At 44.0% G+C, this 1,153,433-nt stretch overlaps 5 protein-coding genes across 19 annotated transcripts; all 5 read left to right on the top strand.

The window, feature by feature from the left end:
- Positions 1 to 305,927: 305,927 nt before the first annotated feature.
- On the top strand, positions 305,928 to 828,201 carry NCAM1 (neural cell adhesion molecule 1). Of its 10 annotated transcripts, none has more exons than XM_029572160.1 (22): positions 305,928 to 306,213; positions 550,159 to 550,233; positions 551,071 to 551,280; positions 552,077 to 552,220; positions 557,925 to 558,062; positions 558,490 to 558,607; positions 566,540 to 566,703; positions 576,915 to 577,057; positions 615,720 to 615,749; positions 631,480 to 631,630; positions 651,511 to 651,695; positions 659,035 to 659,131; positions 663,957 to 664,127; positions 664,542 to 664,691; positions 686,458 to 686,502; positions 701,067 to 701,108; positions 753,627 to 753,751; positions 755,029 to 755,209; positions 802,600 to 802,807; positions 808,828 to 808,944; positions 810,837 to 811,625; positions 826,512 to 828,201. In XM_029572160.1, the coding sequence occupies exons 1-22, from the start codon at positions 306,162 to 306,164 to the stop codon at positions 826,630 to 826,632; spliced, it is 3,456 nt and encodes a 1,151-aa protein (XP_029428020.1). In that variant the 5' UTR covers positions 305,928 to 306,161; the 3' UTR covers positions 826,633 to 828,201. The 10 variants fall into 10 exon arrangements, with proteins under 10 accessions (XP_029428020.1, XP_029428021.1, XP_029428023.1 ...); XM_029572165.1 differs by lacking the exon at positions 810,837 to 811,625 and adding an exon at positions 704,226 to 704,228 and having other exon boundaries at positions 305,934 to 306,213; XM_029572161.1 differs by lacking the exons at positions 686,458 to 686,502; positions 701,067 to 701,108 and adding an exon at positions 678,307 to 678,309.
- A 27,519-nt stretch (positions 828,202 to 855,720) lies between these two features.
- On the top strand, positions 855,721 to 895,331 carry LOC115074075 (tetratricopeptide repeat protein 12-like). Of its 5 annotated transcripts, none has more exons than XM_029573194.1 (10): positions 855,721 to 855,762; positions 856,699 to 856,789; positions 857,964 to 858,142; positions 858,866 to 858,893; positions 859,885 to 859,962; positions 865,934 to 866,055; positions 874,789 to 874,848; positions 886,195 to 886,266; positions 892,699 to 892,759; positions 895,196 to 895,331. In XM_029573194.1, exons 2-10 carry the CDS (start codon positions 856,729 to 856,731, stop codon positions 895,219 to 895,221), a joined length of 687 nt encoding a protein of 228 aa, XP_029429054.1. In that variant the 5' UTR covers positions 855,721 to 855,762; positions 856,699 to 856,728; the 3' UTR covers positions 895,222 to 895,331. The 5 variants fall into 5 exon arrangements, with proteins under 5 accessions (XP_029429054.1, XP_029429053.1, XP_029429057.1 ...); XM_029573193.1 differs by having other exon boundaries at positions 855,758 to 855,845; XM_029573195.1 differs by lacking the exon at positions 855,721 to 855,762 and adding an exon at positions 856,036 to 856,137.
- Positions 895,232 to 949,372, top strand: TTC12 (tetratricopeptide repeat domain 12). The gene is made up of 13 exons (XM_029573192.1): positions 895,232 to 895,385; positions 903,537 to 903,606; positions 904,702 to 904,787; positions 905,356 to 905,524; positions 906,562 to 906,654; positions 911,088 to 911,151; positions 911,457 to 911,591; positions 911,860 to 911,964; positions 916,407 to 916,475; positions 925,502 to 925,603; positions 936,124 to 936,223; positions 938,640 to 938,865; positions 949,070 to 949,372. Exons 1-13 carry the CDS (start codon positions 895,376 to 895,378, stop codon positions 949,137 to 949,139), a joined length of 1,299 nt encoding a protein of 432 aa, XP_029429052.1. The 5' UTR covers positions 895,232 to 895,375; the 3' UTR covers positions 949,140 to 949,372.
- LOC115074073 (transcription initiation factor TFIID subunit 4B-like) lies at positions 921,802 to 924,360 on the top strand. The gene has a single exon (XM_029573191.1). The coding sequence runs from the start codon at positions 921,845 to 921,847 to the stop codon at positions 924,134 to 924,136; it is 2,292 nt and encodes a 763-aa protein (XP_029429051.1). The 5' UTR covers positions 921,802 to 921,844; the 3' UTR covers positions 924,137 to 924,360.
- A 38,485-nt stretch (positions 949,373 to 987,857) lies between the features above and the next one.
- Positions 987,858 to 1,027,839, top strand: ANKK1 (ankyrin repeat and kinase domain containing 1). 2 transcript variants are annotated; one of them, XM_029573569.1, is made up of 8 exons: positions 987,858 to 988,125; positions 999,398 to 999,692; positions 1,005,144 to 1,005,295; positions 1,018,685 to 1,018,734; positions 1,020,322 to 1,020,477; positions 1,024,127 to 1,024,263; positions 1,025,777 to 1,025,819; positions 1,026,415 to 1,027,839. In XM_029573569.1, exons 1-8 carry the CDS (start codon positions 987,935 to 987,937, stop codon positions 1,027,746 to 1,027,748), a joined length of 2,358 nt encoding a protein of 785 aa, XP_029429429.1. In that variant the 5' UTR covers positions 987,858 to 987,934; the 3' UTR covers positions 1,027,749 to 1,027,839. The 2 variants fall into 2 exon arrangements, with proteins under 2 accessions (XP_029429429.1, XP_029429430.1); XM_029573570.1 differs by having other exon boundaries at positions 987,863 to 988,012.
- Positions 1,027,840 to 1,153,433: the final 125,594 nt, after the last annotated feature.

The following is a 1,153,433-nucleotide window of genomic DNA, read 5'->3' as shown; positions in this document are numbered from 1 at the left end:
GTTGTGTGGCTGTGAAATAGGAAATTCTTTTCAACAGCACTGGATTTTGTACCTTATACAAATTGGAATACAGTTTGGAGTCAGTTTTGTTATTATTTTAAATGGGAAATTAGCCACCCAGGTGAGGCTTAAATTCTCATCTCTGGTTTATAGCCAGATCCTATCCTGCAGAAGCAAGCCAGACTATGAGTACAGTAGCAAGGCTTAAAAAAGAAAAAAGCTGGCCCGGAGCCCCAGGGTAATGTGCTGTATTTCCCAGTGAACCTTTTCATGTCTTTATGAAAAATCGCTAGATATGAATGGTAAGAGAGAGGCTAAGATCACGCAGTCTAAAGATGTGGGGCCAGGTTGTAGAATGCATGCTCAAAATTAATGGGTCAGTCTGCACACTTATCCCAATCTATTATTTTCCATAAATGTATCATTTCTTTATTGAAACAAGCACGAGCTAACAAAATTTCACATAGCCAAAAAAAAAGCCCACTTGCAAATGCTTAACAGAGGCCTTGTCTCCTGCTAGCACATTATCTTAGTCCATATAAATTCTGGATAGTCTCTTGGGTTTTTTGTCTTTTTCTTTGGACTTTCAGCTCAACAGGAGACTCCCTCAATGAGAGCTAAGATACTATGAGCTTTCATTCATAGTTACTTAGGGAGGAGGGGAAGCGTTCCTCATGTTTATTCCCTCACCCTTCTGTGTACCTTAGCCGGTGCAGCACTGGATTCAACAGGAGGACCACGGACTACAGCTCCAGTCATGATCCGATACATGCGCATCATGAATCCCAACTGTAGGCATCACCGTTTTGTAATGACTGGGGGTTCTCTGTGTGTCCTGTCAATGTTGCCTCTGCAGCATTCCCAACCTTTTCTCAACCAGATGTCATGAGTGGAAGCCATGCCTAGCAAGTAAACCCAGGACTCCCTCATGGCAATATAGAACACCTCTACTGGGCCTTCGGTTAAGCCTGACAATCAACCTTATATGCTTTATTTATTTATTTGCATGTTATTTTATCCAGAAGATGTCGATGTACAATAAATAGCAAAATGCAATAAACAATGAATAGTAAATACAATAAATCATAATGTACAATGAATGCAATAAATAATAATGCACAATAAATAGCAGCAAAACATCTAATAAATACAAATAAAACCTACAGTATTATACTGACCCCCACCAAGACAAGAAATGGAGCTCTACAAAGTGTTAGCTCCAAAACTGAAAAGTAAAATGAACCTGTTTTCCCCTTACAGACTATCTTATGAAACACCCGTGCTTTAATTTTCTACCCCCAGGCTGCACAAAGCATAAAATGACCAATATCCCATTATTTTAGGAGGGAGTATATCCTAGTTCTCAGTTTCACCCATTTGTCCTGCGTGTTATGTCAATAGGTTTTCTAAAGAGCATATGAAATATTATCTACAGAATCCCGTCAGGAAAAGTGTAAAAATAAATTCTTTCACGATTTACCAACAAAGTAGCCATTTGGCCCTCTTTAGCTACAAAACAGCCACCTGAGGGTTTGGGTCACTAATGATCTGTCGTGATTGAACCAGTGACCTGGACGAAAGAGTCCCTTCAGGTCCAAATTCCACAAATACATGGCCTTTGGCTCATCATATAAGATATTTTGTAGCTAAAACATTGTGCATGTATTTGATCTATATCTCGCCTTTCCTGATGCTCAAGGAAGGGTGCAACAAAGTTAAAATAACATCAATACAACAATAAAACTGTAAAAGGCAATAAAAGCAGAACCAAAAACTACAACATAAAAAATAAAGGTAAAGATAAAACATTTGTACCAAATGGAGACATTATAAATAAAATTGATAATAGCATTAGAAAACAAGATGAGAATAGCAGCAGAATAAAGACCAGATCCAATGCCTAATGGAATTGCCCATTAAAAATCTTCACCAAAAATCCTGGCAGAGGTAGATTTCCCTAGAAAGAGAATTCCAGAGCTTTGGAATTAGGCCTAACCTGCCTAATGGTTAAACTGGTCCTGAGCCCAATCAACAAGAACAGAATTCACCTCGAAATTCAACATATTTTATGAGATAAAGTATAGCAGTAAATCCGTATTTTGGCACACACTGTTTTCATTAGAGTTATGTACATGCAAAAAAAAAACCAACTAATAAAAAAAGAGGTTGGGATAAATGCATCTGAGAATAATTTGTGGAAAAAAGAAAAATGTTTTCAGAGGGCACAGAATTGAATGGAATCTGATCTGGTGATTTCATGTCTTAGACAGACTGGAAGAAAGCAGATGACCCAAAGCTATTCAAGGAGTTAAAACTAAAGCAGAGGAACAGCAGAAGGGCCTTGTGAGACTGGGGAACAGGGTATCTAAATGGCAGAATATTGCAAATAGGACAAAATATTGCACAATAGGACAAATGAATCCTAACTATGAGGATCATTTTTAAACCCCACGGGGAGCTTGCAGGCCTTTGGATGCATTGTACGCACAGACCTGCAATCTCCCCATGGAATTTTCTGATGAAAATTTGGGCCGGTGCACGTACCTTGGGTGCAAAGTAACCCATATATACTTTGTACCAGCATTGAAGATGGAGCAAAGTAAGCCCCTGAAAGATTTTCCTGTGCTTGCCCTTATCCTTCCAGGTTCACCAGGGGGTTGGAACGGGGTGTCAGTAATATTTATATAAAAAATAAATAAATAAATAATAATAATAAAAAAATATATATATATATATATATATATATATATATATATATATATATATATATATATATATATATATATATATATAATATATATATATATTATATATATATATATATATATACCGCACCATAAGCAAAAATTATCAGAGTGGCTTACAGTAAAAATAAAATCCATAAAAATATAAAAACAAACAAATAAACAGATATGTTCACTCCCTTCACTGCTGTACTCTTTTAACTCTATGAAACCCCACCCTCTTGGCTACTAGAAATCAGAAAGGCCTTAACGTGTTTCCAGAATTTTTGATAATTCAGTTACGACCACAGTGCAATTAGTAACATATTCCAAAGTTGTGGAGGTCTACTTGCAGAAGCTCCACTCGTAAAGTGCTGCAATCTAAATCCATATCTCGCTGAAGGTGATCATGGACAACCCTGTGAAGACTGCAGGGCCTGACCCGCAACATCCTTATCAGACAAGTACTTCGGGCCATTGCTCCGCAAACAGCGAAAAACCAGGTAAATGTGGGTTAAGCATGAGAGAGACTTGCACACAATGGAGGCAGTGCGTGCAAATCTCTCTCGTGCATATTCATTGTGGATAGCCTGAAAACCAGGCCCGTTTGCGGCTTTTGAGGACCGAAGCTGGCAACCCCTTTCCTATATGTACACAAGCTAATTTCTACATTGAGCGCTACCATGCAGAAAAAAGGACCTTGGAGTCACTACACTCGATGTTAGCCAAAGGCCCACAAGCGATCTGTGTAGAATACATTGAAACCCTCAGCTCAGTGTGCAGCAGAGATCAAAAAAAAGCAAACAGAATGTTAGGGATTATTTTGAGAGAAATAGAAAGCGTGATTTCAGGAAATTTGGGGTGCCTAACCCAGTCTCGAGAAAGGCAGGAGCAGTGAAGAAGGATGTGAAATCTATTCAGTCTGTGAATGCTGTGATTATCCAGGAGCATGAGGTTATAGCAAGAAGAGTGGAGTTCATTGGAAATCATTTAAGGCATTTAAATCTACAGTGTTTGAATTTTCAAAGAGTGGCTGGACAATTGCATACATGACTTTAAGAAACTATTTAATGGAAGTGTTATGAATTTCCTCAGAGTATTTTTTTTGCCTTCTGGAATGCTAGAAGAGGGTACAGGATGGGACAATGCAATCCCCAGTTGATATATTGAATTTAACTGCTTTTTTGGAAACGTCCACTCTTGAGATATCTGAAAGGGCTACCTTGTTGGTGTCAGTTGTTTCTGAACAAGACATAGGTCTTATTATGAGATCTTATTTAAAAATATGAATGTTAATTTCTTGAATCAGGTAGTTCAGATATTCCCCATATCTTGCTAGAGCCACTCAGGAGAGGAGGAAAGGTTTTCTAGCATGACGTCAGGAAGTACATGCTTTGGAGGCCTCTTTTTTTGTTAAGATAGCCTTGCAAATGTGATGTTATAATGCTGATTGTGTATTTCCATTCATTTTCTTTTGGATTTTGTTTCTATGTATTTCTCAGTTTTGTTTCTGTGCAAAAACTGATTCCCAAGCTTTTGCATTTTATCAAAAAGGGCAAATTGGAGATACTAACCCTACCAACAGTGGCTGTTGGCAAGGCCAGAAAGAGGCTCCTGTCATGGTAAGGATGCATATTCCAGCTAGAACTAATCCTAACCACCATTGTGCTGTACAGCCGATAGCTTTAGCAGTCACCACACAGGAGAGCACATCCTAGTGGCCGAGCAGTAAATCTTTGGCTGGCAAACGCAAGCACACGATCTTCTCTCTTTTTACAAATGCTCCACCTGAGTATATACAAACCGAATGCATTTAGTCATACATTCATTATTTGCAACACTAAATTACTACAAACCTCATTAGAGATCCCCAAGAATTCAAATCCAGAACTGGGTGCCCAGCATTTGATGTCACACAATACACACACACACACACGTGTGCACACAGCGGCACATTAGGAGAGTTTGCAATACTTGGCCCTTACCATTGAGTCTGTACAAACTGACAAGCCGGCTGCTGGATAATTATAATATTTGCTGGGATTCTTAATAGTGCGTTGTTGTTTTTCTTCTGCTGTCTGGAAGCTTTCGCACAGGACAGTCACTAGAAATGAGGCATCAGGGCTTCCATCCTAGAGAACTCAAATGGAAAGCATTTGGACTCTTATTTAGGGGAAAGCCATGGTACTAAGCCGTATTATTATTTATTCTCACAGCGAATGGGGAAGGAAAAGCATGGGTCATTTTTAAACAGCGAGGGCAAGCAATCATAGCGAGGCGAAGCAGTCACCCATTTTATGATGATGCATTGCTGTTAGTTCTGTGACAATGCCACTTGGCATGGAGTCCCTTGCCCAGCGCTGCAGTAATCTATACTGGTGGATTGCTCCGGCAAACGAGTACCGGTGACACGTCGGCACTGACGGGTAAGCGGCAGGCTCTCTTCAGTCACCAGGATTCTAGCTCAGGCTTTGGGGGATCCTAGGCAAATATCGGTCAAGCAGATTTACAGGCTCTGCTATCTACAGTGAAACGAGCTTCTCTAGCCTTGTTGGAAAAAGGTAACTTTATGGGTTTTGGTGTGAAAGTAGGGGAAGATGGAAAAAGATCTTGCGCATCCAATGACTGGTGGAGGTTCGGTCAGATATATAACCTAGTCTATGGATGCAAATTAGAGGTATGCATGCTCACATTTTTTGTTTTGTCTAGATTTTTTTGTTTAATTTCCTTGAAATTTTCAGAGGGTTTTTTTTTTAATTGTTTAAAAAACTGAACAAAACTGGTAAAATTAGCACTCACTGTAACCAAAGCCTTGCTGTGGGTGAGAAAGCAGGGAGAAAGATGAGGATACATTAGAATAGGAAACTGTAAACCAAAGGCTTGTCCTCCCCCCGCCCCCACACCCCCCCCCCCCCCGTGTGGGGAAAAACCTGGGAGCGTGCGGGATGAAATGGCTCATGAACTGTCCACCTGAGGTGCCATCGCAAGAGGAAGTTTGAGTGGGGGCTATACGTATAAGATTTTTTTAACTCCCTAATTATAGATCTCCATGGTTTAAAAAAAAAGTAATTATGATTACACCCCCCCCCCCCCGCCCAGCTTCTTCTCATCACGGAAGTTGAAGTGGGCATTCCTGAGCCATTTCACCTCCCATGCTCCCAAAAGGAAAGGAAAAAGTCTCTTTCAAGGCCCTTGATAGCAGCTGGAAGTCTTTCTGCCACAGTCCTGTGAAAATAAACACACACCACCACTATAAGTATTGTTCAAAATAAAATCCTTTTTTACTGGTAAACTTGATTGCAGGTGCAACGTCACAATGGGTGCATGTCCTTTCAGTACAGAAAAGCCAGGTTCCACGAAATCATAGTCTCGGTCACATGAGGTGAGGAAATCCCACCCTGGGCACTTTCCCTGGTAGTATCTGGATCCAGTAGATTGGAACTGGATTTACCCCTCTTTGGACAGAGAGGGATGAGTCTCTGACGGACACCTTCCTCAGGATGGCTTTCCCCCCCCACGCTTGTCAGGCCTTGCACTGACTCCACCTAGGGAAATCCACTCCTTTTGCACACTTGAAATAATCTCCAGTCCTCTTCCCTGGAGAGACCACCCCCAAAGAACTCTTAACCTCACATCATCACCCCCACTAGGGAGGGTCAGACATCCTCACCACGCCCACTTTCTCTAACCTCATCCTCAGCATCTGTTGAGACTCTGTGGTTGTGACCCCCTTACACATACGCATATGCATATTTTATATATCTAGATGTGTTTATGTTCATCGGAATGGCTTTCACCACCAACTCACCCCTAAAATCTACTTCCCTTTCATGTTTTTGCATTTTTTTCCCTTACAAAGATAGAAGAGCCTAAACTTATAATAATTGAAGTTTTGCAAGTTTGTTTTGTAACTGTGCAGAAGTGGAATATTAAAATGGCATTTAAAAAAGGCAAAATCCCACATCTTTCATTTTAAATATGTACAGTGTGACTAATGGGATATAAATCCTAAATGTTCCAACTTTGAAATTACAGCACGGCTTTTCACTCTCGGAGATATACACATGAATAACTGAGAAGATTTAAAGTGTTGCTAAATGCAACAGCTATTAAAGTATATGTCTGATAGATGCTAAAAAAAAATTAATGTTCGTTTGGAGTTGCTAGGTTGCCTTCAGAGATATTTTGAAAGATCAATGCTGCTTTTCCATTTCAGATCTGAACTGTATGGGCTGAACAGGGAGCGAGGGAGAGCTGGAGCTGCCTGGCCAGTGGGAGGAGGATGACTCCGAGCAGTCTCGATCTGGCCCGAGAGGGGAGGGGAGGGGAATCGTATGAGTGTATCGGGGGTGGGGGAGAAACATTTTTAGCTTTTCAGTTCCGGGGCCAGGCTCTCATAGCCTGCTCATAATTGCAAAGAGCTTTTCGGCTAGCAAAGGTCAGCCAGCCCTCATGGATCAAAAGGAAATTCTGGACCATTTTCTGAACGCCAACCTTGCCCATTGTTCATTGCCACATTGTACAATGGTGGGGAACAACCAGGAGATAAAGGGTTTTCTTTAATGAGATTATTAAAGACTTTTTGCCGGTGCCAAACGAAAGATCTTAATCTTATTTAGAAGGAATATTACAAAGAAGCCCTGTTAGCGTCATTATTTCAGCTGTAAAAATCAATCCATGGCCTCTGCTTTTTTTTCTCTTGATATTTACCAGACTAGTGTGGGATTGCCTTAATGCTATAAGAACATAAGATTTGTCATACTGAGTCAGACCAAAAGTCTATCAAGCCCAGTATCCTGTTTCCAACAGTGGCCAATCCAGGTGACAAGTACCTGGCATGATCTCAAAAGGTTAATAGAGGCCATGCTGCTTATCCCAGGGATAAGTGCTGGACTTCCCCAAGTCCACCTTAATAATGGTTTATTAACTTTTCTTCCAGGAATTTGTCCAAACCTTTTTTAAAATAAGCTACTCTAATAGCTTTTACCACAAATTCCAGAGTTTAATTATGTGATCATGCATTGAGTAAACATTTTTCTTCTATTTTTCTTAAATGTATTACCCAGTAACTTCATTGTGTGTCCCCTGGTCTTTGTATTTTTCAAAAGAGTAAACAGCTAATTAATGTTTACTCGTTCCATTCCACTCATCATTTTATAAACCTCTATCATATCTCCCCTCAGCAGACTCTTCTCCAAGCTGAAGAATCCTAACCTCTTTAGCCTTTCTTCATAGGGGAATTGTTCCATCCCCTTTACCATTTTGGTCACACTTTTCTGTACTTTTTCTAATTCTGCTATATCTTTTTTGAGATGCGGTGACCGGTATTGCACACAATACTTAAGATGAGGTCGCTCCATGGAGCGATACAGAGGGATTGTGATATTCTCTGTTTTATTCTCCATTCTTTTCTTAATAATTCCTAGTATGCTATTTGCTTTCTTTGCCATCTCCACATACTGAGCAGAAGATTTCAACATATCATCTTTTTCCTGGATGGTCACGCCCAATTTGGAACCTTCCATCATATGGCTATAATTTGGGTTGCTTTTTCCTACATACATCACTTTGCTCTTATCTGCATTAAATATCATCTGCCATTTGGATGCCCAGTCTCCCAGTCTTGCAAGGTACTGCTGCAATTTTTCACAATTCTTTTGTCATTTAACAAGTTTGAATAGTTTTGTATCATCAGCAAAAGTGATCACCGCACTCATCATTCCCATATCTAGGTCATTTATGAATATGCTAAAAAGCAGCAGTCCTAGAACAGATCCCTGGGGCGCTCCACTATTCTCCTTTCTCTATTCAGAAAATTTACATTTAGCCCTATTCTCTGTTTTCTATCTTTTAATCACTTCTCAGTCCACAATAGGACACTGCCTCCCATCCCATGACTTTTTAATTTTCTCAAGAGTCTTTCATGAGGGACTTAGTTAAACGCTTTCTGAAAATCCAGATACACTATATCAACTGGCTCACCTTTATCCACATGTTCATTCACACCTTCAAAAAAATGTAGCAGGTTGGTGAGGCAAGACTTCCCTTGGCTAAATCCATGTTGGCTTATCTCATTAAACTATGCCTATCTATATGTTCAGTGATTTTATTCTTTATAATAGCGACTATCATTTTTCCAGGCACTGACATCAAACTCACTGGTCTGTAGTTTCCTGGATCACCCCGAAACCTTTTTAAAAAATGGAGTTAGGGTGGCTACCCTTCAATCTTCAGGTACCATAGCTGATTTTAATGATTACTAATAGTAAGTCTGCAGTTCATTTTTCAGTTCTTTTAGCACTCTGGGATGTATACCATCTCCTCCAGGTGATTTACTACTCTTTAGTTTGTCAATTTGCTCTATTACATCTTCCAGGTACACTGAGATTTGTTTCAGTACTTTTTGAATATCATTTCTGGCATAGGTATCGTTTACATCTTCCTCAGTGAAGACCAAAACAAAGAATTCATTTAGTCTCTCTGCTATTGCCTTATCATTCCTTAGTGCCTCTTTTACCCCTTGATCATTTAATGATCCAACTGACTCGCTCACAGTTTTTTGCTTTGAATGTACTTGAAAAAGATTTTATTATGACTTTTTGCTTCCATGGCAAGCTTCTTTTCAAATTATGCCTTTGCCCTCCTTATCAATGCTTTGCATCTGACTTGCCAGTGCTTATGCTATTTCCTGATTTCTTCATTTGGATCCATTTTCCATTTTTGAAAGATTTTCTTTTGGCTAGAGTATCCTTTCACCTGAGCATTAAACTGGCAGTCATTTGGCCTTCCTTCCACCTTTTATAATACATGGAATACATTTGATCTAGGCTTCCAAGATAGTATTTTTAAACAACATCCATGCTTGATGTTAACTTATGTTCTTAACTCTTAACCTTTGCAGTTTCACTTTTTTCCTAATGATTTTTCTCATTGAATCATAGTCTCCCTTTTGAAAGTTAAATGTTTTCACAGTAGATTTCCTTAGTGTCCTCCCTCCAATTATCAAGTCAAATTTGATCATGTTATGATCATTAATGCCAAGTGGCCTCAACACCATTACCTTTTGCTTCAAATCATGTGTGAAACTAAGGATTAGTTCTAAAATAGCTCCCTTTCTTGTCTGTTCTTGTACCAGCTGCTTCATGAAGCAGCCATTTATTTCATCTAGAAACATTGTCCTTAGCCTGTCCTGATGTGACATTTACCCAGTCAATACCAGGTAAATGAAATTACTCATTATTACTGTGTCACTAATTTTGTTGGTTTCCCTAATTTCTGTTAGCTATAATGGATACACAGGGTGTGTGAGCCCTTAGTACTGCAGCGTAGTTGGTGCAGCCTTGAGGGCAAGCCCTCGAGGCCCACATTGGCAGCTAGCAAACATGCCCCACAGTGGGACAGTCTGGAGTTTCACCTTTACCAGCTGCCTCCTCTGCAGGTTGAGCCCTTGGATTCTGGCAGCCAGCAGGACTTAGATGGATCCCTAGGGCAGAGATGGTAGCTAGAGTCCAGAGAGTCACCAGAGACAAAGTAACAGCAGGCTTACGGATGTTGATGGAGAGCCAAGGTCGGGGCAGACAGCGAGCAAGAGTAGTCGGCTCCAGGCTAAAGGTCAGGTCCAGGCAACAGGCAAACATAGTAAGGTCAAGGCAAGAGGTCAGGTCCAGAGCAGCAAGCCGAGAGGAACATGGACACACAGAAGACACTGACAACATGAATAAAGAAGACAAATGAGACGAGACTGGGCTGACAAGGCTGGACAAGGCAAGGTGGAAAAGGCAAGGCTTGGATGAGGCAAGGCTGGAACAGGAGCAGCAACTCACACTATACAACTGTGTAGTTGACCCATTGCTGAGGCGTCTGTTCGTTGCACGGCTGAGGTTTAGATACCCCATGGGGCCTTTGAGATTACGGTAGACATGCGCCGCTCACGCATGCCTAAAAGGTTTCATAAATCGTCATTTCTCTTTGTGCTACTGTTGACAATCTCTCCGTCTCAATTAAGAAATTAATCAAGTCAAATGCATGGGTACCCTGCTTCCAGATAATTTTGTCCCCCAGCTGTCAGGTCTTAATGTCCTGGTAAAGGCACTCTTTAATCTGTTTTAAGCACTCTGTTTTGATTCCGAAAAGCAAAGTTCAGTACTGGACTTACAGGTTCTCAGTTTTTCATGCTGGCAGCAGAATTGCTAGCTAATGGGGCCCCTTTCTCATTTTGTCTTCTGCCATCACATACCTCCATGAGCCACATGGAAGATCTTCACTTCTTTACAAGGAATGCATGAACAGACCATTCCTGCGGTATATGACAATGTTAGTCTGAAACCCTGCTACTGAAGGGACTGAAGATTAAAAATAAACATGGTTTACAAATCTTACAGCGGCTCTTTCAAAATGGCGGCAAGCAGCCGCCGCTTTCAATTTCCAGCCGCAGCACACTGAAATCTGACAGCAGGCTGAGCCCAGGACAGCAGAACTAACTTAGTGAGTTTGGCACTGGAATAGCTATGTCTTTGGTGGCGTGGACATCTCTTGTTGTTAGGTTAGTATGTTCGGGATGACTCTCCAAGTGAATAAAGTGTTTCGGCATCCCGTCACCCCTGAAGAAGAATGTGTGGTTCGAAACACTGCAGGTCTAGAACGGGTAGATGTGAATCGGTTATTTACTCTTTCGGATAGTAGAAAGACTAGGGGGCACTGCATGAAGTTAGCATGGGGCACATTTAAAACTAATCGGAGAAAGTTCTTTTTTACTCAACGCACAATTAAACTCTGGAATTTGTTGCCAGAGGATGTGGTTAGTGCAGTTAGTATAGCGGTGTTTAAAAAAGGATTGGATAAGTTCTTGGAGGAGAAGTCCATTACCTGCTATTAAGTTCACTTAGAGAATAGCCACTGCCATTAGCAATGGTAACATGGAATAGACTTAGTTTTTGGGTACTTGCCAGGTTCTTATGGCCTGGATTGGCCACTGTTGGAAACAGGATGCTGGGCTTGATGGACCCTTGGTCTGACCCAGTATGGCATTTTCTTATGTTCTTATGTTCAGTGTTGGGCTGATTGTGCCACGTACAATTAAGATCACATTAAGCTGAAAATTCCTATCATCAGCTGATGGTGGAGTCCCAGACAGTGCAACCTATTATCTAAACGAAAAGAGGATTTATAGAGATTCTTTAAAAGATCGCTCCCAAACAAGTACTTACACTGGACTTTGAAAGAGTTTTTACTTGCATTATACATTTTTTTTTTAAAGTGAAGAATTGTTACAACACAAAGGTAGAGACCAATGTATGACCACTAAGAAGATACAAATCACAACAAACAAGCCCAATTTTCCAGAAACCAGGAGTATAAATACAAACAATCTAACAAGGTTTCCAGGTCAATTATTTGATTTTCATATGCCACATGAATAAATGTATTTTATATTATAAAAAAATATGTAGGACCACTACCAACTGGATCTGCATAACAGTCAGACCCAACATAGGAGGAGCCACATTGCTTTATTTAATATTTCTTAGAGTCTTTTTCAAAAAATATTGCCATGGGAAATAAATGTAAAAGAATTTTTAAACAAAGCCACAAACAGCTTTTGTTTAACAAGAGAATCTCATTGCAGTACTTAGCTCAAAATGGGATCAGAGATGGAGTCCCGACGTGATCACGTTTCGGACCATCCAGGTCCTGCTTCAGGGGTCGAATCTTCTAAATCCTTGAATGTAGAGCCTCAATATTGTTCCCAAAACGGCAAGCAAAATGGCATCTTTTATGCAATCATTCGTCGGCGGTCCGATTAGCAGGTCCGAAAGCAGTATGTGACAAGGCATGGTAGGTGACAGATTCTTTTGCCCTAAGGAACTTATACTCTAAGGGCCGGATTTTAATACCTACGCCCAGGCGTACATTTGTGCGCGCAACCCACCCCTCCCATGCCCCTCCCCTTTTTTTCAAGGCCCGGGTCTTACACGCGTCCCGGGGCTTTACGTGCGCCGCTGGGCCTTTTGAAAATAGGCCCGGCGCGCGTAAAACCTCCTGGATTTACACACATAGGGCTTTGAAAATCTGCTTCTATGTCAGGGCTTCCGAAGCTGTTAGTCAATGTGACAGCATTTTAGCACTTGAAAATTCACATGATCCCAGTGGACAAACCAAACAAATTAGCAGGAGGTACTGTATGCAAATCTATCTCATGCAAATTCATTGTGGATATCCTGGAAACCTGACTGACTGAGTGAGTCCTGATTATTGGGTTGAGCACTACTGGCTCTAGACTCTGTCTTCTGATTTGTGCGGTGGAGCAGCGGCTTTAGTGGTTAGGGTACTCCCATCCAGGCATGTTTTCAGGATTGCTGCAATGAGTATGCATGAGATAGGTTTGGATACCCTGGGTCTTCAATCTCATGCATATTCCTGAAAACCTGACTGGATGGGTATGCCTCCAGGGTAGGGCTGGGGAACGCTGGCTTAGAGCAGCGGGCTGAGAACCATGGAAGCCAGAATTCAAATTCCACATCTCTCAGTGATGCTCCTTGTGACCTTGGGCAAGTCATTATGCTCTCTGTTGCCCCCGGCACCATTTTAGATCGTAAACTCTCTCTGGAGCAGGGACTTGCTTTGCGTGCAGCCTTGGCAAGGTAATTATTGTAAATCCAAATCCTGCCCTGTAGTTGCTGAAGTAGAGTAGCTGTCTTTTGAAGAGGTTGAAGTCCTGTACCATTAGCCTGCTGGATTCTGCTTGACTGAGTGTTTACTGTCAGCATCCAAATCAGTGTAAGCAAACTAGTGACCTAATTAGCTGGCACAGGCTTTATGCGACCTGCCTGTGCAGCTTTATATTCTTGTCATATGCAGCCCAACGTCTTCTATCCAGCTGAAAACTCAGAACTCTGTTTGATAGTCTGCGGCAGCTGGAATTAAACCTCCAGAGACATTAGGTCTAAGAGGTCCCACTTCTTCCTATTGACGTACCTGGCCTTGCACATTCGTGGTTAACGGTCTCTGGCTGCCAGCTGATGCAAAGTAATTACCGCAGGCCTGCAATTCTAATGTAATGCAGTTCCAGGAGGAATCATGAACCAACCTTTGTCTTTAAAGCTGCAGGATTAAAATTTTAACACGGCGGGGCGAAGAAGGGGGGGGGGGGGGGTGAGCCCGCCCTCCCTCTTGTCAGGAGCTGTCGTGTCGGCCATTTATAGGCGTGCACAGCATGAATTACCTCCCTTCTCTTTGCTCCCTTCCAGTAACAACTCTGAAGCTTGTTCAGGTTTTGTTGCTCGTGAAGTGCATAGCGAAATAGGTTCACAAAGAGCAGCCGATCAGTTGGAAGCAGAGCACGGACGAGCGGCAGCCATGCCAGGCCATGGTTGCCATGGCAATTTGAACCCGAAGAGCTCTGACATGTTTCTCTCATTTCAAACTTTGTGTTGGGCACCGGATGATTTATGATTGATTTGTGACCTCCTGGGGTACAGTTCTCCTCTCAGCAGCCTTCCTTGCTGTCACAGATGTCACGCAGTGGCCCCCTTCGCCACTCCCGGATCCTTGCCTTTTTTTGATCGGGTGCCAGAGAGCACTCAGCCCCCTGGCATCACAGGAGCTCGAGAAGTCACTGCGTTCGAGTAGCATCCATGTAAAAATGCACTTTTTTAAAGCAAAAACGCTAAATTCATTCTGCACCCTATAGAAGGTTCTAAAAGTAGAACCCCTTTATGAAAGTTATACAGATTTATGAGTTATGTTGCAGTTTTAAAGGTGCTCTGCACGGCTCTACTCAGTTGTCAGGGCGGCGTTCTGATCGAGAAGATGTTCATCGTCCTAATCAGACTATTCTTCCATTCACTTCAGTCCAGGGCAGCAGGCTGATCCAGTCCTGGTTTGTTGCCCCATTGCATGTAGGGATTTGTAGTTCTGATTTTCACTTTATGAAAACTACAAATCCCTACATGCCATGCACTATAATCAGGACTGGATCAGCCTGTTCAGTTGACCTGGGATGAGGTGGCAACCCTACCCATTGTAGCTATTGGAGGTCAACAAATTCTCACCAAGCAGTGGCTAAAACAGGTTTCTTGGTCTGAGGGAAATTAATATTTCCGGAACTTGATGCAAGCTTTTGTACCTCAGTCCTCATTTAGGGGTAGATTTTATAAATTTGCGCGAGGGCGTACTTTTGTTCACATTTGTGCAACCTGTGTGCGCCGAGCCCGGCGAGTTGCCTGTTCCCTCCGAGGCCGCTCCGAAATCGGAGCAGCCTCAGAGGTAACTTTCCTTCGCCCTCCCCCCACCTTCCCCTACCTAACCCACCCCCCCGGCCCTATCTAAACCCCCCCCCCCTACCTTTGTTGCCAGATTTACGCCTGCTGAAAGCAGGCGTAAATCTGCACGCGCCATCACCCAACCCGGGGGCTGGTCATGGGGCCTCGACCACGCCCCCGGGCCGGCGCCACACCCCCGGTCCCGCCCCGAACCCCCCCTGACCCCCGGTCCCGCCCCGGACACGCCCCCTCCCCCGCCCCTTTTATGAAGCCCTGGGACTTACATGCGTCCTGGGGCTGTGCGCGCGCCGGCGGCCTATGCAAAATAGGTGCGCCGGCACGCGTAAATCCGGCCGGATTTACGCACTCAGGGCATTTAAAATCCGGCCCTTAATTTTGAAGTGCTGGAGTATTGTACTAGAGTTTCTGGGGATCTTGCAGGCACTCAGAAAGGATCTTAAAAACCAGTAAGACTGGGCCTTGTAATAGGGTTACCACCTCACTCCCAGGCCAACTGAACAGGCTGACCAGTTCCAGCCTTTCCGCACTGCATGCATAGATTCATAAATGCAGTAAACCCAGGACTGAACGAGTCTCTTCTGTTTACCGCAGGCTGTGAGGTGCCAACCCTGGAGCGAAGGGAAACAAACTCAACAGTTGTCCATTAAAACTGACGGAAGTAGCTGCTGCTTCTTATCTTCTTTACCTAGCACTTCCAGGAGAAGCAGAACTGCGGGACGCTGGGCACATTGCTCCTGTATATGCAGACAGAATGAGCCATTTTGGCTCCTCCTGGCAAGGAATTATTGCAGGCAAAAGGGATGCCGCTGGCAGGAAAGTGGAAAATTGGTGGGCGGCTGCGCCTCCAAGGCAGCCAGCTCTTAGAAAGTAATAATTGAGTATGTGGGATTGCTTTCATGTTTAATAATTGATTAGGAGTTAAGATGACATACTATAGACAGCTTGCATTTGACACCATCATCTGACTGTCAAAAGGCAGTTTGGGACTGGGTTAAGAACACTGCAAAGGTTTTGGGGACCCTGAGCCTGCAGGGGTTGAGGAAGATTCTCTCCAGAACCTAAGTTCAGAACCCCCTTCTCTTTTAAGGATCTCTGTCCCATCCACCCAAGATCTGGGTTTTGCCTTACTGTATCCATGCAGTTTGGATTTATTTATTTATTTTTTTAGGAAAACTGGAGCTGCAAACCTGTGCAAGCAACAGGCCAAGAACTGAACTGAATCAGCCTGTTCAGGCGACCTGGGATGAAGTGGCAACTACCATCCCACCTAAGCCACCTTCCCTACCTCACAAATTCTACCGGCAAACGCCACTTCTTTTGCAAATCATTGACAAAGCCCCCAGGCCGCAGCTTCCCACGACTTCTTCGGAGCAACCTTTGCCAACTGCCACTTTGCTTCTTCTCCCTAATGCGTCTTGTCCATCACTGTTACCATCTTTCAGACTGCAAGCCCTTCTGGTTAGGTGTCCTATAATCTTCTGCACTTGTCAGTCTTTTTACTGATGATCACGTAGCGTGCCTCATTGATTTTGTGACTCCTGTGCCCTTCCTCTGTGTATACAATGCTGTGTTAATTGATGGCACTTTATAATTAATCACAACCATTTTCAAACCTCTAAAGGTCACTTGGTGCCTGGTGCCACTGAGATGTGTGGCAAGGATCGCTAGGTAGATGAGGGCTTTTTCAGTTTTTCTGAACTCTGCCTGCACACTTAGGGAGAATTTAATCTAATTTTGATAAATTATTGCAAATAAGTGATCTCATAAAATATTCAGTGCAGAACAGCTCCGCATCTGAAACCAGCTTCCAGGCAGTTTAAAGGGATTCCCTGATAATGCGGCCAATGCATTTTACAACTTAAAATGCATTTTCAACTGGTTTCCAAACTCAGGTAAAAAAAAAAAAAAGCCAAACAAGGGTTGTGCTGTGTAGCAGAATACCTAGTGATGTTAGGAATTAGTTAGGAGCCCTGAGTACATAGGGCCTGTGCCCCAAATCTCCTTCTCAGTGTCCTGAGTCTCCAGCGGTTGTTGGGCCACAAAGAAAAGACCTGGTGGGGCTGCTATGGACCCCATCCTGATACGGCTGAAAATGAGGCCCAGAAGGGTGGGAGAGGCCCAGCGTGACAACTTGCATGCCTCTGTGTATGTGTGTGTGTGTGTGTGTGTGTGTAAGGGAGGTAAACTTTGGAGCATATGTATGTATGTAAGAGAATGTGAGTGTGATAGTGGTAGCCTGTAGGAGTGACTGCATGTGTATGTGTGTGTGTGAGAATATCTGTGAGAGTGGGAACCTATGGGAGTGACAGCCTGTGCATGTGTGAGAGGGAGAAAGAGAATGTTGAAGTGGGAGCCTGTATGTGCATGAAAAGTATGTGGGAATGAGAGCCTGTGTGTGACAGAGGGAGTGAGGGAACCTGAGAGAGCGTTTATGTGTGAGAATGTGTGTTTGTGTGAGAGAGTGGGGGACGATGTGTTTGAGAAAAAGAGAGAGTATGTGTGTGAGAGAGAGGATAAAGTTTGTGCACCCCACCTCATCCCATTATTTCTCAGGGTGAAAGGAAATCAAAAGTTTCCAGGTATAGAGAGTGAAGATTTTTATTGAAAGATTTTATTGTGTGTTTGATAAATGTTTAAAAAAATGTTACGAGTTTTTAATTATTGGATGTTATTCTATTTGTTTTGAAGTATGTATTATTTGTATTACTATCGTTTTGCTATATTTCTAGATTTTATTCTTTGTTTTATGAGGAATGGTGATGCTTCTGTTTTTCCACTGTTGCATTTCATACAGAGTCTAGCTTCTTGCAGTTTCCAGTTCAGTTTTTGTCTGCACTTTTGTATTTCTACTTTATGGTCTCTTTATTCTGTATTTGGTGAGGGTCTGTCTATGTTCTGCATGTGTGATTGAGATGAAGTAATCTGCTAGGTTGTAGTTTCAGTAGGATCTATCGCAGCCTGGCAGGAGACATATTGGTGTTTTAGGGCCTGGTGTAATATTTGCAGTGTTGCCTTTTCATAAGTAGAGTTCTTACTGTTGAGTCTGGTATGAGTGGGTCATGGTATGGCAGGTTTCCTTTAGATTGAGGTTTTGTTTTGTTTTTTTTGCAGGATTTTGTATTACTATATAAAGTTACTGGTATTGAAGGGAGTTTGTGTTGCTATTACAGAAGTGACAGCATTTGAATATTTTTCTGTGGTGACTGATAGTGGGAAATATCCTTGTTCTGCTCTGCACCCTTTGTTAGGGGAGTTTCTGTGAATGCAGATTATTGTAGAACTTGTGATACAGATTTTATACTGGGATTCTCTCCTATCCTGTATAGACCCCAGACTTCACTCCCATAAAGAAGAATTTTCATTGATTAATGCACTTGCATAATTTTGGTGGTACTTAGATGGTTGAAACTGGCCAGGGGTTTCTTTGTTACTTAGATGTTTTTTCTGGCTAGAGATGCCATAGACATGCATGTCCAGCATCTTGCCACAATGGTGCAAAATGTTTGTAGCAGTGCCTCCTGCTTTATGAGCTGGGTTGTCCTGTCTCTGTATGTATGGAATTTGGTAAGAGGCAAATGTGTAGATAGCCATTGGACCCCCACCAAGAATGAAGTAACAGGGTGTTTTCTTTGTCACAGGTCATATAGAATGATTCCCTTTGACAGCTGTATGGAAACGCAGAACAGAGATCATTTATATGATGTCCGATTATGTGTTTCCATAGGATTGTTATTGGGGGAAAGGGAAGCTGCTGATCGTAATTAAGTTAATTATCATTATCTTGGGGAGGGGCAGGGAGGAAGGAGGGCTTATGAGCCCATTCCCCTAATCTTTTAGGTACCTGGTAATGCTTCTAGACTTATGATTCCTTGAAGGCGGATGAAATGCTTTTATCAGAGGTGTCAAGTGTCTAGATTCCTAGAGATGGTCAGCAATTTTGCCTGCTTTCTCTAGTTTCAAGGCCGAAATATGAATCTCTCAAAATAAGAAAGAGAGAAATGAAATAAACAGGCCCCAAAGAGGCAAAGCAAGATGATTAGAGAAGCTTTCTTAGGGGGTAAATAAATTAGAGAAAATATAGACCAGTTCAGAGGGTAAGGGAACTGGGAGTATTCAGTCCATTCAAGCTCTTGTGAGCATAACTGTTTATTAATAACCTTCAGCTCTTTCCTGTTTTCTGCCCAGAAAACGCTGTGCAGACTTGAACTTGTGCATTTATGCACAAAAAATTTTGACAACAGTAAACAAAGAGCCAGGCCAACTCTAGCATGAACCCATAAAGTGCACCGATTTGGGGAGTTTAAACTCTGTGGTCTCTGGGACTGCCAGGGCTAGAGATCTGCTGACAATATTAAGGAGCCACTGCCACGTGTCTTTTTTTTTTTTAAATTCGTCTTTATTGGAAGCAGGGTCAGCTTGATTAGGATTGTTATTGCCAGCTTTGGATTGTACTAGCATCTGCTTTGGAAGGGTGGTGAGTTGGTTAAAGGCTAAGCCAGCATGACTTTGTGCATGCATAACTGGTACATGCACCAAAGGAACATTGAACATACATTGCAAGTAAAGCCATTACAATGAGCATCATAGCAATGCTAAAACTGCTATTTAAAAATATAATTTTACTGGTGAATAAACTGCAGAAGAAACCCTTAGGACATAGCAATTGGTTTCCTGCTGTCTAGTATAGATCGATACATTGTCCCAAAATATTTTACTTAACTTTCTGGTTTACTGAAAAGAAAGGGCTTCCTAGAATAAAGGGCTTCCTAGAATAAAGATTGAAATCCCATTTGGATGGCTAGGAAACAGACTGACATTGTCTGGGAAACTATAACTTTGGATTTTCACTCCAGTATTCAACTTGCTCAATATGTTTGTTGACAGGAGAACAGGATAATCTTGTGGTCTGGAGTTGGACCTTATCCTCCATGCTTGTGTATTGAATGCTAACATCAAGCATTCTCAAATCACTCGGAGCCATTAGCTCAACGTGGAAACATTCAGCAACCATCCAAACAGCTGTTTAATTAGCATGGAAAGGGGCAGCATAGTTAGAGAACAGTAAGGGAAGCAGCTGGGCTAGCTCTAAACACTGTAATTTCAGATGGCAAAAATGAATTACTTCAAACTAAGTGCAACCTCCAATTATGGAATTGGAGAACAGAAAAATGTCTCAGTCTCTAGATGAACAAACAAACTTCCAGAAGGAACACAGGAAATGGAAGAAGACTAAACACCACTTTCTTAACGCTGAGCCTAACTTTAGGAATTCCTTTGAGGCAGTCTTGCAAACATGGTCTTACGTTGCATTATGACAAAAAAAAAAGCTCTCGTAGAAACTCAGGATCTCCAGTACAAAAAAGCCCACAGAACACAAGAAATGGTTCCAGAGTTTGAGATTCTGTATAGGGCTTGGGAAAAATAATTTACTTAAGATTAGAGACATGTATAATTCAGTCTGATTTGAGTGTGACAAAATGTTTGGATTTTCTCCAGATCCGTTGTGAATATTCCTTACAATTTTGTTTTTGAAACAAAATTTTGCAAAGTAATGCAACAATGCTCCCCCCACCCCCCATACACACATGAGTTTGACAACCTTGTATTGCGCAGAATTTAATTGCTGATTTTTTTATTTTTTTTTTTTAATTGTCAGATAATCATGGAAATCTTCATCAGGCAGCTCCAAAGTGCAAATGTGCCTTGATTTTCTTCAGCTCCACTGGGGAGGAAAAACAAAATTCTAAGGAATATTCACAACAGACTGGGGAAAATCCAAAATTTTTGTGAGATTCTTATCTGACAAAAATCTAGTCTTGAGTAAATACTTTTTTGAAAGTCCCATACAGAATCTCAAAATTGGCAAAATTCCTCATATTCTGGGGGCTCTTTTAGAACTCTGGAGATCCTGAGTTCTAAGAATTTTTCGCCATAATGCATTATAAAAGCATATTCAGCAATAAATATTCAGCTGCTTATGGAGAAATCATGGTGTTTCAGTCCTGAACTGATTTATCAAATAAACTTGTTCATGCATAAACCTGAAATCATCTTAAATTGGATTAATGACCAGGGTCCACCATGGAACAGAGCTCCATTTACCTAAGTGTGGGAATAAGGATTAATTCTGAGTGGGGAAACGCAGAATACCAGGGAGTAGAGGAGTTCTCTATTTGGTTACTAACATTCATTGTTAAATAGTTCTGAAATAAAACCCAAGATCATTTTCACTAATAAATCCAAGAAGGATTCCAGGAAACTGCTACAGGAGTATACCAAAGGCCCGAATATGTGCAAGGGTTTGAAGGAGTAGACCAAATGTCTTCCAGAATTAATTTCACTGCCGTTCATTGCTGTTGGATATCAAGAAGAAGTTATAAAATGGGTTATTTCTGTACTTTAGTCCAAACTAAGACAGTGTCCAAAGCAAAGAGGATATGAGGAATAAGGTAGTGTATTGTGTGTGTTTTTTCTCAACTGCTTTGAGTTTTCAGCTCAGTCAGAACCGGCCTCCGATTGAGGCAACAATGCCATGAGCCTTCATTCCTAACCAAATGATGTCTTGCTCTCATTTTTCTTCCTGCCTATCTATCCCCATCCTTCCCAGCAAACGTCAACCACAGACCATAAGCACTGTCTACATGCACACCAAGTTTGTCCACTAGGTGTTGCTATTGAGCAATGGCTAAAACCTCCCCTCTCTTCCTGACCCCTCTGTGAATGCTGCAACGGTGATCTTCGTGGATGAAATTGAAGATACCCTGAAGGCAGGACATGCCAAATGCTGCAAACAAAAATAATACATGCCAGGAATGGAGCGCCTTGGCCAACAAGGGATTGAGCTCTTCTAGACTTCTGTCAGTCTAGCATTCCCTAAGATGAGCACCACTGATATCAGAGGAGCCATAGCATGTTGTCATGACAACTCTGAACACTTGGTGGGGCAACAGTGGATTTGCCAGAAGTTCAGAAGAGCCAAACATGCTGCAGTATTTCCAGGTGCACTGTGCTTCATTAGTACTCTGTGCTTAGTTAATTTTGTTACTGACCTCATGTTTTAATTATGTATTTATTGTTGATCCCACTGAGATTTGTGAATCAGTGAGCTACAAATTTTATAAATAAATAAATAAATACTCAAATAGTGCTGTAATGTCCATGTAGTTATGTAGGACAGCATAGTCAAAGCGCAGTCGGCGTTCGATAGCTGGTGCAAAGCAGAGTGATCAAAATGGTGTGGGGTCAGAATTGGAAGACTTATGAGGAGAGGCTGAAGGATCTGAATATGTATACCCTGGAAGAGAGGAGACGCAGGGGAGATTTGATACAGACCTTAGATACCTGAAAGGTTTTAATGATGCACAATCAACAAACCTTTTCGGTTGGAAAGAAATCAGCAGAACTAGGGGTCACAAAATGAAACTCCAGGGAGGACGACTGAGAACTAACGTCAGGAAATATTTCTTCACGGAAAGAGTGGTGGATGCCTGGAATGCCCTTCCGGAGGAGGTGGTGAACAGAAAACCAGTCAAAGAATTCAAAGGGGCATGGGATAGACACTATGGATCCCTAAAGGCTGAAGGATGGAAATGAAGAAAAGGATACATGGCAGTAACCTGCTTGGTGTCGGTTACTAGCCTTAGCAATATGCATGGCGATTACTACCCTTGACCAATAAGCCCTGATGCTTTTGATGCAACTGTTCTCTACTTTGACATCGTTCTCCTCTTTGATGGGGTGGAGGGAAAAGGGGAATTGGATTCAAAGGACAACCAACACGGGCCTCAGTCTTTACATTCTGGAGTACTGATACACAGACATAAGGGGAAAAGAACAGGACTGCTTGTATGGCCAAGTTCAAAGGCAAAGCACATCAAGCAGCATTGTCTGAATTTTCAAGACAGTTCTTCGCCAGGTAAAAATATTGCTTTGTTAATATATAGGGCTTGGGGCTAAACTGCACAGAGCAGCAGTTACTATCCTTAACAGAAACATGTGGGTAACCTGCATGGAGAGGCAATTGCTACCACAAGAAACTTGCTGGGCAGACTAGATGGACCATTTGGCCTTTTACTCCCATCAATACTATGTTAGTAGGGTACGTTACTATGTTATTATGTTAAGTAGGACTTATCTGGCTATCTAGCAGGTGCTGAATATCCAGGTATATTCAGCGGCCACTAGATAGCAGATGAGTCACTTCTCTGGCTATCTTTCAGCCACATAAAAGTGGGCAGGCAGGGGGCAGATTAAAGTGGAGCTATTTATCCGGTTTACTTAACCAGATAAGTATCGATATTCGCTGTTATCCGGTTAAGTTAGTTGGATAAGTAAAACCTGCCGTAGAGCTGATCTAACTTAGCCGGATATAACTTACCTGGCTAAGCAGCGATTTGTGCGCAGATATTCAGCAGCATAGCTGTGCCGCCGAATATGCCTTGTAACTTAGCCAGAAATGTTACTTAGATATGGCTGAAGATGGAGCCTTTAGATTATTATAAAGCCTCGTGGTTAGACATTGAAATGGAGGAGTGCTGGATATAAACTAAGTGGGGGATCCTCGTCTGAGATTAAGAGTATAAATGGAGGAGGACAACAAAATTGTCCTGGATATGAAGTGGTCTAGGGGTGTGTACAGGAAATGTTGATTTGGGTTTTTTTTCTTTCAATTTATTTAAAACAGAAAAGTAACAAAAACAAAATTGAAAAAATGTAAACCAAAATGAAACAAAACATTTCTCCATTCCTACCACCTCCTCCCCACTCAAGATCCCTCTTACTCCATCTGTAGTGCGAAAAAGTGATCTTGAGTGATCCCAGTCACACCAGCCCAGCAGTGCTTACCTTTGACCTGATGCCGGCAGCATTTGTAATGTTTTTTTTACACAAGAAAATGGCACCAGAGTCGTCTTTGCCATTTTCTAGTACAGAGCATAAGACTTGCCTTACTGGGTCAAACCAAGGCTCCATTAAGCCCAGTATCCTGTTTCCAACAGTGGCCAATCCCCCTGGCAGGATACCAAGGGGTCGATAGATTCCAAGCTGCTTATCCCAAGAATAAGCAGTGGATTTCTGCAACTCTCCCTTAATAAGTGTTAATAGATTTTTCCTCCAGGAACTTGTACAAACATTTTTTTAAATGCAGCTACCCTAATAGCTTTCACCACATCCTCTGGCAACAAATTCCAGAGCTTAATTATGCCCTGAGTAAAAAAATATTTTCTCTTATTAGTTTTAAATGTATTGATTAGTAATCTCATTATGTGTCCCCTACTCTTTGTACTTTTTGAAAGAGCAAACAACCGATTAACGTTTATTTGTTCCATTCCGCTCTTTATTTTATAGACCTCTATCATATCTCCCCTCAGCCATCTCTTCTGCAAGCTGAAGAGTCCTCACCTCTTTAGCCTTTCTTTATAAGGGAATTGTTCCATCCCCTTTATCATCTTGGTCGCCCTTTTCTGTACCTTTTCTGCTATATCTTTTTTGAGATGTGGTGATCAGAACTGCATTCAATATTCAAGATGAGGTTGTGCCATGGAGTGATAAGAAGCATTATGTTATACTCTGATTTGTTCTCTATTCCAATAGTCCTAGCATTCTATTTGCTTTCTTGGCTGCTGCTGCACACTGTGCAGAAGATTTCAACGTATTCTCAACGATGACACCCAGATCCTTTTCCTGAGTGGTGACTCCTAATGTGTAGCTATAATTTGAGTTACTCTTCCCTAAGTGCATCACTTTGCACAGAAATATTAAAAATGGTACTGGCCTCAGATTAGCTGGTGCAATTCTGAGATAAGCACCAGAGGAGCAGGAGTAATTGGGGAGATATTTATTTAAGAACATTCCTGAACTGTCTTCTCGATCAAAGAAGATTGCCCATGACGATGTGCAGGGCTGGATTAAGGGGCAGGCCAGCCAGGCAGATGCCGGGAACACTGAGCTGCTTCCTGCTATAAGGAGCATGTCTGCAACGCATATTTAAGCAACTTACATCCGCCTTTCCACTCAGCTTTGGGCTGGACGGCCGGCTGACAGTACCTGTCTCCCTGCTCCTCCCTTCCTGCAGCACCTTTCTGGAAGTCTTTGGATGCCGCCGTGGTGAATGAGGCATTGCTAGTGTTGCCGGGCGGAACAGGAAGCACTCACATCTTGTGCGCACTACTCTCGTGCTTCGTTTGGGATCGTGCGGGGTGGCTGGCTGGGTGGTCAAATTATTAGCCTGGCCGGGGGGGGGGGGGGTCCCACGTCTCAGTCTGGCCCTGGCGATATACATAGTAAAATCGCACACCCAACAAATACAAATAAACATCAATGTACAAGTATAAAACTAGATGTACCCAAAGCAAACGGCATCAATCTATTTACACACTGATCCCAGGGATTGCTCCTGCCCCCTTTTTCACACTGCAGATGGGGGCCAGAGGCATTTGGGGAAGTGGGAGATGGTAGGGATGGGGAGGTTAGTGGATGGCAAGAGTTTTGGCAGTGTTGCTGTGGCAGTAGCGAGGGGAGCTTGGGGCTGGAGGCTGCTACAGGGAAAACAAGAGGAAGGAAAAAAATGAACAAAATGCCATTCTTTTTTCTTCGGTTTCTTTTTCATTACAAAAAAGAAACAAAACAGAACATTTTGTGAAAATTTCCTGTTTTTGTTTCAAACAAAAGCACATCTTTAGTGATACCTTGCAAGCAGTAAGCTAGCAGCTGGGATATATCCTTAATAGTGTGGGTGGGGGTAAATGAGCAAGCTGAATGGGTAAGTTGGTCTTTTATTTTGCCATCATCTACCATGTTAACTATGTAAGCACTGGTTAATGCTATTAGAACAGGTTTGCGCAATAATATCAATCAGAGCACAAGACTGATTGATATTTGCCCTCCACTGTGCTTTATCTAGTGCACCACCCAGCAATGATTGACTGGGACATCATGTGCACGCAAGGCCTTGTACACAAATAGCAGCAGGTCAGAGGCAGATCCACTGTGCCAGATAGACGAGGCTGATCAGTAGATAGCTGCTGCGTCAATACAAGGAGACAATTCTCCATGGCCCTAAAGCATCATCTTTATATTCCATATGTCAGAAAGGCTTTCTATTTTCTGGGAAACTAATAACTCAGCTGTCTCATGTGGCATCTCGTTTTAATCTCTTTCCATTTTGGTCTTCCTGAGATCATTCTTTATTTTCTCATGTGAGTATGGTGTTTGAGGAATCACATCGTGGTGAGGGCTGGAGGTCAGTCTAATACAATTGACCTGGTCACCAGCCCCCACCAGAGAGAGCTACAACAAGGCCGTAGACATCTCGGTAATCAAATTCTGTAGGTTTTCAAACAGAATTAAAACCCACTTTCCTCAAGTCAGAGGAAATGATTTGCAGAACAGTTCTGAGTGGTCATAAATCTTTCCAAGTGTACTTGCAAGACAAAAAAAAAAAAAAGATTTTTCTAGCCTTTTTGCTTTAACATCTGATTCAAGCACCAACAATGAAGGAATGATCAGACATGATGTTATATACTTATTTATTTATATTTCTATACCACCAATACCAAGGCCCTAGGCAGTATACAATACAATATACAAAATCTTAAAACAGAACATTGAATATTTTTATATTCTTACTTAGGGGTAGATTTTATAAAAGTGCGCCCGCGCCGAGCCTTGCGCGCGCCGCCCGTTCCCTCCGAGGCCGCTCCGAAATCGGAGTGGCCTCGGAGGAACTTTCCTTCAGCCTCCCCCCACCTGCCCCTCCCTTCCCCTACCTAACCCACCCCCCCAGCCCTAACTACACCCCCCCACCTTTGTCGACAAAGTTACGCCTGCTCGGGCCAGCTGCCCGCACGCCAGGTTCCGGTCCGGGGGCTGGTCCGGAGGCTGTGGCCACGCCCCCCCAGAACGCCCCCGGGCCGGAACACGCCCACGGCCATGCCTCCGGATTACGCACCACCGCAACACGCCCCCCAGGAAAGCCCCGGGACTTGCGCGCATCCCGGGGCTTGCGCGCACCGCTGAGCCTATGCAAAATAGGCTCGGCGCGTGCAGGGGGAGTTTTAAAGGGTAGAGCGCGTAACCCTTTTAAAATCTACCCCTCAATGAATATAAACTAGTTTCCCATCCTAATTGTTGCTGCCTTAACTCAAGCTGCATCAAAGGCCAGTCTGAAGAGATAAGTTTTCAACATTGCCTTGAAAGTTTTTGTACAATTTACAAGACACAGTTCCTGAGGAATGTAGTTCCAGAGGAGCAGTTACAGAAAAAGCTCTCTCTTGTGTTATTGCCAGCCAAACATGGCACATCCAGGAGTTCTCTTTGCAAAGATCGCAATGGATTGTCTAAATGTAATAGAAGATTTGCCCAAGGGAAAGAATCAAAGGCAACCAATTTATGTATTACATCTAAATTTTGTAAGAGATTCTAGATGCAATCGTTAGCCTAGCCCATGTAAATCCTTCAAGATGAGGGAAATATGGTCCCTCATGGATCAACCTGAGATTATCCTTGTTTTGGCATTTTGTAACATCAATAAAGCCTTCAAGGCTATTTTAGGTAGACCGATGTATAAGCAGTTACAATAATCCAGCAATGGGAGAAAGCCTGGACTATCCAATGAAACTCAGCCGCAGGAAGTAGCAGCTTCAGATTACGCGGCTATGTGGCCGCGTGTATCTTTTAAAATCCGGGGTCGGCGCGTGCAAGGCTGCGCAAAATCGGCAGCCTGTGCGCGCTGAGCCGCGCAGCCTGCCTCCATTCCCTTCGAGGCTGTTCCGAAATTGGAACTGCCTTGGAGGGAACTTTTTTTTTGTCCTCCCTCACTTTTCCCTCCCTTCCCCTATCTAACCCATCCCCCAGCCCTAACTAAATCCCCCTCCCCTACCTTATTTCATTGAGTTACGCCTGCCTCTGGCAGGCGTAACTTGTGCGCATCACCGGTTCCCTGCCCCGGCACAGCTGCTGTGCTGGAGCACTCGGCCCTGCCGCCGTAACGCCTCCGGCCCCGCCCATGGGCCGTCTCCACACCCCCGGACACGCCCCCCGAACACCTCTGCGCCCCCGACACCCTCCCCCCAAGCAAAGCCCCAGGACTTATGCGCATCCTGGGGCTTTGTGCGCGCCGGTTGCCTATGCAAAATAGGCGCGCTGGCCTGCAAGTGCCCTGCTCACGTAAATCTGGCAGGATTTATGCGCGCAGGGCTTTTAAAATCTACCCCATAGCGTATAGAAACCTGACCACACAGATTTATTCTGCGCATTCAAAGTGAGGTCATGATCAAATATAAAACTAAGATTCTTTGCACTAGATACTATTTTGACACTGGAATTATCAATAAACATGGACTGTGGAGTTACCAAAAGGTCGCTGCAGAAACAATACCTCTATTTTGGCTACATTTAAGGCTAAGTTGTTGAATGTCAGCTACTACTTAATGGTAGACACACAACAAGATGCCAGTTTTACTTTAGTATTCCAGGAAGCATCAGCCTTAATGATGGCAGAACAGGCATCTGGAGTCCTCTGACTGATTGAAGATACAGTAGCTGGCAGTTCTGCTGGAAAGTAAAAGTTTCCTTGAAAAAATAGTTGAAAACCATTTCGTTTGAACAAGTTTATTAGTATGCTCCATTGGCTTCAATGTTTCATCCTTTAGGTTTCCTTTGAGATGCCCTCCTATTATATGTATTTTATTGATTTTATATTTTATGTTTTTATTGCCTTATTGCATTTTAATTGTGTATGTTTCATTGTTAGCCACCTAGGGCCTCGCGCGCTGGCATACAGATAAACTGTAACTATAGTTGTTAAGAAACAGTTAACTTGGAATCTTTAGCCGACCTGCGGCCAAGCTGCCGGCACTCTAATTTTATTTTATGTTACTTGCTGGAAGTAATGGAATATCTTCCACTGCACACTGCGCCCCCTTTCAGGGCCAGTGTTTCCGTTACGCAAACTAGGCGGTTGCCTAGAATGCCAAAATTTGGGGGGGGGGAGCAGGCACAAAATCTCACCAGCGCGTGGCCCAGACAGACGACGTTCCAGAGTCAATGCCACCAGAGATGGGAGCGCTGTCCTGGAGCCACTGCCATCGGGAGGTGCTGGAGCTGCCGCCGGTAAATAAGTTGAGGGAGGAGGCCACCGAAGATTCACCTAGGGTGTCGAATACTCTTGCCCCAGCTCTGCCCCTCTAACCTGTTGATGTTGTTATGTTGTTTAAATTACCAAATAAAACACACTGTCACACGAAAGGGGCATCCGAGGAAACAGGAGCAAACCTGATGTCTGGCCAGTACCTTTTGTACAATACACAAGGAAGACCACTCTGCCTGAGCATGGATGAGAATTTGAGCCAGAAAAGAGTGTTTCGTACATCCTTGGTTATGCCATCTTAGCTGGGATTTTCATGAGCTCCAAAAGATTTCCAGTTGGTGACTTGAAATGCTAAGTGGGCAAAACATGTAAAATTGTCACGGCAATAAAATAATCTGAATCTGCACTGCCAGAGGGCTGCAATACCCAACCCCCCTCCTCCACCCTCTTCCCTTCCCTCCCCTCATCTGTGACCACTAGCTCAATGTACCCTTCTTATTTCCCATGATGCTTACTTTAACAAACAGGCTTGTTTCTGATGCAAATAAATCATGTCCCCACTACCTCCCCCAGCATATGAGACAGGGCTGACAGTTATCACAGATGGAAAATACAGTGAAGCTTTCTTAATGTCAACTACTCTTTCTTTGTCATGAAAAAGTCACTTAATAGGAGATGTACTATATTAAGGGAAATATGTTCTCCCCCCCCCCCTCCCCCAACAATTGGTGTCTGAGCCATGAGAAAAACATGTCAATATCATGCCACAGTGAATAACAGACATATGCATGCATATATAGTCACTTTACCTGCCTATACATTTCTGAGTTCTTTAAACATACACAAGCATGACAGGGTGACAATGTAAACTGATGCTTCCCTTAAAATATCCTACTCTGTATCATGTTAACTATAGCAACGGATTCACAGTAACAGAGCTCCCTGCAAGGAAGTGTCACTCTCTTAAAATATGGCATCTGTGTTTGGTAGCATGACTAAGTAAGAAGTGAGCAGAGGATGGATTGGATTAGGCTAGGTTAGGATGTTTCCGTGATGTGTCTTCGACTGTAGCTAGTTATCTGGAGAGAACCAACTTTCAGGGCCTCATTATCATGTTATCCAATGCGTGCAATCCACAACCGATGGTATCATTCTGTTCTTCCCTCAGCCCCCACCTGCATGTGCGGCAATCAAAGTGGGACAGAGGATTGCCTTGTAATCAGTAAACCACAGAGGCGGGCAATTTTCAGAATTGTATAGATGCAAAGTCCTTGGTAATTTTATTTTATTTATTTTTTTTACTAGGGTGTGTTTTTTTCCAGGGGTGTGCACAGAAATGTTTTTCATTTCAGGAGTGGTTTTGTTTTGTTTTTGTTTAATTTGTTTATTTATTTATAAAATATATATTCTGCTGATCTGCAAATCTCAGCGGATTACATAACATACACAAAAAAATTAACTAAAATAATATTCGCAACAAGACAGACTGTACCCAGAAGGGTAGATTTTTAAACCCGCATGTTTCAATGTACTTGTGGTTCCCAACACGCGCACGTGTGCCTAATTTTGCATCATCGTGAGCCAGTGCCTGCGGGGAGGGGGGGGCGTGGGTTTAAATAAGCACAGCAACACGATCCCACTTTTTCCTAGTTCCCTCCCAGTCTGCTCCAATTAAGAAGCAGACTGGGAGGGAACTTTCCTTTCCCCCTAACTATCCCTCCTACCTTTTCTCCTCTCCTTCCTCTCCTCCCTGACCCCTAACTCCTACCTACCTACCTAGCTTTTTTTTTGAGGTTTTTAAACTTACCTGCTCTGATGAGCAGATGTAACTTACGCACATCGGCCAGCTGCTGGCGCGCACTTCCCCAGGACAGGGCCTAATGGCCGCGGTCCCGGTCAGTCCCTGCCCCGCACCCCCGGCCTGCCCCTTTCACATAGCCCGGCACTTTGGCATGTTTCGGGAGATACACGTGTGGCCGGGCTCTTTGTAAAATGCGCACGGTGAGCACATGGCCCAGCCACGCGCATATCCCCCAGTTTTTGCACGTGTGAGCTTTTTAAAATTTGGCCCAAAACTTGCAATGATGGCAGTCAAGATAGAAAGGGCTGCAGATTATCAAAAGGAGAAGCAGCCTATCAAAAGGGAACTCAGTAGGAGAAAGCCAATTGTTTTGTTTCTTTTCATTTCTTTAAAATAAAAAAACCCCCAAATTTTAAAAACACATTTTCAGGCCGCCAATCTACCCAGGTAAATAGTAGGGATGTGTATTTGTTACATCTGTTTTGGTGGTACCCACGTACCTTGCAGGCTTTTCACTACATAAGTAAAAGCGCATAACTCATTATTAAAAATACACACACAATATCTGTTTTTACCTGTGTACTATAAAGTTCACGAGGTATGTGGGTACCGCTAAAACAGATGGTAACGGATGCATATCCCTAATAAATAGATTTTGACAATTGGCCTTTTCAAGATTTGCATATCCCACTTACTGACTTTTGGCAGTTCCCATTCTCCCAGTGTCTGTCTCCCTTTATCACCATTTACCTAACTAAAATTAGATCATGACAGTAACAACAGCATTGGTCCTTCTCCTCTTTCTCCCCTGTGAGCTGTTATTCTGGCTGGAGGGCAGAAATACACCATCAGCTCCTCCACCCTAAGGGTGCCTGCATCTGTGTTTCTGAAGTACTAAAAATGGATTCCAATTTGGAAGCGATATATTTTACATAAATCAAAATCTTTATGATGATTGCTATTAATGTTCAGCAGACGGCCAAATTGTAATAGCAGATGTGTGATGATAGGACGTGGGGGTTGGGGAAAGGTTGGCATATGTTTGAGTTTAACTTTACTCAGTTTACAGCCAGTGAATAGTTAGACAAAATTAAGCTTGCAAACTTGCATGGGGCTTATGAATGCATAATTTAAGGTTTTCCCACTATCTCCATTCTGTAGTCTAGACAGTCTTAATGTATCTTTTAAAAGTCTTGGTAAATAAAAGGGTGGGGGAGAAGAACAGTTTGGCTCGGTTATAAGAATTTGCCTTATTCCCGCTTCTCTTATGTCCTTAGAAACTGTCACCTTTCATCAGCATAATTAGTGACCAACTTCTCAAAGACAGTTAGAAAATTGGAAAGCAACTCTCTCTCCCGCCTCCTCCTCCCCCTCCCCCCTTGGCGCTCCAGTTAATCCTTACCCAACCCAGTGGAAGAAAGGAACTTCAAAAGTTTATCCAATAGCCAACAAGGCTTGGCCACTTTTTTACAAAAAGCTCTGGTACTTATGCCCATGAACAAATCAGATCTAATGGTTGTTATTATTTCAGGATTTATATAGAATCCTAAACCAGGACACATTACAACAAATTACATTTAAGTACAATGAATCCCTACCCCGGAGCCATAGGATGGAGATAAAGTAACTTGCTCAAGGTCACAATGAGTGTTTATGGCAGAAATAGGATTTCAAAGCATCTGGGTCTGGATGAATTTAGGGCAAGTGATGTCTTATACACATAAATTACTAGATGAATTCCAGCTGATCAGGGAAAGCTAGATTCACTCAATCCCTAATAAGGTCTTATTCAAGTCCAGTTCTCATCATGCATGCACTTCTCTGGGCAAAACCATCAGTCTCTTTTGTAGGTGGTACACCTATTTTTGTAGGTTAAATTTCATGTTTACAGATAGTTTCTTGCACTGTATATATTTCTTTTTATTAGAAATTTATTTTTAATAAATGAATGGGTGCTGATAATGGTATCCCTTTATCATATTTGAGAATTTCTACTTTAATATTAGGCAGTGGGCACAACTTCAATCTTTCATCCACTCATCCTTATCTTGCTGTCCTTGAGATAACCTTGTTAATGGTCAGTAGGGGTTACTTTTAGACATTTTATACAGAAATAGAATCTATAGATAATATCTATACAAAAAAAATTGCATTTTGTGCTTTAAATCCTATGTAAAAATCTATTCTATAGTAGGATTTAAAGCACAAAATACAATATTTTTTCTGTTCTCTCTTTAAATAAAACCTTAAGCTGCAGTAGGAAACCATAATATACCTGGTGGGTGGAAGGAGAATACATGAGCAGTGAGCAAGAGCCAAATTTAGTTGCTTTAGATGTCATACCAAAAGAAAGCAGGATGTAAGTTAACAGCAGGAGGTGCTGACAAAAAGACCTGAGACCAGACAGAGTTTAGCACATTACAGGAAAATGTCTGAACAACTAAACATAGAAAGTACAGTTTTTATTTTTTAATAGGTCATGATGACTAAATAAGGTCTGACATTGAATTGAGCCAATGAAAGCTTGGCAGTGCATTCTGACATAGCCGTGTTCCCCGGAATCAGAAGAACCAATCACATATCTGGAAGGCCTGGCCATAACATGGCAGTCAGTCAGGTATCTATAAACTTACTCTTGGCAATCAAAGGCCAGCCACTCATGAGCCAGATATCTACAAGGATAAGTTATTCTCCACCTATGATGACTGCACACAAAACCACCAGTACAGAAGTACAAACCGAGAAGATCATAAGCAACAGTACAGAGAACCAAAGACATCACAGAGGGTCCAGGCAAAACAGAGACATGCCCTCTAAAGACTTCTTAAATTGGTCAATGACGCCTGAAGCAGCTAAACATCAGCTGATATAAATCTTAGATGGGGGTTAGATTTTCTGTTGAGGGATAACTAACCAGCTTCACAGAGTAGCAATGAATACTTGGGAGGTAATTTTCAAAGAGTTACATGTATAAAAATTGGCATGCATGCACATAAGTAGTCTGTATTTGTGCAATCGAAAAGTTAAAAGCACATGCATACTTTATTTTGTGTGCACATATATTTGCTTAAAAGGGGGCGGTCTAGGAGCATTCTGGGGCAGAGTCAGCAGTTATGTGCATAAGTTGCTATTTTAAAAGATACTTATGCATGTATATTTAGCAACTTGCATTATTTTACACCTGCTAATTGTGTGGCATTATTGATATATATATATATTGATGCTTTCTATATACAGCCCGTCCCACCTTTCCCACCCTGGTAACCCTTCCAGCACACCCCATGCTCCCCCCAACCTCCCCCCCTCCCCCCCCCCCCCCCCCCCCCCCGCCTTTTAGCCTCTTCAGCCTCCCCCCCCCGCCTTCTTTACCATATCATTCCCTCCCTTACCTCTACCTCCCCTTTCGCATATTTTCTCCCCCCCTTTTCCCTCTCCCCTCACCCCTCCCCCCAACGCTGTAAATAAGTTCACATATGTAATATGTAATTTTAAACCCATATCTTTCCAATTAAGTTATCCATGCTTGCTTTCTCTTTTCTCTCGTACTTCGCTTTTTACCTTGTTCTTTTTATCCAATTACTATCCAATTTCTCCCAGTTAAACCCCCTTGTTCAATGTAATTTCCTTTCCTTTCTCAGTTAATTGTGAACCGACATGATGTGTCCTACGAATGCCGGTATATAAAATGTTAATAAATAAAATGTTAAATAAATAAATATTATACTTCTTTATTATGTATTATTGGCTGGATGGGAGGTATGAGTGAATTGGGGGTTTGTTAAGGCTGAAGAACCAGGAGAAGGACTGGGTGAACTAATTGGTAAACTGGTTAATTTCAATCACACATGCATTTTTTAAAATATGCTGACTTATGCGGATAAATCAGGTTTTATGTGAGTAAATTCTACTTTATTTTCATGTGCAAAATATATGCACATATATTATTAAAATAGATAGTAAAAGTACATGCGTTCAGTGCATTGAAATACTTTTGATGCATTGCATGTATTCATGCGTAAGCATATATAAACACATATTGTTTCAGGGAAAAGATGAGCATATATGATAAGCATGGGTGGGTAATAAAATACTTTCAAAGATCTACGTGCAACCATATACATACATATATGCCACTGCTACGTGTAATTGTTTGAAAGATATCCTCTTGAATTTTCTAATAAATTATTGGTGTGATTTCCGATTTTGTCTTAAGCTGTGTTTTGTGGCTCACAATAAGTTTTCTGGGTTTGGGAGTGCTAATCCCTAGGGAGAATCCCAACAACCTTGTCACCATAGTAAGAGGTACTGTCAACATCACATATTAATTTACAAGAAATACAGCCTTGCTCTGGTTCAGTCAGACAGTTCTACCAAATAACACAAGTTCACAATTTATATCCAGAAATCCCCGCTAATAATTCCAAAGGTAATGTACAGAAAATACTTGGGTCGAGGCTAAGAATAAACTGGGATAAATCTTTGTTCTACCCTGTCCATTTGCGTAATCTGGAAAATTTTATAGAACTGAATAAAGCATGTTTCAGTATTTGAGAATATGGGGGATAAGGAACTGAGTCAGTTTATAAACAATAATTTAATACTTGTGAAGAGAAAACTAAATTAAATCTCAATCGATGGAGCTATTTTCCATTGTCATTAATTGGTAGAGTGAATGTTTTGAAAATGCTGGTATTTTCTAAAGTATTGCATATATTTAGTCTCAATCCTATAGACATGCCTAAAAATATTTTGGGGAGAGCAGAAAGATTGACTCTTGTAATTGGTTGGCGGTCAAAAAACTCTCTTATTTAGAGTAACAAATGGTTGATTTACTGAGTGGATGTGGGGAGGTGATGGTCCATTCATTACCTCTTCTGGGTTCAATTTTAAAAGCGTTGCTCATGCTAAAATGCCCACATACATGTATATGTGAGCCAGGTGTGAGCAACACAGATGTTAAAAGCTGTGATTTATGTGCATTTATGCACGCGTGTGAGCAAAAAATAAGGGGGCAGAAAAGGGGTGGGCTGAGGGCTATCTGGGGTGGGGTCCGCTGTTACGCGTATAACTCCGTATTTTAAAAGCAGAGGCCGCAGCGTACGGCAGCTTATTACCTGCATAACTTTACTGCTGCTCCTGAAAAGATGCAGCCTTCAGTTCTCCTAAAGTCTAATCATGGCCCATGTCATAGCCATCACAAAAAGAATTTAAGAGAAAAAAAATAAAGTGGCATTCTTTCTTTTTTCTGACCTCATTTCTCTAAATTTAAACAGAAATTCTTTGCAAGATAATATCTGAAAAACAGATATAACATTAGGCCGGTTGCGGGATGGCCCTGCGACTGGCAGCACTCAACCTCCAGGATGACAGCAGCCTGACCATGCGGCCAGGATGTCGCCATCAGCCCGACCCTCTCCGTGTGGCCTGTCTTAGGCGTGCACACGTCTGACATCCTTTAAGTGCCCGTGGCGGGAAATCTCGGAGGCATTGGAAGATGATGTCAGAGCCGGCTGGGGATTTAAACCCCAGCCGCACTCCCAGACTCTGCCTCAGCAACAGGTCCTCCTGCCTTGCAGTGTGTGTTGCTATCTCTCCTGTGTCTTGTCTCACTGTCTGCCTCGTTGTCCTGCCTGCCTTGCCCTGCCTTGATCGTCCTGTCTTGTCCTGGTCCTGTGTATTCAGTCTTCTCTCCATCTTGTCCGATTCCTGGTAATGACCCTTGCCTCGGACCTGGACCACTCTCTTGCTTTCTGCCTACTTCTGACCATTGCTTCAGACCTGGACTTTGCTTTACTTGCTGCCTGTCCTGACCCTCGGCCTATACCTGGTGATTCTCTGATTGCTGCTTGCCCTGACCACAGCTTGGCCCTGGACTCTGTCTTCGTCTTTGCCCTGAGGGACCATTGCCTAAGTTCTGCCGGCCCCTGGAACCCAAGGACTCAACCTGCGGGGAACGGGGCAGCTACAGGTGAAGCCCCAACTCTGTCCCAGCCCTGGGCATGTCCGCCAGCTGTCGGCGTGGGCCTAGTGGGTTCACCTACTAAACTGCGCCAATCACGCAACAGAGAAGAGTTCACTTCTAATACAGGGGACCTGTGCGGTCTGGAAAACTCACACCCTACAAACACTGATTGTGATCCCTCTGGGGGACAGTGAAATACCTATGGTACCAGAATGTACGGTAATCTGCTTTGCAGTCACTGAAAAGTGGAATATAAATCAAAAATTAAATTAAATTGACACATTTTTGCTGGTCCTTTTGAAAGCTATCGCAACCCACAAGGACTCCAGTTTTCTCCAGGACCAATACAGCTACTGGAACTCTTTAATGTTCTAGATTTAAAAAATAATAAATGCTAGAGGCGTTCAGTTTACAAAAAGCCCCTGATAATACAGGGGGGGTGGAACGGTGTAATTTTCACCCTGGACCACTTTTATTTACCCAAGGGCTCTGCGGCAAGTTTAAACGAGAAAGCGTGCGCCCGAATTTTCCCTTCGAATCTTGCCACTGAAAACAAAGTCCGCGTGGACTTCTGCACCTGCTTTTTTTGTGCACGTAAATTAGGGCTTTGAAAGTACAATCAATGCGCGTCGATTTCCGAGCCTGCCCAGAACACGTCACTGAGAACACCCCACTCCCCTCACCCCCAAAATGTGGCGTAAAATACTTTTTAGCCATATTGAGGGAAGGCAATTATGAGGCAGCTAGTTTACGTGCATAAATCACTATATACTTACATGGATGACTTTGAGAACTGCCCTCACAGTGCATAGATAGGTCTTAGTGGTCACCGATTTAAATGATAAATGTAGCTTCCTAACTTCTATTAGGGGTCATTTCACAGAATGGAAATCTGGAAACCCTACATTGAAGGCAGTGAGTGATTAATGTATTAAAGTGTTTTCCTTTTTTCGCCAATTGATTTCCTTCAGCAGCAAACATTCTGCTCCCGGAATGTCATTAATTACCAATTGATTCGTTTTTGTAAACTCGACACCGAGTTACTGCGCAGAGCGCATTTCTGACATATTGCAAGACAACAGCTGTCCACCAACCAATCAGGGTCACGATTTTAGAACAGGTAACATCGGCAGCTGTCTGGGATGCCAAATTTTGAATACTTGGGCCAAAGAAGAGCCTGCTTGTGCTTGCTTTAAGGCTGTGCGTGGCACTTTGTGTCCTACCTCTCCCTCCCCTTCCTTTGCCCCATCACCAAGCGGAGGGGTTGTCCCCCCTCTCATCCACTGCTATCGCTTATGGATGCCAAAATCTTAAAGTCAGCCCTGAACCCTTCTTATAATCTACAGATGAGGGCCACATTTGAGCCCAGCCCCATGTCTGTCTGCTGCCACTGTCATGCAAATCATTCTGCACCACAGAAAGGTAAACTGTGATGGCAAATTAAGACCCTAAAGCCCATCCTACCAATTCCCCTACCTTCTATAATACTGCTCCTTTTACTTCACCTCTGGCTTTAACCTTGCTTTCCCATCACTAAGGATCCACTGTATCCGTCCCAGGCTTTCTTGAATTGTGTCACCAATCTTGCCGTTTACCATTTCAACTGTGAAAATGTTCCATATCTCTGCTACCCTTTTGCTAGAGAAATACTTTCTCATGTTATTATCACTGTGAACCTCTACCCTCTTCTAGTTTCATTTCATGAAGCTTCACTCTGGAACTTCCTTCCCACTAAAATAGCATGCACTTGTCTCTTGTGCATTCTTCATGACCTGGAGGTATTTGAATGCTTGGTGTCATAATATTCTCCAGCTACTTGTCTACTGTCACTTCAGGTATCATATAAATCTGCTTAAGATGTACCTAGAACATAGCCTCTGGAGCAGACGCCAATTGGTGCATTGACACTACGTTGGCAGAGACCTGGAGAATATGTTGCCAGTAGAAGGAAGAAACAGCTGACAACCAGTCAGCAATGAATGTGGCAGAGTAGGTCAGATGTTTAATACTAAACTGGCAGCGCCTTACCCTCTGGCTTGCAGTTTACCTTAATAATTAGGCGCATGGCTATTACATTTCATCTTTCTGTTTGAAAAATTATGCCTCTTTTTCATCAGTGTAACACTGCAGAGTACATTTTGAAATTCTTTTGGCAATGAATTTGCCATAATTATTGCCAAAGTGCTCATAATGAGAAAGTAATTCAATAGCAACCATGGGTAGCAATGTGTGCTGCCAAAACTTTGGTTGGTTATTCAAAGAATTTTGTACTCTGTAATTATTTTTCCCTACAGCTTCCTTGCAAGAGCCTCACCCCATTCACTCAGTTGACTTGCTTTAACTGCACCTTTGTTGAGTGTGGGTGTAAGGAGAAAGGAGCAAGGGGAAATCTTAAATGTTGGAGGGGTGATTTTGCCCGTCCCTAACTAAATTTCATAGAACTACAGAAATGCAGAGGGATCAATTACTGATGTATCAAATGATCCAAAGACTCTGTCTATAATTATATGTCTTGTAAAGCACTTTAAAAATTATTGAACTTTGGTGTAATCTCAAGTTTTACATTATGCCTGATGTTCTCACATTAGTCCAACTTTTTTTTTTCATATAGGAAACTAATGTGATTGCTTTGCTGTAGCACATTCAAGGATAGTTAAAGACGGATGTTTGGTTTTTGGATCTGTTTACGATGGGAGCTGCCAATTCTCAAGAACCAGGAAAACACTAAAATAAAAAAATCTCATTCCTGCTGAGCATGAAATATCCTAGAGTACTACAGCACCTGAGGTCATTACTAGCCCAGCATAAACAAAATGAGCTGTGGGTAGAAACCACTGGAAGCTTCAGATTTGGATTCTTTCAGCTTCTTCTTTTTCCAAGTACCTTCTTTACACTAAAATCATTTACTATGAGCTTTCTATATCTTCACCAGCCTCCTGAGATTCAGCGGTGAGCAGATATTGCTCTGTACTATGGCATCATCAGTAGGACCAAGGAGGAGGAGAATAGTCTAATCTTGTCACACTGTAGGCCATGAACAGGGCCAGATTAGAGTTGCATGCACCCATAGTCAATAGGGGAATGGTCCCCCACCTCCCATGGGGGGGAGGGAACGATTTTACCCACCCCAACCCTCGATTGCCCAAATCTTCTTCTCTCGGAGCATCCTTTCTCACCTCCAAGTCCTTTGGAAACCATGTGAGGGGCGGGCACCACGGGACCTGTCAGTACCTAACGGCTGTAGGAGGCCCCCGCGCTCAACTATCTTTCTCTAGTTGCTGCTCCTGCTGTGGTGCCAACACCACCCAAGTGAACAAGCTGCGCCACAGCGGCAGGCCCAGATGGGGGCATGGCAGTGGTGGTGATGCTCTGGTGCCTATAAAAATTGGGCGCTGAAAGCAGTTGCCTACATTGCTTTGCCTATATCTGGGCTTGTTCATGGGGTAGCCCAGCTGGTTGGTATCAACGGGCTGTAGCTTTTCAGAAACCAAGCATCTCGGTGCTCGCAAATTAATGGTGGCCAGGTGCCTTCTATGTCACCATGTTAATCTACAGCTTGCAAATGCGTTCTATAATCTGGCATACACACGAAATATGTAATTAATTTTCTTTAACTGACATGTATCTGGCACTGTGATTTTAATGCTAACAGTTGCTTAACTTTTAGCTCAACTATTTCAATATGTAAATGCCTTACATAATTTGCCAGTTATAACACTTATGTAAAGGATCTCTTGGTTGTTTTTTGATAATAGCAATGTCTCTGATGCTGCATTAATGATTATTATAAAATCTATATTTTTGTTATCAATAAAGTTTATTTTATTTAAAAATAAATGTGCAGCTAAAATTCTGTAGACATTGCTCCTAGATTTCACAGCTATAGTAAGGTATTTTCCTCCCCACACGGGTTTGACTTTTGAGTCTGTTTCAGGGATTAATGTGCCAAAGAGCAACACAGATATCTCTGTCCAATTTCCTAGCTGTATTTAATTTGCTACTGTTTCTGTCATGTGGTTGATCTGAGCTTTTCTGGTAGCCACAGTTGGAACAGCATGCTGTATAATAAATCTAAAAGGAAGAGCCGGCTCAAAAAGGAAGCTTCCTCCAAGACAAAATAAAAAGAAGCCTGCCTGTCCGCTTTCAGGCTTGCCAATCATAGAAACATAGAAATGATGGCAGAAGAAGACCAAACGGCCCATCCAGTCTGCCCAGCAAGTTCTGCTTTTTTTTTTTTCTCATATTTATCTGTTACTCTTGGCTCTTAGTAACCTTTTGATTCTATTTCCCTTCTACCCCCACCATTAATGTAGAGAGCAGTGTAGGAACTGCCTCTAAGTGAAATATCTAGCTTAATTAGTTAGGGGTAGTAACCGCCACAATAAGCAAGCTATACCCATGTTTATTTGTTTACCAAGACTAAATAATTCATATCTTGATGGTTGTTTGCTGTATATAGATCTACTTTTCTTCATTCCCCCTGCCGTTGAAGCAGAGAGTTATGCTGGATATGCATTGAAAGTGAAGTATCTGACTTTCTCCCCTGCCGTTGAAGCAGAGAGTTATGCTGAATATGTGTGATGTATCAGTCTTTCTCCCATGCCGTTGAAGCAGCGAGCTATGCTGGATATGCATTGAAAGTGAAATATCTGACTTTCTTCCCTGCCGTTGAAGCAGAGAGTTATGCTGAATATGCATTGAAAGTTAACTATGAGACTTTCTCCCCTGCCGTTGAAGCTGAGAGCTATGCTGGATATGCATTGAAAGTGAAATATCTGACTTTCTCCCCTGCCATTGAAGCAGAGAGTTATGCTGGATATGCATTGAAAATTAACTATGAGATTTTCTCCCCTGCCATTGAAGCAGAGAGCTATGCTGGATATGCGTAATGTATCAGTCTTTCTCCCATGCTGTTGAAGCAGAGAGCTATGCTGGATATGCATTGAAAGTGAAGTACCAGGCTTATTTGGTTTGGGTAGTAACCGCCGTAACAAGCAAGCTACTCCCCGCTTTTTTTTGTGAATGCAAATCTTTTTCCACGTTTCCTCTTGCCGTTGAAGCTTAGAACAATGTTGGAGTCACATTAACTGTATGTATGTTTATTGAATAAGGGTATTATCTCTAGGCAGTAGCCGTCATTCCCGTGAGCCATCCCCTCTTCATTCACGTCCTCTAGACTTTATGGATCCACAGTGTTTATCCCACGCCCCTTTGAAGTCCTTCACAGATCTGGTCTTCACCACTTATTCCGGAAGGGTATTCCAGGCATCCACCACCCTCTCCGTGAAGAAATACTTCCTGACATTGGTTCTGAGTCTTCCTCCCTGGAGCTTCAAATTGTGACCCCTGGTTCTGCTGATTTTTTTCCGACAGAAAAAAAATCAGCACAGGGACCATGTTTCTCATGGTCCCCGTGTAGGAAATGGACTGTGCCGAAATATGCACAAAAGCTTTTGAAAAGACAGGACGTTTGGCTTGCAAATAAAGCAATGCCTTTTCTCCTAACGATAGTTGTTTTTAGATTTTAAGAAAGGGGACTTTTTGGATTCATGGAACTTGTTGCCTCCTCCAAAATAAAAATACTTGTTGTACCTCAATTTTTTATTTTTACTTTGAGCACTGAAAGGAAGGTCTTCTGAACCCAGTTGCTTTGAGCCTAATCTAGGCAGAGCATTGGTGACCAATGCCATACCAAGATGTCATGAAAGTATTAATAAGAGGAGACAAAACATGTTGAAGGCTAACAACCGTTCTGCATATCAACTGCAAGCCTACAGTACTTCTTTGCTATAGTATACTATACATACATAGAGCAAGTTTCCAAGTAATTTACCCAGGTAAGCTGGCTAGCTGAAAATTGCCCTCACTTGATTTGGCTAAAAATACGTATGGGGTTCCAAAGTCTGGGTATTTTTAGACATTCTCAGGGATGTGTTTGAGTGGGATCAGAAGATACCACACATAGATTTAATCTTCAGATCTATAATCATTATTGTCCATATAAGTTTTACCTGCAGAAAAAGCAGGTTTTTGGGTAGTTTCTTTTTGCTATTTTCAAAGGGTGAGGCCGTGTCTACTTTTCCTTTTTAAAATTAAAATTGTACCCATGGACTTTGCACTTAGGCGGATAGTTTTGCAAGTAGTTCCCGCAAGTATCGTATTGTTATACACGTGCCATAAAGAAAACAAACTGGATGTGTGTAGAAGAAATATATGATTACTATTGATACCACTCTGGAAGAAGAAAAGAGATGTTAGTGTGGTGGAGAAAAACAGCGTGATTGGAATTTTATTGCATATGTCAAGCAGAGTAAATTGAAGTGAGGCTTAAGGTCATTGTATTGGCATAGCAGCAGGCAATAGCTTATAAACTGCAGTTGATCACGGTTGACCCATCCAAATTGCTATGACTTTCTTTCCGACTCAGCATGGGGGATGCAGTTCTCTATTATTTATCTTTTATTCCTATAGCACCTCTTTTGAAAGGTTATGCATTATTATCAATAAATGTGTTGGGAAAGCCTAAACCTATCAAATTGTGGAACCTAATCAGGGTCAATCCTGACCTACTTGGATGGGAGACAGTTGGAGAAGACTGGATGCTCTGGGCTTCAGAAGGCAATGGGAAGCCCATTGCAGTACACAACCAAGACTGTCATGGTCGTTGCTGTGGGGTCCTGATTTAGCAAAGTCTGTAATAGTCATAGTACTTATCACTACCACAGAAACCTTCATGGGGGAAGTCAAGATTTTTTTCTGTAAGATGGGGGAGATGTTAGGGGAGATTTTGCCAGATATCTGACCTTATCATAATATTAGGATGCCGAAATGTCCCATGGCATTTTAAAATGCACAGAACAAAAAAGAACCAAGGTTAAAAGTCTTGTTCAGTAGATTGTCACTTATAGAACTACAGTTCCACCACCTTCCTGCTGGCATATTGCTTAAGGATTGGGTGGAGGGAAATATGTGTTCCTTGGTGCCACTGGTTCAGCACTATCTCAGAAGAAAAACTGGCCCCAATCCAAGGCTAGGACACTGGGTCAATCAGGAGTTCAACATTCAACCAGAGTGAAAATTGGCTCTCTACCATCCCCATCAATAGCAGAAAGCATTATGTGTAGTTAGGAGGCCTCTCATTGCAATACCAACCCATACCTCTCTGACTTAAAAGATCTCACAAGGCTAGACCCTAAGGTGGTAAAGGCCTTTGCTACTCAATTCTCCAAAAAAGAAGCACTGTTTAGTACTTCCTGTAACTTGTTACTGCCCCATGTGGCCCTGTGCAAAATGACTAGAACACCTCGGTCCAGTGCCCAATGAACATTTGCTGCCATCACCTAGAATCTTCAGTTAATCTGGTGCTTGCAGCAGAAACCACATTCCCACTCTTAAAGCAGGAGTCTGGCCCATTGACCAATGAAAGATTTTTCTTTTCTCCTTTCCAAAAGAAATGGACTGAGCTGACTTTGGATTCGTGACTCATTGTGGCATTCCTTAATGCTGCCTTCTCTCAGTCCTGATGAGGTGCTGCCTTAACACTTTTCCCTATTCATAATATTTATAACAGCTCCCTCTCTAAGCTTCTGTTAATTGATTAAAGGGAATCATCCTTTGACACCTCGCAAAGACTGTTACAGCCAGAATTTGCACTTGCAGCATTTATATATGCATCCTTCCTTTCACTCTAGTAATCGGATCTGAAAAAGGGGCCTTTGTTATCTTATTTTTCTTTTTTTTTTTTTTTTTTTTACAGAATTTTTAGCCCACCTTTCCAAATGATGCTCAAGGCAGCTTACAGCATTATTAGAACTCAGGAAGCAATAAGTTTCTACCTCGAAAAGCTTACCATCTAAGACGGTAACTTTCAAACCTGTGCGCAGACGCACATTTGAGCAGGCACGCAGCCATTTTATAAAATACATGCGCATATGCATGCATGGTCTAAAATAGTATTGATGTGCATGCATGGATGCCGAATTTTAAGTGGGCATGGGCATACAAGTCCCATTCCTACCACGTAAATCGGGGGATTTTAAAAGGAACCAACGCCATTCCCAGTTTTACCAGTTCGCCCCCAGTTCACCCAGTTAAGAGATAGGTCCTCCAAACCCCCTTAGTTTAATAGCCTCCACCCCCCCCCCCCCAGTTAGCTTTGACCCTTAAAGCCCTGCAGATCTGCCTAGTTTTCTTTAATTTTTAACTTACTCGACATCCATAGCAGAAGTAAATTAGTGCAGATGGGACCTCAGCGCAACCCGAGGAGTGTAAGTATTTATGCACGCATCGCTGGGTCATGCCCCAAAGTGCTCATAACCCACCCAGACTATGCCCACGCTGCGCCCCTCTTTGAAATCTTTGCAGATGTGCGCGCACTGTGGGAGATACGTGCGTTTTCGACGGCTTTTAAAATCTGCTCGACACATGCATGGCCAACTTATTCCCTAATTAATGCGCGTGCCAGGCTTTTAAAATTCATCTCTAAATGGGTGCTTGAGGCAGTGAGAGATAAAATGACTTGCTCAAGGTCACAAGGAGTGTCAGTGGAAGAAGCAGAGAGAATGAAAAGTGATTTTTAAAAAACTGAAGAATGGCTGAAGATTTGGCAGCTGTGATTCAATGCCAAGAAATGCAGGTGTAGAAATTCAAAATTGCTGGATGTGATGAGGTGGGGGGGGGGGGGGGGAGTCTATCGTGCACAGACCAGGAGAGGGACCTTGGGGTGATTGTGTCTGGCGAACTGAAGGTTGCAAAGCAATGTGACAAGATGGTAGCTAAAGCCAAAAAGATGCTGGGCTGCACAGAGAGAGGTATTGCTAGCAGGAAAAGGGACATAAGAACATAAGAAATTGCCATGCTGGGTCAGACCAAGGGTCCATCAAGCCCAGCATCCTGTTTCCAACAGTGGCCAATCCAGGCCATAAGAACCTGGCAAGTACCCAAAATCTAAGTCTATTCCATGTTACCATTGCTAATGGCAGTGGCTATTCTCTAAGTGAACTAAGGGAAGTGATAATGCCCTTGTAAAGATGCTTGGTGAGGGCTCACCTGGAGTACTGTGTTCAGTTCTGGAGACCGTATCACAAAAAGGATAGAGACAGGATGAAAACTGTTCAGAGAAAGGCAATCAAAATGGTGTGGGACCTGTTTCAGAAAACCTATGAGTAGAGGCTGAAGGATCCAAATATGTATACCCTGGAGGAGAGGACGTGCACAAAGATGCACAAACTTCAAACCTTTTCTGCTGAAAAGGAAAGAGTAGAACTAGGGATCATGATATGAAACTCCAAGGGGGATGACTAAGAACCAATGTCAGGAAATATTTCTTCACAGATAGGGTGGGGGATGCCTGGAACACCCTCCCACAAGAGGTGGTGAAGCCGAGAACAGTTAATGAATTCAAAAGAGCATGGGACAAGAGTGCAGTTGCTACTCTTAACAGAAAGCATGGGGGTAACCTACACGGCGCGGGAGTTACTACTATAAGAAGCTTGCTGGGCAGGCTGGATAGACCATTTGGTCTTTTTCTACCATCATTTCTATGTTACAATGTAGAATATCATTTTTATGTAACCCTGGTTTGAGTCAATTTCAATGAGTCACAGGACTAACACTCAGTACCAGGGCTAAGTCTCTGCTAGCATTCTTTCTGGCTTTTCTTTTCTCCGAGTGTAGAGTTCTCCGTGGCAGGGAGGTTAAATCTCCTAGGCCCTCAGCCTTAACTGTATTCGCATCTTTTGAGGCCAGTAAAGAATCTGGACACTGTAATGGCATTCCAGCGTAAACTTTACAGAACAGTTAGTTCAAATACGCAAAGTATAGCAGATGAGACAAGTCTCTCAGACAATTCCCATAAAGCAACTGAAATCAGTAAACCTGTGATCCCTTGATCTGTCCCTCAGGGTCCTTTCTTTATCCTTGGAGAAAATGTGAAACCTTCCTGGGTAAACTGGAATGGGTTCTCCAACCCTTAAGGACCTTCCTTTGAAATACTTTGCTTGTTCTTGAGCTCTCCAATTGCCTCCTCTCCTTCCCTCCTGTACCTTGGGGGCACTTTCTGAGTCGTGTCCTGTAGGTGGGCACCAGCCTGGTGGCTCGGTTCCCCTTCTCCTCCTCCTGCTTCGTGGGTTATCCGTTCCTTCAGAAAGCGCTGGATGGGCAGAGGAATCCCTTGGACTGAAGGGGCACCAAAGATGAATTGAAAAAAGAGAGTTTATCTCTGCTCTCAGGGGAAGGAAAGGTGGATAAAAACGTCCAAAAATGAAACTGCTGGAGCTGCGTTACCGACCCGTGGCTGTGAGTTGGAAATCAGTCTCTCTTCATTCTAAGACTCCTCGGCCAAGGCTGTGTGGGCCTTTGTTCTGAAAAAATTAAGAGAACTCAAAGGAACGGCTCTTCCTCCCTCCTCATCCAAATTACAAATCCTCACAGTGTGCACTTGCTTTTTATGCAAGAAGGAAGAAGCCACCGGTTCAGCCGCAGCAGCAGCATGGAGAGGGGGGTATTCTGGCAAAAGTGCTACATTCCTCCACTGTGCCGGGCCCTGACCTAACTAATAGCCGCACTCCTACGCCGGCTCAGTTGTATCACAACCAACAAGCAATCCGGTTTTCTCCAGGACCAGTGGCAGCCACTGCTACTTTAGAGCGGGCACAACACAAATTAAAGTAGCCCCCGGGGAGGCTCTGAAATCAATGTGAGAGTCCTCCCGACACTAGTCAGCTGAAATGGAAGGAAGAGATCTTGGCTCTGCTTCCCCGGTTATTTAAATTAACCGTTCCTGTTCTGCTGTAAAGCTTTTCTGCATTTCTGCATGTCCCTTTGCTCAAATGAAACCGTAGAATAAGCAGATACCAATAAGAAAGGCCGGCCTTCCTTTATTTTCTAATTACAGGACACCGGCGTATTTGCCTAACTTTATTCTACTCAAAACCCAGCCGCGTAGTGCTCAGTGGCAGAGAAAAAAAAAAAAAAAAGACCAGTTGGCCCATCCAGTCTACCCGGCTATTCCTGCCCACATTGCAAGGATTTATTCCAGCTGCTGGCCGTAAAAACTGGACTAGGACCATTTTTCCACGTTCTCACTTTTAAAAATTTCCCCCATACATTCCAAGGGGCTATTCAGACTTCTTCTTCCACCCATCCCACTGTGGAGCAGTGTAAGTCAGAGCAGCTCTTCCTTTACGTTTACGTAAGAGTGTCACCAAAATGGTCCCTTAGTGTCTCCACAGCCAATGGGTGATGAGGTAAGAGAGACTTGGCATGGAGTGGTGCGCTCTGACACTCCCAAGTGGGACTGACTGAGTCTTTCTGTTTTGAGTGATGTAATAAAAAGGAGTGTTTTTTATAGGGTTGTCTCTCCAAGGGAGAGGGCTGCCTATACTGTCTCCTGTACTGAGAAGAGGGCTGGGGAACTTGGAAGAATTTTTGTCTTGCGGTCCAAGTGTAAATTTTGATATTTGTTTTATTACTGTTTTAGTCATTTCTTTTTTTATTTATTTCATGTTTTGTTTTTAATGAGTTATTGCGTATGTTTGAACAGTGCTGCGCACTGAACAAAGTGGAAGATGCGGATAATAAGAACTTTCAATAAATAAGGTGGACCACTGAGATGATTGAACCATAAGGTGATCCATTTGTGGCTTAAAGCCCACACCCCTCATTTGCCTTTCAGGGACTGAGAGTGACGCTTCAAGGAGTCACGCACGGACTAGGCTTGGAAGTCTGTTAAAAGGCTGCTGCTCACCAGGAGGTATCAGCCAGGAGTTTCTACACAGCATCAGCAGCAGGAGCTCCTATGTTCTGCTGGGAAAGAGTCTGCATCCATGTTTGTAGGTACCACTGAGAAGTGCCCCAGAGGGTCCCTTGTAAAGAGTACCTCCTGCCTAGGATTGCAGGTTTATCAGAGACTGTGACCCTGATTTTTCTTCTGTAACTTTATTTTTCGTTTTGCACTGATGTGTGCACTAAGCGAGAGTGTACAACCCGTGACTTGCACCCGCCATCAAGTTTCAGTATATGGTCTAGTTTTGAATAGCTGTGGTTCTGTGCCTGTGTGTGTTTTTGTGCTGGACTATTGCAGAAGACCTCGAGAAATTCCCTAAGGGCCTTGAAAGGTTTTTCCTTTTCCTCTCTGTCGGCAGGAGGGCATGGGAGCCTGGGTCAGAATGGGGGGTCCTGGAACTCTCCGGTTGAGCCCCTGAGTCCAGTTAGCCGGCCGGATGGGAGCTATGCTTGTTCAGCCATGCCTGAGCAGATAAGAAACTCTTAGGTGAAAAATTAAAATTACAAGTGTGGTCAAGGAAATCAGTGCAAGGTCCCTCCGTTACACAATGGTGACATTAAAATGTTCTTTGCCTCTGGTTCTCTCAGCATTGACAGTGTTTTAAATCAAAGCTGTATTCATATTTATTTATTTATTTATTTATTTTTAATTTTTATATACCGGAATTCCTGTATGCAATACAAATCATTCCGGTTTACAAGTAACGAAAAGGTTGCCCTGGTCTGGGAGGTTAGACCGGGGTTTTGTACATAGAACATTAAACATTGAACAATAACAATCAACCATTAAACATTATTACAAGGAACATTGAAGGTAAAAATAACATTTAGCAAATGGCAACACTCCAACCAAATGAACACTCTCCAGTTAGAGACTGGAGAGTGTTTCATTTGCTTGGAGTGTTTGTGGGAAAGGGTGGTGTAGGAAGTGTGGTTAGAGTCCTAAACAGAAGGTATGGGGAAAACCTGCATGGAGCAGTAGTTACAAGCCTAAACACCTTGCTGGGCAGACTGGATGGGCCATTTTGGTCTTTATCTGCCGTCATTTAATATGACGTGTATGCATTGCTTGTCTTTCCTTTGAAAAAATGGCTCTGGTATCACCCTTTACAACAGTACAAGGCAACGAGGGGCACTATGAACAAAGAAAACAATGACTGAGTTTTAATAACCCATGTATTCCCCGAGCTGGATCGAAGATGGAAAAAAATTAGGATTTTTTTTTTTTTTTTTTTTTTTAAATATATCAGCAAACCAAGCGGGGGCCCATCTGGAAGAGCAGGCACATACGGCCAAGGCAAAGATCTCATTTTTACAAAGTGACTTTTAGGAGCCTAAAGATGCCTTAATACGAGATGCGGTGTTATAAGGAGTAATTTAAAACCTATTTACTTGGAAGGCGGTCACAGTAAATACACTCCCCAGGCTAGCAGAGTCCTGCAGCTGGCAGTCTTTCCTAGTTATTCCCATAAATCACCCAGGAGAGGTTGGGAATCAATCGATTGGGGGGGGAGGGGGAGGGGGGAATTATAGCACAACATTACGTTTCATCATTCATGACCTGAGCCATTACTCTTCTGTCCTGTGGAAGAAAGAATCACCACAAATAAGAACCTTCCTTTTCCAAAATGATGTATGCGTGAGTTGCCTTTACCTGGACCGTGTGGTGTCTGCTGAAAGCCATCAATTAAGCGACAATCACTTTTGGAAAACTGCTGCGTCCTGGACATGACACTGCATTTGTTTTCTCATTGTTTCCTTTCTCAGAAACTCACGGAAGGAATCTGCTTAAAGCGTGAACTGTAAGCGTGCACTCAGATATAATGTAGAAGAAACAGCCTGGATAGTCCAGATGGCTCGGTAGATGTGCAAAGGCAAGACTGATGCACGGGAGAGACTTTTGATGGCCTGGATGGCTCGGCAGATGGCAGAGGGAGACTGAGCCTTTTACTTGTAGCTCACCAGTGCAAACTCAACTCAGGTCAGAGCTGATCTGAGAGCTGTTCACCAGCCTGTACAGAACGAGTTTGATGGCCTTAGTCCAGTTCCCAGCAGACAGGTTTAAGCTTCCACACAGCTTTGAGAAACACAGTGACAAGGGGCAGTAAGATGGTAGCATCAGCACAGACGCGCAACACCTTTCTGTCCAGGCTAGGGATGGGGCAGTGGGTATATGTGGGAAACTTGTACTGCTGCTGCCTGTGCTGTACCTGTTCTCTGGCGGGGGCTGGGTGTGTGTGTGTGTATGTGTGTGTGTGTGTGTGTATGTGTGTGTGTGAGAGTGAGAAGGATGTACTGCTGCTACCCATGCTTTAGCGGTGTGTTGACCAAAGAGGATCTTTGCACTATTGTCCGAGCAATTATTTTAACATCTGTGGACTATTGCAACTCACTCTTTTTAGGTCTTTCCAAATGTCAGCTGAGGGTTTTGCAGCTGTTATCAAATGTTGCCACCCAGCCTGTTCCTGGTCATTCCATTAGGAATAACATCTCACCAGTATTGTTGGAGCTACACTGGTTGCCTGGTGCCTGCAGTGTCAAACTTAAAAGTGCTGACCTTAGTGTATAAAGCCTTATGAGGGGAAGGACCAGTACATCTTTCTGAGTTGCTCTCTCAGTTCGGGCATTAGATTCGTATTTATTTATTAGGTGTTCCTTCCGTCAGAGCTGCTCATCTTCAGGACACCCAACGATGGGCTTTTTCCGCGACCGGTCCCATTTTATGGAAAGCGTTCCCTGTCATACTTCATCTTTTGCGCAATTATGTGCTGTTCAGGAAGAAGCTGAAGGCATGTTTGTTTCGGGAGGCTTTTTTGCTATTTAAGTGCAAGCGGTCAATCTTGTTCACTGAACTTTTTATCCTTTTGCCATGGTTTTGCATGAGCTCGCTCTGCGTTTTCCTGTAATCCACTTCAGCCAAGTTGGTCCGACATAAGCGGACTGTAAATGAGTGCTACATGCATGAAGTGTGTACTGCCGCGCCCTGTGCCGCAGTGTGTGCGCACATGCGTGTAGGCTGTGCCTGTTGATGGATAAATGGGACTGATTCAGTTCCCAACGCTGTCAGTTGGACATACTCTCGCAAACACTATTGCAGAGGAAAAAATAGCAAATAATGAGGCTTTATACTCCGGTGATGCGTCTGATTTACATCGCAAAAATATCATCAGCGTACTTCCTGGAAGGGGGGGGGGGGGGAAATCCTGCCTAAAAATTCATGCTTTGTGCGTCTCCCACAAATCTAGATGACCCCACCCTTCACACTCCCCCCCCCCCGTCTTGAATGTACAGTCCTAATGAGCGTCTTTATGGTCAACCCGAGCTCCAAAACACATGGAGAAATCATTAAACCCTTCATGTTTCTGGCTTTGTAAAAACAGATCTATATCTCATTCTACAATATGGTTTGTTTTGGGTTTTTTTGCAACTGATTGCATCTGAAATTAAATGCCAGCTCAATATTGTTTGTCCAAACACATTTGTCTTGTTTTAGCGGACCACAGACCCCAGAGGGACAAGAGCTCCAGTAAAGAGAGAAGATTTTCTGCTTGTGACAGACAAGAGGAAATAAAAAAAAAAAAAAGCTCTCATTATTTCATGCAATGCACACAGCATAAACGACTTCATAGAAAATTAATTAAACCCTTTTGATTGTACAGGGAGCATTAAAAGCCAGCTGATAAGCTAATGGAGCATCACCCTCTGTGTTACTGTATTTTGCATCTTGTTTAAGGGGAGGTGCTTCTATGAGTGCAACTGACCGCCTGTAAATTAGCAGTTTAATAACCCGACACAGAGGATTTGGGGTTAGCCTACTCCAGCAGAAGTGATTCGGGGTGGGAGGGGGGCGTGGCCTCGTGGTTAGAGCACCGACTCTGATTTAGGGAGCGGAATTGGAGGCTCCACCACCCCTGCCTGCGAGGTCTTGGGGCGAGACACTGTACCTCCCTGTCCGGGGAGTTTGTCTTGCTCTGGTTTTCCTGATCAACGAGGCAGTTCATGTGTTTCCATCTTTGTTTTCCTCGTCCTGACAGTTTCCTCCTCAGGCTGCAGTTGGAAGCAAGGCTGGGGTTGGGCACCATGAGCCTTCGTTTGCGACCACCAGATGATTTTTTTTCTCTTAGTTTACATCCCCTCCCAACTTTTTTGTTTATAAACATTTGATATTCTGCCTTTTTCCCAGGTTGGTCTCAAGGTAGATTGAAATAAAAACAAAGGACAATGAATGTGTAGGCTCTGAATATATATTACACAGCTACAGAAGGCATCTATACAGTCTATATGCATGAGGTAAGTAAGTAATAGATGAGTAGGGGGTACAGTTCCTATGAAGAGTAGCAATAAGGCAAGACGTACAAGAGCATAGCTTATAGAAATAGAGAGTCAATCGTTTGGCGCTGAGGTAGCAAGAACGCCCAGAGGCAGATCATAGGGGCTTGGGGCTTAGGAAAGAGTTCAGGTAGTCGGGTCGTGGAAGGAAGTCCCTTCTGTGGGTCCAGTCCTTGCCAGGGCCCCATGCCTCCATCCAGAACCCTGCAATCAAAGGTTCTAAATCTGACCACTAGATGCCATCACTGCTTGGTGGGGGCTATGATCCATTCCCTTCCCCTGCCCTGGCGAGCCGAAGACCCAAGTCAGAAATCAAACCCAGGCTTCCTCCGCGTGGCAGAGCGCTGTCACCAGGCCATCTGGCCAGCGCAATTAATAGGCATTGCTTAATACCATCTCTTTATTGGTATTTACCAAAATTATAAATCAAGGAAACGACATAAGAATCAAACATAAAGGTCATGTTGAAAGTACATTAAGAAGGGAAAAAGAAAAAACAATGATCAATCTGTATAGTCTACATTTGGGAGAGAAATCAGAAGAAACCAACAAAAAAAAAAAAAGGAAAAGTATCCAGCTATTAATCTAGGTTCTTACATTAACCTTTGCAAAGATTGGAAGCTCTGTTGTGGAGAAACCTGGACCATAAAACATATACTTTGCATTACTCAAATTAATACAGCACTTGCAAGGAAAACGCGAAAGAAAAGTAGCCCCCAACGCAATAATCCCATGTCTCTTATCCAAACAAGCTTTTTGTATATACTTCGTTGCTCAAGAAACATCAGGAAGAATTGCTGCCCTCTTCCCAAGGAAAAGACATCTCCCATAATCTAAAAAAAAAAAAACACATTTTCAACGTCGCATTCTTATCCATTTCAGACTCCTACGCTCCAAGCAAAGTGGCACTCGGGGTAAACCCTTCCTCAGATTCAGGCAATGTTATTCCTTCCTCACTCTTCTCCATCAGAGAATTAATTCTGACTGATGAACTGGCTATAGGGCTCGCCTTCCCTCTCGCAGGGAGATGAAAACCCATCAGGGGAATCTTTTAAACAATCAACCGAACATTTTTAGAACATATCCAGAGCCGTAACATTTGGGCACTTTGGACATTTTAATACTTAATATGTTTCCGATGCATTTCTCTCCACTTTGCATTGAGATAAGCACTGGCCACGGCTGCTTGAATTGTCCCCTTTGTGTGTGAAACTTCTCCTGCACTTTGCCCTCGACTGGAGAAATAATTTATAGTAACAGAAAGCTGCTGCCCCTGTGCAGTATCTCAGAAGCACAGGACAGGCAGTAATATATCAAGTGAGACTGTAACTCGGCAAGGCATTATCTTATTCAGTTCTTTAAGCAGCTCCTTTGCAATTCAAATTACCTCACTCCCCCGGGATCAGCCTGGTGCACATTGACCATGACGTTTTAGATGAGACCCTGAACCCTGCATGAACCAATCAGATTCCATTCTGGGGACTCCGGGGTGGCAGGGGATATGGGGGAGGGGGTGTCAGTGATCATATATCAAGGCTGCCAATTTGTGTGACAGGACAGAGGCAAGTGCCAGATGGATGCTAGGGTGCTGAGGGGAGGGAGGGACAAGGAGCAGAATAAAAAGGAGGCAACGATAATGCCTCCATGCAAACCACTGCTGAGTCCGGACCTGGAGTTTTGCATCCGATTCTGGAGACTGTACTTCCAGAGGGATGTAGACCAAGCAGAAAGGGTCCAGAGGAAGGCTTCCAAAATGGTGCAGGGTCCACGCTATTAGCCTTATGATGTGAGATATCAACATTCATACCCCCAAAGGAGAGGGTAGGGTTAGGAGTCTAATGTTCAAAACGGCTCCATAAGGAGTGTTTTGGAGAAACCCCAGGGAAAGGGGAAGGCAAGTGGGGCCAGCACAGTGACAGAGCTGGGCATCTCCATGCAGAATGCCTGGGCTCAATCTCCAGGTCAGCTCTTCCCTTTCCCGAGCCGGCTGAAGCTGGGGATGCTGCAGAGATGGTGCTTTCAGCTCTTGGGGGAAGGGGGGAGTAGAAGGGAGCCCTGTTGATGACACCCAGATTACTCGACCCAGGTCCCTCGATTACAGGCTTACGGGCTTATTATCCTGCAGTTACTGGGCAACGTGGCTTGGGAGGGGGGCTTATGAGGGGAAAGTACTCCAGGAAGTTGTGAATGAAGGCTCATGGTGCTATAGCCCAATATACGCTGGCTCCAGCTGAATTGGCAGCTGAGAGGATCAGAAGGAAACTGGCTTCATGCAGACCTCTCTAGATGTTTTCCTGATTCTGGTGTACTTCAGTGAGAAAGAACCAGGGCCGGTGCAAGGGTATTAGGCGCCCTAGGCACCTTCTGCCTTTCCCCCATCCCCCCACCATGATGCCCTGTGTCGTCCCCGTCCGTCCCCCCCCCCCCCCCCGTCGCACCGCCCCTCCCGGGCTCGCACACTCTCTCCCATTCCTCCATGCAGAGAAAGCCAGAGCAAGATGGCGGGAGGCGTTGCGAGCCAGGGTCCTGCCTGAAGGAGCCACCGTGGGGGGAGGACCAGGTTTACCGCATGGCTGACAGAAGCGCTGGGTCGGGTGAGGATGGACGGGTCACTGGCTCTGGCTGCTGCGGCTGCTGCCCCGTGACTCTGGCACCCCAGGCCCCCGCCTAGTTCATCTAGTGGTTCTGCCGGCCCTGCTGCTTACACACACACAAATATAAAAACATGAATTTAGTCAATATATTTATAATTTGCTTTAACAATCTCAATGGGGTTGAGTCACTCATTTTGTGCCCGGAAAGGAGGCTGAGGTGAATATAGCTAAAATATTTGCTGTTCAGAAATGGAGCAGAGGCTCCACGGGGAGCTGTTTAGGGTGAAAATGGGCATTTGCTGAGACATTGTGGACCCGCCATGCTCAGAGCCACGAAATGTATTAAATGCCTCATTTCCCTATGCATAAGCCTCATTACCTCTTATTGGACATGCAAAATTGCCTGGATAACATCGGTCCCCTGCAGAAAAAGGCAGGGCAGCCACGGTGAGCATGCTCGTACCCTCATGCTTTGCAAGCTAAGGCCAAGAAGCTCCGAACACCTGCTCACATTGCTATCCCCATACAACTTCATTTGCATAAGCTCCAAAACACTTATTCACCTCTGCTCTCTAGGACTCAATGGGAAAAACTCCGGGACTCACACACAAAAAAAAGGCTTCTTGCAGACAGAAAACAAACCTCCAGTGCCTTAGAAAGTTTATTATGAGTAATACAGAGGCTTGCAGTATTAAAAATCACAATCCTAGTATTATGACCCTTGAGAAATCTATAAACCGCCTGATTGAGAAAGAAAGCCCTCTGATTCTGATTAAATCTTTAGTTTCTAACGCCCAGAGAGAGACACACAGGTGGCTGTCTGGCATATGACTCAGTTCTCTAGACACTCCCACATCTGGATCTATAAATTGACATGTGGGTTTATTATTCTACCGGTCTTACGTTCAGAATAATGATAATGTCAGAGTGATACGTTTGATGACCCGTACAGAGTGATGCCAGCGCAGTACATTGTGTTTTGTCTTTTCTTAAAAAGGACCTCACTGACTGAACAAATTCAAGCCGGCGTCTCTGCAAGGTTCCTCTAGAGAGGTGCTTTGAGTCCATTGCGTATATTTCTTATTCATCCGCCTCCAAACCTCTCTGAAGGTATTTCCATGCTGCAGGATCTAACCCCGAGCTGGATCTTGCTGGAGATGGAAGCGTCGGGCTTCTTCGGCACATTCAGCTTTCAAATCCAGACAGCAGCAGGTGGGTGAGAAGAGATGCGCTAGTATTGTCGTGCTTCCCTCATGTTTTTCCATCCTCCCCATGCTTCTGATAATAGAAGGCAGGCACCTGTAAGCCTATTCCGTGCTCCTGCACGCTCTTTCTCTCCTGATTGATGTGTGATACAGTTGCAAATTGTCACAACCTTTGATGGATTAAGGCATTTCCAACCCAACAGCAATGCAAAAAATACTGAGTGATTTATAGAAGGTTTTGTGCATAGCGGATAATTTGGGACCAAGGCCTTTGATATATATAATTTTTTTTTTAACAAATCAGACATTAAGAATGACATCTTGTTAGAGAAAAGTACCGACTGCATTTTAGGTTTCTAGAAAACTTTAGGTTAGGCCTCAGGAAAATCATAGACAAAACACAAGCAGCATTTATAAATGGGTAAGAACAGTTAAATTTAAATTATAGATCTTTGGTTCCCCTTTCCAAATAATGCACAAGGTGGCTTACAGTATTATTAGCATTCTGGTACAATAAGTCCCTGCCCCAGTGAGCTTACAATCTAACAGGCTAATTTTAAAACGAGTGCGTGGACGCGTGAGCAAACATATGCTGGAATTTTAAATCGTGCATTCATTTACATGTGTATGATTTAAAATACACTTACTATGCATATGTGTACCCCTAATTTTAAGTCATTACTTGAGCAAATGTATTTCACGTATCTTCCTTAAGAAATTGTCATCTTTAATGCACAGAGGTAAAAGGATTTTAAAATATGCTCTTGCGAGGGATAGTCCCAGTTATTCCCATTAGTCCACCTGTTTACCCAGACTATCTTGTGGTCATCCAGACCTCTCTGGTTCTTCATCCTGCACTCCCCCCAGTTGACCCAGACCCTCACCCTATCATGTGAGCCCAAAAACACAAGATCTGCATTGAACAAGTTAATGTAAATCAGTTATTTACTCTCTCAGATAATAGAAGGACCAGGGGGCACTCCATGAAGTTAGCAAGTAGCTCATTTAAAACAAATCGTAGAAAATTCTTTTTCACTCAGTGCATGTTAAGCTCTGGAATTCATTGCCAGAGGATGTGGTTACAGCAGTTAGTGTAACTGGGTTTAAAAAAGGTTTAGCTAAATTCTTAGAGGAAAAATCCATGAACTGCTATTACGTAATTAATAAGCAATAGTAGTTTGTGGTTTATCTAATGTTTGGGTACTTGCCGGGTACTTGTGATGGTCTGACCCAGTATGGCATATCTTATGTTCTTATGTTATGTTCTTATCAGGAGCAGCGCTAAAGTTGTGCGTAACTGTTGGCTCCTCCCCAGAATGCCTATGTCCCACCCCCAACTCCACCCCTTTTTTGTTACTTGCGCACACATATATGCACGCTTAACTCCCAGCTTTTAAAATATGCGTCGCTCATGCGCGGCCCAGATACTAGCATATATGGACTTTTTAGTGCGAGAAACGGTTTTAAAATTCGGTCCTAAGTGGGTACCAGCGGCAAAGTTAGGGTGACCGTGCTCCTTCAAGACCAATAGTTCAAGCTGAGCCAGTCCCCTTTGCATGCAGGGAGATGTAGCTCTGGTTTTCCTATTGCGTTCCCTAAGAAAAGATTTGTTTGATTTTCTTTTCCGAGCTGAATGGACAATCATTTGAGCTTCATTTTTTTAGTCCACTGGGTGGATTCATTCGGCAGGCCAGGTTGTGGGGCCCGTTTAGTTGTTGTCCCGTGAGAGCAGCTCCCTGTCGAATTCAGACTCGTGCTTGGAGTCTGCCTTTGGCAGCCCCTCCCTAAGTTTAACCTCTGGGTTGAAATCGTCCCTGTTAGCTACATTTCTCTGCATGCAATGGAGCTAAACCCAGGACTGACTCACCTTGTCCTCCTGGACATGGAGTTTTATGGTGACCAAATGCAAAGTGCTTCTAACTAAGCCCCTAATTTAGGACATTATTATTTTATTTATTTATTTATTTATTTATTTTTAACTTTTCTATACCGATGCTCCTGTACAGGATACATATTGCACTGGTTTACATGGAACTGAAAACTGTCGCCGGAAGGCGTATACAATGAAACATAGGAACCAAGAACGTGCGGGGAAAATAAAACAGATATGTGAAAAACTTTAGCAACATAAGAGAATACACTATCATATAATGTGGTAGATATAACATAATATTAAAATGAGTAACTTTAATAATAATAAGAATGGGAACGAGGCCTAAGCCTCGGGGAAACGAGCCGGTAGGGGGGAGAAGGGAGAGAGTTAAGGGAGAAACCCGTAATGAGCAATGGGACATTTAGCATTGGAAGGATTCAAGGGGGTGAGGGGATTATCTGTCCGAAAAGGCCTGTCTGAAGAGCCAGGTTTTCAGTTTCTTTTTGAAGACTAAAGGGCAAGGTTCTTGGCGGAGGTCTGCTGGGAGCGAGTTCCAGAGTGGAGGCCCAGCTGTGGAGAGGGCGCGCTTCCTTAAAGAGGTTTTAGCAGGTGGGGTATATAGCATGTCTTTGTATGCTCTTCTAGTGGGTCTGTTTGAGGTGTGTAGCCTTATTTGGAAGGTTAGATTGAGGGGGGAGATATTATGTAAAGCCTTGTGGATCATCATTATTATTATTATTAGGGATGTGAATCGTTTTTTGACGATTTAAAATATCGTCCGATATATTTTAAATCGTCAAAAATCGTTAGGGCCACGATACAATACCAATTCCCCCGATTTATCGTTAAAAAATCGTAAATCGGGGGAAGGGGGAGGGCAGGAACTTACTTACTTGCCCTAAACCAATGGCAGGAAAACCGGCACACTAAAACCCCCTAAAACCCACCCCCGACCCTTTAAATTAAATCCCCCACCCTCCCGAACCGCTGGGGGGGGGTCCGCTGAACAACCTCCTGCAGTCGATCTCCTGCCGGCGCCATTTTCCATACGGAAAACGATTCGCGGCAGGAGATCGCTCCCGGACCCCCGCTGGACCCCCAGGGACTTTTGGCCAGCTTGGGGGGGCCTCCTGACCCCCACAAGACTTGCCAAAAGTCCAGCGGGGGTCCGGAACTACCTCCTGCAGTCGAATCGTGTTGGTCTATGGCCGCCGCCATTTTGCAAAATGGCGCCGGCTGAAGACAACACAATTCAATTGCAGGAGCCCGTTCCGGACTGCCGCTGGACCCCCAGGTAATTTAAGGCATTTCGGGGGGTGGGGGGTTCAGGAGGGTGGGGGATTTAATTTAAAGGGTCGGGGGTGGGTTTTAGGGGGGTTTAGTGTGCCGGTTTTCCTGCCATTGGTTTAGGGCAAGTAAGTACTTCCCTCCCAAAGTTGATGAAGTATTAAGGCATTTGGGGTGGGGGATTTAATTTAAAGGGTCGGGGGTGGGTTTTAGGGGTTTTAGTGTGCCCGCTCACGATTTAACGATTTTCACGATATTTTAAACACCCAAACAATACGATTCCCTCCCCCTCCCAGCCGAAATCGATCATTAAGACGATCGAGGACACGATTCACATCTCTAATTATTATTATTATCATTTTAACAATATTCTACAAGGCAACACAAGTGCCACTCTTGTTTAGGATTTGTCTCAGTAGAACAGAAAAACCTAAAAAAATGAAATCTTGAACACATCACTTTCCTTTTGCTGTATATGTGAACCAAAAATTAGGAAAGCCATTTTGAGGGTTATTTGTGGAGGGAAGGAAAAGAATATTTCTGGGATAACTTTTCTCCTTTGCATCCTAATATAAGCCTTCTCAAGCCAGCCAATCAGGATTTCAGGATGTCCACAATGAATATGCATGTGGCAAATTTACATATATGGGGTCTCCAATGTATACAGGTTTATCTCATGGATTCTCACTGTGGATATCCAGAAAACCCGACTGACTGATGGGTCCTGAGGTGGGGCTTGAAAACTCCTGCCCTCACGCTAAATTTGCCTGTCTCATTGCAGCAAGGAAATATTATAATGAGTTTTACAAACAGTTAATGCCGGTGGATCTGTTTTCGGTCTTACGATAACGGGATGAATTCCGTTGCTCCGCAGTGCACATTGGTCTGAAGTACATTAATAATGCACAGAAACATCCACCTGTTTTGCTAGGTCCAGGGCATGAACTGGACCTAGCAATGTTAATGGGGTTATTAATGCAATTGGCAAAGATTTCATTTGCAGAATGCTCTGTAGAGCAATTGTCTGCTTGTGATTGCAGCTCTTTGGCCATGGACTGCCAGCAGATCAGGCTAATTTTCTGGGTCGGGTCGTCCACTCCCCATGCTGGCCATGGCTGGAAATGCTGGGGGGGGAGGGGGGCGTTGCGAGGCAGAGGAGAGAGAGTCACGACGACACCTAGTGGCCGAAGTTAGGGCACACGATTGCAGAGTTCCTGCCAGGGACCTGCTGCCATGACTGGACTAGGGAAGCTGGGAAGGGGAATAGAAATTAGGAGGAAAGTCCACAGGTGGGTGCAAATGAAGGCTGATGGCACCGGTTCTAAGTGAGCTGGAAGTTCAAAGCTGCAGGAGAAAACTGTCCTCCTCCTCCCCAGAATGTAAGGGCTAGGCTTATTTTTGTTCCCATGTGTACCTTGCATATATTCTCAATGGGTAGAGCTTTATTTTGATCCTTTTTTTTTTTAATTTCAAAAATCATAAGAACATAAGAAAATGCCATACTGGGTCAGACCAAGGGTCCATCAATCCCAGCATCCTGCTTCCAACAGTGGCCAATCCAGGCCATAAGAACCTGGCAAGTACCCAAAAACTAAGTCTATTCCATGTTACCATTGCTAGTGGCAGTGGCTATTCTCTAAGTGAATTTAATAGCAGTTAATGGACTTCTCCTCCAAGAACTTATCCAATCCTTTTTTAAACACAGCTATACTAACTGCACTAACCACATCCTCTGGCAACAAATTCTAGAGTTTAATTGTGCGTTGCTGCGTTGAGTAAAAAAGAACTTTCTCCGATTAGTTTTAAATGTGCCCCATGCTAACTTCATGGAGTGCCCCCTAGTCTTTCTACTATCCGAAAGAGTAAATAACTGATTCACATCTACCCGTTCTAGACCTCTCATGATTTTTAACATCTCTATCATATCCCCCTTCAGTCGTCTCTTCTCCAAGCTGAAAAGTCCTAACCTCTTTAGTCTTTCCTCATAGGGGAGCTGTTCCATTCCCCTTATCATTTTGGTGGCCCTTCTCTGTACCTTCTCCATCGCAATTATATCTTTTTTGAGATGTGGCGACCAGAATTGTACACAGTATTCAAGGTGCGGTCTCACCATGGAGCGATACAGAGGCATTATGACATTTTCCGTTTTATTCACCATTCCCTTTCTAATAATTTCCAACATTCTGTTTGCTTTTTTGACTGCCACAGCACACTGAACTGACGATTTCAATATGTTATCCACTATGACACCTAGATGTTTCTTGGGTTGTAGCACCTAATATGGAACCCAACATTGTGTAATTATAGCATGGGTTATTTTTCCCTATATGCATCACCTTGCACTTATCCACATTAAATTTCATCTGCCATTTGGATGCCCAATTTTCCAGTCTCACAAGGTCTTCCTGCAATTTATCACAATTTATCACAATCTGCTTGTGATTTAACTACTCTGAACAATTTTGTGTCATCTGCAAATTTGATTATCTCACTTGTCGAATTTCTTTCCAGATCATTTATTTAATTTCTGGATTTTAATGTTTTATATTATGCATTTTTTCTTTATTTTAAGCATTTTGTATGTTTGTATATTATTGCCTAAGTCATTTTACCTTTATTATGTGTGTATTTAGCTGTATATCAGTTAGAGATCATGTTGCATAAGTGATCAATAAAGATGAAACTGTGTGTGTATTTAGCTGTACATTGCTTAGAGCTCATGTTGCATTCACCATACAAACAACTGTGATAGAAAGTCATGCCACAAGAGAAAACAGAAAATCTATGTTCCAGCATAAGAAACCCAAAGTTACCTAGTTTAAAACCCGCAGTGACATTTCATCGTCAAGGTTATATAACTGCAAATATATTCTTTTGAACTCCATCACAGACCAGGTGGCGAAACCTGGTGCCTCACATGATCTCCTCAATTCTTGCAGGTGAGCAATGGAGGCCAGTACAGGGTATGCAAAATACATCTCATGCATATTTATTACATATATCCTGAAAAGTAGGTGCACCTCTAGGACAGGGTTGGGAACCCCTGGAGTTTGCATCATTCAGCTCTGCTGCTTTTTATAAGGACCCAGGAACGCCAGCTCTTCCATTCCAGCCTGGCCCAAGAACAGAAACAGTTCGTTCTGATGTTGAGCAAAATACGTAGATTAGTGGCAAGTTTTCAGCAACAGACAGCAGGCACCCTATGGGAAGTGCCATTACTATTTAGTGAGCTTTTCTGCTGCTATATATTTTCCATTTTTCAGAACTTCCTTTTGGGAGAAGATTTCAATACCTCACTCTCTCATTCTCTTTGAAGGGATATGCAAAAATTATTATTTTATTATTATTTATTGTTTTTGTTATACCGAGTTTCATGACAGGCATCACATCAACCCGGTTTACAATTAACAAAGTGTGAAAGGCATAACGTAGCGTAATAACAATATTCTCAATAAAAACCTTGAACTTTAAATACAGGGAATCAGAAAAGGATGTGAGAAAGTTACAAAAAACAGGGAAAATTAACTTGGAACTGGAAGAGGGGAGATAAAGGAACAGAGCAATATTTACATTTCAGCCAATTAATGTAGAAGAGTAACAAGATGAGTAAATAAGACTATGCGAATAAATGTGGCGGTATATCACAGTGAGATGGAACCTATGTATCTAGAAGGCTAAGTATGACAGAGAATATGAATAAATATAACACAGAATTTAGATCCAGTTGTGCTGTTGCGTGAAGGTTTTTTTGAAGGGTATCTTTGAAGGTATCTTTGAAGGGATATGCAAAAATCTACAGAACTGCCACATAATTTCCTTTTCCTATTAGAATGGGTTTTCTCCAAGGACTCTGCTCAGCCGCCTTCCAGAATGACTGCCTTCCTCACCCTTTGCCACCCAACATTTCCTCCCACGTTCTAACTGTTTGTGAAACATCTGACAAACTATGCATGAATTGTGTTTTAGTAAAGCATATGATGCAGCTGTAATGTAGAGCATAGGATTTGATGAAGTTCAATAGATTTTTTTTTTTTCCATAGGCGCAGAATGAGGAAAAAGTCCTTTTTGAATAAGGCTCTAGGAATGTTATTTTATCAATAACAAAATCAGGTAGCTTGAAATTTGCATGCAAAGTGTTGATAGTAGTATCCAAAAACCTGATACTAATGTCTAAACCTAGAACAATAATCAGAACACAATCATTGATTTAATGTCTAATAAGAATACTTTATCATACATTAGTTCTTGTAGCACCTTAAAAAAAAACAGCTATACTATTGGACAAGTGAACTATTAACATTTACAGTTTCAAATATACAACAAATAGGAATGCTGGCAAACTTGTAGTGAACGCTTCTGGATTGTGGTTTTGTCTACTAGCTAGGGGCCGCCTCAGTTTGCACTTGATCTGGGTCTACCTCTGGATTGTATATCTCACCTGCTTCCTACTACACAAATCGGGACGCAGTGAGAGGCCATGTGTAAGTGCGATGGTGCAATTTCTCCACCGAAAATGAAGAGAGCAGGGATGCAAGGGGATAAGGGAGGGTAGGTGGAGATGTCTAAGGTGGGAAAGGGCAGTGGAGGGAAGGGGTGGTCCTGGATAATGGATGGTGTCAGTTGAGCGGGTAGAGGGAAGGAAAGAGAGTAAATGAAGGGAGAGAGCCATGACAGTTGTGCTCATCATAACATCTAGTCATCCACTTTTTGGCAAAGCACTGCCCATCGGAGCTGTAAATGGGAAGACATACTACGTACTGGAAATAAGTAAAATGCACCTCTCATTGGAGCGTTAAAACAAGATTTCTCTTCCCTCCTGGAGGTGACGGCCACTTGCTTCACTTGCGGCCATGCTTCGCTCTGCTACTCATGAATGAAATGGTCACCTGGAGGATCGAAGATTAATTGTGCGTATAGCTTAGAACAGGAATGCCCTTACTTTCTCCTTCTGAAATTATGTGCATGTGCAAGAAGATGTTACAGCAAACAGAGAAAAATAAGCAAAAGTCACCACAGATTGCAGACAGAAGGATTCCCTTCATTACTAGCTGGGAATTCTGATTCCTTGTCAGTGCTTCTGTTTGTGGTGCTTTACAATCAGATTTTTAAATTATTAATACACAATGTGCTGCTGGTTTTCATTTTATGTACCTGAGGGGGTCTGAAATGCCCATATTGGTATTTCAACCCCAGGTCTACATAGATATTTCTCACGATGAGGAGGAGTTAAAAAGTATTATGGTTCATCACTCCCTTCATGTAGAGACTTGGTGAAATAAATTCCACTTGAGTGCTATATTGATGAATACAAGTGCACAATTTAATTAATTCTTTATAATTCTGTATGCAATATGCTCTGAGTGCTTTCTAGCAGTAAAGCATGTAATAAGATAAAGTTGTTATTATTATTCTTATTATTATTCAAAGGAACCTAGATCAAGATCTATCTATCTCAGGAGAGATTGTGCTCTCATAAAACATTTTATTCAACGGAGCAAGAGCTTATTGCTACATTCTTTACCGTATGGGATCACTGGAAGAAAGAGTGGGCCAGTAACAATTTTCCTAACGGATGTCTAACCCAGTGAAAGAAGTTCCCTGTTTTGATCTGCACGAGGACTCACGGATACAGAATCAGCTGGATTTGTACAACTCCAGGTCAGTGAGGCAGACTGTCTTCATCAATGGAAGCTTCATGACTGCTTAGCTTATGACTGGGGTCATACACATCAACCCACTGACCACATACTAAATAACGGCCTTATATGCAGCTATGATATTTGTCTGAATCGGAATCGGTTTCTTAGTTGACAGTGTTAGACTTTGCAAGAAGATTAAAGTGCATCCAAATCAAAGGCAGGAGAGTTGCTCACAGCACCCCAGCACTACCACCTATGCCAGCTGCTACGCATTCAACCAGGGCCTGTCTCAACGGCTGTTGCTGTCATGCGTGCACACAGTGGAAGGCAACACAGTCTGCTAATTAATGACTCTTTCACAAATGAAGTAGCTGCTCTAATGCTCTGAAGTTGAAACTGAGCAAATTGATCCCAGTAGACCCCAGAAAGGGGTAGGGAACAGGGTGGCGGTGTGAGTTGCATCAGACAAACAATGTCATCATAGCAGCTAAACAAATACAGCTCGCTTCCCAGAGCCCTTCTTTCAACGGAAAGAAAACTGGGTGGAAAAAGTGTGATCCTCCAGAGAGTAGTGAGGTAACAGAGCCATGAATTATTGCACACTGGTGCCAGCGAAACCACTTTCATACGCGTCCCATTCCCAGTGGGCTTTTACAGTTTTCATGATTTAATATCTCGCCCATTTTAAATCACTCCAGGAAGCTGCTTACACAGGCTGTGCAATTTTAATCCGTTCCCTTTCCTGTCTAATCCAGCTATTGGAGTAATGATGCTTAGCCATCAGCCAGAGATAGCAGACCATGGCTGTACTGAAACCCAGCGTTGTTATTTGCATTTGTTACTTGTCTTTTTCAATGAGAAAATTCTCCCAAGGCGCGATACGGTATCTTGAAAAATACATCCTGAACCTAGCCAGTAGGTGTCACTGTTGCACAATGAGCTGGGCTAGGAGGAAAGGGGTTGGTTAGTTCGTTTTTATTAACTTGATTTACCACAATTCCCTTAGAAACATCAAAGTGGTGTACAAGACAAATAAATCTATAATACGATAAATATAAAAAAAAAAAATCACCAAAACAATAGTCACTAAGTCTAAACAGCAAATAAACACCTAGAGTAAATGATATTAAACAGTAAAAGCATAGTAAAGGTGAGGTCTTGGTCATTTTCAGTACTTTGCATCAAGAGATCTAGACTAGATGGGGCATGAAACTGAGGCTGAGCAAGATGTAGGCAGGTGGAATTGCCCTGATGACTAAAGTACAAGATGAGAACCACTGAAAATGAGGTGCCTTCAGGAATGTGACCGTGAATGTAGGAACTCCAGACTATAAGCCTTTGATTCTCCTGCATACCCAGGAAGAAACATAAAGTAACGTGCGACCCTCAGATGAAGGATGCCTGTTCTTCTGCGGTGGTGCAAAAAAAAAAAAATATCTATTTGTAAAGAAGCACTTAAATGTGTCATAGCAGCTGCAGTTATGGGACTTGCTGGCATTGAAGACCAGACGCTTTTCAATTTGGACTTCCTACGCTCAGGACCACCGCTATATCATTCTTCACTTCTGAGGTTTATACCTCAACTGTAATGCTGCTTTAATGTAGTTTTTCTCTATTTGAAGTGCTAAAATGTATCAAACCATAAAAAATGGCTTTGCACTAAAGGGCATCTAAATCATAATACAGTCAATTTTTGCACATGGCTCATAACTAAATATTTGGCTGTTTGATGTATCACAGAAGGGGAGACTGATGGACCACCGTGAAGGATTGCCCTTGAGGATACAAAGAAAACACTGGAGATCTGGTTTGTATATTTTAAAACTGCCTCAGCTTATTCATAAGAAAAATAACATACAGACAGCTTCGATGGCTTTAACTTTGTTAAACTAAGAGGCCAATGCACTAACCTGTAGTATTTACTACCGATGGGAGGCCTGATTGGGCAAAGTTTTGAGGGCAGCTCCGAGCACATTAGCAAGAGAAATGTTTCACGTTGCCACTGCATGAACCTGGCCTGGGATCCACAAACCAAGATATGGAGTTAAAGGGTGAGCCCCCCACCCTCCAAACTTCCAAGTGTAGCTGAAATTTCCTGGTGGTCACAGTGGCCAGACCCCCCCCCCCCCTCTAAATCCCTCATGGGGCTGTAAATGTAAATGAAAACCTCTTGGAGAAGCCCTGCTCCCTTCAAACCCCCAAAATGCATTGAAATGGCCATTTGGGGCACCCCCTTTCTCCCCATGCTGCCCAAAGTTACCCCATCGATCCCCACTTGCTCCTGCCCCCTCTGACACCAAGCCTGATTTTGCACCATTGCATGCAAGGAGCTGTAGCCATTTTCCTAAGGAAAATAGGACTGAATCTCCATGCATAAAATGAGGCAAAAAAACAGGACTGGATCGGCCTCTCCGGGTTGGCCCTAGTAAATCCTAGGAGCAAGGAAGCAGCTCCCATCTTTTATTTGATCTTCCCTGGCAGCCACATCTTGACTGGTTTGGTTATTTGAGTGACTTCCGCGAGGATAAAGAGTGCGTGCTGGCTTTTCTAGGAATAAAACACCTTTTAAATGTTTCTCTTCCCTTTTAGTTTGCTTGCCCTTTTGTGGGGAAGACTTTGAGCCATTGCTTATTTCTGGTTTTAGAGCCTACGGGAAAGCTGTCTTGAAAGCTGAAGTGTTTTTTTTTTTTCTGCTTCTGGCTGTGCAGACAATCAGTTTTAGCTGCTGCACATGGTGAGATGAGACATAGCTGGGTGAGTTCAGCCTCCATGAAACTGGGATAATCTTAAAGAAAACAACAGACTACCGCAGCACTTGTGACTTTTCTCTTTATTTAACTGTGCCATTTGGTTTATTTATTTATTTAGACATTTTATGTACCGTGGTCCCGTGTCAAGATCACAACGGTTTACAAAAGTGACATTCAGAGCTATAAATCAAGAAATAATGACTGGTTACCGAGGTAGTGTTCATAAACAGGCATTAACATCTATCAAATTAAATGCTCCAATATATTTGACTAATGGTCTAGGACATATACGAGAGGTACAGAGAATAAAATAGAATAATGTAACAAATTTCACATTTTAGTCAGTACGTTGAAATGATTCTTACATTCTCTCGTTAAATTTATTCCTCATGCTTCAATTAGTATCTTTTGTCCTTGGTTTTTGTAGCTCTCTACTTTCTGATGTTTTAAGTTTCTTCTTTTGTTTTCCATATTGTGGTATTGTTGTGAGGCACAGGTTTGGATTCATACAGCTTTTCTGTTTTAATAAAAAGAAACCTATATGAAAGAGAAAAGAAATATATATAAATGTAGTAAGGGCTGGGAACAGATGAATTTATTGGCCAAGAAGAAGAAGATTGGTTCATATTGAATATTTTTTAAATCTTCTACTTAAATAATTCCTTGAATTATTTTCCATTGTTGTAATAATTAACTCCCTTAATCTTTTATCTTGTTCATGCTTTTATATTATTGCAGTTTGAAATGTATTATCTTTCTACATTGTAATTCAATGCTATATTTGTAAACCGTTGTGATCTACTTTTGTAACGACAGTATATAGACGGCATAAATAAATAAATAAATAAATAAATAATAAGCTAGAGGTTAGCTCTACTGTCTTATAGCATGCTGTGGGTTGCTAGCCATATCTCAAAGTGATGATGGTGTGAATGATGCACCCATTCTGTCTTTGCCACAGGAGATTCGGGATACGATTGCAGGACTTGGCTTCTCACCCCCATTGTTATTCCCAGTATGCTGGTGGAGACTTGTGTGGTGTGTGTGTATGTAAATGTTAGGGGTGTGCATTCATTTCCTACGTATTGGTAATCCGCAACGTATAGGGCCATGTTCGTTGTATTCGTGGGGAAGCGAAACGTATCGCGATTCCCCACGAATACAATGAATCTTCGCCGAATTATTCGGCAGTCTAAAGGAGCGAATTTAAACAAACCCCCCACCCTTCTGACCCCCCCCAAGACTTGGTAGGAGCAATGGATGGCTGGCGCCATCTTGTGCTCCTACCATGTGACAGGGGCGACCAATGGCACCGGTAGCCCCTGTGACATAGTAAGGGCAAAGGCTATCGGCGTCATTTTGATTACTGGCAGCCAATGGCCCGAGTGCAGGAGATGGCTCCCGGACCCCCCGCTGGACCACCAGGGAGTTTTGGTAAGTCTTGGGGGGGGGGGTCAGGAGGGTGGGGGTTGTAGTTAAGTCAATTTTAGCCGGGAAACTAATAAGAATTAACGCATGAACGTATCGGGAGCCCCCTTGCCGAATGCAACGTATCTGCCCCCCGACGAATACGACTCCCGAACGCAACGTATGGCGTCCCTCTGCACATCCCTAGTAAATGTACTTTACTCAAGTAAGTTGACCTTTGAAAATTGCTACAGTATATGCCACTGAATTGTCCATAGCATTTACCCATGTAAGTGCACTTTACGAGAGTAAGTGGCTTTTGAAAATTGCTACAATAGTAACATTTACACATGTAATCCTTTTGAAAATTCACCTGTAAGTAGGCTATCTTTTTAGCTAGATAAAAAGATGGCTAAGTGGCAGCTGCCGGCCATGCTCGGATATTCTAGCAGCACTACGTAGCCGACTAAGACTGAACTTAACCAGCATTGCAGCGCTGAATATCAGGCCCACTATTTTCCTGAGAGAGAAGTGAACTTATAACTATTTGCCCAGCAGAAGTCAGAGATCTTTAGGCACTGCATCTGTCCTGGAGTAAAATGGGTTCTTTGCAGGTTGCAATACCTTTTATCTGGAATATGATCTCAAATGAAAGCGTGCCCAGCATGATGGGAGTTGGACGAACCTCAATAGAAGCCCTGATTGAAAGGAAATTGAGATTGGCTGGATATGTCTTCAGAGGCTGTGGTTACAAATTAGCTCATCTAGTACCGGAAGACACGATAGAAGGCACATCATAATGACCGACTTTCGTATCAAATATGACGCTTGATAATAGATGAATGAACGAATGAACCTAATGAACTTTCAAGACCATGAAGGAGGGGGGAAGCTTGCAAAACATATGGTCTTTGGAATGTTAACCTTGGTCCGATAAAATTTATGACAGCCTGCAAGGAATCCAAATAGGAAGGCACCGCTCTTGAATGGGTAACATAATACCGTAGCAGGTGGAAGGGAAATCAGTGGCCTAATCCATGTCTCTGTTTATGGGCTTTGTCCTGAGGTTATTTTTCTCGTATGTCCCTGTCTGAGAAGACCAGTTCTGCGCCACATCATCCGGAAATGCTGTGATTAGACCTGGGGCACAGGCTGTAAGATAACCGCAGCTGTTGATGAGTCATCAGAAAAGCACAGGGCCTAAGCTCTTAACTAGCACGGTGCCACCATTTGATTTAAGGATGCAGTGATTGTTGCTGGATATGGTTCTTTAAAGCTAGAGTACTGCCTATAGTGTTTAGCTCGAAACCTCAGCACATACTCTTACCTTTTTGAGTTTTGGTGAAATCTTTTCAGTCAGATTTTTCAAAGGTTTTCTTTTCTTCATTTTTTTTATATTTGGCAAAGTTTTATTTTATTTTCAAGCATAGACATATATCGAAAGATATAAGATATAGCTCCCAATAATTACCATACAAAAGTATATTAACATATGCAGACCCTGGAGGAATTATGAAATTGTAATCGCACACAGTTGCACACCAAGATAGTCTTGCACTTAACATATAAATAGCTTTAGTTGTATAATCATTGTTATTCTCCCTCCCTTTAAATAAAAGTAGGTAATTATTATAAATACCTCAAATCTAAGCAACCAAATAATATATTGGGGGAGGTTCCCTCCATAGGACTTGATTTTCAAAAAGCATTTACACGCTTAAAACTGCATTTAACATGTGTAAATCACTTTACCCATGTAAGCAGGCTTTTGAAAATTGCTACAGTATATGCCATTGTATTGTCCAAAGGTTTTTATCTGTGTTAAGTGCCTTAATATGGGGAAATGGCTTTTGAAAATTGCTGCAATAGTATTTTACATAACTTCTTTGAAAATTCACCTGTTAGGAACGTCCTCAGTAAACTGTCTCCATTTTCTAAAAGAAAAATCAACTGTTTAACCCTTTCCTCACCTTTCTATCCATCCAGCTTTGTTTAACCATTGCAATACCTATGTCTTTTAGCCACCACTCAGGAAATAGCTACAGCCTTTTACTTTTATTATTCTTGTCTTCCATCTTTTTCCATACAAAAGGCTACCATGCGAGCAACCTCTTTACTCATCCTTCCCTGCAGGGTTGAAGGTAGGGAGAGCTGCAGAAGCCCATGGTCAGGGCTAGAACCCGGGTCAATAACAAAAACAATAACAGCAGCAGTTTGTGAATCAGTTATACAAATAGCACAGCAGACCTCAGTGAAGATTTTATGTGATTTGGAGTGATGAAAGGTACAAAAAGGTGAGATTTGTACAATGTACTCTTGACCTAGCTTGATCTTCACTGATGTCTACTGTGCTATTTGTACCTCTGACTGTGCATGTAAAATTGCCCCCCAAAACCTAGCCCACCACCAAATCTCATCCCAAGTTACTAGTTGCCCCGCTTACAGTGGTATAAATAGTTTACTTATATGAGAGCCTTATAAAGAGTCTCTCTCTCCAGCAGTGGGTATCTGGAAATTTACCCTAACCATGCCCCTTTTTTTTATTGTGGGTGCTTTTCTAGTGAAATGTATAGTAAAATGATGAATCTAGGCCCGACTTTGCTATCTGGAGTTATTTTTCAATGTTAGATGCTTCCTTTTCCCCTGTAATTGTTAAAGTGGTATAGAACATGTGTAGACCTAGGACAGAAAAATAGGCAGGAAATCTGTGACTGGCCTTTATTTTACATTGAAATTGTTTGTCCTAGGTATTTTGTATTTTTATATTTATGTTATGAAATGTTGGGTTTACTTTGTTGTTAGCCATTTGGGCTTTTTGGGAGGGAACGTTATTTTTCAGCTTTGTGGTACAGTCTTCAATTCCCTAGTGAAAGTAAGGGATGTGGTTGAGATTTTTTTTATTATTTTTATTTGTATTTTGTATGATTATTATATTGAGGTGTTTTATTATTTAAGATGTAAATTGCTTTGGGTTCCCTTTTTGAGGGGAAAAAAGTGCTATATTTGAAATAGGAATAGAAACAGAAAGCCAGCGGGGAAGCTTACATGCTGAGGTAGGAATCAGCTCCCTAGCAGTTACATATTCCTAAATGGATACTAAGTTGTCGCACTCTACTACACTTAGCCACTAGCCAAGGAACTTATTTTATTCTGAGTGATTGTGTATATTTTGTGTTTGCGCAAGATCTATTTCCTCCTGGGTACTTGGTTACCTGCTCCTCTCCCTCCCCGCCTGTAACTGCAGCATAGTGGCCCAGTGGAGCAGTAGTGCAGCCCCTGCAAGTGCTTTCATGGTAGAAACCTGCCTTCTAACTTAACAAAAAAGCTAGACAGGATTTATTCTCCAAACAATTGCTTGGGAAGATGAATGGCGTGCGTCTGGTTGGGTCTGCATAATTGCATTTTTTTCCTATGTTTTGTTCTCTCCTAAAGGGCAAGTCCCAGGATCCTGTACTGTCTTGCTCAGTGCCTGCCTTCTTTTTTCATTTCTTCTCTGGGGATCTCTCAGCAGCATTGCCAAGTGTCTTTATGGGCCACAGTATCATGGTGCCTGTCCTTCTATCACCAGGGACAGGCTGACTGATTCAGTAGCAACATCTCTTGAATCAAAGGAAAAATATAACATGCTGAGGTTTCCCACCCTACTAGGGTTCCAATTTTCTTTAGGACCAATAAGGCTACTAGTGCCCACGCTATAGTTTGCTTATGTAACCCTGTTCCTAGGTACGGATTGCTGCCTGATAGGCCATAAAAGAATTTGTTTTGACTCTTGGGGGCCGGAAACTTACCAGACTAGCTTGATCACAGTCTCTTACTTCCAGGGCCTGGATTTTTTGTCAAGTGTGGGGAGGGGGGGGGGGGGCACTGTGTGTGAAGATTATTTCCAAGCCCCCGAGTGCTAAGGGTGACCCTTTGATATCTTTTGTTTTCATCCCTAGCACTGGGGTATCTGTACGTCCCAGTGTATGCTGAATGTACCAAATAAAACCACTTGAGTCGTTGACTTAGTGTCCAAAATTAAACTCTTTACTCTTGAAAAATGGATGAAGAATGGGAAACCTCAGCATGTTATATTTTTCCTTTCATTCAAGAGATGTTGCTACTGAATCAGCCAGCCTGTCCCTGGTGATAGAAGGACCAGCATCATGATACTGTGGCCCAAAAAGTCTCCAAGTGGGCAGGATATCCCTTAGATGGGCAGGAAACCCCTTCCAAACTGGCAAAAATATATAAATACTTCCTTTGCACAGAGTGATATATTCTCTCTCTCCCCAGGGTATGAAGACTCCAGATGGGGGTCCTCAATGATCTTGCATTTCTCTTTACTCACAGCTGGATGATCTTCTAGGATCTCTTTAGTTCTTACACAGTCTCTTCAGTTCTTTTCTGGATCCCTGATGGGAGGGATCCCCTTGAAGCAAGCATCTCTCTTGCCTCAAACAGGAAGGAAGGGCAGCCAAAACTTCCTCCTGGATCTTGAAATCAAAGTCTTTTCCCCTTAGCTGAATTTAACATCAGAGTTCCTCCTTGCAGCAGGTCACTGACACCTCCTTCCTCGTGGAGGGTATTTTTATTTATTTATTTATTGTTTTTGTTATACCGAGTTTCATGATAGGCATCACATCAACCCGGTTTACAAATAACAAGGAGTGTAAAGCATAACGTAACGTAAAAAACAATATTTTCAATAAGAACCTTGAACTTTAAATACAGTGAATCAGAAAAAGGGAGAGGGAAAGTTACAAAAAACAAGGAAAATAAACTTGGGATGGAAGGGGAGAAATTGAACAGCACAATATTTACATTTACAATATTTATTTATGGAGGGCAGACCTTCCCTAACCCTGCATAGTTCCTCATGCCTTGAGCCCAGGTGGTATACAGGCTCTTACAAGGCCCCTACCACTTAAAATCTGAAAAATATACCCAGAGGGAAAATCCTAACCAGCCAGGGAATGGACTGGAAAAGGAAATCCTTCCTGACCCTGGTCAGTCTCCCCAGGCAGGGTTTGCCTGGCTCCTCTGACTGGGCCTGAAAAAGACAACTCAAGGAAAACTCCTCTCTACCTCCTAACTCTCAGCAAACCATAAGGGGCTGCCTCCCAAGCTCTCTGTAGGGAGCTGCTATATAGACTCTCAAAGGGGACGCCATTCCAGACCTCTCAAAGGGAGGGGCGTGCATGAATGGTGCCTCCCCTTAATTACTTAACTTACACTGACTCTCTGAACACATTGATAGCCCGACAGGATGGTGGGGTTACACTTACTCAGCACCTTCACCAGTATCTTTCTTGGTCAAGAGTTCTCGTAGGCAAACTGGTCCTGGAGAAAACTGGAGTCATGGTGAGTAAGCTGTGATTCTTTTTCCAGGGACCAGCAGAAATAGGATATTTCTGTGCATGAGTTCTGGGGACCACGATAAGTCTTTTCTTCCGATGGGGCTGGTGCACGCACACCAGTAGAGAGAGGGTTATTTTCAGATGGAGTTCTGTAGATAAAATCGTGTTTTGCGTGAGACAATAGCCTCTTGCAAAATTGCTTGCTCTATATTGTCATATTCGTAAATGAGTTTGCCTGGACTGAGTGGGAGGCATAACGGGGCGGAATTTGCATGTAACATGCACACATTCCAATGTTCAAAAGAATGCATGCACATTTTCATGAGAAATTTGTGCAGGTTTAGCAGGCGAGAGGTGAATAATTTTCAAAAGAGGCTTAATGCGCATAAATCCATTTAGAGAATTGCTGTAAACGTATGCGCATACTGTATTTGATGACATTTTTGTGTGCAATGTTTTGGTTTTTTTTCATATGCCACCCGGCACAGAAATTTCCAATCTGCTGTGCATCCATTTGACGAATTTGCTGAATTCCTCTGCTTTATTTGACCCCCACAGAGATTTAAAAAAAATCAGATGGGACAGAATGCACAAAGAGAGGTACTGATGTTAACAAGTGGTAATGGGTACATGTTTTATGATTTGAACTGTCAGAGGATGTACAATGCTGCTGTTTTAACAAGTGATTATACTATCAATCATTTAGCTATTATTTTGGTTTAATTATACCTTACTTCCCAAGGAATACTCTTCTAAGGAACTGTCTAGCAGATTCTCATTCAGTGCATTCTGGGCTTCAATGAGACCAAAAACAAGGATAAAAAAAAAATACTTTCAATTCAGCATGTAATGGTAGCCTACATTAGAAAACCTGCATAATGAAAAATGCTTGCAAATCATTACTTTCTGATAACTGAGCACCTCTGACAGGCCATGTTAGTTAAAATAGCAGGTACCTGTCAGCAACCATTCAAAAATAAATTGCAGTGATTATTACTGTGAAGCTGAATCAACAAAATTTAGTGGCGCAAAAAGCAAAAGCACTCAGGGTTGGCTTGAAATTTGTATTTTAATTCCCCGTTACAACAGGTAATGGGACCTCCCATTCTCACCCCTTTTCCCGCTCCTAGTGCAGGAACCAGAGTGAAGGGCTGCACTTCCGTGCAAGGCTTTTTTGACGAAAATAAACGGCAAGATACCTTTACACTCGAGAGCCTTCCCTCTGATTTTAGCTTTAGATCAGCTTGCCAGTACCAGTTTCAGGGAATCTGTAATGTCCCCTCATGCATAGCTCTGAGATGGCTCTCAACACTACTATTATTGCTACTACTACCTATCATTTCTGTAGAACTACTAGGTGTATGCAGCACTGCGCAGATATACATCTCGGCTTCCTGGCACTTCCAAGCTTAGTCAACGTGCACAGACAGAACCAATAAGAGGCATTTTGTGTGAAGCGTTTTCCTGCATGGATAAAAGATCTGATTTAAGAACTGTCTTGTATCACTAGTATCAGGAACCCCCCCCCCCCCCCCTCCTGCACTGTGCTACTTGCCATAATGATAAGTGAAACCACATTATCAGTCTGAACATTGATGTAACTGGCACACTGGGGAATTTCCTGATCGGTTGTAGGGTTCTTTTCAAGTTATGTCTGGCAGATGGGGGAATGAACTCAAAAGTAAAGGGGCACTCTCTGTGGTAACAGATGCAAACCTTGCCACTTGACTCCCAATAACTGCAGATGTACTCAGCAGGAGGCCTAGATTGGCAGTCTGGCAACCATCAAATGGACCGGTCCAATTATCATACCTAGGAACTTTTGATTTCCTGTTACCCTGAGATTGTCATTGGGGGGGGGGGGGGGGGGGCGGCAGGTGGTTACAACATGCATAAAAACTCTATCTCTCTCTCACACTAGCACGCCCACATGTTCATTCACACACATGCATGCTCACTCTCTCGTCCACATACATCCATGCACTCTCCTACACACATGCACTCACATGTCTCTCCTTCCACACACATACGCCCACTCCTCTCCCTTTTCCACACATACCCATACGTGCACACTCATTCCCTTCTCGTCCTCTTCCACACACACGTTCACTCTCAATCTCTCTTCTCACCTCAATCCTCGTTTCCCCAGGCCCCAGGGACAAGCATTCCACTTCCTCCTCCTCCTCCTGCAGCTCGGGCCCGCTCTGCCCTTTTTTCATTTTCCATGTGCAGTCCGACGCTGCCGATCTTCCCGCGTCTGCACTTCCTTGTTCCCTGTGGGGGAGGAGCTATGCTCCTGTTGCACGGCCTTGCACTTCTCCTCGTCCTCCTGCAGCATGGCTGCTGACGCTCCTCCTCCTTCAGGCCTGCACTGCTCCAGCTGTTTTTTCTTACGGCCTTCTCGAGCAGGGCACCCGGATTTTTCTAGTGTTGGCCCAGAGACCCGGCAAGTCGTTCAGAATTCCGGAGTCTCCAGGCCAAATCTGTTGAGTTCTCAGGTATGCCAATTATGGCCTAAATGAGCTGGTCAGACTGTCCCATAGGAAAAATAAATTCAGATACAGTTTCAGTCAAAACACTGAACACTATCAAGCTGTTACATAAAAATACTCCATTCATGAATTTACAGACTCATAATAAATTTATGATTTTTGATTGAAATGCTCCCTGATTCGACAAGCAACCTTTAAGTCCTCATCACCGGCCTATGTCTGCCTGGACTAATCAGGTGCATCTTCCCACAATCGTCTGAGGTTACTATGGTGATCCAGCACATACATAATGCTAGGCCAGGTAGGTAGGTGGTAGCAAGCAGTGCTGCACTCTCCTCTCGTTCATGCCACGCATAGATACTCCACAGCAGGAGCTGCAGGCTGAGAGATAGAAGAGGAGGCAGAAAGTGAAGGCACTGTCAAGGAAATTTTCTCCTTGCAGACATATCTTCCCTGAGGTGAAGTGCATGAGCAAGTGGAGCAGGCAGTAATAAGGCAATGAGTAGCCCGGCAGCTGGTAGTCCAGGACAAGCAAGATGCAGTGCATGAAATAGAGGAGCACATTCAGGTTGAGGCCGTGCATGCCATATAAACAGATGTACATTCTGGCGGACAGCTGCTGTGGACCCCCTGGTGGTCATTGAAGGCCCCCAAGGGCTGTCCCTCTTGCCCACCCCCTGACCAGAGCCAGGGTGAAGTCATCAGAAGATGTAATCTGTCCTGACCATGAGCTGCAGTGCTGGCATGGAGGAGATGCTGAGCTGCTGCTAGCACTTCAATGGGCAGATTCTCAGCTGTGCATGTCTAAGCTAAAGCCTATGAAATCTCTCTTCTTTATTCTTGAAGCCAGGGGTCAAACTCAGTCCTGGGGCTAAGTCCACTCATTGTCTTAATAAACCCAGGGCATGAATTCTCCATGGGGTGGGCGTGGTGAGAAAGGATAGACTTCCAGGAACCAAGATATATGGGTGAATCTCTTCTGGGAGTGTTGCTCTTGGTCTGTGCAGTGTAGTAGATGAGCATACCAAACCCGATCAGCAGCCTGATAAGGGGTACTGTGACAACGGTATGGTCCTCTCCTAAATTCTCTACCCTTTCTTCTAAAATAGTGCCATCTAGTGGACATCCCAAGGAGGTCTCTATACCTGTATAGTCACTTTTGAAGTATGAGACTATTCCGCAGCTCAAGTCTACTTGCAAATATTTCATGTAATGTCACTATTGAAGTATCTGTAATCCAGTGGAATGGATCTTTTTTCCAGCCCACTGTGTGGTGTCCCATTGATGCATATCATACAATTGGTTTGGCCTGCATATCAATTCTTGTTGAGTCTGTCCTTCTCACAAGTTGCACATGAAAGAAGCTTCTCCACTCTGAAGTTTATCAAGAACCAGCATAGGAGCACCCTGCCTCAAGAGCATTTGTAGTCTTTCATGTTTATGGCAATGGAAAAAAACACTCTCGTGATGCAGTAATTGATAGGGTTGTGGAAGGGAAGTGAGTTTCGGCACTGCTGACCACATAAGGTGAGACACATGGCTGTATTTATTTTAGACTGTGCTAGTTAGCTTGAAAGATACTGTATTTGCAGCTGTTGGCAATGTACATATGCTGGTAGTGTGCAGTTGTTGGTATTAATGTTTGTGGTGAATAAGAGGAAGTTGTTAAAAACCCATGGAATAATGAATTGGGTATTATTGATTTTTGGATGTAAGCAGAGGCATTGATGGTGTTGTAAGAAGAAACGATTTAACAAATAATGAATAGTGTTCGTTTAAAGGGATGTACATAACAGATGGCAGAGAAGGGTGATATTTATGTAAACCTCCCCCCCTCGGGGTCACCTTCAGAGACTGCTGAGCACAGAGCAACTCGGAGCAGTGTCTGGAAAATACATGGATTTGTGCTGTGGGGGACATGATTTACCTGTAAGGTTCAGAGGATCACACTAAAAAAAAAAACAAACCAGTTTACATGCCAACAACTGTGTTCCAAAACAGAGAGAAAACGTTACTAAAAATTAAAGAAGTCCAACAATACAAAAAAAACACTGAAGATAGTTCTTCACAAAGCAGAAGAGCCACCAGTGGCAACCTCAGGCTTCTTTCAGCTCACAGTCTCAAAATACAATTCCTCAGACACCTTGAGCATTACATTGACAAGACAGTTGATCTTCCCTTAATTCCAAAAGTCTCCTCTCCTCAGACACCCCTCAGGATTCAGGAAAAATTCCTTCCAAAATAAACAAGAAAAAATACTGCTGGTGCTCCTCATTCCTCCCAGTATGTCTGCACTCCCCTTTGGCAATTTTGGGAAACAAACCTCTGAGAGTCCTTTGGCTGGAATTCCTGCCATTCCCGTCCACGCAGAGGAGAAGGTGAGACCCACTCTCCCATTGAACAGGAAGCAAGGGCCACGCACCTTCTCCTATCCTGGAGCTCAGAGAGCAAGGCAGCCTCTTGCTGACTCTCCCCCTCCTCCAGTGCCCCATTGAATCTCACCATTTACAGACCTGGACCACGGATCCAACCTTTAAGGAATGTTATCTTCCTGTCACTCCTCAGTGACCACCACTCCCTTGCAACATCCCATTGCTGGAAGTTTCCTCACATACAAGTATAGTGGGGCCTAGTCAACCTTACGTTTACATGATAACAAATAAAGAATCATTGTACAGACAATGAAGAAACCTTTATCGTCAACACATTACTCTATAATGTCCTGCATTCACTTCATCTCAGGAAGGCATAGTATCGGTTTTGTTTGTTTATCAGTTTAAAGTTGCTAATATGTACTATATGTGAGAGTTTGCTTTCACATATTTTCTATTGAAAAGTGTCTTATTAGCTGAAAGCACGGGGGACACATTATTTAGTAAAGAGCTTACAGCTTGGATTTGGGCCAGTGTGTTGTAAATGCAAGGGCTGATATTTACTCTCAGTTCATCTCTGCTCAGCACAATGTGGATCCAAGCTGGTCTGACTTTATTTACAGGAAAAATATTCAAACAGACTGCATTCCACGGGAAACAATGAGATAAAGCAGTTTGGTTTTTTTTTGGGGCTGAGCATTTGAACTATAATACAACATTTTAGCAGTCTCCAAATGCAGAGCTGCACTGGCTTCTCTGTTACTTCTTGGCTTCCAATGCCAGTTCTGAGAATCAATTCTCTGAATCAAACTATGCTAGTTTTGTGCTACTACTGAGTAACAAGTAACACAACATTAGGGCCACCTGGTCAGAGGAAGCTGTGCTAGCCTTTTGCAGTTTCTGCACACCCAGTGCCATTGACTGCTGAAGGGAAATCCCATGGCACTTGCACTTCTGAGTCTAGGGTTCAAGTAGATCCAGCGGAGGATTCCCGATGACGACCGGCCCGGGGATTTGCCGCCCAGGGTGGCCCAGGAGGTACCATGTGGTCTGCCAAGCGCAGCTCCGTCACAGCCATGCTCGGCAGACCACGTGACTAGTACGACTGGCCCACAGGGGATGCCCAATCCCCCGATAGGCCAATCCACCCCTGAGTAGATCCTTCCATGGGGAGATTCTAAAAACTGCATGAACCTCCCAGGAACTTTTAACTTGCCCAGTTTGGGCGCTTGACTCTGCCCACATGCTCTCTCCTGGTTCTGTCTCTCTGAGAAGAGGTGGCAACGTCTGAGCTCCTGGTTCTGTCTCTCTGAGAAGAGGTGGCAACGTCTGAGCTCCTGAGTGAGCGGGGAGAGATCAGAGGCAGCTTCCACTGATAGGAAAGGGCAATGATGAGGGGAGCACTCTGGAGGTGGATGGGGTAGAATTTTTTTCTGCCAGTCAATTGTGGCTACTGTAACAGTTGGGAGGAAGCCAGAGATAAGACAGTGTAAAAACAAAAAAAAAGATTGTGGATAATATAAGGTTACTCCCAGCTATGGTCCATATAGACAGCTCTGGAGGTACATTATCTTGATCTGTAATAGGTAACATAGAAACATAGAAACATAGAAATGACGGCAGAAGAAGACCAAACGGCCCATCCAGTCTGCCCAGCAAGCTTCACACATTTTTTCTCTCATACTTATCTGTTTCTTTTAGCTCTTGGTTCTATTTCCCTTCCTCCCCCACCATTAATATAGAGAGCAGTGATGGAGCTGCATCCAAGTGAAATATCAAGCTTGATTAGTTAGGGGGTAGTAGGGGTAGTAACCGCCGCAATAAGCAAGCTACACCCATGCTTATTTGTTTTAACCCAGACTATGTTATACAGCCCTTATTGGTTGTTTTTCTTCTCCCCTGCCGTTGAAGCAGAGAGCTATGCTGGATATGCATCTAAAGTGAAGTATCAGGCACATTTGGTTTGGGGTAGTAACCGCCGTAACAAGCCAGCTACTCCCCGCTTTGTGAGTGTGACTCCCCGCTTTGTGAGTGTGACTCCCCGCTTTGTGAGTGTTGCATAGCCAGGCATTCTCTGTTGAAAAAGGCATATATACTTTTTCCCTTCCATAAATGTTATGTACAGATACCTAAGCAATATCTTTAGACTCCTGTTATATAGTGAGGGAAAAATGAAGTTAGTGAGAAAAAGGGGAGGAGGGTTGGACAGGGCCGGTAATTCCAATAGGCAAACTAGGCGGTCGCCTAGAGTGTAAAGTTGGGGGGGGGGGGCCAAAATCCTATCAGCGCGAGACAAAGGAGCGCTGTGCTGGAGCCATTGCCGCCAGTAAGAAGGAGCGCTGTGCTGGAGCCAATACTGCCAAAGAAAGGAGCACTGTGCTGGAGCCATTGCCGCCAGTAAGAAGGAGCGCTGTGCTGGAGCCATTGTCGCCAGTAAGAAGGAGCGCTGTGCTGGAGCCATTGCCACCAGTAAGAAGGAGCGCTGTGCTGGAGCCAATACTGCCAAAGAAAGGAGCACTGTGCTGGAGCCATTGCCGCCAGTAAGAAGGAGCGCTGTGCTGGAACCATTGCCGCCAGTAAGAAGGAGCGCTGTGCTGGAACCATTGCCGCCAGTAAGAAGGAGCGCTGTGCTGGAGCCATTGTCGCCAGTAAGAAGGAGCGCTGTGCTGGAACCATTGCCGCCAGTAAGAAGGAGCGCTGTGCTGGAGCTTTGCCGCCAGTAAGAAGGAGCGCTGTGCTGGAGCCATTGTCGCCAGTAAGAAGGAGCGCTGTGCTGGAACCATTGCCACCAGTAAGAAGGAGCGCTGTGCTGGAGCCAATACTGCCAAAGAAAGGAGCACTGTGCTGGAGCCATTGCCGCCAGTAAGAAGGAGCGCTGTGCTGGAGCCATTGCCACCAGTAAGAAGGAGCACTGTGCTGGAGCTTTGCCGCCAGTAAGAAGGAGCGCTGTGCTGGAACCATTGCCACCAGTAAGAAGGAGCGCTGTGCTGGAGCCATTGTCGCCAGTAAGAAGGAGCGCTGTGCTGGAGCCATTGTCGCCAGTAAGAAGGAGCGCTGTGCTGGAGCTTTGCCGCCAGTAAGAAGGAGCGCTGTGCTGGAACCATTGCCACCAGTAAGAAGGAGCGCTGTGCTGGAGCCATTGTCGCCAGTAAGAAGGAGCGCTGTGCTGGAACCATTGCCACCAGTAAGAAGGAGCGCTGTGCTGGAACCATTGCCGCCAGTAAGAAGGAGCGCTGTGCTGGAACCATTGCCACCAGTAAGAAGGAGCGCTGTGCTGGAGCCATTGTCGCCAGTAAGAAGGAGCGCTGTGCTGGAGCCATTGCCACCAGTAAGAAGGAGCACTGTGCTGGAGCTTTGCCGCCAGTAAGAAGGAGCGCTGTGCTGGAGCCATTGCCACCAGTAAGAAGGAGCACTGTGCTGGAACCATTGCCACCAGTAAGAAGGAGCGCTGTGCTGGAGCCATTGTCGCCAGTAAGAAGGAGCGCTGTGCTGGAGCCATTGTCGCCAGTAAGAAGGAGCGCTGTGCTGGAGCTTTGCCGCCAGTAAGAAGGAGCGCTGTGCTGGAGCCATTGCCACCAGTAAGAAGGAGCACTGTGCTGGAGCTTTGCCGCCAGTAAGAAGGAGCGCTGTGCTGGAGCCATTGCCGCCAGTAAGAAGGAGCGCTGTGCTGGAGCCTTTGCTGCCAAAGAAAGGAGTGTTGTGCTGGAGCCATTGTCACCAGTAAGAAGGAGCGCTGTGCTGGAATCATTGTCACCAGTAAGAAGGAGCGCTGTGCTGGAATCATTGCCGCCAGTAAGAAGGAGCGCTGTGCTGGAACCATTGCCGCCAGTAAGAAGGAGCGTTGTGCTGGAGCCATTGTCGCCAGTAAGAAGGAGCGCTGTGCTGGAGCCATTGTCGCCAGTAAGAAGGAGCGTTGTGCTGGAGCCATTGTCGCCAGTAAGAAGGAGCGCTGTGCTGAAACCATTGCCGCCAGTAAGAAGGAGCGCTGTGCTGGAGCCATTGTCGCCAGTAAGAAGGAGCGCTGTGCTGGAGCCATTGTCGCCAGTAAGAAGGAGCGCTGTGCTGAAACCATTGCCGCCAGTAAGAAGGAGCGTTGTGCTGGAGCCATTGTCGCCAGTAAGAAGGAGCGCTGTGCTGGAACCATTGCCGCCAGTAAGAAGGAGCGTTGTGCTGGAGCCATTGTCGCCAGTAAGAAGGAGCGCTGTGCTGGAACCATTGCCGCCAGTAAGAAGGAGCGCTGTGCTGGAGCCTTTGCTGCCAAAGAAAGGAGTGTTGTGCTGGAGCCATTGCTGCCAAAGAAAGGAGTGTTGTGCTGGAGCCATTGCTGCCAAAGAAAGGAGCACTGTGCTGGAGCCATTGCCGCCAGTAAGAAGGAGCGCTGTGCTGGAGCCTTTGCCGCCAGTAAGAAGGAGCACTGTGCTGGAGCCATTGCCGCCAGTAAGAAGGAGCGCTGTGCTGGAGCCATTGTCGCCAGTAAGAAGGAGCGCTGTGCTGGAGCCATTGTCGCCAGTAAGAAGGAGCGCTGTGCTGGAACCATTGCCACCAGTAAGAAGGAGCGCTGTGCTGGAGCCACCACCAATAGGTAATTTGGGGAGAGGGTGCATGGTTGAAGGTTTGCCTAGGGCACCAAATACTTGTGCACCGGCCCTGGAGTTGGGTGAGTTGGGCAATGCTTTTGGAGATGTGTGTATCTGATATTTAGGGGATTTTTTTTGGAGGGGGGTGTATTTCATGTTTTATGTATTGCTTTTATTGTATTTTCTTGAATTATGATATTATTGGAGGTAATTTTCAGCCATTGGCTAGCTTGCAGAATTAGCTGGGTACGTTTAGCCAGCTAACTTTACCTGGATATTCAGTGGTGAAGCCGCACCAATGAATATACCCTACTATCTTAAAAGTAGCCAGATAAGTTTATCTGACCAATTGTAGGACTATTTTATGGTTCGACCAGAGTGAACCAGATAAGTTATCCAGCTAACTCAGAATATTGGAGGTAGACAGATATCTTTTCTAACTTAATTCTGTCCTGGAACGTCCCCAGAATACACCAAGTTATCCGGCTAAATGCCTTTGAATATGTACCCCTCTGAGCTTTATTAAGAAATGTGAAGTAGAACTGGAAATAGTAATGGCCACTTAAAAAAGAGAGTTTAAATTCCATTTTTCACTGTCCAACAAAAATGTTCAAATAGAGTGACCAGAAGACCTGAAAGTCACAGAGCAATGGAAAAGCTCACTTTAGTTTAATGGAAGAGTACAATTTAAAAAGAAAAGATTAATAAACCTCCCCACACCCCTCAAAAGAAAAAAAAAGAGCAAAATAATCTGGTAACTGGAGCACATGCAGTGCACAAACACCCCATCAGCTGGAAAAGATCATCCTGTAAGCACAAAATACGTATTCAAAGTCAGAACATAAGAAATTGCCATGCTGGGTCAGACCAAGGGTCCATCAAGCCCAGCATCCTGTTTCATTCCAACAGAGGCCAAACCAGGCCATAAGAACCTGGCAAGTACCCAAACACTAATAAGATCCCATGCCACTGATGCAATTAATAGCAGTGGCTATTCCCTAAGTAAACTTGATTAATAGCCATTAATGGACTTCTCCTCCAAGAACTTATCCAAACCTTTTTTGAACCCAGCTACACTAACTGCCCTAACCACATCCTCTGGCAACAAATTCCAGAGCTTTATTGTGCGTTGAATGAAAAAACCTGAAGATGATTTAACTGGTGTCTTTCCACCAAAAAACAAACCATGAAATTAGAAGAAGGGGGTATGTGAAACATGTTGTGATTCCTGGCTTTCTTTTGGGTACAGAAATTTGCATGTGGTTATGACTACTAACCAATAACAGGGCAGTTTTCAAAATGCTCGTTGACCTCACAGTGTGCTCCGACCTCCCTGAGATTTCAGGTGAACCAAAATCTGTCTGTTTTCCTATAGGACATAAAAAGATGAAGGGATTGTAAGTTGCAAGGGCATTGGGGGCATGTGGAACGTGTAGGATTGGCAACTGGTTCCAAATTTTCAGGACAAGTTGATCCATTCCTGGTTTTACTCCATTTCATACAGGTACTTGAGGTTCTAATTTCCCCATTGAATTCCCTAAGAAAACCAAGACTACAAGTCCCTGCATGCAGCAGAGGTAATAGCAGCACTACATCAGCCTGTCCTGAACACGTAGTTCCAGTTAGAACTAGAGTTGCTAACTCTTCCCAGGTTGACCAAACAGGCTGATCCAGGCCTGGTTTTGGCCCAGTGCATGCATGGAGTTGTAGTTCTGATTGTCCCATTGATTTCTCTTAGATAATCAGAACTACAACTCCATGCAATGCAATGGGACATAACCAGACCTAGATAAGCTTGATCGGTTGACCTGGGGTGAGCTGGCAACCCTAGTTGGAACCCTAGAAAAATGTGAGCTGGGGGGGGTCACTGGGTCCTCTACTATCTGCGGCACAAATATGAATGAAGTCATATTAATAATTCAGAAGTCATTGGGGGTTTCAGGACAGAAAAGATAGATAAGACACACACATGATAATCTGTAGGAAACTAGGCTAACAAATGAAAAAAAAAAAAAAGCTCATTTTACACAATAGCAACTATGTCCTAGAAACATCAGTTTGCAGCGAGGCACTCGCCCGCCCAGCTGTGAAATGGAGAACGTTAACCGGACTTCTCACTAGAGACATCTGCAGCCTTTCCTGCTTTGGGTAGAAAGGCTGGGGAGCGCCTTTATTTATTTATTTGGGGAGGGGGGTGGTAGGAAGAAGGGAGCCGAGAGGGGAAGCTCTCCTGCACTGCACTCCAGCGCCAGAATCTGTGCAAAAGTCCCTAACAGACAATTATACCCACACGCACGCTTTAAAAGGATTATGTTCCTTGACTTCAGTCTGCCGTCAGCACTTGCTTATTTGCCTTCATGAGAAAGTAATTCCTTGTAAGCTATCTTGCCGGTTCCCCATAGCTCTAAACACTGGGTATTAATAGCATAAGTCACATTTGCTCCATTGCACCTTTTCATTTTTTTTTTCTTCTCTCCTTGGAGAGATTGAATTTTTTTTTAAAATGTTTCCTTTCATTTGTCAGATACGCAGGAGCCAAGGACGAGGGGAGAGTCACAGAAGCTAACGTGAGCTCCGACACTCAAGGAAGGTAAGGTCTTTGAGCAGATATGTAATGACTTTCATTTACAGAATAAATGACAGTCACATGGGACAACATAAGTTAATAATTATAACGACTGTACTTCAATATAACACTTTAATCCAAAGCATCTCAGAAACACAGTGAGTTATTATTTGAGTAATAATAGAGTTTACAGCCGCAGGCATTATTATGAGGTAATTGCCCACGATGATTGATAAATGAACCATTCTGAAGGCAAAATGATCTGACAGTATGGCAATGGCTTCCAAGCACATTATTGTTATTAGAAGATTGAGTTTAAAGCATTTTTTTAAAGTCAGGTTTGAATATTTTTTAATACAGGCGGCCAGCATATCCTGGCAGTTAATGATCACCAGATCTGGTTGCTGATTGGCTGGGGCTGGCCCAGCAATTTCTAATTAGCTATTTTATATTTGTGACTTGTGTGGTTTTACTCTGTTCCTCACCTTGAGCTATCACGGAAAGGTGAGGAACAGATAATTCCCAGGCCTTCTTTCTTGTGAAAGCCTCCATTGGGATCCCGACGAAGGAGTATGGACTAGTAGTTAGGCCAGGGCAGCGTAGAGCAGAGGAATGCACCATTGTCGCCACAAAACCCCCTACTAGAGGCTGCTTTAGTGGTTTATTCCTGCTTGTTTATATGCAAGCGACCCCTAGTGTCTGGGTGGATTTTGTGGTTTGCGCTTGAGAGAGAAGGATCTCTGTCAGCCTTGGCTGAGGAAGTACAGAGATCTCAGAAAGTATCGAGATTGTTTAAGTGATTTTTGTGGGGAGGAAGTTTTCATCTGCCTATTCCTACCCGTGAGAGCCAGAGAGCGCAAAGAAGTTTTCTCTTTTTTTTTGTCCAAGTCATCTCGGTGCCCCTCAGTCCGAGGGGATTCCTTTGCTACTCCAGCACTCGGTGAAAAGGGAGTGGATACTATCAGTTTTCAGAACCAGGCAGGAGAAAATGAGCCAACACACAAACTGCACCCGGTTCCGGAGGTGCCTACAAGGCCCGTGTGAGAAGAGAGGAGAAAAGTAGAAGAGCAAGTAGTGCTCCCAGGGTATTTGCAAAGGAGTCCTAAACGAAAGGAAAACTCATTCCAGTTTATCCAGGTGGACTTCACATTCTATCCAAGGATAAAGAAAGGAACCTGATACATAAATAGATCAAGGGATCACAGATTTACTATTTCTAATTGTTTTATGGATATTATCTAAAAGACTTGCATCAAGTGTCATACTGTCTTCTTGAACTAATTCTTCAGTAAAGTTTTTGGGTACTTGCCAGGTTCTTATGGCCTGGATTGGCCACTGTTGGAAACAGGATGCTGGGCTTGATGGACCCTTGGTCTGACTCAGTATGGCATGTTCTTATGTTCTTTATTTTGGAACACAACTCCATAGTACAATTTATTGGTGTTTGGGAAACAACTGTACTTTTAACACTCACGTTCATGAAAGTGAATCTTTCCATCAGGGCTAAAAAAGATGGTGACTCCATGAAGATCACCCAAGTCCATTGTTATTTTATGTGTATGTATAATAACAATGGAATAACCGGTTTGTACTGTTAGATCAAGAGATGTGGGCTTGTCTGCCATATATTCATTAGTGTCGGACTCCAATGAAAGGCATCTTGAAACATAACATCACAGGACTTCAGTGGGTTTGATTTGAGGGATGTTATATCATTCATCGGCATCTTGGGACACTCTGATTTAGTGTCTCCCTGGATGTAATGGACATTTCCTGATGTCCAGATTATTTTGATCCTATTCCGATGGAGAAGATATGCGCTGTTATTTTGGGGTGGCTTTCCTGTTTCAGTGAACATTGTCCAGACAGAACAATTTCCTTCAGTGGAAGCATCGCTCCAGGTTAAATAGGCCTGTCGGCAGTAAGGCTGGTGCTTTATTAGCAGGTTCTGCTATCCCAGGGCTCATCATGCCTGTTCTAACAGGTAGATTCAAAGATGGTCATTTTCAAAGCCAATTCCACCAATAAAATAATGCATTGCCCACGGAAATAATCTTTTACAAAACTGCAGGAAAAAAATACACACGTAGGGCTTGTATGTGCTTATCTTTTCGCTGCAGGGAGCAGGGGTGTTCCCTGGGGCAGGGGTTCACTCTTAACGTGCATACTTTACCTTGGGTAAAACTATGCACACACATCAGGTACAAATTTGTGAGGGCAGTTTTGGTGGTATAATTTTCAAAGAGAAAATACACCCATAAACTTTCCCTTTCAAAATGAGTGCGAAGTCATGGGTAAATGACTTTAAATCAATGCAGGCCGAAGCTGTTACAAAAATATCCCCAAGAGGAAAATAAAGAGGAAATATGAGAAATATTTCTTTACTGAGAGTGTGATAGAAACCACGGGCATGGTAGTCACCAAAACTGTAACAGAATTCAAGCAGGCTTAGGCCACAGGCAGAGGGCGATGTTAAGAGTAAAGAAGGAGAAGAGGTAGGATACAAAAAATTGGGGAAGGGCGCCTTGGTCTTGATTTAGAAAGTGGGCATACATACGCTCATATATGATAGAGAGCCAAAAAGGGCAACAAAGACGACATGGTTTATGGTGCTTTGACTGTGTCAAGCAAGCACCCAGAGAGTGGTGGCAAGGTTGACCAGCACAGAACATTGGTAGGGCTTTGGTACGCTCTTAGGTCTAATATCAAGAAGCTGGCTGCCTAGAATAGGGCAACAGGACATCTTAGCTACACGGCCAAGTTAACAGCAAGAAGATTAAGGAGCGGTCTTGTGCAGCTGGTCAAGCTTCTGTGGCACGTCGCCTTTAGCAAAGTGGGCAGTGTTTAGTGAAGGAAGAGTGATGACTAATCTAGAGTGGTGTGCCAGGACAACTGATGGTGCTGATTTGCTGACATCATTTGCTACTGTGCCTGCTGCCTTTCAGCATGTCTCTTCGTTGGTTGAGATGGGGTGGGTAATATAGTAGCCTATGTTCTCTTCATTATATCTATCCCTTGGAGCGTCTATGGCTCCATTTTAGTGATTCTGACTGTTCTGGAGATGGGTAAACTCCAGATTTGGTCATCGACTCTAACATCTGGGCTCTACTTGGCCTAACATTTTTGCCTCTCGTAGTATCTGGGTCTGCAGTGTGATTCTGCAAGTGACTGAATGGGAAGGATGAGTGCCTTGGGAGGGGACAGCACCAGAGCTCTCTGGCTTCTCCTTTTCTTCTTTGTAAATAGGGAGAGTCAAACTTGGGACAGATTAATTAAATGTAAATGCAAAGGTTTCTATACCCCCTTTATAACTCCCAGATGGATTACATTGTATTAATCTGCAGAAATGCATCTAAAATTGTCCTGGACAGTCACTCACTTTAATGAGAGCTGATTTCTCGTTTGCCTGCCAAGTGAGGCCCCAGCTGCCTACCCACCAAGCTTTATCACAACAGTGCCCCATCTGCTGCAGGACTGGAGGTGCCGCTCCCAAGGTCACCTAAAGATCTCAGCAGATCCGGTTGCAGTGCCTGCAGAAGGGTGAAGAAGGCTAAATGTATTTGTTTCTCCTCGACAGCTTAGACTATGCTAATCCTGCCGGGAACAAGAGAGAGAGAGAAAGAAGGGGGGGAAAGGATTGAAGGTTACACGGCTTCATTTTTTTCAGTTGTTATCCTCATCCTCTCCCTCCATCTCTTTTCGCCGGTCGAGGAAGTGGGGTGACGGTGCTGATGATGCATCTAAATCCATCAGTAAATTGGCAGCTGTGAGACCTAGAATGTGCAGCTGGGAGTTTGAAAATAAATCCATACCCTTAAAGGCCAAAAGAATCTCTGCCTTAGGACACTTGCAAAGCTTCAATGCAGGGAGTCGGAGATTCTGTAGCAAGGGCTCCCTGGTACCAGATATACTGACTGCGTATCCATGGAGATGCTAGAGGCCTGGGGGGGGAGGGGGGGCGGGGGGAATCTATCACTATGAAACCCAGGTGCAAGGCTGGAAAAGGTCTTTCACAAATCACCCTGTTATAATAAAGGCTGTGTTTCTCGATCCGGTCCCGGAGTAACCCCTCTCCCCCCCTCCCCCCCCCCCCAGCCGTCTGGTTTTCATGCTATCCACAATAAATATTCATAAGGCTTGCAAGCAAATCTATCTCGTGCATATTCTATTCACCGTGGATATCTCGAAAACCAGACCGCCTGGGCAGTGCTCCAGGACCGGCTCGAGAAACATGGAACTAAGGGGGAGGTGGTAATGATGTATCGCTGTATATAATGACGTCATGTCGAAACCACTGCACAGAATGGCTGCGCGTATCTTGGGTGATTTTTTTTTTTTAGAGCTGGGGATGTTGCAGCGGGTGTATCGCTGGTACAGAAATGGCTTTCTGTGCACAGAGACCGTATGCCGAAGATGCTTCAGTGCTTAGAATCTGTTGTCAATAGCAACAAGAGAGGGAGAAGGGTTGGTCAACTGGCTGTTAACGAGTTGGGGTTAATTGGATTTCTGTGGGGTAGGATGACTTCTTTGGACCCTTCCCATTTTATTTTGCTTCTGGATCTATCCTCCTTTAATGTTGAGAGAAGCAAGCTGGTTGGATAATGATGTTTATCCCCCCTCTGAGAGAGAGAGCAGATTTGTTTTATAGGTAGGAATACATTTTTGCCTGATTTATTCCTTTTTCATGTGTAGCTGTTTTATATATATATATATATATATATATTATTTTTTTTTATTCCCTGCAAGTGATGTACTTTTTGACAAGATTGATTTTCTCCTGAATGCAGCATGGCTCCGTGAATCAACATTGTCAATTTACTTTTAGTGTCTGAAGACTAGTCAGGTTGATAAATACAATTCTCTTCAGGCTGAAACATTTAAAAATGGTCTTTTTTTTTTTTTTTTAAACTGGGCCATGTCAGATTTGCCTTTTCTTCAATGATTTCACAGAATGTGAAAATTGTATTCAAGATGCATTTGTGGCACTTAATTCTTAATTCAGTTCCCCTGCATCCTACTGTTCCATTTACCATTCAGTACCTTCTCCTCACCAGGTTTCACACTTCAGTCTGCAGCGCACAGATCCAGTAGACAGATCGGTCCTGGGGAGGGCCAGATTCTTCGCAGGAGACCAACATACAAATTGTTGAACGACTACGCTGTCCGTGACTTTCTCAGGCCAGACAGTTCCGTCTTCACTGGCGCCTGTTTTTCAAACAGAGACACCAGGATGTGCTGAAGATGGTGATTTAAAGCCTTGCCTGTACCTCTCCTCATCAGAACCAAGATATCACTTAGATGCTGCTGAGACATTTCCCAAATTGGAATTGGATCTTAGATTCAATTGCTTACTTTTCCAGATCCGAGTTCGAGATGAGTTACAAATTCAGGTACAGTGGGGGGGGGGGGGGGGGGTAGTTCCCTGCCCAGGAGGGCTTGCAGTCTAAGGAGGTGATTTTCAAAGGAGATACATGTGTAAATGTAGCTTATAGCATAGCAATTTTCAAAATCATTTATGCACATAAAGTGCATTTACACGTGTAAAACCTTTTAAACAATTCAGCTCTAGCTATGGAGTGAATTTTCAAAGGAGTTACCGATATAAAAGTAGCAATTTTGAAAAATGACCTCCTTAGTTTGTACCTCAGGTAATGGAGGGTGAAGTGACTTGCCCACGGTTACACGAAAACAGCGGGAGAAACAGGATTTGAACCCTGGCTTCCCAGCCCGCTCCTCCAGCCACAAGGTGACTCCTTCCAGAGTGCCGGCGACGGTGATCGTTAGGTGATGGCGGCATACTTTTTGTTTGAAAGAAAAGTCGCTTTCTGCTCATGGAACGCCGACTTGGAACCAAGCTGCAGGTTGGGATGTACTGCTTGACTTAGCTTCCAAACCTTCAAAGCATGAGTAGGTTGACTGCAGCAAAGGGCATGGGAGCCGAGCTATGGGAGGAAATGGACCACACACCTTCTGTAACATGAGCAGGAGCCAAGACGCTGGCCACATAGGAGTAGTAATGAGCAATGGTGCCGAAGAGCTTCTTTCTTTTTTTTGAAATCCCATCTCCAGGGAGAGAGGGTCCGGGTGCTTATTGTTCTTAGAGATGTTGTTTGCTCGGAAAGCTCAGTGTTTGACAGCGATTCGGTGAAAGAGGTCTGTGTTTACAAGCCGGGGCCTACCCCCAGCTCATCGGGAAAGTGAAGCCGTGTTTCTCTCTCGTCGCTCATCTGCTCTCCCTGCAGCTGGGTCGGAGAGAGAGACTGAGGGCTTCCAGAGGGAAAGGGGGACAGCAAAAAAAAAACCAGACACAGGAAGTCCTGAAACTGGGACTCGGACCAGGGTCACTTCCTTGTGTGGAGAATGTCAATCTGAACAGAGTGCCACTGCATTCTGGGCATGGGAAGCACTTGACAGAGCCTTGGGAAGCAGGATTAAAACGCTGGTGTGGTTAGTCAAAGCGTTTGTACAAATAACTTTTTCAGTTACCTGGACAGCCCCTGAGATGTGAATATTTCTCTCTACTGACCAGCTACATTTTGTTGGCGTAGCTCCTTGCCCGCACAAAGTTTAGCTGGATAAGGAGAGGTGGTGATGGAGGAGAGGGCTAAATTCTAGCCGGAGAGCCCCAACATTCAGTGCCACCCGGCTACAGTTAGCCAGGGAAGTCTGGTCAGAAAAGCAGCTGTCCTGGTGTTACCCGGGCAACTTGACTGAATAACTGCAGCTGGGAAATCCAGGTCAGGTTCTCCGTGTAACCTTTCCATTCTCTGGCCCGCTGAATGTCCAGCTCAACACGTACAGCAAAAAAAAAAAATCATTTCTGTTTCGCCACAGACTGCCACAGTCTCTTCATTTCCCATGGAAAGAACTTCTTTCATAATGCTGTCTGCTCCTTCCCCCAATATAATGAGAATTTCCTCATTTTTTTTTCTTTTCTATATACTTTGATGGGAAACAAAAAAAAAAAAAGAGGACAGTGAATAACCTGGTAAAACGGCCTGAATTAAAAAAACAACTGCTCTCTCCAAATGCAGCCAAAAATACGTGCAGCTGCCACAGCCCATGTACGAGAAGGAGGCGTTTGTTCGTGTGTGCGCACGCGCTTGTGTGTTTAGGTCAGGGGAGGAAGATAGCGGGTGGGGGGAGTGGAAGGTGAACTGAATACAGGGCAACACCCAACACAGGCCCTGACCTTTATGGTCTGGGGTACCGACGTGCAGTCATAAGGGAGAAAGAACAGGGCCGTATCTACGAAGAACGTCATGGTGCATTGGCTGAACTTGCGTGAGGGAGAAAGCACAGGACGGTTTCTACAGCCAAGCACCAAAGCAAAGGAAGTCAAGCAGCATTGTCTGAATTATCAAGAAGGCTCCTCGCCCAGTAAAAAGGTTGCTAGCAGTCATTTATTATGGGTTTGAGAGTTACTTGGTTTTGATTGTTAATATTACTACCCTTAACATAAGACTTCAGGTAACTGCACGGCGCACGGCAATTACTACCCTTGAGGTAAACATGGGGTATCCTGCACGGAGCAGCAGATGCTACCATAAGAAGCTTGCTGGGAAAAGTGGATGGGCCATCGTGTCCATTTCTGCCGTCATTTCTATGCTATATTTCCAAAAGTACACGTTCCACGTGCTGCTGCCTACCCCAACCAGAAGGTATGTTGTACGCTGATGCACCTGCTTGTTTTCAAAGGGGGGGGGACACACACCTGAATTTACACTAAAATTGCCCCTCCCACCCCCCCTTGGTGATGTGTTCCTCTGTTTATGATAAAGAGCGCTACTCATCGGCACTGGTTATGGTAATTGGCATTGAATTAAGATTTTCACTCAGTTTTAAAAATGTGTAAAGACCCTCAATCCACGGCAGTGCCCTGCTAAGTGAATGGAAGTAGTGTAAACTGCTCTTTCCTTCGCTAGCCTTAAGGCAGATTCAGCATGTCTACTAGATTAGGAGGAAAAACACTACTCCTGATAGAATGGATCCATGCTTAGATTTCTATTAAAGGTCCGCCTTGTACGTACTGTGATCTATTTATTCTTTCAGCTCTGTTTTCTCCCTCTTTACACCCTTCTTCTTTGATGGCAGCCTAGGTGTCTGTAATTTTTGGGTGGAAGGTCTGGGTTAAGTACTGGGGGGCCTGGATCAAGGTGAACTGGGGAGATGTCAGCAAACTGGAGATTGCAAGTGTGCATGCAAGTAAGTATTTTCATAAGCAGAATACATGCAAACTTTATAAAATACCCTTCTCCGAATTTAACTCTGGGTTATTACGTGCCCACATTACAATGATTGCACGCTTGTAATATATGCATATAATTTTATAAAATAGAAAACATATGTGTTTTCCTGCCTTACCAATGTAAGCATATATGAAGGATATGCGCATACTTTTGGGGCAGAAATACACAGTATTCTATAAATTGTGGAGCTCCCGTCACACAATTTATAAATTGCTAGTATAAGCCTCAGTGGGCCGACGTGCATGCACATTTGGTGACTAATGCTGACTACTGAAGGCTGGACTCTTCATGCATAGTATCTGCCAGTCAACACGTCATTTTTAATGTTCATCTCTAGGTTTGTCTGTGCCTTGTAAAAACAATACTGCAGAGGCAAGGCAGAATGCATGAGTTTTGTCTCTTTGAGGTTGTTGAGTTCTTCAGGACTTTTAGTACGTGTGTGTTCAAAATGCTCTTTAAGGACCTTGAGGTTTAGTAGTGAACGCTGAGAAAAGTCTGCTTTTACAACCGGACGTTATCAGGCTGATGCCATAAGGTGTGCCCAGCCTAGCACACGGGTTTATTCACACGGTTGAGGGGATGTTTCGGGCACAAAGTGATAGCATCCAAAGCAGCAAAGAGATTAGCCGGTCTGAAATGTGTGCAGTAACAAAAGCGTACAGGATGGCGCCAATCGCATTTAAATTCCATGTAGCTATTACCACCCGATGCAGGAAAGCGCACCCAAAGGCTGGGCACCCAACGCACACGTTTTAATGCGGGGAATTTAAATCCAGCTCCGGAGGGGGAGTAAAGTTAACTCGCAGTCAAGGGCTCATGAGAAACATAAAAAAAAACATGGTCCACTGTGTTCTGATAAATGTTTCCTCCTCCTTAGTATCATCTTGACTCTTGAATTTACTGCTTCCAGTGGAGAAAAATATATGTACATTGATTTCATAAAAAGGAAGGGCACTTTCCTTATGACTGCACAATTTAGATGCCCATAATAAAGGGCGCCTGCTATAATAAACTTCAACATTAAAATCAGCAAAGTCTATGAACCTCAGCAAAATAACCAAAAAGAAGCTCGATCAAATTTGAGTGCCTGTTGCAATGTGCACCCGGTGCAATAAACTCCTTGGAGTGCCAGAAACGCACAATTCTCCCTTAGCATGCCTTTTTTCATACGGCCCCAATTTCACTCTCATTTAAATACTGCATCAAGCGCACAGGGGCTGTGGCTGTGTGCATTAGGTAAACGGGCGCCCACCACGAGCACCCGTTTTGAGCAAGGGCCTTATTGCATTGACGTGTACATTTGTAACCCCAACTGACAGGGGAGGTCCAAATCATTTCAGTGATTGGGTTACTGGTCTGGCCAGTGCTAGCCCTGTACAAATGATTACTGTGTTGGCCCCTGCTTCTCACTGTAGATTCTAATGGAGTACATGCCGGCCTTCTCTTTTACTCCCAAGAATGACTTTTGCAAGTGTCTGAACACTGTTTAGAGGTGCAGTGAGTTAGAATAAGTTGACCTGACTTCTGCTGGGCGAATCCAGGACACTTGTTCTGCCTTGTGCCAGCAGCGGGTGAACAGTTCATTCCATGGATTGGCCCCACGGAAAATTATACCTAACAGTGCATAAATGTTGTTGCTGCAAAATATTCCAAATTCAGTACAAAAGTCTCAGGACTGTGGGATATGTCCTGCTTACAAGAGAATTAACTGTGCACCAGAATATTCAAATCAGCCAACAAAACTCAGCTGTTATCGACATGTAAATTCTGTGTGGGAGACACATCCAGGTCAGAGACTTTGAATTGGATACCAGGATATTTCACACTTATTACTATTCTCAAGCTGAGAATAAAATAGCTTCCAACCTTTGGTCTCTCTGGTTTGGTTCCGTATGAATCTTTCCCCCTCATTTTATGGTCTCCTCGCAGTTCCTTTTTCCTTTTCACTCTCTGTTTGCTGTCCTCTTTCTCTTATTTGTTTCAGTTCTCTTTCCCATATTTGACTCTTTCCTTCCAAGCAGATAATTTTAATATTCTTTTTCCTTCTCTTGTTCTGCTCTCTTCTGCTTCCTTCTTGATTCCTCCTTCCTCTTCTTCCTCTTTCTGGAGCCGATGTAATAAATCCTGCGCTAAAATCTGAGTTAAATTTTAGCGTGGCTTTTACTTAACATGCATGTTAAAAACAAGGGTCCCCGTGGGACGCAATAAGCTGATGGGGATGCAAATCATACAAGAGTAAAAAAAAGTGTGCTGAATGAAAACACACACTAAAATGTGAGTTAACCTGAAAAATCTGCACTAATGCAGAAAAAAAAAGTGCTTTCAAACAGGACTGGGTAACCTGCTTTGGGCACAACCTCACAGGCAAGGCATGCCAATGAAATCAAAGGGTACGCTATCTAGGGCGGGCACCTACAACCGAACAGTGTAAGTGCTGGGCATCCCTAATAGTTGTAGTTGCACTTTCTTGCTTTCACTTGGCGTGCCTTGACCAAATGGCCTTGCATGCGAGATTGTGCCTAGGTTGGGATGCCCAATGCCAATCTTGCATGCAAGGCCATTTTGGTTGCACTCCTTCCAGCTTCAAGCATTCACCTTCTCTCTTGACTATCCTGTCCCCCATAGTCTTTCATTCTCATGATGAGACAGAGAGAGAGAGAGAGATTGATGGGGAGGAGAGGCATTTAGAGAAAGACTGCTGGGGATGGGGTAGGGTATGGGGGGATAAGAGTCTTACATGCCCCTCGCCACACATACTAGTCTCTGTCATAATGCCCCTTCTCTCCACCAGTTGGTCTCTATCTGAGCCCTATTATCCTTGTCAAGGATTTTGGATTGGCAAGTAATAAATAATTTGAAATAATTTGAAATAAATCCCCAGCAGTCTCTCAGTCAGCCTCTCCTTCACCTCCCTCCCCCCATGCCCTGTGTTCAGCAAGCTCTCTTTCTAACCCCCCCTTCCTTCCCCTTCTAGTCTGACCTTAACGAGTTACTGAACTTGCTGCCTCTGAGTTCCTGCAGCTGCTGCTGATGCCTCCTCCGAATCCTCTTGAATCTCCACAGCTGCTGCTGAGGGCCGACACCATTGAGCCCTCTTATATTCAACATGGCTCCCACAGTGATCCCGCCTTCCTTTTCAGCATTGGCCCACACATTCCTCAGATGCTGAAGCCACCTTTTATTTTTTTGGCTTCATGCTGCAGTGCCAACACCACTGGCCCTGCTTGACAGGCCAGACACCCTAACTGGACGGACCTAAGCCCAAAATAGGTAGGCTGTAGCCCATCCATAGCTATGCCTCTAAGAGACAGAGTGGTTTCTCTCACTTCCTCCATTAATGGCAAAAGGATTGGGCTAAGCTTAACAGAATGGACCGTCAACTTCCTGCCTGCGAGGCTATTCTCACGATATGAGCCACGGGATCTGGTTCAATAAGACCGGCCCAACACCACCCACCACGTTCTGTTAAGCACCGCCCACTCTTTTTTCTGGGAGAGAGAGGGAAGGAGAGAAGCCAGGCTCCACTCTGTGTCAGTGGGGTGGAAAGAGAAGGAGCGGGAGTGAAAAGTAGAAACCAGGCTCTACGTTTCTTTTACTCCACTGCTGGCTTACTGTACAACACTGCCCATTTGGAGCTGCCACCCCAGGCATGTTTGATTTGCACATGGATCGCGCAGACCCTGAAGGTGGTCGAGCAGTTGTTTCAGTGGGCCGTGTTCTCTGGACAGGGAGACTTTCCCCTTTGTGGATGGACACTCCATAACTGGGCAGCTACCTCTTCTAACACCAGACACCTGGCAATCTTCATTTCAGGCGAACCCAAATACTAGAAAAGAACTCAGTCAAAATTGGATTGGTGGTTCCAACTTGCCAAAATGTATTTGGCACAAAATTGGAGTTCCTTCACAAACTTAAACCACAGATTCAACAGCAAAGTTCACAGACAAATAGCAAAAATATATAGCATCAACGAACTCTTCCCAGCACAGAAAAGATAAGTTCATCCCCTAGTAAATTCAGTACAACCATACCTGGGACCTCTATGGATTGGGAGTGGTGATTTGGATGTTGACTGGACTGATGAGTGGAGGAGCCCCAGTAAGAAGAAACCCTAAGGGTCTTTCTTGAAAAAGGAGATCTTGTCCCCTCTGTGCAGGAACCCCAGGAGGTCATGGTGCTTGTGACCGTCCCCGTGAGCTCTGTGCCCAGGACTAGGGCAGGGCAGGGGCTAAATAGATATCTAGCAGCAACTCTGGCTGTTGGCACCAATTCCCCCGCCAAATGAGGGGCCAAGGCCTGCATTGCCCCTACTCCCTTCTTCAGCCTGTACTGATGCTCCTACAGCCCAGAGTGGGGGGAAAACTGGAAGAAAGAGGCTGAATTCAAGAGCACAGTAGCACTTCTTTAGTCTGTTCTGCTCTGTTTACTCCAAATCTTGCCCTCCCCCTCCTCTTAAAGCGTGGCCTTTTTAGAGCTGCTCTAAAGCTTATGCAAGTGGAGGGTTAGGCTAGTGCTTGGAGCAGGAGCCTATGAACCAGCCACACCAGAGTTCCAATCCCACTCCTGCTCCTTGTCACCTTGGGTAAGTTATTTTACCCTCAATTGCCTCAGGCACACTTTGAGGCATTAAGCTGTGCAGGGAGGGTTGGGTGTTGCCATGAGAGTGGGCCTCTCCCCCCAAAAAACCCCATCAGCTGTGTTGTTTTGTTGCAGGATCAAACAACAAGGCAGCAGCCCTTTAGGTGCAATGGTGGCCTCAATCTCACGGGACCGCCATCGTCTTAAAGGGCCATGATGGGGGAAAAAAAAAATCCCACACCAATAAGACAAAGTTGAGCAGGGGTCGAGACTGACTCCCTGCTCATCCTGGGGCCTCCACTCGAGGAGGAAGACCCGACACCCAAAGGTTAGAAAGAATTCAAAGTTCACGCGTGACGACGCACCCCAAACCTGTCTTCATGAAATAAAATGTCCCCACCCCCCCCTTTTCCAAAGAAATAATGGCTGCCATGGCTCCCCCTCCTCCCACCCTCCCATCCCAATGTACAAACCAAATCGTTGGGGGTATATTGACACCCCATAGCTCCCCCTAATCTCCCAAATGTACAAAGAAGGCATTGGTGTCCAGTGGGGGGGGGGGGGAGGCATTTTATTTCATGAAGACAGGTGGGGGTTGGGGAGGCCAACATCATGTGTGGACTTTGACATTTTTTTTTACCTTTAGGTGTCTGGCAGCCCGGGAGTGAGCAGGGTTCAGCCTTGATCCCAGCTCCACTCTGGTACAGGATTTTATTTTTTTTTTTTTAAGAATGGGAGCCTCAGGGCCACATTAGATTAACTTTTCCCCGGGGAGGTGTTGTGTTAATTTATAGCAGCCAACTACTTTCTGAGTAGTGATAAATTATTAACATGAAATTGCCTGTTAATGAGCTGCTTTGCACACGGGCGAATGGCGCGCCGGGGCCTTCATCTCCGGGCGCTCCATTCACGGCATGCCAGGGGGGGGGGGGTCCTCTGTCATTTTTCTGCGCAGAATTTGGCAATTTTGCGCAGAAAATGGCAATTCTGCACAAATTCTGCGCTCCGCAGTAGCGCAGATTTCCCCCAGGACTATCTCTTGTACAAACCCTGTGTCTAGAGATCTGAAGAGTGCTAAAGGAGGGCTCGAGGACAAAGGAGAGAGTTCTGGAGGGAGTGAAGATAGAGAGTGAATATACGTGTGAAAGAGTGGGGGCAAGCAGAAGAGAGAAAGTTGATGCAAGCACTCCCCACATTAATCCTCACCGAGAACAACTCAGCAGCTCCCAGGTACGACTGCCACTTGCAGAGAGAAGGCTGGGTAGGGAAAGAAATTGCAGGGAGGGTTTCCTGCTTCAGACTGAATATAAACACCATGCAATGGAAATGTAACAGGTCCTAGTAACATCATTAGAAGTGGAAAAGTGCTAATCCTGTTCATAAAAAAAAAAACAAAAAGAGAGATTGGGTTAGAAAATTAACCAGCTGTGAAGGAGATGGTACCATTTACAAGGCTTGTTGGACCTGTAGCAAACAGAGAAAATCTAGTGAGAAAATAGCCACAGGCCCTGCAGTCAGATTGTCGCTGTGTGAGTCTTGGGTGTTAGAGCTGTTATGGCACTGCAGGTTTGCTATAAATGTTCTCAGTGTGATTTTAGGTTTTGTGGTGCATCACTACCTACCTGGTAGTGGAGGGAGTCTGCTTTGCTGTTAATGAGATCTAGAATCTAATTTGTTTAGCATAATCAAAAATGATATAATTCACAGAAGTAAAAAAAGACTTGATATCATCATGGCTTAAAGACACACACACACTCCCTTTTCAACTCCTGCTGCTTAACAAAGTGGAGATTACTAATCAGTTGAGTAGAAGTTACGGATCATATCCATACAGACCAAAGGGTCATATTTTTGGGACCAGGTTGCACATATTATAAATAATAAGCACTATTTTTAAATATCCTTCTGCCCCGCCCCCCCCCCCCCCCCCCCAGTCATTTAATAGTCTCCAAACTTTTGATGTCATGTATAGGATGAGGATGGTTTGTTTTTTTTCCACATGACCTTAGGTACCAAATTGCCTGGCTGAGGCTTTGCTGTGCATTTCAAAGCAAGAAGAGGAAGATGGAGCCTGAGGCGCTGCCATTGTTCTCTTCCTCTGCTGGCCTGGATCAGTGGACGGGGGAGGTGGGGGCATTGAGAAGAGGGATCATTGAGGGGAGGAAGGGCTGAGCTAGAATTCCAGCTGGGTAGAGTAAGGGGAAGCTGGGGGAGAAAAGGAGGAACCATTTTAAAGGGCAAGGAGGGACTGTGAGGGGGATCACTGGGGGGAGGGGAGGAGCTCGGCCAAGAGGCATGTGTGTGTGAGAGATGACATGGGGAGGGAGTGGCAGCAATGTTTGCGTGTATGTGTGTGAGAGAAGGGATTGGCACATGCTACATGTGTGTATGTATATGCCAGATTGGGTAGGAGGTTAGAGGGGGAATGGGAATGGAAGGGGAAACAGGACCAGGTTAGGGGTAGGGATATCTTCACCCCACTGCAGTTCAGATCTCTTCTTCTTTGTTAAGAACATAAAATTTGCCATAACTGGGTCAGACCAAAGGTCCATCAAGTCCAGTATCCTATTTCCAACAGTGGTCAATCCAGATCACAAATACCTAGCAGGTTGTTAGAGTCCATGCTGCTAACCCCAGGGATAAGCAGCGGATTCCCCCAAGTCCACCTTAATAAAGGTTTATGGACTTTTCTTGCAGGAACTTATCCAAACCTTTTTTAAACCCAGCCACACTGACAGTTTTTACCACATCCTCTGATCTTTTCCATCTCCCATCCTTGATCCTCTCTCTCTCTCCTCTCCCCAATCTCTTGTCCTCACTCTTCTCTCAACATCACTGATCCTCTCATTCTCTTTGCCTCTCCCCATCCCTGGTCCTCTCACCTCCTCTCCCCATTCCCAAGATCTCCTCCCTGAGCTGATACTTGAGATCTCTTTTCCTCACCCAATAAAAACAAAATAAATTAGACACAAGCAAGGCTGGAAAACTATTCTGTAATGTAATATAAAAGCTGGAAATGTTTCCCATTGTGCTTCAGAATTTTCAAATTCTTGCCCCAGAATCTACCCCCGAGCTGCCGAAGGAAACTGTGGGGCTTATATCTTACAACTTCTACTCCCTTCTGGCAAGATGGGGGGGGCTCCAAGGAGAAATAGCCTAGTGGTTAGAGCAGTGTCCTGCTGTCGCTCCTTGTGACCTTGGGCAAGTCACTTTACCCTCCATTGAGATCAAATGTCGGTATATAAAAATAATTTAAAAAAAAAAAGTGCGTAGGAATGGCAAAACTTAAATCCCTCATTACATTCAGATACAGATTAAAAAAGAGTCATGAAGGGGGAATTTATGGATGCACCATTTGAGAGCAGGCTCATCCATGTTATCGTCCTTGGGCACCGGGTTAGGATCCTCGTGTGTTTCAGGCTCCCAGCACTGCCAGCGTGCAAACCTTACTGCTTTCTTTTCATGGAAGTTCCATGAAGTTTGCATACGTTCAGAGGACTTCTGGTTGCAATTATCTTCTGGCTCCTAGCCAGTAGGATCCTTTGTCTATCTTTAGTGAATTGTTAAAAAAAAAAAAGTTTTAACTTAAGAGAGAAAAATGTTTTAGACATAAGTTGCTTTCCTTTAAAGTTTCTCCCTGGTGATCTTCTAACAGAAAACCCCACACTTTTTATGTACTTATTTATTTAAAGATAAACCCCTAAAAGTCCATGTTGTTGTTTTTTCATTTGGAGGCTAAACGACATCAGTGAGACCTCCAATCTTGCCTGCAGCCACCTCTGGACGGAGGGCCTTGTGGTATCTGAAGGTTTGCTGGTCTAGGTGACACGTTTTTACCTTGTTGGGGTTTTTTTAATGTTATTTTACCAAGTAGATATGCATTTACGAGATCTGGCAGCGGGAAAGGCTGGGAGGAGGGCTGCTAGCAGTAACGCAGGGTCTGGTCTCCCTCTCCCTCTAAGCATCTGGTTGTGCCAAAATGCTGCATTCCCCCTCCTGTGATATATTTCATGACATCCTTTCACATTGTGTGTGTGTGTGTGTGTGTGTGCTGCTACCATCTGATTATACAGGGCAAGGCATATATTTTGGTGATTTATGTAATTCAGGCCTTTTTGACAGGGCAGTTCATTTGTGCAGCTGGTGACTCCTTCTGCATAAGCCATCTGAAAACAAACATGTCACTTATCCCTATCAATCCAGAGCTATATATAGATGTGGAGATTCTAGACTGTTCTGTTCTGGGTCCTTATTCACCGTCTCTTAGTTTTCCCGCTCACTGTAAATCTCAACCACTCCCTCCTGCCAGTGCAAACATTTAATATGCGCTGCGCCTGACGGAGGCGAGGCAGTAACCTCCCCTGCTCAGGAGAGAATTGGATTTTTTTTGTTAGCAGAGACTTATAAATCTCCAAGGCCCTGGAGAGGAACAACAAAGGCGTCCCAGGCTGGGGGAGGGGTCTCGATAAATTAACATGTGAAGGCATAAAAGAGAACAAAGGCCCCCTTCTCCCCGCCCCCCCCCCCTCTCCCCCCAGTTGCCGCACAGAGAGGGGACGCTCCACGTTGCAAAGCTAACAATGACCCCCCCCCAGGATTGGTTTGCTGTTACAGCTTTTGTTTTCTTTTGGTGATCTCTCCATCCAGAAATCTTCAGGATAAAGCATCTTGTTTTGTTTTGAAAGTGGAGTAGTGGGGTCTCGATTGGGGGTTGGATAGATTGATTGGCGATGGAGGGGGCTGGGTTTACGATTTGATGGGATTGGGGACGGTGTGTTGATCTTTTCTGATGAGAGGCAAATCATCACATTTTATTAAATAGAGAAATTAAATAAATCCTGAGAAAATGAAGTCAACACCCCCCAGTTTGTCCTTCTGTGCCTAAGTCGGTGTTGGCTTTAGGCCAGCGGCAGCAATGATCTGGAGAAGCAAGTTTCCTTTAAAGATCATAACACCCGTTTTTAATATCACTTCACTGGCTCCCAATTAAATAACGAATTGAGCACAGAGGTTTATGTTTGTTACACAAGATCATTTACGGCGAGCAAACAGACTGTGGCTAAACACAGCCATACGCGCCCCACGGCGAAATCTTCGATCCGCAGGCAAAGGTCTTCCAGCCATTCCCTTCAGTAAGATCTGCTCGTCTTAGTGATGTTAGAGCAAGAGCCATAATCCCTTGCTGGCCCTAAAATTTAGAACCGTCTACCTTTATCACTACACACACAATCTGATATAAAACTATTGTTCGATCAGGCCTGAAGACCTGGTTATCTATGAAGGCTTATGAGGATACAGCTTAACTATCTAGCAGATAAGATTCCTTTTATCCTTTGATTTGTTACTACCACTTTTTCATCATTTTATTTTAATATCTTATTCTGTTGTTTTTTTATGCATTTTTTTGTAAAATGTTGTAATTGTATTTCTTATATCATGTTTCCTTAGCTCTGGACCCTGTTTGTTATTATGTGAACCATTGTGATGGTTCCCCTGACTGGCAATATATAAAACTAATAAATAAAGAAATTGAAAGTCCCTGCCAACAATCGCCTGTGATTCTCCAAAGGGGAAATCATGCTTGCAGTTTCAGCACTTGGGACCTGTGTACCTCAGATTGCACTGGGTGAGGAATTTAAAATAAAAAAATAGCATCACAGGGTCCCCTGACCCTCCTTGATCCCCAGTAGTCATCCATTAACCTTGGCAGATCACACCCCATGCACAGGTCACTTTTGATACCGTCAAGCAAGTTATTTTGGCCATTCTCAATCCAACTGGTCTCTCTTTAACCACTTAGGGTAATGCTTATTGCGACATGTGCAGGAGTTATCAGCAAGTAAGGACCTCTTGGTTCACCCAGTCTGCCCCCTTGCAGACACCGCTCAATCTCCAACCCCTTTCCCTTCTTTGCTTTTACAAGTTCCCTCTGTCCAAAATGTCCTTGAATTCTGTCCCTGTTTGGGTTTCTACCTTCTCCTCAGTCGTCCGCTGCCCTCTCTGACGTGTCCTCTGAGCCTCTGAACTTGATATCATGGCCCCCTTGTCCGTAGATGAAGCTGCTCAAGGACATTGATACCTGTACATTTCGGGAGACGTCTTCTCAGTTGCGTGCATGCCTCCCTCCTCACAGAAACGTTCAAGCCACATGAATCCTCCAAGGAACAAGGAGAAGTTGGAAAAGGCACACACAAAAAAAAACCCAAAACAAAACAAAGAAAGAAAGAGAGTGATTAAGCCATGGCATATTTTAAAAGTGGACTCCACCATTGACCAATTTTATTTGAAAAGTAATAAAACTTTATCGACAATGAAAACATAACGGACATTCTGCTTGCCATGCTAAGTCCCAGATAACTCCCTGCTCTGGCTTCAGTTACTTCCTGTCAGTGAACTGTAGAAAATATTGATAAAGAAAGGAATTATTTGTGTATAAGTCCTTGTTATGCTTAGTCCCTTTGGCTGGATGTATAGAACCATAGGTAATATTCTGTTGCTGGTGACTGTCAAACATGCCATCAGTTTATCTTGTTTCACGATACAGGGGTGAAAGCTTTTAAATGTTCTGTAAGTGATCATATTTTTTATACAACCCCTGCCTCGATCCGGTCCTGGGCTCAGGGGCTCACTGGGAGGCTGATGGCCCACAGCAGGGCCCATAACCTGCCAGGATTCTCCACAGGGCTTCTCCTCTCTGGGGCTCCCCTACTCATCAGCCTTGTCAAAAGCCCTCCCCCCCCCCCCCCCCTTCAAACAAACACCTCTCTGACTCCATAACTGTTGTTGAAAAACAAAGCTCTTTACTGGCGCTGATAGCAGGGAAAGCAAAGTCCAAACACAGTGATGCACACATGGCTACTGTACCAAACAGTAAAACAAAAGTCTAAGCACAGGAAAAAATAGATATCCGTCTCTTCCGACAGCAATCTGCTGCACGCTCAGGCAGGTAAACTCTTGGGGCAGGAACCCTCCTCCCTTAAGTCTCCCCAGGTACCTTCTCCATGGGCAGCTCTCCATTATTTTTTTTTTCCTTTCAGAAACTTCTCTGACTCCAGCGAGCTTCTGGCTGACCCCTCTTACAGTCGAACAATAGAGCAGTGGTTCCCAATCCTGTCCCAGCCAGCTGGGTTTTCAGGATATCCTCCACAATGAATATGCATGAGATACATTTTGAATGCGCTGCCTCCAGAGCATGTAAATGTTGTATTTCATGCGTGTTCCTGAAAATCTGATTGCCGGGGGGGTCCCTCGGGACGGGTTTGGGAATCTCTGCTCCAGAGGACCTTTCTGTGACTGGGCAGATTCTTCCTCTTACTAATTCACTTCTCTGAGGTCACCTCTGCTTCTTCTCCTCAGACCATCTCAAGGTTCTCCCCGTGGAACCCCAGGAATCATTTCCTTCCTGAAAGTTCTGGGAAGCCCAGTTTTGGACACAGGCCCCTTTCACGGAACAGTACTCATCTCTCCCAGACCCTAAATTGAGAGAGAGAGAGTGCCATTTCCATCCTTTCCCTGTGGGGAGGGAGACCCCACAGGCACCATTCTGTGCAGAGGTGGCACCCTCCGACTGCAGTTAACAGACTGGACTCTCTGACTCCCTCTGCACTCAGTGGGCGCAGGGAGTTTCAGCAAAACTAGGACACCTCCTACTGGGGAGTGTCAGATCTCTGGAAACCCTCCTACCTACACTGAGCTCCCTAGCAGAGGCAGGGTCTGTTTGAGACCACTGACTCTACACCAGAGAGCTCCTACACCAGAAGGGCAAATTTAAGGGTCTCTTGCATATGTATTGGGGTGCGCATTTGTTTTGAAACGACATCAACAATGCAATAAAATTCATTGTTTTCCCTTTTCATTCCAGAATGCAACCCCCAGCCTCCCCACTGTCAAATCTCCCCCTCCCCCAGCACCATTACAATAAAAAAAAAAATGAATTCCCTCTACCCATCTTTTCAGTCTCCCCATATCCATCTTACCCCATCCATGGGGGTGCAGAAGTCACAATGTGGCAAAAGTGGTCCCCAGTTGCTGGTACCCCACTGGATCCCATTTTCCAAATGCTGCCAGCTGGCCTTGTGGCTTATGGCTTCCTGGCTAGGCATCCAGTGTTTCTCTGAAAGCCACTGTCAGAATAACCCTAGAAACCATCAGGAGGTCTAGTGTTTATCAGACAGCTCGCTGGTACCATGTGCTTACCCGTACTGCTGTCATAACAAGGCTGGACGCCTAGCCAGGGGAATGTAAGGATGGGTCCTTCTGGTTAGACTCGGGGATCATTTGGGTGAGTTTAGGTACAGGGGAGAGGGATATTGGGATGGGAGGCTGCTGCATTTCCTATTTGGGTGGAAGGCAGGGATGAGGTGGCTTACAGCGCTGTATATTCAATTTGATTTCAGGTAGGTGGAAAGGGGATACCAGGGGAGTCTGGCAGCTCCCCCTGGCACATAGTTTTCTTTGCTGGGGAGTGGGGAGGGCTTTAGTTGTCGGGTCCTCTTCCCCCGGCTTCACTTTTATATATGGTAGGGTCAGGGAAGGATGCGAGCAGCCAGATTTCAAGCTGATCTGACAGCGCCCGGCTTCGGCTTCTCAAGGCACCTAGAACTGGAAATGAGCCCCGAGAGTCTAGCTGGCTCCTCCCATTTCCACACCCAATTTTCAGGCGCTTACATTTTGTAACTCAAAGTCCAGGGAATTTTCAAAGGGCTCAATCTAGACACCTGACTCCAAAAGTTAGGTACCAAAACCGTACAAGGTCGGTGATCGGAAGGGTCCCGCTAGAAGCATCTCTGCCATCGCTGTTTCCTTGGAGAGGGTTAAAGCTGGTAAATTCCACCGAGAGGATAAGAAATGAAGCGTTTGGATTCTTCTCTCAAAGGATGCCCTGAATATGAGAGGTCGTTACCTGTGAAGAAGTTAATTTTCTGCAAAGTCTTTCTTTAGGACAACGCTACTTGTACAATGATTAACCCAGTTTCTGATAAATTCAGGGCCATGCTGGTATCATTTAGCTTCCCCGCGGTGGAGAAAGAGCCCCCTCTCCCCCTCCCCCCCCCCCCCCCCCCCCCCCCCCCCCCCCCATTTCTAGGATGGACAGGGGACTACAAGGGTCCAGAAATGATGTCTCGCACACACATTGCATGGGACGTGGAGAGCTCCTATCAGGTTCAGGGGAATTGCAGCTGTCTAAACCTAAGGATTTAACTATGTGACTTAGAATCGATGTGACGTGTGGACTTTCTGAAATGCTGCACTTTCTTTTGAAAGTGAAAAAAACATGATGCCAGGTAGTGCTGCTTTTTTGGATGTCTCATGTAGTCCTCTTTTAAAGTGCAGTCCCTGGATTCCATAGGACAGCATCAAATCTTCTTTCCTTTGGCTTTGCCGAAGCCTCTGTCATATCAATGGGCAACTTTAATCAAACTGAAAGCCTTCATGTGGAAGTCCTGGTAGCAAACACTCCCCCGCCTTCTCTCTGTTTGCAGGGTGAGCATGCGCAAGGCAGTGCCTCCCACTGTACTGCCTTTCAATTCAATTTATGCCTCCCTGCAAACCCTCCCAAATGGCTTCACTGAAGGGTGTCTGTTGGTGCGGTGCCAAAATTTTGCAACGGTGCTGCTGTTGAACGTTCAAGTCCAAAGTTCATGGCCATCAAACCCCCCTGCCTCTTTCATTTTCAGAGACAAATTATTCATGGCTGCTGTCCTCCTTACTGGGCTGATTTGAAAATATTGTGCTGCCCTTTGTTAGACCGTGCGGGCCATGGGTGTAGCAGAACACAAGACCAAGGCGGGAAGGGGGACAAGCAATGTGAGAATAATTAGCATTTGTATTCTACCTTCTATTATCCTTAATATGCTGGTGATAATACCCTGACCCCAGGAGCTTACAATCTAAGGGGCCGATTTTAAATCCTACGCGTGCGGGGTACATTTGTGCGAGCTACCCGGCGCACAGATGTACACCCGATTTTATAACATGCGCGTGCTGCCGCACGCATGTTATAAAATCCAGGGTCGGCGCGCGCAAGGGGGTGCACACTTGTGCACCTTGCGCGCCGAGCCCAAGGGGAGCCCCGATGGCTTTCCCAATTCCCTCCAAGGCCGCTCCCATCCACCTTTCCCTCCCTTTCCCTATCTAACCCACCCCCCAGCCCTACCTAAATCCCCCCCACCTTATTTTGCAGAGTTATGCCTGCCTCTGGCAGGCGTAACTTGCACGCGCCGGCTGTCGAACCTCCGGCACGGCTGCTGTGCCGGAGGACTTGGGACCGCCCCCTGCCCCTGGACTGCCCAATTTTGAAAGCCCCGGGACATACACACGTCCTGGGGCTTGTGCGCGCCGCCGAGCCTATGCAAAATAGGCTCGTCGCGCGCAGGGGTAGGTTTTCGGGGGTTGCGCGCGTAACCCTTTGAAAATCTACCCCTGAGTGGGTACCTGAGGCACTGGGAGATAGTGACTTGCCCAAGAAGTGGGATTTGAATCCTGGCTTCCGTGGTTCTCAGCCCATTGCTTTAACCACCGGGCCACTCTTCTCCCCCACTTTGGCTTGGGTACCCCACCAGAATTGGTCACCCAATTGTGACCAACATTGCACGACACGTAAAAAAAAAAAAAAAATCTGATGTGATGAAATGATACATTTTAAATTGACTAGCAATGTGAAACAAACAAATAATTCGGTCTTACGTTCTTGACATTCCCTTGATTATGGGTGATTCGGAGGGAGACTGACTGCAATAAAATGACTGTGAAACAAGCCATTGTTCCTATCCATTGTCGCACTGTACTGTTCAGAGAAGGAGCTACTGGTGTGGACAAAGAAGGTCGTCTATATGCTTTGTATTTGTAGTGTTCTGTTCTTAATTGATTTTGAGCAGTTTTGGAAAAGCAGAATAATTATTTATTTAACTCATTTCTGGCTCGCACAATCTTAAGCACTTGGCAGGTTACAGAAAACATACATAATCACAAAAATTAAGACAGTAATAATAAGAAAAGCAGTAATAATAAGAATAGAGAGAAATTATTCAGGAAAAGACAGAAAGGCACAGACACACAGTACGTAGAACTTTACAATAGATTAGTCTATGAACTCTACACCACAACAGACATAACTATAATACTATGTGTGATAAAACTACCCGTGTAAGTACCTTGGTACAACTGGTCATTAACTACTTCACTAAATGTCTATGTCTAATGATATATTGTAACCGAACCTTTAACGGCACCTGTTAGAATGTACTATAGTACACTTTCACCTACATGAAATATGTGCCTACATGTAAACCGTTGCGATGGAATTTAACTTAGCAACGGTATAGAAAAGTTTTTAAATAAATAAAATAAATAACAAACAGGGCATACAGAAATGTAAAAACTTATTGTAAAAAACAGAAGCTGGATTGGATTCTACTGAACGACAGCTAGAGACTGAAGAAAGCCCTTGATTGCTTTTCCTTTCCCTTTTTGGAGGGGTTTTTTTTTTTGTTTGTTTTTTTACATTTCTGACCTGCCCTGGGTGTTGCCATCTGCTGGTTGGCAGCATCCTGTCCCCCCCCTTCCCCCTTCAGAAGGTGCAACTGCAGCAGTTAATGAATACTTAAACAGTGTTCAGGACTGTCAACGGCCTGCTTTTGTTGTGTGATATCAGCTCCTGCAATGTCTGTGGCCAGTGCTGAGTATGGTTGTCCATTTCCGCCTGTTGAGGTGTAACCGTGCAAGGCTGTAGACTCATGTATCGTACTTTTGCTGTTCTCTGCACTGGTTTTGTAAATCTCTGGGTCTGGCTGTGACATGGAAGGGCTGCTCGGGGTTAACAGCTCAGTAGTAATGCAAGGCTGGAAAGTTTGTCGGTTGTCTCGATGAAGGATGCAGTGAGAGGGCCAGGCCATATGATAGTCATGCCTGGTATGACACAGATGATATCAAGATTGTAGGGTCCCACCCGTATGTCTCTGGAAGCCAGGAGGGTCCTGCAGTTCTCTGTCTAGAGGGTGATCAGAGGTACTTGCCATGCACTCCACTTGCAGTACTGTGTACCTTGTGGGACCTTATGCTTTACTCTGGTTGGGAACCCAAGACTTGTCAGTCTTGTGATTTGAGCGGGGAGAGAGAGGGTGTACCCAAGAATGTTTACCCCCAGGCTCATGGAAAGGGGTTGTGTTAGCTGGGGGTCCCAAAGGTTACATCCCATGCTGCATTTTCCTGAGACATCTGCCATTTCTATCTCCTTGCATGCCGAGTTCTGTTGCAGAGCCGGCATTGTCACCAGCTTCCTCGGCTTTCCTCTTTTTGCTAAATCAGAAAGAAGATCAGTAGCAAAGTTCCTCATCTTCCTGTGTAGGAGGATGAAGAATAAAAATTTGGATTGCAGACAGCTGTTTGCTGATGGGCTTAAATTTAAAAGAAATTGTTAGCTCTAATTGGAATGTCATCTAGAATTCGGAGGCATTAAGCAGAGCATAAAAACCGTAAAGACATTTGACAAAATGTTTGATGCTGGAGTGCTTTTATTCTGTTCTGAGTTCCAGCCTTCTTTGTCTCCCATTATGAGTGGGCCCTGAATTTTAAAAGGCTGAAATAAGAGCTCTGCTCTGCAAAACCTTGTAGCATATTTGTAAACCTAGGTTTCACAGGGTCAGACATGGCGCCCCCCCCCCCCCCCCCCCCCCCCCCAGCATGGTTAACGTGGAAGAATTTCATCTTCCTGAGTAAGACAAAGAGACCGCCAATCGAATCTGGGCAACAATAAGGACTCAATGTGTCTGTAAAATGCTCCTAAAGGAAGTGCTGCAATACAAAGGAGATATTAGCATTAGAAGAATTAAGAACGGCTGATACTGACACAAGGTATTTAGCTGTGTCATGTTTTCATCACATTCTTAGAGTTTAATTTAATTTATTTAAAATAATTTATAACCCACCAATCCCAGGCTCTTGGCGAGGTACAATTAAAACATGCATATTTTCAACTAAGAAGACAATGATCCATGATCCTGCCTCACCTTAATCAAGAATTCAACACAAATATATCTCCCCCCCAAACTGGGCAGAAAGCTAATCAGACAAATTTTAAGCAGTCTCCGCTTCTTTATCGCATTTTGTCAGTTACTCCAAACACCTGCCTGAAAAATTAAGTTTTTACTACTTTTCTTAAGACTGGGTTCAGGATGCAGTCCCATCAGGGAGAACATTTCAGAGCGTCAGGCCTGCCTCCATCAGTGCTCATTCCCTGGCTCCATCTAGGTGCATTAACCATAGCGAAGAACCTACAGAGACTGGTATTCGGTTCCAAAACAGGCATCAGATATTCTCCTGTAAGGGGCTATGGGACGTTGATATACAGCAGGTATGTCGCCCACTCTCTGGGTTCAAGCTCAAGGTAGCAATGGCGTAGCGATAGGGAGAAGATGATGCTTTTGCTTGGGAATCGTACAGATTTTTCATTACTAAACAATGAAAATAAATATTACGCTTCAGAACAGTTTGCTAGTGACAGTAAAATACATCCCAACAACATTTACCTTGTTGATGTCTGACAGCAGTTTCATGGCTTTTATTAAACATTTCCCTTGGAGAGAGAAAGAAAATGAAAAGCGTTAAAAAAAAGAATCCATGAAGTGCTAAGATGGAACTGATCATTCATTTTACAATGATCTATATAGATATTATTTTTCCAATGAGAGACTTTGACATGGTTTAAAAAAAAAATGGCTTCTTGAGAAAAGCATGGGAATCAAGAATTAATGGGGAAGAGAAAAAGACAGAGGGGAGAAAAGTCCTGGGGGAACAAAAGGTCTCTAATGGGATGCAGTAGGTAATAGGGGTTTGCATGCAAAAAAACCAAAAGTTATTTCATTTCTCATTTTGTTTCTTTTTTATTTTTGTTATGGATGTGAGCCCTTGGGCTGTGGCGTGGTTGACGCAGCCTAGCAGGCGAATCTACTAGGCCCATGCCGACTGCGGGTGGACTCGTTCTACCAGGACAGGTCGTGGGGCTTCACCTATACCATCCAGGTTCCAGGGCCGGCAGGGCTTAGGTGAGACTCCTGTAAGGAGCGGTCAGACAAAGTCAAATTAGCGGGCAGAGGTCAGGGCTGGCAGCAGGCAAGCGATGTTGAGGTCCAAGCCAAGACTGGGACAGGCAGCATGCAAGCAGAATTGAGGTCCAAGCTGGGGTCAAGGCAAGGAGGCAGTCCAGAAGAGTAGTCAATGTCCATAGCAGAGGTCAGAACCAGGAATCAGGCAGAGACGCATAGGCAAGACAAAGGCAAGGGTACTTGGTTACATAACCTTTTTTTCAAGTATCTGCTTAAAATTAATGTAAACAAATAGATCATTATAGACATGCCTTGGTTTATATTGGTCCAGTTTGTGCATGCACGGTAAAATAGGATGAGATCCATTCTTGATGATGAGTCAACAATAAGCTATGAAAGGTGGAACAGAAATCTCAAATTAAGTTAAAATTAAAATTAACCAGGAAGCCTCAAATGCAGTTTGTGAAAGTGTATATCTTCCAGAGGATTGCAGCCAATGCTTATCATTAATCTATGTCCACCGCTTGCATAGCTCAGATTACAGGTGGTATATTAAACCAAAGAAATAAAGATTTAATTGAATATTAGATTATAGGGGTGTATAGGCAAAATAATTTTGTTTTGATTTGGGGTTTGTTTTTCATTTTGGGGGATTTTCTTTTCCCTTTTCAGTCTGTTTAATGCTTGTTTTCATTAGATTAATTTCCTGAACCAAAATAAGCAGAGGCATTGCCAGGTACATAAATGATCCAAGGCATGGGTCCATAAACCCTCTTCTTTCCTCCCCTCCCCCCTGAGATTTCAATAATTAACTCAATCACGTTGGGCAGCTTCTCCCCTCCCCCCCCCCCCCCCCCCCCCCCCAAAGAGCAATTCTATAAAACACATAATTGGACGTCGCACAAATGATCTGTGTTCTACGTTCCCATGCAGCTGTCATCGGGCATCCTTCATGTATGACATGTGTCAGGGAAACCACCTGGCAGGGGTCCAGTGGTTCCCTCCAAATCGGCCTCTTCCCAGACTCCAGCCAAACTGCGACATTCATTAAGCGGGCAGCACCACTACATAGATTTTGCACCGCCGGGCCTCTTCTTGGATGGTCCCACCAGGTGTCCTTTTCGGCCACTGTGCAATGTGGTCCACGGCGGCTGGGCCTCTCCTTCTGCCGCCTGACAGACACTCTGGGCACCAAGGAAAATACTTGGAGCACGGGCCCATGTGCCCAGAACTAATGATGCCCCTAAAAATAAACTTTAAAAAAAACCCCCAAAACAACCACCTCCCCCCCAAAAAAACTAAAACCACAAAAAGAAAGAAACAGGTCTCCTCAAGGCCCCCCCCGTCCTGCAAAACAAGCTTTGGGGCCTGGACCTACCCAGCTCAGCTTCTCCAGGACCCTCCAACCCCCCCCCCCCCTTTTCATAAAGCTTGCTGGAGCCAGGGACCTCCCCAGCTCGCACTAACCTGTTCGGTGGGGATGGATGGCAAATAAAGGGACAGAATCAATGCTCGTTTTCTCCTGCCTTGACCAATCTGTTTTATAAAAATTAAAAATGGCCCCAGCCTTCCTGAGGCTGGCGCTGAAGTGATGACACTATGACACCTGTCAGCGGCAGCTGGCACCATTGTGCTGTATGGGCCTTTGTCAAGCAATATTTATATCGGAAAAATCTGTACCTGCACAAACGGAGTGGCACATAAAGCCAGGAGCAGGCTCTTAGACTTCAGCCGTGCAGCGCAATATGCAGTACCAGCTTGCTAAATCCATATAGACAGCTCTGCACAAATTGCAGCCCTAAATCTGACTGCACACATTTTGTGCCGAGTCAGATTTATCCAGAAGCACTTTTAGTGAGGTAAGTGCAGCTGAATATCTGGCTTAAAGATAACCTGATAAATTTACGTAGTTATCTGTAAGCACACTTTGTCTTTGAAATATCGAGTCGTCATGAGCTCTGCAAAGTAAAGTCAACCAAGAACTACACTTATTTTGCCTGTGTAGGAGTTTGGGTTTTTGGGTTTTTTTTAAATGAGTATGATTTTTAAATTCAGACTGGTACAGATATTAAAACATTTGTGAACCTGGAAGAAAAGTAAAATATGAGCAAAAGGCTGAGGCAAGGGCACCTCTAGTTTCTGTGCATTAATTTTGTTTGCTTTTTAAAAGATTTCAGCATATACCTGTGTATGGGGAGAGCAATAGCCATATCGTGCGAGGAGTTTGCTGGCTCTTGAGCTCATTTTGTACTCCTGGACCTGCGAGTTAATTTTCCAAGGGAAGCGTCCTGCAGAGTTTCCCTTTGAAGATGAAGGCCAGCTCCCGGTGCCGCAGGTACCCAGTAAGTACCCGTGTACTTGTGGACCTGGACCTAAATGAAGTGCAAAGTTCATGCCAGGGATTTGAAAACGCATTTGCCGTGCATGCTTTCCCTCCCCTGACCTAATCCTGCCTACTTTTACCTGCAGTAAGGGGGCAATAAACTGCATTTTTATGCAGGTAAAAATGGCATTTATCCACATAAAACCTTTTCATTATTGCCCTTCGCCTCTCCAGATCTCAAGCCATGATGACTTTGGTGATACCCATGAAGGCCTCAGTTCTGAAAAAATTGCTCATGCGCGTAAAATATTTATTTATTTTATTTTATTTATTTAGGTTTTTTTATATACCGGCATTCATGAACAAGTCACATCATGCTGGTTTACATAGAAACAAGGGGTGCATAGAACAGTAGAACTAAACTTGTGCAAGGGGAAGCAGTTACAAAAAACAGGGGTAAGATAACTGGGAGAGAGAAAAAAGAGGAACGGAGGGGCGTAGAGATTTGTAGAGAGATAATTACTTAATAACTTAATAATAACTTAATGAATATTTACAGTAACATTGTTACCGTAGCAGGTGATGGTTATGAGTTGTCCGGGAAGGCTTGTTTAAAAAGCCAGGTCTTTAATCTTTTACGGAAAGTTGGTAGGCAGGGTTCTAGTCGCATAAATATAGCAAAAATAGCCAACAATCAAAAGATAATTTGATCCCAATGCATTTTTTTTTATCATGCTGTAGAAAAAATATTCATACTGGCTTGAGATTGTGGTTGGGGGAGGAGGAGGAGGAGGCGCTGGGAGGTATTTGGCTGTGTTTCACTGAGATCAATCCCTGGGTATGAGTTTTTGAGCACCTTTTGAATTTCACTGACTAGAGATGCGGGAGACTTTGTAAGTGGGGAGCACCTGCAGTATGGGGATGGATGCCATGCTCACAGTAACCTCCCAGAGGGCATAGCCTCAGGCTATGCTAAATGTATTCCTTGCTTTTATTGGGCATCCGATGGAGAGGGTTTCAACTTACCACCAACAGATTCTGCATGAAATTCCACAGAAGCAAAGGTTGCTTCATTTATCAACTCTGATAAATCCCTTGTTTTGCGTGACAAATGTCTCAGGGGGAAGGTATATGGAACCTAATATATTTTCCACAAGCATGACTGACCAAAACAAAATTTAAAAACTAATTAAAATAAACAAGCATACACTTACATAGCACTTTTAGGTTGAATAAATATCTAGCACTTAGCCTTTCATGGGCAGAAGGACTGTGAGTTAATCTTTACTGGAATCTGTTTATAAAGTAATTCTCTCAAAATGAATGTGCCACAAAAGAAGAGCCCAGTCACAACATTACTTTAAAAAAAATCATGTAGTTGCTACTTCAAAATAACAAATGTCTTTGAGAAAAAAAATCTAATAATTGTAACGCATGAAAAAGTTGTAGGTCAAATATTTTGATAATCTTCTGAATACAGGAAAATGCTAAAGATTTCGGAATAGGGAGAAGAAGGCAGCCATCTTAGTTTCCAAGCCCCTCAAATTCTTATAGTGCATTGTGGGTGATACAGTCAGTCTGACTGGAGATGGAGAAGGCAAATGAAAATCAGTACAGGAATAGAAAATATTGTAAGGACTGACTGTTTAGGTGCAGTAATGAATGTACAAAAGGCCAACACCTGCCACTGCCTAGGGTTCCCACTCATCCTATTTTTTGAGACTGTGGCATCCAGGCCAGAAAGCTCCGAGGAACTGTAGCATCCTGGATCTGGGGGTTCCGATTGTGGGATTAGCAGTAAAGAATCTGGCTAATGTGTATTGCCCCCTTCCACTAAGGTCAGTAAAAAAAAAAAAAACCAGCAGCAGCAGTGTTTGAACAATTTCTAGGTACTCGGATTTTCCTTGACTGTTTTAGAGTATTAAAAAGACAATTGGGGTTTCAGATACCTAGAAATAAAGGTCAACAAATAAGATGTAGGTGACACCTTTATATTGGATCAACTTCATACAGTTGTGATTAACAATCCAGTGGAAAGGTCTTGATCTATAACTTATTTGTTGACCTTTATTTCTACATATGCATGTAGACTAAGATGGCAGCTATGCTACTTCATTCAAGGTGGTGGGGTTTAGACAGAAATCTCGAGTTCCGCAGCAGAGCCTGGAATCAAAGTTCTTCGTGAAAACCAAATGTCTAGCAAATCTTTTTTTTTTAAGTTGATAATCATTCCCCATAAGAAAATGAGTAAGGAGCCTTTATACCATGCTCTTTTTAGGGGCATTTGTGATTATTGGTCCTCTCAGGATAGGGGTTTTCCTCAGGGGTAGGCAACCTTCAGTCCCCATGGACACCAATTCGCTTGGGTTTTCAGGATAACCCTGATGAATATGCATGCGAGATTTGAATGCCCGCCACTTCAGCTGTATGCAGATCTATTTCATGCATATTCATCAGGGTTATCCTAAAAACCCAAGCAGATTGGTGTCCATGGGGACTGGAGGTTGCCTACCCCTGAGGAAACCTCCTGTCCTGTGAGGACCGATAATCACAAATTCCCCTATAAGAGCATGCTATAAAGCCTCCTTACTCATTTTCTTATGGAGAATGATCATTTGCTTGAAAAAAAAAAGATTTGCTAGACATTTAAAGTAGGGGTGTGCACTTACATTTTATTTTGGTTTGGTTTGTTGTAATTTGTTTTCACTTATAGTTTATTTCATGTCATTTATTTTAAATAAAGTAAACCATAAACTAATGAGAAACAGAAGGAAGGGGCTAGGGTCTCCCCTCTCCCGCCTAAAAAAACAGCTCTGGTGCCAGAGCATGGAGGCGCTTATATGACTGTGAGCAGATCTACACAATTATTTTATAAACGCGCATATCTCTACCTGGAAATATATGCGCGAATGTAGGCTTACGCACGAAAACATGCAATGAATTGAAACCATGTGTATCAATGCATTGATCATGCATATTTTCCTGTCTATTTAAAAAATATATGCACTCATATTTTATGCATGAAAGTAAAGTAGGACTTACTTGTGCAAGTCGGCTACTTTTAAAACACGCGCGTGCAAATGAAAATAACCAGTTTATCAATTAGCCCACCAGTTCGCCCGGTTCTTTTCCAGGTCATTGAGACTTTCCTGATTCTTCAGCCTGACTTCACCCCAGTTCACCCAGGTCTCCCACCCAGTCACACGTTTGTTTTTTTTTATCACTTATGTCAGATAATTAGCAGGTGTAAAAATATGTGAATAAATTGGCAAATGCATACATGTGTCTTTTAAAATAGCAACTTAATGGCGCAAGTGTTAGCCTCATCTGGGATTGCCCCTAGACCGCCCATTTTTATGTGTGCATTTTCAGCTTTTATAAAATAAGGAATACACAAATAGATGCTATTTGTGTACATTACATTTGGATAATTCACTCCAAAGGCTCCCACCCGGGTTTGCCTGTACCCTCCCCCCGACACACACACACACACACATGCCCCAAACCCATCTTACCCCAGCTATTAGTCTTACAAATGGGGCCAGAGCAATCCCCAGTGCTCCTGCCAGTCGGGTCCTCTTTCAAAATGGCAGAAGGAGGCCCTGAGGCAGCACCATTTTCATCTACAGTTACCTCCATACCTCTGTACAACAGAATAGCATCGCCTCGGGGCATTTTCAAATATTGACCTGGAGGGCCAGAGGTGCCCAGGGATTGCTCCTGCCTCATCTGGATTTCATAAGAACCACAGTTGGAGTAAGATGAATCTATGGAGTGGGGTCCTTAATTTTTAACATTTTGGGGTGCTGGCATTGTTTGTTTTTTCCTTGGCGACGGTAGCAGTGGATTAGGGCCACTTTGGAAAACAAAGCAAACAAAATAAAAAAAAGAGAACACAATTCTGTTTTGTTTCGGTTTGGTTTTTTTTTTTTTTTGGTTTGTTTTGTTTTCTGAAAAAAATGAAACACAAGCACCTCCCCTAATCTGAAGCCGGCATTAATGAAAAGAGCCTTCTGCCACAGGAATGGAAGCCTGCCCTCAACCAGGACTTGTTGTAAGGGGCTGAGCATGCACTGGTTGCCTTTTCGGAAACGCAGAAGCTATGCCGGGCGATTAGAGGGTCCAGAAGACGTGGTTCCGCAGGTCACATCGCTGATATGGCCGGCATTACACAGGGCCCTGCCCTGTTTGGGGTTGTCTGCTCAATATTGATCTCACAAGGGGCAAGCAGAGGCACCACTCACTTAAACTAATTAGCTGAATTGAAAAGACTTTCTATCCTGGCTTTGTTCAAGGCTGAGGAAAGCTCTTTCTTTGTATTGGTTTATTAGCTCTGATAGCTGCTCTTATCTAATTAGATTATCTCCTAATGAAGCTTTTCAGTGTCTTTCCTGTTCTAGCCCCTGCAGTTTGTTTTCAGAAAAGACAGGATCCAGCTAATAAAGCAAAACATTTAATTTTCTTTCTCTTTCACCCACACAGCCAATTTTCCAGCAAAAGTGCATGCTTGTGAGGGTGGATTCTCAAAAGGGTCATGGTCAGGGTTTCCCCAAACCTATCCCGATGACCCCCACGGCCAGTTTTCAGGAAATCTAGTCTACAATGAATAGGTATGAGGTAAATTAGCTTACATCAGAGACCCAATGTATGCAAATTGATTAGGGGGGGGGGGTGCAAGCCCAAACATTTTCTTTCCTATGAGATGGTGGGGAGGAGAGGGAGGCAGTCATTTTGTTTCATTTGTAATATTTGTATTTTAATTTTGACTTACTGAATGCTGCTTCACAATAGTGTGAATTGCCATGAATCCATGCCGCCTAAATTAAAAGAAAAAAAAATCCCCCTTCCAAACCCCAGTCGCTCCTGGCCGGCCGCTGCTGTACTTCAAAATGGCGCCAGCCAGCACCATTATGTCATTTTGTATATGAATATATCTTCTTCCTAGCTCATCCATCCAAACATGTTCCAAGTGACGTGCAACACCATTAAACATCATTAATGACATAAAAATCATGATACAAAATGAAAACATAATAGAAATAGAAATAATCATTATATAAAAAGCTGTCCGACCCTGATAACTCACAGAGATGTATGCATTCCATGCCAGATTACATAAATATCATGGTCAATCAGGCCATGATAATTTATTGATGACACTGGAGCCGGCCAGTACCACTGTGAAATGTATCACTGGCAGGGTAGGAGCAATTGGGGCTCACTCCTGCCCATGTGGACCCACGGATGGGGTAAGGTCAATTTTGTACAGTTGAAAACTGTATAACTATGATGTTTGTATATGCCTTTTTTTAGGATTTGTTCCTCATTTGCAGGGTCATTCTTTATTCTGCGATATGAGCCACATTGTGTCAGTATTAGTCTAATTAGGGGAAGGGAGGAGTGTGTGCGGACTTATCTCCCGGAAGCGCTGCGGGCGTTAATGTTTTCCACATTATCGCCGGCAGCAATGCAGGAAATAACTACACCTTTTCCCGTGGCTCCGTGGGGGCAATAGTGTGTGTGGCGTGGCCACACCGCCACGATGCGGCCGGCTGCCCACTGTCGCTCCCCCACCCCATCTTTTTTCATGGCTCATCACCCCCACCACCCCCACCCCACCAGTTCACCCAGACTTCCCACCTAAAAAATATAGCAAAATGATGAATCTAGGGGTAGGTGATTTTTAATTTAAGCGTGTCATGTCATAAATATTTTAAAATAAATAAATATGCAAGGTGGATGGGAGACTTTTTTTTTTCTAAATGCAAACTGTGTCTTTTTTTTTCATGGTCTGGGGAGGGGGCAGGATATATTGCTTTACTTTTAAAATGAAATGAAAAACAAATACAATTTCAATTGTTTTTCTTTCATTTCATTTCCAAAAATAAACAAACAGGAAATGTCCTATTTCATTTCAAAAACAATATATGCATACTCATTGTGGAAACCCTAAAAACTGTGGGGTTAGTTACCAGGACAGGTTTGGGAAGCCCTGGTTTAGCTGGCTAACTGACCCCTAGATTCATCAAAATGCTATAATATGACATGGATAACACTAGAGGGAGAGAGAGAGAGAGACTGACTCTTTATAAGGCCTTCATAGTAGTCAACTATTTGTATCACTATAGGTAGGCCAGCTTAATAGCTCGAGGTGAGGTTTTGGTGGTGGTTTAGGGGCCAGTTTTATATGCAGAGTGAGATGTATGAACAGCACAGTACCTCGGTGAAGATTTGATGCCATTTGGCGTGAGGAGAGTTTCACAAAGATGAGATTTCTACTATGTTCTCTCACCCTAGCTTGAGAGTCCAAATGACGTCAAATCTTCATCAGTGCGATATTGGCCCTCATTTTAATTAATCCTTCCCAAACCTCTCCCCAATCCCACCTCTTCAAAAAACTTGCATTCGCACTGTGATTATTGCATGCGTTATGGCATCACCAGTTCACCTAGCCCCTTCAGCTCGTCACCCTGAACCCCCACCAGTTCACCCAGACCTCCCACCCAAAAACTGCAGACACAAGGCAAGTCCAAGGTCAGTTACGTGATTCACTTAGCAGGTGCGGACAAGTTTGGTAATAAATGCATGTATATCTGAACACCACCCATAGAGCAATATGACTGTAAAACAAGCGATGTGTAGGAGAAAGCAGTTAGAAACAGTGGTCCTCAATATTGGCTTCTTTTTAATAGGTTTGTAGGTTGTATCGGTCTTCCTTGTTTTTTGCTTTTTGCACTATTTTTCTTGAACTTTCTGCCTTAAAATCTTCAAACTTTGTAGGAACCTCCCCAACATACAGGATTAACAATATATATATATATATATATATGTGTGTGTGTGTGTATGAGAGAGAGTTTGTCCATAGATACTTTGTATGCATACATATTATAATGGACCCAGCAAAGGATATGGCTTCACCCTGTTAGTTTCAGCCCTCTTTTTGGTAACCATGGTGTGCAAATCAATGAAATATAGCATCACAGGACAAATTACTACTTTTAGCAGTCTACAGAAAATAGGGTAAGAAAACAAAACTACTGTACCCTTTATCGAGAACTCCACCCCGTTATCTCATATGTCTTATATACTATCCATCACTTTTGCCTGGTTTGGCACCACCTTGCATTGCCAAACTGCTCACGTCAGTAGAAATATCTATCAGAAGATGGATGCATATCAAAGTTTACATCTGCCAGCTGCTTGTCGGGCACTGTCCAGATTATTAAAATCAAGAAGCTTGGTAATAGAGCCTAAAAATTTCTAGTTTAGAAAACGATTTGGAATTCAAAGTTCCCATCCTTACCTGTTTTTATGCATCTGCCATTTGGGCCGATACAGTAAAACTCATGGGAGAGCGGGCGAACTCCTGCGCGCACGATACAGTAATTTAATTTATTTAAATTAGGGCCGGCGGTAAAAAGAGGCGCTAGGGACACTAGCACATCCCTAGCGCCTCTTTTCGGACAGGAGTGGCGGCTGTCAGCGGGTTTGACAGCCGATGCTCAATTTTGCCGGCATCAGTTCTCGAGCTCGCTGACAGCCACGGGTTCGGAAACTGGATGCTGGCAAAATTGAGCGTCCGGTTTTCAACCCGCGAGCCGCGGGCCTATTTCAGTTTTTATTTTCTTTTTTTAACTTTCGGGACCTCCAACTTAATATCGTCATGATATTAAGTCGGAGGGTGCACAGAAAAGCAGTTTTTACTGCTTTTCTGTGCACTTCCCCGGCGCCGGCAGAAATCAACGCCTACCTTTGGGTAGGCGCTAATTTCTTAAAGTAAAATGTGCAGCTTGGCTGCACATTTTACTTACTGAATCGCATGTTGATGGCCCTATTAGGTATTCCCTCGCATTTGCATGTTTCGGGCGCTATTAGGTTCGGGGGGGGGGGGTTGGATGCCCGTTTTCAACACGCTATTACCCCTTACTGAATAAGGGGTAAAGCTAGCACGTCAAAAATGCGCGTCCAATTGCGGGTTAACATTGCGCTCCGCCGGAGCACTGTACTGTATCGGCCTGATTGAAAGGTTACCCTGATGTTCTTTTTTCTTTTTAATCTTCGCACTCCCCTTCCAGTAACTGCTTCCATTCTTCTCCCGGCCCGTGTGGTTGATGGCGTGCACTCCTTCTTCCCACTGCTGATGCTTTGCCATGCCTACCATATAAGATGTCTCCGTCAGATCTCCATCCTCTTTTTTTAAATGCATTTTTTCCTCCTTAGCTTGGTGCATTATTTCTCTCTCCCACTCTTGTTACTGGCCTCAGTGACCGGCTGCTTTGCTTTGTTCCTATGACTATTCACCGTCTCCATGCCGGAACTAACATTATGGCCTGTATTCTCTGCTGTGCCTTTGTACTCCGAGGACATGGAGGGCTTTCTGGGATGTGGCTCAAAGTAAATTCTGAACATTCATTTCTAAAGTGCTGTCAGTACATAGGAGCATGAAAGTTTAAATGGGCCTGAAACCAATCAGCTTCCAGCTAAGGGCTCTATTCCCCCATATTTAGGACTTTGTACTTTGCATGGCAGAAAGGAGTTCGTTGTGTTAGATGAATAAAAAATAATGGCTCATAGTTGCTGTGTGTCTAGGAAAAGTCAAATAAACCCAATTCCAGGGTGTGTAGACCAATCTCTGCTCTGAATCCCAGAGGGTTCCAGGTACGTAAAAGAACCGGGGCAATGGCCCATGAGCCCCTCTAACCCTAATGTGTCTCTGCTCCAGAGTCCCCGCTTTTTTCCCCTTCACCTCCCTCTTCCGTCACCGTGCAGTATTTGGCATTTGTAAACCAAACCACTCCTCCTGTCAGGGGCTGGGACCTCTTCCTTTGCGGTGTGCCACCACAGTTGACTGACAAGCCATTTGAACCGCGCGGTTCTGTATCTGCAGAGGCCAGCACGGTTCAGAGAGCTAAGCGGTGCAAAGTAGGAACAGGGGTGCCAGTACTGGAGGGAATAAAAGAGCAGTTCGGTTACACGCGCCAAACAAGCATGGATGAGGAAAGTTACGGGGAGAAAAAAAGAGCGGGGCAGCTGGAGAAAACAGGATAAAGCTCCAGGGTAGGGCGGAAGCAGCAGCTCGGAGCACTAATTAAGAGACTCGGGGCATGAGTCCCGTGTGCCCATAGCTAACGATGCCCCTGCTGAATCCCTTAATATATTACCAGCATCCTCGCAATAGCCGTGACCTTCATTATTCCTTTCCTCATATGTAATATCGTGCTCCTGACGTCACCAGCATCTGGCACTGGACAGAGGAAATGTTCTCGTTATGAGGTAGATTTTAAAAGCCTTACGCGCGCAAAATCGGCCACATACGTGCACAAATGGGCCAAGCGGGAGCTATGCGAATTTTAAATAGCCAGCAAAGGTGCGCGCACATCAATGTACGCGCACCCAGAAGAAGTCGGCGGAAAAGAGGCAGAGCATGGGCGTTGCAGAGGTGAGGCCAGCACTGACATGCGGAGCCCTAATTTTCCTCAGCTGGCGCACGTACGTTTCACTGCAGACACTGCAGTGTACAAATCAACTTCTTTTCGTCACTTATAAGGTCTAAAATTCTTTAATGATGTCAGTTTTACAACGGATACCTCTGAATGTGTCTGTAACACCCAACCCACTTCCCGAAAACTCACCCCAAATCAAAGTGCCCCCTTACGATGGTCCATATATAGAGTATCAGACTGGGCCTTATAAAAAGTCTCTTTCTCTCTCCCCAAGAGCGTGTAAGATATGTGCGCAGACGTATGCACTGGAAGAGTATTTTATAACCTACTTGTATACTTTATAAAATAGCACATATCTTTGCGCACGGTGAGATGGGCGCACATGCGGCTCTTTTAAAGTCTACCCGTATATATTGACTGTGATGTCAGCTTGAACTAAAAGAAAGAAGCTAAACACGCTTGCTTATACTTCAGTCATCACACTGCAAGCTCTTCAGAACTGTCAAGAAAGGACTCAACAACAATCTAGGTTTCTTAACTCATTATCACCAGCAAAATTCTACTGCTTGTCACCTTCTGATCATCCATCAACCCCCCCCCTCTCTATTTCCTCTTCACACTATCATTGGAATGCTTTTTATGATTCACATTTTCTGGTAATGTCATCTATTTTTCATTCTGTTCCGACCTTAGGAAGGGATTAATAACTCCGAAAGCTAGTCAAGAAATGTATTAAGTTAGTCCCGAAAAAAAAAAAGTATTGCCTTCTATATTTTTTTGTTTTTGTTAACCTTTATTTCTGTGCACTGCAAGTTCTATAATTCACCAGACGTCCTGATGGAAATGCAGGTGTTGAGGTAGCTGAGTCCATGTGGCAGGCTACTGAGGGGATTTAGGAGGCCGGATGTCACTGGCTGTTTAGATTACTACAGAGCCTCATGCGAAGGGGACTGAGAGGCCGATATATAAAAAAAAAAACCACGCCAAAACTGGCGTTCTGAATGAGGACTGATCCTTTCACTGCAAGCCGCCAGGCAGTGAGGTAAATAAATGAAGATTAATGCCGATAGAGCTGAGACCTGTACCAGCAGCTCCGCTGCAGGAGGTAAGACTCCTCCTCCTTCAGCTGGGGTTGAGAGCGGAGGGTTGGGAACTTAGGTGCCCTGGCCACTATGGTGGGTGGGTGAGAAGGAAGGGGTTTGCTGCTCAGCACATGCTCTGGCCTGAATAACTCAGGAGAGGGGAAAGTAGGGAATGTATCCTTGGCCACTCCTTTTTATTTATTTATTTATTTATTTACTTACTTACTTATTTACTTTAACTTGGATAGGTTGAAGGCAGGAAGGGTCCACCACTCAAGCCAAAGTTTAACTTGGGGGATGGGAGGGAATGTGCTCTCAGCCATTACTTTGTATTATTATTTTATTTATTTATTTATTTATTTTAAACATGGGTGGATGGGAGGGGGTTCACTGCTCAGCCCGTTCTGCCACGGGAAGTTCAACTCCTGCTTTAACCCAGGAGTTAAATTTCCCATGGTAAAATAATCAGCGCAAAGGTGCCTGTCCTTTGGCACGCCTCCTTGCATTGCAGGGAAATAGCTAATAAGGTCATTGGCCTGCTGTTCGCATGGAGACGCGCTGATCCGAGTGCGGCTTTTTATTCCTGCTTTACTGTATGTTTTTTCAGCGCTAAAACCCCTATTACATACTAGGGTTATGTTAGCATCGAAAAACCCTCATTAAAGCAGGAGCAAGAAGCCACACTAGGTCAGCACAGCTGGTTGCATCATTTAAGTTGGGAGTCTTATAGGCTCTTCTCAAGGTGGCGGAGTCCAAAGGAGGAAGAGAAAAATTCCACCACGGATAAAACGAAGTCTTAAGGTTTTCATGCCTTGTGGTTGGCAGCTGTAATGAATATCCTTAGAGCAACTGGACCTACTGGGTCGGCCCGATGGTCTTCCTCTGCTGTCATTTACCATCCTACTGCCTCATTTGAACGTGTTCCAGACCATTTACGTGGCCCAAATCCACAGGAAGAAGTGGGGAAAAATTCACAACGAAAGAAAAACGGAAAAGCTTTTATTTTCAGTGCAGCAATCACCGTCATAATTAATTAACTTACAGGTACAGAGAACACTAAGCAGGAGTTAGGGAAGGCTCACGTGAACGTAGAATTGCAACAATGAAAATATAATGCTTTATCCCTTTCTGCACACAGGGAGGGTAACTTTCAAAGAACTCTGCCCGGCGCCATGCACGCGCATACGTGGCAGGTGGAGCTCCACTATGGGATTTTGTAGCCTGCGCGTATCTGGTCCATGCAGGTTATAAAACATGTGCATGTCCCAAAACATGCAGATATCATCAGTGCATTGAAAACATGCACTTTTGTTTCTACCTATTTTATAAACATACACATGTAGATTTTCCACACACACACACACACAGACACAAAAAGCTTGTTAATGTAAAATCCTGATTTCTATGCAGAAGTAGGTATACTTTCCACATGCCAGTAGGAGGTGGAGAGAATCAAAGCTTGCCAGTCTCCCCTTTCCCCAGGGCTAGTCCTGCATTCATTGACACAAGGGGTAAAGTTCTTTGTGGCCTTCTAATGGTGGTAAAGTGTTAGCCTTTTAAATATGAATTTTAATCACATGCCTCTGATGGGAAGAAGGCCGCAGGAGTTTATTCTTGTACAGAAAATGCATTGCTATTTCCCTGGAGGTTTGGTTCAGTTTTTAGTTCGTACGAGAAGGTTTCCGTTATTAGTTGCACTGAAGACATTTTGACAAGTCATAGCAGAAGGTAGATTCCTAAATATCTGTGAAAGGTATATGAGGGCGAAAACAGGGTGCTTGGACTTTATTGATGCCATCGCCAATGAAATGAGGAGGATGAAGGGGGGGGGGGGGAAGTGGTGCACATTTCAGGGGAGGTCAAAGAAGGGTTAATTTTACCAATGCAGGTACATGTTCCATTTCTCTGTGGCATTTGACCACAACAAGTTCTGTGTGGCTACTTGGTGGCTGAATGATTGTCTGTAAATAAACGACCCTAACTTGTCAACAGTAGAGACCTTACCTCTCACTGGCAGTTCTTATAAATCATAAAATTTATTTTGTTATTTACAGCTTACATGGGAAAGAGCAAAAAATAGCTATCTTTAGTCTCACTTGACTCTTATGAGTGATACATCGATTGATGCAGTTTTAATGTTTTGAAATATCAAATGCTGAAAGAAGAAACCCCAGGATGAATTGCAAACACGTATTTTTGTGGCATATATTATAGAGGAACTATTTTTCTGTTTTCAGTTGTCTTTCATACTGTAGTTGGTGTGACGCATTGCAGATCTGCAGAAAAATCTAGGCATATGTGCATCAGTGTCTAGGACCCAGTTTCTGAAGGAAGATTATTGGCCATTCCTGGAGTTTGAACCCATACAACAGTACACTATGAATTTTCCTTATTTCACATACTATGAAGACCAAAAAAGCACTCAGTAAGGCTGTCAAGATGTTAAAATTGGTCTTAAGCCATGTGGTTCTCAACTGTGTTTCTTATGGCCCCCAGATAGGTATGGTTTTCAGGATAGTCATGAATATGAATAGAATTATTGCTGCAAACATCCACCACCACCCCACCCTTGGCAGGAGACCACACTTCAGACACTGCTGATCCTTCTCCCACAGCATCTAGTAAAAACAAAAAACAATAAACAAACATGGATTCGTGCCATGGAGAGCAAGACTTTATGCAAGCTCCAGAGAATCACCAGAAAAAAAATGAATCCACACACATTTTAGGGATCCAACTCAACATCAGTTTACTTTAAGAAAAAATCAGCAAAAGGTAAAAAAGCAAAATAGGTAAAATACTCAAAAAAAAAAATCACAGAATTATCCAAAAACAAAGAATATTAAGAATGTACATTTGTTTGAAACAAATGGGTAAATTTGAATGAATGAGACCAATTTCGTTTCATTCCTGGACTCCCGAAATAGATGGAGAGTGCCCACGAATTTAAATAAAAATTTTCATTTCATTAGTTTCCCATCCAAATCTTTGGCACATTGAAAAGTGCTGCAGGGAGCACTTTGAAACTACAGCAACCATTTATTGCCTGTGTGAATTAGTAGTCGTGCTGGAGCTGAGGTGGGAGAAGCAGACGAGTAGACAAGATGGAGGACCAATCAAGGTGAAGCATTTTTTCCAGCTAGCCTATAGTTGGCATCTGGACCAAGCAGAGCCGTAGCCAGGCCATTTGGCACCTATAGCCAAATGAAAAAATGTGCCCTCATCCTGAGCACCACACAGAACATTACCAGATGGGAGACTATTAATGTAGGGGCTTTAATTTCTGTTTTGACCCAGCAGTTTCCTCCTACTCCTTTGGGCTTCCAGCTCAATGGGAACCAAATTGGGAATCCTGAAAACATGAGCTTTACTTATAAAAGTATATAACTTGCTCTAGCTACAATTCTAGGCGGGGTACAAAATGACAAACATATTAAAACAGAGCCATCAAAACGATCGCAAACAAAAATATTTATATAGAAATAATGAGCATGCAAATTATTTGTATCTGTAGCTTCTGGATAGATGAGAGGATTCAGTATGATCAGACTTATTCAATGTACACAATTTAAGAGGCAGGGAAACTGCCCACGAAGTTTCTCTTTGAAAGTCTGGGGCCAGCCGGAACCAGGAGTATTTGAACACCCACAGACTTTCTCCTGCTTTGTAGCAAACACAAAGTCAACACCATAAAGCACATGCAGGGATTTCAAAATGAAATCCCAGCATGTTGCTTGTCAGCTCCACTTTCCCCCTTACAGCTTTGTACCTGCACCCTCAAGTCACACCCTCCTCACATGCAATTACAAATTATGCATTAAGATTTTATATAAAATCATTCAAAGAACAGTCTTCTGAGACTAAAAATCTCTCTTACAACATGTATTTTGTACTTACATGCACTATTGTGGTGCCAGCCAGAAAACCCTGCTAAAAAGGAAAAAAATATATATTTGGAACCCATAAAATTGGGTGTGGGCTTGGCTCTGAAAAAGCCATGAGTAAACTGAATCATAATTATAATATAGTAACTTCCCATACCAAAACAGCACTAACTGCCAACACTCAAACAGTAAGAACCCTACCTATGAAAAGGCAACACTATAACTATTCCAGCAGGCCCTAAAACATCAATATATTTCCTATTAGGAAAAGAGAGCAAGCCAGGCTGCTATAGACCCCTACACAGCAGAATTTCTCATCTCAGTCACACATGCAGAACACAGACCAATCCGCACCAAATACAGAACAGAGAGACCATAAATAGAAACATGCAGACAAAAACAATTGGAAACCTCAATAAGCCAGTCTATGTAAGCAGGGCAAGAGTGGAAAAACAGAAACATGGCCATTCCTCATAAAACAATAAAATCATGAACTATAAATCAATAAAATCAAAACAAACAAATCTCCACCCTATAAATCACAGTCATAATAGTAAAACCATCCTGCTACAAAGAATAAATAATTCAAAACAGATGACAAATAGAACATCCAATAATTAAAAATTCATAAAACATTTGTACATGCCAATAAAATATTTCAGAAACCAGCTACATTAAATGATACCCAATTAAAACAAATAAGAATTTTTAAAAATCCCTGGTTTTCCATACCTGGGCACTTCTGATTTCCAGATGTCCTGAGGCTGTCATGGATTAGCAGAGGGAGGCTAGGAGGTTGTTGCACATACACTCATAAGCACACTCTTTCTCTCTCTCACACACACACACACACACACACTGTCATACACATTCACAAACTCTCTCACATGCTCAGTCACACACTCACTTTCTCACATGATTAGTCACACACAGCTGCAGAAAACTGGATGTTTTGAAGAGCCAGCCCAACCTGTCACAAGCAGTAGTAGTAGTGAGAAATAAGGAAGTCCTGCCCCAAACAAGAGACTTTTTAGCTGCAGAAAGTTAGGAGTGGAAGCCAGCTCAAGCCATAAGAAATTAGCATTGGGAATGCATGTGCCACCGCTGCCTGTTCCTCTCCCCCTTGTTTTGGAGCAGGGGCAAAAGATGGGAGAGCCATAATAAAAGATGGGAGAGTCATAATAAAAGATGGGAGAGCCATAATAAAACGGAAAATGTTATAATGACTCTATATAAACGCTAGAGGCTAACCCCTCCCCTCTAATAGAGATGATAGCCAAACATCTAAATTCAGACAAACCAACCATCATACTGGGAGACTTCAACATTCACGTAGACTCCACCCCTCAATCCACTAACTGCGAAACCTTCCTTACCTCCCTCAGTCACCTTGGATTCACACAAATAATCAGCGGGCCCACTCACAAAGCAGGTCATACTTTAGACCTCATATTTATCAACGAGAGCTGGTCCATCCATACAAATCCCACCTGCACGCCTATCCCATGGTCAGACCACCAGCTCATAGACACAACCCTCAAAATGAAAAACACACCTCCTCCAAACATCTCCAAAACCACCATTCATTTCAGGAAACCATGCGCACTGGAGTCACTCAACAAACAATGCTCCAAAGACCTCAAACAAATTGACTTCTCAGACGCCAACACAGCCACCACTTCATGGATCAAACTCACGAACAAAATAGCTGATCAACTCTGCCCAACCTCCTCAAAAGAAATCCAACCGACACGAGACAACAGAAAACCATGGTTCACCCCAGAACTCAAAACCCTGAAACAGAAATTACGAAACAAAGAACAAAGCTGGAGAAACAACCCTTCTCCCACATCCAGACTTGACTACAAAGCCACCCTCAACACCTACAGAAACGCCATACACAAAACAAAAAAGGACTTCTATGCAAAAAGAATTCATAACTTCATCTTCGACTCGAAGGCTTTATTCTCCTACGTCTCATCACTCACCAAACCAACACCACCATCCATTCCAGACCACCTAGCGCTCAGTAAGGCCAACGAACTAGCCACCTACTTCAAAACAAAAATCTCAAACCTCACCCTCTCCCTTACAACCCACCAAATGCTTCCAACACCTCATAGCACATACCAACTCACTCTGAATTCTAGACTAGAGTCATTCGAGCCCACATCAGCCATGGAGATTGAAAACTTACTTAAAAAAATTAAACCATCGGCACATCCCTCGGACCCACTCCCTACTAATTTGCTCACTGCCATCTCTAGCACCGTCGCAAAACCTATTGCAGAAATCATCAATACCTCCTTAGCCATGGGCACAGTTCCTAATCAGCTAAAACTTGCAATCCTCAAACCCCTACTGAAAAAACCAACTGCATCACCCATGGACCCAGCCAACTACAGACCCATTGCAAACCTGCCCCTGATCTCCAAACTGATGGAAAAAGCGGTAAATAAACAACTTTCCGAATACCTCGAGGAGCACAACATTCTTTCCCCGGCACAATATGGATTTCGCAAATCTCGAAGCACAGAGTCCCTTCTGCTTTCCCTCACTGATAATTTACTTTTGAACCTGGAGAAAAAACAGTCATTCTTACTGGTCCTACTAGACCTATCTTCAGCGTTCGACACGGTAAATCACTCACATCTCCTAGAACAACTATCAAACATAGGAATCAAAGGCACAGCCCTCTGTTGGTTCCAATCGTTCCTATCCAACAGGTTTTACAAGGTCAGAATCAACAACAAGGAATCTGACCCCATCCTATCAGACCAAGGCGTACCACAAGGTTCATCCCTCTCCCCTACCCTGTTCAACATTTACCTCCTCCCCCTCTGCCATTTGCTATCTCAACTCAAGCTTACTCATTACCTCTATGCAGACGACATCCAGATCCTAATCCCCATCACAGAATCAATTCAAAAAACCTTCGTCTACTGGGAGAATTGTCTTAAACCAATTAAACAACTACTCTCCAGCCTAAACCTGATTCTAAACTCCAGCAAAACAGAGCTGCTACTAATCTCACAAAACCCGAACAACCACCCACCTAGTCTGGCACAAACCACATCTTTAAACATGGAGCTCTCTGCAGACGTCAGGAATTTAGGTACTTGGCTTGACAATCAACTTAACCTTAAAAAATTCATAAACACAACCACCAAGGACTGCTTCTTTAAACTACAGGTCCTAAAGAAGCTAAAGCCACTCCTTCACTTCAATGACTTTCGCCTCGTTCTTCAATCCATTATTTTTTCGAAACTTGATTACTGCAACTCAATCTTACTGGGCCTCCCCTCCAACAGCATCAAACCCCTACAGATGGTACAAAACGCCGCAGCCAGAATCCTAACTAACACTAATAGAAGAGACCATATTACCCCCACCTTGAGCTACCTCCACTGGCTACCCATCAAACAGAGAATCATATATAAAACCTTAACCATTATCCATAAAACAATTCATAACGTCGCACCTATATCTCTACAAACCCAACTTCGTCTACAATCATCGGCCAGACCCATCAGAAGTGCCTACAAAGGCACATTAGTCGCAGTTCCCGCCAAATCAACGTTAAGAAAAAGAGCACTATCCACTGCGGGACCACATCAATGGAATGCGCTCCCACCAGACATAAGACTCGAACCCAATCTACCAGAGTTCAAAAAAAGGTTAAAAACCTGGCTCTTCAGGCAAGCATTCCAATTCCCAGAGTGAAACTAGGCACCTCCTCCTGTCTTTCAGATCCAACCATTGCAAGGTGTCACAAACACATTGACACTCAATTTCATACACGGACTTGATTATTCACAATATCTATTTATTTAAGTCATCCTTTCATATTATATTATTTAACCGATTACTTGCAGACTATTTACGCTACCAAAGTTCCTTGTAAAACGTGAACACGAATAATGTTATAATAATATTATATGTTTGTTAAATACTATTGTTACTTTCACTGTTCCTTGTAATAATGTTCAATAGTTGATTGTTATTGTTCTATGTTCTATGTAAAAAAACCCCAGTCTAATCTACCAGACCAGGGCAACCTTTTCGTTACTTGTAAACCGGACTGATTTGTATTGCATACAGGAATTCCGGTATATAAAAATTAAAAATAAAAAAAAAAAAATATATATCGTTCCATGGTGAGACTGCACCTGGAATACTGTGTACAATTCTGGTCGCCACATCTCAAAAAAGATATAGTTGCAATGGAGAAGGTACAGAGAAGAGCAACCAAAATGATAAAGGGGATGGAACAGCTCCCCTATTAGGAAAGGCTGAAGAGGTTAGGGCTGTTCAGCTTGGAGAAGAGACGGCTGCGGGAGGATATGATAGAGGTCTTTAAGATCATGAGAAGTCTTGAATGAGTAGATGTGAATCGGTTATTTACACTTTTGAATAATAGAAGGACTAGGGGGCATTCCATGAAGTTAGCAAGTAGCACATTTAAGACTAATCAGAGAAAATTCTTTTTCACTCAACGCACATTAAAGCTTTGGAATTTGTTACCAGAGGAGGTGGTTAGTGCAGTTAGTATAGCTGGGTTCAAAAAAGGTTTGGATAAGTTCTTGGAGGAGAAGTCCATTAACGGCTATTAATCAAATTTACTTAGGGAATAGCCACTGCTATTATTTGCATCAGTAGCATGGGATCTTCTTGGTGTTTAGGGAATTGCCAGGTTGTTGTGGCCTGGTTTGGCCTCTGTTGGATGCTGGGCTTGATGGACCCTTGGTCTGACCTAGCATGGCAATTTCTTATGTTCTTATGTTCTTATGTTCAAAGCTAGCAAAGTAGGGCAGGAGCAAAGACAGGGGCAGCAGAAGTGCAACATCCAAAACCAGTGGCGCTCTCCTCCATGATTACTGCTTCTGAGATAATGGAGGCAGTATTTTCAAAACGGATTCCTTGAATCTGAAGACTGCTGAACAGCTAGTAGCCAAAGAGAATTTGGGAGCTTTAGTCAGTAGCATCTTTCCCTCTAGTGAGGAGGTGGAAGAGGTAGATGAAACTGACAGTGTTGAGATCAACCCCCAGAAAGAGCAGTCAGAGCTGATGGGAAAAGTTGGTTCTCTTGAAAATCATTCTGAACTTTACCGAGTTTCCTAGAATTTCCATGCAAGTAGCAGGATGACTAAAAAGCACCTTAGAGGTCTTGGTGCCACTCTCCCTTGTTGCCATACCCTAGACTCTACACACTGGGGGTCTTGGCTGCCCTCTGCCTTGCTTCTGTACCCCTTATGCTACACCTTGGGGAGATCTTTCTGCCTCTCAGCATTGTTGCCATAACCCAGCATTTTTCACTTTGAGGGTCTTGGTGCCACTGATCCTTGCTGCCGTTCCCCTTGAAGTGATCTTGCCACTGTGGGTGCATCTCTCGCGGTGCCTTGGGGGTGTGCTTGCCACTCTTTGCTGCTTTGTTCCCACTATTGGTGCCTTGGGATGGTTCCTGCCATCTTTGCTGCTTCATTCCCCCTTTCATGCCGCCGCAGAATTTTCATGCCACTCTTGGTGCCATCTTGCTTCTCTTTGGCTGATGTCGGGAGTACATGCCATTGTTGGTGCCCTATTTTGAAGTCTCGGGGTGTTCTTGCCACTCTTGCTGCTGCTTTGCCCCTCTCTTGGTGCTTTGGAGAACTCCTGCCCCTGCTGGTACCCTTTTGCCCCCCTGTACGGAGCTTTAGGCTATTCCTGCTGCTTTGGAGTTCTCTTCCCCCTTCTGATGACGTCTGCCCACAAGTTTCATTGGAATTGATTGGAAAACCCCAGTTTTGGAGTTTAAAATAGGCTGCATTGGTTCCCCCATTGACTTTAATGGAAAACAAAAAATAAATGGAACAAATAAATGGAAATATATATTTATATATTTTTTTAAATGAACCAAATGGATGCTGGCAACCTATGACATGAATAAACAAAAACAAAATAACAATAATTTTGCCTCTGCTCGTCCCTAAAGAATATTCAGTCTTCTCATGTTACTTCAGGCCAGGCAAACATGTCCAAGCTCTTTTCCCTTCCTCCAGCTCGGGTGGAATGCCGAGAAAACAATGTCTCCGTCAGCTTCAGTGGCTGCAGGCTTTTCATATAGTTACTTCCTCCGCATGGTCTCCACCCTTACCAGAGAGAGAACGCCCCATTCTAGCCAATCCTTTGAGCACAGGACAGAGGATGACTGCCCTCTCTGAGCATTCTATGAGATGACTCTCATCCCAGGACTCCCTGTGACTCGTGGAGTCACCTTAAATGCTAGAGCAGCTCTTAACCCATGCCAGCCATCACTCACTTCAAAACCTTCACCACCTGAATCTCCCATTGCTGGAAAATTCCTGATGCATTTATCATCTTCTGTTACCACTTGCCTCTCTTCCAAGCCTCCATGAATTCAGAGAACCAAATTGACTTTTTATATTTTGGCTATCCTGACAACTCTACCCTATTGGGAAGCGGAGGGTGACGTCACCGAAGGCCAGCACTGAAGACCACCATCTTAGGTCTCTTCCTGGAATCTAGGTCGTCTGGCAGCTCAGAACAGGGGAGGGTGGAGGAGCCCATGCAAGCAACTGAACAAGGAGAGCTAATTTAGAAAATCAAACACAATAGAAATGACGCAGCTGTCTCCTATTACCCCTCGCCAGCTGCTCCCATTCACATACAAACTCTAACCTGTGCTGTCACCCACACAGTACATTCCCTTATTTTGTGATGTGCTTGTGGCAGTCTGGGTATGAGTTTTGGGCTCCATTAGTGCAAATCACATGATACTTTGACTGATGTTTGTGACGCTGAACGATGGAAACGTCCAGCAATCGTTTGCTGTGTCCAGTCACATGCTTAAGGCTGTTCAACTGCACTTTGCTAAGCATTCCTATTTTAAAAACTATTTTCCTTCGATAGACACCTAACTGTCAAGCCCTCAGAAAATTGTGCAGAAAGTTAGAGCAAGCCATTGACACTGAAGGTGTTTTAAGGTCACTGCTGCCGCCTAAATGAAATGCTTTGTACAGAGCCTGTCAGGATCCCTCGGGACCGTCGTCTCTGGCTTGGGGAAGGGGGGGGGGGGGCCAAGGAGTGTATGTTTCTGTGTACATTACGCTGTTCACTTGCATAGGGAAATATTGACGTGCAGAAAACCAGCTGTGGGCTTTCAGTGCAACGCCGCCCGTGCCAGACGCAGTATCACCATAGAAACCAGGAGAAGGAAGTCTTGCTGTACGTGCTGAAACCCCGTTTCAGGGTCCGTAGAGATATTTTCAGTCCAAGTGACCTTTTCGTATCATCCGGCTGCTCGTCTGCTTCTGTGAGTAACAGAAAAGACGGCGGTTTCAGGCGGGTCTCAAAAATGGGTCCACTCCGGCCATTTTTTTTTTTTTTTTTTGTTCTGTTCACCTTCTCGCCCAGCTCCCAGCAGGGTTTTGATATTCTGACTTGGGGTGAAGGTTCAGTTCTTAAAGCCTGGGCCATTATGGCAGATGTTAGACCTGCTGGGAAATCAGTTCCTGATGGTAGATTATAGCTTGCAGGGGGTCCCGGGGCCAGGCTGATGGTCAGGTCTTTCCTTCTCTACCTAAGGTGCTGTCCGTGTGCGCCAGATTATTCTGGCTCCTTTTTCTTCTACTTTCTGGAGTTGCTCTGAGGACTCCTGCTTTCGAGCACGGAGGTGTAATAGTGCTGAAATAAGGTTCCTCCGCTACAAAGCTCCGCTGTCACCTTTCCTTCCCTTACTCCTGGAGCTAGCAGTCCTGAAGCTAGGGTGACGCTCTGGCAGTAGGGATGTGAAGCCAAAAAATTGTTTTCTTGATTGATTTGTTTCCCTTTTTAAGGTTGTTTGATGTGTGGGTTTTGTTTTGTTTTTTTCATTTTTGTTAAATTTTCATTTTTATTTATTGCGCATTATATCAAAGTAGTGTGCACTACCAGGTAGATTTTAAAAGGGCCGCCCGTGCACCCATAAAGATACGCGCTATTTTATAAACTATACTCTAAGAGTAGATTTTAAGACCTACGCACGCGCATCCATGTGCGTGCGCTATCCGGCACTCGCAAATGGATGCGCGATTTTATAACATGCGCGTGCTGGTGCGCGCATGTTATAAAATCAGGGATCGGCGCGCGCAAGTGGGTGCACGTTAGTGCAACTTGTGTGCGCCGAGGCCAGTGACCTTCCCCCGTTCCCTCCCAGGCTGCTCCAATTTAGGATCGGCCTGGAAGGGAACTTCCCTACCCCCTAATCTATCCTTCCTACCCCTTCCCCTAACCTTCTTGCCCCCTAGCACTATCCTTATCCTAACCCCCCCCCCCCCTCCCCAAAAAAAGTTATCTTACCTCTTGCGCCTGCCTCGGGGCAGGTGCAAGTTGTGCGCGCCAGCAGCCTGCCGGCATGAGATCCTCCAACACAGCGCCAAATGGCCGCTGTGCCGGGGGCCTCTCGCCCCGCCCCTTTTCTTCAGCCCCGGGACTTACGCGCATCCCAGGGCTTTACATGCATGGCCGGGCCCTTTTTAAAACAGGCCCGGTGCACGTAGGGCTTTTAAAATCCGGGCCATGTCTGCAGCTCTTCAATTCTAACAAGAGGAGTTGATTTGTACACTGCAGTCTCTGCTAGCTGCATTGTAAAATCAACTCCTTTTCATCTCTTATAAGGTCAGAAATTCTTTACTGATGCCAGTTTTATAATGGATACCTCTGAATGTGTCTGTAACACTCCCTCCCCCCTAACCCCAACCCACCTCCCGAAAACTCACCCCGAATGAAAGTGCCCCCTTACAATGGTCCATCAGATGGAACCTTATAAAGAGTCTGTCTGTCTGTCTGTCTGTCTCATGTAAAATTTGCATAGCTCCCACTTAGGCATATATGTGGCCATTTTTTTCTAATTTTTTAGTGCTCACTTAAAAAATCAAGAACGAATTAAAATGAATGCGCATCCTATCTGGCAGAGCTCCTGTTCTTCCTCCATTTCTCCAGGATGGTGGGGCCAGGTTTAAATTGAGGCTGTATGAGGGGATATTGTTTAGCATTAGTGTGCATAGCATTTCACCGTGGGATTATCTGCTCGCTGAGACAGCCACAGCTAAATTTTATTATTTTACTTAGTTCCATAAACCTTAGTAAATCAGGCTCTAGATTTGTTAAACTTGATAAGCCAAGACTCTTCTCTCACTCTATGGGGAAAGCATCTTAGTAAATCAGGCCCTTAGGTTAATAAGAAAATGGAGCTGTTGTTTTCTCCCAGCGGTGTTTGGAAATCTTTCACTACTTTTGCAGTGACAGAAAAGGAATGAACACGTGTAGCCTCACAATGTACAATATAAGCATCAGAGAAAGTCATTTTCACAGCAGTTGCTCAGCTAAACTTTTGGGATAGCAGACCGGAGAGAGAGAAAAAAAAATCAGAAATATTTTGAGGGAATTGTTACAATGGCAGCGACGTATGGCTGCCTTCAGCGAACAGCCAAGAGGGGAGGCTGAATGATGAACTTTTTTACCTGAGCTCAAGGTGTGCCAGACGATGAAGGCCCTGCTAGGCCCCTCTAGGCAAGATGCCTGGCTGATTTCCTTAACAGTTTAGCAATGAAGTTGGGGGTGTGGGGGGAGTAGAAGGCAAACACTTGGAATCTTCAACAGCTTCCTGCGCTGGTCGGTCATAAGCCTACTGCCTTAACACTAGTAGGTGCTAGAGACCGAGCCTGTGAACCGGCACTTTCTGCGGGGCGACTCGTGGGAAAGGTCACCCTCTGTATACCCCTTGCAGTTTAGCCAGCCCTGGGATTCCCTGGCTGAGTTGGGAGTGCCTGGGCTTGGAGAGAAGGTCAGTGTGATTGGGAGTAGGAGGAAGGGACAAGAGCGGGAGAGGCAATTTGATCACTAGGGCTTTTGAGAATAAACACCTCTTCCGTCACTCCGAGGTTACAGTTAGAGCGGGCGTACCAAGTGGGTGTAGGTCGTCATGTACATACAAACAGAGTCCCTCTTGGTTTTTAAACTCCCAGATTCATTTTTACGTTTGGATGCAAAGTAGCCCTGATCTGCCTGGGAAAATCAGAAATTGAAATCCATCTATATACTGGGATAAAACCAGGAGCCACTTGGAAATTGCTCTACTATCAAACTCTTAGTAAGATCGCCGATGGGGTGCTCTGACGAGACTACCTCCATCTTCTCAAGCAATGGTAGCACAATCCTGGCGTTCCTACACACTTACTTATTATTAAATTCAATGGGGAATGTCCTTCATCCCGCAGGGTAAGTGCCAATAAAGGCAGATTATGAAAGTAGGAGTGGAAAAATGTTTTGTTTGGTTTGGATTTTCAGTTCAGTTTTGTTCAGTTTGCATCAGAAGCCCATTTGTTTCATTCAGGACATTTATTTAATTTGTTTCTATTAAAGTCAGTGGGGGAATCCATGCCTCCTATTATTTTATTCTAACTTTAGGGTTTTCCATCCAAGTTTTATGAAGCTTGCTGGCATGCATCAATACTCCATGACACCACGAGTGGCATGAACACCCAACAGATTGTCCACTATGATGCCCAGATCCTTTTCCTGGGTGATAACTCCTAATAATGAACCTAACTCTACAGTGTGGGTTAATTTTCTCCATGTGCAACACTTTGTACTTGTCCACATTCATTTTCATCTGCCATTTGGATGTCCAGTCTTCCAATCTCGCAAGGCACTGCAATTTTCACAATCTGCTTGTGATTTAACAACTTGGAATAATTTTGTCTCGTCTGCAAATTTGATCACTTCACTCACTGCTCTCCTTTCCAGATCATTTATAAATAAATTAAAAAGCACTGGTCCTAGTATAGATGCCTGAGGCACTTCACTGTTTACCCTTCTTCACTGAGAAAACTGATCATTTAGTCCTACTCTGTTTGGAAACAGATAGGGTATTGTTACGACTGTCGCTGCCCGACGTCTCCACTCTGCCCTCCTTACCTCTCTGGAGAATCCTCCCATGGTTGATGGACATTTGTCTGCCGCGGAGTCTGCCTGCCGTCCTCTCCGGCGTCCCCGGTCCGGCTTGGGCGCTGCCTCCCGCCATGCTGTTCAGCTGCCTTAGGGCGTGCGCGCCGCGTGGCCCTGTTTCAAATACTTTCTTTGGCGCGAACCTCAGGGGTGTCCCCCTGTGATGACGTCACGCATCCTGGATACAAAAAGCCTACACTACTGCTAGCTAATCGAGTTAGCAAAGTCAGGTATTTGTACTGGAACTCCTTACGGAGTTCTAGTACGAATTATTGGACTTACTTAATTTGGGGTACCTGCTCCTCAGGGGCCTCTCTCTTCTCTTTCAGGTCGCTGTCTGGAACCGGTACTCGCTCCTCGAGGGCCAATGTTCCTGGACTCGCTACCTGGACTTCACTTCTGCCTGGAAGATACTGCTGCCTACACCATCAGTGAGTTACTATCTACTTCTCTCAGAGCTGTTCCCTGGAACCAGGTACTCGATCCTCGAGGGCCTGCCTTTACTTCAGCTCCTGTGCTCCCTAACGAGAGAAACTGCTGTGTGAGTACTCAACCAACGAGGCTCTAATTCCAGAACCCTGCATATACTTCATTGTACTCACTATCTCAGTTTCTCTTCACTACAGCACAGCCATTGTGGGATCGCTGTTCCAGAGCCTGAGGAACTACAAGCCCAGCCGGGCTTCATCTCTGCTCACTACTGCCACCTCTGGTGGCTCCTCAATACTGTTAATAAAAGATCTATCTATGTTGTGTGTCCTAAGCTGAGCCTGACCTGTGGCCCCTCGCGGAACTTCCCCCTGTGGGCATGGTCAGCAGCCACAGTGTCCAAGGGTCCACCCAAAACCTTACAAACAATAACAGGCATAAATCAATAAGTGACTGGCCGGCACCATTTTTCTTTAGATGGTGCACAGCCCAGAGTCCAGTGGGCGCTCCAAGTCCCACTAGCAATCAGAAATTGCTAGGTATGACTGGGAGGGGGGGCAAAGGATGGGCTAGGGTGAGAGGGTGGTCGTGAGATGTGGGGGGGAGGGGTCGGAGGTTGGGGGAGTCGTGATTTTCAAAGGAATGAAGTTGGGAAGTGGGGATAGCTTGGAGCTGCCTCTGCAGGCTGGGACACAAGAGCCTCGTGATTTTTTACTCTTGGGGCAGGGGGCTTTTGTTCTGGCCGCCATCACACTTTATTTGTTTTTGAATAGCAGAGCCGTGGTATCTTTTTTTTTTTCCTGGCAGTATTTTACCGCTGAGAAACTATTTCGGTACCAAATACCGCAGTTTAATAAAGCCCCGCAGTATTTTCTCCATTGTTTGGGGATCCTGCCTGGATTCCAGGGGATGGACTAGATGACCCTGGGAGGTCACTTCTAGCCTTTACTTTCTGTGACTCCATCTTTCAGGTAGTGGATTGTAGTTAAATAGCGAAGATAGGGCTTGCTTCGAACTAACAACAGTAGCCTAATCTGGTCTTTGAAGACCAACATATCTGAGTCGTGTACAGCTGTGTTTCTGTATAAAATACCAGCAAAGAGGCAATCTTGGAATACCTGGTACTGTCTAATGCTGTCCACCCACGGGAGAACTCAGTCTGCGCTCGCTGAAATAATTTCATTTCATAGTTGCATGAGTGCAAAAGAAATTATTCATTAATTCAATGAGCAATTCAGAACATATACATCACTGGCTCCTATTTTATCTCAAAACAGTTTTTACTTTTAAAGATTTTCTGTTTTAAATTCCTACATTTTGCCTCTAATCATCGCTGGTCGCTCCCATAATTCTCATCATTTGCAAAACATGTCTCCACAAAAGGCAGCAAAATAGGGCTTAAGCAAAGAAAAATTGTTTTGAATAAAGAAAAAAGAAGGAAAAGTGAGAATATCATCAACAAAAGGCAGAATACAGCCAAAATAAGGGAAGTGGATTCAGCTCTATAACCACTGTCATTTAAACATGATGCCAGCATTTTATGCAGTGAATTTTTTAATCATAAGTACAGCTGCTTAGAAACAGAATGTCCTCATGGAACATCTGTAACACTTGGACGGCAAAACTAAGTATTTGTTTTTCTTACTTGAGTTTATATTATCAGTTTGCTGGGCAAAAACATATGTAAACACTTCTGAATTTGCATAGGATTCATCTAAACAATAGCAATTGAGGAAAATGAACAGGAATGATGCTTTGTTATGTTGTCCTGTGGGATAATACTGCATTCCCCATGACTGCCATGCTGATTTTTTTTAAAGGTGCCATTGCAGCCACATGCTTGGACAGCCTGTCACATTCAGTGCTCCAGTCAACCATTAGGGCAGGCTGCTTTTGTACTGCACTAAGTCTGTAGTAGAGATATGTATTCATTTTGATCCAAATAGAAGACCAAACTGAATGGACGCAGTCCCTGAAAAAATCTGAATCTTTTCGACTCATTTGTTTTGATCCCATTATAGTCTATGGGGGAAGCAAAGTAGTGCATTTTTGGACTTGAAGCTAGACAGAGCAGAGTCAGTTGGGGATGGAACATGGAAGGAGCAAGACCAATTATGTTTCAGCACTTTTCCAACTAGCCTATCTCAGCTGGCAGCTGCATGTTATGATTTCATCCTATTTTTAAGTGAAAGTGAAATTAAGAACACTTTGAACAGTGACTGCTTTATTCAGTCATTCCTTTCTTGGATCTTAGCAAGAGAAAGCAGTGTTTCTGAAGTTCTTTGCTTTAAAAGTTAAAGGGGAAATTAGATTAGAAAAATTATAATTTACAGAAGAAAACAAAGTTTGCTTTTAGTCACTCACTGATACTGTGCCTCGCTATGGTTTGGGGTGCCAGTAGCAGGAGAATGTAATCTCAACGAGAGAGTTGCAGGGTGTATCATCAAGGTTAAGACTACCACCACAACTCACACTCTACTAGTGGTTGCAGGAAAGATGCAGAAAGATTGTCTGTCTGTAGTGACTTAAAAGCATCCTCCTGCTTTCTCTGTGTAAAAGAATCAGTGTTGCAGTGTACTGATTCTTGTGCAGGTGATTACACAGTTTGAATTATTTTCTTATTTTGCATAGTCGCTCAGCAAACATCATCAATTCACTCATTGTGCTCTTTTTGTGACAAAATTGACTGACTGGGCTGATGTCTGTATATGTCCACCCTCGGGTGTACAAAACATTGTAACCTTGAAAGTCTCTATTCGCTAGCACTGGCATCAAGAGACCAATGTGGCAAGGGGAGAGGATGGAAGATATCCTCCAGAGAAACCTGGGGCCGGCACAAGTAGTAGTGGTGATGATGAGAGGTATAGGATGAGGACCAAGAGCTCAGAAGGAAGTTTTTAAGAAGAGGAAACCAGCTAGAGAGGCAGGGTTGACTGAGAGAGAAAGTAGGATAGCAGCTGCCTCCACCCATCTCCTCTGTTAATATGGCGAAGGGCAGAAAAAGACAGACTCAGAAAGAATAGGGTTGCATCAGAATAGGAGGGCATCAGCCAAAATGAGCGCAATGCTTCCTGTTTCCATTCTGACAAGCGTCTGCAGCAGATCTTTGCAGAACCTGCAGAATCAGATGAATCACATGCGGCAGTAGTAATTTTCCAAACATAAAAGGTACCGGGTTGGGTCCAGCAGTGGCCTCCGGCCTCCATTTTTTCCCAGTGGGGGAAAGGAAGCAAGTTAATTTAGCTTCCAGGTTGATAATCTGGCAGAAAATCACCACTGATGTGAGGGATTTGAAGAATTAGAAGAAGGGGATATTGAAAGCTGAGGAGGGTCTGATACTAGCCTGCTATCCAGTGAGCAGCTGCGGGCAGTAAATGATTTTGTGGGGGGCAAGGATTGCTCCCCCCCCCCCCCGAAACAACAGGTAGTTGAGACTGTGAAAGATGCCCCTGGCTCTTCACCTTCTTGTTCCACCCTCAACATCTAAGGTTCCGGAGAGCAGATCCTGACATCAGAGGTGTGGAGGCACGCTATAGTTCTGGAGGATCAGCATTTTGCAGAATGAAATCACTATCAAAAAGCCATATGTAGAGGGAGGGTACTGGGCCATCACTGAAACAGTGGTATATGCCACCATTTGCAAAATCAAAACCTGTGTCAATTTCAGGGGAGGCTGGGACCAGTCTGGAGACCCCATTCTCCACTCAAAGCAGCAGCAGGAGCAGCAAAGCCACCTCAAAGGGGAAGTCCACCTCCCAAGCTCACCTGCTGGCATCGCCACCCAGTAAGGTGGCAGGCCAGCAGCCCTCAAGCCCATTTTGGCAGTAAGCCACCATGGAGCAAATAGGTTGGTGTCTCACGTCACTGTTCCTGTGCAAGAAGCAGTCAACATCAAACGTGGTGACTCAGAGCATTGGGAAAATGATTGCCCGGAATGACCAACCCCTGCAGCTGGTTGAAAATGCAGGATTTAAGCGCCTGATGCACATCTTAGTCCAAAATTACAAAGTTCCTTCCAAAAGGCTATTGATCCCTACCCTTTCCACTGTGCCATGCCCAGATGCAGGCATTACTGGCCAAGGCAGAGGGGATTAGCAGCATCCATTTCATCAACGACATCTGAGCCAGCCACAACCCTACACACCTTCCTCTCTCTGATGAAACACTGCTGGCAGCTGGATAAGACAGGACCTAGCAGGGTAAAGTGGGCTGTGCTACACACCTAAGTGATGGACCAGAGCCATATCTCAGGGCTGCTGTAGGCCAGAGACACATACTATTTCTGTTTTTATTATAAATGGTAGCAGGAGAATGACCAGGACAGTAAGCGATAAAGGCTACCAAGGGATCCAGGGCTTTGCATGCTTGCTGCACCTGGCAGTAAGGGACACCCTAGGACTTGGAGGCTAAGAAAGGCCACAATTATGTCCTACGGGAACTGAGAGAGACTTGCATAAAAATAGTGGGGCATTTTAACTGGAGCATGAAGGGTGGATAGCAAGTTTGTGAGGAGCAAGAAGCATTTGGAGCACTTGTGTATTAGGTTATTCAGGATGTAGGCACCAGGTAAAATTTCACCTGTCTGATGATGCTTTGTTGAGGAGAGCAGTTTCCCTATTAATCTGTCACAAAAAAAAATATATGAGATATGTGTGTGTGTGTGTGTATATATGCATATATATATATATATATATATATATGTGTGTGTGTGTGTGTGATTTGTGTGGTTCCAACTGGGACTATGGCACCAGGAGCCTTCCTCATAGCTGCCTGGGGTGGTGGCGGCGGCGTTTCTTCTGGTTTTATTCTCTTGTCACTCTTTTCGTTCACTATCACCAAGCCATCATTGTGACAGCCCGCAGTAGACCATGGCTTGCCCTAGGAGATGTGCACCTGGAATTTCAGAAAACTTGCAGGTGGGTCACATGGAGATGTCCCATTATGAAAAATCAAAAGTAAACATCAGGATAGCACAGAAATAGAGAAGTTGACAGAAGATAAGGTCCTCTAGAGCCATCTAATCTGTCCATTTTCCCTACTGGCTGCAATGGTGCAGAACCCTGACTTCAGCTTTGCTTTGCCATCACTGGGGCATCCACTGTATTCATTCTGTGCCTTTCTGAAGTTCTGATACTGCTTTTTAGCCCATGACCTTCTTTTTTACCACCTTAATTGTAATAACATAACCCCATTACAGTTGGATTTGGATTTTGGACTTAATTACTCACCTTTTCAAATCCAAGCTCAAGGTAAGTTTTAAATGTATGCACAGTTCGTAGGTCCCTGCTCCAAAGAGTTTACAGTCTAAGGGGTGAATTTTCACAAAGTGAAAGACAAAATTAGGTAAATCTTTTTCTCCTGCCCGCTGCATGCATTTTTAATTCAAAAATTTAAAAAAAAGGAGCAAAATACAAAGAGGTACACAGCACTTGTTTAACAAACTAAAATCAGAATGCATGGCTTTTAATTATAATTATAATTCAGCTGCAGTCAGGCTATAATACTCTGAAGACAAATAAGAAGAGATGGTGAATTTTTCTATTGATGTCTTAATTTCATTAGCATGATCAGGATGTTTCCAGACATTCTTTTAGCCTTTGCCAACAATTTTCATTAAGGCGTTTGCATTTCTCAATGCCTGGTGTCTCTTTGGTCTTCCGTAGGCAAACTAAATCAAAGACTAAGAGTTCCTTGGTTGTTTTCTAATATGACCCATGGATAAAGCCTGCAGTGAGAATGAGAATGGAATAAATCCTTGGGTTCTGATAATTTTCTAATCCTTGCTTACCAACGGCAGTGGGTTCAAAGGTAAAGATATTGCTGAGTTTCTGCTTACAACAGTAATACTAAGGCATGTGAATGGTAAAAAGTATTCCAGAGCTGGGGGTGAGAGGAGAGCCGGGAGCCGGTGGAAAGTCCCCTCCCCTCTTGTGTTACCTGCACGCTGACGTCAGAGGGAGGTCTGGCCTGATGGCCTATTTCTTCTGGACAATAGTGACGCGCTATTATTTCTATGGGAAGAAAACAGAAGGCCAAGATCTTTATGGCATCTCCCACCATCCAGGGCCTGATGGATCATCATCTTAAATGACACATAGAGGAAGCCACAGAGTGCTGTGCTAGGGAGTTGTCTTCAATATCGGGGACCTCCCTAAGCCCTGGCATGAATTTACCCCCTCTTCAACCCGGAGTAGCTACCACCACCCCCATTTCCAACAGCTTGCCGGGTGGTGAGTCTCCCCTGAGTGAGTTGAGGGGGCCGGATGCCCAGTTTAAGGGTAGTACCTCCGATATTGCTGATTTGCAAATGCATTCATTATTGCCCTGCTCAGTGAGTGCTGTATCCCCCCTGGTTGGGAGTGCTTCTTTACCTGCAATTTTGTCCTACTCTGAAGAGTTTGTTGACACTTCTAACATCCAGGATATTACTCTTGTGGACATTTGGTGGGTGGTAACTCAGGTTGATTAATCCTTAACTAATTCTAATTCTCAGCTGTGTAAAATAACTGAAGGCACTAGAGGTAAATTATATGAGCATGATTTACATTTGAAAGCCCTTGATGAGTCTATTGCCAATGTGAAATCTCGACAGAGTGTGTTACAAGCTTCTAATATTACTTATATTAAGAATAGTATAATACTTCATTCCCAAATAGAAAATCAGTTCAGGGGTAAAAACTTGAAATTCTTGAATTTTCCACAGACATGGCTACTTTCTGCCTTTGAATTATTGAAAAAATATTTTGTAGAAATCTTAGGGAATGCCCTTCTATTTCTAATATATATTATCTTCCCCTAGCTAAGAGGGTAATTATGAATGAGGGAGTTATGGGCTCTTTATTAATTGAGAGTCCTAACCTCACGGAATTTCTTGGATCATCAATTGATGATATTCCTACTAGAGCCACCCTTCTCGTTCCTTTGCATTTGAACAGGATAAACATTTTATATTTTGGAAATTTTGTACCTGTAAAGAAAGATTGTTTTGTGGACAACGAATTCATGTTTTCCCAGATGTTTCCAGAATAACACAAGTTCGTCTGAGGCAATTATTGATCTGGGAACTACATTCTTTCTTAGATACCCATGTAAATGTTTGATTACCTTTCAAGGAATTAATTTTGTATTTACTGATCCTATTCATCTTGAAACATTTATCGGGGATAAGACATCTGTTTAGAGGGTTGAGTAATTTTAATTTGTGTTTTTCTCCAATAAGTATTGTATTTACATGTATTCCTTTTGAATCTCCCCCCATATAATGTGGACTGGAAGATTTATATTATTGGAATATTAAGTTTCCTTTCTTTCTTTCTTCTTCCTGCTATTCAATATTGTTTTATGAAATTACCAATAAATAGTAAATTGTAAAAATTATAAAAAAAAGAAAGTATTCTACAGCTTATAGGTCTTTTGAAAATCGGCAGGCCACTAATTGTATTTTCATTGACGAGAAAATGACAATTGCTGACTGTTTTGGTAATGTCTGTGAATGCCTGCCTCTAAATTTAGCCACATTTGAACAATTCAGAGTCGAATTGGAGCTAGGCTCATTTTGGTTTGGTGACGTTTGACTTGGGTTTTCATATTTTCCCCTCTGCGCCCATTAGAGAGGAGTCGGTCAGATTAAGAAGTAAATTTTAAATATTTCCTGTTAGATTTCTGATAACACTAAAACGGATTCACAGTCCAATGAGATTCAAAGTGAACTTATTGAAGATCAGTACCTTGGCCAGCTATTGGATAAGTTCAAATGTAAAGTCTAAAGCAAGGGCAGACCCTTTTGGCCAGAATTGAGAACCTGTATAATATGGGGAGTTAATAACCTAACAAGTGACCCCACTTATGCAAAGTCCTTGGGACCTATAGCATCCAGGAGCATTAAACCTCCCATTTCAATATTGTCAGCTGAAAAGAGGCATTCTTGATTTTTGAAGGTGGTCACTAACCAGTGATAGAACACGATTCTTTTGTTTTCATGAAGCAGGGATTATGGATACAATTATTAATTTCGTTTCAGTGTTTTGTGGGAGAGTTTCAATGGATTTTGCCTGTGAGCTATTCACTGGAGCTCAATGATTAAACAAAAACAAAAAAACATTTTCTGAAAGCAGCAATTCATCCAGTTTATGAAGCCCAAGTTCCAATGCAGAGTCCCCAGTCTGCCGTCTATACATAAAACAAAATGAAAACATTCAATTTAAATAAGTGAGGTACATTTCCACAGATCATCACTAGACTCCAAAAAATTCTTTTCTTTCATAGGTAAATGTCCACCTTCAAAGGAAATAGTTTCAGTTTCTCTGTGGATATAATCTAGTTTGTAATAAGTCAGTTCACACTGTGCACCTGCATTCCTTTGTAAAGCTCTGCCTGTGTGCTGAAGGTCACGTAGAGGGCAATTTTCAAAGGCATTTCCAGGGATAAAATATGTTTTAAGTGCAGAAATGGGGGTCTTTGAAAATTGCCTAGGCTCTCTGCATCTAAAAGTGGGTGCACAGTGCCAGTATCCTTGTACCTTTACACATAGAGAGAGGAGGCGTTCCTGGAGGGAGCAAAGTTGGGGAAGTGTTAATATGCATGTACACGAGTAATTTTACTGGACAACAGTTCGTACGCAAATAGCAGATGTGGGTCTGCACGCATACTTCATCCAACCCAGACTTTACACTCTCGTGCAGTCTGAAAGTTGCCCTCGCCAAGGAAAGCTTTCAAAATGATTTATGCAAATAGCATTTTTGCCCACCTTGATCAGCTGTCATAAAATTGCAGTTCCTTAATGTAGCTAAAAAAAATCCGCACATCTGACTTTCAGCCCCAATGAGAGGAAGTGTTCCTGGGGCATGTTTAGGTGGCGAGGAGGAAAGTGCATTCATCAGTGGACTTTTCTAACCTTCTGCCAGTATTCTTCCATCTGCACAAAATCAGTGGAATTTTCAAAGGAATGGGCTGGATTTTCAAAGGGTTACACGCGCTGGGCCTATTTTAAAAAGGCCCGGTGACCCGCGTAAAGCCCCGGGACGTCTGTAAGTCCCGGGGCTTTACTAAAGGGGTGGTCCGGGGGCGGGGCCAGAGGCCTCTGACAGAGCGGCCATTGCCACTGTGTCGGAGGATCGCGTGCTGGCAGAGAAACATTTTGGGGGGAAGGGGTTAGAATAGGGCTGGGGGGGAAAGGTTAGGAGAAGGGGTGGGAAGGTTAGGTTAGGGAGAAGGGAACGGAGGAAGGCAGCGTGGCTCGGTGCGCACAAGGTGCACAATTGTGCACCCCCTTGCACACGCCGACCCCCGATTTTATAACATGCGCGCGTCCATGTGCGAGCACCGGGTAGCACGTGCATATGGATGCGCGCAAGCTTTTAAAATCTACCCCTATACGTATACATTTTCCCCAAACTTTTCCCACACAAAGAATCAGATGTGAATTAGTGCAAGCTCGGAGGGTAGTCTTTAAGTCAAGTTTACGTGTGTAAGTTTGCTTTGAAAATTAGTGTAACTTAGGTCTATAAACTCACAAGCAAATCAAGAGCAGGACCACAACCCCAAAAACCTATTATCTGTGGCATTTCCTTCACTACTTTGCAACTAGGGATCCTCTGTGCTTTGTTGCCTGGATCATGCTTACCTGAGCAGGACTTGGAGCGTGTGGGAAGGCTGAACATTTTGGGGGTAATCTTATAACAGCTTGCATAAATTTGGGGGCTGTTATTCACCTATGGCTGAATTTTAAAACATGCGCGTGCGTAAAATCCGGCAGATTCATGCGTGGCCGGGCCGTGCACACCGAGTGCATTTTAGAAACGGCCCGGCCATGCACAAATCTGCCTGAATGCGCAGAAGTCCCCTCCCCACCCAGAACTCGCCCAGGGGCTGGGCGAGTTCTGGGTGGGGAGGGGACCAGCAGGGGGCGGGGTCTGGGCGGGGCCGGCCAGGACAGCACCATTAGGCCCTGTCTCGGGGAAATGCACACTGGCATTCAGATGAAGTAAGTTCTGAAATAAAGAAAAAAAGATAGGGAAAGGGGTTTTAAGGGTCAGGGAGGAGAGGGGGAAAAGGGAGGCAGAGTAGGAAGGGGGATAGGGACGTTCTCTCCCAGTTCGCTCCTTCATTGCAAATAAGGATTTCTTTCTCTCAGGAAGGAGAGCTCCTGCTTTCACCAGATCCCTCTAAGCTTCTCTAGTCCCAGCCAGGGCCCCTCCATTCCAAGCTCCCAATAGGGATGGCTTTTGGGCCTGGAAAACTCCATTACAGTCCATCTACTAAGGACATCAATTTTAGTGAGCAACCTAGGGGGTATCCATTCAGCCTCAATTGCAACGCTTTGATTTAAGATAAAGTCTGAATGGTTTAAATTTAGCATATGCTTCAGACGGGGAGGAGGGAAGGGTCTTGGAATCCAATCTGCACTGGTGCTCTTGGGCTCCACTGCCAATTAAAGTAGGCTTGATCCTTTTCAAGGCAGGAAATCAATAGACATCTGAGGCTACACAGCAAGGTCCCTTCCCCCTTCTACTTCAGAAATAAAAGACTTATCTGATGAATTAATAAAAAGTCCGTATGCAGTATCTCTAGACTAATGAGATTAATGTGTTTGCTTTTCTGTTGCAATAAATGTCTGGGCTTTAGAAGATATCAAAGCATTTGCGGAAATCAGCAGGTGCCACCGAGTCAAATATGACACCAGTTTGGAGGAAAAGGCTCTGCTGACTGTAGATACTGGTGCGTGGTCCGCAATGCATTTGAGTAGAATTGCGGAATATGAGATGTGCTAAAAAACTAAAATGATGCATTTAACCTTCTCCTCTGGACTTTAGAAACGGTTAGACTATGAAATCTGATTCAGGCCACTCCATTTGGTTCTCCCCGTGCTGTATTCCCAGCTCAGGTGGAACCAGGGCGCAGATCTGGCACCTTGGGGAGCCTTTACTTGGGAATCTTTTCATATGACACCCCTTCCCCCAACATATCTAGTCTTACAGCCCTGAGCTGGGGCCATGCACCAGGGATCCTTCCGGAACCCTGCAGCCATGGGCCCTGAATCCAGAAAACAGGCGTTGTCCTGAAGCCAATGACTCCTTCCTCCACGGGGGAGGGGGGGGGGGGGTAAGGGCTACGAACACTGCCTCCACAGCATCTCCAGCCCCAGCTGACTCAGGCAGCACAGGACCCTACTCGGGAATCTTCTGCTTAGTACTGCCAGTTTGCTACAGGGCTGGTCCATAGACATCGCTCTTTAAACAAAACATTAACGTACCGAATTATTGCATAGAAATAATGGAATCATCAGTTAGCTGTTCTATTCTTGCATATGCAAATCACGTTACTCTCCATTGCCTCAGGTACAAAGTTAGATTGTGAGCCCGCTAGGGACAGGGAAAAATGCTTACTGTACCTGAATGTAACTCACCTTCAGCTTCCAATGTAAAGGCGTCAGGTAAATAACAATTAAAAAAAAACAAAAAACAAAACCTATCCAGGAACTAAACAGCAGAGTCAAGTCTGCCAGCCGCAGAAGGGCTTGGAGAAGGGAAGCTGGTGTGGTTTAATTATTCCTCCATTGAAGGAGCGCAGATAGAAAGTGGGCTACAGTATGGTCCATGGTTTGAGATGCGTGGACCAGAATCACACTTCGTTTCCGGAAGAGCTGCTTTCGCCCAAGTTATGTCTAACCATGTTTCTATAACTGCTCTCACCCTAGTTATGTTCAAAGTTATGCTCAATATTATGTTCAATGTTATGTTCAATCTACCGTGTTCAATGTAAGACAAGACTATGTCACTGTTTGTTTATGCTGGTTGTAATGTAAACCGAAGTGATAATTAATCCTGTTAATTGAACCTCGGTATATAAAAGCTATAAATAAATAAATAAATAAGAGCTGTGCCCGTCAGCCCGTTGTAAAACCGGGACTATTCGATAACGGCCTTCCTACCATCAGACGTGAGATCCGCTACAGAAAGCACATACCCTGGACTTTGCTCCGTCATTACTGGGCAGTAAACTTTGAGTCAACCTGCGCTAGAAGTCAAAGAGCAGCCTTACAGGGGCAATTCAAGGATCTCAGCATTAGAACAGCCGTAGATCTTTTAGTCAGAATTAATGACTCCACAGATGTTTGGGCAGCAGTAGCGACAATGAGTTTCTGGGACACCCAGCAGAAGGCTGAACAGTATGAGTAAATGACCTCCTTCAGCCTAGCCAATATGTCAGGACGTTACATATTAACCGACTGACTACCGGGCGCTGCTTCACCTGCTTTTGATCTCACTCGGGGCCGTCCTCTCTCCTTTGTCCAGAGCCATTGCTGCATTTCATTGCCTTCATGGTCTGAGAATTTAGAGCAACCGTTCTGAAAAACTGGCACAGAGGTTATTTTTGCAAAGCAATCTAGAACTAGACGGCTGGCTCGAAAATAGGGGATGCCCGACATTGAAGACTACATGCTGGACCACAAACATACATTTTCTCTGTTTCACTTATGCAAAGGTTTGTTTTTTTATTCTTCTCCAGGCCCCACACATTTTATTTCCACAGACGCAAAAGAGAATGCAAGAACTGTTAATGTTTTGCAACTTGCTTTGATGAATTTTAAGCAGTTTAGTTGACCTGGAAAAGAAGCATCCTTTGTGCATGGTACTGATGCACACAGACTGGGGAAGCACCACATAGCATTGTACGTTTTTGTTGGGTTTTTTTTGGGGGGGGGGGGGGGGGGGGGGGGGTTGTGCGGCACTGTGCTGATTTCACATGAGAGAGCAGAGGTTTTTGGCACCATGGTGTAAAAAAAAAAAAAGAAATGAAATATTTTTCTAGAATTTTCTCACAGTTTCTCCTGCTGCTCCTGTAAACTGACTTTCCTAAACTGAATTGTAAGGGGGTATTTTTCAAAGACTTTTATGCGGGGGAGGGGGGTTTCTCCACAGAAAATCAGCATATGTCCATAGTAAGCACATTTTCTGACAGTAGGCATGTACTGTCACTGCACGCAGAAAAGTATGCACGTGCAAAGATAGTGTTGCAGATCATGGACTCCTGTTATCATAGGGCTGTGGTGGGATGAGCTCCACCACGGTCCCGCAAGCCTCCTGCTATCTTCGGGCCGGACGACCCTCTGATCTTCCTGCTTGGGGGGGGGTGGGAGGAAGTGAAATCTGTGCACGGGCGTGCACGCACGCATGCCCATGCACAGAAGACGGGCCTCTCCTTCGGTTTCCGGCGCTCTTTCCTTCTTCGGCCGCTGGCTAGTCAGTCTCCGCCGGCGGCCCACGGCCTCTCCTTCTGCCACCGGCCCGCCACCTGTCCGGGTGTGCCGCCCTGTGCAACTGCACAGTATGCACACCCGGTTGCGCCAGGCCTGACGTTTAACTATTACATTATCTGTCTAAATGGCGTTTGAATATGGACCTCCAGGCGCACAAAGTATGCGGCTCTCTGCATTAAAAAAATGGAAGCATATGTGCATACTTTCAGGTGGTGGTATGCAGTATTTTATAAACTGTGCACTATGTATAAAATACAGGCATAACGTTAGGTGCACCTATTGAAAATGACCCTGTATTTTGCAATAAAACCAGAAATTGAAAGTAGTCTAAAAGATCGTGGAACAGTAATTATACAGTAGTGACATGCATTATTTGGAAGATGCACGTTGTAATGTGTGCTTGTCTTTACTGTAGTTATCTGTTGTCATTATTATGATGATTTCATTCTCAGGGCTTTATCTAATTTTTTTTATTATTATTTTTATAAGCTAGAATGTGCCTAATGCTAGTGTTTTGTTTAAAATATCATGGTACCATTTAAATACATTTAAAGTGTACATGCCTTTGGGACTTTATTCAGTACGAAGGTGTAAAAGTGTGACATAGTTTTGTCATCTTAAATACATTTAATTCATTACGTGGGAGAAGTTACATATTAACTTCATAAAACTGGCATTGAAAACTATAGTAATTTCTTTTCACCACGTCGAAGCCTGAGAGGGAAAAAAAACATGTAAAATTTGTTCCTGTGAAGGTTATTTAAGGTACATGGCATTTTGCTCTGCCATCATCAACTTCACGGATTTGATTTGTGGTCTTCATCGACTCTTGCTCTGCATAACCCCCAGACTTTCTCTCTCTCTCCTTTCTGTGCCCGCTACCCTGTCTCTTTTCTTCCTACTGCTCTCGCACCTTCATGTTATGTGCTTGTCTGTCTTGGAGCTCATCCATTCTTTCTTTTTCTTTCTTTCTTTCGATTTTTTATATTCCGCTTTTCGGCACTTCAAAGTGTACATCAAAGCGGATCACATTCAGGTACTAGAGGTATTTCCCTCTCCCCACAGGGCTTACAATATAATTTTGTACCTGACGTAACGGCACATTCAGGCCGATTCAATAAATCTGTGCGGAAAATGGGCACTCAGTGTCTAGCGCCAGCTTTCCTAGTGTGTGCCCAGCCACCTCTCTTGGGCGCGCGAACGAATATTTAAATGAGGGGTCGCGCTAAAAAGGAGGCGCCCTGGTGCCTCCTTGGCAACGGGCGCCCAGGAGAGGTGGCTGTCAGTGAGCTAGGAAAATGGACGCTCAGTTTTACGAGCGTCCCTTTTCCTAACCTGACCGTGGCACACTTTTGTTTTTTAAATTTGTTTTTAAACATTCTCCGACTTAATACCGCCATGATATTAAGTCAGAGGAAGTACAGAAAAGCAGTATTTTTCTGCTTTTCTGTACACTTTTTGGGCTGATCAAAAATTAATGCCTGCTCTGAAACCTGGGATCTAAGAAAACATTGCTGGGATGTGGCATGTTTTTTTTTTTTCCAGTTCTCTTCCTGGTTATGTTACTGCATGGGGAAGATGTGCCTGCAGCTGTAAGAGCTCCTGTTCTCCTCCCTGTGCTGAGAATCTGATGACTGCACTGTATGTGCAATAAAGTTGCAGGAGGATTGACATGCGAGCCATCAACCTAAAAGTGACCTGGAGGAGGTACTTCCTGGTTTTACAGAGGTCAGAAGAACTTTTAAAAATGTATCTGAGCAACAAAAAATAAAAAAATCTAGGTGGAGAAATTCTGCCTGAGCCCACCTTGGATTTATAGCCTCGATTGAATTTTGCCAAAATCGATTGTTTGTGTGTGGGGGGGGGGGGGAGAGGGGGTCCAAAGCTCTTTATAAAGTTAAAATTATGACAAAATAAGCACTGGGGCCAAGTTGGAGGGGCTTCTCCTGGCACCCAAAGGTGGTCTGGGGTCTCTGAATGTCTCAAAAACACCTCAGAGTGCTTAAGGTGGATCTGAAGATCCATATTGGCCAGGACAGAGCCGCCTAACTAAATACATCCTGTGTTTTTGAAGGGGCTTTGTGATGTTTCAGAGGCTCTACATATTTTATTTTAATAAAAGAGTGGGAATTTTTAAATATATTATGGTGTTAGACGACGTAGGTTTTACGGTAAAGAGGGAATCTGAAATACTAGAAAATGCTGTGAATCACTTCAGAATCCTTTCCTATTTTATTTGGAAGAGAAAAATGTGGATTCCCAAACAAATTTTCTCAGTGAAAGAGAAAAAAAAAATCAAACTCCCTTTTGGCACTGGAATCCTGAGGAAACTGTCTGTGTTTATGCAAATGAGCTGGTGACACCATTTTCTGAGCCAGTGCTGGAGGGAAAACGACGTGAAGGAGCCAGTGGACTGATACATGCAAGTTTCTCACTGATAAAGAAATTCAGATTCCATCTCAGCTTCACACAATGTCTCAAAATTCCCAAATTTTCTTTTCTACAACTTCATACAAAGATGGGGGGTTGTCCATAGGTCAAAAGTATATTAAAACTGATCCTAAATGCCTCTTAGAACTATTTTTTTTGCTGAGGTCAGCACATGAGCACTGATCTTCTCTTCCTGGATGTAGGTTGGAGATTTAAGGTAGTCTGGGTTTGACTAAGCGAGAGAGTAGAAGGCACCTGGCCAGTTCTCTCCAGAGACCGCTCTGAAATCCCAGAAATACACCACGGAAAGGAAGGCACACATCTCCAGCATGGATGTTTGAAGTATGTGTGACTGTGTTAGTCAAGGTAAAATAAGGTAAATTCCAGGTAAGGTTCAGAGTAGGCAGTTTAATCGTTAATATTAAATTAACCAGGCTGCATCGCGGTGAATTTACATAGGTATAAGAGTTGACTGGAAATTTGGCAAATGCAATGTGGATACAGTGAGTGATTTTCCAATCACTGTACCTGCATATGGCTGTATATGCCACTGTTATGGCTTGCTTTGAAAAAATATATAATAATAATTGATCTTGGTTTTCTCTAACAAGGCGAGGGCTACAGCTCTCATAATATAGGAGAATACACATATCTTCTAAAGAAGTATGTTCTCGCCAATGGAACTGGTCTAGGAGAGCCAGAGTCTGACCCGGAGAAGGTCTGGTTTACTGTAGTGGGGTGCTGCAGTGAGAGACAGACTGGATATATGAAACTCTAAGCTCGCTCATAGCAAAGCTGACAACGGAACCCACTGAGAAAGCTTAAAAGAAAAGAAAGGGGTGACAAACGGCAGAGCTGCTTCTAAAGTGAGAGGAACCATTTTGTTATTTATCTGACACTGTAAGTCATCGCTCTGCACCAGGGTGAGAATATAGGCCGAGAACACAGAAGTGCAGATAACAGTGCTTTAATACTTATAACATCCCCGATGTGAAAATACTTCATGGCACCTTCTCAGTTTACGTATAGAAATATTCAGCCACTGGTTGTGACTACATGTTGATGAGCACTGAACCTTTGCTCGGTGCACTGTGTTAATAGTGTGAGAGTTGAGTGAAAGAAAGGGTGAAAATAATCCTCACCATACGTAAGCGAGCATCTGAATTTAATTCCTCTGTGCTAGCTAGAATAAGGATTATATAATTATCTTTTGTTTTCCACAATCAGCTAGCCCACTTCCTGTTAGTTGCCACGAATAAACACTGAGGGAACACTCCGGAAGATAAACGCGGTTAGTGTAGTGGAGGAAAACTCTATTTTGTTATTTTAAAGAGTACAGATAGGTTTCTGACTGCTCCAGAGACAACGTACCCAATACCGCATGAGGATCACAGTTGGGGAGCGACATCCAGGACCTTCTGGCACTCAAGCCCCGCCCACGAGCAGCATTGCAGGAAGCCACACCCCCTATCAGTGGCAGAGGGTACGAAGATTCATCCTAAATAAAGTCAGCTAAGTGTATATTTGCCACAAAGTCTAGCTAGACTGAAAATTGTTTTTTAACACCACAAAGAAAAGAGAGTACAGAATCACTGCAGCAACTGTCAAGTAATTGTGCCAGAGGCATACATGAAGACCACACAGTACAAAAGCCTCAAAACACAGGGACTGGAGAGTTCGCTATAAAGAGAAAGAGATAGAAAAAAGGGTTAACTAGACAGAATCAAACCAGACAAAACACTTGTTATCTACATACCCGCAATTAGTGTTGATTTTGTCCTGTTGCACCTGCAAGACAGGATTGGCACACAAAGATTCACTTTCTTCATTGTAGCATTAATTACCAAATTTCTTGATATAGAAAGTATAGCAGTTAATATTTAAAGACAAACTTATCTGATTGTTTTATGGTAAAGTTAGGAGAACCGGTTCTTTTCATTTAATAATACTTGATAACTAGGAATTGAAAGAAAACCAAGTTGTGTTAATAGTGGGAAAACGTACAGTACTTTTTATAATATTTTCATTACTTGTTTCTCACTGTTTAAACTTGTGATAATAAATCTGAGTCATAGCTCAGAATTTGAAAAATGTTTATCTGCTTGCATTCAAGTTTTTTCCTATTTGGGTTTTGCCTTCTCTCTCTTCCCCGGGTGGGTTCCGGACCCCTAGTCCTAATATTGGGAGACCCGGTAAGAAGGAGAATTCCCTTTCTATCCTTTCCCCCTCTGGGCAATTACAATTTGTGACTCCTCTGATACCACCTGAAACTCCATTGCTGTTCCAACGCTGCCTCTGCCACTGCAGCGGGAGGGTCACTACGAATACATCCCGGAGGGGTTGGGGGTTAAAAGGGTAAAAATGTGTACGTCGGGCACACACTTTTTTTTTTTTAAATCGGGAGAGAATAACTAATAGCCTCATCAACATGCATTTGCATGTAATGAGCGCTATTAGTTTCGCAGGGGGTTGGACGCGCTAATTCCCTTATAGAATAAGGGGCTGTGGACGCGCGTCCAAAACCCGCATCCAACCACGAGTTAACCAGTGCGCTCGGCCTGTTTGTGCCTTATCAGAGTTTGAGACTTGCCTCTTTTCTCTCGGTTGCCTTCACAGACTGCTCATGTACCGATTCTCTGCTTGTCCAGCTGTGGGTTGATACAGGCTGTATTTTACTGTCTTGCATAATCAGCCCTTTCTGTGGTGCTTTGTAAAATAATCATTCCAACAGCGATAGGCAGAGGGTCCATCTGTGATGGAAGCACTGTCCTCACTGTACAGCATTTGAACCTCAAACTCAAGGGCTACTCAACTCCATCCTCGGAACAACCCAGCCAGCCTGGTTTTCAGGATATCCACAATGAATATGCACGAGATATATTTTCATACGACGGAGACCGTGCATGCAAATCTTTCTCATGCATATTCATTGGGGATACCCTTGAAAACCAGACTGGCTGGGAGTGTCCCAGGGACTGGTTTGAGAACCCTGGATTAGAGAATTTGTGAAAATTTTCACCCCACAAGTGAGGAAACTCAACAAAACACTGTGGCTGCCTCTTTCAAGTTGTTTGCAAAATAAAAACCTCAAAGTCCATGTTCAGCTGCCGTGTGGCTTGGCTACTTAGCCATTTAAACTTATCTGATTAACTAGTGCAATGTATTTAGCTGCACAGCTGTGCTGCTGAATATACTCGGCTATCTTAAAGTTAGCTGGATAAGTTTATCCAGCTAACTTTAAGACAGGTCTGTGGGCCAACCAGAGATAGACAGATAAGTCATCCAGCTAACTCAACTCCTCCCAGTTACGTCCCTGGTACGCCCCTAACTTTTCTGACTAAATACACCTATTGGGTATCTATGGACCCCAGGTCAAGGGTATTGCTGTGATGACTGGGCTAGATGTTGGGCTCAGGGAATGGCCCTACTGATTGCCTTTCCAGTCCTTTGAACAACACTTCCACCATCAAGACCTAAAGAAACCTGCTCAACATTTTGCAGGCTTTTGGCCCTGCAGTTTTCCTCTTGCTCCTTTTGGACTTCCAGTTTAATTGGAATTGGCTTTCACTTCTACTGGGACAAGGGCCTTGAGTCCTCATTCACAGTTACCCAAGGTTTAGCCCCTATTCATAACCCTTTATCATCTAGCCCAGTCATCACAGCAATACCCTTGACCTGGGGTCCAGCGATACCCAATAGGTGTACACCCTAAGTCTAGCCACTAGGTGTCACCTTTGTGCGTTGGCCAAACCTCCCTTAACCTTCTCCACCTGCCCTTTCTCCCACTCACCAACCAAAGAGGGGAGTGGGTGCTGTAAACACAACCTCCTCAGCTTCAGCCACGCCATGAAGAGGTAAAGGCCAGGCTCAAGACTGGCATCACTCAGATTTCTCCTGTGCCTGCACACACCGCCAGAACCGAACCAGTGGCCCAGTCTGTGCGCTGCCACTGAGCCACTGGCCCAGCCCATGTTGCAACATCTTTTAATGTGAAAAGCTTCACCTGAATTAACAAATCTTCTTGCATTTATCCCAGTATCTGTGGTTCCATTCCCGCCTTTCCTCTCTTGAGCCGTGTCCACACATCATCATCTGCTTTCCTGTAAGCATCAACCCATTTTCTCTCTGGTCTGCCTTTAATGGTCCTTTCAGCGCATTCATGCTTCTCATCCTACGTTAGCAAGTATTTAGCTGTTTTGCTAAATTATACTTTCCAGCATGAATAGGACGTTCCAATCTTTGCCTCCAGCACACTACACCTATTAGAACACCAGAACTTTTTTAAGTGCCTTAGTTTTCCTTGTTCAGTATAATTTAAGATTGAGTGACAATCTCCTCCTTTAAAAAAAATGGTTTATAATTTCTATCAAATTATCCTTTGGGGATTGCAGAATAATGAAACAAGGTAAGGAAATGTAAAAAGGTACTTGGCATGATTACTTAACATTACAGCTTGGCTGATTAGCTTTTCTTTCCCAGGTTCCTCCTGTGATTAGTTTAATATACTTTAATTTTAACCTGAACCTCTTATTAAAGTTCTGCTGGTTTGGTAGGCTGGACGTTTGATGAAGGGGAACATTGTGAGGTTGTAAATGTGTTGTAGGGATCTATATTACCGACCTAGTAACACTAGTGTACTAGTATTTTGTGTTTAGGACTAAAGCAGGAGTCCCTACAGTGCCCAGTTCCAGTATCTGGGGGGGGGGGGGGGGGGCGGGATTTACACTCCATGACCTACCTGCAAAAGATCCACACCACTCCAAAAGTCGAGGCTTCTTGGCTTCTGGAGTGGGGTGGCAGGGTGGTAGTCAGCCATGTCACTATTGTGGTCAACAAATTCGCCATCCTGCTCACACAGGCCTTGTAGAGAGAGGTGCTGGGCACCTGATCAGTGATACCAGGCCGGATGCACCACCTCTGGCTTGTGGGCTGCATGTTGAATTTAATTAACACATGCACTCTCAACACTGGGGCCAAGAGGTCATTATTTTATTTTATTTTATTTTTTTTTTTGTTTGTTATCGACCTATTTAGAGATCCTGGACTCTAACAAGGAGAAGGTACTCGGGGTGACCAACTGCACTCTTGACTGTAATGGCTGGGAAGTATACAGTTGAAGGTTTATAAAAAAAATGAAAAAGTAATGTAATGAAGAACAATGTAACTTCAGAGAATGCTGCTGATAAATCAAATCATAGCCTCAAAGTTTGTGATTCCTGAAATTCCTGATTTAGGACTTGGGGGATTTATAATTATTATTTGACATTTTTGGTGGCTCAAGAAAGGGTTTAAGAACATAAGAAATTGCCATGCTGGGTCAGACCAAGGGTCCATCAAGCCCCACATCCTGTCTCCAACAGTGGCCAAACCAGGCCACAAGAACCTGGCAATTACCCAAACATCAAGAAGATCCCATGCTACTGATGCAATTAATAGCAGTGGCTATTCCCTAATTAAACTTGATTAATAGCAGTTAATGGACTTCTCCAAGAACTTATCCAAACCTGTTTTGAACCCAGCTGCACTAACTGCACTAACCACATCCTCTGGCAACAAATTCCAGAGCTTTATTGTGCGTTGAGTGAAAAAGAATTTTCTCCAATTAGACTTAAATGTGCTACTTGCTAACTTCATGGAATGCCCCCTAGTCCTTCTATTATTTGAAAATGTAAATAACCGATTCTGATTAGTAGAGAGGGACCTGACCCATCTCTAGACCATATTTTTCTTGCAAAATCCATGCTGGGGCCAACTTGTAAAGGAATTATACTGAGAGTACCTGACCCGACCTTAGGAAAAAAACTTTTATTTTTGATGATTGTAACCCTTGACTACTAGCAGTTGTACGCCTGTGTTTTCTAAAATGGTGGCACACAGGCTACCATCCACAAGAGGCTCGCACAGGTATGTTGGGAATGTGGAGTGTAAATAAGGGAAAATATTGTATTCCTGCACTCGTTTTGGTGGCCATCAGGAGTCCCTGTAAAGAGGGAGTGTAGTCCTTGGCGGCTCTCCTGGCTACAGTTCAGAGCCTCAGCCTGTACTGTAGCCTATACTAAAGGGGTCTGGCAAGACATGGCCCCCAAGCAGTTGGGTCCTCTCAGGGTGATGATGAGATACCTTACACGGGTGGATAAGGGGGGAGGGAGTCTCTGTTTCCAGTATGGCAGTGACTGGGGGCCGGATTCTGCTGCTCCTCTGCGCAAGATATTAGTCGGTCGTTTCTGCATTTTGGATTTTAACGTTGCTTTAATCACAGAGGATTTTTCCTCGGTTTCAAGGAGATATGCAGCACTGTTCGTCGTGGTTACTATCAGCAACAGAAGAATATTTTGACTTTTGGACTTATTATAATTTGTTTATTTCCAAAATTCATTCATTAACTATGTTGAAGTATTATCACGCTATTTAAGTTACCTGCCATCTGAGATTGACCGCCTGCAGTCGATCTTTGCTGCTTGTACTGTGACTCTTGATTTGATGTTTTGCCTGTTATTGTTTGAAAAAATGGTTTTAGAATTTTTTGCTATAAAATAAATGCAGATTTTTAGCACATGGATATGAATTAGTTCATTAGTGTTCTTTTTGTCTTTCTTACTAGATATTGCTTCACTTACAGAACACTTTGTTTTTTTGCCTGTTTTTTCTTTCCCCTATATATATATATATATATATATATATATAAACGTATGTATGTGTGTGTGTATTTCTGATCAGATATAATTTAGAGTAAACAAGCTTCAGTGAAATAAAATAGGAATAAAGAGGCATACTTAACTGTCTTGGCACAAGCACAGAGAGAACCTATAAAAGAAGACCGTAGAGAAAATCCAGCAAAGGATTATGAACTTTTGGAATAACCACATTGTTTTGAAGGGACCTATAGGGCAAACTGGCCCTTGCTGGCGTGGTAATTATAGAATCCTGCAGCTGGAGAACTGAAACGCGCTCCAAGCTCTAATTGTACCGCGCATACTGATGACGCTTATGTATTTACCTGAGCAAGAATATTCTGTGAAGACAGACACATTATTCTAGAGGGGAAAGGCATTTGTGCTAATAGATTACTTGTGTACCTACATGTGCAAAGTTCTTCCGTGGAAGAGCTTCCTGTAAAAAGGAAAAGGTAATAGCTCTGGGAAAACAAGTGTCTGAAATTCTCAGGCTTTATCCGAAATATCTGATGAACTGAGAATCTCAGGTGGCAATAATCTCTGGAATCCAAAAGGACGAAAGAGGCTGCAATAAAAGTTTGGTTCTCGATTTCCTTGGCGGTTTCTTCCAACTGTTTGACCGACACCTGCTCTTCCAACCTACTCTGAGTACAATAACTTTTTTTTTTTTTTTAATTTTTCATCCTAGCACCCTCTTCCCTTTTCTGGGAGAAACACTGACAGGCCGGGATTTACCCCAATTTACCAATAACCCTGCAGAAAGGTAATATTAAAAGGCTGTAGTAGGGTATCGCCTTGTGCAGACCTTTGGAGAAGGGAATCGAGGTCCCTGGTATTTTCATCTGGTATCGCCCCAAGTGAGAACCCACCGTGCACCTCAAACCAGTGGAAGGGACACTGGAATAGCGCATAAACACTTGCCCCGTCCTGCGCAGTTTACAGTAGCTATGGGCTGCATTTCTTTAAAAGAAAATTAAAGCTACATTTGGAGGCAGCTGTATGTCGTGTACTCTCCATGCAACCTCTTGCTCACTTCCCCTTTTCTCTCAGACTCTTTGGCTGGCTGCCTGTGCAGGCCTGCAGGGTGGGCAAGCCACTGCATTAGAGAACCAGGCTGCCTCTTGGCTCTCTGACAGAAACTGGGCCTGCCTTCCAGTTCATCCTTTGTCCCCCTCCCCGCCGCCACCACCATCTCTCAGCTGAAGAGAACAAGGATGCTCTCTCAGGGAATGCGCAGAAAACAAGTCAGGGGGCTGGAGCTTTTTGTAAAGACCCCCCGAACATGCTAAATCAGAGGCAGAACACCCAAGACATTGCTTTTTGACAAAAAAGCCAATTAAAAAAAAAAAACCCAACTAATTTTTGGCACGGACTCCCAAACCACCTGCAGGATTCTGTGTCAGGGTTTTGTACTCGGGCGAACAATGGACTGTTACAGAAGTCGTTCAAAGGAACAGATTGCTTTTCCAAGCAATACCGCACTGTCTTGTTGTCAATCAACAAGAAAGATGGGCACAGTTAAAATAAAAATCTGAATCCCACTTGATCAAGAGGCTTTGATGTGCATTTCACTTTGCTCCCCTAAGCTTTATGGATCTCTTCCTAATAAGCATTCAGCCAGCTATGCTTAGAGCATCCTAATCCTAGACGTCTCTGAATGTGTGGGCGAGTGCCTGCACCTATCTCCCCTCCCCCTCTCCCTTCCACACCTGAGCAGAAAAAGGGCGAAGGTCTTGCACTCCCTGGGGGGAAAGACTTGATTCAGGGAACTTTGGGCTAGAGACGCTACCTGGTGACTTAAAAACAAAGACACCTGCACACCAGGTTGGGTCTTCCAAAAAAAAAAGGGGGGGGGGGGAACTTGATAAACTGTAACGAGCAGACGAAATTCACCTTTTCTTCAGACAATATCCATGCAATAAATCCAGAGAGGCATCCAAACTGCTCACAGACTTTGGGAATCCCTTTTGCTGGTTCCGGATTACTCCTCGTGAATATTAGAGGGGTGCAGGGAAAATGTTTTTGTATTGTTTTTTCATTTCGGGTGGGGTTTTTTTTTTTTTTTTTAATATTTATTTATTAGAATTGATATGCCTGCTCACAAAGTAAGCGCACATAATAAAAATGTTGTACATCAGCGAAGAAAAGGACACAATAATTATACTTCATAAAATCATGGTTAATAAAAAATAAAAGTAATATCAGCGTGCAGCATATAAAAATCAGTCAGGCACAAGCCAACATAATTTCTTCTTAAGAAAAAGCCTGCTTGAACAAATGGGTATTCAGATGGGTTTAAAAAAAAATTCTGAACATTCGGTTCTCCTGAGCTCGTATGGCAGCGTGTTCCAGAAGACAGAAAAAGCGCCTTCCCAGGTCACTGAAAGCCTGGACCGTCTAACCGAAGGAACATCGAACAAGGACATCCGAGACAACCTCAAAGACCTCAGCAAGGCGTTGAAATAAGGCATGTACAGAGCGGCAGTTACAACCATAGGAAACTTGCTGGGCAGCCTGGATGGCCCGGATGGACTGGCATTGTTACTATCTTACTATGTTGTCTGTAACCCACAGTGAACATTGGAGTGTGCGGGATATAAATAAATAAATGAATCCTGTGCCATTGTGGAATAGGCATTGGCAGGGCAGGAACAACTGGGAATGACTCCTGCCCCCATTTCACACTGTGGATGGGGTAAGAGCGGTCCAGGAGAGTGAGAGGCAATGGAGAGAGGGCCCCGGGGGGGGGGGGGGGGGATATTTTTTTTAAGGGGAAGGTGCAGGTTTTTGTGGCAGTTGTGTACGTGGGGGGGTGCTCAGGACTGGCTGCTATATTGAAAACATAATTTTAAAAAACGAGATTTCGCTTGTCGTCCTTTTGTTCCTTTTTCATCGTGAAATGAAACAAAAACTGGCATTTTGTTTCACTCGAAAGCCTGCGATTAGCGTACAGGAACTGCTAGCTCAGGAGTTTTGAAAATTCTTGTGTGCCTTAGAAATGCGCAGTACCCTGAGTTTTCTGCTGTATCCATGGCCAATTATCTTTTCACAATTATAGTTTGTAATTGCAAAAAAAAAACAAATATACTGCAGTTCGAAAAGGTTCTGAGTCTGCAACCTAGTGTGAGCCGGTAGAAAACCAGAACTGCTCATATTTGAGAAAGGCTGGTCTCAGGCTATTCCCGATCAGGAAGGTTCTCCCATGAGTCAAAACAAGAAACCGAGAAATGTGTGCATTACAGACGTTTTTCTGGATAATGGGACAGAAATGTTTTGAGTATTTGAATATTTTTGGATAATAGATGTCTTTCTGAATAACCGAACAGGGCCCGAAGCCCAAAAACTTTCTGTATAAAAGAAGTTTTTTGCACTTAGATGTAACTATTGTGTGTTTTGGTCTATACTTATTACATTACCTTATGTCTTGTCTGTCTGTCTTTCTGTTTCTTTCCTCTTTCCTTTCTCCCTACTTCATTTGTGTTCTCAGCCTGGTTCATAACCTTATGAACCAATTTTTTTTTAATTTTCATTTTATGTTCAGCCTGATTGGAAACTAGAAACAAAACAGAACACCAGATAAGAGGTTTTCTTTGTAAATCATGAGAGTCGGATGAGTGCATGCCTACTTCATAGTGCTGCTGCAGTAGCTCTGCCGAAGGAAGGGAGAAGCCTTTCTGCTTCTCTTGATACGATTATGCTGGCTGCTCTGCACACGTAGCCGTTGCCTCAGTTAGTTGTCTTCCAAAGCAAACCATGTCCAACCACCGAGCTCTACCTCTTGGAGTTACAAGAGGAGCTGCAGAGGCAGGAAAACATGATATTGGCACAAACCAGCAATAAGTTGGGTGCATTTCATGTGCTTGAGGTACAAAACCCGCTGTCTCAGCTGTATCATGACCGTGCAGAGCAAACCAGTAATGATGACTAATTTGTTATAAAATGCTTGATATGAGCCAACCATGAGATGAAGTTACTTGTCTCTGCTCTCTTAGTATATTTCTAATTATCTCTCCATACAGATGGAGAATCAACTTACAGTAAAGCATCATGGCAAAACAAAAGGTATGGATGATATGAACAATTTGCACTCCTAAAATGAAAGAATGTGAGTTGCACCAAAGAACCCAAGAGACTTCCTTGTGGTGCATAGTTTGTCTGGGCATGCAAATGGAAAATAAAATTTAGTGTGGACAAGAGCAAAATGATGTACTTAGGGAAGAGACAACCAAATTATAGCTACACAATACAAGGCTGCACATTAGGCATCACCATTCAGGAAAAGGATCTGGGTGTCATCACTGAAAATATGTTGAAATCTTCTGCTCAGTGTGCAGCAGCAGCCAAGAAAGCAAATAGCATGCTAGGGATTATTAGGAAAGAAATAGAAAATAAAACAGAATATCATAATGCCTCTGTATCGCTCTATGGTGCAACCTCTTTTTGAGTATTGTGTGCAGTTCTGGTCATCACCCCCCCCCCCCCCCAAAAAAATATAGCAGAATTATAGAATTATAAAAGGTACAGAGAAGGGCAACCAAAATGATAAAGAGGATGGCACAAATCCCCTATGAAGAAAGGCTAGAGGCTAGGACTCCATCTTGGAGAAGAGACGGCTGAGGGGAGATATGATAGAAGTCTATAAAATAATGAGTGGAATGGAACGAGTAAACATTCATCAGTTGTTTACTCTTTTGAAATGTACAAAGACCAGGGGACCCACCATGAAGTTACTGGGTAATACATATAAAATTAATATGAGATAATAATTTTTTACTCATCGCAAATTTAATCTCTGGAATTCGTTGCCAGAGGACGTGGTGAAAGCTATTAGTGTAGTTGCATTTAAAAAAGGTTTGGACAAGTTCCTGCAGGAAAAGTCAATAATCCATTATTAAGGTGGAGTTGCAGATATCTACTGCTTATCCCTGGGATAAGCAGCTTGGAATCTATCTACTCCTTGGATCCTGCCAGGTACTTTGACCTGGATTGGCCACTGTTAGAAACAGCATACTGAGCTTGATGGACCCTTGGTCTGACCCAATATGGCAAGTCTTCTGTTCTTATGTCTCTGCTATCAGTCCTGTCTGAGAACATGCATTTTCAAGGCGAACATGACTGCAAGAGGCTCATTTCTTCCAAAAATCAAGTGAACCATCCATAGGAGGTTCCATGGAGGCAGACAAAATAAATGGACGTGAAATATGCAAATATTGACACAGACTGTTTGTATGAAACCCATGGTAGGAATCCATATGCAAATCTAGTCATTTATCAAGGGATGACTGCTTCATCAGGAGCCCTGACTCTATGGGATTGGCATTTCCATTTCATGGTGTTTATACAGACGTTTGTAAAACAAACAGGAGAGTTCACAATGGTCTTGAGACAGTTTCTAATGAAGATTTTTGAGTCAATCAGATGCACGGTTTGCTTAGGGGCTGGGAACAAGTGGAATAGCAGGAGAATATCCTGCGAGCACAAGAGCTATAAGAAAAACCTTGCTCTTGTAGCCGGACCGCCACATGCCCAGAAAGTCCAGGACCCTGTCAGAAAGTGTACCACTCAAACCACAAAATTCTCATTTAATAAAGACATTTGTTTCTACCTCGGATTCCTTCAACAGCTGGGAGACCATCTGTACTGCACAAGAACTCGTGTGAGAGCCTTGAATTTCAGTCCACCTCAGCTTGGCAAAACAGTGCCGCATCCCTCACAGAGGTGCACGGCATGTGCAAACTTCCTCCCTCTCTCCCCCCCTTTCTCTCCTCTCCCCTCCCCACCCCATGAATTATGTTACAGGCAGGCAGATGGCTATGATGTTTCTCCCATCAGAAGCAGAAGTGTCCTGTTTTATCTCATCTTCATATCCTAAGCCACTGACTGGGCAGTCCTATGGGTCTAGACTCTAGACCCATAGGACTGCCCAGTCAGTGGCTTACAACATATATACAATTTAAAGAGACCATAGCAAAGCAGAGTTCAAATATACAAATTAAGACAACTCATACATCAGTACATAATTTCAAAACATAATAATAATGATAGCAATAAAAATAAAACAATAAAAACCCTAATCCCCAACTGATTCATATTCCCTAGCTAAATTCATTCAGGTTGATGCTCAAAGGAATCTATCTGGTTAACTTTTGATTTATGATTTTTTGATTTATTAAATGCCATCATTTGAATATCACAGTCACTCCTCCCGATAAATTTAACCCTTTGCCTGGCCATTGAGGCAACAGCCCTCGGCCTTTTCAACACCTCCTCCATGGAGATCAGCTTCCTCATTTTCCTTCTGTTCCTAGTGCTCTGCCAGTTTTAGGATGGGCTGGGTTTTTGTTTTTGTCAGACTGCACTTGCAAACATCTTTCAGCCTTTCCGTACAAGAAAAGAATTTTGCCCAGACAGATGGCATGAAAAACATGCAAAACCCCAGGCAGACCAAACCAAGCAAGCCTCAGTCTGGAGAAGCCCAGGTCTGCACTTGGCGCTCTTCTTTTTATTGTGCGAGTCCCTTAAGGGGACACGGTCAAGTGACACCCGTAAAGTCTCTTTTCACAAGGGCATTAACTTCAGTGTTGAGTCCAACGAACTTCAAACCCACCAGTTTGTTCAAGAGAAGCACTAGTAGTAGAGTGGGGATTTTTGGCACGGCAGCAAGAAGGCCATATGGCTAATAAGCTAGTTAAAGGCATATAGAGAATCTCTTAGGAGCCCATGGGGGCAGCTTGTATTCAAGAGAGAGAGAGAGAGAGAGATCAAGACTTGATAGAGTTTGAAATTCAGTTCCATGAGTTTTGTAAAATGTGTTTTCAGTGGGAAAGATTAGATAGCTGTCTGATCAATAAACCACAATCCAGCAATGGTCAATGAGGTTTTCCCAGAAGCAGCGGGTAAAGGAGCTGTCAGTGGTTACAGCTTTAGCCAATGGTCAGAAGTGCAATCCTTCCCAGCCCTCACTGCACCTTTCCCCGGGACCTTTTTAGTTGCCTGGTGGTGCAGTTTCAAGTCGTGCCAGCAGAGTTCAGTTAGCACTGGGACATCGCCTCTCTTCCCACCCCCATCCCTGTGTTTTTTGCTGCTACACGAGTTCCGTGATTGTATTTTTATTTCATTTGTATTTTGGCCCTCACCAGCTCATCAGAGAGATCTTTTTTTTCCTCTGCGGTGACTTTCTCCAAACCTCAGCTGTAAATTCTTCCAAACTGGAATGATATCTGATTCCCTCTAGCTGTTGGCAGCTGCATTACTGACATCCCAAATGATAAATTCTGACCTTTGTTTTATGCTGTCCTGCCAGTGAGTTATACTTGCTGTAAAATTGTGCCTTACGGTTGCAGGGTGGGAATCTATAGTTGTTCAGAATTAGGATTAATTGTCTTTGAGTTACAGCTGTGAAGAAAAATGGATGTTTCTGCATACTGCTATTTCTGTCCAGGTAGCAAAATTGGATTTGCTGTGAGACCAATATACTGTACATGTAGCCCCAACCCATCTATTTAAGGTGATGGGGCATAGACTGTACCCATTCAGTGATGGGCCTAAATCCTGGCCTCACTCTATCGGCATTGAATGCAAGCCCTCTATTGGGGGAAAGGATAAACTTATTTATTTTATTTTTTTAAATTTATTTTTATTTAACGAGTTTTATATACCGTCATTCGGAAACGTCAAAATAACGCCATCATAATGGTTTACAAAATAAGGTTATAGGGATAAAGGGGTTAACAAGGGGTGTAAAACATAACATATTATTAGGCTTAGTAGTAAACAAATTCATGCTTAAGATCAAAACAAGTTCATTCTTATTTTAGAAAAGTATAGTTGTGCTGATATTCATTTAATCATGAGGTTGTAATGGAGGGCGGTGATGATTAGTTGATTCTTTGGGTGGTTTGATATGCTTTGTTGATCAACCAAGTTTTTAATTCTTTTTTGAATGTTTTTAGGTTTTCTTGAATTCTTAGCTTAGTCGGGAGGGAGTTCCAAAGTTTTGGGCTACCAAGGGATATCGCTCTATTTTGAGTAGAGGTGAGTTGATTTGAGTGCGTTGGTGGTGTTTTTAGGAGTCCTTTATTTGCTGACCTCAGGTTTCTACTTGAGGTATGGAGTTGAATGTAGGGGCTTAGCCAATTTTTCTGTTCTTCATATATAATTTTATGTAGGATGGAAAGGACTTTATGTTCGATCCTGGGCATTGTGTGTGTGTTATCTTCTTCTGAGTGCCAAGGAAGAAGCTGGATACTGTGATGGTGTTACAACATGAAACTTTATTGGAATAAAAGGTTCAATATGAATAAGTTTGACACTTGAGGCAAGTCTTTTAGATAATCTGCATAAATGCAACTTAAAAGCTGTAAATCTGTGAATCTATGATCCCTTAATCTATCCCTTGAGGTCCCTTCTTCTTTCTTTGATGCAATCTGATAATGCCATGAGCGAACAGGAAAAGGTTTTTGCTGTCCCTTTCGGGATGCCCCCTTGAAATGCCCAGGATTCACTACTTGATCTTGAACTCTCCAGTTTTCTCCTCTCCTTCTCTCGTGTATCTTGTGGGCATTTCCTCTGCTGTTTACTGTTGGTGAGCACCAGGGTGGTGACTCAGTTCCTCCTCTCTGCGTCCAGGTCTGGTACCGCTGGGTTATCTACTCCTTCTTTCATCTATTGCCAAATTGGCAACATAAACCCCCAGACTGAGGGACATCTGGTTGATTGGAAAAAAAAAATCCAAACCTTTGCTCCTCTCTCTCTCTGGTAGAAAGGGTGGGTAAAAACATCCCCCAAACAAACTTTAAGGGAACTGGGAGAAACTCACTCAAATCCAAACTATAAAAATCGACACAGTCACTAGGGGTCACTTGCTAATGTGCAAGCAGGAATAAACCATTACAGCAACCTTCAGTGGGGGTGTCATGGCAGAGAGCGTGAATTCCCATACCTGGGAAAGTTTTGCTGTTGATGAGCTGAAAGGAGAGAAAATGAATAATGCATATCAGTTTTCTCTCTTCAACTGCCAGTCCCCATTAATCCCCACTTTCTCTCTCCCTCCTCACCCACCCACTCCACCACCACCATTTTTCCCCCTCTCCAGGGATGACTCCTAAGCTTCTTCCCCTTCTTCTCGCTCTGACCCCAGTACTCTTTGCTCCCGCTTCCCTTAAAAGTCACAGCTCCCTCTGACTTGTGCAAACTCAGGTTCCGCTCAGCTAAGTGAGTGCTAAATCCTGGAATCACAACTGCAGACTGTGCCTTGTGTGTGGCTGCCACTTCTCTAGTTCCTCTCCAGGTGCTGCTGTGGTGCCTGTTTCGGAATTGCCCCTCTCTTGCTATTCCCTGTAGGCTTACTAAGGAAGGGAAGTGGCTGTAGAGAGGCCTGTAACTTTTTTAGCGTTTCCCCAGAGACTGGCAATTGATGTGAAATCCTCCGAGCCTCCAGGGGAAATCCAGAGAGTTCCCAGGTGTGTACATTCCTCTACTCTGCACTGCCTAGCGTAACCAAGGCCACACTCCTTAACAGGGATCCCAATGGCACCTAAGTTGTATGCAAACGTTTAGGCACCCCGGTCAAGTTGTATGTTTCAGAGAATATTTAAACAGAAGCTAACACAACCTCTACATGGTACAAAGTTAAATATCTTTCTGCAATTTTCAATGCAAAGTTACTGTTTATTTACTGATTTTAACAGATTGAAAAGAATACACAATAATATGGTATGTGAAAAAGTGTGGACACCCTTCCAGCTGAGTCATTACTACGTACTTTTAACAAATAAGGGATAATCGGAGCTGGCTCATGTTAAAATCCGAGCTGTACAGTTTTCATTTATGCCCAAGACAGGATAGTTCAGATTTGAGAAGCTGAACACAAATGTTTGAACTGAATCAGTCTCTCATGAAAAGAGCACCTGAAGAACCAATGCAGGCCACAGCCAGCCCTCCCATGCCTACTGCAGAAAAAAAATCTTATTGTTCGTATGGAAGGAGCGCGACCCAAATGGCGGAAAACCCCACAGGATGGAGACCGTGACGGCAGGAGGGTAGGGTGTGTTATTGTGTCAAAGCAGGAAAAAGACTCCCTGTTACCTCTGCAACTGCATGCAGGCATATGGGCCTTTGAGAAAGGACCATATGCCTAATGGCACTGTAAAACCAACAGTAAAACATTCATTCATTTTATTTTCAGAAGCCTCTGGTTACAGTTAAAAAAAAAAAAAGGAATCCCCTATCTGCACTTGAGAGTCAGTAGTTCCATGCATCCTGGATGTGAGGAGGGCCAGAAATCCCTAGCGATGAGATCATGAATTCGCTCCAAAAATGAAAGAAACTCGGAAGGAATTTGTACAATTCCAAACAGCGTCTCCGCTGAACATTCCGCATATCGGATTTTCCAAATATGGAATATTTGGTTTTTTCCTTAAACAACCAGAAATTTGGGGCATCAGAGTACCTTAACCCTCCACCCCCTCCTTTTAAAAAATAAGTGCATGAGGGCGATACTGGAAAAGCGAATTGCTTTTCTGCTCAAACGAGAGGGTGTCTTTATCTTCAATTTTCAGGGTCGTAATGTCTCCACCTTTCTGCAGATGATTTTTTTTTTCTCTCTGCAGCAGCAACAGTAGGATGGAGCTCATCTGACAGATATTGAACTTGCTCTTTTCCTCCCTCGGCTAGTGGGTTTGGTTTTTTTTTTTTTTTCCCTTCCTGGATTATGAAATTTACTCTCAAGTACCCTGAAATTCACAGAACACATAAGTGGATTCTTGTTGAAACAGCCATTAAGGCTGAACGTAAACAGGCAGAAGCATATTAATTACCGGTAAACCTTTGCCAGAGCAGCCCAGCCTTAAGGGTTCAGCGATTGTGAATTACTAATGTCTCGTTCTGGGTTAAGACCCTTAAGGGCAGATAAGAACGCAAGTCCTTCAGCTCCTTTTCGACTCTCTAATGACAGATCCACAAGACTGCACCCAATGCCGTTTTTCTTCCTAACAGGACACCAAAGGGATTGCAGACAGCTCAACTCTCCCTCCTCTCCAGGGCTGCCTCACCTCTTTTCTGTTTGCTGTCCTCTTGGCAAGGTGCTGATTCTCCCCATCTTCTCTCATCGGGGGAACTATCATGTACTCCCTCTCTCCTTCTACACCCTTCCCGTTGTCTCCCAGCTTTGTATTCGGCTTCCCTTCTATACTAACTGACTATAGGAGCAGGGGCAAAGCTCCTAGAGGTTACCAGACATTTTTTTCAACCATGCAAACAGCGTTTGCCTCAAATTTGAGAGGCCTCAATGCATGTGGCTAAGTGGAGTATATGTTTTGTTTCAGATAAGGATGCCTTTCCTCTTTGGACTGGGTAATTATAGAAAGGAGCTGAGATAGTCACCAGATTCTCCACAGGTAGTGACTGCTAAGACTGTAGTGTAGCAAGGGCCTAAACTTTAGAGTTTCATGCTCCAGGATAGTGCTCTTAACTCGAATCTTGAATTCTGTGCAATATTCCTAGCAGAGAATTAAGACAGACCCCATGGGCAGAAGGACATTTGAGCTCTATAGATGGAAGAAGCACCCAAGCAATGCTGTGTCTGAATTACAGTGTGTATATTTCTTTGGTTGGGTTTTTTGTTTTTTTTCATGGTAGCATTGCAAGTGGACCCTCACAGTTAAAAGCTTGCTCATGTATATCCTGCCCCTCTCCCAATATGGCCCTGCACTTCTGCCACTGTCTCGGTGAGGAAGGGCTCCGGGTGTGCCTGTCACCACACTTTCATGCTTCCCTAGCCGGTTCTCAGAAGTGACATTAGCAAGCATCAGACGTGGGAAATTTGGAAGCCAGCTGCTTCCCAGAAAAGAGACTTTTTAAAGATTCTCACTGCACAGTGCTGAGGTGCAGTGACCCTTCCTTGCCACTGAAATAATGTTGGATTAGTGCTAACACAACACTCCATTAGCACCAAAAAAAACCCCCAACCTTTCCACTGCCATGAATGGAAAAGCAAAAGGAGCATCTACTGCAATTATAAATGCAAACAAAAGCACTGATTTACCACTTAGCTGCCATTTCTGTTGTGCGCAAGTGATTGTCAGTCTGAATCGCCGCGCTTTTTTCATCTGGAGCAGTGCGCTGAAATGGTGGCGCTACCGTGCAGTCAGCTGCTTCATTTTGATTCAGGTAAAGCCTGTCATGACAGGCACAACATACACACCACGCACATAAGGAGACCTACGGAACATCCTGGCAAGTCTGAAAGTTTAGATTGTAAACATTTCATACATATCCTTAGAGAAAACCCTGCATGAACATTTAGTAATTTTTTTAAAATTAATCTTCTTGAAAGTATTATTCTTACCTTAATCTTCCATGGAAATAAAGATTAACAAATAAAAAAAATACGTAAGGTGATCCCTTTTTATTGGACTAACTTAATACATTTCTTGACTGACTTTCCGGGAGTTAATACTCCCTTCCTCATTGTCAGTCTTGGAAGCAGAGCCAGTGAGTGCATTGTGAGGAGCTGTGTTTAGGGAGATCTGAACAGGTAGGACAGGGCAATCGGTGAGTGCTGACTGTTACATTCAATATCTCGTCTTAGCTTTGGCCACCTAACCCTCCACTAGGGATGTGCATTTATTTTGAACGAATGCAAAAAAATGAAACAAATGAGGCTGTTTTGGGTTTGTGCGAATGATATGAACCAAAAATAGGCTTTGGATGGCATTGCAGAGTAGAAAGTTGGGGGGGGAAATCTCCCCCCAAGCAAAATATCTGCAGGTTAATTAATCTTAACTGTTGCCATAACAGTTGCACTGTGAAACTGCTACACCTGCTAATCATGTGCCAGATCTGTTTTGCCGATGTTGTAGATTATTTGTGAAGTTCAGTGATGATGGTGGTAGTGGGGATGGTGAGGTGGGAAGGAGGATTAGTTTGAGCAGCCGGCTCTTTCCACAAGTTCATTATTGCTAGGGTCAGAATGCCCTCTTGCTGCTAGATACAAAAGATTAAACTATTGTTTCCAGGCTCAGGCATCTGGAAGAGTATTTTGCAGAAGACTGGAGCAATCAAGACTGTGTGTTCTCCAAAGCTGATGATCCAAGATGAGAAAACGCCCTGTGAGTAATTAATTTGAATGGCCTGAGATGTCTGATGGCCATGTTCCATCACAGAGTGAAAGGCATCTTACCGTCTCTGCCAGGCAGAGGGTTATTGTTGTGCTGCACGGGTTCCCAACCTTTTGTGAGCATGGACCCCTTTTCAATCTCCAGAATTTCTGCAGACTCTCTTATGTTTCTCTTTAATTTTTACATGCAGTTACATGCCGTATATGGAAACATTATTAATGCAAGAACAGAGAGAGAAAAAGAGAGTGGCCTTCTCGCTTGCTCTCTCTTCTTTGGAGTCTCGAGCTGATTTTGGCTGAACCTTCTTAGGCAGGCTGCCCTTCCACTGGCACCTCCCAGTGCACCAGTCCCTCAGGACTCCCAACTTCACTCTGGTAGGCTCTCCCAGGCAGACTATCCTTCCGGTGACACCTCTAAAATACACTCATCCCCGGTTTCCAGAACCCAGTTCATCAATTTCACTCCTCACCTCAAAGCCTCCCTCTCCACTCCCATAGGACTCCCGTGCTTAGAATCCTCTCCTTACTGCCCCCAGCCTTTCCCTGTGGAGGGATAAGGCCCCTCTGATGCCTTCTGAGAAGAGAGGCACCAGCCCCTTCAGCCCTGAGCTAAGGCTGATTTATGACTCCCCCTATGTCAAATGGGCACAAGAGTTTGTTAACACGCAGACCCCTCCTGATGGGGAGTGGTACACTACAGTACACTGACCTCACACACGGGGCACAGTCTGAATGGAGCCCTCTGACTCGCCCTGCTGGTGGAATGACCTGTTGAGGCCAGAATTGCCATTCTACTAGACCATCCACAGAGGGCAGAATTTGATACCCTGTTAGTACAGACCAAAGAAGGTTCCTGCCGCTAGATCCATTGCCAGGAATCTTGACAGCACTTACATGTACGCTACACTGGCAGCTTTTCTGTAGTTGTGTTTTGTTGCAGAAAATGTCCACCAGAATGCTGAATGTGGCTCAGATTTTTTGCCAGTCTCCCCCCCCCCCCCCCCCCCACACACACACACTCAAACACACTCCTCCTATCTCTCTTCTCCAGCTTTTTCCTGTTCCAAAGGCTGGTAATCTCCTAGCCAGCTGCATTAAAATGAATGGTAAAACTCCTAATCAAATCACAGGCCAACATGCAAACAAAAGAGCTTCTCCCTGAATAAACATTTGATATGCTTTATAACTAGAGTCTATGGTGTATGTCAAATTAACTCTGTTTATCCCCAGCGCTGAGTAAATACCTTAAACTTTCCCTATATTTATCAGCTACTGGGTGTTGCAAGCCATGGCTTGTGTCCTGAGAGCTGCCATCTTGTGATGAGTGAGTGAAACTCCACCAGTGCAAAATCGCATCCCTTCGTTATAAGAAAGTACTCACAGCAACTGGGAATGTGCACATTTCTTCTTTCTAAATGTTGTATTGTTTTGTCTTCTATTTATTCGAGTTCAGGTAAGCTCTTGTCCAGAAAGGTGATGCATCCACTGTTGCCCTAAGTGGGGTGACACTGCCCTTAGGTGAGCATAAAGGGGGAGGTTCCACCTAATTATTATCCAAGTCCTAATTATTATTCCTGTAAATATAAAAAGTACCGGGGAAGGGGGCCAAATGGTCTGCTTCCCCCTCCCCCAGTACGTTTTATATTTACAATAAATAATAATTAGGACTTGTGGTTTTATCCAGATAGGTTCCCAACCTGCTTTAAACTTGAAGACCTAAAGAACACGTGTACACCCATCTCTGAGACAGGGAGTCTGAGTGCACATTTTGGTGCCTAATCTAGATAGTAATTTCCCAAAAGTGGGAGAAGAAGGGGGCAGGTGTTAGAACTATGGAAGAGATAGAAGGTAAAGTTTGTCTATTTGCGGATGATATTAAGACCTACAAAAGAGTTGACACGCCTGAAGGAATAGAGAGAATGAAAGTGATTTAAGAAAGCTCGAGTGGCTGAAGATTTGGCAACTGGGATTCAATACCAAGAAGTGTAGAGTCCCGCATTTGGGGTGCCTTAATCCAAAAGAGGTGTATGTGATGGGGGTAAAGGACTAATGTGCACAGACTGGGAGAGGGACCTTGGGGTGATAGTATCTGGTGATCTGAAGGCCACGAAGCAATATGATAAGGCGATAGCTAAAGCCAGAAGAATGCTGGGCTGCATAGAGAGAGGAATAACCAGTAAGAAAAAAGAGATGGTGATGCCCTTGTACAGGTCCTTGGTGATGCCTCACCTGGAGTACTGTGTTCAGTTTTGGAGACCGTACAGGATGGAGGCGGACCAGAGAAGGGCGACCAAAAAGGTGTGGGGTCAGTATCAGAAAACCTATGGGGAGAGACTGAAGGATATGAATATGTATACCATGGAAGAGAAGATATGCAGGAGAGATATGATACTGACCTTCAGATATCTAAAAGGGTTTAATGATGCTTGAACTTTGAACCTTTTCCATTGGAAAGAAAACAATAGGACTATGGGCTCACGAAATGAAACTCCAGGGCAGAAGACTCAGAACCAACATCAGGAAATATTTCTTCACAGAGAGGGTGGTGGAGCCTGGAATGCCCTTCTGGAGGAGGTAGAGAAGACAGAAACAGTCAAAGAATTCAAAGGGGCATGGGATAAATACTGTGGATCTATAACTGCTAGAGGACAGAAATGAAGACATGCGTGCAGGGGTAACTTGCTGGTGCAGCATTTACTACCCTTAGCAGAAGGCATGGAGTTACTGCCCTTAACTTAACCAATAAGCATTGATGCTTTTAATGCATGTGCAACATTGCTGCCCACTAACTGCAGGGGAAAAGAGGAATTGGATTCAGACAACAACCAAAAGGGCCCCGACGTCTACAGTCTGGGGTACTGATACTCGGGCATAAGGAAAAAGGCACATGACTGCTTCTACAGCCAAGTCCTTAAGCAAGGTACGTCAAGCAACACTGCCTGAAATTTCAAGAAAGCTCCTCACCCAGGTAAAAATGCTGCTAGCCAAAATTTTTATGGGTTATAATAAAGCATGGGATACCTGCACGGAGCAGCAGTTATTACCCTTAAGAGAAACATAGGGGTAGCCTGCACAGAGTGGGAATTGCTACCTAGGGAAGGCTGCTGGGCAGAATAGATGGATCGTTTTCTTGGTCTTTTTCTGCAGTCATTACTATTTACTACGTAAGTTTACAAATAGCCAGGAGCAAGGCCTGATTTGGGGGCAGTGGTTGGGGAGGAGCACCACAAGGGGTCTGCTTGGTAAGGCTGAGTGATGTCACAGCAAGAGAATTTCAGGACACCTGGCATTGGTTGGGTTCGCTCCTTAGTTGCTGCCCTGGGTCCCAGTGAGTCTAATGTGGCCCTGGCCAGGAAGAGAGTGGTATGCAGGACCAAAGTCAACCCTGAGGGCTGGTTTCAAGATCTATGGGGATATTGTATCCCCCACCCCCAAAGCTTGGTAGGGCCTACTGTAGTCCTTGAATCATTCTTCTCCTGGCCACCAGCTGGTAGGCGATCATCAAAATATTTATTTTTTTATATTCTGCTTTTCTTGCCCTTCAAATCAGATTACATTCAGATACTATAGGTATTTCCCAGAGGGCTCACAATCTAAGGGCCAGATTCATTAAGGCTTTTCTCCCATTTTAGTCTATGGGAAAATGCTTAGTAAATGAGGCCCTAAGTTTGTACCTGGGGCAATGGAGGATGAAATAACTTGCCTAAGGTCACAAGGAGCAGCAGTGGGATTTGAACTCTGCTTTCCCTGGTTCATAGCTTGCTGATCTAACCACTAGGCTACTTTATTTGAACAAAAAAATGTGTTTTCCTAGATAATGGCCCTTATTGGGCGCTTAAGTCTCCATTTGCTTTTTTTCATAATAATAAAGTAGTTTGTTCTAAATTTGTTTTATTACATAGGGGAGAAGGTTGACGGTACAATGCTGGAAAGCACTGTGCTGCAGCAGTAGTACTCAAGCCTGTCCTTGGAACCGCCACAGCCAGTTGGGTTTTCAGGATACCCCCAATGACTAGGCATAAGATACATTTGCATACCTTGGAGTAAGTGTAAAGTTGTCTCATGCATATTTGTCATAGATATCCTGAAAAGCTAATTGACACTGGGGTCAATAGGCCAGATTTGGGACCCACTGGTGCACAGGGAATCTATGATCCACTGCTTCCAAGTATGTCGGCCACATATATGCTGAAAATTGTGTTGTCCAGCAAGTTGCCAGTAGCATGTCCTATCGTTCCCATTCGTTTCATTTTCTTAAATTTGATTATACACCTATTCAACCCACTATCTGGGCAAGCTGCATTAAAATCATTGCAATAAAGGTACAATAAAACATAAACCATTCAGCAAACTGCGGCAGTAATAACCCTGCGGTGTGTTCGGTGCTGCCTCTAACAACAAGTACTATGCTACCAAGTAATGTTACAATCCTTTCTGACAAGCAGCAATCAAGGTAGGACATGGCTACCTGAAAATGCCATTTAACACTGGGAGGAAATAGAATCAAATTGTGTTTAAACCTGCCTGATGCAGAAATAATCAATAATTTGCTTTTGCGCTTCCCATCTTTTGAGGGATGGTAAAGGGAAAGATAATTGATATTGATTTTGTTGCTTGACGCAAATTGGATTTATATTAAAAAGATAGATTTCTTGTGTTTCTTAACTTTAAGGAGAATAGTATAAACAGAAATGGACCTTTTAGTGGTGTGTAGGGAATGCCTCAGCAACAACAATATGAATTGTCTATAAGCAGCACATCATCTGATGGTGCTAAGGTCTGTAAGGCCCGTCTAATCTCTGTCCATAATATGGGCAACCAGGACCTCACTCACTCACAACCACCCTGTACATTCAAATAACTACAAAGACATTGTGATTGGTAAAAAACAAGGCCGCAGCTTTAATAACAAATGGCCCGAGCCTCAGGCACATACAAACAATACAGATTTCAGATTTCAGCCATTTCCAATCCCCACCAAGCTATCCGCCACCTTCCGGCAGGATAACCTCTACCAGCCACTCGGCTCGATGATTTGGCCCCACACGCCAGGTTCCGACTCCCGCCGCCCTCCTGCAAGGAGCCAACCTGGGTGGACCCCCGCCACCAACCTTGAAGGAGTCTGGCCAAGCGGCCCCCACCTCTTTCCAGCAAGGGGCCACTCCCCGACAACAGCCCCAGTTGTCAACCATCATTTGTATACCACTGAAATCCGTCTTAACATAACCCATAACTTTAAACTCTTATGGCTCGGGCCAAGCGCCAAATCTCCCGCCCCGCTGCGACAAGCCCACAGCCGCAACTTCGCGACCATTGTATACAAAACTAAGGGTGGGTGGGAGGGAAGCAAGTTCTGCGTTCGACTTGCCTCGCCGCCGCGCGAATCCCCGTCTGCCCCGCCGCGCCGTTGCTCCCCGTCTATATCAAATTCAAAAATTTCTTAACCTATCCCCACAGCCTGCCGTACCCACCACCGTTCTCCCAGCCAATCCCCTGCTGCCATGATAGACGCGCGGGCTTCCAAGCTCTACTCCTTCCCCTCCTATTCCGTTTCCCCTAGTCTCACCACCTAAATCCCTGCGCCCGCAATCCCCCCCCCCCCCTCCGCCCTTTACCGAGGCCTGCTCATAGAGCGGGCCTGGGCCCACATTACGCCGACCTTGCGGACACTAAGTCCACTTGGTCTTCCAGTTTGCTTCTTGGTTCAGTGGCCGCAGACCCATCTCTGGCTTTCCCTTTACTTCAAAGCTAAGAATCTTCTGTACCTTCCCCTTGCCTTCTTGAATTGTTTTAATCTAAATAAGAGCCCAATGTACTTTGCGATTTAATACTTCAGCAATATGTTGGCACCCACCTCTGGGGCAGATGGCTTGGCCGGCATATATTTTGCAATTGGGCTGCACAGAAGCTTCTCATGGGGAGAGGATTGGTGACATTGCTATTAATTGCTTACAGCAGGGTAACACTGAGGCATAAGGAGAGTCGAAATCTGATCTTAGGCCCCATGATTTATTTTGACTTGAAAGAAAGTGGGGATGAGGGAGAGGAAGATCTGCCACCATCAAAGACATTGGTTTTGCCCATGGATAGCGCAATCTGGTCTTTGTTCCTGCAGAGATGGGGGGGGGGGGGGGGGTATTGGAAGGAAAGAAAGGTGTATCCCAGGGGTGGCCAACTCCAGTCCTCAAGAGCCACAAACCAGGCCTGTTTGTGGCTCTTGAGGAACGGAGTTGCCCACTACCCTTGACGTATCCCCTCATTCCTGCAGGGACTGTATAGCAGCATGAGTGATCAGGGAAGCATCTGGTGCATTCTGCTCTGGGTCTGGGATGGGGTGGGTTTGGAGACCTAAGGAAAGGAAGGGGTTTGAAGACTTGACTCCTTGACTTTGGAGGGTGGGACTCTCCAGAAACTCCTATTATCAGCCCTGTGCCTTATGACTTAAGCTCATGCTGGCTGGCTGACAGTCAATCTACGTGTCTCTGATAACGGAGCATTCTGTAGAATGCTCAGAAGTGCAGAGCTTCCAAAGGCCTAGTTACGATATACTGTACCTCATCTATTTTCCCTGTATATGAATCCAGTGTATCCTCCTGCGTTCCTTTACATGGCTGTGACCTAGATAGTCTGACGCAGACAGAAAATCAGTTCATCTTGTGCGATCCTCGCTCTCACGAGACACACTGGAGTCTTAACTGCTGTTATAATTATTTTGTGACCTAGAAACCTAATTGTGCCCCCTCTGACCCCCAACTGTTTATGCTGATCACCACAGGATCTGTTCTCTCTGTGCGTCTGTGTTTGAACAGAGAAGCTGTTTCCTATCCATTTTTCATGACGTTCCTGGTGCCGCTGAAGGAGCAGTAAATACATTGCTGTTCAGTAAGCATTCTGCACACCTGAGTACCGTGTGCCAGCACCGCTTGAAAGCACTCCAAGCCTTTAGCTTGTGATGAATCAGAGCAGCCACTGTAAGAGGACACCAATGGGCAGAACATTCATCAATGTGTACCACCCTATGGTCAACAATATATCCTCCATGAGTACAGTGGGGAATGGAAGGAACCTATGTCCTTTACCTCTTCCCTCTTTCTTCCTTCTGAGCCTTATTTCCACTATATGACACAAACTAATTGCCCGACTGCTAATTCCTTGTCCCTGAGTTAACATTATGATTATCATGTCTTGTCTTTGATATAAAGATTGGTAGATCTAGTCTGTTACTTCTTTCTGCCTTCAGTTTTCCAGTGTTTGTTTTGGTACCACATGTGCACTTTTAGACTTTTAGATTAACAGACAGCCAGTTGGCTCGGACTATTGTCCTCTAAAATGGGCCACTAGCTACTTTTTTTTTTTTTTTACATAATTTCACTTACTTCTGGTTAGCGTTCTGTAAAGACACATTTTCTGCGACAGACATGGGTTAAAAATGCCAACATGCTGAAAACCAAGTTTATTTTTGTTAAGAAATTATTTATTTTCTGAAAAAAATGTCAAAATCCAGAAAGAGAGCAGATGAATAAATGAGACGTTTACCTTTTATTCCTTTTAAAAATGGAATACCTATGTCACTAGATACTTGCGTGAAAATCAAGGGAAACTAAGGGCCTCATTTTCTAAACGGATCGCACGCGATAGATGTTTCGCACGCGAAATGTCCCTTATCGCGTGCGATACCAAAATGGGGGCGGAGTCGGCCCCGGAAGGGGCGGAGTCGGGGCGTCACCAGGGCCGACTCCGCGAAGATGCCGTGGATGACGAAAAGGTAAGGCCCTTTTCGCGTCCGAGTTCGCGCCCAATAGCTACACCTCCTATGGTGGCGCTATTGGGTGCGAAACTGGCAGCGATCGCACCGCGACGGTGCGATCGCTGCCAGCTAGCGCAGGCCCGCCCCCCCCCCCCCCGTTTCGGGCCCCCACCCCTCATTTCCTAAAGTATCGCAGACCTGCGATACTTTAGAAAATGAGGCCCTAAGAGACAGAACTTCACAAAAATGCTTTTAATGCCGAATGTCAATGGGTCTTGTATGATCAAACTAAAACAACCAATGAGTGGCCTGTGTGCGTATTAAGATTTTCCCATATATCCTCAAAAATAAAAACTATTATTTTGAATTCCCATAATAGTTTCATTCACCTGTCGCCCAGGGCAAGACACAAGGACAGGGGTGGGCAACTCCAGTCCTCAACAGGCCTAGTTTTCAGGATATCTTGAATAAGCATGAGATAGACTTGCATACATTGGATGCAGTGCATGCAAATCTATCTTATGCATATTCATTGTGAATATCCTGAAAATCTGTGGCTCTCGAGGATTGGAGTTCGCCACCCCTGAACAAGGGGGTATTTTGACTTCAAAATGGGTCAGCTATAGCTAAACCAAGTGCTAGTTACAATAACTGCTTTGCCTTTTTGGGTAACTGGGAGTAGTTTTCTTATGCTGCTAAGTACCAGTTAGTTACTTTGAATGATGTAACAGCCCTGTACAATGAAATTACATTCTACATTTCCACATATTGCATGATACCAAGACCTATTACTTCTAAAACACCATTGAGAAAAATGACGAGACTCTTCCTATCAATTATAGTAATGCTTGCAATTAACATATATTGCTACCAGAAGTGAAAATCTGTAAATTAATCTGGTTATTAGAGAAAATGTTTGTAAATGTGCTTTATGAATATTTATTCTGGGTGTTCTTAAAAAAAAAAAAAAAAAAAAAGAGACTTGCTGGGTGTCAAGGTGCTGACAAATGTTCTAGCTATACCAGCAGTGCAGATCTGGCCACTGGGAAACTACTCAGGTTCCCCCCCCCCCCCCCCCCCCCATATAAATAACAGGCGCAAAGTCCGCTGCTGCCTTTAGCACGCAGGGCTTTGCATTGCTCATTTTGAACGGGAAACGAGGTGGGTGGACTCCCCATTGAAAAGTGACTGTGGCGTACGCTGCAGAGAGCACAGGGGCGAATGGACAGTTGTTCCCCCTTAAAGCTTCCCAGTCCTTCAGCAGCCCTTGTTTTGCAGTCCCGTCACATCCGCACTGTATGCACATGTATCAAAAGTCAACCGTTCCCCAGTAAGGACAACAGGAAGCAGAATTAGGTGTTAATGAAAAAATATTGTCTTTCGTTTTTAGACTCATTTTGATCATGCATCTGAATGTACTGCTTTCCGGTCTCCATAGAGACAAGTAGCACAGCACAATAGGACAAGAAATGGATTAAAGTAATTTGAAAAACCGGGGCTGCGGCTTGGAGGGAAATATTAAAATAGAAGTCAGCGGTCTTCTGGGAAAGGCGCTGGGCAATCTTCAGCCGGTTTCATCACTGCGCAGGCTGGGAAGCTGCAGCTTTCTTGTACTCACGTTACTGCATGGGCTTAGGAACATTAGCTTGCCCAGGTTTTAGCTCTGTTCTGCCCTCCGCTGTTCTTATTCCAGCGTCTCCTTTCTTTATTGCCAGGAAATTTATTTATTTTTGCCTTTTTTCCTCCAACACTATGAACTAAAAGGTAGATGTCTCTTGCACAGTTAAAACTGTAGAGGCTTCACACAATTAAAGTGTGGAATTTGGTGCCAGAGGATGTGGTGAAAGCACTTAGCATAGCAGGGTTTTAAAAAGCCTTTCAACAAGGTCCTGGAGGAAAAGTCCATAAATCATTTTTAGCTATATAGACTTGGAAAGGTCACTGCTTATCCCTGGTTATGAAAAATAAGGATTGAACCTACTATTTGGGATCCTTTCAGGTGACAAGAATTGGCCACTGTTGGATACTGGATATTGAACCTGATGGACCATTATTGGATTTTTTTTTATTTTCCTATGTATAATACAGCAGTTTGGTGGTGGTGATTTTTTTTCAAACAATCCTTTCACTGGTATTATTCCTAGGTTTCCTTTTTTATGTGGTCAGAGATATTTATTAGTTTGTAATAAAAGGTTTTCTATTGGAGGCATGAGGGATTCCTCGCTTTACACATCCGGCTCTGACAGTGAGCAGGTATGTTAGGGGCAGACTGGTACCAGAGAATGAGAAAAATCAGTCACTTTCAATGCTCCAGTCTCTTATTGCTCAAGAGGAATGGAAACAAATTGAAATGCAAATGAAATAGTGACCGAATCATTAAATGGCCTTTCTTTCTTTAGATAACCCTGAAAAAGATGGGGGCAATAAATGGCCTGTGGGAAGGGTTTCTCTCAGGCTGCTAACTTGCCAGAAAATCTCCAGTTTAGAAGTCTATATAACCTATTTTAAACTGTCAAACAGAGAAAGTCAAAAACACTGAACTTTCAACTTTATTTATTTATTTAATTAATTATTTATTTTAACACTGCTAAATCATGGCTTATCGGTCAGTATTCTTCCTGCTTGACACCCAGTGCAGATAATCTTGCTGAAGTGTACTCTCCCAGGCATACGATCGAGAGGTAATCTCTAATGTCCTACCTGGATCAGTGTAACCCAGATGGGGCATTAACTAGCAGGTAATTCTCCATCCTAGAGCATTATTGCTATTATAGGGAGCAATGCTCAAAGTTCCCAGGCAACTGGCGGGAACGCATGGATAACATGTGCTGTATTTTCTCCGTGCCCCCCCTCTTTTTCCATCGCAGCTAAAGGTGCACAGGCTGTACCTTATACATGGGGGGGGGCCCCCAATTTTTAAAATACTGTTTTATTTGGATAAACGCACATTTCCCTCGCACAAAGAAAAACTTTAAAAAAATTGTTCTCATAAGATTCAATTTCATTGAATCTTAGAGATTTCTAAAGCTTTTATCAAGATAGATATATATATATATATATATATATATATAAACCAGTCAGTCGGCATTGGAAAGGAATGTTATGTACGATACGCCAGCGAATCGGAGCATTGCTCTCCCCACCCCACACTCCAAAGCATTCTCCAACCCTGGCATGCAAAGGAAAGCTAAGTCTTAATGCAGTAATGGGTCATTGATTGCTCTTGGTATTTCACGGGAAGAAAACATAAAATTTTATGCTATCGGTTTTCTCTCGCCTGGCTTTTCATTTAGATGTCATGATGGATTATTAAAAACGCATGGCTTAATGTTTTGCAAAGGGAAATGTTGAAAATAATTTTGAGCTAGCGAAGAACTGCCGTGGCAGGGCGGTAGGTGACTGGACACGGAAGTATTGGTTGTTTGGTGCCAGTTGGATAAATCACATTAATGTCATTATATGTACCTATATATATTTTTTTATAGCCATTGCCCTTTCTTCTCTGTACTTTAAGTCTCATTACCGGCAGAATGTAAGAGGTTATAGCCAATCTTCACATCTTAATGTAATTCCAGATTTCTATGGAAAATCAATCCAATATTTTTACTATTAGAACACTGCTGTTTAAATTGAGGTCTTAGGAACGACTTAAGTGCAACAGAGAGAGCATGAGAGTGGTTTGCAGGGATAGAAATCTGAGCATTAAGCCATTGCTTGCCAGCCTAGGCCAGATATACCTGAGGAGCTGCTCATAAAATTCTGCACTCGTACGTTCTTAAGTTGAGGGTGATGCAGTTCAGTGGTAAGAGCCGTGTGTTTACAAGCAGGCGATCTGCTGGGATTCGTGAGTTTCACGGTTCGGCACCGGCAGAGCTCAGCAAAGTTACATGAGCTGCCACATGAGTTCTCTATGTGCGCACGTGCGTCCACTCAGTGTCCCAGCTGGTTTCATTTAATGGTCAGCTGGAAATAAATCATTCTCATAACAGAAGCAGGTTCTGGATAACGGGAGTTGTACATACACAAAAGGAGACGCTATATTCTTAAACTTCCAGGCCACGAACCTAGGAGTGGAATCCACTCTGCGTTCCTTTCATGGGATGCATTTGTACACCAGATGAAAGATGTCGGGTTTGTCCTAGTCCCTGGTGTCAGACAGTCCGGATCCCTGGTTTCAGAGTCATATACTCTAAATTAGAATATTAGAGATGCGAGGAAAGAATGGTGTAAGGAGTCAGTGTATGGTTGCTTTATTTGGATTGGATGTAATTGCGTCTTTGTTTTGGATTTTATGTGGAAGTTCAGTCTTAGGTAATGTAGATATTTTAGAAATAGTTATTGATCTTAGGTGTACCTATTTAGGGCTGATCATGTATTTATATAATGGATATTGTTTATAGATGCAAAGTCTCTGTTTAATGTATGAGGTTGTGAATTGCCTTGGGCTAGTATTGCAAAGGCGATAAATAAGTAAATGTTGGTTTGTACCGCCATCTTTCATTGCATTCAAAATACTAAAGTAAAAAACTAGAAAGGGTTACGGATACCGAACACATACTGTAGTGTAATGAATTCACAGAAACTGGTTACTTAGGTTAGCCTGTGAAAGTATTCAGCCAGGCCTGGGCAAGAAAGGGGGCCTGCTGTAGGATTTATGTGGACTTTCAGACCAATCCTTGGGCAACGTTGGAACTAGTCATCATTCCTACATTATGTCGTGCACCTTCCTTGGGATAGCATGTCCCAGTGATATGGAACAGATTTATGTTGCAGCCAGAGGTGAATGAATGAGCAAGTGAGCGACTGCCAATTCTATTCAGGCTATTTTTCAAATCCATGGTATTCAAAATGCACTGTCTCCCCAGCTTTAAAATCAGACATGGTTGGACCCTCCACTGTGTGCATTCATTGGGTTTTTCATGGGATGTACTGGATTATGATTTCTTGTGACATTTGTATTTAATTTATTTCTTGACATTTGATATTCGATTTTTTTTTTTTTTACCATGAATGGTCTCAAAGCAGATTACAATAAATGTAAAGTAGGTTATAATAGCCTTAGATCAACAGAATATTGGTTGAACATCTATATATTTGAAGACAGATTCATAGTTAGGTTACTTTGTTGTTGCTGTAGAAACAGGAATACTTCTTTGGTAACTAAGCTGATGGACAGGAAGTTTCTATTGGGAATGCTTGACTAAAAAGCCATGCTTTTGCTTCTTACCTAATGGTGAGGTAGCTGGGCTCCAAGCATAGGGATAATGGAAGCATGGTCCAGATCTTTGGAGCGTAACACCGGAAGGAAACCCATCTGCATACATGTCTGTGCCGCTTTTGTGCCAGCCAAAATGCCAAAGATTTGATGCTGAAATGAAACGATATCGCTAATGGAACTCTATTGGACAAGCGGGATATGAAACAGACATTTAACTACCTCAAAGGTGTAAATTGGGTACAAGAAGCAAATCTTTTTTCAGAATGCTCTAGAACAGGAGACCACGATACAAGGCTCCAGGGGGATAGCCTCAGGAGTAACATCTGAATATATTTCTTCATGGAAAGGGTGGTGGTAGATTAATGGAGTGGACTCTTGGAAGAGATTGTGGAGGATCCTCAGTGGGTAAATAAGCACTGGGGTAATCTGCACAGAGGAGCAGTTATAACCCAAAATATCAAAGATATGACTGCATCAGGCTTCCAAGAAGAAATTGTGGTAATCTGCACGGAGCGGTGATTATAACCCCAAACAACAGTAGTACAACTGTGTCAGGCTTCCAAGACGGTATTTGAGCAACCTGTACTTATTTATTTGTTTGTATACATTGTTCTGTAAACAATCATGACAGTTTACAACAATCATAACATAAAAATATACAGCAGTTTGCAAATAATAAAATACAAAGTTATTTATACAACAACTGGGAATACATCATTAAAAGGACAAATCCAATCTCATTATATACCTGTTGCTATTTTCTTTTATTTTTTCATCCTATCTCTGTATGGAGGCACTATGATTGAAACCCAAACTTCAGGGAGCAAGGGGAGGGCAGATTTTTTTGTACAACAGCCTCATTATTTTTTGTAGCTGTGAGAATTATTACTGAAACCTCTTCTCTTGACTCACTGTGGGAGAATAGCATTCACTCTCGTATGCTGCTGAGGCCAGAGAAACTCAGCACAGGGAGAATCTCAATTAGACATTCTGGATGGGCCAATCTGGTCTTTATTTGCCTTCATTTATTGTCACTGTATATGCAGCCAAAAAGGGAACCATCTTCATGTTTTGGTCTGAGAGTTAAAATCTTTTTTTAATCATTTATCCTGCTGGTGATGAAATGCAGTGAAGGAGCTTTGCGTTTCCAGTCTGCCCGCTACCATGGCTGTGAATGCGTCTAAATATTTGCCTTTCGATTAGTGGAGCACAGAAAAGAATCTCTGCTGTGGGCGTAGTTGTCCTAGCCTCATGCACCACAAGAGACTCCCTGCTGTGGGCAGTTGTGGTTGTAGCCTCATGTGCCACGTGAGACTCCCTGCTGTGGGTGTAGTTGTTCTATCCTCATGTGCCACGTGAGACTCCCTGCTGTGGGCGTAGTTGTCCTAGCCTCATGTGCCACGTGAGACTCCCTGCTGTGGGCATAGTTGTCCTAGCCTCATGTACCACAAGAGACTCCCTGCTGTGGACGGTTGTGGTTGTAGCCTCATGTGCCACGTGAGACTCCCTGCTGTGAGCGTAGTTGTCCTAGCCTCATGTACCACAAGAGACTCCCTGCTGTGGACGGTTGTGGTTGTAGCCTCATGTGCCACGTGAGACTCCCTGCTGTGAGCGTAGTTGTCCTAGCCTCATGTACCACAAGAGACTCCCTGCTGTGGACGGTTGTGGTTGTAGCTCATGTGCCACAAGAAACTCCTTGCTATGGGCAGTAGTGGTTGTAGCCTCATGTGCCACGTGAGACTCCCTGCTGTGGGCGTAGTTGTCCTAGCCTCATGTACCACAAGAGACTCCCTGCTGTGGACGGTTGTGGTTGTAGCCTCATGTGCCACGTGAGACTCCCTGCTGTGAGCGTAGTTGTCCTAGCCTCATGTACCACAAGAGACTCCCTGCTGTGGACGGTTGTGGTTGTAGCTCATGTGCCACAAGAAACTCCTTGCTATGGGCAGTAGTGGTTGTAGCCTCATGTGCCACGTGAGACTCCCTGCTGTGGGCGTAGTTGTCCTAGCCTCATGCACCACAAGAGACTCCCTGCTGTGGATGGTTGTGGTTGTAGCCTCATGTGCCACGTGAGACTCCCTGCTGTGGACGTAGTTGTCCTAGCCTCATGTGTACCACAAGAGACACTCTGCTGTGGACGGTTGTGGTTGTAGCTCATGTGCCACAAGAAACTCCTTGCTATGGGCAGTAGTGGTTGTAGCCTCATGTGCCAAGTGAGACTCCCTGCTGTGGGCGTAGTTGTCCTAGCCTCATTGCCATGCAAGACTCCCTGATGTGGGTGTAGTTATCCTAGCCTCATGTGTCACAAGAGACTCCCTGCTGTGGGTGTAGTTGTTCTAGCCTCATGTGCCACAAGAGACTTCCTGCTGTGGATGGTAGTGGTTCTAGCCTCATGTGCCATGCAAGAGTCCTTGCTGTGGGTGATAGTGGTTGTAGCCTCAAGTGCCACAAGAGACTCCCTGCTGTGGGTGTAATCGTTCTATCCTCATGTACTACAAGAGACTCCCTGCTGTGGGTGTAGTTGTTCTAGCCTCATGTGCCACAAGAGACTTCCTGCTGTGGATGGTAGTGGTTCTAGCCTCATGTGCCATGCAAGAGTCCTTGCTGTGGGTGATAGTGGTTGTAGCCTCATGTGCCACAAGAGACTCCCTGCTGTGGGCGTAATTGTTCTATCCTCATGTACTACAAGAGACTCCCTGCTTTGGGCAGTAGTGGTTGTAGCCTCATGTGCCACAAGAGACTCCCTGCTGTGGGTGTAGTTGTTCTATCCTCATGTACCACAGGAGACTCCCTGCTGTGGGCAGTTGTGGTTGTAGCCTCATGTGCCACGTGAGACTCCCTGCTGTAGGCGTAATTGTCCTAGCCTCATGCACCACAAGAGACTCCCTGCTGTGGGCAGTTGTGGTTGTAGCCTCATGTGCCACGTGAGACTCCCTGCTGTAGGCGTAATTGTCCTAGCCTCATGCACCACAAGAGACTCCCTGCTGTGGATGGTTGTGGTTGTAGCCTCATGTGCCACGTGAGACTCCCTGCTGTGGACGTAGTTGTCCTAGCCTCATGTGTACCACAAGAGACACTCTGCTGTGGACGGTTGTGGTTGTAGCTCATGTGCCACAAGAAACTCCTTGCTATGGGCAGTAGTGGTTGTAGCCTCATGTGCCAAGTGAGACTCCCTGCTGTGGGCGTAGTTGTCCTAGCCTCATTGCCATGCAAGACTCCCTGATGTGGGTGTAGTTATCCTAGCCTCATGTGTCACAAGAGACTCCCTGCTGTGGGCGTAGTTGTTCTAGCCTCATGTGCCACAAGAGACTTCCTGCTGTGGATGGTACTGGTTCTAGCCTCATATGCCATGCAAGAGTCCATGCTGTGGGTGATAGTGGTTGTAGCCTCATGTGCCACAAGAGACTCCCTGCTGTGGGTGTAGTTGTTCTATCCTCATGTACCACAGGAGACTCCCTGCTTTGGGCAGTAGTGGTTGTAGCCTCATGTGCCACAAGAGACTCCTTGCTGTGGGTGTAGTTGTTCTATCCTCATGTACCACAGGAGACTCCCTGCTGTGTGCAGTTGTGGTTATAGCCTCATGTGCCACGCGAGACTCCCTGTTGTGGGCGGTTGTGGTTGTAGCCTCATGTGCCATGTGAGATTCCCTGCTGTGGGCATAGTTGTCCTAGCCCTATGTGCCACAAGAAACTCCCTGCTGTGGGTGGTTGTGGTTGTAGCCTCATGTCCACATGAGATTCCCTGCTATGGACATAGTGGTTCTAGCCTCATGTGCCATGCGAGATAGGCTTCGCTCAGCAAGCAGGTCAGAGCTGACACATGTATGTTCAATTGTGCTGTGGGCGCTCCTGTTTCTTGAGATGAACGTGGGGGTGGGCCCTGGCCTTTTCTGAACTGTCGACAGTTGCCCCTCGGGGGTGGGTAGGAAGTGCCTCCCTTCCAATAAAAATATCTTGCCATAACTAAAGGAGCCAGTGAGAGAGGATTATCTCCTAGGTATGATTATTCTAACATTTCCATTTCTGCCTAACTACTTCCTGTTTTGAATGGTAATTTGGCTGCACTTGAATCAACAGCTTATGATTATACTTGTCCTGCATTCTAAGGTCATTTCCATAATTCTGCATCATAAACATTGTTTCGTATCATATTATTAAAGCTTCCCAGGGGTACACTGACATTGCTTTGTTTTCTATTGACATTGTGATGGTATTTTTGTCGTCTTATTCACGCTACAGTGCTAGTCTAATCCTGGCTTGCACTAACACCCGGAATCATTGCTTACTGACATCACAATGTTGTCTTCCTAGGCTGGAGCCAACATTGCTTGTAGCGTCGTCATAAACCGGGAATGGCTCTTCAGAGCGGCAACACTGATGATCATGTACAGCTGTCGAGCCGTTAATAGACCACTTCTCTTGACCTGTGTTCGAGGCATCTGTCTGATGACCACTAAAGTCCCATGATGTCTGGTTTATTCTTGATACCACTATTAGGATTAAATGGGTCTCAGCTGTGAATACAATCGAGCCTTCTGGTATTTGGACAGCAGTCCTACTACCCAGTCCAGTGTTTTCTCTGCCCTAGTTTTTATAAGAAATAGGCTCACACACATTTGTGAGAGCTGAGAAACTGATAATGTTAAAAGACATGTGTAACCCCCCTTCTCAGGGCACTCCCTGTAAAAGGCAAAGGGACCATTTCCGAGTACTGCAAGAATAGGGCTGCAGACCGGGATCTGCATTCTTCTAGCGGGGGACTGCTCAGTGTTGTAAGGTCCAATGAGATGACAGAGAGTTTATCAATCAACAACTCTCATCAGTTCTCAGTCATTCAATTAACAAGTGCACACATCAAATGCAGTATTCCAAAGCAAAATAATACTTTACTGTAGTAAAACTGAAGTAAAGCAGTACATCAGCAGGAAAAAGTACAGACATTAAACCAATAGGCAGACCCAGTAGAGACTGTCTCTAATGAGTAGAGAAAAATCAGCAGAAGACAATTTCTCAGGCTGCTTGAGTAACAAGTACAGATATTTGGATCTCCTCCCTGTTCCTTAGGACCCCACTTGGAACATGAAATCCTCTTCTCTCACAAACACTTAATAACATGATACTTGGTTGGTTGCACTCAGCCTTCCAGATGAGTCTTCCTCCCACTTTGATCTTGGGACAATAATTCTCCTGAGCACTGATTGCTGAGCTCTTCCTGGAGCTCCCTCCAACCCATATGAGAAAGCAAACATACTCTCTCATGTGGAGAGGAAGAGCAATCTTGCCTCTCCTTTCCGGAGCCCTAGAGAGCGCAGATTCTCTCCAGCTACCCAGTCAGCCATTCGTGGAGTCACCTTTATAACCTTAGAGCAAATGCCCGCCCTTTTCAAGATGGACTGGAACTATCACTCAGAAAAACTTGGCAGCAGTGCAAGCCTCCCTTATATAGATTGCATCACCACCACAGAACATAAGAACATGGCATACTGGGTCAGACCAAGGGTCAATCAAGCCCAGCATCCTGTTTCTAACAGTGGCCAATTCAGGCCACAAGAACCTGCAAGTACCCAAACAGTAAGTAGATCCCATCTACTCAAGCCAGTAATAGCAGTGGCTATTTTCTAAGATAAATTGATGGACTTCTCCTCCAAGAACTTATCCAAAATGTTTTAAACCCAGCTACACTAACTCACTAACCACATCCTCTGGCAACAAATTCCAGTGCTTAATTGTGCATAGAGTGAAAAAGAATTTTCTCCAATTAGTTTTAAATGTGCCCCATGCTAACTTCATGGAGTGCCCCCTAGTCTTTCTACTATCCAAAAGAGCAAATAACCGATTCACATCTACCCGTTCTAGACCTCTCATGATTTTAAACACCTCTATCATATCCCCCCTCAGTCGTCTCTTCTCCAAGCTGAAAAGTCCTAACCTCTTTAGTCTTTCCTCATAGGGGAGCTGTTCCATCCCCTTTATCATTTTGGTCGCCCTTCTCTGTACCTTCTCCATCGCAACTATATCTTTTTTGAGATGCGGCGACCAGAATTGTACACAGTACTCAAGGTGCGGTCTCACCATGGAGCGATACAGAGGCATTATGACATTTTCCGTTTTATACAGCGTGGGCAGCAGCAGGGTAAGCTTCCTCCTATACACGTACACATTGTCTGATGGAAAGGCAAGATGGCTACTGACTGCTGGTGAGGAAGATTACACAATTTGAGAGTTTGTTCAAAGAAATGGAATTGGAGGGAAGGTCAATGCATATAGAACGTGAATTGAAGCGATGTGGAGAAAAAGAGCCGTAAGAAAAAGGCAGTAAAGAAACAAAAAATCTGTAAAGGCTGGTGAGACCCCTGCAATGAAAAAGGAAGCTGTGGGAGATAAAAGGGCTCAGATTGAATTAGCAGAAACCATCAGTAAAGTAAATGAAAAGGAAAATAAAGAGGCTGAGGCCAGGGATGAAAGATGAGCAGAACTGGAAAATAGGTGTTTGGACTGTACTGGGACTGCTTCACCTCCATCGAAAACTGGGGAAGATTCAGAAGCTGCGGTCGCACAAGCAGCATCTGGCGTGGAAGGGCAAGATCCTGAAAAGCAAAGGAAAGCTGCCAACAGTAACGCCCCGCAGGAGGAAACCTCCAGTCCTTCTCCTCTGGTGCCGGGCCAGGCTGAAAGCTTAGCAGAAAGGAGCTCAGGAAGCCCCAACTTTCCCCCTGAAGAGATGGCCCGGCCTGACAGCAAAACGACTGAATGGAATCCAGATAGGGAAAGGAGCTGCTGCTGAGGAGCAGAGGGAAGAAAGGGAGAGCCGCAGAGCCTTCCTCTCATGGAGCTTGAAGCAAAGGGGCACTTTGCAGAATAAGAAAACTAAAGGAATGTTATAAGGCTGCAGTTTGCTGGTGATCTGGAGGATGTGCCAGACACATTCCTAATAGCAGGAACCTTGAAATAAGCTTTGAAACTCCAGATCATTGTAGACTTATTCCATTAGTGCTATAATGAAATCTCTAACAAGCCTAAATGCAAACGCCTTGGAGTGGTTTAAGTGGTAACTGTGAATGTGATATTTATTTATTTTATTTATTTAAATTCTTTTACTATACCGATACTCAAGACGAGGTCTTATCGTACCGGTTTACAATAGAACAGGGGAAACCAATTAACAACTAAGTAGAAGGTAAAGTTACATTAAACAGGGAGCGAAAACATGGGAGATGGAAGACAGGAAAGATTTTAAACGATAACAACTGGAGAGTGTTAAAATAATCAACGAAAAACCATAGAGTAGCGAGACATAAACAGAGATTTATCCTAGGCGATTATTAACATAATATGTCCTGTGGGAGGAGGAGACATGGGGCGGTTTGCAGGGGGGGGGGGGTGTCAGGGCAGGGACTGGAAACGGGGAGGGGGGGAGGGATTAGGGAAGAAGTTGAAGGGTGAGAGTCAATGTTGGATGATAGAGGTTCCTTCAACAGTAAGCTTGTGTGAACAGCCAGGTTTTCAGTTTCTTTCTGAAGGAGAGATGGCATTGTTTGTGGCGTATATCTGGGGGAAGCGAGTTCCAATGGAGCGGACCTGCTGTTGAAAGTGCTCGCTTGTGAATAGAGTTGTGGACCGAGGATTTTTTTTTGGGGGGGGGGGCCTTGAGCGAAGCTTTGTAGGCGGTTCTGATCGGCCTTGCGGAAGTATGTAGTTCGAGAGGGATGGCGAGTTGGAGTGTGGATTGCTGGTAGACGGATGTGTGGATGATGATGAGAGCCTTGAAGAGAATTCTATATTGGATGGGTAGCCAGTGTAGGATTTTTAGGATTGGTGTGATGTGTTTTTTTAGGATTGGTGCGATGTGGTGATATTTGACGCAGAGACCGTAGCCAGAGAGGGCATCTGTTTCTGCCTCCGGCCTGGTCTAGCCCTGTATCATGACTCAGAAAGGCTTCTGGGCTCATGGATATCAATTTAAAGCTCATTATGTAAATAATGTCCCGGTGCACCTGCCAGACCTGGTCTACGATGGGAAAGACCGTTGGGGATGCTTTTGCAGAGGATAGTCCAGGATGTGGCTCTACGAGGCATTCTGGCTCCGGATGCAATATAGTAAAAGGCAGCTTGTCTGGCACTGCGAGGCCTGAAAGTTCTGAATGTGAGCAAGCCCGGGCTCTGAGCTCGCTCGCCCACAAGCTGGCCATAACCCCCCCCCCCCCCCACCCCAAAAAAAAACCAAAACAAAAAGTGATTTGGATAAACAGACACAGGAAAGCATGAGACCTGACAAGGAAAAATTGCAGCCTAATGCAGTTACTCAAAGACCACAGGACGGAGAGTTTACATTTCCTTCTGTTGCAGACCTTGTAAAAGAATTCCTAAATGATGGCGATAATTCAGCCTGCAAAATCGTCTGCACCAAAGTCCTGTCCTGTGTCAGGAGAATATCTGGAGGGAACAAGACTCAGTTCAGAGGAACAACTGGGGCCGCTTTAATCACTTAAAGTACCCTCCATGGGGGGGTACTTTTCCATATTGATTGATCGCTACCCTCCCTCACCTCCCCAAGCCTAGCACTCACCTCCTTCCCTCCCCCCTATTCATTTGATGCTACCAGCCCACTGCTGCAGCTTTCTTCCTCTTCACCAGCTGACAGGGAGGCCGCTGCGCACTGCTTCTGGCCTGGCCTGGCCAACACGAACACACTTCCACCTTTTTTCCTGGCTCTGCGGGCTGATGCAAGCACAGCTCTGTCATCTTCTGGCCTGTGTGGTTCCATGCAGTGGAAGAGAATCGCCTGCACTGCCTGCAGGTTTCTCTCAGGCGTATTCATTGCAGGTGTCCTGAAAACCTGTCTGTCTGGGGATCCTGCAGGACAGGTTTGGGAACCACTGCCCTCGGTGAACCCTAAGCCTTGCGCGCATACACACTCCCCTCATCAATTACATTTTCAGACCCACAGGCCCCCTCAAGATTTCGATAATCATACTCAGTCACATGTGATTGTGTTCCATTTAGCCTGCCATATTATAGGAGGTTTCTGAATAGTGTAATAAACAATACAAATAAAACACTTGGATTTTGTTTCTTTTAAAATTGAAACCTAAAAATCTAGGTTGTAAATTTAACCATAAGACATTAATATACCTCTTAACCAAAATTTATTACCAAAATAGTTCAATTTATTACCATAATAGTTACATTTACAACCTAGATTTTTAGGGTCCTGTTCTGGGTTTGTATTTTGGTGTTGCCATCAGAAAGAACAGTTAGGGGCGGCCTTTTGTTTAAAATTAAACAACCCCACCCCATCCCAGAAATCTGGTTTTGTTTATTGACTTATGTTTTAGAAAGTCAATGAAGATAACCCCCTAAAAAAACCTGAAATTCACCCCTTCCCCAGGGTGGCCAACTAACTCCCGTGTTGGCCGAACAGACTGGCCCAGTTCTGGCTTTGCCCCACTGCATGCATGGATCCGTAGTTCTGACTTTCTTAGGGACATCGATGGGGACAATCAGAACTATAAAAATCCGTGCCTGCAAGGGGGCAAAACCAGGAGTGCATCGGCCTTTGCGGTCACCCCGAGGTCAGTTGGCAACCTTGCCCTCCCCGCCCCCAGACCCTGCTTAATCCTTCTGCAAAGGTCACCGAAGTGGAAAGGGTCAGGAACAGTCTCCGGTCACTATTGCCCTGCCAGTCAGCCCTGAGACTGCTGCAATTCAGAAACTCTGTTTTAATGTAACGCCTTAACCGCGACTATTTTGTTCAATGGAAACCGACCTGATTTGATATTTGTATCGAGAATGTCGGTATATAAAAATTCCAAATAAATAAATAAATAAATAAATTGCACAATAAAACGGTGCCGGCCTCAGGGCCAGCTGGTGCCATTTTTGAAGCAGAATCCAGCGGGGCAGGAGTGACGAGGGCTCACCCCTGCTCATTTCTACATTAGGCACCCCTGCGGAAGGGGTAAGCTTGGGGAGAGAGAGCTAAGGGCAACCCTTTCTGTTTGGTTTTTAAACTGAATGTTTATTTCAGTTCAGCAAACAAAACAAACTGAAATGAACAGTAAAATGAATCAAAAACTGAATTTATTTTCCCTTTTTCACATCCCTAAACACATAATGGGAGATTATACTTTTACATTTCAAGTTTTGTTTAGTATATGTGCATATAGAATATAAATATGCTTCAGAAATCATGACACAAGAGTCTGAAGAATGTGCCGTCTGTGATTTTTGGGGGAAGGCTGCATAAAAAAAATACCTAAATGTATAAATGAAAAGAAATCCATGCTGCATTGGGTGAAGGTAATCTTTTAAGTGACTGGCTGGGTTGAACTAGGATGTTTCCCTTGATTATTCACCATAGAAAAAAACATTCAAATTCTATCGTCACTTCAATAACAGTTATAGAAACTTCCTCCATTGCAAGACGCTTTGGGGTAGATTTTCAGACGAGCGCGAATAGCCTACTTTTGTTTGCGCTCCAGGCGCAAACAAAAGTACGCTGGATTTTAGTAGATACGCGCGTAGTCGCACGTATCTGCTAAAATCCTGGATCGGCGCGCGCAAGGCTATCGATTTCGTATAGCCTGCGCGCGCCGAGCCGCGCAGCCTACCCCCGTTCCCTCCTAGGCCGCTCCGAAATCGGAGCGGCCTAGAAGGGAACTTTCCTTTGCCCTCCCCTCACCTTCCCCTCCCTTCCCCTACCTAACCCACCCGCCCGGCCCTGTCTAAACCCCCATCCTACCTTTGTCGGGGGATTTACGCCTCCCGGAGGGAGGCGTAAATCCCCGCGCGCGAGCGGGACTCCTGCGCGCCGGGCCGCGACCTGGGGGCGGGTACGGAGGGCGCGGCCACGCCCCCGGGCCGTAGCCACGCCCCCGTCCCCGCCCCCAAAACGCTGCCGACACGCCCCCGAAACGCCGCGACGACCGGGCCCGCCCCCCCGACACGCCCCCGACACGCCCCCCCTCCGAGAACCCCGGGACTTACGCGAGTCCCGGGGCTCTGCGCGCGCCGGGAGGCCTATGTAAAATAGGCTTCCCGGCGCGCAGGGCCCTGCTCGCGTAAATCCGCCCGGTTTTGGGCGGATTTACGCGAGCAGGGCTCTGAAAATCCGCCCCTTTGTGAAGTAACACAAAACCCTACGAAAATGTCACTCAGAACCCATATAGCGATCCTGCCATACCAAAACAGTACTAAGTATCAGAACCCAAGCAGCAACAACCCTACCTATGAAAAAACAAGACTGCAAGTATTCCACTGGGTGCTAAACAACAATATTCCCCCCTTCCATTGGAAAAAACGAGCAAGCTGAACTGCTATAGATCCCTCCACAGACACTAGAACGCCTCACCTCTCGTAGACCATCAGCAAACACTAGCATAAGTGACCACAAATTAGAAATAAACTCCATTCTTCTTTGCTATGCTGTGCACTCCAGTGCCACCAGACCCCTCTTGCTCCCTGTAGACAGGAGAGAGGGTGAGCAAGAGAGGAGCTGGACTGGGGAACAGAATGGCTACATTTTGCTCTGCAGCGTCTGCTCCAAACTCACCCATTCCCTACTGTCCCTGAGTGAGAAGAAGGGAGGGATGGATTAGGGAGCAAAGTGGTTCCTCTTTGCTGTGATTTGTACTTATCTGCCCCAGGCTCATCCCTCTTTTCCTGTTCCTTGCATGCTTTTGGTTTATCTCCCAAAAGAGGAGATGCTGAGCCCTAGGAAACGCGTGCATCATCCAATAAGAGAGCTTCCTCTACCTGTAGTATTACAGAAAGAAAACAAAAGCATAAACAGTAAGTAATATATAATATCGATGCGCTATAAACCTACTGTTCCCCCCATGCCAGGGTTCCCCAACCCTCTCCTGGAGGCACTGCCCTGTGCCTTCCTCCGATGGGAGCGGCGGCTGCTAATGTGAGTAGCATTATAGTCACAAAAGGAGGCTTTCCTGCTTCTAAAAGATGCTCCGGGAGAGGTTCTTTTTCTGTCAGAAACCCGGTTAGAATCAGTGAACGATGCGCTCTTATGGTGAATGGCTCTGGGGTCCTTGGATCAGAATATGGCGATGATGTGGCCGTAGTGTTCAAGGATACGATGAAATGAGTCAGAAATGAGTGGATATTAGTCCCGGACATGCCTCATGCTAGATGTTAAAATAAAAAAAAAAAAAAAAAATTAGAATATAGATTCACAAATATTTATGGGCCGGAAAACAGAGCAGAAAGGAAAGTCATTTTAATTGTATTTCATGTGTTCAGGAGAGAGGTAATGAGTATGATTTGTCTTCAGTATTGCTCACAGTATCTAAATATTGGGGCCGGATATTAAGAGTTACGCGCGGGCGTAGATTTGTGCGTGCAACCCGCGCGCCCCAGGGCTTGCGCGCGTCACCGGGCCTATGCAGACGTTATATAATGAAGTTATATAATCTGGATAAACCGGGCTCTGCTTATGCCAAAGGTGAATCCAGAAGTCATATTAGTAACATTAGTAACATTTATGTAAGAAAGCAAACTGTGTATGTGAGGCCGAGGTAACGCCAGTTCAATTCTGCAGCCACATCAATTGCTATCAGTTACTTTCAATTTACACAAATCAATCCTAGTAGGTACTGGAAATTTAATGCCGCAGTCTTTCAAAATGATAAAGCAGTTGCTAAATTTAAGAATTTCATTAAAATTAAGCTAACTGTACAGTATAGCTATGAGGATATTGTCGAATGATGGGAAGAAGTTCAACATGAAATTAGTCTTTTTTTTTTTTAAGGTGGCAAAAATGATTCACTGTTCAAAGTGTAAAAAATATCTGTCAACAAGAATAAACTGTACTGGGCCTTTTTCTGGAGCTGCAGAGAGGAGAAGAAATAAATCCAGAATATGTAAGTGCAGTTACAGGTCCTTGCAGTGTGATAGGGAGAGAGTGCAGGGCCAGTGCAAGGGAATTGGACATCCTAGGCAAAACTTACAGCTTTGTGCCCCTGCCCTCCCCCCCACACACAATTAAAAATGATATATTTATAGCAACGGTATATCAAATTCATTAAATAATAATTCTAAAATTTTTCAAATTTTCCAAATCCCATAACGTATTTCAAAGCAGCAAGCACAATTAAAACTAAGAAAGATTTTTTAAAATATCCCCTGTGATCTGTACCTGGGAACTTTGATTTCCAGCTGCCTTGAGAATGTCGATTAGCAAGCGACAGGGATGGTTATTGTGCACACACACAATAACCATCATTCCCTCTTTCTCACACACATGCTCTGTGTCTCTCTCTCACACACTTACACGGTTATATTCACAAATACGTGCGCTCACAGGCTCACAAACACACTCTCACATGCTCATATATGTGCTCTTACACATATCCACTATCACACACACACACACACACACATGCTCTCACTATCTTTATCCCTCTCTGGAAGCAAAAGCTATAGGAGCGATCTTCTCCTCTTTCTTTCAGCTTCAGCTTCTCCTGCCTTACTCTTCAGGCCTGCTGTTGTTTGGCTTCCTACTCTACCTAATTTCTTTGGCTCCGCCCACCAATGCTTGGCATCCTGCTCCATATTTGCCTCTGTCGAAGCTCCTGATCTGCCTCCTTTTATCATCCTCACAGGCTCGCCGCTGCTGGAGCTTCTGCTCCTTCGCTTTTCTTTGCCCTGCAGACTGAAGCTCTGTTATCTTTGCTTTACTTTCGCCCCGAGGCTCCACCCTCCCACTCCTCCTAATTTCTTAGGCCCTGTGGGCCTGAAGCTGCTCTTACTGTAACAATGGCATCTCTTTCCTGTTGGCAGAAGCCCCCGTGACTCCATTTTCTCTTTCAGCCCGTACCGGCAAGAAGGACATGCCATTACTCTGCCACTTCCTGAATGGTGTCGTTCTAGGCGGCTGCCTAGTCCACCTAGTGCTTTCACCAGCCCTGGGAAAGTGTGGTACAACAGGCGTCTTTAATCCAGTAACATAAAGAGAAAAGGTAGCGATGAATGGTGACCGAGATGTAGAATGAGGTGCAAGTTATTGTAAAAGACTCCACAGAGATGCTCAATTGGGTATCTTCTTTTCATGAAACTTTGCTAAAGGGAAAAAATCAATCAGGGTGAAATGTAGGTTTTTAAGAACATAAGAACATAAGAAATTGCCATGCTGGGTCAGACCAAGGGTCCATCAAGCCCAGCATCCTGTTTCCAACAGAGGCCAAACCAGGCCACAAGAACCTGGCAATTACCCAAACACCTAGAAGATCCCATGCTACTGATGCAATTAATAGCAGTGACTATTCCCTAAGTAAACTTGATTAATAGCAGTTAATGGACTTCTCTTCCAAGAACTTATCCAAACCTTTTTTGAACCCAGCTACACTAACTGCACTAACCACATCCTCTGGCAACAAATTCCAGAGATTTATTGTGCGTTGAGTGAAAAAGAATTTTCTCCGATTAGTCTTAAATGTGCTACTTGCTAACTTCATGGAATGCCCCCTAGTCCTTCTATTATTCGAAAGTGTAAATAACCGAGTCACATCTACTCGTTCAAGACCTCTCATGATCTTAAAGACCTCTATGATATCCCCCCTCAGCCGTCTCTTCTCCAAGCTGAACAGCCCTAACCTCTTCAGCCTTTCCTCATAGGGGAGCTGTTCCATCCCCTTTATCATTTTGGTTGCCCTTCTCTGTACCTTCTCCATTGCAACTATATCTTTTTTGAGATACGGCGACCAGAATTGTACACAGTATTCAAGGTGTGGTCTCACCATGGAGCGATATAGAGGCATTATGACATTTTCCGTTTTATTAACCATTCCCTTCCTAATAATTCCTAACATTTTATTTGCTTTTTTGACTGCTGCAGCACACTGAGCTGACGATTTCAATGTATTATCTACTATGACGCCTAGATCTCTTTCTTGGGTGGTAGCTCCTAATATGGAACCTAACATCGTGTAACTACATGTAGGGTTATCAAATTTGCAGATGATACAAAATTATTCAGAGTAGTTAAATCACAAGCAGACTGTGATACATTACAGGAGGACCTTGCAAGACTGGAAGATTTTTGTCAAGTTTTTGTCAAGTCTTTGGAAATTCCCCAAATAGATTCAAATTAAAGACTAGCTTTAATCTCACCAATAGCTGTAACAGAGGAACAGAAAGATATAACATCTTTGGGCAGAAAGAAATCACCAGGTTCTGATGGGCTTACATCTGAAGTCTGTATTTTCTATTCAGATATTTTTAGTCCAGTTTTAGCCAAAATAAATAGTATAATATTAAGTGAAGTGAGTTTTTCCCTTTCACAGTATCAATCACTAATGACATTATTGTTCAAAAATGGTGATAGCCAGAATATTAAGAATTGTCAAACTATAGCCTTGCTTAATACATATTATAAAATACTAGCTACAATTCTGTGTTACAGGTTAGGATATGTAGCAAAAGATCTTATTAATATAATTTAGTCCAAGAAAGCTTTAGATAGGGTGAATTGTGAACTTTATTTTTACAAATCTCTAATTTATCTTCCCAAGTAAATTATATTCTAAGTTCTTAAATTTTACACCTAAAATTTCCGTTTCATCCTCTGCATTTTTATTTCTGGTGGGAGACTGAATTTACAATTTATTGGTCTAATCCAAAATGTTTTGCATTCATATTCAACCATGAGAAACTTTGGAGTATGAGTCTTCAGAGACCAAACAAACAGACGTATCATTTGCATATGCAATATATGAAACTTTGTTCAAAAGCTCCAGAGTAATAGATCTATTTTATATTAATGTAACAAAGTAAGGGGTCAAATGAAAATACAATACAGCAGAAGACTAAGCAGACAGCCCTCCTTTATCCTTGACTGAATGGGGAAGGGTTTACCCATCCAACTATTTAACTAATGGTTGGCTTTCCAGTAAGTAATCCTTATCCAATTCACACATTGCTCCAGAATGCCATATTTCAATAATACATTTAAAAGACAGTTTTAAGTGGAAGAATAGGAGAGTCAAAGTTATAAAAACATTCATATTTCTTGAATTTGTATATCTAAGTATTGCTTCTCTTCTAGCAAAGAAAGTAATACCTTCATTAAATTTTGGGGTTTTTTAGTTGGGGAAATCAGTAAAATTTGGTAAGGAGAAATGTTATTACTTGTAGGGATGTGCAGCCCCAAAATTTTTGGTTTGGTTTGTTTTTCATTTTGGAGGGAGCGGGGGCATGTAAGTCTAGATTTGGCTCATTTAATTTATTTTTTTGATTCAATTCATTTGCCAAACCAAAAGAAATTAAACTATGAAAAAACCCTAAACAAACAAAAAAAAAAAGGCCTCCAGAGGCCCTGACTTGGCTTTTCTTGGCTAAATAAGAGCCTATGGCCTGGGCCTTTTGTTGAAGCCCATCTCCAAGGCCTAGGTGTAGGCTGAGCCTGGAGCCTAGGCTTGGTGCTGAGGGCTGGTCCCAGAGCCTAGGCCCGGAACCGAGGCCTGGTCTCAGAGGCTGAGCCCTGACACCCTGAGCCTTCTGACATCTTCTTTATGTCCTAACACTTCAAAAATTACACCCTCCACTTGGAGGATGACACCAGTTTGACATTTACTCCAGCTCCTTCTTCCAGAGCAGTCAGCACCATTTTGATGTCCCAGCACTGGGATCAGGCCTCTGTGCCAGGACCAGGCCACAGGGCTGGGACCAAGCTTTAGTATTGGGCTTAGCCCAATCATTGGTCTCAGCACAGGCCCTGTTGTTGAAGCCTTTTCCCACCAAAGGCCATTTTTGTGTTTAGGTTTTTGAGGGTTTTTTTAAAGAAAACATATGAAAATACCTGAAATTTTCAGGTATTTTTTGTAGGAAGCTATTTTTTGTTCATTCCATTCAGAATGAATGGCAAATGGCCTCATTCATTGCATTTTTTTGCATTCATTTAAAATGAATACACAGTCCTACCTTGGAAAGAGGAGATATATAGGGATGATTAATCCAGAATTATTCTTTTAAACTCTTTTATGTCTCCTTTAATTATTCTAAGGTTTTTCTCCACGATTGTCCAGTATTGAGTAATTCTTTTAAAGAAATGGTTGGTCCCACTATTCTCCAAATGTATGAATGGGGGCAATGTTGCAAGAATGGGGAAAGGAATTGAAGTTTTACCATCCTATATCCAGTTATCTGCTAATATAATCAGATAATTGGGTCTTACCAGCAAAAAGGAATTAACAGAAGTTTAAAAGAAAGAACTCTATTCCATTCTTTTAGAAAGGAAATGTTTCTGAACAATAGTCTCATAGGAGCCAGCTTTTCAAAACGAATGGGGGCGCTAAACTCAACAGAAAATTACCCCTCCCTGGAGACAGTGAAGGGGTTTGCTCAATTTTGGAAGGCGCTCAAGCACCCACTGCACCCGAAGAGCTGGCACCTACGAATAGTGCTTAAGTAATGCATAAAAAGTGTTAAGGAAGAAGCGTTGACACCTCCAGGACGTGTTCCCCTCTCCCCCCCCCCCAGAATACCATCTAAAGCAAGAGATGTCGCCTGTTTAGCATTTCATGGGAAACCTTATGTGAGAGAAAATTAAAAGTAAAGAAACACTGATGATAGGTACTCTCTGAGGCCATGTTGTGCTGGGGTTACAGAAACTAGAAACCAAATAAATAAATCATAAATAGAATGTCCATTTTTCAATCAGAGTGCGTGTGTGGGGGGGGTGATTCATATCTCCTAAAAGTTCCTGTAATAAAAAAAAAATCAGACTTATGCTTAGGTGGTAGGCATAAACCCACCAAATAAGAACACCTTGGTTAATAAAAGCTATTACAGTTTATTGCCTATGGAATGCGAGATGCTTCGTGTCTCTTAAAAATATGAACTATCAGAACATAATGCAGCAACGGAAATAGTAGAAGACATTAAAGTAATTTACAACAAGGAAATTGAAACTGGGGGAGAAAAGTTATAGAAAGGAATTGCAGTGTTATGAAAATGCCTGTTCTTCTGTTCCACTTGGATTATACATATTCGATGGAGGAGGGCCCTCTCGCCCTAGGATGACCTCAGAACACTGTTTTCTACCCCTCTGCAGCCAAATCCCTGCACAGTCCGACCCCAGCACGTGCTGAACCCCCTCCTCAATCTGACCTTGCAGTTCTGTCCCCTGTCTCTTTGGACCTCCGTAGTCTCCTCCGCCCCACCCTCCCCGCAGAGTGGACCCAGCCCGCTCAGTCTCAGTCAAACAGTGCACGTAAATATAATATAAATGTTTTAAGTGATGTTTTTACTTCAGAGACTGTCCTGTCTGGTGTAAAATCTGCTATTATAAATGCACAATTTTTAGTTGTGTATGGGGAGGGATCGAGAGGTGGGGCCAGGGGCTGTGCGCAAGGCTGTGAGGTTCACCTAGAGTCACATCATTCACCCATCTTCAACTTCCCTAGGGGGCAAATGCCGGGGAAGGATGGGAGGCAGGTGGTAGGGGTCCTGCCAGCTTCCCAGAAATATCATTAGCACTCTATCTGCCACTCCCCTGGGAATCCTGACCCCGCACCCTCCCTTTCCCTAGCATCTCAAATGGCCAAGGGGGATACCCCCCCCTCCTTTTGCTTTCTCACTGATTTGACCTGTGGGGAAGGGACTCACTCTCTTTCCTCGGCTCAGACAGCAGATTGTCTTGAGCCGCCCCTGCTGAACCCTAGTGCTTTTCCCCAGCACTCTCTTCCACATCCTGTCCAGCCTGACCCCCCCAGTACTCTCTTCAGACTCATCCCAAACCAACCCCAGCAGTCTTTCCTATCCTTTCCAGCTCAACTCCAGCATAGTCCAACTCCCATCCCCAGCCCAACTACATCATTTCCCCTCCAGTCTGAATCCAGCATATGCTGGTCCCCTCTTCTCTAGTCCAACCTCACCACTCTAACCCCCGCTCCCCCCCCCCCCCAAGCTTGATCCCAACATGTACATATCACCTTCCCCAGCACTTTGAGCCTTCTTCCCCTCTCTTTCCTGACTCAAATCCAACACTCATTGTCCTCCACCCCTCCCACAGCCTGTGCTCTCATCCCTCCCTTTCCACCCTACCCACACTCAGGAGAATAATATCTCTCTTCACTCCCACTCAACGGTTGAGGGGGGCTGAGGAGCCTGGAGGGGTTGTGTGTGTGGAGATGGGGAAGGAGAAGTCTGGAGGGGGTGTGTGTGTGTGTGTGTGTGTGTGTGTGTGTGTGATCAAAAACAAAACTGGGAGTATAATAATGCCTCTGGAATGATCCATGGTTTGTCCACACCTTGAGTATTATGAGCAATTCTGGTCACCGCACCTCAAAAAATATATAGCAGAGCTAGAAAAGGGTAACAAAAATGATTAGATCCCTTATGAAGAAAGCCTAGATTTAGAGGGGATAAGCTAGAGGTTTACTAAATTATGTGTGGTATGGAACAGGCTAATAGTGAAGAGCTACTTACACTCTCAGGTAGTACTAGGGCTAGGGCACCCTCCCTGACACACACAATTAGGCTATCGAACACGTTGCCAGAAAATGTGCTTAAGGCTAGTAGTGGTTTAAAAAGGGCTTTGATAAGTTTCTGGAGGACAGATCCATAAACATGAATTAGCCAAATAAACTTTGGTTTCTCCACCTCTTAATTCTTGGGGAGAGCACCATGAAACAGACTTTCATAGTGGGATTTGTCGAGTACTTCCCGGCATCCTGGACCGGCCACTGTCAGAAACAAGATGCTGGGCTCGACGAACCATTGGTCTGACCCTGCACAGCATTTCTTACGTTCCTACTTCCAACCCTCAACCTGCTGTCCAAAAGACTGGTAATAAGTTTTCAACTCATTGTGCTAATATTATTTATTTATAGGCATTTGATATTCTATCTTCTATACATAGGTGCAAGGCAGATTACATAAGTTATGGACACATATACATATGATATGAGGTCAATTGCAACTAAATACATATGAAGTAGCTGCATTTAGTAGAATAAGGAAGTGGGTGCAATAGTTATTAATTGCACATCTATATATATAGATATATAATTAAGAACCTCAGTGGTGTGAGAGATATTAAGAAACAGAGATAGCCCAGAAGTGCCAATGCCTTCATTGCCTATACAGTTCAGTGAAGACCACAATTGCTATCCAGTTCTCTGTTGCCAACTGAGGCATCAGCAGCAAGAAAAACAAGGCAAAGGAATTTCAAACAGACCTCATGCAGTCAAACGCTTCAGATTCCCAACAGCTGCATGGGCAGGCCTTGTGTTTGCCAGTAATGAATACTAACAATCCTTGAAGGTTTTTTTGTCTAATTGCCTGCCTGTCAGGCTTTGTTGCTTTTCCACCATTTTCCTACCATGTTTTCACTATCAGATGTCATGTTTTTTTGTTCCACACGTTCTGACATTCCACTTACACTTTTTTTCACAAAAACCTGATTGGATGTGGAATTTTTTTTTTTTTTGCAGATTAGAAAATGCGCTGCTGTGTGCTATGCAATTAAAACTAATAGGTTAATGATAGAATATTTAGATACTGAGCCCTCCAAAACAGCAGTTGTCTTCTGTGTACGTTTAAGTGGCATTTGCAATTTAAATAATAATTATAAGTATAGGTTCTTACTTGGAGAGACATAAAGAAAAGAACAATTTATGGAAGTGGGCTGGATATGTTTGATGAATGCTCAGAATGTGTATTTAATGAAAGAATGAAATCATTGTGAATATTTTAAATGTTGAGCCAAATTGGAGCTTCTGTTGTGTGTGGAGGCTCTAATATCCTATGTAAGCAAACGATATGCTCAAGTCCCTGGCCATGGTTACACATTTAAATTCAACCCTTTGCATGCTCACTCTTTTTTTTTTTTTTTTTTGTTGCTGCGTGCACAATTCAACTGAACACTATTAAAATGGCACCATTAGGAAGAAGAATTACCCCTCACCCCAGTCAAACATGAAAAGTGTGTAGACATATCCAAATAAATGTGCTCCTTTTCAGAAAGAGTGCCCGTGGCGTTTTTGGTCCGATGTCTGTGAAGTCCGATGTAAGGGAAGCCATAATAAGATTCTGCAAGGCGGGTTCCTTCCTCTTTGTTCGCAGTCCCTCTGGGGCAGGTGATTGCTGTTACTGCCTGGGTTGTTAACTCTTCATTGCATCCCAGATCTGGCCTATCTTTGCCTGGCACAGAACTGTGCACGGGTGTTCAGCACTGTTATCGGAGTAAAATAATAATGAGGGGCATGATTTGGATGTCTGCTGAAAGCCACAGAATGGAAGGAGCATTAAGAACAGGGGTGAATCATGGCAACTCTGTTTTCATCTAAGGTGTAGGAATCTGCCACCTAAGGATGGAGACCTACCATCTCTGTGCCTGAAAAAAGCCTGTAAAATTTGATATTCATGGTAGGTGTCAGAATTAGATGAGAACCAAGAAGGAATTGATTTCCCCCACCTGTAATAAGGTTTGATGACCCCGGTCGGCTATGGTTTGAATATTCTATCTGCACCTCAGTTGCCTGTCCTCCCTTGACATGGTCAGATCCAAACACACCTCTGGGTGTTTCATGCTGTGAACAGTAAGTTTCAGATTACCTGCAAGTTATCTATTAAGGTCACTGTTTCTAGCATACAGATTAGTCTCAAAAGATGTGTGCAATTTTGTATAACTAACCAATGGTCAATGTTCAAACCTTCAGCCCAAAAATAGAAGTTTATTGAATTAATTGACACAGCATTCTAATGAGGTGCCTGGGACTAAAGATACGGGTAATAGACCTGCACTGAAATGTGGGAAAGTAAAACATGAGACATATTATATAACTATACAGATGCATCCCACAGAGTCCCCAGGCATTTCGGGGCCCCAGCACTTCAGCCATTTTGTCCTCCACTTAATAGATTCTAAGGATGTGCATTACTTTGAAATGAATGGGTAATTTGAAACAAAACGCATCTTAGTTTCATTGAAAATGAAACAAATGGACAGTGCAATAATGAACATTTTTGTTTTCATTCACTTTAGGATCCCATTCAAGTCTATGGGGCATGAAAAACAGCAGGTTTTTGTTTGTTTGTTTTTCCTCAAGACGAGTCATGGAAGCCACTACAACTAGACTGAATGGAGCTGGGGTGGGAAGGATCAGGACCAATCAAGATCAAGCAGTTTTTCTACCCAGTCTAACCCAGCTGGCACCTGCATGGATTGACAATGAGTTCCTCATTTTTTTTCAAGCTGAAACGGACAGCAACCTAAACTTTGAGCCATCACCATTTTGTTCCCTTATTTTTCTGCTGGATTTCAGACAGAAAGGTTGTGCTTCTGAAGCTTTTTCAGAGTCAAAGAAAGAGTTAAAGATTTAGAAAAGAAAGGAAAGAGAAACTTAAAGGAAGGCGGGCTGTGCTGTTCCTGTTGTCACACAATGTGACTGTGCAAGAGGAGGAAACTGCAATTTTCTGTTCAGTGTTACTGTACCATTAAACAGACAGAAGAGACTCTCTCTCTCTCTCTCTGTATTGTAAAAGTCAATGTGTCTCTGACTAGTGACTTCTGCACAGACCCCACAGAAAACACCAGCCTCTCTTTGTTGTCTTGGATTTATTTTGAGTGGAAAAAAGTATATACTGACTACAGTGAGTGTGCGACTCTTTCCACCCACAAACCCACCCAGTGTGATTCATTTCCTAGTGAAAGTATAGTCAGCATATGATAGCTATATGCTATCTCCACACAGCACTGGTACTGGTGTACAGTACTATAGTACACTGCATGTATTGTAAGAATTAAAAACCCCTAGCCACTGTTAGTGAGTGAATGATTGAATCAAATTCCATCATGCCACAGCGAGCAAAAGTAGATACAACAGTGGCAGTGATAGCAACAACAATGGGAAAGGAAGAGGGAAGGCTTGTCCTCCAATGTGACCTAGGGCAAGCACAAGTAGCACTACTGATGATAGCAGTGAGAAAAACAGGACTCCCCCACCCAAGCTAAAGAGAGCTTTTTTTAGCCACAGAAAACCACAGGCAAGTTCCGACAAGATGCTCAAACTGGAAGAGCATCTTCCACTCTCATCTATGTTTCTATGGGGCAGGAAAAGGCTGAGTTAATAGTGGCAATTGCAGTGGAGGAGCAGGGACACTAGGAAATGAACACCCCAAGGCAGCATAAACCTCCCCCCTGATTTTTTTTCTGGGCAGGAAAAGGAGCAATATGGCAGTTGAGTCCTGATGGACCTGATAGAGAAGTGCAGGAAAATAGCATGGCATTTTCACTGGAGTGTGAAAAACGGACACTGTTCTGTGAGAAGCAGAAAATAGTGGGGATACCTATGCACCAGCTTGTTCAGTATGTGGGCACCTGGTGGAATTCCAACTATCTATTTCTGCAGAGGTTAGTGGAGCAAACAGACAGCCCTATATAATTTGTCTCTGGAAAGCGAAATTGGTGTGGATTGCCCCCGAGCCATTATGATTGGATACAGATGACTCAGATGATATGAGTCCAAAGGCCTTCAGGATCCCAGCCATGGAGGATCCCAGCTCCACAAGAACCACCCTGAATGATGTCACCCCCATAGCCAAATCCTGAAGGAGAAGTTAGATTGTTTATGGCAAGAGCAGGTACTGGCACCAGAGGTGTTGCTGTTCTTGGACTCCCTGTAACAGCAGGTGTAATATAGGCTCAATCTCCTCACCGAGAAGGATACTTACATGCTACTGCACTGTGAGACCCATCGGTGAAAGGGAGTGTCGCCCTCCTGTCCAACAGTCTAATTCACTGGAAGGAGACAGCTGGAGTGCAAGAATGGGAGCGCTAGAGGCAGAAAGACAGTAGGGATACAGCACAAGAAAGAGTAGGCAGTCCACACAGTACTGTCAGCAAGAGCTCCACATCCCACCCCATGGCCCCTGCAGAAAAGGCTCTCCTGACACAGACCATAACTACAGTGATTGGCAGGAGATGAGATTATCCTCCCCCAACAAAGCACAAATTTCAGTTACATGCTCTCTTGCAAAGCCCATCAAGGATGTGGCCACAAGTCCATTGGTATATTGGACCCACAAGGCTGCGACCTGGCCACACCTGGCCAAGGTGGCCAGCATTTCATCTCCTGCCCACCAACCAGTGTGCCTAGTGAATGTATATTCTGAATAGCAGGGGGACATCTTGAGTCCATATCATTCACAGCTAGCACCACAGTTGGTAGAAAAGTTGGCATTCATTAAAATAAACCTCCATCTGTTGGGTTTCTCTGAATTTCCATGCGAGTGGCAGAGGGACTGCATGCAGATCTACACTGAACTAGTGCCACACTTGTTGCCAGTTGCCACTTGTCACTGGTGCTCAGTCCACTCCAGTGCCCTACCTCTCCGGGTTCAGCTTCTTGCAGTGGTATTCTGCCACTGTGACTGCTCATCATGTTGCTGGCCATCTCATGGTGCCTTTGAGAACTGCTACTGCTGGTATCACTTGTTTCACTCTTGATCCCTTGGGGTTTTGATATCTTTGCCTTACCACTCATTCTGTGCCTTGAGGCATTTATGCCACTGCTCTGCATGCTCTTTTCCCTTCTCACAGTGCCCTAAGTTTTTTATGCTACTGCCTTAAGATTGCTGCCTTACCCTTTGGATTTTGATGCCACTTTGCTTGAGGCTTTATTGCTCATTCTCTGCCTTGGTGGGTTTATGCTCCTGTTGGTGACTTGGGGTGTCTTGCTCCTCTTTTGGTCCTTGGGGTATTCTTAACACTGTTGTAGCTCCTTTGCCCTTCCTCTTGGTGCAATAACTTGTCCATGCACTGTTCATTCTGCTTTGGCCCTGTGATGGCACCTTGGGCTATTCATACCATTCTTGCTGTCTTGGAATGCTGTTCTGATGATGATGATGAGGCCTACTTGCAAGTGTCAATTAAAACTGAATAGAAAAGCCCTAATGTTAGAGCCCCAGGTAGGATGCATTTCTTCCCCTACTCGCTTTAATAGAAAATTAATGAACAAATGACATGAATAAATGAAAAAAACATTTATGTTTGAAATGAATGAAAGAAATCATGGATTTAAAAGTCATTACACAGAATAATTTATCACTACAGTATTCATGGCTGTTAAGTTTGAGAAAAAGCTATGTGTGCATATTTGTGTATAATCATTGCATACACTATAGAACCCCCTGGCTTATGAAGTTATCACAGATAATTGAATAAAGTCATTCTTATACTGTAAAATGCCGCAGAAAAAATATTTTAGCTGTAGAGAGACCCCATTCATAGAACTCAAGTCCCTTGAGCATTCAGCAATGCCCCAGCATGCATTCTTCAGAGCCTTATTGATTTTCTATCTACAGTAGAACTTTTTTTTTTTTTTACTGTGCTCATATATTTTTTTTTTTTTTGTGTTTGTCGGGCTCAAGTCTTTGCCTACATATAGGACCAGGTGTTAAGGTTTATTAGGAAAACGTAATGGATCTCAGATGAGATAGAATGACCTTTAAAAGACCATTAACCAGGGAAACATGCTTCCGTTCCATATTCCTCTGATTAAGATTTCGTAAGTTCTGAAGCAATCTCCAGCAGCATTTCTGGAATTGTATGGATTTGCAAGAACAGTGCGAATGTTCTGGACAATTGTTGTTTATTGTTATTTCACAGATTTATAGTCTGCGGATTACAACCAACATACACAGTAATAAATGCATAAAATTCCAATAAACATACAACAATCATTAATTAAAAGCATTTAAGAACAAAATAAGTTTTCAAGCCTTTCAGAATTTCATATAATCAGTTATGATATAAAGTTCCTTAGAAAATAGCATTCCAAAGTTCCAGTTAATACTGTTTGAGTCATTTAATTCACATCAAGAATCAGAAGAATATTTGAAGACCCAGCTTTTGGGAAAAAAGCTGAAATAATTTAGGAGTGGCCTGCGCTTGCTCTGGTCATTCAGGTCAACTTGCCACACCAGCAGCCAACACATTTATAGAAAACATTTCACAAAACTTAGCAGTCCCCAGATTTTGCAAACCTACAGGCCGATACAGTACGGTGAGCTTGGCCGAGCGCATTGTTTAGCACGCGATTGGCCAGGTATTTTCGACGCACTTCTATTACCCCTTATACTATAAGGGGTTTAGCGCATCAAAGATGCGTGGCCAACCCTCCCCCCTCCGAAAACTAATAGCACTCATCACATGCAATGCAAATGCATGTTGATGAGGCTGTTAGTTAGTCACCCTGGATAATGAAAGTAAAATGTGCGGCCAGAAAAGTGTACAGAAAAGCAGACAATACCATTGTCCCTAGCGCCTCCTTATTAGCGCAACCCCTCATTTACATACAGAATCGCGTGCCCAGGAGAGGTGGCTAGACGCACGTTGGGAGAGTGGGCACTCAACACAGGGCACCTGCTCTCCCGCGATTCTTACAGCATTGGCCTACTAGGTGGCTGATATGCTTTGATGATAGTGCATGCTTGATGGGGAGGATAATGAGGAGAGACAAAGGTATTTGTAGCTTTGTAATTCATCCCTTTTTGGTTAGAGGGATCCAGGATTTGGTGCAGCTGTCAGGATGTGGACAAAACTGCTATGCTGCTTTGCTATGGAATTTGTAAGCCCCATGCTGTCAGTGGGCAATGCATGATGGCTACAAGTGAGAGCCCATTTCGATTTCAAAAGAGACCAGACAAAGTGGAATGTTCTAACATCCTTCTAAGCTGTAGAATTTTCCTAGAAAATAAGTGAAAAATATTCATGCTAAAGAACTGGAGAGCCTGACAAGCTATTGACTGCCTGCTTTTCTGATAGGCACCGAGTAAATCTTTCATTATAAAAAAAAGTTAAGCAAAGATAGAACAACATGAAACTAGGTACATAACAAAATAGTGTGGCACTGGAAACAATCAGCAATCCTGAAGTGTCATCCATAGCTGAAGCAGTGTGATGGTATATAAGATTTGCATACTGAGTCAGACCAAGGGTCTATCAAGCGCAGTATCCTGTTTCCAACTGTGGCCAATACAAGTCACAAATACCTGGCAGGATCCCAGATAATACATAGATTCCATGTCCTTATGCCCAGGGATAAGCAATAGCTTTACTCAAGTTTGCCTGCTTATTAACTGTTTATGGACTTTTACTCCAGGAACTTCTTCAAACCTTTTTGTAAACCCAGCTACATTAACTGTCTTTACTATATCCTTCGGCAATGAATTCTAGAGTTTAATTAAGCATTGAGTAAAAATGTATTTTCTCCAATTTGTTTTAAATGTGCTATTTAGTAACTTCATGGAGTGTCCTCTAGACTTTTTATTTTTTGAAAGAGTACATATCTGATTTGCATCCACTCATGATTTTATAGACCTCCATCATACCTCCCTTCTGCTGTCCCTTCCCCATGCTGAAGAGCCTTTCCTCATGGGGAAACCGTTCCATCTCTTTTATCATTTTGGCTTCTCTGAACCTTTTCCAGTTCCACTATATCTTTTTTTTGTGATATGGCGACCAAAATTCCACACAGTACTTTAGATGTGGTTGCACCATGGAGCAATAGGCAATAGCAATGGGAAGTGAGGAAGGGACAGGGGAAATGACCCCCTTGATGCAGCATTACAGTGATAAGCTCTAGAGCATAAGGACCCCCCATGACACAGTGTTACATTGACTGGCTGGAGCAAAATGACCCCCACATTACAATGACTGGAAATTAAGGGCATTGTGCTTATTAAAGTTTTCCAGATGTTGTATCACTCACTGTATATTTAAAAAAAATAAATAAATATTGCATCCATGAAGGCTTCTGGACTGACAACAGCAGATACTAAAATTTTCAGTTTAGCCACCAAGCTGTTGTGAGGTTCTCATAAATCTGTCCGACTTTGCATTGCTCTGGGGCCATCCCAGGGCATCAGAGGGCTCTGCTGCTGTGGCTGCCTTTTCTTTAGCTTGCCTTCCAAGACCGCCAGTGACAGGTTCGCCGATGAGCCATGCTGACTCTGCTGATAGCCCCCTTATTGCAGGCAGCAGACCAGGATCCCGTTACCTCTAACGAGCTGGAGGGGAATAAGTGCAGGCTCAGATACCAGATTTTCCTCTCTTCTGGTATACTCATCAGGCAGCGGGGGGTCAGAAAAATGTAAGAGAAATGAGTTGGGCAAGGATTTTTTTTTTTTTTTTAGGGAATGGGGGTTTCCACAGCTCATAGTGAGTTTATGCAACATTATACTCTAAAGCTTCAAAATGACAGGGCTTAGAGGAATGTAGCAGCGTACAAACATATCTGGCACATTTCAGAAAGGAATGCGTGCAACACATTTTAGAAACTGATACAAAACTGTAAGTGAAATCCAAGCCAGTTTTCTAGAGGTAATGAAGAACCATAACCAGATGGAGTCATTTCAAAGGGGTAAGCTAGTTGAAAAGGAAGCAGATTTCTCTCTGAGCTAGCAGGAGGGGCAGAAAGTGATCTGCAATTTTGCTACAGTATTTTGAGTATTGGGCTACTACAGAATAATGTGATTTAACGAGAGCAGAGGTTACATTTCTGTAGCAGGATGTGTCTCCCTTATAAATGCAATGGTAGAGTTAAAATCCTCAGCTGAGCAAAACATTCCAGTGATTCTGGTCACGCTGTGGGATGGAGTATTAGGTTAGTTTTCACTCTCTGGTACCAGAAACATAATTTTACCTCTTTGCCATAGGAAAGAATCATCATCAGAAACAGCAAAATAAATTGTGCTGGGGAAACAGTTTTGGAACTGACAATTTACTGGTGCCACATTGCATGGTTTGGGGGTTTTTTTTTGTCACTCGATTATGCAGTGATGCAGGGTGAATTGGCAGCTGTGCCGGATTGGTGTGGTGAGGAAAAGTGGAATCAGAGCTGAACCCCCACCCTTCACCCCGCATCACCCCACTCCCGAGAGATCCCAGAGTCCACCTAGGGATATCAGATGTGGCGTCCCTTACCTCGCTTGGAGTGACGCTTCTTCAGGTTGGTTTGTATTGGTTTTAACGTGGAGGTGGTGGAAGGGGATGTCCTCTGTGATTATTATTATGTTTAATCTGAGGCCTTCCAATTGCAACAATATCGGAATTAAAATGTAAAATGTAAACACGTCTTAACTGAAAAAGTAGTGGCAAATCCTCATGGAATATTTCTATGGTGCAAAGTCAAGCTAATTCTCATTGTCTCTTTTCTACTGTTACCACTAATAAAAGCCAGCAAGCTTCCATTGCAGAATCTCCTGCCTTGTTGAACAAGGCTGCATTGTTCAGAGAACTGCTTTTCACGCCACCTATAATTATATGCCTAGTGTTAGATAATTGCGTAGCCAAAAACAATTGCAGCCATTTTCCACATTGCAGAGATTTTGCACTTCATTTTAAACTTAACCAATGTGAATCATGTCACCAGTGGTCATAATAATGTTTGTTATTGGATTGTGCCATCCCCGTACAATGCACTGCGCAAAATAACCTGCAATGACCCTGCACCCCCTCGCCTCTAATTCCCAAAAGAGTATGCAGGCCAAGTTTGAGCAGAGGGAAGGTTGTATCACCTCATCAAGGTTACCTAGCATGTGGTAAATAAAGGAGCAGGACTTTGGGTCTCCAGGTTTGCAGCTGTGGTCAGCTAGGGATGTGCCTTTTGTTTGAAAATGACCATGGAAACAATAACAAAAGATTTTTTTTTAGTTTTGTGTCATTTTTAAACCCCCCCCCCCCCCCTCCCAAAAGCTAAATTTCATGTGGAGAACCCTTGGTCCCCCACATGTAGGGAATAGGTTATTAGGGCCTAATGTGTCACCGCGCACATCTACTAAAATCCTCTCACATGCGCGAGGCAGCATTGGCGGTATAAAATCGTGCGCTTGGGTAGCCGATTTCCCCCATAGAAAGAATCCATTCCTCGGGACTTGTTAAAATTGAGGAAGTGGCAAAAGGAGATAACCCCAAGGGAAATTCTTTTGTGTGCCCTTGGACTTCCATAAAATCCGAAAAAGGGTTCCGTAATTTTTATTTAGTTTTTATATACAACTGCAAAAGCATTGCGGTGGGTGAAAAACTGTTTTATCTGTGAAAATGGCTTGTTATAAAATCGCCTGGGGATTGTGCGGATAAACTCATGTGCGAATAGCTTGATAGTAGTGTAGCACCGTCCCCCGATTCTGTCCAAAAGTGAAAACTGCCCTCCCCAGGCTAGAGCCCAAATTGATAATTACTTTTGAGTGCACCAACCCTATAAAATATCTAGAAAGTTGTCTTTGCCCAAATATAACCTGCACCCTCCCACCCCCGAAGAAAATATTATCTCACCGTGCCTAAAATTAGTGTTGCTTTAGGTGGACAGAGCTGTGACAGTTCCGGGCATGGATAGAAAACTATGAGATCGTGCAAAACACGTGCGTCCAACATAGAAGTACGCGCAGAACACACGTGCACAACTTGGACGCAAATGCGCTGCATGTTCGTGATGTGGAGGCACGTGTGCTGGACGTTCGTGCTGTGTATGCGCGTTTAGAATGGACGTTTGTGATCTATGCGGACGTCCATCTTGACCGTGCGTCCACATCACGAACGTCCAGTGCACGAGTGTCCACATCACGAACGTCCAGTGCATATGCGTCCAAGTTGTTCTGCGCGTACTTCTGCGTTGGGCGCACGTGTTTGCACGGCCTCAGTTTTCTATCCATGCCCGGAACTGACACAGCTCTGTCCACCTAAATACTCCGTGATGTCTAGCCAGAAAAATTAACAGGTGGAGAACTGGTGGCCTGAAGCTTCTGTAAACACTGGCAACCAGTGAGCCAGGGTCTCTTGATTTATTTTCTTGTTATTTGTTGCTGAGCCGAGAAATTTCCTAATCTTCTTAGCCCCTATTAATTTTATCAACTCGTTCTGTGTCTCTGGGAAAATAATGAATCAGCAGCACTAATTTTAGGCACGGGGAGATAACAATATTTTTCGGGGGTGGGAGGGCGCAGGTTATATTTGGGCAAAGACAACATTCTAGAAATTTTAGAGGGTGGTGCACTCAAAAGTAATTATCAATTTGGGTTCTAGCCTGGGGAGGGCAGTTTTCACTCTTGGACAGAATGGGGGGACGGTGCTACACTACTATCAAGCGAAAGGGTAGAGACTGAGGCGGGCACGAGAATTGGAGCCTCTCAAGTGTCGAGGTAGTCGGGTCGCGGTCTTCCCTGATTACAGTGGAGCCACCCTGAGATGCAGGGCCGAGTTCTTTGGGGTGATGAAAAACAAGAGTCATCTGTCAGGTGTGTCCCAACCGAAAAAAGGTCAAAAACCACTGATTTAGAGAGTCATTGAAACATACAATTTGACCAGGGGTGCTTAAACTTTTCAAAACAACAGTATGTGTGTATTTGTCGGATAAGTTTTGTGAACTGTTTCAAAATTATCCTCCTTATAGTATTAATGCACACAAGATGAGTAATTTTATAACAACCTACTTAATACACAGTATGCATTGCCAAAACACACAAATTGTGCAAATTTTCAAAATTAACTTATGGGCATAGGTTCACTTTGCAAATTATTCCTAAGAACACACTCAAACACCTCCTCTTTGCAGGTTAATTTGTGCCCATACTTTTTAAAAATAAAAGTATGCACATAAATCCCAACTCCCCTGCCCCCCCACCCCCGAATGCTTATTTTTCGTAAGTTTGCGGAAAATCAAGCTATGTAGATACAATAATGTGCACAGACTCCTGCACAATTTTATAACAAGTCATTTACATGCACAAACCTGTGTTTCATGTGCACTGGTGGCTTTGAAATTTGCCCCAAATGGTTTTACTGCCCGTCAAAACCATTTAATATGCACTAAAATGGAAAAATATGCACTAAAATGGAAAAGGAAATGGAAAAAAAAAAAAGAAAGAAAAGAGAAAAACCCCATCAATGAAATAAAAACAAATATATATCCCTGCACCACCATCGCCGCTGCCAAGCCAGTCGCTGATTCATGCCTGTTTCCAGATCGGCCCACGTTGCCACAGTTCATCTCATGCCTGAGCTTCTCACCCATCATCAGCCTCGGTTTCAGCACATTGAGTGACTTCTCGGCTAGGTTAGGCCGTGCATTTAAGTGGACTAGCCCTGAGAGCGCGTTCTGTTTATTCGGCGTCTGTGACAAATCATTCTGGAGGCTCTGACATAATGAGTTAGGCAGGACTTGAAATCCTCAAGTTTATTGCGAGGTGGCGGGGGGCGGGGGGGGGGGGGAAGAGGGAATTTAAAGTAGAAAAGGGCCAATACCATATGTCTCAGTGATGGCTTTATTTGGTTACTCTTAGGACCTGGCAGTGGGTTTAATTAGTATCTTGCAGCTGTATACCAAATGAAATAACAGAACAAACAAATTATGAGCAGAAAGGGTGTGTTACCTAGGATGCCTGCAGAGCACTCGGGGGTCAAGGAATGCAAATATTTGCCAGCGCGGCTCTCAGCCTGAGCAGGATGTTCCCAATCAGAGCCCCCCAAAACAGTTCTTAATGAGCGCCTCTTTTATTTATTTTTTTTATTTGTGTTCACTGCCTGTGGATAGAAAATGAGGCATGGAAGATAATTTCTGGATGGATCTTGCCTTGTTTCCTTCCTCACTTACAATCACCTGTCTCTCTCTCTCTCTTTTCCTATTTCATTCAAGCCTCACCCGTTTCTGTCCTCCTAGGGTAAGCATAGAAACTGGTTGAAGAGCAGCTTCAGAGGCCTCTGCTTGTACACATCTGGGGGGAACCCGAGTCTAAAGGGTTACAGGGTACTGAGCGCTTGCATAAAAACAAGATGAAGCTACCGATGTAATTTCTAACATATGTACTAGATATGTACTATTACATGAACATCGGTATACAAAAGCCTTTAAAATAAATAAATATGAGGCTAGTTTATCACCCTTCTGGTTAAAATCACAAAGCCCAGGATGTGTTTTATTCCTAGTGATGCCTGATAGCCGCAGTGGCACCATGAGTTATTGTCTGTTTAGTTAGACCATTTTGCTGTCTTTCACTGTGAATCCCATTGTACATAAGACATTCTTCTCAAAGACGATGAGACATCCTACAATGCCAGGGGGCTGGGTAAAGGAGAAAATATATTACGTCAATAACTAATCCACCGGCTAGTGATCCCAGCTTCGGAACAAGGGAGCCAGCTATGACGACATTCCTGCATGAAAAAGTCAGGCAGGTTTATCTTGCCTGGCGCATTTAACAGTGTTAGCAGGGATGGACCGTGGGGAGAATTTTCTAGTAGTTTAAGTGGGGTGTAAAATATTTGGGTGTGGGGTAAGAAGAGGAAGAGAAAGCGGATTTCTGGCAAGAGGGAGAGTTCCTGTTGGGAATCCGAGGCTGGGGATTGGTAAAATACGTTAGAATGTTGACAGGATAAGGAAAGGGGGAGGTGGGGAACGCTTGTAGTGGGGGAGAGAGAGAGGACGGGTTTAAGGCATTTTGCCCACCCTTTTTCCTCTCCTCAGCGATCATGGCGCCCACCCTCCCGTCTCTGATTGTATTTGGTTAGTTTATTGTTGTTTAAAAATATTGCGGCTTGTTTGATGTTAAAGTGGGCGGCTACCCGAGCCAAAATTGCTTATGGTAATGCTGAACTGCTCGTCCAAATAGTATCCACCCTGCTGGCGGCAGGAGGAGGATGTGACAAAGTACCGCCGAGGAGCTGATGTTGGCTAGCTGAGGCCTGCTTCCCGGCTGGTGGTATGGCGGGGGAGGCTCATGGCCTTTATGCGTTTTTGGATGAGTTAATTGGCTGGTAGGCTTGAAGAGCTACTGAGCTAGTAATATGGCGACTGGCTGTATCGTGCTAATGTATGGTTACAAATTATTGCCTTGGGTAATTGCATTTATGCTGTAATACTAATAATGCTGCGACCTATATTATGTTCCAAAATAATTGATGTGTTTTTGTGTTATTTGTGAGTATATTGGTTTGATCTGACCACGGTCATCCTCCTGGATTCGCTTGTTAAGATTCAAGAGTGTACATGAAAAGCTTCAAATCTAGAAAAGACAGACTCTAAGGTCTCATGTTTACATAGTCATATCCATGAAAGCATTCACATGTAGGGGGTTCAGCTGAACTCTGGTTGTCATGGGCCACAGACAGCTCTGATTTAGAGGGGTAACGAAAATATGCAAATTTAACCTGGTTTTTGAACCAAATGCGTACAGATGTATCCAGTGCATGTTCCCTGCAACCACCCTAAAATACACACCTGTTTATGGCTCTCATGAATGAGAAGTTGCACGGTCAGCAGCCCTACTCCCCAGCTCAGCACTGCCCAAGCCAGTCCTGGAGGCAATATTCAACCACTCTGTTTTTCTGCATAAGCCACACTGAATATGCATGAGAGAGATTTCCATATTCTGGGACTCCAATGTATGCCAATACATCCCATGCATATGCGTAACGGCTGGCCTGGCAAACAGACTGGATTGGTGTGTCTCCAGGTCTGTGTTCAGAGCCAGTGCCCTAAATGAATGGAAGACTATCAAGTAAGTAAAGGCTTAGCTTGAAACTGACACCTTTCTCTTTAAGTTTTGCCCCAGCCAAATGTCAAAGAAAGAAAATAAGACCCTAGAGCAATCTGATGTTCCCTCTGCTTGATTACTCACTCACCAATCTTGAGTACAATAGTGCATAATCAACAATCACTAAACATTTGCAATCAGTTATCCACCATCCCAATTAAAGGCCTGGAATGCAGTTGGTGCGCAAGGTGGTGGTAGCTTTCCACTGTTTGCGCCTTCTAACAGATTACACTTGGACAGCAAATGATTGCAGCTGGATTTCAGTGTTCAGACTGGCATCTGTTGCAATGCAAACATAGAAACATGATAGCAGAAGAAGGCCACACAGCCTGTCTATTCTGCCCATTCATACCTACTGCTCAGCTCTACAATCCCCACCACTCCCTCAGAGATCCCTTGTGCAAATTATGTATTCTGGGTGAAGAATGCCAAGGGAGCTCTGATAACTGACAGACACTTTGAGGATAACTTTCAAACAATGTCACAGTGGCATATACATGTTGTGGGATAGCAAGCATTCTTTCCAGGCTGGAGACACAGACACTCCCTGACTCCTTTTTTTTCATATACTTTCAGCTCTATTTAATAATTCCAGCTTACAAACAATAGTAATAGCACAGTGTACTCACATTATCTTCACCAGAGAGGGAAAGGAGCTCCTGCTGCTGGAGACACAGGGGCCTCCTGATCCCAGCTGGGCTCCCTTACTTATTCCCCTCCCAGCAGAGTCCCACCCATATGGCTCTCTCCCACTGAGTGAATTAAGGTGGACCAGGCTAGATGCTTGGTCCTGCACAGGTTAAGGAGGGGAAATAGGGCCACTTCTTCACATACCCTCTCCCTCAGCTTGAACCCATGGGGGCAAGGATCCTTACTCACCCTGGATCCACCCAGGGAAATGAATTCACTTCCCAATAGATTCTTCCTGGCCTCTCGCCAGGTAAACACTTGGGTGGGGCTATAGGTTTGTACTCTCCCCTTTTCACTAGGGTTACCCCAACACCCACCAGCATAATCATCAGCCACTGTGTCCTTTGCCCAGTGTCCACCCCCAGTCCTTCAAGTGAGTCTTTATATAGCTCCGGGTTCCAATTCTTCTCTGGACAGACTCTTTGGACTGTCTTTGGGTGCTCCAGTGATGGCGTTTTCTCCAGTTGTTGTATAACTCACTCTCTTCCATGCTTGTATTCCCTCTCAAGTGTTGCCATGGTAACTCCTGACTCCCCTGTGCCTTCTCCAATTGCCAAGCTTTCCTCTGGCCATTCCACAGTGGTTGTGGTTGGGCACTCTACATGCCTTCCTCTGGGCTCTCTGTAATGCCTTTGTCTGGCTCTTTTGTATTGTGTCTCGCTACACTTCCTGCAGTACCTCCAACTAGCTTCTCTGCAGTGACTCTCTCTGGGGTCCTGCCAGCTCTTCTCTCTGGCACCTCTGTAGCAGCTTCTTCAGGCCAGTCCATGCTGCTTCCAAGCAGGCCACTCTGTACTGCCTTCTTCTGAGCAATCTGAGATTCCTTTATGCTTGGACCAGGCTGTAAAGCTCTACCATAAGCTCTCTTGTGTCTCAGTCATATTCAAGCCTGTTCCATCTGCTGACTCTCATTTTCTTTCTGTAAGCCAGGCTTCTCTTCTGCCACCTGCTCCAGTGGTGTGCTCCCTGTTTCCATGCCAGGTTTTCCTGTCAAAGCACACACGGGCTTTTCTCCATCTTCACCATCATTGCTGCTTTTCCCCTGCATCTGTGGTCTCTAGCATTGCATCAAGTTCTGATTTTATTCTTGTTATACTAGCAGTGAAGCGCAGTGCTGTTGCTTTGCATTCTTCCAGTGTGGAGATCGAGGCAATCTGGCTTCTCATAACACAATTTTGCACTTGCCTTTGTCCTTCCTTGAGGCTTTGACACAGGGCTAGCAAAGCTTGCTCATTCATGATTGCTTCTAGAGGGGCCCCGCCCTGCTCCAACACACAGCACTCTGACAGCTTAACTTCTCTTTTTAGAGACCACACCCTGACTAAACATAGTCTCTGCACAACTATTTATCTCTCTCTTTTTTTTCTGTATAAAAGTAAAAAAAAGGAAAAAAGAAAACCTCCTGCTTGACCAGCACTTACTGACTTTTATATAAGCCCCAACTCTAAGTGGAGCTTGTCTCCTTTGCCTGCTCTAAACCTAAACCTGACTTCCCTCCAGGCCCCACAGACCACTCTCTGTTTTAAAGGCCTGGAATGCAGTCGATGTGCAAGGTGGTGGTAGGTTTCTTTTTTTCTTGTAAGCTCTTCTTTAAGCCAGCAAGCTCTAAAGTTTCAGTGCTCTGCAGCCCTAGAAGCATTTTTCTTCTGTCCCAGCCCCTTTTCTTAAGCAGGATTACACACATTTATTTTTTCTATTCTGCTTTACTCCCATCTTGTGCACACTTCTAAGAGCACTGCTTTGCCTCCAAGCTACTTGGCAGGCCAGACAAACATCAAACTTGGTTTCTCTCTGTGCCTTGCATAGAGAAAAAAATCCCCAACTTACACCATATGTGGGATACTGAGTAATCTTTCCAGGCTGGAGACACAGATACTCACTGACTCCAGCCTTTTCTTCATATACTTTCAGTTTTAAAACTTCCTGCTTACAAACAATAGTAGACTGCCTTACCTCAGAATACAAACCTTCACCAGAGAGGGACAGGTGCTCCTGCTCCTGGAGATGTGGAGGCCTCCTGATCCAGCTGGGCTCATATACTTATTCCCCTCCCAGCAGGGTTTCACTCACATGGCTTTCTCCCACTGTGGGAATTAAGATAGACCAGTCTAGATGCCTGATCCTGCACAAGTTAAGAAGGGGAAATAGGGCCACTTCTTCACACACATGTATATGGCCACAAGCAGATCTACACTAGTATTTTATAACCCGCATGAATAATATACATGTGTTTTATAAAACATGCATATCTCTACCATGCAGCGTATGTGTGTATGTAGGCTTATGCATAAATACATACAATGCATTGAATGCATGTACTTTTCCTATCTATTTTAAAACAAATGTATTTAAATTTTCACACGAAAATAAAGTAGGACTTACATAAATCGGGATTTTCATGTGTAAGTTGGTGATTTTTAAAACATGCGTCCATCAAGGAAATGGCCAGTTTTACCAATTAGTCCACCAGTTTGCCCAGTCCTCCAGGGTATCAAGGCCTTCCTGGTTCTTCAGCCTGAATACCCACATCGTCCACACAGTCAGTGCTACATAATAAATACATTTAATATCACTTATGCCAGATAATAAGCAGAAGTAAAATTGCGCAAGCAAGTTAGCAAATCTACATGCATGTCTTTTAAAATAGCAACGCACTTGGGTAAATGTTGGCCCTCTCCCCAGAACGCATTTATACATGCGTATATGGGCATGCGAAAGTAAAAATATATGTGTATTTTTTACTTTTATGAAATTTGGAAGACATGAGTAGAGCCTACTTACATGTGTACATACAAATCTTTATGTGCGTAACATTTTGAAAATTCACCCCTTTATGTAAATGTACCTCTTATTTTATTTATTGCGGTTTTACCATGCAACCACATCCTTTGTGTTCCTTTCTTATATCCGGAAGCATGGTGATAAAATAATAGCTTGCCCCAATATTTCAGAAAGCACCGGTGTACAGGACAGGGGCTTTTTAATTCTTGGAACCTGCAGCCAGCTGCTCAAAGACAATCCTGAATCGTCTAACCTTACTTTGACTGATTGATTTTTTTTCTTCTTAAAATGGGGTTCAGAGTGCCACACTGAGTTAGACCAATGGTCCACTGAGCCTAGCATCCTGTCTCACACCAAATGATTTTTTCTTTATAGGCGCCATTTGTCCTCATGTGACCTCCCAGAGTGTGATTTCAGCAATGGGATCTCTCACACACCCCCCACTGCCCTCCATCCCCTCTGTCCTGGATGTACCTCATGAAACTGGCTAGGGATTTCCAGAGAGGGCTGGTAGTGTTTTTCTTCTCATAAATTAACGTTGATGTTTAAACCAATCCTAGAGGAGCTTTTTTTTCAGGTACTGCAATATTTTTAGTCCTTGTTGGTTTTTTCCCCAGTGTTTTGTTTATGTTTTATCCTGAGTGGTGTGCTTAGCAACAAACCCCAGGAGCAGTGGGACTGCAACTCGCAGACCTGCCCTCTGCCGTGCCCCTGCCACGTTAGTAAGACTTGCCAGCTCAATCAATACGAAATTTCATACAATGGTCCTCTGCTCTTTGCTGCTCCAAACACAAAGGGCTTCCTTCCATTGCTTGCTCTTTTTCTCTCTCTCTCAGCTCCTGAAACCCATCATTACACTAATGCTATATATATTAGTCTCCTCTGGGCAGTCAACACAGTCATTGTGACCACCTTAATGCAATGCATTACAGCATCCAAAAAAACAGGCTCTAAGCCTCTTCTGTTTCTGCAAACACAGGTACAGTAACAAGGCAGAAAGGCTTTTGTATTACTACCCTTCAAGGGTATTGTGAAGCATGAGGCCACGTGGTAAGGGTCACTGCAAGATAACAGCACACGCTCTGCTATTATAAAATAAATCTATTCTTCAACAACATTTTTTTTTCTTTCATAATGTAATTGTAATTGCACTTTGGAAGAAAGATGCTAAAAAAAATTGCAAAATGATTATTATTAAATGAGGCAATTCTGCTTGCAAATGCAAGCAGCTTATTATCCATACATAAGAACATAAGATCTGCCATGCTGGTCAGAGCAAGGTCCATCGAGCCCAGCATCCTGTCTCCAATTGTAACCAGTCTGGGTCACGAGTACCCAGCAGGTCCCAAAAAAAAGTAGATCTATTTTTCTTGTTACTCCCAGGGATAGCATTGGTTTCACTTAGTCTACCTGGCTAGTAAAGTTTCATGGACTTTTCCTTCAGGAACTTGTCCTAACCTCTTTAATTGCCTTCGGTGCTAGTCGCCTTGACCACGTCCTCTGGCAACAGAATCCACAGCCAGATTTATGATGAATGAAAAAGTAATTTCTACAATTGTGGGTCAATTTTAAAACCCAGGCGCGTGCAAATACCAGGAAATTTGCTCGTAGCCGGGCTGTGCACACACCAAGCACATTTTCAAAGCGGCCCAGCTATGTGCGTATCTCCCGGTATACGCAGAAGAGCCAGGTTTCGGAAAAGGGGCAGGGCAGAGTCTGGGCAGGGTGGGGGCCAGCCGGGACAGCGCCATTACGTGCTGTCCCAGTGAAGCACACGCTGGCAGCTGGCCGGCGCGCGGAACTTACTGCTGCTCGTGAGAGCAGGTATGTTCGAATATAAAAAAAATTTAGGTGAGTTAAGGGGGGTTTAGAGTTCAAGGCAGAAAGGGGAAAAGGGAGGAAGGGTAACTAGGTGGTTAAGGAAATTCCCTCCCAGTCCGCTCCTTTATGGAGGGAACTGGGGAAGGCCCGATCGCATCACTGCATGCTTCTAATTAAAATCCTCCCCTTGTACACGCAAGTCAGCACCCGTATGCACATATGCGTGCCAATATAAAATCAGATGCGCATGTGCATGTGGGTAGCTGATTTTATAACATGCGTGCGTTGACGCGCACATGTTATAAAATCGGCGCCTCCATGTGCGTACGCCTGGTACCGCGCACACATGGATGCCTGCGTGCCCCTTTTAAAATTAACCCTTTTGTTTACAATCTGCTATTATTAGTTTCATAGATTGTCCCCATGCATTATTTGAAAGAGTTAATAATTGTTGCCTGTTTACCTAAACTCTTACCTAAGCTCTTTAGCTTGAAGAAGAGGTGAATGAGGGGATCTGATAGAGATTTATAAAATCATGAGTGGGGTGGAACATATAAATAGGGAATGGTTATTTCCGCTTTCAACACTGCATGAAATAGCAAGTAGCAGATTTAAAGCAAATCTGAGAAAGTATTTTTATCACTCCGTGCACAATCAAGCTGTGGAAATTGTTGACAAAGAATGTGGTCAAGCTACCCAGCATAGCTAGGTTTAAGCGGGGTTTAGATAAGTTCCTAGAGAAAAAGTCAATAAACAAATATTAGCCAGGTAGATTGCGAAAGCCACCACTGATTCCTAGGAATGTGCAACAAGGAAAGGATTTACTCTTTGGGATCTGCTAGGTATTTCCTATTGATCCAGTTTGGCCACTAGATGCTGGCTTAAGCCAACATCGCACATCTTATGTTCTTAAGTTTTAGATTCATAGTAGTCATTAAGTAACTTAGTTAAATCTGAGCTGACAATGATGGCGATGATTGATAATGGGGATGACTGACCACATTAGTTATGTTGATGGATGTTTGATAAAGATGGTGATCAATGATGGTGATTGATGATAATAGTAGTTCTTATGTTTGAAGATGGTGATGACTGATAACATTTCTGATTATGGTGATTGACTATGATAAAGATGATGGTGTTAAATAATTATTGGTGACTAAAGATAGATGGTTGATACTGAGAGTGGTAACCGATGAAAGATGATGGTGATAGATGATTGATAATGGTGCTAGTGATGGATTATGTTAATGATGATGGTAGTGATGGATGTTTAATGGTAGTGATTGATGAAGAAGGTGAAGGATGATTGATAGTGATGAAAGAAGGACATGAAAGTGATAGATGATGATGGTGATTGATTATGTTGATGATGATTGATGAGGTGGTAACTAAAGATGGCTGATGCTGATGATCAGTGAAAGATGATAGTGATGGATAATTGGCGATGGTACTAGTGAGCAATGCTGATGGTGATGATCAATGGTGGAGTTGATAGTGATTAGTAATAATATCTATGATAGTGGTGATAGATGACTGATGATGGTGTTGGTGATGGCAATTTACTATGGTGATGGATAATTGATTGTGGTAACTGATCCTAATGGTGACTGAGGTTAGAAATGACGACAGTGATGAATGATTAGGGATAATGGCTACAATGATAATGATGTCTTTGATTTTCTGCAATTTTTGGAAAAGAAAATATTTCATAGACAACATTACGTTCTACAAAATGTACCAAGGGAGTCCTAATTTAAATACTTGGGGCAAATTTTCTGTAGTAGTTTTTCTACTAAGTGTTTTGCTTGCACAGTTGTTTTCCATTGATATTTTCCCTTTCCAAAAGTTGTAAGTAATTAAATGCTTGGGGACAAAATGTACTTTTTAGAAATTATATAGATTGACTTGTGAGCTATTTTGCATTTTTGTTTTTGCTCTGCTTTTGCCAGATCCCATACATTGATTCATAAGGAAGTTTTACTGGTGATGAAAAGAAATCACAGTGTTTTTTTTGAGAGCTGACATCGGACCATCATGATACCAGCTAAGGAAACAATCTCTAGCTGAAGTCTTCAAGTGTCCTCACTACGTGAACTGCCTTCTGACAGGGTTCAAGCGTGGGTGATGGAGTGAGGAGGCCACCTGCAATCACATCACATAATACATAGACAAAATAAATATTTTTTTTTTAATTAACTGAGGAAATGGATTGCATTTTTCAAAAGGACCATCACTTGTACAACACTGCATAACTGCTGATGAATATCTCGATGTAGTCTATTTATTCAAACACTGCAGCAAAATGCTGTGTACTAGCTCTTGGCAAGTCCTCTGAATTTGCATCCGTTTTAATGTGATGAACACTAATTGATAGCAAACAATTTGTTTGTGTAAGCAAGGGAGCGCTATCCTTTCTTTGGTAAAATAAAAAATGCAACAGTTCCTATAGGTTGTAATTAGGCAGTAGGTGTAATCTTGCGTAGGCCGTTTATTAAACGGCCTACAGTATCTGCAAGTGGTATTCCTTTTCATCGTTCACTGCAGTCTCTGCTTTTTATGTATTACTCTATTGTTTAGTTGACAGGCTAGAATTGTATGCATTATAGTAACTGCACCAGTTAAATGTTTCTTGTTTTTTTTTTAAAGCCCTATGATATAAAGTACTATTGAAATATCTAGATGACTTTAAAAAAAGCACAAGAAGGTAACAGTTTTCTATAAAAAGTGAAGCTCAGGCCAAAAACCTGTTTTTTTTGAACAGTAAAATTTATTATATAGTGTTTTAGTTTTTCCTTTTATGAAGATGAGTGTGACTTAGGGCTATTAATTGATGGATCTTATATTTTTAGAACTACTTTTTAAAGTTTGAGTATTATAGATTATAGGGAAGTTTTTTATTTTTGGGTGCATTGGTCAGTGCAAAATGCCTGTTGTCAATGATCTGTCTGTCTGTCCATCTATACACATGCTGCAGCAGTGCAAGCACTTTTGCATGAAGATTGGTAGGGTAGTTTTCCACTGAAAATTTGGGGGAAAATCCTATGTTTGGTTCAAACAGGCCCAGTTTTGGGACCATCTGAGCTCCAAATACACAATACTCTTTGTTACACAATGCGTAACTCTTTACAACTAGGTTTTAGTCAGCTTAGTTTGTTTAAATCTAATTGATGTACAGTTTTCTTCATTATTATATATTCTATTTATTATTTTGTATTTTAGTAATATGTTATTCTATTTTTAAGTATAGAATTATATTTATTTTGCTATATTTATTTTTGGAGCATTGTGATCCACTTTGAGCAAAATTTTTTTTTTGTTGTGAAAAGCAAAATACAAATCAGTAAATCAAAGGTAAGGCATCATGACATGAAGCTGGACAAGGGCTGCTCAGAGGATATGTGAGACTACTGCCTACCTGCGAAGGGGGTAGCAACCAAAGGAGTAACACAATTCAGCCAAGCTTGGGACAGATACAGAAGGTAGTGGTGAGGGCAAGAGGAAGCAGGAGGTAAACTGAAGGGCTGTGATGTCACAGTAGAAATGGGAAGATGGGCAGACCGGGTGGGCCAAGAGGCCTTTATCTGCTGATAACTTCTAAGTTACATTACAAAGCCATATGTCACATTACAGCACCATATGAAAGAGGACCAGTTGTCCTAAACAAAAAAAGTTCTCCTGTAGCCAATCTACTGGGCAGTACTTGTGTAACTCTCTAGTTCTTTAGTCCATAAGATAAGTAGAGTTTGGGTTCACTGCAGAGACGATGCTCTAAAAGTGCTGAAAAGTGTACAAAAAGCTGCCCTGAATGGAATCAAACACCTTCAGTAGCTGGGTTGATTGTGCCTTACTTGAAAAATAACAACCTACTGATAAAGGCTGGCTACTTTAGCTATGGGAATTCTTACCATCTTTTTTTTGTAATATTGGGGAGGGTATTTGGACTGTTTTGCATGCTTGTTTTATTTAGGGTTGGGGTTTTTTTTGCTGTTTGTATGATTATTTTTTATTTTTTTGCTATTTGTGTGCTTGTTTTATTTATAGCCTTGGAGCTACTTATCATCTAAACAAATGCTTCTCACCTGGTTTGGATCATGTTTCAGAAGCATAGTGTGAGAACCGAGTAACATATATTTTACATGTGCTGCTGTTTTATTAATAATTACTTTGGCGGCTGTGCATTATTGTAGGTTTATCTTCCTCCTCGTTCACTGCATTCTGCCAGTGTTCATGTTTGTGAAGAAATTGCCTGTTGTCAATGTCAAACAACAGATCTCTCCTTGCCTTTAAAAAAAGAAAAAAAACCAGCTATATAATGATAAAAAGCTATGCAGACGTCAGGGAAAATATTGAACTTGAAAATTGTATAATAGCAGTAATTATACTAATTATTATTTGTTATATATTATATATATACAGCAGTCTCGTTTTTATGACCAACCCCATTATAACAAAATGAAACCTCCTCCCTGAGAGTAATGATGGCAAAATATTGTAATAGCAGTTAAATTATGCTACTGCAAACTGCAAGAAAAAAAATTGATCAATATTTGCTGTAAAGATGAGGCATAATAGTGCCTTCCGTTCAATAGATGGGCCTTGTGGTCTTCATCAGCTGTCATGTTCTCTTTTCCTCTGTTTCAAACTGATGCTGAGCAAAAGGCCAGCAGCCCCACAACAGGCCAGAATTAGCTAACTGGAAGGTGCTTCTGGGTGGGGGAGGTGGCTGAAAGGAGCGTCAAACTCGGGGAAGAAACACAACGCGCATCTCCCCATAACTTCACCTCATTATGGGGCAATTCTTAAACAGGTCCACAGGCACTTCAGACCCATGGATCTGTGAGCTAGTTTTGAAGTGCAGGGGCTGCTTTTAGACACACTGGGGCCCTGGGCAAAGATGTGGACCCAGTCGGTGCCAGGCACCTTAATGTTCTGCTTCAGTGACACCACTCACCTCTGTTTCACTTAATTGTTACGCACAATATATAGACTGCCTCCTGCCAGCAAATGCTCCACCGCAAGCAAATACAACAAAATAGCAACAAAAAATTATAAAAGCATAATAAGACAACCCTAAGGCATAATCCAGCCCTAAACCCGCAGTCCCACTAGGGGTAAGGTAGAACTATGCAACATAATGTAACTTTTCCTTCTTTAATTGTAAGCAAACCCTGCTTATTTAGGGGTGAATTTTCAAAGACTTACAGAAGGGTAGCGTGCATAAAATCGGCATATCTGCATGTAAATAGCCTCTGTACCCTTATTTGGAGCGGACTGGGAGGGAACCGGGGAAACCCTACACGCGTTGCCACACGTTGCTTTTTAAAATCCCCCCCCTCTCGCTCATGAGTTGCGAGCCTCCCGCACCTGCATACGTGGAGGTTAAAATACGGCGCGCGGATATCATATTCTATGACTTGCACACGGCAATACGCCCATGTTATAAAATTAGTGCGTCTATGTGCGCGTGCCGGGAACCGCTTGCTCATGGATACATGCGCACTCCTTTTAAAATCGACTCAGTGCTCAAGGTTGGAGCGCCCAGGCCTTAAGGAGAGCCAATGAGAGCTTGGAGTCCAAAATGATTGTGAGAGAGAAAGGAGGCCTACATCCCCTATTCTTCGTTTCCAGGGAAGATTTCCGTATCTGTCTTAAGGAGGTGGCTTTGCTCTCTGGAGCAGAAGAAGCCTGCCAGGTTGGTGAACCTGCCACAGAGTTTCTGCATGGTAGGAGTGGCTGTGGAGGCGCACAGACAGGCCGAAGCAGGTAGCTGAGCGTTGATTTCAGCGTGCGGTTTTAAATTCTCAGCTTAAAATATTTTTCAACTCTCAATGCAGTAAGCTAATGCCATGCAAATGCATCAGGAATTTAAAAAGGTGCATAAACTTAAAAATGTGAGTTCAGCAGAGGCCAAATGCACATTTTAACTTGGAAAGTGGGGCAGGCATCCCTGACAGGTCATTATATGGCAGCTGCCATCTCTTACCCATAGTTTTCTTCTTTTTTTTTCGCCTTTTTGTCCCATTTTTTTTAGTACTGCTGGAAACTTAACTCCAGCTTTGACTCAGGAGTTAAGTTTCCAGCGCTAAAAGAGGTGTGCTGGCCAAACGCAGTTCTCTGCTTAACGCCATCATTGGCATGGGATTTCCATGCAAGGGTGTCAAGCAGTACTCCTGTTTTGCAGCGCACATTTTCTGTGCGCAAATCTCCTTGCTGCATCGACTGCATTTGACTGAAAGCACCTTTCTGCATGTCAGAAAATTCTTAGAGGATGTAAGAAAATATTTTGCTTTCAACCAAAAGACATTTCAGAGTTCTTGCTTGGAGAGGAAAATCTGCAACCTTTACTCAGATACCAGTACAGGGAAAGTCCCAGTCTATGAAGAGTCCCCTGCTAGGAGTGGGAGAGAGAGAAATAATCCTTGCTTGCAGATTCCTTTACTGTAAATATCATTGACTGTGTATTCGGTTGTTTGTCTTTCTGCATGGATTGCACTAGAAGAAAATGCACTGCCTGCCAAGTTGTCCACTTTATTTAAGTAACTCAGTAAATTTCATTATGGGACAACACTAACCTTGTGTGGCTTATGCTGACAGGTACAGAAGAAATATAAAGCAAAAGGGTCCAGAAAAATTGTCATTCCACCCCCTCCCCCCTCCACCAGAGCCCCACAGGATGTTTTATGGCCTCACAGTTCCCAGCTGTGCCCCTGAGTGAGAAGGAAATGGACTAGAGGTTACATTGGGTTTAAAAGCCTTAGGTTACCTACACATGCCATTATAGCAAAGTAGAAGAAAAAGTGAGGGAGGTTTGACAGAGGCAATGGCAACGCTAAACCTTTAGAGCTGAAAGAATCTATATCTGATAATGGGTGAGACAGCCTATGTTCATAGGGTGGGTAATTTTGTAACCCAACATAAGTTAGCTGGCAAATATGCAGATAGACTTCAGTTTTTGAAACAGACTTACGTGCACAAGTCTGCTTTGAAAATTATCCCATCAAATCTACTCGCACACAATTACAGCTGCTAAAACTTCTGCACAAATTGCATGTGAAAATTTATGCACTTTTGGGTGAATTTTCAGAACATTTCGAGCGTAAAATTAGCATATACACATGTAAGTAGTTTATACTCATGTGCACGCTATTTCAGAAACCTCAAAAGTACATGCTTATTCTTGGTCTCATGCACACATTTACACATGCAAAAATGGGGCTGTCTAGAGGTTTTTCGGGACAGGGCCAAGCGGTACGCATGCAAGTTGCTGTTTTATCAGAGACTTACATGAGTATATTTGGCAACTTATTTGCAGAATTCTGCATCTGCTAATTATAAGAACATAAAAACATGAGAAATTTCCATGCTGGGTCAGGCCAAGGGTCCATCAAGCCCAGCATCCTGTTTCCAACAGAGGCCAAACCAGGCCACAAGAACCTGGCAATTACCCAAACACAAAGAAGATCCCATGCTACTGATGCAATTAATAGCAGTGGCTATTCCCTAAGTAAACTTGATTAATAGCCATTAATGGACTTCTCCTCCAAGAACTTATCCAAACCTTTTTTGAACCCAGCTACACTAACTGCACTAACAACATCCTCTGGCAACAAATTCCAGAGCTTTATTGTGCATTGAGTGAAAAAGAATTTTCTCCGATTAGTCTTAAATGTGCTACTTGCTAACTTCATGGAATGCCCCCTAGTCCTTCTATTATTCGAAAGTGTAAATAACCGAGTCACATCTACTCATTCAAGACCTCTCATGATCTTAAAGACCTCTATCATATCCCCCCCTCAGCCGTCTCTTCTCCAAGCTGAACAGCCCTAACCTCTTCAGCCTTTCCTCATAGGGGAGCTGTTCCATTCCCCTTATCATTTTGGTCGCCCTTCTCTGTACCTTCTCCATTGCAACTATATCTTTTTTGAGATGCGGTGACCAGAATTATGCACAGTATTCAAGGTGCAGTCTCACCATGGAGCAATATAGAGGCATTATGACATTTTCCGTTTTATTAACCATTCCCTTCCTAATAATTCCTAACATTCTGTTTGCTTTTTTGACTGCTGCAGCACACTGAGCCGACAATTTTAAAGTATTATCCACTGTGATGCCTAGATCTTTTTCCTGGGTGGTAGCTCCTAATATGGAACCTAACATCATGTAACTACAGCAAGGGTTATTTTTCCCTATATGCAACACCTTGCACTTGTCCACATTAAATTTCATCTGCCATTTGGTGCCCAGTCTTCCAGTCTTGCAAGATCCTCCTGTAATGTATCACAGTCCACTTGTGATTTAACTACTCTGAATAATTTTGTGTCATCCGCAAATTTGATAACCTCACTCGTCGTATTCTTTTCCAGATCATTTATATATACAGTATATTGAAAAGCACCGGTCCAAGTACAGATCCCTGAGGCACTCCACTGTATACCCTTTTCCATTGAGAAAATTGACCATTTAATCCTATGTTCAGTTTCCTGTCTTTTAACCAGTTTGTAATCCATGAAAGGACATCGCCTCCTATCCCATGACTTTTTAGTTTTCGTAGAAGCCTCTCATGAGGCTTCAGATATCTGAAAATCCAAATATCTTGCACAGTTGATATCAGACTCGTCTGTTGTCTACTATTGGTTGGGTGGGAGGTCTGGGTGAACTGGGGGGAGTTCAGAGTGAAGAACTAGGAAGGTCTCAAAGACCTGGAGAAGGATTGGGTGAACTGGGGGAAGTTTTGGCAACCTGGTGATTTCAATTACATGCAAATGTTTTAAAATATACCAAGTTCCACTTGTAAAAGCAAGTCCTTTTTGTTTTGTGCGAAAATATCCATGCATATGTTTTCGAAATAGTTTTAAAAAATACGTGCTTTCAATACATGGCAAATATTTGTAGATAAGGAAATATACGTGCATTTCTTAGGGGGTAGACATATGTGTATTTTATAACCTGCACTTACCTGATATATGCAGGTTATAAAATACTGTAGTAGATCCGTGTGCGGCCATATACACGTGTATATGGGGCCACACGGAGTTGTTTGAAAATTACTCTCATTATTTTTAAAATCCAAAAGTACATGAGTAGGTGTAGACCCTCCCTCAGGAAGGTATCCACTCAGTCCAGGTAGACATACGTGGAAACAGGACACATGTGTGTAAGTTTACCGAAATAGCAGGCAGGCAATTTTGAAAAAAAAAATAAAATTCTGCAAGTAAAACATAGTTTTACCTACGGAAATGCTTTAGAAAATTATGTTTGTTTCAAAAAGTGTTAAATCATCTTAATTTCCAATGTTGTGTATTCCTAAAATTTACGTACTCTGATTGTGAGGTCATTAAGGGAGTGTTCTTGAGAAATGTTCACCTACAGAAGTGCCATTCTGTTCTTCTGGCTGTGAAGGTTTATTTTTGTAATCGATATCTGGCTTGTTTCACAAATGTAGTATTCGTCCTCACATTTTTTGCACTGGATTGTGTATGCTACTACAATACTGTGCTTGGAATTTCAAACTCAAATCTCTAAGCATGCTTTCCTGCACTCTATCCCTGGACCCCCTCCCTTTTCCCCCACTACAAAATTTAACAGTCTTGTGCAATTTAATGGATAGATTTAGCCACTGAGTGGGGCACAGTATCACCCCAGGGAATGTAACCAGGTAACTGCTTAGTAAGCATACAAGGGAATGCAAGCAGCTCGGCCTATATCTGGGAGCTCTCTGGATTTCATCTGGAGTTTCAGGGAATTTGCATCAATTTCTGGGGGGGGGGGGGGTAGTCTAGAAAACTCTATGCCTCTCTGCTTACTCCTCCAGCCACTCCCTTTCAGGAAGACTGCAGGGAACAGGAGCAGAGAGGTGAGCCTGGAGCACACACACACACACACACTCTGCAGGGGAGAAACTGGAGAGGGGCCGCATCACAGACAGCTCAGCCTGCAGCTGGGATTCCAGGACTTGGGACTCGGCTGAGGGGTAGGGTGAGGGTGCACAAACCAGGCAGCTGTGAATTATAGGGATGTGGAAATAAAAAGAGAGCTGGGATCAGGGAGGAAGGAAGGTGAAGAATTCTGAGGTTATTCCTGGAAGGGGGAATAGTGGTGGGGTAGCAGGTGGAATAGTGAAAGTTGATATGCATCCCCCCTTCCCCACCCCCCCACCCCCCAACAGCGATCTCAGGGTGATCAGAACTGTAAAGCTCCTCGAGTCAGTAGCACACTTTTGGCTGGCCTGTTTTGTGTGCTTTTCTCCATATGCATTCTGTCTGAGAACCATCTCCTAAAACAAATCCAGATCAGGCCTAGGGCCAAAATAGGTTTTATCAGTTTGGCACTTTATATGCTTAAAATGTCCTTTAGACATAGCAAGATACTTTAGCAGCGCGCATGGAAAATAAGCTTTAAGGCCCCCTCCAAAAATAATAATGTAGTTCACAATTTTCATGAGGAAATATTTTTTGCCTTATTTGTCCTCTTCCAACATACGCTGCTGTTTTTGTTTTATTTTTTGGGGAGGGGTTTACAATAATAGTTTTGTTTTCATGCTCAAATGGAAACTATACAGACTGGGCTTTTTATACTTTTGCACACTTTCAAAATATTTCTTTTTCCTTTTCTTAAATCAAGTGTTTAATGGAACAAAGTCAGCATGGCTTTACCCAAGGCAAGTCTTGCCTCACAAATCTGCTTCACTTTTTTTAAGGAATTAATAAACATGTGGATAAAGGTGAACCGGTAGATGTAGTGTACTTGGATTTTCAGAAAGCATTTGACAAAGTTCCTCATGAGAGGCTTCTAGGAAAGGTAAAAAGTCATGGGATAAGTGGCGATGTCCTTTCGTGGATTACAAACTGGCTAAAAGACAGGAAACAGAGTAGGATTAAATGGACAATTTTCTCAGTGGAAGGGAGTGGGCAGTGGAGTGCCTCAGGGATCTGTATTGGACCCTTACTTTTCAATATATTTATAAATGATCTCGAAAGAAATACGACAAGTGAGGTAATCAAATTTGCAGATGATACAAAATTGTTCAGAGTAGTTAAATCACAAGTAAACAAGAGACTGTAAAATTGGGCATCGAAATGGCAGATGAAATTTAATGTGGATTAAGTGCAAGATGATGCATATAGGGAAAAATAACCCATGCTATAGTTACACAATGTTAGGTTCCATATTAGGTGCTACTACCCAAGAAAGAGATCTAGGCGTCATAGTGGATAACACATTGAAATCGTCGGTTCAGTGTGCTGCGGCAGTCAAAAAAGCAAACAGAATGTTGGGAATTATTAGAAAGGGGATGGTGAATAAAATGAAAAATGTCATATTGCCTCTGTACCGCACCTTGAATACTGTGTCCAATTCTGGTCGCCACATCTCAAAAAAGATATAATTGCGATGGAGAAGGTACAGAGAAGGGCGACCAAAATGATAAGGGGAATGGAACAACTCCCCTATGAGGAAAGACTAAAGAGGTTAGGACTTTTCAGCTTGGAGAAGAGACGGCTGAGGGGGGATATGATAGAGGTGTTTAAAATCATGAGAGGTCTAGAACGGGTAGATGTGGATCGGTTATTTGCTCTTTTGGATAGTGGAAAGACTAGGGGGCACTCCATGAAGTTAGGAGAAAGTTATTTTTCACACAACGCACAATTAAACTCTGGAATTTGTTGCCAGAGGATGTGGTTAGTGCAGTTAGTATAGCTGTGTTTAAAAAAGGATTGGATAAGTTCTTGGAGGAGAAGTCCATTACCTGCTATTAATTAAATTGACTTAGAAAATAGCCACTGCTATTACTAGCAACGGTAACGTGAGATAGACTTAGTTTTTGGGTACTTGCCAGGTTCTTATGGCAAGTACAGAAATGCAGAAATGTCTCCCTATTCCCTGTGTGCTTTATCCCTTTTACGAGCCTGTTTGTGAGCATTTTGAAATCTGAAATCATGCTTGCTTAGCTGAAAAGCTTGCGTAGGACCCCTGCTAAGGAGTATGGCCCTGTGGAAAGGTCATGCAGTGTACTCCAGGTTAGAAGGCTGTGCCATCTATGTCACCGTAGCTCTGTAGGAGACTGCTGCACTGTTTTCATTTTTTTGTTGTTTCTATATCGTAGAATGATCCCGCAGGGTCTGTGTGGATTCTTTAGTTGGATTTAATAGAGTAGGAGCTTTCACAGCCTGTTTTCCCACTTGTTTGATTTTCGGGCCCAGGCTTTGGTGATGAAGTCAAGGTGTTGGAAGAGAGATTTGCTGTTAGCTCACACCCAGTGGCTACTTAGCTGTTTCTCTGTTTTGTTTTGTTTTTTTATTTGGACAGAAATTTTGTCTACTCTTCCTTTTCATAGAGAAAGGGCAGATGTTGTGTAGGGCGGGATAGGCAACTCAGGTTCTGAAATACCACAAATAGCTCTGGCTTATAGGATATCCACAATGAATAGGTATGAGATATATTTGCATGCAGTGCCTCCATGGATTACAAATATATCTCATGCATATTTACTGCAGATATCCTGTAGACTAGCCCTTTTTGAAGCACTTGATGACTGGAGTTGTCTACCACTGGCCTAAGATCTGGATGAAAGCCTCAGTTCCTCAGGGTCTTATCTATTGCGAGAGGGAACCCTAGCAGAAGTCTAGAAAAAAGGAGTTTTGTTTTTGTGGTTGAAGGTTGTTCTGAGGTTTCTTTTGAAACTGGTCAGTCATCCTTGTGTCCCTCGGTTCAAGAGACTCAATGCGAACACAGCAGAAAATCTGTAGAAGCAGTGGTTACTAATTCAGTGTCACAAGTGGGATGAGAGAGAAAGAAAAGAGCCAGCCATCTGATGCTTGCCTAGAGGGGACAACAAAGTAAGTGCCTATTTGGTATAACAGGGAAGAGAGGGAACTGGAGAGTTTAAGATCAAATAGTGGATCCCAGGTATTTAGGGGAATCCTTATAGGATAGCCGGACCCTTTCCAGTTTGCCAGAGCAGTTTCAAACTCCACCAAAGAGTCTAAAGTGACTATGAGGGAGAAATCAAAGGAATACAGATTCACTAGTTTAAGGCTTAAGTTTTCATTTTTTGCTACAAAGAGACAACTGTACAACATGTCATAGTATTCATGTTGAACAAATATTTCAGTAGTTTATATTGGAATACCACTATGGAGACCTGATTAATTACTGGCACTTAGAAGACAAGAACACATCTAATGTCTTGGGCCTTGGAGGTGTATCCTTCCCCCTACAACAGAGAACCTACATTAAGGTTGTGATACATTTAGTCAAGAACTTAGCCTCATTACTGTGAGCTCCTCACTCTTGGGCTAGGCTCTAGATAGGGGTTACACTTGTGTCAGAGAATTAAGAGTAAAAGCACAACTCTACCACATATATACTTTATGCTCTTGCACAGATGCTGAATGACCCAGTTTCCAGTGGGAGATTGGTGGCCATACCTAGTTTTTGTACTTACATCCCAAAATGTATTAGTACTCAAGCTATTCCCTTATGACCAGCCATTGCTGTTGACCTAAAACAAATCTGCTTCTTCCATTTCATATCTGTATAGTTTAGCAGTCAAAATGCTAAACTATACAGATATATAAGGTATAATCAAAAGCCAGGAGGGTGCCTGGGATAAAAAATAGGGGTATGGTTATTTTGGGCTGAGAGAGAGGCTCTCATATAAGTAAACTATTTATACCACTATAAAAGGGGCAACTAGTAACTTGGGATGAGGTTTTGATGGTGGTCAAGGTTCTGGGGGGCAATTTTACATGCACAATCAAAGGTTCGAACAGCACAGTAGACATCAGTGAAGATTTTATGAGATTTGGAGTGATGGCAGGTACACAAAGATTAGATTTGTACATTGAACTCTCCACCTAGTTTGATAGCAGCTAGGTAGAGAGTGCATCAAGTTAGGTCAAGAGTACATTGTACAAATCTCATCTTTTAATGCCTTTCATCACTCCAAATCACATAAAACCTGACCCTGAGTTCAGAATGGCCCCTCTTACAGTGATATAAAAAGTTGACTAATATGTGTGCCTCCCCAGAGGCTTTTTTCTCTCTCTCCCTCTTTCCCTCCTCTCCTTCCCCCTCCCCTCTCCCCTCTCCCTGCCTGAAACGGGTTTTGCAATATTTAATGAAATCCTGTTTTGGGCACAATGCACAGCATAACACCCTGAAAAAAGGTGTATTTATTTCTGGCATTAAATCATGAGAAAGTATGCGTTATGCTATCGCACGCAACGTCATTTTAATAAACTCTATCCAAACTCCTCCCTTTTGACTAAATTTTTAGAATTTGCATATATATCTTGCCCTAACACTCGCGATAATGCCATAACATGATTTGATGAATGATCCTGCAAGTTAGTTGACCGCTATGCTTTTGAAAATGGAACCTTAAGAAGATAAGATATGCCATTCTGGGTCAGATCAAGGGTCCATCAAGTCTAGTATCCTGTCTCCAACAGCGGCCAATCCAAGTTAAATAGATCCCATGCTACTAATGCCGGCAACAAGGAGTGGCTATTCCCTATTCATTAATTGCAGTTTATGGACTTCTCCAGGAACTTATCCAACCCTTTTTTAAACCTGGCTACACTAAATGCCTTAACCATATCCTCTGGCAATGAATTCCAGAGCTTAATTGTGTGTTGAGTGAAAAATCATTTTCTATGATTTGTTTTAAATGTGCTACTTGCTAACTTCATGGAGTGTCCCGTAGTCCTTGTATTATTTGAAAGAGTAAATAACCACTTCACATTTACCCATTCAAGTCCTTTCATGATTTTGAAGACTTCTATCATACCCCACCTCAGCTGTCTCTTCTCCAAGCTAAACAGCCCTAACCTCTTTAGCCATTCTGTGTGGCGAATTACTGAAACTTTTCTCCTTCTGCCTCTGTGTCTTTCTCTCCATCTCCATTTTTGTTCTCCCCTGTGCATTTTGCTCTCTCCATCTCTTTCTGACATTGCTTTTCTTACGTTTTACTTACTTTTCTGCCAAAATCCAATCTAGTCAAGATGTGGCTTAATGAAATGTGAGAAACGGTTATAGGCCTTCTGACACTCGGAAGTAATGGAAATTACAAGCCATTATGTTTGCAAAGAAAGCAAATTGTTTTGTTTGAATTTAGACTTGATTTGAAATGATACATTCTATAATGGAATAAATTGCTAATGAAGTGCTAAATTGCTGGAAGGATTCCTGTTACTTATTAAAAACACTTTGGTTAATTAGAAAGGGTTGTTTGTGGGGTTGGAGAATTACAAGAAGAAACCTCATTGTAGCTGGTGCAATCTAAGGTCAAGTCTGGAATGAGCCCGTAATTATGCTGGTTCCCAGCGCCCCTTGGGAACTGTCTCTATTCTAACTCCAGAGGCAGGTGGCAGCGAAAAACTCCAGAGAAGGGCAGCAATGGCTGTTTGAAGGATACATCCAGTCTTTGTGTTCCAGTCATTTTCACCGTTGGATGAAAATGGATGCTGAGGCCGCACTAAGCAGAAAGTAGTCTGGGCCACATTCCATCTTAGCACTTTCAGTGGCACTTCAATACCTTATTGATCTTTTTGGCATTTTCGGCATCCTCGTCATACGCTTGAATGGATGTCATTTTTGCTTTTCATCCCCCTGATTAGATTGGACAGGCATTATCAAAGATGATTAGTGCATATTTTTAATGTATATTTAATAAGGGAGTGTGACTTGGTCAGCTGATGCAATAGTGATTAGTGCTCAGCAGGGTTTAATTTGTAGACAAAAAGGAATAGAACTATGGAAGGGAGAGAGAGAGTGAGGGGAGCAGGACCAGGGAAGGGTGTGACTTGTGTAGGGAGGAGGGGCCAGGACTAGGGCTGGGTGTGAACTCTCTATCCTAAACACATTTACTATATATGTGAACACACTAAACTCTTCATCCTCAACCCAGTCATCCTTCATTCCTAGGCCCCCAACAGTGCTCATCTCCCAGTCATTCCTCACCCCTAAGAGCTCAATACGCAGTGGTAGATGAAGGACACCTGGAAGTTGAACACAGTTGGGGGGCTGTGGATGAAGGGTCAGTAAGGCAAAGAAAAGGAGAGAAGAGAAAATGGGACCCTTTCTATTTATCTTCCCCTTTCTCCTTCTTGCCCTGGTTATCCAGGTTATCCATTCCAAGTACCCCCCCCCCCCCCCCCACACACACACACACACACAATCCCCATGATTTTTCCAGTCACCAAACTGGCCATCTCCCCCCAGTGGTCCTAGAGCCTCCAAGTCTCACCCCCAATCCATAGTGATTCGAGCTTTCCATCCCTCTCCCCCTCTATATTTATTAATTCTCACTTTCTAAAAAGTATTCACCCCACAAACTCTCTTCCTCTTCCTCTCTTCTTCTTGGCCAGAAAAGCATAGGCCTCCTCTTAGAGCCGAAATCAGCTGCCTATCTACTGCCTAGTGGATGGAGGCAGACTGGCATGCACCACTCACTTTCCACAGCCTCCTCAGACAAGGTTAGAGAGGGTCTGGATTTCAAAAGTGCATCCAGCTCCAATTGCCTCACTCACAGACTGCCCTGCACTCTTATCTCACTCATTCCTCACAGTCCCTCTGGTTAGTAACAACTCTTCCCATCCTATTCCCTGTAGAACAGGAGCAGTTGGGTTGAATGAGGGATCAAACTGGCTGTTCTCTGCTTTGTCTGCTCCAGCTCACCTCCTCCTCTCCTCTTCCCTGCAGGCTACCTGAAGGGGAGGGGCTGGAGCAGAACAACCCTGAAAATAATAAGTGATGGAACTGTGTTTCAGGCTATACTCCCACAAATTAAGTCCCAGTGCTCAGCATTTTCAAGTGGAGTAGAGTGGACTCCCAAGGGCCCATTTCAGGGTCCGGGGCCCATGGGTAATTTTTCCCTGCCTAGGTATGTCACAAGAACCACCACCATACTCAGGAGTTATAGAAAAGTCTACATTAGCTACAGGGGGGTGTGAATCCTTTCTCATAGTCCTGTTCCCTGGGAGGCCTGGACCATAAAAGCTGCAGAAGTAGCACACATTGTGATTTCTTTATGTCAAATAATGTGATAGTTTCAGTTCCTGCTGCTTTCGGGCCGGTGCCCTTATAGCCTGATGGTTAGAGCAGCAGGCTGCAAACCAGGGAAGCCAGAGCTCATACCTGCAGCAGTAAGGTCTCTGATGAGAATATACCCTGCTAGTTAGCCGGATATATTTATCCAGCTAAATAATCAAGGAGTACAGCAGCTGAAAATGGACCCCTATGTTTGCGTCAGCTGTGGATTCAGCCTACAGTATACCAAAATGAAAGGGCATAAGTGCTGCAAGGAAACATTTTTTGTCCTGCTTGAGATAAACACAAATGTATAATTGCTTAGTGAGAGGTAGCTAATTTTAAATCGAGCTGAATTTGATGGACTTAATTCCTTGTTCAGTCATATGAACTAATGTAACTCATTTGTGCATAGAGTATCAGCTTGTGTAGAATCTAAAATCTCAGGGCCTGATCTTCAAAAGCATTTACACTCATAAAAGTAGGTTTTGCCCATGAAAATGATCTTTTGAAAATTGCTACAATATATGCCATTGACTTGTCAATAGACTTTACCTGTGTTAAGTGCACTTTTGAAAATTACTATGAAAGTATGTTACATTTTTTAAAATTCACTTGTCATATTCTATTTCTGCCCCCACCACCTCATAGTGTGGCCTCGAACAAAGTTCACACCATCGACCATCATTGAACCTATCTGATATTGTCATCAGGCGCCTGGACTTGAACTGGTTTTGATCCTTTCTAATAGGAAGAACACAACAGGTTGTCATGGGTGGTGACTCCTTATAGCTCAGACCTCTACCATTATTTATTTATTTAAAAGATTTATAATCCGCACACTTCAGTACAGTTCACAGCAGTTTAGAAGTTTTACATACATAGTTTCAAAATAAGGAATAAAAATTAACTTTAAAGAACATGAAAATATTTATTTTATTTAGGGTTTTTTTATTTAGGGTTTTTTAATATACTGATTTTCTTGATACAGATCAAATCAACTCGGTTTACATAGAACGATAGTACATTAACAATAACTAGTCAAACCTCAGAAGAGGAGACAGAGTGGGAGCAGAAGGTAAAAAAGTTACATTATAACAAGGGTGAGTAACTTGGAATTGGAAATGAAGAGAAGGATAACCAAAGTAGAGAAATATAAACAGAGAGAAGGGGCTTGGAGCCAACCTCAGGAGAATAACTCTAGCATTATAACATGATTATGTGAAGTAATATGAGATGATTGAAGCACAGCTGATTGGATAATATCTTGGGAGAATATAGTCTAGGAGACCGGAAAGACTCGACCGAACAGCATAGAACAGAATAGAGACAGAATGCCTACATTTTTGATTATGCTGGAATTCCAGAGTCTTTAAAAGCGAGTGTCCCATAGAGATTCATCGTCTCCCCATCCCTTTTCAGCCTGTACCTCAGACCATGCATCGAGTAGATCAGACAGTCTGAATTTCAATGCGTTATCGATGTAGATGGCATTCAGGTCTTCCTTTCGGTGGGATCTGACAAAGACACTGCCATACAAAAAAACCCAGAAACATCTGCCTCCCAAAATATGGAGATGAATCACCACTAGCAAACATAAATTAAATCCCAACAAAACAGAGATACTAACCCTCAACACCCCCTCTGTCCCACTTGACAATCTGAAATGATACGCAGTGGCACTCCCCTTGCAATAAAATCTGAAGTCCGTAGCCTGAGCGTCCTCTTGGACTCCAAGTGACACCTGGAATCAGAAATCTACACAGTCTCCAAGAATTCATTTCAATAGATAAAACCATACTTGGACAAAGACATCATGGCCACGCCAAAGATAGGTAGAATGGGGAGGAGTCCCATTCTGAAGATGAGACGCCCACCAAAAAAGATGTGCCCATATCCCCTTCTCTCTCTCTCCTCTCTCTGCCTCACATTCCCATCTTTTTCTTCCTCCACCCTGCGTCAATCTCTCTTTCCCCCCTTTCCCAAGTCTCCTATCGTTCTATCTCCACCCTGCCCAGTGTCCCTCTCTTTTTCCCCACTTTGGTCCAGCAGATCTCAGATCGCCAGTCTTGCCAAAAACCTCTCTTCCCCTCCTGCTACCAGCGGCTTTGTCATAGTGACAGCGCCCCCTCCAGCAGTCCAGAAAAGCTCCTCCTTTTGGTGGATCCACTCCAGGACAGCTTCTCCTGCATGCGGCTCCTGCTTCTTTTGCAGGAGACAAAAGCATCTGCACACAGTGCCTGCAGCCACTCTGGGTTAGTAAAGTCGGGCTGTGCATGCTGCCCTGCCCCTGCCTGCTGTCTCTCATCGGCTGAAGCTGCTTCGACTGTGGGGTGAAGACAGAGAGAGAACAAAGGCGATGCCACACAAAGGCGGGACTGATTCACAAAGGCAGGCGGCTGCGGAGCTAGATCATGCAGGAGCATCTCTGCTTACTTTTGGCACCCCTAGTCTCACTCACAGGCTGGAAAAGAAGGAATGATGCAGTGCCCCTCAAGGCTTGCTGCCCTTAGGCATGTGCCTACTGTGCTTAGTGGAAAACCCGTTCCTGCACTGGTAGTAGAAACTCTTTGGGGAGAGACAAAGGCCCTTTGTAGCCATGCAGTTCACCTGACGCATTGCTGTGCACCCACTGAGGGCCCTGGACAAATAAGAAATGAATAATTATTATGAGGATCATAATCGCGGAAATTGCTAGCATCAAGACCCATCTCTGCATGACACCCGTCCTTCCTGAAGCACACTGCTGGACTTTTAAGAGTTTATGTGTGATTTGCTCAGGCGAAATACCCTGATGGGATACAACATCAGCTCAAAGCTTAATAAAAGCATTTAAGGGACATAAAGAAAATTACTCTGCAGTTATTTCTTCTACATCTCATTTACTAATTCCCATTTCTTTTCTATTTTTTTTACATCCTGGCTTCCTGGTTGATTGGAATCTATCAAAAAATACTCAGTAATGTCAAAATTGGCAGGTTGGTGTCTTTATTGCATTAACAATTTCTGAATGTAATTTTAATTCTGTCTGAGCGGATGAGCCTCACAGAAGCTTGTCTGTACTTTGGTTGCCTTAATTCATCCCAAGATAAAATAACACACAGCACTTTTTTTTTTTTTTTTTGCTCTCCTGATTTATTTATTTTTAATCATTTTTGATGGAAAGGAGGCAAGATGAATCAAATGCAGGTCAAAAGTAAGGTAAATAAAATAATAGGTTTAAAAAAACCCTGTACTCTGGGACATTTCATAAGCATAGCAGGTAGTAATACTCCTTACCAGGGTTTAATTTAATGGGTGAACGGCCAGGCCAGGCGGCACTTCGTTTCAGGCTTAAGAAGCAGAGCAGCAGGGGTGTTCCCCTCCAGACCCTCCCAGCCAGGCACCCTACAAGGAAGAGGAGGAGAGGAGGTGGCCCACTCAGCACCACCTCTCATCTTTCTGGTTGCGGGGAGCAGCGCAGAAAAAAACCAACAACATCTTTCAATCAAATGCTTGCTGCAGATAACACCGAAGAACTTTTGCCCTAAGGGTCAACTCTACACCTTCTAAAAGAACAAGGGTGTATTTTTCCTCAAAAGTAGAGTCACCAGCTTTGCATGGGCGAGAACGAACCCCTCTGGACGCTGCTGTGAGAGAGCCTAGGTGAGTCCCAGGTGTGGAGGCGGTGGCTGTGGCTCCCACTCGGCAGAAGTCTCCAGAGCAAGGGGAGGAGGGGGTGGGCCAAATGATGCCATGCAAGGGTGGGGAAATGTCAGTCAGAGCTCGTCTGATGTGGGCTGTGGCAGGTCCTGCCCCAGAGGAGCACCTAGAAAATAAGGGGTAGATTTTCAAACGTTACGCGCGCGTGCATCCATGTGCGCCCGCTACCCGGCGCGCACGCATGGTCGTGCGATTTTATAACATGCGCGCGCTGGCTAACTTTTTTTTTTTTTTAGTTTAATCTTTATTAATGTTTTCGATTTCAAAGTATCCACTTTGTACAGTAATGTGGTATTACACTTAGAAACATGAAGAAACAAAATAAAAGAAAAACACAATATCAGGCAACAAACTCTTCTATTTTAAATACCCATTAGACCACAATTATGAAGGGGGGGGGGGAGACAGCATTGAGCAAATAAGGAGAATTCAAGGAAATCTGCTAAGGAAAAAGCTTAACACTTTACGACTTTACTTCATACTATGATGAACTCTCTAGATACTGCTAACTTGTAGCAGAGCCTTCTTGGAATCAACAAAGCTTTTTAACTGTTCAGGTAGAAAAAAATCTTAATTTTTTGACCCATAAAGCAAATATTGGATTTCTTAAAGTAGGTTCTCATAACATCACTCAGATCTTCTCATTGAAAAAGATATCACAAGGAGTGGTTCTTTCCACTATTTCTTAATTCGATGATTCTAGAAAGCCAGTTAAGTTCTCTAAATCAATCAGAATCGCTTGCGATTGAGTATTAACTCGAGTAGGCAGAAAATAAACTTTATCCAGGGGGGGGAGCCGATTCTGACGTATAGTCTAACACCTCTAGGAAATATCTTCTAACAGTAATGCGTGGAACTTCTCCCACAAGCCTGGGAAAGATAGATTTAGGTGTCTCAAAGCATTTGAAAGAAACTCCACTTTTCTATTTATTGCTCCACAGTCTCGAATAATGGTGGACTGCACTGCTTTAATGTGGTGCAATTCACTTTCCATAGTTTTAAATTTTTCCAAAGTTTGCTGACGACGGAGATCACTGTTCTTATTCATTATATCCGTTTGCTGGGATAAAGAGTTAATTTTCAAAGAACAGTCCGAAAATGTTTTAACCATTGCAGATGTGAGATCCCAGAGGGAATCCAGAGAGACCACCGCAGGGTTTCTGCGATACCAAAATTACTCCGGGTGTGGAAGGCGAGTCACATTCAGACCTCTCACCTCCTCCAATTGCCTGATCCTTTGCCCCTTCCAGATCCAAAACGCCGGAGACGCTCCCGTCGTTCCTCGAGGAGCTCAGTGCGGGGGTCAGTCACCGATGCAGCTCCCTCCTCCTCTGGAGTGTGGGTTCCAACTTCGGGATTCCCAGCCAGAGCGCGGCGTCGAGGCCTCCCGCGCAGCTGGCGGTGGGCGGTCATCTTAAGGGGCTGAGAGAGACTTCTTCCGAGGTCAGGGCGGGCTCTCCTCTGTCCGTCCCAACTGCCGGATCTCTTGCCCCCAAGTTTCACAGTCCATCCCCGGCGCACTGCAGAATCGTCTTTTGCCCAACAGGGATCGTAGGACTTGAGGGGTAAGTCCTCACTCTCTCTTTCCTCTTTGGAGGCATTGACAGTCCAAATTGTAAAGAAGAAAAAAAGAATTCCAAGAAATCACAGGAGTGAGCAAAAGCAGAGAGGGCTTCTGTGCAGCTGACTAACCCGGTTAAGTTAGCCAGTTAGGTGTGTCCTGCTAACTTATAGATTTTCAGAGACTCTTTTAGACAGACATGACAATTGGGCAGAAAGTAAAAATATATTTAGACTTTTCTAAGGAAACCAATGCTGGACAACAATGAGATCCACAACAGCTACCAACCACACAGACCTACGAAGATGGCAGAGAGATTGTGTCGTGTGTGCGTTTGCAAAGTGCTAAGTTTTTGAAAAACTGTGCTATAGCAAATTCCTTTAAAAAAAAACTGTTGCTGAACAATGCAACATTCATTCATTTCTTCTAAAGAAATTGCATGAAAAATTAGTCAAAGGAAATGATTCCTATGGCCTGGACTATGCTGCATTGGGCGATGATGTAGCTGCCTGTAATGTGTCTGTTTTAAGAGAACCATGAGCAGCTAAGAAAAGAGCAGTGGATATGGGAGAGGAAAACACTGCTGCAGCAAGCAATTATAAGAGATAGGAAGCAAAAAAAAAAAAGAATTTCAGGGCAACAGTGGATCATCGCCCTCATTGAAATATTTCCCTCTTCATCGGTCCTGAGTTGGAGTTTGATGTGGGAAGCCACCTGTGTGGGAGGCTTCAGTGAGTGGAGCTGAAAGACAGTGAGTTCAAAGGAAGGATGGCTGGAGAGAGACTGCCAATCTCCTAGTGAAACCCTGAGCTCGAGGGAGGAGTATGGAATTGTGAAATGTTTCCAGTTGGTGAGGACAGCTAAAACAGCGAGTAAAAGGGGATTTGCCTAACGCGCACACTTTCTTTCTTTTTTTTTTTTTTTATAATTTTATTTTTATTAAATTTCCACTAATCACAAAAGATACATATATCAAGAGATGAGATACATAACCAAAAATATTTCTCACATTAATTTTAACAAGCATATTTTAGAGACGTATCAGATCTCTACATATTTTCTTAATAGGAAATCAGGGAATAAAGGTAATCAAATAGAAAGAAACTCAAGAGGTACCCCCTACAATAATTTTAGATGGACCCCCCAGGTAACATAATCTAGGAGTGTGAATCCAGGTAGGCCCTTAACTGTGAGGGCTCGAAGAACAGATACTTGGAATTTTGAAAATGAAGAAGACATTTACACGGATATCTTAGAGAAAATCTTGCTCCTCGTGACACCACCTCATCTCTCATCGAAAGAAACTTCTTTCACCATTCTTGCGTGGACCTTGCTATATCAGGAAATATCTGAACTCTTTGGCCATGAAATAAGTGACTTTGATTGCGGAAAAAGAATCTTAACACCGAGTTTCTCTCTGATATAAACGCAAAAGTTACAAGTAACGTCCTTGCTTGAATGATAGTCTCGAGTTAAATCCAAGATATCTGTGATATTTAAAGACACTTCTTGAGGAGGATTCCCAGGTATATCAGCCTTAAATGAAGGCAGATAATACATTTTTGTGATAGCTGGTAATCCTTCTTCTGGCATTTTAAGAACTTGAATGAGAAAACTCCTAAAGAGATCCTTCACTGATACCAAATGCACGTAAGGGAAATTCAAAACTCTTAGATTCAAGATCCTTGAGGAGTTTTCCAATTTCTTTGCGTGGGTTATCTCTGATTGTATCAAATTACTCTGAGCAATTTCTACAGTAGAAACTCTTGTTTCCAAAACATTAATTTTAGTATCGAAATTAGCCACTTGAGATTCCATAGCTTGCATCTTAGCGTTAGTGTCCTTCATTATTTGCGTTAGGGATAATATAACTTTCTCTAAAGAAGACAGGGCATTCCATATAGAGTCTAATGTCATCACAGATGGGTTATTTAACAGTGACTGAGGCATTAGGCATACCTTGGATTCCTTTGCTCCTAGTTCCGTGGGGTTTCTGCCACTGTTCAGAGCTTCAGGGTTAGGGAGAGCTGCCGCGGAGCCCGTGGAGTCCCATATCAAGGGACTCTCCAAAGGTGGCGTCAAAATGGCGTCCCTTCTCAGGGCCTCTGTACTTTTTTCCAGCATTACCTCTCCAGACAATGAAAATGGTGATACCAGCAAATCAGCCTCTTCCGAAGTTTTGAATGGTGGCTCTGGAGCCGTCGGCGCACCAGGGCTCAACGATGTCTCTTCTGCTAACCGCTCCGACATTCGATCCATGCCGGTAGCTGAAGCAGCTCCACCCTCCAGTGCTTGAAGTAAGAGTGACGCAAAAAACGCCTCTATCCGTGGTTGCTGTAGTACTGAAGATGCCGGTATTTGCCGGAGCTTAGCTTTCCTTTTGGTATGTGGCATTTTTTGTTGTAGGAAACAAGAGTCAAGGAATTCAGAGAGAGAGCGCCTGTGGGTCCTCTTCAGTCAGCAGCCATCTTGGTCTCCAACACACACACTTTCTAATGAAAAAGTGAAATTTTACTATATGGTACCTCTGGAATAGAAGGATTCATTGGACAGTACCCAACGTTTATTAGAGTCAGAAAATCCTTTCCTTGGGCAGGCTGGGGAGAAGATACATGCTGTAAAATCTTGGAGTATTGCTCCTGAGTAACATATTGAAGTATGAGTAAGATGTATTTATTATTTATTTATTTATTTTTCTATACCGACATTCGATTTGACATATCACATCGGTTTATATATAACATGATGTCTAAGACCAGCCTTATAATGACATGATACAATGTAACAGGTTAACTGCATAACTATCAATGTTTGCGATCCATAACCCTGAAGATCCAAGTCAAAACCATTGGTAGGGAAAAAGCCTGTACACAATGAATGTACAAAATAATATGCATGAGATCGATTTGTATGCACTGTCTCCATAGCATGCAAATTGTATCTCATGCATATTCATTGTGGATATCCTGAAAACCCGACTGGTTAGGGGGCTCCCAGGACAGTTTTGGGAACCTCTGGGATAGAGGAACCTAAAATATAGGAAGCAAGGCCGTATTTCCTGTTAGGCACTCTAGGCACAGGCCTAGGGGTACCAGTGCTATGCAGGAAGCCATGGGTTAAAAGTGGGTGAGTAAACTTATTTTTTAAATTATAAACAAATTGACAATAATACTAATTAAGAGTCTGTGGTAAGTATAGGGAACTCCCACTTCATCATCACATTATGGCAATCCCCAAATACTTTGCCCCTTCCAGCCATGCAGTACTCTGCTTCCCTATTTCACTTAATTTATTGAAATTTTATCTCTCTCATGTAAAGCGTGTTATCCAAGCAGTGGTACAATAAAACATTCAGAATCAGAGAAACAAAATATAGTTCATAAACACAAAAACAATAAAACCAAATACAATTAAATTTCAGTATAGCACAGAAACAGAACAATAAAATCAAAATAATTATCTTAGGTCAGCAGAGTAACAACACGCAGTGAAATAACAGTCTGTTGTGTCAGAGAAAAATGCTGCACGTACAGTAGTATTGTTAGTTGAATTACAATATGCCTAAGGCTGAAGAGAGAATACTGCATCTTAGGATTTTAGTTATTATAAGCCTGATTGAAAAATCATACTTTCACTGCTTTCCTGAATTTTAAATAGTCAATTTGTATGGTGGGGGAGGGGAGTGGGACAGCACTGAAGATCCCACACCCAGGAGTTGCATGAGGTGTAACTATAGCCCTGATCTTGCTTCAGAGCCACCAGTTGACTTTCAGGCAGACTTGCTGGGCCTAGGCATGGAAAATGTCTCCTGTCCTCAATGTGCTGCCAAAATTAGGGGCCAAAGAAGGGAAGAGAATGGCTGTGCTTTGGCTGAGGTAACCTGTAAGTCACCATGCGGCAACCAAGAGGAATGCAGGAAAAAGAGAATGTTTCCCATGCACAAAATGAGAAATAAATTGCATGTACTAGGGCTCCGATGTATACAAATTTATCTTATGCATATTCATTGCGAGCAGCTTGAAAATTCCACTCCCATTGGGTTCCCCAAGACAAGTTTGGGAATCTCTGGTCTAATTAATAATAATAACAATAAAGGGGCCTCTTTTCAGACTGTCCACACTGGGTATTTTTAACCTGCGGACTCTGCACCAATTTTCAAAGAGAAAATGCACATGTACTTTCACTCTGAAATCAGCTGTGGATACAAAATATCCTCAAATGTTTGCCCTTCTTTTTCATGCGAGTACTTTTTCCATAGCAAATGAATATGTTGTGAAGGGTAGTGGGTGTGTGAGCCCTCGGTGCTGCTGTGTGGTTGATGCAGCATCAAGGGCGAGCCCCCAAGGCATACGCTGGCAGCTGGTGAACTTGCCCTGTAGCGGAACAGGAGACTTCCCCTGCAGGTTCTGACAGCCAGCAGGACTTAGGCAGGTCCCTAGGGTGGTGAAGATAACAAAAGTCCAAGAGCATACCAGGGTCAGGGCAGGCAGCAGACTAACAGAGGCAGAGACAGGCCAAGGTCAGGGCAAGAATGGTCAGGTCCAGGCAAAGGGGTCAGACCCAAGCAGGGAGGCAGTTGTGGCCAGGTCCAAGCAAGATGTCAGGTTCTGAAGAGTCAGGCCAAGGGTGGATGAAGACCCACTGAAAATGCTGGACAAGATGGAAAGGAGAAGGCGAGGCTGGACAAGACAAAGCTGGATGACAAGCCCAGGTCAGGCAAGGCAAGGCTGGATGAGGCACATGACTGCAGGAAATGGGAACTCTAGGCGACAAGCACTGCGAGGCAGAAAACCCATTGCTGAGATGAGGCAATGCTATGAGGTCCTTGCTTAAATAGGTCAGTTGGCCTGACGTCATTAGAGGGTGTCACTCAGCATTTCCCCACTGTGGGACATTTATTATGCGTGCAGATGTGCGCATGGACACCTAAGAGAAAACCGCAGCCTGGCAGTGTCGGTGGCGGTCGGCAGCATGCAGCAACTGCAGCGTTCTCCCATGATGGGAGATCCTTGGCAGCATGGGTCAGCAATGGGGGTGAGTGCAGCAGCTCTCAAGGCCATCCTGCGAGGTGCCAGACATAACATAGAGTTGAAAATGCAATCTACGTGTGTTATTTGCTTCCTGAGACCTAAAACACTTCCCCCGAAACACCTCCTCTACATGTGGCTAAAGGTAAGTATGTTGTGAACCATTGCATTTATGTTAAGGTGATTTTTCAGACAACCGATTTGTTGCGCGTGACATAAGCATGAGCCCCTCTTGCTGTGACACAATTGACGCAACCTCAAGGGAAAAACCCTAAGGTCTGCACTGATGGCAGGCCAACAAGTTTTCGCCTGGGCCAGGCTAAGGGAAAGTCCAGAAGTCAGTAACTACAGACAAAGCCAAAGGGCAGCTGAAGACTGAGACAAGACTTGGAGTCTGAGTCTGAAGACTTGAACAAAGGCTGAGGCTGAAAACTTGGCTGTGGCTAAAGCTTGAAGGCAAGGTTGCGGCTGAAGCCGAAGACAGACTTGAACGACCTTTGCTGAGGCAATGAGAAAGCATCTGCAGAGCCCTTTTATAGGGCGAAGAGTCCTGATGTCATCGAAGGACACCATGGGCTTTTCCTGCTGCAGGCTTTTTTAAAAGAGCGAGCTTGAGGCGCATACGTTCCTAGGGGAAAGCACAGTGGCAGCGATCCTGGCGGCGTCCAGCCGCACTGTGTGGCTTGGCAGTGTCTCACTACAGTGAGGCCCGTCGGTCCCGTGGTGAGGGCAGCTGCTCGCAGAGTGGCAAACACAAACATGTACAAGCAAATATCATTCTCATTTAGCCACATTAATGCTGTTTGATCGTTATTTGCTATTGCGTAACATCTTTGAACTTCCACTAACACCCACCAGGCGTTGAAGCCATGGCTACCTGAGGAGCCCCAGTAGACACTGTGTAGGTCTTGCCTGCTGCCTCATACATGTGTCTCCCCAGCAGCCACCCGCCACTGGAATTCTACTTGCCTTTGGGCAAGTCCCCTTGCTCAGAAGGCTATTCCCTGAGGGTTTATCCTGGGAACAGTGCAACTACAAACTTGGAGGTCCCACAGATAACAAAGCACTGGAATCACCCAGCTTCTCACTTACCTGGGCTATGCCGCTGAATATCCCCATACAAGCTGCTGCTTAGCTGGATAAGTTATATTCAGCTAAGTTAAACCAGCTCGTTGGCAGGTATAACTCACCCACATAACTTATCCGGCTAAGTAGCACCACCAGATCTTCCCACTGCCGCCCCCCCCCCCCCCCCTTCAAGCTGGCTAAGAGATAGCTGGATAAGAGACTTAGTCGCAGATATTGAGAGGCCCGCTAGTAGACTTTATCTGACTATCGAGTGTGCTGAACGTGTTTTCAGAATTGGGCCCTGAAGAGTTTATTATTAAAAAAGAGGAATAGTGAAAGTAAAATATATTACATAAATCTGCATTGCAGCAGGCAGGGGATTTCTGACCCTCTGCTCAGACAGCAATAGGGACATCTTCAGATGGCTCTGCTGAGATTAACCCCTTCAGTGTCGGCTGCTGCTGATCCCATGGAACACTGCCACCAGCTGTCCAGCAAAAGGAGTTTTAAATGCCCAAGAAATAACGATCGTTTATAGTCAAACTAATGTTTCTCTACATCTTCCCTGGGCGTCTTTCAGAAGAGCACAATACAGGGGTAAACAAATAAAGTAATCAATAAATACATGACTTTGAAAATTGTCCTTCCCTAGTAACAACAGTTACACAACATGGATATCTATTAAAAGAAACAATGTTATCAATAAGATCTTATGATGATTAATCTTCATAAAATTCTGTTGAGAAGGGTGGCAGGCGTCCTGCAAGAAAATAAAAGTGACATTCATTTATTTAATAAATTTATTTCAGTTCTGTGGGCTTGATTTTCGAAACTGCTCACGAACATAAAATCCTGTTTTATTGCCTATAAGTGGATTTTACAAAACAGTCAGGGCCCAGTGTGAGTAAAAGTGCGCACACAAGTCAGTTCTGCACGTACCTGTACATTGTACTGAAGAGAGGCGTTCCCGGAAGAGGGCGGAGTTGCATCTTAACACGCATGCTTTTAGATTTTAGAAAAGTATGCGCGTACCTTAAACCCTACGCTATGCAAGCAGTTTGAAAATCACCCTCCCCATGTGGTTACCTAGAATCCATTAATTTTATAATTTGCTCAGTTTGGGGTTTATTTTATTGCTAAATCAAAATATTAGACTTCATGCACTCTCTCTTTTCAAATGTGATCAAAGAAGGGAGATAAGAAAAACATGTGGTTTCTCTTAAGACCCATTCATCGAAGGAATTAAAGTAAAATGGATCAGTTTGTCATGAGCTCTGACTCACTTTAGTCCAGTTTAGCAGAAATGGGGGGAAAAAAAAAAGAAGCCCATGTAATTGCTAACGTTGCTGTTTCCTGCTACCTAGAAAACACAGCTTTTACTCTTTTTGACACTTCCATTTCCACACAGTTCAGGCATTTTTCTTCAGTTTGCCAGCCACCTTTGTCCATAATCGCTCTTAAAGTATTCCTGCCCACAAAAACTTTCTTTGGCAGATTTCCACCCATAGGGAGAGAAATTTGGTAACACTGCAGTTTTTGGGAGGAGTAAAATCTCCGTGTAAATTTTTCACGCAGACTTTACCCTACATTTTCCAAGCAAACCTAAGCTCATGAGTTTACTTTAAAAATGCTCGGGTAACTGGCTCTTCACTATGAACAGAATTACGCTGCACGAAGTTACACCTGCTCTTTGCAGGGCTTAGCCTGTGCGCGTTAACTTAGGGGCATAGTTTTGAAAATAAAAAAGGAGCCTGCATGTAAGTCCCAACTCTGTCCCTCCCCTCCCGTGGAATCCCCAATGCACGTAACAGACTGCATTAAATAAGGTTACGCATGTACTTTTAGGTGCACGAAGCTCTGGGCTATTTTATAACAGTCATTTACATGCAGAAAACTGAGTTTTGTTCATTCATGCAGCCTTTTGTCTATTTTTTTGCAGTTATACAATTCCCAGTCTCAAATGCTCCTGAACATGTCCAGGTTCTGCCAAGTTGTACTCCCTAAAATAGACTACAGAAGGTTTTAAGTGCTGCAGATTCAGACTATCTCTAGCATGACCTTGAACTCCTCACTTTATCTCCTGCTTGCTCAGTTCTAAATCCCAACTCTGCCACCGACTCTGCATGTGATCTTGGGCTCGTCACTCTCTCTCCCCGTGCCTCAGTTTTGCTCAGCTGCAATTGGGTGATAACAATAGCATTATGTGCTGCCCTCCATATAAGCTCTGCCACTCTGAAATAATCGCATGGCTGCTGTTCCTGGCGGAAAGCGTCATGTAGTCTGGACACCAGAGGTGGCTGCAGATGCCTGAGAGTGGACCAATGTGGACTTGAAAGCTTATGTCTAACATCATCTGCAGGTCCATTAAAAATAAAATAAAAATGTCATAGTGTAGCCTGCAATTCAGTTTTTCTTGAGACCAAGCCTTTCCAAAATCAAGAGCCATTACGTTTTAAATATAACCGTGGAGAGAGACCTCATCTCCTCCGTGTAATGCTTTTTCCTCCCTCAACTGGATTACACTTAGTATCTTCGAGAGCCAAACTATGTATTTATATATAGTTTTATTTATTGCCTTTAACTTTCAGCACGTGAATTCCTCCTAGATAGCTAAGACAGGGCGCCGTTTCAAATGCTCACACATCCTGCATTTTACGCATCTGTTTTATGTTTCGCTAATGAGAACAAATGAAAGCATCAACCATTCTGTTGCTCCATATTAATTCAAGATGTCAGTATGAGTATACGATGGAGGAGAAAAAAATGCCCATTTCTTTTCTTTTTTTATAACTTCTGGGAAATCAACTTAAATTGCTATGGTTTTCTGATGGGTGCCAGAACACGCTGCACAGCTCTAGTGAAAAGTGATTTAATGCAGCAACTTAAATTAAGACCAAATGTCACTATATAATGCATAGAAAGTCTGTTTGCACCCCTTTACTTTTCAGTTCGGCCTAGGCCCTTGGGTGCTCAGCTGGAAGAGGAAACTGGTACTCAGGGGAATGAAGGGGTGGAGACCCAACCATTTATTAGTTCCCCTCTGTTTCTTACCCTTAAGAGACCTAAAGGGTAAGAAATAGAGGGGGGAGGCAGCTAGGAACTTTTGGAAATTTTTTCGGTGCTGTTTGACCTTTCACCCAACTGCAGAATAGGCAAATCCTCCCACTGACCTGGTCCCTTGAAGGACCTGCTGCTGGTACCATAACCAGAAAAACTTGGTGCACAAAGAGCAAAATCAACCACTAATGTCTATCTCTGAATTCCTAAAAGGCCTAGAAAGGGTAATTGTATAACATCTCAGGTAACTTATGGGGTAGCCACGCACATAAATTACACCAATTTTCAAAATGGGCTTTGCATGTCAGCTCACTATGAAAATTGTGAAATTAAACTCACCAGCACAAAACCACATCTGCTGTTTACAATATATAATGCGTGCATGTGAACACACAGAGATGGTACCTTTCAAACGAGCACACGTGCACCCGCTGGAATTTTAAATCCTCTACGCAAGTGCATGCGTATGATTTAAAATGGGCCCAAAACGCGTGTGTGTGTGTTCCTAATTTTAAACGGATCCTCGAGGAAATGTTCTGCGCGTATCTTTCCTTGGGACTTGTTGGATGTTACACGCGCAAGTGAGAAAAATGTGAAACACGCGCGTGCGAAGGAAATAACCAGCTTGACCAGTCTCTCTCGAAGTCAAGACCCCTCTGGTTCTTCAGCCTATGCTCCCCTCAGTTTACCCAGATCCCCTCACCCAGTCAGTGTTTGGCTGTAACATGAGCAAGAGCAGAAATAAATATGTGCAGGTAACAGCCTGACGCCCGCTGGGTTTGCTGGGTTTAAAATAGGGATTTCCACGAGTAAATGTTGGCCTCTGAGCCTCCTCTAATCCGCCCCTTTTTATCACGTCTTCTGTTGCGTGCGCAAACGCATATATGCGCATAATTTGCCAGTTTTAAACTCTGAGTTGCTTGCGCTTGGCCCATAGACTCACTTTTCTAAAACTGGCTCATACTTGTTAAAATCAAAAGCATGCATGTAAATCAAAACTCTCTCCCAACTCCTTCCCAGGAATGCCTCGTTTTTAATGCATGAAATTGGGTTATGTGCATAACTTTCATGCGCACAGTCACCGGGAAAGTTTATACCATACTAAGATAGTAAATGATGGCAGATAAAAACTCATCAGTCTGTCCAGCAAGCTGTTTAGGGATGAAACTGCCACTCCTGGCATGTTACCCCCATGCCGAAACGTCACATCAAAAGTTGTCACGGGTTACCCCATTTCTTAATTTCTATCCTCTAGCTTCTAGGGATCCTCGGTTTGTCCCATGCCCTTTCGAATGCCAAGAACATTCTCATCTTCACCACCTCTTCCGGGAGGGGTATTCCATGCATCCACCACCCTTTCCATGCAGAAATATTTTCTGACATTGTTCCTGAGTCTCTCCACCGCCCCTCCCCACCCCCTGGAATCTCAGATAATGACCCCTAGTTCTACAGATTCTTTACCATCAGAAAAGGTTTGATTCCTGTGCATCATTAATACCTTTAAGGGATTTAAAAGCCTGTATCATATCTCCTCTGTCTGTCCTCTCCTCCAAGGTATCCATATTTAACTCCTTCAGTCTCATCTCATATATGACTTCCGGTTGCCTTTCTCTGGACTGCTTCCATCCTATCTCTGTCCTGTTTGAGATATGGTCTCCAGAATTGTACTCCAGTTGGGACCTTATCACCTCCTTTTTCCTGCCGTTTATGCCTCTCTCTATGCAGCCCAGCATCCTTCAGTCACCGCCTTGTCATAATATTTCACTACCTTTAGATCTTCAGACTCTCTCTTGGACCGTGCACATCAGTCTTTTGCTCCCCCAGTATCCTTCAGTCACCGCCTTGTCACAATATCTCACTACCTTTAGATATTCAGACTCTCTCTTGGACCGTGCACATCAGTCTTTTGCTCTCCCATCACGTACAGCTCCTTTGGATTTCTGCACTGCAAATGCCCAACTCTGCACTTCTTGGCATTGAATCCTGGTGGCTAAACCTTCAACCACTCCCTAGAGTTTTCTTAGGTTTGGCCATCGGGATTCAATCCAAAGAAATGCGTTTGTGATGCATAAGAAGCCATTTTCGTACATAAACGCATGTTTTATATGCATGAATGGCTTTAAAAATTTACTTTGAGGTTTAATAATTGAACTTTGTAGAAAACACAACTAAATTATGTGGTTTATACATCGCTAAGCATGCACACCGCGCTGTGCAGGGGAGTCAGATACATCAGTAGAGAAACACAATGTACAATTTACTCCAGTCACACCGGTTCAGTGGGCAAGCAAGTAATGCACCCCAAAGGATTTCGAATCTAAGTGAGACGAAAGATGAAGAGACAAAGAATACCAAGATGAAGGAACTCTGGGGCATTAAATAAGACAACAAAGTAACATGATAGATGATGACAGTATCTCCTTGCATACTAGTTTCCCTCTGAAAATTAGCTACAAGGTTCATGGGTAAAAAAATACCCAAAGACATGGATATGGTGGTAGTCAGGGATATATAGTACATGCAGAACCATGACTGGTATATAGTTAAATCAGGCTATGATCTATTCAGGAAGGATAGGGGAGGAAGAAAGAGAGGAGGAGTGCCACCGTATATTAAAAATATTAAAGCAACAGAGCTACAGGTAATGAAGAAGCATGTTGGGTTAATCTGAAAAAAGGAAACGGAACATCCATTTATATTTGTGTGATAGACAGACCTTCTCATGCAGAAGCAATGGACAGAGATATAGCTGAAGTTAGTCACAAAATTGCAATAAAAGTGGAAGTGCTATTGGTAGGTCATATCAATCTGCCTAATGTTGATTGGACTGTATAAACTTGGAGATCCTGAATTCTCTGTAGGGTGAACTGTTCCAGCAAACACGTGAACGCACATGAGAGGGCAATGCTGGAGATAGTGCTTACAAATGGGGACAATATTTCAGATGCCATAGTGGGAGATCATAGGATGGTGTGGTTCTGTGTTACAGCACAACCAGTGATTGTTCATTCTAAGGCAAGGATCCTAGACTTCAGGAAAACTAATTCTGTTAAGATGGGAGACTACCTCAAGGAGTCATTAACTGGATGGGAAAAGCTAGGTAAAGTAGAAGAGCAGCCGGCCAAACTGAAAGAAAATATTGTGAGGGCAGCAAACCTTTTTGTCAGGAAAATATGATGGATTTGGTAGAATCTTGGTTAGTCCCTGCACAGAAAAGGACACAAAGTGTAGTTAGACAGAAGCTCAAAGGGAAAAAGCAGGCTAGAAAAAGCTAATATGGCTGCCAGTGGGACTACATCACCCAGAATTCCTGAGAACTAGCATCTGACAGAACACTAGCAATCAGCTGAAGCACCATGTTTGACTACTATAGGCTGTTAGGCACTGTAAGAGGAAGTTTTAGTGACAGAAGAGGGAGTGGTAAGAGCAGCTCCAGCTGAGAAGAAGACTGAAGACCCAGACCCTGATTTATGGACATTGTCAACATCTAAGCTAAGTTCCTTTTGTTATTAACAGAGACTTTATTCTATTACTGAATCAGAGCCCTTTTTTGCACTGAATGCAGGACAGAGGAATAGATTCAAGGTCCAGTCCCTGTATGAGAGAAAGCAAGGAACTAAGTAAAAGGTTTGGGCTTTAAACTGAGCTGGGCAGTATTATGAATTCTAGGAGCTCGGAAGGTTGTACTGTGTTCAAAAGCCACCTTATCCTGTCATAAACATCTAAGGGTTAATTAGGTTAAACAGAGTCGAGGAACATTCCTTTTATTAGGTGATAGGGGTGGGAAAAGCTGAACACCTATTCTATTACTAAGATAGACCCTGGAGTTTGTTTCTTTCTGTGAAGATACTAAACCCAACTTAGGTAAATGTGGCTACTGGTATAAAGGAATCATTTCTCCAGGGAGTGGCTTTAAAGGATCAGGTGTGACAGCCAGAGAAAAGGGAAACTGGTCCTTTTATTTCCCCCCATAGCTGCAGTGCTGGAGAAGCTGCAGCAGGGAAGATTGTACATTGCAGCTCTGTACAGCAATAAAGACTTGCCTCAGATTTGTCAGCTGTACCTTTTTCTCCCAAAGTAGGCTGAAGGGGAAATAATTTAGCTAGAAGCCTTGCTCTTGTCTAATTGATTGTTGGAAGCAGAGAAGGTTACAGGGAAACTACAGAGAACTAGCACCATTGTTAGCAATTAAGCAGTAGCTAGTGAATGCTTTCTGTTTGTAATGTTTAAAAGACAATGTGTGTATTGTTTGGGGAAACCCAGGGACTGTATGAAACGTTGAAACTGTTCTGAATTTAATAAATCCTTAAATGTGGAGACTTAAGGAGTGGAAAGCTGTTATTGATAAGAATAGTGTGGATTATACTAAGTGTTTTAAAGGATTAAATAAGAAAATAAAAGAAAGGTGGTTTCAAAGTGTCTTTTTTTTTTTTTTTTTTTTTAAAGAGGAAGCCAAGATAAATGTACAAATGGGAATTGAAGGTGAAACCCTATAGGAGACAGGACAGACCGAGTAAGAGAACTGCCCTGCTAGACTAGAAGGGGGAGAGGGAGGGTTAACCACAAGTGTAATTATAGGGAGCCTGCACCATTAGAGGGTAAAGAAGTGTTTCACCCTTATGGATACAGTGAAGGGTCAGAATACCCCAAAGCTAGAAGGTGTTGAGGAAAGGGGGGGGATGGTAAATCCAGTGCCTTAGAGTCCTGACAACCCTAACCACATGTTTATATGGGGATAGGGTCCTTCCCCTGGCAAGCCATGACTGCAGAAGAGAGTTCCCTGTAGGCCAGATGTTGCCCTATCATTTCTGGTCATCACAAAAGTAAACAAAATAAGAGGAAAAAGAGACCACGATGGTTTTCTATACAAGTACCTGAAGAAGTAAGAGAAAAAAGATTAGTGTTCATAAACTACAAGATATCACAGAAAAATGAACAAAGGCAACAATATCTAGAAAAGCTAAGAGAAATGGGGAAAGTAGTCAGGAGAGCGAAGATGCAAATGGAATTAAAAATAGTAAATCTAGTAATGGGGGGGAACAAAACATTTTAGATATATTAGTGATGGGCAAAAGTGGGATTGTAACACTTCATTCAAGGTGAAAGGGAAGAATTTGCAGAATCTGGCAAGGAGAAAGTGGAATTGTTTAATAAATATTTCTGTTCTGTATTCACTAGGGATGTGCAAGGGTGAGGTTTGTTCTGATTTTGACTCTTTTTTTTAAATTTGATTTGCTTTGTGTTAAATAAAAAAAAGAAAAAAAGCAGTAGGAACCAGCCACCTCCCCCACCACAAAAGTTGTGATTGTAAAAGTTAAAACAAAGTCCCACTCGGTCTTTTCCCTTCCCCCATATACATACAGACACCTCCCCCCCCCCCCCCCCCCCAACTTACCTGTTATAGTAAATGTCTTCATGACGCAGAAGCAAATCTTCAGATGCTCCTGTCCCCGCCCATGCTCTAATCAAAATGGCACTGGTGCCAGTTTTAGATGTGGCTTTATTTTTAGATCAATGGCTTCTTGGGAAAACGATTATTAATAGTAATATGGGAGGGCCATTTACCCAGGTAAACTGGCCTGACTGAAAACTTGCCTCTCTAATGCAGCCAAAAGTGCATGAGGGCTTTCATGACACACTTTACTTGTACACAAACAGCAAAAACCACCTCACTACCACATAGACTACCAGGAGGTGAAAATCTTCATTGATTCACGAAATGCACACCTTTTGTTTTAAAGTCTACTGTTCTTTCTAAAGAGCACAGCATCAGAAATTGCTCATATGTGCTAGTAAATTATCCATCCACTATTAGGGTTCCCCATTCCATGTCTGACATAACCTCACGCATGCAACCTTATGCCGCAATCTAGCAGCACTGCCCTAAACAGCTTTTTTTAAAGGAGAAAACATCCCAGTAATAATTCCTGACCCACTAACATCGATGTTCACCCTACTCAATCTCTTTAGTGAGGCTAGACTGTATTTAATCTATATATCCACCGCTGTTCCTTTCGTAGCAATACAGTATCTCCCTTTGATCTTCTCTAAAACAGCGAAAGTAAAATCATAAGAAGACTATCCGTTAGCTATACAATGTGAAACCAAAGGCGCTTCAATTTTCTTTTGAAATGTCCTATCATTTGAGTCCAAAACGTAGGGGCCTATCCGTGAGGTTATGTCAGATGTGGAATGGGGAACCCTAATAGTGGTAGGAATATATTTAGATTGTCTTTCATTTGAGAGCGTGCTGCCCCGTGGTGAGGGTTATAAATGGTATCAAGAGGTGGGTGAGTGACTGAGGGTGTTGGTGTGTATGTACATTCTTTTGTGGGGTTACAAATAAATTGATGCAGATCGTAAGTGATATTGTTTGGGAGTTTACAATCTTTTTGTGTAAATTAAAAATTGTGGTGTTTAACCTTTTATTTGTGCTTTATTGCAGAGTAAGGGACCCCCTGATGCAGGTGGTATTGGACACCGAAACGTGAGCTCATACTGCGTGGTTTAGATGGATAAAAGAATGTTGGAGATTTAAAGTGGAGATTCTTGTGATAGTACGATCCTGAAAGGTAAGTGTGATTTCTAGTATTTTGTTAATAGATTATTTTTAGAGATTGAATAAAAATTAGTAAAATAATTTAGTTCACATTAAGAATAGGTAGGATAATAGGGTAGAACCAGTGAATGAATGATATCCAAGTGCTCATTACTGATCCTGCTTGGGGCCTATTGCACTAGCACATGTGAGCAATTTCTGATGCCAAGTTCTTTAGAAAGAACAGTGAATTCTTAAAATAAAGATGTGGATTTAGTGAATCAATGAAGACTATTCACCAATTTTTAGCCAGATAGCAAGGAAGTGTTTCTGGGTGGCGAGAAAGGGAGGCGTACTGAGGGTGGGAGAGGCAAACCGCACAGTATGTGGGATTTTCAAAAGCACACGTGCTATTTTACTCTCAGAACACCCACCCCCACCCAAACCACCTGCGCAAATATAGTAGATGCAAAGTAGGCGAGCACGTTGGGCTTGCATGCTTTACAAATACAAACAGAAAACTGCTCAGGTAGCTTAAACACATGTGCTAAAAGTACCTGCCTTCCTTGCACAAACACAGGCTATTTGAAAATTGCTCCCCTCCCCCTATAAGGATAACTTTGAGCCCTGATTTCCAGTTTTCCTTCTTTTGAATTTCAAGGTTTTGTCTCTTGGCTGTTTCATAGTCTAATAGGCTGATTTTCAGCATACAAACAGAGACAGCCAGCCTGGATAGATTTATTCTTTTTTTTTTTTTTTGTAAAGGTTTAGATCAATTTGATAGTCTCTCTTCCAGAGCTCTAGAACCCCTCCCCCACCCCCGCCTCTATAGGCAGGCACCTCCTCTTTCTTCTACATGGAAATTGACTGTTGTGTAGCTGTTTGACATCTGTCAGGCAACCACCGTACGTCGTCTTCCATCACACGTAACGGTAATACAGAAATGAGCCGCATACTTTTTTTTTTTTTTTTATCAACCATCTCCACATTAGTAACAAGGAACGGGAAGTGACTTCTGTGTTTACTGATGCATGTTTCACAGAGGAAAAGCTGATGTATGTAACAATGTAGGAGGTAGGAAATGAATTTCAACACAAGCGTAATTCTGATTGACTGCTTTTAGCACGCAATTTCAATACCCTCTAAGTGTGTTCAAGCACTTGCTTGTTCTCCGCTGTTGCTCTCTTGGTAGAAGCCTTATGGCTGTTATGGTTACAGGCATAAAGTGGCAATGATGCTGAAGCAGGAAAGCTGCAAACATTGAAATATCAATGGAGCTTTTTCAGGTGTTGGGGAAACCACAGTGTGACAATTTTATTTAAATTGCATACATTAATTTCTCTGCTTTGCTGCCTTATCTGTTACACTGATTATCCAATCCTTTCTTGTAGCTATGGGGAGAGATGGTTAAGGCATGCACAGCTTAAGGAAATCAAGAGAGGAGCGGTCATGTGTGTAATCTAAGTTTATGGCACACATACTAATAAAATTGTATGTGTAGCAGACCTACAATAGATAGGAAAGTGACTGAGATAAGTAGTCTGACACTCAGCCAGTTGCTTGAGAGTTTGCTTTAGATGTTTTTCAGAAGAGAGCCCATTGTTTAAGTGATCCACTTAATAGCCTTGCAAATATTTGCAGATGGTACTCCTATCATATCTCTGTTTCTTCCATTCCAAGGTAAACATCCTTTGCTGCCCTTGTCTCTCTTGATATCATAAATCTCCCATTTGTTCTCTGCTTAAAATATGTCTTGAAGCCTGCAGTATTAAAAAGAAAAAGAAATGATAAAAGTTGGAGCATGAGAGAATAAGAACAACAGGACAAAACCACGACCCGGGGGGTCCACAGAACGAATGAAAGGTAAATGGGACAGATTGGCAAATCTTCTGTACAGAAGCCTCACACAAACAGTGAACAAAAATGAGTGAAAAATAGAGATCATAAAGCCGCCATAACCAACAAAGCCATGTGTAAAACATAATGTGCCACTTTGAATTATGATCGGGCAGTTTGAGTTATGCTCTCTCTTTTTTTTTTTTTTTTTATGCTGATGATATTCAGATTTACTTCCCGCTGGACATGAATGTTGCTGAATCCCTGTCAAGGGTAAAAATGCGTGTCCTGCTGCAGTGATAGCGTGGTTGAAAACAAACAAGCCGAAGCTGAACTGTCATAAATATGAGCTGTTTTGGATGAGGAAAGACGGAGCACTGAATCCTAATTTTAAGATTTATTTCTATTTATTATTTAACAGCCTTTGTCAGGCGCTTTGCAGATAATCAGCCAAAGTGATGTGCAAGTTTAAAAAATTCACAATTGCATTAAAAATTCCTCTTACAGTCCATGCCCCCCTCACAGCAATCCCTTTATTCCCATTACTTACTCTGCCTGCTCCTACCAACAAGATATGAAACATTAAGGGGTGAATGTTCGACAGCTGCACATGCGCGCACAAATAGCATTTCCACGAATATGTGCCAATTCATAAACGTCAAACATACACGCACAAGTAATGGTGCATAAGTAAATTTGCTCATAAAAGGGGGGCAGACCAGAGTGGGGCCAAGATTTATGTGTATAAGTTGCTATTTTATAATCTGCGAAAGCGATGTGCGTACGGCTGTTACCTGCCAATTATCTGGTGTAAGTCAGAATATAATTCTTTATAGCTAAATACTGACTGGGTGAGGGGTCTGGGTAAATGGGAGAGAGTTCAGGCTGAAGAACCAGGGCGATCTTGATAACCTAGAGAGAGACTGAGCAAACTGGTTGATTAATTGGTTTAACTGGTAATTTCCTTCACGCATGCATATTAACAAATTTTGATAATTTACATGCATAAAAGCCGACAAATGCTAAGGAAAATCCGCAAGTTAAATATCCTCATGTAAATTATTAAAATTAGGAACACAAATACACTTGCATAGCAGATATCCGCCACTTATCCAGTTAATTTTTGGCTCCACATAGCTGGATAAGTCATAAAACAAAAATTGCTACCTAGCCAGATAAGTAAGATAGCTGGATAAGTCATCAAACTCTAGTTATCCATTTATTTTACTTATCTGGCTAAATGGCACTTTTCATTTACGTATCTGGCTATCTTACTTAGCTGGATAAGTCTTAAACAGAATTACTTAGGCAGATAATTTGCCAAAGTGCTACTTAGTCGGATATTTGTTGCCACTTAGTAGATAAGTCAAAAATTATGCAGCTATGTTTAAAATACATGCTGCATAATTTTTGATACATGAACTTGGAATTGTAGCCGAAAAAGATCTAGTCTGCAAGCACTTCTGATGAAATGGTCTTGCAGACAGCAATTGCAATTGGTGTTTCCCATTAGATCTCAAATTTCTACCATCCAATTTCAGTCTAATAACATAGTAGGTGATGGCAGAAAAAGAGCCATCCATTTTGCTCAGTTATTCCTGTCCACACTGCTATAAGTATTGGGACCTAATTCACCACATGGGCCCTGGACAGAACAAACCTTTGGTTGCATCATCCTGGAAATGCTGCTGTTGGCACCGTATGGCTCTCTGCAAGTTTGAGCCACGTGAGTGCCTATATTCTCGCACTGATCTGCAGTCTGTCTAGGCACCCGCATAGTTCAGCCTTTGCAGAGAGTTACATGGGGACTGCAGCATTTCCCAGTTGGTACAGGAGAGCCTGCAGGGTTAGGGGCTGGCTTGCTAGGTTAAGGGGATGTCGGCTGAGGAAGGTTTGATTCCAAAAGGAGGCAAGGTGCTGGAGGCTGAGACTGTCTGGCTGGCAGTGAGAGGGGGGTTGAGGCTGGCCTGCTAGGGGAGAGTCTGAGGCTGGAGATTGGCTAGCTGGGGAGAGTGGGTGTCAAGACTGGAGGCTGGCTGAGGAAATATGTCAATGCTGAACACTGGCTGGCAAGAAGGGATGGTGGGATAGCTAACTAACTAGGTTAACTGGTTTATAGGCTGAGGGGAGGTGACCAGGCTGGCTGAGTGATAGAGAGGAAATTATTGATTGGGGATGGACTGGTTTGCTCACTAAGGCTTGTTGGTTTGGGGAAATTACTGGCCCCAGGGATAGGGGATGGAAAAGCTCCCCTATGAGGAAAGGCTGAAGAGGTTAGGGCTGTTCAGCTTGGAGAAGGGACGGCTGAGGGGGGATATGATAGAGGTCTTTAAGATCATGAGAGGTCTTGAACGAGTAGATGTGACTCGGTTATTTACACTTTCGAATAATAGAAAGACTAGGGGGCATTCCATGAAGTTAGCAAGTACCACATTTAAGACTAATCGGAGAAAATTCTTATTCACTCAACACACAATAAAGCTCTGGAATTTGTTGCCAGAGGATGTGGTTAGTGCAGTTAGTGTAGCTGGGTTCAAAAAAGGTTTGGATAAGTTCTTGGAGGAGAAGTCCATTAACAGCTATTAATCAAGTTGACTTAGGGAATAGCCACTGCTATTGTATCAGTAGCATGGGATCTTCTTAGTGTTTGGGTACTTGCCAGGTTCTTGTGGCCTGGTTTTGGCCTCTGTTGGAAACAGGATGCTGGGCTTGATGGACCCTTGGTCTGACCCAGCATGGCAATTTCTTATGTTCTTATGAGAGAGGCAGGCTTACAAGCTGTGCAGGAGAGAGAGAGGACACTCAGGATTGGTGATGCGATAGTCTAGTGAGGAGCTGAACCAGAGTAGGGACATATACCGCTCTTCCCCCAATCTGGCTGCAGGGCTGACTTTAGGAGGGTTTGGGGCCATGACAAATCAACCACAGCAAGGCCCTGGAATGCTGATGTGCATGGGTTCACGTCCAACCTGACAGGAAATTATAATGTTGGGAATGAGGCTGCCTTAGTGGTTCAGGGCCCAGGGCAGTCACTCCTATTCACCCCTCCCTCCCTCCCTCCCCCCCCTCAAAGATAAACCTATCTTGGTCTCTGATTGCATCTTTTGACACTTGATGATATTCTCTCTGTCCACACATAGCACAGAGAAGTAATAATAACACAGTAAATGTCGACCGATAAAGACCTATTCAGTCTGACAGGTTGAGATTCATCCTCTTTTGGTAGATGGGCATAGAAAATTCCCAAATGCAATCTACCACCAGCTTCCTCCTTCCACCTCAACATGATTTCTTTCAGCCCCAATGAAAACATACTACTGCTGTTTTTGGGTTGTGACTGCCACTCCAGGCACTTTATCCCCAATCATAAATCATGTTTTTCTGTGCACTGAGTCTTTTCATACATTTTCCAGTTTGTGTGCATTTTTTAAACTCTGGATGCATTGGTCTATCTCTAGTTTACTGTATCGGGAGCTAAAAAAAAAAATAGCTTGTGCGTTAAATTGTGTGCTTCATTTCAGCACACAGTTTTAACAGTCAGCTATTACAGTGGCCCCCTAAATAGCTACCAACAGTAGCATGGCTGTTGCCTGAACATTTGGCCTCCTAGGATCCTGCGCAGCTTGCCAGCCAGACCCAACAATCTGAGCGCCTGCATTTCCTCTAGGATCTCTAGTCATTGGGACGGACCTAGGTGCTAGTTAATTCTATCGTTTCAGCCTATTCTAAATAGAAACCAATCCTAATGTAGCTGTTAGAGTACAGCGTTTTGGCATTTTTTTCCCCAAGCAATATGCCTTGACATTGCATGTTTTGAGCATTGTTTTGCTAGTCACGTTTCTTATTTTCATTTCTGCAGACACTGGGTAATTGTTTTGTTGTTTGTTTTTTTGAAGACTACAATCCACCCATGCTCATCCCACTTTCTATATTTCTGATGGAAAGATCACATGTAATTTGTTACTGAATTCAGTGTTTCTTATTTTTGCCTGGTATTTTAATTTGCCCTGGACTTTTTTTTTTTTTCTTTACTCTGTTCCTCTGCTTTTCAGATGACAATTCTTGCCACCTTGAATTAACCTTGATTTTTCACATTTTGTAGTACGGGACATTTAGGTGGTGGTCTTTAACCAAACAATGGCTTGATAGTAATGTAAGGCTAAAAGAGGTCCATCATCCGGGCTACAAAGTAACCAGGACCAGATTTATATCTTCAGCACCCTTTGATGTGGGTGAGGTGGAACCTCCCTCTAAGGATGCAGCGTCCCTAGATTACCAACTGGCTTCGGATTTTTAGGACAAGTTGATGCAGTCCTGGTTTTGCTACACCTGCCTGCATGGACTGGTAGTTTTGGTGTCCCTATTGATTTCCCCAAGAAAAGCAAGACAATTCCATGCGAGCAGTTCAACAAAACCAGGATGGAATTGGCCTAAAAATCTGGAGCCAGTTGGCAACCCTGTCCTACTGAAGAAGCAGTGCAATCACAGTGGAAGAGATGCCTCTTCAGTCACAAGGTATCCATCTCTCTTGAGCACCACTCAGCCTGAGAATCAGCATCCTGTCGGACCTGCACCCTTAAAAAGGGGTAGGGTGTGCCGGCAAGGATTCCATGCTAAATGCCATCGAGAGCTGCTGCGCCCGCTGAGCAGCTTAGAAGAAAGTGCCATCTGAACAGAGGACGAGTTGCCCCTTTGACTGTGGCTCACCTAGGCACGGCCTAGTAAGAAAAACAAGCTTGAAAGTAACTCATTGTTGTGTATTTTTTTTTCAGCCTAATTGTATGATGCTTTGTAGAAATAGGAGAGAAAAAAAGATTAATAGACTTTAAAAAAAATATATATTGGAATGTTCAAAGGAATTAAGTGCGTAAAAGTAGAATATATAACAGCATTTTCAGAAGCCCATTTAGGCGTATAAAATCTTCTGAAAAGCAGCTCCTGCATGTTTCCTTAAATGACTGAACTATAGAACAGGGGTATGTAGGAGGTACCCTCTCAGATGGCAAGATATTTCTTTTAGAAAGGGGCAGTTAAGTATCAGTTCTAGGAAATACAATATAGACCCAAACTCTGGGCGCTGGCAGGCGTGCAAGGGAATTGAGCAATTCCAGTGGATGCAGCCTCCTCTCTATATCTATGAGTTTGCTCGAAGTTCATGTTGATCCTTTTATCCTGTATGAAAATAATATCCAGTTACGTAAGCATAATGGACCTTCTCATCTTTTAAGAATAAATCTTCTTCCAGGAATCACACCTGTTATGGAAATAGAAAGAAAGCAAGACAGGCAAACCCCCTCTTCACCAGGGGTCACCTCTGGCACCTGCTGAGGTGGGGGAAAAACTGTTCTGCAGTCCCCAGAACCGAGATTCAGTCCGGTGGGGGATGGCAAAGTTGTAAGGTCCAAAAAGAAAAAGTAGGAGTTCACACCAAGGAAAATGTGTTCCAAGAGAAAGATTAAAAATGTCAAAGGAAATAGCAGAAGAAAATAGCAAAACAGTCCAGGAAACTGCAGAAAGAACACAACAGTCTCTTAATACAGTTCAAGATTCTCCAAAAAATGACAAGATCTTTCGACAAAGCTCTCTTTCCAGCTTCCCCTCAAGGCCTTCCCTTCTCCTGATGACCCCACTGAAGAACACTGGTAGCCAAAAATCTCTTTTTCAACACTTCTCTGACCGTGGGCTTCCCCTGGCAGGATGGTGTCCCCTGAGACCTTGGGGGTCTTCATCCTCCTGGCTGGCACTGACAGCAACGTCCCTTCACCCATCCAGCAGACATCAAGCCTCTCCTGTGATCAGGGCTGGCGTTAGCTCTTTTGCTGCCCTGTGCAAACAATTACTGTACTGCTCCCTCCCCCCCCCCCCCCCCCCCCCCATTCATTCTGTCTCTGTCCTGCCAAAAAAAAGGTCCAGCTCCCTCCAGTGATAGTCACCCTGAGATTGTTGTGGATTAGTGAACACGGGGTTGACAAACTTTCTGCTCCTCACCCACCCACACACACATGCTGTATTTTATGCTCCCTCGCTCACACACACACACACACACACACCCGGGCATCCCCAGCTCTTCCCTTGTTGGAATCCACCAGTAGCCCTGAGCCCTCTTCTTCACTTGGGCCTGCTACAACGCTCAGCTTAAAAAGTAAAGGCTTAAGTGCACGCCCCCCCCCCCCCCCCCCCCCCCCAATAACTTTTCCAAGAGTCTATTTCTAATGTCTGGTCCCTGTCGCACCTACAAAAAAAAGTCACTCACAACATATATAACAAACTTGCCATACCAAGGCAGCACCTAATCCCAGCAGCGATCCTACATGTTGTATATTATTCCAGGCCGTAGAACAGCATTTCTGTTTTTTTCCACAGGGAAAAGGCGTGACCGAGTGGTTGGAGCAATGGGCCGAGAACTGGGAAAAAAACAAACCACTTTTCCACATTCACACTCCTTGTGACCTTCAGCAAGTTGCTTTATCTTCTTTTGCCTCAAGTACCTACTTAGATTGTAAGATTTTTATGGCAGGCACACTGAACATGAATTCTAAAAATGCTGTAAGTCACCTTGAGCATTATTTGGAAAGGTGAACTAAAAATCCAGTTTTATTATTGGTATTTCATACTGGGAAAACAGAACACGCTGGAGTCCACAGAAAATCCATGGAATCAGAATACCTCATGTTGGTTGTACAACCAAATTCAGAATGTGACCACCAATTATGAATAGAAATATACAGACAAAAAACGACTTGTACAGACTCACCCCTTCCCCCCCTATTCTGTTCCCTTCAGGAAAGGGGGAAACAACAGGAGCTAAGGGTCTGGAATTGGGAGCAAGGCGGCTCTGTGCTCTGTCTGCTCCAGGCTCACCCCTCTCCTCCTGTTCCCTGCACACTGCCTGGGATGGGAGGGTTTGCAGCAGGAAGTAGAGGGCTGTTCTCTGTTGCCTGAGATTTTGAGCACTGACCAATAAGTCAAGGTAGAGCTACAGTGCAATCAAGCACAGCGGAGTTCCTGGTGCCGATCACCTGTTTGCCTAATGGAAGGGCCAGCCCTGCTTTCTACTTCCTTATTGTAACGCAGACGTTGCAACAGTACATATGCAAGAATGGTTACATTGCTGCCGTTTAATAATGGAGAATAGCAAAAGTAGGCTTCTGCCAACAAACAGGATTTGTTGTCTTACAAAAAAATATATATTTAGGGCCAGATGTAAGGATCCGACGGAACAAAAACAAGTGCAAAACCTGACCCAAGACTTAAAACGTCTGGAAGGGAAAAAACTTGTACAAAAATTTTTTTTAAAAAAGCTTGTGCAAAATGTAGTGGGGAGTAAAAGTCCCCTTTTTTTTATTTCTTTTTTTGTTAATGAACATTTTCCTTCCATTATTTTTTTCCTTTCTTAAATTGCAGGATTTAAAAAGCTCAGGCAACAGAGGTGCAATTTCAAAACTGTTGAGTGAGCAAAACTGACAAGTGGGGCTTTTCTATGCACCAAGTATTGTTCCAATTTTGTCCTTAACTCTGACCCACAGCTGTAACCCCTGGAATGACCACATTTCTATTTTGCCTCCCTTACCTACTTTTTTTTTCTTTTTTTTTTTAATTCAGAAAAACATCATTTGGCCTGAACATTGTTCCTAAACGTTCTGGTCTCTTATTCTTGTAACGGAGAAGGCAATGCTTTCATTTCTCTGTGTGGTTCCCGGCATCGTCGGCTGTCATAAAAATCTTTCATCCTTGGTGTTACATGAGGAAAAAAAAAAATCATTATGGACACTCGGCCTGCGGATATCCAGGCGGAGAGAATCGCGAATGGTTTTGGAGATTATTTCCAGAGCTCCACAGCAAGTTCGTAAAATAAGATGCAAGTATGGGTTTTCTGTTGCTGGGAGATCAGTCTTCCCTGTTAATCGCCCGATCTTTGGGGAAAAAAGAAAAGTTACAGAGTCCAAACTGAAGAAAGAATGTAAATTTTATTTTCTAATCTTGCACACCTAGCAGAGACCGACTTAACGGCTTTCCCTGCAAGTATCCTTCTGGGCTATTGTACATTAGCTATTAATACTTTTATCTGATAGAGAGAACACTTCAAACTAAATTCAGCTGGAATAGTTATAAACTGAGGCGGAGGGGATTTGAGTTCTGTGAACTTTTTTTTTTTTTTAATGAAGTTGCACATCGCTGGGGTGTACACACTAAAACATTTTTTTTCTTTTGTTTTATTTCATTATAATGTTTTATTTTGCTTCATCTGAGGCTGCTCATCCGTGTTGGCATGAATGATGCTAATTCCGGGAGAGAGGGTGAAGCAGATGGGTGCACAGGTGAGGATAAAGGCTGAGGTGAGACCGCATTTGGAATGCTAGGGTGCACAGTTCTGGAGACCGCACCTTCAAAAGGATATAAACTGGTCCAGAGGGTGGCTACTAAAATGGTCAGTGGGCTTCACTGGTGTGTTCCTGGGTACTCAGCCCAGGAACACACCAAGCCAGTCAGGGTTTCAGGATATCCACAGTGAATATGCACATTCATACAAAATTGCCAACCTTTAAAAGGATAGAAATGGTACAATACGTAATTCTGATCAAGAAGGAGTCACTTGACCCCCTGAACATGTTCTGCAAGACAGATTTATCCTGGAACCCAATATCACTGCCATATGTTGTGGCTGTAGTTCTTTCTGCATAAGATGATCAAATGCTTGGATAATTTTTTTTTATTGTAATAATTTTAACAGGAGATTCTCCTATTTTGTAATGGTTGTTACATTGTGACCTCAGTGGGGCAAGGTGGCAGTGCATTACCACCCCTTCTCTGCCCCCTCCTATTGTACAGGTTCTCAGCCAAAAGATCAAGGAGGGACTACCCTCAGCTTTTAGTTCAGATCCTACACTAGAATCTTAGCCAAAAGGCCAAGAAGTTCTACTCCTGGGGGAATTCTGCGCACAAAAATTTAAAATTCTTTAGATTGGTCAAAATAACACAATTAAAAATACAGAAAAGTTATTACTCAAAGATGCAGTTTTAAATGTTTTGAGCAGAATTCCCCTAGAATTGCACTGTAAGCGTGCTCCTTCCACCTCTCTCCCTACTCCTCTGGGCAGACCTTTCATTCTGCTGTCCACTATCTCTCCCCTCCCCTCCAACCTCTTCCACTCTTATCTCCATCCCCCCAGCCCTCCTCTCCCAGAGTTTGGCACCTCTCTCATACAGCCTCTCACACAGGCTCCCTCTGTCCTTCTCTCACACACCCCCTCACTCTATCCCTCTCTCTCACACATACCCCCTCACATTGGCTCCCTATCTCTCTCTCTGTCTCGCACACACACACACACACGATCAGACAGGCTCCTTCTCTCTCCTGCACATACACACCCACCCCTTCACATAGGCTACCTCTCTCAGACACAAACACGCACCCTCCCACTTTCTTTCCCTCTCTCACAAGCTTTCTTCCCTTTCATGCTGGGACTTCTCTTTTCTTCATTGGCTGTGGCTCTGCCTATGGCCGCTGGGTCTGCTGATCCTTGCCGTAAGTGGGATGGGGTCTGCTCATGGCCTGCTGATCTTCAGCCATGAGTGGGATGGGCTCCGCTTGTGGCCCAGCAAGCCTCTTTCCTAATTCTGTGCAACAACCTAAAATTCTGCACTGCACAGCAACACAGACACCCGGAGATATCCAAGGAGTTAGATAAGATTGAGGGCTGCAGACTTGGGAGCAACATCAGTATCTATTTCTTCACAGAAGGGATGATGGATCCATGGAGTGGCCTCCCAGAGGAGGTGGAAGAGACAAAACAATAAAAGAATACAAGAGAGCCAGGGATAAGCGCAGAAGATTATTTGTTGTGAAGCAGTGAGGGGAAAGCCAGAGGCCAGCTGGGGTCTATGATACTGGGACTGAAACTGGGCAGATTAGTGGAACTTCTGGTCCTTGCCTGCCATTACATATTCCGTATTCAGCCTGCAGCATTTTTTTTTTCTTATGCTGAGAAAAATATATTTGGGCCGATTTAAAGGGTGCCGGTGGGAGCATATTCAGCTCTATTGTGCAGAGATCTATTCTTATGTATTAATTTTTGCACACCTTTGAATGTCATGGAACAGAGGCCTTGGTAATTCACACGAGGTATGTTTTTTTCCTACTCCATGCCAACAGTGCTGATACCAAGAATGGCTCTGCTGTTATAGCACAGAATGTCTTCGTAATCATCTGAAACCGAACAGTAAGACATTTAGTTGTAAGACATTTACCTTCACAGGACTTGCATGCTCTGCTCTTCGTAAAGGCCCAAGGGAGGATTCAAATCATTTTATCTGGGCAGCTAAGCAGGCACCTGGGTAAAATCATCAGCCGAAAACGTCACTTCCCTCCCCCAATACCACAAAGGGGAGAAGAGGAAGGGCTGGAGCTGGTGCGTGTGCTTTATGGTGCTAACATTTGCACCTGTTGCAAATGCTCTATTCCTCTTCTTTGAATCCTCCATCTTCAGCCGAACACACAGAATAAATGCTTTGCTAACAGCTTCGCGTTGTGTGGCTCAGCGGCAGACGGCTAAGGTGAGGTGCTTTTCTCGGACAGCAGTTATATCAGCATACACATGGCTTGCACAGGGGCTCACCTCCCTTATTTTTTTTTTTCAAAGGGTTATTACCCAGTTCTCTGAAGACGGCCATTAATCTGGAACCGGCTGTGGAGCAGATTGTGTCTTGCCTTGGTTTATCACTAGCGTGTGCTTGTAAAGTGGTATCGCCATGTGATATTTTATGCTACACATTAAAGGATATCGCTGCAGCAAGCTTTCCAATCACCTTGTCTCCTCCATTAGCCAAATAATATTTTCCAGCCCCAGCAACCAATCAGCATTGTAACAAACCTTGTTGCGTTCTTTGGATAACTGTAGCCCTAACTGCACATTAATGGAAAGTTTTTGTTGATTTTAAAAACAAATTTAAATAGCATAACATTATTATAAACATCAAGAACCATAAAATGAAATTATACTTCCTGGGCCTCTTCTGTCTTCTCTGTCATCAGCGTGGATGTCATTTGCAAGGACGTTTGTTACAAAAACATCTTGCCAGACTCCCAGTGTGTCCTGGCACATCTTGTGTTCAGAGCTTTTATCCACCGCAGTTTCTGGACGTGGAACATAAGAGTTCCCCACACAACTTTGCGTAGCCCAGCACACTGTGATGTTCATGTGAGCATTTTGCTTGCAGAATGTTTTTTTTTTTTCTTCTGGAGGTTTCTTCAGGAAATCAAATCCTTGAGCTAAAAGATGTGATCTTGCAAGCCACCTAACTTGTTGGCTTTCTGCCCAGGCCATAAAGCTGGCCCCAAGTCTGGAAGAGTTTTCTCGCTAGGATATTTCTAGCTTTGCATTGGTTCTCGGATCTGCCACTCTTTATTTTAAGGTTTCATCAAGTTTTATTCACCTGAGTAAAAATACTGCAGACAATTGTTTTTGAGGATTGTTTTAGTCCTAGCCTCTGTTTAATATGCTTCTAGCTGCGGCACTTGAAGTCATAAACTGAAAGACGGTAGAGTTTGTTGATGTTGCTAGGAACTTTTCCATGTATGATGATCTTTAGCTTGACATGCATGCTTCCAGATTAAAAAAACAAAACAAACTTGAACCCATCTAAAAATTAGAGTAATTGTTCATGTGGGAAAAAATGAAGATTGGCATCTGAAAAAGAATTAATGCAAAAGAGAAAAAATGTGTGTGTGTGTGTGTGTGTATATATATATATATATATATATATATATATATATATATATATATATATATATATATATATATATATACACACATATACATATGTGTGTGTGTGTATCTTAAAAACTACTTTCAAAGCTAGCATGCCTTGCTGAAATTGGTTGATGACCCTCCCATACATAAGAAATGAAATATGCTTTTAGGCCTCCAGCTCTACCAGGGTCTGCAGGCACTGTGGTTTTCTGAAAAGCTGTGCTCTCAACATAGGCGTTGGACTGGGGTGGGCCACGGGAACCATGGTCGGACCAAAATTTAGACTACCCCCAGAATCGTGGCAGGAGATCCAGGGCTGGATTGAGCAGGTAGCAGCTGTTTGGCATGCGGAGGAGAGCAACAGTGCATTGACAGCATCCTCCAGCTCTGGGCTCGACTGCTGCTTTGAGCCACAAGGAATTCGATACAGTCCCATGGTTCAAAACACTAGTCAGGGCAGGCAACAGAGGAGGTGAAGGAGGAAGCGGCTTGAGGCACCACTGCTTTCCTTCTGCTGCTGATGGGAGATGGTAGGAGGGGGAGAAAGGAAGGTGGGGAGGTGAAAAGAGAGGTGTCAAGCAAGGGATGAGGAGGGGGTGGGAGTAGGGGACAGCACACTCGCTCCCTTTATCACTATCTCTCACACTCACACTCATACACACCTGCTTTCACTCACCTGGGCTCCCCCCTTCCTGAAGTCCATCTGGGGGTCTTATGGCCTCTTTATTCAGGCTGCTGGTGGGTTGAGATCTGCTGGCAGTTTTGGGGCCTCCTCTTCATTCAAGGTGCCAGCAGGTTGGAATCTGCCAGCAGTCTTTGGGACCCCTCTCAACTTCAGCCACAGGCCTCATAGACTCCTTTCGCTTCCACTAACCGCCCCACTGCTTCTTTTCCACTTAGGCTGCTGGCCTGTTGAGATGCACCAGCAGCCCTGTGGCCTTCTCTCAACTTTGGCCGCCAGTCGGTTGGGGTCAACCAGTGGCCTTCTCTTAACTTCAGCTGCCGGCCAGTTGGGGTTGGCTCCATGGCCTTCTCTCAAATTGATCTCCAGCTGGTTGGGATACACCGGTAACCCTCAGGTCACTGCCCTCTCTGAGCCGCTGCTTTGTGCAAGTGCACAGCTTACACAGTGGGTTCATCTGCCCCTGAGTTTCCCACCATCACTTCCTGATTATAGGGGACCCTCTTATAATAAATATACCGGAAGCCAACCAAGTTCTTTGTTACCAAGAAATGTTTTTTGGGGTTTGTTTTTTTTATTTTGTTGACAGGTAAGAATTTCTCTTATGCACAGAAAATTACGCCCACATATATTTCACACATGGCAATGCATATGAAGGGGTTAAGGTAGCACCAATCGTTAAGGCTCCATCCTTAGCTACTATCAATTCTTTCATCAAGGCTTCCACCTTAGCTACTGTCAACTGTCAGTGCTTCAACGTAAGCTAGAGTTTGATTGATGCTACTGTTCGCAAGTTTCAAATGTTTGCTAATTCAGCCTTTCCGTGTGTGTCTTAGACACAGAGAAATTGTGGGGCTACAACATTTTGCAGAAAAGAAACACCTTTCAAAATTAATTAATTCTGCTCAGCCAACAGATTAAAACAGGATTGAAGTTTCATAAATATTTATGTCTGATTACAGTTTAAGTATGTTTCTCATGCCCATATGCACAGATAGCATAATAATTGCCTATCTGTAAACTCCTGAGATTCTGTGGGTGTGGAAATCACAACTTTTTCTTAAATCTTCCTGCACGATGAAGTAAAACAATAGGGGCACTGGGAAACCTACAGGAACATTTGTAGTGAGATTTAGTGTTGGGAAAAAGCACTGGAAAATGAAAAACAAAACCCACCCCCACTATATTTCATACCTGCAACAATTTCGAGGAGAGCTTCCCCCAGACTGTACTGCAGTGCACCTTAAGGGTACTGCTAAGGAACAAGCAGTATGGAAGCCATTGCCTCTTGACTGAGCAGGAACGTCCTCCTCTAAGGAATAATTTATCCTAGTTTAAGAATAAAAACGTCTGCTTATTTTTCTTTAGAAAATAATTTCACCTATGCCCCCTTCCTGCTTCCCTCTCAAGAATTCACTGGCCTGTGCTACTGGAAGCTAGACTAAGGCTACTAAGTCTTTGCAATTCCTTTATTTTTATTTTTTTTTACCTTCAGTTTCTTCCTGCTCCTTTATACTTTCAGCACAGTCAGACTTAGGGATGGGATCCCCTGTACTGTGAGCCTTCATGTGGAACTGCTCAAGGATTTTCCCCCTATTTTATATCTCTTCTGCTTCCTTCCCCCTCCCTCCCCTCCCCCCCAAAATGTACCTACTCTGCTCATTGCACCGGAAAGCCTGACCTAGGCCCATGCACCAAGGCTCCTTCCAGAGCACTGCAGTCATGGACCCTGAATCTCCCTTGAGCAATAACCATGAATCCCCTCCTTAGGCTTGTGAAAGGGAGGCAGAAAACCTGATTTGGGGTTTGAACTAGCGACCTTGTACATGCCAGTGCGCAGCAATATCACCAAACCATTGGGCCAGACCAGCTTTGCAAATATTAGTCACCTAATTTATTGGCAGTCCCCCTAGGAAGCCTCTCAGACTTTTCTGGAGTAATTTGTTAGTTTTTTAGTTTTGTTTTTTTTCACTGGGAGATTTAGGAAAATATCCTTGTCGTTCAAGCCATACAGTTATTCGGTATGTGAGAAAATGCTCTTAACAGTGAAAAAGAGAGCTTGCATTGAAACCAGATAAAATATAGCTTCAAGTCACCAAATGCCCAGGCAAACCTTCCTTTTCAGAATTTAATATAGCTGTCACGGTATGGTAGCTATGTAGAGATGTACCTTGGGAGAGCTCGGGTAATCAGGAGTCGCTGTCTTCTGCCTGAAGCAGTTGCTATTTCCTGCAGGTTGAACCCTTGCATGCAGGCAGCTGCCAGGACTTCACAGCCCGAAGCAGGAACCAGGAAGGACTGAAGACCAGGACCGGAGCAGAAACCAGGATTGTAGCTGAGGACCAAGATGGAGCAGGAATTGGGAGATGCAGGAACATGGTCAGGCAACAGTATAACACAGAGCAAACTCTGTATGGACTGTTGGACCAGCAATGGTGTGTAAGGCTAGAGCTCCTTATATACAGCTAATGTTGGTCCAATAGGGAGCCCCTGGAAATGGGTCTTCTTACCTTTACTTTTGCAGAAACACCCAGGGCTAGAGGATTTTGAAGTGGAGCCTGCAGGCCGGGACAGCACCATTGTTCGCTGTCCCGAAGACTCACCCACCAGCAGTCAGCCGGCGCACACAACTTCAACTTGGGAGCTGAAGTAAGTTGCAAAAGAAAGAAAAATCCAAAAAAAGGTAGGGTTTAGAGGGTGGGGAGGAGAGGGGAGGGGGGGGGTATGGAAGTTCCCTCCCAGTCCGCTCTTTAATTGGAGCGGACTGGGAGGGAACTGGGGAAGGCCAGAATTGCCGAAGTCCCCCTCCCCCTTTGCGTGCGCCGCCCTCACATTATAAAATCTACCCCTCAGAGTGTAGGGCCCCACTGGCCCCTAACAGAAGGACTATGCATTTAGAAAAGGAGCGAGGAAGATACCATCTATGCTGCAGCACCTCCATGTGAGGCTGCTGCAATGGTCGTTTGCTGTGTCTAGATCAGAGAGAAACATCTAGAAGAGTTGTGAATGTTTTAGTTGAAAGTTTAAGGGAACACGTCTTTCTTTTCACTTCCTTCCCCCCAGCTCCAATTCAGTGGAACGTGGATTTTGGGAATTTAGAGACTTTCAAATTGATTTAGATTCTTTATTTTGGAATTTCAGTTGAAAGAACGTATGCCCATCTGTTTATTTCTCACCCGGTTCTCTCGGCCAGAGAGTGTCAGCGCCCACATAGCAGAATTCCTAACCAGCAGCGGCAGAGGAAGCGGGGGAAAGAGGTGAAGAAGTGGTACCCAGCCGGGTACCTAACCGGTCCAACAGAGAAATGGAAGCGTGGAAGTAAAGGAGAGGACTCTAACCCTCGGGAACCATTTACAGAGGGCCCTAGATTGGAGGGCGTATCTTTGTCCCGTCCCCTATCTTCCAGAGGAACTAGCTGGTTGGGTCCCTAATGTCAAGAGGGAAGAGTAAGGACCCCAGTAACAAAGAAGAGGGACAAGATGGTTGCTGTTTGAAATATTTTTATTTCTAGATTATGAATGTCCTTAAAAAAAAAAAAAAGAAGTGTATTATCTATCAGATCATTCTTGTTGAACAAGTGCGTCAGTAAAGATTGTAGGCTGGAACACCGGTCAAGTGCTGCTGTGTTCTAGTGGTTGGTTTTTTGTTTTTTTTTTTGTGCAGTGGGAGCATGAGAAACTGAATGCTAAGGCCTTAGAGGATAACCTCTTCCCCCACCACCCCCGACAAAGAATCCTCTAGTTGCAGAGACTGAATGTTTTCGTGATTGTAGCTTAGCTTCAGTGTGGTTAGGTTTATGATTCAAATAGAATTCCCAGAGTTCAAGGTTACTAAATGTGTTTCAAAGAGTGCGTATTTCTAAGTAAATGTACAGGGATGGATTTAATGTGGTGATGCTGAAATCTTTGCATGTGGTGAAACCTTTTTATTGAAGTCGAGGTGGCACATAAGGTTTAAAGAGCATAGAGATCTCTTCTTCAGATGTAACGGCAGCGATACCAATGATCCAGGACAGCACATGGCATGCCAGTCTGAAAATGATACGTCAGCCCAATGGAAGTTAACATCACAGCCACTATTGACTTATTTTAGGGATGTGCATTCTTTTGTAAGCAAAATGGAAAACCACAACAGAAAAGCAGTATTTTGTTTCCTTTGAAAAGGAAACAAAACAAAATGCACTCAGTTTCTGGGGTGTTTTCCTTTACTTTTTGTTTTGGAAACTCAATAAAAAATAGAATACAATGGGCTGCCAAAAAACTAAAGTTAACCGCTCTCCCCAGGGCTTCACCCTCCTCACCCCTCCTGCCCTATCAGGTGCTGGTTAGATAATGGCACCGGCCCCGAGGCCAGCACCAGATTGTTGTATTGTGCAACAAAATGGCACCAACCTCAGGGCTGGCTGGCGCCATTTTCCCAGCCATGACTGAGTGGGGCAGGAGGGACTAAGGATCGATTCTGCTGCTTTCTTATTGGCAAACATTAAGGGGAGGGAGGAGGTTAATTTTTATATTTCGGTGCCAGGGGTAGGGACAGTTTGGGGTTTGTTTCGGATTTTTGTAAAGATTTAATGTTTGTTTCGCTTTGGTAAATGAAACAAACCAAAACAAAACATTAAACTAACCAAAACCCAAAAAAAACCCAAAAAACAAAGCTATGAAACAAAAACATTTTCCTTGCACCATCCTACTGTGTTTCGCACCACATAGTAAACAAAGAGGTCCTGCCTATCAGAAAGCAGGAAACCAGGTACAGTTAATGCCCTCTAACTTCATACCAGTCGTACGTTTGTGAAATAATGGGAATTGCAGTAACCTCCTATAATAGTAATCCCAGACGTCTTGTTAGCTGAAGAGCTCCACTGATTGACTAAAGCCTGGAGCACAGACCTCACCCTTGGAGAACCGCCGTGGCCACCAGTTGCCCAGAGGAATTACCGACGGTTGGAAAGTGTTCCAGTTTAAGGATCCTAAACTAACAGGCATCTATTTTTAAACTGATTGCAGTCCGTAGCAGTAATGAAATTCCTAATACTTCAACAGAGTGAGAATTTGGAATAACTTAGAGAGACGAGCAAACAAATCAGATGTTTCACATTTTCGCTGCCTTGGATGGGGGCTTCGATTTATCAGTGGTAAAACATTTATGCTGTTTTATGTTTCATGAGATAGTTTGCACTGGGTTTTTTTGTCTATGGTTATTAAGATGCTGACATTCCAAGGAATTTTATAAGGGTAACTTTTAGCTTACTCCATGCGATGTTAACATCTGTTGGGTTAAACATACCTTATTGAACGCCAGCTGTCTAAATATCTATCAGCAATGCAGAAGTAAGGAGGAAGGACAGGGCAAATATTTGGCTCAACAAATACAAAGTTAATGGGAGGAGCAGGACAGAGGAATTTGAATAGGGATCTCCGTATTGCTCACCTAGCCAGGATGGTAAAGAAACCACTTAGCGTTGTGCTTTCCTTTCAAAACAAACGGGAAATGTGGATATTTCCTAATTCAGCCAGGTTAGAAACGAAACCAAAGAAAAATGAAATTTCATTAGCCTTTTAATTCCTTTAAAAAGGGGAACCCAGCTGGCAAGCTTTAAAGAAGTTCCCCACTGCATCTTACCCCATCTGCAGGCCCAAAGGGGGCAGAAGAGATCCCCAGGCGCTCCTGCCCCGGCAAGTGCCAACTCCATAAGGGCAGTGGCCTCCTGTCAGCCAGCACCAGTTTGAAGCAGTGCACGGGCAGGACTGGGGCTTGCTGCCGCCCTCTGCATTCATGGTTGGGGTAAGATTCTAGGGGGAGGGAGTTGGGTTTTTTTTTGTTTTTTTTTTTAGTTTGGCAGCAAGGAGCAGCGTTTTCCTTTTCTAAAGGAAAAAAGCAAACAAGTGAAATAAAAAAGGCATTTAAAACTCCCTCAAAATGAAACAAAAGCCTGCACACCCCTAGAGCCAATGAGCAATGAGCTACCCTACAAGAGCTCCATTTTCCAGGACTGGGAGCTGGAAGTGTGGACAGGAATATGGATTTTGGTTTTGTAATGTAATTTAGTGTTCATAGTTTAACTCGACTAATTCTCACTCCCTAGTGAGAGTAGGGAGTGGGATTAGGGGTTTTTTGATTTTAAATTAATTAGGAATTGCTTTGTATGAATTGTATTTTTCAGATTATACTGTAGGCCAATGGGAGTAAAAAGGCAGGACACAAATGTAAGATTAGATTAGAAGAACTGGGCAGACTTCTTTTCTGCTCTCATCTGCCATGCTACTGTCCTTTTCCAGTTGAACATTGCCAGATGTTTTTGTTCCCTCTAAAGAAGTAAAACATGAAAAAAGCCTGCCATTGCTATTGTCTCTCTTACATTTGCAACTTGCTGATGAAAACGCTCAAGGGATGGTACTGCTTTGACATGTTGTTGCTATGGGGCTGTTGTATCTTGTGCATGTTTTTAAAGAAAGCTTGCTGGAGGAGAGTTAAAAAAATATATATTTATATATGTTTTCTTTGCCCTCCATTGCCTGTCTTGCTCACTGGAATCAACATGATGGGTAGATGTATGCAACAGCACTCTACTTAATTCAGAAAGGTGGCTGAATTAGCACAGGTTTTGAACGTATCAGCAGCCGCACCACAAATTTATCAAGGTTTCAGTCATGGGTGGCCTTAGATTGAAGAGTTGATAAGTGGTACTACTTTCAGACTTTTTGCTTATTCACCCATTTTTCTGTATGCATAACCATGTGCCCAATACATGTGAGAGCGCTTTATATATATTCAAAGAACTTAATTGCCTGCAATGAGTAACCATGTGTTCAATATATGCAAGCGTACTTAATGTATATTCACAGAATGTAATTGCCTACAGGTGCTCTAGCTAAAGGGGAATGATGTGCAATTCCTGGATACAAGAAGAGGACAGCAGGCACAAATTAGGTAAAACGTATTGTGAAACACTGCAGAAAAAAATAGCCTTTTCCCTTCCCTTTTCTAAAATACTGTAACTAGCAGCAATATGCATTCAGTTTTGCCACAGAACACATCGCTGGCTGGAGAATATTCTTATCCAGATCAATGGCCAGATTTACTAAGCACTTCACCTACGCACACAAAAAAAAAATGGGAAATACAGTTTAGTACATCCAGCCCCAAGTGAGGTAGAAAGGATGTGTGTACAAAGGCATATGCATCCCTAACAAATTCAGCATTGTATCTTTTGCCTATATGGTTTCCACCACTCACCCTATGGCAGTGCATTCAGATCCCTCTCAGTCATACTTATTGTGGATCTCCTGGAGACTAGAATGGCTAAGAGCCACTCTAGGACCAGCTTGAGAAGAATCACGGCTGTATGGCCTTGAGTAGGCCTTAACCTCACTGTACTGAACCTGAAGAGAGCAAACTCCTCAGAGAAGGGATACTGCTACCACTGGAAAGATCTTGCACCATGCCATGTTTCCTGGTGCTCTAGAAATAAATATCATATTAAAAGTTTTACCTTCCTAATTTCACTTTCTTTAACAAGTGAGTTTGAAAACAGTATAAAAACAACAACAAAAAAATCATATCAATGCATCATCATTTAAAACTGGTTTGTGTTGAATTTGAAAAAAAAAATTAAATTAAGGCTAGTTTGTGGGTATGAGGATGTGGGTTCAGGGGGACGTGGGCTGATAGGAAGAACCATAAAGTGAATGGGGACCTGCTTGGCTTGTGGACCAAAAGTTTCTGACACACTGCGGCAGATCTGCATGTGATAACTCCTGTCTTCTCTGTTGCTGAACTACATGCTACTGTCTGCTTTTCAGTGCATTACTTTTCAAGCGCTGGTCACTTTCCACACTACACTAGCAACACATCTGTCTCTAGCTGTGGACTTTTGCACTGGCCTGTTTGTAAATATATAAAGAGAGAGAGACTCAAGATGGTTGGCCAGCTAGTAGAAGCCAAATTAAAAAAAAAAGAAAAAGTTCATGCTTTGATGAATGCCAGAAAGAAATGGAGGGAAAAGTGGGATATGAAGTTTTTATTTTTTTTTAACTATAAACAAATATAGTATTAGCACTTCATGCATTTGAGATATATCTCTCTATCTATCTCTTACCGGGTCCTTAAATTTAGTCCACATCTAGGAGTACAGCCTGGGAGAGATTTTGGGCGGGAAAGATTTTCTCTTTGGAAAAAATTAAATAAAGCTCAGTAGGTGCACTACTAGTGAACTGCCACTAGATGACAAAATGACTTGTAGACTCCATGTATATTAATAGAGAAGTTTCTAGATGGAGTTAATGATTGGTTCTAATGATAGTGGCCCATTTAAGAGGGTTAGGAAGAAGATGTTATTTTGGGGAGTGGTCATAAAACTATGTAATCTGGTTCAAAGTTCAATGGGAGGAGTCTCCAAGGTGGGCTGGAAGGCTAGAAGGAGCTGCCAGCAAAGGCTGGTGAGCCCACAGACCCCTATGTTTAGAAGAGGGCCCTTCAGGGGATTTCCCCCTCAAGGGGAAAGGCCCGAGGTATAAATGGTGCTTCCTATCATGAGGAAACAACCTGGAGATGCAGCTCGAGTCAAAAAAGGACCAATGGAAGGAGAGGCTCTTAGGAAACTGAGTGTGTGCAGGATTCTGGGGATGACCTTGACACTGTCGGGCGTACAGCATGTTGGACCTAAAGAGAAGGGGTTTCTTGTTGCCCATAATGTGAGTACCTGATTCAGTTTGAAGCTAAGGTTGATGTGTTGAGAAGTGATTGAGATATCCTATGGTCTGAGGGGTGAAACATTGTCCATTTGGGATTGGTGATGTAGTTCAGAAATGTGAACAACATAGAGTATGATGGAGGAGTAATGTAGAGTATAGTGACAGATTGAAATATTCTTCAGGTGGGTGTTGGGAGGAGTTGTGCAATGTTCCATCAATAACTGTTCCATTGGTTTCTGGAAGCTATATCTTAGCTGCGAAGGCCCGTGAACTCTGATAGTACAGGTTACTGATTCAATCTTGTATGGTCAACCCAGAAATAGAAGTTTACATTGTTTGTAATATACATTAGTGTGGACCTTGATTGGGGTACCAGTGGAATACCGGCCCAGATAGTAGAGAAAGTGCAGTCCAGGGTTCACAGAGGGGTTGGTCTCCCAGTTCCAGTCTAAGCTAAGAGTGCTACCCTGTCTGCCTCTGGGCCCGGGCCCAGTACACCATCTGATTCACTCACATTGCTGAACCCTACGACATAGAGACTGGCACTCTGTCTACACAGGTGCCTGACCTTCTCAGCATTTTGTTGGTCCTATCCTGGGTAGGGGTGGGGGGTGAATTCACACATATGACAAAAACAAACGCATATTTTACAAGGAAAAGCCATCACTGGCTTATATAAACCATTTTTGGTCACTATGTGGGCAATTTTCAAACTGCTGGTCTTGGTGTAAAGCCCACTGGGAACTTTTTACCCTTTGCACCAAATTTTAAAGGGGAAGTACATGTACACGTTCCCCTTGAAAATGTACTCATGGACTTTTCCCACCTGCCTTAAAAGCGGACAAAATATTGTCAGAAAATAATGTGCTTAATATTCATGCTTGCCTTACTCCAAGTCAGCTACAAGTACACATGCTTTGAAACCTCAGATTCAGGATGTGCAGTGTTCAGACGATTCCTAACCTGCATTACTCTCTGCTTGCATCAGATCTTTCCCCTTGGGACTTGACATTAGTAACAAATTGAAAATATGAGTGTGTGGGGGTTTTTTTTTTTTAAAAGCCAAGATTACAATGGAAAGATCAGATGTGAAAAACATAGTCTACCAAAACTGTACTTTTCTCTGCTCTGGAGCCTGACAAATGCAGCCCTCAAGAATCCAGTGAAATGTGGAGAAAACAAAACGGGAGGAGGCATTGTAGAATGGCATCCTTATGATTCAACTTTGGCTCCCGATTGTCAACATTCATTTCAATTTATTTGGTTCAAAACTTTCTACAGAAAACCGCGCTCAACATGTGTTGCAACAGAGTGAAATGGTATTAGGGCCCAGATACAGGGTTGAGAAAAGGTTATGAATCCCCTTCTGAAGGGGTTTACACAAGAAAACCCCCCAGAATACCTTAAGGGACCGGATCCAGAGATCTGGCCTGGTTCACCTTAAGCCCCAGACAACAGGAATCCTGGTCTGGGAAGAAGCCCCTGAGAAGGTGTATACCTAGCCAGGCCCAGGAGACTGCTTCTTTATTTATAAGCTGTGAAGATATTCAGAGTGTTTTTTTTATTGTGAATTAACAAAAGTTCACGAATATCCAAGTCAGAGCCTAGCCTGTATCTATACTCTGACCATTCTAACTACACACAGTGCCACACGTCTATGATGGTCTGCTGATCACCCTGATATCAAAGCTGTAACTAGCCTATGGCCAATGTGGCCTGACCTAAGGGTGCCGTAATGCTGTGCCACCCTAGAAATTGTCAGGATAGTGAAAGATCCTAATGGAAGGTATTTGTTAGCTGAAGGGACTTTACTTGGCAAACCTATAATTGTGTGTAGTGAGTATACACTGAGAGGTCAATATTTAAAGATATCTGGCTAGGTAGGTTAGCTGGCTAAGGCTTAGCCAGCTAACTTACACAGGATACTCAGCGACACGGAAATGCCACCGCATATACTCAGGTAAGTATTACGGTTAGCTGGATAAGCTTATCCAGCTAACTTTAGATCTGCTATGAGGCACGTTTAACTTTGATGGATAAGTCCAAATATTGGCATTTATCCATCAAATGTAGATGGATAAATAAATGGCCCTGTTATGACCATTCCCAACAACTTAGGGCTGATGCAATACAGTGCATGCAGCCGGGTGTACTATATAATCCGCAGTTGGATCTGGTTGTATAGGTGCTACCTAGTCTCCTTATGTAATAAGGGGATTAGCGCCTCTACAACGTGCATCCAACGCGGAGTGAAACTAATAGTGCTCATCACATGCGCTCAGAAATTAATGCCTGCCCGGAGCAGGCGTTACTTGCTAAGCGCTCCTAAAAGTAGTACAGAAAAGCAGAAAAAACTGCTTTTCTGAACAGCCTCCTACTTAATATAATTGTGGTATTAAGTAGGAGGAACAAATCTTTAAAAAAATAATTAAAAATAAAAGCGCCGGCAGTCGGGTGCAGGAAATGCACGCAAGCGACCCTAGCACCTCCTTGATAACACAACCCCTAATTTAAATATTGCAATAAATAAATAAATAACTATTTCAGCGCACAAATATTGCATCGGCCCCTTAGTAGGTTAAGTGACTTATCCAACTAAGTGCTGTCCATTGAACATAACCGAATATTCACTGGCAGCTATTTAGCTGGATAAGTCACTCATTTTGTTCGGGGAATCTGTGAAAGCAATATTGCAGGGGGAAATAATTTCTTATGCTCTTAAAAAAGAGAAGATATTTCCAAGGAAATTTTGAGACTGGAAAATTAATTAATTACATAAAGACACTGTAAAAAAAAAATCAATTTTTTTGCTACACAGTGTGTTAAACCCTTTGATACATCAGCATTCACAAAAGAGCTTACTGTACTGTAAGTATAAGCTGTTTCATTTTGGCAACAAGTCAGGTAAGATGTTGGCTAATCTCACAAGGAATTAGACTGGGCGACATTATATTCTGGCAATGAAAAAAGCCTCAGGGCATGGTACAAGCTCCACTAAATATTTGTGTGAGTTGTTCAGGAATTTTATGCAAAGTTATATGCTGCGAAGCCTGGATTTTCAGGCGATATTTGGGATTATCTGCGCTCTGCTGCCATGTGAATAGTGTTGGAAGGGCAATTACAAATGCTAAATGCTCCTATTAAATTGGCAGAAATCTACAGAGGGATCAAATAGGGTCAAATTGTTAAAGGCTCCTGGCCTAATGACTTCTGGGGGGAATTTACAAGTTGATTGTAGACCAGTTATGTCTTCTCATGGGTAAAATATTTGATTAATTGGTGATACAAGGGTATTTTACTGAAAAAGATTATAAAGCTATTATTGTACTACCTAAGCAGGGTAAAGATTCCATGTTGCTCGAATCCTATTGACATATCTCTATTGGATTTTGATATTAAATTATTAGCAAAGATAATGGCAGATAGGCTTGCAAAGATGTTATCCATTTTAATTGCAGAGGATCAAGTGGGCTCTGTTAAAGGTAGGTTATGTGGTGTTAAATGTTTGCAAAATATTGGTGTCTATGGAGTATTGTAAAGTTTATTGTTTGGTCTATGATACGTACTTGGAAATGGCTTTGTCGAAGGCTACGTTTGAACTATCGTGTCTCAACCTTTTTCCCTTGATAGGTAATAGAGATTTTCTACTTGGGCTGCAAAATCCAACTTTGCAAGTATGGAAGTGTAAGGTCTTGGACCCTATTTTTAATTTCAGAGATGCTGAAGGCAAGATACTCTGCTTTCTCTAGAGCAGTGGTTCTCAATTTTTTTTCTGCCAGGACACACTTGACGGATGATGCTCACGTGAGTGACACGCTAAACACATGACCATCACGGGGCTACATGTAAACAGGAACTCTGCATCCACAGGTGACCCTCTGATTCCCAACAATGGCTGCAGAAATGTCCCCATACAACTCACCATACACACAAGATATTCTGATTCTGGTTTCATCTCAGTAATAGCAACATAGATTCACTCTGCTACCACCTACATTTTAAAATACAAAACCTGAAAAAAAAATGCTCAGCACGTTGGAAGCAAACCTGCCGTCCCATAGCAGCACTAACTCCGAGGACTCAAACAGCAATAGCCCTACCTGTGAAATGTAGCAGCGCACCCGCAATGCATGTCCTATTGAGAAAACGGATACAAATGTCTGCAAATACAGAATAAAAGAGCACAAACTACAAATGTGGAGGCAAAAACTGGAATGGAAAGCCCAAGAAGCTACTGTGTGCAGTGCAAACCTGGAGAACTAGAAGCTGAAATACATTTCCTGCTACACTAAGCAAAGTACAAAGACAGAAGCCATGCACATTCCCCAAACTGAGATTTTATGGCTCTTGCCACCGGTCACTGCCCCTCTATGTCCCCAACATGCCTCACTTCTCCCAATTACCCCCTTTCAATCATCCCCTCACATTCACATCACTACCCAACATTCCCCACCCCACCCCCACAATATCCTCTTCTGTGTGCTCCCCTGCTCAACTCTCCCTCCTCTCTACCCTTCCCTGCCCAGCTACCTCTGACCCTCTTTCTGCTCCGCACCTCCCACACTCTCTCCTCCACCTCTCTCTGTCCCACATTCCCAACTTTCTGCCCAGGAGGCTCCTGATCCCCTCGCTCCCATGCCTCCCTGCCTAGTAGCACTCTGACCTCCTCTTCTACAGTTGTCCTGGTCTAGCAGTGCCCACATCCCCTTTCTCCCCAACCCCTTCCTGCCAAGCAGCAGCCAACAGGAAAGCCTCCGGTCCAGTACAGAACCTCCCTTCTTACCAGCAGCGGACGAGGGCAGGAAGCACCGGGGAGAGGAGGAGGCAGTGGCAACAGAAGTCAGCCCTGGATCTATGTGCGTAGAGCACTTGCCGCTCTCCCTCTTCCTCCTGCTATCTTTCATTTCTGGGCCCCGCAGGGTGAATGGAGCATCAGTATCATCACTTCTAGGCCCAGCGGTGGGGGGAGATAAAGTTGGTGTGCGGTTGGGCCCAGGAGAGCAGGAGTTAGTGATGTCTCTTTCTGATCTGGTTGAAGAAAGAAATAGCCTCCCACTGGGCCAGAAAGAGGAGACGGAAGCAAGAGTAACCTCCTGTCAGGCCTGATTTAAAGGAGAAGTCAACCAACTTCCACCCAGGCTGATGAGGAGAGAGCAGCCTCTTCCTGACCCTGGACACACCTCCCAGACACTTGGGACACACTACTGTTTCAGAACCACTGCTCTAGATCCTAGACAACTTTTTAGGAATTTGCAGGCTCGCTCTTACATTTTGCCATTGGATAAAGTATACTTGGGAAGGGCACGCTGGAATATCTTGGAAGAGAAAATTCCCTTGGATAATCCCGAAACTCAGGCTATTTCATTTTTTTCTAACGAATATTAGTGCAATCTGAATCGGTCTTTAATGTGAGAACAGTAATACAAAAATGGTCTCAAGATACAGATGAGCCCATAAATGCTCAACCTTTTAAAAGGATGGAAAAAGACATCGGACAATGTTTTGTTACAAGAAACACAAGATAAAGTTGTAATGAGATTTTCTTTTTCACAGACAAGGGCTTTTGTTATTCATATCTCAGTTACAGATTTATATATCGAATGTAAGTAAGGAGTGGGTACCTTGGATCACTTATTCTGCTCCTGTAAATTCATACAGTGCTTGTGGAAGAAGATTGTCTGCTCTTTAGGGAAAGTTATAAGTTGACGCTTTGCAATTAATGTATTTATTAGACTGTTCAGTGACTTTTTTCACAATTAGATAATTCCCATTGTGAGTTATGGGTTCAGAGAGCTCTATTGCTAGGTAAGAAGATTCTCCAAAATTGAAGATAGGCAATTCCTCCCACCATAACTCAGTGCTGAAACACACTACATAATCTGCTTGTCATGAAAAAGTATATTGCCAAATATGGTTCTTTAAGAAGAGGAAAGCCTTTATGAACATCTGGGAGCCATTATGCACATTCTCTACTGTACAAACTCAGAAGTACTGTATTTAATGATTCATAGTGTTATATGGTCATTTTAATTGGGCCCCTAGCTCTGCAAGGTTTATTATTCTCTATTTTAATCTTTAATTATTATTTTGTATTGTATATTTTATCTCTGGTTTATACTCTTCTCAGAATACATTGTATCTGAATGGATGTTTGGGAAGGAGGGTTTAGTAAGATCTGGTTGTGATGGTTTCTTGTATTTACATGTGGCGGGGTTCATGAAAAGAATACTCTATACCTCATTTGTTTGTTTGGATGTTTAAATTTTAATAAAAAGATGTTAAAAATAAGTTTAAAAAAATAATCATTGGGTGATGTATCTAAATTTATACGAATGTAAATTATTTATGCATTTCTCTTTTGTAAAGTTTATGAAAGAATAAAGTAGCAGATGGGACAGTCAGTTGTTTTTTTTCTTTTTAATGTAGTTTAGGGAACAGTTATCTATGCTCTTAAATGTAGTCTGCCCCACTGCACTAAGAAGGCTGTGTGCAGAGGATGCCTGCGCAGAGTGGCCCTTGGCTTCACTTTCTCCTGTTCTTGCTCGCATGATCCCACCATGCAGGTCTTTAGTTTCTCGTTTTTATATATCTATCATGTTGTGTATGGGGCACACTTTTCACTTGGCCATGAGGGCCAAATTGCCTGGCTACGGTTCTGCCTGAAATACCTGTATTGCTACCACCATGAGCAGATTCAAAACTTGTGGGATGGCATTTCCTACCTGCTGATCTCATGCATCAATTTATGATATTCATTTGGACAATATAATTTGTAAAACGTTTTTATGTCTACTTGTTGACGTGTTATTGGGTGGTACATTGCTTCTTTTTGTTGTCTTGAATTTTTTAAAGTGCCAGCAGAGAATGTTCCCTCTACCACCAGACTATATTATCTCCCTATTGGGAAGTGTGGTGAACAACTGAGACCTCATGGGCATCCTAGAGAGATCTTATGTGGCAAAGGTTAGTAGGCCACTCCTCTGTTTCTTTGTTTGTGGTTTTCTCTCTAGCTTTGCCATACCTGAGCTATGAAGCTTTGAGATATAAAGATGCTTGATATCTAGCTAATAAAGCATGGGTTTTTTTCTATAAAGTGGTTCAGGAAAGATGACACTAGGCAGTTTTGCTTGGCACATATGTTTACTGTGTTTTCCGTGCAAATGCCTGTTAAAATGTGAATACTACTACATTTTTTTATTACCCAAATCAGTTGAGGATTTTCCTGGCTTGAAGCAGCAGTGGTTAATGTTGGATCCAATTGCGTGTAATAAAGTTTAACACACAGATATTTGGGAAGATTTAGACTTGTGTGCAAAAGTTTAGGCACCCCTGGTCAAATTGTTTGTTTCAATGAATCTCTAAGTGAATAGAAGCTGATGCAAATTTCTACATGGTTCAAAGTTAAACAGTGCAAAAACAAAAGAACCAAAACTAGTCTTGTCACCGTAAACCAAGCAAACAAAAAACAAAGACTCCAAGTCTATTTTCAAACTGTGCACACCCAATATAATACAAAGTACTTCAGAAATTTTGATGAAACCGCATCAGCAAGCCTGACAACGGCCGTGTAATCACTTGCCGTTCGGACCACTCGTCATTTGCGGTATTTATATGTCCATGCAAAATGCTGATTTTAAATTGTTTCAAAAACTCATAAACAATATCTGTTCCTCCATAGAAAATTAATGAGCCCGACAACGGCCGGTGTTTCGCGATCAATACCGCTTCTTCAGGAGTCAATTGCAACAGATCATGGAACAGATGCTATATAAGAACAGAGAAAAATGCATGAAACAAATGTAATATCGTGATGTACTTAGCTTAAGGTGTCACAGCACGCAAACCTTCTGACGTCATAACGTGCTCAAAAACGCGGGCTTTTTAAAGGGTAGGTTTTTCAGGGTTACTCTGTCCCGCTGGAGTTTATCAACTTTTGGAGACGGTATCGTCCGGGATAAAGGTTTGCGTGCTGTGACACCTTAAGCTAAGTACATCACGATATTATATTTGTTTCATGCATTTTTCTCTGTTCTTATATAGCAGCGGTTCTCAACCTGTGGGTCGCGACCCCGGCGGGGGTCGAATGACCAAAACGCAGGGGTCGCCTAAAGCAGATCCCCAACCACCGGTCCGCGGACCAGTACCGGGCCGTTGGGGTTTTTTGCCGGTCCGCGGCGCAGCGGCTGCTGCGGGGAGGCGGGGCGAAGCTGGCGACCTGCCTCCTCCAACCCCAAAAGGGAAGAGACATGGCCCAAAAAGCTAGCGCGTCGCAGTGAAGTATGTTGCTGGAGCCGCGCAGGCAGGAAGGAGGTGTATCAGCCACTGCAGGTGCTCCTCCTACTTCCTTCCTGCCCGCCCTGCCCCGGAAGACAAATGTTGCCGGAGCCGCACGGGGAGGAAGGAGGAGGCGCGTCAGCCGCGTGGGTAGAAGAGGCGCTTCAGCCGCATGCAGAAGAGGAGCAGCGGGGCCAGGAAGACTAGGGCCACTGCAGAGCCCATCCTGTGGCAACCCGTAAAGAAGAGGCCCAGAGGTGAGAGAGAGGTGTGTGCGAGTATGAGATGAGTTGAGAGACTGTGTGTGTTTGCAGAGACAGCATGTGAGAGCCTCTGTGTGTGTGAAAGAGACAGCATGTAAGAGTGAGAGCCTGTGCTTGAGCAAGGCAGCATGTGGGGGTGTGAGAGAGCCTGTGTGTGAGACTCAGACAGCCTTTGCTAGTGAGAGCCTGTGTATGTGTGTGTGAGAGAGAAATGCATGTGAGAATGAGAACCTGACTGTGTGTTTGAGGGAAGAAGACAGGTGGAGAGAAAAGAAATAGAAAAAAAGGCAATATAAAAGGAAATGGCAAAAAATTAGAAAGGGAAGCAGATGTAAAAAAAAATACTTTTTACTGATTGGTACATGTAATCTTTGGGAATGTGCAAGAGTAGCACTTTCTCTATGGCGGATCTCACAATGTACGAGATCAACATGGAGGAAGTGGAAACCCACGGGGCCTGCACAGAGGAGGCAGCAGAATGGGCTTCAGTGCCAATAGCAGCAATCAGTGCCTCCCCAATAGCCACGTGGCAGCAGTGGCAGTAATTAGATTAATTGTTTGACTCAGCTGGAGGTGACAAAGTATGAAGTGGGATGTGAAATCAGCTTGATCTGGTGGAGAATTAGGATTGCTGTTACACATGAACTGTATTTGGCAAACATAAAGGGAGCCAGGATAATCAATTGATGCCTGCAGCTGAGGACTGATTCATTATGACTCATGTAGAAATTAGTGCATTTTCCAGATTAGTCTGCATAACACAATTCTCAACATTCAGCATTATTTCTGCTGCATAGAGTTTTATCTGAGAGGCTCTGAGGTTGTGAGGGAGCCAGTAAGAGTGAGAGCATGAGTGTGTATGAGAAAATCCAGGGGAGTAAGAGTGTGTGGTGTGAGGGGGGGGGGGAGAGAGTGTCTTACACCCTGAGAGTGTACCAGTGTCTGTGAGAGTGAGAGGTTATGGTGGGTATAAGAGCATGAATGTGTAAGTATGTGACAGTGTATGTGTGAGAGAGAATGGACATGTGAGTATGTGTGAGAGAGAGAAAGAATAACCTCCTAATCCTCGACAATATCAGGGTGACTGGAAATCAAGAGCTCCCATGTATGGACAGCAGGGGCTTTTTAAAATCCTTATTAGTTTTAATTATTGTGTGTTATTTGATATATGTGCTGTTTTGAAATATTATTGGTGTTTGGGAAATTATAAAAATGTATATGATTTTAATTAATAGAAATTCTATTTATCAGTAATTTTAAAATATTCTTTTATTAGTATGGTTTTACTATTATAACTGATGCTTTATGTTTCTTAATTTTATTGTTTTATGAGGAATGGTGGTTCTGTTTATAAATGTCATAATAAATAAGTATGCACTAAAATCCAACCCCATCCATAACCCCGCCCCCATATGACCAAAGCCACACCCTCACCCCGCCCTCGCCCCGCCCTTGCGGGGCGAGGGCGGGGCGAGGGGGTCACCGCAACATGAGGAACTGTATTTCGGGGTCACGGCATTAGAAAGGTTGAGAACCACTGTTATATAGCATCTGTTCCATGATCTGTTGCAATTGACTCCTGAAGAAGCGGTATTGATCGCGAAACACCGGCCGTTGTCGGGCTCATTAATTTTCTATGGAGGAACAGATATTGTTTATGAGTTTTTGAAACAATTTAAAATCATCATTTTGCATGGACATATAAATACCGCAAATGACGAGTGGTCCGAACGGCAAGTGATTACACGGCCGTTGTCAGGCTTGCTGATGCGGTTTCATCAAAATTTCTGAAGTACTTTGTATTACATTGGGTGTGCACAGTTTGAAAATAGACTTGGAGTCTTTGTTTTTTGTTTGCTTGGTTTACGGTGACAAGACTAGTTGAATGCTCTGTTTTCTCTATTGCATCTCTTCTTTAATAGAGGCCAATGTAATAGGGTGTGTTAGGCTGAACGCGCATTTATTCCCCTTGGTGTACAAATGTTTTGTGCGTCTAACTTTACTCACGATTTAATAAGGATTTTAGCATTGAAAAAGTGTTAAAAAAAAAAACATGAGTAAACACGTACACAAATTAGTGCTCCTCCATATTTATATAGCCATTAGCTATGAGGGAGACCATATGACGTTTCCCAGGTTGAAGGTCCAAATTCAGACTAATGCCAACTTAAACTTTTTTTTGTACAATCAACACAGCACAACTCTTGACTGCCTACCTTAGCAGTATTCAGGGGTTGTGGACTGATTTGCTTCTGGCCGGTATACACTCACTCCCTTCTGTTTTGGACAGAATGCTTTACAGGAGGTGCTGTCCTCCTGGAGGAATAGGGGCCTCCTGACCACAGCTGGGCTTAACCTCTTAATGCTCCCCAGCTGGACCCTCCCTCAGGACTCTCCCTGCCCCAGCAGGGTCCTGCTCATAGAGCTCTCTCCCTGTGGCCTTTAAGGTGGACCAGACACCATGCCCGGTCCCACACAGGTTTAAAGGGGGAAAACAGGGTCACTCTGTCACAAGCTATTACTCCCCAAAGCAGAAAGGTGTGTTAAAGCCATGAAGACTTAATTCATGTTTTCTTAACATTGGAAATTTAAGTCCTGGGTCAGAGGTGGAGAAAAGTTAACTAAAGTTTCTGGGGCTAGAATTAGTTTATGATGCTGTGCTAGCATGGTCAAAGATTTATTTATTTATTTATTTATTTGTTATTTTTATTATACCGAGTTTCATGATAGGAATCACATCAACCCGGTTTACAATTAACAATGTGAGTAAAGGCAGAGAGTAACAAAGTAAAGAACATTTCCCAATACAAGAACAAATATAGTATGAAACTTAACAAATATTATAACAATATTTTGGATGTGAGAAAGTTACAAAAAACATGGAAAAATAACTTGGATATGAAAGATCTGGAGTTTCTCGCTGCCGGAGTCCTGGACTCAGGTTTCTCGGGTCCAGGGTGAACCACCGCATTTGGGAATCCAAGGTCCAGGAGTATACTGGCACAGCATGCAGCTCCTGCAAAAAGAATTTGTGCACATAACATATTTTCTGTGCATAAATAATGTTTCAAGCATACTATGCATATTTGTGTGTGCACATTTGTGGGTTAATATGCTTGTTGAAAACTCATAATGCATTTGCATACCATTAACTTACTGCATTGAGAGCTAACTGAATTTTTACAGCATGAGTGAAGAAAATGGGAACTAAAATTTAGCTCATGTTTTTTATTTATGCTTTGTTACTTTGGGTCCATAGTGGGCTGATTGCCTTGTGTATAAGAATACTTTTCTTTTGGGTTCTTTTCTTTTATTTGTTGTTTTACTTTTATTATATGCACTTATGTTTCTTTCTTCGAGCTTGTTCTTGAGCTGTAATTTTCAATTGCATGAATAAAATGTGAAAAAAAAGGCAAAACATTTTTAAGTGGCAAGTAAGGGGGATCTGCATTTTAAATGATCAGAGTTGACACCTCTGGTAAATAATGAAATGTGTCGTCAGGATTAATTTGTGGTTTGGGGCCACCAAGGACAATTGGGGCTACATTTACCCAGCTGGTAGCCCCAACTGCCCATAGGCAATTTAAGATCACAAATATTATTTAACCCACCTTTACTCACTTCATGTGCTTGAAGGAAATGCCAGCATATTGGAAAACATGTATTACATTTCATCTATTAGGTTGAATCCTTGACACATTTTCATAGGTGCCAGCTCTATGGTGCTTGTGCACCCCCAATATTGAATAAACTACTTCACTGTGTCTAAGGAGGGATAATTGGTGCTGAGTTTAGCGCCCATAATTGTTTCGAAAGTTGGCTTTTACAACCGTATTGGCATTCTGTATTGTATGGCAGTAGGATGTAATAGCAAGGAGGTGGAGCCTCCATCCTGAAATTACACTGGCGGAACTTGGATGAGCTAATCTAGAACTAATCAGTTTAGGTATGCAAGAAACTAAAATTAGCAGGGATGTTTAAAGCTGTTGTGCTTGAACCAGTGCAGGCCTCAGCTAGCCCATCTCGTTTTCGGGCTCTCCTTGTTTGAATGAGTATGAAAGATGTGCATACATCAATCTGGTTTTTAACCCAAGGAATGCAGATATATCTCATGCATTTTGAATTTGATATTAGCATTGCGCTGTTTTATCTAGGATTTTATTGAAATGCTCTTATGATTTTATTTTTTTGTTAGATTGCATTTCTGAGTTTATTTTATTTGTATTACTGTATTTTTCTGCTCCTGCTGTATTCCACCTTGAGCTTCTCTGGAAAGGTGGATTAGAAATTGAAAAATAAATGTTTGCTGCTCTCAGACTGGCTAGACAGTTTGAGTACCACTGCTTTCAGCATCAGGGGATTTGTGCATTAGTGAGGCAGCGTAAAAAGTGAAGCTGACCACAAGACACCATAAGAAAGTGACATGCATAATGCCCGGCTGGAATGGATATTTGTTTATTGATTAAGTCAGGATTTACCAGGCCAGTGAAAATTGGATAAAAGTTTTCAGTTGGGCCAATACAGTAAACCGCGTGGGAGAGCGGGCGAGCGCCCAGGCCACTCCTGGGCATGCGATTCAGGAAGCAAAGGTATGCAAATTAGGGCCTGCGGTAAAAAGGAGGCGCTAGGGACACTAGCGCGTCCCTAGCGCCTCCTTATTGACAGAAACGGCGACTGTCAGCGGGTTTGACAGCCGACGCTTAATTTTACCAGCGTAGGTTGTCAAACCTGCTGACAGCTATGCCGACGCCGACAACTGAGCTGGCAAAATTGAGCGTCCGTCTTCCAACTCGTGGCCCGCAGGCAGATTTTTAATTTTTTTTTATTTTTGGGGCCTCCGACTCAATATCGCTATGATATTAAGTCGGAGGGTGTACAGAAAAGCAGTTTTTTCTGCTTTTCTGTACACTTTCCCTGAGCTGGCTGAAATTAACTTCTGCCTTTGGGCAGGCGTTAATTTCTGAAAGTAAAATGTGCAGCTTGGCTGCACATTTTACTTCCTGTATCGCGCGGGAATAATAGGGCCATCAACATGCATTTGCATGTTGCGGGCACTATTAGTTTCGGGGGGGTTGGCTGTGTGTTTTCCATGTGCTATTACCCCTTACTGTATAAGGGGTAAAAATAGCGCGTCGAAAACGGGTGGCCAAACGGGGGCTAAAGGTGCGCTCGGCTGAGCGCACCATACTGAATCAGTCTGAGTGATTGCACTGCATCATTCTTCTACAACTCCTGCAAAAACAAAGGGAACCAGAGAAGGGAAAAACAAAATTTAAGAAAATTATCTTATATAATTTTTTTCTGATCTATGTATACTGTATGTAAACATAATAACCTGCAAATTATTTCAATTAAGACATGCATGAAGGAGTGAAATTATATCCTATTATAGTAAGTTATTCTGCAGAAGTAGGCCTCACCTGGCCACAACATGCTATCTGGTTATTCCTCCTAGTAGTAACAGTGTAATGTAGGTCTCAAAAGGCCATTTACAGTATTTCCGAGATACGTTACTTAATAATAACATCCAAATGATTAGAGGTTACCAGGTGGCTATTGATTTTGACAGTGTACCCCAGGAAATTGCAAATTCCCATCTCCCCCCCAAGAAAAACAAGACAACAATCCAAGAGGTGCACTAGGGAAAAAACAGGACTGACTCAATCTGTACCGGGTGACCTGGAGTCATCTTTTAAAGTAATGCCCAAAATTAAAAAGGCAAATAAAAGGCTGTTCACTCATTTAAAATCTTTCTACCTCAAAGTGCATGGCAGGATGAGAAAAGAAACAGGTGCAAATACATTTATAAACTCAAACAAATCACATAACAAAAAAAGCCAAAGGTTTTGAACAGGCAATGTCTCAGAGGGAATTACAAGCCAGACCTAGCTCCTGTGGTAGTTCACGCCGCGTTTTGCAGCTCGCTGCATCTGCTCCTCCTGTTAAGGCACGCTCCCTGCCTCATTGATGCTCAGTACTATTTGAGGCAGGAGCGTGGAAGAATACAAGAAAGGAGCCACCAAAGTGAGCTCTGTGCAGGGAGCGCGCATTGATCCTCATCCCATTCCCCTCCCCCCCCCCCCCCCCTGGCTTGTGCTAAGGCTGGGACTGTCACTCATTCTCTGATCAGCGCGTGAACGCAGCTCTAGAACGGTTGGCGAAATCTGATTCTGCGAAAAGAATTAAAATAATACTAAAAAATCAAACACCATAATATTTATCTGCATACATTTTCCAGGGAGTTTCAGCAGGAAAATTATCTTTGCAAGGAAGAAAAGGAAGATATTCTTTCTCTCCCCGTCTCGTCTGCAGATTTACAATGCTGCAAACTAAGGATTTCATCTGGACTTTGTTTTGCCTGGGAACTGCAGGTACAATATTTTGTTTTGTTTTGTTGATAAAGCTCCGTGGTTGTGTTGAACACTGGTTGGAGAAGCTGAGATGCAAAATTGAGCTGGAGAAAAGGAAAAAGGTTTTTAAAAAAAAAAAAATATATCTGGGGGAGGGGGTGGCGGATGCCTTGCATTAATGCGTTATTTGCATAAATATTGAACGCTGGTGATTTTTGTGGTTCTGTATATGCAGCTATATAAAGATAAGACTTTTTTTCTGTCTTTCCACCCCCCTCCCTACGAAATGTAGTTAGAAGGAAATGCATGCAGGAGAAAGAACTGCTAAGCCGCTGCTCTTGGTAGAGCGTTGCACTTCGTTTCCTTCCTTCAAATAAAAAATCGGTGGGCAAGATGAATGGATGTGGGGCGAAAGGAGAGCCGTGCCGCTGGAAAGGATGTCGCCAAATACGATTAGACAAAAAAAGCTTAAATGAAACCTTAATGAAAGGAAACAAAAAAATAACGAACTCGTGCTTTCCATTGATGGGGACAATCTTGTTTTTCCTTTATGGGCGTTATTTGTGCAGAATAGCAAATACAAGCCTGGAAGATCTTTGCGTTGGCCCTTTGCTTTGGTACCCAGAAAACAGGCTTTTTTTTTTTTTTGTTTTTTGTTTTACAAAATGGAGATAAGATCTGAAGGAAATTGTAAAAAGCTATTTTTTTTTATGTGGCGGGGGGGGGGGGGGAGAGTGGTTTCGTTGAGGTCTGCTGAATGATTAAAACGAGAGCAAATTCAACTGGAGAGATTTATTTGCAATTGTTAGGGAAATTGTTAAGCAACAGTAAATATTTGGCAGGATAAAGTGCAGGGAGAGCAGGGAAGAAGGCGTGAGCAGCGGTTCAGTTATGCGTTGACACTGCTGTTGACTGGGCGACACGGAATAACAATGGTTTTATTTTAAAAGAAGGCTGAAAAGCACGATTTGTGGTTCTCTTGATATATTATATATATATATATATTTTTTTGCAAGGAGTTGGTTCCTATTGAAATGGAGGATGTGACAGTACGTGCAGTATGTTGAATTTGCCCCAAATACAGTAGTTTAAGGGGGGGGGGGGGGTTTGTACGTCAATGAAATGATACCTGCATGGCAATGTGCTGGCTTTAGATTTTTTATTATTGGGCTCGTTTAGTCGGATGGGGCGCCTGCGAATAAATGGTGCAGAAGCGGGTAGGGAATGATTATGGGAGATGCTGGCGTGCGGTAGTACTGAGGGATGCGATTGCGAGGAGTGGGTGGGTCGGGTCTCCCCCCACCCCTCCTCCTTCTCAACCATCCTCAGGTCAGTGCAGTGGGCGAGACGGGCTTAGCATGGTGGAGGGCTGTAGTCGGGGAAGGTGCTTTTGTGTGCGTAGTCAAAGGTAGCAGCCACAAACATGCACAGCATAAGTAAAACGAGGGACTGGTATGGTGAGCGGAGTGGGTAGAAACAGCCGTATCGCCCGTGGTTTGTTTTTTTTTGCACGGTCTCCGCTGGCGTGAGAGGGAAGGAGAGCTAGCGCGCGCGCACGTCTACCAGCTCCGACGAAGCGCGAGCTGTTTCGCTCGTCTTCTCCCTCCACGCATCCCCACCCATTTCCCCAGGCCTCCTCCACCAATCAGAAATTAGCTCCCCCTGGGCGGGAAGCCCAGTTAGTCGGGTAGATTTTTTTTTTTTTTTTTTTAATTCCCAGGCACGGATCGAGCCGTGTGCGACGTTCAAGCCGCCGCGCGCTTGCTTCCCTCCCCTTCCCTTTTGACCGCTAGATAACGGTTCTTGCCGCTTACCTAGTTCAGAGTTCCTGGATTCCTTGCCCGCGGCTAGGGGGATCGCGATGTATTTATTTCCTAATATCTCCCCCCTTCGCGCCTCATGAGAAAGAAGCCATCTTTCTATGTGTTAATTAATTAATTTGTTCTTTAGTTTTAGCCCAAAAAATGAAAACCTGGGGTACTAATTGGAAGGGGGGGGGGGGTAGTCCGCATACATTATGTATCATACAAAATAGAAATAAAGTGAATAAAAAGGGCAGGTCTGTCATGTAAAAGAAAAATTAAATGGGCTATTTACCGCCAGGTGCTGACAAGCAGTTTATTTATTCGTATTATAATTTTTGTTGTGCCTCGTACAACTGGCTTCATCTGAGATAATATATACTATTTTATGTATATACCCACACGCATTCAACCAGTAATGCCTAAATCTACCCGTTCCCATTCTTTAGTTGCTTTTATTCCCACATTAAAATCTTCTCTGAGAACTTTAGAGCTGATTTATGGACCCTTAACAGATGGGTTCCTTTATTTCCAGTCCAGCCTGTTTGGATTAATTGAAAAGAAGGGGGAAGAATTTTGTGAACTGCGTGATAAGTGGGCTCAAAATATCACCCTTTCCGTCTATGAGAATTCTCATATCTATAGATTTCCCCCCCCCATCATTAATTCATTGTCTCGGTGTTTTTAAGTCTTGGATATTTGTGAAAATAAGACAGCTTTCCAGACAAGTGCCTTGCATGGCTGGCACTGCTCCAGAAATATATAGACTTTTACTGCCTTCAAGGAAGAAAGAGAAGATTGGGTTCTCATTGCAGGAGAAGCCATGAACTTTTATACTGGGAGGATTTGCCTTTGCGGGGTGGTAGGAAAGCAGAACCAATTGATTGGGAGGGGAGAAAAGGATGCATTGCACCTGCTGCCATCAGTCTGCAGAGATCAGCAAGAGACAAAGCAAAATGCTCCTCCTAAAGAACGCCACATGTATACATGCATGCCTTTTCTCTTTGCTCAAGCATAGGTAGCTTCTATATTAAATTTTGCTTTTGCTAGAAAGGAAGTAAAAAAAACAAACAGCTGACCATACAATTGCAAATCCTTTTTATGTGGGTCTACATGCTGTGCTAAATTGGTCTACTTATTTGGAGAAATGGTTACCCTATAAATGTAATTGCTGACAACATGGGTATTGAAATTCTAGATAGGTTCTTGACATGTTCTCAGACATTTTATCTATTACTGATGTTTTCTTTGTAATGAAAATGTTGCTGTGAATTATTTATAATGAATATTAAAGAAAGAAATAAGGAATTCAGTGTTTGTATTAAACACTTCATATATTTTGTGTGAAACCATTTTGTTAATGTCTGAATTCTGGTTATAGCAGGCTATGAAAGAATGCAGTGTAGGATTCTGTGCACTGGTTTTGTGTGTTGCCAGTGGAACATATTTCTTAAGAGCAAATACAAATTGACAATACATAGTGCAAAGAGAGGTCACATGGGATGGCAGACTACAACTCCCAGATGTGTCTCTATACGGGGTTTTATGCGCATGTCTGTAGTAGGCTTGTGAAGGATGGAAGCACAGCAGATGTTGAAAAATACTGCTGGATATGCTGTGTTTTATTGGAGAGCAAAACCAAACGGAAACTTTGGAGGTCAGAAATTGTGTTCTGTTTGAGGCTTCTTAGAGTACACATGTCCAAAATATAGAAGCTGTCCTATAGGTGGTAGTGTCCTTTTGGTTTGTGGTATTGAAATGCCTCTACTGCAGCTGCCTATTAGTAGCATTGTCTCTTGATGTAAGCCTGAGAGCCAAATGGCAGGCTTAGGTTATTAAGTACTGTTTTTTTTGTAACTGAAGTCCTGTGTTTTTGTTCTGAAATTCATTTGCAGGAACATAGCAGAATGTCTTATTTGTATAAGAATCCAGAAAATGCAAATATAAAGATTTACTTATTATCTACAAGCCAATATCTATAGGCTCCTCAGATTGCACCTTAAAACTCACTTTTAAGGGAAGGATTAACCTCCATATCAGTAAATGTGCCCTTTGTAGATGTTCCCTGTTAATCAGAGAGGTACAAAATATTGAAAAAGAGTATTGCATTAAAAGTACGATTATATGTTCTTATTAATCTGGGGATTGTATTAGCTATCGTTTCTCTGAAAATCTACAGAACACATTGGATAGAGCGAAATACATTTTGATATCCAGTGATTAAAAAAATAAAGAATATTATATCAACTTACACAGTAGTTATATAATAAAAGCTGCCTTAGAGTTTTGGAGTGTTCAGGGGCAGTAGACCATCATAGTACTTCATCTTTCATTCAAGAATACGCAGTCATATTGCTAACAGGAAAAACAAAGTTGTGGAGACAACCTATGAAAAAAGAATATGCCTGGCTAGTTAGTGGTGTTTTTCAACAGGTGTTCCATGGAATTTATAGGTTCTACCAGCATCTCTAAAATGTTCCATGCAATTTAATTTATGAAGTGGGAAGGAGGAATGAGGGTTAGGATTCTGCAAAATTTCACAATATATTAGGATTCCTTAAGCAAGAAAGTACTGAGATTGGAGCATTTTTGAGAGCCTAGTGAACCATCCTATAAATGACAGTGTCAAAGAAGACAGAGTTAGGAGCACTCTTCTGTAAGACTTTTGATGAGCCCTGTGTACATTTTGGCAGTTTTTAACTCCTGACTACTGTTGATTTCAATTCCTGTATTACAGTTAAAAGATGCAAACAACTCTTGCTCCATGTAAGGCCTTTTAGCAAGACTATTGTGCCCAATGATCAGATGTATTAAAGATTTTCCTCATTTTGGGCCTCATTTTCTAAAGTATGGCAGGCCTGCGATACTTTAGGGAATGAGGGGCGGGGGGCTGAAACGGGGGGCGGGCCTGCGCTAGCCGGCAGCGATCGCACCGTCGTGGTGCGATCGTTGCCGGTTTCGCACCCAATAGCGCCACCATAGAAGGTGTAGCTATTGGGTGCGAACTCGGACGCGAAAAGGGCCTTACCTTTTCGTCGTCCGCGGTGTCTTCGTGGAGTCGGGGCCGGTGATGCCCCGACTCCTCCTCTTCCGGGGCCAACTCCGCCCCCATTTTGGTATCGCGTGCGATCCCTATGGAAAATGAGGTCCTTTGTGTCTTTAGGCGATATGTTTAGTACGTGGAACCTGTGTGATAGATTAAAATTTACATTTGAAAAAAATGTTCTGTTACACAAAAACTGGGTGAGTTTACTGTAACAGTAAGCAACATAAAATAAGAATTCAGATAAAAATGGTTCAGATAGCCTAATGATACGGAAGTAGCTCTTGGTCCCATTAATGTCAGTTTTGGAAAAGAGATTTTTTTCTTATTGAGGAGACCCATTAGTGAAAACTGTATTAAGCTACTGATAAAGATGATGATTTCCCAAGGGTGGAAGAGTATGCCTGAGATAGGCTAGTAGGCGGGAGCAGGAAAGGAAGCATTTCTTTTCTAGATTTAATTCCTCACATGGGAGTGATTTCATTTAGAGGATTTCAACTGGATTCATTTCTTTTTTTCATTGTACTCTTTGAGGCTTTCTTCTCTGTTGCCAATTGAGAAACCTTTAAAGATTGCTCCATTGTGGCTGATTCCAATCTCCAAACTGCTTTCAAAACACAGAAGCCAAATCATTTGACATTTTTCAATGATTTTGCTTTGATGCACATGATTTTGATGGTATTAATGACAAAACTAACTTTACAATTAAAGCATCAGAAGATGTTTCTTTGGGCTCAGGTGTCTGTTAATGTGGTTTACATTAAAAGAATGGCATACCTTTTGGGTAATGAGCAATATTCAAAAATAAAAAAACTTAAATATTAATACCTTTTATATAAATCAGTGGTTCTCAGCCCAGACCTTGGGATGCATCTAGCCAATCAGGTTTTCAGGATATTCTTAATGAATATGCATGAGAGAGATTTGCATTCACTGCCTCCATTGCATGAAGATCTGATTAATTCATATTCATTGTGCATATCTTAAAAATCTGTCTATCTAGGTATGTCCTGAGGACTGGGTTGAGAATCCCTGATATATGCTAAAATTTATATCATAATTTTTGGCAGTCTTTAGACTGTTTTCCTATGCAATTCTTCAGATTTCAGGGAGCAGCCATGTTTGGAACCATGTTACAAATTAACTTCACACAAAATGGGATCTGATTGGTTCATCAGTGTGTGAGGCAATTTGTCACATTCAAGTCAATGTGAACCAGTCGAATTTAGTAACTGTGAGCTAGTATGAACTCAGCTCAAACAAGCTGTTTGTCTTAATCTGGCTTTTCCATCATTGTAGCGACCATTCTTCAAGAGTTAAAAAAAAAAAAAAAAAAAGCAAAAAAAAAGCACATAATGTAAAAGTTGTAATTGACACTGGATAACTTTGAAATAATTCAAAGGACACAATAGACATAATTGTCTTTTAAGTAAAGAGTTTGTATATTGCTGGCCTACTTAGCTATTCTGCTTCACAAACCTATCCTGTTATAGAAAAAATATGCCATTTTTCTCTTTGTTGCTATTCTTTCTGATAAAGATTAATCTATGGGTATAATCTTTATAACCTGCACCAAAACAAATGACTGTTCTGCATGGGGCTTTTTATTTGTTTAATGTGAAACTGAGGATTATATATGCTGTAATTCTTACACAAACTGGGTGACTTATTTGAGAAATATAGTGGGTTTTGTCCAAGATCACAATTCGTTTAATCAAACAGTTTTTGCTTATGACTATTAAGACTATAGTTAGATACATGTTCAGCCTGTCAGAAGGAATACTGTTTCTTAGGCTTGTAGACTCTCATTGTTCATTGGTGATGCTAGTGTATGCTTTGGAATCTTTATCATATATAACAGCACTGTGTAATATGTGAGAGGCTTAAGAATTATCTATATTACATTCACAACTGCTAAAGTATAGCATGGCTGCTTATGCCATCCTTTGCATAATATGTCGTCTGGTTAAAAATAAGTAGTAGTAAGCAATGTTCTTCTAAAGTTTGACAGACTGTGTGCACAAAAATTTTCTTTTAGGCCACTTTTCATAAATAGAGTTCATATGCTCTACAAGCCAAGTGAACCTAAGAAAGTATAAAGTAAATAATATTGGTATTTTAAAAGTGCTATTTAAGTAATTGCTTTAATGAAAATAATTCTATATTAAGTTTTCAGCATATCATTTGTTTTAAAGAAATAGAAAACATCAAATTTGAGTTCATATTTTTTTTTTGTTTATAGTTTAGCATATATATCTTATGCCTTGATGCCATTTTATGTGTGTGCTGTGTTTTTGCCTTGTGTGCCAGGGTTCACGACCTGTTTGCACATTTACATGTGCATAGCTTAGAGGGAACAGTGGTAGTAAGTAATGCATAACTGCATATCTGACGAGCAGCTTGGTCATAACTCAAAGGTCAGGATTATACACCGCAGTGAATTTTCCTTCATGCTGTTCTATGATCCAGAGAATAGGGCTCTTAATTGACATGTACAGTTTGGAAAATTAGTTTCTGTCTCCTTATTCTGTACCACATCCCTGCTAAAAACATTAATCTTGAATCAAGAGGTTTTAAAAGTTATTCTTGCTCTCAATCTTGTATATAGATTTAAAGCTGAGTAAATTGAAACAATGTGTGTATCAACATTTTTATTTTCTGAATTCCTTGAGTGTTTAAACTTGGCAGGAGGTGAATCTCACATTAAGTAGTGTCTGAGATTCTGATAATAGATGGCTTCTTATAGGAAATATAAAAGAGGTAGACAAGTGAACTTAATTTTCTTTTGATATATTGTACTTGCATTACTTTACAGTGCTGTGAACTGCCAACTGGTCTCCCCTGAGATTCATCTCTTTTATTGGTCTAGAAGATGAGGAAACCTTTTTTCCCCTTCCCATTTCATTGAGGGATATTCCATTGTTGACAGTTTTAAATTGACTATTATATAGAGGTTTAAAAACACTTACCTTCCATTGATTGAGGAGAATCAGCTAATATGATAGATTGCTCTTTCTGTAATATGTGATGAATCAGTTATGACAAGAGACAATGCTGAACTTCACCAGAACCCTGAAACTGTATTTTTGCATCTTCTGTATTTTGTATTACTTTCTTTTTTTCATCACTTTCATTACCTTAGCAGCACATGTATGCATTTTTATAACAGTAAAGTTTTTGGAATCTGAATCATTGCTGTCAAATCTTTACATGAAAGTAGAATTAGAAAGTAGTATAAGCTAAACAACTTTTACCAGATATTTTTTTTCTTCTGTTGCCCATTGATTGACACTGACTAGTGATTTAACACAGTTATTTTTACTGTCCCATTGGTTAAGTGTTTGACACATATAGCAAACCTGCCATACTAAAATGCATTAATTCCTAGAATTCAAAGTAACATAGTAAATGGCATATAAAGACCAAAAGTCCATCCAGTCTGCCCAGCAAGTTTCTTTTGGTTAGTAACCGCTGCTCCGTTCAGCTTGCACCCTTGCCTACTGTTAAGGGTAGTAACTGACACTCCATGCAGGTTACCCTCATGCAGAAGAAGTGATACTTCTAAAGTTAATATAGGTTAACCCTATTTTTTTTCATTTCCATCCTCTAGCCTGTAGGAATCCGCAGTGCTTATAGAAACATAGAAATGTCAGCAGAAGAAGACCAAATGGCCCATTCAGTCTGCCCAGCAAGCCTTGGCAATTTTTTTTTTTCTCGCTCATACTTATCTGTTACTCTTGGCCCTTAGTAACCTTTTGGTTCTGTATCCCTTCCACCCCTGCCATAATGCAGAGAGCAGTGTTGGAACTGCATCTAAGTGAATGTCTAGCTTAATTAGTTAGGGATAGTAACTGCCGCAATAAGCAAGCTACACCCATGCTTATTTACCCAGTCTTTGTAATTCAGTCCTTGTTGGTTGTTGTCTGTATATAGATCCACTTTTCTTCATTCCCCCTGCCATTGAAGCAGAGAGGTATGCTGGATATGCGTGAAGTATCAGACTTTCTCACTTGCCGTTGAAGCAGAGAGCTATGCTGGGTAGGCATTGAAAGTGAAGTATCAGGCTTATTTGGTTAGGAGTAGTAACCGCCGTAACCAGCAAGCTACTCCCTGCATTTTTTGTGAATGGAAATCCTCTTTTTTTCAACATTACCTCCTGCCGTTGAAGCTTAGAGCAACGTTGGAGTCGCATTAACTGTGTGTATGTTTATTGAATAAGGGTGTTATCTCCAGGTAATAGCCGTCATTGGTATTATCTCCAGGTAGTAGCTGTCATTCCCGCGAGCCACCCACTCTTCATACACATCCTCTAGGCTTTATAGATCCACAGTGTTATATCCCACGCCCCTTTGAAGTCTTCATTTCACAGTTCTGGTCTTCACCACTTCCTTCGGAAGGGCATGCCAAGCATCCACCACCCTCTCCGTGAAGAAATACTTCCTGATATTGGTTCTGAATCTTCCTCCCTGGAGCTTTAAATCGTGACCCCTGGTTCTGCTGATTTTTTTTCCGACTGAAAAGGTTTGTCGTTATCTTTGGGTCATTAAAACCTTTCAGGTATCTGAAAGTCTGTATCATATCACCTCTGCTCCTCCTTTCCTCCAGGGTGTACATATTTAGATTCTTCAATCTCTCCTCATAAGACATTTGATGAAGACCCTCCACCTTTTTGGTCATCCTTCTCTGTACCGCCTCCATCATGTCTCTGTCCCTTTATAGATACGGTCTCCAGAACTGAGCACAGTACTCCAGGTGAGGCCTCACCAAGGACCTGTACAAGGGGATAATCATTTCCCTTTTCTTACTCAGTATTTCCTCTCATATGGCAAGCCCAGCATTTCTTCTGGCTTTAGCTATCGCCTTGTCACATTGTTTCACCGACTTCAGATCATTAGACACTATCGCCCCTAGGTCTCTCTCCTGCTCCGTGCACATCAGCCCTTCACCCCCCCATTGAATATCTCATGCCTTTTTGAATTTCATTATCGTTCTCGACTTCACCACCTCTTCCAGGAGAGTATTCAAACAGCAAAATAACCCTACCTATGAAAAGCAGCACTGAAAAGATTGTATTCTTGTATTCATTATTGTATTAGTATTTGTTTGTTTTACAAGACTTGTGTTTGTTCATTTTTGTTAGTGGCATCTGATTTTACGAATGAAGTACTATTCTGGGGAAACGTTATTGCGTTTGCAAAAGATAGCTCTTACAATTTGGCACTTTTGCAGGCCCTGTTTTTCTTTTGAAACCCATCTGCAAAACATATTCAAAATTGCTTGAGCTGAGAAATCATGCAAATCGGATCAGCAATTCCAGCTAAATTTTGTGTAGAAAATCGTGCAAATGGGTGATTACCCCTAAAATTAACTACCCCCTCAGAAAGAGTTAGCTAACTTTCTCTGCGAAAAAGCTTGCTATATGTATTGCTAATATTTAGTGCCTAGGTTGTTGCAGGCTCCATTTGCATATTATGGGCCAGGTTTTAGTACCTACGCGCAGACGTAGATTTGTGTGTGCAACCCGGCGCGCACAAATCTACTCCCTATTTTATAACATGTGCGCGCATGTTATAAAATCTGGGGTCGGCACGCTCAAGGGGGTTCACCCTTGTGCACGCCAAGCCTAGGGAAGCCCCGATGCCTTTCCCTGTTCCCTCCGCCCCCCAGCCCTACCTAAACCCCCCGACCTTTATTTTTCAAGTTGCACCTGCCTCTGGGCAGGCGTAGGTTGCGCGCGCCGGCCAAGAGGCCCTACGGAGGCCTCTGGCCACGCCCCCACCCCGGACCGCCCCACCCCTTTTTTCAAGCCCCGGGACATAACGCGCGTCCCTGGGCTTGCACTCGTCGCCAGGTCTATGCAAAATAGGCTCGGCGCGCGTAACCCCTTTAAAATCTGCCCCTATATAAATAGCCTGGCATAGCAAGAAAACATCTCATGTTATCAGGCCATTCATGTGGTGACTTGTGTGAGCTGATACCGTATATCAACTTTATGTGGTGTAGTGTTTGTTTTTAATCCTGCTTTAAGTATGTTATTGGAAAAGCGGTTAACAAAACAAATAGTATGATCCACTCATCTGTTAAAGGGTGAAGGGGAAGAAGAAAGAGAAAATTCTGGCCATGTATCTTGACTACACTCTAGCAATAGGAGCCATATTTGCCTGCAACTCACCTCAATTAGCAGAAGGAAATGGTCCTACCTGCATCCTCCTCTCCTGACATACCCTGCCCTCATCCATTAAAACAACTCCTGCCCTCAATTGCTGTTTGTCAGCTACATTATAAGCTCTATATAGCAGGAACTATTATATATGTCTGTGCAGTGCTCCATAAAAGTTTAGTAGTATGAAGTGGACAGAATAGGATAATAGTGTAAATAAAACTTGCTGTGAGTGAAGTCTAGGCCACAACTGTTAGACTAGGCAACAACTCCATTAAGCTTTCAAGTCCCTCTTCCTGTCATATTAGACATACTAGTGGAATTCTTCTACAATAGTGGTAAGGCAGCATTGTACAAAACTCAGATTCAACTAAGATTATATATAGTGAAAATTATGCTGCAGTGCTAAGGTGAGAGTCTAAAAAGGCAAAAGATTGAAATGCAGGGATTCATAGGTTTTCAAATTAGCTATGCTGGTGCGTTTCAGAAAAAATGGTTAAATTTTGTTAATATGTTCAGAAGTGCAGATATGGCATTATCTTTATATACTTTTTCTCAAACACAAAAATACTTCATGACATGTACTGCCAGATTCATGTTTGCAATTCAGCACTTTTAAGTGGTTTAAAAAATCCAGACAAATTTAGCAGGAGAGTAAACAGTCTTATTTTAAATCTTCATCAAGTATGGTTTCAAGCTGACTTTGAAACTGTTTTTTGCATGAAACTAAAGTATTAAAAATAGCAGATCACTGTATAAGTAAGTATTGTACAACAGTTTCTTTCATATTGAATGACGCCAGAGATAACCTTGAAAAAGCGTAGGAAAGATAATTGGGGAACTCACATTTCTCTGAGTACATAAGGAGTAATTCTGAAACTTGCAATTCCAGTTACTAGTAATAAAGAAAAAAAATCCTTAGGAAAAAAGGGAGGTAGATGTTTAAGTGCAGTGAAAAAGAAGTTAGTGAATCAGCTAACATATGCAGGCCAGTCTGAGGTCATTTTGGGCAAAGCATGGTTTATTGGCTTTTGAAGTGGAAAGTTCATGCCACAGGAGGATCCCAGCCTAGTTGTATAGATGAAGGGATGTTGACAAGGAAACAAGGAATTCAGAATATAGAAAGGGCTAAAACTATTATTTGCAAAAATAGAAAAGTGGCTTTCCATGATTTTGAAAGAGGTTTCATGTTTCTCAGTCTCTATCCCAAACCCTTAAATACATGTTGGAAACCTATATTTGTAGTAATTATGTGCTCTGTTTGAACTAATACAAGTTTATATAAATAGAACATGTACCACTAAGGTTCTTTTTCGTCTTTCTTTGTTCCTCTGTGTTCAGCATTTTCATTTACATTCCTGTAATGTTGAGCGCATTAAATTAGATACCATTTTTCCATAACCCATGTGAACTATTTGATGTAAAAAAACATTCAGTTCCTTTGTACTGAATGGCTGTAATTTTCAGGTGTAAAGGGAAAATGTGATACAGATTTTCCTGGGTATTGTTCCATTGAAATAAAATGTCCTGATACATATTTTGAAGTGCAGTTCTTTGTCTTGCAGAATAGAAAAGGTATCCTGTTGATAAACATATGCCCATAAACACAAAAGGGTTTTATAATTCAGCATTGCAATTGGATACAAAATATTGACAAATAAGGCTTTAAAAAACAGCATGTGGCATTATTACATAATCTTATTATTGTTAAAAATAGTAAAAATAATTAACAAAAGCTGCTTGAGTTTAGAAAGACTTGTTGATAGTTCTTTGCATTGCACTTTAAAAAAAAAAAGAAAGGGGAAAAAAGTTGTCTGTCTGCATATTAATCACAGTATGAAAGGAAGGTTGCCTTATTTGCATTGTGCTTGCATGGAGGAGTCCTATAGTGCGCCTGAGAAAAAAAATGGGTGAATTGTAATTGTTCTGAAAAGGGTTTTTTATTCCATTCAAGTGGAAAAGCTGAATGCAGGAGAATTAGTGCAGTGTTTTGTGGAAGAACCATCCTATTTGGCTACTGCATTTCATGTAGATCAGTCCTGGCTTGTAAAAAGGCTGAGCATTGGGGGTAGGGTTAAGAGGGGAGTGACTCATCATTGTATGATGTAATCTCCAGCTCTCAAGATTCTCTCAATTACTTATACAGATGGGGGTGGGGGGAAGGGTGTGTGGCGAGTGGAAGGAGAGATTCCTTATATATTTCAGTAAGAATGAAGTTTAATGTTTAACTTCTTCAGTTTTCATAGTCAGATTTTTCATGTTACTTTACACTACCAGCATTAGCACAGCTCTTTTTTTTCTAATACAAATTTGTCATTCTGGTGAAAATGACCTGCTTTTTAGAGTGAAATAAACAGAACAATGGTAGATCTGCTGTTTGTCATTTGTTTTGGAAATATTTTTTTCCTTAAGCAGACCTAAGTAGGGACTTTGCAGTCTGAGTTCAGAAGCTGTGAAACTTGAAGACTTGGAGGATAACTTTCAAAGAGCTGTGTGGCCCCATATACATTTGTATATGGCCACATGGAGATCTTCTACAGTATTTTATAATCTGTGCGTTATCAGGTACGCACAGATTATAAAATATGCATCTGGCTATCCCCCAACATATACACACATGATTTGGTTCCACACGAATACCTGCAGTGCATTGAAAGTGTGCACTTTTCCTATCCATTTTATAAACATGTGTGTGTATATTTTACGCATGCAAAAACAAATATAATTTGCTTGTGTAAAATCCCAAGTAACCCTTTTCTTCTGAGGGGCATCTCCTCTAAGGGCGCACAAAAAAAGAATTTAGATTGTTCTGTGCTATTTTCCTTTTCCCGCCACTTGTACTTCTCTAGGGCTGAGTTCTTTCTATGGGGGAAAGCAGATGCTTGTGGCCCAGGCGGTGAGGTGACTTCCTTTCTGGTGGTGCAGCTGGTTAGTGTAATGCTGATCAGGACAAGAAGTGCAGGACACAGAAGTGGGTGTTCAAAATTAACTTTACTGATTTAGTGAAAAGGTAATCAACATCCAGGTGATGTCCATGTCTGTACATCGAGTGCCCTTTGTCTCTGTGTAAGTGCTGAACTCCGGGTTCCTGGGGAAATCCTAACTCCCTTTACATGAGATCTTAGAAGTCTCCTACTCCTGCAAGGTCCCAGGCTGCAAACAGATTCCCTTTGAATTCTCACAGTCCTACCTGGATCCAGCCGACTTCTCAAGGTGACCCAACATGTGCCTGTGCCCCTTTCAAAGATCCTGTAGAGCAGAGCTTTCCAAACTGTGTGTCGGGACACATTAGTGTGTCGCCTGCAGTGTGCAGGTGTGTCCCGCGAACGTAGCACATTAAAACCCGGTCCACATAGCCACTCCTCTCCAGGTCACGCGCAGGTGATGGCACGTGATGCCGCGCCGTCAAATCCGACGCAAGTTTGGGTTTTTTTTTTACTAGCAATTCGCTTTTTTTCAGTTCGCGGGTTGCTTATTATTGGGCGATTTTTGCTGTCAATCACGTTTTTTTGGGCTTGGTGGGTAGGACTTTAGACCAGCTGTCCCTGTCATTGGCTGCTGCTGCTAATGAGTATTGCAAGCAACAGTGTCTGGTGATCATGGAAGGTGTTATGCACCACGGCAGGCTTGAACCCTGAAGGGAGTGAAGCACTGAACTGGCAACAATCAAAAAGAAGAGGTACATGAGTGTGGGGGCCAGACATGTGCTGGGGTGGGGGGGGAGATATGAGTGTGTGGGGGACAGAAACGTACTTGGGGGGGGGGGGGGGGGGGAGAGATGAGTGTGTAGGGGACAGAAATGCTTGGGGAGTAGAAAGATGAGTGTGTGGGGGACAGACATTGTTACTCCTAAATTATAACAATAACATTAATCTTGGAAAATTATATATTTTTAATATAAATGAAAGGTTTTCATGAGATAGGTTGTGTTGTGAAACATTTTATTTATGTATATATTTAAGGAAACATACATACATTGTCAAAATATGTTTCGTTTGTTAACCTTTAACCTCTGGTTTGCTAGTAGACTGAATTACTGTGTCTTGAAATTATGTTTGTCTAAAAAGTGTGTCACCAACATGAAAAGTTTGGAAAGCTCTGCTGTAGAGAGTATTCCTTGATCTCCTCAGCCTCTAATTTGTGGCTTTTCTTCTTCTGAGCCTCTCAGAAGGCATGGCATCAAATCACTCAAAATGTGAAAAGGGGTAAACGACATCCTCCCCTCATCTTAAATAGGGTATCTTACTTCCAATATTTTCTGAGCCCACAGTCCCTGTAGCCATTCACTGGCTTTGGAAGAGTACTAAACAGGGCTCAGTGACCTGGTTTCTGGATCCAGGGGGGTAATCTTTCCTCAGAGCTCCAGGCTGTGTAACCCAGGCGAAATAGTCCTTAACACAGACCAAATCCTTATAAACTCACTTGATCTCTCTATTGGTACCTAATCTGGCAGGAAGTGCACAGGCACACATTTTCCCCAAAGTATCTGGGGTGAAGCTGAGGCCTCACACAAGGAAAGGGACCCATACCACTAGGTCTCCTACTTTCCTCAAACTCTCTTTTCGATGTCTCCTGAATCTAGCCCTAGTCCCTAGTTATATCTGGGGTCCACACATTCAGCTACCTTATAGAGGAGGAGCTGTAAAATGGTATTCCCTCTAGCTAGTTGTTTTTCTACAGGGACTAGGTGACATCTAATAGTCAACCTGTAGGGGTGCCACACCTGATTTATACATGGAAGTCAGTATATTTTAAAACATGCACATGTAATTGAAATCATTTTGCTGATGCAGCCACTAGTTCACCCAGTCTTCTAAGTGTTTCACCCTGAACTCCTCCCAGTTCACCCAGACCTCCCACCCAATCAATAGCAGACAACAGACTAGTTTGATATCACTTGTGTAAGATAATTAAAGGTGTCAAATTGCATGAATAAGTTGCCAAATATAGTCATGTAAGTCTTGCTTGTGTAATTCTTAGCCACACTTGTAGACCACCCTTTATTTGCATATGTAAATGTGTGTGAAACTGAAAATGCCTACTTTTGATGTTTATAAAATAGCATGTACACGAGTACAAGCTACTTACGTGCATATATGCTAATTTTACGCACACAACTCCTTTGAAAATTCACCCCCTTAGGTTCTAGTTCCAGCTCTCACTGTCTGTTTAAAGAAACCTGCTTGTACTGAAGTTTAGATTATTTAGGGTCTTTTGGATTGGGCCTTTGGAATAATGTGTGTTATCTTTTATAGTGCACTTTGGTATGCTAAAAATATTAGTACTCTTTTTGTGCAAATGAATTAGGTGATACTCTGTGGCTTGCTGCCATCTTAAAGGTTTCAAAGTCTTAGGAGGACTGAGTTCTGCCAATACTTGAATAAGAGACTTTCTGTGAACAGTGAATGCCATAAGAAGCAGGCACTTTTTCTTCTGTCAGTACTTCTTACACTACACAGCAGCAATAGAATATTATGCTGCTTTGGATAAAAATACTATATAAATGGATATATAACTATTGAAACCCCAGTGCAAATCATGCTTTGCAAAACATTAGACTGACTCCAAACAGACTACCTCCCTTTCCAAATGAGATAATTCCCAGTTCTAAAAACATAAACCTATTTCATCATTCCTGATGCAACTTCTCTAAAATTCTTTGTGCAAATCTTCCAGGGGTGCTCCAGTGTTGTGTAGTGTCCTTAAGTTACTTTAATTTGCAATACAGGTTTTCTGACAGACCAAGAAAAATGTTTACATAACTCAGTTTCTGAAGTCATCCAGTATTTCCTTTAACTCTCAAATTGTGGGCAAATGCTGTTTATTATATTGACTTTAAAAAGAGCCTATAGTGTTGAGGCTTGTATTTTGTATTGCATCTTACTGTGTGTCTAATATTTAAAAAGATTAGCTCAAGCATTAATTGCACATGTCTTATGGTTCTTCATTTTTATTTGAGTGCAATAATAATGAAATCAGCTTGGTCATGGTTCAGAAATTAGTAGGTATGGTTTTGCAAAATGTGACTTAAAGTTGTTAAGCACCATACCATTTTTTATTGATGTGTCCAGGGATCAAGAACACTTAGATATTTATTTAAAGCATAATTTTTTATTGAACAATATAAGTATTCTTGGGAGATGCTGGGAGATGCTGATGCCATTTCTCTTACAAACTCCACCAGCATCTCATCATGCTGGGAGATGCTGATGCCATTTCTCTTACAAACTCCACCAGCATCTCATCATATACAGGAAGTGATTCTTCTTTTATAGATAACATTCAATATTGTACAAGGGTAGAAGATTCTAGAAGCTTGCATGACTGCCCAAAGAATCATGTACATAGGTTGTCATGTCAACAGCATGATGTGTCTATTCCTGACTGCCCTGATTAGTTTTCCCCAGGTGTGGCCCATTTACCATCACTCTTTGGATAGTCCTTTTTTCTGTTAGAATCTTACTGGTCATGGTAATTAACACATCTGTGGCTGTGTTTATAGATACTCCTGAGAATAGTGCCTGGAGCTCCCGCCGTTGGTTTCTTCTTTGTATGACCGTATGAATAGGTAACATCTTATGGAGCCAGCCTGTCCAACTGACCTGAGAAACCTGCAAGTCATTTTCAATAAGTCACTTAGAGTTCATTCAGCCCAGGCAGGTTAAGAAACCCGAGGATTCTGGGGTTTTCTTTCTCCATGTTGGTTTTCTGTTCAGGCATACTTCTCAAAGTACAGTATACAGTGTTTGACATTGTGATGCATAAACCTGACAGTGTTTTTATACAACTAAATGTAATGCCTTCCAGCTGAATAAGAAGTACTTCCATTATCTCCTCATCAAAGGAAACAAAGTGCTTTAATACTAGACATAGAATAGCCCCATCCTTATGGAAGGCACTACCAGAAGTCTAAGCCAAAATGAAAATTACCTCATTTTCAGGAAGCAGATGAAAACTTGGCTTTTTATTCCCAGGCATTCAAGGTGACTAATTGCACAACTATATCCACTCTATCATGTCTTTTCTTGGCTAGCATCAACAGAAAACCCCACTCAACATTCGGGCGCTACTTGTTTGACCATTGTATCTCCTATAAATTAAATATTTTATATCTATGCCTACCCTATAACTGACTCTGACGCTTTCACCGGTCCGTACACCGTCAATTGCATCAGTCCCCGGGTCCAATCCCTGAACGAGCTTTCCTGACCACTCAAAAACTTCCTGGAAGTCACACCAGTCATCCATCTAAGCTGGAGCACCAAAGTTCCAGTCCTGCAGAGCAGCGGGTAGCATGGTCCTTCTCCTTCAGTCCCCAACAGGAGACTGAAACTGCTGGGTTAGGGAGTCCCTTTTATGCTCTGTAACTCCTCCTCCTCTGCCAGCTGATTGGCTCCAGGAAAGTCTCACCCTTAACCTCCTACACCTGTGTTTGTCTCCATGGTTACAGGGAAGCCACCAGTGTTTATCCTTGACTCTGGTGTTGCCTGGGTTTTCCTCCCCCCTCCTTCTAGGACTTTGGTTCCAGGGAGTTTTTGTTCCTGGCTTTATTCTACCTCCCCGGACCAGCATAGTGACCCCGTCACACTGACTTTCTATCCAAGTTGTGTTATATATAATCTGCAAATTCAGCTGTACAAATATATTCACCCTTTGGTGTACCATTTATTTTTTATATCAGTGTCTTCAGCGGTGTGTAAGTCAGATTATTTAGCGGTGTATAATCAGATTGTTTAGCTATACTGATAATAATCTCATGTTCACAAAATATAATAAGGGTACAGGACAGATCAGAAAGTACTATTGCTTGGGACGGAGTACTATTGACTGATTTCTCTAGGACAGCGGTGGGCAATCCCGGTCCTCGAGGGCCACCAACTGGTCTAGTATTTGGGATATTCTTAATAACTATGCAGGTCATACAGATTTGCAAGCACACTGCCTCGACTATATGCAGATATCTCATACCATCTTCATTAGAGAGATCATGAAAACCTGAGTTGTTGATGGCCTTTGAGGATTGGAATTGCCCACCCCTGCTTTAGGATGTTTCCTAAATGGTGATTGGTGGTCTTTGATCTTTACAGTATTCTTACCAAGAACAAAAAGAAATGTGAAAAATAAGCAGTGCTATATGTAAGTTTGGACACCCATGATATAAAGCTGATAATCTATTCATCTTGATGAACTAGTGTTGTAGGCTACAGATTGTTTTATTTCATTGAGGTGGCCAAGATTTGAAGTGCTGCCAAAAATGCATTTACAACCCTGTTTGCGAGTGGACAAGTTAGAACCAAGATTACAGTCAGGATGCCCAATCTGCTGGGATACTGTGGTAAGAGCCATAATATAAGGCTCTTGCCGTAGAATTGGCTGGTCCTGACCAAGTTACTGCAGGAGACTGGGAGCTGGGTCCTGTTTGGAAGTAGTAGTAACATTGGTGGCAGTGGTGAGGATGATAATGTCAGCGCATTACTCTTTTTTTTCTTCCTCGCCCCCACCTCGATCCTCTCAGTAACCGACGAGAGAGGGAGCTATTTTAGATCTAATTCTTAGTGGAGGGCAGGATTTGGTGAGAGAGAGAACAGTGGCAATAGTGAACATAACATGATAACATTTGAATTAATAACTGGAAGGGGGCCAGTAAGTAAATCCATAGCTCTAGAACTAAAACATTCAAAAGGGAAACTTTGATAAAATGAGAAAATAGGAAAAAGCCATAAGCATTGTCAAGTTAAATGTAAAACATTGATAAGACAGGTTAAAAGTGAATTTGAAAAGAAGTTGGCTGTAGAGGCAAAAACTCATTAATAAAAACTTTAAAAAATATATCCAAAGCAGGAAGCCTGGGAGGAGTCTATTGGACCGTTAGATTGAGGGGATAAAGGGACATTTAAGGAAGACAATGCGGAAAGAATACATGAATTCTTTTGCTTCGGTGTTAACTGAGGAGGATGTTGGGGAGATACCCATTCCAGAGGCAGTTTTCAAGGCGGACGATTCAGATGAACTGACCCAAAACATGGTGAACCTGGAAGATGTAATAGGCCAGATTGACAAACTGAAGAGTAGCAAACTTGGACCAGATGGTACACATCCCAGGGTTCTGAAGGAACTAAAAAATGAAATTTCAGGCCTATTCCATGCAATTTTTAACCTATCTTTAAAATCATCCATTGTAACTGAAGACTGGAAGGTGGCCAATGTAACCCTGATATATAAAAAGGGCTCCAGAGGTGATCCGGGAAATTACAGACTCCTGAGCCCAACTTCAGTGCGAGAAAAATTGTGGAAACTACTATAAAGAATAAAATCAGAACATATAGATAGGCATGGATTTACCCAAGGGAAGGCTTGCCTCACAAATCGACATTTTTTTGAAGGAGTGAATAGACATGGGTAAAGGTGAACCGGTAGATGTGGTGTATTTGGATTTCAGAAGGTGTTTGACAAAGTCCCTCATGACAGGCTTCTAAGAAAACTAAAACGTCATAGGATAGGAGGCGATGTCCTTTTATGGATTGCAGACTGGTTAAAAGATAGGAAACGGGGAGTAAGATTAAGTGGTCTCTTTTCACAGTGGAAAAAAGGTTAAGAATAGAGTGCCTCAGGAATCTGTACTTGGTCATGTACTTTTAAATATATTTATAAATGATCTGGAAACAGGTACGAGTGAGGTGATCAAATTTGCAGATGACACAAAATTATTCAGAGTAGTTAAATCACAAGTGGGTTGTGATAAATTGCAGGAGGACCTTGCGAGACTAGAAGATTAGGCATCCATATGGTAGATGAAATTTAATGTGGACAAGTGCAAGGTAATGGGTTTAAAAAAGGGTTGGATAAATTCCTGGAGGAGAAGTCCATAAACTGCTTTTAATAAACAGGGAATAATCACTGCTTGTTGCCTGCATTAGTAGCGTGGGATTTATTTAATATTTGGGTACTTGGATTAGCCACATTTGGAGACAGGATCTGGGCTTGATGGATCCTTGGTCTGACCCAGTATAGCATTTCTTATGTTAGTTCTTATCTCGGGCTGCTTCTTCCTCCACTGCTGGAGCCTCAGTGTTGCGCTTTGGTCATGTCAACTCATTGGTTGCTGTGGTGAATTAAGGTGCTTGGTGCTCCAAGATTATTGCAGCAATTCAGCGTCTAGCCTGAAAAATAAACCCCAAAAAATCTCCCTGATGTTAGACATGTGGTTGAAGGGCCCTGCAGTACCCATCCAGGCTTTCACCATCCCTTGTACACTAACTTTGCTTTATGATTGTTATGTTTTCTGGGAACGCTTGGGAGCGATCCCAGCTTAGGGGTTTTAGTGTGCCCTTGGGCCTCGGCCCAATCCCAGACGAATCTAGGACTGAACCGAGGGTTGGCGGTGTGTCCCAGCATGGATGGAGACAAGGTCTTACCCTCTGCCGGACCTGCTTGCTTCCGAAGCCAACAAATTGATGTTGGTAGATGAACAGTCCTCCGACCATTCCCAGCCCTTTCGGACCTGCTGCTTAGGAATGGCATGAAGCAGCAGGCCGGACTGAGGATGAGGGCATATGGAGGCCTTGTGGCACAGAGGACTCGAGATGTGAAGACACTGGAAGTAGATGAGGATCTTGGAAGACTGTCGACAAGACGAGGAGCTTGGAAGACTCTTAGACGACACGAGAAGCTGGGAAGGTTAGACCTTGGCACTGAGTCTCAGGGCACCCTACACAGCCCACTACTCAGGGCAGTCCCAATGGGCTGGTCACGGACCACCCTGTTCCACTGCGCGCCCTACACAGCCTAAGGAGACTGTCACGGACCACACGGGACGAGCTCAGGAAGAGGATCCAGCCCAGGTGAGACTCCAATGACGAAGCCGGTGTCACCCGGAGAACCATGTAGCTGGCAGATTAGGAGAACTTGGAAGGCACTGGAGAGGAACATCAGGAAGGCTGAAACGGGAAGCGAGACATCAGGAAGCCTGGACGAGGGACCTCAGGAGACGAAGACACGGACCACAAGAACAGACGAGACATGGAGCTCCAACGAAGACTGAGACCTGACGGAGCGCTGGAAGATAGGGACTTCCAGGAGTGACGTAACTCCGATGCAAGGCAAGGGTGAAATGCAGGAGCAGCCCTTTTATAGGGCTGACACAGGAAACAGTCCTTACATGGGGCCTAGGGCATATCTGGCCATGGGCCCTTTAAATCTAGCAAGGAGGCGCGGCCACGCGCCTAGGAGCAGGAACAGGAAGCTGTGCAGGACCATGGTCAGCGGCCCTGCACAGACGCAGACGAGGATGAAGCAGGGCTGGGCTGAGGAGCAGGCCCCGATGTTGGCAGCGGCTCCTGCCGCTGCAGGAGGAAGCAGAGGCAGCTCCGATCGCCAGGCAAGCCTGGGGATTGCGGCCTCTGGCCGCGAAGATGATGCTGGGTTCGGCGACGGCTCCAGCCATAAAGAAACATGGCGGCAGGCCTGCTGTGCCGGGGAGGCAGCCCAAAGTCTGCGGCTCCTGCCGCGGTGAAGAAGGAGAGCTGATGGGCGGCCTCCGGGCCGCAAAGGCAACTGAGTCCGCGGCACCGGCTGTGGAGAAGGCCCGATGTCAGCGGCATCCGGCTGCATCGGGAAGGCAGCAGTAGGGAGGTAAGGAGCCTGCTCGCGGGGGAAGCCCGTGGGCAGGATTCATGACAATGATAGACATTTCCTAAGTTCCTCACTTTCCTACTGCTTCATGTCTAAGCTGTTTGGGCAGGAACCTGGGGTCACTGTCCACAGTTCTCAGCACAGTATTCATTCAGGCCCTACCAGTAGAGGATGAGGATGTGACCTGAGGTGTTGAAATGCTGCTTTCCTCTTTCCCAATGAGGAGGCTGAGTGAAGGGATTGTGGATAGGGGAGGGTAAAGATGGGGAGTGAATGAGGGAGGGTAAAGATGGGGAAGGGAAGTAAACTAAGGAGCGGATGGGGGGATATGAATAAAGAACATTGATGGGGAAGGAACTTGTAGAAGGGAGAGTGAGGGGAGCAGAAGGGAAAGGATGGGGATTAGATGTGAAGGAAAGTGAATGAGTGTGATGGAGTGGATGGAAAACTGAGAGGATCAGGAGGAAGAGGAAGGAATGTGGGAGAAAGTATAAATGAGGGACAGTGAGGGGATCTTGGGGGCTAGGTGTGAGGATAACTGAGGGGAGGGGGAGGGGCTCACTGAGGGTGGGGGTAGAGAAGAGTGAGTGAGGGAAGAAAGTGATTGAAGGATTGTGGGGGTGGGCGGTGTGAGTGCCATGGAGAAAGAGGGAGGGAATGGGAAGAGGATGAAGATATTGGAGTGGGTGTGGAGAGCAAATAAGGGGAGGGCAGTGGGTGCAAGTGGAGTTGATATTGGAGGGGGTTTAGAATGTGAGAGGATTGGAGGGATTATTGGTGTGAGAGGATATTGGAAGGGAAAGAGGAAATGGTGTAATTTGGCGTATTGAGTGACACGGGATGGGGTTAGGGTAGTTTGGAGTGGTTATGGGAAAGGGGCTAGGAGATCGCATGTGTGATGGAGGGGCTGTGGGGGAGGAGATAGAGGGGTATGGGATTGAGGAAATGGGGTGTGGTGTGTGTGGTAGGGAAACTGAGGAATCAGGGTTTGTGGGCATGAGATGCTGAAAAATGGTGGATGGGACTATGTTTATATGGGCTGGTGGGATAGTGGTGGATAGAGGAAAGGGGAGAGACAGTGTATAGAGAGGGAAGGCTGATAGAGAATATGGATTGGGGGTTGGGATATAAGGAGGAACAGGGCTGGAGCCAGGGTGGCACTTCCTCTCTGGATCTCCTCCCTCCACTCCCAAGATCTCAGGTCCTTCCTCCTTTCCTGTTCTCCTCCCTCCATCCCCTATCCCTGATCTATCTTTCTCTAACCCATTACAATCTTATCTCCCCCCCCCCCCCCCGCGAATCCCAGTCTCTTCCCTCCTCCTCTTCCCTACCTTTTGCTTCCTCCCTCCAATACCCCTCCCTCCCTATCCCTGAACCTCTTCCATCCTCTATTCATGATCCTTCTTTCTTCCTTTCTCTCCTCTTTCTTCCATCCTCATCCATACTTTATCCCTCTACCTTTCCTGTCTAAAATTTCCTTTTCTCTCTTCTGAGATTTCCTTTTCCCAAATCCCAGATTTCTTTCCATTCTTCCTCCCCAGCCCCAATCACTAAGATTTTTTTCATTTTAATAAAGAACCAAATTAACCTGACACAGAAATGTCAGAAAATAATGTAATTTTTTTTATTTTATAGAAAGTTATTTAAATTGAAAATATATGCACAATTATGCAAATTTATCACATAATTGCTGTAGAAATTTGAAAAATATACGGAATTTAACTCTTGCTGCAGAATCTTGAAAAATCTGCCACAGGAAACTGGAGGTTCTGGTTAGTGTTGAGGCAAATTTTGTACACTGTAATAAAATTGCATCTCATCTTGTATTTAGGCTTGCCATGGAAAAGTACTGGACTTTTACAGCTCATATAGAATGCTGTGGCCAGGCTACTGACACAAGTAAAGTAAAGGGAGCATGTTGCATCCCTCTTGATTTATCTTCGTTGACTACCAGTCATTCAGCCTGTTAAATTTAAAGCTTTATCACTGGCCTTCACAATTATGCATGAGATGAGACCCGCTTTATTTGATGGAATGTTTGGTTCAGCCCCACCCTATCTATCGTTTCTTGCATTATTTATTTATTTATTTATTTGTTTTTTATATACCGTCATTCGGTTTAGCCATCACAACGGTTTACAGAATCAAAACAACAATCAGATAAATTATACATAGTTGCAAAAGAAGAAAACAATAACAATAGTGAAATGATAGGTAGAGGGGGATGGTGGGGTGAAAGAGGGGGAGAAGGGAAAGATGTAATTCTTAAGGAGAAAATTGTTTGGAGGTGCCCCAGCCAAGGGCTGATAATCTGATCATAATATGAAATTGCATTCCACTTCCTACATGTAGAATAAACATCTTGTGGAAGTTACTGTTAAATGCAAACAACTGGTTTTATCACCTTTGGAAACTCATTGAAAACTGGCAGTTTGGTTGTAAATTAGTGTCTGAAAGAGTGGGAGGATCAGTGAGTTGGCTGTTATTTTTATATTGCCATAGTATGTATGCACTGTTTACTGCTTGTTTTGTTTATTATTTATATTATGCTGTTTTTATATAAGCCCTGGACTTCATTGTAAGGATGGAAAAAATGACTTGAATAAATAAGACATACATATTTATTTAAAGTACAAAGTAACTTTTAAAGAGGTGGATTTTGCTTTTGTATCTCTCAGATACTATGAGATTGTTATACTTGACCCATGTAAATCATGGGGGTGTGGGGGAGATTAAGGAAAAATACTGTGGATTACATAATGACTTCTGAAAAGGTGTCACGTTTAAGAGGTGGAGAAAATAGAAAGTGCTGGGTAAGACATATGCAAATTAGCATATCAGTGTGACCCCAGGGGGTCAGGGATTATGATGTTCTGTTGTGATATTCTTTAGTTAACTTATATCTAAATTAATCTGTATGATTTAAGGTACAGAAGTATTTTCCTTTGAAAGAAGGCAGTAAACTTTAGAAAGTTCTCTGTTTAAAATAAAATACATTTCAAGGCAACATGTTTTAATGTATAGTAACTGAGGACTTTTGAGCAAAGGGAAGTGATTTTAAAGTTATGCGCACTTATTTTGATGTATATATGCATGTGTGTATTTATATGCACTGTAACCTATCATTTAAAACTGCCATGTTTCGTGAAGACTGGAAGGTGCCCAATAATGATAACTATTAAAAAAAAAAATAATAATAATGCTCCGAGGTGATCAGGGAAACTTAGAGATCAGTGAGCCTGACTTTGGCGCTAGACAAAATGGAAGAAGCCAGTCTTAGAAACAAAATAGCTGGTCATATAGATAAGACGAGGCTTAATGGGGAAGAGTCAACATGGTCTTATTTTACCAATCTTTTAGAATTTGTTTAAGGTGAAAATAAACATGCATATAAAGTTGAGCCAGTTGCTGCAGTGTATTGGATTTTCAGAAGGTATTTGACATGAGAGATTTCTCAGTAAATTTGTGTTCTGTTGTGGATTGGTAACTGGTTAAAAGCCAGAAACAGAGTAAGACTAAATGATAAGTTTTTTTTCCAAATAGAGAAAAGTAGTTAGTAGAGTACCACAGGAATTGGTACTTGGACTTGTGCTATTTAACAGAATCATAAATGATCTAGAAAAGCGAGTGAGGTGATCAAATTTGTAATGTCATAAAATTATTCAAATTTGTCAAGATGGCAGCAGATTAGAGGAACTGCCAAAGGACCTAGTGAGATTAGGAGACTGGGCAGCTGAATGGCAGATGAAATTTAATGTGGAAAAGTGCAAGGTGATGCACATAGGGAAATATAATCCAGATTTCAGGTACATCATGTTGGGTTCTGTATGGGAAGTCACTACCTAGGAAAAGAACCTTGGAATCCTTGTGGACAATATGTTGAAATCCTAGGCTGTGTGTGGCAGTGGTCTAAAAAAGCAAATAGAATGTTAAGAATGATCTAAAAAGGAATGGAGAATAAAAGTGAAAATATCATATTGCCTATACATTGAGCCATGATGTGACTATACCTTGAGTACTGTGTGCAGTTCTGGTCACCCTATCTCAAAGACATAGTGGAACTAGAAAAGTTTCAGAAGAGGGTGACAAAAATGATATATATAGGAGATGGAGCATCTCTCTTGTGATGATGAGAGGCTGTGCAAGCTAGGGCTCTTCAGCTTGTAAAAAGAGATAGCAGAGAGGGGACATAACATCATGAGTGGGGTGGAAAAAGTAAATAAAAGATGGTTATTTACCCTTTCATATAATACTAAAAGAAGAGGACATGTCATGAAATTAACAACCAGCAGATTCAAAATCAAATTGTATAAAGTACCTTGTCACTCAGTGCACTGTCAAACTATGAAATCTATTGCCTGAGTATGTGATCAAGGTGACCAGCATAGCGGGCTTTAAAAGCGATTTGGACAAGTTATTGGAGGAAAAGTCCATAGCACATTATTAACCAGGTAGATTAAAGAAAGCTATTGCTATCTCTGGAAGTGAGTAACTGGAATTAGATCTACTTTATGGGATCTGCCAGGTATTTTTGACCTGGTTTGGCCACTGTCTGAGACAGGATGCTGGGCTTGATGGACCTTGGTCTGATCCAGCATAGCAATTGTTCATATAAATGAATATGCATAGATAATAACACATACAAATATGGGACTATACTTATATCCATGGACAACTACTATACATCAAAGTGGGCCTATATATGACTGTCTCTCATAAATAATTCATGTAGCTGAAGGGTGAAAGTGTGCTGGTGAATTTTCATAGTGTAATTGTAATATGCCATTTTATTATTTTGTAAATTGTTTTTATTTCTTGAATGCTGAACATACCTCTCCATCTTAACACATGGGTAGAGGCAGTGACCTCTAACTGGAGCGAAAATATCCCACAGACCCCCATTCTCCTTGCTCCCTGCCTCCACCTTCCTTCCTGATAACATACTGTGAATAACAGAAACAGCTAAGGAGAATGGTTGAACAGAGAGGATTTATTTTCTTTACCTAGAAAGAATTGGCATGGTAAACTTTCAAGGAAGTGGGCTTAGGCTATTCCCTCTATTTCTGTAACTAAGCACCACAAAAGTGAATTTTAAAAGCCTGGCACGTACCAGAACCGGGAGATATGTGAACATGTTGGGCCGGCATGTGCCAAATGGATTTTAAAAGGCATCCGAGTATGTGCACATTTGCCGCTACACGCACAAATAAAAAAGTTCTGAAAAAGGGGCGGTAGATTTTAAAAGCCTTGCGCATGTAAAACCGGCCACTTATGCACGTAAGTGGACCCACGTGAGAGTTACGCAAATTGTAAATATCCGGGAAGGGCACGCATACATCAATGTATGTGCGCCCAGAAAAAGTAGGCTGAAAAGGGGCAAGGCATGGGCGTTCCAGAGATTTGTACACAGCAGTCTCTGCTAGCTGAAGCACTTATAAGGTCTAAAATTCTTCAATTATGTCAATTTTACAATGAATACCTCTAAATGTGTCTGTAACACCCGCCCCCCCTCAACCTACCTCCCGAAAACTCACCCCAAATCAAAAGTGCCCTCTTACAATGATCCATATATAGAATATATGAGTTTATGAGCCTTATAAAAAGTCCCTCTCGCTCAGGTAAGATATGTGTGCAGAGCTGCAGACATATGCGTATGAAAAGTACTTTATAAACTATGTGTATACTTTATAAAATAACGCGTATTTTTGCGCATGGTGAGATATGTGTGTTCATGGGTGCAAGTGCAGTCCTTTTAAAATCTACCCGTTTGCGCACAGATGTGCGCTGGGGGTCCTCTACCAAGTATCTTACTTCTGCTATGGATGGCGTGTAAGTAGTAAAACAAAAAGATTTAGACAGATCAGTGGGGTTTTCAAGGTAAGTGCTAAGAGGGAGAAGGAAGGCTATTAAACTTTAGGGATTTGGAAGTCCTATCCCTTTCCTGGGTGAACTGTGAAACTGGAAATGGAGTTGGCGCACGTGTCTACTAAAATCCCCCACTTATGTGGTAGAAGCGGCATTTGCACGCATAAGCGCACGTCCACTTAAAATTGTGTGCACATCTGCGCTCGGTCAGTCCATTTTATAACATGCACGAATAGATGTACATATGTTAGAAAATGGAAACGTCCCTGGATGTGGGCTGACGAATGTGCACCCGTGCGCCTGTTTAAAAGTTACCGTCAGTGTTTTAAGTTCAGCAAGGACACAGCAAAACAAATTATTGCTCAGTTGACATGTCGTTTCACACTTGCTTACATGTGTGTTGCAGATTTCTTTGTATATCCACATAATGGAGGGTTTTGTGTTTTTTTTTGCATAGAATGCACTTTTAGTTTACACAGTATGGTAAAAGATAAATTGCATGTCACAAGGTGCTATACCCCAAAGAATTTGCGGGATCTCATATCATTGGTGCAAGAAGCTAGCATGAATTGGTGAAGGTCACACAATTGTTGATAGAGATGAGAATGAAACCAGAACCTGCTGATTTCACAGCTTGGTGCTTTAGCAGCTTGACTGCAAGTGTTTGCCGTAGAATGTTTAGTAGTTTATAGTAAAATGTACTAAAACAAGATAATTAAGGTTGAAGGAAGAAGGTCAGAATCTTAAAAAAAATACTAATTTAAAAGATGGCATTATCTCTAAGACTATGTGGAAACTTGTAAATTTGAAAGTAGAATAACTTCGCAGAAGTGACTTTCATTCTTGAGTCTGTTTCTGCTGCAGCACAATCCCCATACATAAGAGGGTCCATGCTGGGCTGAAATGTTATATCTTGTTCTCTGTTCTTGAAGCATTTCATTGTCTCAGCCAACATGAGGCTTGCACACATCAGACTATAGTTTTGATTTATAAATGTTTTGTTTTTTTTCAGTAGGCACAAACTAAGAAAACCCTGTCTAAATTGGACCCTACTATTGAAGAATTTTACAGAATGTTCTTTTCTCTCTAGAAATGATTTGTGCAATCTCTGCCACACTCACACTTGTCTGCAAACTAGACAGTTTTGATGTGATATAGAGTTACAGTGTGTAAAATCTGTAATGTAATTCTGCAAAAGCTTGTTTTGAGCCTAATGTACAGCTAGAATCCCATTCCTGTCCCTGGTGTGTGTCTCTCGTTTCCCCATGATCTCATTATGTGCTGGTTTTCAGTGATTGCTTGGTACCTGCCTTCTAGTATTAAAGTGGGCAAGTGTTCAAGCTTGCCTCAATAGCACAATTAATTAGCCTTAGCCCTAGGGACTTATCAATTTTCACAAGTGCATTCTGTTATATAGTTTATAATTTAACTTTTCACATAGGAAAAAAGCATAAGGTGAATACCATCTACTGAGCTTTCTACTCTCTTACCCTAGTTTTGTCATAAGTGAATGTGCAGGCAATAGACTTTCATAATATTGGGTTCTATTTTAGTTTATTAAAACTTCTTACATGAGGTGCTTTCCCTCCCAGTAATAAATTAATTGGCTAAACAAATCAAATGCTTCAAGAATGGATATCTTTCTTTATAGGCTTCTTGAACCGAGGCTCTAAGCAGCGTACAAATCAACATTTATAAACTAAAACAACAAAGAACAAATACAGAGATGACACAAAAAAAATAAATCAATCTGACTGTTTCGACACCAGTCTTCTTCCTCGAAACTGGTCTGCATCGACCAGTTCCATGCCTCTCCCAAAGCGGTCCCCTGCAGAGGAAGTCAACCCTCTGGTCCTCTCAAGGACTTGCTGCAGTCCCACCAGCACCGGTGGAAGTTTCGATTCCGTTGCTGTCTCCTCCTCCAGCTGTCGTGTCCTCGGCAGTCTTTTAGGAGGAGTTGGAGAGGCATGTGCGGTTGGCAGTCGGCTGGGCCCTGCAGGGCATCGAGCTTCCAGTTCCATCGGGACCGCCACAAGTGCCAACTCCTTCGGTGCTTGTGCCTCTATTGGAGCAGCTGGACCTGCTGCTCGGTATCTTACTGATGCAGCCAGTGCTGATGCTCCGAACACTTTTGAGGTTGAAGGGAGCATCCCTGCTACCTCCACTGGTTCCTATTCTGGTGAGTGACTCCAAGGATGAAGAGGGTCCATCGAGGTCGATGGTGCCCAAGCCGTGCATGGCACCCCAGCAGCCTTTAGCACTCCCGGGGCTTTGATGTCCCCGGTGTTACCGATACCCGGGGATCCATCGGTGCTGCTGTGCCCCAGGATTCCATTGGTGCCTCTGGTGTTGTCTTTGGTTTCACCGATGCCCCCGAGGCCTTCTGGCTCAAGGCTTAGGGCTCCAATGGGATCTCCACCTCCCACATCTCCAGACATTCAGAGTGAAGGAGAGAAGCCCCTTATGATCCTTGGGAAGGTGAGGCATCTTTTTCCTCCATGGAGGAATCAGATGATTTATCTTCCAAACCCTCCCCACTGGAGGAGAGAAGGAAATCCCCTTCCTGAAGATCTATCTTTTGCTAGATTTGTCAAGGCCATGATGGAGTCTGTGTCTTTCCAACTTTTAACGGAACAGGATTCCGCCATAAGATGTTAAGAAATCCTGCAATTTATTGATGCTCCTAAGGAGGTGGTTGTGGTACCAGTACCTATTATTTTTAAGGAGCTGGTGGTATGGTTCTGGGAGCATCCCATCTCCATCCTTCCAGTGAACCACAAGACAGATGTGGTCTATCTGGTCTAGCCCACAAACGGGTTTGAACCTCAACAGCTTCCCCATCAATCGGTGGTGGTGGAATCGGTCCTAAAGAAGGCAAAGAGGCTCTGGACTCATGCTTTGTCCCCACCAGGCTGTGAGCACAGAGCTCTGGATGCTCTTGGATGGCGGATGTTTCAGGGTTCAATGCTAGCAGCCAGGATTGTTTGCTATCAGTTTATATGGCCAGTATTCCAGAAACCTCTGGAAACAAGCCAGGAATTAGGGGAATGCTTCCCGCAACAATTTCAGGCGGCGTTTCAGAGGATAGTCCAGCAAGACATTCATTGTGATTGACACGAAGTCTGTTCGTCATAAGACGTGTTTGAGACAGCTATGAGGGTAGCAGCAGCGGGCAATGGTGCTCGTCTCATGGCTTGGCTGTTTGCTTCCGACCTCTCATCCGAAGTGCAAGATCTTTCCTGTACAGGAGAAAACCTTTTCGGGGATAAAATTAAAGAGGCGGTGGCACAACTCACGAAACCCTTTAGTAGTTGTCCGCCAGCACTTCGGACACCCAGCCCTTACTAAAGAAGCCTGCCAGGCAGTACTCAAAATGGCCTTTGTACCGGCCATGCAAATATTACCTGCTGGTGTCCAGAACGAGCCACTGAAACCGACATGGCTCGGACTGAATGAGCCTTAATATGACCTTCAAGCTGCAAGCCTGCTTGGGCGTAGCAGAAGGAAATACAGTCTGCTAGCTAATTTATTTTATTTTATTTAAAAACCTTTCTATGCTGTCGTTAAGTTAGGTACCATCACAACGGTTTACAATAAGGCACAAACATTAATGTTGGAAAAATAATGAATTCTATCCACTAAACAGGTGCCAACAATTTACGGTAACATAGTTTGTTATAATTTTATTTATTTAACACTTTTCTATACCGACATTCATGAATAAATTCATATCAAATCGGTTTACATGGAACATGGGTATAACTTAATAAACCATTTAACAAGAGGCAAAGTTACATATAACAAGGAGGCAGAACTTGGGGGGGGGGGGGGGGGGGGGGGTGGCTAAGGTAGCCGGAAACAAAGGACAGCATAACTATATAAAGAACAAAAACATAAACATAATGCCTAAACTAGGCGGGGTGCCTAGTCAGGTAAGCGGAGTCCGGTCTGGTAGAATATTGATGGTTTTGAAAGTTAAGGGAAGGCTTGGAGGAAAAGCCAGGTCTTAAGTTTTTTTTGAAAGGTTAGAGGGCAGGGTTCCAGCCTGAGGTCTGTAGGCATGTTATTCCAAATGGCTGGACCTGCTGTAGAGAATGCTCGTTCTTTGGTAGTTGATAGACGCATGGATTTCGTTGGGGGGACTTGCAGGGTACCTTTATACGCTTCTCTGATGGGTCTTGAGGATGAGTATAGTTTGAGTGGGATCTAAAGGTCTAGTTGTTGCTGATTGTGAATGGTTTTGTGAATTGTGGTAAGGGACTTGTGCAAAATTCTGTATTTTATTGGCAGCCAATGTAGGTTCCGGAGTATGGGAGTAATGTGTGCTCCCCAGTTGGTGTTGGTTAGGATTCTAGTTGCTGCATTCTGTAGTGGTTTGGTGGAGGAGATGGGGAGCCCGAGGAGGAGAACGTTGCAGTAGTCTGTTTTGGAGAAGAGCGTGGTTTGGAGGGCAGTCCTAAAATCCTGGAAATGGAGGAGGGGTTTGAGCCTTTTCATAACTTGTAGTTTATAAAAACAATCCTTAGTTGTGTTGTTGATGGATCACTCCTAGGTCTCTTACTTGATGGATCACTCCTAGGTCTCTTACTTGATGGATCACTCCTAGGTCTCTTACTTGCGTGATCTGGGTGTTGGGAGGTGTCAGGTTAGGACCGTGTGGTTGGAGGAGATGAGGAGGAGTTCTGTCTTGGCCGCATTGAGAACCAGGTTCAGGCTGGTGAGGAGGCGGTTAATAGATTGGAGGCAGTTTTCCCAGTAGGTGAGTGTTTTAGGGAGGGATTGGGATCAGTATCTGTACGTCATCTGCGTAGAGGTAGTGTATTAGTGTTAGGTTTGTGAGCAACTGACAGAGGGGCAGGAGGTATATATTGAAGAGGGTTGGTGACGGGGAGGAGCCTTGGGGTATGCCTAAAGTTGATTTGATGTCTCATTAATTACTCATAGGTGGGTGTGATACATCATGTGACAGATTTAAAATAGAGAACTTCTAGTATTTTATTCTTTGGTGGTAAGCGAATATATAAAAATAAAAATGCATACCCTTGTAGATTGGGGTAGTGTTCTTGGGTGTACTGCAGACCACCTTCTATTTTCCTTGTGTTCTACTCTCCTTTCTCTTTGTTGTACGTAATGGGGCAAGGTCTGCTTAGATACTACGACTCCCAAACTGTTTTTGTCGAAGGAGGCAAAAAGCTGAGTGGCTGGGCGGTGAGACGCTGTCCGTTCCAAGTAAAAGGCCAGGGCCCTTTTACAATCCAGATTATGCAGGGCATGCTCACCCTGGTGAACGTGCGGTTTTGGAAAGAAGGTGGGCAAGACAATGGATTGTTTGGATGGAACTCCGTGACCGCTTTTGGAAGGAACTTCGGGTGCGTATGGAGAACCAACTTATGACAACATTTCATACAAGGGGGGTACGACACAAAACCTGAAGCTCACTAAAAAAGCCTGAAGCTCATTAAAAAAGGTGGAAAGAAGGCAAAACGATTACTGGCATGGTTAAAAGAGGAGGTGAAAGAAAGCTATTTTAGTCAAAAGATCTTCATTCAAAAATTGGAAGAAGGATCCAACAAAAGAAAATAGGATACTGCATAAGCGTTGGCAAGTTAAATGTAAGACATTGAAGAGAGAATTTGAAAAGAAGTTGGCCGTAGAGGCAAAAACTCACAGTAAAAACTTTTTAAAATATATCCAAAGCAGAAAGCCTGTGAGGGAGTCAGTTGGACCATTAGATGATCGAGGGGTTAAAGGGGCACTTAGAGGAGATAAGGTCATTGCGGAAAGATTAAATGATTTCTTTGCTTCGGTGTTTACTAAAGAGTATGTTGGGGAGATACCCGTTCCAGAGAAGGTTTTCATGGATAATGATTCAGATGGACTGAACCAAATCATGGTGAACCTAGAAAATGTGGTAGGACTGATTGATAAACTGAAAAGTAGTAAATCACCTGGACCAGATGGTATATACCCCAGGGTTCTGAAGGAACTAAAAAATGAAAGTTCAGACATATTAGTAAAAATTTGTAACCTGTCATTAAAATCATTCATTGTACCTGAAGACTGAAGGATAGCTAATGTAACATTTTCCGTTTTATTCACCATTTAAAAAAGGGCTCCAGGGGCAATCCGGGAAACTACAGACCGGTTAGCCTGACTTCAGTGCCAGGAAAAATAGTGGAAAGTGTTCTAAACATCAAAATCACAGAACATATAGAAAGACATGGTTTAATGGAACAAAGTCAGCATGGCTTTACTCAAGGCAAGTCTTGCCTCACAAATCTGCTTCACTTTTTTGAAGGAGTTAATAAACATATGGATAAAGGTGAACCGGTAGATGTAGTATACTTGGATTTTCAGAAGGTGTTTGATAATGTTCCTCATGAGAGGCTTCTAGGAAAAATAAAAAGTCATGGTATAGGTAGCGATGTCCTTTCGTGGATTACAAACTGGCTAAAAGACAGGAAACAGAGTAGGATTAAATGGACAATTTTCTCAGTGGAAGGGAGTGGGCAGTGGAGTGCCTCAGGGATTTGTATTGGGACCCTTACTTTTCAATATATTTATAAATGATCTGGAAAGAAATACGACGAGTGAGGTAATCAGATTTGCAGACGATACAAAATTATTCAGAATAGTTAAATCACAAGCAGATTGTGATAAATTGCAGGAAGACTTTGTGAGACTGGAAAATTGGGCATCGAAATGGCAGATGAAATTTAATGTGGATAAGTGCAAGGTGATGCATATAGGGAAAAATAACCCATGCTATAGTTACACAATGTTAGGTTCCATATTAGGTGCTACCACCCAAGAAAGAGATCTAGGCATCATAGTGGATAGCACATTGAAATCGTCGGTTCAGTGTGCTGCGGCAGTCAAAAAAGCATATAGAATGTTGGGCATTATTAGGAAGGGAATGGTGAATAAAACGGAAAATGTCATAATGTCTCTGTATCGCTCCATGGTGAGACCCCGCATCTCAAAAAAGATATAATTGCGATGGAGAAGGGCTACCAAAATGATAAGGGGAATGGAACAGTTCCCCTATGAGGAAAGACTAAAGAGGTTAGGACTTTTCAGCTTGGAGAAGAGACGGCTGAGGGGGGATATTATAGAGGTGTTTAAAATCATGAGAGGTATAGAACGGGTAGATGTAAATCAGTTATTTAGTCTTTCAGATAATAGAAAGACTAGGGGGCACTCCATGAAGTTAGCATGTGGCACATTTAAAACTAATCGGAGAAAGTTCTTTTTCACTCAACGCACAATTAAACTCTGGAATTTGTTGCCAGAGGACGTGGTTAGTTCAGTTAGTATAGCTGTGTTTAAAAAAGGATTGGATAAGTTCTTGGAGGAGAAGTCCATTACCTGCTATTAATTAATTTGACTTAGAAAATAGCCACTGCTATTACTAGCAACAGTAACATGAAATAGAATTAGTTTTTGGGTACTTGCCAGGTTTTTATGGCCTGGATTGGCTACTGTTGGAGAGAGGATGCTGGGCTTGATGGACCCTTGGTCTGACCTGGTATGGCATGTTATTATGTTCTTATATGTTCTCAATGACTTTGGGGGAAAAACTACACAACACCAGTTCTAAATAGTACAGTATTTATATGCCTGCATGCAAAGTTGAAAACCATTCAGTTGTAGTCAGATAACCAAGTCTCGTCAGCTCCATTCTATGACTTAGAAGAAGCTATCAGACACCTTCTCCGAATGGTGTACAAATACTTCAGTACCACAACATAAACATCAGCTGTGTCCATTGGAGAACAACACATGGGCTGGCTATCGCCCAGTACCATTAGAGAGGATGTCGATGAGAAACTAGCTGACTTATCTTGTCTAGGTAATAATCTGGAGAAGAATTAAGCGAAATGGTATCTCAGATCAAAGAGCAAAATGTGGCAGTTAAATCACAATCCACATCGCAAATCCACATCCCTCTACTAGAAGATAAATGCCCTTAGTATCTTAGACGATCATAAAGATCCTAGCGCCAGTATTGCTTACTGCTGCTACAAGCACATCATCAGCAGTCTCAGCTGGCTCCAACTAGAGGGTACTCAAGAGAACACCGCCAAACAGAAGCAACAACTACAACCAGCAAATCCTGGGCAAAGTTTGATAATCGAGGAAGCATCATCGAACCTTCAGGTAGGGGACATTATTCAGCTATTTGCATCAATCTGGATCCAAATATCAAAATATCAATGGATTTTCAAAATAGTCCAAAATGGCTACTATCTCAGTTTCAGGATTCAACTGGTGATGCCACTTCCCGACCCAGCGCACCTACCACTTCTGCAGCATGAAGTCATCCAACTCCTACTATAGAAGGCAGTACAAGAAATGCCTTCTTCTCTTCACTGTCAGAGGTTCTACTCACAATAGTTTTTGATTCCAAAAAAGTTGGGAGGGCTCCTGCTTATCTCGGATACTCAGAATTTCAGTATCTTCACAGAGAGAAATTCAAGATTACATTTCTGATCATGATTTTTCCATTGATTCAGCAAAATGATTGGATCTCAAAGATGCTTATTAACACATCCTGTGCACCCTTCCTTCTGGCGTTACCTATGTTTTAAACTAGGCAGCTGTCATTACCAACACAGTTCTTCAGTTTGGACTTTCGGCCACCTCCTGAGTCTTCATGAAATGCATTGTAGTGATAGTGGCTTATCTGCGCAGTCAAGGAATTCAGTATTCCCCTATTTGGATAACTGGCTCTTGGTAGCCCCATTGAGTAACACATTACAATCGCACTTTTGGACGTCAGTAATTACTCTTTAGTCCCTTGGATTCTTGATCAATTTCAAGAAATCAGTTCTAGAGCACACTCTGACACATCCAATTCATTGGAACCCTTATAGATACAATACAAGGACGAGCGTTCCTACCCTCGGAAAGAATTAAAAGCCTTTACAGAAGTCGTCAGTGCACTGCTGAAATAGACAATTGCAATAGCCTGTCAAGTCCTGGTACTCTTAAATCACTTAGCGGCAATTCTTGTTATCCCATTAACACACTTATACATGTGTGGACTTCAGTGGAGATAAAGAACTCAGTGGCATCAACTCCTTCAACCTCGTGACACGAAGATAACAATTACCTCAGACATGAAGGAAGAAATACTTTGGTGGTTACAACCATCAATGATACAAGAAGGTGCTGTCCTACAACCAGTTACATATCAGGTCATACTAGTCGCAGATGCTTCCACTTTGGGTTGGGGGGGGTACACACCATACCATTCAAGACACAAGGAATTTGGTTACTGGAGCTCCGGCGATGTGCATTGCCCTTTCTCTGAACTGTTCGTGGAGGCCATTGCATCTAGGCAGTAGTGGGATGTGAATGTATGCCCAGAGGACCAGGTATGTGCTTTACAAATGTCTTCAAATGAGACCTCTCTGAGGTATGCAATGGAGGAAGCTGATGCTCATACCTGATGAGCTCTGACTGGAATAATGAAATCAAGTTCAGCTTCTGAGTAGCAATATTGAATACAGTCTGTATTCCAATTAGAAAGTGTTTGTTTTGTTACAGGTGTTCCAGTTCTTTTAAGATTGTATGATATAAACAGTTGTGATGTTTTTCTGTGAGATTGCATATGGCGCTTACAGTAAGCCAGAGCTCTTTTGCAGTGCAACGTATGTAATGATTTCTTACCCTTTTGAACATAATGTTTTTTGCTGTCTGCTGCTACTTATAATTTCTCTAGACCCTTTTCTAAGGAATATTAAATGTCAAATGGGAATCAAGGGGGTTTCTTTTGGAATCCAACAGTTTAAAATAGCTGCCTTTGTGGACAACATTTTGGTTCGTAATACTGATCCTAAAACTTTAGCTTTGATGTTTTCTGAGTTTGCCAAGTTTAGGAAGTTGCAGACTTAAAACTTGACTGGACAAATCGGAATGCTTGCTGGTAGGCTTATGGGCTGGAAATTTTTCTCTTAAGTGTGCTGGTGACTTTATTTGGGAATTGTGTTGTCCAAAGATATAACTTGTTTATATAACAGTGTTATGGTAAGTTTTGGGGGGAAATTAATTAGTTGATAGGAAAGATATAGGAAGATAGGGAGGCTCTGAGATGTCTTATTTTGTACCAAAAGCTCCTAAAAATCCTGGACTTTTTTTTTTTTTTAAGGTCTCTCTCTCTAAAGGCTATTTATTTTTTCTTTGAGACTTTCCATGGTCAGAGACTGTTGCAAGGATTCCAAATTTTTTTATTTTTAATTTGCAAAGTTTGAAGGAGGACATTAATACCAAAGAGCAAACAAATGTGCTGGAATCAGGCAGATAGCCAGGGCTGTAGTATAGATTAATTAATGGCCAGATATTGATCGGCAGGTGAATCTGCAGAAACTGGTTCTAATAAGAGAGGTTGCTATGAATGAGACCAATCAGAAACTAACTCATATGGAAATATCATGACACACTCAAGATATCGGATGCAAAACAGCAAACATGCAATATTATCATGGACTCTTTGGTCTCTCTTTTGACCCAAATAACCTGGACGCTCTGACATTTAAGAGGGTGTAGGTTTGTTTTCAAGTTCTAACCAATGGAACAAGAGACACGTACTCCATGCTATTCAATGCAGGAAAAACATGTATAAAGACTAGGGCTGAGGCCTGATGATGTTGGGCAAGCTAGCATTCAGCCCCAATAGACCAGACCGGAGGAGGAGAGACCCCAATATCTAAGAGGCATCTGAGGGGCCTTGGACCTCTAGCCCTGGTACAAGGCAGCTCATTTTGTGAGTGGGTAATGGGAAGAACCTGGGCAGCTAGATATTTGCTTGGCATATATCTTAAGTTGTATGATCTCATGCCTATACTTGAAATATATATGTCTTTCTTCTCCTTTATATGCCCTGCATTATCTACCCAGCACCCCCTTTCTATGCACCATCTCTAATTTCCCCCATCTCTGCTTCTACTTTCAATACCCTATCTCTGCTTCTACTTTCAATACCCTTCCATATAACTGCTCTTAATTGCATTCGAAGCGCTATTTCCCCCCTCTTACCACCTCTAATTTAGAACTCCATCTCCTCCTAACCCTTCCCTAACCTTATACCTATTTTTCTAGAATCCCTTTACTCTCTAGCTCTGTTTAACTCAGCGCAGTTAAGTTACACCTAAATGATAGTTCTGTTTTTAAAAGCCTCTACTTGTTTATGTTCAGATACTTATATACTTACCTTTGTTAAATGTATAACGCTTGTATAACATTTGTTAAATGTATAACGCTCCGGCGTAAGTTCCTGTTCACTGTACACCGACGTGATATCTCTGATGAGCGGCGGTATATAAAAAATTATAAATAAATAAATAATAAAGTTGTGGGAAACTAAATCTGATTCATCTGTAGTACTCAGTAACAGGAATATACATCTCTCTCTATTTACCATCAATACACATATTATCTCAGAGTCCTTATATCTGAGTTCTTAGTAACTCCCCCCCAAGTTCTTAACTCCCTGTTCAATGTACTTTCGCTGTTCAGTTCTATGTAAACCGATATGATGTTTCGACGAATACCGGTCTATAAAAGTGTTTAAATAATAAATAAATACATATCTGTGCCAGAGTGAGTGTCAAAAAATGGATGTATGTAGTACAATTGCTATGTCACCCACTATCCATTCACCAACTGGGCTAACATCTACAAGGGTATATGTGTGTGTGTATATATGTATATATATACGTATATACACACACAGTAAGTAACCAAACATTCCATCACTTAAAACTTCCTTAACAGGACAATTAGCTGATTAGCACCAAGAGCCTGGAAGAGAGCCTTTGGGTTTCACACAAAATGATCTCCTTATTGCAGGAACTAAGCTGGGTGGTGACTTGGCCAAGAGCAAGCTGCAGCCATCTCACACACTGGAGTACCTAGGTGTTAACTTCGACACGAAGTAAGGCAGGGTGTTCCTGCCAGAGAGCTGCATTCAGAAACTGATGTACGTGCGATTATTGACAGAATCAGTTCACCTGACTGTGGTCTTATTTACAGGTGCTTGCATTGATGGCAGCCACCCTAGAGGTGGTTCAGTGGGCGAGGGCGTGTATGCATCCTCTTCAGCACACTCTGCTGGCTCTTTGGAGTCCTTAGTCTCAAGACTATTCAATTCGACTGCACCTTCTGGTGGAAATTGGCATACAGTTGCAGTGGTGGTTGCAAGTGGATCATCTAAGGAAAGGGGTTTCCCTACGATCACTGGACTGGCTAGTACTCGCAACAGATGCAAACCTCCAGGGTTGGGGGGGCCCACTGTCAGGAATTGATGGTGCAAGGGTGCTGGAGTACAGAAGAGTCTCTCTGGAACATCAGTCGCCTGGAAGCCCGGCCATGCTTGTGGACCATTTGCAGGGTCGAACAGTCCGCATAATGTCGGACAATGCCACGACAGTGGCTTACATCAATCGTTAGGGAGGAACCAAGATCCAGCAAGTGTCGCAGAAAATAACCCAACTCATTGAATGGGTGGAAGTGCATCTTCAGGAGATCTTAGCCTCCCATATTACAGCAAGAGACAATGTAAGAGCCAACTTTCTCAGCAGACAGAGTCTGGACCCAGAAGAATGGGAATTGTCAAATGAGGTGTTCCAGCTCATAGTGGACCACTGGGCTCTCCCGTATCTAGACCTTCTGGTGACATCTTACAACGCAAAGGTTTCTTGCCTTTTCAGTTACAGGAGAGACCAAAAGTCCTTGGGCATCAATGCTCTTGTACACGTGGGCAAGCTATTATATGCCTTTCCCCCGTGGCCCATGTTGGGCAAAATCATTCAGAGGATCGAGAGTTACCCGGGGATGGTACTTTAGTGCATCTGCAAAGGCTCCTGGTGGACCCTTTTATCTGATTACCGGTTCACAGGGATCTGCTGTGACAGGGCCCTGTTCTTTACGAATATCCGACTCTATTCTGTCTTACGGTATGGCCTTTGAGAGGGCTCTGATGCTGAAGTGTGGGTATTCCACTGCGGTGATTGTCACCTTGCTACAGGCCAGAAAGTTCTCCACTTCCTTAGCCTATGAGTGGGTTTGGCAAGTGTTTGAAGCTTGGTGTGAGGATTGAGGGGTTCCTTCCTCATTCGGTTAAGATCCCACTCAATCTGGAGTTTTGGTGGGATGGATTGAAAAATGGTTTGGCCCTTAATTCATTGAAACTACAGGTAGCAGCTCTCAGTGGTTTTCAAGGTCAGGTGAATGGTGAACCCTTATCTCATCCAGATGTGGCTCGCTTTTTTAAAGATGTGAAGTATATTTGTCCTCCCCTGCACTTGCCTGTACCTTTGTGGAGTCTTAATCTGGTTTTGGATTTCTTGGCAGATTGCACCTTCTGACCGCTGTGTAGCCTGTCCTTGAGGTTACTTAAGTTGAAAACAGTGTTTCTTGTTGTACTTTGTTCTGCAAGAATCTCCTAACTGCAGGAGTGGTCTTGCCAGGAGCCGTTCTTGAGAGTGACTCTGGGGCGAAACAGATAAGTACCTTTCCATCTTTTTTGCCAAAAGTGGTCTCGGATTTTCATTTGAATCAATTTCCCTGCCGTCTCTTGACAGAGAGAGATGCAGATGAATATCACCTGTTACGATGCTTAGATGTTAGCCATATTTTGAGGTATTTGGAGGTTTCTGAACCTCTCAGGAAGATGGATAGGCTATTTATTCTCCATAGTGGGAGTAAACAGGGTGAACCGGCGTCGCGGGCTATAAGAGCCCATTGGATTAAGGAGGTGGTCACAGCCGCGTATGTGGATGCTGAGCAGCCATTGCCTAGTCAGGTTAGGGCTCATGCCACTAGGGCTTAGGCAGTGTCATGGGCAGAGATTAGATTGTTTGTGATGCATATGATACGTTTTTTAGTTGTATTTGACAGCCATTGGTTGTTTTTCTTATTCTTTTTCTCACCTTGAATACTAATGAAAATGGTGAGTAATAAATTAATAACTAAATGTTGACCATTGCAGGACAGGACAGTAAGGTAATGCCTTCAAATTTATATGAAAAGCGAAAAAAAGAAAACAGTAGAAACACTTCTAAAGTACAAGTCCACCAATACATCAAGACTCATCCTTTCAAAGATTCCTTTTTGTTATAACAACCCTGAAGGTTCCTTACAAAGCACTAAAAAGGTTCAGATCCCCAGATTTTTTTTGACACATTCACAGATGTAATATTTGAGCAGAATGTATTAAACCTGGCAGTACTATTTATAAATATCTAGAGACCGTATTGTGCAATTTCCTTGCATATGTGTGCAAAATTGGCACTCTATATGCCATCAGTAATAATGAGGCAGCATTATAGTGCTATACAGGATAAACATTCTTATCTTTCCATAAAAGGGCTGTTGACATCCTTGTTTAAAAATGTGATTGGGGTGGTTTTCTGCAGGAATTATTTTTTTTTCGCAATGTTTTTTGTTCTTTTAGCTTTGCAAAATTAAAACCGTATAATAGACATTAGGCTAATTTTGAAGTAAATGTATTTTATTGTATAGTATTACGGTTCTCTCCCCAGGGGCATTAAGCATATCAGGTCAGCTATGCTTTGTTAAGATTCCAATATGCTGTTTGCCTAAGCGCTGTAGATCTTTTTCATTGAAATGAATGGGAGCAGAGCTCCCATTTATTTCCATTGGGCAGCCAACTGTGCCTTATACACTGTATTCAAGAGGGGTATGGCTATGCTTCTTAGTGTTAATGCTCCCTGCCATCACAGCTGGTGTCAGAATGCAGTACTTGGTGACCATCCTTGCGGCATTTCAGAGGCAAGGAAGCATGCCTCAAAAGCTTTCCTGGAAAGCGACCTTGCATATCTTCCAAGAGGAAGATTGATACAGGTGCTTCACACGGTATCCCTTAGCATGAAAGGCATTTTTTCTTGCTTGGTATGTTATGTCTGCTCCAGCCATTATGATTGTCATATACCTGACAAGTCATTTCACTCAACAACATAGTACATATACATTTCACCTACATTATGGATTTTTTGAGGGGAGTGGGGTTTTGCAGTGAGGAAATAACTGTAATATGTGGTAAATACATAGGATGGTTTGACCATGTATATTATTTTGTTCCTTGGACTGTATAATCTTTTGGTGCTTTCTTTATTCTGAACATTGGGAAAGAGAGAGGCAGAGAAACTGTGAAAGTGAAGATTCTGACAAGTTGAGAATCTGATGAGAATTTGTCCACAGCTAGATGGAGCATTTTCTTTTTTTTTTTTTTTTTTTGCGCTCCCACGGTTTAAATCTTGGGCCATCAGAATAATGGGTATAACTTAAAAAAAGAAACAGTCCTGTTTTCTAGTAGCTAATTGTATTAACTATTATTGCTGTCCAGCATCAGACAGTCAGAATGTGTGAGGCCATGCTGTCTAGTCTTAGGGCACCCATACTATATGCTTGACACACCTATTTCCATTTGGAAGCTCTAAAGAGTACAATAAACATACACATGGTTAATGCGACTCCAACATTGCTCTATGCTTCAACGGCAAGAAGAAATGTGGGAAAAAGGATTTGCATTCACGAATAAGCATGGGAGTAGCTTGCTTGTTGCGGAGGTTACTACCCCAAACCAAATAAGCCTGATACTTCACTTTCAATGCATATCCAGCGTAGCTCTCTGCTTCAATGGCAGGGGGAATGAAGAAAAGAGGATTTATATTCAGACAACAACCAAAAAGGACTGAATTGCATAGTCTGGGTAAACAAATAAGCACAGGAGTAGCTTGCTTATTACGGCGGTTACTACCCTGAACCAATTAAGCCTGATACTTCACTTTGAATACATATAGGGGGTCATTTTCAAAGGAGTTACGCATGTAAATGTGACATGCTATCGTAGCAGTTTTCAAAAGCTATTTACTCGAGTAAAGTGCACTTACTTGAGTAAATCCTATGGACAATTCAATGGCATATATTGTAGCAATTTTGAAAAGCCCACTTACTTGAGTAAAGTGTATTTACTCGAGCAAAAACCAGTTTTGCTCGAGTAAATGCTTTTTAAAATCTACCCCATACAGCGCAGCTCACTGCTTTGACTGCAGGGGGAATGAAGAAAAGAGGATTTATATTCAGACAACAACCAAAAAGGACTAAATTGCACAGGCTGTGTAAACAAGCGTGGGAGTAGCTTGCTTATTGCGGCGGTTACTACCCCTAACCAATTAGGCTTGATACTTCACTTTGATACAGCTCCAGCACTGCTCTCTACATCAATGGCGGGGCTGGAAGGAAATTAAAACCAAAAAGTTTCCAATAAGGGCCCTGACCTCAGCAGTCAGAGTAATAGATAAGTATGAGAAAAATAAGTGTGAAAGCTTGCTGGGCAGACTGGATGGGCCGTTTGGTCGTCTTCTGCCGTCATTTCTATGTTTCTATGTTTCTACAGGATGTACCAAGACTATAAGGATCTAGAAATTTGTTTTTTTTGTGGTGGTGGTGGGGGTTTAGGAGGTAGAGGGTAAAAGGAGGAGGTCATGTCATCACCCAACCCATTGGATTATATCACCAACTGGCAAATCTGCTGCTGCCGTAGTTCTAGTATTAAAACAGTAGCAGAAGACAAAGCGGAAATCCCCACAGAGTAGGATTTATGTCCTGACTCACAGAACGTTCTGCTCGTTGGGTTATAGAAGTCAGCAAGGTATGTTGAACACACACTAGAACAATTTGGCCCAAGGAAGTGGGTGATGTGTTCTGCATTTTGAACATTCTGAGGCCAGTGTTAAAAAAATGGAAAATGCATAACTTAACTTATCTGGCTAACTTATCACGGATATTCAGTAGGATAAATGATCTGCTGAATATCATCAAATAAAGTTATACAGCTACATGGAGCCAGATAACCTAATTGGCTATGTTTTAATGTTACCTTTTAGATGTCAGTTATCCAGGTACGTGTACCTGAATATTTTAATCTTAGCTGGCTATATTCAAAGAATATAGCAGGTTAAGTGGCAGCCATGTAAGTAAACAAATACAATCTAATGGGCTTGCTGGCTTGATTCCCTCCTTTCCCCCAAATGTTAGTGGCCTACAGCAGCGATTCTCAACTGGTGTCCCAATGCCCCGGTTGTGTTTCCCTCTCTCTTTTCCATTGCAATGAGATGCAGATATTTTTCCACTTACATTGCTGCTGCTTCGTCCAGGCAGGAACGGCAGCAGCATTAGTGGAAGTTGGCAACATCAGTGGCATGGCCCTTTCTTCTTCCCACCTCCCATGGCCCAGAACAGGAAGTGATGTACAGTGAGGCACACGGGAAGAAGAGAAGACCGTGCTGCATAAAGTACCAGCAGCAGAGTGGGCCCAGACCAAAATGAAGCAAATCTGGCGATCAGTGATGGGAGAAAGAACAGAGTTCACCCCCACAACTGATGGGATTCTTCGTTCTTGGGTCGCAGGGGCAGGAGGAGGAGGCTACTGCAACTGCCATTTGGACTGGGGAGGAGGGGGAATCCTGAGTGAGAGCGAGCCGGGGGGGGGGGGGGGGGGAGAGCATGTGTGTATCATTGAGCTTCTGCTATATTTATAGCAGAATGATGAGTTGTGCTAAAAAAAAAAAAAAAAAAGGGGTGGGGAGCTGAATCGTGCAGCTGGCCGCATTACGGCGGTTGTGGCTGGGCCGCACATTTTCGCACCCATAGCGCTATGGGAAAAGGTGTAGTTATTTCCTGCAGTGCTGCTGGCAATAATCTGTAAAACATTATCACCCGCAGCGCTGCTGGGACATAATCCTGCCCAAACCCTGCCCACACTCCTCCCCTTCCCCTAATTTGAATTGTACCACAGCAATGTGGCCAGTATCACATGCAGTAGGACGTTACCACACACAATAACATAGAAACATAGACATGATGGCAGAAGAAGACCAAACGGCCCATCCAGTCTGCCCAGCAAGCTACGCACTTTATTTATTTTTTCCTTCCTTTTTCTCTCTCACACCTGTTACTCTTGGCTTCCAGTACCCTCCAGCCCTATTTCCCCTCCACCCACCACCAATGTATAGAGCATCGCTGGATCTGCATCCATGTGAACATCCAGCTCAATTAGGGGTAGCAACCTCTGCAACAAGCAGGCCACACCCCTGCCCCTGTCCACCCAGACTATACAATCCAGACCCCGTTGGTTGCCGTCCACACCCCGATCCTCCCTTCCACACTCCCCCTGCCGCTGAAGCAGAGAGCCATGCTTGAAAGAGAAGTATCAGACTCTCTCCCTCGCCGAAGCAGAGAGCTACACTAGACATGCATTGAAAGTAAAGTGTCGGCCCAGCTACACCTCGCTTCCCTGTGAATAAAAAATTTATTTATTTATTTATTTATTTAATTTTTCTTTCACATTACCTCTTGCCGTTGAAGCACAGAGCCATGATGGAGTCTCATCAACCCTGTGCATGTACACTGAACAAGGGAAAGGCATTATCTCCAGGTAGTAAGGCCACATCGCAATTTGATGAATGACTCTAAGATAGCATGTGTGTGATTGAGAGTGAGAGACTGGTCAAGGAGGTGACTGGTGTGTATGTGTGAAGGAGACAGACTGGTCAGGGAGGTGACTAGTGTGAGAGAGAGACTGGTCGGAGAGGTCATTGGTATGTAAGAGACAGAGTCTGGTCATGGGGTCTAATTGGTGTGTGTGTGTATATATGACTGATTGTGGGCCCTAAGAAAGAAGACCATAAGGACAGAGCTTCAGCAGCCACTGCTGCTTCTGGTGTGTGCTGCTGGCCTGCAAGGGAAAGGAGTAGGAGAGTTGCTGGAGAAAGTAAGTAAAGGTGGCTTTTTAAGTTTACTTTTCTTGATTGACTGCCATTTTAATTATTGGGTATTATGTGATGTCTGCTGTTTTGAAATATTTTATTGGTATTTGGACAATTTCTAATAATTTTTGAGTTTTTAATTGTTAGATATTCTGCTCATCAACTGTTTTGTAACATTTATTAGGATAGTTTTACAGTTATTTCTGTGTAGGGATCTATAGCAGTTTGGCTTATTTTATTTTCCTAAAAGGAGGTATATTACTGTTTAGGGCCTAATTTAATATTTGTAGTGTTGCTTTTTCATAGGGTTTTTACTGTTTGAGTGTGTTCCATAATGCAGGTGTAATTTTGTGTGGATTAGTTTGTGTGCATTATTGCAGATCCTAGGACTATGTTAGGTGCTATATTTATTTTTCCATTTCTCCAGGTTTGCACTGCATATGCATAGTGGCTTTTTTGGGTTTCCATTCTAATTTCTGTCTCCATATTAATAAGTTGTGGTTTCTCTGTATTTGGTGAAGGTCAGTTTTGTGTGTATGACAGAAGTGAGGTATTTTACTAGCATGTAGGCATTTATATCAATCTTATTTGTTGTGTTTTTTCAATAGGACATGTATTGGTGGTAAATTACTGTCTTTTCATAAGAAGGGATATTGTGCCTGGTAGTAGAGGGAATTTGTTTTGCTTTTAATGAGATGTCACCAGAACCAGAATATATTTTTTGTATTGTGATTTGTACGGATAATGCCCTAGTTCTGTTGTGCACCCATTTTGGAAGTTGAGGGGGTTCCTGTGGATGCAGAGTGTATGTTTACGTTTAGCCCCGTGATGGTCACATTTCAGTGTGTCACGCATGTGACAACCATCTGTCAGGTGTGTCCCGACCGAAAAAAGGTTGAGCACCACTGGTCTACAGGAATAATCGCTGGCACCCCATTACTTGTGGTTTGTCAAAATAAACTTCCCTCTGCACCCAGTAACTTCAAACAACTGTCAGTGCTGGAAGCTGCCAGGAGTGGTACAAATGTACTGCAGTCCTGGCAGCCTGGAGGGTTTTAGAGAATGCCTGCGGGGGTGGAAAAGTTAGGGCTGAGGTGATGGGGGAGGGGGGGGATGAGGTGGGGGGGGGGTGTCAAAATTTTATTTGGAAAACTGGTGAGGAGGGGGGAGCAGGGGAGGGATCATAGTTGGTCTCATACACCATTAACTTCTGCACAGACTTTGGAGGGGGAAGGCTTGGAGAAATTCTGGCCAGCAGGACCCACATTAATCTCACTGAGATAGGTGGATGACCAGGCCATTAGCTTTTGCCCCTTAACATTTTTTTTCACTCCTTCACTTACTGCCGATTGGTCCCTCTACTGTCACATGTCAGTGAATGGACCAATCCCCTTTCAGAAGACTGTCATGAAAGGGGATTGGTTGTTTTCACTGACACGTGTCAGTGAAAAGGGCAAATGTGGAACAGCTGTGCTGGGAGGAGGCTCTCTGGCAGGGTTTCCCATGGGAACGGAGGAGTTTTGAGGGCTTGGGAAGGTGGCAGCGGCAGCAGCAGCAGGGGATGGTGGGAAAGTCAGGATCCCTCTGAACAATGAGCATTTAAAGTTAGTGGAAAAAGGATCCCTACACTGAGACCTGCCTGCCTTCCTTGCCTGCTGGGCTGGAGTTTGGGGAACGAGGAGAAGCAATACTAGGAGACTCACTAGGCAACTTTCTTGCTAGTGCGCTTGTTTGCATTGCAGGGTAATAGTTAATTAGGCTATTACCCTGCAATTTGCATGCACTTGTGCTAATTTATTTATTTTAAAAACTTGTAAACCGTAAATTACAAATAAAATTGGATTAAGTAGTGTATATACAAATATACTGTATAAAATAAACAATAATTAAAAATATATCGAAACATAAAATTCTAAAACATACAAACAGACATGGAATAATTAATGGAAAAATTAACAAATAACCTCTGCACCTAGGTCAAAAAATCTAAAGTAAGCTTCATTAAATAGAAACACTTTTAGTTGCTTATGAAAACTTTTATATCTGTGATTGATCTGCGAGGTAATTCATTCCACATTTTTGGTCCCACTAAGGGGAAGGCCGTAATGACCAGTTTGGTTTATACAATTTTATACATTACGGTTTATACAAACCGTAATGACCAGTTTGGTTTATACAATTTTAATAACTAATTTAAATAATCTTGACTTCCTTAATTACCCTGAACAATGTCAGTATTTTAAACGTAATTATTTGTTCTACCGGAAGCCAGTGAAACTTTTATCAGAAACGAAGCTACATGATTTCTAAGATTTCCCCGCATTTCTAGGCACGGTGCTGCATTTTGCACCATCTGTATTCTTCAAGGATAAGCAGAATGGCAGTCTTCACATATGGGTGACATCATTGGATGAAGCCTAACACGGAAAACATATGTCAAAGTTTCTAGAAATTTGACCAAGCCTCACTGAGCATGGTCATGCATGCAGTATACCATGCATCCACTCTGGGTTCCCTTTAGTCTCTTCTCTGCAGAGCCTCACATCTCGTGGTTGGGTGATCCTTTCCTCGCATGGTGGTTGCGGGGTTCCCCCAAGTTCTCCTGATAGCGTCTTAGGTTTTTTGACGTTTTTGGTCAAGTTTCTTTTTGTTATTAATACCCCTGGGGCAGTGGTGTGCTCGGTTCTCGCCGGCCATCGACAGATGCCACCATCAATTTTGTTCTTGCGTCCCTTTTGTTTTACAACATATCCATTTCATGTTTTAAGCGGTGCCCAGGTGTACGAGGACTGTGTCTATCACACTTCCCCATGATAGATGTGTTCTCTGCCTTAGGCTATCACATGACATCTGGGGTTGCAGCACATGCGCCAAGATGACCCTGAAGGGACGTAAGATCCGGCTTGACTAGATGGAGTGCCTCTTTGGGCTGGAGAAGACCGATCCATTGACATTTGACATTGAGGGACCTAGGAGCCACATTGATGGACACCAAGCCATCGACATCAACAGGGCTGCCAATTCCATTGAGGTCATAGGCTGAGAGGGATACCAGAGACCAGCCATCATCTGGTTGAGGATGCAGGTTCGTCGTCCTCGACCTTGGCACTGGGAACCATTGAGGAAAGCTGAAGAAGCATTGTCATTGGTTCCTTCAATGCATGGGGATGCACCAGCTTCTGCTGCAATGCCCCTGAAGTGACTCTGAGGTGAGGAGAGCCAGTCCTCCACTGAGACCAGAGGTACACTATGGTCTCCATCAGTCTCGATGCCAGCCTCTTGGTTTTGAAGAGGATCTGGTTACACCTCTTGCATTCCAGCCTGTCTTGGCATTGGCGATGTTCGAGGAGGATTTGGAAAGGCGTGTGCAGCTGGCTGTCGAAGGTGATGCACAGCCGTGGCATATGGCACAGACACTGGCACTGTTGCTCTTTGAGCCGCTGCTGGAATCCCCACATACACTTATTAGTGTGTTACTGACCCAGCTGGTGTTGGGCCTTTGTGCCTTGGCAAAAAATCCATCAACCTGATGACCATCGAGGCTGGGATTCAACAGAGCCAGCAGACTTCAGCTTGGTACATGTTGAGACTGTTGGGCCATATGGCTGCGACAATTCATGTCACTCCCTTGGCACGTTTACATATGCGAAAGGCCCATTGGAACCTGAGGTTGCTGTACCAACAAGCCACTCAGGTCCTCCAGGACTGCATCTGAGTCACTCTGTTGCTCTGGAACTCTTTGTCCTGGTGGCAGAAAATTTCAAATCTGGAAAGGGGAGATCTTTCAAACTCCTCCCACCCAAATTGTCCTAACCATGGGTGCATCCACTCTGGGTTGGGGAGCTTGGCACCCAGTGCCTTTGGTCTGTCCAGGAATGTCTCTGGCAAATCAATTTCCTGGAGCTCTGGGCTATTAGGTATGTGCTATGGACTTTCAGAGATCGGCTGTCCAACAGAATTGATCTGATACAATCCAACAACCAAGTGGTAATGTGGTATGTCAACAAGCAGGGATCATACCTCCTGTGTCAAAAAGCAGTCCTGATCTGGTCGTGGGTCCTTTCTCACAGGATGATGTTCAGGGCCATGTACCAGGCCAGAACAGAGAATGTGATTGTGGACAGACTGAGTTGCATCTTCAGACCCCATGATTGGTCTTTGGACCAAGGGGTCATGAATTGGATGTTCCACCTATGGGGAAGCCTGGTTGTGGATCTCTTTGCAGCACCTTGGAATGAAGTTTCCTCAGTTCAGCTCCCTGTACAGGATATGCATCAATGGCAGCCTCAGATGCCTTCACCTGCCATTGGGGTGAGGGTCTCCTGTATGCATATCTGCCAGCTCCACTGATAACGAAGACTCTTGAAGCTTCGCGAGTACAGAGGGACTATGATCCTAATAGCTCCTCATTGGCTGAGACAGGTCTGGTTTCCACTCCTCAGGCAGATGTCATCTGGAAATAGATCAGGCTGGGGACTTCTTAGACCTCATCACCCAGGATCAAGACTGGTTGTGCTACCCTAACCTCCAGGCCCTGTTGCTCACAGCTTGGGTGTTGAGAGATTGATACTGCAACCACTTGATCTCTCAGAAGATGTATCTTGTGTTTTAGTGGCTTCCAGTAAGCCTTCCACTAGAAAGTCCTGTGGACTGAGGAGGTTTTCCATATGATGTGAGCAGAAGGCCCTAGATCTTTTTTCCTGCTCCATACAAAAACTACTTGAATACCTTCTACGCCTATCAAAAGCAGGTTTGAAAACCAATTCTGTTAGTTTGTCTTAGTGCGATTGGCAACTATCATTGTGGTGTAAATGGTATGCCCATCTTTGTTCAGCCTATAGTTGAACGGTTCAGGTGGGGGCCTGCTTCAGTTGAAGCCTCCCCTAAGGCCTCCCACTGTGACTTGGGACCTCAACATGGTGTTAGCTCAGCTGATGAAAACTCCCTTTGAGCTGCTGTGGTCCTGTGACCTGAAGTACCTGAACTGGAATGTCATATTTTTGGTGACAGTCACTTCAGCACACAGGGTCAGTGAGCTCCAGGCCTTAGTGAATTATCCACATTACACTACATTTTTTCATGACAGAGTGGTCTTAGATATGCACCCTAAGTTTCTGCTTAAGGTGGTGTTGGACTTTCATCTTAACCAGTCCATCGTTCTACCAACATTCTTTTTCCAGGCCCCATTTGCACCAAGGCGAACAAGTCTTTCACAGTTTGGACTGCAAAAGAACCTTAGCCTTCTACCTGGAGCAAACAGAAGCTCATAGACTACCCAATTTTTTTGTTTCTTTTAATAGGAATAAGTTGGGCATCACCATTGCCAAACAGATGCTTTCCAGTTGGCTAGCAGACTGCAACTTCTTCAATTATGCCTAGGGGGTGCATCTTGGGGGTGATGTCAAGGCTTACTCTGTTTGAGTCATGGCAACGTCTGTGGCTCACTTGCGAGCAGTTCCCATGGAGAAGATTTGCAGAGCTGCAATGTGGAGTTCTCTCCACACATTCACATTGTATTGTTGTTTGGATAGGGATGGCCGATGCAACAGTAGGTTTGGACAGTCTGTCTTTTGGAATTCGTTTGAGGTGTAGGACCCAACTCTGTTACAGCCTAGGGCCTGTTGTTTTTGTTTAGGCTGCCCCCTTCTTGTTACCAATAAAACTGGTGGTTGTTGTGCCTGTTGGCATTTATTTTGGCATTTTATTGATCCTCTTCTTTGTTGGGGGGCAGCCTGTGGCTAGGGATTAACCCACGTGTGAGGACTGCCATCCTGCTTATCCTCAGAGAAAGTAGAGTTGCTTAGCTGTAACAGATGTTCTCTGAGGACAGCAGGATGTTAGTCCTTATGAAACCTGCCTGCCACCCCGTGGGGTTGGGGTTTCCACTACTTGGGTTTTTTTCTTCTTTATTATTTTCTTCTCTTGAATTCTATATTATAAGACTGATGGGGACCCTGCATGGACTGGGCGCATGGTATATTGCATGTGTGAGCATGGTCAGTGAGGCTCGGTCAAAGTTCTAGAAACTTAGACATACATTTTCCATGCCGGGTACCATGCGATGATGTCACCCATGTGTGAGGACTGATATCCTGCTGTCCTCAGAGAACGCCTGTTACAGGAAAGCAACTCTGCTATGCCTGTACCCTGTATTTTGGCAGAGCAATAAAAAGGGCATTACAATAATCTGTTGATGACAATAGAAACACTTGCACAATTGTCCTAAAAATTGACGTGTCTAAAATATAATGAAGATGCCAAGGGACCTCAGCTTGTAAAACCTTGCTGACTATGACTTTGTTCTTATGACATTATAGTTCACTTGTTAATTGTTCCTATGCTTCACTGCTCTCCTTTTGGATTTATTCCCCTACCCTTCCCCTGTTATTTGTAATTTCCGTTGCTTTTGTTCCATGTAAACAGAGGTGATGTTTCGACTAACATCAGTATAGAAGACTAAATAAATAAATAAATAAATAAGATGGTCCAAAGTTGGAGTCATAAAGAACACTAAATTATGGATTGTGGTCACAAAAGTTATCAGATTTCATTCAAACAGTATTGTTTTTCTTTCTATCGGCATTGCTTCCATAAATTAAGGACTAGCTGCCGTGGGTTTTTTATATTCCAGGGCAACGTTAGTGCCAAAAATTCCACGCTAAATCATGAGTAAAAATCCGTGGTACGCTTAACCCTGCTTATTGAATTGACCTGTGTGACAGTAACCAACCATTAGAAGGAGCTCTGAAAGCATCTTCTGCCCTTTTCTTGGCCATAGTTCACTGCATTACTTGCCCTGTTAAATGAGATGAAATATGGATCTCTGAAATATGAAAAAGGAGAGAAGCCCCATAAATGAGGATAAATAGAAAATACTCTAACCTGCCTTACTGGTAAAATGTTTAATAAGGTATGTTTTACTTTGTTTATTTTGGATTTAGCTTACACCTTTTCTTTGGCAGCTCCAGATGAGTTACATTCTGGTACAGTAGGTATTCTGACACAGTGCTCCTCAGGTTATGGTCTCAAGTACATGCATACAGTGAGGTAACTGCAGTATTGTTAATAAGCAATATGAGTGCATTGTGTTTCAGGCAGCTTTTCGGTTCACAGACTGCTAGGAATGCATTATATATAATTTGTAAAACTAGGTCAGGTATTTGCTTCTCTAAATCTGACTAGTCTTGCTGTTGTCATTTTTGACCTTGAAATTTCATTCATTCTGCTCAGGCAAAATATGTGCTATTAAAAACATAGCCCTTACCTTGATAGCACTGCTTCAGTCGGCTGAGCCCCATTTTTTTTTTTTGTCTAGGGTTCCCTTTTTAAAAATAACAAACAAAAAATCAATTCTTTGTGTCCTGAAGTGTCCATAAAATCACAGCCTCAGCATCAGTGCTTATGTTCTTAAGAGAGGTTAATACAAACACAATGAGCTACTTTTAAATAAAATATACCGCAAAACTTAAAAATAATAAAATTGGATAATTAAGTATTAAGGGACAGGCTAGCTCATAGAACTGAGCTGGGTCATAATTTTTGATCGTTATGAGATTTAAGTTAATTTTCAAAGGAGTTATGTGTGTAATTAGAATATACACACAAAAGTAGCTTGTATTTGCATACATGCTATATTATTATAAACATCAAACGTATGTGCATATTTTCAATTTCATGCTCACTTTTACCTGCCCAATAAAGAGGTGCTTTAGGGGGCATTCCAGGGCAGGGCCAAGAGGAATACATGTAAGTTGCTATTTTATGAAAAACCATTAGGCACATGTTACACCTGCTACTTATTTAGCACAACTGATATCGGAATTGTCTGTTGTTGGGGTGGGAGCATCTGGGTGAATTGAGAAGTTCAGGCTGAAGTACTAGGAGGGTCTTAATGAATTGGAGATGGGCTGGGTAAACTAGAAGAGGTATTGGCAAACAATGCTGCAGTTGCATCAAAAGCATCAAGGCTTATTGGTTAAGGGTTAAGTATTCCCATGCTTCCATTAAGGGTAGTAACCGCTGCACTGTGCTGGTTACCTCCATGCTCATCAGTTCCGCAGACTGTAAAAGTCAGGGCCCTCGATGGTTGCTGTCTAAATCCAATTCCCCTTTTCCCCTGCTGTTGAAGCAAACTTTCCCAATGTTCTGGGAGCTATCGACTGCACTCATGTGGCCATCATCCCACCCCGTGACCGGGAGGAGATCTTCCAAAACAGAAAGCTTTTCCACTCCCATCAATGTGCAAGTGGTCTATGATGCTCGAATGTGCATCCTTGACGTGGTGGCTAGGTACTTGGGAACCGCGCATGATTCCTTTATACTTAGATAAATCGGCCTTTGTAAAAATGTTGAGGATGGCTTCTACGGTGATAGTTGGCTCATAGGTTAGAGAGATGCTTCTTTCTCTATTCCATCTCTGATTATGTGTTTGTGGCAAATGGCACAGACATGGGTTGGGGGGGGGGGCCTGAGGGGGATGTGATAGCATTGCTGACAAGACAAATGGCTTGTACACTTATGTCTGCAGACCATTGCCCTAGGGCCTGCCCTTTTTTTCCTCATGTTGCAGAGGCCTCCTGATCTTGGGAGGCAAACAATGCATTTGCAATAGAGTTTGGTGTGTTCACTTTCAAAAGTGGCCTGCTCCTATCCTCCCATTTGGAGTAGTTGAAACCTCACTGATTAATCACAAGCTTGAAGTGTCCACACTGCTGGTACTGCCAAATCTCGGGTGGCCTGTTAGTGATGGGTCAACCAGGATGTCGGGCTCAGTTTGTCTTGGCCATCACACAGCTAAATCAAAAACAGTAGCCTGTGCATTTTGGGCTCCAGGCATATTCCCTGTGTCAAGGCTCACAAATTGATATCTCTGGAGGACATACTGCAGAACAGGCATTGACTTGCCCAGTCAGAATATGAGGTAGAGGTTTTCCTGCTAGGACAGATGTGGCAGCTGTTAAGTATTGCTTCAAGGTTGGCTGACTGCTACGAATGAGTAGCCTTAGCTTGGTTGTGAGGGCCTGGCTCGCATTTGTTGGAATCCCCAGATGAGATTCAATAGTCTGGAAGATCTGAGCTAGATTGGGCTACTGCTATCCTGGACATATACTGTCCCAGAACAATGTGGCATGCACTTAGGGTAGGGAAATAGGCTTTTAAGGCTCAGGCTAAGCTACAGGCTAGCTTCTACTGTCTTTTATCATGCTGTGGTTTGGCAGCCAGATCTCCAAGTAACTGGTGTGATTTTTGCCCTAAAACTGTCTTTGCCGCAGGAGATTCACAGAGTGCATTGCGTACATGTAGAACTTGTGTGGTGTTAAGGGGAAGTTAGTCATCAGCACACAGCTCCATCCTTCAACATATTTGTATATTTTGAATTCATTAAGAATAAATTACGTAAATACTAAGGATGTGTGGTACATGCCACTAAATGAATCTATAAGCTTTCACAACTTGATGAGGGCCTTTTCCCTCCAGAGTAACACATTTCATAAACATTTATTTTCTGGAAAATCTGCTGTATTTGAGGAAGAACCTACCACTTCCTCCTTTTCACTGGAGTCTAGAATTTTGTGGGAGAAAAGCTGTCTACCTAGAGAAGAATAAACAAATTGATTTGGTATATTCTGCCCCAGATCAAGATGAATAGAGCTATGGAAAAAATGTGCAAATTCACTGCGAAATGTCACTGTTCTTCAGCACATGCACTAAGGAATCAGTTTAACCTAGTTTATGGTGCCACAGTGAGCTCTTGAGTGTGAGGTATCTGGTGCTAACTTGCCCTGTATAATTGATCTAGTTGTTCATTTACTTTTTGTTCCATTTGCAAACCAATTACATTGTCTGGCATTAGATGTAAAGCTAGCGACAAGGGACTCTCTTGTTCTGCATGCACAAAGACTTCGTTCTTCTCTCTGCACTTTCTCCCCAATTTGTAGAGTTCATTCTAGGAACGTATGTGGAAGTGGCAGTTCCACCCTGTTAGATGAAGGCTGGGGATTGGTGTGACCAAATCTTATCTAAATTTTTAATATTATCCTCTGAGACACTTGGTTGATGGTTCAGTAATTAATTTGGTGGGAGCCAACAATCCCATGGTTTTGTCTAGTATAATTCACCACTTTGGGCAGTCTACTAGGGTCAGGGAAGTGGTATATACATTTCAATAAATAAAACAAATCACTGTATTTAGATGTGGTGCCATCCCTTTGATTTAATTTTTTTTTTGTAATTTTTGAAATCTGGATACCACTTCTAAACAGGGGGGAGATCTAGAAGCACACCCAGGCTAGCTTTCACAGTCCTGATATGATTGCACACACAATGCATGCATGCAGAAGCTATATATATTTATTAATTTTTATTTATTTGTAGCTTTTATATACCGACATTCGTTTAGTAACATCACATCGGTTCACATTTAACAATATTTCTTAACGGTGCTAATTAAACATAGAGATTAGCAGCAGTGTTTTACAAATAACATTCCAACTTAAGAGAGTAACAACTAACCAAACTTTTTAAAAGAGAGAAAAACAAATTCTCATTCGACTGACCAAGTTGTGTAAATATCTTGATGGTTTGCAGACTTACTTTGCTAAATTCACAATGTCATTTTTGCATGTTCCTGTTTTGAGTTTTTCTTCCCTGTGAAAGGTGCCTGTGTGTAACTTCACCGGTTATTTAAGTTTCTATTTTTCCCTCTGAAATTAGAAATAAAAAACATTTGATAATTTGTAATCTGTTCCCCCTCCAAAATAAAAATACCACCATAAGAATAACCGCCTTATTTCGCTTCCTCTCCTAAAATCACTAAAATATTAACTTGTTAAAGGTAGTATTCATAGAAGGATAATGAGATGGGGTTGTATAAGAAGGATTATTCTTAGATGGGATAGTGCCAGTTTTAATACAACTGGAAAGAGCCAAGAACAGGTCTGGTTATTTATTTTTTCTTTTTTCAAGATATCCACAATGAATATTGATGAGATTTATTTTATGAGGCATCTGTAGCTTATGTTCAGTTTTGGTATATTGGTTATTCTGAAAACCAGACCTGTTGATGGCCTTCAGGGATCTGTGTTTGAGACCCCTGGGGCTAGTATTCTGGGTATTGGAACAGACTTGCCAGATTTCTTGGGGGGAGGGCGGTGGGGAAGGGAAGAAAGCTTTTCCTTGAGTTAATAGGCTTCATTAATCATCCTGACAGTAGCACATTCAATGGACTCATCTTTTCTTTCCTTCCAGATAAATAGAGAAATGACTTGGATAATTTTATACTGTGTTAAAGGAAACCTGAGACGCAAAAACTTCCTCTCGGTAGTTGTGCTGAATGCAGAAACTATTATGTTCACAATTTTTTGGTTAAACCATATCATTTCTTTTTAGAATCTTGATACAATTTTACCAAGTGCTAAAAATATTTGTGAACTAGCAAACAGAAATATCCACATGTGTATCTATAATAATTTATATTCATAGAAAAAGTGATGGCAGATAAAAATCATATGGCCCATCCATGTCCAACCTTTCTCTCCCTTTCCTTCGGTGATCCTCTGTGCTTCTCCCATGCTGACTTAATTCAAGTATAGAGCACTAGTAGGTAGTACCATACAATTAGAAGACAATGTTTTTGAAATTAAGAAAGAGAAAAAAAAATCCAGGTTTAAGATGAAGGCATAGCAGGTCCTAACTGTAAAATTATTAGGTTGTTCCAGACACAAAAAGGGGTTGAATCGGCACAAACCGAAACCTTGTTTGATTATTTGATTTTTGCTTTTCAAAGCAGATATTTTCCTATCCCCAGATGACTTACAGTCTAAACCACTCCAACTTGTGAGAAATAGTGCCAGTTGTCATCCGCCTCCTATTTACATTTCAGAATGTAATTCTGATAGGCCTTTTAGACTTTTCTTATTTAATTAAAAGTACTTTTGGCAGTCTCACAGCCAAGTGATTTTAGCTGCTCAGGAGATCCACTTCCTTGGATCTATAAAGAGTATCCATGGACCTCGATACATATACAGAATACACCCAAGTGTAATTACACAGAAATATAATATCTATCCCAAAAAACTCCAATAGGAGAAAGAAAAAAGCACCTCATCAATTCTATATTTTCAACAAGACAAATATAAATATTTAAAACAATTTTTTATTCAAAAGATGACTTGTTTAGAATGAATTACATATACTCATCCTTCAAGATTTACTAAAAATACTTGTGCATATATCTTAATATACATTGGGGTAGATTTTCAAAGGTTTACGCGTGTAACTCCGAAAACCTGCTCCTGTGCGCGCTGAGCCTATTTTGCATAAGCTCGGCAGCGCTCGCAAGCCCCGGGATGCGCGTATGTCCCGGGGCTTTGAAAAAGGGGCGGGAAGGGGGCGGGGTCATGGGCGTGGCGCCGATCCGGCGGCGGGACAGAGGCCTCCGGCTGTGTAAAACAAGGTAGGGGGGAATTTAGGTAGGGCTGGGGGGGGGGGGGTTTAGATAGGGGAAGGTGGAGGGAGCGGAAGAAAAGTTCCCTCCGAGGCCGCTTCGATTTCGGAGCGGCCTTGGAGGGAACAGGCGGCGCGCGCAAGGGGTGCACAAGTGTGCACCCCTTTGTGCGCGGCGACCCCGGATTTTATATGTGTTAAAATCGGGTGTACATTTGTGCACGCCAGGTAGCGCGCACAAATGTACCCCACACGCACAGATTTTAAAATCTGCCCCATTAAGCACATATATGCTATTCATTATAGGGTAGACTTTAAAAGCCCTACGCGCGCTGGGCCTATTTTCAAAAGGCCTGGCAATGAGCGTAAAGCCCCGGGACGCGTGTAAGTCCCGGGGCTTTTCTGAATGGACAGGGGTGGGGTGGGAGGCGTGGCTGAGGACTCCGACACAGCAGCTGTGCCGTGGATCGCAGGCCGGCAGTTGGCGGGCGCGCACAAGTTACACCTGTCTCTGGCAGGCATAACTTTTGAGATAAAGGTACGGGGGATTTTTTTTTCGGGCTGGGGGGCAGGACAGGGAGGGGAAAGTGGGGGGGGGGGGGGGGGGGGGGAACGGGGAAAGCCAGCTGGTCTCCCCGAGGGCTTAAAAAATTCTAATGTTGTGATAACAAAACAACCCCAAAAAGGTTTTACAAATTTTACATAATTCATACAGTCAAACATCTGTTTAGATATTAGAACTTCAGTAAAATTTTCAAAAACATAAGACACACATGACTGCTAATGACAAAAAAACCACAATAAACAAGGTGGACAGATCAGACTAAGCAAATCCAGTGATGTAATATGTCAAATGTTGACGACAATGAAGAACAATGGCGGTCTGGTTACAAAGACTACGCTAACATGAGACTCAAAGGTACAAATCTTCAAAGGAAACCCCGACAAAGGCCTTTTTGTTTTGCCCGGAGAGGCTTCATCAGGGGGTGAACATTTTATCAAATTATCCTCTACAAAAAACAAGGAACATATAAAGCCCACGGAGAAAATAATACAGAACTACATAAGAATGAAAAATGTGTGTCTAAATTATTTACTTACAGCGTCTGTATAGCCGTTGGTGTGTGTGTGTGTGTGTGTATGTATATATATATATATATATGACACGTTAGTATATACAAAAAGAGTTGAATATTTGAGCATATGTTTTTCTAAGTTGTATCAGAAATCTCAGAAGGCAATGGAAATAAAAAATAAAAATAAAATATATATATATATATAGAGGAAATAAAATTGGCATTAACCATTTAATGGCCTGTAAAGTACTGTAAATATACTAAAATGTAAACTATTTGAGGGTACTAACAAGTTGGTTATATATATTTTTATCAAAACATTTTTATTATCTAAACCATAAATATCTTAGTGACAGGTGCAATGCTATAAAAATGCTATAAAAATTAATTTAATGGTAACCACATCTCTTACAAAACTGTCAATATGTCCATCCATATGCATGCATCCCAGTCATACATACCAATGAGTTCAAAACCATCATTCCTCACATGTCACCATCATACTAGCAACCAGTTACAACTTATAAGAGTAAAATTACCACATTGTTACAAATAACAAATTCAGAAATTCTTAACGCATTTAGGGGGTCATTTACCAAGTGGATTGCACGCGATAAGGGACGTTTTGCACGCAAAAAATCCTTTCGCGTGCAATACCAAGATGGGGGCGGAGTCGGGGCGGCGTCAGCCCCGGAAGAGGAGGAGTCGGGGCGGCACCGGGGCTGACGCCGCGAAGACTTCGCCGACAGCGAAAGGTACGCTTGTTTATTGCTGTCAGTTTCCCGCCAGATAACTACACCTATTTGGTGCGATGCCGGCAGCAATCGCACAGTGGAAGTGCGATCGCTGCCGGCTATCCCAGGACCGCCCTGTTTTGCCCCCCATTACCGCGGGATTCACTATGCCTTGCAGCATTAGTAAATCCAGCCCTTAGTTACAAAAGGGCAGACGTTTTCAGAAGTTATGTCCACTAGGTGCCACACTGAAGTCTCATATCAAATAATTCTAGTGACATTCAGTCCCAACATGTGAAAACGTACATTTAGGCTCATGCCTTAAACACTTTGAACAAAGACCTTATCTCGTTTTAAGTCTAATATAAAGCTGCATATCCTCCCAAGTATAAGCTACTATACGATGTAATGTCTTACCAGGAAGAAGAATAGGGGGTGGCCCATTTGTGTTTTACCTTATTCTACTCGAACAAGTGAGGTTCAACAAATAATACTAAAACACTGGAACTTTTTAACTGCACGTGAAAGACCGATTTTTGCTAAAACAAGTTATGAAATTTGAGAGCTATACCAGTGCTAGACAATGGGGAGCTGGCTAATGATAGTAACTGACACTAGCCAACTTTGAGGGGATGATCCATTCCTGGCTATTTTCTGTTTTCATGCCTGATTTTATTGAACTGTGGAGACTGCATGCCCACCCCACCTTTTTTTTTTTTTTAAATAAAATGCCCATCTTACTGCATTCTGCTTATTGTGATGTAAAATACTAAAGCTAACAAAAACTGGATGATGTTTTCTTACTGGACTGACAAAATATTAATATTTTTTTGTTCTAATCTTCACACTTGAATATATCATTTGATATAAGACTTCTGAATTCGTTTGTAGTCTGATAGGACTCTGTACTGTCTCTTCCTGTTCATATAACCTTTGAAAATATCAATGAAAAAGTATATTGAAAAAGAGTTTTGAGAGATTCGTAGTGTCTGTTGACCTAACTCAAAGCCTGTCAGTCAGTTTTGGTCAAATTTTTATGACGCATGCTGTAATTGATGGTCTGCCATACTGGTTAAATAATCCTGCCTGTTTTCTCCTGTCCCTGTGTTTCATAGAATTAGTAAATACTTAACAGTTTTTGAGGTACCAAATAAAATATGGCTGCTAAAGCTGTACTTTGATGTTCTTTATCAGGGTGCAGGCACGCCTCTCTTTGTGCAGTATGGAAAAGATCTTGATTAGTATTTCACTGAAACACAGTGGACAAGGACGAGAATCTTATTTAGTTGAATTTGCCAGTCTGATTAGTTGACAGCTGATCTGCCTTTCCCACCTATGCTTTGGAATATAAATTTTAGCTTGCTGTATGAAGGTTGGAAAAAGCCAATTGGTGGAACTTTAAAAGGTTTGTGGCCGTCAGTGTGCCTATATCAAAACACGTTTTAAAGGTTCCATTTAGAATAGTCCTTTGGGTGCTATGCCAAAAACTGAATGCACTTTTTCTTTTCATAGGGCATACAACACTAACGGCCCGATTTTAAAAGGGTCACGCACGTAAAAAACGGGGGTTACACGCCAAGGGCCGGGCCCTGCAAAAGGGGCGAGCTGTGGGTGTGGTCTGAGTGGGGGGCGTGCGCAACTTCAACTCAGGGCATGAAGTAAGTTGCAAAACAAAAAAAAAAAAAGGGATAGCTAGAATAGATTTAGGAGTCAGGGTGGAGAGGGGAAGAGGTAGGGTTAGGGATAGGAAAGTTCCCTCCCAATCCACTTCTTAATTGGTGCGGACTGGGAGGAAATTGGGAGAACCGGCCAATCGCATCGCCATGTGTTAGGTCATAAAATTCCTGCCCCTGCACGAGTCGCGGGCTCATGTGCGCGGCCATCAGATTTTATAACGTGGCTGCCAACCTGTGCATGTTATAAAATCGGCGAGTCCCGGTGCGTGCGCTGGGAACCACACGCACATAAACGTGTGTGTGCTCCTTTAAAATCAACCCCTAATGTTCTTCTTAGAATGAAGATAATACATATGTTTTTGTTTTTTTTTTAAATTTACAATAAATACCCAGTTTCAAGAACAGAGAAGAATAAATGATGATGCTTGACTCTTATTTCTCTCTCTCTCTTTTGGTGGATGCTAATTTTATTTTGCAGTGTCCTCACTAATGGACTTTCATTTTTTGGTTGTCTGTTAGATACCTTGTCCCTTTGTGTGACTCTCCTCCCTGGCCTGGAGAATGCAGTCACTCCCCTGCCATGCCCGACTTCTCCTCCCCATGCCTCGTAGGTGCCAATCAGGTCCCATGTGAACCATGTCGAATTCATTATAGATTGTGGCTTTTGAAATTGGAAAATTGTGTTATAAATCTTGATGTCATTTCCAGCTAATCAGGTGCAACCAGAGGGGGGTGGGCGGGCTCCTGGTTCCCATGAGAGCAGCCCTGTCACAGACATCTGTGGGGTGTGTGTGTGTGTGTGTGTATAGCTTATTTGATTAGGTGGAATTCATCTTTTATTTGGTATATGCCTTTTATTTAAGTACTATTCATGAAGGTATTTTCTACTTGATAGTTCTGACAATGTCCTGAGCTTGGGCCAGATGTACTAAATATTTTACCCATGTAGCAAAATGAGGAAAAAACCCATTAGAACATCAGCCCTTTGTTTGTGGTTTCACCACTATTGCTATCATGCAAACGAAAAACAATGTCTGTCTGTTACTGAGAGAAAGAGAGACTGTTTGGATTTCTCTGTAATGTTCCTTTGTTCTGCATCTTTCTGTGTGCTTTATAAAAATGTATTCAGTTCATTTTTTTTTACAGTAACATACATATTGGGGATAATTTTTCTAAGTCATTTGCATATGTAAAACTGCATAGAAATGGCATGTTGCAAAATTGCAAAAGCGATATATGGGCAAAGATTTCACAGTATTTGGAAGATGCATTCTGTGGGGTAGGATCTGGGTGGGTTTTTCAATTATGCATATGCTAGTTCATTTTAAAAAGGGTAATTTTGTATCAGTCTGCAGAAATTGTACCAATTTTCAAAGCAAACTAACATGAATGAGTTTGCTACGAACGGGGAAATGGCATCGGGCCTCCCCTAGGGCTCGGCATGCGCAAGATGCACAAGTGTGCACCCCCTTGTGCGCGCCGACCCCGGACTTTATAACATGCACGTGGTAGCGCGCGCATGTTATAAAATCGGGTATACATTTTTGCGCACTGGGTAGCGTGCACAAATCTACCCCGCGCGCGTAAGATTAAAAATCTGCCCCTATAAACTTTCCAGCTCGATATGTAGGTAAACTTACAGGCTTGTTTACCTGAACTGTTTTGAAGGCACTTCTGATGGGGTCGGAGAGTGGAGTTTTCTTGTAAATGTATGTATATAAGGTTACGTGGGAAATTTACACGCTCCAGATTGCAGATGTAATTTATGCTGGTTCTTTTGGTGGAATAATTTTAAAAATGAATGTACATGTGTACTTACTACATAAATTATTCGTGATGTTAGAAAATCATCCTCCCTTTGTACTGTATATTTCATCAGTTTTAAAATACATTAAGGGGGGGTCCTTTTCAAAAGGATTTGAGGTTTATGCATGTAAATTGGATTTTGAAAATTGTGTGGGGGAAAAGTACTTGCGAAACACAATTTCATGCACACTTTTTCCCTGCATACGTGGTAGGTGTTCTGGAATGCAGAGTGCATTGGGGAAGGCATTAATATGCATACTTTAAATTTTAGAGATGTGAACCGGAATCGGTTCTGATTCCGGTTCCGATTCACATCGTGTTTTGTTTTGTTTTTTTTGTCCGGCCCGATCGCGGTTTTGTTTATCGGCTGCGCCCGAGCCGATAAACAAAAAACCCACCCCGACCCTTTAAAACTAATCCCTTAGCTTCCCCCACCCTCCCGACCCCCCCTAAAACCTTTTTACAGGTACCTGGTGGTCCAGTGGGGGTCCCGGCTGCATGTAGGCTCTTCCTGTTTGATTCTCTTTTATTGTTAGATGAGCATAAAGGCTCCCATACTCGGGGCCAGTGCGTCCCATTAGGCGAACTAGGCAACCATTAGGGGGCGCCGAAGAGCAGCCAGATTGGGGTCGCAAGTGGAGCCTATCCTGCTTGCGACAAAGATGAGTAGAGATTCGTGGGCTGCAAGCAGCGTCCATTCTGCTCATGGCCCAGAGAATCACACATTCGGTGGGGGCGCAAATGAGTAGGAGTCGGGGCCGTGACCAGGGGGTGGTGGTGCAAGGCAGAAGGTTTGCCTAGGGCGCCTAATACCCTTGCACTGGCTCTGATTTATACTCAGTCCAAAACCTATGCCACCTGGCGAGTATATCCATGCGCATGCTAACAAAACTCTGGAATCTTCAAAGCAGATCATGTAAAATCTCTTCTCCCCTGTACATTTTTCATGTTCTGCTATCTAAAAAAAAAATACAAATCATAATGCATAAATGTAGTTTCACTGATCTGTGCAATATTGTCATGAAAAACAATTATAGAAATTTCCAAAACATAATAAGAATGAAAAGAAACAAAAAAAAATCTTGATTGCATAAGTCTTCACATTCACTGATTCAGTACTTGGTAGAAGTCCCTTTTGCTGCAATAATAGCCATGAGTCGTTTAGGCCAGTGATTTTCAACAGGTGTGTCAGGACACACTAGTGTGTCACGAAGTCCTGGGAGTTGTCATGAGCCAGCAGAATATTGATCTTTCCTGATCAGTCTGGACAGGAGTTGGCTGACTTCTCTTTTATTGGTATGACAGGAAACTGTCTTGCTTCCTTCTTCTCTTCCTGTCCAGTGGGAGGTTATTCTCTCTTCCTTCACTCAGATCAGAGCATATCTGGGTTTGTGATATCCTAGGACAGCAGGATATTAGTCCTCAGGAAACCCACCCGCCACCCCGCAGAGTTTGGTTCTCCTGTATTTTGTTTTATTTTTTCGCTCGTGAATTCTATGATATGTGACTATCAACAAGCAGGGAAGAATAAGATCATACCTTCTGTGTCAGGAGATTGGCCAACGCTTAGGTGATGGTTCTCTGGAAGGTGAAGAGTGGACAGGCTGAATTAGGTCCTGGAACCCCACAAAACTTTCCTTGGGGGAGGGGAGGGGACAACAAAAAAGATATTGTATGAGTGTGGTAGATCTTTGTCCATGTCCCCTCTAAACAAAAGGGTGCAGCTTTTCTGCTCCAGAAAGGTAACTCAAAGCAAACTAACCGTGGATGCCTTTGCCATGAATTGAGGCCCAGGTGTACTGTATGTGTATCCTTCAGACCTCATGTTGCAAAGACCTTGTTGAAACGCAGAAGAGACCGGGGTCTATGATTCTCATGGTGCCCTTTTGACTGAGACACATTTGGTTTTCACCCCTGTAGAAGATATCCACAGGCTGGGGAATTCACTAGTGCTTATCTGTCAGGAAAATAGGATAATGCATAAGTGTTGGCAAGTTAAATGTAAGACATTGATAAGACAGGCTAAGAGAGAATTTGAGAAGAAGTTGCCCTTAGAGGCAGAAACTCACAGTAAAAACTTTTTAAAATATATCCGAAGCAGAAAGCCTGTGTCGGAGTCAGTTGGACCGTTAAATGATCGAGGGGTTAAAGGGGCACTTAAGGAAGATAAGGCCATCGTGAAAGATTAAACAGTTTCTTTGCTTCGGTGTTTACTGAAGAGGATGTTGGGGAGATACCTGTACTGGAGAAGGTTTTCATGGGTAATGATTCAGATGGATTGAACCAAATCACGGTGAACCTAGAAGATGTGGTAGGCCTGATTGACAAACTGAAGAGTAGTAAATCACCTGGACCGGATGGTATACACCCCAGGGTTAGGAAGGAACTCAAAAATGAAATTTCAGACATATTAGTAAAAATTTGTAACCTATCATTAAAATCATTCATTGTACCTGAAGACTGGAGGGTGGCTAATGTAACCCCAATATTTAAAAAGGGCTCCAGGGGTGATCCGGGAAACTACAGACCAGTTAGCCTCACTTCAGTGCTAGGAAAAATAGTGGAAAGTATTCTAAATATCAAAATCAAAGAACATATAGAAAGACATGGTTTAATGGAACAAAATCAGCATGGCTTTATCCAAGGCAAGTCTTGCCTCACAAATCTGCTTCACTTTTTTGAAGGCGTTAATAAACATGTAGATAAAGGTGAACCGGTAGATGTAGTGTATTTGGATTTTCAGAAGGCGTATGACAAAGTTCCTCTAGGAAAAGTAAAAAGTCATGGGATAGGTGGCAATGTCCTTTCGTGGATTACAAACTGGCTAAAAGACAGGAAACAGTAGGATTAAATGGACAATTTTCTCAGTGGAAGGGAGTGGGCAGTGGAGTGCCTCAGGGATTTGTATTGGGACCCGTACTTTTCAATATATTTATAAATGATCTGGAAAGGAATACGACGAATGAGGTAATCAAATTTGCAGATGATACAAAATTATTCAGAGTAGTTAAATCACAAGCGGATTGTAATGAATTGCAGGAAAACCTTGTGAGACTGGAAAATTGGGCATCCAAATGGCAGATGAAATTTAATGTGGATAAGTGCAAGGTGATGCATATAGGGAAAAATAACCTATGCTATAGTTACACAATGTTAGGTTCCATATTAGGAACTGCCACCCAAGAAAGAGATCTAGGCATTCAGTGTGCTGTGGCAGTCAAAAAATATTTGCAAACAGAATGTTGGGAATTATTAGAAAGGGAATGGTGAATAAAACGGAAAATGTCATAATGCCTCTGTATCGCTCCATGGTGAGACCACACCTTGAATACTGTGTACAATTCTGGTCGCCTCATCTCAAAAAAGATATAGTTGCAATAGAGAAGGTACAGAGAAGGGCGACCAAAATGATAAAGGGGATGGAACAGTTCCCCTATGAGGAAAGACTAGAGAGGTTAGGACTTTTCAGCATGGAGAAGAGACGGCTGAGGGGGGATATGATAGAGGTTTTTAAAATCATGAGAGGTCTAGAACGGGTAAATGTGAATCAGTTATTTACTCTTTCGGATAATAGAAGGACTAGGGAGCACTCCATGAAGTTAGCATGTGGCACATTTAAAACTAATCGGAGAACGTTCTTTTTCACTCAACGCGCAATTAAACTCTGGAATTTGTTGCCAGTGGATGTGGTTAGTGCAGTTAGTATAGCTGTGTTTAAAAAAGGATTGGATAAGTTCTTGGTGGAAAAGTCCATTACCTGCTATTAATTAAGTTGATTTAGAAAATAGACACTTCTATTACTAGCAACATTAACATGGGATAGACTTAGTTTTTGGGAACTTGCCAGGTTCTTATGGCCTGGATTGGCCACTGTTGGAGACAGGATGCTGGGCTTGATGGACCCTTCGTCTGACTCAGTGTATGGCATGTTCTTATGTTCTTAGGATTGAGGGCTATTGTGCCATCCCAACATTGGGTCTCTGGCCTTCACAACTTGGATATTGAGAAGGTAGCTCTACAACCCGCCTAAATTACTTCTGCTCCAAAGGAACAGTAAGTATTAAAACAAAAAATAATAGCCTAGCTAGGTAGGGGTTAGGAGTCAGGGAGGAGAGGGGAAAAGGTAGGAAAGAAGTTAGGGGGATAAGGAAGTTCCCTCCGAGTCTGCTTCTTAATTGGAGTGGACTGGGGAGGGGGGGGACGGGACGGGGGGACGGGACTGGAGAAGGCCCTATTGCGAAGCTGTGCGTATGTTTTTAAAATCTCCCCCATTGCACCCGGGATAGGCCACCCGCCTGCATATGCTAGACACCTATCTTAAGTAATTAAACCTTGGTCTGTGGCACACAGGTAACACGTATTAATACATGTTATTTTCTGCAATTCCCATTAATGACAATACTCATAAAAGTCATTGCAGGTAAATAAATGGACCTTTTATGCTCCAGAATCTAGGCAAATTGTCAGCCAAAAACGTTGGTGCCTGTGCTGAGCTGGAAATTCGCCTAAATTTAGAAATCTAAGTGACGCACTGAGTATGTTTTGAAAATTGACCACTTATTAATTTACCCATACATTTATTTGCAACCAAATGAATGCGTTCTGCAGTATTCTTCCAGTTTTTATTGTTTGAAGTTAAATTGCGACATATAGAGCTACATTTAAGATTTGTTGGTAGGCTCTGTAAAAAATAAAACAAAGTTGTTGTTTTTATTTTTTTTGGTGTGATGCTTGTTATGCAGAATTCACTGGAGAGGTGGTAGGGGGTGGTGACTTATTAGTGGCAATCAGGTGAGAATAAAATCCTACTCAGAGCAGATGGTGCTGGCTCCGTTTTGTCCCGCAAGGGACCGAGGGACGTGTTTATACTCATCACCTCAGTTTAAAGGCAAGACAGCCAGTCTACAGTTTTGCTCTCCCGAGGACTAGTAACTTCTGCGGAGAGTCATCTGTGGAGGTATAATTGTATATGTAATATTTAGGCCAAATGCCAGGCTGTCTGTAGTAAAGGTGGCATGATTAAGACCAGACAAAGCAGTTGCTTGGATTGAATGTGGTGTAGAATCCATTGTGCTGTATAAACTGTAATGCAGAAACGAGGTGCTATGAGATTTGGATATATAGTTTGCTTTAGAAGTTGTAAAAGAGAACTGTTGTCAACTCGAACTCTTAACAGGCACTGGCAAAAGAACTGTGCTACTAAATAAAAGCATTGTCTAATTTAAAGAGGTTATGTAATGCTAATGAACAATTCAGGTAACATGGAGGGAACCTGTTAGAAAAAATTTGTCTTTTAGGGAATATGCATGACAGAAAATTTGCATGCACTGCCTCCATAACGTGCAAATTTTCTCATGCATATTCATTGTGGATTTCCTGAAAACTTGACTGGCTGGGGGTTCCCCAGGACAGGGTTGGGAACAGCATTTAAGCCTGCGTAGATGACTGAAGACTTTTTCCCTTTTAATGGGTGCACCTAGCCTAGCAAGATTCCAAGTGATTAAAAACTTAGTCATTGTAAATGGAGAACAATATTCATTGCCAGTTGGATCCCCTCAGAAAGTTTCCACTGAAAACACTTTCCTACTAGCAGATAAGTGTCCCTCAATACATCCAGCATGTTGTGAATTTGGACTATAATACTAAGGGGCAGGTTTTCAAAGGGTTACGCGCGTAAGATATGCACGTAACCCCCAAAAAGCTGCCCCTTTCACCCCCTGTGCACGCCTAGCCTATCTTGCATAGGTTCGGCGGCGCGCGCAAACCCTGGGATGCTGGGGGGCGTGTTGCGGCCGGCGCGTCATCAGGGGATTTCTGGGGGCGGGGCCGCAGGTGTGGCTGCGGCCTCCGGACCAACTCCCGGACCGGAACATGGCGCTCCGGCAGCCGGCTGGCGCGCGTAACTTGTAGTTAGGGCTGGGGGGTGGGCTAGAGAGGGGAAGGTGGGGGGGGGGGGGGGGGGCGGAAGGAAAGTTCCCTCCGAGGAGCGGCCTTGGAGGGAATGGAGGATGGCTGCGCGGCTCGGCACACAGCCTGCCTATTTTGCGCAGCCTTGCGTGCACTGACCCTGTATTTTATAACCGCGCGCATGTTATAAAATCGGGAGTAGATTTGTTCGCGCCGGGTTGTGTGAACAAATCTACTGCCGCGTGCACCTTTTAAAATCTACCCCCTAGTGTGCGATTAGTTACAGTATGGTTAACAAACATCCATTTAGACTCATCTCCAGCTATGGAACTCTCAGCAGCCACCCTATTCCCATTCAATCCATTCCATTCCACCCTCCCCCGAAACCCCTCCAGAAAACCCCCCAAAACACGACTGTCAAAAAACCAATAATGCATTTCATAACACTTAACGTTTGTTCATCGCAAAGACCTAAGATGCAACTGGGTGCCATCCCCCGCTAATTTGTGGCAGATTTATTTCCAGGTCAAAAATTAGGACATATTACATCAGCTACATGGATCTCCAAATTGAATTATTTCCAAAAAATAATCACCATGCCTAGAAGATCACACACATTAGTATTCTGCTTCCCTCAGAATCAGTTATTTGCAATGTAGAACTGTGTAAAATAAATAACTGCTCACACTACAGTAAAGTACTAGGCTCTAATTACATGGTTAGTCCAAAAAATGAAAACTCCAAAATATTATAAACATGCCTGCAGTACTATTCCAATCATTCCACAGATGCATCTCACCATATTGCAAGTCTTTACTGCAGATCTCTATTCTCTCGAACCGCTTGCTGACGTAACAGAAGCTTGGGCTTACAAAAATGTCTTTGCCTTTGCTACCAATTCATAAAAGGATATTTTCGCCTTATGAGCTTTGCTAGGTATTGCAATTGAAAACGGAATTTATGCTTATACAGACCTGCACACCCCGAAGCAAATTTTTTTCATTTAAGTGCCACCGCATTAGAGAAATCTTGAAAGAGAAATATTTTGTGATTGTTAAACATAAGATCCTCTTGCTTGCATGCCATCATCAATATCAACTGCTTGTGCACATATTTTAAGAATCTAGACAGCACCACTCTCAGGCGCATGTTTGCTTGTGATGGGGCCTACACAGCGGGCTTGCTCAGTTTGCAGCTTACTAGCCAAGGTTTTTATCTGTAATGCTTGTGGAAGCCAGGTCTGCAAAGACTCCACAAGGACTTCATCACCCAAAGAATCCAGCATCCCCAGTATGTGCAAGTTCTTCCGGCGTGATCTATTTTCAAGATCATCAATTTTCTGTTCTTGCTTAGACCGTTTTTCCAAGGCCATTACTGCCCGTTCCATGAAGTGACATATCTACTACTACTGAGATTCTGTTCTCTGCATTATCCATTTGCTTTCCTATGTACAATATTGAGCTTTTCAGATTGGTTATGTTTTGGTTTATTGTCTCTAGTTTATGATCCAAAGCACTAACCACCGCCATTGTTAGCAAGGCGATAGTTGCAGCATCTAGAAGCAATGGGGCAGATTTTCAAAGCCTACGCGCGCTGGGCCTATTTTCAAAAGGCCCGGCGGCGTGCATAAAGCCCCGGGACGCGCGTATGTCCCAGGGCTCGGGCATGGCGGGGGCGTGGCCGGAGCCTCCAGGCTCAGCGGCCATTTGCCGCTGTGCCCGGGATTGTGGGCTGGCCGTCAGCCGGCAGGCACAACTTATAAAATAAAGGGGGGGGGGTGGGATTTAGGTAGGGCTGGGGGGCGGATTATTTATTTATTTATTTATTTAGTGATTTTTATATACTGCGGCATGTAAAAAAATACATCACCTCGGTTTACATTAAACAAATTAGCAACAGGCTTTACAGACAAAAGAAATTAAAGTGTACATAAAATAAATCATTTAAGAACTATTAAGAATTTAATGAAGGATTAGATAGGGGAAGGGAGGGGAAGATGGGGGGGGGGGGCCGAAGGAAAGTTTCCTCCGAGGCCGCTCCGATTTCGGAGCGGCCTCGGAGGGATTGGGGAAACCATCGGGGCTCCCCATGGGCTCAGGTGCGCAAGGTGCATTAGTGTACACCCCCTTGTGCGCGCCGACCCCGGATTTTATAACATGTGCACGGCTGCGCGTGCATGTTATAAAATCGGGCATAGATTGTGCGCGCCGGGTTGCACGCACAAATATACACCCACCCGTAGCTATTAAAATCTGGCCCAATGAGCCTTGATTCTCCTGCCCATCGTCCATTTTGCCATCCAGCAGCTTCGGTTTCTCTTTTTCCTTCTTTTTGCATACGGGTTGACATTTCCGCCTCTGTATGATACAGTCCCAAAACCATCAGAGTTTGATTTAAAAAAAAAAAAAAAAAAAAAAAGGGTTTAAGAGAGGATGAAGATGGATACAACATGGGTGGCGCCCAGAGCTCCTATGCAACACAGTCTCTCTGCTCACCACATCATGTCATATATGAACTTTTAATGCAAAGCTGAGTTCTGTCCTGTGGATAAAAAATAAACCATGCATACATCTGAAGAAATTATGTAGGGAAGCGGATTTTGGAGGCATTAATTTGCCAGATGTGAAACTTTGTAATATATTATTCCAATTTCGTATATTAGCCAATCTGATTAATGATATTGATTTGTTTATGACTGGAGACTAATTTACTATGTCCATATTTACCCATTAATATTTTACATGCTTCAGGAGATTTATTATCTGAAAAATTAAGGAGAAATATATTAATTAAGCAATTGAGAATGGCGTAGGCCTGCATGAAACAAAAGTGAGACTTACCTGGGAAATTCTCATCTTTGAGGAGTAGCTCTTTATGTCAAAAACAATATCCAAGCAACTGAATTGCAAGGGACACGGGATAGAGAAAAAGCGTTATGCACAGTCCTAGAAAAGGAAGCTGGTGATTTCAATTTTACTGGCGTGATCTACAGGCGTTCGACTCAAACAAAAGAACTAGACAAACTTATGATCAAAGACATCCAAAAAGTGGGAAAGAAGGAAGAAGTGTTCTTTACTGGAGATTTTAATCTGAAAAATCCCTTCTGCGGAAGCTACTAGAAGTAGAGAGATAGTAGATGCCCTGCAAAGGGCTCTGTTCAGACAAATAGTAAACAAACCCATGAGGGAGGGAGTTCTACTCGACCTAGTGCTTATTAACTGGGATAATGTCTCTAATGTCCGGGTGGGTGCCCACCTCTGCACCAGTGATCATCAAATGGTATGGTTTGATATCGCAAGTAGGATACAGAGAGGTCACATGAAGACCCGAGTTTTGAATTTAAAAAATATGGACTTTGTCAAAATGGGGACATACTTGGAAGTAGAACTAGAAGGCTGGGAGAAAGAATAAGAGAGGTGGAACAGTGGGCCATACTAAAAGGAGCAATTATAAAGGCAACAAATCTGTATGTTAGAAAAGTAAACAAAAGAAAAAGGAATAAGAAACATCTGATTCTCAAAGGTGGTGGCTGAAAAATTAAAGGCAAAAAGAACAGGATGTAAAAGATCTCAAAAAGAGGAACATAAAGAAGAATATCTGGTGAAACTGAAGGAGACGAAGAAGGAAATCAAGAATGCAAAAGGTCAGGCAGAAGAAAGGATTGCCAAAGAGGTAAATTAAGGCGACAAAACATTTTTCAGATATATCAGAGAGAGGTCCGAAGTGGTATAGTGAAATTGAAAGGTGACAAGGATCAATGTATGGAGAAAGATGAAGAAATGGCAGAAATATTAAATACTTCAGTTCACTAAAGAAGGCCCTGGAGGAGGACCATCACTGGTTGACAAGACTGTAAATAGGGGTGGAGTAGACGAAATTCCCCCCGACTGAGGGGGGATATGATAGAGGTGTTTAAAATCATGAGAGGTCTAGAACGGGTAGATGTGAATCGGTTATTTACTCTTTCGGATAGTAGAAAGACTAGGGGGCACTCCATGAAGTTAGCATGGGGCACATTTAAAACTAATCGGAGAAAGTTCTTTTTTACTCAACGCACAATTAAACTCTGGAATTTGTTGCCAAAGAATGTGGTTAGTGCAGTTAGTATAGCTGTGTTTAAAAAAGGATTGGATAAGTTCTTGGAGGAGAAGTCCATTACCTGCTATTAAGTTCACTTAGAGAATAGCCACTGCCATTAGCAATGGTTACATGGAATAGACTTAGTTTTTGGGTACTTTCCAGGTTCTTATGGCCTGGATTGGCCACTGTTGGAAACAGGATGCTGGGCTTGATGGACCCTTGGTCTGACCCAGTATGGCATGTTCTTATGTTCTTAAAAGAGAATGTATGGGAAGAACTGGAAAGCTGAAAGTGGTCAGGGCCATGGGGAGTGGATGTGAGGTACTTCCCAGGTTACTGAGGGAGCTCATAGATGTGCTGGCGGGTTCGCTGAAAGACTTGTTCAATAGATCCCTGAAAATGGGAGTGGTGCGATGAGATTGGGGAAGAATGGTGGTGATCCATCTTCACAAAAGTGGGAGCAGAGAGGAGGCTGGAAACTACAGGCTGGTTAGCTTCACCTCAGAGGTGGGAAAATTAATGGAGACTCTATTAAAGAAAGTGATAGTGAACTCAAGGCAGCATGGATTCACGAGGGGGGTGGTCCTGTCAGACAAATCAGATTTGTTTTTGATTGGGTGACTAGAGATTTAGATTAGGGAAGAGCACTCAATGTGATTTACTTGGATTTTAGTAAAGCTTTTGATATGGTCCCACTTTGGAAACTCGTGAACAAAATGAGAAGTTTGGGAGTGGGTGCCAAGATAGTGGTGTGGTTTGCAAACTGTTGACTGACACATGTAATGGTAAATGGAGCCTACTCTGAAGAAAGAACGGTGTTGTGCAGTGCTACAGGGATTGGTTTTGGGACCAGTTCTGTTCAATATCTTTGTGAGTGACATTGCAGAAGGGATAGAAGTTAAGGTTTGTCTATTTGCAAATGATACTAAGATCTACAACAGAGTGGACACGCCTGAAGGAGGAGAATAGAAAATAAAAAATGATTTAAGAAAGCTTGAAGACTGGTCAAGGATTTGGCAGCTGGAATTCAGTGTCAAGAAGTGCAGAGTCATGCAGCTGGGGTGTGGTAATTCAAAACAGCTGTATGTGATGGGCTGTGAAAGACTAATCTGCACGGACTGGGAGATGGACCTTGGGGTGATAGTGTCTGGTGATCTGGCGAAGCAATGTAACAAGGCAATAGCTAAAGCTAGAAGAATGCTGGGCTGCATAGAGAGAGGAATAATTAGTGCAAGAAAAAGGAGGTGATAATGCCCTTGTACAAGTCCTTGGTGAGGCCTCACCTGGAGTACTGAGTTCAGTTCTGGAATCCGTATATCAAAAAGGATAGAGACAGGTTGGAAGCGGTTCAAAGAAGAGCAATCAAAATGGTATGGGGTCTGTACTGGAAGACTTATGAAGAGAAGCTGAAGGATCTGCACATGTAGATCCTGGAAGAGAGGAGAGGCAGGGGAGATATGTTACAGACCTTCAGATTCCTGAAAGGTTTTAATGATACACATACAAACATTTTCCGTTAGAAACAAAACAGTAGAACTAGGGGTCATGAAATGAAACTCTGAGGATGAGTCAGAACAAGTTTCAGGAAATATTTCTTCACAGAAAGGGTGGTAGATGCCTGGAATGCCCTTCCAGAGGAGGTGGTGAACACAGAATTCAAAGGGGCATGGGATAAACACTGTGGATCTCTAAAGGCTGAAGGACGGAAATGAAGAAAAGAGTGCATGGGGGTAACTTGCTCGGTAGCATTTCTACATTTAACAATATATGTGGGGATTACTACCCTTAACCAATAAGCCTTGAAGCTTTTGATGCAACTGCTCGATGCTTTGATGGCGTGGGGGAAAAGGGGAAATTGGATTCGAAGGACAACCAACTTGGGGCTCTGACTTTTACGGTCTGGGGTATTGATACGCAGACATAAGGGAAAAAACATAGGACTGCTTCTACGGCCAAGTTCAAAAGCAAAGCTTGTCAAGCAGCATTGTTTGAATTTTCAAGAAGGTTCCTCACCCAGTAAAAATATTACTTTGTTAATATATATGGCTTGGGGTTAAACTGCACAGAGTGGTAATTACTATCCTTAACAGGAACATGTGGTTAATCTGCATAGAGTGGCAGTTACTACCATAAGAAACTTGCTGGGCAGACTGGATGGACCATTTCGTCTTTTTCTGCCATCAATATTATGTTACTATGTTATGTTACTATGTTTGATCTCTTTATTAAATAATCCTGTTTTTATCTGATTTGTATAAAATGTGACATTTCAAAAGATAAATACAAACAAACATAGAGGTAATCAAATATACAGAAATCAGTTAAAACCACCTCAGTACACAACAGTTCAAATCGAGACCTTCATATCTGAGCTTTAATCAAACATTTTCTGGCAATACAGAGCTCTAGAGCTGTAATCAATGGGTTCTAAAACTGTGTCCTAGTGAAATCTTTGGTGCAGTTTCAACATATAACCCATCTACCTATAATAATCCAACATCAGTTTTTTCATGTCATTGAGAATTCAAAACACAAGGATAAGCTACTTATTTACTGCCCTGGCTTTGGATGACTATTCCAGACATAGGTCCCATGTTTCGTAGGTACTGCTTCAGGGGAATGACTTGAGTCTATCTGACGTGCGGTTTGGTCACTGTCTTTTACAGAATTTTCCTGCACAGAGAACAGGTTGATTTAAACTGTTGCTGTCCAATCACAATAACGATAATGTATGTCAACACAAAGCATATGGCCAAGGATATCTAATCACTCAGTCAGAGAACACTCCACCATTCAGCTGCATTGTTCGTCCTTACGGGGTAAAAGGTGTTCAATTTAAAAATCCAATATTGCTCTCTATAATTGGACAGTAACTGATTTTCCCTTCTCTGTACCATTGCTACATGTTCTAACATAGTCCAGTGCAAATTAGAGAATGTATGTTGTATAGGTAGGCAATGTTTGATGATATGTGCTTGTATCTTGTTAATCTTAAGAAACCGCAATGTTCCCTTAATCACACCCGGATTGCTCTCTTTAAGGTAGATTTTAAATGGTGTGCGCACGCTTCCCTGCGCGTACACATGGATGCACCAATTTTATAACATGCGCGCACCGGCGTGCGCATGTTATAAAATCCGTGGGTCACACGCATATGGGTGCCGGATTTTATAATTTGCGCACACATGTGCGGGCGGCGCGCGCAGGGGGACCTAATTTTATAAAAGTACGCACGGCGATGAGATTGGGCATCTCCCAGTTCCCTCCCAGTCCGCTCCAATCCACCTAACCAACCTTCCTCCCTCTTCCCCTCACCCCCATCCCTATCCTATCTAACCCCCAATTTTTTATTTTACTTTTTACTCCTCTTCAGGAGCAGTAGCAACTTCCGGCGTACGCTTCCCCGGCACAGCGGCAAATGGCTGCTGTACTGGCCGCCTCCAGCCTCACCCTCCCGGACTGCCCCTTTCTCTGGGCTCGGCACTTCTGCATGTAACGGGGGTTATGCGCATGGCTGGGCCCCTTTGAAAATGCACGCGGTGCATGCAAGGCCTGGCCATGCGCATAACCCCCTTTTTTTTCGTGCGTGGCCATTTTAAAATTCAGCAGTTTGTGCATCCAATGTATAGCTGAGGACAAGGACATTGTACTAGATAAACTACAGAAGTAGATGCACAATCAGTAGAATGGTGATGGAGAATTCTTTTCTGTGTGTGACAGGATGCTCCCATACTGGTTCCTGTAGAGTGAATGCAAACGTGTCACACTGCTTGAAAATAAATTGTGAAGATTTGTAAATTTAATCTTAGTGCATTATTTCTCTTCCCCAGTCCTGTCTGCTTTTTACTCTGCTAAAAGTATGCACTTTGATCCTGGGCAATTCTTAAACAGCCAATTTATCCAGGAAAGAAGCTTCTGAAAATTGCCTTCCGCATGTCTTGAGTGTTAAACAAAAATTGCTTCCTTCATATTATATTCCCTGTGTTTTTGGGCTTCTGACTCAGTTGGAATCTTCCTGAACTGGGGCTGCTATCATAAGCCTTCATGTGCTGCCTGGAGTTTGCCCTGCTTTTAATTCACTCACCTTCCTCTTTCTTTAACTCAGTTATCATAGCTGCAGTCCTTGGTGATAGTGGGGAATTAAAGACCGTAGCTCTCTTTGGAACCTATTCCACATATGTCCTTAGTTCTATCTATGGCTGTCACTAGAGGAATCCTTCCTACTGGAGGGGAAGGGAGCCCTTGCCATCTTGCTGGGTAGGAAACCCAGATATCTCGCTAGGTGGTTCATGAAAGTGATATATTTTAAAATCTAAACTTGCATACTGCCTTTTACAATGCACACGGTTACAGGGCACATAGAGATGTCAGTTCTCCTTTAATTCTGATGTAGAACATTTTCACATGCTTGATGAGAATAATCAAATTGGCAGCTTTACAAACATATAAGATACAATTACACTAAAAGTACTCAGGTCTGACTTTGTTATGGAAAAACCAACAACAAAGAAATGGACTGTGAGTTCTTTATGAATCACAAACAGTTCAGACAGAATTAATTTAAAAGTATGGGGACCATAATTTTAAACATGTTTGTAGCTGAAAATATTTTGTTTGGTCATAATCAGTTTACAGTATAATTGATCTAGAGCCAGTTCAGATATGCAGATGCATACATTTGCATTGTGATGTCAACAAGCTTCTTTGTCTTGTCATGCTATTAGTATTTCAGGTGGCAGGTTGGGGTGGCACCAGTGATTGGATCAGGAACCTAGTTGGCTAATCAAAATATAGAATTTTCTTAGCTGGATTCATAACAAAATATTTTTTGTAATTGTTTGCAATAGTTGGTAAATCCTATTTTTGCATGTATCTCTGTTGTACATCATTATGGCAAAATGCAGAAATACAGAGATTTTAAAATGTTTTGTTCATTTGCAAGGGAAAATACATCACTTTTCATTTGCTTTTTCTATTATTGCTCTTTTAAACCACTAATAACTTGCAAGACAATGTTCTTATCATTGTTTTAAAAATGTCTGTCAAATCAAGATAAAACTGATTTCTCCCAGCCTGTCCTGGCCTTAGAAACTAGTGTGATTTTCTTATCCTGTGTGCACATCTTGCAAATATTTTATCCCTGCTTGACTAGCCTTTGAGATGTTATTGTCACTAGCTGTGGTGTTGGCAGAGATACTGGAGGCAGCCTGAACCTGAAGTGTAGATACCCTGCACATTGCTTCATCAGTAACAGTTTCTGTGAGGCTGTTTTGTGCTCTAAACAGAACAAGACTGGATGATGAAGGTGCTGGAGCATAGCAGAGCTGAGCATTATTAACATGCAGGAAGTGAGTTGTGCTGAAAGCACTGCTTGAAATGAGTTTGGCAATGTTTGTGTAAACTAAGCTTATCCAACCTTTTCACTTAAGGTTCCATGTTACAATTTTTTCTCATGGGGGCTGGTGAGTAATTTTTGGAAAAATAAAATTAAAACCACCAAAATTGTGGATATTTTGCATATTAAATGTTAATTTTATTCTACATAATAAAATAAAGTAGTTTTTCCATCCTTTCTTGTGTGTCTGTATAATTTATATTTTTTTTTGGGTGGTGAAAAGGGGTTTCAAGTATCAATACATGGAAGGTTCAGGGATGAGGAAAGAGAGGAAGGGAAGGAGTAGCAAGGATGGGAGAAGGATGGAGAGGGCTGGGGATGAGGAAGGAGGAGGAGGGCAAATGGGAGAAGTATTGGAGAAGAGGAAGGGATCTGGAGGGGGGGTTCCAGGATATTGGGAGGGAGGGGAGAAGAGAGAAAGCGCGAGAGGTTCTAGGATCTGGAAACAAAAATCTGCTCCAACATTCTGTGATATATTGATGTTAGTATAGGTTTCTAAGCAAGAGGACAGCCTTTAAGCAAAAGGCAGGAACAGCTTGAAACTGGGGTTAAGTGGGCTACTCGGAATACCAGGATTCCAATCACCTAGTTTAAGAAAGGTGGTGCAAAAAAGGGGCTGAGTCAGAGGGAGGCTCCCTCAGCTCACCAATAGACTGCTAGTTCACATAAAAGGAACCAGAGGGAACAGCAAGCAGAGATTGAGGGAAGGAGGTGGAGACGGACACAGAAGGGCACCTGGCTAACAGTGGGGTACAGTTCTGATGAGGAGGAGATGGAGCCAGATGGATATTCCCATTTCTAAGCTAAGTCTCTTGCTCAGAAAACAGAAAGGAAACTGTGGCTATTTTCTTGGGGATTGGGGAACATGTTTAGGAAGCAGCAGATGGTTAGACTTGGCATCACTGTAATAGAAGCCACTTTGGCACGCTAGGTCTGATATAGCACAATTCCTGAGAAAGCTCTAAAAGGAATAAAAGATGAATGTTTGCTGCTGTTTAAGTTTAAAATTATTGGCTAGACCATAGTTTGGGAGACAGACAAGATCAATATTAGGAGCCACAGGAAGGCTGAACAATAAACACGCAGACATATTAGGCAGAAGCTACTTTAACCTGTGCTGAGGTAGTTTTTCATGTGTGTTAATTTGTGCTAACGTTGGGAATGCCTGAGCCATTTAGTAAAAGTTCAGTACTTTGGAGCTATGCTTGATCAGCTCTGTTCTTGTATGCTTTTGGGGAAACTGTAGTGTTTAGAAAACCCTGAACATTTAAGTTTGTCGTTAAAGCCCAGATTTTAAAAGAACACATGCGCAAATACCGGCTGATGCGTGCACAAGTGCCAGGTCCTGAAAAAGGGGCGGGATGGAGGGGTGGGACAGAGGCCGGCCGGGACAATGACCATTAGCCGCTGTTCCAGGGAAACGCGTACTGGCAGTCGGCCAGTGTGCGCAAGATGCTTCTGCTCCAACGGAGCAGGAAGTGAAAACAATTTAAAAAAAAATTATTTTAGTTAGGTAGGGAGTAGGGGTTGGGGTGGAGAGGGGAAAGGGAAGGAAGGTTAGGCAGGAGAGTAGGGAACTGGGGGAGGCCCGATTGCATCGCTGCGTGTAATTTGCTAAAATTCACCCTCCCCCTGCGCGCGCTGCCCTTACATGTCCATGTGTGTGCGCACCTTTTAAAATCTACCCCTAATTGTCTGTAACTTGTGCTGCAAGCTATATAATAAAATGTAATGTATTTTTAAATAAAATATACATTTTTAAATAAATACATTTACATTTATATACAATACATTTTTAAATGTATTGTATATAAATGTAAATACAATAAATGTAAATACATGTAAATACATGTAAATACAATAAATGTAAATAAATGTAAATACAATACATTTTTAAATAAAATGTAATGTAAATGTAAAAATGTAAATATTCTCTCTTTAATTCCCTCCCCCTTTCAGATCCTAGTTATTTTTCCTTGTTTTTTGTAACTTTCTCACATCCTAAATATTGTTTTAATATTTTTTAAGTTTCATACTATATTTGATGTTGAATTGGGAAATGTTTATTACTATGTTACTCTCTGCCTTTACACACATGTTAATTGTAAACCGGGTTGATGTGATTCTTATCATGAAACTCGGTATAATAAAAATAATAAATAAATAAATAAATAAATAAATATAAGTAGAACTCCAGTGTAAGGGTTACTCTAGCCTATCACTTGGAAACTCCAGCATTGAATCCTTTTAATCTGTGCAAACCAGCCCAGGATTAGTAGGACTAGGAGTTGTACTTTTCTCCTTATTTGTGAGACTAGTTGGAAACTGTTTGAGCTGTATTAAGCCTTGCTAAATACCTTTTCAAACTGTTATTGCTTTGGTGGAATGTTAGCTGTTAATGAATAAAAAGAATTTAGGAAATTGAATTGTAGCTTGTTTTGGAGTTATTGTCATGGATAGGATTAGTGAAAGGCTTTTGGGGAACAGATGTACAACATTACTAGAGTTGACACAAAGAGATGAGAGTCCAGTTTTAGGTTTTTGTCTTGGGTTTAAAAACGGGGTGGGGGGGGGGGGAATCTCCATATGGTTGTCAAAGGCATAGTTAAGCTAAAACTATTAGAAAGCAGTCTCTTGCATAGAGTCTTACTTATTGATTGAGACTGGAGCTAAACTCATGACACTAAGGATTAGCCACATTCTAAGGATAGGTACCCTTTTCCTTACTGTGAGGGTTTTAAGACTTCGGAGTAGGGTAGATTCTGGCAATAGAAAACTCTCTGATGTATAGAGGACACTACACAAAGACCCATATCTTGGAATTGTCCTTCTAACTATAGAAATCGACCCCACATCACAATTCCTATGCCTTCTCTAACCTTTTCTCTCAACCTCTGCAATCCTGCATGTCCTCTCTCTCTCTATCTCAAAGACACACACCAGTTTAGCCATATCTCCAAACTCATCAATTCCAGAGGTGAGAAATGCATCACCTTGCACTTGTCCACATTAAATTTCATCTGCCATTTGGAAGCCCAATTTTCCAGTCTCACAAGGTCTTCCTGCAATTTATCACAATCCACTTGTAATTTAACTACTCTGAATAATTGTGTATCATCTACAAATTTGATAACCTCACTCGTATTTCTTTCAAGATCACCTATAAATATATTGAAAAGCACCGGTCCAAGTACAGATCCCTGAGGCACTCCATTGTTTACCCTTTTCCACTGAGATAATTAAACATTTAATCCTACTCTTTGTTTCCTGTCTTTTAACCAGTATGAAATCCACAAAAGGACATTGCCTCCTATCCCATAACAGTTTTCTTAGAAGCCTCTCATGAGGGACTTTGTCAAATGCCTTCTGAAAATCGAAATAGACTACATCTACCGGTTCAACTTTATCCACATATATATTAACCCCTTAAATAAAAATGAAGCAGATTTGTGAGGCAAGACTTCCTGTGGGTAAATCTATGCTGACTGTGTTCCACTAAACAATGTCTTTCTATATGCTCTGCGATTTTGGGAGGTCATTTTCAAAGGAGTTACATGCATAAATGTGGCATACTATCGTAGCAATTTTCATAAGCCATTTACTCACACAAAGTGCACTTACAGAAGTAAACCCTATGGACAATTCAATGGCATATATTGTAGCAATTTTCAAAAGTCCACTTATTTGAGTAAAGTGCATTTATTCGAATAAAACCCAGTTTTATGCATGCAAATGCTTTTTAAAATCAGGCCCTTGATCTTTAGAATAGTTTCCACTATTTTTCCTGCACTGAAGTCAGGCTCACTGGTCAATAGTTTCCTGGATTGCCCCTTTTTAAATATTGGGGTTAGATTGGCCACCCTCCAATCTTCAGGTACAATGGATGATTTTAATGATAGGTTTACAAATTTTAATTAATACATCTGAAATTTCATTTTTTAGTTCCTTCAGAATCCTGGGATGCATACCATCCTGTCCAGGTGATTTCCTACTCTTTAGTTTGTCAATCTGGCCTACTACGTCTTCCAGGTTTACAGTGATTTAGTTCAGTTCATTTGACTCATCACCCTTGAAAACTATCTCCAGAACTGGTATCTCCCCAACATCCTAATTAGTAAACACAGAAGCAAAGAATTAATTTAGTCTTTCTACAATGGCCTTTTCTTCCCTAAGAGCCCCTTTAACCCCTCAATCATTTAACGATCGAACAGACTTCCTCACAGGTTTCTTGCTTCGGATATATTTAAAAAAGCTTTTATTATGAGTTTTTGCCTCTGCAGCCAACTTCATTTCAAATTCTTTCTTAGCCTGCCTTATCAATGTTTTACACTTAACTTGGCAATGCTTATGCTTTCTTCTGTTTTCTTCAGATGGATCCTTCTTAAAATTTTTGAAGGATGTTTTTTGGCTAAAATAGCTTCTTTCACCTCATCTTTTAAGCATGACGTTTTGCCTTCCTTCCACCTTTTTTAATGCGTGGAATACATCTGGACTGCACTTCTAAGATTATATTTTTAAGTAGTGTCTACACCTGTTGTACACTTTTAACCTTTGCAGTTGCACCTTTCAGTTTTTTTTCTATTTTCCTCAATTTATCAAAGTTTCCATTTTGAAAATTTAGTGTTAGAGCTGTAGATTTACATATTGTCCCCCTTCCAGTCATTAGTTAAAATTTGAGCATGTTATGATCACTATTGCCAAATGGCCCCACTACCATTGCCCCTCTCACCAAATTCTGTGTTCCACTAAGAATTAAATCTAAAATAGTTCCCTCTCTCATTGGTTCTTGAACCAATTGCTTCATGAAGCAGTCGTTTATTCCATCCAGAAACTTTGTCTCTAGGATATCCTGATGTTACATTTATCTAGTCAATAATGGGGTAATTGAAATCTCCCATTATTACTGCACTGTCAAATTGGTTAGCTTCCCTGATTTCTCTTAGCGTTTTGTCATCTGTCTGACCATTTTGTCCAGGTGGACGATAGTATACTCCTATCACTATACTCTTACCCAATACACATGGGGCTTCTACCCATATAGATTCTACTGAGCATTTAGACTCTATACCTTCCTGGACATAAAGTGCCACACCCCCATCCAGTTGATCCTCCCTATCATTGTGATATAATTTGTGCCCTGATATAGCACTATTCCATTGGTTATCCTCCTTCCACCAGGTCTCTGAGATGCCAATTATGTCTATCATCATTTACTGCTATGCACTTTTAACTCTCCCATCTTTCTTCTTAGACTTCTGGCATTGGCATACTGACATTTAAAGTGTGCTTTCTGTTTGTATTAACAACCTGCCTTTCAGTTGATAGGGATAATTTGGAATTCTTTAGCTTAGGTGATTCTTTACTTATAAGAAAATGGATTACGTTTGCTTTTGTTGGAACCTCTCTGTTAGCATGCCCTAACTCTCCTGTTTCATTAATATCCTTCAAAAATGCATTCCTCTGAACCATGTCACTGTCGGCTTTCCCCTTTGTTCTAGTTTAAAAGCTACTCTATCTCCTTTTTAAAAGTTAGCGCCAGCAGCCTGATTCCACTCTGTTTAAGGTGGAGTCATGGTGAAAGAGAGAGAGGACCCAGGGGCTGCCAGCAGACCTTCTCTCGCTGGTGGCTGAAAAAGAGACCCAGGCCCTGAGAGTGTATTGTGAGCCCATGTGTTTGTTATAAGCCTATGTGAGTGGGTAGGTGTCTGCTGGGAGTCTGTGTATGTGTGTGTGGGGGAGAGTGTGTGTGTGTGTGTGAGAGAGTTGTATGTAGGGAGACAGAACATGTGTGCGACAATATATGAGAGAAAGCATATGACTGATAATTTGCAAAAAATATTGTGTTATTTTGACAAATAAATGTGCAGAATTTAAAAAATGTGTGCGCAGAATTTTATATTTTTTGGTGCAGAATTCCTCCGGGAGTAAGGATACTGGACTTGATGGACCCTCTGTTATGACTTGTTACGGCGGTTGTTACTGGCTTGTTACGGCGGTTACTACCCCAAACCAAATAAGCCTGATACTTCACTTTCAATGCATATCCTGCTTCAACCGCAGGGGAGAAGAAAAACTGATACTTCACGCATATCCAGCATAGCTCTCTGCTTCAACGGCAGGGGAGAAGAAAAACTGATACTACACGCATATCCAGCATAGCTCCCTGCTTCAACGGCAGGGGAGAAGAAAAACAACCAATAAGGGCTGAATAACACAGTCTGGGTAAAACAAATAAACATGGGTGTAGCTTGCTTATTGCGGCGGTTACTACCCCTACTACCCCTAACTAATCAAGCTTGATATTTCACTTGGTTGCAGCTCCATCACTGCTCTCTACATTCATGGTGGGGGTGGAAGAGAAATAGAACCAAAGAGCTAAGAGAAACAGATAAGTATGAGAAAAAAATGTGAAGCTTGCTGGGCAGACTGGATGGGCCGTTTGGTCTTCTTCTGCCGTCATTTCTATGTTTCTATGTTTCTATGACCCAGATTGGCAAATTCTTATGATCTCTGTTTTTAAACTTAACTACTGCTGCAGTCGATTTATTTATTATTCTCCCTCTAGTAATTATGCCCAAATGAATTGTGTTGTAATTACTATTGCCCAGTGGATCGACCACTGTCTCCCTTTGCATCAGGTTCTGTATTCCATTGAGAACTAGATAGTAGCTCTTTCATCAGTTATTGGAGTAATTTAAATCTCCCATTATTATTGTGTTTCTGTTTTTACTAGCCTGTTAACATTTCATAGCCTGTTTCACCATCTTGATCAGGTGGCTGGCATATTCCCCTCACTGTTACACTCTTCCTAGTCATGTATGGAATTTCTATCCATCAAGATTTCAGTCTATTTTCTGCAGAGCTTTTATCCTACTTGACTCTATGTCACCCTTAGGACACGTAAAACCTGGGATGCGTGTAAGTCCAGGGGCTAGCCAAAGGGCCGGTCGGGGCTAGAGGCGCCCGGCACAGCAGCCATTTGCTGCTGTTCTGGGGGATCGCGTGTCAGCAGGGTGCCGGCGTGTGCAACTTGCTCCTGCTCGGAAGCAGGAGCAAAAGGTAAGATAAGAAATTTGGGGGTATTTAGGATAGGGATAGGGGAGGGCAGGATAAGGGAAGGGGAAGGAAGTTAGGCTAGAAGGTTGGGAAGTTCCCTCCCAGTCCGCTCGTTAATTGGAGCAGACTGGGAGGAAACTGGGGAAGGCCCCGATGCTTCGGCGCGCTAATTGCAAAAGTCTACCCCCTTGCACTCGCTGACCCGAAATTTTATAACATGTGCCCGCAAATGGACACGCGCGTAAAGTTTGAAAATCTACCCCTAAATGTATAATGTCACTTCATCACTAGTTCAGTCTACTCTGTAATTTAAATATATAGACATTCTAGAGAACCATAATATCATAAATACCAGAGTATGCCCAAGAGGTGGTTGAAATGTTGAAGTATTTTTTACAATGATTTTCATATCCTATTGATTGCATTAGTCATAGATATCATTATGAGGTTAAATACTGAAAATAGCCAGTTAACCCCATCACCGTTTTTGATCTGACAACCAAAAAGCATACGGATGGTATAAAATGTGAAAATGAATGCATTGTAGCATGCAACCCAGCACAGCATCCCTTTTGATAGGCTGACATTTTCCAGTTGTAAGCAAAACTATAACATACCAAGAGGACAGAAGAAGGAAAAAAAAAACAAAAAAAAAAAACGGAAGTCATTAAAATGCCAACACCACTACTTCTGTAGCAATCCATTCAGCCATCTACCCACAAAACACTTCCCAAGGATGACTTGTGCCAAGAATTCTCTTGGCTGCAGAGGCCAAGTTTGTACACTTAAGTGACTATCTCCAGTTGAAAACAGTCTTCGAACAAGAACCTATTCAGGGTTTTTACACAGTGAATGTCAGATCTTCACTGATCTTGACAGTTTAGAAACACCTGTGTGGTTTATAATATTTAAAGATGAAGTTAACTGTTTGCCAACCAGGAAGGTAGTGGGAGAAGGGTGGGGTGCTGTTACAGAAGGTCACAACTGCTATTCCTCTGTGAGATGAGAGAGAGGGCGCTAGGCAGCTTGATTGATTACAGGAGAAATAAAACGGAGTACTATGGGTTGTACACTTTTCTGGCATCTACAGGCATAGAGTATTTGACATTCGTTTTCTGTCAAATGTGTACAAGGCATGTGTTCAGATTTCTTTTTCATACGACAGAAATGGATGTATTTTACTTCTGTTTCATGGCACAGCCTTTTTTTTTTAATTTCAAAAAGATTTATTTCCTGGCAGTGTGGATAATAAACAACTTGTGTGGATAAACTGTCATTGTCAAGAAAATGTATTTAGTGAACTGTCTAGATATGTCCCTGATAAGAAGTATGGCACCTTACAAAATTTATATATATGTATATATATATTTGTGTATGTATGTATATATATATATATGAGTGTGTGTGTGTATATATATATACCAGTGTAAGATCAATCGTTAGATAAACTGGAGAAAATGAAATAGTTTTTTTTTTTTGTAACTCTTTATAAAACCTTTTTGGCATACACTTATAATAAAGATAGAATAACTAATAAAGCATATTCATATTCATCGACACTATACATCAAGTCTACAAATACAGCTATGACAAATAGGACAGTCATTGCTTAATAACTGACCACATAAACCTAAAAATAAACAGCAGTGGCAGAGATCAAAGACATTGTCTTCCGTTATACGTGATGTATTTTTTAAAAGGGCCCCAAATTGCATTATACTTAAATTGCTCGTGCCTTATTGCATATCTTAAGCACTCAACATCCGCAATGTTGTATACTTGTTTACATCAGTCCTCAATATACCGGTTTCTCTTCCAAAAGGTCAAAATAGAAAAATGTACTGCTAACAGTAATTGACTAACCAGGTTTCTGAACTTCCTAGGTATTAATGAGCCCTCCCAGCATCCCAAAAGGCCCAAAATGGGTGCTGTGTAAATAAGGAAATTTATTATAGCCGCAATTTCTTCCTCTACTTTACACCAGAACTGCCTAATCTCCACATGTGAATATATGAGTCTCTTTCCCCACACCCCTCCAGCATTGTGAGCTATATATTGGAAATAAAGTAGAGTAATATAATGGTGTTCGATAAGTTCTTTGTAGTAATCAGACCCAAAGCTCAACCCGGTGCTGACACACAGAGCTGTGAGTTGCATTTAACAAACGATGTGCAAACGGTTATCGGTATATAAAAACTTTTAAATAAATAATAAGTAAATAACAAAATGGTTTCCCATGATGGGCAGTGAGTGAGGTTCCCAGCTCCATGTTACTCTGGTTTATCAAACCCTGCAACATCTCAGTGCCCAGCTTCCCCTGTAGAATTCTCCAGTAAACAAGCAGATACGTCTGGGGTCAGAGAGGTATTGCTACATCCCATTAAGTTCTGGCGGAGAGGTAGTCTGGTCTATAAAGGCGGAGAGTGTATTCGCAGTTGCAAGTAATTAACGTGTGAATGCATGGGAAGGTCAAAATGTAAACGCAGGCACTCGAAGGTTTGGAACTGCCCATCCTCCCACAATTGGGCTAAGCTATACAGACCACATTCTCAGTTCCTTAAAAACTGGAGAAAACATCAGTCCTGACACAATGGAGTTACCATAAATAGAGGCAACCAGCAATAGATTTTCTGCCTCTATCCCCAAATATCTCTTGACTTGTCTCTAAACTTTAAGAATATGAATTAATATAGGACTGTTTCTAGTCACTCTTCTTCGCAATGGAGATGTGTATGAAATAAATGGCATCGTCAAGTCAACAACATGTGATTGCAGTTGCTCCAGAGATTGCCATGCTGCTTCTTTATGCCTAATCCAGATCTTAAGAGACAATAATTGAGCAGCCCAGTACTACACTCTGAAGTTGGGAAGCATCATCCCACCCTGCTTTTTAGGAAGCCACAGCTGATGCAATTTGATACAAGCTCGATGATACTTCCATACGAATTTGGAAATCTCACCATGAAAGCTGTCAGATATCTTCACAGGTACATCACATGGAACATGTTGGAACAAACATAAAAATTTGGGCAGAATGTTCATTTTTGATAAGATTTATATGCCTGGCACAGGAGATGGGTAAATCCATCCACCTTATGCAGATAATTTTTTTTCTAACAGTTTCTAGAGAAGAAGTTAAACTCACTCTCTGTAGCTGATAGATGGATTTCCAGCAGGTTGAAGAATGAAGCAGGAACCAGGATAGACACACAGGCCCTTGAGGAGCGAGTACCTGTAAGAGGATAGGCACCTGTAAATAAGCAGAGGGCCCCCGAGGAGTGGCTACTCAGGTTAGAGAACCCCAAAGGGGGAAGATAGCTTCCAGTGGCTAGAAGTGGCAGAGTAGCTTCAGACCGGGGCATACCGATCCTTGCTAACTCGGCGAGAGTCAGCAAATGGGCAACCTTAAATATGCGGAAGCAGTAACGTCATTCGAGGGGGACGTCCCTGAGGTTCGCGCCAACACTGCTACAAAGGTATCGATGTGCATGCGTGCGTGCTGTAGGAGGTCTCGTGTCAAGATGGCCGAACGCCGCGCCAGAGCCACTCCGGGGAAGCCAGAGGGTGCGGCAAGGAGATGCCATGGACGCCATACTCCCGAGGCTAGTGGAGAAAGCTGAGAGAAAGGTGAAGCATGTCGGGCGAAGTCGTCTGAGCCTGACGGACACAACACTGAAAACCCTACTAATAATTCAAAAAGATTCAGTGTCCAGCTCACCAATGTCCAAAAGAAGTCCTCAGCACAGATAATTATCATTCCATAGACTTAGCCATTGGATCAATTTTAAAACATGCTTAAGAAGGCAAAAACTATGTTCTCTCAGCCGCTGGATTGACCAATCCACCACTAATAAAGTCCCCAGCCAAGTCTTTAATAAAAGAATGAGCAAGGGAAATGGTAAAATTAGATGTTGAGAGTCCAAAGCATTCAGAGCCAAGGCCATAGCTTGCATCCTTGACAGCACCTCAAGACTCTTCAGTGACCTACACGCTTTTCGCTGAAGCGTGCAGCAATCATGCCAAGCCTCCTGACTCTGCGAGCCAAACTCTCCCAGTGCAAAATCTTTTACCAATTGTGCAGGCAAACTATAAATAAGTCTGGCATCATGCCGAGTATCTAGTGCTGAGGCATGTTCTGTGAGACTCAACACTTTTGAAAGTCGGACCCTGACCGGGTCTGATATAGACCAGGGTTGATATGCACGCAAAATACAAATAACAAATACAACTAAGAAACTTCAAGCTTCTGGTTGCAACAAAGTGATCAGTTTCAAGGCCTTCCCACAGGGCCTGGAGCAGTGCAGGAAAACTTACAGAAAATGCAGGCAGATAGTAAAGATTCAATGCAAAGCATTGATGTCTAGTCTGAAGAGCAAGCACAGTATTTTACCTCCTCCTAAAGCTTTTTTGCCTCTTGTGGAGTAGAATGGACAATCGCCATATTATCAACTGTCAACTTAAGCCTGGCTGGGAATACCATGGCATACAGAAAGCCCAGGTTTCCAAATTCCAGCTTTACTGCACCAAACGTTTGCCTTTGTTTTTGCAGTTCAGGTGGGAAATCAGCAAATATTTTTGCCCCCATATGAGTCAACGATTCTGCTTCCCTTGCTAAATTTAAGATTCGTTGCTTGTCCAAAAGGTTATGGAGGTGAACTATCAGGGCTCTCTGCATTCCTCCCTATGCCAGCACAGCTATTCGGTGTGCATGGTCGATCTTGAAGACCAAGAAGCTGGGGGAGCCACTGTGCCACAAAAATAACCGCATCTCTTATGTTCTGTTTTTTTCCGGGAGACCTGTTATTAAGATTATTCCGCTGTGATCGATTTTTCTAGATCATCCAGCTTGTTTTCAGCTGAGGTTTGTTGGTGCTCCAGTTTATCCAGATCAGAAATGCAGGTTTCAGCATTCTCTAGTCGGCCCGTGTGTTCTTGGACTGTTTCCACCGGCTGAGCCATTTTATCTACAGTTATGCCGAGGCGGGTATCTGTATACTGAGTTTTCTGTGCAGTAAATGCTTCCAGGAGGTCAGTGGCCCTTTCTGGGCCTCCCGCTGCACTTAAGGCATCATCAGACTCCTTATCAAGAAGGGGAGATGTCATCGCACTTTCCCGCTCTGGCGGTTCTTCTCTTGTTACCTTTCGAAGTTTGAACACTTTTCAGCCCAGAGCTCAGATATGCAGCCCTGATAGTTTCTGTGGTGAGTGCTATGACTGCCTTTTCAGTGCAAAAGCAAAGGATCAGAGTAAATATGTTTTTTTTTTTTATCATTTTCTTATTGATTTTATACTTTTTGATGCATTAACATGATGGACCATTTTTAGCAAAGCAGATTGTTGAGCTATGTGAGACTGGCGGTAAACTAACTTATATCTTTTATTTCGTTTTATCTCTTCTTTTACTTTATACTGGATTTGTCTTTAATATTTAATTATTTTACATGTCATTAACTCATTAGTCTTTTTATTTACGTTATCTTAATAATTCTGATTTTATACTATAACTGTGTATTTATGTTCTTAATTTTGTAAACCGTTGTGACTATATAACTGAATGATGGTATAGAAAATGTGTTAAATAAATAAATATTAACAAGTAGGCCCTGTGTGAGCTCAGCAAGACACGTCCGCCTGCCTCAGAGCATAACCAGAAGTCCCCAAGAAAATGAAATTGGCATGGAAAAAGCAGCTTATAAAGATAAATTGCCAATTTTAACTTGAAAACATTGAAAAGGTAGCATTTTGAACATGGACGAGGTAACATACTCTGTAGAGTAGATGTTAAAAGAGAAAATATAGGCAAGCAAATGAGAAGTTGCCTGTTTTTTTTTTTTGGTACAACACTGTAATTTAAAATAAATTATGATCAAAATCCCTGAGCTGAGATTAAGGGAAAGATAATGAACCCCAGTTAGTACGTGAGTGCCAAATATTTGAGTAATGCAAACATAACAAAGGGCCTCATTTTCTAAAGTATTGCAGGCCTGTGATACTTTAGAAGATGAGGGGCGGGGGGGCCAAAACGGGGGGGTGGGCCTGCGCTAGCCGGCAGCGATCGCAGCGTCGCGGTGCGATCACTGCCGGTTTCGCACCCAATAGCGCCACCATAGGAGGTGTAGCTCTTGGGAGCGAAATAGGCAGCGAAAAGGCACTTACCTTTTCGCTGTGCGCACCGTCGTCGCGGAGTTGGCCCCGGTGATGCCCCGACTCCTCCTCTTCCGGGGCCGACTCCGCCCCCAGTTTGGTATCGCACGTGAAAAGGGACATTTCGCGTGCGAAACGTCCCTTACCACAAGCGATACGTTTGGAAAATAAGGCCAAAAGTCATTACAAGGATCCATGGCAATGGATGTTATACAGAGTGGGAGGGTAAAACATCTGAATGGCTAAATTATTTAAAAGTTAAGTGGATGCAGTGTGAAACCAGGATGACCAGTGACCAAACTATTACACTGATCAAGCCAAATAAAGAAAACATTAAGGGCCAGATTTTAAAAGGGTTACATGCATAAGGTATGCGCGTAACCCTTTTAAAACGCCCCTGTGCACGCCGAGCCTATTTTGCATAGGCTTCTGGCGCGCAAAGCCCTGGGACGCGCGTAAGGCCGGGGCTTTCCTGGGGGGGTGGGGGGGGGGGGCCGTGTCGGGGGGCGTGTTGCGATCCACGCGTCATCGGGGGGCGTGGCGCGGCCGCGTCATCTGGGGGCGGTGCCATGGGTGTGGTTTCGGCCCAGGGGCATTCCGGGGGCGTGGTCACAGCCTCCGGACCAGCCCCCCGGAAGGGAACATGGCACGCAGCAGCCGGCCCGGCGCACGTAAAGTTACGCCTACCTTGAGCAGGCGTAACTTTCGCAACAGAGGTGGGGGGGGGGGTTTAGATAGGGCTGGGGGGGTGGAGAAGGGAGGGGAAGGTGGGGGGAGGCGGGAGGGAATGGGCAGCGCGCGCAAGTTGCACAAATGTGCACCCCCTTGCACGCGCCGACCCCGGATTTTATAAGATACGCGCGGTGTACTTTTGTTTTAAAATGTACCCCTAAATGAAAAAGGATGGGGCATAGAATGGGAGAGAAGAACAAATTTTGGGTTTATAAGAACATAAGTTTTGCCATGTCAGGTTAGACCAAAGGTCCAATAAGCCCAGAAACCTGTTTTCAACAATGGCCAATCCAGGTCACAAGTATCTGGCAGGATTCCTAATTCAATAGATTCCATGCTGCTTATCCCAGAGACAAGCAGTAGATTTCTCCAAGTCCACCTTAATAATAGAACTTGTCCAAACCTTTTTTAAACCCAGCTACATTAACAGCTTTTAACACATCCTCTGGCAACAAATTCCAGAGTTAACTATGCATTGAGTAAAAAAGTATTTTCTCTTATTTGTCTTAAATTTTTCACTTAGTAACTTCATTGCATGGCCTCTAGTCTTTGCATATTTTGAAAGTGTAAACAACTGATTTGTATTTACCCAGTCCAGTCCACTCATTATTTTATAGATCTTTATCATATCTTCCCTCAGTTATCTCTTCACCTAACCTCTTTAGCCTTTCCTCGTAGAAGAATTGTTCTATCTCCTTTATCATTTTGGTTGCCCCTTCTTTGTCCTTTTCTAATTCTGCTATATCTTTTTTGAGATGGCAGTGGCCAGAATGTCACACAATATTCAAAGTTCGGTTGCACAATGGAGTGATACAGAGGTATTATTCTCCATTCCTTTCCAAATAATTCCTAGCATTTTATTTGCTTTCTTGATATCCGCTGCTCACTGGGCAGAGGATTTCAACATGTTATCCATGATGACACCTACATCTTTTTCCTGTGGAACCTTACAAACATGTAGCTATAATCTGGATTCCTCTTCCCTATGTGCATCACTTTTCACTTGTCCACATTAAGGGGTAGATTTTAAAAGGGTGTGTGCACTACCCAGCGCGCGCACATGTACACCCGATTTTATAACTTGCATGTGCAAGTTATAAAATCAGGGGTTGGCGCGCGCAAGGGGGTGTGCAATTGTGCACCTTGTGTGCGCCGAGCCGCGCTGCCGTCCCCCTTTCCCTCCCAGGCCGCTCTGAAATCCCTTCCCCCTAGCCTGACCTTCCCACCCCTTCCCCTATTCTTCCCCCCCCCCCCCCAGCCCTACTCCTGCCTCTGGGCAGGCGCAAGTTGTGCACACCGGCAGCTTGCCGGCACGTGATCCTTTGACACAGCGGCAATGGCCCCGCCCCGGGACCTACATGCGACGCTGGGCCTTGTTAAAATAGGCCCGGCATGCGTAAACCCCCCCCCCTACGTGCATAAGGCTTTTAAAATCCGGCCCTAAATTTTTAGTTTATTTATATTCCACTTTTAAATGCCATCTGCATGCTCAGTCTTCCTTGTACCATCATCTCATCCACTCATTGAAACTGGATCTCATCCTGTCTCTAGAGCCCTATGTGTGGAACAGGGAGCATTTCTGCAAATGAAACCCTGGAGGTTCTGGTTTCAGTTTCCTACCTAACAACCTAAATTTAGCCTCCAGAACTTCCCTCATTGTACATGTACAATGACAATTGGCATCTCCCTAGCACTCTCTAAAATGTTATCTAGGTGGCACGTGAGTTTCACTACCTTCGTTCCAGGCAGGCAGTTTACCCAGCGATCCTCACGCCCACCCAACTGTCTACATTTCTAATTATTGTACATCTGTAAAGAGAAAACAAAATCAAAGACCAGAAGCATGAGCTCAGACAGGAGTAATCTGCAGAGGGACATACACATGAGAAAAATAGTGAAAGGAAAAGCAGGTGGGATAAGAACACTCTAATGGGGAGATAAAAGAAGCCAAAGTCTAGGTATGAACTGAATAAACACACAGTGGCCCAAGGTCTGATAATTGAGCAACATCTATGGAGAGAATTACTCTCTATAGAGCTTGTTACAAGAGCAATGAATATATAGAAATAAGGGTCAACAAATAACTCATTGAAGATACTTTTTATTGGACTGACGTTTAAGACCTAGTCACAGATGTATTGTTAGTCCAGTTACAAAGGTATCGCTTTCAACTTGTTTGTAAACTTTTATTCCTATGGATTAAGATGGCAACCACAATGCTTTGCACAAAGACTAGAAATAAACAAAACATAAAACAAATGGAGAGGACCAGAAACAGCAGAAGGCAAAGTAGCAAAAACAATTTGCTTAGTTACAGTGGCAAAAGCAGCTGATGGATCGAAAAGAACAAGCATAGTTGGATGAGAATTATGGTAACTGATGCAGGAAGATGATTAAATATGTGAAAAAGGGAAGAGAAAAAAATCGAGTATAAAAAAAGAACATACATCTGCAAAAAGTGCCATGGTACCTATGCCCAATTTAAGAATTGGGAAGGAGTTTTTTTAAGCTATTTTTTATTTTAAAAAAATTGCTTATATATTCATTTTGTTTCTGTGTATGCATTATCAGGATAATTTTCAAAGGAAAATGTAAATGTAAAATACTGTCAAAACAATTTTCAAAATCCCATTTACCTGTGATAGGTGCACTTAACCTGGGTAAAACATTGACAATTCAATAGCATATATTGTAGCAATTTTCAAAAGCCGTGATTTTATTGCATATCATCTGGAGATTTTTAGATGGGACAATTTATAAACTTAAGTTATAAAAAAAAATAAAAATTTGCTGGACGGTTAAATCTGGTCCTTAGTTTTGTTAAACACAGTGCAGGTTCTGAGGTAGCTCTACTTGTTGCATGTTTTCTCCCATCTTCCAGTTCATTTGGCTGCCCAGTGGTTTGGTACTGTGCAGGTTAAAATTTATTGCTATCCATATCCTTTTATTTTACAAGCAGATCTTAAGGTTTGGCATTTTTTGCAGGAGGAGGCATTGTTTTGTGTGTTCTGGAGAGCACAGTTCATTAATATTTATAGGAATAAGTTGCATTATATTGCAATCAGATCGACGTGCACTTTGCTACATTAACTTATACTGTATTTTTTTTAATTTTTTAATTTTCAAAATTTCAGAGAATTTTACAGAAAATACATTTCTGAATGAAATACGGTACAATACCTTCACATAATTGCAACTTATATAATATACCTTCCAACATCAATAAATAATATTTAACTAAAGTATGCACCTAAATATAAGAATATAGGGGCAATAGAATTCAGAGCGAAAACAGGTATTTAATCTATTTAAACAGGAAAAGATAGGTGAGCTTCCCTAATTCTAATGAGTCAATCCATCTCCGGGATCCTGAGAGTTTCCTATCAGAAAAACCTTCAATTGCTCGGGCTCGAAAAATACATAATTATTATTTTGAAATCTAATGCAGCATTTACTAGGGTATTTTAACACAAATCGGGCCCCTAAACTAAGAACCCTTTCTCTCATTCCAAGAAATTCCTTCCTATGTTGCTGAGTTAACTTTACCACGTCAGGGTATATCCAAATTTGAGCCCCATAAAAGGGGACTGATCTATTCCTTAGAAACATTTTCAAGATGTAATTCCGATCAAATATAAATGTAAATGTTATCAACATTGCCTTTCTCTCTTTTATTTCTGATTCTAGTGATAGTTCCAATAAATCAGAAATGTTCATAGATGGAATATTTCTCTCCCCTTCAGCCTCGGTTCCTGGGCGGGGTAGGTAGTAAGTGCATACAGGTAGCGCAGCTTCAGGAATTTTTAAAACTTCCTTCATGTATATTTTGAAAAGTTCCATCGGTGATACCGTTCTGACCACAGGAAAGTTTATAATCCTCAAATTCAGGATTCTTAAGTTATTTTCAACCCTTTCCAGCCTTTTTTCAATTACCAATTCAGATCTTATAAGATTTTGTTGCAGGGACTCCATTTTGATTATTCTTTCCTCGTGGTTTTGTATTTTAAGGTTAAAAGTTCCTATTAAATAGTTGTTAGTTATTGTTTGACTTTTAACTTCAGTAGTTATCTGTGCAAGTGATTTCAAAGTTTCTTCGATAGCCTTTAAAGCATGCCACACATTCCCCAGAGTAATTTCCTCAGGCTGCCCAAGCTTAATACTCACAACCGAAGGTTCTGACTAGATTTCTCTCTCTTCCCTTTCGATTGCCGATTGCTGCATGTTACCTGCAGTTGTTCTAGCAGTCTGGGCCTGAATCCCTCCTTCTGAGGAGCCCACTTCCAGCTCATGTTGGAATCCTCCGCTTCGCAAACTGGACTCTCCGTCCGATTGCACCCTGGGACTTCCCCGGCTACTCTCCAGCAGCGCTTGATGTGATCCGCTCTGGACTCCAAACATAGCCTGGGTTGATTCACTCTGAGCTGGAGGCATCGGCCTGGATGGCTCGCCAGGACTCAGGGTGACGTCGAGAGTCAGGGGGGACAGCGTTCGCTGCTCCGGCGTCCCCCCAGCGACTAGTCCTTCTGGCGTTGCGGTAGCTCCCGCGAAGAAGCCCTTGATTCGTCGCTGGAAAGGGTCAAGAATGGGTGAGCTTGTCATTGCTCCCCGAACTTTTCCCTTTCTTTTTGTATGAGGCATCACGTTATAGGAAGCTTTTCTTTTTTTTTTTTTTTTAAAAAAGAACAAGTGCGACGTCTCGAACCCACTTCTATCGCCCCCTATCCAGTGGCCATCTTGCCCCTATATACTGTATTTTAATGACATTTTTTCTATTCTTTATGATGGAGGCACCTTTTTTTCTTCCTTATTTTATTTGGAGCTTATAAATATGCAATCAGTGAGCCTGCTTGTAAGCATGACTCTGCTGAGGGGCATTGGAGCATAATGGGAAACCATGTTTTATAATAAGCTTATTATTTTTATTTATAGCATTTCTATGCCTCTATCTCAATATTCTAAGCGGCTTACATGAAACATACATGTCAAGATTAACAAAACATTCATAAGTCAAATGCAGCAAGCACACACAAAAATAAAATATTAAATGAACAAATGCAACACCCCAATTTGCTAACCAGCCCAAACAAATTATTCATTGTAATTATTCATTGCACTAACACATTTCAAATGCTTTCTGGAATAAAGGTTTTTAAACACTTTTTAAATGTCTTAAAACAAGAACTGGGGTCAGACATACGACTAAGAGGAAAAAGGAGATGGAGGTTTCTAAGAGATGTACAGTGAGAGTGAGGGGACAGAGAGGTGGGAAAGAGGACCCAGCTGCCTGTGTACATCTGACTGGAGGAGAGGCCCAGGGATCATTGTGGGGACTGGGAGGGGAGCTGACAAAAATCATTCTAGTTGGCACTGTAGGGCCCAGTCAGCAATGTATACGCAGCCATGCAATGGTTGGAGGAGCTGCGATGCTATAAGCAACATTTTGTGTGAAAGAATGAGGAAGAGGTGCAGTGTAGTGGGCTGGTGCAGAAGGCAGTATTTTAAGAGAGAATCATTCTTGAGGGATGCTATAGGTGGCATTGTCTAGTAAAGGACAGGCCTTCTGCAGGGGAAAGGTGTGTAGCATTGATAAAGTGGTGGTGGCATCATCTGGCAGGGAAGAGGGAGGGAGTGCATCTTTATCAGGGGTGGGGGGAATTGAGAGGGAAGGAGCAATGTGAAAGAAGAAGATGAAAAATTGAATGTGTGAGATGGGACAGCATGGAAGGATGAGCAGTGGGTGATGAAATGCTAGAGAAGGGGAAGGAGGAGTGGTGAAAGTCTGGAGGTTGAATGGAAGAATGGGGAGGGATGGCGGAGTAGAAGAACAAGAGGTATGGGATGAAAGATTAGCGTGGAAAGGAGCGACAGTCTGAGAGTGGAGGCAGTTGAAGGAAAGTCTCCTTTCAGAGACTTGAAGTCACGAGCCCCTGTAGTGAGTGAGGTATGAAATATAAAGTACACAAATTTCAGAAAAAAACCTCTGAATTGAAAATAGAAAAAAAATTCAATACAAACAAGTTAAACAATTATTTTAAAGAAACATTTTTTTAAATTAAAAATGTTATATGAAACATTTTTTATTGGGGACAGATATCAATGGATCTCCACCAGCTCCACCTACTACGCAGATGTGAGAATTTAAGTTAGGGTTACACCTTGCACTAATATCTGGCACATTTACTGAATCCCCAGCGTAAATGTCACTGCACACTGCTGGGAACCATAAAAAAGATGAGACTGAATTTGAGACTCAGGCCAAATGTCCCTCCTGGTTCCACTTTGATTGGCCCTGTGGCTAGAGGAATCAAATTAAAGTTTCCAAATCTGAACCTCTGTTCTTTAAATACTGCACTTGTATTGTCAGCCAGATTATGTGCAGTGTAGCATCTCTTCCAATTTTGTAAATTCCAAGGTCCCTTAGAGATTTACAAACTCAGTGTTAGCAACATGTGGGCTGTCAAGATGAGGTCTTGGATTTATTTTGTTGGCTCGGGCTCCTGCTTCACTGTCTAGTCAGGGCTGGACAGCATACAAGAACATCTAAGTTAATATATATTCTAAGACACGGGTTCCCAAACTTTTTAAATGAAGGGCCACATGTGACATTTCCGATTGCCGAAAGGGAAGGAGCGAGTTGGCCCTCTGAGCCTGACCCTTTCAGTGATTTGAAATGTTGCAGGTTTCCTGCAGAGGAATGACAGATAGATGTCAGTAAAAATATTCCTAGCAAGTTGACAACCCTATCACTTGCTGTCCCCTGGGAGAGTGGAGAGATGGGGCTGTGAATGGCAGAACGATGTTGCTTCTGGCACACTCCTACTCATAACCCTCACCCCACCAACCCTTGTTTTCTTCTTCCCTCCCCTTTCTCCTCCCCCCTACTTTCACTCATACTCCCTCCTTTTCTTCCTATCCCATTACCACTTCTCTCATTGACACTCCCTTCCACTTCCTCTCATCCCCACTCTCTATTCCTCTCCCCTCATCCTCCCTCTCCTTTCTTCACTCCCTCTCCCTCCCCATCCTTTTGCCTCCACTCCACTCTTCTCACTTCTTTTCTCTCCTCTCCTTCCCCATGTTCACCCTTCTCACCATAGAAGACTTTTCTGCTGGCAGGTATTGGGGACCCCACCAGCCTTTCTCCTTGCACTGCTGTTGCGAGCCTTGCTGTTTTGCTGGCGGGAGTTGGGGACTCCACCAGCATGTCTACCACTGCGAGCCTTATTTTTTCGCTGGTGGGGGTTGGGGACCCCGCCAGTACCATCCTTATTCCGCCACCACGAGCTTTTCTGTTTCACTGGTGGGGATTGGGAACCCTGAATGTGTGGAATGGGGCAGCTTGGAGGGGGTGAGCAATGGGGTGATGAAATTCTAGAGAAACGGAAGAAGTGCGCAAGGTTAAAAAAAAACAAAAAAACCCCTTGCTCCACCAACTAATTTGGCTGTGGGCAGGGAAGTGTTAGTGGGATGGACAAAATTGCACTGGGGGCCGGATATGGCCCGTCGGCTGTAGTTTCGGGACCCCTTCCTAGGACATGTCTTTTTAGGTGCAAGAATGCTAATTTCACTTGTGGGTGGATGAGAGGGCTGTAAGGTGAGCAAATAATTTCTTTTCACAGACATTATTATTAACTTTATTGTATAGCACCTATTTGCAGTTATATACGTTTGGTATTTTTCATTTGAAATAGGGGAGGATGTGTGTTTGAGAATGGAAACCCCCTTTTTCTCTGCAGTGGAACAGTCTGACTGCTCTTCTCAAGCGCAAGATCATTCTGTGCTAGCCCTTCAAACAGCCTGTCAGGGTGAAACTCCCTCCACTCTCCCCACCCCTCCCAGCCTGCTGTTCTAGAGTCATGGTTCCCAATTCTGTCCTGGAGGTACACCTAACCACAGGATCGATTTTAGGGTAGGGCAAGCAGGGTGGTCGCCTGGGGCACTGTATCCATAAAGGATGCCTCCAGCGCTGGGTTATAGCCAGCACTGTTCCCTGTGGTGTGTGCATGCACAGCTGAGCAGGGTTCCTTAAGCAGTCGTACACTCTGCTTCTCAGTCAATGCAGGCCCAGACTCAGACCCAGCGGGAGATTGGGAGGAGCAGCGGGAGCCCATGTGTTCACGTCATTGTTCTTTTCTGTTTGTGTCGGCCCTGTGAGCATGTTTAAAACTCACAGGTTGGCACTTCCTATATGCTTATCTCATGCATCGTGAAATCAATATGCAGGAAGTGGTGACTCTTGCAACGGGGAGGAATGATCGCAGCAGATCTGCTTCTAAACAAGAATTTTGCCCAGGGTAGAGGAAGGAAGAATGGGCAGATAACAGTGGTAGCACTGAGGTTGGGTGGAGGGAGTTAAGAGGGAGGTTCTGGGAAGGGGACAGATGCTGAGAGGGAGGGAATTAAGAGGCTGGGGAGAGGATACTGAAGATGGTGGGGGTTTAAAAGGCGGGGAAAGCATGCTGAGGATGGGGGTTTTAAGAGGCAGTGGATAGAATGCTAGGGGAAGGAGGTAGAGGGCAGATGCTGTAGGAGGGGTATAAGAGGCAGGGATGGATGTTAGGGGAGAGGGTTAAGGAGGTGGGCCGGAGGGTTGGATGCTAGGAGAGGAGGGAATCTGTCCCCTCTGCTCACTTATAGAGAGAGCTTGCACAAACTCTCATCCCGGCTAATCCACATCAAAGACCAAGGAGCAGTTGGTGGTGGGGGCACCATCAACAATTTTCACTCAGGGGGCCAGATTTTCTAGATATCTAGAATGAATGAATATGCATAAAATAAATTTACACACACACTGGGTCCCCAATGCATGCAAGTCTATCTCTTGCATATTCGTTATGGATGTTCTGAAAACCTGACTGGTTATATATGACTGAGTTGGTGGACACTGCTTCAAGGTGCCCTTATGGAGACATCTACAGAGCACCCATAAAAATGACAATGGATTAGGGATGTTAAGCGGGGACCATTCGGACACAGTCTGGTAGCAGAGTTAGCCAGATAAACTTCTCCGGCTAACTTCAGTAGATTCAATAGTGTAGCCACACTATTGATTATAGCTACCTGGCTAACTATAGTCTGCTAACTTTAGGACAGCTCTTTGGCCTGACCAAACTGACCCCTAGATTCATCAAAATGCTATAATATAGCATGCATAATGCCTACGGTAAGAGAGAGGGGCATGTTTAGGATTAGCGCACCATGCGGTAACAAAACTTTTTGCACCCTACAATACTTGCTATTTCAAAAGGGGGAAAGAGAGAGACTATCTATAAGACTGTCATAGTAGTCAAGTATTTATATGCCTATAGGAGGGCCAGCTAATAGCTCGAGGTGAGATGTTGGTGGTGGTTTAGGGGCCAGTTTTACATGCAGACTAAGATGTAAGAACAGCACAGTACCTCGGTGAAGATTTGATGTCATTTGGAGCGAGGAAAGTCTCACAAAGATGACATTTCTACTATTTTCTCTCGCCCTAACTTGATGGACTCTGTAACAGGGCTAGGATGCAATATTGCCCTTTATTTTAATTAATCCTGCCCAAACCACCCCGCAATCCTGCCCCTTCAAAAAATTTGCATTTGCGCGTGCGTTAACTCCATAATGCATTTTGATGAATGACCCTATAAGCTGTCTTAAGTCAGCTGGCTAACTTTAAATGATGCTCCCAAATGCCTCTAACTTATCTGGCTAAATTCTAGCCCTGTAACTTACTAGCTGGCTAGAATTTAGCTGGATATGTACCCAAATATTCATTTAGCTGGCTACCTTCTGAGTTAGCCGAGTAAATGCTATTGAATGTGGACCACTTAATTAGCATTAAATCATTTAATAAAATCTGCTGCTGCAACAAGTGGGGTTGACTTTGGTGTTTCCTGTTTACCTGCTTCAAGCCTTAGTCCAGGTTTATCTGATGTCATGCATGGGGCTCCTTAATAGCCTTCCCGTACCGTTTAAATTATTAACCGTTTAAGGAGTAATTTTATGACAAGCTCACCTAAATTAGGCAGCAAAAACATGCACAAGTTATTCCAGTTTTCAAAATGGATTTTTGCACCTTTGTCTGCTATGAAAATGATTCCAACAAGTTTACAATTATTTTTATGTGCACTGAAAATTTCCATGAGAATTTATTTATGTGCCTACTTTTGAAAATTCTGAAGTAAACATGTTAAGTCCAAATCTCTCTCCAGCTCTGTCCACCAGACTGCCTCTGCTCAGTCTGGGTAAACTTATGCACGAACACAATAGGTGCGCAAGTTTGCCTGTAGAAATGGTGTTTTACAAAACATCTTATCCCCAAATGCCTTTGAAACTTGTCCTCTTAAATTTGTCATGTAGGGCTGAATTTTCAGAGCCCTTTAAAATGTGGTTTATGTGCATAAGTGGCTCATTAGAAATGTTGCATGCAGAAAGTGCATGGGTAACTCTATGTTGTGTGCACTTTTGTGAACGTAAAAAAGAGGTGTTCCATTGGGGGTGGAGGTGGATTTTGTTTTTCTGTACACTGTTGATTGTATACAGTATGGGGCAGATTTTCAAAAGGTTACGCGTGTAACCCCCGAAAAGCTGCCCCTTCGACCCCCTGTGCACGCCGAGCCTATCTTGCATAGGCTCGGCAGCGTGTGCAAGCCCTGGGATGCGCATAAGTCCCGGGGCTTTCCTGGGGGGGCGTGCCGGGGGCGTGTTGCGGCCGGCGCGCCATCGGGGGCGTTCTGGGGGCGGGGCCGGGGGGCGTGGTTCCGGGCCGGGGGCGTTCCGGGGCATGGCCGCGGCCTCCGGACCAGCCCCCAGACTGGAACATGGCGCGCCGGCAGCTGGCCGGCGCAACTTGTAAAATAAAGGTAGGGGGGAATTAGTTAGGGCTGGGGGGTGGATTAGATAGGGGAAGGGAAGGGAAGGTGGGGGGGGCCGGAAGGAAAGTTCCCTCCGAGGCCGCACCGATTTCGGAGAGGCCTCGGAGGGAACGAGGATGGCTGCGTGGCTCAGTGCGCGCAGGCTGCCGATTTTACGCAGCCTTGTGCGCGCCGACCCTGTATTTTATAACATGTGCGCGGCAGCGCGCGCATGTTATAAAATTGAGAGTAGATTTGTTCACGCTGGGTTGCGCGAACAAATCTACTCCCGTGCGCACCTTTTAAAATCTACCCCTATGTGCATAAATCCACACGCACAAGTTTTACCTCATGCCAGGAGCAGGTGTAACTTTGTTCAGCAGCATTTGCTTTTGTATTTTCTGAGAATTTTCAGAATGAAAACATATGCATACTGTTGCTTTGAAAGTCTGTGGTTTAAAAGTACCCGCAGAGTTTCTCATCTTCAAAAATCACCATCTTAAATGATTAACGTTTTAAGCCAGTGGTGTTGACTGGCAGACCTCAAGGGCTGCAAATGGGTTGGGTTTTTAGGATATCTCTAGTGAATATTCCTGAAATGGATTTGCATGCAGAGTACCTCAATTCTGTGCAAATCTATCTCATACATATTCATTAGGTATCTTCTGCAAATCTAACTCATTTGTGGCTCTTGAGGACCTTAGGTGAATTCCACAGGACTGGATGCTGTTCTGAAGGGGCATGTAGCCCATCAGTCACTGAGTCTCAGTAGATATTAGAGCTTTGTGTCTGAGAAGTATGGTGGAATGAGAGAAAAGAGCTGATGTGCTCTGAGAAAGAAAGCCTGTGATAAAACTATGGATTTCTCTTTTTCTTTTTTTTAACCTGGAATCCATGTATTCTTCCAGGCAGGTTCCATTCTACCCTGTAAAAAGCTCTAGACCAAGTTTCTGTAGCACAGAGACATTTTTCTGTGTTTTCTTTTTAAAGTGAATTCAAATCCCTGGGGTTGCAGGGATTTGAATTACAAACCGTACAGCTGCACTTAGCATGAACATACCAGGTCCAACTTGCTTCCTGTGCAGCACCTTTTATTCTCGCATCTCTCACCTTTAATGCTGACTTGGCTCCTCTTCCTTGTCACCAAGTGAACATAAGAACATAAGAAAATGCCATACTGGGTCAGACCAAGGGTCCATCAAGCCCAGCATCCTGTCTCCAACAGAGGCCAATCCAGGCCACAAGAACCCGGCAAGCACCCAAAAACCAAGTCTATTCCATGTTACCATTGCTAATGGCAGTGGCTATTCAAAGGGGCGTGGGATAAACACTGTGGATCCATCAAGTCTAGAGGGCGTGAATAAAGTGGAGGCAGCAAAACACTGCACGGAGCGGCAGTAGCCACAGCGGCATTCACGGAACGGGATGCCAGTGGCCAGTAGTTGGTGTTCCACCTTCACGGAGTGGAAGGATGGAAGGCTGCTATCTCAAAAAAAATAAAATAAATAAAACAAACAAAAAAATAAAAACAGGGGTGGGTAAGAGTATGGGGCAAGGGGGTGGCCTGCTTGTTACAGCGGTTGCTACCCCTAATTGAGCTGGATGTCACTTGGATGCAGATACGGAGCTGCTCTCTAAATTGGTGGTAGGGTGGAGGGGAATTAGGGCTGGAGGGTACTGGAAGCCAATAGTAACAGGTGGGAGAGAGAAAAAGGGAAAAAAAATGGATAAAGTGCGTAGCTTGCTGGGCAGACTTGATGGGCCGTTTGGTCTTCTTCTGCCGTCATTTCTATGTTTCTATTCTCTAAGTGAACTTAATAGCAGGTAATGGACTTCTCCTCCAAGAACTTATCCAATCCTTTTTTAAACACAGCTATACTAACTGCACTGGTTTATTTCATTTCAACACATGTGAAGATTCACAATTTCCTCCCTCCCTGCTGTCGTAACTCCATTTTAGCCTAAGAACTGTGCTGCTGCTTAGGTGCCTCTAGTTTTGTTTTTGTTTTTTCTTTTCAATTCCTGTTTCAAAATTGTTAGTTGGAAAAAAAACTTGCCCGAATGGAATGGAAAGTAAGGATTGTCTCTCCTTCTGTTCATTGTGGGGCGGATTTTCAGAGCCCTGCTCGCGTAAATCCGCCCAAAACCGGGCGGATTTACGCGAGCAGGGCCCTGCGCGCCGGTGAGCCTATTTTACATAGGCTCACCGGCGCGCGCAGAACCCCGGGACTCGCGTAAGTCCCGGGGTTTTCGGAGTGGGCGTGTCGGGAGGCGTGTCGGGGGCGGGGCCGGAGCGTGCGGCGTTGCGGGGGCGTGTCGGCAGCGTTTTGGGGGCGGGTACGGGGGCGTGGCTACGGCCCGGGGCGGTCCGGGGGCGTGGCCGCGCCCTCCGTACCCGCCCCCAGGTCGCGGGCCGGCGCGCAGGAGTCCCGCTCGCGCGCGGGGATTTACGCCTCCCTCTGGGAGGCGTAAATCCCCCGACAAAGGTAGGATGGGGGTTTAGACAGGGCCGGGCGGGTGGGTTAGGTAGGGGAAGGGAGGGGAAGGTGAGGGGAGGGCAAAGGAAAGTTCCCTTCTAGGCCTCTCCGATTTCGGAGCGGCCTAGGAGGGAACGGGGGTAGGCTGCGCGGCTCGGCGCGCGCAGGCTATACGAAATCGATAGCCTTGCGCGCGCCGATCCAGGATTTTAGCCGATACGCGCGACTCCGCGCGTATCTACTAAAATCCAGTGTACTTTTGTTTGCGCCTGGAGCGCAAACAAAAGTAGGCTATTCGCGCTCGTCTGAAAATCTACCCCTGTGAGTTGCCACCTGGCCTGTGCCATATCCTGTGGTAACTTGTGTCCCTTATATGTTCACCTTTCCCTATACTGGCCAAGGCCAGGTTCTCTTTTGTTTCTGTAATCAGAGCTCATTGGCACGTAGCTACAGTGTTTGTTTATTTTCATGGTGCTTTAAGGAGCTGTTGATGAAAAGCACTTTCTGGCAGTGACTTGACAGTAAAAAAGGATAAATGGTGTTACATTTCTTGTTGAGGACCACAGAGCTTAGATAATTGATTATTTTGTGATTACTACTGATTAGATTCATTAAAAAGTTGATGAGTGAATACCTTCAGGGTATAAATGAACTATAATTCTTTTTTGTAGTGCATGTTTTTCTTCGGTGTTTCTTTTTTGTTTTACATGGAAAGCTTTTGCCAGTCTAATATCCTTCAGCTATAACCACCATCCCTTCTTGTTCTGAGTGAGAAAATTCAGCATAGGATGTGTGGCAAGAGAAGGCTTAAGCTTTTTTTTTTTTTTTTTAATTCTTTATTTATAGTTTCAACATATATACAAGAGTAACTTGTCCATATGAAAAATTACAGAAGGTAATGTAATATAAGAAAAGAAATTAATCAGATGTAAAATATATTCATTCAAACCTAGTATTCTCTTACATTACTTCTGTATTGTGTAAAGTAAAATTAGGGATGCTTATAAACTATGAGCATTTTTAAACAAAACTAAATAATATTTAGGAAAATTAAGATTAACCCCCTCATTCTTTCTCTATCTAACGTTCCTTCATACACCCAGGAGTGTCTTTAGGTGTTCTGGATCTGTGAACTGATAATTATGTCCATCTAATTTAAGTGAGCATTTACAGGGGTATCGTAAGATAAATTGACCTCCCCTTTCTATTACTTTAGGCCTTAATTCCAAGAATTTTTTCCTCCTAGTCTGAGTGTTTTTAACTAGGTCTGGGTATATCCATATTTTATTTCCATAATAGGTTTTAGACCTATTTCGGAAAAAATATTTCATCACCAAATCACGATCGGTAATGAAAGCGAAGGTTACTAGCATCGTACCTGTCTTACCCACAACTAACTCTTCTTGTGATTTCTCTAAGAAATCAGATAGGTCTAATGTAGAATCCCCATTTTTTCCTGTCTCTTCCCCATCTACTTTTTCTTTAACCATTTGGACATTTTCTTTCGTCTTAATCGAATTATTTATATAGAATGCCCTAACTATGGTAGGCATATTTTGTTCTGTAATATTTAAAATTTTAATAACATACATTCTGAACAGCTCGATAGGAGATACTTTGCTAATAACTGGGAAATTTATTATTCTTAAATTTAAAGCCCGTGAATTGTTCTCTAGATTTTCTAATTTCCTTTGTATTTCATCTTCTACCTTAATTTGTTGAACCTGTATTTTTTCTATCTGTTCTATACGCTATTCTACCACCTGTATCTGTTTTTGCTGTGCTATCAAAACTTCTGAGTTATTTTTAACAGTTAAGTTTGTTTCATTAACCGCTTTAGTTACATTTTTTATAGAAGAATCCAGTTTTGTCAAGACATTCCATAAAGTGTCCATTGTTATAGTCGTTGGCCTGACTATAATTTCTTGAGTGTGTTTTCCTTTTAGTTGTCTTAAGGGTTCTTTAGGTACTCGTACAGATATCACATGGTTTTCTTCTGCATTTCCTTGTTCAATAATTGTTGGGGGATTTCTTGCAGATGCCTCATCCTCCTGTATAGCTCCATTAGACAAATCCAGATTCCCTGACACATCCTGGGGAATTTCTGGTAATATAAAGGATGTTTCCTTTTCTTTACCAGGGGGTGGTGGAATGTTTGGCGCTCCTGGACTTAAAGATATATTATCAGCCAGTAGGGACAGATCCTGCTCCATCTCCGCCCCTACAGCGGCCCCCTCAACAGGAGTAGTCGGCGGGTTAGTTAACCAATCAGCTACCAACTTTTGGCTTTTCTCAAGGTTTGGAGTGCTAACGGAAGGCTTTAATTTTGCCTTCCGTTTTGTATGCGGCATTGGTGGTAAAATTATAAGAAAAGCCTAAGATGAGCTGTGGATATCCTAATATATTTCACTAAGCTTCCCTATGGGAGGATAAAAGGATATCTATTAATTTGTATTATTAGTAATAGGTAGCATACCTTAGGAAACAGTCCAATACTCCTGACCGCAATAGACCCAATGGACCCAGTCGGAGCCGGTCAGAGCCGTGCGCCCCTTTGGCGCGCGGCTTCGGCGGCGCGCCTTCGGCGACTATGCGCCGTAGAAGTGCCGTTTAAGAGGTCTCCCACGGCCCCTCCTACCGCAGCTCTGCTCTTCAATTGGCTGTCCAGCAAAACCGTCGGGGCAGGCTCCTGCCTACCCCCGGAAGTCTCTTTTCGTTACGGCAGGGAATAAGGCAAATTGGTGCAGGAAAAAAGTGCTTCACACTGCAAGTAATAGTCCTTTTACCTCCGATTTGAGTTCCGTAGAAGTGCCGTTTAAGAGGTCTCCCACGGCCCCTCCTACCGCAGCTCTGCTCTTCAATTGGCTGTCCAGCAAAACCGTCGGGGCAGGCTCCTGCCTACCCCCGGAAGTCTCTTTTCGTTACGGCAGGGAATAAGGCAAATTGGTGCAGGAAAAAAGTGCTTCACACTGCAAGTAATAGTCCTTTTACCTCCGATTTGAGTTCCGTAGAAGTGCCGTTTAAGAGGTCTCCCACGGCCCCTCCTACCGCAGCTCTGCTCTTCAATTGGCTGTCCAGCAAAACCGTCGGGGCAGGCTCCTGCCTACCCCCGGAAGTCTCTTTTCGTTACGGCAGGGAATAAGGCAAATTGGTGCAGGAAAAAAGTGCTTCACACTGCAAGTAATAGTCCTTTTACCTCCCAGAAGGCTTAAGCTTTTAAGTACAGATTCTTGTTCATGGTCTAACGCCTTGCTAAAAAATTTATAAGCCAACACGAGAATTAAGATCTGTCAAGGTGGCTTACTAGATGTCCCCTCTGTACGCCATGCTCGCCTTGCTACAACAAGAAATACAGCGTTTTCAGTAGCCGCGCATGCTTTGTGGAACTCTTTACCTATGGATCTTTGCCTTCAAGGCAATTAAAACAAATTCAGACTCCTCCTAAAAGGTGTTTTACTGCAGCAGGCTTTTCTCTGACTTTTTTTTATTTTACGATTTTCTTTTAATTTTCATTTAAATTTTTGTCTGTTTTATGTATTTATTGTTTTATACTTGTTTTCAAATTTGAGATTTTTCTTTTATTTGTTTATTTTAATTCTGTATATATTTACTGTAAATCGCTTAGGCCTTTTTGTGTTAGGTGATTATATTTATTTGTATTTATTTAAAATTTATCAAAGTGCCATGATGGGCACGGCCAGTGCGTCCCATTAGGTGAACTAGGCGGTCATCTAGGGCACTAACCATTAGGGGGCACCAAAGAGCAGCCATGTGGGGACACGAGTTTAGCCTGTCCCACTTACAGCAGAGAGGAGTAGAGACCCATCCTGCCCGCGGGAAGCACACATTCGGCTGGCATCTCAGCAAATGAGGTAAATGTTGGGACTGGGAGGGGGAGGGGCATGGGTGCGCACAAGGCAGAAAGTTCACCTAGGGCACCTAATACCCTTGCACTAGCCCTGATATTGGGTTAGATCAAGGTCCAATATAGCGGATAATCCTTTCTCTGTCAGTCCAGGTTACAAGTACCTGGCAGATCTCTAATAGTTTGTCTATTTCTTATATCTCACTCTCAAGGATAAGTGCTGGCTTTCCAAGTGTATCTGGAGAATAAAAGTTTATTGACTTTTTCTTCAGGAACTTGTCCAATTCCTCTTTGAACCCTAGTAAGACAGTAACTTTGAAACAGCCATGCAAGCGCACATGTGCGCATGTTTGCCGGCTTGCGTCCAGAAATACGGCCATTTTATAATATACACACGCATGCATGCTATAATATACACACGCATGCATGCTATAAAATAGGCTGTACGCGCATATATGTATGCACAATTTTAAATGGACACACGCAAATGCCGTGGCTACCATATAAGTGGGGGAATTTTATAAGGGATGCAAGCTAAAGCCATATCCTGTTTTCCCAGTTCGTTCCCAGTTCACAGATAGTACTTCCAACCCTCCCTAATTTATTAGCCTCTCTTTCCCCATTAGCCCCAGCCCCTAAAACCCTGCTGACTAGCCCAGATTATTTGTTTTTGCACCTACATTCATAGTAGCAGTAAATGTACTTTGCAGGGGACACCGGCGCACACCTATATGTGTAAGTATTTACATGTACATCTCTTGGCCTTCCCCCCAACACACTTATGCCCCGCTTCTTTTTCTGAACTTTTGACTTGTGCACGTATTGGGAGATGACGTGCATACATGGGTGCCTTTTCAAATCTGTGCAGCGCATGCCCGACCCACGTGTACACATATCTCCCAGCTCTGGTGTGTGTAGGGCTTTTAAAATTCACCTATATGTTAGTTGCTTTGACTACATTCTCTGGCAACAGATTACAATGCTTGATTGTGAATTGAATGAAAAAATACTCCCCATGATTTGTTTTAAATCTACTAGTTGCTAGTTTCATAGAGTGTCTTCTAATTCTAGTATTGTTTGAAAGGGTAAAAAATTGTATCCTATTTACTCATTTTACCTCAGTCATGATTTTATTAATCTTATTCATATCTTCTCTCAGCCATCTATCTATTCTCCAAGGTAAAGAGCCCTAATCAGTTTAGCCTGTCTCCATAAAGGAACTTTTCCATCCCCTTTATCATTTTTGTCCCCCTCCTCTGTACTTTTTCTATGTCCACTATCTTTTCTGAGATGGGATGGCTGGAACTGTACACCATGGATCTATACAATGGCATTATTACATACATAGAAACATAAAAATGACGGCAGAAGAAGACCAAATGGTCCATCCAGTCTGCCATCCAGCAAGCTTTCACTTTTTTTCCCTCCCATACTTATCTTTTACTCTTGTCCCTTGTAAGTGACTTTTTTTGTTCTATTTCCCTTCCACCCCCGCCATCGATCTATTTCCCTTCCACCCCCACCATCAATGTAGTTAGCAGTGCTGGAGCTGCATCTAAGTGAAGTATCTAGCTAATTGTTTAGGGCAGTGGTTCTCAACCCTGTCCTGGGGACCCCCCCAGCCAGTCGGGTTTTCAAGATATCCACAATGAATATGCATGAGAGAACATTTGCATGCACTGCCTCCATAACATGCAAATTTTCTCTCATGCATATTCATTGTGGGTATCCTGAAAACCCGACTGGCTGGTGGGGTCCCCAGGACAGGGTTGAGAACCACTGGTTTAGGGGTAGTAACCGCCGTCATTGCAGGCTACTCCCACGCATGTTTATCCAGCCTGTGCCTCTCAGTCCTTGTTGGTTGTTGACCGAATATAAATCATCTTTTCAACATTCCCCCTGCCTTTGAAGCAGAGATCTTTTCATCATTCCCCTGCCGTTGAAGCAGAGAACTATGCTGGATATCATTGAAAGTGAAGTATCAGGCTTATTTGGTTTGGGGTAGTAACTGCCATATCAAGCAAGCTACTCCCCTGCTTTTTTGTGGATGCAAATCCTTTTTTTTTCACATTTCCGCTTGCAATTGAAGCATAGAGCAATGTTGGAGTCGCATTAACCGTGTGCATGTTTATTGAATTAGGATATTAATCTCCAGGTAGTAGCCGTCATTCCTGCAAGCCGCCCCCATGCCTCTTCACTTCATTCACATCCTCTAGACTTTATGGATCCACAGTGTTTATCCCACGCCTCCTTGAAATCCTTCACAGTTCTGGTCTTCACCACTTCCTCCGGAAGGGCGTTCCAGGCATTCACCACCCTCTCCATGAAGAAATACTTTCTGACATTGATTCTGAGTCTTCCTCCCTGGAGTTTTAAATCATGACCCCTGGTTCTGCTGATTTTTTTGCAACGGAAAAGGTTTGTCGTTGTCTTTGGATCATTAAAACCTTTCAAGTGTCTGAAAGTCTGTATCATATCACCTCTGCTCCTCCTTTCCTCCAGGGTGTACATATTTAGATTCTTCAATTTCCCCTCATAAGTCATTTGATGAAGACCCTCCACCTTTTTGGTCTCCCTTCTCTGTACTGCCTCCATCCTGTCTCTGTCCCTACAGAGATACGGTCTCCAGAACTGAACACAGTACTCCAGGTGAGGCCTCAACAAGGACCTGTACAAGGGGATAATCACATGCCTTTTCTTACTCGATATTCCTCTCTCTATGCAGCCCAGCATTCTTCTGGCTTTAGCTATCGCCTTATCTCATTGTTTCGCCGACTTCAGATTATTAGACACTATCACCCCCAGGTCTCTCTCCTGCTCCGTGCACATCAGCCCTTCTCCTCCCCATCAAATGCAGTTTATTTTGGATTTCCACACCCTATATGCATGACTCTGCAATTCTTGGCGTTGAATTTCAGCTGCCATATCTTCGACCACTTTTCCAGTTTCCTTAATTCCTGTCTCATTCTCTCCACTCCTTCTGGCGTGTCCATTCTGTTGCAGATCTTAGTGTCATCCGCAAAAAAGACAAGCCTTACCTTCTATCCCATCCTCAATGAGCTCACAAAGATATTGAACAGGACCGGTCCCAACACCGATCCCTGCGGCACTCCACTCAACACAGCTCTCTCTTCAGAGTAAGTTCCATTCACCACTACACATTGTCTTCTGTCCGTCAACCAGTTTGTAATTCAGGCCACCACCTTGGCACTCACTCCTAAGTTTCTCATTTTATTCACCAGTCTCCTGTGCGGGACCGTGTTGAAAGCTTTGCTGAAGTCCAAGTAGATGACATCGAGTGCTCTTCCTCGATCCATTTCCTTGGTTACCCAGTCAAAAAAGTCAATCAGATTTGTCTGACAGGATCTTCCCCTAGTGAATCCATGCTGCCTCTGGTCCAGCAATTCTCCCGACTGTAGATAGTTCACTATTCTTTCTTTCAACAGCGACTCCATTACTTTTCCCACCACCAAGGTGAGGCTAACCTCTATTTCTTTGCAAATAATTCCTTATCTATTTGCCTTTTTGATTGCTACCATACACTGAACTGAATATATCAAGGTAGACAAGGACTCTGAGGTCCTTTTTGTGGGTGATGACTCCTAACATGGAAACCAGCATCGTGTACCTGTACTTGGAATTATTTTTCCCTTCGTGCATTACTTTGCACGTCCACATTAAATTGCATTTGCCATTTAAATGCCCAGTCTCATAGTCTCATAAGGTCCTTTTGTACTACCTCACAATCAGCTGTTTTAATGACTTGAAACAATTTTGTGTCATCTGCAGATTGTCATGTTACTCATTTCTTTCTCCATATCATTTATGAATGTGTTAAATAGCAGAGGTCCCAATGCAGATCCTTGGGGCACTCCACTAACAACCAGTCTCCATTTGGAAAACTAATCATTTAGTCGTATCTTCTGTTTCCTGTCTTTTATTATGTTACCAACCTACAACAGGACAATGCAATGAACTCGTTAGATAACAATCCTTGGCTCCTTCCCTCTGCCCTGGTCCCAAATATCCTATCAGGTGGCTAGAGTGTTGTATGGCACCCAGAAGCAAACCCCCAAATCTTGCTGAAAATAGCCTTTTATTTAAAAGTTCTTTTCTTCATTTCAGGTTGTCTAAACACTGAGAGGTCCATATTCAAATGCTGTCTGGTTGGATAAGTTAGTCAGAGAAAGTTATTTGGCTAACATGCCTGAGATAGATAGTTAGATAGCAGCATGTCTATACTCAGCTATCTTTTAGTTAGCTAGATATGTTTATCTGGATAACTCTAGGACAGCCAAATAGCTGTCCTAGACTTATCCAGCCAGCTAAGCTGGATAAGGCTGAATATCAATTAGATAAGTAGCTGAAATGACCCCAGCCCTGGAATAACCCCATCCGACCCCTCACTTATCCAGTTAACTATATAACTGGATAAGTGAGGGGTGGTCAGTGGTGGCTGGTCAGTGCGGCCAAATATTCAGACAAGAACTTAACCGGCTAAGTAGCACTAAATATTGGCCCCTATGTTTTAATGCTGCATGCGGGGAGGAATTATGTTTTTAAAGTTAGTGATATAAAGTGTTGCTGCATTTATATTACTGCTTTTTTGTTTTTATCTCTTATCCACTTCCTGCTCTAAGCTTTCTGCTAACTGAGATTGCTGTTGTGAAGTTAAGGAGATTTGGGGAGATCGAGGGTGGGTACTCAGTCTTGCAGTGCAGAAATAAATTATCTCCTTTTGGTTTAGATTTTATTTCTCTCTTAAATTAACGATTAAAAGAAGTGCAGTAGCACACTAATGGATAAATTAAGGAAAGTTATGCTGATGGGTTAGGGTTTTTTTTGCTTGTGGACAGACCTCTTTTTTTTTTTTTTTTTTAATGAAATTAAAACAGATGTATACTTAGCAAATTTCTTGACTAATGGATGGCGATTTTGCTGTTCAAGTGTTCTGGCAAGTGTGATTGCTATATCTGATTTTCAGAAAATTTAAGCAGTGCTCTTGGAGGCATTAGGGATCTGTAATATGGGAAATAAAGGGAGCATGAAAACTATTCCTCTTCTCTTTGGTTATTGAATATGGCTCAAACAAAGCCACTTTCTCTATATATAAAAGGCTTGTGTTAGTCGATCAGTCAGTCATGCTGTAATGTCTGTCTGTGGCCACCAGTGGTGTCCAGAGTAGTTGGAAGATGCATTGTGCAGAGACAATATGCTCTGTTTGCAAAGCCCTGTTGCAGAGATACAGGCTTACACACACACACAAGCTCCAAGACAGGCACAGGCCTCTACACCCACAGGCACATACACACACAGGCTGTTATTGACCAAACTACCCAAGCAACACTGGATACTGTTCGCTAATGTGCTCTGTATGTGAAGGCCCCGTCTTTCATGCTCCCATACACAGTGACAGTCAGGCATAGGCACACAAACATAGGTACACACAAGCTCTCACAGACTTGCACACTCATACTCCCACACAAACAAAGACAGACACACACAGACCTTCCCAAGTACAGGCAGATACACACATACACATAGAGACAGGGGTACCCACACACAGGCACATGCATACATACAGGCTCCCCCAAACACAGGCAGACACACACACACAGAGGAAGAAACACTGACAGACACAGGTGCATCACACCCTTAGGTTCTTACAGAGCAGACTACCCAAGCAATGCCAGGCGCTTTTTGCTAGTATACCATATAAGTAGGGTATTTTGTCTCTGAGATTGCGTTTTCTTTTATTTATTTTTTCTAATCGGGTCTTCTTAACCAAATTAGAGATCATGTTAAAGAAGCATTGTGTTCCCACTCCAGTTTATTTTATTTATTTAGTGTTTAGTTTTGAGTTGGCCCCTCTGTGAGAGAGGGAGGTTGGAATACATGGTGGAGTTATTTTGGTGTAATATTCTGGTTATTTTGTAATTAGGGAAGTACTGTAATGTAGTTTTATATTGTATTTTGTTTAAATTGTTTTATATTCTATTGCATTTTGTATATTTTATGGTATTGTATGCTGCTGTGAGTTCTCTGGGGAAGAGTGGTTAAAAAATAGAAATGTAAATGTAATTGCCTAGCACAAATAATTTTGACCAAAAATATCTGAGATGCTATTTTGATTGTTGGTGGTGCTCTGGGAAGACTCCCTTATAATAATATTGGTTTCTTACATGTACTTTTTGATATGGCAATTGTGAACAAAGGAGAAAATTCAGACATTGGTAGAATGTAGATGGGAACTGCTCTTATAACTATAAGAGTGTCTGTCTGAGGTTCATCTAGTAATGTGATCATGTGTTAGGAGAGTGGGTAAAGATATTAAAATCAACTGAATCTGACCAAACTTTGGAACATTTTGCTGTTTTTGATGGGGGGGGGGGGGGAGGGTTGTCAGTTTTTTTTGTACAGGAGAACCTCATATATTTCAAATAAGAGTGTGATGGAAAGAGATCATGATAGCCAAATGCCTTTGCTCTGACCTTTTTCCTATTCAGCTTTTCTGGCACTTTGCAGCATGTGGACTGCTGTCTTCCTCATTATTCCCATGTCACACTGCAACTCTGCTACCTGTTCTGGCTTCTAGTTAAATTTCATGCCAAGTTCAGTTTTGTCGTGGACTGGCTCCTCGCTATCCTTTCTGCCCTCATTCTCTGTTATGTTCCCACCTTTTCTACATCTTCCACATAGAACAAGACGCCCCTTGCTTTTTATGACTTTTCTTTTCTTTCTTTTTTTTTTTTTTCTGCTTGCTCCCTCTCTCTGGGAAAAGTTTCCATTTGAGGTACAAAATGTCTGTTCTCTCACCATGGTTTGGGCCAAACTGGAAACTCGTTTTTTTCTTAGCGTCCAGTCAGATGAATCCAGAATAAGTGGGTTTATTGTCCCCTACCAGCAGATGGAGATGAAGCAAACTGACGTCACAGTATATAACCCTCTCTAGTGACATTAGTATATTCCGTCTCCAGCAGATGGTGGACGTGCATCACCCCACTGGGGATTGCTCGATTTGGGAGAAAAGAATAATTTGCCTCGCTCTCCTGCGGTGATACCATAAGGTCCCTCCCTCAGTTGAGAATTCCTGAGGTGATTTCTGTGCTCCCTCAGAGGTGAGCCTTGGTCTGGTAGCTGGTCTTTCAGCTGGTGTAGATTTAGCTGCTTGTGCAGCTGAAAGGCAGGTGCAGGAAGCAGAGCGTGGTGGTGACGGAAAATGCCTCACCCCCCCCCCCCCCCCCCCCCCGATAGCCAGAGATCGACTCTGTACTCAGCCAGGTAAGGCTGAGCTCTGGTAAGTGTTAAAAAAAAAATGGAGATAGTGAAGGAGAGTTCTGTTAGGGCTTCCTTCCTCCTGATCTCTGTGCTCAGTGTGCCATTCTGACGTTCGTCCTGCTCCATGGGAGGTTGAGGGACATGGGCAGCCTGGCGGGTTCAACAGCCTCATTTGGCTAGGCCCCCCTCTGAGGCTTCTTAGTTTCATGCTGCGCTTCTTAGGCTGCCCTCTACAGGATTGCCGGTTTGGAGTGTGCATCTAGTTGTGTGTCCAGTTTTTGGGATGCCTAGTCAGGCCTTGTTGTCCTTTGAGTGGTGCTTATTTTATGGATGCCGAGTATTGGACACCCAAGTGTCAGATGCCTAGAATTTTTGCACGCCTTTAAAAAAAACAAACAAACCAAAAAAATAAAAAAACCCAGCTAGATGCACATCTCCGGCTGCAGCTCAACGCACTATTGGCCATAATGGCACCTATACCTAAAAAGCCTAAGTGCCTTTCTCTTTGCTCTGCCTGTCATATTAGGGCATCTCAGCCAGGAGTGCCCGCTAATTTATGCCAGTGCTGTTTGTAGGCTCATGGAGATTTATCCTCCTGATTTTACAAAGCCGGGTTCTTCCAGCCAGATGTGGGTCTGGGTAAAGATGACTTAGGTGGGGCATCTGACCTTGGAACTCCCCTAACTGTTTCCTCATCCTCAGCAGGGCATGGTAGCTTCATGAGTATGCCCCAGGTGTCTCCTGATTTGGATATTTCTATTTGGATATTTTCCTGGGTAGAATGTTTCCTGGGGGTGCAATCCCCAATCCGAACCCTGCTCCTAGAGTGGAAGAGCAGGTGAGAACCTTGCCTGGACCTTCTCTTAAGTGCTGGAGTACACCTAGAGCGGCAGTGGGTCTTCCTGGTAGAGACCTGAATGGGCACGGATGATCACGCTGATCCTGATTCTCTGGAGGATGGTGAAATCCTTCCTGGTCTGGAACCATATAGAACTATGCTGTGGTTCTTTCATAGAAATTAACAGCCAGCTCTGATCTCCCAGACCTTGGAGATGCTCAGGGTCCTTGGGACGATCCTGTGTCTCTGCCAAAGAAAAATCCCATTTTGGTTTCCTTGTGTAAAGTCTCTTGTTTTTTCCCCAGTGTTGGAGGCCATTCAAGAATTGATTGATCTTGAGTGGGGTGCTCCAGAGGCTAATTTCAAAGGGGGTTGTGTTTTGGAAGGCCTGTACCCTTTGGATCCAGTGGCAAGAATGCTTACATTTTCCGAAGGTAGATGCGCTTGTGTGTGCAGTTTCCACGCGGACCACTATTCCCGTGGAAGGAGGTGCAGCCTTGAAGGAGGCTCATGATAGAAAGATTGAGACTATCCTCAAGCAGGCATTTGAAGTAGTGGCAATGACCTTGCAGATCACTTCTTGTTGTTCCTTGGTGGCTCACTCTTGTTTGCTTCTCTCTTCCAGGGCAGTTATGGAACCAGCCACAGCCTTCTTGGCTGATGCGGGCTGTGATTTGGTCTGCACTTCAGCCAGAGGGATGGCTTCGATAGTTATGGCCAGGCGTCAGTTATGGTTGAAAAATTGGTCAGCCGATGTGACCTCCAAGGCTAACCTCACCAAGTTGCCATTTAATGGATCACTTTTATTTGGGAGTGATTTGGAGAAATTGGCAGTAAAAGGGACAAATCTCTGGTTCCTCGTCTGCCAGAGGAATAAGAAACAGATGCAGCGCTCATTTACCATGAGGGGTTGTGCTAGAGGATCTAGGCGTTGTAGACCCTGTAGAGGAGAGACCTTTCAGTGGACTTGGCCTTTCAGTAGGTCTCAGTCCTTTCATCCTAGAGAACCCAGAAGGGGCACAGGCTCAAGTAGTGGAACCTCCCAAGCCTCCCAATGAAGGTTTGCTGACCCACCATCAGGACAAGATATAGAGGAATGCCTCTCTTTTATCAGAGGTGGGTCGAAATCACATCGGATCAGTGGGTCCTGGAAGTGATACAAGAAGGTTATGCGATGGAGTTCCGTAGTGTTCCTCGGGACATGTTCATAGAGTTTCCTTGCCACTCCCTGCAGAAGAAGCAGGCAGTGGAAAATATGTTGATAAGGCTCTTCAGTCTGAAGGCTGTGGTCCCAGTGCCCAGGTCTCAGGGAAATATGGCGTGATACTCCTTTTATTTCGTTGTTCCAAAGAAGGAGGGCTCCTTTCGTCCCATCCTGGATCTCAAAGGTGTCAACTATCATCTGCAGGTGAAACATTTCCACATGGGAACTTTATGTTCACTGATAGTGGCTGTGCAGTTGGAGGAATTTCTGACCTCCCTGGATCTATTAGAAGCATACCTTCACATTTCCATCCGATCCAAACATCAATGCTTTCTGCAATTCACAGCTCTGGGGCGCCATTTTCAGGTTTGGGCACTGCTCTTTGATTTGGCCACCACTCCAAGAACCTTGTCCAAGGTAATGGTGGTGGTTGCGGCGGAATTGAGAAAGAGTGGATTCCTCGAACACCTGTATTTGGACGACTGGCTGATCCAAGCCAAGTCGCCGGAAGAGAGCTGCCTAGTGACTCATAAGGTGATTTTCCTGCTGTAAGAACTCGGCTGGGTGGTGAACCTAGCCAAGAGCAGTCTTCAGCTTACTCAGTCGCTGGAATACCTCGGGATTCGTTTCGACTCAAAGCAGGGCAAGGTGTTCCTGCTGGAAGCCCAAATTCAGAAGTTGCTGGCATAGCTCCATCTGCTGATGAGCACTCTGCATCCGACCGTATGGTCTTACCTGCAGGTACTTGGCTTAATGGCGGTGACCCTGCAAATGGTACCATGGGCGAGGTCGCATACTCTTTCTTTTCAGTGCTCCCTGCTGTCTCGATGGAACCTGTAGTCTCAAGACTATTTGATTCGGCTTCACCTGCCGATGGAGGTTTCCTCCCAACTGCAGTGGTGGCTGCAGGCAGAACATCTAAGGAAGGGAGTTTTCTTAATCCCTCCGGACTGGCTAGTACTGATGAAGGATGCACGCCTCTTAGGTTGGGGAGCTCACTGTCAGGAGCTGATAAGGCTGCTGAAATGCAGAGGAGTCTCTCTGGAATATTAATTGCCTGGAAGCCAGAGCAGTCCGGTTGGCTTGTTTACAGTTCAGCGACAGGCTGCAGTGTCGATCGGTCCAAATAATATCGGACAATGCTACGACGATGGCTTACATCAATCGGCAGAGAGGTACCAACAAGTGTCGCAGGAAATAGATCAACTTATGGAATGGGCAGAAATGCATGTCCAGATGATCTTGGCCTTGCACATCGCAGGCAAAGATAACATAAGAACAGACTTTCTCAGCAGGAGAGTCTGGACCCAGAAGAGTGGATGTTGTCAGATGAGGGATTTCAACTGATTTGGGATTGCTGGGGGTCTTAGACTTGTTGGCGACCTTACGCAGTGTGAAGGTTCCGTGCTTCTTCAGTTACAGAAGAGATCTGAAGTCCTTGGAGATCGATGCCCTAGTGCAGGAGTAGCCGGAAGACAAGTTTCTGTATGCCTTTCCTCCATGGCCATGTTGGGCAGATTGATTCAAAGTAACGAGCGTCACAGAAGGATGGTACTCTTGGTCGCTCCAGATTGGCCCAAGAGGCTGTGGTATGCAGAGGCTCCTGGTGGACTTGCCTCTTCAACTTCGAGTGCACAGGGACCTGTTACGGCAGGGACTTGTTCTTCACGAAGATCCAAATCGATTTTGTCTTACAGTTTGGCCCTTGAAAGGGCTCGTTTGTTAAAACGTGGCTATTCCACAGCGGTGATTACCACCTTACTTACTAAGAGTGAGAAAGTTCTCCACTTCCTTGGCCTATGTGCAGGTTTGGAGAGTGTTTGAGACCTGGTTTGAGGTACTCTTCCTTCCTTGGTTGAGATTCTGGTCATTTTGGAATTTTTGCAGGATGGCTAGAATAAAGCTTGGCTTTCAATTCCTTAAAGGTACAGATAGTGGCACTCGCCTGTTTTAGGGGTCAGGTAAATGGTGGATCCTTGTCTGCTCATCCTGATGTGGCCCATTTTCTGAGAGGCGTGAAACATCTTCGGCCTCCCTTGTGGTTTCCGGTGCCCTTGTGGAGTCTTAATTTGGTATTGGATTTCTTGGCAGGCCCTATGTTAAGACCGCTACATACTCTCTCCTTGCAGTTGTTGACCTTGTAGACGGTATGTCTTGTGGCAATTTGTTGTGCGCGTAGGGTTTCTGAACTGCAGGCCCTGTCTTGCCAGGAACCATTTTTCCAGGTGACTCCAAGGGTGGTACAGCTGCGTACTGTTCCTTCCTTTTTACCAAAGGTGGTCACTGAGTTTCACTTGAATCAGTCCATCTCCCTGCCGTCCTTAGACAGAGAGCGAGATGTAGAGGAGTATCGATGGTTGTAACCCTTGGATGTCAAGAGACATATTGTCAGATATCTCAAGATTACTGAACCCTTGCGGAAGTTGCACTGTCCGGTTGTCCTTCACGGTGGTACTAGACAGGGAGAGCCATCCTTGCAGGCTACAGTAGCTCGCTGGAATATGGAGGTAGTCACAGCTGCATACATGGATTCCGGGAAGCAGTTACCTAGTCAGGTTAGGGCTCATTCCATTAGGGCACAGGCAGTGTCATGGGAAGAAGTTAGATTGTTGTCCCCCATCAACATTTGCCGAACTGCGACGTGGTCCTCCTTACACACCTTTTCCAGGTATTATCGTCTGGATGTGCAGGCCCGGAATGACGAGGCCTTTGCATGTGTGGTTTTGTCTGACCTGCAGGCAGCCTCCCGCCCTATGAGGGAGTAGCTTGGGTACATCCCACTTGTTCTGGATTCATCTGACTGGACGCTAAGAAATGAGAAATTACTACGTACGTGATTAATTTCTTTTTGTTTAGAAAAGTCAGTTGAATCCAACTTCCCTCCCTTGGCTGCCAAATGGTTGTATTATAGTCCTCCTGTGTGGCTATGTGTTGCAGGAATTTCAGGTATTAGTCCAGTCCCTAGACTATTATTATTATATTCTTGTCTGAGTTCAGTGTTGCCTGTTGGCTGAGTATTCAAATGGTTATCTGTTTTTAATCAAGTTTTATGCTAGTCTGTCCTCAGTTCTTTTGAAGAAAATACTGGCAGGCTAATGTCACTAGAGGGGGTTATATACTGTGACGTCAGTTTGCTCCATCTCCATCTGCTGGTAGGGGAGCATAAATCCACTTGTTCCGGATTCATCTGATTATCCTAAAGAAAAGGAAATTATCAGATAAGTAGTAATTTCTCATTTCAAGCTAAAGCCTATCCCAGTTAATTGCCTAGTCTTCAGGAAATCCATCATTAATATTCATGAGAGATTTGCATTCACTGTCTCTATTGCATGCAAATCTAGCTCATACATATTCATTGTGAATATCCGGAAAAACAGACTGGCTAGGGATATGCTTCAAGACCAGCTTGAGAAACTCTGGCTTGTCACTGTTCTCTCCATGGCTTCCTGTTCATGTAGCATTGCATTGTTCCGGTGCATCTTTGTGGTGTGCTGTGGGTAGGACACCCCCATAGAGAAACTCAAGAAATGCATATTGTTTTTCTTGTGGTTCATCTTGCTTTTGATAGAAATGCAATAAGTTAATTTTTCAACCGATAAAAGAGATGCATGGTGCCTGGCCCTCTGTTGTCTTACTACTACAACTACTCTATTTATTATTTCTAGAGTCTTCATTCATATGGTCTTGTAGCCTCTGAAATTCAAAGTATAATATTAACCGTGTTAAAGGTGGGAATAGTAACTTCACTAGTATGCTCTGATGTAAATTGTTTAGTAGAAATCTTGCTAAATTTATTTTTCTTTGTTTTATTTCTTGCATGTTTTTCTTGGTTGGTCTGTATCCTTGCTTGGAATGGTCTGGACTTACACTGTGTTCTTTTCAAATTTCTGATTGGCCACCAAAGGTAAGAGGCTGTTTCTTCATTTATGTATATGTCTGTCTATGTGTGTATCTTTGTAGGGTAGTCCGAAGGGGCAGCAGTAGCAAAACCCTATGTTAATGTGTTGCTTTATGCAGCAGTAAATTGCAGTAATAAAAAGCACATGAATTACCAATATTATGGAAAGTGTAATGACCCAGTACTGCCAGAAACATCCATTACTACTCCTCCCCCTCTGGTCCATTCCATTATTCCTAGATCACAAATGGTTGTGTTGAAAATAGGCAAAAAGCAATAATAACTAGCATTGTAATGGCCTCAGAAAAAAAGACCAAATAGTCCATTCAATCTGCCCAGCAAACTGTTGGTTGTAACTGCCGCTCCGTGCAGGTTACCCCCATTCCTTCTGTTAAGGATAGTAACTGCCGTTCTATGCAGGTTTACCCCCATGTACCCATTTCTTCATTTCTAGCCTTTAGCCTCTAGGGATCTGCAGTGTTTATCCCATGTAATTTTGAATTCATTTACATTTTCTTCCTCATCACCTTTTCCGGCAGGACATTTCAGGCATTCACCACCCTTTCCATGAAGAAATATTTCCTGATGTTGATTCTGAGTCATTCCCTCTGGAGTTTAATTTCATGACCCCTAGTTCTACTGCCTCCTTTTTAATAAAAAATATTTGAAGTTCATGCATCATTAAAACCTTTCAGGTATCTGAAGATCGGTATCATATCTCCCCTGCACTTCTTCTCTTCCAGGGTATAAGTATTCAGATCCTTCAGTCTGTCCTCATAGGTCTTGTGATACAGTCCCCAAACCAGTATAGTTGCTGTTTTCTGGAACACTTTCATCCTGTCTCTATCCGTTTTGAGATAAGGTCTCCAGAACTGAACACAGTACTCCAGGTGAGGCCTCACCAAGGACCTGTACAAGAGCATTATCACCCCCTTTTTCTTACTGTTTCTTCCTCTCCGTGCAGCCCAACATCCTTCTGGCTTTAGCTATTGCCTTGTCACGTTGCTTCAGTGTCTTCAGATCGTCACACACTATCACCCTAAGGTCCCTCTCCTGGTCTGAAACATTAGTCTTTTGCCCCCCATAGAATATGGCTCTTTTGGATTACTGTACACCAAATGTATGACTCTGCACTGCTTGACATTGAATCCCAGCTGCCAAACCTTTGACCAAGCTTTCTTAAATCACTTTTCATTCCCTTTACTCCTTCAGGTGTATCTACTCTGTTGCAGATCTTAGCGTCATCCGTAAACATTAACTTTTGTCCCCTCTGAAAGAAAAGAACCGGTCCCAAAACCAATCTTTGTGGCACTCCACTTTACATTGTTCTTGAGTAGGTACCATTTACCATTACATACTGACTCCTGTCAGTCAACCAGTTCGAAATCCACTCCACCATCTTAGTGTCCACTCCCATACTTCTCATTTTATTCATGTGCCTCCTAAGTGGGCCTGTATTGAAAGCTTTGCTGAAATCCAAGTAAACCATATCAAACACTCTTCCTTGATCTAGCTCTCTAGTCACCCAATAAAAAAAAAAAAATCAGATTTGTTTGGCAAGACCTTTTCCTGGTTTAACAGGTCACCAGATTTTAGATAGTTCATTACCCTTTCCTTCAGAAGACTCTTCATTAATTTTCCCACCACTGAGGTGAGGCTAACTAATTAGACAATATCCCTGCTAAAATGTTAGAGACTTGTTTCTATACTGATGACTTTAACGTGGTACCAAATGGGCATGGAAAGTAGTGCCTGCTGATCAGAATGCAAGTGATGATGATTTAGGACGAGGGTGGCCAACTTTGGTCCTCAAGAGCCACAAATGGCCACAGTGAATATGCATGAGATAGAATTACATATGCTGCCTCCATTCTATGCAAAACTTTGTCATGTACATTCATTGTGGATATCATGAAAACCCAGACCTGTTTGTGGTTCTTAAGGACTGAAGTTGGCCATCCCTGATTTAGGATTACCAACTCTCGACAAGTTGGTGACTGAAGCATGGCTTCCTTGCACAGAAGGGCCCTCTTCCCATTCTTCTCCCCATACTAGGGGGATGTTTGCACATTATAGATCTGGTCAAGATTTGTGGAAGTATCCTGGAAGTGCAATGACTATGGATCCACCAATCTGTCCAGCTACCTTCTCTAGATACTTATTATGTGTAGTAACAGGCTTTCAATTTTGCTTTCTTAGCGTTTATACTGGTGAATCCAAAACCAGTGGATTATGCACCTCTACCAGCAGATGGAGACGGAGCAAAGCTGACATCAGCCCACCAGTATTCTCCATCTCCAGCAGATGGTGGGCGTGCATCTCCATACTGGGGATTGCTTAAAAAAAAAATAGAGAAGAGAAGAATTATTCGCCCCACCCTCCCTCAGTTGAGAATTTCTGAGGTGATTTCCATGGTCCCTCAGTTGAATGCCTTGGTCCGGTAGCTGGTTTTTCAACTGGTGTGGGCTTAGCTGTAAAAAAAAACCAACAAATTAAAAAAAAACAGCTGGAAGGCAAGTGGCTGCAGGAAGTCGATTGTAGCAGTGAAGGTATATGCCCTCTCCCCCCGCAGCTGGAGACTGACCTTGTACTCAGCCAGGACGGGCAGAGCTCAGGTAAAGGGTAGTTGAAAAAAAATGGAGAGAAGAAGGGCCCAGTCTCTCTGCTTGGCGTGTGATTCAACGGTCGTTCTCACCTCCAGGGGAGCTCTGGGGACGGGGGCAGCCTGGTGAGTTAAGCAGCCTTTGCAGCTAGGCCCCACTCTCAGGCTCATCTGGTTTGCCGCGTGGTAGGATGCTGTGGCATATTTGCACGTTTTTGTGTGCCAAAGACTTCCCTCTTCAGTTTCCGTCTGATCATACTTGTGTGCCCGGCTATGCAGCCTGTTGGGCACCTAGTTGGATATCTGGTTGTGCGTTTAGTTAGGTGCATAGGAGCACCTACCATGGTGCCTAATTGTTCACACATGCATCTGCTTCTTTCCGCGCACTATTTGAGTGTCCTGGGGAGCTCAGTTGTGCACTTATCAAGGCACAGTGTTGAGTGCCTAATTTTTGAGCAGCTAAAATTTTGGGTGCACTATTGTCAGACGCAAAGAAGCCAACATGCCTTGCCCTATGTGTTGCTTATCATATTCGGGCATCTTAGCCTGGCATTCCCTCTAACTTGTGTCAGTGCTGTTTGGAGGCTCAGAGAGAATTGCCTCTTTTTGATTTTACTAAGCCTGGTTCTTCCCAGCCTGGTGCAGGAATAGATAAAGAACTGCCAGAAGGGTCTCCTGACATTGGAGCTCCCCTAACTGGTTTGTCAGTGGAGGGAGGTAGTTCAATGGGCACAAGACTGGTGCTCCCTGGTTTTGGCATGGATCCCTCTGCCTTTTCTTAGGTAGAATTGTTTCAAGAACGTCAGTCTTTCCTTCAGGCACAGTCCTCAGCCCCAGCCAATCTTAACAAGTCAGGATCGCAGGTGGTGAAATCCTGCATGCCTGGTACTACGGGTAAGCGTTGGGGTACACCTGGAGCCAGTTTCTCGATAGAGACCCAGATGGCACGGATGATGAAGCCATTCTTACTCCCTGTAGGATGGGAAATTCTTCCGGGATTGGAGCCGTATAGGGTATGTTGCGGTTCTTTCATAGAGATGAGCTCTGATTTCTCAGACATTGAAGATGCTGGGAGTACATGGGGCTGAATCCATGTCTGAGCCAAAGAAAGATCCCATTTTGAGTTCTTTGTGAAGCCTTATATTTCTTCCCTGTTATGGAGGCCATTCAAGAATGAATTGATCTTGAATGGGGCGCCCCAGAAGTTAATTTTTAAGGGGTACGAGTCTTGGATTGACTGTTCCCCCTGGATCCAGTTGTGAGAGAACAATTGCGTTTTCCAAAGGTGGATGCACTTGCGTGTGCAATTACTAAGTGGACTATTCCTGTAGAAGGGGGAGTGGCCTTGAAGGATGCATAGGATAGGAGAATGGAGGCTTTCCTTAAGCAGGCCTTTGAAGCAATGGCAATGAATTTGCAGATAGCTTCCTGTTGTTCCCTGCTGGCTTGCTTTTGTTTACTACTCTCTTGGGAGATTGATGATTCTGGTGTGAATGTCAGGGCAGTGATGGAACGAGCAGCGCCTTTTTGGTAGATGCAGGCTACGATTTGGTCTGCACTTTGGCCAGAGGGATAGCTTTGGTAATAGTGGCTAGGCATCAGCTATGGCTTAGAAATTGGTCTAACCATACAAAGTTGCCCTTTAAAGACTTGCTTTTGTTTGGGAGTGAGCTGGAGAAAATGGCCAATAAGTGGGGTGAGTCCCCAGTTCCTCGATTACTAGAAGATAAGAAACCGGCGCTGTGATTCTTCAGCACGAGAGGGCATACTAGGGCTTCAGATATTTTTGACCCCACAGAGGAGTAGCTTTTCAGAGGACTCGACTTTTAGGTAGATCACAGTCCTTTTGTTGCAGGCATCCCAGATGGGGAGCAGACTCAGGTGGTGGAACACCCCGAGCCTCCCAATGAAGGTGTACCGACCCACCTCCAGGAACAGGAGATAGGTCACCTCTCTCTTTTTTTATTGGAGGTGGGTCGAGGTCACGTCAGACCAGTAGGCTTTGGAGGTGATAAGGGATGGCTTTGCGTTGGAGATTTTCAGTGTTCCTCAGGACGTCTTCATGGTGTTCTTGCAACTCTCCAGAAGACACAGTCAGCTGAGTGTACATTGTCAGGAATCCTCAGCCTGTGGGCTGTGGTTCCAGTGCCCACGTCTCAAGAAAATATGAGTCGATATTACATTTATTTCATTGTGCTCAAGAAGGGAGGGCTCCTTTCGTCCCATCCTGGATCTCAAGAGGTCAACCGTCATTTGTGTGTGACTCGTTTTCGCATGGAAACCTTGCACTCTGTGATAATGGCAGTACAGTCGGGGGAGTTACTGAATCTCTGGATCTGTCCGAGGTGTACCTTCATATTCCCATCTGGCTAGAGCATCAATGATTTCTGCATTTTGCGGTTTGGGTGCATTATTTTTAGTTTCGAGCGCTATCTTTTGGTTTGGTCGCTGCGCTTTTTCTGAGGTTATGGTGGTGGTGTCGATGGAGTTGAGAAAAATTGGGATCCTAGTATACCCGTACTTGGATGACTGATTCAGGCCAAGAGTCTGTAAGAGAGCCTCCAGGTCTCACACAAAGTGATCTCCTGTTGCAGGAGATAGGTTGGGTCATGAACCTGGCCAAGAACAATCTTCAGCTATCACAGTTACTAGATTATCTTCGTATTCATTTTGACATAAAACAGGGCAAGGTGTTTCTGCCAGAGGGCCATATTCAGAAGCTGATAGTGCAGGTGATCTTTTGACGAACACAATACGCCCGACAGTGTGGTCCTTTCTACAGGTGCTCGGATTGATGGTGGCAACCTTGGAGGTGGTACTGTGGGTGAGGGTGCATAATCATTCTCTTCAGTGCACTCTGCTGTCTCGTTGGATCCTACAGTCTCAAGATTATTTGATTCGGCTCCACCTTCCGATGGAGGTCTGCACTCAACTGCAGTGGTGATTAAAAGCATATCAACTTAGAAAGGGGGTTTCCCTAAGATCAACAGACTGGCTAGTACTCACGACAGATATGAGCCTCCAGGGTTGGGGAGCTCACTGTCAGGAGCTGACAGCACAAGTACGCGGGAGTGCAGAAGAGTCTTTCTGGAACATCAATCAGCTGGAAGCCCATGCAGTCCGGTTGGCATGCTTGCAGTTCAGCGACAGATTGCAGGGTTGAGTGGGCTGGATAATGTCGGACAATGCAACAACAGTGGCTTACATCAATTGGCAGGGAGGAACCAAGAGCCAGCAAGTGTTGCAGGAAATAGCCCAACTTATGGAATGTGCAGAACTGCATCTTTATAGATTGAGGTGGTAGTCACAGCCGCTTATGTGGATGCTGAGTAACCGTTGTCTAATCAGGTTAGGGCTCATTCCACTAGGGCTCAGGCAGTGTCATGGATGGAGGTTAGATTGTTGTCTCCCGTCAACATTTGCCGAGCTGCGATGTGGTCCTTTTTACACATCTTTTCCAGACATTATTGCCTGGATGTGCAGGCCCAAGAGGACACAGCCACATGCGATTTTGACTGGACCGTGGGCAGTCTCTCGCCCTGTTTGGGAGTAGCTTTGGTATATCCCACTGGTTTTGGATTTACCTGTCTCATAGCTAAGAAAGGAGAAATTACTACTTACCTGATAATTTCCTTTTCTTTAGTAAAGACAGGTGAATTCAACTTCCCACCCTTGGCTGCCGAATGTTTGTGCTATGGTCCTCCTGCGTGGCAGTATGTTCCAGGGAGTACTGGTAAGTGGCAATCCAGCCCCTAGACTAGTGTTATTACACTTTTTGAGCTCAGTTTTCCTGTTGGCTGAGTGCTGGAATGGTTATCTGTTAATCGAGTTTTGTCAGTTTGTCCACAGTTAGCTTTTGCAGAGAATACTGGCAGGCTGAAGTCACTGCAGGGGTATATATACCATGATGTCAGCTTTGCTTCCTTTCCATCTGCTGGTAGAGGTGCATAACCCACTGGTTTTGTTTTCACCCCTCTGTATTAAAGAAAAGGAAATTATCAGGTAAGTAGTAATTTCTCCTTTTTGTGGCTTTGTTGTTTTGGTGAGGATGTTTTGTTAGGCCTGGCAGGGAGAACAGTGGGTTAGTACAAATCAGTAACATTCTTAGCAGTTTTGCTTTGTGTGTGAAAGGGAACTGTTTAGCATGTCCCCTCTCCCAGAAAACAAAACCCCTTTTCCAGGATTCTAGTGCAGAAGCTTCTCCCTGCATATTTTTCTCCTTTGAGTTTTGTGTCTCTCCTGCATCAAAACCTTTGGTTTGTCTACAGGCTGGTATGCCTTTGCATTAATTGTCTTCCTTTTGTGTCTAGCATTTTTCTTATTCAGGGAAAATAATTTGTGGAAGGAACATGACAGGGCTTCCCAAGGAGTTCACATGAAAAGGATCTTTAAACACATCCAAATCTCTGCCCAGAAGCAGAGAAAACCATGTGGTGACATTTTGATAAGCCAAGCTTGGCTTTTTATTAACATAGTGTCTTATTTATCTGTCAAGGAGAAGTGCTTCTAATATGCCACAACCTTTTCATGTTTTCATTCTGTACGGTATATTCTCTGTAGTCCAGGTTCCTGCTGGTACGCTCTTATTAGTCTCTTTTGTAAGATGGAAGGGCTTGTTTTTTTTGTTTAAAGCATATAATTTTTGAAGACATGTCCTATTTTATTTTACCAAATAGGACTTTCTTTTAAGAGTTTTCTTTAAATACATAATTCTGTGATCAGCAATGTTAGATTTTAAAATTTTTTGGTTGTAACAGAACTGTATTATTTTGTTTATGTTCTCCTGCGCATTTGAGTTACTGATTAATTTTCAGACTGTATGTAACTAATTCTGAAGCTAGCAGGAGGCAAGGATGGACTTTGCACTAGTCAGAGGAAAGGGCTGTATGAATGTAGGTGTTTGAGAAGGAATAGGAGCAGCAACATTGGTAAACAAAAGACATTAGAAGCGCTCTGTTGGGTGAGATCAACAATCCATCGAGCCCAGCATTCTGTCTCCCCGGCAGTGTCTGATCTAGGCCACTGGGAAGTACACAGCAGATCCCAAAAGATTCAGTTCCTTGTTTCTCACTCCTAGAGATGTGGCGACTTCACCAAGTCTACCTAGCTAATAGTTCTTTGTTTTCCTCTAAGAACTTGTCCAAACCTCTTTGAAGCCCAGCTATGTTAGATAACTTGATTACATCCTTTAGCAACAAATTCCACAGCTTGATTGTGTGTTGAGGTAAAAAAATATTTTCTCTTATTTGTTCTAAATTTGCTACCCTTTAGTGTCCCCTAGCCTTGCCACTTTTGCATGCTTGCCAAATTTTAAAGAAGGCACCAGAGCTCATCTGCAGTTGCATTTTGAAAAAGATCTTAAATTGGTTTATGAAAAAGTTCATGGCCTGCAAATAATCCAGGACTCATAAAGCAATGGGAATTCTGCACTGCAAACTGAGGAAGTGAAATGAGAACCAGAAACATGTTCATAGTCCAATCTAGGATTGTAAAACAGATGTTTAACGATCATTGGAGGTTCACCGAGGATGAGCAGGATGTCAGTCCTCACACATAGGTGACATCATCCGATGGAGCTTGGCTTGGAAAACTTATGTCAAAGTTTCTAGAACTTTTACTGAGCCTCACTGACCATGCGCTTGGCATGTATCATATCATGCGTCCACCCAGGGACCCTTCAGTCTTTCTTTTTCCGTGGAGCTGGGTGGTTGCTGTTGGTCTCACTTCAGTGGGATTTTCTATTTTTGTAGTTGCCGTGTTTTCTTTACTTATCTCTTCATGTTTGCAGGTTCCCGCAGTCTTCCTGATATAGTCTCCCTAGGTAGGTTTTATGATCTTTCCTTTAAGTTTCCTTTCACAGTCTGTTCCCTTCCGGGTGATGGAGCCATCGGTGCCCACTGGCCATCAACTATTCTCTGCCATCAAGTATGATTTTGTGTCTCTTTTGTTATGTGATGCCTTGTCATTCAGATTCCAGTGGTGCCCCCAATGCAGGAAGGGCTGTCTTTATAATGGATGCCCATGATAGATTTATCCTCTGGGGGCATCACTTGATGTCTGGGCTTGCAACAAGCGTGCAGAAAAGACACCCAAAGGATGCTGGTCCTGCTTGTATTTGATGGATCGCCTTTTTGGGCACCAGAAAACTGATCTATTGAATCAAAGGACCACAGAGCTGCTCCAATGGAAGTGGAATTATCAGTTTCGGAAGAGGAGGGTTGGCACTATCTGTTCCTTTAGTGTTAATGGCCAGCAGGAAATCCAGAGACAGACTATTGTCCAGTTTCTCATGGTCGAAGAAGGCTCAGGTTTTCCCTCTTCATCGAAGGCACCGGGGAAGACCCATGCCAAGTTGGCAAAACAGGGCATGCATTCAAGCAATTTAACTACCATGCAGACCTTCAAGTAGCTCACATTGTAATTGCTTGTTTGTATACCTAATTTTGTGTGGTGTACCAGACTTTTTTTTGATTGTTCTAATCCACTGGTTGGCCATCTTTCATATATTTCCAAGATTTCCATCTTAACAGCCGAGGAAGGGACCTCTACAATCTGGAAAGCTTATGCATGCTGCATGTATGGAAAGAACTTGTTGCGTCCTGTCCTTGACGGCTTCGCCCCGTTTGCCTCACCTTATTCACAGCTCCTCCCACTTACCTGGGAAAGATGGCTACCGCAGCGTCGTCAAGCCGACCTCTCTGGCGTCCCCAGAACGGCTATGGTGCAGCCTCCTGCCATTGCTCCTCCCAGGTACCTACTAGGTTGCGCATGCGCAACCCACGTCTTTGTACCACCCTTGGCGCGAACCTTAAGGGCGTTCCCTCATGCTGACGTCACGCCATCTGGGTATATTACCTTCATTCATTTGCTAGCTCCCCGAGTTAGCAAGGGCTCAAATCCGTTACTGTACAATAAAGAACTATCCTGTGTTTTGTGTGTATGAGTCTAGCCCAGTGCTGTGGCTCCTCACGGGGCTCCTCCCTGTGGGCGTGGTAATCTCCACATCACCCAAGGATCCACAAAGCACACGTTGTCATAACAGATTGCTAACTCCATGGATCTAGCTCAGCTCAGGACTGGCTCAGCGATTCTCCAAACAGCAGACTGCACTGGAAGGACTGACCGCTGCATTTAATCTACTGCACACACAGATGAACTCGCCTTCCACCTCAGGTAAAGAAACTAAACTGTCTGAGGTGACAGTCAAGACTACTGTGCCTCTAGCAGCTCCCACCCGCTTCTCGGGAGAAGTATGGAGATGCCGAGGCTTCATTAACCAGTGCTGCATGCACTTTGCATTACAACCTGGACACTTTCCCACAGCCTATGCCAAGACTACCTACATCCTGTCATATCTAGACGGACGAGCATTGTCTTGGGTCTCTTCGCTGTGGGAGCACGAGGATCCAATCCTTCATGACCTTGAAGGATTTCTTGAACTGTTTAAGTCAGTTTTCGATGATCCTGCCCGGTATACCATTGCAGGATCTTTTTTGGTTCACCTGAAGCAAGGGAACAAACCACTTGCTGACTTCGCTATCGAATTCAAGACACTGGCGTCTGAATTATCCTGGGACCCGATTTGCCTGAAGACCCTCTTCTTTGAAAGACTGAACCCTCTTCTCAAAGACGAACTCGCCGCTCGTGAGATGCCTGAGACCTTGGCTGAACTAGTGAAATTGGCAACAAGGATTGATTGCCGACTTCGCGATAAGATTCAAGAGACCAAGACTCCCAGAATACCCATCCTGAGCAAAGCTCAAGTTATGTCCACACCCAGACCTGCTCCTCCGATCCCAGCAGCTGGTGAAGAAGAACCTATGCAGTTAGGCCGCAACCATCTGATTTCAAAAGAGAGAAGAATGCGGAAGAAATTGGGGCTGTGTATGTACTATGGACAAGCCGGTCATGCTGTACAAAATTGCCCTATATGTCCGGGAAACTGGCAGACCTAAGTCCTGTGGGAGGACTCTTCTTAGGTCTCACCACTCCTTCTCCACTCTCTCTTCCTGTATCCTTGATCTGTGGACCGTTAGAGTACCAGACTCTTGCCCTATTGGACTCCGGGGCAGGAGGCAATTTTATTCTACAATGATTAGTGGAGCACCTACAGATCCCCACTTCCACCATGAAGCCTCCACTACTCCTTTCGTCCATCCATGGAGATCCCTTACCGGGTGAAGTAACACTATGTATCGAACCAGTGTGTCTACGGACTGGTGCCCTCCATTCTGAGACCATCTCTTTCTTTGATTTAGAGAAGACCATGCACCCTATAGTACTGGGATTACCTTGGCTGCAGCAGCAATGCCTCAATTCAATTGGGCTACACTGGAACTGTCTAGATGGGGCCCAGACTGCCATGATAAATGCCCGATGGAGATAGCTCCGTTACCCTGTATGCCTACTACCCCAGTGATGCCGGGGTTGCTGCCTCAATATGCATCTTTCCAAGATGTCTTTTCAAAAGAAGCTGCAGATGTACTTCCGCCTCACAGACTCTATGACTGCGCTATTAATCTAAAGCCTAATACGGAGCCACCCAAGGTTAGGGTGTACCCCCTGTCCATGGCAGAAAATAAAGTCATGTCCAAATATATTCAGGAGAATCTCCAAAAAGGCTTCATAAGACCATCCAAGTCCCCTGCTGGCGCAGGCTTTTTCTTTGTGGGCAAAAAGGACGGTACATTACGTCCATGTATAGACTACAGGGGCCTCAATGAAATAACAATAAAGGATATTTATCCCCTGCCTCTGATTTCAGAGCTATTCGACAGACTACAAGGAGCTCAGATCTTTTCCAAACTGGATCTGAAAGGAGCCTACAATTTACTTCGCATTCGAGATGGTGATGAGTGGAAGACGGCCTTCAACACTCGGGACAGCCACTTTGAGTATCTAGTGATACTCTTCGGCCTGTGCAACGCCCCGGCTGTCTTTCAAAATTTAATGAATGACATTTTCTGGGATCTCCTCTATAAGTATGTTGTTGTTTACTTGGACGACATACTGATATTCTCGCAAGACATGACCACTCATCAGGAGGATGTTAAGAGAGTACTTCAGAGACTCCGGGGGAACCATCTCTACGCCAAGCTATCCACATGTGAATTTCACAAGGAGTCAGTGCCTTTCTTAGGCTACATCGTTTCCAATCAAAGCTTCCAAATGGACCCACAGAAGCTGGAGAGTATCAAGAAATGGGCGCAACCCACCGGGTTAAAAGCTCTCAGATGCTTCTTAGGTTTCACCAACTATTACAGGACCTTCATCAAGAATTACTCTTCTCTTACAGTACCGCTTACAGCTATGACAAAGAAAGGTGCCAATGTTGCTAATTGGTTTCCAGAGGCTATACTGCATTCCAGAAACTAAAAGATGCCTTTTCCAGCAAGCCGTGTCTTTGACACCCAGACCCTTCCAAGCCTTTCATCATGGAGGTTGATGCCTCAGACGTTAGCGTAGGGGCCGTATTAAGCCAAGCTGGTCATTCAAAAGTTCTACAACCATGCTCATTCTTCTCCCGCCGCTTCTCTCCTGCAGAGAAAAACTACGGAATAGGAGATGAGGAGCTTCTGGCTATTAAGATGGCATTTGAAGAATGGCGACCTTGGCTCGAAGGAGCGCAACATCAAGTAACGGTCTTCACAGACCATAAGAATCTGGAGTACTTGTCTGAGAGGGTCTGCCTCCCCCTTTTTGTAGAGAAAGAAGTTTTTGTAGATTTGTTATCAGCTTTTGGATTTAGTTTTTGTCTTGTTCTGGGGAACACTCTGTGCTTTGGAAAGGAACAACTCTTTCAATCCTGAGAGCAGGGGCTGGAGCCCTGTGAACAACCCATCTACTCCCTAGAGGAAGCAAGACCAGTGACAGCACTACCCAGCATGATATATTTTGGATAGAGACTTTTGGATTTTTCCCCTTTTTGTTAGTGTGGAGGTTTGTTTCACCCTTCTGCACACTTGGAAGGAGATAGAGGGCTATAAGCAGGCTTCTCTCCCAGAGAGGTCAACCGAGGTTGAAACATCAAACCTTTGGAGATTCCCAATCGTATCTCTACCCGAAAGGGATCAAGAGACAGGCTCTGGGCATCAGATTGAACTTTGGACTCAGGATCATTTTATGGCATGGGGCTCCCCTTAGAATGTTTGCACAGATGAGTGGACCATAGCAAGCTCCCTCCCAGGAGCTAGAGAGATGGGCATAAGCACCCCAGCAGAGTGAGACTGTAAATAGTTCAACTGTACAGTTTCATTTGTTAAATGTTTGTGGGACAGTGTTTGACCTTTTGGAAGTCAGTAAATTTGATTTGAACACACAGTCTGAATCCAGCCTGTTTGTCCTTGAAGAAACGCCATCACCAGAGAGAGAGAGACACATATCAGGGGAGACACTCCATCACCTGGGCCACAAAGGATTTCCTTTTCCCCCATAGAAAGAGCTCACTCCTTGAGAGGTGCAGGAAGAAGGGGAAGGATGGAAAGAGCAGTTCCAACTAATAAATATTTTTATGACTCTAGGAGAACTTACAAATCCTCAACAAAGGGTTACGTAGCTATTACCTCCTGATGCAGGAAATCGCTGGGTGACCAACGCACACTTTTTAATGCTGCAAATTTTACTCTAGCCTCGGAGGTGGAGTAAAGTCAATTCGCGAGTCAAGGGCTCATGAGAAATTAAATAAAGTCCTCTGTGTGTCATTCTAGTTAGTATCGTTGTGACACCTACATTTACTACTTGTGGTGTTGAAAAATAAAAGTTATATTGGCTTGCTTAAAAAAAAAAAATGGCCGCTCAATTTAGTTACCCATAGCAAGGGGCACTCAGCTATGGGCGTCTTCAGCAACTAAGTAAAATAACAAAGAAATTGGCCTGAAGAAGAGGGATAAAAACGGACACTCTCTTATTGAGCACCTATTGCAGTTGTGGGCTCTCAATGCATTTGAATGCTACGGACGCATAATTCTCCCTTAGCATGCCATTTTTTACGTAGCACCTCATTTAAATACAGCATTGGGTGCCCAGGGGATTTGGCTGTGTGTGCATTTGGAAAACAGCCCCTCAGTAGGAGCGTTCATTTTCAGCATGCATCTTATTGCATCGGCCCCGTTGTTTGCAGTGTACATGGGTAGAAGAGGGTAATTTTCAGATAAGTCAGTTTACGTGAATGGGGTGGAATGGTTAAATAAAGGACGGTTATTTACCCTTTCAAATAATACTAAAACAAGGTGAGACTCCTTGAAATTAAGAACCAGCAGGTTCAAAACAGATGGTACAAAGTACATTTTCACTCAGCACATGATTATCGAGCTGTGGAATTTAGCAGAGATGTAATCAAGGTGACTAGCATAGTGGGATTAAAAAGAGGTTTGGACAAGTTTATGGAGGAAATGTCCATAACACATTATTAGCCAGGTAGACTAAAAAAAGCTATTGCTATCCCTGGGAATGAGTAACAGGAATTTGATCTACTTTATGGGATCTGCTAGGTACTTGTGACCTTGATTGGCCACTGTCTGAGTTGATGATGGGCTTGATGGACCTTGATCTGACTCAGCATTAGGGATGTGCAATCGTTTTTCCCGAATTAGGCAATGACAACGAAATTGCTTAATTTGGAATGGTTCAGGAGAACCGAAAAACGATTGAACTTTTCCCGAAATTTCGGAAAAAATTCATTTTTGAGTTAGTGCTCGCTAACTCCTTTTAGTGCGCACTAACTCCTGATAGCACGCACCTTTCCCCTCAAGGAGAGCACAAGCAAAATGAAGAAAGATTAAGGAAAGCACAGTTAAAGAAAAATAAAAACCTTGAGTATCTTGTTCAAATTCAAAGCAGCAGAGATTGGATTTGAACCTGAGAAGCCGAGGGAGCCTCCAGTTTCCCATCCTTTTCATGCCAACCACAGTATTGTATTAGCAAAGTAGTACAGGAACTGTACAGTCGCTATTGGTGAATTGATTACCATTGAGCTTGTGGTTATTGGGACTGGAGGAAGAACTCTGTGGGGGAAAATAAAGCCAAGAAACAGTTAAACATATTCTGTATATGGCAGACAAATACTGTGCATTTCCTATTGACTTATTTGCACTTCATAACACTGAGTGATTCTGTCTTGATGGAGGTCCCTCAGGGGAAATCTCAGTAATTGTAATGAAAAATAGTAGCTTAACTCCTCTTCCAGTAGGTACGTTTATATGTGGAGTAGTGAGATTTTTATTTTTTTTTTCATCTAGTAGCCAGGCCAGATTTTTTGGAGCCATATTGAGACTTGATGGCAGTTCACCCTTCTTCAGCTCTCTTCCCCCCCTCCCCCTCCCCCCATCAGCCTTTCCTCCTTCGACGAGCCCTTTAGCTGGCAGTGGAGATAGAAAGCAGAGGGAAGCCATTAGAGGTATAAAACGTTAAATGGTTGACCAATAGGTATTTATCTTACCATTACTATATTGCAGTTAACCCTAAGGAACACATTTTAGATGAGAGTGGTGGAGGGAAGGGAGGAGGTGTTGAAATTTTAAACACAGACTGAAACAAGTGAGAGCTATGTCTAGGACTGTTGTTGGGGAACACTGCACCCTGGGCTAGGGTTCATATCGTGCCTTCTTTCCTATCTATCTCCCCCCCCCCCCCAAATATGCTGTGCAGCTCTTGTCTCCACATTGGGGCAAGCCTGTGTCACTATTGGCCAGCCCTGCAAGTAGACGCGTAGATCTGCTGGCAGAGGAGGTAAGGGGTAGTAAGTGGAGGCAGGGTGGTGACACTCAGCTTGCTCTGCTTTCTTCTGTATTTCAGCGCCTCCTTGGCTTGGCAGCTCGGATGGGTGCCCATGGTTATGAGCCTGGATCCTTCCCATTACAAACAGGGAAAGGCTAATGATTGGGCCCCCTTCTTTCTGAATGGGGTTTAGTCCCCCTATTTCTTGACCGGGATCGGCCTCTTCTTTCCAAGTGCACTGAATAAATAAATATGGAAGTAGCTGTTCTCACCCTTTTCTGTCAAAGATCTGAGTTTAAATTTCTCCTGGTCTGAATTGCTGATTAACAGTAAGAAATTTGGGGGCTTTCAGCCATATTTTCAATAGTTTTATGTTCATTTGCAGATCGGATCTTCTGAACTTTCTCCAAGCAGCATGTTTTGTTGACATGTGGTCTATTTTGGTGTTCTGAGAGCTATTGAAATGTTCAACTTTTAAAGTATGGATAACAGATATTTTAATAGTTTAAACCAGTGATGGCAAACTCCAGTCTTCAAGTGCCACAAACAGGCCAGGTTTTCAGGATATCCATAATGAATATGCATTAGATAGATTTGCATAGAGTGGCGGCAGTGCATGCTGTTTGTGGCACTCTAAGGCTGGAGTTCTTCGCCATCATTGGTTTAAATGGGTATTTTTTTTTAATGATATTTACGCCCAGAGAAGTCATGCTTCTACTCTGCTGCCTCTTCAGACTGCTTGGAAGAACTCCTCAGCGTCCTGCAGTACTGCCTTTAATGCCTGTGGCACCATCTGTTGGTTGGAAAGTTGTACTGCTCATGAGAATTCTCTTTCTGAAAACACAGGGCCACCAAAATAGAACAATGAACAAACTGCAGGAACTCCAAAATACTGCTACCAGAGCAATCATGAGCAGCAAAAAAAAAAAAAATAGGAACATGCCTCTCCACTGGTTTCCCATCTTGCTATGTAACAACTTTAAGAGTCTGTTTCTTACATTCAAGGTACTGGAAATCTTTGGCCCCATGTATCTGACTGAAAAGGTAAAAGAATATTGCCCAACACCAAAACCTTCATTTAAGTCAACAAGAACAACTAGCTGCGCTGGCCGTAAACCAGTCTGAAGGGAGAAAAAAAAAATTAGGTTCAGAGCTTTCAGAGGTAAAGCACCAGATTTATGGAATGCAGTCTCCCACCTCCCATTTCTACAAGGAATGGATGACTACTTAGATTTCTGGTGCCAAGTAAAAACATGACTATTTACCCAAAAGATTGACACACTGTGTAACTTATCCCTCTGATCTGCATTGGCCAATCAGAAAGAAGCTGTAACATTGAAAAACTAGGAAGCAGAAAGACTCAAGAAATTTGATCTAACCAATGATCTTAATATGTCTTTAATGTAATACCCTTTAATTTTTAACATAGTGTACCTCACTGTAATGTAATGCCTTGTAATTTAATACCCCCCATACTTTTGATTTAATGTACTGCATTGTAATCCACCTTGAAGTGGTTGGCCAGCTGCGAAAGGTGGAATAGAAGTATTAAATAAATTAAAATATAAAGAATGTTTTTTTTTTTTGGGGGGGGGGTTCCCATCGTCCCATCGTCCCATCTAGTGTATATTTAGAAATGACAAATATAGTAGTAGTAATCCAGTTAAAGCAATCTCTACTGTTGAAACCCTACACTCTTATTACCTATTTCCTCTTTGCTACTAAACTTGTCATCTCATTGGACTAAGCCTGTGCACAAATAAGTATCTGTGTTGGTCCAGACTGGGATGGAGATGACAGAAAAGTAGATTGACAGGTAGAGCCAAAATGTTTCTTCTGATGATGTCATAACTTGATTTAGGTGCTCTCCTGGAAATTTGGGGGCACCAAGATGATCAGGTGCTCATGGTTTTTGACCATGCTATAAGGCTTTTGACCATGCTATAAGGCTTTTTAGCATAGTACCCTGTTGTATTGTGGTCTTGGGATGTTTAGTCTGCAATTTGTATTTGAGTCCTATAACCTTGAGTGTGTTGTTTGGTAATTTTCTTAAACTTGGTAGCTAGTAGGTAGTCTAAGAAGCTGCTTTTCTCACTGAAGAAGTGCTTTGTTGTGGTGTGGTTTTAGAATTGAGCCTTAGCACTTTCTTTACTTTTCTGCTTTGTGGTGTATGATTTTCTCCTCATTCTCTTTCCTCTTTCCTCATTCCACTATCCTGATCAAATGATTTTTGAATGAACTAGAAAAAATATATTTTATCTGATCTCAGTTAACATGTGAAAGTATTTCTAGCAGCAGGAAAGTTCCAATTATGAGTCATCTCCTTTCCAGGAGAAAAAGCACTACTATGGATAGATATGGTAAGAATTAAAAAAAAATACATCTTTATTGACATTGGTACAAATCAGATAAAATATTAGAGCACCTAGACCTTCCCAAGTATGTTATGTCAAAAACCCTTGCACAAAGGATGAGTAAGTAAACCACAAAATAAAATATAAATGTCTCCCTATTGCAACCAAATCAGAATAAGAACATACATTACTATGCTGTTACAGTATGAATAGGCACAACACCATGTTAATACAATGTAACAAACGTAAATACACATACAAACCAAATAGATAACAACTATATTCAAAGGCGGTGACTTGTCACAAATGCTATCTGACAAGCGCAAATTCCAGATGAAATGCAACAAAAAACCTAATACATTCGTAGATGTGACCAATGATACATTTATTGAATAATCAACGAAAAGATATTTATTTATTTTATTTAAATTCTTTTAATATACCGATGCTCAAGACAAAGGTCTTATCGATATCACATGAATGAGGTGTTCCTCCTGGGTATAATGTCAAATGCCCGGATAAGGCCCTTCTTTTGCCAAATATGGCAAATCGGACACCAAAAACACAGTGGAAAAGGGTAGATAAAAATGGGGTTAAGAATTTTTGGTGTCTGAGTGGCTTCACAGTCAGCTAAGTACAGTATTGGAAGCTTTCTCAGTAGTGATATGACACTAAAGTATGGTAGCTATTGTTAAATAAGCTTTTTAAGCTAAACATTTTTTGGAAGATTTTTTGAATAAAGATATAGTTAAATGAGGGATGGTAGGTTGGAAATGGTTAAATGATGGAAATTGCAATGCTTTTGCATGAAACAGTTTGTAGCCCATAGTAGGTCCTTATATATGGGATGACATTAAGGGGTCGATTTTAAAAGGAGCACGCAGCCATTCATGTGCGCGCTGGCACACGCATGTTATAAAATCCAATGGCCGGGTGCACATGTGCGAGTATGCGCACGGGGGGGGGGGGGGGGGGTGTGAATTTTCGGTAAATAAGTGCGACAGCACAATCAGGCCTCCCCCAGTTCCCTCCCAGTCTGCTCCAATTAAGGAGTGGTCTAGAAGGGAACTTCCCTACCCGCTACCTAACCTTTCTCCCTCTTCTCCTCTCCTCCCCGACCCCTAAACCCTTCCTATCTACTTACATTTTTTTTAAATTACTTTCTGCTCCCTTTTGGAGAGGCCCAGCACTTATGTGGGGACCGGAGTTTCAGTGCATGACTGGGCCTGTTTTAAAATTCTCGCAGCGCACGCAAGGCCCAGCCACGCGTGTAAACCCCAGTTTTTACGGTGCGGGCCTTTGAAAATCTGGGTTTATGTGCACAAGAGTGGGGATCTAGAGGTGATTGTATGTGATGTTCTCACAGGACAAGCAGGATATTAGTCCTCACATATGGGCGACATCACAGGATGGAGCCCAATCACGGAACACTTTTGTCAAAGTTTCTAGAACTTTGGCTGGCCCCTACTGGGCATGCCCAGCATGGCACTAACCCTGCAGCCAGCAGGAGTCCCCCTTCAGTCTTCTTTTTTTCTGCGCAGCAGTAGCCTCGCGATTAAGGAGCTCTGCAGAGATTCCTGACAGGAATTTTCCTCACGGAATTACTAAAAGTTAATTTGCCCCACAGAGGTCCCTCCTTTAACTTTTTCAAGCCGCGGTACTCTGGTAAGTTTTTTTACCCGTTTTTCGGCGATTACCGTTGAGTTTGGCCTTCGCGGCCTATTGGCCGTCGACTGTATCGCGGCTCAATTTTTGCCATGGTGTCGGGGTTCCGTCGGTGCCCGGACTGTAATCACACCATGTTCATCACGGAGCCCCATAAAGTCTGTGTAATGTGTCTTGGACGAGAGCACAATCTCTTGACCTGCACCAAATGTGCCCTAATGACACCAAAAGGTCACAAGGCCAGAATGGAGAAGATGGAACTTCTCTTCCGTGCTCAAACCCTGACTCCGTCCATTGCGTCGACGTCATCAGAACTGGCTCCATCAACTTCGTGCCAGCATCGACCACCGCCTGGTGACCGTCTGGTGTCGACGACATCTCGGCCTTCGACACCCTCTACTCCCCCTCAGGACTGAGGGGATCGTAGAGACAAACATCGACAGTCTCGGACCATCGAGGGAACGAAATCATCGACCTCACCATCGTCCGAGCTGCCATCGAAGAAACCCCGTCCAGAAGAGGCGACCGAGTCACCGAGGCAACCCTCACTCGTTAGGGTATCTGGAGCCACGATTCTGCCTTTAACGGTGGTCCTTCCGGCTATTCCTCTGCCTCCTTCTGTTCCGGAGCTGGGGCTGCTTGCTCCAGGTCTCCGAGAAGAACTGGACCAGATGGTTCAGGAGGCCATCAACAAGGCGATGCAACAACTCCAGGTTCCTCCGGCATCGACACCGGTACCGGTGGAACCAGTGGAACTGACCACCGGTGGAACTGACCACCGACCAGATTCCGGCAGCATTGGCAGGATGGAAGCGCTCATTGCTGCTTTTCCACCGATGGACCCCGGGTCACGGATGGCTCCGGTGCCCTCCCCGCTTTGTCATCGGGAGGCGAAACACCGTTCCGCATCCCTCCATCGGGAGTTCTGCCTCAGCCATTGATACCGATACGTCCCTCGCCACCGATCCAACCATCGGTGCCGATATGCCCCTCGGCGCCACCGAGCCATCCATCGATGCCCTCATCGGTGCCTCCAATTATTCCTTCGATTCCTTTGGAGCCTAGACCAGGACCCTCGGGTATCCTCACCTCATCCTAAAGGCTGGTCTCCTAACTCCTTCCCATCCGATTTCAAATTGAAAGCATCATCCATTGGGTTCTTTTTTTTTACTTCTTTCCTTCTGGCACTCATCAGGGAGCAATCAGGTACAGGTGCTAGTATTTTCACTGGCTCTGCCCTCACCTCAGATTTGTTTCCTGCTGCTTCATCCTCCTGTGGCTGACAGCAGGATGTTAGCTCCTTTTAAGAACCACTTCTCTTGCTTCTCTCCGACTGGTCTCTCTGTGTGGCAGGAAAAACTTACTTGGGTTGATTCCCGGCCCATAAGCTGTGGAACCCTGGCCAAGGATTGTGAATCTGAGTTCCTATCTTTAAAAAAAAATCTGTTGGTTTTGTGGTTTAATGGAACTATGAGGACATGTACTACAACAATTTGGAGGTCATTGTCATGTTGGTACCATATATGGAAAGTCAAATTAAATGAAGGTGAGGGGGGAAGAGAGCACATAAGTACAGTTTCATCATTGCCCTAGAAATTGTTAGAAATACCCAGGCTAGTGAAAATATTAACTACGCTGGTCTGTAGTTGCAGAGCAATGTCAGTTCTGGAAAGCTGTGGAAGTTATGAACTCTAATTTGCCTAAAGATCAAGCGGTTCTCAAATATTTTCTCACACATCGACTGAAAAGTATCAGTTTTGGAGGCCAAATTATAGTGATTCTTGACAGCTTGTCTTCAGCTATGAGACAGAAGCGTCCTGTGTGTATGTCCTTGAGCATGAAATGCTGCTGCCCTTCAAACTCATTGTTGTAAGAAAAAAAAATGCTGAAACATTAAACTGCATTTGGAATGGAAGGAGTTGCTCTCATGTTTGGTACCCAGATGTCGGAGAAAGGATGGTGTAATTGTCTCGTTCAGGGGATGTGGCGCTCGGCTCATTGCTTGCCTGTTATTCTTTCTGTAGCATGTAACAATGCAACCTCTCATTCTGGAATGGTATCATTTGATTAAGTATTAGCCATTCTACCAGCTGCACATTGCAGGCAAACTTATTCATCCTGAGCTGAAGGCCAGAGCTGACAGTGAAGAAGAAAGTGCAACCAGAGGGTATTAACATGGCTACAAAACGCTGGTTTTAGTTGTAATGTAGGGTAAACAAAATGGAAAATGAATTCTACTATATTACATTTCTTTTTTTTGTCTGAATCCTTCTAATCTAGTCTTGTATCCTTCCTTGTTTCCTCTACTACCGTAGGTAACACATTAAATCAGGGATGAGCAAACATTTTAAACAATGGCCCACCTTCCATTCATTATAATTGGTTGTGACCCGTAAAGATGAGTTGATACATATCTATATAGATATTGATATATACATGCAATTTTATTACACACAGACGTGAAGGGTTTCTATCAGGCAGCACTACTACCAAAGCCCCCATTTTGTTTCTTTTTAAACTGTTGAAAGGAGTAAGTTCAAACATACACACATGGGCATAGAGAGGTAGGTACTCAGTACCCAGATGCCCCCATAGAGAAACAGATACCTCATATCCAGACAGAGATACATGCCATACCCAGATCGACAGAGAGCAAAACAGACACTCAAACAGACAGAGAAACCCCAAACACAAACACAGAGACCCTAAAGAAAAATAGAAATCCAACACTTAGACAAGCACAGAGACATACCATACCTAGACAGAAAAGCATAGACTCACCACTCCAGACACAGAGAAACACAGGCAGACAGACCACTTCACACAAAGATATAGACCACACACACAGAATTGCATGAATAGAAGGGGGCTGTGGCTCAAAAGGTTTAGTCACCCCCTACTCTAGCTCCCTCTCTGATACTGTTGTCCTCCTGCCAATTTCTTATACCTGTACAATTAATCATTCTTTCTAACACACATTTTTGCATAAATCATAGAATATAATTATATATTCCAAGACCATCTAATAAACAGTTTGATGCTAGAAAATCAGACACAGTGGTAAAGGAGAAAATTTCCAATAGAAGTGTCAGTACTAAATGACTATTTCCCATACAAATCACCATATCAAAAAAAATTCAAATTCTGTTGTCATCTCAGTAACAGCAACACAGACTCGCTTCACTACCAAACGTTATAAAATACAAAATTCTGCCAATAAAAAAAAAAAAGAAAACAAAACTCGTCACACATGCTGGCCATTGACTGACACTGTCATCAATTTTGATTTCACGTTCCTTTTATTTCGCAATGACATGTCCACTTCGGGTTTCAAGTGGTGTCCCAGGTATATGAGGACCATGTTTATAAAGGTCCTCCATGATAGAAGTGCCCTCTGTCTTGGGGCATCGTATGATGTCCGAGGTTGCAGCAAGTGCACCAGAGTGACCCCGAAGGGACGTGAGATCCTGTTTGACAAGATTGAAGTGCCTGCTCGAGTTGAAGAAGACTGATCCATTGGCAGTGGCATTGAGGGACCTCTGAGCTGCATGGATGGACACTGAGCCATCGACATTGGTGAGGTCACCAGTTCTGTCAAGGTCGTCGGTTGAGAGTGATGCCGTAGACTGGCCATTGTCATGATCCTCCACATCGAGAATGTCTGATTTGTCGTACTCGGTGTTGGCACCAGAGAAAGACCAATCCGAGCATTGAGGGAAGCTGAGGAAGCATAGACATCAGTCCACGTTGAAGATAAGGCCATTGCAGAAAGACTAAATGAATTCTTTGCTTCCGTGTTTACTAATGAGGATGCTGGGGAGATACAAGTTCCGGAGATGGTTTTCAGGGGTGATGAGTCAGACGAACTGAACGAAATCACTGTGAACCTGGAAGATGTAGTAGGCCAGATTGACAAACTAAAGAATAACAAATCACCTGGACCGGATGATATGCATCCTAGGGTACTGAAGGAACTCAAAAATGAAATTTCTGATCTATTAGTTACAATTTGTAACCTTTCATTAAAATCATCCATTGTACCTGAAGACTGGAGGGTGGCCAATGTAACCCCAATATTTAAAAAAGGCTCCAGGGGCAATCTGGGTAACTATAGACCAGTGAGCCTGACTTCAGTGCCTGGAAAAATAGTGGAAACTATTCGCAAGATCAAAATCATACAGCATATACAAAGACATGGTTTTAATAGAACACAGTCAATACGGATTTACCCAAGGGAAGTCTTGCCTAACAAATCTGCTTCATTTTTTTGAAGGGGTTAATAAACATGTGGATAAAGATGAACCGGTAGATGTAGTGTATTTGGATTTTCAGAAGGCGTTTGACAAAGTTCCTCATGAGAGGTGTCTACAAAAACTAAAACGTCATGGGATAGGAGGCGATGTCCTTTCGTGGATTACAAACTGGTTAAAAGACAGGAAACAGAGAGTAGGATTAAATGGTCAGTTTTCTCAGTGGAAAAGGGTAAAAAGTGGAGTGCCTCAGGGGGTCTGTACTTGGACCGGTGCTTTTCAATATATATATATATAAATGATCTGGAAAGGAATACGACAAGTGAGGTTATTAAATTTGCGGATGATACAAAATTGTTCAGAGTAGTTAAATCACAAGCGGTCTGCAATACATTACAGGAGGACCTTGCAAGACTGGTTGATTGGGCATCCAAATGGCAGATTAAATTTAATGTGGACAAGTGCAAGGTGTTGCATATAGGGAAAAATTAACCCTTGCTGTAGTTACATGATATTGGGTTCTGGGTTGGGAGCTACCACCCAGGAAAAAGATCTAGGCATCATAGTGGATAATACTTTAAAATCGTCAGCTCAGTGTGCTGCAGCAGTCAAAAAAGCAAACAGAATGTTAGGAATTATTAGGAAGGGAATGGTAAATAAAACGGAAAATGTAATAATGCCTCTATATCGCTCCATGGTGAGACCACACCTTGAATACTGTGTACAATTCTGGTCGCCGCATCTCAAAAAAGATATAGTTGCGATGGAGAAGGTACAGAGAAGGGCAACCAAAATGATAAAGGGGATGGAACAGCTCCCCTATGAGAAAAGGCTGAAGAGGTTAGGGTTGTTCAGCTTGGAGAAGAGACGGCTGAGGGGGGATATGATAGAGGTCTTTAAGATCATGAAAGGTCTTGAATGAGTAGATGTGACTCGGTTATTTACACTTTCAAATAATAGAAGGACTAGAGGGCATTCGATGAAGTTAGCAAGTAGCACATTTAAGACTAATCGGAGAAAATACTTTTTCACTCAACGCACAATAAAGCTCTGGAATTTGTTGCCAGAGGATGTGGTTAGTGCAGTTAGTGTAGCTGGGTTCAAAAAAGGTTTGGATAAGTTCTTGGAGGAGAAGTCTATTAACGGCTATTAATCAAGTTTACTTAAGAAATAGCCACTGCTATTAATTGCATCAGTAGCATGGCATCTTCTTAGTGTTTGGGTAATTGCCAGGTTCTTGTGGCCTGGTTTGGCCTCTGTTGGAAACGGGATGCTGGGCTTGATGGACCCTTGGTCTGACCCAGCATGGCAATTTCTTATGTTCTTATGTTCATGATGCTGGGCATGGGGATGCACCAATTTCTGCTGTGATGCCCCTGAAGAGATCCTCTGGTGAGGAGAGCCAGTCCTCCATCGATGCTGGCTGTACACCATGGACTCCATCGGTCCCAATGCTAGCCACCGATCTTCCTCTCAGTTCCAAATAGGATCTGGTTATACCTTCTGCATCCCAGCCTGTTTTGGCTTTGGCGATGTTCGAGGAGGAATTGGAGAGGCATGTGTAGTTGGCCATCGAGAAGGCAATGCGCAGCCTTAGCATTGCGGCACGGACACTGGCACCGTTGCTTTTTGAGCCGCTGCTAGAATCCCTGCATGTTACTGACCCAACCGGCATCAGTTCTCGGGATGGCATCGATGCCCTGTAAAGCACTGCTGCTGCCACCTGCGATCTGTTTTTCATCCTGGATTCCTCAGAGGAGGAAACTCCTTGCCTGATACTGGAGAAGACACTGGGGTAAGGGCCAGCATGACCAGATCCATCAGTGCGTGCACCGCTAATCGGGGGCCGAGCGCCTAGAGCTCCATCACCTGTCGATGACAGAGGAGATGAGGGCACCCATGACCTCCTGGAGGGATGACTCCTCCATGGTTTCTGATAATTCTTCAGATTGTCTCCCCTCAGATCCATCTCCTCCAGAAGATCGAAGGAAGTCCCCGCAGGCTTTGTTCTGGTGATGCCGCAGGTCATCCCATTTCAGTTGATAACTGAAGTGGATACCAGGCAGAAAATGGTAGATATCCTCCAGTTCATGGAGCCTCCCAAGGAGATCTTAGCAGTCCCAGTCATGAGATCCTTATGGAGTTACTGCTGAGGTTATAGGAACAACCCCTCACAGTGCCTTTTGTGACTAGGAAGGTGGACTTGAATTATCTCATCCAAAAGGCTCTGATTCGACAAATGTCAGCTGCCCCATCAATCAGTGGTTGTTGAATATGCTCAGAAGGCCAAGCGCTCTTGGACCCATTCCTCAGTGCCCCTTGGGAAGGATTACAGAGCGATGTATGCCCTTGGGAGGAAGATGTTATAGGGCACTATGCTTATTGCCCACATAGCAGCCTATCAGCTCTACATGAGCCAATATATGCTGAACGTCTGGAAGCAGGTGCAGGACGTTGACAAGCAGCTGCCTCAGCAGCATCAAGACACATTTCTGTTGCTGGTGCGTAAAACATAGATCCGTTTAATCTATGGTGTTTTCGAGATAGCATCGAGAGTCTTTGTAGCAGGAATCAGTGCCCACAGGCTTGCATGGCCATGGTCCTCAGATCCTAGACTGGAGGTGGAGGAGCTACTCGCTGACATGCTATGTATGGGAGAGAATCTCTTTGGAGATAAAGTTAAGGACACGGTGGCCCAAATCTGGGACCTCCATGTGACCCTTCAACAACTTTTCACTGGCACTAAGGATCCATCCTCCTCAGCCAGGAGGTCATCAAGGTCTGGGCCTAGAGAGTCCTTCTTCCTCCCAAGGAAATACTACCTTCTGCCTCCTCATTCCCATTAGTCATATCAGAGCTCTTGAGGCCATCCCAGGCAACAAAGAGCCCCGAATCCCTAGCTGGCGCCTCAGTCGACACCCAGGGATGGGGTTTTGACTGGATCATTGGGAGCATAGTTAAGGCTCCCGTACCTGGAACGATGGACCTGCCAGTCGGGGGAAATCTTCAGTTCTATGTGACCTGATGGCTCAGTGTAACCTCAGAACTATGAGTTCTGTGCCATCGTTCTTGAGGGGTACAGATTGAATCTATTGGGTGTCCTACCAAATTGCTCCCTTCCCCCCACCCGAGCCTATTCTGGGACCTGGTAGTGCATCAGGAAGTCCTAGCAGTGGAGGTCTCCTCCCTCTTAATGGCCAGAATGGTTGAACTTGTTCCACCAGGGCAAAGAGGGCAGGGATTTTTCTCCCGGTACTTCCTGATACAAAGAAAACAGGGGACTCCATCTCATTCTAGACCTGAGGGCCTTGAACAAAATTCCTCAAAACAGAAAAGATCAAGATGGTTTCCCTGGGCACCTTGAGCCCTTTCTTGAAAAAAGGGGACTGGCTATGCTCGCTGGATCTCAGACGTGTACATTCACATCAAGATTTTCCGAAGTCATCTGAAGTATCTCAGATTTGTGGTGGGAAAGTAGCACTTCAGTATTGAGTTTTGCCGTTTGGGCTCACATCAGTCCCATGTGTTTTTACAAAATGCCTAGCCGAGGTAGCAGTGCACCTTTGCAGTCTGGAGTTAACATTTTCCAATATCTAGACGATTGGCTGTCAAGAGCAACTCTTGGGCAGGGGCCAATGGGTCCATGTGCTCAATCATCCTGCTTCATGCTGGAGACACTAGGGATTGTTATGAACTACCCCAAGTCCCATCTCAGCCCATCAGTGTAATTGGACTTCATTGGAGCCCTGCTAGACACTGCCTCAAAATGACATGTACAGGAGCAATATTATTTCCTTTTCCTGCTGGTTATGCCTCTCTATATGTAGCCTAGTATCCCTCTGGTCCTTGTCACCACCTTGTCACATTGCTTCACTATCTTCAGATTATCAGAAATGGACTGCGAGGTCTTTCTCCCGGTCCATGTGCATCAGTCTCTCACTCCCATCATGTACAGCTCCTTTGGATTACTGCACCCGAAATGCAACTTCTCTTATTTCTGTGTCAACTTTCCTTGAATTTTCTTATGTTTGGGGGACAAAAAACATCAAAAGTTTTTCCCTTGCAGGTCTGTTAAAATCTTTGTTGGACCTTGAAAGCAGAGTGTTTTCTTTGGGATCTGGTGGAAAATTAGGATAAAAGCTTGAGTGATTTGGTCTCGTAGTTAATATACGGTAAATGGACCCATGATTAGTTCTCTTTGCCTCTCTGGCAAAAAAGAATCATCTAGTTGTTTTTCTTGACAGCACAGGATATGAATTTCAGCAGAAGTTATTTTCAGTCTGTGATGTGCTACCTTGTATAGATCATTTTGGTTCCAATGGATTTTTAAGAGAGCAAACCTACAAGTCTCCTGCATGGAAATTACACTTTGATGGGTGCTGAGCTTGACAGGAGTGCATGTGGGCGACACTTGCAGAGGCAGAGTTTGTGCTTTAATGGGCCTCCAGAATGATTAAAGCAGGTTTAGAAAAAACAATGTATATCTTTGAAATACTAGGTACACAATTATTTCCACTGAACGAACAGAGAGATTTAAGAAGAAGCTAATTTAAAAGTTGGCACTTCCTCAAAGAATAGCTGTGAAATTGATGTATTGTGGAAGCATCTTACGGTGAACTAATGTTTATTTCATGAACCAAAAGACAAATCTGAATATCTGTAAATAGATCATAATCATAAAAGTCACTTCTCTCTGTATCTCTGTCTGAAACATTGGAGACAACATAATAAGTGCACAGAATAAAAATCCTATGAGCAATGTTTGTTTACCTCAGTATAGAGTGTTCTAGCTTCCTAGGTTTGAAAACTTCCAAATATAAATGTAACGGCAATTAGCTCTGTAAAACTGTTCTTTTATTTTTTTAAAGTTGGAATGTGCTTATTGTTTTGGTGTCGGATAAGACTGCAATCTGATTTGAGAACCTGTAATGTTTGTGGAATACTGTAAATGCTGAATTTAACCCCAGCCTACGAGTAAATGCAAGAATTGTAATATCTGTATAATGTATTTGTGCTTGTTTTGAGGAAATAAATGTGAAAGATTCCTGAAAAAAGAGAGTTTCATTGTAGTAACATCTATTGTCCAATGATGACTGGAACAAAGCGATTTGGTCCCTAGAAAAAGGATGCCTTCTCTTTTGTACTTTGGACAGGACTGGGAAAACAGGTCTAGAGGCAATTTCATATACCTAGTAGCACTATAGAAATGTTAAGTAGTAATAGTGAATTGGTTAGCTGGAGTTTGGCAGGCTGATGCAGTAATATGGGCATTAAGAAACTGAGCACTGATTTTTCAGTGCACATTTTTAATGCCCAAATTAATTTTTTTGTTAACTCCTGATGCAGTAAGCTAATGCTATGCTAATGCATCAGGAGTTTTCGTTTTTTTAAAGCATGTTTGGTGGTAAAATGTGCATTCGGAACAGGTTAAACGCATGTTTTAACTTGGAAAGAATGGAGGACTTATCCGGCTATGTGGCTGCAATGGGATCTATTCATTTAATATTTGGGTACTTGCCAGGTTTGGCCACTGTTGGAAACAGTATTCTGGGCTTGATGGACCCTTGGACTGACCCGGTATGGCAATTCTTATGTTTTTATGTATGTCCTTCTCTTCTCCAAGCTGAACAGCCCCAACCTCTTTAGCCTTTCCTGATAGGGGAACTGTTCCATCCCCTTTATCATTTTGTTCGGCCTTCTTTGTACCTTGTCCAGTGCAACTATATCTCTTTTGAGATGCGGCGACCAGAACTGCAGACAGTATTCAAGTTGCGGTTTAGCCTGAAGTGATACAGAGGCATTATGACATCCACCATTTTATTCGCCATTCCCTTCCTAATAATCCCTAACATTGTTTGCTTTTTTGACTGCCACATGACAGCTGACGATTTCAATATATTATCCACTATGATGCCTAGATCTCTTTCCTGGGTGGTAACGCCTAATGTGGAACCTAACAGTGTAACCACAGCAAGGGTTATTTTTCCCTATGTGCAGCACCTTGCACTTATCCACATTAAATTTCTTCTGCCATTTGGATGCCCAATTTTCCAGTCTCACAAGGTTCTCCTGCAATTTATGATATTCTGCTTGAGGTTTAACTACTCTGCATAATTTTTGTCTTCTGCAAATTTAGGCACCCCACTCATCGTGCCCCTTTCTAGATGATTTATAAATATATTAAAAAGCACCAGTCCTAGTATAGTTTTTACTGGTGACTGAACTGGTGTCTGTCAAATTAACTTGCTAACAAATATGAAAAAAAAATGAAAAGATTTTTCTTTATACTGATTTTATTTTCAGCAGGTTAGGATGTGCTCATTTCATGAAAACATGGAAAATTTATAGTTTTAGTGTCACAGAAAATTGAGTTTTGACTGGTTGGAGTCTGAAAGTGTAGTTACCAAAGCCAGCAAGATGCAGTAAGGTGTTACATGATGTCAGATCCCAAGGGCAATCGAAACTGACCAAGGTACCTATAGCCAATGAACTGTGTACATTATGATCTATAATATTTCAGATCTATAAATCAGAATATCTGATGGTGATCAGTGAACCATGAATGCCGCTTTCCTGTATCTCAGCAAAGAGCCTCTGGTTTCTTAGGTTTTTACACAATAAGAACCTACCTCTTAGTTTATTTTGTAAATTAGGTTTTCAGGGGAGTGGAATCCTACCTTGTTGTGAGTGAAATGGGGAGCGATAGACCTTGATGTTTAGCACTAAGTGCACTTAATGCAGATAAATGGGCTTTTGAAAATTGCTATGATTATATGTTGCATATACGTTTTCCTTTGAAAATTACCCTGTTAATATTGTTAAATGTGCCTTAAGATTGCCAAGCTTGCCTAATATTTCATTGCCATCCATTCATGGTCACTAATGAAGTTTATGAAACGGTGATTTTTTTGAAATGGAAAATTTTCCGCATAAAAATAAAGGGGTCAATTTTAAAAGCATCACGCGCGGGTCCATGTGCACACTGTTCCCAGCATGCGCACATGGGCGCTCCAATTTTACAACGTGTGTGTGAATGTTATAAAGGTCTATGGCCGCATGTACAAGCAGCGTGCGTGGGGGGGGGGGAGGTGGTGGAGAATTTTCACGAAATTGGGCCTCCCCTCAGTTCCCTCCCAGTCCGCTCCAATTAAGGAGCGGACAGGGAGGGAACTTCCCTACCCCTCCCCCCCCACCTAACCTTCCTCCCTCTTCCCCTCTCCTCTCCTCCCTGCCCCCTAAACCTAACCTAACTATCCCCAAATTTTTTATTTTGGTACTTACTGCTCCTCTGGAGCAGAAATAATCTCTGGCCGGCGTGCGTTTCGGTGCTGTTCCGGCTCGCCCCCGCCCCTTTCTTTGGGTTCTGCACTTCTGTGCATAGCGGGGGTTACGCGCGTGGCCGGGCCTGTTGTAAAATGCACGCAGCGCGTGCAAGGCCCCGATCCGTGAGAAACCCCCATAATTTATGAGTATGGCCTTTTTAAAATCGGGCTGAAAACATTGGAATATGTTCCACCTCTGGTGACTGCTCACATATTTTCTGGCTAATAGTAGTGAAAAACCAGCAAATACTAAGGAAGGAAAAGATGTGGGGGTGTTCCTATATATCATTTGCTGAGGGGGTAACTTCATGGACTTTCAGTAGAGCTGTCTCAGGATGCCCTTGCAAGCAATACCTTTCTTGTAAGCTCCCATATCAAATACTGGCCTACATATGTGGGTAATTTTGAAGCATGAGGTTTACAGAGCTTCCTGATCCTTTCAGTAGTAGGTGAGTTAGAAATAACATTAACTTTCTATCATATCCTGGGTTGATAACCAGTTGTGTTAGGAGTGACGTAGGATCTGTTCTATTTCAGTATTTCCACTCTTTCAGTTTCTGGCTGTTAGGCAAGCATCAATGTTTACTATGTTTGCTCACATGTTCTGTGACCTCTATTCAAAGGTTGTTTTCTGAGAGAATTGTTATAGCCCTTGTTTATGCTTTCCTGCAGTTCTCCATGCTTAGTTTAAGAACTCTGTATGAAAAGCTCTGAATAGCATGTGACTGTATATTAATCTTACAATTCAGAACAAGGCTTATTTCAAGACAATCGTTCATGCCTGTTCAAAAAAGGACTTTCTCCCAGTTTTGTGCCCATGAGAAAAAACTTAATTGGGTCATAACACTTCACCCTGTTCTGCCTGCAAAGGAGTATAATGTAAATCCATTTGCCAGAGGGTGAGAAAGTAATGTTGGCACCCTTCACTTTCCCAGCACGTCATGCTTTAGGGACACTGTAGTTTCAAATGAAATAGCACCGTGCAGCTTGGGATGGAGACGAATACTTAGCAAATCTTTAAAGGCTTCTGCTGTAGCAAAAGCGACAGTTGTTTGTGGCCTAGGAGACTTTTATTCACAAGTTTGCTTTTTCTGCAGTCTGACTGGTACAGCTGCAGAAAGACGACTTTGATAATCTGCTGTTCTGGAGTCCATCTGTCTATAATGAAGCTTGCAGAAGAAAACCAAAACCAGTAAGCAAGAGGCATTGGGTAGTGCAGGCTTAGTAACGGAAACCAAATAATTGTCTGCAGGGAGTGCTCTCAAAGCTGAAATGTTTTCATTTTCACCAAGTGCACATATGTAATATGCTAAGTCTGTTAGCCAGTGGCTAGTTAACTATACTATCAGATATATGGTGTAAGCTGAAATCTCTCATACTGGTCCACAATAAAAGAAGGCAGCTTGAACAGAGTGATGTCTGTTCAAAAAGCGAGGAAGGATTACTGAGTGATGTGTCAATGCGTGTAATTAAAAGGCTAAAATACTTAGCTATAACCTACCTTGCATCCTTGAGATGGAGAATAGAAAGGAAGAGCCTTTTCTTAGAAGAAATTCATGAGTCTGTATGTTTTGCAAGATTTCAGAAATACTAAACCCTGCATGAGGTAAAATTGTAATTCTTAGATCCTTTTGGAAAGGCCTTAATCCACTGAGCTGTAGTTTCGTAGAGTTATTGGGCAAAGCCATTTTTGCAGGAGACTCAGCTTATGTCACATACATATGGCCTCTCATGGGCCCCTGATTCACTGTTGGTGAAATATAACCAGCTATAACAGTGTGTGTGCATGCGTCAGAAACCTTCACTACAGAGGGGTGTGGGTGGCATGCTCAGTATGGAAGAATGGGCAGCACATTTGAGACAGAGATACATTTTTTTGTGGATGAGTTAGCTGCTTTCAGGGATCAGCTGAAGAAAATGTGAAGACGATGACTGGAGAGCAAACTTTGCCCATGATGTGAAGTAAATGTTACTACATACATCTGTGTACTTATCAAATAATCCTGCACAATATATAAAGGGCTTTGGATTTTCTCTTAAACATGCTGTAAAAAAAATTAAAAGGAAAAAAGCCCGCCAAAAGGAGTGTGTTGTGGACTTGTATTTTGCTCAAGTCACAGGAGGCAGGCGGCAGAGTACAAAGCTCGACATGTTTTGTCTATATTGCAGATTTACAACCCGATGCTTGTAACAGCAGTAAGATTAATTGCATGGAGAAAATCTGTATTGTGGGAGCCCTAGCACTGCAGGAAGACCATCTCACGAGAAGATGTTTTTGTTCTTTTCAGTTTTTGTTTTTGTTTTTTCCTAAGACAAATCTTGTAGCACAAAAGAGTTTTCTTTCTTTTACATTTCTAGATTTTGGGAAGCAGTTCTACGTGGAGATCTAATGAAGATAACTTTCAAACAAATGCACGTGGTCGCATAGACCCATGTATCATGAGCAGATATCGCGAGTATTTTATAACTCATTCGTATGATATACGTACGGTTTATAAGAGATGTGTATCTCTATCCCATATGAGTACATAAAATGCACTGAATTCAAATAGATAAATACATTGAATGCGCGTAATTTTCCTACCTATTTTTAAAATATACTTGTGTATATTTTACATTCAGAAGTAAAGTAGGATTTATGTAAGTTGACCAATTTTAAACCATGAGCATAATTAACCAGTTTACCATTTAGTCCACCAGTTTGCCAGTCCTCCAGGTTATTGAGGCCTACCTGGTTCTTCAGCTTGAACTCCCCCCAGTTCACTCAGATCTCACATCCAGTCTGTATTAGACAATAAACACATTTAATATCCAGATAATTAGCAGGTGTAAAAATATGTGCGTAAGTTGGCAAATATATGCGCACAAGTGCCTTTTAAAATAGCAACCTACGTGCTTAAGTGTTGGCCTCACTTTGGAACGCTCCTATACCATTCCTTTTGTGTGTGTGTGTGCTCTAAAGTGAAAATACATGCATATTTTCGATTGTTATAAAATACAGAATACGCAAGTAGAAGCTACTTACATGTATATATGTTAATTTTTATACGCGGAAAGATTTGAAAACTCAACCTTGGTCCAGTAACTGGTTTTCAGCTGGCGTGGACTTAGCTGCTTGAGCACTTGAAAGGCAGCAGGTGCAGGAAGCCGAGCATGACGGTGATGGCACATGCCCTCTCCACCTGCAGCTGGAGACCATCTCTGTACTCAGCCAGGTATGGCTGAGTTCCATTAAGTTTAAAAAAAAACGTGTAAACTTACAAAGACTTGGAAGGAGGGTTTTTGTTATGTAGGGCTTCCTCCTCTCTCTGTCTCCATGCTCACTGCTCCGTGGGAGGTCAAGGGATGTGGGCAGGTTGAGCAGCCTCCTTAGGCTACACCCCGCTCTGAGGCTTTTTGCTGCGTGCCGCATGGTAGGCCGCAATGGCTTTTCGCATGCTTACTAAGGCTGCTCTCTACAGGAATGTCGGTCCGGCGTGTGCGTCCAGGTTGTGTGCTCTGTTTTTGGGTGCATAGATGGGCCTTGTAGTCTGGGCACCACGTTAAGCTCCGTTTCCCTCTGCCCACAAGTGGTACTGTGCGCTTAGGGATAGATTTTAAAAGGAGTGCGCGTGGTGTACATGTGCATGCGCTACCCAGCGCAAGCACATGTACACCCAATTTTATAACTTGCGCGCGCAGGCTATAAAATCGGGGGTAGGTGCACACAAGGAGTGCACAATTGTGCGCCTTGTGCGCACCGAGCTGCGCTGCCTTCCCCTGTTCCCTACCCCCCACCCCACTTTCCCTTCCCCTCCCCTACCTCCCCCACCCTTCCCCCCTACCTTTTTTCTTTTTATTCTATTTCAAAATGTACTTCAGTCCTGGGGCTGAAGTAAGTTGCGTGCGCTGGCCGAGTGCTGGTGCGCGATTCCAAGCACAGCGGCAAATAGCCGCTGTGCCTGGAGCCTCTGGCCCCACCCAGCCCCCTCCCCGCCCCTTTTTGCAAGCCCTGGGCCTTACACACGTCCTGGGGCTTTACGCGTGTTGCCGGGCCTTTTTAAAATATTCCCGGTGCGCGTAACCTTTTTAAAATCCGGCCCTTAACTTTTTTGTGCGCTTAATTTTTTGGCTGTCTAGGTAAGCGCCTAAGTATGCGTGCATAAATTTCTGAGCGCTTAGTTAAGCACGTGTAAAAAAAAAAACCAAAAACAGATAGATGCATGCCTCTGGCCGCCACTCGGTGCACTGTCAGCCATATTGGCACCAGTGAACAAGAAGATTAAGCTTCTTTCTCTTTGCAGATTTGTGCAGGTGCTGTTTGGAGGCTCAGGGAGAATTGTCTTCCTCTGAATTCACTAAGCCTGGTTCTTCCCAGTCAGATGTGGGTTTGGGTAAAGATGACTCAGATGGGGTGCCTGATTTTGGACCTCCCCTAACTGATTCCTTAGTAGGGGAAGATGGCTCAGTGAGTACTCCTCAGGCTCCTCCTGGTCTGGCTACCTCTAATTCTTCATGGGTAGAATTTTTCCAGGGGTTGCAATCCTTTTCTTCAGGCGTAGTCCTCTGCCCTGTCCAAAGCTCCTCGGGCAGAGGCGCATGTACAAACCTTGCCTGGGCCTTCTGTTCAGTGCCAGAGTACTCCTAGAGTGGCCTCGGAACCTCTGGATATAGATCTGGATGCCATGGATGTTGACTCAGATCATGCCTCTTGCAGATGGTGAAGTTTCCTCTTGATTAGAGCCTTGTAGAAATGGCTCTTTCATAGAGATGAACTGCCAGCTCTGATTTCCCAGATCTTGAAAATGCTTGGAGTTCCTGGGGCTGATTCAGTGCCTGAGCCAAAGAGAAATTCCATTTTGGTTTCTTTGTGTAAAGCCTCTTGTTTTTTTCACCGTGATGGAGGCCATTCAAAAATTGATTGACCTTGAGTGGGGCACCCCAGCGGCTAATTTCAAAGGGAGCCGGATTTTGGAAGACCTGTACCCTCTGGATCCAGAGATAAGAGAGCGCTTATGTTTTCCGAAGGTAGATGCACTTGCATATGCAGTCTCCAAGCGGACCACTGTTCCTGTTGAAGGCGGAGCGGCCTTGAAGGATGCTCATGATTAAAAGATTGAGACTATCCCTGTGTAAGCATTTGCAGCTGTAGCAATGACCTTGCAGATAACTTATTGTTGTTGCTTGATGGCTCGCTCCTAGTAGGTCAATGACTCTGGGGTAAATTCTAAGGCAGTTATGGAGCCAGCTGCTGCCTTCTTGGCAGATGCAGGCTGTGATTTGGTCCTCACTTCAGCCAGAAGGTTGGCTTCAATAGTAGTGGCCAGGAATCAATTATGGTTGAGCAATTGGTTGGCCGATGTGACCTCCAAAGCTAATCTTGCCAAATTGCCCTTTCATGGCTTGCTTTTGTTTGACAGCGAGTTGAAGAAACTGGCCAGTAAGTGGGGCAAATCTCCAGTTCCTCATTTATTGGAAGATAAGAAGCAGGTGCAGTGCTTCCTTATCAAGAGAGGTTATGCTAGACGATCCAAGTGTTGTTGACCATATAGAGGAGCGACTTTTCAGAGGACTTGACCCTTCTGTAGGTCGCAGTTCTTTCATTCCTGACAAATCAGAAGAGGTGCAGGCTTGGGTAGTGGAACCTCCCAAACTTTCCAGTGAAGTTTTGCCAACCCAACCCTGGGAACAGGAGATAAGCGGATTCCTCTCTCGCTTTTATCAGAGGTCGGTCGAAATCACATTGGATCAGTGGGTCCTAGAGGTGGTACCAGAAAGATATGCGATGGAGTTTCGCAGTGTTCCTCGGGACATGTTCACTCCTGCCACTCCCTATAGAAGAAGCGGGCAGTGGAGGGTACATTGGCAAGGCTCCTCAGTCTGAGGGCTGTGGTCCCACTGCCCATGTCTCATGATGATCCATTTATTTTGTTGTGCCAAAGAAAAAGGGCTCTTTTTGTCCTATTCTGGACCTCAAAGGCATCAACCGACATCTGCGAGTGAAGCATTTTCGCATGGAAACTTTGCGTTCGGTGAAAATGGCCGTGCAGTCGGGGGAATTTCTGCTCTCTCTGGATCTGTCCATATCTTCACATTCCCATCTGATTAGAACATCAACGCTTCCTGTAGTTTGCAGTTCTGGGACGCCACTTTCAGTTTTGGCGCTGCATTTGGTCTGGCCACTGCTCGTAGAACCTTTTCCAAGATAATGGTGGTGGTTATGGCAGAATTGAGAGAGGATGGAATCCTAGTACCCCCCTATTTGGATGACTGGCTGATTCGTGCCAAGTCGCAGGAGGAGAGCTGTCTGATACCTCGCAAGGTGATTTCCCTGTTGTGGGAGCTCGGCTGGGTGGTAAACCTAGCCAAGAGCAGCCTTAAGCCTACTCAGTCGCTGGAATACTTGGGGGATCAGTTCGACATGAAGGAGGACAAGGTGTTCCTGCTGGAAGCTTGGATTCAGAAGTCACTAGCTCAACTCAGTCTGTTGTTGAACACTCTGTGCTCGACTATATGGTCTTACTTGCAGGTCCTTGGCTTATGGCAGTGACTCTGGAAGTGATACCGTGGGCGAAGGCAGATATGTGTCTTCAGCACACCCTGATTTCTTGGTGGAATCTTCAGTTTTAGGACTGTTCGATTTGTCTCCGCCTGCCGATGGAGGTCCCCTCCCAACTGCAGTGGTGGCTGCAGATATCATCTACGGAAGGGAGTTTTCCTATCCCCACCGGATTGGCTAGCACTGACAACAGAAGCAAGTTGGGGACCTCACTGTCAGGGGCTGACAGCGCAAGGATGCTGGAGTGCAGAAGAGTCTCTCTGGAACATCAATCGGTTGGAAGTCAGAGCGGTCCGGTTGGCATATTTACAGTTTGGCGACAGGCTGCAGGGTTGATCAGTCCAAATAATATCGGGCAATGCAACAACTGTGGCTTATATCAGTCGGCAGGTAGGTACCAAGAGCCAGCAAGCGTGCAGGAAATAAATCAACTTCTAGAACAGGCAGAGGTGCATCGCCAAATGTTCTCAGCCTCATACATTGCAGGCAAAGACAGTGTAAAAGCAGACTTTTTCAGCAGGGAGGGTCTGGACTCAGGAGAGTGGGCGTTGTCAGACGAGGCATTTCAGCTGATTCGGGATCACTGGTGTCTCCCATCCCTAGACCTGTCGGCGACTTTACACAATGCGAATGTCCTGCGATTCTTCAGCCGCAGAAGTGGTCGAAAGGCATTGGTGTTTGATGCCCTAGTGCAGGAGAGGACGGAAGACAAGTTGCTGTATGCCTTTCCTCTATGGCCCAGGTTGGGGAGTTTGATTCAGCGGTTCGAACACCACAGAGGGATGGTGCTCTTGGTCGCTCCAGATTGGATGAGGAGACTGTGGTATGCAGATCTGCGGTGGATTCACCTCTTCGACTTCCAGCGCATAGGAGCCTGTTGCAGCAGGGATCTGTTGTTCACGAAGATCCGATTCAATTTTGTCGTACGGTATGGCCCTTGAAAGGACTCTCATGCTGAACCGTGGATATCTTGCAGCAGTGAATTCCACCTTGTTAAGAGCTAGAAAATTCTCCACTCTCTTAGCCTATGTGCGGGTTTGGAGAGTGTTTGAGGTGCAAATAGTGGTTCTTGCCTGTTTCAGGGGTCTGGTAAATGGTGTATCCTTATCGGCTCATTATGATGTGGCCATTTTATGAAAGGAGTGACACATCTTCGGCATCTCTTGCGTTTCTGATACCCCTGTAGAGTCTTAATTTGATTTTTGTTTTGGAGTTTTTGGCAGGCCTTACGTTTAGACCGCTATGTACTCTGTCCTTGTGGTTGATGACCTTGAAAACGGTTTCCTTGTGGCAATTTGTTCGGCGAGTAGGGTTTCCAAACTGCAGGCCTTGTCTTGCTGAGAGCCATTTCTTCAGGTGACTCCACAGGCGGTTCAGCTGTTTATTGTTTCTTCCTTTTTTACTGAAGGTGGTCTCTGAGTTTCTCTTGATTCAGTCAATTTCCCTGCTGTCCCTGGTCAGAGAGAGAGAAGTAGAGGAGTGTCATCTGTTGTGACCCTTGGATGTCAAGGGGTATATTGTCAGGTATCTGAAAGTTATGGAGCCTTTTGGTGGTCGGATCACTTGTTTGTCCTTCATGGCGGTACTAGATCGGGAGAGCCAGCCATGCAAGATATGAAAGTTTTCTGGATTAAGGAGGTAGTCACGACTGCATTCGTGGATGCTGGGAAGCCGTTACCTGGTCAGGTTCAGGCTCATTCCACTAGGACCCAGGCAGTGTCATGGGCGGAAGTTGGATTGTTGTCTCCCGTCAACATTTGCTGATATGTGATGTGGTCCTTCTTACGCACCTTTTCCAGGTATTATCATCTGGATGTTCAGGCCCAGGAGGACTCTGCCTTTGCGTACAGTTTTGACTGGACCGCGTGCAGCCTCCCGCCCTATTTGGGAGTAGCTTGGGTACATCCCACTTGTTCTGGATTCATCTGACTAGATGCTAAGAAATGAGAAACTGATAATTTACTTTTCTTTAGGAAAGTCAAATGAATCCAGCTTTCCTCCCTTGGCTGCCGAATGATTGCATAATTTATTTATTTATTTATTTATTTATTTAGCACTTTTATATACCGACTTTCCAATAACAGAATTACTGATCAATTCGGTTTACATTCTAAACAGAAACAATGACAAGTTAATGTCTTACAATGAACAGGTAGATGGAACTTGGATACAGATATATGGGGTTAATAACATAACGTAAATGATATATGATATACATAATGATCCTCCTATGTGCCTATGTGTTTCAGGGATTACTTGCGTTACTCCAGTCCCTAGACTAAGGTTACTATCTTCTTGTCTGAGCTCAGTGTTGCCTGTTGGTTGAGTATTGAAAAGGTTACCTGTTTTTAATTAAGTTTTTTGCTAGTCTGTCCACAATTGCTTTTGAAGAGAATATTGGTGGCTGATGTCACTGCAGGGGTATATATACTGTGACGTCAGCTTGCTCCATCTCCATCTGTTGGTAGATGTGCATAATCCATTTGTTTTGGATTCATCTGACTGTGCTAAAGAAAAGGAAATTATCAGGTAAGTAGTAATTTTTCATTAGGTGCTCTGTTGGATGGATTTGTTGGTACGGTAATTGAGAGAGAAGCTGTGGGTAGTAATTTGAGTCATTTTCTTTCCTTTTTCTTACTTTGATCCTTCTTTCTAACTTTGTGACCGTTACCTCCTAGAAAGTGTTAAATGCAGTATCAATTTTTTTTTTCAATTTGCATTCCTGTATTGTGATTTTATGCCTGTCCTGCAGTTTGGTAGAAAGCACATTTTTTTGCTTTCAGCGAGAGAAACATTTCAATAGTAACGTAGTAAACTATGGCAGATAAAGCCCAAATAGTCTATCCAGTCTATCCAGCATATTGCTTTTGGTAGTAACTGCCGGCCGGGGAGATTTCCCCCTTGCCTTCTGTTAAGGGTAGTAACTGCCATTTCATGCAGGTTACCCCCATGCCTTTTGTTAAGGTTAATAACTGCTGCTCTGTGCAGGTTATCCCCATGCAGAAGTGTTACATCTGAAGTTAATAAAGGTTAACCCCATTTTTCACGTCCATCCTCTAGCCTGTAGGGATCCATAGTGTTTATCACATGCCCTTTTGAATTTCATTACCGTTATCATCTTCACAAACCTCTTTTCAGGTATTAATGATGCACGAACATTTATTTATTATTATTATTTTGTATACTGACATTCTGTACTCAGTCATACCGGTTCATAAATATAAAAAATAAATACAATACAAAAATTCATAATCAAACTCATATGCAATATACAAAAATCTAAAATTGGGATAAAACTTGCCATAAAAATGAATAGTTAAACTGAAAATATAAAAACAGATAACAATAAGGATAGAAATAATAAGTGTAAAATAAAATAACATTGATAAAACATAATGAAAATCAAACCTTTTCCACTGGGGGTCAATAGGGAAAGGGAAGAGGGTGCAGATGGAATTCAAGACAGAGATTCATCATCATGTCTGTTTAAGGTAGGGGGATTTACTGAGAGTTACTGGGATGTCAGACCTTTGATACTGCTGTTTTTGAATGCCTGTCTAGCTCCAAAGGATTTACCTCTTAGGTACAGTTCTTTGTGAACAAGTTAAACTAGTGCTGGTTTTTGCACTCCATTCTGTGCAGGGGCTTATAGTGGGAATACTTCTAACTTTTCGCACCCACATGCCTATTCCAGGGAAGTATCTTGAGTATAGTAGGATATTGGGTCATAGGTTTCTCCAAGGGCAAGCAGGATGGTAGTTCTCACACATGGAGCCTGGCACAGAAAAGTTTTGTTAAAGATACTAGAAACTTTGACAGGCACACTGAGCATGCCCAGCTAGCTGCTAACCACACATTCATGTGGGGTCCCTCTTCAGTCTTTTCTTTTCCGAGAAGCTCTTGCCTTGCGGTCGCGGAGCTCGTGCTTCTTTCTAGCAGTTTCCTGCTTTTTTGGAAGTGTTTTTTCTTTCATGCGTCACGTAGGATCCCTTGCGCCTTCTTTGGGTCCTTTTCAATGATCTGGTAAGTCCCTCATGCTTTCGCGGTCGATTGTCGATGGCCTCCTTCCCCGGTGCCCGCTGACCATTGATTGTGCGCTGTGTACTTTTTTCCATGGCATCGACCGACTTCCACCGGTGCCCCTATTGCCCCCAGACTATGTCCATCACAGACCCCTACAAGGTCTGTGTTCTATACCTGGGGGCATCCCACGATGTCTGCGATTGTGATCTCTATGCCCAGATGATCCCCAAGGGTCATTGGGCCCATCTTGATAAAATGGAGAAATTATTCCGGTCGAAGCAGTCAGATCCATCCTCTGCCTCGGAGACCTCCAACTGCTCGGAAAGGAGATCCCGGTCTCGACTGCATCGGGATCGCACCCTCCTGAGCTCCCTGGCCCCGATCTCAGTGCAGGGAACTGACCGCAGTCTTTGTTGTCCCAATCTTGGTGGGGTTCCTCGCCCTCGCCATTGGTCCCGGGCAAGGACCACGGTGACTATAGAGAAAGGTCGAAGAAACACAGTAATCGATCATCTTCATCTTCTAAGCCAGACCATGGGCAGGCATTGACTATGGTGCCTCCCACAAAATGGTTTAGGGGCGGAGGAAGCGATTCCCTCCACCCCTGCTGATGCCTCTAGGCAGCCTCCACCGACACCAGTGGAGGGCTCGGTGATCCAGGGGACGTCCTGATTCCGCTTGCTCCTCCTCAAGCCATTTTATCCTCGGCTGACTTTGAGGAGGAGTTAGAGAGGCACGTCTGGTTGGCGGTCATTTGGGCCCTGCAGGGCTTCGAGCCTCCAGTTCCACCGGGACTGCCACCACTGCAAGAACCTACTCCCCTGGTGCTTGCGCCATTACCGGAATGGCTCAATATGCTGCTCAGTGTCCTGACACAGCTGGCTCCGGTGCCTCAAGCTCCTTCATGGCTGAAGGGAACACCGCTGCCACTGGCTCCCATACCAGTGAGAAATTCCTAGTTCCCATCCAGTCTGCTCCTTAACTGGAGCGGACTGGGATGGAACTGGTGGAAGTCTGATTGCGTCGCCGCGCATATAAAGGCAAAATTCGGCCCCTGAGCGTGTACTTGCCCGCACACGTGTGCACAGAATTTAAAATCTGGTGCGCGTGTATGCGCGGCCAACAGATTTTATAACATGCGCGCATATTATAAAATCGGCTCATCCATGTTTTAAAATCTGCCCCATGTGTATACTTTTTCTACTGTATCTGCAGTGTGCACGCCAGGGTATCTTCACAGTTAAACTATGCAGGGAGTTTTCCTGAAAATGAGCTTGCAGGCCTGTAAATCTTACTGGTTTGCATTAATAAAAAGTTGTTTATTTACAATGTATTAAAAGATTTTGAGGCAGACACTTTGAAGATTGTCCTTTTGTGACTTTGGAGAACTATGACCATCAGGTCAAAACAAAATTAGGTTAATACAAAAGATCATGTCTGAATATATAATTTAATTACAGGTTGCATTACAATGTTTTAAAATAAAGGGATGGGGGGAGAAGAAGGAAAGGAAACAGAGAACATGATAGCAGATAAGAGGGTGATGTGTTTTGCAAAGTGGTGAGAAGACTAATAGAGACAGCAGGATTATATGTGGTAATGGTTTCAAATTTCCCTTTTGATATCCTGATCATAAGTTTGGTCATTCAATGGTCTGTTCCAGAAAAGTGAGCCCTATCAAGGTATTACCTTGCTTTTTTCTTTTTTTTTTTTGTGATGTTTTCTTATCTTATATTTTTGTAAGTTTATTCTTTTCTTTTAAGTTCTGACCCATTCTACCAATGTAGCATCCCTCTTCTCATTTTCTGCATTGGATAAATATGTGCTACATTAGTGGAGGGGCATGAATGGGATGCCCCTGTGTTAAACATTATCGGTCTTTGGTTATAAATTGGCCCCATTTTGGGACACTGAGGTATCTCCATGTTTATTCCCACATGTTCCTTAAAACGTCGCTGGTGTTCCCTCGACCAGCAGGCCTAAGATTAATAGACTTAATTGAGTACAAGTCCGTCTCCATTTCTTTTACTTTATAGGTTGGGGGATTTGCTTTATTAAGACTAATACGGATGTTAACCTTGATGGAGAAAGCTATATTTAATATCACATAAACTGGAATGAATTCATCACTGGGGACTCGTTTCGGGCTGGCATTTAGTTCCTAATTTTTTTTTCCCTCTCTACTAGGCTAGCTCAGTTCTATTAAAAATTCTGTTAACTAAATGTCAGTGGGCTTGGCAAATCTTCTTCCAGTGCCATACTCCAGTGAAGTCACCCTATAAAAAAATGTTTTTGAATACATTAGAAATAGATTTTTTATTTCCAACTAGTAAAATTTATAGGCCAGTCATACTTTTTTTCTTATTTTTTTAGGGGGAGATGGCAGAGGAGGGTTGTTTTTCTTTGTCTTTTTTTATTATTTGCCCTCTCCCCCTGCAGCTGGAGACAGACACTGTACTTGGCTGGGTTAAGCTGAGCTCAGGTTAAAAAAAACAAAAACAAAAAAAATGAGGTGGGGGGGGGGGGGGCGGTCGTTGATTTTAGGGATTCCTCCCCTCTCCAGTCTCCATGCTTGGTGCCTTCTGGGCTAGGCCCTGCTCTCAGGCTTGGATTGTTTACTACATGGTAGACTGCAGCAACGTTCGCATGCTTTTCCTCTGCACATAAGGCTGCCCTCTTCATGTACATTGATTCATGCTTACGCGCCCAGTTATGTGCCTAGTTATGCGCCTATCTGGGCACTTGGTTGAGTGCATAGGGATGCTTACCTGGGCGCTCAATTGGGCGCATAGAGACCCCTAGATGGATGCACAGTGGTGCGCTTAAGGATGCTTTGGCAGGTGCTCAAATTGCATATAGAGCGAGCGCTTGGGATGGAGCTCAGTTGAGCATCTACTTGAATGGTGTATTAGGTGTCTAATTTTTGAGCGCCTATTGCGAACACAGCTGGGCTCACAGTTCTCTGATATCTATTGAAGCATACTGAAAATTCTTGGCGCCAATGGCAAGGAAGCCTAAGCACCTTAATCTATGTGCTGCTTGCCATATTTGAGCATCTCAGCCTGGCATTTTCTCTAACTTGTGTCAGCACTGTTTGGAGGCTCAGGGAGAATTGTCTCCATCTGATGTTGCTAAGCCTTGTCATTCCCAGCATGATGTGGGAATAATAATAAAAAAAGAGCTGCCAGAGGTTTGGCTTGTTTTGGGGGCTCCCCTAACTGGTTTGTCAATGGGGGAAGGTAGTTCATGGATCCCTCTGCCTTTTCTAGGGAACTTTTTCAAGGGCTGCAGTCCTTTCTTCAGGCGCAGTCATCGACCCTGACCAATCTTAACAGATCAGGATCGCAAGCTGCGGTTTCCTGTGTGCTGGTGCTGCGGATAAGTGTCGAAGTACGTCTAGACCTGCTGTGGGTCACGCTGATAGGGACCCGGATGGCATGGATGATGACACAGATCCTTACTGCTTGATGGATGGAGAAAATTTCCCCCGGGGCTGGAGCCACATAGAACTATGCAGTTACTGAGTGTGCCGGGGGGGGGGGGGGGGGGAGAGCTGATTCCATTTCTGAGCCAAAGAAAGATCCCATTTTGATTTCTCGGCATAAAGCCTCTTGTTTCTTCCCTATTATGGAGGCTACTCAAGAACTGATTGATCTTGAATGGGGCACCCCAGAAGCTAATTGTAAAGGGGAACGAACTTTATAGAACTGTACCCCCTGGATCCATCTGCGAGACAGCAGTTGCGCTTCTGAAGGTAGATGTGCTTGGGTTTGCAGTCTCCAAGCAGACGGCCTTGAAATGGTGGCAGTGAGTTTGCAGATAGCTTCTTTTGCTCCCTAGTGGCTTTTTCTTATTTACTCTCTCTCAGGAAGTCGATGAATTTGATGAGAAATCCGGGGTAGTGCTAGAACTGGCAGACGCCTTCTTGGCAGATTCGGGCTGTGAACTGGTCTGTGCTTCGGCCAGAGTGGTGGCTTCGGTAATAACAGCCAGACGTCGGCTGTGACTCAGTAACCAATTACTGAGCCCTATTCAGCGCTCTCTGCTGGCTCGTTGGAGTTACAGTCTTAGGACTATTCGATATGACTTTGCCTACCGGTGGAGATGAGCATACAACTGCTGTGGTGGTTGCAAGTGGACCATCTAAAGAATGAGGTTTCCCTAGGATCACCGGACTGGCTAGAACACTCGATGGATACGAGCCTCCAAGGTTGGAGGGCTCGCTCTCAGGAGTTGTCAGTGCACGGGCACTGGAGTATGGAAGAGTTTCTCTGGAGCATCAATTGGCTGGAAGCCTAGGCAGTATGGTTGACATGCTTACAATTCGTCGATCAATTGCTGGGTTGAACCGGGCTGGGTTGAACCGGGCTGGGTTGAACCGGGCGGATTTACGCGAGCAGGGCCCTGCGCGCCGGTGAGCCTATTTTACATAGGCTCACCGGCGCGCGCAGAACCCCGGGACTCGCGTAAGTCCCGGGGTTTTCGGAGTAGGCGTGTCGGGGGCGGGGCCGGAGCGCGCGGCGTTGCGGGGGCGTGTCGGCAGCGTTTTGGGGGTGGGTACGGGGGCGTGGCTACGGCCCGGGGGCGTGGCCGCGCCCTCCGTACCCGCCCCCAGGTCGCGGCCCGGCGCGCAGGAGGCCCGCTGGCGCGCGGGGATTTACGCCTCCCTCTGGGAGGCGTAAATCCCCCGACAAAGGTAGGATGGGGGTTTAGACAGGGCCGGGCGGGTGGGTTAGGTAGGGGAAGGGAGGGGAAGGTGAGGGGAGGGCAAAGGAAAGTTCCCTTCTAGGCCGCTCCGATTTCGGAGCGGCCTAGGAGGGAACGGGGGTAGGCAGCTCGGCGCGTGCAGGCTATACGAAATCGATAGCCTTGCGCGCGCCGATCCAGGATTTTAGCCGATACGCGCGACTACGCGCGTATCTACTAAAATCCAGCGTACTTTTGTTTGCGCTCGTCTGAAAATCTACCCCCATGTGTCACAGGAAATAGCCCAATTCATGGAATGGGCGGAAGTGCATCTTCAGGAGGTCTGAGCCTCACACATTGCAGGAAAATACAGTGTAAGAGTGGACTTTCTCAGTATGCAGAGTCTGGACTCAGGAGAATTGTTAAACGAGGTGTTCCAGCTCATAATGGACCACTGGGGCTGCCTATTTATAGACCTGCTGGTGACATTTCACAATACGAAGGTTCCTCATTTTTTCATTCACAAGAGAGATCAAGGTCCATGGGCATTGAAGCATTTCTTCAAAAACCTTGTCTTAGGCATCCAGATCCAACATCACCCTTTGTGGTTGAGGTAGATGCTTCAGATGTCGCTGTAGGAGCAGTTCTCAGCCAACATTCTGATGCTGGAATGCTTTAACCTTGCTCCTGTTTTTCTAGAAAATTTTTACTGGCTGAGAAAAATTATGGTATTGGAGAAAGTAAGTTTGCTTACCTGTAACAAATGTTCTGTGATGACAGCAGAACATCACACTAGTAGGTATCTCTCGCACAACTGTTTCATTCGCAGAAGAAACAGCAGTACTTTCTGTACCCAGTCACAGATTTATTCATAGATTCAGTCAATGATGTATATTAGTCATTTGTGGTTTAATTTGAGATCCTTTCCCTTCTTAACTCACTTATTCTTCGTAATTCCCAAATCAAAGGTCGTATATTTTGACCCAGTAGCATATCTTGAAAACTAAAGCCAATGAACAATTTTAAGCATCATTTTTGTTCTCGGTAACCCAGATTTAGTAAAGTTTGACTAGGTTCATTTCGGAAGCATTTTTGGCTGTAGACCAGTGTTACTGCTAGAGTCAAACAGGGGTAGTGGGGAGAGGAAGCAGAGACCTGGTGCTGGAGCTCAAAGTGACACAAGTTCGGGAAACTTAACCACTGGCTGCTCCCTGCAAACTGTGGTTTCTACCGGATGCTGGACCTCTGAAACAACAAAGTATCGGGCCCCGAGTAGGTTTTGGAATCTAGGTGAATATTCTGCTTGCCTTTCCTCTTCACCATCATGTGGTAATTTATCTTGAATTCACCACTAAAATAGGAGGATGCCAAATCTCAGAGCTCTTGAGTTCAGTGTTTGCTGTCAGTTACCATGTCTGTCCTGCCCCCTTTTTGTCTTTGTTTATTATCCTATGCAGTGGCCTTCTTTTCCTCTCAGGTCTCATCACATCTGATTTTTCTTTCCCACTTGCATACTTATCTGTGTGGGTGGTTTTTGGAAGGTGCTGGAGAGAGCTCCCCAGTGGCCAGGAGAAGGAGGCTAGTGCTCAATTCAGAGATATTTTTAACCAGTGCTGGTCTTTATTGGGGCAGGGGGGTGGGTGGGAATATTGGCCCGAGGTGAAGTTAGCCTTAACGCTCATCCCTTGCAGCATGGTGACAGGAAATCGCTTATGTGTGTGTGAATAAAATTTCCCATGAGATAAAAAAAAATAAAAGACTTCCTGATTTTATCACAGGTAGAACTGCAATTTCACAAAAGAAAAAAAAATCTGACTGACAGGTACCTACTGTAAAAGAATTATCCTTGATAAGCTGCCTAGGCTTCAAAGACAAAAAAAAAAAAAGATTTCTGCAGTTTATAGTAATGGAAACTGCTTCTGAAAAGTGTGGGCTTCTAAAAAGAGTGGAGCTTTTAAGCTTGTTTTCTCTGACAGGTAGCTGGCTGCTGCATGTGCCGCCATCCACTAACCCAGGAAACATTTTTCAAGGTTATTTAGTTGGGTAAATAAGCATTTACCTGGGTAGATTTCCCAGGTTGAAAATTATCCCCTCACCCCCTCCTTCAGAGTGACTAGAAGTAGGTAGGGTCTTTAATAGTTTGCATAACACTTTTTTTTTCTTAATGGGATTAAAAATAAGCATTCCTGGGGGTATGTTCAGATCAGTGAGTAAACAGCATGTATATGTTTGCATTTTCAAATGTACACGTGCTGTTTTACTCCTGCTCCTTTTCAAATGCTCCAGGTAGAAATGGCAAATTTAAAGTGCACTGCCGCTATCTGTGTATGCACCTGGTAGACGTTTTCAAAGGGAAACTCCATGGGTAGCTGCATAAGTCTGTATGTACTAAAGTGCACAACTCATACCTAGCTATGCTATTCAAAATTGTCCCTGTAGCATTCTGCCACTGACTTCACCTCCACAGGATGATTTCTTGCCAGCCGCTGTTGTAATAACAGCAAATTGATTTTCAAAATGGCAAATCCCATCTCTCACTTCCCCTCAGAAACCGCTCCTTCAGAACTGACTGGGGAACTGGAAAGCATCTGACTGTAGCCACCTCCTGTACCCTAGGAGGAGGAGTTGAATTTTGCCAGTCTCAGGAGAAGAGAGGGTGACTCTCTTGCCAGGATGCAATAGACTATTACGTAAAACTATCATCCTGGCCTTGTTAAGAACATTTCAGAAATTCCCCCCCCCCCCCCCCCACACCCACTTTGCAGCACCACAGCAATCAAGACGCAAGCAAGATACTTGCCTCCATGCCTTCTGATTTTATGATCCGGAAAGGATAGGAGATAAGGCTGTAGCCCAGATTGGGCTGTTCTGTGGGTCAGAATTGGCTTTGGGTGAGGGGAAGGAGGAGGAGGAAGTGGCTGCGTTGCCATGGCAACCCAGGGCTGCACCAGAGAGAGAGCAGCCCGGGAGAATAACAATTACCTACTTCACAGGAAAGGGATGAAATCCCCACATAGTGCTGATTTGTAGGAGTTATTCGGGGAGGCACAGAACAGGTTTTATTGCCTCTTGAAGAGGAGGGTTGGTGGTGGTGGTAGTGGTAGGGTTCTGCACTTCACAGGCCAGATCTGTCAGATGCAAGAACCTTCTTCAGATGGTAATGGCATCAGAACAAAAGCAGTTCCCAGAGAAGGCGAATATTGATAGAACTTGCTATGATATAAATAAATTCATTCCTAGGGGGTTTTACCCCCCTTCCTGTCAGAAGTGTTTGTCCATTTAGTGACCGATAAATATGTTCTTTCAGGTGTCTTCTCATGTCCCGATTGGAAAGGCCCTGGTCTTCATTGCTTTCTGACACTAGCCTCTTGATAATATGGCTCCAACTGGCCAAATCCTTTCAGACGAGAGGGCTCAGTTCTCTTTGTGTGTCTGTGGCCGATAACAGATGCAGCAGAAAAGGAAAGTTTCAGGGGTCCTGTGACATTCGGCTTTCTGTCCTTGACTACACGTTTGCCTCTTTATGACATATTACCAGAGCAGTACACTCCTTTAGAGTGCCAGTTTTTTCAAACGGTCTGCACCAGGACAAAGACCATGCATAATTTTTTAACCCTGGGCTTTGCACCAATTCTTAAAGTGAAAGTACATATGTACTTTCTTTTTGAGAATCACTGCATGCGCAAAGTATGTGCGGTTACGTGCACCTGCATTTTGTGCAATAGAATTTTGTTTGAAAAATGTGTGTGGGTTTGAAAATGCCATCTACACATGTACGCCTTCCCCTCCTGTCCCCCAACTTGAACATGACCCTGGGAACATCACCTCTCAATGTGGCTAAAAGCACACGCGTTGTAAAAACAACACATAGGTTTTTAGTGGCATTGACAGCAGGTCACTTTTTACATGGTCAGTTTGCATGAGTAATATGCATTTTACTTGTGAAAATCATTTTGAAAGGAGTGGCAGTTTTGCACTACTGACAGAGTAGTCTGTCTCTGAAAATGAGGCTGGTGCACACAATGGGGTAATTTAAAAGGAGTTACATGTGTAAATGTAATGTACTATCATATCCGTTTTAAAAAGCCATTTATGTGCGTAAAGTGCACTTACACATGAATATCCTGTGGACAGTTCAAGGACATATATTGTATCAATTTTCAAAAAACATTTAAATGGGTAAAGTGCATTTCTCCGAGGACAAGCAGGATGGTAGTCCTCACACATGGGTGACATCATCAGATGGAACACTGACACGAAAAACTTATGTCAAAGTTTCTAGAACTTTGTCTTGCCATCTGAACATGCCCAGCATGCCTGTACCATGAGGGGTCCCTCTTCAGTCTCTCTTCTTCCATGGAGCTGCAGCATCATGGTTTGTGAGCCTCATTCTTTTTTTGGCCTATTTCTGGAAAACTCCCAGTTTCCGCTGTAATGCAGTTTTTCGCAACAGGAGCCGCTTGCATTCGACGCCAGATCCCTCTCTGTCTTCCCCCTAGCATTCCTAGTTAAGGGTTTTCAATGTTGATTGGCAAGTTTCCTTTTGTAGTTGATTCCCTGCGGTGGTGCTTCAGTTCCCTCCAGCCATCAATGTCCATCACTATCGATTTTGATCTTTCCTTCCATTTGCTTTGTCCAGTAATGGCCGCATGGGATTAAGTGGTGCCTGAGGACCATGTCCATCACTGTTACTCATGTTGAATGTGCCCTCTGCCTGGGGCATCGCATGATGTCCGGAGCTGCTATAAATGTGCTAGATGACTCTGAAAGGACATTGCCTTCGACTCAATAAGATGGATCGCCTCTTCAAGTCGAAGAAGTCCAAGCCATCAGCATCGAAGGACCACTGAGGCACACCGATGGACACCAAGCCATCAACATTGGTGGGACTGTTGGTTCCATCTGTGCCATTTGCTGATTAGGGGTGCCAAAGATTGGCCATCATCGGTCTCCTCCAGGCCAAGGATGGGTTCTTTGTGATTGGCCTCTGCACCGGAGAAAGACCATGCAAGCATCGAGGGAAGCCGAAGAAGCATCGGCATTGGTCTCTGTTCATGCACTGTGCCGGGCACAGGGATGTACCAGCTCATGCTGTGATGCCCCAGAAGCGACCCTGTGGTGAGGCGTGCCAGTCCTCCATTGGTGCTGGAGCTTTGGGTGATCAGGTACTTGCTATGAGCTTTCAAGAGATTGGCTGTCCAAGAAAGTTTTCCTGATTCAAACCAACAACCAGGTGGTGATGTGGAATGCCAACAAGTGGGGGGGGGAGGTGGGGAATACTCATACTTCCTGTGTTAGGAAGTGGTTCAGATCTGGTCATAGGCTTTTTTTCACAGGATGGTGCTCAGGGCCAAGTATCTGTCCAGGATGGAGAACGTGTTAGCGGACAGGCCGAGTCATGCCTTCAGACTCCATGAGTGGTCCCTGGACCAGGGGATTGCAAATTGGATATTCCACTTCTGAGGGAGCCGGGACATGGATCTCTTTGCATCCCCTTGCAAAAGAAAGGTGCCTTGATTCTGCTCTCTGTACAGGACAGACGGCAAACCAGACTTGGATTCCCTTGCATGACAGTGGGGCAAAGATCTTCTGTATGTGTACCTTAGTGGCAAAGACTGTCTTGAAGCTTTGCAAGGATAAGGGGTCTATGATCCTAATAGCCTCTTATTGGCTGAGACAGGTCTGGATTCCACTCCTGGGGGAGTTGTTCATTCAGAGACTGGTCAATCTGGGGACTTCCCCAGGTCTCATCATGCAAGATCAAGATATGTTGAGACATCCTGACCTCCAGGCCCTGTAGCTCATAGCCTGGATATTGAGAGGTTAGTTCTGCAACCACTCAATCTTTCTAAAGATGTGTTTCTGGTCCTAATGGCTTCTAGAAAGCCTTCCACTAGAAAGTCTTATGGACTGAAGTGGAGGAGGTTTTCTGTCTGGTGTGAACAGAAGGCCCTAAATCTGTTCTCCTGCCCCACACAAAAACTGCTTGATTATATTCTACACTTATCAGAAACTGGCTTAAAACCCAACTTCGTTAGAGTTCATCTGAGTACAATTGATACATACCATCATGGTATAGATGGTACACCCATCTTTGTGCAGCCTATAGTATGGTTCATGTTGTGCCTGCTCAATTGAAGGCTCCCTAAGGCCTCCCGCTGTGTCTTTGGACCTTAACGTAGTGTTAGCTCAGCTGATGAAAGCTGCCCCTGTGACCTGAAGTACTTGACCTGGAAGATCATATTTTTGGTAGTGGTCACCTCAGCACGTAGGGTCAATGAGCTCCAGGCCTAGGTGACTTATCCACCTTATACTAAATTTTATCATGACAGGGTAGTCTTTGCATATGCACCCTAGGTTCCTGTCTAAGATGGTGATGGACTTCCATCTTAACCAGTCCATTGTCGTGCCAGCATTCTTTCCCAGGCCCATTCACACCAAGGTGAATAAGCCCTGTACAGTTTGGACTCAAGTGAGTCTTAGCCTTCTATCTGGAGCGGACAGAGGCCCATAAAGAGTCCACCCAACTTTTTTTTTTTTTTAATAGGAATAGATTGGGCTTTGCTGTTGCCAAACAGTCACTATTGAATTGGCTAGCAGTTTGTATCTCCTTCTGTTATGCCCAGGTGACACTGCATCTTGGGGTCATGACAAGCTTCATTCTATCCGAGCTATGGCAGTGTCAATGGCCCACTTGCGCGAGCAGGTCCTGTGGAGGAGATCTGCAAGGCTGCGATGTGGAGTTCTCGCCACACATTCGCATCTCATTATTACTTGGATAGGGATGGCTGACGTGACAGTAGATTTGGCCAGTCTGTCCTTCGGAATCTGTTTAAGGTATAGTATCCAACTCTTTCCCGCCTAGGGCCCATTGTTTGGGGTCAGGCTTACCTGTAATAGGTGTTCTTTGAGGACACCAAGATGTTAGTCCTCACGAAACCCACCCACCACCCTGTGGAGTTGAGTTTCTCCTATTTTTTTGATTTATATATAATTCTATGTTATAAGACTGAAGAGTGACCCCTGTGAATACGTGGTGTGTGCCCAGTATGCCAAATCAAAGTTCTGGAAACTTTGACATGTTTTCCATTTTGGGGCTACAGCTGATGATGTCACCCGTGTGTGAGGACTAACATCCTGCTGTTCTCCCAGAATATTTTTTACAGGAAAGCATTTCTTACTTTGTGTACACTTCTCAAAGATTTTACTGAAATCCAAGTACACTTCATCTAGCACTATCCCTTTCTTCAACTCTGGTTACCCAATCAAAGCTGTTATTATTTTTTATGGTTGTCTATTGTATTTCCCTGGTTTTTTTTGTTTTGTTGTTGTTGTTTTTAAATTCTTTATTTATCAATTTTTACATAATACTAACAGAAAAGTTTATAACAATTATATTCCTTAATCTCATCCCATTAATGGATAAAGATAAATCAATTTTCATATTCTTCAAAGCAAAAATAAACTACTTTTACTGTTAACAATATCATAAGAAATTGAAAGGATCTTAGGATCTATTGGAACAAATTATTATATTGAAGCAAACAAATACAAGAAAATAAGGAGGAAATATCAGCCTATTATCCTTTTTTAACACCTGAATTGGTTAGGTAGTACTGGTCTCACCCTTACGACCATCCAAAAAACTCTGTAATTGTGAGGGTTCATAAAAAATATATCTATTACCTTCTATTTTCATCATGCATTTACATGGATATCTAATGTTTATTTGAGCACCTAATGATCTAGCCTCCTGACTCATTCCCACAAAATGTTTCCTGCACATTTGTGTATCTTTTGTTATATCTGGATATATCCAGATTTTTTTTGTCCAAAATATAATTTATTTCGATTTTGCAGAAATAATCTCAAAACTAAATCTCTATCTATTGGGGTAATGATAGATACTAATAAGGTTCCCCGATAATCTATCAGTTGCTCAGTTGATGTTTCCAAAAAAGCAGTCAAATCATTTTCAATATTTAAATCATTATCATTCCTAGCCAAAGGGACAAAATAAATCTTAGATATAGATGGCATTGCTTCTTTATTCAACAGAAGAATATTCATAAGACATTTTTTAAATTGTTCTTTTGGGGATATCAACTTAATACATGGGAAATTTAATATTCTGAGGTTTAAATACCTCATATTGTTCTCAATATTTTCAATTTTCCTCATGATTAAATTATCTGATTGGATCAATTTAGTTTGTACTTCTTGAGCAGTTGTGATTTGAACAGACATATCTTTAATTTTAACCTCTTGAGATTTTAACATAGGTTCCATTATCTGGATTGCATTCTGAGAAGTGTTTATTACATTTGTTAATGAAGAAATTGATTTTTCCAATGTGACAAATGCATTCCAAATAGATTCCAATGTAATTACATATGGTTTGGATAGTTTCTGTATTGTGAGGCCAGTACGCATCCCACCTTCTCGGCAAACTTCTGTAATCGATTTGATTTCGCTTGCCAAGTCCACAACCCTCTCTTGCCCAATAAATTCCCTATTCGGGTCAGATATAATCTGATCTCTTAATACAACATTCCCTCCCTCATTATTATTATCCAAGACCTGATTAGGCAAACTTAGAAAATCCGTTGAATAGCCCCTGGTTCCACCTCTGCGACCTATTTCCCTCCGGCAATCAATCGTGGTTCTCGGGCATAGTCCTGGGGGTTAGCTTGAAATGGAGGAGAGGGAGTTTCAAGTGCTCCCGGGCTCAATGAGATTTGATCGTCCATGGGTGGCAGGTTATGTTCCCTACCTGCCACCTCAGCGGACCTTACTCCCGGTGTAGAGGCTGCAGCCGGCACAAAGTGTCCTTCAATCAAAGGTTGTGAAGGGATAGTAGGTACTGGAGCAGAGGACTCCAATCGCACTCGGCCCTTCCATTTAGTATGTGGCGTATTTAAACAAGCAATGAACAGACTGAAGGTCTTACCAGAACTGGCCTCTCTCTAACGAACAATCCTTTAATCCTTTCATGGAGGTTTCAGAGAAGAAGAGAAAACAACTCTTATAACCAATAGCTCCTGTTTGAGGCAGGGTAGTTTGAAGAAATATCAAAATGAAGAAAAATTAATGCAAAGCCGCACGGCTTAGGCGCTGCGCCGCTGAAGAAACCAAATTTAAAGGTCCTGCCGGTCCTTTAAATTATGACATCACTCAGGAGGCTCGGCAAGAAGCCCCGTTAGGGCCAGGAAGGCAGTCCTCACCCCCTGGTATGGCCTCTGCGATTTTCCTCTCCTTTCCTTTTCCTCCTCCACCTCGATTAGGAGTGCTGAAGAAACCAAATTTAAAGGTCCCACCGGTCCTTTAATTATGACGTCACTCGGGGGAGGCATGGCAAGAAGCCCCATTGGGGCCAGGAAGGCAGTCCTCACCCCCGGGTATGGTCTCTGTGATTTTCCTCTCCTTTCCTTTTCCTCCTCCACCTCCGTATTTCCCTGTTTTAATGAATTGTACACTGTTGTGAAGGTTTTTACTGATGCGACGGTCTAAAAACCAAATAAACCATAAATTGATCAGCTTCATCTTACAGGATCTATCTCTAGTAAAACTTTGCTGTCTCAGATCTTGTAATCAACTGAAACATTGAAATATAGAAATAAATGCAGAAAAAAAGGACCATCCAGTATGCCCAGTAAACTTCCCATGATATTATCTGCCGTGCCTTTCAGGTTACCCCCATGTATCAGTCAGTTTTGCTTGACGTGCTTTGCTTATAGACTTGGCTGAAGAAGTAGTCCTCTGATTTTTCCTTAATGTCTGAGCATCAGTACCCCAGAGTGAAAACATTCATGGCTCATGTTGGTTGTCCCTGAATCCAAATTTCCTTTTTCTTTCAGCCCCCACCCCCCTCCTTCGAAGCATAGAGCGATGTTGCAGTTGCATCAAAAGCATCAAGGTTTATTGGTTAAGGGTAGTAATCCCATGCCTTCTGTAAGAGTAGTAACTGCTGCTCTGTGCTGCTTGCCCACATGCTCATCAGTTCTGCAGACTGTAAAAGTTGAGATGCTCGTTGGTTGCTGTCTAAATCCAATTCCCCCTTTCCCCTGCTGTTGAAGCAGAGAGCAACGTTGGAGTTGCATCAAAAGTATCAAGGCTTATTGGTTAAGGGTAGTAACTGCTGCACCAGCAAGTTACCCCCACCTTGCACGCTTTCTTCATTTCCAAGTCCTCTTATCCCCCTGTTGTCTAAGCGGGGAGCAATGATGCAGTTGCATTAAAAGCATTAAAGCATCTCGGATAAGGGCAGTATCTCCATGCCTTCTGCTAATGGTAATAATTGCTGTATCAGCAAGTTACCCCACTGCACACTTATCTTATTTCCATCCTCTAGTCTTTAGAGATCCACAGTGTTTATCCCATGCCCTTCGAATTCTTTGACTGTTTTCTTCTTCACCACTTCCTCCAAAATGGCATTACAGGCCTCCATCACCCTCTCTATGAAAAAATATTTCCTGACGTTGGTTCTGAGATGTCCCCTCTGGAGTTTTGTTTCGTTACTCCTAATTCTATTGTTTTCTTTCCAACAGAAAAGGTTTGAAGTCCATATATTATTGAAACATTTTAGGTATCTGAAGGTCTGTATCATAATCTCATCTGCACCTCCTTTCTTCCAGGGTATACCTATTCAGATCCTTCAGCCTCTCCTCATAGGTCTTCCGATACAGATCCCACAACATGTTTGTTGCCCTTTTCTGGACTGCCTCCATCCTGTCTCTATCCTTTTTGAGATACGGGCTCCAGAACTGAACACAGTACTCCAGGTAAGATCTCACCAAGGATCTGTACAAGGGCATCATCACCTCCTTTTTCTTTCTGGTTATTCCTCTCTCTATGCATTCTAGCATTCTTCTGGCTTTAGCACATTGCTTCTTCATCTTCAGATCCCCAGGCACTATCACCCCAAGATCCCTCTCTTGGTCTGTGCACATCAGCCTTTCATCCCCCATCACATACAGCTCTTTTGGATTTCCGCATCCCAGATGCTTGACTCTGTACTTCTTGGCATTGAATCCCAGCTGCCAAATCTTGGACCACTTTCCAACTTTCTTAAATCACTTTTCATTCATTGTTGCAGATCTTAGGATCATTTACAAATAGACATACTTTACCTTCTATCCTTTCCTCAATGTTACTCACAAAGATATTGAACAGAACTGGTCCCAGCATCGATCCCTGTGGCACTCCGTTTAACATGGCTGTCTCTTCCATTTACCATTTCATGCTGTCTGCTATTGATCAACCAGTTTGTAATCAGTGCCACTACCTTGGCGCTCACTCCCAAGCTTTTCATTTTATTCACAAGCCTCCTATGTGGGACTGCATCGAGCACTTTTCCTCAATTCAATTCTCTAGTCACCCAATCAAAAAAATTAATCAGATTTCTCTGACAAGACCTTTTCCTAGTGAATTCATGCTGCCTCGGGTTCAGCAACCCACCAGATTGTAGATAGTTCATTATCCTTTCCTTCAGCAGCATCTCCATTAATTTTCCTACCACCAATTTTCCTACCACCAATGTGAGGCTATCTGGCCTGTAGTTTCCAGCCTCCTCTCTGCTACCACTCTTGTGAAGCAGGACCACCACTGCTCTTCTCCAATTCCACGGCACCACTCCCATTTCCAGGGATCTATTTAAAAGGTCCTTCAGCAGACCTGCCAGCACATCTTTTGAGCTCCCTCAGTATCCTTGGATGTACCTAATCTAGCCCCATGGCCTTGACTACTTTCAGTTTGCCTAGTTGTTCCCATATATTCTGTTCTATAAATAGAGTTTCGTCTACCCCATCCCCCATCTACGATCTTGTCTACCAGCAACAGTCCTTCTCCAGGTTCTTCTTTAGTGAACACTGAACTGAAGTATTTGTTTAATATTTCTGTCACTTCTTCATTTCTCTCCATATATTGCTCCTTGCCACATTCCAATTTTTCTATACCAATTGGATTCCAGAAACTGCATTATTCTGTTTTATCAGCAGTTCCTTTAATTTGCTCACCACAGAGGTCAGACTAATCAGCTTGAAATTCCCAGCCTCCTCTTAATTCCACTTTTTTTGAACAGAAAGCACATCTGTCCATCTCTAGTCCTTTGTAACTACTCCTGACTGTAAAGAAGCATTTAAAAGGTTAGGCAGGAGAGCTGCCATGACTTCTTTAAGTTCCCTTACTACCCTCATCTACACCCATTGTCTTATCTACTTCAAGTTTAGTTAGCTCTTCATGGACACACTTTTCTGAAAATCGATTGAAGTTTACCTCACTTCCAATCTTATTTATGTTTTATGTGACCCTTTTCTTGGCCCTTCTTTAGTGAGCACCAACAGAAATATTTGTTAAATCAATTTTGTTTTTTCCCCATCTTCTACATCGTATTCATTCCTTTCACATCTGAGTTTCATAATGCCACTTTCACGCTTCCTTCTATCACTAACATATTTAAAAAAATAAAGTCTTGTCTCCCCTCTTTTACTGTATTTGCTTTTTTTCCTTACATTTTAATTTTTCCATTCCTGACTACTTTCCTAGCTTCTCTTAGCATTTCCAGATATTGTCGCCCGTCTTCCTCTTTCTGCAATCTCTTAATAGTTTACGAACTAACCTTTTCTCTCTTACCTTTTTGGCTACTTCTTTAGAAAACCATAATGGCCTCTTTTTTTCCCCTCTCCTATATTTATTTTTCTAACAAAAAAGTTAATTGCCTTATAATATCGCCTTTTAGTTTTGCCCACTACTCTGCTAATTCCCCTAGATTTTCCCATCCAGCTGACTCCCTGAGCACTCTGTTATAAGAAAGTTAGTTTTCCTGAAGTCTAGGATCTTCAACTTTGAATGAACTTTCATCTCCTGAACTGTAATACTGAACTATATCATCCAGTGATCACTGGATCCCAGATAATCATCCACTACAACATAAGAAATACCTGTCCCCATTGGTAAACACCAGGTCCAGTATTTCCCCCTCCCATGTGGGTTCTGTTACCAGTTGACAGAACAGTTCTCCTTGTAGAGAATCCAGGATCGCCCTGTTTCTAGAAGACACGTTTGCCTGGATGTTCCACTCAACATCTGGTAGATTGAAATCCCCTATCAATTGCACTTTCCTCAATATGACAGTTCCCTGGTAAGAACTGAATGAAAAAGAGCAAGGAAAGGGAGAGAAGTTGTGCAAGAGCAGATGAACAAAAAATATACTCCAGGCTGATTGCTGTATTGAAGCTATATATAAACCTGCTTGTTCCCTCAGATCTTTTGGGCACAATTTTTTGGACGTACTGTCTTTATGGGTAGTTCATTTAGCAGAGACCTTTGCACAAATGTTTTCAGTAACAAGTCCCCTGTGCTGAAATTTGTTACCTGAGGATCTCAAGCTTGATCAATGTCTTAAAGTTTTCAAGAAGAAATTGAAGACATTACTACTTGTGTATGCATTTGGTGAATGTAATTAATGCCAGCTAATCGTAGACATATTTCAGTGCATGAGAGGATATCTGTTAATCTATATTCTGCTGAATATGTTGAGCTTGTGTTTTAAGGTTGCAAAGAATTAATTTTTTGTTGTTTAATTTGTGTAAAAATTACCGACATGATATGACTCTGTCATGAGCATCAAATAAAAATAAATAAATAAATAAAAATTGTTATTATGTATGTATTTCTGTTATCTGCTTAGATTGTCAGATAGGCAGACTATAACGTTTTTAAATAAATAAGACAGATGGAAACGGATGCTTAAATTTTGTTTATCAGCCACGCAACATGCAAATAAGGGATGACCGGACATATTCTGGGCATGTGTAATTTGGACCAAATCAAGAGGGGAAACAAAAATCAAAAAATCAGATGAACAGTCCTGTACAAATACCCAAATGTGTCAACAAAACCATTGATATTTAATTATCCCAAGGTGTCAGCAAGCCAGTCAGTTTGTTCTGCATTGCATGAGCCACGTGGTCTATTGGTTTGGTTTCTGTTGACTGGGATTAATTTGGCTCTTCTAGATTGTCAAGTTCCTGTGTAATTTGGGCCACTTGCATTAGCAAGATCTCGTGATTATACAGAGAAGAAATATCTTTTTGTGTGATTGGCTGTGCACTCAGTTTTTTCCCTTTTTGCTGTCTATTGATTTGTAGGAGAGGAATTCTGTGTTCCTTAAAGATTCCCTCCCACGGTGTGCCTGTTGTAAAGATGTGTGTAATATATTGTTCTTGCTGTTCACTCTGTTTAACTCTTGACGTTACTTTCCTATGCAAGCCAGTGGAGATGCCCCAGTTGTTGATTCCCAGTAGGCTTTACAGCAGAAAACACACTGAACATTATTTTGAAATAAGCAGACAGGAGCAGAAAGAATGTAGTAAACGGAGTTAATAAATTTGAAATTGCAGCTAAATGAAATATGACAACATTCCTGCCAAAAATCCCAACTAGCAGCCTTAGTTTAAGCATTTGGATGGGTTTTACAGAGTACTAACACTGATGCATCTCGTCTTTTTTTCTTTTTTAGTCTTCAGAGCTTATGTGTAGTGCTAGCTTGTTGACATAGGATATGATCATATTGTTCAATACTGATTATTTCCATAAGTAGCGAAGAGTGAATGAAACACTTAGGATTTGATTCAGACCTGTGATGTGGCTGCAGCAAGCTAGAAGTTTACGCACCAGCTATTTTAGGTTGGCTGATTTGGTATTTTTGATGATTTTATAGTGCCTGATATCTGCTTTGAATGGGAGCATGCAAACCAGGAATTCCTGAATTTGCACCTTACCTGTGCCACTATCTTGGGCATGTTCCTTCAACTCCTTGAGCCTTATTTATAATCCCTGCTGTGTCATGCAGGTCAATGTGTTTCATTTTTAATCCCCAGCTCTGCCATTGACTCTAACTTTAGGGTGAATACCTGTATTCTCTCCTTCCCCCTCACAAACTGTCATGTAAACTCCTTGTCCAAAAACTAAATATTCTGCTACAATACCTATACTTGAGGTCTGTCTCTGAACTGATAGGGATTGTAACTCAAAAATAAAAAAAACTGTTAGTAGGCAAAACACGTGGAGGAGTTCTGACTTGGCTCAGATAATGAAAAGTAATGGATTGGTATTAAATGTGAATTTAGGTGGTAAGAAAATGATCTGTAGTAAGTAAACAATTGATTAATCATGCCGAGTTAACTAGAGCCGGTTGTAAAGCACTGTTGGACTAGAATATTTAAAGTAGCTTCTTCCCAGATTTCACCCTTATTGAAATTGTATTAGGCAAAGAAGATTCAAAGCATGGAATCTAATCACACACAAACACACACACCCACAGACATACAAACGGGGGACGTTTTATTAATACCTAAACATGTTCCTTTCTAGCAGAAAGGAGCATAATTAATTTCATTTACACATCACATCATTAGAAGTTCTGTATATTGTCCTCTGTTTTTGCCTTCAGTGCTTTTTTCCCCCTCTTACTGGGCTTTCAAGTCTATAGCTTGTTTCTCTGGTAGAGCCCATAAGAATATTATTTAATGCAGTGGTTCTCCACCCATTCTTTGGGAAACACCAGTCATTCTGCTTTTCAGGATATCTATAATGAATATTCATGAGGTAGATATCCATACGATGGAAGCAATGCATGCAAATCTATCTCATGCATATTCATTATGGACATGGCCAGGTCTGTTCTGAGGACTGGGTTGAGAATCACTAATGTACAGCACCGTGCAGCTTCATTTGAACTTGCTTCTTTCAACAAATGAGTTTGAAACTGCTTCAAAATTTGCATGGAGCGGTCTTCAGCTGTCTTGGAATATGTTGAAAGCTCGTTTTGTGTTTGTTAGACAAGGACTGCACACGATACAGAATAAGACAGATTTCCCATCCAGGATGATTTCACCCGCTTTGAAGCCTTTTCTTGGTGTAAAAAAAAATAAAGAAAATGGAGCCTCCTTTGGTTTTTAATTAAATTTGTCCCTGGCCTGATTTAATGGTGCCATAAATTGCCTCAGCTTACTCTGCCGCAGGTGAATGAAAATATTTGCTATGGCAGACAGCAGGGCCATTAGTTTTATGATCCCACCTGACGGCATTAAGGAGCTCTTATCGGGGAGATCAGCAGAAGAGGCATAAAACTGTATTCCTTATAAAATTATTGACATCTCTGGGAAGCTTTACTGCATTGTACTGGAGCTGGAGGGGAAGAGGAACAGATAATGGATTTCCTGCCACAGCTTTAGTAAATGCGTGATCATTATGTAAAAGAATCTGTAGCCAGGGCACTAGTTTGGCAAGAGATTACCCTTTTCTCCTCAGGGGCAGAGCTGCAGGCCCATCCAGAGCCTTTGGGTCTTTATTATTTTATATTTATTTTTGCCTTTGGCCTTCCAGTGCAGTCCACACTGGCCTTTATTGGGCTACAATGCCATGATTCTTCATTTGCAATAACCTGGGGATTTCCCCCTCCTATTTTTATATCCCCTTCCCAACATTGCCCAACCATCACAGTGACAGTCATTGGCCAGGGGCCATGGAGCCCTTTGTAAGCTGGTTAACATGGACCCTGAGTCTGAGCATCATGTATCATCGTTGAGTGATGTATGAGATTCTGTTCCCTCTCCCCAGGGGAGCTGTGAGCACAACATCTCCAGTGCCTACTGGCTCAGTCACCAGAAGCTTTGCCTGGGAGTTGAACCGAAATTATCTGCACTGAACCACTGGGCTGGCCCATTAAGGATAGTTAAAGCCAGTCCTGTTATTTAAATCTCATTATTCTGGATTACCCCAGCTCCTCTTCTGTCTGTTCTTCTCATCAGCATGGTTTCTCTCTTCCGGATTGGTATGAGGCTGGTGAACACTGCAGGGATGGGAGAGGACTATTTCAGTTTACAGATCGGGGAACAAGGAAGAACTGAATATGAAAAGAACTCCAGCAGCATCTGGATTAAGAGTAACTCCATCACAGAGCATATAAACCCCCACCTCTCCTTCCACACACACACAGTTTAAGAAGTGAAAGGGTGAAAGCAGCAGCTGCTAAGAAAGATGGGGAAATTCAAGAACAGGATTTTTTTTTTTTAAACATTCCTCCTAGGCACCCATCCTTTATTTTAGGACTTGCAAAAGGCAAGGCTACAAAATCAGTTCCCAAGTAATGAGGAATGGATGGATCTAGTCCTAGTTTTTCTTTTCTGCACTGCAGGATCCTGCACCTTCAATTAAGAAATGTAGAAGTGTATTTCCTAGATACTTACCAAACAGGTAGGTACTGCTTGGACAAAGAAAACTAGATAACTTTAGATGGCAATATATCCCCAGAAGAAGAAAATTAGGATGTTTAGAAGTAGAAAGTTTTTCCTGTATTTTAGGTACAATACCTGAAAGCTGAGGGACACAATATAAATTATTCCTCTCCCAATGTAAACCTAGCCTATTGCTTCTTTCAAAGTCATTATAACTGTCTAACCCCTGTCAAGGTTTATTAAATGCCTCCAGAATGTCTTTAAAAAGTAAAATAAGTGGACATTAGAGAGCTTGCTGCAAGATAGACCTGTGAGAGATCTGTTCTCTGAGGACCTGCCAAAAATCAGTAAAACTTGCATGTAAAATTGCAGTCGTGTCCAAATCTTTATCCTGATTAATAAGTGTCATAGCTAGTAGTAAATTGGGGAAAATAGAAGTTTTGTGATGTCACGTAGTGTTGAAAAGTCCAAACAGGTTGCTCCATCCCTGCAGAAAATGGCTGCTGGTAAGGAAATGGAAAGTTCCTTTGCCATGATCATGAAGTAGCTGCAAAGCCTTACAGCACTAACGACAGAGAATCATTGTGCAACTAAAGAAATTCAGAGAGAGGTGGCTTCTCTTACATCCCAATTTTTTGTATTATAGAAGAGAATGGATGAATTGGAGGAAAGGACTTCCTTGTTGGAAGAATGTGTGGCACTGCCTCAGGACACTGTGAAAATCATTACTGAGTTGGGAAGGAACTTCAAAGATGCAAATAAGGAGTTGAAGATACAATTTAAGAATTTTGCGGATTCTAGAGGGCATTGAAAGTGGAGGTCTGTGAAACAAATGGAGATATTTCTGCCAAAGCTACTAGAAATTAAGTTTATGAAGGACTTTATCAGGTTCTTAGCTTGAATATATTGACATGCCAGTCCTTTCAGTTTTGCAAACTTAACTTTATTCAGTTACAGGCATAATAATGCAAATATGCAGATTAATTTCACCTCAGGGTTTCAATAACTTAAATAGCAATTCTGGAGAATGGGTTGTAGCAAACAGGCTCCGATCTAGGCATTATAGTAGATAATACATTGAAATCGTTGGGTCAGTGTGCTGTGGTGACCAAAAAAGCAAACAATGTTCAGAATTATTAGGAAGGGAATGGCATATAAAACGGAGGATGTCATAATGCCTCTGTATCACTCCATGGTTGTGTCGATGTGCTTGACCACCCACGATGCCATGGTGGCCTTCAGTGCCGTCGGCATCAGTGGAACTGGACTCTCGCTGCACCGGTTGGGCATCAAGGCCTCGATGCCCATGGTGCCATGATGCGGCGTGCTTACTGACATGATATCCTCGATGCCACGGTGCCTTTGATGCACTCGATGCCACGGTGCCTTCGATGCACTCAGTACCTCGGCACGATGCCTCAGTGGCCTCGGTGCACTCGATGCCTCGGTGCCCTTGATGCACTCGATGTCACAGTATCTTTGATGCACTCGATGTCATGGTGCCCTCAATGCACCAGATGACTTGGTGCCTTCAGTGCCTCTGCAGTCGTTGGCATGGTGCCTTCGGTGCACTCGATTCCTCTGTGCTCTCGATTCACTCAATACCACGTGCCCTTGATGCACTCGAGGTCACAGTGCCTTTGGGGCACTAGACCCCCTTGGCACGATGCCCTTGGGCACTTGCCATGGTCAGTGCCCTTCATGCCTCGGTGCCCTCATGGCTGTCGCTGCCTCGGTACCTTTGCTACATTCAGTGCTGTGGTGACTGTGGTACCATTGATGCCACTGTGCTCTCGATGCCTCTGGTGCTTTCGATACTCCCCGGGGCCCTCGATGCCATTGGCGCCCTTGATCCATCATGGTGTCTACATGGCCCTCCTAGGGGCTGGTGAGGTCGAAGCGGTGGCAAGCCCTTGATGTTGGCGACCTCACTAGGTCGTTGAGGTACGCTTATCCTCAATGCCATTGCGATACAGTGTTGCCCCAATACCATTGACACCCTCTAGGCTCAAGTTGTGGGACCACCGGAGAGGCCTTCGGACCACCGATGCCTCTCATTACTGCCATGACTATGTTGAGCCCCACCAACCAGGCACTGGATTCGCCATTGAGCGCCCTTTTCGCCACTGTGGCCGTTTTACGCCAGGACTCTCTGAAGCCCCCGCATGGCCTTGCAGACCTCGGGGGGGCAGGGTTCTTGGCCTCTTACAGATCGAGCGCAGGGGTTGCCATCTACTCAAGGCACCCTGATGCACTGGTGCATCTGTGCGCAGTGGCCTGGTACCCTCGGCTCCTGGGTGGTGTCCACTGCAGAGCACTGGGAAGCACAGAACTGCCCCTTTAGCCAAGGATCCCAGCATTGGTGGCCCGCCAAGAGGTGCACACCATCAATATTAATGTGTGCTAGTGAGGCTCTCATCAACTGTACTGCTTGCAAGGCCATCAAGCTCGCAGCATTGATACCACTGGACGAATCAGTGAGTTGAAGGAAATTGCTGTCTGCACTAGCGGTCGTCAGTTCCTTTTGATAGCGATGACCTGTTGGGGAGCTGCAGGGCCTCTCCCTGCAGATGCTCATGGCTTCTTTGGTCCATGCCTTCAGACGTTGTGGTCCCCAGGCGATCAAAGTCTGTGGGCACCTGTGACACCAGGAATGGCACTATTTACCAGAAACTGCTTATAGATCACAGGACATGTCTTCGCTGCAGTTGTTCCATGTGGGTCTCACAGGTGAGCTGGTTCCGTCACAGTTTCGATGGCCTGACTCCCGAAGCGTTCTCTGGTTCTGAAGGGGGCAATGCCATAGACCGCCACTCTCCATCATACTTTACCCAGAGCGCCAGTAGTGCTGGGGATGTCATTGTCACATTGTCCTCTCTACTCTCCTGGAGTTATTGTGGCATTGCTGAGTATTTTCCCCTTATAATAACATCTTTTAAGTTTTTATATTGCCATAATAAGGGGATTAAACTAATCTGGATACCCTGTGCTTATAGATTTCTAGGAAAATGTTACTAATATAATCCATATGTCAGCCTTGATACTATGATGTACTATTTTTATATTTTTTATCTTTCATTTTTTTTATAGATTCTTAATGTATTTTAGATTGTGGATTATGGCAAAAAGTACCTGTTTTTAATCAATATGTAACACTGGCTCATTAGCATAATGATTTTTATGTTAGCCTTTTTATGATAGCACCTTCTTTAAATATATTTTTATATTTCATGTAATTAATTTTATTGGATCTTAGATTGTGGATTATGGCAAAATGTGCCTTCCTCTTTTTAATCGGTATGTAGCAATGGCTCACCAGCGTAAAGTAAGTTTTTTGGTACAATTTAATACACTTTTTGTTCACATATTTTTAAATATATTTTATAGCTAATATATTAAATAATGAATTAATTTGAATGGTAGGGTAGGGGGGAATGACTGGACTGGTGTAACAGGTCTAATGGAAAGGAAATTAAAAGGTAAAAAATATTTTTGTGTCATCTGCAAATTTGATCACCTCTCGCATAGCTCCCTTTTCTAGATCATTAATGAATAAGTTAAATAGCATCGGTTCCAGTACAGATCCCTGAGGCTCTTCACTATTTACCGCTTTCCATTTGAAAAACTGGTCATTTGGTCCTACTCTTTGCTTCCTTTTAATCAGACAGTTATCCACAGTAAGATCTCGCCTCCTGTTCTTAGACTTTTTAGTTTACTAAGGAGTCTCTTGTGAGGGACTTGATCCAGTACTTTCTGAAAATCAACATACACTATACTGACTGGCTTATCTTTGTCTACATGCTTATTCATGTCATCAAAGAATTCTAATAAATTACTATGGCATGACTTCCCTTTGTTGAATCCATGGTGGCTCTTCCTCATTAAACCTATGTTATCCATAAGTTTAGTAATTTTGTTTATAGCAATAGTTTCACCATTTTACCAAGTACCGACATCAGGCTCACCAATTTGTAGTTACTTAGGTCATCCCTGGAGCCTTTGAAAATTTCCATTATATTGATGCCAGTCCTCAGGAATAGAGGCAGATTGGAATCTTAAATTACAGATTAACAGTAGCAGGCCAGCACTTTAATTTTTTAGTTGCTTTAGAGTCGTGGATGAATACCATCAGGTCCTGATGACTTGTTATTATTTAGATTGTTAATTTGCATATCACTACTACAAGGTTCACATTGATTTGTTTTAGTTGCTCTGAATCATCATCTATAAAGAATGGTTCTGGTGTTAGTATGCCCTATATATCCTCCACAATGAAGACTGACACAAAAAATTAATTTAGTTTTTCTGTTATCCTCCCTCAGTGCCTCGTTTATCCCAGTCATGTAATGTTTTAGTAGTGTTTTACATCTAACGTCTATGCTTATACACAGTTATATTTTCCTCATTAGTTCTTGCTTTCCATTTTTTAAAGGATGTCGTTTTGGCTCTAATAGCCTCTTTCAAAACATCATTTAGCCACCATTTATTTATTTATCTATCTATTTATTTATTTATTTATTTGTTTAAATGATTTGTAGACTACTAATTCCATATTTTCAGCAGTTTACAGACTAAAACAGACAAATACATTTAAAACAGAGATTTGGACAATGAGTAAAAACAGAAAACAGAATACTTACAGACCTATATCTGACACAGTATGGCATTTTCTTAGAAATTATTTATATATCAAATTTCATTGAAGGCCTGTTTAAATGGGTGTGTTTTTAGTTGTTTTTATAGCTCTTCCTGCAACCTTGCTTCTAAAGATTCAGTGGGAGCTGATTCCACAGCATTGTACCTGCTATGGAAAGCATCCTCTCTCTAAATTCTGACAAACTAACCAATTTAAAACTTGGAATGTCGAGAAAGCATCGTCCCGTCTGTTGGTGAACTATGTATTGGGGAACAAGAAAAGCTAACATCTCTCTATGTACATTTAACTGTAAAAGAAAAAAATCTCAGCTGGTTTATTTGAAAAGTGTAAAGGCTTCCAGAGAATTGGTAGGAAATGAAGTAAACGCACAGAGTAGCAACATTGTGTGCGACTATTAGACAATACATCTCTTTAAATGTGATGTATTGGGCTTTATTAATAGCTTTGTTTGTGAATTTGGAGTAGGAATGATGTAGTAAGGGGAGGAGACCTCATTTGGAGTACTGTTACAGTTCTGGAGACTGTACCTTCAAAAGGATATAAACCAAATAGAGTTGGTCCATTAAGCATCTACTAAAATGGTCAGCTATTTTAGGGCCTCATTTTCTAAAGTATTGCAGGCCTGCGATACTTTAGGTAATGAGGGGCGGGGGGCCGAAACGGGGGGGCGGGCCTGCGCTAGCCGGCAGCGATCGCACCGCAGTGGTGCGATTGCTGCCGGTTTCGCACCCAATAGCGCCACCATAGAAGGTGTAGCTATTGGGCGCGAAATAGGATGCGAAAAGGGCCTTACCTTTTCATAGTCTGCGGCGTCTTCGTGGAGTCGGCCCCAGTAACGCCCCAACTCCTCCTCTTCCTGGGCCGACTCCGCCCCCATCCTGGCATCGCACGCGATAAGGGACTTTTCGCGTGCGAAACTTCCCTTATCGCGTGCGATCCGTCTGGTAAATGACCCCCATGGTTTGATGGGACACAGCCAATAAGGATTTACCCAAGGGAAGTCTTGCCTTACAAATCTCCTACATTTTTTGAAGGGCTGATAAACATGTAACGAAGGTGAATGGGTAGATGTGGTGTATTTGGATTTTCAGAAGGCATTTGACAAAGTCCCGCATGAGAAGCTTTTAAGAAAACTAAAAAGTCATTGGATAGGAGGCGATGTTCTTTTGTGGATTACAAGCTGGTTAAAAGATAGGAAACAGAGTAGGATTAAATGGTCAGTTTTCACACTGGAAAAAGGTAAACAGTGGAGTGCCTCAGGGATCTGTACTTGGACTGGTGCTTTTTAATATATTTATAAATGATCTGGAAAGGGGTACGTCGAGTGAGGTGATCTGCAGAGTAGTTAAATCTCAAGAGGATTGTGATGAATTGCAGGAGGACCTTGCGAGACTGGAAGATTGGGCTTCCAAATGGCAGATGAAATTTAACGTGGACAAGTGCAAAGTGATGCATATAGGGAAAAATAACCCTTGCTGTAGTTAAAGAGTGTTAGGAGTTACCACCCAGGAAAGAGATCTAGACGTCATAGTGGCTAATACATTGAAATCATCGACTCAGTGTGAAGTGGCGATGAAAAAAGCAAACAGAATGTTAGGAATTATTAGGAAGGGAATGTCAAATAAAACGGAGTATGTCATAATGCCTCTGTATTGCTCCATGGTGAGACTGCAGCTTGAATACGGTGTGGAATTCTGGGCACCACATCTCAAAAAGGATATAGCTGCACTGGAGAAAGTGCAGAGAAGGGTGGCCAAAATGATAAGGGGCATGGAACAGCTGCCCTTTGAGGAAAGGCTAAAGAAGTTAGGGCTGTTCAGTTTGGAGAAAAGGCAATTTGGGGGGGGGGGGGGGGTGAGATATGATAGAAGTCTCAAAATCATGAAAGGACTTGAACAAGTTAATGTAAATCAGTTATTTAGTCTCTCAGATAATAGAAGGACCAGGGAGCAGTCCATGAAGTTAGCAAGTTAGCTCATTTAAAATAAATCGAAGAAAATTCCTTTTCACTCATTGCCAGAGGATGTGGTTACAGCAGTTAGTATAACTGGGTTTAAAAAAGGTTTGGATAATTTCCTAGAAGAAAAATCAATAAACTATGATGGTAATTAATAGGCAATAGTAGCTTGAGTTTTATCTAATGTTTGGGTACTTGCCAGGTACTTGTGACTTGGATTGGCCACTGTTGGAAACAGGATACTGGGTTTGATGGAGCCTTGTTCTGATCCAGTATAGCATGTCTTATGTTCTTATGTTCTTATCTTTGGTTCTCATGCCTTTGGCTGTTACTGCCATATTGCCTCTGATCTTATGACAGCTGTTAGCATAACTAATAAAAGAAGTCAAGCTGGAATTTACAAGATCTCTGAGGGAGAGGAAGGGACTATAAAGCTGAACAGGAGATGTGGATGGGCAGACTGGATAGGCCATATGGTCTTTATCTTCTATTATGTTTCTGTATATGAGAGTATGTTCTGCTGTACTGGGGTTGTAAAAATATATGTTTAGGTCTTAAAGAATAGCTTAAGGTTGAGTAGCACTGAGGAATCTGCAAGTTTAATTTAGCAGATTCTTGTAGGTACATGTTTATTTATTTAACAGCTTTTATATACCGTCGTTAAGTGGGACCATCACAACGGTTTACATTTCATGAACTGTGACATAATAACCTAGCTAGATGCCCAATACTTTGTACAGCTCCTATATGCCGCCCTTTAGTCCCTTAAGCTTCTCTCCGTAGCTATCCCCTTGTTTTTCTTCTTCTTGTGTTTAATCTTGCCTGCGTTTCTCATAGCCTTCATAGAGTCTACAGTTTGTAAAATTGCGTATACTCGTACTTATAACACGGTCACAGTTTGCTTAAATAACCAGCTTTTTCAATGTCTGTACCCCCCATAGTTCTGCTCTTATGCGCTCCCTTTGTTCCCTCAGAATTGTACAGTTTTGTAAAATTATTATTGTACATATTTCCTGGTCTTACTTTGTTCACATAATAAGGTTATGCACCGCCTGTACCTCCCAATGGTACTGTTCCTATCTGTTCTTCACTATCTTACTTATTTCCCTTCTGCCGCCTCCATCTCATCGCTTCTAGCCTGCTCTTTTCCCTTTCCCTGTTCATTGTACTTTCCAACCTTTTTCAGTTATTTGTAAACCGGCGTGATGTTTCCCACGAATGTCGGTATAAAAAAGTTTATAAATAAAATAAATAAATAAAAATAATAACATAATAAATATTAATAATCAGATAATAAAATACATCAAATAATTACTCAAAAATTAAACCTAATAAAATTATATAAAAATCAATAAGAGCATGAAACCTCAGTAATAATGTAAAATACACAATAAATACTAAAATCCTAATTAAAGAAGAAAAATACAACAAATAACTACTCTAAGAATCTCCTTTCTCGGTGGTAAAAGCCTGTGTATATAGCCACGTTTTCAAATCCTTCTTAAATTGCCTGAGGTTATGTTGAAGTCTGAGTTTCAAGGGCATGGTATTCCAGATTTTTGACCCTGCGAGTGAGATTGCTCTATCTCTAACCTGAGTTAGATGTGCTGTTTTTACATGCATTCAATAAAAACACAATTAAAATGTAAAAATTCAATTAAAAATATTTCTAACCACCTCCCCCTCCCCGCCCCCATCAACTTACATAAGAACCATACGGCTTGCCATACTGAGTCAGACCAAAGGTCCACCAAGCCCAGTATGCTGTTTCCATCATTGGCCAAGCCAGGTCATAAGCACCTGGCAGGATCCCAAGGGGTAGATAGATTCCAAGCTGCTTATCCCAAGAATAAGCAGTGGATTTGCGCATCTCTACCCCCTTCTTCCTATCTCCTACTAGCCTAAGTAAATCTCTAAGCTGTTTTGTGTACCCAAACTCTCCCCCCCCATCAAACCACAACTATCCTCACTCAACTAAACCACTGTATCCACCTTCATTTCCATCTACCCCTATTCTCTACCAAAGCACCCCCAAAAAACTAGGTTTTTATTTTTTTTCTAAAGTTCAGGTAATTCGATTCCAACCTGACTTCTGAAGGGGCTGAGTTCCACAGAAAAAGCCCTCTTTTGATTACTTGCCAAGCATAATTCATGAGCCGGAGGAACTTGAAGGAGAGCACCATGAATTGATCATAAAACACATCCTTCCACAAAGACTTAAGTAACCAACTCCATCTCCATTAACTGTCAGAAAACCCGCATCATCATCATCTTAATTTTTGCTAGTTCATGCATGGGCAACCACTGCAGGCAATACAATAGAGGGGCTGCACTAAGGGGCCGATTTTCAAAGGGTATGCATGTAAGATATGCGCGTTCCCCCGAAAACCTGCCCCAAGCTCCCCCTGCGTGTGCTGAGCCTATGTTGCATAGGTTGCCGGGGTGCGCAAAGCCCCGGGACGCTCATAAGTCCCGGGGCTTTCCTGGGGGTGGGCATGTTGGGGCGTGTCGGGGGCATGTTGCGGCCGGAGTGTCATCGGGGGCATTCCAGGGGCGGGGCCCCGGGCATGGCCACGGCCTCTGGACCAGCCCCCAGACCGGAACATGGCGCGCCAGCAGCCGGCCTGACGTGCGCAAGTTACGCCTGCCTTGGGCAGGCGTAACTTTTTAAACAAAGGTGGGGGGGGGTTTAGATAGGGCTGGGGGGGGGGTTAGGTAGGGGAAGGTGGGGGCAGGGGGTGGTGGAGGGAAAGGAGGCAGGCTGCGCGGCTCGGCGCGTGCAGGCTGCCGATTTTGTGCAGCCTTGCGCGCGCCGACCCCGGATTTTAAAAGATACGCATGTAGCCGCGATGCTTTTGTTAGATAAGCCCACAAACAAACAATTATAGTAATCCAATAAAGATATTATATGTCTGGATTATTGTCTGAAAGGCTAATATATTCAACAAAGGCTATAGCCCTTAAAAGAAGCCTTTTAAGCAGCCATAGAATTATGGGATTCCAAATTAAGAGAAACATCTAAGCAAACTCCTAAATACCTTGCCTTCTCTACATGCTTTACCTCAACATCATTAATTCTAAGTCCTGTAGTCCTCTCCTATGTTAAATGAATGGGCTGCGTGGTTTTAAACAATGGGCCAGATTTTCTAACCTACGCGTGGGCATAGATTTGTACGTGCAACCCGGTGCGCACAAATCTACGCCCGATTTTATAACATGCACGCGCAGCCGTGCACATGTTATAAAATCCGGGGTCTGCACACGCAAGGGGGTGCACACTTGTGCACCTTGCGCGCGCCGAGCCCTAGGGGAGCCCCGATGGCTTTTCCCGTTCTCTCTGAAGCTGCTGCGAAATCGCAGCGGCCTCGGAGGGAACTTTCCTTTTGCCCCCCCCCCCCTTTGCATCTTCTCCTCCCTTCCCCTCTCTAACCCATCCACCCCCTACGTTTATTATTTAAGTTGCGCCTGCCTCTGGTCAGGCGTAGGTTACGCGTGCCGGCCAAGTGCCGGTGCGTGATTCCCCGGCCTAGCAGGCCTTCAGAGACCTCTGGCCACACCCCCGCCCCGGACCGTCCCTGCCCCTTTTTTCAAGCCCTGGGACATATGCGTGTCCTGGGGCTTGTCGGGGGCATGTTGCGGCTGGAGTGTCATCGGGGGCATTCCAGGGGCGGGGCCCCGGGCATGGCCACGGCCTCCGGACCAGCCCCCAGACCGGAACATGGCGCGCCGGCAGCCGGCCTGACGTGCGCAAGTTACAAACAAAGGTAGGGGGGTTTAGATAGGGTTGGGGGGGTGGGTTAGGTAGGGGAAGGTGCGGGGGGGGGGGGGGGGGGGATGGAAGGAAAGCTCTTTCCGAGGCCGCTCCGATTTCGGAGCGGCCTCAGAGGGATCGGAGGCAGGCTGCATGGCTTGGCGCGCGCAGGCTGCCGATTTTGCACAGCCTTGCGTGCAGAAGTGGGTTTTCGGGGTTATGCGCGTAACCCTTTGAAAATCCGTCCCAATGTGGATAGAATGTAGCATACCCTTTGCACGAATGTGTGTCTGTATTTACTAGAGTGGAATCTAAGTTTATCTGTGTGCTTCATAAATAAAAAGGAAAAAAATCCCTGAGGAGGGAAAGTTAAATTTATGGCTTCTGCACTGCTGTGGTGTTGCTTTGTATGGATGAATGTATTGGTTTGTCAGGGGACAGATGCCTGTCCATGTGCATATAGACTGCTCAGGTAGACAGGAAGAAGAAATGAATTAAAGGCTAATAAGCAAAGCCTGGCCATCCCTGCTGTGTGAAGAGGAGTCTGAGATCTAGCTGGCTGCATGCAGTTCTTGTTCTCATGGCTTAAAGTTAATACAGTAGCTCTGAGACTTGGGGAGCACAGAAGCTGTCAGTGAATGAAGTAAATTTAGTTGCGTCTGGGCTCAGTACCATTGTTAGTGCAGCAGTACAGGATAGATGATTGCTTGCCAGGGAACACTGAATGTGTTGGAAACATTCGCATCTTTGAAGTCTTATAAAATTCACAAAGCCAGAATCTTACAGTTGTGAACATGTATAAGTCCCAGAGCAGCATTATAATCACTTTATTTCCTAATTCTTCACAACTGTTTTTACACAAATTGGGGCAGATTTTCAAAGGGGTACGTGCGTAAGATACGCATGTACCCCCCGAAAACCTGCCCCAAGTTCCCCCTGCGCGCGCCGAGCGCATGCGTAAGCCCCGGGGCTTTCCTGGGGAGGGGTGTCGGGGGGCGTGGCGCGTTGTCCGGGGGCGGGGCTGCTGGCGTGGTTCCGGCCCGGGGGCATGGCAGGTGTAACTCTTCAAACAAAGGTAGGGTGGGTTAGGTAGGGGAAGGTGTGGGGGGGTGGAAGGAAAGTACCTTCCGAGGCCGCTCTGATTTCAGAGCGGCCTCGGAGGGACCGGAGGCAGGCTGCGTGGCTCGGCGCCCGCAGGCTGCCGATTTTGCACAGCCTTGCGCGCGACGACCCCGGATTTTAAAGGATACGCACGGCTACGCGCGTATCTATTAAAATCCGGCGTACTCTTGTTTGCGCCTGGTACGTGAACAAACGTACGCGCGGGCGTACTTTTTTAAAATCTACCCCATTGTGCATTTATTCTATTTGCAAGTTTGCAGAGCTATGATGTCATCTTCAAAATGAAATAGGCATTTTTCTGGCTTCCTTTGCTGCAGAATAGGACACAATCATAGCAGTCCTGGAGATAGCTGGATTCTTGGCAAGATGTGGTACCTTCTAATGGACCAAGTTAGGAAGCCTGCACCACAGCAGCTGCTTTCAGTAAAGACTGGGAAATAGCTTGTGCCCTGACAGTTATACAGAGGCATGGAATGCCCACAGCAAGGTCACAGAGTTTTCCTCTCTGCATTTGCCAATATCCAGTACATTCTGTACCACGAGTGTTTATCTTAGTATGTGTGTCTGTGTGTGAAGCGTGTTTCAGAATATAAAACAGAGGTGAGAGGGGGTGGGGGTGACTGGATCCTGTCACTGGCTCAATACACCAGCCTAGTGGCCAAAGCACAAACAGCACTTGTCAGATTTGGAATTGATGTGAATTCCATTTGTTGGTCTTAAAGTGCAATGGAAAATGAGTTGGCCACATAAAGCACACAAATACTGACTTTGCGACCATATTGTTCAGCTTGGTGGGTTTGGATGGGTTTTTGAAGCCTGTGGGCCGCAAAGAAATGCGCTCTCCCCATGGGCTGACATATGAAGCTACCAGGATAAAAGCAAGAGATAGTCGAGCCTTTGTGGGAAGCATCCTGAAGTCTTGTCTGGGATAATAGTACAGAGTGATGTCCTAGCAGCACACAATACTATGATTAAGATTAACAGAGATGTTTGTCTTTGCTGCCATCCTTAGTAAGGTAGCCAGCTGGCTGCAGTTTTTTTCCTCCCAATAGGCTGAGGCAGACCTGGATTTATCCTATTGCATATATGTATGTATTGCTTGCATGTAGTTCTCATTTTCCCAGGTGTTTTTTAATGTTTTCTTTTTTAGTTAGTTTTGGCTAGGGCTGTTGAGGGTTTTGAGATTGATTGGACTCTTAAATATATTGTGTTATTTGACAGGCCTGATTTAGGCATAGACAACATAAAGAACCCTCTAGGATGCCAAATTTTGAAGGTACTATATATCCAGGCAAAAGAGGAGCCTGTTACTTACTGCATGTTCTAGGGCATTGTGCAGGCAGAGCTTCAAAGGGGTGTCACTATGGTGACACCCCTTTGAAGCTCTAGGGGAGCCCCCGATGGCTTTCCCCGTTCTCTCCGAGGCCACTCCGAAATCGCAGCGGCCTCGGAGGGAACTTTCCTTTCGCTCCCCCCGCCCCCCAGCCCTACCTAAATCCACCCCCTACGTTTATTTAAGCTGCGCCTGCCGGCCAAGTGCTGGCGCATGATTCCCCGGTACAAAAATCTTAATTCCGGCCGTGGTTACTGGTGGCAAGGGGAGTGGGAAGGGTGGATTTGTGGGCTGGTTTTTAGTATGACTTTGACGTGGGATGGGCTTTTGCTATTTTTTTCTGTTACCGGTTAGCTTTGTTCATTATTTTTGGGGATTCATATGTGTGTGTCTGTGTATGTTTTGTTTGTTTTACGGCTTGTGTTTTTTCTTGCATTTATTGTGTATGTATATATATATAACATTTATTCTAGTTATCATTATTATGTAAATTGAAATTGAATATATTTAGAATTATGGAATATAAGATAAAATGAATATATTTTTAAAATTTGTATACTGCTTTGGGTGGCTTCTTGAAGTTGGGAGAGTGGTTTATGAATGTTCTAAATAAATAAGAATGGGGTGACCATATATAGCTCCATGTTTTTGGTTTTACCTTGTTGCTTGCAAAGAGAAGTAGTCCTGCTTCTCTTTAGGGAGCTGAGTAGGGAAATTAAGAATGGATTAGCCTGTACTGAAAAACTGCAGCTAGTAGGTCACCCCATGTTATGATATCAAGGACAGCCTTACTGCAAAGACATTAATTTCATTTCAGTGCAAAAGCTGCTGTCAGGATTTGGTATGCAGCCTGCCTTGTGAAGATAGGGATTGATTGATTGATCAATTGATTTTAAGGTCTCCTTTGGTTACCTCAAGTTTAGCATGTCAAATTTAAAATAGTAACCTTTGTCTTAAATATATATATATTCTTTTTAAACTGTGTGTACCAGAATACCCCCTGCTTGCCTCTGTATCCTCTTCTAAGCTACTATGCCTTACTGAAACACATGGGGTCTGTCCTTTGGCGTGGTTTACCCCTAGAACCCTAGGAAGAAAAGAACTACTTGAGTTTTAGGTAAAAAGAAAGAGTTAAGGCCTATTTCTTTCTGCAGGCCTTTGGTCCGGACCGTCATGGAACAATTAGTTCAAGTCATGAGATGCTTTTCTTGTTTTATTTTTTGGCCATTATTGACCAGGCAGTCCTGATTGTTTTATTTGAGTTGTTTGTCTTAGTGTATTGTATTTTATGTTAATTAGTGTAATCTGCCAAGAGCAAGAAGATTGTTGGATTGATGATCTAACAATAAATTTTGTTAAAATAAACAAATATAAGGTTGAGCACACTCTTTGCTCTGATCTGTAGTAGCTGTGCTACCACTTGAAAACCAAACAGAAATAATGTCCCACTAAAGGCTGGTGTTTTCCTTTATGTCCTATGATGGAGGATGGGAAAAGGAACATTGCACAATCCCCATCAGTGGAAATACTGCCTTTAGAGAACAATCACAGGTAATTATTCTTTGTGATTCCACTCTGTTGTGGAGTTCAGACTGGACTAAAAAGTTATTACAGTAGGAGGGGGGGGTCAATAATGCAAAAGATTTACTTGTCAAAAATAGGTTTTAGCCAAGTTATGAGCGGATAGGTTTAGCTGGATATTTAGCCACAAAACTAGCTGGGTAGGTGTAGCTGAATATCCATGTCACGATAGTTGAGTAAATTCACCTGGTTCTTACGTGCACTGCAGGATTTTGAATGGCGTTGAAATGCTGGCACTCTTAGCTAAACCAGAACAAGTGCTAAAAAGATGAATGTGTTGGGCACTAAGCTAATAAGTATATTAGTTGTCTACTGTGCTGTAACTATGTAAACCACTTTTCATAAGGAGGTGCAGGTTTAGGGACAAGCAGGCAGCCTGGACAAGGACCATAATGTGCACAAAAAAGCAAATGTATTGCTTTTTCTACATGTCAAGGTTTTCCAGGAAACTGACAGAGGGAATAGGATGAGAGAAGTTGTTGAAAGTGACAGCAGCTGCCTTATTTGCATAAGTTATTTCTCGGTATAGAGGCAACTGAAAAAAACAGACCTGGAGTAATCGGGTATTGGGTGAGTCTCTGTCAAAAGGAACAAACTGATTCAGTCCTGGTTTTGCCTCCATTTTATGCATTTAGAGGTAGATCTTTAAAAAGTACGCCGGATTTTATAAGATACGCACGTAGCCACGCGTATCTTATAAAATCCAGGGTCGGCTCGCAAGGCTGCGCAAAATCGGCAGCCTGTGCGCGCCGAGCCGCGCAGCCTGCCTCCGTTCCCTCCGCATCCCCCCACCCCCCCCGGCACTACCTAAATCTCCCCCCTTACCTTTGTTGGGCAAGTTACGCCTGCTTGAAGCAGGCGTAACTTGCGTGCGCCGCCTCGCATCCCCTGGCACAGGCTGCAGTGCCGGGGGATTTGGGACTGCCCTCCCGGCCCGCCCCCGAACTGTCACCACGCCCCCGGACCCGCTCTGGACCGCCCCCGGACACGCCCCCTCCCGCCCCTTTTACGAAGCCCCGGGACTTAGGCGCGTCCCGGGGCTTTGTGCGCGCCGGCGGCCTATCCAAAATAGGCGCGCCGGCGCGCAGGGCTTTTAAAATCTAGCCCCTAGTGAGCAAAACCAAGACTGGATCATACTCTTCATGATGGCATAGAACCAATTAGCAGCCCTGTTGATTGGTGGATCATATTTTCTAATTAGAATTTATCCTGGACTTAGATGCTGAATTACCTCCCAAATCCTGCTGACATATTATAAATGCGGAATTGAAAGTTTTAACCAGGATTGGGCACTCTGGTTTTCGAGTTCCCCCAGCTGATTAGGTTTTTAAGATATACCTAATTAATATGCATGAGATAGGTTTGAATATAATTTTAGCTGTGTGCATAGAAATCTATCTCATGCTTATTTATTATGGATATCCTGAAAAACTGGAGTGCCCACCCTTGGTCTTAATAGTTCATGCTGAATTGTTTTCCCTTTCAAAACCACCAATTTGAAGTGTTCTTTTTACTGTTTCTAACACACAAATTATTCATTGCTTTTTTTTTATTTAACTGTGTGTGTGTGTATATATATTTATATATATACACATATTTATATGTATTATAGATAGATATATCTTTCTGCTGGTTCCTGTGTAGAGCAGCTGAGGAGCAGATACTATGGCGGAAAGGTCACCCACTAGGTGATCTGATTTTAATGGTGCTTGTACAGTTACTGCACCATAAAACATGGGTCGGTAAATCTGTGAGGAGTAATTGATAAACATAGTACAGTAGTACACTGCCTGCTGAGGTGATCTTTTGCTATGTGATGGGTGGAAGTGGAAGAGTGAGCTCTTGGTTTTATGGCAAAGAAGTAGGGGGAAGGAAGGTGAGACTGATTTTTCTCGGGCATCTGTCTCAACAATTCCTTCTTCTGCCTAAACTGAATACTCAGAGCCATAGCTACTCTTTTGCTAATATGGCTGTGGCCATAGGCGCCATCCATAAGAGAGCACCATAGCTTCTTCCCAGTGTTGCTGCAATTAGGTGCCTCTCTCTATTGCTCATGCTGTCCTCTGTCAGATTAGAGGTGGTTGCTGTGCTACCCCTCTCTCTCCACTGAGATGACCTGCAGGGCTGAAAAGTTGCTTTTCATGCCACTACCACTTCCCCTCCTCTCCTCAGATGGTATGCGAGCTGAAGATTATCTTTTGCATACTCCTATATTTTGCATACTCTATATTTATTTTATTTTTGTGGCCTGACTGGCAGGAGAGCAAAGCAGGCTTTGAGGCAGAAAGATGGAGGGTGAGTTAGAGGTACCAATCCTGGTTTTACCACCAAAAGATAGAACACCATGGTGGTGACGGGAGGAGTGCGCAGCCTGCCTGGCCCCTGAACAGAGTGCAACCACCGGCACCAGGAGAAAGGTGGTTGCACTCCAGGCGCTCCTCTCCCTGGTAGGAGAGATAGAGGTGCGGACACTGTGTCAGCGGCACCGCCCACTGCCTGCCCAATCTAAACAGATTCATGGTGTAAAGCAAATGTTGCTTACCTGATGTAACAGGTGTTCTCACAGGACAGCAGGATGTTAGTCCTCACAAATGGGTGACATCGAGGATGGAGCCCTGTACGGAAAACTTTTCTGTCAAAGTTTCAACAAGCTTTGACTGACACTGGCACACTGGGTGCACTGAGCATGCCCAGCCTGCAATTATCCCTGTGAGCCACAGGTGTCTCCCTCAGTCTCGTCTTATAGCTAAAAAGCGCAAGCGAAACTAAAATAAAAGTATACAGACCCAACTCCGCGGGGTGGCGGGCGGGTTTCGTGAGGACTAACATCCTGCTGTCCTATGAGAACACCTGTTACATCAGGTAAGCAACATTTGCTTTCTCACAGGACAAGCAGGATGGTAGTCCTCACAAATGGGTGAGTACCGAGCTGAGGATGCCCGGGAATGCACCAGATACACCGCAGATGCGCAAAGGCGTAACGACTGAGGTGGAAATGGGAACGGAGGGCATCCGCAACACCATAATGGGTTCGTGGAAGGATGTTGGGTAGTGAATTGAAAAAAGTAAGAGTAGGCGGACTGGCCAAACATGGAGCATGCCGGCTAGTCAAATGTAAGCAATAATAGGCTGCGAAGGTATGGAGAGGACTCCAGGCTGCAACCTGATAAAAAAGTACAAGCAGCAGTAACCAAAGGGAAGCTGTTAAGGCTAAGACGGACACAACAGTATGTGGATACCCACAGTGTTGTAGTGAAATGTCTGCTTGTTGGTAGGAAAGGAAATATAGACCACTTAATCAGAAGGATTAGGTCTGTGTGGCCACTGGAAGTAGCAGCTTGACCCTTGCATGAAGGAAAGAGTCAAGTGGAATTCACATGGAATGCAGTGCAATGTAGATAGAATGTAAGCGCAGCATTACTGTCCAGGAATGTGGAAAACCCAGTCTCTCCCTAGGGCGAGAGAGAGAGGTTAGGAAAAATTAATAGAGTATTTCCTGAGGAAAGGAGATACAACATCTACCTGAAAAGGATAGAAAGTTGAATGCGTAGAACTACTCAGTGGCAGAGGAACGGAGTCAGGTGAGTATGGAAAGAGTGCATAACTCACGGACCCTGCTGGCAGGAATGACATTAAGAGGGAAAGAAGTTCCCTTGCCAAACTGTGGAAGAGAGGAATGGAAAGGCTCAAACGTAGAATGTATGAGACTTATAAGGAGAATATATATGTTCATTCCGTGATTAGAGAAATAGAGGCGGCTTGATCAGTGGATAATCCATGGTAAGCCGACTCAGAGAGGATTACCGAAAACGGGAACCCAACTCCCAAAACGATACACCTCCTAAGAGAAAGGTGTATCTATGTGGAGGATGTCTGGAGAACAGAATCCGAGGGAGTAAGAAAAAATGGTGGAAAAGTAAAAGGGGTAATACCTCTTTTTTTTTTTTTTTAGCGTCAGGAGGTAAAGCCTGCCATATTAAACGGCAAGATTTATGTTTAGAAGGTTTTGTGACGCTACCAGAACCTAAGAACATCAGTAAGTCTATGATTTGGGACTGACTGGTGAGAGAATAAAAGGTTACTGATATGATGGATTGAGAAGTATGGGAAAGCATACTGATCTCAGTCAGGGAGTGGGGAAAAGAATACTGAACCCCATCCCAGTTCAACATTAGAAGAATGCTGGCTACGAGAGGCAGCAGAAGAGATATATTGAAGAGGCCTTTGATGGAAGAAAAGGCATCTAAGGGAACGCATAGGGAACATGTGCAGGGAGCAGAACCTGTGCATCGTATGGAATGATGCAGACGCCGAGGAAAGTTTAGTTAAACTCAGCGTTAAAAGATTTGCCCTGTACACATGTAATTGAGACCATTCGAGAGGATAGAACCTACGTGGAGAAGGTCTGATAGAGCGTTCATTAAATCTCTTAGATATGTGGCCCAAGGACGCATGAAGTGAACAAGGGCCAAGGGTAGAGCTGCGCAGCTGTCTAGCAGAGCAGCTAAGAGGTAATGCGTGCTTATGAGTTGGAATGCACATTGTCCCTATGCTGTCTGTCTGTATGCACAAAGAATTGTTGCAAAAGCAGTATTGGAAGGCATAAGGGCATAACTCATGGGTGCAACGTCCAGGAAGTTTATGAGAAACTATGCTGGAGTGCAATAGATGCATAATGGGTTGACAGCTTTCAGGAGAAACTTTATAACCCTAAGGAATTGCGAGCATGAGTCGAAGGAGACTAGGTCCTAGTTCGAACTGGGATAAGAATCAGGGACGAAAGCAATGAAACCACTTAGGTCCATTGAGTATAGAATGTCACTGAATATAACCCATAGCAGTTTTGAATTATGAGAAAAATGCATAGTGGGAAGAAACCCCATAGCCCAACCATGAAAAGTTGAAAGGCTGAGGTTATGGAAAATATGCGCAGGGACATATAACAATGTATCAGAATGTCTGTGCGCATGCTGGACAAGAGGGTCTTAAGACTGTGGTGTCCAGAAGTGTTACAGAAGGGATTTATGGCAGTGACAGTAATCCCAGTTAGTAAATGTATAGTGAGTCCTGAAAAAAGTGAGAGCTCCTTGCATGTACTGAAAGTGGTTAGCAGTAGTCTATGCAAGGAAAGTGAATGATGTTACACTCCGCAGAGAAAACAGCATTCACCAACAGTGATGCAAGAGACAGTTCACTTACCGAAGCTGGTGCCAGCGGCAGAGCTTGGGGTTGTAATGTTGACTCACCATAAAGCACATAGAAACATTAAAATAATGTACTTACTGCAGTATGGAGTGATGGTAACCAAAGATACCATTGTACCTGTGACGTCTAAAGAAAGTTGGATTTTCTTAGGTCCAGGATGTGCGGAGAGTAACTATTTTCTGTTAAAAGAAAGAATAGTGCAATTAAAACTCCCCAACCCCCCTCCCTTCTCCCCTCTGCACTTCGTAGCGCCTGGGGGAGTGTACCCGGACTTTGGTACAAGGTGGGGTGGCCGCTCTGATATCTGACCAGATGGGAGACCAGGAGGTGTCCCAATGGAGGATATCATGTAGGCTCCTGCAGGTGTGTGAGTGGTAAGTGGTACCCGCATTTCTGTATGCTGTACAAGGAGACACTGAGACCTGTGGCCAGGCCTCAAGGTGGACTTGTACATGGGGCAATGGTTGCTGAATCTCATGTTTAGCAGATCAGCCAATGCAGCTGGACGTTGGTTGGGAGGGAACCAAGAGTCAGAGCATTGGTCGGCACAGGGACTTGTTACTGACAAGAGAAGAAGCCCTGCTGCAATCCCAAGAAGATAGAGGGGTTCTCCTGATATTGTGGCTAACATAGCTAACATAGCGATATGTGACACTAATACAGTTCTAAAAGGCACATGACCCAGAACTTTTCGAACCACGGTCCGAATGGGAGAACACAACTCTATGGGAATGCCGCCGAAGCGGGTACTTACCATCTGACGTGGATCGCCGCAAGACGAGCCGGTGAAGATTGTTGACTCCGACGGTCTCCGGAGTCCTCGAGGGTAAGGCCGGGGACGTAAACGTCCATCTCGCTCTGAAACCCGGTATGGTGGCACAGGTACAGAGGAGACAGGCCAGGCGTGAGTGGCGTTTAGACTGCTAAGTGTAACAGATGGCCATAGTCCCACACCACTTGACGGTGGGGCACGCCAGGAACAGAGGAGCCCTAACGGAACTCATGTTCCCTTCCCTCGTCACAGCGGCTCGATGTGTCGTGACGCCAATGCAGAAGCTGTCGGACCTGGATCCGGAAGTTCTGGATCACCAAGGACTGCCAAAACTGTAGGAACAGTGCTGATGGCAGTGATGATGTCGCTCTGCCCGAGCGTTGTCCAGCCTGGAGAAGGATGGCACCGATGTGCTGGATGGCGTCAGCGGCGGACGATCACGATGTCGGCGATGATGGGTGCCACGGTGCTTGGCCCGGTCTTTCCCCAGCGCCAAGATGGAAGCCCTCGTCGTCCTGGAAGGTGATCGATGACGAACTGTCAGCACGCCTGCTCTGCTCCTGACACAATGGAGTGTCTTAAGCTAATACGGGGCTTAAAAAAGAACCCAAAGCATGGAGCAATGTGAGGAGGCGAGGGTATTATGTGGCGGTGCTATGTCGGTATTGACGATATTGAAGGCAACCTAAGGGGCTTCGAGGATATCATCAAAATGGGTATGAAAAATCGTCGATGACTGGCCAGGAGAATGATGACAGTGACGGGCACTGACAGCAGTGGCATAGGTATCTTTGAAACGATGTGGAATCGAATAATCGAAAAACATTGCCGTTATTGAAAAAGATACCGGCATCGACTGAGTCGAAGTCGAATCAATAGGGCGTCAAGGACACCGAAGGAAAACGGAGGTGTCGAGGGCATCGATGCATGGAGGCGGGCATTTATGCCGTTTGTGGCATGGCCACGGGCATCAACTATAGGGCCACAGACGTTGACGGTATCGATTTGGACAGACTCAGATTTCCAAGTGTACATGGCATCGGTGCCCCAGACACGTGTGTCGGTGGCATCGATATGGACACGTATGGAATCGATGGCATGGATCTCCCAGTCGATGAATTCCATCCCGGCATCAACGCCAGTCCTGGAATTGGCATGGGCATCGATGCCAGCCGTAAGGCTGGCATTGGCATCAACGCCCATCCACGGAATCGAGCCGGCATGGATACCCACCGATGGGACCCACCTGGGCATCGAATTTCACCGATGGGAGCAGCCTGGCATCGACTGCCCTCGATGGATGCATTCTAACATAGATGACCATGGATGAAACACCTGGGCATCGGTGTCCATCGATGCAAAAGGACCTGGCACCGATGCCATCGACGGACGGCCATCCGGCACCAATGCCATCGACGGACAAGCCATCCGGCACCGATGTCCATCGATGGGGACCATCCGGCACCGATGTCCACCGATGGGGACCATCCGGCATCGATGCCCACCGACGAATCGATGTGGCACCGATGCCCACCGATGGAAAAGGGCTGGACATCGGTGGGGAGGATGGGGCATCGATGGCATCCCCAAAAGGGGGGGTGGCATCGATGAAGTGACCCTGGGATCGTTAAAAAGTGTCTCGGGCAGCGGTGGCGGCGACCCGAGTATGCATGGCAGTGACTAACAGCGTGTGCGTCAATGGCATGCATCCGGGTAGGGACGGCACCGAGGAAGCCCAAGGAAAAAAAACAGTGCGTAGGAGGAAAAAGCCTGGTAGCACTGAAAAGCAAAAAACATGGATAAAGGCATCAGGGCACCGTGGGGGGAGAGGCGCTGATGACATATAAAAGCCCAGGGCGGTTTAGGAGGGTCCCGGTGTAGCGATAGGGTATCGACTGCGTGAGGGTACCAGGGAACGAAGGACTTGAAGCTACAGAGGTCCTAAAGTTAAGGAAAAAATCCCTACCCCACTAGCATAAGCAAGCAGAGTGTCACAGAGATACTCGCAAGCTGTTTAAAGCTAACTGAAAAATGGGGGAAGGGAAGGCTTCAGTCAGTTAACAGCCTTAAGATAGTGACAGGAACCAACCGAAAAATAAGAATTAGTACTCACCGAGCGTCGTAAAAACGTACGCGGAGGGAGACCTGTGCAGGGAAAAGTGTTTTTTGAAGTGAAAAGTTAAGTGTTTCCATGAGGTAATTAGTTAAAAAATCCTCACAGAGCTCCAACCGCTATGCTGACTGCAGAGCGGAAAAAAGAAGACTGAGGGAGACACCTGTGGCTCACAGGGATAATTGGAGGCTGGGCATGCTCAGTGCACCCAGTGTGCCAGTGTCAGTCAAAGCTTGTTGAAACTTTGACAGAAAAGTTTTCCGTACAGGGCTCCATCCTCGATGTCACCCATTTGTGAGGACTACCATCCTGCTTGTCCTGTGAGAATATTTAATTCCAAATTACTCTTCAGAATTGTTAAAAACTTAATCAAGGACCCATCTTCCTCCATCTCGACTAACTACTACTTGTCAAAGAACGCCTGCAGCGAATATGCTACCTCGCTGTTAGATAAAATCAATAGGTTAAAAACACAATTCTCTTCGTGCTCACCAACAAAAGAACTAGAAGAAAAACATGAGCAGGTTAAATGGACTACATACGACAGAGTAACTAAACTCGAAATTAATCAAATCATTACCAAAATTAAGCCTGCTATCCACCCACTGGACCCAATTTCTGCAAGTTCCGTGAAAATAGTACATAGCGCAATCACTCTGACAATTGCAACCATAATCAACCACTCGCTGTCAGAAGGATTGGTCCCTCATGGGGCAAAGCAAGCTGTGATCAAACTAATCCTAAAAATCAAAACTGGCAGAATTGACGATTGGGACAATTATTTATTTATTTATTTATTTAACTTCTTTTACTATACCGACACTCAAGACCAGGTCTTATCGTACCGGTTTACATTAGAACAAGGGGAAAAATCAATTAACGTATAAGTGGAAAAGAGAAGTTACATTAAAACAGGGAGAGTAAAAACATGGATGTCGGAAGATAGGACAGAATTAAGTAATTGAACAATAAGTTAACAAAATTACAATTTTTGAAAATTACAATTTTTGAAAATTACAAATTATTGACAGATATCCAACTTGCCTTTTATTGCAAAGTTCTAGAAAAAGCAGTGCTATCTCAATTGGAAAACCACCTAGAAAATAATGATATTCTATATCTAAACCAATTTAGATTCAGAAATATCAATCAACAGATACTTTACTCATATCTTTAATGGACTCCATACTACAGGGGTTTGACAATGTTGAATCTTATATCCTAGCACTCATTGATTTAACAGCAGCCTTCGACACTGTGGACCATACCCTGCTATGCCATCAGTTGAGAAAAATTGGAATAGACGGAAATTGTTCTCAAATGGTTCTCTTTCTTCCTAGCCAATAGGACGTTCCAAGTCAAACTGGGCAACCACATATCTGACACCTTCCCTATTTGATACAGGTGTCCCCCAGGGTTCAGCACGCTTGGCAACACTATTGAACATTTATATACTTCCTCTGTGTACATTACTAGCGAAAGTAGGAGTTAACTTCTTATATGCAGATGACTTACAGTTCTAAATTCCATTCGCCAAATCATTTGAAAATACAGCATTGGCACTCTCAACATACATGAATGCAGTACTAGAAGAGCTATCTCAGCTTAAACTAACACTAAACACACAAAAGAAAATGAAATTGTGTGGTTAAGGAGAAACTCTATAGTTAAACCACCACCTCTAGACCTAGGTAATTTTCACATTACGCCCTGAGACCAAGTACGGGACCTAGCAATACAGATTGATGAGAACATTGGAGCATTGTTGCTCCTTGTGACCTTGGGCAAGTCACTTTACTCTTCATTGCCTCAGGTACAAAACTTAGATTGTAAGCCCTCTGGGGATAGGGAAATACCTACAGTAACTGAATGTAAACGGATGTGATATCTCAGATCAAATGTCGGTATATAAAAATAATAAATAAATAAACATTACAATGAAAAAGCACATAAGCAAATTAAAGCAGGATACTCCAAGCTCTGAATATTACATCGGCTGAAACCTTTACTAACATTTTGGGACTTCTGCACTGTTTTACAAACACTAATATTCTCAAACATAGACTATTGCAACTCCCTATTACTTGGCCTACCTTCAGAACTATTAAAACCATTACAGTTATTAAAAAAAAAAAAAAAAAAAAAAAAAGCAGCCTCAGCAAGACTTTTAATAGGGACAATGAAATTAGACCACATCACCCCCCTCTCTGATAACACTGCACTGGCTTCCAGTACAAACCAGAATCCATTATAAATTAACACTAATCTTTAATATCTTCAATGACAGAAACCCAAGCCTAATAGGCGTAGAACTCCAGCCATACACACCACAGCGAACGCTAAGATATTTTATTTTATTTATTTATTTAAATTCTTTTAATATACCGATGCTCAAGATCAGGTCTTATCGTACCGGTTTACAATGAACTAGGGGGAAAAAACCAGTTAACAATGGAAGCAAGAAATTACATTATAACAGGGAATGTGGAACTTGGTTGTTAGAGAAAAGGATAGGTTAAACAATTTCTAGCTGGAGAACAAAGCAAATAAGATAACAAAACAAAGGATTATTAACTGGGCCTACAATGCAGAGTACACATCTAATGCAATAAGAGACCAAATATTTTCCATAGCGGGCCCCAAGTTGTGGAATTCTCTACCAGAGATGTTACGTCTGATAACAGAAAGAGTTTCAAATCTGAACTAAAAAGCCTGGCTCTTCAAAAATGCATATGATGTAACAAAATATCAATATGCAGATATCTACAAAATAGAAAACATAAGATAATGTTAGAACAATGAGCAATAACTAATGAGAAATATAAAGTGTATTAAGACTACTACTAATATGTGAAGGTTATTGAAATGGAACTTATGTATCTCAAATAACTATTCTAATCCTCTAATCAACCTGTTTTAGATGTTGTGTTGACCTATATATAATATGATTTTTGTCTTTGTAAACCATTGTGATCTTCTTTTGGAATGATGGTATATAAAATGCCTAAATAAATAATTGGGACTATCAATATTTATTTATTTATCTAAGAAAATCAGAACTACAATACCCAGTATGCAATAGGGTAAAACCAGGACTAGATTAGCCTGTTCCTTATGACATGGAATAATCCAAAAGGAGCTCACAAAAATGTTTCTATATATTATTACAAAAAATGTTCACACATTAAACAAATATACTCCAAAACTAATCAAGGACCCATTAAGTTTTGATTACAAATATATGGCAAAATGAATAAATAATATATGTACAATTCCAAGTCTTTATACAAGAATTTATATCACAATACAGTTCCTTTTGGATTGTTATATTGTGTATATATATATATATAGAGAGAACTCAGAATTATTTTCCTACAATGTACTACATTTTATGATATGGAGCCAGTTGGCACTACCAGAGTTAATGAGGATTGGAAGGTGATGGTGAATGGATGATTGAAAGGTAAACATGAGGAGGAAGGATTGGGGTGAGAGGAATTGGAAGCTGGAAGATAGGTGGTTTGAAAGGTGAGCAAGAGGAGGGAGGATGGGAGGTTTAAAGGTAAAGGAGGGGAAGGTGGAAGATAGGCCTGTCTTCAGCCACATTGAAAGGCCTCTTATGATGACACACTAGTATTGGTGGGCCACTTTTGATGTCAGCAGATGAGTTCATATTAGGGAAGTGGCCCACCCAGTCAGTGCTACCAGACAACATATGAAGAGGTTTGCAGACTGGCTGCTGTTGACCCGATCCCATAGTGGCCAAAGAAGAAAGTCAACGCAGACCCCCAACCCACGGCGGCTGAAGAGGCCTGCAGCATGGTCACTGCAGATCCCATCGCACTGCAGCCGAAGAAGGAGATGGCCACTGTGAATCACATCCCATGGCGGCGAAAGAAGGGGTCTGCAGTAAGGCCACCACATATCCCATCCAGCGGCAGCCTAAAAAGAATGTCTTTGTGGACTCCATGCGGCAGTTGAAGATGGGGGTCTGGTGGTAAGTGAAAGTGGGAGCCCGGAGTGTGTGTGTGTGTGAGAATGGGAGCTTGTGTGTGTGTGAGTGGGAGCCTCTGTATGTATCTGTGTGAGAGAGAGTGTGGGAGCCTCTTATGTGTATGTATGAGAGAGTGGAAACCTTTGTGTTTATATGAGAGAGTGGGAATCTCTGGATGTGTATATGAGAGAGGGAGCCTCTGGGTGTGTGTGAGAGAGAATGGGAGCCTATGTGTGTGTGTATGAGAGAGTGGGAGCCTGTGAGTATGTTCGTATGTGTGTGGCAGTCTTTGTGTGTATGCGTGTGGCAGTCTCTGTGTGTATGTGTGAGAGAGTGGGAGCCTTTGTGTATGTGTGAGAGAGAGAGTGGGAGCCTGTGTCTGTGTGTGAATGTGGGAACCTCTGTGTACATGTGTGTTTGAGAAAGTGAAAGCCTTTGTGTGGCAGCCTGTGTGTGTGTGTATGAGTAAGAGTAAACATGTAAGAGTGAGAGCTTGTGTGTTTATAGGGGGAGCCTTTGAGAACAAGGGCGTGTGTGAGCCTGTGAGAGAGAGTGTGTGTGTGTGTGTGTGTGAGAGCCTGTGAAAGAAAGCATATGAGAGCAAGAGCCTGTGTATATGTGGGGGTTGTGAGAGAGTGCATGTGAAAGCCTGTGTATGTGTGTGGAAGAGCATATGAGAATGAGTGCATTTATGAGGGAGCCAGTGAAAGCATGTGAGAGTGAGAGCCCATGTGTGTGAGGGAGAAATGGAAGAAGATGGGAGAGAGAAGAAAAAGAAGAGTCCTGAGAAATGAATTAGGAAAAGATAGAGAAGGGGGAAAGGGAAACAAGAGACTGCAACCAACCGATTAAAAAAAGAAAAAAAATGTTGAGTTTTTAGTGATTGGCATATCTTTGGGAATGTGCATTTCTTATATTTTTGTATTTTGCTCTTTCTTTAGAATTCCTCTGTTCAGAGTTGGGTTTTTTGGGCCTTCTGTTTTGGCTTTGTCTGCATGTTTCTGTTTCTAATTTGTAGTTCCTTATTTCTGTATTAGGTAAGGGTTGGTCTGTGTTCTGCATGTGTGACTGAGGTGCAGTATTTCTGTTAGCATGTAGTTTCTCTGTGGGGATTTGTAGCAGTCCAGCTCATACTCTTACCCAGTAGATGGTGTACTAATGTTCTGGGCCTGATATAATATTTGCATTGTTGCCTTTTCATGGATAAGGTTGCGGTTGTTTGAGGCCTGAGAGGTTTTTTTGCTGTTATGGTATGGCAAGGTTTTAGGTGTCTTTTTTTTCCAAGGTTTTGTGTTACTTCACAAAAAGGTGAATTTTAAACCGGCGCGCGGGCACACATGTGTCAGCCCACATCCAAGAACACGGTTGTTTTATAATATACGTGTGTATATGTGTGCATGTTATAAAATAGCCTAGCTACATGCACAAGTGCGCTGAATTTTAAGTGGACGTGCAGTTGTAGGCGCCAATTCCGCTTCTACCACGTAAGTGGGGGAGATTTTAAAAGGGATGCATGCTGGCACATTTACCAGTTTTAGCAGTTTATCCTTTTGGACATGTGGCTGTCTGAGTCATTGTTTGGACTTGGGTATCATGCTGGACTGGCAGGACTGAAAACCCATTGTGATCTGGAAGATTCTGATACTTTTAACTTTACACAGTTCCCAGAATAGCTTCAAAAACAGCCTCAGAGGAGAAGTTGGGTTTTTCTGTTTTTTTTTGTTTTTACTTTTTCTCAAAACTGTTCATCAGTTTGAAACTTATATGGAATGTGGAATGATTTAGCTACCTTGCATTATATCATCAGGATTGTACGTTAGTTTCTAATGCTCCAATGTGTGTGCCTTAAAGTAATTTGTGGAATGTATTCTGCATACAGTGTTACCATCCTGTTTGAGCAATAAATTTAAAGTGTAAATGACAGTGCATGGTAGTAATGTTTGAGATACCAATCTCTAAGTCTGTAGCTGGCAATGGAATTGTTATTAGTGTCTAATTGCCTGCTTAGACTGTAGGGACAGCTCTCCCGGAGAGATGCCAGCCTGCACTCACAATACACAGGGCTAGTTGGAGATTTGCAAAGCTTTTCAGATTCAAATGGGATTTCAGCCACAGTCAGTCATAGGTAATTCGCTGATAGATGATAAACAAATGTAGAGTGAGCATATGGAGTTGGGGGTGGGGGGAGCTGAGCTGATGGGGGCAATAGAATAGGAATTGAACAGCTGGCTTTAGATGAAAGGATTCCATACCACCTTGGAGGATAGATTAGGCCAGTCAGTGTTTTGTTCCTTTGTTCCATTACATATAAAGACACTGTAGGCTGCTTATCTCAGGGAAATCCATATTTCCATACATATATTGGGGGTAAGAAGAGGACTGGCTCAACTTCCTTAGATATGGTAACCCTTGGCGAAGGAAGTAAAGATTTATACAGTGGGACTAAAGAGCATGTTAGATGTGGTCCTATATCAAGAATGTCTTGTACATTTGTTGTTCTCCGAGGACAGGCAAGATGGTAATCCTCACACATGGGTGACATCATCAGATGGAGCCCCAACACGGAAAACTTATGTCATAGTTTCTAGAACTTTGACTTGGCACACTGAGCATACCTAGCATACCCTATACCACATGTCCATGTGGGGTCCTTCTCAGTCTCTTTTTTTCCGCGATGCTGTAAGCATCGTGGTGTGAGTGAGCTCACTTCGGCTTTTTGGCCTTGTGGAAAACTTTTCCTTTATTTCTCTTTTTCTAGCATGTTTGCAGGTTTTCCTAGCTGTGTTTGACACTGGGTCCCTCTTGGTGCTTCCCCATAGTGTTCCTAGTCAGGGTTTTCGACACTTCTGATAAGTTTCCCTTCGTAGTCAGTACCCCCATGGTGGAGGTACGTCAGTGCTCATCAGCCATCAATACCCATCACCATCGATTTTGGTTTGAGCCCCTTTTATTTTGTCCTGTCATGGCCAAGTCCAGTTTTCGGCAATGCCCTTGGTGCCCGAGGACCATGTCCATTTTGGACCCCCATGAGATATGTGTCCTTTGGAGGCATCAATGACGTCCGGGGTTGCCACTTATGTGCACAAATGACCCCAAAGGAATGTCGTCTTTGGCTGAATAAGATGGAACAGCTCTTTAGGCCAAGGAAGACCGAGCCACTGGCATTGGCATCAGCATCCGTGGCAACAGCATCAATGGACCTCGTTGCTGAAATTTTGGTCATCACACCATCAACATCAGAGGGACCATCTGTTCCATCGGTGGATAGGTGAGCCGGAGACAGAGCACCATGGATCTGCTCCAGGGCAATGACTCCTGGTTCCTCATCATTGGCATGGGCACTGGGGAAGAACCAGGCCGAGTACTGAGGAAAGCCGAAGAAGCATCGGCACTGGTTCCCGTCGATACATTGCTCATGCTGCAATGCCCCCGCATTGATGCCAGGGTCTGTGACAGTTTCCACTGGGCCTGATGCCAGCCATCTATCTTGCCTCACGGGTCCGAAGAGGATCTAGCCACTCCTCCTTCCTCCCAGTAGGTGTTAGCATTGGCAAAGTTTGAGGAGCAGCTGGAGTGCCGAGTCCAATTGGCGGTGGAACGGGCAATGTAGGACATCGGTCCTGTGTCATAAATAGTACCTGAGCCAGTAACATCTGTCCTGGAACTGCTGCTGGAGAACCTCAATGCGCTCATCGGTGCATTCCTGGGATAGCATCTCTGCCTGTCGGGGCACCGCAGGCTCTTCCTGCTGATATGGTGGACACTGCCAGTTTTTCAGAGGAGGAAAGTCCACTCAGGTTGGCAGAGATGCCAAGGCCTGTAGCTTTCCCTCGAGCTTTGCCGATGCCTGCGCTTCTGGACAAAGGCCGAGCACCTAGGGCCCCATCTCCTGATGCTTACAGTGAGGATGAGAGTCCCTATGACCTCTGGGGGGATGATACCTCAGAATCCTCTGAGGGCTTTGAGGGTTTTCTATCAGACCCTACTCCTCCAAAAGAGTGAAAGAAGTCTCCGTGTAGGACTTTACCTTTGCAGGGTTTGTGAGGGTGATGGAGGAAGCCTCCCCAATTTAGTTATTGACGGAGGAGGATGCCAGGCACAAAATGATTGAGAACCTCCTATGGAGATCATGGCGGTTCCGGTGTACGATATCCTTAAGAAGTTACTGGTGAAGATATGGTAACATCCACTCACAGTGCCTCCCGTTAACAAGAAGGCTGACAGGGTTTACCTCATACAGAAGGCTGCCGGTGTCAGCTGCCTCACCAGTTGGTGGTAGTCAAATCCGCTGTCAAGAGAGCCAGGGATTCTCAGACCCATTTCTCAGCACTCACGGGGAAGGTCTATAGAGTGATGGCCCCTCTTGGAAGAAAAATGTTTCAAGGGGCCATGCTCATTGTCCGCATCGCTTCCTATCAGCTCTACATGAGCCAGTACTAGCGGGACATGTAGAAGCAGGTGCAGCAGGTGGCTGAGTAGCTTCCTCAACAGAAAAAGGACACCCTCAGGTCACTGGTGCATAGGAGCCTGGAGTGAGGAAACCACGAAGTCCAAGCGACCTATGATGTTTTCAAGACTGCATCAGGGCTCTCTGCAGCGGGAATTGGCACCTGCAGAATGGCATGTTTGTAGGCCTCGGATCTCCGACTGGAGGTACAGGAACAACTCGCTGACGTGTCATCTATTGGGGAGAATAACTTCGGAGATAGGGTGAGAGAAGCCGTGGCCCAACTTCGGGACCACCATGAAACCCTTCAACAACTCTTTGTCAGCACTCTGGACCCATCTTCCTCTGCTAGGATGGCGGCAGGATCAGGGCAGAGGAAGTCTTTCTTTTGCCAGAGGAAGTACTATCCTCCGCCCTCTTGCTTCCGTCAACAGCAACAGGGCTCCCACAGCTATCCCAGGCAGCAAAGAGCCCCTAACCCCAGCTGGCACCTCAGTCAATTTTAGGGATGGGGTTTTCAATGGGTCATAGGGAGCATAGGCCAGTTGCCCATACCTAGGATGTTGGACCCTCTGATCAGGGGCAGGTTGAGGATCTTTGCAAACCAGTGGCCCAGTATAACCTTGGACCAGTGGGTTCTTTCCATCATCAATCAAGGGTATCAATTGAAAATATAGGGTGTCCCGCCAAATTTCCCTCCTAGTCTTTTGGGGGCTGGTAGCATATCAGGAGGTATTGCTAATGGACACTCCTCCCTCTTAACAGCAAGAGCAGTTAAGCCTGTCCTACCAGGGCAAAGAGGGATACTACTCTAGGTACTTCCAGATTCCATAGTGAACAGGAGGACTCCGTCCCATCCTAGGCTTTTCTAAAAAAGGAAAAGTTCAAGATGGTTCCCCTGGGTACCTTGATTCCCCTTTTGCAAACAGGGGACTGGCTGTGCTTCCTCAATCTAAAGGATGTGTACACTCGCATTGAGATCTTTCCCAGTCACAGAAAGTTATCTCCAATTTGTGGTGGGAAAACAGCACTTCCAGTACTGGGTCTTGTTGTTCGGGCCAGCATCAGCCCCACGAATCTTCACAAAATGCCTGACTGTGGTGGCAGCAGCGCATCTCTGCTGGCTGGTGGTGCATGTTGTCCCTTATCTGGATGATTGGCTGGTCAAGAGTACATCTCAGGCAGGGGCCGTCAGATCTGTGTGCTTGCCCATCAGGGTGTTGGAGTCACTAGGATTCGTCATCAACTACCCGAAGTCCCATCTCGACCTGCCACATCAGTTGGGTTTCATAGGAGCCTTGCTAGACAGGGCTCTGGCCAAGGCCTTCCTGCCTCGTCAAAGGGCCATCTCTTTGACAACCATCGCGACCGCGATTCAGCAGTATGGGTAGGGTGTGGGCAGTGGAGTGCCTCAGGGATCTGTATTGGGACCCTTACTGATAAATTGCAGGAAGACCTTGTGAGCCTGGAAAATTGGGCATCAAAATGGCAGATGAAATTTAATGTGGACAAGTGCAAGGTGATGCATATAGAGAAAAATAACCCATGCTATAGTTACACAATGTTAGGTTCCATATTAGGTGCTACTACCCAAGAAAGAGATCTAGGCGTCATAGTGGATAACACATTGAAATCGTCGGTTCAGTGTGCTGCGGCAGTCAAAAAAGCAAACAGAATGTTGGGAATTATTAGAAAGGGAATGGTGAATAAAACGGAAAATGTCATAATGCCTCTCTATCGCTCCATGGTGAGACCGCACCTTGGATACTGTGTTCATTTCTGGTCGCCACATCTCAAAAAAGATATAATTGCGATGGAGAAGGTACAGAGAAGGGCGACCAAAATGATAAAGGGAATGGAACAGCTCCCCTATGAGGAAAGACTAAAGAGGTTAGGACTTTTCAGCTTGGAGACGAGACGGCTGAGGGGGGATATGATAGAGGTGTTTAAAATCATGAGAGATCTAGAACGTTTAGATGTGAATCGGTTTTTTACTCTTTCACATAATAGAAAGACTAGGGGGCACTCCATGAAGTTAGCATGTGGCACATTTAAAACTAATCGGAGAAAGTTCTTTTTCACTCAACGCACAATTAAAAACTCTGGAATTTGTTGCCAGAGGATGTGGTTAGTGCAGTTAGTATAGCTGTATTTAAAAAAGGATTGGATAAGGTTCTTGAGGGAGAAGTCCATTACCTGCTATTATTAAGTTGACTTAGATAATAACCACCGCTATTACTAGTAACGGTAACATGGAATAGACTTAGTTTTTGGGTACTGCCAGGTTCCTATGGCCTGGATTGGCCACTGTTGGAAATAGGATGCTGGGCTTGATGGACCCTTGGTCTGAACCCAGCATGGCATGTTCTTATGTTCTTATGTAGTGTCAGCCTTGGCACATGTTGAGGCTGTTGGGCCATATGGCTGCAACTGTCCATGTTACTCCCTTGACACGATTACACATGCGCAGAGCCAATGGAACGCTGAGGTCTGAGTGGTGCCAGGCCACGCAGAACCTCCAGGATTGCATCCAAGTCACCTTGTCTCTCCGGGACTCGTCCTGGTGGTGGGCACTTTCAAATCTGGAATGGGGTATCTTTTTTTGACGTCATCCTATTCAAATTGTCCTAACCACTGATGCATCCACCCTGGGCTGGGGAGCTCATGCAGATGAGCTTGACACCCAGACTCTCTGATCTGCTCAAGAAAACTGTTGTCAAATCAACTTCCTGAGCCTCGGGCAATCAGGTATGTGCTATGGGCTTTCAGAGATTGGCTGTCCAACAAAGTTGTCCTGATCCAAACTGACAACCAGGTAGCAATGTGGTATGTCAACAAGCAGGGATGTACAGGATCATACCTCCTGAGTCAGGAAGCGGTCCAGATCTGGTCATGGTCCCTGCCCCATGGGATGATGCTCCCTGTACAGGTCAGATGGCAAACCAGCCTCAGATGCCCTTGCCCGACTTCTGTTCTCTTAGTGGCGAAGACTCTCTTGAAGCTTCATGAGGACAAAAGGGACTGTGATCCTCATGGCCCGTTATTGTCCGAGACAAGTCTGGTTTCCACTCCTACAGGAGTTGTCCATCCAGAAACTGATCAGACTTGGGACTTCCCAGATCTCATCATGAAAGATCAAGACAGGTTGTGACATCCCAATCTCCAGTGCCTGTCGCTCACAGCCTAGATGTTGAGAGGTTAATTCTGCAACCACTCAATCGCTCAGAGGACTTTTTTGGATCCTAGTGGCTTCTAGAAAGCGTTCCACTAGAAACTCTATGGACTGAAGTGGAGGAGGCTTTCAGTGTGGTGTGAGCAGAAAGCCCTAGGTCTGTTCTCCTGCCCCACACAAAAACTACTTGATTACCTTCTATACCTATCGGAGTCTGGCTTAAAAATCAACTCCATTAGAGTCCTTCTCAGTGCAATTGGTGCATACCACCATCGTGTATTTGGTACGCCCATCTTTGTACAGGCTATAGTTGTACGATTCATGCGGGGCCTGCTTCGATTGAAGACTCCCCCAAGGTCTCCTGCTGTGTCTTGGGACCTCAGCGTGGTGTTAGTTCAGCTGATAAAAGCTTCTTTGGAGGCGCTGCACACCTATGACCTATAGTACCTGACCTGGAAGATTATAATTTTGGTGGTGGTCACCTCAACCGCAAGGTTAACTAGCTCTAGGTTCCATTCGCACTAGGGCGTAACTAGCACTGCACAGTTTGGACTGCAAGTGACCGTAGCCTTCTACTCTGGAGTGGGCAGAAGACCCTAGACAGTTTACCCAAGTTTTATTTCTTTTGACAGGAATAGGTTGAGCTTTGCTGTTGCCAAACAGACATTGTCCCATTGGCTAATAGATTGCATATCCTTCTGTTATGCCTAGGCGGGACTACTGTATCTTGGAGAGTCATTCAAGGCTAATTCTGTCAGAGCCATGGCTGCATCAGTGGCCCACTTGTGAGCAGTTTCCATGGAGGAGATCTGCAAGGCTGTGACATGAAGGTCTCTCCATACATTCACATCTCACTATTGTCTAGATTGGGATGGCCAACGTGACCTTAGGTTTGGCCAGTCTGCCTTCGGAATCTGTTTGAGATATAGAACTCAACTCTCCTGCCCATGGCCGTTGTTTGGGTTCAGGCTGTCTCCTCCCTCGGTTACCAACAGTACTGTTGTTGAGCCCGTTGACACCTGATTGAGTGTCTGTTAGTCTTCTTTTGTGTTGGGGAGCAGCATTTAGCTAGGGATTCACCCAAGTGTGAGGACTACCATCCTGCTTGTCCTTGAAGAAAGCACAGTTGCTTACCTGTTACAGGTTTTCTCTGAGGACAGCAGGATGTTAGACCTCACGAAACCTGCCTGCCATCTCGTGGAGTTGGCTTTCTCCTAATTTTTCATTTATATATATATATATATATATATATATATATATATATATATATATATATATATATATATATAGATCAAACACCCCTTACATATGATAATCCAATTTAAATACCCCACAATTTAAAAATATCAACTTTTTATTAGTATTTTGACATGCACCTTACAGATATATTAATACAAAATTGTATCACATACATTATTATTACATACATTAAAATATCTAGTTAGTCCAATGAATGTTAGCCCTCAATTTCTCACCTGATTGCTAACTCAATCTTACCCTCATTGGACTATTATCCTCACTGTAACGTTGTACTTGGTCTCCTGTAAATGAATCCACCACTTAGTTATTAAACAATTTTATCTGCATAGCCTAATTACCACTGCTATGCCCATCAATCTTAACAGAAATTAGTGGTGTATTCTATTTTGATGGTTCCATCTTCCGTCCCGACAAGGACCTTGTTTCGCCAATGTTGGCTTCTTCAGGGGAATACTTGCATAGAGACCAAACATCAACAAAGACCAATATCTTCTATTTCATATATCTGAAAATCACACAACTGTATTAAGACAAATTGTTAGCATCATTCCCCCCTAACATCCATTATTATATGTATACCCACTCTTCAACAATATTCAAACATATTCATTAACCCATTATTTATTATCATCAATATTCAAAAATATACCATGATGATTCATTAATAATTACAACTGAAACCACAATATTTAAAAATTCTATCCTGATACCCACTCCTACCTAGACTTTAAAGGAGTGGATTCAGACCAACACATTCAATTCACTCCGGCTAAGTAGCTCCAAAATTTAATTGTTAGAAAACTCCCGAATATGAATGTGAACCTATAAGTAATTTCAAAAAAAGAATTTTTCTTTATTCAATTAAATCCCCAAATTTAAGGCAATTTTTAAAAGTTAATGATTTCAAAAAATGGCTCAATTATGCTTTTTAATCTGGCATCGTCTCAAGATGTTCCCGCAGAAAAACAAATAGAACTTTACCTTTGCCTCATCACAAATTCATCTCTACCGGCCGTCAACCATGGAATATGCCTTTTCTAAAAATGTTCTTTGATTCACCACCTTATAACATCACAAATTGCATTTTTTCATTACTTTAGCACCTGAGACTAAACAAATAGCACTTTCTCCCGTTATCTTTATGCCTATTTAAATTACCTCTTCTTCCGCAGTAAAAAACTACTATATTTTCACTAAGATGTTAAGGTTCAAGCTCTCTCAAACTTCCAAATAACTCTCAAACAACTGCCGCTACCCGCTGTTCAATTTCTTCTCACTCAACTTCAAAGTTGTTCTGGTAATTCTCAACCACTTCATTTCTATAAATTTAAAATCAAATAGGTAACAACTCAAGCAGTTCTCTATCAACCTCCTATATCACAAACATCTGTCGCACTCACCTTCTCAATGTTAAACCGTGCGTCGTCCCTCAAAGGTTTTTTCCATAATGAAACTTCTCCTATCAAAACTGCCCTTATATACACCTCCACGGTTTACTATAACATCCAATTCCCAACTCACGTCCAAATCTCTCTCCAATCTATACTCTTGTAAAGAATAACGCCTCCACGGTTTTACTATTGCATCCAATCCCAACTCACGTCCAAAACTCTCTCCAATCAATGCTCTTCTAAAGAATACGTATCATACGTAATTAATTCCCTTCCCCCATACGTACTACCTATTCCTCCTCCCCGTACATTGCTCTCTCACTTACACGAATGCTTCCCATTCTATTGTGGGCATTAAGTCCCTTAGGTGCTGTACGTTTGCCAATAATAGATAAATCTTTGCTCTGTTTGCCGCAAATCTTGGGAAATATGGTCCACCTCTTCTATTTAAAAAACGTTGCTGTAATATGCAGAATTTTAACTGATCTTCTGTGTGGCCATAATCTTGCCAATGTTTAACCAATGGAGATTCAAGTTTACCAGTATGTATACAACTCCTATGTTGTATAATCCGGGTCCGTATTGGTAATTTGGTCTGACCAATATAATTTCTGACATGGACATAAAAACATATATCACTTATCTGTACCACAATCAAAATGATGACTCAATACCTGTTTATATGGCATAGTGGGATGCTGAAAACTCCGTGTCTCTATAACATGCTTGCAAACAGAGCATCCCTGGCACTTATATTGACCAGGAGTTTGTCCTGTATCTGTTATCTGTGAGTCAGAATGTACTAATAAATCTCGTAAATTTCGCCCTCTAGTTTTAGCAAATACGGGTTTGTTTTTTAGAGAATCATGAAGTGTTAAGACGTGCCAGTGTTGCAATATAATATCTTGAATCTTATGTGTTCTCTGTGAGTAAGGGAGTACGCATACTAGTCTATCTTCTTCACTACGTTGTCGTATTTGAAGTAATGATGTTCGATCTGCATATAGACCTCTCTTATACGCTTTCCTGATAATCTTATTTGGATATCCTCTTACTGCAAACTTATCCCGCATTGACTCTGCTTGTTTTTTATATTCATCCGTGCCACTACATAACCGTCGCAGTCTCAAAAACTGTCCTGCAGGGTATTTGTTCGAAGATTCTGTGGTGGAAACTGCTGAAGTGCAACAAATTATTGCGATCTGTCGTTTTTACATGTATGGAAGTGACCAATCGTCGATCTTGCTTATATATTTGTAAATCCAGGAACGAAATGGAATATTCATGTGATGAGAAAGTAAACTGTAAATTAACGTCTAATGAATTCATCCACAGTTTAAACTCGGAGAAAGCCTGTAAAGACCCCGTCCAGATAAAGAATACATCATCAATGAAACGTACCCAACACAAAATTTTGGACCAATGAGATGACATATAAATGTACCGTTCCTCGAATTCTGCGACATACAGGCAGGCCACCGAGGGCGCCATAGTGGCACCCATGGCTGTCCCCTGTATTTGTTGATAATATTCATCTTTATACCGGAAAAAATTTTTGTTAAAGCTACTAGCTGCCTTTGTTATAAACATGCTCTTCTTTTCTGAAAATTCATTAGCTCTTAATACTTCCTGAATCACCTTTAAAGAATCTACTTGGGGATATTAGTGTACAGAGACACTATATCCGCCGTGACCAATAGCCATCCATCCTTAACATCAATCAAAGATTGAATCCGAGAAATAAATTCTGAAGAGTCTCGAATATATGATCGGCTCTTCTTTACCAATGGATTCAAAAAAGAATCAACGTATTTTGAAAGCGGCTCCAACACTGAATGTATACCGGAGACTATCGGGCGTCCCGGGGGCGCTATCAAAGATTTATGTATCTTAGGAACCACATAAAAAATCGGAGTGTTTGGATAAGGTTCCCATAAGAAATGTTTCTCTTTTTTTGTTAAGAGTTTCTGTGCTTCTCCTTCCTCCAACAGATCATAAATAACTTCTTGGAGTTCAGGTGTTGGATCACATGGCAAAAGAATATAACATTTATGATCAGCTAGTTGACGCCGCACCTCTCTATCATAGTCCTCTGTATCTAAAATCACTATTCCGCCCCCTTTGTCAGCCGGGCGTATAGTGATAGTATCATCAGTCTGAAGGGCCATGCAAGCTGTTCTCTCGTCTCTAGTAAGATTGTGTGATATTTGTATAGATGATGTTTCTAGTATTTCCAAATCACGTAATACTAACTTTTCAAAAATGGCTATAGCTGGATCCACCACTCCCGGTGGGTTCCATTTCGTTGGTCTCCATAAACCCTTAGGGGCGGATTTTAAACGAGCGCGAATAGCCTACTTTGTTTGCGCTCCAGGCGCAAACAAAAGTACGCTGGATTTTAGTAGATACGGCGGAGCCGCGCGTATCCGTTAAAATCCTGGATCGGCGGCGCGCAAGGCTATCGATTTCGTATAGCCGGCGCGCGCCGAGCCGCGCAGCCTACCCCATTCCCTCCAAGGCCGCTCCGAAATCGGAGCGGCCTCGGAGGGAACTTTCGTTTGCCCTCCCCTCACCTTCCCCCTCCCTCCCTACCTAACCCACCCGCCCGGCCCTGTCTAAACCCCCCCCTTACCTTTGTCGGGGGATTTACGCCTCCCAGAGGGAGGCGTAAATCCCGCGCGTCAGCGGGCCTCCTGCGCGCCGGGACGCGACCTGGGGGGGTCCGGAGGCGCGGCCACCCCCGGGCCGCCCCGAGCCGTAGCCGTAGCTCGGGGCGGCCCGGGGCGTGGCGTAGCCGTAGCCGAGGGGCGTGGCGTACGTAGCCGAGCCGTAGCACGCCCCCCAGGCCCGCCCCCGGAACGCTCCCGACACGCCCCGAAAACGCCGCGCGGTTCGGGCCTGCCCCCAACACGCTCCCGACACGCCCCCTCCGAAAACCCCGGGACTTACGCGAGTCCCGGGCTCTGCGCGCGCCGGTAGGCCTATGTAAAATAGGCTTACCGGCGCGCAGGGCCCTGCTCGCGTAAATCCGCCCGGTTTTGGGCGGATTTACGCGAGCAGGGCTCTGAAAATCCGCCCCTTAGTTGTTAATCGAGGTTGATCAGCGAAGTGTCGAACGATTTTTAATTTTCTAAAAAATTTTTGTAATGAGATGCGTGTGGCAAATGAGTCATATTGGGGTAGATTTTAAGAGGCGCGCGAACAGCCTACTTTTGCTTGCGCATCAGACTCAAGCAAAAGTACGCTGGATTTTAGTAGATACGCGCGGAGCCGCGCGTATCCACTAAAATCCTGGATCGGCGCGCGCAAGGCTATCGATTTTGTATAGCCTGCGCGCCGAGCCGCGCTGCCTCCCCCGTTCCCTCCAAGGCCGCTCCGAAATCGGAGCGGCCTCGGAGGGAACTTTCCTTTGCCCTCCCCTCACCTTACCCTCCCTTCCCCTACCTAACCCACCCACCCGGCCTGTCTACACCCCCCCCTTACCTTTGTCGGGGGATTTACGCCTCCCAGAGGGAGACGTAAATCCCCGCGCGCCAGCGGGCCTGCTGCGCGCCGGGCCGCGACCTGGGGGCGGGTACGGAGGGCGCGGCCACGCCCCGGGCCGTAGCCACGCCCCGTACCCGCCCCCAAAACGCGGCCGACACGCCCCCGAAACGCCGCGTCGACCGGGCCCGCCCCCGACACGCCCCCCTCCGAAAACCCGGGACGTACGCGAGTCCCGGGGTCTGCGCGCCGGTAGGCCTATGTAAAATAGGCTTACCGGCGCGCAGGGCCCTGCTCGCCTAAATCCGCCCGGTTTTGGGCGGATTTAGGCGAGCAGGGCGCTGAAAATCCGCCCCATTGTGTACTTGGGACGAACGATAAACCTCTTTGTAATAATGACATTTCCACATTCGAAATCCTTCGAGTGGATAAATTAAATACCAATGAGGTATCTACTGTTGCGATCGTGTTTTGCGTTTGTCTGTCATCATGTTGTACGTTTTGTGTTGTAAAATGCCCGTCTTTTTCTTGGTGTTTACTGGTTGTTGCGACAAAAAATTAGAGGATGTCTGTACCTGTGTTAATTCTCCTTGATGTGGAGTTTGAAATTTCACCCTTCTACCAGAGTCATTTTGTCCATTGTTCATAGAGCGATCTTCATCAGATGATTCACTCGATGACGTATCAAAGGATCTTACTCGCCTATGTACTCTATTTTTGTTCATCCAAGGTTAGACATACCCTCGGGTGTAATCTGATTCATCCCTCTGGAATTTCTCAATTTTAGCTGTTTTCAATTCATCCCAGTATTTATCCATACTTTCCTTAAATTCCGTCAATTGACTAGCAAAGGTATCTAACATTACAACTGCTTTAATGTTAGCAATGTGAGATTCTACCTGCGTCTTTAACTCTATCACCGACTCATTTGATGTCTCTATTATCAATAACATAAGATCGTAAGAGCATTTATTAAGAATAGAGTTCCATCGACCAATGAACTTCTCATTCTGCGCATGTAAAAACGGTTCCTTGTAAATCCTCAAACCTCGAGGTATTCGCTTCATTCTACAGTACTCATTCAACAAAGCTGAATGTAATTCTGTCCTTGTAATCGTTTTTTCAAATTGATGACAGTATCCAATCTGGGGGTGCTACCTGTATTTCTGAAGAAGCATCAAAAGACGAATGCCAGACATACCTCCGCTGCTGCGGTATCAGTATAACTAAACATTTCTAGTTCTACTTTATCTTCCATGGCCAAAATAAAGTACCTAATATAGCAAACAAAAAAACTTTTGGCACTATCGTCTCCTCAAGTGCTATCTGCTCAATATATGAGCAGATAGCACTTGAGGAGACGATAGTGCCAAAAGTTTTTTGTTGCTATATATTGCTATATATATATATATATATATATATTTATTTATTTGTATGTTATAAGACTGGAGAGGGACCCCGTGTGGATGTGTGGTATAGGGTATGCTGGGCATGCTCAGTGTACCAAGTTAGAGTTCTAGAAACTTTGACATGTTTTCCGTGTCGGGGCTCCATCTAAAGATGTCACCCATGTGTGAGTACTAACTTCCTGCTGTCCTCAGAAAACACCTGTTACAGGTAAGCAACTCTGCTTTCTCTATTGTTATTTTTATTTTTTTTATTTATGTGTGTCTTAAAGGTGCTTGTATTTGGATTATAGATTTAATTACTTACTTTTTCCAAGTGGCCTGGAACACCCCATCTGTAAAATATCTCACCCCCCCCCCCCCCCGCAATGTATTCTGAATAGACTACCGCCCAGCCCCTTCTCCCCACTGCCTGTCAAGGTGGCCCTCGAGCAAAAATATTTTTATTGTCGTACGGAGATGCCCCCCCCTTCTCAAACACCTCTCCTTTAAATAATTGTACCCCCCATCAGCATTAGAGCACCCCTCACCCCCAAACAATTGAATAGCTGGATGGAGCCCAAAAGTGAAACATCCAGTAGCTGCAGTACCTTGTTTGAGCCATTAGATGTACACTGTGCCTTCTCCATTCTGTTCTGCTTGGGTTTACAGTTGCATGATGTTTAAACATGTCTCTCAACAGAGTGAATCAATAATTTGCAAGGTAGAACAAAGATTTTCAAATGACTACATTTTCTTTTCTGCAGCTATGGCAAACCATTATGCTACTCTTCATCCAAAATATTGATATATTAAAACCAAAAACTTTACGTTTTGTTTTTAATGTATAAAAAGGATTACATTAACCTGTATGGTAAATCTGCAACTGGGATGCAAAATTGATTATAAGCTCAAGCTGTAAATTGCATGGCAGGTTGTGATGCTAAATAGCAAAAATTAGCACTACTGAGACTGATTTTTCCTCCACAGCTAATACTTTACTAATTTATCTTCTGATTAGACCAGGCAATTTTTTATTTAGCTGTGTTTTTTTTAAAATTATGTTGCTGCTACTGCTGTTCTTGGAGTCAGAAAATCAAAATACTTAATTACTCCTTTAATTTTGTGATAGTGTCCTACACCTCAGGGGGTGGGGGTGGGCCCGTTCTTTGTTGTGGACTTGTAAGCAGTCTAGAGGTGCCTTTAGGACATTCCTTCCTTAATAGTCAAACCCAGAAAGGAGACTTTGGCTTCTTGTGTTCTGTGGATTGGCAGTAATGTCCTGCCCTCATACATATTCATTGTGGATATCCTGAAAACCAGACTGGCTAGGTGTGCCCCAAGGTTTGATGGGGCACTAAGGAGTTTCATTGGTCATATCAGTTCTGGAGAAAACTGGATTCTCCGTAGGTTTTAATATCCTTTTTTTTATTGTGCTCCCTGATGACGAATACGGATGGGTATGGGTTGTTGGGGAGTGCAGTAGATTAGAGTCTAAAAACTAAGACATGATATCACTTCCGGTCTAGAACCACCTGACTGAGGCCAGGCTGAAGCTGTTTTTGCAGCCTCATAGGTCCATTTTACATGTGCACTACAGGAGACCTAAAAGGGTCACATACAGCAACATTTTGGGCTAATGTTAGTGGTGGGTTAATGAAAGGTCTCATGGTCTGCAAAGAATCCATTGTATCAAAAGCAACCTAGAGCTCTGTACAGCACTTCTTCTGCTATAATTGTTCAAGACCAGGTGCCTAACTGTGATGAGCACAAGAAATATACAGATAACTTCTTTTCTTGTAGTTAGAAATGTTTGTATTACTTTTCAAGGTGGTGATATCAGCTAATATGGTGTTTTCACGTGCTGTAAGAGAGCATCATATGCAAGCCACTGATGTCATACATAAGCATAAGTGGGGCTGCTGAGAACTGCTGGAGTTAGAGGTGTTCGGTTCTGTTGCTTTATGCAAAATCATTCCAAGGGGGTCTTGTGGGCATCTTCTCCTATGATTAAAAATATTTAAGCCTGAACTGGGTCAGATGTAATAGCCTGGTCTGTTTTTCTGAAGCATGGTTAAGGAAAACCAGTCCAGATTACCCGTAAAGAACATCAGTTAAGCAGCAGTACATTAGGCATATGTTGCCTTTGTGTTTAAGTTTTGAGATCAAAATCATTTTGGCTTTTATTCCTTCATTTCTCACATCAAAATAATATGCCTAAAGCCATCTGAAAGAGTTATTGTTACAGCGGGAGAGAGAGTGGCTCAGATTGAGAATTTTCTAAAAACTGACAGTCTGGTAAGGGTTTGTTTTCTGGGAAGTGATTTAAGGTTTGCTTTAATGACCTACTGGGTTTCTTAAGAGTTCTGGGCTGACCCCTCAGCATCAGAGGTCCTGATATACAAAGCAGAAAGCACTGTTTAGGATTGCGGTAGCCGTGTACCATGATCTTGTCAGAAGATTGCTATTTTCTAAGGTACCGGGAGGATGGGAGGATTAGGACTGGGGTAGAGGGGTGTGCACAGAGGGAGGTAAAGGAGAGATAAAAAAAGATCTAAAAACCTGGATGTTTACCAAAGCCTACCAACTCACCCAATGACTCTAATTCACCACTCCCTTCCCATTGACACTAAGCAAAATTGTGGAACCAATGTAAGAAAACAACACACGATGAACCGAAACATGTATAATTTATCCTACGAATTAAGTTTATAAAATGATAATATCTATGTAAAATTATAATTCTATGTTAACAACCAGTTGAACGAACTTTTTGAAAACTCTGTTAAACATCGAATCTTTGTAAACCGTTGTGATGGCGAAACCGAGCGATGGTATATAAACTCGATAAATAAATAAAATGATTTGGGGAAATATACAGCACCGGGGGAGGCCATCTCCATACCTTTAGCACATGTTTAAATTCCTTTCAGAAGGGGGTTTTTTTTTTTTGGGGGGGGGGGGGGGGGGGGGAAGTGTTTAAGGAAGCTGTAGCCCAGCAGGGCAGATTTGGAAATTATTACCTGGGTGTTCAAAAACTGGGCTGGTTGCCTGCGCAGTATTAATTATTATTATTATTTTTAAATAATAACTACCTCTGCCACTTAATTGGCTATATCCTTTTGAATATAGTCAGTTAAGATGAAAGTTATCTGGCCACACACAGCTGGATAACTTTAAGCCTGACTGACTATATTCAACTATAGCTGGTTAGGTTTCACGTTATCTGGCTAAAGTTAGCTGAATGTCTTTAACTGTGAAAATTCAGCAGGATGTTCCCACTAAATATCCAGGCAATTTATCTTCTTGTCTTTTTTTTATGATTTTCTTGATTGCAGTTATTTTAATGATTTCCTATTCTGTGTTTATGTGTAATCCCTTTTTTTTTTGGAGGATTGTGGCTCCTTAGGGCACATAACTAAAGTTTGTCTTCAGGGGCTGCTGCTTCGGCAAAGATGTTACATCCCACACTTGACTCTCAGTCCCTAGGGAGATGGGGGATTCTTTTTATGGGGGGAAGCTCTCACTTATGGCCCAGAGGATGTTAAAAGATTGCTAGTGTGTGTATACTGTAGTGGTGCTTCCCATGAGGTGAGAGGCTATAATAACTCAAATAGAACCAGGTCTGGGTATTAAATAAATGTTTAGTGGTCAATACTCATACATTTAAGTCCATCCATCCATAATATTGAAGTTACATCTGAATGCTGGAATATTTATGGCTCTAGGTAGTTATCCTTTTTTCAGGCATCTGGGAACCCCCCCCCCATGTGATTTTAATGCGCTCAGAGTACCCAGCGGCTGTGAGGGAATCCTAGTGGAAGGGTCCCCAACTTTACTGCAAAAATCCTACCTTTGATCATCTTCTCCTCAGAGATCCAGTCTGTCGTGGTCCCTTAGTATTGGTGTGTGGAGATCCGGTTGGGGGTCTCCTGTTCTGGTTCTTCCTTCCTTAGTAATTATTTCATCCATTATTCACTGATGTTCTGGGGGACTTCTCTTGGGGAAAAGTCAGTGGGGTCAGGCAAGTTCTCAGCTCTGAAATCCCAGTGGGGAAGGGGGATCCAAAAAAACCTCCCCACTTTGCTAAAGTCCAGAAATACTTTAAAGGTTAAGCCTGATTCATCTCCTGCCTTCACTGCCCCTCGCAGCAGGATCCATCACTGGTGCTTGCCTACCTAGGGTTTAGAGTAGGCTCACAGATCTTTGGTCCCCTGGTGAGAACCCTTTTGCCCCTAAAGATATCAGGCTTAAAAATATACCTCTCTGTGAATTAGAAGAAGGACCCTCAGTCAGGGAGTGCATGGTGAGGCATCACTTCTAAAAGAAACTCCTGGATGAAGCTGGAAGGTCTCATCAGAGTGTAAAACTGAAACATCCTTATTCCTTGACTGCTTCCTCAAACTAAACCCCAAACAGGCTGATGCAGTACCGAGAGTGAAAAAACATGTCCAAAGTGAGCTAAAAAGGATGTGCTAGGGATAAATTGTGTATTCCTAGCACGTCCATAGCATCGGGCACCGAGGAGATGTGGTGCTGAGCCATTTAGGAAAATGGACACTCAATTAATGAGCATCTGTTTTCCTGACCCGTGCACAGCAACGGGTTAGGAAAATGGACACTCGTAAATTGAATATCCGTTTTCCTAACCTAATCGCCGTCAAGATTTATTTTTTTCATGCTGCTTCCTGTGGTTTCTCCTATTTAATTCGGATGATACTGAGTAGGAGGAATCACAGAAAAACAGTATTTTGGGCTTTTTTGTGCCTTTTTTTGAGGCAGCTTGGAGCACATGAAGACTTAACACCAGCTCCAGGTGTTTTGCATGTTAAAATGTGTGCGTTGGGCGCATGGTGATTTTTTGCATTGGGGGTAATAGCTAATAGCCTCATCTACATGGCATTTACATGTGATGAGCACTATTAGGTCCGTGCTAGTTTTGGACATGCTAATCCCATTATTGCATGGGGAGTTATTGTAGTGCACCCAAAACGTGCATCCAACAAGCTGTGCGTAAGGCTGAGTGCACTGTATTGCAGGAAACAGAGAGTAGGATTAAATGGTCAATTTTCTCAGTGGAAAAGGGTAAACAGTGGAGTGCCTCAGGGATCTGTACTTGGACCGGTGCTTTTCAATATATATATAAATGATCTGGAAAGGAATACGACGAGTGAGGTTATCAAATTTGTGGATGATACAAAATTATTCAGAGTAGTTAAGTCACAAGCGGACTGTGATACATTACAGGAGGTCCTTGCAAGACTGGAAGATTGGGCATCCAAATGGCAGATGAAATTTAATGTGGACAAGTGCAAGGTGTTGCATATAGGGAAAAATAACCCTTGCTGTAGTTACACAATGTTAGGTTCCATGTTAGGAGCTACCACCCAGGAAAAAGATCTAGGCATCATATTGGATAATACTTTAAAATCATCGGCTCAGTGTGCTGCAGCAGTCAAAAAGCAAACAGAATGTTAGGAATTATTAGGAAGGCAATGGTTAATAAAACTGAAAATGTCATAATGCCTCTATATCGCTCCATGGTGAGACCGCACCTTGAATACTTGTACAATTCTGGTCGCCGCATCTAAAAAAAGATATAGCTGTGATAGAGAAGGTATAGAGAAGGGCAACCAAAATGATAAAGGGGATGGAACAGCTCCCCTATGAGGAAAGGCTGAAGAGGTTAGGGCTGTTCAGCTTGGAGAAGAGATGGCTGAGGTTGGATATGATAGAGATCTTTAAGATCATGAGAGGACTTGAACGAGTAGATGTGACTTGGTTATTTACACTTTCGAATAATAGAAGGACTAGGAGGCATTCGATGAAGTTAGCAAGTAGCACATTTAAGACTAATTGAAGAAAATTATTTTTCTCTCAACACACAATAAAGCTCTGGAATTTGTTGCCAGAGGATGTGGTTGGTGCAAATAGTGTAACTGGGTTCAAAAAAGGTTTGAATAAGTTCTTGGAGGAGAAGTCCATTAACGACTATTAATTAAGTTACTTAGGGAATAGCTACTGCTATTAATTGCATCAGTAGCATGGGATCTTCTTGGTGTTTGGGTAATTGCCAGGTTCTTGTGGCCTGGTTTGGCCTCTGTTGGAAACAAGATGCTAGGCTTGATAGACCCTTGGTCTGACCCAGCATGGCAATTTCTTATGTTCTTTTGTTCTTATGCCTGAAAGTGTCTTAAAATGGCTGGGCTAAATAGTATTCAGGCATCCAATCCAAATGGTGGGGAGAGACTGAGGGGTATGGATGGCTCCTTTGCTAGAGTGTTAAAACTACAGGGACATTGACATCTGGTGGCCAGACCAAGAGGGTCTGCCATATATGGTTTATTCTGTATGATGTTTATTTTATCTATGCCAGGCTTCGAGCATTCTGTGGGTGAGCATGTCACAAATAAACTGGTAAACTGGCTTATAGCTTAGGTCCTGGGTTTGAAATTGCACCTTATAAAATAGGTACCTTGTAAATGTCTACCCAGTACATCAGTAAGAAAAATATTTCCAGGTGGTATCTGACCGTTTCTAGGGGAAGTGAAACTGGGCTTGCGGTAATTCTTTTTTCTTTTACTTTGCTTTATTTTTACCAGCCATTTCCCTTTGCAGTTCTGTATGCATTGTAAGTTTTGTTGACATCTTGTCAGTATTTTTAACAGCAGATCACTGCCTGATGCTGACACATCAAGAGATGAGGGAAGAGATGTTGACAGCTATGACTTGTTTAAGGAAATTATTGCCAAGGGAGGGGGGGGGGGGGGGGAAAAAAAAAAAGCACATTTCTCATTAGGTCTCTGCTCCTGAATGAGGGTAAATAAATGAGTATCATTTTCCATCTCTCTATGCTTCTGCAGGAATTAAGAACTAATTTCAGATTTAAGCTGAGAAATAAACTATTAAGACAGAGCACAAGTGTGACCTACGTCTCACAATTTAAATGTGTCATGGACGGCTGAAGCCAGAGTATCAGGGTTGGCACATACAGCCAACCCCAGTGCATAAGGAATAGGTGTGTCTGGCATTGCATTATGCATGTGGGTGGGTGCAGTCTCCTAGCACCATGCACTCTGGACCTCCTGAAAACAGAGTAAGAAGATACTGAATAATGTTCATGAAAGAAAAAAAAGTCACAAATTGTATAATTTTTCATGCCCTGCCTTGTGATTACCTGAAAGAAAGACCCATCCACTGCAAAATGCAAAAATTAGCTCTGTAAGGAAATATATTGGAAACCATCAAGTGCAGATTTTGTACTCCGGATGTTTTCTAGTATTCTTGAGATCCTTATTCAATTGCTGGTTAGCTAACAAAGACCTAGATTTCCTAAGCAGCGATAAGGCTATAACATGTGATAGATGCTGTTTCCGTGCGATATTGAGGTTCCAAACATGCCTCTATTATAATTAGCCGTTTTGCTTGCAATTTGCATGCATGAATTTAGCAAAGCCATGCAAAGGAGCTAATGCATACCTAATTCAGTGCAAATAAAATAACATGGCTGATGTTGAAAAAATCAGCCCTGTTACTTTATTGCTTTTGAAAGAGGTGTATCTGTTTTCCTGCAGGAGCAGCAGGACGCTAGCGTGGGTCCTGGAGCTCCCATGGCAAAATCCAAAGGGCCCCAAGGCCCAGAACAACATACACATACTCCCTCAGCGAAGTGATAGCTTTCCCCTCCAGAGGTCTTCTGAGAACCCCATCGCCTCTCAGTGTGGCATTTTGCTACTTGGGCACTGTTGTTCTATTCAGTTTTTATTGTATATGTAAAACAAGAATTTCCTCTGCATTCAGGCAGACCAATCCCCACTAGTGGATTATGCATCTCTGCTAGCAGATGGAGATGGAGCAATAGCTGACATCCCCTTTTGTGTTGGGGAGCAGCCTGTAGCTAAGGATTCACCCCTGTGTGAGGATTACCATCCTGCTTGTCCTAGGAGAAATCAGAGTTGCTTACTTGTAACAGGTGTTCTCCTAGGACAGCAGGAGGTTAGTCCTCATGAAACCCACCCACCACAGCGGGAACATGATGTACAGCGTCCCGCGAATGCTTTGGCTTTTCAGGAGCTTGGGTTGCCAGTTGCCAATATGTTGGAGATGACTGGAGAGATGGATGACGAGCCAAGTCGCTCCCTTGGATTGTTCCTCTCCCTTCCATGCAGCCTGTGGAGCCAGTTTCCTCAGAGGAGATACAATCCTTTCTTCTTTTAAACCACAGACTGTCATATTGGAAGTTATTTGGGAAGCGTTGACCAAACGTTCTTCACAATTGTGTCAGTTTGTTGGTCAACAGTAGGGCTTGGCTTAAGTTCTGCATTGTGTTTCGGAGCAGACTTGTGCCACCTATCAATAAGTACAGTCTTTGGAAACTGAAATTACAGTTCTTCAAGAGTCTGTAGGGTCTCTCTCAAAAGGCCATTTTTTTTGGGGGGGGGGGCCAACAAAATTGAGTACTTAAGAGAACGGCATTAGGAGGTGGAACATTAGACTTATTAATTTCCCGAAGAAAAGAATGGTTTCTCCTATTGAAATGTTGAGGGCATGCTTTCTTGAGGTATTGAAAATTCCTGAAAATGTAATACCTTCTATCTCTAAGGCCTTCTGTTTGCCTATGAAAAATGCTGTACAAGATCTGGTTTTACCTCAGGCTTCTTTGGATGTTCTCAAGTTTGACCACGGAATTGGAAAAATCTGTCGATGAAACAGTATTTCCGGCGACTCTGATTGTGATTATATTCTGAAGTTCTTTTTTCGTAATAGGGAGTCTTTGTTTCATAGTCCTAAAAGTCTGTATTTACCCTGATGTTTCAAAAGTAACCCAGGCTAAAAGGAAGAAATTTTTGTTGTTGCGATCTTGAGTTTTGCAACTAGGTGCTCTTTTCTGACTTTAATTTTCCTTGCAAATGCGTTATAAAATTTCATGGAGTTAAATATGCTCAGTTATCTGTCTCTTTTTGTTTTTTTTTTTAATGAGAGGCAACAGAGGAATGTTTCTGAGATTTCCTTCCCTGGAGCCAATTAATTAGATGCTATAGGAAAATGGGGGTCCTGTCAGTGTTCTGCCATTAATTTTTGATATGTGAAGTTTAAGTTCTTTACTCTTCCTTTGATCTTGTGATGACCTTTCACCTATTTGTGGACTGGCAAGGCATAAGTGTTATATATGTTACTTGAGTATATTTCTCTTTGTATCAAGATTTTTTTTTTGCTTTCCTTCCTATGCTGTTCTAAACTAGTGTATTACTTGGATATTTTGTTTGAAAATTGATATAAAAAAATAATTGGCTTCTCTTAAATTTTTGAATTGAAAAGTAGTGTTTCTGGTAGCGGTAACAGCCTGAAAGTCAGCGAACTTCAAGCATTAGTTCACTATCTGCCATTCTTCCACATTAGTATGATACTCTGTATCCAACAGAAGTTTCTTCCAAAAATCATATCAGATTTTCATATTAATCAGTCCATTGTATGGCCTACTTTCTTCCCGAGACCACACACACATGAAGGGGAAAGGCCCTTCATACCATAGATCAAAAGAGCCTTGGCGTACTACAAGAGAGAGATTCACACACAACATCAAGTTTTGCAGCTTTTTGTATCTTACGATCTTAACAGACTGGGCATAGCAGTCACCAAACATACATTGTCTAACTGGATAGCGAACTACTACACAGCCGCAGGCCTACAAATTACTGATTCTGTCAAAACTCATTCAATTAGAGCTATGGCCTCTTCCATCGCTCATCTGTGAGCAGTACCTTTTGAAGACATCTGCAAAGCTCTTAGTCGTCAGTACACACACTTATGTCCCATTACTGTCTGGACAACTCTCAAGGAGTGACAGTAAATTTGGACTGGTGGTAGACTACTGTCTATGGTGGTAGACTACTGTCCATGGACCCCACCACCGCCCCCTGACCGCCCATTTTTCGAAGCCCCGGGACATACGTGCGTCCTGGGGCTTGCGCGCTCCGCCGAGCCTATGCAAAATAGGCTTGGCGCACGCAGGGGGTAGGTTTTCGGGGGTTACGCGTGTATCTTACGCACTTAACCCTTTGAAAATCTACCCCAAAGTGAGGAGGTTCATGAGGCAACACCCACACAGGAATTCTCAAACATGCTTAGTAGAGCTAAAAGCTCTACTAGTTAGGAGAGACGAGTGTGTTCGGTGCCGCCAGATGTCATCCATGTGTCATGCCCCCTAGTCCTGCTATCTATGGAAATAGCGTTTATGGTAAGCAGACTTTCTTTATCTGGCCCAAAACAATGACTGTTTGCCACTTTCTAGTCTTCCAAGGTTTTTATACTTCGAGGCATTTTATTTCAGACGGGAACAGAAGGCATCTCCAGCTTCCTAACCTCTTCCTTAATCATTTCCAGATGTTGACAGGTTTGGCAAGTGCAGAATGCTCAACGCGCTACATCAAGGTCATGCGTAAGCCTGAGCATGTTCCAAGTTTGTTTGGGCTACCTTTTAATTTTTTTGCTTCTTTCTCCAGGGGTTGAGCCCATTTGATCACTTTCACATGTTGCTAAATTGCTAGCACTCTTCCTTTCCTTTATGCCTTTCAGTTACAACTTTGATGAATTATTGTTATCTCATTCCCCCCACATTCCTGCAGCCCTGTTTAAAAAGTAGATTTTCTTTTGTTCTGTTCAGGAGAAAATATTTGGTGAATTAGGATCCTGAAGTGTATAGCCTTAATGATTTTGTTCAATTGATGCAGAATTTTGCCCACTAGACAGATGAAATTAGGCCAGAAAACCTGGTATAGCTTTAACTGGAAACCTGTAACCACACCAACCTGTTTTACAATTCTTTGGTTTCAAGGAAATTACTTTTAGCCCAAGGGAGGCCATAGTCAGATATGAATTCCCAATGGTCTGCTTTCTTATCATGTGAAAGACTTTCAGATACTTTCTTAACATGTGAAAGACTTTCAGATACTTGAAAGGTTTTAATGATCCAAAGGCAACGACAAACCTTTACCATAAGAAAAAAATCAGCAGAACCAGGGGTCACGATTTGAAGCTCCAGGGAGGAAGATTCAGAACCAATGTCAGGAAGTATTTCTTCACGGAGAGGGTGGTGGATGCCTGGAATGCCCTTCCGGAGGAAGTGGTGAAGACCAGAACTGTGAAGGACTTCAAAGGGGCGTGGGATAAACACTGTGGATCCATAAAGTCAAGAGGCCGCCAATGAAGAGTGGGTGACTTGCCAGAATGATGGCTACTGCCTGGAGACAATACCCTTATTCAATAAACATACACATGGTTACTGTGACTCCAACATCACTCTAAGCTTCAACAGCAAGAGGAAATGTGGAAAAAAGGATTTGCACTCACAAAGACGGGAGTAGCTGGCTTGTTACGGCGGTTACTACCCCAAACCAAATATCCAAATTACTACCTCCACCTTCCTCTATTCCTGATGCCTTTCAACTAGCTTGATCACTCCATTCTTATACTTCACTTCAATGCATATCCAGCATAGTTCTCTGCTTCAACAGCAGGGGAAAAGAAAAACTGTTACTTCACACATCCAGCAGAGCTCTCTGCTTAAACGGCAGGGGAGAAGAAAAAAGGATTCACACTCACAAAGCGGGGAGTAGCTGGCTTGTTACGGCGGTTACTACCCCAAACCAAATGTGCCTGATACTTCACTTTCAATGCATATCCAGCATAGCTCTCTGCTTCAACGGCAGGGGAGAAGAAAAAAACTGATACCTCACGCATATCCAGCATAGCTCCCTGCTTCAACGGCAGGGGAGAAGATAAACAACCAATAAGGGCTGTATAACATAATCTGGGTAAAAACAAATAAGCATGGGTGTAGCTTGCTTATTGCGGCGGTTACTACCCCTACTACCTCTAACTACTCAAGCTAGATATTTCACTTGGATGCAGCTCCATCACCGCTCTCTACATTAATGGTGGGGGTGGAAGGGAATTAGAACCAAGAGCTAAGAGAAACAGATAAGTATGAGAGAAGAAATGAGGGAAGCTTGCTGGGCAGACTGGATGGGCCATTTGGTCTTCTTCTGCCGTCATTTCTATGTTTCTATGTTATCTCATTCTTCCAGTGTATAGGGTGTATATAGCTATCTCTGGATGAGTCTCTGTATGTATATGTTTGCATTGCTTCTCTGTGTTGCACACACAGAGGGCTTGGTCCTTTCATTTCAAAATCATTGGCTACTGTCGTAGTGCTTCAGCATATTTTCATGACTCTGCCCTTAGAATAGGCCTTGCCTCACAGAAGCATTTTGGCAAGCCCGCACAAATGTGTCTCTCCAATGTCAGGAGAAGTAAAAGGGAAAGAAGTTGAAGACTAGATTTCCCTTCTGAGAACAATAGGCAAGGATTTGTAATTTTGGACTCATGAAGGATGTAGGTTAAGCATTATTTTAAAAAAATGCAAGGGGCACTGGAGGTGGGAGGAAGCAGGAGCTCAGAGGTTCAATAACCTACCCCTTATAAAACAGGGAATTCTGAATCAATGGGATAATGCATTTAATAAAAGAAAGGTCCATATTCAAAAGTTTTGTTTGGCTAACTGTGGGAGTTAGACAAATCATGCTGTTTCAGTTTTCTATCTTCCCCATCTCCTCTGGCTCACTTAATCTGGGAAAATGGTTTCCTGCACAAACTTTAGCTGGCTAAAACGAGATGGTGCTGGTGGTGTTCTTGGGCTTGGTTTAAATTCAGCTAGTCAGTGCTGATGCTTTGTGCTGGCTGGCCAGAATTACCTAGGTAACTCTGGTCAGCCAAAATAGTAGTCCTTGAGTTACCCAGACCCACTTTGTCAAGTTTAACTTTAACGCAGGTATTCAGTGGCACTTTTAACCAGATAAGTACTGCTGAATAAAGATACCAGGTAAATTTATCTATACAATAATATTGACCTCAAAGGAACTGGGCAAAGAAGAGGAGGACAGCTTGTGACTCCTGCCGGTCTTAGAATACTTAGATCCTCTACCTGTCATCAACCCCCTCACCTATTCATCTACTTAAAAAAAAAAAAAAAAAAAGTGTATGTGGGAAATGAAACAGATAATTTGTAGATCTGATAGGAGCAGGGGAGCTTTGTTCTGCATTTTACAACCCCATCTCTGGAATTGGCTTAATGAGAGATGCCAAATGTACACAGACACACTGAGGTCCAGGCTACGGAAGTGTCGTCATTGTGGACTGGAACAAAAGTGCTCAGGAAAAGGCAAATAAAATACTATGCTGTATCCTACTGTAAAATCATCAACAGATGCAATATTATATGCCCGCTGGGTGTCATTTACACTAATGGCTTTGTCAATGAATTTTATTTGCAGCATGCTACAGGCCGTTAAGTGCTGCTTATGCTGGATATAATATGATCCTTTTCTTACCAGTGTACTATGTTAATAAGCTGTCTACGATAAAGTAGATGTGTGTAATACGTGCACCTGTTCTTCTGTTGTTCTCCTGCTTGTTTCAGCAGATGACAGCTAACATGGGGGCTGGATAGGATTATGCCAAATCCAGAATTTGTTTCTGAAGTTTAATTAGCAAGCTCCACTCATGATGATCTTTATTTATTACTCCATAGGGCTTTTAATATGTGCCAATCAAATGAAACTGTGGATTGCAAGCTCCTAAATTTTCACAGGAACATTGCTGTGCATTTATTTTTATACCTTGCCTATGGCCCTACTCCATGTTCCTCTCTGTCAAAGAAAATGAGATTTAAACAACCTGTTTGGGTCCTGTTTGCTTCATAGGCAAAAGATGTGCCAAGTGTTTGTATAGCGTGCCTCTCATGTATAGGGCTGGAGTGTGGTGAATGGGCAGTGCCTTGCAAGGCACTAAGGCAGGGATTTGCAAGGTTCAGCTGCTTGTGGTTATTTGTGGATTTTGACAGTTGAATGCAAAAATGCCCCTGTTTTTAGCTTTGCAGCACCCACAGGTAGGAAATCATAGGCATTTTGCTGGAAATTTGATAATTTTACTGCAGTCTTTGATGCCTCCATCACCCACCATGCATGAGACTTCTTAGCATAGGAATCAGTCACATTCATCTAAACACACCCATTTGTAGAGAGTTCTGCAAACTCAGGCATTGCTGCAAGCGTGGGGGGGGGGGATGATTTCATCTTTCTGTGCAACTTGATCTAGGATGTATCCTTTGTTTTTTGATGTTTTTTTTAAAGTGGCTTTTTGTTTCTTTCTCTTGCAGCCTCTCTAATAGTGAACATTGTTCCAGACCAGGGTGAAATCAGTGCGGGAGAATCCAAATTCTTCTTATGTCAAGGTGAATGAAGTATAGTTCTTTTCTGACTTTCTTTACCAGCTGGAGAAATACTTGAGCATGCAAGTGATACCACTTGCAAACATTATCAGGTGATGTATGGTCAGGAGAGCCATCAGGCAGATAAGAGAGCAAGAAAAGGACATAGTAGAAGTTCTCTGTTTTCCTTGGGCGCTTAATGCACTTGTATGTTTGCATGAGATGACCACACATATTGGTTATAAGTTGATGGTGCCTTATTTTTTTTTTTTAATTGCTGCTTGATTGATTCCCCTTTCCTCTACTCACTGCTCTCTGCTGCTATAAAGGGAGGTGATTATAGCATGGAGGTGGGCAAACCTTTTGGCCAAAAGGCCATGTTGGGGGCTATGTCTAGTGAGAGCAGTGATGGTCCAGGGAGGGATATCCACCTGGATGTCTGAGAGAGTGTGATCAAGGAAGTGTCCCCCCTCAAAGTTTAATGATGTGATGAGGTCTTTTAGTAGGGGTTGCATTTTTCCCATCTCTTCTATAGTAGGTTACTTCCCATCCTTAGACACTGATGCATGTGATGACCAAGGCATACATCAGCACTTTTTATCTTAGTGTAATCTGAACATCGTGTGTGTGTGTGTGTGTGTGTGTATATCTATATCTATCTATATATAGAGAGAAAGAAAGAGAAAATAAAAATATTTAAATGGGCTTTAGCTTGACCTGGCAAGAGACCTGTTCACCCCCAAAGTTTGACTTTGGGTTCCAATTTCTGTGTGCATGGAAGCAGCAGAATATAAATGTTAAATTAAATAAACTAAATTATAGGCCTCTCAAACCTTTCTTCATTTCTGCTTAATTTCTCAGTGACTGGCGATGCCAAACACATCCGATGGTTTGCTCCCAGTGGAGAGCAGTTGCTGATGAACCAGCAGATCTCAGTGGTGCAGAATGATGCCGCCTCTTCCACTTTGACCATCTACAACTCCAAGATTGATGACGCAGGCACTTACAAATGCGTGGCCACCAGTGAGGCAGATGACACATCTGAAGCCACTGTCAACTTGAAGATTTTCCGTAAGGATGCATCCCCTGCTGTCCTAGTCCCCTTTAAAGAACCATTATCTGTTAAAAATAAAAGCCCAGGGACCTTCCTTTCCCTGCACATTATAGGTGCTCCCTATGTTTCACTCTTTTATAGCTGAGGACATTTAAGCACCGTCCTAAAGGATGTGCCCTGGAGGTAGAACAATAAGGATTGGGTCCACTGATCCCTGACTGAAGGTGGCTCAAACTCACCAAGTCACGCTTCAGCTGCAGCTCACCAGCTTTTGCTCATTTATATATTTTAAACAAGCGTTTATTTCATTTTACTTTTCTTGGTATTAAATCAGCATCAGTGACCAAAAATACAAATGAAATAAAGAGAGCACCTTTTGGATGTTAGGCAGAGAAGAGGTAAATTATTATTGGTATTTTTTAATATGAAATGTCGTATTCAGGTGACTTTCTGTTCTAAAAGTCACGTTGTAAAAATCAGTTGCTTAGATTGCATTGATGGGTAATTTTCAAAAGGATTTCCATGCAGAAACCCTTGGAAATCAATTTGGGATGCATGCATGTAAGTACATGTGAAACACGATTTTGCATGTAAGATTTCATACGTACTTTTACATGCATAGTATGTAGGCATTCAGGGGAACAGAGGTGGGGCAGGGAAAAGATTTACCTGCATACTTTCCAAGGGGATCCTGATCAGAGTATTTTTTTCTTTTGATCAGCTTAAACAGTGGTTGCATGTGCTTTTCAGAAAGTAAGTCCAATTAGTTCTGCATGCAATTTCTTGTTTATATATTTATATGTTTTGTTTTAGAGAAGTTGACCTTTAAGAAAGCTCCCACCCCTCAGGAGTTCAGAGAAGGAGATGACGCTGTGATAGTGTGTGATGTGGTGAGCACCCACCCCGCCTCCATCATGTGGCAGCACAACGGGAAAGACATTGTCCTGAAGACAGATGGTAAGAGAAGAGGGGGCCCCTTTCAGCAGTCCTCCCCACCCCTGTCACAATAACCAAGCTGTGAATGGCAGAGCGGTTCGTAGTCCTTCCACAACTACCTCCCCAGCTGTCGGGCCCATTCAGTAAAGTCCACGGAAGAGCCGGCACTCCGAGGCGAGAGCTGACTCTCCCGACAAGCGCCCAGCCACCTCTCCTGGGCGTGTGATTCTTTATTTAAATTAGAGCCCACGCTAATAAGGAGGTGCTAGGGATACTAGCGCATCCCTAGCGCCTTCTTATTGGTGGAAGCGGCGGCTGTCAACGGGTCTGACAGCCGACACTTAATTTTACCGGCATTGGTTGTCGAACCTGCTGACAGCCACGGGTTTGGGAAAAAAAGACGTCATGCCCGCCCGTCCCTGTGCTTTCATTGGCTTGAGCGCCCAAATTGAGGGGCGCTCATGCCAATGAAAGCACAGGGACGGGCGGGCGTGACGTCTTTTTTTTTTTTTTCCCTTGGCTGCACCCGCGCTCTTCTTTTAATTTCTTGGCCACTGGTGACGTGAGCGCTGGAGGCAGCCCGCTGTCATCGAGAGCCAGGAGAACCGGGACCGGGGGGGGACGCCGCTTTCGCTGCCGACTGCCGTCACGCCCACCCGTCCCTGTGCTTTCATTGGCATGAGGCCCGTCAATTTGGGCGTCATGCCAATGAAAGCACAGGAAGACCGGGACCTGCGCGGGGGGGCTGCGCCGCTGCAAGCTGCTTTCGCCGCTGGCTGCCCCCTCCGGAGCACGGCAGAGAAGGTTGAAGGGGCTGAAAGCAACAAAAAGTAAGTTGATAACATGTCGAGTTGCTTCGGGAGGAGGGGATTTTATGTTTTTAGGTTTCTTTATGGGGGAAAATTTGCTGTCTACCCTTACCCCTGCCTCTAATGCAGGGGTAAGGGTAGGCGGTAAATGAGCAGGTTAAACGCGCGGCAAAACGGCAGGGTAAAATAGCGATAGTCGGGGCGCGCGTTACTGTATGGGAGGGGATAGCTAATTCGATGGTTTACATCTAATATACATGCCGCGGGTGGAAGGGGTTACCCGGTGATTTAAAGAGGCGGTAAGGATGGATTAAAGGGGATAGTGTATCGCGAGTTGGACTAACGCGGCCGAAAAGTGAGTAGAAAGCCGGTTAGGAGCAGGGTAACCGCGGCCGCACTTTACTGTATTGAGCTGTAAGTTATTAGGGATATTCAGCAGGATAAAAGTCCTGCTGGATAACCTCATAATGTTATCTGGCTATACATAGCGATGTAACTTTGCAGTCTAAGTGGCTATGTTTGAATATCGCCTGTTAGGTTTCAAAGTTATTTGACTTTGTGTACCTGGGTATCTTTAACATTAACTGGCTATATTGAAAGAATATAGCAGTTAAGTGTTGATGAACCCATAACAAAAAACAATCTAATGGTCCTGCTGGCCAAACTGCCCCCCCCCCCCCACCCAAAGTGAACTTTTTTCCTGGGTCCTCTATTCACTACCTCAATCCTAATTCTCCTAGCATCCCTTAAAACCCTCTGGGCTGTGGTAATCATGATACACTCATACATCTTCCAGCAACTTCCTGCATTGCTTTTATTGCAACTCTGGTTGGTAGTTTACACTTCCAGCATTGCTGTCAAAGCAATGCTAGAAGCCGCCAGAAGTGATACGAGTGTATCATGATCCTGGAGGGATTTGGGAGCTGCCATGTGATGTGGGGGAAGAGGAGGAGATATGAGGAGGGAGCCCAGGAAGGGTTATTTTAAGAAACCACAGGGAGTAGTGGTGGTTATTGGCTCAATGGGCCTCAAATATTTTATGTATTTTTGGGAGGAGGTGTGATTAGGCTGGTAAACCTGACATTAGTATTATTGGGGTTGGTGTGGGGGGTTTACCTTCAGAAGGTGTACTCTCTCTGTACTCACTGTTGTGTTGCCTCGTCTCAGCTCAGTGTTTGGACAGTGTTATGTATCAGGAGCTGCCGTCCTCCTAGAGACCTGGGTGTAGTCTGGTTATCCCTATCTGGATCCCAGCTCTTATTCCCCAGTCTCTGAAGAGGAAGAATCTGTGCGGCCGACGGTGCCTCAGGGCCCTTAGTGCCGTGGCCAGAGTTCCTCAATCCCGTTCCTGGACCATTGGGGATCTTGATGTCGTCGATGCCCTCTGGGCTGTCGATACCCACTGTGCCTTGATGCCAAAACTAAGGGGCTTGGGCAGGGACCCACCATGCTGGTCCTCCGAGGGACCTTAGTCAGGAGGCACCCCCTTATGATCCCTGGGAATATGACACATTTGAGTCTTCCTCATACGACCTTCTTTCCGAGCCATCTCCGCCAGATGAAAGGCATTGATCTCTCTCGGAGGAGCTTTCCTTTGCGGGCTTCGTCTGGCTATGGCTGAGGCCATCCCATTCTAGCTCCTCACTGATGAGGACACTCTTCACAAAATGCTGGAGGTCCTCCAGTTTGTTGATGCCCCAAAGGAGATAGTGGCTGTTCCAGCCATGAGATCTTCAAGGAACTTCTTAAGATCTGGGAGCACCCTGTGTCCATTCCTCCTGTCAGTTAGAAGGCGGATGTCATTTACCTGGTGCAACAAGCATTGGGCTTTGAGAGGCGCCACCTTCTGCACCAGTCTGTGGTGGTGGAGTCTGCCCTCAAGAAGGCCAAGCACTCTTGCACCCACGTCTCTGCCCTGCCAGGACGGGAGCACATGACCTTAGATGCCCTAGGTAGGAAGATCTTTCAGGGCACTATGCTCATCGCCCGTATTGTGTCCCACCAACTGTATATGACCCAGTACCACCAGAACCTGTGGAAACAGGTCCATTAATTGTCGCTGCTCCTGCCCCGGCAGCTTTCATGTTGCTAGTGCAGCAAGGCCTGGAGGTGGGCAAACACGAGGTGCAATCCATCTATGAAGTTTTTGAAACAGCGGCAAAGGTGGCTGCAACAGGCACTGGTGCCCACGGAATGGCCTGGCTTCATGCCTCAGACCTTCGACCAGAGGTCCAGGAGAAGCTGGCGGATTTACCCTGCACAGGGGAGAATCTCTTTGGACATAAAGTTAGGGAATCGGTGGTCCAGTTAAAAGACCACCATGAGACCCTACAACACCTCTCAGCGGGTACCTCAGATCTGCCGTCCTCAATCAGGAAATCCTCATGACAGAGCTCCAGGAAGTCCTTTTACCACCAGAGAAAGTACTACCCTTCTGCCTCTCGGGCACGCATGTCACGTGGCAGCTCTCGGGGTCACTCACATCAATAGCAGATCCCCAGGCCTCAACCTGTCCCCCAGAAAAGCCCCACTATGGGGTTTTGACTACAGGCGAGGGAGCATGTGCCAGATTGCTGTACCCTTGGCCCCCTGGTTGGGGGCTGGCTACATCTATTTGCAGACCTCTGGCCCAGCATTATGTAAGACCAGTGGGTTCTTGCCATCGTTCGCTGAGGGTACGACTGAACGTCAGGGATATCCCTGTGGACTCTCCCGATTTTGCTCCCTCGGCAGGAGGGGCAAAGGATCGATAGCAAATGCATTCTTGATCCACTAGGGGACAGGCTTGCTGTACACTTACCAGCCCCTTCCCCTCATCTCCAAGACGCTCCAGAAGTTGCAACAGGAACAAGGCTCCATGATCCTGATCATTCCCTCCTGGCCCTGTCAGGTGTGGTATCCAACCTTTCGGGAGCTTAGCGGGTCATCCCCCAATCCTTCTGCGAGTGGCACTGGACCTCATCACCTAGGACCCCAGGGCACGCTCCACCCCATCTTGCAGACCCTCACAGCTTGGATGTTGACCAGGTGATGGTAGAGGCACTCGGCCTCTCGAAGAAAGTATCCCGTGTTCTGGAGTCCATGAAACCTTGTACCAGAAAATCCTACAATCTGAAGTGGAAACGATTCTCCTCCTGGTGCAAGGGTCGCAGCTTAGATCCCTTCACTTGCTCCCCCTCTGCACTTTTGGACTACCTGTTATCTCTCTCTGACTCCAGTCTGCAGACCACGGCAGTGAGGGTGCACCTCAGTGCCATAGGGGCATACCATCGGGGTGCGGATGGTTCTGCAATTTCCTGCCATTCACTCGTGGGCCAGTTCATGAAGGGTCTACTTCAATTGAAGCGTCCCACTCGTCCCCCAGCAGTTTCCTGGGATCTTAACATGGTTCTCTCACAACTCATGAAACCCCCGTTTGAACCATTGCTGTCTTGTGACCTGAAGTACCTTTCCTAGAAGGTGCTTTTCTTGGTGGTGGTCACATCGGCTCGCAGGGTAGGTGAGCTGCAGGCGCTGGTATCATACCCGCCTTACACGAAGTTCTGTCATGACAAGGTAGTCCGGCGTACACTCCCCAAGTTACAACCCAAAGTGGTTTCAGAATTCCATCTCAACCAGTTCATCATACTGCCATCCCTTTCCCAAGGCCTCACGTTCATCGCAGTGCACTTGCTCTCCACACCTTGGACTGTAAGAGGGCACTCGCCTTTTACCTGGAATGGACGGTGCCCCATCGCACCTCCACTCCATTTTTTGTTTCTTTTGACAAGAACAGATTAGGCATCACTGTCTTCAAACAGACACTGTCCCATTGGCTAGCCGAATGCATTACCTTCTGCTATACGCAGGCGGGTCTGCAACTTGATGGCCATGTCAAGGCTCACTCTGTCTGGCCATGTCGGTCTCAGTGGCGCGCTTGCGGCCGGTTCCCATCCACGAAATCTGCAGAGAGCCAACCTGGAGTTTCCTCCAATCTTTTGCCTCTCATTGCTGCCTAGACAAGGACTGTTGGCAGGACTCTAGTTTTGGGCAATCCATCCTCGGGCATCTCTTCCAGCCATAAAAACCCAACCTTCATGTTCCCCTTCTTGGGGGCCGGCCTGCTCCTCTAGTTGCTGCAGCTACAGTTGTTTTGCACGTTGGCACCTGTTCTTTGCTGCTCATGTTCGGAGAGGCCTGAAACTACTTTATCACCCTGTTGTGAGGAATCCCATCCTGCTTGTCCTTGGAGAAAGCAGAGTTGCTTACGTGTAATAGGTGTTCTCCAAGAACAGTAGGATGTTAGTCCTCCCAGAACTTACCCGCCTCCCCACAGAGTGGACCTTGCATGGAGGCGTGGTTAGCGGCATGCTCAGTGTGCCAGTCAAAAGTTTTCCATGCCAGGCTCCATCCGATGATGTCACCCAGTTGTGAGGACTAACATCCTGCTGTCCTTGGAGAACACCTGTTACAGGTAAGCAACTCTGCTTTCTCTGATTACAGTTTGTTTGAAGTTGGTCTTTTTGTTAATTATTCTGACCTTTGTCCTGGTTTCTTCTCTGGGCTGTTCCCATTAGTTCTTGTCATCTGCTGAGGCCTCAACTGTCTGTCTAATCATATCAGCAACAGTTGGGTGTGTCTAAGTTGCTACTGTCATGTTTTCCCTGATTAGCCTCATATAATATATCTGATCTCCTGACTTGTTTCTCGTTACAAGCAAGCTAAGAAAAATGGAGAATTTATTCTCTGAACTTATAGGCCTTATGTCAAGCAATTACACCTGCAATATTAGTGATTATCTTTGCTCCACTAATTTCTATCACATGCAAAATTCTTCACATAAACTAAATAACACCTTAAATACTTTTTCCACACACCTCTTGTTTACCTTTTTTTTAATCAGCATGCGATCTCCTATCCTTTTATTTTCCTCATAGTCCGATTTGTCGTCCTGGCCAACAACTATCTGCAGATCAAGGGGATCAAGAAAACAGACCAGGGCACTTACAGGTGTGAGGGCCGCATCTTGGCACGGGGAGAGGTTGATTTCAAGGACATTCAGGTGATTGTAAATGGTAAGTATAGTGCACGGGCAGTAAAAGCAAAGCAGCATCCCTGCTTCCACTGTATTGCCTGAATCTTTGTGTAGCTATCTTCACAAGACTGGATTAGAGGGAGGGCATAAACTGGAGGAGTAGTGTTTTCAGTTCTGAGACCCTTTTGGTGTCTGTGTGGTCCCCATTACTGATTGTCTTTATCGTCGGCTTTCATACAATCATTTGAGTGCCTGTATGTTTAAATTAATTTTATCTGAAACCTTGACCTGCTCTCTGAAATTATGGAGTATTCATAAAGTAAAATATGGACTTTTCATGTACTTTTACTAGTGCACTGTGCATCAATTCTGAGCATGAGGAAAAAAATCATATTGTCCATGTTTTTTAGGCACTTCTTTCATTCCTGAAGCTTTAATCCATTTTCCTCCCAATTCTCTCGTTTCAGTTCCTCCAACTATCCGGGCCAAACAGAGCACAGTGAACACCACGGCTGGCCTTGGAGAGTCTGTAGTGCTATCATGTGTTGCCATTGGCTTCCCCGTGCCAGAGATCAGCTGGACAAAGTGAGTCAGACAGTGTACATTTAGTGCTTATAGCACTAAACGCACACAGTCCTTAAATAATGAGAATGGACTTTCCCTTTTATCACTACTCTTCACCCTTCACCCTTGGTGCACAGAAGGGGCAGCATTCTAAATCTTTTTGGGGCTGTTGCCTGTTTCTGTTAACCAAAGCAGGTTGTCTGTCCCACATTTTTGTTTAGAACTGGGAGTTATGATTTAAGAACCATAGAAAAAATGTGCCTGGCTTTTATGGAGGTATTGGGCCCATATGGTTAAGAGATTTGGTTAAGTCTTATGCTGTGGGCAGATAGGAGCTGAGAAACTTTGAGCTCAGTGATATTATGCTGGGTTAAATGCATCCCAAAACCATAACTGATAGAGAAACTGGACAGACGTGACAGGAATGGGCCATTCTTGTATGCCTTGTATCATGTATGCTTCCGCTGAGCAAACACTGCTTGTTCTTGTCTGAGATAAGACTCTGAGCTCTAGACCTTTGGTCTGACCCAGTTTGGCAGTACTTATTTTTTGAGGTGTATTCTCCCCCTCTTCCGAGACGGTGTGTGATCTGCAGTTGTTAAGTATCAGAAGAGTTCTGCAGAAGCAGGGACCAAGCAGCAGTTATTTGTGACCATATCTAACATTCTGCTGCATCATGGGACATGAAAGCACAGGTGATAACTTCCATAAGCTTCCCTGCACCCATAGTTGCTCTTCTCCCCCATCTGCATAATGATGCATTTTGCTGTTCACATTGTCTGTGTTCAGATCACTGTTGGAGAATTTGTAATGAAAGGAGCCCACAAGAACCAGACCTTCTTCTTAGTATCACAGGGCCAGAGGAAGCGGTTTTTGTATGGGATCATAAGAACATAAGAACATGCCATACTGGGTCAGACCAAGGGTCCATCAAGCCCAGCATCCCGTTTCCAACAGTGGCCAATCCAGGCCATGAACCTGGCAAGTACCCAAAAGCTAAGTCTATTCCATGTTACCGTTGCTAGTAATAGCAGTGGCTATTTTCTAAGTCAACTTAATTAATAGCGGGTAATGGACTTCTCCTCCATGAACTTATCCAATCCTTTTTTAAACACAGCTACACTTACTGAACTAACCACATCCTCTGGCAACAAATTCCAGAGTTTAATTGTGCGTTGAGTGAAAAAGAACTTTCTCTGATTAGTTTTAAATGTGCCACATGCTAACTTCATGGAGTGCCCCCTAGTCTTTCTATTATCCGAAAGAGTAAATGACCGATTCACATCTACCCGTTCTAGACCTCTCATGATTTTAAACACCTCTATCATATCCTCCCTTAGCCGTCTCTTCTCCAAGCTGAAAAGTCCTAACCTCTTTAGTCTTTTCTCATAGGGGAGCTGTTCCATTTCCCCTTATCATTTTGGTAGCCCTTCTCTGTATCTTCTCCATCGCAATTATATCTTATTTGAGATTCGGCGACCAGAATTGTACACAGTATTCAAGTTGCGGTCTCACCATGGAGCGATACAGAGGCATTATGACATTTTCCGTTTTATTCACCATTCCCTTTCTAATAATTCCCAACATTCTGTTTGCTTTTTTGACTGCCACAGCACACTGAACCGACGATTTCAATGTGTTATCCACTATGAGCCTAGATCTCTTTCTTGGATAGTAGTACTTAATATGGAACCTAACATTGTGTAACTGTAGCATGGGTTATTTTTCCCTATATCTATAATGTAGTGTCTATATTGCTTCAGTTTTATATTTCCCAGTTGTTCTCTAAGTTGATCCCAGTTGTTTTATAATAGATTGTACCTTATTATAGATTACCCGTTCATTTTTTCAACATGTTCCTTGTAAATCGCCTCCCCGGCGATAGTTAACTCAGTTAAATGTGAACCGGAGTGATATGTATTGTATACAGGAACTTCCGGTATATAAAAGCTAAAAATAAATAAATAAATAAATATGCATCACCTTGCACTTATCCACATTAAATTTCATCTGCCATTTTGATGCCCAATTTTCCAGTTTCACAAGTTCTTCCTGTGTCATTCAAACTCATCCTCTTTATCTCCTGCCTTCCTGTTCGTACTCTGGATCAGTCCAGACGAGTGGGTTTATGCATCCCTACCAGCAGATGGAGGCAGAGAACAAAACTTTGAGGCACTGTTACCTAACCGAGAGTGCCACCTGCAGTCCCTCAGTATTTCTCTGTCTCTAGCAGATGGTAGGAAAAGAAGAGGATTCAGCTCCCGAGGTGTTAGGTTCTTTGGTGGGCTATCCCTCGGGTAGAGCAAGGCAAGTAGGGAGTTGGCAATCCCTGTCAGGACTTGGCTGTTTTTTGGCAGGAGAGTAGATAGCTAGGGAGCCTTGGTTCCCTCTCTCCCTCTGGACCCTTGGCTCCCTCAGTGTGCCTGATTCCTCAGCAGGTAGCCACCAGAAGCAGTAGGTCTTTCCTCCTTTTTTCTTTTTGGCCCTGTTTCTTTAAAGAAAAAGAAGGAGCAGTGAGGCCGGGAGGAGGCTGCAGCAGCCTTGGTGTGCAGGGCTGAGGAGCAGCTAAGTTTTTGTTTTTTTTCTGCTGGGAGGCAGGCAGGAGGGAGCGGGCCAAATTGCCTGCCTTTATCGAGGTTGGGTTAGTGCTGTATTTCAGCACTGGGACAGCGATCAGTGCGACCGCTGCTGCTATGTTTATTGCATCGGGGGGGAGGGAACCAGGACCTCGGCGGGACCCCTGGGGAGCGCTGAGAAAGTGCAGGCAGCTGGGTTGGCTCCTGAGACTCTTTGTGTGTGTGTGGGGGGGGGGGGGTGTCAGAGAAGCCGGCGGCCATTTTGGCAGCACATGCAGAAATGCAGCCTGCCATTTCTGAGCCTCAGGATTCCCCCTCCCAGGCTTTTTCCTCTGGGAAAGAAGCCTGCTTGTGGCAGGAGACAGGGTGGGGCTTGGGAGGGAGTCTATCAAGACTCTTCCTCCTCAGACCCAGAGGCTTTTTCCACAGGTTTTGTGCTTCTCCTTCATAAGGCTTATTTAGCCAGGAAGGAATTAGGGGCAAAGAGGCCTTTGCCTAGGAATTCCTGGACAGCCAAGAGGGCTAGAGTCCCTGTGGAGTCAGGTGGGATCCAGCGGATGCTGGGTCTCGGGCGAACTCCAGAGGAGGGTGCTTCGTCGGATAGCCTGTATGATCCTGAGCAGCTTCAAGGGGTCCAGTGGCACCGGACAAGGACATTGCTAGTGCCCTGGGAGATCGAGACAGACCCTGGACCAAGATCCATTGGAGGTCTTGGGGGATTCCAGGCAGGATCTGGATGCTCGGGACTCTGAGGCGATTCTGGTCGTGGAAGGAGATGACCTGCATGTGGTTTGGCTATTTCGGAGAGACGAACTGGATCCATTGGTTCCCCAGGTGCTGGAGGAGCTCGGCATTAAAGAGATCCACGAAGACTCGGACAAGCTAGGAGTGTATCCGTTCCTGGAGGGATTGTGGGGACCCCCTACCACTTTTCCGTTACCGAAGCAGGTGAAGAAGTTGGTGGATTGGGAGTGGGAATCTCCTGAGGTGGGCCTGAAGGTTGCAATATCTATGGGTAAATTATATCCCTTGCCGGAACAAACTTTGGAGTTATGGAGAATTTCCAAGGTGAATGCAGCCGTTTCAGTGGTTATTAAGAATACTACCATCCCGGTGATGGGAGCGGTGGCTCTCAAGGATCTCCAGGATAAGAAGCTGGAGATTCTGCTCAAGCGGCTTTTTGAAGTCTCAGCTTTGGCCCTTTGGGCAGAAGTCTGATGCAGAGAGCTTGCTTGTCCTGGGTGCAGAAGGTGCATGGCAAGCAATCAGGAATGGCATCTAAGGCAGTGCACGCTGCCTGTTTAGAGGCAGGAGTGGCCTATGTGGCCAATGCTTTGTACACCATGGTTCAGACTTCTGCCAGGAGCATAGTCTCAGCAGTAGCGGCGTGAAGGCTCATGTGGCTGTGAAATTGGTCGGCGGATGTGTGGTCTAAGGCCCAGCTGTCAAAACCTCCCTTTCAGGGAGAAGCTCCTTTTCGAGGAGGATTTGGAGAAGCTTGTGAAGCAGTTGGGAGAGTCGAAAGGCAATAAGTTGCCTAAAGACAGGAAGGGTCATAAAAAGTCCTTTTCACTGCGAGCCCATTTTCGAGAGGCTAGGAGATTTCGAGCAGGCAGAGCCCCTGTGCAAGCATCGCAGAAACAGAATTCGGGCAGATAACAGCCCTTTTGGAATCAGCACAGATCCCCAAGGGACGGTGGGTCCCAAGGGGGGGACCAGGAGTAAGGTTGGACAATAAAGATGTGAGGGTCCACTCCTCTCAGGAGGCTATCGGAGGGAGGCTCTCTTTTTTATGAGGAGTGGACCAGAATAACATCGGACTGGTGGGTCCTAGAGGTGATAAGAGACGGTTATGCCATAGAATTTTCTCGGCTGCTTTGTAATCTCCTAGAGCAAACAGGAGGTGGTGCGGGACACGCTCCAGTGCTTATAGCTGCTACGCACCATTGTTCCAGTGCCCCTCTCAGGAGAGGGGCTGGGCAGGTATTCAGTGTACTTTGGGGTGCCAAAGAAGGAAGGGACCTTTCGGTCCATTCTCGATCTGCAGACGTTGGATGCTGTCTTCCTGGTGCTGCGGTTTCGGATGGAGATACTGAGCACAGTGATAGTAGTGGTGCGTAAAGGGGAGTTTCTAGCGTCCCTGAATCTGTCAGAGGCCTACTTTCATATCCCTATTTGACTCGAACATCAGTGGTTTCTGAGGTTCATGGTTCTGGGAGAGCATTTCCAGTTTCGAACTCTTCCCTTTGGATTGGTGATGGCACCGTGCACATTCACAAAGGTGATGGTAGTAGTGGCAGTGGCTCTCAGGAAGGAGGGCGCCCTGGTACACCCAATCCTGGCCAATTGGCTGATTCGAGCAGTCGGAGGTAGAGGATGGTCATTCAGTCCAGCAGGTACTCCAGCTTCTGGGGGCATTGGGCTGGGTGACAAACCTTGCAAATAGTCATCTGAAGCTGACTCAGTCCTTGGAGTATCTGGGCGCTTGCTTCAATACCCGACTGAGGAAAGGTGTTCCTGACTTCGGAGAGAGTCCTCAAGCTTCAGTTGCGGAGCATGGCGGTGCCCAAGGTCTGGGATTACTTGCGGTCCTGGAGTCCATGGTTTCTACATTGGATTTAGTACCATGGGCTTTTGCTCACATGCAGGGGGCTCTGTTATCCCGTTGGAATCCACTGTCTGAGGAATTTCAGCTTCCTTTACCATGGTCAGGACCAGTATCTCGTGGTGGCTGTCATGGCACAATCTGCAGAAGGGAATGGATCTGGAAATACCCAACTGGGTACTGGTAACTGTGGATGCCAGCCTCTTTGGATAGGGGGCAATTTGTCTAGGGAAATTGGCCTATGGTCAGTAGTCGCCAGAGGAGGCAGCTTCATCGATCAATTGACTGGAAACCAGGACAGTGTGCATGGCCTTTTTGGCATTTCTTCCACTCATTCGGGGGAAGTTGGTGCTAGTATTCTCGGACAGTGCGACGACAGTAGCATAAATCAATCATCAGGGCAGTACAAGAAGTCATCTAGTGGTGCTGGAAGTGCAAGAGCTGCTTGTGTGGGTGGATAAACATCTGGAGAGACTAGCTGCTTTTCATGTGGCCAGAGTGGACAATGTGCAAGCGGACTTCCTCAGCAGACAGCATCTGGATCCAGGGGAGTGGGAGTTGTTGGCAGAAGCCTTTGCCTTGCTGCAAGCAAGGTGGGGCAAACCAGTGATAGACTTCATGGTGACCCTGGTAAATGTGAAAATGGATCGCCTTTTCAGTCGCAGATGGGAGGTCGGATCGGAGGGCATCAGTGCTCTGGTTCAACTGTGGCCGACACACCTCTTGCTGTATGTATTTCCTCCGTGGCCACTTGTAAGACACGTGCTGCTGCGCATTGAAGTTCATCCAGGCAGAGTGATTCTGGTGGCACCCGAGTGGCTGCGTCGGCCATGGTTTGTGGACCTTCTGCGTCTGGTGGTGGAAGGACCCGTTTGGCTCATCTCTCAGGGTTACTTCGCCAGGGATCCGTATTTTCAGACCAGGAGCTTCACTTCTGTCTAGTGCCTTGACTTTTGAGTGGCTTCTTCTCCGTTTGAAGGGATATTTGGAGCCACTGTTTTGCAACTTTGCTTCAGCCAAGGAGGCCTTCGATGGCTTATGTCCGGGTGTGGAGAGTATTGCCCGCAGATCTTGGATTTTCTGTAGTGCGGGTTATTTAAGGGGTTAGCGTACAATTCTCTTTGGTTCCAGGTAGAGCAGCTTTGTGATCCCTGCGTGGCAGGATTCAGGGAAGACCACTGGTGTCTCATCCAGATGTGGCTCATTTCCTGAGAGGGACAAAGCATCTGTGTCCTCTGATGCAGAAGATCTGTCTGGCATGGAATTTGAATTTCGTTCTTTGGGTGCTGTGTGGGCCCCCTTTTGAGCCTTTTGAGGGCGTTGCTGAAGGTTTTAACCTTGAAGATTGTTTTCCTGGTGGCCATCTGATCAGCTAGGTGAATTTCTGAGCCGCAAGCATTGAAGTGTAGGGACCCTTTCCTCTGTTTTTCGGACGATGGGGGTCTCGTTACACACGGTTCTTGCCTTTTTGCCGAAGGTAGTGTCCTCGTTTCATCTTAACAGGTGGTCGAGCTTTTGACTTTTTCGAACTTGGCAGCCGATTCTTCGATGGCTATTGGATGTGCGTCATATCCTTTTGTGATATCTCAAGGTCACAAATCCCTTTCTGAGATCGGATCATCTGTTTGTTCTGTTCAGTGGAGCAAAGAAGGGAAATAAGGCTGGTTAAAAGAGATGATAGCTTTGGCTTACCATCTGCAAGGGCCGACCCATATCGGAGAGGTTGCGAGCGCGTTCCACTAGGGCCAGGCAACCTTGTGGGCGGAGTGTCAACTGCTTTCTCTGCAGGAGATCTGTCGTGCTGTGACGTGGTCTTCTCTTCACACTTTCACCAAACATTATTGCTTAGATGTGTGCGCTCCTGAGGAAGCGATGTTTAGGGAGAGTGTATTGCGCGCAGGTCTTTCAGATTCCCGCCCAGAATAGAGGGGCTTGGGTACATTCCACTCTCTGGACTGATCCGGGGGCGAACAGGAAAGGAAAATTGGTTCCCAAAGTACCACGGATCAGTCCAGAGATCCGTCCCTTTCTGACAAAAGACTTCCTCGCTTCTGGATATGGCTAAGCTGATTGAGTTGGCATTTGATTTGATCAGAGTGATGAAAACTGTACATAGTTGGTATAGGTTTTGTTAAATCAAGGGGGCCTTGTTTGCAGGAGGCTCCAACTTTGTCTCTGTTTGCCCAAGTTTTATTGGGGTTTGTTAAGGTAGTCATCTTGGCTTGGGTACAGGTCAATACTGAGGGACTGCAGGTGGCACTCTCGGTTATGTAGCGGTGCCTCAAAGTTTTGTTCTTTGCCTCCATCTGCTGGTAGGGATGCATAAACTCACTTGTCTGGACTGCTCAGTGGTACTTCAGGAATGAAAATTAGCAGGTAAGAACCAATTTTCCTTTCCTTTCCCTTCCATTAACCCAACTTTGTGTAATGATCTGCCTTTCACTTGTGCTTTAACAGTATGGCTACTGCTTTGAATTACCTGAAAGATGGAATATAAATCAATAAATAAATGCTGTGCTAGCAGCTTAGTGTTCAGTTAATATCACCAGCCCAACACCAGCGATAACTAGCCACAAGCTAAAGAACAGATAATTTTTTATCCTTTTTGTTTGAGCACATAGCAACAGGATTAAGATTGGTTAAGGAACCCAGAAATAGGTTAAGCTACGTGTTGACAGACAGTACTTGACTTTGGTGAGAACTGAGATGGGGATCCTGGTTTCACAGCTTACCATGTAAACACATTTGTGTGCTTTTTTTTTTTCTGTGCAGAGATGGAGACGACATTGAAGGGGATGATGAAAAATATAGCTTCAGTGAGGATGGGTCTAGAATGACAATCTACAGAGTTGAGAAGAACGACGAAGCTGAATATTCATGCACTGCTGAGAATAAGGCTGGACAACAAGACGCATCCATCCTGCTAAAGGTCTATGGTAATGAAACCCAGCCCTTTTTACTTCTGACTCTGCAAACTTGCTTATGGGTTCTGAAGCATTTACATTCTCCATGGAAAGCAGGAACAAAGCAGCCAAAGAACTAGGAGACGTCATTGAATGGTGTCATTGCGAAAAAATGTTGTCTTGGAGCCCAGAAAGAGGAATAAGTTTTTCTGAGCATGCACAAACCACCTCACTCTTCTTTTTGTCCACTTCATTGAACAGATAGGAATTTTGAGCTCTTTCTATGTTTTTGCTGTCTCCACTGTCGATGCAAGGAGGAGAGGTGGCTGAAACAAAATTGTTTGAATTTGATTTTTGTTGGCTGTTCTGTTTTTCTATTTCATTAGTTGTCAGTTTTGATTTGACAGGCACCTTGGTGTTTTGTCATTGTTTGTGACTAGAAGGAAATGGAAAAATGTTTAGGTGTGAGATAGAAATTGCGCATGGAGATATAACTTGATCCATGGTGTTATACACCATTATCTTTATCCAGCCTGTGGTAGGGCTCAAATCAGTGTAGTAGATGCTGGTGCAGTGGTTAATGTGTATTCTGCTGCCAGACTAAAGCAGATCCTCTCACACCCAGAGGTGGTGTTTATGGAGTGTAGGTATTAAATTTGGTACTTGTGTTATAGCCCTGACTGAGTCGTTTAACCACCACCCACAGCTGAGCATGTGCAGTGAGATAAACTGAACATGATCAAAGCTTTCCATCTCTCCCCCTGTTGAAAAAGGGGCTTCTTCTCCAAGGACAAGCAGGATGGTAGTCTTTATACATGGGTGACATCATCAGATGGAGCCCCGATGCAGAAAACTTATGTCAGAGTTTCTAGAGCTTTGACTAGGCACAATGAGCATGGCCAGCATGCCCTATATCATGCGTCCACGTGGTGTCCCTCTCCAGTCTCTCTTTTTTCGCGGAGCTGTAAACCTCACGGTGTGCATGAGCTCACTTTGGTGGTTTATTTGGCCTTGTTTGAAAACTTTGCTTATCTCGCGTTTTTCGCAGGTTTTTCCTTGTTCCATCGCTGGGTCCCTCTGTGTAGCCTCCTATAGTGTCTTAGGATTTTCAATGATTCAGGTAAGTTTCCTTTCGTGGTTGATTCCCGTGGCAGCAGTGCATTTGTGCCCACCAGCCATCGACACTCCGCTGCCATTGTTGTTGGTTCATGCCTCTTATGTTTCGTCTGACATGACCACTCCAGTTTTCGGCGATGCCCCTGGTGCCTGAGGACCAGGCCCATCACAGATCTGTATGAGATATGTGTCCTCTGCCTGGGGGCATCATATGATGTCTAGGGTTGCTGTTTATGTGCCCAGATGACCCTGAAGGGACGATGTCTTCGATTCGACAAGATGGAGCAGCTCTTTGGGTCGAAGAAGTCTGAGCCATCGGCATCAGCACCAAAAGACCAAGGATTCACACCGATGGACACTGAGCCATTGACATTGGCGGGACTGTTGGTTCTTTCAATGCCTTTGGCGGATAGGAGTGCCAGAGATCGACCATCATCGATCTCCTCCAAGCTAAGGATAGTGGGTTCTCCTTAGACAAGCAGGATGGTAGTCCTCATACATGGGTGACTTCATTGGATGGAATCCAGCATGAAAACTTATGTGAAAGTTTCTGGAACTTTGAGCATACCTAGCATGCCCTAATCCATGCATCCACGCGGGGTCCATGTTCAGTCTCTCTTTTTTTTTTTTTTCCCGTAGATCTTTCACCTCGTGGGAGAGTGAGCGTGTGTCTTTTCTCTTGAAATTGCCTTGAAAACTTTTCACCGTCCTGTTCGGAGTTTTTTTGCGTAAATTCATCTATTGCAGGTCCCTCTCAGTTCCCTTTAGTTTCCCCAGTCAAGTTTTATGCTGATTCAGTAAGTTTCTTTTGCTTCTGTTCTCTCCACCCCCCCCCCCCCCCCCCCCCCCCCCCCCCCAATGGCAGTGGTGCCTCAGTGCCCGCTAGACTGCCCACCATTACATTCTTCCGTTTTCCCTTTTTCGTTCATTCATCATGACCTCGTCCGGTTTCCATCAGTGCCTCCAGTGTCTGAGGACCATATCAATCACGGACCCTCACGAGGTGTGTCCTCTCTGCCTTGGGGGCACTGCTTGACATCCGGGGTTGCCACATATATGCCCAGATGACCCCCAATGGATGTCGTGCTTGGCTTGACAAGATAGAGAAGATCTTCGGGTCGAGGAAGTCCGAGGCATCGACATTGGCGTCGGCAGCATCAGCACCGATGGAGCTGGGAGCTGCACCGATGGACACCGAGGCATCGGCAGGGCCATCGGTTCCGTCAATGCCATCAGCGGATAGGGGCGCCAGGGACTGGCTGCCATCGGTCTCTTCCAAGTCGAGGATGTCAGGTTTGTCATCATTGACCTCGGCACTGGGGAAAGACTGGGTCGAGCACTGAGGGAAACCAAGGAAGCATTGGCACTGGTCACCCTTAATGCTTGATGCCAGCTCTTGCCATGATGCCCCCGAAACCACCCCGCAGCGAGGAATGCCCATCCTCCATTGATGCTGAGGGTCTGTGACGGTCTCCATCGGTCCTGGTGCCAGTTGCCGATCTACCTCAGGGCTCCGAGGAAGATTTGGCCACCCCTCCTGCCTCCCAATCGGTTTTGGCATTGGCAACTTTTGATGAGGATCTGGAGCACAGGATCCAACTAGCAGTCCAGCGGGCATTGCAGCGCATTGAACTGGCGGCACTGATGGTGCCGTTGCGGGCACTCATCCTGCTGGAACCACTGCTGGAACGGCTCAACGTGCTTACCGGTGTGTTACTAACCCAGTTGGTATTGGTTCCTGGAAGGCCATTGATGCCGGTGGGGCACCAATGCTTCCACCAACCAATAAGTGCTCATTGCTGGTTCCGAGGAGGAGGAAGCTCTGTTGAGGCTGGCAGAGACACAAAAGCCTGCAGCCCTCCAGCTTTGCCAAGGCTGGGCCCGATGCTACCGATGCCCATGCCTCTGGACGAAGGCTGAGCACCCAAGGCCTTATCCCCTGTAGACTATAGTGAGGATGAGGCTCCCTATGATGACGCTGCGGAGGACTCGGAGGGTCTCCCTTCGGGACAGCCTCTCCCAGATGAGTGAAGGAGGTCTCCTCCAGAAGACATGACCTTCACAGATTTTGTACGGGTGATGGCGGAGGCCATCCTTTTTCGGTTTATGACGGAGGAGAATGCCAGACATAAGATGCTGGAAATCCTCCAGTTCGTGGAGGCCCCTAAAGAGATTGTGGTGGTCCTGGTGCACAAAGATCTTTAGGGAGTTGCTGCTGAGGATCTGGGAGCACCCCCTCACAGTACCTCCCATTAACAGGTAGGCGGATAGGGTTTACCTCATCCAACAGGCTACCGGATTTGAGAAGCATCAGCTGTCACACCAATCGGTAGTGATTGAATCCTCTCTCAAGAAGGCCTAGCGCTCTCGGACCCATGTCTCTGTTCCCCCGAGCAAGGATCATAGAACAATGGATGCTCTCGGGAGGAAAGTGTTCCAAGGGGCCATGCTTATTGTCCGTATTGCCTCTTACCAACTCTACTTGAGCCAATACTATCGTAACCTCTGGAAGCCAAGAGGTGGCTGAGCAACTGCCTCAACAGCAGCAAGAGACCCTCATCGCTGGTGTGTCAGTGCCTGGAGTGTGGAAAACACGAGGTTCATTCAACCTACGATGTTTTTGAGACAGCAGCGAGAGTCTTTGCAGTGGGAGTTGGCACCCGCAGAATGGCATGGCTGCGGGCCTCAGATCTCTGACCGGAGGTATAGGGAAAGACTCGCTGACCTGCCATGCACAGGAGAGAATCTCTTCAGAGATAAGGTGAGGGACACTGTGGCTCCAACAGCTCTCTGCCAGCACTTCAGATCCACGGTCCTCAGCCACAGTGTCCATGAGGCAGGGTCAGAGAAGTCTTTCTAGCCACCAGAGGAAGTACTATCCTCTGGCCCCTCGCTCCCATTCGCAGAGGTTGAGCTCATTAATTTAATTTATTTATTTAACGTTTTATATACCGACATTCATTAGTAACATCACATCGGTTTCCATACAACAAAAATGCAGCATAAAGGTTTTACAATAAAACTGATTTTGAACCGGGGAGGGGAGATAATAAATGAAAGAAGTTAGGAGGTAGGAAGGTGGAGACAAAGGGGAGGATTATTGTAGGAAGGGAGAGGGAAGGGACGAAACTGTGAGAGGAAGGAGGGGGGGAAGCTGTAAATACATAGGGGGTGTTAAGGGATATTACAATAATCGCCTTAAAATTATGTACAATCAGTAGGTATATGTTACTAATGTCGAGCAGAATATGTAAGATACTGGTAACACACAGGAGATATGTATTGGAATAAGTAATAATACATAACAAGCAAGAGAATTTACATTTTACAAATAAATCAGAACGTTCAAAGCTTTGCTCATGGGGTGGTCCCAGGCAATAGAGAGTTCCCAAGCCTAAGCTGACTCCCCAGCCAAATCCTGGGATGGGGTTTTGACTGGATCGTAGACAGTATAAGCCAGCCACCTGTAACCGAGACTCTGGACCCCCTGGTCAGGGGCAGGCTATGATTCTTTGCAACTCAGTGGCCCAATATAATATCAGACCAGTGGATCTTGTCCATCATCTGTCAAGGGTACCAATTAAACCTATTGGGTGTCCCGGCAAATTGCCCCCCCCCCTCCCCCGTGCCCTTTTTGGGAGCCAATAGCACATCAACATGTACTACTTCGGGAGGACTCCACCCTCTTAATGACTAGATCAGTCGAGCCTGTCCCACCAAGGCAATGAGAGTGGGGATTCTACTCCTGGTACTTCTTGATTCCAAAGAGAGTAGGGGGACTCCATCCCATCCTAGACCTAAGGGCCTTGAACAGATTTCTCAAAAAAAAAAAGTTCAAGATGGTTTCCCTGAGCACCCTAACTCCCCTCCTGCTAAAAGGGGACTGGCTATGCTCCCTCGATTTAAAGGACGCATAAACTCACATCAAGATCTTCCTGGGTCACAGGAAGTATCTCAGATTTGTGTTGGGAAAACAGCACTTCCAGTACAGAGTGTTGCCATTCAGATTTAGCGTTGGCCCCACGTGTCTTTACAAAATGTTTTGCTGTTGTGGGGGTGCACCTTCGCAGACTGGGAGTGCATGTTTTCTTTTACTTGGACGATTGGCTGGTCAAGAGCACCTTTCAGGCAGGGTCTGTTCGGTCCTTGTGCTTGACCATCTGGGTGTTGGAGTTACTAGGATTCATCATCAACTACCCAAAGTCCCATCTCAGTCTATCACCTTGATTGGACTTCATAGGAGACCTGCTAGACATGGCTCAGGCAAAAGCCTTCCTGCTGTGATCCAGGGCAGTCACCTTGGCGTCTATAGCGGCGGTGATTCAACAGAGCCAGCAAGTTTCAGCTTGGCATATGTTGAGGCTGTTGGGCCATATGGCTGCAACCGTCCATGTTACTCCCTTGGCACGTTTAAACATGCGCAGAGGCAAGTGGACCCGCAGAACCTCTGGGCTTGCATTCGAGTCACTCTGCCTCTTCGGGACTCTTTGTCATGGTGGCAGGCTCTCTCAAATTTGGAATGGGTAATATCTTTCCAAAATCCCCCCACCCAAATTGTCTAACCACAGATGTATCCACCTTATGGTGGGGAGTTCATGTAGAGGGGCTCTGCACCCATGGCTTATGGTCCGCCCAGGAAGCAAGGTGCAAGTCAACTTCCTGGAGCTCTGGACGATCAGGTACGTGCTATGGGCTTTCAGAGATTGGCTCTCCAGCATGATTGTCCTGATACAAACAGACAACTAAGTTGCTATGTGATATGTTAACAAGCAAGGAAGCACAGGGTCATACCTTCTGTGCCAGGAAGTGGGACAGATCTGGTCCTGAGCCCTGTCCCACAGGATGGTTCTCAGGGCCATGTATCAGGCCGAAATGGAGAATGTGATAGCAGACAGACTGAGTCGTGCCTTCAGACCCCACGAATGGTCTATGGACTAGGGGGTAGCGAACCAGATATTCCGCCTTTGGTGAAGCCCAAATATGAATTTGTTCGTCTCCCCCTGCAACAGGAAGGTGACTCAGTTCTGCTCCCTGTACATGTCGGCCGGCAAACCAGCCTTCCAATAAACTAAATAAAACTGGCTTCCAATAAAATCCCAAATTGAACACAAGACCATGACCATCATACATAAATTAGTACACACCGATCATCAAAGACAAACAGGTTTAAAAATAACCCCACAAAATGCCCATAGGAATCTGCGATCAAACAACACATGTCGTCTAACAATTCCCCCCATCAGAGATGCTCACCTATCAACTACTAGAGATAGAGCATTCTCCATTGCCTGCCCGAAAATATGGAACTCCTTACCAAATGATTTGAGAACACAAACCAACATTAAAACATTCAAGAAAGATCTAAAAACATTGCTTTTCTACAAAGTCTACATTGACAATCAGATAACTCAACGAACTAACAACAATCAGTACCACCAACCAAACCCACGCAAGAATGAAACAGCAACCAGCATCAACCATTGTCATACTACAATGAACTTATAAGAAACAATACAATGAGACTGCCTTTAAGATTAATAAATCTCACTGCCTATACTATCCTCCTTCCCCTTAAATTTCAATTCTTCCCCTGTTTTCCCTCCCTCCCTCTCCCCCCTCCCGTAATCCCTCTCATTGTTTTTCAATGATTGGCAAATGTTTAACTACCTGTATTCTGTTTGAATCTTGTAAACCGTTGTAATGGCTGCACCGAATGACGGTATATAAAACTCAACAAATAAATGTATTTATTTTATTTAGGAGTTTTTATATACCGTCATTAAGTTATTCACCATCATAACGGTTTACAATAGGGCACCTGTATCAAAAAAATATGGGTCGTACATTACATAGGGGGTGCCATTAGTTTTCGGTAACAAAAAGGCATTTAATTGGGGGATTGAGTGTTTCATGGTAATGTGTCCTGATGGTTGACTACAGTTAAAATAAATGCCTTTGCCCGACAGTGGGGCAAGGGTCTTCTGTACACATATCCTCCGATTCTTATAGTTATGAAGATTCTCTTGAAGCTTCGCGAGGACCGAGGGACTATGATCCTCATAACCCCTCATTGGCCAAGACATATTTTGTTTTCACTCCTTCGGGAGTTGTCCATCTGGAAACCGATCAGTCTGGGACTTCCCAGATCTCATCATGCAAGATCAGGGCAGGCTGCGGCATCCCAACCTCTAGGCCCTGTCGCTCACAGGTTGACAGGTTGATCCTGTAGCTGCTTGATCTTTCTGAAGATGTGTCTCGGTTCCTGGTATCTTCCAGAAAGCTTTCCACTAGAAAGTCCTATTGTCTGAAGTGGGGGAAGTTTTCTGTGTGGTGTGAGCAGAAGGCCCTAGATCCGTTCTCCTGTCCCATGCAAAAACTGCTTGATTACCTTTTACACCTATCGGAGGCTGGCTTAAAAACCAACTCAGAGTTCATCTCAGTGCAATTGGCCATACTTCCAAGGTGTAGGTGGTGCGCTCAGCTCTGTACAGCCTATAGTTGTTCGTTTCAAGCAGGGCCTGCTTCAATTGAAGCCTCCCCTAAGGCCTCCCGTTGTGTCTTGGGACCTCAACATGATGTTAGCTTAGCTGATGAAAGCTCCTTTTGAGCTGCTGCATTCCTTTGACCTGAAGTACCTGACCTGGAAGGTCATATTTTTAGTGATGGTCATTTTAGTGTGCAGGGTCAATGAGCTCCAGGCCTTAGTGACTTATCCACCTTATACTAAGTTTTATCATGATATGGTGGTCTTTCATATGCATCCTAAATTCCTACCTAAGGTGGTGACAGATTTCCATCTTAACCAGCCAGTTGTCCTGCCAACATTCTTTCCTAGGACCCATTCACATCGATGTGAACGAGCCCTGCATAGTTTGGATTGCAAAAGAACCTTAGCCTTCTGTCTGGAATGGACAGAAGCCCGTAGACAGTCCGCCCAACTTTTTATTTCTTTTGATAGGAATATGTTGGGAGTTGCCATTGCCAAACAGACACTTTCCAATTTGTTAGTAGACTGCATGTCCTTCTGTTATGCCTAGGTGAGACTGCATCTTGGGGGTCATGTCAAGGCTCATTCTGTCAGAGCCATGGCAACCTCATTGGCCCTCTTGCAAGCAATTCCCCTGGAAGAGATCTGCATGGCTGCAACATGCAGCTCTCTCCACACATTCACATCACATGGCCGACGTAACAGTAGGTTTGGCCAGTCTGTCCTCCAGAATTTCTTTGAGGTGTAGAACCCAACTCTCCCTGCCTAGGGCCCATTGTTTGGGTTTAGATTGTCTCCCCCTCTATTACCAATAGCACTGTGGTTGTTATGCCCATTGACACCTGGCTGGGGCTTGATGGTCCCCTTTTGTGTTGGGGAGCAGCTTATAGCTGTTACAGGTAAGCAACTCTGCTTTCCTCGTCATCTTCATCAGCCTTGACACCAGGGAAGGACTGGGCCAAGCATCGAGGGAAGCCAAAGAAGCATCGGCACTGGTACTTGTTGATGCACTGTGCCAGACATGGGGATGCATCGGCTTTTGCTGCAATACCCCAGAAGCGACCCCGGGGTGAGGAGTCTCCACTGTTCCTGATGCCAGTCACTGATCCACCTCAAGGGTCCGAAGAGGATCTGGCTACCCCACTTTCCTCCCATTCGGTGTTGTCCTCACCACTGTTCAAGGAAGAGCTGTAGCACCGAGTCTAGCTAGCAGTGGACTGGGAGCTGCAGGGCTTCGGTCCTGTGGCACTGACAGCACTGGTCCCCGTTCCGCTCATCCTTGTACTGCTTCTGGAGAAGCTCAGCGTGCTCATCGGTGCCTTACTGACCCAGCTGGAGTCTGTTCATGGGACAGCATCAGTGCCCCGTGAGGCACCAAAGCCTCCCACCACCAATACTGTGTTTGTTGCCGGTTCCTCAGAAGAGGAAGCTCCAGTGAGGCCAGCAGAGACGTCGAGGCCTTCGACCCACCATCCACTTTTACTGGTGCCTGCACCTCTGGACAAAGGCCGAACATCCAGGGACCCATCTCATTGAGGCTGAGGAACCTATGACCCCTGGGGGATGATGTTTCGGAGTCTTCATCCGAGGTGTCCCAGGGTCTCCCTTCAGAACCTTCTCCTCCAGAAGAGCGAAAGAAGTCTCCACTTAAGGACTTAACCTTCACAGTTTTGTGAGGGTGATGGCGGAAGTCATCCCTTTTCTGTAATTAACGGAGGAAGATGCCAGGCACAAAATGCTTTAGATCCTCCAGTTCATGGAGCCTCCTAAGGAGATTGTGGCAGTCCTGGTACTTGAGATCCTTAAAGAGTTGTTGCTGAGGATATGGGAACACCCCCTCACAGTGTCTTCCGTTAATAAGAAGGCAGATGGGTGTCTACCTTGTCCAGGAGGCTTCCAGATTCGACAAACATCAGCTGCCCCACCAGTTGGTGATGGTACAATCTGCCGTCAAGAGTGCCAAGTGGAGTTGGGTTTCTCCTATTTTTTATTTTAATTATAATTCTATGATACAAATGTGTAGAGGGACCCTGTGTGGACGCGTGGTATAGGGCATGCTGGGCATGCTCAGTGTACTTAGCCAAAGTTTTAGAAACTTTGACATATGTTTTCCACATCGGGGCTTCACCCATATGTAAGGACTAACATCCTGCTGTCCTCGGAGAACACCTGTTACAGGTAAGCAACTCTGCTTTCTCCTTTAACAAAATGCTTAACTCTTTTCCCACCATCTTTCTCTTAGAGGTTCAGTTATCTTCAGATCATTTATTTCTTAGAGGTTCAGTTATCTTCATCTTTCTCTTAGAGGTTCAGTTATCTTCATAGGACATGGGGGCCTCTTCTTTTCTTCTCTTTAAAGTTTCTTTCTCCAGTTTTTTCAGAGTTTGGCCTATTTGTACCATATTAGCTCCTGGAGGAATTTGTTCCTACTTGACCACTGGAGGAGGCTTAATGTGAGTGCACTGAACCAAGAAAAAAGGTGGGATGGAAAGAAAAGCAGAAGCTTGGTTCTAGGTGCCACAAGTATCAGATGCAAATATCATCTAAAATTCACACTACAGATTGACTTAATGTGAAAAGTACTGATAACTCGTCACTGTATTAATCTGATTTAAAAGAAACTGTAACTTTCGTTTTACAGCGAAACCCAAAATCACTTATGTGGAGAATAAGACAGCCATGGAATTGGAAGAGCAAATCACGCTGACTTGTGAGGCATCTGGAGACCCTATCCCCACTATTAGCTGGAGGACTGGAACCAGGAACATCAGCAATGAAGAGAAGGTAGGTAGCATGAGACAATTCCAAGAAGTGACAGCTGGAGATGAGGGGAGTGTACAGCATGGTAGTGTCACTAGAGCATATACCACCTGTCTGCAATCTCTTCTCTCTCTCCCCCTGCCCCCCTCCTTAGGGGCCATCTTCAGTGGAAGAAACAGGCATTTAAACTTTTGGTCCTCAGAAACACACATGAAACCATCTTAGCAATTTGACAGCATATAACAAACTACTAATTGGAATTTCAACGTGTAGCACAACATATATATATATATATATATATATATATATATATTGCAAGGGTCTTCGGGGTTTGCACATTGCAAAACTTTATTATGAAGAAAAATATTATCATCACCTAATTACTGCTGGATGAACAAAGGTTCTTGAGGTATAAATCGACATGCCTGATGCCACTCAGTAGCTGAGCAAGGATTTGAACCTGGTATCTCCTCACACTGGTTCGTGGCCTATCCCTAGCCTTTCCCAAGTGGTTTGGTTCTTTTTCTGCCACCTGGAACCTGCGAGTGGTGGATAGAGTGACAGAATGATGACATAAAGAGAAGAGAATGCAAGGGTGGCAATAATGATTTGCCTTAGGTATTCACCAAGGCAGGGTTTCCTTTGTGACTGGCTGTCTTGTTAATCACACACCATTGTTATGAAGGCAAAAATAAGCAGCAGTTTTGCAACAGTATTTATGATTTTAAATTTGTTTCATGAGGGAGAGAAAATAGTTTCATTTATTCTTTGTATTCTTCTTCATTCTATGCTGTCATTGCAGAGGCAAAAAAATTGTACATAGTAGATGACAGCAGATATTGGCCCATCCAGTCTGCCCAGTTGACTTTCTCTCTGGTTCTGTATCACTTTGCATAGACGAGCATATAAATTCCCATACTTAAACCAACACCATCTCCCCTCTTTTACCTAGCATCTCAACCCTTTTCTACTACCCTTCTCTATATTTGTCCCAAGCAGGTTTGCCAGATCATTTATTTCTACCATTACCATAAAAGCAGTTTTTCAGCTCAGTGGACTGGAATTCAGTTGGGTTGAAATGTTGAGAGTATATGTAAGATTTAGATACAAAATTTTCTTGAGAATGTGTTAGTGCATATCTTTATATTGCCATGATACAACACTGTACACCCTTTGGTGGGGAAAAAAACCCTTTTAATTTAAAAATAAATATGCTTTGTATTTTGATTCTTGGGGTAAGTTCCAGCCCTTGCTTTAGTAGTTGAAGCTACAAAACTGCTCTTTATTTTTGATACTTTCACATGCCTTGTTTTGGTCTTATTGGGCTGATGTCAGTGGAGTTTATGCAATTCAGTAGTTTTTCTTATTTAGTCAGTAAGAAAATCTGCTTCACATATATCACATGAGGATCAAGGGTCGCCCCATGTAGAGGGGGCTTTGTATAGTAGAAAATGCATCAGATTGGCTGTTGAAACAAGAATTCTAGTTGGGGTTTTGTACTAGTCTGTTTTTAGTGGGAGGGTTTGGGTACGAGTGTTGTGTGTTAGGGTTTATATTGTTTTTATTGATGTAATCATTACCTATGAATAAAAATTAAAGGGTTGAGTGGTGGCATTATTGGTATTATTGTGTGTTACGATGTTGATGCCACATTAGGTTACTTTCAGTTTCATCTTTTTGGGTACAAAAAGGCCTCCATCCCCCTGCCATGGAATGATCTATGCTAACTGAAAAGGTCTGATTTTGCTCTTTAGCATTTTGTGCTTTTACCACAGTGCAGGGCTCTTTCTCCTAGGACAAGCAGGATGGTAGTCCTCACACATGGGTGACATCATCAGATGGAGCCCGGCACAGAAAACGTCTGTCAAAGTTTCTAGAAACTTTGGCTGGCACCCAGAGCATGCCCAGCATGCCACTATCCCTGCGTCCATGCGGGGTCTCTCTTCAGTTCTTTCTTTTCCGTGGAGCTTTCATCTCACAGAGGTGGAGCTTGTGCTTTTTTGAAGAAAACTAACCCTTTTCTCGCAAAAATTTTTTTTCTTTTTTACTTTTTTCTCCCTCCTTCATATCCACCGATCATCATGCCCTTGCAGTCTCTGCGTGCCTCATGGTGGCCTCAGGCTTCCACCGATGCCCCCAGACTATTTCCCTAATCGATCCTCACAAAGTGTGCAACCTCTGTCTGGGTGTGTCACACAGTGTCCGCGGCTGCAAAATATGCACTCAAATGACCGCAAAGGGCCGGCGGGACAGACTGGATAAAATGGAGAAGTTCTTCAGCTCGAGTAAGTCCGACCCTTCGCTGGTCACGATGCCTCGGGACCAAGGGGAACCGATTACCCTCGATCCCCGGGTTACCACCCCTCTCCTGAAGCTTGGAGCAGGGGGGCTCCTGGGATCGGCTGGTCTCTGTGTCCTTGAAGTCCCGGATGTTACGGCTATGGCTGCTGTGCAACCACCTCACCACCAGGGGTCCCTCTAGAGCTGGATCTCCTGATAGGCCCAGTCCATCTCCCTTCTCCTCTCTATGTTCTGGGCTGTCCCTTATAACCCTGCCTGACAGTTCCCTCAGTGCTTCGGCATCGAGCTCGCCTGGGCTCCCTGCTCTAGCCTTCCTTGCTTGCTGTGCATCTGGTCCCTGGACCTTCCCTTGCCTTGTGCGGCCTTCGGGCCTTATTCCTTGCCTTGCCTTGCCTTGCGCGGCCTTCGGGCCTTATTCCTTGCCTTGCCTTGCGCGGCCTTCGGGCCTTATTCCTTGCCTTGCCTTGCCTTGCGCGGCCTTCGGGCCTTATTCCTTGCCTTGCCTTGCCTTGCCTTGTGTGGCCTACAGGCCTTCTGTGTGTGTGTGGCCTACGGGCCTTCTGACCTGCCTTGCCCTGCTTACGGTGTGTGGCCTACGGGCCTTCTGTGTGTGTGTGGCCTACGGGCCTTCTCTGCCTTGCCCTGCTTACGGTGTGTGGCCTACGGGCCTTCTGTGTGTGTGTGTGGCCTACGGGCCTTCTCTGCCTTGCCCTGCTTACGGTGTGTGGCCTACGGGCCTTCTGTGTGTGTGTGGCCTACGGGCCTTCTCTGCCTTGCCCTACTTACGGTGTGTGGCCTACGGGCCTTCTGTGTGTGTGTGGCCTACGGGCCTTCTGACCTGCCTTGCCCTGCTTACGGTGTGTGGCCTATGGGCCTTCTGTGTGTGTGTGGCCTACGGACCTTCTCTGCCTTGCCCTGCTTACGGTGTGTGGCCTACGGGCCTTCTGTGTGTGTGTGGCCTACGGGCCTTCTGACCTGCCTTGCCCTGCTTACGGTGTGTGGCCTACGGGCCTTCTGTGTGTGTGTGGCCTACGGGCCTTCTGACCTGCCTTGCCCTGACCCAGCCTGAACCCAGACACTGCTACTTGCCGCCTGCCCTGACCCAGCCTAGACCCAGACACTGCTACTTGCCGCCTGCCCTGACCCAGCCTAGACCCAGACACTGCTACTTGCCGCCTGCCCTGACCCAGCCTGGACCCAGACACTGCTACTTGCTGCCTGCCCTGACCCAGCCTGGAACCAGACACTGTTTTTAGCCATTCCTGTCTCTCTCCACCTGGAGCCACCCTGCTGGGTGGTGTTCATGACTCCTGACCGGAGCCCAAGCGTAACAGTATGCCGAAGCCACCAATTTCCAGGGGAAGAGATAGGTCTGTGTGCTAAACCGGTGAGTCAACTTTTTCACTATTACAAGATGCCTCCTTCTTCAAAGTTTTATACCTGCAATTCCTGTCAGTCCTTGAATTACCCAAGCTATCAGAACTGCCTAGCCTGTCAACTTGCTGGTCAGGAACACTGGACATGCAGTAACTGCAATAAGAGAAATGTCTCTGTCTACCAAGAGTGTTTAAACTGTTCTACTCCAAAGCCAGGATGGTGGAAATGTTCATGTATTCCCAGCCTATTACCACCAGGCAAACCGTGCCCCTGTTGTTCAGCTACAGGACCAGCTGCTTCATTAGGGAGAACAGTCAGCTCTACTACCGTGCGTTCAGCTTCTGGCCCAGTTAACAACATTATTTCATGTAACAGTTTATGGATTAAGCATTCTAGCACTTCATCTCTGGACACTTTGGAAAAAACTTGCTCTGAAAATCTCAGAACTCACCGGGTTAAGAAGCCTTCGATAACTTCCACGCTAGAGCACCAGAAGCAGAGGGAAGTAATTAACTCTAGCAGGGCTCTACTTCCCACAGCTGCCAAGTGGACACTAACGAGCACCTTCCCTAGACATCCTAGAACTGCCTGTGCCTTCTCTAAACTGCTCCTCCAGAAACAAAATCAGGAGCGTCAGACTTTGGCTCGAGGTATCAAGCCCACGGCAGTACAATCTGTGTCTTCCATGCGCACTACTTCTAACCTTGCTACTCTGCCATCTGAACCTGCTGCACAACCCCAAGAAGAGTCTGGGCCTGCTGTTTCGCCCCAAGAGGGGTCCGAGTCTCCTGCACTACCCCGAGAAGAGCCTGAGTCTGCTGTGTCATCCCCGGAGGGGTCCGAACCGGCCCTGCTGCCGCCCCTGGAGGGGCTCGAACCGGTCCTGCTGCCGTCCCTGGAGGGGTCCGAACCGGTCCTACTGACAGACTTTCTGACTCAGCCATCTGAGTCTGCTGAACCGGTCCTGCTGCCACCCCTGGAGGGGTCCATACCGGGCCTGCTGCCGCCCCCGGAGGGGTCCGAACCGGGCCTGCCAACAGACTTTGTTACTCAACTATCTGAGCCTGCTGTACCGGTCCAGCTGCCTCCCCGAGAGGGGTCCGTACCGGTCCTGCTGCTGCCCCCGGAGGGGTCCGTACCGGTCCTGCTGCTGCCCCCGGAGGGGTCCGTACCGGGCTTGCCAACTGACTTTGTTACTCAACTATCTGAGCCTGCTGTACCAGTCCAGCTGCCGCCCCTGGAGGAGTCCGTACCGGCCCTGCTGCTGCCCCCGGAGGGGTCCGAACCGGGCGTGCCAACTGACTTTGTTACTCAACTATCTGAGCCTGCTGTACCGGCCCAACTGACGCCCCTGGAGGGGTCCGTACCGGCCCAGCTGCCACCCCGGGAGGGGTCCGTACCGGTCTTGCTGCTGCCCCTGGAGGGGTCCGTACCGGTCCTGCTGCTGCCCCCGGAGGGGTCCGAACCAGGCCTGCCAACTGACTTTGTTACTCAACTATCTGAGCCTGCTGTACTGGTCCAGCTGCCGCCCTTGGAGGGGTCTGGTCCGGTCCTGATGCCGACCTTGGAAGGGTCCGGACCGGCCCTACTGTCGCCTCAAGAAGGGTTACGGACTATTTCTCTGCCCCAGGTTGGGGTTGTGTCTGCCTTATCACCCCAGGTGGGGTTCTGGACTGCCTTACTGCCTCGGGAAGGAGTTGAACCTGCCGCATCAACCCCGGAGTGGTCTCACGTTATTATTGATTACCTCCTGCACAGATGGGATCCAGGAGGAGGGGGAGGCCTTGAGGGGGGGGGGGTACTGTTACGGCTATGGCTGCTGTGCAGCCGCCTCACCACCAGGGGTCCCTCTAGAGCTGGATCTCCTGACAGGCCCAGTCCATCTCCCTTCTCCTCTCTATGTTCTGGGCTGTCCCTTATAACCCTGCCTGACAGTTCCCTCAGTGCTTCGGCATCGAGCTCGCCTGGGCTCCCTGCTCTAGCCTTCCTTGCTTGCTGTGCATTTGGTCCCTGGACCTTCCCTTGCCTTGCGCGGCCTTCGGGCCTTATTCCTTGCCTTGCCTTGCCTTGCGCGGCCTTCGGGCCTTATTCCTTGCCTTGCCTTGCGCGGCCTTCGGGCCTTATTCCTTGCCTTGCCTTGCCTTGCGCGGCCTTCGGGCCTTATTCCTTGCCTTGTCTTGCCTTGCCTTGTGTGGCCTACGGGCCTTCTGTGTGTGTGTGGCCTACGGGCCTTCTCTGCTTTGCCCTACTTACGGTATGTGGCCTACGGGCCTTCTGTGTGTGTGTGGCCTACGGGCCTTCTGACCTGCCTTGCCCTGCTTACGGTGTGTGGCCTACGGGCCTTCTGTGTGTGTGTGGCCTACGGGCCTTCTCTGCCTTGCCCTGCTTACGGTGTGTGGCTTACGGGCCTTCTGTGTGTGTGTGGCCTACGGGCCTTCTGACCTGCCTTGCCCTGCTTACGGTGTGTGGTCTACGGGCCTTCTGTGTATGTGTGGCCTACGGGCCTTCTGACCTGCCTTGCCCTGCTTACTGTGTGTGGCCTACGGGCCTTCTGTGTGTGTGTGGCCTACGGGCCTTCTGACCTGCCTTGCCCTGACCCAGCCTGAACCCAGACACTGCTACTTGCCACCTGCCCTGACCCAGCCTAGACCCAGACACTGCTACTTGCCGCCTGCCCTGACCCAGCCTAGACCCAGACACTGCTACTTGCCGCCTGCCCTGACCCAGCCTGGACCCAGACACTGCTACTTGCTGCCTGCCCTGACCCAGCCTGGAACCAGACACTGTTTCTAGCCATTCCTGTCTCTCTCCACCTGGAGCCACCCTGCTGGGTGGTGTTCATGACTCCTGACCGGAGCCCAAGCGTAACACCGGACATCCGGGTCATCTTCATCGTCTTCAGCTCCAGGGGATGATCAGGCCGAACACTGCAGGAGATCTCGCAAACATTGGCACTGGTCTCTAGAGATGTGAATCGTGTGCCAGATCGTCTTAACGATCAGATTCGGCTGGGGGGGGGGGAGGGAATCTGATCGTTAAGATATGTGAATTGGAATCGTTTCCAATTCCAATTCACATCGCTAATTTTTTTTTTAGGGAAGCCCGCGCCGCTAAAAAAACAACCCACCCGACCCTTTAAATCGACCCCCCCTTAGCCTCCCCCACCCTCCCGACCCCCCCAAAACTTTTTAACATTACCTGGTGGTCCAGGGGGGCCTCGGGGGACGATTTCCCGTTCCCAGGCATCAGCTGCGCTAAAAAAAAATGGCGCCGATGCCCCTTTGCCCTTACCATGTGACAGGGTATCCGTGCCATTGGCCGGCCCCTGTCACATGGTAGGAGCACTGGATGGCCGGCGCCATCTTTAAAGATGGCGCCGGCCATCATTACTCATCAGCCCCTATAGCAGGGGTCAGGAACCTTTTTGGCTGAGAGAGCCATAAACGCCACATATTTTAAAATGTAATTCCATGAGAGCCATACAATATGTTTAAAACTAAATACAAGTAAATGTGTGCATTTTATGTAAGATCACACTTTTAATGTACAATAAGTCTCTGAAAATATTACACCAGGCCTTAAGACACCAATACATACATCTCCTATTAGGAAAACGGACCAAGTCAGGCTGCTATAGAGTCCTACACAGAAACAACACGCCAGCAGAAAACCTCACCTGAATCACGTGCTGTCCCTCACCTAACATAGAATAAAGAGACCAAAACGCATAACAAGAAGCATGCAGAAAAAACTGAATTGGAAACTGCAACAAGCCAGAGTCTCTGTATGCAGTGTAACAAAGGAAAAAAGAAACATCACCCATCCTTATAAAACAAATCAAGAAATATAAAATCATCAGCAGTAAAACTGTACTAACAAAAAGAACATATTTTGAAACAGCTGATGAGAGGAATATCCAATAATTAAAACTCATATAAAACATTTCCAGATACCAACAAAATATTTCAAAATAGCAGACACAAAGATCCAGTAATGAAAAATAATAAGGATACAAAAATTTTTTTGCTCTGCATACCTGGGAACGTTTGATATCCAGGTGTCCTGAGATTGTTCTGAATTAGCAGGAGGTGGGGTGGTTTGCTTGGAACTTTCTCCTCTCTCAGTCACATACCAGCTCTCTCTCTCACACTGGCTCTCAATGACACACCTATACACACATGCTCTCAGTACTCACATATACACATGTTTTTTCTCACTCACTTATATAGGCTCTTAATTACACATTTACACACATGCTGTCTATCTTTTCACGCTTACACACACACACACAGGCTTTCAATCACATAAATACATGCTGTCTTTTTCTCTCACACACAGACTCTCATTCACATGCTTACAAACATGTCCTCTCTTTCTCTCATTTACACACAGGCTCTCAATCACATACTCACATGCTCCCTCACCTAAATCAGCTCTCAATCACACACAGACACACATGGTCTCTCTCTCTCATTTAAACACAGGCTCTCAATCACATACTCACATGCTCCATCACCTAAACCAGCTGTCAATCAGACACAGACACACATGATCTCTCTCTTACTTATACACACAGGCTCTTAATCATACAAGCACATGATTTCTCTCACACACAAAGGATCTCAATCATACACACATACTCTTTCACACAAACAGGTTTTCAATCACAAACTTACACATACAGGTTCCCAATGGTAAACTTACATTCATGCTCTCTCTCTCACAGGCAGGCTCTCAATCACAGACATACTCTCTTTCACATACACAGGCTCTCAATCATTCACATACATGCAATCTCACTCACACACACAGGATCTCAAACACACACGCTTGCTCGCTCATTCACTCTCTCTCTCCCCCACCCCCACCCCAGGAACTCGCGGCAGCAGCAGCCTCCTCCCAACACTAACCTCCTTCATTTTCAGCCCTCGCGGAGGCGGAGTCCCATCGGCCGCGGTTGAAACTCTTCATTTTCCTCCGAGCCGCGCTGCAGTCTTCTTCCCACAAGCGTGGCCTCTTCTTCTCGCGCAGGCACCCGATGCTCACCACTTCCTCTTCCGGGCCGCGGGAAGAAGAGAGCACGCCGGTGCCGCTCAGCACCGGCGTGCTCTCTTCTTCCCGCGGCCCGGAAGAGGAAGTGGTGAGCATCGGGTGCCTGCGCGGGAAGACTCCCGCGCAGGCACCCGATGACTCCAGCGCTGGCACCCGGCTGACTCCAGTCGTGCCGCTGCTGGCGTGCTCTCTCCTCCTCCTCCCCCCCCGCGGCCCGGAAGAGGAAGTGGAGAGCATCGGGTGCCTGCGCGGGAAGAAGAGACCACACTAGCGTGGTCTCTTCTTCCGCGCAGGCACCCGATGCTCACCACTTCCTCTTCCGGGCCGCGGGGGGGGGGGGGGGGGGGAGGAGAAGAGAGCACGCCGGTGCCCCTGACTCCAGCTGTCCCGCCGCGTTCCGCCCGGGCTGACAGCATTTTAAGCCCGGGCGGCGGAGGACCGGGGAGCAGCTGGGTCAGCGGGAACCGCGAAGTGTGGCGACACTTGTCTGCGAGCCAGATGCAGCCCTCAAAAGAGCCATATCTGGCTCGCGAGCCATGGGTTCCCGACCCCTGCCCTATAGTATAATAAAAAGAGGAGTTGGAATATCAGGTGTGCCTGGCGATGGAACGTGTATTGTGCAAGCAGGAGCCGGTGGCCCCGCCACTGATACCAGTGCATTCCCCGATTCCGCTGCCTTCGCTGACTCCCTCAAGGCCGGCTCCTGCACCGATGTCGGCGCCTATGCTGATGCCAACTGCGGTAACTGGGCTGGAATCGTTGTTTGACCACCTCGACGTCCTCCTCTGTGTCCTCCCAACCCAGTTGCCAGTGCCTTGCGATCTCTTGGGGCTCCGTAGGGTACTGAAGCGCAAAGCATCTGAGTTGGTCCTCATCGAGGACTCCTCGGGCGAAGAAGGACCATTGGTGCCATCCGTACCTTGAGGTCCCTTGGTGCCACAATTGGTGCTCCTGGGGCCAGGGCCCAGCCCAGAGGGCTTCTGGCGCCTACACTTAAGACCATGGATGGGGCTCCACCCCCCCCCCCCCAGGGTGGTCTCGAAGTGCCCAAAGGACCATATGAATCCTGGGGCCAGGATACCACTGACGCATCATCGGTGGATTCCGATGACCTTCTGACGAATCCTTCCCCTTCAGAGGAGCGGCGACATTCCCCTCCAGAGGATTTAACCTTCTCTAGGTTCATCTGTGCAAAGGCTGAAGCTATCCCCTTCCAGCTTGTGACAGAAGAGGATGCCCGTCATAAAATGCTTGAGATCCTCCAATTTGTTGACGCCCCAAAGGAGGTCATAGTGGTGCCTGTGCACGAGATCTTCCAGGACCTGCTTTTCCGGCTATGGGAGCATCTCCTCTCTGTGGCCTTGGTTAACCGGAAGGCCGATGGAGTGTATCTAGTGCAGCAGACTGTAGGCTTTGAAAAGTGTAGCTTCCACACCAGTCAGTAGTAGATGAGTCGGCGCTCAAGAAGGCGAAGCGATCTAAAACCCATATGTCAGCCCCCCCTCCCTCCCCCCACCCCGGGTAAAGACAACCGGGCATGGGATGCCATGGGATGACGGGTATTTCAAGAATCCATGCTCATAGCTCAGATCGCCTCCTATCTATTATACATGACCCAGTACACATGCAACCTCTGGAAACAAGTCCAGGAGGTGGCAGATGGTCTGTTGCAGCAGCCCTAGGAGGCCCTCGTCCAACAGGGCCTTGAATGTGCTAAGCACGCACCTCAAGCCACTCCAAATGCTCCAAAACACGGTGGCCAGAATCCTCACCAATTCCCGCAGAAGAGATCACATAACCCCCGTACTCAGGGATCTCCACTGGCTCCAGAATCCACTACACTCCAGAATCCTTCACAAGACTCTTACGATCATCCATAAAACCCTGCATACCCAATACATCGAATGGCTAGATAACGCCCTACACTTTCACACTTCAAACAGACCCACGAGAACTGCTTATAAAGGAACCCTCTACATCCCTCCCCCAAATCTCACCCATGACATAGCTACTAAAAAAAGGGCCCTGTCCATCGCTGGACCAACTATATGGAATTCTATGCCCCCACACCTTTGCCAAGAACACTGTGCATAAACCTTTAAAAAAAAAACCTAAAAACTTGGGTTTTCTCACAAGCATTCACTTAACCCCACCACCTTCCAACGCACAGTTCCTCCCATAGCCCCCTAGATCCCCCCCACCCTTTCTACCCCTTAACTACATGGCACAACCCAAAGCGGAAGAACTCGCTCAGTTTTTCCAAGATAAAATCACCAATCTCCTAACACAACTGCCTTCCAATACAGCCGACCTCCAGACATATCAACAACCTGCCCACAAAAACGTCAGCTTAAACACCTTTGAACCCGTCTCTTCCACGGAAATACAAACCATCCTGAGAAGAATGAAACCTTCGTCTCATCCTGCAGACCACATCCCCTCCAAACTACTTCTATCTGTTCCTGACACAATAGCCACCTCATTGAAAAACATCATCAACTGCTCTCTAGCCCAAGGAACCTTCCCAGATGATCTCAAAATGGCCTCAATCTCACCGCTCCTAAAGAAACCTAACCTAGACCCGAAGGACCCTAACAATTTCCGCCCCATAGCTAACCTCCCATTCATCGCCAAGATCATGGAAAAACTAGTGAACTCTCAACTCTCAGATTTCATCGAAGACAACAATCTTCTCTTCACACCACAACACGGCTTCCGAAAAAATCGAGGCACAGAATCCCTCCTCACCTCGCTGACAGACCATATCTTACTGGGCCTCGACAAAGGAAACTCTTTCTTATTGATCTTGTTAGACCTATCCGCAGCGTTCGACACTGTCAACCACACCATCCTCCTAAACCAGCTGTCGTCCATAGGAATCTGCGGCACCGTCCTATCTTGGTTCAAAACCTTTCTCAATAACAGAGGTTACAAAGTTAAACTCCAAAACAAGGAATCCTCAAGATTTGACTCGGCCATAGGAGTCCCACAAGGTTCTTCATTATCTCCGACTCTATTCAATATTTACCTGCTTCCTCTCTGCCAACTTCTCACTGACCTCAATCTAAAGTACTTCCTATACGCAGATGATATTCAAATCATCATCCCCATCAAAGACTCATACTCTAAAACTCTTGACTACTGGGAATCATGCCACCAAAAAATCAAACATCTACTCAACAGCCTTCACCTCATCTTAAATTCCTCCAAGACAGAAATCCTACTCATCTCTCCTGAGAACAATACACCTAACATTGCTCTTCCTACCAACCTACATACCACACAAGTTAGAGACTTAGGAGTGTTATTGGACAACCGGCTAAACTTCAAGGCACACATCAACAAAACAACCAAAGACTGCTTCTTTAAACTCCAGGTTTTGAAAAGGATAAGACCTCTCTTCCATGCTCAAGACTTCAGAACGATCATCCAGGCAGTCATTTTTTCAAAATTAGACTATTGCAATTCCCTATTGCTAGGTCTGCCTTCTTCCTATTCCAAACCATTACAGATGGTGCAAAATTCAGCAGCCCGACTACTAACAGGCACAAGAAAAAGAGACCACATATCACCCATCCTGAAAGAGCTACATTGGCTACCCGTATACTTCCGTATCATGTACAAAGCCATATGTATCATTTTCAAAACTATACATCAATGCACTTCCCTCGATCTTCAATTCCCTCTCCAAGTATACAACTCGACAAGACCTACCAGAGATGTTTATAGAGGCACACTCCAAGTTCCCCCTGCGAAAACGACTAGACACATTACCCTAAGAGATCGCGCCACCTCCACAGCTGGCCCCCTTCTGTGGAATTCCTTGCCCACAGATCTCAGACTAGAACCCTGCCTCCTAACTTTTAGGAAAAGACTTAAGACTTAGTTATTCAAGCAAGCTTTCCCAGACACAATTTAATGACACAATCCAAGGACACAATCCAAGGTCTCCTCTAAAACATTCAGCCATTAATCATGCCATTTGCACATAACTTGTAATTTGACTTGTATATCGTTTAACCAGTTTATTCTTTCCTATTTCTTCCTCTTCACCAAGTTTTGCTACCCTTGTTAATTGTAACTGTACCTTCGGTCACCTCAGTTCTAGTTTGATGTATTTAATGCACTCCCGTTTCATGTAAACCAGCAAGATATGTTCTCATGATTGCCGGTATATAAAAACCTTAAATAAATAAATAAAATAAATAAACTATCCACCCCCCACCTGGAATTCACTCAAGTAATTGCCCTCGATTTTTCATTTTGAACATACTGTACATATTGTAAATTTGGTTCTTATCTGTAAATACTGTACATTTATTTTTTATAATTCTTATCTTGTTAAATAATTTGTTAAACCTCTTTGCTGTAACCATTCCTCTCCGGTTACATGACTCTGCTATGCTAGCCCTTTCTCCCCAGTTTAGCTTCCTTATGCTAATTGTAACTTCTTTTTTCCAAAGTTATTGGTTACCTTTTAATGTAAACCGATGTGCTATTTTCATGAATGTTGGTATAGAAAAGGTTTAAATAAATAAATAAATACAATGTCTTTGAAACGGCAGGGCATGTAGCGGCGGCAGATATCTCTGCCTGTCGTTTGGCCTGGCTTTGGACCTCGGACCTCCTCTATGAAGTCCAGGACAGGCTACCGGATTTGCTTGCACCGGGGATAACCTTTTTGGTGACAAAGTCAAGGAGGCCGTGGTTGAATTAAAGGATCACCATGAGACCCTCCAGCACTTGCCTGCTGGGCCCTCAGCCTCACCAGCCTCTTCCAAGCAGTCACTCCACCCGGGTCTGAGGAGGCCTTTCTATAGGCCTAGAAAATGCTTCCTTCCAGCCCCTCGATCTAGGCCATAGCAGGTGAGCACCGGGCAGATCTCACCAGCAGCGGGGCCCACGCCCACAGCCAGCTCCCCAGGCCTGTTCCGCTTTAGGATTTTGACTGGCAGCAAGGGAGCATCTGCTAGCCATCTCTTCTGGTGCCGGTGGGGGCAGCGGCAGCTCCGCTTCTTTGTGGACCGGTGGCCAACCGTGACTTCGGATTGATGGGTCCTGTTCGTCATCAGGCGCGGTTATCAGCTGAATCTCGTGGGAATTCCACTGGATTCTCCCCCGAGCCTGCAGAGGGGACCCATCTCGCATCCAGAGCTGCTTCAGGAGGAACTCTCAGCCCTTCTCTAGACCAGGTTAGTGGCACCAGTTCCTCAGGGACAGTAGGGTCAGGGGTTTTACTCCTGTTACTTTCTGATTCCAAAGAAAATGGGAGGCCTCCGACCCATCCTGGATTTGCGAGCCTTGAACAGATTCCTGAAAAAGGAAAAGTTGAAGATGGTATCCTTAGGCACCATAATTCCTCTGCTGAACCAAGGGTACTGGCTTTGCTCCCTCGACCTAAAGGATGTGTATGCACATATCGCGATCCTCCCAAGTCACAGGAGATATCTTCGCTTTGTGGTGGGGTTTCAGCATTTTCAGTACCGCGTGCTCCCATTTGGCCTCGCATCTGCACCATGGGTGTTCACAAAGTGTCTTGCTGTGGTGGGGGCTTATCTGTGCCAACTCAGAGTTCAGGTGTTTCCAAACCTGGACGACTGGCTGGTGGAGAGCAACACATAAGCCGGAGCACTGTGGGCCCTGCACACTTCCACTCATGAGGGGCGCCTCAACATCGGGTGCTAGCGAGCGGGGAGGCTCTTTCCACCTTGAGCCCCCGCAATAACTTTGATCCAACCTAAAAAGAAAAAATTTAAAATATGAAGGGAACATCGGGTGAAGAAACGGAAGCAATCAGAGAGAGACCACGCCCCCTCCCACGACGTCAGTGAGAGCTTCGGAGGCGGTTGAGGGGCGCCTCAACATCGGGTGCTAGCGAGCGGGGAGGCTCTTTCCACCTTGAGCCCCCGCAATAACTTTGATCCAACCTAAAAAGAAAAAATTTAAAATATGAAGGGAACATCGGGTGAAGAAACGGAAGCAATCAGAGAGAGACCACGCCCCCTCCCATGACGTCAGTGAGAGCTTCGGAGGCGGTTGAGGGGCGCCTCAACATCGGGTGCTAGCGAGCGGGGAGGCTCTTTCCACCTTGAGCCCCCGCAATAACTTTGATCCAACCTAAAAAGAAAAAATTTAAAATATGAAGGGAACATCGGGTGAAGAAACGGAAGCAATCAGAGAGAGACCACGCCCCCTCCCACGACGTCAGTGAGAGCTTCGGAGGCGCTTGAAAAGCGCATCAACATCAGGTGCTGCGCGCCGAAGGGGTGCGACAAATGGGTTCTCCCCTTTGTGCACCCCTTTGTGCAATCCTTAGTGCCTTATCTAATATTTATTTATCTTATGCTTTTTCTCCTTTTCTTTTTTAACTAACCCTTTTTTCCTTTCTTTACCTTTTTAGACTCGTTAATAAGTTAAATTATAAATGTTCATTGTATCAGACAACGGAAGTATATTTCCTGCTTCTACAGTTTTATGTAAACCGGTTTGATTTACATTTTATGTAAGAATATCGGTATATAAAAAAAATCAAAATCAATAAATAAATAAATGTCCTGGAGTGTCTGGGGTTTTTAATCAGCTACCCGAAGTCAAATCTCTGACAGTCGTTGCAGCTGGCTTTCATCGGAGCTGACCTGGATGCGTCACAAGCCAGGGCCTTCCTGCCTCACAACAGGGTGGGTGTGCTGGCCTCCCTGGCAAGGGAAGTCGAGAAGAGCAATCTGGTTTCAGTATGGTGCATGTGTGGTGCTCTTGGGACACATGGCCGTGGCAGTGCATGTCATTCCCAGTGGCCCCTGCGCTCCCAGTGGCGACAGGTCATCCAGGGCCTCCAGGTCCGCATCTGGGTGTCTCCACTGCTACGGACCTCCCTGTCTTGGTGGATGTCTCCTCTCAACCTAGAGTGCGGTATTCCCTTTTGGGTACTCTCATCTCAGGTTTTGCTGACCATGGACGCGTCCTACTTGGGGTGGGGATCCTACGTTGATGGCCTCTGTACCCAGGGTCTCTGGAATGAGTGGGAGTCACTGTGCCAGATCAACCTCTTGGAATTGAGGGCAATCCAGTACACCCTATGGGCGTTCCTTATTTAGACGGACAACCAAGTAGCTACGTGGTCCTTCCTCCTGTGTCAGGCAGTGCAAATCTGGAGCTGGGCACTGGTACGGGGGATGCTTCTCCAAGCAGTGTACCTGGCGGGCACACAGAATGTCCTGGCGGACCGCCTGAGCTGTACCTTCCAACTTCATGAGTGGACTCTGAAACAGGAGATAGCAGATCGGCTTTTCAGACTCTGGGGGACCCCCCAGACATGGATCTGTTCTCCTCCCTAGCAATGTGAAGGTGCTCCAATACTGCTCTACGACCAGATCAGATGACATACCACCCATGGATGCATTCGTGATCCATTGGGGAAGGGCCTCCTGTACGCCTATCCACCTCTTCCATTGGGGTTGAAGACTCTCCTGAAACTTCGCCAAGACCAGGGATCCATGATCTTCATCGCCATGCATTGGCCACAACAGGTATGCTTTCCGCTTCTGCGGCAACTGACCAGACGGAACCTAATTTCTCTGGGGACGGCTCCGGATCTCCTTTCCCAGGACCAGGGCAGACTGCACGATCCCAACCTCCGTGCCCTGTCCCTCACAGCATGGATGTTGAAAGGTTGATGCTGCAACACCTGGATCTATCTGAGGATATGACCAGGGTCTTGGTGGCTTCCAGGAAGCCATCTACTCGGACGTCTTATGCAGTGAAGTGGAAGAGGTTCACCGGATGGTGCGAGCAGAAGGGCCTCGATCCCTTCTCTTGTCCTCTCCGATACATCCTCAACTACCTCAGAGGCAGGTCTTAAAACTAATTCTGTGCGGGTGCACCTCAGTGCCATAGGTGTGTACCACCAAGAGGTGGATGGTTCACCCATCTCGATGCAACTTATTATGGGGCGGTTCATGCAAGGGCTTCTTCAGCTGCGTCCTCCACTGTGGCCCCCCCTGCAGTCTCATGGGACCTGAATGTGTTGCTAGCCCAGCTGATGAAACCACCATTTGAGCCGCTACGTTGACGTGGAAGGTGGTCTTCCTAATAGCGGTCACATCAGCGCGCAGGGTCAGTGAATTGCACGCCCTAGTGACTTATCTGCCCTATACTAGGTTCTATCATGACAGGGTGGTTGTGCGCACGCACCCCCTCAGTTTTGCCAAAGGTTGTTACAGATTTCCATCTTAACCAATACATTGTGCTGCCTATGTTCTTCCCCCAGCCTCATGCTGGCCCAGGGGAGAAGGTGTTGCACACGCTGGATTGCAAGAGGGCCTTGGCCTTCTACCTGGACTGTACGGTGGGTCACAGGCTGTCTGCCCAGCTTTATATATTAACTGTTTAAGGCTGTTACCAAGCAGACTCTTTCCACCTGGATAGCAGACTGTATTTCTTTCTACTATGACCAGGCGGGCCTGCACCTAGAGTGTCCTGCTATGGCGCACTCCATTAAGGCCATGGTGACCTCCGTAGCCTATCTCTGTGCAGTCCCAATGGGAGAGATTTGCAGAGCTGCAACGTGGAGTTCCCATCACACTTTCGCTGCACATTATTGTTTAGACAGGGATGACTGACGAGATAGCAGAATTGGCCAGTCTGTCCTGCACAATATTTTTCAGCTGTGAACCCAACTCTTCCGCTGGGGGCCCCTGGTTTTTTGTTCAGGCTGTCCCTGAAGTCACCACTAGCACGTCTATTGTTGTGCCTATTGGCACCTTTTGGTGTCTGTTGGTTCCGTTGAGTTGGGTCCTGCCTAGGAATTCACCCATGTGTGAGGACTACCGTCCCGCTTGTCCTAGGAGAAAGTGCAGTTGCTTATCTGTAACAGGTGTTCTCCTAGGACAGCAGGATGTTAGTCCTCAAGAAACCCGCCCATCTCCGCAAGGAGTTGGGTTCTCTTGGTTGTTTTGGTTTTATCGTATCTACTTGCACAACTGAAGAGAGACCCCTGCGTGGATGCAGGGATAGTGGCATGCTGGGCATGCTCAGTGTGACAGCCAAAGTTTCTAGAAATTGACAGAAGTTTTCCGTGCCAGGCTCCATCTGATGATGTCACCCATGGGTGAGGACTAACATCCTGATGTCCTGGGAGAACACCTGTAGGGCAGATAAGCAACTGCACTTTTTACAAGCCATGTTTATCTTTAATTGTATTTGGCCATCCACCTGCCTTTTTCTCTGTTAAGTTAAAAAAAAAAATAGTGCCAGGAGATGTGGAAATTTAACTGCTTCTGAGAGGAGGGTCTAGGTTCATTTGCCATCCTTGCCCCCCCATGCACCAGTCTGCCCTGCTTGAAATTGAATATGCGTATATGTGTGTCTCATAAGATTACAGACATTTAATTATCTTTATTAATTATTGTATTTTTACATTTTTGTGCTGTTTTACAAATGTAATTTGTCAGGTATGTGATCAGTAACAGTCACATGATTGCATTGAAACAATAACGCTACTCATATCATCTTACTCATTAATTATAGAAATGGTGTTCTCCTGTGACAGTCCATGTTATTCTTAGTTTGTAGTGTACACATGCATGCAAAATCAAATGGTTGATACCTGAAATTACATTTTCTATGTGAGGCATTCCTGGCCATGTAAAAGGTCAGAGTTGTCATCTCTTGACCTCTGGGTGTCCCTTGCACTAAATCTCTGTGTACAGTCTTCACTTTAGAAACCACAAAAGAACAAATAAATCATTATTGAAAAGTTATTTTTCTTTATGTGAAGTAGTGAAGAACTATATTCTAGTGCTATAGACCAGGGGGTCCCCTAACTATGGCCTGCCATTCAGAGTGTTTTTTCCGGCTTTACAAACTTTTTCATAGCAAGGTTTACTTTTTTTATTTTTTGGTTTACATATGGTGAAGGGAGAATTATCCTGGAGTGCCGGGAGGGCTCCCGCTGCTGGCAAAAGAAAACCCATGCAATGGCATAAATGCAGAATTGCTGGTAGGGTTCTCAATACCTGCTGGCATAACACGAACACACATCCAAAAGCGAAAATGCAGAAGTTCCGGCAGAGTTCCCAGCCCCCACCAGCAGAAGAGAGAAGGAAGTATGAGTGAAAGGAGAGGATAAAATAGGAAGGAGAAGGATTGTGAGTGAGAGGAGATGGGAAGGGAGGTGAAAGGAAGGGAAGGGATTTGGGGGGGGGGGAGTAAGAGGGAGAGGAGGTAAGAGAAAAGGAAGGGATTATGAGTGGAAGAGGTGAAGGGGTGAGTGAAAGGAGGAGGGGGGGATGGTGTGGAATGAGAGGAGAGAAGATGGGGTTAGAGAGAGACGAAGCAGGTAGAAAGGTTCTTGGGGGTATAGCAGAGTTGACACTATATTCCATACCTCTGGGAACTCTGTCCCTTGCCTTCCCCAGCAATTCAAATCACTGAAAGGGCCAAATGCCAAGAAAGACCTGCCCCCACCCACTCACTTTCACTGCTGATCACAACTCCAGTTTCTGAAATATTGCTCTAAAAGTTTGGGGATCTCTACTGTAGACCATTGGAGAGAATTTCTTTTAGAGGCTAAGTTGAGGTAGCTCTATAAGAGACACCTGAAGTAGAGAGAAGCCACTAGCAGTGTTTTACTTAGTAGTAATTTAGAAGGGAGTTGTGCTGAATTTAGTAACAAAATCTATTGCAATGTTTCCAAAGGTGCTGGAAGAAAGAGGGCACGAGTCAGCTGTGCATTTTTCTTAATAGCTGCATTCTTATGGGGGGCCATCCTTATTAAACAGCAGTTATGCTCCGGATTAGCCAGCGAGGACTTTCTGGACAAAATGCTGTTGCCACATGGTTTTATTTGCTCCTGGGGGAAATCTGCAAATGATATTTAAAACTCTGCACAGTTCTGTATATTTTTTGTCAGAATACAAAATATAGTCACAATTAGGGGAGGGAGTCTTGAAAAATTTTGTGGTGCTTTCATTTTTGTTCTTGGGGTGGACCATTTTGGGTCCACCCCCGGATCGTTGTTTTTTTTTTTAATTCGTTGTGGCATTTTGTAAAAAAAAAAAATAAAAATTTTTTTTTATACAAAAACAGAGCCCGCCCCTCAACAGTGGAGGTTTGTCGACCCTCCCTCCCCCAAGGATTCATCACAAACACCCCGTGGTCTAGCAGAGGGCCCGAGAGCAATTTCTTGCTCCCGGGCCTGCAGCTGCCCTCATTAAAAATGGTGCTGGCTGCCCTTTGCCCTTAACTTGTGACAGGGCCTACCGTTGTCATTGGGCAGCTCCTGTCATATAGTAGGTTCAAAGAACGATCTATATTCCTGTCATTGTTTTGTTCTTCTGAGAATAGAGGCTGACAATGTCCCTGTCGTTTCTTCCACCACTCACTAAATTGGAGCCCAGCTGCCAAGTGGTAACTGATTGCACAGCCAATTACGTCACAAAAGCTTGAAATTCAGTGTGGTAGGGAAATTTTGTACCAATTCTGTATTGTGCAGTGGCACAGACTTCCTTCAGCTGTATCTGTTGCAGTTTGAAGGCCCACCACTTAGCTAACCAAGAGTGTGAGAGGAGGGGAGAAAAATGCCATGGAAGTGACCCTGTGGCTTTCTGATTACAGCAATATTTTTCCCCATGGAAAAACTTGTGGCCTGCAGTATTTTCCTGCAGGGAAAAATACTGTGGCAGTGAAAGTCCCCTTCAAACTATGTAAAGTGGTTGCCCTCGGTTTGTGGGGCCACCATCTCTTAAAATGCCAGATGGCCCCAAGTAAGCACCCCCCACCAAAGTAATGTAAAAACCCCAGGGGTCTCTATAGACCCCCCCCCCCCATCCCACTCCTCTTCCCCAGTCGCCCTTGGAGGTGGCCATTCTGTAATATTCTTATAAAAAGTAATTTTGTAGCCTCAGCACAAGCCTACAACCTGTCCCTTACACTAAAATCATCTGGTCCTGGAATCCAGGCCCCTTACCTCTCAACCCCAGGCCTCCCACCCCCTGGATCCACCCAAATCACCAAAATGGCCCAGTGAGGGGCCCAGAGCATCCCCTAGGCTCTGGGTCCAGTAACTGCCATTTTCCAAAATGGTGCTGCACATCCTTTGCCTGCTCCAGGTCTCTACTGGGACATTTTGGTGAATAGGAGGCTACTAGCACCTGGGCGTTTTTTTGTAAAAGAAAAAAGGGGGTGGTGGATCCAGGAGGTTGCCTAGGGTGGAAGGGGGGACCACTAGACTACAGGGATTTACTTCCTGTGTAAAGAGGGGGGCATTGGGGATAGGGGGCCAGGCCTCCAGGACCAGATGATTTTAGTAAAGGGGAGAGGTTTGTGGTTGGGATTGGGGCTTGCACCAAAGCTACAAAGATTTTTTGGGAGGGAATAGGGGACTCTATGCAGACCCCATGGTCTTGCATCTACCTTTGGGAGGAGGGTTACTCAAGGCCATCGGCCCCTTTAAGAAAAAGCCCTGGGAGCCACGGGGCATACACTAATGTCCCGAGGCTCCCAGGGGATGTTAGCTACAACTCAAGAATTGTAGCTAACTTCTAATTAGATAACACGGTTATACCGTTAGATGATCAAGGGGTTAAAGGGGCACTTCCTCTTCATCCAGGTAAGCCAGTCCACACCATTGGGTTGTGCACTCCAACCAGCAGGTGGAGACTGAGAACTACGAATCTCTGACATCCCTCTCATATAGTTCACCACAGACATCAGCCAGCCAATATTTCTCTGTCTCCAGCAGGTGGTGGACATTCAACCTTGTTTGTGGACTTCTGCCTGCCAGGATTGAACAGGCTGTTCTGACCTCCTGTGGTGAGAGCATTTGCTCCCTCCCTCAGTTGAGTGTCTGATATGTCAGGACAGGGGTGAGGTGAAGGCTGGTGCACTAGCCCTCCTCCTGACAGAGAAGCATACTTGTGTACGTCCCTGTTTTGTGGTTAATATTTGAGTCATAGTGTTTCAAGACAGTTGTGCAATGTAAGGTGAATTTTATGGAACATGTTTTTATTAACCACCAAATCTTCAGTCAGAAGAGAATAATGCAAATACAACTTTTCACCCCCATTGTCTCTCCCCTCACATCCATATAATATAACAACTGTACTCAGATGTATTGCAATGGGTCTGGTGTTCTCTGATACGTCAGACCCAATAAAACCAATGGATGTTTTTAGTGCCTACCCCATTACCTCCCTACCTCTTCCCCTCCCCCACCTCAACTTACATGCAGACCAAAAACAGCAAAGTACAAACTGTGTAACAGATTATTCAAAATCATAGGGTATTCAGTATTAAACTCCGAGCCCTATGGGATAAACTGTCTAGATAGGGTTCCCAAATTCTCAAAAACTGTGGGCGTGATTTGACTGAGGAGCGTGCAGCAAGGGATTCCATAAACATCATGTCATGAATAGCATTGCGCCACTGTCAAAATGATGGGAGGGACTCAGGTCTCCAAACCAGCAATATAGATAGTTTACCCTGAGCTAGCAACTTCAAACTTAGTTGTTTATGGGAGCTCTTCCTCACGTGTTTAGAAATACCCACCTTAAACAGTATAAATTCTGGTGTCAGGGGGAATCTTGCTTTGTAGCAACGAATTAATGTACTTCACCACCCTTTGCCAAAAGGAGTAAGCACCAGGACAAACCCAGAAGGTACGAGTAATGGTGCCTTTAGCTGTATTGCATTTAGAACAATTTGCTGTAGAGGTAAGGTGAGCCTTAAAAGCTAGTGCTTGAGAGATGAAATCTCGATCAAAAACTTAAATTGCACCTCTCGTAAATAGCTATTAGAAGAATCCTGATTAATTTCTCTGAAACAATTTAGTAATATTTGTGCGCTCAGGTGTAAACCGCCATCCTCTATCCATCTTGCCGCAAGCTCCTCCGTCCCTGACACCTGTAACTCCTTCTTACACAAGGATAATGAGATTTTTCTCCATTCTACATGGAAGAAAGCATCAATTTTGTGGGTTACATTCAAACACAAATCTTTAATATGTAAGGAGCAAATATAATGTCATATTTGCCTCCTAAGCCCAAACTGTCTTTGTAACTCGATAAATGGGAGGACAGTACCTTCGGGAGATAATACATGTTGAAGTTGCGTGATCCCCTTGTTCTGCCAATCCTGAAACCCTTTAGTATGAGAACCTGGTGTGAAGTCTAGATTCCCTTGTATAGGCAAGAAAGGTGAGCAGGATGCTGACAGATGCAGTCTTTTCATTAAGACTCGCCATGTGAAACGTGTGGGAGCCAATAGTCAATGTTTAGCTAGGTCTGCAGGTAGACTGTGTTGAAGCCTGCAAAAGAAAACGCAGGCCTAGATTTCGGGGTACTATCTTATCACATTCAATATGAGTATAGGTAGATCCATCGTAAAGCCATTCTTGAATTATACGTAAGAAACATGCTAGATTATAGTCCTCCACGTTTGGAAGTCCCATCCCCCCCTTCATCCATGGCTGTTTTAATCTAGAAAGTGCAATTCTGGCTTTTTTTTTGCTGGACCAAAGAAAACGTAGTAAGAGTTTGTCCAATAGTTGATCGGTTTTCCGCAGTAGGAGAGGGGTGGTTTGTAATGTGTATAACCATTTAGGTAATAAGATATGCAAGGTGAATTTTTAAAGTTGGATGCGCACCAAAATCAAGAGATGAGCACACGCATCTAGCACATGTGTGGGTCTCACCTGATTTTATAAAGCAGGCAGATGTGTGCACATCTCACATCAGAGGAAAAAGGGGCATTATGAGGGCGGGGCCTGCATGTTCCAGGATGGGGCCAAGAGATGTGCACACAAGTACCGTGCGCCCAGGTTCAGTGCAGTGTAACTTTACTTCTGCTATGGAGGGAGGTGTAAGTGAAAACAAAAATACAGGCATCTGTGAGGGTTTTGAGAGGTTGAGGTGGTTGGAGGAGTGCAAGCTAAACAACCAGATGGTTTGGGAGGACCTAGGAGAACACTGGATGAACTGGTGAAACTGGTCCTTGGCTGGACATGCATCTGTTTTAAAATACAAGCAATTGCGGATCCGTAAACTGACTTATGCTGCTGGGTGCACACAAGTTTAAAATTAGATATGCACGCCTAGGCTATTTTATAACATGTGCGTCTATGTGCACGCATGTTATAACATTGTGCACTGATGCAATCATGTATATGTGCAACTGTGTGCCCATTTGAAAGTTAGTGCCCATGTGAACACTGACACAGGACAACCAATAATAGCCCCTTTATAAATAACTTAGAAGTAAAGATATTCAGGGTAGATGTGTCTCGTTGCCGGTGGGGCCTGCTGAAGTAGCTCACTTTAATATACCGGATGGTGATTGCACCAATATTTGTCTCCTTGGGTGAAATATAATTAGCTAATTCTGCATGTGAAGCAGTGCTGTTTTACATGTACATTCCTGACATGCCCCATATGGCTCACTATATTTCTGCTGTCTTCTATTCATTCCACACTTGTCTGCCTTCATCAGAACACCATCAATATTCGTGTTATGGAATGATGTACTCTGCATTGTGCTGTTATACCAGGCATTTTTGTCTAATTTGTTTATTGACTTTCGTGTGGAAACAGTTTTTTGACTTTCCAAACACAGATTGTAAAATCAGAGAAGGATGGAGAGATTTTATATATCTATATCTATACAGATATAGATATATGTATAATATATAATCTCTACTCTACTGTGATCATCTTTATTTGAATTGGGATTATTCATTTGTTTAGAGTTACTCCTGTATTTGCTGAGATAAATTTGAAAATCTCTGTAGTAAAATTGTCCTTATAAGACATCCTTAAAGGTGGCCTGTATAATGATTAGCAAGAGGAAGCTGAAAAGAACTCTTGGTCATTAGGAACATGGATTATTATGACCTGTCTGGCTTTGACCATGCCTAGCCATGGGAAATTAAAACTTGATGTCATTAATCATGGAGGGCATAGGGGAAAGAATTGGGGAAATGATGCCAGAGTGGCAGGCAAAGGCCAATAAGGACTTTACTGACCCTTCAAAATACTTGGTGCTATGATTGGGACCTACCATTTCTGTGTTATTGTGAAAGATGATTTTCACTACTGACATTTGCACATTTACCTTCCCATTATCTAGCAGCAGTTCTACATGCTTTCAGCAAAAATTTAGATTCCTGGCAGATATCGCATTGTGAACCTGATTGATAAATGTTTCCTCCTCTCTGCTTTGCGTCTAATGCATGATATGGGGGGGAAACCTCTAATAAACCAGACTCTGAGTGGTATTTTGCTAGTCATAAAGAATCATTGCACCCATTTAATATTTTAGGATTAAAGAATAGGGTCTGAGTTTCTGTCCTCCAACTTATCATGGACAATATACAGCCAATCAGATGCCTACTTTGGAGCACCTGATGAGTGGCTGGTCCAGTGATGCGATAGGAGAAGACAGTGAGAGACTACAATGACCTGTGCAAGCATATTCAGGACATTTGATTCTCTGACCTTGTAGTACAATGTGAGGAGGTGAGCATGGACTAATAGAAGTATAAAGATGCTTTTTTTTAAATTTTGTTGGAGAACAAAATTTAAAGGATTGATTCAAAGGAATGTCAATTAATGATCATTCCCACAAACCAATCAAAAGGAGGTGGCTCTAATTTGAACCTGCTAGAGTGACTATAGAGCTGAAGGTCACCTGGAAGCAAATGTGGCAATCCTGGCTTTTCATCCTCTCTCATAGCATTATCAGAGGTTCTCAATATGAAAAACTTGGAGATAGGAGATGAAAAATCAAGACGATAACTGGTAGCTTGGGGCCAGCGAGTCACTCTTGAGCCTGCTGCATCTCTGATTGAATTCTAAATCAGAAAAAAATCCAAGATATCACGAAAAAGCTTTGGTCCAGGTCCGCTTAAGTTTCATTTATTTATTTATTTATTAAGGCTTTTATATACCGAATTTCTTGATACAAATCAAATCAATTCGGTTTACAATGAACTAAGTAGAATATACAATTAACCAATCAACAAGAGATACAGAGCATACAGTTACATTATAACAAGGAAGCCTTAACTTGGAGTAGGAAAATAAAGAAGGGGTGATAGGAAAGCCCATCTCCTTGGAATAAAGAACAGAGGAGAATTAATTTGTGGCTAGCTTTCCGTCAGCTCTCCTCTCCTAAAATAAAACAGGTGCACTGATTTTGTATGGCAGCTGAGCCTGCTCTACTTCCTGCATAACTGAATCTTCTGCATGACTGTATGTGGGACTGCAGCACTTAGATAGAACGAGGAGAATTCTGTCTCTGGCAGGATGCATGCAAAACGTTTTTCAAATGTGCATGACTAAACGAAAGCCCAAAGAAGAAGAATTATGTATTGGTCTGTACAAGAGGTAACCTGTTCTTAAAATATAAATGAAAAGTTTGTAAATCACTTTTGTGTACATCTCTGGTTTGTGACATGAGGTTTGCTAACACTTGGTTTCTTGTCCTGGCTAGGCACATTTTAGGATGCTGGTTAAGAACAAATTTTATTAGTGTGAAGTTGGCAGTATGTATTTGGAAAGAGGATAAAAGCCATGTTTTAAAGGGGACCTCTTTTTCTTTCTCCTTAAATTCTGTGTTTGTAAAATCTTATTTTAATTGACCCCTAGGTTTTCATGACTCTGCGGATGCAGAAATTTAATATAGAAATTCCTAGCTGAAAAATAATGAAAACAAAATCCCCTACCGATTTTACTTAAATAATTGAGAAGGCAAATTATGATAAAACTTAATCTGAAATTGTACTTTGTTTAATATATCTATTCAGCATTGATATATTTTTTAATATTAAATGTAGACAATGCTGTGCTTGAATCTGTATTTAAATAATATGCTAAGCAGCCTCTGTCACCACCAAACCAGGGATAGTGTGTAAAGGCTTTCCAGTAATGGTTAATTATATTCTTCATCAATAAGCAGAATGAAACAGCTACACAAGATCCAATGGCACATTGTGGAGTTTTTCTTTCACAGCTAGAAAGAAGCCTAGGTTTTTCTGGGCATGCATAGGTGCCCCTCAGGCTTTTTTTGTCTCAATGTGACATGGGTGGTTTCCTTACATATTCCCTTGTGTTTCCCCTGGGGAGGATGTTGGCTCCTGATGTGGGTGCAGTAATAAATACTCTGGAGTCACTTGTTTAGTGTTCAAAATACGTCTTTACTGTTAAGCACTGATGGCGAATGTCACAAAACTCAAACTACAGCACCACAGAAGTCTCTCTTCAATTCCCTTATAGTTTCTTCCCTCTATCTAAGAACATAAGAAATTGCCATGCTGGGTCAGACCAAGGGTCCATCAAGCCCAGCATCCTGTTTCCAACAGAGGCCAAAACCAGGCCACAAGAACATGGCAATTACCCAAACACTAAGAAGATCCCATGTTACTGATGCAATTAATAGCAGTGGCTATTCCCTAAGTAAACTTGATTAATAGCCATTAATGGACTTCTCCTCCAAGAACTTATCCAAACCTTTTTTGAACCCAGCTACACTAACTGCACTAACCACATCCTCTGGCAACAAATTCCAGAGCTTTATTGTGCGTTGAGTGAAAAAGAATTTTCTCCGATTAGTCTTAAATGTGCTACTTGCTAACTTCATGGAATGCCCCCTAGTCCTTCTATTATTCGAAAGTGAAAATAACCGAGTCACATCTACTCGTTCAAGACCTCTCATGATCTTAAAGACCTCTATCATATCCCCCCTCAGCCGTCTCTTCTCCAAGCTGAACAGCCCTATCTGTGCAGCCCTCTCTGTGCAGGACTCACTTATATCAGGGCAAGGAAAGCATTCACTCTTGGATTAAGGTAAAGTGGAGCTCCCAGATGGGCAGGGTCTTTAGGATGGTCAAACTTCCAAGCTGATGAAAATAGCAATGTCTATGGCATAGAGAGTAAATCCTCTCTTTCTCTCCCCAGGGTGGTTAACACCCTGATGATGTTTCCTTTACTCATGGTTAGCAGATCTTCAGGATCTCCTATATCTTACATAGTCTCTTTAGTACTGTCTCTGGATCCTTGATGTAAGGGACCCTCTTTGAAGAAAGCAGTTCTCTTACTTCTAGCAGGAAGGAAGGGGAAGCCAAAAATCTTCATCCTGGATCTTATAACAAAAGTGTTCTTTATCTAAAAAGGAACGGAAACGTAACGGTGGAGTCCCTCCTCACAGCAGGTCACCACCACTTCAGGGGTGTAACTTCTATGTCCCTGGATGATTTACATGCAGGTTTCCCCAATCCCTGTGTGCAAGTTAGGCCCAGGTGTCCAGTGAGGCTCCTAACAAAAAATCTCAGAAAACCCTAAACTTAGACCCAGAGAGATATTGCAACCAGCTAGTGAGTAGACTGGAACGGAGACCCTCCCAACCCTGGTCAGGACCAACAGCCTGGGTTAGCTTGCCTTTACTGACTGGGCCTGCAAAACAACAAAAGATAAACTCCTGACACCTCTGTACTCTGTGCTAATACAAAAGGACTGCTTCCCGAATTCTCTTTGGAGAGCTCCTAAATAGACCTACAAGGGGACAGCCATTCCAGACTCCACAGAAGGAGTTGCTGCATCTGAATAACACCTCCTTCTATGTTAACCTCTCTCTAGCTGAAACAGGGACTTAACCAGGTCTTAATGATGATGTGCCTGTAGGGTCTGTCACACGTGTTTTGCTAAAGCGGATGCCTTGGTGTGCTCTGTCTAGAAATGTACCACCATCGTGGTAGAGGGAGGTGTGGCACTGAAGGATGCTCAGGATAGAAGGATTGAGACTATCCTGAAGAAAGCCTTTGAAGCAGTGACAATGAACTCGCAAATTGCTTCTTGTTGTGCCTTGATAGCTCGGGTTACCTTGAGTCTTTGTCAATAATCTGATAATGCCATGTTTGATCTTGGACCTATGGTAGAAACGAGGGCCACTTTCTTAGCTGGTGCAGGCTGTGACTTGCTTTGCACGGCTCCAGAAGAGCTTTTTCGGTTATTGCAGCCAAGTGGCAACTGGCTGTGCAACTGGTCGACCGATACTATTTCAAAGTCCAAACTTACCAAGCTGCCCTTCAAGGGCTCGCTTTTGTTTGGTAGTGAATTGGAAAAAAAAATGGCAAGTAAATGGGGGGAGACCCAGATCCCTCGATCCCAGAGGACAAGAAACCCGTTGCACGGTGCTTTTGGACAAGTGGCCTCTTATCGAGACTATCAGCGTTTTTGGCCTTATCTGGGAGGTGCTTCCCAGAGGTCCCACCTTTTCTGTAGGTCTCAGTCCTGTGGCCCAAAGGGCCTTGAAAGGATGCGGGCTCGGGAGGTGGAACCCCACGGTCTTCCCGATAAAGGTTTGCTGGTTCACATGTTGGTGCAGGAGATAGGTGATCGCCTATCCCATTTTTATCACAGGTGGGTCCAGTTACTTCAAATCAAGTAAGTAAGTTTGGGATGGGTATACTCTGGAATTTCTTCGCCTTCCTCCAGTTGCCTTTATGATCTCTTCATGCAACTCCCCTCAAGAAAAGGTAGAAGTGGAAGTGACATCCCCTCAAGAAAAGGTAGAAGTGGAAGTGACATTACAAAGGCTGTTGAACCTGAAAGTGTTGATTCCTGTTCCTGAATCGTGTTGCGTCCGTCGGTCTCAGACGGCTTCGACCTCTGTGCCTCACCTTTCTCTTGCTCTCCCCACTAGCCTTGGGAAGATGGCTACCGCTGCGTCTGCTTGCCGCTCTCTACAGCGTCCCCGGAACGGCTATGGCAAGGCTATCCGCCATGTTTCTCCTGAGGGCCTCCTAGGGTGCGCACGCCACTCACATCTTTATCCACGTCATGGTGGGAACCTCGGGGGCGGCCCCCTCGAGTGACGTCACGTCATCCGGGTATTTAGCCTGCTCTTCGTTTGCTAACAATTCGAGTTAGCAAGGATTGGATTGGACTTGTCCAGTCTAAGCTACTCTGCCACTTCCGTGCTGCCACTGGAAGCTCTCTCTGCCCTTCGGGGTATTTCATCTAACCTGGGTACCTGCTCCTCGGGGGCCCTTTGTTTTCTTTCAGGTGCCTATCAGGGATCAGGTATTCGCTCCTCGAGGGCCTGCTCTCCCTGCCTCGGTGCCTGTATTCAACTACTTCTGCCTGCTGGGATCTACATCTATACAGCTACCAACTTAGTGAGTAATCTATCTAATTCAGTCTGTCTCACCTACAGCTTAGCACTGGGAACCTGCTTCTGAAATTCCCTTTACCACCGTGTGCTGCCACCATCTACCATTGGGAGATGGTTCCTCTCTGCCGAGGGTCCCAGGACTGCTACTACTGGATCACCTCACTACTGCCACCTCTGGTGGTATCTTCAAGCTGTATAATAAAAGACAAATCTCTGTGTTTGCGTGTCTCGAGTCTAGCCTGGTACTGCGGCTCCTCCCCGTGGGCGTAGTTATCACCGCAGTGCCCAAGAATCCACTCCAACACCTCAAAACCATAACAGATTGCTAACTCCATGGATTTGGCTCAGCTCACCGCATTGCAGGCCATTCCTGGCCTGGCCCAGCGAATCGCTGAACAACAGAACTCGCTGGATAACTTGACTACTGCCTGCAGCCAGTTGCATGCACAGATGAATACGTTGACCACCGCAGGTAAAGAAGTTACACTGCCAGAAGTGACGGTCAAGACTACTGTACCTCTATCTGCTCCAACACGCTTCTCAGGTGAAGTTTGGAGATGTAGAGGTTTCATCAATCAATGTTGCATGCACTTTTCTCTGCAACCTAATCATTTTCCTACAGTTTATGCCAAGACCACTTATATCCTGTCTTATTTGGACAGAAGAGCATTGGCTTGGGCCTCTCTGCTGTAGGAGCACAATGACCCTATCCTGAACTGTTCAGATCAGTATTCAATGACCCTGCCCGGTGCACGACAGCAGGATCTACGTTGGTTCATCTGAAACAAGGTAATAAACCTTTACCAGACTTCGCCAAAGAATTCAAGACATTGGTGTCAGAATTACATTCGGACCCTAGATGCCAGAAGACCCTCTTCTTTGAAGGTCTGAACTCCCGGCTGAAAGATGAGCTGGCGGCTCGAGAGATGCTTGAGACCTTAGCTGAACTAAAGAAGTTGGCAACTAGGATTGATCACCGACTTCGTGACAAGGTTCAAGAGGCCAAGAGTCCCAGAAGACCACTTCAGGGAGAGACTCAAGTGAAATTTATACCTAGACCTACACCCTCCGGCCCTGTGGCTGGCGAAGAAGAACCAATGCAATTAGGCCGCAACCATTTAACTTCCAAAGAGAGAAGAACACGAAAGAAGTTGGGACTATGCATGTATTGTGGACAAGCTGGTCATGCTGTACAAACATGCCCTATATGTCCGGGAAACTGGCAGACCTAAGTCCTGTGGGAGGACTCTTCTTAGGTCTAACTGCACCCTCTCCTCCACGCTCTCTACCTGTATCCTTAATCTGCGGAACTCTAGAATATCAGACCCTTGCCTTAGTGGATTCTGGGGCAGGGGCAAATTTCATTTTGAAACGTCTTGTGGAACATTTGCGGATCCCCACCACTATCATGACGTCTCCGCTACTTTTGTCTTCTATCCATGGGGAGCTTTTGCCGGGTAAAGTAACCCTGCTCACAGAACCAGTGAGCTTGTGTACCGGTGCTCTTCATACAGAGACTATTTCCTTCTTTGTGCTAGAGAAGGCCATGCACCCCTTAGTACTTGGACTACCGTGACTGCAGATACATATACCACAATTCAACTGGGCCACTTTTGAGCTTTCATGTTGGGGTCCCGATTGCCATTGCAAGTGCCTGATGGAAGTCTCACCAATACCCTGCATGCCAACTACCCCGTTACTGCCTGGGTTGCCGCCTCAATATGCATCTTTTCAAGATGTATTTTCCAAAGAAGCTGCTGATGTACTGCCTCCACACAGATCTTACGACTGCGCCATCAATTTGAACCTAACACAGAACCACCCAAAGGAAGGGTTTACCCTCTCTCCGTAGCAGAAAACAAAGCGATGTCAGAGTACATCCAGGAGAACCTTCAAAAAGGTTTTATAAGACCCTCCCAGTCTCCTGCCTGCGCAGACTTCTTAGTGGGGAAGAAGGACGGAACATTGCGTCCATGTATTGACTACAGAGGTCTAAATGAGATCACTGTAAAGGATCGCTATCCCTTACCACTCATCTCGGAGCTATTCGATAGACTACAGGGAGCCAAGATATTCTGCAAGCTTGATCTCAAAGGAGCCTATAATCTAGTTCGCATCCACTCTGGCGATGAATGGAAGACGGCTTTTAATACCAGGGATGGGCACTTTGAATACCAGGTGATGCCCTTCGGCCTGTACAACGCCCCGGCTGTCTTCCAAAACATGATGAACGACATTCTGCGTGATTTACTCTACTAGTGTGTCGTTGTGTACTTGGACGACATCTTGATATTTTCCCAGGACCTGAATACCCATCTGGAAGATGTCAAAAGAGTACTGCAGAGACTTCGCGAGAATCACCTATACACCAAGCTGTCTAAATGCGAACTCCACAAGGAATCTGTGCCCTTCTTAGGGTACATTGTTTCGAATAATGGTTTCCAGATGGACCCTCAGAAGCTTGAGAGTATTCAAAAATGGACACAACCCACTGGTCTGAAAGCTCTTAGACGTTTTCTGGGATTCACCAACTACTACAGAACCTTCATCAAGAATTACTCTTCACTAACAGTTCCATTAACTGCTATGATGAAGAAAGGTGCCAATGTCGCCAATTGGTCTATGGAGTCTGTGACTGCATTTCAGAAACTAAAAGTCGCCTTCTCAAATAAGCCATGCCTCCACCATCCGGACCCCGCACGGCCCTTCATTGTGGAAGTTGATGTCTCGGATGTAGGCATTGGAGCCGTGCTAAGCCAGACCAGTGACTCTAAGATCATGCATCCATGTTCTTTCTTCTCCCGACGTTTCTTGCCTGCGGAGAGAAACTACGGCATTGGGGATAAAGAACTACCTGCGATTAAAGATGGCATTCGAGGAGTGGCACCCTTGGCTTGAGGGTGCACAACATCCGATCATTGTTTACACTGATCACAAGAATCTGGAGTACCTCTGTCACGCTCAGCGCCTTAACCACAGACAGGCGAGATGGTCCCTGTTCTTCAACAGATTTGACTTTGTGCTGAAATACTGCCCTGGAGATAGGGCATCTGCTCTGACGTTTTTATCTCGCTCTTTTCTCTCTGAAGACCTACCTGATGAACCCCAGCATATCATCAACCCGAAGAGTGTTATTCTATCAGCTTCACATCTGGTACCTCCGGGCAAGACCATTGTACCCTGCAGTCTAAGAAAGAAACTGATAGCTTGGGCTCACGATTCGAAACTGGCTGGACATCCTGGTCAACGAAGAACTCTGGCGAAGCTACAGAAATACTACTAGTGGCCCACCATGAAGAAAGACACTTTTGCGTACATAGCTTCTTGCTCCAATTGTGCCAGACAGAAACCTCCGCCCAGACTTCCTTGGGGCCTGCTTCATCCGTTACCAGTACCAGATGAGTCCTGGACTCACATTGCTACAGACTTTGTAGTAGATTTACCACTTTCTGGAGGTAACAATACCATTTGGATTACAGTGGATCGTTTCTCGAAGATGGCTCACTTTGTGGCTCTCCCTGGCTTGCCTTCAGCCATGGAGCTAGCGAAACTATTCATCAGCCACATCTTTCGCCTACATGGCATGCCAAAACACATTGTCTCAGATAGAGGAGTCCAATTTACAGCCAAGTTCTGTAAGAAGTTCAACATCACTCTCGACTTCACCTCTGCATAGCATCCTCAGTCAAATGGCCAAACTGAGAGAATGAATAGAACACTCAAGCAGTTCCTTCAAGCCTATGTAGGTTCACGTCAAAATGACTGGGCTGAACTGTTGCCCTGGGCTGAGTTCGCCATCAACTCCCATCCAGCAACATCTACTGGATCAACACCATTTGAAGTGGTCTACGGACGACTACCCTTACACCTTTACCACTTCCACTTTCAGTGTTGTCCCCGGCAGCTTAGTCTACTGCCAAATACATCCAACTACTCTGGAGAAAGACTAAAGAGATGCTCCAAAAAGCTGAACAAAGAGCTAAGAAGGGCTATGACGCTCACCATATCAAAGCTCCTGAATTCCAGCCTGGTGACATGGTCTGGCTGTCTACCAAACATCTGAGACTCAAGCTACCATCAGTTCAATTTGCTCCACGCTTTGTCGGACCCTTTCCTATCCTCCGACGATTGGGTACGCTCACTTACAGTCTGAAACTTCCTCCAGCATTGAAGATTCATAATGTGTTCCATGCCTCTCTACTGAAACCGCTTGTCCTTAGTGAGTTTTCCACCAAGACACCTGAACCTACTCCGGTTGATGCAGAAGAAGACATCGAGTACAAGGTTGATGCCATCCTTGACGTAAGAAAGAGAGGCAGAGTTTGGGAATACTTCCTGTCATGGGAGGGTTACGGACCTGAAGAAAACTCTTGGGAACCTTCGGCTAATATGGATAAAGAGATGCTTCGTCAATTCCATCGATCGCATCCTCAAAAACCAAAACCAGGTAGGGGGTCTGGAAGGGGCCCTTTGAAGGGGGGTACTGTTGCATCCGTCGGTCTCAGACAGCTTCGACCTCTGTACCTCACCTTTCTCTCTGCTCTCCCCACTAGCCTTGGGAAGATGGCTACTGCCGCGTCTGCTTGCGGCTCTCTCCAGCGTCCCTGGAACAGCTATGGCAAGGCTATCCGCCATGTTTCTCCTGACAGCGCGCGCAAGCCACCCACGTCTTTATCCACGTCAGGGTGGGAACCTCGGGTGCGGCCCCCTCGAGTGACGTCACGCCGTCTGGGTATTTAGCCTGCCCTTCGTTTGCTAATAATTTGAGTTAGCAAAGATTGGATTGGACTTGTCCGGTCTAAGCTACTGTGCCGCTTCCGTGCTGCCACTGCAAGCTCTCGCTGCCCTTCGGGGTATTTCATCTAACATGGGTAACCGCTCCTTGGGAGCCCTTTGCTTTCTTTCAGGTGCCTAGTGGGATCAGGTACTCGCTCCTCGAGGGCCTGTTCTCCCTGCCTCAGTGCCTGTATTCAGCTACTTCTGCCTGCTGGGATCTACATCTATACAACCACCAACTTAGTGAGTAATCTATCTAATTCAGTCTGTCTCACCTACAGCTCAGCACTGAGAACCTTCTTCTGGAATTCCCTTTACCACCGTGTGCTGCCACCATCTACCATTGGGAGATGGTTCCTCTCTGCCGAGGGTCCCGGGACTGCTACTACTGGATCACCTCACTACTGCCACCTCTGGTGGTATCTTCAACCTGTATAATAAAAGACAAATCTCTGTGTTTGCGTGTCTCGAGTCTAGTCTGGTACTGCGGCTCCTCACGGGGCTCCTCCCCGTGGGCGTAGTCATCACCGCAGTGCCCAAGAATCCACTCCCACACCTCAAAACCTCTAAACAAATTGCAGCAAAATACGAGCTGTTATTCCATTTATTTTGTCATGCCCAAGAGGAAGGGTCATTTTGGCCCATACTGGATCTCAAGGGTGACAACTATGAATCACGCATTTCAGGATGGAAATGGTGCGCTCTGTCATAATGGCAGTTCAAGCAGAGGTGTACCTCACATCTCTGGATCTGACGAAGGCATATCTGCATATTCCCATCTGTTGTGAACATTAGTGGTTCCTCCAGTTTTCTATTCTGGATCATCATTACCAGTTTCAGGCCTTGCCTTTTGGGCTAGCCACGGTGCCCAGGACCTTTTCCAAGGTGAAGGTAGTGGTAGCGGCGGCCCTCCTCAAGAAGGGCATTCTTGTTCACCCCTATGTGGACGACTTGTTAATTTGAGCCAAGAACGTGGAAGAGTGTCTTTGCGCTTCCCACAGGGTGGTTTTCTTGCTATAGGAACTAGGCTGGGTGGTGAATCTGGCCAAGAGCAATTTGCAACCATCTCAGACCCTGGAGTATCTTGAGCTTGGATTCGATACCAGGCATGGCAGAATTTTTCTGCTGGAGTCTCGGATCCACATGATGGTGCAAGTTCAATCCCTGTGTAACTCTGGTCTTATCTACAGATCTTATCTACAGGGCCTGGGTTGATGGCGGCCACATTAGAGGTTGTTCCCTGGGCAAGGATGCATGGGTGCCCTTTTCAGCACATGTTGCTCTCCTGCTGGAGCCGCAGTCACAGAACTATGCTGTGAGGCTGCTCCTCCCATTATCGGTGAGGGCCCAGTGGGACTGATGGTTACAGGCAGATCATCTCAGGAAGGAAATTTCCCTGAAGTAGCAGATTGGTAAGTACTCACGACAGATGCGAACCTCCAGGGCTGGGAGGTTCACTGTCGGGAGTTGGTGGTACAAGGATGCTGGAATGCAGCAGAAAGGTAATGGAACATCAACAGACTGAAGGCACTAGCGGTTCAGTTGGTGTGCCTGTGGTTCGCCGAATGGCTAGAGGCTCAGGTGGTTTGGATAATGTCCGACAATGTGACAGTGACTTATATCAATCATCAGGGTGGAACTAAGATTCAACAGGTGTCGGAGGAAATAGATGAGCTCATGGTGTAGGCAGAGCAGTATCTCTTAAGCATATCCGCCTCTCATATTGCTGGAAAGGACAACATCAGAGTCAATTTCCTCAGCAGGAGAAACTTGGACCCAGGAGAATGGGAGCTGGTGGACAAGGCTTTTCTGCTCCTTGTGCACCGCTGGGATCTACTGGATCTAGACCTGTTCGTGATTAAGGAAGTCTACAGCAGCCTATGTGGCTGCTGAGGTTGCCCAGGAATTCTATACCAATTCTATAACAATAGTACCATATAGTATGGTATTCTATAACAATAATACCATATAGTTTTTTATATTATTGTTGTTATAGAATTCCTGGGAGGATGATTGAGTAACGCGCATTGAGGAACAAGCAGGTGCCGTTATAAAGAGTGGATAACACTAGTTGAATAGTACTGTCTGAAGAGTCATCTAAGTTAACCCCCTGAGGAAGCCCGTGGAGGGTGAAACAAGGGACCTTGTTGGGGTTTATGAGATGTGTTGGAATATTGTGGGGTTTATGTATGGATATGTGGTATTTTGCCTTGGATAGCATCTATGTGATTTTAATGTGGGTATGTTGAATGAATGAGTGTGCATGAATAATGGGAACATGTTGGTTATTGTTATAATATACAGTGATATTAAATTTATGCATATTTTTGTATAATTTTAAATTGTTCACATTTTTTGATAGGATATATAATAAAAATTAAATAATATACATAAGTTTGAATTTATTAATGTTTCATTTTTGTATAATGTAATGTAATGTGTGATCTGTAAGATTGAATCTACCCCACGTAAGTATTATTGATGGGGGTTGCAGCATACTCTCCATTGTATGTACCTTAAACGTGTTCTAAAACTGACCCAGGCTCAGTGCGTGTAACCCAGTTTCAAGTAAACATTTACATGCACAAAGGAGAGGCATTCCGGAGGTAGTCCATACGTTTTACATCCCATTACTGCTTAGATTCTAACTCCTGGTGTGACAGTAGGTTTGATTAGTCTGTCATTTAGGCTTTTTTGAGCCAACTCCATTTCTCCAAAGGCCCATTTTTATCATTTCAAGTTGTTATCTTTAAACAAAATAAAAGGAAACTGGAAAGGGATTTTGCCCCACAAAAATGTTGTCTCACCCATTATGGTTTCATTATTTTCCCTCTTTGTTGAAAGACAGCCGTTAGCTATGAATTCCTATTCCCACTTGTGTGGCTGATTCTTTCTACTTGTTGATAGAGAAAGCCAAGTTCCTTACCTGAAACAGATATTCTCTGTAGGTGGCAAGATAATCAACCACATATTTTCTATCGCCTCCTCTTTTGGACTTGGCTTCTTTATGCTATTTTATAGGGCCGAGATGGGCCTCATGGGAAGGTAGCTGTGCAAGAAGTCCTGCGCATGATCAGACAAAACTTTCTAGGGTTTTTCATACCTGTGGAAGAAAAGCTCTGAATCAGTGCCATCAGATGACGTTACCCACTTATATGGTTGATTAACATACTGTTTATGGGGAAAACCTATTACAGGTGAGCAGCTTAGTTTTACCTGTGCATAGTTATACTAACTATTAACATAGTTTTAAACATCTAATCAATGAAATCATCATTTCCTTTTGTATTTGGCTATCCTGGAGATGGCAATTTATAGGTACGCTGTGAACTGTGAACATGTAATGCAAAGTCCTGCTGAATTGTACAAGTTTTACAATAGACTTCTGCCTGTCTCTTTGCTGCAGGATGTACATTTATGCTTCTGCAGAGATGCAGCAGCTTTGATTTTAATTGAAAAAACAAAATAAATTGCGGTGTCACCTTCAAGCCCCAGTTCTCTTGCTTTTCCTCACCCTCCTCCCCCAACAAAACCGCAAACAGAATAAACTTTTTCATGAGGAAGAAATCTTTGTGTATGTTTTACTGAATTAAAACCGTAATAATAAAAAAACAAAAGAAAAAACCACAAAATAACCTATGGTCTCCTCAGCCATGTAAGAGCATGATCCATTGGGGATGGCTCAAGAGGTCACCTTTAAAACTTGTTTATAGCATCTTTGCTTAAAAATTAATTTCATTATTCAGACCATTAAAAAAAAAAAAAGCAACCCTCTCCCAAATTAATACATAAAAATCTTGCAAAAACCAAATCTATATAAACATCTGTATATAATGGCAGTTCCAGTGTTTCCCAAGTTATGGCTGTTTCTATGGTTGCATGTGCACGGATTACAGTGTGATACATGTATATATGTATATATTTTTTTTAGTAATAAATACACACACACATATATACTATTTATAAAAGCTTTATTACTCTTTTCTTTTGTTCTTTTTATTATCTGTTTTTTTTCTAGGCTTCATGGACTCGGCCCGAGAAGCAAGAGGTATATCTACCATGACCATTAGCCAAATTCTTTTAGTGTTAATGATTTGTGCAACATTTAAAGAACTAACCACATGCCTAGCAAACTTAGACATGAAGCTAAACCACTATTAATACTTTGGCTGTATATAGGATAGGCCTGTAGCCCTAGTGCTTGCTTTGCTTACTGCTAGGGATGTGAATCGTTTTTCTGACGACTGAAAATATCGAACGATATTTTCAAAGTCGTCAGAAATCGGGGGCTCCCCGAAACCAATAGGAAAACCCCACGAAATTGTTCGTGGGGTTCTCTTATCGTTTTGGGGGAGAACGGGAAAAATGGCACACAAAAACAACCCCTAAACCCACCCCGATCCTTTAAAACAGATCCCTTAGCTTCCCCAACCCTCCCGCCCCCGTCCCAAAACTTTTTTAAAGTACCTAGTGGTCCCTTGAAGGTCACGGGAGCGATCTCTCGCTCTCGGGCTGTCGGCTGCCACTAATAAAAATGGCGCCGATGGCCTTTGCCCTTACCATGTGACAGGGTATCCGTGCCTTTGGCCGGCCCCTGTCACATGGTAGGAGTAATGGACGGCAGACGCCATCTTTAAAAATGGCGCTGGCCATCCAGTGCTCCTACCATGTGACAGGGGCCGGCCAATGGCACGGATACCCTGTCACATGATAAGGGCAAAGGGCCATCGGCGCCATTTTTATTAGTGGCAGCCGACGGCCCGAGAGCGGGAGATCGCTCCCGGGACCCCCACTGGACCACCAGGTACTTTTAAAAAGTTTTGGGGGGTCGGGAGGGTGGGGGAAGCTAAGGGATCTGTTTTAAAGGGTCGGGCGCAGCCGATTAAAAAAAACAAAACAAAAACAACAAAAAAAAAACCGATCGGACCGCATGAAAAAAATTTCACGATGTGAATCGGAACCGGAATCTGATCCGATTCTGGTTCTGATTCACATCTCTACTTACTGCTGTACCTGAAGCTGAATCAGTATTAATTATTTTTCTCTGAGAACAAGCAGGAAGGCAGTCCTCACAAGAAGGTGACATCAAATGGAGCCTCGAACAGTACTTTTATCTCAAAGTTTCTAGAACTTTGAGCATGTCCCATGCGCAGCATGTTATACTGTCACACATCCACACTTGGGCTCCTTCAATCTCATCTTTTCCGCAGAGCGCACTAGTCGCAGATCTCTGCTCTCCCTGGTTTCTTCAGGTTCCTGTCTGGACAGGAATCGCTTTATCATGGTGTCCTATAGTTTTATTTCTCCCCTTTAGTCATCCTTAGATAGGTTTTTCAGTCAGTTCTTTGTTTCTCCAAGGACAAGTAGGATGATAGTCCTCACACATGGGTGACATCATCAGATGTAGCCCCAACACGGAAAACTTATGTCAAAGTTTCTATACGCCCTATACCATGCGTCCACACAGGGTCCTTTTTTCAGTCTCTTTTTCCATGGAGCTGCAGCATCATGGTTGATGAGCTCACTTTTGGCCTTTTTGACTTCTTTTGGAAAATTTCCATTTTTTCGCTTTAATGCAATTTTCTTTGCTTACGATCGAGGCCGGGTCCCTCTTGGTCCTCCCCGTAGCTCTACTAGTAAGGGTTTTCGACATTTATTGGTAAGTTTCCTTTCGCAGTGCTTCGGTGCCTGCCGACCATCCACATCCGTCACCATTGATTTTGATATTGCTTCCTATTTATTTTGTCCGCATCCGGGTTTAAGTGGTACCCAAGGACCATGTCCATTATGGACCCTCATGATAAACGTGTCCTCTGCCTGAGGGCATCGCATGACAGCCGCAAACGCACCCAGATGAGCCCAAAAGGATGTCATCTTTGTCTTGACAAGATGGAGCAACTCTTTGGGTTGAAGAAGACCGAGCTGGCAACATTGACATCGCAGGACTACAGAACCACACCGATAGCACTGAGCCATCGACATCGGCAGGACCGTCTGTTTCATTGGAACCATCGGCTGATAGAGGCGCCAGAGACCGGCCATCGTCGGGCTCCTCGAGGCTGAGGACATCAGGGTTCTCTTCATCGGCCTTGGCAACGAGGAAAGACTGTGCTGAAAATCGAGGGAAGACAAAGAATTATTGGCATCATTTTCCATCGATGCATGGGGATCCACCAGCTCATGCTGTGATGCCCCCAAAGTGATCCCGCAGTGAGGAGTGCCAGTCCTCCATCGGTGCCGAGGGTCCTCGACTGTCTCCACTAGTCTGGATGCAAGTCACCAATCCTCCTCTCGATTCTGAAGAGGATCTGGCCACCCCTCCTTCCTTTCAGTCAGTGTTGACATCGGCAGTGTTTGAGAAGGAGCTTGAGTGGCGAGTACAGCTGGCAGTCGAACGGGTGATGCGGACCATTGGTCCTGTGGCACTGGAGCCAGTACTATCCATCTTGGAGCCACTGTTGGAGAAGCTCCATACGCTCATCGGCGCATTAACGACCCAGCTGGTGTCAGTTCCCAGATTGGGGTTGGTGCCCGTCGGGGCACCGCAGCCTCCCCCTGCCAATACGGTGATCGTGGCCATTTCCTCAGAGGAGGAGGCTTTGCCTAGGCCGGCTGAGACGCCGAGCCCCCTGTCCAGCCCTGCCGTGCCTGCACCTTTGGACGAACGTTGAGTGCCCAGGGCCCCATCCCCTGTCAATGTCAATATCTCCCATGAATAAGAAGGCTGATGGGGTTTACCTTGTCCACAAGGCTCCTGGATTCAATAGACAGCTTCCCCATCAATTGGTGGTAGTCAAATGCACTCTCAAGAGAACCAAGTGATCTTGGACCCATTTCTTGATGCCCCAGGGAAGGATCATAGAGCAATGGACACTCTTCTGAGAGAGGTTTTTCAGAGAGCGATGCTTATTGCCCACATAGCTTCCTACCAGCTTTACCTGAGTCAGTACGCGAGGGACATCTGGAAGCAGTTGTAGGAGGTGGCCAAGCACTTGCCTCAGCAGCAGCAGGACACCCTCATATCGCTGGTGCTTAAGTGCCTGTAGTGCGGAAAACACAAGGTCTGCGCAACCTATGATGTATTCGAAACTATATCAGGGGTCTCTACAGCGAGAATTTGGCGCTGCAGAATGGCATGGCTGCAGACCTTGAGTGTCTGACCAGAGGTACAGGAAAGACTCACTGACATGCCATGTACTGGGGAGAATCTCTCTAGAGATGATAGGGTGAGGGATTTGGTTGCCCAGCTGTGGGACCACCATGAAACCCTCCAAAAATTCCGCCAGTACTGCCAATGACACCAGGAGCTGGGAGAATGATGAGATCAGGGCAGAATAAGGTTTTCTTTTGCCAGAGTAAGTACTATCCTTTGCTCCCTCGCTCCCGTCAACAGCATCAGGGCTCCTGCAGCCATTCCAGACAGCAGAGATCTCCCATGGACCAGCTGGTGCCTCAGTCAACCCTAGGGATGGGATTTTGACTGGGTCATAGGGTGCGTAGCCCAGTTACCTGTACCCAGGAGGGATAAATCCGCCAGTCGGGGGCAGGCTGCATTTCTTTGTGAATCAGTAGCCCAGAATAACCTCAAACCAGTGGGTTCTTTCCATCGTCCATCAAGGGTACCAGTTTGAACCTATTGGGTGTCTCTCCAAATTGCCCTCCAAGCCCGTTCTGGTGGTCGGTAGTGCATCAGGATATGGTACTAACAGAGCTCTTCTCCCTCTTAACGGCCAGAGCAGTCGAAACTGTTCCATCAGGGCAGAGAGGGCAGGGATTTTACTCCAGGTACTTCTTTATTCCAAAGAAAACAGGAGGACTCTGTCCCATCCTAGACCTAAAGGCCATGAACATATTTATGAAAAAGTAAAATTTCAAGATGCTTTTCCTGGCACCTTGAACCCCTTGATCTGAAGGATGCATACACCCACATCAAGATCTTCCCAGGTCTCCAGAGCGATCTCCGATTTGTGGAGGGAAACAGCACTTCCAGTATCAGGTATTGCCATTTGGGCTCACATCAGCCCCGTGAGTCTTTACAATGCCTTGCTGTGGTGGCAGTGCACCTTGCAGGCTGGGGGTGCATGTTTTCTCTTATCTAGACAATTGGCTGGTTAAGAGCACATCTCAGGCAGAGGCCATCAGGTCCATGCATTTACCATCTGGCTGTTGGGAGTCACTAGTGTTCTGGGTGTTGGAGTCACTAGTGTTCGTCATCAACTACCTGAAGTCCCATCTCAGCCATCACTTCAATTGGACTTCATAGGAGCCCTGCTAGACACAGCTCAGGCCAAAGCCTTGTTGCCTCATCGAAGAGCCATTACTCTTAGACCATTGCAACAGAAATTCAGCAGAGCCAGCAGGTTGGCACATGTTGAAGTTGTTGGGTCATATGGCTGCAACCATTCACGTCATTTCCTTGGCATGATTGTACATGTTCAAGGCCCAATGGACCCTGAGGTCACAGTGGCTGTTACCTCAGCGAGCAGGGTCAGTGAGCTTCAGGCCTTAGTGACTTAACCACCTTATACTACATTTATCATGACAAGGTGGTCTTGCATACGCATCCTAAGTTCCTACCTAAGGTGGTGACAGATTTCTATCTTAATCAGTCCATCATCCTGCCAACATTCTTTCCCAGGCCCCATTTGCACCAAGGTGAATGAGCCCTGCACAGTTTGGACTGCAAGCGAGCCTTAGCCTTCTATCTGGAGTGGACAGAAGCCCATAGAAAGTCCACCCAACATTTTGTTTCTTTTGGTAGAAATAGATTGGACATTTCTGTTATGCCCAGGTAGGGCTGCTTCTTGGGTGTCATGTCAAAGCTTATTCTGTCTGAGCCAAGGCAGCATCGGTTGCCCACTTGTGAACAGTTCCCATGGAGAAGATCTGCAAAGCTTCAACATGGAGTTCTCTCCACACATTCACATTTCACTATTGCTTGGTTAGGGATAACCAACGCGATAGTAGTTTTGGCCATTCTGTCCTTCGAAACCTGTTTGAAGTATAGAACACAACTCTTTCCCCCACTAGGCGCCGTTGTTAGGGATCAGGCTGTCTCCCCCTCTTGTTACCAACAAACACCATTGTTGTGCCCATTGGCACCTGGTTGGGTGTTTGTTTGTCCTCTTTTATGTTGGGGGACAGCCTGTAGCTAGGGATTCACCCAATTGTGAGAAATACCATCCTGCTTGTCCTTGGAGAAAGCAGAGTTGCTTACCTGTAACAAGTGTTCTTCGAGGACAGTAGGATTTTAGTCCTTATGAAACCTGCCCACCACCCCATGGAGTTGGGTTTCTCCTACTTTTGTATGTGATGGCACCCTCCTACTTTTGTTGTGATGGCACCCGCTTAACGACTGTAGAGAAAAGATTTTAAATAAATAAATAAAATGTTTCTAATTCTTTGCTATAAGACTGAAGAGGTACCCCACATGGATGCATGGTATAGGGCATACTGGGCATGCCCAGTGTGGCAAGTCAAAGTTCTAGAGAATTTGACATATGTTTTCCGTGTCTGGGCTCCATCTGATGATGTCACCCATGTGTGAGGACTAACATCCTGCTGTTCTCTGGGAACACCTATTACTGGTAAACAACTCTACTTTCCTTTCTTTTTTAATGCCCATGTGGTGCACCGGCATGACATCAACCACTCGCCAATCATTGAGTGATTTGATTTAGCTTTGCTTATTTTACATCTGGTTCCTCATACGGATAAATCTACCGCTTCAAAAGAAACACCCTAAGTGACAGAGTCATGTCTATCATGGATCCCCATGGTAGATGTGTCCTGTCCCTGGGGGCAAGTCACAACATCTGGGAATCTCATCTTTGTGCACCATTGGTGATCTTCAGCCCATCAGGGATGGGGGAAGAAGCTTACTTAAGATGCTGGAGCTTTCCTCCAGGCCCCAACAGGCAAGTGTTCTTCTTTCTGATGCATTGTGTGCTGGCTGGGCAAGATCTGGGTCCTCACCCATTTCATACCATTCAGGTCCAGATCCAGAGTGTTCCAGTGGGTACAGCTACAAATCTGAGGATTTCTGTGAAAAAGGGACAGGTCTCACCTCTGACCCCTCTCCTCCACAGGAAAGGAGGAAGCTTTTGCTTGAGGAGTTCCCCTTCACCAGTTTTGTCCAGAGAATGATGAAGGCCATTCCAAATACTTTACAGAAGGTGGATGAATCCAGGAACAAGATACTAAACATCCTCCAGTTTGTGGAGCCTCTTAAGGAAATTGTGGCAGTCCCAGTGCACAAGATCCTTCAGAAAGTATAGATGAAGATATGGGAGAGACTTTTCTCTGTGGCTACCATGAATAAGAAAATAGACACAATATATTTTGTCCAGAAGGCTCCCAGATTTGAAAAGGCAGCTACTGCACCAGTCTGTACTCATTGAATCTGCTTTCAAGAGATCCAAAAGGCCTGAATCTATTCATCATTGCCCCCAGGGAAGGATTCTAGGACCTTGGATACTCTTAGGATGCAGAATTTTCAGGGAGCGATGCTTTAACACCCACATAACCTCCTGTCAGCTCTTCCTGTGCCAGTACATGTGGAACATTCTAAAGCAGCTGTGGGAAGTGCAGAGCAGCTTCCTCAGAAGCAGTGTGACGATTTCCTGTCATTAGTTGATAAGGCTATGGATGTGGAAAACACATAGGTTGACCTTTGTTTTTGAAGAGGTACTGAGAGTCTCTGCCGTGGGGACTGGCACCAGCAGACTTCCAACCTGAGGTCTGTGAAAGACTTGCAGATGTACCATATACTGGAGAGAAACTATTTGGAGATGGGGGTTAAGGAAGTGGTTGAATTGATCAGAAAGCACTGTGCGATGCTACAGCAACTCTCCACTGCCACTTTAGACCCACCTTCCTCAGCCAGGAGGTATCTGAACACTGGGCCGTGGTGATGTTTCTGTCAGCTAAGGAAGTGTTTTCCTCCACCTTGGTTCCAACAACAGCAGACCTCATGTGCCCACCTGAGACAGCTGAGGGTTCCTAAGCCACAGCTAGCACCCTAGTCAAAATCTATTAGCTAATTTTTTTGTTGAGGGGCGGGAATTTGTTTCTTTGTACTTCTAGCTAAATCAAAATCAGGGCTAGGATCTGCTGGGTTCATTCACAACTACCCATAGATTCTCCCCTATTTTATATTTTCTTCCCAGTCATTGCCGCGAGTCCTTGGGTGAGGGCCACAGACTGTGACTTTCTCTGAAACCTGGCTAGTATGGAGTCTGTCAAACCATTAAGTGTCGCCATTGAGCAATGACTGAGAATTCCTCTGATTCCCCTCTTGGGCTGTGAATGCTTCCTCTGCATTTCCAGTCCCAGCTGGCCCAGGAAGTAGAATCCTAACCTGGGAATAAAGCTTAGGTCCTACCACATGGCAATTCACAGAGCTGCCACTGAGCCACTAGGCTGGTGTCTCTTCAATTTGTTGGTGTGTAAATAATTGCATTACTTTTAATGTTTTGTTCTTGAATTTTATGGGCTTGCACAGAAGGGCTCTTGCAAGTACGAATAATGATGTCAAGTGACACAGTAATTGAATCATTTTCAGGCTGTGATATATTTTGTTGGCTCAGTATTAAAGAATTTACAATCTTTCAAAACCATATAGGTCCCTTCTTTAGATCATCAGCCTTCCCTTCGTAAGGACTTTGATTTCAATCTGTCTTTTCAGGCCTCTAATGGAGAAATGATAGTCTGGGTAGCAGACATTTCCTTAATACAGAGGTACTCTTTACACACAGTAACCCCTTCAATCAGGTCTTGGTTGCTTGGATACACCAAACTGTTGTGCACTCTGCCACTCATTTGTACTTGGAAACATGTAGATATGATTGTCTTTGGGATATGGGGATTTGATATAGACATACCTGTAAACTTCTGAGAAGTCATGAGAAAACTGCATTGTCTAATGACTCAGTGCAGGGTAATTAGCCATTACTGTAATCCCTAAAAGAAAATTGTATGAGATTCTTCTTAAGAACAATAGGCAAACTATTATGTCATTTTGCGCCAATGATTATAATCTTGACTTTGCTTTCCAGCCTAGGAAGTCTACAAGGAGAGAGAGTTTCAGTTATCAGTAGGATGATTAACATAAAAGTCCCATTTTTCTTGCCGACAGATGTTAAAAGCTTTGTTACATGGGAAGCAGACAGCAGCTTTGTTAAGGTCCTGGCTGTGGAGCAAGAAAGCTTTTTATCTAAGATGCTTTGCTCATTGACTGTAATCGGGTCCAAGATTAATAGAACCTCACCCAGCAACGGGGAAATTAGCGTCATCTTCATAGTCATTTTCTGCAGAGATAAGAAGGCCTGGGAGTGCTGTCTGACCACGATAAGTGCCTGAATAATGAAAGTGCATTGCAAAGATTGCTTCCCTCCATTTTGGCTCTAATGTGTATTTGTTGAGAGAGTTTCCATATTTCAAAGAATCTAGGGAAGCAGATGCTTGGTTCTTTCTTCTTCCACTGATACAGTAAACCAGTGTTTGCTGAACAAGACATTGAGTAAACCAGCTGTGCAAACACAGCATGGTATCAGGCGAAGACTTACACAGGCCTTCCATTATAGTATCACTTTGACTGCCATGAATGCAGTTGCTTTATGATGTCATATTTGTATTGTAGCAGACAAATCAAGGGAATGGCTGTAAATCTTTGAAATCAAGAAAATCCCTCAAACTAATTCCCCTGTAATTTAGCATCAGAACCATATTCAATATGCTTTGCCTTTGACATTGCATCACTTCATGGGTGCTTGCATCACTTTTTCCCTGAGCTAATGTCTTCTTGATCCATCTGTTGAAGTGACCAGGTAGAGCACATACTGTTTTTTCCGATACTTTATTGATGTGTTTGCATGTCAAACACTTTGATCACATTGGAATGCTGCTTGAATGTACGATAGTCTTACAGAATGGCAGAATTTCAATGACATTGAAATTTAAATTGACATTATTCTTTGAAATCTTTTAGCAGAATGGCTCAGTAGCAGAATTTTTTTTTTAATTTAGTATCCCGCTGATACAGAGTGGTATGTTATCTCTGTGTATCTTGAGCAGGGAAAATTCCATTTCCTATTATACAATTTATATGTTATCAAAATTCCATTTCATTGACTTTAACTATACATTCTGCACTTGATTTTGCTGTTTATATGGGTCAGTTTTAATCATTTATTACATAGCAGACTGGAACAGTTTTCAATTTCCCATAGAGCTGAGGTTGCAGATTTGCTGAGAAGCTTCTGCTTAAGTCAGGGAAAGCTACAGCGGTATTTCTCTGAACAAGCTTTAAAATCAATAGGAAAACCTTTCATTGCCTCTAGGGCTACCAACCTGTCAGGGTTTCAGAATATCTTCAGTGAATATGCATGAGAAAGATTTGCATGCACATTCTGAATAGTATCAAATCTCTACGTTGCGTATTCATTAGGTGAATCCTGAAAACCCAACCGGTTTGTGGCCTTCGAGGAATGGAATTCCTCATCCCTGCTTTATTGCAGTATTGCCATGATGTTGTAATTGCTAAGAAGCTGAAACTTTTCAGAGGATAAAATCTGAGCATCCACACTTTTTCTGTGGATTGCTTACTGCGGACCACAGATTTTCCACAGAAATCTGAAACTTTTTAGCAGCTTGTATAGTCTTTGTTGCATAGAATGATTTGTATCAGGAGCTTTTTTATTTTTCCGGCAAGGGCAATAAAACTGTGAAGAGGTTCATGCTGGACCCATCATCTATGAAAAGAAAAATTGTTTTTCTACAAGACATGATCTTTAGATTGACATGCTCCTCTGACAGCAAGGGCTCAGTGTCAGACACACCATGAGGAATGGACTCCTGCTTCCTATTGTTTGTCAGCATGTCCTTAGCAGCCAGAGAGGATTTTAGTTTCTTTGTTCCAGTATAAGTTCCTTTTGTGACTGATAGTATTTCAGAAAGGTGTCTGTTACTAACAGCGAGTGCTAGAGCATTACATGAATGTTTGTAAAATATTTCTATCATATTTTATTTTGCTGCTTTATGACATTTGAAACATATATACTTCTTAGGTAGTTTATACTCTGTAACACTACGCATTGTTGGAATTTTGGAAATGTGTTCTCAAATGTGAGGGCTGCGGTCTGCTCCTTCAGATGTCCAAAGAAAGAATAACCTGGAAAGTGTAAGCAGTACATGTGTGTGTGTGTGTGTGTGTGTGTGTGTGTGTGTATATATCTATATCTATATGCATTTTTTCTAATATTGTTTATATTTCAACCAATAGTGTTCCTTCACTTCTGTACTTACAGACAGGCCGATACAGAACGGTGCGCTCAGTTGAGCGCACTGTTTAGCCCCTTTTTGGCAGCGCGTTTTTTTGACGCACTATTATTACCTCTTATACAGTAAGGGGTGATAGTGCGTGGAAAACATGCGGCCAACCTCCCCCCCTCCCCAAAACTAATAGGGGTAGATTTTATAAATTTCCGCGCGCGTGTACTTTTGTTCGTGCACCAGGCGCGAACAAAAATATGCTGGATTTTATAAGATACGCGCGTATCTTATAAAATCCAGGGTCGGCGCGCGCAAGGGGGTGCACATTTGTGTAACCTGCGCGCGCCGAGCCCAGCGCGCGCTGCCTGTTCCCTCCGAGGCCGCTCCAAAATCTGAGCGGCCTCGGAGGGAACTTTCCTTCTGCCTCCCCTCACCTTCCCCTACCTAACCCACCCCCCCGGCCCTATCTAAACCCCCCCTACCTTTGTTGGCAGATTTACGCCTGTGGAAAGCAGGCATAAATCTGCGCGCGCCAGCGGGCTGCTGACGCACCATCACCCGACCCGGGGACTGGTCTGGAGGCCTCGACCACGCCCCTGGGCCGGCGCCACGCCCCTCGGGCCCGCCCCTGAAACGTCATGTCACTCGCGGCCCGCCCCCCAAAACGCCCCCGACACGCCCCTCCATGCAAGCCCCGGGACTTGCGCGCGTCCCGGGGCTTGCGCGCGCTGCCGAGCCTATGCAAAATAGGCTCGGCGCGGGGGGGGGGGGGGTTGGGGTAGGTTTTCGGGGGGTACGCGCGTATCGTACGCACGTACCCCTTTGAAAATCTACCCTATAGCACTCATCACATGCAAATGCATGTTGATTAGCCTATTAGTTACTCACCCGACATACAGAAAGTAAAATGTGCGGTCAAGCTGCACATTTTACTCTCAGAAATGAACTCCTGCCCAAAGCAGACGTTAATTTCAGATGGCACCGAGCAAGTGTACAGAAAAGCAGAAAAAATTGCTTTTCTGTAGACCCTCTGACTTAATATCATAGCGATATTAAGTCAGAGGCCCCAAAATTTAAAAAAAACAAAAAATCTGCCTGCGGACCGTGGGTTGGAAAACGGACACTCAATTTTATCAGCTTCCGTTTTCCGAACCCGTGGCTGTCAGCGGGTTCGACAACCAATGCTGGTAAAATTAAGCGTCAGTTGTCAGACCCGCTGACAGCTGCCGCTTCCACCAATAAGGAGGTTCTAGGGGCGCGCTAGTGTCCCTTGTGCCTCCTTATTAGCGCGGGCCCTAATTTAAATACTGAATAGCGCGCCCAGGAGAGGTGCCTGGGCGTGTGCGTGGGGAGAGTGGGCACTTGCCTTGGAGCACCGGCTCGCCAGTGGAGCTTATTGAATCGGCCTGATATATAGGTAACAAAATAGCAGTGGCAAAAAATATTTTGAAATAGTAATAAAAAGTGAAAACACACACTTTATAGCAAAAACTACTATCACAAAAATTTGCAAAAAAATATGTGAAAATTATAAAAGGTTATATGAGACTGTACATAATATGTGTTCAAACAATGTGGAAAAAAGCCAGATCATAGCCTACTACCATAGGGGTAGATTTTAAAACGTGTGCGAACATGTTATAAAATACAGTTCCCGCACGCACATGTGCACTGGATTTTAAAATCGGGTCGGGTCCCGCGCGAGTATGGCGGAGGGCAATTTAAGAAGCTACGCACGGCGACGCGAGTAGGGCTTCCCCAATTCCCTCCCAGTCTGCTCCTTAATTGGAACGGACTGGGAGGGAACTTCCTTATACCCCTACCTAACCTTCCTACCCTTTCCCGTCTCCTCACTGATCCCTAACCCCTTCCTAGCTACTTACTTTTTTTTTTTGTTAGATTACTTACTGCTCTTCGGGAGCAGAAGTAATCTCCGCGCGCTGGCTGGCTGCTTGCGAGTACTTCCCCAGATCAGCGTCAAATGGCGCTGTACCGGCCTGCCCCCCCCCCCCCCCCCCCTTTTGAGAGGCCTGGCACTTTGGCGCATAACGGGGGTAATGCGTGGGCCGGACCCTTCCGAAAATGCACGCGGTGCGCACAAGGCCCAACCACACACACAACCCCCCCCCCCCCCCCCCCCCCCCCCCGTTTTTACATGCGCAGGTTTCTGAAAATTAGCCCGATAGGTGGCAAGCAACCTTATAAAGCTGTCACATCAAGTGCCGACAAGCCTCAAATAGTTATAATCAATTCTGGCAAAAACCCCTTAATGAAAGTAAAGTAGAGTCTCATATGTTGCCAAACAACACTGGTGTGCAGAAAATATTTTTTATAAAAGAAATATGTGAAAAATACTATTAGGGAAATTGTTTCAAAATCACCTCATTGTAACTCAGCATCAGATGTTGTAACCCAGAGTAAATACTATGTTGAAAGAGTATATAGATATGCTTAGCTGCAGCCCAGCATAATGCAACTTTTTAAATCAGCCCAACTGAAGATTCTTGTTTCGCCATCAAAAAGTGGTTTCCTCAGGGGAATAAAAAAATTACCCACTGGCTGTTTAAATCATCCAAAATCTTTGTGAAGACCTTTTTAGTATGCTCAGTAGAGCCAGAAAGGTCCCTGAAAGTAAAATAAATAAAGAAACATATGTGTTGCGCTCGGGGGTGGACCCTTGTCCTGAGGCAGTGGAGAACCGCCTCCTGGTAAGGACCAGGAGGCAACTGCCCCCAGGGGGTGGCGCACTGGAGGAGACAGAGGCTAGGAAGAGCTTCACCACTGGAAGCCCGAGGTCCCCCCTGGAGGAGCCCGTAGGGACCCGGGCCGCTTGGACTTAGGTGGGCCTCGCAGGGTCTCCTGGGAGAGTGGAAGTCCAGCATGCCCATGGACAGAGGGGGAGCGCGGTCAAGTTCGAGACTGGAGGTCAGGTGGAACAAGGAGGCCCAGAATAGCTTAGGCGATGACAAGCCTAGGAACAGAGCCAGAATCTGGAGACAAGGTCGAACAGGCAGAGGTCAGAGTCCAGGAGTCAGTCCAAGGAATGGTCAACAAAGCAGAGGTCAGATACCAGAGGTCAGATGAGGTCAGAGGCAAGCTGGGGTCAGAAGGCAGGCAGGAGACAGACGAATTGAGTAGCAGGCTGGGGTCAGGCGGCAGGCAGGCAGCTCGAGGAGCAGGCAGGAGGCAAGTAGCAGACAGATGAGTCGAGTAGCAGGCTGGAGTCACAAGGCAGGCGGCAGGCAGGCAGGTCAAGAAGCAAACCAAGGTCAGTACTAGAGAGACAGTCTGGGGTACTACCTGGGTAGACGAACAGACGAACAGGAACAGGAGGAAGCTGGAACTATGAAGCAGGAACAAGGCAGGAACAGAACTGGAGCAGAAGGATCCTGGAACGAGACTTGGAACAAGACAGGAACAAGTACAGGTGCGGAGACAATCTAGCATAAGCCGACCCGATTGCCAAGGCAAGGAAGTGCAGGCAGGGACTTCCTTATAACAGACTCTCAATCAGGGCGCGCTGCGGAGCTAAGACCCACCCTTGGCCCTACAAGAGGCCGGGCAGTCCGCGCGCGCGTAGGGGCATGGCCAACAGCGCCGAAGATGCCGAGCTCCAGCGTGAGGCCTGGTGCGCAGTAGAAGGCCCGGCGACTGCCGCCACGGGACTCCGGGGCCTGGTAGTGCTAGCAGCTGCCGCTAGGGCGGCCGACCTGGGACCTGCCGTGGGACCATGAAGGTGAGCAGGCCTGTGCGTGGGACGGGCGCAAACAGGGCGCATAACAATAAGAGACTTTTCTTGCTACATGGCGTATACATAGGACTTTAATTTCATCAAATGATTTCTGTGTTTTAAGGCACACTGTTAGCCATTGTATATTGAAGGTTTTATGCAATTCTAGATAATGTGTATGTGTAGGTATAGAGAGATAAATGTGTGTGTAGATATATATATATATAGAGAGAGAGAGAAAGAGATGGAAACACCTTAGAAATTAACATGGAAATAACAAAAATCTGTTATGGTGTTTCCATCTCTCTATATCTATTGTATGTATACACATTAGGAACACTAGTAAGTATATTTACTGCCTTAATTATATTTAATTAATTAATTATAGTTACCGTTCCTTGTAAAGGCCCTGCCCATTAGTTTTTAGTTAATTGTAAACCAATACGATGTGCAAACGGTTGTCGGTATATAAAAAAATGTTAAATAAATAAATAAATAAATAAAAAAGTAGACACATCAATGCATACTCCGTGCATACTTTTACCCACTGAATTGGTATCCATGTATACTGCAAATGATGTCAGTTATTCAAAATTGCCCCCATATTTCATGCTCCCTGGACTTACTGTGACTGTTCCTAAGTCCCTTCAGGGTCTGATATTTATTTTGCATCACTGCTGTAACAGCACTGCCATATTGTGGGTGCCTAAAGGGCTACCAGCTAACTCTGTGCCAGTTTGTTGGACTACTGTGCTATAATTTCTGCTATAGCTAAATAGCAGACTTAGGTTGGTGTTTGAGACATTTGGAACATTGTTAATTTAATAAAAAAGGAATAAGTTAAGATTAATTGAAGAAGTACTTGAATTTAGTGCAAAGTATTGTAGTTGAGATGTTATTTTGCTTGAATATGTGAAAATAAAGGTCAACCAGGAAGTTGTAGATGATGATTTTTATTGTACTAGTTTAATAAATCTTTTGAGAGATATTCTCCCTTCATTAGGTCAGTGAAGAAGCAGGCCCTCTGAACTGTAAAGTTTTAGTATTCATCGCCTATCTCAAGCCCACTCCCATTTACTGAGCTCTAACAGCATATTCAGACAACCTCATGCTTAGATGACTCTGTACTATTTATACTCAGTGTAACTTACCTGATTGAAAGAAGCATAGCTCTTGAAGACTAGTCAAAGATTTATCAATTAGCCAATAAAAAGGTATCACTTTCAGTTTAGTGGAATTAGCCAAAATGTCCTCTATAAATATATAGTGCTGTACACCTTGGAAACAGAAAATTAAGTAAGGTAAAAGTAATTTGCTCTAATTTGGGGGTTTGTTCTGGAGGCTGCTTATCTTCTAACATCCTGCTGAGGCTCCTTAGAAGCTGTAAAGGGGAGTATGCAGCCTCATCTCAGACACAGCAGGGAACTGGAGCTCTGCAGTACAACATTATGGTGAGTGCCAGGCACTGAAGAAAACAATTTAGCTTTTTAAAAAATGTCTTATCCTTCTGAGGGAGTACATTTACCATCTGTGAGAAGGTGCTTTGCAACTTTGCTTTTTGACTAAGTTAAGATGATGTGATCTTTTAAATATTGCATTTCCTACTGCAAAGTTCTAGCCACTTTTATTATTATCCTGCTGCACAGTAAATTCTTAATCATGGGAGCTGTAAACTTATAAAACCTGCCGTGGATGAACCAGGTGTGTTTGTTAGGTTGATGTATTTGTGGGGCAATAAACAAGCATCTGACCTGTGGTGGTCTTTTCCCTCCTGTAGACACTGGATGGCCGCATCATGGTACGTAGCCATGCTCGGGTCTCCTCACTCACACTGAAGGACATCCAGTACACGGACGCTGGGGAGTATTTCTGTACTGCTAGCAACTCCATCGGACAGGACTCCCAAGCCATGTACCTCGAAGTGCAGTGTAAGATCCTTCGCCGCTTCTGACCCCAGTAATGTATTAAATTCAGATGCAGTTTCAGGAGGAAAGATTTGCTCTTTTGTAAAAATAGGTAATACAGGAAGAAGGGCGCTCAGTCACTCTTAACATTTGTTTATAGTATTGTACTGAGATCAGAATAATGCTGAATGAGAGACCCCCTTATGCTTGTAAGAGTGGCCTGGGCTTTCCTTTCAGCATCAGAAATGCCCAAGCTGTGGTACAGTCCTCAAAAAATATCTCCATAAAATAATTTGAAATCAGTTGTAAGGAATTTTGATATGGTTCAGTTTTCAGTTTTGAGCTGGCTTTGCAAATCAGTTTACAACTCATGCACTGAATAAAGTTAAATAAGGACTGAACTGTGGTGTGACTGAATGAAAGGAAGTTCACCATCATAGAAGGGTCCTCCCATGACTTTAAGAAGATAACTTTTAAACCCTATGGATAATTAGATGTATTTATTTTTCACATTTATGTGCTGCAATATCGCATTGTTCAAAGAAGCTCCATACTGAATTTCCCCTTAAAAATGTGGACTGGCCAGCACCATGGGCACTTCAGTACTCTCTGACTTTGCACCTGCTTTGTAGCAAGTCATACACAAGGATATAAAAATGAAACTCCTGGGTGTTTCTCCTATCTCAGGTCCCATCCCTTTGCAGTATAGTAAAAGTAACTCTGGTACTTTTACCCACAGAGGGGGAGGGCAGTTTTCAGACCCTTATTTTATCTGGATAACTACTTAGTTACCTGGGCACAGTCTTTTGAAATTTGTCTTCCTCATTTGTTGTCTTTATGTCCAGAAGCAAATGATTGGCTGCAGCGTATATTTGTAATTCCAAAGTCATATGAATGGCCAAATACCAGAAGGGATGAGATAGTAGGCACATGTTTCAAGGTCTGGAACCAGGGCTATAACCGGTGTGTGGAATAAGTCTCTGTGTCTAGCTGCAATAAACACTTGACCTCAATGATTATCTGGTAACTGGGGCGGTTGCAGTCCATCTGCACACTTCTCCAAGCTTCCTTGGTGATGTACACCATAACCCACCTGAGTTTGGGCACCTCGCTATCATTTCGGGTCAGTAGTTTCTCTCTCTCTCTCTTTCTTCTATGACTCTGCTACACTTTCTCTTTCTGATTCTAATCCTTCCTAATTTTATTCCTACTGCAGTATACCACAGACATCAAAACTGCTGACTCTGTTCTCTATATTTCTGAATTCATCAACCATTCTGTCTTCTGCAGTGTCCATTGCTCTTGAACTTTAAAGTTTTCTTCCTCTCATCAAGCCAACTCCATTCTTCCTGAGAGCATTCCTTCCTCATCACTGTCGTCATACCTTCCCTTCTCTTCTCCATCTTCCCCTGCTGCTGCTCCTTTCAGTTGGGGATATCAATCCAAATCCTGGCCCTTCAAAGCAGCAACTCCTGCATATGTGCACATCAAACCGTTACCCATCCAATCTTATCTCTATCCCTCTACTTCTTCCCTTTATTATGCTCTCTGTGGAAGGCCTGCTCTGTTTCCAAAAATCTTGCCTACATTCATGACCTCATTATCTCATTCTGTCCAAATTCTCACTTTGACTGAGACTTGGCTTTCCCCTGAGGACTTTGCCTCAGTCACAGTCCTCTTCTATACACCTCGCTCAGTTGGCCATGATGACAGTATCAGGCTGCTTCTCATCCCTTCTGTAGGTTTCATAGAAACATAGAAACATAGAAATGACGGCAGAAGAAGACCAACCGGTCCATCCAGTCTGCCCAGCAAGCTTCACACATTTGTTCTCATACTTAACTGTTTCTCTTGGCTCTTAGTAATCTTATGTTCTAATTCCCTTTTCACCCCCACCATTAATGTAGAGAGCATTGCTGGAGCTGCTTCCAAGTGAAATATTAAGTTTGATTAGTTGGGTAAGCGGCAGCATAGCTCTCTGCCATGAAGCAGAGGGCAATGCTGGAAATGTGTGAAGTATCAGTTTTTCTTTTCCCCTGTCATTGAAGCAAGGAGTCATGCCGGACATGCACCGAAAGTGAAGAATGCCTTGAAAGTCACATTAACTATCATCAAATATTGAAAAGCCTAATAATTGGTAATACCTATAAGCCCATGAACCCATCCCTGTTTTTTTTTTCTTTTTTTTCTTTTCTTTTTTTAATTGGGAGATGGATGCCCTTCATCCTTCTACTCTGTGAAGGTGGACACCTACCACCGGCCACTGGCATCCCGCTCCGTTAATGCCTCTGTGGCTACTGCCGCTCCATGCAGTGTTTTACTACCTGCTCTTTATATGCGTCCTCTAGAACTGATGGATCCCATCCCTGGGTTTTTTTATTATTTATTTAATTGGGAGATGACAGCCCTCCATCCTTCCGCTCCGTGAAGGTGGACACCTACCACTGGCCACTGGCATCCCGCTCCGTGAATGCCTCTGTGGCTACTGCCGCTCTGTGCAGTATTTTACTACCTGCTCTTTATATGGACACCTACCACTGGCCACTGGCATCCCGCTCCGTGAATGCCTCTGTGGCTACTGCCGCTCCGTGCAGTATTTTACTACCTGCTCTTTATATGTGTCCTCTAGACCTGATGGATCCCATCCCTGTTTTGTTTTTTGTTTTTGTTTTTTATTTAATTGGGAGATGACAGCCCTACATCCTTCCGCTCCATGAAGGTGGACACCTACCACTGGCCACTGGCATCCCGCTCCGTGAATGCCTCTGTGGCTACTGCCGCTCCGTGCAGTATTTTACTACCTGCTCTTTATATGCGTCCTCTGGACCTGATGGATCCACAATATTTATCCCATGCCCCTTTGAAGTGCTTCACAGTTTTGGACTTCACCACTTCCTCCGGAAGGGCATTCCAGGCATCCACCACTCTCTCCGTGAAGAAATTCTTCCTGACATTGGTTCTTAGTCTTCCTCCTTGGAGCCTCAGCTCGTGACCTCTGGTTCTGCTGATTTTTTTCTGTTGGAAAAGGTTTGTCATTGTCTTTGGATCGTTAAAGTTTTTCAAGTATCTGAAAGTTTGAATCATATCACCCCTGCTCCTCCTTTCCTCCAGGGTGTACATATTTAGATTCTTCAATCTCTCCTCGTATGTCAACCGATGAAGACCCTCCACCTTCCTGGTCGCCCTTCTCTGTACCGCCTCCAACTTGTCCTTGTCTCTTTGTAGATACGGTCTCCAGAACTGAACACAGTACTCCAGGTGAGGCCTCACCAAGGACCTGTACAAGGGGATTATCACTTCCCTTTTCTTACTCGATATTCCTCTCTCTATGCATCCCAGCATTCTTCTGGCTTTTGCAATCGCCTTGTCGCATTGTTTCGCCGACTTCATATCATTAGACACTATCACCCCAAGGTCTCTCTCCTGCTCCGTGCACATCAGCCTTTCCCCCCCCATCGAATACAGTTCATTCGGATTTCCACTCCCCAAATGCATGACTTTGCACTTCTTGGCATTGAATTTCAGCTGCCATATCTTCGACCACTCTTCCAGCTTCCTTAAATCCCGTCTCATTCTCTCCACTCCTTCCGGCGTGTCCACTCTGTTGCAGATCTTAGTGTCGTCCGCAAAAAGACAAACCTTACCTTCTATCCCGTCCGCAATGTCGCTCACAAAGATATTGAACAGGACCGGTCCCAACACCGATCCTTGCGGTACACCACTTAAAACCGCTCTCTCTTCAGAGAAAGTTCCATTTACCATCACGCATTGTCTTCTGTCCGTCAACCAGTTTGCAATCCAGGTCACCACTTCGGCACTCACTCCCAAGCTTTTTGTTTTATTCACCAGTCTCCTGTGCGGAACCGTATCAAAAGCTTTGCTGAAATCCAAGTAGATGACATCTAGCGCTCCTCCTTGATCCAATTCCTTGGTTACCCAGTCGAAAAAGTCAATCAGATTTGTCTGACAGGATCTTCCCCTGGTGAATCCATGCTGCCTCTGGTCCATCAATTCTCCGGACTGTAGATATTTCACTATTCTCTCTTTCAACAGTGACTCCATTACTTTTCCCACCACCGAAGTGAGGCTAACCGGTCTGTAGTTACCAGCCTCTTCTCTGTTCCCACTCTTGTGAAGCGGGACCACCACCGCTCTTCTCCAATCACTCGGCACCACTCCCGTTTCTAGGGATCTATTGAACAGGTCACACAGCGGACCCGCCAGCACATCTCTGAGCTCCCTCAGAATCCTTGGATGAATCCCATCAGGCCCCATGGCTTTGTCCACTTTCAGATTCTTTAGCTCTTCCCATACATTTTCTACTGTAAAATGATTTTCATCTATTCCACTACCCTCCAGCTTCTTGTGTAGAAATGGTCCTTCTCCAGGGTCTTCTTTAGTGAATACAGAGCTGAAGTATTCATTTAATATTTCTGCCATTTCTTCGTCTCTCTCCACACATTGATCATTTCCACCTTTCAATTTCACTATACCACTATGGACTTTTCTCTTTTCGCTGATGTATCTGAAAAATGTTTTGTCACCATTTTTTATCTCCTTGGCAATCCTCTCTTCCGCTTGACTTTTTGCCAACTTTCATCCCCTTTTTCTACTTCATCTCCACTCCTTTTCTTCCTTCAAGGTCCACTCCATCCACCTGTTGAGTCCAATTACTTTCTGAGAAGCTGTCACTTTTCCTGCAGAAAAGCAGGCTGAATTAGCCATGTTGTCTGGGGATGTCTTTCCAGGATGGCTGGGCGGAGCTTAACCAAGCTGACATGGCGCCATCTTCTCAGTCTTGTTTCTTCTACGCTGCAGGCTGCATGCAGAGCTTTGCTCTCTCCTCAGAGAATCAATCCTTTTTGGGGGGGGGTGGCGATCATGCCGCTGCGACCGCCTGGTTTTAAATTCTGCCAGTGTGGCAAAATTATGTCTGCAATGGACGGGCACAACTATTGTTACTTGTGCCTCGGCCTGGATCACGACTAGGTGGCATGCCAGGACTGCGGCCATATGTCCCACTGGGCCCAGTGCCAATGCGCCGCCAAAATTGCCAGGTTGAGAGAAGATAATTTGGGGTCCTATGCCCCCAGCTCGAAGTGCTTGTTTGGTAATTCCTCCTTCAGGGCCCCATCTGGACAGTCTCAAAAAGTCAAAAAGGACTGCCTCCATGGGACCGCCGGAGAAGCGGCGCATCCAAGGGGGAAAACCCCCCGATTCTCAGCATTCTCAGCCGGCGCAGAAGACATCAGGAGACGCACCAATGCATCCATCATGGTGCCCTGCACCTTCCGGCGCGGGACCACCGACACACCTGCCCGATGCATTGCGCCCCAGTGCGTCGCCCAACATGAAGCACCATGCGCCTCAAGTGCAGTCGGCACATGCATCAAAACTGAAGTGCAAAGAGGATGCAGCACTCAACGCTTCGATGCATCATCATAGTAAAACGACAGGTTCGTCTCGACACGACTCATCAGCAAGAACATCGACGCAAGCCCACACTGCTCCATACAGCTTGATGCAAAAAAGACCCACCCGTCACAGGAATCCAAAATCATCCCAGGATCCAGCCCTGGCAGGAGAACCACAAGCGGCCATCCTCCCTGACTTGGATCTGGTCTTCTCGGATGAGGAACAAGTGTCATTCTTGGGGGTCCACAAGCTCCTCTTGCTCCTTGAACTGGGTCTACTCAGACCTAACTTCGGTCTCCAGGCACATAAGATTGGCACCACGTCTTCAGGAGCCACTTGAAAAGCATCATAGACAAGATGATTCATTGGAACAGGTAAAGGTCTGACCCCATGGTCCTCATTTGGACATTCTTCTGGCACCACTGTCACCAAGGAACCCGCTGGCAGAGGACTCGTCACCGGTGCAGGGGAAAAGGACCGTAGCATCTCAAGCGATGTCGCAGATTTCTAACATCCTAAGCCAGTTCCTGGCCTTCGTAGAGGATCAAGGAAGCAGCAAGTCTCACCCTTTTCCCTGAGAGGACTCCCCCCAGGGCAGGCCACTTTTGCCTCTGCAAGAGGACTTGGGCTCCGACCACAGGTCCAGCAGTCCATCTCCGGGACATTATCTCTCTCCCCCCATGTCACCGGGTTCCTCGATGGGGTACCCATCAGACCCTCCGGAATGGCAGCCTGAGCCAGCTTCCCCACCAGAAGACCTCTCCTATTCAAAGTTTGCAAAGAAGGGGGCTCCAAACAGAACACCGAAATACAAAAAGTACCAGACCCCCATGCAGAGGTCTTAGGAATTCTAAAGATCTTTGAAACACCAGCCAAGCCAACTGCCTTGCCTTCACATGCTGTTTTATATGCAGTTATGGCAAAGGCTTGGGAATCTCCATTCTCAGGGCTGGCGACTTCTTGCAAGATGGACCTTAAGTTCAGGATGAGGAAATTTCCATTTTACAGCACAGTCCAGTAACCACATGCATCCATGATGGTCGAACTGGCCATGAAGAGGGCAAGAAAATCATGCCTACATTCTAATACTCTTCCAGGGTGTGACTCGAAGTACCTGAATGACTTTGGCAGAAGAGCGTTTCAGGTGGGGATGCTGAATGCCAAGATTTAACTGCATCAATTTTATATCACTCAGTACCTCTGAGTGTTTTCAGTCGCTCAAGCCTTTCATTGTTGCTGCTTAACCGGAAGAGGCCCCGCTGCAACAGTTCCACAACATAGAGGAAGGTCTAAGGCATTTGCTACTCACCATCTACGAGGCCTTTGAGACATCGGCTTGTACTACAGCAGGAGGCATAGCCACTCGTTGAATGGCGTGGCATAGAGCCAGTGCTATTTGTGAAGATGTTCATGAAAAGTTAGCAGACTTCCCTTATCTCCCGGACAAGCTCTGTGAGATGGTTGCCCAGTTAAAGGAACAGAACATTGCAGTGTTGTCACTGGAATCCCCAGGGGGAGCAATTGGTGATGAAGTAGTACTTCCAGAGATGGCCGTATAGGCCATTTTTTGCGTACCACTTGCCTGCTTGCCCTCAGGCACGGCCTCCGCCGCCACAGCCTCAACAGACCAGAGGCAGGCAAAGGAGCCAAAGACAACAATGTCTGCTGCCAACTAACAACAACAACAGAAAACCACAGCAGGGATTTTAGGGACACCAGGGCCGCTTTTATTGCTTCGTGTGTGTGTGTGTGGGGGGCGGGGGCGGGGGGATTTCCCATTCCTACCATTCCTACCATTCTTGGGAAGCTAGCACCTCCAACCGTTGGTTTCTCTCCTTTGTCAAGGAAGGCTATTCCCTCCATTTCAAGACCATGCCGATTCTTCCCCACTGAGTGAGCCCGCATCAGTCCAAGCTGGGGAACCTTCGTTGGCTGCAAGAGGAAGTCTTTATACTGCTTCAACAGCATTCAGTCAGAAAGGTCCCCAGCTCACAGCGGAATCAGATATTCTACTCCCAATACTTCCTCATTCCCAAAATATCGGGAGGACGCTGCCTAATCTTGGACCTAAGAGCTCTCAACAAGTTCCATGAGAGAGAGAAATTCAAGATGACATCCCTCAAGTCCATCCTTTCTTTCCTACATCCCAACGATTGGATGTGCTCACTGGACCTCAAGGATGCTTACTCCCTCTTGGCGGTACTTGTGCTTTCAGGTCAACAGTCACCACTATCAGTACAGGCTACTCCCGTTTGGTCTCTCGTCAGCTCCATGAGTCTTCACCAAAATGTCTAGCGGTAACAGTGGCCCACCTCAGGAAGCAGGAAATCCAGTTGTTCCTGTACCTCGATGACTGGTTGCTAGTGGCATCGACATCAACCACCCTTCAGAGAAACCTATGAACTACGATCAGTGCTTGGAAGGGCTTGGATTAATAATCAACAACGAGAAGTCCAGCTTCCAACCATTGCAGAACTTGCAATTTATCGGTGTCCACATCAGCAGAACTCAAGGAAGAGCCTTACTGCCGGCAGACAGGGCCCATGTGCTGCGCACTCTGGGCATACAGCTGAAAGACTCTACTCACACTTCGGCCCACCATCTCTTGACCCTCCTGGGTCACATGGCAGCAGCCATTTACGTGCTGCTCCGTACTTGTTTGCAATTACGACGCCTGCAATGGGGGCTCAAGTCTCAATGGACACAGTTCTCACACTCTCTGTCATGGCGAGTATGACTGACCCCAAGCATGACAACAGACCTGCTGGTGGCTACGCCCCTCAGCTCTTTCTTTTGGGGCCCCACTTCGCCCACCAATTAATCAGATGATCCTTAACACAGATGCCTAGAGCAAAGGCTGGGGAGCCCATTTGCATCACATGCGTATGCAAGGTCTCTGGTCCTGCTGGGAGAACTTCCCGCAGATAAACCTCCTGGAGCTCTGGGTGATTGGAAATATAGTGCGCACGTTCGTGAGGTTCCTACAAGGGAAAACCAACATGGTCCACACGGACAATCAGGTTGCGATGTTTTACATAAACAAAGGAGGATCTGGTTCCTGGATGTTGTGCAGGGAAGTGGTGTGCATCCTAGAGTGGGCGGAGGAGTGCTCCATCAGCCTTCAGGCAACCTATCTACCCAGAGTGGAGAACTCCAGAGCGGACAGATTGAGCAGGATTTTCCATCCGCATGAGTGGGAACTTCGCCAAGACGTAGTGGAGTCTCTCTTCCATGCCTGGGGCCTCCCACACATAGATCTTTTTGCTACGGAGGACAACAGGAAGGTGCAGGCGTTCTGTTCAGTTTATCCAAGCCAGGAATATCTAGCACCGGGTGCGGTTCTCATATCATGGATGGAGGGGCTTCTCTACGCTTATCCTTTGATCCCACTCATCTCGAAAACCATTCAGAAGTGTATAGTGGATGTCACCAACCTCAGCCTGATTGCGCTGGCTTGACCCAGACAACCATGGTACGCCTATATTTTGTCTCTCCATCGAACTGTCCATTCCCCTAGTCCACAGTGCAGATCTACTGTTGCAGGACAGAGGCTCCCTGCTTCACCCGATGCATTCCTTGCTGCATCTCACAGCGTGGAGGTTGAAAGGACAATATTAGCTTGAGTTTGCCTTTAGAAATCCAAGTCGTGCTGTTATCTTCCCAAACATTCTCTACAAGGCATAACTGTCAGGCAAATGGCTGAGATATGCAGCATGATGTGACGGCAGGGGCATAGACCCATTTTCCTGCTCTCCTGAACGCCTTTTGGGGTACCTCCACTCCCTTTATCAGGCAGGATGGCTTTCGTGAGGGTTCATATCAGTGTGATTGCTGCCTATCATCATTCTCACAATGGCCTACTTGTATCCAATCATCCCCTGGTCTCCTGCTTCATGAAGGGCATTCTATGACTGCATCCACTGGTGCACAAGCCCCCAGTCCCGTGGGATCTCAACCTAGTTCTGGAACAGCTGATACTTCCGCCCTTTGAACTTCTGGAGACTGCTCACATGAGATATCTCTCTTGGAAAGTTCTGCTCTAATTTGCCATGAACTCCGCAAGAAGTCAGCGAACTACAGGCTCTGGTTCACTGCTCACCATACCTGGAATTTCATCACGACAAGGTGGCCCTACGGACTCACCCCGCATTCTTGCCCAAAGTGGTCTCCATTTTCCACATAAACCAAACTGTCACCCTGCCGACCTTCTTCCCGAAACCACACAAAAACGAAGGGGAGAGGCGGCTCCACACGCTGGACTGTAAACGAACCTTGGCCTACTATGAACACTCCAAGGCTAGAGCATCACAGCTGTTCGTTTCCTTCAACCTGAATGCTCCAGGTTTACCGGTCTCTAAGAGAACTCTCTCAACTTGGATTTGCAATGCATTCAGTACTGTTACAGTAGAAAATTAGAGATTCTGGCCAGTCTGCCAAAGGCGCATCAAGTAAAAGCTATGGCGGCATTATCAGTAGCCCATCTATGTGAGGCTCCAGTCAGGAAAGGAATCACAGCCGTATACATAGCAAAGCGCTGTCAGCTTGGTTAAGCTCTGCCCAGCCATCCCGGAAATATATCCCCAGACAGCATAGCTAATTCATCCTGCTATCTACGAAAAACACCGTTTACAGTAAGCAAACTTGCTTTTATTGGCATTCCTAATATGTCCCTCTCCTCCTTTCTCACAGAGTTTGACTTCCAATTGTTCTTCTTTCTTGAACCATCTTCCCCTTCTCTTATTCTTGGGGAGTTTCATCTTTATGCTAATGATCCCTCTGACTCTTATGCCTCGAAATTCCTTGCTTTAAACTCCTCATTTGACCTCCTTGTGAACAAGTGCAAGGTGATTCATATAGGGAAAAATAACCCATGCTGTAGTTACATGATATTAGGATCCATTTTAGGAGTTACCACCAGGGATATTACATTGCAATCATCGTCTCAGAGTGTTGTGGCGGTCAAAAAAAGTAAACAGAATGTTAGGAATTATTAGGAAGGGAATGGCAAAGTGGAGGATGTCATAATGACTTGTATCGCTCAATGATTAGATTGCACCTTGAATATTGAGTGCAATTCTGGTCACTGCATCTCAAAAAAGATATACTTGCATTAGAGAAAGTGTAGAGAAAGGCGATCAAAATGATAAAGAGCATGAAATGGCTCCCCTATGAGGAGGAGCTAAAGAGGTTAGGGTTGTTCAGCTTGGAGAAGAGACAGCTGATGTGATAGAGATCTACAAAATCATGAAAGGACTTGACCGGGTAAATATGAAACTTATTTACTCTTTTGGATAATACAGGGACTAGGGGGCACTCCATGAAGTTAGCAAGTAGCACATTTAAAACAGATAGGAGAAAATTATTTTTCATTCTTTGCACAATTAAGCTCTGGATTTTGTTGCCAGAAGCATTTAGTGCATCTGGGTTTAAAAAAGGTTTGGATAAGTTCCTGGAGAAGTTTATAAGCTGCTTTTAATCAATAGGTAATAGCCACTGCTTGTTGCCAGCATTAGTAGCATGGGATCTATTTAATCTTTGGATACTTGCCAGGTACTTGTGACTTGGATTGGCCACTGTTGGAGACAGGATACTGAGCTTGATGGACCCTTGGTTTGACCCAGTATGTCGTATCTTATGTTCTTATGTTATTTAACTATTTATTTAAATGTAATTAATTGCCAAATCAAAAGATGGCAATAGAGACTATTTAACCATTAGAAATCATATATGTAAATACAAATGACAGTACAAAGTAAATAAATTAACATCAAATCACAGACAGCATAAATTAACATGAACTAACTTTCCTCTTCAGCCAGCAAGACCAATCCAGATGCCTGGGTTATGCTCACCAACCAGCAGATTGAAACAGAGACCAACATGTTTACTGACATCACTCTTTATAGGCTCCCTTATTGACCTCAGCCTGCCATTATTCTCTGGAGGTAATTTTCAAAGGAGTTACATGTGTAAATGTAACAAATTATCATAGCAATTTTCAAAAGCCCATTTACGCACTTAAAGTGCATTTACACGTGCAAAACCTGTTGACAATCCAATTGTAGCAATTTTCAAAAGTTCACTTGCATGCATAACATGCATTTACATGTGTAAAACCCAGTTTTAAACATGTGACTCCTTTTGAAAATTACCCCTTCTATCTTCGCAGATTGGAGGCAGACATCTCGTGCTGTGAGCTGAGGCCTGGTTATTTCGAATAAAGAGGACTCAAATTGGAATTGGGGCAGCTCCTGAGGTGAAAGCTTTGGGCTCCTTTTCTTGGTTGAGCATAGCCCTGAACCAGGGGGCTTTCCAGGGTTTCTGATTTAAATCAGTTCAGAATTGTTCTGTGCTTGTCCCCCCTTCCTCGCCATCTCTTCTCTCCTTTTTTTTCCGTGAGTTCTCTTCCCCACAAAAGAGAGAGAAAACCCTTGTTGACTCTCTTGCTGTACCTTTGCTCTTTTGATAAAGTTAAGTTTAAAGAGGAGCTGAGTGGAAGAAGTCCTTCACAGTGGAGCAGTTCACTGCAATTGCAGGGTGAGTAAGGAGATGTTTTTTGCTGCTCCTGATGTGGTTTTTGGTCAGTCAGGGATGTTGGATCTGAAAGATTCGATGATGGCAGTACCATTTGACTGTGGTAAAAGAGCTCGCTATGCACTATATGTGATGCAGCTAGCAGTTGGGAGGAGGGAGAATTTTGTGCAAATAGTTTGGGAGTAAGGAGGAGGAAAAGGCTGTCCTGGGCGGGGTTGATTGCATCAACAGGGCTCAGCAACCCAGCCTGTTCCTGCTGATGGGCTTGTTGCCATGGCAGGAACAGTGACCATTTTAGAACAGCAGCAGTTTTGAGATTTGATTCACGAGCCTTCCTCCTTGCTTCCCACATTCCAGGAAGCAGCGATTGCTTTCTCAGGGTCTGCACTGGCTGTACCTTCTAAAGGAACAGTTCCCTCTTTTGCTGTGTTTTCGGAAATATTTCCTCCCTCTGCCTGGACTTCTGTCTTCACTGAGTATTTGAAGTGTTTAAACCAGACTTTCTGCATGGGCTTAGAATTTAGCTCCAAGGTTCTCTTCTTTGCTTCCCTCCACCCATCTCAGATATTAAACTATGAGGGCCCTGGGCGAAAGAGATGATGGCGAGGATGAAGCAAGGAGGAAGGGAGAACCTCCAGGTCATATAGATCTCTGGTAGATTTTAAAGTCCTAAGAGAGAGTGGCAGCAAAGGAAGCATAATTTGACCAGGAGGAGGATGGATCCGCTATGGTCTTTTGCAAGGAGGAGCTGTCCTCTTTAGCAACCACAAGGAATGTGAAATTAAACATTGTGAAGGAAAAAGGAGAGGGGAGGGTCCTTGTTCAACAAAAGACTCAATTATAATGAGATTATTTAAGCCTACTAAGGCTTTCCATAGCATAGATCAGTCAAAGAATTGATCTCCTTGGAATGGGAGAATCCTGAGGCTACGTTTAAGGGAAGACAGTCTCTGACACAACTGTATCTCTTTGGTACCCAGGAAGGAGAGAAATTGAGTGTTCCTAAAGTGGACATGTTGGTTTGTGCAGTCATGAAGAGGATCACTATCCCTATGGAGGGAGGTGCTGCCCTTAAGGATGCATAGTACATGAAGATAGAGGCTGTCCTTAAACAGGCCTTTGAGTCATCTAGTGTGACGTTGAAGGTAGCAGCTTATAGTTGATTGGTATCAAAGGCTAGTTTGCGTTTGTATCAGTTTATCCAGGAGGGTTCCTTAAAAGGCAAGTGGTCAGTTCTAGATGAGGCATCTCAAATAGAACAAGTAGCAGCCTTTTTGGGAGTCGTCTCTTTTGACTTGTATGCACTTTGGCGAGCAACTCACCACTGCACAGACAGCTGACTTAAATCAGCTACTGGAGCTAAACAAGGAGATCTTCCTGAACCTATCAGGTCTTACCCATCTGGTGTAGCATGACATTGTTATGCCTCCTAGAGTTGATGTACAGCAACTATCCTATTGGATTCCAGTGGCCAAGTGTCTTGTTATTGAGACTGAAGTGAAGGAGATAATTCGGCTCAGAGTTATAGAAGAGTCTAACAGTGGTCCTCACCCATAGTGCTGGTGCCAAAGGCAGATGGAATAAGGTTCTGCATTGACTTTAAAATGGTAAACAAGGTCTCAAAACTCGACGTATACCCAGTGCCTCGGGTCGATGTACTGAATGAGTGTCTGGGATCAGCACAGTTTATTTCTACCCTGGACTTTACAAAAGGTTATATTGGCAGGTACCTCTCAAGACAGCAGCGAAGGAAGAGACTGTGTTTTCAGTGCCAAGGAAACTTTTCCAGTTCACTGTCCTCCCTTTTGGACTCTATGGTGCCCCCTCAATGTTTCAGCACTTAGTTGACCGCCTGTTCCACCCACATCAAGGGTAAGTAGCCACCTACTTGGATGAAATCATGGTGTATAGCCCAGACTGGAAGATGCTGACCAGTCTGAGCAAAGCAGGACTAACAGCCAACCCTCAGGAGAGCAAGAAGCCCAGTATCTTGGCTACACCCTGGGGAAGGACAAGGGCTATCTGCAGACCTGAAAGATCAAGGCAATAACTCGCGTGCCAGTCCTGCAAACAAAAGCAAAAGTGAGAGCATTTTTAGGCCTCACGGGGTATTAAAGAAGTTTTATCCCCAATTACTCAGAGAAGGCAGAGCCACTCCCAAGATAGAAAGCACCAAAGAAGGTTCAGTAGTCAGCTGAAGCAGAGGAAGCCTTCCGAGCTCTGAAAGAGGAGTTATGCTCCAGACCAATCCTGATACTTCCAGACATCATAGACACCTTCAAGGTGCAGACCAATGCCTCAGAAGTAGGCTTGGGAGCAGTAGTCCAAGAGAAGGGTGGTCAAGAATTGGTGTTATTCAATAATCAAGAAGAATATCAGTTCATGCTCATAACAGATCACCAACCGCTCCTAGAGATAAATAGAAATAAGGAGTCCAATGCAAGGCTGATGAGATGGTTCCCTTTATCTATAAAATATGACATAGGGTAGGAAAGGAAAACATCAATGCAGATTTCCTGTCCCGAGAGGTGTTCCTGGTACAGCTCACCCGAATAAGGGAAGGGTATGTGAAGGAGTGTACAGGAAGCTCCCTCAAACCATTTTAAGAGACTGACCACAGCTATCTGGCCCAGTCCTCCTTAAGGATCAGCCCTGCAAGGGATTCTGGGAGAAGAGAGGCTCCCGTCACCAAACTATAAGGAATCAGGACCCAGCAGAGTTAGAGAGGCCCCGGGAAACAGGCAGGAAGCCAGAGTACCGCCAGATGACTTATGTTTGATGCTTTTGGAACTGCATGGAAGAACTGCTGAGGGTAAGCAGCCTTTGGAAGCTGTTTATTTTTCTGGTTTTGTAAATAAAATCGTATATAAGGAAATAGCCAGAGTCTGCCGCCTTTATCCCACTGCTATATCCCAAGCCCAAGTTACCACAGTCTCCAAAAAGAAGGGATTTTTTGACCTATTCTGGACATGAAGCAGGTCAGCAAGGCCCTAAATGTTCCTCATTTCAGGACGGAGACTTTGAAGACAGTCATAGTGGCAGTGAAGCAAGGGGAATTCCTAACATCACTAGATCTGATGAAAGCATAATTGCACATTCCCAGAAAGGAAAGTCATCAGATGTATTTTCGTTTTGTTGTGCTGGGAGGACACTTTCAATTTTGGGCCCTTTTCTTGAGGTTGGCCATGGCCCCAAAAATCTTTTCCAAGGTGATGGTTTTAGTGGCAGCTGCCTTGAGCCAAGAAAGAATTTTCGTTCACTGTGATCTGACAAATAGGTTAATCCATGCAAAGATATCCCAGGCAAGTGAAAGCTACAGCCAGCATGATTCACTTGTTGCAGGAACTGGGCTGGGTGATAAATTTTGCCAAGAGCAAATTGCTGCTCTCTCACTCCCTGGAATATTTAGGAGCTCAGTTTGATATGAAGATAGGTTGTATTCAATTAACATTACAGAGGATCCCAAAACCACAAAGTCAAGTCCGTTCCTTATTGGGGATAAAGAGACCTACAAGTGTTGGGTTATATGGCAACGACTTTGGATATGGTTTCCTGGGCAAGAGCCCATATGAAACCCTTGCAGTCCTGATGGGATTCTCATTCTCAGGATTATGCGATGAGGCTCTCAGTCCTAGTACAGGCTAGGTTGAGTTTGGTTTGGTGGCTCATAAATGGGAATTTGAAGAAGGAGGTGGATCTTGGATCTCTCTCTTGGGGAAAAGTAACAACAGAAGCTAGCTTTTGGGTTGAGGGCCCTGTTGTCAAGATCTTTTGGCTCAAGGATCTTAGTCAGTGGAGGAGGCCAAGTGGTCCATCATTCGCTTAGAAACCTCTCCTTTGAGATCTGGCTGTCAGTATTTGTTGAACAACGTGACAATAGTGGCATATGCAAACCACCAAGGATGAGAGACAAGTTCTTAGGTGTCACAAGAATCAGGACTTCTGTTGGCTGGGGTGGAAAAGAACGTAAAGATAATCTCCACATCGCACATAGCGGGAGTAGAAAATCTACAAGCTTTTTTTTTTTTTTCCAGCCGCAACTCTCTGGATCCCGAGAAATGGGCTCTATTGTAGAATGCATTCGCTCAGATTGTGTAGAGATGGGGGAAGCTGGTGATGAATTTGATGGTGACCAGCAAAAATGTGATGGTGACCAGCAAAAATGTGAAGGTGGACAAGTTTTTTCTGTGAAGGAAAGAAAAAACTTCCAGGTTGGATGCCTTGATACAAACCTGACTGATAAAGGCTCTCCTATATGCATTTTCCCCGTAGCCCCTGGTAGGCAGGGTTCTTCAAAAGATTTGAATGCACTGGGTGCTTGTGATTTTGGTGGCTCTCAACAAGCCGCAAAGTCCTTGGTATGCGGATCTAGTCAGGATATTGGATAGAGATCCATTGCTGTTGCCTCAAGAGTGAAGTCTGCCATCCCAGGTTCCAGTGGAGCATGAGGATCCAGTTCAATTTTATCTTGTGGCCTGGCCCTTGAGAGGTCTAGTTTGATTAAAATGGGCTCGTCTCCTGAGATTGTGGACATCTTGTTCCCTTCAAAGAGGAAATCTACATCTTTGGCATACATGAGGGTTAGGAGGATTTTCAAGAATTGGTGTGCAGCTAAGCAGATTACTCCCAGAGAGTCTTCTATACCTTACATCTTGAAGTGTTTGCAGGACGGCTTGAAGAAAGGTTTGGCTCTCATTTCCTTAAAGGTTCAGGTAGTGGCAATTGCCTGTTACAGAGGTTGAGTTTTAGGTAAGCCTTTTCCTCCCAGCCAGATGTCTCATTTCCTTAGGAGAGTGAAGCACATTAAGCCTCTAATGAAGGATCCGATTCCTTCTTGGAATTTGGTTTTGATCTTCTTGGAGGGTCCTTCCTTCAAGGGAGATTTTGAACAAGCCTCTCACTCTTAAAGCAGTGTTTTTGGTGGCAGTCTGTTTGGCAAGATGATTTCTGGAGTTGCAGGCTCTCTTGTCTAGAGCACTGTTTTTGGTTTCTCTGATGAAAAGCTTTCCCGGATACAATCAAATGACTTCACTGTCTCCTTCTTGTATGTAGTATTTAATTTGTATATTGTTTAACTGTTACTAATCTATCCTCTCTTTTCCTCCTTCTCCCAGTTCTGCTACCCTTGTTAAATGTAACTACACCTTCGGTCACCACAGTTCCAGTTTGATGTATCTACTGCACTCCCGTTTTATGTAAACCAGCAAGATATATTTTTCATGATTGCCGGTATATAAAAACCTTAAATAAATAAATAAATAAAATAAAAATGATAAAAGATTTGTACAGGTCCTTTATTTCTTCCGAAGGTGATCTATACCATACACCTTAATCAGGTGGTGTGTCTTTCCTCCTTTTGTAGGGAGTCATTCCGAGAGGAATATATTCAACTTCATTGTTTGCATGTAAGGACAATTCTTTTGTAATATTTGAAGGTCATTTGTGGGTTCAGAAAGTCAGATCATCTGTTGATCTGACTTTCTTCTGTCTGCTGGAGCTACAAAAGGTGAAGCAACTTATAAAGCTTTGATGGCTCGCTGGATTATGTAAGAAATTGGAGCAGCCTAAGAAGATAACTGTCTGCCCCTACCAAAGAGCATGAAGGCATATTTTATTAGGGTGTAAGTGGCTTCTTGGGCAAAGTGCTGTTTCGTTTCGCTATTTGCGAAGCAGCAACATGATCTTTTTTACATTCTTTTCCAAAGCATTATCGACTTGATGTTCGGGTCAGGGAGGAAGCTTCCTTTGATTTGGAGACTTTGATAGCGGGTTTGGCAGTTTCCCTCCCACTTGAGGTATCCTCAGTTTAGGTACATCCCATGCATCTGGACTGATCTGATTGGATGAAAAGGAAAGAGAAATTTATGCTTACAAATTTTCCTTCCTTGAGTCTAGCCAGACCAGTCTTGCACCCTCCCTATTCAGCTGGTTTTCATATTTGGAAAGAAGTTTCTTGTATGTTTTTTGGTATGCGATGAGTGGTAAATCTGTTAAGCAGTTGCTCATGTAAATTTCATGAAAAGCCCCTGGACGGAGGGAGGGAGAGTTTGATAAATTATTCTTAGCTTGTTACAGAAGATACTGCCAGGCTGAGGTTAACACAGGAGCCTATATTTATTTATTTACAAGTTTTTGTATACCGTCATTCGGTGGGTTCCATCATAACAGTTTACAACATTTGCATAAAACTTCTAATACATATAAGGAGTGATATCAGCAAACCTGTTAGTCTCTCTCTCCACCTGCTGGTTGGTGTGCATAATCTATGCATCTAGATTGGTCTGGCTGGACTCAAGGAAAGGAAACTATCAGGTAAGCCTAAATTTCTCCTTATTCATCAGGTAAACAGTATCCTAACGTGGGAAATAAATGCAGATAATCTTCTCAAAGGTCTAACTATATAATCTGATAAGACTCTCCAAAATAGGCCATTCCTGTGCTACTAACTGGTTCAGCAATTGAAAACCCCTATCTTCAAATAGTTTAGATAACAGTATCATAACTAACAGCCCATCATATAGCACTGTCATGAAAATGCAGAGGTGAAGAGAAAACTCTTCACTGATTTCCTAAAAATACAGTAGTCATAGATTTCTCTAGCTGATTGATCCACCACCACCCCTACTCACCAGCATGGCCACTGCCCTGATAGTCCTTTCCTCCAACTACGTTGTCTCTGTCAAACTTCACCACCTCAGTTCTTCCCCTCTCCTACCATCATCTGACAATTTTCACACTTAATCACCATCCTCCTATAGTCTCATCCAGTCACTTCAAACACATTTAGGAATCTTCAGGCTATTGACCCTTGCATCCTCTCCACCGCTAAGTTACTCTAGTCTATTTACAAGGTAGTTTCTTCTTATAACACTATGCTCTTCTCTGTTTTGGACACTCTTGCTCCTCCCCTATCCTGTCCCATTAGGCATACCAAACCCTAGCCTTGATTTTATCCCCAGAATTGACTTCCTATATTCCTGTGTCCACTCTGCAGAGCATCTCTTGTTAAAATCTTGTGCGAATGCTGACTTCATACAGTTCAGATTCAAGCTGACCTCTTTCCAGTCTACAATTGTATTTGTATGCAAGATTACTTTGTCCATCTCACAAACTCCCTTGCATCCAACCCTTGCCATCTTTTGCCATACTCAGCTCCCTCCTCAAACTGCTTCTGTGTCCAATATATTCCCATATCCTTCACTAAGGCTGACTACTTGCTGGGCAGAAACTTGCTGGGCAGACTGGATGCACCATTTGGTCCTTTTCTGCCATCATTACTGTTACTTCCAGAATTAAATTTAATAACTCTCCATTGCAAACTATTAAAAATTCAAATGTGTGACTTTTCTATCTATATAAACCCTATTTTTTCAAGTCACTACATTGGCTCCCTAACCATTCCCAGATACAATTCAAGCTTCTCTTACTCACCTACAAGTTCACTCATTTTCCAGCTCCTCATTAACTTTCCTCTCTTATTTCTCCTTACATCCTTTCTTGTGAACTTTGCTCATCAGGCAAGTTACTCTTATCTGTGCCCGACTTCTCCACTCCCAATTCCAGACTCCATACTTTTCACTTTGCTGTGCCGTACACCTGAAATAGACTTCCTGAAACAGTGCATCATGCTCTTTCTCTGGACTTACTCAAATCCATCCTATAAACCTACCTTTTTGAGTCTGCTTTTAAAGTTTAAGCCATGGTTCTCCTGATCATACCCTTACTGGTTTTAATCATTTTCCATAATAAATGTAACTCCCTAAGTCTTATTTGTTCCAGTTGTCTGTCATGAAAATATTGTAAACCCTACTGAGCCGGGACTGTCTCTTATGTATTATGTTTGGTCAGTTCTGCATAGTTACGGTATAGAAATGCTAAGTTGTAGGAGGAGAAAGACTGTCTTATAAATGTGGACTAATTAGGTTTGCTTTTCCTTCCACCTTCTCCACTCCCAGATGCCCCAAAACTGCAGGGTCCTGTTGCTGTATATACCTGGGAAGGGAATGCTGTGAATATCACCTGTGAGGTATTTGCGTACCCCAGTGCTGCCGTATCATGGTTCCGGGATGGCCAGCAGCTCCCCAGTTCCAACTACAGTAATATTAAGATCTACACCACTCCATCAGCCAGCTATCTAGAGGTGAGAGCAATCAACACAACCAGCAGCCCTGCTGCCTCCTCTGCTGTCCCTCAAAAGGACTCTGTTGCTGAAAGTTAAAGCATTAACAGAGGCCTTTAGGGTGTCTGCTTGTTACTTCCACTTCATATCTGCTCAGCAAAGTCCTTCTCCTCCCCCATATTGAATACTTAGAGAGATTCACCATTTATATCACTCCCTTACTTAGTCCTAAATAATTGCGGACAATCATGCTTGCTGTAATTGTTATCTAGCCACTTTATAATGCTAACATTCTGGTCCCGCCACTAAGGGCCTGAAGTAATAAGACAGGAATAAAAAAAATGTGTGCTGTATTTCAGTGCACACTTTTTTAACATGCTCGCTAAAAAAAAAGTTAACTCCCAATGCAGTAAGCTAATAGTATGCAAATACACTGGCAATTTACAAAAAACCCTCCACATAAACCTAAAAATGGGTTAAAAGAAAATGACTAGCATGCATAAATCATGGTTAAAGCACACAAGCAATGATTTAGGGACAAAATAATGGTTTCTGTGCACAAACTATGTTTCCTTTATCCAACCAGACCAGTCCGGATGCATGGGTTATGTTCACCAACCTGCAGATGGAGATAGAGACCAATGGGCTTGCTTATTTCACTCCTTATAGGCTTTCGTGTTGACCTCAGCCTGCCAGTATTCTCTGTTTCCAGCAGATGGTATTTTATTTATTTATTTATTTATTTATAGGTTCTTCTATACCGCGGTACGTATAGTAATACATCACCTCGGTTTACAGTGAAACATTAATTTAGCAACAGGCTTTACATGAAACAGTATAAAATAAACAGTAAAACAATTAATAGCAACAGGCTTTACAGAAAAACATGGGTTTCAAATAATATGCATAAATATCGCACAATAGAATATTAATAACCATGTATTTGCAGGAGTAAATAATCTGTCCGAGGCAAACCAACGTCTCATTATATATAATCGCCTGAGTTGATAAACCAGGTGGGGGTATGGAGTTGCAGATAGTAAATACCATTGTCGAGTATAAGAACTTGGAGAAGGTAAGGAATCATATGGTATAGCTGAAGTTTAGGTTAGATGAGATTCATAGTGTGAATGCTTGTTCAAACAACCATGTTTTAAGGTTTTGTTTGAAAGTTTTGTGACAGGATTCAAGCCGCAGATTTTTATACCAGCTATGGAGAATGATCGGTCTCTGGTGGACACATGTTTGATGTGTTTTAGTGGATGGACAGTTAATTTCGCTTGGTGAATGTTTCTAATTGGTCTGTTGGAGGTGCGAAAAATGAACTGATCAGAGAACCATTGCATCTCTTGGTTGTGAATTCTAAATGATACGGGTAGCCAATGTAGGAACATTAGTGCTGGAGTAATATGCTCATGCCGTCGAGTATTAGTGATTAAACGAGCAGCGGCATTCTGCAACATCTGAAGAGGTTGAATTGTGCATTACAATAGTCAATCCTTGGTAGAATTGTGGCTTGTAACACAGTCCGGAAATCCTGAGGATGTAATAACGGTTTAATTCTTTTCAATGTATGTAATTTGAAGAAGCCATTCTTGATTGTGGTTGAGATGAAATTATTCAAAGTAAGGTGATTATCAATCATGACCCCAAGGCTGCGGACTTGCTTCAGCTTGGAGTGGTCTGTTGTTGAGGAAGGATCAGGTTGCGAGTTTGTTGAGGTGTTCTTGTGTGGCGTTATGATGAGTAGTTCGGTCTTATTGGTGTTGATTGCAAGAAAGTTTTCCATAAGTAGATTTTTTATTTCAGTAAGTGCTGATTCCCAAGTTTCCATAGTAGGCATGCACATCCCATGCTGTGAACCAAGACTTGGTTAGACTAGAAGAAGAGGATTGTAAATTGGCTGGGCAGCTCCAGAGGTGAAAGTCATGTTCTCCGTCCTTCAGTTGAGGAGAGCTTTCAGGTTTCTAGATTAGGACCTCGAGCTGTGCTTGGCAGTTGCTCCTCCCCTTCCTGCTTCTCTTTTCTCTTTCTTTTTCTTCTCCTAGGACAAGCAGGATCTTAGTCCTCGCACATGGGTGACATCATCAGATAGAGCCCGGCACGGAAATCTTCTGTCAAAGTTTTTAGAACTTTGATTGGAACACTGAGCACGCCCAGGATTCCAATGTCTGCGTGGACACGCAGGGTCCTCCTTCAGTCTCTTTATTTCCGCAATGCTGTTGTGTTGCAGTTGTGGAGCTCTGTTTTTTTTTTTTTTTTTTCCCCAGAGTTCTTATTAGTTTTCTGTGGTTTTCACTTCTTATCCATGCTGGGGTCCCTCTTCCTTAGTCCCCCTAGTCAGTAGGGCGGCACGGTAAGTTTTATATCTTCTTTGCGGTTGGTTCCGGGGTTTTTTTGGAGTCTGTGACTGTCCTGCAGCGACCTCTTGCAGACTCAAGGTATGGCTTCATCTGGGTTTCGTCGGTGCCACCAGTGCCTGCGAACCATGTCTTTGACTGATCCGGATGAACTTTGTAATCTTTGCCTGGGGGCATCACATGATGTCTGGGGTTGCTGGTTCTGTGACCAGATGACCCCGAAAGGTCGTCGGGTACATTTGGATAAAATGGAAAAGCTTTTTGACTCCAGAAAATCAGGGCTGTCCTCGCCGGTGTTCAGCACGTCGACACCACTGGGTCAGGGGGAGCCCATGGACACCGAACCATCGGTGTCCACTCCCACTCTGGCTCCCCCTCTGGAGAGGGGCGCCGGTTATCGACCGTTGTCGGTTTTTTTGGATTCTTTGTCCTCCTCGGTGCTGGGGAAAGACTGGGCCGAGCACCGTGGGAGATCGAGGAAGCACTGTCACCTATTGCCATCGGCGCATGGCACTCGTTCCGGGAAGGCACCAGCATCGGCTGTGTTGCCCCCAAAGTGGCACCACGGAGATGAGGCTTCACCCTCAATCGAGCCAGGGAGTTCAAGGCGTTCACCACTGATGCCCATGTCTGTGCCGGGCACAGATCACCCTCATTTCGAGGGCGGTTTGATGGCGCCTGCTCCTCCTCCACACGCCTTACCCACAGCGACCTTCAAGGAGTAGCTGGATTGCAGGTTCAGTTGGCAGTGCTCTGAGCCCTCGGGTATTGAACCGCCGGCTCCATCGGTGCCACTGCCGATGCTGGAGCCTAATCCCTCGTTCCTAGCACCACTCCTGGAGCTTCTTGATGTCCTGCTAGGCATCTTCCCTATGCAGCCAGTGCCCGGGGGTTCCTCAGTCCCCCGGCAGCCATCATTGCCTCCCCCCTCTGGGGCAAAACCCATCACTGGTTCCTCCGAGGAGGAAGGCTCGGTGCTCGCAGGGCAATCGGGGCCTCTGGCGCCTCGTCTGCCACTCCCGGGTTCTTAAGGGGCCTTCGATGCCATTGGTGCCTGCGGAGCCCAGGTCAAGGGCAGTGAGCACATGTCCCACACTGTCCTCGCCCGGGGATTTCAGTGAGGAGGAAGCTATGTACGACCCATAAAGGGCCGATACTTCTGAGTCCTCCGAGGACATCCTTTCGGAACTGTCGTTCCCCCCCCCCCCTCCCCCTGGAAGAGCAGTGCCGGGCTCTACCAGAGGACTTAACCTTTGCCGGTTTTGTCTGCACCATGGTGGAGTCTATTCCCTTCCAACTCCTGACTGAAGAAGATGCTAGACACCACATGCTGGAGGTGCTCCAGTTTGTTGATGTGCCAAAAGATGTGGTTGCTGTTCCTGTGCATGAGATCTTCAAGGAGTTGCTCTTATGCATCTGGGAACATCCTGTATCCATGTCACCGGTAAACAGAAAGGCTGACGCTGTCTACCGTACAGAAGTCCCTGGGTTTTGAGCGGAGTCAGCTCCCCCACCAGTTGGTGGTAGTGGAATCCGCCCTCAAAAAAGGCCAAACGGTCTCAGACCCATTTCTCTGGATTGAGAACACAGGGAATAGGATGCACTGGATAGGAAGCTATTCCAAGGTGCCATGTTAATAGCCCATATTGCCTCCTACCAGTTGTATACGGCCCAACGTTCCCTGAACCTCTGGAAGCGGGTTCAGGAATTGGCGGAATGCCTCCCTCAACAACAGCAGGATGTGTTCCTGGTGCTGGTCCAGCAAGGCTTCGAGTGTGATAAGCATGAGGTGCGTTCCACATATGACTTTTTCGAGACATTAGCTTGCGTGGCTGCAGCGGGCATCGGAGCCCGCAGGATAGCCTGGCTCAGAGCTTCGAATCTCCAGTCGGAGGTCCAGGAGAAGCTGGTGGATCTCTGTATAGTGGATATCCTTTTTTGGGATAAGGTCTGAGATGCTGTGGCTCAGCTAAAGGACCATCATGAGACCCTCCAGCATCTTTCGGCTAGTATCTTGCCCCCCCCCCCCCCCTCTTCTGCCAGAAGATCGGTGCGTCAAAACATACGTGCAATTCCTCTGATATTTACATTAGCTACATATATCACTCAGAGGTACTCGGCAAATTATTATGCCCAAAATTGTTTTATTATCTAACCTTTAAACATACTTTTTATAATCGCAGTTCATACTAGACCACAATACCCACATATATCTAAAAACTTTCCCCTTTACCATCCATGAATTACCCTACATTCACACCACTCATTAGGGATGTGCAGCCAAAACGTTTTCGTTGCATTCGTGATTCGGATTCGTCAGGGCGCAAATGCGTTACATTCGGCCGTATGGTGCCCCGATGCGTTAATACGGCGAGTTAAATTTGTGTCCCAGCTAAAATTAAAATTAACTACAACTCCCCACCCTCCTGACCCCCCCCAAGACTTAGCAAAACTCCCTGGTGGTCCAGCGGGGAGTCCAGAAGCCATCCCTGCACTCGTTTGCTGGTTTCATCATGGCGCCGATAGCCTGTGTCACAGGGGCTACCGGTGCCATTGGTCAGCCCCTGTCACATGGTCACCGGCGCCATCTTGTGCTCCTACCATGTTACAGGGGCTGACCAATGGCACCGGTAGCCCCTGTGACATAGTATGGGCAAAGGTTATCGGCGCCATTTTGAGTCCTGGCATCGGACGGCCGGTGTGCAGGAGGTCGCTCCGGGACCCCGTTGGACCCACAGGGACTTTTGGCCAGCTTGGGGGGGCCTCCTGACCCCCACAAGACTTGCCAAAAGTCCAGAGGGGGTCCGGGAGCGACCTCCTGCACGCCAGCCGGCCGACGCCAATACTCAAAATGGCGCCGATCGCCTTTGCCCTCACAATGTGTGCGTTTAAAAAGAGACTCAAAACTTGGCTATTCGAACAAGCTTTCAATCCATAACGACAATTCCGCTCAAGCTTTCCAAATATCTTCAGCTTGTACAGTGACTACTTCATATCTAGCCAGGTCCTCTCTAAAACCCCACTCATTCTTTAATGTATTCTCTATTTAATATATTCTTTATTATTTGTTTGTTATTTATTTAACCCCCAGTTTACTTGACCCAAGTTTAATCTCCTGTTCGATGTAATTGCACTGCTTTTGGTCATGCCTGTTTAAAGTTATAATGTAAACCGAATTGATATGTAACTTTGCTACATGAATTCCGGTATATAAAAATGTTAAATAAATAAATAAATAGTGAGGGCAAAGGCGATCGGCACCATTTTGAGGGTCTGGGACTCAAAATGGCGCCGATCGCCTTTGCCCTCACTATGTGTGACATAGTGAGGGCAAAGGCGATCGGCGCCGATCGCCTTTGCCCTCACTGAAGTGCCGCAGTCTTAACTATGCCTTATGAGGGGTAGCATCAGTGAATCTGAATATTTATCTGTCTCCATCTGCTGGTAGAGGGGATAAATGCAGGTGTACTGGATTGGTCTGAAAAGAAAATTAGGTAAGAAACTTAATTTTATCTTTTCATAGTTCCTTCCTTTCAGAGAGATTTTTATGGAAAGGATTGTGATCAACTTCATTTTTTGGATGCGAGACGAATTCTGTTGTACTTGAAAGTCACAAATAGTTTTAATAAGTCTGATCATCTGTTTGTTCTGTATAGAGGAACAAGAAAAGGTGAAGCAACTTCTACGGCTTCATTGGTATGTTTAATAAAGGAGGTGATTGGAATGGCCTACATAGATAAACAGCTTTCTTTGCTCAAGAGTTTGAGGGCACACTCCACGAGAATGCAAGCGGCTTCCTGAATGGAACTTTGGTGTTGCCAGTGAAGAACTGTATAGTGATTATGTGGTCTTCCTTGCATATCTTTTCAAAGCATTATCAACTGGATGCTCAGACCAAAGAAGGGCTGCTTTCGGCTTGGAAGTGTTGAGAGCAAGTTTGACAGTAGTCTGCCCACTTGAGAAGTAGCTTTGGTACATTCCATGCATCTGGATTAGTCTTAACTAGATGAAAAGGAAGGAAAAATTTGTTCTTACTTGACAATTTCCTTTTCTTGAGTCCAGCCAGACTAGTCCAGTTCCCTCCCTGAACTGCCAAATATGATTATCCGCTATTGCACAGTCTAGGAAAAAATAATTTTTAGTATTGTGGACAAGTTTCAGTGGTAAATTCCACATGTTTCAGCCTGTCTGTTATGGATTCTCTGTTTTGCATTCTTGTAATATCTATGCTCTCTTGGAAGCCTCCTGGTTTGCGGGGGGGTGGGGGAAGAGTTGGTTTTCTTAGCTTGCGACAGGAGATACTGACAGGCTCAGGTCAGCTCGGGAGTCTATAAGTAGTTAGTCTCTGTCTCCATCTGCTGGTTGGTGGGCATAACTCATGTATCTGGACTGGTCTGGCTAGACTAAAGGAAAGGAAATTATCAGGTAAGAACACATTTCTCCTTTGCAAGCATAAATCTTGGTTATGTTATCATTCTGTGCAGAAAACATGATCTGTGCGCATAAAATTCTACTAAAAGTGTGCACAAAATAAGAGTTAGTTACCCAGATTAGCTCCTAAAAGTTGTGCACATAAAATTTGTGCTCAGAAGTTATACATACAAATCCCTCATAAATCATATTTTATGTGCATAAATCCTGAGTACAAGACCCTTGCACCACGAATTACAGGTTCAGCCCCATAGACTGACATTAGCCCCTGAAACTTTATTCTGCCTTTGATCAGTAGTTAAATTTTCAGTGTTAAGAAAACAGAAGTAAAGCCTGCGTAGATCTCTAATTGGAAAGTATTAGCAAATGTCTTAATTCACATGGGATTTGCATGGAGAAAGCACTAAGCTGTGTGCACATTTTTACTCAGGTTTGTATTCAAACTCCTTGATACATTGGGAGTGAAGTTCTATATACAAAAATGTGTGCAGAACCATGTGCTGATGTGTGCACATGCAACCCCCACCGCCTCCATACTTGTACGGTCTGACAAGATTTCTCTTCTGCAGGTGAACCCGGACTCTGGGAATGACTTTGGGAACTATAATTGTACAGCTGTGAACAGGATTGGCCAGGAGTCTTTTGAGTTTGTGCTTGTGCAAGCAGGTGAGCCGTCTGGACCTAGACCTGTACCTTGACCCTTCGATTAGTGCATTATAGAACAAAGTATACTGATATGTGTGTGGCTAACCTCCACATCAGTGTTCCATGGAAGCATTCTCATCTTAAAATAGTAACAGTAACAAGGCCTTTCTTTTTAAAGTGAACCCAGCCTACCCTCCCATTGCCCCGGTCCAGTTTTTGGAAATTGTCTGCTTCTGCCATGGAGGATTTTGCCAATTGTGTTAGATCTTTTTTTTCTTGTGGATCTGCTTCTGATCTTCCCCCGTCTAACTAAGAGTAGGATCGCCAACTGGCTCCATGTAATAATGTAATAACACATCACTCATGGGAATCACAAAAAACTAAATCCTGTAGAGCTACACTACTAATTTCATCCCACAATGTACAATATTTAATTTCTTATACACACAATTCATATATTTCTCAAAATAATATTATTTATAAATTTATTGCATTTCCTCCCTTTGTAAACAATACATTATTTATTACAGATCTTAATACAAAAACATTATTTGTTACAAACACATTAACCACCATTTATAATATATACTATTCACAACAAGAGTGGACATATCAGTGTGATTAACTCATTCAATAATTTACCCACATACAAAACATGGACATGTAATAAACCATTGCCCCTATAACCACATACAAACCACAATCATACTTCAGTCATTCATGATAAAAACTTCACCCCATAAAATTTGGAAATACTCACACTGTCCGTTATCCCATCAATTACTAACACTATATGTTAAACTATTACTAAACTCATCACTTTGAACTGAATATTTCCATATCTTCATCGAGTGTCAATCACCCCCTGTTCTTCATTCAAGGAGATTCTGCCCCTTCCTTCAATGATATTCACTCCTCCTTCAACGATGTTCACCCCAACAAGGTGCCTTGTTTCACCCACTAAGGGCTTCATCAGGGGAATTCTGTAACCACTTCAAGAATATCACAATATTAACCCCATTCATAAGTGAACTAAAACATACATACATATAAAAAGTTAACATACCCACCATTTAAATAACCCATGTCACAAATACACCTACCAATTAAATACTACATAATACATCTCACCTTAAAGACCACTTGCTGAATATGACAGTACCTAATACATGTCCAAAAGCTCATATAACAGTCTTCCTAATGTCCACTGAAAAATAAAAAATATTAACACATCCACTCACTCTAAAAAAAAAAAAAATATACAAAATCTCCATTGTCCTTATCTCCCACTAACAAAACACAGATATCGATGGATAATAAACTACACACCTCACATAACACGACACCAATGCCCTAAGCATTTCACACACATCTGGTCATTGCTCCAACTACTGTGGCGTTACATACACTTCTTACCTGAAATGCAAACCAACCATTATGTACAGAATTAACCCAACACCATACTAGAAACAACTTTCACAATTACATACTCACAAATTTAAAATACTAAGGTACTAACCAAACATCTCCACAACCAGTGGAGATTTTGTCCGATGGTCACCGGTTGTGGAGATGTTTGGTTAGTACCTTAGTATTTTAAATTTGTGAGTATGTAATTGTGAAAGTTGTTTCTAGTATGGTGTGACAGTATGTATGACAGTAACACAGGGAAGTAATACTTATCATTGTTCCTGTAATGCAGTGGTGGAGCTCAGAGTTATCAGTATTTCGCCTTGTACAAAATGTGAGAGAAGAATCGTTGTTAGATACTTGTGCAGAGCAATCAGACCTGAACTGAAAAATGGAAACATTAGGTAGCATTACGGCATTGGTCAGTGGGGGTGAAAGGGGGTCAACAGAAGAGGTGTGGAGTGGGAGGTCTTTGTGACTCAGTAGGTATTCTCCTTTCTGAAGATAGTCATTTGTGTGAAAGACACACAAAAGCCATCAGGCTTAAAGCATGGATATATGATGCTTCAGTGTGCTACATTTAAGGTGGTTTCTGTGGTAAATTAAGCACCTAGCTGAAAATCGGCATTAGGCTTCTAAGCTCCTTCCTCTGATCTAACTCTATCCTTGGCTAGGCATTTAAACTTTTAAAATTGATCTTCTAGAGCTGATAATCAGTACTATGCATCTAATTGAACTTTCCATGTCCTAACTCCACCCCTATAATGGCCCACTTTTCAGGCTTCTACATTTAGGTCCCTAACTCCCAACATTAGGCACCTAAACCCTTTGATAATAATTGACCCCCACAGTAGTTTCTTGTTTACTTTCTTCTCATCTGTCATGATTCTGTGTCCTTCTTTCTTACCTCCCTCAATTGTAATTTCCTCAGATGCAAATTGTTCTAGACTTCTGACTATCTGGGTTCACATTATCTATGTCTGTGTCCTTTTTGAGATGGGATGCGACCAGGACTGAATAAAGTATTCCGGTTGTAGACACACCATGAATTTGTATTATGGCATAATGACATTTTCTGTTTTGTTTGTAAACTCTTTCTTAACAGTTCCTAAGATTTTATTAGCCATTATTGGTCCTGGAGGAAACTGGAATTGTAGGGGTCATTATTCAAAGGATTTGTCTGGCTAACTTTTGAATTAATAGATACATTTGGTGCGCACAACTCATCCAGATAGAATGAGGTGGCACTGGAGGTATTCCAGGGCAAAGGCTAAGCTTTAGCTAGTGAATGCTGTCTGGATAAAGTTAAATACCTGTCCTAAATTTATCCGAGTAAAGCAGTGTAACTTTATCTAGGTATATTCAACGGCAAACTTATCTGGGGTAAATCCCTCGGAATATCCTAACTTTACCCAGATAACTTACCTACTTACTGGCTCTCTGAATATCAACCTTTGAATAGGTTGTGATACCTTTTCAAAGGGGGAATTTTATAGCATGCTGCATAAAATTGCAGGCTATGTGCCCAAGTTTTACATCCATTTTCAAAGCAAACTTTCACATGTAAGTCCACTTAGAATTATCCTGGCGAAACTGCATGCACACAATTATACCTCCTATTTAATGCACATAGTTTTGCTGAGAGAATTTACTTTTTAAATCAAAATGTATGTGCATAAGTTCCAACCCTGTCCAGACTCCATCCCCTGGAATGCTTGTCTCTTATGCATATAAAAATGCTTGCATACAGTATGTAAACATCTAATTTTATGCATGAAATAGTCACACAGTTTTTTTAAAGGACCATTTTATTTATTTTATTTATTTGTTATTTTTATTATACCGAGTTTCATGATAGGAATCACATCAACCCGGTTTACAATTAACAATGTGAGTAAAGGCAGAGAGTAACAAAGTAAAGAACATTTCCCAATACAAGAACAAATATAGTATGAAACTTAACAAATATTATAACAATATTTTGGATGTGAGAAAGTTACAAAAAAAAAAAAAAAAAAAAAAAAAAGTTAAAAAAAATAACTTGGATATGAAAGGGGAAGAATTGTAGAACGACTATTTCTATGTTTTAACCATTTCTATGGTTAAAACACTACTTTATTATTTCTATGTTTTAACCATTTCTATGTTAAACATAGACTATTTCTATGTTAAACATAGACTATTTCTATGTTTTAACCATTTCTATGGTTAAAACACTACTTTACTCATGCAAGGCCTTTTGAGACTAACTCTCCCGATATTTATAGAAAACTCTTCACAGTGATTTCAAGATCTCATTTTTTAGTTCTAATGTCCAAATTAGAAGCTGTTTTATTGGGGTTTATTTTTCCATGTGCATCGCTTTGCATGTATTTGTATTGAAACTCATGTACCACTGTTTTGCCTGTTTACTCAGTTCTCTGAGTTACCTTTTATAGTTCTCAGCTTTGGTTCTGATTAGTCAGAATAATTTTGTATCTTCTGCAAACTTGCCCAAGTCACTGTTTGGAAAACTCAGGGCAGACTGTGAAAGCAAGTTTTCTAGGCAAAATGACACTTAGGGGTAGATTTTAAAAGGGTGCGCGTGGGCGTACATGTGAGCGTGCTACCCGGCGTGCACACATGTATGCCTGATTTTATAACTTGCACACACAGGTGCGCGCAAGTTATAAAATTGGGGGTCGGTGCATGCAAGGGGGTGCACCTTGTGCTTGCTGAGCCGGGGCTGCCTTCCCCCATTCCCTTACCCCCCACTCCACCTTCCCTTCCCCTATCTCCCCCCCCCTTCCCCCCTACTTTTTTGATTTCTTGGTTTTGTTTCAAAACTTACTTCCACCCTTTTGAAAATAGGCCCGGTGCGCGTAAGCCCTCCGAAAATCCGGCCCGTAACGTTTCATGAATCTTCATTCTATAGGTGATTGCACCAAGATCTCTGTCATGGCGGAATGTGTTCATGTGGCTGTGCTCTGTTCAGTCACAAGGGCAAAATCACAGTCCTACTTAATAATAATAATCAAACATCACAAAAGGACGTGAGAACACAAAATCTATTCGATACAAAAATATCCTAAATTGCTTCAAAAGGGATATATATCAAGTTATTAATATATTTAGCACATATTTTGTTTTTTCATGAATTTAAAACATATAACATAAATATAACATATATTTTTAAAATATATGTTATATTTTATGTTATATGTTTTAAATTCATGAATACTCCAAGACAAAGAAAAAACAAAATATGTGCTAAATATATTAATAACTTGATATATATCCCTTTTGAAGCAATTTAGGATATTTTTGTATCGAATAGATTTTGTGTGCTCTGTTCAGGCCACAATTGTGAACCTGGGTCTCAGGCAGATACGCAAACTCCTTTGCTCCCACTGCTGGGTTTTTACCATCTTTTCCTCCTGTGCCTCTCCCTCTTCAGATACACCGTCATCCCCATCTATTCATATTGTGGAACCATATTCCAGCAGTGCTAAGGTAAAGTTTTTTGAGCCAGATGCCACAGGTGGTGTGCCCATCCTCAAGTATCGTGCTGAGTGGAGAATGTCCGGAGAGGAGCACTGGATTGTCAAGGACTATGATGCCCGGGAAGGTATAGTGGGGATTGAGTTTGGAAGCAACACTGTATGGTATGTTTGTTCATGTATGTAGTCTACTGCAGTGACCTTAAAGCTTATCTCTCCTAAAAAGAGCCCCCTTTACCTTTTAGAGAACAGAACTGAGAAATGCATAATATCTAGTTATAAAAACTGTTTTCTGCTGCTTCAAAAAGTTATAACAAGGAAATGTCCTGTCTCCTTCCCTCTAAAACCCCTAGGGGTGGAGAACTTGCTGGTATAACACACACAATGCATTGTTTTTGGTGTTTTTGTTGCAAGGTAGCTGACGTGTAGACGTTCATTGGAAGTCTTCAATGTTTTATTTTAGAGAATTTGTTTGAAACTTGCTGCTACATCTGGCGCAATCTGTAACATCTGCAATGCTTTTGTTTTGTTGTGTGTAAAAGTGAGCTTTGAGAGCACCAGCACCGGCACCATTACCATCACCATCATGGGCCTGAAGCCGGAAACGTCCTATGTAGTGAGACTGTCTGCAATCAATGGCAAGGGGCTTGGAGAGTTGAGTTCGGTGTCTGAATTCAGGACCCAGCCTGTCCGTAAGTGAACACAGCCCTGTGTGTGATCTGACCTTTATCTAGGGGTTAGTCATATTTAATAACATCCTGTTCCAGGATCACCCATATGTATTAACAATCTGTATGGGACCTTTATCCAGAGGCCAACTGCATTCACTCTGGACTCTTATTTGGTGGCCATAATGGCCACCAAATAATTTTCAGCTCATGCATAATGCATGAGCTGAAAATGCCCAGCTTTTTTCTTCCAGGTTTCAAGTTATTAGTGCTCGTGTCTCTGTCAGTTGGTTTGGTTAGTGATAGGCTGGTATTTTGTTTGTGCTAGCTTGTGATATTTCGGTTTAGCAGGAGCATTTCCTGTTGAAAAATGTACTTTCAGTTTAAGTAGAGAATGGAAGCAGCCACACTGCTGTACAGAAGTAAAGAGACAACATAATGGGAAAACAAAACGGGTGGGTGACTGTTTTTGAAACTCTTTAGCAGTTGGATTTTTCAATGTACACAAAGCTCATATTTGAGGGCGTTTTTCTTTGATGGGTGTGGAAGTCTCTGCTTGAATGTTTCATTCCGCTGTGGGCTTTAGACTAGCACTGGGGGAATCCAGCTGCGCCAGTTGATGCCGAGATGCCATTATTTACTGCAGAGTGGCATTTGGCATGAAATCTGAGGAGCAGGTATTACACATGGGAGCACGGTGCCAGGTCTTGTAGTATAACCCTAAGAAAATATACAAAATAACAGGAGGACTGCCATTGAATAAATGTCTCTTTGGTCAAAAAGAGCATCCTGGAATTGACTATGTAGGCAGTAAAAATTGCTTAAAAATTGAGCAGGTATTCCCAAAATGTTCAGTTAGGAAAATTTATCATTACCATGCAGAAGTAAAAAATTCTTGTAGTGAAGTGGAAGAGTAGCAGCCTAGTAATAAGAGAAGTGGGTGAGAACCAGCGAAGCTGGGGTTCTGATTCCACTTCTCTCACTGACACTTCCTGTGACCTTGGGCAAGTTACTTCACCCTCTATTGTTTCAGGTAAAAACTTAGGGGCTCTTTCATTAAGCTACATTAAGCCATTTACTGCATGGACAAGCATCACAATTCAGTCACACAATATGTGTGACATCATCTGCTGTTGCCTTATCAGGTTCCTTCTCTCTCGTAGCTCAAAATGCACAGAATTTCTTGCACTGGTGTTGCCACACGCCCTCTCCTCAGTCTGTTTTTGTCTGCCTTGTGAATAGACAAACATTATTTCTCTCTTGACTCAATGAGGTACTCAAAACTTTGAATTAAAATACTTATTTTATTTATTTATTGTATTTATTTTATTTGTATTCCACTTTTCAGCACTTCAGAGTGGATTACATTTAGGTACTATGGGTAATGTCAGAAAAGATGGAAAAAAAGGGAATACGCAGGCACAAGATACCAGTTTTGTATCTACATGATATTTGCCTGAGATGTCTTGGACTAGACCATGATATTGCAAATTGTGGTCCCTCCATCAAAATGTCCCCATAAGCCTTACCTTTTTGAGATTTGAAGATAAAATATGAGCTTTCCAGCTCATCAGTTCAAGATAAGAGTTTCTCTTCACATTGGGAAAAGAAAAGAGACTGATCACTGTCATTGGGCTCTTGTGTGGAAAATACTGTTCAAACTCATTGGTGCCAGAAGATTTTGAGGTGCCAAAACCATTAGAAAAACTGGTGCTAAGAGATAAGTTGGAGATAAAGAAATATCATAGCATTGGCACCAAATATTTTGACATCAAATCACAATGCTGATGACGTGGTACTAAAACTTAATATTGCAGATGAACTACGCCGAAACATCTTGAGGCCAATATTCAATACTACTTAGCTGGTTAAGTAGGGACTTATCTAGCTAAGTGGGGGCCGCTGAATATACGGCTATGTTCAACGGGCACCACTTAGTCGGATAAGTACTTGTCTGACTAAGTAAATAACCGGATATCTTGTGGACGGACAATAGGCGTTTCAGAGTGGCGCTACTTTTCTGGTTAACTTAGTTGGATAAGTGCCAAGATTCAAACTTATCTGGTTAAGTTAACTGGATAAGTTAGACCTGCCATATAGCACAGCAATGCTTCTTAATATCCCATGTAAGTTAGCCAGATAAGTCTTATCTGGCTAACTTACCTAAATGTTTAGTTTTTAATATTGAGGCCCATTGTGCTGATAATGAGCCAGTGTCGAAACATCATGGTGCAAGAAAGTCTGTGCCAAAACATTATGACACAGACAAGACTTGGCACCGTCATCACACAGCTGGTATATAAAAGATTAAATATTGTCATGGCACCAATTCAAAAGAATCAAAACAAAATAGAGACTCCAGAATCGGGGAGTCAATGTTCCAAAAAGATGCCAATGCTTCGGCACCAAGTGAGTCCACAGAATAAGGATCCTTCAACTAGAAGAAAATCATCAAGAGACAACATGGGTAGAGAAAGATGACAAAAACATTTTTTATCGATCAGCAACTTGGGATCACTTCCATTGTGGAAAGCAGAAATAAAACCACCAGTAGGAAGCAGACAACCAGGGCTGCCTCTGCCTCCTTATCCGGAATGCCATTCCTTTATCCAAAAATTGACAGGTTTTGTGACCATTTATATGAAAGAAAAACCAAAGCATAAATCTGGGCAACTTTCTGTACAGACAACAAATCCACCATCCCAACATACAAAAGATCATAACAGATGTATCACTCCAGTAGGATGGGGAGTTCATGGTGACAAAATCGGAACATGAGGTAATTGGACAAAATGAGAATCAACACTGCACATCAGTCTACTAGAACTGAAGGCAATTTTCAATGATGAGTGAGTATTCAAAATATTACTCAAAAATAAGTCATTACAAATATAGAAAGACAATCAGCAATATTCTACATAAACAGGGAAGAACTGGTTCCTACCAACTTTGCAAAGAAGCTCTTATAATATGGAACTGGGCAATAACAAAAATGTTACAAATCACAGCAAAGGAAAGGACAACTTCCAGGCGAACAGGCTGAGTCACCATCTGCAGTCTCACATATAGTCACTTGATGCCGGGGGCGTTCCCAAAACGATGCGGTGTTTCGGGGGCGTGCCCCGGAATTTCGGGGGCGGGCCCGGGGGCATGGTCAAGGCCTCCGGACCAGCCCCCGGGACCGGAGGACGGAGCGGGGCTGCTGGCGACGCGCGCAAAGTTAAGGGGGGGGTTTAGATAGGGCCGGGGGGGGTGGGGAAGGGAGGGGAAGGTGGGGGGAGGGCGAAGAAAAGTTCCCTCCGAGGCCGCTCCGAAATTGGAGCGGCCTCGGAGGGAACATGCAGCTCGCGCTGGGCTCGGCACGTGCAGATCTTATAAAATCCAGCGTACTTTTTTAAAATCTGCCCCTTTGAGCCTATGGCTACAGCAGACATAAAGTTTGTCACATGGAAAACATTTTTAGCCGTTCTAACTTCCACATATAGACAGGGAAGATAACTTGCATATAGCTGTACATGTATCTATATATGCATGTATATGGACACATGAAAATCTATTCCTATATTTTATAACCTGTGCATATATGATCTACACAGGTTATAAAATATGCAGAACTGCACTCTGCAACATGCACTCACAAATAAAAAAAATGTGCAAATACATATTGCACTTATTTGGATAAATTCCAATTTATCCCGCTAAGTGGCTGTACTTACCTGGATAAGTTCGAATGTATCTGGCTAAGTAACAGCAAAGCTGCTACTTATGCAGATAAGTTTTAAAACCAATTATCCTGCTAAGTCAGATACCTGGATAAGTCAGATAGCCAGATAAGCAATGTACCTACCTAGACTGTTTTATTTTTTCTGTCCAGAGAAGTAGCAATTTTACTACTACTTAGCTGAATAAATCGAAATTTATCTGGATAAGTAGTGCACAACTGCAATACTCTTGTATTTTTACAACTAACTTTAAAAATATATGCATGGAGATTTTACCTATGTAATTTACATGCATTTAACACCCCCCCCCCCCCCCGAGTAAATCGGCTTTTATGCATGTAAGTCCAGAGATTTTCTAACATACATGCGGCATGAAATTACCAGTTTTACCAATTAGTCTACCAGTTCACCCAATCCATCTATAGATCATCAAATATGAATAAGCTGCCAAATTTACATATTTAAATTGCTTATAAAATAACAACTTGTTCATGTAAATATTGTCCATGCTGTGGCTTACCCCCTTTTTACATAGACATATTTACTTATAAAACAGCAAGTATATGCTATTTACATCTGTATGTGCTGATTTTTATACACACTATTCTTTGAGAATTTATCTTTTAGTGTATTTCAAGCTCACTTACCCTCCGAACACCCAGATATTAAAACATAAAGTAAAACTAAAGACACAACTAAAATTCTTACCAAAGGATGTATTGCAATTTCACCTAAATACAGCAAACATTACGTACATTCAGTTACAGAAGAGCCCTCTTATTTTACTTGGAAAGAATGAAGCAGAATAGAAACACAACATACTAGCAACAGTAGCATAGGATAGACTTAGTTTTTGGGTACTTGCCAGGTTCTTATGACTTCAATTGGCCACTGTTGGAGACAGGTTGCTGGGCTTGATGGACCCTTGGTCTTACCCAGTATGGCATGTTCTTATATTCTTATGTTATGTTTATTTCTTATGATATAAATAGGAAAGGCAAGTCCATAGGAAAATGGACCTTATCTCGGTGATTGTCACAATGCTTAGCTCATTGTTTTTGTTCAGTAGGCCACAATACTGAGCAACCTATAAAGTCTCACTACATACGAAAAGTATGTTAGTGAACCTAAACTCAACATCAATCCAAGATATCTGTAAAGCAGTGACATAATCAATAATCCATACCTTCACACAACATTAGACCAAGAAATGTGTATGGATAATATATTTCGCCAGTCTGTACTACGAAGCAAATTCATGTAAATCGTTACAACTTCCCACAGACTGATATTATTATTATTATTATTATTATTTTTAGATTTTTATATACCGGTGTTCCTATATGAAATAAAGATCACATCGGTTTACATTGAAACAGAACATGAAAATTGCCAAAAGGCATTACATAGAACAAGGTTATGAAACTTGGAACAGTGTACATAAGTTCAAAATTTAACAATAACGTTGTAACATTGATGACCAAAAGATAAAGGAGAAAAAAAAAAAAAAGACTTAAACAATTAAGTTGACAGGTCTTATTGAGCATAAAAATTAAAAATTGAGCATAAAAATTATAACGTATGGTATGGGTTGCAAGAAAAGAAAAAAAAAATGCTACAGTAGAATGCTACTCTAACACAGCCACACAGTCCCTCCCTGGGATGTTGAATTCAGCTATGGAACAGATTGAGAAGAGGATGCAAGGTGAAGCCAGCATAGGAAGTTCTGTGCATACTCAGAAAGTGAAACTAAAATTTATGAGCTATAAGAGGAAAGGATCCCAACTCAACGCCATCAGATGACATCACCCATACTGTGTGTTTGATTGTTCTGCTGTCCATGGAGAACACCTATTACAGGTAAGCAGTTTTGTATTTGAAATATGTTATTTCAGCTGCAGCACCATATGTATCACAGAGAACCTATTAGCAAGCAAATTCATGATATCAGCTCATGAATACCTTAAACAATGCAAATCAACATGGCTTGCTTAAAAAATTGCAAACTGAATTATTTGTCTCGAAGTTGGCTACAACTCTTGCTAACTTATTTCTGGAGCATTGGAACGCTAACACATATCCTTATGCTCCCATGGCCATTGTTTAATAAGCCCCCTCTCTTCCCCTGCCCCCCTCCCCAAAAGTACACCAAAACTCCATAGGTCTCCAAAGAGCCCCTGTCTCCACCCCCCCCCATGACCACCATCGCACATTGTTTGGTGGCATTTACCACTGCTGTATTTTTCTCCATACTATTTAACCATGAGGAAAAATACTGTAAGAATTGCAAAGCAGCAGGGCCATTGCAGCTTTGTGACAGCTGCACAGCTGTGGCATTTTTCCGTTGTGGAAAAATACTACAGCTTAGAGCAGGGGTCGGGAACCTTTTTGGCTGAGAGAGCCATGAATGCCACATATTTTAAAATGTAATTCCGTGAGAGCCATACTAACTACAACCCCCCGCCCCCCACCCTCCTGACTCTCCCAAGACCTACCAAATTAATTTACTACAACCCCCTACTCTCCTGACGCCCCCAAGACCTGCCAAAAGTCCCTGGTGATCCAGCGGGGGTCCAGGGCTCGCAGACAAATCTTTAATAAAAAAGTAAAAATCTAACAAAACCCCCCACCCTCCTGACGCCCCAAGACCTCCAAAATTAATTTACTACAAACCCCACCCTCCTGACCCCCCCCCAAGACCTGCCAAAAGTCCCTGGTGGTCCAGCGGGGGTCCGGGAGCGATCTCCTGGACTTGGGCTGTCGGCTGCCAGTAGTCAAAATGGCGCCGACGGCCCTTTGCCCTCACTATGTCACTGGGGTCGACCAATGGCGGCGGTAGCCCCTGTGACATAGTAAGGGCAAAGGCCGTCGACACCATTTTGATTACTGGCAGCCGACGGCCCTTTGCCCTTACTATGTCACAGGGGCTACCGCCACCATTGGTCGACCCCAGTGACACATAGTGAGGGCAAAGGGCCGTCGGCACCATTTTGACTACTGGCAGCCGACCGCCCAAGTCTAGGAGATCGCTCCTGGACCTCCGCTGGACTTTTGGCAGGTCTTGGGGGGGTCAGGAGGGTGGGGGACTTTGTTAGATTTTTACTTTTTTATTAAAGATTTGTCTGCGAGCCAGATGCAGCCATCAAAAGAGCCATATCTGGCTCCCGAGCCATAGGTTCCTGACCCCTGGCTTAGAGAATAAGCCTCTTAGATTGTATGTGCTGTCTTTTTCCTGACGGTCGATTCAGAAAGGCAAGAAATTAAATCTAAATCCAATTTCATGTCTTGAGTTTATCTCCGGGAATCAGTCTGATGTTCATATAAAGTTCTTGCCGTATTTAATTCTCTCTGACTTTAAAAGATACTTTCATTTTTCCTTTTTTTGTTCTCATTTTTCTGCTCATCTTTCACTGTCTCTATTTTAGGTATTTTGGTCTGTCTGTTGCTTTTTTCTGTTTTTCTCCATCAGTGTTCCATCCATCAGAAATTACCGATTTTCCTTATTCATGTACGTGTTGTTCTTTCTGTCTGTGGTTTATGCATTCACTATGCAACACTAGAGTATTTTTATTTTGTTTTCAGAGGGATAACCATATTAATCTGGTGTAGCACATACCTTTTGTCATTTTTATTTTGTTTTTGCATTTTTCATATGATTACAAGGCAGGAGCCTTCTTAGGACAGACCAGAGAATTAGCAATGTACCTACCTAGACTGTTTCATTTTTTTCTGTCCAGAGACTCGGCAAACTTTGCAAGTAAAATGATCTTAAAGGAATGCGTAAATATGGGCAACTAAAAAATGTTCTAATATGCTCATCCTCTTTATTTGTGGTTGTATAGCATTAAAATATAGTACTGCACATCTGCATTAGAGAAAATGATTTTTAAACAGTCATTTTTCCTGTCATTTTGAACTTTCTGCCAGTTTCACAAAACCAAGCTACTCTCTGACCCATCACTGAGCTTATTAGAGGGCTGCTGAAGGGGCCTGTTGCTCTCTGATACACAGAAGCTGCTGCTCTCTAAAAGCCTGGAGCCTAGTACTCTGACCTTTCCAGGAGGCTAAATAACAACTTGCTGAATTAAGGAGGTAGTCACGGCAGCATATGTGGATGCTGAAAAGCCATTACCTAGTCAGGTTAGGGCTCATTCCCCTAGGGCTCAGGCAATGTCATGGGCGAAAGTTAGATTGCTGTCTCCCTTCGACATTTGCCAAGCTGCAATGTGGTCTGCCTTACACAACTTTTCCAGGTATTATCATCTGGATGTACAGGCCTTTGCACACGCAGTTTTGACTGGACCACGGGCAGCCTCCCACCCTATTCGGGAGTAGCTTGGGTACATCCCATTGGTTCTGAATCATCTGTCTGGACGCTAAGAAATGAGAAATTACTATTTACCTGATAATTTCCTTTTCTTTAGACCAGACAGATGAATTCAGCTTCCTGCCCTTGGCTGCCGAATGATTGTGCTATGGTCCTCCTGTGTGGCTACTTGTTCCAGGGGTTACTGGTAAGTGTTAGTCCCTAGACTAGTGTTGATACATGTCTGAGCTCAGTGTTTCCTGTTGGCTGAGTACTGAACTGGTTATCTGTTATTAATCAAGTTTTCACTAGCCTGTCCATAGTTGACTTTTGAAGAGAATACTGGCAGGCTCATCTCACTGCAGGGGTATATATACTGTGGTGTCAGCTTTGCTTTGTCTCCATCTGCTGGTAGAGGTGCATAACCCTCTGGTTCTGAATTTATCTGTCTAATCTAAAGAAAAGGAAATTATCAGGTAATTGCCAATGGACAGAAACCTAAAGGACAGCACAGATGTGAAAGGATATTCATAGACTGCAGAACAATTTCTTGAGTCTACCTCACATTATTAAGAGGTGTTGGAGTAATCAGGGGAAAGAGCTGTCTCATGAGATAGAAAATTCTAACGCGAGCCAAATTAAAATGTTGATTGCTTTTTACATATACTGAACATTGAAAGATCAACCTACCATATTACCTGCTGAGTGCTATTCAAAACATACCACATCATATAAGCAATCACCTACTAAATTTCTTGCAGAAGAAACACCCGAGGATGCTGCACTAAAAGTTACTAGAATGCTAGGAAGGGAAAATACTTTACATATGAAACATTGACAGTTGTGTCTGAAGAACTGACTGTCTCCACTTTCTGCAGTTGAAACAGGGCTGTCTTCTTCATCCTGCCAGACCAATCTAGACATAAGGGGTTATGCATTCGGACCAGCAGATAGAGGCTAACAGTTTGCTGATGTCATCCCTTATAGGCTTCCATGCAGCCCTCAGCCTGCTAGTATTCTTTGTCTCCAGCAGATGGTAGGAGTGCATTCCATGCTCTAAGCTGATTAGTCCGGATTGAACTGGAGAAATAAAATTCAAAATTGGGCATCTGTTAGTGAAAGCATCAGACCCCCTCCCTTGGTTGAGCAGTGTTTTGGACCAGGGAGCTTCCAGAGTTTTTGGTTAAGGGAGTGTCTTGACAGTCATTGTGTCCTGTCTCCCCCCCCCCCCCCCCCAATATACTAATTTTTTTTTATCTCTTTAAAAAATAAAAGGCAGGAGAAGACAGCCTCATTAAGCTGCACATAATATTGTTTGGGGGGTTTCTTTTTTTTTCTTTTTTTTTTTTAAAGAACTAGTCAATTGCAGCAATAAGAGGCAGCTATGCGATCACTCCAAACTCTTTCTTCAGCAGGTGAGTGTCTGACTTGGGATTTTCCTTTGAGGTATTCTTGCCTCCATTTTTTTTCAGCAATTGGGCTGGCCTATTGCTTCTAGCTCAGAGCATGGAAAGAAGCCCATGCTGTATGCACTATATGGGACATGCCAGCAGGCTGTGAGAGAGATATATTATACCGTGTTTGCAGGAAGAAGAAGCAGACAGAGTAGCAAACACAATCTACTGTCTTGAGGAAGTTTGCAGAGGCAGGATAGACGGTCCAGTCTGTTCATGCCAGCATGCCTACTGTCTCAATGGGAACGGTAGCCATTTTGGCAGCACAGCCAGTGGATTCAGATCAGAGCCCGCCTTCCTTGATTCCTGTGAACATGGAGGAATTCCCATGGGCCCGCGATTGCTCTGACCTTTAAAGGGCCAGTGTCTTTGTTTCCTGAAATAGGTCTTCCTCTTTCTGGGCTTCCTTATCCACAAAATTTTTTAAATGCCTTTATCAGGCATTTTTGATGGGGCAAGGTTCTGCCTCAGGACCCTCTCCAGTGCTGCCTATACCTCCCTGATTCAGACAGAGGAGACAGGCAGGTAAAGAGGAAGAAGAAGATCATGGAAGTGATGAAAAGTCCTCCAGATCAAATTCATCGCTATTGGACCACAGGAATCTGAGGGCAAGTGACAGTAAGGGAGAGTTGGAGGACAGTTAGACTTTTTCATTTCACAGGGATAGGCTTATGTCTCAGTTCTTACATGTTCTGAATATTGCTGAGGAGAAGGAGCAGGAAGCATTGGAGGATCCTATTATGACTAGCTTGAGGAAGCCCTCAAAATCTTTTCCTTTGCACAAGTCAGTAAAGGATCTAATAAATATGCCATGGGAGTCCCCTGAGGCTGATTTCAAGGGAAGATGGATGCTGACAAGGATGTATCCTCTGGTTTTGCGGGAAACAGAGAGATTGAGGTTTACCAAAGTGATTGCATCAGTTTGTGCAGTTACAAAGAGGACTGTCCTAGTGGAGGTAGGAGCAGGACAGAGAGATTGAATCTATGCTAAAACAAGCCTCCTTCAGACTTCTTCAGATAGCAGCATGCAGCTGTATTGTGACAAGGGCTGACTTGCTCATGACACAGCATGTTCAGGAAATTTTCTGGAGGCAGCAGGCTCGGTTCATGGGGAGGTGGCTAGGCTATAGAACCAGGGGCAGCCTTTATGGCAAATGTGCTTTTTGACTTGGTAAGTACCATGGTGAAAAGAATGGCTTCTGTTATCACAGTTTAATGTCTGTTGTGGCTTCTGAATTAGTCTGCGGATTCCATCTCTAAAACTAATCTGACCAAGCTGCCTTTTAAAAGAAACGTTTGTTTGGAGAAGATCTTGAGAAGCTAGCTAAAGCTTAGGGTGACTCCAAAGTGCCCAGACCCAGAGGACAAGCCTCAGTCAATATTCCATTTATTTTGTTGTTCTGAAGTAAGAATGATACTTCCGGCCTATTCTGGACCTGATAGGAGTCAGCAAGGCTCTGAAGGTTCTGCATATCAGGATGGAAATTTTCAAACTGATTCTGGTTGTAAGGCAAGGAGAGTTTCTAACCTCGCTGTATCTGATGAAAGTGCATTTCCATATACCAGTAAGACAGGAACATCAGAAATATCTTCATTTTGCAGTGTTAGGTGAGCATTTTCAATTCAAAGCGCTGCCTTTCCACCTAGCTTTGACTCCCAGAACCTTCTGAAAAGTGATAGTAGTAGTGATGACATTTTTGCATCAAGAAGGAATATTGGTTCATCAGTAATTGGATAATTGGTTGATATAAGTGACATCTGTTCAGGAAAGTGAGTCTGCTATGGCAAGAACGATGCTTTTGCAGGAGCTGGGATGGATGATCAATCTGGCCAAAAGCAGGTTACATCTGTCTTAGTCTCTAGTATATTTAGGAGCTGTTTTCAACACGAAGAGAGATTGTGTTCATCTAACAGGACAACTGATTCAGAAGCTTTAAGGTCAAGTTCAAATGTTGATGAATACACGGAGGCTGACTGTCTGGAGCTACTTTCAACTGCTGAAATGAATGGCAGCTGCTTTGGATTTGGTTACTTGGAAGAAAACTTATGAGACCCTTACAAAAAAAGGCTGCTTTGTCCCAGTCAGATCCACAGTCTCACAACTACCAGTTGAGAGTTACAGTTCTAGAACCAGTGCGGATCATCTTGCATTGGCGGCAGTGGCATAGCTACGGGTGAGCCTGGATGGCTATGACTTTATTTCCTCAAGAGTCTTTCATGAGGTACTTTGTCAGATGCTTTCTGAAAATTCAGTACACTGTAACTGGCTCACCTTTATCCATATGTTTATTCACACCTTCAAATAAATGTAGCAGATTGGTGAAGCAAGAGTTCCCTTGGCTAAATACATGTTGGCTTTATCTCATTAAACTATGACTATCTATACGTTCAGTAATTTTGTTCTTTATAATATTTTCAATTCTTTTTCCTGGCACTGATGTCAGACTCACTGATCTGTAGTTTCCTGGATCATCCTGGAACCCTTTTTAAAAACTGGTGTAATGATGGCCACTCTCCAGGTACTATAGCTGATTTTAATGATAGTTTACAAATTACTAATAGTAATTTTGCAATTTCATTTTTCAGATCTTTCAGTACTCTGGGATGTATACCATCTGTTCCAGGTAATTTGCTACTCTTTAGTTTGTCAGTTTGCTCTATTACATCATACAGGTTCATTGAGATTAGTTTCAGCTCCTCTGAACCATCGCCTTCAAAAATAATTTCTGGTGGGACTTCCAGTGATGCACTAAGCAGGAAGGCAGCTGCACATTTTGGCTCCTGCTAAGCTTAGAAAATCCAGCTATTAAATCTATTTCAATGACACCGAGAGGGAAATGTCTTCTGCTAAAAAGGTTCTGTTCTCTCATTATGGGCTAAAAAGACTGGTAAGCAAAAACAAGAGAAACAAAAAGAAGTGGTTAAGATGCATGTGGAGGCCAATTTGGCCTCAGATGATGAAACAGGTGATGATCTGCCTAAAATGGGGGAAAAAACAGAGTACCTGCCTAAGTTGATGGAGAAATTTGCAGATGTGGTCTCCCAAAAGCTGGATGCTCAGCTGGGAATTACAGTTAAGAATGTAGCATAAATCATAGAAAATGTGCCTAATAACATGGCGTGACTCGAGGCAGCGGAGGGAAGTGTTGGCAATTTGGAAAGCACAATGACCTCGCTCACAGCGAAAGTGGATAAAACAGATTGTCAATATAACACTATATGGGGAAAAATTGTCAATCTTGAAACTTAAACATGTCGTCGTGATTGGGCTGCCTGAAAAAACTGAGGGCAGAGATGCGGGAGCCTTGTTTGCAAAATGGTTGCCAAACCTGTTTGCTCTTCATCCTGCTAAAGGGTGGTAAAAATTGGCAGGACATACTGGTCTCTTGCTCCAACTCCGGGCCCTAATGCTCACCCCAGGGAGGTAGTTATCAAACTGTACAACCTTTAAGGATAAGTGCAAGATCCTAAATGCTGCATGGGAGACAGGAGAGCTAAGGTACAAGGGAAACAAAATAATGATATTTCCTGACTTTCTCCCAAACTTCAGAAGAAGCAGCAGAATTTTATGGCAGTCAAGAAGTTTCAAAAATTAAACATCCGTTGTGTGATGCTATACTGTGTGTCGCTAAGTATAGTAGTGGAGGGCAAGCCTTTAATTCTGGAAAATCTTAAAGCGGCAGAAAGATAGCTTGAGAAATTGAGAAAAGAACAGATGGCAGCAACCCAAAGTGTGCAACAGTAACCATTTTGTCTTTTCCCTATGGGTGATCAGAGAGTGCTTTGACAGGAAATGTGACTGATGTTAAAAATCTTCTAATGGATGTGGAAACTGGGGAGTGTAAGAGTACTGAATATTTTTCTTTATTTTTTGTTATGGGCTTCTTGCTGCTGAGCCCCCTTCATTTTTCTTGTGGCATGGGTCTCGTGGGGGGAGGAGACCATGTAATGGCAGATGCAGGGGACATCAAAGGTGAGAGAACATGCATGCACATTGCGCCAAGTGTTGGGCCCCTAAATCTGTGCATTTACTAGTGATGCTGCAGCAGCAGAGCATCAGTGTGATCAGCAGTTATAATAGATATGCTCAGATCCTGTGTTATGAGGGGAAGATGTTCTTTTTTGCATATTTGCGATTTGGAGGTGGAAAAGCAGAGAAGGTTAACTGCATCAGCATTTGGATGATACCTGACTGATGTGGACATGAATGCTTCTGGTGGAGTGAGAGTTGGATAACGCAGTGTCTGTTTTGTTTGGACTTAGACGAGATCTGCTAATCATTCTGGGGGTCTGTTATGTGAGAGGCCTAGAGCTTGGTGTTGGGGTGAAATGAGTAGAGGGAAGGATAAGATGGGGTGGAGGGGAGGGTTAGGGAAAGGCCTACTCGCCCGGTTTTTCCCACCGAGGAGTGCTAAAGTTTGTCCTATTTCATTGGGGATTGGAAGGGTGGTAAGTTTCACTGTTATATGTTTCTGAGAGTATGGGGGAATAGAAGGGGAGAGTTTTCATTAAGTTTGTGGGGTTTAATGTGATCTATTGGAAAAAGAGAACATGGCATACTGTTAGAATTTACCTAACTAGAGAAGGTATATATGATGAATTGCAATCCTATTATGGCTCAATACATTGTAAAAATCTTACAAATAGCAAGAGCAATGTCAAGGATATCATCTACCCTGGAAAGCTATATTTGCAGTGTAGAGTACTGTGCAGAATTCCAGGGGTGTACCAGTTGTATTATGCACTTAATTTAATTTAAATACCAAAATTAAATGTTTCCTTAAACGTAAGGGGAATCTCTTCACTCATTAAACGACATAAAGTAGATATCCTTTTACTGCAGGAAACACATCTCACAGTAGCAGAGCACAAAAAGCTCAGGGAGGGATGGGTAGGTCAAGTGTATTACTCTGCCTATAATACTAAAAGTAGGGGAATGTGCACCCTAGTCCACAAAAATTTGCTCTAAAGGGTAAACCAAAGGCTAGTAGATCCTGAAGGGAGGTATGTTATGAACTTTTGACAACTTTTAATCTTACAGATATCTGGAGGCACTATCACCCTAATGAAATGGACTACACATATTAGTCTCCCTGGCGACTATTTCCTGTGTACTCCCAACTTTGTGTCACAGACTCATAGCAGTAAGATTCTGGAGTGTTTCATTTCAGATCACCACCCAGTTGAGGTGTACATAGATCTTGCCCTTCCTGCATCCAGATGCTCCACTTGGAGACTCAGTACCTCGTTACTGGGGGATAAACATTTTCCTGACCTATTAAAGACAGTCGTGGAGGAGTTTAATACCTACAATCCTGAAATGGAATATAGGCCAGTACTAAGATGAGAGGCCTTTCAAGGAAAAATAATTTCATATACAAGTTACTTGTAGAAAGTGCGGAGACATAAAGCTGATGAGCTCTTATTAAAGACCCACGAGTTGGAGATTAAACACAAAGATTGTTCACATGCTATATTAAAGGAGTTAGATCATAGGAGAGCGCTTAAATCACTTGAAATAAGAAAAGTTGGGAAAGAAATGAAATATATCAAAGCAAACCTTTATGAATATGGAAAGTTTGGTTCCTACCAGGCAGTGGTGGTCAGGAAGAGGGTTGGGGCTATGGTAACAATGGTGCGAAAACCCTCAGGAGACATATCGCTAGACTCCAAAGAGATAGAGGAGCAATTTCTACGCTATGTGGCCTTGTATAAAGAGGTTGATCTTGACAGTATCCAAGGATTTCTATCTACGTTGCTTTTTCCAAAGCTTACAGAGGTGCAGCAGTATCAGTTGAAGGCACCCATCACATGCCTAGAGATCCAGGAGGCAGTCAAGGCGTTGCCGGGGGGAACATGCCCTGCACCCATGCATAAGACTACACCCTGTCTTGATTGCCTTTTTATCAAACACAATTAATCAGCTAGGGGACCCGGGAGGCTCCCTAGGGGATATGGTGGATGCACATATCTCTTTGATATTTAAAAGGGGGAAGGATACCCTTGATTGTGAGTCATATAGGCTCATATCCCTACTAGACTTGGACATCAAAAAAACTGGCTAAAATGTTAGAGCATAGGCTTGAGCCCCTCCTAGGAGGGCTAATACACTCTGATCAAACTGGATTTGTTAAAGGGAGGGTGTCCACGACAAACACCAGGTGAGTATTTAACATCCTCCACAATGCACAGGTTAAGAGACTACCTGGGTTGCTGGTTTCGTTGGATGCAGAAAAGGCGTTTGGGGTGTTGTTTACCATTTATATTTGCTTTTTTTCAGTAGATTGGGCACCCTAACCAATACCAGGCCTGGATTACAGCAATGTGTGCAAATTCACGAGCACGTTTAGTACTGAATGGATCTCTGACTTTGCCCATTTCCATTCACCGAGGCACTAGACACGGTGGCCCACTATCGTCCTTGCTGTTTCATTTGGTAATAGAACCCCTTGCAATGGCCATATGGGCGAACCCTGATATCAAGAGCATTAAGGTAGGAGGAAGAGAGCACAAAGTCTCTATATATGCTGATAATCTCTTGCTGATCCTTACACACCCAAATATTTTGGAGCTTGATTCTCAGTTTGAAGTCTTGGCAGTGTACAAGCTGATTTATGACAAATCAGAAATCATTTAGCTAGGGCATAATACAAAGGTGCCCGACTGTCTTTTTGGAATGCGGGAAGTACATGAGGGAATAATATATGTGGGTATATCTGTGCCTAGAAATAATAAGGAACTCTATGCCAGGAATTATTTGCCTCTGTTAGCAAATATTTGGCAGCAACATTTTAAAGACTGGGAGGATATCCCAGTATCCTGGGCAGGCTGAATTAATTTGGTCAAAAGGACTATACTTCCAAAATTATTACATAGAAACATTCTGACTGCAGAAAAGAACCAAATGGTCCATCTAATCTGCCCAGCAAGCTTATGGTAGTTACTGCTGGCCATATAAGCCACCTTTCTAATTATCAGTTTCCCAGACTGTCAAAAGTCAGGGCCCTTGTTGGTTGTTGTTTGAGTCAGGGCCCTTGGTTGCACTCTTTCAACTCAGATGTTCAAAGACGTGCATAGCCAGGTGAGTAGGTTTATATGGAATTTTAAACTGGCAAGAATTAAGTTGAGAACTCTCTAGCAGCCTAAAACAAAAGGGGAAATGACTTTGCCTAATTTTAAAGCATTGTACTGGGCAGCACAATTGATGGGTCTCAAGCAGTGGCTCATAACCAAAGATCTGTGTTGGTTGACCTTTGAACAAGAGCAAGTGGAAAAGTTAGTCTAGCTATACTTCCATTTTTGCCAACTTCTTCTCTTCTTAGTTGACGAATTTGCAGGAAAAGTCCCATTATTGCTCATACCTTACAGATATGGTGGCAGGTGACAAAGTATATGGGTAGTGAAATCGAACAGCTTCTGCCTATAAATCCCGTATACAAAAGCTCCAATATTTCATGGTGTACTTTTTCTCCTGTCTTTAGGGTTTGGAGGGATAAGGGGCTGTTTTTTGTGGAGTTGCTGTGGGATGAAGATGGGTTCTTAATTCACCAGGAGCTAGTAGATGATTTTGAACTGGAAGATAAGTTGCCAGCTTCTTATTTGCAGATAAGGAGAACTTTAGGCACCAAATCACATCTGCATGCCCCTCCTCTGCGTCCGCTCAATAGAATGGAAAGTTATATGTGTGCTCTGAATGTTAGGTCCAAACGGATCAATAAATCATATGACTGAATGATCTCTCTGGTGTATCCAAAAATTAGCTATATTCAATACCACTGGGAGTTGTCTGACTGACATCATACGGGTGCGCTGTCTCAGGTTTTTCCCCCTTATTCTTCCATTGCTTTAGATGGTTTTGTGTATGTGTGGCTACATGCGGGTTTTCTATTAATGACGAAGAGAACAAAAGAATAATAGGTGAATATAAAGGCATTAAACATTATGGGGTAGATTTTCAAAGGGTTACGCGCGTAACGCCTGAAAACCTACCCCTGTGCGCGCCGAGCCTATTTTGCATAGGCTCGGCGGCACCCGCAAGCCCCAGGACGCACATATGTCCCGGGGCTTTAAAAAATGGGCGGTTCGGGGGCGGGCCAGAATCCTTCTGCACAGTGGCCTGTGCCGGGGGATGGCGAGCCAGTGCGCGCAAGTTACGCCTGCCACAGGCAGTCCAGAGGCAGGCGTAACTCAATGAAATAAGGTGGGGGGGGATTTAGGTAGGGCTGGGGGGTGGGTTAGAATAGGGGAAGGGAGGGAAAGGTGGCGGGGGGGGGGGGGGGGAACGACCAAAAAAAAAGTTCCCTCCAAGGCTGCTTCGATTTCGGAGTGGCCTTGGAGGGAACGGGGAAAGCCATCGGGCCTCCCCTAGGGCTCAGCACGTGCAAGGTGCACAAGTGTGCACCCCCATGCACACGCCGATCCTGGATTTTATAACATGCGCGCGCATGTTATAAAATTGGGTGTACATTTGTGCGCGCCGGGTAGCGCGTACAAATGTACCCCACGCGCATAATATTAAAATATTAAAAGTGTTCAACAGGCTTGGACATTGTTTAAAAATACAATCCTAGAGGCACAGTCCATATGTATTCCACGCATTAAGAAAGGTGGAAGGAAGGCAAAACGATTACCATCATGGTTAAAAGGTGAGGTGAAAGAGGCTATTTTAGCCAAAAAATCATCCTTCAAAAATTGGAAGAAGGATCCATCTGAAGAAAATAGGATAAAACATAAGCATTGTCAAGTTAAGTGTAAAACATTGATAAGACAGGCGAAGAGAGAATTTGAAATGAAGTTGGCCATAGAGGCAAAAACTCATAATAAAAACTTTTTAAAATATATCTGAAGCAAGAAACCTGTGAGGGAGTCGGTTGGACCATTAGATGACCGAGGGGTTAAAGGGGCTCTTAGGGAAGATAAGGCCATTGCAGAAAGACTAAATGAATTCTTTGCTTCTGTGTTTACTAATGAGGATGTTGGGGCGATACCAGTTCCGGAGATGGTTTTCAGGGGTGATGAGTCAGACGAACTGAACGAAATCACTGTGAACCTGGAAGATGTAGTAGGCCAGATTGATGAACTAAAGAGTAGCAAATCACCTGGACCGGATGGTATGCATCCTAGAGTACTAAAGGAACTAAAAAATGAAATTTCTGATCTATTAGTTAAAATTTGTAATCTATCATTAAAATCATCCATTGTACCTGAAGACTGGAGGGTGGCTAATGTAACCCCAATATTTAAAAAAGGCTCCAGGGGCGATCCGGATAACTATAGACCAGTTAGTCTGACTTCAGTGCCGGGAAAAATAGTGGAAACTATTCTCAAGATCAAAACCGTAGAGCATATAGAAAGACATGATTTAATGGAACACAGTCAACACGGATTTACCCAAGGGAAGTCTTGCCTAACAAATCTTCATTTTTTTGAAGGGGTTAATAAACATGTGGATACAGATGAACCGGTAGATGTAGTGTATTTGGATTTTCAGAAGGCGTTTGACAAAGTCCCTCATGAGAGGCTTCTATGAAAACTAAAAAGTCATGGGATAGGAGGCGATGCCCTTTCGTGGATTACAAACTGGTTAAAAGACAGGAAACAGAGAGTAGGACTAAATGGTCAATTTTCTCAATGGAAAAGGGTAAACAGTGGAGTGCCTCAGGGATCTGTACTTGGACCAGTGCTTGTCGAAATATTTATAAATGAACTGGAAAGGAATACGATGAGTGAGGTAATCGAATTTGCAGATGATACAAAATTATACAGAATAGTTGAATCACAAGTGGATTGTGATAAATTTCAGGAGGACCTTGAGAGACTGGAAGATTGGGGATCCAAGTGGCAGATGAAATTTAATGTGGACAAGTGCAAGGTGATGCATATAGGGAAAAATAATCCATGCTGTAGTTACACAATCTTAGGTTCCATATTAGGAGCTACCACCCATGAAAAAGATCTAGGCGTCATAGTGGATAATACATTGAAATCGTCAGCTCAGTGTGCTGTAGCAGTCAAGAAGGCAAACAATGTAAGAAATTATTAGGAAGAGAATGGTGAATAAAACGGAAAATGTCATAATGCCTCTGTATCGCTCCATGGTGAGACCATACCTTGAGTACTGTGTACAATTCTGGTCGCCACATTTGAAAAAAGATATAGTTGCACTGGAGAAGATACAGAAAAGGGTGACCAAAATGATAAAGGGGATGGAACAGCTCCCCTATGAGGAAAGGCTAAAGAGGTTAGGGCTGTTCAGCTTGGAGAAGAGACGGCTCAGGGGGATATGATAGAGGTCTTTAAAATCATGAGAGGTCTAGAACAGGTAAATGTGAATCGGTTATTTACTGTTTCGGATAATAGAAGGACTAGGGGGCATTCCATGAAGTTAGCAAGTAGCACATTTAAAACTAATCGGACAAAGTTCTTTTTCACTCAATGCACTATTAAGCTCTGGAATTTGTTGCCAGAGGATGTTGTTAGTGTAGTTGGTATAGCTGGGTTTAAGAAAGGTTTGGGATAAGTTATGCGAGGCGAAGTCCATTAACTGCTATTAATCAGTTTGACTTAGGGAATAGCTACTGCTATTATTGACATCAGTAGCATGGGATCTGCTTAGTGTTTGGGTACTTGCCAGGTATTTGTGGCCTGGACTTGCCACTGTTGAAAACGGATTGCTGGGCTTGATGAATCCTTGTTTCAACCCAGTATGGCAATTTCTTATGCTCTTATGGTCTTATGTTCCATCAACAATTAACTTTGGGCATTCTTTGGGAAGACTGTGAACCTTGTTTACATGGAAGATAGGGATGTGCATTCATCACATCTGTTTCGGCAGGTACACACATACCTCGCCAACTTTCTACTACAGTTAAAAACTGGATATTATGCTTGTATTTTTAATAATGAAATATGCGCATAAAACCCGTTTTTTTTTTTGCATATATGAGAAAATCAGCGAGATACATGCATATCAACAGAAATGAAGGTACAGAGAAGGGCTACCAAAATGATAAGGGGAATGGAACAACTCCCCTATGAGGAAAGACTAAAGAGGTTAGGACTTTTTAGCTTGGAGAAGAGACGACTGAGGGGGGATATGATAGAGGTGTTTAAAATCATGAGAGGTCTAGAACGGGTAGATGTGAATCGGTTATTTACTCTTTCGGATATAGAAAGACTAGGGGGCACTCCATGAAGTTAGCATGGGGCACATTTAAAACTAATCGGAGAAAGTTCTTTTTTACTCAACGCACAATTAAACTCTGGAATTTGTTGCCAGAGAATGTGGTTCGTGCAGTTAGTATAGCTGTGTTTAAAAAAGGATTGGATAAGTTCTTGGAGGAGAAGTCCATTACCTGCTATTAAGTTCACTTAGAGAATAGCCACTGCCATTAGCAATGGTTACATGGAATAGACTTAGTTTTTGGGTACTTGCCAGGTTCTTATGGCCTGGATTGGCCACTGTTGGAAACAGGATGCTGGGCTTGATGGACCCTTGGTCTGACCCAGTATGGCATTTTCTTATGTTCTTATGTTCTTATGGATATACAAATGCACACCCCTAATGGAAGGACGCACTGAAATGATTGTGCCATTATGAGGGTGATGGTACTGTAGAAAGTGCCTGTAAATAAACTTGGCATGATTAGAATCCGTAGAGGGCCTTTTGTTTTCTTGTGTTTCAGTACTCTGTGGAAAGAAGGAAAGAGATTGCTTCTTTGATAGGCCTTGTGAAGTGCAATGAAAGGGATTACCCATTCATTGTGTGGGCACCTAGGGTTAGTGGATGTGGTGGTATGGGATTCAGCTTTCCCTTAGAGCTTTCAGGCAATTGAGATTGAGAAGAGGGAGGGTGGATTTGGAAGGCCTAAGGCTTTCTATCCCGGTCACAAAAAATTCCCGTTCCCCTCAAGTGCTTTATATATTTTAGATGTAAAATCCAATCTGGATCATAATGATAAGACTTTTCTGGGGAATAGCATTTGTGCCGTGTTTTTTTTCCCCATTAATTTTCAGTTTTTTCCCATTTCATTATTGAATAAGAGTATATTCTGCTACATATCCTTAAGGGATTTTTTGTTTGTTTTTATTCTACCATTAGATCTTATCAAAGGACAACATTGTTTTTGCCAAATGTTCTTCACTCAGGCACACGCAATCCTGTGTCACACATTTCAAATACTCCTTGTTGTGTTGCTGTACCATGTACATCTCACATATCTGTGTTTGTATGCCTTGTGCCCTTTTTTCACTAAGCAGCATGCCTTCATGGTCATAATCCCTTGTCACTTCTGTTTCTTTTTCTGTAGCGCTTCCTGCTACCCCTACCTTCTATGCAGCCTCTACCACAGATAGTGAGTATATCTGCATTGCAGCCTGATTGCTGAAGCATCGTTTGTTCTATTCGTAGATAAAGCGAAGGCATAGCTCTGTTATTTCCATACTCATATAATGTTAAAAACTTCCCTATGGAGGGAGGTAAGCTGCCATGAGGCAGAGATTCAGATACAGATGAACAAGGAAAGGGCTGAATATATTTATTTTTTTTAATTCAAGCAGCTAGGAAGGTAATAGAATGAATTTGATTTTTCCATCTCGTCCTTGACGAGTGGGTTGTTTCTCCCTACCAGCAGATGGAGGCAGACAACACTGTTTTCCTCTGAGATATCACAGCCACTACTTAGGGAATGGCACTAGCAACAGGAATCCAGTATTTACTGCCTCCAGCAAATGTTAGGACTGGGATGGTGCAGCAGTTCGGTGTTGGATCCTTGATCAGACCCCACGGCCAGGCCACTGGTTTTGACCAGCTGTGCAAGCCCTTTGCGCTCATCCCCTGAGGGTGTGTCTGATTGAGCTTGGCTGGGGAGCAGCAACATTTATTAAAAAAAAAAAAAAAGGAACTTGGAGGCAGATAAGTTATTTTCTTTGAGGACAAGCAGGATGGTAGTTCTCACATATGGGTGACATCATTGGATGGAGCCCGGCATGGAACTTTGATCTCAAAGAATCTAGAAGTTTTAAACATGCCCTACTGAGAATGTGCAGCTGTAGTTATGTCCCTCTGCCCCTTAGGCATACCCTCAGTCACTTTTTTTCCACAGAGCCGTGTGGTCGTGGGAGCTATGTGTCTCACGGTATTCAGCTTTGCTCTCTCCTGTTTTTTCTACAGCTGCAGCTGTTTTCTTTCCTTTACCTTACGGTAGTTTTATTTCTTTTCCTTTTTCTTCTTTTTTGCTCTGCCTGCCAGCCGCATGGCAGGCCTTATTCGCTGTGTGGTCTGGCAGGGTCTATTTTTATCCCTTATTAAAAAAAAAAAAAAAAAAATCCTGCACTGGCAGTTTAGTGTCTGTGTCCTCTCTGTCTGTTTTTGTACCTTTGTCAGGTACTGGCAGGTCTGACTGAATACAGTCTGTGGGTGATCCATGTAGGTCGCTGAGCCTGGGGACTCGCCTGAGTTCTACCTAGGCAGGAGTTCCATGTTGTTTCCCCGATCGAGCGGCATCAATGGAGGTTCAGACAGTGCAGAAATCGAGGACCACACTTTTCCTGTGGTGGAGAGAGCTCATCCTCACCACATTCAAAGGAACTAGTCTCCACAGGCAGGAGCCCTGGATGATGTAGCCTCCCCTCCTGCTTGCTGGTGATGGCAGTGTAGTCTCCTTGTGAGATAGGTTGAGCAGGAACCTGGGCAAGTAGCTTGCTGCCGCATCTTCAACACTATGCCCAGTGATGGTTGCCCGTGCACATCTGTGACCAGCGCACCGTTGATTTGATACATCGATGTCAGGACCGCGTCAGGGACCAGGACTGCCATTGAGCACCATGGTCACCCTTGATGCCTTCGAAGTGCCGGGGCACCCTCCATGCCATAAGAGCCTTCTGTGCCATAGGAGTCTGTGGAGGAGTCTCGATGCACCGGAGTCATCGAGCGCCTTAGACCTCATTGTGGCGGAGTAGTGGCAACGACCTCTAGTGTCGGGAACCAGGTCTGCCATCAAGCACCATGGTCCCCCTCGATGTCATCGGAGCCACCCTCGATGTCTGTGCTCTCAGTGCCATCGATGCCTTGGTGCCTTTGATGCCATCAATGCCCTCAATCCCATCGAGGTGCATGAGTGGCCACCCTTGATGCATTTGAGGTACATGACCTTGATGCTTCAGAAGCCCTCTGCCATCAAAGTGCGTGGACTCAATGCTGTGGCCACCCTCGATGCTGTCAAGATGCATGGCCTCAGTACTGTGGCTGCCCTTGTGGCCATCATGGTGCGTGATCTCGATGCCATTACAGTGCATGGCCTTGATGCCATTGCAGTGCGGAGCTGCCTGATTCGATCATCGTCCTCAATGCCATCATTGGGTGGGGCCGCCATGGAAGCTATGCCACTCTCAACAGTGCCGAACACCAACGAGGCACTGGGATTGCCACTGAGCACCCTGGTCATCCCTGAGGCCGTCGACCACTGGGGCTCTTGACAGCTCTCGAATGCCACTGAAGCCCTCAAGCAACAGGGATTTCGACCTTGAGCAGATCAAGGTTCTGGGTCGCCATTTACTCAAGGCACCCTGGTACGGCGAGAAATCCAGGCACAATGGTCTGGTGCCCTTGAGGCTCCTTGGCGATGTCCCGACAGGGCATTGAGGGGGATTGTGCTGTCCCATCACTGGCCTACGGCTATTGGGCACCAAGGATGCCGATGATCTCAGGGGTCCTGAGCTGCTGGAATCAGGAGGCATCAGAGGCCCACCTGGATTTGTGCACCATTGGAGTTAATAAGAGCTAGGAGGCTTTTGTCAGCCATAGCCACTGGCAAGGGACACCATCGAGCTCACAGCATCAACGTCCTCAGATGGATAGGTGAGCCGAGTGGAACAGTAGATGGCGCAGGCAGTCATTGGTTCTCTTGGGCACCGATGAAGCATGTTGGGGCTGCAGAGCCTTTACCTGCAGGCACCTTTGACATTCTTGGTACAGCCAGTCCATCGATATCTTCAGGCATCAGAGTTTCTTATCGGTGCTGACAGGCTGTTGAGGTACGCGGGGGCCTGTGGTGCTGGGGATGGCGCTATATACCTTTGAACTGATCAAGATTCGGTCAAGCAACATCGAAGCCCTTGGTGCAGTGTCATTTGGTGCCCTTGATGTGATCCATCGTTGGTGAGCGCAAAAGCGCTATGGGCCCTATGGGCACCATCACCGCTGTGGGCACCAGTGGACACAGTCAATGCCACACAATATGATCGCAGAGCACCATGGACACCGTCGGTTGCCATGGACTTTGCTGCTGTCATTCCATGAGGGAAACGGCGATGAACCATTCCCAACGCAGTTTCAAGGGCTGTGCCTAGCCTCTTAGAGCATTATCAGTTACTGGAGGGGGTAATGCCTTAGAATGCCACCCACAACCATGCCATATCCAGAACCCCCATGGTACTGGGGAGGCCTTCATCACACTGTTCCTATGCACACAACTGGGAGTTACTGTGACATTGGAGCACAGCATGCACAATCGGGTATGGCAAGGCATCTACTCCAAGCGCCTCGGGTGATGGCAGGCCGCACTTTCCCTGTCTGTGCTGTTCTTAGCCATGCCAGAGATCTGCCATCGTCGCGTCAAGGTCTCAGCCTCCTTGTCAGTTCTACACCATAAAGGACTGGTGAATAAGGTGTCATCACACACTCTGTGATCTGCCATTTGGCAGTGCGCAGCCACCGATTCTAGCAAGTGGTGCTTGATTCTTGCTGTGCCGTGGGATTCTACCCACTAGCATGGCGCGTGGGTTCATAGGGGTGCCGTCATCCATAGGATGGAATACCACTGTATGAATACTGGTCAGCGTGCTTTTACAGCAGAGGTCTCTATTCTCCAGTTACCCTCTACTGTATGGGTGTGGGTATGTATATTTCCCTCATGGTGAGCACAACAAATTGTGCACCATAGCCACATGACTGACCTAGGACTGCATTCCTGGTCGAACCTTAAGGAAAGTAGACAATAGGAGGGTAGTGTCAGGAATCTTCGCCTTCCTCAGAAGAGCAATATGTCTTTTGACCCCCTTCCATGTCACAAATCCCCTTTGTGGGGAAGCCCCCGGGACTCTGTCCTGGCAAGATTTTTTTTCCAGGAGGTTCTAGACCTACTGTTATCAGGGTTTACTGATACGAAACCCAGCTTATAATGTTTTCCGTGATGCGGAGTATGCTTCTTGTTGGCATTCGCATTGCTCCCCTGCCTTAGGCACCTCTGTTAGACCACTTTGTGGGTCAGCTGCTCTACAGGCAAAAGGGAGAGAGGTGGTGCTTTCAGCATGGTGCAGTTTCCCGCTTTGTCCTGCACGGACAGCCTATAGTTTGGGATTCACCCATGTGTGAGGACTACCATTCTGTTTGTCCTCAGAGAAAGCAGAGTTGCTTACCTGTACAGATGTTCTCTGAGGACAGCAGAATGTTAGACCTCATGAAACCCACCCACCTCCCCTGAAAGTTGGTTTCTCCATGTATTAGCTATATTATAGAATGAGGGACTCTGTCTAGAGGGCAGGGTGATTACTACAGCTGCACATGCTCAGTAGGGCATATTTGAAAGTTCTAGATTCTTTGAGATCAAAGTTCTGTGCCGGGCTTCATCCGATAATTTCACCCTCTAAGAGGAGTTTTGCCTGATTCCTCTGTCTCTTCTATTCTTTTTTATCTACTCTGCTCTACCCACTTCCACTAACAACTTAGAAGTTTAAAAAAAAAAGTTTTGCTGTTGGTACTTTTAGGCTATATGCAGGAACAGCAGGAGTCTGTCTTTTGTGCAGGCTGTTCAGGGGTGAATCTCGACCAATGTTCCTGCTATCACAGGGAGGGGCGGTGTAGCACATGCAGTTGGAGTTTTCTTGGCGGCAGTCAGGGGAGCCACAAAGGAGGATGGATGGACAGGCCTGCCGATAATTCCCGGCATTAAAAGGCCTGTAGGGTCCTTCGGGCCGCAGTGGAAAAAGGTCCCATCTCCTGGTGTGCTTCCAGACTGAAGAAAGACCCAGCAGCTGCTCAGTTGAAGGAATAACTCTCTCTTCGCCTTCTACTAGTTTCTTTGGCACGCCAGATTTTCAGGGTTCTGACACAGTTGGCCATGAGGGCTCCGGAGTCCACAGACATTTTGAATTCTCCCATGCGATCAGGCCTGGAAGTCAGTAAGGCAGACCAGTGGGGAATTTGATTCGCCTCCGGATTTGGTGCTGGTTATAGTTTCAGGGGTGTCTTCTATGGAGGGTGCATCTGGCTTGTAGGAAGTTTTCCCCAGAATTTTTTCGGTTTCTCCACCAAGCCTTTTGTGCCTTCACTAAGCGTGGGTTGGTGCCATGCTGGGCCATTATGAAGGTGCCAGAAGGCTTTTCGCTAGTTTCTACTCCCCAGATTCCAGCCAAGAGAGCACAACCAGCTTTTGAAATGGGAGGACCCTGGGAATGCTAAGGAGTCCGGGGATGCTGATAGTTCGGTGTCCTTGGAGGAGGGGGAAGTTCCCCTGGCCCTGAAGATGATTCCATGAATTGTCTCTCTTTCACTCAATGTACAATTAATCTCTGGAATTCATTGATAGAGGATTTGGTAAGGGCAGCTAGCGTAGCTAGATTTAAAAAAGATTTGGACAAGTTCTTGGAGGAGAAGTCCATACACGGTTATTAACTAGATAGACTTAGGAAAAGGCACTAGTTATCCTTGGGTGTTAAGAGCATGGGATCTATCTGGGATTCTGCCCAGGTATTTGTGTCCTGGATTGGCCAATATTGGGATACTGGGTTTGATGGACCCTCAGTCTGAGCCAGTATGGCAATTCTTATATTCATATGAGGCTCAGTGTTATATTAAAAATCTGCCTGAAAACAGCCCATGGAACTTATAGGCCCTCAGGTACATTGTGCCCATGGTCCTACAAGCAAATCTTCAAAGGAAAATTCCCTGTGAAGTTTCTCCTTGGAAATTTGTGCAGATGGGAGAATATACTGTAGGTAATTTGTACCTGAGTACTTTGCAGATGCAAAGTGTACATGTAAAAGTAATGAGCAGGGATTTCAAAATTATATCCCCACCCCTACTTTCTGCTGACCTAAGTGCACCCATTTTACACATTCTTTGGAGGGGAGAGCAATTTTCAAATGTATTTTTACTTGGGTAAGTACGCTTGCCTGCGTAAAAATGTCTGGCGGTTACCCACTGTGTGACTTACTTAAGGTTACATTGTAAAAGATAGAACCTGGGCTATCCAGATCTCAGTTTGAAACTCTACATTTTTATTAGTTAACCAAGAGTGATTGGGGTTTTTTGCACACTTGAAAGAAAACTCTTTGTAATGTGCAGAAACACTCCTGATGTTCACTGAAATACACTGTTCAAGGTGACATGATAGCCCCCACACTCCATCACACACAAAAGATTTCAGATATGGTGTTAAACCTGAAAAAAAGTGTCTTCACAGCATATGGAAGTTTTCCAATAATAATCAAAAGACTGTTGCCCCCCCCCCCCCCCCCCTAATCATCTTGTATTAAATGGCAGGATGAACTGCTGAGTCCCATGTTGCCAGAATTTATAAATATATGGCCTTTTACAAAACTGCCTATCAGCTATGTGAGGAATCTTACACATATATGTCATGTTCGTTCATAAGTTTACCCAGACTAATTAGAAGCCTTCCTGGGGTTTGGGGAGCAGTTTGCAATTGAGAGCATACATAAAAACTTGTGAAAAATGTCTGTGCTCTCTTTAGCAAGTGTAATTGTGAACAGGTAGGTTCATTGAGATAATTTTTCAAAAGGGAAATTACATGCATTCTTTTCTTTGAAAACTGGTATAACTTGTGTATGTGTTTGCCATCTAATCTGTTACATAATTACCCCCTAAGTGGGTAATTGTTTAAAAAAAATAAAATGTTCTGCATGTAAAAGAATGTTTATCCATAGAAGTCCCTATGAAAACAAAATCAACCCCCACCACCACCCAAGACTGAATTTTTTGTTGGGGCAGATTTTGATCTTTTTCTTTTATTTTTGAGAGGTGGGCAAGGGAGTGTTATTGTTTTGCTTTACTCATTTTCGATACAAAATAAAATGCAATAATTAGAAGAATTCCGTTAGAATACAGTGTGAAGCCCACAGTAGCTCCCAGGAGACTTAAATACTGAATCAATCATTTTCTCTGATTTCTCCCCTGTGCTGCTGCTCCTCCTCCTCCCTGGTGATACAGAGCAACATGAAAACAGTCTGCCTGCTTTCAGCACCATGGACAGTAACAGTGGCTTTAGATACTCAGATTTAAATTCCTTCTTAAACCAATTGTCCAAGATTTAGCTGAATAGATTTAAGTCTGCAGTTAGGCCTTTTAGGGTTATCCAGTTCTCCTTAAACCCTGGGACTTCATCCCAGGCTGCCCTGTTTTAGAGTGGCTAAGTCTAGCTGCCTAGCTAAACTAGAGGGAGGGAACTAGATTTAGCTGCTTTTGTGTGGTAAACTCCTTAGCCAGTTAGATCCCTCCAGAAATTGTCTCCTTTGTGTCTGACTTTTCACAGTTGTGCTTTCTCAAAAGCTGTTTTGTGATATGGGTATTGCAGGAAAGACAGTGGTATGCATAGATATGACGTGGCATCCTGTGGACCATCCTTCCATGTTCCAATTGCATTGCCGTTGGAACGTCCCTTTCCTCTTTGTCCAGCCAGACCAGTCAAAATGCATGAGTTATGTCCAGCAATCAGCAGATGGAGGCAGAGATTATCAGGTTTGCTGATGTCATCTTACATAGGTTCTCGTGCTGCCCTTAGCTTGCCACTACTCTCTGTCTTCAGTAAATGGTAGGAGTGCATGTCCCAGGCTGTGAAATGAGGCCTAGTTAGGCTGTTTGAAAAGGAGTTTGTTTTGTTTTACATGATGGAGGTATGTCTTCTCCGATGGAGTGTGGAGGAAAGGCCATGCTCTGTACAAGTTGTGCAACACAGAGGCAGATGGGGAAAGAGGTCCATTGAATGATGACTGTGCAGATATAGAGAGGAATTCGGGGAGAAGGAAGAAATATCTGCTCTGGAGCGCGACCATTCCGGCAGGGTTGGTATGCTGCAGCTGGTCCGGCAGTCGTTGTGTATGTGCGGCAAGAGGTTTGAAGTAGGCCCTTCATCCTCACTTCAAGGTCCCTCGGCACCATGCGTGGCACCCCTGGGGCCAGGGCCCAGCCCTCTGGGTCCCTTAGTTCCCCCGAGCCTTCCGGCGCCTACGCCTAAGGCCATGCCTGGGGCTCCGTGCCCCCCCTCTTTGGGTGGTTTCGAGGAGCCTGAAGGACCATATGATCCCTGAGGCCAGGATACCACTGACGCCTCATCGGTGGATTCTGATGATCTTTCGTTGGATCCTTCCCCTTTGGAGGAGCGGCGACGATCCCCTCTGGAGAATTTAACCTTTGCTGGGTTCGTCCGTGTGATGGCCAAAGCTATCCCTTTCCAGGTTATGACGGAAGAGGATGCCCGCTATAAAATGCTTGAGATCCTCAAATTTGTTGATACCCCAATGGAGGACATAACAGTGCTGGTGCATGAGATCTTCTGGGACCTGCTTCTCCAGCTATGGGAACACCCCCTTTCTGTTGCCCTGGTTAACCGGAAGGCTGATGGGGTGTACTTAGTGCAGCAGACTGTAGGCTTGGAAAAGTGTTAGCGTCCACACCAGTCAGTGGTGGTTGAGGTGGCGCTCAAGAAGGCAAAGCGGTCTAAAATCCATGCGTCAGCGCCCCCCCCCCCTGGGCAACGACAACCGGGCATGGGATACCATGGGACAGTGGGTATTTCAGGGATCCATGCTCATAGCTCAGATCGCCTCCTATTTATTGTACGTGACCCAGTACACACTCAACCGCTGGAAACAAGTCCAGGACGTGGCAGACGATCTGTCGAAGGAGGCCCTCACGGCCCTATGCCAACAGGGCCTCGAATGTGGTAAGCATAAGGTACATGAAACCTACAATGTCTTTGAAATGGCGGGGCGTGTAGCAGCTGCAGGTATCTCTGCCTGTCGTTTCACCTGGCTTTGGGCCTCGGACCTCTGCCCTGAGTTCCAGGACCGGCTAGCAGATTTGCCTTGCCTAGGGATAACCATTTTGGTGACAAGGTCAAGAAGGCCGTGGCTTAACTAAAGGATCACCATGATACCCTCCAGCACTTGTCCGCCGGCTCCTCGGCCTCACCGGCCTCTTCCAAGCGGTCACTCTGCCCAGGTTCAAAGAGGCCTTTCTATAGACCTAGAAAGTGCTTCCTTCCAGCCCCACGATCTAGGCCATAGCAGGTGAGCACCAGGGGCAGATCCTGCCAGCAACGGGGCCCATGCTCACAGCCCCCCCTGGCCAGTCCCGCTAAGGGATTTTGACTGGCAGCGAGGGAGCATTTGCCAGCCATCTCTTCCCGTTCCAGGGGTCCCCCTTGTCAGGGGCAGGCTCTGCTTCTTTGTAGCCCAGTGGCCAACCATGACCTCGGACTGATAGGTCCTGTACATTATCAGGTGCTGTTATTGGCTGAATCTCATGGGCACTCCATTGGATTCTCACCCGAGCACGCATTGGGGTCCCATCTCGCATCCAGAGCTGCTTCAGGAGGAGCTCTCTGCCCTTCTCCAGGCCAGGACATTGGAACCAGTTCCTCAGGGACAGCAGGGTTGGGGGTTTTACTCCCATTACTTTCTGATTCCAAAGAAAACAAAGGTGTTTGACCCATCCTGGATTTGCGAGCCTTGAACAAATTCCTGAAAAAGGAAAATTTCAAGATGGTATCCTTAGGCACCATAATTCCCCTACTGAACCAAGGGGATTGGCTTTGCTCCCTCGACCTAAAGATCATGTACGCACACATCGCGATCCTCCCAAGTCACAGGAGATAACTTCGCTTTGTGGTGGGATTTCAGCATTTTCAGTACAGCGTGCTCCCATTTGGCCTCGTGTCTGCACTGCGGGTGTTCACAAACTGTCTCGCTATAGTGGGATCTTATCTGCGCCAACTCAAAGTCCAGGTGTTTCCATACCTAGACGGTTGGCTGGTGCAGAGCAACATGCGAGCCAGAGCACTGCAGGACCTGCACACCACCATTGAGGTCCTGGAGTGTCTTGGGTTTTTAATAAACTTTCGAAAATCAAATCTCCACCTGTCGTCACAACTAGCTTTCATCGGAGCCGTCCTGGATGCGTCACAAGCCAGGACCTTCCTGCTTCACACCGGGGCGTGTGCATTGGACTCCCTGGCAAGGAAAGTCCAGTTGAGCAGTCTGGTTTCAGCATGGTGTATGTTACAGCTCTTGGGACACATGGCCATGGCCGTGCATGTCATTCCCTTCGCCCATCTCCACATGCGACGCGCCCAGTGGTCCCTGTGCTCCCAGTGGCATCAGGGCACCCAGGGCCTCTAGGTCCGCATCCGGGTGTCTCCACTGCTCCGGACCTCCCTGTCTTGGTTGATGTCTCCTCTCAACTTAGTGTGTGTTTTTCCCTTTCGGGCACCCTCACCTTAGGTTGTGGTGACCATGGACATGTCCCACCTGAGATGGGGAGCTTACATCGTTGGCCTCCATACCCAGGATCTCTGGACCGCGCAGGAGTCGCAGTGCCAGATCAACCTCTTGGAATTGAGGGCGATCCGATACGCCCTATGGGCCTTCCGGGATCGCTTGGCCAGCAAGGTCATCCTTATTTGGATGGACAACCAAGTGGCCATGTGATATATCAACAAGCAGGGAGGTATCAGGTCCTTCCTCCTGTGTTGGGATGCAGAATAAATCTGGAGCTGGGCACTAGTACGGAGGATGCTTCTCTGAGCAGTGTACCTGGCGGGCACATAGAACATCCTGGCGGACCGCCTGAACCACACCTTCCAACCTCACGAGTGGTCTCTGAAGCAGGAAGTAGTGGATTGGCTGTTCTGTCTCTGGGGAACCCCAGACGTGGATCTCTTTGCTTCTCCCGACATCAAGAAAGTAGATCATTTCTGCTCCCTCACTTGGGAGAACAGCAGACCAGCATCAGATGCCTTCGCCCACCACTTGTTACGCTTGCCAGCTGTGAAGCCTCATGACCAGCTTTGCTCACCCGTTGCCGTCCTGCTGTGGCAGAAGCAGGCCAGGGCTCCCTGGCTGCGGCAGGGAACCACTGCCGACAGAAGTTTCTCCGTCCTGGTGCTTCTCACGTCTCCCTTGCCTCGTCCGCGGCAGGGACGCTACCAACTCACTCTCGCTCAGGATCTCCTTCTAGGCACGCGCACGCGTGCCCCCTCCTGACTTTTAAAGGGACCACGGCGGGAAAATGCTGCCGGCCCTTCCTAATGCCATCAGCCCTTCAGCCTTATTTAAGGCTGCATCCAGCTGCTACGGACGCCTTGGCAACAGGTCGCCTTACTCCTGCTAAGCTGCGAGTTGCTTTTCCTGAGTTCCTGCCTTCTTGAGTCCCTCGCCTTCCTCCTTGCTTTTTTGGATCTCCTTGGCTTGACTCCAGACTGGATACTGACCACGAGATACGCCTCCTGCCTCGACCCTTTGTCTGGAACCAGACCACAAGTTACACTGCCTGCCTCGACCCCTGGCCTGGAATCCGACCACGAGTAATTCACCTGCCTCCATCTTCACAGAGACCCCACATAAGTCAAGCTGGCCCCAGCTCTCGGGGGCTCAACCCAAGGGGAACATGGGCTGGTATTAGTGAAGATCCAGAGGGGTCTCTCCCTGTCTCCAGCCTTGCCTACTAACGGTGGGGACCTGTGGGGCTCCTCCCGATAGGTAGCATCAACTCCCCCCTCGGTCCAAGGGTCCACCTACTCAACACCACTGGGGCAGGGGCCTCTTGTATGCCTATCCTCCGCTTCCCTTTGTGTCGAAGACCTTCCTGAAACTCCAGCAGGACTGGGGAACCATGATTCTTATCATGCCTTATTGGCCTCGACAGATCTGGTTTCCTCTCCTGCAAGATCTCTCCATGCGGGAGCCGATCCATCTGGAAATATCCCCGGACCTGATAACACAGGATTGGGGTAGGCTGCACCACGCCAAACTCCAGGCATTATCCCTCATAGTATGGATGTTGAGAGGGTAACCCTACAACCTCTGGATCTCTCAGAGAGCGGGTCTCAGGTCTTGCTGGAGTCCAGATAAGTCTTATGGCCTGAAGTGGAAGAGGTTTTCTGCTTGGTGTGGGAGCAATGGGTTAAACCTATTTTCTTGCTCCATCTCTAAGCTGTTAAATTACCTCCTCAGAAGCTGGTCTGAAGACCACCTCTATCAGGGTAAACCTTAGTGCCATCAGGGCCTACTACCAGGGGATAGATCGTGCACCCATTTCGGTACAGTCTTTAGTGGGCCATTTCATGTGGGGTCTACTCCAGCTGAAACCTCCCTGCGGTCTCCTGGGACCTCAATGTCAATTAGTCCACTCTGATAAAGGCTCCATTCGAACCTTTGCACTCTTGTGATCTGAAGTACCTCACCTGGAAGTTCTTCTTCTTGGTGGTGGTTACTTTGGCACGCAGAGTCAGCGAACTTCAAGCTCTGGTATTCTATCCGCCATACACAAAGTTCTTCCACGATCGGATGGTCCTACTTACTCACCCTGAGTTCCTGCCGAAAGTGCTGTCCGACTTCCACCTTAATCAGTTGATTGTCCTGTCCACCTTCTTCCCTAAGCCTCATTCATATAAGGATGAATGGGCTCTGCACAGCCTTCATTGCAAAAGGGCCTTGGCCTTCTACCTGGAACGAACAGCAGGCCACAGGCAATCCACGCAACTCTTCATCTCTTTCGATAAAAACAGATTGGGGGTTGCTGTGACCAAGCAGACTTTGTCCAGCTGGCTAGCCGACTGCATCTCTCTCTGTTACATGCAGGCGGGACTGCACCTCGGGGGCCATGTCAAAGCTCATTCCATTCGGGCCATGGCAGCCTTGGTGGCCTACTTGCGAGCGGTCCCCGTGGACGAGATTTGCAAAGCTGCCACATGGAGTTCCCTCTACACCTTCGCTTCACATTACTGCTAAGGCAGGGAAGGCCGACACGACATCTATTTCAGTCAGTCAGTCTTATGGAATCTTTTCAGTAATTAAACCTAACTCTTCCTTCCTCAGACCCTTTATTCAGGTTCAGGCTGACTCCATTTGTTCCAACAGCACTAGTTATTGTGCCCGTTGCTGTTTGTGCAATGTTTGTGGGGGAGCAGCCTTTAGCTAGGTATTCACCCACATGTGAGGACTACCATCCTGCTTGTTCTAGGAGAAAGCAGAGTTGCTTACCTGGGCAGGTATTCTCCTAGGACAGCAGGGTGTTAGTCCTCACGAAACCCGGCCGCCACCCCAGGCAGACGAGTTTCTTGAGGACTTTGACAGAACTTTTCCATGCTGGGCCTCATTTGATGATGTCACTCACATGTGAGGACTAACATCCTGCTGTCCTAGGAGAACACCTGTTACAGGTAAGCAACTCTGATTTTTCTTGGATCAAGCTTTGATTTGTTTCACCATTAAAGAGTTACAAAACAGTCTCCTGTTCTTGCTTGCATTTTTTGTAATACTTTATCATCTCAACATTTGAACTAGGGAGCAAACATTCTTTGATTTGAAAGTCTTGTGAGTGGGTTTGGCAGTGTCCTGCCTACTCAAGTTTTAGCTTGAGTACATCCCATGCATTTGGACTGGTCTCGTTGGATGAAGAAGGAGAAATTAGTTTTTACTTGATAGCTTCCTTTCCTTGAATCCAGCCAAACCAGTCCAGGACCCTCCCTTATCTATGTTTTTTTTCAGAAAGTCTATATATAATTGTAATCAAAGCATCAGAGGATGAGATAATGAGATATTCAGTTATTTGGTTTATCTTATTTGTGTTTTTATTGGTATGTTCATTTATTGTTCTCACTTGGAAATCCCCTGGTTTCAGGGAGGGGGAAGTTTGTTTTTATTTTCTTATTTCTAGATTGTTATAGGGTATTGGCAGGCTGAGGGTGGCACTGGAGCCTATGAAAGGTAGTATCATCAAGCCTGTTAATCTCTGCCTCCTGCCTCCATCTGCTGTTGAACATAACCCTTGCATTTGGACTGTTCTGGCTGGAAAGAAAAGGAATTTATCAGGTAGAAACTAATTTCTCCTCCTGTATGCCTAGCATTCATGTCAGAATGTCTGCACAGCTTTTAGCGTAAGATCAGTGCCTGTTCATCAGTGGCCTTGATCTTATTAGATAGTGCTGCTATTTCCACCCCACCTCAAAATAAGTGCCATGTCCTGCAGTTTCTTCAATCAGAGCATCATTTAAGAAGCAGGTGCCACTGCAGGTCAATAGCCATTGCTAATGTGACTTTACAAAGGATGGAGGGGAATGCCAGTGTTTGTGTGGCATAAGACATGCACAATATTTTTAAGGCAGTCCTCTGGCTTTCCTGAAGCACTGCACAATTGCACAGCTCTGTCATCAGGAACCCCACACTTGCTTTCTCCATTTTGGGTTCTGCTGCTATTTATCTCTGGTAATGAACCAGAAAGTAGGCCCTCTGATATCCAGTAAAGGACACCTGTGAATTAGCGGGATGAGAATAGTGCCTGCATATCATTTTACCTTATAGTTAGCAAAAGCAAGAAATTTGCCTAGGGAACAGTTGCAAACCTTTCTGCCTGACCACATTAGTATGTCAAGATAAATTATGTTGGAATTAAACCATTATTTCCATGCGTTTAGTGCCTTATTTAAAAGGACTTTGTCTGTACCTATGGAAAAAATCTATTTTATAGAATGGCTCATTTAATAATTTATAAAACTTGATGAGCATTTTTTACAGTCCGCACCATCTTTTCTTCCTCATTATCTTGCATTTTTTTTATGATTTATCTTCACGCTATGCTTCACCTTTACATGCCCTATCTTTATGCTCCATGTTTCCATAGCAACCATGCCTCTCGCCACCTCTGATACCACCAAGCTGTCTCGTGAGTACGCACGGCATGTCCTCCCAGAGGCCTCCACTGCAGAATGCTCTTTTTGTTATCCCACAGTTTTGTTTTCAGGCAGTTAAAAAAAAAAATGGTATTATTTGCATCTGATGTGTGCATTAAGCATCAGGCGGGCTGAAGGGACAGGAATACATGGAGATGGCAGAGCACTAGTCTAGGCACATAATTCATAAACCTAATTTAAAAATCTAATCCCTCTGTACTAAACTTTTGTTGCTAATTGGTAATTATCCTAACAAAGTGTGTGAGTGGCTTTGAAATCAATTTTGTTTTGGGTGGCATGACAAGTTAAATTTAGAAGTAATGTGATTCCACTAAGAATGTGCTTGCTGTAAAAAAGAGAGAGACAGAGTAGTTGAAAAACATTAAAGAGGAAAATATAGGAAGGAAAGATTCAAATTAGCTGGCAGACGTTTTGATAAAGATCCCCCACCTGAGGATGGGTTGATGTTAAGAGTCAAAAAACAAGGTGTAGCAGATCAGGCACAGTCGGCCAGCTTAAGACGCTGTAAGCACTTTCCTGTTTATTTATGTTTGATAAAATGCTGCAGCTGCTTTGGCAGCCTGATTCACTCTTTGAGATGTGTAACTGCCACTGTTAAGTGTTGCCTATTAACTGCCCCCCTTGAGATAGCGTTTCTATGAAATATGGCTCATGTCAGAGCCAGGACATCTTGTAGCAACTTTGTTTATTGGAATCACTATTTTTAAGCTGAAATTTTGCAGTCATTTTCTGAATAAAGATATATTGATTGACCTTAACATATGGTGGTGGACCGAACCTGATTTGATGCGCCTTATTTATTTTTTGGATTTTTGATTTTGGTGTGCTGTCTGCTGCTATTACCTTTGCTGTTGATGTTAAGAGTCCAACTTTCAAACTTATCTATGGTGAAGCATTTGCGTGTATAACTGGACGCATGGAGACTAATTCTAGAATTTTATAAACTGTGCAGTGGAAGCTGTACAGTTTATAAAACACTACGTATTTCTGCTCCAAAAGTACATGTGTATATTTCAGTATGCTTGTATATTTCCAATGCGTGAAAATGCATCTTTTCTCTTCCCATTTTATAAGCATACAAGCATATATTTTACACACAAATAATTGATATTTTGTGAAAAAACACCCAGCATTAAACAGGGAGGCAGGTATTTTATAAAGTATGCTTGTATACCATTTTGAAAATACTTACTTGCATATGGATTTGAAATCACCAGTTTGCCAATACCTCCATCAGTTCACCCAGTCCTTCTCCTGTTCACCTACCCTGAACCCCCACCAGTTTACCCAAACCTCCCATCCAGAAACTGCAGGCAAGTTGGCCACTGTTGGAAACAGGATGCTGGGCTTGATGGACCCTTGGGCTGACCCAGTATGGCACTTTCTTATGTTCTTAAGTCCAATTTGACTTGCTTGAGTCAGCAAGTGTGAAAGTGTATGAATAAGTTGGGTAATACCTTTTACAAAATAACAACTGCCATGCATACTTCAGAATCCCACTCCAGAATGCCTCTATTTATTTCCTGGTAAATTGTAAGTGCAAAACCAAAAACATGGATGTACTCTCCCGATTTATAAAATAGCATATATGTGTGTACTTGCTACTTACACATGCATATGCTATTTTTACATGCAAAACCCCTTTGAAGATTCACTCCTAAGTGAGAAGAACATTGCTTGAGTTTCTCAAAAAATTAGTTAAAATGAGCTGTACGAACAGGGGCAGATTGCAGGAAAATACCAGCCCAGTGGATTTTTTTCAAAACCAGCTCATAGGGTATCTGTCTGGCTCCCTTGTGCATTTTCCTTGCAGTATGTGTTAAACAGTTTCCAAAAGCACACCAAACTGACCTTTCATAGGTATATCATGTGACTTTCAACATGGCAGAACTGAGCCAAAAAATCTCCAACATGAATTTCATATTTGGTTAAGGTTAACTTTATTTATATGCTGTCCCTATCCGAGGCGCTCACAACCATATATACATGTTAACATTAAAAATACAGCATACTAAAGACATGTGAATAAATACAGCATACTAAAAGCATAACAAGCCTCACAATAATAATAACAATATGATTTTTCATAAATAAGAAGCAGAACACACCTAGACTAGGGGTGAGCAAACAGAGCTGTGTGCCCTCTTCCATCCATGCAATCGGTTGCCATCCACCCCCAAGTCTGGTTACATCTCTCATAATTATATTTTAGATTCCCAGTCTAGTATTAAAGTTTCTTGTCAGCCAATCAGCTCTTGAACCAGTTGCCAAGTAATGTGATAATCACACCGCCAACCAGTGTCAGACACACACACAGGCTCTCAGCCACAAACACCCACACACACGCTTTCAGATACCCACTTTGTGTCCGAGAAAAAGTGTGTGGGTGTCTCTCTCTGACACAAAGATGCTCATTCATACTTGCTCTCAGTGTATGAGTATTTCATAGAGAAAATGTGTGTATGGGTGTCTGTGTGTGACAGAGAAAGACACTCACACACTTTCTCTCTCTGACACACACATTCTGTCATTGTGCTGCTGCTCAAATGCTCACACAGTGAGTGCTTCTGCTTCAGTACTACCGCATCATTATCTAAAAGGTTTCTGCTTGCTGCCAGCACTTTCCCAGCCCTCTCCCTTTCCTATTCCCAGCCCCACCCCTTTTTTGGCACCCCCACTCCCGGAGACTCTCACTGGTTCCACAGCCAGGTAACTCTTTCAGGAGGAACATCCAGCCTATAGAAACCTCCCCAGCAAAGCACAGGCATTTCCTCTTGGCTCACCCCATCCCTTTTTCTGTCTAGTTTGCCTCCGCTTTGGCCCCCCCCCCCTCCACCATTCCAGTGCATTCCCATTGGCTGAGTGCTGCAGAATATATTGCTTTTATGATTCCCCAGGCTCTGCACTACTTACCTACTCTAAAAGAGGGGAGGGGAGACCAGACTTATCTATCCTGTTCCTCAAGGGCTTAACAAGAAAAGTAAAGCCCTGGCTGAGACTGGATAGAGCAACAGGACCCAAAGTAGCACAGCTCCAAAATCCTACTTTCCTATTTGGATCTAATGCAGCTAGGGCTGATGTAAAGGTAGAAGGTGTCATAGGTAAAGCTTATAGCCTTGTATTCTCCAGCCTCTCCCTCTTCACATACAATTAAAAATTATGCATTTATATTAGTTTTTATGTTGAAATGGCCATTCATAGTACAGTGCTATGAGATAAAAGTATCACTAATAGCATAAACATGATATTTGCATGCACTCAGTGGTGCCAACCAGAAAACCCTGCAAAATAAAAAATAGAGACAATTGGACCCATTTTGCATTAAGCCTATTATAACAAATGTTGGGTGTGGGTTCAGCTCTCAAAAAGTATTGGGTAAACTACAATAACAGCCAGCATTCAAATAATGACAGCTCTATCTATGAAAAGTCAATACTATAAATATTACACCGGGTCTTAAAACACCAGTTTGGAAACCAGAACAAACTAAGCTGCTATAGATCCTTGCACAGAAACTACAGGCTAGCAGAATACCTCACCTCTCTCACACAGGCAGAATACAGATTGACCCTCTCCAAATACAGAATAAAGAGACCATAACGAATAAATAGAAATGTGTAGACAAAAACTGAATTGGAAGCCACAACAAGCTAGATCTTTCATGCAGTACAAGAACAGAAAGAGAAACAGTACCATTCCTCATAAAATATTAAACAATTAATTCAAGAAATGTCATCAGTAGTAAAACCATACAAATAAAAATGATAAATATTACAAAACAGCTGAACATCCAACAATTAAACTCATAAAAAACTTTTAAACGTTTCCCAAAAACCAATAAAATATTTTAAAACAGCAGACACATCTGATAACAGCCAATAATTAAAAACAATAAGAATTAAAAAAAAATAAGAAAGACCCACTTTCTCTACTTTCCAGTCACCCTGAGATTGTTCTGGATTAGTGAGGGTGACAGAGTACACAAACTTTCTTTTCCCTCACACATATGCTGACACACACATGTTGCCTTGCACCCACTGATACCTACATAGAGGCGCTCAGTGACACCTACACACATGCTCCCTTGCATCCACTGACATCTACATCATGCACCCTCCCTCATGCCCACTGGCACCCACATACACTCCCTCTTGCCCACTGACACCTATACACACTCCCTCGTGTCCACTGACATCTATACACATACTCCCTTGCACCTACTGACACCTTCACACACACGCTCCTTTGCGCCCACTGAGACCTTCACACACATGCTTCCTCACACCCAGTGACACCTACACAGACTTCCTCGCACCCACTGACCCTTACACACACACACGTGTTCTCTTGTACCCACTAACACATATACACATACATGCATGCTTATTCAAACACTCTCAATCTCTTTCTTCTCCCCTGCTGCCACTGAATATGTAAAAATAAAATATTTTTAACTCACGTTGATGGTCAGGAGGGATCCAGGCTGGGCTACAAGCTGATGGCCCTGGTGTGGGAAGAGGTAGGCAGAAAGGCCTGATGCAGGGGAGTGGGGCTGTTTTTTGCCACGGCCTCAATATAAGGGGGTCGTCGGCAGAAATCGATGAGAGGCCTTCAGCCATGGTGAAGCAGCACCATTATATCTTCTGGCGGCTTCCTGTGTCAGAGAGAGATGTATGTATAAGGGAAATCCGCAGGGACTGTTTCCACCACCGCGGTAGTGAGTGGAGGGGGGGAGCAGTCCCACAGAGATCAGTGATGCATGGAAAGGACAAAAAAAAAAATGCAGACCTATAGAGATGCGGCTGCAGCAGCAGGGACAAAAAAAAAATAAAAAAGAAGCTTAGGCTGTTGGAACTGTGGCTGCAACTGTGGGAAAAGCAAAAACAAAACAAAAAACCAAAACAGAAATGAGCAGAGAGCTTTGGTGGAGAGTGCCGCTCTGCCAGAACAGCCTACTGTGGGGCCGGGTGATGATCGCATTGGCTCCACAGACATTAGGACATGCAAGCAACACCAGTGGCACCTGACTGCCCTAACTGGCCCACCAGGGCATGCCCGAAGCCCCGATAGGCCAGACCACTCCTATATATGATATATGCAAGGGAGAGGATAAAGGAGCACTTAGGGAAGATAAGGCCATCGCGGAAAGACTGAATTTTTTGTTTTGGTGTTTACTGAGGAGGATGCTGGGGCGATACCTGTTCCAGAGATGGTTTTCAATGGTGATAATTCAGATGAACTGACCCAAATCACAGTGAACCTGGAAGATGTAGAAGGCCAGATTGACAAACTGAAAAGTAGCAAATCTCCTGGACTGGGTGGTTATACATCTCAGGTTTCTGAAAGAACTCAAAAATGAAATTTCAGACCTTTTACAAGTAATTTGTAACCTATCAATAAAATCATCCATTGTACCTGAAGACTGGAATGTGGCCAGTGTAATCCTGATATATAAAAAGGGATACAGAGGTGATCCGGGAAACTGTAGACCAGTGAGCCTGACTTCAGGGCTGGGAAAAATTGTGGAATCTATTCTAAAGAATAAAATCATAGAACATATAGATAGACAAGATTTAATGGGACACAGCCAGCATGGATTTACCCAAGGGAAGCCTTGCCTCACAAATCTGCAACATTTTTTTGAAGGGGTAACTAAATATGTGAATAAAGGTGAATCAGTAGATATGGTATTTTTGGATTTTCAGAAGGTGTTTGAAAAGTCCCTCATGAAAAGCTTCTATGAAAACTAAAAAGGCATGGGATTCGAGGAAATGTCCTTTTGTGGATTACACACTGGTTAAAAGATAGGAAACAGAGATTAGTATTAAATAGTCTGTTTTCACAGTGGAAAAAAGTAAACAGTGAAATGCCTCAGGGATCTGTACTTGGACTGGTGCTTATTAGTATATTTATAAATGATCTGGAAAGAAGTACGATGAGTGAGGTAATCAAATTTGCAGATGACACAAAATTATTCAGAGTAGTTAAATCACAAGCAGATTGTGATAAATTGCAGGAGGGCCTTGCAAGACTGGAAGATTGGGCCATCCATATGGCAGATGAAATATAATGTGGCCAAGTGCAAGGTGATGCATATAGGGAAAAATAACCTATGCTGTAGCTACACGATGTTAGGTTCCATTTTAGGAGTTACCACCCAGGAGGAAGATCTGGGTGTCATAGTTATTACATTGAAATCGTCAGCTCAGTATGCTGTGACATTCAAAAATGCAAACAGAATGTTAGGAATTATTAGGAAGGGAATGGCAAATAAAATAGAGGATTTCATAATGCCCTTGCATTGCTCAGTGGTTAGACTGTATCTCATGTGCATTTCTGGTCACCACATCTCAAAATAGATATAGTTGTACTGGAGAAAGACCAGAGAAGGGCAACCAAAGTGATAGAAGGCACAGAACGGCTCCCCAATGAGGGAAAGGCTAAAGAGGTTAGGGCTGTTCAGCTTGGAGAAGAGACAGATGAGGGGAGATATGATAGAGGTCTACAAAATCATGAAAGGACTTGAATAGTTAAATGTAAAATCGTTATTTACTCTTTTGTATAATTCAAGGACTAGGGTGAAGTAGCAAGTAGCACATTTAAAACAAATTGGAGAAAAAGCACAATTAAGCTCTGAAATTAATTGCCAGAGGATGTGGTTAAGGCAACTTCTGTAGCTGGGTTTAAAAAAGGTTTAGATAAGTTCTTGGAGGAGAAGTCCATAAACTGCTATTAATCAAAGGGGAATAGCCACTGCTTGTTGCTGGCTTTAGTAGCATGAGATTTATTTAATGTTTGGGTACTTGCTAGGTACTTATGACTTGGATTGTCCACTGTTGGAGACAGGATACTGGGCTTAATGGACCCTTGATCTGACCCAGTATCTTATGTTCTTATGCATGCAAGGAGAGAATGTAATAAAGCATGGAGTATTTGTTTGACTGTTGAAGCTGAGCCTTAATGGTCTCGCAGTGGAACAGATGATCACCTGGCTGATGATGCCATATTTTCAGTCTCTCAATTTTATGTTAGTAGCCAGTGCTTTACCAAAAACAAAAAAAAAAAACCAAAGCATTGGGCAATGTAGAGAAACTGATGTCATTGATTGTGTGGCAGGCAATGTATGTACTGGGGAGAGGGTCTACTGTGATAGCAGATTCTGCTGCCAATCACTGACTCCATCTCCAGCACCATCAACTTCTGGAACAATTGTCTACAGTCCATAAACTCACTCCTATCTAGCCTTAACCTAGTACTTAATACGTCAAAAACAGAACTTTTGCTTATCACTCCAGATGAGAACCTTCAGCCTACCAACAACCTAACCTCATCACCAATGATCAATTCCACTCAAGTAAGAGACCTGGGGGTCACCTTAGACAAAAGGCTGAACCTCAAAGAATTTGTCAAGAACACAACGAAAGAATGCTATTATAAACTACATATTCTGAAAAAGCTGAAACCTCTCCTGCATTTTCAGGACTTCAGAACAGTCCTCCAAACAATACTATTTTCCAAGATCGATTACTGCAACTCTCTGCTTATAGACCTTCCAACCATAACCACAAAACCTCTACAAATGTTGCAGAACTCCGCCGCAAGGATTCTTACTAACACCAGCAGAAGTGAACACATAACACCCATACTAAAACACTTACACTGGCTCCCCATCAGATCCAGAATCATTTTCAAAGTGCTAACTATAACACACAAGAACATCCATTCACAAACGTCGCTAGATCTAAGCCTTCCACTTCGCCTACACGAGTCTTCAAGACCAATCAGAAACAGATACTTAGGCACCTTACACGTACCTTCAGCCAAGTCCTCACTCAAGAAACGTGCATTCTCGACTGCCAGCCCCCTTCATTGGAATGCCCTCCCCACGGACATTCGCCTCGAAACGTGTACTCGAACATTCAAAAAGAAACTCAAGACCTGGCTCTTTACAAAAGCCTACACTTAAAGGTCTAGCTCAGAACCACATCCCAGAACTTGAATCATTCTCGCTTTTATAATCATATCAAACAACTCCTAATTTTATCCTTGGTCTCACAATTCCAAATCATTAAATATTTGAGCATGCTACACCAATACCTCTTAATCCAGATGTAACCTCAGTTTTTGAAGTCTTCACTCCTATAGAAATAACCGCCAGTTCTTATTTACTTAACCCTATTCTGTAGACGTAAACTTTTCATGAAGACTGTAATCTGTAAACACCTGTATTTATTATAAGAATTTGTATTTACTATTTATATTTATTATTTAGCCATTAACATTGTTCTGTTACCACTTGGTACTATTTCTCTCCTTTACCTCAAACTCTAAGTTCCTACTAAGTTAGCCATGTTATTTATACCCAATTGTTGGATGTAATTGTATATTTGTTTAATTGTTCAATCTGTTTGATGTAATTTTCTGTTCCTTGTTCTGTGTAAACCGAAGTGGTATGCACAAGTGCATGAACTCCGGTATATAAAAGCCTTTAAATAAAATAAATAAATAGTGGGAGAGTTCCACTTAGGGAAAGTAATTTTCAAACAGCCCACATAGGCTAAAGTCTGCGGGTACTGTGCCTTTGAAAATTATACCCTAAACATTGCAGGTGATCCTGATAACACCAGTAGCTACCAAATCTAAGTTGGGAGAAACTTAGGGTCACTTACTTGGTGCCTTTTGACAGTAATGTTGTCGACCAAATCGGTCTCGTTTATTGCAGTACAGCACAGCACAGGGAGACTTGTGCTCTTGGCTGTTGCCAGGAAGCATAGTAAATGTCTCTATGTTATGTAATGCTAGTAGATTTTTAACCAACAATCCCATGTGATTACAGATGCAAAGAATCTGTGGGTTGCATGAAGGGTATTTAATTTGCTGTAAGGTGAGCATGCTCTGCCTGCTTTATACAACTGATTATAGCTACAGAGTGAACAAATGTGCTGCATTGTCTATATTTTTAAATAACCCTTGATTGCATGAAGTGCAAAATAAGACATATTTCTATCTGATAAGATGTTGACATATCTTCCTTAGCAGAAGCTTGAGATAGAAATGCCAAGAAGCCCAAATGGTTGTGTTTTCAGGAAGCCTAGACCCAGGCTGAAAGAGCTTCATAAATCAACCTTGAATAATGCTGCGCAGGGGCTCTATTATTGCATGACATGTCCTTGCATCCTCCATAGATAACGAGCCATTTGCAGGTATAAATCAAATAGAGCGCTGGGTCTGGATTCCCGTTCTGATTGACTACAGTGGCAATGATGAACAGGCAGGAAATTCTGATTATCACAAACAAATAAATATAATACATGTTTCATTTTCATTTTAGTAGTTTTCGTTTAATTCTTATTTACTTGTTGCATTTTATTGTTCGATTTATTTTGTAAACATAACATAAGAAAATAAGCACTATATGTGTGTTCACAGGTTTTGAAATCTGTTGTTTCTGTGCTTTTTATTTGTTTGGAGACGAATGCTGCAATAAGAGAGGTTAATTGTGCTATAATAGTAGCAAGTCTCTTCAGGTCAGATGTGACCTAGTTTAAGGAACTGAAGCCATCACTACCTCTTAACCCTCAGAAGAACTGTTTTCCCTTAGTCACCTCTGGATCTTGGAAAGAGGCATACCAGCATCCCCCACTGAATGGGCTATAGGTATTACCAACTATTAGGCTTATTCAATTACCAATTATTAGGCTTTTCAATATTTGATGATAGTTAATGTGACTTTCAAGGCATACTTCACTTTCAGTGCATATCCAGCATAGCTCCCTGCTTCAACGGCAGGGGAGAAGAAAAACTAATACTTCACGCATATCTCTGCTTCAACGGCAGAGAGCTATGCTGACGCTTATCCAACTAATCAAACTTAACATTTCACTTGGAAGCAGCTCCATCACTGCTCTCTACATTAATAGTGGGGGTGAAAGGGAAATAGAACCTAAGGTTACTAAGAGCCAAGAGAAACAGATAAGTATGAGAAAAAAGAAGTGTGAAGCTTGCTGGGCAGACTGGATGGACCGATTGGTCTTCTTCTGCCGTCATTTCTATGTTTCTATGAATGAAGCTGGCAGACTCAAATGCCTCCCAAGGTTGCATAGTACTGTAGTGCACCATACATTCCTAGATAGAGGAAATAACTTTTTATATTAAGAGTTTTTAAAATGGTTCTGTAATTTGGAAGTTATTTCCAATCCTGATAGTGTACCCCTGTCCCTGGCCCAGAAGTAAATCCTGAAACTAAAGGGAAAATATTGCTTCAAATTTATTTTCTCCACTTTGAGGGTGTATAGAGTTTTAAAGCTGTGGAATTTCAACATCCTTTTAATATTTTTTTTTAATTAGCACAGTTGGCATGCCTCTACCAGGAACTCAAATTCAGCAGACTAAATGGTTAGTCATTTGCTGTGTCAAGTGTATATATCTAGAGTGGGATTAATGCTCACTGGGAAGTTTTAAATGTTTTATTCTATTTCATCCGGCCACATCAGTCCAGTCCAAACACATGGGTTATGTCCCCCTACCAGCAGATGGAGGCAGAGTACACAGATTTTCTCTGTGACATCACCACCAGAGAGATTCCAATATACTATGCCTCCAACAGATGGCAGGACTCACTGGTGGTGCAGCAGGATTTCTTGGATTGCACTGACTCTGCTAAGGGACAGGCCCCTGGTTGATCCAGGAGAGCAAATCTTTTGAAGAAGTTCCTAATCTCACAGGAGACATGGTAGGTCCTGGGGAGGTGGTGGGATTTCTCTTATTAAAAAAAATAAATAAATAAAGGTAAGGAGGATTTTTTTTATCATCCCGGGAGAGCCTGTGAATTGCAGCTTCCAAGTGCTGTAGAGAGAATCTGCCAGCCCTCCCACCACCAACCACCCCCTTCTCCCTACCCTGCCTGCCTGCAGCTTTAAGTCTTTAAAAAAACCCAAAACAAAACACGTTCAGAGAACCAGAGCCTTTCCCAGAGAAGGCCTCTCAGGCCAGAGTCTTTGGGCTTAGTGGCAGACCTGATTGCAATTTTCCATGCCCAGCGGAGTAAGTGTGCTGCACAGGGTAGGGACTTGTTTTTGGCAGTATTTGTTCTTCGCTGCAGTGTCAGAAGGAGAGATGGAAAAGTCGGAGCATAACTGCCGCTATAAAGGGTGTGCCTGCAAGAGGTCGGTGTCTGCCGCAGAGCCTCTCTACTTGTTGTACATTCATGCTAGAGAAATCCCAGGGAAGTGCCCGCAAGTCAACAGATTCAGTGCTCCTCCTTCATTGGTGGAGAAAGCCTCCTGGGTGGATCCACAGTCAGGGCAGGCTAATGAGGAGGCTTCCAGTGCACCATTCTTAGAGGGAGCTTCAACCATTTTGGGGCAGCTTCCCATGGATGGTTCATTCCCTCTGCAGCCTTGTTTGAGTTTGGAGGTAGATTTTGGTGATCCCCTAGTTCTGGCTCTTGTGGAAAGGCCTCAGAATCTGGTTGCTTTAAGACAGGCTAGTGAGTATGGATCGTTTTCACCTGAGTTTTTTTATTTTTTATATCAGGCTTTCTGTGCTATACAGAAGCCTAATGTAAAGCATATGTCTTCAGATAGGGAACTCAGTTTCTCTTATGAAGTCCAGAGGGGACTGAGGCAGCGAATCTGCCCTCTCCTGCCTCCAAGGAGTTTTAAGGGGACTCTTATGATCAGGCAGACTCAATGAGTTGTGTGTCCATGAAGGAAGGAGAGGTCTCTTATAGAGATGAATGACACTGTTATCTGCTTGTTTTGCAAAGACAAAATCACAGCTTTGATTAACCAAGTAGTTTCTTGACTCGGGATAGCAGATCCAAAAGTGGAGGAGAGACTAGTTTAGGACCCCATTATTAAAGGGATCTGCAAGTCCTCTAGGACTTTTTCTCTATTCTGAAGTGAAGGAGATGATGTTAGCTGAATAGGAAGTCCCTGAGAGTGGTCTTTAAGGGTGTGAAAAATCTTCTTAAGTTATATCCTTTATCTCTTCATGCTATGCAATCCTCCTCTTTGTTCTTATGAGGCTCACAAAATTTGATGGGAAAAGGTCATTCTTTTTGAAATTTCTGAAAGCTGAGATTGGACTCAATCCCCACCTCAGGAGTTGTTCAGTCTTCTCAATGAAGCTTGGTGGCTCCACTCTCTGGTTCTGCCTGTAGGCAGAATCTTGCAGCAGTATTACCAGGAATGGAGCCAAAAAACCTCAGATTAGTGGGTCTTAGGAGCACTCAATTTCAGTTACACCCTGGAACCTGATGCCTTTATGGTTCCGCCCTGTGATTCCACTCTCAAGCAGAAGGTGGTACACAATACTTTTGTGTGATTTCAACTGTTAAGGGCGATTGTTCCAATTTCCCTTGAAGAGAGGGGTCTTGGCTGCTATTCAATTTACTTTCTCATCAGGCAGGAAAATCAGAGGTATCACCAGTTTTGTATTCTACAACAGCATTTTCAGTTCAGAGTGCTCTCGTTTGGTCTAGTAATGGCTCCAAAGACATTCACCAAAGTAATTCTGGTGGTGGTGGCCTTTTTGCGGCAAGAGGGGTGTCCTGGTTCATCTCTACCTGGATGACTGGTTGATCAGAGCAAAATCTTATAAAGAGGGTGTTCGGCATCCAGCAAAGTAGTTCAAGTTTTCGAAAACTTGGTTTTGGGTAGTCAGTTTCACAAAGAGTAATCTTACTCCTTCTCAATCTCTGGAAAACCTGATGTTAGGGTGGACAAGTTAATTAAGGTTTAGAGGTTCATTGCTCTGGGGAGCCCAAGATCTTGGGATTATCTTCAGCTGCTTAGTTTCATGGAAACCACCCTGGACCTAATGCCATCCAGTTTTTGCTTATATCTCAATGGTCGCCTTACTCCAGGATTACAAGTTATCTCCCTTTGCCGGTGATGGTAAAGAAAAGTCTTCTATGGTGGGCATTCTCTCTGAACCTGATGCAGGTTGTCAGTCTTTCAGCTATTTCTGGATTCTGGTCACAACAGATGCAAGCCTGTCTGGATGTGGACCCCATTATCTGGGTCAGATGGTCCAGGGGCTCTGGACTCCAGAGAAGGATAGAAGGTAAGGTTTCTCTATTTGCAGATGATACTAAGATCTGCAACAGAGTGGACACGCCGGAAGGAGTGGAGAGAATGAGACGGGATTTAAGGAAGCTGGAAGACTGGTCGAAGATATGACAGCTGAAATTCAATGCCAAGAAGTGCAGAGTCATGCATATGGGGTGTGGGAATCCGAAAGAAATATATTGGATGGGGGGTGAAGGGTTGATGTACACGGAGCAGGAGAGAGACCGTGGGGTGATAATATCTATTGATCTGAAGTCGGTGAAACAATGTGACAAGGCGATAGCTAAAGCCAGAAGAATGCTGGGCTACATAGAGAGAGGAATATCGAGTAAGAAAAGGGAAGTGATTATCCCCTTGTACAGGTCCTTGGTGAGGCCTCACCTGGAGTACTGTGCTCAGTTCTGGAGATCGTATCTCCGAAGGGACAGAGACAGGATGGAGGTGGTCCAGAGAAGGGCGACCAAAAAGGTGTGTGGTCTTCATCGAATGCCTTATGAGGAGAGATTGAAGAATCTAAATATGTGTACCCTGGAGGAAAGGAGGAGCAGGGGTGATATGATACAGACCTTTAGATACTTGAAAGGTTTTAATGATCCAAAGTCAACGACAAACTTTTTCCATTGCAAAAAAATCAGCAGAACTAGGGGTCACGATTTAAAACTCCAGGGAGGAAGACTCAGAACCAGTGTCAGGAAGTATTTCTTCACGGAGAGGGTGTTGGATGCCTGGAATGCCCTTCCGGAGGACGTGGTGAAGACTAAAACTGTGAAGGATTTCAAAGGGGTGTGGGATAAACACTGTGGATCCATAAAGTCTTGAGGATATGAATGAAGAGAAGAGGCATGGAGAGGTGGCTTGCGGGAATGACGGCTACTACCTGGTGATTAATACCCTTATTCAATAAACATACACACAGTTAATGCGACTCCAACACTGCTCTAGGCTTCAACGGCAAGAGGAAATGTGGGACAAAGGATTTGCATTCACAAATAAGCGTGGAAGTAGCTTGCTTGTTGCGGCGGTTACTACCCAAACCAATTAAGCCTGATACTTCACTTTGAATACATATATAGTGCAGCTCACTGCTTTAATGGCAGGGGGGAATGAAGATAAGAGGATGTACATTCAGACAACTACCAACAAGGACTGAATTGCATAGTCTGGATAAACAAATAAGCATGGGAGTAGCTTGCTTATTGCGGCGGTTACTACCCCTAACCAATTAGGCTTGATACTTCACTTTTATGCAGCTCCAGCACTGCTCTCTACATCAGTGGCAGGGGTGGAAGGAAATTAGAACCAAAAAAGTTACCGATAAGGGCCCTGACCTCAGTGGTCAAAGTAACAGATAAGTATGAGAAAAATAACTGTGAACGCTTGCTGGGCAGACTGGATGGACCGTTTGGTCTTCTTCTGCCGTGTTTCAATGTTTCTATAAGGCATCCTGGTCCATTAGCAACCTGAAAACCAGAGCAATAAGATTGGATCTCTGTCATTTCCTCCTTATAACCAAGGGAAAAGTGGCCAGTGTTGTCCAATAATGCAACAGCAGTAGCATACATGAACAAGTAGGGGGAACCAGAAGTCTGGGAGTGTCAAAAGAGACAAATCTTCTTTTTCCTTGGGCAAAAGAGAATCTGGAGCTCTTTATCAGTGGCTCATATTGCAGTCCAGGAGAATGTTCAAGCAGAATTCCTGAGCAGAAATCTTCTGGATCTAGACAAATGGGAGCTGAACCAAGATACCTTTCATTGCGTGATTCTCAGGTGGGGTTTGCCTCACATGGATCTGATAGCTATTTGCAAGAATGCTAAGGACCCTTGGTTCTTAAGTTGTCGCAAGGAGATTGACACCAAGGGCATAGATGCTCTGATTCAGCCTTGACCAAAGGAAAGCCTTTGTCTTCTCTCCTTGGTCACTGATCAGTAGCATTTTGTGCAGGATCAAAACTGAGAGCAATTGTTTGATTCTCATAGCGCCAGATTGGCCTCAGAGGCCGTGGTATATGGATCTGATGAGGCTTCAGGTTGACTTTCCTCTGTGCTTAATGAATGCCTGGGGAGAGTCCGATCATGGATGATCCTTCTCTGTTCTATCTTGAGTCATAGCTCATGAAAGGTCATGCATAAAAAAGAGAAATACTCTTCTGTAATTTCTACTTTATTGAAAGCTCAAAAGTCTTCTACTTCTCTGGCTTTTATTTAGGTTTGGTGTATTGTAGAAGTTTTTCTGCAAGGATTAGTTGGCTTCTCCATGGCATTCTGACACTCCTTGCATTTTAGCCTTTCTTCAGGTGGGGTTCGAGAAGGATTTGGCCTTGAATTCTTGGTTATAGCTTCCGATTCTGCGTCTCTTCATCCTATACCCTCCTTGCCGGAAGTGGTGTCAGTGTTTCATTTGAAACAGTCTGCCGGCATTTTCTAAATACTGTTAAATTAGCGACAGGAGTGCTGCAGGGATCTGCTCTTTCAGCCATGCGCTTCCTTTATGTAGATTGCTCTCTGGTCGGGGTCTTACTTACTTTATGCGGATGATGTACAGTTTCTCATTCCTATAGAAATACCAATTGATCATTCGCTAAAGTTATTAGAAATATACTTTATGTCCATTCAACAGTTATTAGTTCATATGAAATTGATGCTCAATAAACAAAAAACTAAAATAATTTTATTGAAAAGAAAGATCCCCATCAATACTTCAAATTACTTTACAATAGATTTTGTTCACATACATATCATTGATCAAGTCCGAGATCTAGGAGTGATAATCGATAGCAATATGACCATGAAGAAACATATTAGCAATATAATAAAAGGTGATTATAGCAAATTGCATGTCTTTCGACATTTTAAACCAGATTTTGGACAGTTCTTCAGACCTCAATATTTGCTAACATAGATTACTGTGATGCACTTTTATTAGGTTTACTAGCCAATACACTTAGACCCTTACAATTACTTCCAAACATCACTGCACGAGTCTTAGCATGCAACAAGAAATCTGACCATATAACTCCAATCCTGATTTTGTTACACTGGCTACCTATTAAATTCATAATGCAATATAAAGTACTATGTATACTACACAAAATAATTTATTCAAGTTTTTCAGAGTGGATAAGTGCAACACTACATCTATATATACCTCAAAGGGATCTATGTTCCGCAAATAACGGTATGTTAAATGTTCCATCACTGCCCTCTGCGCATTTGAATGAGGTACGAGAAAGAGCAATATCTTTGGCAGGGCTGCTGAAATTGTGGAACTCACTGCCATGTGAATTGAGATTGCTGAAAGAGACTTGGCTTTTCAAACAGGCATATGATAGCAGTAATTTTTGAGAAATAGTAGACTTTTTTTCTTCTGTATTGATAGCCTGAGGAACAGAAGGGTCTAAGATAACATGAACTATTATGACTTGTATCATATGTTGTTAATTAGTATACCTATTTTTTATTAGTCTTTTGTTGTGAATTGCCACAATAGAATACAGAGTGACGACATTCAAATAAATAAATAAATAAGGAAGATTGTCGAGATATAAACAGGTCTCTTGAGGGGGCATGGTGATAATGGCACTCTTGAGTCTTTATCCCTTATGGTCAGTAGAATTTTTATCTTTTTGAATATTAAATTGTGGTTTCTTCTTTAAATAAAACATCCAATAGGTGGGGAAATTCGTGGACAATTTTGTTATTAAAAAAAGCAGGTGAGATAGCAAGACAATCAAAGCAATTGGGGGCCAATCAAAGTTCAACTTCTGAAGAAGAGATGGCGCAGGATGTGAGCATTGCTGTAAAGGGTCTGTCTGAGGCGGATTGAAAGAGCTTAATTGGGATATCTGCGCCGCGTGTACTGACTGTTTTTTGGATCTACTGTTTTTCAATACACTGTAATTCTTTGGGTACGATTGTACACATTGTCACTACAATATTTTGTAGCCTTCTGTTGTTTTGGATCCTTATTTTTATTCTCTCCATTTCCTCACTCATAGTTTGGGTTTCTGTCCCTCCCAACACAGCCAGAGTAGGGAAACATGGTCTGTCGAGGGACTAAAAACAACTCCTCCTGATACATGTTTATAAATAAAAATGGAATTGCTTCTCAGTCCTGTGTAATTGACTGAATCGTCTTGTCACCTTGTAGATCCTAATGTGCCTAGCGCTACACCTTCTGCATTTGGATGTTTTCCGTTGAATGTACTGCTCATCCTCTCCACCTTTATTTTTGCAGTTTTCAATAGTGACATCTCTTGGCTAGACACTAGATAGACACTTTATACACCATCTAGGAACCTCCGCTCAGCAAAGCTTGTTACCTGCTCCCACTATTAAACAGGCGTACCTGGAAAAAGTAAGGGAAAGAGCAATTTCTGCAGCAGGACCCATTCTGTAGAACAAAATGCTTGAAGCTTTGAGATTACTGGCTGACAAAAAACTATTTAAAAAGGGGCTTAAAACCTGGTTATTTCAGCAGGCTTTTAATGAATTACTAACATAGTTTTATCATTTGAGGCCTGTGTATATCCTATTGTTTTATATTTTCAAGTAATTTTAAAGGTCAACATCCAAGGAGATGGAGACAAATAAGTCAGTGCCAAGATTCAAAGTAAATCGTATAAGAGATATTTTTAATTTTTCATAGCGGCAACTCCATTGCTTAAAAACGGCACAAATTTCTTAACTAACTAACTTATTTGTCTGCATCTCCTTGGATGTTGACCATTGAATATTTGGAGTGCAGCTTCCTGCTTCTTTGTTGTGTTTTGGATTTCTCAAGTAATTTTAAAGACATTTAATGACCTAATGAGGTGTTGTCCTATATGTATTTTTTGTTGGCTTGTTGGTTTAATTATGTGAATGTTTTATTGTGAACTGCTTTGTTTGAAAGCGGTACAGAAGAAACTTTTAAATAAATAAATAACTATATGTGATTCGGGTGGGGGGGGGGGACTTGGCCTGGATAGGCTCTCTTGGTCAGGAGAAGAAAAGTTGCATGGTTCTGCTATCTTTGCTAACATATTCTTAAAGTGATTATTAGCTCCCTTAGGGCCTCATTATCCAATATCGCATGCAATACCAAAAAGGGGTGTTACCTTATGATGTTTCTGGACAGAGAGAGAGAGACCTGCTATAGTGTCTCTTCCCTAGACAGGTATTTGTATCCCTATGAGAGGCTCACCTAGTAACTCGAGGTGGGGATTAGGTATGAGTGTAGGGGGTTGGGGGCCGCTTTCACATTCAACATGAGACGTACGAACAGAACAGGGTCTCTTGTGAAGATTTGATGGCCTTCGGCGTGAGGAAACTCACTCCAAGATGAGATTTGGGCAAGGTTCTCTCAACCTAGCTAGGTTGAGAGTCTCTCTCTCTCTCAGCCTGCAGGATACTGAAACAGGCTGTCCGGAAACATCGTGAACCGCGATAAACCTTTACCGGCCTCTAGCGCACAACGTACCGCAAATGAAAGAGGTGTAGCTATTGGCCGCGTTAGGAGCCGTGCTAACACTGCGGCTGTTTCGCGGCACACGCTAACTCTTTCCTACTTTACATATGCTCCACCCCAACTCCGCCCCCTAAATACCAAATTAAAAATTTGCATTCGCAAATTGCGTTAACGGCTGTTAGCGCGATTTGTGGAATTATCTCCTGCAGTAACTCCTTGGAAAATGACCCCCTTAATGTAGACTGGCTCCATTCACCCATTAAAAGAAAAAAAGTTTTAACAGAACTAAAAAAACATAAATCTGACATTTGAGTTCCTCCAGGAGACTCACTTAGATGATAGTGAACACGCTAAACTTCGAAGAAAATGGTGGGGTAATGTTATTTCTTCTCATTTTCAGCTAGGCAATGAAGTATAGCTATTTTGATGCACAAAAATGTTCCTTTTGACCTTCATCAACAGGTCAGAGATCCCGAAGGCCAGTTTATTATTATGCTCACAGGAACTCTGTATGGGAAGAAATTAGTATTAGTGAATGTATTTGCTCCCAACAAATAGTCTCACTCATTTTTTCCTTCTTTAGTGGCAAATGTAATTTGCTGGGAAGATACCTCACTATAATGAGTGGGGATTTTAACATTTCTAATAACCCCTGAATAGATTGACATCAGGCTGACATGGGTATTGGCTTTTTGTGAAAAGAATTTGGGTTGGGGGACAGCTGGCATCTTCTTTATCTGGAGGACAAAGCGTTTTCTTTTTATTCTCATCCCCACAATATCTACATTAGAATAGGCTATTTCTTAATCTGGGAGACATGATACGACAGACTACAGGCATGTGATATGATAGATTTATCTTTTGCAGATCACTCCCTGGTAGTTTCTCAGCTTTGCTTCTCAGAGTAGGGAGGTTATCCAGTATACTGGAAAATTGTCAGCTTTACTCTATCAAGATAAGAGTTCACACAATTTTTGCCTGCACAATGGGAAGAGTATAAGGGTTTCATTTTGTCACAGGAGATCTGTGCCATCATGTATTGGAATGCTGCTAAGGCCATCTTGAGGGGCCATATAGCATATCAGGTGCGTAAGAGGCGTGAGATGGCTAAGCAGATACTGGAACTTGCTAAAAAGCTGGTACACTACAAAAAATTATGTGCAACAAATGACCCAAGATCTTAAATTTCAGATGCTCAAAGTGCACAGTGAATTGGTTGCCCTGCTAGAGTTTAAAACCAGGCAAAACTTGCTTTTCTTTCAATATAAATTGTTTCAATGTGGAAATAAATCAGGCAGGCTGCTGGCCAACCTCATTAGAACCTCTAGGCCCAAACTTTTTATCACTTGTTGTCATATCAAACTAAGTTTTATAAAGGCACATCTGAGATTTTATCAGTTTTTGGATCCTTCTATAAACAACTGTACACGTTTGCTCCACAAGAAGTTGAAAATCATTGGCAATTTTTCCAGGAGATGGTTTTCCCACAACTGTTTCTGGATGATCAGATGCAGCTGGAGTGTTGAAGATGTTATCATCTTTTCATTCTCCTGGAAATAAGCAGGTGAAGGCCTTTTGGCTAGTTTAGATGCGGAAAAAGCTTTTGACCATGTTGAGTGGTCTTTTATGTCGTGGGTTCTTCTGGCATGAGAAGGATCCTCTTCATACATGACAAAGTACCCCATGAGAGGTTTCTAAGGAAATTACAAAGTCATGGGATAGGAGGTGATGTACTTTTATGGATTGCAAACTGGTTAAAAAACAGGAAACAGAGAGTAGGATTAAATGGTCGGTTTTCTCGGTGGAGAGAAGTGGGCAGTGGAGTACCTCAGGAATCTGTATTTGGACCTGTGCTTTTTAATATATTTATAAATGATATGGAAAGTGGAATGATGAGTGAAGTGATCAAATTTGCAGATGACAAAATTATTCAGAATAGTTAAATTACAAGCGGATTGTGATAAATTGTAAGAGGACCTTGTGAGACTGGAAGATTGGGCATCCATTTGGCAGATGAAATTTAATGTGGGCAAGTGCAAGGTGATGCATATAGGGAAAAATAACCCATACTGTAGTTGCACAATGTTAAGTTTCATGTTAGGAACTACCACCCAGGAAAAAGAACTGTGCGTCATAGTTGATATTACATTGAAATCATTGGCTTAGTGTGCTGTGGCTGTCAAAAAAAAAGCAAACAAAATGTTAGGAATTATTAAGAAAGGAATGGTATATAAAATGGAGGATGTCAAAATGCCTCTGTATCGCTCAATGGTTAGACTACACTTTGAATATTGTGTGCAATTCTGGTTGCCGCATCTCAAAAAAGATATTGTTGCACTTGAGAAGGTACAGAGAAAGGCAACCAAAATGATAAAACAGCTCCCCTATGAAGAAAGGCAAAAACGATTTAGGGCTGTTCAGCTTGAAGAAGAGACAGCTAAGGGGGATATAATGAGGTCTGTAAAAAGTCATGAGAGGACTAGAATGGGCTAAAGTAAATAATACAAGGACTAGGGGGCATGCAATGAAGTTAGCAAGTGGCACATTTAAAACAAATTGAAAAAAATTATTTTTTAATCAACGCATAATTAAGCTCTGGAATTCGTTGCCAGATGATTTGGTTAAAGCGTTTAGTATAGCTGGGTTTAAAAAAGGTTTGGACAAGTTCCTGAAGGTAAACTGTATAAACTGCTATTAGTCAATTTGACTTAAGGAATAGCTACTGCTTAATATTGGCATTAGTAGCATGGGATCTACTTAGTGTTTAGGTACTTGTATCCTGGATTGGCCATTGTTGGAAACAGGATTCTGGGCTTGATGGACTTTCCTCTGACCCAGTATGGCAACTTCTTATGTTCTTATCTCTTTGAGGTGTAGAACCTAACTCTCCCTGCCTAGGACTCATTGTTTGGGTTCAGGCTGTCTCCCCCTTCTGTTACCAATAGCACTTTTCTGTTGTGCCTGTTGGCACTTGGTTGGTGTTTGTTGGTCCCATTTTGTTTTGGGGAGCAGCCTGTAGCTAGGAATTCACCCATGTGTGTGGACTACCATCTTGCTTGTCCTCAGAGAAAGCAGAGTTGCTTACCTGTAACAGGTGTTCTCCGAGGACAGCAGGAAGTTAGTCCTCACGAAACCCACTTGTCACCCCGCGGAGTTGGGTTTCTCCTTTTTTTGTTATTTTCATTCTAATTCTATATTATGAGACTGAAGAGGGACCCTGCGTGGATGCGTGGTATAGGGCATGCTGGGCATGATCAGTATGCCAAGTCAAAGTTCTGGAATCTTTGATAGAAGTTTTCGGTGCCAGGCTCCATCTGATGATGTCACCCGTGTGTGAGGACTAACATCCTGCTGTCCTCGGAGAACACCTGTTACAGGTAAGCAACTCTGCTTTCCATGAATCCTGCTACATGAGTCCAGGACACTTCTTGGAAGTTGGGCCTGCTTGTAATTGAAAAATCTTGATTGCTGTCTCCTGTATTTATGTATATGTGGGTGTATGTATGCATGTGTGTGTATATGTATATACATAGAAGAAAATTGCCCAAAGGATGGGAAAAAGAGCATTAATAGTTAATGTATATGAATAAAATAAGCTTTATTAACACGTTTCTCAAAAATAAAAAAAATGAGCACCAAAAAATCTCTAAGGTCCTGATTCATTAAGGCATTTTTCTATAGACACAGAATGGGAAAAATCCCTTAGTGAATCAGATCCTAAATCTTCAACAAGAATCTTCAACTAGACACAAATATGTATCTCGTGTATACTATATACAATGTACAAAACTCATTTAATATCTACATATTTAAAGCACAAAGGATTACATATTGTCAACTGGATACAAAGATCATTTACTACTTACACATACAGCATAGCATATTATACTAAATTCTGTCAACAGTTTGGATCATATGGTATTAATAGTAGCCACTATGCCAAATGTGAGAAGTGAATGTTCATATACATCTTATACAACAATATCATATGACCTTTCTGATAAAACAGTCATTGAATATACAGGTGTTGGAGACTCTCGGTTGGTTATCAACTACCCGAATTCCCATCTGACTCCGTCACTGCGCTTGGGTTTTATCAGCGCCTGCCTGGACACGGCAGAGGGCAAGGCTTATTTTCCTCGTGACTTAGCGGTCACCCTGGTGGCCTTGGTAGGCTTGGTGTGCCGGAGCCGGTGGGTCACGGCCCGTCTCGTGCTCCGCCTTCTGGGTCACATGGCGGCCTTGGTCCATGTCATATCCTTTGCCCTCCTGCATCTGCGCTGGGTGCAGTGGACCCTTTGGTCTCAGTGGCGGTAAGCCTTCCAGGACCTCAGTGTACGGATATGTGTCACTCCACTGCTCCAGATTTTCTGGTCCTGGGGGTTCTTTTTCAATCCCCCTCCTTCCAGGTTGTCCTTACCACCAATGCATCCAAACTGGGGTGGGGTGATCACGTGGAAGGGCTCTGCACCCAGGATCGCTTAGGAGGCTCAATGCCAAAACAACTTCTTGGAGCTCCGAGCGATCTGTTACAGCCTGTGGGCATTCCGGGACTGCTTGGTGACCAAATCGGTCCTCATCCAGACCGTCAGTCAGGTAGCGATGCAATACATCAACAAATAGGGAGGCACGGAATTGTTCCTCCTGTGCCAGGAAGTGGTTCAGATTTGGTCCCGGGCCCGTTCTCAGAATATTTTACTTCAGCCGTGTACCTGATGGGGACGGAGAACGTGGTGCTTGGTGGCAGACCGCCTCAGTTGGGCTTTTCAGCCCCATGAATGGTCCCTGCCCCTGGCAGTGGCGAACGTGATCTTCCATCTGTGGGGAGTCCCAGATGTGGATCTGTTTGCCTCCCCCTGCAATAACAAGGTGGCATCTTTTTGCTCTCTCTGGGGCAAGGGGCTTCTGTACGCATATCCTCCACTTTCACTGGTGATGAGAACGCTCCTGAAGCTCTGGCAGGACGGGGAAACCATGATCCTCATAGCCCCCCATTGGCCACGGCAGGCTTGGTTCCCACTCTTGCAGGATCTCTAGGTCCGGAACCTGATCAGAGCACAGATTAGTCCCATACCATTGGATGATTTGCAGGTCTTGGGGTCCATAACAGTGACTTTGGAGGTTTTCCCAAGGGCATGGGCACATATGTGGCCCCTTCAGCGGTGTTTGCTGTCTATGTGGAATTCACTATCCCAGGAGTACAAGCTAAGGGAAACCCTCCCATCAAAGGGGCAGCAGAAGTTGCTAGAGTGGGTTCAGAGGGATCATCTTGAGAGAGGCATGGATCTAGATATTCTTGATTGGATGGTAGTCACTATGGATTCAAGTCTCCAGGGCTGGAGAGCTCAGTGACAGGAACTAGTGGCACATGGGCAATGGTATACATAGAAGATGGGCTGGTCCATTAACCATCTAGAGGCTTGTGCAATTCGCTTGGTGTTCCTGAGCTTCGCAGGTCAAATAAGCAGAAGAATAGTGAAAGTGATATCAGACAACATCACAGCAGTGGCATACATAAGCCCATCGAGGCAGAACTCGCAGTCAACATGTCTCTCTGGAAATGGATGAGTTGCTTCCCTGGGCAGAACTACACCTTCAGATGCTGTCTGCGGCTCATACCACAGGAGGAATAGATCTCAGGAAATGGAAGCTGGCAAAAGAGACCTTTCAACTTATTGTATCTCAGTGGAGTCATCCCTTATGGGATCTCGTGGCAACCCACAGCAATGCCATGATTTTTCAATTGCAGGAGAGTCTCTCATAGGAGGGGGGATTGACATTCTCCTGCAGACTTGGCCAACGGAGGAAATGCTGTAAGCATTTTCCCCATACAGATGATAGGTAGGTTTCTGCAAAGGATTGTGCAAAATCCCGGCTTGGTTCTTCTAATGGCTCCGGATTGGCCACAACGTCTGTGATCACGGATCTCCAGCATCTGATTGTCGGCAGTCCTTTGACATTACTGCAGCGGGAGGTCCTCCTCCATCAGGGATCTATCAGGTACAACAATCCAGATCAGTTTTGTCTTATGGTTTGACCCTTGAGAGGGCTCAACTGATGGGTCGTGATTATTCCTCTGCTGCAGCGAGCACCCTGTTACGGGCTCAAAAAAAATGTTTCCATGTCCTTGGTGTATAGTAGGGTATGGAGAATTGTGGATTGGTGCAGAAACCAAACGATTCACCCTTTCAGAATAGGGATGCTGTTGATCTTGGATTTTCTGCAGGAAGTCCTGTTATAAAGATCTCAGTACGCTCCAAAGTTCAGGTGACTGTTTTGCCTTGTTATAGGGGGTGTGTCCAAGGCAAACGTCTCTCATTGCATCTGGATTTGGCAAGTTTTTTTGGTTTTGTCTTTTTTTTTCAGGTCCAGTTTTTTTGCATTTACTAACCTGGTTGCAATTTGCTCAGCAAGAAGGGTTTTGGAATTGCAGGCTCTTTCATGTCTAGAATCATTCTTGTTGATTGCCTAGGACACAGTGCAGATAATTTTACTTTAGATTTTTATATTTCTCTTTTTGGCACTTCAAAGTGGATTATATTCAGGTACTATAGGTATTTCCCTAAGCTTAGTGTGTTTATAATCTAAGTTTGTACCTGAGGCAATGGTGGGAAAAGTGAAGTGATCAAAGTGGGATTTGAACCCTGGTTTCCATGGTTCATAGCCCACTGCTTTAACCACTAGGTTATTCCTCCATTCCACCAGGAACCAAAGGTGGTTTCGGGCTTTCATTTAAATTAGTTAATTTCCTTGCCATCTTGCACAGGTCTCGGGATGAGCAGGATTTTCATGTCCTGCACCCCCTGGATATTAAGAGTAATTTTTTACTGTATCTTAAGTTACTAACTCCTTCAAGACTGATATTTTTGTCCTTTATGGTGGAGTTAGGAAATGGGTAGCAGCATCATGGCTACAGAGGCCTGCTGGATTAAAAATCTTATTTGACCAGAGCGTAGACTGTGTCTTGGGCAGAGTTGCAGTTGTAGTGTCCGTTGGAAATCTGTAAAGCAGCAACCTATCCACTTTGCATGCCTTCTCCAAGCATCGATTGGATGTTCGGGCACAGGGGGGTGCATCCTTTTGCAAGGACAGTCTTGAGGAAAGCGAAGGCAGCCTCCAACCCTTCTGGGGAATAGCTTGGGTACATCCCACTTGTGTGGACTGGCCTGCTTGAATGAAGAGGAATTCTTACCTGATAATCTCCTTTCCTCTAGAGAAGGCAGGCCAGTCCACAATCCCGCCCTGGGCTGCCTCCATTGCATGGTCATTTTGTCCTTTTTATTGTAGACATTGAGAAGATTGGACAACAGACGTTATTAAGAAGCGCTTTGGATCATTAAAGCTTTAGGAAGTCACATTTCACATTTTTGGCTATGATTTATGTTCAGTCTTCGCCACTTGGCTCACCACTTCTTGGTCTCATGTAAGTTTAAAAAAAATGGATGCCAAAGAAAATAAATGTGACATAGCGTGGGTTACGGAGATAGGTAAAGTTATGGTTCATATGTTGATCAGTTGTCCACAGTTGACTTTTGCAGGAATTCTGGCAGGCTGATGTCAGTGATAGCTATATATGGATGACCTCAGCGAGTCAGATTTCTCAGTCTCCTTCTGTTGTAGGAGTTCATAACCCATTTGTGTGAACTGGCCTGCCTTCTCTAGAGGAAAAGAAATTATCAGGTAAGAAGTAATTTCACCATGTCATAGTTTTTCTGTCTTCTGATAAATGCTCTGATGGAGGGTTTTCCCTTCTTTGCAGCTAGGCCTCTGTTGATTACAGACATATTACAAGATTCAGATTTGCATGGTAATTTGTTTTTAATCATTGCACTCCCAAGGTGGTCTGCTTTGTGAGTTGTTATGGACATAATTGTGCAAATGCAATCGCAATGGCTGGAGCAGCTTTCCATGCGTGGAATGTGAGCATTTTGCTTCCAAGATGTGAGAAAATGGATTTCATGTTCATGACTTTTCTTTGAAAATGAAACTATGAAACCCAATTGCAATTTATCTTCTGCCTGAATGACAGCTATTACATATCTATAAAGTTAGGGCAAAACTTAACTATGATTGTCATATTGTATCTAGATCCAACAAAAGAGGTGGAGGTTTAATGATTCTGTCCAAAAAGGAATTACAATTGAGATATGAAGAAATTACTGCCCCAAAGCATTTTGAACTTCTGCTACTCAAAACTCCACAATTTCAAATTTGTTTAACTTACGCCCCACCTGGACTATTAAAGTCTAATGTCTCCCCACTAATTGAATTTCTTGTCCAAAAATTAGAACCTGACTTGCCTACTATTTTCTTTGGCGATTTTAATATACATGTTGATGCAAATCCTTTAACACTTAATTGTGAAACTTTCCTTAATGCCATGTCTGCCTTTGGATTTCAGCAATTAGTCGATTGTCCAACACATCGGGCTGGGCATACACTGGATCTTATATTTTACAATTCATATATAGATCGTATTTCAGCACCAGTAATCACAACCATTCCTTGGTCTGACCATGGACTATTTTCAACCAATTTCAAAATTAAACAACTAAATAGTAAAACACCTACACATAAAAAAATGATAGAATATAGAAAACCATGCAAACTAGACGACTTAACTGAGCTTTTTCCGAAGGCATTAGAAAAATTAAATTTAGAAAACACTGAATCGGCCATCAATACATGGTTTACCCTAAATAACGAAGTAGCCCTTATTTGTTGCCCCACCATTAAGAAAGAGATTGTAATTAATAATAAACAAAAATCACCATGGTACACCCCAGAATTAAAGCAGATGAAACGTTCGCTCAGAAAAGAAATGGAAAAGGAATCCTTCCATCTCCTTACTGACTAAATATAGAATTATATTGCATAAATATAACTCTCTGACAAACAAAACAAAAAAAGACTTTTTCGCCACAAAAATACATAATTATCAATATAATACCAGAGCATTGTTTTCTTATATAGCAGATCTGACAAGGCCAGTTGGTGATCTTATGTTTCAAGATTTGAATGCCGAAAAGTGCAATGATATGGCCATCTTCTTCAAGGACAAAACTCTCAAGTTAGTTAATAACCTTGCTCTAAACAGACCTAGTCAAATAGTATTGCCCTCTAATTCTGAAACTGAATGGAAAATCTTCGAAACAGTATCTTCAATTGAAATTGAAAAAATCCTCTAAATCCTGCCATGCATCCCATTGATGCAGGTCCTACTAAATTATTAAAAATTCCTAGTATTATTTCAAAACCCATTGCTGATATTGTTAACCTTTCTTTAACGGAAGGCTTAGTCCCAAACCAACTTAAGTGCGCAATTGTGAAACCAGTGTTAAAGAAACCTAATTTGGATCCTTCTGATTTTTCTAACCTCAGGCCTATATCTAATTTACCATGCTTAGCTAAAATTCTTGAAAAAGTGGTAAATAATCAACTCTCAGAACATTTAGAAATGAATAACCTGCTTTTTCCATCGCAACACGGCTTCAGAAGATTTTATAGTACTGAAACCTTACTAGGGGCATTACATGATACCATTTTAAGAGGAATGGACAATGGCCAGACTTATTTTTTGATGATGCTGGACATTTCTTCAGCATTCGTTACTGTAAACCATTCTACCCTGCTAGATAGACTGAATGAAATTGAATTACAAGAAATTACATTAGCCTGGTTTAAATCCTATTTGGAAAATAGAGCATTTAAAATTAAGATTAATAACACCGAATCCGATAGTTTTAATCTTCCTTATGGTGTCCCCCAAGGATCTTCACTCTCTGCTACGCTTTTTAATATTTATATGTTCCCTCTCTGTAAACTTTTATCTGGTCTTAATATCATTTATTTTATTTATGCTGATGATGTGCAGATTTTAATCCCTATTGAAAATTCTACTAGTTCTACTTTAAAAATATGGGATATTTATTTAGTCTCCATTAAAAAAGTTTTATCTGATATGAATTTAGCTCTGAATGACAAAAAAACAGAAATCTTGTACATCTGCCCAAAATTAAGCCCTTTGAAGGAACTCGAAATACTGGAAGCTGCAAAAGGTTATCCTATTATGCTGGATGTTCGAGATCTGGGAATAATATTAGATTGTGAAATTAGCCTGAAGAAATGGATAAGTAAAACAGTTAAAGATGGATTTTTTTAAGTTGAATATTTTAAAGAGAGTAAAACACCTTTTATACCCCAACGATTTTAGGACAATCTTACAAGCATTGATTTTTACTAAATTAGACTATTGCAACACCCTTTTACTGGGCCTTCCTGCTAGCACTATGCGACTGCTGCAGCTCTTGCAGAATTCTGCCGCAAGGGTATTGACTAACACTAAGAAATTTGAGCACATCACTCCTGTTCTGAAAGAACTTCATTGGCTCCCTATGGGATACAGGTCACAATACAAAACACTTACATTAATACACAAATCACTGTGCAACGAGAAGATCATCTGGTTAAATGCAGCGCTACATTTTCATGTACCAGCAAGAATAACCAGATCTGCGAACACTGGGCTATTACCAATTCCAACAATAAAATCTGCTCATATGAACACTGTACGAGAAAGAACTTTATCTATTGCCGGGCCCAACCTTTGGAAGTCTTTACCACCACAGCTGAGGATGGAAACAGATATCAGACTTTTTTAAAAAGGAGTCAAAACCTGGCTTTTTAACCAAGCCTTTAACAACAAGGATTTTCTTTTTTTCTTTTTAATTTTTACTGATATACTTTTAATGTTACATTTTGTATTTTAAGATGTGTTTTGATCTATAGTTTTATTTGTATTTTTAAGATGTACTTGGATCCATTGTTATTGTATTTTAGCTTATGTTGAGACATTTTATATTTTAGATGAACCGTTTTAAAAGTTACCCTTCTTTTATATGCCAATGTAGTAACTAACATTTGATTTAAGTTGTAAACCGACGTGATATGTATCAACATGAATGCCGGTATACAAAAATCACTAAATAAATAAATTGTCCAACCAGGTGTGTGATTAGGCAGTAAGTTTGACTGAACTGGCTCTCCAGTGATCTTGCCTCAAATGTGAGGTGGCTCCTGCTTCTGGAGGCATCCATTTCGTACCAGTGGTGCACCATTAGTCAGCAATAAACAGCACACTGTCTCCTTGCTTCTCGGCTTTCTTTTTAAACTGATGTTCTATTCTCTACATGTCTTCTTCTGTTTTCTCCCTGCCTTCCCTTCTGCACTAAAGCTGAATCTAAAGACTTCTTTGATGGGCGCAGTAGAGGAAGTTACCAGTGATACAATAACAGATATCTTCCCACTTTCTCTTTCTACAGCATCCTTCTTGGGTAGCCGACTTGCGAGAAACAATTCATCACTAAAATACATGTCTTTCCGATACCTTTTAATTGCAATTAATCCACAGCTTTGCTTAACATTTGCTGGTATTTCATAACCAAATACTTTTTCTGTAAGATTAATTGCCTTTTTTTTAATATACATAGGTTTCCAGGTTCTCCCTCCCTCCAGAACATGTCTTTTATCTAGAGATACTGAATGTTTAATTTTGCTTGCATTTTATTTAATCTGTAACTCTGGTCGTTGATTATCCTAACCATTGTTTACATCAGTTTTTTAATTTTTTTTGTATTTTTCATGTGACCTCCACTTTCCTTTCTACAATCATGTGCGTGCGTATCATATGACTTTGTCATGTGGCTTGCATGGTGCTGATGATGTCGTCCACGCTGGTGAACAGAAGGTAAAATTCTTTGTTCTGATTGGTCAAATAGCTTTGAGAGCCAAAAACTCTAAGTAAGCCCAAGAGCCTTCTGAAAAGAAGCCTGGCATTCATTTCTTAAATTTCCCTTTAATGTGTGACTGGGGTGACAGACTAGGACCTGCAGTTGCATGCATTAAGGTGCTAATTCATTCGCTGTTTGTGTATGCATTGGAGTGAATTCCACCACTCCTTACTGGACAGACTTAGTAATGAGAAAACTGATGGGTCAATCATTTGTTTCAGTCTATTTAAGTATAGTGTGGAACAACAGCCTGTTCTCCATGAAAGTAGGGGTTGGGGATGGGGAGGATGTAAATGTGACACAGGAGTAAATCTCCACACCATAGCTAAGGTAGCAGCTAAGGTGCCCCAGCTTGTCTTCCACTGCAGTGTACTCTTAAAAAAAAAAAAAAGGTACACTTGTTATTGCATATCATCAAATATCTTCTGGACTTTGGGGGTCAAGGGACTTGCTATGTTTCCCGTTTATCTTCTAGGCATTTCTCAGTGAAGAACACAGTATGATTTTAGTACGGAACACATACCTGATTTCCTTGCACTGGTCGACTGAGTCATAGTAACATAGTAGATGACAGCAGATGAAGGCCACTTGGCCCATCCAGTATGCCCAGATATTCTACTTCCTGCATGCACATGTACAGTTAAAGGTGGGGAGGTAATGACAAAAGCAAATGATTGACCCTTGCAAGCTGCAGGAGTAGAAACATGGGGGGGGGGGGGGGGGGGGGGGGGGAAAAACAACTTCTTGGCAGTGACAAAATAATGTGGTGGTATCATGATCCAGAATAACAAATTTTTTTGGCTCTGACCTACCTTAATGTTCACACACAGTTTACAGATGGAAACCCTTGGTCATAGCGCTTCCCTGTCTAAAATGTGTGATCTAAAATGCGATTAACATATGATTTGTTAATAACTACCTGTGTTAACATTTGCTAACGTGAACAGGTGTTCCTAGTCATTTTTCGTGCCCCATAAGAGATGCCATATTGCATAATTTTAATAGGGAAAACTGGTACTTTTAGCAGGCCTGTTTGGTTTATGATATGTAGGATCATCACTGTTGAGCCACAAAGGCATCATTTGTAGCAGCTGTTGACTTAGTATATGGCAGCTCTGGGTTTCAGATTTTTGTTTCACATCTGTAGGTGATTATCTTTTTCCTTTTTTAAAGATGTAACATGCCTGTGGGTTGGGAGGGGGGTGAAACCCCTTTACCTATAGAATCACCCATTACTATTCCCTTGTAAGAACATATATTGAACTCTGTGTCAATGCAACTCCTGCAAATTTATCATTATTAGGAGAGTGGCCTTGTGCTTTTCTTTGGACAAGAGGGAGTCTTGAATGAAGACCAGGGCTCATTAGCATATTAACTGTTCCTGGGAGGGAAGGATACCACTAGGCATAATCTGCTACAGAATGTAACAGATTTTCTGCTTCCCTTTTTCCACCATTCATTATGTTGCCAGTAACTTGCTCATAATTCCCTATCAGAGAAATAAGTAGGACTCATAGGTAGAGTGAGGAAGGCAGTGTGCAATTGATTGGCAATTCCCCAGTTGCACAATGGGGGAAAAAAATACCCCTTGGATACTTTCTGATTAGTGATAAATCGGAAGACTTTGGCTCTGATTTGACCCTAACACTAACACCCAGTAACCTTTAAACACTGCCACATGCATGCAAGCGGTCCTCTCTTTCCCTCCTTCTCCTCTGGAAGCTGATTGGGCGACATCCTGAAGGAATCAACAGTTGGCTATCTTGCACTTGCATGTATGTTTTTTGTTTTCATTTTGTTCTTGTGTTTATATCCTTCTACACCTCGTCGTCCTCCTTTCACAAGATGCGTTTTCTACTTGTTAGATTCTAGGAGTAGCAGATGCATGTGTTTAAATTGTGGCTGTAGGTGTCATGATTTTGCCCCATTTACATAGTGGCTCAATGTATGGTATAGTGTATTAGGTTTGGGGTAGCTAAGAGTTGCCTCAGAATTAGAATTTCTGTATTAAAATATTGCCCTTTATATAGGATAACTTATGTCACATTAAAGGGCAACAGCCTCTGAAGAAAGCCATGTATCAAGTGTACAAATCTTTCCACTTGAACACCACACATAAAAATCGACTGGAAGAAAACTTAATGGTTTGATTTTTGTCAGACTGATTAATTTAGCTTTTCCTCTTCATCCCCTTAAGAGTAGAATCCCTACTTCTTCATAAGCAAAATGAAAACATGCCATCCTGGAAGCTAAATGCAGTATCCCATTGCACCTCTTGAAAATGCAAGTGTCTTCCAAATAACGCCTTCTCAGTCAGATAAATAGTCTTTTACCACCTGTGAAAAGAGGCTCTTTGAAAAGGTGACTACTAATAGAAGTGCACTGTCTGGAGAATGAGGCTAAAACAGATGGCAAAATAAAAGAGTGAAAATAAAGGAAACCTACATATATATATATATATATATATATATATATATATGATACAAAGCCTTGTTATTTACACAATGTAAATGGGGCCCTTAGTGTTGTGTGCTTGTCATGCTTGCTTTCCTCTCAGCTGAGGGGCATGCATGTAAGATCATGGCAACATCCTAACCATTCCTGCCATTTGTTTCTCTTTTCAGCTGCTAAGAATATTAGGAATGGTGACTGATGGACTAAACCTGCATTCTTAACGTCTTCCTTCTTAGAGCGAAACATCACTAACACTTTTTTAATATTATGATTTTTTTTTTACAGTCATTCATTTTGGATTACAAGCCAAAAAAGTATTAATACCCCTTCCCATTACCAGAGATTTTGTACTTCATCAACATTAACATGATTTATTAGCTTATGGTCTATAGTAAATGTAGATTTGGAGCATTAGTATTTTCAAAAAACCAGTAATAAGAGGATGATAGTATATGACTTCTAAACACTGTTCTCTTTCTCTTTAGATGTTGGGGTGTTACCACTATTTTGACTTTCAAAGACCTGAAAGTAAATAGAAGTTCTGGATACACTGGGATTTCTGAATTTAATTGCTTAACTAAATGGAAACCAAACCCAACCTTCAGGCAATGGTAGATAGAAGAGAACTAAGGGATCTTTATAAATCTGACCACTGGGATTTCTTTCACAAATTTTTGCCAATCTGCCCTATACCCAAAACTTTGGCAGGGAAAATGTGGCCATTTGTAGAGGATCCAGACATTCAGCAGTCCACCGAGGACTTATGGTGAATATTTATGAAATAGTTCACAAAACATAGAGGGTATTTATATTTTCCCCTTTATATAAACTGCAAAAATAAATGTTCACATCTTTATCATCTTGCTATACCAGTCCAGATGAGTGGATTTTATCTCCCTGCCAGCAAGTTTTCTGTGAACTGGTGCAGCAGTAAATCTTACCAGTATTTTTCTTTAAGAGGTGCAGATTCATCTGGACTAATACAGTGTTTGAAGGGCCTTCTAGTTGACTATCCTTTGAAAATCTTCATAGAGGACTGAGAGCGTGAGGGGCTTCAACTCCCTTGGGGTTTGGAATTCTCTTCCCATGGTTTGGCTAATGGGCATTGGAAAGTGCACGAGGGAGGTTCTGGAAGCCAAATTTAGGATTTTAGGTAGAATGGTGAAATCCAGAACCTCCAGGGTAGCATTCTCAGAAATGCTCCCCATTCCACATGCAGGACTCCAGAGATTCAATGCATGGATGAGTTGATGGTGCAGGGAAGAGGGTTTTAGGTTTGTTAGGAACTGGGCATCATTTTGGGGACCTTTTCTGAAAGATGGGCTCCACCTTAACCAGACTAGAATCGGGCTGCTGGTACTTACCTTTAAAAAGGATATAGCGCAGCTTTTAAACTAGATGATGGGAAAAGCTGACCATTGCTCAGAAGCACATGATTCAGAATGATGTATTTTTAAAGGATACTAACAGAACAGGGAAGTTAGAGCAGCCCAGTAGAGAGGTTGCAATAAATGATAAAGTGGACCAGATGCCTTTAAAGAGCAGAAAGATTCCAAATTACCCCTGTCAGCTGATAAGCAGGTTGTTAATACAAACAGAAACATTCTTGAAAATGGCTGTATACAAATGCTAGAAGTCTAAAACATAATGTGGGTTAGAGTGTATAGATAGAATGAAGATGTAGATAAATTGGCATCTCAGAGACCTGGTGGAAGGAGGATAACCAGTGGGACACTGCTACCAGGTTACAAATTATATCAAAATAATAGGATAGATCAAATTGGTTGAGGGGTGGCACTATATATTAAAGAGGGCATTGAGTCAAACAAGATACAGGTTTTGCAGGAAACAAAATGCAGTGTGAAAAGGGCAAGAAAATAGTAGTGGAGGTTTACTACTGTCCAACTGGCCAGAATAAACAAACAGAAAATGAAATACTAAAAGAAATTAAGAAGCTCTGTAATAATGGATGATATCAGTTACCCCAGTATTGATTAGGTGAATGTCACATCAGGACATGGGAGAGAGATAAAGTTCCTAGATGAGGTAAATGTCTGCTTCATGGAATAGCTGGTACAAGAGCAAACAAGAAGGAAAACTATTTTAGACCTAGTCCTTAGTGGAACACTGGATTTGGTATGAGAGATAAGAGTGTTGAAGCCACTTAGCAATAGTGATCACATCATGATCAAATCTGACTTAATAACTGGAGGGAAGACACTAAATAATCTACTGCAACAGCATTTCTCCTAGGACAAGCAGGATGGTAGTCCTCACAGATGGGTGACTTCAGATGGAGCCCAGCACGTGTCACTATCCACATGTCCACGCGGGGTCCCTTTTCAGTCTCTGTTTTTCTGCAAAGTGTTTGTCTTGCAGTAGTGGAGCTCTGCTCTTCATTCCTTTTTTTTCCAAAGTATTGTTTGGATTTTCAACAGTTTCTGCGCCGGGTCCCTCTTCACCATTCAGTGTCCTTCCCGTGGTGCGGTAGGTGTAAAATTATCCCTTGTTGAGGTTGATTCCCGAGGTGTCACTTTCTGGTGGCCGCTGGCCATCAACTGCTCGCCAGCTGTTTTTTAAGGCGTTATCCGGTTTTCAACGATGCCCCCAGTGCCTGCAAACCATGTCTATCCCTGATCTGCATGAGGTTTGTATCCTCTGCCTGGGGGCATCGCACGATGTCCAGGGTGCACTGTCTGCTATCAGATGACCCCCCAAAGGCCATCGCACCCAGCTGGATAAGATGGAGAAGCTTTGTGGGTCTAAAAAGTCTGATCCATCTACTCTGGCGTCAGGGGCATCGACATCGGGAGGCCACAGGGAGCTCTTAGATACGCCGTTCCTTTCCACTTCTCCATCAGGACCCTCGACAGAGAGGGGCCAGAGATAGGCCCCTTGCATTCCAAAACATCGGGATCTTCACCTTCTTCAGAACCAGGGAAGGACCAGGCCGGGCATCAAGGGAAGTCTGGTGTTGTGATCGTTGCTGCTCAACGCCCTCACTCCGCCCTCTTTACCTCTGTGGCGACTCCCTCCGGGTCTGATGGACAGCTGGCCGCCGCGGTGTCTCCATGCCGTCTCCCTCCGGCGTCCCCGGATCAGCTCGACGTTGCAGATCCGCCATGTTGCCTGAAGACTTAGGGCATGCATGCACTCTGAAGTACCTGCAAGGGCGCGAACCTCAGGGGCATCCCCCTGAGATGACATCATCCACTTCCAATATTTAAAGGTCTCTATTATCGCTAACGAACTGAGTTAGCAAGGGGATTGCTTCGGCTACACCTCCCAAGCTACTCTGCGTCCTCGGAGTTACCATAGGTACCCGCTCCTCAGGGGCCTCGCTCTTTTCTTTACTTTCAGATTACAGATAGGAACCAGTACTCGCTCCTCGAGGGCCCATAAGAACATGCCATACTGGGTCAGACCAAGGGTCCATCAAGCCCAGCACCCTGTTTCCAGCAGTGAGCAATCCAGGCCATAAGAACCTGGCAAGTACCCAAAATCTAAGTCTATTCCATGTTACCGTTGCTAGTAATATCAGTGGCTATTTTCTAAGTCAACTTAATTAATAGCAGGTAATGGACTTCTCCTCCAAGAACTTATCCAATCCTTTTTTAAACACAGCTATACTAACTGCACTAACCACATCCTCTGGCAACAAATTCCAGAGTTTAATTGTGCGTTGAGTAAAAAAGAACTTTCTCCGACTAGTTTTAAATGTGCCACATGCTAACTTCATGGAGTGCCCCCTAGTCTTTCTACTATCCGAAAGAGTAAATAACCGATTCACATCCACCCGTTCTAGACCTCTCATGATTTTAAACACCTCTATCATATCCCCCCTCAGCCGTCCAAGCTGAAAAGTCCTAACCTCCTTAGTCTTTCCTCATAGGGGAGCTTTTCCATTCCCCTTATCATTTTAGTAGCCCTTCTCTGTACCTTCTCCATCGCAATTATATCTTTTTTGAGATGTGGCGACCAGAATTGTACACAGTATTCAAGGTGCGGTCTCACCATGGAGCGATACAGAGGCATTATGACATTTTCCGTTTTATTCACCATTCCCTTTCTAATAATTCCCAACATTCTGTTTGCTTTTTTGACTGCCGCAGCACACTGAACCGACGATTTCAATGTGTTATCCACTATGATACCTAGATCTCTTTCTTGGGTTGTAGCACCTAATATGGAACCTAACATTGTGTAACTATAGCATGGGTTATTTTTCCCTATGTGCATCACCTTGCACTTATCCACATTAAATTTCATCTGCCATTTTGATGCCCAATTTTCCAGCCTCACAAGGTCTTCCTGCAATTTATCACAGTCTGCTTGTGATTTAACTACTCTGAACAATTTTGTATCATCTGCAAATTTGATTATCTCACTCGTTGTATTTCTTTCCAGATCATTTATAAATATATAGAAAAGTAAGGGTCCCAATACAGATCCCTGAGTCACTCCACTGCCTCTTCCACTGAGAAAATTGTCCATTTAATCCTACTCTCTGTTTCCTGTCTTTTAGCCAGTTTGCAATCCACGAAAGGACATCGCCACCTATCCCATGACGTTTTACTTTTCCTAGAAGCCTCTCAAGAGGAACTTTGTCAAACGCCTTCTGAAAATCCAAGTATACTACATCTACCGGTTCACCTTTATCCACATGTTTATTAACTCCTTCAAAAAAGTGAAGCAGATTTGTGAGGCAAGACTTGTCTTGGGTAAAGCCATGCTGACTTTGTTCCATTAAACCACGTCTTTCTATATGTTCTGTGATTTTGATGTTTAGAACACTTTCCACTATTTTTCCTGGCACTGAAGTTAGGCTAACCAGTCTGTAGTTTCCCGGATCGCCCCTGGAGCTCTTTTTAAATATTGGGGTTACATTAGCTATCTTCCAGTCTTTAGGTACAATGGATGATTTTAATGATAGGTTACGAATTTTTACCAATAGGTCTGAAATTTCATTTTTTAGTTCCTTCAGAACTCTGGGGTGTATACCATCCGGTCCAGGTGATTTACTACTCTTCAGTTTGTCAATCAAGTCTACCACATCTTCTAGGTTCACCGTGATTTGATTCAGTCCATCTGAATCATTACCCATGAAAACCTTCTCCAGTATGGGTACCTCCCCAACATCCTCTTCAGTAAACACCGAAGCAAAGAACACTCTGAAGATTCTCTACTGCCTGGAAGCTATCGCTGCTACAAACAATTGTGAGATACCATAGCTCTTTCAGAGCTTTCCCTGGAACCAGGTACTCGCTCCTCGAGGGCCTAAATCTTTCCAGCTCCTGAGCTTCCTTGAGACCTTACATGAGTTTTGTCATAGTTCTGTTCATGAACTCTTATCTACTCTGTCTACTCACTTTCTACAGTTTCTCAACAGCTCAGCCATCCTGGATCGCTGTTCCAGTACCTGAGGGACTACAGCCCTGCCGGGCATATCAGCTCACTACTGCCACCTCTGGTGGTTTCAAAACCCTGTTTAATAAAAGAACTAATGTGTGTCTGTCTCCATACTCAAGCCTAGCCGGTGGTCCCTCTCGGGATATCCTCCCGGGGGCGTGGTCATCTGCCACCGGCCCAGGGATCCACCCATTACTATATCAGAATTACAGATTGCTACTCTCAGCTCTACACAGAGCTTTCCTAACAAGATTGCTAACTCCTCCCTCTTCAGGAGCCCGCAGTCTAACTAACATCAGATTCCTAACAGATTGCTACTCCTATCTGATTGCTCCGCCCATCAGGCATCAGATCTACAACAGATTGCTAACTCCAGCAACTCGTAGCTTCAGATCAATAACATCTGGCAAGCATCATCACTGGTCGCTGTCTCTACACGGCACCAGGACAGGTATGACATCAGCTGGTGCAGTGCCAGCACCAAAGCGACCCCATGGAGAGGAAGCCTTGGCCTCTTATCAGACCTGGGAGTCCCAGGCGTTCCCCACAGGTGTCAATGCTGGTCACCGAGCCTCCTCGAAGCCCCAAGGAGGCTCTGTTGACGCCTCCTCCTCAATTCATCCTTTCTTCAACGGATTTTCAGGAGGAGTTAGCTCGTAGGGTTCAGCTAGCAGTGCTATAAGTCCTGCAAGGTATCGAGCCGCCATCGGTACCAGTCCCCATGCTGGTTCCAGAGCCCGTGCTGTCTCTCTTAGCACACCTGCTCGAGCGTCTAGATGACCTTTTGGATGTACTACCGATGCAACTGGTGCCAGAGGTACCATCCATGCCCCAGCGGCCACCGATGTCCTCTGGAGCGATTCCCATCATCGGGTCCTCCGAGGAGGAAGAGTCGATGTGGCCGATGGCACCCACAGGGGCTAGTTCTGCGGCCACGGTTCCCCGATCCTGGTCCCAAGCCATCGGGGATCTTGGTGCCATCGGTACCCTCGATGCCCCCAGGGCCATCGATGCTCTCAGTGCCTAAACTGAGAGGCTTGGGCAGGGACCCTCCATGTCGGGACCTTAGCGAGGAGGAGGCCCCTTATGATCCATGGGGAGATGATACCTCCAAGTCCTCCTCAGATGACTCAGGCAACCTACTTTCTGAACCGTCTCCACCGGACGAGAGGTGTAGGTCCCCTCCGGATGACCTTTCCTTTTCGAGCTTTGTCCAGGTGATGGCGGAGGCCATCCCGTTTCAGCTCCTCACTGACAAGGACGTCCGGCACAAAATGCTGGATATCCTCCAGTTCATGGATGCCCCAAAGGAAATAGTGGCAGTCCCAGTCCATGACATTTTTAAGGAGCTACTCCTCAGGATCTGGGAACACCCCATGAACGTTCCTCTAGTCATTCGGAAGGCGGACACGATTTACTTAGTGCAACAAGCGTTGGAGTTTGAGAGGCGCCATCTCCCACATCAAACTGTTGTGGTAGAGTCCACTCTCAAGAAAGCCAAGCGCTCCCACACCAACGCCTCTGCTTCTCCAGGTTGAGAGCATAGAGCGTTGGATGCCCTGGATAGGAAAGTCTAAGGGTGCTATGCTCATCACCCATATTATCTCCTACCAACTGTAAATGATCCAATACAACCGGAATTTGTGGAAGCAAGTCCAGGAGCTGTCAGAGCACCTACCTCAAAAGCAGCAGGACGTTTTCTCAGCGGCGGTACAGCTGGATCTGGAGATGGGTAAACACGAGGTGAGGGCCACCTATGATGTTTTTGAGACAGCAGCCAGGTTGGCTGCAGTGGGCATTGGCGCCCGCCGGATGGCCTGGTTCCGTGCCTCAGACCTTCACCCGGAGGACCAAGAGGAACTGGCAGATTTGCCTTGCCAGATAAATTATACATTTAAGGGGTTTTTAAATATTAGCCTCTAGGAGCCTAAATTTATACCTGCAATTCAATTATCTAGATTTAGAATCCTATTTAAGGCGCCTAATGCTGAAAATTGGTTCTAGGTTCCTATCATTTCTTCTCCATCCTAAGTCCACCCTTATTTCTGTTCATTTTTTAGGAATCTAAATTTAGATCTAAATTTGGCTGCTCAGCCTAGCCAGTTTTCAAAGTAGCAGATTTAGGTACTTAACACCCAATGTTAGTAACCCAAAACCTTTGAAAATTGACCCCTTTGGCACTATTACATAGCTCAGAAAAGGATAGAGTTGGCATTGCTGTGAGCCACCAGTTAGTTTAAAAAGACCAGTGTTGCACAGCATATAAGGCAAAAGGGTACTTCCTTTTCATCCAGTCAGACTAGTCCAAACAAAAAGGGTTATGCTCTATGCTAACCAACCAACAGATGGAGACAGATATCACCAAGTTTGCGGATGTCACTCCTTATAGGCATTTGTGCTGACCTCAGGCTACCAGCATTTTCTGCCTCTAGCAAATGGTAGCAAAGCATCCCATGCTATGAGATGAGGCCTGGTTAGTCCAGATGAAAAGGAATCCAAATGGATGAGCGACTTCTGTGGTAAAAGTCGAGCACTCCTTCCCTCAGTCGAGCATCACCTAAGGTCAGGAGCTTCCAGTTTTGCTTTTGAAGTGGGCTACGGATTAGGTTTGTGTCTAATCTTTCCTCCACCCATCTCCCCTTACCTGGTTTTTTCTCAAGAAAGTTTGGTGCAAAAGAAAAAAAAAAGACAGGAATCTTTCAGTATTATTTTTTCCTTCAGCCTGGACTATTCATACAGTAAAAAAAATACAGATCTGGAATGGCTAGCTTGGCTCCCGCATAAGGCTGTTTCTGGAAGGAACCAGCCTTGTAAGTCTGATATCTGGGGCAGTCTCCTTTCAGGTACAGTCTCCCGATCGTGGTGGTGAGTTTATTCTTGTGAGTCATATTGGTGGCTGGGTCAGGGTCGTATATGATGAGTGCAGTAGGATACGGAGTTCTTTGACTAAGCTCAGGGGCAGCCTCCCTTTCATTATGGTGTCTTGTTTGTGCCAGGGACACGCACTGACTGGATCAAGGCTGCATTGGATGGCACGGGAAGTTGCAATTTTGCTTGAGTGGTCTCTCTTCTGATGAAGTGCCCCAGTTGCATCAGGGAGCTTGTTTCTGTGACCTGAGCTTCTGGCTGGATCAGGGCCACTCCAAGTAAGTGCAGGAGGAAGTTCTCGCTTATCAATAGATACAGGGAGAGCCAGTTCAAGTGAGGAAACCGCCCTTATTCCTCTTCATCCAGTCAGACCAGTCCACACAAGTAGGTTATGCACACCAACCTGCAAATAGAGATAGATAACAGGTTTATGATGTCACTCCTTATATAACTCTGTGCTGACACCAGACTACCAGTAATCTTTCTCCAGCAGAAGGTGGACAAGCTTCCAGAGCTGGAAACAAAGGCCTAGTTAGGCCAGGTGAACAGAAGAATTCTTGTGCGCAGCTCCTGAGGTGACAGATGATTTCTCCCTCCCTCGGTTGAGTCTTGTCATAAACTGAAGAGAAGGTCTGTATGGTTGGCAACTCCCGAGGTGACAGCCACATCCCCAAGGAATTTTTCAGAGGTGATGATTATGATTGCCATAGTTTTCTTCAAGGAAGCATTTCGGTTCATTCTTATGTGGTCGTTTGTTTGATAACAGCAATGTCACTCCTGGTGTGTATTTCAGTTTTTTCAGGAATTACCAGAAAGTCAATTCTCCAAGAGTAGTTTTCAATCGTTATGGTCCCTGAAGTGTCTGGGAGCAAAGTTCAAAATGAAGTTGGGCATGTTTGGCTGACAGAGTAAGAAATGAATCATTAGCCACCAGGAGTCCAATGCTGTGATTTAATCTCAGATTTTAGGCTCCAGGGCAGCAGCAATGATCTCATACCCCGGGAAGGACAGAGATGTGGCCTTTCCAGAAAGCATTATTCTTCACATGGAATCCTCAGTCACAGAATTATTCCATAAGTCTGCCAGTAGAAGTCCATCAAGATAAGCCTTGAGTAGTGGATAATTTGCAAACCTTGATCCTGAGTGAATTTTGAGACCCCAAACTGAACACTGGTGATGACAAATGCCAGTTTATCAGGTTTGAGAGCACCCTTGCTAGGCCACCAAGTACAAGGATGGTGGAATCCCAAGAAGGCATAATGGTCTATTAATTGTGTACAGGACAGAGCAATTCAATTAGTTCTTCTGGACTTCGTGCCACAACCAAAAGGCCAGGCTCTCAGAAAAAGGTCCAACAATGCTGCAGCAGTAGCATGAGAAAATCATCAAGGAGGGGACCTTAGGTCCTTGAGAGTCATTGAAGATGGATTTCCTTCTTGCTTGGAAGAATTTGAAGGTCTTGTCAGTGTCACATACAGCAGGTGTGAATAAGTTACAGGCATATTATCTCATTTACAATATGGTCAACCCAGGAGAATGGTCTTTTCCAGTGGCACTTGATGAGATTGTGGCCAGATGGGAACTTACCATGATGGATCTGGTGGCATGTATGCTAAGTTGCAAGGATTTTTCAGCTAGGAGAGAGAGAATTACAGATCTCAGGCATTCAATGCTAAGCAGTCCATGAGACTTCTATACAAGTAATTACTGTCACAGGGTCTGGATCTGATCACTTCCTTTCCTTGAATACAGTCAGACTAGTTCAGGATCTTCCCTGCACTATCAAATTGGCATATTTCTTCAGTCACCACCTGACATGATTGTGTAGAGCTGCGGATAGTTTGCTTCTAAGAAAGTAAGTGATTCTTAAATGTTTGTGAAGCTTGTTGTCTCTTTTACTTTCGTGTTCTTCTGGAAGTTCATTGGTACTTTCAAAACTAGAAGATACAGAAAGGAAAATGAAAAAGAGGTAACATTGATTTATGTACATTGTTTGTATTCAGCTTGTTACATATAATATTACTGGCAGGCTTAGGTCAGCATGGATACCTATAGGGAGTGACATCAGCAAACGTGTTGATCTGTCTCCATCTGCTGGTCAGTGAGCATAACATTTTCATCTGGACTGGTCTGATTGGACTCAAGGAAAAGAAGTTATCAGGTAAGACCTAATGTCACCTTTTTATAGAGAATAGTAATGACTGGTGGTAGTGGTACAAGGTAACTTCTTGGATCAGCCAGCCATAACCACGAGACATGTAAAAGGCAAGAGAGACAGAACTCTGAAATCCAAACACTGCATCACATTTCAGGATGATATGTGAGTTTATTATATAATCCAGTTAGAGAGGAAGCCATTATGCTCCCTAATGATGTCAGTAATAAGATACATCAAGCCTTCCTTCAGTAGGATCTCATCACTGCCAGTTTCTTCTTGGGGGAGGGGAAAGAAGGGGGATTTGGCCAGCTCTGATCCACAGAGTGAGACATCCTTTGATATTATGATGCCAAATGGCTCCATGTTTTCAGTACAGGCTTAGCCAGTTCTGATTTTATTTCATTATAAAATCTTGTACTCCCTGTGCTTTTTAATAGGGAAATTGGAACTACAAGTCCATGCATTCAGTGGAATTAAAAATAGTATTGGATCAGCTTGTCCTAAATAAATGGAGCTAGTTGGCAGCCTTATTTTGATAACACTCCCTTTTGGCATTTTTTTATTGTCTTTCTCTTTGTTTAAGAGTCTGTGTTACGTATAATTGGTATTTTATGTATGTTTTTATCTGTACATCGCCTAGTTTTCATTTTAGGCGATTAATAAAATAAAGATAAAAATAAAGATACTGTAAAATAATTTAACAAGGAACTCTCCAGCAGATCACTGAATACTTAAAACAGCCATACTTCACTTTGGGCTCAAGCACATGTTCCTGCTTCTCTAGCTATAAGCAGTTCTGTACAAAGTTCAGCATTACATAATATGTGCAATGCTTCTATTACAGTGTATCAGTCTTGAGAAGGAGCGCAGTATATATTACTTATGACATCACTTCTAAGCACAACAGCTCTCTCTTCCATTGCCTGGATTGCCTGTTAAAGTGTTACAAGGAATCTTGAAAATTAAATGTCATTCAAAGATTTATTGCAATATTTTTGTCCTCTCTTGGAACCCGCATGGCTACAGCCAAAGCTCCTGGGAGGTCTATCAGTCATGCTGTGACCTGTGTCAAGTCACCCAACTATTGTGAAATAGTCTTTGAAAGTGAGATGGCCTGGTTAGCCCATGATCAGCCCCAGACATGTAATGGCAACGCCCCAGTTAACATGGGTAGTGGTGTGGCATCTTAAATGACAGGCAAAGAGTGGAGAAATATAGCAACACACTGAATATGTCAGCAAAGCAGTAACTGGTTGATTTTTAAAGCCCTACGCTTGCCAAAGCCAGGAGATATGCGCATGACTTGGCCAGGCATGTGCCACAGATTTTAAAAACCACACAAGTACACACATATCCCGGTACGCGCATAAAAAATCACAAAAGGGGATGGGGAGTGGGTGTGGTCAGGACAGAGGCGGGCCGGGACTGCACCATGAAGTCTAGATGTAAATAATTATGCTCACAAGCGCACACTGGGGTCCCGTACCACGTAAGTTTATTTCTGCTAAGTCATGTAACAAAAAAAGTAGGTTAGTCAGCGGGGTTTAAGGGTCAGGGGTAAAAGGGAGGCAAGTTAGCTAGGTGGATTAGGAAGTTCTCTATTGGGAAAAAGGGATATTGCGTCGGTGTTTGTAGCTACTAAAATTTCCCACTTCTGCGCGCGAGGCGGCATTTGCGTGTAGATGTATGTGTCATTATAAAATCGTGTGCGCATGCTAACGTCAGTAAAAAATTGTGCATACATGCGTCAATGTAAAATCGTGCATAGCATGCCATATGAGAGTTTTTATTCCCAGGAGATCCCTCTGTGTTTGTCAAAAGTGTATGGAGGCCAGGGGGATGTCTCTATAGGGAAGTTTGTTTCTGCAAGGACCTCAGAGGCCCCTGTTTTACAGGCAGAGTTTGTGGCAGTGACACCTTCCAGAGCAGCTGAGGATTCTTCTCCAAACCATCTCCTACCATGCCCTTGGGAGTGGGCTCTGAGAGGGTTTTGCCTACCCTGGGAATGGATCTTTCTGCCATCTCGTGGGTGGAATTTTTTAAGGGTCTTCAGGCCTTCCATCAGGGGCAAGGAGCTCCCCAGGAAGAGGCTAGGGATAGCCCGCTTCAGAAGTCTCCCTCCTTAGGACCTAGAAAGCATTCCTGAGAGTCCTTGTCTCCTTTCAGGAGGAAGAAGGAGGTAGGTGGAGGGAGAAGGCGGCGAGGACAGGGATCCTTCAGGAGACTCAGATGGGAAGTCGGAATCCTCAGGGGAGAATCCGGACGATCCATTATTGGAAGAGGGGGAGATTTCCCCAGATGCTGAGCCTTCTAGAATTATGCTGCAGCTTTTTCACAGGGACGAGATGTCCAGTTTAATTTTACAGTGTTTGAAAGCCCTTGGGTGTGAGGAAATCTTGCTGGCAGTGGCCAGAGATCCGAAGTGGAACCCTATAATGCTCAGCTTGTGCAAGGCATCCTGGTTTTTTTAATCTCTGCACGAGGCCATCTAGGAGCTGATAGATTTGGAATGGAGCACACCTGAGGCTAATTGTAAAGGAGGTCATTTCTTAACGGGATTGTATCTTATGGACCCTAAAGTGAGGGAGCAGCTGCTGTTTTCTAAGGTGGACGCATTAGTCTGTGCTGTGATGAAATGGAGCACCATGGAAAGTGGTGCTACTTTAAAAGACACTCAAGATCGGAAGTTTGAGGCTATTTTGAAGCAGGACTCCAAAGCTATAGCCATGAATCTCCAGATGTCTGCTTGCTGTTGTAAGGTGGCTAGGACCGGGTTACGGTTAGCTCAGGAGGCCCAGGAACCTCTGGGAAAGAATGGCTATGATTTGGTGCGCACAGTGGCTCAAGGGGTGGCTTCAGTGATTGCAGCCTGAAGGCTCCTGTGGCTATAGAACTGGACTGCTGATACTATTTCAGAATCAAACCTTACAAAGTTACCTTTAAAGGGGCGCTTGTTGTTTGGGGAGGCGTTAGAGAAGATGGCAGATCAATGGGGAAAGTCGAAATTTCCTTGGTTGCTGGAGGATAAGAAGTAAACGCCCCGGTTTTCTCAAGCCAAAGGGTGATTTCTGAGCTCTTGGCATTTTTGCTCCTCCAGAGATTCGAGTAGTTAGAGGTCTTGGACATTTAGGAGATCTCAGTCCTTTCGGCCAAGGAAGCCAGGCAAAGATGGCACCTCTGGCTCTGGAACCCTGCGTTCCTCCCAATAAAATTTTGGAGTTCCATCCACCAGTGCCAGAGATAGGTGGACCAACATCACTTCCGACCAGTGAGTTTTGGAAGTGGTACGCAACGGATAATCTTTGGAGCTTATCCGTCCTCTCTGACGCTTTTATTTATTTATTTAAAATCTTTTCTATACCGTCGCTAAGTTATATACCATCGCAACGGTTTACATGTAGGCACATATTTAATGTAGGTAAAAGTGTACTATAGTACATTCTAACAGGTTTCCCCCTGCAACTCCCCCTGCAACTCCATAGAAAAGAAGTCAGCGGTCCAGTGCACCCTGCAATGGTTGCTCACCCTAAAGGCAGTGATTCTAGTTCCAAAGGATCAGGAAGGCACAGGGCACTATCCCATTTACTTTGTGATTCCCAAGAAAATGGGTTCGTTTCTAGAAAAAGATATGGATTTGGAGATTCCCGATTGTTTGGTGGTCATCACGGATACGAGTCTCCAGGGCAGGGGAGCACACTGTCAGGAGTTGGTGGCACAAGGGCAGTGGACTCCTGAAGAGGCGACTTGGTCTATGAATCGACTGGAGGCACGGGCAATTCGATTAGCCTTCCTTCAGTTTGCAGACAGGTTAAAAGGAAAGGCGGTGAAAGTTATGTCAGACAACACGACTGCGGTGGCGTACATAAATCACCAAAAAGGGACTCAAAGTCAACAAGTCTTTCTAGAAATGGATATCCTTCTGCTGTGGGCAGACCTTCATTTACAGGCTTTATCAGACTCCCATATAGCAGGAGTAGACAACGTGCAGGCGGATCATCTCAGTTGTCATGAGTTGGATCGGGGAGAATGGCAACTGGCTCCTGAAGTGTTTTGGGGTCTTATGGATCACTGGGTGTGTCCCTTCCTGGATCTAATGGCGACTCGCAAGAATGTGAAAGTGGAGAGATTTTACAGTCGGACAAGGAATGGATGTCCTAGTCCAGGCATGGTCGCAAGAGAAGTTACTCTGCATTTCCACTGTGGCCCATGATCAGCTGTTTGTTGCAGATGATAGTGCAGCATCCAGACGTGATGCTTCTGGTAGCCCCAGATTGGCCATGCAGGCCGTGATACGTGGATCTGTGTCATCTTCTGATGGGGGATCCTTGGCAACTCCCTCTTCTCGGGGGTTCTCACGGCAGGGACCAATTTTTCACAACAATCCGAGTCAGTTTTGTCTTACAGTTTGGCCCTTGAGAGGTCTAGGCTCTTAAAGTGAGGTTACTCAGGGGCAGTGGTGGAAACGTTTTTGAGAACGTTCAAGTTTTCTACCTCCTTGGCATATATTCGCGTTTGGTGGGTGTTTGAGTATTGGGGTCAGAATGACACTTCTTTGCCCGCTTCAGCACCTATTCCCTTAATCTTGGAATTTTTACAAGAATGTCTGAGTAAGGGATTAGCCTTGAACACGCTGAAGGTGCAGGTGGCTGCTATAGCGTGTTATCGGGGCCACGTGCAGGGGAGACCACTCTCTTCTCACCCAGATTTATCTAGGTTCTTGAGGGGAGTAAAACACCTTAGACCTCCCTTGCATTTCCCGGTACTCTTGTGGATTTGATTCTGGTTCTCTCCTTTCTGGCGCATCCAACCTTTCGTCCTCTCCAGGGTATTTCCTTGCGGTTAGTGATTCTGGTATTTTTGGTCACTATTTGTTCGGCAAGGGGGATTTTGGAATTGCAAGCCTTGTCATGCAGAGATCCTTTTTTGCTGATCACTCCAGATAAGGTGCAGATTCGGACTGTATCTGCCTTTCTTCTGTCAGTTGTATTACTTTCTTTGGATAAGGATATCTTGGTCAGGAATACAGGAAATTGCGGCCGTTGGACGTGCAGCAGCACATATTAAGTTATCTGGAGATTACGATTGAGTTTTGGAAATCGGATAAGCTTTTTGTTCTTCACCAGGGGGTGAAGAAGGGGGAGGCAGCTTCTTGGGCTACAGTGGCTTGTTGGATTAAGGAAGTAGTGTCAGCAGTCTATGTGGATTCTAGGAAACCTCTTCCGAGACAAGTCAGAGCCCATTTGACCCAGGCTCAGGCGATTTCCTGGGGAGAATTATGTTTGCTTTCCCTGGCAGAGATTTGTAGAGCGGTGACATGGTCTTTGCATACGTTTGCCAGGTATTACCGAATGGATGTGGTGGCAAGGGAGGATTCTGCCTTTGCTAGGGCAGTGCTGCTTGGGCCTCAGGCAGCCTCCCACCCTTTGGGGGAGTAGCTTTGGTACATCCCACTGGTGTGGACTGGCTTGCCTGGATGAAGAGGAAGGTGAAATTACTTCTTACCTGATAATTTCCTTTCCTCAAAGTAAGGCAAGCCAGTCCACCTTCCCTCCTGGGACTGCCTTGAGGTGGCCAACTTTCTTCTGTGTTGCTAGATCCTTAACTAGAAAGGAATGAGATTCCAGGATCTTTCATGCAGCTGGACTCCCACAAAATGGTTAAGTGAGTTCCATTCTTCTAAGATACTCTGATTGACCTAAGGGACTATTTTTAGCAGAGCTGAGTCCAGTGTTTCCGTTATTAAAAAAAAAGAAAAATTAAAAGAATCCACAAAGTTAAGTTGAATAGTGTTTGTGGGATGCGATATTATTGTTAATGTTTAGTGGTTAGTGTCCACAGTTTGCTTTTGGAGAATTACTGGCTGGCTGGCGTCTGAGTAGAGGTATGTGAGGGTGATGTCAACGAGTCTTTGTTCTCTGTCTCCACCTGCTGATTGGCGTGCACAACCCACTGGTATGGTCTGGCTTGCCTTCAAGGAAAGATAATTATTAGGTAAGAAGTAATTTTACCATCTCCTTTGCAATAGTCAGTACACACTCATACTTGCCCTCTTCAGTTCAGGGTAATAACTTGATATAAAAGCTTTTCATAGTCCTAGTGTCTTACAATAAATATCCTGATTGCACTACTTAGTAGTCAAAATAGCTGACTGGATGCCATTTATAGTAGAAGACGGAGTGTAGCCTCAAATGGCAGAAAGAGTGTAAATCAGTAATAGTTGACAGTATGACTGGAGCAGAATGCAGATAAAAGAATTAACAGTGATTACTTTGGCTGTGATTTCATCTTGCTGCTGCCAGACTGCAGATAGCTATGTCAAGGAATTTATATGGGGTGGGAAGCCTGAAAAGCAACTTTATGTTTACTAATTCAGCAGTTTATTGGTGGCATTTTTTTATGTGAACAATAACTGCCCTTAACTTTAATTTCATTTTAATAAGGATATTATTAGCAGTATGGTAACATAGTAGATGGATGGCACAAAAGACCAACCAGCTCATCCAATCTGCACATAACTGATTCGTTTCCACATTGCTAAGGATTTATCCCAGCTCCCAATCATAGAGTGTGGTATCTCCCTTTATCCAGGACAGTTTAGTCGTTTTGTACTCTATTTTTCAAGGCAGATATGCATACAGGGGCAGATTTTATAAATCTGCGCACACGCATACTTTTTTCGCGCACCAGGCGCGAACAAGAGTACGCAGGATTTTAATAGATACGCATGTAACCATTAAAATCCAGGGTCGGCGCGCGCAAGGCTGCTCAAAATTGGCAGCCTGCGCGTGCCGAGCCGTGCAGCCTGCCGCCGTTCCCTCCGAGGCCGCTCCGAAATCGGAGCGGCCTCTGAGGGAACTTTCCTTCCACCCCCGCACCTTCCCTTCCCTTCCCCTACCTAACCCACCCTCCCAGCCCTATCTAAACTCCCCCCCTACCTTTGTCGGCAAAGTTACGCCTGCTAGAAGCAGGCGTAACTTTGCGCGCGCCAGGCCAGCTGCCGCGCTCCATGTTCCGGTCCGGGGGCTGGTCCGGAGGCCACGGCCACGCCCCCGGGCCAAAACCACGCCCCGCGGCGCCACCCCTGAAACGCCGCGTCACTCGCGACACGCCCCCGAAACGGCGCGTCACTCCCGGCATGCCCCCGACACGCCCCTCCATGCAAGTCCTGGGGCTTGCGTGCGCTGCCGAGCCTATGCAAAATAGGCTTGGTGCTCGCAGGGGGGGTTTGGGGTAGGTTTTCGGGGGGTACGTGCGTATCTTACGTGCGTACCCCTTTGAAAATCTACCCCACAGGATCTACCACTTAGTAAACAAACCGCAGACTTGCAATCCTTGAGCTTACGCAGGCAGACTTGTACTCAATGAGTGCTGGAATCTTCAATTAGTTTGAAGAATTCCTTTCTGAGGGTGTTGTGATGAGAGGAGAACACTTTGATATCTATTAAAAGACCCAGTTCTCATGTCACATCATCTTCTTGTATCTTATACCTAGATCTGGGGTACTCATAAACCTATCTGTCTAAAATGGCATCCTTCAATCTGCATCCTTGTCTCTGAGGCCAATGCAGTAAAGTGTGCATAAAAAATGTGCATTCAAACTGGGCGCTTGTTTTTTTTTGTTGTTTTTTTTTTTAAACACATGCACATCCACCTTTCCTGGACACCCAATGCAAGATGTAAATGGGCTGCCGTGCTAAATCGGACATGCTAAGATAAACTATGCATCCTTAGCGCATCCTTGGCATCGGGCACCCAGGAGATATTGCTGTGTGCGGGTTACCAAAATGGACGTTTAATTTACGCGTGTCCATTTTATACCATGGCAGTGAATTTACTGGGACAATATACACGGCCTGGAGCATGAATATTGTGCGCCCAGAATATTTTTTTCCTGTCGAGCCTTTTCGTTTTTTTTTTTTTTTAGGATGCTGCTTTCTCTGGTTCCTCCTACTTGTATCGCGATGATACTAGGTAGGAGGAACCACAGAAAAAGCAGTATTTTTTAAGTAGACCCCTTGACCCCGGGACAGGCGTAAAATTTGATGGGTTAAAAAGTGCGCTTCGGACATATGGTGATTTTTTGCATTGTGGGGTAATAGCTAATAGCCTCATCTACATGGCATTTACATGTGATGAACACTATTAGCTACGCCTTTGTTTGGAGGCACAGATCCCTGTATTGCATCGGGGGTTATGAACGCACATCCAGCCGCTCATTAACCTGTGTGCTAGGCTGGGTGCACTTTATTGCATCGGCCTCTCTGTTTGTTACGTGTAATAAAACCATAACCTCACATAAGGAAGCAGCAGTTGCAGGTGTCCTGAAGGAGAGGCTGATGATAAAGCCCTGCCCAGTACTACAGTGGCAAATGTTGCATGCTTGTCCTTTCTGATTGGGACAACAAAAATTTGGGTTTTTGTCCCTAAGATGTTCAAGGGCCTCACTCATTTAAAAGAATGCGCATTCAGTACCTATCAATAGTGCTGGTTTAATTAAGGGGGAAAATGCTATCACTCATTTTAAAAATAATGGCAATAAAATAATTTGAATGAAAGAAAATTAAATTCAGGGCCACAGTATGATTGCTCATGGCCAACAAAGTAGGCAGTGGCTGCATCTACAGCATGTGCCAGAAGGATCTTGTTTTCTTCAACAGGCTTCGCCATATTGATTCTGTCTGCCATGCTCACTAGAATTTAAGTAGGAGAGTAATATTGCTATAAGTCTGTACACTGTTTTAGCACACTCAGGACAGGGGGCTCTCTGAAGAGGAATCTCTGTATAAAACAAAGCTGCTCTGTTGGCTGATTCTTTCAGCATTTTCCAAATGGTGGATCCCCTGCTTTACTTAGTCCCATGCAGTTGCATTGATCCTGATTTTTGCCACTGCTTAAATCTGCAGTGGGGGCATCCCATCACAGTATCTTGCTGCAAGTCCCACAGAGATTACAATAGGTGTTTTGTTGAGGCAGATGCACTGAAAGTGAAAGCATGCTGCATGTGTAAATTAGTAGCAACCAAAGAAGAAGCAGCATCCATATTTCTGCCATCCTCTGAAGAATTTGCCTTTTTTGGACATAAGAGTTTCCGACAGCCACAGTGAGGATGCACAAAAGTGTGGCAGTAATAAGAGACAATCCAGAGACTGAGCGAGGGGGGGGAAGGGGAGGACCTTCAAGAGCAGCATTTAGCCCGTTGCTATGGTTTTGTAATGAGTCTTCAGGTTCAGTTCTTTTTTTTATTTTTTTAAATGATTGAAAAAGCACTGAATTTCCATGCACTGATCATTATAGGGGAACCAAGCGCCCCAAAGCTAGAAGGGAAGGTGGGAGAAGACGGAAATTCAATCAAGGTTAAGTTGATCAAGCAAGATGATGGTGGATCGCCGATCAAACAGTATCTGGTGACTTACAAAGCCGTAAGTGTCACTGAGATGACTTCTGCTTTTTTTGAGAAATTGGTTTTAACAGATTTTCTTCTCTCATTTTTTTTTGTTTTGTTTTTGCACTTATTTTATCATGAAATTGCAAATCTGAAAGAAAAATAAATAAATAAATAGGAACATTTTATTCAGTGTGTACAAATTTCAGGGTTCCAGTGTTTTATCACCTTGTAATAAGATGACCAGATAGTTTCAGTTTCTCTGGGACAAGCTCAGCCAGTCCTGTTGTACTCCCATTGTATATCTGGTTTCGTAGATCCAGATGTTGTAAAAGCAGCAGACTATATGTGCACTGCAGTATCACTGGGGAAAATAATTAATTCCATAGGTCTGATCTGACCTTTTTAATGTAGGATTTCCCAAACTGGGTTGGGATCCTAAATGGGGGTCACAAATGGCAGCACTCTCCAGGTGCCAGCATTAGTAATGAAAGTCAACATGGGGCCTGTGAGCCAGCACATGCTCACAGACCCTGCAACGGCATCGCCCTTGCATGAGTTTCTGTGGTAGCAGAAAGCATTGCACAAGGAGGGATCACGACTGCTGCAGGGACCCATAAGCTTGCATTAGTCTACATGCCCCATGCTGACTTTCATTAGTAATGCAGCTGCCACTTGCATATCACTGTCGGGCTTGAAATCAGCCATGAGGGGAGGGGAGAGCTGAGCATGCATAGTTCAATGGAGATTGCCACTGCTCCTCTCTTCTCAGCCACTACTGAATCTATGCAAGAGAAAAATGTTGCCATTGCCATCAGCCTGCCCTCTTTTCCCACCTGTTATCATACACTTTTGGCCCAGGGTTTGAAGGAAAATGTTACGCTGACCCTGGCCAAGGGATGCTTGGAGGAGGTGCTACTTGGAGGGAGAGATGAGATAAAGGAGGGGTTTGAAGTAGAGCAGATTGGCTGGTGGAGGGTGAGGGGGGATGTCAAAGGAGGTTGGGGATATGTGGGAATCAGCTGGGGAGAAATATGAGAAAAGGGTTAGAGGAGGTGAGGCTGGGAGTTGAGAAGGAGGGAATGAAAAAATCGGGTGGGGATTATAAGAAGGGCTTGGAGTGAGAGAGGATCAGCTGGGGTGTGTGAAAAGGGCTGGAGGCGAGTGGAATGGAGGTTCAGAGAGAAGGTCCTCTGGAGGGGGTGGAGTTTGAGAGGTACTAAATGGGGTCACATTGGCTAAACATTTGGAACGTCCTTCACTAATGCTATGTCATTTTGTCTCTTTGACATTTCCCCCTTTCGGTCATCCCAGAAACATGCCTCAGACTGGAAGCCCGAGATCCGTGTCTCCTCCAGCAGCAATCACGTGACCCTTCGGTCCCTGGAGTGGAGCGTAGAATATGAGGTGTCTGTGGAAGCAGAGAACCAACAAGGAAGGTCAAAGCCAGCACGCTACTCCTTCTGGACATCTGCTCAGCCAACAGCCATTCCAGGTATAGCAAGCCCCCTTCTTCCCCAAGCCACTCCTTCCTCTGCTTTAACTCTATGCAACAAATGCTGCATCTCCTTTAATGCGCCTGAGAAAACCCCCTTCAACAGCTCGCTTGCTTGAAGCCATTTTATCATGAGCAGTTGCCATCCAGTTTGTTGCCACTGTGTGTAAAAAAAAAAAAAAGAAAATGTGTGTTTGGGGGAGCGGGTAACACATTATTGACTTTCCTGTCCTTTGCTGTCACACTAGCCACATGGTTCCCAGGGTTTCAGCAACACTTTTTTGCTGATATTTCTCTTCCAGTATCAAATGTTGCTGATGAGTGTTCAGAAAACCAAGTACATGATGGAGCACTTTGCACTATGTAGAATTCCTGGGACATATTTACTCAGTGGGTTCATATCTATTTTGCTATCAGTATAAAGAGCAGTGTCCAAGACAACCACATGTTCACGAGGTCCCTTCCCACAAGGAGCTTCTAATCTTGAGTTTGCACACAAAGAGGTTAAGTCAGGATTCAAAAGGTTTACTTGGGTAAAATCGAGTTTTAGCCTGATAAATCTACCCAGTTAAAAATGTAGCCCCTCTAACCGGCTAAATCTGTGCAGTTAAAATCACAAAACATGTAACCAGTTAAAAATAATGGACAGGATTGTAGGTATTCCTAAGATGGGCTTTTGAATTTTTTTTTTAATTTAATTTATGTATAGTCTGCCTTTTGGCACTTCAGAGTGGATTGCATTTGGGTATGTAGGTATTTCCCAGTCCCCGGAGGGCTTACAATCGGGCCGATACTGTAAAAATACGGGAGAGCGGGCGAGCGCCCGCTCTCCTGGCGCGTGCACAGGCCACTCTCCTGTGCGCGTGATTCAGTATTTTAATTTATTAAAATTAGGCCCGGCGGTAAAAAGAGGCGCTAGGGACACTACCGCATCCCTAGCGCCTCTTTTTTGACGGAAGCGGCGGCTGTCAGCGGGTTTGACAGCCGACGCTCAATTTTGCCGGCGTCGGTTCTCGAGCCCGCTGACAGCCATGGGTTCGGAAACTGGACGCCGGCAAAATTGAGCGTCCGGTTTTCGAGCCGCGGGCCCATTTTAAATTTTTTATTTTTTTTATTTTTTGCTTTTTTAAACTTTCGGGACCTCCGACTTAATATCGCCATGATATTAAGTCGGAGGGTGCACAGAAAAGCAGTTTTTACTGCTTTTCTGTGCACTTTCCCGGTGCCCGGAGAAATTAGCGCCTACCTTTGGGTAGGCGCTAATTTCTGAAAGCAAAATGTGCAGCTTGGCTGCACATTTTGCTTTCTGAATCGCTCGGGAATACCTAATAGGGCCATCACCTAATAGGGCCATCAACATGCATTTGCATGTTGCGGACGCTATTAGGTTCGGGGGGCGGTTGGACGCGCGTTTTGGATGCACTATTACCCCTTACTGAATAAGGGGTAAAGCTAGCGCGTCCAAAACGCGCGTCCAAATGCCGGCTAACAGTGCGTTCCCTCGGAGCGCACTGTACTGTATCGGCCTGAATCTAAGGGAGTCATTTATCAAGCTGCGATATTTTATTGCTGTAAGAGCAAAATCTCAAAATGAGGGAGGGCATTCCTGCAATATTTGGCCCCTCCTGGGCAGTTTCACCGGGATATTTTTTTCTCATGAGAAAACGACCGGTCATTACTGGTCCAGGGTATCTTTTTAAAGGTAAGAAGGGAGTCCGGGGGTGGGGGCCACTAGACTACTAGGATGGTTGATCTATGTAAGGAATGGGTGGGAGGGGGGGCAACTAGACCACCAGGGAATTGGTTGACTGTAAGGCGGGAGGGCATGGGAGTGGTAGCTACTGGATGTGGGGGGGGGATGGGGGACTAGTATGGGGGTTTGGTTGAGCGGGGCAAATTTTCATAAAAAGGGAGGTGTTTGGGAAGGGGCGAGATGTCACATGATTATTTTTTTTAACTTTTCTAAGGCTGTGCCACCTCACCTGGTAGCAGAAGGGTGGGCGGATATCTAAACAGACCCCCAGGGGGGATTTCCACATTGGGGAGGAGGCATCATTTTTGGGCCATGTGGCCCTTTACAAAGCATCTAGGGACATTGGAATGTGCATTACCATCCCTATGCTCCCGGGATCAGTTAGCTACAAGCCTGAGAAAAGTAACATGGCTAGCTTTTCTTTTTTTTTTTTTTTTTTTTTGAGGGAAGCCATGGTATTTTATTTGCAATGGATTAACTGTCTTCTTTGCAAGTATTTGGGAATTTTATGAATACAAATGCTTGCAAAGCAGCAAATTTCAAAAGGAGATAGATTTTTATGCAAATATCACATCATATCGCCACAGTATATGATTATTACACGATAAACCCTGTTTTTCCACATTAATCACTTATCACAGCTTAGTAAATCTATTACTAAGTATGTACCTGAGGCAAGGGAGGGTAAAGTGATAATATTCAGTGCAAACTGGCTAAATTCAGCCTGCTAGCCTTGACTACACAAATAGCAGGTCTTCATTTACCAGCTCAAATTTTGACCAAGTAGATTTAACCAGATATTCGGCCACACTGTTAGCCAGGTAAATGCAGCTGAGTATCCCATATAAAAATAACAAGCAGACGTACGCCTGATTATCTTACCTGTGTGAGGTTTTGAAAACTGACTGCTTAATATCACAGAGTGAGTGAAGGGTGGGTAAGGAAATTGAAAAGTTTCTGCAGGCTGACAGAACCTCTCCCTTCCATAGTAAACGGTTCACTAAACAAACAATGTGAAGCCCTGCCTTCCTTTTTTTTTGTAGCCGGTTCTAGCAGATGATTATAACCTGAAGAAAAAAGTACACTTTCTGAATGTTTGAGGCCTATTTTCACCTGGCATTAACAAAGTATGAAAAAGAGAGAGATGATTTTTAACCAATGAGGCAAGTCTATATGAGCAGAATAATTGCCAACCTGAAGGTCTCATTTCCACACAGTGAGTCATAACACCAAGTGGACACTTTAAATGGAAGCAGAAGAGACCCATAATTGTTTTGTGTCTTGGTTTCATACAGATATAGCATAAATTCCCTATAGTCTCCCAGGGCTATCAGTGCTGCAGATTTTGCTGGTGTATTCCAAAGCCTTGAATGGAGTGTGAGGTGTTGAATATGATACCGTTGAACAGGGTGGCAGACAGACCTCATGAATGGTCCCTGGATCCAGGGGATGGCAAATCGGATCTTCCACCTGTGGGGCATCCTGGAGGTGGACCTATTTGCGGCTCCCTCTTTTCTGTTCTTTTTGCAGAGTGCACAGCAAGCTAGCCTTGGATGCCTTCGCCCTCCGTTGGGGCCAGGGACTTCTGAATGCATATTCTTCAGTTCCACTGGTCAAGAAGACTTTGTTGAAGCTCAGGGAAGAAAAAGGGACTTTGATCCTCATAGTCCCCCTTTGGCCAAGAAGGATTTGGTTTCTGCTCCTTCAGGAGCTGTCCATTTGGAAACTGATCAGACTGGGGACTTTCCTAGATACCATCACTCAGGATCAAGGCAGGTTGTGGCATCCTGTTACTCACTGCCTGAATTTTGAGAGACTGATTCTGCAACCTCTTGACCTTTCTGACATGTCTTGTGTTCTCTTAGCTTCCAGAAAGCCTTCCACCAGAAAGTCTTATGGACTGAAGTGGAAGAGGTTTACTGTGTGATGTGAGCAAAGGGCCTTAGATCCTTTCTCCTGCTTAACACAAAAACTGCCTGACTACCTTCTACAACTTTCTGAGGCTGGTCATATGACCAATTCTGTCAAGGTTCAACTTAGTTCAATTGGTGCATATCATCACCATGTAGAAGGTAAGCCCATCTCTGTTACAGCCTTTAGTTGTATGTTTTAAGTGGGGTCTGCTTCATTTGAAGCCTCCCATCAGACCACCTGCTGTGTCATGGGACCTCAAATTAGTTTTATCCCAGTAGATGAAATCTTCCTTTGAGCCACAGCACTCCTGTCACCTGAAGTACCTCACCTGAAGTATCTGATATACACTTTTGGTGGCAGTTATAGTGTGCAGGGTCAGTGATCTTCAGGCCTTAGTGACTTATCCACCTTACACTGCTTTTTCGTAATAGGGTGGCCTTGCATACACATCCTAAGTTTCTGCCTAAAGTGGTATCGAAATTTCATCTTAATCAGTCAGTTGTCCTTCCAACATTTTTCCCTAAGTCTCATGCTCACCAAGGTGAACAAGCCTCGCACAGCTGGACTACAGGAGAGTCTTGGCCTTCTATCTGGAGTAGACAGAAACCTATAGAAATTTCACTCAGCTTTTTGTTTCTTTTGATCAGAGTAAGCTGAGAATCACTGTTGCCAAGCAGGCACTTTCAGTTGGCTAGCAGATTGCATCTCCTCCTTCTATGCCCAGGCGAGCTTGACTCTTATGGACCATGTCAAGGCTCACTGTGTTTGAACCAAGGCAGCGCCAGTGGCTCATTTACGATCAGTCTCCATTGAGGAGATTTGCAAGACCATGACATGGAGTTACACCAACTCATTCACATCGTATTAGTGCTTGGACAGGGATGGCTGACATGACAGCAGGTTTGGCCAGTCTGTCCTCCAGAACTTGTTTAAGATGTAGAACCCAATTCTGTTACCACCTAGGGCCCATTGTTTTTGTTACAGGCTGCCCCCTCCTTTAGGGAATATACCTATAAAAAAAAGGCCTGTTGCCATCAAAAATATTGTTGTTCTCGTTGGCAGTGGTTTTTTGTTACTTTTTTGTTGAGGGCCGCCTGTAGCTAGGAATTCACCCATGTGTGAGAACTGCTATCTTGCTTATTCTCAGAGAAGGCAGAGTTGCTTACTTGGAACAGGTGTTCTCCAAGGACAGAAGAATGTCAGTCTTCAGGAGACCCGCCCAACTCTCTTTAGAGTTGGTCTCCATTACATGGATATATTTTTCTTTTGCTATTGTATTAAACTGAAAGGACCCTGTGTGGCCATGTGATATAATGCATGCAAGGGCATGCTCATGAGGCTCAGTCAAAATTCTAGAAACTTTGGCATAAGTTTTCTATGCCAGGCTCCATTGGATGTCATCACCCATGTGTGAGGACTGACACGCTGCAGTCGTCAGAGAACCCCTGTTACAGGTAAGCAACTCTGCTTTATTTGATGAGGTAAAAGTCGAAGTGGAGATCTCGTCTCCAGGACACCTGCGCCTAGCCACCACTGGAGAGACCCCATTATATCTCCATAGGCAAGAATAACAAACAAATCATACAAGATGGGTGACATCATCCGATAGCATTGAGTCGGGCTTTATTTTTTCCTAGCCTAGTAACTTCTTAGTATATCTTCTGGACATTTGCAGGAGTTACCGCGCAAATGTCACCACGCACCCTCCCTCAGTATGTTTTTGTCTGCTTTGTGAACAGTCAGATTTTCTCTCGTCTTACGTCAGCCATGACTATTCTTAAAAAAAAAAAGGAAGAAAAGAGACAGAAATTTTCTACAGCAGACCATCTCATAATGTCAGCACCAAGATATTCTACAGAAAGAGAAAAATCCCTTTTAAATTTTGTGGAAAATGGTACCATAAGATGGATTCAGCAGACCAGTACAACTTGTGCCTTCATTGCTTAGCCCCAGACCATGACATCTTGAAATGCAACCCGTGTGGCAGAATGTCCCAGAGGGGCCAGAAGCTGAACTTTGAGTTTAAAAGCACATCGGTCAAAGCATCATAAGAAGAGAGAATGATCCTCATGAACAGAGACTTTTGCTTCAAAAAGATCTCTGGGTAAGTCACTGGCGCTTAAAGATCAAGGGACTAGATCCCTACGCCGAAGCACTATGAGAGTCAGCTGGCACTGTATAACAGTGGCATGAAGCCATCTTCACCAAAAAGTGTTTTACAGCCCTCGAGACAATAAAAGGAATGGCACAGAATTGTCGACACTGAAGAAGAATGGCACAGAGTCAGTGGCACAAATAACTATTGGCACCAACTCACTAATGCCAAATAGTACAAAAGCTTCTGCACAGATGTGCTGAGAGAGAACATCACAGTAGCACCACACTGCTAAGCACAAGCATACATCACAGTCGTCTGAATCTGTAAGTGTCATGTCGTCTCCACCTTTGTTACAACCAGAGGGCTTTCCTTCCACTAGCAAAAAAGAACAAAAATTGCCTTCTCCAAAGTTTTCAGACTGTCGTACATTCGTGCAGAAACTCTGGACAGATTTCATTAAGACTTGTATTAAGGAAATACCGGACAGTAATTCAGCATTCCAAAGACCATTTTAGAATGGGAAGAACTACTATCTAAACTTCCTCCATCTTATTTGGTAAATGCAGAAGACAAACAGTTGGAAGAACCCATTGAGGTGTCTTCAGAAGAAATAAAACTACATTCACCATCATATATTCTGTAATATTTGAAAGAGTCTCAAAATTTAGATGACTCCCTATATTATATACGGAGGCCATTCACCAGATCCTCCATCAGACCCATTTCCAGAGCCAAATAGAGCATCAATGCCACCAGAGGATACCACTTATTTTTCATTCATAAACAAGATGTCTGAAGCTATACCCTTCAATCTTCAGGAAGAAGAAGAAAGCACGACAGAATTACAAGGAATTCTTCAATGCTTACAACCACCAAGACAGTTTGACTGTACGTATGCATCGATAATGGATGACCAATTGAAAATATAGAAAACACCCTATTCCAATACACCTGTAGCAAAAAATATGGATCTCAAGTATAAAATACAAATATGTCCTGGAAATAAAGTCCATTTGCCGCATGACTCGCTAATTTTTGAATCAGCGATGAGGACAGCCAAAAAAACAAGACATATCCCAATAACCCTTCTGAGAAAGACTATAGTATCCTTGACACAATAGGCAAGAGAGTATTCCAGGACGCAACATTACAATCTAGAATTGAAACCCACCAATTACGTATGATCCAATATGTTTTCGACAATCTATAAAAGCTAAAAGATCATGCAGATGAACTACTAGAACAAGAGCTAAAACAATTCACTGAAGTCATGAAGGACCCAGAAAACTGTGCGAGACACATTACCCTTTCTATCTATAACTCTTATTTTAAGGCTTCTAGAGTTTTGGCATCAAGCATAGTAGCCAGAAGATTAGAATGATTGCATGCCTCTGGATTAAGGGAAGAAGTCCACAAGAAGCTGGCGGATACCCCGTGTGCAGGCAACACGTTATTCACAGATAAAATCAAGACATTAAAATCGATCAAAAATCAAAGCATCAGTAGCATGGGATATACTTAGTTTCTGGGTACTTGCCAGATACTTGTAGCCTGTATTGGCCGCTGTTGGAAACAGGATGCTGGGCTTGATGGATCCTTGGCCTGACCCGGTATGGCATTTTCTTCTGTTCTTAAAGCACTGCACTCCAGTCACTATCGGCATCACAGATGGATACTGCCTCATAAAAGAGATATTGGCAGGAGACATAGAGTAGACCTTATTACTGTTCACAGAGAAGAAGTACAACCTGTATTCATATTACAAGCAATTACAGCAGCTTCAGCAGCCATAGCAGCAGGCACATCATCCATAGCGAAGACAGAGGGGTCGTATCAGACAACAAAGATAAACGCAGCAAACTCACAAAATACTAGCTTCTGGATTCTGATCCTCAAGAAAAATCCATACAAATCCCATTTCCAGAAATACAGATTGGGGGAGGATAAGATTCTTCAAGGATCAATGGAATATCAGCACTTTGGACAAATCAGTTTTGAAAATCATCCACCAAGGATACTTCCTCAACTTGGAAAATTTACCACCTCAAAAAAAAACCCTGTTATCAGCATCATTCAAAAACACAGCTAAACATATTAACCCAAGAAGGTACATTGATTTTTGCAAGTGAAAGCAGTTTGAACAGTCCTGCAAAGTCAGTAAGGAAAGGGATTTTACTCAAGAAACTTCCTAATCCCAAAGAAAACAGGAGATTTTCATCCTATCTTAGATTTCATAGATTTAAATACTTTTCTAAAAAAGGAAAAGTTCAAGATGAACTTGTTAAGCACAGTCCTTCCACAGCAGGACTGGTTGACATTGCTAGACCTCAAAGATGCTTATGCTCATAATTCTAATCAACAAAAACACAGGATTGTCATTACCAATGCAGAGTACTACCTTTTTGTCTCATGGCAGCTCCAAGAGATTTTACCAAATGCCTGGATGGTAGTAGCTGCTCATCTGAAGAAGCAAAATGTGCTTATATTTCCATGATAGAAACTGACTAATATTGAGTATGTCTTATAAAAACTCTATAAAAGATGTAAATCAAGTAATAAGCACTGTACACATTATCGGATTTGTAGTGAATTTTGAAATATTCAGTTTGGTACCAACACAATAAATAGAATTCATAAGCACAAAACTGGACATTTTCAAAGAGAAAGTCTACCTTCCTCTACCAAAAGCAAGTAAAATCAGCTTTGACATGATCTTTATTCAAAAGCAAATGGACTATAGCATAGAAATACATGAGAATGCTGGGTCATATGGCTTCAACAGTGCAAGTGACACCCCTAGCTAGGCTTCAGATGAGATATGTCCAAGGCTCCAGATGAGACATGCCCAATTGCACCTAAAAAAACAATTAGGATCAAGACATCCAATCACTCAGTCACAGGGAACTAATAACAAAGGAACATTTAGACTCATTAAAGAATCTAGTTCAGGGACAAGCCATACATCCCTTACAGATACAAAAGATATTGACAATGGATGCGTCATTCCAGGGGTGGGGAGAGCACATCAACTCAATGTGCACACAAGGAATTTGGACAAAATTAAATAAATAAAACAAGATCAATACGCCAGTATTCTAGAAATGAGAGCGATGTACAGTGCCCTTTGAATGTTCGAAACTTGCCTAAAGAACAAAACAATGCAAGTTTAGATAGACAATTAGATTGCAGTGTTTTATATCAACAAACAAAGAGGAACAGGCTTTTACCAATTTTGCAAAGAAACACTAAACATTTGGAGGTTTGCATCAGAAAAGAAATTATGAATGTCTCCCAGGGAAAAACAATGTCCTAGCAGACAGACTGAGCCATCAACTTCAACCACATTGGTCACTCATCGAAGACACGCTGCGATTCCTCTTCAGCCTCTGGGGGAACAAAGACCATAGATGTCTTTGCATCGCCATTCAGTCACAAACTATAGCAGTATTGTTCCAAGAGACTAACCGTCCAAATGTGAAGATGGATGTAATCATCATACCACTGAGCAAAGGCCTACTGTATACGTACCCGCTGATTCCGTTAACATTAAAGACAATTGTCAAACTGAGAAAAAACAGGGGAAGAATAATTTAAATAGCCCTATTTTGGCCATGACAGAATTGGTTCCTGTGGTTTCAAAAACTTGCAATAGCTCTACCTGTCAAATTACTGTTAATACCAAACCTTCTGAGCGTTTCTGTATCCCAAACTCTGCTCTTTATCACTGACGGCATAGATATTGTAAGCAAACTAATTCATAATCTCCAGCTGCCACAAGAAGTGACTAAAATATTACTGGCAGCAAGAAAATTAACCACAAGGAAATCATACAGCTATAACCGGACATGGTTTAGTCACTGTTGTCGGTCACAGAGAACAGTCCCATTTAAATGTGCTGTCCCAAATTTGCTCAGTTATTTAATGCATGTGATGAAGCCCAGCTTAAAATCTAACTCAGTAAGTAACTTGTGAGTTATCTGGCTAAATGCCTTTCAACATGGACCTTCTGGTGGTCATCTAATAAGGTCTCAGCTTGCACAAGGAGCTCTTCTCTGCTGTGTGAGCCTGTGTAATCTATATTTCTTGTGGGCTGAAAGTGGCTTGTTATGTACATACAGTGACATCACTGTGTAGGGTGGCCAGCATTGTCCTTGGTCTGGCTGAAATCCTGCAGATTTTGCTGATTTATTGGTTGCTTAATGGTGGAAACTGTTGGCCTCCAAATCCAGTTTCCATAGCTTTGGCTGTTGAAATAAACAATAAGCCTATCCAATGTTCAGTGGCTTTCCTCTTGCATAAGAAGATTGTTCCTTGTATCAACATTGCAGAGAAAATGACACGGCTTGACCCCGTAGCTTGCAATTAGGGTGACTAATTGGCTCCAGGTCACCAGGGACAGGCTTTACCCTCACTGTAGATAGGAACTCTTCATCCTACTCCTCTTAGGAAAATGGGCACTGTAAGTCTATACACAAAATGGGAGTAAAAACAGGCCTGGCTCAGTTTATCCCTGATTACCTGGAAGCCATTTGGCAGCCATAAATAAAATCATTCAGCCTTAAGCTGCTGGCACTATGTGCAGCTGCAGCTGAGTACAGAGTTAATGCATAGTTGTGAGTAGAACCCAGCAGTTCTAACCGCTCTCTACATGCTCTCTAGGTGCAGTTAAAAGAATAATGCACATCATGTAACAATGAAGACATCTGTAGAGGCAGCAATACAGTTCAGTCCTTGGATAACATTTTATGTGATATGTTTGAAATCAGTTGTTAAAATGTACTCTGGTGGTTGAAAATCTTCCATAAATTTTAACAGTGCATTTCTGGGAGCTTTTTCTTCAAGCTCACAAGGTAAAGAAGTTAAATAAGGACTGTACTGTATGGGTGGGTGATAGCAATTAGACTTCAGTGCGAGGTTGAGGAAGCTATGGGAAATCTTTTCCAGTCATTTTAAAAAAGATTGTGAGGCCGAATGTCTGTGCACCTTCCATTCATGTGACAGTGGTACATGCTTAGCCATGCACATGTTTATAAGCTGCTTTCTTATTTTTTTTCTGAAAGTCACCCATTTTTTTATTATTTTTTTGAGCCTGACCAGTCAAGTTCACATGGTGCAGCAGAGAAGTGCATGTCTAACCATTCATGTGAAACCATGGCCTGAAGGCATGACTAGGAAATTAAATCTGCCCATTTCCCTCCACCCCCTCTACCCCCGCAGCTCAGATATGAGCCTTTTCTTACCAGAAATGTTGTGCTGCCCTTCAGAAGCACAGCTGCACATTTACACATTCAGCCCACCTGTCCATTGCTGTTCACCTTATTAATATCATCTGCTCGCTGACCTTTAACCCCTTTCATGTAACCTGCTCTGCTGCTTATGGCTTTTGCTGAGAGCTTCTGAGCCTGCCCTTTTGATTTTTTTATTTGGTTTTTCTTTTTTTGCTGTTATTACCCTAACTCTTTTCTAACCTTTTTGTCATTTTTAATTTAACTAAGTTAAATTAACCTTTAATTCTTATGTTTTCTATATTTATGACTATTTTTTTACTGTTATCTATTTTCTCTCTCCCTCTCCCTCTCTCTCTCTCTCCTTTTCTCCCTTGCCCTTCTGTCTGTGTCCATTTTCGTACATGCCACTTTGGAAATCACTGGAACATCCACTTGTGCCAAATCTATGGTTTTTTTTATTTGATTCAATTTTTTTTTTATTTTTTATAAATACTGTTGTTTTGTCTTCCTGGCATCATTCTTGGTCACCTACAGCAACCCTGGGAAGTTCATCTGCCTCGTACACCTTAGCTTCATTGCTTGTGTCAGCAATGGCTGTCCTCCTATTCTGCTAAACCTTGCACAGACACTTCAAGTGTCATTACAAGACCCTCCCTGCCTATCACCACCCCACCCACCCACCCACCCCACCCTCCATAGAACATAAGACACTTTGCAAGGCTGCCTTCTTTCTTAGGCTGCTCAGCCACTCCCAGCTCAAGTGATCAGTATGTTCACCATAGCCAGCCGGGGAAAAAAATAGCAGCAAAGTTCTTGGTCTTGCACAGCCTTGCTGCAAGATACTATTCATCTCATTCACAAATTTCACATCGTGATCACAATGCCACCCCCTCTACTACATCTGGCCAATTTTATTAATTAAAAATCACTTTCATTTTCTTTTAACTGTTATTGCATATTTAAACCGGACTGTGAAGCTCAGGATATGTGTGTGTATTCGTGCACATGTGTGTATTTCCTGAGCTGATGCCCTCAGTTCGTAGGATGGTCATGCTGCCCCGACCCTTGGCACACTGTTTGATGGGGCAAGCTCGGGAGAGGGGACAGCACATCCTGAGTCTCAGGATGTGCTAGAAAGGAAACACTGAGCAGCTAATCCAACTGCACCCATAAGGAAATCTGGCAGGTCCCATTTTTCACAGATCCTCGCACACCAAGCGTCTCGGTCCCGTCCACAGTATGGCAAGTAAGAAAATAACAGCGCATCCATTGGAAGAGTCCAGAGACATTCTTGCCCATGAAAAACACCTTGCTTCACTTCCTTGAAAGACATTTTCTACTGAATGTCTGAAACCAGACTTCTTTTAAATTTGAATGTTTTGGTGGTCCTGCTCCACTTCTAAAGTGTTTTATCTCTTTTTGTTTGTTTTTAAATAACGTGTAAAAAAAACAAAACAAACCTTTATTTTATTTCTTATTTTGAATCAAGGATTTGTCGTGCATGGAAACCGCTATGCACAACCCATATGCTAAAAAAACTTTTTACAGGTCACATTCTGTAGCGATTCACATCTAAAGCTGAAATCGCTACTGGATGAAGTAAAAGGGCAAATTTCAAAAGTACTCCAAAGCATAAAGGGCAGATCTGAAATGCAGAAAAAAATAAAGATGTGAGAAAAAAAAGACTGAAAGGTTTGCTTTTTATTTTGTGCATACAAAAGTACAAATGCTAGAAATGGTATGTGTGATGGGGAAGTTTTCTTGTGGCACCTCCCATCAACACGGAGGGCTCCACATAAGTGTCTCACCTACCCTATTACCCAGGTTACTGCAAGCCCAATCAATAACAGACTGCTCTCTAGTACAAGATTCAATTCCACGTTTCAGACAGGAATGGAACTTTACGAGGAGCCTCCTATTCCAGATGGTGTTCCTTACAAGGTTGGCAAAAAGAAGCTGTGTGGAAAGGAAATCTCTGGTTTCTATTTTTTATTAACTTTTATTAATGGCTACTTAATGTACTCATCCCCCAACCCTGGTCTAGTTTTGTTGTGTCATGTTAACAAAAGTGCACTGCCTGTCCCCTCTCTAGACTGAGCAATGAGCTTTCTCGTGGCTGACGAACCATGCGCTTTGGCTTTGAAGCAATGGAGCTGCCACTGCCAGGCGGCAGACTGTGATGTCATCAGCCATGGGATGGTTCTGGGGACCATGGAAGAGCATATCCATAGTACCTCCATCATGTGCTTGCAGGCTTCTCCTGATCGGGAGCCATTCATGGTGGCATAAATCTGCAAACACTCTTCAGACTCTTGGGCCACTGGTGCCAATTTTCATTTAGCAAGTGCTTCACAAGATTGTTTCTACCTAGTGCGACCTGGAATGAAGTCCCTCTCTCTCTCCTCTCCAGCAGCAATGCCTAGTATCTGATTATAAAACACTCATAAATTTTACATAGCAGTAGCTCTGCATAAATACAGGAGTTGGTTTTTTTTTTTTTTTTTAAGGGCTGTGGGAAAAGGTCTGCCCGCAGCTTGCTATTCTCCTGCATGCAGTGTCTTTGTATCATAGTTGAGGGTCAGCCAATCAAACAATCTTATTGCCTGAAACCTGGAACTTGCTGAAAAAAGTGCAAAAAGCGGAATATAAAAATCTAAATAAAAAAATTAATAAATTCTTGTAACTTGCTTTTATATGCAGGGACCTTAGATTACCCACCGCCCCTTGCAGCATGCCTTTAGTTTCCTATCACAGCCTGGTATCAATACCTTGGGAACTACTGGTCCAATGCCTCAACAGAATGGGTATTCCAGCCTGGCTCTGGGTCCATAATATCAGCAATTTCCTAAGCCCCGAGTAGCTGTGCCATAGGGTAACATCATTACTCAGAAAGTAGAGAGTGAGGGAAGACTTATGTGTTAGCTCCCTCTTTGCTCAAAAACCTCAGAGCCTGAGAATTTGGTCTGAAACTAAAAGAACAAGAGAGAAAAAATAACTCACAGTTCAAAACTGCAACTCCATGGCATCAGGCGATAGGGCTGAAATCCTTGTGTTCTAGTAGCCCCTTCTCCGGCTACTCCATTTCAAAACAGGCTGTGCCTTGTTTCCTTGCTGTAAACAGCATGCATTGAAGTGCAGTTTGGAAAACCAGAACCAGACTCCTATCTCATGGTGATCTGATGTTAAGTCAGGACATGCTGGTGCTGAATGAAGAACTCTTTTATGTGCAATAATCTCTGTGTCTCCCCTCTATGGCCTTTATCTATTTTCCTTGTTGTAAAGGTCATCCTGTGCAACTGTGAGAGAAGGGACTAAGTATAGAAGTCAGGAACTGAGTTGTGCTGGGTGACATAGAACTTCAAGGACAAGCAGGTGTTCTCTGAGGACAAGCATCTGAGAACACCATCCAGTGGAACCCGGCAAGAAAAGCTAATGTCAAAGTTTCCAGAACTTTTACTGAGCCACTCTGAGCATGTTTGAGCATGCATTATATCACACGGCCACACAGGGTCCCTTCAGTTTTTTCTTTTCACAGAGCCTGGTGTTTCGCAGTTGAGTCTAGTCTGTCTCCCTATTTCTCCTTTTCTGGTGTTTTCAGTGTTTTTTTCCTGGCTTTGAACATAGTCAGGATCACATGGTTCTCCCCTCTATAGATCCTTAGATAGGATTTTCAACATTTGGATAAGTTTCCTTTTGTGTTGAACCCTTGGGCTAGTGGTGTGCTCTGTGCCTGTTGACCATTGATGGCTGCCACCATCAAATTTGGTATTGCATCCCTTTTATTTCGTGACATCATGTCCTCTCGGGGTTCCAGCAGTGCCCTCAGTGAGGGAGGACTATGTCTGTCACAGACCCCCATGATAGATGTGTCCTCTGCCTGGGGGCTTCACATGATGTCTGGACTTGCCACAAGCACACTCGGATGAACTGAGTGTGTGGGTAATTTTTTGAAAACATTTATAACTTAAGCCTATGAAGGCTTACAAATTTATGCAAGGTGTAACAAAATGACCCCTTAGTATTTTAAATGTTCTGTATCAGCAGTTTTAATTTCATTTTCCTGTTCATATCTGAGATCAGTCCAGGCTTCTGGTTTTTGCCTCCCTGCCAGCAAATGGAGACAGAGAAGAAAAGCTTTACTGATGCTGCTACTTAACCTAGAGTGCCACTTGCAGCCCCTCAGTATTGCTCTGTTTCCAGTAGATGATAGAGGTTTAAAACCTGCAGTCTGGAGTTAAAGAAGAAAAGAAGAGGAAGATGGATTTTTTTCAGGAGCTTCCTCCTAGTGGGGTTGTTAGGTCCCTGGTGAGGGCCATCCTCCCTGGTTGAGGTGGACGAGCAGGGGGATTAGTGATCCTTGGTGCTGGCTCATCCCTGGATATTGAGGAGGTTTCGATTAGCTGGAGAGCCCTCAGGATCCAGCAGCCCCTCTACACAGCATTCAGGAAAGCACTTTTGTCTTTATCTATTCTAAGAAAAAAAAGAAACAACCTGATTGTTTTATATGGTGGCTTAGAGAGGGTTCTCGACTTCGGCTAGCTCTGTGAGTGATTGGTGATCACACCAGACACAGCTGAGAGCCAACGGTACCTGGGTGTCCCAGCGTTGATGAGACTGCCACAGCAAGTGTTGAGGAGGCAGCACGTATGAGATGCATATGGCGCCAGCAAAGCATCGCGGCAAGGCCTGCCGCTCATGTGGAGATCTGTGGTTTGTCTCAACCACGTGAATCTGTGCACGTGCTGCATCTCTAGCGGGAAGGCAGCTCGGGATGGTTCAGGCTCTCTTTCGGCACATAAGAATGCAGACTCTGTTTTGGCACATAAAAGGCCTACGAGATCATCCATAGCCGCTGCATATCCTTTTCCTGTGAGTGCAGGAACAGCAGCCATCTTGAGTGCAGTCGCAGTAGCACCAGAGGCTCCTGGGGAGGCAGGGGATTCCCCTCCGTCTTTATTGCCTGCTGTGCAAAGTCCCATGGAGAGACTGGAAGCCTAGAAAGATGAGGAGCTTTGATGCAGGAGTATTCAGAGATTCTTAAGCCTTTTCCTTGGATTTTGTGTTACTTCTCTACAGAGCCTATCTGGTTAGAAAGGCAGCAGGGGAGAAACGCTCTTGAACCCAGGGTCAGCTGCAAGGTGACTCAAGCTTACACAAAGACATCGCCCAGTATCTGAAGGGTGCTTGTCTTGGTTGTGCAGTGAGGTGGCCCCATGGAGGAGTCTGAGGATTCCAGGATTCTGAAAGCGATGATGTTCCACTGGATGGGTCTCCAGGGGTGGAGTCCCTTCAGGACTTTTCAAATCCACATCTGGAGGAGGTGCTGATGACTGAAGGGGATGCTCCTAAGGTGATCTGGCAATTTCACAGGGAAGAGTTTCCACATGTGCTTAAACAGCTAGGCATCAAGCTTTCTCAAGTAGAGTTGGACCAGGAAGGGGTGTACCTCAACATGGTCAGCTTGAGAGGTCTGCTTAAGGCCTTTTCCTTCCACAGTCAGTAAAGCAGCTGGTCATCAGGGAGTGGGATACCACTGACACTAGTGAAGGTTGTACCCATTGCTGGAGGAGACATTAGAGTTTTTGATGCTTCTTTTTTGGCAGTGACCACCATTCCGGTGACAAGGTCTGCTGCGCTGAAAGACATGCAGGACCAGAAGTTGGAAGTTCTTAAGAGGATTTTTGAGGTTTCTACTTTAGTTATCTGGGCTGCGGTATGCAGCAGTTTTATGCAGAGAACTTGTTTACACTGGTTTCAGCAGTTACAGGCGAAGGAGATGTCATTGTTCTCCTTGAAGCAGATGGAGCGCTTAGAGGCAGTAGTGACCTATGAGGTAGATGCCTTGTATGACTTGATTAGGCTGTCCTCCAGAGTTATAATGTCAGCATTTTTGGCCAGGTAGCTGCTCTGGTTAACAAACTGGTCTGCAGATGTTTGGTCAAAGTGCAGCTGGTGAAGCATCTGGGAGTCCAAGGGACATATATTGCTGGAGGACAAGCCGAAGGGAAGAAAGAAATCCTTTGCCACCCGTTCGCATTTTAGAGACTATAGATGATATTGGCAGAACAGAGACTCTTCGGCAGTATAGACGCAAAGCTCGGGCAGGACCCAGTCCTTTTCAGGTGGGCAAAAGCCAACCCAAGATTGCCCTGGTTAAGGAACAGGGGGAGCTAAGACTTCACAGTGAAATGAGGCTGGTCCACTCTTCTTTTCTGGCTGTCAGAGGGCAGTTGTCCCACTTTTACGAGGAGTGGACCGGAATCACAATGGACCAGTGGGTCTTGGGAGTGATAGAATGATGGCTATGCTTTAGAATTTATGCACTGGGTATGGAAATCCTTCATCATCTCCCCTTGTGCTACTCATGCCAAAGAGTTAGCAGTTCATGACACGATGGACTGCTTGCGACAGCTAAGAGCAATGGTGCTGATTCCCCAAGAAGAACGGTCCTGATAAAGGAAGGGATGTTCAGACCAATTTTAGATTTAAAGAATGTCAAAGTGGCCCTCAGGGTACCACGGTTTTGTATGGAGATGCTGCATTCAGTCATAGCGGCAGTTCACAAGGGAGAGTACCTGTCATTACTAGTCCTCACAGAGGTATACCTACATATCCCAGTCAGACAGGAGCACCAGACGTTCCTGTGGTTTATGATTCTGAGAGTCCATTTTCACTTTAGCCCTCTTCCTTTTAGTTTGGCAACAGCACCGCATATGTTCACAAAGTGATGGTTGTGGTAGCAGTAGCCATTCAGAAGGAAGGAGTGCTGGTACACCCATATGTGGACAACTGGCTCATTCGGGCAAAGCTGACTGACCTCTGTTAGCTGGCAGTTGAGCAGGTCCTAGAGAGGTTGAGGGCTCTGGGCTGGGTGGTGAACCTAGCAAAGAGCCATCTAATGCCATCCCAATCCTTGGAGTACCTGGGGGCTTGATTTGACACCCGATTGGCAAGATATTTCTAATGGAGGACAGGGTGGTGAAGCTGCACAGTCGGTTCACCACCTGTTGCGACCCAAGATGCCCAGAGTTTGGGATTATTTGCAGGTCTGGAATCTATGGCATCGACACTAGATCTAGTTCCCTGGGCGTTTGTGCATATGCCCCTTCAAAGAGCACTCCCCTCCCGTTGGATCCTAATATCAGAAGACTTGCAAATTCCACTTCCCCTCAGGAGGGGGGCTTAGTTGGGTCAATCTGGAACAGGGGATGGAGTTGGAAATCCTGACAGCCTCTCCAATTGGGGAGCAGTGTGACAAGGCCAGACTACGTAGGGTCAATGGTCACAGGAGGAGGCATTGTGGTCTATCAATTGGTTAGAGACTAGAGAGGTGCATTTATCCTTGTTTTCCTTTCTGCCACAGTTACAAGGTCAGGCAGTGCGAGTTCTATTGGACAATACAACGAGGGGTAGCTTATATCAACCGATAGGGAGAGACCAAAAGTCAGATGTTTTCTCAAGCCGCTTAGTTGTTGGTTCACTGGGTGGAGCAGCAACTGGCAATTGTGGCAGCATCTCATTGCCAGGGTGGACAACATGCAGGCAGATTTTTTCAGCAGGCAGAAGTTGGACCCTGGAGAATAGAAGCTGTTGGAGGAAGCCATGCTTCGCATTGGGGTCAGGTGAGGGAATGTCTTGCAATCACTTGATGGCGTCAAGACAAAATGCCAAGGTGGCGTGCTTTTACAGTCGCAGGCGAGAACACGGAGCAGAAGGGATCGAATCTCTGGTGTTACCATGGCCACTGGGGATTCTTCTTTGTCTTTCCCCCATGGCTGTTACTGGGCAGGGTGCTATGGTGCATAGAGAGACATCTGTGAGAAGTGATTCTCATGGCTCCAGACTGGCCACGTCAGCTGTAGTTTGCAGACCTAGTAAACTTGGTGGTGGATAGTTTATTAAGATTTGGTCATATTCCAAGACAGTTGCTCCAGGGTCCCATATTTACAGATCAGGTGGATTGCTTCTGTCTCGTGGCTTGGCTTTTGCGAGGAGACACTTGAGATGGAAGGGGTATTCCAAAGATGTCATTACCAATTTACTGCAGGCTTGGATGGCTGTCCACATCCTTGGCTTTTTTTAGGGTGTGGAGGATTTTTTAGGCTTGATGTGTTCAACAGGGCATGCTGTCTACTCAGGCTTCAATTTCCCATACTTTGCCTATTTACAAAAAGGTCTAGTAAGAGATCTAGCCTATAATTTCCTTCAGGTACATGTGGCGGCTTTAGGCTGTCTTTGGGGGTAAGGTGTAGGGAGTGTCCCTAACCTCGCATCTGGCTGTGATTTGTTTTCTTCGAGGGGCAAAACACTTGCAGCCCCCAATACGGAAGGTGTGCACTCATGGTATCTTAATTTGGTGATGAGGGTGTTGTGTGAGTCTCCATTCGAGTCATTGCGGAGGATGACTCTAAATTATTTAGCCCTGAAAGTGGTTTTATTTTTGGGTGGCGATTTTTTCAGCCAGAAAAATTTCAGAGCTTTAGGTGTTGTCTTGTAGAGATCCCTTTCTTCAGTTTATGGAGCATGAGGTGTCCTTGCGGATGGTTCCCTCATTTCTGCCGAAGGTTGTTTCAGCCTTTCATCTTAGTCAAACAGTGGCACTTCCCGCCTTTCCAAATTTGGATTCATCTGTGCCACAAGTGAAGGAACTTCATATCTTGGATATGCAGCAGGGTTTTTAAGGTATCTCTAGCTGACTAATGGTGTCCAGATATCTGATCATATTTTTGAACTTTGGAATGGGCCAAGAACGGGGTGCAGAGCATCCAAGGCTACTATTGCGAGATGGCTAAAGGACACATTAGCTCGGCATATATTTGTAAAGGTCATCCGCTGTCAGAGGGTCTAAGGACTCACTCGATTCAGGTGCAGACAACGTCATGGACCAAGTGTCAGCTGGTTTCCTCACAATAAATAAGTCGGGCGGCCACTTGGAAGTTATTACACACTTTCTCCAGGCATTACCGGTTGGATGTCCGAGATCCGGACTCTGAAGTATTTGAAGAGAGAGTATTGTGAGTGGGGTTATCACATTCCTCCCCCAGTATAAGGGAGCTTGGGTACATCCCAGGAGTCTAAACTGATCTGGGGTATGAACGGGAAAGGAAAATTGGTTCTTACCTGCTAATTGTTTTTCCTGGAATACCACAGATAAGTCCAAAACTCCCCCCCACGCCACCCCATTCAGTAAAGCCCGCTTGTTATGGCAGTTTGGTTACATGGTCTTTTGCTTAATGTTGTTGGAATTAATTTTCCAGGCTTCACCTCCCTTCTGCTCGTTGAGGGTCTCAGTTATTGTGATAATTATTCTCATCTTGGCTTGGGTACAGGTCCATTCCAAGGGACTGCAGGTGGCACTCTAAGTTAAGTAGACCAGTATTAAGAGAGCTTCATTGGTTGCCAATTGAGCAGCGAGTGCAATATAAAGCGCTTTGCATTCTACACAAAGCAATACATAATGAAAATGTCAAGTGGCTAAATGCAGCAATAAGTTTACACATACCGCAGAAAAACCTGAGATCTGCCAATAAAGGTCTCCTGTCTATTCAATCTTTAGTATCCGCTAAATTAACTTCCGTAAGGGAAAGAGCCTTGTCGCTGGCTGGACCAACTATTTGGAACAATCTGCCAATTGATCTAAGATTAGAATTGAATACAGCACAATTTTTTTAAAAACTCAAAACATGGTTATATCGGCAAGCTTTTGGCACAGAAAAGGATGAGAAGTAATATGATCTTAAGAGCAGTGATTATATGGAGCAAGGATAAGCAAACAGTAAACATTAAGTAATGATATGAATGGTTGAATTGAATGCATGTATGTTTTTATTTTATTCTTTAATTATTTTAAAACTTTAAGAAAGTAAGAATAGAAATATAGTCATTGGAGACGTTGTTTGTTATTAATTTGATATTTGTAAAATTGTAAACCATTATGATGGTTGTATCCAAATAGCGGTATATAAATTAAATAAATAAAGTAGAGTAGTTTTTCTCTGTCTCCATCTGCTGGCAGGGAGGCAAAACCCAGGAGTCTGGACTGATCTGTGGTATTCCTGGAACGACAATTATCAGATAATTACCAATTTTCCTATAGTTTGTTTCAGAAATTGTTTCTTAAAATAACAAGGGCTGTTTTGGAGGGGCCGACATTTAGGGGTATATCCCGTCCTGCTTGTGATGTCAGGGTATCCAGTAAGAGTAAAGCCATTTGGTATGGGAGCTGATTCGTTTTACTGAATCATCTTTAGTAACTTGGGTCCCAATGCTGCAGACTTCCCAAGCTCCATAAGAGGGCAAACATCTGGAAAAATCTGGCTCTTGGCTTTTTTTTAAGTTTTTCTCAAGCTGCAGGCTGGCCCCAGTGGATATTTTGGCTGTATCCCATTGGGGTGTAATGTTGTACATAATTTCCTGTAAACCTCCAACTCTGTGGAAGACGGAGTTTGTCAGATGTAGACCAAATAAAGATATTTATCATTTTCCACCTTATTTTTGTCTATCTCAGATACTCATTTTTTAAAATGTATTATGTGCTCGTCAACAAGCAGCTCAAAAGGTGCTGATAGTTTTTCAACAAAGGATTAGTATTTATTTACCTCACTTTGAGATCTTTTGGATGGGGGAAAAAGAAAGTTGGATTTCAGCCCATCATCTCCCTGTCTATTCTGCCACCAGGTTGGAAACTTCATGGAGATCTAAATTCCTCTAGGTTTTCCATTCTGTTCCTGTGCAAGATTCACCTCAGACCTAGGCATTTCATACACTGACATACATTTTGTTGGACCCGTTTTAAAATTTTGGGGGCGATCAAAATAATCCGCTAGACAATCAGTGCAAAATGGTTTTGTAGGAAATGTAATAATTGATGACCTATAAGGAGCAATTGTTCCATGAGCAGCCCTTGAATATATCAAGTAAGTTCTAGCGTGAATGCAAAAGGCATATGCTGCATAGAGAAGTCCCACAGCTATGTTTTCAAATGATGAGCTGGGAAAAATGTGTATGCAACCTATTTTCAACTTTGGTTTTTCTTGGACACTGTTTTCAAATATACGTTCAGGCTGAGTTGCACAATTTGCCATTTATGCTTTTATTTGCTGGGGGGGTAATTTTCAAAGGAGTTACGCGCATAAATGTAACTACTATTGTAGCAATTTTCAAAAGCCATTTACTCACGTAAAGTGCACTTATGCGAATAAATCCTATGGACGATTCAATGGCATATATTGTAGCAATTTTCAAAAGCCCACTTACTCGAGTAAAGTGCATTTACATGCGTAAAACCCAGATTTACGCATGTAAATGCTTTTTAAAATCCACCCCTAAGTGCACAATTTTTTTTTGTTTTTTTTTAGTTCAGAAGGGCACATGCAGTAAAGTGAGTGTGTAAAACCATGAGCAGTAGAGGAGTGTACACAGTAACAACATTGCAGGAAATGTATGTGGCAGCTACAGGCATAATGTACACCAATTTTCAAAGCACACTAATGTGCATAATTTCACTTTGAAAAATATACAAAGTAACAGCATAGACTTTGCCCGCACAAAGTTACACTGCTATTTGCAGGGCATAACTTATGCACGTTAATTTACATGCATACTTTGCCCATAAATCCAAACTCCACCCCAGCTCATCCCTATAGAATGCCTTATTTTTGTGCACTTAAAAATATGTGCAAAATTCAGCTTATTTGCATACATTTAGTAGGGGTGTGCATCAATAAAACTTTTGATTTGGTTCATTTTGCTTTTCTCCCCTTTTTTGTGTTTTTGTTTTTTTGTTTTTGTTAAGTTTTTTTTTTCGCACTATTTTTTTTAATTAGTGCACACTTTGAGTTAGTGTGCACAGGGACAGTAACTTTCAAATCAGCGCCTATGTGCGTACGTGCGTTTACCCACGCCCAGGGATGTGGTTATTTTATAGCTTGCACGCATATATGCACACGTTATAAAATAGCCTGGCCACGCACGCATCTCGCTGGCTTTTACAGTCTGCTTGGTGTGCACAAGCCTGACTTATTTGCTCATCCGCTGATTGATGCATGTGTCGTGCTTTGAAAGTTCACCTTTATATGAGTTGTAATAGTGCACACTAAATGAAAAATTTAAAAAACACAAAATTTTCTTTATTTTTTTTATCAATTTGGTTTAGAAACGATATGAAACGAAATAGGTAATGTGGTTAAAAATGAAAGCACACCCCTAACATTTATGTGCACAGACCCCAGGCAATTTTATAACAAGCCATTTACATGTATAAAGAGAGATGTTTTATATGTGCAGATGACTTTGAAAGTTCACCCCAATAGGCTTAGGCTCCCCCATCTCCCAAACCAGAGGACATTCAGAGCCTGCCAGCAGGCTTGTTTCCTCTTTAGGTTTGTTGCAGTGTCACATAACAAGGCATTGTGTCAAGGTGCAGTATGATTGTAGTGCCATAGGTGAATGAAACAAGCTAAAAGTACAGCATTTGGCCAAAACCAGAAAGGCAGGTCAAAACCTCAATCTAATGTCTTTACTACTGTATGTGTCCACCTGTATATGCTGGGGGAGGGAGCTTTCTCAACAGTATCCTAAGCTTATTCACTGAAGTCTGTCTCTGTATTTACCATATCTCTTATTTAATTCTGCAGTGTCTATATCTAGCCATTGCTGTCTTATGATATTTATTGTTCAGATTAAGATATTTAGTATATAGGAGTCTGTGGTCACTGCAGTGCTTTATAGCTTTACCCTGCACCCATCACTCTGTTTTGATAAAGATTTGGAGAGTTTGACCATATGACATCCTGGTTCTATTCACAGGCATTGAACACCTGAGCCAATGGAGTTTCCTTCTGGTTTACTCTAGGTGATCCTAGCCCTCCTATTATTGCTTTACAATGAAATACTGAGATCATCTGTTATGGTATCCAAACCTCTTCCTGTTTAGATTTTCTTTCCTGAACAGTACTTTTAAAAAATAATAATAACATTCAAAATCACACAAGAAGTGAAGCAGCAGTTTTCTCTTATGGCCTTCTCATTCTGTGCATATTTGTGCTTTTTTTTACGGTTCCATCCACCAAAACATGGCAGAAGCCCTAGCTGCCCCTCCCCCCATTTGTAATGGCCAACTGCAGATTTCTGCCGTGGCTCTGCTGTTGGTGTGGTCCATTTGGAATTTCCAATATGTATTGAGAAATGGTGCTCTGTTCTTTCCTGTTCACCATTGACCTTTAGTGTGCAAAATCACCATGTCACTTGATGTGCATGGAAGAATATTGGAAGAGATGCAGCCCCATGACTTAATTTGCAAAAACAAAAATGGTGTTGATGCTGGGGCAGGGAGAATTTGGGATCTGTCCTGTGAAGAGTTGGTCCCCTTCATGTTCTTTGTGCACCTTGTAGCCCATGGCCTTCATTGACTCTGCAGGCTGACTGCCCCAAGAGGTCCCCAAGTCAATACTACTGCTGAAGCGGGGAAGATAAATACACTTGTGTATGAAAAGCAAATCAGGTGACTTGTGCTGTATACAGTGCCGGAGTTCATGCTGGTTTATTATGCCAAACTGATGTTTAATTAATGGATAATTTGTAATTAATAAGAACAATAAAAGTATTTTTTACTTCTCTGGAAATAAAGGCTTATAGGATTGCTGAACTTTTTTGTACTGATTTTTGTTGACGAGATCAAGTCTCTCTCCCCATCTCCTGGTGACATACTCCTAACTTCCCCCTTTCTCAGATTGTGACACTGAAAGACAAATCCCCCGCCTCCCCAGACAAACAGACAAATAATGTATTTTCTTATAAACCCCAGAAACTTTATGGGTGTTATATCTCAAGATGTCTAATGCAGACCAACTTCCAAAAGTCACTTCTAGCCAAACTTAGTCCTGTAATGCCTTTTTTCTGTGCACAGTGGTAGGAAAGATTACTTTAAAATAGGCACGTGGGCACACATATATGGGCGCATGGCCAGGTATGTGGCAATTTTATATTCTGCACGTATGTTATAAAATAGCCCTGGCGTGTCTATGTGTGCTCCTAATATTAAGCTTGTGCAAGAAGCATAAGCATTGGGACGTGCAAGTGAGGGAATTTTATCACAGATGCATGTCCAGGCTATGACCATTTTCACCAGTTCGTCCACCAGTTTACCCAGTCTAGGGTTAAGTCCTCTGGTTCATTAACCTGCATTCCCACCCAAATTAACCCAGATTCCTCAAACACTTCATAGATGCCTAGAAATAATTTTATTTACACTTACACCAACTTAACATCATCCATAACAGAAGTAACTGCGCTGAAATATACCTGGGCATGCGCACAGGCGCATAGCTAACTTGTATGTATATCTCTTGGCCTGCCCTGGAAAACCTATGCCTCATCCACATTCCACCCCACACATCAATACTTGTGTTCGGCATATAAAATTGGGTGGACATGCGCATATGCTAAATGTGCGTGCATCTCCTGATTTTGTCGCAAGCCCAGCTTTTAAAATTCACCTTTAAGTTAGTCAGCTGACTGACTCCATGTCTTAAAGTTCAGACTAATCCAGTCCTGAGTTTGCTCCATTGCATTCCAGTGGCATAACCATAACTACATTTTTTGGGGGGCCCAACATTTACATCCCTATTCTTCACCGCAGCTTCCGCAACACAGATAAAGCAACAATGCAACCGCAGCCACGCTCCTCCAAAACCCTCATTCCGATCTTACTCACCCCTTTCAGCCAACTACTAGGTCTCTCGCTATTCACCCTAACTCTCTTCAACGCACAATCTATCACTAAGAAAACTCTGATACTCAATGACTATCTCTTAGACAACAAACCGGACATCTGTGCCATAACAGAAACTTGGCTTAAACCAACAGATATAACCCTAATAAATCAACTACCCACACAGATGTACGACTTCTTCTCCCTCCCCCGATTAAAGAAAAGGGGAGGAGGCCTACTGCTAGCAACCAAAAAAGAACTGAGAGCCTCCCAACTCCCAATAAAATCAGACTCAAAATTGGAAATAGGCCTATTCAAAACCAACAAACTCCAAATCCTCTTAGTCTATGCCCCTCCTGGACTCCTAGACGCAGATGCCTCCATCATAATAGAAGTAATTGCAAAACACATAAACCTGGACTCCCCCGCCTTGATCCTAGGAGATTTCAACCTTCATGTCAATAACACCACACTCACAACCAACTGTGAAACCCTCCTCTCCACACTCTCAGCCTTGGGCTTCCAACAGATTATAAATAAGCCCACCCACAAGGCAGGCCACACTCTGGACCTCATTTTCACAAACTCCGGCATCAAGCACTCATCCCATCCCATTTGCACTCCAGTCCCATGGTCAGATCACTCATTAATCTCCGCCACCTTCTTAATGACAGAAACCCACAAACCTCAATCCCCTCAATCTCCATTCCCTTACAGAAGATCTTGCTCTTCCGATGACCTTAACTTCCACCTGGCTAAAGAACTTCCAAACTTAAACCTTGCAGACCCCAACGCAGCCATATCATCCTGGAGCAATATCACAGAGGAAATAGCAAACAAAGTATGTCCTCTTTCAACAAAAACACTCAACCTGAATTCACATAAGAGACAACCATGGTTCACCAAGGACCTACGGAAACTCAAACAAACCCTCAGAAAAAAGGAAAGCCTATGGCGCAAAACCCCTTGTGCCAGTACCCTGTCTACTTACAAATCTGCCCTCAACCATTACAGGAACAACACTCTAAAGGCAAAAAGAGATTTCCACGCTCTCAAGATCCACGACATTATCTTTGACGCAAGAGCCCTCTTCTCCTACGTATCCGAACTAACTCAACCTAACTCTCATTCCTTCCCTAGTGAACAAGCACAAGCTAAAGCAAATGAACTAGCCCTATTTTTCCAAAATAAAATCTCCAATCTCTTAACCCTCCTCCCACCTAACCCCACCCCTCTGACTAACCCCCTACACATCCCCAACAAGACAATCTCACTGGACACGTTTGAACCTACCACCGCCTTAGAGATCCAATCCCTGCTAAAGAAAATGAAACCTTCATCGCATCCCTTCGATCTAATACCGTCAAAACTTCTTCTGTTAATACCCGAAACCATCTCTAAACCACTTGCGGACATTATAAACTGCTCCTTAACACAGGGAATCTTCCCAGAGGCACTAAAAACAGCTTCTCTTAAACCTCTACTAAAGAAACCAGATCTGGACCCCATGAACCCAAACAACTTCCGCCCAATCTCAAATCTACCCTTTGTAGCAAAGATCCTGGAAAAACTGGTCAATTCGCAACTCTCTACCTACCTCGAAGATCATGAAATACTTCACCCCACACAATACGGGTTCCGCAAGACCTTAAGCACTGAAACTCTTCTCTTATCACTAACTGACCATCTCACCATGGGCTTGGACAAAGGACAATCGTTCCTACTAATTCTACTGGACTTGTCGGCAGCCTTCGATACGGTCAATCATGCCACCCTCCTCAACCGCCTTTCAGACATTGGAATTACAGGCTCTGCTTACACTTGGTTCAAGTCTTTCCTCTGTAACAGAGGCTACAAAGTTAAAATCAATAATAAAGAATCTCCCCGCTACAATTCCTCACAAGGAGTTCCTCAAGGCTCCTCACTATCCCCAACCCTTTTCAACATATACCTTCTTCCTCTATGCCAACTGTTAACCAACCTACAACTAAAACATTTCTTATACGCCGACGACGTACAAATCTTGATACCCATCAAAGAAACCATCTCTAAAACCCTCAAATACTGGGAAAACTGCCTACAAGAGATCAACCAACTCCTCGCTAACCTAAACCTGATTCTAAACTCGGCCAAAACAGAACTCCTCCTCATCTCCCCTGAAAATAGCAACTCCCTACACTCTGCAACAGTTAACACCATTGCTACACATGCAAGAGACCTAGGGGTAGTAATAGACAAAGAGATCAAGAGATCAACCAGATCTCTTGATCAAGAGATCAAGAGATCAACCAACTCCTCGCTAACCTAAACCTGATTCTAAACTCGGCCAAAACAGAACTCCTCCTCATCTCCCCTGAAAATAGCAACTCCCTACACTCTGCAACAGTTAACACCATTGCTACACATGCAAGAGACCTAGGGGTAGTAATAGACAAACACCTGAACCTAAAAGCATTTATAAACAATACAACCAGGAACTGCTTCTACAAGCTGCAGGTAATCAAGAGAATGAAACCACTACTACACTTTCATGACTTCAGAACAGTCTTGCAATCAGTAATTTTCTCCAAGATGGACTACTGCAATTCAATATTGCTAGGTCTCCCAGCCTCATACATAAAACCACTTCAGATGCTACAGAACGCGGCAGCCAGAATTCTGACAAATTCCAGAAGAGACCACATCTCGCCAATTCTATCTAATCTTCACTGGCTGCCAATACATTACAGAATCCTACACAAGTCCATCACCATCATCCACAAATCCATCCACTCACAGGCCCCTCTCAACCTCCAAATCCCCCTCAGAATGCACTCATCATCCAGACCTATCAGAGACGCCTACAAAGGCTCCCTGACCGTTCCTCCAACTAAATCTACACTCCATAAGGCACTCAGAGACCGGGCCTTTTCTACAGCGAGCCCCTCTCTTTGGAATACCTTACCACCGGACCTTAGACTTGAACCCTGCTTACCAACATTCAAAAAAAAACTTAAGACTTGGCTATTCAGGCAAGCCTTTCCGGAGTCAAATATCCATTGAGAGACCTCACTGCACAATGTTAATATCCATAAAGAGACATCACTGCACAATGTAAATAAGTTACCTCTGTAAATTTTTACGCTACTATCCTTATTTCCTTCCTCTCCCAGTTCTACAACCTTGTTTTATTGTAACTTTTGCTTCCGTTGCACTTGTTAAAAGAACAGTTTTTGCACCCCCTGTTATATGTAAACCGGCATGATATGATCTTATCATGAATGCCGGTATAGAAAAACCATAAATAAATAAATAAATACATGGGTGGACACTGTGGGCAGTCACCTCCACCCTGATCCCCCCCCCCCCCTCTTTTTCCTTTATAGTGAATGGTGCATTAGCATTCCACCACCCTCAGCCTTTCAAGGCATCAATAAAGGTTTCTACGAGCTGCTGGATTTTCTGAAGACTGGGATACTTTGCAAAATCCTCTGGGTTTCAAAATGCTGAAAAATACCAAGAAATGCAGGGGTCTGAAAAGGCTAGAGGCTCAAGAAAATAGGAGCTGAAAGTGCAGGAAGCTCTGGAAAAATGCAAAAACTTGACTCAAAATGCGAAGGTTGGCACAGTGGGTCCTCTTTTAAGGCCTATTGTGTAATATTGTGTAGTCAATTAGCTCCTACCTCAGTTGCACTTGTCTCCGCCTTCACTTTAGCACTTTCCTTGCCTGACTCAGAAGAGCAGCCTTTTAGAAAGATCCTGTATAATTCTAGAGTGAGTTTTTCCTGGAGCAACAGGAACAAAGAAAAATAATTTTAAAATATTATTTTTAAGTTCTGGTGTTGCATACAACATAGAACCATACCACTATCTTCTTCCGAAGCTCATGAGCATAGCCTCAAGCTTGGCTAGAACAAGAAATTGCTTCTCTTTATTGTTGTTATGAAGATGGGTAGAAAAGATGTAAACCATAGGCCAGTGATAGTTGTGAGGTTCGTATTCAAAAGGATTTAGCTGGCTAACTCAGAAGTTACTCAATCGCTGGAATGTTGAAAATTTTCTGATTGTTTTTGATAGAGTTTATTGTGAAATTATTTATAAGAAAATTTTTTGATTAAATTTTTTAAAATTAAATTCTTTGTGACACCTACTCTGTGTGGATGTTATTTAAGTATTGCTTTTTAATTTGAGTATGATAAATTTATAAATATGAATATAAATATAAATATAAAGGAATTGGAGGGAAGTTTCATATAGATTCGTAGGTGTCTCCGCACCACGAGTGTGTGGTATTATAATCATTAACGATCCCCCGCCTCCTATGTGAATTTTTTAAAACATTTTTTTGCTAGAGATTACTTCACCTCTGTGAACCTCTTCCGTATAGTGAGCACCCGGTAAATTAATTTGTATACCTTGACGGTATTTAATGCCAAGAATTCTGTTGTCTGTATGAATAGATTATAGGCTTTAAAAGAGTAAAATTCAGACTTCCCTTTAAGATGTCGGTTGGTTGTATTGTCCAGATTTGAACGATGGTCCCGACACAGCCGATCCGTGTTTCAGACTGATTGTCTTTCTTCAGGGGCGTGAAACGTTGTAAAGCAACCAACTTTTACGGAATCTGGATGAACTCCATTAAAAAATGCTCTAGCTGTCTTGGCTCTGGACAGAGTTGCTCTGGCTCCGTCTCCGGAATCTCTTCGTTAATGATTATAATACCACACACTCGTGGTGCGGAGACACCTACAAATCTATATGAAACTTCCCTCCAATTCCTTTATATTTATATTTATATTCATATTTATAAATTTATCATACTCAAATTAAAAAGCAATACTTAAATAACATCCACACAGAGTAGGTGTCACAAAGAATTTAATTTTAAAAAATTTAATCAAAAAATTTTCTTATAAATAATTTCACAATAAACTCTATCAAAAACAATCAGAAAATTTTCAACATTCCAGCGATTGAGCCAACGCTCTTGATTTGTTGTATTATATTAATTATCGCTGTTGCAGTGGCATATTGATTTTTCTTGGTTTAACTCAGAAGTTAGCCAGCTAAATGAATATTTGGGCACATATCTGACTAAATTATAGCTGGCAAATTAGTGAGGCAGCTAGAATTTAGCTGGATAAATTAGGGGCTTTCTGGGGGCAAAACTGGGAGAAATTGAGTTAGCTGGCTAAGTTAACCTGCTATCCCAATATTTAAAGTTAGCCAGATGACTTAGCCAGCTAAGTCTGGTCAGGTCAAAGGCAATACAGTTTCTGACTGAAGCTGAACGAAGACCCAATGATGTGGCGCCCAACAACCTGGCAATCTCAGATATTTTCCACTAGAAGGCATCTGAGTTTGTAGAAGTTTCTCCATCATTGCCTTAAGAGGTTTCCAAAGAAGAGGCAGGGTAAACCTTTCATGCAGATAACTCTGGAGTCCTGCAGGCCGTGAATTCTCCTCACACATGGGTGACATAATCAGATGGAGCCCCAATGCAGAAAACTCATGTCAAAGTTTCTAGAAATTTGAGTAGGCACACTGAGCATACCCAGCATGCTCTATAATGCGTCAACACGGGAACCCTCTCTAGTCTCTCTTTTTCCATGGAGCTGTAAGCATCATAGTGTGAGCGAGCTCACTTTGGCTGTTTATTGGCCTTGTAGAAAGCTTCATTTTTCTCATTTTTTTGTGGGATTTTTCTTGTCCCTCTCAGTGCCTTCCTGTAGTGTCTCCTAGTCAGGGTTTTCAGCAATACGGGTAAGTTTCCTTTTGTGGGTCGATTCCCCCGTGGTGGTGGTTCATCGGTGCCCATGGTCATCGACGCCCCGCCACCATTGAGTTCCGTTAATACCCTTTTGTTTCATCCATCATGGCAATGTCTGTTTTTTTTTACAATGCCCCTAGTGCCCGAGGACCATGTCCATTATGGATCCATATGAGACGTGTCCTATGCCTAGGGGCATCGCATGACATCCGGGGTTGCCACTTATGTGCCCAGATAACCCTGAAGGGTCTTCAACTCAACAAGATGGAGCAACTCGTCGAGTCGAAGAAGTCCGAGCCATCGGCATCGAGGGTCTGAGGATCCACACTAAATGGACACCAAGCCATCAACATCGGCGGGATCATCGGCTCCATCAATGACACCGGAGACTGACCGTCGTTCATATCCCCCAGGCCAAGGACGTCTGGTTCCTCGTCATTGGCCTCGGCACCAGGGAAGGATCGGGGATGCACCGGCTTATGCCGCGATGTCCCTAAAGCAACCCTGTGGCAATGAGTGGTCTCCATTGGTGCTAGGGGACTGCGATGGTCTCCACTGGCCCTGATGCCAGTCACCGTTCCACCTCAAGGGTCCAAGGAAGATCTGGATACCTCTCCTTCCTCCCAGTCACTCTTGGCATTGGCAACGTTCGAGGAGGAACTGGAGCATTGAGTCCAGCTAGTGGTGGACTGGGCCCTGCAGGGTTTCGGTCCTGTGGCACCGACAGCACCAGACCCATCCATCCTTGAACCGCTTCTGAAGAAGAACAGCGTGCTCATCGGTGCTTTACTGACCCAGTTGCCTGCATCGGTAGAACTGGACAGATTGGACATAGGCTGAGCACCCAGGGATACATCCCCTGTCAACTTCAGTGGGGATGAGGGAACCCTCTGACCCCTGGGGGGATGACGTTTGTGAGTCCTCCAAGGGCCTCCCTTCAGACCTTTCTCTTCCAGAGGAGTGAAGGAAGTTTCCACTTGAGGACTTGACCTTCACAGGGTTTGTTAGGGTGATGACAGAAGCCATCCCGTTCCATCCCATTTCAGTTATTGACGGAGGAAAATGCCAGGCACAAAATGCTTGAGATCCTCCAGTTCGTGGAGCCTCCTAAGGAGATCATGATGGTCTCGGTACAGGAGATCCTTAAGGAGTTGTTCTGAGGATATGGGAACACCCCTCATAGTGCCTCCTGTCAGTAAGAAGGCAGACGGGGTTAACCTTGTTCAGAAGGCTGCCGGATTCGATATGTGTCAGCTGCCCCACAAGTCTGTGGTGGTCCAGTCTGCCCTCAAGAGAGCCAAGCGCTTTCAGACTCATTCCTCAGCGCCCCCTGGGGAAGGACCAAGAGCAATGGACACTCTTAGGAGGAAAGTATTTCAAGGCACCATGCTTTTTGCCCGCATTGCCGCTTACCAGCTCTACATGAGCCAATACTCACAGGACATCTGGAAGCAGGTGCAGGCGGTGGCTTAGCAGCTGCCTCAACAGCAGCAGGACATCCTCTTGTCACTGGCGCATAAGGGCCTGGAGTGCAGAAAATACAAGGCCCATGCAACTTACAATGTTTTCGAGATGGCATTGAGCTCTCTGCAGTGGGAATCGGCACACACAGAATGGCATGGCTGCGAGCCTTGGATCTCCGACCAGAGGTACAGGAACGACTCACTAACATGCCATGTACTGGAGAGAATCTGTTCGGAGAGAGGATGAGGGATGCCATGGCCCAACTTTGAAACCATCACAAGATCCTCCAGCAACTCTCCACCAGTACTCCAGACCCATCCTTTTGATCTAGGAGGCCGGCAAGACCGGGGACAAGGAAATCTTTCACCAAAGGAAGTACTATCCTCCGCCTCCTCACTCCTGTCAATACCATCAGTGCTCCCATGGCCAGCCCAGGCAACAGAGAGCCCCCAAGCCCCAGCCGGCTCATCAGTCAACTTTGGGGACGGGGTTTTGAGTGGGCCGTAGGGAACATAAGCCAGTTGCCCATACCCAGGGCAGTGGACCCTCCGGTTGGCAGAAATACCTGACCTGGAAGGTCATATTTTTGGTAGCGATTACTTCAGTGAGCAGGGTCAGCGAGCTCCAGGCCTTAGTGACTTATCCACCTTATACTTGGTGTTTTCATGACAGCGTGGTCTTGCATACACATTCCCTAAGTTCTTACTTAAGGTGGTGATGGACTTCCATCTTAACTAGTCATTTGTCCTGCCAATATTCTTTCCCAGGCCCTATTCGCACCAAGGCAAACAAGCACTGCACAGTTTGGACTGCAAGCGAGCCTTAGACTTCTGTCTGGAGCGGAGAGAAGCCCGTAGACAGTCCACCCAACCTTTCATTTCTTTTGACAAGAATAGGTTGGGCGTTGCCGTTGCCAAACAGACACTATACAATTGACTAGCAGATTGCATCTCCTTCTGTTATACCCAGGAAGAACTGCATCTTGGGGTCATGTCAAGCACATTTTGTTAGAGCCATGGCAGTTTCAGTGGCCCACTTGCAAGCTGTTCCCGTAGAGGAGATATGCAAGGCTGTGATGTGGAGTTCTCTCCACACATTCACATCTCAATACTGTCTGGATAGGGATGGCTGACGCAAATCTGTTTGAGTTGAACCCCTGCTTAGGGCCCATTGTTTGGGTTCAGGCTGTCTCCTCCTCTGCTACCAACAGCACTGGTGTTGTGCCCATTGGCACCTAGTTGGTTGTTGGTCCTCTTTTGTGTGGAGAGCAGTCTATGGCTAGGGATTCACCCATGTGTGAGGACTACCATCCTGCTTGTCCTCAAAGAAAGCAGAGTTGCTTACCTGTAACAGGTGTTCTCTGAAGACAGCAGGGATGTTAGTCCTCACAAACCCACCCGTCATCCTGCGGAGTTGGGTTTCTCCTAAATTTTTTGTTTTAATCATAATTCTATGTTACAAGACTGGAGAGGGACCCTGTGTGGACACGTGGTATAGGGCATGCTGTGTCTACTCAAAGTTCTAGAAAGTTTGACATATGTTTTCTGCATTGGGACTCCATCTGATGTCACCCATCTGTGAGGACTAACATCCTGCTCTCCTCAGAGAACACCTGATACAGGTAAGCAACTCTTTCTAGTTTAAAGAAATGGGTATGCACTACAGTATTAGAGACTTTACCCCACCCACAGACTGAGCTACTAGTGCAGGGTTTCCCAAATCCATCCTAGTGACTTCAGCCAGTTCAGCCACTACATGAGAGAAATTGCTGGAAACCCCAGTATATGTAAATTAATCTTAGGCATATTCATGGTGGATATCCTGAAAAGCTGAGGGAAGACCTGTGCTAGTGAAACTAAAGTGTTGTGTATGGCTTGGATGCAGCCAAGAGACAGCAGAGCAGTGCTCTTTCTCTCTCTCACCTGCTGTCCTTTTCTGATCTGTGTTGCCTCTTTCCCTGAAGGTTACATGGGCAGCTTTGATTACATTCTATTTTTGTGATCTGGTTCCTGCAGTGCTCCTTTGTATCACCTCCAGCAACACCTTAACTTTTTAAACCATGCTGAAAACACTTCTATGTAGACAGGCCTACATCTGGTATTTTTTTCTGCTTTTCCGGGTTCTACGCAGCAATATTTGTAAATTAATATGTTTTGATATGTTTTGTTGATGTCTTTGTGTTGTTTATATATTTTACAAATGTTTTAATTGTACATCACTTAGTGCTTATGTGTAAGCGATTAACACATTTTAAATATAGATAGAAGATACACAGGACAATTTTCAGAAACTATTTACCCTGGTAAATTGGCTGTTGAAAATTGTCCAGCCATTTCTTAGCTAAAAGCGTTCACACAAGTTAACAGCGGGCATACCTTTAGTTAGTTAAGAAGTAGATGGGCCCAGGGATGAAAGGCGGAGGAGGAGAAGGCATGTTTAGATTGGAGGAGGGAAATTACATGCAAACATTACAATTTTAAATCTACGCTTGTTATTTTCAAAGGCATAAGTACCTGCAGAAAAAGTGGATGAAGATTTCTGTGGGTAATTTTTTTGGTGCAGTTTTGAAAAGGAAGATGTGCTTGTACTCTCCCTTGAGAACTGGCGCAAAGCCCACTGGTGAAGACACCCATGAACTTTGCATCTACATAGACAGATCTGAAAATTATTCCCATGTTATCTTTTTCCAGCTCTGGTAGGTTATTTTGCTGTCCTGGTGCTGAGAAGGTGATTTTATACATGACGTCTTTATTAATTGCACAGAGTGAGGGTGGTATTTCTGATGCAGGGAGAACACATACACAAACAGAATTAGAAGTACCTGGAGAACACAAAAGGGCTAAAAGTTGGAAAATAGTATTTCAGTAAAAATATATTTGTCAAGAATTAATACATGCACCCAGTAGTATCTTAAAGCACAATCAGATTCTCCCATCTTGGGCCAGTAAGGATCATGCTTAGTTCACCTAGGCCTAATTGTAGCCACACAGATTTATCTGGCCTCAATGACCTTTTTGCCAATTCGTAAGTTTCATCCCCCCCAGAACATCTTGTCCAGTCCACAGGAAGTAGCAGTAAAGGCTGCAGGGCCCATTGGATGGCAGTAAGAACAGAAGGTGTAGAAAGTTAGGTCTAGGAACAGGAAGCATCAGAGGGTGGGTGAGAGCAACCAAGGTGAAGGCTGGAGTCAGGACTGTAGTGGCAAGTCAGGTCCCAGCACAGATCGGAGTCTTAGGGGTGCAAGCTACAGGAAGGCTGCAGAGCCCAGGAAGTATCAGGTTCAAGTAGCCATGAGAGCAGCTGAGGGAGGGAGGAGGAGAGAGTGTGTGCACCCTGGGGTCATTATGAATAATTTTGCCAGAGGTTCTGTCTGGAGTTCAGTTTTACTTCCACTCTTCAGTCTAAGACTTGAGACCTATGATTCTTTAGGGGAAGGAGTTGTGGTTGCAATGTTAGTCTACTTGAATATTTAGAATTAAACAAATTGTACTGAATTTTGATCACATGACACCTTGAGCGGGGTACGATGTAACTTGCCTGGCTCTGATCTCCTTTTCCATGGCATCCACCCCATCCTTAGTTTTGGGTCGATTTTTTGCAGCCAGTTGGGCTGTTGTAGCTTGCATGATTCTCCCAAGCAGTAATAATGGCATGTCCGCTAGATTGATGAAGAAAAGGCTAAAGAGAGAGAAAAATCTAGGCCGGAGAACAGCAAAATGGTGGTTGTGCCGCAGCAGACAAACTGTGGTGCTGCAGGCGTCGGTGATTACAGACATCAAAGCGGCAGTAGTTGAAGCTCTAGCCACTGAATTTAAAAAGATAGTGGATAAGTTGGAAGAAGTTACCATTCGCATGTTCACATATGAAAACAATGTGGAGAGCTTGAGCAGCAAGTGTCGGACAATCAGGATGCTATCGCAAAGATGATAAATGAAGTATGAAAACCCAGGTCTCACAACAGGAGGAACAGCTTGAAGAGCTAGAAAATCGCTCTTGCCGTAACAATTTAAGATTCATTGGATTACCTGAGTCCTTGGGCAACAAAGAACTGCTCCTGTTTCTGGAGAGCTGGCTGGTGAGAAAGCTTGGCCTAGCTTTGTCACTGGGACCCCTTAGAATAGACCGGGTCCACTAATTAGGGAACCGGCAGGACAATCTTTGAAAACAGAGGATGGTGATCACGAAAATCTTTGATTTTGCATATAAAACAAATTTTGCAAGCAATACAAGCTGCAAAGCACTGACTCACAATAATACAAAGATTCTGGTGTTTCAAGATTACTCGTTCAAATTATCTGTACAGAGAAGAAAGTTTGCGCCCGTATGTAAACATTTATATGCACTGGAGATCAGATTTGCCTTAATGTATCCCACAAAACTGAAGGTTTCAATCAGCAGCAGAGGCAGGAAAGCTAGCCAACAAAATAGAGGTAGCCAGGCTATCAGAGACCATATGAGCTTTAGTGACTAGCTGTCTACTCTAAATGTTGAACAGATGAAGAAACAAGCGAAGTGGGCAGGCTGTGAAAACCCTTGTACCTGGAACCCAAGGGGAATTCTACATAAAATAAGTTTTGAAGTTTTAATAATATACCTGTGTCTGCGCAAACAATAGATAGTCCTTTCTTCTGGTTCTCATTGGCAAGTTGCTGAAGTATGTTCTTATTGTTCGTTGATTTTGATAGAGAGTATTCTTTCCACTTAAATTTAACTGTTATGATGCTACTGTGGAAGACAAGCATCCAAAGTGTGAAAATGTCTTTATATTGATGCTGAGCAATATCTGTCATTGTAGATGACGATCAAGGCACAGATCTAGACAGTGCAGATGCACAGCAATTTATCGAAGACTCTTGGGGAATCTTTGTATCGGGAGCACAGAGATTCTTTTGTAAAAAGAGAAACCCAAGATAATATCCGCTTTGAGTTTAGTCCTAAAATGTCTCTTCAGTTTTTTCTTGGGTGGGTTTTTTTTTCCTGGCACCATGAAGTATTGTTATGCATTTGCCTGGGTCTCCTAGTATGCCTTCTTGAAACCAAAACATTCAGTCTAAAGCTGAATTGCTATGAAGGATTTGAAAGACTTGCTGCAATGTTCCATTAAAGTTTTGTTTGATTTCTCAGATGGTGGAACACAGCCAAAAAAGCCTTGCTGGTACACAGGGATTCTCATTCGACTGCACCTTGTGAATACAGGAATTACATCCTGTAATAATTATTGAATTTCTTCTTCTGTTTACAAGAATGGATGGGAGAGGGATGCGTGTTGGAGTTAATCTTGATCTGTATGTTTGCTGTGGTGGATAGGGAAGGATGAGAATGTAAAGGGGGGGCTAAGGGAAATGCATTTGTTAGATATAATATCAGTATGGGATTGGAGGGACTCATTGGGCAAAGTTCTAAGATTTGATTATGACTGTGGGAAATATATGAGGGCCTTAGCTGGAGAGGCTCTTGTGTTTTTTTTTGTGATGTTCTTTCAATGTCAGATGTCCTTATGGTTCTCTGATGACTAGTTCTACTTTAAAGATAGTTTCCTGGCATGTATGTGGTATCCATACACCAAGTAAGACAACAAAGTTACGTACAGCTTTAAAAAAAAATGTCTGTAGATATAGTATTTTTACAAGAGACACACCTGAGCGATATCGAGCATCAAAAACTTAAGCGATGGTGGGTAGGGCAAATTAGTGATGCTTCGGCCAACACTGGATCAGCTGGTGTAGCAACACTGGTTCATAAGAATTCTCCCTTGAAGATTGTGAAGGAAATCAAGGATTCCCAAGAGCATTATGTTATTACTGTGGGTGATTTAAATAGAGAAAAAGTAGTTCTTTGCAACATTATGTCCCCAACAAGTATGACCGTGCTTTTTTCACAAATATGATACATAAACTTCTCCCTAATATACATGATTTTATTATTTTGGCAGGGATCTTAATATGGTTATGGATCCTTCTTTGAACAGATCTTTCACCTAGGGGGAAGGCTGTTAGTAGTTGCAAGGGAATCTTTTTTTTGCAATCAGAATTACATCTCATGGATACTTGGCAAATATTTAATCCATTGGAGCTGAATTACTCCCATTTATCCAGCGCTCACTGTACATTCTCGAAAATAGATTATTTTCTAACTTCATTGATCAACTTTCCAAGATTGAGGAGGCAGGTATTGGAGAGATCAAGATTTCTGATCATACCCCAGTATGGATAACACTAGTAACCTAGGAGGGAGGGTCACTAGTCTGAGATGAAAATGTCCTTACTGTTTAGCTACTGTTACTTCTTTCCAACCATACATAAAATTGAAGTGGATAGAATATTCAAAAAATAATGTTGTCCACTGTGAGGAAGACCCAGTTTTGTTCTGGTATGCGGCAAACTGTGTACTCTGAGGAGATTATCATATCTTTTCTCATAAGAAGACATTGAGATTTGAATAAAAGAATCTAAGCCTTGGAATCCAGTTTGTGAAAGTTGAAGGCCAATTTGGCTGCAGCGAGTACTGCCACTAAAAGAGAAGCATATCTCTCTGTACAAACTGCATTGAAAACATTGCTACACCAGCGGGCAAAAAAAGAGCATAGTATAGTGTGGGGCAGATTTTCAAAGGCTACGCGCGTAACCCGAGAAAATTTGCCCCTGTGTGCGCGCCGAGCCTATTTTGCATAGGCTCGGTGGCGCGCGCATGTCCCGGGGCTTGCAAAAAGGGGTGGTCCGGGGTCGTGGCTGGGGGACATGGCTGTGGTCCGGGGGTGGGGTCGAGTACTCCAGCACAGCAGCCTGTGTCAGGGCATGGTGCGCCAGCTTGCGCAAGTTAAGCCTGCCTTGGGCAGGCATAACTTTTTCAACAAAGGTAGGGGGGCGGATTTAGTTAGGGCTGGGGGGTGGGTTAGATAAGGGAAGGGAGGGTAAGGTGGGGGGGGGGGGGGGGCCGGAGAAAAAGTTCCCTTTAAGGCTGCGCCAATTTCAGAGCGGCCTTGGAGGGAACGGGGAAAGCCATCAGGCTTCCCTTGGGCTCGGTGCGCGCAAGGTGTACATGTGTGCACCCCCTTGCGCGCACCGACCCCGGATTTTATAACATCCGCGCGGCAGCGCACACATGTTATAAAATTGGGCGTAGATTTGTTCGTGCCGGGTTGCGCGAACAAATCTACGCCCGCGCGTATTTTTTAAGATCTGGCCCTATAATTTTAAATTGTATCAGCAAAGTAACAAAGCTGGGAAATGTATGTCCAATCTGAATTAATCAACTTCTGGGCCCCAATTTATATCACACTTAAAAATGCAGGGAGGGTGAGTTTTGAATAGCAAAATGGATATATTGAAATCCTTTGAGGAATATTACACCAGTCTGTAGAGATGTGAATCGGAACCAGAATCGGTTCGGATTTCAGTTCCGATTCACATCTCTACCAGTCTGTACTCTTCTGAGGGATTCGATAGATTTAAGAGTCAAGAATTTTTACAAAAACTACAATTATGTTCCTTTAATGACTGTCAGCTGCAAAAGTTGAATAGATCTATTAGCCCTGAGGAAGTTTAATTTGGTATTCATGTGGCCAAATTGTTAAAAGCCCATGGGCCTGATAGATTTTCAAGTGAGTTTTACAAGATTTTAGTAAAACAAATAACTCCTCTGCTTTGTTCCACATTTGCAGCTCTGATTGCAAAGGGTCACTATCCTCCTCCTGTGAACAAAGCAGTGATTACAGTGATTCCTAAATCTGAACGGGATCCAGCTTTTGTATCTTCATTTCGACCAATCTCCTTGCTAAACTTTGACCAAAAGTTATTGGCTAAGATTATGGCGGACCAATTGGCTTTGATTCTACCAGACCTAATTGGTCCGGGGCAGGTACGGTTTGTCAGAGGTGGATATGTCATAGTCTGAGGTGGATATGCCATGGGGAATGTGCGTAAGTTAATAGCTTCTATCACCATGTGTGCAAAAGCCAACACTCTTCATGGTGGTTAGTTTTGATTCTAAGAAATCATGTGTTAGGGTGGAATGGACTTGCTTGTTTGAGCTATTAACTCAAATGAAGCTGGAGGGTTTTTTCCGGAAGGGGATAATGTTATTGTACATGACTCTGGTGGCGGAGGTCACGGCTAATGGGAGCTGCTCATCCGTGTTTCCCATTCACAGAGGAATGTGACAGGGTTGTCCATTGTCCCTGTTGCTATTTCTTTTGGCACTGGAGCCCCTACTAGTGGTCATACAACAAGATCCAGGGGTTGGAAGGTTCCACATGGGAACTGCCCTCTTTAAATATGCAGCATTTGCTGATGACCTACTGGTATTGCTGTCTGACTCTGTCACTTCCCTTGCAAATTTATTACAGATAATTGATCATTTTGCAACATTCTCAGGATTTAAACTTAAAGATAAATCAGAAGCCATTGTATATCCAGACACTATTAGGTCAGACTGGCGGGGAGTGTTTCCTTTGAAATGGGCTCCAGGCACTTTTAAATATCTAGGAGTCCAGATTGCTTTGGACTTGAGCCAATTGTATCCGATTACGTAAAAAAGATATTAAATCCTTGGATAACTTATTATTGGAATTTATCTGGGCAGGTAAAAAACCTAGAATAGCTAATCAGAAATTGAAAATAGAATGGAAGCAGGGAGGGTTTGGCCTTCCTGATATAGAGATGTACAATTTGGCAAGTCTATTATGGATAGTAAGAGATTGTTTATATGATGATTCCATTTACACAGATATTGATAGTGATAGAGCTGTGACCTCTGGTAAAGACTTGTATTACGCTCCACATGTGGTCTGGCTAACAATGTGCTGATTGCACCACTATTTTGGGCATGGAAAAAGCTCGCAGTTTTTATGCAGCTGAATGATAGTTGTTCCCCATATTTACCGATACAGGGAAATACGGAGTTCTCCCCGGGATCCCAGTCAAGGAAATTATTTTCTTGAAAAGAACAGGATATTACCAGATTTCAACATGTATTGGCAGAGGATAGGAGTTTTAACATTCCAGCAATTGAAAGATCAGTTTAGATTGCAGGATTCAGATCTCTTCCCGTATTTGCAACTACAGCATTATGTTCTCTCTTTATGTAAAGATAATGTAGATATGGCTAAAGTAGAAATGGTAGATACTTTTTTTCAAATAGAGTGTACAAAAACTCTTGTTTGCCCATTTACATAAAGGGTTGCAGAAGAGGAAACAGGATAATTGGATAGGACCACTCTGGTATAGATGAAGCTAGAAAGTAATTTTTTTCTCTCTCAAAGGGGTCTGTTTTTCTGTTTTCAGCACTTGAGTTTTGTGTCATCAAATATATATCTCATAGAACTACAATGTAAGCTCCTTCATAGAATCTGTATTTCTCCAATGGTAGCCTATAAGGCAAGAATTACATTTTCTGAATATTGTCCAAAATGTTGAAAAGAGAATGGATCTTTTACCCATGTATTTTGGACTTGTCTGATTATTATAAAATTTTGGAGAAAGATTTTAATGTATTTGTGGAACATTCTGGGCTATAGGATCCCTCTGGATGTAGAATTGGTGTTATTTAGCCTGGGCCTTTCCAAAAGTGTGAGGAAAGAAGAAGAGAGTCTTTTGGTGCGGAAGGCCCTGGGTCAGGGGAAGCATTCTATTTTGTTGCATTGGAGGAAGAATGATCCACCGTTGTTTTTGTAATGGAGAAATGCATTGCATGATAATGATGTTCATGGAATCTGTCTGCAAGTGCATCCTTTATCTAAAAATTCCTGTATGTCTGGGATAAATACATTCAGAGCCTCTTTAGCAGAGCTAGGAGCTTAATTTTGAATAGTCTATAGACAATATAAGTTATTGTATGTAGTTCCTTGATACAGAACATACTGACCCGTAAATTCTTAAAGTAATTGGGGGGATTGAAGGATTGGTTGAAGGTTTGGGGGGGGGGGGGGGGAGTGGAAGGACAGGAATTCCCATATTGGAGTTTCTGATGAGAAACTTGCCTGGTTGGGCCGGACTAAGCCATCCAGGTAGAAATGTGAAGATACCAGCATTGTGAACAATAGGAGCCATTATGGAGGGGAGGGGTGAAATTATGGAAAAAATTTAAAATGTTTGAATTGTAAGATGGAAAACACAGAGGGCCAGATTTTCAAAGGGTTACGCGCGCCAAGCCTATTTTGCATAGGCCCGGCAACGCACGCAAGCCCTGGGACGTATGTATGTCCCGGGGCTTTGTGAACGGGGCGGGGGCGGGACCAAGGCCTCCGGCACAGCAGCCATGCTGGGGGATCGCGCGCCGGCACTCAGCTGGCGCGCGCAACCTATGCCTGCCCAGAGGCAGGCGCAACTTATTAAACAAAGGTGAGGGGGGGTTTAGATAGGGCTGGGGGGGGGGCGGAGGGAACGGGGAAAGCCGCTCGGCGTGTGCAAGGTGCACAAGTGCGCATGGCTGCGCGCGCATGTTATAAAATCAGGCGTACATTTGTGCACGCCGGGTTGAGCGCACAAATGTACGACCGCGCGTACCTCTTAAAATCTGGCCCACAGTCTGTTAATTGTCATGAGTATTGGCGATTTCATTTTTTTGCTTTTTCGGTAAGTCATGTTTTCATTTTCTTCTGCATGTCTACAATTACTGATGTGATGATGTTTCACTTTGCGTTGTTGGTAATAAGATCTTTAATAAAGATGTTTAAGCTAAAATTGTACAGGTACTTTTTAATTGGATTAACATAATATTCTTGAAAGCTAATCACTGATGTATTAAGTTAGTCCAATAAGGGTCAACAAAGGGATACCTTTTAATTCTATTATTTTAGGGGGTAATGTTAAAAGTCATTTGCATATGTGCATAAAACAGTGATTCACATATGTAAAGAGCTTGTTACAAAATTCCCGGGGTTTCAAGCGTAATTTTACCAGCACCAAGCAGAGGCGCTCCAGGACTATGAGGAGGGGACAGAAGCTGGGTGGGTTTAACATTTACATGCATACTTTAAAAATTTGAAAGTGTACCCATTTTCAAGAAACATTTGTGTGCGTCAAATGACAGCTGTAATATGTGTGTGAAGTTCCCTTTGAAAATTGGTGCAGTTTGTGCGTGCAATTGCTGTATAGGTTAGCCACGATATTAGAAATTTTCCCCATTTGTGTACACCCTTAAGAGCTGAAACTACACTGAAAGGGAAAGGCCTGGGGGAGGGGAGAATTATTGTTTTCCAGTTCATCTGGTCCATTCCTTGCACAGAAAGTGGTTGTGTCCTCTGACCTGCCTTAGAAAAGAAAATTCAATAAAACAGGACTGACTTCATTGTGAATTGGATTTACTTGGTACCGTTACTGCTGATCAGCTTTCACCATAGCACTTTGGGGCAATTTTCAAATATTGGGGAAGCAGGATGCTTGCTGGGTCATGAGTATTTTGTGCAAATTCATCTTCAATGGGAAATTCCCTGCAGTGTGTGCTTGAAATTTTGGGCTCAGCGGGACCAAAGGTACTTTTAATGGACTTTGCTCCCAGCCCTGCACCTTATTCCCACAGCCAAAACCATGTGCACAGTTTTTAGCCTGGGGAATGTAGTTAGCCAAATTCCTTTCAAAATTGTCCACCCCCCCCTTGATCCTGAATGAGATATGACATCTTTCAATATATATATATATATATATATATGGCTCTGATTCCTGTCTTCAGCCATTTCACTAGCTATGAGAAAGTGTTGTGTCTACAATGTAGCTGTCCCCAGGGCCAATACAAGTGGATTAGGTGCCCTAGACAACTTTTGGTCTTGTACCCCACCCCAGCTCTCATCCAGTTTTACTGGCGACAGCTCTGTTCTCTTTCATGGCTGCAGAATGGGCTCCTCCAGAAGCTCTGCGCTTTGCTCCTCCAGTGCTGTTTGGTCACCGGTAGAATGGGCTCCATTGGCAGCCAGAGACCTGGCATTTTTCTGCCCTCCATCATATGGTGCTCTAGGCAACCATTTAGTTCACCTAATGGAAGTGGCGACCCTGGCTGTCCTATGATGACATTTGCAGTGATGTTAGCAGCTGTGGGGTAGTAACCAGAGAGTGTACCAGAGTCTTGCTTATAGGAGGAGTTACAAAACATCGCAGCAGCTCAGGGTTTTTTTTCTGTTTTTTTGTACTTTGTGAAAAAATGAATTCTCCCAAACAAAGGAAAGTAGACAGTGAGTATCAGGTTTACAAAAAAGAATGTAAGGTGATTCTTTTTTTACAGACTTGGACTTGAAGTTTATTTATTTATTTATATTTATATTCCACTTCTTGCACTTTTTTCAGTGCTTCAGAGTGGATTACATTCAGGTACTGTAGGTATTTCCCTATCAAGAGAACCCTCCCTTGTCGGAACCTTCCACACCGCCACACACACCCCACTTCACTTGAGCCCTCGGAACTGTCCCATACTCCAGAGTGGCCCTTGGACACATGCCCATGACTGTAAGACTGAAACCCTTGCAAGTCTATTACAGGATAAGGTAGTAGATAACAGCGTCAGAGGGGCAGACCTGGACACTATTCAGACATGAGCCAAGATTTGAATTTTGTGTAGATTCTACAGGCTTTTGATTGAACAGAGCTGATATCACCCAGGTCACAGGACTGGGATTCTTTTGCAGATTGCTGGGTCACCAAATGGTCAACTGCATTATCTAGAGCCCTGAACTGATACCCCTGTCTCAATCCAAGAGATTGGCATGGAAGCCTACTGGCAGAGCCACAGCTGGAGGAAATGCCAGCTGGCCTACTCCATGGCTCTTGTCTCCCCGAATTGTTGTTTTTCCTAATTCTACTCGAATTATGATCAAATCTATTTTAATGTAGTCATATTTATGCATGTACACATTTACAATATGTATCATTCTATATTTTGCTCTCGTGGTTTTTGAAACTCTTTGTCCTGAGGCAGCTTTCCAAATGTCTGTGCAGTGTATTGGTACAATAGGGCAGTAGTGTGATGATGAGCTGCACAACAGAATCCTTGTTTTCTGAAGCCCCAGGTGATAAGCCAAGTAGGTGGAGTTATAAAACAGTTTTTAAAAAAATCATCCAATGCTTGAAACAGAAATCAGGGAGAAAAGTGAGAACCTTGAAGATTATTTTGTGTTTTCACCAATGACAGTTACTTAAAATGCAGACACTGGGGGTCATCTTAGCCTGTGAAACAAAAGAGGGCTGGAAAGGCTTTTGGTTAGGATTTTTTATGCCATTATTTTTCCTATTCAAAGCTTGCAGGCATTCCTGCCAGCACAGGCTAACCTGTGGAACTCATCACCACAGAGCATTTTGAAAACAAAATGTAACCCAACTAAAAGATTAGACAGAATTGTGTGAATACAGATTAGTTAAAGCTAATAAGCAGTTTGTTCAGGGATATCAATCCAGAGGTCCAGATCAAATATGCCATCGAGTGAGAAAGTTATCTTACCAGGATAACTTTTACTGGATATTTAGTGGAACTTACCCGGATAAGTGTTCCACTAAAGTTATCTGGAAACCTTTAGGACAAGTATTTGTCCAAGCACACTTACTCAGCTAACTTTGGGCATTGTCGAATATCAGCAGTGCCCTGGGAATGCCCCTAGTGCAGCCTCTTTTAACCTAGGTACATTTTGTGCTTGGACAAAAGTTAACCAGGGAATGGGAGAAAATATTCAAATCTTGGGTTTTATCCAGCTAATTCCAAATTTAGCCAGACAAACCCTTTGAATATCAACCTCCTGGGGTAAATGCCTTCCTAAATCTTGACTGTTGGAAGCTGGGTGAATGGATAACTCTACACATGCTATTTCATAAACACTTCCTGTAAGCCCTTGTTGCCTAACACTGTCAGAGACTGGATGCTGGGCTAGCTGGACCTTTGGTCTGATCCAGTTTGGCAGTTCTTGTATTTGTAGGAGATCATGATAATCTGACCGGGGAAAAATAATTTAAAAATGAATCAACTTAGTGCTAATAGCACCTTTTTATTTCAGTTTTCTCACAAACTTTCACAGTACCCAAGCATTAAAAAATCGAGTATAGTACTACTGCCTATACTTACCACCTCATCAAGGGTACCCCAAACAAGCTGATCCAGTTTTGTTTTTGCCGCACTGCATACATGGTTTTTTAGTTCCTGTTTTTCTAAAGGGAAATCAAATTCTTTGTATGCAATGGAACAAAACCAGGACTTCATCAACCTATTTGGTTTAACCTGGATGAGGCAGCAACCACTGTTCTCTTTAAGTCATTCACATGTCTGCATGCATACATCATGAATCTGTCCACAAGAAATCCTGATGTTATTTGCATTATACTGGTTCGTTAATGTAGGAATTTGATCTTAGCTTAGAAAAAGGTGCACAAAAGAACATTTGTGTACGTAGTCTTTCAAAATTTAGAGGAAACATTGGCAGCAATTCTTTTGCTGCATTAAGTCTGATGTTGAAGATTCTCTGACCCTGAACCAAGTCTCTTTTTTCTGTGTCATACCTGCAGCCAGCCCTAGCCCTACCTCTGGTCTCGGCACAGGGGCAATTGTTGGGATCCTCATTGTCATTTTTGTCCTGCTTCTGGTGGCTGTGGACATCACCTGTTACTTCCTGAACAAGTGTGGTCTACTGATGTGCATCGCAGTGAACCTATGTGGGAAGGCTGGCCCAGGAGCAAAGGGCAAGGACATCGAGGAGGGCAAAGCTGCTTTCTCGTAAGTTGCTTTTGTGGAAGTCGCAAATACAGGAAAGAGAGGATCAAATCTGGGCAAAAACAGTTGCATGCAGAGGGGTTCCTGGGCTGGAAACGATGTACTTTGAAAAGAGCTAGGTATATCGGGCTTATTGTCAGAAAGGAAGAGAATGGATTTCAAGTCTACTTTCTAGCTGTATCTGTTATCCACACCATGCAGTTTTGCTTTCAGAGTTTGGTGACTGAATTTGGAGGAAAAGGCCAGAGTTAAGTAAGTCTTTGTTCTTATAACTAAGGTCATGGAAGTTGCAGCCTGCAGAGCACACTATTTGTACTGTGGGTACATATGCCATATATATTGGGAGCAGTGTAAATCCACAACTTATACATCAAACCAACTTATTAATTGGCATACATCTCTGTAGTCATCATATCTATGTGTTACATCCCTGCATTAGTGTTAACATGAGCCTTGCAATTTGTCCCTATATCTGACTATTTCAATTTATAAAACTGCCCCTCCAACTAGGGTTCTTGTACATACCCAAACCAGTCCAGACTTCTGGGTTTTGCCTCCCTTCCAACAAATGGAGACAGAGAAAGTTTTACTGACACTGGCATATAACCTAGTGTGCCACCTGAAGTCCCTCAGTATTTTTCTGTCTCCAGCAGATGATAGAGGTGCAGAACCTGCAGTCTGTAAATTTAGTTTAGTAAAAAAAAAAAAAAAAAAAGTTTTCCTTACAGGACATTGTTAGGTCCTGGTGGGGCCATCCCTCCTGGTTGTGAGGTGGATGTGCAGAGGGTTGGCAACCATTGAGTGGCTCAGTCCTTTTGCCGCAGGGGATGGACAGCTGGTGGTGCCAGTTCCCTATCCCCGAGGAGGACTTGTGAAACCTGCTGCAATTTTTCAGCCATTCTACTTCTCAGGGAAGTAGCTGTGATTTTTGTTTTCTTCTTAAAGTTTTGTTAATAAAAAAAAAAGCATTCTTAGAGAAAGAGGATTGAGCAACAAGTTTGTGCAGGTGCAGACTCTAGCAGCAGGGTTCCTCGGTTTGTGATGTTTGGGGGGTTTTTTCGGCGGCAGACTCACAGTCAGGCAAAGCTGGGAAATGAGCTGCAACTGCAAGTGCTCCTCATGCGGTGATGTGTGCAGCTCTCTCGTACCCGCCTTTGTTCCTGTTGCCTCTTGGGTGGAGAGAGCAGTTTGGGACAGGCAGAGGCAGTGCTCAATAAGCAGTGGTGGCCCAAACGAGCTGCTAGGGCATCTGGAGAGGCCGCAGTCAACTTCCCAGATAGTGCAGGAACAGCAGTCATTTTGTCCTCATATGTGGCTGCTGCAGGAGATGCAGGGGGAGACAAGGATTTCCCACTGCCTTTGTCCCCAGCCATGCAGAACCCTAAGAGAAGGCAGGGAGCGCAGTTGGGTGATGAGGACTTCCTGTGGAAGGATTCTGACAATTCTTCAGCCTTCTCATCATACTTTGTGCTACTAATTCACAAAGCTTACCTGACCAGGAAAGCTGCAGGGCAGTGGAATTCTCAGCTGGAGAGGTCACTTAGATCACGGCCCAGGAAAAGTTCCAGTTCCAGTTCTTCTAGGGCTCGGAAAGTCCTAGGTATGACGGCCCATCCAAACGCTGCAGAGGGGGACTCTGGGGAGTTAGAGGAGAAAGTGCCAGTGGCAGACACCTCACCTGATACAGACCCTTCTCTGGGTGGTACGGATCCAGATGAGCGGCTTGGCCAAACACCAGTTGCAGAAGGGGACGATCCAAATGTGGTCCGTCTTTTCCACAAGGAGGACCTGTGGCCTCTTATCCCCCATGTGCCTAAGGAACTGGAAATAAAGTTTCTGGAAGAGGAAACGGACCAAGAAGAGGTAGACCCAGTCATGGATGGCATAAGGAGTCTGGCAAAGGCTTTTCCATATTGTAAATCAGTTAAAAAGCTGGTGATCGGGGGAGTGGGATACTTCATAGATCGGTTGGAAGGGCAATGGATACATTTTGTCTGTTGCCAGAGGACATGCTTGAGGTAAGACTGCCCAAGGTGGATACGTCTGTGTCGGTCACAAAGAAGACCACCATTCCTGTGGCTGATTCCACGGTCCTGAAGGATATGCAAGCCAGGAAGCTAGAAGATTTAGGTGTCTGCGATAGGCGTACTTGCTGCGTTTGCAATTTTATGCTGCGGTCTAATCTGTGCTGGATCCAGCAGTTGCAGGTTGTGAAACCAGTGTCCATATTAGAAGCGAAGCAGGAGTAGCTGGAGGCTGCGGTGGCCTATATAACCTCATCAGAACGTCTTCAAGGCCTATGATGTCTGTTTCAGCCGGACGGCCCCTTTGGTTAAGGAATTGATTGGCGGACGTCTGGTCCAAGTCTCAGTTAGGGGCATTGTACTGTAAGGGGAAGCTGCTCTTTGGTGAGGACTTGGAGGAGCTGATGAAGCATCTTGGAGAGAATAAGGAGCATAGGTTACCGGAGGATAAGTCGAAGGGAGGAAAGGGCTCCTTTCCTGGGTGTTCCCAATTTCAGTCTAATAGGAGGTTTCAGCAAGCTAGGAAGGCATGCTAGTTCACCTGTATCTAAACAACTGGCTCATTCAAGAGAACTTGAAGGATCTCTGCCAGCAGGCAGTGTCTCAGGTTCTGCACAGGTTGCGATATCTAGGTTGGGTGGTGAATTTATCAAAGAGTCACCTCACCCCTTCCCAGGTGTTAGAATTCCTGGGGGTCACGTTTTGATACCAGGATTGAGAAGGTGTTTCTCACCAGGGATCGCATCTGCAAACTGCAGATACAAGTTTGCAGTTTGTGGTACAGAGGGGTGCCCAGGATCTGGGACTACCTGCAGGTTCTCTGTTCTATAGCATCCACTTTGGAGTTGGTTCCTTGGGCCTTTGCACAAATGCGGTCTCTGGTGGAATCAGTTGTCAGAGCTGTTTCATCTTCCTCTACCTCTCATGGGGAATGCCAGGTTCAATCTTTCTTGGAGACTTGGTCGGGACCAGTTGAGTCGCGGTGTGGACCTGGAGGTTCCCAATTGGGTGGTAGTTACCACCGATGCCAGTCTGTCTGGATGGGGAGCAGTGTGCCATGATCATTCGGCTCAAGGCCATTGGTCGCAGAAGGAGGCGTAGTGGTCTATCAGTCGGTTAGAGACTAGGGCAGTGCGGTTCACGTTGCTTGCCTTTCTGCCTCTGTTACGCGGTCAGCCGGTACAGATCCTGTCAGATAATGCGACAACGGTGGCCTATGTCAACTGACGGGGTGGAACTAAGAGTCAGGCGGTGGCACAAAAAGCCCAGGAGCTAATTTTCTGGGCAGAGCAGCATCTGGAGTTGCTAGCAGCATCCTACTTTGCCAGGATAGACAATGTACAGGCAGATTTTCTCAGCTGGCAATGGCTGGACCCCGGAGAGTGGGAGTTGTTGGAAGAGGCGATGGGTCTCATCCATTACAGATGGGGAGTTCCCCACATGGATTTGATGGCATTTCAGTGGCATGCCAAGGCACCTCGCTTTTTCAGTTGCAGGCGGGATCATGGAGCTATAGGGGTCAATGCCTTGGTTCTTCTGTGGCCTCAGCAAGCTCTTCTTTGTGTTCCCCCCATTACTGCTGGTGGGCAAAGTGTTATGGCAGATAGAAAATTATCCATGCGAGGTGATTCTGGTGGTGCTAGAGTGGCCACGATTCGCAGATCTAGTCAATCTGGCGGTGGATGGGCCATTGCAACTAGGTCATCTGCCAAATCTTCTTCACCAGGGTCCCATATTTTTGATTCAAGCGGCTCGCTTTTGTCTCATGGCTTGGCTTTTGAGAGGAAGTGCTTAAAAGGGAATGAATATTCAGAGGATGTCATTTCCACTCTGCCTCAGACTAGAAAGCCTTCCACTTCCTTGGCATATGTAGGATCTGGAGAGTCTTCAAGTCTTGGTGTGTAGTTCAGAAATTGAAACCCACTTGAGCGTCGGTGGCGCACATTTTAACCTTCTAGCAGAGAGGGTTGGTTAAAGGCTTGGCCTTTAACTCCCTCAAAGTGCAGGTTACACCTTTAGGCTGCCTTCGATGCAAGTTGCATGGAGTTTCCTAACCACATATCCGGATGTGGGTCGTTTTCTCGGGGATGGGGGAAGCATCTGCGTTCTCCGGTGCACAAGTTATGTCCTTCCTGGAACCTAAACTTGGTCCTTAGGGAGATGTGTGCAGCTCCATTTGAGCCCTTAAGGAGAGCAACTATGAAGGATCTCACCCTAAAAGTTGTGTTTCTAGTGGCAATCTGTTCCACCTGTAGGATTTCAGAGCTCCAGGCTTTGTCATGTAGAGATCCTATTTTGAAGATCTCTGACTCCAAGGTTTCATTACGTACAGTACCCTCGTTTCTGCCGAAGGTGATGTCGACATTTCACTTATTTATTTATTTATTTATTTATTTAGAGTTTTTATATACCGACATTCTCGATATACATATCAAATCAGGTCGGTTTCCATATAACAAAACTGTCGCCGGTAAGGCGTTACATTAAACAATAGACAAAGTATTGAACAGAGAACGTGCAGCGTAACATTAAACAATCAACAAATTATTGAACAAAAGAACGTAGATCAATAAATATTAAATATTAAATGTAAAAAAGATATATAAAATAAAATAACTATGGGAAGAGCATGAGCTAGAAAGCTGATGCTTCAAGAGATGGTTTTTCATAGCAGGTGGGTGGACTGTCCAGATAAGGTCCTGAAGGTCCTAAGGGTATAAAGTCGGTAGTGGACTTTATATTGTGCTATTTTGCTCTTTGACCTGTGTCGAATTGTTTCTGCGATTCCGAATAGGCTTGTCGGAAGAGCCACGTTTTGAGGTTTTTCTTGAAGGTAAGATGGCAGGTTTCAAGACGAAGATCTTGAGTCAATTGGTGGAGCTTCCAGCCTTTCCTAATTGGATGCGACAGAGCTGCATGCTAGGAATTTGCTGTTTTTGGATGTAAAGTGGGCATTGTTGTGGTATCTTAAAATCACTCATGGTTTCAGAGTATTGGATCATCTGTTTGTGCTGTGTAGTGGTGCAAAAAAGGGGCAAAAAAGCTTCCAAGACCACCATTGCGCAGTGGCTAAAGGAAGCTATAGGCTCGGCATACATTTGTCAGGGGTGCTCTGTTCTGCAAGGGTTAAGGGCTCACTCTACTCAGTCGCAGGCAGCTTCTTGGACCGAGTGTCAGCAGGTGTCGCCGCAGGATATTTATCATGCCATCACTTGAAAGTTATTACACACTTTTGCCAGGCGTTATTGCTTGGATGCCCAGGCTCCAGAGGCCATGGGCTTTGGTGAGAGTGTTGGTTGAGTGGGAAGCTTTGGTACATCCCGGGAGACTGGACTGATCAGGGTATGAACAGGAAAGGGAACTTGGTTCTTACCTGCTAATTTTCATTCCTGGAATACCACAGATTAGGCCAAAGTCCCACTGTCTTTGTGGAGGAGAGTCTGCTCATATTATTATTGTAAATATGCTGAAGAATTACTCAGGTTTCATTAATTTTTCCTAGTTATTAAGATTGGAAAGATTTTTACATGGCAAGGTTATACTTTCCTCCTGCTCCTTATGGGAGTTGTGATCAATTATGTTAGAGTTATTATGGCTTTTATTTTGGCTTGGGTACAGGTCAATAGTGAGGGACTGCAGGTGGCATACTAGGTTATATGCCAGTGTCAGTAAAACTTTCTCTGTCTCCATCTGCTGGAAGGGAGGTAAAACCCATGAGTCTGGACTGATCTATGATATTCCAGGAACAAAAATTAGCAGGTAAGAACCAATTTTCCTTTCTAGGCAAGTACATAACATACAATGGAAAAATACAATCCGAAGCATTAAAACAAACATGAAATTAAACAAAATCAAAACAAAAACATTACTCCTAAAAGGACCTATCTTATTTATGGAATCCTTAAACAGATGAGACTCCTTTACAAACGTTAAAAGAACAGTGGCTGAAGGAGTGGAAGCTGCAAATTAAACTCATGTTGTTGATTTTTGCACCTGCAGGAAAGATGAATCTAAAGAACCAATTGTTGAGGTGCGGACAGAGGAAGAGAGGACCCCCAACCACGATGGAGGGAATCAGACGGAGCCTAACGAGACTACTCCTCTAACGGAACCCGAGTACGTTGCAAACATATTTTGCTCCCCATGAGTTACATTTAGGAGATCATCAGCCAAGCAGTCATCACATGCAGCGCTTGCTAACATTCCAGCACCTTTTTCTAGAGATGCCATCGAACCAATGGAAAATTCTCCCTATGTGCTAGGCAGGGCAGCAGATGGCCTGTTCCCATGTCTGACATTTGTGTTGGGGGAGGAAAGAGGGAGGCTGCTGTATTCCCTAAGTTTGTTGCATGGCTTCAAATTTAGTGTAAGTTAATACTGTGAGAAGGTGCTCTGGAAAATAACTTATTTTACTGTGTAAGAAACACTTGTCACCGCATCCAGATTTGGTGACATGGCTATTTTAGATGAAAGTAAATATCTCTCACAGTGTCTGCTAATTTGTGGAGAGCACTATTGGTTTGTCCTTCAGCAAACCCTGTGCTTTTCCTTTTTTAACTCTCTAATTTAATTTTCACAGAGAAGCCAGACAAACCAGTGGTGATTTTCTTTAAAAAAAAAAAAAAGTACAGATTAGGGCCTGCAGTGGCTTCCACCTTCCAGGATGTCAGCTGCAGTGGGGCAAAAGGAAACAAGTACAAAAGGTTCCAGATTGGAGACCTACCTGGCAGAAAATCATTATTGGGTTAAACCTTCCTGGTCCATGTGCGTCCCCTCCACAGAGAAGCTTGTCACAGTGGAAAAGATGAAAGCAGCCACTCGGACTGACCTGTTGAGGCCTCTCTTCTCTATAGAGCTTACATAGGAGCACAGATTTAAATCTACCCCCATAGTCTGAGAATTATAATGCAGGACGTCCTGGCTGGTCTATTACCAGTATTTGTGTGTAACAGTTTTTCTTAAGCCATGCCTTGCCTGCAAATGTCACATCATTAGCTATGCCAGTGGACATATAACACCATGTAATCTTTTTCTGTGAAATTGAAGGACTGTAGCTATTGACATGTTTATGGCCATTTGTCTTGGTGGAAGGTTATAGGTGATCACCATCCTTCCATTGTTTCCAGTGGAGCTCAGTGGAAAACATTATCTGGCTGTGAGGAGGAACAGCATCAATTGAGCAAATAAGTGGTCTCTGAAATTTAATCACAAGCTTCATTAACAGGTACCACAAGTGATGCTGCTTATGAAACTAGAAGCAACACTTTTCCTGTTTGGTGCTGGTAGAAGTGTTCAACCTTTTTAATGTCTTTCTGCTCTGCCCGCATAAGGCCTTTTATTCCATAAGAAACATCACTTGAAGTAGCCAGGGAGGAAATTGGTGTCTTATAATTTTGACTTCTAAATAAACAAGAATGGACACCCATTTCTTCTAAATCCACATGTCTGGAGTCTTTTGGCTTCATGTAAAAGCTTGAAAGTCCTTCTAGAGACAGCTTCCCACAGTCCTTATGCTTTATCCAACTCTGGTATTTGACTAGTGCCTTTGTAAGTGTGTTCTGATAGCATTAAAGTCGATTATGTTGTAACCATGTTTTCTTTGAGTAGCACTAATGCTACTTACCAGTAAAAATATTAAAAACCTTAATCAGAGAGATTAGAATGTGCATGTGGAATACGTGTATCAAGCTCAGTCACAAGGTAAGAGAATCAGTGGGCCTATGTAAAGAAAAGGGACTAATCCGTAATTAAAACCTCCATTCTCTCTGCTCTTTTTGCTTCATGCACGTTATTTGGTGAGCTACCCTGAGGTTCATAGATTACTGCACATCTTACTTAAAACGATTTTCTCTCTTTGCTTCCATGTTGCTTTATGTGCTTATAACAGCATGCTGTGCTTGCTCAGTGTGTGCACACGACGTGTGTGCAGCCTTGGCCTTTGCTCGTTTCCGTCGTGTATGAGCTTCATTGTCTGCTCTCTTTTTCTGCTCCTTATCTCATTCTAACAGGCATCCAGCCGACACCACGGCTTCTGTCGAGGATATGCTGCCTTCCGTGACAACAGGCACCACAAACTCCGACACTATCACCGAAACCTTTGCCACTGCTCAGAGCAGCCCTACCAGTGAGACTACCACGCTCACCTCCAGCATTGCTCCTCCCACCTCCACCATTCCTGATTCAAACTCTGTGCAACCCAGTCAGGCAACTCCAGCCAAAGGAGGGGCAATTTCTCTTTCTTCACCACCACCCACGTCAAGTCCCAAGGTTGCGCCCCTTGTTGATCTCAGTGACACCCCAACTTCTGCTTCCACCACTAATAATCCGTCTTCAAACGTGATGGCTAGCCAAGGGAGTGTCCTTAGTCCCAGTTCTGCTAGCAACCAAGCTGATGCATCCAAGGCCCCTGTCAGTAGTAAGTCTGCTGGAGCTCCTGCACACCCTACCAGTCCTCCAGCTTCTTCAGAGCCCAAGCAGGTCAAACAGGAAGTGTCAAATATAAAAAGCCCTGAAAAGGAAGTCGCACAACCCAGCATAGTGAAGAGTCCAGCAGAGGCAACCAAGAACCCAACCAGCCCAAAGAATGAGGCTGCTTCAGCCAACTCTACAAACCCATCCCAGAGTGAGGACTTTCAAATGGATGGAGGGACCTTCAAGACCCCAGACATTGACCTTGCAAAGGATGTTTTTGCAGCTCTTGGCACTGCTGCTCCTGCCACTATGGGTAGTGGGCAAGCTCCTGCGCTTGCTTCTTCCATTGCAGACACCTCTGTATCACCTGTTCCAGCGAAGATCGAGTATGGCCTCTCTTAATCTTCTGTTGGTTGTGTTGTGTGTTTCTGTGCATTGGTGCTGTGCTGTGTTCTTCTTGTGTTGTCTTCACTAACTTCATTGTTTCTACTAAACTGTAAACTTACCAAGTCAGAAGATACACAGCAGTGTGTGTGTCTGCAAAATATGAGCCACTAAAAAGCTGTGCATGCATCAGGTGTACTACATGCTTTCCAGGTATTTAGTGTGCCTGCTACCTGCAAGGATTTCTGTAAGGCTATGCCAGCTGGTTGACTTCTCATCCTCAGAGTGTCAGACTTAGCCTTGGTCTTTGGTTTTCAATTACTCCCTCCATTGACAAATACAGAAAGGAAACAAGTTAGCTTAAGATTTTACACTGATAGTCAATTGTATATCATATTACAGTATATTGCTTCTAAATTCCAATTTATGTGGTACTATTGTACTAAGAAAGCATAACTCAGCATATCATGGTGTGCCATGGTATTTCCCAGAAATTCAAAACATCATATTTAGTAGTAATAACAATAGCTGATACCATGTAGTCTCTTCTATAGAAACAGAGTAACCTCATATAGTAATGGCGGGCTTTACTCCAATAGCCCAGATTACCACTTTTATGGTTGTGCAGTCACAAGAAAGCATTCGGACTGTCACTGGATTTATAATCATCGGTTACTCTGTGATAATTTTTTTGAGGTTTTTTTTTACGTTTTTTGCGTTTTCAAACTTTCATTATTTTAAATCTGGTTAGATTACCAGTCTAAAGGCAGTGCGATTACACTTATCATAGCAGAGATTTTGCAGCAGGAATATCAAACTGGCCCTGGCCCGACACGGCTCGTGTTTCTGTCAGCTTCATCAGGGGCTGGAGGTTGCCAATTGATTCCAAAGTCTGCCCAGCGATCACGTCTGCTACTTGGTTGCAGCTTTAACCCAGCAACAAAGCTGCAACCAAGTAGCAGACGTGATCGCTGGGCAGACTTTGGAATCAATTGGCAACCTCCAGCCCCTGATGAAGCTGACAGAAACACGAGCCGTGTCGGGCCAGGGCCAGTTTGATATTCCTGCTGCAAAATCTCTGCTACGATAAGTGTAATCGCACTGCCTTTAGACTGGTAATCTAACCAGATTTAAAATAATGAAAGTTTGAAAACGCAAAAAACGTAAAAAAAAACCTCAAAAAAATTATCACAGAGTAACCGATGATTATAAATCCAGTGACTGTCTGAATGCTTTCTTGTGACTGCACAACCATATAAGTGGCAATCTGGGCTATTGGAGTAAAGCCCGCCATTACTACATGAGGTTACTCTGTTTCTATAGAAGAGACTACATGGTATCAGCTATTGGTGATGTTTTGAATTTCAGTTATTAGTTTACATCATATATATATACAGTTTTATTGTTTTGATGATATTTCCCAGAGCAGTCTTTTTTATTGACTGCCGTGAATTGAGTTATCTTGTACACCATGAGGGTCGCAAGTAAAATACCAGTACACCCAGCAATCTATGTTTTGAGTAGCCTCTGGAAAACAAAAATGTGAGTCAATCCTTTTGTAATTTAATTTACATGATACTTACATATAAAGTACTGTGTGGTATTTAGTCCTTGAAGTCAGCATTTTTTCCATATCAAAAAGCATATCTACTACCCCCCCAAACATGAACTAAATTAGATTTTTATAATGCAAATTAAGATTGTGAGTGGTCAAGGCTTGTTCTTGAAGTGTTTGTAGTGATACCTGAGCACTGTATGGCCAATAATACAGAGGTGGATCAACTTTTTGGTAAAGGAGCCATTATTCACAGTTTCTGTCTTTCCCATATGTATCTATTTGGGCATCATGCATGTCCTGCCTGACTCATCAGATACTACTGTCCTAAACCTCCTATACTATACCTTAATTTGTCCAGCCAGCTCTCATCAGAGAGCCATCATGCCTGACCTGTCTCCTATTTCCTATCCGACTTTCAGAAGGGACAAACACACCAACACCTCCTCTTGTTTTCTTGCCCCTAACCAACTATGCATAGGCCCAGAGTGCCTAGCTCTGTGCAGTTGGGTAATTTTTTTTTTTTTAATTTAACCAACAGCATACAAACATAGCATTATATACAGCCAATTTCTGCTGCTAGCTCAACAATTAAAGGAATAGCATAGGAAAAAGAAAAATTACATATAGCAAAAATAAGGATTAGCATTTAAACATGAAGTACTTAATTAACATGGGGCACATCCTAGTACATGCAAAAACTTCCCCAGATAGTCATATTTGGACCTCTGCCTAAACAAACTGTATCTCAACCTAATACATGCATTGTATCTCGTTTGAGCCCTCCAGTATTCTAAGAACATAAGAAATTGCATACTGGGTCAGACCAAGGGTCCATCAAGCTCAGCATCCTATTTCCAACAGTGGCCAATCCAGGCTACAAGTACCTGGCAAGTACCCAAACACTAAGGAGATCCCATGCTACTGATGCCAGTAATAGCAGTGGAAATTCTCTAAGACAACTTGATTAATAGCAGTTAATGGACTTCTCCTCCATGAACTTATCCAAACTTTTTTAAACCCAACTACACTAACTGCACCACATCCTCTGGCAACAAATTCCAGAGCTTAATTGTGCATTGAGTGAAAAAGAATTTTCTCCGATTAATTTTAATATGCTACTTGCTAATTTCATGGAGTGCCCCCTAGTCCTTCTATTATCCGAAAGAGTAAATAACCGAGTCACATTTGCCCATTCTAGACCTCTCAAGATTTTAAAGACCTCTATCATATCCCCCCTCAGCCATCTCTTCTCCAAGCTGAACAACCCTAACCTCCTTAGCCTTTCTTCATAGGGGAGCTGTTCCATCCACTTTATCATTTTAGTCGCCCTTCTCTATACCTTCTCCATTGCAACTATATCTTTTTTGAGATGAGATGACCAGTATTGTACATAGTATTCAAGGTGCAGTCTCACCATGGAGTGATACAGAGGCATTATGACATTTTCCGTTTTATTCACCATTCGCTTCCTAATAATTCCTAAATTCTGTTTGCATTTTTGACTGCTGTAGCACACCGAGCTAATGATTTCAATGTATTAACCACTATGACACCTAGATCTTTTTCCTGGGTGGTAGCTGCTAATATGGAACCTAACATCGTGTAACTACAGCAAGGGTTATTTTTCCCTATATGCATCACCTTATACTTGTCCACATTAAATTTCATCTGCCATTTGAATGCCCAATCTTCCAGTCTCACAAGGATGTCCTACAATTTATTACAATCCGCTTGTGATTTAACTACTCTGAATAATTTTGAATCATCTGCAAATCTGATTGCCTCACTCGTCGCATTCCTTTCCAGATCATTTATAAATATATTGAAAAGCACCGGTCCAAGTATTGATCCCTGAGACACTCCACTGTTTACCCTTTTCCACTGAGAAAATTGACCATTTAATCCTACTCTCTGTTTCATGTCTTTCCACCAGTTTGTAATCCATGAAAGGACACTACCTCCTATCCCATGACCTTTTAGTTTCCTTAGAAGCCTCTCATGAGGGACTTTGTCAGACACCTTCTGAAAATCCAAATACACTACATCTACTGGCTCATCTTTATCCACATGTTTATTAACCCCTTCAAAAAAATGAAGCAGATTTGTGAGGCAAGACTTGCCTTGGGTAAATTCATGCTGACTGTGTTCCATTAAACCATGTCTTTCTATATGCTCTGTGATTTTGATCTTTAGAATAGTTTCCACTATTTTTCCCAGCACTGAAATCAGGCTTACTGGTCTGTAGTTTCCCGGATCGCCCCTAGAATCCTTTTTAAATATTGGGGTTACATTGGCCATTCTCCAGTCTTCAGGTACAATGGATGATTTTAATGACAGGTTACAAAATTTAACTAATAGATCTGAAATTTCATTTTTGAGTTCCTTCAGAACCCTGGGGTGCATACCATCTGATCCAGGTGATTTGCTACTCTTTAGCTTGTCAATCTGGCCTACTACATCTTCCAGATTCTCGGTGATTTGGTTCAGTTCATCTGAATCATCACTCTTGAAAACCATCTCTGGAACCAGTGTCTACCCAACATCCTCTTTAGTAAACACGGAAGCAAAGAATTCATTTAGTCTTTCTGCAATGGCCTTATCTTCCCTAAGAGTTCCTTTAACCCCTCTATCATCTAACGGTCCAACCGACTCCCTCACAGGTTTCTTGCTTCGGATATATTTAAAAATGTTTTTATTATGAGTTTTTGCCTCTATGGCCAACTTCATTTCAAATTCTCTCTTAGCCTGCCTTATCAATGTTTTACACTTAACTTCACAATGCTTATGCTTTTTCTATATTGGGGTTGCCTTTCCATGTAGTGCCAATTATAAATCGTGCTGCTAACAGTAACAGTGACACCAAGCCACAGTTGGATAATTTAACCCTGCTCTGTTTTGTCTCTTTATAATCCTGTCGGCCTTTTATTAGATGATTAATTCATAGATAGTAAAGAAGTCCTAATACTTTTAGATAAGATGAAGAACAGGAAATTATTTTGTCCCTCCCCTCTTAGATAAGACGAAGAACAGGAAAATGTTTTTTAAGTCCCTCCCCCATTGAGTTATGAACCATACATCTAATCCTTGCCTTTTGCACTCCATTGCAGTGTCTTCTTTTAACTTTCATACCTAATAGCTTTGGAAACTGGTATTAAACTACAGAACAAATTGCCCTTATCCATTGTGAAGTAAATTGAAAACCGGATTCCCAATACATTGCAAAATGACATGGCTTGGTATGCCTCTAGTCATTTCTAAATCCAGGAACCTTTCCACCAACATTTGCAATGATTGGAGTTAAGGGAAGGAGAGGAGATGATAAATAAAGCCTTGTGTTTATTAATCATGAGAAGCACAAGGTTCTCCACTATTCAGAAGGAGCCTTTGGCTAAATCATGTGTAGCCCTTCTACTCCCATTTCCTCTTGGCATATTGTTTGCTTAAGTTGGAAGCTGCAGTGTTATTAGGAAATTAAAAATGACTTTCAGTTAATTATTATGGATGCATCTCTTTCCTGTCTCCTTCCCTCCAACCCAACATAAGGAAGTGGCCACTAAAATAGAGCTGATAGTTCAGCATGCTTTGAGGGAGCCATTCTTTGGGCTTTGAAATCATCTCTGTATGGAGGAGAAGATGGGAATTACTGGAGACCATCAAAATTACCATTACTCCTCTTCCTTCACACCATGGACAGCTGTCTTACTGTAGTATGAGGTCTCCTCCAAAGATCTTGCCACCTTACTTGATGGAGTTTGAAAAGAAGGGAAAGGTAGAGAAATGCTGAGCATTAAAAGCTCAAGTGACTTTGTGAAGGCTACACAATGAAATGAGTGAAGATGAGTTTCATGCCTGGGTCTTGGCTTTGATGGCTCTGTGCTCTTTCAGCATAAATGCTGCTTTATTTGGAATTGCTGTAGCAGTGCATACTATAGCACATCACTAGGGCTGATCACATATCCCCTCCTAATATTTTCACTATAGGAAAGCCATGAAGTTGCCATGTACAGGGAGCCCAAATATTGAAATTTATTTTTCACAAGGCGACTTTCCCCACTGGAAAGACACTTCAAAATAAGATATCTCCAGGCCAAGCTCTCTATTATGTTTCTGTGGCAGCTGGTATTGACGGTACTGAACTAAAAATAGCTGTAGATGAGATTTGGAGGGAAAGTGTATTTTTTGCAGATGACATTAGGATCTGCAACATAGTGGATACACCTGAAAATGAAGACAATATGAGAAGCAATCTAAGAAATCTTGTGGAATGGTCAACAGCTTGGCAGCTAAGTTTCACTACTATAAAATGCAGAGTTATACATTTGGGATGCACAAATATGAGGGAGTTTTACATGATGGGAGCTAATATACTGATGGCCATAGAACAGGAAAGAAACTTTTGGGTGATTATATCCAGTGATTCCAAAGTAGCAGAACAATGCGACAAGGCAGTGGCCAGACCTTGAGGGCTGCTGGGATGAATAGGGAGGAATCATAATTAGTGGAAAAAATGAAGTGATTATGCTATTGTATAGGTCATGAGACCTTTCCTGGAATATTGTGCCTATTTCTGGCAGGTTACCTCCATAAGGACATAAACAAAAGTAGAGACAATCCAGAGAAGGGCTACCAAAATGGTTCAAAGTCTGCTCCAAGAACCCCATGAAATTAAATTTAAGGATCTAAATATGTCTACTGGAGAAGAGAGATAGGAAAGATATGATAGAAACATTCAAATATCTGTAAGGTATTATTTTTTAAAAAATGTGTATCCTGCTCAGTGCATGGGAAGGGTAAGCCTTTATCAATGGAAGGGAAGTTGTAGAACAAGGATGGGTCATGTGGTAGACTCGAAAGCAAAGTCGAGAAATTTTTTTCATGAAAAGGGTAGTTGATTAGGAATACCCTCTCAGGGCAGGTGGTAGAGACAAATGTTGGCAAAATTTAAAGGGCAAAGGAAGGATCATTAGTTGCAGAAAGTAAAGAGACAGCAAAGTTATGACCTAGCAGCACATATTTAAATGTTTAAAGTGATGTACTAAAATGATTCAGATGAGTGCTGGGTCTGCCAGAATAAATGCAAGTGCATAATGTGAAATGTTAAGAGGTCCTAGCAAAAATGCAAGCAGCCATACTGTCTGATCTGGCAGGCTGTAAGTACAGAATTAACCAGTAGCTGGATCTGTTTGGCAAGCTGCAAGTACAGCAATGATTAGAAGCCGTAGCAGAATAGCAGATATATACCCAAGCCTGTTTGACACAATGTGCAAGGGACCTAGGAGGCCAGATGTTTGGTCATCAGTCATGCTGATATTGATGGCTATTTGGATTGTTGCAGGGGTTTGTGGAAAGATGTGGATGTGAATTGACAGTTATTGTATCTTCATTTGCCTAAGATGATAGAGTACAAATGAGAAAGATGACAAAAATTGTCCTAGATAAGGAGTGATATCTTGTAAGCTGTTATGTTGTATGCCTGGGCAGCTGGGATCCATCCTTGCAGTATGGACAGGAATAACTGGGCAGACTGGATGGGCTGGTTTATCATGTTTTGCCATTCTCTACTACATCACTATGGATGTGGTATCTGCCTATTGGGCACTGACTCTTGCCTTTTGATCTTCTATTTCTTGTTGTGTTTGAGCTAAGCTAGTTTTAGGTGGATAAACCTCTGTGCATTAAAAAATTGCCTTCGCTCTGGTCTTGCTTACTGTCTGGAAATCACTGAGGTGTCCTTAGAGTCTGACTTGTAGATCACTCTACCATCTCTAGGCTAAAAGAGGACACAGTGAGCTGTTCCATATCTCTAAGCATTGTGGAATTCGAGTTCCTTTATTTTGTTTTGCCAGCAACAGGACTACATATCCCAAAATGCAAAGATTTGGGAGCTTACAGGCAGCCCTTCTTCAGGACCTAAAAGTCACTTTGCAAAAGTCTAGGACTTTTCTTAACATTCAGATAGGTGTAGCCACCCCAGAATGTTATGCACCTCTACCAGCAGATGGAGAAGGAGCAAAGTTGACGTCACGGTATATATATCCTTCCACTGACATCAGCCCCCCAGTATTCTCCGTCTCTAGCTGATGTTCATCACAGTAGGGACATTCATCTCCCTACTGTGGCTTGTGTTAAAAGGTTTTTGTAGAAGGAGAAAAGAAGTTTATTGCCTCGCTCTCCTGTGCTGATACCTTATGGTCCTTCTCTCAGTCGAGTTTTCTGAGGTGATATCTTCAGATCCCTCCTTCAGATGAGTGCCTTGATCCTGTAGCTGGTTTCTACCAGCATGGACTTAGCTGTAAAAAAAAAAAAAAAAAAAAGCTAAAAGGCAAATGGGTGCAGGAAGCATAGTGCAGCGGTGAAGGTCTATGCCCTCTCCCCCTGCAGCCAGAAACCAACTCTATACTCGGCCGGGATGAGCTGAAACAAGAAAAAAAGAGATAAGAGGAAGTTGATTTTAGGGATTCTTATCCCCTCTGGTCTCCATGCTCGGCGCACCAACCTGGTGGAGCTTGGGGACTTGGGCAGCTTTCTGGGCTAGGCCCCGCTCTCAGGCTTGGAGTCTTCACCATGTGGTAGGCCACAGCGGCAGTCGCATGTTTTTCTCTGGGCATAAGGCTGCCTTCTTCAGGTACATCGGTTCATGCTTATGCACCGGCTGTGCATCTATCTAATTGGGCGCTCAGTTGGATACATAGGGGGCGCCTACCTGGGCACTCAGTTGTGCGTGTAGGGGCGCCTAGGTGGATGCACAGTGGTGTGCTTAAGGGCACCTAGGAGGGCGCTCAAGTTGTATATGGATGGTGAGCACTCAGTTTGTGCGTTTACCTGAATAGTATATTAGGGCCTAATTTTTGATCACCTAATTTTTTTCAAACGTCTATTGGGCCGGACCTCTGGATTTACGCATGCCGGGCCCATTTTAAAAAGGCCTGGCGACGGGCGTAAAGCCCCGGGATGCGTGTAAGTCCTGGGGCTTGCAAAAAGGGGCGGGGCCAGAGGCTTCTGATACAGCGGCCATTAGCGCTTTGACGGAGGATCGCGTGCCGGCAGGCTGTCGGCAGGCACAAAAGGTAAGATAAAAGTCAGGGGGGTTAGAGTAGGGCTGGGGGGGGGAATGGTTAGGGGAAGGGGTGGGAAGGTGAGGCTCGGGGGAAGGGAAGTTCTCTCTCAGGCTGCTCTGATTTCTGAGCGGCGTGGGAGGGAACGGGGGAAAGCAGCGCGGCTCAGCACACACAAGGTGCATCATTATGCACCCCCTTGCGCATGCCGACCGCCGATTTTATAACATGCGGGCGTCAGCAGGGGAAGTTAGTTCAGTGGGCATTGGACCGACGACCTATGGTTTTGGTATGGACCCCTCTGCCTTTTCTTTGGTGGAATCTTTTCAAGGGCTGCAGTTTTTGCTTCAGATGCAGTCGACAGCCTTGGCCAGTCTTAATAGATCAGGATCACAGGCTGCGGATTCCCATGCACTAGGTGCTACAGGTAAGCGTCGGAGTATGTCTAGACCCACTGCAGGTCATGCTGATAGGAGCACGGATGTTTAGGCCAATCCTTACACCCTGGAGGATGGGGAAATTCCTCCGAGGCTGGAGCCATATAGAACTATATTGCGTTTCTTTCACAGAAATGAGTGGCCTGCTCTGATTTCCTAGACATTGAAGATTCTGGGGACTGATTCCATGTCTGAGCCAAAGAAAGATCCCATTTTGATTTCTTTGCGTAAAGCCTCATGTTTCTTCCCTATTATGGAGGCTATTCAACAATCGATTGATCTTAAATAGGGTGCCTCGGAAGCTAATTTTAAAGGGGGACGAGCCTTGGAAGGGCTGTACACCCTAGATCCAACTGCGAGAAAGCAATTGTGCTTTCCACAAGTGGATGCGCTTGTGTGTGCTGTCACCAAGCGGATGACTATCTATACAGAAGGGGGTGCAGCACTGAAGGATGCACAAGATAGAAAAATTGAGGCCATCCTTAAGCAGGCCTTTGAAGCCATGACAATAAATTTGCAGATGGCTCCCTGTTGCTTCCTGGTGGCTCGCTCTTGTTTAGTTCTCTCTCAGGTAGTCTATGAATCTGGTGTGAATTCCAGGGTAGTGATGAATCTGGCAGCTGCCTCTTTGGCAGATGCAGGCTGCAATCAGGTACGCACTTCGGCGAGAGGGATGGCTTCGGAATAGTAGCCAGGCGTCAGCTATAGCTCAGGAATTGGTCGGCTGATACGATTTTCAAGTCTAATCTTACAAAATTTCCCTTTAAAGAATCACTCTTGTTTGGGAGTGAGCTGGAAAAAATGGCCAATAAGTGATGTGAGTCCCAAGTTCCTTGGTTGCCAGAGGATAAGATGCAGACATTGTGCTTCTTCGGCACGAAAGGTCGTACTAGGGGTTTCAGGCACTTTCGACCCTACAGATCAGCGGCTTCTCAGAAAACTCGGCCTTTGGGTAGGTCTCAGTCCTTTCGTCCCAGGCAGCCCAGAAGGGACTCAGGTAATAGTGCCCCCCCCCCCCAAGCATCTCAATGGAGGTGTGCCGACCCACCCCCAGGAACAAGAGATAGGGGCTGCCTATCTCTTTTTTATTGGAGGTGGGTCGAGATCACGTCAGGCCAGTGGGTTCTGGAGGAAATAAGAGATGGCTACGCTCTAGAGTTTCTCAGTGACCCTTGGGACGTTTCATGACGTCTCCCTCTCCTCCGCAGAAGAGACAAGCAGTGAAGTGTACTTCATTAAGGTTCCTCAGCCTGCAGACTTTAGTTCCAGTGCCCATGTCACAAGAAAATATGGGCTGATATTCCATTTATTTCGTTGTGCCCAAGAAGGAAAGTTCCTTTCACCACATCCTAGATCTCAAGGGAGTCAACTGTCATTTGCGGATGACTCATTTTCACATGGAAACCTTAAACACAGTGATAATTGCAGTACAGTCAGAGGAGTTTCTGATGACTCTGGATTTATCAGAGGTGTACCTGAATATTCCCATCTGGCTGGAGCATCAAAGGTTTCTGCGTTTTGCTGTTTTGGGGTGATATTATCAGTTTCAAGTGCTGCTTTTTGGGTTGGCCACCGCGCCTAGAACCTTTTCCAAGCTTATGGTGATGGTTGCGGCAGTGTTGAGAAAGGATGGCATTCTGGTTCACCTGTACTTAGACGATTGGCTGATTCAGGCCAAGAGTTTGGAAGAGAACCTTCGGGTCTCACACAAGGTGATCTCCTTGCTACAGGAACTAGGTTGGGTGGTGAACCTGGACAAGAGCAATCTACAGCCAACCCAGACACTGGAGTATTTCAGTGTTCTGTTCGACACCAAGCAATGCAGGTTGTTCCTGCCAGAGGTCGGATTCAGAAGCTGATGATGCAGGTGCAACTATTGACAGAAACAATATGCTTAACAATGTGGTCTTATATACAGGTGCTCAGGTTAATGGCAGTCACCCTAGAGGTGATTCCGTGGGCAAGGGCACATATGCACCCTCTTCAGCACACTCTGCTGAAGAGGGTGCATATGTGTTTAAAAAAGGATTGGATAAGTTCTTGGAGGAGAAGTCCATTACCTGCTATTAAGTTCACTTAGAGAATAGCCACTGCCATTAGCAGTGGTAACATGGAATAGACTTAGTTTTTGGGTACTTGCCAGGTTCTTATGGCCTGGATTGGCCACTGTTGGAAACAGGATGCTGGGCTTGATGGACCCTTAGTCTGACCCAGTATGGCATTTTCTTATGTTCTTATGTTCTTAATACAGCTTCACCTACTGGTAGAGATCAGCATACAACTGCAGTGGTGGTTGCAAGTGGACCATCTAAGAGGGTTTCCTTACGATCACTGGACTGACTAGTATTCATGACGGATGTAAGCCTCAAGGGTTGGGGGGGTTCACTGTCAGGAATTGACTGCGCAGGGGTGCTGGAGTACAAAAGAGTCTTTCTGGAGCATCAACTGGCTGGAAGCCGGGCCATCCGGATGGCATGCTTACGATTCATCAACAGATTGTAGGGTTGAGCAGTCCAGATAAATGTTAGACAATACGATAACAGTGGCTTACATCAATCACCAGGGAAGAACCAAGAGCCAGCAAGTGTCACAGGAAATAGCTCAACTCGTGGAATGGGTGGAAGTGCATCTTCAAGAGATCTCAGCCTCCCAAATTGCAGAAAAAGACAATGAAAGGGCCGACTTTCTCAGCGGACAGAGTCTGGACCCAGGAGAATGTGAATTGTCAATTGAGGCATTCCAGCTCATAGTGGACTGCTATTTCTAGACTGCTGGCAACATCTCACAATACAAAAGTTCCTTGCTGCTTCAGTCACAGGAGAGTTCAAAAGTCCTTGGGCATCGATGCCCTTGTGCAGGAGTGGCTGGAGGGCAAGTTCCTATATGCCTTTCCCCCATGCCCATGTTGGGTAGAATGATTTGGAGGATAGAGTCACGTGGGAATGGTGCTTCTGCTGGCACCAGATTGGCCCAGGAGGCTGTGGTATGCAAATTTGCAAATGCTCCTAGTGGACTCTCCTATCTGTTTACCAGTTAACAGGAATCTGATACAACAGGAACCTGTTATTCACGAAGATCCAACTCAATTTCGAATAATAGAAGGACTAGGGGGCATTCCATGAAGTTAGCAAGTAGCACATTTAAGACTAATTGAAGAAAATTATTTTTCACACAACGCACAATAAAGCTCTGGAATTTGTTGCCAGAGGATGTGGTTAGTGCAGTTAGTGTAGCTGGGTTCAAAAAAGGTTTGGATAAGTTCTTGGAGAAGTCCATTAACGGCTATTAATCAAGTTGACTTAGGGAATAGCCACTGCTATTAATTGCATCAGTAGCATGGGATCTTCTTAGTGTTTGGGTAATTGCCAGGTTCTTGTGGCCTGGCTTGGTCTCTATTGGAAACAGGATGCTGGGCTTGATGGTCCATCAAGCCCAGCATTAAAAACATAAGAAATTGCCATGCTGGGTCAGACCAAGGGTCCCTTGGTCTGACCCAGCATGGCAATTTCTTATGTTTTTAATGTTCTTATGTTTTTACGATATGGCCCTTGAGAAGGCTTGGTTGCTGAAGCGTAGATATTCCACTGCGGTGATTGCCACATTGCTACAAGCAAGAAAGTTCTCTACTTCCTTAACCTATGTGCAGGTTTGGTGAGTGTTTAGGATCAAGGTGTTTGTCCTTGTTCGGTTAAGATCGTGCTGATTTATAATTTTTTCAGGATGGATTGAGTAAAGAATTGGCCCTTAATTCATTGAAGGTATGGGAGGCCACTCTTGCCTGTTTCAGAGGTCAAGTGGTTGGTGGACCCTTGTCGGCTCATCCAGATGTGGCTAGTTCCTTAAAAAGGGTGAAGCATCTTCGTCCTCCCCTGCAGTTGCCCTGTGCCCTTGTGGAGTCTTAATCTGGTTTTGGATTTTCTGGCGAGTCCCACCTTTCGACCGCTGCGTAGCCTTTCCTTGAGATAACTTACCTTTAAACAGTGTTTCTTGTGGCAATTTGTTCTGCACGTAGAATCTCCGAACTGCAGGCTTCTCTTGCTAGGAACCGTTTCTGTGAGTGACTCTGGGGGCAAAACAGTTGCGTACTGTTTCATCTTCTTTGCCACTTGAATCAGTCAATTTCCCTGTTGACTCTGGACAGGGAGAGAGATGTAGATGAATATTGCCTATTATGGTCCTTGGATGTCAAGAGGCATATCTTGAGGTAACTAGAGGTTTCTGAACCTCTCAGGAAAACAGACCAGCTGTTTATATTCCATGGTGGGAGTAAATAGGGTAAGCCAGTATCGTGGGCTACAATAGCCTGCTAGATTAAGGAGGTAGTCACGGCCCCTTATGTGGATGCTGAGCAGCTGTTGTCTAGTCAGTTTAGGGCTTATTCCACTAGGACTCAGGCAGTGTCATGGCAGAGATTAGATTGCTATCTCCCGTAGAGATTTGCCGAGCTGCGACATGGTCCTACTTACATACCTTTTTCAGGCTTTATCGCCTGGATGTGCAGGCCTGGGAGTACACAGCCTTCGCACGTGCGATATTGATCGGACCGCGGGCAGCCTCCCACCCTGTTCAGGAGTGGCTTTGGTACATCCCACTGGTGTGGATCCACCTATCTGAATGCTAAGAAAGGAGAAATTACTACTGACCTGATAATTTCCTTTTCTTTAATGAAGATAGGTGGATCCACCTTCCCACCCTTGGCTGCCGGATGGTTGTGATATTGTCCTCCTTGTGCCTGCGTGTTCCAGGGGTTATTGCTATGTGTCAGTCCAGTCCCTAGACTAGTGGTGTTACACTCCTTGTCTGAGCTCAGTGGTTTCCTGTTAACTGAGTGCTGGAGTGGTTGTCTGTTAATAATCAAGTTTTGTTAGTTTGTCCACAGTTGGCTTTTGCAGAGAATACTGGCGGGATGATGTCAGTGCAGGGGTATATATACAGTGATGTCAGCTTTGCTCCGTCTCCATCTGCTGGTAGAGTTGCATAACCCACTGGTGTCGATCCACCTATCTTCATTAAAGAAAACGAAATTATGAGGTAAGTAGTAATTTCTGCTTTTGAGTGTAGCTACTTCATGACTTTCTGCTCCTTTCTGCCCAGTTATGTGCTTTAAATCCATTTTTCCCATCTTTATGGGGCGAACAATTTCCAAAGCAATTTATGTAGGTAAAAAGCATTTTATCCTCATTAATCAGCTGCCTGGAAATGGCCCTCCTTCAGTGTGGCTAAAAGGCCCCATGTTGTGTGACAATGCGTTAACCTTTAGTTGTATCGAGAGAAGGTTTTCCAAAAGGTGTGTTTAGCTTAAGGGAAGGAAATAATGTGCATTCTTAGATGTATGGATATGATTTTCGATGGGAAAAATACCTGCAGAAAAAGCAGGTGCAAATGCCTGTGGGGACTTTGTACCCATGGTAAGTTTCAAAGCAAAAATACCCCACAGATTTTGTCCCAGTGCGGCCAGTTTGAAAATGGCCTGCCTTATTGTACAGCACCATTGTATTAGGAGGGTGAGGACTAGCATTAAAGAAGTCATCACATTCTCTGAGGATGCAGCTTCCTTAAAGAACCTTCCTGGACTCTGTATGCTATTTCAGAAACCTTTTATCACTAGAAGGTTGCTCAGAAGAGACCACAGGAATGACTCAGTGTGTTCTCCATAGGCAGGAATTTGCTCAAAATATATAGGATTGTGAGCCTTTAAAGAAGTGTGTCCTTCCCTAGTCTTCCCCATTTTTCACCTGTACTTTGTCAAGTGCCACTAAACTAAAAATATGAAAAGAAACAAATCTTTGCCAGGCCTTTCTAACCTGAGTCCTCCCTTACTCTTTTCTCCATCCACAGGAAGACGCCCGTAGAAGACAAGTCCAAGCCAGAGGAGACAGTAGCTGAGAAGGTTCCAGCAGAGGTCAAGACAGTGCCCAATGAGGCCACACAAATAAACGTGAATGAGAGCAAAGCATGAGCCATGTGACGGACAGACGAGCAGATGAGCAAAACCGTGAAAGAACATCCTCGCCCGACCAGCATTTACAATGCCCGAAAACACATGCACATACATCTCATTCCTACGGTGTCTTTCACCCTGTTTTTTTTTTATTTTGTTTTGTTTTTATTTTTATTATTTTTGTTATTATTATTATTATTATAGGTTTCTAGAAAGGAGCTCACATCTCGTGCACTTGCTTTTTAAGAACAAAAAAATGTTTGATATCTTAAAACCCAGAGCCAAAACTCATATTCTGTTCACTGTAAAATAAATGTAAAAAAAAGAATTGACCATACAATGCTTATCGAGAACAAACCTTGTCCCCACCCTCCCCCAACTAAAACAAGCGTAAAATAGTGCCATGTGTTTTTTTTGTCCGTTTAGTTCTTATAAGAATTGATCCCATTAACATTTAGATTTTCATAAATTTGTTAATGTTGCCATTTATTTATTTTTTTCTTTTTAACTCTGGCCTCATTGCTAACTAATCTCGGGTAGCTTTTGAATTTTTACAGTGTGAAAAGCACCACTTATGGGTTTCCATGTCCTAGCCTGATTTAATTTTGTTAGGAAGGTTTGCCAAATGTCAGCTTCTTGATGCATTTAATTTTGCAGTATTCGGATTCAACTTTGTTTTCCAGTGTTGATAAACGAGATTTTTTTTTTATTATTTTGTTTTTGCTGTGTTGAATTTATCCCTGTGTGTAAAAGTAAACTGCCATTTTTTTTAATAGACAGTATATATGTATATATATATATTAGTTTTTTTTTTAGCATGTTTGCTTCGCAACAGGAGACTTTGAGAAAACAAAAGAAGTATTTGTTTACTATTCATGTTACCCCCTTTTACAGCTATATTTGTATTTTATTTTTATCCTGCCATAAGGTCTTATGTGTAGACACACAAGAAAACATTGAGCCCAAATTTTGATTGTGGATCTAACCAGTCAGTCACGAGTGAGAAAGCCACTGCACCTATTTTACAGATTTTGCTGGCTCTAATATCATTTACTGAACAAGCTCAAGATGTACTCGAACAGGGTGTTGTGTGTGAACTGTCAAGATACACATGGATCCCCCGTCACATGGGGTTTTGAAAGCTCACATTTGGCATCCTCTGGATAATTCTTGCACTGGCTCAGTAAAGGATCCCAGTTTCCTCCAATGGTTCTTCCTGTTTTATAAAAAGATACTGTGTCCCTATTTTTCATTCTGACTTTTGGCAGTTGAAAAACGGGACTTGTACAGTGAGTGAAGCTTTTTCTTTTTTTAAACCACTCTTTTGAAAGTGGAATCGATTTTGTAGTCACCTAGATTGCTAGCAAAGGCAATTCTCCCTGAACTTTCAGGAAGTTTGCAGCTATAGAAATTAGACCAGAGGACAGCTCTTTTCCACCTGGTGGAATAATGTTTTGCATTTTTTTATTTATAGAAAAACAATCCCCAGTTTGCAAATAAAGGAAAAAAATGGAATATGTAAAAAATTAATAGGGAGAGAGAAGAGAATGGACCAGCCCTTTGTATAAAACTACTTCTCTCTCTTCCTCTTGCTTTCTCTTTATTTTAATTACTTTTCTTCATTCCACCTTAGACATGCAAGCTTGTGCACTGTGGGGTGCGTGTGAATATTCTAGCGTGAAATGTGTTTCTTTGTCATAGTATTGAAAAATAAAACTTCAGAAAAAGTTTTTGGTTCTGGAAAGTATAGTGGATAGTTTCACTGGGGGGGGGGGGGGGCGGAGGGCGGGAGTGATTCAGAAAATACATTTAAAAAAGAAAAGATGAAAAGACCTGTTATAAGGAACGGAAGCCTTTTAATAAAAATGAAAGAAAGTATTGTTCTGACATACATTCCTTCACTGAGGTACCAAAAGGAATAGAAGTGATGAGTAGTGAAAGCTGTAGACCAGTTCTGTTACATGGATCGCCTGTCCATGCAGGGCTTTGTGTCATTTTGTTGAATGCAGGTCTAGTAATGAGTGATATTACTAGGTAAAAGTCAGGTTGGGGGGGAAATAATGGTTTCACATTTGCTTATTATGGAGAATGTTAGCTCCTAGGGATGGACACTTGCCATCTTCTCTTACGGGGCTGGTCTTTTACTTGCAGTAGGATATACTAACCTGCATGGAGCCCCCAGGATCAGATTAAAATTCCACTGCTGAGTTGTCCAGTATATTTTTGTCTTGAACAAAGCTTGGAGTAACACCATGTGTAGCTTATATATATATATCCCACAAATGAAGAGCACAACATCCCATTCCCTACCCCCACGCACACATATGCATGGCACAGGAAAGCTTTAAGGCAGCAGAGTTATTGTATTTAAAAGGGCATAACTTTCCTTTTTTTTTTTCTAAAGGAACTTCCATATTTTTCTAAAGTTTGTAGTTGTGGCTGCATAGACTTCCTTGTGGCGAGCTTACACGGCTTTGGTCTGCATCTCAGTGGCTGAACGCTGTACATGAAAGCAGCCTTCCTGTGCAGCCTGAGGAAAGAGAGGGCCATTCTGGGGATTAATCGCGGTATGATAAAATGATTCATTTCGACCACAGAAGCTCCACAAGGTCTTTGAGAGCCACAGTCCAATAGGAAACAAAATTCCCCAAACTGGTACCAACACATGTGAAATCGTTGCTCTGAGACGCCTGATATTAAAAGAATCTTGTTTCCTGTTTTCTTAATTTTATTGCATTGTCCAGCTGGTAGTCAGGGGTATAACGAAGAAGATGATAGGAGACCTAAGGATTCCCACTTGCGTGAGAGTGTTGTTTATTTAAAAACAAGATCTCTTTAGTACAGGCATGGCCCACAGTTGGCCTTTTCTTTATTCCAGTTAAGGGTTGTGTTTCTGTTGGCAGCAAAATTAAACATGTAGTTAAGAGCAAGAAATCCAGCTGCTTAGAATGATGGACTCTGCAGAAGCATTGGGAAGTTCTGTGATAGAGGGCACGGTTCCATCCTCCCCAACCCCACCTGCCCTCACATATTCTGGATGTGGCGTGGCGTGCACCAGTGACCTCAGGTCTCTGGGGCTGATAGCATAATAAGCGTCCAAGGATTCTCGTGCAGGCACAGGCACCCATTCACTTCCCAGTGGGCAGCGATCCTGCCTTAACTCTATCCAAACTAGTTAATTGGAGGATGGGCTACTTTGGCTTAGATTCACTTTCCAGAACTAAATAAAGTAGTGATGTGGCTATGTTAGTCTGCTTAGAGAAGTGGAACTAAAAGATCAGCAAACAAGTTATTGGTGAGACCTTTTTATTGGACCAAGTTAATATATATGTGACTAGTTTTAACAGTTTGATGCACTAAATTGATGAAGGAAGTATAATCTCGAAAGCTTATCAGAAATTCATTAGATATCACCTTTTAACGTGTTTGACCTTTATATCTGTTTTACAGAAGTGAAGTGCTTAATATTTCTTTGCTCTCGACTTTGAAGAGGGATTACCTCTCAACAATCTCATCCCTAGCTTATGCTTTCTCCCCAGGTGTAATATCGATGGGGATTTTCTTTCTCAGCTGACATTCATGTACGCTAGTGTTTGGTTGCAGCAGTAATGTTTTCCACCTTACACGGATGCAAATTCTGTTTGGGGTTAGTCCGTCCATCCCCGTCTTTGCTTGCTATTCATTGTTCACAGTCAGCACTAAGCATGTCTGGGGATCAGGCTACTGGGCTGAGAATCCAAATGTAGACTTGTCTTCAAATGTGTATATGGATAGATACAAAGGATGCTTTCAACACAGTCTGCAAAGTAACACTATAACAAGGTTTTAACTGTCTTAATAGATACTTAAGGAGTACATAAAAACAATCAGTGCAGCTATCTCGCGATAATAGACTTCCATTTTGTTTCTGCATCTGTGTTGTGAGTTGTGCATGGAAGTGTTCCCGTGTAACGAGGTGGCTTTGGTTTATACTTTTTTTTTTTATGGAGCATTCAAGGACTGGGAAAGGGGACGAGGATACTGCAGGCCTTACCTGCTTTTTGCAGGTGAGGAAGGGGGGAACCTTCCCTTTTTCACTCTGTCGCTACATCATTTTTACAGAACAAAAGAACATTGATCCTGTCACCCTTTTCATTTTCACTATGTAAATACTGAGGACTGAGAATTTTGACTTTGCATTCTGTCAGAATACTTGTATTCAATAAAAGTTTAAAGAAAAAAAACCTAACAAAAGCAGAAGTCACTGCAGTCTAAAGCAGCTGCTTAACCATATTCGTTTTAAATAAAATCTTTTTCATCAGTACAGGAGTGACAACTTCAGAGCATGAGAATGGTTAGATATCAGAATAGCAGTAGCAGAACATCAAGACTTCGGCCTACTAGTAACCATAATGTTTGTTTCTGCCAGTCAACTCCAGGTTTTGTGTGCATGCTTGCACATTGGCAGGCACTGATGAGTGGACTTGTTGAGCCAAGCGGTGCTTATCTGTCAACATCTGTGCTTCTTAAGGCAAATTTTTAAAAAATCTTTAGTATTGTACAAATATTACACAGTCCAAAATAGGATAGCATTCTCCTTCCATGTTTAATAAATAGAGAAATCAGTCATGTTTGGGCGTGAGAGGCAGTCCTAAATCTGTATCTGGCATGTTGTTATCTGAGTGGGACAATATTTGGAAGGAAGACCTTTTGACTCCTCTTCTTAGCCATAGATGTTGGAAGCAGGGCTCAAGCTTCCATTACATATGGATCAAAAACGGTTTACCTTAGCTATGAACATTTTCTAACTCGCCTGTCCTCAGTTCCAGGTTGGCATTGTTATTGAAACTGATGTTTAATAAGCTGAGTGTTAAAATTGTGCACTGAAACTAATAGTATACTAATGGAGTTTTAAAAAGTGCACTAAAAATAGGCTTAGTGTGCATAAAAACATGATTGATGCCCATCTGCAGAAAATATGGTTTCTGTGTGCAAATCGTTTCCTGCGCACAAAAAAATGCTTTGTGTGGAAAGCATTATTTGTGTGCATAAATCATATGCAAAGAAAACCTGGTTTGTGTGCACAAAATATTTTCTGTGCATTATTCTTCTCTAGTACAGTTCCCAGCACCAGAGCTTCTAGCCATAGACTTACACTAGCCCTGGAAAGCTTGCCTCTGAGTAGGAGTTCATTTTCTAGCAGTAAGAAGACACGAGTTCAGCCAGCCCACCTCTCTGTATTGGGGAGTGATAGGTAATGCCTTCGTTAGAATTAGATTTGCATGGGAGGGTGCCAGCCTGTACACCCATTTTTGTGCACAAATCTCCTTGCATCAGGAGTAAAGTTTGCACCCAAAAAATATGCGCACAACTGCAAGTGAACCTGTGTGCTGTAGCAAGTGCACTTTATTACATCAGCCTTATTGTAACGTGTTTATGCAGTTCCTGATCAAAAGGGTCAAGTGGTAATGCCAGTCCTGGTTTCATTCCCATTGTATCTATGGACTTGTAGACCCAGGTTTTAAAGGCTAGATCCCCTCATGGGTATGTGCATAAATCCATATAAGAAAATTCCCTGCTTGAGTGGGCAGGGCAAAGAAGGAAAAACTGGGAGATCCATATTGAAAACCTATTTAGAAGGATGCCTCAAAAGTTATCCGTCTAAATGGCAAATGTAGAATATTCAGCCACTTTTCCGGGTAAATTATAGCCAGATATCCACCTATAATTTAGCCAAATAAAAAAGAGGCGTTCCAGGGACTTCACGGGGAGAAGCTGAGATACCCGGCTAACTTAGCCAAATATAGGATATATCCGGCTAGGTTAGCAGGATAACGTTAGACTTTCTTTAGAGCAGGTCTATAGTTATCTGGCCTTGCATGGCTGGATAACTTGCTGCTTATCCAGATACCTAGGTAAGTAGCGCTGTCAGTATCAGTATTAAAATAACACCAACAAGAAATCAAAGGGCCTGCGGCTCCCACCCTTATGTGTAAGTTGCCATGTCTAACCCAGCACTCCTCAACCTCCAAACATTACTGGGCCGTCTCCCCCCTTCCCCGTTTTCATTTTTACATATTCAATTGCGACTCCCCAGACTTAGAAACACACACACCCCCCCCCCCCCCCTGCAATCTCAAATGAATTGTTAGCACTCCTTGGACCAACCCCAGCCTACTCGCCCGGTGCTCCTCAACCCCCAAACATTACTGGGCCGTCTGCTCCCCCGCCCCCTTCCCTGTTTTCATTTTAAAATGTTCAATTGCGAACTCCAGATTTTGAACCCCCACCTCACACAGTCAGAAATTAATTGTTAGCACCCCACCGCTGGTGGCAAAAAAAAAAACCCTGCCAGGAGCAAGGGTCTCACTCACCTGCTCCTGGAAGCTCCAGCACTGAAATCTGATAGGCAGCGGGTGAACTATGTCAACGTTGCACATAGTGAGTGAGACCCTTGCTCCCAGCAGGTTTTTTGTTTTTTTTTTTTGCCACCGGGAGGAGGGGTGCTAACCATTCATTTGAGACTGTGGGAGGTGAGGGTTCAAAGTCTGGAGCGTCGCAATTGAACATTTTAACAGGAAAGGTGGGCGGGGAGTAGATGGCCCAGTAATGTTTGGGGGTTGAGCACTGGGTGAGAATTGGCAACTTACACGTAAGGTTGGGAGCCACAGACCCTTTGATTTATTATTTTTTTTATACTTGTATTGACAGCTCTACTTACCTGGATATCTTTTAAAGACATCCGGATAAGTAGCAAGTTATCCAGCCACACGAGGCCAAATAACTTTAAAACCTAAGCAGTTATATTCAAACATAGCAAGTAATGTTTTAAAATTAGCCAGATAGATGTAGCCACTAGCCAGCTAACCTCAAACAAGTACATTCAGCAGGATATTTATCCCACTAAATATACGGGACAAGTTGTTATCTAGCTAAGTCCATTGAAATTGAGAGAAGTCATACCAATTGCCCTCAAACCCCATTGGTTTTGCTGTGCATTTTTAAACATAAGAAAATTGCACCATTTGCATAGCAGTTCCCACATCCTGATATGCTTTGGTTCATAACCTGAGCTGCCTAGCCAGTTGATAAGGATGCACGATTCAGTACAATTTTTGTTTTCAGCACTGTTTTCACAGGGAGCTAGTATTAATAATGAAGGTACAGCTCCTTAAGGTATGATTATCACTTCACATTTTTTCCACATTTCTTAAGGGCTTCAGCCATCTTGAAAATAAAGTTTCTCAGATGCCCTTGTGGCTGGTGATTAGCCGAGCAAGAGGCCTGGGGTTCTTCATCAACTCAGGGCAGTGTTACCTAGGCTGGCCAGAACTGGGAATCTCACTAGTGCTCCCTGGATGAAGAATAAGCCAAGAACGTCGGTGACATCTGGTGACCAGCTGCAGAGTACAAAAAGGTGAGCTGCATCCTGCTGTAGTTGGTCACTTGTATGTTTATGTTCGGAAAGCTCACAAAGCAGCAGCAGTAGTGCAAAAAAATTCAAAATGTTTTCTCCCAAATTCCCAAAAGTGCTTTCAGTTCCTTTAGCCCTGTGGTTTTTTTGGGTCATAGGTTTTTTATGTTTTTTTTTTACTTATCCTATTGGGGCTTGAGCTACTTATGCATTTCATCTGCCTATGGACCTTGCTCTTTATCCTCACTTCCAGGGGCAATAACTTTGATACCGAAGTGCATGAACGCGTGTATGCTGGCTTGCGCCAAACGACGCAGCCGTTTTATAACGTGCATAAATGTGCACATGGTATAAAATAGGCTGTACGCGCATACATGTTGCACAATTTTATATGGATGCATGCAAATGCCACCTCTACCACGTAAATGGGTGGATTTTAGTAGATGCGTGCTAACACAACTACTAGTTTCCCCATTTCGTTCCCAGTTTGCCCAGGTGAAGGATAGGACTTTTAAGCTGTTAGCCCCTACCCTTAAAAACCCCACTGACTAGACTAGGTTTTTCTTTGTTTTAGGACTTATACGCCATCCATAGCAGAAGTAAAGTTACATGGTAAGGGACCTCTAGCGCACGCTTATGTGTGTATTTACATGCTATTTCATTCATAAATCCTGGAAAAATCCTTTTAAAAAATGTGCGTGTATGTGGGCGGCTTTTAAGATCCACGCAGCTCGCTTCGGCCCAACTTCTGCGCTTATCTCCCGGCTTTGGTGTGGGCCAGGCTTTTAAAATTCACCCCATAATGCAGAAGGTGATATATATATATACACTGACTGGAAGAAAGTGAGTTGTTCACTCATGGCCATTTTTAAAATGAATCCTTCGACAAAATATTTGAAAGCATTTTTCTGTGAATTCCAAGAAACTTAGACATGAAAAAAATCTATTGCTTTACTTTGCTGGAGGGAGGGTAGAAAATCATTGTGACTCATTTAAATGTCCCTAATCCTGGACTAAATGGCAAAGCTGCCAGGGATGCATCTTAATCCCTTACTATAATACATTGGCATCTGATAATATTCAGAAGGGAAAAATATGTTTTGGCCAAGAAAGAGGATCTTAAACCAAAGCACCAAGTGATGTACAGAACAACATACATAATATAAAATACACCGTTACATAACAATTACACAAAAGCATGCCTATAAGTCCTTAATAATAGCCTCTCGAACATTGTCCTAATTGTCATCGGCATAACATGGAAACAAGGCTTCTTGTGTAGGGTGATATTAATCTATAAAAATAAGTGAACCACATATATTTGTAAATGCCACTTTTTTATAATTCAAGTGATAACCCTCATAATCGAGCAGAAAGCACAAACATTGAAAAACGTTTTGTATCTTGTTCACTTATGGAGAATGCAATTCTTTCGTTGCAAAGTGTAACAATGAACTTGCTCAGCAATTTTAAACACGGGGTTAAGCACTTGTGTCTGTAAAGCCTCTTATTAACTCTTTCAAATAATTCAGGTATTTTGACCCCATCAAAAAAGAACTTTTTTTAAGGTATGCAAAAGACACTTATCCTTAAAGTAGCACTGGAGCATTGAATGTTATCAGCTCTGCTCTGCCCGCCCTTGTGTAGAGCGATATTAATCAGCAAAACTATGAAACTTGCTATAAATGTTTATGCATAAGCCTGCCTGAAGAGGAATGTTTGATATGGTGTACGAGTCAAGAGGATACAAGAGAAATTTTGCTGTGGGGAATGATAGATAAAGCAAAGTGGAAGAGGAGTGAACCAATGCACTTGCTTCTATTTTTTGGCTTCTCCTCTGTGCTGCCTTTCTTAGCCTACTGCTGCTGTCTCGGAGTGAGACCAGGCACTACAGAGATGATTTAGGTTATCATGTATAAACTAAAGAGTTCAGCTTTGGCTTACAAGGGATCAAAGGTCATCATCATCTGTTGGCATTACAGAATTTAGTAGCAGCTCCCCAGGGACCTGGCAGAGCCACCATAAGCCCCTGCTAATCCATGTTGATAGAAGATCCTGCATGTAGGCTTATTTTGGGAAGTCAGTATTGCTCTAGGTTAGAATTGGAAAAAACAAACCAAACAAGGGCCTGAGGCTGGAAAGCAACTTTGATCTATTTGGTGGACACTGACCATGAAAAAGAGGCATGGCATGGCAGTGCCTCTCTGTGTCACGTGGCAGAACCTTGGGGGTGCAGCCATCCCATTGAAGAAACTGCAGGAGGTTTGAGTGGTTTTGCTTTGGCTCAGTTGGTGCCATTTATTAACACAAAGCCTTCAAGTAAACCTGGTTCCTGGAACCGAGTCCTGGTTTTGTGCCATCCCTTTTTTGTGCCATAAGAATTGATTTAAAAGGAGGCAGGATGACCAAGATGCACTGGGAGGTAAGTTTAAAATAAAAACAGGAAAAGCAACTGATTTTAGTTTATAGGAAAGTTATTAATAGTGAACCATTTGCTATCTGTAGTTTGGTGACAAAATGTGGAATGTTATTTGCCCTGCAGCACCGGAGGTCAATCGGTAGGCTGGGTGCCAAGCGATTTTTTGATCTTGAGGTTGGACTGCCACCAAGAGGAATCCTAGTAGTATAGCAATGAATGGATATCCCTCCTGTATGTAACATGAAAGGCAGCAGATAAAGAAAACATTATCCATTTAGTCTGCCTAGCAGGTTTTTGGGGGTAGTAGCTACTGCTGCTCTCTGCAGGCTACCCCGAAGCCTTCTGTTAAGGGGACTAGCACACCTCCCAGGGGTAACGCACTCCAGTGCTGGATTCCCCTCACGATTGGAAAGTTCTTACTCGTACCTGACCTAACATGAATTTCAGAATATTTGCAAGGGTCATTTATGCTCTGGTAGGGTGGTGGATTTTCTCCGTTAAGGGATGGAACTCTTCGGGTTCTGGTGGCATCATTGGTATAAATACAGCCCATCCCCAGTACTCTGTGTAGTCCACAATAAAATTAAAAAAAAAAAAAAAACTGACATAAAAGGTTGCTGAGGGAAAAATAGAGTACTATTGAGATTTAAGAGAAATGTATGTGTACAATTGTCTCATTCTCAAGGAGGAAAAAAAATCCCTTATGCGTGGCAAAAAATGTGTTAGCATGTGACATTCTATTTTCTAAATTTCACCATACCATAAAAGTCTATGTATTTTGAGAGGTGAGGAACCCAAAATGTTCCGTCCTTCACCGGAGAAATTCCACCACCCCACTGAATTCGTTACACCCCACTGTAATTCATGTTAGGTCAAGCACAGGTAAGAGCTTTCTAATCGGAGTGAGTTACCCCATGATTTGGAAATTTGTAAAACAAGACTAGACAAAATCTGCCTAGATGATTTAAGTACAGTTCATCATGCCTGGAAGCATGCATAGAACATAACATGATGGCAAATAAAGACAGCATTGCCCATCCGCATTGCCTGCTCAACTTTATAGTCCCTACCCCTCACAGATCCTCTGTGTGTATTCCATGGTTTCTTTAATCATGATATGCTCCTTGTCTCCACCACCTTCACAGGGAGGGTCGTTCCTTGCGTCTACAACTCTCTTGGTGCAGTTCAGATGGAGTAGGACCAACTGACCTTTTCAGGATCCTTCCAGTCCTATTCCGTGATATCTTAACTTTTACTTTTGTATGTTAATTTTGAGTCTAGGTTGTGGCCCTCTGGGCATTAGTTCACCTCGCCATGCATTATGTGCAATTTTTTGCTTTGTCCCCTCATTGCCCATTAATTTATATTGGAATATTAATAACTGTGGCCTCGCTAATTTGTGCTAGACTGTGATGAATCACACTATGCTGTATATCAGGGGAGGACTTGTATTGAATAACACTAGAAAGATGATTGGGGATTGCAAACAGAATTGACAAATCTAAAATTCATTTCTGACAAAATGAGCACAAATCCTCATTATGGGTAGGAAGAAGTCAATAATGACTGCAATTGGCTTACGTCTTCTTTTTAATCAGGAATGGCACCAGCAATTACATATTTGTCCTTATTCCATAGCATTCATGGGAGAAGCTGCTTTGTGAGTGAAATGCCTCAGCAGAGCCTGTGCAAAGACAGGGATCAGTTACTATTTCTACTGCTTAACACTTCTGTAGTGCTACTTGATGTACACAGTGCTGTACAGTTTGCAAAAACACTTAAGTGCTTCAGTTAAGTGCATACATTTTTGGCTGAAAATTCACCTAAATTTAGGGTTCTAGAGGTTAGAGCAGAGCTTTCCAAACTTTTCATGTTGGTGACACACTTTTTAGACAAACATAATTTCGGGACACAGTAATTCAGTCTACTAGCAAACCAGAGGTTGTATGCAGTGTAACAAAGGAAAAAAGAAACATCACCCATCCTTATAAAACAAATCAAGAAATATAAAATCATCAGCAGTAAAACTGTACTAACAAAAAGAACATATTTCGAAACAGCTGATGAGTGGAATATCCAATAATTAAAATCTCATATAAAACATTTCCAGATACCAACAAAATATTTCAAAATAGCAGACACAAAGACCCAGTAATGAAAAATAATAAGGATACAAACATTTTTTTGCTCTGCATACCTGGGAACGTTTGATATCCAGGTCTCCTGAGATTGTTCTGAATTAGCAGGAGGTGGGGTGGTTTGCTTGGAACTTTCTCCTCTCTCAGTCACATACCAGCGCTCTCTCTCACACATGCTCTCAGTACTCACATATACACATGTTTTTTCTCTCTCGCTTATATAGGCTCTTAATTACACATTTACACACATGCTGTCTATCTTTTCACGCTTACACACACACACAGGCTTTCAATCACACACATACATGCTGTCTTTTTCTCTCACACACAGACTCTCATTCACATGCTTACAAACATGTCCTCTCTTTCTCTCATTTACACACAGGCTCTCAATCACATACTCACATGCTCCCTCACCTAAATCAGCTCTCAATCACACACAGACACACATGGTCTCTCTCTCTCATTTAAACACAGGCTCTCAATCACATACTCACATGCTCCATCACCTAAACCAGCTCTCAATCACACACAGACACACATGGTCTCTCTCTCTCATTTAAACACAGGCTCTTAATCATACATACACATGATTTCTCTCACACACAAAGGATTTCAATCATACACACATACTCTTTCACACAAACAGGTTTTCAATCACAAACTTACACATACAGGTTCCCAATGGTAAACTTACATTCATGCTCTCTCTCTCTCACAGGCAGGCTCTCAATCACAGACATACTCTCTTTCACATGTACAGGCTCTCAATCATTCACATACATGCAATCTCTCACTCTCTCAAACACACACACAGGGCCCCGCGGCCCGGAAGAGGAAGTGGAGAGTATCGGGTGAGTGCGCGGCAAGAAGAGGCCACGCTAGTGCGCTCGGCATCGGCCCGAAGAAAAGAAGACTGCAGCGCGGCTCGGAGGAAAATGAAGAGGTTCAGCCGCGGCCGATGGGACTCCGCCTCCGCGAGGGCTGAAAATGAGGAGGCGGAGTCCCATCAGCCGCGGCTGAACCTCTTCATTTTCCTCCGAGCCGCGCTGCAGTCTTCTTTTCTTTGGCCGATGCCAAGCGCACTAGCGTGGCCTCTTCTTGCCGCGCACTCACCCGATACTCTCCACTTCCTCTTCCTGGGGGGGGGGGGGGGCGGGAAGAAGAGAGCACGCCGGTGCCGCTGACTCCAGCTGTCCTGCCGCGTTCCGCCCGGGCGGAGGAGGACCGGGGAGCAGCTGGGTCAGCGGGAAAGTGTGGCGACACTTGTCTGCGAGCCAGATGCAGCCCTCAAAAGAGCCATATCTGGCTCGGAGCCATGGGTTCCCGGCCCCTGCACTTGCCGGTGTGTCACGTGCACCGGGCTTGCGCGACACACCGGCACACCTCAGGCGACACAGTAAAGTGTCGCGACACACACTTTGGAAAACTCTGGGTTAGAGCAACGGGCTATGAACTAGGGAAGCCAGGACTCAAATCTCACTGCTTCTCCTTGTGATCTTGGGTCAATTACCTCAGGTACAATTAGACTAAGTCCTCTGGGGACAGGGAAATACTTTACCCTACCTGAATGTAAGCCACTCTGAAGTGGCTGAAAGGCAGAATAGAAATCCAATAAATACATACAAAGATAAACTGCTGGGTGCCTAACTTGTTTTCCCTGCTTTGTAGCAGACACTTAAATTTATACGATAACGAAGGAACCGCTGAGCTACTGCCAACCTATATGCCCAGCCCTAGTCATTTTTCAAAGGGGACAATTTAGGTACTTGACTCCTGAAGTTAAATGACTAAACCCTTTGAAAATTGTCTCGAAAAAGAGGAAGACTTTGGATCAGGTCTGGCTTTTGATCATACATCCCAATGTATTGTAGATTTGTAATCCCTGTTCCTACAGTTTGACATCCTAGATAGCCACAACCTCCACTGCATGTAGACCTATCTCATGCATATTCATTGTGGATATCCTGAAAACCAGGTCCGGCTTGAGAAACTCTGCTCTTGGGTTATCAAATGGCTCCAGGTGAGCAGGGATAGGCTGAGCCAGTCCTGGTTTAACCTCTCCCCTCCCCACCCCCAACCCCATTGTATTCTTGGACTTCCATTTAAAGGCTAATTTTAAAAGCCATTTCTGCAGGTAAAACAATGCTGTCCACACAGAAATTAGCGTTTTAAAAACTGCAGGGCTGGTGCTAGCTTTTTTGCTGCCTTGTAGAAACAATTACTGTGCTTCCCCCCCCCCCCCCCCCCCCAATTCATTCTCTGTTCTGGGCCCACCAAGCAACACTCAGCTCCCTTCAATGATACAAATTTTAAAAACTGCCCCCCCAACCCATGGCTAGTGCAAGGGTATTAGGTACCCTAGGTGAACCTTATAGCCTTGCACAATAGGCCCCCCGCCCACCCCATTCCACACACAGTTAAGAGTTATGCATTTATATTTTACATGAAAAATATCAAAATACAGTATTCTGAGGTAAAAATATCACTTACATTATATTTACATGCACTGCTGTGATGCCAACCAGAAATCCCTGCAAAAAAGACACTTGCAGCCCATATGGTATCAGGCCTATTGTAATGTCTGTTGGGTGTGGGCTTGACCCTCCGAAAGCCTTAAAACACTAATACACTTCCTATTAGGAGAATGCCTCACCTCAGTCACACATGCAGAACCTAAACAGACCCTCACCAAATACAGAATAGAGCAACCACAAAGAAGAAATATAAACGTGACAAAACCTGAACTGGAAACCACAAGAAGCCAGACTCTCTATGCAGTGCAACAATGAAAAACAGAACTATCACCATTCCTCAAACATCAAACAGTAAAATCAAGAAATAAAATAAATACATAATCATAATATTAAAAACATACTAATATTTCAAAAAAAGCTGATGAATAAAAGATCAACTAATTAAAAACTCATATACAAGTTTTTTTAAATGTCCCAAACACCAATAAAATATTTCAAAACAGCAGACATCAAATAACACCTGAAAAATAAAACTAAAAAGGATTTAAAAAATTCATGCTCTCCATACGTGGGAACTTTGATTTCCAGTCACTCTGAGATTGTCATGGATTAGTGGGCAAGGGATGCACAAACTTTCTCCTCTTTCTTATGTATACATACACACACACAAGCTCATGCACAACTGGGTCAGACCAAGGGTCCATCAAGCCCAGCATCCTGTTTCCAACAGTGGCCAATCCAAGCCATAAGAACCTGGCAAGTACCCAAAAACTTAAGTCTATTTCATGTTACCGTTGCTAGTAATAGCAGTGGCTATTTTCTAAGTCAACTTAATTAATAGCAGGTAATGGACTTCTCCTCCAAGAACTTATCCAATCCTTTTTTAAACACAGCTATACTAACTGAACTAACCACGTCCTCTGGCAACAAATTCCAGAGTTTAATTTTGCATTGAGTGAAGAAGAACTTTCTCCGATTAGTTTTAAATGTGCCACATGCTAACTTCATGAGTGCCCCCCTAGTCTTTCTATTATCTGAAAGACTAAATAACTGATTCACATCTACCCGTTCTAGACATCTCATGATTTTAAACACCTCTTTCATATCCCCCCTCAGCCATCTCGTCTCCAAGCTGAAAAGTCCTAACCTCTTTAGTCTTTCCTCATAGGGGAGCTGTTCCATTCCACTTATCATTTTGGTCGCCCTTCTCTGTACCTTCTCCATCGCAATTATATCTTTTTTGAAATGCGGCGACCAGAATTGTACACAGTATTCAAGGTGGGGTGTCACCATGGAGCGATACAGAGGCATTTTGACATTTTCCGTTTTATTCACGATTCCCTTCCTAATAATTCCCAACATTCTCTTTGCTTTTTTGACTGCCGCAGCACACTGAACCGACAATTTCAATGTGTTATCCACTATGACGCGTAGATCTCTTTCTTGGGTGGTAGCACCTAATATGGAACTTAACATTGTGTAACTATAGCATGGATTATTTTTCCTTAGATGCATCACCTTGCACTTATCCACATTAAATTTCATCTGCCATTTCGATGCCCAATTTTCCAGTCTCACGAGGTCTTCCTGCAATTTATCACAATCTGCTTGTGATTTAACTACTCTGAACAATTTTGTATTATCTGTAAATTTGATTACCTCACTCATCGTATTTCTTTCCCGATCATTTATAAATATATTGAAAAGTAAGGGTCCCAATACAGATCCCTGAGGCATTCCACTGCCCACTCCTTTCCACTGAGAAAATTGTCCATTTAATCCTACTCTCTGTTTCCTGTCTTTTAGCCAGTTTGTAATCCACGAAAGGACATCACCACCTATACCATGAATTTTTACTTTTCCTAGAAGCCTCTCATGAAGAACGTTATCAAACGCCTTCTGAAAATCCAAGTACACTACATCTACCGATTCACCTTTATCCACATTTATTAACTCCTTCAAAAAAGTGAAGCAGATTTGTGAGGCAAGACTTGCTTTGGGTAAAGCCATGCTGACTTTGTTCCATTAAACTATGTCTTCTTATGTTCTGTGATTTTGATGCTTAGAACACTTTCCACTATTTTTCCTGGCACTGAAGTCAGGCTAACCGGTCTGTAGTTTCCCGGATCACCCCGGGAGCCCTTTTTAAACATTGGGGTTACATTAGCTATCCTCCAGTCTTCAGGTACAATGGATGATTTTAATGATAGGTTACAAATTTTTACTAATAGGTCTGAAATTTCATTTTTTAGTTCCTTCAGAACCCTGGGGTGTATACCATCTTGTCCAGGTGATTTACTACTTTTCAGTTTATCAATCAGGCCTACCACATCTTCTAGGTTCACCATGATTTGGTTTGGTCCATCTGAATCATTACCCATGAAAACCTTCTCCGGAATGGGTATCTCCCCAACATACTCTTTAGTAAACACTGAAGCAAAGAAATCATTTAATCTTTCTGCGATGGCCTTATCTTCTCTAAGTGCCCCTTTAACCCCTCGATCATCTAACGGTCCGACTGACTCCCTCACAGGCTTTCTGCTTCTGATATATTTAAAAAAGCTTTTACTGTGAGTTTTTGCCTCTATGGCCAACTTCTTTTCAAATTCTCTCTTAGCCTGTCTTATCAATGTCTTACATTTAACTTGCCATCGCTTATGCATTATCCTATTTTCTTCTGTTGGATCCTTCTTCCAATTTTTGAATGAAGATCTTTTGGCTAAAATAGCTTCTTTCACCTCCCCTTTTAACCATGCTGGTAATCGTTTTGCATTCTTTCCACCTTTTTTAATGTGTGGAATACATCTGGACTGTGCTTCTAGGATGGTACCTTTGTAGCTGCAGCTTTCAGTTTTTTTCTTACAATTTTTCTCATTTTATCAAAGTTTCCCTTCTGAAAGTTTAGCACAAGAGCCGTGGATTTGCTTACTGCTCCCTTCCAGTCATTAATTCAAATTTGATCATATTATGATCACTATTGCCAAGCGGCCCCACCACCATTACCTCTCTCACCAAATCCTGTCCTCCACTGAGAATTAGATCTAAAATTGCTCCCTCTCTTGTCGGTTCCTGGACCAATTACTCCATAAAAATGTCATTTATTCCATCCAGGAACTTTATATCTCTAGCATGTACCGATGATACATTTACCCAGTCAATATTGGGGTAATTGAAGTATCCCATTATTACCGCACTACCAATTTGGTTAGCTTCCCTAATTTCTCTTAGCATTTCACTATCAGTCTCACCATCTTGACCAGGTGGATGGTAGTATACTCCTATCACTATAGTCTTCCCCGACACAGAAGGGATTTCTACCCATAAAGATTCAATTGTGCATTTAGTCTCATGCAGGATGCTTATCCTGTTGGACTCTATGCCATCCCGGACATAAAGCGCCACACCGCCTCCCGGGTGCTCCTCTATGTCATTGCGATATAGTTTGTATCCTGGTATAGCACTGTCCCATTGGTTGTCCTTCTACCATGTCTCTGAGATGCCAATTAAGTCTATGTCATCATTCACTGCTATACATTCTAATTCTCCCATCTTACTTCTTAGACTTCTGGCATTAGCATACAAACATCTCAAAGTTTGTTTTTTGTTTGTATTTTCATTCTGCTTTTTAATTGATAGGGATAAGTTAGAATTTTTTAGCTCAGCTGAGTTTTTAGTTACAGGCTCTTGGACTAATAATTGGAACCTCACTGTCAGGATGCCCTAATTCTAATGCATCATTAGTATCCTTTGAAGATACCTCTCTCCGAACCATGCGCTGTTGAGCGACTGTCAGCTTTCCCCTTTGTTCTAGTTTAAAAGCTGCTCTAACTTCTTTTTAAAAGTTAGCGCCAGCAGTCTGGTTCCACCCTGGTTAAGGTGGAGCCCATCCCTTCGGAAGAGACTCCCCCTTCCCCAAAAGGTTCCCCAGTTCCTAACAAAACTGAATCCCTCTTCTTTGCACCATCGTCTCATCCACGCATTGAGACTCCGAAGCTCTGCCTGCCTCGGGACCTGCACGTGGAACAGGGAGCATTTCAGATAATGCTACCCTGGAGGTTCTGGATTTAAGCTTTCTATCTAAGAGCCTAAATTTGGCTTCCAGAACCTCCCTCCCACATTTTCCTATGTCGTTGGTGCCCACATGTACCACGACAGCCAGCTCCTCCCCAGCACTGTCTAAAATCCTATCTAGGTGACGCATGAGGTCCGCCACCTTCGCACCAGGTAGGCATGTTACCAGGCGATCCTCACGCCCACCAGCCACCCAGCTGTCTACATTCGTAATAATCGAATCACCAACTATGACGGCCGACCTAACCCTTCCCTCCTGGGCAGTAGGCCTTGGGGAGATATCCTCAGTGCGAAAGGACAATGCATCTCCTGGAGAGCAGGTCCTTGCTACAGGATCCTTTCCTGCTGCATCAGGTTGATGCTCTCCAATCATGAGACCTTCTTCCTCCAAGGCAGCATCAGGGCTGCCAGTCTGAAGTTCCCTCTCGGACAAACCCCCAGGCATCCTCTGAGCTTCTTTGGTTGGGATCTATCAGCAGCGTCAGGTCCTCATCCTCATTTCAGCTGCTGGCAGGTTGGAATCTACCTGCAGCACCCATTCTCTCTCACACACACCCAAAACCCAGGCAGCTCGTTCTCTCCCATGCACACCCACCCACCCCAGGCAGGCTCCCATTCTCACACACACCCATCACAGGCAGCCTCCCATTCACACACACATGCAGACTAGGCAGTCAGGGTCCATGGGTCATTCTGCCTCCACTGCTGCTGCTGCCAGCCTGTTCCTTCTTTGTGGAGGTCAGCCGTTCTGTAGCTCTTTTTCATGTGCTGGCCCCAAGGTAATTCAACACTCACAGTGCTAGCACTTCCTTCATCGCAAGATGAGAATACAGGAAGTGCTAGCACCATGAGTGTTGAATATCTCGGGGCCAGCCCATGAAGAGGAATTGCCAGACGGGCTTCCTCTTCTGCTGTGGCCTCCTGCTTCTGCTGCCGGTGGACCTGATCCTACCAGAGGCACCATGGGCCTCCACTTCTTCTGCCACTGGTGGGATCGGGTCCACCGACAGCACCACAGGCCTCCTGCCAGTGGCATACTGAGGGTCTCCGGCACCCGGGGACCAATGCAAGTGTGCCTCTCCAGTTCCCCCCCAAATCCTTCTTGTACTAATGCTTACGGTCACAGAAAATCAGTGGTGTCTCTAGACAGAAGAATTTCAGGGGAGGGGAGCCAAAATGACATTTCCTGATATCACACCCACCTCCATAGCATGGCCCTCTGCTTTAAAATTGGCTATAAAAAAAGTCCAAAGGGTCTTCTGCGTAATTTTAAAAAGCTGGCTAGTTTCACACATCTAGTAAAACTACTATTAAAATTATTTGATAGCCTCATTCAACTAATTCAATATGGCTATGAGCGTGAAGTCTGGAATGTATACAGGAAGGGACAGAATGTCAATTTAAATCCTGCACCTCCAGTTCTGTAAGACGACAGGCATCCACTGAAATTCCCCCAACAATGGAGCTCTGTGTGTGAGACAGCATGTGAAAGAGATAGTGGGCCGGATTTTAAAAGCCCTGCGCGCCTATTTTGCATAGGCCGCTGGCGCGCGCAAGTCCCGGGGCTTCGTAAAAAGGGCAGGAGGGGGCGTGTTCGGGGCGGGACCGGGGGCATGGCACCGGCCCGGGGGCGTGGTCGAGGCCTCCGGACCAGCCCCTGGGTCGGCTGATAGCGCGCCAGCAGCCCGGCTGGCACGTGCAGATTTACACCTGCTTTCGGCAGGCGTAAATCTGCCAACAAAGGTGGGGAGGGGGTTAGATAGGGGGGGGGTTAGGGAGGGGAAGGTGAGGGGAGGCGGAAGGAAAGTTCCCTCCGAAGCCGCTCCGATTTCAGAGCGGCCTCGGAGGAAACAGGCAGCACGCGCCGGGCTTGGCGCATGCAGGTTGCACAAATGTGCACCCCCTTGCGCGTGCCGACCTCGGATTTTATAAGATACGCGCGAATCTTATAAAATCCAGTGTACTTTTGTTTGTGCCTGGTGCACGAACAAAGGTACGCGAGCGCGTAAATTTATAAAATCTACCCCAGTGTGTATTTATGTTTGAGAGCATTTGAGAGTGTGTGTGACCGCATGTGAGTGTGAGAACCTGTGCCTATGTGTGTATATTTATGAGAGTGTGAGAATAAGAGCCTGAGTGTGTGTGAGTGAGAGAGACAGCATGTGAGAACTGCGTGTGCCTCCTGCTTTTTCTGCTGCCGCTGGGCCTGATGGCACCACGGGCCTCCACTTCCGCCGCCGGTGGAATCGGGACCACCGGTGGCAACACGGGCCTCTCCCTGCTCCCGACACCACCCCACCTGGTGTGCCGCCCTGTTTGCACACCTGGTGGCACCAGGCTTATATTGCAGGTAATGTGCACCAAGCATCAATGCGTATCCTTTTACCTAGAGTGAGATTGTTGCCGGGGGCAGGGAGGGATTTGGAATTATGCATATCTTATATACTTGTATTTTCAAATGTATGCATATAGTGCTTGTCCAGAAAACTGCTTGTACAAGTTAGTAGATGTAACTGTCTGGGGGTAGTTTTCCTGAGATGATTTTCAACATGAAAGTGCACATGTAAAGATCATGGACAAAAAGGAGCCCTGCACTTTACAGCAGTGTGGGCTGTTACAAAATTCCCTCTTTAATGATTGGGCCAGGCAGCCTCTGTCCCTCTCCAGGGCCCCCTCCTGCAATAAAAGTCACAATGTGAAAATGTGATGATCTCCAGGAGGTCCATGAAGGACTTGTGCCATGACACCCAGTACTCTTCTACACAGCCTGTTGATTACAATGACCTTTTTCACTATCTGCTCACTGCAGAGTGAAAATATACTGACAGGGCCTTTTTTTTTTTTTTTGAGCTGACACAGGTGATGTAATTTCAAGAAAGCACAGTCAAAGTGTCATACTCCATGTTCACCATGCAGTAGCTGAGTGCACAACAACAAATTTAATCAGTAAATTTACCAAATATGAGTTGGAAACCAGAGTATCCTCCAACAGGCAATTGAATGGCTTAAATGTTATACCATGCCTTTTTTTTTTCTCATAGAGCATTTATGTGTCAGCTGTACATTTGTATTCTCTGAATCCCACCGGAATTGCTTTCCTCCTTCCCAGCTTTAAATGATGATAGTGCAATTACCTGATTTGCCCTTAAGGTGGCAGCAGTAGTAAATCATAAGTAATACCACCTAATAATTCACACCAGAGCTGAGGCAGAGCTCACTTCCTACCAGCACTCCTTACCTCTCGGGCCAATACAGTAATCTGTGCGTTAAGCACCTGTGCATTGAATTTCAGGGTAGTTTTTACTCACATATTACAATTTTTTTTCTCCGATGCAGTAAACTAATACATCGGGAGTTTTAAAAGGCTTTGGAAATGTGCGGCTTATGATATCTTTTATTTTGCAAACTACAGGAGGAAATGTATTTCTGTTTCTCTTTCTCTGGTGTTGCATGGCATGCAGAGTCTAGCTTCTTGGGATTTCTAGTTCAGTTTTCAAATAAAGGCTCATGATGGCACCAGGATTCCTATACTGGATCCAATTGAGCTGGAAGCCCAAAGGAGCAAGAAGAAACTGCTGGGTCAAAAGAAAAATCAAAGCCCCCCCTCTATATAACAGAGACTCCCAGCTCGTGGTGTTTTGTGTTTTATGTTGTGTTCAGATTGAGGGCACAATTTTTCACTTGACAATAGGTGCCTGATGGCCTGGCTACAGCTCTGTTGGGCGGGCATTGGCCCATCCAAGGAGTGGGCTGGTGAACTGGAACCATCCATGCTGACACATGAGACTAGGAGCTGCTTACTCTTTGTTCTCTCTTGCAGAAGTCTCTAAACACACACACACACACAAACAAAAGATATACAGGGTCTCTGGGACTAATTCACAGGGTAACTGCTTCTAAATAGGACTCCTCAGCATGTCATACAAATGAGTCTTCTTACAAATGTTATGGAGCACTAGACTCTACTGGATATCTTTGTAATCATTTACTTTTACCTTTTGCAAGCCCTAACCATAAACTGCATTTCACAGAATTCCCAGAGAGAAGCCCTCATCAGGAAAACTTATGTTGATTCCACTTCCCACCATTACATCAGTAACAAAGCAGTCTCAAAAGCTCAAAGCCTAGAGACTGATGTAGGAATGGGACGTGCAGACAACATGAGTTCCCTTGATGAGGGCCTTTCACTGAAACAGTATCCACCGTGAGAACATGATGGGGATCGCAGGAGAGTATAACTTTTTATATTTCTGGGATTCTGTAATATGCAATTTATTGTAAGTTCTTTTTTTAGGACTTGCAAAGGGTAAAAGATTACAAATACACTATGGTTCAACACACAGACGGTAACTTTAAAACAAGTGTACATACATGCACATATGGGCACGCAAGCAAACATGCTGGCATTTTAAATCGTGCACACATTTGCGCGCAAATAATTTAAAATATGCCTAGCGTGCGTATGTCTACTCCTAATTTTAAGCTGCTATTTGAGAAAACGTACTTCACATATCTTCCTTAAGAAATTGTAGGCATTAATGCGAGCAGGTAAGTGGATTTTAAAACATGCTCATGTGAGGGATACTTTCAGTTTTTCCAATTGCCTCACCGGTTTGCCCAGTCTATCTCGAGGACATGCAGACCCCTCTGTTTCTTCATCCTGCACTCCACCCAGATGACCCAGACCCCTCCCCTTGGCATGTTAGGCCTAAACAGCTATCTATTTCTGCAGATTTGCTCCTCATTGGGAGCAGCCGTAAATATACGTGGCTAACAAGCTGTCGCACACTGCAAGCACCGGATTTAAAATACGGATTTATGTGCATACTTGTTGGTCATGCCCCCAACTCTGACCCTTCCCCCCCCTTTTTTTTTTTTTTTACTCAAGCATGCGTATATATGCACATAATTTCCAGCTTTTAAACTACGCGTTGCTCGTGTGCAGACCAAATACTTGCGTGTATGGGCTTTTTAGTGCGAGCAATGCTTTTGAAATTTGGCCCATATTTTTGATATAGAACAGCAAAACATGATATTACAGATATTAACTTCCAGGTTGATGCCACCTTGTGACAGATTGTTATATTTCACTGTTTTTTTTTTCTGCTTTCTGTTTCTGTTATTGTCTTGTGTATTGCTTCCTGTTTACGAGCAGGTCTCAGTTATCCTTGTTTCGAAATAGGATACCCTTATAAGAAATAAAATTTATTTCACTCTGGCTTGAACTCTTTTAATTGCGCGCCTGTATATTACAGTGGTTCTAATGCATGATGCCTGGGGTGGGGGTGGGGGGGGGAAGGGACGTTTCTGAATCTGTCATTCTCATGAGCTTTTCAAGTTGTCATTGGGCATTATAAAAAGAACAACAAAGAGTGCTGAAAAAACAAGTGAGGTAGATGAATGTTACTTATGTAAATTATTGTGATCATTACATGGAATGACAGTATATAAATAAATAAATAAATAAATGTGACATGTTTTAAATAGGATATAAATCAGGAGGACGTGTTCCTGATCTTCCCCCTTGCCCTATGATTTAGTTCCTAGGGAATTGGAAGTAATCTGTTTTTTTCACAGTGTAAGTCTGGCGGTCAGGATGGATGGGTGAAAAGGGCGCCCACCTGGGGCACCAGACCATGGGGAGCGGGGTGGGGTAAGGGGAGGAACGCACTAGTTGTGTGAAAGGGAATCCAGTGTGGCTGCATCATCAAAGGAGGAATAGCTGGCCCTCCATGGTCTTTGGAAAGCCCTCCCCTGGCTGGAACATCAAATGGAATCCCCTTTCCCCCTCCTCCATTGACTGCAAAATTTTGCTTCTTATAATCGGGGACAATTTTTTAAAGGCTGCAGGAACTCTGTCCCAACATTGTCAAAGGGAAAACTACAAAGGCAGTTTCTATTTTGAAAACTGTATGCAAGGTTGGACTTTGCCCCTGCTTTTTCATGCGGCCAAATTTTGGTTGGAAACTTGTGCGTGTAGATTTGAAAATCGTAACTATGCGTGTTTTCCTACCCCACCCTCTCCCTAGCCACCACACCCACTCCCCCCCCCCCCCCCAGGCCTTCCCTAAATGCAGCTGAAGTAGCCAATTTTCAGAAAAAAATGTGAAAAAAGTGGCATAAATCCTTTTTTGATGCTGCATGATTGCCATGAAATTTCTCCTTCCCATGATTTTAATTCAGCCATTGAATAAAACTGCCTTTTCCGGGTGGAGATCCAAGATGGCGTCTTGGTAGCAGGACGTGTATGAGGAGGGCTCCCGAGCTGAAAGATTTTTTCCTGCAAAAATAATGCCGCACACCAAGAGGAAAGGTAGAGTCAAGGTAGAGACCCCGACAGCCCAGACTCCTACCTCATTTCAGCCTTTAATCGGGAACTTCTTTCTACCAAGCAGTGGAAATACCCCGGGAGACGCGGCCGTTGTATGCGCTGACGGAGAGCAAACGCCGACGCATCTAGGCCTTAACATCTCGTTAAGCCCCGGGGCTCCCTCTAAACCTTTGCCTCCAGGACTTGCCACATCCCCGGATTTGGGAACGGAAGTCAGACCGGAGTTGCCAGACTTACCCGACTCCATCGAGGGAAATCCGATGGGAGAGGAGGCGAGCCAAGAGAATAGAGGGGAAGGATTCCCTCTAACTTCAACACCGGAAGAAGGCAAAGGACGTGCAGAGGCATAGTGACTGCACGGAGAGAACAGTGAGTCAAAATTTAATTTCAAGTGTTCCACAAACGCATAATATTACTTTGGAAAATGTGTGGGCAGTCCTTGTTGATTTAAAGTCATCTATTGAAACAATAAATAAAACGCTGATAGAAATGCAGAATCGCGTTACCCAGATTGATCCGATAATATCAAAGCATAAAGAAAAGATTCAATCCCTTGAAAATCGGGTGGAAATTATAGAGAAAGCCCAAAATGGGTTAATACTTGGAGACAATGCAAATTCAAGGAAAATTGAGACGCTGGAAAATCAAGCCAGATATAAAAACCTTAGGATACTAAATTTTCCTAGTATCAGACTGATATCCACCTATGAGATGTATAAAAAATACATTTCAGAAGTCTTGATGTTAACACCAGGAGAAATACCGGTGATGGAGAAGATTTTCTTCATAAACCAAAAGAAAATGGAAAAGAAAGATCAAGAACCGGAAAAAAATGGATCACAATAACAACAGGAAATGGAAAATATAACAGCATTTCTTGAACAAAGCATGACTGATCAAGTAGAGCAACGGGGGACGTTATGTGTGAAATTTGCAAATATAGCAGATAGAGATAAAATGCTGAGGTTATCTCTTAAAAACAGAGATAAGAAGTTCCTGGGTCAGAAAGTCTGGACATACCCTGATATAACTAAAACCACACAACTACGTAGAAAAAAATTTCTTCTAATGGGCCAAGAGGTGAAAACCCTTGGTGCTCAGTTTATGATTTATTACCCCAGTAAATGTGTGGTTAAATTCCAAAGTGAGAGGTTTGTGTTCTTAGAACCGCTTGAATTACGAAAGTTTATTGATGCAAAATTACCTAGAGCTTGCTGATATCAGTTAAAGGGAATAGTTTGAAAGCACTGCTTACCTGCTTTATGCTTTATGTTTTAGCAATAATGCTTCTTCTTTTTTTGCTCTAATTACACCTTGGATCTCCTATTACTTTATAACGGGGGTTAGTTTTTGTTTTGTTCTAACCTATATTATTTCTCTTAGAAAAAGTTTGTAATATGCAGATTTTCTTGATTTAAATAGAGTATAGTATAGGAATGGAAATTGCCTGTAATATTATTTGTACCCAATCTGTGACATGCGGTATTGCTGTCTTGTATTTTGAAATGCATAATAAAAAAAAAAAAAAAACTGCCTTTTCTGTCAACATATGTTTGTTGGGTTGCTTTTAATGCTTTTTCTGTATGAGGGGGATGTTTATCCCCAAATGCACCTCATGTTCACATAGTCACTGTCAAGTGAAACATCTGTGGCACAGCCCTGCCTCCTAGAAAGGTTGTGCAGCACTTCCAGGTCATCAGGGACAGGCTGCTCCAGTCCTGGTGCTCCCCCCCCTCTGTATCTATGGATTTGTAGTTGCATTCTCAGAGACTCCTGGACTTCAAATTTAACACTGGGCCAATACCAGCTCTAGTTCAGTCTGACCCCAGGGATTTGTAGTTTGGATTTCCTTTACATTAAAAGCCAGACCGACTGGTTCCTGCATTCGTAGGGGGTTAAACCAGGACCAGATCTACTTGTCCATTTACAAAAACAAAAATCTATATTAAACCAGTTAATAAAGCATACTGCATTAAGAAAAACTTGGTAGATCCTATGCCTGGAGCATACCCCCCTGAAACAGGACGACATTTCCAAAACACGGACCGAGTCAGGAAGCAGCATTGAAGATTTCTTATTCTCTTAAGATTAACTAAATTCAATTTATATTGGCATCTAATTTAATTTTATTTGCATTAAAATAAAAAATATGTAAAGAGGCTAACATCGTTAAGGACCTATGATTGAATACCGGGCATAAATGATAGTGCTGAGTTAGAAACACACAGCTCTACTAAATATAAAAATAAGTCCACTTGAGCATGAAATCCTTGTCAGATCTGTAATATATGCAGACACCCACCATGCAATGCACATTAAGTACTGCGGATTGCATTGTGTGTGCTTGCATATATTTAAGATTTTAAAATACACATCCCTTAGTTATGAGGTTCTTTTGAATATAATAGTTTACTTTCGGTTTGGAACCAGACACAGATGGGAAAGTTTCACTGGATTTGTTTTGATGGCAAACAAAAACAAAAACTTTCACATCTCTACTATAAGAACATAAGAACATAAGAAATTGCCATGCTGGGTCAGACCAAGGGTCCATCAAGCCCAGCATCCTGTTTCCAACAGAGGCCAAACCAGGACACAAGAACCTGGCAATTACCCAAACACTAAGAAGATCCCATGCCACTGATGCAATTAATAGCAGTGGCCATTCCCTAAGTCAACTTGATTAATAGCAGGCAATGCACTTCTCCTCCAAGAACTTATCCAATCCTTTTTTGAACCCAGCTACACCAACTGCACTAACCACATCCTCTGGCAACAGATTCCAGAGCTTTATTATGCTTTGAGTGAAAAATAATTTTCTCCGATTAGTTTTAAATGTGCTACTTGCTAACTTCATGGAATGCCCCCTAGTCCTTCTATTATTCGAAAATGTAAATAACTGAAGGGTTCAGGGCTGCAAGTTGAAGCCACTTTCCTCTCACCCACTCAAGTCTTGCACTGCTGCTGCCCATGTTACACCAGTTCTGGGCTGGGGTTGTGTGCATGTTTGTGAAGCTTGCACTACTCCGGCCATGCTGTACTTTTTCTGCGATGGGGCAGAGAGTGAGTCTGTTGGTGTATGGGAAACCTACATTGCTCCTATCTGTACTGTACCTGTTCTGTAGTGTGTGTGTGAGTGTATGCAAGAGAGAAGCTTATACTACTGTCACCTGTGCTTTACCTGTTCCAGATTGGGGTGTGAGTGTGTGTATGATTGAGGGACCCTTGCCGTGCTATAGCCGTGGCTGTCGGCTTGGCACCTTTCAAGATTGATAAATAAGTAAACTAAAATACATTAGTGGCCTACGGGAGAAAATCATAAGCAGCTTCCTGTAAGAAGGTAGAATAAATGCACCAATTATATCAAATCATTTTATTTACAGAAGCATTGGTAATCTGCTATGAGAAACATTGCTCTTCACACATAACCTGACCTGTGTGCAGAGAGGCCACTGGAAGTGAACGCTAATATACCGTGCAAGTAAAACACTGGGATCCCAGCCCTGACATAAATGCAGAGAAAGAAAAGGTTGTGATCACCCGGGACATTCCTGCATCAATCGATAAAAGGTTTGATGCTGGAAAAGCTCTGTGCTATGTACGGAGAGAGAGAGAAGATCCTCCAAGTACTTCTAAATGCAATCAGAGACCAGGAAATGTGGCAGAAAGATTCAGAAGCTGTTCTGGGCATTCCCGGTCTGATTGAAATGAACTTCCCGGCTCTGTTTGCTTGGATGCACAGAAATAAAAGATTACAAATAGAAGGTGACATTTTTATCCCTAACTTAATACAGAAGGGAATTTTAACTCCTTACGGCTATCCAAGAAATGTATCAAATTAGCCTTTACACAATTCATTGTTTTGTTTCTTAACCTTTATGACCGTGCAAGAAGATTTACATAATTTACATTTTCTGCAGCCTATTTATCGTGAAGTACTTTGCTGCTGTATTAGGCCACTTGAATGGACAGAAATAAAAAATATTAACACTTGAAAATAAATATCTATATAAGGTGTAGGTGATACCTTTTTAATCCGCCTAACTTAATACATCCCTTGACTAGCTTTCGAGTGCTCGCGCTCGCTTCTTCAGATCAGGAATTGAAATCGTCTTTGTCTTGTCCGTGTGTCCCTCTGACTAGATTCGTAAGTCCCCCTGTCCGTCGTGTGTGTCTCGCTGTTCCACTCTGTAGAAATGGCAAATGAAACCAATGCAGAGCTTGCCCAAGTTCCCGCCCTCCCGGCAGCGCGTCCTGAGCTGCTGGTTGCTAGGCGACCGCGCCGGGCCTCTGCGGCCTAACCAACAGCTCTGTCCCAGGTAAGGGAAGCCGGCTCACTCCTGGGTGCTTGTGGCCGAGCGCCGGAGAGAAAGGGCTCTGTGTTTGGCCACAGAAAAGAAAGGTTTGTGGTTTATTTTCGTGGAGTCGCGTGTATGTATGCGTGTGAGGGGAGGGGGGAAATAATTTTATTTTATATATATATATATATATATTTTTTTTTTTTTTATTTTTTTTTAATGGAGTGGAGGAGAGTTGGTTGACCGGCGACTCGGTGAAGCCGCCTCCCTTCACCTGGATTTTTCTCGGGAGCTGGGGAACAGGCTGCGGCGAATTTTTTTTGTTTTGAAAGCAGAATTACCGGTGCCCAGACTCCAACAAACAATCGAAACTGATGAGGTTGGGGGGCGTTTAGGGTAAGACGACTAAATGGCTCCATGTCATAACTGGAAAAGGGAATGAGCCCGTGCCCTGTTGCATTTTTTTTTTTTTTTTTTAGAGAGACGAGACCTACAGGTCCGTGAAACTGCGGTAAAAGCAAGGCTGGCTCTGCCTGGCCCTGATCTGTTTAGCCACCTTATTTCTTGCATATTAGTATCTGAAAGTGGAAAAGAAATAAAGAGAGGGCTTATTATTAATAACCTACGGAAGTTTGAAAAATAGTTTATTTTTGAGAAGATAAATAGCAGAGGACCCACTCCTCTGCATAAGAATATGTGGAAAGCAGATTTCTCATACTTGAAATATCTAGTCAAGAATTCATTGCCACAAAAGAGTTAACTGTGGAAGATCATACGGAAGGTGGCAGCACCTTGCCATATAAAATGCTTGCTAAGCGGATCATTTGCAAAGCTGTCCATGCATCTCCTGCCCCATGCGCTTTGGATTCTAAACAACAACAAAAAAAAGTGTAAGAATAAATTCACGATTATTATTATTACTAATAATGCATCAGGCACCTTTCTTGTTCCCTGCAGGCCAGTGCTTGAGAAGGGTCTGTGTCACCAATGGCTGGGAGGAATGAAGAAAATGACCTTGAAAAATTCCTGCAGAATGTGGATGAAATCTGTAAGTGAAACTATAGTGTTCTGCCATATGAGGGGTGATACTGGAACATGTACCGGGCATCCAGTCTAGAGATTTTAGTGTGTGTATGTGTTTGGAAGGGTGAGGGTGGGGTTATTGCATTTTGTTTCACTTCCTAAAGTTGTATATCTCTTCCCCTCATTTCATCTTGGTGACCTCCTTTATGGAGTTTGCTTTCATCTCATTTAAAAAAAAAGAAAAAACACCCTCAGTTTTGTTATGCATACTTGGTCCTTCATACTTGGTCAGCCATTTCAAAGCGGATCACATTCAGGTACTGAGGGTACAATCTAAGAAAAGTTTCAAACGGGCACGCATGTACCCGTGTGCATTGGCATGCATAGGACATGCGCATGTCCACTAGATTTTAAAAGCCGCCTACATGAGCGCCCATCTCCTGATATGTAAATTTATTTTTTTTTATTTTTGGTTTTTATATACCGATCTTCCTGCATTAAATATCTCATTATATAACGTGCATGCACATATGCGCATATGTTATAAAACAGCCCTGGCGTACGTATGTATGCGCACAGCCACATAAAGTCAGGTTTGAGCTGTGCAAGTTGGGGAATTTTATAACAGAACTAAGGCTAGAAACCAACATGATAGAGTTTTAAAAAATGATTAAAACATGGCTTTTTAAACAGGCATTTAAAGAGGGCAAAGACTGAGCATAATTAACGCTTATTATTTTTCCTTGAACCTTAACATAATACTGAGTTGCCCTACAAACTGAATTTCTGTCTTTTATGTGATTTTATTTGTTTTTGTCTTGTTTAGTAAGATTATAAGATTGTAATAGAATTAATAATTTAAGTTAAAACATTGTATTTTGTCTGTTTTAATTTTAATTTAATTTTATTTGAATTTATCATGATGTTAGCTAATTGTAACTACTGTAAACCAATATGATGGCTTGTTCCAAATACTGGTATAAAAACTTTAATAAATAATAATAAATGTATATGGTGGTGCCATTATTCTAAAGCAGTTTGCCATTGGTACTGAAAGGATGTGAGCTGCTTGTTACCAATCCCTCACATGCCCTGCAATATGTTTTTGTCATCTTCTGCTTTCATCCTCTGAGCAGTGTCCCTACCCCTTTTTCATTAATTGTGCATCTTATGCCCCCCCTCCTTTTTTTTTTTTAAAGCTGAACTGATTGAGGGGCTGAGTTCTGAAGACCTGGATGTTCGTCAGAGAGCAGTCTCCAAAGCTGATGAGAGAATATCAGCCATCAGTGAAAAGGGGGTTCAGGACGAAGAAGGATGCCGGACATTGCTGAACAGAACTGTGATTAACATCTCACCTGATCCTCATCCTCCTGTCCCTGTGAGACTTTCTTCTCTTTTGTGACCATAATATTCTCTGGGCTTCTGAAGCACTAATACCTGATTTTTCTGGCGTAGTACTGACCATGGCTGAGACCCCACAGCATCTTCTCTAGTGGGGAAGTGTAATGCAAATTGAAATAGGAGATGAATGTTCTATTCAAAATGTCTCTTCCTGTCACAGGATATGATACCATTTATTGAGCCATCATCAGAATGATTCAAAGATGTGCCTGAGCCCAAGATCATATCAGTCCAAAAAAATCTAGTTTTCTCTAGGATTAACACAGTTACTAGAACACTTCCTGTTACAGAAACCCTGACATATCTCTTTGAAAGCATGGCACGCCATCTGAGTTGGTTTTTTTTTTTTGTTTTGTTTTTTTAATGATCTTGTGCCCTAGAATTTAAATCTTGTGACTTATGCAACATAAAAAAAAAACCCCAAAAGGAGGGAAAAATCCATTCTCTAAAACGCCATAAACCATCTCCCCTGTAATCTGTTTCCTCTTTCAGCTGGCACGTTCTGCTTGATGACAATTGAGATTTGCCTGTAAGTTTTCTTAAGGCCACTTTATATTTCCAGAGAAAATGTCTAAAACGCTAAAGGTTCATTTAAAAATCAATTCAGTGTTACTTTTTTTTTTTTTTTAAGATACCAATATTTATTTTTCATTTTGTTTTTCTTTTTTTGGTTCATTATCTGATTTCTGTTTTCTCTTAGGAGCTGCAGAACAGGGAGATGAATAAAGGTACGTTTCATTTATTTTATGTATTTATTTTTATTTAAAAGTAATTATAGTCCACCTTATCCACTGTTCAAGATGATACCTCCAAGACAAGCAATAATAAACATTAAAGCAAATAGATGTACACAATGAAAACATACAAGCATAATCATCTGCTAGCAAATATCTGTCATTCCCCAATAATATTTTCATTATATGGTGGTTGACTTATAAGGGCATCTTATGACTTATTAGAGAAACAGGATAGTCTGTGCTAGCCCAATATGTCAGTGACAAATGCTTTGCAATACTATACAAAAGACTCTAATTCAGTTCCTAAGCTGGATGTGGATGCTATGGAGACAGAGGGAGTCCCAGTCATTGCTGAATGGTGACACATGCTGGCTGGTACTAGTGTGCATACACAGTGGGCTCCAAACTGTCACTGCGAAGGCTGGATTCAGTATGGTTCTCAAAATAAGGAAAATCCCCAGACAGTTTCTGAATGAAGACTCATGGCGCTATAAACCAACAGAGGTCGGTTCCAATTGAACTGGAAGCCCAGAAGAACAGGAGGAAAACTGCTGGGCCAAAAATACAATTAAAAGCTGATTAGTAGAAGGTGACCCGTGTCCTGGACCACAAGGGTAAACTAAACCCTTTAACTCGTCCGTTTGCAGCCCTTGGCAATGGGGAGGTGGAAGCAAGGCTGGAGACTAGGTAAGGTCAAAAGCATTGCAGTAGGTAGGATCCCTGTGGTCTCACATTCTATATTCCCATGCACTCACTCCCCTCCTCTCTTTTAAGGTTGTCACTGCTGCATTTAAAGTCCTAAAAAACAATGAAAACAAAGATTATAGTCATAATTTTGTTGTCTGCCTGAAAAATGTCAGCCTGGATTAGCTAGATGGGGGGATGCAGGGGTTGACATCTTATCTTCTGCAAGCTTTATTGAGCAGCTATTCTTCCCTCTTGCTGAAATGCCATTCTGATGGCTTCTGCACTCTTTCATTAGATGGCTTCCTGGCATTTATGGAAAAGGATGCAAAAGAGAGAGCCGAAAAAAGGAAACACAATACAGCGTTAGCAAATGGTAATTATATAATTAAAAAAAAAAAAAGATCTCCCTGCATAGCCACTAGGCTTGCTTCAGCCTGTATTCTATCTGGCTATCCTCAGGGAGCCATCGTGTAGGCCTTTCTCACTATGCCTTTCCATTTGGTTTCTTTGATGTGACAGGTTAACCAACAGGGTGCATAAAATACATGGCATTCCCAAGGAATGGGCATTATATGTTTTATTAGGCACTATGAGTGAAGTCTCATGTCTTTTATGGTATAAGAGATGACCCTTTGTGTTTGTTTTTTGAGGGGGGTCCATATAGTTTTGTATAATCCCATCTGCATACAATGACGTCTGTTATACAGTTCCAATGTGTGGTGGGAATGCTCAGTTTCCATTGACCAGAACTGTATTGTAAGAGAGTTCACTCACAGAGCATATTCATATGTGAGAAAATACTGCACGTCTACATTAGCAGGTGTATTATTCAAATCCTTTTTTAAAGTAAAACAATATATATGTTGCACCCTTTGCTTTGGAAAGGATGGAAGTGGAAGATTGCTACCTTACTCATGCACTAGCTTGATGATATGAAACGCTTCATCCTGAATATGAATGATAACAGTCTATTTGTTTCCAATTAGAATGATGTTTATACACTATAGCTCCTGAAGAAGCATTATTTGGGCTTGTTGTTTAATGTGTGCACAAATAGAATGGTTGTCTAAAATATATATTTTTTTAATACGCATCTTAAAATAAACAACTCTTGAAAAATCTATTTACTCTATTGCAAAGGTGGATGAATGAATTGACTGGGTGGACTGTGCATTGCAGGGCTCACTGATAGGCTTGTTGACATCTTTTGGGAGTTATGAAGACCATTCTTTCCAATTTTGGTTTGGCCTCGGAGGGAACTGGGAAAGCCATCGGGGCTCCCCTAGGGCTCAGAGCGTGCAAGGTGCACAAGTGTGCACCCCCTTGCGCGCGCCGACCCCGGATTTTATAACATGCGCGCATGTTATAAAATCGGGCATAGATTTGTGCGCACAAATCTACACCCATGCGTAGGTTCGAAAATCTGGTCCATAGTGAAACAGATGACACTCCTTTGCCATCCCGGACACATGCAACACAGCAGTGTCCAAGGCGAGCCCCTTCCTGGCTGGGCTCCACCAGACCTTACGCCATTTTCCTACACTACAGGCCATACAACAACTGATTGACCTGGAATGGGACGCTCCAGAGGCCACCTTTAATGGAGGGCAAGCCCTAGAAGCTCTCTACCCCTTGGACCCCGCAACGAAGAAACTCCTGAGGTTTCCCAAGGTCGACGCCCTGGTCTGTGCCACCACAAAACGTACTACCATACCAGTCGAGGGAGGAGCTTCACTCAAGGATACCAATGACAGGCGGCAGGAATCCATCCTCAAGCAGTCTTATGATGTATCAACTATGACCTTACAGATCACTGCCTGCTGCGCCATGGTATCACGCGCCTGCCTGGCTATGGCCAGGGACGCAACTAAGCCAATCGAGGCATTAGACCCAGCAATATCATTCCTCACGGATGCGACCTCAGACTTGGTACGCACCTCAGCCAGGAGCCTCTCGTCCATAGTGGCAGCCAGAAGACAGCTCTGGCTCCGAAGCTGGTCAGCCGACACGACCTTTAAGACGAAGCTCACAAGAATGCCCTTTAGAGGAATACTCCTGTTCGGAAGCGAACTGGACAAATTAGCTGACAGATGGGGCGAGTCCCCAGTACCCAGTCTACCGGAGGACAGAAACAAGAGGAACCAATGCCCCTCTCCCCGGGCACCCAAGTGCAGAGGATCCCAGCGTTTTAGACCACACAAAAAACACTTACCAAGCCCCTCGTCCCGCCGGCAGGGGACAGTCCTTTCGGAACAGACACAACAAAAGAGGAGCCGGCTCGGGACCAGGCCCCAGCCGCAACACGCAATGAGAATCAGCAGATCCATCTACAGGAGGGCAGACTATAGGGGGCAGACTCGCCCTATTCTACCAAAGATGGGTCGAAATAATGTCGGACAATTGGGTCCTATCCATCATCTGAGAAGGATACTACCTGGACTTCCACAGCATCCCCCCGGACAAGTTTGTGATTTCTCCGTGCCACGACCCCTCCAAGAGGAAGGTAGTGGAAACCACACTATCAAAACTCCTCGCCCTAAAGGCAATAACACCGGTGCCCACGCACCAACAAAATTCTGGGCACTATTCCATCTACTTCATCGTGCCCAAGAAAGAGGAAGCATTCCGGCTCATACTGAACCTCAAGACCGTCAATCGCTACCTGAAGGTACCGCACTTCCTCATGGAAACCCTGCATTCGGTCATAAAGGTGGTACAACCGGGAGAATTCCTGACCTCCCTGGATCTGTTAGAAGCCTATCTCCACATAACGATCCATCACATCCATCAGCGTTTCCTACGCTTCGCTATATTGGGCCATCACTACCAGTTCCAGGCCCTACCGTTTGGGCTAGCTACGGTTCCCTGAACGTTCACCAAGTTCATGGTGGTAGCAGCGGCGACACTGAGGAAAGAAGGAATCCTCGTGCACCCATACCTGGACGATTGGCTGATCAGAGTGAAATCGCCAGAGGAAAGCCATCAAGCAACCATCAGAGTCAAGGAACTACTGCAGAGCCTCGGGTGGGTCATCAACACACCCAAGAGCCACCTGCAGCCCTCCCAATCTCTAGAGTACCTGGGAGTCCGGTTCGACATCAAATGGAACAAAGTCACCCTTCCCCCTACAAGGAGAAGGAGATTGATGGAACAACTACGAGCATTGTTGAACTCCACTCTTCCCACGGCATGGGACTATCTCCAAGTCCTCTGGCTCAAGGCATCAATCATAGAAGTCGTCCCATGAGCAAGGGCCCACATGCAGCCCCTACAACATTCCCTACTGTCACAGTGGAACCCGATGTCTCAAAACTACTCCGCCCCCTCCGGCTACCGGCAAAGGTTCGGAACCATCTAAAATGGTGGCTACAAGAAGACCATCTGAGCGAGGGAACAAACCTATCCCCACCGGAATGGACCTTGCTCATCACGGATGTGAGCCTGCAAGGATGGGGAGCACACTGCCAGGAACTAACGGCCCAAGGGCAATGGGACAAAGAGGAGTTGGCATGGAACATAAACCGACTGGAAGCCCGAGCAGTCTATGGTTCAGTCACAGACTCCGGAGCAAATCAGTCAGTCATGTCGGACAATGCCACAACAGTGGCCTACATCAACCACCGGGGGGAAACCAGAAGCCAGCAGGTGTCTCTGGAAATAGAGCTCCTAATGACGTGGGCAGAATCAAACCTACAAGGGATATCAGCCACCCACATCGCAGGAAAAGACATCACTGCGGACTACCTCAGCAGAGAGAGTCTGGATCCAGGGGAATGGGCACGGTCTACAGCAGCCTTCCAGCGGATAGTAAACCACTGGGGAACCCCAGCCATGGATCTTCTGGCAACCGGGTCTAACACCCGGGTTCCCAAGTTCTTCAGTCGAAGACGGGAACCGCTGTCCCAGGGAATCGATGCCCTCGTCCAGACCTGGCCACAGGAGGACCTACTGTACACCTTCCCTCCATGGCCAGTACTGGACGGAATCATCCGCAAGATAGAACACCACACAGGGCTGGTATTTCTAGTGGCCCCCGGCTGGCCAAGAAGACCGTGGTTCGCGGACATGCGAAGACTTCTGGCGGGAAGCCCTCTACGCCTACCTCCACACAGGGATCTACTCCAGCAAGGACCGATCCTCCACGAAGACCCAACGAGATTCTCGCTTACGGTCTGGCCATTGAGAGGTCTCGCCTGAAGAAGAGTGGATACTCAGGACCAGTGATTGACACACTGCTCCGAGCGTGCAAGTTCTCCACCCCCTTAACATATATACGAGTATGGAGAATATTCGAAGCCTGGTGTGAGGACCGCGACATCCTTCCATGGACAGTCAAAATCCCCATGATCCTGGAATTTCTGCAGGACGGCGTGAACAAAGGGTTGTCCCTCAACTCCATCAAAGTGCAACTGGCTGCCCTGGCCAGCTTCAGACCCAGGGTGGACGGCACCAGCCTAGCAGCCCACCCAGATGACCCCTTTTAAAAAGCGGGAGACAAGCACATTCGGCCACCTCTAAAGTGGCCGATACCCCTATGGAATCTCAATCTAGTGTTAGACTTCCTAGCAGGAGTTTCGTTCAGACCAACTTGCGGTCTGTCCCTATGGCTCCTGACCTTGAAGACGGCATTCCTCGTGGCAATCTGCTCAGCCCATCGAATCTCCGAACTTCAAGCACTATCATGCCGGGAGCCGTTCCTCAGATTCACGTCAGGATCCATACAGCTGCGCACTGTACCCTCCTTCCTGCCAAAGGTGGTTTCTCGCTTCCATCTAAACCAAACCATCTCGCTACCATCTCCAGACGAGCATAAGGACTCTGAAGACTCACGCCTTCTTCGCCACCTGAATGTCGGCAGACTCCTAGTCCCATAACTGGAAAGATCGGATCCTGTACGAAAGACGGACCATCTATTCATTCTTCACAGCGGGAAGAAGCAAGGGGAAGTGGCCTCGCGGGCTACTATAGCCCGCTGGATCAAAGAAGTAATCAAGGCGGCCTACGTAGAGGCAGGCAAGCCTCCACCTCTACAAGTCAAGGCCCATTCCACAAGGGCCCAGGCAGTGTCCTGGGCAGAAACCAAGATGCTGTCACCCGCAGAGATCTGTCGGGCGGCAACGTAGTCCTCCTTCCACACCTTCTCGAGATTCTATCGCCTGGATGTGCAGGCCTAGGAGGTCACAGCATTCGCAAGGGCAGTACTAAATGGGCCATGGGCAGCTTTCACCTGGTTCGGGAGTAGCTTTTATACATCCCATTGGTCCTGAATCCATCTGCTACACGCTAGGAAATGTAGAAATTACATACCTGAATTTCATGTTCCTTAGTGTAGACAGATGGACTCAGCACCCCGCCCATGGCTGCCTTGTAATCAAGAATCCTCGGGGGAACATCCCCCCGAGAGCAACACAAGCACAAGTAAGCCAACCCTTATCTCTAGTTCAGACACCCATACTACCAGGTGTCGGCGCTTCTCGGTTGAGTGCCCTGGCGGTCTCCAGTTAGAAACCACGTCAACCAATCCGAGTAATCAAGTTAATCGAAATTATCCAAACACACCCACATCCATAATTGCTTTTCAAGGAGAAAACTGAAGAGCAGAGCCTCGTGCATGGGTATATGTAGTGCTGACATCACATTGAAATCTGACTCCGTCTCCAACTGCTATCAGGAGCACACTATACCCATTGGTCCTGAGTCCATCTGTCTACACTAAGGAAAATGAAATTATCAGGTAAGTAATTTCTACATTATAGTTCTCACTTGTTTGAGACTCAAAATTCTTTTTCTTGCCCCTAGTTCTGTGGTCAGTTTGGTTGGGAGTTTGCAACTTGTGCCCTAGCTTTTTTAGAGAAAGGGATCCTGGAGGTTGGGGTTAGACATCTTGTCTTGGGTACAGGTCAATACTGAGGGGCTGCAGATTCCACTCTCGGTTATGTAACAGTGCCTCAAAGTTTTGTTCTCTACCTCCATCTGCTGGTAAGGATGCATAAACCCAATTGTCTGGACTGATCTGTCATATTCCAGGAACGAAAATTAGCAGGTAAGAAACAATTTTCCTTTCCTCTATGCTGCTTCAGTGGCGTAGCTCATCAAAACCCCACCTTTGTGGTACAGTGGAGCAGTATGATGCTTCACTGTGCTAGTACAATAGAGCAGTCTGGCTTTCCCTTGCACTGGTATAGTGCATCAGAATCGCTTTCTCTGGTGGAACAGTCTGCTACTGTTTCTCTGCACGTGAGTAGACTATGCAGAAAGAGGGACAGATTGTGCAGCTAGTGCAGTGATGTGATTGGCTAGACTCCTTCTGGTAGATAATCACAAACATGTGTTTCTTGTTGCAGCGCTGAAGGAGATGGGGAACAAGGCATTTGCTAAAGGGGATTATGAAGATGCCATTCAGCGGTATTCAGAGGGGCTGGACAGGCTGCGGGATATGGAGGTTCTGTATACAAATCGAGCACAGGTCAGTGGTAAAAAAAAACCTGCTTTTAAAATATATGTTTGGTTAAAAAAAATACTTCAGTCGACTCCAATATCAAAGTGTAGCTTGTACTCCAAGACCTAAACCTCATTTAGATTGGTTCCAAGAATAGAGAATTCTGGCTAAAGTTACAGGGATCACCAACCAGCTCAGGTACACTTCAGAATTTGGATGCCTTAGGGTAGCCAACATGGTCCATGCTATAAAAGTTCTGGGTCATTGCAGAGCCAGTCCCAGTTTTACTTCATTGCATGTAGTTCCAATCTCTCTGTGAAAAGCAGGACTATAGACCCATAGAAACAATGGGGTAAAACTAAGCCTGACACTACCTGTCCTCATACATTCTTCTGGAGAGCACAGAAACAAATTGGAAGTTATATACAGGTTCAGCAGGACATAACTTTACCATCTGGGCCAGCCACTTCCATGTAGCTGACTAAAATTTCCATAGCTCTGACTGCTGTTCTCTGCCACATCACCCTCTAGCAGTAGCTGTACCAAGTGCACTCAAAGCATACTGCCATCCATCAGCTCTAGTGGCTGGAACAGACATTTTACTGCCACACTGCCCTCTAGCACCTGCATGGCTACAGCTGCCTTCCCTGTCTTTGCCGGTACAGTGCTCCAATGTGTCACAATCTGGAGTACTGCAACCAAGGGGGTCACAGGCAGATGGGCAGACACGTCCAGAATATACATTTTTTTTCCTTGCAGAAAGGGGAAAGCTATATCATATTTCCCTGTATGTACCCGGATCAGTCCAGACCATGGGTTGAGCCTCCTGTCCATCAGATGGAGACAGACCAAAACTGTAAGGGTATCTATAACAGGACGGAGCCTACCCTGCAACCCTTCAGTATTCGTCTGTCCCCAGTAGATGCAACAGCTCACCCTTCAGTTCCCTGTGTTTATTCCTTAGCCCTTACTTGTGGGTTCTCTCTCGTTTCTTATACAGGATCAAACAAGTATTGTTGTTCTTCGCTGTTTAAAAAAAAAAAAAGTCAGAAATTAGACTCTGTGTTTCTCTTCTCAGGAGACAGTTCCTGTCTTCTCGCTCTTGGGGAGCCTAGGGGGCTTGGCCCCTTGTTTGTAAAATAGCCTAGGCTCCCTTTTTTCCCGGTGGTCCAGTCACTCCCCCTAGACAGCCTTCTCTCACTCTCCCTTCCCCGGGACGTCTTTCTCCCAGTGCTGCCAGCTGGGAGGCTGTCATTCCCCTGCTTGCCCGATTGAAGCATTTCAAAAAAAAGTTTTAAAAAAGGGAGCTTTTTGCGTCGGGCTCATTTTGGTGAAGGCAGCTGGGATTGAGTGACGGGAGGGGCAGGGTTCGCTCTCCTGCCTCTGCTCCTGCAGGTACTGCAGCTCAACAGTGTTTCTTTGGTCATGCCGCTTTCAGCTGTCTGCCTGGCTTGTGGAGAGCCTGCGATCAGGCTCTCCAGGGAAAACTTGTGCTCCGGTTGTCTCCCGGGGGGTGAGGGCCCCTCCTCGGCAGCTTCTAAGTCTGGGTCTCGGGGCAGATCCACCAGAAGCATGGCGGTGCCGTTCCCGGGTCGTCAAACCGCGGGAACGGTGGCCATTTTGGGATTTCCTACAGCTACTTTCTCAGAGCTGCACAAGTCACAGGAGCCCGATTTGATTCTCTCTCCCCCCGATCTGAGCTCCAAACACCCTCCGGAGGTAGGTGATGATCCCGCCCCCCCTGCGGCCCAGGATATGCAGGGGCCTATCGGTGCGTGTGGTCCCTGGGGCTCCCCTCCACCGGATCACCCGACCTCTCTGGCGACTCCAGATCCGGACCCCGATGGCCAGATGATGGAAACTCCCCCTTCCTCTAGAGGGGGATGACCCTCGAGTCCTCCGCTTATTCCAAAGGGAGGAGCTCTATCCTCTTATTCCTTTTGTTATTCAGGAGCTGGGTATTGACACTCCGGCGGATGCGTTTAACGGCCGCTATGCCGGCCTCCGTGGACCCGATCCTGGCGGGACTTAGGCCTCTTCCACGCACTTTTCCCTTTCATCCCATGCACAAGCTGATGCTCCTAAGGGAATGGGAAGCTCCCAAGTCGGGGCTCCGAGTCAGGAGGGCTATGGATAAGCTTTACCCCTTACCGGAGGAGTGTCTGGAAATGCTGAAAATCCCTAAGGTGGATTCTTCGGTGACGGCTGTCACGAAGCACACCACCATCCCGGTGGTGGGTGCTACGGCCCTGAAAGATGTCCAAGACAGAAAGCTGGAGTTCTATCTCAAGCGTATCTTCGAATCCTTGGGTGTTCGGGCGTCGATCTGCAGCAGTCTCATGCAGCGGGCAAGTCTTAGGTGGATGCAGCAATTACTCAGCACCCAGGACCTCCCGTCTGCAGAGGCAGAGCAGGCTGAAAGATTGGAAGGTGCAATAGCGTATGGGGCTGATGCCCTTTACGACTTGTTCACCGTCCAGGCAAAGGCGATGGCTTCCGCGGTCTCGGCCAGGAGGCTTCTCTGGCTCCGGAATTGGTCGGCCGACTCCTCTTCCAAGGCCCAGTTGGGCACGCTTCCTTTTAAGGGCAAGTTGCTCTTTGGTGAGGACCTGGAGCAGCTTATTAATTCCTTGGGTGAAAACAAGGTACACAAGCTGCCTGACGACCACCCGAAACAGTCTAGAGCTTTCTTCCTAGCTCGTACACGTTTCTGGGGGCAGCGACGTTATAATGCCCAGCCAAGAGGGTCTTTCTCTAGGGGAAACTCCTCCAGATCTCAGTCCTGGTCGCAGTCCTTTCAAGGCCATCGCGCCTTCCGAGATGGCCTCCCGCAGAGCTCCACTGCAAAGCCTGCCTTCCAATGAGATTCGGCGGGCCCATTCCTCTGTCCCGAACTTAGGGGGTCGTCTATCTCTTTTTTTTTTTTTCCTCGAGGAATGGGCCAAAGTCATGTCGGATCAGTGGGTACTCGACATAATCGGGAACAGCTACACTTTAGACTTTGCTCGAGACCTACCGGAGCTACACACAGTCTCTCCTTGCGGATGTCAGAAGCGGGCGGCTGTGTCTCAGACCCTCTCCAGACTGCTCGAACTGGGAGCCATAGTCCCAGTCCCCACAGAGGAACAAGGCGCCGACCAATATTCTATCTACTTCGTAGTACCGAAAAAGGACAGTTCCTTCCGTCCCATTCTGGACCTCAAGCGAGTCAACCGAGCTCTCAAGGAGCCTCATTTTCGAATGGAGAACCTAAGGTCAGTAATAGCAGCTGTTCACCCCGGCGAATATCTGGCCTCCCTAGATCTGACGGAGGCCTACTTACACATCCTGATCTGGGCCGAGCATCAGAAATTTCTCAGTTTCCACATCCTGGGCCAACAGTTTCAGTTTTGGGCCCTGCCCTTCGGTCTCACCACAGCTCCGCGCACGTTTTCCAAAGTCATGGTGGTGGTGGCGACCTCGCTGCGACCGGGAGTCTTAGTGCATCCTTATCTGGACGATTGGCTAGTGTGCGCCAAGTCGGAATCTCTTTGCAGGCTGGCAGTCGACAGAGTTCTAGCTCTACTCACTTCGCTGGGCTGGATTATCAACTTTCCAAAAAGCCATCTGAACCCTTCGCAGGTGTTGGAGTTCCTGGGGACTCGCTTCGGTACCCGCATAGGCAAGGTATTCTTTCCGGACGTTCGGGTGTTCAACTGATGGATCAAGTCCGCAATTTCATCCTCATGCCTCTCCCTACGGCCTGGGATTACCTCCAGGTGCTGGGGACCATGGCTTTCACTATCGACCTGGTCCCATGGGCTTTTGCGCATATGCGTCCCTTACAGAAAGCTTTGCTATCCTGCTGGAAGCCGGTCTCTGAGCAGTTTCAGATGGAGCTCCCGCTCTCCGACTCTACCATCGGCGACATGCAGTGGTGGCTCTCACTCCAGCACCTCCTGAAGGGCATATCCTTACAGACTCCGCACTGGGTAGTAGTAACAACGGATGCCAGCCTCTCAGGCTGGGGAGCAGTTTGCCTGTCACAATCTTGTCAGGGACGGTGGTCCCCGGTACAGTCCCACTGGCACATCCATCGTCTGGAGGCCCGAGCGGTCCATCTGGCTCTCCAGGCTTTCCTCCCGCTCATTCGCCACAGGGTGGTGCATGTGCTCTCGGACAATTGCACTGGCTACCTGTGGCTTACAGGATAATTTATAAATCTATGTCGCTGATACCCAAAGCCATTCAAAACAGAGAAATGCTCTGGTTTACAGATGAACTACAATTCAAAACGTCTTCCCGCCCAACGAGATTCCAGAATTTAGCCAAACTAAATATCCCAGCACCCAATCTGACTAAACTCTCTAGCACAAAAGATCGATCTTTCATCATTGCTGGATCAACAATATGGAACACCATGCCCTCTGAATTACGCCAGGAACTCTGTTACAAAAAATTTAAACAAAACCTTAAAACCTGGCTATTTAAAAAAGCCTACTATCAATGATCTGAATCCTCAACTACTCTTCCTAACTGCCACAATCTCTCATATATTGCTGATATTCTATTAATATAAAGTTATATACTGTATTGTTTTTCGTTTAGTTTCCTTGTTATATTGTAAAGCGCAATGCTGAATTACTGTTTGAATGTAAACCGAGGTGATGTTATTTACGTACCCCGGTATAGAAAAATCTATAAATAAATAAATAAATAATACATCAATTGTCAAGGGGGCACAAGGAGTCGCCTGGTGGCGTTGGAGGCCAATAAGCTCTTTGTCTGGGCGGAATGTCACCTGGAGAGACTGGCAGCATCTCACATAGCAGGCAAGGACAGTGTGTAGGCCGATTTTCTCAGTCAACAGCATCTCGATCCCGGCGAGTGGGAGTTGTCCGCCGAGACAATGCAGGTGGGGAACTCCTCACATGGATTTGATGGCGACCTTGGGCAATGCTCAAGCTCCCCGATTCTTCTGCCGCTGGAGGGAACACTGCTTGGAAGGGGTGGATGCCTTTGTTCTCCCTTGGCCCACTGACATTCTCCTCTGTGTTCCCCCCACCTGGCCCTTGGTAGGAAAGGTTCTCAGAAGAATAGAACTCCACAGGTGTCCAGTCGTTCTCGTAGCTCCCAAATGGCCACACAGACCGTGGTTCGCGGATCTAGTAAATCTGGCAACAGATGGCCCTCTTCGTCTCGGTCATCTTCCGCATCTTCTCAGGCAAGGTCCAGTATTTTTTGATCAGGCAGATCACTTCTGTCTAGCGGCTTGGCTTTTGAACGGCGGAGATTGAGAAAAAAGGGATATAAGGAGGAGGTTATATCTACCCTTCTGCACTCTCGTAAGATCTCTACTTCGCTCTCCCATTCTGGGTTTGGAAGGTCTTCGAAGCGGCTTGCGCAGAATCGGGGATCTCGGTTCGCTCTGCCCCGGTCTCCTTGGTCCTTTCATTCCTCCAGAAGGGCCTCTCCAAGGGCCTTTCTCTCAGCTCCTTACGCATTGTCCAAGTGTCCGCTCTTGGCTCCCTCCTCGGCAGTGTGAAGATCTACCGCTAGCGTCTCACCCGGATGTGGTCCGTTTTCTCAGAGGGGTCAAGCATTTGAAGTCACCCGTCTGAGTCACTTGTCCTTCGTGGAGTCTTAATTTGGTTGTGCGGGCTCTCTGTGGGGCTCCCTTTGAGCCCCTCCATCGGGCTACTCTCAAAGACTTGACGCAAGACTGTGTTTTCTTGGTCTCTATTTTCTCTGCCAGGCACGTGCCGGAGATCCAGGCGTTGTCTTGCCGGGAGCCCTTCTTGCGTTTTTCTGATTCGGGTGTTTTCCCTTAAGACCGTACCTTCCTTCTTGCCGAAAGTTGTCTCCTCCTTCCACGTCAACCAGTCTGTGGAACTTCCGGCGTTCTCTGCTGAAGATGTTGCGGGTCCCGCCGGCTATGACCTTCGCCGTCTGGATGTTAAACGCGTCCTCTTGCATTACCTTCAGGTCACAAATGAATTTCAGGTTTCTGACCACCTCTTTGTCCTCTGGAGTGGCCCAAATAGGGGCAAATAGGCTTCTAAGACCACAATCGCTCAATGGTTAAAGGAGGCAATTTTTTTTCAGCCTATATCTGCCAAGGTCAAGTGATTCCTGAGGGTCTGCAGGCTCATTCTTTGCGTTCTCAGGCCACTTCCTGGGCGGAGAGTCAAACTGTTTCTCCCCAGGAAATTTGCAGGGCAGCAACTTGGAAATCGCTGCATACCTTTGCTTGGCATTATCGTCTTGATGTTCAAGCACCAGTCTTCGTTTCTTTCGGAAGGCAGGTACTTCAAGCAGGATTTGTTCGGTTCCACCCTGTCTAGGGAAGCTTGCATACATCCCATGGTCTGGACTGATCCGGGTAGGTCCAGGGAAAGAAAAATTAGTTCTTACCTGTTAATTTTCGTTCCTGTAGTACCACGGAACAGTCCAGACGCCCTTCCCTGTTCTCTATGTCGTCCACTCAAAGTTTTCTCTCCTTCCATTGCAGGCTATGTCCAGCGTTCTCTGATACTTTATGGTTATAATTGAGGCACCGGAAGCATCTCAGTGATGTCTATGATTCAAGAGCGTTTTTTCCTCTACAGAGTTCCTATAGTTATGATTGTTAACGTTTTTTGCTGAGTTCTCTGGTTTTTACTTGCGTTCTCTTGTTACTTGCTTGATCCCTGAGGGTTCTCTTTATTATTTCTGTTTTGACAATAGTCATACTGAAGGGTTGCAGGGTAGGCTCTGTCCTGTTATAGGATACCCTTACAGTTTTTTGGTCTGTCTCCATCTGCTGGACAGGAGGCTCAACCCATGGTCTGGACTGATCCGGGTACGTACAGGGAAACAGCAGTGATTTGCCATCCCAGACTTTAGATTAATCTCTTTTAAAACATTGGAAGGTAAAGTCTGGGATGGCAAATCATTGCTATTTCCCTGTACGTACCCGGATCAGTCCAGACCATGGGTTGAGCCTCCTGTCCAGCAGATGGAGACAGACCAAAACTGTAAGGATATCCCATATCAGGACAGAGCCTACCCTGCATCCCTTCAGTATTTGTCTGTCTCCAGCAGATGCAGGCAGCTGAACCTGCGGTTCCCCTTCTTCTCTCCTTATCTTTGTCCCTGTGGGGATTTTTATTCCTAATTTTTACTGGATCAAGTAAGTATTACCTCTTGTCTATTTATAAAAAAATAAAATAAAATAAAGTTACTTCTGAAAGATTCTCTGTATTTTTCTGGGAGACAGTTCTGTCTCCTCGCTCTGCTAGGGGCCTAGGGGGACTTTGCCCCTTGAAATCTTCAGCCTAGGCTTCCTTTCCCGGTGACCTTCTGGGGTGATACTGGTGGTCCAGTCAAACCCCCTTGACTAGCTGTCCACATAGGACTGGTGAGAAATAATCTTTCCCCTGCACTGCTATTTAAAAAAAAAAAAAAAAAGGGAAAGATATTTATTTTTAAGTACTATTTTAAGAACCATGGACAGCTCTGGCAGCGTGCAGCGTTCACTCTCTGCCTCCGCTGACTGGCCGGCATAGCTTTTAAGCTCAGCTTTTTTTTCTCCTCACAGCACTTTTTTTTTCCTCGGACGCTGATGCCGCATTCCAGCGTCTGCAGTGCCTGTGGAGAGCCTGCCACGAGGCTCTCCCATGAAGACCTTTGCTTTGGGTGTCTGCTGGGTGGGGAGGGCCCCTCTTCGGCATCCCAGACTACTGCGACCCAGGGCCGAGCTGCTCGAAGCATGGCCAGGCAAGGCCATTCCCGACCCAAAAAACCGTGGGAACGGCAGCCATTTTGGAAACAAACTCTGATTCAGAAACGGGGCTACAAGATGCAGGTGAGCCTGTTTATTTGATTTTTACACCGGATTTGAGCCCCCCTCACTCCCCGGAGGGGGTGCCTGACTCCCCCCCCCCCCCCCCCCCCGCCTAAGGCCCCACGGTTTTCTCTTCCACAGCCCCCTAAGAAGCCGGAGGGGCAGGGTTCCATTCGAGTTAGGGTGGTCCCGGGGGTTCTGCCACCTCCGGATCCTCCGCAGCCGCTGTCTGTCCCTGATCTGGATACTGATCCTCTGCTTCCCAATCCCCCCTTGAGGGGGACAATCCACGAGTGCTCTGCATATTTCAAAGGGAGGAGCTGGAAACCCTTATTCCTTTCATTTTGCAGGAACTGGGAATAGAGGTGCCCCCTGAGGATATTGTTACGGCCTCAATGCCTCCTAACACAGACCCAGTCCTGGCGGGACTTAGGGCTCCTCCGCGTACATTTCCATTCCATCCCATGCACAAGCTGATGCTGCTCCGGGAATGGGAGTCCCCGGAGGCGGGACTCCGAGTGGGTAGGGCTATGGACAATGTGAATAAATCTTAATGCAAGAGCATTGTTCATACAGAATTATTTCAATTGTTCAATTGTTCTATTGTTCCATCTTTTCAATTTATCAGTTTCTTGTTACTTGCTTGATCTTTGGGAGTTATATCTGCTTTGAAAGTACTTTATACTGAAGGGATGCAGGGTAGGCTATGTCCTGTTATGGGATACCCTTACAGTTTTGCTCTGTCTCCATCTGCTGGACAGGAGGCTGAACCCACGGTCTGGACTGATCCATGGTACTACAGGAACAAAAATTAGCAGGTAAGAAACAATTTTACTTTAGCTAATCTTCAATCTCCCATCATTTCCTGAATATTTATACACTGTCTGTATGCACAGAGAGATTGTGTGATACATTTCTAACAGATCTGGAGTATCACTATCTCAGTTTCTTTCCAGGCTTACATAAAGCTGGAGAAGTACCAGGATGCAGTATCAGACTGTGAGTGGGCACTGAAGGTGAGTGACCCAGCCTAGGAAAGTCTCAGCTGACAGATCTGATTTTTTTTTTTATCACCTTTATTTAATTAAGAATAAATACTATCAAGGGAGTTAGGTCCACATTCTGTGTGTACACCAACGAAGAGAGGAATGTAGGAAATTCAGAGTCCTTCTCTTTTCAGTTAATAAGAATTCTCTTTATTTCTGTCTTTTAAAAACTGCACAAATTTTCATTTCAAAGGACTCCTGAAATTCAGGGCAATTTTAACAGCAATTTAAAATGTCCCCCGAAACGGGCACCGTATTTTGCTGAGGAGAGGGCTGTGTCGGGAGGGACAAAAGAGTGTTTATTCATACACATGCACAAATTTCTGTCAGAAAATTGCCCTGAATTTCAGGAGTTCTTTGAAATGAAAATTCATGCAGTTTTTAAAAGACAGAAATAAAGAGAATTCTTATTAACTGAAAAGAGAAGGACTCTGAATTTTCTACATTCCTCTCTTCTTTGGTTAACTAGAATAATGCATAGGGCACTGCCTAGTGATTTGACCATGGCATTATTTATTTATTTACCCACCCAATTTAATACCGAGGCCCTAGGTGGTAAACATAAAAAGCATTCACAATAAAACTAGCAAAGAAAATTAAAAACAAAACAGATCAACAAAAACACAATCCACCTGCTTCAAAGCATCCTGCAGAACGTATGGGATCAATAGAAATTTTACAAAAACACCTATCTGAACAAAAAGGTTTTCAGCAAACCCTTAAAAGCTTTGCTGCAGTCCATCTGACATAACTCTGGAGGGATTGAGTTCCAAAACATGGGAGTCGCCACCAAGAAGGCACACTCTTTTGTCTCCACCAATAGTGCATGTAGAACAATCATGTTGCTGATTGTGCGACCTTGGAGCAGTTATTTTATCTCTGCTTGCTTGTTGACCTAGCTGTAATTTTGTAATAGTAGTTACAGCTGTTGCTTATACTGCAAACAAATAACCACCACTATCACCTTGTTTTATGACAGACCTCCTCAAGGAAGGGATTTTGATGCAACCTTTCCTGGACAGTTGACTGAAACAGGTGAAGTCCTTGAGTCCAGATGTTGTGCAGGCAGGTTCAGGCATTACGAGTGCTAGGAACCCAATGGTGTGAATCTACCTTCAGACCCTAGGATCCATGATGGCAGCCTTGGATCTCTTAACATAAGTGTGTGCATAATGTGTCTTTTTAGAAGACCTTGTTTTCCAGATGGAGTCCCAGTCTAGAGAGAATTCGGGGAGATTACCGCTCCCAGGATCGGTGAGGCTGAGTCTGCAATGTTGGCTGGACATGGAGCACTTAAAGCGGGGGATGGAATTATTGTCCCCCTCCTGGATGCCAGTCTTTTGGGCTGGGGAGCACACTGCCATGAGCAGTTTATTCAAGGAAACTGGTCTCCAGAGGAAGCAAGTTGGTCCATAAATCAATTAGAGACCAGAGCAATTTGCCTAGCTCGTCTCCAGTTTGCTCCTCGGCACATAGGACAGGCAGTCAGGGTGATGTCTAACAATGCTATGCAGTGGCATACATAAATCATCAAAGGGGAACTCTTGAGTCCACAAGTATTGTTGGAGATGGACATGCTACTCCTTTGGGTGGAAAAGAATTTACATTAATCATTGCAGGGGTGGAAAGTACCCAAGCAGACTCCCTTGATCGTCATGTGGTAGATTTCGAGGAATGGTCCCTCTCTCAGGAGGCCAATGGGACTTGCCTGATTGGGATCTGAGGGCAAGCAGCCAGAATGTGAAGGTCTACAGATTATTAAACATATCTCCTCCTTGGCCCATGATAGGCGTGCACTGTTGTCACGGTGGAGTCCGGTGTCAGAGCAGTTCCACCTACCCTTGCCTCTGCTTCCAGAGTCCAAAGCCAGTCTGTCATGGTGGCTTTCGCGCGACAATCTGGAGAAGGGGGTGGATTTGAACCCACCGAATTGACTGATAGTCTCCACCGATGCGAGTCTGTCAGGTAGAGGAGCTGTGTGCGACACCGGATCCACCCAAGGGCTTTGGTCTCCAACAGAGGGCTCGTGGTCCATCAATCGTCTCAAGACAAGAGCGGTACGTCACGCCGTGACCCTTTTTTGCGGATTCATGACGATAGGGTGATGTTACGCACGGTTCCTTCCTTTGTTCCTAAGGTGGTTTCGGCCTTTCATGTTAATCAGACAGTGGAGCTTCCAGGGTTCCCGCAGGGTTCCAGGGGGTCGCCTCAGGACAAGGATCTTCTTCTTTTGGATGTGCGTTGGGTCTTATTGCGTTATCTAAAGATTACCAATGACTTCAGATGCTCCGATCATTTGTTCATTCTTTTCGGGGGTGCAAAGAAAGGGGACAAGGCATCTAAAGCGACCATTTCTCAATGGATTAAAGAGACTATTACTTCAGCATACTTGGTCTGCGGCCGCCAAGTGCCTTTGGGTCTCCGAGCTCATTCCTCCAGGGCTCAGGCTATTTCCTGGGCGGAGTGTCAGTTGCTATCACCTCAGGAGATCTGCCGGGCGGTGGTGTGGTCCTCTTTGCACACATTTACTAAGCATTATCGCTTGGACCTTAAGGCCTCTGATGAGGCGTCCTTTGGTGCAAGTGTTCTACACGTGGGTCTTTCGAGTTCCCTCCCAGTGTAGGGTGGCTTGGGTACATCCCACTTCTCTGGACTGATCCTTGTACGTATAGGGAAAAGAAAATTGGTTCTTACCTGCTAATCTTTGTTCCTATAGTGCCAAGGATCAGTCCAGTGGCCCACCCCTTACTTCAGTTACCGAAAGACTGTGTTGGCCTCAATTTGCCTAGTTTTTCATACAGCTCCTTTTTTCCAGATTACGATTGTGGAGCAGTTTTTTTTCTAACGGTTTATTTACTCATGTTGTTTCCTTGGGGGACAGTGGTTTTTGGTCGCCCCTTCGCCCGTGGTGAAGGTTAGGAAGTTATCAATTTCCTTGGCTTATGTATAGGTTTGGAGAGTGAAGACTGGTGTAACATCCATCAGAGTACCCCTGCGGCCACATCTGTTCCATTGATTTGGAATTTTTGCAAGAGGGCCTATCTAAGGAATTGGCTCCCAATACCTTGGAAGTTCAGGTGGCAAACCGATTTCTTCTCATCCAGATGGTTCCTGAGGGGGTTACACATGCAGCCTCTGCTAAGGTTACTGGTTCCTCAGTGGGACTTCAATTTGGTTTTGTCTTTCTTAGCGGGCCCAAGAGTTACACCTCTTAAGGATATCTTCTTCTACTGGAGACTATCTTTCTTGTAACAATTTGTTTGGCTTTCATTAGGGAAACCTTTCTTGCGCATTACAAAGGAAATGGTCCAGATTCATATGAGTCCTTCCTTTCTTCCCAAGATAGTGTCTGAGTTCCATTTGAATTGGTCAACCTCCTTGTCTTCCTTTTCCAGAAAGGATTACAGAATCCTTCGGCAGCTGGACATGAGGCAACTTCTTTTAAGATATCTGAAGGTCACTAGTGCTTTGCGGCATTCTGATCACCTCTTTGTTCTGTATGGAAGTATATAGATTGGTGAAGTGGCCTCCAGAGCTACAAAGGCACAGAGGTAGCTTATGTGGACACTGGAGTGCCACTGCTAGAATTAGGGCTCATTCTATGAGAGCTCAAGTGGTTTCTTGGGTGGAGTTACATTTGCTTTCTCTTTTTAGAGATTTGTGTGGCAGTGATCTGATCATCATTCCATACCTTTTCTAGACATTGCTGTTTTAATATACTAGCTCGAAAGGAAGCTTCTTTTGCATTGGTGATATTGCAAGGGGCAATTAAGGTACATGAGGAAGTAAATTAGGTACATTCCACTGCTCAGGCTGGATGAAAAGGAAGGTGAAATTACTACTTACCTGATATAATTTCCTTTCTTTTAATATAGTCAGACCAGGCCAGGACGCTCCCTTTGCTAGTCATTACGATTATTGTATTGTCCTTTTTGCCTCTGAGTAAATAATTTACAGATAGAAGAAACATATTGTTAAACTGATGAAGTATGATCATACTACTCTGCTGGTAAGTTATGTATTTTTTTCCTTGTTTGGGCTTTCCCGATTCTAGTTCTACTGGAAGTTCACTGGATTAAATAATTTATAGGTGTAAAAAACCAAGGGTTTGAAAAAAAAAACAACAAAACAAGGAAATATTGTTTAAGAGATTTTGGTTTTAAGCTTGTACACAGTTTGCATGTTACAGAAATACTGGCAGGCTGGTTTCAGCATAGAGTTATATAAGGGTGACATTAGCGAGCCTGTTGATCTCTGATTCTATCTGCTGGTTGGCGTGCATAACAAACCCACTGGTCTGGCCTGGTCTGTCTGCATTAAAGGAAAGGAAATTTATCAGGTAAGTAGTAATTTTACCTTCCTTGTTTAATTACCTTGCTACTATGAGTTTAAAGCAGAGCTGCAGGCCTGTCAAAGGAGGTTTTGCAATGCTAATTACTGCAGAGACTCTGAATGTACAAAGCAGTCTTTCCTTGTTTTAATTAGCTTGCTACTTTGCATTTAAAGCAGAACTTCAGTCTTATCAGAGGAGGTTTGCCTTACAAATTACTGCAGAGACTCTGAATGTACAAACTACCTGGTTCAACTACCTTGCTGCTTGAAGTTTGAAGTAGAACTGCAACCTTATTAGGAGTTTTGCTTGCCAATCACTACTGAGATTGTGAATGCACAAAGCATTATTTTTGTAACAATTATCTGGCTACTTGGAATTTAAAAAAGGGCTGTAGCCTTATAAATGAGTTGACCTTGCCTATTACTGCAGGAGCTATGAGTATACAAAGTAGTATTTTCGATGACGTTGCCTCAGTGTTGTGAGCTTTAAGAATCTGAGTTGGAGTTTTTCTGTAGAAATAGGTCCTCCCAAACATTACAAGAACTGAGAAATAGGCTGTGTTGTAGCTTAGGTTGCTGTATGTTTTGTTTTGCCAGAACGAATAAATGGGTGATTATAAAATTAATTACCAGTGTCTTCAACTACCCAAGGGTCAGAGTACAAACCAGTAGGCTATACACTGGTATGTGCTGTCACCAGGAGGATTGCCATACCAGTAGAAGGGGACATAAAGGATGTGGAGGATAAGCAGATTGAGCAAGTACTGAAGCAGGCCTGTAGCACTGCAAATAGCAGCCTGCAGCTGCATTATAGCAAGATCTGGTTTGCATTTGTCACATCATGTTCAAGAAGAGATGTCCAGGTTTGGTGATGAAGTTCTGAAGTAGACTTCCCACTTGGAGCCAGGACGGCGTATCTAGTTAATGCCTCCTTTGATTCTGTGCTTACCACTTCAAGATGTAAGGCATCCATAGTGGCAGCGAGGAGATTTAGGGGTAGATTTTCAAAGGGTTACGCACGTAACTCCGAAAACCTGCCCCTGTGCGCGCCGAGCCTAATTTGCATAGGCTCGGCGGTGCGCACAAGCTCCAGGACATGCGTATGTCCCAGGGCTTTGAAAAAGGGGCGGGAAGGGGGCGTGGGCATGGTGCTGATCCGGTGTCCCGAGTTCTCTGGCACAGCAGCTGTGCCAGAGTATCGCGCCCCAGCAGCTGGCCAGCGCACGCAAGATACACCTTCAAGAGGCAGGCGTAAAAAATAAAATAAGGTAGGGGGGATTTAGGTAGGGCTGGGGGGTGAGTTAGATAGGGGAAGGGAGGGGAAGGTGGGGGGGAGTGAAAGAAAAGTTCCCTCCAAGGCCACTTCAATTTCGGAGCGGCCTTGGAGAGAACTGGGAAAGCCATCGGGGCTCTCCTAGGCGCGCACATGTTATAAAATCGGGTGTACATTTGTGCGTGCCAGGTAGCACGCACAAATGTACCCCACGCGTGTAGGATTAAAAATCTGCCCCATAGTGTGGTTGCATAACTGGTCAGCAGGTTCCAATTCTAAGACTAATTTGACTAAACTTTTTTTTTTTTTAAGGGAATCTTTTGATGGGGGAGGATTTTGTAAAGATGGCCAAGATTTGGGGTGAGTCCAAGGTTCCAGCATTCGCAAAGGATAGGTCTAGACCTGCTTTGTGTACCTTGCAAACTATAATAGATTTCACTGTTCCCCCATTACTCTGTCAGAAAACAGGAGGCAATAAGATTGACTCTGGAGTGCCCTCTTCTTATTCAGGTAGTCATACTGGTTGCAAGACCCCAGTGGGGTCGGAGCAGTATTCATCTATTTTGTGGTCCCCAAAAAGGATGAGTCTTTCATCCCATTCTTGACTTGAAACAGGTCAAAAGGTTTTTCAAAGGGTCCTATTTCAGGATGGAGACATTGAAATCGGTCATAGTTGTAGTGTGATGGGGGAATTCCTGACCTTCTTGGAACTTACGGAGCACTATGTGCACATTCCAATCAGGATCATCAAAAGTTTCTATAGTTTGCAGTGCAAAGGGGCCATTTTCAGTTGCATACCGAATCAGCTGTGCGCTGATTCGGTATGCAATACCCATACTTTTAAAGCTCTGCTTTGAAAGTAATTGATTTGAATATCATTCCAAAGAAACCCTCTTGACTTCACCTTGCGATGTTTTAAGCCAATTCATGTGGCTTGTAAGCCCCTGAGGCAGCTCTTTGAGCGAAACTCAGCCAGAGTCGGGCAAGCTTCAATAAAATCCTGTTTACACCGATCCATCTACTTGTTTCCTTAACCATATCTCATGACAAAGTGGATGCTTTGTATGTTATGTTTAAAATTAATAAAGATTAAATATAATATATATATATATATATATATATATATATATATATATATATAAACACCTAAATAGGCAAGTCAGTAAAACAACGCGCTGTATTTGGAGTGTGAGAGAGTTTTTTTTTATTTTTTATATATTTTTATATATTTTTTATTTCTTATACAATTTTTGTTTTTCATATAGGTACTAATTATAGATACTGTTGTCATTAATTTAAAAAAAAAATGGGAGGTTTTTTGAAAAATGATAGGTTTAATCTAAGTAATGGGAGGTCAAGTCTTGACACTTATATTTTGTTCTTTAAGAGCTTAATAATATACAGTTGCTTTGAAAATTCAGATGACCATACATTTAAAATTAAAATCAATTCTACAGCACTTGTCTCATCACATTAGTCAAATGTGATAAGCGATACACTACCCCTGATTTGAGAGACTGTTGATCTTTCAAAATATACAATTACTAGTTGATCAGTGTACATTGTCTTTCATGCATTTGTCATATTTAAATCAACTTTGGACCATTTATCCCAACAAACCTGTTAATTCATGTGGTGTCTGTTATTGTCAGTTGTATTCAATATTTTCATATAATTTCTTATAATTTTTATTCTTTGTACAGCATGGTTGTATATGTATGTTTATACATATTGGTTTTATTTTTTTTTTTTTTATGTAGCCCCTGAAGCAGCTCTTAATTGAGCGAAACTCGGCCTGAGTCGGGCTTTTTACTTATTAATAAATTCCTTGGTGTTACCGATCTTCTTGTTTTTCTGGTCGCTACTTGCAACGTTGGATCGGTTTCCGGTTTGTTTCTTTGGATTCTTGGTTATATAGCAGTGCCTCAAAGTCTTTGGTTTTCTGTTTCCATCTGTTGGTAGGGATGCAAAACCCACTTGTCTGGACTGATCTGTGGTACTTCAGGGACAAAAATTAGCAAGTAAGACCCAATTTTCCTTTTTTTATTTAAATTTCCATAATGAAAACAAATCAAGAATACTTGATATTAGCAACTTCATGGATGATTGATTCTAATACATAAGAAAAATCACTCAAACCCCCCCCCCAAAAAAAGCCCCCATTACTTTAGACCTCATTTAGGGAATATTGAAAAGAAGAGAGATACTGAAGTCTCATTAAGAGTAGATGCTGCCAAACCAAACTCCTCCAGTCCTGTATTTAAATTTGGTAAAGTCATAAAGGTCCAAGTCGTTGGTTGTGTTATTGGAAGGGGAACTGCAGACTTGGACAGGACAGTCCCAATAGTTCCCTTCCTCTTTTTAACTATAAACCAGCTATGGGGTCTTAATAATCACTGATTAAGAGTACTTATGATCTTAGAGCCACTAAGGAAAACTGCTCCAAGGTACGTGACCTTTTGGCACCCTGGCAGTTGCACACTGAAGGGCACAGGTTTTATGGGGTGGATCCAGGTGCAACTAGATATATGTCCTGATGATTCAGGCCTCCAAACAGCAGCTGGGGACACCAAGTAGATTTTGGGCTCAGCTAGATGGACATCTCCTCTTAGCATGCTCCCCACTCACTCCTGGTAGAGCGTAGATTTTATGGGGTAGATCCAGATGCCCCCTGATAACGTTAGGCCTCCAGTCAGGGTTCCATACAGCAACTGGGGATGCCACAGGTAGGTCTCAGGCTCAATGAGGCTAGATGGATGTCTCCTTTAGTATATGGAGTTATTTGTAGCTTTTGGGCTCCATTTATTTTATTTATGATATATTTGTTAATTGCTTAATACAAAAAGTCCTAAGCATATATAGTGGTACATACATAGTTAGACCTGGTGCCCCAGGTGTGAGAGAGAGCACATATGAGAACCCCTTCAGAGAGCTTTGCTTTCCAAGTTGGGATCCTCAGTTGCAGGATTATACCAGATGGTTACCAGTGCCGGATCATGTCAAAGTGAATTTGAATTTGAAATGGTGGTTGATGTCCAGGAATTTGGAGACAGGCTTGGATCTCAAGCCTCCAGCTTGGATAGTGTGACAGCAAATGCTAGTCTCTTAGGTTGGGGGTTCATTATCTGTGTCAGGTTGCTCAGGATCTAGGGTCAGTGGAAGAGGCAAAGTGATTGGAAACCAGAGCGATTCAGTTAGCTTTTTGGCATTTTATGTTGCTTCTCATGAGTAAAGCAGTCCTGTCATTTCTGAAATGCTATGGCAAGTGGCATAGCATATTTGAATCATCAAAGGGGCAGCAAGAGCCCGCAGGTATCGAAAGAGATGGACTTGCTGATTCAGTGGGCAGAAAAGAATCTGAAATATGAATCTGGCCTCTCATATTGCGGGAGTGGAGAACATTTAGGCAGACTTTCTCAGCCACAATGTAGTTAATCCTGGCAAGTAGACAGGTTGTCCTTGGAGGCATTCCATCTGATGGTGAATAGATGGGGACTCCCATGGATGGATCTGATGGATAAGAATATGATGGTGCAGTATTGTTTTTCAGCCACAGAAAGCAGAATGGGTTTGTTTGGTCTGGATGCCTTTCTTCAGCAATGGCTATCGGAGGCAGTTTCTGTATGTTGTTCCTCCATTGCTGGTCAGTGGGGCCGAGTCATTTAGAGGATTGCTTGTCATCCAGTCCTGGGATTCTGATGGCTCTGGTTTGGCCACAATATTCTTAGTATGTAGTCATTGTCAGGTTAGACGGAAAGCCATTACGGTTTCTACAGCACAGGGACCTGCTCTTGCAGGGTCATATCCTTTATGAAGATCCGGATTGGTTTTGTCTTGTGATGTGGCCCTTAAGAGATCTCGTTTAATCAGAAAAGGTTATTCTTCTGAAATGATGAGTACTCTTTTGAAGGCTAGGAAAACCTCCGTTTCTTTGCTTATGTTCGGATCTGGACGATTTTTGAGCACTTGTGTTTCTATAAGCAGATAATGTCCAGGAGTTGCCTCAGTGCCATGTATCCTGGATTTCTTGCAGAATGGTCTGGCTAAAGACCTAGCTCTTAATTCTTTGAAAGTGCAAGTTGCGGTGATCGTATGCTATAGAGCTGTGTTTTAGGGAGGCTTTTATAATCTCATCTGGATGTATCTTGAAAGAAGACAAAATTAGACCCCTGATAAGGGACCCTATTTCAATCTTGGGAACTGTATTTGGTACCTTTCTTCTAGCCTGCACAGAGCAACTTCCTCTACCCTTAGCAGAAGGCTTAGGAGTAGCCTGCATGGACCAGCAGTTGCTACTATCCTAAAACTTGCTGGGAAGACTAAATGGACCATTTTGGTCTTTATATCTGCCATCAATCACTATGTTCCTATGTTAGGGCCGCTTTGCACAAGCATCTTCATAGGCAGAGTGCATTTGATTTCTCTGCAGGAAATCTGTAAGGCAACAACTTGATCTTCTTTGCATTCCTTTCCAAACATTATTGTTTGGATGTGGGAGCAAGAGATGGCACTTCCTTTGCTGAGGAGATTTTGAGAGCTGGGTTGGCAGTTCCTGCCCTATTCTGGAGTAGCTTGGGTGCATCCCATTCATCTGGACTGGGCTGACTGGATGAACAAGAAACTTACTCTTTCCTGATAATTTCCTTTCCTTGAATCCAGTCAACCAGTCTAGAACCTGATCAGTTTCTTTTGCCAGTTATATCTTTTTTTCAGTCCTTTAAGGAGATGAAGCTGATTTGAACACTGCTTGTGGTGAATAGGCAGGCTAAGTGATCAGGTCTGTATATAGTTTTTAAATTCTTTCTTCCTATATTTTGTGTGGGAAAGCCTTCTAGTTTTTAAGGGGATGCTTATAAGGGGGTGACATCTGCAAACCTGTTGATCTGTGTCACAGTGTGCTGGTTAGTGGACATAACCTACTCAACTGGACTGCTCTGACTAGATTGAAGGAAAGGAAATTATCAGAGAAGAAAACCTTTCCCCATGTACATGAAGATTTTACTACTGTGCAGATAGTTATAAAATTAGTCTCCCTAAAGGCAATTTTCAAAGCCAGTAACTGGGTAAATATGCCTGGCTGAAAATTATTCTCAGTCTGGCTAAAAGTACAGCTGGGCTTCCATAGCATAACATTTAGCCAGATTAAAAAGAAGCATTCTTGTGCATGTGTTTAGGTTAGGAAAATAAACAGAACACATACATTTATATTTTCACATTTACACCTACTGTTTTACCTCCCAGTTGGCCATCTGCAGAAACAGCAAAGGGCACATATAAGAAGGCACTTTCGGCATGTGTATTTGTACCTAATTTTCAAAGGGAAACTATCCAACTGGTTTCCTTTTCAATATTAGCTACAAAGTATGTGAGCTAAAAGCGGCCATGTGCTTTTGTAAGCTGTTGAAAATTGCTTCCTTAATGTCTTTACTGACAGAGGTACTAAATGCAGAAACTTGGGTTTCCACTCTTGCTGAGGTGGCAGAAACTTGAATATTAAACAATCATTGCTTCTATAAAGATGCTAGTTTTACTGAACTCTTCTGTTGGGTGTTCTTTTTTTACTGGTTGTGTTTTTGCTGGATTATCGTAATTCCACCCCTTTCACTTTTCATTAGTGTTGGAGCCTGGGTGTGATTTGTCTGCTTGCAACATCTGGAAAAGTTTTTGTTTTACACTCAGAGAATGTAATGGGTAATTGATGTTTTACACAGTGCAATGAAAAATCCATCAAAGCCCGAGTTCATATGGGAAAAGCATACCTGGGGCTAAAGGACTACAGCAAGGTGAGTTCTTCCACACACTGCTCGCACTACATTTTAACCTTCGTGTCTTGAACATGGCCCAAATAAACAGGCACATTGAAAACCAGTCAAAGCTAAATTTTCTTTAAAATCTATGGCAGTGAATCTTACAGTATAAGTGATAAAGCTGTGTAGTTATCTACCATATGGGAATTAATCACAAGGCAACTCTGATAGAGGTGCTTGAAAACCTGACTGTAAAGTCTGTGTGAGCCTGTGACACATATTAATGGGTACAGGGATGTGTGAACAGAACAACTGACACACATTTTGTGGAGAGCACTTGCAGGAAAGATCTTTTGAGGTCACGATTCAAAAATGTTTGTCCAACTAAGTTCGGGACTTAGCTGGACAAATCTGTAATTTATATATTCCCCCCCCCCCCCCCCATTGTCTGGATTATTTTTAGCCAGATAAGTCATCTTCCAACTAAAACTTATTCAGATAAATAAGAGGCATTCTTGGCTAAGTTTAGCCAAGCAAGTCTGTCCATGATGAAAGCAGGTCTAAAGGTACAATTACCTGGATAACTTTAGTCTTAACTGGCTATATTAAAGCAGCTGGCTAAGTGGTGGCAAACTAAAAGGTAAAAAACAAAGCTGCCCAAAAAATGTTAAAGGTTAGAGGAGCTTCCCCACCCCTCAAGCTTTGGCAAAAGAAAAGGAGGATGTGGTCCAGTGTGCTTTTTCCCCGATATGAAGGGCAGTTGTGTAGCCCACGGGTGGGCCTGGGTGGGCCATGGCCCACCCACTTTGGGCTCAGGCCTACCCACTCAGTGTTGCCCAGTGGCTCAAGAAGAGGACCTGTCATAGGGCCACAGCAGACACACTGGGCGAGAGGAGGAAGAGGCCTGCAAGGCCGCCGGTGGACCCCATCTCACCACGGCCAAGAGAAGAGACCTGCGAGGCCACTGGTTGACTCCATCCCACCATGGCCGAGAAGAGGAAGAGGCCCGGGACACTGCTGAGAAAAGAAGGAGAAACGGGAGGCCAGCAGTCAAAAAAGAAAAAGACGACACTGGAAGGCGTCTGTTTCTGCTCCTCCATGTGTGCCGGCCCTGTGCATTAAAAATCTATGCAGCCAGTAAGTGCTGTACCCTGATCTCATGCATCGCAAGAAAAGCATAGAGGAGTGCTAGCCGCATGAGTTTTGAATACAGTGGGCAGGCACACGAGGAGCAGCAGCAGAACAGGCTTCCCCTTTTGCTACTGATGAGGAGCCTGCCTGTGTTTTGTGTTTGTCTGTGTGTGTATGTGAATGATAGCTTGCCTGGGTGTATGTGAATGGTAGCCTGCCTGGAGGGTTGGGTGGGTGGGTGAATGGGAGCCTGCCTGAGGGTGGGGAGTGTGTGAATGGGAAATTGTCTGGAGGTTGGGAGTGTTTGAATGTGAATGGGAGCCTGCCTGGAGGTGGGGGTGTTTGAATGTGAATGGGAGCCTGCCTGGGGAGGGGTGCATGTGTGTGAAAGGTAGCCTATCTAGGTAGGCGGGTGTGTATGAATGTGAATGGTAGCCTACCGTGCGTGTGTGTGTGTAAATGGTAGCCTGTCTGGGTGTATGTGTGAGAATGAGAGCTGGCCTTGGGGGTTGGGAGGTGTGTAAATGGGAGCCGGGCTGGGGTGGGTATGAATGGGAGCCTGCCTTGGGTGTGTGTGTGTGAATGGGAGCTTGCTTGGGAGGGGTTCTGAATGAGAGCTTACCTGAGTGGGAGGGGGGGGGGGGTGAGAGCATTTGTGAAAGTGAGAACTTGTGGGAGCCTGTGTGAAAGAGAGTATGTGAGAGCCTATATGTTTGTGTGTGTGGGAGTGGGAACCTGTGTGTATGTGAGAGAGCAAGGAAGAGTGGGATCCTGAGTGTGTGAAAGAACATGTGAGAGAGAGAGAGTGTGTGTGTGTGTATGAAGGAGGAAGGGAAGAAGACAGAATAAAGGAGACCCTGAAAAAGGAACAAGGAAAAGACAAACATGGGGGGGGGGGGGAAAGAAATTGGGACCAGCTGATTAGAAAAACAATAGACAACAAAGGTTAAAAAAATTATTTTGCCTTTCAGCGATTGGAATATACCAGCTTTAGAAATTTGCAGTTCTTATATATTTGTATTTTGCTTTTTCTTCAGTATTCCAGTGTGCAACAGAATCTGGTTTCTCAGGCTTTTGAATTTCAGTTTTGTCTTCATGTTTGTTTCTAATTTGTAGCCCTAGTCTGGTTTGCTCTGTTTGCCCATTAAGTAGTGTATTAGTATTCTAGGGCCTGGTATAATGTTTGCCTTGCTGCCTTTTTATATATAAGATTGCTGCTGTTTGAGTCCTGAGAGTTACTACTTTTATGGTATGGTAAGTTCTATTTATTTCATCATTCTTTTGCAGGGTTTGTATTACTCACAAGGTGTTTTGACCAGTGAAGGGAATTTGTTTTGCTGTCACTGAGGTGGCACTGGAATTTGAAATTTTTTTTTTTTTGCATGTCCTAGTTCTGTTCTGCACTGTTGCAAATCATTTTATGATGATTATTATGATTATTGCTATTTTATTGTAGTTTTATGTATTTTTTGGAAAGAGGATTCATAAAAGAATATATTGATATTTGTTTTATTACGTGATTTGATCTGATGTTTCTGAAGTGGTCTTCATTTACTTTTTACATGATATTGTGTATTTATAAACTGCAATAAATATAAAATCAAGTATATAGATTAATAAGGCATTTTTAATGTTGGTAAGTGCTTAAAGTAATATAATTAAATATTTTAAATGTCACTTCCCTGTTACGGTAACCTGGATCAGTCCAGACAGTGGGTTATGTCCCCAATCCAGCAGATGAGTCAGTCAAAGCTTTGAGGGGGCGTCACCATAAGTGCTACTACCCACTCTGCAGGAGTTCAGTATCTTCTGACTCCAGCAGATGCGAGTAGGGAATACGGTTGCTCCCGATTACCTCAGGCATTCCTTGTACTGTCTTATATCTGATTTTCTTCTCTCTGCCTACTTCTTTTGGATCAAGTTTTGTTTAAAAAAAAAAAAAAAAAAAAAAGTGTAAAGTGAGTTAGAGGGCCCTAATTGGGAGCGTGGCTTCCCTCTATGTTTGTCCTGCTCTCTCCTTCTTCTTTCGTTGCGTGCGGGGTAAGTGTTTGTTTTTGCTTCTTTCCCTGCAGTTTGCTTCGACGGACGGCGCGGAGGCCAGTAGGACCGGCCTCTCTCCGCGTTCTCTCTCTTGCCTGCGGCCATTTTCGCGGCTCCTCGTGGGCTGCGGAGGCAGGCAGGGAGGTCGTACGTTGGCGGGTCGCGCGGCCAGGAAGGCCCCCCCGCGGTGCCGTTTTCGTCCTCGGCGGGTTGTGCAGGCCGTCCGGGCCCCCCGCAGCGGCGCTCCCGTTCTCGGCCCCCCCCCCGAGGCTCTGCCGGGTGGTTTTTTGATCTGCCGGGCCTGTTTCCTGCACAGCTTCCGATGCCGCGGCCAGAGCGCTGCTCTGCTTGCGGCGAGCCGGGCTCGCGGATCTCGAGGGAGGGCATCTGTGCGAGGTGTCTCCCCGGGGGGGAAGGCACCTCGCGGCCCGCATCGATTTCCCTCGTCTCACAGGCTTGCCCGGGCGGCGGGGGCCGGCCCCTCCCCCATTCCTGGCGGGAACGGCGGCCATCTTACACTCTGCACGCCCTGAGGGGAACAGACAGCGCTGGGGGCCGGGGATGCTGGGGAATCCCCGCCACACTTACTCCCGGAATCGGACCCGGAGACAGTCCCGCAGGGGCCGGGTTCCCCGGGGGCCCCCCCCTCGGAGCCCCCCTCGGGTAGACAGGGGTTTTCCCCAGAGTTTATCCTTCTGCTGCACACCGCATATCTGCAGAGCCTGGAGGCTCCCACGGGACCTCCTCCAAACAAGATGCCGCGGCCCTCGCTACCTTCACCGGCCCCCCCCCCGCTCCGGCGGGTGTGGGGGCCCCTCTGCCTCCCGCTCGTGCCCGGCTCCCGGGGAGCTCGGGGACTGCGGGCTCACGACCAGGTTCCCCTGGATCGGATCCGGTGGATCCGGGTCAAGGGGACTCCACTTCAGAGGGTGATGATCCGCACACGCTGCGTCTGTTCCAGCGGGAAGAGCTGGAGGACCTACTTCCACAGGTTATTAAGGAGTTGGACCTCGATAAATATAAAATCAAGTAATATAGATTAATAAGGCATTTTTAATGTTGGTAAGTGCTTAAAGTAATATAATTAAAATATTTTAAAATGTCACTTATGATGCATGATGGCTGTTGCAAACTACTCAGAAATCCATTGTAGGGTGCATACTAAGGCATTATTTATCAATAAGAGTACAACTAGTAGGACCTAGATCTGCATATCTACTGCCCACCCATGTTAACCTTGGGCCCCCCAAAAATTCAGTTCTGGCTATGCCACTGAAGAAGGGTGAATGAAGGGATTGAGGTGGTGGTGGGGAGGGAGGGCACCAGAAGGGAAGTGATGCTCCATCCCACCTGCCACCAATGAGGCTTTTCTTCCAGGGTGGAGGGAAAGGAATTTACCCTCCCATTGATGTCGGTGAATGAGGGAGGGGGGTTGGGATGGGAGTAAAAGATGGTGAGTAGGGATAATTTAGGCGATGAGTGGGGGTCATGGCAGAGGAGTGAAGGAGGGTTAGTAGGGAGAAGAAATGGAAGTGAGAGGATTATGGTGGGAGAGGGAATGAGAGTGAGTGGAGGGAAGGGTGCAAAGTAGGATGAGTGAGTGGGGGATTGTGTGGAGGCGGGAGGACATGAATTAGTGAATGGGAGAAGAGAGAGGTGAGTGATGGGATAGTGGAGGGTCAGGAGGTCATGAATGAGTGAGTGGGAAGGGAGGTAAATAAGGTGCGAGGGGATCATGGTGGGAGGGAAGTGAACAAGAGAATGAAGGGAGAAGGGAAGTTAGCCTGGGAGCATGAGGGGATCAGGTAGGGAAAAAATGAATGATGGACATTAAGGGGATGGTGGGGAAGAGCAGTGAATGAGGGATAGAGAAAGGATGTGGGGTGGGTAGATCATGGTAGAAGGGGAGGGAATGAGGGGAAAACACAAATGGGAGTTGAGAGAGAGTGCCAGGAGAAAATAAATGAGGGATAGTGAGTGAGGGGATCTTAGGGCTGGATGCACTGAGGGATCACGGAGGTGGGGAGAGTGATAGAAGAAGGGGATTGGGGAATGGGAGAAAGTGCCATTGTGAAAGTGAGGGAGGAAATGGGAGAGAGAGAAGGAGGAGATTGGAGTGGGTATGGAGAGTGAATTAGGGGATCACTATGGGTGCAAATGGAATGAGGAGATAGGATGGGGTGTAGGATGTGAATGAGAAGATTGGGTGTGAGGGGATCAAAGGGATGAGGGGGTGATTGAGGGACTATGGGTTCCTTCCTTCTCCACCCCATCCCATCTTCCCTCTGCACTCCATCCACAGTTTTCCTTTCTTCCATCCCCAGTTCTCTTCTTCATCCATTTCTTCCCCCCCCCCTTCCACCCTATCCATAATACTCCCTTTCCTGTTCATACCCCAGATCAGTTCAGACTTCTGGGTTTTGCCTCCCTGCTAGCAGATGGAGAAAGAAGAAAAGTTTTACTGACACTGCTACTTAAGCCAGTGTGCTGCTTGCAGTCCCTCAGTATTTCTCTGTCTCCAGCAGATGATAAAGATGTAGAACCTGCAGTCTGGAGTGAAGAAAAAAAAAAGAATAATAAAGAGTTCAACGGGAGCTTTCTCCTAAGGAGTTATGTCCCTGGTAGGGGCCATTCTCCCTGGTTGAGGTGGACGAGCAGAGGGTTGGTGACCCTCAGTGTGTCTCATCCCTGAACACTGAGGGGCTTTTGATTATGGTGGTCCAGTTCTCTTGATCCCCTGGAGAACCCTCGGAAACCAGAAGCCCCTCTACAGCATTCAGGAAAGTACTCTAATTTGTTTTTATCTGTAAAGTTTAAAAAAAAAAAAGACCTGACAGGTGGCTCGGAGAAGGATCTCTGTTCCGGCCCTGTGAGTGATCAGTGATCACACCAGACACTGGTGAGAGCCAGCTGTAGCTGGGGGTCCCAGCGTTGACGAGATGCTGCGGCTAGCGACAAGGAGGAAGCTCATGTGGGACATTCATGGCATCTGCCTAAGCTGTAGACGAGGCCTGCCACTCGTGTGAGGATATACATGCTCATAGTAGCCGTGTGGATTTGTGCACATACTATATCTCCAAGGGAGAGGGCAGCTTGGACGGTGCTTGCTCCTTTTCAGTGCGTACAGTTTCTACAAGTAATAGTGCACACACTGATTCAGCACATAAAAGGGACCCAAATTATACTGACAACAATACATGCTCAGTGTAGGCTACCTGGTAAAGTGAACTATAAATTGCTATTTTGAATCCTGATATGTCTCTCATTACTGATTTTTTTTTCTTATTTATTCTGAAGGCTCGGCAGTGCTATAAAAAAATCCTAGAAATGGACCCTAAATGGGAAAAGATGATTAAAGGTAAGAAGCATGGCTCTTATCTTGTACAGACCGCCTTCATTTTCTTTAAACAATGTGCACCTATTTTTCTTTAAATATTTTGGTTGGTTATCAAAAGAGATTTCAAGGAAATCACAGAGTAGCAAAATCTATCTGTTCCCTAGAGAACGTACCATCAACTTCTCTCTTTGTTTGAGCACAGGGAGGTCAGAGGTGGAATTAGAGCCTGGGTCTTCATGCTTCAATGTCTGCATTTTAATCCCTAGGCTTCCCTGTCACATTACCCAGTTACACAGAGGTCAGTATTCAAAGGGATCTAGTCAGCTAAGTAAGGACTTAACTAGCTACATCTGAGCCTTTAAAAACTGACCACTATAACTGGCTAAATTTAGCTGGTCAAACTCTAGATGGGTGGGGTTAGAGCAGGGACAGAAAGCTAGGTACTGAAAGAGCAGTCCTAAATTTGGCCAACTAACTATTCCTCCAGATATTAAAAAAAAAAAAATGTAAAAAGTTTCCATTGCTTCAAACTTGCTCCCAATCCCCTCCCAACTTTTTAAAATAAAGTCAGACTGGGCAGAAACCCCCATTCTCTCCCGATCCCTTCCAGTATTTGAAAACAACCTTAGACCCGTGACTGAATACCCCATCCCCTCCTCATCCCCTCCAGCATTTAAACAAAAAATTGTGGGTCCCGCTAAACTCTTTCCCCCCCCTCCCCCCCCCATCTCTGTCCTCTGCTTTAAAAAGTCTGCAACTGCTCCAATTCCAGCCTGCTCTCTTAACCTCCAAAAGCCTTCCGAAGACCAGTGGCAGGAGGTCTTATCTTTTTTCACCTGGGCTAAAAATACTAAGTGCAGACAGAGATGAGAAGGGAAGGGGGAGCTAGTTTAATTTTTTTTTTTTTTTTTTTTTAAAGAGGACTTAGTTGGTACATGCCTGAGTTTCAGCACTAACCGACCAAATTTAACTGGGGAACCTAGCCACACTAACGGGCCAATACAGTAAGGTGCGGTAGAAAGGGATGTGTTAGTGCCGGACGCACCCGCGTTTGCCGCACGCACAGTTTGAAACACATACCGCTCGATACTGTATTTAAATGGCATGCAAATGCAAGCCGCGTCCAGGAAGTGCAATCCATTTTACTGTATAGACGCTTTATACAGCGCCTATACAGTATCCTGGGTGCGCTGGTACCTGTCATTTCAAATGACATTTGAAATGACAGGTACCAGGAAGTGGATACAGGAGAAGGGCTGACTGACCTTCTAACTGACCCCAAACTTTCCGCCAGCCCCCGCTCACCTGCCCTGGCCACGTCCATCTCCCGCGCTGACAGCTCTGGAGCAGCCCCAGCCAGTCCCGCTTCACTGCCTGACCCCCTAACTCCCCGGGACAAGACCGAAGTGAATCGGGCAAACTTTCCGCCAGCCCCCGCTCACCTGCCCTGGCCTAACTCCTCGCTCACCTTGTCCCGGGGAGTCAGGCAGTGAAGCGGGGCTGGCTGGGGCTGCTCCGTGGCCCGTGAAATTTTGTCTCAGCTTGCCTGACGCTCCACACTAACGCAGGGGTAGGGGTAGGCGGTAAATTAGCAGGTTAAACGCGCGGCAAAACTGCAGGTTTAAAAAGCGATAATAAGGGCGCACGTTACTGTATGGGAGGGAATAGCTAATCTGATCGTTTACATCTCATATACATGCCGCGGGCGGAAAGGGTTACCCGTAGATTTAAAGAGGCAGTAAGGATGGGTTAAAAGGGATAGTGAATCGCAGGTAGGACTAACGTGGCCAAATTGTGAGTAGAAAGCAGGTTAGAAGCAGGGTAACCGCGGCCGCACTTTACTGTATTGGCCTGTAAATCAGGCATCACATTTTGACCATCTTGATTTAAGAGAATAGCTGAAAATCTAGCTGGTTAATTTGAGCTAAATATTCACCTAAAAATAACTAAACTTGGTTAGTTATTTTACCCACACAGTGGGTCTTTAACTATGTATCTTATAGTGGTACCATACAAAGTGCTGCACAAGCTCACTCCAATGGTTCTATGGCTTATTTCTCTGAAAGAGGCTCAGCACGAGAGGTTAAATGCCAGAATATGTACAGAGAATGGGATCCAGCTGGTATCTCCAGGTTCATTGTTATACTCTTGCTATGCTGTGTTGCTGATTTCTTTCTTGACATTGTAAGGTCTTTGGGGAAGACCTTCTTCTTAAAATCTCTGGCTCCTGTTTGCTGCAGCCGGTATGATGATGTGGCATATCACGCGTTTTGGTTCCCATGTGCTCTGCTACAGATAGATGTGTAAACCTGTGGTATAGAAACACAGCGATTATATTGCAGCATGGGCATGAAGGAAGGCTGAGATAGCCACCCTTTATCAAAATGCTGTCAGGCACATGCCACACTTGGAGACCGAGCCAGGATAATAGTTGCACCTTTATTTATTTTTCTTCAGACTATACCAATCAAAGTGGACAGTGAAGAAAGAAAAGCCACACAGGAACAGAAGGCAGAGGAGGAGTTTAATTCTGGCAGGGAGACAGCCATATTAGTGAAGACGTTGCTAGAGAAACTGAGTAGACCTGGCCAGGCTCCACTGTACTACACAGGTGGCATCAGGCTGCTGACCCACATTATGACTGACTGTAAGTATCCATAGCTGGGGCACGTGCCATCCTGCTACTCATGGCCCTCTTATGGTGGAAATCCACTTGCCAGTGGTGAGTGGGCTTATGTCATTCCAGTGTTCAGCCCTTGTGAAGGATTCCTGCACTTGTTGAACAGGTTCCAGTTTGTGGACAGGCATAGGAAGTATAGAGCAACGGGACCTGGAAAAAGTGTGAAAAGTCAGGTTTCAGGGGAGCTTTCAATTTGAAAAATCTGTAAGGAGTGCTGGCCTTGTGGGGACATCTTCAGATTGTGAAGGGATGACAAAATTCTGCCTAGAGGGTGTAGTAGTAAAGCCCAGAAAAAGTGGAAGAAACATGACATTTCCAAGTTTATCTGTGTGTGTGTGTGTGTGTGTGTGTGTATATATATGAGAGAGAGAATGAATATGAATAATACTCTGACAACAAAACTGTCAAAGAGTTTGCATAATTGCAAAGTGTGCAGGAACTTTGACCGCACCTACTTGTAGCTAATCCAGCTATGGAAGTTGGCGCATACTTTTAGCCAGGCAGAGGAGTGCAGTTTTCAGAGAGACCACGTTATCTGGATAAATGGCTTTGAAAATTGGTCTCCCCATGTATATATTTATAATATATATGTGTTCACACTTTGTGTAACCATGAGGTTGATATTAAAGGTTCCTGTTCATACCCAGATCAGTCCAGACAAGTGGGTTTTGCATCCCTACCAGCAGATGGAGGTAGAGAACAAAAACTTTGAGGCACTGCTACATAACTGAGAGTGCCACCTGCAGTCCCTCAGTATTTCTCTGAGTCCAGCAGATGGTAGAGGTGCAAACCTGCAGTATGACTAAAAAAAAAAAAAAATTAGAAAGATAAGAGACTTTGGTGTCGGAGGCTCCCTGAGGTGTTAGGTTCCTTCGTGGACGACCCCTCAAGTGGAGCTGGGCGACCAAGGGGTTGGGAACCTCTGACTGGTTTAGCCCACATGTCCAGTGGTCCTGATAGTTAGGAGACTGGCTCCCTCATGACTTCTGAAGTCTCCACCTGCGAGCTGCTGGTCCTTGCAGGGAAGTACCCTTTAGTTTTGTTCCTATTTTCTATTAAGCTTTTGTTGAAAAAAAAAAAAAGAAAAGAAGCTTGACTTTCAGTAGCATGAACTTCAGCCGGGGCTCAATGGCAGGGTGCCTTTGACTGCGGGAGTGGTCTATGCCAGCAGGAACAGAGAGTGTGAGCCTTGGGGGTTGTTCCTTCGTTCCGATGGATCTGGGGGGGCTGATGGTTTCCCGCATGTGCGGTTTGACTCGACCGTGGCTGGCACTGGTGCAGCCTAGTTTCTTTTTCCCGCGTACCATTTGGGAAGTCACGGCAGTGTGGTGCTGTGTGCAGAAGGTTAACCGCATGTGTGGCCTGCTCCTGTCTAGCTGCGTGCGGAGCCCGGCGGTGGTTTCTCTATCGCAACCGCTTGTGGGATGGCGCCCAAGCCATTAATGGCTGCCTGTAGGGCGTGCGGTTTGTGGTTGGCAAACCTTAATGCATGGTCCTTGTACTTGAGCTGTGCCTCTGGGGAAGAGGGAACTTCAGTAGGAGTTGGGAAAATGAGCATTCCGGTCTTTGGGACCTGCGGCTATGGGCTCAGGAAGATCTCAGCATGTGGCCAGTTCTGCGAGGGCTTATGGGTTGGGGTCAGCGGACCCCGGGTTGTCCAGAGAGTCTCCTCCTCCTCCTCTTTCACCGATGGGCAGAGGTTCAGGAGGGGGAGTGGGGAGTTGGACGACAGTCTCCTTGGTCAGGGGACTGATGCTTTGGATGGGTTTCCTCTGGAGTTTGTGCTTCTCCTACATGAGGTCTTCCTGGCGAGGTAGGGAGTAGGGGGGAAACGTTCCCAGAAGGAGCAGTCACGTCGCTCTTCAAAGAGGCCTGTGATGGTGCCTTCAGGTGGTTCTGGTCATCTACTGCGGCATCTCGGTTTGATTCTGATGATTTCCAGGAAGACTCACAGGGAGTGGAACTGAATGCAGATGCGAATTTGGCCCCGAATGCAGATCCTAATGCTCACAAGGATGACCTCTATTCTGATGACCACCTGGTTTCTGAGGGGGGTAACCCTTGAGGGGTTTGGCTGTTTAAAAAGGAGGAATTGCATCCCTTTATTCCCCAGTTGTTGGAGGAGCTTGGGGTTAAGGTGGCTCAAGAAGAATCTGATAACGAGGGTATGAACCCAGTCCTAGAGGGACTGCGTGCTCGACCTAGTACATTTTCCTTACCTAAGAAAATTCGGAAGTTGGTCAATCGGGAATGGGATTTTCTAGAGGTGGGCCTGAAAGTCGCAGGCCAATGGCTAAGCTTTACCCACTGATGGAAGAGACCTTAGAGCTCTTGCATGTGCCTAAGATGGATGCTGCAGTGTCGGCTGTTACCAAAAAGATGACTATCGTGGTGGTGGGTTCCACCGCTCTGAAGAATGTGCAGGACTGCAAGTTGGAGATTCAGTTGAAGCCAATGTTCGAGGTTTACACAGTGAGCCTTTGGGCCGTGATTTGTGGCAGCATGATACAGTGTGCTTGCATGTGCTGGGTGCAGAAGGCACAGGAGCAAGCCTCTTCAGGGAATGTTGGTGCTCTGCAATCGATGCGCTTGGAGGTTGCAGTGGCCTATGTCTCGGATGCTCTGTATGACTTGGTTTGCACTTCAGCCAGGGGTATAGTCTCGGCAGTGGCGGCCTGCAGGCTTCTGTGATTGCAAAATTGGTTGGTCGACGTGGTCCAAAGCCCAGTTGTAGTCTTCCCTTTAAAGCGAAACTCCTGTTTGGGGAAAATTTGGATCAATTGATGAAGTCTTTGGGGGAGGCCAAAGGGAATAGGTTACCAGAGGATAAGAAAACCAGCAAGAAATTTTTCCTGTTTTTGGGAGTCACGTAGAATCTGTTCAGGCAAACCCTCCTCTGGGGTGGGAGCAAAGCAGGTGGTGGGATGGCAGCAGTCCTTTCGAGGTTCCCGCAGATTGTCCAGAGATGGTGCCGGCCAAAGGGCCAGTGGTGGAAAGTCATCACAATGAAGCCAGCATTGCCCATTCCTCCGTAGAAGCGGTAGGGGGCAGATTGTCGAGCTTTTACGAGGAGTGGGCCAAGATTACCTCGGATCGGTGGCTTCTAGAGGTGGTAAAAAATGGCTACGCTCTAGAATTTTTGCACCCCATCAGGGAGGCCTTTTCTGGAGTCCCACGTTGTCTCTCAAAGCAAACGAGAAGCGGTATGGGGGACTCTGCAGAGGCTGTTGTTTAAACGCGATAGTTCGCACCCCGCAGGAGGAGCAGGGGCAGGAAAGGTACTCCATTTATTTTATGGTTCCCAAGAAAGAAGGGACTTTTTGGGCCATTCTTAACTTGCAGAAGGTGAACAGGGCCCTGAGGGTTCTGCGGTTTCAAATGGTCATGTTACAAACTGTGATTGTGGCGGTCCAGCGAGGAGAGTTCTTGGTGTCATTGGAACTGACAGAGGTGTACCTCCATATTTCCATTTGAAATGACCATCAGAAGTTTCTTTGGTTCATGGTGTTGGGGCAGCACTTTTAGTTTCGAGCCCTTCCTTTCGGCTTGGCCACAGAACCATGAACCTTCAAAAAGGTGATGGTGGTAGTGGCGGCAGCCCTTCGACAAGAAGGGGTGTTGGTACATCCGTATCTGGATGATTGGCTCACTCATGCAAAGACGAAGGAGGAGTGCGTGTGGTCTCTCCAGCGAATTATGGATATCTTGTGGTCTCTGGGTTGGGTGATAAATATGGCAAAGAGTCACCTGGTGTGTAACCAGTCATTGGAGTATCTGGGGACGCTTTTTGATACCCAGAAGAGCAGGTTGTTTCTGACGTTTGACAGGTTTGTGAAGTTACAGGTGCAGGTGACATGTCTGCTTTGGCTGTCGATGTCAATGGCCTGGGATTATTTGCAGGTCCTGGGGTCCATGGCGTCCACATTGGATTTGGTTCCGTTTGCCTTCGCACACGAGACTGTTGCAGAACGCGCTCTTGTCCAGGTGGAATCCTTTGTTGGAGGAGTATCATCTGCCTTTGCCTCTTCCATGAGAATCCATGTCTAGTCTATCATGGTAGCAGTCGTATTGCAACCTGGAAAAGGGAATGGATCTCAAGACCCCAGACGGGGTAGTATTGACCACAGGTGCCAGTCTCAAGGGTTGGGGAGCGGTGTGCCTAGGGCAGACTGCCCAAGGGCTTTGGTCAGTGGAGGAGAAGTCCTGGTCCATCAATCACCTGGCAACAAGGGCTGTCCAACGGGTGTTGGAGGCTTTCCTTCCCTGGTTCAGAGGCAGGATGGTTTGTGTGTTCTTGGACAGTGCGACAACAGTGGCATACATCAACAGACAAGGAGGGACGAAGAGTCTAGCGGTGGCTCTGGAAGCTCAGCAGTTGTTTGTTTGGGTGGAGCTCCATCTTCAGGGAGTGCGGATAATGTGTAGTTGGATTTCCTCAATTGGCAGCAGTTGGATCCGGGGGAATGGGAGTTATCCCTGGAAGCTTGGGATCACATCAGTGCCAGATGGGGCATCCTCCAGTTGGATCTTATGGCGACGCAGACCAACGCAAAGACCACAAGGTTTTCAGTCGCAGAAGAGAGGTCGGCACAGTGGGGCTGGATGCTCTGGAGTGTTCTTGGCCGGGGATGCTTCTGTACATATTTCCACTGTGGCCACTCATTGGGAAAATTCTAAGGCACATAGATTCGCATCCAGGTTCTTTAGTGCTGGTGGTGCCAGAGTGGCCATGATGCTCATGGTTCACGGACCTAGTGCATCTCGCAGTAGAGGGACCCCTTAGGTTGACCGATCTGCCATGATTGTTTTGGCATAGCCTCATGTTTTCAGATTGGGAGGATCACTTCTGTCTCGCAGCTTGGCTTTAGAGGCAGTGGTTGCCGCTGAAAGGCTGTTCGGAACAGGTTATTTCCACGTTCCTCCAGGCTCAGTGACCTTCTATGTCTCTGGCATATGTCAGGGTCTGGAGGGACTTTGAGTCATTGGGTCTATGCTGGTGGGTGGATTCCCTAACTATAGATGTTCCTTAGATCTTAGCCTTTTTGCAGGAGGGCTTGTCTAAGGGTTGGCTTATAATTCTCTCTGCGTTCAGGTATCCGCTTTGGGTTCCCTTAGGGGCAAGTTGTGGGGGAGGTCTTTGGCTTCTCATCCTGATGTGGTTTGATTCCTGAAGGGGATCAAGCATTTGCGGCCACCATTTCAGAAGTTATGCCCAGATTGGAACCTTAATCTAGCTGTGCGAGTGCTCTGTGGTGCACCTTTTGAGCCTTTGAGAAGGGCGACGTTGAGGGACCTGACATTGAAGACAGTGTTTCTGGTGGCCATATATTCTGCCAGGCAGATTTCAGAATTGAAGGCTCTGTCATGCAGAGATCCTTTTCTGCGTATTTCTAATGGCGAGGTCAGGTTGCGGTGTCCTCTTTTCATGTTAATCAGACGGTGGATCTGCTGGCTTTTCCGGAATGATCTAAGGATTCTCCACAGGAGAGAGAGTTGCATCTTTTGGATGTGTGTCGCACTCTGTTGCGGTATTTGGAGGTCACTAATTCCTTTCGGCATTCAGATCACCTTTTGTGGTGTTCGGTGGCTCGAAAAAAGGGAACAAGGCTTCAAAATCCACACTTTCTCGTTGGCTGAAGGAGGCCATTTATTCTGCTTATATTTGTAAGGGTCGTCAGATTCCGGTGGGTCTAAAGGCACATTCTTCTAACACGGTCAGCTTCTTGGGCAGTTGCTATCGCTTCAAGAGATTTGTACATCAGTGGTGTGGTTATTGCTTCATACTTTCACCAGGCATTACCGTTTGGACGTGCGGGCACAGGAAGATGCGTCATTTGGTGAGAGTGTTCTTTGTGTGGGTCTTTCGGATTCCCGCCCGGTTTAGAGGTGCTTGGGTACATCCCACTTGTCTGGACTGATCTGGGCGTGAACAGAAAAGGAAAAGTGGTCCTTAGCTACTAATTTTGTTCCTGTAATACCATAGATCAGTCCAGAGACTCTCCCCATCACTACCGAAAGACTGAAGTTCCTGATAGTGAATATGACTCTATTTGAAGAATTTTTACAGTTTGTACATATGTTGAATTTAGACTGTTTTTGTTTTATTTCTGGTTCTGTGAGAGGCTCCAGTGCAGAGGGTTCCAACCCTTCTTTACCTATTCTCCCTGGAGAGGGTTTTAGGGACTATCTTTGGCATGGGTACAGGTCAATACTGAGGGACTGCAGGTGGAACTCTTGGTTATGTAGCAGTGCCTCATAGTTTTTGTTCTCTGCCTCCATCTGCTGGTAGAGATGCAAAACCCACTTGTCTGGACTAATCTGTGGTATTACAGGAACTAAAATTTGCAGATAAGAACCAATTTTCCTTTTGGAGTTATCTGAACAAAAATCAAGATTTCAAAATACAGCATCGATGACAGACTGAAACTCATGGACAAGCCAGTCCAAATCTTGCCTGTCTCTTCAAAAAGCCAGCAGTGGCACTGGTCAGGCCAGACTTTGCTTCTCTCCCTTCCTGCTCCCCCATCATCTGCCATTAGGGTGTTTCAAGCCATGTAGGGCTGTGTCTGCAGCACCTCGCACTTTTTGTGTGGGAGGAGGCCTTAGCTAATGGAGCGATAGGTGCTGGGGGTCAGCACCACAGTAGAGCAGGACAAGAGCTGCAGTGATGTCTGATGTGCGAGATAGTGAGTTATAGGGAATGTAAAGGGGTGTGAGAGAAAAGGAAGCAAAGGGGGTGAGTGAAAGGAGTTAGAGAGGAGGCAGGTTAGTGAGAGGCCAAGGGAGGAGTGAGAGTGAAAGGTGAATGAGAAAAAAGGGGAAAGAGGGAGCATGAAAGAAAAGGGAAACAAGGAGAGGCAGATGAGTGGGGAAGAAAGGGGAAAGGATAAATGGAAAGAGTGAAAGAAGGATGGTGAGTGGAAGAGAAGGCAAGGGTTTGAGGGGATGAATAAGACTGGAGAGGGAGAGAGAAGTGGGTGGAAGGGGTGGTGCAGTAAAAGTAAGGGAGTGGAGGAAAGGTGGTGCGTGGGAGGGGAGTGCATGAGTGACAACAGAGGGGGGGAGTGAGGGGGAGAAAAAATGGGAGGGGATGAAAGGGAGGGGTGAGCAAAAAGGTGGGAGATAAAACAGAGGGGAACATGGCCCATGTTCTCCACATTTAAAAGGAAAATTAAAATGGTACAAGGTAGATAGGAATCTGTGCTCATCAAAAAAGCACTTCCTCAAGCTACCAAATGTGAAGGCTTTTTACCAGAAGCGATTACAAATCAGGTCGTTGAAGCAGGGATTCCTTCCCTATGGAACTCCCTCCCTTTGAATCTGAAGGAAGAAAAGGAACTTTCAACGTTGCGTAAGAACTTAAACCCTGACAGTGGCCTTTAGTGATCAGTGATTATATGAAGGTAGTGTGGAATTTTCTTTCTTAAAATTCAAAGGAAGAAATGGGAATTCTGAAGTTCCATAAGAAACTAAGAACTTGACTCATGACAGTGGTGTGCAGTGACTCATTAGTTGGTGATTGTACTATTATTTTATGATTGATGTATTTTATGTGATTGATTTATTTTGTTGTAAATTGCTTTGGAAGATTTGATCCAGAAAGCGATTAACAAATAATTTAAAAATAAACAGGCAAAGGAAAGGTGAAGAGGGCATGAGAGGAGAAGGTGAGGGAAGGGGTTGCGTGAGAGGAGAGGGGAAGTAGGAAGTGAGGGATGAAAGGAGGGGGACAGTAAGAGGGAAAGGAGGAGAGGAGTAAGTAGGAGGGGAGGACATGAATGACAAGAGTATTAGAGGAGGAAGGAAAGAAGAAAGGGGAGGAGGATGAGGTTGGTTGAGAGGTTGGTGAACAAAGCCCCTAGAAAGTTTATATTTTTCTAGTTTAAATATCAGTGCTTTGGTCTGACAGGGTTGTTTTCATTGATTTGAACTTCTTAGTAGTTTTTTCCTCTCTGTGAAGCATGGTCTGGAGTGCTTTGTTTAAAGAGAATGGCTTCCAGGCCTGCCGGTTCTGTAACCTTGCTGTTTGGTTTCAGGGTTTTAGCAGGTAACTCCCTTCATGACCCAGGAAACAAGTTACAGTGCAGTCTGTCTAGTAAATTTGCATGTTTCTTTCAGGCACCAACAAAACGTTATTCAGAACAGGCAGCGGTTTCAGTATTCTCAATGACAACAAGATTGTCCGCAGGTAAGGGGTGCAGAGGGAATCACAGATATTTTCTTTTTTCTAGCATTGTAGCTGACTCCCTCATTAAATTTAGAAGAACAGATCCAAGGATAAACATGACAGCCAGATTAAGTGTCTTGAATGAAAGACACTTCTGAATTTCTTCTTTTATTGATATGAGACGAGGAGGATCTTTTTTATATTTTATTGCATTGGGTTGAACTCTTCTGTTTTTGTTTCATAATGTGTAAAGGAAGGAATTGTCGCTTGGTTATTTTCAAACAGTGCCTGTAATTTTCATAAATTCCAATCCTTTGTTGTTCGTATATCTATATCCTTTCTGTGGGAATATACACCTATCTTGCACTGCCAGTGAGTGCCTGAGCAGTTGCTGCGGACATAGCAAATTCTGAAAGGACCAGGGACGTGATAAGGATCAACTTTTATTTATTTATTTTGACATTTTTCTATACCGGCGTTAAGATGGATACCGTCACAACGGTTTACAGTAAGGCACATAAAATAATGATGCTAAAATATATCAATTTACACAGGTGCCATAATGGTTCGGTAACATAGTTTGTAAATAATATTAATTGGTAAGTGTGATAAGTCATGTCCAGTTCTCACTGTATCAGTTTTGGATACGAGATTAGCTTTATAATTGTAACTTTATCCTTTGGTGGTGATCCAAAAAATTAAAAAATAAAAATAAAAACTCCACACATATTGATTTCGGTTATGTGTGTGGGTGTTCATTGTTTGTACCTAGCACTTCCCTGGCTTCTATTCTCCCTTCTCTTTTTGATAAGCTTGTTTAAAGAGCCAGGTTTTTAAGTTTTTTCTAAAGGTTTTGCTGTCTCTTTGTAATCTTAACGCCAAGGGCATGGTGTTCCATAGTATGGGTCCTGCCAAGGATAGCGCCCTTTCTCTTACTTGTGTTAGTCTTACTGTTTTGATTGATGGAATACTTAGGAGTGCTTTGTTGGCTGATCTCAGGTTTCTGTTCGGGACATGTACGCGAAGGGCTGTGTTCAGCCAGTCTGCTTCTAGAACATAGCTCTTATTTAGGGCTGTACATATTTGTGGTACAAGAAGTTTTTTCTTTTGTTTTAGATCCATCAGCACCACTGGGGAAGATGGAGCCTTGGACCTCTGCCTTTCCGTGATCATGCTTTGGCAAGCAGTCTGCCAGCGGAATGGTAAACTTATTCTGGACTCTAATTTCTTTGATTGTTTAATGGTCATTCCCTGTACATATCCCAACACAAAGAGCGTATAATAGGTCCTAAAGATCAAATCCAAAACTCACAAAAGGCACCTCTTCTGTCAATTGTAAATCAACTTAGGCGTGCAATCAAACAGTGAATATATAAAGGAAAAGGCTCCTGCCTTAACAAAAAATGTTTCCTTTATATATTCACTGTTTGATTGCACGCCTAAGTTGATTTACAATTGACAGAAGAGGTGCCTTTTGTGTGTTTTGCATTCCCTGTACGTACCAGGATCAGTCCAGACCGTGGGTTATGTCCCCCCTTCCGGCTGTTGGGGATCAAACAACAGCTCCTGGCATTTCAGAGGCACTGAGCTTATACAAACCCCTTTGGGGACCTGGAAACCAGGAATGGGGTTATGGGCTGCTTTGCAGCATTCTGGAAAGCCAGGATGCAAGCAATATCTGGACATAACACCTTGCTGTGACTGCTTTACTGCAATAGCAGGATATGCTTTGATACTTGCAGTGTTCCCTCTCTCTCCCGCTCTCTGCAGAGGAAAACCAGCGTGTCTTGCTGGCACTTTCTAGCACAGGAGAGCAACTTTTCTGCTTGCTGATGTCCCGGGACCCAGAAATCCACCGGCAGAGCCTGGCATTATTGGCCATCTACACTCAAACCGAGATGGGAAGAGATATGGTCAACGAGTACCTGGACCTCCCTGAGTATGAAATTCAGTTAAAACTATTGTCTCCTCTCACTGAACTATATGTACCAACTCCAAAATGTAGATGTGACTTATATCTTTCCAGGGCTTACTTGGGGCTGTAGTTTTTTGGTAACCTGCCCTATGAGGTCTCTTTCCTTATCACCAGGCTGTCATTAGGGGAGCATCCAAGATGGAATGCTTTCTTTACTCCTTTATATGCTCCCGCTTATCCCAAAAGTGAGTAACAAGGATTGTATCTGCTCTTTGGGATCCGCCAGGTACTTCCTAATGATCTGGATTTACCACTGTCAGAAACAAGATACTGGGCTCGATGGACCTTTGCTCTGACCCAGCATGGCACATCTTATATTCTCTACTTGCCATTAACTCAGGCCACAGGCTTGGGAGGGTTCTGAGCCCCCTGAACAAGTCATAGTTATCACAGAGAATCACCAGATCTTGGGTTTGCTGGGACACCTTTGAACAAACCCTGCTCCTTTGTTCTTGAAACCTCTCAGCAAAACTAGAGTACAGAAGTTAGTGAGAAGTGGAGAAAGAAGTACCCAAGGAATAAATAAATAAATAAATACACACACATATTTGAATGACAATTTTCAAGCAGTTTAGGGATGTTAAAATGAATTGACATTCCTAAATTGCTCAGCTCAATGCAGGTAAAAAAGTATGTGTTGTGGTTAACAATATGACTACTTTATTTCAATTTCTTACCCGCTGCTTTTAGGGGAGACATTCTTGGAGGGCATGTTTTGGGCAGGGTTGAGAGCCAACATACATAGATTGGATGTAAATGACAACCAAATTCTGCATGCAGAAAAGCAGGCGCAAAGTTTGTGGGTCCTTTGTACTCCTGAACAGTTTTCTAAGGGAAAATGTGAATGTATTGAATCTTCCCTCTGAGAAATTAGTTACATACTAGTGGATTTTTGCACCTAGATGGGCTGTTTGAAAATTGTCCCTATAATATTTGAAGCAGTGTTTTGAAACAACATTTTGTTTGGACCCACCTGACACAAATGTTTTGGATTTGAATAGGTTGGTGCAGGCATTGCTGAGGTTCATGGATTTCCCTGATGAGAGAGCCAGCACTGCCATCGGACTGCTAACTGACTTAGCCCAGGAGGAAAGGTAATGAACACTCCTTAGACTTATCTTCCCTCCATACTATGCTACTGCCAATCTTTGCTTGCTCACCGAGATCATTCCAGACTCTCCTGGGCTTTGCTTCCCTTCCAGCAGATGGAGACAGAGAAAGTTTCGCTGACACTGCCATAAAACCTGGTTTGCCACCTGCAGTTCCTCAGTATTTCTCTGTCTCCAGCAGATGGTGGAGGGGCCATCCCTTCTGGTTTTGAGATGGACGAACAGGGGATTAGGGACCCTTATCTTGCTCAGTCATTTTCAGATGGAGACCCTTCGCTCTGTAATTGCGGCGGTGCACAAGTGGAAGGTCTTGGCTTCCCTGGATTTGACTGAGGCATACTTGCACATAGTGATCCTGCCTGACCATCAGCGATATCTCCGGTTCATAGTCCTAGGGATGAATTTTCAGTTTTGTGCCCTTCCGTTTGGTCATGGTGGCAGCTGCTCTTAGGAAGGAGGACGTCCTGGTTCACCCATATCTGGACAACTGGCTTATTTAGGCAAAATCAGAGGTCCTTTGTAGGCAGACAGAGGGCTTGGTGCTGCAGCGCTTGAGATCCCTGGGGTGGATAGTAAATCTGTCCAAAAGTCATCTTTCCCCTTCTCAAGTCTTGGAATTTCTGGAGGCGCGTTTTGATTCCAAGGTAGGGAAGGTTTTTCTCCTCGAGGATCGCATTAGAAAATTGCAGACGCAAATTCGCAGATTGTTGGAGAAACAGGTGCCCAGAGTCTGGGATTACTTGCAGGTTCTCGGTTCCATGATGTCCAGTTTGGAGCTGGTTCTTTAGGTGTTTGCTCATATGCAGCCTCTGCAGCCAGAACAATTTTAACTTTCGCTACCTTTTACGGAACTTGCCAGGTCCAGTCTCTCGTGGTGGCTTGGTCGGGACCAGTTGAGGCATGGGGTGGACTTGGAGGTTCCAGACTGGCATTGTTACCACCAATGCCAGTCTCTCCGGGTGGGAAGCAGTATTCCAAGACCAGTCGGTGCAGTGCCAGTGGTTGGTGGAGGAAGCTTTGTGATCTGTCAATTGCTTAGAGATGACAGCACTGCAGCTGGTACTGCATGCATTCCTACCACTCTTGCGCAGAAAGCCAGTGAGGATCTTGTCGAACAATGCGACGATGGTGGCTTACATCAACCGACAGGGTGGTACTAAGAGTCATGCGGTAGCTCAGGAAGCTCAGAAATTAATCCACTGGGCAAAGACTTGGTTCTTCCTTGGCCGAGGGGCATCCTTCTGTACGTGTTTCTGCAATGGCTGCTGGTGGGCAAATATTACGGCATATAGAAATCCATCCTGGAGAAGTAATTCTAGTAGCTCCGGAGTGGCCACAGCGGCCTTGGTTTGCAGATCTCATCAGTCTGGCAGTGGAAGTGCCATTGAGGCTTGCTCATCTACCAAAGCTTCTGCGCCAAGGTCCTATATTTTTCAATCAGGCTTGTCTCGTGGCTTGGCTTTTGAGAGGAAATGATTCTGAGGATGTAATTTCTATTCTCTTGCATGCTAGAAAGACTTCCACCTCCTTGGCATATGAGAGGGTCTGGAGAGATTTTGAGACTTTGTATGCAGGGGATTGATCCTACTTGGGCATCCAGAGCAAATATTCTGTCCTTCTTGCAGAGAGGATTGGTGAAGGGCTTGGTCTTTAACTCCCTCAGAGTTCAGGGGGTAGTCTTGGGTTGTCTTCTAGGCAAGGTGCAGGGAGTTGTTTAGCTGTACATCCAGATGTGGTACGTTTTCTCCGGAGCCTAAAGCATTTATTTATTTATTTTATTTGTTTATTTGACGGTTTTTATATACCATAGTTTGGAGCAAGCCTTCACCACGGTTTACAGTGAGAACAATAGGATACATTGAACTGAGCAAATTAACTGATTACATTATAACGGGTAATAACAAGGAAATAAACAGAGTAATAAACAGAGTATTAAACAGATCATATTAAGTGATAGCATTATGGTAATAAATTAAGGTGGGGAGATGTGGGGGGAAAACAACTGGTCATGAGATTAATACTGTTTGTGTCGGGCATGGAATAACTGTGTACATAGTATCAAGAAAATTGGGGAGTGTGGTGGACTTTATATTGTGTAGGGGGAGTGTATATTAATCTATACCTTCTCTATATGTTTGCATTTGCGTCCTCTGGTTCAGAAGTTGAATCCCTCTTGGGGGCTTAACTTGGTCCTTAGGGTATGTGTGTGGCTCCATTTGAGCCTCTTAGAAGGGCTATTAGGAAGGATCTCACTTTAAAGGTGGTTTTCTTGGTGGCAATTTGCTCTGCTAGAAGGATCTTGGAACTTCAGGCCTTGTCTTGCAGGGATCCATTTTTCAGAATTACGGATTCAGGAGTCTAGATGAGGATGGTTCCTTCCTTCCGTTTTTCTGAAGGTGGTGTCGTCGTTTCATTTAAGTCAATCGGCTGAGCTCCTGGCCTTTCCAAATTTGGATGCTTCAGCGCCTCACGCAAGAGAGTTGTGACTCTTGGATGTAAAGTGGGCGTTGTTGCAATATCTTAAAGTTACTAATAGCTTCCAATTGTCAGACTATCTTTTTGTGTTATGAAGTGGTGCAAAGAAGGGTCATAAGGCATCCAAATCAACAATTGCATGTTGGTTGAAGTAAGCTATAGGTTTGGCATACATCTGTCAGGGTCAACCTATCCTGGAAGGGTTAAGAGCTCACTCTACTCGTTCCCAGGCGGCCTCCTGGGCCAAATGTCCACAGGTATTGCCTCAAGAGATTTGTCAGTTGGCTACTTGGATGTCCTTGCACAAATTCACCATTATGTTTGGATGTCCAAGCCTCAGTGGCCAGGGGGTTTGTCGAAAGTGTGCTTTGAGTGGGACTTTCACAGTCCCACCCCGTTTAGGGAAGCTTGGGTACATCCTAGGAGTCTGGACTGATCTGGATATGTACAGGGAAAGGAAAATTGGTTCTTACCTGCTAATTTTCATTCCTGTAGTACCTCAGATTACGCCAGAATCCCGCCCAGTTGTTGTGAGGAAATTTGGAGAGTCAGCTTGATCGGTTATTGTAAATATTCTGAAGAGTGACACAGGTTTTTTATATAGTTCCTCACGTCTAAATTTTCCTAAGATTTATTATAAGTAATCACTTGCTTCTGCTTGTTCAGGGGGATATTGATGTACTGTTGGTGTAAGTTGGTATCTTTGCTTGGGTACTTCTCAAAACTGAGGGACTGCACGTGGCACACCAGGTTATATGGCAGTGTCAGAAAAACTTTCTCTGTCTCCATCTGCTGGAAGGGAGGAAAAACCCAAGAGTCTGGACTAATCTGTGGTACTACAGGAACGAAAATTAGCAGGTAAGAACCAATTTTCTTATCTGTGAACTCCATGGCAAGGAAGGCAGTTGGACAGCATTGACATGCTGAGATCTGAAAACTTTTTAAAGCTGTGTGATATTCCGTAACACCTCACTAGATTAACTTATCCAGAAATCAGTGGGGTTTTTGCATGCAACTGTAGATAGTGAGCCATGCCCTATCCATCATGTACTCTCCAGTTGTATTAGTTTGAAATCTTTCCTTTCTTCCAAAGCCCATGTTTATGCTCCTTGTTCAATGTAACTTTACCTTCTTTATATTGTTAATTGGTTTCCCCTAGTTCCATTGTAAACCGGTATGATAAGACCTCGTCTTGAGCATCGGTATATTAAAAGAATTTAAATAAAAATAAATAAAATGTGCGTAAGGCTTATGTCTCCGATTTCTGGTGGGATTAACAGGCAAGCAGCAGTGGATGGTGCAGGCCAGATTGGTATTTTGGTAGTGGAATCCAGATAAGTTCCCCTTCCCTGTACGTACCAGGATCAGTCCAGACTCCTGGGTTTTGCCCCCCCTCTAGCAGATGGAGACAGAAGTTTATAAACAAAAAACTCCGCCTACATATAGGCTGGTGTAATGGTTAATGTACTTTTTCTCCATTAAGTTGTCCAAACCTTTTTTAAATGCAGCTACACTAACAGCTTTCAGTACATCCTCTGATAACAAATTCCAGAGCTTAATTATGCGTTAAGTAAAAAAATATTTTCTCTTATTAGTTTTAAATGAATCACCTAGTAATTTCATTGTGTGTGTGCCCTAGTCTTTGTACTCTTTGAAAGCGTAATCAACCAATTCGGGTTCCACTCTACTCATTATTTTATAGACCTCTTATCATATCTCCCCTCAGCCATCTCTTCTCCAAGCTAAAGAACTCTCACCTCCTCTTATACAGTGCTGTGCACCCCGAAAACATCATCCTGGGTAAATAATGAAAGTTCTTCTTGATGCACTAGCGAAAGGGGGATCCAGCCTGCTGTCTGGCGATTACTGAAATGCTTTATTGTGGTGAGAGGTATTTTTATTTGTTGGGTCTGTAAAAGATAATTCTTTTTTTTTTCCAACAGATTCAGAGTCCAGTTGAGGAGCAATTTTTCCACAGTAGTTTTGCCTTCTTTTACACGTTTGCTGGTAAGAGAGATTACAGAAGATATTAGAACTGGAAGAAACTAATATTAAGATGATGCCAGTTGCCCCCATGGGGCACAGAAAGTGACATTGATTTACTGTATCAGTGGCGCACACAAGTGGCCCCTCTCAGTCCCATTTTTTCCATGAAGCTGACGGTTGTTGGGGGGGGGGGGGTGTTGTCAGTTTCACAAAGGGAAATTTTCCCACTATTTCTCTGTATTTGGTGCTGATTTTTTAATCGTAGGAGCCTTTCATTCCTAGGCAATTTTTATTTTACAGTGTGTTGGGTTTTGGTTTTTTTTAAGAGAAGTATTGAGCTGGTGAATGCAGCTGCGCTCCCGCAGTCCATTGCTGTCCTTGGGAACCTGAGCTTGGACACCGTGATGCGCGGGCAGATGTCGGCCTGCGAGTTGTGCTGGAAAGCCTGCTTGGAGGCTGTGGTAAGTACAGCACACTACTGGGCAAGGAACATGGACCTCTCCTCTCAACCTGTGTCACAGGGCTAGGTGCCAGTATGTAATGCAGTGTTTCAGCATGAAAAGCATTTGCAACGGACGTGTGCATGCACAGTATAAGAATGCATTGAAATCCATGCTCATATGATAATTTTGTTGAACTGTCAGCTTTTCTCTGCTTGCCTGCCTCCTCTCCTTTTCCCTTTCTGCCTACTGAATGTTTTATTATATTTTTCTTTCCCCATTTGTCTAGGACAAGTGTCAGGTGCACACTCCCGGAAGCAGTTCCAGAGATTTGTTGTTCGCAATACTGGGTTTAATGGTAAATCTTTCCCTGGAGCAAAATGCAGTCATCCAGGTAACATAGTTTTGACAATGTCTGTGACCAGATACTTTCTGAGCATCCAGAGCAATTAAAGTTCTTGTTACTCAAGAAGATGATCAGTATGTTCTTTTCATCTGGGTTGAGACATTTTTTTTCCTCAATTTTGCAAACAGCAAAGAACATACGAGCAGCCTCGACTACAACACATTTATGTTAACAAAACACATTTCTGTCAGAAGTGAAAGAGGCATCTTCTTTATTTTGTCTTTAGGACAAGCAAAAACAGTTTCTATAATTCAGTGTACAGTTAAAGCAAATAAAATGCAGGTGTCACCTTCATAAATGGAATGATGTAAAAATACAGCATGAAAAACTGAAGTATGGCAGTAATATGAGATGCACACCTTTAATTCCAAAAGAATTTGAAAAATATCAAATAAATAAGGGAGAACTAGGAATAAGACCTAAAGAGCCATCTAGCAGATCCAAAGTATGGGGACTGCTGATGTTTTAAGCATCTAACCAGCACAGCTGGTTCAAATGCAAAATGTTTGTGTGTAGCACCCCTACACTTCTCTGTTTAATTGTATATCCCGTGGTTCCTTGAAGTCTAATAGCTGAGAGAGCTCAGTCAACCTTTTTATTTTTACTGCAATTGATTCCTTTGATTTTGCTGCCAGTGTTTTTTTAGCCAATGTTCCAAAAGGAGCCAAAGAGCTTCAGAAAATGCCCCCAATTCAGTCGCACAATGTCAGTCATGGATCCACATGATATCTGCGTGGTTTGCATGGGGGATAGGCACAATGAGGTCCGTATTCAGATGCATTTAGCCGGATAACTCAGAAGTTATCCAGCTAAATAAATATTCAGACATTTATCCAGCTAAGTTCTAGCCAGATAACTATTTAGCCGGATAAGTCAGGGGTGTTCTGGAGCCGGTTTTAATTTGCCTATGTGAAAAGCTTGCTTACTGCAACAGGCAGCAGGGGATGCTGGCTCTCTGCTCCAATCTCCAGGGATTCTTGGCATGGTCAAGAGGCTTGAGCTGCAGAAAAGCTCTTCAGGTCTTCGGTGATTTTCGGTGCCGGATGTTGAACGGATCTGAGCTTAAACACGCTGAAGGTGCAAGCAGGCTTTGCTTAGCCGCATGGTAGGTGTATGCTCACATTCTCGCTGCGTGGTGGTTGCATATGCGGGGAACTGTGCAAATAAGCCCGCTACTTAGATTTGAGCACATATTTGCTCGGGTACTTGTGCGCATAAGGCTGCACCCTAAACTTGACCACATATTTGCATGTGTACTTGTGCGCATATGACCGCGACCTAGTCTTGAGTGTGTATTTGCACACGCCCAAATGACTTTGGTGTCCGCAGGAGGCTGTCTAGAGCCGAAGTTCAGGAGAGTTAGGCACTGGGCATGAACAGTTCCAAGCACCTTGCTATCTGTGAGGCTTCCTGTCTGAAATCAATTTAGCTCTCCCTCTCTTTCTGTCTGTATCAGCACTGTTTAGATCCTCAAAGTGAACTGACTACTACAGCTTTTGCTCATGTTGGGACATTTCCTTGGCCTATGGTGTCTCTGGAGGGGAGTAGTGTGGGAGGCAAGGCAACGAGTCAGTTCTCCTATGGTAGAAACTTCCCTGAGAGAGAAAGGTTGGAGAGAGCAACGTTGGGCCTTCTCAGAAGTTATCCAGCTAAATTAATATTCGGATACTTATCCAGCTAAGTTCTAGCTGGATAACTTTTTTTCCAGCTAAACTTTGGCCAGACAAGTCAGGGGTGTTTTGGGGGGTAACCGGGAGGAGCTGAGTAAGCCGAATAAGTTATCTGGCTTTCTTTGATAGCTGGATATATTGCACAGCACAGCTGGGCCATTAAATGTATAACTAAGTTAAGCAGGTAAGTTTATCCATTTAACTAGCCGTGCCACACAGCAGCTGAATATGGACCTCATTATGTATGCTTGTTTATTTATTTATCTATCGAGTTTTATATACCATCATTCAGTTTTGCCATCACAACGGTTTACAAATTTATGTGGCTAAATGCTTCTAAATATGGACCTCATAGTCTCTGGTTGTAGCTCTTGTCATAAGATAATTCTCAAAGGCTGTAGAACATGTTCAGAGCTCATGGAAAAGCTGTTCAGGGTATCTCGGGTTCTATTTCTTTATTCTCTACAACCTACAAAACCGTTTGTTCAGTAATAAAAGCTTCCATCTGCAACCCAGAACACGACAGCTTGCCCAGACCCACCCTGTAAATAACAGGCTATCAATGCCTGGATTAAGGTTCACTGGTGTTGCCAATATAGGCCAATTCTCTCTGCAGTTGTAGTTGAGCACCATAACCCAGAAGAGACTTTTCTAGAGACCTGTGACTGAAGGCCGTTCAGAATCTGGACTCTGATCTGGTCATATGGGTAACAGAGGTTCCCTGTACGTGCCCAGATCAGTCTAGACTCCTGGGTTTTGCCTCCCTTCCAGCAAATGGAGACAGAGAAATTTTCACAGCTACTGGCACATAACCTGGCACAGTACCTGCAGTCCTTCAGTATTTCTCTATCTCCAGCAGATGGAGGAGGTGCAAAACCTGCAATTCTGAAACTTAAAAAAATAAAGAAAAGAAACAGAAATTCAGGCAGAAGATTTTTGTTCTTCAACAGGACTTCCTCTCCCGAAAGGTTGGCAGATCCTGATGGGACCATCCCTCCCACTTGTAGAGATGGACAAACAGGGGTTGGGGACCCCAACTTGCTCTTGGAACAGCTTAGAGGTGAAATCTGGGGGTCCAGTTCCCTCACCTCTTGGAGCTCTTGGAGAAGTCTTGGCCATCCTGCAGGGTCTGGGATTATCTACAGGTCCTCTGCTCCATGGCGTCTACCTTGGACATTTGTTCATATGAGACCTCTGCAGCAGGCATTGTTATCACGATGGGACCCGGTGTCTGAGCACTTAATGTCTCAGCCAGATCCAGTCGGTCATGGTGGCTGTCTCCTCACCATTTGAGCCGTGGAATGGACTTGGAGGTGCAGCAATGGATAGTGGTCACTACCAATGTCATTTTCTCTGGTTTGGAGAGCAGTGTGTCAGTCCTAGTCGGTACAAGGGCAGTGGTCATTGGAGGAGACATCGTGGTCCATCAATTATCTGGTGACGAGAGTGTTTTGGTTAGCCCTCCAGGTGTTCTTACCTCTTCTGCGCAATCACCCGGTTTGGATCCTGTCCAACAGGTCCACGAAGGTGACTTATATCAACCCATCAGGGGGGGTACCAAGAGTCTAGCAGTCGCTCAGGAGGCCGGAGATGCTGATGTCTTGGGTGGCAAACCTTTTATAATAAAAATCACTGTCCTGGGTTTAACCTCTAATTTGAAATCATACAAAGCCCAGTATATCCAAATTATACCTCAAATAGTACTGCCGTGATCACCTATAATTTTTCAAACAATGAATTTTTATTAAAAAGAAATTTTTTAAGTCAGTCAGTGGAGCTTCTTGCTTTTCCAAAGCTGGAAGTTGGTGTGCCTCATGCAAAAGAATGAAGACGTCTGGATGTCAGAAGGACTTTATTGCGGTATTTAGAGGGACACTAACAGTTCCAGATTGTTGGATCAACTTTTTGTGCTATAGAGTGATGCAAAAACGGGTCAAAAAGCTTCAAAAGCCACAATTGCATGTTAGTTGAAGGAGGCTATTGGTTCCGCAATCATCTGTCGAGGGCTTCCTATCCCAGAGGGGTTAAGGGTTCATTCTATCTTGTCCCAGGCGGCTTCCTGGGCAGAATGTCAACTAGTGGCGTCGCAAGAGATTTGCAGGGCGGCTACTTGAAAGTCTTGACATACCTTTCCCAGACATTACCAATTGGACGTCCAGGCCTCGTTAGCCAGCAGTTTCAGTGCAAGTGTACTTTGAGCGGGACTCTTGCAATCCCACACCGATTAGGGAAGCTTTGGTACATCCCAGGAGTCTGGACTGATCTGGGTATGTACAGGGAAAGGAAAATTGGTTCTTACCTGCTAATTTTCATTCCTGTAGTACCACAGATCAGTCTAGAGTCCCGCCTATTAGGGTAGAGTGAACAGGAGGTCCGCTCGATAGCACAGGTTTCTGATCGCTCATTGACGTTTCTATTACAGTCTATGGTTGTAAGTTTTTTGGGGTTTTTTTCCTCTTTCTTCTATTCGTTTGGGGCATATTGTTTGCTTAAATATGTTGAAGGTATTGCTGTCTTAGCTTGGGTACATAGTATTACTGAAGGACTGCAGGTGCTGCGCCAGGTTATGTGCCAGTGGCTGTGAAAATTTCTCTGTCTCTATCTGCTGGAAGAAAGGCAAAATCCAGGAGTCTGGACTGATCTGTGGTACTTCAGAAATGAAAATTAGCAGGTAAAAACCAATTTTCCTTTTGGGACTAGAATGGGTGGATGTTTACCTGAGCTGGCTGTCTCTGACTTCCACCTTTACAACTCTTTCAGGAGTATGCAGGGCCTGTTACTCACATGTGTATGGCCTTGCTGAATAGCAAGGATGGAGGAATTCTAACAGTAAGTAAAATGTAAGAGTTTTTAACCTGCCCCAATTTAACTGTCTCATGTTTGTCCTTTTAAAAATAATTAACATATTTATTATTAGTTAATTATTTTTGTTTAACTAATGTTTTTATATACTGCTGTCCTGGGCATTCTGTGAGTTAAAATTACTACCCTCAAAGAAATTGTGACCGATTTCTGTACTTGTATGGATGTGACAAAAAATTAAATTGATGTCTTAATCATTTTTTTTCCCCAAAATTGTGTAGCATTAGAGGTGTTTGTTTTCCCCAAATCACTGCCAAAAGCCCCAGGCTCAGGCTGGTTTTCACTCTCTGATACTCCAGAACAGAGGGATATACATGGTATTCCCATGGCAATTATGGTACAAGTTTTTGATATATGTAGTTTCTTTGAGGACAAGTAGGTTGGTAATGCTTACACATGGGTGACATCATCAGATGGGAGCCCTGATGTGGAAAACTTGTGTCAATGTTTCTAGAACTTGGATCAGGCACACTGAGCTTTCCCAGCATACCCTATACCACGTGTCCATGTAAGGTCACTCTCCAGTCTCTCTTTTTCTGCAGAGGTATAAGCCTCGCAATGTGAATGAGCTCACATTTGGCCATTTTTGGTCTTGTGGAAAACTTTCCGACCCTGTACGTACCCAGATCAGTCCAGACTCCTGAGTTTATGCCTCCCTTCCAGCAGATGGAGACAGAGAAAGTTTTACTGACACTGCATTATAGCCTAGCGTGCCTCCTGCAGTCCCTCAGTATTGACCTATACCAAAGCCAAGATATTAGAATAACAACAATCAAACCCCACCCTGAACGAGCAGAGGAAACATAAAAAACAGTTAACATGCCCCCATTAAAAACGAAGGACCAAACAAAACCTGTGCCATCCTTCAGATTAAGTACCATAAACGATCGAGCAGAGTCTCCAGAAGACTCCCTACCTCAACTGGACGGGACTTTAGACTGATCTGTGGTACTACAGGAACGAAAATTAGCAGGTAAGAACCAATTTTCCTTTCCCTATATGTACCCAGATCTGTCCAGACTCCTGGGATGTACCAAAGCTTCCCTAAACGGGGTGGGACTTCGAGAGTCCCGCTCGAAGTACACTCTCTAAACAAAGCCCCCAGCCATTGGGGCCTGGACAGCCAAATGATAATGTCTGGTGAAAGTGTGCAGAGATCATGGCTGTCCCGGTGCACCGAGATCCTTAAGGAGCTGCTGCTGAGGATATGAGAATACCCCCTCACAATGCCTCCTATTAATAAGAAGATGGACTGGGTTTATTTCGACCAGAAGGCTGCCAGATTTGATAAGCAGCAGCTGCCCCCCCCCCTCCCCCCAAGAGGAGCAAGCGAACTCAGACTCATTCCTCAGTACCCCCGGGGAACAGGGTTGCCAGGTAATCATGAAAGAACAAGCACTATTTGCCGGAAAAAAACAAACCCAAAAGACATGAGATTAAAACTAGTTTTATTAGAAGATATTTATACACAGAAAACACTTAAAAATACTTTTGTGAGTCTAATGGAAAAATACAATGGCTTGCAATAGTATTTAACCCCCTAAAATGTCCATCAGATTTTTGTGGATTACATGACATTACACAGATTGTTCCAGACAGTGTGCACTAAAAGTAAATTTTCAAACTCACAATTCATTATTCAGTAGTGGCTTCTATCTAGCCACCCTTCCATGCAGGCCATTTGTATGGTTGACTGGTGCACCACCACTCCAGTCTCAGCCGCTGAACTCTGAAGCTCCTTCAAAGTGAAAAATAAAAAATAAACCAACAGCCCCTCACACTCTTCCCCCCCCCCCCCCCAGCACATGTCTGGTCCCCGCACACTCATTACCCTCCCCCCCCCCAATCAAGCACGTCTGGCCTCCTCAAACTCATTCCCTCTCCCAGCACACTTATTCCTCGCCCTCTAGGTACCTCTTCTATTGATTGCTGCTAGCTGAATGCATCACTCCCTTCAGCGTTCAAGCCTGCTGTGCTACATGAAATCTTCCTTGGTCACCAGACACTGTTGCCTGCTTTCAGTGCCTGTATGCCCACTATGATGGTGGACAGGCCTCACTGGCAGCAGCAGCCATTCACAGGGACAGCTGGACACAAGTCCCACCCACCAAGCCCAAAAAATCGCAATTGACAGAAAAAAAAAGTCCAATAATAAGCAACCCATGAATTGAAAAAAAAAAAAAAATTACTAGAAAAAAAAAGCCCAAACTCGCAGGAAATAAGTGAGGTTGGCAACATTGTTGGGGTGGGACCATAATGCAATGGTCGCTCTTGGGAGGAAGGTATTTCAAGGCACCATGCTCATTGCCCACATTGCTGCCTACCAGCTCTACATAAGCCAATGCTCACGGCACATCTGGAAGCAGGCGTAGGAGGTGGCCAAGCAACTGCCTCAACAGCAGCAGGACACCTTCATGTCGCTGGTGCATAAGGGCCTGTAGTGTGGAAAGCACGAGGTCCAAGCAACCTACAATGTTTTCAAATCGGCATCATGAGTCTCTGCAGTGGGAATCTGCATCTGCAGAATGGCATGGTTGCAGGCCTTTGTTCTCCCACCAGAAGTACAGGAACAACTTGCCAAAGTGCCATGTACTGGCGAGAATTTCTTCAGAGATAGGGTAAAGGACATTGTGGCCCAACTTTGGGACTACCATGAAACCCTCCAATAACTCTCTGCCAGCACTCCGGACCCATCCTCCTCTTCTAGGAGATCGGGGAGACAGGGACAGAAGAAGTCTTTCGCCAAAGGAATCCTCTGCCCCCTCGCTCCCATCAACACCATCAGGGCTCCTGCTGCCATCCCAGGAAGCAGAGAGCCCCAAGCCCCAGCTGGTGCCTCAGTCAACTCCAGAGACGGGGTTTTGACTGGGTTGTAGAGAGCGTAGGTCAGTCAACTATATTTGGGACAGTGGACTCTCCAGTCAGGGGAAGGCTGCAATTCTTTGCTAATCAGTGGCCAGGTATAACCTTGAACCAGTGGTTTCTTTCCATCGTTCATCAAAGGTATCAATTGATCCTGTTGGGTGTCCCACCAAATTTCCCTCCATGCCATTTTGGGGTCCAGTAGTGCATCAGGAGGTACTGCTAGCAGAGTTTTCTTCCCTCTTAACGGCCAGGGTGGTCAAACCCATACCACCAAGGTAAAGAGGGCAGGGATTCTACTCCCTGATTCCAAAGAGAACAGGATGACTCTGTCCCATCCTAGACCTAAGGGCCTTGAACAAATTTCTAAAAAGAGAAAAGTTCAAGATAGTTTCCCTGGGCACCTTGATCCTTCTTTTACAAAAAGGGGATGACTATGTCAACAAGCAGGGAGGCAAGGGATCTTACCTCCTGTATCAGGAAGCAGTCCAAATCTGGTCGTGGGCCCTGTTCCATGGGATGGTGCTTAGGGCCATATACCTGGCCGGGGCAGAGAGCGTGGTAGCAGACAAGCTATTCCACCTCTGGAGAGCCCGGACATAGATCTGTTTGCATCCCCTTTCAACAGGAAAGTGCTTCGGTTCTGCTCCTTATACAGGTCAGTTGGCAAACCAGTCTCGAACGCCCTTGCCCATCATTGGGGCAAGGGTCTCCTGTATGCGTAGTCTCTGATTTCCTTAATGGTGAAGACTGTGTCTTGAAGCTTTGCGAGGACAAGGGGACTATGATCCTGATAGCTCCTCATTGTCCGAGACAGATCTGGTTTACGCTCCTATGGGAGTTTTTCATCCAGAGACCGATCATTCTGGGGACTTCCCCAGATCTCATCAAGGCAGATTGTTGCATCCCAACCTCCAGGCCCTGTCACTCACAGCCTGGATGTTGAGAGGTTAATCCTGCAACCACTCTATCTCGCACAGGATCCTGGTGGCTTCTAGAAAGACTTCCACTAGAAAGTCCTATGGCCTGCAGTAGAGGAGGTTTTCCTTGTGGTGTGAGCAGAAGGCCCTAGATCTGTTCTCCTGCCCCACACAAAAACTGCTTGATTACCTTCTACACCTTTTGGAAGATGGCTTAAAATACAACTCCATTAGAGTTCATCTCAGTGCAGTTGGCACATACCACCAAGGTGTAGAAGGTACGCCCCTCTCTGTACACCTATAGTTCAAGCGGGACCTATAGTTCATGCGGGACCTGCTTCAGTTGAAGTATCCCCTATGGCCTTCTGCTGAGTCTTGGGACTGCAACATGGTATTAGCTCACCTGATTAAATCTCCTTTTGAGCCACTGCGCACCTGTGACCTGAAGTACCTGACCTGGAAGGACATATTTTTGGTGATGGTCACCTCAGCGCTCATGGTCAGTGAGCTCCAGGCCTTAGTGTCTTATCCACCTTACACTAAGTTTTTTATCATGACAGGGTGGTCTTGTGTACACAACTAAGTTCCTGCCTAAGGTGGTGATGGACTTCCATCTTAACCAGTCCATCGTTCTGCCAACATTCTTTTCCTGGCCCCATTCGCACCAAGGCAAACAAGCACTGCACAGTTTGGACTGCAAGTGAGCCTTAACCTTCTATTTGGAGCAGACAGAAGCCCATAGACAGTCCACCCAACCTTTTATTTCTTTAGATAGGAATAGCTTGGAGGTTGCCGTTGCCAAACAGACACTATCCAGTTGGCTAGCAGATTGCATCTACTTCTGTTATTCCCAGGCAGGACTGCATCTTGGGGGTGATGTCAAGGCTTATTCTGTTAGAGCCATGGCAGCATCGGTGGCCCACTTATGAGCAGTTCCCATAGAGGAGATCTGCAAGGCTGCAACATAGAGTTCTCGCTACACATTAGCATTGCACTATTGTCTGGATAGGGATGGCTGACATAACAGTAGGTTCGGCCAGACTGTCCTTCGGTACCTATTTGAGGTGTAGAACCCAACTCTGCCCGCATAGGGCCCGTTGTTTGGGTTCAGGCTGTCTCCTCCTCTGTTACCAACAGCACCTTTGTTGTTGTGCCCATTGGCACCTGGTTAGGTGTATGTTGGTCCCCTTTTTGTGTTGGGGAGCAGCCTGTAGCTAGGGATTCACCCATGTATAAGGACTACTATCCTGCTTGTCCTCTGAGAAAGCAGAGTTGCTTACCTGTAACAAGTGTTCTCCAAAGACAACACAAAACCTGCCCGCCACCCCGTGGGGTTGGGCTCTCCTATTTTTTGTTTTAACTATAATTCTATGTTACTCCACTTGGATGCATAGAATAGAGCATGCTGGGCATGCTCAGTGAGCTTGGTCAGAGTTTATAAACTTTGACATAAGTTTTATGCATCAGGGCTCCATCTGATGATGTCACCCATGCGTGAAGACTAACATTCTACTGTCCTCAGAGAACACCTTTACAGGTAAGCAAATCTGCTTTATGAACAAGAAGAAAAACAACTTTGAAGACTTTGGATTGCTGGGGATCTGCAACCATTCACCGATGAATACTGCAGCCCCAGTAAAGGTTGTGCATGCAAATCAAAGCGATCAGGCTACAGCCGCGCCATCTGTCGTGAGCCATGTGGTGACAGTAAGCAATGGAGTGCTGGGGAGCAACTCTCACACAAGCAAAAGTATCTTGGCCACCTCTACCACTGCAACTGTTTCTACCGCTGTGACTGCTACTACTGCCATCAGCACCATGGCAAGCCAGACAGTTTCCCTCAGCACAGTGGCGAAGCCTTCCATTAACATTAGCCTGGAACCTACAGCCCAGGCAAGAGTGCTGACAGCACCCATGGGGACGTTGGTAGCCAAAGTGGCAACGCCTGTCAGTCAGCCACCAAGAGTAAGTGGTCCCAGGATGCCTACACCTCAGCAGACAGCTCCTTTGAAAGTCTCGCAGACTGCAGCAATCCCGCAGCCTGCCAACTTCCAGATTCCTCCGGGAACAATTCTCATTAGAAGCAACAGTGGCCAGCTAATGCTAGTGTCTCAGCAAGCATTAGCTCGGGCCCAGGCACAAATGCAAGGTACCACAAGCCCAAGACTACCAGTTTCTACAAATACCCCTCCAGTAAGAATTTGTACCGTACAGTCTGCAGCTGTGACATGTAGTGTTGTCCCAAGATCTACTGCAACACCTTCAACTGCATTGTCTTCAAGCACTGTGAAACCTTCAATGCTTGTGACCTCCGAAAAAGCTGTGATCCCCTCAACATTGGCAGCTCCTGCAAGAGCTGTGACCCCCTCAACACTGGCAGTCCCTACAAGAGCTGCAACACCTGCAATAATTGTGACCCCATCCACGCTGGCAGCCCCTACCACAGCTTCAATGCCTGCAACAGTTATGACCCCCTCAACACTGGTAGCGCCTACAAGAGCTGCAACACCTGCAATAATTGTGACCCCCTCAACTCTGGCAGCCCCCGTAAGAACGGCAACTCCTGTGACCCTGGTAGCCCCTGTAAGAATGGCAACACCTGCAACAATTGCAGCCCCTGCAAGAGCTGTGCTGCCCACAGTTAGGACCCCTTCAACGCTGGCAGCCCCCACAAAAACGGTGACACCTGTGACGCTGGGAGCTCCTATAAGAAGTTCAATTCCTTCAGCCATTGTGACCTCCTCAACACCGGCAGCTCCTGCAAGAGCCATCACAACTGCAACAGTTGTGACCCCCTCAACTCTGGCAGCCCCCGCAAGGACTGCGACACCTGCAACGCCGGTAGCACAGGGATCTGCTCTCCTTCCAAAAGTCATCTCAGTTAAGGCAGAGGAGCCAACAGTTACCCGAAGAGTACAGGCCAGCAGTTCCACAGAAATGCTTGACAATGTGAAGAAATGTAAGAATTTTCTTGCAACATTAATAAAATTGGCATGTAGTGGACCGCAGTCACCAGAGATGGGGCAGAATGTAAAGAATCTAGTACAAAACCTACTGGAAGGAAAACTTGAACCAGAAGAATTTACAAAAAAATTATACACTGAGCTGAAGTCTTCTCCGCAGCCGTACCTGGTCCCTTTTCTAAAGAAAAGTTTGCCTGCCTTACGCCAGCTAATGCCCAACTCCCTGAGTTTTATTCAGCAGTGCGTTCAGCAACAGCCGCAGACCCAGGGAGTTGGCTCTAGCTCTGTCTCGGTTACCACACCAAAGCCTTCTCTTCAGCTTGCAAAACAAGCCTCCGGGACAAGCCCCGTCACTCTGAAACTGCAGCAGCCTCACTCTGTTCTCATCCGCTCAACCAGCACACCCCAAGCTGTCAAAGTCCAGCAGTTGGTGGTTCAGAAGCCTGCAGGAGCAGTGAGAAATACAGTGACAGTCCTTCCACAGACCTCAGCCGTGACTGCCAACAAGCCCGAGGAAAGCAGAATGCCACTGAACACAGTCCTTCAGGCTAACCAGTTCCCACCAGCTTCCATTCTGAAACAAATTACCGTGCCAGGAAACAAAATTCTGTCGCTTCGAGTATCCACAGCCAAGAAGAATAAAATACAAGTGAATGGAACAGCATCCTTCAGGGATGAAGATGACATCAATGATGTGACTTCCATGGCTGGTGTCAATCTAAGTGAAGAGCGTGCATGCATCTTAGCGACAAATTGTGAATTGGTTGGCACAATTATTCGGTCTTCTGTAGATGAACCATTCCTCTTCAAAGGTGCTCTTCAAAAGAAAATACTAGACATAGGTTCCCTGGAAGAATCCTTCAGTTACTCTCAACCTATTTAAGTTCAACACAAGGACATCAAATGTTCACTTTGATTACCATTTAATTCAATTTTGTATAATTAGTTGACTCTCTTGACAATGTTATTTAATGTTGCATAATTGTTCATTGTTTTATATAATGCCTTTTAGCAAGTTTCTTCTTGTTCTATGTAAACCGGTTTGATTTGCATCTAATGTAGGAAGATCGGTATATAAAAACCAAAAATAAATAAATAAATAAATAAATAGAGCATGCTGGGCATGCTCAGTGAGCTTGGTCAGAGTTTATAAACTTTGACATAAGTTTTATGCATCAGGGCTCCATCTGATGATGTCACCCATGCGTGAAGACTAACATTCTACTGTCCTCAGAGAACACCTTTACAGGTAAGCAAATCTGCTTTATGAACAAGAAGAAAAACAACTTTGAAGACAGGCGAGCAGTGCATTCAGAAGATCTTCATTGTGGCCAAAGATTTTCTTTCTTATACAGAGGATAGATGGGGAGAATTTACTCCTGGTGCCTTCCTGAATAAGCTGAAGATTTTTATGAGGTTCCTGTAACCACTGAGTCCGGAGGTCTCCTTTGCTACAAGATTCTATGGCTCCCTTGGCTGTTTTATCATTCACCATTCCTGTACCCCCTCTGTCCCCTTAACCACCGTTCCCCCAAGTTATCTCTCCAGGTAATGAGGACTCTTCCATTTTTTACCCCACATCAGTTGTCATGGATGTGAGCCCTTGGGCTGTAGTGTGATTGACGCACCCTAGCAGGCGAACCTACTAGGCCTATGCTGACAGCAGGTGGACTTGTATTACAGGGACTGGTTCAGGGTTTCACTTATACCAGTCCCATTCCTCGCAGGTTGAGCCTTTGGGTTCCAGGGACCGGCAGGGTTTAGGCGAGAGTCCAGTAAGGAGCAATCGGAAGAAGTCTAGTAGAAGGCAGAGATCAGGGCTGGCAGTGAGCGAACTGAGTCTGGTTCCAGGCCAAGGTCAGGGCAGGCAGTGAGCAAATGGTGTCCAGGGCCTTCAAGAGTTGGCGTACCATGTGCACGCATGCCTAGAGACTCGGGGGTCATAGTAGCATTGTGGCGTCTCAGCATTCGGAGGTAAGTGCGGCTGGTTGTGGGACTTCCCGCAGCCAGCCAAAACATTACATCAGTGGGCTGGGTGAAAAATGTTTTCTCCATAACTAGATAATGCCAAACTTGCCATTTAGACGGATAATTTTTTAATTATCTGTCTAAAAGGCTTTGAATATGGTCTTCCAGGTATTTGGCAATTTAATATAACCAGGGTTGCTAGCTTTTTCAGGTTATTGTGTATGTCTGTCTTTTGGATTATAACTAACCTATTCCATTTGTTCATTACATTTCCTTGAAGAGAACCATGGGTATCCTAAGTCATGTGCTCCCACAGTGTCCCATAGCAATAGAAGATGCAGTGACAGGAGGCGTTGTGAAGAAAATCCTACAGTTTTTGAAGGTACCATATTGTGTTTAACACACATCACTCATTCCTGTTCATACCCTAAATCAGTTCAGACTGCATGGGTTTTGCCTCCCAACCAGAAGATGGAGACAGAGAAGAAAAGCTTTACTGATACTGAACTACTTAAGATAGCATGCCGCCTGCAATCCTTCAGTATTTTTCTGTCTCCAGCAGATGGTAGAAGTGCAAAACCTGCCGTCGATTGATTGGATGGAAAGTTTACTCCCAGGGGGTAGTTAGGTCCCTTAGGGGGGCTATCCTCCTGGTCGAGTGAGGACAAGCAGGGAGTCAGTGATCCTTTGACACTTTGGACTTTTCATGAGTAGGAGGTTGAAAGCCAGTGGTGCTTCCTCATTACCCTGCATCTCCTCTCCTCCTGTGCTGCCGATGACCTGTTCTTCAGTGCTCTGGACCAGGGAAGTGACTTTTCCTTTCTTCTTTTTCTTTGCTTTAAAAACAAAAATGAAAGAATGATACAGAAGATCTGGAGTGTGGCAGTCAGCACTTCAGCTCTGGAGGGGCTGTATTATGCCAGAGCATCAGGGCTCTCGTGCTGCATGGACTGTCAGAAGTCAGCTGTCCAAATGTGGGGAGAAAGAGTGATGCTTAGTGAGTGGCGCTTGGCTGCACAGCACCAAACTTGCATCTGCTCCCAGCAGGGGTCAGCGGGGGATGAAGTAAGTCTCAGGGCTGTACAGGTACAGTTGAGGAGGCATTGAGGGATGGTTGGGGAATCTTCCCCTGGTTTTAGCAGCGCAGTTGCCTATCTGCTGATTTTGGCATGGCTTTCTTTCTCTCGATTTTGCCACAGCTAAGCTGAGCATGGCAACGGTGGCCATTTTAAAACTCTCCCGGGCTGGAGGAAGCCAGCAGAGAGGACTGCTCTAACTCAAGGGGCAGGATTCCGTTGCAAGTAGTGTGATCTTGTGATTGGGCCTACAACCTCAGCGACTCCAATTTTCTGCTGAAGAAAGCATTGGTTTGGTTCTTTGGAGCTTGTAGTTTCAATATCTGATACATTTTTGTTTTCTGGCTAAAAAAATAAGCCGATGTAGCACATCTATCTTAGACTCACATGGTGACCGCTGAGATGGATGCGCTACTTAAATGCAACGGGGCTGTGTAAGAGGTGTGCATATGTAGAGGAAAGCAGCTCGAAGTAGACCGGAATTGCAGATATGGTCAAGAAATCCACCCGTTTTGGCAGCCTCTGCTTAAGACGATTCTGCCTGGCAGCAGAAGAGCTCCAGTTCAAAGGGTTCCGCCTTCCTGCTGCTCGGTTTAAGCATTATGAAAGGAAGGCATTTTAATGTATTCTTATCTGGACAACTGGCTAATTTGAGCGAAGTCAAAGGAACTAGCTTAGCAAGCAGTTTGACTCATCATGTTCCGGCCCAGTTGCTGGAGTACCTAGGAACCTGCTTAGATACCAAGCTAGGCAAAGTGTTTCCCAGACAGGTCAGGTTTGCTGGTTATTGCAGCTTTTGGTACCCAGAGTCCGGGATTATTTACAGGCCCTGGGTTCTATGGCGTCTGTGCTAGATCTAGTTCCCTGGACGTGTGCATGTATGAGGCCTCTTCAGAGGACACTTCAGTCCTGCTGGAACTCTCAGGCAGAGGGGTTCCAACTGCAGCTACCACTGCAGGGGGAATCCAGGTCCAGTTTCTCCAGGTGATGTTTATGGGCCAATTAGGAACTGGGTGTCAAACTGGAGATTCCGTGTTGGGTGGTACTGACCACCGAGGCTAGTCTTTAATGCTGGGGTAGCCATTTGCCAAGGTCAAACAGCATAGGGTTGGTGGTAAGTGGAGGAGGCATCGAAGTCTAGCAATCATTAGGCAACAAAGGTAGTTTGCAGCAAGTTGCCTTCTTTTCTTCTACAGTTGCTAGTCGTGTTGTGTGAGCCTTCTTGGATAATGCAGTGAAGAAAGTTTGTCAATTGCTGATGGTGACCAGGGGTCTCATGGTTTTCAGAATGCTCAGGAACTCTTCAGCTGGGCGGAAAAACATCTGGTGGTGCTGACAGTGTTTCATGGCATTGGAGTGGATAGACAATGTTTACGCAGGCTTTCTAAGTTGACAAGAGCTGGACCCCGGAGAATGGAAGCTAGTGGAAGAGGCAATGGGGCTCATTTGCTCCAGGTGAAGCATTCTGCAGCTGGACTTGATGGTATTCACTTAGAACACCAAAAGACCCACTTTCTCAGTTGCAGGTGGGAGGTCTGAGCAGAGGGACTTGACACTCTGGTTCTCCCGTGGCCCCACAGGTTTCTATTGTATGAATTCCCTCCTTGTCAACAAATAAGAAGGGTGCTAAGGCATTTTGTGATGCATCAGGGGAGAATGATCCTGGTACCTCCAGAGTGGCTGCGTTGCCTGTGGTTTTTAGACTTGGTAATTCTGTTGGTAGATGATCCTCTTAAGACTGGCATTTTTCCAAATTGCTCTATCACGCACTAATCTTCTTGGATCAGGTGGTTCACTTGGGTCACTTGACCTGGCATTTGAAAGGAACAGCTGGCACTTGAGAGGCTATTCAGAGGAAGTCATTACCACCCCGTGGCAGACCTTCCACTTCTCTGGCCTGTGTTTGGGTGTGGAAGGTGTTTGAGACATGGTGCCTCAGAGAGGGGGTTGTGCCACTTTGGGCATTGTTGTCTCTCGTTCTGGTTTTTATTTGCAGAATGGTCTAGTGAAAGGGACAGGCCTTCAATTACGTAAGAGTCTGGATAGCAGCCTAGAACTTTTTCCAAGGTAAGGTTGATGGGCTAACCCTGGCTTCGCATCAGGATGTGGTCTGTTTTCCTCAAGCGGTGAAACATATGTGTCCTCTGATGAGGAGAGTGTTTCTCTTGTGGAACCTTAATCTGGTGTGGTAGATTCTTTATGGTTTTTCATTCAAGCCATTGATGAGGGGGTTGCTGGAAGGACCTTAGGTTTAAAGTGATCTTCCTATTGGCTGTTTGGCCACGAGGATTTAGGAGGTGCAAACATTGTCTTACAAGGTCCCTATCCTTCAGTTTTCACAGGATGGGGTGTCTTTGTGCACTGTGCCTTCCTTTTTACCTAAGGTAGTCTCTGACATCCAGCTTAGACTGACAGTAGAAATTCCCTTGTTTTTCGAATTTGGACCTTTCTGTTCCACATGCGAGGAGCATCACTTATTGGATGTCCATAAGGTGCTGTTGCACTAGTTGAAGATCACCAACAGTTTTCAGAAATCCAAATTTTTGTTTGGTTTGAGAGAACGAATAAAGAGAACAATGCTTTGAAAGCCACGTTTGTTCAGTGGCTGTAGGAGACCATTGTGTCAGCTCATATTTGCAAGTTCTGGTGTCAGGCCCATTCTACTAGAGTGCAGGCAGCATCTTGAGCTGAGTGCCAGTTAGTGTCCCCATAGGAGATCTGACGGACGGTCTTCTCAAACACTTTCACAAAGTATTACTGACTGGATGTTCGGGCTCTGGAAGCAACCAGTTATGGAAACAGTGTGCTGCAAGCGGGTCTTTTAGAGTCTCATCCAGTTTAAGGGAGCTTGGGTACACCCCATGCATCTGGACTGATCTGGGTATGGACAGGAAAGGAAAACTGGTTCTTACCTGCTAATTTTCATTCTTGGAATATCACATATCAGTCCAGAGCCTTGCCCTCTCTGGAAAGACTGCTCTGTTTTCTGTGTAAATTAAAGAGAAATTGTTTGCTTTGGTTTGGGAATTTTCAATTCCCTTTGAGGACAAAGAACTCCAACCTGGAAGGCTTGACCTTTCCCCTGCTCAGTATGGAGGGGGGGAGTTGGTTATGCCTTCATCTCATCTCATCTTGGCTTGGGCACAGGTCATACTGAGGGACTGCAGGTGGTATACTATATTAAGTAGCACCTTGTCAGTAAAGCTTTTCTTCTCTGTCTCCATCTGCTGGTTGGGAGGCAAAACCCATGCATCTGGACTGATCTGTGTTGTTTTAGGAACAAAAATTAGCAGGTAAGAACCAATTTTCCTTTTCCTTATCATCCAACAGACCAGTCTAGACAGTTTTTCTCCCCTACCAGCAAAGAGAGACAGAGAATAAAAGATACACTAACAACCTTTTTAAGGAAGTGTGCCTCTGCAGTAACTAAGTATTTATTTTCTCTCCAGCAGATGGTAGAAATGCTGAATCCTGCAATTTGGTTATGGAAAATTTTTTATTTGCTTGCTAATAAAATTTATAAATTAAAAAAAAAAAGTTATGGTGGACCCTTACTGTTCAATATATTTATAAATGATCTGGAAAGAAATACGACGAGTGAGATAATCAAATTTGCAGATGACACAAAATTGTTCAGAGTAGTTAAATCACAAGCAGATTGTGATAAATTGCAGGAAGACCTTGTGAGACTGGAAAATTGGGCATCCAAATGGCAGATGAAATTTAATGTGGATAAGTGCAAGGTGATGCATATAGGGAAAAATAACCCATGCTATAATTACACAATGTTGGGTTCCATATTAGGTGCTACAACCCAAGAAAGAGATCTAGGTGTCATAGTGGATAACACATTGAAATCGTCGGTGCAGTGTGCTGTGGCAGTCAAAAAAGCAAACAGAATGTTGGGAATTATTAGAAAAGGAATGGTGAATAAAACGGAAAATGTCATAATGCCTCTGTATTGCTCCATGGTGAGACCGCACCTTGAATACTGTGTACAATTCTGGTCGCCGCATCTCAAAAAAGATATAATTGCGATGGAGAAGGTACAGAGAAGGGCTACCAAAATGATAAGGGGAATGGAACAACTCCCCTATGAGGAAAGACTAAAGAGGTTAGGACTTTTCAGCTTGGAGAAGAGACGACTGAGGGGGGATATGATAGAGGTGTTTAAAATCATGAGAGGTCTAGAACGGGTAGATGTGAATCGGTTATTTACTCTTTCGGATAGTAGAAAGACTAGGGGGCACTCCATGAACTTAGCATGGGGCACATTTAAAACTAATCGGAGAAAGTTCTTTTTTACTCAACGCACAATTAAACTCTGGAATTTGTTGCCAGAGAATGTGGTTAGTGCAGTTAGTATAGCTGTGTTTAAAAAAGGATTGGATAAGTTCTTGGAGGAGTAGTCCATTACCTGCTATTAAGTTCACTTAGAGAATAGCCACTGCCATTAGTAATGGTTACATGGAATAGACTTAGTTTTTGGGTACTTGCCAGGTTCTTATGGCCTGGATTGGCCACTGTTGGAAACAGGATGCTGGGCTTGATGGACCCTTGGTCTGACCCAGTATGGCATTTTCTTATGTTCTTAATTACATAGAAACATAGAAGTGATGGCAGAAGAAGACCATTCGGCCCATCTAGTCTGCGCAGCAAGCTTTCACAGTTATTTGTTTTATACTTATCTGTTACTCTGACCGCTGAGGTCTGGGCCCTTATTGGTAGCTTTTTGGTTCTAATTTTCCTTCCACCCCTGCCATTGATATAGAGAGCAGTGCTGGAGCTGCATAAAAGTGAAGTGTTAAGCCTAATTGGTTCGTGGTAGTAACCGCCGCAATAAGCAAGCTACTCCCACGCTTATTTGTTTACCCAGCCTGTGCAATTTAGTCCTTGTTGGTTGTCTTAATATAAATCCTCTTTTCTTCACACCCCCTGCCATTGAAGCAGTGAGCTGCGCTGTATATATGTATTCAAAGTGAAGTATCAGGTTTAATTGGTTAGGGGTAGTAACCGCCGCAACAAGCAAGCTACTCCCACGCTTATTTGTTTACCCAGCCTGTGCAATTTAGTCCTTGTTGGTTGTCTTAATATAAATCCTCTTTTCTTCAGCCCCCTGCCGTTGAAGCAGTGAGCTGCACTGTATATATGTTTTCAAAGTGAAGTATCAGGTTTAATTGGTTAGGGGTAGTAACCGCCGCAACAAGCAAGTTACTCCCACGCTTATTTGTGAATGCAAATCCTTTGTCCCACATTTCCTCTTGCCGTTGAAGCATAGAGCAATGTTGGAGTTACATTAACCATGTGTATGTTTATTGAATAAGGGTATTAATCACCAGGAAGTAGCCATCATTCCCGCAAGCCACTCCCATGCTCCCAGAAGTTTCCAGGTCCTGGACAGACTATTCTCTTGGTGGAGTAGGGATGAGTAGAGGATCAGTGACCCTTGGCTTAACTTGTTCTCATTTACTGGAGGCAGGTTTTGAAAGTCAGTGTAGTTGATTCCCACCTCTTCTCCCTTTCCTATCCTTTCTTTTTCCTGCAAAAAGGCTAATCCAGAAGACTTCAACAGGAAAGTATTGGTTTCACTGTTTTTTTTTTTGGAGGGGGGGCAGTGTCTTAAAGAGGTCAGCGATCAGGCATTGTTGCTTGCGGAGGGAGGGAGGAGGGATAGTTGCTGTGAGGAAGCAATTGTAGTGATAACTTCTCTGTGGCCTCAAGGGTCGGTGACTCCATTGCTGGGAGATGGGAAGAGGTGCATTAGGTTTGTCTCTGCAGTCGCGGGATCTTGGGGAAAATGGCAGCTCCCGCAGAATGTTGGAAAAAGTGACCAGCCTGCAGAAATAGGCACCGGATAGTCACAGCATCGGGGTTATCCTGTCGTTGGGACACCCTGCCCGATGAGAAAGTTAAACGATCGGGCGGCAGTGAGCATACAGCTCAGCCTGACTCTAGTACTGCAGGAGAAGATCAGGCTGCAGACTTGGCAGTCATTTTGGCTGTGCCTTCTGATGGCGAAGGGGAAAACAGAGAAACAGAACCCCCTAGTTGGAAAAGCATGAAATAAATAAATGATGATGATAACACGGAAAAATGGATTAAATATGACATCCAAGCTCACAGTAGAGAGAAGATCTAGGAAGGTGCAGCTGTTCCAGCTTACTGCTGTCATTTTCTTCTCTGTCTCTGGCAGCTTTTTCTCATTGTTCTTCGTGAATTTAAGAGTGCATGTTTAATGTCTTAGTCCAGACAATACCTGATGGGGTAGCTCTGGAGGGGCTAAACTGCAGAAAAATGTCCTTTGCGCCCCCCCCACCCACTGTAGGGAACAGTATGTGCACAACGGGTGTACTTTTTCATCTGGAGGAAAATAATACTCATAATGTCTTAGTCAGTCAATGGGTGTTATTTATCATACACACTGGCTGTAAGATAAGAACATAAGAAGTTGCCTTACTGAGTCAGACCAAGGGTCTGTTGAACCCAGCATCCCGTTTCCAACAGTGGCCAAACCAAGTTACAGGTACCTGATAAATACCCAAACATTAAGTAGATCCCATGTTACTAATACCAATAATAGCAGTGGCTATTCTCCAAGTTAACTTGATTAATAGTAGATAATGGACTTCTCTTCCAGGAACGTATCCAAACCTTTTTTAAACCCAGTTACACTAACTGCCCTAACTACATCCTCTGGCAACAAATTCCAGAGCCTAATTTGTGTTGAGTGAAAAAATGTTTTCTCCGATTTTGTTTTAATGTGCTACTTGCTAACTTTATGGCGTGCTCCCTAGTTCTTCTGTTATCTAAAAAGAGTAAATAATTGATTCACATGTACCCGCTCTAGACCTCTCATGATTTTAAAGACCTCTATCATATCCCCCCTCAGCCATCTCTTCTCCAAGCTGAACAGCCCTAACCTCTTCAACCTTTCCTCATAGGGGAGCTTTTCCATCCCCTTTATCATTTTGGTTGCCCTTCTCTGTACCTTCTCCATCGCAACTATATCTTTTTTGAGATGTGGCTACCAAAATTATACAAAGTATTCAAGGTGTGCGGTCTCACCATGAGCAATACGGAGGTATTATGACATTTTCCGTTTTATTCACCATTCCCTTCCTAATAATTCCTAAATTCTGTTTACATTTTTGACTGCTGTAGCACACCGAGCTGACTTTTTCATACCACTATTCTCATGGAGGGGGCACGTCACTCAAGGATCTGCAGGATAGGAAAATGTAGCTTTCTCCGAGAAGTCTCTTTATTTTGTCAGCGATGGCAGTTCAGATCTCCATATGTTCAGTTCTGGTGGTCTGGGCCCTTCTGCACTAGATCCAGCAGCTTCCTGAGAGCAAAGAGTTGGGCAAGGATGGAGTCCACCACAGCCTTTTTGGCAGAAGCCTGTATGACTTGTTATGGAGTTCCTCTCGGTCAGTAGTTCTGTCAGTCTCAGTGCACCAGCTTCTGTGGCTGCATAATTCGGCTGCTGAGTCTTGGTCTAAAACTCGCCGGGGAAAGTTGCCCTTCAAAGGCACATTGCAGGTCAGGGAGGATCTGGACCAGTTGATGAAGAACCTGAGAGATCCTAAGCCCCAGTGCTTACTGGAGGGCAAGGGCCGCTCCTTTTATAGGGCCAGCAGAGATCAGGGTAGTTTCAAGGCTCAAGGTGGTACTGGTCTGGAAATGTTTTGGTGTCTCTTTCAATTTTCCAGTCTGAGAGGTCAGGGTCAGTCCTTTCATGGAGCCAGAAGGCAAAGGGTGGATGACAGTTCCTCAGTGGGAGCCAGTAGGGCTGCCTTCTGAAGCACACGGGTTCACTCTCTCCTGACTCCCATCGAGAGATGTCTTCTGTTTGAGATTGTGCACTTGGATTACATGTTAAATTTGCATTTCCCCATATGAGACACTTATGGTGTTGCTCTGTTCCACTCTGGCCAAGTGACAGGTTGTCCATGAGACTTTGCTGAAGCTGCAGCTCTTGCAGGCAGTGGTATCTGTGCTCCTGTTGGAACAGGGCCGTGGTTGTTTTTCCGTCTATTTCGTGGTGCCCAAGAAGGACAGTTCCTTTCATCCCATCTAGATTTCAAGTGCATGAAATGCAGCCTGTGGGTGCCACAGTTTCACATGGAAACATTACGGTCTGTGCTTGCCACGCTTCACCAGATGGAATACCTACGCTCATTGGACCTGTCGGAAGCCTACCTATACATTCCCATTTGGAATATGGATCAAAGGTACTTGTGTTTTTGTGTCTTGCAGGAGTACTTCCAGTTTTGAGCATTACTGTCTTCAGACACTGGATGTGTAGAGACTTATTTTGAGGTACTTGGAGGTCACTAATGCCTTCTGCAAGTTGGACAGATTGTTTGTCCTTTTTGAAGGCCCACGCAAAGGAAAGGCAGCCTCTAAGGCTAATCTGGTTCACTAGATCAAGGAGAAAATCAATTTGGTTTACTTGCTGAAGGGCAACAAGCTTCCGAAATTGGCACATGCACACTTCACCAGGGCCCAGTAGGCATCTTGGGCGGAAGTGCACACGCTTGTGCCTGCCAGTATTTTCAGGGTGGCCACTTGGTTTTCCTTGCACACTTCCACATCCAGCATTATTGGCTGGATGTGGAAGGATACAGCTTATGGTGTGGGTGTGCTTCAGGTGGTTCTTACTTCCTCCTGTCCAGGTAGATGAAGCTTTGCTACTTCCCACTTCTCAGAGTTGGACTAGTGTAGCAGGATGAGATGGAAGGAGAAATTTCCTTACCTGTTAATTTGCTTTCCATTAGTCCTCCTACACCAGTCCAACACCTGCCTGGGAAGTGAGACTGTAATTTTCTGGCTGTTCTTGTTCAGTATCTATTTCAGGGCTTTGGGCCTTTTCTGTTTCTTATCCTTTAAGTTACTTTCCTCTTTGCTTTTGTAGTAGGTTAAAGGGAAACTTCTTCTCAGTTTTCTGATTGAATTTGGATTTGAATTACTCTTTAATTGATGGGGTCTGAAGTGAAGCTTTGTCAGAAGAATACTGGATTCTCACTGCTAGCACCACCTCCTGGATAGTGGCTGTGATGTCACAGTGAAAAACAGTGTTGTCTATCTCCATCTTTTGGTAGGGGGAAATAAGGATGTGCATTCGTCACATCCGTTTTGGTGGGTATGCATGTACCTTGCCAACTTTCTAGTGCAATCAGGAAAACAGATAGTATGCATGTATCTCGTTATTAGAAATACACGCATACTCTCCATTTCCCACGTGTACTAGAAAATCAGCGATGTATGCGCATACCTACCGAAATGCACATCCCTGGGGGAAATAACCCACTTGTCAGGGCTGGACTGGTGTAGCAGGACTAATGTAAAGAAAATTAACAGGTAAGGAAATTTCTCCTTTCATGCAGTAAGCCAATTCCCATGATATAGTATATAATAGTTTGTTATTACAGGAAGGCCGAGCCTTTAATGATTAAAGTAAAAGTAATAAAATGTAGTTAATAGCAATGTCACATGAATTTTAACCCTAGCGTACAGAATTGTGATTACCTTCCCTGGCCTGCAGCCTATCATCAGGTCTGACTTTCACACAATCCACAATGAATATTTAAAAGGTATGTTTGCTATATTGCTCTGTGACCTGGGTTAATTTGTGTATTTTGCTTATCCTGCAGTCAGACTTATTGGGACAGAGAGGGAGGAGTTCTAAGGACTGAAATTGAGACCCCCTTCAGCTAGACGCACACACCTTGCCTATAAAATATTGAGTAGTTAAACATTTGGGACCTCAATTGTATATAGTAAATGCTAAAGTGCATGTTTATGTGCTTGCCTCCTTTTGCAGGCAGGTGGTCAAACAACAACCCTATACTCTATAAAGACCCTGGCTGTGTGTACCAAAAGCAGCTTGCAGGCTCGAGAGGATGTGGTAATGCAGGATAAGAGTAAGTGACAGTTCTGTGCACTTCTTGCTGATTGACAAATGTCAAGGAAGGTCATGAGCACCAGGCAGGTGCTTGTGACTCAGCGTAGGGAATCTCCATCCACATTCTGGCTTCTGCACATGGAGTGGGGCGAGGGAGGCTGCACAGGCACCACTAGGATACTGGAATAGTAAGGAGAGGGTTCACAGAGTTAAATGCCAGAAAAGTAATTAAGGAAAATAGACATTTGCTTGCTATGGGTCCCTCTGACAAACCATAGAGCAAACACCAGGTAGTCAGTCTCTTGTAGTTCCTAAAGGGTTTGTGAAGTTGAGAAGGTGGTTTATCCGTATCCATTTGTCTTTCTGCCCCTCTTCCCTACTTCTGTCTTCCTGCCTCTATCTTATTTGCATCTTAGACAGGAATTTTTAAAATAAATAGATTCTCCTTACTAAGGGTGGCCTATTGGTCCCTGTGACATGCTGTGGATGCTCTGCTAAAATGACCTTATTTTTTATTTTAAAAATATTTATATTCCACTGACTCTCACATATTTACCTCAGCAGCTTATGGTAAATATATACTGTATAAAACAATGTAAAATACACATCAATTCAACATTAAACAGACACCTGTATTGCAATTATATTAGCAATAATACACATCCCCTCCAAAAAAAAGTCAGCAAAAAATAAAATACTATCCTTAAAATAGCACATTAATTAAAATAAAAAACAATTGACAATGTTTCAGCTGGCTGCTTTCATTTTAAGGCTAAACCATACATGTCTGCCACCATCTTCACTACATGTTACTTTGGGCAATAACCATGCATTGGTTGCACATACAGACCAAGAAAGAAAGGAGGCTGACAGTCAAGAAATGGGTCAGTTGATATTTTGAGTGTCTTAACCCCAGTTGCTGTCTTCCTTTCGTCCAGTCAGATCAATGCAGACCAGTGGGTTATGCACGTCAACTAGACGATGGTCACAGAAATCAACAGACTCGCTGATGCCACTACTTGCATACATCCGTACTGACACAAGCCTGCCAGTATTCGTTGATTACAGAAGCTGGCAGACAAACATCTTGTGCTGTGGACTCAGGCCCCATGATCTGAGATGTAAGTTCCAAGACAGCCAACTGAATTGCTTTGGCCTCCAACCAGTTGATGGACTACTTCCTCTGAGATCCATTGTCCCTGAACAAATAGTTCCTAACAGTGTGCCCCCCCCCCCCCCACACACACACACACACACACCTCAGCCCAACAGATTGGCATCCGATGTTACCACAATGCAGACTGGAGTCAATAAGTCCATCCCTGTTCCAAGTGCTTGCAAGCCATCCATCACTGCAAGCTTAGTCTCCGATAATATGGTTGTTGTTGATTGTGTTAAAGTTGTCCACCGTTAGCTTGTTACAGAAATACCAGCAGGCTGGTGTCAGCATCGGTTTATATAAGGAGTGACATCAGCGAGCCTGTCTCCAGCTACTGATTGGTGTGCAAAACCCACTGGTCTGACTGTATGCAAGAAAAGGAAATTATCAGGTAAAAAGTAATTTCATCTTTCAAGGACGTCATGTGGTGATCGGATCCTCTTAGTTTTCATTGATTTGTTGATAACATTTGTTTTCCTGATTTCATTTGGTCTGGATTTGGCTTTATTGATAAAATTTGTTTTCCTGATTTCATTTGGTCTGGATTTGGCTTTATTGATAAAATTTGTTTTCCTGATTTTATTTGGTCTGGATTTGGCTTTATTATTTTTTGACCTGGTGGTTTCCTCCACTTCCTTCTGTCAAAACCAGAACTGGAATCTGGCACCATGCGTCTTCATTTGCAACTACTCTGGGAATTTTTCCCCCTATCTTATATCCTTCCCAGAGTACTTTAATCTAGTTATTGCTGTGATAGTCTTTGGCCGGGGGGCTATGCACCAGGGGTCCTTCTGGAACCCCGCAATCACGGGCCCTAAATCTGGCCTCTTGTTGCCATTGTACCATGACGGACTTCTCTCCACTCCCAGGGGTTGTGAATGCGGCTTCTGCATTATCACCAACTCTAGCTGACCCAGAGAGTCCTACATTTGACTTTATTTTGACGTCTGCCTCTATTGAAAAGAAAAAGCCTAAATAGAAAACTTCCAGCCCGTCACATCTCCTGTCTGTCCCCCACCTCCACTCCTTTCCACTTTTTTTTTTTAATTGAAATTTTTATTTGGCATTGGTCATATTAACAACATTAACATATAACAGGTGTGCAAATCATTTCTATAATTGATTCTCACTCCTTTCCACTGCTCACTTTGTGAGTTCTCCTCCTCCTTAGAACTTTCCACAGCTGCTCTCCACACTTGGTCTGTTGGTGGCGCTGCCCACCTCTTTCCACTTCCCCTGACTGCTCTGACAGCGCTGCAATCTCTCCCCCTTCTAGGGTTCCGGATCCTGATGAAGCTCTTAAGCTCAGAGAGCGAGCTGATCGTGGGCAACACTTCTCTCTGCCTTGGCAACTGCCTGGAGGTGCCTGGGGCTGCCTCTTCCCTGCTGAAATCTGACATTCTGAAGGTTTTATTAAGGCATGCAGGCGGGGATGCTAAGAAGACAGCAGTGCAGAAAAATGCTGCAATTGCATTAGGAAAGCTCTGTACCTCAGAGCCCAGGTAACCCCTCACTGTCCATTATCATGCTACCTCTCCTTACAAACAAATTTGTAAAAGCAGATATTTATTAATCATATTGCACATTGACAGTGCTATATCTATACAATTTATTTCACAATGTGACAGTATCCTTGGCCTAAAGAACTCACAATTTATACTTAGCTCAGAGAGGGTTAGTGTCTTGCTCAAGATCACAATTTGACTAGTAGACATGAGAATCAAACCTGGTTGAATCTCCAGATTTTACTGCTGTCCTGTGCTGTACTGCCAGGCATTGGGTCTTCAGGTTGTTCTTACCCAGATAATGTCTATTTATGTTGAAAGTCTAAGAGATTCTGTAGATCGAGTGCAGTGTTTGTACTTATTAGTAGAGAGGTACGTGACACTGACCTCAGAGCAGGGAACATGTGAAAAAGGACCAGATCCTGTATCCTTATCACTGTACAGATACTGTTACCACTGGTGTGAGTAAGAACCACAGATGGCAGTCCTATCAGGCCTATGCTCCCTCTTATAATTTACTATCAGGCCGATATAGTACAGTGCGCTCCGACGAATTGCACTGTAAAGCCGGCATTTGGACGCACGTTTCCGACACGGTAGCTTTACTCCTTATTCAGTAAGGGGTAATAGCACGTCCAACCCCCCCCGAACCTAATAGCGCCCGCAACATGCAAATGCATGTTGATGGCCCTATTAGGTATTCCCAGGCGATTCAGTAAGTAAAATGTGCAACCAAGCCACATATTATACTTTCAGAAATTAGCGCCTACCCAAAGGTAGGCGCTAATTTCTCCAGGCACCGGGAAAGTGCACAGAAAAGCAGTAAAAACTGCTTTTCTGTGCACCCGCCGACTTAATATCATGGCGATATTAAGTCGGAGGTCCCGAAAGTTTAAAAAGGTAAAAAAAAAAAAAAATTCGAAATAGGCCTGCGGCTCGCGGGTTGAAAACTGGACGCTCAATTTTGCCAGCGTCCGGTTTCCGAACCCGTGGCTGTCAGTGGGCTCGAGAACCGACACCGGCAAAATTGAGCATCGGCTGTCAAACCCACTGACAGCCGCCGCTCCTGTCCGAAAAGAGGCACTAGGGACGCGCTATTGTCCCTAGCGCCTCTTTTTACTGCCGGGCCTAATTCAAATAAATTTATTTACTGTATCGCACGCACAGGAGAGTGTCCTGTGCGCACGCCGGGAGAGCGGGCACTTGCCCGCTCTCCCGCGATTTTTACTGTATCTGCCCATATGTCAGCATCCTGCTCCTTCCTCCTCCTCCTCTGCCTCTACTCAAGAGTCAGCAGATGCCTGTAGCTCAGAACCCAGAAATCAGACTCACAGCTCCATGCATTAGCCAGCAAATGGTCCTTCCCAAACATCTAAGATCTGTACACCTAGAATGACACACTGTGCAGGCCTGGTGGAACTTTCAGAGTCATTTATTTTATAAATAAGTAATGCCAAGTTCGTGTAGCCATATCTGTTCTGGAGAAAACTGAATCGAATCCCTTGTGGGCTGTGATTACTTCTATTGAACCAGCATAAGAATTATCCAAAGACATTGTTGTGGGTGAGCTTTCCAGAGCACATCGGTCCCTTCAACCATCCATTTTAGGGATCTGCTGGATACTTGTGACCCGGACTGGCCAGTATTGTATACAGGATACTGGGCTTGATGAACCTTGTCTGACCCAGTATGGCAATTTTTATGTTCTGATGAAATAAGGACCTTGTATAATGTGAAAAGCTCAATTACAGAATTCTTTGTCTTATTCTTATGTTGAACCAATAAAAGGTTTTCTTAGGATTCAGACAGGTTAATCCACAACCAGTGGGTTATGCACCTCTACCAGCAGATGGAAGTGGAGCAAAACTGGCGTCACGATATATACGCCCCTGCATTGACATCAGCCTGCCAGAATTCTCTGTCTCCAGCAGATGGTAGATGTGCATTTCCTACTGGGGATTGCTTAAAAAAAAAATTTAGAAGGAGAAAAGAAGGAAATTAATTCTTCCCGTTCTCCTGTGGTGATACCTTAGGATCCCTCCCTCAGTAGAGTACCTCAGTCCGGTAACTGGTTTTCCAGCGTGGACTTAGCTGTAGAGAGAGAAACAGCTGAGAGGCTAGCGGGTGCAGAAAGCCAAGTACAGCCGTGAAGGCCTTTGCCCTCTCCCCCCGCAGCCAGAGACCAACTCTGTACTCAGCTGGGATGGGCTGAGCTCAGGTAAAGAGTAAATATATTAAAAAAAAAGGGGAGATAGTTTTAGGGATTCCATTCCCCTTATGATCTCTGAGCCTTGGCGTGCTGATCAGACGTCCATTCCCGTCTCTGGGGGAACTTGGGAAGTCGTGGAAGCTTGGCGGGTTGAGCAGCCTTTTTAGCTAGGCCCCACTTTCAGGCTTTGTTCAGACACTGTGTGATAAACCATGGCGGCGTTCATGCGCTTTTCTACGTGCAAGTCTGCCATGAAACAATGACTGATGTCGGTTCATGCTTGCACGCCTGGCTGGGCGCCTACACCTGAACCGCGTATTGGGTGCCTACATTTTGTGTGCTTATTGGACAGAGCTTGTTTTGGGCGCCTTGTCTAGGCTCAGTTGTGTGGGCACGCAGCTGGGCGCACAATTGTCAGACATCTTTGGGAGCGTGCTGCTAGTGGGTGTTTATCTATGGCGTTGGTAGCAAAGAAGCCTAAGCGCCTTACCCTTTGTGCTGCTTGCCATATTCAGGCATCACAGCCTGGCGTCCACTCTAACTTGTGTCAGCGCTGCTTGGAGGCTTAGGGAGAGTTGTCTCCAACTGTTCCCTGTACATACCCGGATCAGTCCAGACTGTGGGTTATGCCTCCCTTCCAGCAGGTTCGTCAGCAGGAGAAGGCAACTCAGCAGGCACAGGATCGACTCTCCCTGGTTTTGGTATGGATCCTTTTGCCTTTTCTTGGGTGGAATTTTTTCAAAGGCTACAGCCTTTTCTTCATGCACAGTCAGCGGACCTAGCCAAACTAAAAGTTCAGGATCGCAGTCTGTGGATCCTTGCATGCCCAGTGCCACAGGTAAGCGTCAGAGTACATCTAGACCTGCTTCGGATCGCGCAGATAGGGACCCAGATGGCACGAATGATGAAGGCAATCCTTACTCCCAGGAGGATGGGGAAATTCCTCCAGGGTTGGAGCCATATAGAGCAATATTTTCATAGAAATAAATTGCCGGCTCTGATCTCCCAGACACTGAAGATGCTAAGGGTGGCAGGTGTTGATTCCGTGTCTGAGCCAAAGAAAAATTCCATCATGTTTCCTGTTCATACCCCCGATCAGTCCAGATAAGTGGGTTTTGCATCCTTACCAGCAGATGGAGGCAGAGAATAAAAACTTTTCAGGCACTGCTACATAACAGAGAGTGCCACCTGCAGGCTCTCAGTATTTCTCTGATTCCAGCAGATGGTAGAGGTGCAAACCTGCAGTCTGAGAGAAATAAAAAAAATAATAAGTAAAGAGAAAGAAGTTATCAGAAAAGCTGCTCCCTGAGGTGTTAGGCACCTTCAGCAGCCATCCCTTAGGTAGATTGGTAAGCCCTGTCTGGTCTCTGCTTGCAACGTCCGGAGGGATTGATAGCCAGGGGTCTGGCTTCCTCTCTCCTTCTGTGGTCTCCTCTCCAGTGCCTTCATCGGATTCAGGGAAGTTTACCTCTTTAGTGATTGTTTTCTCTTGAAAGGGAGCTGTACCTTTAATTTGTATTTAAAAAAAAAAAAAAAAAGTCTAGGCCAGTGATGGCTAACCTATGACACGCGTGTCAGAGGTGACACGCCGAGCCGTTTTTGCTGACACGCCTAGCGTTTCGGGACTATCGATTTTTTTTTTTTTTTATTGGCTGTGCCGAGCCTTTTTTTTTTTTTCGGCTGCGCCAACCCTTTAAAATTAGTTTTTTAGTTTTTTAGTATCCCTCCAGCCCCCCCCCCCCCCCCCCCCCCATGCCCCCGGGCGCAGGGAGGCGCAGCGACAGGCAAGGCCGTGGTGAGGCTCACTTCACCACAGCCCAAAGAAAAAGATCGTGTTGAACGCGCTGATGCTCCTCCTCCTTCCTGCCTGTGCGACCCCGGAAGTAAACGTTGCCGGAGCCGCGTGGGCAGGAAGGAGGAGAAGCATCAGTGCGTGCAGAAGAGGAGCATCGCTTGCACTTACGGGCCGCCGCAAATCTCAAATCGCAGCGGCCCGAGAAGAGGAAGAAGCCCGGTAGCAGGGCCGCTGCAGAGCCCATCCTGCGCGACCCGCGAAGAGGAGGCCCAGAGGTGAGAGAGAGGCTGAGGGTCTGTGTGTGTGCGCGCGTGTATGACATGAGTTGAGAGATTGTGTGTGAGTGAGGACCTGAATGTTTGCAGAGACTGCATGTGCTTGAGCAAGACAGCATGTGGGAGTGAGAGAGAGCCTGTGTGTGTGAGAGTTAGACAGCATGTGCCAGTGAGAGCCTGTGTGTGTGTGTGTGTGTGTGTGTGAGAGAGAGAAATGGATGTGAGAATGAGAACCTGACTGTGTGTTTGAGGGAAGAAGATGGAGAGAAAAGAAACAGAAAAAAAGACAATATAAAAGGAATTGGCAAAAAAAAATAAAAAATAAGAAAGGGAAGGTGGAAAAAATAAGAAAGGGAAGGTGGAAAAAAAAAAGCCTGTGACCAATCAATTAGAAAACTAAGATCAGACAGCAAAGGTTAAAAAAAATATATATATTTTTAGTGATTGGCACATGTAATCTTTGGGAATGTGCAAGAATAGTAACATCCCCAATAGTCATGTGGCAGCAGTGACAGTGGCAGCAGAGGAATGAGAGAGGTTCCGAGGTTGCTGGCAAAAGAGAGGGGGGTCTGCCTTTAGTGTGTGCATGTGAATGAATGGGACTCTGCCTGGGGGTGTATGTGTGTGAATGCATAGGTGCCTGCCTGGATGTCTGTGTGTGTGAGAATGAATTGGTGCCTGCCTGGGGGTCTGTGTGTGTGACAATGAATTGGTGCCTGCCTGGAGGATGGAGCGGGAGTGGTGTGAAAATGAATGGGAGCCTGCCTGGGTGTGTGTGTTTGTGTGTATGTGAGGGAGCCAGTGAGTGTGAGAGCATGAGTGTGTATGAGAAAATCCAGGGGAGTAAGAGTTTGTGTGGGAGGGGGGTGGAGGGGGAGAGAGTGTTTTAATTGAAGATTTAGCTGACAAAATTCAGCAACAAAAAAGTCACTAAGCAGGCAAGGTAAAGAATTATTTGTTTTTGCTTTATTAATAAATACAGTACATATATTAAAATTATAACTTGTTATTAATTAGAGCTACAAATATCACAATTATGGATTTTTCTAGAAGTGACACACCACCCGAGTTATGCTCGGCTTTTTTATGAATTTTGACACACTGAGCTCAAAAGGTTGGCCATCACTGGTCTAGGCTTTGCTGGCAAGGCCTGTCAGCGGTGGGAGACTTCAGCAGGAGCTGAAAACACCATGGGGAGTGAGATTCTAAGGCCCTTGTCAGCCCTAGGGTCTGGAGCAATTTGAGGAGGGTGGATTGCTTCAGCGGCAGAACTCCTGCGATCGTGTGTTTTGGTGGGCCTGGTTAACTGCTCGGTGCTGCGATCGGGCCACGTGTGCAGAGAAAATGGCAACAATTTCTCTCCGCAAGGAATACTGCAAGGTGTGCGACTCGCAGCCTAGCCGGCTTAATTCAGCCGCAATGTGTTCAGACTGTGCCTCGGGGAGGGGGGCGGAAGGAATGTCCTCCGAGGCAGACAGCAGGAGAAGAGTTTCCAGTTCGGCAGGCCTACTGCAGAGGTGTCTGGTGAGATCGAAGATGTGGCTAATGTATATGAGGCTTTCTTCCCCATTATGGAAGCGCTGTACCCCCTGGATCCAGCGACAAGAGAGCAGTTGCTCTTTTCGAAAGTGGATGTGCTGGTGTGTGTTGTCACCAAGCGGAAGACTAACCCTGAGAAGGGGAAGCAGCACTGAAGGATGCGCAGGATAGGAGAATTGTGGCTTTCTTGAACATACCCAGATCAGTCCAGAAAAGTGGGTTGTGTATCCCTAGCACTATCCTTAAGCAGGCCTTTAAGGCAGTAGCAATGAATCTGCAGATAGCCTCTTGCTGCTCCCTGGTGGCTCATACTTGCTTCTCTCTCAGGAATTCAATGAATTCCAGGGTAGTGATGGAACCGGTAACCACCTTTTTGGCAGATGCGGGCTGCGACCTGGTCCGCACTTCTGCCAGAGGGGTGGCTTCGGTGATAGCAGCCAGGCGTCAGCTATGGCTAAAGAATTGGTAAGCCGATACAATTTCAAAGTCTAATCTTATGAAATTACCCTTTAAAGGATCACTCTTGTTTGGGAGTGAGTTGGAAAAAATGGCCAATAAGTGGGTTAAGTCCCAGGTTCCTTGGTTACCAGAAGATTAAAAAGCAGGCGCCACGCTCATTTGGAATGAGAGGTTGTGCTAGGGGTTTCAAACATTTTCGACCCTACAGAGGATTGACTTCTCAGAGGGCTCGACCTTTGAGTAGGTCTTAGTCCTTTCATCCCAGGCAGCTCAGAAGAGCATAGGCTCGAGTGGCAGTGTGCTGACCCACTCCCAGGAACAGGAGATAGGGGATTACCTCTTTTTTATTGGAGGTGGGTCGAGATCACGTCAGACCAGTGGGTTCTGGAGGTGATAAGAGATGGCTATGCCCTGGAATTTCTCAGCGTTCCTCAGGATGTTTTCAAGGTATCTCCCTGCAGTTCTCTGCAGAAGAGCCTGCGGGCCATGATCCCAGTGCTTATGTCACAAGGAAATATGGGCTGATATTCATTTATTTTGTTGTACCCAAGAAGGAGGGTTCCTCTTGCCATATCCTGGATCTCAAGGGAGTCATTTGTGAATGACTCATTTCCGCATGGAAACCTTATGCTTGGTGATAATGGCAGTACAGCCAGGGGAGTTTCTTACATCTCTGAATTTGTCAGAGGTGTATCTGCATATTTCCATCTGGCTGGAGCATCAACGGTTTCTTAATTCACTGTTTTGGGGTGACATTATTATTTTTGAGCACTACCCTTCAGTTTGGCTACCATGCCCAGAACCTTCTCCAAGGTCATGTTGGTGGTAGCGGCAGTGTTGAGAAAGGATGGCATTCTGGTCTGCCCGTACTTAGATGATTCACTAATTCAAGCCAAGGGTATGGAAGAGAGTCGTCAGGCCTTATGCAAGGTGATCTCCTTGCTCCAAGAACCAGATTGGGTAGTGAACTTGGCCAAGAGCAATCTACTGCCATACCAGACACTGGAGTATCTCTGGTTTGTTTCGACAAGAAGCAAGGCAGGGTGTTCCTGCTGGAGATCTGCATTCAGAGATTGATGGCACAGGTGTGACTGTTGACAGAAACATTACACCCAATGGTATGGTCTTACCTACAGGTGTTCAGGTTGATGGCAGCCACCCTAGAGGTGGTTCCATGGGCAAGGGCGCATATGTGTCTTCAGTGCATGCTGGAGTCCACAGTCTCAGGACTACTCGATATGGCTTCACTTATTTATTTATTTATTTTATTTATTTGTCTTTTTTATACCAACATTCGATTTGGCATATCACATCGGTTTACAGAAAAACTCATAGTATAATATGACAATGGTGTAATTATTATAATTACATTGTAACAGGGAAACTTGGTTAACACATTGGAACATAAGTTTGATTTACATAGAGACTGTGTACCTTAATTAACAAATGGAGTTACGCTTGACTTACATCGGGCGATTGGGTGGGGAGGGGGAAAGAGCATAGGGTGATCATGTGGTAGAGATCAGCATCCTACTGTAGTGGTGGTTGCAAGCTGATCATCAAGGAAGGGTGTTCCCCTGTGAACACCAGACTGGCTAGTACTCACGATGGATGCAAGCCTCCAGGGTTGGAGGGCTCACTGTCAGGAGTTGATAGTGCAGGGGTACTGGAGTACAGAAGAGTCTCTCTCAAGCATCAATTGACTGGAAGCCCGTGCCGTTCGGTTGGCATGCTTGTGATTCATTGACCACTTGCAGGGTTGAGCAGTCCGAATAATGTCAGACAATGTGATGACTGTGGCTTTCATCAATTACCAGTCAAGAAGCCAGCAAGTGTCGCAGGAAATAGCCCAACTCATGGAATGGGTGGAAGTACATCTTCAGGAAATCTCAGCCTTACACTGTGCAGAAAAAAATAATGTAAGAGCCGTCTTTCTCAGCAGACAAATTCTGGATCCAGGAGAATGGAAAGATCCAACTCGATTTTGTCTTACAGTATGGCCCTTGAGAGGGCTCGGTTGCTGAAGCGTGGATACTCTGCTGCTGTGATTTCCACCTTGCTTCGAGTGCAAATGTTCTCCACTTCCTTAGCCTATGTTCAGGTTTGGTGAGTGTTTGAGGCCTGGTGTGAGGAATATATGGGGTTCATCCTCATTCAGTTAAGATTCTGCTCATTTTGGATTTTTTGCAGGATGGGTTGATTAAGTGCTTGGCCCTTAATTCCTTGAAAGTACAGATGGCGGCTCTTGCCTGTTTCTGAGGTCAGGTGGTGAACCCTTGTTGGCCCATCCAGATGTTGCCCAGTTCTTGAAAGGGGTGAATCATCTTTGTCCTCCCTTGCAGTTGCCAGTGCCCTTGTGGAGTCTTAATCTGGTTCTGGATTTTCTAACGGGTCTCACCTTTCGACCACTGTGTTGACTCTCCTTGTGGTTACTTTGAAGACTGTGTTTCTTGTGGCAATTTGTTGTGCGTAGAATTTCTGAACTGCAGGCCTTGTCTTGCTGGGAACCATTTCTGTGAGGGACTCCGGGGGTGGTACAGCTGGGAACTATTCCGTCCTTTTTGCTGAAGGTGGTCTCAGATTTTCACTTGAATCAATCAATTTTCCTGCCGATGCTGCACAGGGAGAAAGATGTGTTTGTTACGGACTTTGGATGTCAAGCAGAATATCATGTGGTATTTGGAGGTTTCTAAACCCCTCAGGAAGACAGATCAGCTGTTTATACTCCATGGTGGGGGTAAACAGAGTGAGCCGGCATCACGGGCTACGATAGCCCGCTAGATTACGAAGGTTATCACAACTGCGTATGTAGAGGCTGAGCAGCTGATGCCTAGTCAGGTTAGGGCTCATTCCACTAGGGCTCAGGAAGTGTCATGGGCGGAGATAAGATTATTGTCTCCTGTCGAGATTTGCTGAGCTGCAACGTGGTCCTCCTTACACACCTTTTCCAGGCATTACCGCCTGATGTGCAGGCCCGGGAGGATGCAGTCTTCGCGCATGCAGTGCTGATCGGACCATGAGCATCCTCCCGCCCTGTTCGGGAGTAACTTTTCTACATCCCACTGATTGTGGAATAACTTGTCTGAATGCTAAGAGAGGAGAAATTACAACCTACCTGATAATATCCTTTTCTTTAATGAAGACAGGTTAATCCACTTTCCTGCTCTTGGCTGCCAGATGGTGGTGATATTGTCCTCCAGAGTGGCTGCATTTCTGGGGATTACAAGAAAGTGTCAGATCCAGTCCCTAGATTAGTGATATTGCACTCCTTGTCTGAGCTCAGTGTTTTCCTGTTATCTGCTTGAATGGTTATCTGTTAATAGTTATGTTCATGTATTGTTTAGTTGTCCACAGTTGGCTTTTGCAGAGCATACTGGTGGGCTGATATCAGTGCAGGGGTATATATATCGTGACATCAGCTTTGCTCCATCTCCATCTGTTGGTAGAGGTACATAACCCACTGGTTGTGGATTAACCTGCCTTCAATAAAGAAAAGGAAATTATCAGGTAAGTAGTAATTTCTCCATTGAAGGCAATTTGACAATTCTTTTTTACAGTTCACAGCCTGTAATAAACTTGGAAACATACTGATTTGAAACCAGTTTTGAATACATTTTGTGAAAGATCATTGGACAGAGTGCTGTATTTGTCTGTTTCTTGTAAGAAGAATACCCTCTATGTGAGCATCCTTGAATGGCTACCACATGATTTGTTTTCAGTTTTTATTTCATTTTTCCTGGGAATTAATCACTATTACCACAAGAACAAAAATAGGAGAAATCAGTGTCGCTTTTCTGGATAAATATAATTTTTGTTCTTGTAATAAGCACTGATAAATTCTTGGGAAAAATGCAATAAAAACTGAAAACAAAAGTTCCTATGCATGATCCCGCAATGTCTAATTCCTTTCTTTTTCTCCTGCAGATACATGGTTGAGCTCCGCCAGCTTCACGGAATTGAAATTCTTAACTCTTGCATGAAGTACGTTGATTGACTTCAGTCATGGTCAACTCCGTATCAAACCATTGTTTTTAATCTATTGCTGTTGCCAGGTTGTGTCTGTTACATTTTCTTATCCAAAAATAACTCAAGAGCAATTTTGTTTACATTTTTTAAATGAGAAGAAGCACAAAATCTTTGTAGCAATACAGATGGCTGCACATGATTGAACTCTGCTGTTACTTTCCATGTGATTTTATGTTCATTTACATTAAATACTGCTCTTCTTTTTTTAAGTTCAATATTTTTATTGAAAAGAACAGAAGTACAAAAAACACAGTCAAATAGAACTTTGTCAATAGTATATGGTACAAAAAAAATTGACATTCATGAAGCTGCTAAGAACCTTAAGGAGGAGCATGACAAAATACCAACAGTATCATATTAGGAGGGGCCAAGATAGCGGTCTAATAGTCCCCACATAGTTAACCAATAAATAATCAGATTGCATTTGACTGCAGCTATATTCTCATATTTATAATATAAGCAGACAGAATACCACCAGAACTGTATATTCAGTAAAGTATTGTTTTTCCAATTAACCAAACCCTGTTTCATAGCAATAGTGAAGAGAAAATCTAGGAGTCTCCTATGTGGTGCAATGAGGGAGAAATCCAAAGACCTATATGATATGATATAAGAGTAGTGAGGTTCAGAATTTCTGAAATTTTCTCCCAGATAGCTAATCAAAACATTTTAACATTTGGACAATCAAAAAGCATATTGGGAGAGTGCTGCTTTATCTCGTGAACATGAGCAACATTGATGAGATTTCAATAGACTGGCTTTAAATAACTTCCAGGATGACCACAAGGCCCGATCGGCAGTGAAAAACAAGTATTGAGTAATCATTGAGGATAATCTCATAGTAGAGAGAAATACTGCCTTTCTTGATCAAAAGAATGACCCAAAGTAGTTTACAAATAATGCAATACAGTAATCCATATACAATAAATAATACATCCTAATAAAACAATTATTGCATTTTTATTAATACAATAATACATCAAAAACTAGAAGCATAATTCAAGCCTACTTTCACTAGGAATGGGCCCAGCTACAAGCCAGTTACTCCAAAGTACACCACAGGAATGACAAATTATTACCAAAAAACAGCTCACCCAGGTATAACTACAAAGCCCATCCTCAATCAATATTTATTTATTTAGTTATTTACTTGTTTATTTCACCTTTAAGCCATTTCAAAGCAGATTGCATTTAGATACAGTAGGTATTTCCCTATCCCCAAAGGGCTTACAATCTAAGTAACTAGCCAAACATCCCACACCCCTAGTTGCTTCCAAAGGGCCGACCCCCACAGATTAGTACCTTTAGTAATAACCCACCCCTCCCGAGGGAGTCTGACTTAAATGTTAATTCCAGATGACATTAGAGGGGTGCAGGAGTAACTTGGACAGACAGGCACAGCAGTAGCCAGGGTCATGGCAAGGTGAAGCAAAGCTCAGCCCCATGAGTTCAGATGAAAAAAGCTCCTGTTGGCCCCACAGCATCTCCTCTAAGTGACTGGCTTCTCTCTCTCCCCCCACCATGAGGCTCAACATAAATTTCTGCTCTGGATGACATATGCATGCTGCTCACCGGTGAGGTGGATCTCCCTTCTGTGCCTTTTTGCAAAATATCTTTCTCTGCTATGCTCTTCTCTCTCCTCCACAGGGCCTGAGATCTATTGTTCATGCCCTATCATCTCCATGGAGAAGCAGCTGGTAAATTCAACAATGTTTGTCATCTCATGGTGTCTCTGTCATTAATCTTTATCTCTCTTTGGCTCTTCTTAGAGTACATAAATCTCTCAGTCTTGTATGAGGAATTGCAGGTGCCATGTTTCTTCCCCAGAATAGCTGCTATAAACAAGTGGTTGCTACCGCCCACTTTGAAATAGAAAACAAAGGCTTCAGATATGTATAGATGTATTGTGTGAACTGTGTTAGGCATGGGTGAGAGCCAGAAGATGATCACCCATCTCATTCTTTACAGAGGTGAAATGACCAAATGGGATTGGTACTAGCACAGTGAGCAGGGGACCTGTTGGATCCAGATGGATTCACTTGTGAGAAAAAGTTATTATCCCTTTGATGTCTTTTGTTTGATACTGTGTGCATGTTAAAGAATAGATTAAATGCCTGTGTAACTAGGAAAGTGATAGCGTAACTGAAAGCCTCATTACAAGTTGTTACAATTCACAGGGAAGCCTAGAGTCAAGTACAGATTAAATATGGTGAGTGTAAGTGGCCATATATAATGTGTGTCCCAGTGTGTAAAGTCTTTTTGTTCACATTCAGAAAGAGTATTTCCTTTTCATTCAGGCAGGCCAATCCACATTAGTGGGTTATGCACTCGAACCAGCAGATGGAGACAGTGATCACTGACTCACTGATGTCACTCTCTTCAGCCTGCCAGTATTCTCCATCTCCAGCAGAGGGTGGACATGCATACTTACTTGTGGACATAGGTCTGCCATATATAGGGCAGGTGGACAGAGGGCTCCCCTCCCTCAGTTGAGATTTCTGTAATGAAAGCATTTCAGGACAGTAGCGAGGTGAAGGCTGGTAGCCCTCTCTCTTCTCTAACAGTGACAGTGGATACGGTAGGGTAAGGAAGCCTTGGACTCAGCTCTTCTTTTCTACTAGTCTCTTTCACTGTCTGTGACCTGCTCCCTTCCTGATGCACCGTCTGTCTTTCTTTCCTAGGCAGGAGGCCATGCTGCATCACTGCTGACCAAAAAAAGCTTGGTTTAAAAACATTTAAAAAACCCCAAAAAAACTGCTGGGGGTTCAGTGGCAGTGCAGGCCATCGGGATGTGAACGTCAGGTGGCAATTTACAGCGGCAAGTCTGGCACTAAATGTTTCAAGTCAGACCAGTGAGCAGCACATCAGCAGAGCTGTGCAGGGAAACACATGGCAGGTGTCATTTTAGGCTGTAGGCAGGCACTGTGCATGATTAACTGCTCGGATGCACACAAGGCAGGCGCCATTTTGTAGTGAGGCTGACTGCGCTGAACACATGGCATCAGGAGGTGAGTGCGGGAAGAGTCTCCACATTTGTACAGCCTGCCATATGAGGGACATCAGACTCAGAAGGTCTCTCAGCGTATGCCAAAGATGTGTAGAGGGCACATGGAGAGGTTCTGCTGGGGGCTCTGATGAACAAATGAAGGTGCCGGTGGAAACTAATCCCAGGCAGGGGGAGGATTCAGCTGCTTCTCCCAGCACAGGAGAGGAGCTTGCCCCAACGCCATTATTTCTCATTCCTTCAGTGCCTACTGGATTGGGCTAGTAGGTCACTTTACCCACCCTGGGCATAGACTGCTCAACCATCTCATAGGTAAAGTTTTTCAAAGGACTTCAGTCTTTTTGTCAAGGGCAAGATAGGGGTCATGCTTAGATCCTCGGGAACACTCTCGCCAGAAGTCTCCTTCCTCGAGACCCCGGCAAAGCAGCAGAAAGAGGACCAGACAGGGGACTTTCAGAAAATTCCTGGATAGAGTCTGGTTCCTCTGTGGGGGGATGCCAAGGAGGGATTATTGGAAGATGGTGAGATTCCTCAGATATGGAGCCACGTAGAACTATGCTGTGGCTCTTTCATAGGGACAAGTTGTCCGGTCTAATTTCTCAGACCCTGAAGGCCATTGGGTGTGTGGAGGTGTTTCCAGCTACAGCTAAGGATCAGAAGAAAGATCCTATTATGGTCAGCTTGCGAAAGGCATCCTTTTTTTTTCCTTCTCCACAAAGCCATGCAGGAACTGATTGATTTGGAGTGGAGTGCACCAGAACCTAATTTTAAAGGGGGTTGTACCTTGGTGGGTATGTACCCTGTGGATCCTAAAGCTAGGGAGCAGTTCCATTTCCCAAAGATGGATGCCCTGGTCTGTTCAGTGACAAAAAGTATCCAGGGTTGGTGCCTCATGTAGCCCTGGATTGTCCCCAAAAACCGTGGTATTCAGATCTTCATTGCCTTCTGGTGGGTGAGCCGCTGAAGCTGCCTACTTGCAGGGCACTACCGTTGCAAGGTCTAAGCCTCCACAATGATCTGCATCCGTTTTGTTTTATGGTTTAGCCCTTGAGAGGGCTGTTCATTAGCAGTGCAGCTGTTCATTAGCAGTGGTCAGTATGCTGTTGCGAGCACGTAAATTTTCTACTTCATTGACCTACATTTGAGTCTGGCGGATTTTTGAGAATTGGTGCCAGGATCATTCTTGCCTTCCCTTGAAAGTATCAATTCCCTTAATCTTGGAATTTCTTCAGGAAAATCTGAGTAAGGAATTGGCCCTAAATATGCTGAAAGTGCAAGTGGCAGCATTGGCATGTTATAGGGTGCTTTCCTTTTTAGTGAGTCATACCTTTCATCCGCTTCGGCACCTTTCATTATGTTTGTTGACCATGAAGACGGTGTACCTAGTCACTATTTGTTCAGCGAGGTGGATTTTGGAACTACAGGCTCTGTCTTGGAGAGAGCCCTTCTTGGTCATCCCTCCGGAAAAGGTACAGATAAGGACTGTGCCTTCCTTCTTGCTGAAGGTGGTTTCAGATTTTCATTTGAATTAATCTCTTTCAGTGGTATCTTTGGATAGGGATTTGCATGAGAGGAATTCCGGATATTACACCCTTTGGATGTGCGGCTACATTTGTTGCAATATCTTAAAGTTACCAATGACTTTTGCAAGACAGTTCGTCTCTTTCTCCTTCATGGAGGTATAAAGAAGGGGGACGCAGCTTAAGAACATAAGAACATAAGAACATAAGAAATTGCCATGCTGGGTCAGACCAAGGGTCCATCAAGCCCAGCATCCTGTTTCCAACAGAGGCCAAACCAGGCCACAAGAACCTGGCAATTACCCAAACACCTAGAAGATCCCATGCTACTGATGCAATTAATAGCAGTGACTATTCCCTAAGTAAACTTGATTAATAGCAGTTAATGGACTTCTCTTCCAAGAACTTATCCAAACCTCGCACTAGGTGGCTCGGATTAAGGAGGTTGTGACAGCGACTTATGTAGATGTGGGGAAGCCTTTGCTGAAGCAAGTTAGAGCACATTAGACCCTGGTGCAGTGTCCTTGGCAGAGTTGCAGATTCGTTCTCCAGCAGAGATTTGTAGGGCGGCGACATGGTCTTCCATGCATATGTTTGCCAGGCATTATCGACTGGATGTTGCGTCGAGGGAGGATGCGTATTTTGTTAGGGTTTGCTAATGGGAGAGTAGGCAGCCCCCTACCCATTTGGGAGTAGCTTTGGTACATCTCACTAGTGTGAACTAGCCCCCCTGGATGAAGAGGCAGGTGAAATTACTGCTAGGCTGGTAATTTCCTTTCCTCTAGATCAGGCAGACCAGTCCATTATCCTGCCCTGGGTTGCCTTGTCTGGTCATACATATTCTGACTTATATGGTCCTTGTCAGGTGTACTTGTAGTAATGGTACAAGGATCCTGGATAGTTTCTCGATCAGCAGAGAACTTGGTAAGTGAATTCCTTCTGTGGGATAGTCCTATTTACTGTTGTTCTATGTTATTTTTGTATTAGTTTCATGCTGAGTCCAGTGCTTACATTAAAAAAAAAAACAAACAAACAGGATTTTGTACGCTAATTCTTTTTAAAGTTTGAGTTGGTTTAGTTGTCCACAGATGGCTTTTGAAGAAAACACTGGCAGGCTGATGTCTGTGCAGGGCTATATGAGAGTAACATCAGCGAGTCAGTGATCTCTGTCTCCATTTGCTTGTTGGAGCACATAACCCACCAGTGTGGACTGGCCTGCCTGTCCTAGAGGAAAGGAAATTATCAAGTAAGTAGTAATTTTCACCTTTTTGGAGAATGTGTACTCCAAAGTTTTATCCTCTGTTCAGCACTTACTGGGTCATTGAATGACAGAAAGTGAATGTGAATGTCAGGACAGGAATTTCAGAGCGGGGTACAACCTGTGACCTCTTGTACAGTATTACTTGTTTATTTACTTTTGTTACTGCTAAAGCTCTGAATAAATATGAAACAGAGCCAATAAAAAGTCACCCAAGTGATCTTGGAACACAGCCAGGCTCTGCTGCACATGCCCCATTGGTTGTACCTACTCCAAGGGCCCTGTGTAACTCCTTCCGTCAGGTAAGGCCTTGCCTACGTTTGTCACAGAACTACAGTGTTAGTGCAGTAACAGAAAAAGGGATGTGTACACCAATGCCTGGACAGCACTGCAATTCATGCTCCATCCACTAGATGGTGCATTAGTTTATCTTATTGAGTACCATCACACATCCCCCTTTACCAACCCAGGGATTATCCTCTTCACTCCTGCTCCCTCTCAACTGTGTGTGTGTGTGTGTGTTTGGGCAGATATATTTGTGCCATTTCAGCCATTATGATGTGTTCTTTTCATCAATGATAAATATACTGTTTTGAGACTCACACAAAGTTGATTGGAAAATCCACATTTTTTATTTTTATTTTTTTAGGCATTGTATACTGAAATGAAAGTAGGGTGGCCAACTTTTCCATGGACCATAACTGGACAACCCACTAAACTTCATGCTTTGGGAGGGGGAAGGGAGATTACCGTTAACATTTTATAAAACAAAGTATAATTATTTCAACTATCCTATTAAACACATCAACAGTAGCCTCTCTCATGCAGTTTTGCTCTCTATCACAACTAAAGCCTTTCTAATACACACTCACTTCCACACTTCCCCATAAACACACAGCCTCCTATCTTACACATAAACACACACACACATCCCCCTATCTCATATACACATGCACACTCCCAAACAAACAGCCTCCTCTCTCAGACACAGGTTGTTCGCTCTCCCTTTCCTTACAACCTTCCCAACCTTTGATCTGTGTCTCCCTTGTGTCACCTGTCTCTCAATATGCCCTCCCCCTCCTCTGTGCATTCCTCACTTGTGCTGCCCTCCTGTCTCTAGTCCCCTCCCTCGCCATGCTCTTGTCTTTTTCTCCCTCCTTCCCTCCTGTCTCCCTCTCCTCCCCAGTGCCTTCCTCTTTATCTCCTTTCCTCCTGTGACCCCCTGTTTCCTTTGTGTCTCTTCTGTCCCTTCCTTTTCCCCATCTATGTCTCCTGCCTTCCCTTATGCTCCCGTTGTGCCTCTCCCCTTCCCTGTGATCTTCCTTCTATACTCCCTCTGTATCTCTTTCCTCCCTTGCTCTCTATGTGTCTTATCTTCCTTTCCCTCCCCTTTTCTCTGTATCCCCTCTGTCTCTCCCCTTTCCCCACTCTGTGACTGATTGTCTCTTTCTCTGCCTTCCCCTCCTCTATTCCTGTATCCCTCTGCTGGCTTGTTGTAGCCCCTCTCTCAGGTCTTGGCCCAGCACTCAGTGAGGGAGGGGGAGGGACCCAGAAGGCATTGCTGTAGAGATCTGTGGAACCACTGGGAAATAAGGGCTGTGCTATTCCCAGCCTCCTTTCTCCATCCGTTCCAATTACAACACAGGAAAGGAGGAAAGAGGGTGGGGTCACAGCACAGCTCTCAGCTCTTGTCTTTTTCTCTCTAACCAGGATGCTGTGGGAAAGAGGAGCCTCTTGCAAAAACCAGGTTTTGGGTGTCCGGTCAGTACTGACCGGACACTGAACAGCACAGCTGAAAACCTGTCTGTCCGGTCCAAAATTGGGCAATTGGCAACCCTAAGTGAAAGCCTTTTGGGATCATTGTGTCTGGCTAAAATGTGTTTCTCTTCATCCAGCCAGACCATACCAGTGAGTTATGCACACCAAGCAGCAGATGGAGACAGAGATCAACAGGCTCACTGATGCTGCTCCTTATATACAACCATGCTGACACAAGTCTGCTTGTCTCCAGCAGATGCTAGGCAAATATCCTGACACCAGGGTAGGCTGAAATGGAAGATGACAGTTGGCTCCTGAGGTGAAAGTTTTGACCTCTCTCCTTTAGTAGAGTAAGGATTGTATTTGGCTTATTGCGAGACAGCTCCTGACGTGAACCTTCTGGGCTCCCTCCCTCAGTGTAGCATAGCTTGGGTCGCAGGGAGAGGCTTTCAAAGGCTTTTCCTGCCTGGGAGTTTGAGATGACTGCCCTGACACCTATCTTCTCTCCTTTTCCCCTGCCCCCTCCCCCCCCCCCCCCCCCCCCTTCATTTTCCTGCCTTCTTCATGATACCGCCTTTTTGTCCGGGAGCCTCTCTTTTAAGACACAGGCTCTGAGCAAGAAATAAAAAAAGGCACAGGTAGACGTGAAGGATCCATATGGTTAAGACTTCAGGAGTCTGGGAGGTATTGCTGAAGGAGGTTCGGCGCTGGCCTGTTTGGCCCCAGGGAGGAGAGATTTTCTTTCAAGGTGTGCAGCAGCAAGGCCCAGGGGGGTGCAGCAGAGGTATTCTGCTCTCTTGGGGGGGGGGGGAGGTTGCGATTACAGTTCTGCCTGGCAATTGGCTGTTTATTCTTCAGCCAGTTCCAATATGTTGAACGTGGGAACAGCAGTCATGTTGAATCTGTGGAGGACTGATGGGGAGCTAAGCTTTCCCTTCGCTGGCCTGTAGGACATATACAGATGATATGTAATTAACAAAAAAAATAGAATGGTGAGCCACTCAAGCACTTAGTTCCTGCTGAAAGAAAGAGCACCATGGCAGGTCGGCAGCCATTTTGGGACTGCGGGGGACGGTAAGTAGTCTCTCCTTTAGTTCTACGGAGCAGACTCTGGCAATTAAGTTGCAACTGACTTTATTTGAGGAATTTTCATGGCCCTTCTATGTTGGCGTTCCTTGGCATGAGCTTTAGTGCCCTAGGAAGTCCAGTGTGGTTTATTCAAGGTGTTTTACGTGGGATAGAGATCATTACCAAGTCTGCTCTTGTTTTTGTTTTTTTTTTTACCTGTGTCTTGGAAATTCTAAGGAGTGAGGAAAGTGGAGGAAGGAGAATTCCTTCCAGATGGAAGGATAGTTCCACCTTATGGATTCTTCCCTGAGGGAGAATTTTTTTGCCTTCTTGATTGGTTCCATGCGGCTAACGCAGAGTACTGTCTAAAAAAAAAAAAAGGGGGGGGGGCTAGGATAGTTTCAGTTATTTTGAGAGACCTTCATGGTTAGGGTCCTTCTAAATACCCTTCAGTCTTAGACTGAGGGACCCATTAATGATATGCTCCAATAGTGTACATTTAAAGGGGGCGCTCCTTGCCTGCATTGTATTCTTGGTGAATCAGGAATGAAAGAGGCTTATATTTCCTATGGAATGGGTGCACTTGTGTTCTGCCCCTAAAGGATTACCATTCAGTGGAAGGTGTTGCAGCCTTTAAGGATGTGCATAATGGCAGAAAGTATTCTTGCTGAAGCAGGATGTGCAGCTGCTAGTGCGGCATTTCAGTTTGCAGTTGGTGGAGATTTTTGTACTGAGGTCTAGGGTGGAGTTGGCAAAATGCCTTCAAATTTCCTTCACATAGCCACTGCTTATTACTGGCATTAGTAGCATGAGATCTGTTTAATGTTTGGGTACTTGTATCCTGGATTGGCTACTGTTAGAAACAGGATACTGTGCTTGATGGACCCTCAGTCTGACCCAGTATGGTAACTTTTTACATTCTTAAATTTTCCACCACAAATGAATCCAAGAGTGGAGTATCTGCCTGAATCCTCCTTGGTTCAGTTCATGCTGCAGCTAGATGTATGGAGCCATTATATAATCCTATGTACAGCATAGAGGTCCCAGGGAGCATTTCTTGACATGGCAAGCCTTCCGTCCCTTGGTCCTAGCGGTTGTGGAAGGCGACTGTGGTTGGTCAGCATTTTTCCATCTCTAACTGCAATTTAACAAAGCTTCACTGAGCATTACCTCCTGGAGGTCAGGACTAGAGAGGAGGCCTTCTTTACCTTAGCATTTTTTTAGAGAGACATGGGCAGCATGTTGCCCTATAAGGCAACATGCTGCCCACTAGTCTGACAATGAAGAAGGTGAAATTACTTCTTACCTGATCATTTCCTTTCCTTGAATACAATCAGACCAGTTTAGGGCTCTCTGGTTGCTGCTGGCATCTTCAATGTCATTATTCACTCTCTGCATTATAGCAGATGTCATGCAGACAAGTAAATAGGGTTAGGAAGCTCCGTGAAAGTCTATGCTTCGCTGCAGGTGAGTGATTTTTTATTCTACTGTTTTGAAAAGCTTCCTTCACTTCTACTTGCTGTTGCTTCTAGAAATCCACTGGTTAAAAAATAAAAAAAAAATGGTAAGATGGTTAACTTGTTAATTGTGTTAGTTGTCCTCAGTTAGCTTGTTACAGAAATACTGGCAGCACGGATGTATATAAGGAGTGACACATATTAGGCAAGCCTGTTGATCTCTGTCTTCATCTTCTGCTTGGTGGGCATTAACCCCTGGTCTGGACAGGTCTGATTGTATTTAAGAAAAGGAATGATCAGTAAATGTGCATTCATTACATCTGTTTCAGCAGGTACTTGTGTATTTCGCCGACTTTTCTAGTATATGTAAGAAAATGGATAATATGCATGTATCTCATGAACCAGAAAGTCGATGAGGTATGTGTGTACCCACCGAAACGGATGTGACGAATGCACATCCCTAATGATCAGGTAAGAAGTAATTTCACCTTTTGGGAGACTGTTACAATAAGTGCTTAGAATAATATTTATCATCTTTCCAGATCAGTCCAGTACAACTGGATTTAGCTCCCTGCCAGTAGAGGGAGATAAAGAAGATTATGATTTGCTGACACTATCCCTTATAAGGTACAGTGAAGCCTGCAGCAGATGGTAGAGGTGCTGAATCCTGCAATGTGGATTGGAGACAAATTGCTCCGAGATAGTTTCGCACTTGGGTGTTCTGTAGGGTTGAGCAGAGGGGTTGGTGGACCTTTCTTTGCTTGGTCTTGGAGTCAGGATAGGAAGAGAGAAAGCCAGTGGTACTAGTTCCTTCCTTCCCTCCTGTAGCAGACTGGGGTCTGATTCCTTCTTATAACATAGAATCATAGAAATGACGGCAGAAGAAGACGAAATGGCCCATCCAGTCTGCCCAACAAGCTTTCGCAATCTTTTTCTTTTTTCTCATACTTATCTGTTACTCTTGGCCCTTAGTAACCTTTTGGTTCTATTTCCCTTCTACCCTCACCATTAATGTAGAGAGCAATGTTGGAATTGCATCTAAGTGAAATATCTAGCTTAATTAGTTAGGGGTATTATCCGCCGCAATAAGCAAGCTACACCTATGCTTATTTGTTTACTCAGACTATGTAATTCAGTCCTTGTTGGTTGTCTTTATATAGATTCACTTTTCTTCATTCCCCCTTGCCATTGAGGCAGAGAGCTATGCTGGATATGCATTGAAAGTGAAGTATCAGGCTTTCTCCTCTGCCGTTGAAGCAGAGAGCTTCTCTGTTATTTAGGGAGTTGATATCGTTCCTGGTTCTGGTGGCTGACATCAATCTTCCTGTCAGGAAAGTATATTGGGGCTTTTTCATTAAAGATTTTTTTAAAAGATTAATTTTAAGCCGGGTGCTTATGGCCTTGTTTTTTGGGAATGGGTAAGGCTCTATGCATCAGCTGTCAGCAGTACTCATACCCCAGAGGAGGAAAGGGGGCTCAGTAAGTGAGGACAGCAGCATTCCACTTTTTGGTGGACTGGCATTATGGCGGTTCCCGCAGAATGTGGTTTTGTTTCTAAATAACATGAGAACTGGCAACTCTTATCTTACCATATTAATCATAGAATCTGCCTTCATAACCAATCACTTGGGTGCATGTTCCTCAAATTAATGGCCAAGTAGTTTATTAGAGTTTTCTTTTATGTGTGATATTGCCTGCAGTCTTCCAACTGGCTTTTGCCTAAGCAAGCCTTAGAAAGAAGGAACATTGAGAGCAGGTCATCCTGAACAGCCAGACTAGCTGTGACAACAGGAGGAAACTTCATCGCAGGATCCAGCTGTGCCCAGCCTTGTGGTGTGCAGGAAGAAGGAGAGAATGGATGTGACAGTCTGCTTCCCAGAGGCAGTTTCTCAGTGGTATGTCTTTCTTCAAGATTCCCACTGCTTTCGCCTTCAAGTTTCTCCTACCACCAAGATTTTTGTCCCTGGTGAAAAGTTATTTTAAAAAATAAATTTAAAAAAAAACTAAGCACTTCAATATCTGTGCTTCAAAAAGAGAAGTTGGAGGGATGAGTGCCTTAGATTTCGCCAAGTGAGACAAGAATTATCCAAGTAAAACCTTTCTAGAACCTGCAGCATACAGTACCGACTCAAGCACTATTTTCCTGAAAGGTTTATATCCCTGTGTGGAATTTCAAATCATATTGAAGAAAACGAAGTGCCCATGAGCTGGGCACAGTTTAGCAACACGTTTGCAAATAATCTTTGCAAGCAGAAGCTGCAAATATACATTTACATTAATCTGTCTGATCTTTTTTGGCTCATAATCAACCCTGTGATCTGCTAATTTTATCCTATTTCCTTTGCACTCAGGCAAGCCAATCCCCACACGTGGATTATGCACCTCTACCAGCAGATGGAGGCGGAGTAAAAGCTGATGTCATGGATATATAGTTCTGCCCTGACAGCCCGCCAGTATTCTCCGTCTCCAACAGATGGTGGACATGAATTTCCCTATTGAGGATTTCCTGTAGTAAAAAAAAGAAAAGGAGAAGATTATCGTACCACATGTACTCCTGAGGTGACACCAATGGGTCCCTCCCTCAGTTGAGTGCCTTTAGTTTGGTAGCCTTTTTCAGGTGTGGACTTAAAAAAAAAATAAAAAAATAGGCAGAGCGGTTGACGGATGAGGGAGGTTTGGCAGTGAAGGGTATCACCCTCTCCTCTCATAGCCATAGACCTGGTCCTACTCTCAGCCAGGACTGGCAGAGCTCAGGTTAAAAAAAAAAAAAGTAAAAATAAATGAAGACTGGCAGAGAGTATAGAGGTTTTATTCCCCTATTCCTTTCATACCAGGTCTTACTCCCTTCATGTGAGTGGTCAGAGTTTTTTCCTTCCTCCCTCTCACTTCTCTGGGGAGTTTAGGGTGGTGCGGGGGCAGTGCAGGTGCAGCAGGTTGAGCAGCCTCTGGCTGGGCCCTGCTCCCAGGCTTGATTCTTTTGAGCCATGTGATAGGCCATAGCAACACTGTCACTGCTTGTTTGTGCACATGATTGCCATGCGGCGGTGTGGTACAAAGGTTAGAGTTTAGCTCAGGCATGGATGTTCTTTAAAAATACCATCTTGGAAGCCCAGAATAGATGTATTCCATGCATTAGAAAAGGTGGAAAAAAGGCTAAACAACTACTGGCGTGGTTGAAAGGTGAGGTGATAGAGGCTATAATATCTAAAAGAACATCTTTCAAGAAATGGAAAAGGGATCTGAATGAAGAAAGATGCAAAACATTGATAAGGAAGGCAAAAAGAGAATTTGAAAAGAAGCTTGCCATGGAAGCAAAAACTCATAATAAAAACTTTTCCAGGTATATTAGAGGTAAAAAGCTTGCGAGGGAGTCAGTTAGGCCATTAGATGATCAATGGGTTAAAGGAGCACTTAAGGATGACAAAGCCATAGCAGAGAGACTAAATGAATTCTTTGTTTTGGGATTCACTGAGGAAGATGTAGAGAGATACCCATGCCAGAAATGATATTCAAAGGTGATGATTCAGAGGAACTGAAATAAATATCAGTGAACCTGAAAGGTGTACTAAGACAAATTGACAAACTAAAGAGTAACAGATTACCTGGATCAGATGGTATACATCCCAGAGTGCTAAAAGAAATAAAAGAGAAATAAAATTGTGAACCTGCTATTAGAAATTTGTAAACTATCAATAACATCATCTATGGTACCTGAAGACTGGAGGGTTGCCACTGCAATGCCAATTTTTAAAAAGGGATCAAGGAGTGATCCAGGAAACTACAGACTAGTGAGTTTGACATCTGTGCCAGGCAAAATGGTAGAAAGTTTCATAAAGAACAAAATTACTGAACATATAGATGGGCATAGTTTAATGGGACAAAGCCAACATGGATTTAGCCAAGGGAAGTCTTGCCTCACAAATTTGCTACATTTGTTTGAAGGCATAAATAAACATGTGGATAAAGGTGAGCCAGTTGATATAGTGTATCTGGATTTCCAGAAAGCATTTGACAAAGTCCCTCATGAGAGACTTCTTATGAAATTAAAATGTCATGGGATAGGGGGCAATGTCCTGTTGTGGATTGCCAACTGGTTAAAAGATAGAAAACAGAGAATAGGGCTAAATGGTAAATTTTTCCAATTGTAAAAGGTGAGTAGTGGAGTGCCCCAGGGATCTGTTCTGAGACTGATGCTTTTTAATATATTTACAAACAATCTGGAAATGGGAACAACAAGTGAAGTGATCAAATTTGCAAATGACACAAAGTTAGTTAAAGTTGGTAAATCATAAGAGGATTGTGAGAAATTGCAAGAGGACATTGCAAAACTAGGAGACTGGGTATGCAAATGGGCTATCAAAAGGCTATCCTGGAAGGAAATTGGGCATGAGGCATATTTGCCTACATTAGGTCTGAGAACCAGGTTCACAATTTGGTTAAACTAAAAACCAGACTTGGAGAACTGGTTTGGGAACCTCTGAAATCTCACATGGCCACATACCCGTTAGCTTTCATTCTTTCAAATTACATATCATATATCACAGCTTTCATTCTTTCAACACACAAGTAAGGAGCCATTTTTCTACGTCTGAGTGCTTGAATGATTTTTTGTTTCCTTACAGACATTCTGATTTCTGCTAAAAACTAAAATCTCCACAATGGGGAAAAGAGACTATTTCCACTTAACCTTTAAGAAGCTCCTTTTCATTTCTCATCCGTGAAATACTGGGAAAAACCTAGGAAGGTGTAAGGGTGCTCTGAAGTTTTCTATAAAGCCAGACTAAAGGACCACTGTTTTGATCTATATATTATTTTGTTTACAGTGCTGCTGTGATTTCTGGTTTCACTATTGAGAGAGGTTTTTTTGGGGAGGTGGAGGAGTGCACTAATTGTTTTGGGAGCAGATGTGGAAGCTGCCCAATTTGAAAACACATCCTTTAAAATTACTTTATTGGAATTTTGCTTCTTAGCAGAGCTCTTACCTTTTACTACACACCAACTGCAGGCAGATTAAACAACCAGACAGAGGCCAACAGAGAGAGTGTCCCTTATTGGAAATGATGTCTTCCCCTGTATACTGAGTGTAATTATGTGCAGCTGAGACCCAGAGCCTCCAAATGACACAGTTCAAGGAGGAAGATTTTTAGGTGGTCCTGGGTTTCTGACAACTCCCCTATCCCCTCAACCTGATGCATGAAGGGTACCCGCAGCACTGATATATTATGTATACCCTAGAGGAAAGGCGAGATAAGAAAAATAAGATAAAGTGGGCCCAAAAATCCAATTAAGAAAAATGCTCCTATACTGCCACCTAACTCAAAAGCACAGCCTCCAGACTCTCAGTAGAGAGCTGCTTAAATAATCTCCAGGGGATGGCTATCTTAGCACTCTCAAATGTTTCCATGCACAGGAGACCAGCCTCTTTCAGTGGAAACAAGGCATCATGGGATGAGGGTGAAAGGGGATAGACTCAGGAGTAATCTTAGGAAATATTTCTTTATAGAAAGAGTAGTGGATGCATGAAATGGCCTCCTAGTGGAGGTAGTCGAGACAAAAATGATATCTGAAGTCAAGAAAGCATGGGATAAACACAGGGGATCTCTGAGGGAGTAATGAGAATTGAAAGGGCTACATAAATTGAATGGATGGGCAGACTAGTTGGGCGATATGGTCTTTTTCTGCCGTTTTGTTTCTATGTTTCAGAGTGGCAGATGCTACCATAAGAAGCTTGCTAGGCAGACCAGATGGACCATTTGGTCTTTTTTTTGCCATCATTACTGTTACACTGGAATGCTAGTGCCAAATCCTGGGCTAAGTAAAAGTCTCCTTCTTTCAACTGGGTCAGCTCTCTATGAGCACCTTCAAGAGATCAGCCATCAGGAAAATCAGAAAATATAGGGAAGAGGTTACAGGGTAGCTTGCTTGTTTTTTTAACCCAAGAAAAGATTATTTTGCTGCTCCTGTTGGAGTTGCTTTTATTTAAACTTTATTAGTCATTGGAAAGTCATGCAGAAGCAATTTTACGGTACAGATAGCACTTATGCAGTATGATTATCTCGTGACAATTATATTTACACTGTCTATATTGCATATCCCATGTTAAAGAAAGAGTAACGTGACAGGCCTGCCATTATTACAATTCGTGTTCTAAGTCAATCTTAAGTAAACTATATGTCGCCCATCAGCCACAGCACTCCCTCAGGCCCCAGTACACAACTCGGGTACCATCCATTATTTTGCAGGCAAGTTTGTGCTCATGCACCATATTGGGTCCAGAGCGCCATGGGCCTGCCTTCCAAAGAGGTCCTAAACTTACGTTTGAGCACAAAGCTGTTAGGCGCTTGCTGGAGGGTGCATATCAAATGTCAGGATTAGGATGCAAACCTGGATCTTCAGTTTTTGGAGTGTAGAACATAAGAAATTGCCATGCTGGGTCAGACCAAGGATAAGGAAGACCTGCTCCTTTGCAACCTTTTAAGGGGACCTGAGTCAAGGATATTCTGGTATTTTTGGAATAAGTTTCTGGAAAAGATTTTTGGTTACCAATGCCAGGAGGAAGATTTCTACTGCCCCCTTCCAACCTGTAGAACCCCAAAAACAAATATGTTTCTATGTTAGAACTAGCCTGTGAGATGCAGCCCCCTGTGATATTTGTTTTTGGGGATCTACAGGTAGGAAGGGGCAGTATTTCCTAGTGTCAGTCATTCTAAAGGAACACTGACTCAGTTAACACTGAGAAAGAGGCACATTTGAACTGTTTATTTTTGTGTGAAGAATATCTGGAGACTTGTTGTGAGCTAGACTTTGAGTATTTTTGGTTGCAGTAAATTTTTGTTGAATGCCCCACCAGAATGTCCTGCTTGTTTTCTTCAGTGTGTTAGGTGTCCTCAAGCAAGGGCATCCCAAGCATGAGTTCTGTAAACCAAGAGAAATCAAAGGAAGTGAGAGGCACCCCTGTGAGCCTAGGGCCTCTGTGCTTTAACCTCCTCCTCACCAGAACGGACCCTGGTGGCCTGCAGAGGACTATACTGGTGTAAGAAAGGGGAGGGTTGTGAGGTCTGGGAGAAGAAATGGCCCCAGGAACAACAGCCTCTGCATTGCTGGTCACTCTTCTGGTCACTCTTGGGGGGGTTATAACTATAAATGGTGATTTCCTGAGTCACTGGGATAGTTTTGAAGAAAGAGACATCTTGGAGGAAGCTGGGTAAAGGTAGTAAAGAAGGCTGCAGTATGCCTATGACTACATTGGCTCTGCAGAAAAGGAGTGGCAAAGGGCCAGCCTGAGAGGATTCAACCCTTAGACAACAGGGTAAGGATTTGCTCTGGCCATGCCTCCCTGCCATCTGTGAGTAACGTGAAACAGTGGAGGATTTTCTACCATCCTCTTGGGGTCTGAAGAGTCAAAGGCCTTCATGGGGATTCTAAGAGATCCCATAGGTTTTGTGTATTGCTTAAGCAGCCTAAGAAATTGCATCTGCCTCTAAGTGAGTTGTGAGGTATTCAAAAGTTTCCCACTTGTAAAATTGTGGAGAGCAGAAAATTAGAAAAAAAAAAAAAGAGAGATGCTGACCGAGAAAATCGAACTACAGACAGACACCAAATAAACTCTAGGGGATGTGAATGAAGAGAAGAGGCATGGGGGTAGCTTGCGGGAATGACAGCTACTACCTGGAGATAATGCCCTTATTCAATAAACATACTCACTGTCAATGTGACTCCAGCATTGCTCTATGCTTCAACGCCAAGAGGAAATGTGGTAAAAAGGATTTGCATTCACAAAAAACTGGGGAGTAGCTTGCTTGTTGCAGCGGTTACTACCCCAAACCAAATAAGTCTGATACTTCACTTTCAATGCATATCCAGCATAGCTTTCTGCTTCAATGGCAGGGGGGAAATAGGAAAATAGGATTTATATTCAGGCAACAACCAACAAGGACTGAATTACATAGTTATGGGTGTAGCTTGCTTGTTAGGTGGTTACTACCCCGAATCAATTAAGCCTGATACTTCACTTGGAATACATATCCAGTGCAACTCACTGCTTCAACGTCAGGGGCGGGGAATAAAGAAAAGAGGAATTATATTCAGACAACAACCAACAAGGACTGAATGGCACAGGCTGGGTAAACAAATAAGCTTGGGAGTAGCTTGCTTATTGCAGCAGTTACTACCCCTAACCAATTAAGCTAGATACTTCACTTAGATGCAGCTTCAGCACTGTTCTCTACATCAATGGCGGGGGTGGAAGGTAACTAGAACCAAAAAGTTACTAATAAGGGCCAAGAAGAAAAAAAAATGTGAAAGCTTGCTGGGCAGACTGGATGGCCCGTTTGGTCTTCTTCTGCTGTCATTTCTCTGTTTCTATAAAATAGTTTCATGAGGGGAAGGAATAGAGATGGCCCATGCAGCACCCCCTCCCCCACTATTTTCTGGTTGTGCAGTTCCTGGGTATGCCAATGAGGCACTGGCACTGCTCCAACCCTTTCAACAGAGAACAAGTGTCCTGATATTTTCATGACTCATTTAGTCTTTATGCAAAAGGCAATATCCAAAGATTCACAGGTCTCAAATAATAATCTGATATTAAGACAGCCTGCTGCTTTGAGGCTCTCCCAGGCTCGACTTCTGACAAGAAGCACAATTGAATATAAAAGCATCCATCCAGCCGTGTCAGGAAAAAATGGAACAGAAATGCCTGGTGATTTGTCTGCACTTGTACTGAGTGTTCACAGCATTAATAATCTGTTCCTTTTAGCAGAGAACCCAGAAGCACTGTCTTCCAATTCATCAGCACAATGTCAAATTCAAGGGCAGGAAAGCACTTCCTGCAGCCATCAGGGTCAGTTCATTTCCTGGACTTTAAATAATAGTGCCAAATCATGTTTAATACATGATGTGGAAGCACACCTGTCCACTGGGCCATGGGAGTCAACTTGCCAGCAAGATTGGGGGGTGCTAAACTCAGCACAAATAACCCCTCCCTGGACACACTGAAGAAGCATACTCAATATTTGTCATGCTCAAGTATCCTCTACACCCACAGAGCTGGCACCTATGCACTAGATACAGAAATAACTTCTTTAGTGCTCCAAACAAAGGAGGCAAGTTATTCACAGTTTATTCACTGACCTACCCACACTAACCGTGTCCCCCAAAGAAAGCAAAATCCATACTCAACCTTGTCCTCGACACTGCACTGAAAAATGGATTTTGGGCTGCTTTTTCAGAGGGTCACTTTCAGGGGGCCTGCTTTACCCACAGAAATGGACCCAGAACTGAGCAACCGATGCATCCAGAAAATGACTCACATGCATGATCTATATGTATGGGGAGAGGGGTGGAGTCTGGGCAGAGATGCGACCTTTTGATTTTAGAAATTACACATACAAATCACATGCATGATCTATATATGTTCTTTTACACACATAAATTATCTCGGCAAAACTAAGCACACCAAGCAGCAGGTACAATTGTGTGTGTAGTAGTTTTGCTGAGATCATTTTCAAAGGGAACTTATGCGGGTAAGCCAGCTTTGAAAATTATCATAACTTGTGTGCGATGTTACAGAATTACCTCTAGCGTGTATATGCTGAGGGCTCTTTCCTTCATAGCATAGAGAATAAGCACGAGATCACCAGCGGCCCTAATTATAATTCTGCTAGTATGAGGGTAATATTCTAAATGTATACAGTTTAAACTTGTGTACCCAACGTAAAAAGCATATTTGAAGATTGTTCCTTTCTCCCCCTGTAGATAGAAGTATGCACACTGCTCAGAAGATGGGCTTTTACCCATGGGGTTAGGTCAGAGGAAGGAAATCCCTGTGCATTCTTTCGCAGAGGGCTAGTTTCAAATGTATTTCTTATGAGTATTGAACTGTTAGCATGAGAGGGGTGGGGGAACTCTTGGCCCATTTATTCTAAGCTGCACACGGCAAGTCAGTACTGCAAATACATCCTCAATTTGGCAGATATTAACCACAGGAATTCCACAAGGATCCACACTATCTGCAACCTTGTTTAATATTTATAGGTCCCAGTTGTGCAAACCGTTAGCTGGTCTGGTCTAGGGGTCCAGTATAAACTTTATGCAGATGATATATAGGGGTTTTTTTTCCTAAGTTATGATCCTGGTCTGCAACCAATGCATTGCTTAAAATTTACTTTTTGGCTATTAAAGCTGGCTTAATCACAACTGTCTGGCACTGAATGAGGACAGTGCCGGGAAAAATAGTGGAAACTATTCTCAAGATCAAAATCGTAGAGCATATAGAAAGACATGGTTTAATGGAACACAGTCAACATGGATTTACCCAAGGGAAGTCTTGCTTAACAAATCTTCATTTTTTTAAAGGGGTTAATAAACATGTGGATAAAGGTGAACCGGTAGATATAGGGGCGGATTTTAAAAAGCATTTACATGCGTAAATCTGGGTTTTACGCATGTAAATGCACTTTACTCGAGTAAGTGGGCTTTTGAAAATTGCTACAATATATGCCATTGAATCGTCCATAGGATTTATTCGCAAAAGTGCACTTTATGTGAGTAAATGGCTTTTGAAAATTGCTACAATAGTAGTTACATTTATGCGCGTAACTCCTTTGAAAATTACCCCCATAGTGTATTTGGATTTTCAGAAGGCGTTTGACAAAGTCCCTCATGAGAGGGATAGGAGGCGATGTTCTTTCGTGGATTACAAACTGGTTAAAAGACAGGAAACAGAGAGTAGGATTAAATGGTCAATTTTCTCAGTGGGAAAGGGTAAACAGTGGAGTGCCTCAGGGATCTGTTCTTGGACCGGTGCTTTTCAATATATATGTAAATGATCTGGAAAGGAAGACGACGAGTGAGGTTGTCAGGTTTGCGGATGATACAAAATTGTTCAGAGTGGTTGAATCACAGGCGGACTGTGATGCATTGAGGGGAGGACCTTGCAAGACTGGAAGACTGGGCATCCAAATGGCAGATGAAATTTAATGTGGACAAGTGCAAGGTGTTGCATATAGGGAAAAATAACCCTTGCTGAAGTTATGCTATATTAGGTCCTGTATTAGGAGCTACCACCCAGGAAAAAGATCTAGGCATCATAGTGGATAATACTTTAAAATCGTCGGTTCAGTGTGCTGCAGCAGTCAAAAAAGCAAACAGAATGTTAGGAATTATTAGGAAGGGAATGGTTAATAAAACGGAAAATGTCATAATGCCTTTATATCGCTCCATGGTGAGACCGCACCTTGAATACTGTGTACAATTCTGTTCGCCGCATCTCAAAAAAGATATAGTTGCGATGGAGAAGGTACAGAGAAGGGCAACCAAAATCATAAAGGGGATGGAACAATTCCCCTATGAGGAAAGGCTGAAGAGGTCAGGGCTGTTCAGCTTGGAGAAGAGACGGCTGAGGGGGGATATGATAGAGGTCTTTAAGATCATGAGAGGTCTTGAATGAGTAGCTGTGACTCGGTTATTTACACTTTCGAATAATAGAAGGACTAGGGGGCATTCCATGACGTTAGCAAGTAGCACATTTAAGACTAATCGGAGAAAATTCTTTTTCACTCAACGCACAATAAAGCTCTGGAATTTGTTGCCAGAGGATGTGGTTAGTGCAGTTAGTGTAGCTGGGTTCAAAAAAGGTTTGGATAAGTTCTTGGAGGAGTAGTCCATTAACTGCTATTAATCAAGTTTACTTAGGGAATAGCCACTATTACAATCAACAGTAACATAGGATCTTCTTAGTGTTTGGGTAATTGCCAGGTTCTTGTGGCCTAGTTTGGCCTCTGTTGGAAACAGGATGCTGGGCTTGATGGACCCTTGGTGTGACCCAGCATGGCAATTTCTTATGTTCTTAAAGTGAAATCCTGATTCTAAGCAGATTGGTGTTGGATGATGTTCCGGTATCTTTCAAGATTGAGAATGTTGATACTCAAGTGTCCAAGTCTGTAAAGAGTTTAGGAGTTATATTAGACTCTGAGTTATCATTGAGACCTCATGTAAAATCAGTAGTGAACTCATCATTTTATAACCTCCAAATGCTGCGCAGACTCAAACCATTATTGATCCCCATTGGCATGGACTACTGCACTTTGCTCCTGATGGGTCTTCCTGGTAATACCCTAAAGGCTTTGCAGGTAGTCCAAAACTCAGCTGACAGAATTTTACCTGGGACCCGTTCTTGGGAACATATCACCCTCGTTTTACAACCCTTGCCTTTGGCTATCTATCGAAGCAAGGGTTAAATGCAAGGTTTTTATGATTGTGATGTTTAAACTGCTAAATAAAATTATCGCACTGTGGGCCAGTGTGTTACTATGTTTTCATATCCCTTCTAGATCTTTAGGCTCTTCAAACTCCAGGTTGCTAGAAATCCCTTCCTCTCAATTGGTGCATTTGAATGAGGCGCATGAAGGAATTATGGAATATGCTTCCTGATCAAATTAGAAGATTAACATGCACGATATTTAGGAATGCAGTAAAATTTTTCCTCTTTAGCCAAGTGTATATTGGAACATAATATGATTGCCGTTTTGAAATCAGATAGGGTCATTTCCCTTTAGGGCAAGCAGAGTGGTTTGTTCTTGCTAACCCTGTTTTTATTGTCATTTTATTGTTTTAATGGTCTATTTATGGCATCTGTTTTATTATTTTACCTTTGTTGTTTTAGTTCATTTTTATGCTTGTACATAAAATTGAACTAAAAATTTTATGATTTATGTAATTAATTATATATGCTTTATTGTTATCCGCCTGGAGCTTTGGACATGAGCGGAATAGAAATTTTTTAAATAAATAAATGCCACCTGATGTGCCACAGTGGAAGCGTGATAAGCACCGGGACTGGTATTCGAGAATACTTATGAATGCTCATGAGAGGTATTTGCATCTGCTGGTTCCAGACTATAATTCATGAAAATGTAAAAGGCCCAGAATCCATTATCCTTATCATGAAACCAGACTGCATGTTATTAAGAGAAATGAGCACATCATTTCATTGTTAAAACTTCTCCTAAACTCCATGTAAGTAGTCTGAAGCCCAGCTGTGCTTCCTTCGTGGGCCTTTTAACATAGGGAACAACTGTGCTTGTATGTGGTTGTTGGATAAAGTCTAAGTGCCCTAGGAGATGACTGAGCTGCACTACACTGCTTTCGGGTTCTTTCTGTATTGGGTATTGGGTTGCATTACTCTACTTTCTTAGCAGGGATTTTATAGAGTTCATGACAATTTTTATTTTTCTGTTTCTGAATATCTTCAGGAGGGCAGGAGCAAGCCCCCCCCCCCCCCTCCCTGCTAGTCACTGAAAGCAATAGTTTGTGGTAACCTCAGCTTTTTTTTTCTTCCAAATATATTGGGATTGGTAGCAGGCCCAGGGCCAGCGCAACTCATTGTGCAAACCGTGCATCTGCATGAAACAGCTTTGCATAGCAGAGCTGGCGGGTGGAGCAGAAGCCGCTGCTGGAGTTGAAGCAGTATGCAGTGGTCGCAGATGTACTTGGGCAGGAACTGGCTCCCTCCCTCCATCGGTAGCAGGGGCACTTAATAAGTCAGCTTTCTGTGCTGCACGTAGTCTTGTGGTATGAGCCATGAGATCTGCATTGCTCATACCTTGAGACATAGAAAGATGATGTGATTTGAAATACTACTGCTGGCAGGGGAGAAGTACTGGGAGGATAAGCCAGGCTGACTGGGGACTGGGGATTGGGGGTGTGAGGAGGAATAGCATGGGGCAGAGAAAAGCATGGGAAACATGGGACAGAGAAGATCACAGGAGAGAAGACCAGATGGTACCAGAGATTTAGTCATAAAGGAGAACAAGAGAGGACCCCAGATGAAAGTGAGGGGTGGAAGGAGAAGGAGATACAGAGTCTGAGGAAGAAAGGATTGGGGGAAGGGGGAGAGAGAGGTCCAGGAATGAATTATGGGGGAGGGGTGTTGAGACCAGAGCAAGAGAGAGAGAGGGAGGACTGGAAAATGAAGAGAGCGCTCTAGATATGGGGGAAGGGGAAGCATGAAGCAAACAGTATTGGGGAGAGGGGAGACAAGACTGTACCAGAGACACGATTGTAGAGGAAAACGTTCCAGGGATTGAGAGTGGGGGACCGTGCATATGGTGATATCTTTACAGGAATGGGGGGATGGGGGAGAGATTTGGGGGGATTAAAGGGAAGGGAAATACAGAGAGCTTTCTTCAAATAAGGAAAGGGAAGACCAAACTGGCATTGGGAAGTGAGGCAGGGAGAGGATCTAGGATTCAGGAGGAGGGAAGCAGGGAAGCAGGGAGGAGTTACAGAGGACCACTGACTAACGGAGAGAGAGGTCCACAGATGGGAGGGTATGTGGGACAAGGTGAAGGAGAGGAAGGGCCCTGGATATGAGGGAGGGGGAGGAAAAGAGGACCAAGGATGGGGACGGGGGAGGTAGAAAGAGAGGAATGGAAATAGTTGAAGATGGAGGAGGAGGGCCTGGATTGAAGACTGAAGGGGCAGGAATCCAGAAGAAAATGAAGGAGGAAGGAGATGAGACAGAGGGAGGAGTGTAGGAGAAATGGGGGAAAGAGAGCAAACAAAACAGGAGGAATAAGGAGGGAGAGAAGAAAGGAGAGAAAGAGAACAAAGCAGGAAGCGCGAAAAGGAAACAAAAGATTTAAAACATCCTTTGTGAAGGAAAGGCAAAGTAGGGGGGTGAGAACTTTTATTGCCTAAGAGAGCATTTTAATAGCTCGTCAGTGTGAAACAGCCTGGGACCCACTTCGGAGCTTCTGCTCTGGTGTTTCTCCCACAAGGAATTTCTTTATTCAGAGGCTGACAGAGCGCTTGTGTTGGCTGACTGGAATTTTTCTTGTAATTCTGCTCTTCACAGGACATAGAAGCACCCAGGCTTTTGCATTGGGTGGCAAATACTTAGTGATTTAAAAAAACAAAACAAAACATGCTTTTGGGTACATTTTGAGAATAGATGACTGCAGTCATCCATGGGAACAGTCCACCGGACGACTTCCCCCTCTCCCCACCCCAAATTGCTCACTGCTGCCACAGTGGGGGAGCAAACATCCCGGATTCGGCCCACAGAATTCTGGTAACCTGCACTGGCACCCTGTAAGTGCTGTTCAGACACTGATGAAGTTATTTTTAATAAAAATATTAGAATTTATAGGGTGAGGAGGGTTTGGTGGGGGCACTATACAGTAATCGTTTGTACAGGCAGCAAAACATAGCACTGTCCCTGAGGGCACCCCCAAATGAGGAGGACACCATGCAATGAATCCCTGCTCCAAGGGGATACCCAAGGCAATGGGAAACAGCTCATGGTTCCAGCAGTGTCAGGAGGGGGACTTGATGCAAACTCACGGCCCCTTATTCACCAACCTCCCATCTAATGCTGAAAATTATAGGAGTGTGCAAGGGGTTTTCATTCTTGTTTTGTTTTGTGTTTCAAAATAAAAGGAAAATTAAAAAAAAAAAAAAAAAGCAGTAGCAGCCAGCCCCAGGATCTCTACAGCACAAATCACAGTTCCAAAAAATAAAACAAAGTCCGGCTGGGTCTTTTCTCCACCCCTACCTAGCATGCCCGCAATCATAAGTGTCTTCACTAGGCAGAAAATCCCCAGATACTCCTGCCCTGCCGGTGCTCTATTCAAAATGGAGCTGAAGCACTGGCAAGGCAGAAATGCATAAGGATCACACCTGGCCTGTGAAAATACTTACAACTGCTAGTAAGCTAGGCCAGAGGGCATCCAACTGGGCAGAGAGGAAAGGGAACAGGTCCAGCAGAACTTTGTTTTATTTTTTTAGAAGTGTGATTTTTGCTTTGGGGAGGGTTCCCTGGAGCTGGCTGCTACTTCCTCTTTTTTATTTTTTTTTTATTTTGGAAAACGAAAAAAAAAAATGTTCATTTTTCGTTCGTTTTGTCTCTAAAACAAAATCAAATCCCCAAATTATTGTGGTAAAACTATTTCACCAAACCCCAAGTCCCCTACAAGAAGCCTACTGTTACCTGATTTATTGCATTACGTCATGATATATTTATGATTTTTTATTTATTGATTTATTGTTTTATATGGTTACAGGTATTGACGTCCCTTGCCTTTGTTTATGTGCTTTGAGTGCTGGCTTTAACCAGCAGAAAGGCGTGCCCCAACTAAAATGACCTTGCGTTACATGGCATTTATTCTCTAACTAAAATATAATGAGCAGCTTTTGCCTGAATTATTCATGTACTGGCTGTTCTGGAGACATGCCAGAGCTCCTTAGCTGATGACTGAAGCCATGAGAGTGGGGAGTTCCTATCTGCATAGGTGTGGTGGTTAGAGTAATTCTTGCATAATCTTAGTAACATCCATCTCTGTTTACAAGTTGCATTGCTATGAGAATTAGTACCACCAGTTCTGGGTTTTCCGGCCCTCTGAGTTTGTATCATTTCCTGGCTATATTGCAGGTGCCGAGGCAAAAGGCGTAACTCACACGAGCTGGCTCATCTCTGCTGCTTGGCCTAGTCTTACGGTTACGGACTCGTTTCTTTTGCTTGGCACAGGCAGATCCGTTCATGGTTTTGCCCCATTGCCTGCATGTAGATGTAGTTCTAGATTCGTTCCTATTAGGGGGGGGGGGGGGGTAGCATCAACCTTGGATCACCCTGCCAGCTGGAAATGGAACTGGTTACTAGCATCTTTCTGAGTTGCAATAAAATGTTTCCCAGATCTTTCTCCAGCTTCCGAAGACTCATTTTTCCTGGTTTTGTGCTATGCCATGGAACCGCATTACCACACCTCTCATATAGAAGGAAGGAAGTGGATGTCGGGCCTTTCCCATCCCTTTTATCAGAGTCTTTTACATCCTCATTATCACTGCAAATGAGGACATACTGCAAGTGACAAGCTATGCTGAAAACAAATAGAAGTGCATGCATCTTTTTTAGTTCATGCAGTCTGTATCTCATTCCAACAGAAATTAATGGAGAGATCATTTGTGCTGCTGGGGGGGGGGGGGGGGGGGGGCCATGAAAAGTAGATGTTCTAGAGCAGACGGTCTTGCAGCGCAAAATTTAACAAAGCATAAAAATTCACCAATCTGTTATGCACCCAAACAGCTCTCTCAAACGTAAGAGAAAATAACAAGAAATACAGTGCGACCCATCAAAGAGACCCTCCTCTTCACCCGGAACTGCCTTATACTCCAGAGGGAGGCGAGGACCGTCCAGGTCTGCCTCAAAGGTGACCTGTGACTTGCTCCATCGTGGCGATGGCTCCGTGACCGGACTGTTATCGACAGGTCCAAGGAAGACGCCAAGGAATGGAGACTTCTGTAATAATCACGCTATCTCAGGGTAGCCAAGTTGGTCCTAACTCCCAAGAAATCAGCTGGGTCAGTAATTGCCAGTTGGTGGTAGCTGGGTAAGGTCTATTTTCTTATGCATAATCTATAATAATTCAGTGCTTTCTATAATCTGCCAGGTGTGTAATTTGATTTTCTCCAACTTTTCTGTCTCTGGGATACTGAATACTAATAGTTGCACTTTAGTTTCCAGGTTAGCTATTTCAGCATGGATATGCCTTGTGTAATCTGCCACTTATAACAGGTAATTGATCTTGTTTTTAATTGCAGCTGCACAAACTGATTGTAATCTGCCTTGAGGCCTGCCTGGTAAATGTAGAATATCACATATTTATAAAGAAATACAAAACGATAAACATATCTGACACTGTGCTGATGATCACTGTTATAAAATTAATATATTTGTAATCAAAAACAGTTTGTTAAAAAATATCACCTTTAACATACCAATGTGAAACGTGGAATGCTTCCTATACGTCTGCTGGGAAATAGAGGCTGACTAGCTCCTACCCCTGTAGAGAGGACGCCGGCCAGAGCTTGAGACACCAAAAAAGGCTTAAGGGGGTTTTATTTTCACCGGGAATCAGAGCCAGGACACAAGTCAGAGACTTGTAATGCCCAGTCCTGTGTTGTTTTTTTCTGAAAGTGCATGGTCCTCCTTGATGGCCCTTGCTTGATTGTAGAAATGGCTCCATCGGACCGGCTTTTACCATCAGCAGAATCCTCTAAAGCCCTGACCGCTGCTGTGACTATTTAACGATGACAATTTACAGTATCAGGGTGAGGCAATGATGGAAGGGGCCTGAGGCACTGGAGGTGCAATTTACTGTCTCGATTGGAGAACATTATATGCCTTTATTTTCTAAAATTCTGACTTTTCTGTCCTCGCTCAGGGGAGGGACGCGGTTATAGCATTTTGGAAAAGAGGAAAAAGTATTTGCAACCTGTTTCTGAAACTTCTGCTGGAGAGGTTCAGGTTTCTCTTGTATCACTTGGTAAAGCAGATTAGTATTTGAGGTTACACCTTCCTCCTCTTCTCTCTCCCCTCCCCCTCTCCCTTTATTGTTTTTTATGGTCTGGACATTTTTCTCCTGCTCCTTTCTGCTTCCAGCTCAATTGGAACCAGGGCCAGGATCCGGCACCAGGAGCACTCATTCGCAATTCTCATGGAGTTTTCACCTATTTCTATCTTCCCACCCCTGTCCCAGCCACCAATGTATCTAATCTGTTTATTTCAGTCCTGGGCCAGGAGCCATGCCCCAGGGCTCTTCGCAGAACCCTGCAATCACGGGCCCTGAATCTGGCCACAAGGACTGTGACAACTTTTTCCCCCCGCTCCCCACCCCCATGCCACTGCCTCTGCAGTATTCCAGCCCCAAACGAGCCAGGGAGCAGAGTGCACAGCGCTGTCACTGAGATACTGGGCTGGCCTCTTTGCTCAATTATTTTAAAGCAGCTGATAAAGAGATTCGTCTGAATATTCTGAATAAAAGGTAATATATGAAAATCTGCATGTTTTTTTCTGCAAGATATTTTTAGTCATTCAGCAATGGAGGGAGAGATTTTACTTTTCCATGTGAAGATTTTGAATATTACAATTAATGCAGCAATTTTCTACTCAGTTACATTTTATGTTGGTTTCTGAAGACCTTAAACATATATTTTAGAACTATAAGGATGCAAAGTCATTGCTGGATAGAGAATCCATTTTCAGAATCATTGGTATATTCTCACCTAGAGAATTTTTTTTATTATGCTGGGTTTTTTTTTTTTTATCAGCTGATGAATATAAGGTTTAATGTTTAAACATGGTCATGTTTAGGATTTATGTTTATAAAAAGAAAATTTGATATACCGCATTTTTGGTTTAATATTTGTTTTCTTCATGTGGGCTTCAGGATATAAATCTGTCCACTGTTTCACTTATTTTGTAAATATAATTTATCCGTATCATTTATTTCCTCTGTAAACTAAGAGGATAACTTTTAAAACAATTGTGTGCGGTGGCAAATATGCGCAGCCGCATATAAGTAAATGTGTAGTTTAATCATAGTATTCAGTAATCCACATGTATAATATAATGCATGTATCTACCCTGCAACATACTTGCACATGTATGCTTAGATGAACAAGGACTTAGACGGACCTGTAGCACTTTTCAGACTTATCCAGCTAAGTTCTGCCTGCTGCTACTATCCGGATAAGTTCAAATTTGTGTTTAAGCAGCAGGAAAGATGCTGCTTAGCCGGATAAGTTGGAATTTAGCTGGATAAGTATGCACAAAGGGCCTGATTTTCAAAAGCATTTACATACTTAAAAATGGGTTTTACATGTGTAAATGCACCTTACCTGCGTGAATGGGCTTTTGAAAACTGCTGTAGTATATGCCAGTGAATTGTCCATAGGATTTACCTGCGTAAGTGCAATTTATGCAAGTAAATGGCTTTTGAAAATTGATGCAATAATAGTTACATTTACATGTGTAAATCCTTTTGAAAATTACCTTCATCTGCTAGACCTGCATATTTGTACTTCAAATTTTAAAAGGATGCGCGAATAGATTTTACTCAGGTTAATTAGATGCCTTACCCCTTTAAATCAGCTTGTACACATGTAAGTCAGGGGATTTTATAACATGTGCACAGCCATGAAATAACCAGTTTTACCAGTTTGCCCAGTCCATCTGCAACTCATGAGGACCCTCCTTTCTCTTCAGTCTGAAGTTCCCCCATGTCACCCAGACCGCTCATCCAGTCAATTTTTCACTTTTAAGATGTTTTCAATCACTTACACCAGATATTGAGCAGGAGTAAATATGCGCGTCACTTTGGCGGGTTGTAAAATAGCAACTTACTTGCGTCAATGCTGGCTCAGACCTGGCATGCTCTTGGCCCACCCCTTTTTTTTTACACGTGCAAATTTGCTCATGGCCCCTGATTTTTAAAATAGCATGTATTCGCATAAATGCTATTTTATGTGTGCAAGTGCTAATATTTACACGTGCAGCATTTGAAAATTCACCTGTACGTGCGTGTTTTTTTAAAACAGCAAAGCATTCTTTGAAAACAGTTTATTTTATTGTTATGTTTTATATGTGATTGTGGAGTTTTTTTTTCTTTTCATTTTAAGATGGCTTGTGTCAAAACTTTGGAAATTAAATAAAAAGACAGAAGGAAAAGAAAAGAAATCCGCATGTAAATGACTAAGATAAATCTCACTATCACAAGGAATTTGCTTACTTTTGACTCCAGTACCTTAAAAGGTGATACTTTTGCTTTGCATTTGTGCACTGCCACCGAACTTAACCCTACCAATATTCTTGATGCTCATAGAAGCTACTTTAATGCTCTCATTACTAGTGCAAAGATGGGGAACTCTTGGCCAGCCCAGGCCGGAGTCTGGATATATCTGAGGCATCGTGTTTCCTGCTGTTCTGCATAAACTAATCCTGCAAACAGCAATGCCTGTGAAATACCCAGAAGTTGGTTTAGCAGGAACTGCGCTATAAGCCATGCTGTCAATCACACTACCTTGAGGAACAAACATGTAAACAGCATATGGAGCATTGAAACATGCGTTCAGTGCCTACAGCTGGGGTGGGAGTCATTGCTAGGACTGCCAGATGTTCCCAAGAGGTTGATCCAGTTCATGCTATATCCCCATTACAGGCAGGGATGGGTAGTTTTGACTTCTTTAAGACAAGCAGAACTGCAAAACGAGGCTTAAACTCTCATAGATTACAAGGAAGGGCAGAGCCAAGATTTTTGTTCTTTTTTTTTTTCCCTGGATGTGGTTCATTTGATGTTTGTTTTGGTTCAGTTTATTTCTTGAATCTAACTAAACATCAAACAAAAAAACAAGGCACAAACTAAAAAATGGAACCAAAGTGCCACATTTAGCTGAATCCCCCCACTCGGAAGCATATACATCATACGTAATACATTATTGCAGTTTCTGCTACACAATTTTTCCAAGGGAACACCTTCTATTAAAAAGCAATTGTCAGGCATGCTGCATGTAAATAAACGTGAGATCCCACCATCCAGTATTTCTCTGCATTTCCCCCAGTTCCAGAATACCCATAAATGCACAGCTGGCGAGCGCGCTCAACACTCTGCCAATCAATCGTGTAGATCAACTCCCAGAATGAACCACCACATACGAGTGCTTCTTTGCCGCACCCCCCTCTCACAATGATGGGAGACATTGCAAAATGACACGGAAAATGCAGGTCACCTCTATCCTCGCTGAAGCAACCTTAACAATAACTCTCTCTTTTTATTACAGACTGAAACCTCTGTGATTGAGGACCATACATCCCGCCAGTCTTCCTCATCCAGATCTAAACCAAGACCTGTGTTCCATCTTGCAATGAGAGTTGTGTTGCTCTCTGGCTCATTTGTGGTATTCAATAAAGAATATATTGGAGAGGGGGGCTCTCAGCTCCAGAGGTGGCTTTGAAAGAAACTTTTCATATCATTCCTTTTCCACAGCTCTTCAATTACACGTGCATCCATATAATTCACTCCAGCTGCCTTCCAGTGAAAAGGTGTCAGGGGAAAAGCTGCACATTTTTATGTGAGCGTGAAAGTGGTGACAATAATTCCCCCTGTAACCCCTATGATCTTATTAATAGCCGGCAACAGTTTTAAAGTAGGAGGAGCAGTGATTGCATTATTTCTACATTTGGGGGTAATTTTCAAAAGGATTTATACGCATAGACAAAATTCAGCAACCAAATAAAAATCTAGACAAAATCCATCCGGTTCAAAGCTTGTATAGCTTTAAAATATTTCAGCCTCCCTAATTGGGGCTGCTAACATCTCCCTCTTCTCTTCTCCAGGCAGTCACAGAGCCCAGAAATCATGCAGTCTCTTCCTGAGACACTGCAGTTGGGGCAGAAAGAAACAAAGTGGTCCTGTAAAATTCAGCATTTCACAGTATCGCCTGCATGCCTCATCCGCACTAGACAGGAGTCCAAGAGCTGCTTCTTAACCACACGGGATTACAGTGAGCCAGCCTTATTAGCATGTCCATTCAATTTTTGCCTCCTACATCACAAAGATTTTTCAATCTCAGCAATCTGCAATGCCTGGTTTGATATTGGACTGGATAAAATTTCATTGTCCAAAATATCCCCAAGCAGTGACCCACCACAAAGAAAAAAAAAAAATCAATCCTGCTGTAAGAATGCAGCCTGGGAGAAAAGGAAGTATAATTTCAGCCAGCTGGATTTCTTTCTCTCCAGACACCTTTCAAGTCAAGAGTTCATAGCCAAGATATCGTGGTTGATTTGGGGAGATATCAAATGAGCTCTCTGACCCCCAACCTGTCAATTTTAGGGTCCATACAGACATTCTAGTCCCTGCCAATAACCAGATTAGCGGTCTGAAAGTAGCCACTTTGGTGAAAAAGAAGTGATAAAACTCGCCCTGATCACCAATCGCCCACCTGGGCCATTAAAACTGATGTCTATCCAAAGGCAGGGAAGAGAGGATTAAAATACACACCCCACAGCTTTTAGAGCCCTACGAGCCAGCAGAGCACTGCCCCACCCAATCTCTACACAAGTTAGCGTGTTCCACCCAATTTGAGCTCCTTGCGTTTTAAAATCTTGCATAATTCTTTGTCTTTTAATCGGGGATGAAATACTCCTAACATTCAGCTGCATCAGGAAATATAGAAAAGAAAGTGATTGCCGATAAAGGGAAATGACTGAACGTGCAGGGCCGATCTAAGTATCCCTATGTTCCCATGCGAAAAGATCGTCCATCGCAAACACCAAGCCATAAAACTCAATACCCCATCTGCCATATACCCATTCCTTAGAGAATCCCACTGATGTTTTGAGAAAAACTATTGCAATCCATAATCTAACAAGTGAAACTTGAAGGTATATGATAGAGATGTTTAAAATTATGAGAGGTCTAGAACGGGTAGATGTGAATTGGTTATTTACTCTTTCGGATAATAGAAAGGCTAGGGGGCACTCCATGAAGTTAGCATGGGGCACATTTAAAACTAATCGGAGAAAGTTCTTTTTTACTCAACGCACAATTAAACTCTGGAATTTGTTGCCAGAGGATGTGGTTAGTGCAGTTAGTGTAGCTGGGTTCAAAAAAGGTTTGGATAAGTTCTTGGAGGAGAAGTCCATTAATGGCTATTAATCAATTTTACTTAGGGAATAGCCACTGCTATTAATTGCATCAGTAGCATGGGATCTTCTTAGTGTTTGAGTAATTGCCAGGTTCTTGTGGCCTGGTTTTGGCCTCTGTTGGAAACAGGATGCTGGGCTTGATGGACCCTTGGTCTGACCCAATAATGCATTTTCTTATGTTCTTAAGGTACTTTGTTTCTATTAAACCAAATACTCCATCAGAAAGAAAAAAAAGTTTAACAACATGTAACAGGCCCTTTCCTACCCTCCAATCATACCCACGTTAAGCAGGAATTCTCTCCCCTTCCCTTCCGGTGGTACTGTAACCCCACAAAGGAAGCCGTTCCCGACACATCCACCTTCAGAGAACCCCCAAATCATGAGAGCATCGAGCCATCAGCAGGCGTCCAGACCAGGCTCCCTGAGCACTTTAAACAAAAGAGAGAGAGAGAAAAAAAAAGGACATAAAAAATAATTCCCCATGAACTACAAAACACCCCTTAGCTCAACAAGAACATTTTATATCCCACAAAGACAAATCCACGGTCTCAAGGCTGAGTATAAGCCGGCTTTCCCCTGTGAAAATAAAAGCCAGACCAGGCATAATTCTGGACCAATCACCTAGTTCCTAGGGAACAATATTGCACAAAAAGGTAGTACATGAGAAACACTTTAGCAAGACAAAAGCAGCTAAAAATGCATTAGAAAAACAGATGTAAGGTCCCAGTCAATCTGGTCAAGCTTGGCTGTAAAACTCCCCCTCCCCTAATTTTCCTGTGCCAAATTAGAGAAAACACCATGCTTTCTATTGATTTATTATTCTGCTTTTTTAGGAATTTAAAAACAGATTACATGCAGCTACTTTCCTATCCACAGAGAGCTTTCACTCTGTATCTGAGACAAGAGAGAGTGAAGGGACTTGTCCAAGGTCAGAAGGAGTAGCAGTGGGATTTGAAGCCTGGCTTTCTTGCTTGCTGCTCTAACCACTAGGCTACTCTTCCATCTCTCACTATCACTCAATCTGTAAACCAGACAGGGCTGGAAAGGGAACAGAAAACAATAAAAAGCAGAACAAGTACTAAAAATACAAAAAGAAAAATTAAAAATCTATCCCAGTCTATATGCAAGCACCAAAAACAGTCAGTCAGCTCCGGACCATAAAAACCAACCTTCTTCAGCAAAATTTTCACTGCTGTGCAACAATCAGTTAGTGCTGCTTACATCCTATCTCCTGCGATCCCTCCAGCGATGCGCCTTGACCAGCTGACCCTGGATGATCCGTGTGATCGAGGAGCCACTGTACTTCCGCTACCGAGTCAGAAAAGTGACTTTTCTTAGCTGTGGAAACTTTCAGTCTGGCTGGATAGAGCGTGGCATATGAAATGCTTCCCTGACTCAGGGCTGGTTTAACTTCCGTGAAGCCAGCGCACTTTCTCTGAAGCGCCTGCGAGAAGTCTGGGAAGACTTTGTAAAACATCTCCCGCAGCGATCTCACCGTGCCCCAGAACCCTTGCCCTGCCACTGCAATTGTCAAATGTAATAATTACAGCCTGCAGCCTATCTCCTGCCTCAGGAGAGGGGGCCAAGGCCCGATGAACCCACTCCAGCTTCAGACAGCCATGTGCCCCATTTCATCACCAGGCCCAGCGCTTCGGGTAGCCACGTGGAGAAGGCCATGGCATCCAGACCCTCCTTCTGTTCCGGGAAACTAACCAGTTCTCATATTTTTCTGTCAGCCGCGGTCCTCCATGTCGTCATTTTTTAAGTTCTGTAGCAGCCAACTTCCGTTCCAATGAGTCAGTTTTCCTGCGGGCCTCAGTTAACGATAACTAAATCCACCACGTGGCCCTCAGTCTCCTCCATTCGTACTGTGTTCTCTTGAAGCACTGAGCAACCTTTTCAACGACTGTCCCTAGCTTTGCAGTGATACCCGAGGTAAGATTCTCTGAGAAAGACGCAAACATTTTTTTGTAAGGTCTTAGTCGTGTCTAGTGGTGTGGACAATACAAGCCACTACGCCTCAGATATGGTGTCTTCTTCCATGCAGGCCGTATCTGTCTCAAGTTTACAAATTTGTTGCTTCTTAGCAGCCTTTTCTGCCCTCAGGGCAAAGATTTCTTCTGACCATCCTTGTTCATCTTGGCAGTGTTAATCATCTAAAGAGCAGACTTTAATTGATCTGAAGCCTGGGCGAGCCTGACCTGCCTTCACCCTTCCACTAGCAGTGCATCACGTGACCATCTTGCTCATTCTAGTTTGACCTGATGAAGGGAGCGTTTGCACCCTAAAGCTAGTCAACAATGCATTGTTAGTCAATTAAAAAGTTCTTTTATAATATTTTCTTGACCGTTATTTCTTCGCCCTCTGGCACTTTGAACACACGGTGCCAGCGGGGCCCCAGAGACCATGGGGCCCCCCACTCATTCAAACCGCAGGCTGAAGCCAGAGCAGATAGGCTCACCAGGGAAAGGAGATAAGGAGATTTGCAGGTGACTGGGGATGCCGTGCATCAGTGAGCAGAGGGGAGGAAGCAAGCAGCAGCTCTGCAGGGAACCTGAAGGCTGAGCAGGGGCAGGCTGGTGAAGATGACAGGCACTTCTGTGGCCCAAGGAAATATATTTGCCAGAGCGCTGGCTGAATGTAAACCCTGGGTCAAAAGTAGAACCGGATCAGCCTGTTTGGATTGATCTGGGTGAGGTGGCACCTTAGTCACGGGTCACTGTGCTACATGGCCAAACCCTTGTGCTCAGAGCCCTCTTCCCTCTGTGGAGGTGACCCGCAGGAACTGATTAGCACAGGCAGAGTAATTAGTAGCAGTGGCATGAGAGGAAATCAGTGGTGTAAAGCTGTAGTACCAGCTGGCTTGCTTCAAATATTACTGAGTTTATTGCATGACCCCTGCACTGTGTCTTTTCTTCTTAATCTGAAGATTGCTTTGTTTTTCTTCCAGTATATTTTATTTCTCAAAGATGAGGTGGGGTTTTTTGTTTTGTTTTTTATTACACTTTTTTTTTTGTTACAAAAGAGGTGCAGCTTTCATCATGAGCACAGTCCCTGCATTTAATAAAACAATCTCCTTCCCTGAGCCCATTCCCCAGCTGTTCATGCTCCATTCATGCTTCACCTGTAGCGCGGGGTGCCTTTGCTGAAGGTGATCAGCACCGCAGCGCTAGCGATGATTTACTTGGATTCACGGTGCTAGGGTAGTTGAAGCTTTCACACATTTTATATGCTGCTATCTCCCCAAGTTAGGATGACAAAGCTTAGCATGGCCAAAACATCTTTTCTCCAAAATCTCACGTCCCCTTCCACCTTTTTCTATCTTTGTGGAGAACCCTGTCATCCTCCCGGGTCCCTATAACTCCAATTTTGTAGTTATGTTTGACTCCCCGGTCTCCCTCTCTTCCTTCTCTGAATGCATCAAAAATTACAAACATTTTTTTTTCTCTTTATAACATCCTTTCCTTCCTGAACAGTTTACCCAAACTCTTATCCACTCTTATCATCGCAGCCCAGTTAGATTTTTGAAGCCTGCTTCTCCTGCATTCCCATCAGCACAGTCTCCTCCGCTCCACATTCAGCCTCCTGACTTTACCTTCCCTCCAATGACCAGGTCACCCCAAGTCTCATGTAATCTCATTGGCTCTCCAGCCGCTTCTTCTCCTTTCCCTCTGCACTCCTCCTCCTCTTTTTTAACCAACACCACATCTTTTTCAGTGACCTCCATTCAGCGCACATCGCCCGCTCCTATACTTTCCAACCTCCTGCGCCCTATAGGGGTGAATTTTAAAAGCCCTAAGTGCACCAAAGCCAGGGAGACCGAGCAGAAGTTGGTCCAGCGCACGCCGTGTGGATTCTGAAAGGAACCCGCGTCCGCGCCTGCGGATCTCCCGGTATGCGGTCTGGACAGGACGTGGGCGTGCCAGGACTTTAACATGAAACGTGCGTGCGAGTATTTACGTGCACAAGCGCGCACCGGGGTCCCCCTGCCGCGTAACTTTACTTCTGCTATGGATGGCGTGAAAGTAATAAAAAAAATTCTAGGGTAGTCAGCAGGGGCTTACAGGTTAAAAGGGAGGCTATTTAACGAGGGGGGTTAGGAAGGTCTATCCTTTTACCTGCAGGGGCGAATTGGCCTATCGGGGGATCAGGCGTCCCCCGGTGGGCCGGTCGCGCTAGTCACGTGGTCTGCCGAGCGCGGCTGTGACAGAGCCGCGCTCGGCAGACCACGTGGTATCTCCTGGGCGGCGAATCCCCAGGCCGGTCTTCATCGGGAATCCGCCGCTGTTTACCTGGGCAAACTGGGAATGAACTGGGGAAACTGGTAATTGTGTCAGTGCGCGTCTCTTAAAATCCCCCCACTTATGCGCTAGAGGCGGCGTTTGCGTGCATACGTCCGCCCGTACAGGCTATTTTATACCATGTGTGCATATACGTGTGTATGTTATAAAATGGCCGCGTCTTGTAGCATGAGCCGGCATACGCGTGTATTTGTGGGCCTGTGCGGCTCTTTAAAAGTTATCCTCCATGCCTGGAATAGGCTTCCTGAGTGGGTATGTGTCATGCTTCCTCTTGCTCTGGCCATGCATACTCACACAGATTGGAGGTTGCTTTTAAATTTTAAATCCGACTTTTCCCTGACCACCGCCTTATCGATTTTTAACCATATTTACTGGAATACATAAATTTCCTGAGGTCTCTTGATCTTGTGCATGAGTGTGTGTGTTGACTAGACTGTAAGCTCCACCAAGCAGGGACCGGCTCTCACTTGTATCTGTATAGTTAATTTTCAATATTTATATACTATCTTTAGAATACTAGGCTAAACCAAGCAGATTGCATTTATACATTTGTAAAACCAGCAAAAAATACTACAAAGTCAAAATTGAAATCCATATAGTGCCCTGTAGTCGAGTAGGGCTACAGAACTGATAGGTATGAGTAGTGGAATCTTAGTTTTGTTAAGCTGCTAATAGAATGAATATCATGAAGAGCAGTGCCCCTGTGCTTATTATCCCACTGCCTGCACCCCTGGGAGGGGAGGCAGGCACTCTTCCTTGGCTGCCTTTTCGGCATGGGACCGTGCCAGAAAGGATTGCATCCCCGTCTCCGTCTGTCTGTCACTCGCCAGCTTGCCTCCTCCCTCCCTGCTGGAAGCGAGGAACAAAACAACGCACCAGGAAGTTTGGGGCTTTTTAAACTGCGTTGCATGAGCCATGGCTTCCGCCGTGGACCAGCACTTGGGCAACTTGATCGTCTTCAGCCGGGAGGACTTCGAGGAGGACTGGCAGAAGGTGGGCAGCGGGGGGTTCGGGCACGTGTTCAAGGTGAAGCACAAGCTGTGGAGGACGGTGTACGCGGTGAAGTGCAGCCCCTCCGGCGGGCTGATGGACGGCAGCCTGCACAGGTAGCCAGACGCCCCTCGGGAGGCCCTGCGCTTTCGTTTCGGATTCACCTGTTTAGCGGGCGATTAGTGGACGGGTGGGATTGCATTCCGGGATTAATTTGTCTCCCTTGGGGGTTCTCCCCCCCCCCCCCAACAGCTTTTCGGACCTGTGCGCAGTTCAAAGCTAAACAGGGAGGGTTATTTTCCGAAGCAAAGGCTGATCAGCCGCATGTGCAGGTACTTTTACAGTAGGCGATGTCTTGCACCCAGGTTTACCCGGACTAAATGCAGGCGTTGCCAGGGGCGTTGTTGGGGGGAGGGGTTTGGACTTGCATTTTTGGAATGTCAAAAGTATGCGTGTAACATTTCTCCCCCCCCCCCCCTTCCAAATCTGTGTACATCTGACCAGGTGTAATTGTGGGTAGTTTTGGTGAGGTGAACATAACATTTGTAAGTTCTCTTTGAAAACTGGTGTAACCTATGCGTGCGTTTTTTGCTGTCTTTGTTATAAAATTATCCTCACAATGGGCCAGATTTTAATAAGGTCACACGCGCCGGGCCTATTTTAAAAAGGCCCAGCGACGCGCGTAAAGCCCCGGGATGCGTGTAAGTCCCCGGGCTTTACTAAAGGGGCGGGGCCAGAGGCCTCCTACAGAGCGGCCATTGCCGCTGTGTTGGAGGATTGCGCGCCGGCAGGCTGCCGGCGCGCAACCTGCGCCTGCTTCCAGGTAGGCGCAAAAGGTATGTTAAAACTTTTGTGGGGGTTAGAGTAGGGCTAGGGGGGGAAGGGGTGGGAACGGGGGAAGGCAGCACGGTTCGGCGTGCATCCCCCTTGCGCGCGCCGACCCCTGATTTTATAACTTGCGCGCGCCTGTGTGTATAATCTCTCCAGAAAACCCAATGCGGTTCTCCTAGGGATGAAACTGGCCGCCCCTTACAAAATCTATATCAAGTTAGGCTGACAAGTGCTAGCTGGAAGGAAAGGTCGATGGCTGTGCCTATTATTGAGCATGTGATTTCAAAAGAACAATTGGAAATTGTGTTACAAATCTACATTTTCCTATCTGCATATTCCTAAGAATTGCTGACTGGGTCATATGACCCAGCACTACTTCTGCTTACTAAGGAGGTAATTTTCAAAAGAGCTTAAAACTAGGTTTTACACGTATAAATGCACTTTATATATGTAAGTGGGCTTTTGAAAATTGCAGCAATATATGCCATTGAATTGTCCATAGGGGTAGATTTTCAGAGCCCTGCTCGCCTAAATCCGCCCAAAACCGGGCGGATTTAGGCGAGCAGGGCCCTGCGCGCCGGGAAGCCTATTTTACATAGGCCTCCCGGCGCGCGCAGAGCCCCGGGACTCGCGTAAGTCCCGGGGTTCTCGGAGGGGGGCGTGTCGGGGGCGTGTCGGGGGGCGGGCCCGGTCGACGCGGCGTTTCGGGGGCGTGTCGGCCGCGTTTTGGGGGCGGGTACGGGGCGTGGCTACGGCCCGGGGGCGTGGCCGCGCCCTCCGTACCCGCCCCCAGGTCGCGGCCCGGCGCGCAGCAGGCCCGCTGGCGCGCGGGGATTTACGTCTCCCTCCGGGAGGCGTAAATCCCCCGACAACGGTAAGGGGGGGGTGTAGACAGGGCCGGGTGGGTGGGTTAGGTAGGGGAAGGGAGGGTAAGGTGAGGGGAGGGCAAAGGAAAGTTCCCTCCGAGGCCGCTCCGATTTCGGAGCGGCCTTGGAGGGAACGGGGGGAGGCAGCGCGGCTCGGCGCGCGCAGGCTATACAAAATCGATAGCCTTGCGCGCGCCGATCCAGGATTTTAGTAGATACGCGCGACTACGCGCGTATCTACTAAAATCCAGCGTACTTTTGTTTGCGCCTGGAGCGCAAACAAAAGTAGGCTGTTCGCGCTCGTCTGAAAATCTACCCCATAGGTTTTACACATGTAAGTGCAAAAAATGGGCTTTTGGAAATTGCTACCATAGTATATTAGTTACACACTTAAACTTCTTTGAAAATTACCTCCCATATGTTTGCATTTTACAAAAGAAATAATCAATATCCCAAGAGAACACACGCCTGTTTTTCCATCTAGCTATATATATATATATTTAGGATATCAAATGAATTAAGAACCCCAGCTAACTCGCAGGCTAATACAGTACAGAGCGCTCTCCAGCTCTCCCGCATTTTTACTGTATCGGCCCGATAGTGGGGTTCTAAAGAAGAATGGACAAGTTTCTGAAGAAAACATCTATAAACGGTTATTAGCCAGGGAGTGAGATACAAGAAATAGTGGGCCGATACAGTAAAGTGTGCTCCGACGGAGCGCACTGTTAGCCCGCATTTGGCCGCGCATTTTTGACACGCTATTTTTACCCCTTATACGTCGAAAATGAGCGACCAACCCCCCCAAAACTAATAGTGTCCGCAGCATGCAAATGCATGTTGATGGGCCTATTAGTCATTCCCGAGCGATATAGAAAGCAAAAATTTCAGCTCAAGGCAGTTTACAACTTTTTTTCAGGTACAATAAGTCCCTTCCCCAAAAAGCTTACAATCTAAGGGCCTGATTTTAAAAAGCATTTGCACCTATAAAACTGGGTTTTACTCAAGGAAATGCTCTTTACTCGTGTACGTGGGCTTTTGAAAATTGCTACAATATATGCCATTGAATTGTCCATAGGATTTACCCGTGTAAGTGCACTTTACGTGGGTAAATGGCTTTTGAAAATTGCTACAGTAGTAGTTACATTTACACGTGTAAATCCTTTTGAAAATTCATCTGTAAGTGGGTACCTGAGGCAACAGGAGATGAAGTGATTTACCCAAGCTCACATGGAGTGTTGTTGGGGGAAGTGGGATTCTTTACTGAACTCTGGTTTCCCTGGTTCGCAGTCCATTGCTTTAACCACCAGGCTTCTCCTCCTACTTCTACAGAGCTGAACTGGGCAAACTCTTTTGCCGAAGTCAGGAATCGCAGGAAGATCATGTCCACTCTCTCTCCCCTGTAGTTCTCCTCCTTTCTTTTACGGCTTTTAAATTTGTTTTCATTTTCTGGTATTGCGCACTTTAATACATGTAACCCCCAACTCCAGGATATTGGGCCGGTTGAGGAGAGGGGATCGCTATAGGGAAAAATAGTAATAATGTCAGACCCATGTCACTAGGCATGCTGCAGGTTCTTTTGGGCTCAGGGGAAAACAAGGTACAGCTTCAAGGCCATCTGTTCCAATACTTGGTAATTGCTTTACCCACCAAACAATCTTTCACCACAAAATAGGGGTACTGGATGACTGCACAGACTCTGGATGAAAAGCAAAGAATATAATTCAACACAACTCTACTGAATGAATATGATGAACTATGAAATAGAAGAAATTTACTTTACTTATATACAGCAAATGTATAATAAACCAACAAGGTTATGGGTTCTATTTAGAGACTGAAAAGTCTTTGTATTAAAGCTACTACAAATGTTTCAGAGCCTCCAAAATAGAAACAGAATAAGATATTTCTAGTTGGCGCACTTTTCTGTTTCTTTAGAGACACAAAGTTCTATCTAGTTTACGTTAAAGTTGATGTGTTTATCCTTTAGGCAGTGGCATACTAAGAGGATGGGGGTGTGGTCCACCCCAGGTGACAGCTGGGAGGTCCGTGGCCGTGAGCGGAGCCTCTCCTACTCGCGCTAGAAGAAGAGGGAGGCCTCTGGGCCACGAGCAGTGGGAGCACTGGGCGGCCGCCTACAGCACCATGGATCTGGTGCCTGCAACTGCACAGCCTTTTCTTCTTTCCACCCCCCCCCCCCCCCCATGGCCCGGAAGAGGAAGTGGTGGGTCCGCACGGGCGGGAAGAAAGAAAGGTCATGCAGTCGCAGCCTGAAGCAGGAGGAAGAGCAACAGCGCTGCCCCTGACCCTCCCCACCGCAGATGCAGGAAGTAGATCCGCACCATCCCCTCTGCCGCCTCAAGAAAAATGAAGAATCCCCCATCTGTCACGGGGGCTGAAGGAGGAAGCTGCTGCTGTGCTTCTGATGGGGAGCGGGGTAGGAAGTGAAAGAGAGTGTCTGTGTCTGTGTCTATGTGTGTGTGTGTGCGTATGGGAGTGAGGGTGCATGTTTGTGTGCGAGAGAGGGAACTGTGTGCAGGGGTGTGTGAAAGTGTGTGCGTAAGACAGAGAGTGAGAGAGAGGAGAACCGGAGATCACTGGGGGGGGGGAGAGATGGACGGAGAAGTGAATCTGGGGGAGGGGGTGCCAAAGGAAGTATGCACCCCAGGTACCAAATACTTTAGGTTCGCCACTACCTTTAGGATAACTAACACACAGGCTTCTATGGGGAAACCCACAACTCACGGTTTTCCAGGCTTGGAAGAAATGAACTCTGGAAACATGGTTCCAAGGTGCTCTCCTTCCACTCTGGCTTCTGTCCTTTAGGGGCCAATGTAATAAGCTGGGCCAATCTTACTATGGGTTTTAACTCTTTTTTTTTTTAGTGTTTTTTTTGGCACTAATAATCCCAGTATGTGTTGGGCCCTTAATATTAATGTGTTCATTCCCTTTTAGAAGGCTGTACTCGCAATCTGCTGTCAGTGTGTGAGCAGCCCTGCTGGAAGAAACAAGGGCTTTTTAGCTGGGGCGGCCTGGGGGTGGGAGGGATTTTGAATGGCTCAGGCAGTGAAAATGGGTACCGGGGGGGAGGGGGGTGTTTCAGAAGGGCCAGACATTCTTTAAGGTGAGAGTGGGGGTTTGGAAAGGGAGGAGGGATGACTTATCCTCATGGCCTGAGCCCGGCTTTTCTGTTCTGTTCTTTGGACTTGCTTGGCCCGCTCTGCTCTGGGAGTGAGGGAGGCCACTCTAGCGCAGATTTGCAGTTCTGTGAGCATGCAAACAGCCGCTAATAAAAAGTACAATTTTTACTTCTGACACACTTTCTTTTACTCATGGGGCATTGCGTGCCAGTAGCTTATTGCATCCTGCGGGGAGGACCCTGTTTATTTTACTGTCAGTGCTAACTAAAACCCATGCTGAAATTTAACTCCAATTTTAGTGCAGGCTTTATTACATCGGCCCTTAGTTTGCAGAATCTTATGTCCTGACTCCATCTCCAACTGCTTGGACAGCAGCTGTGTCACCTTCATCCTCTCTGCAGCTCTCTCTGCAGCTCTCTGTTTCCTCTCTCTGGGGCTTGAACACAGTCACTCTCCTCCGATACAAACTCACTCCTGATTGGAGGAGGATAGGAACATAAGACTTGCCATACTGAGTCAGACCAAAGGTCCATCAAGCTCAGTATCCTGTTTCTAACAGTGGGCAAGCCAGGTCACAAGTGCCTGGCAGGATCCCAAGGGGTAGATAGATTCCAAGCTGCTTATCCCAGAGATAAGAAGTGAATTTCTACAACTCCATCTTAATAATAGTTTATGGACTTTTCCTTCAGGAACTTGTCCAAATCTTTTTTACATGCAGCTACACAAACAGCTTTCATCACATCCTCTGGCAGTAAATTCCAGAGCTTAATTATGCAAGGTTGCATTATCTCTTCTGGGACTGGATAAAGATGCATACAAATTGCAGTATGCTAAATGGATCTCCACCAAGCATAAGTCCAACTGGGGATGAATCTTATATGTGTTGGATAAAGTCATTGTCACCCCTTCTAGCCTTTTAATTCAACTGAGACTTAAAAGGGCCATTGCACAATATCACCACACAGAAACTGAGGTGAGAGCTTACATACCTTTAAAGCTGAAGTGACTTTTAGCTTCAGCAGGAAATCAGGGACTCTTCTGCAGGGCCTGGTATTTTTAATTGGACTAACATAAGAATTATACAGAGATCCGAGCTTCCTAGATCAAACATGGGTCCTTTCGTCAGACGCTGATACAATCTGCTAAGATTCCAGGTCTGTGCATTGCTTCCTTTTCATGCTGTTACGACATAAACCGCAAGAGATAAAGGAAAATAGTGTAATCTCCTAGCAACGGTAGATCAATCTGAGATTCCTTAAAGATTCGTGTCCTTGCATGACAGTGATATAAATAGCAATTTGACATCATCAGCAGGGAGAAAGGTTGGGAAGGTTTGACATTGTAAGGTTGTCATTGCTTTCTTTTTTATGTTTGGGATCTCAGTGAATAATTTAATTCTTTTCCTGCTGTTTAAGCGATTCATTTCTTTTCCCACCATTGTAGGCTCTGCCATGTGAATCCTCTATAATAATAATATTACAGAGCTGAGCTAAAAGTGCTTGGGACTTTTGGAATAAGAACCTCAGGTGTAACCGAGTCTTGTGGCTTTTGTACACCTTGTGGCAGCCTCCCAGTGGAGATGTGAAAACAGTATCTGAAATTCAAGAGAACCAGGTAACAGCCCAGAGGATCCTTAGTGATGGGGAAGTGAACAGCGAGCAAAATAATGGCGTGAGATCTGTGGCACTGCAAGAGGAAGGGGAAATGAGCAGACCTGATGGCCTTTATGCTGTCACAATGGCCCTTAAAGTGGTGTGGTTAGGGTGTTAATCCAATTAACATGAAAATAAAGGTTAATAAAACAAAAGCACAAATAGAAGGTGAGGCTTTTTTTATTGGATTGACTTAGCAGCAGCCCTTTCGGGTCGGCCGTGGAGCAGACACTGAACTAAGGCTGAAAGCCTGGGTGGCAGAATGGGCATTCATTGGCTAGAAAGGTGTGATTCATTTGCTGGGCTAAGGCTGCGATGGCATCCCCGTGGCCCTCTGTTATTATTTCCCAGGAATGCATAACTGCAGCCCTCACCCCATACCCTTGCACCGATGGAAACCGAATCAGTGCTGTTAGCACAATATTTTAAATCAGAAAATTCCCTGGCAGGGGCCTAAAAATCTATACTAGAGCGTTCCCAAATATCTGCTTCACTATTTATTTCTTGAGAATTCCATTAGTGAATTGTAAAATCTCAGATGACTAGGGGAGGGGAGTATTTGTGTACTTTAAGCTTTGTAATAGGATGTCAATAAGATTCTGGAAAGAGTCAGGAAGGTTAATTTGCTTGGCGATTTCATGCTAATTTAACGGGAAATGGATGACAACTGAATTAAAATGTCCTTATTAAGTGAATATTACTTTTAACGGCATGAGTAGGATTCTAAGGGCTGCATATGTCTAGAAGTGTTATATAAATGATAAGTAATCCTAATTAGGAACTTATTAGTAATGGATTCATTATGTAAGAAAATTGGTCACTTCCTCCCATCTCGTTCTTAAGCACTGATTGTCATTATTACCCAACTTTCAGCGTAGGCATGTGAGATCAGCATAACTGTGTGTCCATGTGTCCCAGGCTCTCTCCTCACTCCTGCTCCCTCCGGACCCCCAATAACTTTTGCGCTTGATGTTCTAGCCACACCGGAATTTTAGGACACGTTAGGAGATCCAACAGGATCGCGAGTCTGACCGGGGTATTTTTGTAGGGCTTCACATATATGCACGGGGACACATCCTGAGAAGTAGGTTGCATTATTTCTGTGTACAATTTCTTGGATTGACTAATAAACACCTGGAAAACAATCATTCAAAGAATGGTCGACTATATATTTTTTTTAATAAAAATTATTATATAGATCGTTATTGAAAAGGGCATTCATTTATCGTGACTTGCAGTAGAGCAGTTTCACCTGAACTCATATATTGTAGTAGTCTCTGATATATATATCATGATTGCCCTTACTATCGGTATTGTTTTTGATTATTTGTTTTGCAAACATTTTAAAAATTCTTTAGCCCTCTTAAACTCAGTTTCACCAGAATTCCTGACAGACACTTAACTGCAGAGATGCCGAAAGTTACAGTATTAGCCACAGGTTTCGAGTTCAGCTTCTCTTATGGCGTTGACCTCGAGAGAGCCGAACAGACAATAAAAAAAAAAATCACAATGCCCTTAGATCATTAAAAACCATCCTCCATCCATGCAAAAAGCGCTTAGGGTGTCACAAAGACAATCAGGAAACATAAAAAGCTTGCTGAAATAAGCGCGCTTTTACCAGCTTACGTAATTCGAAGAGTGACAGTTCGCTCTTTATTATTCGTGGCAGTGCTTTGCAGAGCAGTGGACCTTGGACACAGAGAAGCCGCTCACGAGATTCGTCGAGTCTTATTTGCTTGAAGGATGGCAGTTTATTAAACGTAAGAACACAGAAGGTGCCATGCTGGGTCAGACCACTAGTCCATCGAGCTGAGTATCCCCTCTCCAGCAGTGGCCAATCCGGGTCACTTGGAGTACTTGGCAGATCCTAATAGGAAGTACATTCCATTCCATTGACACACAGGTCTATCTGGCCAAATGGACCTGTCCTCCAGAAACTTGTTCAAAGGGGCTCGTTTTCAAAAGGATTTACACCTGTAAATGTAACTACTGTTGTAGCAATTTTCAAAAGCTATTTACCCGCGTAAAGTGCACTTACGCGGGTAAATCCTCTGGAAAATTCAGTGGCTTACGTTGTAGCAATTTTCAAAAGCTCACTTAAGTAAAGAGCATTTACACATATAAAACCCATTTTTAAGCATGTAAATGCTTTTGAAAATCAGGCCTTTATATTTTACTATATTCTCTGGCAACAGATTCCAAAGCTTAATTGTGCATCGACCGAAAAAAAAATCTTCTTCTCCTGGCTGCTAGGTTCTGCTAGTGGAAAAGAGAAATCCGTGTGGTGGTAGTGAGGAATCTGTTGCCTTCCTTGGCTCCTGATCCCTTTTTGGGGAAAAATACCCCCAGTGCACTATGGGGGTAATTTTCAAAGCTGTTATGTGCGTAAATGTAACATACCATCGTAGCAATTTTCAAAAGCGCGCTTACGTGAGTAAATCCTATGGACAATTCAATGGCGTATATTTTAGCAATTTTCAAAAGCCCACTTATTCGAGTAAATTACATTTACACCTGTGAAACCCAGTTTTACATGAGTAAATGCTTTTTAAAATCAGGCCCTATGCCCCTGCCAGGCTTTGACTCGGCTTTCCACGCCTCTTAGCTGGGATTTCCTGTAAATGGACCCGAGTCTCTGCTGAACCTGCTAAAATAATCCAAAACAAGTCTAGCAACCCCAGCTATGCCGAGAATGAACGAGAGTGGAGGTGCCCCCGGGCAGCCAACCATGCAGGTTCTTCCACAAACACGCAGGGCAAGTCAAAGCCCTTTTCTTTGGAGCAGTTCTCGCTTTACTTAGCTGCTAAGTGGGGAGGGATGGCATTTCTTGGGGGTTTAAAATCTCATTCCTGTCTGGAGATAGGAATATGTCAATGTTCTTTAAATAGCAAATACAAAATTTGCAAATCAGAAATATAAATCCTTTAAAAAAAAAATAAATATAGATATAGATATATAGCAATCCTAATATTAGCCAATACTACTCTCTCTTCTTGTGCCTATTAAATAATAACAACCACAAACACTCATTTCAGAGTGGAGTAAAAGCACAATTATGTTCTCTCTGATATTTCCTTTATTTCATTTTTATATCACAAATTCAGACTTTCATAAAATGACACATATCTCATCTCTACCTCACTAAAATCAACATTCATTCATACTCAACCACGCCATTCTCACTTTGTGCAAAATTTTCAAAATAGAAATTACATAATATTTGCTTTGAATATTATAGTGATAAACATTAATGTAATTTTATACAACTTGATATAACTCAACTTTATATTGGCAAATTGTCTATGTCTTGATTGGCTTTAAGCCAATCAAGACATAGACATATGATTTGTAAATAGTTATCTACTATTATATTGTTATATTGATTATACTGTTATAACTCTACTGCTGCTGTAAAATGCTGTCTTAATTGTTTTAGTTATTTATGATTTCTTATGTATGCATCTATCCCTGCCTCTCTATGCATCTAGCACTATCTCTCTATCCTTTGCACGCTCTCTTCTCCCATTTTGCAGATCCATATTATTTGTAACTGATTTCTCTTTCTATTTCTCCCTGTTTTTGCATTGTAAACCGGCAAGATGTCTCTGCCGAGTGTCGGTAAAGGAAAGCCTTAAATAAATAAATAAATACAATTTTGAAAAATAAAACATTTTGAATGGGAGGGGGAAATTTTCAAAGCCATTTCTGCAGGTAAATTGATCTCCCTCAATCCAGCTAAAAACCTGCCCGCCAAACGAGGAGGGGGCACAGGCTGTGAGCTCTTTGTACCCATGGGCGATTTTTAAAATGGAAACCATGCACATACTTTCCCTTTGAAAATTCGGTACAAGGTAACTCCTAAACTTTGGACCTGCCTGTTTGAACATTGAGCCCCCTATAATAACCCATCCATGCGCGTTTGTTGGCTCTCTGTGGATTGCCCTTCCTCAATATGATGAAAGGAACGTGCATCATTCTGTAACGTTAAGCTGCCTCGGGGGAGGGGGTTCCCAGGGACGCGTTGTGGGCAGGATCAGAAAATAGCATGTATAAACTGAATTTTCAACTCTTACCAAAGGCATTTCACATGTAACTGTAACATACTGTCATAGCAATTTTCAGATGCCATTTACCTGCGCTAAGTGCACTCAGTGCAGGTAAACCTATTGACTATTTAGTGACGTATATTGTAGCAATTTCAAAAGCCCACTCACCCAGTTTTAAGTGGGTGAATGCTTTTGAAAATGAGGCAGCATGTGCACTATTTTCTGCAAAATGTCTAGCCACACAAAATCCACAGGTTACTTTTAGTTGCTCACTTTTGGGGAGACTTTACCGGGGCGGGGGTGACTGTGCTTTGAGCAGGATTGGAAAATAATGCACATAGATTGTGTTTTCAAATCTGTGTGCATTATTTTTGCCATGGAAAAAAAAACCGCCTTTACAAAAAGCAGTTGCAAAAATCCATAGGTGCCAAGTTTCAAAATGAAAGCACTCGCGAACGTTGTCCCAAAGTAGACGGTTGGGAAATTATCATTTCTACTACTGCTTATCACTTCTATAGCACTACTTACTTAAGGAGAATACCTATTCGCTGACCAATGATTGCAGGGCTCTGGAAGGAGCATAGTATATGGCCCTTGGGCTGGGACCACTACTATAGTGACCAGACTTGGTATGTTGGGGGGGGGGGGGAGGGGGGATGTAAAATCCACAGGTAGTTGGCAATGAAGGCTCATGGTGGCAGGATCCCAGCTTTGATTCCATTTGAGCTGAAAGTACAAAGGAGTGGGAAGAAACTCCTGAGCCAACATTTAAAATAATGTCTCATTGGTGATGTCTAGAATTGCTGTTCAGTCAGGAGGGCTCTAATGCATTTGCACTATTTCTTGTCTCTGATAGCTCAGGCGTCAAGAGTCTCATTGACGAGGCCGCCAAGATGGAGAAAATAAAGTTTCAATACATTGTCCCCATCTTTGGGATCTGTGATAACCACCTGGGCATTGTCATGGAATACATGGAAAACGGGTCCTTGGAGAAGTTGCTGCGTACCCACAGCATCAGCTGGCAACTGAAATTTCGGATTATCCATGAGATCTCCTTGGGTATGAATTTCCTACACTGTATGAAGCCTCCTTTGCTACATTTGGACTTAAAACCTGGGAATATTCTGCTGGATGACCACCTGCATGTAAAGGTGAGGCATCAGAGGGCTAGATATACCTGAGCAATCATAGACTTGCAGCCTGCTCCAGATGTTGGATTTGATCTCGTTAGTGCTCTGTGATGCTTCATAATGGTGAATAATAGCTCTTTGCAAAAAGACCCTCAGGGATGCAGTGTTACAGTGACTGTGGAGAAAATGAATTGTGATTCCCACCGTAACCACTGGGAACTCTCCGGGTGAGACTCCTGGGATTTGCGTCAATTGCTGGGTCTCCTGGGAAACGCCATAGAGGTCCTATAAAGCTCTGGTCCTCGCTGCTGCTCCAGCCACTCCCCTTCACTCAGCCTGCAGGAAACAGGAGAAGAAGGGCGAGCCTGGAGCGCACGCACACTGTAGGCAGCATGTTGAGAGAAACTGGAGAGGGGCTGCAGGGGGCACAACTCAGGCTGCAGCTGTGATTCCAGGACTGGGACTCAGCTGAGGGTAGAGAGAGGGTGCACAAGTAAGTGCAACGAGAATGATGAAATCAGGAGGGGAAGAAGGTAAAGAATGCTGGGGTCATCCCTGGAAGGAGGAAAGTGGTGCTGGTGGCAGCAGCAGAGAGAGAGAGAGAGTAGGGATTAGCAGGGGAGGGATAATGTAGTGTTACACACTTATGGGCCGATGCAGTATGGTGCGCTTGACCGAGCGCACCGTCAGCCCCCATTTGGCCACGCATTTTCGATGAGCTATTTTTACCCCTTATACAGTAAGGGGTAATAGCACGTGGAAAATGTGCGGTGAACCGCCCCCGAAACTAATAGCGCCCACAACATGCAAATGCATGTTGATGAGCCTATTAATTAGTCCCACGCTATGATATTAAATTGGAGGCCCCAAAAAAATTAAAATAAAATAAAAGTCGTAAAAAAAAAAAAAAAAATCAGCTCACGGCTTGCGGGTTGGAAGATGGACGCTCAATTTTGCCGGCGTCCGTTTTCCGATCCTGTGGCTGTCAGTGGGTTCAACAACTGACGCCAGTAAAATTAAGCGTCGGCTGTCAAACCCGCTGACAGCCGCTGCTTCTGCCAATAAGGAGGCGCTAGGGACGTGCTAATGTCCCTAGCGCCTCCTTATTACCGCGGGATCTCATTTGAATACTAAATCGCGCGCCCAGGAGAGTGGCTTGGGCACGCGTTGGGAGAGCGGGTGCTCGCCTCGGAGGGCCGGCTCTCCTGCGCATTTTACTGTATCGGCCCGTTAGGGGGAGAATTATCCACTCAATGCAGAGTTACAGTAACTGGCTCTAGGAGAAAACGTCTCCCACGATGGGTATTTATGCGGATTGGTGATCATCTCCCACTTGCTGTTCACTGAGTGCTGCTGTTTTAGACAGAGATAAAATACGGGTTCCCCCGTAAATAGAGCAGGTGCAAGCTCAGGTCAGTTGCTTGTGGGCGTACAGTAAGTGGTAATGGTCAGTTTTGAGCCTGGGTTTCCCATCTCCCTCTCCCTCTGCTACACAGGTGAATTCCAGTGTCCTAAGCCCACGGCGTCAAAACATTCTCCACACCCCCTCGTCTTCTTCCCTTAGGCAGGGACCATGTATGGTCCCTGCCTAAGGGAAGACTTGACCACTGTATGTCAAATATTATGTGTGTTTTATGATGTAAACCGCTAAGATGGATAGATACCTACCCCTAGTGCGGTATATAAAAACTTTTAAATAAATAAATAAATTTTAAATAAATAAATAGACAAAACCAAATTCAGAATTCTTCCTAAAAAAATATTTGCCTTCTGTATGGGCTATGTTTTATAGCCTTTGTACTCCTGCAAAACATCGATCTTAAAATTGAAGGACACATTACTTCTGAAACATACTTCCGGTGATTTCTCCTCTTTTTTTGTAAAAATGCTGTGCACAGTTCCAGAGAAATCCCATACCATAGCCTGTTGTACATCAAGTCTTCTTGAGAGGAATTCTCCACTGTGAAGGATATTCAGTTTATGAGAACTTTCTGTCTGGCCGCAGCATTAAGTTTGTCATTGGCCCAGTTGAAATTTAAAATTATCCAGCGTCAAGGTTTGCTGAGCCTTGGGAAGAGTTGTTTGCATCAGAGTGGAGCGGGTGTTTTCTGCAGCCAATAATCTGAAATATTTAGTGTAAAGTAAGGGGAAACCCCCCCCCCCCCCCCCTCATTTGTTCTTAAACCAACTTCTGTTGTGGTACCAGGGTGCATAAAGTCAGTAACTCGCAGTGTGCCCCAGCCTCTTCACGTAATGTGCTCCATACAGGTAGCCCAGAGGCCCCAGGATAGACTCAGTTTCACTGTATTAAATATAAAGTACTGCGGGGGTCATGTTAGTCCATGTGAAGCACAAAAATAAACTTTTGTTTCCATACTGCATCAAATAAAGAGTACGATAAAGCATGTAATGTAACTCGCAGCAGAAATTACCTTCCCGCACATATCTGTGTGTACATATATTTATATATCTCTTTATATATATCTATATATATATATATATATATATAGAGAGAGAGAGAGAGAGAGAGAGAGATGAACATACAATATATTGCTGAAACAAAGTTAGACAAATAAGGTATTTAAATTTTGATCATCCGGCCATCTGTCTATAGATGAATAGGTGGATGAAACAAAGTTTAATATTTAAAGATATGAGGTCCAATTATGTGTGTTTACAGGATTGTTCGGAGAGGGGTGGTGTGGTGGGGGTCATCATGATTAAGTATTGAAATCTTGAGGTGGGGTTGGGCTATGGGTCTGAAAGTTAATGGAGGGGAGGGGGACAGGTCACAAGGCTGAAGGGTCGCCTAGGGTGCCTAACACAATGAATACATTTACATCTACTACTACTGATTTAGCATTTCTAAGGAGCTACCAGACATACACAGCACTGTACAGACATGCATAAGGGATGGTCCCTGCTCTATGGAGCTTACAATCCAGTCAAGATAAACATACAGGACAAATGAGTTTGTGGGACGTGTATTTACTGAGGAGAAGTGCTTATGATTTAAAAGCAGTTTCAGTAAGGTGCGTTTTAGACTGGATTGGATTATGGCCAGAGAGAGGAGCATGGTGCACTGACTCAGGAAGTCTATTCCTGGCATATGGAGCAGCAAGGTGGAAAGTACGGAGTCAGGAGTGGTGAAGGAGGAGAAGGGCACAGATGACAGCAGCTTGCCCGATGAATGGAGTTCACGATGGAGGGTGCCAGGGAGAGAAAATAGAAGACAGGTAATGAGGAACTGCAGAGCGATGCATTTGTAGGTGAGTACGGGAAGCTGAATGTGGAAGCGGACAGGGAGCCAGTGTCCTGACTTGAGGAGAGGGCTTGCACGATCCCAGTGACAGTCAGGAAAGATAGGTTGCGCAGTTGAGTAGATTTGCTTCTCCAAGAACTATCTCTGGACAGACGAGGAACAGTGACTTAAACCTCTCCTACGTCCTGTGTGAAGAGGTGGTACCTTCAGACTGACTGTCTGACAAATCCCCCTGAACTCAGGTGAGCACAGGAGTTTTGTTAAACCTATGATGTGGGGAACGTCAGCCCTCTCTAAACACTTCTACCTACAGTGACATCACTCACAGGGGCCGGGTCTGATCCGAATTTATTGACATACCAGGTCAATTGAGACTTACCCTTAGGTAATCTCCCATAATTTATAAGGCGTATGGGATTGACTCCTCTCTTCCTTAAGATCATCTTTATTTTTCCTGAGGTAGTATTTGTTGTATTTTTTTTTTGTTTTTGTTTTTTAATCTAAAACACTTCATACAGTATAATGAAAATGTTACTTCGTAACTTGGGAGTAGATATATCTGAAAGGTTTTTTAAAATCTTGTGTTGCTAAGTGCAAACCTTATTCCAGTATTTTAAATGGAGCAATGTCTGCACTGGAGAAGAACTTTGATATACTGTATCCACCTGTAGGCGGTATTCATATTATCTAGATATCAAATAGACATTTTTTGAAGAGAAAGCACAGCCTCAGGGCCCTGGTTTGCTTTTCCAAGAGTTGACATTGGAATTTCCTGTAAATATAACTTGGCCACTCACTTAGGAATAGTCTGGTCATTCTTGCATATAAGTCTGGGGGCAGGGGCTGATGTAATTCAGGGCTGCTGTATCCCAAATATTCCAGCCGCACCAGATCATTTTCATTCTGCTCTCCTTCTCCTCTTCATGCTCCAGTGCCTAAGCCTTCCTTTGGGGCATCTGCTCTGCTTTACTAATAACTGTTGTATGGCCATGTACCCAGACCTGTAGCAGGCGTACTATTCCTGGAGAAAGCTGAATTTCTTACAGGTTGTGATCAGGCTGGCTTAAGCATTAGGCAGACTATTTAAGGCAGCAGTTTCTGGAGGGCAGCAAAGAATATCAGCAGTGGCAAGAATACAATAGGTCCTGTCATTTATTTTAATTTAATTTGGTTTGATTTATATTTTGCTTTTCGTGGCTGGTCAGCCACTTCAAAGCAGATTAATAAATTTCCTTAAATGACTGCATTGGAATAATGCATTCTCTTTCCCTGGGGTGGTCAGTCGAGCGATCTGATTGGTCAGATGCCACGTGGTCTTTTATAGTTGCTTTATAGACTCTGGTAAAATCCCAGATCATCAATGGCATGCATCAGATAACCTCAGTAAACAGATGTCTGTTAATCAGACTTAAATTGGGTAGGAAGTGCATCTCGTCCATGGCATTGCCAACTGTTTTCATTTCCCACTGGAAAAGTGTCAAGGTGAGGAGCATCAATGTCACCTTAGCCCTCGGTCCTTATATTTGGTGATTTGTGTGTGCCACTGTTTGAATGATTTTTGCCTACAGTGATTTATGCATTATAAATCTATACTAAATGCTAAAATATTATGCAGAAACAGAGGAGGTAGATATGTTGCATAATGGGTAGGTTGGTGCGCCAACCTTCTTCCATGAGCAACTGTTTATTATTTGCTAACAAAGAAGCTAGGGAAAACTATAGATAGTGGCTCCATAAATTTGACCAACCAAATCTGTTCACAGAGGTCAATGTGTTATCAGCTGCAATAACCTACTTCCCCTACACTTTATAGCTCATGCGTGGGCAGATGAGCTGAAAATGGGTTGCTAGCAAAAAGGCAACCAATTGGCAATGAAGAACTTCGTTACTGCAGCTCCTTCAGCCTTTAAGGTCCCCTGCTACAATGGCAAAGACTCATGCATGTTTAAAAAAAAAATGTAATGGCATCAAAAAGTTTGCATGCATGTGAAGTAAGTCCTCTGAACACAACGAGTGTGATGCTGTGTCCTGTTTTTCACTATCCCTGCTGCTCTCGATCATGAAAAACCAACAATTCAAAAAGGAAAGGATAAGAAAACATGGCAGGGAGAATCTGCAGTGACGTGATAAAGTGGGTGTGGAGTTCTGCAAAAAGGTGAATTCTTTTTAGAACTAAGGGAACTGCTCTCCTTTTTCTGCCTCTGTTTCAGATTTCCGACTTTGGATTGTCCAAATGGATGGAGCATTCCACTCGAATGGAATACATAGAACGGTCCGCCATAAGGGGCACCTTGAGCTACATCCCCCCTGAAATGCTCCTGCAGAGCACTAGGGATCCAGGCACCAAACATGATGTTTATAGGTAAAAGCTGCCTTGCAATGGGGTGGGGTAGGGTAAGCAGCGTCACTGTTTTTTGTAAAAAGACTGGAGTGGCACTAGAGGAATCATGGACAAACAGCTCATTTTAGCTAGAGTGAGCTCTGGGTAATTCTGCGTATGGCTAGGGCTACTACTGGTTACTAGTACTGATGTTTAGCTAAGCCACCCTTCCCCTGTGCCTTGGAACTCACCCCAGATCTGCCACTCACTCTCAGTTTTGAATCATTTTATTTGGAACAAAATCACCAGGCAAGCAAACAAGATAGAAAAAAGAGGTGGCCCAATGTAATTGACATCGAACCAAATTTTTCCTTAAAAATCTTAATTATTAATTTTAATTTCTAATCTTTTAATCCACTAGTGGACTCAGCATCAGATTATGTGCACGCACATTTAATACACTGCCTCTCACCGAAACATGGGCCTCTGTCGGGTCATCATTGTTCTTGTAATTCACTAGCGGCTTCGTATGCAGTGGTGTTTTGGGATGCGGATAGATTCAGTTCCTCCAGCCCAGTGCTTATTGACAGAGATAAGTATTATTTAGATTTTTGTATTTTTCTGCACCAAGAGAGTCTTTTTGTAGGACTCATCTAATACATTTTTTTTTTAGGATTATGGAATCAGCAAATAAATGAACTCAAGAGCATTTTTTTCATGTAGCTGCTTGTGGCCCATTACAAGGCAAAAAGCAGTGGGTTAGATGTGTGTGCACATTATCTAATGCTGGGTCCACTAGTGGATCAAAAGATTAGAAATTAAAATTAATAATTAAGATTTTTTTTTAAATTTTGTTTTGATGATATTACATTGAGCCACCTCTTTTTCTATGCATGAGCCATTTTATCGCCTTTCTTGCTGTCAAACCTAAACGTGCATGATTAATTATAATAAGGGATATTCATTTGTTTTTCTTCATATGTGCATATACTGTATTTATGCACAAAAAATTGATTTTTATCTGCAAAAACACATTTTATGTGCATAAGTAAGAAATCAAAATTAAATTTAAAATGCGCATTTAAAAAAACATGAAAAATGAAATGAGTAAACATTTCCTGAGCACACCCCTAACAATGATACTGGAAACTGCTAAATATAGATCAGAAGATGAGGCATCGTCACTGGCAGACTCTCCATTCCAGGGTGTGGTTGCATGAGTGCTTCTGGAGTAGATTACGTTTATAATTGTGAAGCATGATTGAATCTTGTCTGGGTGGGTTTCTTCTGATGATGTAACTATATAGATTCACACCAGGGGCTGGGCTCTAGATTCCATGTTTGTGCCTAGGTGGAAAATGCAAGCTGGGTAGGGCAAGTGACTTTAATGAAAGGAAGGGCAGGGAGAGAGCTATAGAATTCTCCCCCCTACCCCCGTGACCGAGTGTGCGCAGATGTTAAGGGAATATCCAAAAAAAAAAAAAATAGAAAGTGATAATTGTATTTCAATTTCAAAAAGCAATTTTTATGACTCCCAGCTGGATGTGTACATTATCGGTGTCTTCTTGTACATGCTTTGTTGGGGGTGGAGGAATGGAGGAAAGTGTGTGTGTGTGGGGAGTGTTTAATGGGGAAGGGTGTAGGTCAGAAGGTTTGCAGAGGGTGTGTGAAGGTAGTGGTGCCAGGGTGCATGGATCTGGTGGTGTTGGTAGTATGTATTGGGTTGGTGTGGGGGTGTGCATGGTGCGTGGGCACTTTCCCTCTTGAATTCTCCAAGTTCTCCCCCTATTCCTCTCCTCCCCACCTGTCTGGGAATAGTGTAAATGCGATCTGAATGTGTAAGTGGTATTGGAAGGTGAGTGGAGAGAGTGTGTGTGTGCTTGGGGGTGTTGGGGGAAGGGGGGAACACATCCCATTTTCCATCCTCCTTCCCTTACCTCCCTTGTGCGAGTGTGTGGGTGTATGTGCACTTTCTTCCTCTCCCCTACTGCACACCCCGTGTGTGTGTGTGTGTGTGTGTGTGTGTTCTGGGTAGGCGAGAGTGAGGATGTGTGTGCGTTTTGGTGAATGGACTTGTTCCCCCTTGCAATCTCCATAAACTCCTCCTCGGGGAGGTGAGAGGATGTGTGTGTTTGTTATGGGGCTCTTGAGAGTGATATTAAGGATGAATTTGGGTGTATGTGTATATCTATGGAATTCTATGCCAGGAACCTTGCCCTAAGAAATTTAAACATAAGAACATAAGAAAATGCCATACTGGGTCAGACCAAGGGTCCATCAAGCCCAGCATCCTGTTTCCAACAGTGGCCAATCCAGGCCACAAGAACCTGGCAAGTACCCAAAAACTAAGTCTATTCCATGTTACCATTGCTAATGGCAGTGGCTATTCTCTAGGTGAACTTAATAGCAGGTAATGGACTTCTCCTCCAAGAACTCATCCAATCCTTTTTTAAACACCGCTATACTAACTGCACGAACCACATCCTCTGGCAACAAATTCCAGCAGAAACTAAAGACCTGGTTTTTCAAACAGGCATATACCTAAACCTTCTCCGCTTTCCTTTAATTTATCTACCTTCTCCCCTGGGAATGCTGGGCTCTCAGCTTTCATATGAATACTACTCTCACCATATGTTTTGTGCACACTTTCCCTGCTCTCTCCATACTTAGCCTGCATAGTGAGACAATCACTTACTCTGTTTAAAGGTTTATAATCTGTACATAATCTGAATACCTTCTCACTCTGTATATAAATTACACAGTATCCCATTCTACATTGTAGGTCCTAAATACATTATATTTATTCTAATTAGTCTCTGCATAGTTCTCTTAATCTGTATATTGTCTGTACATAGTCAGAATACCTTACTATTTACAATGTTTGTATCTATTCAGTTCTTTGTAAAGCATGTTACGCTAAATTATTGTTAATTGTAAACCGATGTGATATTCCCAATGAATGTCAGTATATAAAGATCGTTAAATAAATAAAATAAAAATAGGGGTAAGTGACTGGTGTGTGTTGGGGAATGACTGAAGCTATGTGTGCATGTTGGAGAGTGGCTGTGTATGTGGGATGTGTCTTAAGGAATGGCGGGGGAGTTGTGGGTGTGTGTGATGAGATGATAGTGCATGCATGTGTGTGTGTAAGGGTACACGTATGTGGGGTGGGGATATGCATGTGTGGAGTGGGATATGTGTGTGGGGTGGGATGAAATATATATGAGTGGTGTGTGTGAGAGTTATGTGTGTGTGTGTTTCTGGGGTGGGGTTATATATGTGGGTTGGAGGGGTAGGGTAGGTATATATGTGGGGTGGGTGGGGTAGAGGGTATGTGTGGGGGTGGGGTACATGTGCATGTATGTGGGGGCTATGTGTATAGGTGTGCATGTCTGGGTTGGCGGTGTGCAGATGTGGGTATGCATGTGTGCATGTTATGGATATAGGTGCTTGTGTTTGTATGGGGTGGGGTATGTGTGTGGAGGGGGGTACATATGTGTGGGTGTTGAGGAGGATGTTATATGTCCCACTTCTTACTCTCCCACTATGCCACCCTCTCACCTCCCACTACTCTACCCTCCTCCTCCTCCTTTCTCCCTCCTCCACCACCAACTCTGGCCCGCTGCTCTCCTAGTCTCCTCCCACCTGGGCTCCGACATAATCAGTAGTTGTTGGGGCCTAGGAACACCCAGCAGCCTGTCTGCTGTCTGCAGCGTTTCTTTTTCTCTGATGCAGCTGGTGGGATCCAGGAAATGTTACCAGCTGTTCTGTTTTTTGGGGTTTTTTTTGTCATTTTATTTTGTTGATGGAGTTGGGAAACCCTCACCAGCTGTTCTGCGGCCTGCGCAGCTGCTTCCCTTTAGATGGTAGAGCCAGGGAAACCCCTGCCAGCCTCTCCTTTGCTTGCGCTGCTGCTGCACTCTCTGGCCTAATACTTTGGATGTCATCGCTCCTCTCCCTGCTGTCTGCAGCCCCTCCCTCTGTTCCGAGTGAGGTCATTGTGCTGTGTGTGCTCACATGTGATGCAATGATTACCCAAATCTCTAGTAATCTTATAATATAGAGCGATATAAATGGGTATGTTTGTACAACAGGCTTTGCAGGCCTCAAATTTATATATATATGTGTGTTTGTATATAATAAGGGGCGGATTTTAAAAGTCCTGCTCGCGTAAATCCGCCCGGATTTACGCGAGCAGGGCCTTGCACGCTGGCGCGCCTATTTTCCATAGGCCCGCCGGCGCGCGCAGAGCCCCAGGACTCGCGTAAGTCCCGGGGTTTTTCGAGGGGGGCGTGTCGGGGGCGGGGCCAATCGGCGCTGCGTTTTGGGGGCGGGACGCAGCGTTTCGGGGGCGGGCCCGGGGGCGTGGTTTCGGGCCGGGGCGGTCCGGGGGCATGGCCGCGCCCTCCGGAACCACCCCCGGATCGTGTCTCCGCGCGCCAGCAGCCCGCCTCCAGGAGGCGTAAATCCAGGGATAAAGGTGGGGGGGGTTTAGATAGGGCCGGGGGGGGTGGGTTAGGTAGAGGAAGGGAGGGGAAGGTGAGGGGAGGGCGAAAGAGAGTTCTCTCCGAGGCCGCTCCGAAATCGGAGCGGCCTCGGAGGGAACGGAGACAGGCTGCGCGGCTCGGCGCGCGCCGGCTGCCCAAAATCGGCAGCCTTGCGCGCGCCGATCCAGGATTTTAGCAGATACGCGCGGCTACGCACGTATCTACTAAAATCCAGCGTACTTTTGTTTGCGCCTGGTGCGCCAACAAAAGTACGCGCTCGCGCTGTTTTATAAAATCTACCCCTAAGGGTTGCAAGCCTCAAATTTTCGGATCAATTAATTTCATATTTATGGCACAGGAAGGGAGTTCCGTCTGAATTTCATTTCATTGGGGTGGGTGTTTTTCATGTTTTTGTGTTTTGTTTCAGAAAACAGCAGAAACTATTTCTGAATAGTATGCACTATTTGCAATTAGGAGGTAATTTTCAAAGGATTTACTTGCGTAAATGTAACATACTATTGTAGCAATTTTCAAAAGCCCACTTAATCGAGTAAACCCAGTTTTACTTGACTAAACGCTTTTTAAAATCAGGCCCTTAGCATGCGCTATTTGGAAAAAGTATGCAGCATACACTATTCAGAAATAATGCATAATATTTCCTGAAACAAAAATCTCAAAAACCTTGAGGATTTTTGGAGCTACCAAGGATTCTTTTCTTTTGAAACAAACAGAACTGAAAAAGGGCATTTTCGGTTCAGATTCCTAATTTGTTTCAAATGAATGCATATCCCATATAGTTACGTTATAGGTTTGCCAACCAATCTTGGTTCCAGAGGTTTGCTAATTGGTAGACTATACGAACCAAGACAAGCTGTCAACAAGTTGCCACTATTGTTTGCTGTACAGCCAGGACTCAGGATAAGGAATTTTTTGAAAAATATGTGATCGAGGAGTAGGACCCTAGATAGCTGCACGCAGCTGACCTCCAGTTTGACTGGTTGTGTTTTGAAAGTTTTCCTTCATTGATATAGGCAAGAAGAAAGGGAAGATCCTGGAATACCCTGCAGTGATATCGGGACAGCGTCCTACCGGTTCCATTGATTTCTTTGTTTGTAGATCAGTGCATTTGGCATCAATGGTGGACTCTAGTGGAGCATCGATGGGAGCCTCGGGTGCAGGGCCCGCCCCCATGGGAACTCTTGATACTGAGCTTTTGCTGTCACTGGCGTTGCATGAACCTCCTTAAGATCTTGTGCAAGCAAGGCATCTGTTAAAGAGAAACCCAAACTGAAGCGGGATGATGACATCACCCAGCTTAAGGAATAGCCGGAATCCCTTCGACATGTCGGTGCAGAAATGCAGCTGGCAAACGCTGAGCTTGCTAAAGCTGAAGACGGGGAGGATATGATTCAAGTTATTCCATCTGTGGTTCTTGGCAAGTTGAATTTGGATGCTGCTTAGGTGGGACCAGGGGTGTAGGGTGACTGCTTAAATTTGTAATGCACCACAAAATTTGCTGCTGACGTGATTGAAAAACAAGAATTTTCAGGTGCTCCAACAGAATTATGTAGCCCCTCTCTGTGTGTAGCTGGAAGCTGGCAGCATACTCGATACCAGGGCTTAGTGACAACTTAATGCTAATCGTCCTCCAGGGGGAAGGAATTTCTGAACTGCTCAACGTGTTTTTTTTCTGGGGCATGGGCCTATGGGTCCTTCCCACAAATACCACTCTCTCCCCCTTTCTGGATATGGTTTTCAAGGGAAATGATTCAGATGAACTGAACCAAATCACAGTGAACCTGGAAGATGTGGTAGGCCAGATTGACAAACGGAAGAGTTGTAAATCGCTTGGACTGGATGGTATACACCCCAGGGTTCTGAAAGAACTGAAAAATGAAATTTCAGACCTATTTTAATTACCGTATTTTTCACTCCATAAGATGCACCAGACCATAAGACACACCTAGGATTCAGAGGGGGAAAATTTAAAAAAAAAATGGTGTGCTAAACCGGCTCTGTTCTCGGGCATCTGTGCATCTTATGGAGCAAATTAGGGGAGTGCATAACATTTTTTTTTGTCCCCATTTCGTTTTCGGGTCTGGGGAGGGTCATTTCGGTCCACTCCCCAGATCAGAAAACTTTTATCGTTCTCTTTCTGTGGGAAAAAACCAAAACAAAAACCCCCCATCCCAACCCTTTAAATTTAATTAAGTACAATCCCCCACCCTCCTGACTCCCCCAAGACCTGCCAAAAGTCCCTGGTGGTCCAGCGGGGGTCCAGGAGCGATCTCCTGCACTTGGGCCATCGGCTGCCAGTAATCAAAATGGCGCTGATGGCCCTATGCCCTTACTATGTCACAGGGGCTGACAGCCCACGTGCAGGAGATCGCTCTCGGACCCCCGCTGGACCACCAGGTCTTGGGGGGGGGGGTCAGGAGGGTGGGGGGTTGTAGTTAGTTTTTTTGTTTTCTCACTCTCAGGCTTCCGTACATACACACACACAGGCTCTCATACACAGACATACACACAAGTTCTCAGGGCCTGGGCCTCTTCTTTCGTCACCAGTGAGATGGGGGTGGTCCTGTTTTGTCTGCTGTGGGATGAGCTGCACATTGGTGTGCTGAGCCTCTCAGTCTTCAGTTGCCAGTGGGATGAGGTCTGCTGGCAGACATCGGCTCCCCCTCTCTCGTCAGCCACTGCAAGATAGGCTCCACAGTAGCCTGCCTGATCATGGGATGGGCGGCAGCAGGAGTAGCATTTAACCGGGGCTGTCAGATTAGCTGCAGGGCCAATCTGACAGTAAGAACTCAAGACTGTTCCTGCAGCAGCAGGAGACGACGATCGGTTAAATGCAACTCCTGCTGCCAGCTTTGGGGGAGAGGGGAGGTAGAGAGGTGAATCACCACTGATCCAATCAGATAGGGGTTTGGTTTATCCCTGCCTGAGCTGATGTATTAAATTGGGATGTCAACTCATAGCTCCTCCTATGGACTGGGGATTCATTGAATCCCATGAAAGCCCTGACTGCACCCCACTGCGGGTAACTTAAGATTCAGGTTCTCCCACCCAATCTCTCTCTCATCCACCCTCCCCCTCCGATCTTTCTCCTCGTCAAACTTCCTCTTTCGTCTCTGGTCTTTCTCCTTCATAGAAACATAGAAACATAGAAATGACGGCAGAAGAAGACCAACCGGTCCATCCAGTCTGCCCAGCAAGCTTCACACATTTGTTCTCATACTTAACTGTTTCTCTTGGCTCTTAGTAACCTTATGTTCTAATTCCCTTTTCACCCCCACCATTAATGTAGAGAGCAGTGCTGGAGCTGCTTCCAAGTGAAATATTAAGTTGATTAGTTGGGTAAGCGGCAGCATAGCTCTCTGCCATGAAGCAGAGGGCAATGCTGGAAATGTGTGAAGTATCAGTTTTTCTTTTCCCCTGTCATTGAAGCAAGGAGTCATGCCGGACATGCACCGAAAGTGAAGAATGCCTTGAAAGTCACATTAACTATCATCAAATATTGAAAAGCCTAATAATTGGTAATACCTATAAGCCCATGAACCCATCCCTGTTTTTTTTTCTTTTTTTCTTTTCTTTTTTTAATTGGGAGATGGATGCCCTTCATCCTTCTACTCTGTGAAGGTGGACACCTACCACCGGCCACTGGCATCCCGCTCCGTTAATGCCTCTGTGGCTACTGCCGCTCCATGCAGTGTTTTACTACCTGCTCTTTATATGTGTCCTCTAGAACTGATGGATCCCATCCCTGGGTTTTTTTATTATTTATTTAATTGGGAGATGACAGCCCTCCATCCTTCCGCTCCGTGAAGGTGGACACCTACCACTGGCCACTGGCATCCCGCTCCGTGAATGCCTCTGTGGCTACTGCCGCTCTGTGCAGTATTTTACTACCTGCTCTTTATATGGACACCTACCACTGGCCACTGGCATCCCGCTCCGTGAATGCCTCTGTGGCTACTGCCGCTCCGTGCAGTATTTTACTACCTGCTCTTTATATGTGTCCTCTAGACCTGATGGATCCCATCCCTGTTATGTTTTTTGTTTTTGTTTTTTATTTAATTGGGAGATGACAGCCCTACATCCTTCCGCTCCATGAAGGTGGACACCTACCACTGGCCACTGGCATCCCGCTCCGTGAATGCCTCTGTGGCTACTGCCGCTCCGTGCAGTATTTTACTACCTGCTCTTTATATGCGTCCTCTGGACCTGATGGATCCACAATATTTATCCCATGCCCCTTTGAAGTGCTTCACAGTTTTGGACTTCACCACTTCCTCCGGAAGGGCATTCCAGGCATCCACCACTCTCTCCGTGAAGAAATTCTTCCTGACATTGGTTCTTAGTCTTCCTCCTTGGAGCCTCAGCTCGTGACCTCTGGTTCTGCTGATTTTTTTCTGTTGGAAAAGGTTTGTCATTGTCTTTGGATCGTTAAAGTTTTTCAAGTATCTGAAAGTTTGAATCATATCACCCCTGCTCCTCCTTTCCTCCAGGGTGTACATATTTAGATTCTTCAATCTCTCCTCGTATGTCAACCGATGAAGACCCTCCACCTTCCTGGTCGCCCTTCTCTGTACCGCCTCCAACTTGTCCTTGTCTCTTTGTAGATACGGTCTCCAGAACTGAACACAGTACTCCAGGTGAGGCCTCACCAAGGACCTGTACAAGGGGATTATCACTTCCCTTTTCTTACTCGATATTCCTCTCTCTATGCATCCCAGCATTCTTCTGGCTTTTGCAATCGCCTTGTCGCATTGTTTCGCCGACTTCATATCATTAGACACTATCACCCCAAGGTCTCTCTCCTGCTCCGTGCACATCAGCCTTTCCCCCCCCATCGAATACAGTTCATTCGGATTTCCACTCCCCAAATGCATGACTTTGCACTTCTTGGCATTGAATTTCAGCTGCCATATCTTCGACCACTCTTCCAGCTTCCTTAAATCCCGTCTCATTCTCTCCACTCCTTCCGGCGTGTCCACTCTGTTGCAGATCTTAGTGTCGTCCGCAAAAAGACAAACCTTACCTTCTATCCCGTCCGCAATGTCGCTCACAAAGATATTGAACAGGACCGGTCCCAACACCGATCCTTGCGGTACACCACTTAAAACCGCTCTCTCTTCAGAGAAAGTTCCATTTACCATCACGCATTGTCTTCTGTCCGTCAACCAGTTTGCAATCCAGGTCACCACTTCGGCACTCACTCCCAAGCTTTTTGTTTTATTCACCAGTCTCCTGTGCGGAACCGTATCAAAAGCTTTGCTGAAATCCAAGTAGATGACATCTAGCGCTCTTCCTCGATCCAATTCCTTGGTTACCCAGTCGAAAAAGTCAATCAGATTTGTCTGACAGGATCTTCCCCTGGTGAATCCATGCTGCCTCTGGTCCATCAATTCTCCGGACTGTAGATATTTCACTATTCTCTCTTTCAACAGTGACTCCATTACTTTTCCCACCACCGAAGTGAGGCTAACCGGTCTGTAGTTACCAGCCTCTTCTCTGTTCCCACTCTTGTGAAGCGGGACCACCACCGCTCTTCTCCAATCACTCGGCACCACTCCCGTTTCTAGGGATCTATTGAACAGGTCACACAGCGGACCCGCCAGCACATCTCTGAGCTCCCTCAGAATCCTTGGATGAATCCCATCAGGCCCCATGGCTTTGTCCACTTTCAGATTCTTTAGCTCTTCCCATACATTTTCTACTGTAAAATGATTTTCATCTATTCCACTACCCTCCATCTTCTTGTGTAGAAATGGTCCTTCTCCAGGGTCTTCTTTAGTGAATACAGAGCTGAAGTATTCATTTAATATTTCTGCCATTTCTTCGTCTCTCTCCACACATTGATCATTTCCACCTTTCAATTTCACTATACCACTATGGACTTTTCTCTTTTCGCTGATGTATCTGAAAAATGTTTTGTCACCATTTTTTATCTCCTTGGCAATCCTCTCTTCCGCTTGACTTTTTGCCAACTTGATTAATTTCTTCGTCTCCCTCAGTTGAATCAAATATTCTTCTTTGTGCTCCTCCCTTTGGGATCTTTTATATTTTTTGAATGCTGTTCTTTTAGCTTTAATTTTGTCAGCCACCTCGTTTGAGAACCAGATAGGTTTCATTTTCCTTTTGCTTTTCTTTACATTTCTAACATAAAGAGTAGTTGCCTTGGTGATTGCTCCTTTTAGATTGATCCACTGCTGATCCACATCTCTCTCATTCTCCCATCCATTTAGTTCTTCCTCTAGGTACTTCCCCATTTCCTCAAAGTCTGTGTTTTTGAATTGTAAAACTCGGGTCTTTGTGGTTCTTTTCCCTATTCTTTTAGTGATATTAAACCATATTGTTTGATGATCACTGGTGCTGAGGTGGGTGCCCACCTCGACATCAGAGACATTATCTGCATTAGTGAGCACTAAGTCGAGTATATTTCCTTCTCTCGTGGGTTCTAATACCATTTGTTTGAACAAAGCTACTTGCATGGCATCCACTATTGCTCTACTATTTTTAGATTCTGCAGATGGGATTTTCCAGTCTACATCTGGCATATTAAAGTCACCCACGATCACCACTTCTCCCTTCTTACCTATCTTATGGATGTCTTCAACCAGGTCTCTGTCCAGCTCTTCCTTTTGGTTCGGGGGCCTGTAAACCACTCCAATATAAATTGATGCTCCATCATCTGTTTTTAGGTCTACCCATAGTGCTTCTTCCTTGCCCCAACTTCCTTGTAGCTCAGATGCTTGGATATTGTTTCTGACATAAAGAGCCACACCTCCCCCTTTTCTATCCACTCTGTCCTTCCTTAACAAGTTATAGCCTGGTATTGCCGTATCCCAATCATGAGATTCTGTGAACCATGTCTCTGTGATAGCAACAATGTCCACTTCTGCCTCTATCATTAGGGCCTGCAGATCTGGTATTTTATTTCCCAAACTATGAGCATTTGTGGTCATAGCTTTCCAGGTACTCTCTTTAAGATTATTGCTTTTCCTGTACTCCTTATGAGACTTTAGTTGAGATTTGTTATTCACTTCACTCTTTCCTTTTGCAGTTGTGCCACTGATGCCAGAGTTATCCATCTCAATTTGCTTTTTCTTTTGGTTATGTATCTTGAAATTCTGCATGCATTGGTTTTCTCTCTTTTCTGGTAACACTTCAATGTTTTTCTCTAGGACTTCAGTTTTTAATATAGGGAAGGCTTTTTGTTCTTGTTGCATTTGATACTGTGTGTGTCTCCTAGTAACTGGTCCAATTCTACCAGAGCCCACTGTAATCCTGGTTTTTAATGATTTACTTAATGACCTGCTTGAGTGGGGGGGTATACTTGTTGGCTGCAAATCTGTCACGAATGGGTGACTATGGGACACATGTGTAATCCTACCTGAGCCTACTGTATTTCTTTTTCTTGACTCCTGGTTATTCTTTGGTATTGGGGAATTATTTTCTGAGTAATGCAATGTGGGTGTATTTTTTGTAATTAAAGCTAATTGAGCTTTAACCTCAGTCAGCTCCTTTTTCATAGAAGAGAGTTGTGCACAGATTGGGCAAGTTCTACGTTTCCAGATGTTTTCCCTCAGAATAAAGGCTCCACAACAGTTGCAAAGGATAGTTCTCATATTGGTAAAGTTTTGGGTTGGTGATTCTTAGATGGTAACAATTTACTAATTTATCTTGTTGCTAAAGCTAATTTAGTCAGTCTATATTAGAATCTAAGGCCAGGGGTGGGTGGGAGGGAAACAAACAGTTGAACCTGGGACAAGCTGAGTAGAGCAGGACACTTTCTGGAACTTTATTCGTCCTTAAGCTTTATTCGTTCCATCCCCCTTCTCCCTTACTACCAACTTCCTCCATTGCATCTCTTTCCTCCCCCTCCCACATCTTCCTACCACTCTCTCCTCCCCATCTTTCCTCTTCCTTTCTTCATTCTACCAACCCCACCTCCCACTTTTTCACATTTTACTCTCTTCCTAGTCCATCTTCTTCTACCCATGTCACTTTTTCCTTTCGTAGTCCTCTCCTTCCCTTGTTTCCTACTTCCATTTTGTACTCTCTCCCCACTTAGCCACCTCAAACTCCTCTCATGTGGGGCATTCGGCCCGACAGGCACTGGTCACTGCCCTCCATTCCCCCGTGCAGTTGATTTCTCAGTTATCTCGGCAGGAGATGTAGCATGCAACACTTATAGCATGGACCACTGGGACTCATAGGATTCGCACTGCTGTCTGTCCCTCTACCTCTCCGCTCCTTCCTCCTCACGCGTTTGAAATCATTTAGCACCCAGCACTCCAAGGATCACGGCCACTTACAAAAAGGTTTATCTTGCTATTACATGATTTCTAATTACAAGTTTATATAGGGGTCCATGTTCAGCCACTGTGCGGCTCGGCTAGTTAGCTGGATAAATATATATATATATATTGCCGCTGAATATTCTCAGCTATCTTAAAGTTAGCCGGTTATGTCTAACTGGCTAACTTTAGGGCAACCCTACGGCCTGACCAGAGTTAGCTGCATAAGTTAAGCGGCTGACTCTGAATATTGCAGTTAGTTACTTAACTTATGTGGCTAATTCCACTCCTCCTCAGAACGCCTCTTGCACGCCCACAAACATCCCCTTCTTATCTGGCTAATTTCTAGCCGAGTTACTAAATAAAGCCGGGTAAGCCATTTAGACGGATAACTATTTCGTTATCCAACTAAGTGGCTTTTGAATATGGACCCTCATGGTTTTCAGAGTTTATATAAATACAAATTTTGTGCTTTTAAAATTCTTTCCCCTTATCTATTTCCTAGGTTTAGGTCAGGATGTTTTCCCGGGTAAAGCATACAGAGGGTGCATGAACTGTGCAATCCATGCACGCTAATAGATAAATAATAACTTAACTTTCAAAGTCTATCAAATAATCTTGTGTATTTTTTTTTTTTGCAGCTTTGGGATTGTTATTTGGGAGATCCTGGCTCAAAAGAAGCCGTATTTAGGTGAGTAAACGATGTTTAAGTTGCACAAATGGGTTACAGGTTGCATTACAGACCTCAAGTCCAATATGAAAAATGTGAGTATTTGATGAGCATGCAGGACTGTGACTCGTTAACTGCTTACATCTAAACTCTCAAGTAATTAAAAAAATACAATTTTGGCTGAACACAGAAACTATTTCACTAAAGTGAAGAAGCTACTACTTGCCTTTGCGGTGTGGATACAAATCTATTCAGTAATCACTCCTATGTAAAAATATTGGCATCCTACGGTGCAGGAAATGAATTTCCTCCTTGGCTCTTGAAAGAACTGTTACATGCTTCAAGGCACAGAGTGAGAGAGGGAGACGCAGCTCTACATTTTCCTTTTAAATATATTTCATGAACCCTTCTTGCTCTTTCCAAGTGCTAGATCAATTGTACTGGAGACTGAAGCCTTCCATTTATCCTCTGAGAAGAGCTAGGGGGAGACCGAAGGCATAATTAACATATACGTGCATACATTCTGAAAGAGAAGGCGCCCCCTGCAGATGGGTGCATAATTAACACATACGTGCATACATTCTGAAAGAGAAGGTGCCCCCTGCAGATGGGTGCATAATTAACACATACGTGCATACATTCTGAAAGAGAAGGCGCCCCCTGCGGCTGCAGGCAGAGCTACTGCATGGTATGTGTGCCTAGCTTATGCCTTCTGGCTGGGCGTAACGTCACATGCTGGGCTGAATAGATAGCAGGCAACAAGAGCACAAAATTCCTCCATTCGGCATCCCGGTGTTCCTTAGACCTGTTCTAGAGGGGATAGTCCAGCCTTTCTTAAAGCAGGAGGCATCCCAGGTAAGTAATCAGCTTCATACCACCTTTCCCACAGCTGATTACTTAACCATTGGCGTGGTAAAGAAACACAAGAGCCTGCTGGAGTCATGGGGAGAGATGAAATTGAGAGAGAGGGAAGACTGGCTTTTTACCATTTACAGTACCTGAGTGACAGGGAAGTGAAAGTAAGAGCAATTAATTAGAAGACAGGCATCTGGATCCTTTACCATACATAAGCTGTACCTCTCCCGTGCTGGCTGTGTATTTGATGGGTGAATGCAAGCGTGGAAAAGTGTAGATATGTTTCCATTTATGTCAGTTTGCCTGAGGGTCAGGCAGATTTCTGGGGATTATTTTGCACCTTGAAGTGTGCTGATATCGGAGAGCATCGGCTACTTTAAAACCGCTTGCTCAGACGTAAACCCATCCTGCTAAGCTGGGAAAAGATGCAGCTACGTCCTATGCAGCCACAGAAATTGAAATGCTTGGCAAAACGGCAGATGCCTGCCTGAATTACAAAGGCTGCTGACCCTCTGGAAAGAATTCCCCTTTTTTTTTCCCTCTTGGAAAGAGAAAGAGTGGCATAGTAATTAGAGCAATGGGCTGAAAATGAGAGAAACCAGGGTTCAGATTCCCCTTCCCCCACTGATACTCCTGTTGCCTCAGATACCTTGAGCATTATTTGGAAAGGGGGCCTACAAATCCAAAAATTATTTTTAAATTTTTATTTTCGCCTAAAGCAGACTGTGCAATGTAATCTCCTTCACTGACTAGGTGCGAGCATGATGGCCATCATCATTAAAGTGGCATCAGGCAAACGGCCCGTGCTGGAAGACATCAGTGAAGAACGACCCAGAGAATGCCAGCAGATGATTGATTTGATGCAGAGGTGCTGGAACCAAGATCCAAAGAAAAGGCCGTGTTTTCAAGGTAGGACCCGTATCTTGTTTAGAATCAGCCATGGAGGTCCTGTGCATGCCGCAGTGTGCAGGGAATCCAGTCAGACCTTCTGGGCAATGGAGCAGATTTAAAAAGCAAGAGAGAAACGATAGCAGGGGGAAAACGGCCCAGCTGGGCAGAACACAGTGTGTTGGCCTCTGAATGCTCCCGCAAAAGTGATTTGGGGAGAAAATAATATGGTGCAGGGGGAGCATTTTCTTGCATGAGAAGGTGCGAATGAAGCCATATTGGAGGAAGGCCTCCCCTTCAGAAGGAGGACACAGTCACCGACCCTGCCAAGGACCTCGTCCCTCCAAGCTGCCCACCCAGTCTGGATGGAACATTTTGATTGTTCGGAGGGAAAAATCATGCGGTGCTTGCCTACCTTGAAATAGACTGTGCCCTCTCTATGCCCCCACTCCCTCCCTTTACAGACATTTCTGGAGCCGCATTATTGAATATAGCCAGCTATCTTAAATTTAGTTGGCTGATTTTATCCAGCTAACTTTAGGAGAGGTCTTTGGCCTGATCAGACTTAGCCAGCTAAGTTAACTGGCTAACTTTGGACTATTGGAGTTAGCCGGATAACCTCGCTGGCTAACCCAGCTCTTCCCAGTTACACACCCAGAATGCCTCTAACTTAGCCGGCTAAATTCTAGCCTGCTAACTTATTAGCCAGCTAAAATATAGACAGCTAAGTGCCCAAATATTCATTTAACTGGATAACTTCTGAGTTACCTGTCTAAATGTTTCTGAATATGGACCTCCATCAAACCATATCAACTGGAGCAGAGGTGCAAGTGGCCAGCACCCTGGAACAGCTTGGGGAAGGAAGCTGTTCCTGGTGATCAACTTCCAGGCGGTTGACGGCAGATCCTGCTGAGATTTTCATTGACTTTCTGGAGGGAGTAAGACCAAATTATCGCACACACACACACCTCTCATTCGCCATGTATTGGGTGGTGAGTCATTGAGTTTGGAAACTGGTGGCCTTCCAGTTCCAGTTAGTCTTGCTGCATTTCCATTGGTACAAGCTCCTGCAATTCTCTCTTTGCAAGATATATGGGCTGTGATGGGCAGAAGTGAACCTTCCTTAACTGGGATGGTAAAGTAATTAGGCGCCTTTTCTGAGGCAATGGGAAGTCACAGGACCAAAAACAATAAATAACTGGATGATAATAGTTCTTGGATGCATGAGTGCGAAAGCAATATTACATCTGTGCAAGCGGTGAGGTCATCCTTGGTCAAAGAAACCTCAGTCTGTGTTATAAGGGAGATACACTGGAAACTAATATTTGAAAATTGGAATCGTAGGTTTATTAATTTTCCTAAGACATCAACATCTACCCCAAAGGTTGTGCTTAATAGATATTTGACTGAGATTTTGACATTTCCATCTGAAGCTCTTCCTCCACGATGAGAGTCCAATGTGTGCCCTTCCCTAGGGGAAGCGTGCTGGAGTCGATTTCTGGAATACGTCAGAGAGAGACTGTGAAGGATAATGGAATGTACCTGACAGTGATACTGGAGCAGTGGCAAGTTGAGGTGGTAGCCAGAATGACATCAGTGGTGACTTTTGGTTTTGGAACTAGAAAGAAACTGAAACCCACAAGAGGTTTTTTATTTTTAAATAAAGACACAGCCAGGCCTGCAACTGGCCACGCGTTTTTGACGTGCGTCTTTTACTCCTTATACAGCAAGGGGTTTAGAGCGTCAAAAACGTGCAGCCAACCCCCCCCCCCCCCAAAAAAAAAAAACCTAATAGCGCTCATCATATGCAAATGCATGTTGATGAGGCTATTAGCTAGTCCCCGGGATACTGAAAGTAAAATGTGTCCTAGCAATATTAAGTCGGAGGAACCAAAACTTAAAAAAAAACAAAACCTGCAGCAATTAGCAAAATGGACGCTCAATTTTACCAGCGTCCGTTTACCTAACCCGTGGCTGTCAGCGGGTTTGAAAACTGATGCCTGTAAAATAGAGAGTCTGTTGTCGGACCCGCTGACAGCCACTTCTACCGCTAATAAGGAGCTGCTAGGGACGCGCTATTGTCCCTAGTGCCTCCTTATTAGCGCACCACCTCATTTAAATACAGAATCGCGCGCCCAGGAGAGGCGCCTGGCACGTATTGGGAGAGCGGGCGCTCAACATGGAGCTCTCTGCATCATGGGGATTTTTTTTTGGGGGGGGGGGGGAGTAACAGGTGGTGCAGGAGGGTTCCTGTTTGGTTTGCATGAGGGAGGGTGAACTTTAGGAGGGGTTTTAGAGTCCACTGATAAATTCAGAATTTAGGTGGGGGGGAGGGGGGTGGGATGGGGAAGCTCCTCGGGCCACTATGCCCATGCTGCTTAAAATCTTTTGGGGTATTTGTGGAAAATGGGGGTTTGGGCTCTATGCCCAAGATAAGACGGTGTGTGTGTGTGTGTTTGGGGGGGGGGGGGGGGTGTGGATTGGGCCTATAGGCCTGCAAATATATATTTAGATTTATATATATAATTTTTACTTTAAACCTCCTCAGCTATATTCAAACACAGTTAGTTAGGTTTGAAAGTTATCTGGGTAAATATATCAGGAAAACTTTCTTTCAGGCCGATACAGTACAGTGCGCTCCGGTGGAGTGCACTGTTAACTGGCATTTGGCGCGCGTTTTTGACGCGCTAGCTTTACCCCCTTATTCAGTAAGGGGTAACAGCGTGCCAAAAATGCGCATCCAACCCCCCCCCCCCCCCCCGAGACTAATAGCGCCCGCAACATGCAAATGCATGTTTATGGCCTATTAGTCATTCCCGCACGATACAGTAAGTAAAATGTGCAGCCAAGCGCACATTTTACTTTAAGAAATTAGCGCCTACCTTTGGGTAGGCGCTAATTTCTGCCAGCGATATTAAGTCGGAGGCCCCAAAAGTTAAAAAAAAAAAAATAAAAATTTTTAAATGGGCTCGCGGGTTGAAAACCGGACGCTCAATTTTGCCGGCATCCGGTTTCCGAACCCGTGGCTGTCAGCGGGTTTGAGAACCGACGCCGGCAAAATTGAGCGTCGGCTGTCAAACTCGCTGACAGCCGCCGCTTCCGTCAAAAAAGAGGCGCTAGGAACGCGCTAGTGTCCCTAGCGCCTCTTTTTACCGCTGGCCCTATTTTAAATAAATTAAGTTACTGAATTGTGCGCACAGGAGAGCGGGCGCTCGCCCACTTTCCCGCGTGGTTTACTGTATCGGCCCGTTTGAGTTTATTCTGTGGGTCGTCTATCTCACCGAATATCCTGGACAACTTATCTGGCTAATTTTAGCTGGATACATTATCCATTCACTGCTTTTCTGAATACTGGCCTCGATATGATGGCAGAAAGCCCATCCTACCTGTCGCAGTTAATTCCTGTTGCAATACTCTAGGCCCCAAGTTGATCTCTGGCTTTACTTTGACTTCCTCTCAACCAAGAATCCTATGCGAGGCTTATACCAAGCTTTCTATACTTCTGCTACTGTTTTTGTCGTCTTCACCTCTGCTGGGAGGGCATTTCATGCATATGCAGTCTGTGTGGGGGCCTTATCTTCTTCAGTTTGTGGAGACCCTGGAGAGAGAGAGAACTCCTGTCCTGATCCTGCCTTTGTCATCTTTTTTTTTTTTTTTTTTTATGTGGCAGATATTCCCGTTGAAACAGACATGTTGCTGTATTTGTTAAAAAGTCCTATGTCGGAAGCGTTGGGATCCAGGGAGAATGAACACGAACCCTTGAACAGGAAAGAGTCGAGAAGGCTGTCTGCTGCCAGCAGCGCGCAGGTAAGGAGCTTTGACAATACTGCAGGGCAGCGCTGGGGGTCAGGGCTGCCGGAAGGCCCGGTGTTCCCACCCGGCTGCGATCGGCATGGGCCCTGGGCGGGCGGGCGGACCGATGAGAGATGCAGTTGTGGGGGCTGAAGGAACGGGGAGGATCGGCGGCTGTTGCTCGCGTGTTGGATGGTCAGAGCATGGGCCGGGTCAGTTTAGAGGAGGCTGGTTGGTTACGGAGCGGTAAGTGATCAAGGCAGCAGACTCTGCAGGAGCTTTTGCCACCATCCCTGCAGGCACCTAGGGTATCTCCCACCCTTCCACTGGCCCTGCCTAGGGTCTCCATTCTGCATGCCCTGTGCAGTGTAAATATCTCTGGATACCTGGAGATATAGAGATTGTTAGCTTTTTCTTTTTCATGCTTTGGCAGTGGCAGAGGGGAATGCTGGGCTCCTTTGAAATAATCCTTTGTTCATAATCAAGGCATTTGGGCCCTGAGTTTAAGCAGCATTAGTAATTCACATTTTTTTTTGGCGATCAAGTCTTCTAAATTATAAAGCACACTGGGGGTGTTCAATTAAATCACTGGACTGGCTGGGTACTGTAAAATAGTACTTTAACACATCAAGGATAGCAAAATAATCCAGGCTCAGTGTGAAATATAATCATGCCTAAAAATCAGCACTCAAAGCAAATCTACAGGAATCATTTGTTTTGGAACATTCCAGATTTTTACCCATCCAGCACGGGGACATCACCTCTACTCTGGTAAGAGGAGGTTGCCTAGAGCATTGATAGCTGGCTTGCAATAAAGCATTGCACCTGGATTCTAATAATGCCATGAGCTGCCTTGAGCATCGTTTGGAAAGGTGAACTAAAAATCCAAACTCAATTAAAATTAAATGAATTACTTAATTAAAGTGACAGTAGTTGCTGACGAGTGAAGGGAAAGATTTCCATTTGGTTGCATCGGCACCCTCCTCGCATATTTTATTTGCTAAAAGAGAATGCGAGGCAAACACAAGGATGTTGGAGCATCATAAGTCAACAAAATGTCACCTACAACTGACCCTTAAAAATAAAATTTCCTTCCCTGCAAATTTAAAAACACATGGATACTTTCTTTCTTTCAAACTCTCCTGTCTCCTGGATTCACTAAAAGTCCAGCAGCAGTAAATGGGAATCCAAAAGCCAACAGCCTCTGCCTAGGAGCTGCCCAGCCCAGGTCAAAGTCAGCTCCGTTATGCAGTCATGAGGCCTTAATATTATTACCTGGGGGATCTGCACAACAGTGCAATAATTTGCATAAAGGCTTTGATGCCATGTGAATAACAGTAGTACCCAGGGTGTTATAATGAAGGCGCTTACAGCAGTTTGGGCTGGGGAATTCTTTTATCAGTCTTCATGTGTCATTTCGTACAGGTGTGCATTGCTCAGAGACACAGGCTGCTTATCTATAAATTGTTTCTATAAAGTGCTCATTCTATTAATGTGCTGTATTATAATTTTCTTTTCTTTTCTAAAGAACGTGGAAAACTCAACAAACTTCTGTGAAAACATCAGCAATGGTGAGTGTCTGAAATCCAAAGACACATGAGATGGATGCATCTATTTCTGAGAGGTCGGTTTTCAAAGGACTGTAGCCAGATAAGTACAGATTTAGTCAGATAGTTCAAAGCTTCTGAAAATTTGCCAGGTCTGAGCAGTACAGTTTAGTTGGGCTTGGAGGCGAGGCTAGAGCAGGAAGAGGACGTAATGCAGCGGATTCAAGACGCGCAAATTGCTGGCCTAAAGGTTAACCGACCATGTCCAGATCCCTACGACCCTAGCGACCCAGCAGCAAGAACAATGAATTCTTCCCCAGAAGCTACAACCTTCCTCCCTCCTTGCCTGCCACCTAACACCATAAAAAAATAATAACCTGCGGAAGTCCCAAACTCTCTCCTTCTCAGCTCTTGGATCCATCAAGGACGTACCCGTTTCCCCTCACCCAAAGGAGGGTCACTTTCCTTCTCCCTGCGTCAGTGCTGAGGCATGAATGGGTTGGGTGGCCTGGTCTGAGCAATCTACGATTGGGTATGCGCACACATTAGAGGGAATTTTGTTAATCGAACAAATGTCATTGTTGTCATAATAATCCATTTTGTGCATTGTCCTTTCTAGAAACTAAAATTATGCTGAAGGAGTTTCTGCGGTCACAAGGCTGTGACATGGAGAGCTTTCAAAGCATTATTACACCTGATAAAGTCTCCCAGGTTTATGAGAAGAATTTAACTTTGCTGCATTTCACGGTAGCTCAGGGCAATGTGGAGAAAGTGAACCTCGTCTTGAAGCAGGGAGCAAACGTCGACAGTCAGACAGTCAGTGGGCACTCGCCTCTCATACTGGCTGTGCAGAACAAGTTTCCAGACATCTGTTCCATTCTAATTGAGCATGGCGCTACTGTCAACCTGCCAGACGAGGACAAGTGGTCACCCCTCCATTTTGCAGCTCAGATTGGGGATGACCGACTTGTGAGACTTCTCCTGGATCACCAAGCCAATGTTGATAGTCGAGAGCAAGACGGATGGACGCCCCTCCACCTGGCTTCCCAAAATGGCTTTGAGAATGTTGTCCGAGTTCTTCTCACCCGCCACAGTGATCCAAACTCCCAGGAGAATGACGGGAAAACACCACTTCATGTGGCATCTTACTTTAACCACTACAACCTTATTAAACTTCTAATCAGTCAAGGTGCAAACCTGGACAGCAAACAGAAGAATGGCAGGACTCCGCTACACATTGCATCCAACCGGGGCTATTTCAGGGTTGTCCATCAGCTGGTAAAAATGGGAGCAAGCATTACATGCGGTGATCAGAATAATTATAGCCCGTTGCACATGGCAGCTTTGAAAGGCAACAGCTTAATCTGCAAGCACCTTATTAAGCATCAGGCCAATGTCAACATGAAGACATCCCAAGGCTGGACACCTCTTCACCTTGCTGTGTACAAAGGACACAAGGAAATCATTAAGTTGCTGAAGGACAGCTATGCAAATCTGAATGCTAAAGGCGACGTGGATTGGACTCCCCTTCACTTGTCAATCCGATACAGTGATGAGTCAATAGTGACTCAGCTTCTGAATTCTGAGGCAGACCCCAACGTTGCTGAGGCATCAGGATGGACTCCATTGCATCTTGCCATCCAGAGGGACTCCTTCTGTAGCGTCATCAATCTTATCAGGCACAAAGCAAATGTCAATACCAAAAACAAATCTGGATGGACACCCTTGCACCTGGCAGTTCTGAATGGCAATTCATCCATTATAAAGACACTTCTTCAAGCCAGTGCCAGACTGGACATTGAAGACATGTGTGGTTGCACGCCCCTTCAGTTAGCAATTAGGAATCAAAAGTACAATATTGTTAGCTTGTTAGAAGGCAAGGACTTGTCACCCAATAGTACAGAGGAAGCAGAAGAGGTTTTACAACTATGCCACACCTCTTTACAAAGCTAACTTAGACCATATCACACATGTAACGTTCACTAGGTCCATTTTAACTGTCAGATTAAAAAGGATGCACAAGCTCCACATTTATATTTTCTGATTGCTGAGTTGTGAATTTTCTTTGACATGGTCAGTGCTTTAATGTGTGGAACCCAGCACATGAAATTAAGAAACTTTTTTTTCTGTATTGAGATCTGTTGTATTAGCTGCTTCGTGTCAATGCAGCCACCACCAGCAGTGCCATAAAGCATGGACTTAATGCGACCACTAAAGGTGGATATTGATGTGAATGCTAAGTAGGGATGTGAATCGTTTTAGGACGATTAAAATTATCGTCCGATAATTTTAATATCGTCTTAAACCGTTATGGAACACAATACAATACAGATTCTAACGATTTATCGTTATAAATCGTTAGAATCGTGAGCCGGCACACTAAAACCCCCTAAAACCCACCCCCGACCCTTTAAATTAAATCCCCCACCCTCCCGAACCCCCCCCCAATAACTTAAATAACCTGCGGGTCCAGCGGCGGTCCGGAACGGCAGCGGTCCGGAACGGGCTCCTGCTCCTGAATCTTGTCGTCTTCAGCCGGCGCCATTTTCCAAAATGGCGCCGAAAAATGGCGGCGGCCATAGACGAAAAAGATTGGACGGCAGGAGGTCCTTCTGGACCCCCGCTGGACTTTTGGCAAGTCTCGTGGGGGTCAGGAGGCCCCCCACAAGCTGGCCAAAAGTTCCTGGAGGTCCAGCGGGGGTCAGGGAGCGATTTCCCGCCGCGAATCGTTTTCGTACGGAAAATGGCGCTGGCCATACGCGTATGGCCGGCGCCATTTTCCGTACGGAAAATGGCGCCGGCAGGAGATCGACTGCAGGATCGACTGCAGGATCGACTGCAGGAGGTCGTTCAGCGAGGGTTCAGGAGGTCGTTCAGCGAGGGTTCCGGCGCCTCGCTGAACGACCTCCTGCAGTCGATCTCCTGCCGGCGCCATTTTCCGTACGAAAACGATTCGCGGCGGGAAATCGCTCCCTGACCCCCGCTGGACCTCCAGGAACTTTTGGCCAGCTTGTGGGGGGCCTCCTGACCCCCACGAGACTTGCCAAAAGTCCAGCGGGGGTCCGGAAGGACCTCCTGCCGTCCAATCTTTTTCGTCTATGGCCGCCGCCATTTTTCGGCGCCATTTTGGAAAATGGCGCCGGCTGAAGACGACAAGATTCAGGAGCAGGAGCCCGTTCCGAACCGCCGCTGGACCCGCAGGTTATTTAAGTTATTTGGGGGGGGGGGGTTCGGGAGGGTGGGGGATTTAATTTAAAGGGTCGGGGGTGGGTTTTAGGGGGTTTTAATGTGCCGGTTTTTCGATTTTTCGATTTTTAACGATTTTTAACGATTTTTCACGATATTTTACCCCCCCAAACGGCAACAATACGATTCCCTCCCCCTCCCAGCCGAAATCGATCGTTAAGACGATCGAGGACACGATTCACATCCCTAATGCTAAGATCAAGAGGATGTCTTTCAAATGAAATTCTGGTAATTTCTTTGCCAGCTTGGTCATAGGTGCTTTTGACATTTTGCCGCATGAGTACCTGAAGGTCCTTCTTCAAGGAGCACCCCCTTTTCAAAAGCAATTAAGATCTTTAGTACTTAATTGGATTGCGTACCTAACCGTGTACGGCATGCCTTAAAATGTTAGAGTGGAGGCAGCAGCTGTCATGGAATTCAGGAAGGCAGGGGTCAGGTGTCAAGGAACCCCTGCAATGGTAGCAACGGATGAAGCTGGAGATCAGAAAGCATCTATGGTATTGCGGTAGGCAGGGTGAATGAGCCCTCGAGTTTTCACAGACTGTCAGTATGACTGCTGCTTCTGCCTCCGCCATTGGACCTAGAACCGAACCCTTCTGCTTAGAAAGAAGTCCATGAGCAGGGAGGAAAAGATCTGGGAAAGGGTAGGGCTGGCGGGGGGAGGGGGGGGGAGAAGATGGGGAGGACGGGGGAGGCTAGATGTTAACTTAATTACAGAAAGTTGGCAACTCAAATAGAGCCTGATATCGAGTAGGCTTTGCAGCTTCACATCTGGGAGGGCTGTCCTGGGGGGCTCAGTAGCAGTGCTCTCCACTGCAGCTTGGAGGGACTTGGGTTTCATTCCCAGCTCGAGTCTTCTAGTGCCTGGGCTGGCTGGGGATGCTGAGGAGTCCCAGGAGAGCAGGTAGGGCGAAGGTGACATCTAGTGGCCAGATTTTAGGGCTCATGATGGCAGGGGTCCAGAAGCAGCCCTGGTACATAGCTCCTGTGATGACTGGACTAAAAAGTAAATTTGGAAAGGAATATAAAATAGGGGGGGGGGGGGGGGAAACTATCCCAGGTAGTTGCAAAGAGAGACTCCTGGTGCCTGGTTTTGATTGGGCTGGGAACCCAAAGGAGCAGAAAGAAACTGCTGGGAGTCAAAATTAAACAACAGGAAAGGTACAATGAGATGGACCCAGTGCCCCTTACCTGCCGTCATGTTGTTTGTTTCTTAAATCTTTCCTAAAGTCATGTCTGTCAAAATTACCTTTTCCTGTAGCCAGTGTTTGCCACCTTTTGGAAGCCCTGCAGAGGAGCACGGAGTAAACCTTTCAGGCACTGCTCTTTAAATAGATTCTGGTTATTTCCATAGCATCATGCAGAGCATACATATTACATTACGTTACATAGATTTCATTTATTTGGCTCCTTTTCCCCAAGGCACATTACAGTAATAGATAAATAGGGTAGGAATAAGTACATAGAGGGTAGTTTTTAAAATGGTGAAACCGGGTGTCAAACTTAACCCCTGCTGAGAGGTTGAGTGCAGCCTGGGAGGGGGAAATACACGTGTGCTTTTTTATCAGCATGCAGACCAATGCACAGATACGGCAGGTGCAGGAGAAATCTTGGAATCTTTTGCAAATTTTTTTAGAGAGGAGCTGCTCTGGTAGAAAATTTGCTGCTGCAATATGTGGCTTTACTCAAATTTACCTCCCATGTGCTGGTCCTTCTCCCTTTCCCCCCACTCCCCTCCTCCAAAACCAGTCCGCAGTAAAGCTGAGATTCTAGCATGTCCACCCCGTGCCACTGCACGCGGACCTGTGAAATGGTCTTGCTGCCGAGAGTTCGTCGGACCCCGTGATAAGACGGGAAGAGCAGACCTCTTATATTAACTAGCAAGTTAGCCGAGCATGCTGTCGGCCTGTGTGCTAGCACAGGGTTGGATGTTCATCTCTCACGGGGGTCTGCGAATAGCTGCTGCTTCTAACAGGTTTTGATGATCCCCCACTTCGTTTGAAACTAATATTTCTCGCTGGGCCTGTGAAAATCATTGTGTATCTGCTGAACAAATCCTTCGTGGGGCACGGGCAGCTTTGTCTCTGCCATCCTTGCATGAAGCGCGAGATAAATCACCCGCGACTGCCTGCGCCCGTGACGAGCCCGTGTGATAGAAATGAAACGGGAGCCTGGGGGAGGGGGGGGGCCAGTCGGAAGAAACCTTGCAGCGCCATCCTGTACGTTCTACGGGTTTTCGGTCATCTGGCCTTGCATAATTGATTTCTTCCTTCATGCTAGAAACCGATATCTGAGTTAGCTTCAAACAGAAGAAGGAGAAGCTCTCTCATTGGAAAACAGAAGGAGTGAGGGCGGAAATGAGATTGCGCTTTACAGTGCAAATTTTTCATTTCTTTTACTGAGAGTGTGTGTGTGTGAGAGAGAGACGCCACATAGTCCAACATGAAATACTCAGTTCCATCATATTATGCAGAGTTAGCTGATGGCCCGGCGAGAGCACTGAGGCGGGCAGGCCAGGGGCCTTGGGTGGAGGTCCCCAGCTTGCTGCCGCTGCACAGATCATTTGTGCCCGAGGAGGCCGGGGCTCTCGGTCCTCTGGGAGAGAGGCTTAAGGAGTTTTACCGGATAGTGGCGCCTCGCAGTCAGCTGCTGGCAACATTTTGTAGGGCGTAAACCAGTGCACAAGACATTGGACAGGGCAAGTCTCAGAGCTCCAGTGTTCCTGCCCCCAGGGGCTTCGACATGATTGGGTAGGGAGGGGGGGGGGGTGGAGTGGGCGGTCAAATGACTTTGCTCGCCTAAAGCGAGCTTGGAGAGATCAAACTGGGGTTTTAAGGTCATTAGCCCTTTGCTCTGACTTACAATAACCATTAAAAAAAAAACATTGGTCAACCAAGTCACTCTTTTTGATATTTCACATTTTTTTAAAATCTATTCATCTCCTAGGAAATGATCTTTTGTGTGATTTTTTTTTTATATATTTAAATTTATATATCTCTATCTATCTACAGAATGAGAAAAAGTTGTGCAGTTCATTGCTAGTTTTTGTAAGAGATTACTGCATCTCTGGTGCAGATTCTTTTATCACCTCCAGCCTTAGGCTTGTTTTATTTCCCCATTTTCAAACCTTTCTTTTTTTGTCAGATATTTCTATTTTTAATTTGAAACTTTCTCTCTTCTACCAGCATTTCTCTCAGGAGCTGTTGGGTGAAATCGTGCCCAGGCTTAACAACTGCACGTGAGCAAAGCTTCTGTCCCTTTTTTTTTTTTTTTTTTTTTAGCAGGGTCCAGTTTTCATCCAAGGAACGTGGTCGCTTTACGTTTCCTACAGCTCTGTGGGGGATGGGGATATTCTGAAACCGCTGACAGTGCTGGGGCAAGCAGAAGATCCTTGCCCCAGGGCATTGATGTGGATAACAATGGGCGGTGGAGAAGGAGCCCTAACCGGCCAGGGCAGGTGAGCGAGGGCTGGGGGAAAGTTTGCCGCCTAACCCTTACCCCCTGCCTCTAACGCAGGGGGTAAGGGTAGGCGGTAAGTTAGCAGGTTAAACGCGCGGCTAAACTGCAGGTTAAAAAGGCGATAGCCGGGGCGCGCGTTACTGAATGGGGGGCGGGAATAGCTAATCCGATCGTTTACATCTCATATACATGCCGCGGGCGGAAAGGGGTTACCCGTTGATTTAAAGAGGCAGTAAGGATTGGTTAAAAGGGATAGTGAATCGCGGGTTGGGCTAACGCGGCCAAATTGTGAGTAAAAGGCGGGTTAGAAACGGGGTAACCGCGGCCGCACTTTACTGTATTGACTTGCTAGAAAGAGAGATGTGAGATGAGGGGCTAATTTCTCCGATGGGAAGTGAGGAAGGGGAGGCCGCCACTCCCAGAACAACTCAACACCACGAAAAGATGGCCGCTCACCCCACCTTTGCTGAAGAAACTGCCCAGGAGCTGGGAGAAGGATTCATCATCTGTTCCTGGTAAAAAGCATTGCTAATTAGGCATTGAGTCAACACATCTGTCAACCCTCCCCTCCTCATTCTCTGAGATTCTGACAAGTTTGTGTCCCTGTATTTGCTTTCTTTTAAACTGAACTTTCTACCAGCAGTGTTGTAGTGTGGAGGACGTGCTTTTAATACTTTCTTCAATTTTGCAGGGGAAAAAAAACCCAACCCATTTCTAGGCTTAATGAAATATATATGATAATGGGTGTTGTGAGGATTCACTCGGATATTAAATATCACATTCAAGAAATCACCTCATCACAGTGCGGCGTTTAATGACTCTTCTAACGCATTTTAAGCTCCCGAAGATTTCATCTCACGGGCAGAATATTTTCCTGACAGTCACAGTGGTTCACGTATGTAGATTAAGTCATTGTTTGACTTTCAAATGAGGGATTATAACTGAATCCTGAAAAAAGGATGGATGCGCCAGATGAACTCGAAAAAAAACGAGGTGTGAGCTGTGAAAGATCAAGCGGTGAAAAGAGCTGGGGTGGGTGGGGAATGTAACAGAATAAAATATTCATCCATGCCTTCGGGGACACAGGACTGGGGGAGAGGGGGTGGTGGGGTTCTGGTGTGCACCAAACGAGAGGGAAGAAGAGACTCGGGGGGGAGTGTGATCATATCTGATGGTCTCCAGATTGCAAAACTGCCAGAGGCAAGAGCAAGAAGTCTACATAGGAAAAGGTGAAGGTTAGAGCTCTGTACTTTTTTTTAAACACTGTTATCGCATCTGGATCAAAATATAAAAAGGCAAGGAAAAATGGGGATCTTGAATGATTTTTTTGATTATTGTAAATGGAAACCCCCCCCCCCCCCCAAAAAAAAATCTTTGCTGCTGCCTTTAGTCAGCGGGCGCTAGAGGAGATGTCTCTTGTTGCGTAAGGAACGTGTTCCGGGCAGCCTGATTCTGGCACAGAAAGTCCTTTGCTGTGCTCAAGAGGTAACTGCTTGAGATGTGTGACCTACAGCTCAGGTTTTAATGTAAATCACTAAGTTCATGTTTGCGCTCTCCGTTATTAGAGTCTGTTTCATTACATCATTGGATCAATGACCAGAAGCTGCAAAAGCTACTGAACTCAGAAATCTTGTTCAACATGACTCCTGTCACAAGAAGCACTTTAAGATGGACTGTGCCCTTTAAGACGGGCTATAAATACATTTTTGCAGTATAAATCTGGCATGCATAAGCTTCCCTGGCGTCTTTCTCATTATCTAACACATATTGCTTGGCTAGTTTTGAAACTGTAAAAGCCAAGAGCACCAGTGCGGCCTTCCTTGGCCTCTCAATAATTCCCCACAACTTTTTCAGTAAAGCATCAAGCAGTGGCATTGCTCTGAGCATAATTCTTAATGCAGCGCCTTCACTCACTGGGGCTGTAAGAAGTGAAGCCTGCTTTACTGAGAGCGGCCGTGCAGCTTGTGGTACCTGCTTATAGAGTTAAAAAAAAGCTCATTGCTGGGTGGGTGATACTTGCAACGGTTCCAGCAGAGCCAGCACTGGGCTGGAGAATATTATCTGATTTATTAGAGGATGCAGATCCTCCAGACTAGGGTCCCCCCCCATGGAATAGTGCGGAGTTGCGCTGTCTCTCTCTATTCTTCAGCTGGTAGATTACTTCCGGCCTGTTACAACTAGGCCATTTATCAACTTTTACCTTTGCAAAAATGTTTCATTTGTCCATCAAGGCATTTTAAAAAGGGGGGGGGGGGGGGAGGAAGGGATTTGTTGTGCTCTTGTACTGTTCAAAACTTGACAAACAGAGGACAAGATACTTTTCTTTATGTACACTGTTGTCCGGTATTTTTCATTAGGCTAAACCATATGTTGGTAGCAGCCTTACTGGTCAATACACCGTTTTTAATTACCCCCCAAAGAGGAAGAGAGAGCTAATTTTATGAGCGCAAGAAAGGATGGACAAAATATTTTTATTAATAAAGAAAATTCACATCACTGAAGTGCTATTGGTTGAGGGGCATCACTGATGGATGGAAAAAAGAAATATTAAAAATATCATGTAAATTATGAATTAAAATTAAAAACGGTGTATTTACCAGTAAGGCTGCTACCAATATATGGTTTAGCCTAATGAAAAATACCAGACATCAGTGTACATAAAGAAAAGTATCTTGTCCTCTGTTTGTCAAGTTTTGAACAGTTTATAGAGAGGACTTATTGGGCTTTGTGGTTCCTGGTGTGCTCTTGTACTGAACAGGGGTGTTATTTTTGGAAAATTTTTAAATGGTAACAACGCGACTGAGCGAGATACTCTGATTGTTTTCAATACAGTAACTCAGCTGCTTTTGTTCAAATTTGATTAATTGCAGAATCTGCTGACTTTCTATTACTTTTGAGGTTCAACGCTGGAATTTCCTGTTTGTTTATATGTCACACTTTGGGGGTAATTTAGCAACGTTGCGCATAGGTTAGCATATGTGCAGATAAATAGTGAGCTGCCACCCTCTCTGCTACTGGTGGCTGAGCATGGGAGAGGCGTGTGGCACTTGGGGTTTTCCCTCACAGAATCTTGAGTGGCACAGCGAATTAGGGTGTCACCAATTTTACTGGCCTAACAACTGGTCCTCTTTAAGTGATTCATGGTTGTAACAAATGGCTTTTGGGTTGTGTACCTAAATGTATATGCGTTCCACCAGTGACATGCGGTCAGGGCCTTCAAAGGATTCACCAATGTCATCACCACTGCCTTGGGTGCAGACCTCTGCTCCTTTTACCAAGTGGAGCTGTGGGAAGCAGCAAAGGGGGGGGGGGGGGGGAGCCAATAGGAACAGCATTTCCAGGCCCATCAGCAGTGATGTCAGCATTGGGGCAGAAGGTGGGAGGGAACTTCAGTCTGAAGTAGAGGTCCCACGTGTTTTGCTGGCTGCACCGTACAGGGCGGAAGGCAGGGCTTCTCTTCAGGTCATGCTGGCTCTTTCATGCGGCCCAATCGAGCAGAAGGCCAAGGCAAAAGAAGATGCAGCACCTCAGCAACACTGGGCCAGCAAAAGGACCTCCCAGGCCTCTATGGAGCACTGATCTTTTGAAGAGGCTCGAGCAGAAGGTCAGACTGCTCAGTGCTGGGGACTTGGGGAAGTGGGGGAGGGGGAGGGACTTGGGCAGGGGGACATCTGAGAGTGAGATTGATGGGGAGTTGGAGAGAAGGAGAGAAGAGGTTACAAGTGAGAGTGTTGGGGATTCTGGTGGGGCTGAGAGAGAATGAGACTGCTGGGGACTCGGGGGCTGAGAGTGAGTGAGAGTGCTGGAGGACTCAGGTTGAGAGTGAGTGAGAGTGCAGGGGGATGTGGCTGAGAGTGAGTGAGAGTGCTGTGGACTCTGAGGAGAGCTGAGAATGAGTAAAAGTGCTAGGGACTCTGGGGGGAGTTGATAGTGAGTGAGAGTCCTGGGGGGCTGAGTGAGAGTTCTGGGGACTCTGGGGGCTGATTGTGAGTGAGTGCTGGGGGGACTGAGTAAGAGTTCTGGGGACTCTGGGGGGAGCTGAGAGAGTGAGAGTGTTGGAGACTTGGCTGAGATTGAGTGAAAGTGCTGGGAACTCTGGGAGGGCTGAGAGTGAGGGAGAGTGCTGGGGACTCAGGAGGGTTAGAGTGAATGAGAGTGCTGTGCCTGTTCTGAAGGAGACCATGCCGGAGGTGCTGCCATCCCTACCAGTGACTGCAAGGCGTCGCTTAATAACAGCTCTGAACTGGACCCCGGTTCGTGGGAACAGATCCCTGCGGGCAGTCAGTATTTACCCCCCGGCCACAGAGTAAGTTACTCCTCCGCATTCTGCAAGGGGCAAATGTATAATTGTCTGATGGCACATAAATCCTAATTTCACTCCTCTACCAACCTGGTCCAAATTGTATCATTGTGTCTTTTAAATACTCGCCTTGCGCGTATTTCTTATTCAAAAAAGTAGGTAATAAATTGAAATAATATTTGTTTATTTTGTATTTCTGATTCACCATAGCCCAAGGCAAAGAACAACAGTCATAAGTTACAATAAATATAGCCTGCCACCTTCAATGGCAGTAGTGACATCTCCCATCGAAAAATCACTGGGCTCTTCTTCCAGCCTGGAGTTGTCAACTTGCTTTTCAACCAGTGGAGAAAGGTACCCATGGCAAAGCTGTGTGACCCGGGAGCCTATCACTAGGCTTAGCAGCAACTTCTCATTACTATCCTGCCATAAGGGTTTGTTTTTGTTTTTTTTTTTTTTAATCAGGAAATTCTGGCAAGGGTTGCCCCAGGAAAGTGCCTTGAAAAAGGCAAAACGCCTGTCCCACTTACCTGTCCCACTTACCTGTCCACTCGCCTCACAAGCCCCTCCCCTTTTGCCTACATCACATAGTGGACCATGTGGCTCTCGGAGAGCATTCTTGTCTGTTGCAAGGGGTTCCGCCCTCTGGAAGCCTCATTTGTAATCTGTCCAGGTCACCAGGGCTCCCATTCTACCACATCCCGAATTGATACAGCTCCTCTGGTGCCCCTGCTCCCTCCTTGTCTGCACCTACAGCCAAATTCCTGGGGAAAAAAACCCAAAAAAAGATCACTTGAAGAGCAAGAGTGTCAGTAGACCATTCTGCAAGCCTGGCAAATTTTACAGATTAACCCGCAGAAATGGCCCTTTAGACAATTGCACGACTGATACACACTCTGTGTGCATACTTTTCCATGCACACTCCGTGCGCATACTTTTCCATGCATAGGGGAGAGGGTGCCAGGGGATGGACTTGTATACATCCTTTCTGATGTTAAACAGCAGCTGCATGGTAATCGTGAGGGTGTCGTTGGCCTGGGATAATTTTCAAAGCGGACTCATGCGCATAAGACCACTGTGAAAACCGGTGTAACTTACACAGGCGTTAGCCAGGTAACCGACACGCGATGTTACCTTTAGGCATTAGAGGTAATTTTGTATCACCTGCGTCCAGGTCAGCCAAGTATGTGACTGCACCTCGGTTTACCTGAACACCAAACGCAAGCAGTGATTGCTGCTGCTGCTACATTCTTTTTTGGCAAAGAGCCTATCTCGGCTGTGTAAGTGCAGGCTTGAAGTGGGATTTCACCAGCAGATGGTTAACAAGAGTGGTGAAACCAATATCAATTTCTTTTCTGCTGTAATGTACATTGTGCAGTTTATTACTGCTACAAGTCACCTGAGGGGCTATTTCTACCCCCCCATGGCCTTTCCTCGTCTGGCTATTATTTCCCGCCATAATCGATCCCACAAGTCCTATATCAGTGCCATTGTGACTTGCTTGCTTATTCCTTTATATATCTGTTCTGTCGTGTATTCCTCTATTCCTTTATTGTGCATGCTTTTATATGTTTTTCAAGGTTATAAACTTTGCAGTTCTTGGCTCTGGAGCAAGTTCTTTGAAAACAGAAACTACTAAATGAAGCCCTGCAAATACTAATTCCAGTTGCGTCCTACTTTAACATTTGAAAGCCCAAAATCCATGATGGGGAAAGGAAAGAGCACAGAGGAACCCCGCTAGGTGACTTCATATCAAACTAAATCAGCCAAGGTTATGCATCCCCTCCTACCCCGAATCGAATTCCCCTCACCTGTCTTACCAGCTTGAAAATCAAAGGAGCATGGGACCATAATACTCTATTAACTTACCCCATTCTCTTCCCGAGAAGCAATTATCTCAAGCTGTAATTTAAATTATTAAAGTAAAATATAGAAAAAGCATAACCGCCACAGCCATGCAAGATTAAATGATATACTGACCTGATAAAGAGCAGTTCCTTTCATGCCCTTTGCTCTGCTGCACCCCCACTTCCTTCGGTCTGAAGCTGGGTAAGGAGAATCTGTATCTGTTCCCTTCTGCTGGTCCTGGTCTTCTGGGCTCCATCAACATAAGAACTTAAGAATTGCCATACTGGGTCAGACCAAGGGTCTATCAAGCCCAGTGTCCTGGCCAATCCAAGTCACAAGTAGCTGGCAAGTGCCCAAACATTAGATAGATCACAAGCCACTTTTGCTTATTAATTAATAGCAGTTTATGGATTTTTCCTCTAGGAACTTATCCAAACCTTTTTTAACCCCAGTTACACTAACTGCTGTAACCACATCCTCTGGCAATGAATTCCAGAGCTTAACTACGCGCTGAGTGAAATTATTTTCTTTGATTTGTTTTAAATGAGCTACTTTCTTACTTCATGGAGTGCCCCTCTAGTCCTGTTATCTGAGAGAGTAAATGACTGATTTACATAAACTTCTTCTAGTCCTTTCATGATTTTGTAGGCCTCTATCATATCCCCCCTCAGTCGTCTCTTCTCCAAACTGAAAAATGTGCTGTCTTTATATTCCATCCTTTACCACAGCATTAAAGAGGCAAAACAACTCTTCCGCACACAATTCCCCTTCATAGGTTTCAATGGTGTCATCTACTTATTGATCACTTTCTGCATCATTCAGCACCAATATTTTCAATGGCTTACCGCTCTTCAATATCACAATTATCCTATTAATAGCTGTTGAGCAACTTTGTTCGTTATTGACTCAAATTGAGAAGTCATGTGGTTAATAACTCAGCATCTTCCTCAATTGGATTTTTTATAATTACCGACTGGGATAACGTTTCCATAGTTTTGCATTTCAGACTGAGAAGATAAAAAAAAAAATTCAGCAATTTCCCTGTGAGACATAATGGCACAAAATATTTATGAAGCATCAAAATCTGTAATGCAGGCAATTGCTGGGGCTGTGAATCTAGCAAGCTGTTTCTGAAAGAGTTGAGACCCCAGATAGTGAGGCAAGTTTATGAATATTCTCCTTTCACCAGTCTATTATAAAGAATAAAATCCCCGAATATATAGATAGACATGATATAATGGAACATAGCCAGCATGGATTTACCCAAGGGAAGTCTTGCCTCACAAATATGCTATATTTTTCAAATAAGTATTTGCATAAAGGCAAACCAGTAGATGTGGTGTATTTGGATTTTCAGAAGGCATTTGACAAAGTCCCTCATGAGAGGCTTCTAAGAAAACTAAAAAGTCATGGGATAGGAGGCGATGTCCTTTCGTGGATTACAAACTGGTTAAAAGACAGGAAACAGAGAGTAGGATTAAATGGTCAGTTTTCTCAGTGAAAAAGAGTAAACAGTGGAGTGCCTCAGGGAGCTGCACTTGGACTGGTGCTTTTCAATATATATATAAATGATCTGGAAAGAGCTACAATGAATGAGGTAATCAGATTTGCAGATGATACAAAATTATTTGGAGCAGTTAAGTCACAAGTGGATTGTATTAAATTGCAGGAGGACCCTGCGAGACTGGAAGATTGGGCATCCAAATGGCAGATGAAATATAATGTGGACAAGTGAAAGGTGATGCATATAGGGAAAAATAACCCATGATGTAGTTACACAATGTTAGGTTCCATATGTTTTGGATAAGTTCCTGGAGGGGAAGTCCATAAATTGCTATTAATCAAGAGGGAGTAGCCACTGCTTGTTGCTGGCATTAGTAGCATGAGATTTAATTAATGTTTGGGTACTTGCCAGCTACTTATGACTTGGATTGGCCAGTGTTGGAAACAGGATAGGATCCTTGGTCTGACCCAGTATGGCAAACCTTATATTCTTATGTTCTTTGAAAATCACTGTAGCAAGCCATGAGGTATGTTACACTGCACCAAAGCTACGACAGGTTTTTATATATCTCCACAGTAAACAACATTAAGAACTGATTTGCCTTCTGTACCAAATGACTGTTTGCCAGGACATGTGCACTATTATGATAGTTGTGTACACGCCAGCGTTCAGATTACCCAGCGGAGAACACATTAATGGTAATCTTGCTGAAGCAGCTTTAGCCTGTAACTCAATTAACAGCTCTGCTCATTTTAGTGGAATTCTAAGTGACCCAAACGGACTGATGCTGTTCCTTTGCAGCTACCCTTTCTCAGGAAGCAGTTTCTGTTGATGGTGGAGGCACAGCCCTGGGGTGGGGGGCTGCACGGCTGACCTTGGGGCAAACAGTTCGTGGATGGGATCGCTAGGTACGATGCACACTGTCACCGGTTGGTCATAAGGGGAAATAATAAACTCAGGGTCACACCAGCCGACGGAGGGCGTGCTGCTGTTCGATATTTAAATTCCCTGCCGCACAAAAGACGTCTGCTTGCTTGCATTTTATTTGCACGGTGCTTTTAAGCAAAGCACACGAACCACGCCAGCAGAGCTTCGTTCTGCGCTGTAATCACAAAGCAGCGTCACCGTAATCAGATGTCAGCCGGCAGTGCAAAAACAGCAAGGCAGCTGGAAATGTTCAGGAAAGATAAAAAAGAACTTTAGGTACTGAAAGGAAATGTTCAAATGGTTGCAAACGATGTGGACATTTTTAACGCACGTAATTTACGTAGATTTTCAAAGAGAGAATACCCATGTTGTTTGAGTGAGGAAGGCCCTGATGTAACAAGATATGAGTAAAAAATAGGTGCTGAACTTTGGCGCACAAGCTCTTCACTCACATGCTGAAAAAATGTTTAATTCCCGATACAGTAGGCTAATAGCATGCAAATGCACTGGGAATGCACAAAGCATATAAAGCAGGGCTTCCCAAACCTGTCCTGGGGCCCCCACAGCCAGTCTGGTTTTCAGGATACCCACAATGAGTATGCATGAGATACATTTGCATACCATGGAGTCTCAGTATATGCAAATTTATCTCATGCATATTCATTGTGGGTATCCTGAAAACCAGACTGGCTGTGGGGTCCCCAGGACAGGTTTGGGAAGCCCTGATGTAAAGCCAATAACAGGCCTGATTTTCAACGCGGTTCTTGAAGATCACCCCGGGGTTGTGCATGTAAAAGCACACGCATAAGTGATTTCACGGTGTACGCTTGAAAGAGGCGTTCCCCGGGGGAGGTGGGGGGAGCTGGGGGAGGGAAACCATTGACACACACAACTTTCAATTTTCGAAAGCCTGCACATAAATGTTCGCGTACACATTTACACTTGCTCACAAACAGGTGGATATGTGCATGCCAGACAGATTTCTGTGTGCACCCACTCACTTTCAAAGTGGGGGGCTGCGTGAAAGTCATGCTGAAAATTAAGGCTGAAGTCTGCATGTACTTTCCACACGTGGACTTCAGCCCTACACGAGCTATTATAACATTACCGACCCGGTGCACAAAGAAATGAAGAGCGCACATAAATCACATAGGGAGGATAATTGTCAATCATGTGAGTAAGCCAGCAGATGCATGCAGAAGCAGGCGTGGGGACTGTTATGCCTCTGTTTTATAAACCGTCAGGCAGGAGCCAGGTTGCAGGAACCAGAACCTGTGCGGGAGAGCAACCAGGCCTGGATTTACACACAGACCCACTGGGCCTCTGCCTAGAGTGGCGCATTATCTTGCCCCCATTGCCACCCTGCAGTCCTGGCCCGGACCTTGGAAGATGCCGCTGCCACTGCCTCCTCCCCCAGACCTCAGCTCCAGCAGCCACCCTCAAAGTGCAGTGAGCACGTGGAAACTTTGGCCCCTCTGGGCTTCTGTGCGGCTGGCAAGGCCTTTCAGCGCAAGTTTAGGCTCGCGCTCACTGCGCTTTTGAGGATCGCTGCTGGAGCCGGGGACTGGGATGCCGCAAATATCTTGGCAGTTTCCCGGCAGTGGGGGGTGGGGGGAGGTGGCATGGCAGGGCTCTGAATTGGTGCCTTGGCTCAGCAGCCAGTCAGATCCATCCCCGAGAGAAAGCTGGCTCCCATGGTTTAGAATCTGATGTAAGTGAGTTTTTAGCAGGCTGAGAAGACAGGCCTATGGGAAGCGGACAGCAGCTTCAATATAATTGTAAATTGTGGGAAAAGTAGCCTTAAAGAAGCAATTTAAAGATAACATCTGGGAAACTGAGAATGTGTCCGGGCGTTTTAGAGACAACTTGGGGATCCTGACAAATCAGAGCAGGCCAACGCTGTCCTGTCACAGAGGGATAACTTAATGTTTCAAAAGCTTTATAGGGTTGGGTAGCCATGTCTGGAGCCCGCAGGCGGTAGGATATTTTTTAATGGGGGGCGAGGGGGGGGTGGTATTTCCTGGACTTAGAGTTCTCTTTTTGGATTTGAAGCCTGCTGGACATTCACCTTTGGCTTTGCTAATGTCAAGGTGGTAGTGATGGTCTGCTTACTTTAAGAGGTGGACCCTTAACCAGGTTTTGCCTCAGGTAAATGGGTGCACTACAATAGCCCTGGGCTCGATTTGCATAATCCAGGTTCGCACGTACTTGAACTACCGCGAGGCGTTCTGAGGGGCGGGGGTTGAGATTTGCGCGCACACATTTTTGATTTTAAAAAGTACACGCGTAAATTACGTCGCACAGGTTACAACTTCTGAAGAGCAGCTGCAGCTTTGCATGCTGTAACGCGTGCATGGTACGTGGCCAATTACGGGAATGTTTGCAAACGAAAACTTATGCGCGTAAATTCGCTTTGACAGTACTCGGCAAAGTCTGCGCGTGCAATGTGCATGACTTTTCCGTCATCCAGGCTGTTATATAAAAACTTTTATGTGGGAATCATCAAAGGTATTTTCATGGGTAAAACTGTGCTTTACTGGCAATTGCCCACCGGATCGGTAGGTGAGTTGCGTGAGTGCTTGTACGCGCCTAAGTTTATCTGCAGTGACCAGAGGATTTTGTGGAGCCAGCGCTGGGGAGGAGTTTCCTCTCACAAGCATATGCATCCATTTTCAAAAGTGCGCGCACCCATGTTCCCAAGAAATATCCGTGCAGAAATTGTGTGCAGGTAGCTCTGGTGGAACACTTTTGAAAGGCAAAGCCTGAGCCTCATTCCTGAACAGATTTGATTTAAAATGCATGCAGGCTGTTACCAAAATATCCACCCCCAGAACCTGGGAGCATTAACAAAGCTCAGACAGGTCCTCCTCACTTCTTCCTCTAGTGATTTTGTTTTTTCCTCCCCTGATATGTGCAGAATTGGTGGAAGGCACATTCTGTCCAGGGACCAAGGATTAAAACATTCAAATGTCACGAACCATTTCAAAGGTCCCAGTCCAGTTCACGGCTCCCGCATGAGCAGACAGCAGCAGCAGTCAAAAGGAGATAGCATTGTGGTTGGGAAAAGTACCAATTAAAAAACCAGTCTAAGATCACCTTGACCCATTTTATGTTAATACTTATTTATAATATTGTTCATTTGTGATCCAAGAAATCATTCTTTGGCAAACAACGTTATAAAAGAAAATACTGACTGTGATTATTATTCAATCAAACATTCATTTCAATACATTCCAGTCCACAATGTTTGAAGAAATCCAAGTCTGGAATCCATGAAATATGTGATAAAGCAAAACAACGCAGCTATGTCACCATCTTTTCATATCACAGTTTCAAAAGCATGCCAGCAAATCTTAGAAACCAATGTGCACATGTAAAGCCTGGGCTAATGTCCTCATCTCGAATGAGATTTACATTGGTAAAGTCCTCTACTGAAGTTAATATTGTCCGAGTGTCCAGAATTCCCTGAAAGAGGGAAGATTATCTTCTAGGGGTGTGCATTCATTTCCTCTGACTTGGCAGTACACGTGTACCTCACTGACTTTATAGTACACGTGAAAATATGGAGAGAATACGTGTAACTCATTATTAAAATTACACACAAACTATCCATTTTCCCACGAGTACCATAAAGTCAGCGAGGTACGTGCGTACCGCCGAATCGTGTGTTTAAGTCTTCATCAAGAATTAAAGTAATTTGGAAAACAGCACTAATAATCAACCGGAAGCTGATATGGTTTCCAACTCGAGCTTTTACTGATTCACAATAAAGTTGATGAGAGCTTTCTTATGCCTCTTGTTATTTACAAATCCATTTTTATATAGTTTCAGATCTTGAATAAATTTGGAATCTTATCCTAATCTTATCCTAATAAATGTAATCTGATGTTAAAGCCATTTCAAATTCATGTTTTATTCTTTCTTATTGGTTTGGCTGTTAAACTTCCTCCCAGGAGCTTTACTGAAATTAATCGTATTAATGAAAAGTCCCATTTTGCATACCTTTACTGCAGGTATTCAGTGTTCTCCTCATTCCCTTGTTGATTTAGGCGAGATGGTCGGAGACACATCCTATTGATGACGCTGGCCTTCTTACAACTTCTCTTACTTCTCCTTCCTCAGGAATTAATAACCATTCATCTTTGAGGACACTGACGGACCCTAGGTTCTCTCAAGGGAAGAGACGCCAATTCCTGAAGATGGTAGCAAAACTTGAATCCCTGGACCCTAGGGTAATACTAAAAAATAATAATAATAATAAAACCCCTGAGAAAGCACCTCTCCTAACATGCACAAACACCCGTAGCATTAGAGGATGATTAATAGTGCTGTACACACTTCTTCCTACCACTACGACCAATCATTTCTGTAGTACTACTGGATGTACACAGCGCTGTACAGATACCTATAAGACAAAGCCCCTTCTCCAAACCATCACCTGTTATGTCACATGTGACCTGACTTGGTCATGTAAAAACGAAGAGGCCGATATTCAGAAGCCATTTAGACGGCTAACTGAAAAGTTATCAATTAAAATGGCAAAGTGGTGATATTTGAAGCCCTATGCGGCTAAATTCTAGCTGCATAATTTGGGGGCGGTCCAGGGGTGGGTGGGAGGTGTTTCGGGGCAGGCCGGAGTAAGCTGCATAACTTATGTGGCTAACTCTGCTCACGCCGTAGGGCTGTCCTAAAGCTAGCCGGATACACTCATCCGGTTGACTTTAAGGTAGCTGGGTAAATTCAATGTCGCGGTTTCGCTGCTGAATGTCCTCTTCAAGTTAGCCGGATAGCTATTTATAAGATAGGAGGAGGGAGGGACAGCTGTAGGATAAGTTTATTTAATTGTTTTATGAGTTGTTTTTATCTGAATGATTGTAATTTGTTTTACTTTTTAGTCCTAGGAAGTTGATTATAGTATATTTATTGTGTATTATTATTTATTGTTGTGAACCGTTATGGTGGAACCCGAGTGACGGTATACAAAAAAACCCAATAAATAAATAAATAAAAATATCCGGCCAACCTAACTAAGCCGCTCTGAGGCTGAATATCAGCCCCGTCTAGATTAAATCGTGGCGTGGCGCAGTGTTTCTCAAAGCACACACTTATTCTCAGCCTGGAGGCAGCCATTGTTTTCTGTTTGTCAGCTGGAAAATGACAGAACTTTTGTCTTCCCTAATTAGAGTAAGCGTTTCATTCTGTGATTTCTTGCTTTGCAGCACAGCAAGGGGAGGAGGGGTCAGCACATCAGGTCACACGCTGCACTTCAGCGGCATTCAGAGAATCTGCATTTTGTTTAGATTCCACGCCAATTAGTTGAGAAAGGTTGCCTGTTAGGTCTTTATTATAAAGTCTTCTGTGGTCGTATTCTCTCTGTCAGACAATCCTTCTTGCCGGGCTCATCACGCCTTTATAATACATGGATTCTTGAACTGAATGAGATGGCTTTTTTTTTTTTTACCCCTGTTGATTTACATTTTTGACGGTTCATCTGATGATGGAATTCCTCCAGCTGCTCATGTTATCTTTTCTTCTGCCCTTATTTTTTTAGTATTGTCATACAAAACAGTTCATCTAGCTTTTAGAAAATAAAAACGTGCCACTCGTTTTCCGTGCATAGGGTCCTGTGTGCCTTTATGTGACAACGCGTTAACGTGAGCTATTATTAAGGAAGCCCCGTTAATTTCAATGGGGGGTCCAGTTTTCTAACTATGAGGTCAATTTTAAAAGCATTGCCCGTGCAAAAACGCCTGCATACACCCGTATGTGGGTTGCGCGTAAGCAGCGCGGATTTAAAAAATACACGAAGTACGCGAGTATATTCTGCTTCGCGCGTCAAAAATAAGAGCGCAGAAAAGGGGCGGAGCTTGGCTGTTCTGGGATGGGGCCAACGGTTCTGCTCTGGCCCCAACTCTGTATTTTAAAACCGGAGACTGCGGCACGCATCGGCTTGTATCCGCGTAACCTTACTGCTGCTTCAGCTGAGGAGCAAGTCTGTAGATCTCGAGTTTTAGGGCTTACAGGTCAGGGTGAGGGGTCCGGGTCAATTGGGGAGGTGAGCAGGATGAAGAACAGAGGGATCTTAAAGACCTCGATATTAACTGGGCAAACTGGCGGGCTAATAGGAAAAACTGGGTTGTCCCTCGTGCGAGCATGTTTTAAAATCCACCTACATACGCGTGTAAAAGCCAGCAAACATTCATGTGGGAGGTGTAATTTTGCAACACACGTGCGCAAGGGTGCACATGGTTTAAAATTGCAGCGTGTCTCTGCTCGCTCGCCGATGTGCTCTTGGATGGGCGCGCTCACACTTGTTTTAAAATTAGCCTGGCTGCATTGACGCAGATTAACGCTTTATCGCATAATGGTAACCAACCCCAGGGAGGGTAATCTTCAGACAGTCTGCATAGGATACAAAGTACCACAGACTTTAACCCATATTTTCAAAGTAGACTTATGTGCATAAATCTGCTTTGAAAATTTACGTGTCATCCCAGTACATGTGTACAGACATATATGCAGAAAGTTGCACCTTGCTTGGAGTAGGTGGTAACTTCCGGCATGTACATTAACGTGCATATTTTCAAAAACTGAAAGTTAATTATTTAGCTCATGCCTTTTCATTGATAGCTCAAGGCTTTATAGGAATTTAAGGCCTTAGCCATTCAAGCATTATCACCCTGATAATGCAGGTATGGTAATGGGCTGCTTTGCATGCAAATCCTTGAGTTATATAGATTTTTAGTTGTACCTATGTGAAGCCCATCGGTCTTTCAGTATATATCAGAACGGGGGGTGTTCCAGTTCTGGGAGCTTCGCCCAGGAGTGACAGGGTGGCCCATCCTGCAAAGGGCAGGTCAGTGAAAGGAAGTCTGTAAAGGGTGACTCCAGGAGGCCCAGAGAGAAGAAACGCATTGAGAGCTGTCTTGGAGGAGGGAAGTCTGGGGAGGCCGCGCTCTGCCTCCAGGTTTCCTAAGCGATCCATGGGAGAAGGGGGGGATTCCTTTCCTGCAAGTGGCAGGGAGCTGCTAGCCTCAGGAAAAGGAAAAGATTGTGTCCTGCTCAACTCAGCCATCAGGAAGAACATGCTGGAAACCAGAAGGATTCTCTGTCGTTCTTGGGGAGGTCTGAAGACTGAAAAGCCTTTTTATAAGTTCAAGGGCAGTCCAGTGTGAAGTGACTTAAACAGTATAAGAACTGTGTCTACAGAAGTCACGGCTGATGACATGAAGAACTGTATTGTTGTATTTCTGCTCTGGGACTGTGTATACTTGGGTTTTTGTTTTTTTTATTTTACCTGCTGATTTTGAATTCTAAGGAGGTAATTTTCAAAAGGATTTACACGTGTGAAAGTGGCATATATTATAGCTACTTTCAAAAGCCCACTTACACTCTTAAGTGCATTTACATGCATAAACCTCATTTTAAGACCATGAATCCTTTTGAAAATTACCACCTAAATGTGGCAACCCTCTTGGGATGTCCATTAGATGTCCCTGCTCAAAAAGCTGAATAGACAGTATAGGAAGGGAGCATACCACTTTGCTGCAACTTCCCTATGTGAGGGCTGCAGTGGTAGGCTTCTGCTTGTTAAGTTCAGGCAGATTTAGAGATCTTTGTGGCATTTTGAGTTAGAGTTTGGTGGAGATGGAGCTATTTTAATTCTAATTTTTCCCTATTCCTTTGTGCTAGGCCTCACTGCCCTGGCTAACCAGAATAGGAAGGAGACCGTTATCCTTGCAATATACCGTCTATTTGGGAGGGTTGTCTCAAGCTTAGGTTTTCAGACCTCACCACTCGTGCTTCAGTTTCTCCACTTTTAAAGTATCATTGTGGACAAATTGAAATTAATAAGGTTGAGGAATGCTGGCACCAGGAGTCAAAGTCTTTGAGACTCAACAGTGTCTGAGTTCTAGCAGAGTCTTTGCAACAATAGACCAGGTGGCACCATTGAAATTAGTTCAACAGAGGACTAGGCATTTAGTTCCCTGGTTTTCTGAAGAAATTACTTATTTAAAAAAACAAAGAGCTTAGAAAGCTCAAGCAGAAATGGAGGAAGATAAAATTACTGAAAATAGTGAAACTTATTGCCTTTTGCTGAGGAAATACTGAAACACTATTGACTAAATCTAAGAAGGCTTTTATCACTTGCAAGATCAAAGCCTCTGTGAATCAACCACTATAGTCAATAACCAATTTCAGGGCTCTGAGAATAAGTCTAACCCTTTACCTCTTGACTGTAATGTGTCAGCAGACTATTTTGAGGCAAAAACTTAGTTTGTTAACTGTCATTTTAATGCTGTCATTGTAGATTCTTCTGATGAATCCCCCACTGCATTTAAGTGGGATTATTTTTAAGCACCGCATCAAGACAGATAGATGACTACCTTACCGCAATGAAGGATTCATATTGTTTGCTGCATACAAAATTGTGAAGCCCTGCTTGATTGAAATCAGTTTTTACAAGAGGGATGTATGCCCTCCCCTTTTAAAAGAGCAGTGGTACGCCCTGTTATTAAGAAAGCAAGTCTTGATATCCTTGGTCCAAGCAATTATCGACCCATTTCTACCATCCCATTTTTGGGAAAGTAGATTGAGCGAGCCATTCTTCTACAACTCCAAGATTTTCTTGATGACACAACTTACATCAATTTCAATCAGGCTTTCGTAAAAGTCTCCGTACTGAGACTTTGTCAGCCTCTGAGCTTGCTTTGTAGATGGTTCATCCAGCTCAGAGGAATGTTGTATTAGTAGTTTTCCTAGACATCTCCTCTGCAGTTGATGCAAATAATAGTGCTTAATTGTTACTGCAGCTGCAGTCAATAGGAATAGGTCCCCATGTTAAGCTAACGGTTCAAATCCTTCCTCTCTAGGTTCATTCCCTGTTGGATGTACCCAAACTTGTTATGACTGGGGTTCCACAGGGATCTCTTCCATGCTGTTCAACATCTTTCTGCACCCAGTGTATCATCTGCTAACATCTTTAGAAGCAGGATTTTAAATCTATGCAGATGATGTTCAATTGTTTCCCCCTTTTTGTGCATCTGGTACCACCTAGGGTGGCAATTTGTTTGATTGACATTCAAAACTGATTTAAAAGGAATTGCTTGAAACTGACCCTCACAAAGACTAAGGCAATGGTTATCAGCCGCACTCCAGATGATTCACCAGGTAAGGAGATGAAACTGGGAAAGGTAGCCCTCCGTTTGCACAAAGAGGTATGAAATCTCAGTGTAATCCATGTTAGATCAGATTTTGACGATGAAAGCCCTAACCCGTGCCACTGATCGAATTGCGTTTTGAAAAATTAAAAAACAGTGGCAACACTAAGGCTGCTGCTAGGCCCTCAAGATTTCCGTGTGGTTTTACAATGCCCAGTATTAGATTATTGTAATGTCTCATGCTGCAGGACTCCTGCAGTGCATCTAGGACTGCTGCAAATCATGCGGAATGTGGCAGCTAGGATAATCTCATGCGTTCCCTACCAGGCTCGCATTACTGCACTGCTTTAGTGCCTTCTCCTGGCTCCCTGTTATCTGGAGATCTACGTTTAAATTGCTTTCAGGCACTGCACAGTACATTCTGGGGCCACCTTACCTGAAAGACCTAATCCAGACATATACTCTTCCCTGAGAAGAAGATGAAATTCCTACCTTCAGTTACCTATGCTGGTCTGAATGACACTGGGGCCAGAACGTTTTGGTTGCTGGTCCCATCGTATGGAATTTGCTTCTCCTAGACTTGCGCCAGGGGAAAGATTATTTAACAGTTAGAAAGGAGGTTAAAGCCTTCCTTTTTTTTTTTCACTTGGCATTTGGGACTTGCTAAAAGAAGCATCCTGGATGCAACCTCCTGTCTGTCTGTCTGTTCTGCGATGTCCAGCAGTGGTGTTTTATGTTTTGTCTTTGGTCTATGAATGGATGTTGTTCTATGCGTAGGGATTGGATGCGATGCATTGTTTTCAAACGTCTGGATGTTATAGTTCTACCCCGTTAAAGATCGAGACTTTATTTCGGACTTGTGTGTTTATAGATGTTTTAAAACAAATAAAAATGAAGAAATTGTGCAATGAGTGAGTCAGTCCTCAGCAAGGCTGGGAAGAGGCCAAAAGCAGGGGGCGTTTACATTTACTTACTTTTACTGGAACTGGGTTTCCTTTCGGGTTATGTAACAAGCAAATGAGCTCTGAAGCTTGATCATAATTATCCCTAGGAAAAAAAACAAAAAACCTCCCTTAAAACAGACACGTCCCCAGATACACTCATCTTCCACCTGATTTTATTTTTTCAGAACAGTTGACCGAACCTCCTTTAAATCTTTTGCAGCAAGGGAACCATGAGGGAATTCTGACTTACTTATACTAATCTCAGATTAGCCAGCGCTTTCAGCAAGAATCACTTTTCTTGTATAATGATCGTGTTCCATTAGCGTGTCACACAAAGTCAAACTCCTCAGTGCGCTTAATTATCCCCACTGCAAACAAAAGGGGGGGACAAAGTCAGCAAACACTTCGGGAGCTGTTCAGCGGAGTTAGCCTTGGAGCTGCAGGCTCAGGGCCCATGCAGGAGCGGCTCAGGGCAATCTGCTGCCTGAGGCCAGGAGAGAGACGCCCCAGCAGGGGGCAGCGCAGGCCAAATCAGTGAGAGGGGCAAAGGGGGAGGCAGGGTCAGGTTTTCCAGAGGAGTGACAGACAGAGAGGAGGCTGGCAGCCCCACCACCCTCCCAGGAGCCCCATCACCTGCCTCCCGTCCTTCACTAGTATTTGCCCCTGGGGAAGTGGGAGATGGGTGAATGATGTGGGCCTGCGTGTGACGCGCTCTCTCCAGGCCAGTGTAAGGATATATCGGGCGCCCTCGGCAAACCTTACAGCCTTACGCCCAACCCTCCCCCCCCCCAAAAAAAAAAACCTTCACACACACACACACACACAAATTATGCATTTTTAGTAACAGATTTTACATGGAAAAGGACATTCAAAGTACAGTTTTCTGAGGTAAAAACATCACTTGTGGCAGGAGTGTTTTGGGGGGCACTTTTTGTCAGCTCACAATTTTGCTGCTTAAGGCAGCCAACCAGGCCCGGCACGACTGGTGTGCATACTGTGCACTTGCATGGGGCGGCACACCTGGGGGCAGGCGGTGGCAGCAGGAGAGGCTGTGGGACCACCAGCAGAGCCCAACCTGCTGCAGGACAAAGAAGAGGAGAGGCTGCTGCACTGCTGGCAGAGCCCCAACTCGCCAACGGACGAAGAAGAAAAAAGGCCGTGGTGCCGCTGGCAGAGCTCAACCTGCCGGCGGTTGAAGAAGAGGAGGTGCTGTGTGGCCACCAGTGGAGCTCAGCCCACCAGTGGCCACAGAGGAGAGGCCGTGTGGCTACTTGCAGAGCCCAATCCGCTGTGGCCAAAAAGAGGAGAGGCCATGGCTGCCATGGAACAGTCTACTTATGAGAGTGTGTATGTATGAAAGAGAGAGCCTGCCTGCCTGTGTGTGTGTGTGGGATCCTGTGTGTGTGTGTGTCAGTGCTAGTCTGCCTTGAATGTCAGTGTGTGTGGGTGTGTTTGTGTGAGCCTTCCCCTCTTCTCCCCCATTAATCCACGACAATCTCAGGGCATCTGGAAATAAAAAGTTCACAGGTATAGAAAGAGGGAATTTTTTTTATCCTTATTTGTTTTGAAAAATTTTATTGGTGTTTGGGAAATTTTGGATATTCTATTCATTAACTGGCTTGAAATATTTATTCTTTATATGAATAAGGTTGTACTATTATGATTGATGTTTTATATTTCTTATTTTATTGTTTCATGTTTTATGAAGAATGGTACTGTTTCTGTTTTTCCATTGCTGATCTGCACATAGATGTTGAATTGTTGTGGGTTCCAGTTCAGTTCTTCTCTGCATGTGTCTACTTATACTTTCTGACCCCCTTGGTTGGGGGGCAGCGGATGTTAGTTATTAAAAATATACATTGCTAGAGGAGAAGTCCATAAACTGATATTAATCAATAAGGAATAGTAGCTTGGGATTTATTTAATATTTGGATATATGCCAGATACTTGTGACTTGGATTGGCCACTGTTAGACACAGGATGGACCCTTGGTCTGACCCAGTATGGCATACCTTATGTTCTTATGAGCTGGACTTTTTTTTGACAGGCCCAGGACGGAGACTGAATGAATTGGGGTGTGGCAGCACAATGATTGTTCGCACAGGGCAGCAAAAAACCTAGCACCGACCCTGCAGCCAACTCGCTCTGCCTAATGATAGAACTGCCCCTGGGCACATGCACTAAAAATTAAATGTTTTTAACGTGCACGCTAAAATATTTTATACTGCTGCTACTGATCCTATGAAGGCACAGGAGTGGGCCAGTGACATTCGGAGCACTGTAGAATCACTACTGACCCACTCCTACACCTTCAAGAGTGCGGGTCTGACAGGACGTTGCTGTTCAGTCTGAGCAGCACTTGAGAGAGAGGGTTGCTCCATGAAGGAGGAGTCGCCACTTTCACTGCAGCACATCCTTGGAGAATAGTAACTCAGTGCCTAGGAGTGTCAAAAAGGAAAATGTAGCCCTATCCCCTTCATAAATACATTGACAGCAGCCTTTACTGACAGAGTTACGATGAAGAGCAGGCTGCCATTGCTGAGTCCCAGGCTTGGTTAGGAGGTGCCAACCAGTGGAAATCTCAGTATATAAAGTATCCTCGGACCTGCATGCTCCCCATGGGGATTGAAAATTTCACCTATGATAATCCGAAAGAGCCACTACAACAATAGCTCAGCTGGGAGCAAACAAGGACATGCTTGTTGGTGAGGAAGTGTCCTTAGTTCATCCCTAAGAAGCAAAACCATGTGTTCATGTTGTTGGCTAGGAACCAAGTGGCCAACTGTCTAGCCGAGACTCTGGCTAGTTGCATTTTGGAGGCACTTCATGACAGAAATCAGTTTCAAGCTCATTTTAAACAGGTTGCGATGGTCGTTCTCTCTGGAGTCTAAAACCGTCTTGAAGCCCACTTCCATCAGGCAACAGAGTTCAGTTAATGCCATGAAACGTAACTTCACACTTTCCTGCCTTTTCGTTCTTGAAGGTCCCTACACCTTTTCAGAAATGGGGGAAACTTGTTTTATTTATTATTTTTAATCTAGATCCGAAACATAAAGCTGAACTTGTTGGTGCTTCCTGCCCAGGCTCTCAAAGAAGACAACTGGTTGCTTAGCAACCAATTACAGGTATGCAGAAGAGTGAAGGGACCTCCACTTAGCAGTGAAGACTAAAATAAAGAAAATCTCTTTATATAACTATGTCCATTATGGATGAATAGCTTGATGATGATTAATATGAATGCACCCATCTGCTAGCAGGATTTTTTGTGAATCACAGCAGCAGGGAGATGGTATTTTTTATGCCAGGCAGTCTTCAGTATGATGAGTTTTCAAGCTCTGCAACAGGAAGGGCCTGAGAATCTTAAAAAGGCAGCTAAAAAGTAGGTTCCTAGCCGAGATTTGCAGTCAGTTAACGGAGACCAGTTGGTGATTCCTTCCGTTAAGGAGAATCATCCTCAAACGACGCATGCACGTACCTTTTCCCATCACATGTCTTACATTATGGAACAGGTTACCCATAGCCTTAACACAAATATCAGACATTTTGGGATTTAGGAAGCTATTACAAGCATTTTTATTTCTTGAACCAAAGACTAAGTACAGGCCAGAGGTCAGGGCAGGCGGCAAGCTGAGCAAAATCAGATCCAAAGCAGAGGGTCAGGTCCAGGCAGCAATCACAGAAGGTCAGAGTCCAGAAAGTCAAGGCAAAGGGAACAGGACAGAACAAGGCAAGGTAACAGACAAGGCAGGCAAGTAGACACCACAGGAAGCACTTGTACACTGGGCCACAAGGCCCACCAGGAGACATGTTGCTGAGGCACTGACTGGTTGCAAAGCAGTTCCATATATACTATGGAGAATGTGATGTCATCAGCTAGCACCACAGGAAGTCCTGCTAGGGGACCTATAAAGGAGGTCCAGAATTACAGTAAGTTCTGTCCCGGCTTCTAGGAATAACATGCTACCGGAGGCTATGCCGGAGTCGCTTTGGATCAGAGGTGAGGGGTGTAGCATAATAAGCATGTAAACTGGGCATTTGCCCATCAGCAAAGGCTAAATTTGTTGTAGTTGGTATTGCTACTTACAAAAATATCAATGTTTAGCATTTGGATGCAACTACAATTTCAGATTTTACATGTTAGCTCTTTGCCTATGTAAAGGAGTGTATATGAAGACCACCTTAAAAGACTAGGACCAGACATTTAGCCTGGTCCACCTTAAGACCAGAAGGGAATCTTAGTCCCAGGGCATTTAGAGAGCAGAGCCAGGAGGGAAAGGAGAGGCCCTGTGGTGGAAGAAGGCAGATGTCCTGCTGAGACTGTTGGAAGTCTTCATTTGTGCTGCTGAGGTAAGCAGGCTGTTTCTCTTGCTGTTCTGCTTCACTGTGAATAAAGCATTTTCTGCGGAGAAAGGCTGGAATCCAGACTATTCTGTCCTCCATCCCTCTCACACAGCACCACAGCTTAAGTTAAATAGGATTTTGGTAGTCATGTTGGTCCAGGAGAAAACCAGATTATTTGTAGGTTGTGATATTTATTTTTTATTGGACAAATATAGAAATTATCTAAAGAGGATGTTGCATCTTTCTGGATCACGTAACTGTGAAATGTGATAGAATGAGTGTGAGAGAGAATGAGAGAGGATAAATGTACACTCAGTAAAGGATATATAGGGCCTCAATGTATGCAAAAAAGCAATAATGAGCATTCCAGAGGACTCCTTGTGGAGTTTCCCATTGAAAATCTCCCCGGTGCACATAACATGGACATAAAATACCTGCGTGCTTGTGCCTGCATTGAAGCAGGTGCCAACTGTGCATCAGAAAGTACAGGCAGAGATTTAGAAATGCAATCTCAGCACATACTTTGCTTCCCCCAACCTGTTCTGTCTATTCTTTTGTTCATGTAAAAGTATGCCCGGTGCAATCTGCACACATCCTTATATCAGCACAGAGGGTGGGGCAATAATCAAAATGCAATTTTTCCCATAGATACAAAATGAGAAAAATCCTTTAGTCTACAGGCTGTGGAGCTGTCACAGGGGTGAGCAAGAAGGACAACTGCCCTGGGTTGCAAACCAGGAGGGAGGTGCCGGTCTGTTACTTGGAGAGTATGTGAGCCCAAAAGAGAAGGTGGGGGCACAGAAAGCACCCCTTGCCCAGGGAATTGTTTATTCCAGTGACTACCTTGAGACCCATAAGGTTAGGTTAGAATGAGGCAGATAATGTTTATGTAGGCTTTAGATAGGCCATAATTGTTTTGAAAAGGCATGATCCCTGGTGGGAAACCTGGCCCTTTAAAAGTGGCTTTTGAATGGGAAATTAATTTTATGTTATTGTATATTATGCTATGTTTATATACCGCCTTCTTTAGACATACACCAATCCAAAGCGGTCCACAAACATGAAAATAATACAATAAATAGCAACACATCATCAAAATAATTCATCAGAAACACAAATACATCAAAATACAATAAGCACTAATAGCTAGGCGAACTGCTCTGACCTATTCCACTCTCACTTAGACAAGACAGAGTTGCTTCCCCGACCGTTCAGACAATAAATTAATTTAAAAAACAACTACCCTCGTAATACCCACTATCCCACCCTGCATCTCCAAATAATTAACAAAAACCGTGATTCCTCCCAGTTGCTCTGAAAAGACAGTGTTTAAAAATAGGAGAAGTTTGTTCATTATTTTTCTGTTATCTGTCACAGTTGTGCGAGACTAAAAGAAGAGAGCTTATTTCAGCTAGCTTTCCTATGCTTCTGCAAGTCCTGAACTAAAGAAAATACAGTAGATATATTGGGCGTGAGAGCTGCTGGAAGCGATTAAAAGAGGTACATTGAGCGAGAGTGTGCTGGTATGACTGCGGACAGAGAGGAAGGCATGAATGAACCATCCATGGTGGGTTTTCCTCCTGTGTGCTCCGAATACCACCTTGCAGGACAGAATGTCGCCATTTATGATAGCTGTGTCTTCCCTGCATTTTAGCTTCCAAGAGGCAAAGTGATCCTGGGTGAGCTGAGCACATTGGGTGATATAATAAGCACACTGCTTCCAGCCAGCTATCTTGCTCATTGCAGAAAACAAACCATGATCATGTATTCAATCAAAGATTTTAATTAAATGGTAAATAAAAATAATTCAGGCTTGAAGCATGATTTTTTCCCCCCTCTGTGCTTCATTGTAAGTCTACAAGAGCAATGTCACAGGAGCATGCAAGAGAAAATTACCTCTGCTGGCCAACATTTTCTGGAAATTACAATTAATGGGCTTCCAGAGCTCCATTCACAGCACATTTATCCATACAATGAGCTTCACCATGAACAGGAGAAATGCTCAGGCAGATCTGTTATGTTGCTAAATACTTTATCTGCCTTCTCCAATTTCCCCTTGATTTTCCCTATGGATGAAATTGCTAAGTGAAGTGTTTACTTAATATGCTAAAGATTTGCCCTGTTTCATTTCTCAGGCTGTCATATCTGAGGGAGCCATGAGCTGCATGCAAACACCTGCATCTGTGTAAGCCTCCACTTGACAAATCATTGGTACAGAAGCATTGCAGTGCAGACATGATGGTGTTCAGTCAGTAGATGTGCTCGCTTCGCAAGCTAGATGGATTGTTGTTTGGCACAAGGATGAGGTGATACTGATATTACATTTCAAACCTATCTATGGTACCGTCCATGGCAGGAAGTTATCGGGAATCAGTTGGAAGTTTCAGCCTAACAAACAGGCCGATACAGTACAGTGCGCTCTGGTGGAGCGCACTGTTAACCCGCGGTTGGATGCGCGTTTTCGATGCGCTAGCTTTACCCCTTATTCAGTAAGGGGTAATAGCGCGTTCAAAACGCGCGTCCAACCCCCCCCCCCGGAGACTAATAGCGCCCGCAACATGCAAATTCATGTTGATGGCACCCACTGCTTTTCTGTGCACCCTCTGACTTAATATCCCAAAGGCCCCAAAAGTAAAAAAAAAAAGTAAAAATTGAAAAAAAAAATTTCAAATGTGCCCGCGGGTCGGAAGACGGACGCTCAATTTTGCCGGCATCCGTTTTCCGAACCCGTGGCTGACAGCGGGTTTGAGAACCGATGCCGGCAAAATTGAGCGTTGGCTGTCAAACCCGCTGACAGCCGCCGCTCCTGTCCAAAAAGAGGCGCTAGGGACGCGGGCCCTAATTTAAATATTTTGTTTTACTGTATCATGCACACAGGACACTGGCCTGTGCACGCGCCGGGAGACACTCTCCCGCGAACTTTACTGTATCGGCCTGAAAGTAAATGAAGCAGATAGAGAACAGTTGACCCCTCCAGACCAGCCTTCCCGTATATGTGTGATGCGGTTGTACCACTCTTGATTATGGCGGGAACTGCCAGTCCATGCATGTTACCCTAGTGCTGTTAGTGTAACCCGCATGGACTGGCAGTTCATGCAGGGGTAGCCCAATCTTGGAAACCTGATACAGTCATATCACCACTCTCTGCCCACTGATTTTGGCCCTCTTATGACTGGGCAAACACTCAAGTCCTCTTCTTCATTTCTTTTAATTGTTTCCACCCACCTACCCCTCTCTATGACTGTCCCAAGCATGTTTACATGTTGTTACAGTTTTATTGCCACTACCTCTGTCGGAAAGCTATTCCAGGCATTTGTTCAGTTTTCTCAAGCCTCCTTTCATCATGTCCACCCCTCCTGTGGTGTCTAACCCCTGTTACAGATTTTAGTATCATCTGCAAACAAGCATATTTTTCCCTTAAGTTCATCAGCAATGTTGTTTAAAAAAGATATTAAACAGAAGCAGTCCCCACTACTCAGCCCTTGGAAACCCACCTGTTAAGTTTACTTTCACCAAAGTTTACTTTCACCACTCAACCAGTGGTGGTAAGTGGAGCTCATGCTGCATTCTGCCGCTCAACTAGTTCCTCATCCAATTTTCAACTTCTGGTCTACTTTCCTACCATCCAGCTTATTTGCTAGTCTTCTGTGCAGAACAGTCTCACAAACTTACCGATGTTCAGATAGGCAATATCTACCACACCTCCCGGATGCATTACTTTTATCATTTCATAAAATAACTCATTCAAGTTGGTCTGATAGGATTGCCCCTTTAAGATACCATTTTGATTAGTGTCCTGTATTTCACTCATTCCAAGATGCTGCACTATTTTTATTTCTGTAGTACAATGTCCATGGTTTTCCCCATTACTAACATTAGAATAACAGGGCTGTGGATACCCATCGCCTCTCTGTCTCCTCTTATGTGTACTGTGAACACATTCACTCTCTTTTAATCCCTTGGAATCTCCTTAGTCTTCAAGGACAGGCTGAATGGCACCATGAGGGGTGCTGCCAGCACATTCTTGGGCTCACTTAGTATCCTGGGGTGTACACTATCGAGCCTCGTAGCCTTATCCATTCATGTTTGTACAAATACTTCAAGTACCTTCTCCTCTATAATTTGGTTTGTAGTCATTTCACATTTATCAATGCCGTTTTTCATCTTGGATCCATTGCCTTCTCCTAGCCTGCCTCTCATTTAACCAAAAGTAACCATTTTTCAAATAGCTTCCCTCTAAAAACCTCTTATGCCAATGCTTTTCAAAAGGCTACTGAAAAGAAATTATTTCTATACTAAGAAACCCGGGAGATATCAGTAGGAAAGATTCGCTTGGTACACCTGCCAATTTGTACCTCCTACGGTACTGCCACAAATCTTACACAGCTTCTGGTCTCGTCCTGCCACTAAGATCCATTTGTGGCTGTCTCAAAATGCTTGAATTTTTGCCACGGTTTTACGCCAACCATCTCTGTTGTAAGTTTGCTCCTGGTGTCCATCACCCTCAGTGGAAAAGTGTTTTCTCACATTGGAGTGAATTTTAAAAGCGTTGCTTGCGTTAAAAGTCCCATATACGCGAGTATATGGACCATGCGTGAGCAACACATATTTTAAAAGCCACAAATTATGCTCATATATGTGCGTGTGCGAGTGAAAAAAAAAAGGGTGGAGTTGGGGTGTGTCAGGAGCATTCTGAGGAGGGGCCAAGATTAATGCATGCAAGTCCATATTTTAAATCTGGCGGCCGCAGCGCATGGCGAGCTGTTAGTCGCGCATGTTTTCTTCTGCTCTTGATGAGGTGTGAGTTTGCATAAATCTCTGTTTAGGCCTAAAATAACTGGGTGAGGGGTCTGGGTCAAGTGAGGGGAGAGCAGGCTGAAGAGCCAAAGGGGTCTGGATGACCTTGAGATTGACTGGACAAGCTGGGTAACTAATTGGCAAAATTGGGAATGCCCTGCACACAGGCATGTTTTTAAAATCCGCTGATCTGTGCATGCTGAAGCTGACAATGTTATAAGGAAGAATTGTGAAATACGTTTGGTTGAGTAAGCGCTTAAAATCAGGAGTGCACATACGCGTGGTAGACGTATTTTAAATCGTACGCGTGCAACAGCACGCGTACGATTTAAAATTCCAACGTCTTGAGTGCTCACGCGCCCACACGTGTGTGTATGGGTGCCCGCCCGTTCGCTTTAAAGTTACCATCTCTGCTTTTAAGCCTCCCTCCAGCTTCATAAGATGATCCCTGTGTGCTTGAGCTTTAAATTCTGTGGAAAATGCCGCGTTTTGGAACTGTGTGGGAGGGGGAAACCCTGTTTGTGCCTTCAGAGTTGTAGCACTTGGGGAAGAGGAGATCTGTGAGCAAGCACTCATTTATTTATTTACTTGCAGGAATGTATAACCCGCTAATCCGCAGGGTACTTTCCCCTTCATTTCAGCAGCACCCCTGCTCGGGACGAGCGGCGCTTGCGACTGAGAGCCGCCCTGTGGAAGAGGAGGTCTTCCTTTCTCCGTGTTGCTTCCTTGGCTGCCTCATCCTTAGAGGCAGCAGCCACCCCCCCCCCCCCAACCATCCCTAGAGGTGCTAAAGAGGTACATCTGGCCCTGTTCCCATCATGAGTGCATTGAAACTCTCCTTGCTAGGGCTGAGGATGGCAAGCCGGCTGCTCGGGAGCTGGGGCCTGCCACCACTGAGTCCTGGGCATGCTTCAGTGGTGCCAACCGGGGGAAACTTGAGTATTCCGGTGGCTAACGTTATACAGAGGAAGGCACTCCCTGTTCTAAGAACCAAGCAACTACTCAGCCCCGTCATAAATGCCTGAAAATAATTCGTATGCAGGAGAATTAAATAAGACTGTATGTCCATTGCACTGACTAGAGAAAAGATTTTTTGCCTAAGTAACCCAACCACCGTTATGACTTTATCCACTCATCAGTGTAGAGGGGGGTTCTTAAGAAATGTAACTAACAATGTTTTTCTTCTAAATTTGATAAAGTCCACGGTGGTCTGTCTTCTTTGATCTTCAGAGCATACTGTGTATGCCTCATTAATTCAGTTCCTTCTGTTCCTCATTAAGCAAAATATGGTGGCATTCTACAAACCTATTATCTAAGAATAGATGAGCACGGCAACTGCACTGCTTTATACAAAAGCATTAAGGGGGGAGGGAGAGGGGAAAACTGTAAAGAATAGAGTGCCGGAGCTGTGGATCAAGGAGCCAGAGGTCCCTGTTCATTCTTCCTCGTAAGTAATTAAAAATTAATTAGTTTCTTAGAATACTGGATCTTAACCTTCTTTTTTCATTTTCTGTGCCACACGCCGCAAATGTCCGTCTTACAAATTGCTCCCCTCCAGCAATTCTGCTTTGCTGCTAGTGAAATTCAGGAAACCAAATGTCAGCATTACATCTAAGTGTGGTGATTCCTGGTTGGAAGGTACCCTCCAGCACTCTGTAGTTAAGAAATATTCTTCAGCTCACATTTCCATGTCATAGGTTTGTTATTCTCTCTCATTCTTGTTGACACTCTTTTTTTTTTTCTTTTCTCTCCATCTCACCCAGGAGCTCCCAATATCTTTTGATTTTCCTCTCAGCCCTGTTCCTTTGGATATATAGAGAGTAAGGACAGATGAGGGGAGTAGTAGGTAGAAGAAATAGGGAGTGGGGGGGCCTGGGTGTTGGCCAAAGTTATTGACACCCCCCTCCCCCCCATGCTCAATCACAAAATAGAAACCTGGAGCCTAGATGGTCCGAATGTTCCTTTTCATCCGATACTTAGTGTCACTAACCAATAAGTACCTTCCCTCTGTAGCTCCTCTACTCCTCTTCTTGCATATCTCTCTCTACACCCCTCCTAGTGCACTCCGCTCATCAGATGAGCCACTCCTATCTATGCCCTTCTCCTCTATCGCCGATTATTGACTCCATGCTTTCCACTTGTTTGTGACATGAGCTTGGAATAGACTTCCCTCTCTCGCCTTGTTTATATCCCATCTAAAACCCCACCTTTTCGAGGCTGCTTTTAAATCTTGGGTCTAATTATCTGCTTTCAGCCTCATTAACTAACTAATTTTAACCATTATCTTACTATATGAAAGTCTCCAAGTCTCTTTTGCCCTGTATATTTTTCTTGATTAGATTGCAAGTTTTATTATGTAGGGACTGTCTGCAGTGCTGCTTACGTCAAGAAGAGCTAGAGAAATATTAAGCAGTAGTAGTAGTGGTAGTAGTAGTAGTTAATGTCTTTCCAAGCCCCTCCTTTGCTTTTGCTTTTTATTCGGTGTTCTTGGTCCGCTTTCCTCTCGCATCTTGTATCAGAAAGGGCACATCTTTGAAACCCCCTTAGGGTTTTTCTGGAAGTCTGCAACAATCCAGTAAAAAAAAAAAAAAAAAAAATCAATGTAAGTATTCAAAATAAAATCCTTTTACTGGTAAACTTGATTGCACGTGAAGATCACCCCAATGAATAGAGTGGCTGATAGTGCTGAATCCTCAGGAAGCAACTCTAGGATGACTTTCCCCAAACCCTCCTTTTGTCTCCACTTTACTGAATTCAAGCAATCTCCCTGGACAGCTGAGAGGCAGGGTCATTCGTCCTTCTCTCTTGAGACCACACCTGGTTCCTCAGTTACACTCAGTGGTCCCCTTGAACTGCAAGCAAAGCGCAAAGACCCTCTCTCTTGCAGGGGGAAGGGGGTAAGAGGTGTGAAGAATAAACTTGAACCAGGAGGTCAGCTCCCATTGGGGAATGCCGAAACCTCTATCATTCTTACTCCCTCTTAGCTCTCATTCCTGCAATGTCCAGAAAGGGTGTGTGATCAACAAGGGCTGAGAATGGGACCGACTCTGAGAGCTTCTCCATACTACTGAATTCAAATGTAGCAGTTTATGCCACTGGGCTTTCTTTTTCCAGCAAATGGAGTGGGGAGGGTGAGAGGAGAGGGCAAGGGAACATGTTTGCTGTAAAGTGGGCATTGATATTAGAGCAGGACATCTGTAGTGAGATTTGCTTTAAGGGGAGCCCAACTTGTTGTTTTGGTTTACTGGGACATTAGAAACAAAGGTTAGCAAAGAGGCACCCAGAGATGCCTTTCTATTGGACCAACATAATACATTTGTGATGAGCTTTTGAGAGCGTTGCCGCCCTTCTCGGGGTCAGTACAAAAATCTGAAAATTAGTAAGGCTCATTTTGGTAAACCAGTAGCAAAGTACAGGGGAGGAGAATTTTTAGAAGGATCTAGTTGGGTGACTAAGGAGCTACTGGGGTGAGAATTGGGCCCCTTTGATATAGCTAAAAGTATGTGTGTGTGTGTGTGTGTGTGTGTGTGTGTGTGCACCTTGTGGGAGAGGGAGGGGAAGTGTTTAGGTCAGGGTAGTAAACTAACGGGCCGATACAATAAAAATCGCAGTAGAGCGGGTGATACAGTAATTTAATTTATTTAAATTAGGGCCGGCTGTAAAAAGGCGCTAGGGACACTAACTCGTCCTTAGCGCTTCTTTTCGGATAGGAGCAGCGGCTGTCAGCGGGTTTGACAGCCGACACTCAATTTTGCCGGCGTCGGTTCTTGAGCCCGCTGACAGCCACGGGTTCGGAAACCGGACGCCGGCAAAATTGAGCATCCGGTTTTCAACCCGCGAGCCGCAGGCCTATTTCAAATTTTTTTTTCACTTTTTGTAACTTTCGGGACCTCCGACTTAACATCACCATTATATTAAGTTGGAGGGTGCACAGAAAAGCAGTTTTTACTGCTTTTCTATGCACTTCCCCGGCGCCGGCAGAAATTAACGCCTACCTTTGGGTAGGCGCTAATTTCTTAAAGTAAAATGTGCGGCTTGGCTGCACATTTTACTTACTGAATCACGCGGGAATAACTAATAGGGCCATCAACATGCATTTGCATGTTGCGGGCGCTATTAGGTTCGAGGGGGTTGGACGCGTGTTTTGGACGCGCTATTACCCCTTACTGAATAAGGGGTAAAGCTAGTGCATCGGAAACGTGCGTCCAAATGCCGGCTTTACAGTGCACGTCGTCGGAGCGCACTGTACTATCTTGGCCTGTAAATGCATAGAAATGATTTTTCAAGTCTTCGCATTGTTCTAGCCCCATTTTTTTGCTCACAGAATCGGCCACGTGAAAAATTCTTTGGGTCCCACTTTTACGGGATGCGTGGAGACAAAAGAATCTGCAGAGCTTGGATCTAGGCAGGGCTACTGAAACTTATTCCCTGTCTGGATGGCAATCAGTGGGAGCAGAGTGCGGTGAGTTCAGCGAGCACATGCCTAAAATAATATTAGTACTTAGAAATGGCAATGTATTCAGGCCAGTTTTAAATACTTCCCCAGGGCGGCTAGAAATGATTCACTTAGCAATTAGAACTATAAAACTGGTCTGATGCCAGTCTCCAGACTCATGCAGTAACAGAACGGAGATGGCAATGATCAAAGGCGTTTCTGCAGGTAAAATGGTGCCTTAACCGGTCTCTTTGGTTATTGCCCATCCTCTCGGTGGGCAAAAGTACACCATTATTTCTCAGCGATGTGGCTAGTGAAAGGGCAGAGGATTTCACTGCACGCATATTTATTTATTTTATTTTATTTATTTAGAATTTTCCTCTCTGTAGTGCCAAAAAGCGGAAGATAAAACAAATTCATAAATAAAAGTAAACAAGTGAATACTAAATAAAAGAAAATAAAAAAAGCCTTTTATTTTACCCAGGTTTTCGGGCAGCAGGTTTGAGTTCGAGGTGAAGGCTCTTTGACCTTGTGCTGTACCTTGGCATTGAGAGGTTGCTGAGATGGAAACGTGATGACAGAAACGGATCGTAGGGCCCATCCAGTCTGATGATCTCCCGACCCGTTCAGCTCTACAATTCCCATCCCTCCCACAGAGATGAGGTTTAGAATCTCTTGGATGTAATATTATTTTTGAAATAAACAAGCAAACAACAAAACACAATAGCACTTTGTGGTAGTGGCTTGTGTTTTGTTCTTTGCTTATTTTAGCTGTTTTAAATTATGAAGCTATGCTTTTTGTTCCCTGCTTAGAACTCTGGATACAGTGGACTGTACATTTTTTAAATAAATACACCCATAGTTTTTGTAATGAAAAATTGCCCTCAGAGAAGATAGGTGCAAATCTCTGCAGGTAAATTTTAATTTGGACAATAATCAAAACAAAACCCAGGCATAGGTTTGATTTGAGTATTGATGCTAACACCACAGATGAAAGCACCTCGAAAGTTAGCACCAAGGCTTCCCCGTTTTGATTATTTGCCCCTAATTGAGAACTGTTCTACAGTTGTAGGACAGTAGTTCTATACAAATGGTGTTTTAACCTCCTGTAACCTTTTCACCATCTGACCTCTGCTACCTCCCCCAATAATCTCCTATGGCCTTTCCCAGGTCCTTGTAAGAATGACCACTGAGTGCACAACTGGTTTTTTTTTTTTGTTTGTTTTGTTTTTATACCAGAAAATGCATTGGCTTCAACTGTCCACAACCACAGGGATCTAAAAAAGCAATGAGTGGCAAGAGTCAGCTGTGGATGTCAAGAAGGTCCATTCTTAAGTCTAGTTCAATTATGTTTTGAACTTGTGACAACAGAAAAGGGACTGATTTTTCCCTCCTTTTCCTCTGTAATACAACATTAACTAATTTAACTTGGTGCTGCCAATTAAACAACACGATGTATTTAATGAATATTGTATGAGCGCTGGAGCCATTCTTATTTTACACTAGTCATTTTCTCTTGACTTGAGTAGGCTGACTTGTGCAATGACCCAGGAATAAAACACAGGGTGCACTTTAATTAGAAATAAACTCCCAAGATGCCATTGTTAAAAAAAAAAATGCCCTTGCCATTCATTCAGCTTAATTTTTATTTGATTACTCTATGCTTAACCCTTTTTGGTTTCAGTGGAAAATCTAAGCTTGTATGAAAGAAAGTTGCCTTAGGACTTCAAGAGATGCAATTTTTCATGTTACCAATGATAAACTATGCTTAGATATTGATTTAGGAATTAGGCAAAGTTCAACTAGTAATGCATGTGCTTACCTGAAACAGCACTTTGAAATTGACACACGCATTTTATTCAAGATGATAAGAGAACAAGAACATAAGAAGTGCCACACTCAAGGAAGGAAGGCATTAAGGCAATTGCACAATGTCATGCAAGGTCAGCAGCACAGCCTTATGTTATGCTATGTGTTGTTATATTCACATATTGCCTTCTGTCAGAGTTGTGGACCCTTGTGTTGGCGTGAAGTTGATGCCATCTACTGGGAAGGCTCAGTAGGTCCTCACTGCTGATGGGCGGAAGAGATGCAGAGACTTGATTGGAGCTTTTGCCTATTTGAGCCCCTTTCCCCAGGGTTGAGCTTTTGAATTCCAGGGGCTGGTAGGTCTTAGGTGAAAGTCTCTGGAGAAAGCTGAAGAGAGGTTCCGATGTTAGGCTGTGGTCAAGGCAGGTGGCAGACGAGGAAGGTCAGGTCACAGGCTATGATCAATACTGTGGGTCAGTCCAAGGTAGGCACGGCAAGTCTGGATGGCAGGGTAAGACTACAGATGAGGAGGCAAGGTAAGGCTGGGCAAGGCTGAGGATGATGAGATGAGGCAAGGCTGGACGAAGCTGAAGACAAAGAGGCGAGACAAGGCTGGATGAGGCTGAAGGCAAAGAGGCGAGGCGAGGCTGGATGAGGCTGAAGGCAAAGAGGTGAGGCGAGGCTGGATGAGGCTGAAGACGAAGAGGCAAGGCACCAAAGCGGTAACTCACACTATCTGGATGTAGTCAACCTGTTGCTAAGGTAGTGAGGAAAAGGCAGAGAGAATGCTTTATAGGGCTAGATGTGTGATGCCATCTGATGGCGATGTGGGTCCTTTTCCGTCGAGGGCCCTTTAAATATGCCTGAGTTCAGAGTGCATCAGAAGGCTGCAGGAGTGGTGGTGGCTAGTCGCACATCATTGGCGTCCTGCTGCATTTCAGGGAGACCAGCATTGGGGTGAGTGAGCCAGCTCATGACCTGTTCTGCGAGCGGCAAACATAACATCTTTCTTTAACATAATCCAACCTGAAGTGGTTCACAGAGCGTGGAAATAATACAACAACATAGCAAAAATGCAGTAAATAACAGCTTTGGATAAACCCATTCCCCAGGATCATATAATTCTGTTTTCTAACAGTAAACCAAACCTTTTCACTGATGAATTATTAACCAGGTAGACTTGGGGATGACCACCTCTTACTTCTGCTTGAGAGCAATAGGGAATGGATCTTCTCATTTTGGATTTGTTATGTACTTCCAAGGAACTCATATTGGCCACTGTTGGAGACAGGATGCTGGGTTCAGTTGTCTTTTGGTCTGATTCAGCATGACACATCTTATTTTCTTACTTATAGTGACTGACTTGCATAAACATATCCAAGTCTGATTCTTTTAATAATGGCTGAGACTTATTGATTCTCAATCATGTAACTTTTATACGTTAGGATGGTCCATCCATTCTTTTTAAAACTGTTTATTTTATTTAGATTTATATTCTGCCTTTCAGCTACTTCAAAGCAGATTACATTCAGGTACTGTAGGTTTATTCCCTGTCCCCCGGGGCTCAAAATCAAAGTTTGTACCTGATGCAATGGAGGGTGAAGTGACTTGCCAAAGGTCACAAGGAACAGCAGCAGGATTTGAACCCTGGTTTCTATGGTTTCCTGCCCGCCGTTCTGGTCAAGTGCTCCTACTGCATAAAACATTTTGCCCTCAATGGAGCCAAATCTTCAGTTTTTCTTATGGAATTTTAACTGTATAAGGTTGACCTGTTAGTACTGCTAAAACATTCTTAATGCATCAGACTGTGTCTCTGAATTCCTGAGCAGCACGTACTGTCTATGTTTAACAAATGAGAACAAAATTCCTCTTTGTGGTCTCTGCTTTTCTGAGAACAGAATACGAAATGCTAAGTAAATTTGTCTTGCTGTAAACAATACAAACATTGGAAAAGCCTATTCTAGGACAGGCATATTCTGCATTAGTTAATAATTCATACTTAATTCATAAAGCAGACAAAATGACTATTCTCCCTCCCCCCCTCCATAGCAGGAAATGTGCTAATGACATTGTTATGTCCTTCTCATGAATAATCGTCCACTTTGCATAATTCTCTGCATTCATAATTTTCCTAATGTAGATCTACTGAGATGAGCCATCCCGTTTTCTTACCAAAAATGATTGCATGTTTATGCACTAATTTGTATATGGTACTTTCTGCACATACTTCTCAAATCCTAATTTTCATCTTGTGTAGGGACAGAAGGAGACTAAATAGCTTAGAGGACTATCACAGAGTTATACATTCTTTCACTTTTTTTGGGCATTGGTTTGAGTCTGCCCTTATTATGCTACTAACCATGTATTTGTAGGTCTACAGCCTATGAAATGGATTGGTGGCATCGGTTTTCTTTCCACTAGTTGACATCAAGAAACCATTAGAGACAGGACTAGGTAGCTGGCAGTCATGGGAGCACCGGACAATTGGCATGGTGGCCTAATTATCCTCCAACCTGTGGGGCTGGTCTCTCCAGAGCAGGGTTGATTTACACTGGCAGGGAAGTTAACACAGCGCTTGAGGAAGGCCTCGGGGAGGAAAATATAATGATCACGTCTGGAGTTTTCAAGTTGCTAAAACATGGTGGGAGGTGGATGCGCTCAGGAGTTGTCTCGCACAGTTCATGAATGAATGTGAGCATCACTTCTTTACAGGAGTAAGGAGGCCTATTCTTAGACACAATATTGTCTTGTATCACAATAAGATCCTCATCGTTATAAGAATGGTAAAGACCCGTCCACTCATGACTGTAGTCAGAGGATCTCACGGAGCATCATTTATACACCATGAGGCAATTTTCAAGCTGTCCCTTTTAGTGTAAAGGTTACTCTTTACCCACAGTCTGCGCACGAAACATCAAAGGGAAAGTCCACGCATTTGGTTGTGCAGGAAGGATTTTTATGGAAAATGTATTTTTAGATCTGCAGGCGTTAATCTTAGGTGGGCTGAAATAAAAAGCATCACATGTAAACATGCTCCTTAGGAACGCCCCCCTCAAAGTCTGGAGCCTGACCGAGGGATGGCAAGTTTCAGACGGCCGATTTACCCTGGCAAATTACTACTTAACCACTCAGACAGTTTAGAAAATTGTCCTCACCGGACCTATAAGGGCCTCGAGGCAAGACCCTCCATAACATGTACCAAAACCGTGGAAGGTTTGCCTCGTTTTCCACCACCTGCAGCCAGCTGTGATGCTGTTGACGGGCGTGCGAGATCTTACAGAGCAAGCTCTTGATCAGGAGTATGATGCCTTTTATCGCCATCTATACAGCAGCATGCGTGTAATGGGACAATTAAGCAGGATATGGCCCTGCAAGGTATGTGGCAGGGAGACTGCGCAAACTGCACACCATCCTATTGGCGAATTCTGGGCACATCAGATTATCAGAGAGCAGCCATGACATAACGAGTCTGTAATTTAAATTTGTTTAAGAGCATCCCGCAGCGTATCCTTGTGGTAAGAAAAGATAAGTTATTTTATGTATTTATTTTTAAGAATTTACATTCCGCACGATCCAAGGTACTTAACGGGTTAGAAACATCAGCAAACATAATAAAATTCAGAAAAACAAACATGCGTTAAAAACAGCTAAAAATATAAAGCATAAGACACACTATCTAAAAAAACAATAGCCTTTTCCTATCTCCACTGCAACACTTCTTTCTTTCTTTTTTTTCTGTTTGACCGGCTATCTGTGTATTTATGGATGTGACTGGAGAAACCCAGCTTCGATGATGTTATCTGGGTTTGAGACTCCAAGAGATGGCCTTGGGGTGCAGCTGTCGTTATTAATTATCCTTGTAGATGCAAGATGATACATCGGCAGAACAGGTTTTGTTTTTTTTTTTTTAAACCTCAATCAGTCATGTATGTTTTTGATAGGCCATCAGTCTGCAGTCTCCGGGGACTTCTACTTATCTTCCATTGAGGATTGATGTTTTGTGAGATCTTTATTTATTTATTTTTTTCTGGACTTTCACTACTGCAGAATTGCTTATGGCCTTTGTATTCTTAATGTTCTTTCTTTTTTTTTTTTTTCCTTTCTTCCTCTCTGCCCCGCTCCAGCCCCCAAACTGAGCACGTACATATGCATTCCAGTCTGAATGTATTCATTTTGTTGTATTTCCTTTTTCTGTATTTAATGGAAATAGTCATAAATACTTAAATACATTAATACTTACATTTCTGAAGACACAGTAGTAATTGACCTCCATAATCCTATTATAATGTCACAAAACCTCCTCTGAGAAATGCAAGATTGCCTCCAGCAAAGTGATAAAGGCACCTGACTGCCTGATTCCTTCATTAACAGTTTTCTGAGCTTTTATGGCAGTGAAGACAATGTTTGTCTAGAGACAAATTCCAGAATCACCTTAAAGGTAGGACCCTGAAAGCTTTAGAGTTGTCTTTCCAGTGTGCTTTGTATTTTGCTCCTTAGTATGCTTCAGCAGACACACATCTTTCCTACCCTTTTGGACATAGGCCTGACACCGGACAAATAAATTGCATAGTGCTGCACAGTGGCACTCAATGAAGCTGATGTGAAAAACTGCCTTAAAGTGTCCATCTTGTATTAAAAAAAAAAAAAAAAAGAAGTCTGTGGGGGAAACCTGAGCTTTTCAGGTAGTTTAGCATCTCAGATCTTCTCACGGTGACAACGGATTGCAAGGTTAAGAATGTGTTCTTTTAGGGATGATATCGGTACGGACGATCAGATGGCACGATCGGACGCTGGGTCTGCAAACACGGTACGTTTAAAATGAGCGCGCGTGTGCTCACATAAGCGCATTTGTGGGTGCAAGCACATACGCTGGAATTTTAAATTGTGCAAGTGCATGCCTGGTATTTAAAATATGCCTAGCACATGTCTCTGTGCTCCTCATTTTGAGCGGTTATGCAAGGAAATGTTATTAGCATATCTTTCCTTAGGACTTGTCAGCTTTCATAGGTGCAAGCGAGCGCATTTTCAAACATGTGCGCGTGGAGGAAACGACCAGTTTGACCACCAGTTTGCCCAGTCTATCTCTAGGTCATAAAGATTCCTCTGGTTCTTCAGCCTGCACTCCCCCCCCAATTTAGCCAGACCCCTCACCCAGTCAGTTTTTGGCTATTAAGAAATTTTATTCTGACTTACATCTGAAAAAGAGCAGAAGTAAATATGTGCAAGTAACAGCCCGAGGTGCTCGGCGCTTGCTGGATTTAAAATTGAGATATTATGCATGTAAACGTTGGCCCCGCCCTAAATGTGCCCCTTTTTTTATGCGCTCTCTTGTGAGCACGTGTAATTTTCCACCTTTCTACGCGAACAACTCTGTTAAAATTTACCCCAAAGAATACATTTTGAGCTTTGGATGCCACAGAGTGAGTCAGTGCGTATAAACAAATGACTTTGATGAGCATTGTTAAAAAACCATGATACATGAACAGTGTGTCTCATCCTTTCACAATGACTCTTGTCTCCCAGATAGGTGACTTTAAATTACATTTTTTTTCTTTTTTTTTTTTTTCTTTTATTGCATGCTGGCATTGGACAAGCCATTTCTTGTGCTGTTCTAACCAACAATTTACAAAGCACGTGCATCTTGCAGCACCATGCATTGAGACTACACAGAAAAATTCCTTCAGGAGGGAAAATTTCCAGAGAAAAGAACGCAAAAGGGGATTCTGGAAAGATATATGGTCTTGTGCTGTAAATTCGATCAGTTGGTTTTCTCAGCTCTACGTGTTGTTAAAACCACTGTCAAGAGTCTTACTAGAACGGAATGGGTACAGAAAATGAGCTAATGCTGATTTCTGGAGAGCAAAGGCAAGATTCAGTGGGGGAGGCAGGGTGTGCGGGGGAACCTGAATGGCAATACCCCATACTGCACCTGCTCTTCAAGGTTTGAGTGCCACCTCTCGCACAATCACTATGTGGCAATCAAATAAGGAATATGTTCTTGAATAGATTCTTTGAACTAGGAATTGATTCTAAGGACAGCGATGCACCTGGTTCTTCAGAAAACATGCTCGGAATTGATCTGTTCCTGTTGTAGGGCAAGGATTCATCATGATGCCTTCAGAGTGCTACGTATGTCTAAACATCAGGAAGCCATGGTTTTGTTCTTTGAAGAAATAAAGGTCAACAAAAAAAAAATGGCATCAAGCCCAGCATCCTGTTTCCAACAGAGGCCAAACCAGGCCACAAGAACCTGGCAATTACCCAAACACCAAGAAGATCCCATGCTACTGATGCAATTAATAGCAGTGGCTATTCCCTAAGTAAACTTGATTAATAGCAGTTAATGGACTTCTCCTCCAAGAACTTATCCAAACCTTTTTTGAACCCAGCTACACTAACTGCACTAACCACATCCTCTGGCAACAAATTCCAGAGCTTTATTTGTTTTTTATGATTATTGCCCACCCTCTCTACGCAGGTAAAAGTACACGCGTAGATCATCAAAACTGTACGCTTGACCTGCATACGTTTTATTTATTTATTTATTTTTATTTATTCAAAAGGTTTTGATTACCGCAAATTGGACATTGGCATGACATTCTAAGTGGTTTACAAATAAAACATACATAGTAAAAAGTAACGATTCAGAAACAATACAACATACATCTTTAAAATTACATTTGTTAACGCTAAAAACACATAGCAGTTAGATCTGATAAAAGTTGTGTGGGAGTTATTATTAATATGATAAAAGTCTATCAAGTGGTTTTGGAGATGTTCCCAGGGTGGTGTTTGGTAAGGGAAAGGCACTTATGGGGGGGGGGGGGGGGGGGGGGGGGGGGGGTAAGACCTAAATAATCAAAACTATCCCTGTATTTTTTTCATTAAAAATATACCTGCACAAAAGGCAGGTGAAAATTTGTATGGGAACTTTTTTCCATGGGGCAATAAGCAAAGCAAAACTAACCCATGTACTTTGCAGAAATGCGGGCACTTGGTATTATTGCCTCCTTAGTTTGTTGGAAGCAGGAAACATCAAATACCGGAAAGGTCTGTGTTTTTGTTCCTTCAGCTGCGGGAGCTCTTGGCAAAATTATAATAATAATAATAATATTTCATTTTAGCCAGTTTGATTCACTGCTTATGTTGGCCCGGCCCCTGTGTTTTACCAGGCTCGTGCTCAATATAGCAGTCTCCGCTGTGTAAACTCACACAACCATTGACCCTTTGATGTTCTGATCTCTCCTTTAATGGTAAAGCACTTGCAGAGCTGACCCTGCACCATGACAAAATTGATAAAACGGTGGTTCTCGCACGGTAAATAGAATGCTTCCATTACTGTGCTGACATTTCGCTAGTTCCTTTCCCCTTGTGTTATGACTGTGACCTGTGATAATGTAGTACTATGGAGAAAAAAATGCTGACCCGAGTATCTAATGGCATAAGTGCGCTTAGGCTTTGAGTCTTTTTTTTCGTTCACATTGATTACAAAAGGTGCTGGATTGACAGTGCTGAAAACTAAAGGCCCTTTAATGCACCCGTCCCCTCTCCCCCCACACCCACCCATCACATTTACTCTCAGAATAGCATGAGCAGCAGTACAGGCTTTTGCTATGCTGCCTTGCTAATTATATGCCCCGATACTGCCCTGGAAGACCCACAGCCAAGGGAAAGAGAAGGGAATCTTATGTGCCATGTATGTTTTCTCCTTGGGCTCTCAGCTGAGGCTGCCAACTATGCTGCCAATTAGTGTCAATTATGAAAGAAGTTTTGTTGACATAGGCATCTCCCTGCAGGCTGAGACCGTAAACTTATATTATGATAACCACTGAATGGATGGTAATATAATGGTTTCCTGACAGTAAGCTAGCCAAACCATTGACTTATTAATGAAGACTCTGTGGCCTTCTGGTTTTGGAAAGCCATTGAAACATGCAGTGCTGCCTCTCTCACCATGTCTCATGGTGGGGCCATCACATACTGGTGTCCGATTTGTCCATGGGGATAATTGCTGCAATTCTGTCATATTAGAGACTGCTACCACTATGGACATGTCAAATCCTGTGGCCACTAAGCCGTCTGTGATGCTCCTTGCCAATGTGTTTGTTCCACCCGGGGAAAGGAATGCATAAGAGAAGTCGATATAAGTGTATTGTGCTTCTTTCAGCACGATAGCCTGTGTCATCATTATAGAATGTCCTCTACTGCCTAAAAAAAAATTAGACAAAGTCTGCCGCCCAGGATAGATAAATCTCAGTATGTCTTACATTTCCCTTTTTTGTCCTGGCAACAAATTTCCTGAAAGAAAACACTAAGCCCAGCAGATAAGCATAGCTGCATGATATAGATCAGGGATGGCCAACTCTGGCCCTTGAGAACCACAAACATGCCTGGTCACACTGAATATACATGAGATAGATTTGCATGCACCTCCTCCTTGTATGCAAATCTATCTTATGCATATTCATTGTGGATATCCTGAAAACTAGACCTATTTGTGACTCTTAAGGAACAGAGTTGGCCTACTTTGATCTTGAGAGTCATGCAGTATAGATGTTGATGACATTTGTATACGGAGAATAATCTGCTAGGCCCATTTTAAAGCTCTGTGTACAGGGCTGAAGCAAGGGTATTAGTTATCTTAGGCCAGGGCTTTCCCAGCCTGTCCTGGAAACAGTACAGACATAGCAAGGAGATAGTGCATGCAAATTTATCTCATGCATATTCATTGTGGATATCCTGAAAACCTGTGGGGTCCCCAGGACAGGTTGGGGTTGCTCTGCCGTAGGCAAACATTCAGCTGTTTGTTCCTCTCACCCCTTCCCTTCCCCCGCAATTACTGTTACGATTCCTCTTGCGGGAGGGCCCTGCAAGCGGCCTCATTCACCTTCCGACTCCACCTGTACCACTGGTTTGGTTTTCCTGTGCACCCTTGTCTCCAATTGTTGTGCGGCTGGAGAGATGCCACCAGTCTGCCATGTGGCTGTGAGCTGCCACCACTGCCATCTTCTTTGCGGCTGTATACCGCCAACTCTGTTGGGCTGCCTCGCTTCTCGCATGGCCTGAAACAGCGCAGACATTTTCTGTTGCAGAATGCTGCCTCCCTAGGCATGCACATGCACCTCTGCTTAAAATTTAAAAGGACCATGGCAGCAAAAGCCCTGCAGCCTCTTCTGATGATGTCTTTCTTGCAGCCCTATAAAAGGGCTCTTCAGTCAGTTCATCGTTGCCTTTGCAAAGGTCTGCTAGCGCTTTCAAGGTCCTCCATGTTTCTTGTTCCTGGTCTCCTGCTTCCTGTGGTCCTCGTCTTGTTCCTGAATCCAAGTCTTCACCTTGTTCCTGGTTCCAAACCTTCACCCTGTCTAGAGTCTTCAGAGTCTTAATTGCTGGTTCAAGTCTTCGGAAGTCCTTCCTTGGTTTTAAAGTCTGTGTTCCTGAGTCTGAGTTCCAAGTTCCTGAGTCCTGTCCCTGGTCTTTGGAGTTCTTGTTACAGCTTCCAATTGTTCCAAGTCTTTGAGTCCAGTGTCTGTGCCACTATTGGCATGGTCCGCGGCCAGCCCCGGGGTTTTGTAGGGTGCACAGTGGCACCAGATTTTCTCAGAGCCTTCGTCATGTTTCCAAGTCCTGAGCCATCATCATGTTCAAGTTTTCAGCGTCTTGTTCACGTCTCCAGAGTCATCTTCAGAGTTCTCAGCCTCCGTATTTCCTCACGCTCAAAGCAGTTCCAAATGGAAGTCCAAAAGGGAATGGTCTGAGGTCTACCCCAGAGACCAGCATGGGTTGCTGGTTCTCAGTTCCTGGAGTGTGTTCGACGTCCAAATGTTTTTGTTCCAAGTCAAGATTATTCCTGTTTCCAAGCCAAGAGTATTCCTGTTTCAGCCAGCCCATGCCTGGATGCATTCATCCACTAGTGGCATGGACTGCAGCCAGCCCCGGGGTTGTGCAAGTTGTGTTGTGGCACAGAGGCTCACACTCTCAAGTGTCCGTGCATGCTCGCAACAATTTTGATATTTAAACTCAACAATCATGATGATCCTCCCCAGAACAATCCTGTAAAAAAAACCCATAACTTTCTCCTCATTGGTGAATTCTGTACACTCAGAGTGATCTGACAACTTTTTGAGAACTGAGCACTTAAAACCTGAACTGAGATGTACCCCTGGGCTTCTATCTGTGAGTACCCTACCCAGGGGTACATTAGAATTAGGCATCTAGGTTCAGAATCTGATGATGTCAAATAACAGGCTGACATTTTATTGCACAGATTTTTATCTCATAGTTATCCAAAAATAGCAATTAAAACATCATACAACAGAACCAGCCTTCTGTGCTCCAGCTATGAATAGAAAATATTTTTGTCTTGCCTCCTTTCTAGCCGCAGTGCAGGTGTTTAATCCCCATCCTGTTCTTGTCCTGGGCATGGGGGCACATGGGGAAGGCCACAGACCAGCGAGGTCTTTTTCTCTTTCTCTCTCTCTGGTGTATCTGCCCTTGCTTTGGCACTTCCCGGTACACTGGTCCGAACACTCTCCAGGGAAATCCTCTTCTCCTTAGGGTTTCCAACTTCACTCTGTAGACTTTCCCAGGCAGGCTGCCCTTCTTCTGACTCCTCCTAGAACACTCGTCCCCAGCTCTTGGGATTCTCTTCTTCAATTTCCTCTTTCAATCTTCTGGGAACCTCTCTACTAGAATCCTCTGACCCTCCTCTGTGAAGGGAAAGGCCCTGGTGCTGCTCTATGAAGAGAGAGCTGCATTCCAACTCTCCTCAACTGCTTCGTGCTTCACGAAGGAGCAGGAGTTTGATACTCTCCTAACACCCCTCCCAAAGGGGAGTGGTGCTCCTCCTTAGCACCATCACAGGCAGGCAAGGTCTACTGAGGCCTCTGTCCTACTGTAGGCACTCAGACCAGCTGAAACCACATTCTGCATGTTTGTGAGGGGCAGGGACATTTTCTTAGGAGCAGAAAACAGGAGTATCTGTTTAGATATACAACAGCCAGAGGTTGAAGCCTACCCTACTGAAGAGTGCACTCTGTTGTAAAGCAAGTCGCATTAGGGATTCAAGAAATAATAAGGGAAACATGCTTTCTGTTATTGCCCCTCCTTTGAACTATTTTGCACGCTAGTTGTCTTTGTTGCTCAGTTACTGATCTTACTGATCTCTCTCTCCCTGTCCCGAACGGTAACAAGATGAAAAGCCCCATATACCACAGAAAGCCCAGCTTCACGTCCCTGCTACATCTTGTTCTTGAGTATGTCAGAACAAGCTTACTTTGTAACAGAATCGATCCCCACCTGCATACATGCTTCTGCAGCTCAGGGCTTTTCTGATGTTCCAAACAAAATGCGCTTGACGGGTAGAAAAGACCGGGCTTTTTGATATGTGAACTTCAAACCGTGTATGAGGGGGAGGGGGGAACTTCAAACTTGAGCCGTGGCTTGTGCTGCAGCTGCAGAAAGCTCTTCTCTAGTACAAGCAGCTTGGACACTTCATCATTTATTTCGTGCCGTTTTCTTGGTATCTTTCAGAATCTTCCCCATCCTGGCTCCAAGATGTGTCAGCGACACCAAGAACAAAGACCAATGTGATCTCTATTGATTTTTTTTTTTTTTTTTTGGGCAGATCTGAAATCTGCTTTTTAATATGCGGTGGAGGAAATCGCAGAGGCCATTTTTTAAAATGCCAGATCCATGATAAGGACCATTGGACTTGGCATTTTTTATGCTTTCTGCAAATATATATAAAAAAGATATGTGGAAGAAAGAGGAGCCTGTTGAGAAAAAAGGAATCCTTTTTTCTCTTTCTTGCTTGTTGCTTTCTTCTTTCTCATTGTTAAGTCTTTCCCCTTTTCTCTTGTTCTCTTTCTTTTCCATGTCTGCTCTATCATGATTACTGAATGGGGTTACGGAATGGGTCTGAATCTTATTTTATTCATTGATTTGCTATTTCTCTTCTGAAAAAGCTCAAAAGTACAAAGTTCACAATACATAAAGCAATATACTAATAAACTCAAACAGCAAAATACTTAACACAATTAAAACTAACACAATAAATAATCATTTATCAGAAAAGATAAAAAGTAACAAATCTAAACATCAAATATAAAATTATAAATTATAAAATTATAGCTTTTTCTTGGAGATTTTATCATCTAGAAATCCCAGATTGCTCTCCTATTTGGCCCTCTGCTGCAGTATGTCTTGGACCTGGTGACATCTGATGTCATCGGGTGGCTCTGGAAACATCTGTAAAGCATCTTGGTCTGTGGCGTGCAGCCGAAGCCGCGCGCCACAGGGACACACCCCTCAGGAAAGATTTTTTGGCTGGGACAGAAGGCCTTCAATACTGTGAGTACTTGTCTCCTTTCTGGTTGATTTCTGCATCTGAGTCAGGTTCGTTGGAAAAAAAGAGAAAGGAATTGTTAGGACCTTCCCATCTGGCCCTGCTGTTCCATCCTCTATGACCCAGTCATCCATACATAGCTGTGTGTTAATCAAAGAATGGCTAGTTATCAGGGATAGATAAACTAGACGCTTGTGGAGCCATTCCACGTGGGAACTCTTTCCCTAAGACCTGATGCGTGTACACCTCCTTTAACAGAGTTAGAGTCTACACTGCAGCCTGGCGACAGGTAGTCTTTTTCCGATCATGTGTTTGACCCCTTCTCTGGTGAAAGGTTTGGGCATGAGGAATTGAGATCAATACCCCAGCTGTCCTCAGGTACCACATTTGACGCTTTCCCATCCAAACCAGCTTTGATTACTCTAGAAACCTTATAGTCTGCTATTGCAGTACTCGGTAAATCGCTAGCTGATAAGATTGATACAGTATTATCTAATTATGGTACACTACAAAAGCAAGTTGCTTCTCATGATCAGATTCTCAAGGTTTATGAGACGATTGCTGAAATGGATTCTTGATGTAAAGAAGTACAGAAGTGTGCATAAAGAATGGATTCGTCAACTTGAGAATCCAGATAATTACTCTAGAAAATAAAATCTTAGATCTTTTAATTTTCCTAAATCTGGGTTGATATCTCTTGGATATGTTGAAAAGATTTCATTGGTAGCAGCTGAGACTTTTCCACCAATTTCTAAAGATTTTTCCCTCCCGGTTAGAGATGATATAGAAATGGGTAAGAATATGTCCAAGGTAGATATATCTTCTGATAGTTTAGATTTGACCACCCCTTTGCAAGACTTACAATTAGAAGTTTCTACCCAGGCAACACTATTAGTAGGTTTTTTTTGCGTTAGAGCCTGATAAAGAATGGACTCTGAAGTTGATTTTTTCACATTAAAAGCTGTCTCTTTTTAGGGCACAAAGTATCTGTTTTTCCAGATGTTACTCGGACTACCCAGGAAATGTAGAAATTATTCCTTATAAAGAGACAGGGTTATTGCCCTTGTGCTAGTTTTATTTTAAGATTTCCTTGTAACTGTCAGGTTAGGTGGGATAACAATAAATACGTTTTTTATGACCCAATTCGGCTGGAGGGGTTTTTGCAAAACAGAGAATTACCCAAAAGCGAGAGTCATGCATAAATTATAGCACCGAGTAAATTAGGTACTAGCAATTGTTTATAGGCCATTGCTTTGATTTCTTGTTCTGTATTATTTTCTTCCCTTAACTCCACCCTAGATATGGTTTGATGTATGGTTATATTTCTTCTTTTTGTTGCTTTATTTTTTCTTTTATAAACATTCAGCTGTATTTGAATGTCTGGTTTCCTTTTGACTTGTAAATTTAAATATCAGTAAATAAAAATTTAAACAAAAAAGAAACTTGCGTAAGGCAAGAAAAAGAGAGAGACTGAAAAGGAATTCAGCAACACAGAGAGGGAGAGAGAGGAAGAATTATGTGACAGAAAAGTCAGTGCGAGATAAGGAGAAAAAACTAAGATAGGTGGTGGCAGATTGGGACCACTTTCTCCACAGAATCTATCCATTTGTATCTGTCTACAACTGTCACAGATCTTAATCAATCTAAGGTCTTCTCCCTCTCTCCATCACCAGGTCTTCATTTACCTGTGCAGCATCCCTGGATGCAGTAGATAACATTGTTTTTGTGGGGAGCTGGGGGTTTGTGATGTTTCCAATCAGTTTATTTAGGGGGGGGGGTGGAAATTGCAGGGATAGTGCATTGGCTTTAAGATATTTCATATATTTTATAAATTCTGTTTTATACTAATTGTATTTTATCATTTATTATTGCTGTGCTACTATATTATTGTTGCTTTGTTATGTAACGTATCATATTATTGTTGTAAGCTGCTTTAGGTCCTTTGGGAAAATGGTGGGATTTGAATCCAAGAATAGAATAGTTGGGGAGGTAGGGGGTGGGGGCAGCTGTGGGGCTTTCTCCGAGTGGTGGCATGGAGGAGGAAGAGTTGTCCCATCGCTTGGTGGCCCCACCAGCTAACTTCAGCAGTTCCAGTGGTTGATCAGTGGAACCCATAAGTAACTGCATTATGTTTCTCCACTTGGCTGCAGGCCTATTAATTCCTTCACAAAACGTTAGTAAAAAGCACTATTGATTGATTTTATTTTAAAAAAAATAAATAAAAAAGTTATATACCACCTATAATGGCATACCACTTCTAGGTGGTTCACAATTTGCACGTACATTATATCTAAAACGACATTTCAAAAACATAAAGCAGAACAATAAAATTAACATAGACAATAATATCCTCATCAAGATAGCTAGAAAAACCCAATAATAAGATCAATCAAATGCCATTCTAAAATGCTTTTCTTTTTAAATGGCAGCTGCATCTTTAGTAATTACATTGATAATGACAAAATTAAATGTTCCAGGACATTAGAACATCTGTCATTGTGCTGCTGCAGTGTAAAGTGAAGCCGTCCAGCTCTGTTCTGACCTTTCTTGTCCTTGTGGGTGTTGACAGAATCTGTATTTCATCTGGATCTTCTTCTAGGAATGATGAAGCTTGTGCAGGCGAGTAGTTAGGAGTGAATTTTTAAAGGGGTTTCGCATGTAAAAATAGCGCACAGACACGTAAATAGCATGTACCCCCGTGTATGCTATTTTACAAACCTCGAGTATGTGCGTACGTTTTACTGGGGAGGGGGGGCAGCCTAGGGACATTCTTTCTCTATTAGGTGAAAGATCCTGCTAGTATTTTATTTTTGGAAGTAAGGAGTTTTATTCTAGTGACGGGAGTTTTCGTTGAGGTTTCTCGGAACCTGTACAGTCACCTGTGTCCCTCAGCTAGAGAGACTCAATTGCCCAGGTTACAGGTAACCTTCACCACCCCATCTTCCATAGAGCTTGCAGTATCTCTAAGGGGGGGGGGGTAGCCCTGGGTGGTCTCCCACTCACTGGTTCCACCGTACTTCATAAGCTCACGCACATCAAACATCACAGGGCACCTTCTTCGAGCCCAACCAACCTGTTTTATTTGTCATGCAAATACACATCACAGGGACCTGCTCTAGGCGTATCTGGCGCCCTGTGCGAAAACTGAACTTGACGCCCTCCTCTCCCCCTACATCGGCGGCAGCTCTGACACAAACACTCCCTCCTTCGGCAGCAGCTCCGGCACAGTATATCCACCTGCCATCCCCTCCCCTCCCCTCCCCCCACGCTTCCCAGCACCAGTTTCTCCCTTACCCTGGCTCTTTCCCCTTGCTCACAGTGCCCAGCATCCCACCTCTTCTCTCTCTCACTCAGCAGCTTCCCCCTCTTTTCCTCCCCACCCTTCCTCCTCCTCTCTGCAGGCTAATCCTTCACCTACCACTGCAGACAGAAGCCTCCTTCCTCCTGCTCAGTGTTCCTGAGCCTCCTCCTGCTTGCAGACGTCATAGGGAAGGATGCAGGAGGGAGAGGGAGCAGAGGGACTCCTTGAGCCTGACGCCCTGTGCAGTCGCACGCGTCGCACATCCCAAAAGCTGGCCCTGCACAGCATCTGGACAGCAGCCTCAAAGGCTTTTGTTACATTCTTATTTTTAATGCCTTCCCCCCCCCCCCCCCCCACATTTGCTTATAGTGACATCATTGCTTGCTAAATTGGGTCGGAGAACAGTAGATACAGCCACTGTGGTTTTATTTTGCTCTCTAGGGGGCCAATTTTGAGTAGCCCGGACTGTGTGTGAAGTGCATGGGCTATTTTAGCCAGCATGCATTGCACTAATTCTCAAAGGGAAACAACACCTGGGTTTCCCTTTTGATAACGAGTAGTTGCAAAGTATGCATCTGTACATTTTGCACCTATTTTGCATCCATACACTTTGCATCTGTTTTTCAAAATCCCATATGCACGCGCTGTTTCCTTCCTTCAACCTAAGCTCGCACACAGGAGCACCTCCTTTTAAATATGGCTGAAAGTACGTGTACTATACTTTCAGCCGTGTTTGAGCTGGGCAGTTTTACATTCAGGCCATTTTATCTAGGTAAATGCCTTTTTTTTTTAAATTGCCACCTTCAGGGACAATAATCAAATTGCCAGCAGACCTGTATGCTTATTTTCAAAGGGAAACTCTGTGGGGAGTTTCCCTTTGAAAATATGTGCTGGTGCACACACCGCTATCAGTGGTCCAAAGAAGCCACAGACTTTGCCCCTGTATCGAAGCAGGTATAAAGTATGTGTGGTGATTTCACAATGTTTCACAATGCACGCATTTTACCCAAAGTCAGGGGAAGCAATATTCAAACTGCATTTGTTAGAAGGATTAACAAGTGTTTACCCATGTTAAAACTTTTGAATGTTGCCCCCATATGGCTCAGTTTTCATATAGCCCATGGAGCTTGTAGGCCCATGAGTACATTGTGCCCCCTGGGCCTGCAATCTAACTTTCAAGGGGAAACACCACCATATTGAGTAGAGAAAAGCATGCAAAATCCCTTATTTAGTTTACAGCCAGTAATCCTTCCCTTTCCATGTCATTAGGTAGGAGTGAATGCTGAGGGTGGTGGGAATGAGAAGTGGGTGAAAGCTAGGGAGAGGGTGTGGGGAGAGAATGAATGCTGTGAGAATTAGGAAGAAGACATGAATGGTGGAGACTGGGGGGTGGGGTTGATGGAGCGACACAGGTGGGGTTAGGAGAATGTGTGGATGTGGTAGGGGGAGTTGACAACCCTAGTCCCAGTTTAAATGACATGGGGAGGGGAGAAGAGTGGGAGCCTAGTCTGCCCAGTGAGAAGGAGGCAGATAGTGCCAGAGGCCCGGGCAGACCAGCACTCTGAAGGCCGTTAACTGGGGTAAGGCCTAGAGGGAGCACCAATTACTGCTCCTTTGGGTCTCCTGGAAGAGGGCAAAGGAGGTCACCAGATTCTCTCTCATCTTGTTTGAGTCAGGCCAGCTCAACATCGTTCCAGTGAGTGGACTGGTGCACTGAATCAAGAAACTGGAACGTGGCTGTAAGTGCTGTAGTGGCAAGGGAACAATTTTCCATTGTGCCCCTAGAAGTGAATTTCTATCCAGGGAGGCCACCACATACCAACAAGCCATGCCGGGATATCTATTAAAATCAAGCTCTGGATTTTCATCAGGGGAAGCATTCCAGATAGAAGCAGCTTCACCAGACTCCACTTTCTCAGCCTCACCTGTTACAAGTGAAATCTCATTACCGTCTTCGTCGGCTGGGATGGGAATCAATCTTGGGTGGTTCCTAGCAGGGGAGAAGATCCCAAGTGTCTGTCCAGGGCCTCTCAGGCCAAAAGAATCATTTGGAGATGAGTAAAAAATGGCTTTGGGCTGAACTACCCTTATGTCCCTTGTTTTGTTATGAACTATGTGGAGCAACATCGGGAAGCCTGGATCAGAGAGGAGGTGGATCAGAGAATAATAAAGATCTCTGACCCTGAATTTATCTGTAATCATCCAGACTATAACAGAGAAGTAGCAAGGAAAATGAAGGAGATTCAACTTGGCCGTAACATCAAGAAGCAGGCAGTTGTCTACAATTGTCCTGTGAGTCCTCCTACAGAATACCAGATCTGCTGCCTACCTTTCAGTGGTGTCACCATTTACAAACCTCACCCAGACCGCTATGAGGCTGAGCCATGTGAAGCCATCTAAGTAAAAGTCCATGTATCTTCCAGTTTGAGGAAAAAATTCTGTTTCGGTGCTGTTAAAAATTGTTTAGTTCCTAACCTTTTTGGGAAGGGAAAAGAAGATTTTGTTTTATTACCTCTGTTTTCAATTGCACTATAATTATCCTTTGACCTATTATGGAGGGCTTATGCTTTTGTTCATCATGTGGACATTTCGTTTATGATTAAGGTCATCTATCAACAAGATGACCTGGCCTTTCAAGCGGCCTAGAAGAGCAGAAATCCAGTTTCTACACCCAAGAACGGGACTTTTGTTTATTTAGCTTCTTCTTTGGCCATTCATTGGATGGCTTTAGTAAAGAACTTTCTCATGAGTTAGACTTCTCAATACAAATATGTTCTGTTTGGTTTGTTATGCCATTATGATATTTGTTGCAATAAATGCTTTTGATATAAAATTACAAAATCCTGCTATAAAAATATGTTTTACAAGAATTGTATTAGTGCCTTGGGTTTATTTGTAACATTGCCATGTAAAGCTAACCTTTCATTTGTAGGTTGGGTGCCAACTGCCCATCCGGTGCTTTTGAATCCATTTTCACAGAAAAACTGCCACAGGAGGTGCTATCTGCCATCTAATATTACCTTCTCGCCACAAGTATTGGAGTAGCCTCTTCCAGGGCAGGTTCCTGTCCTTGGAGCTGTGTCGTTATCTGTCCTTCAGCTCGAAGGACTAAGGTAAAGGTCATTTTTCAATTAAAGGTGTGAGTGCAGTGTACGAGAGTTACTGAATGCGTTCTCTTACAGGATGGTGAGCGCATCCTTTACAACTGGGTTGTGGCAACACCCATCAGTATCCAGCGGTGGCAGTGCTGGTTGTTTACCTTCATTGCTTCCATTATTCCATTCACAAATCTGGTGGCACTGTCGTCGGAGTTTTGTCTTAACTTTTCCTTTGCGGGATGGAGTTGCTTGCAGTGACATAATGGCACTAGTTACAACAGTTCTTAATCTCACAGCAGGTCTTTGTTACAATTCTTTGTCTCTGTAAAAGTGTCGCTACTACCAGGACCAGGAAAAAACAGGGAGCAATTGGGTGAGGCAAGGGGTCAATATCTGTCAATAGCTGCTAACATTTTAAGCCTTTTCTCCTGGGTTATAGCCACTGCTCAACTGGATTAGCACATTTACATAACCTAGAGCCAGGGGGCACTCTAATTATCAGAAACTGTGAAATTACTTTTTTTTTTTAAATCTCTTTCAAAGCATTCTGTTATGTTGTTAATTAATAGGAAAAAAAAACTGGGAAAAGGAGTTCTGAAATTGGGACTTGCCTATAATTTTGTATCGTGTTGTTTCGTGTTTGGGGGCAAATGTCCATGTCATTTAGGTTTTTTCTCAATTTTTTTCATGTTTTTTTAGATTTCAGAAATAGAAGGAAAAACATAAAATTTCGTGTTGTTTTCTATCATTTCATTTAAAAAATGACATGAAACGAAAGACTATATCATTTGAAACGAATGTACATCCCTACTTGTCTATTCCCAATTACTTGCAGGCAAGAGTCGCCATAGCTACCCCATTCCATCAGCAATGAGTCCTTCCAGGAGGTCTGCAGTGTTACTCACCAGAGCCTCTCTTAAACTACAAGCAAGCAGAGAGTTTCTGGACCTGCGACGCAGCTACATGCATAAGCCAAGCAGTCCACTCTTCTGGGAGTACTAGAGAAGAGGCCGGACTCCCACTGCCTGCAGACAGAAGGACCTCTCCGACTTGCTATTCAGAGAGACTTCAAAAACCTGTCACAGATTCATAAAGGAAAAATTACTGCTGCATGAAAAAAAAGCATTTTATGGGTAATAGGAGCCGTTTATCTTCCCCGTTTGACAGCTGGAATATGAGGACGTGTGCCAACTTTTCACCATTATCTGCCCAACAATGGAACTGACACCTTAGCATGGCCCAAACAAACCACTTCTTCTCTCAGCTAATAAGGAACAGTGCCATTAAAAGGACAAAAGGACATCACAACATAGCACTAAGTACATATTGCAAACTAATCTAAAAAAGCATCATTCAAAGTATCTATATAGAATCACACACACACACACACACTCACTCTAGGGGCTGTGTGTCTGAAGGTGGGGGAACATGTATGGAAAGACACTGCTGTCCCTCCTTTGTATGGAAGGCAGGGAAACACACTTCCTCTTTCCTGGCCTTACCCAGGCAGGGGGAGAAATCCTCCTGAGGCAGGGGCAGGCTCCACACAAAACAAAAAAACTCTTCACAAAAATCTGCCTCTCAAACTCTTCTGCCAGACCGTGGGGTGCAGGGCCAAGAAAAACATGCCTCTCTCCCCGCATACCAGGCAGTGAGGCATTGCATGGAGAATCACTTCAGCACTCTCCTTACTCTCCAAAGCTCTAACAAAAATGCCGCACAACTCCTTAGGCTCTGCCTGCTTTTATACAGACTGCTGACCAAGCCAGGCATCCTCACAGGAGGTACCTGCAAGGAATGGTCTGCAAACCCACTACCTGAGCCAGGGACCAACTGGATAGTGGACTCTAGGGGTCTCTACAGCTATGCTCAGATCAGGTGGTGTGTGTGTATGGGGGGGGGGGGGGCCCAGATATACAAAACCAGGGCTGGCCCAAAGGGCTACCCCCATGGCTTGGAGTTAATCAGCCACTCTGTGGCATTTATATTTATGTTCATTAATACTTGATTAATCGCAATTAATTACAAATGTAAAATAAAGTGATGTACTAATAAAATAGGCAAAGCTAACAAAGCAATGTACAGATAAAATAAAATTAGTAATAACAACTACAAATCAAATCTTAAAAAATCCCAAAATACAATAAAAAAAATAACTAAATACAGATAAAATTAAATTGAGAAAATGTCAGACAAACAGATACTGGCTGATTTAGTTAACAATCTATTGTGAAAAATCCTGTGCAAACAAATACGATTTTAGTGCCTTCCTAAATTAAAAAAAATCTTTCTCAAGAGGTAAAGAATTCCAAAGGTGAGGAGATAGATAAGAAAAACAAATTACACATGAGCTTTCAAAATGAATATTACGAATAGAAGGTAGCACTAAAAGTTCTTGTTGTGAAGACCATAATTGAGGAGAAGGAAGATAGGGAGAAATCACAGAGGCAAGATAAGAAGGAGCGCCCCACCTCAAAGCCTTACAAGTAAGGCATCCAATTTTAAATAAGATATGAAAAGATACTGGAAGCTACTGTAAATTAAACAACAGAGGGGTGACATGAGCATATTTAGATTTGTGAAAAATGACTTTAGCAGCTGTGTTTTGTGCTAATTAAAGTCTTTTAGTTGAGTTATAGAAAAACCATGTAATAACGCGTTACAGTAATCAAGCCTAGAGATAATGAAGGCATGAGTTAGAATTTTTAGATCAGAACTATCCAAAAACGGTTGGAGATGACGAATAAATCTGAGAAAAAATACCGGTAAATAAACAGACTTAAGCACCTTGGAAACATGATGAGAAAAATTGAGTTGGTGGTTAAAAGTGAATTCTAATGTAGCAATTGTATTTTGAAATGGCATAGTACACCTGCCATCATCGGAAGTGGAAGAGCAGAAGCAAGAGAAGTGCGAGTGAACCAAATGGCTTCAGATTTTGAAGGATTGACCTTCAACTTGGAAGAGTGCAACCAGTCTGAGACTTTAGAAAGACAGTTATTGAACTCTGACAGATTGTCAGTAGATGAGTGTTTAACACTAGCAAGAATCTGAATATCATCCCGAGAAACCCAAACTCTGAATTAGAGTAGCAAGAGGAGAGAGATATAAATTGAAGAGTATGGGAGGAAGAATAGAGCCTTGAGGGACACCACTAAGAAGCAGAATGCTTAGAATTCCTGCTTACACTATAAGTTTGTTGTTCTAAAAAAGATTTGAACCATCGTAATGAATTTTCCTTGACCCTACAATCAAACAGTCGATTCAGTAGGAGTTGATGAGCTACTGTGTGTTGCAGGGCTATCAACAGTTTCCTGTGACATCCAGACAGGCTGAGACTAGCTTAGCATTACCTCACTGTCGGGCCGATTCAGTAAAATGCGCGGGAGAGCCGGCACTCCGAGGCGAGCGCCCACTCTCCCGACGCGCGCCCAGGCCACTCTCCTGGGTGCGCAATTCTGTATGCAAATGATTCTGTATGCAAATGAGGGCCCGCAGTAAAAAGCGTCCCGAGCGCCTCCTTATTGGCAGAAGAGGCGGATGTCAGCAGGTTTGACAGCCGATGCTTAATTTTACCAGCATCAGTTGTCGAACCCGCTGACAGCCACGGGTTCGGAAAACGGACGCCGGCAAAATTGAGCGCCTATTTTCCAACCCGCGGGCCACGGGCAGATTTTTTTATTTTTTTTTATTTTTGGGGCCTCCGACTTAATATCGCTATTAGTTCCGGGTGGGGGGGGGGGGGGTTGGACGCGTGTTTTCCATGCACTATTACCCCTTATGTATAAGGGAGGGGTAATAATAGCACGTGGAAAACGCGCGTCCAAACGGGGGCTAAGGGTGCGCTCGGCCTGAGCGCACCCTACTGAATCGGCCTGTGTGTCTCTGGACTTGTAGTCTCCGCTTCTTATGGAATACCTGGATGTGATCAATGTCCTCAACTAAATCCCACCTACTAAGCCGCCTTTAAACCTCCTCTCTTGTTCCGCATTGCAGAGAGCATCAGTCTTGCCCTCACTGGAAATGCTGAGCAGGCTGAGTTTCAGTGCGGGCTCTCTGAGTACAGTGAGACTCAAACCTTTGGTTAAGAACATACAAACGCACCTCTCCACCACTGGCTTTTTATCATATAAAATCTTTAGAAGCCTCAATTGCTTGCAGTTTTACTGGTCCTGCCTCAGTTATTCCCAACTTTAATCACCCAGTTTAGTTTCCCACAACCTCCCCTCCCCCAACACACACACACACACACACACACCCTCCCTCCCTCTTATATGTTTTTTTTCTTTTGTAGGGACTGGGGGTTCTCTGCGTGTCTTGTCTAGATTGTAAGCTTCAAGGAGCAGGGGCCTTCTGTTATGTGGCTCTGTACAGTGCTGTGTACATCTGGTATGTGCTATTCAAATCATGATGATTGTCACCACAGTAAGCGAGAAAAACCCAGGCCATATTCATTCTGCCTAGATGACCTGCAGCTAATTGGTATCCCTTGTCCTCTGACAGCTGAAAGGTCACTTTCCCTTCCAGAGGACATGCAGTGCTGTGGAGCAATAATTACACATCACCCCAGCTGCGCATTTTAATATTGCCAGCTCACGGATGAAATGTTGCTTGAGCGAAAGGTCAGCGGGCTTTGCTGAAGCTTATCTTAGCCACCGGAGGCCAGATGTACCAGAGGTTTTCTCCATTTCTGTGGCTACACAGAAAATATTTCAGTATATCTGGCCCTAAGCCACTGGCTCCGTCATTTGCAGCGTAGATTTATGCAGGGCTGTCAAAGGTCTGCTGGAACGCAGCGCGGAAAGGGTAGAAAAGGAACCCGCGCGCATGCTGGTGTTCATTCCAGTGGTTCTCAGCAGCTGTCATCAGGGTAGCTGCACATGTTCCTTCCATTTCAATACAAATGACACGCTGAGAGACATCTCTGCCGTGAGCTCTCAGCAGCTGCTGCCGTAACGGTCATGGGAGCTCTGGGAATAAAATAGCAAGTCCTGGGCCCATCAGTCCTGGCAACATGAGGGCTGAAGGCAAGGCAAGATAAAGTGAAAAAAAGGGGAGCAATATTTAAGAATATCCTTGGGTATATCCCTTCCCAGGAAGCTCTGTGAGCAAAATAAGAACCTGCCAGACTCAGAGACCCAGGGTCAAACGCCAAGGTCATCTCCTTTACAAAGAAGGACAACACCAGTTAACATCCAAATGCATCTCTCTCTCTCTTTCTCCCTGAATTATTTTGGTTTAAATAAACAAAATTAAGCCATAAATGAAATGATAAAAAGATTAAAAAATCAAAGCGAAAAACAAAATGAAACAAAAAACAAAAGTGTTAAGTGCACAGCCCTAATTTATGTTTTCCTACTCTCTATTTAAATTCATTTGAGCTTTTTCCTCATGTTCCAGATCAGGATACTTTAATTTCCCTGTTCTAACAGTATCCTTTGAAGACACCTCACTTTGAACCATGCTAATCAGCCAACTATTAATTCAAATTCTAGGACGCAATACTGCACTGTTTATTTATTCTTTTGCAAACAAACAGACATAGGAAACTTGATGCCATGAATTTTAATAAAACTCATCTTTATTTAACTCTGATTTCCCTGCTACTCTTTTTGGTAGTCTGGCTGCAAGGTAGGTTTCTTTCTTCCCTGCAGAATCCACCTCTACCACACTGGACAGACCATTTAAAGTGACAGATCCACGCAAGTTAGACATGTGCTACAATTTCATTACAGTTTAATTCTTTTCCTGTGTGGCTACAGCATGTCTGAAAAACATGCAGCTTTCTACAGACCTTAAAGGTTAATTTTAAAGCATGCGTGCGGGCGTCCATATGTGTGCAGTTCCCGGCACGCACGCGCACATGGACGCACCAATTTTAGAACATGCACGTGTCGACGCACGCATGTTATAAAATCTGCTGCCCACGTGCACTTGCACGCCTGATTTTATATCGGTGTGCATTTAAGGGGAGGAAATTTTAAACCGTGCGCGCAGCGACGCAATAGGCCCTTTCCCCAGTTCCCTCCCAGTCTGCTCCAATAAAGGAGTGGACTAGGACAGAACTTCTTAAACCCCCCTAGCTAACCTGCCTCCCTTTTCCCCTATCCGCCCTGACCCCTTAAACCCCACTAACTAATCTATGCTTTTTGGTTTAGAGCTTACCTGCTCTCCGGAGCAGCACTATGTTGGGCGGGCTGGCCGGCTGCCGACGTCGCTTCAGCGGGACAGTGCCTAATGGCCCTGTCCCGGCTCGCCCACACCCCACCCAGACCCTGCCTCCAGCCTGTCCCTTTTCCCTAAAGCCGTTCTTTGGCTCGTGCCAGGAAATACGGGTGTGGCCACGGGCATTTCAAAATGCATGCACGCGGCCCGGCCACGCGCACAGCTCCCAGTATAGGCACGCGTGGGCCTTTTAAAATTAGCTGTTAGTAGCTTCAGGTTTTTCACTTGACCCTCAAGGTTTATTAAATCAGAGGAATGATATAACAGGGAGAGATGTCTGGAAGGCCTTGAGTACAAATGCTCATAGTATAGCTAATAAAACTACAGACTTGAGAACCCTGGGTTGAGGCAGATCTAGATGTTGTTGCTATCACAGAGTTCAGAGATGGCCATACTGGGCTGTAATCTGTTCAGGAACAATAAGGAAGCAGGAAATCGAGTGGGGTAACATTTGATATAAAAAAAAACATAGTATTACAGCAAGTGAAATACAGAGGGTATGGGAAAAGAAAGAGTTGTTGTGGGTTATCTTAGAAAAGGGTTTGGTAGTTCCACTTACATAAGCAGAGTGTCCAGATCGCCACCAGTGTCAGAAGAATTGAATAGCGATATAATCTATGACAATGGTGGGAGATTTTAATTGGCTGGATGTGGATTGAAGCATAGAGAAGTTCATTTGTTTCATTCTGAATGGAATGAACCAAAAATAGCCTCCTCTGAAAATACCTGAATGGATTTTTTTTTTTTAAACTATTTTCGTATTTGTTGTGAAAAAACAAGGGACTCTCACAGCTCTGGAAGTGCCCTCCTGTCTTCCATAATTGGCCCTGGGCCTGCCTGGGCCCCTCATAGCCTACTTCTGCCACAAACGTAACCCAGCCTGGGGCCTGGGCCTACCTGGCTGAGCTTCCTCGGGTCTCTTTCGCCTCTCCTCTTTAAAATATGCCAGGGCCGGGGAACTCCCACCCTGGCCCCCATTACCCTCTTCCTGCTGCCCTTGTGAAATCTTTATGGGTAGGAGTGAAGATCACTCACTCCTTCCCCAGCTCTCGCAGCTTTAAATATGGATTGTCTACCTGGAGGATGGCACCAAAATGACATCACTTTAGCGCCTGCCTCTGTTGCAGCCAGTGCTTCAGTCTTAGGGTTTATGATACTAATTTGAGGGAAGCTGAAATTTCTTGCAAAACATAGTTATATACCACATCATGCACATATGTGTGTAAACCTTTTCATAATAATTAGAATCTTCCTGGAAAGCCGAGTGCTTTATTTTCAGTATCACAAGTGTTACACCCCCCTCACCTCTGGGCTGAAGTGCCTCCAGCGTCATGCTGCATCCAAGGAACATGGCTGGATTTCCTGCAGTTCCTGAGCCCTTTTATAGGGCCTGATGGCTGGATGTCTTGTGACATGCACAGGTGACATCACATTCTGCCTAGGGAAGCTCAGAGCCACCTTCCAGTGCCTTCGCAACTGGTCTCCTGCTTGTTCTTCAGTGCTAGTTGCGTTAGCATGTTCCTGTCTTGTTCCTGTGTGTCCTTGCCCACTCCTGTCTCTCCTGTTGTGTTTCTCCCCCTCGCCTGATTTCTCATTGCCCTGGACTTTGACTTCGCTTTACTCTCTGCCTGCCTTGATTTCAGCCTGGACCTTGACTTTTGCTTTGTTTTCTGCCTGCCCTGACCTCAGCCTAGCCACCGACCTTGCTTACCTCCACCTTCCTCGTAGCCTGGCCTGGAAAGCCCTGCTGGATGCCAGAACCTGCAGAGGTGGCTGGTCAGGCAGAAGATCTGGTCTTGTGGTGTATCAGCTGCTGCCTGTTAACATAGGCTTTATTAACTTAGCAGCAGTCCAAGGGCTCATGACATCAGTATTCTACACTGAGGTTTGTTGTATGTGATACACTGTTTATTTTGTAACTCACCTTCAGATTTTATGTTAGGAAGTGAGAAATCAAGTTTGAGAAATAAGTAAACCCATTATTCTAGAAATATAATAGAAATTATTGGGCACATATGCATGCGTATATTTTATTTTTAACACCTCGTGTCACCATGCACTTAAGTGCTATACTTGTGCTTTCTACAAAGCTGGCAGAGAGAATGCCACCTCCTACATCCCCAGTGTCAGAGAGCTGAGTGTCCCAATTGCTGTCTACCTCAAGGCTCCCTTCTAAGTGCAAAACTGAGTTGAACCAGGGATGTATCAGGTCAATCAAGCACACTTAAGATAGAGAGAGAACACTGGGAACAGGATACCAAAAAAAGGTATAGTGGAAAATATTTGCTATAATAGGGCCAGAGCTATGGAATGCAGCTGCATATGAAACCAGATTGGAATCAAATTATTTGCATTTCAGAAAAAAAAAGTTAAAGCTTGGCTGTTTGCATTGCGGTTTGGTCTGGGATTATGTTGTTACTATTGGTTGCACTTGACTATGTTGACCGTTCTGCTGGGATTTTGTTCTATTTTATTTTAGTTATTGTTTTTATTATGTTTTTAATGATGTGCACTGCTTTGACCAGGTCTGGTCCCTGATTTAGCGGTTTCTAAGAATCCAGAAATAAATAAACAAACAAATAAATAAATAAAACATTTTGGAAGGGATGAGGATGGTCAATGCTGCCTTCTGAATGATGGCTGGAGAATGTAATATGCAGGTAAGAACAGTTGCAGCCCCTCAGAGTTGATATAATTGGTTCCTTATGCACCTGGGAAATTATATATTATATGATATTTCTATGCCCTGCATAGGTTCATGCAGGAGTCCTCTGTTTTCATATCGATTCAAAATCATGGATGGACTATCTTCTACCAACTTTGTGCTACTGTGTAGTTCTGCCTCCACCTATGACAAATGTACCAAAATAAACACCTTCCTGGGTTTAGTTCTGAATTTTACGTCTGATAGCTGAAAGCTCTGCCTTGCCTCCTGTGTTGCTCCAGCCCCTGTTCGCCTTGCTCCAGTTATGTCACTGGTTCGTTCAGTTAATAGAGTTTACTTCCAAAAGACTGAACGTCATGCCTTGCTTTCCTTATCCAGTTGATATTGTAGATGCCTGCTCTAATTGCACACTCTCTTCATCTCAGCAAGCCACTCTGCCATTCTCAGCATTGGATCATTTCTTGGACCAGACTCAACATTGTTCCCATTGTATTGGCAAACAAACCAAAATCTATGCAAGATTAATGCCCCTTCATGCCAGGCATAATAAGAGAAAGCAGAAAATACTCTGGATAAAGGTTTAGTCTACCCTGGTGCCTCCCAGATGAGGAAACGGCTTCTAATAGGAAACAGTTTTTTCTTTTCTGTAAAGGTACAAGGCTATTTTAAGCAGCAATTCGGGAAATCCATCACAGCTTCAGAAGGGAGGAAAGGGGTTATACAGAATTAGAGTCTGCGAAAGGAAAGAGTGAGTGGATGGCTCAGGGGATGGCCACATGGTTGCCTGGGTTACTAGTCCAAGCCTGGCACTGATCGGTAGTGATTTCATTTATCACCATCTCAAAGCTGTTTTGCAGCCCTAATGTGAAATGAGCTGCTGGTCTTAGTCCATCATGAATTGGCACCACTGCTGGCAGCCTCAGCAGAGAGGACAAAGTCTGTTCAGATGTGGACTTGGTTACCCTTTCATTCTTAGAGGTGGTTTCTTAAAAAAATAAAAAATAAAAAAGTGTGTGTGTGTGTGTGTGTGTGCGTGCTTGTGTGTGTGTGGCTTGCACTGCTGCTGTCTATGTTCTGTGGATGAATAGAGGACAAAGGGTTTTCAGTGTTGCCAGGTCTGGTACAATTCATGAGCATTAAATATTCACTGAAAAGAAATTAAAACCTCTGATTCCCTCGAAGTCATTCTTTTTGGAGGGGGGGGGGATGCATTTTTTCCATTTGGAAAGGTTTTCATGAATCATGCACACTTGCTAAGCATCGCTGGAGGTGTTCATTCTCCAATATGCTTTTCCCAGGAGCAAATATTTCCAGCAGTGTTATCCTTTATTGATCGGAGCTCGCTCTGGGCTGCCGCCCTATCTTTCTCACTTTTAAAAGATAAAATTAGTTAGATGCCGTAATATTTACCCGAGAAAGAGAGCTAAGCTCTGCGTGAATTGCTAACCTTTGTCTGCCGCGAGGATTGTGGGAAGCGCTCCGGGATTTACGCCTGCGCCAGGTTTTTCACTCTGCATTATTTTTTTGTGATCTATAGTTATTCCATGCCTTCACGTTTTCTGGCAGTCTCTCTTCTCTTTTTTTTTTTTTTGGCATTTAACCAGAAAATCTCAGATGCGATACCAGCGACGGTAAACCAACAAGAGAAGTGATCTGACATTAGCTCTGTAGGGCTGCCCATCTCCCTCCACTCCCCGAACCAGAAACCTTGTTTCAAATAGGATCGGGAAAAAAAAAATCCATCCTCCGCAAAGAACAGAGATTTACTTACAATAAGTAACTGAGCCCTTCCTTTACACTCTCATCCTTTCACCAGTGCACCCTGGCATGAAAAATACATCATTCAGTCAAGCTCATCAACTTTCTCAACTATCTGGAACCCGCTTTGGGTTTGAATATTAAAATAGTGCAGGGCAGTCTTATTGGCCCTGGAGAAAGCTGGAGTCTTTGTAGGTTCTGATATCTGAAAGGAGCAACAAGGAAGATGGTGGTGGTGGTACCTGAGCTTTAGAGATGCCGAGATGCTCTTCAGGTATGGGCCTCTAAAGATAGTGTGCTGAATGGAAACCTCATAGCCGCTGTGCAGCTCTGCTGGTTAGCCGGATATTATTCAGTATATACCCAGCTATTTTAAATGTAGCCAGATAAGTTTAGCCAGCTAAATTCAGGACAGCTCTGGGTAAATTAACCGGCCAACTCTGAATATTGGATAACTTATTCAGCTTACCTCAGCGCCTCCCAGCTATGCCTATTCCCCGCCCTTGACTTGTCCGGTTAAGGGGCGTTTGCTAGTCCTAGCTGGATATTCAGCAATGCCACTTAACCGGATAAGTAGTATCTATTGAGCTAAGTGCCGTTTTGAATATTGGCCTGCACAAAGACACCATGTTGAAATAGCAGGTTTAGAAGCGGTATTTGTCATTCAGACTATCAGGGCAGAGATCTGCTGTAGTACCACTAATGTAATGCATGCTACACCTTTAAAACTGACTGTAGGCTAATCATATCCCTAATAGTTACAGTAGTCATTTGGAAGATGTGGGATTTTTTTGGGGGGGCTGATCAAAATGAATCCATATGAATCAGAATGCCTTTTGAATCTTGATCTGCTAATTTCGAGCAGATTGAACTATAGCTTACAGATTATGGTTCAGGGATCCTGACTGGCTGAAATGCCCCTCGGAAAGAGATGGGTGGGATTTTGAACCCTTATGTGGTGTCTGTAGGCTGCTGCTGCTTTTAAACACCTTTCAGAAAAGTGCAAGCTTGCATGTTGGGAAACGCTGAAGGTGTGCCAATAACCGCCTTCCAGAGTAACATCTCCAGATGTTGGAGGACTTCCATAGCTCAGGAAATTTGCTGAATGAGGCACACAAGAACTTAAAAGGAAAGAAAGGGGGGGGGGGGGGGGGAAAAAAAAAGGTTCCATGAATCATCGCTGGCTGTGGATCACAATTTTCGGATCAGCCCTTATGTAGGAGGTCTTTTATTGCAAAGACTTCACTGTCAAAAAGATGCCATTCAACGTCTTCTTGCTGGTGTTTTGTTGTTCACTGCTACCAGATCTTCTGTTTCAGGCCCTTGAAAATGCTTGCCACCTATTCAAATGAGTCATTAGCCCCCCTCTCCCCCAGTTCCCCTGCCAGACTAGAATGTCAAATCGTATGATTTAGCACTATTGATAAAATGGCAGCATCTCATGTTTTCTAATGAAGAAACTAATACTTAGAGCTAATTATTATTGTTATTATTATTATTAATATTAATGATAGTAAATGTTTCATGAGATAATATGCGAGTGGAAATGGTGGAGGCAAAATGTCTTATTGGAATTCAGAAAAATCCTGCATGGGCACAGAGGACCCTTAGCTACCAAAAATGAGGCGAAAGCTATCGATCACTTATTCTATTTTTTTTTTAGCATTCCCTTCCCTGGGTTTGAATGAAAACCGCTCAAAGCGGAGTACAGATTAAAATCCTTTGAATACAAGAAAATAAAGACGCAACAGAAACACTAAAAAAAAGGACAAAACTGTAAAATCCAGGGACAAAAAACCCGATGCCCGCTGTAAATCTTTGCATTCCACCAGCCCAAGCCCATACCCTTTGCACATCCATCCCACCACCCATGTACAGCCCGCTTCCCATACCATACTTAATCCCACCCCAAATCCAGTCAACCAACCAGCCCAGGCCTTCTAATATCCAAAAGCACTACAAGGGTGGGAGCAGCCATGCTCTTCCTGAAAGTAATGCAGCCCATTCAATCTACTACCAGCAGGAAGGCTATCCTAAAATGCAGGGGCAGCTGTAGAAAAAGCTCTTCCTAGCCTCCTGAGGTAACAGCATATGGAGAAATACCCCCTCCCCATCCCCCGCTTGATATTAGATCATGCTCTGTTGCGTTCCAATTCAGTTTCTTCTGCAAATATTTAAGGCTACTACCTCTCATAAAGGTTAAAGCATCGTTTACATCTAGCGCAGGCATTGATAATTAGCCAATTCAAGAAAATAGATATTCATGACATGTAGGGTACGCGGTAGGAGGGGCTGCTCTGGTTTTGTGTTCCTCGTCTGCCACTATATCTGCTGTTTCTCTGTAAAACAAAAGATGAGGCCCTGTGTGTCCCTGTTTTTTGATTTACACACAATTTATATTCAGAGCTCACAGATGAAAAAGTGGTATGCCACTGAGCCAAGCGCCTTTCAGCTTCATGGTTACATTGGGCTGGTATGCCGGGCCGATAAGAAACTGACTGGACCATTTATCACATGTAGACAAACTCTTTCAGCTTCTGCATAATAATGCATAGGATGCACAGTTATTCAGACCGTGGAAGGTGGGATTTATGGACTGAAGTAGTGTGGGGATGTCAGACGTGTGGCATGCCAAGAGGATTCCCACTTCAGATGATAAACTCTGCATTCATCTTCTCAGGGCTGGCATTGGACACATTAGGGCCCAAGACAGTAATGAGTGAGCCCAGCTGGTGCCAAAAGCCCCCCTGAAATCATCTTCACCAAGGGGGATGTTGTTATTTGTGATAATTGTGGGTGGATCCTTGGGCCGGTGGCAGATGACCACGCCCCCGGGGAAGATCCCGAGAGGGACCACCGGTCAGGCTCAGAGTATGGAGACAGACACACACTAGTTCTTTTATTAAACTGTTTTAAAGAACCACCAGAGGTGGCAGTAGTGAGCGGGAAGAGCCCGGCTGGGCTGTAGTCCCTCAGGCACTGGAACAGCGATCCCAGGATGGCTGAGCTGTAGAGAAACTGAGATAGTGAGTAAGGAGGGTATGCAGCGTTCAGGAACAGAACCTTGATGGTAACACTCACACAATAGCCTCTTGGAACAGCCCAGGAGCTGGAATGAAGTAGGCCCTTGAGGAGCGAGTACCTGGTTCTAGGGAAAGCTCTGAGAGAGAGATGGTAACTCACTGGTGTTGTAGGCAGCGGTGACTTCCTGGCAGAAGTTATATTCAGTAGCAGGTCCGGGAACGTGGGCCCTCGAGGAGCAAGTACCTGTTCCAGACTGCAACCTGAAAAGCAAGAGAGAGAGCGAGGCCCCTGAGGAGTGGGTCCACCTGGTAAAATCCAAAGAGGCAGAGTAGCAAGGTAAGCGGAGAGCGAATCCCATCCGCAGCAATACCTGGAGGCAGCTAGGTAGGAAATCCAGTAGTAACCTTTGCTAACTCGATTAGCTAGCAAAATAAGGGCCCTTAAATATCTGGCGATGGTGATGTCATCTCAGGGGGATGCCCCTGAGGTTCACGCCACAGCTGGTACCTGAGTCGGGGCCGCGCCGTGCTCACGCGCGCCCTTAGGCCTCAGGAGAACATGGCAGAAGGCAGCGTCTAGCTGGTCCGGGAACACCGGAGGAGGTCGGCAAAATGACGCCATAGCAGCCAAACTTCCATCAACCAAAGAGGGAGTCGCCAAAGAGGTAAGGTGGGTGGAGTGGAGACGTCGGGCAGCAACAGTCGCAACAGGGGACCCTGGACAATTGTTTCTGTTCTCCCCAAACCCTCCCCTCCCCACCTTCAAAACTGGGTCTGCTTCAACTTCTGCTGTCACAAAAGCCCAATAAGAATAGGAAAGGTTTGTAAGGAACACATCAACTATTCCAGCAAAGGAAGCCCCTGATTCTGTGAATGAATGTTATGTTAAATGATTCTATAGCATTGCTATGTCAGCTCGAAACATAATAAGAAACAGGGTTTGGTATTGGGACCTGTGCTGCTTAACATATTCATAAATGATCTGAAAAAGGAATAACGAGTGAGTTGATGAAATCTGCAGAAGACATGAAATTATGCAGAGTTGTTAAAACAGCAGCGGATTGTGAGAAACTGCAGAAGGACTTCAAAAGACTAGGAGACTGGGCATCTGTATGGCAGATGAAATTTAATCTGGAAACATGCAAAGTGATCCTAACTACAGACAAACAATGTATTGGAATGGGAGTCACTACCTAAGGATAGGATCTTGGAGTTCTTACGGACAATGCATTGAAATCTTCAGTCTGGTGTGCCGCAGCGATAAGAAAAGCAAATAGAATGAGTACTCAGTGGAGAGGGGGGAGGCCAGAGGGGCCAAGACCCCCGGGTGCCAGGTTCTAGGGGGGCGCCAAGGGTGCAGGGGATCCCATCCCGCCCAAAGAAGAATAGGTTCTATGGCCACCGGGGGATGCCATTGCTAAGAACATAAGAACATGCCATACTGGGTCAGACCAAGGGTCCATCAAGCCCAGCATCCTGTTTCCAACAGTGGCCAATCCAGGCCATAAGAACCTGGCAAGTACCCAAAAACTAAGTATATTCCATGTTACCATTGCTAGTAATAGCAGTGGCTATTTTCTAAGTCAACTTAATTAATAGCAGGTAATGGATTTCTCCAAGAACTTATCCAATCTTTTTTGAAACACAGCTATACTAACTGCACTAACCACATCCTCTGGCAACAAATTCCAGAGTTTAATGGTGCGTTGAGTGAGAAAGAACTTTCTCCGATTAGTTTTAAATGTGCCACATGCTAACTTCATGGAGTGCCCCCTAGTCTTTCTATTATCCGAAAGAGTAAATAACCGATTCACATCTACCCGTTCTAGACCTCTCATGATTTTAAACACCTCTATCATATCCCCCCTCAGTCGTCTCTTCTTCAAGCTGAAAAGTCCTAACCTCTTTAGTCTTTCCTCATAGGGGAGCTGTTCCATCCCCTTTATCATTTTGGTAGCCCTTCTCTGTACCTTCTCCATCGCAATTATATCTTTTTTGAGATGCAGCGACCAGAATTGTACACAGTATTCAAGGTGGGGTCTCACCATGGAGCGATACAGAGGCATTATGACATTTTCCATTTTATTCATCATTCCCTTCCTAATAATTCCCAACATTCTGTTTGCTTTTTTGACTGCCGCAGCACACTGCACCGACGATTTCAATGTGTTATCCACTATGATGCCTAGATCTCTTTCTTAGGTTGTAGCACCTAATATGGAACCCAACATTGTGTAATTATAGCATGGGTTATTTTTCCCTATATGCATCACCTTGCACTTATCCACATTAAATTTCATCTGCCGTTTGGATGCCCAATTTTCCAGTCTCACAAGGTGAGAAGAGGAGGAGGCCCACGGCCACTGGGGGAGTCCATCCTGCCCGGTGGCAGATGAGGAGGAGGCCCGCGGCCCTGGGGGCGCCTATCCCATCCAGTGGCAGAAAAGGAGGAGGTCCACAGCCGCTGGGGGAGTCCATCCCACCCAGTGGCAGAAGAGGAGGAAGCCCGCAGCGGTCAGGGGAGCCCATCCCGCCTGACAGCAGAAGAGGAGGAGGCCTGCAGTCCCCGGGGATGTCTATTGTGCCCGGTGACAGAAGAGGAGGAGGCCTGCGGCTACTGGGGGAGCCCATCCCGTCCGGGCCTAGTGGCAGAGGTGGAGGAGGATCGTGACCTAACTGAAGGAAAGGGACTGGAGCTGGAGCCAGAGCCTGCCCACCTGTGTTTGTGTGGAGGAGAGGGAGAGGAGCCAGCATGTTTGTATGTATGAAGGATGGGGAATGGAACCAAGCTGTGTGTGTATGTATGAAGGTGAAGGAGTGAAGCCAGCCTATGTGTGTATGGAGGAGAGGGAGTAGAGCCAGACCCTGTGTGTGTGTGTGTGTGTGTGTGTGTGTGTATGTGTGTGAATAAAGGAGAGGGAGTGGAGCCAGCTCCTGTGTGTGTGTGAGTGAAGGAGAGGGAGTGGAGCCAGCATATGTGTGATTGGAGGAAGTGCTTGTGTGTGTGTGTGAAGGAGAGGGAGGGGAACCAGTGTGTGTGTGTGTGTGTGTGTGTGTGAGTGAAGGAGAGAGTATGGAGCCAGTCTGTGTGTGTATGGAAGAGAGGCAATGGAGCGTGTGTGTGTGTGTGTGTGTGTGTGGAGGAGTAGGAGTAGAGCCAGTGTGTGTCTATGGAGGAGAGGGAATGGAGCCAGTGTATGTGTGTGTGGAAGAGAAGGATAGAGCCAGTGTGCTTGTGCCTGAGAGAGAGGGAGCCAACCAGTTTTTGTGTGTCTGTGAGCATGAGTGTTTATGTGTATCAGAGTGAGCATGAGGATGAATGTGTGTGTATATGAGGTAGGAGAAAGTTTGTGCACCTCCCTTCCCTCCCACTACTCCATAACAATCTCTGGCTGACCGGAATTCAAAAGTTCCCAGGTATGGAGTGAGTGATTTTCTTTTTAATCCTTATTGATTTTAATTAATTGGGTGTTATTTGATGTATGTGCGGTTTTAAAATATTGTATTGGTGTTTGGGAAATGTAAAAAAATATATGAGTTTTTAATTATTGGATGTTATTCTGTTCATCTGCTGTTTTGAAATATTAATTCTTTTTATTAGTATGGTTTCACTATTATGATTGATGCTTTATATTTCTTGATTTTATTGCTTATGTTTTCTGAGGAAGGATGATACTTTAGTTTTTCCATATGTGCACTACATACTGAGTCTGACTTGTTGCAGTTTCCAGTTCAGTTTATGTCTGTACTTTTCCATTTATGATTTATGGTCACTTTATTCTATATTAGGCGAGAGTTTGTCTGTGTTCTGCATTTGTGATTGAGGTTAAGTATTCTGCTAATGTAGCATTTAAATGTAGGAATCTTAGAAGTTTGGTTTGTTCTGTTTTCCTAATAGGAGGTATATTGGTGTTTTAAGGCATAGTCTAAATGTTTGCAGGGCCACCTTTTCATAGGGTGGTAACTGTTTGAGTGCTGGCAGTTAGTGCTGTTTTGGAAGCGTAGGTTTATTATATTTTAATTGTAATTTAGCTTGCTCATGGCTTTCTGAGGACTAAGCCCACACACATGTGCTACACTAGTCCTAATATTTGTTCCAAGAGTTGGTTTTTTTTAGGTTTTTTCACAGGGTTTTCTGGTTGATACCACAGCAGTGCCTGTAAATATAATATTCATGTGTTGTGATAGTTTTATTTCAAAAGACTGTACTTTGAGTGTCTTTTCTCATGTAAAATCTTTTATTATAAATGCATAATTTCAAATTGTGTGTCTAGAGAGGGCCGTGGTGGGGGGAAGGCTGGGCACAAAGCTGTAAGATTCACTTAGGGTGCCTGATACCCTTCCACTCACCCTGATTAGAAAAAGAATTCAAATTAAATGCTAAACACAGAAGGAGGAGGGGCCAACCCAGTAATTGTTTGCACAGGGCTGCAAAAAAAGGTTAGCGCTGGCCCTGCACTGGGCACCCTGTGGTGATGCACTGCCGGGGGGGGGGGGATGCATGGGAGACAACATAAATACATTGGCCCCTGGGCGCTGGAGACCCTGGCTATGCCTCTGTGAGTGCTGTGTGCAGTTGTGGTCACCTCATCTCAAAAACTACATAGCAGAACTGGAAAAGGTGCAGAGGAGAGCCACAAAAATGATAAAGGGAATGGAGCATCTCCCCTGGTTTGAGAGGCTACGCAGGCCGGGGCTCTTCAGCTTGGAAAAGAGACGGCTGAGAGGGGACAGGATAGAAGATTATAAAATCATGGGTGGGGTGGAACGAGTAAATAAAGGCCGGTTATTTACCTTACAACAAGGGGATATGCCATGAAACTAACAATCTAAAACAAATTGTAGTGAGTACTTTTATACTCAATGCACAATCCCGCTGTGGAATCTGTTGCCAGAGATTGTGATTGGGATCTGCCGTGTACGTGTGATCAAGGGCGTATTATGGAGGTGGAGCAAGGGGGCGATCCACTCCGGGTGCCATCCATTGTTTCCTCTAAACTGTGCAAATGTGCGGCCGCACACATCTTTTGTCACACCTGCACAGGAAGATTGGCAGGGCCGTGGTGGAGTTCATCCTACCATGGCTCGAAGAAAGCAAGAGACCCTTAAGTGTTCCTTCTCCTTCCTGCCCACACGGCTCTGGAAGAAAAACATTGCTGGAGCTGCGTATAGAAGAGGCGCAGCGTCTGTGGCAGGGCTGCTGTGGATCCCACCTCATGGCAGCCCGAGAAGAGGAGGCCCTGTAGCAGGGCCGCTGCGTATCTCATCTCGTGGCAACCGAGATCAGGGCCGCCGTGGAGCCTATCCTGCGGCGACCCATGAAGAGGAGGCCCAGAGGCGAGAGGGAGGCTGAAGCCCTGTAGAAAGTGTGTGTGTGTAGGAGAGTGAGTTGAGAGGCTATGTGTGGGAATGAAAGCCTGTATGTTGTGAGAGACAGCATGTTGGAGCCTCTGTGTTGGTGTGTGAGAGTGAGCCAGCATGTGAGAGAGTCAAGGTCTATGTATGAGAAACAGTATGTGAAAGTGAGAGCCATGTGTGTGTGAGAGAGAGACAGCATGTGAGAATGAGAGCCTGAGTGTGTGTGTGAGAGAGAGACAGCATGTGAGAATGAGAGCCTGAGTGTGTGTGTGAGAGAGAGACAGCATGTGAGAATGAGAGCCTGAATGTGTGTGTGAGAGAGAGACAGCGTGTGAGAATGAAAGCCTGAGCGGGTGTTTGAGGGAGGAATGGAAGGAGACAGGTGGAGAGAGAAAGAAAAAAAAAAAGAGACCCTGTAAAAGAAATTGGGAAAAGACCAAGAAAGGGAAAATGGAAAAAAAAAAAAGCCTGGGACCAACCGAATAGAGAAATAAGATTAGACAACAAAGGTAAAAAAAAGTAATGTTTTCATTTTTAGTGATTGGCACATGTTATCTTAGGGAATGTGCATTCCATATTTATATTTTGTTCTTTCAGGCTTTCCATTTTATTTTTGTCTGCATGTTTCTGTTTCTAGTTTGCAGTCCCTTACCCTGTTTTAGATAAGGGTTTGTCTGTGGGTAACTGAAGTGCAGTATTTCTGCTAGCACTAGCAGGTCGTTTTTCTGTAGGGCTTTGTAGCAGTCTGGCTTGCTCTGTTAACTCCAATAGGTGGTGTATTAGTGCTCTTGGGCATGGTATAATATTTGCATTGTTGCCGTGTCATAGATAAGGCTGCTGCTGTTTAAGTCCTGAGATACTGCTGGTACAGTATGGTATAGCAGGGTTTTTGGTATCTTTTTTTTTTTTTGTTTTACAAGGGTTTGTATTCTCAAAGTGTTTGGCAGTGAAAGATTTACAGTTTCATTAAGCCCCGTGACGTTCATGTCTTCAGTGTGTCACGCATGTGAGAACTGTCTGTCGGGTGTGTCCCAACATAAAAAAAAGGTTGAGAACCGCTGTTCTAAGCTGCGAGCAAGCACAACTTTATTCACAGCCGTGCACAACTTTTACCCCCGCCCATGCAGGGCGGGGGTAAAAACCCGTGCAGGGCGGGGGTAAAAAGATCAGGCAGGAATAAACCAAACCCCCTGCCCAATCCGATCGGTGGCACCACACCTCCCTACACCCCATCCCGGGCAGTAGGAAATAAATATGCATGAGAAATTTGCATACAAATATATGCAGCTTGGAGGTGGAGGAGGAAGGACACCGGAGAGGCCCGAGCTGATAATACTAGCGCGGCTAGACCGGGGGCAGTGAAGACAGGCTGCCCCGACGGATTCGCAGCTACTTCCGGGGTTTGACGTCATCAGGGAGGAGCCGGACGGAAGACCTACAAAAGCCGACCCCTTGAGACTGGCCCGGTGAGGTGGAGGAGGAAGGACACCGGAGAGGCCCGAGCTGATAATACTAGCGCGGCTAGACCGGGGGCAGTGAAGACAGGCTGCCCCGACGGATTCGCAGCTACTTCCGGGGTTTGACGTCATCAGGGAGGAGCCGGACGGAAGACCTACAAAAGCCGACCCCTTGAGACTGGCCCGGTGAGGTGGAGGAGGAAGGACACCGGAGAGGCCCGAGCTGATAATACTAGCGCGGCTAGACCGGGGGCAGTGAAGACAGGCTGCCCCGACGGATTCGCAGCTACTTCCGGGGTTTGACGTCATCAGGGAGGAGCCGGACGGAAGACCTACAAAAGCCGACCCCTTGAGACTGGCCCGGTGAGGTGGAGGAGGAAGGACACCGGAGAGGCCCGAGCTGATAATACTAGCGCGGCTAGACCGGGGGCAGTGAAGACAGGCTGCCCCGACGGATTCGCAGCTACTTCCGGGTTTGACGTCATCAGGGAGGAGCCGGACGGAAGACCTACAAAAGCCGACCCCTTGAGACTGGCCCGGTGAGGTGGAGGAGGAAGGACACCGGAGAGGCCCGAGCTGATAATACTAGCGCGGCTAGACCGGGGGCAGTGAAGACAGGCTGCCCCGACGGATTCGCAGCTACTTCCGGGGTTTGACGTCATCAGGGAGGAGCCGGACGGAAGACCTACAAAAGCCGACCCCTTGAGACTGGCCCGGTGAGGTGGAGGAGGAAGGACACCGGAGAGGCCCGAGCTGATAATACTAGCGCGGCTAGACCGGGGGCAGTGAAGACAGGCTGCCCCGACGGATTCGCAGCTACTTCCGGGGTTTGACGTCATCAGGGAGGAGCCGGACGGAAGACCTACAAAAACCAACCCCCCTGCGGCGCGCAGCAGACGTCGGCGCGCTGCCCAAGCCGCGCGCGCCTAAGGGGCGCGCGCTGCTTAGCCCGGAAAAACTGAGAAGTGAAGAACTGCTAGCCCTCCTCCATCTGTAGTAAGTAAACTAAGTTAAAATTTCTTGTAAACGTTTCTAGGGTGTCTCTCCTCTGCCTCCTAGCAAGAATCAGTTTTGTTTAATAAGTGGAGGTTGAATACTTTCAAACTTTTCTTTATTCTGTTTGATTGGCAGCAACATGCCTCACACTAAACGGAAGGGGAAACTGAGAGAGGTAATTACCACATCCTCTCCAGTAAACCCTTCCCAGCAAAAAATTGAAAGTTTTTTCAACGTGAATCCCAGTAATGCTCCTGTTGTAGAAGGCGCTGTGATACCAACCGTTGAGCCAGAGGCGGTATCACCTGCCACAGCCATCTCATTGAGTCCGGGAGCTCCGAATACCCCCTCTCCTCCCTATAGAGATGGGTCATTCCCTTCTAGAGTAGGAGAATTTATCCTTGAAACATCTGGGGATAAGGTCTTGCCAGGAGAGTCTGGAATAAGACCAAGTAAACAAGGAGAGGGAGTAGCATCCGACACAAGTGAAGATCTTATTAGTGTAGGAGTTCCAACTTTAGCTTCCATTGTACCCAAAAGGATTGAAAAGCCTGCAGTAATAACTCTTGAAAATGTTTGGACAGCGATAATGTCACTAGAAAAATCTATATCTACTCTGACAACTGTAGTAACAGATGTGAATAATAGAATGTTAAACATGGAACAACAGACTGATAAACAAAAGGAGCGGATAAAAGAATTAGACCAGAAGGTAGAGCAAATAGGGAAAATACAAGGTGGACTAATAAAAGGTGAAATATCACAACAGAGAAAGATGGAAAAAATTGAAAATGAGTTGAGATACCTGAACCTAAGGGTGATTAATTTCCCTTTGGTTAAATGTGTTTCAACTCAAGAACAATTTAAACAATATATGAATAAAGTGTTGAAAATACCAGTAGAATCTACTCCACCATTGGCAAAAATATATTTCCTTAATGAGAGAAAGTTAAAAGAAAAAGAGGAAGAACAACAGGATCCATTAAATGTTACTGAGTTACTTGAATTATCGGGCGAAGAAGCAGTTGAAAGAAGAGGAACAGTTCTGGCTAAGTTCATTTTTTCTTCTGATAGAGATTTAGTACTGAAATTATATTTAAGAAACCGGACTGTTAAATATTACGATCAACAAGTTTGGATCTACCCCGATGTTACTAAAGTTACTCAAAATAGAAGGAAAGAATTTTTAGCCTTGAAATATTTGGTAAATCAAATAGGAGCTCAAATGATTATCCGCTATCCGAGTAAATGCATGTTAAAGTTAAATAATATAAATTACATCTATTATGAGCCTACAGATTTAAAGAAATTTCTGGAGGCAAAAAATTCGATTGGGGATATGGCAGCTGAATAAGGGAATAAGGGTATTCGTATATTGAATAACTGGGTATGAAGTACTCCTCTATGTTTGAAATAATTAGTTTCTTTATATAAGGCTCAAATTAGTATTCTGATTCTTGTTATTTCTTTGAAAAATGGATGTTTGAGAATAGTTGATCTAATTACCTATTTTTAATGTTTATTAAGAATGAATTTGTGTTAATCAAATATCCATATGGTCTTATGATGATGTATTGTCATAAAACTGTTAAATTTAATAAAGTGCAAATAAAAAAAAAAAAAATATATGCAGCTTGATCTCATGCATAGTCATTGTGGACATCCTGAAAATCCAATTGGTGCCAACCAGTCCTTTATTGTTGCCACTACCCTGCATTTCACAAGAGCGTTTGGGAGGTAGGCCTGCCACCTCTATTGAGGTCAACCAAACAGTTTGATCCAGTCCTGGTTTTGCTTCTTTGCATTCGTGGATATGTAGATCCGATTTTTCCCATGATTCCCCTAAGAAAATAACAATAAATTCATGAATGCACGGGGGTAAAGCCAGGACTGGATCAGCCTGTGCAGACGAACCAAGGTGAAGTGGCAACCCTAGTTAAGAAGAAATCCACGCTTAAAAAAAAACCCAAAACAACAAATATCTTACAACTAAAACTGCTCTGGTTGTATCTTGATTTGGAAACATCACAGAAGTACTTACAGTAGGCTCTCAAAAGGTTTGCATGTTAGAGGTGCTTCCGTTTGTTAAACCTTGCTCCTGGCTCTTTAAAGGCACTGGGCTGGGGCGCTGCTGGCCCCAGGACAAGTCTTGCAGGGAAGTTGGATCAGTCTGGAGAGAGGTTTTACTGAGGTGAGCTGTAAAGCTTTCAGCAAAGGTGTGGGACGGTTTTTTTTAAATTTTATTTAACTCAATTAGCAGGTTGTTAAACTTCCTGCGAGGGAAATATCAGGCAGAAGAAATACTGCTGTGCACAGCGAGTTTCTCTCCCATACCCTCTCACCTGCTGCAGTTTGTCTGCTGTTCCTGTCGTATTTTTGACAGGATGTTTTTTTTTGGGGGGGGGAGAGAGGAGGGGAGTGTAAGATCTTTCTGGTGATGTTGGTGAGAGAGAAGCAAAATGTTGAAGGAGGGAGGAGGTGAGCAAGGGAATGTTCCCCTCTCCCAGGCCAGATTTCTCCTTAGCGTTTTTCAGCTAAGACTGAAAGTGCTCTAGGAGTGACTCTGTCCATCTGTATGTCTGGTGGCACCACAGCTTCTGTGAAAATTATTGATTGGGTCCAAACTTGGGGGGGGGGGGGGGGGGGGGGGAGCACAGGCCTGGCACTTATCCTGTTGAAAATGTCCTCCATCTGGTAAGGGTGAGGCCATTTTCTATAGGGTCAAAGTTTGAAAAGTGCAAGAAAATCCATGCAGAAAATAATGTAGTTTTCATTTTTTGGGGAGGTGGAGTGGGGGAGAGGGTAAGGATGGGGGCTCGAGAGGAGTAAAGTGAAAGCTCTGTTATCCGGCATCCATGACGTATCTGACAGCCCTCTGCTGCTGACTGCAGCCCCTCCTCTCCCAGGTAACAGTGTGCAGGGAATAGGAGGCGAGGGGGTGAGGCAAGAGTGCAGGGAGGGAGTTGGGGTTGGAGTTGAGCATAACAGAGCAGGTCCTCTGCTCCCTAATTCATCTGCTCCCCTGCCGGCATTCCCCTTTTCCCACCAAAGGGTGCTGACTGGTTGACACATTTGGTTAACGGAGCATTCCGGATGGGAAAGGGCTGGATAATGAAGCTTTTTCTGTAATTGGCAGCTGCCTTTGTTCATTACAGCACCAAGCATTGGTCTGTAACCATCTGACATTTTTAGCGTTGTTCTGACATTCAGGAACAAACCGAGGGTCTTCTGTTTTGTGTTTATTTTTCCTGGAATTGTAGATTCAGGGTAACATTTCACTGTCAGAAGCTGTGAGAGTTGCGTGTTGATGGCCTCTTCCCCCCCCCCCCTCCCCCCTTTTTTTTTCCGCACTTCTGGCCAGAGCGATGTTCCCCCCTCCCTGTTGCCCCCATTGTCTGCACGCTGATGGGGGCAGAACTGTCTGCTAGAATTAAAGCCCTGCTCATAATCGTACAAAAAAAAGCCTGTGAGGAGAAGGTCATTAGGTGGATAAAAAAAAGATTGGAACTTGTAAATAGGAAAAATCAGCTTCACGTCCACGTAAACTCCTGTTTTCATTTGATAACGTGCAGTCTAATGAACTGGAACCTCCTCATAATCATCCATCTAGAAACCGCTCCGCGAAGGTTTCCTTGCTATCGGTGGTGCTGAAGCAAGGCCCGGGGTCTGACTGAGGAGGAGGAGGAGGAGAAGGGGAGAAGGAGGAGAGGCTGCGAGAAGGGAGTGAAGGAGCGGTGCGGGGGAAGGTTGCGCAATGTAACCTAGCAAACGGTGGATAACTGTTGGCATATTTACTGAAACAGCAATTTAAAATGCCCGTGCTGTCAGTAAAGCATGTAGTGAGAATGCTTTTATACTGGGATGCTAAAATCCCCCTTTATTAAAAACATGGTTCTCGGCCACATCCTGGGAGACCACCAACCTAGCCGGTCGGGTTTTCGGTCACTCAGCAATGAACAAGCATGAGATATGGTTGCATGTGTATTCGTTATGGGTAGCCGGAGAGCCCAAGTGGCCCCGGAGAGCCACTGCTTTAGAGGTGCTTTGTAGCAAAGTTGTTAGCATACAGGAAGAGGAGAGGACACTCTCTCTGCAACCCTGTCGGGGGGGCCTGGTCTTCCATTAGGGGAACTAGGCGGTCACCTGGGATACCGAAATTTAGGGGGTGGGTGGGGTTGTAGCAAAATCCCTGGAAACCTCCAAGTGAAGCCTCTTCCCTTTTTTAAGACAGCACCAAAAAAGATAAGAGAATCGATGCTGGCCAGATGGGGGGAGGAGGATGCACTCATAGAGGAAGTTAAGTGAGTGGGGTAGTTGGGAGAAAAGGCCCTGGGCAGGTGAGGGTAGGGTGGAGAGAGAGAGAGAGAAGGTTCTAGACAGGGAAGGGATGGAGCGAGAGGATGCTGCCTGTGCACCGCAAAAATGGGGTAAAGAGATTGGGGTGATGCTGTGGTAATAAGGGAGTGAACGGGGGAAAGAGGAGGATGCTGTGGGAGGGGGGAAGCAGAGACTACAGATGTTTGACAGAATAGGGAGAAGGAGGGAGATGCAGGACTTGGCAGAGGGTGAGAGATGGACATTGAGCGGGGTGAGGGAGGGAGCTGCTGTGCCAGAGCTGGCAGGCAGGTGTGTAAGGCTGGGGAGATGTAAGATTAAAGGTTCACATTGGGCAGCTAATACCCTTGCACCCACCGTGAACCAAGGGCTCCCCAAACCTGTCCTCCACAGGCTGTTGAATTTGTCAGGATATCCACAATGAATATGCATGAGAGGAATGTGCACATAAAGAAGTTCATATTTAAAAGAATTTGTATGGCTAAGGTTAGGACTTAACTGAACAAGCCCCGGGTTTTCTATTTTCCCACCCCCTCGAAGCAGATACTTTTAACTGGGTAAGTCAATTCGTGCATAAAAAAGGGGTGGCATGGAGCATTCCAGGTGTGGGGCTTAGGTTTAGCAGGTAACGATGGTATTTTATTTATTTATTTGTTTTTTTATATACCGGTGTTCGATTTACATATCGCATCGGTTTACAAATAATTTGAACGGTGCGGGAAGGAACTCCTTTCCTTTTGACAGGTACAGTAAATGTTAGAGAATGATTAGCAGCAATATTGGTAACAGTGCCGAAATAGGATGGATTAATAATAATAATAGTGTAACAAAGGGAGTAGATAGAATGAGTAGTGGTCTAATAGTAGTAATTGGCTTTGGAGTAACATGGTAAAAATAATAATAATCATTAGGTATCTTTTGTAGCAAAGACAATAATAGGCATAAATAGTAAAGACAATAATGAATAGCAATGACAATAGTAGGAATAAATAGCATAAATATAATAAAATGGCAGTAATTGGCAGTGTGGTGATGGGGAGGGGGGGGGGGGGTTGCTCTGACTGGAGGGTTAGGGTCTGGATTTAGGGTTGGTTCATGTGTGATGTTGGAAAGGCTTTGCGGAACAACCATGTTTTAAGATTTTTCTTGAAAGATTGAGTGGATGGGTCTGTTTTTAGTTCTGTGGGGCGTTTGTTCCATAGGATGGGGCCGGCAACAGAGAAAGTTCGTTCCTTTGTTGATATCCATTGGGTGACTTTAGGAGGCGGTGTTTGTAGGAGGCCAGAGTTTGAGGAGCAAAGATTCTTTGTGGGAATATGGAGGAGAAGTGGGGTGGAAAGTCAATTGGTTCTGGATGATTTTGTGGATGAGGGTTAGAGTTTTGTACTGTATTTGCTGAGGGATTGGAAGCCAGTGTCGGTCTTTGAGGATGGGTGTGATGTGGTCTGTTTTTTTGCTGTTTGTGAGTGCTCTGGCCACTGCGTTCTGGAGTAGTTGAATGGGTTTGAGGGTGGAGGCTGGGAGGCCTAGTAGTAGGGCATTGCAGTAGTCTAGTTTAGAGAAAAGAAGGGCCTGTAGAACTGTTCAGAAGACTTGAGGATATAGCAGTGGCTTGAGCTTTCGTAGGATTTGTAGTTTGTAAAATCCATCTTTTAGTAGGTTGTTGATGTATTTCTTGAAGTTCAGTTGGTTGTCGAGAAAGATGCCGAGGTTTTTGACTGCAGAGAGTGTTTGTTTTGTAGGATGCTGTGTGTGGGGGGGGTTTGCTGGATATGTATAAGATTTCAGTTTTTGCGTGATTGAGAGTAAGGGATAGTTGTGATAGTAGGTGCTTTATTGATGAAAGGTGTGTGTTCCATCGCTCCAGGGTGTGTTCGATGGAATCTTTGATTGGGAGTAAGAATTGTACATCATCAGCATATATGTAATGCATCAGACCTGTTTCATTGAGAAGTTTGCATAGTGGGGTCAAATAGATGTTGAATAAAGTGGAGGATAGAGAAGAGCCTTGTGGAACTCCATGGGGTAGGGAGATTGGCTTGGATTCGGTGTCGTTGAACTTGACCTTGTATGACCTGTTGGATAGGTAGGATTTAAACCAGTTGAGCATTGTGCTACCTGGCTAAGTTTAGCTGAGTAAACCCTGGTTTATCCTACCAGGTAAGTTTGGTGGGTTATGTTTGCTGGTGAATATCCCAGCTAAAGTTACCTGAGTGATTTGCCATTGCCCACCCTATTCAGTATGGACCTTGCTCAGTCTTCAGTGCATGCAGATGAAACCCTTTCTTAGGGGATTGTACTATATCCTGAGGGTCCTTAAAATAATTCATTTGGGGACTACTTCTTCCTCAGTTCTCAGGGTCCCAAGGAGTGAGTTCTTTCTATGGGGGGGAAGGCTGGCCTTCCAGGCCCAGGCAGTGAAATGCAACCTTTCTAGTGGTGTGTCACTGTGCTTCCTCTGCAATGGTGATGCAGGAACATCAAAAACTTTGCTGTAATTTTTCAGAAGAAATAAAAGACCAATCACATAGATATAGATACCGTAGATAATTCCCCTTTGCATCTGTATTCCAACTGGGTATTTACAAGCTGGATTCTCGCACTGTCCTGTGCAGGTGTCCTGGTACTGTTCTCTGGGAGGCTGCTTACTCCTTCCTACATCTGAGTGGGCAAGTGTCCCAGAAATCCTAATGGGAGGATCCCTTAAGCCCCAAAACTTTGTACCTGGGCCTCCAACTGAGACCAGATCTTCTCTGCCCATGTCTTGTGTTCCCAAAGTGGAGATCCAGATGTGGGTCTCCCAAACAATACTGCTTCTTCTTTTCAGGCTCCTCCGACTGTCACCTCTCTTGAGGAAAGGTCAGATGCTGAACAGGAACCTGGCTATCACACCCCAGCTCCAAACATGAGGGGTGGTTCTGAATCTCCTCGCATCCAGAAAGGGAAAATAAAATGCTTTTCACAGTCTCGGCTATTCCACTGATGGTGAAATCAGTCGCTGAAACCCTTTGATTGGAATGGAGAAGGGGCTCTTAGATCTTCTGCCCCCTGGCCTCCGGATCTGGGATATGTCCATACCCCGGGATGAACCTGTGCCTCTCCCTCGGACATAAGTCCGACACCATCCAAAGTCACTTCTCAAAGTCTGAGGCAGATCCTCACAGGCAGGGAGTGCACTGAAAAGAATCTTCTCTTTGTTAAAAAAAAAAAAAAAAAGCTAGGTGGATGGGACCTAAGTCAGACAGGCATAACCAAAAACATCTCCCTACTCTCTGGAAGTCAACTCAAAAGATCACACTACGTGCTGGCCTGACCTTCCTTTCTAGGCAGGGAACCCAGCCATCTCAGACCATCCTCATGGGGAGATGCTGATGGGATGGTATCTCCCTCACTTCTGTCTCTCTTGCAGGGATCTAGGGCCATAGAGTGGAAACCAGGGGGTCCCTACACACATTTACCTTCTGCATATTCACTGTGGATATCCCCGAAAAACCTACTGGCTGTAGGGTACCTAGGAAGCTCCGCTATAATCCCTTCCCCCCTCTAACATTTGCAGTCCAAACTTTGAAACTTTTAATAATTCAATATTAGGATAGGAGTGGGGAGAAAGGAACTGCACCTTACTTAGCAAGGTACTAGAGAGAGTACAGTTAAGAGTTTTCATATCTGCTCTATACTTGTTCCGTGTGTGCGAGGGAGACATGCACTGCTGCTGGCCATGCTCTACCTGTTCAGTGGCAGCGCTGTGTGTCTGTGTCTGTAACCTCCCCTCTCCCATGTCCTCACTAAGAAGGAGGCACCGAGTGTGGCTCGCTCCCGAGCACAGGGAACGCTTCACTTCAGGGCCCTTAGGGTGCAATGTCTCTGACTGACAAACTCTCCAAAAAATCTTCACTCTACGAAATCGTATCCGATTAAAAATGTTTTGACAAGACAGTGCAACCAACATGACGATGAAGCTGTAGCCGCCATTCGCCTGCCCGGTCGGGATCTTCCCCTAGGCGCAGAATGAGAGAGAATCTTTAGGAAATGGGGCCCCTTAGACTGTAAGCTCTCTGGGGACAGGGAGGTACCTGCTGTACCTAAATGCAGTTTGCCTCGAGTTAACCATGGAGGGTGTGAGCTAAATATAAATCTAAAGAAAAATGTGAAGTCCCTTTTTGGCATCTCTTTACACGGACTAGACAAGTCGGCATGCTTCTCCTTCTCTCTCAAACTGGCAGCAGGCCGCTGTGTGGATCCCAGATCCCTCCTGGAGGACCCAGCCAGAGCACCCCTGCTCCCTGGAGACGATTCTGTACCGCCCTGTCACCTCCTACTTGCCCTCGATTTTTAGGACGCGAATAAATACTCTGCAAGTGGAATGCTGCTGCTTTACTGCTCCCTCCCTTGAAGAAGGAAGCTCATTGACATGAGTTTGCAGCTCCTCCCTAGAAACACTTAAGGGTCTATGTCCCCCCCCCCCCACACCCACCCATAGGCGCGTTCCATAATGGCCCGCTCGGAAAGTGGGCTCTTACACATGGAACGTACCACATGCCCCTTACTCCAAAGAGTGGGCTGCTGGAGGAGAATACAAGGGGTCCCTACCTGTGTGTGAGAGAAGGTTCCTCTCCAGTTACCCATGCTGTACCTGTTCTGTGGTGGGGGCAGTGTGAGTGTGGGAGAGAGAGAAGCCTGCAGTGCTGCTGTCTGTACCAATATGGGGTGGGGGGCAGGGGGTGCTGGCTGTCCTGGGAGTTGCCACCAACGATCAATGCTCCTGCTGCTCAGGTACGCACGCACACCTAGGAAATCTGAACCCCTTCCCTGCAGAATATTTGTAATCAAACTCTGACCCCCTTCATAAAGAACCTTGCTCAGGAAACATTTTATATATATATATATCTGGTTTCTCATTTATCTCTGCGATAACTCTTGACAGGCTGTTTCCTGGTATAAATGAGTATATGTTGTTTTTCAAGAGAGATTCCTGAGGTCTAACACATTTTTCTTCTGGTAGATTAGCAGTATCATAGCGGCTGTGCTTTAAATAGAAAAGGAGACTTCCTTTTGATATCCTGATAAAAAAAAAAAAAATGAAAACATCAAAATAAATATCTAGCTTGGATGGTCTTTTATTACATTTTGGGTTTTTTTCCCCAAGGCAATGAGAACTGAAATATGCAATTGTTTTTTAAGGAATTTTTATAGTGTATACGGAAAAGTGATGTTCTGGCAAGTGAGGTGCATGGATGGCTTGAAATATTTAATCCATGATTTTAAAGCACAAGTAAAGATATCTCATTGGCTGACACCATTCAGAAGCATGTATTACCTCGCTGGAACTTGAAAGAGGAAAAGAAAAAAGCAATGGCATTCTTGTATAAATTCTCAAGCATGTAGTCACGCATGTGCTTCCTGTGATTTATCCTCATCTCATTCGTGGCAACCGCACCTGGACCGTTCCACGGAGCAAAGCAGAAGGTGAACCATCACGATCAAATGAGGTTTGGTTTTCTTTGCTATTGGCATTCAGCAATCCCTCGTTATACAGAAACTCACTTGATGCAATTTTGCTTAAACAGAAGTTACTTTTTGGAACCTAAACTTGATATATGACGTGCTGACCTGCGAATTTCGGAATTTTGTTAGAAGAAAAAAAATGAAAATGAAAAGTAGCAAAAAGTCAAAAGTGACTCATAAAATAAATGTAACTAGTGTTCTGCTTTAGTTTGTATCCCATGTGAGGTACCTTTTTATAGAGGTGTACCTCCCTGGATGTATATGGGAACACCTTGTCAAATGTATAATGGAAATCTATGAGAAAAATGGGCTTTGATATATACTGTATATGGAAATTAGGGATGTGCATTCCTCGTCCTGGTTCGGAGGATCCAAAAAACACATTTTTCGGGTTAGTGCTCGCTAAAAAAAACAAACCCCAAACCCCGGGAAAACAAAATTTCCCGCGGTGGGCCGAATCCGAAGCCTGAAACGAAAATTTTATCCGATGCACATCTCTATAAATTATTGCTGAAACACATTTCTTCCATATATTGTGGGATTATTGGACATTTTATTGGAACAACAAGGAGAGGAGAGGAGGGTTAGACAAAGATGTTGGGTATCACTTGAGATTTCAAGGTCATGTAAGCTCCTTCCGAATTCTCTGCAAACAACTTTTCATAAGTGAGTGACTGACTTTCCTACTGCCTTGTTTTTTGAGGTTTCAGGAAGCCATAAGCCTTATCTAGCTTGACCGATGCTCAGATTGTAATTGAGCTTTTTATTTTATTTTTTTACTTTTGGGACTTAATAAATAAGCTCCAAGTCTGTTCTTATTAAAATGTTGTGTTTATCACAGGGTAATCTTTCTTTCCCCGGACTCTACTAATGTGCTGACTGCAGTTCCTAGACGTTTCTTTCCTACCGTGCCCAATGCTTGCCTCCAGCTGAGAGTTCTTGTATGGGATGGGATCAGAATTTGGCGCATTTTATTAGCTTTTATTGTAGTTTAGTATGGTCAAAGCTGTTTATGCATAAATTGCACTCGACTTGCATATGCTGATTTCAATTGTATCTTAATAAGGTAAAATAAAAGAGAACGTACAAAACATTTCATTGAAGTAAAGTAAAAGACCTGCTGCAAGAAAGTTATTTGGAATTTAGACACTCAACCCTGAGGCTGCCGCCTTGCATCTTCAGTTTATACGGCTTGGTTATGGGTCATTGATTTTTCCGGCCAGCTGGTATTCCCTGGTGGTCTCTCATCCAGGTATGAGCCAGGTCTGACCTTGTTCAGCTAAGTACTCACAGGAAGTACAATGAGAACATCGATCCAAATGTTCCCGCCTGGGAGGCTGGATGATGATGAAAAATACACTCTGGGTCATAATAATGAACTTCCTTAATGTACAGCACTTTTTTTTTTTCATATGGTCACAATTTCCTGGAGTAGATTTAACCCTTTGTAGGATACAGGGTGAATACTAATGGATGCAGGGCAAATAGTAAGAAAGATAACAGCAGAGAGAGAGAGGATTTGCCTACAGCAAGGATGCACAGATTTGTGCATGTGACGCAAACTGTGATTTCTAATGGGCTTTGTTTTGTGTAAAGATGATGCACTAAACAAAAGTGTACCTACTCTGATTTTCGCCTGCAATCAAGCTTTAGCAGTAAAGGATTTTATTTTGGACACTTTCAGTAGTAGGGTATGTATTTTTTTGTTTTGGTTTTTTTTTTCATACGGGACTGTTGCAGAGGACCTCCAGAAAAAAACACTTAATGGCTTGAAAGATTTATCCTTTTTATTTGATGTAAAAAAAGATTCCTTTTGATGTCCAGTCTATGTGGTTAGGTCCAGCAATGTGTTGGCTACCATCCCAAAACAAGGGGCTGCTCACTATCCTTGCCCTGGAGCAGGGATGACGTTTCCCCAGATGCAGTCCACTCACAGATCTCATGGAACTGTGATCCAAGGTACTGGCAAGACCAGTCCACTGGCAGATTCCCCCCAGTGCCAGACCTGTGGCTGAGGGCTGGAGATAGGTAGAGGGACCTTACCTTATCAAAGAATTATCATCTGTGGATATGCAAAGTTGCAAACTTTTTTTTTTCTTAGCAGAAATAATTCCTTTAATTTCTTACATCCACATGTTAAGTGAGGGGGTCATATTTCATGACTATTAATGCAGTGCTAGTGCATTATTCAACATAACATTTTTTTCCCCCAGCTCTGCTCAATGCTTCCTCCAGGATTTGCAACAAGAGAATTGTGTGAATTGTGAATATGTTGAAGGTGAATCATGGGAAAAGATAGTGTAGCATTAAGCCAGGCTGGTGCAAGCCGTGCACTTGCATAGTGCGGTAGCTCCGAGAGGGCAGCGGCCTGGCAAAGCTGAGCTGGCCAGTGAGGGAGCTTGACTTCATCATGTTTAATCCGCCCCAGCAGCAAGAGCAGGCAGTGCTTATTGCAGCATCAACTTCCAACGCATGGGGCCAATCTAGTGGTATGAGCAGCTGGCCCTGGGCGTGCATGTTATAAACTCCCATACCCGCATGCACGTGCGAACCCGATTTTGTATTGGTGCATGCAGGAGGGGTGGCTTTTGAAATACACGCATGGCGACACAATTGGGCCTTAATTCCAGTTCCCTCCCAGTCCGCTCCAATAAAAAGCGGACTGGAAGGGAACTTCCCTAACCCCCTACCTATCCTTCCTCCCTTTTCCCCTCTCCTTCCCAACCCCTAAACCCACCCTAACTCAGATAATTTTTTTTGGTTTTGGAACTTAATTCATCTGAAGAAACCAGGGAGAGGGTAGGATGAGAGCCTTCCAGAGGGAGGTTGAATGTGGGGAGGGCAAAGCAAATATGGGGAGAGCTTTGGGTGAAGGGGGGACAAAGCAGAATGTGGGGGAAAGCATTCCAGGAGTGGAGAGAATGTGGGACGAGCTTCTTTATGGTGGTCGGGGGCCTATGAGCAATGAGATCCTTCCAGGGGTAGGAGAGGTGATGTGGGGGCAGCTTGCTGGGGATTGAGGAGAATAGTTTGATCCTGGGATGGGGTGCAGAGAAAAAGGGGACAGGGGATGAAGGGATGGGAGAGAAGGGATGCAAAGAAGGAGAGAACCAGAGATGGAAAGGTGGGACCGGGGAGAAAGGGTAAAAGTACCCTGGTTGTGGATGAGGGTAAACGGAGGGAAAGGTTATTGGATGGATAGAGAGGGAGGGAGGATGGGGTGACAGAAGGAAGGGCCCTTGCTTTTTGTTAGGGTGTGGGGAATTGAGGAAAAGGACTGGAGGAAATACAGCAAAGGAGAGAGGAATTGGGGAAAAGTATACAGGAAAAGATAAGGAGGAACAAATGAAAGGAAAGAAGAAAAAATTATACATTCTGAAAGAAAGAAGCAAAAGAGAAAAAAGTACACGAGAGAAAGGAAGAGAGATTCACATTAGGGCAAAAAATCAAGCAGAGATGGTTGGAAACTATTTATCTGATAGATAATATGAATAACTCTTCAGCATAAAATGTCTTGGGACCTAGTTCAAAGTCTGTGACCGGGACATATCTCCCACACAGAATTTACAATGGGTTTTTTTTTGTCACTTATTCTTTATTGATTTTTTTTTTAATTTTCAAGTTGATAACTGGATTTCCTTGGCTGATTTTAATTTTTCTGATGCATAATTAATTCCACCATCCCTGAGGCTTTTGAATGGGGTTTAAAATTAAAAGAATGTGCTTTTAGGTATATTTTGAGTCACTTTCTATAGCCTTTCATAAGGACAGTCCAATGGACAAACTTCTCACCTGCACTCCGATCCCCCACCCTGCAGAATGAACTGCATGCCCACTACTGGCACTATGATATAGTAAACATTAAACACCAATGGCCAGTAAGAAAAAAAATCCTTTTATTATAAGATACAGTGCAGACCATACAATGCAGAGTAAACATCTACTCGGACTTCCCAAGCTGTTTCAGTCAGTTAAATATGTCACCTCCCCCCCAAACCTATACACCAGTGGGTTAATTTGTTTGCATAACATTTTCTAACTGGTTAATATTTTTAATTGTATCTCATATATGCCAATAAGACTGTATTCTTGTAAGCCATGAGGAGGTCCATATATTGAAAAGGATGTAGCTGCTTAACTAAGAAGTTAGCTGGCTAAATGAATATTTGGATCCTTATCCAGCTAAATTCTAGCTGGCTAATAAGATAGCCAGCTAGAATTTAGCTTCCTGGGGACATAACTAGGAGGAGTTGAGTTAGCCAGCTAACTTTCAGGTCGATCCAGTAAAGTGTGCTCCGTCGGAGCGCACTGTCACCCTGCTCTGGACGCGTGTTTTCCCTTACCCCTTATTCAGTAAGGGGAGGAAAACACGCGGCCCACCCGCGGCACCTAATAGGGCCCTCAACATGCAAATGCATGTTGAGGGCCCTATTAGGTATTCCCGAGCGATCCAGTAAGTAAAATGTGCAGCCAAGCCGCACATTTTACTCTAAGAAATTAGCGCCGCCCAAAGGTCGGCGCTAATTTCTTCCGGCGCCAGGGAAGTGCACAGAAAAGCAGTAAAAACTGCTTTTCTGTGCACCCTCCGACTTAATATCATAGCGATATTAAGTCGGAGGTCCCCAAAAGTAAAAAAAGTAAAAAAAAAAAATTTTTGAATTCGGCCCGCGGCTGTCGGGCCGAAAACCGGACGCTCAATTTTGCCGGCGTCCGGTTTCCGAGCCCGTGGCTGTCAGCGGGCTCGAGAACCGACGCCGGCAAAATTGAGCGTCGGCTGTCAAACCCGCTGACAGCCGCCACTCCAGGCCAAAAGGAGGCGCTAGGGACGCGCTAGTGTCCCTAGCGCCTCCTTTTCCTTGTTTGCACCGCGTCGCCTAATTTAAATACTGGATCACGCGCACCGGCGAGCGGGCGTTAGTCCGCTCTCCCACGGACTTTACTGGATCGGGCTGTTTGATATTTAGAGTAAGCCAGATAACTTACCCCCTCATTTATCAAAATGTGCTAAGGCATTTTCACATGCGTTAAGGGCTTATCGCATGCGAAAAGCACCTTTAACGCATGCGATAGCACCATATCATATAGTGCTATGCAAATCCGAAAAAGAAGAGGAGCTAGGGGTGGGAGTGGGCTGGGTTTACCATCCTGTTGCGATGTTTCTCTCGCTCTCTCTCTCGTCCAGCCAAAGATCTGCCCTAAAAGTAATCGGCTATATTCACTAGTGCGACTGCATTGTTGAATATGCCTCCAAAGTGAGCCAGATAAGTTTATCTGGTTAACTTTGCTATCCGGACTGTATCTGAATTATAAATCTCTTGTAAACTGAGTCCAGAAGGCAGAAAGAAAACTGAATACTAACCTTTAACATACTAACTAACCTTTGGCATAGTTTTAGAATTTCAACAACTTTGGCTTGTACTGTTTTATCTCTCTCTCTCTTTTGTTTTCACCACTACCAAGCTAGTCTGGCTTCACAGGAACCTTTTTATTCAACCCTTACATTAGGGTTAGGAAAAAAAAGAAGCCTATGAAGAGCTCCATTACAATCCGGGGGGGGGGGGGGCAGCACACTAACTGTTTGCACAGGGCAGCAAAACAGGTAGTGCTAATTCTGGCGTTCAGATTGAATTCTATAATCGTAGACAAAATATTCAGCACAGAGGACTGGAGCTTTGCTATGTTTTCAGTCTCGACTGTTCCTACTTTGAGCTTTCCACCTTTTGGACTCTTCTTTGGTTTCCTTCCCATTTTATGCAATCTCTTTGCATTATAATAAATATGATGTTCATAACTGTAGTGATGAGGAAAAAGCAAAATTGCTTATTAAATATTATTGTTCAGTGATCACTATGGAAGGACCAGGAAAAAGACTGCATGAAACAAACACACAACACACATAAGATTGAAAATGAGATAAACCTCAATTGATTTTCAGAAAAGCATATTCATGGTAAGCTAACTAAACTTAAAGTAGATAAAGCAATGGGGCCGGATGGGATACATCCCAGGGTATTAAGAGAACAGAGATGTTCTGGCAGCTCTGCTGGCTGAATTTTTCAATGCTTCTTTAGAGATGGGAGTAGTTCCAGAAGACTAGAGATGGGTGGATGTGGTTTCTATTCACAAAAGTGGAAGTAAGAAAGAGGCCTGTTAGTCTGACCTCTGTGATGAGCAAATTAATAGAATCGTTGCTAAAACAGAGATAGTGCAGTTTCTGGAATCCGATGGATTGCAACATCTGAGGCAGCATGGTTTTACCAGAGGTAGACCTTGTCAGATTAATCTGATCAATTTCTTTGACTGGGTGACCAGAGAGTTGAATCAGAAGAGAGCACTAGATGTTACTTGGATTTCAGTAAGGCCTTTGGCATGTTTCCACATAAACAACTTATAATTAAACTGAGCACCTTTTGGTATGGGTCCTAAAGTGACCGATTGGGTTAGAAACTGGTTGCGGGAGAGGCGACATAGGGTAGTGGCAAATCGGAGTTCACTGCAAGGAGGGGATGTTGCTGGTGGTGGGCCTCAGGGATTGGTCCTGGAACTTGTCCTTTTACAATATTTGTTTGAGCGACATTGCCAAACGGTTGTCTCTTTGCCGATGATACTAAAATCTGAAACAGGGTAGATAGCCAGAAAGGTATAGAAAATATGAGGAAAGATCTGGCGAAGCTTGAAGAATAGTCTAGGGTTTGGCAGCTAAAATGTAATGCTAAATAATGCAGTTATGCATTTAGGGTGCAAAAACCCAAGGAAGAAGTATAGTATGGTGGGTAAAATTCACATATACCCAGGCCTGATGTGACCGGATGTATAAACCATGCAATTGCACAGGGCGGTACACCCGGGCGGGGGGAGAGGGCGTCAGGAGCAAGGAGAGGCCCGTGCTACCACCAAAGGAACTGATCCCACTGGCAGTGGAAGAAGCAAGAGGCCCGTGTGGCTGCCAGTGGACCCCATCCCACCGGTGGCAGAAGAAGCCCATCCTGCAGCTCCTCCTCGCGTGCTGGCCCTGCAGTAATTCAACACTCGCGGTGCTAGCACTTCCTGTATTCTCGTCTCATGCCACAGTGGAGGAGGAATGACTCGTGGACCCTGCCTGCTTGGTCTGCATGTGTGGCTGTGTGAATGGGAGCTTGCCTGGGGGGGTGTGCGTGATTGGGAGGCTGCCTGGGATGGGTGTGTGTGTGTGTGTGTGTGTGTGTGTGCAAATAAAACGGAGGATTTCATAATGCCTCTGTATCGCTCCATGGTGAGACTGCACCTTGAGTACTGGCACAATTCTGGTCACCGTATCTCAAAAAGGATATACCATAGCTGCACTGGAGAACGAGCAGAGAAGGGCGACCAAAATGATAAGGGGCATGGAACGGCTGCCCTGTGAGGAAAGGCTCAAGAAGTTGGGGCTGTTCAGTTTGGAGAAGAGATGACAGGGGGGATTTGATAGAAGTCTACAAAATCATGAAAGGATTTTTTTTTTTTGATGGGCTCGGCTCAGACAATGAATGTACAGGGTGCGAGGAAGCACAGTAATTTGTTCGCACAGGGCAGCCAAAAAGCCTGCACCAGCCGTGGGTATACCCTAGAAGAAACGCAAGATAGGGGAGATAGGATTATAGACACTGCAATACCTCCAAGGTTTCCAAGCCCAAGATCTGAGCCTCTTTCAAAGAAAGGAGGCCCTGAGATGACCGTGAAAGGGAGTAGGCTCGGGAGTAATCTAAGGAAATATTTCTTTTCAGAGAGGGTGGTGGATGCATGGGACAGGCTCGCAGTGGTGGTGATGGAGACAGGCAATATCTGATTTCAAGAAAGCAGGGGATATACACACAGGGAATCTGCGGATCAGTTGGTATGGATGGGCAGACTAGATGATAGACCGTGCGGTTTCTTTCTGCCCTCCCATTTCTCTTTCTGTTTTTCTATCCTTTTGTGTTTCATATTCCTGGAGACTGATCTTTCTTGTATTTTTTTTTAATCTGTTGTCTCAGTTTTCATTTTCAATCATTTTTCTTGCACATTTCTTCCACTTGGGTGGGGGTGGTAATGTGATATAACATGGAGACCCTAGCAGCTTCCTTCCACACTGCCCTGGTTACAGTATTTCTATGTTTAAAGTTTTAATGTGTTGCAGTGGGAGCATTTGTGTAATCGGGACTTTTTTTTGTTTGGCTGAGGAAACTCATTCTCTGTTTTCTTTTTAATGTCGCATTAAAGGAGTGGATTTGTTCCAACAAAATTACTATTTTGTATTGCTTGTGAGATTGCACTGAATGTACTATATGTGTCTTCAGACATAGTTATTAAAAAAAGAAACAAAAAAAACCCACTACGGTTTCTGGTAATCTTTCAATTGTGTCTGTACTTCTCTGTATGTTACTATTTCATTGTAAGACTTGAAAGTCTGCTTGATAATTACTTCTTAAATTTATTAAGCGGTCACCTGCGTTTCCTAAAATCTTGCCATGGAAGATTGAGTCAATTGTGTGTCTGTGGCTCTCGTACAACAGACCTCTTATCTACAGGAGTTAGGGCTTACTCGCTACTTCCTGACATAAAGAAGTATATTGTGTTTGCTTTAAACTCAAAATGTTACAATTAAAGATTTTTTTTTTTTGTTAACTGATGAGGACATTTTGACTGTTTCTCCCCAGGGGGAATTGCATTGTGTAGATGAGGTTCCTCAAAGAATAGCAATTAAAATAAACCATTGCTTTCTATTCCAAACAGACTTCTGAAGAGGTCTTTTTATTTGCATGTTCTTGTTTTACTGGGTGCAATCAGCTTCACGGCAATGAAGCTGTATAAATGCCCTTGGGGCTAAAAAAAAAAAGACCCAAGAGACAGTACATTTAGTGCTTTATTAATACTTTGTCATCTAATGGGACATGGATTCTAATGTTTATTTCTTCTTTAATAAGTTGGCAGGAAGCTGAAGGTTAATATTGTTTCATTCACACAGAAAGACGCAAGTCAATTGCATTGTAAATAAATCCAGAAACAAGAGAGGAAAACTGAGTCCAGGGATTCTGCCTAGGAACAATCAAAATAGAAATCTAATCATTCATCAGAATAGAGTAGGGCAGCAACACTAATTGAAGTAACAGATGTCTTCAAAACATGAGACACCCAGAGGCTTCCATTATCTAAAAACCAAGAGTAGGACAGCAGATGAAGACCGTAGGGCAGAGTCTTTCTGCCCAGTGTGCTTCCTGGTGCAATGCAATCAGATTCCCAGTGCTCTCTGATTTTTCTCTTCCCTTCCCATCCACCTCCCCTCCCCCCAGTTTCACCTGAGCATCATCATTTGTGCTTATTCCAGGGCTTCTTGCATTCCGTCTGCCACTTCATTGTGGAAGCCATTCCATGCTTTTCCGTGTTCTAGAACTGCCTTTCCACTGGAAAAGGTTTGCTGCGTCTGCACTATTTACACATTTGAGACATTTTTCAGTCATGCATCCTTCCCTCTCTCTTCTCCCACCTAAGGTGGATGTAGTTAGGTACAGTGAGTAGGTCTCACCACGCAGGACGTTTGGTGTAAAACCTTCTCTGAACGCCTCCACTGTATTTCTTTGTAATTTCCACCCTTTTGTATGTATGCCTGCAGAACTGGACACAATACGCCCAGAAGAGGTCTCAATGTTATATTTATATGAGAGATGCCATGCTGAGTTACAGCAACTGGCCCCTGAGCCCAGCATCTTGTCTGATAGCGGCCAATCCAAGTCACAAGTGCCCAGCAGATCTCTAAAAGGGTACTCTTGCAATTTTGTCAGTCGGAAAGGCAGAAGAGATGATAAAATCCTGCCCTACGATTTCATACACCTTTTTCCATCTGCTCTTCAGCTCAATCAGCAGGAACCTAAATGCAGGGTGGATAACCAGATGGCCCTGCATGCAGCATGGGAAAAGAGATGACTCCGCATTCAGTGTGGGGAAGCAGATGGACCAATGTCCTGGCTGATGTGGTTCTGGTGGTTGTGTTATTTTACAAGGAGGATGTGTGGGGTGCTTAATAGTTGGTGAAGATAGATAGTCCACCCTGGGGCTTAATGCCCATGGACCAACCATTGGACAGCAGGGGGCCCTGATAGCAGGTGCCCTTTAGGACAGGCAGACTTCCTGCCTTTGGCCTTTTCCTAGGAACAAAAGAGGTGAGCGGAACAGGGAAAGGGACAGAGACAGAGAGAAGCTATGGGGCTGGAGGGAGATGGGCTGAGAGAGAGGCTGAGAATGCAGGACAGAGAAAGCTAGCTGGCAATTGGAAATAGATGTAAAGGAAGGTCTGGGAGAGAAACTGAAAGAAGGAATTCTGGCTAGGAGAGGAGGAGAGAAACTGAGGGGATGAGATGGATTGAGAAAGAGGACATGGGCTGCAAGAAGAACAGAGGAGAGGATAGAGTCAGAGGGAAGATGTGGCCTGTGACAAGCTAAGGAGCTGGCATAGGTGTGAGTATGTGATGTGCCACCCAGGATTTGCTTCAATTGATTGGGGGATTGTGGGGTACCATTCCCCCTTGTGCTAGAGTGGAGGAGTAGCCTAGTGGTTAGAGCAATGGGCTATAAACCAGGAGACCAAGGTTAGAGTCCCTCTGTTGCTCCTTGTGACTGTGGACAAGTCACTTTACTCTCCATTGCCTCAGATACAAAATTAGATTGTAAGCCCTCTGGGATAGGGAAATACTTACAGTACCTGAATGTAATCCACTTTGAAGTGCTGTGGAATATAAATCTAAATAAAATGAATAAACCCGGGGAGGGATCCAAGCCAGCCCTATATCTAAGGCTATTGTGCCCAAAATTGTTCTTTTCAGCTCTATTAACCCCCACCGGCCCCTGTAAATTACATGTACTGTCATTGCCTCTCTAAATGAAACAGGACATTTTAAATTTCTTCTTGTTTAGTTCCAATTCATTTATAAAACCAAACCAAGGAAAAAACTAACTATTTTTTTCATTCCCATTCCTTTCATTTATTTTTAAAGTATGCCGCTGCAAAAAAAAGAAACACTCCCAGGCCATCCTCACGATTTCCTCCCCTGCCCTCCCCAAACCCTCTTACCATGTTGATGATCTTCACTGGGCAGGAGTTGATCCCTGATTGCTTCTGCTCTGTGGTTAAAAATGGCACCAGCAAACTGAGGCCAGCACCGTCATTTAACTTCTTCCATACAAAATGGGGCCGTCCAGGTCCGAGGCCAGGCTGGTGCCGTTCTGATTGAAAGGGGTTTGAAAATGGCACTGACCTTGGTTTGTTGGTGCTGCTTTTAACCCTAGCACTGTCAGAACAGGAGCAAATAGGCGTCACATCTGCCCCATGAAGCCCATCAATTTTCTACCCTGTTCGATGTAAACCGATCTGATATGGTCATTACCATGAAGGTCGGTATAGAAAAGTGTTAAATAAATAAATAAATTTGGTGAGAGAGTTCAGAAGGTTGGGGGAATCAGGAGCAGGGCCCCAGAGTGTTGTGTAGGTTGGTGGGTTGTTTGTTGGGGGTTTTTTTTGGGGGGGGGGGGGGGGGATAGGACTGACTATTTTTTTTTCCTTATGTGTGTGGGGTTTTTTTTTTTCATTTTAAATTATATTTAAAATGAAAAAAAAAAGTCTCTGCACACCCCTACTGTAGCCAACTAAATCACCATTACTCTGAGCATCCTCTTCCTTACATACGTGATGACATTACATTCAAGACCAGTGCAATTGGTTCCAAAACCTTGTCACGATGCCATTTTGACCCTCCAAAACAAACTCTTTGCTTTTGTTTAAACTTTAGACCCAGCAATGTCCTCCTGCTCCTTTGGGTTTTCAGTTCAATTAAATCTAGAGTTAGGATCTGTCACCATGAACATTCGTTCTTAACTACCTGGGGATCCTCCCCCTTTTTTTTTTTTTTTTTTTTTTTTTACACATCCCCTTCTAACTTTCAGGGTGATTCATCAAATTGCGTTAGGGCCCTAACGCCCGCTATATCGCATGTGTTATTTATCGCAGCGCGTGCTGTGTATGCAAATTTGCAAACTTTATTCAGGTGGGTGGATTGTGAGCGGAGTAAATGAAAATGAGAGAGCGTGTGTAACCCCCCTACATTGTGCTATCGTGAGCAATAATGCTGGAAATACTACACCTTTTTTCCTAGTGTTATGACTTGCAATAGCTGTATGCTATTCCTAAAATGGGATTTTTTTTGCAAATTACGTTTTGGGCAAGGGAGAGGTGGAGTGGAGACAAAGAGAGAATGCAGCTCTGGGGTGGCACACATTTATACCACTATAGGAGGGTCATCTAGTAACTCGAGGTGAGTTTTTGGTGGTGGTCTAGGGGTTTGGGGCTAGTTTTACATGCACAGTGAGACATATGAACAGCACAGTACACATCAGTGAAGATTTGGTGTGGTTTGGAATGAGGAAAGATACACAAAGATGAGATTTCTACAATATACTCTCACCCTAGCTTGATAGCACCCAGGTAGAGAGTGCATGTAAAACTGGCCCCCAAACCCCTAGACCACCACCAAAATCTCCCCTCGAGTTACTAGATGACCCTCCTATAGTGATATAAATAGTTGACTACTACGAGAGACTTATAGCGTCTCTCTTGCTCTCTCTCATATCCACTCACTGTAGCTGGCCCAGGATCATGACTGCAATGACCAGGACTGGGCATGTTTGGAGGAGGGGGAGAATGTAAAGAAGGGGAAGAATCTGTAAATGAAGGGACATTTTTTATATGCAGTGTTACAAAATTACCCCTTTAAAGGATAGGAAAAAAACCAAAAACCCCGAGCACTAAATGGTCAATTTCTCCAATGGAAAGAGGTGAACCCAGGGATCTGTACTGGGACCAGCATTTGACATTCATTAACAATTTACAGAAGGGAGCAATGAGTGAAGAAATCAAACTTGCAGCTATTTATATCCCTATAAATCTTGTTACTAGACTGATTGGTTCATATCATCTTTACACACGATTTTTGTAGTTGACTGGATGGACCTTTTAATTACCTGTGGGCAATTCTGTACTCACTTCCTACTCAACTTTCTATTAATGTACTCATTCTGTAAGCTTCTGTTCTATGCACCTTTGTCATTTTGAATTTCTTTATTGCTGTATTTTGTCCATATTTTAATAAAATAATAAAAATAATGTACTACTAGTACAAATAATATAAGCAAAATGAGTGCATGCACATTTACATGTACATTTGGATTCTTATACTCTGTAGGAAACAGAAGCACTTAGAATGTATTTGCATAGAAAAATAAAGAAAACCAGTCTTTTGTAAATTAGAACAGAAAACCAATGACCCATCCTATATCTCAGTTCCTACTTAAATTCTGGGCAGAATATATTATTAGCATAAATTCTCAATTTATTCTCAGGTGATGATTTAATCCTTTACATAAACTTCTTTGTAGTCCAGATGAGCAATCAAGCAGCTGCTGATGTTTGGTAAGATTTGTTCCCAGTTCTCCATATAAACCCAGGCGTCATCTTTAAAATAAATAATGAAAATTCCCTCTCTATCCTGAATAAACTCACAGCAAATCTTCTGAAGCCTTCTTCTCCCTTAGACTAATACTAATTGTATATAATGTTCATCTAGCTTGAAATAAAACAAAGTCAGGGGATATCTGCAAATCACCTTCCTTTCCATTGCAATAAATAACAAGCAGTACTACTGGGTAAGCGCTTTTCTTCAGATATAATGACTATAAGAAATCCTCAGCTGCCTGAAACTGCCCCTTCCTTTGTAACCAGCAAGTAGGAAGGTGGAATTAAAGCCTCACTTCATGGCGATATCCCTCTGTCTCTCTTTCTCTGCCTTTAAACAAAGGCCTCATTACTTTTTATACTTAATTAAAAAGGCCTCTCATTGGCTCCAGGCAGGTATCACCCACCCATATTCTGATGCAAAAGAGTACAATTCATGAATTCAAATATAAATTAGAGTTTCATAGGCTGAACAAAAAAGTTAATTATAATAAATTCTGATATCATCTCCTGTCCAGAAATGTCCACTTGGCATCAGTGTCCACTAGCACTGGGACTTCAAAGAGGAAATAAGGACCATCACAATGAGCAAAGAACAACTCTCTCAGCTTTCAAAGAAACATTTTGCACTTACGTTCCTTAAGCAAAGGAAAGTGGCCAGGAACTATCTCCTTTGAAATTTAATTTATCTTAGCCAGGCAGGGAAAGGAACAATGTAATAAGATACTAGCTTTCATATGTACCTGCTGTAATGCCACCCCTTTACACTGATTCATATCACCCTCCATCATCCTCCCCCCCCCCCCCCTGGCATGGACGCTCAGAGGAGCAGGATCTACGCTTAAGTGTAAGATTAGTCCCCATACTCACTGCAGCTTGAGGATTGCTGCTGGAGCAAAGAGGGGAAGACGCAGGGGAAGCGGTTGGCGCCTTCTAAAATCCAGGGCAGGATTGCAGAGCGGCGGGAAATTTTCCACTCCTAAATGCTGTTGAACTTGATGTAGTGCTAGTAGGCAGTTGCATAATGTAGTGCTAGTAGAAGCTGGGAGGATATAATCCTCCCAGCTTCTAGTACAAACAGGGGTAAAGCAGCAGCAGCAACACCTGCCTTCTCCTTTCCTGGCTTAACGATGAAGGCCCCCATAGTTTTGTGGGAATCCACCGGAAGCCAGCAGAGGAATCAGCATTTGTAGGTAAAAGGGACAGCAGCTATTCTCCTGCCAGTGGGAGGGGTCACATCGGGGTGGGGGTGGGGGGTTAAGTAAGATCTGGAAGAGAATTATGCTGGCTGGGGGCAAAAACAGAGAGGAGGAAAGAGAGAGGGATTGATATATGAGAGGTATGGAGAGCACGTGTGCTAGGCTCCTTCCTATAGGGCAACTGCAGAGAACACTTAGGGCTGCTAGAACTGTCCATATGGAAAATTAAGCTGGTCTTCATACCTTCTAGCAACATGCACAGTTCTTTGTCAATTACTGGTGGGGGAAGGGGAGGAAGAATGTGTTGTGCCCCCCCCCCCCCCCCAGTAGCCCTATAGGGTGCCACCAGGGCTAAGCCAACTCTGGTGCAAGCGATACATGTATGGGGAAATAATCCTAATTGTACAAAGGTGGGTTCCATGTTTGGCCTTACTACTCAAAAAAAGAACCATTCTGGATAAAACATTGAAATCCTCACGCTAGTATGTAGCAGCAGTAAAAAAAAATACAAAACAAAAAACACAATGGAATGTTAGGAATAATTTGAAAAGGAAGAGAGGACAAAACTGAGAATATAATATCTCCGTATAGATCCGTGGTGCAGTTCTGATCACCCCCTCTGATACAGCAAAACTAGAAAAGGCAAAGAGAAGGGCAATAAAATGATCAAAGGAATGGACCAGGTCCTTGTAAAGAATGGCTAACAGGTTAAGGCTCTTCTGCTTGAAGAGACTATTGAAAGTGGATGCGAGATAAGTTTATAGGAATGAGAAAATTAGAATGTTTACTATTTTATTTTATTTGATATTTCTAACCCACCTGTAATAACCCAGTCTTGTTAGGGCTATTAGATTTAAAACAAACTTAAGAAAACATCTTTTTCAGTTGGGGAATTTGCTGTTGGAGGTTGGGTTTCAAAAAAACAAAACAAAAAAAACTCAAACAAAAAAAACCCAAACTTTGTACAAGTTTCTGCAGGATGGGGCCATTAACCGCTGTTGGCCAGTTAGGCTTAGAGAACACAAACCTTTACTGCTAGGAGCTGTGACTGCCATTCTCTGAGCTCAGTGGTCCATTTGGTTGACCCAGTATGTGCTTGCTTATGTTCTTATGATGACTAGATAACGCAAGGTCACACCGAGGCGCAGAGAACGAGATCATCCCCCAGAGAAATATCCATAGAAGGCCATCACAATGCAAAGTGAGATGCCCTACCCTGTACTAGTGACTTTGCAGTTCTTAACGGTATTGAGATTCCCATCAGCCACTAATGTCAAAGTCAGAAGTACCTGTGAGCATTCAATTACCAATTCATTATTTCACTGTATGCTCCCCCTGGCATGAACAGCCAGCACTGTAATAATGGCTAGAACAAAAGAATGATATAAATATATGCTGAAAATAGAAATTCCACCAAAGATATTGATCCCAGTAGCTTTATTGTTCGTACATTTCCGTTGCAAATTAATCTTGAACTGAAGACCGAGGGTAACCATTAAGACTTTGCTATTGCTGAATATTTCATCTTAACAAAATCTGAAAACGCCTTCACGGCCTCAGCATGGCAAAAGCCTCCAAACCCTTCCCCATCTCCACCCCCAGAAACGCCTCTGCTCAGCACAGGTAAACCTAGATGGGAACATGATGTTGTACGCATGCAAGTTTATCCGTATATCAGGCAGACAATTTTGTAAAAGGTCATTTTTGCACACAAAACACTTTTACCCACAAAATTCTTTTTAAAAAAGAATTCTGGTTACTGATCCATAATTGGACATTGCATCCCATCCCATGTCTTCTTAATTTCCTAAAGCGCTTCTCAGGAGGGACTGTGGACTGCTTTCTGAGAATGCAGATATACTATATTGACTGGCTTTCCCTTATTCATGCTTATTTACACCTTCAAAGAATTGTAAAAGATTAGTAAGGCATGACTTCCTTTTGCTGAATCCATGCTGGCTCTTCTCCATTAAGCCGTGTTTAGCTGTATGCCAGTAATTTTTGTTCTTGATAATTGTTTCCGTGGGGATGCTGTTTACCTGCTGTTCACTTAGTGGAAAGAATTAATCATTCCACATTGTTCCTGCCATTCTAAGGCCCCGTGATGATCGTTGTTATTCTTATGAGGCACTGAAACGCTGTCTCATGATATGAGCCAACCAGCTAAAGTTGGGAGGGGGCAAGGGGGACAGTTCGCCTGCCAGGGGAGCTGCTCCTTTAGCTCAATGGGTAGTTGCCTGATTTGGTGAGGTGCAAAATTCTAAGATCAAGGATTGGAAACATCTGGACTATGCTCTTCCGCTAACATCTCTTCTATTTACTTTTTTTTATCCTATCTTCTAAAGGAAAAGAAGGTTTGACTTTGCTATGTTTGTGTGTTCCCTAATCATTTTTTTTTGTTTGGTATCCTAGCCGCACTAAAATATCAGACCATGTCAGAGTGGACGTGAGGACCTTGATATGGGTGAGGTGGGGTGTTTTTTTTTTATCCATACATATGTGGACTGGAAAGTAAGCTCTCTCTATTTGTGGACGGAACTTCTTGTTTCACTGTGGAGCCGAGGAAATATTAAAGTAATTCATTGATTTTGCCAAGTCCTCAAAACGTAATCTACAGAACTCAACAAAAGAGCCTCACTAAAGCATTCAGAGAGCCAAAAATCAGTCAGTGGGCCTGAGATCTTTTATGCTAACCATTTAAAACCAAATGCTTGGTAGGTTATATTGCAATTCACAGTCTCAACTCTAAATTCTCATTGAGGTTATTTTTAAGACACATGAAAAGGGGTCCCAGACACACCAAATAATATAGTTAAAAAATAACAGAGAAATGTAAGTAGGGATACTCCATTTTGGTCCTCAGTTGGGATTTGTATAACAAGTTCCTGGCCTAGAATTTAAAAAAAGAAGTATTACGAGGCATGAAATGGCCTGCCAATGGGTGTAGTGGCAGGTTTTGGACAGATGTGGTGAGAGAGAGGAATGGAGAGGTCAGGTGGAAGACAGTTGTGGGGAGGAAGGAGAATGGGGATGCAGTTGGCTTTGCATAAAGGAATTTGTATCATCTACCCAGGGTGGTTGAAAAGCAAGGGAGGAGTCTCAATTGAGCAGATCGGATGGGCCAATTAGTCCTTACCAGTTACTATGTTACTATGATATTATGTTAGTGTTGCTATAGGATCACTACTTCACATGCAGCATGATTAAAAAAAAAGAAAAATTCCAACAAGAAAAGTGTATTTCTTTCTATAAGGTAATGTTCAAATACATGATAAAACGACCACTGCATGTCCTTTTTTTTTTTTTTTTTTTTACACTTATCTGATCCAATAGAATTACCTGTCAGATATCACAAATAAGTATCTAATGCAGGTATCTTAAGATTATTTAGAAAGTGTTAATACCCAATCACCTGTTTTTTTTAACTTTTGCCTTGACCCATTGTTGGCTGTTTATGTACCATCTGTTCAACATCAGGTGACCAAACAGCTCTATGTACACCAGGGCATTGTCATTCATTCTTGGTTTCATTCCCATCCCAATATGGACCAGGGCTTGTAACCTTGTTCTTCTCAGTAGAAATGAGTAGTCTTCACAGCCCAGGCTGCTGGATTGACCAAATGGCTTAGGCAAAAGAGAGCTTAGAAGAAACCGAATCCTACTGGAAGGCATTTAAGGTTCCAATAATCTGCAGTAAGGTTGGGTGCTGCTAGCCCAATCTCCTCCAATAACAACAAAGAACAATAAATACTTTGAAGAGTGCCCATATATAAATATTTACTACACGACTGATTAAAATGGAGTCATGTGGTGGAGGACCACATGGCTTTAGCTAATTAGCAATCAGTCTCTGCTGACTGGTGGATTGGCTGCAGGTCAAAAGGTGATGTCTGCATAAGGGTCATTCATCTTCCCCTATGCAATGGAATGTATGCCATCGATTTTGTTTTTTCTTTACCATAGCTAACCTTGTATCTAGTTTCCACCCTGAGGCTAATGTATTAATCCACGGGGAAGTTCGCACGAATGGGCCATTAATAGGCATATTATTTTTCCTGAGTTAATGACCCATTTAAGTAATATACAAATAGCCTTTGTGATATTTTTCTTTCATTAAAGTTAGCACTAAAATAATGACTTTAATGCAAAAGACCTTAACTACGCATCCCTGACGTGTAGTTAAGTTTCTCATGAAAATGACTTTTTAACGCATTTTACTATGTGCAATTTAACTATGTGAACATAGATAATGAGCTGCTTTACATAATTATGCAACTCATTAGCTAGTTTGCCTAGTTTTGTGCTGATTTTTTTAGTATAAAATAGTGCATTAACTACACAGATTCCATGCGTTATCGGCATACTGGCCACAAACTAGTTTGTGAAATTCGGCAGATTGAGTTCTCTGAGAGAAATGTATTACAGTTCGGTGAATGTCAGGTATTTGTGTGGTTGCATATTGTCATTCTGCAAGATTTTGCTCTCCCTGGTTCTCAGAACCGTCATGCGGCGGCTTGTCTATGATCAAAGGGACGCGAAATGGCTTTTTTGCGTCGGTATTAGGAACACGGTTCCAGCTGGTGTGATCTTCTCTATTTTACAAGATGTGAAACACATCTTGTGCTGGAGCTGGCTTGCCAATAAAGCAAGCATAAGAAAACTCAAACCCATTATGCTAATAACATTTTCATGTTCTGCATCCTTCCTTTGCCGAAAGACAGGCAAATATTAGTAATTACATCTCTTTTCTCCCTCTTTGTTGTAACTTTTTTTTTTTTACTTTTTATATAAAGCAATGTCATTGTTCAGCAGGACTTTGTGCACTCACATTCCTGCCAATAATTTACTTATTTGCTTTGCATAGGTAAGTGCACTATTTAAATGGGGCTGCTGGGAGGTGACATGGCAGTGGCGCATTTCCCAGGGCAGCTATTGCTGTTGAATTGTTCAGTCTTGTCAGGAGGGAGGCAGGAGAGCTGTTTCGCTGGGGGAGCCCACTCCCTGTTGCAACTTGTCAGCCTTAAGGCTTATGAGATCTCTGCGTATGTGCATCCCCATGTATGTGTGTGTGTGTGGCGGATATCTATAGTAGCCACAGCTTTCAATGCATAGTGTGCTATCCCTCTTACTATGCTGCTTTGCTGCCTCTTACATTCTTGGTAGACCTCTGTGGTTGTGTTTGCTCATTGTGCCCCATTTCAGATTCTGATGTGCTCAACATTCAGATCCCAATGAGTTCATTCTGTTGTATCAGTCAGTCTCAGACGGCTTTGCCCCGTATGCCTCACCTTGTTCTCGGCTCCTCCCGCTTACCTGGGGAAAATGGCTACCTCCGCGTCTGCAAACTGCCTTCTCCGGTGTCCCTGGAACGGCTATGGCGTTGCCTCCCGCCATGCTCCTCCCAAGGGCCTACTAGGGTGCGTGCGCTACCCACATCTTTATTCCATCAATGGCGCGAACCTCGGGGGTGTCCCCCTCAAGTGATGTCACGCCATCCGGGTATATAGCCTGTACTTGTTTGCTAGCTCATTGAGTTAGCAAGGATTGGATTCGTCCGGTCTAAGCTACTCTGCCGCTTCCGTGCTGCCACTGGAAGCTCTCTCTCTGCCCTTTGAGGTATTGACTAACCTGGGTACCCGCTCCTTGGGGGCCCTCTGCTTTATTTCAGGTGCCTTACTGGGATCAGGTACTCGCTCCTCGCGGGCCTGCTCTCCCTGCCTCGGTGCCTGTACCATCTACTTCAACCTGGTGGAATCGCCAACCTACAGCTACCATCTAGTGAGTACTCTAACTCTCAGTCTGTCTCATCTACGGCATTGCCTTGCCTGGAAAATCTACACTGGAATCCCCTATACCAACGTGGTGAAACAGGTTCCCTCTGCCAAGGGTCCCGGGACTGCTACCTCTGGATCACCTCACCACTGCCACCTCTGGTGGTACACATCAAGCTGTATAATAAAAGAACTAAATTCTGTGTTTGTGTGTCCTGAATCTAGCCCAGTACTGTGGCTCCCCATGGGGCTCTTCCCCGTGGGCGTGGTCATCTGCAACAGTACCCAAGAATCCACCCAAACACCGCTAAACCGTAACACATTCATTCACTTTAGCCATCTCTATGGCCTCTTGCATGGGTAATGTGGGGGTTACGAGCATTTTTTTAAAAAAATGTTCATTTCGCTTTTCAGCATTTTAAAGTGGATTACATTCAGGTGCTGTAGGTATTCTCATCTGAACCCTGTTGTCCTTGATGCCTAGGACCAACTAGCCATAGATAAGGTCCTCTTTTAAAATCACATGCTCACATGAATCGCTCATGTTTTTGCAGCCTGGCAGTATGTTGGTCTGTTGTCTCTGCAGATAACTTGCACACATTTGTGGAAGAGGAAGCAGTCATATATTTCATTTCTGGTTGGCTGAAAATGCTTTTGGAGTGCATCTAAAACTTTGTAGGAATCTTTCCTGTCTGTTGGTGGCATGTGTAGCTGCTGCGGCTACAGCATATGTCAGTCTTTGCCCCTTCCAGCCAGCAGGGTCACAAGTTTTATTTTCTTATTTTTTCAATTTCATTGTTTTCCCACTGTGCTCTGAAAAAAAACAAACAAACACAGTTGTTTAAGACCTTGCCTACTGTTCCCATGGGCCTAGGGATGGGAATCAGACTTTCAGCTATGGTTAAGGTGTGTGTTTTTTGAATTGTGCTGTTTCTTCGTTTCCCAGGGCACCCAGAATTCGGACATTGTTTGTGTGGCAGAATCCATACAGACTTTATAGCAACTTGGATCGGGGGGGAGGCAATTCCTGTGCCACAAATAGGCCGGGTTTTCAGGATATTCACAGTGAATATGCATGAGATGTATATGCGTACAACGTGCATGTTCTTTATGGATATCCTGCAAACCAGACCTGTTCATGGTACTCAGGGACTGGAGCTGTCTAGCCCTGACTTGGATTTTATTCGGAAAGACAGGCCTGCTCCTGTGGCATCTTCCTAGCACGGACTGCTTTTTTTTTTTTTTGCAGCTTGCCCTCGGAGCGAATGCTGGCCTGCTGGAGGACCGCCATCGCCACGGATAACGTTTTCACTGCTCATTTCTCTGCAGGTCGTTCTGCCTGGGGGTGGGGAGGCTGGCTATCAAAACCAGGAGTAAATGTGTCCTTTCAAATCAGCTCTGAGTTTTCAACCTGTTTCTTATAACTGCAAGTTATCTGGAAAGGCAACATCCTTGTAACTAATTAAAAAAAAAAAAAATAGCACCTTCATTTCAAGAAGCCTGAAGGGAAAGAAATATAAATCCCAGGTTAATGGAAGATTACAATTTAATTTGAAATTGCATGACTGCATTTTGAAATGGTAATGGGATAGCCAGCACTTCAGAAAAAAAAAAATAAAAGCTCTAGCTTTGATTAATGTAACCTTTAGTATAAAATTATCATCTCTTTGAAAACAGTTGGGTTTGCATAAAACCGTAAATTATAAAGCAAGTTAATTAGAATATGGCCCCAGGGCACGAATGCCTTAGGCTCATCAGGCTGGAAGGACCTTTTTTTTTTTTTTTTTTTTTTCCCTGTGGGTTTTTTTTTTTTTTTACCTGGATGTGAATCCCAGGCCTATATTTGGTTATTGAAAAATGTCAAATGTGACACCTTCCAAGCTGGGAAAAAAAAGACTTATTGGACTGAGGTGAACTTAACCTTACAGTCCCTGATCGGTAGATTGGAAGAAGAAGTGATGAAAAGTGAGAGGCAGTCATTTGAACCGAGATCCTGTCCTTCTGATGTAGTCGATTACCCCACCTTCCTGTGCGTGGAAAGAGGAGGCAGGCAGCAGAGAAGGCCTAGCCTTGGAGGTTTCCCTAGGTGTAAAAGGAGGTGGGGGAGCGGGGAATGTAGCCCTTATGCTCTGTAAAGGAGGCGCTGTGCAAGAGAGACCCTCCTGTCTCTCACAGGCCGATGCAGAAAGGAGCTTTCCGTCGAACGCACCTTTCCACCTGCACTTCGAGGCCCATTTTCTGGACGCAAAACTTACGGCCGATGCAGCAAGGAGCTCTGGGGTAGATTTTAAAAGAAGCGCAGGGGGCCTTACATGTGCGGGCGCCACCCGGCACCTTGTGTTGAGCAGTTGCGCTTGTGTTAGGCTTCGTCAGGAATACTGTTTGCTTCAGGAGGGCTCATGTCCAAGAAGGATTACAGACAGGTCAGGAGGGATCCACAGGAGCGCTACTGAAATGGCGCGGAATCTTAAAAAGTATTAATCCTATTCCTCTTCCATTCACATAACATCACTGTTGGACAGACTCTAGATAGGCCTTTTTGGTCTTTATCTGCAGCGTCATCTACTATGTTAGCAGGAGACCTGATAAGGAAAAACAATTGATAAAATATTTGCGAAGGTGCTGCTTTTCCTTTGCAAAGGAGGTCTGCTACCGCTGATTTCTCAAAGAATTGTTTAGGGTGCAGTGATGGCACTTTTTTCAAAGAAATTATTATGCACAATTTGCCTCATTAAGTTTATGCAAGAAATTGCTAGGATGAGCATCAAATCGACTCCCACAGGTTTGGCTACTGCGCTGGAGTGCTTCGGCGTGCTGAAGGCTCTAATTATCTGTTCAGGACATGATCATCCTAAAAAATATTGAAATTCTAAAAATATTCCATTGAGCATGCAAATTGTTTCCAATGTCAAGTTACCATGACAGCTTGGAGGTATTTTTTTTTCTGCAAGGGGGGAAAAAATGAAAGCCTTCCTGCTTTGCATCTGTCATACAGATGTTTGTTAGAAGCCTTCCTTAGAAACAGCTGTTGAGCTCCTTTCATCCTTTCGACCTGGTCTTTTTATAATTGACTAGATTTTATTGCTCACCAATTTAATGTGCAGGAGGTAGCGCACAATCCGTCAGCTATGAAGAGATAGTGCAGCAAAATCATACTCCTGTTATAAGCATTTTGTCAGTAATATATGCAGGTGGCATTCTGGGTTGGGATGCCTTTTGTAAAGGACCAACAAAAGGACATCGGTTTTTGAGATCACACAGCTCCCCTTTTCGGATGTCCTCATCGCCAACCTTCATGTATCACAGCATTGTTAGCCGGCCCTTTTAAAAGGACTCCCAACCTACTCCCAGTTTTCTCCCAGGCCAACATGGCTGCTAGAATGCAACCCTTCCGCCCTAAAATTATTAAACTTTTGTTTGGGTCAGCAGTTTACGTCAAACACTAGTTATTGTTGACTAGGATCAAATGTAAACTGTGAACCATGAGTTGAGGACCCTGTGCTGGCTTTATGGGTGTGCGAGCTGTGCAGCCTCATAGGTCGCCATGCAAGAGGGGGCGCCTCCAATATTCCCTCTAAGCTGCACATCGCTTCTCGTTTTCATCTTTGCACTTACAGTATAAGGCACTGCAAGCATTTTCAAAATTCACGGGCTAGCAATTCTGGCTGGTGATCATGTGCATTGTGAGCTTAGCGGCAGAAAATGTGTGCAGTGCTAGTGTAAGCACGTTTAGGGGTGCAGGGACCTTTCTGCTACAGCAGTGTTCCCCAACCCTGACCTGGGGGCCCACCAGCCAGTCAGGTTTTCAGGATATCCACAATGAATTTGCATGAGAGAGAATGTGCATGTTAAGGAGGCAGTGCATGCAAATTTACTCTCATGCATATTCATTGTGGATATCCTGAAAACCCAACTGGCTGGTGGGCCCCCAGAACAGGGTTGGGAACCACTGTGCTACAGGACGCTTCCAATGCCCTCCCACCTTATTTCATGATCCTAAGTCAGAAAAAGACAATGTGTATTCTCCTCTGAAACAGACTTTTATTTATCAGATTTGGCAGGATTTAGTATTTAGAAAATAACAATTCCTGTCTGGAACATCCTGGCCACTAAGCACCAGTTTTCCCTAAAGTTCTGTATCATGGGTAGTAACAAACATGCCATAAGCCTTAGCCTGCTTAATATTAATACTTATGGCTAACTTACTTACTTACCCTGGTACAACTTCGGGCGTTCCCCCCTGTTTACCTCTGAAGCAAGCTCCGGCTGGAGAGCTGGAGTGTGGGAAGACGAGGAGACTTGACTCTGGGATGGGTTCCGGCAGAGCTACCGGCTGCCATCTGGGAAGGAGACTAGCGTCTGGCTCTGGTGCTTGCCGGGCTGTCTGGGGCTTGCTCTCGCCCCTCACCGTCTGACTCCGTGTCACTCTCATTTGCATCTGAAATGACACAAATTCCTGTAATGAAATTTCATTATAGGGGTTTGTGTCATTTTAGATACCCTCCTTAATATATATCTATATATATATATCTATATCTATCTATCAATCTATATATTTTATTTTATTTTATTTATTTTATTTTTTAAATTTCAGGGCCATCCTGCCTGTTCTTGTGCATCCCCCTCCCCACCATCCAATCTGTTAAAGGAAACTTAGTCCTGGTGCTCTGATCAGGTCTCTCTGAGCTAGCAGCAGGACTTCCCTTACTTGCTTCCTGTGTTGACCACTAAATATGTTGGCTAGCGTAAAGACAACGAGTGCAGCTGGCATAATATTGTATTGCGCAGAGAGCAATGCTGTGCTATTAGTGCAGTGCTGCTTGGACACAAATGCTGGCTGTCTTTACTTTTAACCGGTGTAGCAGGTGGCGTAATGTTACATCCAGGCCGGAAGTGCTGCTGCCAGGTCAGCAGGGGCAGTTTGGGGAGCTCTCTGGAGTGGCGATCGGAGCGGGTTGGTCAAGGGCCTGGAGTCTCAGTTCCTTTACATGGGGGCGGGGGGGGGGGGGGAAGAGAAGGGACCCGGACCAGCTAGGGGGTTTTATTTATTTTTTCTTACAGCTGCAAGTGGGAGGGAGACAAAGCCACTAATGCCAGGAGGTGAAACTCGAGGGCAACAAAACAGCAAACGCAGTGGCACTAAATAAAACACTTTTTATCATGCACATTCCTACTTTGAGGATGTGAACACGTAAATTCCCCATACTTAAAAACATGACCAGAGTACGCAATTTAAATTTTTGAGTGCAGGGAAGCTCAGATGTGCTTAAAATCGGGGGGCATGTGTGCAGGGTAAGGGAATCCAAGCCTGTTAAACCTATGGCTCTGTCACACTGTCTGTGTTTGTAATGCTGAAATCGGTTACCTAGAAGTACGACCCAGCTGAAGCAGCAATGGGCTAAAATAAAATTATACTGTCCCGACTGTGTTTAAATACTTTAGGACAGGGGTGGCCTAAGTCAGGTCCAAAGGAGCCACAAATGCATATGCATGAGATAGGTTTGCATATGATGGAGACTCCCGTGGAGGTTCGTTGTGGATATCCTGAAAACCAGGCCTGTTTACTGCTCTTGAGGACTGGAGATGGCCACACCTGCTTTAGGATTTTAGGAGAACCAGATATGTTGTATTAAAAGAGAAAGAGGCAGCCCTGGTCCTCAAGCACTGCATGCCTGTCAGGTTTTTTTAGATATTTGAACTGAATATGCATGAGATGCATATTCATGTAAATGCATCGCATACATATTCATTGTGGATTTTCTGAAAATCCAATCAACTTGCATCACTCAAGGACCAGAGCTGCCCACCCCAGTATTAAAAGGTTACAGAATCATATACATTACTGGGTAAATAGTTTATATTTTTGAATGACTTTTAGGGTTTATTTGATTGTCCGTGTTTCCCAACCCTCTCCTGTCGGGTTTTCAGGATATCCATAAGGAATGTGCATAAGATTGGTTCTGCAATGTATGCAAATCTATCTCATGCATATTCATTGCAGCACTTCTGAAAACCTGACTGGTTAGGTGTGCCTCCAGGAACAGGTTGGGAAATATTGAATTATGTATTTGGTCATGTATTATGCATTTTCTGAATTGCTGCAAACTGCATTGAGTGGTCCTTTCATGGTCCAGGAATGTGGTAACTAAGCTTAAGATTAGATTGGTTGTGTCTAAGAACTAGCAGAAAATGGCATGGCATTCTCTGACCTTCTTTTTACCTTTTTTTTTTTTAAATTTAAGAATTACCAAGAGGCAGCCAAAGACACAGCATGAGAATTTACTTGACAAGAGTAGGGTTGCCAACTTTCATCCATCAAATTTCTAAATACCTGCATCGGGATTTTTGCACATTCAACTTCTTCTGCCACACATCGGCATTAGTAAAACACAGAAATGCAGAATATAACAGCAGATTAAGGATCCATCTAGCCTGCCCAGTTCTGTATCCTCCATAATAGCTGTTCAGTGCAGATTACGTCCATAAATTATACAATAAACACATGATCATCAAAGACGTATAAAACAAAATTGCATACGGACTTTTAAAATTACAATAAACCCTTAAATGTATCCTTTAAAATTTAAAAAAACCCTTCACTTTTTACTTGAATCTCTTGACATCTTTCTCCACCCTAAACTTGACTGGGGGTGCATTTCACAAGGGGAGGGGCACATATGAGAATGTTTATAGGGGAGTTTGCTGCTGCCTGTGGTCCTGAGTCACTGGAATAGATAAACTCATATCGGAGCACCTTAAAGTGCATGCAAGTACACGATGCCACTGCAACTTATCTGCTACCGAGCATGTGTATGCAGAATACCATAATTTATGGGTTAAAGCCACTATCTTAAACTGTGATCGCTCGCTATTTTACTGGGAGCCAATGTACTCGTACAGCACTGCAGTGATATGGTCACTTACTCTTTTCCCACTTATCAATCTAGAAGGCTGAACTAACTGCAAAACATGGATCCATTTGTTTGAAAGCCCAACATGTAGACTGCTAACAGTAAGCCAAATGCCTAAGAACCAATACCTGTACAACAGTTCTGAACATGTCAGTAGGAAGCAGACATTTTAAGAGTTTCAACAGCTTTAATTTATAGTTTGCTATTTTTGTCAGGTGCTGAAAATATGATTTTAATGTCAACTTGAAGTCTAAAATGACTCCCAAGTTCCTGGCTTTAGTTCGAAGTGATAAGAAACATCCATCATAGGTTAATGACCTGGCATTGTTCTAAGAGGAAAGTTTTTTTGTTGCATTCGGCGGACCGTGGGTTGTTCCGTGGACCACTGCCCTTTACCTCCAGGCCAGGCCAGCTCTCCTCTCCTCTTGACACTACACCAATTTTCAGGGACGTGGCCGACTGCCGCGTCTGTTCCCCAGCGTCTGTCCCTCTGCAGAGCACAGCAGGAGGCCGCTCCATAAGTGCTCTCCCTTCCACAGCAGGACGCTGCCAGATCCCGAAGGTGCGGCCCCCCCCCCCCCCCCTCCCATAGGGCGCGTGTGTGATGACTGCCCCAGACTTAAAGGGCCAGCAGCAGGAACTCCCCGGAGGCGCCCTGGAGATGACGTCTTCCAGGCAGCCCTATAAAGGGCTCAGACAGAGTATCCTCTGGTGCCTTGGCAATAGGTCGACTCCTTGGAGAAGTGCATTGCCTCAGAGTTCCTGGTTTCTGACTTCTGTTCCTGATCCTTGCTGTGTTCCTGAGTTCCTGTGCTCCTGCATCTTGTTCCCAATTCCGATGGAAGTCTTGAGTTCTTGTCTTCCTGGTCAGTCTTCCTCATCGGTATTTAGTGTCCCTTCCTGCGATCCCTCATCCTCCTCTTCATTCCTTGCCTCTCTGGATCGGAATTCTGGTTTCACCTCGGATTGGACCTTGATGCTGCTTGACCACTGCTTGTTTACTGTTACTGTCTGAACTCTGCCTGGCCCGACCTCTGCCTGAACTTTGACCCTGAGAGAACTCTGCCCGCCTTGACCATAACCTGAACCTGATTCTGATTACCTGCCGCCTGCCCTGACCACTGCTTGACCTGATTCTGCTCTCCCTCACTGTGCTGGCCTGCAATTAGTTCCATGTGATGGATCTTCACCTTCACAGAGACCCGCTCCTATATCCAGCCGGCCCAGGCACCCGAGGGCTCAACCTAAGCAGAATGAGGGTTAGTATTGGTGATGCTCCAGTTGGGCCTCAGCTTCCGCCAACTCTGCCTGCTGATGGTGGGGACCTGCAGGGCTCCTCACTGCAGTTTACGCCAACTTCCCCTCGGCCCATGGGTCCACTCCCACAACAGTTTTCCAACCCATAAAAGCTTGGTTTTCTGTACATTCAGTAACAATCCATTACTTGTCAACTAAAACTTTATTCTAGGTATACAGTTTTGTAAAAATAGTTAAGGTAAAATACCATCCCAGTACAAAGAACAAACAGCTGAATGTCATTGTTATAAATAAGCAAGTAAGGTCCCTAAAGGAGACAAATGTTAAATAGGACAGAAGATAGCACTGAGCCCAATGGTACGCCTTATTTATTTATTTATTTAGAATTTTTTTTATAAAGATCGCTAGGTTGAGAAGAAACTTTCTAGCTGCACATGCAAAAGAGAAGCAAAACAAGCCAATACTATCCCTTTAATGTCAATATGACGCAGGCATGAAATAAGCAGGTCATGCTTAATAATATCAAAAGCGGCTGAAATATCAAGCTGCACTAAAATCCCACATTTTCCATGTTTTAGTCTGCAAAAATAAGTGGCATTAATAATAGTAACTTAGTGCAATGAGCTTTTCTAAATCCAAATTGCTGATCATCTAGCACAGCATTTTCATCCAGGAACTCATCTAACTGAAGCAGCACACATTTAGCCTACACTTTGGCCAACGATGGGAGATTAAACATTGGTCGATAATTAAACAGTTCTCCCATTGGCATCCTTTTGAACTGGTCTAATAGTGGCCATTTTCAATGGTTTAGGCATAACACATTCAGCCTCTGCTACTACTGGCATCAGTACCATGGGATCTTCTTAGTGTTTTGGGTACTTGCCAGGTTCTTGTGGCCTGGTTTGGCCTCTGTTGGAAACAGGATGCTGGGCTTGATAGACCTTTGGTCGAACCCAGTATGGCATGTTCTTATGTTCTTATAGCTAAGGATCTATTTCTTATTCTCTGAATAACATCAAACAAAACAGTTTTCACACTCTTGACAATCGCAAAAGGGCAGGGATCAAGCTGATGATTTTAGCTACTCTATCACTGAGGCGCTTTCTTTCAGTGAAACCTGCCTAAAGGAGAACAATTTCTCTGCCACCATATCCCAGGAGGCTCATTAACAGCTATGTTGCAAGGTCTAGCATGTTGGGATTGAGTTTCAACAATTTTTTCTTAAAAAAAAACCAAAGAACTGCCAATTTATCGCAACTTGGATAGTTTCAAATGTCAGTTTTTGTTTTAGAAGAAAGAATCCACACAACAGCGAATAATTCTAATGGCCGGTCTCCAATTAAAGGTTAAAAGTCGTGTTTAGCCTTTTGGCAACTACTTCTATACTCCCTTATAAACTCTGTATAAAGCTCTTTGGAGATGTTTCCTTCACTTCCTCTCAACTTTCCTAAGTGACTTCCGCTGAGCCTGAGACACCCGGGAGCATGTCTACGCCCGCACCTGGCTAACACCTCCCGTGCTGGCTCTACCTCTTACCTCTGTCACCTCCACTGGGATGCTGTTCCGTGCATCCACCACCCTCTCTGCGATGAAATATTATCTGATGCTACCCCTGGGTCTCCTGTGTCAGAGATTCACATACATAATCACTAGTGCTAGAGCTTCATTACTCTGAGAGAGGTTGCTTTTACCAGCCTAGGGGGCCAAATGACTATTTTATAAAATTGCAGGAGAGGATCGGATGCTAAGCTGTAGCTGGAGGGTTAAAATTGGAACACTTTTGAGCATTTTAGCCCATAAGAACATAAGAACATGCCATACTGGGTCAGACCAAGGGTCCATCAAGCCCAGCATCCTGTTTCCAACAGTGGCCAATCCAGGCCATAAGAACCTGGCAAGTACCCAAAAACTAAGTCTATTCCATGTTACTGTTGCTAGTAATAGCAGTGGCTATTTTCTAAGTCAACCTAATTAATAGCAGGTAATGGACTTCTCCTCCAAGAACGTATCCAATCCTTTTTTAAACCCAGCTACACTAACTGCACTAACCACATCCTCTGGCAACAAATTCCAGAGTTTAATTGTGCGTTGAGTAAAAAAGAACTTTCTCCGATTAGTTTTAAATGTACTACATGCTAACTTCATGGAGTGCCCCCTAGTCTTTCTATTATCTGAAAGAGTAAATAACCGATTCACATTTACTCATTCTAGACCTCTTATGATTTTAAACACTGATCATTTTTGAACAATTAAAATTATCGTCAGATAATTTTAAAATCGTCCAAAATCGTTAGAGTGCACGATACAATACAAATGCCCCCGATTTATCGTCAGGGGCATTTGTATTGTATTGTTAAATAGGGTGCGGGAAAACCGGCACACCAAAAAACCCCTAAAACCCACCCTGAACCTTTTAAAACAAATCCCCCACCCTCCTGAACCCCCCCCAAATGTTTTAAATTACCTGGGGTCCAGTGGGGGGGGTCCCAACGCAATCTCCAGCTCTCTGGCCACGGCTGTGTTGAGAAATGGGGCCGGTGGCCCTTTGCCCTTATCATGTGACAGGGCAAAGGTAGCGCCGGCGCCATTTTGGTTCCTGGCTCCCAACGTCACGCGTGCAGGAGATCGCCCCTGGACCCCCGCTGGACCCCCAGGGACGTTTGGCCAGCTTGGGGGGGCCTCCTGACCCCCACAAGACTTGCCAAAAGTCCAGCGGGGGTCCGGGAGCGACCTCCTGCACGCGGGCCATATTGCCAATCTTCAAAATGGTGCCGGCGCTACCTTTGCCCTCACTATGTCATACGGGCGACCAATTTTTCTATATCATTGGTGCCCACATGTACCATGACAGCCGGCTCCTCCCCAACACTGTCTAAAATCCTATCTAGGTGACGTGTGAGGTCCGCCACCTTCGCACCAGGTAGGCATGTTACCAGGCGATCCTCACGCCCATCTGCCACCCAGCTATCTACATTCCTAATAATCGAATCACCAACTATGACGGCCGACCTAACCCTTCCCTCCTGGGCAGTAGGCCTTGGGGAGATATCCTCGGTGCGAAAGGACAATGCATCACCTGGAGAGCAGGTCCTTGCTACAGGATCCTTTCCTGCTGCATCAGGTTGATGCTCTCCAATCTTTTTTCCATATGCTACCCCCCAAAATCTGAACAGTCCAGAAAACGTAAGCAGGAGGATGGTGCTCACACAGTTCCATTACTGTGCATCTGAATAATTTAACACATTTTTCTGGCTTTTCCTCTATTTTTGAAAAGCAAGCAAGGGCATAATATTTCTGGCATATTTATTTTACTGCTTTTAATTTTATTTGGGAGCACCAAAGTGAATTGTTGATCCGTTAATGAGGCCCCCCCCCCAAGGACAGCACTGTCCCAGGCTGACAGCGGTTAACTGTTTTCGAGCAGCAGCAGCAGCAGGCTTCCTGTCTCTTCCTATCAAATGCAGAACCGTCAAGATAAAGGAGGGAGAACTTAAACCGGTCCTGGATTTCTGGCAACCCATCATGATGCAGTCTGGTACCTTTTTCACTCAATGCATGATTTAGCTCTAGAATTCATTGCCAGAGGATGTGGTTACAGCATTTAGTGTAGCTGGGCTTACAAAAGGTTTGGATAAGTTCCTAGAGGAAAAAAAATCCATAAACTGCTATTAATCAATAAGGATTAGTAGCTTGAGATCTATTCATTTTAATGTTTGGGTACTTGCCAGGTATTTGTGACTTGGATTGGCCACAGTTGGATACAGGATGCTGGGCTTGTTGGGGACCCTTGGTTTGACCCAGTATGGCATATCGTCTGTTCTTTTGCAACAGAGCTAATTTCAAATGGGAAAAGCTGGGACTTCAAATTGTACAATGCATGGACTTGTGAGTTCCAACAACCAGGACGGACTAAAAGACTATTTCCCCCCCCCCCCCCCCCCCCATCTTGTATCAGCAGCTCTGCAATTGTAAATCAAATTCCACATTCAGCTTTATTTGTAATCTGTTAATCTTCATGAGCCCAAAACTGATTACAGATGCCTTGACATTTCACTAGGAAAACACCACCCGTGACCAGACTAGCAATGGTTGTCCACTTGACTTCTGCTATCTTGCAATAAAGTGTCAGCAATATAATATATTCTATGTTATGGGGAGGAGATGATTAATCATCATGCAAGGATTAGTTAAAAGAAATTAACCTGGTTTGCCCCAGTGGTTAGAGTTCCTCCCTCTCATCCCCTGGCTGTTATTCACTTTCCCTGGAAATTACACTGGCTTGTTCTGGTACACAGGAGAAAAATCTATGGCAACTTCTCCGGTGAAAAATGGTGCATTTTGGGATCAACATTCACCTGCAGTTAGGCGGATCTTAAGCAAATACTGGCAGCAGATTACATTCAATTGTTGGTTTATGTATTGATACCTAGTAGAAGGAAGCTTTGGAGCTACTTAATGTTTGGGTACTTGCCAGGTACTTGTAACCTGGATTGTCCACTGTTGGAAACAAGATACTGGGCTTGATGGACCCTCAGTCTGACCCAGCATGGCAACTTCTTATGATCTTACTTGAATAAGAGCAGAATTTGACTTCCAACCTATGTATCGTGGAAGCAGTCCCGGATGGGACCCGGGGCACCTCAGGGCTGAATGATCTGAATAATTGTTTTCACGTTCCAGGAGGTCAGGAGTTAGTAGCAGCACCGTAAGCTTCTTTACTTTCCAAACAATTTAAGCATGCTGTCAATCTGGGGGGAAATGAATCCATAACTTATTCATGTCTGTTCAACAAAAAGAAACATTCATGCGCGTATTTTTATTTAAAATATTTATTGGCATTTTAAAGGTGAGAGCGAGCCCCCAAGGCAAGAGAGCCTCGTTCCCAGTGTCTGCTGCAGTGACAGCGCTGGTAAGTCTGCCTTTTTGCACAAACTTGGAAACTCATTTGGATGACAGGAGCTAATGAATGTGTTGTACTAATATTATTACCCAGTTAGGAGCCATGTTATCGTTTTCTCCAGGAAAATGATCTGAGGCTGGCAGCAGCCTTTGCTGTACTGTCAAGCAGAGAGAGAGAACAGCTCAGACAGTAGACTCTGAGGAAGATAATCTCATTACCCTTGTCCCTATCTCACAAGTTCCACACCAGACACACAGCTGGGGTCAGAGGAGGGGGAAGGGTCGTCCTCTTCAGATTAAGATTTAGGGATGTTTTCATGGTCCTCCTTTATTCTGAACTTGTTCAAGACCCCTTTTACTGGGGACAACCGAGGGGCTGAAGGTTGTCCCTGAACCCAAATCATGCAGCCACGATATACAAAGTAACACAGTAGGTGTCTGCAGATGAAGACCAATTCAATTGGCCCATCTAGTTTGCCCGGTTAATCTTGATTTGGGGTCTGGCTATTTTGATATTTATTAGCTCTTTCAGTGAAAAACTGCTTCCTAAGCAAACTGCCTTTGGAAGATGGGTTCCAACCAGTGGCTCCCTCACATAGATGTTCCTTTCTGAGAAGGCATCATTAGATTTTTTTTTGCATGAAAACATTGGTTTTAAGCCTCTGCCTTATTTGAGTGATTCTAGTGAACCTAATCTGGTTATTTCTGCCCTTCTGAAACTATTCCTCGCTACTGCCTCCCATAACCCCTCCCCCCTCCCCCAAATCTACATCGAGATGAGTTTGTGTTCAGCAGTATGATAAGCCATAGCAATCTGGTCCTGGGTTGACTAGGGCCAAGCGGGAAGGTGTTTTTGTTTATAAACTGTGAGTTGCTGGATCTTGAGCATGCTACTGGTGCTAGGACCACCGTGGATTGCCGGTTTTAGACCTGTGGGTCTATAGATGAAACCGGGCAAAACCAGAAGAGGCCCAGCCCTGTCTCTGATGACTTGGGGCCACCTGGTAACCCTTGCTTCAAAGCCTCTGTGCTTGGTGAAAAGAGATGTATGGTTCCTGCTTTCTGTGTTCCTGCTCGGATCTGCCTCCAGAATCTCTGCTCATCCCATCAGTTCCTGTGAAGCACAAGCTCTGCTCTCTTTGAGCAGCAGGCAGCAAAGCGATAGGAAGCATGGAACCCGAGTCCTACTTTTTATTATATAGGTCACTATTCCAAAATATGCCCAAAGCGATGTTCAACATCCAACATATAAGATGAAAAAAAAATATTGACCAAATAATAATAAAATGCGTACACGCCAAATCAACTGCATGAAGCACAGCCCGAGCCGAATAATTCATTCTTATGAAACAGCAAATGAGAGGGTAAAAAAAAAAACAACAACCAAAAAACAGTTTGCTCTGGAAAACTAGCCAGATGTGACCTGGAAGTCTTAGGGGCAGACATATACAAGGTTTCCAAGCATAGAGAGGATTTGCTTTTTCCTTATCCACAGACATGAGGGACACCCTGTCTTTTTTTTAAGGAGAGTTCCTTAGAGGTGCAGTGAAGGTAGGAGTATCAGGAGGGTCCACCCTCACAGTTTGGATTAAAGAGGTTGTCTATGAAACGGGGACTCCATGAGCCCTGAGGAATGAGATCTTGGCAGGAGTCTGGGAGAGGCAGTTAAGGGGCTGCGCTTTGCTGGGGGGGGGGGGGCTCTGTAGTGTAATAAGAAAGGGGGTCCTCTCCCTCTCTTTTGACTTGAGTACTGTCCAAGAAGATCCAACGCCTTAGACATCAAGGAGAGGACTGTCCTTGTCAAGTCTATCACTTCTGAGCAATATTGGGGATAATAGCACATTACATTAGGATTCAAAAAGACCACTGACTTTTTGGGAGATACAAGAGATTCCAGTATTTTGGAGCCTACCTCGAGCAGCGTAAGGAACTGCACCTGCATTCTTATTGCTTGTGGAATTTAACAAACTGTTTTTCCTGTTGGTTTTTTTTTGCACTATTCTTTCTGCATAATTTTTGTGGCTCAGTAAATTGATTTTTCTTTGGAGCAAAACACTTGAACTGTACTTTTTTTTTTGTTACTGGGGCAGTTCTATAATGAGGCAGGGTGAGGTGGCCACACCCCCACACACTGGCACTTACTCTCACAGGGCCAGTCTCTCCCTTCCTCGGCCACCAGCGGCACAGCAGGGCCTCTTCTCCCGCCACCGGCTCCTGGAGCTCCGGCGGCAACGCTGGGCCTTTTCTTTGAAAATGGTGGTGCTGCTATGCAGGGTGTGAGTACATGACAGAAAGATGGGGAGGAGAGAGAGAGTAGGGTTGCTGGGAAGATGGTTGGGGGATGGTGAGTAGAGAGTAAGGAGCCTAGGAGGTGACCAGAGGGAGGGAATCGGGAAGAGAGTGGGAAAAGAAGAAGTTGGGGATGCTGGGGGGGGGGGGGGGGGGGGGGGTGAAGAGGCATGGGAGGAGGTCAGGGAGGTGCTGGATAAAGGATGTAGTGGAGGGGTCTTCTGGGGTGAGAGACGGTGGCTCCTTTTTGGTCCTAGTCCAGACCTAGGATTTGCTCCCCCTATCCCACCCCAGGAAGGCTAGGAGTAGGGGGCAGGGGGGGCGGCAGTATTTGGGAGTGGTGATGTTTATTTTTCTACTGTTGTACTACAGAGTCTGGCTTCTTGGGATTTCCAGTTTGGTTTTTGTGTACATGTTTCTGTTTCTAATTTTCCTTATATTTGTATTTGGTGCAGGTTTGTCCGTGTTCTGCATGTATGATCAAGGTTAAGGATTTTGCTAGTGTGTAGTTTCTTGGTAGAAGTCTTGTAGTAGTCCAGCTTGTCTTTTTTTTTCAATAGGAGGTGTATTGACTGCCTTGGGCCAGATAATATTGAAGTTTTGCCTTTTCATAGATAGGACTGATGCTGTCTGAGTCCTGGGAGTTAGTGTTTTGTATGGCAGATTTAGCTTCAGGGGTAAGCTATATTCTTGTCAGGCTGTGATAGCTTTTATTGGATCTATGTAAATATTATCCAATAATATTTGCATAATTGAGACAATATAGGTACCATTTTCAGATGTGAATGTCTCTGATCTGAAGAAGCGACCTATGCAGTTGCTTTTGTACAATATTTCTAGGTAATTCTCAAGCTCATTCAGTAAAAGTTTTCAGAATCCCACAACTGGAATATAATTTTTAGTATGAGGTTATTCATTTTGTTATCTAGAGAGAGATGGTGGAGTGCTAAATAATGTTGTGAGAACCAAATGCAGGGGC

This window comes from Rhinatrema bivittatum, chromosome 12, assembly GCF_901001135.1.
Source record: "Rhinatrema bivittatum chromosome 12, aRhiBiv1.1, whole genome shotgun sequence".
Classification (NCBI taxonomy): Eukaryota; Metazoa; Chordata; class Amphibia; order Gymnophiona; family Rhinatrematidae; genus Rhinatrema; species Rhinatrema bivittatum.
This window is presented reverse-complemented; position numbering and strand designations above follow the sequence as displayed.

What these genes read in the sequence shown, in the direction of transcription:
- ANKK1 (XM_029573569.1), top strand. Translation starts at nt 987,935, where the DNA reads ATGGCTTCCGCCGTGGACCAGCACTTGGGCAACTTGATCGTCTTCAGC. An exon ending in ATGGACGGCAGCCTGCACAG is followed by an intron (nt 988,126 to 999,397) that starts GTAGCCAGACGC and finishes TGTCTCTGATAG; the next exon opens with CTCAGGCGTCAAGAGTCTCA. An exon ending in CTGCTGCCAGCAGCGCGCAG is followed by an intron (nt 1,024,264 to 1,025,776) that starts GTAAGGAGCTTT and finishes TCTTTTCTAAAG; the next exon opens with AACGTGGAAAACTCAACAAA.
- LOC115074073 (XM_029573191.1), top strand. Translation starts at nt 921,845, where the DNA reads ATGAACAAGAAGAAAAACAACTTTGAAGACTTTGGATTGCTGGGGATC.
- NCAM1 (XM_029572160.1), top strand. Translation starts at nt 306,162, where the DNA reads ATGCTGCAAACTAAGGATTTCATCTGGACTTTGTTTTGCCTGGGAACT. An exon ending in CATCCTGCTAAAGGTCTATG is followed by an intron (nt 566,704 to 576,914) that starts GTAATGAAACCC and finishes TTCGTTTTACAG; the next exon opens with CGAAACCCAAAATCACTTAT. An exon ending in ATTCAGGACCCAGCCTGTCC is followed by an intron (nt 664,692 to 686,457) that starts GTAAGTGAACAC and finishes CTTTTTCTGTAG; the next exon opens with CGCTTCCTGCTACCCCTACC.
- TTC12 (XM_029573192.1), top strand. An exon ending in AGCAGTCTGCCAGCGGAATG is followed by an intron (nt 904,788 to 905,355) that starts GTAAACTTATTC and finishes CGCTCTCTGCAG; the next exon opens with AGGAAAACCAGCGTGTCTTG. An exon ending in CTTCTTTTACACGTTTGCTG is followed by an intron (nt 911,152 to 911,456) that starts GTAAGAGAGATT and finishes GTTTTTTTTAAG; the next exon opens with AGAAGTATTGAGCTGGTGAA.
- LOC115074075 (XM_029573194.1), top strand. Translation starts at nt 856,729, where the DNA reads ATGGCTGGGAGGAATGAAGAAAATGACCTTGAAAAATTCCTGCAGAAT. An exon ending in GCAGAATGTGGATGAAATCT is followed by an intron (nt 856,790 to 857,963) that starts GTAAGTGAAACT and finishes TTTTTTTTAAAG; the next exon opens with CTGAACTGATTGAGGGGCTG. An exon ending in GGCTAAAGGACTACAGCAAG is followed by an intron (nt 886,267 to 892,698) that starts GTGAGTTCTTCC and finishes TTTATTCTGAAG; the next exon opens with GCTCGGCAGTGCTATAAAAA.